The sequence below is a fragment of the Oryctolagus cuniculus genome, chromosome 12 (assembly GCF_964237555.1).
Source record: "Oryctolagus cuniculus chromosome 12, mOryCun1.1, whole genome shotgun sequence".
Classification (NCBI taxonomy): Eukaryota; Metazoa; Chordata; class Mammalia; order Lagomorpha; family Leporidae; genus Oryctolagus; species Oryctolagus cuniculus.
Genome location: NC_091443.1, coordinates 56,801,822 through 57,955,254, shown reverse-complemented (window position 1 = coordinate 57,955,254; position 1,153,433 = coordinate 56,801,822). Strand labels below are relative to the sequence as shown.

At 41.2% G+C, this 1,153,433-nt stretch overlaps 8 protein-coding genes, 1 long non-coding RNA gene, 2 other non-coding genes and 2 pseudogenes across 31 annotated transcripts; 10 read left to right on the top strand and 3 right to left on the bottom strand.

The window, feature by feature from the left end:
- Positions 1–70,129: 70,129 nt before the first annotated feature.
- Positions 70,130–78,624, top strand: ZNF770 (zinc finger protein 770). Of its 2 annotated transcripts, none has more exons than XM_008269246.4 (2): positions 70,130–70,267; positions 74,358–78,624. In XM_008269246.4, exon 2 carries the CDS (start codon positions 74,411–74,413, stop codon positions 76,490–76,492), a length of 2,082 nt encoding a protein of 693 aa, XP_008267468.2. In that variant the 5' UTR covers positions 70,130–70,267; positions 74,358–74,410; the 3' UTR covers positions 76,493–78,624. The 2 variants fall into 2 exon arrangements, with proteins under 2 accessions (XP_008267468.2, XP_008267467.2); XM_008269245.4 differs by lacking the exon at positions 70,130–70,267 and adding an exon at positions 70,442–70,578.
- A 7,051-nt stretch (positions 78,625–85,675) lies between these two features.
- On the top strand, positions 85,676–194,671 carry AQR (aquarius intron-binding spliceosomal factor). Its single transcript, XM_002717997.5, has 35 exons — positions 85,676–86,009; positions 93,274–93,330; positions 96,672–96,712; positions 105,318–105,353; positions 106,226–106,346; positions 108,573–108,713; positions 111,102–111,170; positions 112,738–112,838; positions 114,837–114,913; positions 117,972–118,036; positions 119,465–119,581; positions 121,358–121,471; positions 123,480–123,583; positions 128,765–128,867; positions 131,759–131,879; positions 134,324–134,465; positions 141,129–141,307; positions 143,103–143,270; positions 144,272–144,441; positions 149,603–149,844; positions 151,694–151,840; positions 153,350–153,419; positions 154,688–154,798; positions 160,029–160,138; positions 164,028–164,163; positions 166,783–166,992; positions 167,933–168,070; positions 174,170–174,241; positions 175,034–175,221; positions 176,226–176,397; positions 179,323–179,493; positions 182,535–182,620; positions 186,450–186,624; positions 190,112–190,225; positions 193,789–194,671. Exons 1-35 carry the CDS (start codon positions 85,935–85,937, stop codon positions 194,122–194,124), a joined length of 4,479 nt encoding a protein of 1,492 aa, XP_002718043.2. The 5' UTR covers positions 85,676–85,934; the 3' UTR covers positions 194,125–194,671.
- A 37,232-nt stretch (positions 194,672–231,903) lies between these two features.
- On the top strand, positions 231,904–233,422 carry LOC127482649 (serine/threonine-protein phosphatase 4 regulatory subunit 2-like; annotated as a pseudogene).
- An 18,428-nt stretch (positions 233,423–251,850) lies between these two features.
- ACTC1 (actin alpha cardiac muscle 1) lies at positions 251,851–257,422 on the top strand. Its single transcript, XM_051822117.2, has 7 exons — positions 251,851–252,287; positions 252,889–253,039; positions 254,130–254,454; positions 255,096–255,257; positions 255,395–255,586; positions 256,374–256,555; positions 257,095–257,422. Exons 2-7 carry the CDS (start codon positions 252,911–252,913, stop codon positions 257,236–257,238), a joined length of 1,134 nt encoding a protein of 377 aa, XP_051678077.1. The 5' UTR covers positions 251,851–252,287; positions 252,889–252,910; the 3' UTR covers positions 257,239–257,422.
- Positions 257,423–297,244: 39,822 nt separating this feature from the next.
- GJD2 (gap junction protein delta 2) lies at positions 297,245–300,704 on the top strand. The gene is made up of 2 exons (XM_002718001.5): positions 297,245–297,376; positions 298,412–300,704. Exons 1-2 carry the CDS (start codon positions 297,306–297,308, stop codon positions 299,304–299,306), a joined length of 966 nt encoding a protein of 321 aa, XP_002718047.1. The 5' UTR covers positions 297,245–297,305; the 3' UTR covers positions 299,307–300,704.
- Positions 300,705–317,924: 17,220 nt separating this feature from the next.
- LOC103351145 (uncharacterized) lies at positions 317,925–481,906 on the bottom strand. 10 transcript variants are annotated; one of them, XR_011380844.1, is made up of 8 exons: positions 481,620–481,896; positions 463,357–463,430; positions 433,042–433,085; positions 412,928–412,985; positions 390,395–390,492; positions 345,611–345,691; positions 344,039–344,179; positions 325,234–325,353 (listed from the first exon to the last, which is right to left on the bottom strand). It is a non-coding gene; the product is annotated as an uncharacterized lncRNA (long non-coding RNA). The 10 variants fall into 10 exon arrangements; XR_011380838.1 differs by lacking the exons at positions 345,611–345,691; positions 433,042–433,085 and adding an exon at positions 317,925–318,458 and having other exon boundaries at positions 481,620–481,906; XR_011380836.1 differs by lacking the exons at positions 325,234–325,353; positions 433,042–433,085 and having other exon boundaries at positions 344,045–344,179; positions 481,620–481,906.
- Positions 345,068–345,171, top strand: LOC127483882 (U6 spliceosomal RNA). The gene has a single exon (XR_007910674.1). It is a non-coding gene; the product is annotated as a U6 spliceosomal RNA (small nuclear RNA).
- On the top strand, positions 469,942–470,288 carry LOC100341292 (large ribosomal subunit protein eL43-like; annotated as a pseudogene).
- Positions 481,907–482,035: 129 nt separating the features above from the next.
- On the top strand, positions 482,036–505,675 carry ARHGAP11A (Rho GTPase activating protein 11A). The gene is made up of 12 exons (XM_008269248.4): positions 482,036–482,878; positions 485,033–485,103; positions 488,796–488,892; positions 489,553–489,806; positions 490,462–490,625; positions 491,143–491,286; positions 495,635–495,709; positions 496,469–496,636; positions 500,681–500,804; positions 501,260–501,368; positions 502,224–502,362; positions 503,313–505,675. Exons 1-12 carry the CDS (start codon positions 482,750–482,752, stop codon positions 504,899–504,901), a joined length of 3,063 nt encoding a protein of 1,020 aa, XP_008267470.3. The 5' UTR covers positions 482,036–482,749; the 3' UTR covers positions 504,902–505,675.
- Positions 505,676–508,596: 2,921 nt separating this feature from the next.
- On the top strand, positions 508,597–577,861 carry SCG5 (secretogranin V). Of its 3 annotated transcripts, none has more exons than XM_008269251.4 (6): positions 508,597–508,732; positions 510,237–510,469; positions 560,776–560,925; positions 565,937–566,046; positions 572,167–572,220; positions 577,281–577,861. In XM_008269251.4, the coding sequence occupies exons 2-6, from the start codon at positions 510,244–510,246 to the stop codon at positions 577,374–577,376; spliced, it is 636 nt and encodes a 211-aa protein (XP_008267473.1). In that variant the 5' UTR covers positions 508,597–508,732; positions 510,237–510,243; the 3' UTR covers positions 577,377–577,861. The 3 variants fall into 3 exon arrangements, with proteins under 3 accessions (XP_008267473.1, XP_008267472.1, XP_002718050.1); XM_008269250.4 differs by having other exon boundaries at positions 565,934–566,046; XM_002718004.5 differs by lacking the exon at positions 508,597–508,732 and adding an exon at positions 508,833–508,939 and having other exon boundaries at positions 565,934–566,046.
- A 23,037-nt stretch (positions 577,862–600,898) lies between these two features.
- On the top strand, positions 600,899–615,115 carry GREM1 (gremlin 1, DAN family BMP antagonist). Of its 3 annotated transcripts, none has more exons than XM_051822124.2 (2): positions 600,899–601,008; positions 611,382–615,115. In XM_051822124.2, exon 2 carries the CDS (start codon positions 611,383–611,385, stop codon positions 611,935–611,937), a length of 555 nt encoding a protein of 184 aa, XP_051678084.1. In that variant the 5' UTR covers positions 600,899–601,008; position 611,382; the 3' UTR covers positions 611,938–615,115. The 3 variants fall into 3 exon arrangements, with proteins under 3 accessions (XP_051678084.1, XP_008267474.1, XP_051678085.1); XM_008269252.4 differs by lacking the exon at positions 600,899–601,008 and adding an exon at positions 601,391–601,660; XM_051822125.2 differs by lacking the exon at positions 600,899–601,008 and adding an exon at positions 601,801–602,225.
- Positions 615,116–650,085: 34,970 nt separating this feature from the next.
- FMN1 (formin 1) lies at positions 650,086–1,131,663 on the bottom strand. 7 transcript variants are annotated; one of them, XM_051822097.2, is made up of 19 exons: positions 1,131,554–1,131,663; positions 1,098,929–1,100,845; positions 1,010,436–1,010,611; positions 990,563–990,680; positions 943,009–943,070; positions 890,443–891,251; positions 885,621–885,771; positions 845,992–846,079; positions 826,951–827,012; positions 824,735–824,823; positions 817,828–817,957; positions 816,052–816,198; positions 814,847–814,906; positions 804,012–804,132; positions 771,021–771,113; positions 709,245–709,296; positions 704,282–704,431; positions 662,018–662,102; positions 650,086–658,716 (listed from the first exon to the last, which is right to left on the bottom strand). In XM_051822097.2, the coding sequence occupies exons 2-19, from the start codon at positions 1,100,712–1,100,714 to the stop codon at positions 658,672–658,674; spliced, it is 4,224 nt and encodes a 1,407-aa protein (XP_051678057.2). In that variant the 5' UTR covers positions 1,100,715–1,100,845; positions 1,131,554–1,131,663; the 3' UTR covers positions 650,086–658,671. The 7 variants fall into 7 exon arrangements, with proteins under 7 accessions (XP_051678057.2, XP_069909445.1, XP_008267476.3 ...); XM_070053344.1 differs by lacking the exon at positions 1,131,554–1,131,663 and adding an exon at positions 1,130,994–1,131,547; XM_008269254.4 differs by lacking the exon at positions 1,131,554–1,131,663 and adding an exon at positions 1,127,317–1,127,558.
- LOC127484031 (small nucleolar RNA SNORD52) lies at positions 1,025,230–1,025,296 on the bottom strand. Its single transcript, XR_007910812.1, has one exon. It is a non-coding gene; the product is annotated as a small nucleolar RNA SNORD52 (small nucleolar RNA).
- Positions 1,131,664–1,153,433: the final 21,770 nt, after the last annotated feature.

Sequence of the window (1,153,433 nt, the reverse complement as noted above, 5' to 3'; positions counted from 1 at the left end):
GGAAAATGGGTTTAAAGATGTTTATTTTGGTACCAAAAACTGAAATGCATGCAGTGTTTTCAAACCAAAACATCACTCATATGAACAGATTTTAAAATTTTTTGTATCATAATAAGCATTTTAAATTTCGTGTTATATACACTTTTTGAAACACCCTTGCTTCCTTCTTTACCAGCCCTTGCTGGTAAAGCATTGCAATTATCTCTTCATACAGATGGGATAACTAAAGCCATAGAGATTAAGGAACCATTGCAGAGATTTCACACGAGGTAAATGGCAGCACCAAGATTTGGACCCAGACAGTATGACTCCGAGCCAACTCTTATCATTGTCTTCCACTGTCTCCCAGATTTGAGGGCTGTATATGAGCTGCCTAAACAAATACATGTAAGGATAACTTGGGGGAACCACAATGTCCACAGAGAACTAAAGAGGAAGCAAAGAAACAACAAAAAATTCAGCCAATTTAGAGCCTCACTTATGACAGTCTAAGAGTGGAAAAACATCTAGGGTTTATATTTAGGAGACTTAAGTTGGACTGACGGTTCCATTCCTTGTTGGTGTGTTATTTAACCTCTCTAAGCTTCTGTTTCCTCATCTCTAAACTGAGATTGCACACATTTTAAAGTTTAATGGCAAGGACCTAAAAAAGATAACATATGAAAAACTTTTGTATACTATGGAGTTCAATGTAAATATCTTTCTCATTCTTGGCTTCTCCACCGCTGTAACAGAAAGTTGGCTTCAGACTGGGGTCTCAAAAGCAAATGCAGAATAAAGGACATTCCAGGGACCTGGGGAAATTCTTACAGGCACTCTCCAGTCTAGGGATTATTCTTTCCTAGCCCGAAGTCTGGGAACTTTATGAGACATATCCTATCCCAGAAGTAAAGAGAAAATGATTTTGCCAAAGGCATTAGTCAAGGATTTTTCTACTAAAGGAAAGTTGTACTTTTAACCTCCAGTGTTTTATGGCTTTTATAAAATACTATAAGAACAGAAATGATTAAAACAAGGGAATACCAGATTCCATATCTCAAAAGCTGAACAATATAGAAATCCTCTTGAATTTGTATTTCAGTTCTAATCAAAGGAGCTGTTGTGAGATGCTTGGTCGGCATGGACTGGGTGGGAGCAGAAAACTATCAGTAGATGAACAGCTTGTCTGTGACGGAAGTTCTTAAACCCAGTGCGAGAGCTACCTCTCCCAGCCACCACTAGGTTCAGTATAAGGAACAGTTTAGAGTCACTTGCAAGTCAGGCATATTAGCTGGTGGAAAAAATCCATCTGTCACATTTTGAAGACCCCTCCCTATCAGTAAGGCTGTGTTCTGGATTCTAAAGATCCAGAAGTAAGCAGGACAGGCTAGCTCTTTGCTTTCCTGGCACTTACATTCAGGGGCCAGTTGGATCGGAGTAAAATTAAGTATGTGATTTCAGAGAGAGAGTGCTAAGGTACTCCATATTATTTGTTAACTGAAGGGACAATCAGTGAAGGTTAGGATTCACTTCAAAGGTCACCTTCGTGTAGTGAGTCAGTCCAGCCACCTGTTTTCACTGGCAATGCCATTTAGCACATTTCTTTTATCATTCATACAACAGTTCTTGAGTATCTATTACATGTCAAGTACTGCGCCAGGCTTTAGAGAAATAGACAAAGCACATTCCACATTCACCAAAGCCCTTCATTGAAGAATCAGCTTCTGTTGACTCCAGTTCTTTGATCTTCCACCAATTTTGCTCACTTTCAGATTCAGTCTGAACGTAACTTCATAAAAAGCTCTGCAGCAGAAAGCTTGCAGAGCCTGTATGTCCCAGGCTTCCAATCCAGAAGAAGTGACATTTTTGACAAGGTAGGTGGCTCCAAGCTGGAGTTTCCTGTTACTCTTAGAATCCCATGCAGAACTAGTAATGATGATCAAAGTTACACACCAGGCATGGCCACAGCCAACTCTCTCTCAAATGTGATCACATGTGCTGTTTAACTTGGGTGACCCAACCGCAGGACAATCTAAGAGCCTGAATCCTCCGCCTGTGGCGCCGGCACACCGGGTTCTAGTCCCGGTCCAGGCACTGGATTCTTTCCCGGTTGCCCCTCTTCCAGGCCAGCTCTCTGCTGTGGCCCGGGAGTGCAGTGGAGGATGGCCCTGCACCCACATGGGAGACCAGGAGAAGCACCTGGCTCCTGCCTTCAGATCAGCCCAGTGCGCCGGCAGCAGCACGCCGGCCGGAGCAGCCATTAGGGGGTGAACCAACGGAAAAGGAAGACCTTTCTCTCTCTCTCTCTCTCTTTCTCTCTCACTGTCCACTCTGCCTGTCAAAAAAAAAAAAAAAAAAAAGACAATAGACAATCTAAGAGCCTAGCATTCTGATTTCTATATAAATATGTGGAAAATCAGCATAGAGGAAAAGACCTACTGGCTGCTGTTCCCACGGAGCATGGCAGAATTCTGTGACTGCAGCACAGGTCCCCTTACTGCTAGTTCTCTCTGGATCCACAGCCAGGTACAGATATAAATAATTATGGCAACTTTGGACACCTTACTACCAATATTTAAGGTACATGAAGGAAACAAATTTGAGCAGCTCTGTAGTGCCTTTTTGTCTCCGAATCCCATCTCACTTTGAGAAGAGCCTGATCTTTCTTACCAAAATATAGGGCTCTTTTCTAGGTGCCTGCAAATCTTCTTCCTTTATTTCACTTCTTTAAGTGAAGGGAGCTTATTGAGCTGACAAAAATATTTAATTTCCAGTTTCGAATTTGTGACCAGAGAAGGTTGAATTTGAGTCATTTATCAGTTTACAAAGTGGTAAATGGCCCAAATGAAAAGCCAGAAAGGCTGAGAAAGAAATTTAGGTGATGAGAAAAGAAAACAATCTACCTCCAGAAGCCAAGTATAAAGCAAATTTCAAAATCACAACCCTCAATGAAAGAGCACATTGCACCTGAGAAGTGCCGCCAATCTCTCTCTCTCTCTCCCCCCTCCTCTCGCCCTTTCCCTCTCCCTCTCTCAAAAAATATGCTTTAATATGCAAGAATAAATGCTTGTGACAAATGAGGTTGGCTGCCAAGATTAGATTACTATTGCACAGCAGGACCACATGGCACCCTTGGTGTCTCTTGTGAGCAAGGTGAAGATGACAAGAAGGGATCTAAACCATGTTTAAATTTTAGCAGAGATGCAGCCATTGTAGCACAGTGGGTTGAGCCACTGCTTGGGATGCCTGCATCCTATGTCAGAGTGCCTGAAATCAAGTCCCACCTCCACTCCCAATCCAGCTTCCTGCTAATGTTCCTGGGAGGCAGCAGATAGTGACTCAAGTACTTGTTTTCTTGCTACCACATGGAGACTTGGAGGAGTTCCTGGAGTCAGCTGGAGTGATTGTAAGAAATTTAATCTATCCAAGTGAGTACAGGGTGCTCAGCTCTCGTACAGCAGAATCACCCAGAGTATTCCAAGAGAGTTCCTGCTGATTTTCATTGAGTGGGTCTCTGAGGGTCCATACTGCCATAGCTTCCAATGTCACACACACACCTCAGTGGCTCCTGGCCTCTCCTACTCTCTGAAAGTGCTCATTCCCACTGCAGGGAGCGGATTCCTTGTCTACTACACCATTTTGCCAGAGGCCTGTGGTTTGCCCAGGCACCAATTCTGGCCTCCGTACTGTAGAGCCTTTCAGAAGTGTCTGTCGATCCAAAGCATAGAGCGTGTATGCTTTCTTAATGTGCAGCAGGCATACATTGGTTCAATAAACTTTTTTTTTTTTATCTTTGTTCAAATGTTGACCCTGCCACTTCTGGATATGTGACTTTGACCATGATATATGGAGCTCTAGATTCTTCTTCTATAAAACAAAAATAAAAATTTTCACTTCCTTAGGAAATTGTGAAGATTAAATGCCAGTTCATATATTACAACCATCACAGTGCCTAGCAGCTCCCCTACCATGTTAGTTTCCATCACCCTTCAAGCATAAGGCAAACAGTCATGTCTTTCCTAAAAATACAAGTCACCCCCACCCGTGAAGAGTCTTTCACAGATACCCACAATATGGTCATATGAATCTGCTGCTTCTCCCTTTCCTCATTTATACAATACCATTTTTATAACTCATTAGTACAGAGAGAGGGAGGAAAACTACTTAAACACAAAAGTGGTTTGGTTTACTGCTGTCAGTCTCAGGTGGAGAATAGGATAACATCAAAGACCTAAATGAGATGTTTGCTCTGTGTGTCTACAAGTTTAAATTCATCTGTGCTATCACCCTCAGGACCCTGAAAAATAGACTGCCACCTACAGACCTGTTTTATTAAAGTTCTATATTTTTATTTTTACTTGTTTTAAATTTTGTAAGTCTTCTGAAGGTAAACAAAGTTTAAACCTGGGTAGTAGGTCTGAAACTATGTCTCCTCTTTTCTGTCTCTGTCTCCTGACATGTTTCCTGTCTCTTTGTTGGGGACAGTTGGTGTCGTCTTTACATTTTTAATAGCTCTTTCAACTCGTTAGTTACACAGCCCAGAATGGAGTTCCTTTGACTCTTTGCTTTTGGTTGCTGGAGAGACTCCATGGCTTGTCAGGATATTCCTCTGCAGAATGAGAACTAGAGAGAAAATTCTGACACGTGGACATTTTTAATTTGGTGAGCTTTCTCTTATGAGCTCAAGTCTTCTCCTTGCCTTACCCAGATGGTTATAGAGAAGCTTCTAGGATCCTTTTCTCTTTTAGCAAACTACATCTGGAACAAAACCTTCCTTCTTATCTTTTGCCATATTGTTTAAAGCTTTTAATAAAATCAAAACAGCAAACAAAAAATTGATTTTCATCCAGAGAAGGCTCCTTCTGCCCTGGACTGCAGAGAAATATTTAGGGGGCAGGTGGTCACCTTCTTTTGAGGTCAGACAGCTGCCTCTTTATCATACTGACAATTTATGACTGGGAAGAACATCTGAAAAATACATTTCTAACCATAAAAGTTGAGGCAGCTCTTCACTCTGCCAACTTCCCATCCTGGTCTCCACAGGAGTTCCTCCAGACCTCACGGTGCAAGAGTGGCAGTTCCACTTCTCCTATGTCTTTCTGCCTTGCCACTTTTTGAAGAACCAGTGTCATTCTCCCATTTCTGACAACGCCACTTCTGTAGGTGTTTTGAATCTCATACTTTAGAGATAAAAAATAATGTCTCAATGACAACATTCAAATGGCATTTTGGCCCCTGATGGAATGAATAAATCATCAAATCCACTTTGAAACTGAGACCTGAGGTGGACTTCACTTGGAACCCTCAATGAGGTCCTGAGTGATGCTGTGGGAAGGCATTTTTTATAGATATGCTGTAACCCTGCATGACCTTGAAAGGACATAAGATCTCCATTTCCACTAGTCAGAAGGCCAGAGATGATGGCTCTCTGGGAGAAGAAAAAAAGTTATGGAATCAATAATGGTTAAATAATACTAAGAGCTAATTTTATTGAACTCTTTACTAGGTACTGTACTGAGTGTTTTTATAAAAGCATTGTCGCATTTAATACTCTAACCAATAATATGATTTCTTTTTCTTCTTTTTTCTCTATAATTCATTTACACATGAGAAGACAGAAGTAAATGCAGTAAACAAGAGCAGTCAATAAATATATATGTACATACAATGTTCTTGACTCATTTTTTGGTCCTGAAGAAGCATTTTGTACATGGCTTACTATACTATCAAGCACAGCACCTCTTGGGATACTGATGGCATAAAATTAAATTTCATTTTCTGAAAAATGAATTGCAAAATTACCAGATGTATAAATGTCCATAATTAGAAAATATGTAACTTTCAATTTTTATAAAGTACCAAACTGTAAATTTCTATAAAGTAATCAAATGGTCCCCAGTATTTCCATAATTCTACAGCTTCCCTTGTTTTAATATCTAAATAATTTTCTGGTCCTGAAGAAGCACTACGTACATGATTTAATGCATTATCAGCATAGCTCCTCTTGGGATACTCATGGCATATCTAGTGAGGTCAGTGCATAGTTGGTCCCAGGTCTCATGGACAGGTCAAAACAGTCCAAGTCCTTTCAAGGAGCTCAAGTTCAATGGCGCCCTTTCACTCAAAATGCCTGTTTTCTCAAAATGCTTGGTATTATTAGCTCATCATCTCATTGCTTCAGGAGTGGGGAACTTTTTATCTGCCAAGAACCATTTGGATATTTATAACACTGGCAGGATATGCAAAATTATAAACTTAAAAATTAGCCTGCTATTGATATTTTGAATTTTGAGTCTTGCCTGCGGTTGACTTGGCAGGGCCAGACCAAATGACTTCACAGGGATTATACGGCTATTGGGCTGGATGTTCCCCACCCTTGGAACCACTGCCTGTCTCCCCTAACCTCAGCCACTTGCTTCACTCACCAAAGCACTACTCACCCAAAGTGGTTGTAAGCAGCAGATTTTATTAGTTTGGAGCATGTGTTCATTCACTGAGCACATATATTGAGCACCAACTACAGACTAAGCTCTGTTTAGGCATTGAGAATTCAGCAGCAAACAAAGGAGATAAAAATGCTTGCCCTCATGGAGCTTATATTCCAGGGGGACCACTCACACAACAAATACAATAAATCAGACACTATCTGGTATGTCTGCTAATAGTAAATACACAGCAAAAAAACAGAGACGGGGTACAGATCGCTGGGGAGAGAATGTTGGTTTTTCACACAGAAGAGTCAAGACAGCTTCATGACCATCCTTTGCACTAAGCAAAGATGAGGTCACTGGAGAGAGGCATGCCCATGTCTGGGGGAAGGACAACTCAGGCAGAGGGAGCATCAAGTGTACAATCCTCTGATGGACAAAGGAGAAGATTAGTTGGAAAGAAGATTGTGCAGGCCATCATGCCACAGTGACAACATCGCCTTTACTCAGAGTGATTTGGGAAGACATTGCAGGCTCTAGAGTAGAGGAGAGATATAATCTATTGTCTATTTTATAAGGATCATCTGACTCCCCAGGTGAAAGGAGACTGAACGAGGCAAAGATAGAGCTGGAAGGTGAATCTGGAAGCTATTACACTAACTCGGGTTAGAGCTGGTGGCTGGAGCAATGGCAGTGGTGATGAGTGGTTGGGTTAGATATACTTTGAAGGTCTGCCAAAAGGATTTTAACATGAATCAGATGTAGATGTGGGGAACTACATTGTGGCACAGTGAGTTGAGCCTCTGCCTGCAATACTGGCATTTCATATGAAAGCTGGTTCGAGTCCCAACTGCTCCACTTCCAATCCAGCTCCCTGCTGGTGCACCTGGGAGGGCAACAGAAGATGGGCCAAATCTTGGACCCCTGAACCAACATGGGAGACCCAGATGAAGCTCCTGGCTTCTGGCTTTGACTTGGCCCAGCCCTGGCTGTTGTAACCATTTGGGAAGTGAACCAGCAGATAGAAGATTTCTATCCCTGTGTCTCTCCATCCCTCTCTCTGTGTAACTCTACTTCCCAAATAATAAAACAGATCTTTAGCCGGCGCCGTGGCTCAGTAGGCTAATCCTCTGCCTTGCGGCGCCGGCACCCTGGGTTCTAGTCCCAGTCGGGGCGCCGGATTCTGTCCCGGTTGCCCCTCTTCCAGGCCAGCTCTCTGCTGTGGCCCGGGAGTGCAGTGGAGGATGGCCCAAGTGCTTGGGCCCTGCACCCCATGGGAGACCAGGAGAAGCACCTGGCTCCTGCCTTCGGATCAGCACAGTGCACCGGCCGCAGCACACCGGCCGCGGCGGCCATTGGAGGGTGAACCAACGGCAAAGGAAGACCTTTCTCTCTCTCTCTCTCTCTCTCTCTCTCACTGTCCACTCTGTCAAAAAAAAAAAAAAAACAGATCTTTAAAAAATAAATATGGGGGGGCAACACTATGGCATAGTGGCTAAAGCCACTGCCTGAGTACTGGCATCCCATATGGGCACCGGTTCGAGTCCCAGCTGCTCCACTTCCGATCCAGCTCTCTGCTATGGCCTGGGAAAGCAGTACAAGATGGCCCAAGTCCTTGGGCCCCTCCACCCATGTGGGAGACATGGAAGAAGCTCCTGGCTCCTGGCATCAGATTGGCACAGCTCCAGCCATTGTGGCCAAATGGGAGTAAACCATCAGATGGAAGACCTCTCTCTCTCTCTGCCTTTCCTTCTCTCTCTGTGTAACTCTGACTTTCAAATAAATAATTAAATCTTTAAAAAATAAAGAAAATAAAATAAATAAATATGAGGGGAAGCAAGGATGAAACCTAAATTTTTGGCCTATGCAGCTAAAAGGATGGAGTTGTCATATTCTGAGTTGGGGAGGAGAAGGGTTGTAACAGCACAGATCAGGAAAGAACATCAGCTGGAATATTGGGCACAGTAATTTCTGCTGGTCTCTGTTTTTCCATAGTCTGAGTCTGTGGTCTTATTGCTGGGATTTTCTCATTGCATATCCTTTTTTTCTCTGCCAACTCATCCAGGCTTCTAACTGCCTATTGTCTACCACCTACCATCTACCTTGAGATGCTCTACTAAAAACTCCAAGATTCCTGTTATTTGTGATGTGCAAATGAATAGTCTTTTCCATGTTATGAAGAAACTGAAGAAAGCAAGATCTCAGACAAACTGACTCCAAGAAATGTCAGAGAATTTTTATAAAATTTACTTATTTTCATTTTATTTGGAAAAGAGCGATCTTCCATCCACTGGTTCACTTTCCAAATCCTCCTAGCAGCTGGAGCTGGGCCAGACTGAAACCAGAAGCCTAGAACTTAATCCAGGACTCCCATGTGGGTGGTAGGGACCCAAATATTTGAGCCATCCTCTGCTGCCTCCTAGGGTGAACAAAGCAGGAAGTTGGCATAGGGAACAAAGGTGGGACTGAAATCCAGGCACTCCAATATGGGATGCAGGCATGCCAAGAAGTATCTGCTGCACCAAATGCCCTTCTCCTAAAATACCAGTCTTATTTTAAGCTTGTAAGGAGGGGAGAGACCTTTGGGCTAGACAAACCAAAGAATTCACCCTTGAGAGAAACATCTATAGAGAAGAAGAAAAATCAAAGGTAAAAAGGAAGAGAAAGAGAAAGAAGAGAATGCAAATGAAGAAAAAGGACAAGATATACAAGAACAAAGACCAGAATGAAGATGAATAAACAGAAGCCTGGATGAAAACTGCCTGACCACATTCCCAGAAGAGGCTGTCATCTTAGTGATATCCATCCAGCTTCTCGTTAGGAACCCTAATTACTTGTCACAGGGGACCTAGTATCACTTAAACTATATAAGAAGAGTTCTATAACTGTCCAGAATTGGAATCATATTCTTATTTGTTTCCCCCCTCTCTATCCATGACCAATACATTTCAAGAAGTTTTTCTTTCTATTTCCAAATGAGAAGTACCACACACAAAACTGACAGCCATTTCTTTGAATATTGTGCTCTAAAAGAAAGCCTTCCCTGACTTCACTTCACAGTAGGACCCCTGCACATGTGCCATAATTGGCATGATTGCCTTCCAACCTGTTATTTTAGGCACTGGGATCCATTGGCTTGGACCCTAGAATATGAGTTTGGTCAAAACGACAATGAAAGGACCAACATATCAAAGAAGCAACCTTGCTGACATCATTTTATATAAACTTTTCATGAAAGAGTGTTTCTGCTATGTGCCCAAAGTAGACAGACTTCTGTAAAAACATTCAAACACTCATCACTCAGATTCAACAATAATCAATTCCAGCTGATTGTGTTTCATCTATATCCTGACCCACTTTTCTTCCTCTTTTATTATGCTAAAGCAAATAACAGACATTGTATTGCCCCATCTACGAATTTTTCACTGTGTATCTCTAAACCATAAGGTTGTTTACACATAAATTCAAAACCCATATAATAATTTAACAATGAGCAATACACTACTAGTAAATATCCAATAAAAGTTGAAATTTTCAACTATCTCATGAATGGTATAATTTCATTTTATAATGTGTTTGGATCCACATGTTGTATGACTCGCAAATCTTTTAAGTGTTTATCTCTATTTTTCCCTTTGCAATTTGTTCATGAAATCAGGTTTTCACGGTAGGCATTTGGCCCAGTGGTTAGAACACTGGCTAAGATGCTCACATCCACATTGGAATGCCTGGCTCCAGCTCCTGACTTCAACTTCCTGGTAATGCAGACTCTGGGAGGTATTAGTGATAACACAAATAACTGGATTCCTGCCAGCCACATGGGAGACCTGAAATGCCTTCAGAGCTTCCAGCACTCTCCCTGGCCCAGCCTCAGCCATTGCAGTCATGTGGGTAGTGATGCAGAGGCTGAGAACACTCTCACTTTCTTTCTCTTTCCCTCTCAAATAGATAAATACAGTTTTTTGGGGGGGAAGTACAAAAAAACGAAGTTTTAGGGCCACACTGTTGTGTAGCAGGTAAAGCTGCCACCTGCAGTGCCAGCATCCCATATGGGCACTGGTTCGAGTTCTGGCTGCTCCACTTCCAATCCAGCTCTCTGCTATGGCCTGGGAAATCACTGGAAGCTGGCCCAAGTTCTTGGGCCCCTGCACTCACATGGTGGGAGACCCGGAAGAAGCTCCTGCCTCCTGGCTTCAGATTGGCACAACTCTGGCAGTTGCAGCCATCTGGAGAGTAAACCAGCAGATGGAAGACCTCTCTGTCTCCCTCTGTCTCTGCCTCTGCCTCCCTGTAGCTCTGCCTTTCAAATAAATAAATCTTTAAAAAAAAAAAAGGGTATGGGTCTGGTAGCACTTATCATACTCTGGATATTTTTCATTGCCTATCCACTGTGTAGGTGATGATATATTTACTATAAGATGGTAGGCATATCTACATACTGCTGGATTGTTTTAAAATCATGTTTGCAGCTTCCTTAGTACTATTTCTATTATGCAATCTTACTAATTCTTGAGAGTATTGCATTAGTTTAATATTGTGTTCCTTAAATCATGCAACATTCTTTTATGATAACATTCTTTTGGTAACCTTATCCCAAAACAGCTAGACACGTTAAGTCAAATATTAAGAAAAAATAATATTTTAGGACAAAAACGCATAGCTTTTTGGCTCAAACGTTATATCCACATTGAGAATAAAACCAGTCCTAAACCTAGTCTGGGGATCGAACTTTTTTATGTGATATATTTCACAGCCTCCTCTGAGAAGTAATTGACATTACTGTTAAAATGCATGAGCACTTTTCTGATAGAACTAAATGAGATTAAGGACTTCTGGGAAGCCAGGGTTACCCACCCAGCTGACTGGACAGACTAATAATCTTTAACCAGACATTATTTTTTCTTGTATCCAGTTTAACAATGATTAACCATTCACCTTTCCTATAAAACCCCAGAGGGAATCTTGAACCGGCACACTTAAAGATCACATCCTTTGTGGCTAGCTTAAAATAAGGCTTTGACCCAGGCTTAGAATCCACTTGTCTAAGAAATTGTTTTAAAAACATTTAGGAAGAAATACTATGTTTTTTACTTCTTCATGTGGGTAAGAAGTATCATTAAAAGGTATTAAATATACATATGTACAAGAGCCCTCAATATATGGAAATTTGGTTCCTTTGAAACCTCAGAAAACGCTGATTTAACTGAAAGAGAGAAATTTCTTCTCTGGACAACAGAAGTGAAATTCAGGTGCTATCATGGAATAGAAGATATTTCTTCAGATTCTTTCCATCAGCAAATTGTGCCTTGGACATAGGAACCAAATGCCTTGAGGGAACAATATATCTTTATAAATGAAAACTGGATTAATATAATGATTTTATTGTGATATTAAATGTATCATATGCTATGTATGGATTTTAATGAATGTAATAGGTGAAGGTTGAGTTGCTAAGAAGAGAAAGTCACTCATGTTTGTGAGTGCGTGTGTGTGTGTGTGTGTGTTTATCCATAAGAAGTAAAAGATGAGTGCTTGAGGAACATTTTAAACTTGATCCTAAAGAAATGAAAATATAATAATAGGACATATTTTTTCAAAAATGATTCTCTATCATGTCTACAATAATTTTATTGACATTTCTGTAAATTTATTTAGTTACCAAGAAACAACATTTGTACTTTCCATTGTAGATTTTACAATGGAGTTGAGACCAGGCTCCTGTGGCCTTTCAGGATGCCTCTAAATCAGACCTGTGGATCTCAAGATCTGAGCAGAGCCACTAAGAAAAGTTTCTAGGCCTAACTAAACAATTTGGAGCTCCTCACCCTATCCCAAAGTTCAGCCAGCTAAAAATCTCCACAGAGGATTTATGTTGATTTGCAGAAACACCAGGCCCATTCTAAAGAGCTAGCCCAGGTAATTCATTTGGATTCACTGCTTTTATGAGCCCTGAGTCTACACCAAAAGATAAAAGGACTCTCAAACTTAGTTAAGAAACTCTAAGTGCAATGGGAAATAATAATAACTATTTTACAGGTATTTTAGTATTGAAAGTGAAGTATATAAAGTACTTAGCACAATAGTCAATGGATGCATGAAATATTTAAAATTTATCATTTTATTACATTAAACTATTATTAAATGTATTTTGTTATTATTTAACATATTAAACTGACAATATTTATAAGCTCCTTTGTTTTTGCCAAAGATAGGAGAACCACAAATGCTCAGGGTAAGTGATTGTTAATGAAAAACGTTTGATACAACCAAAACAATTATGTTTGTGTAGTTCGATATAATTTGCAAAAAGTTTTAATATCTGTCATTGTACTTAAACATCAGCCAATAACCATCTAAAGTGCTCTATTGAACAGAAATAAATAATCCCACTCTGCAGTCTTAGAATCTGGTGAAGAAGGATGTTATATGACAGGATTTTCCTAATGGTGAGCTGGTCTTCTGGGTTCTGACACTCAAATGTGTCACTCCACAGTTCAACCCAACCCCCACACCTCACAGTGTCAGTAGGGCCTAAGTAGGGTGACCAAGTGAGGGATTCTCAGAACACAGGATTTCCAAGGTGAAAACCAGGCAAATCAAAATGAGACAACCAAATTCTCAAAAAAATGAATACCAACCCCCATAGACCAAGACTGCAAAACATGTTAGTTTTCATAGCTATAGGAAACATGCTGCTTAGCACATACTTAGACCTCCAGGATTTCATGGCGTGAGAACCTTTCGGGATGCTCAGCTTGAACAAAGCAAGCTTCTGAAGCACTCACTTTCCAATGGAGGGCAGGAGCAGGTTGCAAAACACTTCTCTCATAGCCCCCTTGCAAAGAGTCAGAGTTCATCTCCCTCCACAGCTTAATCATGTTTCTTCCTTTATGAAAAAAATCATTTATTTATTTGAAAATCAGAGTTACAGAGACAGAGAGAGGGAGACACAGAGAAAGAGGTCTTCTATCTGCTGGTTCACTCCACAGATGGACACAATGGCCAGATCTGGGCCAGGCTGAAGCCAGGAGCCAACAGCTTCATCCAGGTCTCCCACATGGGTAGCAGGGGCCCAAACACTTGGGGCATCTTCTACTGCTTTTCCCAGGCCATTAACAGGGAGCTGGATCAGAAGTGGAAGCAGCCAGTACACGAACTGTTGCCCATATAGGACGCCAGCATTGCAAGTGGTGGCTTTACCCACTATGCCATAATGCCGGCCCTGATCATGTTCTTTCTGAATCTTTCTCATGTGTATTGCAGTATGCACTGGGTAACTAACTTCCCAGCTCAGCTTTCTCCTCACAGAGGTAATGACTGCAGGAGGGCTAGGCAGCCCTGCTACAGCTCCCTTAGGACACCTGAGATAACACACTGTGTCACAATGTAGAAGAAAGGGGACCACCTTCAAGATTTTTCTTTAGAGAAGTCTAAACACACCATTTGACATAGAATTAAAGGATTTTATGCATAAGAAATAGTGACATCCTTTGCTTTTAATGCAGTCCTTCCGATGTAACTTTAAGGGCTGATATCTGGAACTTAGAGTAACATTTCTCTGCCCTTTTTGGAGCTGATATACAAGGAGTTAACTGATTAATCCCTAGGAGATATGCCAAATTGCAAAGCTACACTCAAAAGAGGCTACATTGGCTGGCGCCGCGACTCACTAGGCTAATCCTCTGCCTGCAGCACCAGTACCCCGGGTTCTAGTCCCAGTTGGGGCGCCGGTTCTGTCCTGGTTGCTCCTCTTCTGGTCCAGCTGTCTGCTGTGGCCTGGGAAGGCAGTGGAGGATGGCCCACGTGCGTGGGCCCTGCACCTGCATGGGAGACCAGGAGGAAGCGCCTGGCTCCTGGCTTCGGATCGGTGCAGCTTGCCAGCTGTAGCAGCCATTTGTGGGATGAACCAACGGAAGGAAGACCTTTCTCTGTCTCTCTCTTTCACTGTCTAACCGCCTGTCCAAAAAAAGAAAAAAAGAAAAAAAAAAAGAAAAAGAAAAAGAAAAAAGAGGCTACATCTAGGTGAATTTCCTGCCACTCAAGTGAACCACATCTCAGTATCCCATCTGGAGAGGCTATTTCTCTCCCCCTAAGAAAGAAAACTTTGTTTTCAAACTCTCTACAAAGGGTGGACATGCATGGGTGTGGGGGGGAGGGTTGTAGATAGGAAAGGAAAGGAGGAAGAAATCCTTCTAAGGCTCTTAATAATTACTAGACATGTCTCATACAGAAGGCTAATCTCCAGTGAAAGAGAGAGAGGAGGTTGGTTTGTGGTTTGATATCAACTGCTGAAAGGAATACAACCAAAAAGGGCATTAAAGAAAATTGGAGATTCTGTCATCAATGCAGTTACCATGGGAGCACCTTTTGCAAGATCAAGACCCATCAGGAGGCTGAAGGTCTTTGGGACAAATCCGTGAGCCAAAGATGTAAGAGAACCTAAGGCTGTAGGGACTCCTCTAACTATCATATATTTTGACTATTTTAGAAACATCAGTACTCACAGGGAAAAAAAAAAAAACCTAAATAATCTTCTAAGAGACTTCACTGACACATTCCATTCACTCCAGAGAGACCCTCCTGTTGTGTGAAGAGGCAGCCTCAGTTGAGGACAGTTACCCCATGTGCCAAGTGTCTTCAGTGTTTCCCTTCCAGATGCAGTCTCCACCCTCCTCCTCATTCCCTGCGTCCTGGAGGCAGTGCTCCACTCACTGCATCATCGCAGCTCCTTTCTCCTCCAGTTAGACTCACCCAGTGTGTTTGTGTGTGGGGCGGTGGGGAAGAGATCCATTCCTGCCCCCCACAACCCTGCATGCCCAAAGGATGGCAGCGTGTCCTTCCCTCTGGGAAAAGCCACAGACACCATCCTGCTGTGTTCGCCAACAGCTACAGCTATCTTTCAGGGTTCTGGAAGCTTTTTCCTCCCTCTGCTCTGACCAAACTAGGGCTGGTGAAGATTCTGGCTGTCCCTAGTCCTGTAGTACTCCCTGACCTTTGTTGGCTTCCATTAAATTTGCCTAAACCCTTATGAGTTGCCATCTCTGAGTTAATCTTGTTGACTCTACCAGGATGAGATTTAGGCATTTTTCTTTTTTTGTCAGGGGCTCAGTTTTCCGTAGAGAAACATTCACAGCTGATTGTATGCCTACACTGACCCCATCAATTCTCAGTGAAGATTTTTGCTAGCTGCCTGCCTGCAAAGACACCTGCTCTCTTGTCCTCAGGAGTTTTCTCTGTTTTTTCCCCTCTGCTGATGTTTTGCTTCAGCCCCACTTCCCAGACTGACATCTCCCATTTAAAACAGCATCGTCTGGTGATAATCCCCTGGTGGATCTCTGGCCCTCTCCTCACTCTGAAAGGCTCCTTTTTCACCAAATGATTTCAGTCTTCTCAGTTTTCTGGTTGCCTCACTTTGTTCTAGCTTAGACAGCAAGAGAAACTGGGGCATTCTCCTCTATTGGAAAAAGCGCTAACCAACAATTTTAGAATCAGTAAAATGATAATTCGTGTAAGAACGTTTTAACTATATCTTGAAATTCATAGGAAACCAGGCTGGCGCCGCGGCTCACTAGGCTAATCCTCCGCCTAGCAGCGCCAGCACACCGGGTTCTAGTCCCGGTCGGGGCGCCGGATTCTGTCCCAGTTGCCCCTCTTCCAGGCCAGCTCTCTGCTGTGGCCAGGGAGTGCAGTGGAGGATGGCCCAGGTGCTTGGGCCCTGCACCCCATGGGAGACCAGGAAAAGCACCTGGCTCCTGGCTCCTGCCATCGGATCAGCGCGGTGCGCCGGCCGCGGCGGCCATTGGAGGGTGAACCAATGGCAAAGGAAGACCTTTCTCTCTGTCTCTCTCTCTCACTGTCCACTCTGCCTGTCAAAAAAAAAAAAAAAAAAAAAAAAAAAAGAAATTCATAGGAAACCCCTCTGGGTCATTCCATCTGGAGGTCTCAAGGGTCAGGAACTTGAGACCCCACAATCTCCTTTTCAACCAGCTGATTTAAGCCTATGTTGGGCACTCATCTCAATGCATCCAGTGGGATGAATCAATCACAAACAAAGGCACTGGCATTGAAAGGCTTTCTCCCAGCCTGCCTGAAAAAATGCCACAAGACAACGGAGTTCTTTTTCAGAATCCTCACGAAAACAAACAGTATAGCCATCTCCAGAATCTGTTAGCGTCAGAGTTTGTACAAGTAAAGCTACATAAATCCAGCTTTTCTCAAAATGCAACGTATCAAAGAACAAAAGAAAGGAATGAATTTAACCAAGACTAAGTTAAAAATTTAGAAATTATATGTTTACAAATTTGACCAGGTATTTTCTGTGAAATTCACACGTTAAAAAGCGCGTTTCTGGGGCTGGTGCTGTGGCGTAGTGGGTAAAGCCTCCGCCTGCAGTGCCAGCATCCCATATGGGTACTGGTTCGAGTCCTGACTGCTCCACTTCTGATCCAGCTCCCTGTTAATACTCCTGGGAAAGCAGTGGAGGATGGTCCAGTCCCTGCACCCATGTGGGAGACACGGAATAGGCTCCTGGTTCCTGGCTTCAGATCGCTGCAGCTCCAGCCATTGTAGCCAATTGAGGGGTGAACCGGCAGATGGAAGATCTCTCTCTCTCTCTCTCTGCCCCTCCTCTCTCTGCATAATTCTTTCAAATAAATAAGTAAATCTTTAAAAAAAAAACGCTTCTGCGTTCATATATTTTCTTCCTTATGTAGGATAGCTTTTCCTTTGTCTCCAAAATAGGCAAAAAAATATGGAGATGGTAGTGAGCAGACATCTGAAGTTCAACAGCAGGCAGCTGAAGATGTGCATAAAATAGGAACACAACATACACTGAAAAAGCCATTTGCCTTTACTAGAATACAGAAGAAACGAAAAGAAGATAGGCTCCTAAAGAAGGCTTGAATTTGGTAATGTCAGAAAGGAAGAACAAGAGCAAGCAGGAGAGACCTGAGGATTTCATTCCTCAAAATCAAAGTAAATGTGGAAATTCAATACTTTTTAGTATCAAACTGACCATCATACTTAATATCACCATAAGAAGTTAGAAACTAATATGACAACTTAACATATATAAGTTCTCTATTAACATGAAGACAATAAACAATTCATATATTTCTCCTTATTACATAAAAGATCCTACATTCCTGGAATTCCAAAAAATACACATAGGTGTGTGTGTGTTTCATTCATTTATGCAATGATGAGTAATTGTTTATAATGTTCAAGTCCCTGAATTTGAGACTGGGAAGGCAGTCTCAAATTTAGAGGGAAATTGATTCAATATATCAAGTTAAAATTCAATGTGATAAAGAATATCAGAAAACAATACGATTTATAATTTGGTGCCCAGAATCTACCTACCTACCTATCTGTCTATCTCTACATCTATATGTCCAGGACCAGAGGATATCAAAATCCATGGATGCACAATTTGCATATAACCTATATACATCCTCTTATACATTGTAAGTCATGTCTACATTATTTATAACATCCAATATAATATAGATATGTTAATAGTATTATACTGTATTCTTTATGAAATAATGACATGGAAAAACATCTGTACATATTCAGCACAGAATCTTTTTTTAAGATTTATCTGTTCACTTGAAAGTCAAAACCACAGAGAGAAAGGGAGAGACAGAGAGAGAGAGAGAGGTCTCCCATCCGCTGCTTCATTCCCCAAACAGCTGCAACAGCCAGGGCTAGGCCAGGCCTAAGCTAGAAGCCAGGAGCTTCATCTGGGTCTCCCACGTGGGTGGCAGGGGCCCAAGCACTTGGGCCATCTCCAGCTGGCTTTCCCTGGCCATCAGCAGGGAAGCTGAATCAGAGGTGGAGCAGCCAGGAGAAGAACCAGCACCCATATGGGATTCCTGCTCAGCAGACGCTGGCCTTACCCACTATGCCACAATGCTGACCCCTCAGAAACAATTCTTAAAAAGCATTTTCTATCCTCAAATGGTTAAATCTGTAGATGTGGAACTCACAGATATGGAAAGCTGGCTGTATATATAATTATTGAAACTCACAATATATTATTCCACCTGGAATTATTACATGTTTCCCCATAGTCTCTCCTCCAACTACACAAGACAGGAGCTATGCAACATTTTCATCTGAATCACAGATGTCTATCAGTGCCTAGCAAGTGGCTGGTGTTTTAATGAGGATTAAATAGAATTAATTGTATGAAGGTTCTCTAAAAATATATATAATGTTACAGAAATACAGACAGCTGTTATTGCTTATTCAATTTGAGAATGAAGGTAGTCATTTAAAAATAACTCCACTAAAAAATAAAAGGCTGGCCGGTGCCGCAGCTCACTGGGCTAGTCCTCTGCCTGCAGCGCTGGCACCCCGGGTTCTAGTCCCAGTTGGAGCACTGGATTCTGTCCCGGTTGCTCCTCTTCCAGTCCAGCTCTCTGCTGTGGCCCGGGAGTGCAGTGGAGGATGGCCCAAGTGCTTGGGCCCTGTACCCTCATGGGAGACCAGGAGGAAAGCACCTGGTTCCTGGCTTCGGATTGGCGCAGCGCGCCGGCCGTAGCAGCCATTTGGGGGAAGAATCAACAGAAGGAAGACCTTTCTCTCTGTCGCTCTCTCTCTCACTGTCTAACTCTGCCTGTCAAAAAAAATAAAAATAAAAATAAAAATAATAAAATAATAAAATAAAAGGCTACCAACTCCTAAAAAAAACCAAAAAACTAATAATAGCACCAAAAAGAAGGTAAGTAGTCTGTTAACACATCCAGGTAAAAAGAATCACCAGAGTTAACTGGAGATTTAATGGTCAGATTTTAAAATATCACTCTCTTTAAAATTCACTCATTCCCAGGAAAAGTGTGAGTTTTGTATTATCCTAATAATTGTGTTATGGTAAAATAATTTTAAAGAAATCACCACATTCTAACTTGCTTAATATTTCTGCAGTGAAAATAAATGATATCACAGGTTTTACTCAGACGTTCCATTTGGCAGACTCAGCAGGCAAGGAGGTGGCAGCTGAGCTCTGTCAATGAGAAACCAATTTGAGTTAGACTGATATGGAAATTAAACTACTGTAGTGTATCAGAATGTGGTAAAGTGCTTCTAAATCTTAGCCTTGGTGATTTATTGAAAGGAAGGAAGTGCCTTATTGAAAAGGAGGAAGTAAAGAAGAAGAGAGTATTGAGAGGAGTTAATGATGATGAAAGATGAAGAAACGATCATGAAACCAGCAAATTCCTTCCTTCAGTTTTTGCACCTTCTTTATTACATTTAAAGAGACAGCATAGAAGCTAGATATACAATATTTTTCTCTTTTGGGGAGATAGGAAAAATATTGATCCCTGAGAGAAAGTATGATTGCAAAACAGAAACAAAAAGGAAAAAAACATGAGAAAAAATAAAGGAATTGGAAAAGATGAGGAAAGGAAAGACATGAGAATTCAAGAACTTCATAAAGGAGAAATAAAAATAAGAAAATTGAAGAAGGCAGACAGAGTTGGTCCCTTTCATAAAGCATTTATGTCACTCAAAATTATAAAACAAATATATTGGTAATAATTTCTTTCTTCTATTCTGTAGGCACATTATCCTCTCTTGTTCTGAAATGTTCAACAGTGACCACCATTATCCTCTCTTTTCTACTCCACTCTTCAGTGATTTATTTATTTATTTATTTATTTATTTTATTCAACTTACTTGGAGACAGAGAGACACAGATAAAGAGAGATCTCTCGGGGCCAGCGCTGTGGCTCACTTGGTTAATCCTCCACCTGTGGCACCGGCATCCCATATGGGCGCCAGGTTCTAGTCCCGATTGCTCCTTTTCCAGTCCAGCTCTCTGCTGTGGCCCGGGAGGGCAGTGGAGGATGGCCCAGGTGCGTGGGCCTCTGCACCAGCGTGGGAGACCAGGAAGATGCACCTGGCTCCTGGCTTCGGATTGGCTCAGCGCCAGCCATGGTCTCCATTTGGGGGGTGAACCAACAGAAGGAAGACCTTTCTCTCTGTCTCGTCTCTCTCTCACTGTCTATAACTCTGTCAAATAAATTTTAAAAAATGAGAGAGAGATCTTCCATCTTTGGTTCATTTCCCCAAATACCCCAAACAGCCAGGGCTGGGCCAGGCCAAAGCCAGGAGCTGAAAATTCAGTCTCGGTCTGCATGTTATGGCAGGGATGCAACTAATTAAGCCACCCCTCATCTACTCCCTCCCAGGATCTACATTAGCAGGAAGGTACAACCAGGAGCAGAGTAAAGAATTCCACACTCACTTTGGTGTTTTAACTGCTGTTCTTTAGGCAAGAATTTCAATATCTTGAAGTCTGGAGCAACTGTGTTGGAATTATTTTTTCCAGAACAATAACAAACAATTCTCTGTGATGAGACAGATCATCAAAAATTGAAAGTGGCCCAAATTGTTGATATACTAAATGACCCTTAGATTTTAGAAATGAGAAGGAAATAGTTGGCTTGTAGGTGTCATCTCTAACATTGTGATAAATACATATGTAGGTCACAGAGCCTTAAAAGAATGAAATGAGTAAGTGTATATAAAGTACCAGTGAAGGCCAGGAACATAGCAGGAGCACCATAGTTAGATTTTGAACAAAGATTCAGCTTCAAAAAGGGATTGGTACTTGAATTGTCTTAAAAACTAAACTAATTAAACTTTGTTTAATATAGGGAACATGCTTATTTTTCCAATATTTTCTCAATCTCTATTGCTTTGAAATGTAAAATCCACAAAATAAAAGCTACTGCAATAAAGAAACTCAATTGATTTCCTACTTATGAAAATCTGGTCCAAGGTTTTCAAGGGAAAACCTATCTATATATTCATTTTCTGGCTCATAACTTCACAGTCTTTTCTGTGAAGAAAAATCTACAACTATATACTTGCTAACACTCATACAAATAGCACAAGCAATGATTACATCTCCCTAATTCTCTTGTCCATCACTCAGCTTCTCTCAGGTTTTCTACAAGGGCATGGTGTGAAGACCAGGTAGGTAGATTCTTATACATCTAACTGTCTTGCTAGAGTAGCATTATAAAAATAAATTCAAGATGGCAATTTCCTCAAAGGAAAGGGTCAGAAATGTGCCAAGTAATTTAATTTTAAACATGATGTTGGGACAGGAAGTCAGAGGCTGGTTTGCGGGTAGTGCTGGGAAGGCTGAGGATTGTGATGAAGGCACAGACCTTACAGCACTCCAGACTTCGCGGGGTCAAGCCCTGTGAAGGAGAGCTTGTAAGCCCTTGGTGGAACAATGTCTTACTTTCAGGCCTCTGACTGTCAGTCCTCCATTCTGGTTAATATCATCAAGGGAATCCTTGCCTGACAGAATGTAATTTAGGATCTATTAAATATGATTACTTGGCCTTGAAAATGATGGATATTGGACAGAATTATGGAATCACTTTACAAAAGAAAAGTCTCTTTTACATCTTTTCTTGTAGAACCTAAAATGAAGCCTGGGGAAATCCCTCAGAGGGGTTGTGGCATTTATTGGTTAGGTTTATGAAAAAGGGAATTGATATTCATATTACAAACTGTAAAAATTGAGCAAGGTGAAGAGAGTGAGCATGCAGACAGCTGTGACGTGTGTGTGAAGCGTGAGTGGCATGTTGCCCAACTGATTCACTCGCTTTAATTATAGTAGTGAGGTGCAAGTCCACAGGATTCGAAACAAGCTTTAGAATTTTTATTCAAATACTAGCCCCCAGTGACTACTTTTTATGGTCCTCCCAATTTTCAATTATTTAAGTGTTCATAACCAAAATACTTGAGTTCATTGCTGGGTTTGTTTTGGAAGTGCCCTATGCTTGAATTTTCATTTAATTACATTTTTGTTCTTGATTATAAAAGTAATATATGATCATTGAAAAACCTGCAAAACAAAAAACTGCAATAAGAAATTAAAATTACTAATAATTCTGTCACTCAGAGATTGCCATTAATATTTTTCCATATACTTCCTAGGCTTCTCTTATACATATACACACATGTATATTTATACACATATTCATATACACATTTGTGTTATTTTATTACTTAATAAAGTTAATATCAGAATATTATGTACATTTTAAAAAATACTATAGCATCACCATATCCCCATATTTATGTACTGTTCTATAATGAGATATTTAGTGGTTGTGTACTACTCATTTTATATATCACCATCAAGTTTTGAACTGATCTGCAGTTGGTGGGAATTTAGGAGACCTCATTATATGTTTTTCACTATTATTAGATAATTCTTTATACATACCCCTAGTTATCTCCTTAGGATATATTTCCAGAAGAATCACTGTTTCCAAGAGTTTGCAAAATATGAGGGTTTTTGACATGTAGCTGAATTACAAATTTCCCTTAGGCAAATTCTGCATTCCAGTATTTCTTCACCGTATCTTCTGTTTATCTTGCCAGGACAAAACACGAAGGAAATAGCAGACGGAGTTGAGGTTATTTTATTTCTCATTGGCAGTAAATTTTGTGCTAGGGATAAGGTAAGAGCAAAGAAGTAGGGAGGGGGCAATGGGGAATTACTGTTTCATGGATATAGTTTCAGCTTTGCTAGATGAAAAGGTTTCAGGGATGGATGGTGACGATGGTTGTCCAAAAATATGAGTGGATTCAAAACCACTGAATTGTATAATTTAAAAGTAGCCAAGATAGAAAGTTTTATGTTATGCATATTCCACCACAATTTAAAAGCTGAGGAAAAGAAAAAGCAAGGAAGCAAATAGAAGAAGTCTCCTCTACTTGTGCTGCAGAGGAGTTCATCTGGAAAAGAGAAACAGCCTGCCATGAGAACACCATGATTTGGGATGCTATGGTATGTGAAGCCACAGTCATAACACTTGCCAGTTTACAAATGCTTTTGAACACATAATTTCCTTGGCATAATCTTATAAATTATTTTATTATCTTGATTACATAGATACGAAAACTTTGAGACCAAGGTCAAGTAATTTCTCAAGGTGATATAACTGGCAAAAGACAGTAGCAAGACATCAATCCAGGGCCCCAACCTGCCCAAACTTTCTCTATAAAACATACTTCCAAGTTGGCAGTGAGACTCTTATGTTAGAGAACTGTCAAGTGGTTGCACTGCATAAGTAGAATGTTTCTTATTTAAAACTAAGGCAAATATATTGCAGGTAAACGAAATAGATTAGAGAAACCACTTCTTTTAATAATTATTTTAGATAAATCATTTAATAAAATATTTATTTTACTAAAATTAACACAAAATAATATTCCACTGTATGTTTTTTATTTGTGTACTTTCAGATATTGATTTGATTTTTAAAATTTTCCCACTGTGACATATTTAGTATTGTGAAGGGGGAACACATGACATGATCAGTTATCAGTGTGATCAGGCAAGGTCATTGAGTGGAGAAGTGAGGAAGCTTCTAATAATTTAAACATCACTACTTCACACTTATCCCATTAATATACAAAAATTATTATAATATATAAATATTATAATAAATAATAAATAAATATTATAATAAAAGTAGATTTTACAGCCCTTAAGGCATTGGATCTGGTTAAAAAGCCCATGAGTTTCTCAGGCATGGAAAGCCAAGACACTGTGGCAAAAAACGACCTAAATGAAAGATCTCTGTGAGTGAGATCCCAGAGGAAAGAATGGGCCATCAAAGAAGGAGGTACCTTTCTCTGAAGGGAGGAGAGAACTTCCATTTTGATTATGGCCTTGTCTAAATAAGGTTGGAGTTTGTGAACTCAAGAGGCTTCCATAGCCTTGGCAGCTCATGACAAGAGCCTTGAGTGATTACTGACATCATAAATAAGAGTGTCAATTGTTAAATCAACAACAGGAGTCACTGTGCACTTGCTCCCCAGGTAGGACCTCTGTCCATAATGTGTTGTACTATGAGAATTAATGGTAAACCTAGTCTTCCAAGAGTACTTTATACTTTGTGTGTCTGTGTGGGTGCAAACTGTTGAAATCTTTACTTAGTATAGAATTGATCTTCTGCATATAAAAATAATTAAAAATGAATCTTAATGAAGAATGGGATGGGAGAAGGAGTAGGAGATGGGATGGTTTGAAGATGGGAGGATGGTTATGGGGGGGAAGAACCTCTATAATCCAAAAGTTGTAATTTCATAACTTATATTTATTAAATAAAAGTTTTCTATTAAAAACAAAAAGTAGATTTTTTAAACATATTGATTTGCTCTATTCCCTATACTTCTATACTTTCTTTGCCTAATTTTTTTTGGATAAAGGATTTGGTCAAATATTAAAAAGTTTATTGGCTCATTCCTATTAAATATCATCTTGAATTGCAATAAATGGTCTCTCCAACTTTTCAATATCTCTTAGATTTTTGTCTTAGGGTAATACTCCATTAATTTGATAAGACAAGCAGGAGTTTTTGATAAGTAGAAATCTGGTTTGTGAGATGTGCTTTGCCTGTCAATCCATTTGTCTTTGGAATTACAAGTATCATAGACTTCATGAACATTTCTTGTTCTCATACATTAATTAATCACATGCATTCAATACACATTATTATGGACTTGCTATATGCCTAGTACTATATAAATAAACAACACACCATCCCAAAAAACTCCCGTCATATTAATAGAGAAATTAACACATATACAAATTATAAGAAGGCAATGGAATGGGTACAATAGTAAAAGTATATGCACAGAACCTGGGGTGACAGAAGTTTTCTTTTTGTCTATATGAGTAAGAGAAAGCTTCACAGAGGAAGAAACATTGAAGTTCAAACTAAAAGGATGTAAATGTTTCAAAAGTGAAGAGAAGATAATGTACATTTATGAGTATTAGCTGGACTTTTGCTTTATGATTAGAAATTTTCTTCAGTTAATAGTAAGGGGCCACACAAAATCACATGTTCTGTCAGTAACATTCAATACATCTTTAGATTTCATAGTCAATTAATCATCCTTTCATAAAGTCTGCATTCTCTTTAAATTGACTAAACTGCCCATCTCCTTCCACTGTACCTGCCATTGAGTGGATGGATAATTCACCGTTGATCAATAAACATTAAGCTTAATTATTTAGTTCCTTGATTAACTTACCATTGCACTGATGGTGTCAGGATGCCCTGCTCCAGAAGGAGCCATTTGCATGGACACTATCCATGGTGGCCCTGGGGGACATTCTGCATATTTGTTCACTTAGTTTTGTTTCTCTCCAACTGTGTAGAACATAATTCTATTTTAACTGCTATATTTTCCTTTCCAGTTAAACTATCCCTACAGTAGAAGTTAGAGAAAAATAATTACTGCCTAGTATTTATGCTGGCCACTTCTGTTAATTTTGTTAAGTAGACTTAACTAGGATTGTATCAGTGATTCTGAGACACTATATCATTACTCTGTCTTAATCTCTTACTGGGGTTGACTTAACATAGCTTATTAAACAGTGTCATCTCCATTTTATAGTTTATGGGAATGGTTTCTAGTCTTATGACAGATTTATTCAGACAGGTTTTTGACTTATGACAGATTTATTCAGAAATGATAACAGTGTTGGGGTTTCTGATCAACTATGTTGTATATTCTTATTTAACCTCTAATTGAATTGTGAAAATGAATTTGATATTTCTCTAATTTCTTTCGTAATCATTTCATAAATGGGTTATTTTCTAGAACCCGAATGATATCTACCTTGCTTATTCTTTGCTAATAAATATTTTAGGTTGGGCCTGGCACTGTGGGGCAGAGGGTTAAAGCCCCAGTGGGTTAAAGCCCCAGTGTGCAGCACCAGAATCATATATGGGCACCAGTTCGAGTCCAGGCTGCTCCACTTCTGATCCAGATCCCTACTAACACACCTGGGAAAGCAGCTGAGGATAGACCAAGTCCTTGGGTCCCTGAAACCCAAGAAATCCACAGGACACCCAGAAGAAACTCCTAAGTGTCTGGCTTCAGATCAGCCTAGCTACAGCCATTGAGGCCACTTGGGGAGTAAACCTGTGGATGGAAGATCTCTTTCCCTGTAGGAACAGGTCATGGCAACTAAGAAATCAGTGATTTTGCTGTGAGTACACAGACAGATGAAAACAAATTTGTCTGTCAATGGATCAGCCTCTTTCCAATTTTTGGAAAACTTCTCCCCAACTTATTCAGGAACAAATTAGCACTTGATCAATGCCAAAACTTAATCTGTGTCTGAATTATTGAGAGAGACATACAAATGGATGGACAGAGGGTAAAATGACTTTTTTTTTCCTGTACCCAGGAAAATGTGACTATCTGCTGGTGATTAATATGCAGCTGCATAGAATTGCCAACATTATTTCACTGACAACACAAATAGTAATGTTGTAACAATTGCTTCAAGGAAATTATGTCCTCTTCCTATGCAAATCTGAAGATGGGTAATAAAAGCATTAATTTCTAAAAAAAAAAAACTACCAATTTATTTTAGGATCATAATTTTTTATGCCCACAGCCTTTTCCATACCCCTCAATAAATGCCAAATCCCACCTCAGTAGCTATTCAATTCTCAAATTTCTCTAATGTTTAATGGACTTATGCTAATTCAAATAGTAAAACCTAACTCTTGTTGAACAATTAATATGTATTGTCCCAAACACATCTGAATAGTATCTCATTTAATCCTCATTATAACTCTGTGAGGTAGGAACTGTTAAGAGTTCACTAACAGGGCTGGTGCCGCGGCTCAACAGGCTGGTCCTCCACCTAGCAGCACCAGCACACCAGGTTCTAGTCCCGGTCGGGGCGCCGGATTCTGTCCCGGTTGCCCCTCTTCCAGGCCAGCTCTCTGCTGTGGCCCAGGAAGGCAGTGGAGGATGGCCCAAGTGCTTGGGCCCTGCACCCCATGGGAGACCAGGATAAGCACCTGGCTCCTGCCATCGGATCAGCGCAGTGCGCCGGCTGCAGTGCGCCAGCCGTGGTGGCCATTGGAGGGTGAACCAACGGCAAAAGGAAGACCTTTCTCTCTGTTCTCTGTCTCTCTCTCTCTCACTATCCACTCTCTGCTTGTCAAAAAAAAAAAAAAAAAAAAAAAAAAAAAAAAAAAAAAAGAGTTCACTAACAGATGAAGCACAAAGCGGCTAAGTAACAGGTCAGTATTATACAATCAGTAAATAGTAGAGAGTGTATTAAAAGCCAGATTGAAGGATGTCACTCAAGAAGAAAGAAAACCTAATCTTTGAAAGCAAAGAGGACATGAAACAGCTTCCCTTCATGCCATATGAAAACTGTAATGGAATTTTACCTAAAGGATTATTTTAGAAAGCAGGAGATGCATCAAAAAATTATATGTACTACATTGGGGAGGGGGCAAATTCCCTCAGGCAATGACCTTTATTACTAAGATTTGATTTGGAAGTCAACTCACAGCGCAGTTAGAAAGTGCTAAACTCAGGTACTTATATAATACAAATGCTGACATGACCTTAATTCCAGAGGTACAAAGGGTATAATTGAATTTAAGAACAATGTATCTCATCCATTAAGTCATTAAGTAGATCATAACAATTTGACACATTCCATAAGTACTACATGAAAGTGGTTAACAATGGCAGGCAAATAAAACGAGCTTGCACTATTAGTTACTGTATTTTAGCTTGTGTTTGCCAAATATAGCATTACTTTACAATAGAGTCATTTAGAGAATGTTATGGCAATATATTTTAAATGTTTCTGAACATGATGCCAACACAGAGAGGGAGGGCATTAAAAGGCACAGGATATAACTAACAGCTTATATGTAATACCAGTAGTTTATATTTGTGGTTTTTAAATTTAAACCTAATCAGATGTATGCTCTTTTCACTCAAACTTTTAGAGCTGCCTGGATGGTGTGGTGCATCTGGCCAAATATAGGGATTCCAATTAAATGTCAAAACCAGAACATTCTTCCACATAGCTGAATGTTTGGCATTGTTGAGAAGAAAAAAACTCCAGGTTTTGGCATTATATAACCAAATGCCCAAATCTAAGCAAAATCCTGAGTTAAGCAGCCAAGAAATTTAATCAATGTAGTCATCAGCTTGGGCTCATCCTATCTCAAACAAAACAAAACAAAGTCAAAACTCCTCTTAGTTGCTGAGGGCAGGACTGAAGGCCCAGATCTTTTATTCACATTGTCTTAGTTCTTCATTTACTCTGATTATAGCATCAAGAATGATGTATACTAGTCATTTTAATGCCACAGAGATCCAGTAGTGCAAAATACATTGTCACTCAGAATTCCAACAATCATTCTTATTACTTCTGCTTGTTCTACTTCCCTATAAAAATGCTATCACAGCAAATAAGAGTTAATAAATAAGAATATATCTAATAGATTTTCTAGTTAAGAGTTGATTGCAAATCTGTGGAGGCTTCAAAACATTTGTGGAAAATATGTATTAGGAAAGGATTGTACATGGATTTTTTAAAAATTTAACCAAAATAAGTTTATATTTTAATTCCATATTTCCCAAAACTTTTTTTGAAAGACCCTTATAAATTCAAACCTTTTATTTTAGGTTTATATTTGGGCAGCAAGTCATAAATAAGACTATGTGCATTCTGGTCTGGTTGAAAAGCTCACAAGAACATTTCAAGCATGGAAAGCCAAGGCACTATGGCAAAAAATGTCCTACAAGAAGGACCTCTGTGGGTGAGACTCCAATGGAAAGAAATGGTCATCAAAGAAGGAGGTACTTTTCTCTGAAGGGAGTAGACAACTTCCACTTTGCTTATGGCCTTTTGTAAATACTGATGGAGTATGTGGATTCAAAAGGCTTCCATAGCCTAGGCAGCTCATGTCAAGAGCCTTAGGTGATCATTAACGTCATACATAAGAGTGTTAACTGTTACATTAACAATAGGAGTCACTATGCACTAACTTCTCATGCAGGACCTCTATCATCAAAGAATTGTATTATAATTATCTCTAAGTTCTCACAAAAGATTTGTCATTCTTGGGTGCTTCATTAAAGTTTATTTTAAAATAAAAGAATTGAAATTAACTTCAAGATACAATGACTGTGAACAGCGTTTGCCTTGATGTTCAAGAACAGGTTTTTTTTTTCTTTTTTTTGTTTTGTTCATGCAAATTGTTGAACTCTTTACTTAATATAGAAATGGTTACCTGTGTATAAAGTTAATCAAAATGGATCCTAGCATAGAATGGAACTGGGAATTGGAGAGGGAGGAGGAGGAGGAGTGGGAGAGGACTGGAGGGGCAGGTATGGTGGGAAGAATCACTATATTCCTAAAGTTGTACTTATGAAATGCATGAGGTTTGAATTCCTTAAATAAAAGGTTTCTTTGGGGGGAAAATTTTTAAAAAAGTGAATGTGAATTTAAAAAAATAAATAATCAAACTAAAAGAAAAGATATATAACACAGTGACTTAAAATTTTTAAATGCCAAAAATCACTGCATGGGACCAGTGCTGCGGTATAGCAGGTAAAGCCTCTGCTTATGGTGTAAGTATACCATATGGATGCTGGTTAGAGTCCTGGCAGCTCTCCATATTCCTGCTAATGTGCCCTTGTACCCACATGGGAGACCTGGAAGAAGCTCCTGGCTCCTGGATCTGGATCTGCCAGCTCTGTCCATTGCAGCCATTTGGGGAGTGATCTAGTGGATAAAAGATTTCTCTCTGTTTCTATCTATATCTATCTATCTATCTATCTATCTATCTATCTCCCCTCCCCAACCCCACTCTGCCTTTAAAATAAAAAAATAAATCTTTAAAAAAAATCACTGCGTAGTAAAACATTCATTGGATATGTAACTCAATTAGTACAGCAGATCTATGGCCAAAAAAGCTCCATTTTTTCCTCCTCTTTATAATGTGGAATTTATGTGTCATGCAGGCCCAACTCTTGAATCAGGCTGTTTTGTACTTTGATTTGGCTGTTAGAATGTGGTGGATATGATGGGGTGCTTTCATTTGCTCACTTGTTTCTCTTTTTTATGTTATTTTTTTACAAGATTTTTATTTATTTATTTGAAAGGCAGAGTTACAAAGAGAGAGAGAGAAAGAAAGAGAGAGAAAGAGAAAGAGAGAGGTCTTCCATCTGCTCGTTTACTCCCAAAATGGCCATGATGACCAGAGCTGGGCCCATCTGAAGCCGGGAGTCCAGGAGTTTCTTCCAGGACTCTCATGCAGATGCAGGGACCCAAGGACTTGGGCCATCTTCTACTGCTTTCCCAGGCCATAGCAAAGAGCTAGAACAGAAGTGGAGCAGCCAGAACTCAAACTGGCACCCATATGGGATGCCAGCACTACAGGCAGTGGCTTTACTGGCTATGCCAAGTGAGTGCTGGCCCACTTACTTGTCCCTCTTTCTGTGCCATCAGAACAGCTCTTTGTTAGCTACTGAAGAATGAGAGATCCCATGAGAGAAAGTCAAGTCATCTCAGCTGGAGCCATCCTTGCCCAATCTGTCCCCAGCTGATCAACCACTCAATCCCAGATGTAAACTAAGAATAGTCAAGAACCAACCCAGTGGCTGACTTCTTGGCTAATGAAAAATGGTCAATGGTTGTTTTAAGCCAATAAGTTTTGAGATAGCTTCTTATCCAGCAATAGATAACATTTTTATAGTAAAATAATGTATGTATCATAGTTATTTTTAAATATGAATGATCCTAGAAATTACATACATAGAATATATATAGGCATATATTCATAGGCATATAGGCAAAACAGAAGTGACTATCCTATTTTAAAGATGAGAAAATTGAAACACCAAAAAATTAAATCATACACCCAGATTTTGTTAAGGAAAAAGATTTTGTTAAGTCCTGGCTGCTCCACTTCCGATCCAGCTCTCTGCTATGGGTTGGGAAAGCAATGGAGGATGGTCCAAGTCCTTGGGCCCCTGCACCCGTATGGGAGACCTATAAGAAGCTCCTGGCTCCTGGCTTCGGATAGGCACAGCTCCAGCAGTTGCAGCCAATTGGGGAGTGAACCAGCAGACAGAAGACCTCTCTCTCTCTGCCTCTCCTCTCTGTGTAACTCTGCCTTTCAAATAAATAAATAAATCTTTAAAAAAATATTGCCATGTGGAACCAGTGGGTAGAGCCACCGCTGGTAGTGCTGGTATCCCATATGGGCACCAGATCGAGCCCCAGCTGTTCTACTTCTGATCCAGCTCCCAGCTAATGTGCCTGGGAAAGCAGTGGAAGGTGGCCCAACTCCAGGCTCCTGCATTCAGACTGGCCCAGCTCCGGCCATTGCAGCCCTTTGAGGAGTGAACCAGTGGATGGAAGACCTCTCTCTCTGCCTCTGCCTCTGCCTCTGCCTCTTTGTAACTCTGCCTTTCAAATAAATACATAAATCTTTTTTAAAAAAAATTTCCATCCTAGTATCCAGTGAGACAACTATGATAGGAAGTTATATTCACCATTAGGAAAACTAGGGTACAAATGTACCCAGTAAACTCTCTAAATAAAAAAAATACCAAAAAATCCTACATATAATTTAAATTTAATTGTTTTTATGCTTGCTGTTGTTGAATGTCTTAATTTTCCAAGACACTTACTTTCTTAAGAAGAAAAAGGAGCAGGAGGACAATTCATCTCCTTTACTTTGGTGTCAGCCTTTTGACTACTTAATAAACCAATTAAATTAAAGATTCAGAATGTGCAAATCTTTACACTGAGATAACCACTCAGCAATCAATGATAATTAAAAAAATCAATTGGTCTTCTGTAGTAATTAAATTTATCTACTTAGAAATAATTGATATTGTTCACAACTAATTATCCAAGTAAAGGCTCTGAGGGACTTTTAGAGACTGAAGGAATTGAGCCAAAGATTCTTCCTAATTTGAAATTGGACTGAATGTCATGTTTTCTCAAAAACTGATTAAGTCTTCCCTAGAAACAAAGTATTGAACAAACTCAATACAGTCAGGAAATCAGTATTTCATTAGGGACAGTTTAGCATGGTACATAGTATTCTCTGTGAGACTACGGGTGAATCACTTAACCTCTGTGTTCCAGTCCCCTCATCCATAAAATAGAGATAATAATTTTGTCAACCTTGTGGAGCTGTTGTAAGCACTAAGTAAGTTAATGTTAGGAAAGTGTCTAGAGCACTATTTTAGGAAGAGTGATAACAGAATCTCAAATCACAAGTTTATTCCATTGTTTTATTCTCATTTGTGCCTAATCTCTATAAGGATTTTACATTCAAGGGTCACTGTGTCCTTTCCCACATTATCAGATTATATTGTTCTTCTTGGGAAAAAAAGATGGCTAAACTAGGGAAATGGGAAGCTAACATTTGCTGTGTTGCACATCTGGTTACAAGTTATTAAGTCAATCCCCCATTCTCTCTCATAAGCAATTCATTTCTCAGCACCAGAGGGGAGGAGTAATAATAAAATAAAACACAGGATCATGTTATCACTGATGCTTAGCATTTGTATATTCGCTTAAAAAGGTGGCAGAGCAATTTACTGCAGCCCTCAGGCGGCCTAAATGACATGTTAGCAAGTTTTATGGATATGCTATTACCTATTTATTCTGATATTCAATGCAAAAGTGCCAGGGAGATCCCTACTTAAGTACACTAAATTACTGACTCCAGGGGCTGGAAAGTACACTGAGAAGCTATTAGCTATTGAACCTATCCCCCCAAATAAGAATCTATGGTCTGTATAGATGCAAGCCTTTCCAAATTTTAGAGAAAGCTATTAAACTATCTTCTACATTAAGCTCTTCACTCTTCCAGGAAATTCTTTTTAAGATATTCTGGATTCAGCTTAAGTACATATGCATTTGTTCTATCATTTGATCGACTGAAAACAGCTGGCAAGCATTCTAACCCATTCAGCATTTCCTTGAATTCTCTCTTTGGTCCCCAACCTGTATTTCCCAGTACCAACAGGATGGCTGCATCTTAGTGCCATCAATTTATCTCAAAATCTGGCTTCCCATATGGGATGAAAAAAAGAATATCCAATGCTCTCTGACTCTCAAAATATAGGAATCAAATGAGAGTCAAGATGGCAGATTAGGGAGGGAGATAACTGCTCTAGTCTAAGGGAAGATGGTTTTAAAACAAAAAAAAAGTGGAGAGACCACAGTCTCAGCGAAGAATTAGGGAAAAAATGGCAGAGGAAACTACATGCAAATTAGAGGGACACAGTGAACCTATGTGGAGGGTATGGATGTGCATGACTCAGAACCCCAGCAGCCAAGAGTCTCAGCACCAGCTCTGGAGTGAGGTGAGACTAGACTGCAGCAGCCCAAGCCACTGGTGATAAAACTGCTGGAAGAGCCTGGTAAGAGTCCTGCTAGGAGCCCTGTAGGGGACCTGTTAACCTAGAGGGGAATAAAAGGGGCGCATTCCTCTCTCCCAGATCACCTGGCAACAGAGTCCTATAACTTGCCAAGAAAGGGTATGTGCTATTTTGGACATATGCAACAGCTGCACCAGCTCATGTTTGCGTACCCAGCAACCAGTCAAGAGGAGACACCTGAGTCTGGCTGGGAGCATTGAAATGGGGCTGGGAGCTCGTGACTGTTAGAGCTTTGTGTGCTGGGACTGTGAAAACACTGTGGCTACATGGGAGGGCAGAAGGTGAGGCTGGGACTTTAGGTAGTCACTGTGGGTGGCTCCTCATGCTCAGGGCTCCCTGATTCCCTGGTGAGGGTCGTTGAAGTGGGATCTGTGCTCATACTGAGGACTGCACAGATCCTTTGTGTGGTTCTTGAAGCAGTGCAGATGAAAATCGTACCCACTGGGGCTGGTACTCAGGCATTGGTACTCAGGACAGGAGGTGAGCATGAGACTACCCCTACAGAGCTGAATAAGTCTCCTCTCTGATTAAAAAAATTAAAAAAAAGAGGAGATTTACCATGCCCAATATGGGTGTCACCTTAGTTACTCCCCTCATCCTGAAGCACTGAACAGAGCTCCGTGACCACACCTAGCACACACCTGTGGGTATTCACTAAAAGAACAGACACTCCACCAAGCCATAGAGGCATAGTTCAAAGATAAAAGCCATCATAGGAGGGAAAAAAAAAAAACAAATATTACCACAAATGCCTAATAATAAACACAGCAAGTCAAGAAACAAGAATAAGAAAGACAACATGATGGCCCCCAAAGAGAAAAATACTTCAATACTAGAATGTGAAGATGAAGACAAAATGCCAGAAAAGGAATTCAAAAAATGGATTGTAGGATTACTTAGAAGTAATCAGAAGCAAATTCATGAACTAAAGAAATCCATACATGACATGAATGAAAATTTTTCCCACAAACTTAAGATTTTAAAGGAAATCAAAATGAAATATTGGAAATGAAGAATTCAATAGAACAAATAAAAAATACAGTGAAAAGGCTTAAGAACAGACTCAGTGAGGAAAAAGAAAGAATATGCAAGTTAGAAAACAAATCTCTGGAAATTTTACAGTCAGACCAAAGCGGGGGGAAAATGGAGGAAGAAGAAATAAGAAAACTAAAAAACAATGTTGGAGATTTTGGATACTATCAAACAACCCAATATATGGGTCTTAGGAGTTCCTGAAGGTGTGGAAAGAGAGAATGCATTAGAAGGCCTTTTCAGTGAAATAATTACAGAAAACTTCCCTAATTTGGAGAAAGAAAGGGACGTCCAAGTATAGGAAGCACACAGAACTCCTAATCAACATGACCAGAAAAGATCTTCATTACAACACATCTCTAAAACATATGTAAACACATGGAGATTGAACAACATGCTCCTGAGTGAACAGTGGGTCGCTGAAGAAATCAAAAAAGAAATCAAAAAATTTCTGGAAATGAATGAAGACCACAAAACAACATATCAAAACTTATGGGAGAGGGCCAGCACTGTGGCATAGAGGGTAAAGCTGCCACCTCCAGTGCCAGCATCCCATATGGGTGCCAGTTCGAGTCCTGGCTGCTCCACTTCCAATCCAGCTCTCTGCTATGGCCTAGAAAGCAGTAGAAGATAGTCCAAGTTCCTGGGCACCTGCATCCACGTGGGAGATCCAGAGGAAGCTCCTGGCTCTTGGCTTCAGATTGGTGCAGCTCCAGCCATTGCAGCCAACTGGGGAGTGAACCAGTAGATAGAAGACCTCTCCTTCTCTCTCTGCCTCTCCTCTCTGTGTAGCTCTGACTTTCAAATAAATATATAAATCTAAAAAAAAAAAAAAACTTATGGGATACAGCAAAGGCAGTGTTAAGAGAAAAGTTCTTAGCAATTGGTGCCTACATCAAGAAATTGGAAAGGCATCAAATAAATGAGCTATCAATGTATTTCAAGGACCTAAAAAAAAACAGCAAACCAAACCTAAAACTAGTATGAGAAAAGAAATAATTAAAATTAGAGAAGAGATAAACAAAATTGAAATTTAAATATAAATAAAATATATATTTATATATAAATTTATATATATATCAGTGAAATGAAAAGCTGTTTTTTTAAACAACAAAAAAAAGCTGGTTGTTTTTTAAACAAAATTGACACACCATTGGCCCAACTAACCAAAATAAAAAGGGAATAACTAGATCAATAAATTAGAGATGAAAAGGGAAATATAACAAGGGACACAACAGAAATAAAAAGAATCATCAGAAATTATTAGAAAGAGCTATAATGTCAACATTTCAGGAAACCTAGAAGAAATAGATAGATTCCTGGACACATACAACCTATATAAATTGAGCCATGAAGACATAGAAAACCTAAAGAGACCCCTAACCAAGACAGAAATAGAATCAGTAATAAAGACCCTCCAAAAATAAAAAAAGCCCAGAACCAGATGGCTTCACTGCTGAATTCTACCAGACATTTAAAGAACTAACTACAATTCATATTAAACTGAAGACCAAAATCCATATGATTATCTTAAAAGATGCAGAGAAAGCACTTGATAAAATACAGCACCCTTTTATGATGAAAACTTCAAGCATGGACCGGCACCATGGCTCACTTGATTAATCCTCCACCTGCGGCGCTGGCATCTCATATGGGTGTCTGGTTCTAGCCCCAGTTGTTCCTCTTCCAGTCCAGCTCTCTGCTGTGGCCCGGGTAGTGGTGAATGTCCCAAGTCCTTGGGCCCTGCACCTGCATAGGAGACCAGGAGGAAACACCTGCCTCCTGGCTTTGGATCAGCACAGCTCCATCCGTTGTGGCCATTTGGGGAGTGAACCAATGGAAGGAAGATCTTTGTCTCTCTTTCACTGTCTAACTCTGCCTATCTAAAAAGAAGAAGAAGAAGAAGAAGAAGAAGAAGAAGAAGAAGAAGAAGAAGAAGAAGAAGAAGGAAAACTTTTTATTTATTTATTTATTTATTTATTTTTGACAGGCAGAGTGGACAGTGAGAGAGAGAGACAGAGAGAAAGGTCTTCCTTTTCCGTTGGTTCACCCCACAATGGCCGCTGCGGCCGGCGCACTGCAGTAGGCGCACTGCGCTAATCCGAAGCCAGGAGCCAGGTGCTTCTCCTGGTCTCCCATGAGGGTGCAGGGCCCAAGGACCTGGGCCATCCTCCACAGCACTCCCAGGCCACAGCAGAGCTGGACTGGCAGAGGAGCGACCGGGACAGAATCTGGCACCCCAACTGGGACTAGAACCCAGTGTGCTGGCACCACAGGTGGAGGATTAGCCTATTGAGCCACAGCACCAGCCGAAAGAAAATTTTAAGCAAATTGAATATAGAAGGTACATTCTTCAACAATCAAGGCAATTTATGACAAACCTACAGCCAGCATCCTATTGAATGGGGAAAAGTTGGAAGCATTCCCATTGAGATCTGGAACCAGACAAGGATGCCCACTCTCGTCACTGCTATTCAATGTAGTCCTAGAGTTCTAGCCAGAGCCATTGGGCAAGAAAAAGAAATCGAAGGAAGAAATAGGGAAGAGGAAGAAATAGGGAAAAATAAATAGAGAAGGAGGAATTCAGACTATCCCTATTTGCAGATGACATGATTCTATATGTAGAGGATCCAAAAGACTCCACCAAGAGACTATTGGAACTCATAGAAGAGTTTGGTAAAGTAGCAGGATATAAAATCAATACACAAAAATCAATAGCTTTTGTATACACAGACAATGCCATGGCTGAGAAAGAACTTCTAAGATCAATCCCATTCACAATAGCTACAAAAAAATCAAATACCTTGGAATAAATTTAACCAAGGATGTCAAAGATCTCTACAACGAGAATTACAAAACATTAAAGAAATAGAAGACACCAAAAAAATGGAAAAATCTTTCATATTCATGGATTCAAAGAATCCATATCATCAAAACATCTATACTACCAAAAGCAATTTACAGAAATAAAGCAATACCAGTCAAAATACCAAGAACATTATTCTCAGATACAGAAAAAGCAATGCTGAAATTCATATGGAAACACAGGAGACCCTGAATAGATAAAGCAATCATATACAACAAACACAAAGCTGGAGGCATCACAATACCAGATTTCAAGACATTCTACAGGGCAATTATAATCAAAACAGCCTTGTACTAGCACAAAAACAGATAGACCAGTGGAACAAAATAGAAACTCCAGAAATCATCCCACACATCTACAATCAACTTATCTTTGACAAAGGAGCTTGTTGAACTCTCTACTTAGTGTACAGTTAGTCATATGTATATAAAGTTAATTTAAAATTGATCTTAGTAAAAAATAAGAATGGGAATAACAGAGGGAAGAGGAAGAGGGTTGACAATGTGGGTGGGAGGGTGGGTATGGTGGGAAGAACCACTATGTTCCTAAAGTTGTATTTATTAGAAGTATGAAGTTTGTATTCCTTAAATAAAAGATTCCTGGGGGGAAATATAGGAATCATAAGGTTTCAGTCCAGATGTGCCTTCTTCAACCTTCTGAAATGCCCCTCAGTCAGGATAAAATAATAATAGTCCAAGGGTCAGACACTTCTCTATTGTTTCTGTCAATGGTAGGTTAAGTTACCTAGAGAGAATCAAAATTTGAGCCTGAAGACCATCAACAGATCACAGCACCACTCATGACACATTATAGCCCCCAGGCAAATGTAGAATTAAAATAAGTGGGTGTGTGATAAAATACATTCAAAAACAAGCTCTTAAGTTTCTAAACCTGTTTCTTAAACAAGGAATTCTTGCATAAAAACAATTAAAAATAAGCAGAAATCCCATGTAAGAAACCATATTTTTATTTTTGATCGCATTAATAATTTATTTTTGATTGTTTCAGACTGAGCACAGCACTGCCTCCACCTCTTAACATAACTAAATTTATATTTATTAGTAAACATTGTGCCAGGAAACAAGAAAAGGAAGGGGTATCAAACCAGAAAATTCAAAGATATAACAGAGGAAGAAGGCTAAGAACAAAATGGTGTAGGAAAACATGTAGCTCAAATCACTAAAAGGTAAGAAAAATCCTTCCCTAGGGATGGATATTGTGGTACAGCAGGTTAGGCTACCACTTGGGATGTGTACTTGCTGTCTCAAGAGTACCTGAGATCAAGTCCTACCTCTGCTTCCAATCCAGCTTCCTACTAAGGACCTGGGAGGCAGCAGATGATGACCTAAGTACTTGGTCTCCCATCCATGAGAGACTCAGACAGAGTTCCTGCTCCTGGCTTTGTCCTGACCAAGCCCTGGTTGCTGCTGGCATCTGGAAAGTGAACCAGTGGGGGCCAGCACTGTGGTGTAGTGGGCTAAGCCTTTGCCTGCAGCTCTGGCAGCCCATATGCGGTTTGAGTATGGCTGCTCCTCTTTCAATCCAGCTCTCAGCTATGGCCTGGGAAACCAGTAAAAGAGGGCCCAAATGCTTGGGCCCCTGCACCCGCGTAGCAGATGCGGAAGAAGCTCCTGGTTCCTGGCCTCAGATCAGCCCAGCTCCAGCCACTGCAGCCATCTGGGGAGTGAACCAGCAGATGGTAGCCCTTTCTCTCTGTCTCTCCCTCTCTATGTAACTCTACAAAAGAAAGAAAGAAGGAAGGGAGGGAGGGAGGGAGGGAAGGAGGAAGAAAGGGAGGGAGGGAGAGAGAAAGAAAGAGAGAGAAGGAGAGTGAAAGAAAGAGAAAGAAAGAGAAAGAGAAAGAAAGGAAGGAAGGAAGGAAGGAAGAGAGGAAAGAAAAAGAATGAAAAAAAAAAGAAAGAGAAGGTAGATTATCTCTCTCCTGTCTCTTCCTCTTGATGTGTCATTCTTTCAAATAAAAAATTTTTAAAATCCTTCCCTACAGAACTGTAGAGAACGCCCAATTTGGGAACCAAGACACTAATCTTCATTAGTGGGTCATCCATATCCCATTTTAAGTATCTGGGTTTCAGTCTCAGCCCCACTCCTGGTTCCAGCTTCTTGTTAATGCACACCTAAGGAGGCAGCAGGTGATAGCTCAAACAGCTGGGTCTCTACCATGCATATAAGAAAACTGGATTGAATTCATGAATCCTGGTGGCTTTGGCCTGGCCCAGTCCCAGATGTTGTAGCTATTTGAAGAGTGAATCAGCGAATAGATTTCTTTCTTTCCCTCATTTTCTTTGTATTTCTGCCTGTTTCTCTGCCTCTCAAATAAATAAGTAAATAAATAAATAATTTTAAAATATTTTAACTACATTTTCCATGAACTTTTAGAAATCCCCTGATACAAAGTTGGCATCTGATGCTTGTTCAAAAAAAAAAAAAAAAACCTCAAATTTTCAAAATACCATTCCAGCTTTCAGAAAATAGAAAGGTAGAGATGGGCATTTAGCCTGGTGGGTAAGAGCCCTGTTTGGATGCCCACACCCCATACTGGAGTGTCTAAGTTTGAGCCTTAGCTCCACTCCTGATTCCAGAGTCTCGTTGCACCCTGGGAGGCAGCAAGTAATGGTTCAACTAGTTGGGACCCTGCCACCCACTTGGGAGACCTGGGATGAGTGTCTGATCCTCAGCCGCAGCCCCAGTAAGAAGCCATTGCAGGTATTTGAGAAGTGAACCAGGGAATGGGATCTCTTAGATAGATAGATAGATAGATAGATAGATAGATCGATCGATCCCAGGCTGGATCAGAAGTGGAGCAGCTGGGACTCAAACCGGCACCCATATGGGATAGCCAGCAATGGCTTTACCTGCTATGCCAAAGCAGCAAGTAATGGTTCAACTGGTTGGTATAGATCTATATTGATAGATATATAGATCTATCTATCGATCGATATAGATCTATATATCGATATATATCAATATATATATAGATCTATATATAGATATATCTATATAGATAAAGAACTCTCTTTCCTTCTATATATCTATAGATATCTATATAGATAGATATGTATATCTATATAGATATATAGAAGAACTCTCTTTCCTTCTCATTCTATTCCTTCTATTCCTTCCATATATTCCTTCTCATTCTATTTTTCTGCCTCTTAAATAGAATAAAGAGATAAATAACAGAAAGATAATTTAGGAAAGAAACTTTTTTTAAATTCTAATGAGAATGATGGTAATGAAATGATACCTTTGTTATAAAATTGTAGTTTCACACATATGAGTAAAATATGAATAAGCTGTGTGGAGTCTCCTAATGTAAATTTCTTGATTTTTGATATTATACCATGATGTGGGAGACCCAGGGAGAGATGCAGTTCTTTGCAATTTTCTGTGAATCTACAATGATTTCAAAATAAAATGTTAAAAAAATCAAATTATTGTGACCAGAGAGAGTCAAGAATTCATTAAATCTATTAAACAGGAACAAGCTGTTATGAAAAAGAGTAATTATAGAACAATAACACAAAGTGTCAGGAAATCAAGATTATGATTTTTTTAATTTAATAATTCAATGAGTACTAAAAATAGCTAATGTCAAAATAAAAATTAAACAGTAATGAAATGTCAGTCTGAAAAATAAACTGAATAATAGAAAAGATCAAGCTGGTAATCAGGAAGATAAATAGAAGGAAATTTTCTATTTTATGAAGTAGAAAGCCAAAGAAATAGAAAATCAGAGACAAATTGAGAGACAGTAGAATATATGGGAGAAATCCAGGAATTTCATAATTTTCTAGTCCATTGACAATTGAAGGCAAAATAATAGAAGAATGAAAAGGAGAGTAAAATGTGGGGGAGGCGGGGTTGGCGCTTTGGCATAGCAGGTAACGCCATTGCTAGCTACCACATATGGGTGCCGGTTTGAGTCCCAGCTGCTCCACTTCCAATCCAGCTCTCTGCTATGGCCTGGGAAACCAGTGGAAGATGCCCCCAAGTCCTTCCCTGCACCCACGTGGGAGACCTGGAAGAAGCTCCTGGCTCCTGGCATCAGATTGGCATAGCTCCAGCCATTGGGACAATTTGGGGAGTAAACCAGCGGATGGAAAACTCTCTCTCTCTCTCTCTCTCTCTCTCTCTCTCTGCCTCTCTGGAACTCTGCCTTTCAAATAAATAAATCTTTAAAAAAAGAAAAGTGTGGGAAGGAGAGAATATTTTTCTGAGCTCAAGAAAAAAATGTAAATATTTCAGGATAAATAGAACAATTTAGTTAACAGAAACAATGTACAAAGAAAAAATTAAAATTTGATCTACTTTTCTCAAAAAGATGAAACTCGAACTGATCAAATTAAAATATTTTACAGAACCAAGATGAAAATAAAAATAAAATTCCTCTATAACCACAAACTAAAAGGAAAAATTAAGTACGATTCAAAATCCAAAAGCAAGGAAAGATAGATGAGCTGATTTCAAACAAATTTAAAATAATGTAGGGGCTGGCGCTAAGGCGTAGTGGGTAAAGCCGCTGCCTGCAGTGCCAGCATCCCATATGGGCGCCGGTTCCAGTCTCGGCTGCTCCACATCTGACCCAGCTCTCTGCTATGGCCTGGGAAAGCAGTAGAAGATGGCCCAAGTCCTTGGGCTCCTGCACCCATGGGGAGACCTGGAAGAAGCTCCTGGGTCCTGGCAGGATCAGCGCAGCTCTGGCTGTTGCGACCATCTGGGGAGTGAACCAGCAGATGGAAGACCTCTCTCTGTGTAACTCTGACTTTCAAATAAATAAATAAATCTTTAAAATAAAAATAAAATAATGTAGCTATTTTACTTGTTTCTTTTTTTAATTTGCAAGTGAGTTAGAGATATACATGGAGAGATAGATATAGAGCTCACACCTCCTTGTGTAAAGGGAGCTGCCTTACTCAAGACTACATCCTCAACCCTGGAGCAGTCAACACAAGGGTGCAGTGGGGGCATGAAAAGCAGTATCAGCTTTGGAGCTCCAGGGAGGAGTGACAGAGTCCTCCTTGACAATTCCATCACATTTTAACTTGTCCCTCACCTGCCCCCACTGCCCTTGCTCTTCTACAGGTGCTATTTCTACAGCTTCCTCCCTTAAGACTGGCATACAATCACCACCTCAGAGCTTGTTCCCCAGGGAACTGACCTTGATTCTTTCCTATGTGAAATATGCCTCAGAGTAACAAAATAGTTGATAAGGGAGAGTCCTTTGAAGAATAACTAGAAAAAGAATGACACAAGCAGCCTGTGCTGTGGTGCAGTGATGCAGTGGGTTAAAGCCCCGGCCTGCAGCACCAGCAACCCATATGGGTGCTGGTTCTAGTACTGGCTAGTCTAGCTCCCTGCTAATGTATCTGGGAAAGCAGTGGAGGATGGCCCAAGTCCTTGGGCCCCTGCACCCATGTGCACCCACCACCCTAAAGAAGCTCTTAGCTTTCGGCTTCAGATCAGCACAGCTCCAGCCATTGCAGCCATTTGGGGAGTGAATCAGGAGATAGAAGACCTCTTTCTTTCTCTGTCTCTACCTCTCTCTCTAATTCTGTTTTTCAAATAAATAAATAAAATAAATCTTTTTAAAAAGCCTTTTAAAAAAGAATGACACAATAAAAAAACACCATTTTGAAATTTTATAATTAATAGGTCCAGGCAATGATTATCAAAGGCTATTAATAACACAAAAAGAAAACTGGATATTATGTGCCTTCTCGTGAAGTACACACTGCCACCAATGAGGCATTCTTGCAAAAACATTAAACCTGACTCTTCCTCAACCTCTAGATCCAACTACCAGTTTATAAGAAATACAGTCAAAGAAGGAATACAATCATAAAAATCCAGAATGTAGGAGACTCAATTGGATAGCCAAGTTTCTTCAAAAAATGGTTTGCAAGGATAGAGATGGGGGAGACAGAGAAAGAAGGGAGAGAGGAAGAAATCTATAAGCAAATTACAACAAAGTGACTTTATTTGGTTTCTTTTTTTACAAAAAATTTTTTTAAATTGTGAGACAATCATAGATGTGTGAACGTTCACTAAATATTAAAGAGACACTATTTCAAGTGTTATTACATATTACATTTTAAAAGATACTAATATTTTTGGAGATACGAGTACATACTGAAATGTTTCAATGAAATATTTCCACCACATCTGTGATTTGTTCTAAAATAACCAAGGTGGTAGGAGGAGGAATGAGTGAACACATAGATAAAACAAGCTTGCCTATAAGGCAATAATTCTTTAAGATGGCTGACAACACATGGAGGTTCATAATAATATTCTTTCTGCTTTTATATACTTTTAAAATTTTCAATAAAAAGCAGAATAAAATTTAAAATCATTTCCATTGAGTGCTGAGCAGAATGAATAAAAGGCAATGTCCAAGATTTCCCACTATATAAAGTGGTGATTTCCTTAATTTGCCTTTAAATACATGGTAATACGTGATATTGACTGTAATACAATAAAAAGGCCATAGTGATAAGTGTCCTCACTGATTTAAGGTCAAAACACAAATTATCCCAAAAAGTACAGAAAATAATTGAAAAAGTAAATTAAAGTGAAAAAGAATGGATAGTTTGAAGGGAAATGTAATATTAAAGAAACTATGTAATAATATTCAATTCATTTAAGAAATTATACTATAGAATAAATATTTCCATCAAAGAAACATTTTATTTTTTCACCATGGAATACCTAAAACAGAACTAAGAGGAAAAGCAAGGCTTTACCACAAGGGGTGCAGGACACTCAGTTAAATTTGAATTTCATAATATCAGTGAATATTATTTCAGTGTTAAGTAGGTTCCAAATGTTTTTATCTGCAAAATCTGTCAATCCTACTTCTAATTCTTTCTCTTGTTTTGTAGTTGATCACCATTTTCATTTTTAATCTCTATTTGACTGCCTGTTCTAAAATGCTATCCATATGGAACTTCACTAAGGCAGCTGCTATTTAAACCTCTCATGTTAAGAAGTTGAGGGAGATTTCTAGCATTGTCACTTTAAAGGCAAAAGATCTGGTACAGGTATTTAATTTTGAGATCTCAAAAGACCAGCAGAGAAATTACCCCCTAGAGAATGAGGAATCTGGAAAGTGTTTTGGACAGATCTACCACATACTTACACTAGCCAATGCTGCCACTTTGTTCTCTGCCCTCCCCCCGCCTTCCCTTACAATAACATACAACCTGTATCAAGCAGCTCGCTAACCGTGGTGGTGAGTGGGGGTTGATGAGGGGCTTCACTTCACTGACTGTGCTCACTCCCCTAGTTGCATGGCTTGAGGTGGGAAAAATGGGAACCAGAATGCAGCCCCTTAATCTCAACCACAGTCCTTTAAAGATGACCACATCTCTTCTACGTCTCTACTAAAGTAGATTTATATTTGTATTGTTTTCAAAGTACTTTCCTACATATTGCTCCTCAGAAAAGCTCTCAGAGGTTGAGGAAGTTAAACACCAGTTGAGCTTCACAAACCTGGGTGAATCTTGTACCCCTGAATCCTATTCCAGGATTCTTGGCACATTATTTGAATAAGGTTCAGCTTTGGTAAAGTTAGGGGCTCCATACCCTGGAGTTACTATGAACTGACTACAAGAGTCCCAGCTCTTGATCCTCATAAGTGAGGGGTTTACTATGCACACAGCCCAAGACTCTGAGCTCAGTGAGTCACTCAATACATATTTAATGAACTCTGGACTAGCTAAGAGGAAATAGTGGTGGACAAAAGGTTTTGTCTTTAAAGGAGGCACCTTTCTCTGAAGGGAGGAGAGAACTTCCACTTTGACTATGACCCTGTCGGAATAAGATCGAAGTCGGCGAACTCAAAAGGCTTCCACAGCATTGGCAACTCATGACTAGAGCCTAGGGAGATTACTGACGCCATAAACAAGAGTGTCAAATTGTTAAGTCAACAACAGGAGTCACTGTGTACTTACTTCTCATGTGAGATCTGTCCTTAGTGTGTTGTCCAATGTGAAGTAATGCTGTAACTAGTACTGAAACAGTATTTTACACTTTGTGTTTCTGTGTGGGTGCAAACTGATGAAATCTTTACTTAATATATACTGAATTGATCTTCTGTATATAAAGATAATTGAAAATGAATCTTGATATGAATGGAATGGGAGAGGGAGCAGGAGATGGGAGGGATGTGAGTGGGAGAGAAATTATGGGGGGGAAGCCATTGTAATCCATTAACTGTACTTTGAAAATTTATATTTACTAAACAAAAAATAAAAAATAAAAAAAAAGGTTTTGTCTTTAGAGAGCCCATAGGGATCAATAGACAATTAAATACATAATAATACTGAAATGTGAGGAGTGCTATAACAGTTGGTTCTTAGAGCATACCCTAATGGTCTCTAACCTTTGTGTGGGAGATCCTCCTTGAGAAACGGATGCTTAACCTGACACCTAAAAAAAAATAATACAAATAGAAAAGGTGGAGGGAGGCAGTACAATACAGAAAGCAGAAGAGTATCCCAGGCTGAGGGAAGAGATGTCTAATGACCTGTAGGAGTGAGGAGGTAATGTTGGGATGGTGTGAGAGACAGGTCAGGGCAAAACAGAGGGTGCATGGCCCAGGTCAAAGATTTTTAGGCTTCCTCAAATGAACATTTTAATATACTTGTTAAATATTTATTTAAAGGAGAAGTTGACTACGCTGGAGACAAATTAGTGGGAAGAATGTTGGCGGCTCCTCATCTACTCCTTTGTCATCCTAAACTGGGGCTTATTTTAGCCCCAAACCTGCAGTGCCCTCTCAGCCAAATAAAAGGCTTGCACCTCACATAGTCTCTCCTTGTAAGAAGCAGTTTAAGGAACACTAAAGAAAACAACAGGGAAGCCCATGCTGTCCTCCCACATACTACAGACAGAGGCTTCCTTTTCTCTATCTTGCTACATTTGCAATTTTCTTTTTTTGGTAAATTTATTTATTTATTCATTTATTTATTTATTTATTTATTATGTATTTGAGGGAGAGAGGCAAGAAAGACAGAGAGAGGTCTGCCATCTGCTGGTTCACTCCCCAAATGGCTGCAACTGCCAGCTGGGCCTGGAATAGAAACATAATCCTGGTCTCCCACAGGGTGAGGTAATCAGTTTGCCAGGATCCATGGTAGGAGGAAGCTGGAGTCAACAGTTGGAGCTTAGAATCAAAAATAGGCATTTCAATACGGATTCAGGCATCTGAACTGGTGAGGGCTGATCTCTCACCCTCATTCTTCGTTCTTACTAGTGGCTTTCTTGAAGAATGACCTGAGACTGAAATAATTTCCTGTTCAGAAGAGGGCTGAAATTGAAATCACAGAAAAAATGAAACTGTTTACATATTTCATGCCAATGATATCTAAGGCCCTACCTCAAATACCTTCCCAAACAGCCAGCCATCCTACCTGATGCTGGATAAAGTAATTGTGTGATCAAGATCAATTTGACTTTTTCTTGGATTCGAGGCCCAGCACACAGAAATGGTGGAAGTGGTACACACATTGAACTCCTCTAAAGACTGGCATGATTACTCCCAGAAACATTCATTCATTAATAAAACAAACGCTGTCCATGGACATATACATCAATATCTTCTTTAACTTGTACATTTAGCACAGATTTATCATAACTGAGAATTTTGAAGCTTATACTATTTCTATTTTTTTCACAATCTTCTTATGAAGTAGGCGATAGCACTTTGTGTTTGTAAAAAACATTGTTTACCGATGGTGACATTAGTATATGTTCATTAAACATAGTTCAAATGCCATATAAAAATTAAAACATCTCTCATTTCCATCTCGAAATATTTAACATTGTAAGGTATTTCTTCTTTCAAGCACTTTTTAAGCATGTAAGTATATTTAATAAAATTGGCATAGTTCAATAGATAAAGTTTCTGAATCATGCTTTTGCAGTTAACATATTTTATATTTTAATATATTGCCAATAATTTGAAAAGTATAATTTTTAGTGGCAATAGTGTTGTAATATATGAATATTCCATAATTTATTTCCCTATTTTTAGACTTTTGGAGATTTTCTCTCATTTTTTCCTATTATCAATATTAAGAGCTCTCTTGCTTATTCTTTACCTTCAGGAAAACTGACTCAAAAAGGTTAAATGTTTTATTGCAGGTCTGGAACTGGAATATAAATTCCCTACTCCAGTCTAATTCCCTTTTTCAGAGACCACACATATTAATTTGTTGTAATGCTATCAATCAATGCTTAGATGGTATTTTACATTTCAATACATTTTATGTCCTGGCCTTCATCTTAAAAGCAAACATTACCAACAGTATGGGAGGATATGAATGAAGTTGATATATAGTGAGGGCAGGTGGAATGAGGGGGTAATTCAGATCCTCTATATTGTCTTTCATTTCTGCCTGCCTTCATTGTACCAACCTCCCCAGCTGAATGTCTAGTGCTAGTGACATCACATCCTGGTTTCCTTGATTTGATCCATCTCTCACACTCTCTCTCTCTCTCTCTCTCTCTCTCACACACACACAATGAATTGCCTTTGATTTTTCAGCAGAAGATGTTGGTATTTGCAGTCCTGCTCTGTCACATAAATAAAAAGATATACCTACAGTATAAGAGCTACCCTATGGCTATCCTTCTTCCATGTTGCTAAAAGTTATACTTCAAAGTATAACTCCTTTTCTGGTTATAGAAAGAACCAAGACTTGTGACTCAGAAGCTCAAGTTACAGGTTTGGGAGCTGAGCTCTAATACTAACCTGCAGTCAGACCTTGGGCAAGTTGCTTGTCTCTATGGTTGCACTGCATCTTTTTTAGATGACCTAAAAGATTCTTTCCATTGCTGACATGTCATCTTTTGAACAGACTTGTTCTTTTAGATGTACTGGTAGAACATCAAGAACATCTCTTGAACTTTCCCTTTATTTTAAAAATTTGTTTAAGGTGACTTTTTTTTATAACCATCAAATATCTCTTTACATTCCTTTTATAGGTCCAACCCAACAGACGATGCCGACTGGAGGGTCCTGCCTCAGTGCTTTCTTGTCAGCAGTACTGTCCTTGACCTAGTCAACCAGGACTCTTCTCCTGGACCTTTTGCTTTAGAGGACTCTACCTTGAATGTCTTTTGGTCATCCTACTTCCCACAGGTCTGTGCGCTCAGGAGGATTTTGCCATCTGGAAACTCCTCCCCTCTTCTAGACAAACCTCTCTTTACCTAGGAAACCCAGAGTTCTTCTGTGAAGCCATACCTGCATCCAGGGCCTGACTGACTCCCTATCCTTCTCTGTTCTTTTAGGGGCAGGTTATATCTCTCAAAGTGTGATCAAAGAGTAACTATTTGTGGGCTATGTATTTGGAGTTGTGGATACAGCTTGACCATGTGGGGTGTGGTCTACATGCTTATAGACAAGTCTTTTTAAGGTCAATATTGGTAGTACATTGGTTGGGGATGGAAGACATATTTCTGAATATTCTTCTTAAGCTCACCCATGTTGGTAATGGGCCTGATTGTGAGATACACTGTGCTGCAAAGAGAGACATAGAACATGGAAGAAGATGGTTCCACAAAGACTCTATGAGTTACTTGTGGCTACATAAAAGGACTTTCCATCTGGATTGGGTGGGCAGTAGAAAGAGGATAGGGAAGCGACAGACTTTCATCTTTGGTTTTATTGAGCTTCAAGTTCTGGACATAAAGGCAATCTAATTTTTAAATATTTATTTACTTGAGCAGCAAAGAGACAGAGATACACACATACACACATACACACACATACACACAGAGAGAGAGAGAGAGAGACAGAGAGAAACAGAGAGAAATAGAGAGAGAGAGAGCTACCATACACTAGTTTAACCCCTAAATGCTGGGACTGGACTATTGCTGGGACTGGACCAGACCAAAGCAGGGAGCCTAAACCACAACCTAGGTCTCCCACATGAACTGCCAGAACTTAACCACTTGAGATACTACCTGCAGCCTTGCAGGGTGTGCATTAGCAGGAGGCTGGAAACAGGAGTGGAGCCAGGACACTAACCCAAGCACTCAATATAGGATGTGGATACCCCAAGAGCTATCCTAACCTTGAGGTCACTTTCCCAAAGGTAATTTATAATTTGTTGTCTGGGCTATATACTGACAAACTAGAGCTATAATCTTGTGGGCAAAAACTATAATATTATACTAATAGTAATAATAATAATAAAATACTGAGCGTAACCTGATTCCCATGTTAACATTATTTCTCCATGTCAGCCCATTTTCCTTCAACTCTACTTCCTCCCCACTCCCCCAGCAAATGTCATCAGGTAAACCAAGGCAATCTCCTTAGGCTGATTTAGCCAACCTTCAGTTAGCTAGTATATCTAAGATCAAAGCTATTGTAAATTATCTATGTAAAAGTGTGTAAATAAAAAACCTCATTTAACTATTTCTCATATCACAGTATTTAAAAGGATTAGAAGTGGTGATTTTGTAAATTTGGTTCTGCATATTATATTACTATGATGTTTCAAATGGATCAAGATGGAAAAGTATATGTGCCTTAATATGGTTTTAGTTGTAGTTCTAACCAAGTTAACAAATTAGATTGGGAAAATTCTACCCACTCTACAAATTAGCTGGATGACATTGAACAAGTTATTTACTCTCTTGGGGGCCCAATTTCTTTAACTGTAAAATGAGGGAATCAGATTAGATGGTCTCTGAGGTTCCCTCCAAATCTAAGGTTTTATGATGGTCTATGATTTTATAAGCAGCTATGCCTAAAGCTATTTAGCAGAGAAAATTGCAGAATATGAAAACCTTTAGGATTTAGCAAAGAAATGAAAAGACCATTCATCAGGAAATGGGGTCAAGTAAGAGAGCAAAGAGTGTAGTTGCCTGAGCAACTCAAGTTTGAAAAGAAATTATTAAACACAGGCTTTTGCAGGCCAAGGAGAAAGAAAATAAAAGACAAAATCTCCATATTTTCCTCTTGCTATCCTGGAAGTGGAAATATTAGATAGCTTATGTTAATTTTCTGGAATGAGGTGAGATATAAAACAAAAAGTAAATGAAATACTTGATTTTAAGTTATCAATAGTTGAATTTACTAAAGTGTTGTGATATTTTAATCAAAGTCTGAAAGTTTGAAAGCCAACTCTCTGTAGGTAGTTCCATAACTACCCACTGCATACTAATTTTCCTTCTATTTTGGCATCAGAAATCCCCATATTAATCAATTATTGCTGCTATAACGAAATATAATAAACTGAGTGGCTTATAAACAAGAGAATTACTTTCTCACAGTTCTGCATGCTATGAAGTCCAAGATCAAGTTCCCAGCAAATTGTATCTGGTGAAGATTACTTTTTTGGTTTATACAAAACTATATTTCTCTATATGTCCACATGATGGAATGGGCAAGGCTATCTTGTGGATCTCTTTTATAAAGACACTAACCCCACTCATAAGGGCTCTGTCCTCACGAACTAATCACTTCCCAAAAGCCCCCACCCTCACCCTGCAAGTTAGGATTTCAACATACAACTTGGGGGGAGAGGGTAGACACAAACATTCAGACTATCACATATACACAAAGTCCTACAAGTCTGATTCTATGCCCAAGCTGAGGATGAATGGTGACATCAAACCCCCAAATACAGCTAATATGCTGAAGTGAGACATTCAATATTGTTGTGAAATTAAATCATAATTTGGCCAATCACACTACTTAGTCAAAGTGTTCAATTAAAGCTGCAGTCAAACTACTGCAGAGAATAATCATGCTCCTATAAAGAGAGGCCCTTTAGTCCTATATCTTCCTGCTAAGGAGATGAGGAACCATGCAGATTTCTTGTGCAGTCTGCCATATTAACAGAAAACAAATTTCACAACTGATGCCACATTGAAATTGATCAAAATAAAGGAAACTGCAGGAGTATCATGAGAAGGAAATAGTAATGAAAGCCTTGTAAACTTTCAGATATGCATAATCATCTCACAAATAAATAAAATTTGACAATATTCCTAATTGGTATAATATTAAAGTTTGAAGACATGATGGAGGTATATATTGTCAATGAGTTTCCCATTATTTTCTTGGATATTTACAAAGTCACAGGTTTCTTGTGCATCCAGACAATTTTTACTGCATGTATGTTTCTGAAATTGGATTCAATTTCTTCTATGACATGGTTTGCAAATCTCCTCTTCTTGTTAGAATATTTTGTGGAACACAAAGAATATGCTAGCAACTGTCCTGGAAATAGACAACACAAAATCTATCTTTTTAACCCAAATAAAATATTGCTTCTTATTAGAAATGTAGACAACCAGAACAGACAGCTAAAATATAGAGCTTCTGTGAACACTGAATGGAGAAGCCTGTACAGTGGAAGGGCAGTTGAAGAAGAGGAGGGAGATTTTCATATGATATTCTGGGCAATCAGTTTGAGGAATAGCTGCTTCTTCAGGAGACTAGGAAAGGCAACCATGGTGCCTATACCATTGTTTGTTGTTTTATGCAATAAACATCTATTTAGTGCTTATATGCCCAGCCCTGCAAGTGCTTTCCAAATATTTATTCTTGATTTTTCATAACAACCCTACAGAATGGATGATATTATCATCATCATCATCATTATCTCCATTTTCACAGATAAAGCAACAGAGGCACAAAGTGGATAAATTATTTGCTGAAGGCCCACTACTAATGAGCAACAGAACCTGGCATATCTGGCTGCAGAGCTCACATTTCTATAATACTTTGCTCCTCTCAGAATGCCTCATCCGTGTAAGGAGGGAATGTGGTTTAGAAAATGTCCAGGATGGTAGGGTCCTTTAGCATGTCACTTCTCTACTGCTGACTTACTACATTAAGCTTTCTGTAACTTCTACTTCTTTAACCTGGAAATTTTTTCTCAAGTCCATGGCACAGAAATACTCTTAGGATAACAGAGATGATGGAATAAACACTGAGGAATTTCAAGAGTAATATCCATAATGACCTTGCTTAAGAAGCTGAGATAGGGCCAGAGCTGTGGCATAATAGGTTAAGAATCTGCCTGCAGCACCAGCATCCCATATGGGTGCTGGTTCGAGTCCCAGCTGCTCCACTTCTGATCCAGCTCTCTGCTATGGCCATTTGGGGAATGAACCAGAAGATAGAAAACCTCTCTCTCTCTCCATCTGTAACTATGCCTCTCAGTAAATAAATAAATCTTAAAAAAAAAAAAAAGGAGAAGCTGTGAGCTAAAGGATGAAACAGTAAGATCTTAATGGTTTTGATTGGATCTGAACCCCCTTAATCCTTTTTATCCTTTGTATATAAATCAATAAAATGTCTTTTGTTGCTGTACTTACAGGTTAATAATAATGACTTCTTTTCAGATTAAGAGAATAAAAGGTATTGGTTCCTATGAAATATATACGTTGGCCAAGGACCTTAGAGATTAATGTCCTCTAAGTATTGGTAAAAAAGTGGCACAGGATGTAAATTTGACGGATTATATGCTTTAACAAAATCTTGAAAGAACCTATTTACCCAGAAGTAGAAGAATGGCTAAATTTAAAGAACTTCCATACAATGAAACAAAATGAATAAGGTAGGGGGTTAGGCTGCTGGCTGTGATGCCAGCACGGCTGCTCCACTTCTGATCCAGCTCACAGCTAATGTGCCTGGGAAAGCAGTGGAAGATAGCCCAAGTGCTTTGGCCCATGCCACCCACATGGGAAACCCAGACAAAGTTCCTAGCTCCTGGCTTTGGCTTAGCCCGGCCCAGTCTTTTGTAGCCACTTGGGGAATGAACCACAGAATGGAGCATCTCCCTCTCTCTTTCTCTGTAACTATCTTTCAAATAAAATTAAAAATATTTTAAAATAATAAATCTATATATAGTTACATGAAATGATGCATATAACATATTAAGTAAATAAGCAAAATGCTTACATAGTATTTTGTCATTTCCATGGAGAAAATCATGCAAAAACAACATTTGTTTTGTATGTCTATAACATATTGGTAAGTTTGGATACAAATAGAAAAGATAAAATACACACAAAAGTATTAAAATTGGCTACATCTGGAGAATGTACTGAACAGAGGAAGTGGTGAAAGGAAGATAAATTTTTACTTTATAGTCCTCTGCTTGTTTGTGGTAGGTAAAATTCACTAAATGCACATGAGTTCGAGCACAACCAAGCATATGGAAACCATTAAGGAATTGGAGAGTGATTAAGAAATCAATTATAAATAAGCTGTGTATAAGTCTGACAAACTGACTCATGAGATATAAATTATAACCACTTTATGCATTGGTTCTTCCATAATTATGCATAAATTATTGTGCTAGCTTCATCACATTTTTGTTTTGCTAATGTTATGGATTTGGGGGGGTTATTTTCATTAAAACTTAAAGGGGGGAAATGCCTTCCAAAGAGAGGCATCAATAGTTAATGTAATGCAGCATTCTTTTATTCCTATATGCTCTTTTCAGAATCTCATACACATACTCATGTGGTTGATTCCTATAATTAACAAAGTTAAAAAAATAAACTTTAGACAAATTAAATTTTGTAAATTTATTGGGCAAAGAACAATTCAGGAATTAGGCAGCACTCAGAACCAGAAGAGGTTCAGAAAGCTCTGCACAGGAACTTGAGCAACAAGCTTTTATAGGTAGGACATGGAAGTAAAGTAAAAAATTCACCTGATTGGCTACAAGACAGCTGTAGGCATGGACTGATCAGCTGGCTGCATGTGACTGGCTGAAACTCAACTGCTCATTATAAAATACACTCCTATGGGGCCGGCACTGTGGCGTAGCAGGTAAAGCTGCCGCCTGCGGAGCTGGCATCCCATATGGACGCCAGTTTGAGTGCCAGTTACTCCACTTCTGATCCAGCTCTCTGCTATGGCCCGGGAAAGCAGTAGAGACAGCCCAAGTCCTTGGACCCCTGCACCTGCGTGGGAGACCCAGAAGAAGCTCCTGGCTCCTGGCTTCGAATTGGCACAGCTCTAGCCATTGCAGCCAACTGGGGAGTGGGAACAGTGGATGGAAGACCTCTCTCTTTTTCTCTCTCTCTCAATCTCTCTCTCTGTGTAACTTTGACTTTCAAATAAATGAATAAATCCTTTAAAAATACACTACTAAATTAAGTTTTTCTTTGTTTTTTTACACTAGTTAGGTTGTAGTTTATTACTCAGGAAATCAAAAGTATGGAAACAATCAACATTACAACACTGATGGAACAGCAATGCTGCATGGGTTAGAAGGTTAGAAGGGTTAGAAGACCTTCTAACCCAGGGTTAGAAGGCCAATCCACATTCAATCACTGACTCTCTGGGTAACTACTACCACTTAACCTCTATTTATTCCTCTTTTTAAAAATCTATGATTCAACAAAAGTAAGATAATTATATCTTTCTTACTTGAAATGTGTCTCCACTGATGGCAAAAGCCTTATTCTAATCCTCTGCCTTGCGGCACCAGCACACTGGGTTCTAGTCCCGGTTGGGGTGCCGGATTCTGTCCCGGTTGCCCCTCTTCCAGGCCAGCTCTCTGCTGTGGCCAGGGAGTGCAGTGGAGGATGGCCCAGGTGCTTGGGCCCTGCACCCCATGGGAGACCAGGAGAAGTACCTGGCTCCTGGCTTCAGATCAACACGATACGCCAGCTGCATCGTGCCGGCCGCAGCGGTCATTGGAGGGTAAACCAACGGTAAAGGAAGACCTTTCTCTCTGTCTCTCTCTCTCTCTCTCTCTCACTGTCCACTCTGCCTGTCAAAAAATTTAAAAAAATTTTAAAAAGCCTTATTAAGCTGCTTCCTAAGCAGTGCTAATGGTGGCATCTAAGATATATCAGTGTCCTCTCATTGTCTCTAGTCTGTGTTTCGTCTAACTCCCTCCATTCAGGTGTTATGTTGTGCAGCCATGGGACTCACAGGGACAGTCTTTCCTACTTCTCTGCCTCGCCTCCCTTCTCTTTCTCCACCGTGAGATGTGAAAGAAACCTCAAACTTGCATCCTCCCATGCTCTGCTGTCCAGGACAGTCCAACCCAATCTGTACATTGTATCCATCACAATCATTCTAAAACATGTCTATGTCATTCCAGTTTAAACCTTTATTACAGTTCCCCACCATTTACAACCAAGTCCATCCAGTTTACCAGGCATAAAAGCCTCCTTTATGTCATGGCCCCCGTCTACCTTTCTGTCTCCTCCCCCTCCTATAATATCACACTGCTGTCAACTCCCATCAAATTCTCCAATCTAGACATAAGGAAATATATCCAGCTGATTATATGTAGAAACATATTCTCTTAGCAAAAAAAAAAAATCCAAGAAGTCAGAAGTATTTCAGAACTCAAAATATATTTAGGTTATAGACAGGTGACACTGTGCTTATACTACTGGTAGACCACAAAGCACCCAGCAGAATCGAAGGCATCAATTCACCATCACATTAATATTTCTGTAGAAAACCCAGAATGTTCACATTAAAGGTGATAAGGTTGTAAGTGGCCTTAGATCAGCTCAGGTCTGGATTTCCACTGAGCCAAGTATCTTCCCTTGACCCCTGCAGACCTATTATTCACCCTCTTCAACTGCTGTGTGCCCCAGTCAACTGACTTCTTTGGACTTCAGTTACGTAGTCCATTGCCATCAGGCTTCTGATGGGATACAGCCAGTGGGGAGTCCTTCAGTCTCTCCAGGAAGGTAGGAGGATTTGCCTCGCCTGAAGGACTTTCATACTCACTCTTGCCTCTCAGCCAGCCTCCCATGACTCTTTCCTTTAGAGTTCCCAGATCCAACCCCTCATTTCATCTCCGTTTGTGTACAGGTCACTCACAACAGCTTTTCTGTTTCTAGTGCCACGGTACTGTCCCCCTATCACATGGCCATCCTGTGCTGGCACTCTCTCTCATGGTTTGTGCCCCACTTACATCTTTGTAAGTAGTCTCTTTATTAAAAAAAAAATCCTCTTCAAGCAATTCAAATTTGAGAATGCCATCTGTCTCCTAATGGACCCCTGACAAACACAGTACACCAAAGAGTTCGGATTGAATCAGACCTGGATAAGAAAAAGCTTCCAGCTTACAGAACTTTTTGGATTTCTGAGTGACAGATAGGATATGGGAAATCCACATACTATATTTTTCCTTTCTTCGGGTCAATACATATTATTCTCTCTATATGTAATGCCCTCCCTCTCCTTGTCCACTTGAATAACTTTCATTTAGCCTTTAAAATAATCTTCCTGGTCAACTTCACTGGCCAATAACCTATAAATAACCCACCATTCAACACTCCTGTATACACGTGAAGTCCCTAGAACAGCCTTAGAAAATTTGTGTGACAATGGGATTTGAAGGGAAAACTCTTTCAAGGGAAATAATGGGCTGATAGTACTGCTGCCAGGTATGTTAAATATATAGAGAATAGAAGGTTTAAAGTTTCCTAATATTGGGGTGGGATTTGTGGTACAGTTGGTTAAGTCACTGTTTGGCACATCCACATCTCATATCATGTGCCAATTCCAGTCCTGGCTTTTCTACTTCCCATCCAGCCTCCTGCTATATACACCTGGGAGATAAAAGATGATGGCTTAAGGGCTTGGTTCCCTGCCACCCATGTGGGAGACCAAGATAGAATTCTTGGCTTTGGCCTGGTCCAGCTTTGGCTCTTGTGAATATCTGAGGAGTGAACCAGCAAATAAAACATCTCTCGCACATTCTCTCTTGCCCTTCTCTTTCTCTCTCTCTCTCTCTCTCTCTCTCTCTCTCATTCTCTCTCTCTCTCTCCCCCTCCCTCCCTCCCCCTCCCTTTGAAATAAATAAAATAAAACCTAAAAAATTTTAATATTACTCTATGGTTCAAGAAAAACAATGTGTAAGTATACTTAAATGGCTAAAATTCAATGGTTTTTCAACTTCTTTTGATCATCCCCACCAAAGACTTATAGACATGATGTGAATAGTTACACACAATATATATCACTTTAAAAAATACTTATCAAACCCTCAGAGTGGGTTAAGCCATAATGTGAAAGACACAAAATGAAACAATATTTATTGACAAATGCTCCTAAACTTTGTTAAAAAAAAAAAAACAATGAAAATGGTAACTAAAATTTTAAACACAGTTGAGTGGTTTTCTTTACTATTTATACTTCTGGTGCTTCCTCCTACTTTCAGTAACTTGGGTTCCTGAGCAGGGGCAGGAATTCCTATCCAAAAGTTGGATGACATCTGGCTGGAACCACAGGACGTGTGCTCAGACAGAAACCAGAGCAGCTGGCAATCTGGGAGTTGGGGCTGTCTTAGCCAATTTTGGACATTTGGTCACCTTATCTGAGATTACATGCAAACTCACTTTTTTCAGTCTTTCAAAAGGCAGCTTTTATTGTATAATTTAAAAAGAGTTTTCTTATGTTGTTTAATGATCTGGGTTAATTTTAAACAAGGATTTATGAAATATGAGCTGGTGCTAGGAAAATGTGGATCAATCGTTGCTTCCTCAGAGGAAGCAGTGGTGCTTTTAATAATGGATCCCAATAAAGAGTCTATATTTCTTTTAGAAAGTAAAAAAAAAATGAAAAGGAAAAAGTTGGGTAGGTGATTTTTGGTGAGTATGTAATTAAACTGCACATAAAGAAAAAATTGTTCTAATTGGGCTCTGGCCTATAACAAGCAGATATTCATCATGGTGTTCTTAAGAAAAGATATTCATTATATGGATAGCTTATTGCTTAGGATTAACATTGGTTGCACATGATAGAAATCCAAAACATCGGTAGCTTCAATAAGATAGTATTTATTTCCTAAAAGACCAGAGGTAGGCAGTATAGGCAGTACAGAATTCCATGCTGTCAAAAGACAAGGATGGTTTTTTGCTGTATATTACTAGAAGCCCTGTCAATGTAAACAAAATGTAGCCAACTAAATGAAGAATGAAAGGAAGAATGACATTTCCCCTTTCCCTAAGGCTACATACAAGAAACTGTACAAACCACTTCTTGTGATCACCCATCAGACAGAATATAACTACATGATTGTGCTTTGCTGCATAGAAGATTGGGCAATGCAGTCCTTAAACCAGGAAGCTATGTGCTCAGCTAAAAAGTGAAAGGTTCCATTAAATAGGAAGATGCCAAAAACAGATAGTGGATAAAATGAGTAAGCTTACTCTAGTTTGAAGAATTACTAATGCCATTTGATAGGCCTTTAGGTTCAATTTCCATAACCTTTGCCTCATCTTTTCAAATAGCCAGTTTTCTTATTCTTTAATCTAGAGTTAAGGGAGTTACAAATAAAAATACTTAGCTTAGTCAATTACTTTGTACCTATGAGGCAGAGACTGCTATGCCAGGACAGCTAATGAATGGCAGGGACTAAAAACAATCAAACTCTAAACCTGATGCTGAAAAACAGAGTCTAGGTAGAAATCAGAAAGAGGTAAATGAAAGCAGGATAGGCTATCAATAAATATATTACCACAATGTTGAGAAGTAGGTCTAAATTAAAATGTTCAAATTGGTATTTTTTCTTTCTCAAATTGCACCTCCAAATGCACTGCCATTAAACCCAGATTTTAAAGATTTATTTATTTGAAAGGCAGAGTTACAGAGAGGCAGAGGCAGAGAGAGAAAGAGAAAGAGGGAGAGAGAGGTCTTTCCTCCACTGGTTCACTTCCCAAATGGCTGCAAAGGCCAGAGCTGGGTCCATCCAAAGCCAGGAGCCAGGAACTTCTTCCGAGTCTCTCATGAGGGTGCAGGGGCCCAAGGACTTGGGCCACCTTCTGCTGCCTTCACAGGCCATAGCAGAGAGCTAGATGGAAAGTGGTGCAGCCGAGACGCGAAACAGCACGCATATGGGATAGCAGCCCCGCAGGCTGGGTCTTTAACTCACCGTGCCACAGCATCAATCCCATCCAGATAAACTCAAATTTTAAAGCCAAAAATCTTAGTGCAATTTTTTATCTTTCCCCCTCACTCCTCATATCCAATCAGGACCAATTAAATAATTTGTAAGGCTCAGTGAAAAATGAAAATACAGGGCCCACTGTTGAAAAATTATTAAAAATATCAAGACAGCAATATCAGATCATGAAACTAATTGTGGGGGTCCTTCCAAGTGTGAGGGCTTGTGACTGCACTTGAGAGCAACCTTGCATCCAATCTACATTTATACACTTTGTACATAATAGCTCATTTTATGCATCAACCTGACTGGGCCATGGGTTGGCCAGATATTTGACCAAATCTACCCTGGGTAAATATGTGAGAGTGTTTCTAGATGAGATTAACATCTGAATAAGTAGAGCGAATAATTGCCCTCCCTAGTGTGAGTGGGCCCCATCCAGTTAAAGACCTGAATAGAACAAAAAGCTATCTTCCAGAGACTAAGAAGTAACTCTTTCTGCCTTATTGCTTGAGTTAGGATCTTAGTCTTGAACTACCTTTGGACTCAAACTGAAACATCAGCTTTTCTTAGTTGTCAAGTGTGGGGAGCAACCCGGACTGGACTGAGTTACTGGAATTAAGACTTATTCTATGCATCTGCTCTCCCACAATATGGCGCTGGGAGAGGAGGCAACAGCTTCTACCCAGCTGCCTCTCACCAACTTGACAAGCTGCAGGACCTGCTCCTGATTGGAGGAGAGCAGCGTACTCGGCGTGTGGGCAGCCGAGTTAGGATTGGCGGAGGAGGACTATAAAGGAGGAGAGAGACGGCATGCACCAGGAACATCTAAGGGGAACACCTGTGCAGCCCCCGAGAGAGCCGGCCGGTGGTGTGCCGCTCCCCCGCGGAAGTGGGGAATGTGGCAGGGGGAACCGCCCTTCCACGGAGGTGGAGGGACGGTAGCCAACCCGGGAAGGACCAGCAGCAAACCCGGGGAGGGCCGAGCAGACGAAAGAACAGCGCAGGGTCCTGTGTCGTTCCTCCATGAAGAGGGGGAGTGACAGTCAAGCCTGCAAGTTTTCAGACTGGAGCTGATGCTATTGGTTCTCCTGGTCCTCAGGCCTTCAGACTCTGACTAGAACTACACCATCAGCTCTCCTGGGTTCCCAGCTTACTAACTACAGAACTTGGGACTTCTCAGCCTTTATAATTGCAGGAACCGATTCCTTTTATAAATCTTTTGTTTTCTCTGTCCTCCTCCATAAACGTATATATCCTATTGCTTCAGTTTCTCTGTAGACTCCTAGAATAACCTCCAAAACATTTCTTAAACTGGTATACTTTCTCTATCTCCATGAAAACATCTCTGGGGGCTGGCTCTGTGGCACAGTGAGTTAATGCCCTAGCCTGAAGCACTGGCATTCTATATGGCCGCTGGTTAGAGACCCGGCTGCACCACTTCCAATCCAGCTCTCTGCCATGGCCTGGGAAAGCAGCAGAAGATGACCCAAGTCCTTGGGCCCCTGCATCCACGTGGGAGTTCCAGAAGAAGCTCCTGGCTTCGCTTCAGATCGGCACAGCTCTGGCCATTGCGGCCAATTGGGGAGTGAACCATCGGATGGAAGACCTCTCTCTCTCTCTCTCTCTCTCTCTCTCTCTCTCTGCCTCTCCTCTCTCTGTGTAACTCTGACTTTCAAATAAATAAATAAATCTTTAAAAAAAAAGAAAACATCTCTGGATCTCTGGATCTGGACTAAATGGTAATGGCATCTTACAAGTCAACCTGCATTCATTTGTAAGTGCATTTGTTAAGCATTCAAAGAAGCAGAACCTAAGGAAAGAAACATACAAATATGCAAACAAATATATACTATAAGAAATAAACAAAATACCAAATATTTTATACATAAGAGTTTAAGTATATAATATATAGACGATCACAATTTTATCTATTAAATATGCTGAAATATATAACATAATATTTAAATATTAAATAAACTATAATTATGGAATTATGCTTATATAAATATATGAATGAATTAAAATATATGAATTTAGTATACAGCTTTGACTTTTTTAAAAAATACTTATTTGGAAGGAGTTAAACAGTGAGATGGAGAAGAAGAGTTAAACTGTGAGATGGAGAGAGAGAAAGAGAGATCTTCCACCTACTGGTTCACTCTCCAAATGTGCACAACAGTTGGGGCTGAGCCAGGATAAAGCCAGGAACCAGGAACTCCATCCTGGTCTTCCAAATGGGTAGTGGGGAGCCAAGCATTTGGGCCATCCTCCACTGACTTTCCAGGCACATTAACAGGGAACTGGATTGTAAGTGGAGCAGCTGGGACTCAAACCAGCACTCATATGGGATGCCAGCATCACAGGCAGCAGCTTAACCTGCTGACCATAATGCTAACCCCTAGAGCTTTGCCCTTTGACAACTATGAGGGCTAATTACATGTGTACATGTGTGTCTGGAGGCACAGACACTTGGAAGGGGTGATGGTTATAAGAAGAGGGATACAAGGATCAGCTGGAACCTGTGAGGACAGGAACCCACAGGATAGACTGGAATCACAGTTTCTCACCATCCCCAAGCCTCCAATATTGATGAGGGTATATGTCCCACAGGAGAAACTGATGCCCTTAGTCACAGAACTAGACATACTCTTGCCAGAACTTACAGAAGCTGAAGGAGAGAATCTGGCAGGAGTTGAAGGAGCTATACGTGGGTGTTGCCATAGGCTGCCAGTGAGCCTGTTACAACACAGCTGAGCTGCATCAGGGCCTGGGGCTCTGCTCTGAACTTTCAAGAGCAAAAACAATAGGCTAATATTTCATTTTCACCTTCCAAATAGTATGCATAATACCTCTTGGGAAACTTGCTAAGCCCTGGCTCATGCAGGAAAGGGAACTGTGGAGAAAATAATTCCAGTCTAGTTAAATTGATACCATACAAATCCTCCACACCTCTGCAATTAACTCCAACATGGCAGCAACAGAATTCATTTTAAAATTATAAATCAGGCCATTTCCCTTTTTAAATCCTTCCAAATTCTTCCCATTACATCTAGAATAAAATCGAAACTCTTTACTGTGGTTTCTAAAGCTGTAAAGAATCTGACACCTGCCATTCTCAGTTCTTTTGTGGATTTGGCACCACTTCCTCTTGGCTCATCATTCTTGAGCCACTGGCCTTCACCTTTGCCTCAAATACAGTGAGGGGGCTCCTGCCTAAGGACCTTTGTGCTAGTTGTAACATCTACCTGCAACACTCTGCCCACTGACTGATTTTTCCCTCTCCTCCTCCCCCTCTCCCTCCCTCTCCTTAACCCTCTCCCCCTTTCCTTCTCTCTCATATTTATTTCAAAAGTAGAATAACACACAAAAAGATTGAGATAAAGATAGTGATAAAGATAGACAGTATAGAGATAAATATAGAGATCTTTCATCTGCTGGTTCACTACTAACTCCTTTTTATTCAGATTTCAGCTCAAATGTCTCCCACATTTCCCCTCTGACCATTTAATCTATAGAAGTTCACCCACACCTCAATATTCTCTTTTCCATTACCGTATCTTAATAGTCCTTACTATCATCAAAAATTATCTTGTTTACTATTTGCTTGTTATTTTTTCTTTCCCACCACCATCAGTGTCATAATGTAGGTTCCACAAGAATAAAGATGTTCTTGTCTATCTACCTGGTACATGATAGGGCTTAATAAATGTTTATCAAGGGAATAGATAAAATATTTGGATGTATATTAGCTTCCCAGGGCTGCATTAATAAAGTACCACAATATGGGTGATTTAAAATAACAGATACTTATTTTCTCATTTTCCAGGGTGCTAACAGTCAAAAAGCAGATGTTAATAGGGCTTTGCTCCTTCCAAAGGCTCTAAGGAAGAATTCTTCCTTGCCTCTTCAGCTTTTGGCTCCAGGAATTCCTTGGCTGGTGAAAACATTACTCTAATCTCTGCCTTTGTCTTCACGCAGCTTTGTTCTGTGTCTTTCTGTCTTTTCCTATTCTAACAAGGACACCAATCACTGGATTTAGAGTTTACCCTAAACCCAGTATTATTTCATGTTAAAACCCTTAATTACATTTGCAAAGACTATTTCCAAGAAAAAGTCATATTCATAACTACCCAAGGTTAGAACTAGAACACATTTGGGAGCAGGGCACAATTCAGCTCATCACATTGCTGATTAAAGGTCTCTGCCATGCCAGCTTCTTCTCAAAGAACGTCCTTTAGAGAGTAGATTGCAAACTGGGGACCACCTATTAGGACCATTAATGAATGCTATATGCTGTAAGAAATAAAGACATTTTTAGATAATGCAGAAAGGAGGATTTTTACATTTTTTTCTGAAATATGAGAGGGACCACTGCCAGGATGAGAATAATAATTAATTGAATGTTAGCAGGATTCAGGATTAGGAATTTTTATTGCAAAGCTGCCAACATATCCTTTGGGGGTTAACTGGGTAGCTGAATGCATAGCAATATTTGGCAGTATGGTAAATCGCCTGCATTGGTAAATCAGATTTTTGACAATGTAACAGCTGGAAGGAGAACTGGTCTTTCATTTATGATGACATTTAATAGTGCTTGGCAAAAAAACATTCTACATAGCTACTGGGAAGCAGTTTGGAAAAGCCAAATTTGTTGTAGCAAATTGCATAGTAGGAACTTAAGGAAAACAACACAGAAGGAGCTCAGAACTTCCTATGAAAATGGATAGCCTCTTCATTCTTGGTTCTTGAACTTATTTAAGGAGAGGAAGAGAGTAGATTACCATTCAGAGAACAGTTCAGGGTTAAAAGTGAAGGCATCAGTTTAGCCATTCAGAGCTGGCAGTGAGGAAGACAAAGTTCAGCCATCCAAGTTCAAATTTCAAACTACCGAAGCCCTCTGACCATGGCATAAGTGGGTTCCTTACTTAGGTTGAGCAAGCACAATAAAAACAGTTTTCCCTAACTAGGCAGCCATACCTTAAACAGGAGATAGGTAGCATCTCACATATCTAATCCTGGGATTTAGCCACCACCACAGATTTAAAACCCACATTTCTACTGCAGGATGGGAGCTGAGAAGGGCAATGCCTGAATCTGTTCTGGATCTTGTGAGAATGGACATTCATGGTAGACTGTACATGTGAGAAGCATTCTATCACCATCCTCCAGAAACTAAGATCCAGAAACATGAGAGGGTCATGCTCTCATGAACTTATAAGCAAAAGTGGAGTAGATATCAAAGTTCCTCCCTCCAACCTTATTTGGCCTAGACCCTGATGTTACAATAGTCAGAGGGTCATTCAGTGTGTGGTGGGAGGGGAGTAGAGTGAAGGATGGAGTTAAAACTCTGAATCTTAGAGTGAATAAATGTGATCAAAACCCTATATTGGGTCCAGCACAGGCGTAGCAGGTAAAGCGGCCGCCTGCAGTGCCAGCATCCCATATGGATGCTGGTGCAAGTCCCGGCTCCTCCACTTCCAATCCAGCTCTCTGCCATGGCCTGGGAAAGCAGTAGAAGATGGGCCAAGTCCTTGGGCCCTTGCACCCACGTGGGAGACCTGGAAGAAGCTCCTGGCTCCTGGCTTTGACTTGGCACAGCTCCAGCTGTTGCGGCCAACTGGGGAGTGAACCATCAGATGGAAGACCGACTTCTCTCTCTCTCTCTTTCTCTCTGACTCTCCTTCTCTCTGTGTGTAACTCTGACTTTCAAGTAAATAAATAAATCTTAAAAAAAAAAAACTATTTCACTTCAATATGTTTCCTTTTAGGTGCTCAGTTAGTTGTCACTGATCCGGGAGAACATATATTTGTCCAAAGGGCTTATTTCACTCAGCATGATGTTTTCCAGATTCCTCCATTTTGTTGCAAATGACCGGATTTCCTTTTTTTTTTTTTTACTGCTGTATAGTATTCTATAGAGTACAAATCCCATAATTTCTTTATCCAGTCTACTGTTGATGGGCATGTAGATTGATTCCATATCTTAGCTATTGTAAATTGAGCTGCAATAAACATTGAGGTGCAGATAGCTCTTTTATTTGCCAATTTATTTGCCAATTTAACAATGACTTGATCAGCCCTTGTCCTAACTGTCGAGGAACAACTTACTACTTTATTCCTTTTAGTATTTTTTTGTTCTACTTACACCCAGCTCTGGCTTCTGACTCCAGCCTCCTGATAATGCAGAACCAGGAAGGCAGTAGTAATAGCTCAAGTAATTGGGTCCCTGCCACCATGTTGGACACCTGGATTGAATTTCTGGTTCCTGGCTTCAGTTTGGTCCAGTCCAGGCCATTGATTGCCAGAATTTGGACAGTGAACCAGAGGATGGGAGTGAACACTCTTTCCCTGTAAAAGAAATATTGTTAAGCTTTTGTTGGGAATTCTACCTATTTTCCAGGTAATTATGAAAGCTCTGTATTGTTGCGTTTGAACCAATACATGGGCTGGGGTAGGATGATGCAATTACCTAAGTAGACCCAGAAATCAACAGGCAGTGTCACTAATGGAACTTTAAGGGATTTCCAGCAATCCTTTAAGATTGTAGGTCATCCACTTTTCAAAATAAAATACAGCAATACTGTACTTTATCTTCTGATCTCTACTCATCCCCCACTCCCAAAGATCCACCCTCATACCACAAGGCCCTCAGAAATTGTAGAACAAAATGTACAAGAGGCTGAAAATATTTTTCTTGAGGAAGTATATTATGGGAAGAAGTGGGTTTTATTCACCAAAATATCCTCTTCAAAAAGGAGGGCTAGGTGTAGGCACTACGGTGTAGCAGGTTAATCTGCTGCTTAGGATACCTGCACTGGTTTGAGTACCAGCTATTCTGTGATTTTTTTTATATTTTTATTTTAATTTTATTTATTTGACTGGTAGAGTTACAGACAGTGAGAGAGACAGAGAGAAAGGTCTTCCTTCTGTTGGTTCACTCCCCAAATGGCCGCCATGGCCGGCGCTGCGCTGATCCGAAGCCAGGAGCCAGGTACTTCTTCCTGGTCTCCCATGCGGGTGCAGGGGCCCAGGGACCCGGGCCATCCTCCACTGCCTTCCCGGACCACAGCAGAGAGCTGGACTGGAAGAGGAGCAACCGGGACTAGAACCTGGCGCCCATATGGGATGCCGGCGCTGCAAGCGGAGGATTAACCAAGTGAGCCACAGTGCCAGCCCTACTCTGTGATTTTGATCCAGCTTCCTGCTATGTGCACCCTAGGAGGCAGCAGCTAATGGTTCAAGTACTTGAGTCTCTGCTATCCACATGGGAGACCTTAATGGAATTCCTAGCTATTGGCTTTGGCCTGATCCATCCTGTTGCATTCATTTAAGGTATCAACCAGCTGATGGACTAGTGCTCTCACTCTCCCTCTCTTTGGCACTCTTCCTTTCAAATAAATAAATAATGTATTTTTTTTAAAAAAAAAAGGAGAGCTATCTTTGTTGGGAAAATCTTTTATGAGTTCTTGTGGGACAGATATGATTTTATGATTTCTTGGTAGAATATCTGCAAGAGGTAAGTGGATGGTTTTGGTGGTTACCCTACTTACAATGTGGGAATAAGAGGGGAAAGATAGAAGAAGTGAGATGGAACCAAGATACATGATCTCCCTGCCAATCTTATTACCTGAGGGTGGGAGGTGGCATTAGCAGCATTAAAAACTCAAATTTCCAAATTTCTGCCTTTAAAGTATTCCAAAAGTCATATGAAAGATACTATAACTGTGGACATATTTCAAGTAAAATTATCTTGGACAAAAGGTAGAAAAGGGAGAAAACAAAAAGAAGAAAAGGAAAACTTTGCATATAAGACCTTTCCTAGCTTCTTGCAAAGAGCCTGGTGAGCAGTAAGTGCTTCAACTTCTTTGCTGACTGAGTGACTCTCCCGTCATTCTCTACTCTCCCCACTTTACACTCCAGCAATACTGAACTATTCACAGCTTTCCATTTGTCATGCTCTCTTTACTGTGTGTCTTCTGTGCTCTGAATATTCTCTGCTCTTCTTCCTTTCCCTTCCTCCCCCAAAAGCACACCCTTTTGTTCACTAAGGAAGTTCATGCTCATTTTTCTTCCTGTCTCCTGCCACTTCCTATGGACACAGCTAGCTCTCTCACTCCCATCAGGTTTAAACTAAAAACCCACACACTTAAATAAGGTCACTTGTCTCAATCTACTAAAAAACCAAAAATCTCTCTCCCCAAATCATCATAGCCCTTTTCTGTGCTTTATTTTTCCTCTTCAGTTCTTATCAATATTTAATATATTATATATTTTCATTATTGTCTATCTTTCTCAGTAGAATACGAAATCTATGATGACAGAAATTTTGTTTGACCAGTGCTTAGCAAATGCTTAATAAGGTATGTGTAGGATGGACTGAAGCCTCAGCTCAGGAACAGCCTGCACCAGATACCCCTAGACAGATTTAGATGTTTCTCTTCCCTCTCTTTATATGTCTTTCGAACCATATTGTACTTGTCTATTCATTGTTCTCTATAAGCTGGCAACTACTTTAAGGTGAAGGGTCTCACTGCTTCATCTTTCTATACTTAGAAATAAATCCTTTGTCCTTGGCACATGTCACTGAATAAATGAAGGACTGGTTATGTATTCATTGAACAGATGTGAGAACCTGAAGTTCAGAAAGGTTAAATAACTTCTAAGGACATCACCAGTTAGTTGCAAAGTTAAGATACTAATGAAAATGTATGCCATGTCACTTCCTTTATTTTTCCTTGTCACACTACCTTTTTTCAACTCTTACCACTTCTGCCTTCCATGTTCGGTCCTGTCCCCACATTTCCTATTTATCCACAATCTATCCACTATTAAGTACAAGTTCACATCTCACCTATTCAAGGAAATCTTCCTTGATGACTTTTACTCATATTAATTTCTCCCTTTTTTCCAGAAGGTTCTCAAGATAGCTCTCAGAGTAAATGGGAGAGAGTAAGATGTGGGGCATGTAGCCTTGGAGAATAGCTTTTCTAAGTCCTAACTACATTTCACCTTCCATATTGAGGCTTTTGGTGTAATGACCTATTTGCTTTGCAGGTAATAAAAAAACTAATCCCATCCTCCATTGATGCATAATTTCAGGTAGTGTTCTCTCAGGGTCTGGATACCTCTCTCAAGGATTTATATGACTGGTGACAGATTCAATTGTTTGCCTTATTTGAGCTGAGTTCCCAAAGAGAACTTGCAGAATGGAGTAGGTCACAAAGGGTTATCTAACAAACATCCTCACCTTGGGATTAGCTGTCAGGACACCTAAAGCTTTTCCCTTCTTGTCTCCATCTCTGCTTCTGTTGGAAACATGGGATTTAACCCTTCTTAAATGTGACTCCTCCAGGGTTCCTATGTGAGAAGCAAAAGCTGATTTCCTATTAGGCGTTTCCTCATGTTACCACATCCAAAATAGATTTAGTTTTTTCATTGGCCCAACACTTATTTTTCTTAGTAAACATACCACCATTAGTAAGTAACCATTTTTGTTGCTAGTGGTCCTTGGAAAGTAAGGCAAAAGTTGCTTACAGTCCAAAAATATGCTTAATATTCACCCTCATCTCCTCATCTTAATAGACAAGGACAAACTTGCAAAAAAATCTTTAATGCCTTTTTGTGCTTAAGATCATTAGCAGATAACTTAGTGTCTTACACAGTAATAATAAGCCCTGTGTCTACATAAAACGCTGAAATATCCATGATTTGGAAAGTGATTGTAAATTAAAAGTGCCCAACTGCTATGAGACTATCTGTATTCAGTTCCCACCTCTGTGGTTCATCAGTTTTGTGGCATAAAATTCCTTAAAGTCTCTGAGCCTCATTTCGCTCCCCTTAAAACAGGATCCTATCACTTTGTAAAGTTGTATTGAATATAAAAATAATAATTAACTAATTAAGTGATGATAGTCTCTCTGAGTGCCTGCTAGATACAGTAGAAGCTATGTTATAGAGCACATTACATGTGTGCTATCTAATTGCCAGCGCAAGAGCCGGCGCCGTGGCTCAACAGGCTAATCCTCCACCTTGCGGCGCCGGCACACCGGGTTCTAGTCCCGGTTGGGGCGCCGGATTCTGTCCCGGTTGCCCCTCTTCCAGGCCAGCCCTCTGCTGTGGCCAGGGAGTGCAGTGGAGGATGGCCCAGGTGCTTGGGCCCTGCACCCCATGGGAGACCAGGAAAAGCACCTGGATCCTGGCTCCTGCCATCGGATCAGCGCGGTGCGCCGGCTGCAGCGGCGGCCATTGGAGGGTGAACCAACGGCAAAGGAAGACCTTTCTCTCTCTGTCTCTCTCTCACTGTCCACTCTGCATGTCAAAAATAAAAAAAAAAAAAAAAAGGGCCCCACCCTAGTCATCTAATTGCCAGCGCAGTCTTCAGAAAGAAAGCGCTGAACACGGGACTTTGACCATTGCAGAAAACCAAAATATGTCCAACGAATGAGGCAGAGCCGGGGTAACAAGGCCGCGGCTGGCAGGCCACTGGTGGAGCTAGGAGCGGAGCCCAGTTTTCCGCCAGACCACAAAGCCCATGTCTCTGACCTCTACGCCGCATTTGTTTTGGCAACGTCCGAAGTGCTGAGGTCAGTCCTGGCACCGGAAGCCCTAACACGCTGCGGAGTGTTTCGTGTTTTTTGTTGTAAAACACCGGCGCTCTTCGGTAGAAAGGAGTAGCCGAGCTGGCTCTGAATGCTGACTCGCCTTGGGCCCACTCGTCTGGGCTACAGGATCTCCTTCGTTGAGGTTTACGGGTGAGATGGAAAACGCACCCTTCTCCATTCCTCTGTTCTCTCTCCCCCACAGCTGCGGTACACGGTGAAGGGCAATGCGGCTGTGGGCGCGCCGCTGGACTTTCGTCCCTGGGGACTGACGGGCCGGGGGCGGCCACGAGGGCGCTGAGATGCGGGAGCCTGTTTCCAGCCGGACCGCGTCCTCTGGCGCGCCCGAGAGCCGCGCCTGCGCACTTAGCCGGACAGCGCACCGGTAGTGCGGACGTGAACTTGCTGTCTTCGCCGTGCCTGGGCCCTGAGATGCGCTGCAGCCGGGTGCTTCCCAGCTCCAGGTGCGTGCAGAGGACTTCAAAGAGCCCGAGTGCGAGGTGGAGCGAAACCCGGGGAGGGCCGGGCCAGCACCCTTGAAGGTGCCCGGGGAACTAGAACAGAGGTGCCATGACCTCGAGTCCTCAGCACCTTCTGCTGTCGCACCTTGCCCTCCCCGAGTGTGGCTCGTGGGGGAGCGGGAATCTCTGAGAGGAAGGCGCAGATGCGATGCTTTTTCCCTGATGTGGGTCGTATCACATATGGCAGCTTCCACCCTGGCCCTTCCTTTCCTGGTATGGGATTCTGCAGACTCTGGACTCAGCTCTACCCACTACGTGCCCGTTGGTTGTGGGCCGCTAGGTGGAGGGCTCGCTGTCAGAGCCCTTTGTCCAGCGGGAGTCCCACAGGAGGAGAGGTGGGCGGGGTGGGGCGTGGGGCCGAGCAAGCTAGTAAGAGGGAAAGCGTGTGGTAAATGCCACCAGAGATTATTCCCCGACTGAAAGTTGTCTATGTTTCTCTCAGGTCTTTATTAATAGTATTAGTTGAGATATAACAAAATGTCAACAGGCTTTCAGCCTTGAGGTAACATTGAATTGTTATTGAAGCCAGTTTTTAGCCATCCCGTGGAATGTGTCTTACTCTTGGTAGGATACTTTCTGAATGGAACCGTTGAGCAGATTTACTATATATTTTTACTTAAGTTTAGCATAGGAAAAGTCACACACTTTAGGGTTGGCATCTAAGTGTTACCAACAACAACAACAACCAGTGGAAAGAAAAGAAAATTAGTTGAAATGGGATTTGGAGCTGTATGTGTACCCTGGTATAAGTACATGGGGGATCGCACTTGGAGAAGTGGGCATCCCTGACCTGACAATTACTAAAAGAAAATGAAATCATTGCTTACCGCCAATGGTTCTAACAATACGGGGCTCCCAGGGAGGGCTTTTTCACATGGTAGAGAGACAAGTAACAGTAGTACCCAGTCTTAGTGCTGGTGATGGATGATGAACCATAGACCTTTTTTGGCACCGCAGCTATATAGGTAGCCAATCTCTGTTACAAAGATGGTTGTCTTGCGTGGTTCTACTGTGGGATTTTTTTTTTCAGGTGTGTTCATAGAAACTTTTAGATAGGAGAAATTACAAAAGGAATTGAGAAGTATGGCTCCAGAACAGATTCTTTTGTGTGACCATTCAGACCTAGCCTTAGAAACTACTAAGGCTTTGCCTTCCTGGCCTTGTGGAGGGAAACTGCCTTCCCATACCAGATTTGGTTCATGACCTGTGTATGTGCAGTTTTAATGGCAGTCAAGCAGTAGCCATGCCCCTATAACTGCTTTTCCATCCAAGTGCCTCCAGTTGGAAGGTCCTTCCATCAGGGACCCTGGCTGAAGCACTTCCCAGAAGTCCTCATTTGCTAAGGCACTTTTCTCAATTTTGACTTGGGTCCTTTCTACTCTGAGCCCTTGCCCCAGGATTCCTAAAAAAGGAGCTTTTTGTTAGGAACTGTTTTGTAGCAAAGGGATTCCTTTCTGCGCATTACATCCACCTGGCTCTCACCTAGTGTCCTTGGTTTAATGGACCACTGGAGAACCAGTCCCTCTTTTTAACCTCTTGCTTATATTATCACAGTAAATGAGTAAAGGCTTTCTACTTTCAGTTTGGCTCATTGTCCTGACTTTTAGTTAGATGTTTTTTAGTGGGAGAGGTAAATATTTTGGGATAATAATGGCCCAGTGAAGAAAACCAGACATGTTAGTTTCCTTGGTTTTTGTGTCATTCTGTAAACTCTGATCTTTATCATCCTAATAGATTGCTTGAATAAAGTAATTTATTTTGCATTGAATAAAGTAATTGATTTTTCTGCAGGTTCCTCTGTCTCCTGTTGTGACAGGAGAGCATCTTTCACAAACTTTTTTTTTTACCTCTTTCTACAGATGGTTCACAAAACAATATTTATCCTTACTATACAGGATATGCTTTCCGCTTTGTTTTATTAAATAAAATAGAGCTCCTGATCCACAGGATTGACTTCACAATCAGTCTGAAAAGCATTGTGATCAAGCAACTAATAGAATAAATAAAAATGTAGATTTCTAATTCAGATTGCTGAAGAGAACCTCAGTAATTATATTTGTGATTTTTGTATTTAAGGTATTTTTGGGGCCAAGACAGTAAACACCATATATGTTGCATAGTTGCCAAATCAGCTAACCAAAAACTCTGAATTTCTGGTAGACTTAGCAACTCTGATCTCAAAGTAGATACATTAGAATGAAACCTTAAAAATAACAACTCTGGGCCGGCGCCGGGGCTCACTAGGCTAATCCTCCGCCTAGCGGCGCCAGCACACCGGGTTCTAGTCCCGGTCGGGGCGCCGGATTCTGTCCCGGTTGCCCCACTTCCAGGCCAGCTCTCTGCTGTGACCAGGGAGTGCAGTGGAGGATGGCCCAAGTACTTGGGCCCTGCACCCCATGGGAGACCAGGAAAAGCACCTGGCTCCTGGCTCCTGCCATCGGATCAGCGTGGTGCGCTGGCCACAGCGCGCTGGCCACGGCGGCCATTGGAGGGTGAACCAACGGCAAAAGGAAGACCTTTCTCTCTGTCTCTCTCTCTCACTGTCCACTCTGCCTGTCAAAAAAAAAAAAAAAAAAAAAAAAAAAACTCTGACTACCTTATGCAATGCAGTATTAGAAGAATGAGAACAAAATTGGCTTCTCTGATAAAAGAAAAGATAGGGCATAAAATGCTTGTAAGAGAGCCTAATAGGGCCGGCGCCACGGCTCACTAGGCTAATCCTCCACCTTGCGGCGCCGGCACACTGGGTTCTAGTCCCGGTTGGGGCGCCGGATTCTGTCCCGGTTGCCCCTCTTCCAGGCCAGTTCTCTGCTATGGCCAGGGAGTACAGTGGAAGATGGCCCAAGTACCTGGGCCCTGCACCCCATGGGAGACCAGGATAAGTACCTGGCTCCTGCCATTGGATCAGCGCGGTGCGCCGGCCGTGGTGGCCATTGGAGGGTGAACCAACGGCAAAGGAAGACCTTTCTCTCTGTCTCTCTCTCTCTCTCACTGTCCACTCTACCTGTCAAAAAAAAAAAAAAAAAAAAAAAGATAGCCTAATAAACTTCTGTATGTCTTATAGAGCTATAGAGGGGAGATATTTTACTTTTTATATACACTCCTGATTTTATGACTGCATTTTTTTCTTCCCACCACCAGGACTATAGGGTGACAAATCCAGGTCTATAACGCAAGTCTTCTGGGATTCTTCTCCAAGTTGTCCTTGTTGATCTAAAGTAATTGAGAAAATCTGATAAGTGGAACATTCCCTTCTTTGAGTATTTGTATGAGGTGCAAATTGAATGCAAATGCAGCTTATTTTTAGTATTATTATGTTTTAATTCTTATATATTTTACCTTTCTAACCTAATTCAGTTTTTAAGAAAAAAAGTATTAAATATTGATATATTTACCTAATAATACAATAGGAAAATTATATTGTCTACTTAATATTAATAAATCAACATGGTCCTCTTTTAATGTAGCATTAGAAAACTAAAATAGCAATTAGAAAAATAACTTAAATAGATTTTAAGTATACTTTTAAAGACTCACCTCTCCATGTGTGAAATTGGTTTTATGATTCTAAAGTACTCCTCTAAAATGGTTAATTTACTTGTAAACAGAGAAGTCCAAATTCTCGTTTACCTTTAAAACCTCATCCAAAGGATAACATAAATAATTTCTTTTCATTTGAATAAAAAATTTAAAGTTAATATATTTTTATTTTTAATTTTTAGGCACATGTGGAGTTTAAGAACACTATGGCATTCATCAGAGTGTATCACTGAATATGATGGCTGAAAACAATTTTAAAATGCTAAAGATTCAACAGTGTGTGGTAACTAACAAAATACCTAGAAACAGGCCATATATTTGCAATATTTGCTTCAAACACTTTGAAACACCATCAAAATTAGCTAGACATTATCTGATTCATACTGGTCAAAAGCCATTTGAATGTGAGGTGTGTCATAAAACCTTCAGACAACTAGTTCACCTGGAGAGGCATCAGCTAACTCATAATCTGCCTTTTAAATGCAATATTTGCCAGCGCCACTTTAAAAACCTGAAGACTTTTGTGAAACACCAACAACTTCACAATGAAACCTATCAGAGTGATGTTAAGCAGGTTAGAAGATTGCTGGAGGCCAAGCAAGAAAAGCCAGGGTATGGAGTGTATAATACTTTCACCACAGAGGAGAGATGGGCATTACATCCATGCTCTAAGTCTAATCCCACATACAGCACCACGAAGAGAAGAAAGAATATTCACGCATGTACAGTCTGTGGCAAGATGTTTCCATCACAATCAAAACTTGATAGGCATGCACTTATTCATACTGGTCAGAGGCCTTTTAAATGTGTCCTGTGCAGTAAATCTTTCCGGCAGTCAACTCATTTAAAAATCCACCAACTCACACATTCAGAAGAAAGACCTTTTCAGTGTTGTTTTTGTCCAAAAGGATTTAAGATTCAAAGCAAACTTCTGAAGCATAAACAAATCCATATGAGGAATAAGACTTTTCAGACTCTTTCATTAAAGATGAAGAATTCAGAATCATGCGCCCTGCCTAATAAATTAAATGCAAAACAGGATGGTTTTGAAAATGGTGATATGGGTGAATCTGAAGAGAATAATCCACTTGATGTCCACTCTATTTATATCGTTCCTTTTCAGTGTCCAGAGTGTGAAGAGTGTTTTGAATCAGAGCAGATTCTCAATGGACATAAGTGTTTCTCTGCCAGAGGTGGCAAAATTCCAGGCAGGCTCAAAAGAAGCTACAACTATAAAACCATTGTTAAAAAAATCTTGGCCAAGCTTAAACGTGCTGGGGGTAAAAATTTAGAAAACTTCCAGTCAGAGAAAAAAATATTTAAAAGCAGTTTCTTAAAAAACTATGATTTTCTTTCTTGCGAACAGAACTCTGAGCAAAACCAGAAAACATTAATGGGATCTCTTGGCAAACATGGGACATATAAGACAGTTGGCAATAAAAAGAAGAAAACATTAACTTTACCATTCTCTTGGCAAAAGCAATTCCAGAGCCAAAATATGGGGAAAAATTTGAAAAGTTTTCTTACAACAGAAAACATATTACCTATGGATAATTCAATGAATAATAAAGACTTAGCAATCTGTGGTTCACCAGGTGAAGAATTCTTTAATAACCATGAAGTGCTTCAGTGTGATTTTTCAATTCCAGGTGAAAACATACACACTGGACATAAAATGTGTCCTTGTGACAAATGTGAGAAAGTATTTCCTTCCGTATCCAAACTACAAAGACACTATTTAATTCATACTGGACAGAGACCTTTTGGCTGTAATGTTTGTGGGAAATCTTTTAGACAGTCAGCCCACTTAAAAAGACATAAACTAACTCATATTGAAAAGAGTCCTTATAGAAGATCTCTTTGCCAAGTAGAATTTGGAAATTTGAATAAACTTTTCCTTCATCCAGGTGATAATGTTAAGTGTAATACTCCCCAACAGTGTCAGGCTCTTGGTTTTCAAAAATACGAGGTTTCAGAGTCAGATGAAATAGCAGTTAAGGCAGAATCAGAGGATTTCATTCTAGATCCCCAGTGCAGGAACAAGCAGCTCCATCTCTCTAATGCACTTTTGGAATTAGAGCAGACCCATCATTCAGAGCGTCCCGAGAGAAATGATGGCCTCCTTTACCAATGCAGTGTTTGTTCTAAAAGTTTCCGATCTCCATCTAAACTGGAAAGACACTATCTAATTCATGCAGGGCAGAAACCATTTGAATGCTCAGTTTGTGGCAAAACCTTCAGACAGGCTCCTCACTGGAAGAGACATCAACTTACTCACTTTAAAGAACGATCACAAGAAAAAGTAGTAGTTATATAATTTCACAACCATTAACTCATTTATTGTCTCTGTTGATCTTCTATCATTTAAAATGCGTTTTTTTTTTTTTACCAAAGTCTGCATTAGGCTGAATGATTTAATAGGCAGCTGCTTGTTCTTTCATGATAAGAAGGTAAGATATATAGAAAATAAAGTTTTAGGAACAAATTAATTTTGGATGGAAGAACATGATATGATACCATAAGAAACAGTTATGTTAATATAAACATACATTTTGTATTGAAAATTGTAAATCCATGTTGTATAAATAATTTGGCCTCAGTTTTTTAAGGAATTGTTCCCTAAGACATGCCATCTTTTGAATATGTATACTCAAAAGATGTACAGGCAAACACTTACAGCATAGGCCCACTATGTTTGTATTTCATGTTTTTTACATTTCATATGAAAGCATATTTCTGTTTGCCTTTGGTTCAAATTGCAGGCAAAATTTTTTTCTTATAAGTTAGAAAATACAGAGTTAATGAAAATGGTTGAGAAAATTTAGCATTTTTTCATTGTTTTTTTCAAAGCTATTTATTCTTAGGACTGTGGTAATTTCCCTTCCTTGTCCTCAGGTATTGATTATTTTTTTTGCCCAAGCTGCTGTTCTCTTTCTCAAAAGAATGTAAAAGCAGCAGAGAGGCTAGTATGCACCCATACACATTCACCATGTTTACTTATCAGGAATATTTTGCAAGTGCCATAATCTTTTTGATAATATGTATGCAGTTTCACCTTCAGAGGAATAAATGCAGTTCATCTATTTGCTTGTTAATGGTTGACAGCATGGTAGTCCTAAACTGAAGACTGTCACCTAGAGATCTGTATTCCCATGAAAGTTTCACACTTACTTTTGTAAGCTTTCTTTTAATGCCTGTTTGGTCCTGTTATTTTACTAAGCCTGTGTACTAAGTTTGATCAAATAGCAGTGACTAAATCTAGTTTTAGTTTTTAACAACTATTGTTTTGATCTTTATTAATTGTCATTATAATTAGTAAGGCAATCATCCCTGTATAGGAATAAGATGCTTGTGGAATTAAAGGTACCACTTTGGAAAACAGAACTCTCATGATTCAGGAATTAAGCCTTTTAATCCTAAACTAGAAAACATTTATTTAATAATAACAAATTGCGCTTCATGTTTTTCATTGTTTATAAGATCTTTAATGACTTTTTTAGCAATAAAAGAAATTAACCACTATGTTTCTAAAGCGAAAAGAACAAGTGGGTATTTATCCTAGTGCACTTAAGTATGATGAAAATCCCTCTACTGAGAATGTAGATAAATTAATAATTGTAAGTTTTGCATCATATTCTAAGAACTGTCTTGTGGTAATGGGGGGCAATGGGGGAGAACAGGGAGGGGATTTGGTCTGCTTGCCTCTTACCAAAAGTTAATTTTAAGTAACTTGGGTTTAGTTTACAGAGCAAAACAGTGTGAGTAAAATAACCAATGATGTACAGTTGTGCCTGTTTTTTAAATAGAGATATCTAACTACAGCAGATGCTTTAAAGAACTATTATTTCTATTAGGTTTCCTTGAGATACTTTTCTTCAGTACAAGCAAGAGAATGATTTACAGAATTTGATTTAAACAGAACTTTCCAAGACATCTTCTATATAAAAGCAAAGTGTAACTAGTAACTAGTTCATATTTTCCAAGAATAGAAGTTCAAGAGTTTTTCTCCTAACATGTCTGATATAGATTTTGACATTTCCCTAAATTGTTTCTATAATTGTATCTAGAAGGAAATGTCTTACGTACTCCTTTCCCAGCCTAACAGGGAGAGTTCAGGAAGTGTTGTGTTTGTATGACTTGATTTGTCTAAGTGATACAATTTTTTTTGGCCCATGCCTTTTTAAGCTGTTTCATATTGAAAGTTGGAATACTGTAAAAATTTTGTCAAAGATGTACTGTAGTGCTATTTGAAGTACCCGAAACAGAATACTTAATTACCTTTGTTATTGCAAGTTTATTATGGAAACTTTATAGTAATGAAAATAATGTGTACATCCATGTTAAAAAGATTAAATGAATGTTAAGTGATGGTTTGCTGCATGTTAAAACTGTTAGTATTGTTGAATAAGTTGCTTTTTTGAAAAATAAAGTTTATATCTTTAAAGAGAATTAAAAGACTTTTTCATTTGCATGATTAGTTTCCAGCATGCTTATTTACTGAAGTAGTTTGAGTGGCTGGCTCTGTTTGTAGAATTATTCTTTCTTGTTTTGTACTGCAGTAGGTCCCATGAGTTTAATATAAAACTACATATGTGTGGAAGAGAAGTAAAGTAGTGCTTTAAACTCTTGAAAAATTAGAATTTTGGAATGTTTTTAAAGTTTCAAGTTATATAGGTCTTTCTTTTTTATATATGCATAAGGAAGATTCATATATTGCTGGAACTGATTGACTGTCAACCACTTGGGTGGGCCTATTCCAATCTGCCTTCTGCACTGAGCTTACACAAATGTTTAATCACTTCTTTTGTCACATTACATTTCTTTGATAGCTCCTTATCACTTACTGGGAATATGTTAATGCCAATGTATGTCATATGAGTACTTATATATATTTGTTTTTCTCTTTGGCAACCCTCTTCAGATTTGTAGAAAACAAATACAGAATTAGTTTCTCCAATACATATTATTATTGTTATGATTTTTGCTTCTTGTCTACCTAGTAGCAATTTAAATTAGAGACTCTCAAAATCTGCTCAGAAAAGAAATTTAGCTGAATCAGGTTCCATTTTCTTTTCATCTTTGTGGGAAAAGACAGAGTGCTTAAAACTGACTTATAGAAAATACAAATTTTAATGTACATGTTATATAAGACAACCAATTAGAATTAAAGACATTTTTATGACAAAGCAACAGTCTAAATTCTGGGTGTTTTGTTGTTGTTATATTTACTTATTTTTTTGAAAGGCAGAGTTAGGGAGAGAGAGAGCTTCCATTCACTGGTTCACTCCCCAGATGGCCATAACAGCCAGGGATTGTCCAGGCCAAAGCCAAGAGCCAGGAGTTTCTGGATTTCCCACGTGGGTGCAGGGGCTCAAGGACTTGGGCCATCCTCTGCTGCTTTCCCAGGCGTGTTTGCATGGAGCTGAATCAGAAGGTCAGCTGGAACTCCAAGCGGCACCCTTATGGGAAGCCAGCATTGCAGGGGGCAGCTTTACCATCTACACCATAGCACCAGCCCCTAAACTCAGTCTTTTAAGAGAGTTCTTTGTTAGAAATAATATTTGCAAGGACTTTTTTGTGATGCAGAATAGTATATTCTTTTAAGAAGTGAAGGAAAGAAGGAACACTTGCAATTTTGTTGAAATCTCTCGTATTGCCAGTTAGGAGACCTTACAATTTCATGGCTAAGGCTGGAATTCTATTAGCACTAAGAGAAAAATAAAAAAGGAAACATAACTGGAAAGAAAAGTGGTACAATGGTATTATTAAATGGAAGCTAGAACACATAATAGTATACATTTACATTGGCGAGTTTCTATCATTTTCTGAAATTCAATCTCTAAATAGAGAGCTTGTACAGTTTCCTATTTCCTCTGGAAGTCTTTTTGCTTTGTTCACCTGCTACTATTTGTTTATAATTATTTTCATTGTTGATTTTCAAGTAGAAACCAGCGTTTTTCACACTTTAGTGTGTATTGGGCTGATTAAAAGCAGATTGCTGTACTGCATCCTCAGAGTTTCTGATTGAATCAGAGTTTATGTTCGAGATTCTGTGTTTACACAGGTTAGTGTTACTGTATTTTGATAATAACCGGGCTGAATTACATGCTTCTGGAAAGCAGTAGAATACTTTTTTATGTTTTATCAAGAGGACTTAATACAGTATCTGACAAACACTATTGAATGTATAAAGGGAATTAATGAATGAAGCAGCTGTTACAAACCTTTTATATTCTCTTTAAGTCCATGACTTCACTTAAATGCTTTCATTCATTCTTAGAAGATGTTTGCCTTCTCTTGTGTTGAGAACAACCTGGCCAACATGTAGTCTCTAATCTTACCTTCATCTTCATTCAGAAAAGTCTCTTTATCTTTACTCCTTCCCTCTTTCTCATCATCTATCCCAATAATACTCCTCTACCTTTCTAAAGATAGTTTTTTAGTTTTTCCTTGCTGCCCTCTGGGAACTTCAGTAATAGTCCCATCCACCCCCACTTTTTTTCTGTTATTTAGTTTTTCCCTCACCACTGGTTCCTTCTCTTGTGCCTGAAAAAGAAAAAAATTTTAAGTTCTCAATTCAGTTATGATGACTTTGGCTACAAGTGACACAACATCTGACTTAAAACTGCTTTAGAAAAATGGATGTACAGGGGCCAGTACATGGCACAGGTTAATCCTCCACTTGCGTTGCCAGCACCCCATGTGGGCACCATTTCTAGTCCCAGCTGCTCCTCTTCCGATCCAGCTCTCTGCTATGGCCTGGGAAAGCAGTGAAGGATGGCCCAAGTCCTTGGGCCCCTGCATGCACATGGGAGACCGGGAAGAAGCTCCTGGCTTTTGGCTTCGGATCAGTGCAGCTCCAGCCATTGCGGTCATCTGGGGAGTGAACCAGCGGATGGAAGACCTTTCTCTCTGTCTCTCCCTCTCACTATCTATAACTCTACCTCTCAAATAAATAAATATCTTAAAAAAGAAAAATGGCTTACATGGCTTAAAGTCTAATATAGTAGATAAGCTTTAAGAGTGTTTAATTTTGTAATTGAACTGGTTCTGCTTCCATTAATCTACCTTTCTCAAAGACAGGCTATTTTTCTTGTATTTTTATGATTCTTAGTAAACATACTCCATACTTCCTTCTTGAGGGCTAGGGTGGAGTAGACAGTGAGAAATCCAGACACTGATACTCGAACTTCTCAATCCTATGACCTCGTGTTTTGCTCACCGTCCCGTGAGAGTTGCCTCTCAAGGGCTATTGTCACAACCATTGTTGGTTGCACTCACATCTCTCCTTCACTGTGTATCAGCCAGGTGGCCTGGGTTATACAGATCCTAGCTGTAGTTCAGCAATGGGTCATTACTAGTCTAAGCCTGTCAGAATATTCACCTCTCCCTTCCCGTCATGACTGTTTGGCAATAGGCAGCCCTGGTCTGAGCCAGAGTAGTTGGCTTGGAGGTGATTACTGACCTAAGTTGATTTGATGAGAATGAAAACTTGTATCTATTTCAGTGGCTGAGGAAGAATCAATGAGTGTATGGGTTTATGGTACCATAAAGGACAGAAGTCAAAACAGAGGGTTGGTGTGAGGTAGGGTACAAAGCCAAAAGAATCAAAGAAATAGACTTGATAATCTGATCAAACAGCCTAGAGCTTGTCACTAGACTTGTTGTTGTTATTGTTGACTTATTTATTTACTTGAAAGGCAGAGTTGCAGAGTGGGAGAGGCAGAGAGAGAGCGCTTCCATCCACTGGTCCACTCTGCAAACTACTGCAACAGCCAGGGCTGGGACAAGCTGAAGCCAAGAGGCAGGCGCTTCATCTGGATCTTCCATATGGGTGCAGGACCTAAGCACTTGGGCCATCTTCTGCTGCTTTTCACAGGCACATTAGCAGGGAGCTGGATCGGAAATGAAGCAGCCAGGAGTCCAACCAGTGCCTAGATGGGAGGCTGGCCCTGTAGGCAGTGTCTTAACCCGCTATGCCACAGCACCAGGCTTTATCTCTAGACTTTTAATTTACATACACCTTTAGGTTTCCTCTATTTTTAAAGCCAATTTGAATTTTCTTTTTCTTACAACACTAAAATAGTCTAACTAATAATGGTCAACAATGGTTTCTTAATTGCCAAATGCATGGTACTTTGGAAATTCTTGTCCTTCTTTTAGATTTCTTTGAAGCATTTGACATTGCTAACAATCTCGCTTTTGAAATCCTCTTCCTTGACACCCTAGTTCCTTTGCTCTCTCTCTCTTATTTACAAACACAGTGTAGAAAGCTCTAAACGTAAAGGAGAAAACCATAAAGTACACTTTATAATTCTAGAATTTCCAAACTCATTAGTCAAAAACTGAGCTAAATTAAGTGATAAGAGAGACAGAGATAGGGATGGAGGCAGGAGAGAGAGGGAAAGAAGGAAATGAGGTAACAATGATGATGCATTTTGTGATAAACCTGCTAGATATTATAAATTAGAGCCAATCACATATTAAGATCACTAGAAAGCTACACATGATCCAAGACTTACTGGTTTCAATCTTCTTGACCACAAAATCATGAGGTAAATTATGAATTTAATAAATGTGTAAACTCTGGAATAAGCTATTTATCACCTCCTGGATCTCTCCCTGCCATCTTAGACTGTCTATATAATCTTAGACTGTCTTCTCTAATGTTTTTTAAAGTTCCACTAGTTTTTCTTTTTGTTTATTTGTAATATGGAGTTACAGAGATATGGAGGGAGGAAGAGATTTTCCATCTGCTGGTTCACTCTCCAAAGGTTGCAATGGCCAAGCTGAAGCCAGCTTCATCCACATCTCCCATGCAGAAGGCAGGGGCCCAAGTACTTGGGCCATTTTCTGCTGCTTTCCCAGGCACATTAGCGTGGAGCTGGATCAAATGGTATGCTGGTGTTGCAGGCAGTGGCTCAAATCACTGTCCCACTCACTGGCCCCAGTTCCACTATTCTTCCAACTGTTTGTGATGAATTTTTCTTTATTCTGCCTCCCCAGTGTCCTTTACATTTATTATTTCTCTTCATTTTTACTGTCAGAATCCAAATTTAGATCTTTTTACATTATCTTTAGATTTATAATACTCTTCCAACTGGTATTCTCATCCCCATGTTAAGTCCTTCAACCCCATGAACATGCCACTAAAAAGTCATCTTCCAAAAATAATTTCCCATAAATAGGTTCCCTTTTCTTCCACAAAAAAGGCACTCTATCCCTAACTTTCAACACATCAAGCCTTACTGCCTACTCCTACCTTTCTCCTAGCATGGCTAGCTTCCAAGGCTTTATCTGTGCTACCAGCTATAGTACAGACATATAGATTTGCAATTTTTGCTTGTCAAAATTTATTTATGTGTCAAGATTAATCATAAAAGTGCTCAGGAAATCTTACTTTACTGCCTTATAGATCTGTATTTAGATATCAAATGTCATGGGTATTATATACTTGAAGTTTTTTTGTTCTTGTTGTTTAAAATGTGATCATAAAAATTTTCATCTGTGTCGCCGGCGCCGAGGCTCACTAGGCTAATCCTCCGCCTAGCGGCGCCGGCACACCGGGTTCTAGTCCCGGTTGGGGAGCCGGATTCTGTCCCGGTTGCCCCTCTTCCAGGCCAGCTCTCTGCTGTGGCCAGGGAGTGCAGTGGAGGATGGCCCAGGTGCTTGGGCCCTGCACCCCATGGGAGACCAGGAAAAGCACCTGGCTCCTGGCTCTTGCCTCCTGCCATCGGATCAGCGCGGTGCACCGGCCGCAGTGCGCCGGCCGCGGCGGCCATTGGAGGGTGAACCAACGGCAAAGGAAGACCTTTCTCTCTGTCTCTCTCTCTCACTGTCCACTCTGCCTGCCAAAAAATAAAAAAAAAAAAAAAAAAAATTTTCATCTGTGTCTCTAAAATTTTCATATAATAACATATAGAGGGTGTAAAAAGGACTCCACTTTTAATCTGCTTCCTACAGACACTTTTTTGTCTTCTTCCTTCATGTTGTTTGTTTTTGAATAGGTCACATATGTTTCAAAATTTGAAAATTACAAAAGCATATAACATATAAGCCATGTCCATTGACATTTTCCTTTTCCTGCGGTTCTTCCTCCTTCAACTCAACAGTGTTAACAATTTATTGTCTGTGTTCTTCCAGAGAGTTTACTATAGTTATATGTTTAATTTATATATGCATTTGGGAATGGTAGGGGTGTATATTCAAACTTAGTGAAAGAAAACAAGTAATCAAATTTTAAAATGGGCAAAAACTCTGAATAGAGGTTTCCCCAAACAAGATATATGAATAGCAAATAAGGACAGAAAAGAGTGCTAAACATCATTTGTCATTAGGGACATGCAGACTAAGCCACAATGAGATAGATCACACACCTACTAAAATAACAAAAGTTTTAAAAATTGACCATATAGCAGGTAAAGCAACCACCAGCTTTACTTTGGACCCAGCTCCTCGCTAATACACCTAGGAAAGCAGCCAAAGATAGCCCAAGTACTTGGGCTCCTGCACCCATGTGGGAGACCTGAATGCAGCTCCTGGCTCCTGGCTTTCACCTGGCCCAGCCCTGGCTGTACCAGTCATTTGGGAAGCGATCCAGCATATGCAAGATCTCTCTCTGTTTCTCCTTCTCTCTCTCTCTGTAATTTTGCCTTTCAAATAAATAAACAAACAAATATTTAGAAAAAGGAAGACAAATTCTGTCATAAAAAAACAAATATTGACTAGGACTCTAAGATTTGGTTTTAACTGTCTTTAACAGTTTTGTGGAGAAATAGATACACATATTTAGAGTAAAATTTGATCCACTGTGAAACCATCACCAGAACCATGAGAATGAGTATATCAATGTCCGTAGAAGTTTCCTACTGTGCTTTTCCAATCCATCCCTTTTACCACTCCTACCCACCCATCCTCAGGTAACCACTGATCTTATTTCCATCACTAAGGTTTTGTTTTGTAAAATTTTCTGTAGGTGAAATACACAGTATATACCTTTTTTTAAGTTTGCATTGAGATTCATCTATATTGTTGCATGCATCAGTAGCTCATCTTTTTTTATTGCTTAGTATTCCATCTTACTAGATATATTACAGTTTGCTAATGTATTAATTTGTTGATGGGCATTTGGGTTGTTTCTAGTCCTTAGTTATTACAGAGAAAACTTATATGTAACAATTTGTGCTTAGGTATTTGGGTTGAGCAGAGCCAAAGCCAGGAGCCAGGAGCTTCTTCCTAGTCTCCCACGTGGGTGGCAGAGGCCCAAGGACTTGAGCCATCCTCTGCAGCTTTCCCAGGCAGCCGGGAAATGAACCAAAACGTGCTGCAGACTGCAGCTTAACCGACTACACCACAACGTCGGCACCACAACAGCACACCCAAATCCCTCTACCCTTCACTTCTAGGCCCTCACTAACCAGAGGGAAACCCCATTCCAACACACTTCTCAAATTCCACGACCAGGGTGTTTTCTCTCTAACATCCGTTAGGGGGCGCAGAAGCAGGAGGCCCAAGCCCTTGCCTCTCTAGCCCGGACACAACGCCGGCCTTGACTTCCGGTCCCACTGTGTTCCGCTTCCGAGGAAATGTACGGGTTACTGTACGGCTTCCGGACGGTGAGCGTTGAAGAGGTCCTGGGTGGTGGAGTCTTTCGTCTGTGGTGTTAGGCATCCCAGCAGCTGTTCAGGGCAAGTGCACCGGGATCACGGCTGCCCCGAGCGGACCTTTCATTTCCACCAGAGGGGAAGCAGAGTGCCCTCATGGCGGCCACCGCGCAGCCCAAGAAAATCGTGGCCCCGACCGTGTCCCAGATCAACGCGGAGTTCGTGACCCAGGTGAGCTCGAGCGAGTGGGTGACTGTGAGGGGGTAAGGACGCCGAGGCCTGCTGGGGGTGGGCTTTTCTCCAGGACTAGGCGCACCCGGGAGACATTCGTTCGTCAGTTCATTCACTCGAGTATTTTTACCGAGCATCTGCTGTGCGCGGGCAGCACACACTGTGCTAGGTGCTAGGTGTACCCGTGGTGGAAGAGGCGGCTCTGGCTGGAGGAGTTCGGGATCCAGGAGAGGGAGATCGGTCAAAAGAAAACTGCTGCGTGAGTTTTGTTGTTTCGGAGGTTGTCGCAGGAGCGTTGGATTCAGAGAGGAAGGGGCACCCCGGTGTGTCTGAGACTGGGAGGTGGGCCTCGAAGCACCGCTTCTGCCTGGGTGACTCTTGAGGAAGAGTGGGCTTCGTCTTGGCCGCAGAGTGCCCTCGGTTTTTGAGCGGAGTCACCAGAATCTGACAAGACGGGAACCGAATGAAGCTGCTGTTTGAGAGCGTTCGTTAGAACCTCTTACTGTGTCGCATTGTGAGCCGCAGACGGCTTTGAGTAGGGAAACACGGTTCTGCAGTCCTCAGCTGCGTCCCTAATCCTTATTAGTTGCTTGGGAATTGGGTAACAGTTTAAGTGCCTTGTGCTGCTTTCTCTCTGTTCTCCATCATGGTAGATTTGTCAGGGCAGAAGCTCACAGGTGGTTTTGAGTCTTTGCTTTCCTTTAACCCCCACGTCTCTACAGTCTGAATATCTTTTAGATTCATCTGCTTTTCTGCATCCCTGTCACCTCAAGCCAGGCTGCCTTTCTTTGTTTTCCACCTGGACCAAGGCATCCTAATCTGTCACCTTTCCTTTTGCTGTCCTCCAGCCCATTCTTACGTTGCTGTCGGGGTGATTTTACTGATCATATCACTTGCCGCCTTAAAATCTGTAAAGAGTCCTAATTGCCTTTAGGGTGATGACTGGAACTCGTCAAAGCCTGAACTGTGCCTAAGTTATGTTTTCATTTACTTCTCTTTCTGACTCTGTGCCTTGGCCCCAAGGAACTGTTTATGTTGAATGTGCCATTCAGTTTTTCACCTCCTGACCTTTCAACATTGTTCCCTCTGCTTGGACCCTTCTTTTTTTTCCTGCCTGCTTTTATTCATTCTCATTCTTCTACACTATTTTAAAAAACTTTTTTTTTTTTTATTTTTTATTTTTTTTTTTTATTTTTTGACAGGCAGAGTGGACAGTGAGAGAGAGAGACAGAGAGAAAGGTCTTCCTTTGCCGTTGGTTCACCCTCCAATGGCCGCCGCGGCCGGCGCGCTGCGGCCGGCGCACCGCGCTGATCCGATGGCAGGAGCCAGGAGCCAGGTGCTTTTCCTGGTCTCCCATGGGGTGCAGGGCCCAAGCACCTGGGCCATCCTCCACTCTACTCCCTGGCCACAGCAGAGAGCTGGCCTGGAAGAGGGGCAACCGGGACAGAATCCGGCGCCCCGACCGGGACTAGAACCCGGTGTGCCGGCGCCGCTAGGTGGAGGATTAGCCTACTGAGCCGCGGCGCCGGCCTATTTTAAAAAACTTTTTAAGATTTATTTATTTATTTAAAAGAGTTACAGAGAGAAAGACAGAAATCTTCCATCTGCTGGTTTTCTCCCCATATGGCTGGTTTGAAGCCAGGAGCTTCTTCTGGGTCGTCTTTTTGAGTGCAAGAGGCCATCTTTCCCAGGCGCATTAGCAGGGTGCTGTTGGATCAGAAGTAGTGCAGCCAGGACTTGAACTGGCACCCATATTGGATGCTGCCCCCCTTCTACACTATTTTATAAGGAGACTCTTTTTGACATCTAAAACTACATTAGCGCTCTTTTTGCCATACACGTGTGCTTTTATGGTAAAAGTCATTTATTAGAGTCTTGTTCTTATAAAGTTTACATTTTAGAGGGAAGAACCAGACAAATGAACATATAGTTTCAAACATAGGAAAATGAAGCAGGATGTTGTGACATTTATTGCTATAGGATTTATGAAAGGTAGGAAAATCTTAAGCTGATATTTGAGGTAACAGCTGAATGCCAAGAGGGAACCAGTTGGGAGAAGAGTAAGAAAGCAGTCCAGGAAATACCAAATGCACATGCCCCTGAGGTATGAATGCAAAGACGGCCAGGATGGGGGCTGGCGTTATGGCATAGTAGGCTGAATCTCTGTCTGTGGCATATGGGAGCTGGTTTGAGTCCCGGCTGCTCCTCTTCTGATCCAGCTCTCTGCTATGGCATGGGAAAGCAGTGGAAGGTGGCCCAAGTGTTTGGACTTCTGTACCTGCATGGGAGACCTGGAACAAACTGCTGGCTCCTGGCCTTGGATCAACTCAGCCCCAGCTGTTGTTGCCATTTGGGAAGTGAACCAGTGAATGGGAGACCCTTCTATCTTTTCCTCCTTCTCTCTGTCTGTGACTCTACCTCAAATAAATAAATTAAAAAAATTTTTTTTTTTTATGTAGAAGGCCAGTATGACTAAGAAATGAGAGGGAGAATGAAAGTTACAGAGAGAATGGGAATGGAAAGAGATGAGGTGGAGTGATATGTAGGGACCAGATCATATACAGTGTTGGAAACTAAGAAATTCGGATTTTATTTTAAATACAGTGGACTTTAATTACAATTCTATGAATAATATTTTAGAAAGATCACCCTGGCTAAGGTGTGGAAATTTGGTGTGGGTGCAGGAGCAAGAGTAGTGGTAGAAGTACCAGTTGGTCCAGATAAGAGGTAATGGTGAGCTCTACTGTTAATGATTGAAGAAGATTGAGCATGTTCTGAAGCTGGAGGCAAAAGGGCTTGATGATGGTTGCTTGTGGAAGGATGGAAGAAATAGATGAATAGAAAGTAATTTAACCAACTGGGTGAACAATTTGTACATTTATTGAGATGAGGAAGACTGGGAGTGGAGAAGCTTTAGTGGGAATATCAAGAGTTATGTTTCGGCCACATTATGTATGAGATGCCCACTACACACATTCAGTTGAAAATATTGAAAAGGCAGACAAATACAGATCTAGAGCACATAGATAAGAGCTGGGCTTGAATATACTTTTGGGCATTGTTTACCAAGCTGGTATTTTATACCACAGGGCTGAATGATATATCCTAGAGATTAGTGTTCTTAAACATTTAACATTATGGTGTTCTGCTTTAGCTGTGAGCACTGGGGCTAGGGACCAGGTCTGGTTATCCTTCATGAACTTCCAGCATCTTCCATTGCACTAAGCATACATTTGGTGATGAGTATTTGTTAAATGAATGTATTAAAAAAGTACATTACTAGGACATTAAGATGTAGTGGGAAGAATAAGAGAATGAGGTTCTTCACAATCTTGGAACATGAAGGTTTTCAGCAGTCTCAGGACATGATAGCAACATTTTTTTAAAAGATTTATTTATTTATTTGGAAGTCAGAATTACAGAGGGAGGGAGGGAGGGAGGAAGGGAAGGAGGGGAGAGGCAAGGCAGAGAGAGAGAGAGAGGGAGGGAGGGAGGTCTTCCATCCGCTGGTTCACTCCCCAATTGGCCGCAATGGCCGGAGCTGTGCTGATCTGAAACCAGGAGCCAGGAGTTTCTTCCGGGTCTCCCACGTGGGTGCAGGGGCCTAAGGACTTGGGCCATCTTCTGCTGCTTTCCCAGGCCACAGCAGAGAGCTGGATTGGAAGTGGAGCAGCCAGTCTCAAACCGGCACCCATATGGGATGCTGGTGCTTCAGGCCAGGGCATTAACCTGCTGTGCCATAGCAACATTAATGCCTAGGTGTTTTTGTTTGTTTGTTTTGTGTGTGTTTGTGTGTGTGTGTGTGCTTTTGCTGAGTACTGTTTGGGCTCTTCTAGGCTGCAAAGATGAATAAGATGTGACCCTTTTCTCCAGGGAGTTCTGAATCTGTGGTAGGAGACTTAAGAGAACTCACCATATTTTAATGTTACAAATACCAGAATAGGGATGTAAGGGAAGTACTTTCAGGACTGTTTAAAGTAATTACATTTGTCTAAGGGAAGGGTTTCCAGAAAGAATTGTTTTCACTGAGACAGTGCCATTTGAGATGGATTTGGAAATGTAGATGGGAAAGTGAGGAAATCCATTTTCCAGGTAGAAGGAACACCCTGGTGCTTCATTTTTAAAGTTTAATTTCTGAGCATCTGGCACACCTAGCCAGAGAATGTGCTTTTCAGTAATGTATTATGAGTTACTGAAGTCAGGAGCTTAAAATTTATTTTATTTTTTTTTTTAATTTTTATTTATTTTAAAGACAGGTTTACAGAGAGAGGGAGAGACAGAGAGAGAGGTCTTCCATCTACTGGTTCACTCCCCAGATGGCTACAACGGCCAGAGCTGCACCAATCTGAAGCCAGGAGCTTCTTCCAGGTCTCCCACGTGGGTGCAGGGGCCCAAGGACTTGGGTCATCCTCTGCTGCTTTCCCAGGCCATAGCAGAGAGCTGGATTGGAAGAGGAGCAGCCGGGACTAGAGTCGGCGTCCATATGGGATGTCTGTGCTTCAGGCCAGGGCTTTAAGCCCCTGTGCCACAACTCTAGCCCCTAAAATTTAGTTTTAAGAAAATCTGATATCTAAAAACTCTGTGACCTCACGTTATGGTGGTGTCTTTATTTCTTTTTTGCCTTTCAGTGGAGTTTATTTTGAACAATCTATGCTTTCCTAGTTGTAGTAAGTAGACAATGGAAAGTTTTTATGTTGTATGAAACTGGAGAGTTTGAGGAAGGACACTATATGTTTGGAGATAGTATCAGAGGAAAAGGAAAACTCAGAAAAGAAACATAGTAGATGTATAATAAATGTTTGTTATATCTTTAGTATAGATGAACAATTTAGAAGATAAGACTTACATTTTATTTGTAAGTCCCAGAATTCATCCAAGTATACTCGGTTCTCTCAAAGTATGATGTTAGATGACTGAGTTTGTGATGTATCAGAGGAAAAGGAAAACTCAGAAAAGAAACATAGTAGATGTATAATAAATGTTTGTTATATCTTTAGTATAGATGAACAATTTAGAAGATAAGACTTACATTTTATTTGTAAGTCCCAGAATTCATCCAAGTATACTCAGTTCTCTCAAAGTATGATGTTAGATGACTGAGTTTGTGATGCCCATAGGGAACAGGATGAGGAAATCAAGATATCACAGAATAATTGGGTTTGAGCTGAGAATTTTCTGTTGTATTGGAGAGTGATTAATAATTTGGGAAAGTGTCATTTAAGTAGGCAGTTACTGTAATGTTTTTATTTAAAAAACAATATTGATTTATTTGAAAAGCAAACTGTCAGAAAGAAAGAAATCTTCTATTGGCTGGTTCAGTCCCCAAAGCCTGCAAAAACTGGGGCTGTGCTGAGCTGAAGCCAGGAGCTAGGAGCTCCATCTGGGTATGTGAGTGGCAGGAACCCAAGTACTTGGACCATCATCTGCGGCCTCCCAGTGTGTGCATTGTGAGAAGCTGGATCTGGAGGTGGGACTTGTCCTAGGCACTCCCACATGGGGATGCAGCATCCCAAGCCATAACTGAAGCCACTGCACTACAATGCCTGTCTCAGTTACTATAATTTTTTTTTTTTTTTTTTGACAGGCAGACTTAAACAGTGAGAGAGAGACAGAGAGAAAGGTCTTCTTCCATTGGTTCACCCCCCAAATGGTTGCTACGGCTGGCGTGCTGCGCCGATCCGAAGCCAGGAGCCAGGTGCTTCCTCCTGGTCTCCCATGTGGGTGCAGGGCCCAAGCACTTGGGCCATCCTCCACTGCCTTCCCGGGCAACAGCAGAGAGCTGGATTGGAAGAGGAGCAACTGGGATAGAACTGGTGCCCCAACCGGGACTAGCACCCAGAGTGCTGGCACCACAGGCAGAGGATTAGCCTAGTGAACCGTGGCGCTGGCCACTATAATGTTTTTAAAAACTTTTCACTAGGGCCAATATTCTAACTAAAGAGGCTTTTTAAGTGTGTTGACTGCATTAAGTGTTAAGCTAGTTCTAAAAGCAAAGAAAGACACAGATCCTGTTTCTTAAGTGTTTTAATTAAGCTAGAAAGAAAGATGGCTAAGCAATCAAATAATATAAAAAGATAAAACTGTAGTATAGTTATTTATGAAATGAAGAAACAATATTTTTTTTTTAAGATTTTATTTATTTGAGAGGTAGAGTTACAGATCGAGGGAAGGAGAGGTCTTCCTCCTCTGGTTCACTCCCCAGATGGCCACAATATCCAGAGCTAGGCCGATCCAAAGCCTGGAACCAGAAGCTTCTTCCAGGTCTCCACACAGGTGCAGGGGTCCAAGCACTTGGGCCATCTTCCATTGCTTTCTCAGGCCATACACAGACAGCTGGATTGGAAGTAGGGCAGCTGGGACACGAACCTGTGGCTATGTGGGGAACTATGTGGGCACTGCAAGTGGAGGCTTAGCGTACTGTGCCACGGCACCCCAGAAGAAGCAATTACTGCTATTCAGTAGGATTGAAGAAAGCCTCGCAGAAGAGATAACATTTCAGATTTTACTTTATTTGGCCACCCATCCATCCCTGCATTTATTCATCATCATACATTATTTGAATGCTTCTAATATGCCAGACACTGCTTGGAGTCACCTTTTAATCAATAATTTGAGTATTTGTGCTTGCTAGAGTTTACTGTCTTCAGGAAATTGTAGTTTAGTGTTTTTTTAATAAGTTATTGAGACTGTTGTTTTTGAATATTATATAGCCCAAATATCTGGAGAAATTGTATATATGAATTAAATTTCACCTTCCAGGTGAAACCTAATGAAATGAAATACAACATACCAATTTCTTTGTTTTCTGTGATAACCAGTTAAGAGACTGCCATTTTTAGGTTTTGTCTATGTATGTCGGTTCATATTTACAATTTACAGTCATTTAAAGGTTTATTATTTTACAGATAAACGTTCATGAAGAATTTGAATCTGATTTTTGATACTTACTAAACTAACTTTAATCTTGAGCAGATCACTTATCTTTCTAGACCTGGGAGTCCTTATCCTTATGCTGAAGCTGTTTGTGGTTACTAATTCTTAGTCTTTCCCTAGCAGTAGTTGGAAAAAAATGTTCTAGATTTGTTTTGTTATTTTAAAATTACAATGGCTGGTTGCAGTGCAAAACACTATTGGTATTTAGTGGATCTCTGCTAACACCCAGAACACCCAATGCCAGTAGTTGCTTTTTAAGAAACAGCTTATTGAGATAGCTCCACAGTGGTATGATCTGTGACTTATTGTTTATATTGTTTACTTTCACAGTTAGCATGTAAATACTGGGCTCCCCACATCAAGAAAAAATCACCTTTTGATATAAAGGTAAGTGTTTCTGTTTTTTTACTTACTTTGTAAAAGTTACACTCTTAAGGGTTGATTCAACACAAACTTTTCATAATTTTATCTATTTATTTACTTTAGATTTTATTTATCTATTTGAGAGGTAGAGTTACAGACAGAGAGAGGGAGAAAGAAAGAAAGAAAGGTCTTTCATCTGCTGGTTCAGTCCCCAAATGGCCAGAGCTGAGCCCATCTGAAGCAAGGAGCCAGGAGCTTCTCCTGGGTTTCCCATATGGGTACAGGGGCCCAAGCACTTGGGCCATCTTCCACTGCTTTCCCAGGCCACAGCAGAGAGCTGGATTGAATAGGAGCAGCTAGGAACTCAAACCGGTGTCCATATGGGGTGCTGGTACCACAGGCAGAGGCTTAGCCTACTATGTCACAGCTCTGGCTCCCATACTTTTTTAAATGTTAAAAATACATTCTTTAATTATCAAACTAATCATTATTCATGTTAGAAAATAGAGAAAGTATACATCAGAAAATAAATACCACTGGGGCCGGCACCATGGCACAGTGGGTTAATCCTCCACCTGCGGCGCCAGCATTCCATATGGGTGCCGGTTCTAGTCCCGGCTGTTCCTCTTCCAATCCAGCTCTCTGCTATGGTCTGCAAAAGCAGTAGAAGATGGTCCAAGTCCTTGGGCCCCTTCACTCACGTGGCAGACCTGGAAGAAGCTCCTGGCTCCTGGCTTCAGATTAGCGCAGCTCTGGCTGTTGCGGAGTGAACCAGCAGACGGAAGACCTTTGTCTCACCCTCTCACTGTCTGTAACTCTACCTCTCAAGTAAATAAATAAAATCTTTAAAAAAAACAAAAAAACAAAGAAAATAAATACCACTATCCCGAGGTAATCTCTATTTTGATTTTGTTGTATTTCCTTTAAACTTTTTGAAAAAATTAGTGTGCATACAATTTATGTAAACATTTCCCTATTAATAGATTATTAGGTTGTTTTGAATTTAATTTATCATTATCATAAATGATCATGTAATGAATATATTTGTAAAATTGTAGATGTTTTTGACAGTTCATTTAGGATGTAGTCTATTGTTTTTGATTTTCTGGTTACTGAATGAGGCAATGGTCTGTGATACTGATAGAAGGAGTAGGAGTTGTTTAATGTAAGGGACTGGAAAAGTAGGGACCAGTAGTTTCATGTGGGAATGAATTTATGGTTCACCTGAAGCAATTTATAACAAATGAAAAATTCCTAGGTGTAGTATTAATTCTTATTGGATTAAGAGAGTTCTTTAAATGAAATAGATTTGGGTATATTGCATGCCATTACACAAGTAAGACTCACATTAATTTTTTAAATTTTTAATTAATTTTTTACAATGTTTTGAAGACTCACTTGAAGTTCTTCCCTTATAAATTGAGTTGTGATGCTTCAGGCACCCTTAGTAAAGCTGAGCTTTTTAGCCCCAAATTTCTTTCATTGTAAATATGTTTTTGTTTTGTCAGTAATCATGCTTTTTTATACATCAGGAGGGTAATCATAAATATAACTCTTAAATATTAGCAGAGTTGCTTTATCTTACTATATTCTGTTTGTAAATCCTGATGTCACTACTAGATTGAATTGAACCCGTTAAAGTTTTTTTAAGAGATTAACTCTAGATCATTTTAGCATGTTAGATTATTCTAGATGAAGCTATTTTTTTAAACTTTTATTTAGTAAATATAAATTTCTAAAGTACAGTTTATGATTACAGTGGCTTCTCCCCCATAACTTCCTTCCCACCTGCACCCCTCCCATCTCCTGCTCCCTCTGCCATTCCATTCACATCAAGATTCATTTTCAATTATCTTTATATACAGAAGATCAGTTTAGTATATATAAAGTAAAGATTTCATCAGTTTGCACCCACACGCAACATAAAGTGTAAAATACTGTTTCAGTACTAGTTACAGCGTTAATTCACATTGAACAACACATTAAGGACAGAGATCCTACATGAGGAGTAAATGCACAGTGACTCCTGTTGTTGACTTAACAATTTGACACTCTTGTTTATGGCATCAGTAATCTCCCTAGGCTGTAGTCATGAGTTGCCAAGGCTGTGGAAGCCTTGAGTTCGCCGACTTCGATCTTATTACAACAGGGTCATAGTCAAAGTGGAAGTTCTCTCCTCCCTTCAGAGAAAGGTACCTCCTTCTTTGATGGCCCATTCTTTCTACTGGGATCTCACTCACAGAGATCTTTCATTTAGGTTTTTTTTTTTTTTTGCCAGAGTATCTTGGCTTTCCATGCCTAAAATACTCTCAGGGGCTCTTCAGCCAGATCCAAATGCCTTAAGGGCAGATTCTGAGGTCAGAGTGCTGTATGGGACATCTGCCCTTCTATGAGTCTGCTGTGTATCCCACTTCCCATGTTGGATCATCAGAAAAACTTTATTAGAAGTTGGTATTTAAAGAGAATTATGCCCTTCACTTTGCTACTTAATTTGCATTTTTATAAAACAAAAAACTATAACACAATTTTCTCTAAGAGATTAACAAGACTAGTTTATTACCCCCATCCCACTACCACCCACCATATAGTAGGTTTTGATTTTTTACTACTGACACGTTACTATTTTGCTACTGGTAGCAGTTATTGAAGACTTGCTGAGTGCCAAATTTGTACCATTTCTTTACATGACCTGGCTTATTTATGGCAAGCCTATGTGGTAGTTTATATTGTTAGATCCCTTTTGTGGGTCAGAAAACTGAGCCTTAGAAAGGTCAGGCCCTTCCCCAAGAATCTAGTCGTTAGCTGTGAAGGTGGATGGTTTTAATCAGGCTTCTAACTCCAGAGGCTGAATTCCTCAGTGTTGTTATACCATTCTGCCTGCCCTAACGTGAATGAATGGAAATTCTGAGGCTTCATCAAGTTTATTTGGGTAATAGGATATCATAATTAGCATTTGTTCCTATTAGGTCTTTTAGCTTTCTGTCTGGCTTTTGAGCACATTGTTATGCCTCTTAGTTGGAATCTGAAACAATTATATACTTTAAAATTAGGTTCAAAAAAGAAAATCATGATCTTCTGAATTTTTATTTTCTCCCAAAATATTGTAAGTGTGCCTAGGGCTCTGTTTTTATAGAGAATACTTTATTATTTATCTTTACTACTTTGCTTTCTGTCACTTCATATTTTTTGAAATGTCTTTATTTTTAAAAAACATCTTAAGTATTATTTCTGTAGTAGTAATATTTGGTAGTTTTCCTAAATCCAACTTATTTTGTATAATGTCAGTAGTTGAAAATATCAGTTTAATTCAGCATTTGGAAAAAAATTATTTGAGATAGTAAGTCTTTTTCTATTTTTGATAACAGGTCATTGAAGAGATATATGAAAAAGAGATTGTCAAATCAAGGTAGGAATGAGTTTAATTTTTCTTCATTGAGACTGGAGGGTGACTAGGGTGGTTCCCATCTGAACTTTTGTGATCAGAACTTAGAGCTTTGTTCTGTTTTTTATTGGCCATCAACTCAATGGTAGAAGAGAACTGTATATCTAGGTATGAAAAAGTCTTGAATTATTTCCTTGTCTTCTAATTTTTGGCTCAAATTAGAGGGATAAATTCTATAGAGTTTATTTGATTTTTGAAAGGATTTGAGGCTGGCACTGCGGCTCACTAGGCTAATCCTCTGCCTGTGGCGCTGGCACCCCAGGTTCTAGTCCCAGTTTGGGTACCGGATTCTGTCCAAGTTGCTCCTCTTCCAGTCCAGCTCTCTGCTGTGGCCCGGGAGTGCAGTGGAGGATGGCCCAGGTCCTTGGGCCCTGCACCCACATGGGAGACCAGGACGAAGCACCTGGCTCCTGGCTTTGGATCGGGGCAGTGTGCCGGCCGTAATAACCATTTGGGGGGTGAGCCAACAGAAGGAAGACCTTTCTCTCTGTCTCTCTCTCACTGTCTAACTCTGCCAGTCAAAAAAAAAAAAGGAAGGAAGGAAGGAAGAAAGAAAGGAAGATTTGAGAGAATAAACTTGGATATTTTATTTCAATTTAATACTAATTTTTGTCATATCTCATTTGTCATTTCTCATAAATCTTTTAAAATCTTTTCATTTCTCTTAAGTCTTAAAAATATTCCTTAGAAATTATGAAAGTTAAATAATACTAAATATATATATTATATAAAATATATGATTAAGTAAATAATACATATTATTTTTGAAACACAAAGGAGAAAGTTCAATAAATCTCCTTCCCCGTTCATTAACACTTGACTTATTTTTTTCTTTTTTTAAGATTTATTTATTTATTTGAAAGAGTTAGAGAAGGAGAGGCAGAGAGAGAGAGAGGTCGTCCATCAGCTGGTTCACTCCCCAATTGGCCTCAAGGGCTGGAGCTGTGCCGATCCAGAGCCAGGAGCTTCCTCCAGATCTTCCCACGCGGATACAGGAGCCCAAGGACTTGGGCCATCTGCTACTGCTTTCCCAGGCCACAGCAGAGAGTTGGATTGGAAGTGGAGCAGCCGGGACTTGAACAGGCACCCATATGGGATGCTGGCACTGTAGGCAACAGCTTTACCCGTTATGCTACAGCACTGGCCCCCACCTGACTTATTCATGTATATATCTGTCCCATTACCTCCTAGTGTTTTTTAAACATGAGTTTACATGCCATGCTCCAATATACATTTTTTTTTTTAATTTAACTATATACCTTGGGCATCTTTCTATATATTCGTTTGTAGACTTACCTGCCTAGTGAGTATTTTAAAAGTAAAGTTGACTACATGTTTTAATAAGAAATAGAAACACTATGTTAAGATTGTTAGATATTTTGTAAAATCTTCTATTTGATGACTTTTTCTTTTTTAAGATTTATTTATGTATTTGAAAGGCAGAGTTACAGAGAGGCAGAGAGAGACAGATCTTCCATCTGCTGATTTACTCCCAAATTGGCTGCAACAGCCAAAGCTAGACCATTCCAAAGCCAGGAGCCAGGAGCACCTTCCACATCTCCCATACACGTGCAGGGGCCCAAGCACTTGGGTCATCCTTCCACTGCTTTCCCAGACCACAGCAGAGAGCTGGATTGGAAGTGGGGCAGCTGGGTCTTGAACCTGTGCCCATATGGGATGCTGGCACTGCAGATGGCAGCTTTACCAGCTACACCACAGTGCTGGCCCCTAATGACTTTTCACATTTTTAAGTTTTAGGAGATAAATCTTGCTAAATATTGTGAGGGCAAACTTATGAAAATATCAATATAGGAGGCTAGCTATTTTATTTTGTTTTGTTATAATAGTTGATTCATGACCTAGGAGAGGTACATAGGGTCAAAGGCCATGTTAAGGATTTTGTTCTTTATATGAAAAACAGTAGGCAGCCAATGAAGACTTACATGCATTATGGTGATATTTGAAGGGGAAAATAGGAATTTTAAGGGGGAAAAAGCAGAAAATTAGTTGAGTAAGTATTGGAATAATCAGGTTCAAGTAAACATGGGTTGGACTTGCATAAAAAGTTGGGAAGTAGTGGAATTGTCAATTTGAGAAAAATAGAAGTGAAGAGACCTCAGAGGTAGGTGCAGTGGATGAGAAAATGGTGAAATCAAGAATTATCCCAAGGTTTTTTGCTTACGTTGCTTGGTGGTTAGAAGTGCTATTACCAATTTTTGCCATTGTTGTTGTGAGATGGGAACTGGGTATAGATTACTAGTTCACTCTTTTTTTTTTTTTTTTTTTTTTGACAGGCAGAGTTAGACAGTGAGAGAGAGAGACAGAGAGAAAGGTCCTCCTTTTTCCATTGGTTCACCCCCCAAGTGGCCACTATGGCCAGCACGCTGCACTGATCCGAAGCCAGGAGCCAAGTGCTTCCTCCTGGTCTCCCATGCGGGTACAGGGCCCAAGCACTTGGGGCCATCCTCCACTGCACTCCTGGGCCACAGCAGAGAGCTGGACTGGAAGAGGAGCAACCTGGACAGAATCTGGTGCCCCAACCGGGACTAGAACCTGGGGTGCTGGCACCGCAGGCGGAGGATTAGCCTAGTGAGCTGCAGCACCGGCCTAGTTCACTCTTGATGATCTTAAATTCTAGGTACTTAGGTGCCATGCAGATGGAGATGTATAATAAGCAACAAGTATCTAGGTGTAGAGCTCAGAGAGACAACTTGGGATTTTCATCAACCACCATTTCCATGCTAACAGTTCCATTAAGCTGGGTAAAGTGCTTGTGTTCATGGGTCTTACATTCCAGTGGGGGGAGATAGGCAAACAACATAAAGATGTGATATAATGTCAGAAGGTACTGCTGTGAATTAAATTGAAGTGTAGTTGGGAGGTTGTGACAAAGTCAACTATTTTAGATAGATTAATCAGATTTCTCTGAAGGTGTGACATTTGAGTAGATACAACATCTGTCCTATTGGTTTGTGAGTGGGTATGGATGAAATTGCCTGAGGAAACTTAACTAAAGAAGAGTGGATGGGTAAATTCAAGGATCCTTTATTTCTTTCTTTTTTTTTTTTTTTAAAGATTCATTTATTTATTTGAAAGTCAGAGTTAGATAGACAGAGAAGGAGAGACAAAGAGAGAATGAGGGGTCTTCCATCTGCTGGTTCACTCTCCAGAGGGCCACAACAGCTGGAGCTGTGCCGATCCAAAGCCAGGAGCTGGGAGCTTCTTCCAGTTCTCCCATGTGGGTGCAGCAGCCCAAGGACTTGGGTCATCTTCCACTGCTTTCCCAGAACATATGGGAAGAGGAGCAGCCGGGACTAGAACTGGCACCCATATGGGATGCTGGCGCCACAGGCGGAGGATTAACCTACAGCACCACAGCGCTGGATCCAGGATCCCTTATTTCTTACATGTAGATGATTTCTGGGATTCTTATTTCTTTGGTATTAAGAATGTATAAATCGGAAAATTATCTTGACTCTTCAGCTATTACTTACTTACTTCAGTTTTTTCATTTAATCTCTTGCTATTAATATTTCTCCCTCAGTGATAATCTTATAACAAGCTAAAAGCTGTGGATGATTTTTAAGCCATATAGACTTGGCTACATTATTTTTAATTGCTGAAAGAAATGCCTCACTAGTGGGATTCAAAGATTTACCTTGGCACTTTTTTTAAGATTTATTTATTTACTTGAAAGTCAGTTACTCAGAGAAGGAGAGGCAGAGAGAGAGGTCTTCCACGCGATGGTTCACTTCCCAGTTGGCTGTAACGGCCTGAGCTGTGCTGATCCAAAGCCAGGAACCAGGAGCTTCTTCCAAGTCTCCCAAGCGGGTACAAGGGCCCAGGGACTTGAGCCATCTTATGCTGCTTTCCCAGGCCATAGCAGAGAGCTGGACTGGAAGTGGAGCAGCCAGGTCTCGAACCGGTGCCCATATGTGATGCCGGCACTGCAGGCGGTAGGTTTACCTGCTGCACCGCAGCGCCAGCCCCACCTTGGCATTTTTAATAACCATATTCTCAACTTGAGCACATTTTTTTTTTTTTTTTTTTGGACAGGCAGAGTGGACAGTGAGAGAGAGAGACAGAGAGAGAAAGGTCTTCCTTTGCCGTTGGTTCACCCTCCAATGGCCGCCGCTGCAGCCGGCGCACCGCACTGATCCGATGGCAGGAGCCAGGATCCAGGTGCTTTTCCTGGTCTCCCATGGGGTGCAGGGCCCAAGCACCTGGGCCATCCTCCACTGCACTCCCTGGCCATAGCAGAGAGCTGGCCTGGAAGAGGGGCAACCGGGATAGAATCCGGCGCCCCGACCGGGACTAGAACCCGGTGTGCCGGCACCGCAAGGTGGAGGATTAGCCTATTGAGCCACGGCGCCGGCGAGCACATTTTTAAATACTAAAAGCACTTCTATAATACATAAACAATAGTATTATTCAAAGATTTAAATGAACAGATTTTTTAAATTGTTAGAGAAATTGAGATCGAGATCTTCCATAAGCTGATTACTCCCCAGATACTCCCAGTTGAAGCCAGGAGCCCTGAACTCTGTCTGGGTTTCCCATGTAGTTGACAGAAATCCAAGTACTTGAACCATCACCTGCCTCCCAGGATATGCATTAGCAGGAAGCTAGAATTGGAGGCACAGCAAGGACTTGAACCCAGGCACTCCGATATGGGATGTGGGAATCCCAAGTACTCTGTCAAACTCCGCCCTGATGACCAATTTTGTATGCTAGTGCCTGAAAAAATTATTTGGCTATGTCCTTGTAGCCATCTTCAGTATTAGGGGGAATGGCTTGATGCAATATTTATTAACTTTTTGGTAGGCTATCAAGATAGGCAGGTTATAACCATAAAGTACCCTTAATGTTATATATTATGTTATATATAATATATGTTGTTTGCAGTCACCCTTTTTTCCCCAGGAGGCATCTGGAAATAAATTCATCAGTTTTTAATATTTTTATGGTATGAAAATAATAATTTCTAATATCTCAAAATTAAATAACTCTTTAAAGTCATATTGCTCACCCCCCTCCCCCAAATTAATGTGTGGCATATTCCACAGTTAATTAGTTTTTGCTATTTTTTAACTGAAAAAAAATTTTTTTTGTTGTTTTGTTTGTTTGTTTTGTTTTGTTTTGTTTTGACAGGCAGATTTAGACAGTGAGAGAGAGAGACAGAGAGAAAGGTCTTTCTTCCATTGTTTCATTCCCCTAATAGCCACTACAGCCGGCGCACTGTGCCCATCCGAAGCCAGGAGCCAGGTGCTTCCTCCTGGACTTCCATGCGGGTGCAGGGCCCATGGACCTGGGCCATCCTCCACTGCACTCCCGGACCACAGCAGAGAGCTGGACTGGAAGAGGAGCAACAGGGACAGAATCCGGCACCCCAACTGGGACTAAAACCTGGGGTGCCAGCGCCGCAGGTGGAGGATCAGCCTAGTGAGCCACGGTGCCGGCCTAACTGAAATTTTTTAAGGAAGTTATTTGAGAGGCAGAGGGTCAGAGAAAGAGAGCTCTCCTTTACCAGTTCATTCCCCGAATATCCACAACAGCCCATGTTGGGCTGGGGTCAAAGTTGGAAGCCAGAAACTCAAACTGGATCTCCCACAATGGTGACAGGAATTCAGTTATATGAGTCACTGCTGCCTTCTTGGGTCTGCATTAGCAGGAAACAGAAATAAGGAGCTAGGGCCAGAAATTGAACCCAGACACTCTGATGTGAGACATAGCATCTTACCCAGTGTCTTAACTACTAGGCTGTATGTCTACAGCCATTTTTGCTATTCTTGCAATAACAGGTTTGGCAAGCTTTATTAAGAATTTTATTCCAAGTTTAATTCTAAAATCTTAAAAAGAATAATTGTTATTTGTGAAGTGCTTAGACTGTGCCAGATTCTAAGCATCTTGCACATAGGGTCCCATGTATGACTATAACCATACCATGATACTATTTGTCTTCATTTTATGGATAGGGAGATCAAGGCACAGAGAGGTTAAGCTACTTGCCTAAGATATTTCCCAGTAGTTAGATGTACAACCAGTTATTAAATTTTGGTTCCTTGGCTCCTGTCAATACTTTGTTTTTAAATAGGACAGAGTCTACTACTTACTAGAAGTGTATTTTTTTAATTTATTTATTTTTTTTTTATTTTTTGACAGGCAGAGTGGACAGTGAGAGAGAGAGACAGAGAGAAAGGTCTTCCTTTGCCATTGGTTCACCCTCCAATGGCCGCCGCGACCAGCGCGCTGCGGCCAGCGCACTGCACTGATCCGATGACAGGAGCCAGGTACTTCTCCTGGTCTCCCATGGGGTGCAGGGCCCAAGTGCTTGGCCATCCTCCACTGCACTCCCTGGCCACAGCAGAGAGCTGGCCTGGAAGAGGGGCAGCCGGGACAGAATCCGGCGCCCCGACTGGGACTAGAACCCCGTGTGCCAGCGCCGCAAGGCGGAGGATTAGCCTAGTGAGCCGCGGCGCTGGCCACTAGAAGTGTATTACACAGTACTCTGGTTTGATTTTGTGTACATGAATGTGTGTGTGTGTGTGTGTATTTCAAGTAAACTCTATTTACAAAATCAGGCTGCTAATTGGATTTTGGTTGAGGATTAGGGTATGATTATCAATCCCATTATGAATATATTCAAGTGATTTATGTACAAAAAAAAGGGAGGGAGGGTGACATATAGCAACTTACTTTTGCCAAAGTGTTTGTCTTTATTTTTATTTGAAATGTTCAAACCCCTTTTAAATAAAATATAAAGCAGAAAGGGATATTAAAGCAAATGATGTGTAGCCAAATGAATAATTCATAACTACCACTTAAGTCAAAACAAAATGTTGCATCCCAGAAACTCTGAGCTTGTTCCTTTGCTTTGACATTTTAGTATGTTAGCAGGTAGACATGACCCCTATAGTTTTGTTTCTTTTTGAAGTTTAAATAAATGGAACCACATGGTATATACCCTTTTGTGGTTGTCTTCTTTTGTTCCCTATTTTTTTTTAAATTATCTGTTTAACAACCTTAGAAACCTTAGAAGTAGGTAAGTTAGAAGTTCATAAGATCAGGGTGCTTGTCAATCTCTTAATTTTTTTTTTTTTTTTTTTTTGGCTTCTCCTATGTGGTTTCCAGGGAGCTGCCATAGTTCCAAACCTCATGCTTTCATACAGCTGTATCCCAAAAGAGGAATTGGAATTGGGGACAATTATAGCAGCAGAGAGACTTCCCTTTGCATACTCTCCCCTCCATTCCTTTTCAGATTTAATGATTCAGTCACTGGTAAAATTAATGAACCCAATTTATTTTGCATAAATTGTTCAACTTAGAAAGGATTTATTGAAGTCTATGTTAAGTCATTGGCATAGTAGAAGGCACTATGCATGCTGTCAATAAATATTGGTAACTTAAAACAATAATCAAAAATAAATAAATAAAAATAAAAAATAACCACCCCAAAATACTTCAAATTTATATTATTTTTATTATTTTTAAAGATTATTTATTTATTTTAAAGAGTTACACAGAAAGAGGTCTTTCATCTGCTGGTTTACTCCCCAATTGGCCACAACAGTTGGAGCTACGCCCATCTGAAGCCAGGAGCCAGGAGCCTCGTCTCCTACATGGGTGCAGGGGCCCTAGACCTTAGGCCATCTTCTACTGCTTTCCCAGGCCATAGCAAAGAGCTGGATAGGAAGTAGAGCACCTGGGCCTTGAACTGGTGCCAATATGGGATGCTGCACTGCAGGTGGCGGCTTTACCCGCTATGCCACAGTGCCGGCCCCCAAATTTATGTTATGATTATTAATTATACCTTTTCATATTTTAAAGTTGTTGTGATATATTTTCTGGTCCCTAGATCTGTTTTTATGGCTTATATGCAATGCCTTTAGATAATTTGGAATCTACAACTCACGATATTGTATCCATTTAGGGGCCTAGTTCGCTTTAGGAATCCTAGTAAAAACCTTTACTTCATTCTCAAAAGTTCTGTGACATTGCTATTTGAGAGATCAGAAATCAATGGAATAGAATTTTTACAGAATAATGGTCTTCTGGGGTATTATACATTCATAATACATACAAATTTAATCTCCAAAGCTGAAAAGTCAAAGTGGCAGTATTCTATTTCGAGTATCATAAAATGATAAAACTAAATCAGTGGCCATTTGAACCTACCTTTGGAGAGATACTCCAACTGCAGCATAATTTATTCATATAAAACAAAGTACTTATGTTTTTAAAAGACAACTTGATAAAGAGAAATACCTGATATTCCCTTCACAGTATTCTGATATTTTTGGTTTATTGTCAAGACTAAGAAGCATGTGAAATCGGGGTCCCCATTTAGGACTTAAATACATGTGTACATTGTGCTTTCAGGAGGGCATCATTCTTTAACAGAATGTTTTCGTTTGCAATAGACTAGCTTTTGGTAGCTGTGATCCGATGTTATAAATTTTGGTACCTGAATTACTATTAGACCAAATGATTCCAAAGTGTATTTGCAATAATAACTGAAGTGATTATATCTCTGTTATTAAACATTTATTGTTTATTGTCATATTTTTAGATTTGCCATTAGGAAAATTATGCTGCTGGAATTTAGGTGAGTTAAAAGTTATTACTTTGGTAGTTCAGCTATTTTTTTGTGTCTGTTTCTTTGAATGCTTTAAAATAATTCTAAATTTGAAGATTTGTGTTTTAATGATTGACTTATTTTGGAATATATGTAGGTATCCTTTGCTTTCAAAATGATGCTCTGTTGTTAGGATAATTTGTATTTTGAGTTGTTTCCCACTAGTTAAGCAATTAATTGCTCAATAATTATGTACTGAGCAATTTCTGAATTCTTGGTTGGTTTCTGTAGTGATCAGTGGAAATAAATTAGAACATATTCTATAGCCACTTTTTTTTCACTGCAGATCTATAATGTTACTAAGCCAGTATGGTTCCAACCTAGATACTGGTGACATAAGTATTTCAAACAAAAGAGAATGTATAGTTAGAGACCTTGTAAATTAAGTATTTGCAATGCTTCTTTTGGATTGTCAGGTCTGCCTGTTTTGGTTGTCAAGTCTTTCTTTTAGTTTCTGGAGCTCATTTTGTCCTGATGCAAGTTAGATGTCTCAGTTACAATTTATCTGTGAAAGGGCCTATCATATCATTTTGTTCTAGAGGTGATAATTGTCAGATATTTTTGTTTTTTACTTTATGAAGAACCTTAGATAAGGGAATCTAGAGTTGTCTGATAGGGATAATTATGTATGTTTATACCTTTGATGTCTTCTTACTTGAAAGTCTGACCGTCATACTCCAAAGTCACATTTTCTATACAAGTTTATAGCAAATAGCTCTAACCTAGATGATAGGTAGTAAATACTTGTTTTTCAGAATGTTTTCAGAAAGCTGTAAATCATTATGCCTTTACAATGAGTGGTAGTAACTAAAGAAATATCTGCTCCTTTTTACTCTTTACAGCCAGTATCTTGAAAATTACCTCTGGTTGAATTATTCTCCAGAGATGTCCAGCAAGGCCTATTTAATGTCCATCTGCTGCATGGTGAATGAGAAGTTCAGAGAAAACGTCCCTGCCTGGGAGGTAACAGATTTAAATTAGTTTACAGCTTTTATATTGTGCCCACTTAAATTGTTACAGAGTAGCAGAACTCTTTGCTGATAGTAAGCAGTGCTTTTACAGCAGAGCTTTACCCAATAGTAAAGCAAATTTTGAAAAAAAACAATGGATGCATGAAAGATGATACCAGTTTTCTTCTGCTTTCAGTACTTTCTTCAAACTAACTTACTATGTGTTGACAAATTATGAATGTGGAATTATTTTTCTACTCTTTTCTTAAAAGTTAATAAGTGAAAATAGATAAATTGTCCACTCATCAATTCAACTCATTTTTTAAAATGAAGAAAAGGCATGAATACTTGTCGTTTGTTTTGAGGAAATGGTGTTCAAAGTGAGAAAGTGTTTTGAGTTTTTAACATAAAACCTTGGCCACTTCTTAAGTGATTCATTCTGTGACTACCAGGTCAGAGTACATTAGAACTCAAAGTATACTATGTGCTGTAAATCTTAGTGAGAGATCCTAGGAGTTTCTTAAACTTGCTTCTAGCTATTATAAAAAAAGGAGAGAAAAAAATTTTAAGCCAGAGAATAACTTGATCAATTTGCATGTTACAAAGACCACTTTTGTGATTAGGGCTTGAGATAAGGAAATGACAATATAATACTGTCCTTTTATCATGGAGCAGATATTGCAAGACTTCAAAAGGGTGCTTGAAACTACTGATAGTACCAAACATGATACATACTGTATTTTCTCCTGTGCATATTTAACCTATGATAAAGTTTAGTTTATAAATTAGACACAGTAAGAGATACTAGCAATGATGATAATAATAAAGTAGAACATTTATAATAATATGTTGGAATAAAGTTATCAGCCTCACTACTCATGTACTTTGAGGTCATTGTTAAGTAAAATAAGGGTAACTTGACCACAAGCACTGTGATACTGTGACAAATGGGCAAATCTTGTAAACAGTGTGAATATGCTAGACAAAGGGATGATCCAAATGTCAGGCTGAGTGGAACAGAAAAATTCTAAGACTTCATCTTGCTATTCAGAGTGATCCCAATGTAAAACTGTAGAATTGTTTATTTCTGGAATTCTCCATGTAATATTTTCAGATTGCAGTTGACCATGGGTAACTGAAATTATGGAAAGTGAAACCATAGGTAAGGAGAGTTACTGTATACATTTGGAAGATATAAACAGATTTAGAAAGTAGGATTAATTAGATTTTGTAATTAATTAAAGTAGCAGTAGAAAAGGGTGTTATTTTCAATAACCTACCAGGCTTGAACCACTGAATGTATTCCTAATAGGCGATGGTGCCATTTAGCAATATAGCAGTAGAGAGTTGAGGAATACTTTGGGGGATACAGAACTACCAAATTCAGTTTTGGACATAGTAAGTTGAAATTGTCTTTGCGGTGTCTAGATGACATTGGTAGACAGAAGAATCTAAGGATCTAGAGATAAGGAGAGAACTATGGACTAAAGGTATATATTTGGAATTATTAGCATATGATAATTGAATTAATGTGAAGAAGAAAGAAGAATGAGACTAGAATCCTAGGTTCACTAACTTTTGAGTTCAAATGGTCAAAGGAAGAGGTGCCATCAGTAGAAGGTTGGTGAGGGTCCATTGGACTTGACAGCCGGAACAGCTCCAGGGCAGTTGCTGTGGGTAAAACCTTGTTTTAGAGAATCAAGTAGAAGTAACTAGTGTAGACCATACATTTGAAACCCTTGTTTATGACAATAATTAGAAAGGGAGATAGATCAAAGAGACTTGATATTTACATTATTTATATGTTGAGAGTAAAAAGCTGTAAAGTAAAGGAGGAGAGGCTGTGAGATTAATTACAATATGAAAACTGTAGTTCTTCCTAAAGATGTAGTCTCTTTTGTTTAAATCAGGGAAATTAAAACTCTTCAGTTCCTCAATAGGAAAACAAAGGCTAAGCTAAAAACAGGCAGAACCTATAGAAGAAAAACTAAAAGAATTAAAGCCATTATTTTATGATCTAAATGTTTCTGTAACTCTCATAGCCCTGTCAAAAACCTGTAGTTGCCTTGCTATCATTAATTATAAGTAAGCACATAATGACTCTTTTACATATATACAAATAATCTATTTGTAGTTATTTGGTTTTGTTAATAGACTACTGTAAAGGACTTCTTTAAAGGGAGAAAAATAGGTGAGTAAGCCAGTTCAAAATGAGTTTATATTCTTTTTTTCTTTGCAGATTTTCAAGAAGAAGCCAGATCACTTCCCATTTTTTTTTAAGCGCATCTTGAAAGCTGCATTAGCTGAAACTGATGGTGAATTTTCACTCCATGAACAGACAGTCCTACTGCTTTTTCTTGACCATTGCTTCAATAGTTTGGTAATTTTACTTTACTGGGGGGAGGGATAATACAGAGCAGTGATGGGCTCAAGTTTTGTTGTTCTTATAGATTGAGTTTAGATGATAAGATAACTCTTTTTTGTTTAAAATGAGATTTACTTTGCCTCAGTAGTGGGGGATAAAGATAATGCCAAGTTTAATTTCAGTTACTTCTCAATAAATCCATTTTAAAATATATGCTTATTTTTCAGTCAATTCAGACTTGATTCCTGTTTTCTGTCTAAACACTAAGAAAAATGATAATGAGAACCAAAACCTCCAGTAGAGAAACAAAAATGAGATGCAACAAAGATCTGGTTAATATGAATTGAGTACTGAAATCTGTGCCACAAGCTGCATGTACAAATGTAGTTTTATTACCTTCTAGTTAACACTTCATGCAAAGGCTGGCAAGTTGGCAGAAGAGTTGTATTTTGAGTTGACTGTGGATAATCTTTGAAAATGATTGAGTTATATAGGATACATTTTAACCTGCCTTAAGACCATCTTTATAAATATTTTTAGTAATTAATATTTAATTTGAACTTCCCTATTATGGTTAACTAAAGGTGTGTGTGTATATATATATATATATATGTATATGTATATATATTTATTTAACCATAAATGCTTTTTGCATTTGTAATGTACTTGACCTATGCAGGAGAATTCTTGGACTTCTTTCTTATCCAGAAGACCATATATTGATAAATGGAAAGTTATTACTTATCTCCATACTCTGGCTAAAAAAAAAAAAAAAGACATTCATTTGAAAGGCAGAGTTACAGAGAGACAGAGGCAGAGGCAGAAAGAGAGGTCTTCTATCCGCTGGTTCACTCCTCAAATGGCCACGATGGCAGGAGCTAGGCCAGTCCGAAGCCAGGAGCCAAGAGCTTTTTCTGGGTCTCTCACACCGGTACAGGGGCCCAAGCACATGGGCCATCTTCCACTGCCTTCCTAGACTATAGTGGAGAGCTAGATTGGAAGTGGAGTAGCTGGGACTTGAACCAGTGCCCATATGGGATGCTGGCACTGCAGACATGGACTTTAACCCGCTGCGCCACAGTGCCAGCCCCTTATACAGATCTTATAAAGGAATTAAAGAAGAAGATTTATGATTCTTCAGTGAATACCACATTACCTTTTTAACATTTATTAAATTAAGCTGAGCAAATAGAAATTTAAATAGGCATGGTTCTTCGTCAAAATTTAAACAAAAATAAGATTTAATTAATATTGTGGTTTGGTGCTAGGTTTAACCAGTGTAAGAACTAGTTTATTATTGAAAGTTTTATCTTTTTCAGTATACATTCAGTTCTTGTTATTTGAGTTAGTTATTCTATCTGAAAACATTGAACTAGTTAATGCCTCATCATAGCTTCAAAAGAATTACAAGATTAGGTTTCTGCAACCTATAGTCACATTTTTATCAACCTACCAGTACTTGACATTCTTTTATGTGTGCTTCTGTTTAAAGACAACATATATTATTGATTCATTAACCTTGACTTCACAGCAAACAGCACCATAACTTATGCCTGAATGAGTCTTACTTATTTTCTCCAAAAGGTACATCTCAGTCTTCTATCTGTGAACATTAGATAGCACTTCAAGGCTTGTACTTGTGGACTATTTTAAATATCAAAATCACCGACAAAAAGTGGAAAAATATGAAAAGTAGCACTAAATCGATAACCAAAACATTCTTGTTTCTAGTATGAGAGTGGAAACTGAAGCAGAGTGTCAGTTCAGCTAGGAATATGTGCATCAGACAACTCAAAGGTTTTGCTGTTTTGTGCTATCTGTAAATGATCATGAAAGCACAGGGACTGTTGATTTTCGGGATTACTAATGTGTTTTTGTGGGGCTGGCATTGTGGCATGTGGCTAAAGCCCTGCTTGCAACACCAACATCACATATGGGTGCTGGTTCGTGTTCTGGCTGCCCCACATCTGATCCAGCTCCCTGCTAATAGCCTGGGAAAAGCAACCGAAGATGACCCAAGTTCTTGGGCCCCTGCCACTCATGTGGGAGACCCAAATGAAGCTCCTGGCTTCAGCCTGGGGCAGCCCTGCCACTATGGCCATCTGGGGAGTGAACCAGCTGATGGAAGATCTTTCTCTGTCTCTCCTTCCCTCTCCCTGTAACTCTGAATTTCAAATAAATTGAAAATATATGTATATTTTTAAATACATTTTTGTGAGTAGATAAAATTATAAATACAATATTTGTAAATAATGAGGGTTTTTTTTAAGTATTGAGCTTCTTAATATTAAAATGCCATCAGTTTGAAAGTATTAGTGGCAGTAATTAGAAAGTCATTGTACTTGTAAAAACTTAGGTAGAAGTAATTGTGAATTTATAAACTTACTCTTACGCCTTCAACAGGAAGTAGACTTGATACGAAGTCAAGTACAGCAGCTTATCTCCCTCCCCATGTGGATGGGCCTACAATCTGTAAGTATCTTAACTTCAGAATCTTACGTGTATATATGGTAAAAGTGGAAGGTAGTTTTAGACTGTGTAGCTTTAATATGAACATAAACATCTTTCCTGCCTAAAAAATTGGTTTGCAATAACTTACCTTGATGTGGTTTTTCATTTTGAAGTTTTTTATGTCCATCTTAATACATGTTTCACCTAATTTCATTATTATAAAGTGAAGTAGATAGGATCTATTGAACTTGCTAAAGAAGAGAGACTGATGTAGCAAAGTATGATTATTATCCTTATATATTTCTTTGAATGAAATTTAATACAGACTTGAATTTTTATTTCCCTTGATTCAAAAGTATATGCATCTATAGGAGAAGGTCTGGCTCACAGTTAATATTCATTATTTGTTTTGTCACAAAATCTTTATTAAGTAATATGTGCAGCTACCACAGCCAAATTGACATATCTTCAGGAAGTAAGGTTAAAACTATCAAATTTCAATGTAACACTTTATTCAGAATTTCATTTCCTGTTCATAGATGTTTCAGCACACACCCAGATATGCAAATTCACTCAAAGGTACCAGTTAGTAGGGATGGAAACTTATGACACATTTAAAAGTCAATACTAAGTTAAAAAGTGGCATGCTCTTGGGGCCAGCATAGCAGGTAAAGCCACCGCCTATTGTAGGCATCCCATATGGGCTGCTTCACTTCTGATCCAGCTCTCTGCTATGGCCTGGGAAAGCAGTAGAAGATGGCCCAAGTCTTTGGGCCCCTGCACCCACATAGGAAACCCAGAAGAAGCTCCAGGCTCTGCCTTTCAAATAAATAAATTTTTTTATTGAAGATTTTTTTTTATTTACCTGAGAAGTAGAGTTACAAACAGAGAGAAAGGTCTTCCATCTGCTGATTCACTCCCCAGATGGCCACAACAGCTGGAGCTGGAGCTGGAGCTGGGCCAGTCTGAAGCCAGGAGCCAGGAGCTTCCTTCTAGTCTCTCATGTGGGCACTGAGGCCTTCTTTCATTGCTTTCCCAGTCAGTAGCAGAGAGCTGGATTGGAAGAGGAGCAGTCAGGACTAGAACTGGTACCCATATGGGATGCCAGCTGGGCAGGAGGCTGAGCTCACTACACCACAGTGCTGCTCCATAAATAAATCTTTTTTTTCAAAAAAGTAGCATACTCCTTAAGAGAAAATATGCTGATATAGACATTTCTTGTTTATTTGTGGTAGCTCTTTTATGTTCATTATTTTGGATTGATATTTCTCAAAATTGGGTGATTATGTTAAGTGTTCATGCTTATATTTTGTAGAGTTAAATCTTCAATAGTAAAAGTAATATCACTTAATTGGTTATTGAGTTTCAAATCTTAACTAGAAAAGGCAATTTCTTCTATCTTTTTAAATTAACAAGTCTTAGAATGGAATAATTTTTAAAAATATTACTCATTTCTCAGCTTTCAGAGTTTGTTATGTTGCTTTCAGGTTTTATCCCATTGCTTCTATGCTAGAAACATAGCTAATACTTGATCTAATCTTTGTAAGCCTTGAAGTCACTATGATTTAATATCATGTATCTTTTTTAGGCACGATTGGAATTAGAATTAAAAAAGACACCTAAGCTAAGAAAATTCTGGAACTTGATTAAAAAGAACGATGAAAAGATGGATCCAGAAGCAAGAGAACAGTATGTTGGCAAAACTTCATTCTCTATTGGCTTGTTTGGCTGGGTTATTGGTCTTAGATGATGTTGTCTGGTTTTACTTCCTTTTGTGTATTACTGAACTCAAATAAATTATTAAATAGTGCTTTATCATAGGCTGTCATAGGAATATTTTTCACAAAGATCAAAAGGAGAAACCAGAACATCACCATGCCTTCTCTTATTTTCCTTTTCTCTACCATTTTTAAACTATAACAATGTAGCTTTTTTCATAAAAATCTATATTTTACCATGTTCTACACACGTGCTTTCAGTGGTTTCCTAATTCCCATGTATAAACTTTGAACTCCTTACAATGGTTTTCAAAAACCTAGCTATTTCTTGATGCCCCCCTCCCCAAGAAAAAAATCATCAGCCATGTCTTATCATTTCTAAAACATTCCTTCCCTAAGTCCCTAAACCATCTAAACCATCTGTACCCTCTTTCAGATCAACTCCTGCAGAACACAGTGCTTTCTGAATATAAGCTGTTTATGTGAAGGTTGGAATTTGTATGGTTGTGTACAGTGTTGGTTCTCCAATAAAACTTAACTAGATTCCACTCTATTGTTATGTGATGTGGTCAAGTGACTTCACTCACCTCTTTGAAACTCATTGTGAAGTGTAGACATACGTCTATTAGTATTACATGAGATCATTCATATGAAGTATTTATTTAGCACAGCCCAAGTTCTGGCTTAAGTAAGTTCTTAATTAACGTCAGGCAGTTTTATTAATTACATACTGGCTTGTGTTACTAATCATCTTTTTATTATTTGACTTGCCATTTCAGATAGATTTTATTCATTGTCCTTTGTATTCCCAGCAAGACTTGCAGAATCATTTATAGCTATCAAATACCTGATCATTCTTTTTTGATTAATTGGTATATCTTTTTTTTTTTAAGATTTATTTATTTGAAAGAGTTAAAAAGAAAGGGAGATAAAGAGAGATTTTCTACATACTGGTTCACTCCTCAGATGCCCGCAACAGCCAGGACTGGGCCAGGCTGAAGCTAGGAGCCTCATCTAGGTCTCCCATGTGGGTGGCAAAGCCCCAGACACTTCAGTCATCTTCCATTGCTTTTCCCAGGCCATTAGCAGGGTGCTGGGTTGGAAATGGAAGGGCCAAGACACAAACTGACACCCGCATGGTATGCTGGCATTGCAGGAGGGGGCTTTACCCACTTTGACACAATGCTGGCCCCAATCGGTATATCTTAAGTTAGTAAAGAATAAAAATGTTGTTTAACATTTAATCTTTAGCCATTGTAATACTGTATTATATCTAATGCTTTAAATATATTGAGGCATAAAAGATTTATTTATTTATTTGAAAGAGCAACAGAAGGAGAGACAGAGGTATCTTCCATCTTCTTGTTTACTCCACAAATGGCTGCAATGGCTGGGGCTAGTCCAGGCTGAAACTAGGAGCGCAGAACTCCATCTGGGTTTCCCAAGTGGGTAGCAAGGGCCCAAGCACTCTGGCCATCTTTTGCCACTTTTCCAGATACATTAGCAGGGAACTGCATAGGAATGAAGAATAGCTGGGACACCCCAGTTGGCACCCCAGTGGGATGCTGGCATTGTAAGCAGTAGCTCTGCTCGCTGGGGCACAACACAAGCCCCTTCTCATATCATTTTTAGCTACATTAAACATTTTTAGTGTTAAGGGCAGACTGTAAGTAAAAGTTTGAAAACTCCTTTTTAGTTCTGACCTTTAAATCCAAATGAAAACTTTTATGATAAGAGAAGGTGGTATGTGCTTAACTGGCATATTAGGCAAGTAATGAGTGTCGTCTTTTCTTTATATAGCACTGTATTTGCATACAAAACTGAGACAGTGCATTCAAAATCTGTCCCAATTTCAGAGAGAAATGGAATATTTGAATAGTGTAAGAAAGGCTTGTTAAATGTATAGCATTTACTTTTGCAATAACTGTGTTTTAAAAAATAATACAGTCAATGTTCTTTCTAATTTTAGGGCCTATCAAGAAAGAAGATTTCTTTCACAGCTCATCCAGAAATTTATCTCTGTGCTGAAATCAGTCCCACTTTCTGGTAACTGTCTTTACTCAGCTCATTTGTTCAGTTGTATTGTATAGATGTTCAAAGAAATTTAGTCATCTCTAGCTAAAATCTGTCCTTAGAACAATTTTATTTTATGATTATTTATATATTATTTTAGTTAATTTGAAAAACAGACAGAAAGAGATGTGAGATGTCTTATCTGCTGATTCAGTCCTCAAATGCCTGCAATAGCCAAGAGCTGGATCAGATTGTGAGGCTAGGAGCCAGGAACGAAGTCTGGGTCTCCCAGACTCTGAGCATTGCAGCCATTTGGAGAGTGAACCAGCGGATGGAAGACCTTTTTTTCTGTCTGTCCCTCTCTCTGTCTATAACTCTGCATCTCAAATAAATAAATAAAATCTTAATTAAAAAAAACATAATCCATGTTAATCTTTTTTTCCTTTTTTGACAGGCAGAGCTAGACAGTGTGAGAGAGAGAGAGAGACAGAGAGAAAGGTCTTCCTTCCGTTGGTTCACCCCCAAATGGTTGCTACGGCCGGCGCACTGCGCCGATCCAAAGCCAGGAGGCAGGTGCTTCCTCCTGGTTTCCCATGCAGATGCAGGGCCCAAGGACTTGGGCCATCCTCCATTGCCTTCCCGTGCCACAGCAGAGAGCTGGACTGGAAGAGGAGCAACTGGGACAGAATCCGGTGCCCCAACTAGGATTAGAACCCGGGGTGCCGGCGCCGCAGGCGGAGTATCAGCCTAGTGAGCTGCGGTGCTGGCCCATGTTAATTCTTTAAAAGCAAATCTGTGTGGGATGATTTGCGATGTCAGGACCATGTCAGAAGAAGCTACAATATACCTAAGAGACAAATGATAAAGATGTATTGTGTCTGAAATTGGAATAACGAATTTTCTACAGTGAAAAATATACTCAGTAGGGCCAACTAACATAAAAACATGAAACCTCTGTCCCTCAGAGTACAGAACTTGAGCACTAAGCTTTGTTTTCTGATTTTAAGTAATCCATCAATGTTAATTTTCACAAGTTGTAAAAAGATACAGAATACAGATTATGCTAGCCTTTGATTTTGGACGAAAAAATTTGCCATGGACAGTTACAGGAACAAAAGATAGCAACAGATGCCTGGCTTGAATGGATTTAAATTCCAGATTACTCCTTTAAATTCTTTAAATAACTGTCCTGAGACAGTGTCTCAGAAAACTGGTGCTCCAATTCTGTCCATCCTTTTTCTAGTTCTGTAACTTCATTGGGTCATTTTCTCAGGTCTTCAGTTTCTCATTTGGGAAATGAAGATGTAGAATAGATATGCTCTGAGATCTTTTCCAGCTATTAAATGCTGTGGTTCCATTACTTTAGGGTGTGAGTTCTGGTCCTATGTAAACTAGAAATGTTGCTGGTGAAGTTCTAGTTAACATTTCTATATTTTCATAAAAGTACATATTTTTCTTCACATGAAGCTGTCCGTTTTCTTGTACACTACAAATAAATGAAAGAAATGGATTTTTATTTAAGTATTTGTTAGGATGCCTTCTAGAGGTCTGATATTGGGTTAGTCACTGCTGGAAATTTTTAGACTAAGCTGTAAGAACAACCCCCAAATCATCTTCATTTTAATTGAAACAGTTTTGGCAGGAAGGTTTTAGCTAATAAAATGATAAAGTGTTTACTGGCATTGGAAAAATCATATATTATGAAAGCATTTTATGTCATAAAGTTATAATTATTTAAAAACAAAAGTAAAAGTTTTTTAAAATAGCACATTACCGATAATTGCATAAATAAGATAGTGATTTAAAAGATATGTTACTGTTTCACTTGTCATTGGCATTTTTTTTTTTTTTTTTTGACAGGCAGAGTTAGACAGAGAGACAGAGAGAAAGGTCTTCCTTTTTTCGTTGGTTCACCCCCTAAGTGGCCGCTACGGCCGGTGTGTTGCGCTGATCCGAAGCCAGGAGCCAGGTGCTTCCTCCTGGTCTCCCATGTGGGTGCAGGGCCCAAGCACCTGGGCCATCCTCTACTGCCTTCCTGGGCCACAGCAGAGAGCTGGACTGGAAGAAAAGCAACAGAGACAGAATCTGGTGCCCCAACCGGGACTAGAACCCAGGGTGCCAGTGCCGCAGGCAGAGGATTAGCCTAGTGAGCCGCTGCGCCGGCCATCATTTGCATTTTAATGTCCAAATTGTTACTGTACAATGGAAGAAAAACCATAAAAGTTCCTTTAATTAGATTGCTGTGTATCTTCCCCACACATTTGTATGCATTAAATGTATATATATTCAGGCATATTACAAATATACATTATAGATACATATGGTTATGCATATGAGAGTACTTTTAGAAGTTCAATATGTGACAAAATTAAGTAAAGTGAACCCAAAATTGTTGTAAAACTACCTTTTGATTTTTGTTTTTTTTTGTTTTTTTTTTTTTTTTTTTTTTTTTTTTTTTTTTTTTTTTTTTTTTTGACAGGCAGAGTGGACAGTGAGAGAGAGAGACAGAGAAAGGTCTTCCTTTTGCCGTTGGTTCACCCTCCAATGGCCGCCGCTGCAGCCGGCGCACCGCGCTGATCCGATGGCAGGAGCCAGGATCCAGGTGCTTTTCCTGGTCTCCCATGGGGTGCAGGGCCCAAGCACCTGGGCCATCCTCCACTGCACTCCCTGGCCATAGCAGAGAGCTGGCCTGGAAGAGGGGCAACCGGGACAGAATCCGGCGCCCCAACCGGGACTAGAACCCGGTGTGCCGGCGCCGCATACCTTTTGATTTTTGTATCTCCAAGTTTTTTTTTTTAAATCTAATTATGATGAGTACAGGTTTTTAAAATTAATACTTTAAAAATATATTTGAAAGCCTGATTTTTAAAATGTACTTGTGCTCTAAGTTTTAAAAAATCTTTCATACTTACATAACTAAATATCATGATTGATCTTTTTAATAATATATGTGAAGTATTTATCTGAATTATAGTGCAGTTCTGGTTAATGAGATAAATGACTGTTTAAGTAAATGTTTACCTATTTTGAGAAATAGCAAATAAAATGACTCACTAAGACAGTTCTAACCTATTTTCTCTATTATGTTCAGAACCTGTCACTATGGACAAAGTTCATTATTGTGAAAGATTCATTGAACTTATGATTGATCTAGAGGTAAGAAATCTACAGTGACTTCTCTTTTAGATAATCAATAAGTCTTAAGATTAAGCATATGATTATAGATAGAAAATTTCTTTATCCTTTCAAACTGACTTTAGTACCTAGTTTATAGCTGCTTCAAGGTGTCCCATAGGGAAGGAAGTCTCAGTTGGCCCTTGAGGTTTTCAGATGCATTTCCCTTCTGGCGTGGGCTGCTATTTGTAGAAAAAATATTTTTTCATATAGTTATTAAATATAAGTCCCCAATGACATTTTCATTTTCTGGTATTTTAATACCACTTTAGAGTTTTTGAAATGGCAGAAATAACACGTTTATGACAATTTTCTTCTTTTTTTAAAAAATTTATTTTATTTACTTGCAAGCCAGAGTTAGAAAGAGTTCATTCCCCAAATAGCCATAATGGTTGGGGCTGGGGAGGCCGAAGCCAGGAGCCAGGAATTCCATCCAGATTCCCCACATGGGTGTCAGGGGCCCAAGCATTTAGGCCATTTTCTGTTTCCTTCCCAGGTTCATTAGCAGGAAGCTGGATTGGAAAGCAGAGCAGCTGGTACTTGAACTGGCTCTCCATATGGGATCCAGCATCACAGATGGTGGCTTAACAAAACGTGCCACACCTCGGTCCCTATAATCTCACCTTTTCTAAATGTGCCTGTACTGATGAAGAAAGCTAAGGCTGCTATTGTCAGTTTTCCCTTTTTAAATTAAGATTCATGTAGATACAGGATTTTGATGGGAAGTTCAGATGTAGGTGATATATTTCAGATGGAATCCATTTTCTTCCACTCTTTAGCACAGGAAATTGAAAGGAAATCTGTTACTTATTTGGAGAACTAGTGTGGTTTCTTGAAATATTAGATTATTAGACTAGCAGCGATTTATGAGATCTTCATTCATATTCTATCCTTGCCAGTAACTAATTTATAATCTCTGAGGATCTCAGTAACCTCACACTTAAAAATGAGAATATTTGATTAGATTACTAATTTTCTGGCTGTTGTGATCTCAGAGTTTAGTGGCACTAGCTTTCTGTCTGTCATAGAAGAAAGTGAGGAGAGGAAATGTAGACAAAATTCTATACTTAAGGTCCTCATTATCTTTTCTCCCAAAGCAGCTCCACTTTTAAACTTACAGATAAAACATACTGGGATTTCATGGAGGATTTGTTTTGAAAACTAATGGCCAAGGTGATCTGTGCAGTTCCTTCTAGTGCTGCATTTTACTTTTTATCTTAAAAGTGCTATAAACATTATTTTAAAAACTAGATTAAGCATTGCCACAGAGTTTATTTACAACCAGACCCTTTGCATGTCTTTTGGAAGGTGCTTTGTATGATACGCACTTCTGAGCTAAATATCAGTGTACTTCACCTCCAACATTGAGGAACAGTGCAAATTTACTGCTTTGATGTATGGTTTTCCTAGGCCCTACTCCCTACAAGGCGCTGGTTTAACACCATCCTAGATGACTCCCACCTTTTGGTTCACTGTTATCTTTCCAGTCTTGTTCGTAGAGAAGAGGATGGCCATCTCTTTTCCCAGGTAAGCATTGATGTAACCTGTTTAACTGTTTTAATTTCTAACTTTTTTTTAACACTTTTTTATTTTATTTGAAAGGCAAAGTTACAGAGAGAGAGGGAAAGGCAGAGAGAGACAGGGAGATCTCTTCCATCTGGTGGTTCATTCCCCAAATGGCCATAGTGGCCAGAGCTGGGCCAGACTAAAGCCAGGAGCCAGGAGCTTCTTCTGGGTCTGTCATGTGGATGCAGGGTCCAAAGCATTTGGGCCATTTTCCACTGTTTTCCCAGGTGCAATTAGCATGGAGCTGTATCAGAAGTGAAGCAGCCGAGACTTGAACCAGCACCCTCAGAGTATGCCAGTGCTGCAAGCAACAGCATAACCTGCTATACCACAGCACTGAACCAAATTGTTTCAATTTCTAAATTGATCATTTCTTTGCCACACATCTGGGATTTTAAACAATGGCATAACAAATTTTTCTAAGTATTGAGGTGAATGATATAAATTCCAAATTATTATTTTATTAATATCATATTATATATTATTATGTGTTGTTTTTTACTAAAGTTATATCTTAATATATAAAATGTTTGCATTCTTGTAGCCTCTAGTCACTATATAATTTATTGTTTATAATATGTGGTTTAATTTTGGACCAAATTATAAAATTGAGAATGAAGTCTCAAATGTTGACATATTTTGATTTTGTCAATAATCACAATGGAATAAATAGATGATCAACATTAATTTCAAATGAATTAGGCCCCAGTACCATGGCATTGTCTTTCTGTAAGATGATGGTGATACGTTGATAGAATGGAAATATACATGCCTTTAGTGTGCTGCCTCGGGTAGAAAGGCAAATGCCCTTAAGTTTGTTGCCTTGCATAGGAAGGCAAATTATTAGTATTTCACATTTCCTGTTAATATCATGTAGAAGAAAACATCTTCTAACAAATTGCTAATTCTTGTGTTTCAATGAGATTATGATTGGACATAAAATTTTTATGTGACTTTACGGTTTCTACTTATTATTTTACTTCATATCTGCAAGCATTCCTCTTTTTCTTGCTCTCTTAAAATTTCTATCTAGTGCTTTGCCCCATGTTTTGAAATATGTTGAAGTGTTAATATCTGGTCTGCCATAGATATAAAGATTTGGAGTGAGTACAGCCAAATAGTTTGTGTTGATGCTGCTACCACAGGGAGAAAGCAGGGCCTCATTATCAGCTGAATCTAAGCCTACGAGAGAGCTTGATGGCCACAAAGATTGATGAAAGGAATGCATACGATAACTGTCTCCACTTCATCTATTTTTCCTAAAAGAAGCAGCACCTAGGAAAGAATATCTCCAGTTACTAAGTTCCAAAACCCTTATTCAGAAACATTTTTTATAAGTGACCCAAGTAAATGACCTCAGGAATGATAGTGTTTATAAATTTTCAGTGATATATGTAGATAGATTTTTTTTTTTTGCCCTATTAAGATGCTAGACTTCCTTTGAATACCTATTTGATGTCTCTAACGTACTAGAATTACAGTTTAAGTCCTCTTTGGAAGTCAGCCACTTAAACAAAACATACATAATTTATTCCCAGGACATATACTTTTTTCCACATAAATAAAACATGTTTGGATATGTTTTAAAATATTTGCTGTAATGTTCACATTTTGAAGTTTTTCAGTACCTTTGAGAAGGTATGTGAGCTTGTGTATTATTTTTAATAAATGGTATTATGCTTTTGTGCTATTATGGTTTGTTCACATAGTTTATTAATTTAAAATATATCCTTTCAGCTTTTGGACATGCTTAAGTTCTATACTGGTTTTGAAATTAATGATCAGACTGGAAATGCTCTGACAGAGAATGAGATGACCACAATCCACTATGATAGAATTACTTCTCTACAGGTAATTGGAATCCTTCATAACCTTTGCTTAGGCTCCATAGGGTTTGGTCATGCCGCAGTTTAGGTTTTTTCATTTGGATCCATACAGAAAAAAGTAATAATTTAAGAGTATTTTCACATTCAACTTCTTTAATGTTTCTGATTCTGATGAATTAATAAAAAATGCTTTTCTTTCATAGTCTACCTAAATCCTATAAATCAATATGCTGATATTTGATACTCAGAAATACTCATTACTAGACTAGACTGGTGCTTTTTTTTTTTTTTTTTTTTTTTTTTTTTTTTTTTTTTTGACCAGGCAAAGCAGCTTTATTAAAGAAAGCCAGAATTACCCAGGACTTTAAGAGTTGGCATTGGGCCCTTCTTGCCAAAAGTGGGCACAGTGCCAATTGACACAGTGCCAATTTCATTGCACCCACCACTTGGCTTGGCCTTTCTTCTTCTTCTTTGACTGTTTGGCCACTTTAGGTGTCTGAACTCTCACTTTTCCCTGCACCGGCCAGGATGCCATGGACTTTACCTCCAAGCATGTGTCCTGCTACTTCCGAAGAGGTCACGGCCTCCATCCCACACTGGCCCAGGGTAGCCTCATCCTCCAGGAGGGTGTCTGCTGGGAGTACAACTTGACCTTCTAGGCAATGCCCTCCAGTCAGACTGGTGCATTTAAATATTGGCTCTGCTGTCAGTTTTACTTTATGAAAGAATATTTCAGTATACAGCAAGTTATATGGAAACATTTTGCTCATTTTTATAATAAACCCAGGTAATGGAACTAGAATTTACCAGAGTAACTCTGGTAAGTCGAAGTACCACCTTTATTTATTTTCTGTTGCTGATCTCATCTTGTTTATGAGTTCCACTTCCTCTGGTAGCACAGGAAGTATTTGTGTATTTAAAGTAATCATCCATTTCTTTCTGAATTACTTAAGGAGTCTTTTTCTGGCGGGGGGGGGCGGTAAAGACTCAGTCAAACTGAAGTTCAAACTGTCTTTGGTAATCAATGCTACTCTCTCTCAAGGATTCTCTGGTCTTCCTTTTCTTTCCTGGTGTTCATGGAGACACTAAGCTAGCCTCATTGCCTTGGAAGAGTCAGCTCAGATATCTTTTCTTGCTTTTCTCAGAGCAGTAATGTTTTTGTCTTTCTGCCTCTGCCCTTGAAGTAACCACAGCTGGTGTGGCATGTAGTCTGTTTTATTGATACATGCAAGGCCAGATGACAAATCTGAAGGAACTTGACTGTAATCCTCTTCTGAGAAGGCCCCATCATTGTTCTGGATAGTGCTAGCATTCTCCTGAGAGCTTTCATTCCTTTCCTGTTTTAGGCTCCTCACTGTTAGCCCTCAGTCAGACTTGAAATGCAGTCATCTTGCCATTGTCTGCAGTCATCCTGTGGCAAACTCACTCATAAGATGGGTAGCCTGTGCCATCCACCAAGGAGCATGAGAAGACTTCTGGATCTTTTCTGTGCCACGTAGGTGTTAAGGAAGACTAAGAGTGTTATCTCAGATGCTCTGTTACCAAATTTTCATAGCACTGCTGTTCCTGTTTTCTTGCAGCTCCTGCCGTGTTGGTTCAGAGTGATACACTGTCAGGTCTTCTCTCCCCAGAGTTCCAAAGAGAAGCAGTGCAAAAGCCTCTTCCTAAAGTTCTCTCCTATGGGAATTTCCCTTGGGATTTTTCTGTTAGTCATGTTAGCCCTAGTCTTGATAATAAAAGGTTTTCCCCCCTCCTGTCAAAGAAGCTACCTTCCTTGATTTCTTCATGAATATTCAAGTTTAGTGATAAAAAAAAACTAAACACTGACTGTTTTGTCCAGAACAGTTGTAGTTTTTCCTGTTTATTATATGTGTCTGATTATATGAGGCAGAGGGTCACATATGAGAAATATATGAGAAGCACACTAATATCTTAAAAAATATTTTTCCTTGTATGTAATAGACAAATCATATATGATTGTATTAATATGAACTTTTTTCTTTTTTTTTTTTTTTTTTGCTGTTCTTTTCTAGAGAGCTGCTTTTGCACATTTCCCGGAACTCTATGATTTTGCCCTCTCAAATGTGGCAGAAGTAGATACACGGGACTCCTTGGTCAAGTTTTTTGGGCCTCTTAGGTAAGACAAGAATGGAAAACTATATATTCTCTTTTTGCATCATGCTCCTTGAATTTTACTTTCCTTGTTGCCTTTAATCACTTTTATATTACTTTAGGTAATATTCCTTATTCTATTACTCTAGGTGTCAACCTAGAACTAATACTTCTCTCTAGCAATAGGTATTTCTGAGTCACTTAAGATAATTATCCTTTTATTTTCATTTTGGGGGGGAAAAATTTGATTTTTCACAATATATAGTTTTCCTACATCTTAACTTTTGCTTAGGGTAGAACATACAGCTTGTCAAACCCATCAGTCATAAAGAATATACAACAATCAATAAAGATTCATTATGTGTGACTTAGAAGTATGTTTTAGGGAAATTTTTGCATGTTTAAAATTTGTAAATTAGCAACATTCTCTGGTACTTAGTTATCTTCTAATAAACTTTAAGTAAAAGAGATTGATTTGGTTGGTCATTTTCTTGTAAGGATTTAACAGTAATCTTTAGTATATGTAGATCTATTTTGTTCACTTAAGTAACTTTACAGAGTTCCATTAAATGGGACCACCATACTATTTTTTACACTTGATCTTAACCAAAAGGCCAAGAAACAATGCCATACTATTATTAAATTATTCTCCTATTATTAGGCACTTAACTTTGAAATTTTTGGAAATTGCAAACAATTCTGTAATGAACTTCCATTTTTACTTTTATGTAAGAAATTTGGTACTGATTCCTAGAAATAAAGTGGCTGGCTGACTAGGCATTTTTCTTAGTGGTTACAAGTGCCTGAGTTTGCCGGCGCCACGGCTCACTAGGCTAATCCTCCGCCTGCAGCGCCAGCACACCGGGTTCTAGTCCCGGTTGGGCGCCGGATTCTTTCCCGGTTGCTCCTCTTCCAGGCCAGCTCTCTGCTGTGGCCCGGGAGTGCAGTGGAGGATGGCCCAAGTGCTTGGGCCCTGCACCCGCATAGAAGACCAAGAGAAGCACCTGGCTCCTGGCTTCGTTCGGATCAGTGCGATGTGCCGGCTGCAGCGCGCCGGACGTGGTGGCCATTGGAGGGTGAACCAATGGCTAAAGGAAGACCTTTTTCTCTGTTTCTCTCTCACTGTCCACTCTGCCTGTCAAAAAAACAAAAACAAAAAACAAAAAAAAACAAGTGCCTGAGTTTGAGTCTCAGCACTGGCTCCTTAATCTAGCTTCCTGGTATTGCAGACTATAGGCAACAGATGGAGGCTCGAATACTTGGGCCCTTAGCACCATGAATGGGTTCCAGGCTTCTAGTTTCAGGTTGGCGCAGCCCTAGCTGTTGCAGGCATTTGGGGAGTAAACCAGCAGGTAGAAAATCCCCTCCATTTGCATTACTGTTCTTTTCAGACAAAAATAATGTTTTTTTTTCCAAGCAAAGTTACAGTGAGAGAGACAGAGACAGAGAAAGGTCTTCCTTCCATTGGTTCACCCCGCCAAATGGCCGCTACAGCACTGCACTGATCTGAAGCCAGGAGGCAGGTGCTTCCTCCTGGTCTCCCATGCGGGTACAGGGCCCAAGCACTTGGACCATCCTCCTCTGCTCTCCCAGGCTACAGCGGAGAGCTGGACTGGAAGAGGAGCAACCGGGACTAGAACCTGGCGCCCTAACCAGGACTAGAACCCAGGGTGCTGGTACTGCAGGCGGAGGATTAGCCTGGTGAGCCATGGCGCCGGCCTGAATTTTTTTTTTTTTAAGATTATTTTAATGCTAAAAATATTTGAAATCCATTCATACATATGTATATACAAGAGTACTTCAAATAGTTCATGGAAAATGAAATCAAAAGATGTTAAATTTTTTGAAAAATTTGAGTTCCATATAGTTTTTTCTTTTGACAGGCAGAGTGGACAGTGAGAGAGAGAGACAGAGAGGAAGGTCTTCCTTTTGCCGTTGGTTCACCCTCCAATGGCCACCGCGGCCAGCGCGCTGCAGCCGGCGTACCGTGCTGATCCGATGGCAGGAGCCAGGTACTTTATCCTGGTCTCCCATGGGGTGCAGGGCCCAAGTGCTTGGCCATCCTCCACTGGACTCCCTGGCCACAGCAGAGAGCTGGCCTGGAAGAGGGGCAACCGGGACAGAATCCGGCGCCCCGACCGGGACTAGAACCCGGTGTGCCGGCGCCGCAAGGCGGAGGATTAGCCTAGTGAGCCGCGGCACCGGCTCCATATAGTTTTTTCATACTACACATTTTCCATGAACTCTTTTTTTTTTTTTTTTTTAGAGATTTATTTATTTATTTGAAAGTCAGAGTTACACAGAGAGAGGAGAGGTGGGTTGTGGTGGATCTTCCATAAGCTGGTTCACTCCCCAGTTGGCTACAATGGCCAGAGCTGTGCCGATCCGAAACCAGGAGCCTGGAGCTTCTTCAGGTCTCCCACGCGAGTGCAGGGGCCCAAGGACTTGTGCCATCTTCCACTGCTTTCCCAGGCCATAGCAGAGAGCTGTATCAGAAGTGGAGCAGCTGGGACTAGAACTGGCGCCCATATGGGATGCCGGTGCTTCAGGCCATGGCGTTAACTCGCTGCGCCACAGCGCCAGCCCCTGAACTTTTTTTTTTTAATATAGTTGTTCATTCTTTTTTTTTTTTTTTTTTTTTTTTTTAAGATTTATTGTATTTATTTGAAAGAGTTACTGAGAGAGGTAGAGATAGAGGGAGAGGTCTTCCATTCGTTGTTTCACTCCCCAGATGGCCACGACAGCTGGAGCTGTGCCAATCCGAAGCCAGGAGGTTTTCCAGGTCTCCCGCATGGGTGCAGGGGCCCAAGGACTTGGCCATCTTTTACTGCTTTCCCAAGCCATAGCAGAGAGCTGGATCAGAAGAGGGGCAGTCAGGACTCGAACCAACATCCATATGGGATGCCAGTGCTTCAAGCCAGGGCTCTAACCTGCTGCACCACAGCCCCAGCCCCTCCATGAACTTTTTGAAGATCCCTTTATAAGCTAGCATTCTGCAGTCACAGATGTGCCCAAGAGAAATGAGAACTGTTTACTCAAGAATACGTACAAAAATGCATGTAGTGTCTTTCTTCGTAATTGTCCCAAACTGGAATACACAAATACCCTTCAATTGGTGACTGAGTAAACACAACATGCTACATCCATATAATGGAATACTACTGCAGTGTATGTGAATGCCAAATGCCTTATGCGAAGTCAAAGCACCTGTTGTCATTGTGTGATTTCTGGGTCTGGTGCTGTGCCTAGCAGGTAAAGCTGCCACCTGCAGTGCCAGCATCCCATCTGGGCACCAGTTCAAGTCCCTGCTGCTCCACTTCCCATCCAGCTCTCTGCTATGGCCTGGGAAAGCTGTACAAGATGGCCCAAATCCTTGGGCCCCTCTACCCACGTGGGAGACCTGGAAGAAGCTCCAGGCTCCTGGCTTCAGATCGGTGCAGCTGCAGCCATTGTAGCCACCTGAGAAGTGCCAATGGATGGAAGACCTCTCTCTCTGTCTCTCTCTGCTTCTGCCCCTCTCTAATTCTGCCTTTCAAATAAATAAATCTTAAAAAAAAAAATAAATAAAGCTGTGATTCCATTTATTTGACCTGGAAAAGGCAAAATTAGAGATGGAAAACAGATTTGTTGATGCAAGGGGCTGGGGTGGATTATAACATGGCATGAGTGAATTTTGAGTAGTGATGAAACGAAGTGGTAGAAAGCTGTTAAGGTCATGGTGGTTTTCTAATATTGTGATTTCTCATTTGGAAGTACAGATTGTATCATTATCCACAAAAACTGGCACTTGTTTTCCTTGAAGTTACAGGCTTTTTAATTGATTTTTTAAAAAAGATATTTATTTATTTGAAAAGCAGAGTTACATAGAGAGGGTGAGACAGAGTGAGCTTCTATCCTCTGGTTCACTCTGCTTAATGGCTGCAACTGCTGGAGCTGGGCCAATGCAGAACCAGGAGCCAGGAGCTTCTTTTGGGTCTCCCATGTGGGTGCAGGTGCCCAAGCACTTGGACCATCTTCTGCTACTTTCCCAATCACATTAGCAGGTAGCTGGATTGGAAATGCAGCAGCCAGGACTCAAACTAGCACCCATATGGGATGCCAGTACTTCAGGTGGCTGTTTAACCCACTTTGCCACAGCATTGGCCCCTATTTCATTCAAATTTTTTAAAAAGATTTTCTTTTTAATTTATTTATTTGAGAGGTAGGGCTACAGACAGTGAGGGTGAGAGGCAAAGGGAAAGATCTTCCATCCGCTGGTTCACTCCCCAGATGGCCGCAACTGCTGGAGCTGAACCGATCCAAAGCCAGGAACTTCTTCTGGGTCTCCCATGTGGTACAGGGACCCAAGCAATTGGACCATTGTCCACTGCCCTCGCAGGCCACAGCAGAGAGCTGGATCGGAAGAGGAGAAGCTGAAATTAGAACAGGTACCCATATGGGATGCCGGTGCCACAGGTGGAGGATTACTACTGCTCCACAGTGCCAGCTCCTGTTTCATTCAATTTTTTTTTTGGGGGGGGGGAGGGGCTGCATATCCAAAACCAAATGAGCCTAACATAGTCATTCTTTCAGTGAAATTCTTGTGCCAAATGTGTATTTCCCATTTTTCCCAAAGAATTTTTAAAAAGTGGATTCTTTAAAGTTCAAAGTTAATAACATTAATAATTTTTCACTGCTTCATTAAGGATATTCTTTTTAAAAAAGTTACCTTTTTCAAAATACGGCATGGAAGTGAGGAACACAAAGCGTTTTCACAAATTCATGAAAATGAATATTTTGAAAAAATTTTGCAAGTGCTTCTAATTTTTTTGCACAGATATGAGCTTATCTTTTAATTCAATTTTTTCATGAACTATTTTGAGTACCCTCATAACCATGATAGGTGTGCTGCCTGGGCTCGTTCTAGCAGTTTTAGTCACCATTATCTTTGGATCATCATGTAGATAAACTTGTAGAGATAGTGGGGGGAAAAAGTAGTGTCTTAGTATTGATGCTAAAGTCCTTCTAGATTCCTTGTAAAGATCTTAGGTGTCATGAGAGGTTTACACAATACACTTTGAAACCCTGCATTAAAGGTCTAGTTTTCATTGCTGGGTTTTTATATTTGCTGGCCATGCTAAAGGATTATATTTACTTTTTAAAGTATCTGTGGAAGTAACATATTTCAAAAGTAAAGTCTCCAAGAATGAAATATTCTATTTTGCAGTTCAAACACACTCCACCAGGTGGCATCATACCTCTGCTTGTTGCCAACGCTTCCCAAAAATGAAGACACAACTTTTGATAAAGAATTTCTTCTAGAACTACTGGTAAATATTAGTATTCTCTAATTCAAACATAGTTTTTCTTGCCTTTCTAAGTCACTGATAAAGACTTAGGTTGATAAAGATTTTTTCTGGGGTAAAGATTAAGTAGAAATTTTTGAAATTATATTTTTTGATTTTTGTTATTTTTCCCCCCTCACCTCTTAAATTTGCCTTTTGTTAAGTCTGTTTTCTCATCTCTTGAATATCTTTTTTTAAGTCTTATGTTTTAAAACTTTTTTGGCCGGCGCCGCGGCTCATTAGGCTAATCCCCCGCCTTGCGGCGCCGGCACACCAGGTTCTAGTTCCAGTCGGGGCGCCGGATTCTGTCCCGGTTGCCCCTCTTCCAGGCTAGCTCTCTGCTGTGGCCAGGGAGTGCAGTGGAGGATGGCCCAAGTGCTTGGGTCCTGCACCCCATGGGAGACCAGGAGAAGCACTTGGCTCCTGCCATCGGATCAGCATGGTGCACCGGCCGCGGCGGCCATTGGAGGGTGAACCAACAGCAAAGGAAGACCTTTCTCTCTGTCTCTCTCTCTCTCTCTCACTGTCCACTCTGCCTGTCAAAAAAAAAAAATCAACTTTTTTATGGCTTGGATTTATTCCATTAGCAAGCATTTGTGAGCATAGTGCCTTGTATATTAAGTCACACCTTCATCACTAGAAAATTTCAGGGATGTCTAGAAATATAGTTATCATTGACCCAGAGGATGAATTCTAAGAGATTTTTTCATAATTTTTTAGAAGTCAAAGTCTTTTTGTTATGATTTTATTCATTTATTTCAAAGTCAGAGCTACACAGAGAGAGAAGGAGAAGCAGAGAGAGAGAGAGAGAGAGAGAGAGAGAGAGAAAGAGGTCTTCCATCCACTGATTCACTCCCCAGATGGCTGCAACAGCCAGAGCTGTGCCGATCCAAAGCACCTGGGCCAACCTCTACTACTACCTTTCCAGGCCACAGCAGAGAGCTGGATTGGAAGTGCAGCAGCCAGGACTAGGACCAGCACTCATATGGGATGCTGGCACTGGAGGTGGCTACCGGCTAGGCCACAGTGCCGGCTCAGAAGTCAAAGTCTTTAACTTCCAAAGTAATACCTTTTGCTGTAAAGCTTTTTTTTTTATTATTACCTGATTGAACATTACACAATGTATATATCAATCAAAATGTCACATGGTATCCCTTGAGTTTTAAAATTTTTGTGTGTCAGTTCCAAGAAAGTTTTTTGTGTCAGTTTTCTAGTCAAAGTAATATACCATTTTATAAATGAAACACAGTACTGATGTATTTGATGTTAAAGAATGGAAATTTCCTTCCCCTCTGACTCCCAGTATAATCCTCAGAGGTAATTACTGATTTCATCTGTTTCATATACATCAAAACTCAAGTTCTTTCAGTAGTTTTATACATCTGCATAGAACTTCACATAGTGTAATAGGAATCCAGTTTTTGTGTATTTTTTAACATAGATTGAATCATGCTGTATTGTTCTATATAGCTTCCTTTTTTTCTTTTAATGTTATATTTTGGGAGTTAGCCCACTTACATAGTGTAGAAGTACCTTATTTTTAAATTCAGTATAATATTTTTATTAAATGGGTGAATATTTTACCATACCCCTGCCAGAGAATAGTTAGGTAGTTGACAGTTTTCACTTTTACAGGTAATGTTGCAATCCTTATATGCTTTTCTTGCCCATTTGTGAAAATTTAGGATAGATACCTAGAAGTAAAATTATTTGATTGAAATGTCTACTTGTTTCACCAGTAACACATTCTAAAAAATGATCCTCCAGAAGATATGTATCCCACCAACCATGTGTTACCATGTCTCCTTAAGCTGTTCACCAACTCTGGATGTTATCAGCTTTTCTGTTTGGCTCTTCTAATTAGCAAAAAAAAAACATAATTTTTTGTTTCCTTATTGCTATATGATTAATTTTTTCATGTTTCAAGAGTTTTTATTTTAAAATAAACATACTGTATTGATATGTGTATATATTTTTCTTACACATGTGGAATCATATTAGATATATACTAAGGTTGTGATTTGTTTTCCAAATTAATATTTTTAATATAGACGTAAAGACAGTCTCTCACTGTAAGAAAGACATATGCTAGTTTTTGGGTCATCAATGGGAAACAATTCGTAGCAGGTGTTTAAGCCTAATGACAGGTGTTTAAGTGCCATCTGGGGAGAAATCCTTGGGATGGGTTTTAAATTAATTCAAATATGGAAATTATTTTTTTCTTTTTTTAATACTTTTTTCTTGATATGTTCAATTGCATGAAGTATGTCTTTGCCTGCCTTCTTACAAGTCATTTTTCATTGTCTCTGACTGTAAGTACCTCCTAAAAATTCTTGTTTTTGCCAATGTAAAAATCTCTTGTGAGTCAAGTTTTTGGAAGTCTTTCCTGAAAAAAGACATTAGGATTTTTTTCCCAGGAATCTTCCTGATGGGAAACAGGTTTGAGTGTAAAGTTCATCGTATGCCTTTTAGGGTCCTGTAGCTAGATTTTTATCTAGAAAATTTAAATAGTTACACCAAAAGAAATACAGATTTTTTAATCTGTAGTGCTGTAACATTATCTTTTGTTTCTTCATTTTCCCAAAGGATTTCCCAGGCTTTGTATTCTTCTAATATGCAAATTATTATTAAAAGTTGAAAAACACAGATTGTTTAGGTATTGCAGTATCTTCTTTTCTAAAATGTCATCTGGGGGACAGAATTGTGGTACAGCACGTTAAGACATTGCCTGCAATTTCAGCATCTCATGAGCGTTGGTTCAAGTACTGGCTGCTCTACTTCCAGTCTACTTCCTTACTTCTGGTAAACTTCTCCATAAATTATTTTGATCAAAAAAAGTTACTTCTAACTTTCTGTGTGAACCTGTTTCCTTTTAGGTATCTCGTCATGAGCGTCGAATTTCTCAGATTCAGCAGTTGAACCAGATGCCTTTGTATCCAACTGAAAAAATTATATGGGATGAAAATATTGTTCCAACTGAATATTATTCTGGGGAAGGTATGATACAGAAATGCAAGACTCAGGTGTATATCATGAAAGTTAATTTGATATTCATCATATGTCATTGAAAATGTACTCCAATCTATCTATCTATTGATATATTAGGAGAATTTTCTGATACTCTGAAGTTCAACTGTAGCAGCTAGAAAATATTTAGCATTTCAAATGCTTAGCACTAAGGATTTTTATTAAATTGAAGTATACCTGAATACCTATTTTTTGACAATAAAAGAATTATATTTGTGTTTTTAAGGAGACCTAATAAGGCAGGAAGTGTGGCTTTCATTGTGTCACTAGACAGATTATGTTTGGTAGAGATTTTTTTTTCAAAGCCTTATTAGAGGCTATTTGAATTCGTTGTTAAAGCCAGGTAATGACCACCAGAAAGACATTATCATTAGTTGGTAATAAACACCTGTAATCTAAAATGATTCTGCCTAGTTTGTCTACCTTCCTGTTTCACTTGATTTGGTTTTAAATGCTTTTTGCTCATCCTTTGAGGATGAGAATTTGCTACAATTGAGTATTGCCAAAAGTGTGTTGTGACATATCTTTAAAGAAATTTCATAGGAAATCTTTTGAACAATGGGATTATTTACAGAAATGAAGTATTTTAAAGACATCATAAATACGAGTATCAGTACATTTACTTAAAAGAAAATCAGTTGCTTCAGAGTCATATCCTGGAGCCATAACTCCAATAAGACCAGTGCACTAAAATTGTGCTGCATTTCAGAATAGGCAGTCTTCGTATCTTTTTATGGTCATGTAGTATTAATGTGTAGCTTTCGTTGTTCTAGGGATATACACTTGGATGATGAAAATATGAAGAGTGAAATAGTGATTGCTATGAAAGTTAGGAAATTTTAATTTTCAGGTAGGGGAAGAAGCTATAACTAAGAACAGTACATCAGAGGGTTCTGGGTTACCTGACAAGATGACTGCAAGATTTCATTTTTAAAATTTTTTCTTGGTATCTTTTTATATCCCTTTCCTTTCTTTCTGTTGGAGTACCTTCATTGGTTAACCTATAGTTTCCCACAGTCTAGATATTTTTCTTTTTGAATACTCATGGCACCAGTATACCATGTCTGTTTGCTGTTTACTTTTCTTGCAAATTGGCACCAGAATGTAGAGGCTTGATTAGGCTGAGGTTCTCCTTTGGTAAGATTCTTGTTGATAGTGTGTTTAGTTAGGAGGTACTATTTCTGTTTTCACATTGAGTCTTGATTAATAGATTTGTTAATTCAGTGATAATCGCAGAATGGTGAAAATTTAATTTTTTTAATTAAAATGTGCTTTGAAAGAGATGCTTTCCTTCAGCCTATAGCCTGAATGAAATTGAATCAGATTACAAGTCAGTGTACTAATATAAGTGATGATAAATCTTTATGCATTGATGTTTGTTGCCTCAAAGTTCATTATTGAGGAAGTGTGATGGATAATGAGGTTGAAAATAAGATGTGTTTTGGATTTTTTTTTTTTTTAATTTTTTTGATATTGTTGTGGAATGTTTGGTCACTTACTACCCAACAGAAATAATGTTAAGTGAGGATAATAGAATACTGTTCATTAAGATATTCATAGGAGAAGATAACCTACAAGCAATTCCTTGTCCTTAAAGTCTAGTCAGAAGGCATGTTCAGAGCACAGTAATAGTTATTGGAGATTAAATTTTTGTAATATATAAATTTAGTTTTATGATTAATTTTGTTATGGGATAAGTTTGGAAGTAGCATTATCACTTCAAGATTTGCCAGATAAGGGACAGCTATTTGGCCTTGCAGTTAAGACACTGGTTAAGATGCATGTGGTCCACATCAGAGTATCTAAGTTTAATACATAGCTCTGTTCATGAGTCCAACTTCCTGCTTAATGCAAACCCTATGAGGCAGGTAATTGTTCAAGTAATCTGGGTTCCTGTCACCCACTTCAGAGACCTGGATTAAGTTCCCAGCTCTAGCTCATTCCAGTCCCAGACGTTGCAGACATTTGGGAAATGACCAGTGGATGGGAGCTTGCTTTCTCTGTTTCTGTCACTCTTTCGACTTCTGTCTCTATGCCTCTTAATTAATTTTAAAATGATTTGCCAGATAGAATTTAGTTGATAAAAGAAGAATTTTTAAAATACTTGAGACTGTGTTAGTGTTTTCTTAAGATGCTTTTAAGAAGCACTGTTTGCGTATGAATCACTGATGCATTAAAAATATTTATAAAACTCATTCTGCACCTCCAGCTCTTGATAGAGAGCCTATGTTAACTTGTTATGAAATTCTTTGTGATAATAAAAAGAAAACATAGTCATATATGTTCAGAAATCATTAGATTCTTAACAAATTCATTGTTTTGGGGGGGGTTTGTTTTTGGTTTTGTTTTTAGTGTGTAGAATAGATGTCTGATTAGAAGAATAGTTCATATATGAGTATTATTTTCCTTTTCAGGTTGTCTTGCTCTTCCCAAGTTGAATTTGCAATTTTTGACTCTTCATGACTACCTCCTAAGGAACTTCAATCTCTTTCGCTTGGAATCAACATATGAAATTAGGCAAGACATTGAAGATAGTGTCAGCAGGATGAAGCCCTGGTTAGTAAATTGGTTCCATTTGTAAGAAGAGATACAAGCAGTAATTGTTTTACTTCTGTTAGAAGCTTCATAAATGTATTTAGAGATAATTTACCTGGCATGAAAATGTTCTCTAAAATAGAAGTTATTTATTCTTTGAGAAATTAAAACACATCAAAAGCACTAAAATATAGACCATATCTGGGTATTTGGGGATGAGTATGAGGTTGGAGGGATAAGGGAGAAAAAGCTATTATGCTTAGAGAGGGAAGGAAGAAATATAGAATAGGCTGGATGTTGGTAAAAAATGAAGAAGGAAAGAAATGAATTGGCCTGCAGGACTGTACTATGCTAGGATGGTGTAAATCTTGGATGAAGCTTATCTAAAGGGATTTTTTTTTTTTTTTTTTTTGGACAGGTAGAGTTATAGTGAGAGAGAGAGACAGAGAGAAAGGTCTTCCTTCCGTTGGTTCACTCCTCAAATGGCCACTGTGGCCGGTGCTGTGCCAATCCGAAGCCAGGAGCCAGGTGCTTCTCCTAGTCTCCCATGGGGTGCAGGGTCCAAGGACTTGGGCCATCCTCCACTGCACTCCTGGGCCATAGCAGAGAGCTGGCCTGGAAGAGGGGCAACTGGGACAGAATCCGGCATCCCGACTGGGACTAGAACCCAGTGTGCTGGTGCCGCTAGGCGGAGGATTAGCCAGGTGCTTCTTCCCGGCCTCCCATGTGGGTGCAGGGGCCCAAGCACCTGGGCCACGCTCCGCTGCCCTCCTGGGCCACAGCAGAGGGCTGGACTGGAAGAGGAGCTACTGGGACTAGAACCCAACACCCATATGGGATGCTAGCGCCGCAGGCGGAGGATTAGCCAAGTGAGCCACAGTGCCAGCCCCATCAAAAGGGATTTTTTTTTTTTTTTTTTTTTGACAGGCAGAGTGGACAGTGAGAGAGAGAGACAGACAGAAAGGTCTTCCTTTTTGCCGTTGGTTCACCCTCCAATGGCTGCCGCGGTTGGCGCGCTGCGGCCGGCGCACTGCGCTGATCCGAAGGCAGGAGCCAGGTGCTTCTCCTGGTCTCCCATGGGGTACAGGGTCCAAGGACTTGGGCCATCCTCCACTGCACTCCTGGGCCAGAGCTGGCCTGGAAGAGGGGCAACTGGGACAGAATCCGGCACCCCGACCAGGACTAGAACCCGGTGTGCCGGCACCGCTAGGCGGAGGATTAGCCTGTTGAGCCGCGGCGCCGGCCAAAAGGGATATTCTACTACCTTACCTGCTCTTGGGATTGTTGTCAGTTGTCTCATTCAGCCTGTCTTAGGGATGGGGAATGTTGCCTAACATTACATGGATTGGGATATAGAAAAATCCTCTCTGGCCCTCCATTCATAGACTACTTGAATAGACTAAATCATCAGAATCATCAGGATTTACTTTTGGGATCATTTGAGTAGGTCTGGTTATTTGAGGAATCTTTCTGTTTAAACATGACTCCCTACCTGCTAGCTCATGTATGGAATTCCTTTAGCTAAGAAACATCTTCCATTCCAGTTACCATAGGCAATTCTGCATTATAGGACTTGTGGAGGTTAAATTTGGTTGGTTAAACATGACTGACTTTGGCTACTTGTTCTTTATTCATTGTTTCATTCTAAGGGAAGTAGAATGGAGATAAGGTATATATCACAAGTAATCATAATTAATTAAAGTTAACTTTGTGAAATGAACTTCTTTTAATTATGTTCTGATCACACCATGTATATACATACACAGTTGTATTTCATTACATTGCTCTAATGTAAGCAGATTCAGGTATTTTCCAGGCCTGTTCTCTCCTTACTAATTACAGAGAGCCACCATAGACACTGTGATTATGATCTATTTTTTCACTTCCATATTTTATATACAGTTCTATTTTTTTAATTATTATGTGAAAAGTTATTCTGGGTGAGACTATAAAACACACAGCCCAGAGTATTTTTGACTTAATAATCGGTTGAGTCAGTGGGCAGGCCAGCACTCTGAAATTTGTATACCCACAGGCTGATCATCCCTGCCCACAGCTTTGCCGAAATTATTGCCCATTGTTCGGACTCTGGGGGAGTACTTGATCAGAAAACTTCCTTACAGTTTATAGTTACCTTGAGTTTATATCGTCAGATTCTAGGCTTAATTTTGGTCATTTTCCAAACTAGGAGTTTATTAACTAACAGTTCAACAGAAGGAATTAATTTAATTTTGTTTAAATGCCAAATACAGCAGAAAAAATTTTCATGGTCTGTTCATAAAGGAATTTTTTAAAATTTTACCATGTTATGACAGGGGAAAAGAAATGTCACTTTTTGAAGTTAATTCATTCACCTTTATAACAATAAATAATTCCAAGTATATGTTCCTAATTCGCATGGTTGAAAACTTAAAAGTGTTGCTCCCCCTCTTCGTGGAGGAACGACACAGGACCCTGCGCTGTTCTTTCGTCTGCTCGGCCCTCCCCGGGTTTGCTGCTGGTTCTTCCCGGGTTGGCTACTATCCCTTCCACCTCCGTGGAAGGGCGGTTCCCCCTGGCCGCTTTCCCCACTTCCGCAGGGGAGCGGCACACCGCCGGCCGGCTCTCTGGGGGGCTGCACAGGTGTTCCCTCAGATGTTCCCCTTAGATGTTCCTGGTGCATGCCGTCTCTCTCCTCCTTTATAGTCCTCCTCCGCCAATCCCAACTCGGCTGCCCACACGCCGAGTACGCTGCTCTCCAATCAGGAGCAAGTCCTACAGTTTATTGGTTGAACTGGAGGCAGCTGTGCGGAAGCTGTTTACTTCTCTCCCAGCGCCATATTGTGGGAGAGCAGATGCATAGAATAAGTCTTAATTCCAGTAACTCAGTCCAGTCCGAGCTGCTCCCCACAAAAAGACCAACACATGGGCCAGTGTTCTTTTCTGTACATGCATCCTGAGGGCAGAAAACTAGCAGGGGTACTTTTTACTTATTATATAATTCTAATCATCATGTTTTCAAGCTGCAAAAGCCACTGAGCAGCAGTAAGAGAGGATGTTCTTGTAAGCGGCAGAAATCTATCTTTTTAATGCTTTATGTTTCAAGTGGATTTTGTAAGGAAAAGGAGTAATGAGAGCAGATTAGTGGTTGCCTAGGGATGAGAACAGGAATTGACTGTAGATGGACCTTAGAGATCTTTTTTGAGGGTGATGGTAATGTTCTAAAATTGGGTTGTGATGATGGATATACAACTCGTAAATTTACTAAAAATCATTGAATTGTATGTTCACAATGCATGAGTTTTATGATATATAAATGGTACTTCAGTGTGAATTTTTTACAGTAAAGCTGTAAAAAATAAAGGAAGTGATAAAAAGCTATTTCACAAGTATTTAAACATAAGGTAATGTTCCAGTACTAACCAAGTCATTGAATTGCAGAACATTTAATTAGTTTCTTCCTTTGATATTACAAAGTTCTGTGACTTTTTATTCTGACACAAAGCATATACATAGGATGTAATTTATTTTTGTAAGCGTTACATTTTTTGGCAGTACTTTCTAATTTTGGAGTGCTGCTGTAGTTTTTATGTTATAGATTTCCCAAATACACTGTTTCATCTAAGAACTAAAGCATTAGTTTAGACTGCCATAAGAAAGAATAAGTACTTTCTATGCTGCTCTACGGCAAAATCGTTTAAATGATTTAAGTATTATGTCCCAAAGGAAGCATTTGCATAGATATTATCATTTGTATGCTTGTTTTAATTTTTTTTATCACAACTTGTTCTAAAATATATTTGAAGCAACTTAGAGTAATGCTAAAAGTACAGGTGATAAAACATACAAATTGAGTCTGTCTTGATGAAGAAGAGAAAAAGACAAATGCTCAGATCTCTTTCCAAGAGAGAAGGATATCTCTTTACTTTCTTTTCTTTTCTGGACCATGTTTACCTTTTACAGCATTAGAATTTGAAATACAACTAAGTAAAGATGTCCAGAAATAAAGATGAGATAGATAGACCCAGTGGTCGTTGATCACCACTAGACCCTTCTTATAAGAAACACTAAGGGGAAGTCTGAAAGTCAAGCTGCAGGGAAAGGTTACTAATTAGTAACATGGGGGCTGGCGCTGTGGCATAGTGGGTAAAGCCGCCACCTCCAGTGCCGGTATCCCCTGTGGGCTCCAGTTCGAATCCTGGCTGCTCCACTTTCAATTCAGCTCTCTGCTATGGCCTGGGAAAGCAGTACAAGATGGCCCAAGTTCTTTAGCCACTGCACCCGTGTGGGAGACCCGGAAGAAGCTCCTGTCTCCTGGTTCTAGATCAGCTGAGTTCTGGCCGTTGTGATCATTTGGGGAGTGAACCAGCGGATAAAAGACCTCTCTCTCTGCCTCTCCTCTCTCTGTGTAACTCTGACTTTCAAGTAAATAAATAAATCTTAAAAATAAATAAATAAATAAATATTAAAAAGATAAAAAATTAAAAAAAATTAGTAACATGAAAGACTGAATAGCTAAAACAGTCTTGATGAAGAAGAAAGCTAGAGATAGCATACTTCCTGATTTTAAAATATATTACAAAATTATTGCAATCAGTTAATATGGTCCTGGCACAAAAACAGACACACAAACCATTGGAAGAGGATAGAAAACCCAGAAATGAATTCAGGCATATATGATTGTCTATGCTAAGAATACACGATGGGGAAAGGATAGTCTTTTCAAAAAAATGGTGTTAGTAAAACTGGGTGTCCACATGCAAAAAAGAAAAAGAAATTGGATCCCTATATTACACTACACAAAAAAAAATGAGCTCAGAATAGATTAAAGACTTAAAAATAAGACATGAAATTATATATTTTGTAGAAGAATACAGAAGGGGAGTCTCCATGGTACTGTTTTTGATAGTAAATTTTTTGGATACGACACCGAAAACACAGGCAACAAAAGCAAAAATAAACAAGAGAGGACTACATCAAACTAAAATTCTGTACCACAAAGAAAATAATAAACAAAGTGAAGTTCTATAGAATGGGAAAAACTATTTGCAAGCCACAAATCCAGTAGGGATTAATAGCCAGAATATATAAGGGACTCATACAACTTAATAGTAAAAAAAACCCTACAAATAATCCAATTAAAATGGCAAAGGACTTGAATAGATATTTTTTCAAAGAAGGCATACAAAAGCCAACAAGTATATGGAAAAGTGTTCAGCCTTGTCAGTGGGTTGCCAGTCAAAACCACAGTGATATTATCGTCTCACACCTGATAGAATGAGGCTTCTATCAAAAAGTCAGAAGTGTTGACAAGGATGCCACATTTTTGATGGCAATGTGAATTTGTATAACCATTATAGAAAACAGTTTGGAGGTTCCTCAAAAAATTAAAAATAAAGCTACCATATGATTCAATAATCCAACTTCTAGTTAAACTCATATATCCAAAAGAAATAAAGTCACCTTTGTAAGAAGAAATCTGGGCCGGCGCTGCAGCTCGCTAGGCTAATCCTCCGCCTTGCGGCGCCAGCACACCAGGTTCTAGTCCCAGTCGGGGTGCCGGATCTGTCCCGGTTGCCCCTCTTCCAGGCCAGCTCTCTGCTGTGGCGCGGGAGTGCAGTGGAGGATGGCCCCAAGTGCTTGGGCCCTGCACCCCATGGGAGACCAGGAGGAAGCACCTGGCTCCTGCCTTCGGATCAGTGCAGTGCGCTGGCTGCAGCGGCCATTGGAGGGTGAACCAACGGCAAAGGAAGACCTTTCTCTCTGTCTCTCTCTCACTGTCCACTCTGTCTGTCAAAAAATAAAAAAAGAAGAAGAAATCTGTTCACTCATGTTCATTGCAGATTATCAACAATATCCTAGATGTGGAAACAGTTTGTGTTCATTGAGGGATAAATGAGTAAAAAAAAATATGAAAGTGTATGTATGTGTATACCATGCCACAGTAGAATGCACACACATGCACACACACTCACAATAGGATAATTCAGCCTTAAGAAAGAAGGCTGCCATTTTCAACCACATGGGCCATCCTGGAATACATTATACTAGCTGAAATAAGCCAAATTACAGAAAGATAGATTCTGATGATCTCATATACCACATATTGAATCTGAAATAGTCAAACTCATAGAAACTCCTAGAGTAGAAGGGTGGCTATTGGGGTTTAGGTTGTGGGGAGTGGGGAGGATCTGTCAAGAGGATACATGCAGTGTGTGCTATGATTAATGTAATGTTTTATATATTTGACATTTGCTAGAAGAGTAGGTCTGTGTATTGTTACCTCACACCAAAAAATAATAACTGTGTGAACATGTTCATTAGCTTGATTTGATACGAATTTCACAGTGTATATATATATGAAAGCATGTTGTGTTCCTTATGTTTATGTAATGTTTCAATTATACCTCAGTGAAGCTGAAATAAAACTAATAATGTAATTCTAGATTTTTTTTCTTTTATATAATGCCTTAGCTCTAAAACAATATTACTCACTTAACATTGCCTTTTTTATCTAGGAGAAGGGAATATTCTTTTATTTCCTGTATATTTGCAATTTAATTTTTTTTAAAAAATTCAGAAATAAGGGCTATTAATGTTAGGAAGAAATGCTAGCTAAACATGTATTCTTGCTGATTTTATTTGAAAGTTGAAGCAAAGCTATTTTTTGTTGGAGTAATCCTGCACTTTTTTTTTTTTTTCCAGGCAATCTGAGTATGGCGGTGTTGTGTTTGGTGGTTGGGCACGAATGGCCCAGCCCATCGTGGCTTTCACTGTAGTTGAGGTTGCCAAACCCAACATAGGTGAAAACTGGCCCACCCGAGTTCGTGCAGATGTTACCATCAATCTGAATGTCAGGGATCATATCAAAGATGAGTGGGAAGGTAATTTTGTATTTCAAAAAATGAAGTCACCTTTTACCTTTTTAGTTTCTTGATTTCTACGTACAGCATTAACAAAGTTTCTAACTATAAACTATCATTAGATTTTTGTCTTTGAAATTTGACTTAAAGAATAGTGAGTGTTCTGCCTCAGAAAGCACAGCTATAGTGGGCTAGATGCAAATGACTGAAGAGAAGAGATAGGTGAACTCATTATAGAAAGTTGTTTTTTTTTTTGTTTTTTTTTTTTTTCAAATGTGGATCTTAAGATGTGTCCAGGTAAAATGATCTGCTTTAGGAAGAATAAGCAGTCATCCCTCAGTGATGCCAAAAAGTGATTCCTACATGGGAACTAAATGACTTCTCAAGGCCACTTTTTTGACTCTAAGACTTAGAAGTTTTAATGAATTGTGCATATTACGAGGTGTCTAGTAGTGTAACTCAGGTGGTAGAACAGTTACGAGGTTCTTACTGCTTCTTTGGGTGATAAACTGTAGTCAATATTATGAATCAGAGTTGTTACTTCTGGCTTTTCTGACACTTGAACACTACTACAAATTAAAATAAATCATAATGGTTCCTATACTATTAGCCACACATTGACATTCCTGATGTAATTTTATATTTTGTTACCAAAGTTACGAGTAAGCAGACTGTTTAACATTTTTATCATACAGTGACTGAAGAGAGATTAAGTGACATGACATTATGTGCTGTGAGGTGTAATTTTATGTCCCTTGACTTTAATACTGTCTACTTTTGATAGAACTGGGAAGCCATTGAGTCCATTATTTAGTTTAATTATGAGAAGCTATGTACTTTGGCACAGGTCTCCTGTTTTTTGACATTCTCTTAACAAAAATTTCACCATTTGTCAACTGAAACTGTAGATCCAACTGTCTTTCTCAAGATGATATCTGTAAACAATGCTTTTGTGCCTTGATGGATTATTCTCAAGTTGACCTGTTCTAGTGAATGCAATTTAGGCTGTGATTGAAATAACACTGATGGATAGCTTAAACTGATATGAGAAACCTGCTGAATATTATATAGATGAATTATATGTCAACCATATTTTTGGTTACTTATTAAGAATGTTAAAAATAAGGCCGGCACCGCGGCTCACTAGGCTAATCCTCCACCTAGAGGCGCCGGCACACCGGGTTCTAGTCCCGGTCGGGGCGCCGGATTCTGTCCCAGTTGCCCCTCTTCCAGGCCAGCTCTCTGCTGTGGCGCGGGAGTGCAGTGGAGGATGGCCCAGGTGCTTGGGCCCTGCACCCCATGGGAGACCAGGAGAAGTACCTGGCTCCTGCCATCGGATCAGTGCGGTGCGCCGGCCGCAGCGCGCCGACCGCGGCAGCCATTGGAGGGTGAACCAACGGCAAAGGAAGACCTTTCTGTCTGTCTCTCTCTCTCACTGTCCACTCTGCCTGTCAAAAAATAAAAAAAATAAAAAAAAATAATTCTAAAAAAAGAATGTTAAAAATAAGGATGATGACGAGCATCCAATTTTGGAGCAGTAGTATGACTTGGAGGGCTTACTCAGTAATAATGAATTCATGACACTAAAGTTTCTAATTTTAATGTAAAGAGGTTTTTGTTTTAATTATAACTATCAAATATTGAATATTATAGGAAAACCCATAATTGTGTTAGAATGCAAATGTAATCCTTAATAGCTCCAGATATTTTGAATGTTTCTAATATCTCTATCCAAAATAACAGGTTGAGAATTTGCCAGCAAAAGTCTGAAAATAATGAAATTCTAATAAGTGAAAATGTCTTTATGTTTTACCAGGATTACGTAAACATGATGTGTGCTTTTTAATTACCGTGCGGCCCACAAAACCTTACGGCACTAAGTTTGACCGAAGGAGACCTTTCATTGAGCAGGTCGGGCTGGTTTATGTTAGAGGCTGTGAAATCCAGGGCATGCTGGATGATAAAGGGCGTGTCATTGAAGATGGTATGGAGTTCCAATATATTTGAAAAAATGTGTGTATAGAGTGATAAATTTCCTTGCCTTTTTCCCCTTTTTGCTTCTTAGGTAAAAACTTTAGTTGTTGTACATATTAAATAAAGAACAAAGCAGTATACATGAAATACTTATAAGTTACCTATCTCATAGTTTTAGAAGTAGTTAAAATGATTGCTAAACTTCTGTGTTAGACATTGGAAAGGACAGGATCTTTTGAAATCAACCTTTATTCAAAATTTTCCCTTTAAATACTTTACAATACTTTTTTCACAAACCTCTAAATATTAAAATTGTTTAAATTTGTTTGTATTCAGTGATATATTTGCCTAATTTTTCCTTCTTAAAATGTTACTGTTTTAATTCACTGTAGCAGTGGTTCTTAGTTGGAATCAGTAGTACTCTACATTTGGATATGTACAGTGCTGTTTGGATTGTGAGATGACTGAGGAAGGGGTGGGGAATGGCAGGCTGTCTCTGAGCTTCTCTGATCTTTCACTTAATAATCCATATTTTTGTGTATGTGAGATTTCTTTTCATGCTGATGATATTAGATATGGAATGGGGAAAATTAGAATGATCAACTTCTGTCATTAAGGAATCAGAAAACTATATCTTGAATACTAAAACGCATATGCTTACTTAATAAAAAAATACGTATTGTATGTAAGGCGTAGTAGGAGCTTTGACAGACAAAGTTCAGTTCTTTTACTTCTAAGAGCTCCTCGTTTAGTTGAGAGCATGTGCAAATAATTGCAGCACATGGTATTACATCATAAGCTTGACATGATGTAAGAAGAAATTGTAAAAATTTAGAGAAAGGAGAAATACTTTAAGCTTCTTGGAACTTGAAATGGGTGAATGGAGGGCCTTCTATTCTGGGGGAATGGTTAGTTATGTTTGGTCAATTTACCGGAAAAGAAATACTGTTAACATACTTTAACACTTGAAATGTATATATTTCTTTTAACAAACTTTTTCAAAATGTCTAGGTCCTGAACCTCGACCCAATCTTCGAGGAGAGTCAAGGACATTTAGAGTGTTTTTGGATCCAAACCAGTATCAACAGGATATGACCAATACTATACAAAATGGAGCAGAAGATGTGTATGATACTTTCAATATAATAATGAGGAGAAAACCAAAGGAAAATAACTTTAAGGTAATTTTGGGACTGTTTAACTGAAAGCACTACATCATAATTTAAGTAACTTTTTAAGACCCAAGTATGTAGATATTGGGTAATAAAAAGATTTGTTAAGAAAAGTTGCTTTTTTTATTCTTCATATATATAAATATAAAATTTAAGGAAATTCATATGCTGAATCAGTTTTGTCTTTTTTGAAGAGTTTAAGAGCTAAGTTAGTTTAGGAACTAATGAATCCAAGCGTTATTTGAAAGGTCAGCCGTCTTCCTTGCTTTTTTGTATGTTAGGTGTTTGCTTATGCCTGTCTTCAAGGGAAGAAAACTGCTTGCTTCCTTATTTGCTGGGGCTTCTTTTCTTATTTTTTAAAAAGATTTATTTATTTATTTGAAAGTCAGAGTTACGCAGAGAAAGAGAAGTCTTCCATCCGCTGGTTCACTCCCCAATTGGCCACAACAGCTGGAGCTGCACCGATCCGAAGCCAGGAGCTTCTTCCAGGTCTCCCACGTGGGTGTAGAGGCCCAACAACCTGGACCATCTTCCACTGCTTTCCCAGGCCATAGCAGAGAGCTGGATCGGAAGTGGAGCAGCTGGGCCTCGAACTGGCGCCCATATGGGATGCTGGCACTGCAGGCAATGGCTTTACCCACTAAGCCACAGCGCTTGCCCCAGGGCTGCTTTTCTACATCTCAAATAGGTATACTTAGAAATCACTTTAGGAATACAAAGTGGAACTTCAAGGCTTTTAATAATTCTGTGATATAATGTATTTGTAGTTTGATCATTAGTGGGAATAAGAGATTTGGGGGCTATAGTTTTATAATTTTATAGGGAGAAGAGTTTTACTAAAGGAAAATTTTTTTAAATTACCGTTTGAAACTATGTTACAGAAATTAAATATTGACCAATTCTAGCATCTGATAACATCTAGTTTTTGTTAAGAAAGAATACTTTTTTCTCTAAAGTACAGTGCTTTCTTTCTTTTTTTTTTTTTAAGATTTTTTTTATTTATTTAAAAGGCAGAGTTACACAGAGAGAGATCTTCCATCTTTCCAAATGGCCACAATGGCTGGAGCTGGGTGGGTCCAAAGCCAGGAGCCAGGAGCTAGGAGCTACTGTGGTTCTCTCATGTGGGTATAGGGGCCCAAAGACTTGGACCATCCTCCTCTGCTTTCCCAGATGCATTAGCAGAGAGCTAGATCAGAAGTGGAGCAGCCAGGACTTGAACCAGCACCCATAGGGAATGCTGACACTGGAAGCGGAGGCTTAACCTTGTACACCACAAAGTTGTCCCCAGTACATTGTTTCTTATACATTTCTGTCACTTTATCTTTTTATTCCCCCATTTTTGTGATTAAAAGAAGAAAACCTCTCAAAGGAAGTTTTCCATCTAATCCAGTAGTTAGACAAAAACAATAGAAGGACCCTTGATTTCTTTTTGTTTCACCCTCCACATCCACTCCATCAATAATCTGATGAGCTCATGTACTGATACCATGGCTGGATACCTTCATCTCACATGCCTGTTTCCATCTTTGTCTACTCCTCCCCTTATACTGATCACATAGTGGCTCAATGAACCTTTTAAAATACCAATTATACCAAAGTAACTCTGTTCAACATCCTTTAATTTTCCTGTCACATCAGATAATTCTGGGGCAGGCATTTGGCATAACAGTTAAGATTCCCCTTTTGATGCTGCATCCCATATCAGATTGCTTGGGTTCAGGTCCTGGTTCTGCTATATGTCAAGTCGAACAGACTCTGTCATTATCTGTCCTCTCACTACCTCTCCAGCATCATTTTATAACATTGTTCACTCCAAGCTGGCAACACTGACTTATTCTTGAGTAATCAAGACTTTGCATATGGTATACTCTCTACCTAGACAATTTTCCCCAGGTATCTAGCTGATTTGTTCCTTCAGTTGACGTGGGCAATTCTGCTTAAATGTCACCACTTAAAAGAAGCCTTCTTGGGGTTGGTGCTGTGGTACGGAAGGTTAAGCCTGCTGTGCTGCCATCCCTGATTTGAGTCCTGGCTGCTCCACTTCCAGTCCAGCTCTGCGCTAATGGCCTGGGAAAACAGTGGAAGATGACCCAGGTGCTTGAGCCCCTGTACTCACATGGGAACCCTGAAGAAGCTCCTGGTTCCCGGCTTCAGCCTGGCCCAACCTGGTCATTGGCGGCTGTTTGGGGAATGAATCTACAGATGGAAGATCTCCACCCCCCCCCCCTTTCTGTGTGTGTGTGTGTGTGTGCCTCCCTTTGTAATTCTGACTTTCAATAAATAAACAAATAAATCCTCCTAAAAGCTTAAAAAAGAAGAAGCAGCAGCTTTCTTTGGCAACATTATTCACTTAGCATCTCCCTTTCTCCTCATTCTCTATCATTACCAGCCTTATTTTTTCCTCAAAGCCCTTGTTATACTTGATAATTATATTTTTATCTGACTTCCTTATTAAAATTTATTTATTTGATTAAAAGGCAGAGTGAGAGGAAGAGAGAGAGAGATCTTCCATATACTGGTTGACTCCCCAAATAGGCCAGAGCTGGGCCAGATCAAAGCCAGGAGCCAGGAGCTTCTTCCAGGTGTCCCATGTAGGTGCAGGGGTCCAAGCAGTTAAGCCATTTTCCAGTGTCTTCCCAGGCACATTAGCAAGGAGCTGGGTCAGAAGTAGAGCAGCTGGGAATCAAATTGGCATCCATATGGGATGCCAGCACCCCAGGCAGTGGCCCCAAGAGCTTCCAAGTTTTATATAAGTGTCTACTGTATGTCTGATACTGTACTAAGTTATATGGAGTTTATAAAGATTAATAAGACACAGTGTATACCTTTAGGAAGCTTACACCACTAATTAGAGAACTTTGAAATACAAAAAGGCACGTCTAACCATGAAAGGTTAGAAGGTGCCAAAAGCCTTAATGGGTGCAGACAGAAGTGTCAAAGAAGTTCAAAGGAAGCCCTCAGGTTCTCATCCAAGAAAGTGGGGAGGTGATTAACTTGGGAAAGGAAGAATGCACATTTGATACCTTTGGTGTTTATTATGTGCATGAATAGCATTCCTCATTTATTTCCTTCCCTCTTTTCTAGTTTATACAGTCTGTCCTACTTCTTGCCTAGACAACTGTAATGTTCTTTACCATTTGCCAGATTCTGCTGCTTTATATCATAGTAAGGGATATATTTTATCTCCCTGTTAGATTATAGTTTCCTTAGAGAGCAGTGCCTTCATTTTATTCATCGTTTTATGCATCATTATTATGTGAATGCTTTCATCTTAACTATCCATTCACTCATTCCATATTTAACCTGTTCTAGGTTCTTGTTCTAGAAATTACATTTTATTTTATTTTATTTTTGTACATTTTAAGCTTTTATTTAGTGAGAAAGGTGCATAGGAGAGTGAGAGCTTTATCTAAGAGAGGGGTAAATCTGGATTCTTACTGAGTACCAGGAACCAGCCACATGGAGGAGCATCCAGGCCAGGAAGCCTAGGTGCAGGGCTACAGCCAGCCCTCTCCTGGCAAGAGACCAGGGAAAAGAAGAGAAGGGAAATTACATTTTAGTAGGGATTAAACAAATGATATACAAGTAACCAAGTACCAGTTGAATAAGAGAATTTCAGGTAGTAATAAGTATAAGAACATAAATCGGCCAGCGCCACGGCTCACTAGGCTAATCCTCTGCCTTGCGGCGCCGGCACACCGGGTTCTAGTCTCAGTCGGGGCGCCAGATTCTGTCCGGTTGCCCCTCTTCCAGGCCAGCTCTCTGCTGTGGCCAGGGAGTGCAGTGGAGGATGGCCCAAGTGCTTGGGCCCTGCACCCCATGGGAGACCAGGAGAAGTACATGGCTCCTGCCATCGGATCAGCGCGGTGCGCCGGCCGCGGCGGCCATTGGAGGGTGAACCAACAGCAAAGGAAGACCTTTCTCTCTGTCTCTCTCTTGTCCACTCTGCCTGTCAAAAAAAAAAAAAAAAAAAAAAAAAGAACATAAATCAAGAAAGTGTAGTTAACAGACACTATTTTGTTACTTTTAAATGTTGTATTATATAGCATTTGTGATAAAATGGTTGATTTGGTTATTTTATTCTTTGAAGTCAGTAACTTGGCTTCTTAATTTCCAAATGCAGGGTGGGTAGATCACTTTGTTGAAATGGTTTTTGGGGGGCCGGTGCTGTGGTTTTTGGGGGGGCCGGTGCTGTGGCGCAGCGGGTTAACGCCCTAGCCTGAAGCATCGACATCCCATATGGGTGCCGGTTCTAGTCCCGGCTGCTCCACTTCCAATCCAGCTCTCTGCTATGGCCTGAGAAAGCTGTACAAGATGGCCCAAGTCCTTAGGCCTCTGCATCCACGTGGGAGACCGGAGGAAGCTCCTGGCTCCTGGCTTCAGATCAGCACAGCTCGGGCCGTTGTGGCCATCTGGGGAATGAACTATCGGATGGAAGACCACTCTCTCTCTACCTCTCCTCTCTGTGTAACACTGCCTTTCAAATAAATAAATAAATCTTTAAAAAAAAGAAAAAGAAATGGTTTTTGGAAAGCTGATGAATTTGTCTTGGTTTTGGATAGTTACTTTTGATTGTATGTATTAACTACTATAATGACTTTTTATTGTAGTCCTTTTTGTTTATTCTGAAATTTCACTTAATATTTCCTTCATTTTATTATTTATCGCAATGCTAATTTTAGTATTTCTAAATAATGACATGTTTCACAGTTGAGGTATTACATTAATATGATTCTGATTCTATGCGATTTTATTACTGACAAACTGTGGAATATGAAGAGCACAAAACTCCAGGCATTTCTAAGATGAAGCATTTTCCTTAAGGGTTTGTTCTATAATGTCCTCTTGCAGTTAGGTCAGCCTGGGTCTGATTTTCATCCTACTAAATAGGAGTCAAGTGGTAAACTCATTTATGTCATTCTGTCTAAGTGAATGCTTGATGGATAAACTGTTCTTGCTAAGTTTGGTCTTTTGTTTAACTCAGTGTATGCTATCAGCTGAAAATATAGCTGTTGATTCAGTCCAGCCAAGCACCTGTCAGCAGAAAATAGCCTCTTGCCTTGAAACTCTCAGGAATTCTGGATTAGAGCAGCCAGCTCTGCATTCCAGTGGCATGCAAATGTTTGAGATGTCTTACTGAAGCGATCTTTTTCTGTCCTTTAACTCACAGGCTGTGCTGGAGACTATTCGGAACCTGATGAATACTGATTGTGTGGTACCTGACTGGCTGCATGATATCATTTTGGGTTATGGGGACCCAAGTAGTGCACATTATTCAAAAATGCCCAATCAGATTGCCACCCTTGATTTCAATGATACATTTCTCTCCATTGAGCACTTAAAAGCAAGCTTTCCTGGTCATAACGTTAAAGTAACTGTGGATGACCCAGCTCTACAGATACCCCCTTTCAGGTATATATTCCTTTCAAGCATTCAGTGATCTGTCGGCATTGGGCTGTCAGCACTAAAATGAGTTCTGGAGTTTGCTCTGGCAGTCTCCGCCTTCACATATAATCACTAGGATAAGTTTATTGTAGTTGAATCTATTTCTAATTCTGAGTGTAAAAGCTATTTTTAGACCAAAATAAAAGTAATCTCAATTCTTACGAGGGATCAGTGAATATTTGTTGTCTGAAGAGAGCTATATAAATATATTTATAGCATTTAAAGAAATATCTTTACATATTATGTGTAATCTGGTGTCTTATATCTGCAGCTGTGTAATAATGAACTTTCTTTTGAAAAAATTATTAAGTTTCTTTGTGAAATTTAATTTTCTTTAAATTTATTTATGAAATTTAAAATTTCATAAATTTTAAATGTGAATATCCTTTATCCAAAATGCTTGGGACTAGAAGTATTCAGATTTTAGAGCGTTCCAGAATTTTGGAATATTTACATAAATTTTACTCGTTGAGCAAGCCTAATCCAAACATATGAATAAGCCCACAATGTATGAATGCCACAGAACTTAAAAAGTTACAAGTTTAAGAGCATTTTAGATTTCAGATTTTCCGATTGGGGTGTTCAGCCTGTGGATATGGTTACACTTAATGTTAAATGAACTTTGATTTAAAGACTTGAGTAGAAATAAGAACAGTATCTGAAGCAGTTGATGGCTGTTACCTGGATTCCTTCATGTAGATTCGATCAGTATAGTGGGTGGTGACCCAGGTCTTACTTGCTTAGTTGGAGATTAGAACACAGTTTTCAATTGACTACTTAAATATACATATAATAATTCTACATACTAAAGAAAAAAAAAATCCTTTAACTCCCAAACCTAGTCTTCAATACTGCCGTAATCCTCTTAATGGCGGATCACTTTTCTGATACCCCTGACTTGAGATCTCGGAATTATTTTTAAATTTTTTACTGTTAGAGCTTCTGTCATGTATGTATGTCATAGACTCTGCCTTAAGGATAGCTTTTATGTGTCCTTCTTGATTGCTGCCTCCCTGGCCATCAGCAGTTCCTGTAATGGCAGTGATTTTCGTGCTTCCCTTTCCTCGCTTGAACCATCACAGGCTTTACCTCTAAAGCCATTCACTCCCTAGCTAAAAGCTGATTATTCCTGTTGCTTTCCAAGTAAGGGCTGACCTCTTAGCCTCTTTGATTCCTAGCTTTTTTTTTTTTTTTTTTTTTTTTTTTAACTAGCTATCCTTTTAGAATGTGAAGGAAGACTGGACAAAAGTATACGTAGAAAATTAATTTTTTAGTTTAATTTTAGGAGGTTTGTTGACATTCCTCGGTATCTTTGGAAAGGCATCTCCCATCCCCAAGCTGAGAACCTCTGCCTTAAAAGCTTGATATCCCAGAGGTCTCATCCAAGGTTCCTCTCTCTCTCTCTCTGTAGCCTTATTTTTCTCTCTTGTACCCTATATACTGGCAAAAGGAGGCTGCTTGTACTTGACCTCTTCTGTTGCTCCTTTCTTTTAGGAATGTCCAGATTCTTCAAGATTGTTCTTGGATGCCCCATGTCCCTGAAGTCTATAAGTAAAGCACTTTACAGTGCATATGATACAGTTTGTAAAGTTTCTTAGACTCTCCCTTAATTGGATAACAATCTGAATATTTTTAGCAACCATTTTAAGTGCTGGTGCATATGCTTTTTTCAGAGTTTATGTATAGGTTGTGAGTTCCTGTAGGTCAGAATTGCTTCTTAGTCATCTGATTACCCTCCATACAACTTCATGCACAAGATAGGTTCTTAATAAATCTTCATTAATTAGAAAATCGAGCAAAAGTTTTCATCTTGTAGGATAACCTTCCCAGTAAGAAGTGGAAGAGGAAAGAAAAGAAAAGATGCAGATGGTGAAGATGAAGACACCGAAGAAGCAAAAACCTTAATTGTTGAGCCTCATGTTATACCTAATAGGGGTCCTTATCCTTATAACCAACCCAAACGGTAAGTGTACTGCCTGTTCTAATTGTAATAATGAACAATGGTTGTTTGTCTTGAATGGATTAATAGTGTTTTATTTTCCAATTCTTTTAAAATGCTAGACAACTTCTATTTCTGGACTCTTTCCCTCAGCTAAACAGCTCAGACAGTTTAGGCCATTCTGTAGTTATAATATTTCAAAAATAATTATTTTCAGGTACTGTCAAAATTATATACTATATAGATGATCTGTACTAATTATTATTATATAATTATATAATACTAATTTTTATACTAATTATCTATACTAATCTATACCACATAGATTATTATTATAGAAATATCTATTTCCCTATATAGGGAAATAAATGTTAAAGGACTGACTTTTTTTTTTTTTTTTTTTTTTTTTTTTTTAAATAAGCCTCCACTTGCAGCTCTGGCATCCCAAATGGGCACATATTTGTGTCCCAGCTGCTTGTCTTTTTTTTTTTTTTTTTTTTTTTTTTTTTAAGATTTATTTATTTATTTGAAAGGCAAAGTTAACAGAGAGAGAGAAGTCTTCCATCTGCTGCTTCACTCCCCAGTTGGCCACAACGGCCAGAGCTGCGCCGATCTAAAGCCAGGAGCCAGAAGCTTCTTCCAGGGCTTCCACACAGGTGCAGGGGCCCAAGGTCTTGGGCCATCTTCTACTGCTTTCCCAGACCACAGCAGAGAGCTAGATCAGAAGTGGAGCAGCTGGATCTCGAACTGGCACCCATCTGGGATGCTGACACTGTAGGCAGCAACTTAACCCACTATGGCACAGCATGGCCCCAGAGGACTGCCTTTATTTGAGCACGGGATTGTTTCTTCATGACTCTGTGTTACACATAGTGATAGCTTTCATGAATGTGTGCTGTAACTAATCCAGGGACTTTATATTTGTTATTAAATTGAGACCTAGAATTTTGATACTGCAAATAAATTTTGAGCTGAGCTAAGTTATATTTATAACCATAATACCACCATAGTCTTTCGAAAGATTTCTTCCATTTTAATTGTCAACATAAGGAGTAAAATGTGTGGCTGGCGCCATGGCACAGGTTAATCCTCCACCTGCAGCGCCGGCATCCCATATGGGCACCGGTTCTAGTCCTGGCTGCTCCTTTTCCAATCCAGCTCTCTACTGTGGCCTGGGATGGCAGTAGAAGATGGCCTAAGTCCTTGGGCCTCTGCACCTGCGTGGGAGACCGGGAAGAAGCACCTGGCTCCTGGCTTCAGATTGGCACAGCTCCAGCCGTGGCGGCCATTTGGGGAGTGAACCAACGAAAGAAGACCTTTCTTTCTGTCTCTTCCTTCACTGTCTGTAACTCTGCCTCTCAAATAAATAAATAAATAATCTAAAAAAAAGAAAAAGGAGGTGAAAGAGTCAGTATATTAGGAGAACAAATACAGAACCAATGTGTACACCTCTGATCATTCTTGCCTAAATTAGTACTAAATTTCATTCATCTGTATTTCTTATCAATTTCTTATTCATTCCTTTATTTTCAGTAACACAATTCAGTTCACTCATACACAGATAGAGGCCATCCGTGCTGGAATGCAGCCTGGGCTGACTATGGTAAGAGAACTGTTACTGCACATCATCTTAACTTCAGTTAGGACTAGGAGTAAGCACCAGGTTTTTAGAGTAAGTTCTCTTTGAAGCACAGAAACCTGGCTGAATTTGAGTATTTGTAAGGAGTTGTGGCATCTTACACATAGGGAGATCTGCTCATTCCAGTGTTTATAAATAAAGTTGTATTGAAATAGGGCCATGCTTATTTGCTTTTTTGTATTGCCACTTCTTTGCTACAACAGAATTAGAGTACTTGAAGTTGTATAGCCTTTTAGAGAGAAAATCTGCTAACAGCTGTTTTAATTTCTAATTAGTTAGAGCTTTCTGTGTTATCTTTCACTTACTGATTTCTAGTCTAAGTCTGTTATGGTCAGAAAACATTGTTTATTCTTTGCTTTTTAAAAATTATTTAGATTTATGACCCAGGATATTATTTATCTTAGTGGATATTCCATGTGCATTTGAAGGAATGTATACTATGTTGTTGTGGAATGGAATACCCAATAAAGGTCAATTAGATGCATTTGGTTGACAGTGTTGTTCAGTTTTTCTATTTCCTTGCTGATTTTCCATCTGTTGTTTCTGTTGATTACTGACAGGAGTGCTGAGGTCTTCAACCATAATTGTGAATTTACCTGTTTTTCTTTTCAGTTCTGTTAATTTTTAATTAATGTGTTTATTTGAAAGCTTTGTGGATGACTGCATATGCTTTCAGAATTGTTATGTGATCTTGGTTAATCAATCCTTTTAATATTATGTATGTTTCTTTACCCCTGTCAGTTTTCTTTACTGTGAAACCTATTTTGTCTCATATTAATATAGCCACCGCACCTTTCTTTTCATGAGTGTTAGTGTGTTTAATATTTCCTTTTCCATCATTTTGCTTATAGCCTACCTATTGAATTTCTTATAAACAGCATGTACTTGGGACATATTGTTTTAATTTCCATCCATTATTTATTCAAATATTTTCTTTTGTACTGTACACATCTTCCTCCCAGTAACATGAATCTAAGACTCTCTTAGTATTGTCCCATAGATTGATAAAGAATCTGTATTATTTTTTTCTATCTTTTTTTCTCATGCCCGGGTTAGGTAATTTCCATTGATCTGCCTTCCAGTTTTCTGGCTCTTTTTCTGTCCTCTCCATTATGTTATTAAGCCCATCAGTGAATTTTCTTAATTTGCTAATTTATCTTTCAGTTCTAGAGTTTTCATTTTCTAACAATGTGATAACTTAGTAGTTTATTATGTATTCAACATCATTTTAGGTTGTGGGGCCACCTGGTACAGGAAAAACAGATGTAGCAGTCCAAATCATATCCAACATCTACCATAATTTCCCAGAACAGAGGACTCTAATTGTTACTCATTCTAATCAGGTAAATGACCATTTGGGTTTTTTTTGAGGGGAAGTGGAGGAGGGAAGAGGGAGGGGAAGGTAGAAGATAAGGAAAGTGGAGGGGATGCATGAAAGCATAATATAGATTACCCTTGTATGAAAACCTGATCATTGGCACCACAGGATATCAGGAAAGGCTGAAGGCTGGTTAGTATAGTATTTGCTATTGATTTATACTTAGATTATCACTGGATGTGATCAGATTACATTGAAGGATTATGTAAAATCAGTTTCTTATTTCTACTGGAGGGGGTCAGAATGAGGAAAAGCTAAGAATATTATATAGATACATCATCAGATATTTGGACTAAATTAAGTTGCCAGATTTATTTTGCACCATCGTCTCTTCTTTACTAAGCTAAAGCTTTAACTTGAAATCAGAAGTGGTAACCTGTGCTAGTGGACTTCTTCCTCATTTAGTATAAGGAATATTCCTTAAAGACTAAATCTAGATTGTATTAATACTGGACTGAATTAATGATTTCTGTAAAGCATGCCAGTAAATATCTATATATATGGAACAACTGTGTTGTGTTAGTCATTCTGAAGCTGTCAGAAATGAGAAAGAACATTTATTAGCTTTGGGATAAAACCTGATAGACAGCTTTTAGAACATCCTGAAACACATTCTCAAAGTTGCATAATTACCTGAACCTCCGAAGGCACTTATTTTCCCAGAAGTTTTATTAGCAGTGGTGGCATCAGCTGACCAGTCTTTTTGTTTTTGTTTTTGTTTTTGACTGGCAGAGTGGACAGTGAGAGAGAGAGAGAGAGAGAGAGAGAGAGAGAAAGGTCTTCCTTTTGCCGTTGGTTCACCCTCCAATGGCCGCCGTGGCCGGCGCTCTGTGGCCAGCGCACTGCGCTGATCCAATGGCAGGAGCCAGGTACTTATCCTGGTCTCCCATGGGGTGCAAGACCCAAGTACTTGGGCCATCCTCCACTGCACTCCCTGGCCACAGCAGAGAGCAGGCCTGGAAGAGGGGCAACCGGGACAGAATCCAGCGCCCCGACCGGGACTAGAACCTGGTGTGCTGGCGCCGCAAGGCGGAGGATTAGCCTGTTGAGCCATGGCGCTGGCCGCTGACCAGTCTTTAGAAAATTTTGTCTGTAAGGAAGTACAGGATTTTTGGATTGCTAAATGTCACTTACTTTGTTGTTCATCAACTTTTAATCTGTATAAGATTTTGTTGATTTTTTTCCCCTTTTTTTTAGTATTACACTATCTTGTTCATTTATGCATCTTATTTTTAAATTATGTAATAATTTTGAAGTATGTAATAGCTCTTTATGCATTATACTGAATTTTTTTATGAGTAATGGCTTTCTGTATGATACATTGTATAGGGGAGTTGGGGGAGGAGGTTGATTTGGACTTCGTCTTGGTATACCAAACAAAAATTATCAAAAGAAGTTTTTTATTCTATTTAGTAAATTTAGTGTACAATAGTTGTATATACATACAAGTTCTAAGAATGAATAAAGAATAATTCTTGCTTTAGCATAGTATTTTTAGTTAAGCTTTGTCATCTTAGTAGGACTTTCTATGTTATCTTCTACTTATGATTGTTTGACTTACATTGTACCATCCTAAAATAAGGTTAGCTGGAAAAGATTAAATTGCTTACTAAGGGCCTTTTTTGGTCCTTTGAAATTTGAATCATTCCTTCCTGATGTCTATCAGATTGTTGAATTTTCCCTTCGATTGTTAACCATTCTGTTTGCCAGATGTGTATATGCATAATCAAAGCAGTTCTCCAGTGTCATTCTAATTCACAGTGAAATCTTATAGTTCTTTCTGAGACCGTAATGTGTGAGTATTTTTTTTCTCCAAATCTGTGTGGTTCCTGAGTTCAGATGACAGATAAAGGCACGTCATCTGATTTAGTGAATCTTGATTTTGGGATAGTGTGTGTCAAAAGTTTGGTAGCTAGAGATTTTTCTGAAAATTTGTGTTAATATCTTCAGTTACTGAGTAGTAATCGCTAAAATGTTGATAGCAAAAATATTTATATTATATAACCTGGATGTTTACAGCACTGGATGTTGACTTGATGGACAGAGTTGGACTAATAAATGAGGCATAATGTTTGAACAGGGCTAGTTTTTAAATAGTGTCTTCGTTAGTGTATCTTTTTCATACTATGAAACTTTTCCCTTCTGTGGAACTTTGTGTATAGTTTCCAGAGTTCAGATAATGAATAAAAGAACTTGAAGAAACCCTAACTATGGATATTTCATAGGTAAAAAGGAGTGACTTCTAAAATGGTTTTTGTCAGAATATGTCGCTCCCCGTCTTCGTGGAGGAACGACACAGGACCCTGCGCTGTTCTTTCGTCTGCTCGGCCCTCCCCGGGTTTGCTGCTGGTTCTTCCCGGGTTGGCTACTATCCCCTCCACCTCCGTGGAAGGGCAGTTCCCCCTGGCCACATTCCCCACTTCCGCAGGGGAGCGGCACACCGCCGGCCGGCTTTCTCGGGGGCTGCACAGGTGTTCCTTCAGCTAGATGTTCCCCTTAGATGTTCCTGGTGCATGCCGTCTCTCTCCTCCTTTATAGTCCTCCTCCGCCAATCCCAACTCGGCTGCCCACACGCCGAGTACGCTGCTCTCCTCCAATCAGTAGCAAGTCCTACAGTTTATTGGTTGAACTGGAGGCAGCTGTGAGGAAGCTGTTTACTTCTCTCCCAGCGCCATATTGTGGGAGAGCAGATGCATAGAATAAGTCTTAGTTCCAGTAACTCAGTCCAGTCCGGGCTGCTCCCCACAGATCCCCCTTTCTTTTTATTTTTTGGCGTTGATACGCGCCTGTCTTTGGTGTCCCGCGGCACACACTCTGCTCTACTTGCTAGAGTTGCCACAGGTTCTTACAAGTCCTATCAATCAGGCAAACCAAATCCGGGTCCTCTCTTCGCCATGTTGTGAGGAGGTTTTTAGGCGCTGATGCGTGCCTGTGTTCGGTGACCTGCGGCTCATACTTTGGTCGAGCCGTCTGCTGGCGCTTACCGCCTTAATCAGGCAGACCGAATCCAAGCCTCCTAATTGTTGTATTGTGGGGAGGCCTTACTGATGTTAATTCGTGCCTGTCTTCGGTGACCTGCGGCGCATAAGCTGCTAGCCGCTGCAGGTGCTCATCGCCTCACTTAATCAGGCAGACCGAATCCAAGCTCTCTCACTGCCATGTTGAGGGGAGGCCTTTCTATTTCTCTATTTCTCTATCTCCGGGCATTCCTACTTCTCCCATTTTACTTCCATCTTCCAGCATTCCTATTTCTCTCACTTTACTTCTAAACTTCTGTTTCTCTTATCCCCGCAGCTTCCCGCTCTCATTCTTATCTCCACGGCTTCCCGGCTGCGCCCTGCCGGCAGGCTCCGCCCCGAGGCTATTTCTCGGCGGCTTTCCGGCTGAGCCGCTTCAGCCCGCATCTCTCTCATCTGCGCGGCTCGGCTTTGCGCGCACACTCCGCGGTCTCGCACTTAACCCTTTCGCGTCTGAACCACGGCCTCGCGCCAGCCCCGCGTTCCCTATCTATTCACGCCCGGTGCTCCCTCTGCACGCGGCGGCTTCCACGAGTCACACAGCGTAGCTTGCGTCTCCACCACTAGCATTCAATCCAAGCTCCCCGGGCTAGCCTGGCGAATTCAACCCAGCTTACGTCTCCACCCCACGATTTGGCTTCCCGTCCTTTGCTCCCCGGGCTAATCAGACGGATCCCAATCTGGCTTACGTTTCAGCTTCTGGTTTCAACTTTTCGCCCCCTATTCCCGGGCTAACTTGAGAATCCCAAAGTGGCTTTCGTTTCCGCCTTGGCCTGCCCCCCGCGGCTTCAATTTCCCTAACACTTTTCTCTACCCGGTATGTTTCCCCAAGCTTTCCTCCAACAATACTCCTCCCTCATTTCTCCTGGCCTCTCCCCACAGTCCGTATCCGAGTCTGTTTGTTCTAGCTTTCACTTTCGCTTTCAACCTTAGAGATTTCTCCCAGCTTCCCCCCATAGTCCGTATCCGAGTCTATGCCTAGGCTTTCAATAGCTTCTTCCGGCACCTTTTTCGTCCGGCTTTTCCCTAGGCTGTTTGCTAGTCTCTCTCTCCGGTATTTTCCCAGTTCTTCCCGTTTCTTCCCTCCTAAGTTTCCTATCTGGCCTAGGTTTCCTAATCCGAGTCACGGCACCATTATGTCGCTCCCCGTCTTCGTGGAGGAACGACACAGGACCCTGCGCTGTTCTTTCGTCTGCTCGGCCCTCCCCGGGTTTGCTGCTGGTTCTTCCCGGGTTGGCTACTATCCCCTCCACCTCCGTGGAAGGGCAGTTCCCCCTGGCCACATTCCCCACTTCCGCAGGGGAGCGGCACACCGCCGGCCGGCTTTCTCGGGGGCTGCACAGGTGTTCCTTCAGCTAGATGTTCCCCTTAGATGTTCCTGGTGCATGCCGTCTCTCTCCTCCTTTATAGTCCTCCTCCGCCAATCCCAACTCGGCTGCCCACACGCCGAGTACACTGCTCTCCTCCAATCAGTAGCAAGTCCTACAGTTTATTGGTTGAACTGGAGGCAGCTGTGAGGAAGCTGTTTACTTCTCTCCCAGCGCCATATTGTGGGAGAGCAGATGCATAGAATAAGTCTTAGTTCCAGTAACTCAGTCCAGTCCGGGCTGCTCCCCACAAGAATAGTTTGTGATAAATGAGTGCTTTGCTCATGGTGTACAGAATGGAATTACAGCCTAAATTTTGATCCCAAGCACTTTACTTTTCCACACTCTGGTGCTCTTAATGTATTCTGCCTACACAATGACCACCTTCTCACCATCCTACAGCCTCAAAAATTGGCAGTTCTATGCTGTTCATGGAAATGTTGCATGGAATGCTGCTTTATATGGTTGTTAATTTAATTTAATACTTTCAGGAATTCTTATAACCTGGAGGCAATCATATCTAAGCCAATGCCTTGGTCCCTTTTCATAAATTAGAAGCAGAAGTTTAATGGATGGGTGGTTTTTATAAGGCTACAAATTATTCTTTTTACCAACTACACATGGATAGTAATATTAGATATCAATAAAAACACTGCTTCGTTTAAATTATAAATGGTCTAGCTTAAGACCAGTTTCTGTGTTTGATTGTGTTGATTTTTACATAGTCATTCTTTCCTATTCTCCTAAATGTCAGTTTTGTTGTTTTTAAAAGCACTTGCTCACCATCATCATTTTTGCTTTTTTTTTCCAGGCTTTAAACCAGTTGTTTGAGAAAATCATGGCTTTAGACATTGATGAGCGCCACCTACTGCGTCTTGGTCATGGAGAAGAAGAATTGGAGACAGAGAAAGATTTCAGCAGGTGAGCAAACGCGAGGGAGTTTTGCAACAATTTTTAACTTTCTCTTCTTTTTTCTTATTAAAGAAATGCCAGAAAAAAACAGTTAACAATTAAACTTAATCGTGAATGGTTCTAGGGTAACCTGCTTAGACCATAAGTTGACTTAAAGATCTGATCCTAGTCTCTCTCAGCTCAACTTCTGTATGTTTGTGCCGTTTTTAAGTTGCAGATTGTCATTTGCTTTTCATTTACTGAGGTAATTTTCAGTGCAGCTAATTCAAAACTGTACAACTGACTGATTTTTTTTTCTGCATTTCATCCAGACGTTTAATTTGCTTTATAGGTACCAATTAGGAGGTTGATTTATTTAGTGAAATTCAAATTAATAATAATATGCGCTTTGTGGTTATAATTTCAGATACTTACCCAGTTTTAGTTTGCCTTTATATTAATATTACATATTGTAAATCAACCAAATTTTACAAATTAGTTTTTTTGCAGTTAATATTTTAATTTTTTCATATAAAGTTGCTTTACAATAATGATCCATGTCATTTATATTTAAATCGATTTTAACACTTTGTTTCAGAAAAGCATAATTAACATTGAAAATATTTAATGCAACCATTGACTACTGAACATAACCTTTTGACTAAACTGATCATAGACACTAAAAGTGGTAAATAGCTATTTCGAGTTCCTGTGTTAGAGAACTCACCAAATAAAACTATCGGTATGTTGCAAGGGGCAAAGAACACCACACCATAAGTTATTTGGAGGTCTAGATTCTTGGTTTTGGATTAGCCAGTGATGCATTTCTGAATTCTCTCCCAAGGTATTTTCTTATTGTAGCTAACTTATAAAAGTGGGTTATAATGTAAAATCTAATGATTCAAAATTCAGTGAACATAAAGGTGCTAATAGATTGCTAATACTGTAACTACCATTCTATTGCAGTACCATTTGTAGTTATTTTAAAATGCTATAGTAGAACAGAAGGAAAATTTTTGAAATTATTTCAAGTGCCATCAAAATCTGGGGTAAAAAATTTTTTGTGGGGGGCCAGTGTTGTGGCATAGCAGGTTAAACCACCACCTGTGACCCTGACATCCCATTTGGGTGTCAGTTTGAGTCCTGGTTGCTCCTGCTAAGATCTAGCCCCATGCTAATGCGCCTGTGAAAGCAGCAGAGGATGGTCCAAGTACTTGAGGCCCTGCCACCCATGTGGGAGAGCTGGAAGAAAGCTTCTGGCTCCTGGCTTCAGCCTGGCTGAGCCCCAACCATTGTAGCCTTTTGGGAAGTGAACCAGTGAACAAAAGCACTGTGTGTGTGTCCCTCTCTCTAACTCTGCCTTTCACATTAATTAATTAATTAAAAATTTTTGCCTTTTCATATACTAGCCACGCCTGGATCTTGTTAGTAGGCATATGCTTATTTGATAGAGTGTATTCTTTGTCATAATTAAAAAGGAAAATAGTGGTTGTTGTTTCATAATAAAAATATTACCAGTTTTCCTAAAGGAAAAAATTTAAAATCTAGTGGAGTAGTTGAGAGGCAGTGATCATCCATAATTTTACTGCTCCAATGCAACTTTTTGTTAGTGTTTTTCTGTGCTCAGCCTATTGGCAGTTTTGTTCAAAAATAGCCTGAGTACAGAGCAAAGTTATTTTCCAGACAGTTTACATCTTTGTAAGTTGAAAAATTTTTCATATCATAGACCATATCTTATATCTTTTTTTTTTTTAACTCTTGATCATTCCTTGGCTGCCCAAGTTGAGTCTCTGAATCATATAACAGTAGAAACATGATGTCTTCTTTTGTCAAATCTTTAAACATGTGAACAGCAGTGACTGAGATTATTTTAGTCTTGATTTAAATATTTCAGGGCATGGGGCCGGCGCTGTGGTGCAGCGGGTTAATGCCATGGCCTGAAGCACCGGCATCCCATATGGGCACCGGTTCGAGTCCCAGCTGCTCCACTTCTGATCCAGCTCTCTGCTATGGCGTGGGAAAGCAATAGAACGTAGCCCAAGTCCTTGACCCCTGCATCCGTGTGGGAGACCTGGAAGAAGTTCTGGCTCCTGGCTTCGGATCAGCTCAGCTCTGGCCATTGCAGTCACTTGGGGAGTGAACCAGTGGATGGAAGACCTGTCTCTCTCTCTCTCTCTCTCTCTCTCTCTCTCTCTCTCTCTCTTGCTCTACCTCACTCTGTAAGTCTGTCTTTCAAATAAATAAAATAAATCTTTAAAAAAATATATTGCAGGGCTATAGGAGACACCTTATAATTGTAGAAAGACCATGTATAGACTTCCATATTTAATTCTGGGGGCTGGTGCTGTGGTGCAGTGGGTTAAAGCCCTGACCTGCAGCACTGGCATCCCATATGGGCGTTGATTTGAGTCTCGACTGCTCTACTTGTGATCCAGCTCTCTGCTGTGTCCTGGGAAAGCAGTAGAAGATGGCCCAAATCCTTGGGTCCCTGCACCCAAGTGGGAGACCTGGAAGAGGCTCCTGGCTCCTGGCTTGGGATCAGCTCAGCTCTGACTGTTGTGGCCTATTGGAGAGTGAACCAGTGGATGGAAGACCTCTCTCTCTCTCTGCTTCTGCTTCTCTGTAATTCTACCTTTCAAATAAATAAATAAATAAATCTTAAAAAAAAGTTTAATTCTGGTTCTACTAGTTTCTTCTCTAAGTATGTGTCTTTGGACTTTCCAAACTTCAAGTTTTCTTTCTCTTTTATCAATTACTTATGAAATTGCTATATTTAGATGCTAAGCTTTGAGCTGGAATACACACATGATAGAGAATGATCAACTTTTTTTAAAAAGCTAGAGTTACAGACAGAAAGAGTTGCAGACAGAAAGCTGGTTCACTCCCCAGATGACCACAATGACCAGAGCTGAACCATTCCAGAGCCAGGAGCTTCCTTGGATCCTCCACGTGGGTGTAGGGGCCCAAGCACTTGGGGCATCTTCCATTCCTTTCCCGGGCTATAGCAGAGAGCTGGGTCGGATTTGGAGCAGCCAGGACACAAACCGCTACCCACAGGGGATGATGGTGCTGCAGGCAAGGGCTTAGCCTACTACACCGCAGGCCAGCCCCAATCAAGTACTTTTGTTTTCCCTAAAGATTTATTTATTTGTTTGAAAGGTAGAGTTACAGAGAGGGAGAGGCAGAGAGAGAGAGGTCTTCAATATGCTGGTTCACTCCCTAAGTAGCCACAATGGCCGGAGCTGTGCCTATCCGAAGCCAGGAGCAAGAGCTTCTTCTGGGTCTGCCACATGGGTGCAGGAGCCCAGGGACTTAGGCCATCTTCTACTGCTTTCCCAGGCCATGGGAGAGAGCTGGATTGGAAATGGAGGAGACGGGACTTGAACTATCGCCCATATGGGATGCGAGCACTGCAGGCAGCAGCTTTACTCACTACACCATAGTGCCGGCCCCGCGCAATCAAATACTTTTTTAAATTTATTTTCAAAGACTATAGAACTGATTTAATTTTATGGTGTAACACACTGATATTCAAAGCAGCCAATCTATGTTGTGTTCTTGGCTGTGGTGAGATGAACTGTACCAGAATGTACTGTATTATTGCTTCCTTCTCTATAAAAGTGTTATTAGGAGATTAAAAGAGAGAGAAGCTGAACTACTTGGTGTATTACTTCTTCACAGACCAGCAACACATTTGTAGATCAGCACTGTTCTATAGGGTACATTCAAGTAACTTAGTCATAAAATAGCCCAAGAACTCCCTCCTATATGGTTAAATATAAATTATATGTTCTACTTTTTTTTTGCTTTTTGGCTACTTATTGTTTCTGTTATTACTTTTTTTGAGGTTTGCTGACAGTTTCCTTCAAATGATCTTCATTAACACTGTTGTACCTTTTTTCCTAATTGAAATTCCTAGGTATGGAAGAGTTAATTATGTCCTAGCTCGAAGAATAGAACTTTTAGAAGAAGTTAAACGATTGCAAAAGAGTCTAGGCGTTCCAGGAGATGCCTCATATACCTGTGAGACTGCAGGCTATTTCTTTTTGTATCAGGTGAGATACAATTTTTTTAAATATAATAACTCATTGTATGTAATTTTGTCCCCAATTGGAAATTGGAATGGGTTCCTGAGATCTTGCTTGGAGGAAGCTTGTTTGTTGAGTAGATTGAAATACATGATATTGCTAAACCTACATTTATGAATGTTAAGTGTGTGGTTTCCATTATATTCTGTTTTCTTTGCTAAATAACTGCTTGATGACTCATTCAATAAGAGGCCAGTGTTGCTACTTTTTAAATTTTTTCTTTAGTTTTTTGCTATTGACAAGATTTTTGGTCTCTCTCTTTTTTAAAAAAAAAAAACTCCACATGTAGAAATATAACTAAATACTAAGTATTCTAGCTACCCAGTAGAAACAAATTGCAGTTCTATAATTAATTACATCAATCAGCTAATGAAGGAAAACATTCTTTCAAATCTCCAGAAATAAATTGTCTTAGAACTTGTTACATGGGAGACTTTAGGTTAAAAATTCTTTTCACTTCAATTTAAAAGTATGAAAATCAATGAGAAATTGAAAGCCAAATAAAGTGAATACAAATAAACTTTAGTAGTCAGTTGGATTACTAATCATTTTAAATTCATTATGACATAATTTAATAATGAAAATTTTTGTATAACTGTTTTTGTGCTAATGCTATTTGTGTGTTTTGGATACAAACCATAACATTGAACTGTTAAATGTATATGAAAAAATAGGCATGTGTTTATTATAAGTGGATGCAAAAAAAGTTAAGTCCATTCAAAATGAGCAGATTTCTGGTTTTTTATGTGTGAAGTAGGAAAGATGCACATGAGACTCAGACTATATGAGTAGTGGAGTAAAGATAATGCTTAAATGCATATTTGGTGCAAAAAAAAAAAAAAGATCACTCAACTCAGGAAAAACTATTTTAAAAATAAGGAGAAATTGGGGCTGGTGTTGTGGTATAGCAGGTTAAGCCAGCATCCCATATAAGTGCCGGTTCAAGATCCAGCTCCCTGCTAATGCATCAAACAATGGCCCAAGTGCTTAGGTTCCTGCCACCCATGTGGGAGACCTGGATGGACTTGCAGGCACAAATCTTTTTTGTTTATTTATATTTTTTTGACAGGCAGATTTAGACAGTGAGAGAGAGAGACAGAGAGAAAGGTCTTCCTTTTTCCATTGGTTCACCCCCCAATGGGCGTTGTGGCCGGCGCACTGCACTGATCCAAAGCCAGGAGCCAGGTGCCTCTCCTGGTCTCCCATGTGGGTGCAGAGCCCAAGGATTTGGGCCATCCTCCACTGCACTCCCAGGCCACAGCAGAGAGCTGGACTGGAAGAGGAGCAACCAGGACTAGAACCAGGGATGCTGGCGCCGCAGGCAGAGGATTAGCCTATTGAGCCGCAGCACCGGCCTAGGCTCAAATCTTAATTTGGGAAAAAATGAATTGGAGACTTCCTAGGATATGTAGATCAGTTTTCAGCATACAAGCATCCCATTGGGAAAGTGTTTTCACAAGGTCACATTCCCAAGCCTTATGCTCAGAGATTCTCATTCAATAGAGGTGGGATCCAGGAATTTACTTTTTTTTTTTTTTTATTTGACAGGTAGAGTTATAGACAGTGAGGGAGAGAGACAGAGAGAAAGGTCCTCCTTCCGTTGGTTCACCCCTCAAATGGCCGCTACGGCCAGAGCTACACCAATCCGAAGCTAGGAGCCAGGTGCTTCCTCCTGGTCTCCCATGCGGGTGCAGGGCCCAAGCACTTGGGCCATCCTCCACTGCCTTCCCGGGCCACAGCAGAGAGCTGGACTGGAAGAGGAGCAGCCGGGACTAGAACCGGTGCCCATATGGGATGCCGGCGCCACAGGCAGAGGATTAACCAAGTGAGCCACGGCGCTGGCCCACAGGAATTTACATTTTTATTTAGCTCCTCAGATACTCTACTTAAGGACTATACTTTGAGAAACACTGAAATTATAACTTTCTTTAAAGAATTTATTTGTATGTATTTATGTATTTAAAGAATACACAGAGAGTCTAAATAGCTGAGATAGTGTCCCTTGAGATGATCCTGAGGTTCTTTTCAGTTTCTGCATTTTTTTTAAAAGAGCCTTTTATAAAAGAAGAGTAATTATCTAATTGGATGAGAAATAGTTATGTTTGCTTCAAAGATTGGGTTTCCTTTCCTTTATCTAGCAGATCTTATTTTTACTAGATTTCTTTTTATTTTTAACATAATAATTAGCTGGGACCATTGTTGTGGCATAGTGGGTAAAGGTTCTACTTGCTGTGCCTGCATCCCATATGGCCCCCCATTCAAGCCCTGGCTACTCCACTTCCTATCCAACTCCCTGCTAATGGCCTGGGGAAACAGCGGAAGATGGCCCAAGTACCTGGGCCCCTGCCACCAACATGGGAAACCTGGAAAAACCTCCTGGTTTATGGCTTTCACCTAGTCCAGCCCCAGCCATTGCAGCCATCTGGGGAGTAAACCATCCAGTGAAAGATGTCTCTCACTCTGTCTCCCTCTGTCTTTGTGACTCTTTCAATTAAATAAATAAATCTTTAAAAAAAAAAAAAAAACACTTTAAGAAAAGCATAATAATTAGCTGGCAGAGTTAACTTGAAGTGCTTTTTCCTATAGGTGATGTCTCGTTGGGAAGAGTATATTAGCAAAGTGAAAAATAAAGGTAGTACTTCACCAGATGTTACAGAAGTCTCTACTTTCTTCCCGTTTCATGAATACTTTGCAAATGCCCCTCAACCAATTTTTAAAGGCAGATCTTATGAAGAAGACATGGAAATTGCTGAAGGATGTTTCAGGCATATTAGGAAAATCTTTACTCAACTTGAGGTAAGAATTCTCAAGTTATTTTAAAATTTCTTTTAAAGCTTTATAGTTTTTTTTGTGGAATATTCAGATCTTACAGATCAGATTGTTACTTTTAGGTAAGATTATTGAAAATACTTATAATTTTCATTAATGAATTAAGCAAAAATCATATTAATGAATTAGATCCCCTTTATTCTGACTTTTCAACTATAAAGGTCTTAGTATTTAAAAATGAATTGCTTCCATCAAAAATTCAACAGTGATTCTTTGAATTGGAACCTGAGACTGCCACATGACCATTTTAAGTTCCTCATGCTTCTTGCGTAGGCACATAGTAAGGCTGCTATGTTAGGATAATTTATCCTGCTTATTAAAATGATATTAAGAGTCATGAATATACAAAGGGAACAGAGAATTTGTCTGATGCCCAGGGGACACTTGGATGTCTCTTAGATTTTGTATGCCCTATTGTAACATCATACAATAACTTCAGGAATAGTGTAATGGTATCACATTCAGGCCCAGATTCCTTGGTAAGAAGGTTAGGAATAATTCAGGTAAAGGGGGCAGAGACTTTTTCTCTTTTGTCTTTATAATTTCTAGATAAGATATTTCTCCTTCTTAGAGCAGTATCTGACACATAGTAGATGTTTGGTAAATATTGATGTATAGAGAAAAAGTTAAGTGGCTGGATGGTATATACAAAGCAATAAATGTAACATATGATAATAAAATTTAAAACCTGTGAAACAATATTATGTTTATGATTATATAAACACAAAAAAATAAAACTGTACTCAATTCACAGTAGTAGCTGCCTTGGGGGAGGGCTAGAGAAGGAAATACAGGAAATCTCACCTGTTATCTGTAGTGTTTTAATTATTTTTAGGAAGAAGGTGGTTCTGTGCATAAACTGTGTTGGTTTTCCTAAATAATCTTTCACTGCTGCCTATTCCCATAGGAATTCAGAGCCTCTGAACTGCTTCGTAGTGGATTGGACAGATCTAAGTATCTTTTGGTGAAAGAAGCCAAAATCATTGCTATGACCTGTACTCATGCTGCCTTAAAACGACATGACTTGGTCAAGTTAGGTTTCAAGGTAAAGACTTATACTTGAGTCCCTCAGTTCATCATCTGTTCAGCTGATAGCCCCTTGTCTCTTTTAGTACCCTTAAATTGGCTTACTTCCTACTGAAGTTCTTAATTTATATTACTTATTTAAAATGTCTCTTTTAAAAGTGGATTGAGACTGTCACATTTTTATATGATTAGTGAATTCTCAGGTTTTTCTAAATCTAGTTATTCTAGATTAATATGTCTAGTAATATTATTAGGTAGCAAAATCATATGATGTTGTAACCAAATTATCATACTTGTTAAGGCTTTATTTTTAGTGTAGATCAGTTGTTTAAGAAGTCTCCACACAAAATTAAAAGCTTTGAAAATAGTGTTTCTAAATGGATTTCACCTATTAGACTTCTGAATGCTTTCCCTGTTAATATATTGAACATGCATCCAGTCCCAGTTATTAGAAAATGAAACCCTTTGATATGAGGATATGAAGTACTCTTATTTAGACTGCAAGTGAGATATTAAAATCACTTAATTAGTGATAAAGACAGAAGAAAGGTTAGTCTGTGACTCAATTTAAGTGGAATGTCACAACTGAGGGGTTAATTTGAATTTATAGATTCTTTATGACTCTGCAAGTGATACTGACCTGGACTCTGATTTAAATGCAAATCATTTAACTTTCCTGCAACTGCTTTATCTGATGTTGTTTAAAATAAAGTTGTTTTTAACTGTTTTGAATTCAAAGTTAGCAGTTCATTTGTTGATGAAAATGACTGATAATTTTAAGATGTTATGAGCTCACTGAAGGATAGGTGCTAAATAAAGGAAGGTGATAGAACTGTTGTTATTTTTGATGAAAGGATCCTTGGTTGCAAGGTAGGACAAATAATGATAATTCTTTAAAAGGAGGTGTGAACTTACCTGCTGGTGTGAATTTACTTTTTTTTGTATTGTTACTGAGAAGTTTTCACCTAAGTATTTTGTTTTTGGGCTGACATAGAAAATGTATTTTGAATTTGATATTAAATCATATCAGCTTACAACAGTCAAAAATAATGCAGTCATAATAAACATTGTATGCTTTCATGTGGTTTTTCACATACATTCTAAAAAATATTACTTGTAGTTTATCAGATTTTCACTAACCATTCTGTGTATTTACTTACATGATGTTACACATCTAAACATAGTGTTAGTGCTGATAGGTTTTCTAATTTTTAATTTTGAAATGGTATGTATATCAAACTTAATTTTAAAAACTTTATAGATCTACTTAACATGTAAAAGGCAGTCCCCTGCTCCTCTCATCCTCCCCAATTAACCAGTCTTTCAACTCTTTTAGAATTGCCTTTGTGTTCTTCACAAATCAGTAAAGAATGCTGGATTTCCATTTTAGGCATTATCTTTTGACTCCTCAAAGTCTGTCTGTCTGTCTCTCTCTCTCTTCTGTGTTAGTCATTATCTTTTGACTCCTCAAGGTATCTCTCTCTCTCTCCCTTCCTCCCTCCCTCTCTCTCTCTCTCTCTCTCACACACACACACACACACACACAGTGTATGTGTGCTGCATGCACTTTGCTTTTTTTAAAAATGGTTTATTTATTTGAAAGAACTACAGAGAGAGGTAGAGCCAGAAAGAGAGAGAGAGTCTTCCACCCCCTAAATGACCACAGTGACCAAAGCTGAGCCAATCCAAAGCCAGAAGCCAGGAGCTTCCTCCAGATCTCCCTCATGGGTGCAAGGGCCCAAGGCCTCAGGCCATCCTCCACTGCCTCCTAGGCCAACCAGAAAGCTGGATCAGCAGTGAAGCAGCTGGGACTTGAATCAGCACTCATATGGCATGCTGGCACCGTAGGCTAAGGCCTTAACCCACTGCACCACAGCGCCAGCCCCACACTTTTCCTTTTAATACTCCTAATATAGTTATGTTATAATTTTGGTTTGCTCAGTATTTTGTGTTTATATGATTTAACGTGTAAACATGTTGACATCCAAGCAGATGAATATGCCATGATTAATTTTTATTTAATGGGCAATTTTTTGTTCTCTCTAGAATTATTGTCTTGTTTACTTAGTTTTCTGTTTATCATCAACTTAACACAGAAGGAGCTCCCAGATCCTGGCTTTGGATCAGCTCAGCTCTGGCTATTGAAGCCATTTGGAGAGTGAACCAGGGTATGGAAGATCTTTCTGTCTCCTTCTCTTTCTGTAATTCTACCTCTCAAATAAATAAATAAAATCTGAAAGTCTCTTCTTAATACATTTAAACACATCACATGTTTTTAGAGCCCTCTCTCCTGGTTTCTCCAGACCTATTTCAACTCAGTTGGTATATCTGCTAATGATTTGCCTTTCTTATGTGTTAGATTCTGCTTCTTGCATTTCATATCTTCCTCTTTCCTTTAGTGGAGCAGGTGAAAGGATGCATGGAGGGTAATACTTTTCTTAAGACTTTTCCATGTCCAAAAAAATCTGCATCTTCGCACTTGGCTAACAAAGATGGGTATAGATTTCTAGATTGTAAATAATTTTTCTTTAGAATTTTAAAGAATTGTTCCACCTTCTTCTAAGCTTCCAGTGTGGCTGTTGAGAAGCTAAAAGCCATTCTCAGTCTATTTTATTTAACTTTTTTGTTCCTTCAGGAATCCTTATAATTTTCTTTCTTCCCCTAAAGTTCTGAGATTTCAGTACATCTTTGGATGTAAAAAAGGAATGAATACCTGTTTTGTTTTTCCAAAAGATTTATTTATTTATTTATTTGAAAGGCAGAGTTACAGAAAGAGAGAGGGAGAGAGATCTTCCATTCACTGGTTCACTTCCTAAATGATCACGTACGACCAGGGTTGGGCCAGGCTGAAACCAGGAGTTTCTTTCAGGTCTGCCACATGCATGCAGGGGCCCAAGTACTTGGGCCATCTTCTGCTGAGTTCCAAGGTGCATTAGCAGGGAGCCGTTTTGTAAGAGGGTGGAGCAGCCAGGACTGGAACCAACATCCATATGAAATACTGGCACTGCAGGCAGCTGCTTAACCTGCTAGGCCGCAATGCTGGACCCTGAAGATCTGTTTTGACTTTTTTCCTGACTCCCATGATTCTGAGAGCTGAGTGGAGAAAGGGCTGGGCTTCTCCATATTCAGTGTGAACATAAGGCTTTGACTTATTTCTGTTTTCTGTGTGGTACCCATTTCTGACCCTACTTTCTTCTCTGTGTCTGCCTTCCCCAGGTTTCAAGATCTTCTCCAGATACTAAACTTTCTGTCTTCTACTGAGGGTGACAGAATTTGGTTCCTTGAAATGGGAAGGTCTAACTGCTGCTTTAAACCAGTCCCATATAATCTCAAATCTCACTTTAGGAAGTTTCCAGAGATAGTAGCAATCATTGTGTGTTCAGTTCCCCACCTTTTAGTAGATATTTATCATTTTTGTTTGAATTTCTGTTTTATTAAAGTTAATTTATGTCTGTACAAACAGTAGTTCAAATTTGCATATCTGTTTTCTGGGATTAAAAATATAATATGTTAATCAAATTGCAGAAGGAAATGTATCATCGTTATCCTATTAATAATAGCAGAAATAATTGCCATCATTTGTTGTCAGTTATATGTCAAGTCCTTGTACACTAGGTGTACTTCTGTTTGCAACTAGATTTTTTATGAGATATCTCCATGGTTGAAAAAGTGTGACCTTACAGTCACAGCTAGTCAGTGAAACTAAAACATGGCTCTCTAAGAATTCAGAGTCTATTGTGCTTGCCCTCTTAAACTTCCCTGAGAATATCCTAGCAGTCATATTCCACGAAAGAGCCAGTAAGCTGTGGTAATAGTGGGTATAAAATTTAGATATCATCTGAAAGGTTATAGTGGGTGAGTATCTGACTCCTAGCACGGTACATCAGGCGCTAAGCCCAGCATTTTAATAGGGATTAGTAAGGGTTGAACAAATGAATGATCTAGCAAATAAATACATAGAACAACTAACTAAAGTACTGTGATCATTTTGCTTTGGTTTAGAATCATTTTTAAGAAGGAATATATATAAATAAATTTTATGAATTAAATTGCATTAGATTTTCAGAGTTGTTTTTTCAGAAAGCAGTCTCTTTAAACTGCTTCTTTTGAGCTGCTCCCATTTTTTTTTTTTAATTTTTTGACAGGCAGAGTGGACAGTGAGAGAGAGAGACAGAGAGAAAGGTCTTCCTTTTCCGTTGGTTCACCCCACCAATGGCCGCTGTGGCCAGCGCACTGCGCTGATCTGAAGCCAGGAGCCAGGTGCTTCTCCTGGTCTCCCATGCGGGTGCAGGGCCCAAGCACTTGGGCCATCCTCCACTGCACTCCCGGACCATAGCAGAGAGCCGGACAGGAAGAGGAGTGACTGCAACAGAATCCGGCGCCCCAACCAGGACTAGAACCCGGTGTGCCAGTGCCGCAGGCGGAGGATTAGCCTATTGAGCCACGGCGCCGGCACATTTTATTTTTTCATATTGTATCTCTTATCCTGAGAGTCTATACAAGGACTTCTTAGAAAATAGGACTATTTGAACTCTTCCTTCCCCTCAGCTCCTATCAGAATGAACCGATCATTGCAAGAGGGAAATTCAACAGCATGTAAAGCTAGAAGAGAAACCCACCCACATGCCTAAGCTTTTAAAAAACAGTGCTTAATTGAACCATAAGGTTCATAATGTCCACTGGAATCCAGCTCAGTAACCAATTTTACTTTATTTTAATGAAAATGAACAGCACGGAAATTACTAGGTATGTAAACAATGTGTTTGAAAGAGGAGAGTTAATAACACATTTGTGAACATGCTCCCACTGTCCTCCACCACTGTGGGAAGCAAAATAGGGGAAGTAAACTTTAAAAACAGAAAGCAATCTAATTTTCACTTAGTGAGATTTGTGAACAAGGAATTATCACTAAAACAGGGAATAGGATGTTATACTAAGTAGCAATCAGAATTAGAAGTAGTGAGGAAAGATAAAACATTGAGAATAGATACAGAAGACAGGCAGGTAAGAGAGCAATAATCATCAAAGAGAAATGAAATGTCCTTATGTTTGAGAGAGATTTGATTTTCATTCTTTGAACATGTGTAGTACCTAACATGACTGGATCTGTTCTAGGGAGTAAACATATTAAATAATTAAATGAAAAGATAGAATTATAGACTTGTGTTCTTTGCCTCTAAGGAACAGAGTACTGTGAAATCAGTTTTAGATTGGGAGTTCAGAGAATGCCTGGATAAAGTGGATATTAAGCTGATACTTTTAAGGATGAAAAAGCCAAGCAGATGGAAACTGAGTGCGCGTAGCATGTGCAAAAGACCCAAGGCAGGAAAAGTTTTGTCATTTCTGAGACTGAAATAGCTCAGTGTGGTTGAATCCTGGCTAGTAAGTAGAAGAGTGATGGATAAGAAAGGAAGTGAAGGGCCAGGTAATATAGGCTGTTGTGAACACATTCCTTATAGGCTGTGTTAAGGGCTTTTTTCCCCATAACAGTGGGATGCCTGTAAAGGATTGGAAACCAGGAGGTGATACAATCCTGTGATGGTTGCGTCTGCCTCGGTGTCTTAGAGGAGATGAAGAAGGGGAAATACTAGCAAGGAGATTACTGGCAGTGGTCGTAGTAGTGAGTAGGATTAGAGTGGTAATGCTGATAGGAATAAGGGAAAGTTAGCAGTTTTGGGGGCATTTTGAAGGTAAAATTGACATGCTTTGATAATGATGGGATATGAGGGGTAAGAAAGAAGTGGATTGTTGTGGTGAGTAGCATTCATAAAAGAAAAAGTAACCCCAAACACTAAGTACAGTAAGAATACTAATGGGAACCACTTCAGACATAATCACAAATTGATTCTTGTTTGTATAGAATTTAAAGAATAAAATCAATATTGCTGTCCAAGAAATGATATACAAAATCTCTTTATATTAAAGTTGTATTTTCAGAGAAAAGATTTTGATTAGAGAAGCAGGAGCAGAATGCTAAATAAAATCATAAAATTTTCTGTTTTAATAGTTTGTTATTTTTATCTGAAATTATTTGAGATTCTTTTGGGTGGTTATGATCGTGGTTATACAGTTGGTTGACCTTCTAACTGTCTTTTTAACAAGTTTTCTTCTTTCTCAGTATGACAATATCTTAATGGAAGAGGCTGCCCAGATTCTAGAGATAGAGACGTTCATACCTCTTCTCCTACAGGTAAGAAATTTAAGAGCTGAGAAAAAGAAAGAATTATAGAATTACACGGGATAGCATCAGAAAGCTACAGGGTATGTGGATTTAAATTGCCACAGTAACACAGTCTTTTTAACTTCATTTGTTTAGTATTTTAAGCTTGTAAATTTTTATTATTAACTGGTTATTTCGTAGTTTTTCTTTCTTCTGGGAGTACTATTTAAAAATTCCTGGCTTATTTCTACAAAATAGTTTTTAAAAGACTGATTTTAATCAAAAAGATTACATTGTCATGCCTTTTAGACATTTGGGGAAGAAAATTATTTTTTCATATCTTTTGTTAGAATTGTGTCTGGAATTATTTTTGATATTCACTGAGTATATTACTTTGTCTAAGTCAAGCTGTTTTGAACTTGAAATGTATTTTATCAGGATAGCTCTCAAGGAACAAGGAAACATATAGAGTAGGAAACTGAAATTACAACTAATGTTTCTATTGCTTAATGTTATTATTGGCTCACGTTAACCTAGGCCTTCCAGACCTCTTCGGGTTACGTTATCTGTTAAAGTAGGGTAATTCCAGGCTTGCCTTCTCAATTCCTCTGCTTTCTCTCACCCACTATCAACCAAGAGCAATAGTGCCTACATTTGGTTCACAAGTCATTCTATAAATTTTCCAGAGTCTTTGTGGTACTGGTAAATTTGTAAGTTAATGAAATAATCTGACGAAGAGCAAGTCTCTGCTGCAAAAAATTAGAGACTAAAAAAATAACCTATTAAGTAGAGTATTTTGCCATTTTCTCACTTCATTTCCAGAATCCTCAGGATGGTTTTAGCCGGCTAAAACGGTGGATTATGATTGGTGATCATCACCAGTTACCTCCAGTCATTAAAAATATGGCCTTTCAGAAGTATTCAAACATGGAACAGTCACTCTTCACTCGTTTTGTCCGGGTTGGAGTTCCTACTGTGGACCTTGATGCTCAAGGGAGAGCCAGGGCAAGGTAAAGAAAACGGGAAATGAAATTACTTTTATGTGAGTGCATAAGTTTCATGATCCAAGTGTTTGTAAATGTCTTTTAAATAAATCCTTAACATTCCATGATGTCCAGGAATTTGCCAGCTACAAGCCTAAAAGTTTGTATATTATCTTCTACCTGAAAAATAAATTGACCAAAGAAATTATTTCCTTCATTTTATTCATAGAGATTTTTTTTTAAGATTTTATGTATTTATTTGATAGGTAGAGTTACAGACAGTGTGAGAGAGAGAGAGAAAGGTTTTCCTTCCGTTGGTTCACTCCCCAAATGGAGGCCACGGATGGAGCTGCACGGAGCTGCGCCGATCCAAAGCTAGGAGCCATGTGCTTCTTCCTGGTCTCCCACGCAGGTGCAGGGGCCCAAGCACTTGGGCTATCCTCCACTGCCACTCAGGCCACAGCAGGGAGCTGGACTGGAAGAGGAGCAACAGAACCAGCACCCATATGGGGTACCGGTGCTGCAGGCAGAGGATTAACCTAGTGCGCCAGGATGCCAGCCCCATTCATAGAGATTAATTTAACTGACTTATAATCTAAAGGTTTCTTTTCACTATTCCTTTCCCTTTCTTTGTGTCCCCAAAAGATACACAGTTATTATAATCTTGAAATTGAAAACAAAAAGTAAATGAGGAGAACACACCTTTCTACTTAATAATGAACTCTAACTGCAATCAGTTACTCCCAAGTTATCCTTAGTTGGAATCTTCCCTGGATTTTTAATTGATGGCATAAAGAGAGCATTTACTTCAGAGAACATAGTGGAACTGTCATTTTTTAAATGTCTTTAGTCTTCTAATTCTTGGTTACTTGAAGTAGGCAACCTGAAGTTGAAAAAGAATTATTGGTAGAAAGGTGAGCAAAAATCAGTGCATGAAAGTTTAAAGGAACAGTTTCTTAGAATCCTTTGTATATTAAAAGAGATTTTACTTGCTAATCTTTTCTGTTTGGGTGAAATTTGTCTTTGAAAAGCTTGTGCAACCTCTACAACTGGCGGTACAAGAATCTGGGAAACTTACCCCATGTGCAGCTCTTGCCGGAGTTCAGTACAGCAAATGCTGGCTTACTGTATGACTTCCAGCTTATTAATGTTGAAGATTTTCAGGGAGTGGGAGAGTCTGAACCTAATCCTTATTTTTATCAGGTAAGAAAAAGCATGAAACTTCTAAATTTATTTTTGTATTTGCCTGGCTGAACCATTTGAATTGGCTCAGTGGTGATACTAGACATACACTATGCCATACACACACAAATCAATTTCAGGTGGATGAAAGATGAAGAAAGAAATGATAAATTAGAAATTATTACAAATAAATATTGATAGATACGTTAAGTTGTGTTAAGAAAGATCTTTTTTATTCCCATTTTTATCATATTTTTATTAATAAAAAGAATAAATTTCAGGTAGTTCATAGATACAATTCTAATGATATTTCCCTTCCCCTTTCTTTTTAAATTTTTGTAATAATATATTTTTAATTTACTTTATAGTCAAAGACTTAATACTCCTCTAATAGTTCCAACAAGAAAAAGTAAAAAGGCAGGAATATAGACATGGACTATAAACAGTAGTGAATTCCTAAGAAGCCAATTTCACTCATATGCATTATATTTTTATATACTTTTATGTATTAGCTATCACAAATCAGATAAAAAACATGTGATGGTTGTCTTTCTGGATCTGGCTTATCTCCGGTTACATCCATTTTGTTGTGAAAGTCAGGACTTAATTCTTTTTTATGGCTGGCAAACATTCCATTGCATATATATACCATACTTTTTTAATCAGTTTTTGGACATCTAGGTTGATTCCATGTCTTAGCTATTATGAATTGAGCTGTTTTAAACTTAGTGATACAGGTAACTTTTTCATGTACTTATTTCATTTCTTTTGGGTATATTTCTATATATATTTAGGGCAGATTTCTGGTTTTGTTTTTTTTTTTAAAGATTTATTTTATTTATTTGAAAGACAGAGTTACAGAGAGAGGTAGCCAGGAGCCAGGAGCTTCTTCCCGGTCTCCCGTGTGGGTGCAGGGGCCCAAGGACTTGGGCCATCTTCTACTGCTATCCCAGGCCATAGCAGAGAGCTGGATGGGAAGAGGAGCAGCAGGGACTCGAACCGGCGCCCATATGGGATGCCGATGCTTCAGGCCAGGGCTTTAGCCTGCAGCACCACAGCGCCAGCCTTGGAGTGGGGCAGGTTTCTATATGAGAGCTATTCTGAGGTGAGGTGATACCTCATTTTGGTTTTTATTTGCATTCCTGATTGTCGCTCCCCCTCTTCATGGAGGAATGACACAGGACCCTGCGCTGTTCTTTTGTCTGCTTGGCCCTCCCCGGGTTTGCTGCTGGTTCTTCCCGGGTTGGCTACCGACCCTTCCACCTCCGTGGAAGGGCAGTTCCCCCTGCCACTTTCCCCACTTCCGCAGGGGAGCGGCACACCGCCGGCCGGCTCTCTCGGGGGCTGCTCAGGTGTTCTTTCAGATAGATGTTCCTCGATGCATGTTGTCTCTCTCCTCCTTTATAGTCCTCTTCCACCAATCCCAACTCTGCTACCCACATGCCGAGTATGCTGCTCTCCTCCAATCAGGAGCAGGATCAGCTCCTGCAGGTCATCACTCAAGTTGGCGAGAGGCAGCTATGTAGAAGCTGTTTCCTCCTCTCCCAGCGCCATATTGTGGGAGAGCAGATGCATAGAATAAGTCTTAATTCCAGTAACAGTCTAGTCCAAGTTGCTCCCCACACCTGATGGCTAGTGATCCTGAGCATTTTGAGAAAGATCATCTTATGTTTGCTGCCAAAGCATAAGTGATAAAGAAAAATATTGACTAATTTGACAGAAAATTTGTTTTCCAAATTTAACGAACAATGGTTTAGGGACTGGCATTGTGGCATGGCAGATTAAGCTTCTACCTGCAATGCCAGCATCACATATGGGCGCCAGTATGAGCAGCCAGACCCGGCTGCTTCACTTCCACTCCAGCTCCCTGCTGATGTGTCCAGGGAAAGTAGCAGAAGATAGCCCAAGTGCTTGGGTCCCTATCACCCACGTGGGAGACCAGAAGAAGCTCCTGGCTTCTGACTTCAGCCTGGTTCAACTCCAGCCAGTGTGGCCTTTTGGGAAGTGAAACAATTGATGGAAGATAAACTTTCTTTTTCTCTCTCTCTGTCTCTCCTCTTCTCTAACTCTGCCTTTCAAATAAATGAAAAACAAATAAACAATGGTTTGAAAATATCCCCCAAAATAAGCATATTGTGCATTTAAGTGATACCTTTGAATAAGTAGAGATGGAGGAATGATGATAAAGTAGTTTGAAGGGGATTTGATTTATTTGGAGCAAGTTCCAAGATGTTTGTTAAAATGGAATTCATTCAACTTGTGTTACTGTTAATACTTCGTGTCTGACCATTTAGTTAAGTACAAAATTAGGCAATGTTCATTTTACACATGAAGTTTTAAATAAACATTGTTTTTTCAGGACTGGTACATCAATCTTGCTGAAAATACAAAGAAATCTGGAAACTGGATTTTCAGCTTTGGTTTTTTTAGTGATCATTTCCATGATTTCTAATTTGTTCTTTTATTTGTATTAAGATGTGGTACTTAGAATAATGTAGATTGCTACTTACACAGAAAATAGGAAGGTTACATAGCCATGGCTTCGTTTCTCTACTATCTTCCAAAGAACTAGAAAATTTTAATGATAGAAGTAACTCAAATTGTTGTATCACCATGAACCAGAATATAAATGATAGTGCTGAAGGTCTTCCAGTAGTTTTCCTATTGCTTTTGCATGAAATCCATATTTTTATGTTTGTTTTGATTTTTTTTATTGTGTTTCTGTTCTCATTTTACTTTTGTCTGTGATCTAGTACTTGTCAGTGTTAACCTAGGATAACTCAGTTTTATGAAGTATTCACTTGGCCAGATTATTAGCTCTTTACTTCTTGTGGTGTGCTAAGTGAACAGATCATACCAGATAAGCCATTTTCTCTATAAAACTGAAGCAAAATTAAAATCAGGAAAAAGCAGTAAATGCTCAATCTGATTATGTTTGCATTACAGAATCTTGGAGAGGCAGAATATGTGGTAGCACTTTTTATGTACATGTGCTTACTTGGATACCCTGCTGACAAGATCAGTATTCTAACGACATACAATGGGCAAAAGCATCTTATTCGTGACATTATAAATAGACGATGTGGGAATAATCCATTGATTGGGAGACCAAATAAGGTAATTTTATGAATATAGTATGTTCTCTTATTTGTCATTTTGGCAAGATAGAAAGATTTATATTTATTGAGTTATTTATATTGTTCCACTTTGTCCTTTTGTTGTCTCCTTTTAAGATATGTGAGAAAATGAAATAATAGGAACTATAAATAATTGTCTAGCAGTCCTATCTGATAGTTTTACTGGTTTGCTTTGAACTTCTATCTTAGCTACTATATTAAAGATCTTTGTGGCTAGTGATCAGAAATAAATGTTTCTGAGACATTTTGATAAGATGATGGACAACAAAATTTTATTATAATTTATAATTTATATACTGTTGTAAGAATATGAGCTCTCTCTCTCTCTATATATATATATGAGTATATATATGAGTATATTTGGTTTTGCAAAGGTATAATTGTATTGGGATAGGGTGTGTCTTAGGGATAAAGGGAGATAGTAAAATGATTTCAGACCTTAGGATTTTATTTAATGAAAGATGATGAATAAAATCAAATTAACATGGATATTTGATTATTTGATTTTATTAATAAAGGATTGAATAAATTAGAATTAGCAATATATTACTAATGGTAAAATTAAGACTGTGATTGTAAACATGACTGCAAAAGTTCTTTCACCTTTTCTTGGAAATCATCCAAAAAGTAACAGAAAATGAAAGGAGAGGGGATAAACTCCCTTTTCAGTGAGATAATAGATAAGGTAAATAAGATCAGGAAGAAAGCATGAAAGGCAGAGAATTCAGAGGACCAGTCTTAAAATGGCCAGCAAAAGCATACACTTTCTGAAAATGAGAATCTCATTCTGACATGTAAGAGCCACATCCCTGTTATTCAACATTTGATGCAGAAATTGGGGTGAGCAGAAACCCTTGTGGTTCCAGATTGGTTTAAAATGCCTGTGTTGGCAAAATGTGTACACTAGCAAGGAAAGACGCCTTTTGTAGAAACCATCCAGGCTTTAAGAAACAGCCCTGCTGACTGCACTTTAACAAACTCTTGTACACAGCTAATCAAAGAAACCTACTTACTTAGTTATGAATAATAAAGAAGCCAGTACTAGCTCAATTTTTACAAGAAAATATGAGGAGAAGAGCATCAAAGCATAGACAAGATATATACTTCAGGGGCCAGCATTCTAGCATAGTAGGTTAAGCCTCCACCTGCGATGCTGGCATACCATATCAGTGCCAGTTCGAGTCCCAGTTCCTCCACTTCCGATCCAGCTCTCTGCTGATGCACTTGGGTAAGCAGTGGAAGATAGCCCAAGTCCTTAGACCCCTGCACCCACGTGGGAGACCTGGAGGAAGCATCAGGGTTTCCTGTATTTGGCCTGGCTCATCCCTGGTCTTTGTGGCCATCTGGGGTGTGAACAAGCAGATGAAAGGTGTCTCTCTCCCTCTCTCTGTAACTGCATTTCAAAAAAAAAAATACTCCAGAAAGAATGTTGTACTAGAACAGATGAAATTTTCAAATATACATTTTGCTATAAATTTGAAAATATTTAATGAAGTAAGCATTGCGAAGAAATTTCTGCGAGGAAAGACAACAAAGCATAGCAATGCAAGAAATTAGGAAAAGATAAAATATGAGCTGGAAGAAAGTAAAATCATAGGAATGAAATCAAAATCATGAGGAATACAGAAGAAAATAAGACACTGCCGAGTACTCCATAAAGAACACAGAAAAGGAAGGGGAGAAACCAAAATAAGACAGTCCAATTCAAAATGAAAAATGAATTAAACAGACACTGCATACAGGTAGACGTACAAATAACCAGTAAGACACACACACAAATGCCTACTCTGTAGCTAAAATTACTAAATAACCCAGTAGAATGGGTAGAATTATAAAGAGTGACAGTTAACTAAGTGTTTACAAGGATGTAGAGCAGCTAGAACTCGGGAGCTGTGGCATTGCTGATGAATGTAAAGTGATACAGCAAACAGCTTGACAGTTTCTTATACAGTTAAGCATACACTTGAAATACAGTTCAACAGTTTCACTCCTAGGTATTTATCCAAGAGCAATGAAACCATATCCAAAAATATTTGTACATGAATATTCAATGCAACTTTATTCATAATAACCCCAAACTACAAATAATCCAAATATACATGAATAGGTGAGTGCAGAAACAAATTGTGGTATGTTCATTCAGTAGAAGATTGCTCAACAGTATAATTATCTACTGTGCACAACACATTTAAAAATCTCAGAAACATACTGAATGAAAGAAACCAAATATAGAGGAGTACATACTTTATGACTCCATTTTATGGAATTCTAGAACTGGAAAAATATAGTGACAGAAAGTGGATCAGTGGTTGCCTAGAACTAGAAAATACAGATTTGACTACTGTTGGGCCTCAGGTGATGGAAATTTTTATTGCCCTGGTGGTTACATGGGAGTATATGTTGTTGGTATTCATCAAATTGTACACTTAAAATGAGCATATTTTACTGTATATAAATTACACCCCATGAAGTTGACTAAAGCAGTTGTTTGTAAACTTCTTAAAAGTACAGGATCTATAAATTACGATTTTGCCAACAATTTTTTGTGGAATTGATAAACATGAGACAAATAACCCAAATGCCAATATTAGTGACTGAAATCCCCTGAGCTCTTCCCTGTTTTTACACATATTTTCATATTATACAGAAAATACTATGAAGATTAAGTGGTTTTTCTTCTTTGACAGAGGAGTGCTATAGACAAGTCCTAGGATGTGCTAAATGCATTTGCTAAGTTATATTGCTGATCATCACACTGGGATACCAGTTAAAGAGCTAGACAGAAGAAAATAGACACAGTCAAAAAATAGCCTAATCTGGTTACTAGTTACTGGTTACTTAATCTGGTTTATTTAGTACTATTCATTAACTTATTCTTGTAATTCCAAGCATATGATTGTTATTTTGGGGATTATTTTAAGCATATGATAGCTGTTTCTAGCATATGACTTAAGTGATCTCAAGAGCGTTTTCATTGTGCTTTTTGAAAATAAACCATACCTCCCATTTTTTCCTCCCTAGGTGACTACTGTTGATAGATTTCAAGGTCAGCAGAATGATTATATTCTTCTGTCTCTAGTACGAACTAGGGCAGTGGGTCATCTGAGGTATGTGAGAAAAAATGCTCGTAAAATTATTGAATTTTATTTCTGTTTCAGTTTTGAGCTTCGGCAGCTAAGTAGTTCTAAATTATTTTAAGTTTAAAATATTTTGATTTATTTACCTACTTACTTATTTGAAGGCAGAGCCACAGAGAGGCGGAGGCAGAGAGAGAGAGAGAGGGAGGGAGGAAGGGAGGGATAGAGGGAGGGGTCTTCCATCCTCTGGTTGACTCCCCAGATGGCCGCAACGGAAGTAGAGCAGCTGAGACTCGAACCTGCACCCACATGGAATGCTGGCACCGCAGGCTACAGCCCTACCCATTACGTCATAGTGCTGGCCCCATTAAGTTTAAATAATAATGAATTATATAGTTATTTTTGTCTACTTTGGGTGCCTTATGTTGTAATATCAGATTTCTTGTATAACTATTGCTACTGAATTTTTTTTAACTCTTGAAATTTCACTAATTTTGACTTTTTTACTCTTCAGTTGCATTAAGAAACATATTATCATAAAGTCATACTATGTGCTGTATCTCTTAGAAACTTAATATCAGAAATTATAGGAGTTAAAGTGTTTTGCAGTATCTTCAGAGTAAATTTTTCATTGCCTCGGCCTCAGATTTTTCCCCCTCACACAATCTTTTAGCTTCAGTGTTAGAGGATAAAGGAGCCATTTGTTCTCCCAGGATTAAGAATTGTCAAAACAAACAATAATCTATTTTTAACATTTATTGTGATGTATTTATGTGCTAGAGATTTATGGGAATAATATCTTCTTATTACAAAGCAGCAGTTTTATATAAACCTTCATCTAATATGAGTTACTAACAAAACTATAAGGAGAGTTCATTTTATCATTTTATTTGGTGAGTATAAAAAAAATTCTCCAAGCTGTCATAATGTTGTCATTAAGTCAAGGTCTATTTGGAGCTTAACCTAGTGCTCACATTCCATTAGACTGATGACTTTTATATAAGAGTAAGCAAAGATATAATGTTTTAAGGAACTGTTTTAAGATGATAGCATTCCAAAATACAATTTATTTTTACTTATTGATTTGTTAAGCATATTTTTGGAGACACTTTTTCCAAAAAGTAATTTTTCCTCTTTAAGGTTTATGATTGCTATCTGAATGGGCCACCATTATGGTCTGCATAATTAAAATCCCTCACAAATTTACAGTATGAATAAATGAATACTGCTTTCTCTCCTCCCTTCTTTTCCTACTCTGTAGTACTCTGCCAACCAAAAGAAAGACTCTGTTGATAAACTGTTAATTAATGAAGAATCTTAAAAATCTAATTTCAATATTACTTTGCATATCAAAATTGTTTAACCACTTTGAGAATCCAGAAGTGGCAAGTGTTGTGACACAGCAAGTTAAGCCTCCACTTGGGAGGCTGGTAGTCCATATTGGAGTGCTGGTTCAATCCCCAGCTGTTCCACTTCCTATCTAGGCCCTGCTAATGCACCTGGGAAGGCAACAGATAAGGTTGAGTTCCTGGCTCCTGTCTTCATCCTGGCCCAGTGGTGGCTGTTGCTGGCACTTGGGAACTGAACCAGCAAATGGGAATGGAATTACTGGGTCATATAGTAACTCTACTTAACCTTTTAAGGACCTGATGGACTGTTTTCCAAGGGCCTGCCATAATTCTTGTATCCACACCTTTTATCATCCAGAGTAGACTAATTGGGTGATTGACTAGGAACCAAACAACTTTAGTTCCAGAGACGTGTTTTAGGATACTCTTGAGCTGTTTTGAAGCCAGAATAGTGGGACATTTCTGGTCCCTTTTCCAGCATTCATTGTTCTCGTCTCCATCTGATTTGGTTAGCTTATTCGATACTAGTAGAAATGCTTAGAACCTGTTCAGAGTGAAGTAATGAGGCTGGAGCTTTCCTATATTATTTCCTTGTAGGTTTTTACCAGATTTCAGCTTTATTATTTAACAATATTCTGTACAACTATATTCCAGGGACTTAAGAAAGAAGTTGGTAGTCCCCATTGCCCTACTTTCAGGATAGAGCTCCAAGGAACCTGTCCACTCATGCTGCCACCCTTTGCTTTTTTGCCTGGTAGTTTATTATGTTCATAGTGTTTGGTCACTTAACAAATATTTTCAGGTGCATCTTTTAATTGACAGTGTGCTAGCTTCTTGACTCACAGTGATAAATCTAACATTTATGTAACATTTATGGACTCTGCCCACATGGAGTTTTGAGTCCAATAGAGAAGAGAAACCTACCTACTTTGGCTCTTAAGATTTTAGCCAAACTTTCCTCATGTATGACAGTCACACTTTAAAAAAAACTTCTTTATTGAACTAGAGCACTGAAGACTGGAGGGAAAAGTTTTCTCAGAGGGACCAATTCAGTGATCATTGCAATAGCACTGATCAGTGCTCTGTCTAAAGATAGAGCCTGGGCTGGCGCTGTAGTGTAGTGGGTAAAGCTGCTGCCTGCAGTGCTGGCATCCCATATGGGCAATGGTTTGAGTCCCGGCTGCCCCGCTTCTGATCCAGCTCTCTGCTGTGGCCTTGGAGAGCAGTAGAAGATGGCCCAAGTGCTTTGTGGCCCCTGCACCCATGTAGGAGACCTGGAAGAAATTCCTGGCTCCTGGCTTCAGATTGGCACAACTCTAGTCATTTTGGCCATCTGAGGAGTGAACCAGGGGATGGAAGACACCCCTCTCTCTCTCTCCCCCCTCCCCTCCCCTCCCCGTAATTCTGCCTTTCAAATAAATAATAAATCTTTAAAAAATATATATGCAGCCTTCTGGATATGAAGGGCAGAACTGGACCCAGAAATACAGTGATTGCCATAAAAACGGCAGTGTGAGCCACCTTCTTAGACCATGTCCTTGTAATCCCTGACAGCCTGAAGTTTTAACTATAATTTCCTTTACAATTTTTGTGAGAGAAGTCATACTGAATATTTCTATCATTGTGCATCCTTTTACCAGTATTGGGACCACCCACCTATAGCGTGACTCCTTGGGGTTCTAAGGAATTATTGGAGGAAATAAAAACAATTAAAATATTATTATAAATAAATATAAAATGATGTGGTAAGGATTATCTGGGAAGTAAAGTTGGACTTTGAATAGAGCATAGGAGTCTAGTAAGTGAAGTTGAAGAAGATCTGGTTCACATTGCCTCAGTGGCAGTGGAACAGTAAGTTGGTACCTGACAGCTCTATCTTAATTACTAACATGGTTACTTCAACCTTTTTAATCAATGCATTGATTGTTTTGTCATTTCCTTACCACTACCCCCCTAAAAAAGAACAAGAGGTTGGTGATGAAGTATTAACTTTTTACTTGATTTACAGTTATATAACATTAAGTAGCTTTTATTTTCTCTATTAAGATTTTAAGCAGCTTTTTTTATTATCACTGTTTAACAGGACTATTTAGTGGACTATATTTTAAAAGCTGCATAAATATGTTTTTTTTAAATATTTACTTATTTATTTGAAAGTCAGAGTTACACACAGAGAGAAGGAGAGGCAGAGAGAGAGAGAGAGGTCTTCCATCCGCCGGTTCACCCCCCAGTTGGCCGCAACAGCCGGAGCTGCACCGAAGCCAGGAGCCAGGAGCTTCTTCCGAGTCTCCCATGAGGATGCAGAGGCCCAAGGACTTGGGCCATCTTCCACTGCTTTCCCAGGCCACAGCAGAGAGCTGGTTTGGAAGTAGATCAGCCAGGTCTCAAACTGGCCCCCATATGGGATGCCAGCACTGCAGGCGGCAGCTTTACCCACTACGCCACAGTGCCAGCCTCTAAATATGTTAATAATCTTGAAGTATATTAATTATTTTGTTTGTTTCTCAAAGGGATGTCCGTCGCTTAGTGGTGGCCATGTCTAGAGCCAGACTTGGACTTTATATCTTTGCCAGAGTATCTCTCTTCCAAAACTGTTTTGAACTAACACCAGCTTTCAGCCAGCTCACGGCCCGCCCACTGCATTTACATATAATTCCAACGGAACCTTTCCCAACCACTAGAAAGGTAAGACTTCTTTCTGCATTGTGTAGAGAAATTGGGATTCTCTTATAGTAAGTGCATAGTCAGGACTATCCAATCATTGGTTTCTTGTGCTCCTTATACCAAGGGACTAACTTCAATTTTGATATAAAAACAGTATATAATCAACTCAAATTTATTGAGTTCTTGCTATGTATCAATTAGCTCTTTATGTATATTTTCTCATTTAATTTCAGTAACAGCCCTGTTAATAGGGTTTTTTGCATTTGGGGAAACAGAGTCAAAGAAGTAGATTGAATATGCATAGAGTAGGTGAAGGATCCAGGATTTGAAAACTCAGACAGTCTATCTCTAGAGCCCATGTTACTGATTATTGCATTACACTGCCTTTCTTCAGCTTAGAGAACTTAACTATTTACCCCATTATAAAGTCATTAATAGTTTACTTCTTAAGCTTATATGCTGGAGAATAGGGTAGGGGGAGCACATACACCCAACAAAAACAGAACTGCCACCCACCCCTTCTGATCTCCCTACTCTCCCCTTTTCTCACCACCCTCCCTCTGTAGGTAACTAATCTCTTCATTTCTGGTTTATTCTTAGTTTACAAGGGGTCTTCAGAAAGTTTGTGAAAAATGCAAATTATCAAAAACTATGCTTGAGTTTCAAAAGTATTTTTCATTTCATTGTTCAATGAGCTTTTTAAAGTACCTACATATTTTCTATCTTACATTTAAGTTAGCATACTGTCAATTTGGGGGCTTTACATTGTTTAATGAGATATCATAGAGGCAAGATGGATTGTATTTTAAATAAAATGGTTTTAAATATTCACAGTGTACTTCTTCAGTCTCTGTTTTTAAAAAATGAAGTTCTGTGTGTTCTGTATTTTTTAACTGCCTTTTTGGTGTTTTTTGAAAAAGGAATGGTGCTATGGAGGCATAACAGGAAAAGGGTGAAGAGGTGTGATAGGGTGGGGTCATGTAAAGCCTTGAATGTCAGTCTCTGGATCAGACATGGCCCTGGAGGTCTGAGCATCTCAATCTTCTGTGGGCTGATTATTAAAGAGGGGGATTCCTAGTAAGAGGTTTGGAGCAGAGCTTAGGTGTCTCTGTGTTTGACAAGCTCTCAGGGTGCTTGCTATGCAAGGGCTTCGGTGATACACCTGGAGAAACCTCGAATGCAGGTCAGACAGTGCCACCAGAGGGAAGGCTTGGAAACCAGTACTTTAGACATCAGTCATGGATTCAAGCTTTGAGGGGTTGGGCGCATCTCCCCATCTTCTGCTCTGGAGATAGTTTGGGGGTCACAGAGGCTCTGCATCTTAACAGAGACAGCTAGCTCCCAACAGAGCCATCAAAAAACAGTGAAACAGGCCTTCTGTGTTTTGAAGGCCACATTTCCTAGTCATAAAACCATGGCAATTTTCGCACACAGAAGTTGTGATGGTTGCTAAAAGTGATCATTAATCAAAAGAACATCTGCTTGCATACAATATAAAGAAAGGTCTTTTGAAAGTTGATGGAAAATGTACATTATGCAGAAACTTTGTAGTTTTTTTGCACCAACATTAGTATCTTTTAATTCCATCTTCCACAAACTTTTTGAAAATCCCTCATACTACTTAATTCTGAGAAATACCGTTTAATTTACTAAATATTTGTAACTTTCTGTACTTTAAGTAATTTGTTACTTTAAGGTAGATTTTTTTCTTACTATATATTTTTTCCATTATGTTTTGTTTTTTTGTTTTTTTGTTTTTTGACAGGCAAATTTAGACATAGAGAGAGAGAGACAGACAAAGGTCTTCCTTCCGTTGGTTCACCCCACAAATGGCCGCTACGGCTGGCATGCTACGCCAATCCAAGGCCAGGAGCCAGGTGCTTCTCCTGGTCTTCCATGCGGGTGCAGGGCCCAAGCACTTGGGCCATCCTCCACTGCCTTCCCAGGCCACAGCAGACAGCTGGACTGAAAGAGGAGCAACCGGGACAGAATCCGGTGCCCTAACCAAGACTAGAACCTGGGGTGCTGCCACCGCAGGCAGAGGATTAGCCAAGTGAGCCGCAGCACCGGCCCTCCATTATGGTTTTCTGAATTGTTCCTACAGTAAGAAAGAGTGAGACCTTAAAGAATTTTATTGACTATAAGTAGAAATGCTGTTAGTCTTTATCCAAGGATGTTTTGGGAAGAAGCGAAAGTTTTATACTTTACTCATTTTATACTTTCCTCATTTACTTTATATACACTGATAGAGCAGTGCTTCTCAGATTGTTGTCAGGAACTCTTCCATAAAAATTACCTCGTTCTGCCCTATATCTATTAAAACTAAATCTCCGTCGGGGCGCCGGATTCTGTCCCGGTTGCCCCTCTTCCAGGCCAGCCCTCTGCTGTGGCCAGGGAGTGCAGTGGAGGATGGCCCAGGTGCTTGGGCCCTGCACCCCATGGGAGACCAGGAAAAGCACCTGGCTCCTGGCTCCTGCCATCGGATCAGCGCGGTGCGCCGGCCGCAGCGCGCCGGCCGCGGCGGCCATTGGAGGGTGAACCAACGGCAAAGGAAGACCTTTCTCTCTGTCTCTCTCTCTCACTGTCCACTCTGCCTGTCAAAAAAAATAAAAAAATAAAAAAAAATAAAAAAACTAAATCTCCAAGGACTAGAACCCAGGCACCTGCAATTTAACTATCTTCTCTGTCTAATTCTGATAGATGCCACAGAATTTAAAAGGAACACTTAAATATTCACCCTTATGGCTATTAGTCTGTGTATTAAATGATAGAAAATGTTAACTTACTATTTTTTAGAAAAGCATACATAGGAAGAATAATTTTAATATTTTTTTTCTAAATTATCATGTGATTTTTCTCTCTGTTCAAATGACTACTTATCTCTTACTAATCCTTCTACATTAGTAGGGGCCATTGTGGCATAATGGGCTAGGCCACTGCTTATAATGCCTGCATACTATATAAGAATGCTGGTTTGAGTCATGCACTTCCACTTCTAATCCAGCTTCCTTCTTATGCATCCTGGGAGGCAGCAAATGAGAGCTGCAGTGCTTGGGTTCATGCCCCCAGGTGGGAACACAGATTATGTTCCAGCTCCTGGCTTCAGCCTGGCAGCCTGGGTTGTTGCTGGCATCTGGGGAATGAACCAGTGGGTAGAAGATCTCCATGTGTCTGTCTGTCTCTCTGCCTTTCAAGTAGATGGAAAAAAAATTCTTCCACATCACTTGATCAACTAAAACTCCTGTTTGACTTGCCAGCCTGAAATTGCTTTAATAGCTAGTGACTCTTAGCTCTCCTAGTCTCTGGCTTCTCTAAATTTAAGTGGAATCACTACTCATGTATTCCTTATTGGCCTCTCAGACTTGCATCTTAATGTCTTCTTACTATTCTTATATCCTCTAATGATGCTTTTTCATAATATCAAGAAATGGATTTATATTGACATTGAAATATTAGATTGTGGAGTTTTTTCATGAGACACTTATTAATTTTTTTGGCCTTCTTGTAGAATGGAGAAAGACCATCTCATGAAGTACAGATAATAAAGAACATGCCCCAGATGGCAAACTTTGTATACAACATGTACATGCATTTAATACAGACTACACATCATTATCATCAGGTGAGTTTTTTCAAACTGTTTAATTTTTCTTGCTATAGAATGAATCTTCTGTTTTACAGAATAAAACTGTAAGGTGCCTAATTCTTTGTATGAAGGCAGTTAAAGTAAATTAAGTAGATTGTTGTTATTCATGTAACATTTATACTTTTTAAATGTCTTTATACAGATAGAATCTGGCATATAGTAAAGTCCATATCTTCAAAGTTTGCAATTTGATATGTACTGACATAGGTTTCTACCCGTGAAGCTATCACTACAGTCAAGATAATGGATATGCCCATTATCCCCAATAGTTTCCTTGTGCCCCTTCCTAATTCCTCCTTATTGTCCTTAATCAGTTCACTTTTTACCTTCTTCAGTCAATAAAGGATCTGTTTTATCACTGTAGATTAGTCTCCATTTCTAAATATGTATGTAAATGGAAAAAAGAGTATGTATTCTTTTTCTCCAGCTACTATTAATCAGTATAATAATTTTGAGATTCATTCATGTTATTGTGTATCAGTCATTTCAATGCCAAGCAGTAGTCCATTGTTCCAAATACCCATTTACTTATTGATAGAAATTTGCATTGTTTCCAGCTGCTATGAGCATGACTATACAAGAAAAATTCTTGTATAATTTTTCTTCTTGTGTGTGTGTGTATAGGAGTAGAAGGACAGGATAGTAAGTGTGTGTTTAAAATTTAAGAAACTGCCATCTTGTTTGTCAAAGTAGTTGTACCACCTTCCACTCTGACTAGCAATGTGAGTTCTAGTTGCTCCACATCTTCACCCACATTTGATATGTTGAGTCCTTTTTATTTTAGCAGTTCTAACAGGTTATGTGGTAGTCTCAGTGTGCTTTTAATTTTCATATCCCTAATGAGCAATGATATTGAGTATCTTTTCATGAGTCTTTTGCTATCTATCTTCTTTGGGAATGTGTCTGCTCAGGTCTCTTGCTCATTTATTTTTTTTACTGGGTTGTACTTTACTATTTCAGAAGGTTTTTATTTTGGCCATAGGTCTTTTACCAGCTGTGTTTTGTAAGTATTTTCTCATAGTCTATGACTTACCATTTTTAAGTGTTTTTTAGAGAGCAGAAGTTTTAAATTTTGAATAAATCCCATGTATCTAATTCTTTTATGCTTCTTATGTCCTACAAATACTTAGCCTAATCCAAAGTTACAGAGGTTTCCTTCTGGAAGTTACACAGGTTTAGGGTTTTAGAAGTATATATAGGGATCAGCATTGTGGCATAACTGGTTAAGCTGCTTCCTGCAATGCTGGCATCCCATATGGGCGCCTGTTTGAATTCTAGCTGCTCTACTTTCGATCCAGCCCCTGCTGCTGGCCTAGGAAAAGCAGCGGAGGATGACCCAACTGCCTGGGCCCTTCCTACACATGTAGGAGACCTGGAACAAACTTTTGGCTATGGCTTCAGCTTGGCCCAGCCCTGGCCATTACTGACATCTAGGGAGTGAACCAGCAGATGGAATATCACTCTCTGTCTCTTCTTCTGTCTCTATAGTTGACTTTCAAATAAATAAATAAATAATCTTTTAAAAAAAGGAAGTATATATTATATTTTTAGAAGTATAATACACTTTGAGTTAATTGCTTTGTATGGTACATGATAGATTGAGTTTTATTCATTTGCATGTGGATATGTAATTGTCTCATCACTGTTTCTTGGATAGACTATTTTTTCTTCATTGAATTGCTTGTCATCCTTCCTCAGAAAATCAGTTGACCATGTATATGGGTCTATTTCTGGACTCTGTTCTGTTCCATTGTTCTATTCTATGTAACTTTTTGCCATTGCTGTACTACCTTGATTACCTTAGCTTTATAATAAGCTTTGAAATTAAATAATATGTCTTTTAGCTTTGATCTTTTTTGAAATTGTTTTAGCTATTCTGGTTTCTTTTCTTTTCTATGTACATTTTAGAATCAGCTGATCAATTTCTATCCCCAAAAAGCATGCTATGATTTTAGTAGGATTACTACTAGGAGAATTGTTTAGGACCCATTTGGGAAGATTGATATCATAACAATAATGAGTCTTCCCCTCCATGAATATAATAGAACTTTCCCCGCATTTGATCTTCTTTCAGTTCTGTCATCAGTGTTCTGTAGTTTCAGCATGAAAATCTTATACATACTTTGTTACCTTTTTTAATTAACTATTTTATGTTTTCTGTTGCTGTTTTGAGTGGTTCTTTTAAACTTTTCATTTCTCAACAAGGTAAATAACCTCTGATGAGAGAGAAGCCACACCTTAGCTTCACGTGGGGTAAAGAGGAAGTTAAACCTATGCAAAGAGTCTTCAGATGTTCATTGAAAATGCATGTTAATGAAAAAAATACATGGGTGTTAAGTGTATTTTACACCAAAATAAACATTTTTTATTCTATTTTCCATCAACTTTTTTAAGTACCCAAACAAAACTGTTCCAGTTTGGTTTTATTATTTGTTTGATTAAGATTTATTTGAGGCCGGCGCCGCGGCTCACTAGGCTAATCCTCTGCCTTGCAGCGTCGGCACACCGGGTTCTAGTCCCAGTCGGGGTCCTGGATTCTGTCCTGGTTGCCCCTCTTCCAGGCCAGCTCTCTGCTGTGGCCAGGGAGTGCAGTGGAGGATGGCCCGAGTACTTGGGCCCTGCACCTCATGGGAGACCAGGAGAAGCACCTGGCTCCTTCCTTCGGATCAGCGCAATGTGCCGGCCGCGGCGGCCATTGGAGGGTGAACCAACGGCAAAGGAAGACCTTTCTCTCTGTCTCTCTCTCTCATTGTCCACTCTGCCTGTCAAAAAAAAAAAAAAAAGATTTATTTGAAAGGCAGAGTGACAGAGAGGGAGAACCAGTGAAAGAGAAAGATCTACCTACTGCTCCACTCCCCAAATGCCTGTGACATCCAGGGCTGAGCTAGGCTGAAGCTAGAAGCCAGAAACTCCATTTGGGTCTTCCAGAGTGGGTGGCAGGAACCCAAGTACTTGTGCCATCACCCACTGCGTTCACAGGATTGTTGGAAGCAGAGTGGCCAGGATTGCAGCCGGTACTCCCATATGGGGTACAGGCTTCCCAAGTGGCAGCTTAACTTGCTGTGCCGCAATATCCACGCCTGCTCCAGTTTTCTGGTTGAAGGGGACAGAAGCCTTGTGCTCTGCTCTTCCCTCCCTGCATGGGCTCGTCTCAAGAGCTTGGTTCCCCCCTACCCCTCACTGGACTTCTTGATTGAAGTGAGCCCTTTTTTGAGTTAGAGTGGCAATCAGTCTTGATCATCCAGTATTTTTTCTCAGAAGTGTTTTTAGCAAATTCCTTTGCTTAAAAATTTAATAGGTTTTCATCTCTGATCATTTAAATGTGACATCTTTGTCGGTATATTCCTTGCCATTAAGAGAAAATAGGTTATGGTCATCAGAGCTGTTACATCTGTTAATGTAAAATGGCCAGAGTGTTTTGGGGAACTCCAGGATAAACAGTATCTATTAGAAAAATGATGTCAGTGTAAGGCTTGGGCTTTATAAACCGTGTGTTTTGTTCTGTTTTCATTTGCATTCATATTGCCCTTTTTTGGTAGACTTTCTTACAGCTACCACCTGCCATGGTTGAAGAAAGTGAAGAAATTCCAAATCAAGAAACAGAATTGGATACAGAAGAAGAGGGCTTGCCTGCTCAGACTGACACCACATCTAGTCCCACAGATGCCAGCGCCGGTCAAGAACCCCCAGCTTCTCAGACTGACACTACCCCCATTCAGCCGGAGAGCGTCCTGAGTCAGACAGCAGACAGCTGCGACCCTGAAGCTGCCCACGCTCTAACTGAGGCCACTGCTACTGTCACAGGACCTGTGGCTGCACCAGCAGAGACCAGCAACCCTCGAGATGCTCCATCTGCCACAGCAGAGACCAAGTAGCCTTGCTTAGGGAGGACGTTTCATTTGTAAAGTTAAGTTTTGTATTTGACGTTTGTTTCTGCCGTTTTAATGGCACTGATTAATGTTTAGTCCTTACTTTTGTTAACTGATTTCAGGGTCTTAAGTATATAAAATGTATGTATGAGGATGGAAGGGTTTCAAAAACTTCAAGGAAAATGAAATTAAAAGATAATGTGAATTTTTAATGAACTCTTGCAAGCCCCCTTATATGTGAGTTACTGTAGTTTCATGTGTTTAATCAGAAGAGCAAATGACCATTCCTTTGATTTTTTTTGATCACTGAAATAATTATCTATAGAATACACAAGCCGTACCTTCACGTTTTTTCTGAACTTCTTTAAGAAAAGACATAATGCATTGGCATTAACCATTAATGCCCTTAAGCAAATGTTCAGATTGGGAAGGAAATTGATTCTTGATCATACTATCTAATGTTCAAGTTCCGTTTCCTGTTTTCTCACTTTTATTTGACCTCTTCCTTGATGTACAGTGTTTATACCATTAAGACAGCGGTTTCTCTATCAAAGATGTTACATGCGTTTTCTTTATCCAGAATCTCATAATGTGTTAGAATAACCTGGGGTTTCTGTTCTTGGGGCCTACCTCAGACCTAATGAATCAAGGTTAGAGCCCAGGAATCTACTGTAGCAGGTTCTCCACACCATTAATGTTTGAGTTGGTGTCGCAGTGGCTAGTGAAGCTGAGCCAGCATTTGTCATTCTTCTAAGCAGGAAGAATCTGCCATAGCAGTCTGGGCAGGAAGCAGGATCCAGAATCGGGCAATGAGAGTCAACAAACTAACTCCTGTGTACAGGGTAGAATTCTCCCAGTGCGGAGGTTCTGGGTTTTCTGCCCTGTTTTATTTTCCGGGTAGGTGGTTAACCAGCCACAGGGTGACCTTCAGGGTAAGATATGCAGCCCTGTGGGAAGGCATGGTACTGGGACCTTGCTGCTCCCGTGTGGTTGGTGAGCCAGCAGCCTCCGTGCTGTATTCAGGTTTGTTAGACATGCACAAGTGTGGGCTCCCCTGCAGACCTTTAAATCTAAACCTGCGTTCAGCAGGGTCCCAGCTGATTCATGTGCGCGCTGTGGTTTGACAGACACAAACTGAGAATGCTGTGCTGTCCTCACGTGAATGAGACTGTTAATGGTAAATGTAACAGTGAGCACGGCTAATGTTTTCTGACAGGGACTCTTTGCCTGTAAGGACCCTGGGCAGGATGGTGAAAGCTGGGGAAAAAATAATAAGATGGATGTGTGTATGTGGGGAGAGAGCAATTTCCCACTAGTTCTCGTCCCTACTTTGGTCATCTGCTAGAGTGCCTGGGGGAAGCATTTCACCACAGGGTCCCCTCTGGTGTACCTATATGCTTAACCATGTCCAAGAGATCTTTGAAGAAATGATCAGGAACTATATACTAGCAGCGAAAGCCTTCAGATCTGACATTTTGAAGGAATGATTAATTCATAAGGGAATTAAACCCGTAAAGTCCAGTCAGTTATAGTCGTGAGTGACTAGTGTTTGCTCGGTTCTAGCAGGCTGAGGTGGGTAGGATTCAGGCTCATCTTCTATGTCTTACTGCTTTGGAACACTTGATAGATGTTGGGGAGATGATGAAGAGAGTGAGATGCCACGGCAGCAATACTAGGAAACCCGGGTCTATTTATTGTCCGAATAAAGATCAAGCCAGATAGTCTGTTACATAATTTCTCTGATAAAAGAATTTGCAAGCAGGTGTTGTGGGCATCTGTGTAGGAAATAGCACTCACAGAATTACTTTTATCTGTGAATATATGGTATCAGGCTAAGCAAGAGGGAAAGAAGCTTTGCTGTATTACCGTCTTTCCTGGAAAAGATTGATTTTTTCTCTTTACTCTTGAGGGGATATGAACTGTGATACCTACAACCCAAATAGACAAACTTAGATGGCTTTCTCATTAAGTAAACTGGTTTCTACATACTGAACATCATGCTGTCTAGCGGGGTGACCGTGCTCTTTCTGTGCTGCTGCATTGTCTACCACACATAGAAAGACAAATTTAGGTAGAAGATGAATGAGGCCTTTATCAGGAATTGGAAAAGGAGGTGATGGTGGTGGGATTTGAATTATTTTAAATTGTTTATTCACTGGAAGGGCCAATGAGTTGCAGTTGATTATAGAATCAATTTTTTAAGGAATTTAAGAGATTTACTCTTTTTAATAATGAGAAAATGGAATCAGAGAGACTTAATCAGAGTGCCAGCTGTGGGACAGTGAGGTGGAATCCAAGTCCACAATCCTAGGGCAGTTTTTATTTATTTTTTCGATCAAGCGTGTGTGCACAATTGGATCATCAATTCAAGAGTTCAGTGTTTAATTTCAAATTACTACAGAGAGGTACTCTAGCCATGTGACTGTTTCAGATTAGTGTTCCTATTGCTCTGCTCTTTTTCGTAAATGAGTATGTCATAATTTTGGAATCTATTTTTAAGAGAAAACCAAAAAGTTGCATGCCAACAGAATAAGCATCAAATGAAGCAATTCAAGCATTTAGACTTTTTCCCCACAAAATGCTGAGTTGAGAATCTTAGTTCATTACCAGCTGCTGTGAATAAATAACTCCATTAATTTGGGCAAATGAATGAGATCTAAGCATTATCTGTACACTTGAAGTTAGTGTGATGATAAAAGTTAAGATGCTTTGCTAGATACTGAGAGAAGTAGCTTGCATGGGCCATTTGTACTCCTCTTTTAAAAATGTTTTTATAATGATCAGGCAACAGCATCATTGTAAGATAGACTTTACACTCACCTAGACCTGGCTTGCATTTTACGTAATTTGCTTATTGGCTATCGGTTTGGCCTTAAACACATTTTATAGCCTCTCTAAACCTATTTTCCTTAGAAAATAGGGAAAAGTCTTTCTGGATATATTTGTTTTAAGGGATAATGTTTATGAAAATATCTGGCAGCTGGGTACTGTGTGAATACTAGTTAGTCCCTCCCTCTGGTTTTCCCCAAAGCTTTGTGACAGCACGGGATATTGCTAACTAATTCTCAGCCTGCTTAGTGATGCCCCTATCCAGGGTTAAGGAGGGTGACGGAAGTGGACATGTGACAGTTGATGTTTGAGGAATCTGTCAAGCTTCAAGTCAACTGATTGGAGACCTCTTTAAAAAATTTTTGTTTTCCTTTATTTATTTTGAAAGTTACAGAGAGAGACTTCATCTACTGGTTCACTCCTCAGATGGCCACAAGGGCCAGGCCAAAGCCAGGAGCTGGAAGCTTCATCTGGGTCTACCATGTGGGTGGCAGGGGCCCAAATATGGGCCATTTTATGCTGCTTTTCCCAGGCCATTAGCAGAAAGCTAGGTAGGAAGTAGAGCAGCTGGGACAGGAACCAGCACACATAGGGGATGGCAGTGTTGCAGGCAGCAGCTTTACCTGCTATGCCACTCCACCAGTCCCAGTTGGAGACCTCTTAAGTCAGTCAATCATAACATTAGGTGGTCTCTGCTGAAATTAAAATTCTGGTAGAGCAGTATAACCAAAGGGAAGACCCTGCAGTCCTACCTTGCTTTCTGTGCATGGAACTGATACTTCTATCAGTTCCGAATCTTATACTACTCTGCTCCCAAATCATTTATATGGTTACATTTATTTAACTTCATGCCTTGAATGTGCAATTTTCTTTGTGTCTTGCAGTCATTCAAGTAGCATCTTTAGAGTTGTCTCTTCAATAAAAAGATTTTTTTTTTTAAAGTGTTGACTCAGGTTGGGCATTTGATCTAGCGATTAAGATGACCATATTCCCATACTGGAGCATCTAGGTTTGAGTCCCAGCTCCACTCCTGATTCTAGCTTCCACTAATATGCACCCAGGGAGACAGCAGGTGACTTGAATACTGGGTCTGTGCCACCCACACACAAGACGTGGATTGAGTCCCCTGCTCCCAGCTTCAGCCAGGTCCAGCACCAGCCCCCAGCTGTTGTATTCCTTTCGGAGAGTGAACCAGGAGATGTGAGAGATAATCTCTCTCTTCCTCTCTTTCTGTGTGTGTGCCTCTCAAATAAAAAGTAATATTTTTTTGACTTTTTATTCAAGCTAGAAGAGCAGTTAAAGACAGCCAGAGCCTTGCTTCCTGTGAGAAATGCTTGGCAGTCAGCCTTTGTAATTATTAAGCATAATGGAACTGGAGCTGTACAGAGAGCCAAGGATGGAAAGGAAGAGATGAGACTGATCATTCTTCACCCCTTGCTACTCTTTAGTGCCTCAAAACAGCTTTTAATTAAATGGGACCCAGAAGCATTGGACAGTCAGGTTTTCCTTTATGGAGACAAATTCCAGGCCAGTCCCCTGTAGCCTGAGTCAGAATGCAGTGTGGTTGCTGCCTACTGACAGAGGGCCAGTTTTATTCACTTTATTTAGCTCTCTTGTGGCTTACCCCTTTCAGTGGGACCTGGTTAAACTTTTATACTTATGTACAAAGATGGCTCATCCCTTTATTTACCAACAAATATTATCAAGAAAAACTATTCTTGAAATGTACTCTGAAAATGTTCCATGATCAAGTTTGGGGGGAAAAAATTAATTACTTCCCTTTTGCAGAATCACAGTGCATTGTTGGCTAGTTCTGAGAAGTTCTGCTAGAAAGAATTACATTTAACCTAGCATTTCCCAAACTTAGAACTTTTTTTGTTGTTTTGTTTTTAAGTAAGACAGATAACTATTTCCACAGAACCAGTATGGAAACTAGTATCTTTATACCAGCAAAAACTTGAAAACTGATTTGTATTATACATCCTGATTAAAATTTTATTAGAGGGGCCGGCGCTTGCAGTGCTGGCATTGCATAAGGGTGCCAGTTCCTGTCCCGGCTGCTCCACTTCCAATCCATCTCTCTGCTATGGCCTGGGAAAGCAGTAGAAGATGGCCCAAGTCCTTGGGCATCTGCACCCACGTGGGAGACCCAGAAGAAGCTCCTGGCTCCTGGCTTTGGATTGGTGCAGCTCTGGCCACTGTGGCCATCTGGGGAGTGAACCAGTGGATGGAATACCTCTCTTTCCGTGCCTCTGCCTCTGACTCTGCCTCTCTGTAACTCTTTCAAGTAAACAAAATCTTTTTTAAAAAAATTTTTATTAGAATTTCACGTTTTTGAAACATGGCCTCTGCTTAGTTAATTGAATGTGCCTACCTGACATCTATGTATGGAGGCCCTAATACCTAAAGTGATCATACTAGGTGATTTGCCTGTGGGAGATATTTAGGTCACGACAGTGGACGCTTCATAAATAGAAGTCCTGCCTTACAAGAAGAGTCATTTGGGGCTGGTGTTATGGCATATTGGGTTAAGCAGTGGCCTGAAACACCAGTTTGAGCCCCTGCTGGTCCACTTTTGATCCAGCTCCCTGCTAATGGGTCTGCAAAAGCAGCAGAAGATGCCCCAAGTGCTTGGATCCTTGCCACCCACATGGAGACCTGTATGAAGCTTCTGGCTCCAGGCCTAGGCCATCTGGGAAGAGGACCAATGGACTGAAGATCAATCTCTGTCTCTCCCTCTCTGTAACTCTGCCTTTCAAATAAATATTCCTTAAAAAAAAAATCATTAGGGGAAATGATTGTCATGTATGGATATGGCAAGAAGTGTCCCACCTGCGAACCAGGAAGAGGGCCCTCATCAGGAACCCAGTTGACTGGTATTTTGATCCTTCAGAAATGAAAATTGTTGTTTAAGCCAAAAATAAAAAGAAAGCCTAAATTCATTTTTACCCCTGTAAGTAACCACAGGCGAAGGCAACACAGCTGAAGAGGAAACCAAAGGTGAAGTGATTTGTAGAAAAGGTCATAGTGTAATTTGTTGAGTGTCATGTGGTGTTAATACCAAGATCCTGAAAATGTAAGTGAATAAAAGTTTGGTAAATGTTCCGTGACATTCCTTCATGTGAGCCTCCTAAGAAAAGGTCACTGAGCATTTCTCTCTCTGCATTTTAATTTTAGGCTCCAGAATTTCACACTAAGCTTTTCTTCTTGTTTCTTACCATACAGTGAAAGAAGAGGTCCTATTCATGATTTATCTTATATTTTTCTGAGTTCTTGAAATCTTTGTTTCCCTAAAAAGCTTAGATTCCAGAAAGAAAAAAAAAAAAAGAATTACTTAGTGTAACCAATGAGGATGCACCAGAAATAATAGAAGAAAAAGGGAAATATTTTTTAAAGGTTTCCCTCTGTAAAAATGTTTAATGCAGAGGATTCCCAAAGTTCTTTTGCATCAGACACTGTATTTTCTCTCAAGTTGATCCCCAGAGGGCCTCTTCCCTACATCTTTGGCTTACCATTGTATGCTCATTCAGTACTTACAACTGTCTTGCAGTCTAAGTTCAAGAATCTCAAAGGTAAGCTGCCTCTCTTTGGGAGAAGCCTGGTTTAATAGAAAAAGGTCTTTAGAGAAGCTTAATTTATTGACGTGCGGAAAGTTCTGGATGGGAAGTAGTCATATATATAAAACACTATCATTTCGAATGTTAGTTCATGATTTATTTTGACCAATTTTGTTTGAAGAAGTTTTTTTTTTCTTCTGATTTTGGTTCAGTTCACCAACAACTGAAAGTACTTACTGTGTTACTCTGCATTCATTACCATGTTTATTCTAGTAGCATCTTCCAGTGCTGGTTTCTTCTAATATCAGACTGTCGCAAGAATAGGAATAGGAGTAGATCTGGTTAATTTTCATTTTTCTGGCTAACTACATTTCACTGAAATGAATTGACTTAAATATAATGAAAAATTGGAAGACGTCTTTGCAACTAATTGTGTATTCATAGACTATTGAGAGCCTACTGTTTGCCAGGCAACGATACCAGAAGCAGTCCCACTAGTTTATGGATAAGAACACCAAGACATTGAGTAATTTGCCAAGGACACCACAGTTGAACCAGGAATAGAAACACCATGTGACTCAGGGAAATCCCTTTACCATACTGTTCTTTAAACCTCTTTGCTTGAGGCCAATCAAAACAGAGCAACAGTTAAACTGCACGTAAGTTAAACTCCTCTCAAGGTCAGATTAGGTTGCCAGAACCAGGACAGGAAGGGCAAGGTCTATAAAAAAGAATGTTCTTGTGTTTACAGAGTTTCTGCTCAAGAATGAAAGCCTCACTAGTCATCTGTTAGGGTTTCAAAAAGATGTGAGAAACACAGTGGGCAGGGACTCTAATTAAAGTGGTACTCTGAGCCGCCAAAATGCTAGTTAATTATCCTAAAGCCGTTTTACATTTAAGCAATGGCAGAACAGATTAAATAATAGTTTTTAAAGGGCGTGAGGTCCATGGATTCACTCTTTCAATTTTACTCTCCCTAACATGGACCAGCATTAAGTACCTGGGAGCTGAAAGGAACACCCACGGGAGTTAAAGTTCCCAGGAGTAAAAGCCTCATTGTAAAATAGCTCAAGAAGCTTGTGTAGAATTACAGAAATAAGTTGTGATAAATTTTTTATTCCATTTTCCCATGAACTTGAAGTCTCCTTATGTAGTCTTAGCTCAGGGGGAGAATCACAAATGCCTACTGTGATTGATACTTCAGGAATTAATTCGGTCAGGTAATTCTCTTAACTTGATTCAGCACTATTAATAGTAGACAAGGGAAGTGAAGTCGTGTTCTTGTCTAGAATTAACAGTCACCTTCTCTTGACCTGGCTAGTCTGAAAAGTCAAATTCAGGTCAGATGAACACCAGGGTCTCTGCCCTCAAGCTTGGCTCTCTCAGAACAGATTAAAAGCTTAGCTCTAAGGAGTTGCTAAATTAGTAGTCCTGGCATAAAGCAGGACATGGTCCTAATCAGAGGACATTCTGGGATCCTGAGGAATACATTGGACAATACTTTGGACTGTTTGTCATTGTTAACAGAGAAATGATATTTAATGTCACTTTAACTTGTTAAAGTTACTTGAAGAATATTTTCAGGAGGATTGTGGCACAGCAGCTTAAGCTGCCAATGGGAGGCCCACATCCCATATCAGAGAGCAGCTTACAGTCCTGGCTCCTCCACTTCCAGTGGAACTTCCTGCTAATGCATCCACGAGGCAGCAGATCATGGCCTAAGTACTTGGGTCCCTGCCACCCACATGGAGACCCAGTTTGCAGGGAAGTTCCTGGCTTTGACTTGGCCCACCACTGGCTGTTTGCAAGCAATTGGATGGTGAACTAGCTGATGGAATATCCTCTCTCTCTCTCTCTCTCTCTCTCTCTCTGCCTTTGAAATAAACATTTTTAAAAGAATGTTTTCTTGTGTTTAAGATTATTTGTGTTTATCTTTGCCCATCCATTTATTTTTAACCGAATGTTAAATCTTTTTCAACTTTTCAACTTTTGGTTAAAAGTCATTTTGGTTGGGGTCAGGGCGTAGTGGATAAAGTCAAGGCTTGCAACACCCTCATTCTATATGGGCGACAGTTTGAGTCCCAGCCGCTCCACTTCCGATCCAGCTCTTGCTAGTGCACCTGGGAAAGTAGCAGAAGATGGCCCAAGTGCTTGGGCCCCTGCCACCCACATGGAAGACTTGGAAGAAGAAGCTCCTGGCTCCTGGCTTCAGATCAGCTTAGCTCCAGCCTTTGCAGCCATTTGGGGAGTGAACCAGCGATGGAAGATTCTCTCTCTCTGCCTTTCAAATAAATAAATAAATCTAAAAAATCATTTTAGTTTAAATTTATTGTGTACAACATAGATTTGGCTTTACTTTGTAATCTAAACAATCTTTTAAAAATATTTGCATTTTGCTCCTTTATTTATTTATCAATGTGGTTATTCATAGTCCTGTTTTGTTTTCCATTTAAAAACTCTATGGTATATATTTGCATTGCTCTGTATATATTGCTAGTTAGGACATTTTCATTTTTCGTTCTCGTAGTTATCTTTATAGCCATAACTTTTTAGAATACCTTTAGTGATCCATTTGTTTCAACGGTATCTATTGTTTTGCTATTATAAATGATTAAATTAGCATGCTCCCTGCTTCGCTTCCCTCCTCTTCCTCTTCTCTAACTCAATGTTAGGCAATTATGTTTTTTACTTTGCGGACACAAATAGGCTTGTAATTCTGTTAACATGATTTACCAGCTTTAAATGGTGTTTTTAATTCCCAGATGCTGTAAATGAGGAAATCACTGTATTAAATCTGCTCTCATCTTCTCTTTCTTCCCTCTAGTATTATGTTTTGGTGTTTCTTCCCTCCAACCATCACTTTGTTGATTCTGGTCCTATCTTTGTTCATGTTCAGTCTGAATTTCTAGTTTATTACTTGGCATTGAAGGAGATTGGATTTTCCTGGGTAGCTCCTGGAGGGTAACGGTAAGAGGTTGGTTCTCTTTGAAGGAAGCATAGAGATCTCTGCTGCTACAACCTCCTGAACCTGTCACTCATTTGTTAGTCTGTTTAGTCATTCCACGTCCTGTGCAGCTTAGCATCAGGGCTCTGGTCAATAGCTGCTAATAAGGGGTGTGGCTTTTATGCCTGTTGTCGATCCTCCATTCTGGGGAAGTGTGTGCGGGCTGGCTCTTAAATTCCAGGAGTCCTCTGCATTTGTCTCCATGGCTTTCTCCCCACCCTGCTTGCCCCTCACCTTACTCAGCAAAGTCTCTGCTCTTTTGAGCCTGACCTCCCCGCCTTCCGGCAGCTCTTTTCACCTAATTTGGAATCTACAGATGTGAGCTGTTTTCTGATTTTGCTGAAAATGTTGTTTGCAATTTTGTTTCCTGTTGTCTCTCTAACTTTTGGGATGATTGCCTGGAAGAGAAGGATAAAATATTAACTTTAAAGTGCCATGTTCAAACTAAGTGGCCAAAATTAACTTGTTTAAAAATTATTTTAAAAGTAAAGTTGCAGGTCCTTTACTTTCTGATATAGCGGTTTTCAGATGCATGATGAAAAGAGTGACAAAATGCAGATTCTGTATCTCACTCAGCAGTTAAGGCAAAGGGCTTGGGGTTAGCCCTATAGACATTTATTTTTTAAATGGCAAATTCCCTTTGGTTTTGATACCAGCCATGTGTAGACCACTTTTTTCTACATAAGTGAACTTTTCAGGTACGCGACATACACAAAGAAGTATACCATCACAGGGAATGATTCACTGTTTTTCATAAAATCATGTAATCACCGCCCAAATCAGGACATTGCCAGTTCTTCAAGAATTTCCTGTTGGGCCTCCCACCTAACATCTGTATTCCCTGCAAAGGAAACACTCATCCTGTCCTGGGTCCTGATTAATTTTTAAAGTTTTGTTTTTTTATTTAAAAGGCAGAGCGGCAGAGAGAGAGGGAGAGACAGAGACAGAGAGAGGTCTTCTATCCGCTGGTTCACTCCCCAAACGGCTGCAACGTCTGGGGCTGGGCCAGGCTGAAGCCAGGAACTTCTTCCGAGGTGCAGGGGCCCAAGGATTTGGGTCATCTTCCGCTGCTTTCCCAGGCCGTAAGCAGAGAGTTCATCTTGCTGCCCAAGTCCCACAGGAGTGACTTGGAGAGTCCAGATGGATCCCTGCACACTCAGTGGGTTGTATTACAGGAGAGGAACATTGGAGGAATCCCTCTCATAGCAAGCGGCAAACAAGCCTACTCTTTGCCCCAGAGGGCTACATTAACTCGTCCCTCAAGGTTTCTAGCTGCAGACTCACCCCTCCTGAGTGAAGAGCGGATTGTGTTCTTGGCGTACCCAGTGAGAGCGTGTAAGCCCACTCTAGTGTTGTGAACTCATTTCTCTTTGTAATTCTATCATTTTTTTGTTTGATTCAGTTTGAGAATATGTTATTACATATATACGAATTTAGAATTATAATACCTTCCTGTGGAAATTGGCCCGAGTGCTTGGGATCTCTCTCGGTAACTCTACCTCTCAAATAAATAAATAAAATCTTTAAAATAAAAACCCATGGGGCCAGCGCTGTGGTGCAGTGGGTTGATGCCCTGGCTTGAGGCACCGGTATCCCATATGGGCGCCGGTTCAAGACTCCGCTGCTCCACTTCCGGTCCAGCTCTCTGCTATGGCCTGGGAAAGCAATAGAAAATGACCAGAGTCCTTGGGCCCCTGCACCTACATGGGAGACCTGGAGGAGGCTCCTGGCTCCTGACTTTGGATTGGTGCAGCTCCAGCCGTTGCGACCAATTAGGGAGTGGGCCATTGCATGGAGGACATCTCTCTGTCCTCTTTCTGTGTAACTCTGACTTAAATAAATAAATAAATAAATACCCAAGAAAAATGGAGAAAATGAGGGTATAAAATAGTTTTATATTCAAAAAAGTCAAGAAAAATGAGAGAGTTCCTGAGAGACTTTTATCATTAGGAAATATCCCTCTGTAGTAATGTTTCTTTCCTTAAAGTCTTCCTAGGCTTATATTACATAACTATACCAGTTTTCTTTATGTTAGGTTTTTCATGGCACAGCATTCCTTACCCTCTTGTTCAATCATTCTGTATCCTTATACTTAAGAAATTTTTTCTTGAAAGAAACATAGGAGCTGGCGCTGTGGCTTAGCGGGTAAAACCGCCACTTGCAGTACCAGTGTCACATATGGGCACTGCTTTGAGTCTCAGCTGCTCCACTTCTGATCCAGCTCTCTGTTATGACCTGGGAAAGCAGTAGAAGATGGCCCAAGTCCTTGGGCACCTGCACCCACGTGGGAGACCCAGAAGAAGCTCCTGACTCCTGGCTTTGGATGAGCCCAGCTCAGGCTGTTGTGGACATTTGGGGAGTGAACCCACTACTGCCTCTCTGTAATTCTGCCTTTCAAATAATAAATAAATATAAAAAAAAAAACATACTTAGTCAAATGATGTTTGTCTTTTAATAATAGCACATCATTTTGCTTTTATATAATTGCTGATGTATTTGGTTGGTTTATTTTAAACCATTTTATTTCTCCACGATTTACATCTTCTTTTTTCTCATCTTTCTTGACTTTTTTGAATATAAAAGCTTTTTTTTTTTTTTGACAGAGTTAGAGAGAAAGAGAGAGAGAGAGAGAGAAAGGTCTTCCTTTTTCTGTTGGTTCACCCCCTAATGGCCACTACGGCCAGCGCACTGCACTGATCCGAAGCCAGGAGCCAGGTGCTTCCTTCTGGTCTCCCATGAGGGTGCAGGCACCCAAGCACTTGGGCCATCCTCCACTGCCCTCCCGGGCCACAGCAGAGAGCTGGACTGGAAGAGGCGCAACAGGGACAGAACTGGCACCCCAACCAGGACTAGAACCCGGGGTGCCAGCTTTTATACCTTTGTTTTCTCCATTCTCTTGGGTTTTTATTTTAAATATTTTATGTATTTATTTGAGAGGTAGAGTTACAGAGAGAGGACCCACGCACTCTGGCCAATTTCCAATGCTTTCCTGGCCGTAAGCAGAGAGCTGGATCAGAAGAGGAGCAGACTGGACATGAACTGGCGCTCATATGGGATGCTGGTGCCACAGGTGAGGCTTAGCCAGCCCCCATTCTATTAGTTTGTTAGCAATACTTTTGTTTACCAGTTATTCTAAAGATTTCTGACTGCAATTTACTAAGTATTAATACATATTGTATTCCCTAGATGGTGCTAAGACTTTACAATGCTAACTACAGTAGTTCCTTCCTACCTTTTATTATTCTTGTTTTATTTCTAAATAAATTTTGGTAGAAATTTTTCTATCTTCTAATTAAAACCTGACTGTTGTTTTGTATGTTAGTCATTTAGATCTGCTCATGTATTTACCCTTTCCAGTGCTCTTTATTACTTCCTGCGCACGCGCACCTGTGTGTGTGTGTGTATGTGTGTGTGTGCGCGCACATGCACGCACACGCAATTCCATCTGGGGAAAATTATCTTTCTCTGTGAAGAATTAAATCACTTTAATATTTCCTTTAGTGGAAGTACATTGCTGAAAAATTCCCAATGTTTTTTTTTTTTTTTTTTTTTTTTTTCTGGAGGTGTCTTTATTTCACCTTTAAGTCTGAAGAATGCTCTTAGGGCCTGTGCCGTGGCATAGTGAGTAAAAGCCACCATCTGCAACACCAGGATCCCATTTGGGTGCCGGTTTGAGTGCGGGCTGCTCCACTTCCAATGCAGCTCCCTGCTAATGGCCTGGAAAAGGCAGCGGAGGTGGTCCAAGTGTTTGGGTCCCTGCCACTCACATGAGAGACTCAGGAAGCTCCTGGCCCCTGCCCACAGCCCAGCTCAGCCCAAGCCGTTGTGGCCATCTTGGGAGTGAACCAGCAGATGGAAGATCTCTCTGTGTATCTCTCTCTATATATATAACTCTGACTTTCAAATAAATCAATAAATCTTTTCCAAGAGACAGAATAGTCTCATTATCTATAGAATTCCACATTGTCAGTTATTTTCTTGGAGCAGTTTTAAAATGCCATTTTTTTTATTTTGTGCCTCTGTCTCTTTGGAAAACTTGTCAGTCTTTTCTTGCTCCTTTGACAACAGAATCTCGTTTCTCTCACTGCTTGTGAAAATTTGTGTCTTAGAAGCCAGAGTTGTGGTGCAGTGGGTTAAGCCTCTGCTTGTGATTCTGCTATCCCACATTGGAGTGCCAGTTCAAGTCCTAGTTGCTCCACTTCCAATCCAGTTCCTGCTAATGTGCTTGAGAAGAAAGCATATGACAGCTCAAGTGCTTGGGACCTACCACCATGTGGGAAACCAGTTCCTGGCTCCTGGCTTTGGCCTGGATCAGCCCTGGCTGTTGTAGCCATTTGGGGAGTGAACCAGCTGATAGGAGATCAATGTCTGTCTGTCTCTCTCTCCCTGTTGCTCTTTCAAATAAATCAATAAAAAATTTTACATAAATAAATAAAGAATAAAACTTTTGTCTTTGTCATTGATTGTTATCAGTTTGCCTAGGATGTGCTCAGTTTCAGCCTGGATATTTTCTACTCACGTGTCTTCCTGCACACTGATCCTCTCTTCAGCTCTGTTCTATCTGCTGTTAAACCCTTCTGTTCTATACTATACATTCCCATTTTAGCTGTAGTTTTCATCTCTGTAGTTTCCATTCTATTCTCTCTTTACAAATCCCAATTCTTTCATTAAACTCTCCATGTGTCATCTAATTTCTTAGTTATTTGAGTGTGTCTGATAACTCCAGTTTCTGGATCACCTGCCATTGTTTCTGTGGCCTGCTTTTTCTTTTAGTGGGTTTCTTGTTATGCCTGGCAGTTCTTGAATGCCTGACCTTGAATTTGAAACATTGCATAGGTTCTGCATGATGTTTTCTCCCTCCAGAGAGGGCTTGTCTTCTCATCTGGCAAGCAGCCAGAGACAGACCACGGCAATCCACTGCAGCCACGCTGCCTCTGGGCTGCTTTGCTGACTCTGAGGTCGGTCTAGCTCTGGCTCCCCTGCATTCCTGAAAGGTAGCCCTCTAGAAGTCCAAGTTGAAGGCTAGGTATATTTTTGGAGACCAGGCTTTCTTAGCAAGTTATGAATTTAGTTTTTGCTTCTATGGTATTAGGTGACTACCCAAGACTCTGCTTTGCCTTTTCATACACTTCCTGTTTGACTTGTAAGCCTCTTATCTTGCACAATTTAGTCAGTAAATAACTTAAATAAAAGTGTTGTTAATGTAGCGCTCCCGTTTCTGGCACCTTGGTTCTGTAAGTCCTAGTTGCCTTGACAGCTTCAAACTTCAATTTTTATCTTCCCATCTCCACCACGTTATCTAAAGAAGCTGGCTTCTCAGCTGTTTGCTCTGCACCAAAAATTGTCAAAAGAGGGCAGAGGTTAAGTATTGTGCAGAAGGTTGGGATCACCTCCATAATCACCTCAATAAGCTTCCTTCCTTTTAAATTCTGGCTATCTAAATGGCTTACTGTTTGCTTATTTATTATTTTAAAGATTTATTTTTTAATATTAGCGTGGCAAACTTTTTTTTTAAGATTAATTTGTTTGAAAGTCAGAGTTACACACAGAGAGAAGGAGAGGCAGAAAAAGAGAGGTCTTCCATCTGCTGGTTCATTCCTCATCTGGCCTCAATGGCCAGAGCTGTGCACATACGAAGCGAGGAACCAGGAGCTTCCTCCAGGTCTTCCCACACAGTTGCAGGGGCACAAGCACTTGGGCCATCCTCCACTGCTTTCCCAGGCCACAGCAGAGAGCTGGATCGGAAGTGGAGCAGCCAGGACTCGAACTAGCGCCCATATGGGATGCCGGCACTGCAGGCTGCGGCTTTCACCCACTGCACCACAGCGCCACCCCCTACATAAGTTTCATTTAAAAATTTTGGTTACCTAAGCCTCAAGGTCAGAGGACTCTGTTGGCATTTATCCCTAATTCTTAACGCTGTGTATTGAAGTCAGAATATAATGGGAAGATATGCTCACGCTCATTTAATTATTTATTACAAGAAAAGTCAGAATTCCTCTAGCACCGGAACAGTCACCAGACAGACACTACCCCTTCTCAGTAGGCTGAGGGGTTGTGCTGTGTCTTGTCAGTCCTGCTTATACAATGCAGAAGAGCGTACCACTGCTTCTCACAGAGAGGGCCGGGGTGCACAGCGCCCTGCCAAGTTTCCCAGTAGTTATGGAGAAAAGCCATTTGTATTCTGAAATTGCATATCAGCCAGGCAATCACCACGCAGAAATAGCCCCCATGAAAATAAAACAGTGCTATATTTGAAGCCTTAATCGTGTATATTTATAGACTCCAGTTTAGTTCTCTTTGGAAATTTTCACATTATACAGTAACATTGTGATTACCAACATAGTCAGAGCATGAGGCGGGGGGATGGTCGATCTACTTAAATTTTCTGAGTAATGGAGAGATCATCACAAAGCATTCTTCTATCTACCCTTGGCTGAATGCCTTTCAAAAATTGCTGTAGTCAACCCATATGGAGATCAGATGGCCATCTATGTGGTACTGGGGGTGGGCGGAAGAGGGAAGTATGTTCTCATTGACACACAGAAATCCACCATTAGAGATGCAATCTTATGGCATAGGACCCTTTCCCATATTAAAATAAGTCATTTGGATTGGTTCATCCATTGCTCATATTAGAGTTTTAGGACATAGTATTAATAAGTCTATCAGGATATTCGTGACAGAACTTTTTTTAAATTTGTTTCATATTTTTAAAAGATTTTTATTTATTTATTTGGAAGTCAGAGTTACACAGAGAGAGAAGGAGAGGCAGAGAGAGGGAAGTCTTCTGTTGTCCACCTGTTCACTCCCCAATTGGCCACAATGGCCAGAGCTGCACCGATCTGAATTCAGGAGCCAGGAGCTTCTTCTGGGTCTCCCATGTGGGTGCAGGGGCCCAAGGACTTGGGCCATCTTCTACTGCCTTCCCAGGCCACAGCAGAGAGCTGGATTGGAAGTGAAGCAGCTGGGACTCGAACCAGCACCCATATGGGATGCCGGCCACAGTTCGACCCCATGACAGAAGATCTTAAAAGGTGCAGAATTCTTGACAGCCAAGAGTAACTGAGGTGGAAGAGCAGTTTCAAGATGCTGCTCAGGGCCCGGCCTGGGAGCAGGCAGTCTCTTTTTAATGACCGTACACTCCTGATCTTTGATGAACTGGCATTTTACTGCCCTGCCCAACTCAGCACATGCAGACTGACATCATCTTCCTCACCCTGACCCCCACTTCTGTGAGTTCCCCGCTTTCCTCGCTCCTTGTCACTCACCCTGGTGAAGTGACACTGAAGCTCACTACAGTTAGCTGATGATATCTGATGATGGCACTTCCCTTATTGACAGATTAAAGTGTTCCCCATGATCTATGCCGGTACTATCCAGTAGGACTTTCTGCAGTGAGAGAAGTGTTTTCCAGTCGGTGATGCCCAATGTCCACTTGTGCATTTGAAGTGTGTGGCAAGTGAGACTCAGAAATTTAATTTTAGATCATTTAGCCACATCACTAGTAGCTATGTACCAAATTGGACAGTGCAGCATTTCTGTAGTTTAATCTCTTGGGAAATGCATATGTGCTTTCGGGAACCTATTGAAAGCTTTGTTTTCTCTTGAAAATTCAGTTACAGGGGCCGGCGCTATGGCATAGCAGGTAAAGCCACCGCGTGCAGTGCTGGTGTCCCACCTGACCGCTCCAGTTCCCAGCCAGCTCTCTGCTGTGGCCTGGGAAAGCAGTGGAAGATGGCCCAAGCGTTTGGGCCCATGCACCTGTGTGGGAGACCCGGCAGAAACTCCAGGCTCCTGGCTTCAGATTGGCCCAGCTCCAGCTGTTGCAGCCATTTGGGGAGCAAACCAACAGATGGAAGACCTCTCTCTGTCTGCCTCTGCCTCTTTGTAACATTGCCTTTCAAATAAATAGATAACTTTTAAAAAATTCAGTTACAATATTTTGCTTAGACTTCTAGTGGTTTGTGATTCCATGGAGCCCACCCATAGTAAAGAACCCCCACCTTAGCAGGTAAGGTCTAACCCCATTTCTGAAGCCATGAAACTTCATAGAAGACAGAAAATGTCTCTAGTTTCACACGGATTGTCCTGAGCTAGGGGAAGCAGATTAATTGGAGGAATCAGTGATGATCAGGAAAGGAAACCAGAGGTCAGTCCCAGCGAGGCAATACTAAATGTCAGGTGACAGGGCATGAGTCGAAAAGAGCAAGAAAAATTGGAAATGCAGTGCCAGAGGAGTGGAGGCCAAGAGTAAAACGAGGCAGCTTGCTAGGCAGGGTCGCATGAGTCAACCTACAGGGCAATCAGACAGCGTGACTCTCATCCCTCCTGCCCTGTGCTGCCATCACTCTGCCAGGCTGTCACTATTCCTCCAATACAGCGTGTTCCCATGTGGCTGTTCGCACGGCTTCTTTTACTAAAAAGCTCTGTTCCTGGCCTGGCAAGGTCTTCATCCTACTGGGTCAATTTCATCTCCTGCTTGCTTCACTCACCACTCACCTCCTTAGCTGTGTTGTTCCAGTTTCCCAACCACCAAGTGTGGATTCACAGTTTTGTAGTCTGACGGACCTAAGTTGAAAGTAGCTAGGGATCGGTGCTGTGACACAGCGGGTAAAGCCGCCGCCTGCAGTGCCCACATCCCATATGGGCGACGGTTCAAGACCCGGCTGCTCCACTTCCTATCCAGCTCTCTGCTATGGCCTGGGAAAGCAGTAGAAGATGGCCCAAGCCCTTGGGCCTCTGCACCCACATGGGAGACCAGGAAAAAGCTCTTGGCTCCTGGCTTCAGATCGGCACAGCTCTGGCTGTTGTAGCCATCTGAGGAGTGAACCAGTGGATGGAAGACCTCTCTCTCTCTCTGCCTCTCCTTCTTTCTCTGTGTAACTCTGGCTTTTAAGTAAATAAATAAATCTTCTTAAAAAAAAAAAGAAGAAGAAAGAAAGTAGCTAAGGCAGGCAGATCTGCGTGCAGCGTGGCCACGGGCATCAAGTGGGTGAGACATCCCCTCCTGGCTGGCCCAGTGGTTCCTCAAAGTCCCAGCCAAGCCCATGGTGGCCCTGAAAATACCCATCAAGATGGGTCTTGTGGCTGGGAAGATCTACAGGTGGTGTGTGGGGGTGTGTGTGTGTGTATGTGCAGCCTCAGCAAGAAGCAGCCTTTCTGTGACGGCTCCCACTTCTTCCAAAAGCACTTGGCACCAGGCTCTGCTTTGCCGGGGGAGACTCAAGAAAGGATCATGCAGGGTCCTGCTGAGACAACAGCGACACAGAATCCATTTTTATGCAATACTGAAATACAGCCAGTAGGTGAGCGAGTTCCCTCTGGCCTCTTCGGTGAATGAAAGCCCTTACTTGGCCTTTGGGAATTTGAGTGAGTGGTGGTGCCTGAACACATCCTCACCTGTCACTGCTGGGCAAGCTACATCTCTCCTTTGGCACCACTGGCAGCAACAGCATGGATGGACAGAAATTCTTTAGCATTCATGCACCAACCTCATGGTGCACTTGAGACTTGGTTACTTTTATTAGTAAAATGCCTTAAGTTCACATCAGTTCTAAAGGAAAAAGAAAAAAACCAACTCCTTGATATTTTTCTTCTTTTCAGAAACGACCACAGACTTGGCTTCAGACGAGGACGAATGGCTGCGTGCTGCTGACTCACTGCTCAGCTGTGACTGCCTCCGGCCAAGAGAGGGGCGCGGGAGGCGTCTGCGCAGTAGCTGCCTCCTGTTAAGGTGGCGCCGGCTGCCTTGTGGCCGCTCGAAGGCCTTCCTGCCTCTGGCTCACAGCCCAGGCCCATCCGCAGATGCCCTTCGGCTTTTCCTCACCAGGGTCCACTGTTATCTCCAGTGTCCCAGGTTCTGACCTTCCCACGGCCCTCCCGAGATCCATCCCAATCCCCTGCTCTCCTGTTCTCCCCCAGTGAAGCCCAGGCGTCCCCATTCCTGCCCGGGGCAGGGAGCCACGTCTCTCCTCTCTTTCCCTTGCCACTTTCACCTGCAGCCCAAATGAGATGCTTTCCTCCACCGTGGTCTGCTGTTACAGAGCACGTGTCCTGTGGCAGTTGAGATGGAGAAGCCATCACGCCCGGAATCCGAATCCCAGCAGCCTTGACTGGACCAGAACTCTACGGATCGGCAGCCAGCTCTGCATTGCTGTGATGAAATCCTGCCTGGAACTTTGAACAAAGAAGAATGTTGCCAGTACAGACTAACCCAAATGTCTAGAATTTCGACCGCTGAGATCAAAGTGTGCAATATTGACAGAGATGTTCACATGAGGAGAGGAGCCGTTAAAAAGCTTGTCAGCTAAGGTCACTTGCTTGGTGTGGTGGCCAAGCTCTGCCAGGATGCCACCATCTGTACTTCTCTCCAAGCCTGGGAAGCTGGTATGGGCCCACTTAACAACTCAGCAGGGGCAGTTTATCAATCATAATCCATTTGTTGGGAGCATCTGAAGTGTGCCGGCTTTCCTGTAGCTTTATGCACTGCCTAGGGTAAGCACCGGTCATTACATAGGAAGCTCCAGACTCACTGCCCTGAGTGTGGTGATGGACAGAACAAAACATCAAAGTTGGGGACTTCAGACGTGGCTTCTCCCTGGCATTTAAAACTCTTCACGCCTTCATTCCTGTATCTGCAGAGCGAATACCACCATGTCTCTAGACTACCGAAGTACAGTGAAATACGGGTTGTCATTCTCAGAAAGTCTCTTTGTCATAGGCACTAAATGTTGTCAGAGTTAACTCTTTTGGGCCTAATACTGCATATATCAGAATCCTCCTAATCTGCTATGATCTGAATGTTGATGCTGTCCAAATTCATGCATTGAAACAATCCCCAAGGCAGTATTATTAAAAGGTGTACTTGTAGGGGCCGGCGTTGTTCAGTAAAGAGTAAAACCACCTCTTGTGACACCCGTATTCCATACAGGCACCGGGTTGAGTCCTCGCTGCTCTGCTTCTGATCCAGCTCCCTGCTAATGTGCCTAGGAAATCAGCAGAAGATGGCCCGAGTGCTTGGGCCCCTGCACCCACATAGGAGACTCAGAACAAGCTCCTGGCTTTGGTCTGGTCCAGCTCTGGCCATTGCAGCCATTTGAGGAATGAACCAGTGGTTGGAAGATTTCTCTCAGTCTCTCCCTACTGTTCTTCAATTAAATAAATAAATCTTTAAAAAGAAAAAAAAAGAGATGGACCTTTGGGGATAATTAAGTCATAAAGATTCTGCCCTCATTTAACAGAAATAATGCCCTTACATAAGAGGTCAAAGGGTATTCCCTACCCCCTTGGGCCCCTTCTGTTGTGTGAGGGATCAAAAAAGAGTCACCATCTGTAAAGCAAAGAGCAAGCTTTCATCAGTCATTGCATATGCTGGCACCTTGACCTTGGATGTCCCAGCTTTCAGAACTGTGAGAAATAGATTTCTATTATTTATCAGTTAGCCAGTCCCAGTTCATAACATTCTCAGTGGACTGAGACACGCCACATTGTTGCAGATTCTAGTGATAGAGTGGACAAAAAACAGAAAACACGCATCCCCTTCTCCTCCTATGTCGCTTTATAGAATCATGCCTCCACAAGAGCCACGTATTGTATTGTTCCAATACACTCTCCCGCACAGCAGCATTCTCCACTCTGTGTAATATTTAAGCTCTTTTAAAGCATACAAAGTTCTTGTAAATCTTGTCATGGACTAATTATATTTGTGGCCCAAATTTTCTATGCTAATTGGTTAGAGTTCCCATACAAAACTTAAGAGTAGGTCATTATGGAAAAATATATTAATAGGAAATAACAGACCTACATATATATGAGCATTTGACCTATGCATTTCAATGGAAAACAAAAAGTTAACTTTTTAGCAAATGGAAAACCCGAATAAATCCATAAACCTTGATTTTCAACCTCACATATTACACAAAAATTAATCAGCAATAGATCAAAATTAAATACAACATCTAAAACTATGAAGCTTTTAAGAGAGAATAAAGGGGAACATTTTTATGATTTTGAGGTAGTCAAACATTTCAAAGGAGAGATACAAAAGCATTAAATAGAGGGGCCAGCACTGTGGTGTAGTGGGTAAAGCTGCCTCTTGCAGTGCCAGCATCCCATGTTGGCACAAGTTTGAGTCCCGGCTGCTCCACTTCCGATCCAGCTCTCTGCCATGGCCTGGGAAAGCAGTAGAAGATGCTCCAAGTCCTTGGACCCCTGCACCCACGTGGGAGACCCGGAAGATTCTCCAGGCTCCTGGCTTCAGATCAGCACGGCTCCAGCAGTTGCAGCCATCTGGGGAGTGAACCAGTGGATGGAAGACCTCTTTCTCTCTCTGCCTTTGCGCTCTTTAACTCTGACTTTCAAATAAATAAATCCCTAAAAAGAAAGAAAAAGAAAAGAAGGAAAGGAAAAAGGGAAGAAGAGAGGAAGGGAGGAAGGAAGGAATGTTTAAAAAAATAAAAAGTGGTAAATAGAAAAAATGATAAATTATCCTTCATTAAATCAAAAAAATTACTGTCTTTTTATTTGAATGGCAGAGACTCAGAGAAAGACAGACAGACAGACACACACACACACACACACAGAGAGAGAATTATCTGTTTGCTGGTTCATTCCACACGTGGCCACAACAGCCAGGGCAGAGTCAGTCTGAAGCCAGGATCCTAAAACTAAATCCATGTCTCTTACATTGATGATGGGAACCCAAAAACTGGAGCCATTACTACTCTCCCCAGAGTGTGCATTAGCAGGAATCTGGAATTAGAAGCAGAGCCAGAACTTGTTCTCTCTCCCTCCCACCTCCCCAGTAATTTTGTTTACAGAGGTGCATGCTGCTTTATTTAATCCAACATCTCTAGTTGTTTGTTATGGGATAGTTTAATTTTATTCTAGTGCTGGAAGCAGAGTCTTTACCTTTTCTGGTGATTTTGTATGTAGTAGTATCTTTTTCTAAAGATTGTATTTATTTATTTGAGAGAGTTACAGAGAGAGAGATGGAGAGAAAATTCTTTCATCCGCTAGTTCACTGCCCAAATGGCAGCAATGGCCAGAGCTGAGCCAATCCAGAGCCAGGAGCCTGGAGCTTCTTCTGGGTCTCCCACATGGGTACAGGGGCCCAAGCAGTTGAACCATCTTCCACTGCTTTCCCAAACTGTTAACAGAGCACTGGATTGGAAGAGGAGCAGCTGGGACAGGAACTGGCGCTCATTTAAGATACCAGTGCAGCAGGCGGAGGCTTAGCCTACTATGCCAAAGCACCGACCCCTGTAATAGTATCTTTTGCCTTGCCCTTGGGAAATATATATATATATATATATATATATATATATATATACACACACTTGTACATACATACACGTAGAAGGTCTATCTTTCCTTCAATAGCTTTAAGATTTCTGTCTTGAGATAAAAACTATGCTGGGGCCAGGGCTGTTGCGTAGCAGGTAAAGTTGCTGCCTGCAGTGCCAGCATCCCATATGGGTGCCAGTTTGAGTCCCAGCTGCTCCACTTCCAATCCAGCTCTCTGCTGTGGCCTGGGAAAGCAGTGGAAGATGGTTCAAGTCCTTGGGCCCCTGAGAACCGTGTGAGAGACCCAGAAGAGGCTCCTGGCTCCTGGCTTCAGATTGGCGCAGCTCTGGCTGTTGTGGCCAATTGGGGAGTGAACCAGCAGATGGAAGACCTCTCTCTCTCTCTCTCTCTCTCTCTCTGTAACTCTCAAATATGTGAATAAATCATTAAAACAACAACAACAACAAAAATATGCTTTAAAACTATCGCTCAAAATGTGTTAGTGGGCAAGCCAAGCAGTATATCGGGGATGCCTAAAGACAGAAGTGAACTGTTATCAGTTCAGTTGTCTCTCTCAATTCTATACCTGAATATCGCTAACTGAGCAACATGCTGCCCAACAAAGCACTGAAAAAGAAAGCCAAAACCTAATCATAAAAACCAACATGTCCTCTGGGAGGCTGACAGATGGCTATGTCATCTTCTATTCTTGTTTATTTTGTATCTTCTGCCTTATATTTTTCTCCCGTGGCTAGGAGCCTTGTTTAACTTCCCTCAAAATGACACATCTAACCTGTTTATTGAGTTTTAGAAAGTGATTGGTCCTAAATAATTAAGGTTATGCAGGTGGATGTGAAAAACTATCCAGTTTGTTTAAAATGAAAACCAAACTTTAAGATTACCACTGCTTTTACATGAGCTACCTGTGCATGTGTGATATATGGAAACTCTTCACCTGCTTTGGGAATCTCCTGACTGTTGTAAATTTAAATTTCCCATGATAACACCACACTGAAACTCTCATTTGCACTGAAATATTTAAAGTAGAGAAAATGGTACTAAACCGTAAGAATCGCATGACTTCTGTGGGAAGTGTGTTTCCACTGATGGCACGTGTTAATCAGGATGTGAGACTGAAATATATTTACTGTTATGGAGGTTTTCCCACATAGATGATGATGATGATGATGGGTATAATGGGAAAGAGAGGCATTGAAATACATATGCATATAAGGAAAAAATGTTGTACATGTATTCTATGAACAAATCATATTTCCTAGATTCTAAAATATCCTTTTCTATATTTTAACATTTATAAGTTTATACGCATTCATGGAATGGTGACTTTTTCCCAAATATCTGTTACTGAATTGATGAAGCATTTCACAATTGGTAACGTTATAATTACAGAAGTGCTATGTTCACACTGACAGAATTAAGATTCCTGGGAGAAACTGTGGCCTCCAGATATGCATCTTATCAGATAATCAGGTGTTCATATCCACTAAATAACTGGGGAATTATTGACAAAATCTACATTTTCTGTTTGTTGGATTGTGTTTTCTGGAGACTACTTCAAACATGCTTTTCAGATAACCCAAGTCCTCCTCACAGGAAATGTTTTGAAAAATGTTTATTTATTTATAAAAGATTTATTTGTTTATTTGAAAGAGTTACACAGAGAGAGGAGAGGCAGAGAGAAAGAGAGAGAGACGTCTTCCATCACTGGTTCAGTCCCCAGTTGGCCGCAACGGTCGGAGCTGTGCTGATCTGAAGCCAGGAGCCAGGAGTTTCTTCTGGGTCTCGTACATGGATCAGGGGTCCAAGGCCTTCAGCCATCTTCTACTTTCTCAGGCCATAGCAGAGAGCTGGATCGGAAGTGGAGCAGCTAGGACTTGAACCAGCGCCCATATGGGATACTGGCACTGCAGGCGGCGGCTTTACCAGCCAGGCCACAGCACTGGCTCCTGACTCCAATGATCTTCTTCAACTCTAAGCTTCTCAAGATTCTGTGCAAAAAAAAAAAAAAAAAAAAAATCATTGGGAAAAACAATCACGTGCATGCATTCTTACAAACCCCGTGTGGCTACATAAGAATGTGCTTTGGGCTAGCACATTTCTTCCTTAGCAACATATAAAGAGCCCTCATACCCTATACTGGGCTAATCTTTTTTGTTTGAGATTCACTGGGTACTTCTTTGTTTGCTTAAACTTGCACATCATATGACACCTGGCCAACCTCACCAATATATCTGTATCTGATGTGGAGGGAATTAACTGGGCCTTTACTGGCATCCTAAGAGGAATGCATGCAGATCATCACCCTGCATCAGCTACTGTCCATAGGAGGTTGACTGATGCCTGCTGTTGCAGCTGATCTTGTTGTTTCTTCTCTACGCAAGTAAACCATTGTTCTGTCCACTGCCTGTGTAAGTCTTACCTTTCTTGGGAAACTCAAATCCTGGAGTGGGTGAAATTCTGGGACTGCTGCTCCTTGTGGAGTGAGACTCCTACCATGGAGGTGATAGCAGATAACATGTATCACTTGCTTGCCAATTGTCATCAAGGAAATCTGGACCCAGAAACAAGGAACCCAGAATTGAGACTAGGATTCAAGAGGAGACTTTTAAGAGTTTCTAGAACACTCCCAGGCAGGGAGCTGCTGAATGGAAGAATTGTAGGACTAAGGAGAAACTGCAACTCTATCTGGCAATAGTTGAGGACAAAACCAATACTGGATCTTGGGTACAAGATTCCAAGGATCAAGGCCAGAATCCAGGTACTATTAATAGAACAAGGCTATGAGGTCCTGCTTGACACTGAGCTACTCTAAACTCCTCATAATTAGAAATTAAATGGTCCCCAAGCCACTCTGTCTGAGGTTGTGACTGCCTAGCCAACAATATCACAAGCCACAGCCTCTGTCTCATCAGGCCCAGTGCCCACCTTCTTGCAGGAGACTGTTTGATTGGATTATTCATGCTGTTCTTCCTCCAAAACTTCACCTTCTCTCCCTACAAACACATCCTGGTCTCCTTTCCAGAGCCTTTCTGTGCCTCCAAAGGCATCCGTTAATTCCCCAGTCCTCTCAAACCTCTTTGGCAGAACTGCCATGGTGGTGTAGTGGGTTAAACCACCGTCTGTGGTGCTGGCATCCCATATGGGCACTGGTTCGAGTCCCAGCTGCTCCACTTCTGATCCAGCTCTCTGCTATGGCCTGGGAAAGCCGTAGAAGATGGCCCAAGCCCTTGGGCACCTGCACCCACATGGGAGACCAGGAAGAAGCTCCTGGCTTCTGGCTTCAGATCGGCACAGCTCCAGCCATTGTGGCCAACTGGGGAGTGAACCATCAGATGGAAGACCTCTCTCTCTCTCTCTGCTGCTCCTTCTCTTTCTATGTAACTCTGACTTGCAATTAAATAAATAAATCTTTAAACAAAAAAAGAATAGAAGTGAGTTAATTGAAAAGAAGGAATGAGCTCAAGAAGCCTTTGATAAAACTGTGTGAGGAGCAGGGGATGTTAGCTAACTTTGCCATGTTGCCATGATGGGATGTAGCAGAGAATTTGAGGCAATACATGGCAGAAGATGAAGGCAGAAGGCTGACAGGCCTCACTAGAGATGAATATAGAACTTCTAAGTGTAGACCAAAAACCTGCCCAGTAGGCAGAGGATCAAGAATCTGCATACAGGAGCCAGCGCTGTGGGGTAGTGGGTAAAGCTGCCGCCTGCAGTGCCGGCATTCCATATGGGCGCCGGTTCAAGTCCCAGCTGCTCCACTTCCAATGCAGCTCTCTGCTGTAGCCTTGGAAAGCAACCGAGGATGGCCGAGACACTTGGACCCCTGCACACGCGTGGGAGATCCAGAAGAAGCTCCTGGCTCTTCTGCTGGATCAGAAGTGAAGCAGCCAGGACTTGAACCAGCGTCCATATGGGATGCCAGCACAGCAGGTGGTGGCTTTACCCACTACGCCACAGTGCCAGCCCCTAGCATCTGGAACACATGGGCTGGAGAGTATGTAGTTCAGCGTTGGTCTGTATGTGAGTGATTTGGGATACCTTAGTCAGCTGATTCCAGTTTCTGTGGCCCTATTATCAAGTTCACCTTCGCTACAAAGACCAGGGACAGAAGCCTCTGGGAATAGTTGTCCAAGGCATGAATAGAGAACACAGTGCAGCACAGGGGACCCAGAGAGTGAGAACTCACTACAGGCTTGCTGGTTGGTTGTTCAATATTTTAAGTCAGTGGTAGCTTTAAATTAGCCATGGCAGGAGTATGTATAGCAAAGAAATCAGCAAACCCTGCAAATCAAGTTTTTATTTTTTTCCGAGAGTCAGTTCACCAGCACAACTCTGTAGTAGGAGAATAGACAGGTCAGAGGAGAGAAAGTTAGTGTGCTTACAGCATGGGAGGAGAAATTCAGGAAAGGATGGCACAGTGACGTCCTAGGAAAGCTGCTACTAGAGACACCTCCTTCCTTTCTTTTATGTAAAAAAAGAATGAGAGAGAGATCGATTGATCTTCCATCTGCTGGTTCCTTCTCCAAAGGGCCATAACAGATGGGGCTGGGCCAGGCCAAAATCAGGAGCCAGGAACCAGGAGCTTCATCTAGGTCTCCCACATGAACTTGGGCCATCTTCAGCTTCTGTCCCAGGCACATTAGCAGGGAGCTGAATCAGATGTGGAGCAGCAGAGACTCGAGCCAGTGCCCATATGGGATGCTGGCACTGCAGGCGGCGACTTTACCACCACGCCAGGAGCCAGGAGCCTCTTCTGGGTCTCCCATGTGGGTGCAAGGGCCCAAGGACTTGGGCCATCTTCTACTGCTTTCCCAGGCCATAACAGAGAGCTGGATCGGAAGTGGAGCAGCCGGGTCTCGAACCGGTGCCCACATGGGATGCCGGTGCTTCAGGCCAGGGTGTTAACTGCTGTGCCAGGGGCTCATTTCTAAAACTCTTGCTTGTTTTTTTTTTTTTTTTTTTTTTTTTTTTTTTTTTTTTTTTTTTGCGGAGTTACAGAGAGACAGAGGCAGAGAGAGAGAGAGAGAGAGAGAGAGAGAGAGATCCTCTATCTGCTGGTTCACTCCCCAAAGGGCTGCAATGGGCAGAGCCGGGCCAATCCAAAGCCAGGAGTCAGGAGCTTCTTCCCGGTCTCCCACATGGGTGCAGGGGCCCAAGGACTTGGGCCATCTTCTGCTTTCCCAGGCCATAGGAGAGAGCTGGATAGAAGTAGAGCAGTCAGGACTCAAACCAGCGCCCATATGGGATGCAGGCACTGCAGGCAGCGGCTTTACCCACTACACCACAGCACCGGCTCCCTAAAGCTCCTTTCATAAATCCGTTTCAGGAATGGGTTCACTGGAGGTTCAAAGAGAATGAAAAATGTGTGAAATAATGTGGAGGAGATGTCAGGAACTGATTAGAGAGGGTTCTGGTGATCTCCGGGCATCTGTTGTTCGAGGGAGTAAAGTGTGCTGAGATGGAAACCTCAGAAAGCGCATGCAGGGTTCTTCCACATTTGGCCCATTTTTGTTAGTCACATGGATGTTGTGTTTACTACTGTCTGTGCCTAAACTAGTCTTTTCCAGTGTCTTTTATTTATCCTTGTGGTTCTGATATTATCACTTCCAGTTTAAGAACAAGTTTTTGGTAAAGTAGTATGTCATTGGGTGGCCTCTGTCTGGTTTTCTTTTTTTTTTTTTTTTCCTCTGTCTCTTGGAAACCATTAAATACATTTAATAAGCTATATTCCTGAAGCTCTGTGGTTCAGCTATGGTTTCCATGGGAAACATCTTGAACTTTCCCACCTCTGTGGCTTTTCTTTTCTTCTTCCTCTTGTTTTGGATGCCATTCTCTTTCCTGTCTTCCAGGTCAACTCTGCCCAGACCTCAAAGTCCAACACTCCCTATCCCAGAAATTCTATGATCACTCCAGGCTGTCATAACCTCTTTGCCCAGTTAACACAATTGTCCAGATGAAGTGTTTAGGAAACTTTTTATTTTACTTTTTTCAAATAAATATTAGGGGGTGTATTCTATCCATTGAAGAATTGCCACTACAGGACTTACAACAGTTGCCTGAATAAAGGCACTTGATAAAAATGAAAGTAGACATTGTGACAATAATAGTGGCACTTGAGTCCCTCTCTTCATTTTGCTGGCCCACCCCAGCAAAAAGGATCAATTGACTTTGGTTCTAATATTTGCTTTTAGCTCATCAAATTGCATTAAACCTAATTTTTTAATTTTACTTTTTTAAAGACTTATTTTTTTGAAAGGCAGAGTTACAGAGAGGCAGACGCAGAGGCAGAAAGAGAGAGAGACAGAGGTCTTCCATCTGCTTGTTCACTCCCCAGACGGCCGCAACGGCCAGAGCTATGCTGATCCGAAGCAAGGAGCCAGGAGCCTCTTCTGGGTCTCCCAACGTGGGTAAAGGGGCCATCTTCCACTGCTTTCCCAGGACGTAGCAGAGAGCTAGATTGGAAGAGGAACAGCCAGGACTGGAACCGGCACCCATGTGGGATGCCACACTGCAGGCGGTGGCTTTACCCCCACAGTGCCAGCCCCAAGCATTAAACCTAATTTAAATAACCAAGAACAATGTGTATTTGCAATACAATAGCCCTTACTGGAACAAAGGGTAAAGTATTCTGATCATTTCAAACAGGTCTTTAATTAGCTGTAGCTTTGAGAAGTAAGGAGAAAGAAGCAGGATAGATTCCCAGTGACCCTTCCTGCCACATCAGGGTCGCCAGGGCAGCACAGCTGGGTAAGCGGCAGTCAGATTCTGTGGGCATTTTTTTTAACGTGTGGGGGCTTTTTCCTTGAAGCGAGGACTCTTTGCCTCCAGGTGCCTCATGCTGCCCTCACATTATATCATATCACACATGGACGTGACCAGCTCTCTGGAAGAGCTTCTAATTATAAACAGGGTGTTTGTTTTCCTGGCCTCATATCATCTGATTTTCTTTTCATTTACATGAAATAGGAGACATCAGCTTCAAAGCTTTGCTGACATGTTAATGGAAAGAACTTTGGTTGTGAGGTGGGTGTTTATTTCTGTTTCCATGCATTCCCTAAATCAAATGTCTTGAATTTGTGTTAGAGGTGAGATTCACCTCCCACTTTCTACCAGAGAAAAATCCATAAGTTAACATAGGTTAGGGCCCTGCATATGAAGGTAGGGCACAGTGACAAATCCAGCGTAGGTCTCTCCTACTCTCAGATTGGCTAAGTTTAAATTGTTTTCCATTGCATTGGCACAATGTTGTATGTGCTCCCCTGTAATCCATAACATTAGCTGCAAGTCCTTCTCCTTACCTGTTTTTTCCCCCAGTGGAACTTAACAGAATCTGGGAACAATTTGTCAGAAGATGTGAATTCTTTCTCAGTTCATTGCCCAGAGTGCAATCCCTGTGTTTATTTTTCAAGATTGTCAAAGCAGGATGTCTAAAACAAGCAATAGTAAAGGCAACTAGCTATTCTTGATTCTTTTCCTCATCCAAAAACTCTTATTAATCAAAACATAGAATAAACATTCAGTTTAAATACAGAGAAAAATAAAGCCCTTAAAATCCATCTCATTTGCTTAGCTTCAATCAAAATTGTAATGCATTTGTAGGCTGTGAAGGGAAGAAACACTGTGATTTGGGAGAAGCCTAAATTTAAAAAGAGGAGAGAAGATAAGCACAAAGAAGACATCAGACACCAAACTGAGGCTCATGTGTTTATGAACTCCGATCCACACAGGACAAGCAAGGGAAGGATGGCCCAGGAAAGGAATGACAGTGAGCACTCTTGTGTTCAGAGTCAAGTTGTTGTCTTGTCGTGCTGGAAAGATTTTTTTCTTTTTGTTTTGTTTTGTTTTGTTTTTGCTTTTGCTTTTTGAAAGGCAATGCTACAGAGATTAGAGGCAAAGGAGAAGCATGATTTGGCAGAAACGTTAGAGATGAGATTCTGAGTACAGATCTGACTGCGTGACTGCGGAGGGGATGAGGACGGGAGGGAAGGAGAGGGAGGGGGAGAAGGAGGGGAACCTAGAAAAATGTTAGCCAGTCTACTGGGTCTATGATGTGAAATAGTATTTACATTTCCCTATTACTATGGAGATCAAGTGCCTTTTCATATCTCTTGTGGCTGCTTGGATATCCTCTTCGGTGTTGTACCTGTTCAAGTCTTTTGGCCATCTTCATTTTGGCTTGTCTTCTTTTAATTGATTTACAAAAATTCCCCATATAAGATGAAGCAAAACTGTGGTTGTCCAGTTAATTATTATGGCTAGTTGATTTTTGTGTTTCTAGTGTTCAACTTTTCTACATGGTCAGTGCTTTCTGCTTAGGAAATCGTTCCCTGTCCCAAAGAGATCAATACGCTATGCTGTGTAACATTCTAGGAACTCAATTTTTAAAACTCTCCCATTTAGTGAATTGATTTTTATATACAGTACGAGCTGAGATTAATATTCATTTTTATGGTTATCCAACGAACCCAGTGGCATTTATTTTAAAAGCCCTCATTTCCTTAGTATTGTTTTGAGTGATGTTTGCCAAAATCAAGTATACCCATATATATATGGGTTCTTTTCTGGCATCTCTATTTGTCTAGCCTTGCACCAATATAGGACTCTCTTCATTATTATAACTTTGCAATGATTCATAACTCCTTCTGTTTTATTGTTTTTTAAGGGTATCTATTCTTGAGCCTTTACATTTCTCTTTCATTTTAGAATCAGCATTTCAATTTACACACACACACATACACTGTTGTTGATTCCATGGGATTACATTGAATTAAAAATCAGTTTACATTGAACTGACATTTTTATAATGTTGAATCATCTAACTCATAAACATGATGTATTTCTGAGTATCTTAGATCTTATTTAATTAATTGCATTAGGTTTTACAGTTTTATGTATAGAGATCTTATACATCTTTAATTGGATTTGATGCTAGATGATGTTTTCTGATAGGATTTTAAGTGTTATTTTTCTACTTGTTTATTGCTGGCAAGTAGAGATAGAGTGATTTTTATATAGTGTCCCTTAATTACTGACCTTGGTATATTCACCTATAAATCATTTTGCATTTTCTACATTGACTATAATGACAGCTTTGCTCTTCCATTCCAATTTCTAGTCCCTTATTCATGTTTTTTGTTTTGTTTCATTTTTGTTTTTTGCTTCACCACTTTGCTGAGGATCATCAATATGATGTAGACTAGAAATGAGAGAGCAGGCATCTTGATCTTACTACCAATCTCAGGAAACAAGAGATCAAATACAATGTTTGCCATAGGCTTGTTATTAGATTAAGATTTTCCTTCTGGGGTCGGCAATGTGGCGCAGTAGATTAAAGCCACCACCTGCATCCCATATGGGCGCTGGTTCTAGTCCCGGCTGCTCCTCTTCCGATCCAGCTCTCTGCCATGGCCTGGGAAAGCAGTGGAAGATGGCCCAAGTCCTTAGGCCATCCTAAGGGACCTGCGTGACAGACATGGAAGATACTTCTATCTCCTGACTTCAGATCGGCCCAGCTCTGGCCACTGCGGCCATTTGAGGAGTCAACCAGTGGATGGAAGACTTCTCTCTCTCTCTGCCTCTGCCTTTCTCTGTAACTCTTTCAAATAAATAAAAATAAATCTTTTTTAAAAAAGTTTTTTTTTTCTATTCCTACTTTACTAAGAGTTTTATAATTACTGAGTGTTAACTTTTATCAAACATGTTTTTTGCATTTAATGAAAGGATTATATGATTATTTTATTCATCAAAATTCTGGATTACAAATTGATTTTTAAATGTTAAGGCAAGCTTGTATTCCTGAAATGAACAAAACTTGCTATATTAATCCTGTGTTTAGGATTACTGAATGTACTAGCACTAAAGAGAGATTAGCTTATATTTTTCTTTCTTAAAGAGGATTTATTTATTTATTTATTTGAAAGTCAGAGTTACAGACAGAGAAGTCTACCATTTCTGGTTCACTTCGCAGATGTTTTCAATGGCCAAGTCTGAGCTAAGCCAAAGCCAGGAGCTAGGAGTTTCATCTGGGTTTTCTATGTGGGTGGCAGGGGACAAGCACTTGAGCCAACTTCTGATACTCTTCCCAGGCCATTAGCGGGGAGCTGGATCGAAAGTGGACTCGAAAGTCAGGACTCGAACCAGCGGCCATATGGGATGCAGGTAGTGGCTTTACCTGCTCTGCCACAATGCCAGCCCCTATTTTTCTTTTAATAGACATTTTGGGGGGCTGGAGCTGTGGTGCAGTGGGTTAAAGCCCAGGTCCGCAGTGCCGGGATCCCACATGGGCAACAGTCAAGAGGTACTGGGTTACAAGCGAGGCAGACACTCTGAACTGTGAAGGTCTGAGTCTTTTAAGCACACTTTTCTGGGGGTGGGGGGGAGAAGCAGCTAACAATGGGGGGGGCAAAACCCATCAAAAGGTTGGATTTGTAATTGTGTCTGCTCATGATAAGACAGAAAAACCGTCTGTCTTCATGATAAACTGAGAACTCAGAGAGAGTGGGGTCACCACGTCTTTGCTATTCTCAGGATACAACTGGAAGCTCCCAAGAGTGGGACAGGCACTTTAATCTTGCTAAAGGCAGCTTTTGCGAAGAAACAAGCATTTTGCCCCCTCTTACAGAGACTCCCGCTTACGTCATTTTCCACCAGGACCTACCTAACTGCCTATTGACCCGTCTGACTCCTCAAACTTGGGTCATCTTCTGTTGCTTTCCCAGGTGCATTAGGAGGGAGCTGTGTTGGAAGCGGAGCAGCAAGGACATGAACCTGCACTCCAATGAGGGATGCTGGCATCACAAGTGGCAGCTTGACCGGCTGCACCGCAACACTGTTCCCTGAGTTCAAATTCTAAGCCCATTCCAACTTCCTGTGTGATCTGGGGCAAATAACTTAACGTTCTCTGAACTCCAGCATCCTCATCTGTGAAACAGGAGAACTAAATCTGTAGGGGGGTTAAATTGCATTAATGTATATAATGTGTTTATTGATTATAGCACACTTTTAAAATATTGCACCAACATTATGAGTAGGTGCCATAATTTGTTTTGCTGTAGTCATGGGGGAGTATCTTTAGCTGATTATTCCAGATCCTGTCATTGGTTAAGTAGCAGAAGGAGCAGTGAGGCTCAGGATTTGCAAACATACTCATCGATTCATAGTCCACACAGCTTCCCACTCTCCAAATGTCACCTGGCACAAATGCTATCTCAATAGACATTTACTCACGGTCTGCAGCACTGAGACTGTGTTCCAGAAGGGCAGCATCAGCGTCATCTGGAAGCTTTGGAGAGATGCAGATTCTCAGGGCGTTGTTTCGTAGCAGGTAGAGCTGCCGCCTCACACAAGAGTCCCATATGGGCAACAGTTCCTGTCCCTGGCTGCTCCACTTCCGATCCAGCTCCCTGCTAACGGCCTGGGGAAAGCAGCAGAAGGTGGCCCATGACTTGGACCCCTGCCACCCCTGTGGGATACCAGGAAGAAGCTCCTGACTACTAGCTTCCGCCTGGCCTATCCCTAGTCACTGTGGCTATCTGGGGAGTGAACCAGTGGATAGAAGATTTCAAGGAAATGCAAATTCTCATGCCTCACCCAGACCTACTGAGTCAAAAACTCTGGAGTGGGTCTCGGTCATTTGTTGCTTATCAGCCCTCCAGTTGATTCTGATGCAAGTTTTAAGAAACATGGACTTCAACACAAGCATAGTTCTCAATGTGGCAGAACATTAGAAATACCTGGTGAACTTTCAAAAAGCCCCAGACGTCCAGGTGCACTCGGACTAGTTAAATCAGAATCTGTGGAGGCTCCACCCAAGACTCAGCCCCTTAAGACTCAGAACAAGTGGCCTTGTTTTGTTTGTTTGTTTGTTTCCTGCTAACCCTGATGTATGAAGTTGGGCAGTCTTTGGTCCTTCCCTATCTTATCTTACACATCTTGCCTCATTTAGACTCCCACCTCCTCCATATCCCCAGGGCTGCCAAGAGGGCATCTCACCTGCTGTAAATAAACTGTGGAGTGCAACTGTGTCTTCCACCGCTGTGTCCAGTCCACTGCGACCATCATCAGCATGGCCTGGGCCACCTGCTCCTGGCTGCCAACACGCAGGTGCCGAGATTCTGGTGCTGATTCTTAGGCTAAACAAAATTCACTGCAGATGTAGGCCAGATGACAAAGTTAACTCCCTATCCTGAAAGTCCTTTTTGTTAATAGGTTTTCACATTTTCCTTTTCTTTTCTTTCTTTTTTTTTTTTTTTTTGCTTGTTTGTTTAAACAAATGTGCAACAGCTGTTTCAACAAGTGTGACAAATGCCATGTATGTGAAAGCTGTAGTTTGCAATATACCACATCTGAGAAGCCAGAGAAGGCGAATTAGACAGAAGTGGTAGTCATGATGTGGGAAAAGTCAGGCAGATAGATTAAGCTCATGAGCTGGAAGCCACACCTCCCCCAACCCCTTGTAAATCTATCATCAATCAGATGATCCCTCTCCAAGATGTACCTCCCCTTTCCCGGGACTTGAGGGCAGTCCTATGTAACCACTCCTCCTTTTGAGGCTAATAAGAAGCCTGGGGTAAGGGAGGAGGGAGAGGAACCCCCCCCCCCCCATCTCCCTCTCAAACTTGTGGACCCAGCATGAGTGGAGCAGGGTATGAAATTTTCCTTTTACCTTTCCTAGCCAACTCTCCCTAAGTGAAGCCCTTATGTGCCTGTGTACTCTTCTCACTTTCTAAATAAACCTTATCATGCTGCGTGCCGTGTTTGTCCCTATACCTAGAATTCTCTAAGGCAAGAGCCTGGGATATTAATTTTGGCTCAACCTAGCCCACAATAGTCGCTCTAATTAAACAATCAGGTGACATCATGACAAGCTTTTTAAAGCATCTACCAGGGGCTGGGAACTTCTGACCTGTGGGCTGTATAAGGTCTGTAAAATCTTTTGGTCTGGCTCTGCCAAGGCAATCACAGAGGAGACTCGAAATATAATAAAATATGTTGCATATTAAATTTAAAAAATATTTATTCAAAAGGCAAAGAGTTACAGAGAGTCAGTGAGAGAGAGAGAGAGAGAAAGTCTTTCATCCGCTGGTTCACCTCCCCAAATGGCCACAACGGCCGGAGCTGGGCCAATCCGAAGCCAGGAGCCAGGAGTTTCTTCCAGGTCTCCCATGTGGGTGCAGAGGCCCAAGGACTTGGGCCATCTTCTACTGCTTTCCCAGGCCATAGCAGAGAGCTGGATCAGAAGTGGAGCAACCAGGACCTGAACCGGTGCTCATATGGGATGTTAACACTGCAGGCGGCGGCTTTATCCGCTGTGCCACAGCGCCGGCCCCACAGGTTAATTTTTAAGTAATTTTGTATGGCTCACAAATGATGTTTTAAATATCCAAATGGCCATCAGTAGAAGAAAGTTTCCCCACCCTTGAAACTGTCTATTTAAGTTGTGTTCTTGGGGCTGGTGTTGTGGCATAGCAAGTAAAGCTGCCACCTGGGGCTTCAGCATCACAGACGGGTGCTTGTTGGAGTCCTGGCTGCTCCACTTCCAATCCATCTCCCTGCTAATGTGCCTTGGAAGGCAGTACGGGATGGCCCAAGTGCTTGGGCCCCTGTACCCATAAGGGAGACTGAGAGGAAGCTCCAGGCTCCTGGCTTCTGCCTGGCCCAGCCCTGGTTGTTGCAGTCATCTGGGGACTGAATCAGCACATTGAATCTCTCTCTCTCTCTCTCTCTGTCTGTATAAGTCTGTCTTTCATATAAATCAATCAATATTTTAAAGAAGAAAGTTTCTTTTTTCTTGATCATCAGAGGTCCCACATTGTCTCCAATTGCTTCGTTGTGTTTTGTGTGAGACCCATCACAGAACAGGAACTTTTTGGGCTGCCAACAACAGCAGTACCCAGCTTTATTTCCCAAATCCTCCTCGTCAAAACATGTACTGTCTCGGGGTTGTCCTTGTGGATGTGAAGGTTTCCCGTGGCTTTGTTGTGAGTGTATTTAACACAAAAACTTTTGTAAGTGAGACAACGAATGCAGCTGTCCCAGTAGCAAGGGTCACAGCTACAATCCTTCCAACTCCTGTGCTGGAACCAGAGGTGAGACGCAAAACACCGTCACGTGTACACAGGATGCAGAGTGCAAACTGGCTCCCCCTACAGCCTCCCAGCCTGTAAGTTCTGCTCATTCACGGAGTGCCTCCAGCAGCCCTGAGAGTTTAGTGGGACAGCTCTCTTCATTAACAAAATTGGGATGTCTTAACTGGCAGCCTGCATCGCTGCCCTCCAGTCTTCAGGTTCTATAGCCAAGTCTATGCCTCATGCCAAACTGCTCCTGAAGCAGCATAAATTCTCCCGGGGGTCTTCAGTGATTCTGCAGTTTGCCTCCTGTCATCAGCCCCTGATTCAGCAGTAATGCCCAAGTAGAATATTGCAACCACGTTAGACTCAAAGGCACCTGACCCATATGCCAGACATATTAGTGGCCTATCCAGTACTCTTGGAAGAAATATAAGGAATAGAATATATTAAATTCCCTGCACCTATTTAAATTTTATAAACTCTATGTATGGCCACCTAAACAAATGAACAAATTTATTCAGAATCAAATTGATTGAAAAACTGTAATAGCTGGAGCCTCAGCCCTGGCGCAGTAGGTTAATCTTCCACCTGCGGCACCAGCATCTCATATGGGTGCCGGTTTGAGTCCCGGCTGCTCCTCTTCCAATCCAGCTCTCTGCTATGGCCTGGGAAAGCAGTAGAAGATGGCCCAAGTCCTTGGGCCCCTGCACCCACATGGGAGACCTGGAAGATGCTCCTGTCTCCGGCTTCAGATCGGCACAGCTCCGGTCATTGTGGCCATTTGAGGAGTGAACCAACGGAAGGAACACCTTCCCTCTCACTGTAACTCTTCCTCTCAAACAAATAAACAAAATCTTAAAAAAAAAAAAAAAAGAAAAACTGTAGTAGCTTCATTCTTTGCACACTTAATACTTGATTTTTAAATTTTTCTGGGTGGGGTAATGTGCTGGGCGCCATGATGGAGGGCTAGTGGTAGCGGCTCGGGAAGATTTTAAGAGGGGTAAAAAGGATCCTGTCCTGGATCAGTTTCTTTGTGATGTAGCCAAGACTGGAGAAACAGTGACTCAGTGGCCCCAATTTAAAGGCTATTTTATTTTCAAACTGGAGAAAGTGATGGATGTTTTCAGAACTTCAGCTCCTGAGCCAAGAGGTCCTCCCAACCCCAATGTGGAGGATATCCCCTTTGAGGAAATGAAGGGAAGATTACTGAAAACTGTCACTGGATTTAATGGTGCCCCTTTTACTATTCAGCGACATGTGAATTGCTAACAGATCCAAGAAGAAACTATATCGGAACAGAGCAATTTCTCAGAGGAGTAGAAAGAACACGGTGGTTGTTAGCTGTGGTTATCCTGCTTCAGAGAAAACTAGTTATAATAGTTTAAATGGAATGAACGGTGTCATGTTTCCTGGAAATTCACCAAGCTTTAGGGAGAGGTCTAACACAAATGGGCCTGGGAACCCCCAGGCCACTTAATCCACCAAAGGTTTCTCTGTCAGTTCCTGTCTTTTTTTTTTTTTTTTTTTTTTTTTTTTTAATTTTTTGACAGGCAGACTGGACAGTGAGAGAGGTCTTCCTTTGCCGTTGGTTCACCCTCCAATGGCCGCCGCGGCCGGTGCACCGCGCTGATCTGATGGCAGGAGCCAGGTACTTCTCCTGGTCTCCCATGGGGTGCAGGGCCCAAGCACTTGGGCCATCCTCCACTGCACTCCCGGGCCACAGCAGAGAGCTGGCCTGGAAGAGGGGCACCGGGACAGAATCTGGCGCCCCGACCGGGACTAGAACCCGGTGTGCCAGCGCCGCAAGGCGGAGGATTAGCCCAGTGAGCCGCGGCGCTGGCTCTGTCAGTTCCAATGACAACAAACGGTTTGTCTGAGAGCCCAGACAGTGAAGAGTCAAACTTAGAGCAAAATGAAGAGAAAAAGCACGGTGACTCGCTGAAACCTGAATCAGAAGTCTCCTCCGTGAGCCCCATACAAACACCCAGAAGAAGACGCTGTGGCAGCCGAGGGCCAGGAAGTGAAAAGACTGAGCTTGGACAAGGAAGGGGAAGTGAGAGAGGCGGCGGTCAGACAGCTTCCAGAGGGTTCTTGCAAGCAGAACCGAAAGCCTGACTTCACCTCGGGGTAAAGACAAAGAAAGCCGCACTGCCAGGCAGCAGTGCGCAGAAGAGGAGGAAGAAGAGGAAGAATCTTCTACGACATCAAGAGAAATGGCCCAGAAAGAAAAAAAACAAGAAAAAGAATCTGGTGATGCCGTCACTGTGAATGAAGAGACTGCTGAGGAAAATAATCCACGGGCGGATTCCGAGGTGTCTCAGCTGAGAGACATTTGCATTCTGAAGCCAGAGGAAACACAGGCCCTGTAATGGTTCTAACTGCCATGAAACGGAAGAATTCGAAGGACCCAGCGCCAGTGAAACTGGAGAGATTCTGACAGAGTCATCATGGGAAACGATGCTGAAGCCTCAGGAGCCCCAGAGCAGCCAGGGGAGCAGGACTGACTCTTTAGAAACACACAGACGCAGTGCTTTGCATACAGCCCTGGTTTTACACTGTAGAAAACTTGCATCTGATGAAGTGGACCTGTAGTTTTATAAGAGAAACACGCTGTAAAGTACTTTAAACCCTGAAAGAGTTGTACACATAAGAACTATGAATATCAGCTCCTCTGGGTCCTGCTTACCTACTGCTCACTGTTTTTTAGATCTGGTCAAATCAATGATTTGTGTATAGATTTTTTCTGAAATTTAGGATTAAAGTTTTTAAACTGGAAGGTAATGAGAATTTTGAAAACTCTTGAGATTATTATATTTAGTTTATATATATGCAGGAGAGCTTTTTGTCTTGCCTCTGAGAGCTCTAGCAGTTTTCCTGTTTTGATCATAATGTCAATATTTTAATGTGAATTGCAGGGGTTCATGCTGGTTTCCAGATTTTATTGTTTGTGTACAATGGAACTTTAAGTCATATATACATACACATATATACATATATATTATTCTAAGGGGGAAGCATTATATTTTTCTGTTTCTATAAGAGGTGATGAATACAGTGGATACTTTTTCCATTGGCAATGATTGAGTTCACCTCTTTCAGAGGATATTTTCTTTCTCTTCTGAGTAATTCAAATAAAATCTGGCCTTGTGAAAAAAATTTTTTTTTCTGTTTTGCGATAATTGTGGAATCACATGCAGTTGTAACCCAGAGATACCATGCACTCTTTTTCTTTTATTTGAAAGACAGAGACATATTTATAGAGGGAGAGACAGAGAGAGATCTTCCATCTGCTGGTTCACTCCCCAGATGGCCACAATGACTGGGGATGGGCCGATCAGAGGCAGACTAGGAGCCAAAAGTTTCTTCTGGGTCTTCCACCTGGGTGCAAGAGCCCAAGTACTTGGGCCATCTTCTGCTCCTTTTTCAGGCACATTAGCAGGGAGCTGGATTGGGAGTGGAGCAGCTGGGTCTTGAACTGGCACCCATATGTGACACCAATCATTGCAGGCAGCGGCTTCATCTTCTACACCACAATGCTGCCCCCATCCTATGTACTCTTCATCTAGTTTTCCAAATCTCCAATACCTCTGATATACCTACAGTATAATATCACAATTGGAAATTGACATTGATACAATCCATCAACTGTTGTATCCCATATGGGCAACATTTCATGGCCTGGCTGCTCTACTTCTGATCCAGCTCCCTGCTAATGACCTGGGAAAGGCAGCAGAAGATGGCCCAAGTGTTTGAGCCCTCACCATCCACCTGGAAGATGCGGATGAAGCTCCTAGCTCCTGGCTTTGGTCTGGCTCACCCCTGGCTATTGTGGCCATCTGGGGAGTGAACCAGAGGATGGAAGCTCGCCCTCTCCTGTCTCTCCCTCCTTCTCTCTGTCGCTCTGACTTTGAAATAAATAAATAAATCTTTTAGAAGTTGTAATTGCTTCTTGAAGTATTTTTTAAATTGTCAGATAACTCCATCTGATTCATCTTAATGTTGACATCTGTTGTCTTTTCTCATGCATGTTGTGATTTTTAATTAGGTCCTGGTAGTTTTGGCATTGTTATGGTACTCTGGGCCATGTTTATTCATTTTTATTATCAGGCCATGCCCCTGTTGAGATATTGAGGGCTGGGATGTGTATACGTTTAGCTTTCTGGCAGAATCCTGGCAAAAGTAGGAGCTGACTCACACTACTGCATGACAGTAAAGTGGGTGGGAGGAAGCTCAGCTCCTCCCTTGGCCCCACTGATACTTCCCAGTGGAAATGAGGCACTGACTCCTACCATCTCATTGCCTCAAGGGGGTATAAGCCCACATCCCTGCTAGGCCCCATTGTCACCATGGAGGGGGAAGCCAGGGGCCGATACACACAATTTTGCTGCTTCAGGGTGCAGACAGCAGGTCATCTCTCCACAGTTAGCTTCTGATTACTATAACTAAAATACCAGAGAGGAGCTACTTTTGAGGGAAAGTTTATTTTGGCTTCTGGTCTTGGATGTTCACAGTCCAAGAAAGGGTGACCTTCATGGTCAGGTGTCTGATAAGGGTGGTGGATGCTCAGACAAGCACAGAGGAGAGATCACATGCAAACCAGGAAGCAGAGGCAGGGAGCACACTCATCCATGTGTATGTGGTCTCTTAAAAAGCCACCATGATTGGGGCCGGTGCTATGGTGTAGAGGGTAAAGCCTGCAGTGCTGGCATCCCATATGGATGCTGGTTCGAATCCCAGCTGCTCCACTTCCAATCCAGCTTTCTGCTGTGGCCTGGAAAAGCAGAAGAAGATGGCCCAAGTCCCTAGGCTCCTGCACCCTCATGGGAAGACCCAGAGGAAGCTCCTGGCTCTTGGCTTCAGATCAGCACAGCTCCGGCTATTGTGGCCAATTGGGGAGTGAACCAGAGGATGGATGACCTCTCTCTCTCTCTCTCTCTGCCTCTCCTTCTCTCTGTGTGTAACTCTGACTTTCAAATAAATAAATAAATCTTTACAAAAAAAAAAAAAAAAAATAAAAAGAAACTACAAGGAAAGGGAGACAAGCTTCCTCTTAGTGTACAGCAAGAGCAGAGCAGGTATTGCCAAAAAGCTTCTCCATTGCGAGGCCTCTTTGTCCAGAAAGAATACTTTTCTTAGTTATTTTGTCTGTGTCAGTGGTAGTTCCAGGCTACAGGACTCTACACCACCCTGTCTAGGACACATGGGAGACAACAAGGAAGCCCATAGAACTCAGTGTCATGTTGCTTCTCAAGTCCCAAAGTCCCTAGGCAATTCACCCTCTCCTTTCCTCCTGTGAGTCTCACTATGTTCGTTGTGTTGTGTCCACAGTTGTGTCAACCTAAGTAACAACATAAACAATAGGAGACAGAGAGAGAGAGAAGCTCTCCAAATAATAATGGTATTTATTTGGGAGTATCAGACGATTGCAAAGGGAGTAATACATCATTGCATGGTAGACAATGGACATATTCAAAGATATTGAGGCTAAGGAAAGTTTATGAAGCCAAAAATGAGGAGAATTACATAAAAATACTTTGAAACAACATCTTTGGCTACAATGATTAATAACTAGAGTGATGTTAGTTCGAGGTTAAACAGACAGCTGCTGGATAGATATCCTTGTAGAAATACTTCTAATATAAGGTTGGTGTACAATGCTGTGGTTCCAGGAGAGTCTTCTATGATAGTTACTATCAGGCAATAATGTGTAAGAACTGTTTCTTCAGAGTCTTCTAGATTTACTTATTTTTATTGGGGTTGACACAGGTGACTCCAAGAGAACACTTTATTAGTTTCTGTAATAACCCTCACATAGAGAAGACCTTACATATTTAATACAAATGTGGAAAAAATTGTGTTTAACATTTCTAGACCAAAATGGCTGTTAATTTCTGTACAATGCCAACTCAACGTGATAAACTGGGATTTTTTTTTCAAAGTTGACAGCACAGATTAAGTTTCTAAAAATTCAATTTTATACACACACACACACACACACACTCACACACCAGCAACAGCAGTATGTGATGTATCAATAAGAGCAACAGCTTTTCCAGGTTATAGAGGCATCTCTCACACTCCACTAAAAAAGGGAGGAAGAAGGTTAAAAAAAATGTGAAAACAGCAAAGTTCTGGTACAGTTGTGGAACCTTCGCAATCATCTTCTGGAAAGAAAACATTCTGAACTAACATTAAAAATAGCTCTGTAAAGCATGATCACTGCTACTTAGCATAAAGCGAGATACTTACATTCACAGAGATACGATACAATATTGTCCTACATCTATACAATACTAGAGGATATAATTAAAAAGACATTATTTGATATTTGATTCTACTTTTCCAGCAGTGGGCCCAAAGGATGATATGACACAGCTTTGTAAAAAAAAATGCACCTTCTTAAATGAGATTTTCTCTATCAGCACAGTTTTAGGTATTCATTGTTCTTCATGATCTTTAGCTAAAAACTATTAAAAAAAAAAACAGAAAAAAATTGAATTCATATAAAGACAACTGACTCAGCCTAACTAGTGTTTTACCCAGTCTGTCACATTTGAATAATGAGAGTTCCATGGAAGCAAGGAGATGCCACAAGCACTTCAGAGCTTCAGATCACAACCGAAATGCACCATCATTTCAAACAGAAGCAGTAGCCAAGCATCGCTCACTTGATATGCTCAAGAATGCTGACCTCAATACTTGAGCATCTGCTCACTCATCCAAGAACAAGGGGAGATCAGTTACTACTGTACTTTGATTCTGTTCAACTCAATCATCATGTCACAAAAATAGCAGAGCTGCCGTAATAACAATTAAGGCTTTTCCATCCAGCACCAGTCATCTTCAGTTCTTCACTTCCAAGTTTACCAAGAAGTGATTCCGTTTTTTTTTTTTTTTTAAGATTTATTTATTTGACAGGTAGAGTTACAAACAATGAGAGAGAGAGAGAGACAGAGACAGAGACAGAGAGAAAGGTCTTCCTTCCATTGGTTCACTCCCCAAATGGCCGCCATGACCGGAGATACACCAACCCAAAGCCAGGAGCCAGGAGCTTCCTCCTGGTCTCCCATGGGGGTGCAGGAACCCAACCACTTAGGCCATCCTCCACTGCCCTCCCGGGCCACAGCAGAGAGCTGAACTGGAAGAGGAGCAACCAGGACTAGAACCCGGTGCCTACATGGGATGCCGGAGCTACAGGCGGAGGATTAACCTAGTGTGCCACTGCACCAGCCCAAGTGATTCTGTTTTGATACCGACAACTTTCACATTCCTTCCACAGTTTTAAGAGGGAGGAACAGGGCACTCCATGTTGACCAGAACCAGAAGTCTCATCCAGACTTTATTTTAATGAGAAACAAATGGACGAAAGATAAGTTGATGTCAGCAATTCATACAAGTGACTTTTCAGGATGTTACTGTAATTTAGCCCAATGTTCTACATCTGTCACATATATTATGCAAGAGTATGTGATGATAATTAGTATATAAAATGAAAATATTCTGGAAATAACTTCTGAAGTATCAAAGAAAATTAGATGATATTCTCTCTTTGTGTGCATGTATCTAGATGAGCTTAATTCCCCAAACAATGGTAGTTTTCAAACTAACTAGAAACCCAAACCCAATCAAGTGTGACTAAGAGATTTCACTGCACATGAAAAACTAGGAACAGAGTTAGATGATAGACCAAATATGAAGACAGTTTTAAAAATAGCAGCACTGATGAGAAGACTCTAAACAACCTATTGGAGGTTATTTGTAGAAATATCTACTGGGTTAATGCGACAAAAACAAGGCTGACTTTCAGAATGATGTTAAATGAGAACATTTTCTTATCTTTTTTAAATGAATACATGGCTTCTAGAAAAATATTCAAATAATATGTAAGTATAAAATCAAATATGTGATCATGCCTGCCACTTTGTCCTTCAATGCCCTTCCTACTGTTCACAGTTTTGATGTGTGGTTAGATTTTAGAAACAGCATTCAGCAGCTCAAAGTTTTCTGTGTATGGAGGAATTTGAAATCATTCTCTCCCTAGAGATTTTCAAGATCAGTCACGGGGGGCCGGTGCTGTGGAATAGCAGGTAAAGCTGCCACCTACAGTGCCGGCATCCCATATGGGTGCTGGTTCGAGTCTCGGCTGCTCCACCTGCAATATGGCTCGCTGCTATGGCCTGGGAAAGCAGTGGAAGATGCCCAAGTCCTTCGGACCCTGCGTCTGTGTGGGAGACCCAGAAGAAGCTTCTGGCTCCTGGCTTTGGATCCACATAGCTCTGGCCATTGCAGCCACTTGGGGAGTGAACCAGAGGATGGAAGACTTCTATCTTCCTCTGCTCTGCCTCTCTGTTAACTCTGCCTTTCAAATAAAAAAAAATCTTTAAACAAGATCGGTCATGGAAGGTGACTTAAAAGTAAATGGGGAGAGGCCAGCATTGTGGTGCAGCGGGATAACACCTTGGCCTGAAGCGCTGGCATCCCGTATGGGTGCCGGTTCGAGACCTGGCTGCTCCACTTCCAATCCAGCTCTCTGCTGTGGCCTGGGAAAGCAGTAGAAGATGGCCCAAGTCCTTGGGCCTCTGCACCCATGTGGGAGATCTGAAAGAAGCTCCTGGCTTCAGATCGGCACAGCTCCAGCTGTTGTGGCCAATTGGGGGAGTGAACCATTGGATGGAAGATCTCTCTCTCTGTGTGTAATTCTAACTTTCAAATAAATAAATAAATCTTAAAAAAAAAAAAAGAATAAATGGGGAAGAACTCTATCGGATCTATTCTTGGTTGCTGCTGAAGATTTAAATGATCTTCAGAAAGAGACCAGGAGGATAAAAAAGGCTTTATTGGAAATGACACATGCTCTGACAATAGGATATTGCAGTTTCCTAGCATGTTGTACTTCTGTGTAAAAAGTATATTCATTCCACAATCTCAGTGTAGTGATTATGAAATATTATCTGGAATTGGATTAAGATGACGGAGTAGGGAGGGAGCTTACTGCTCTAGTCTAGAAGATAGTTTAAAAAAAATGGAAAGAGGGGCTGGCGCCGTGGCTCAACAGGCTAATCCTCCGCCTTGCAGCACCGGCACACCAGGTTCTAGTCCCGGTCGGGGAGCCGTATTCTGTCCCGGTTGCCCCTCTTCCAGGCCAGCTCTCTGCTGTGGCCCAGGAAGGCAGTGGAGGATGGCCCAAGTGCTTGGGCCCTGCACCCCATGGGAGACCAGGAGAAGCACCTGGCTCCTGCCATTGGATCAGTGCGGTGCGCTGGCCGCAGCACGCCGGCCGCGGCGGCCATTGGAGGGTGAACCAACGGCAAAGGAAGACCTTTCTCTCTGTCTCTCTCTCTCCCTATCCACTCTGCCTGTCAAAAAAAAAAAAAAAAAAAAAAAAAAAGAATCCTAAGGGAACAAAGTCAAACCATAGCAATGGATGTTTTAAGCTGCTAGGTCTGTGTGATTTGTTGCACAGTAATAGAAACTAATACACGAATAAAATAAATTACATAAATGTATAAATAATGTTTGGCAGTGCCGCGGCTCACTAGGCTAATCCTCCGCCTTGTGGCGCTGGCACACCGGGTTCTAGTCCCGGTTGGGGCACTGGATCCTGTCCTGGTTGTCCCTCTTCCAGGCCAGCTCTCTGCTGTGGCCAGGGAGGGCCGTGGAGGATGGCCCAAGTGCTTGGGCCCTGCACCCCATGGGAGACCAGGATAAGCACCTGGCTCTTGGCTTCGGATCAGCGTGGTGCGCCGGCCGCAGTGCGCTGGCCATGGTGGCCATTGGAGGGTGAACCAACGGCAAAGGAAGACCTTTCTCTCTGTCTCTCTCTCACTGTCTACTCTGCCTGTCAAAAAATTAAAAAAAAAAAAAGTGGAAAGAGTGCAGCCTCAGGGAAGAGTTAGGGAGGAAACAGCAGCGGAAACTCTGTGCAAATTAGTGGGACACAGTGGACCTAGGTGGAGGGCATGGATGTGCACAACTCAGGACCCCAACAGCCGAGAGCCTCCACATCAGCATTGGAAGGTGAGGTGAGACCAGACTGCAGTAGCCTAAGCCACTTGCAATAAAGCTGCAGGAAAAGCCTAGAGTGAAAATGGCTTGGAGCCCCATAGGGGAGAGTGTACCTGCCAAACTAGAGGAGAAAAAAAACACAAAGGGGCAGGTATGTTTCTCTCTCCCTGATCACCCTGCAACAGTATCCTGTAACAAGCTGATAGAGAGCAGGCACTATTTTGGACATATGTCACAGCTATGCCAGCTGTGTCCACACCCAGCAACCAGCCAAACAGAGACTCCTGAATCTGGTAGGGAGAACAGACAAGGGACTGGGTGTTTGTGATTATGAGAGGTTTGTGTGCCAGGACTGTGAAAACACTGAGGCTGCATGGGAGGACTCAGGGTGTGGCTGGGACTTTGGGCAGTCACTGTAGGATGCTGCATGTGCTCAGGACTCCCTGGTTACCTGGGAGAGACATTGCTGGGGAAATCTGAGCTTACACTGGGGACTACACAGATACTTTGTGTGATCCTTGTGGCAGAGCAGAATAATAATATACCCACTGGGGCTAGCACCCAGGCACTGGTGTCCTTTGAGGAGAGGAGCTCAGCTGAGTCTACACCAACAGACAAGAACAAACCTCTCCTCTGATAAAAAAAAAAAAAAAAAAAAAAAAGGAGATTTACCATGCCAAACCTGGGTGTGAAACCTCAGACACACCCTTCACCTTGGAGAACTGAACAGAGCTCCCTGGCCACACCTACCACACACCTCTAGGTATTCACTGAAAGCAGACACTCCACTAACCTGCATAGGAATAGTATAAAGATAAAAACCACCACAGTGAAAATACAAAGAGTATCTCCAATGAGTATCTCCACAAATGCCAAATAACAAATGCACCAATTCAAGAAACAAGAATAAGGAAAATAACATGATGTCCCCAAAAGTACACAACACTTCAATATTAGATTGTAAAAATGATGAGACTGAAGAAATGCCAGAAAATGGAATTCAAAAAATTGATCATAGGATTCCTTAGAAGTAATCATGAACTAATGAAATCTGTACATGACATGAAAGAAAATTTTTCCCACAAAATTGAGATCTTAAAGAGAAATCAAAATTAAATCTTGGAAATGAAGAATTCAATAGAACTAATAAAAAATGCAGTGGAAAGCCTTAACAACAGAATCGGTGAAGCAGAAGAAAGAATATCTGACTTAGAAGACAAAGCACAGGAAATTATACAGTCAGACCAAACACAAGAGGAAGAAATTAGAAAACTGAAAAACACTGTTGGGAATCTACAGGATACAAACAACCCAACATATGGGTTCCAGGAGTGCCTGAAGGTGTGGAAAGAGAGAACAGATTAGAAGGCCTTTTTAGTGAAATAATAACAGAAAATTTCCCCAATTTGGAGAAAGAAAGGAACATCCAAGTACAGGAAAACCATAGAACTCCTAATAGATATGACCAGAAAAGATCTTGACCATGACATATTATAATCAAACTCTCCACAGTAAAACATAAAGAAAAGAATCTAAAATGTGCAAGAGAAACGCCAGATAACTTTCAGAGAGGATATTCTATTAGACTCACAGCAGACTTCTCAACAGAAACCCTACAGGCTAGGAAATATATTCCTAGTCTTAAGAGAAAAGAAATGTCAACCCAGAATACTATACCCCACAGAGCTCCTATTTATGAATGAAGGTGAAATAAAGACTTCCATGACAAACAGAAGTTGAAAGAATTTGTCACTACCCATCCAGCCCCGCAAAAGATGCTTAAGGATGTTCTGCTGAGAAACACAGAAATATGGTCAACACTATGAAAGAAGCTGAAGGAAGAAAATCTCCCAGTAAAAGTACAAAGGAAATCCAAAGTAAAAAATAAGAATATTTATGGGAAAATAACAGGGCAAAGTTGTTACTTATCAATAGTCACCTTGAATGCAAACAGCCTCAACACTCCAGTTAAGACACAGACTAAATGAATGGATTAAAAAAAAAAACCCTATCTATTTGCTACCTCCAAGAAACACATCTCACCAACAAAGAGGCACATAAACTGAAAGTGAAAGGATGGAAAAAGATATTCCATGCTAACAGAAATGAAAAAGAGCTGGTGTAGCCATCCTAATTTCAGACAAAATAGACTTTAACACAAAAACTGGGAGAACAAAGAACATCTGTTCATTCCTAATGGCTGCCTAATACCAACCCTAAGTTGTTTTTTTTTTTTTAAACCATGTCTTCATTATTGTGACCAAATATGATGTTTTGGAAATAGGTACTTGATCTAACCTTGTAACATAATGATGGAATACAGAAAATAAAAGCAATAAACCTTTCATTCATGAATGATCCCCTCTTGATTTTCTCAGATTCACATGAATATGTTCTAGGTGAGAAAGTAGGCTAACTCACCTTTTACACTTAGTCTAAATGAATGTGAATGACAGATTAAAGAAAAAAATCTGCATAAAGATATAAATTATGGAATGATACCTTAGGGTGTTATATTTAGGCTTGAAGCATGGGCACTTTTAGAAAGAACCAGAACACTGGAGCTGTTCTAATGCATATGGCAGAATGAGATCAGTTTTGCCCATATTCCTAAGTTGAACACAGTTTACCTAAGGTGTTCCATTGCCAAGCTATGGAATCAAAACCACAGCCCCTGTGGCAACATCTGTGTTTCTTATTTGTCATCTTCAGTTTTCTATTCAGATAGAAATGGTTGTTAAGGTTGGAGGAGCTTGCAAGTCACTTCCCCATCACCATCTCCCTATCCTCACCCAATCTCCTCATCCCCACCTGCAGCTTAAGACAGCAGCCTAGTGATACAATCTTAGGATGACCACATATATGGCCGATGATGCCAGTCCAAGAAAGCAGCTTTGTTTAATGCGTCAGGGCTCTCCCTCTGGCACCCCCAGGAAAGAAGCTCCAGACTCTTCTGTCATTGGAAAGGGACATACAAATATCATGGCTATGCCCAAGGGTGGAGAGATGAACCCAATGGAAATCTGTTGCAGTAGTTATAAATATTGTGCTATCATAACACTGTTAGAACTTCTCCCTGGAAAGTTGCATATTTAAACAGAGTTTACCAAAGGTTAAATGGAGAATACTCTTGCTCCTCCCTAAAGGATGTCTACCCTGTCTTATGTCTGCCCAGTCATTACAGGTATTTCTTTGATGATGTATTTCACTTTGTTCCACCCTTTGAGACATGTTCAAGATTGTTCTGATCATTTTTCAATGCCACATCACGCTTTAGTGGTTGGTTCTTTTCTGTGTCCTCGAAGGTTCACTTTTCTCTCTGAAATACCACAGGCCTACTTTTTTGTGAGAGTGCCAGCATTCACACTCAAGTAAAGCTTGAGAAGGCTTTTCAGTTGTTTTTATTTTGGAGATACAATCTCTGTCTTCAGAGTGCTGGCTTTAGGCAAAGCCTTTATTATTATTTAATTTATGAAATCAAATTAGAGGCTGTGAGGATAAGATGAATTAGAGATTTATAGCCCTAACCAAGAGGAGATGATGGAAATAATGATCATAAAATAGCTCTAAAGATTTTCCCTAAAACAATTGCTTTCGACTCCCAGCATAGAGATAAAGTCTTCGGTGATATATTTATATGGTTTAGTTTCATGGTTGTGATACCGCACTGCTTTTAGATTGCAGTTTGAAAGAACTCAACAGCTGAGTTGGAAACTAGAACCACTTTCTAAAATATATAAGTGGGATATGAATGGTATAATCCCGAGGGCAGAGCCTGCTCCAAGCTTGACATTCTTTGGTTCCAGCTGTTGACTAGAAATAAGTTAGATTATAATAGTAGAACCAAGAAATATTTTAATGCAAATTCCTTGCATTGCATGTCTCTCTTTGAAGAACAAATGGACATTCTTGTATACTATCAGAATAGGAGGCTATTTGTCGTTTATCAACCCAGTAATAGAGATGGAAGCCTGGGCCTTATGGATTTTATGTCACATGTAGATTTATTTTACTGAGGTTATAATACAGAGCTTTACCAACTCTCCCAGACAAAACATTTTCTCTGTGCTTTTCTGTTCAGGGTTTCCTAGTTTACCACAACAAGCACATACTATTTTTAAAATGAGGCAAATATTATTTTAGATTGACTGTCATACTTAGCATGAAAAGAGGAAATACAAATTCTACTTTACAGACAGTGGGCTTTTCATTAAGCAAGATGTGCTTTTATTGCGATGGGAAAACCTACAGACATATACAAACTGGTGGATTCTGGACTACTTCTGAAGTGATCGCCCCATTCCCAACTTCAAATATTCTCCATTGTTCCCATCAATTCATTCTTCTCTCTCTCTCTCTCTCTCTCTCTCTCTCTTTCTCTTTTTAAGATTTATTTATTTGAAAGGCAGAGTTACAGAGAGGTAGGGAGAGAGGGAGAGGGAGAGGGGGGAGAGAGAGAGAGAGAGAGAGAGAGATAGAGAGAGAGAGAGAATCTTGCATCTGCTGGTTCATTCCCCAAATGACCCCAACAGCTACAGCTGGGCATATCCAAAGCCAGGAGCCAGGAACTTCCTCCTGGTCTACCACATGAGTGTAGGGGCTCAAGAACTTGGGCCACCTTCCACTGCTTTCCTAGGCCACAGCAGAGAGCTGGATTGGAAGTGGAACATCTAAGTCTCTAACTGACACCCATCTGGGATGCCAGCACCACAGGCATTGGCCCTACCTGCTACACCACAGCACCAGCCCTATTCTTCTCTTTTTTTTCAAAAAGAAGATTGATTTATTTATTTGAAAGGTGAAGTGACAAAGAAAGGGAGAGAGAGAGAGAGAGATTCCATTCTCTAGTTCACTCCCGTAGATGGCTACAGCAGCCAGTTCTGGGCTGAGCCCAAGTCTGGAGCCAGTAACTTCATCCTGGTCTCCTTCATGGGTGTGGCAGAGGCTCAAGAATTAGGGCCATGTCCCTCTGCCTTCTCAGGCACATTAGCAGGAAGCTGGATCAGAAATGGAGCAGCTGGGACTCCATCCATCACTCTGATATGGGATGCCAGCACTGCAAACAGTAACTTAGCCTGCTGTGCCACAATACTGGTCCCCCTTTAAGTTCATTCTTTATCTTTACATCCATTCTTTGTTTCGCCCCATAATAGATTTATGGCGGGTTACAAAGATTAAAAAAAAAAAAAGAGAGAGAGAGAGAGTAAAAGAAAAGAAGAAAAAAAAACAGGAGTAAGTAAAATAGGTCTTAATGACTTCCAATCATCTTAACAATTGGGCACCAAGTATGGCTTTCTAAGATTTTTCCTGATGTCAGTGTTGTGGCGTAGCAGGTAAAGCCTCCACTTAACGACACCAGCATCCCATAAGGGCATCAGTTGTGGTCCCGGCTGCTCCACTTGCAGTCCAGCTCCCTGCTGGTGGCCTGAGAAAAGCAGTAGAGGATGGCCCAAGTGCTTGGGCCCCTACACCCATGAGGGAGACCCACAGAAGAGGCTCCCAGCTCCTGGCTTAGGCCTGGTCCAGCTCTGACTGTTGTAACCATTTGGAGAGTGAAGCAGCAGATGGAAGATCTCTGTCTCTGTTTCTCTTTCTCTTTCTCTCTCTCTCTCCCTTTCTCTCTCTCCCTCTCTCTCTGTCTCTCCTCATCTCTCTTTGTAACTCTGCCTTTCAAATAAAAAAATAAAATATTAGACAAAGATTTTTTCTTAGCTGTCAGAAAAGGAGAAAACTGGCTGGTCACTAAATGATTTGGAGACTATAGAATTGAAACAAATAGTTATTGGTAAAAGTGCTACTGTTCTTGGTATCAGGGTCAGGTAGGAAATGTTCCCATTTGGTTCGTAAAGAAGATGCATGCTATGAGTGGTGACCTATTTCCTTCACAGCCCCTTGATAAAAACTGCTGACATCACATTTCAGTAAAAATGGATCCTGCAGGCAGTACTCCATCCAGCTTCATCCAGAAGGTGACCATGTTGATCATTTACTTATGCACATAGAAAGTCTCTGGACAGAGTTCAATAAACATCTACAGTTAGTAGTATTATTATTACTAATAGCCACCATTGGTGTTTGTCCCACGTGTGTCTGATCTTTACTGGAGAAGAGATGGGCTCCACATTGTTCAGGTGAATGTTAAGTGACCTTTGGGGGATCCAAGCTCACCCTCTCACCACCTATGTGTTCTCTGTAGCATGTCTGCCTGCCAGAAACTCGGTCAAGCTTAGGTTGGACAGCGCCATGTGCAGGCTCTCTAGGAAAGACAGGCTTGCTCCAGGTAGCACTTGAAAAACACACTCCATAGGGTTACTGCCACTGTGGGGCTCAAGCCCAATCTAAGCTGAGAAGACTACCTTTCCAGCAGAAACCTACACGGTGAGGATTTCGATCTTGAAGGAGAAAAGCAGTTCAAGGAATTCAAAAGAGCGTCTAGAAATCCCTTTTAATTTCTCTGACTCACACCAGGATAGAGAGTGAAAACACAGACTTGATCATCAGGCCCATGGAACTCCACGATCCAGAAGCTTCCCTCTTCCCTACCTCCCTCTTCTCCCCCTTCCTCCTTGCCTTGTCCTCCTTTTCTGAATCTTATTAAATGGTTCATTACAGTTGGTCCTATCATGTCAGACGGCAGTGACTGCTAGAATCTGCCAAGAACAGAATCCATTCAGGGCCGAAATACCTTCCCCGTGGGTTAATCTCCTTGGGGGCCGCATGTAAAATACAGGGAAGTATGCAGCAAGGATTAGCCATGCCTTAGTATTGGATTCTGGGAACCAGGATGTGTGGGGGCCTGCATCCCTCACATTCACGTCACTTTCTCCTTTTAATGAAAACTGAAACCCAGCTCCAGCCAGAGGGCGGTGGGGGTGAACAAATGTGTAGGGGAAGACACGCTCAGGGAGGCTGGCTCCCTCCAAGCCTGGTCTGATCTAGAAAGAGCCTCCCCACCCACCCGCCCCCAACACATGGAACGCGGGAGGGGCAGGAGGCAACAGGGAGGGCTCATGGGGAGGAATTAAGTGTGGCTTGGTCTGTTTCTGGCTTCTCTGTAAATACTGCGACACCTCTGAATGCAGGAACAGCTGAGATAAGTGACTGCTAATCCCCCAGTGCCGGGGAGGAGGCTGGGCCGCTCCCTTCCAGATCCCAGCAGATGGTGGATGAAACAGGCTTCCCCCAAGGCAAGGGCAGCGGGAACTGCCCCACCTTCTGTTCCTTCAGCTTGCCCCGCACGTCTCCCTCATGGGCTGTCCATGCTGAGAAGGGCTTCACTGGCCCTGCGGACCCGCCCTGGTTTTGCGGTCCCGCTGGGACGTGCAAGGTCAGCCAAGCTGGACTCCAGCCAGCACTGGCAGCTTGGGCAGCATCCAACTAAGCTCCGCGAGCTTTGGGAAGAATAGCCGGGCAGTGCCACTAAGTCTCTCCACAGTGGAGAAACTTACCTGATAAAGAAGGGTAAGGGCTCATTTAAAAGACAGGTTCAGTCTTTAGGCAGGAACCCTGAGGTGTCTGAACTTCTGTTAGCAGCCAAGGTAATGTGCCTACTACACGTGGTTCTAGTGTCATACGGAAAACTAGCAGTCCAAGTAGACCGGAAGGCATTTTGGAGGGTGGTTAGGAGCAGGGCATGAAGTCAGGACCTGGGTTTGAATTCTCACTCCATAGCTGACTCATCTGTGTGACTTAGGCAAACAGGCCCAGTGGTTGCTTACCTCATAGGATGCGAACCAATCTTTCTCAATAGGCACGATGCAGTCATGTCTGGGTCTGGAAATCAATTTAGTCATAATTAGCACTAAGCATAAAATTGGGAGATTAATTATCCACTGATCAACTGTATACTTTTAAATGCTAAGTTGATATTATGCTTCATTTACCACAATTTTTTTTAAAAAAGAATATCTAAATCACATCAATAGAAATGAATAAGTTATTTTTGTAAGTAGATGGGACAGAAGCCAACCTCAATTTTCAAATTAAATAGATTCCTGAAAAATGTTGTTCAATGAAAATCAGCCATGGTATCTCAGGTTACCATTGATTATATTTCGTGTGTGTGCTTTTTTTTTAGAAAGCTTTTATTTAATGAATACAAATTTCACAGGTACAGCTTTAGGAATATAGTGGTTCTTCTCCCCATACCTGCCCTCCCACCCCTACTCTCGTTCCACCTCCTACTCCTTCTCCCATTCCATTCTTCATTAAGATTCATTTTTAATTACCTTTATATACAGAAGATCAACTCTATACTAAGTAAAGATTTCAACAGTCTGCACCCACACAGACACACAAAGTATAAAGTACTTTTGAAGACAAGTTTTACCGTTAATTCTCATAGTACAACTCATTAAGGACAGAGGTCCTACATGGGGAGTACGTGCTCAGTGACTCCTGTTGTTGATTTAACAACTGACACTCTTATTTATGACGTCAGTGAGCTGCCAAGGCCATGGAAGCCTTTTGAGTCCTCAAACTCCGTCAGTGTTTAGACATGGCCATAAGCAAAGTGGAAATTCTCTCCTCCCTTCACAGAAAAGTACATCCTTCTTTGATGAACCATTGATTATATTTTAAATATAACACAGAATTCAAAGTTGTTCAAATATGGAAATTTGCTATTAATACAAATAGCAAATATAGAATAATTATAAATCTTTAAAAGGAGGGACCAGCACTGTGGTATAGTGGGTGAAGCTGCCGCCTGCAGTGCCGGCATCCCATATGGGTGCTGGTTCATGTCCCAGCTGCTCCACTTCTGATCCAGCTCTCTGCTATGACCTGGGAAAGAAAGAGGATGGTCCACATGCTTGGAACCCTGCACCCATGTAGGAGACCCAGAAGAAGCTCCTGGCTTCTGGCTTCAGATGGGTGCACTCCGGCCATTGCAGCCAATCTCTCTCTCTCTCTCTCTCTCTCTCTCTCTCTCTCTGCCTCTCCTTCTCTCTCTGTGTAACTCTTTCAAATAAATAAATACATCTTAAAAAAATCTTTAAAGGGAAAAAGTGTTCTTTCTTACTGTAAAATGCAAATGAAAATATACTTTGGTTTGAAAGGTAAAAATGAAATTGAATAAAATAGAAATTACTTTAAAAAATTTTAGGGTGAATATTGCTTTTACAAAGTTGGTGACACTACTCCACTGACCAACCCATCCCTGGGTGGGTGGGCTGGAATTAGCCTCCTGTGCCCTGGCAGGTACTTGCCAAGGATTAAGGCAGTGATCACAGTGTTCAGGTCTCTGGAGCTTTTGTACCTTGACAATGAACGTAGGCATCTCCCATCTACCACTCCCCAGAAGAAACTGTCTTTCTCTTACAATTGTGCATGAACTTCAGTTTTACTCTTCCTGAAAAACCATTAGATGACACTTTACCAGGAAGGCTTTCACTGAATTCTCTTTCATACCCTCTTTCCTTTTGGGTGACTATGAGGTGCCACCCTCACTCCCCACCCCCAGCCTGGTTAGGCCGACATCACGCACGTCGGGTAACAACTGTTGGTATGTATGGTTTGATTTGCTGCTCTCTTCTCGACAAAAAAGGTATTGTGTCCATTTTCAGAGAGGAAAATTGGGGCTCCAGACCAAATAGATAGAAGTAGTAAGTGACAGGAGGCAGGGCTAGAAGCCACAGCTGTCTGGCTCTAACACTGGCCTCATTTCTCCCTTTCTTTGGTTCCTCTGCATCAGCCTGAGTCAAGGCAGTTCTGCTTTTGCATTCTGTCAATAGGCAGCTTTCACTGCGGAATGCCCACTGTGTGGCAGGGCGCCATCCCAGGCAGGCCTCTCACCTGGCTTCATCACCCAGTGGCCCCCGCGGTTTCTTCTCCACACCAACCCAAACATGGTTGGGAACTTGGAGGGGAGGGCCCAGCATTCCCCGGGCTGGACAAGTATCTAATCAGCACGCCTTCTCAGCCTATCAATCCGGGACCACTGCAGAGAGGGCTGCCTGGGTCAGGTTTCTATTTTTAACTGGTGTGAACTAGAGAAAAACACAAGCGTTCAAAATCCCAGTGCCAGGAAAGAATCAAGATTGCAGGGCAGCCCAGGGCAGGCGAGGGTGCTGTGTGCCTCCCAGCTCCTTCCCTGTCCTCACTTCACGCCATCTTTCACTGTCTTTCTCCAAAGTCCCAAGGTTCTTCCCAAACCTGATTTCCACAAAGGAAATGATATCAACCATTTATAGCAGTGCCACTCACACTTCACTGTGCCTACCAATCAAAGAAGGATTTTGCTGAAAAAGCAGATCCAGGTGCAATGATCTGGGTGGGGCCTGAGCCTCTGCATTTCAAAGTCACCCCCACCCTCACCCCCCACCCCCAGCCTGGTTAGGCCAACATCATGCACTTCGGCTAACAACTGTTGGTATGTATGGTTTGATTTGCTGCTCTCTTCTCGACAAGAGTGCTTCTCCAGTCTTGCATCTACCTGGAGTGAAGACTTTGCCCCAGGATTAAAGACCCATCAGCAAGTGCCTTAGGGCCTTTGGGCCTCTGTTCTTTCATTCACCAGGGTGCTCCATTCCGACCAAAGCCCTGAGGTTGAGTTTGTGCAAATGCCTAGCAGCATGAATGCAGGTGACTTGACATCTGGACTGGGGTCAAGCTGGCCTCCTCTTCAGCAAGACCTGGGGGAGCCCTCACAGCAACCCCTCAGTCTCTTCCTTGCCAGCCCTTGACCTGTGCATGGGTTGGGACCAAGGTGGCCTTGGCTGATCTCTGCTGTCAGACTTAGGGGCTGGCAGGGAGGAGGACCAAAGGGTGCCTTGTCCCAAACACACAAATGTGCTGCACGGTGTCCTTTGTACCTCTGAGGACTGCCAGGGCTCTGCTCCTCCAGCACAGAGTCCTGGAAGATGAGAAGCTGCTGTCGCTCCCCTGTTGCTTGGGGCCCAGCTGCCAGGACCCCTCAGCTGAGGGCAAGGCGCCAAGCCTTCCCGCTCGCATGTGGCTTATTGTCCCTTAGGCTGGCGGGGATGCCGAGGGACAAATCCACAGCACATCAGGGCGCACCCCCACCTCAGGAAGAGAGAGGGGGTGGGTTGGCGTCACTTAGTCTTCCCCTGCCCCCTACCCTTCGCCCGCACCCCTCCCTAGCTCCCTATTTGGCCATCCCCCTGGCTGCCCCCTCCCCTTCCTTACATGGTCTGGGAGCCCCCCGCTGATCCTCTCCCCTGCCCTTGGCTCCATGAATGGCCTCGGCGGTCCTAGATGGTGTGAAGGCGACCAAATAAGGCAAGGTGGCAGTCTGGGCCCCCCACCCCTGCCCCCGGCTGCTCCAACTGACCCCGTCCATCAGCGCGCTATAAAGCGGCGCTCCGGGCGCTCGGCACCCACCGCCTGCCGCCTGCCGCCTGCCGAGCCGAGCCGAGCCCAGCCGAGCCGCGGACGGTGAGTCAGCGCCCGCCCCTGCGCCCGTCCTCCCAGCCCAGCGCCACAGCCCTGCCGGACCCCAGCCTCTCAGGCGGGCCCAGCCAGCCACGGGCCACCCTCGGCCGAGGCCCTGAGCTCTCGCCACTCTGGCACCGACCTGTTCTGACTTGTTTCGTCCGGGACTCGGTCCCCGCGGGAGAGGAGCGCGCGGAAGGGGTCTCTGGGGTCCTTGCTTTCCCCTTCATTTGGAGCACAGGTTCGGGGGTGTGGATAGGGCCAGAGAATGGTTTCCTGGTTAAAGGAGAGCAATTAAAGAGCAAGGGGAGATCTGCTAAAGGGATGGGTCTCCTGGACGCTGAGCGGTCCCTCCTTGCACCTGGGACAGAGGTGCGATTCCTGGCTGGAGAGCCTGGGGGATTCTCCCCTGCTCCTCGCACCCGCTCCCCTCATCTCCTCCACGGCATCTTCTCGGCCTTCTTTTTATGCCTCGAGGGGAAAGGGAGATGGCAGGCGTCTCCACCTCTCCCCCCACCCAGCCCCCTTTGCTCTGTCCCCTCCTGGTACAGAGGCCAGCTCCGCAGGCACTGAACCTGGCCCACCCTCCCTTCTCCACCTGCAGACCCCGCTGACGCTGTACCAAGATGTGTGACGACGAAGAGACCACCGCCCTGGTGTGCGACAACGGCTCTGGGCTGGTGAAGGCCGGCTTTGCGGGCGATGACGCGCCCCGCGCTGTCTTCCCTTCCATCGTGGGCCGCCCGCGTCACCAGGTACATCTCCTGCCCCTCCGACCCTGCTCCCACCTGCGGCAGCCCCCAGGCCCTCTCTGCGCTCCTTCCTGCCACTTCCTCTTTCCAGGTCTAGGAAATGTCTCACCTGACCCAACTGTTTTCATGCACTCTTTAAGGAAAAGACAGGATAGCGTCAAACCCAAGCCAAGACAAGCAGTACCCTGTACAGAACCCCAACATACCAAGCAGTGCACCCTTTCTCAGCGGCCTCCTGGGGAAAGCTGAGAAGCGCCAGCTTCTCTGCACTCCGTCTAGAGGTTCAGTCTTCAGGTCTTCTGTACCCCATGCACTTTGCATTTTTCCATCTTCCTCCTTCCCAGTCCTGTTCAAAAAAATCAAATAATAGAGCTGCTCTGAACCAACTGGGCTCCAACCCGCGTTCCTCCCACTTCACAGCCCATTTACAGGTCGCCCCCAAAATGCCATCTAGCTCCTTCCTGGCTGTTGCATTTTTAGAAGGCAGGCGTGACAGAGGCAGTAAGTGCCATGGTGATAGTGACATACCACCTTGTTTATTAAAAGTAATGCAGTGCTCTGTGGCCAGACATGCTGCCAGCGACAAGATCTGTAGTAACCAGCAATGAATGAAGGCTAGTGTAGGACAGCTTTGCATGGGCTGCATTCCACCGTCAAGGTGATAATGGCATATCAACCATTTTCATGTTCACTTGACAAATGTCAGGATCTTTCTTGGGAGGAAAACAATGTGTCATTCATTCAGTCATTTCAAAATGCAGTCATCTGCATTTTGGCTGACATTGGGTGATGAGCTCAATAAGTAAATGAAGGCATTGTGATTTTTAAAAATGAGATGAGGTTCTGCTTCAATGACATAGCTTCTATATTCCCCCACTGTATTCTAAACAATAGAATTACTCCCTCTTGGGGGGAGGAGTGAAGGTATGATTGATTTTAGGTGATTCTTCTAAACTGAGGTAAAATCCTATTGTTTAATATTTCTGGCACTTAAAAATTTTTCCTTGACTTGTGGAGTTCAATCTAAATTGATAGGGCATTGAGTGCATTCCTGAGATGGTGGATGCATGACTTGCCCATCTTCTTCTTGCAGGGAGTCATGGTGGGTATGGGTCAGAAGGACTCCTATGTAGGTGATGAAGCACAGAGCAAGCGAGGTATCCTGACTCTGAAGTACCCAATCGAGCATGGCATCATCACCAACTGGGATGACATGGAGAAGATCTGGCACCACACATTCTACAATGAGCTCCGTGTGGCCCCAGAGGAGCACCCAACCCTGCTCACGGAGGCCCCACTGAACCCCAAAGCCAACCGCGAGAAGATGACTCAGATCATGTTTGAGACCTTCAATGTCCCTGCCATGTATGTGGCCATCCAGGCAGTGCTGTCCCTGTATGCTTCTGGCCGTACCACAGGTATGCTTGGGTTGTGAGGCAGTCACCAGTGAATCACTTTCTCACTGTGAATCAGATTCCCCAAATGAGAAAGGCATCATCCCTTCAGTCACTCTCTCTAGCAGGGTATCTGTGTTGAGAGAGAGAACAGTGGTACCCCCAAGGTACATTTCTGAGCACACTTACTGTAAGAGTTGACAGCGGCTGGAGTTACGAGCGTTCCCTAACTAAAGTGTCTGATGTTAACATATCGAGGTTCAGCACAATACAAGGACCAGTGCAGCAGTCACAGTCTCATCCCCTGGGCAAACACCCCCAAGATTCTCTACAGGATCTGGAAAGGGAGGGACAGGTGTACATTAGATGAAAACTAAGAAATCTTCCCAGGAGGCTTGCATCATGTGCTAATGGCTAATAAGAGGGATAGTCACTTGAAAGTGTCCTTGGGACATTTTTCTACTATAATCTTTAAAAGGAAGAGCTGCTGTTGACTTCAGTTTTAGTATCAACTTATGCTTATTCTCGTTATTCTTGTGTAAAAGATCTAATTTATTTGGATTCGTGCCAGCACTAGTATCCCTCAGTAAAGACTAGAATCAGACTTTGCCGTGACTAAAAGCAGTGGTCCTTAGGGACTTCCCTTGTTCCATTTCCCATGACAGGCATTGTTCTGGACTCTGGGGATGGTGTAACTCACAACGTCCCCATCTATGAGGGCTATGCTTTGCCCCATGCCATCATGCGTTTGGATCTGGCTGGTCGGGATCTCACTGACTATCTCATGAAGATCCTCACGGAGCGTGGCTACTCTTTTGTCACCACTGGTGAGTGTGTGTGTGTGTGTGTCTCATCTGCCACAGCATGTCTCTGCTTTTTTTTCCTCCCTCAGTGAATCCACCTTCCTCCCCACAATTGACTCTCTTTCTTCAGAGCTTGACAGTGATGCCCTTTATTTCTGCAGCTGAACGTGAAATTGTCCGTGACATTAAAGAGAAGCTGTGTTATGTTGCCCTGGATTTTGAGAATGAGATGGCCACAGCTGCCTCCTCCTCCTCCCTGGAGAAGAGCTATGAACTGCCTGACGGCCAAGTCATCACTATTGGCAACGAGCGCTTCCGCTGCCCTGAGACACTCTTCCAGCCCTCCTTCATTGGTGAGTTGCTGGGTTTAGGACAGAGGCACAGAAAATCGTGGGGTCTCCTAGAATAAAATCTCCTATAGTTAGTAGGGATTAAGGATCCATGAGTTAAAAGAAGTCGTAGCATGGAGTCTCACACAGCTCAGCCTCAAGTACGGCTGGCTCATTAAATGGAAAGTCTGTGTTCTGCTCCAGTGATATAATAAAGGATGGCACACTGACTTCATCTCAAAATAAGGGACAAGACGGAGTAGTAACAGAATATCACGTGTCTGCAGGAAAGGAACAATTACTCATAGAGTTGATTTATTCCAATAAGTTCCATTACCAAGTAGCGGAATTTGCCTTTTAAGTGAATCATCATCAAATGCAATGGCAATCCTTCTCCTAATAAGTGGATGCTAGTATGTCATCAAATATCTTTCCTTAGAGATGATTCTAAGAGGAAACTTGTCAGGCTCTGATTTAATCTGAAAATTAAAAATTCCCTTATTTTTAATTTAACTGTATGTTTTGTCATTTTCCAATACATCTCCACACATCTGATAGTTACAGAAGGTATTCACTCTAAATAAATGCTAAACAGAGCTTTAGTTTCTTGGTAGTCTTTTGAGGATCATCTGCCAGCACTTTTAAAAGACACTTGTTCCACCTGTTCCCCCCAGTGTGTCTTATAGGGGAACATATGTTTCAGAGACAAATGGTGACAGCTTAGCAACAAAGAGAAGTCCTGTTCTCTCTCCTCCACCCTAAATGTGTTAAATGTACTGTGATTTTTTTTTTTTAATAAACTTGCTTCTAGGTATGGAATCTGCTGGCATTCATGAAACTACTTACAATAGCATCATGAAGTGTGACATTGACATTCGCAAAGACCTGTATGCCAACAATGTCTTATCTGGAGGCACCACCATGTACCCTGGTATTGCTGATCGAATGCAAAAGGAAATCACTGCCTTGGCTCCCAGCACCATGAAGATTAAGGTAAAGACTTTTGTGGGGAGGAGAGACAAGGCAGATCTTGACTTCTGAAGCAGAACTTCATTCCTAATTCCTTTACCCTCACACTTACCTCCCTGTCTCCAATAGACTTTACCCTTTACCTTTTAAAGAACTTTTTCTGATTTTTTTTCTAGCACTTTTCCCTAGATAGGAAACTCTAAATTAAATGCTTTCAAGCAGCAACTAAAAATAAATATTTTTTTAAAATTAAATCTTTTAAACATTTTAGAAGTCCCCAACTTTTGGGGTAACCTCCATCCTTGCATTTAGCTTGCTGTCATACAATTCTCTAGTTCAGAGAAGTGGGTGAAATTCTACCTTGTAGAATGTTTAATAATGGAAATGATGAAATAGAGGAAAGTTCCTAACACTTGATTGGCCACATTATTTTTTGGAGTGAAGTATCTCACATCACAGTGAATGAATTTCTAATATTTTTTCTGTGACTCTTCCCAACAGATTACTTGTTATGTTGCTTAGAACTACAGAGTTCACTGGAAGTTTCTGTTTTCTTTCTGCAGATTATTGCTCCCCCCGAGCGTAAATACTCTGTCTGGATTGGGGGCTCTATCCTGGCTTCTCTGTCCACCTTCCAGCAGATGTGGATAAGCAAGCAAGAGTATGATGAGGCAGGACCATCCATTGTCCACCGCAAATGCTTCTAAGGTGCCTTCTCTCCTAGTCTACCCTGTGTTCAGGATGACAGTATTATGCTTCTTGGAGTCTTCCGAGCCACCCCCTGCCCCATCTCTCATCAATCATTGTACAGTTTGTTTACACACGTGGAGTTTGTTTGTGCTTCTTATATTTATTGCTTTATAAATAAACCAGGCCAGGACTTGCAACCTACAGAAGCTTCTATTTCTTTTTGGGGTAAGCATGAGGTGGGGCCAGTGTTTGCTTTGACATTGTAATATTATGGAACCATAAGTTTATCAGATGAATCCGTGGGACATATACCTGGGGGTTAGAATGATAATTTTTTTATACTTTGGAACAGAATCGTGAATATATTTCATATCTGAAAAGTAAATCGTGTTTGATTCTCTATAATCAAGAAGTGAAACGGCCAACTAAAATTAGTGGCTATGAATGACTAAATGACCAAAAGTTGTTGCTTTAGCAGATATTCAAATCATTTTTGTAACTTTGCAGAAAAGCACATACATATTGGTAATGAGAAAGTCCAAGACTATTTTAAATAAATTGGTTTAGTTTCTCAATCTTTTAATTCTTCACTTGTCTTCCTGATATGCATGAAACACAAAAGCCACGGTCCAGTCACATCCTACTTTAAATAAATCAAGACCACTGTGCATGTTCAAAATATGTGTGAGGCAGCAGGAATCAGACATTTTTGCATAATTGATGACTAATTTGTGAGACAAAAGTCTTCAACCTTTTTATTTCTTTGAAATCTTGGAACTGGGGTTTTGGGTGGCATGAAGTCCCGAGGGAGTAAGGGGGAGGGAAAAGCCACAATATTCATTTTGCTTCAAACTGGACTTTGCCTGCTGGTAGGAGGAATGGTCGGGACAGTGTCCAAAAGAACCAGATGTGTGCTATGTTTGATGGGCTCACATACACTACATATCACAAGCTCTGGGAGACTTCAAGGAGACAGGGATGGGTCTGGGTCTTGAAAATGGTTAAGAATTGGGTAAGAAGAGCAGGCATCTCAACAGAAGGAAATGGGGGCAAAACCCAAAATATAAGGCACAAGGAGGGCTGAGAGGAGCTGGTAAATTTTAGGAAATCTTGTAAAGGTGAATTTTAACCTGATTGCAAAAAATCAAAATTTCTAATTTTCAAGGGTGGGTGTTTGGCACAGGAGATAAATCACTGCTTGGGATGCCTGCACCCTGTATTGTAGTGTCTGGATCAAGGCTTGGCTCCCTGCTTCCAATCCAGCTTCCTGCTAACACAGACCCTGGATGGTAGCAGATGCTGACTGAAGTACTTGGGCCCTTGCCACCCACTTGGGAGACCTGGTTAAGTTCTGGGCTCCTGGCTTCAGCCTGGCCCAGCCCTGGTTTTTGCAGGAACTTGGGGAATAAACCAGCAGATGGAAGATCTCTCTCTCTTTCTCTCTAATAAACCAGCAGATGGAAGATCTCTCTCTCTCTCTCTCTCTCTTTCTCTAATAAACCAGCAGATGGAAGATCTCTCTCTCTCTCTCTCTCCTTCTCTTTCTCTCTCCCCCACCCTCCCTCCCTCCCTTCCAAATAAAATTAAAAATTAAAAAAATTAAATTTAAAAATTTCCATTTTCAGATTAGTTGCTCATGAACTGTTAGAGCTTATGTGAGTGCTTAAATGAATTTATTATACTTTACCTTTTGATAATGGAATCAATATACAGAGGGAGTAAACAAGTGATGCCATATGCATATTCCCAAGACAATAGAGGCAGGGGACACAGTGGGATCCAAGCACATTTTCTGTTTCAGGAGCTCAGGGTTTAGAGTTTGGTATTTAGCACAAATGGAAGGACTTTTCTGAAACAGAGGCAAAATAACAAATCAGTTTACTAGCATTCTCTTTGGATAAAGCGTAAACTTTGTTGTAGATTTTCCTTTTTTCTCCAATTCTATCCTGTAGCACAGATGGACTGGTTTAAAAGCTATGTATCAGCCAAGGAGACAGATTGGGGGCATACATAGGGAGGTACTATTCAGCCAGTCTCTGTGCCTCTTTTTTTATCATCTCTCAAACTGAGAATAGAATTACTAATTTTACCCTAGAATACTGTACAAATGCTTCAAGTGTAGACAACTGGTTGTGATAGCACCTGTGGTTGTTTCCATGTATTAATGGAAATAGAATGGACATTGTTATTCCTACTTAAGCTTCTGATATTTGCATCACAAATAATAACACACCGATTCTTGTGGAATTTTGAGGTTTCCTCTTTTCTATTTTGATGTTAGAATATAAGATATTAAGACTCCTGAATCTTCTAAAAATTGTGCTTAGTTTCCTCCTCCCTCCCTCCCTCCCTCCCTCCCTCCCTCCCTCTCTCTCTCCCTCTCTCTTTCTCTCTCTCTCTCTCCCTCTCTCTCTCTTTCTTTCTTTCTTTCAAAAATATTTATTTGAAAGAATTACAGAGAGAGGTAGAGACAAGAGAGAGAGAGAGAGAGGTCTTCCATCCCACTGGTTCACACCCAGATGGCCACAACTGCCGGAGCTGCACCGATCTGAAGCCAGGAGCCAGGTGCTTCCTCTGGGTCTCCCACGTGGGTGCAGGGACCCAAGGACTTGGGCCATCTTCTACTGCTTTCCCAGGCCATAGCAGAGAGTTGGATAGGAACTGGAGCAGCCAGGACTCGAACTGGTGTCCATATGGGATGCCGGCGCTGCAGGCTGGGGCTTTAACCCACTGTGCCACAGCGCCGGCCCCAGGTTAGTTTCTAGTTTTTTTTTTTTTTTTCTAATCCACCTTCATATATATAAAATAGTTAAGATGTCTACAATGAATATGTCTTTGGGTGAAATGTAAGTTAAAAAACCTATATCTGATTTTTATATTTCTTCTCAATCTATAATGAAAAAAATGCTACTAGAAATTTCTGACATTATTCATTTTCCTTATCCAAGCTATGGTTATTGTATAGATATGTTTAGAAAAGGAAAATTACTGATGAAAACAATATTTAGAGGTAGAGCTGATTTACCATACCCAGAGCCTAAAACAATGTTACTGGGGCTCCACTTTTCTATTTCTTCTGTGGATTCTATTATGGTTTAAATTGTGTTCCTACAAAATTCATATGCTGAATTCCTGACTCCAGTATATTTGGAGAAAGGGCCTTGAAGGGGCCAATTAAAATTAAATGAGGTCATGAGGATGAGTCCTAATCCAACAGAACTAGCGCCTTTATAAGAAGAGGAAGAGATACCAGGAGTGTGCACCCAGAGGAAAGGCCACATGAGGACACAGCAAGAAGGCAGTTGTGTGAAAGCCGAGGAAAGAGGTCTCACCAGAAATCAATCCTGTTGATACCTTGTGCTCAGACTTACGGCCCTCAGAAATGAGAAAGTAAGTGTCTGTTGTTGAAGCCATTCAGTCTGTGGCACTCTGTTATGGCAGCCTTGGTTTACAGTAATTCAGGATTTCTCCATATGCTGGGCCTACTCTGGGATAAAAAAAAGGTGCCTTTCCATATAGTACTGGCAGAAATTCAAGGGGAGTAGGAGTCTAGTGCAGTGGCTAAGTGGCACTATCAGAATGCCTGCTTCGACTCCCGACTACTCCAATCTACCTTCCTGCTGATATACATCTTGGGAAGCAGCACATGATGGCTCAAGTACTTGGGTCCCTGCCACCCACATGGGAGACCTGGGTTGAGATCTAGGCTCCTGGCTTCGTCCTGGTCCAGCTGTGGCCGTTGCAGGCACTGGGAAGTGAACCAGCACATCAAAGATCTCTGTCTGCCTCTCTGCCTTCCAAATAAAACAAACATACATACAAATGTAAAACAAAAAAGTTCTAGGGAAATCTCTGAGTCTGGCCAGGTTGGGGACTAAATCATCCCATCCCCACACAGGGCCTGGTTGATATTCTGGAGTGCAGGAAGGCTGAGTCTGCACATTGCACATTGGTGCAACGCCATCCCCAGTGAGCTGGATCAGGACAGAGGGATGGTATTTTGGAGGAACCCACTGTTAGAAGACTCCAACCTTTCAGTTTAAGTTTGATTTGATTTGACAGAGCCTGAGAAGGACTTGAGAGGAGCAATGACTTCACTCCAACAAAGCCCTTCAAATACATTACCTAATTAAATTTCAGAGCAAAGCAATGAAGGAAGGTTTAATAATTAACTCACTTTACTGATGAAAACTAAAACCTGAAGAACCCTTGCCCTAAGCCATGCTGAGAGTAAATGACAGAGATAGGAGTACACACTCCTGAGGCTGCTTCACATCCTTGCCGGCAGACTGGGGGGGTCTCACAGCAGCGGGGGGGGGGGGGGGGGGGCGCTGGAACCCAGGAGACTTACTCTCAGCACGAATTTAATTCACCAGCAGGGAGTTTCTGAAGCCCTGTCATACTCCCAGGACAAGAAGCAAATGACCATGATCCTATCAAAAAAGTTAATTCTAGTTGGAAGAATTCACAATTTCTTTGACTGTCTGATCCAGCAAACACACAAGGGTTCCTCAAAACATTTATGAAAAATGTGGACTATATTTTTATTTCATTTTTCCACAAACTTTTTGATATACTTTCATATACTTGTTGAACTCCTTCTGCTGGATACTGGGGATAAAAGAGCCACCACACTCATGTGGCTTAAAATCCACATGTCTGGTGCATGTCAGCGAGAGGGCAGGTAGGCAGTAGCCAAGTTGGCAAAGTCACAGATAGAGGTCGATTAAAGCACACAGAGGGAATAACAAGATAGATTCTTGAGTCAACCAGGCAAACAAAAAGATTCTGATAACAGAGGAAGATTCAAATTAGGTAAGATTGTCAGGAAATGCCTTTTTGGAAAGGCAGCATTAGGGGCAGGTATTTGACCTATCATTTAAGAAGCGGTTAAGAAACCTGGGTTCCATGCCCACTCTGGCTCCTGACTCCAACTTCTTGCCAGTGCAGACCCTGGAAATATCACACGCAATGAAGTAGCTGGGAAGTGACGGAGGCCGAAAGGGAAGACTCAGCGGTGCTGAACTCAGTTACATGGGAACTTTGGACCACAGTAAGAACCTATTCTCAGTGTAATGGATCCTGCTAATGGGTTTATTTTTATTTTAAAAAATATTATTTATGTATTTGAAAGGCAGAGTTGGAGAGAGTGAGAGAGTGAGAGAGCGAGAGAGCGAGAGAGAGAGAGAGGCATTCAGAGATCTTCCATTCACTGGTTCAACCTCCAAATGGCCACAACAGCTAGAGCTAGGACTGGGTCAGGCCAAAGCGAGGAGCCTGGAACTCCACCAGGTCTCCAACATGGGTGGCACAGGCCCAGGCAGTTGGGCCATAATCTGCTGTTTTCCCAGACACTTAGCAGGGAGCTGGATAGGAAGAAGTGCAGCTGGGACTCAAATTGGCACTCCATTATGGTATAATGAGTGGCATAGTGAGTGGTAGCTGAACCTGCTGCACCACAACACCAGCCCTACTGTAGGGTCTGAAGCATAAGAATATAAAACATGTGTTTTAATTCTCAAAAAATTCTCATTTTAGTTTTATTTGGTATGGGGGGCAGAGAGAGAGAGAGAGAGAGAGAGAGAGACAGAGACAGAGAATCTTCCATATGCTGGTTCACTCCCCAAATGCCTACAGCAGCCAGGTCTGAGCCTGACTGAAGCCAGAGCCACTCCATCAGTCTCCGACATGAGTGACAGGGACCTAAGTACTTGAGCTGTCACTCATTGCTCCTAGGGAGTGTTTTAGCAGAAAGTTGGAATCCAGAGCAGAACCAAGACATGAACCTAGGCACTCTGGTATGTGATACAGGTGTCCCAAGCAGTGTCTTAACTGATGTATCAAATGGCTGCACCAAAACTTGTATTAGGAAAGGTCATTCTGGGGCTGATACTGTGGTGCAGCAGGTTAAAGTCCTGGCCTGAAGCGCCGGCATCCCATATGGGCGCTGGTTCTAGTCCCAGCTGCTCCTCCTCCAATCCAGCTCTCTGCCATGGCCTGTGAAAGCAGTAGAAGATGGCCCAAGTCCTTGGGCCCCTGCACCCACATGGGAGACCTGGAAGAAGCTCTTGGCTCCTGGCTTTGGATCAGCTCAGCTCTGGCTTTGAGGTCATTTGGGGAGTGAACCAGCAAAATGGAAGACATTTCTCTCACTCTCACTCTCTGCCTCTCCTTCTCTCTCTGGGTAACTCTGACTTTCAAATAAATAAAATAATTCTTTAAAAAAAAAAAAAAAGAGGGGCCAGTGCCATGGCTCACTTGTTTAATCCTCTACCTGCGGCACTGGCACCCCATATGGGTGCCGGGTTCTAGTCCCAGTTGCTCCTCTTCTAGTCCAGCTCTCTGCTGTGGCCTGGGAGGGCAGTGAAGGATAGCCCAAGTGCTTGGGCTCCTGCACCTGCATGGGAGACCAGGAAGAAGCGCCTGGCTCCTGGCTTCGGATCAGCACAGAGCCAGCCATAGCAGCCATTTGGGGAGTGAACCAACGGAAGGAAGACCTTCCTCTCTGTCTCTCTCCCTCACTGTCTATAACTCTACCTGTCAAATAAAAAAAAAAAAGAAAAGGTCATTCCACGTGCCAGATGGAGACTGGATTGGAGGAGCAACAGCAGAGGCAAATAAAATACTGCAGGACTTTTCCAATGATGCAAGTGGGAGATGCTGTGGTTCGGAACTAGGGACCCTGTGAGGATGCAGAGAAGTGTGGACAGAGTGGGATGGCTTTCCTTTGCAGCAATAATAGGCTATGCTAAATGCTGGATAGAAGCAATGAAGAAGATTGTGTTTTTTTCAAGGAAATTCAGATTTCAAGGTAATTCATATGCAGCTCCAGTCTTATATAAGATACAGGACATCACCCAAATATAGGGATTGCCCTGGTTCTTAAAAGTGGCTAAGAATTTTCTATGAGAAAGATAAGATGGGCTGAATTAGGAGAAACAGTGATTTTGGGGACAAGAAGGCAGTGGAGAGAGTTGAGTAGGTAGAGGGAGTACAGAGTGGATCTGGAAAAACAGGTGGGCTGTATTAATGGCCTGTAAGACGCAAATGTTGATAGTACCAGCCCTTCCAGGTTGCTATGAGGATGTAGTAGGATATAGTTGATATTACTCTCAGGCTTTGGCACAGAGTAGGCCTTAATTAACGCTCTGTAATCATCATTGTTAATTTTAAACTACATATACTTATATTTTAGTATATATTTTATACATTATACATATGTGCATATATGTGAATGTATATCACTCAAGATCTTGAGAGACAAGTGTAGAAATCTGGATTTGATATGAGTGAATATGTGTTTTCTGCTGATGGCATTTCCTGAGAAGGTAAATGGTCCATTGAAATGATATTTAAAGACATTGAATTCTGGTATTGGGTACAGAATGGCTTAACTGGTAGATGTCCTTATTGAATAGTCGAATCCTAGAACAAGAGAATTTAGGTAGCATCTGCTCCAAAGGTCAAGAATATAGATTCCCCTCCACATTCCAAAGGACAGATTGATTGTTAGCTTCATGAAGGGGGAAGAAGTATGGCTTCATGCAATGTTGTTTAGAGTCCAATTAATAATTACCATGCCCTTTAAAAAAAATCTAAACTGGCTTTCTAAATTCTCAGTGTAGGATGTACTTTTCACATTGCTTTGAGTTTCCTCTCCAATTGCAGGAACTTATTTTAAAATTGTTTAAATTTTACAGTAAAGGGTAGCCAGTCCCCTTTTTTATCCATTACCCTGGAGTGTCAATTCTATTGTATTATAATAACTGGTTAGGTTTTAATGCATAAAAGGGAGTGCCATAAATGAAATATAGTAAAAGGATCTCCGTTTCTAAAAAGAAAACTGTAGGTTGATAGTGATGAGAGATTCAGAAAGAACTTGATTTAGAGGATTTACTCCAAATATAAATCTTAGTAGGAAGGTTATAAAAAATAGAATATATAGCCAAACTGTAAGATAATGAAACATTAAATAAGGACTAAAAAATCTGGGGCAAGCATTTTGCCTAGTGGTTAAGATGTCCACACCAGGATGGTCCAAGTGCTTGGGCCCTGCACCGGCATGGGAGACCAGGAGGAAGTACCTGGCTCCTGGCTTCGGATCGGTGCAGCATGCCGGCTGTAGCAGCCATTTGCGGGGTGAACCAACGGAAGGAAGACCTTTCTCTCTGTCTCTGTCTCTCTCTGTCTCCCTCTCTCTCGCTGTCTAACTGTGCCTGTCAAAAAAAAAAAAAAAAAATGTCCACACTCCATACTGGAGTGCCTGGGTTTAGGTCATGGCCCTACTACCGATTCCAACTTCCTGTGAATATACACCCTGAGAAGCAGCAGGTGATAGCTCAAATAGTTTGGCCCATGCCATCTATGTGGGAGACCTGATTGAGTTACTGGATTCTGCCTTTAGCTCGGCCTAATTCAGGCATTGCAGGCATCTGGGGAGTGAACCAGCAGATGGGACTCTTTCTGACGTCTCTACCTGTTCTGTTTCTGTCTCTCTGTCAAAAATTTTTTTAAAAATAGATTTCAACACTCACATGTTGCTTCAAAGCCTCCAGTAGTGTGCATCCCCACAGGAGCAGAATGACCAGAAGCTCCTACAGACATGAAGCATGACTGAAAGATAAACAATTGTTATGTTACCCTCCAAGACTGCCTTTGTCACCACAAAGTGTAACATAACCTATTCTGACATTTTCCTCAGCTAATTCTCATCTTCCCAGGATTTCGCTTTGCCTTAAGGCTCTGTGGTGATTTCATACCAGTTGAAAAATAATTTGAGATAACAAATATTATCCAGAATTTTAATTTCAATTGGGAGAGTTGTTCAGGGTGTCCAAAGTGCCATGCTATCAGAAATGTGAAGTCTATTATGGGGTAATTTTATTCCTTATTGGGGGGGGGGTAAGTGGGGCTTATTAATGAAACAAAAAATCTATATGCAGCCACTCTGGTTACATTTTGTTGGTTCAATATGTGTGTTTGAAGCTAAGAAAGCCAAAATTAAGGATTTTTTTTAAACTACCTTACTTTGTTTTATTCAATGACCAAAATTACCAACCTGATCTGGTTCATCATATTACTTTTTTTTAAAGATTTATTTTTATTTATTTGAAAGACAGAGGTACAGAGAGGTATAGGTAGAGACAGAGAAGTCTTCCATCCTCTGGTTCACTCCCTAGGTGGCTGCAACGGCTGGAACTGCGCCCTTCCGAAGCCAGGAGCCAGGAGTTTTCCTCCGGACCTCCCACGTGGGCGAAGGGGCCCAAGGACTTGGGCCATCTTTACTGCTTTCCCAGGCCACAGCAGAGAGCTGGATCAGAAAAAGAGCAGCCAGGACTAGAACTGGTGCCCATATGGGATGCCAGCGCCTCAGGCTAGGGCGTTAACTCTCTGCACCACAGCTCCGGCCCCATCATATTACCTTTAAAAGTAATCTTTACTGAGGTATAATTCACATACCATATAACTCATTAATTTTTGGTATAGTTACAGATAAGCACAACCACTTCCACAGTCTATTTTAGAACACAGTCTTCACCTCAAAAAAGAAACTGCATACTCTTGCTATCTCTCCCTGGTACCACCATCCAGAAGGACTTTGGTGGATTGATCAGTTGTATATACCTGCTTTCCAGGGAAGAGTGAAATTATGATCTTTGTTTTAATAAAAATGATGAATTTTGTCCTCTGTTACAAGAAAAGTAAGGAAAACAGTTAAGACACTTGCCTGTGTGATTCCTCATTGGGCACCCTTCTTGTCAAAAAACAAAATTTCAACAAATTGAGTTTAGTGACCTGATTGGCTTTTATTAGTAATTATGAATCAGGCAACATCCCATGTGTGATACAGAAAGGTGCTCTGAAGAGCTGAGCAGGGAAGGTGGGCTTTTTAGGCAGAAATAGCTGAAGAAAGGAGAAACAATGAACCAGAGGTTGCATTAGTCATTGCAAAGCTTCTTTCTTTTTTGGGTGAAAGCAGAGGGGACTTTCTTATCACACCAATTCAGGTTGCCTGAGCCTCTTCGGATAGGTTGCTATGAATTTTCTGATTTTTTAGAAAACTGGCTCATTTCCAAGTTCAAGTTGATTATGTGGCACTTAGCATGAATGACTCAATTTTTGTGCTACCTGGTCTTTTGGGTCTAGGGCAGAAAATCAGTCTGAAGCAATGACCTCTCATAAATTTTAGGTAACAGCCTTTATAGTAGTAAATCTCTTTTACACAGAGAAGCCTTCTTGAGGCCCCATCTAAGCAGGATTCACATCACACCTCCACCCCTGTATTATCTTAGCTTGTTGCCTTTATTTAGTTATTTTACTTTTTAATTTTAACTGTATTGAGGTGTAACTTACACAATAAAATGTGCCCATTTTAAGCATGTGACCCAATGAGTTTTGACAAATGTATATACTCAATAACTTTCACCTCAGTCAAAATTATATAACATCTATCACCTCCAAATGCAATTGTCTATGCCTAATCCCAGGAAACCCTGTCACTATAGGTCAGTTTTGTCTGTTCTGGGATTTTTAGTTATCACAATTAAAATGTTTGCTTATCTATTTCTTATCTACCTCTGCTTGTTTTTAAAATAAACAATCATTGTTTTCTAGTACAGAGCCCAGCACAGAGTTAGACTGTACAGAATGAATGCATACCAATTATATCTAGATAGGAGTAGAAAGTTCTAGGTTTCTAGTGTACAGCAGGGTGGCTATAGATAAAGTTAGTGTGCTGTATATTTCTCTTTAAATTAATAAACTAGGAGACAGGATTTTGTACGTTTTCCCATAAAGAGTTGTTAAATGCTTGAAGAGGCATATTTACCCTGTTTGCACATCAAACAATGTATACATGGGTCAAAACATCACTTGATACCCAATAAAAATGTATGATTTTTGTGTCCATTGAACCACTTTTCAAAAATGGAAATATCTACATATTTGGAAGATAAGTGAAGACTTTGCTATGAAGGTTAACAGTTTTCTCTTATTCACCTCCTTGGCCTTCTTGCCTTGTCTTGCCCTCCCCTTTATCATCACAATGACAAGGGCAGCCTTGAATAGGAAGTCATGATAGAAGTCACATTCCTTTGCCTGTGGGCAGAATATGTTACTTTAAATGAACAGGTTGGAATAATCTCTTTTAATTGTAATGTTTTGAAACTTTGAACTTTCGACTTTGTGGTTGAAGACATTTTTAATGGTATTTTGTAAATCCATACCCTTGATAGCAGAACATGAGGTTAACTCAAACCATACTCAGACTTAGGAAAATACACTCAAGCCATGTGTGTCCTCCCAGCAATGTCAATTTTTGATGTAATATTTCTCTTACGATAATATAATGAAATCTTGGATCATACAACTGCTTATCTCCCGAAGCGTTCAATGCAGTAAACTGGAGCCTCTCAGGCACACACTGGGGAGGGAGGAGTCATGTTTGGCCCTTCTTTAAGGATGGAAAAGCGAGGGACAGAGAACCTTCTGCAGAGTGCTTTCCTTGCTCCTTTGGCATGCATTCATTTCTGGTTTGGCAGTGTGTGCATGTCTCTTCAGCTGAAGTTCTAAATCTCTCTCTCAACTATCTAGGACACATGAGAATTAACCTACTCATGTAGATTACAGGGCCCCAGCCCTCATTAACCTTAATATTGAAAGAAATGCAGCTTTTGCAGTTGGAGAAGTGGAAATACCCTTCCACTCAACACAAATTTTCAAGAACTGAGAAGATGGTTTTTTAAGAGTAGCTCATCCAACATAAATGTTTGTTTCTAGTTAGTGAAAAGTTCACATATATTAATACCCTTGGATTTGTGGACCTCTTTATGAAACATTTAAAATTACATCCCTAAATTTATTTCATAGTAGATCAAGGTGTTGTGCATTTTATGTTTTCTTGATGTTCTTTGAATTAATGATTTGGTCCTAAAATGCTCACTTTTCTCCTCAATGGGTATTTGATTGTTATTCGTTGAAGAACTAAATAGCTGACACTTTGTTCTTAACTAATGAACTCAAATGCACCCTAGATTCCTTCTTTTCCAAACATTAGGCTCTTGATCTGTGCCCTATTTGCCTCATCTGATTTTTGTTATAGTGAATTAAAGTCCTTGAATTGAAATAAATGAGGCTTAAACTGACCTCCATACTCAAATGATACATTTGGCCCAAGGTGGTCTCTGTTTACAGGGAACTAAACCTAGCTTGATGACTAATCAAATTGTGACCTGAGAATACAGGCTGTTGTAAACCTAACAGTATAGTCTTGTAACCAGGTAACTGAGTCAGCCAATCATAGCAGTTGAACTTCAAGTCAACCAGTGACTGACAGCTGCCAGAACAAAACCATTTGAGACAAATGTAGCCAATCAGGATGTTTCTGTATGTCACTTCCTTTTCTCTGTCTATAAATTTAACCTGTAGGTATAGTGGGTGGAACATTCTGAACCATCTTCAGTGGAATGTTGCCTGGGTCTACAGCCCTTTTTCTTGCTCAAGTAATCTTTGTTAAATAAACAGATCTCAGGTTTTCTTCTAATAAAGTACTGAGAAACTCTTGGCCATGTCCTCATACCCTCTTTTTGGTGGATGTTGGTTTTATCTATATCGGGCTTGAGGGGAACAGTCACTATTTGAGCGGGTAAGGAAGACAAAGAGAGAACAACATGTAAATTCATAATCTGGGCAAGGTTTAAAAATTCCTGAACACAGGCAATGAGTCTTAATGAGACAAAAACAGGAAGGGCTGCTAAAAGGGCCAGTTTACAGCTTCTGGCTGGCAGGGTAGTTTCTAGACTCAAATGGACCCTTGCAAGAGAATTTAGGCAACTGGGCCTCCTACCCAAAAGTGGTAGTTTGCGAAGACCTTCATTTTGTCTCATCCTGAGTTTCTGACAAGGTCAATAGTGAACCAGCGAAAAACATGCAGCTACTCCTTCCCTCTCAGTGCTTTGCTTCTTTGGAGCCAGTGAGTCCATCATTCTGATTGTGTGTGTGTGCATGCACAGTGTGTGTTGGGAGAGACGGAAGAGGAGGTCTACTCTTTCTCTCTAAGATCACTTCAACCAGAAGTGGTCCAGTTGTATTATCAATATTATTCTATCTACTTCTTCGTGCTCAGTTCCTTTTTGTTTTTCCACTGGACAACACTGTCTAATATGTTTTCAAGAACAGTTCTTGGTGATTTCTGATGTTACATACAGGACTTAGTCATCATTTTATAAATTCCAGCTCTGCACACAATGTGGAAGTTAAATTAGAGAGTAGACTCCTAAAGATCAGTGTAGTGCACACAAAGAGTAAATGTTCAATAACCAGAAGCCCTTACAAACCTTCTTTCTTAAGGTTTTAAATGCTAAGTCTCACTGGTTCCCCTTCCCTTTCTTTGTCCTTCATGACACCCATCTTCTAGCCCAAAGAGGGAAAATGCCACAGAGTGAAACTCCCTGTTTCTTACAACAAACTTGGCACTTTTTAAAAAAGATTTATTTTATTTATTTGAAAGACATAAATACAGAGAGAGGTAGAGACAGAGAGAGTGGTCTTCCATCCACTGGTTCACTCCCTAGATGGCCACATCGGCCAGAGCTGCTTTTTCCTCATTATTTCACAGGGTCAATCTATTACCTGGTCCTTTCCAAAGCCAGGAGCCAGGAGATGCAGGGGCCTGAGGGCTTGGATCATCTTCTACTGCTTTCCCAAGCCAAAGCAGAGAGCTGGATCGGAAGAGGAGCAGCTGGGACCAGAACTGGCTCCCATATGGGATTGCTGGCACTTCAGGCCAGGGCTTTAACCTGCTGTGCCACAGTGCTGGCCCCAGCACTTTGAACTCTATTAGAAACCACTCTACTTAGCTCCACGTTCTCTTGTGGCCACCACTCTCCCTGTTCCGAAGTAAAGACCCTCAAGAGAGCTGCCTCTGTTTCCTTACAGACCTCTCATTTCTCGGCCCACTCCAGGTTGTCATGTGACTCCGTTAACCCAGCTCTTGTGAAGGTCTCTTATGACCTCCATCTTGTCTGATCCATAGAGCTTATTTCAATCCTCAACACAGCTGCCTTTTTTAAAATTTGTTTTATTTATTTGAAAGAGTTACAGAAAGAGGTAGAGACAGAGAGAGAGGTCTTCCATCTGCTGGTTCACTCCCCAGATGGCCGCAACCGCTGGGGCTGCACCAATCCAAAGCCAGGAGCTAGGAGCTCCTTCCAGTCTCCCATGTGGGTACAGGGGCCCAAGGACTTGGGCCATCTTCTACTGCTTTTGCAGGCCATAGCAGAGAGCTAGAGTGGAAGAGGAGCAGCCGGGTGCCCATATGGGATGCCGGTGCTTCAGGCCAGGGTGTTAACCTGCTGTGCCACAGCACCGGCCCCACCCCTTTGCTGAAACACCCTCTTTTCTGTGTAGAGCCTTGGTTTTTCTTCAACCTTTAGGTTTTTTTTTTATATCATTTGCAGATTCACCTACCAGCAATTTCTCAGGCTCAGGACGTTTGCCATTTCCCATTCTATAGTCTCTCCATAAGTTACTTTGTCCGTGTTTCTGGTTTGATTCCCTCCTTTATACTTCTTTTATTTCTTTTTTTCTTTTAAAGATTTATTTATTTACTTGAAAGTCAGAGTTACACAGAGAGAGAGAAGGAGAGGCAGAGAGAGAAAGAGAGGTCTTCCATCTGCTGGTTCACTCCCTGATTGGCTGTAACGGCCGGAGCTGCACCAATCCGAAGGCAGGAGCCAGGAGCTTCCTCTGCGGGTGCAGGGGCCCAAGGACTTGGGCCATCTTATGCTGCTTTCCCAGGCCATAGCAGAGAGCTGGATTGGAAGTGGAGCATCCTGGACAGAAACCGGCGCCCATATGGGATGCCAGCATTGCAGGCGGCAGCTTTACCCACTATGCCACAGTGCCAGCCCCCCCCTTTTGTATTTCAAATGTTTATATTCAACTGCCTCCTAGAATCTCTACTTGAAAGTCTTAAAGGCAATTTAAATTCAACTTCTTATGAGCTCCTTGAATCTAGTCTCTTCCAGGACTCCTCATCTCACTGAAATGGCCACTATCCACACAGTTATGCAAAGGATTAATCTTTGTCTGCTTTTTCCTCATTATTTCACAGGGTCAATCTATTACCTGGTCCTTTCCAATGTTGTTGTTGTTCTTCTTCTTATTTTAATATTTACTTATTTATTTGGAAAGTAAAGATACAGAGAGAGAGGAGGGAGAAAGGAGGGAGGGAGGGAGGGAGGGAGAGAGAGAGAGGAGAGAGAGAGAATCTTCCATCTACTGGTTTACTCCCTAGTTAGCTGCAATGGCCGGAGCTGGCCTGGTCTGAATGTAGGAGCCAGGAGCTTCTTCTTGGTCTCCCGTGTGGGTGTCGGGGCCCAAGAATTTGGGCCATCCTCCACTGCTTTCCCAGGCACATTAGCAGGGAGCTGGATTGGAAGTGGAGCACCTGGGGCCCACATGGGATGCAGCAGCTTTCCTCACCTATGCCACAGCACCGGCCCTACCTCAGAGTACTTCTAAAAGTCTCTTGATGTGTCAAGAACGGATTTCATCTCCTCTTCTTCCTTCACCTCCTTAGCCCTGGTTTCATCTAGACTGCTGCAATAGCTGTCACGCATCTCCTCTGGCCTCTCCAGACCCTCCAGTCCTCTCCCTTCACTGTATCAAGTGTGATCTTCTAAAATTGCCAATTCTGATTATTCTTCCCCTATGAAAAAACAACTGCACAATGACTTTTGGCTACTTTAATGATAAAGACTAAGACCTTCCTATAGGACCCAAGTGGTCTTGCCCTGTCTCGCTCCCCAGCCTCTTCTCTCTAACTTTTCTCCCAACCCCATTCCCAATGTCTTCCTATATAAATGACCTCTCCCAGTGGCAGGCTTTTGCACGTTGGTCTGTCTAGAGTGCTACCTTTCTCCATCTTCCTGCTCTCCTCTACCACCTTTCCTGAATCTTTATTCTATTGATGTAGCCTTAGAGAAAATGGCTTTCTAGTCTTTTATTCACAGTTATAATTTATGTTTTATGATTATTTAAATATTACATGACTTACCTTCACACTGTTAATTCCAATGAGTACAGGAACCCTATCTGTCGACTTACTATGACATCTTCAACACTTAAAACTGGGCCTGCCAAATAGCAGATGTTAAAACAAACTCAGATAAACAAACAACTTTATTTGTACTCTACCTCAGCCCCTTCTCTTACTTTTCTCCACTATCCTGAAATTGGCACTTGTTTTTCAAATCTTCAAAGGAGAGGCCAGCACTGTGGTGTAGTGGGTAAAGCCACCACCTGCAGTGCTGGCATCCCATATGGGCACCGGTTTGAGATCCAGCTGCTCTTCTTCCTATCCAGCTCTCTGCTGTGGCCTGGAAAAGCAGTAAAAGATGGTCCAAGTCCTTGGGCCCCTGCACCCTCATGGGAAGACCCAGAGGAAGCTCCTGGCTCCTGGTTTCAGATCAGCACAGCTCCGGCCATTGCAGCCAGTTGGGGTGAACAGCAGATGGAAGACCTCTCTCTCTCTCTCTGCCTCTCTTTCTCTCTCTGTGTTACTCTGACTTTCAAATAAATAAATACATCTTTTAAAAAAATCTTCAAATGAGTCTGCATCTTTATACACTTATTAAATTTCTTTTTTTAAAAGATGTATTTATTTATTCAAAAGTCAGAGTTACACAGAGAGAGGAGAGGCAGAGAAAGAGAGAGAGAGAGAGAGAGAGAGAGAGAGAGAGAGAGGTCTTCCATCCAATGGTTCACTCCCCAATTGGCTGCAACAACCAGAGCTGTGCTGATCTGAAGCCTGGAGCCAGGAGCTTCTTCTAGGTCTCCCATGTGGGTGTAGGGACCCAAGGACTTGGGCTATCTTCTACTGCTTTCTCAGGCCATAGCAGAGAACTGGATCAGAAGTGGAGCAGCCGGGTCTTGAACCGGCACCCATATGGGATGCTGGCACTTCAGGCCAGGGCATTAACCTGCTGCACCACAGCACCGGCCCCCACTTATTAAATTTCAATAAATCTATTAAATGCCCCTAAATAAAATGTAGGCTATTGTTCTTATGTTTAATATTTACAAATATGGAGTCATATCTACCCACCATCCAGCATCTTGCTTTTCTCATTTAACATTTAGTTATACAGATCTATTTTTATTGATACATGCGAATCAATTGTATTCATTTTGACTATTAAATAATATGCTACCAAATGAATAAATCAAAATATTTTGATTTTCCCATCATTGAATTGTGTTACTATTTACTGTGCTTTTTGATTTTCCTCTTTTATAGATTGCTCTGAACTGAATGTGTCTTCTCTCAGTCCCCAAATTTTTATGCTAAAGCTTTAACCCCCAATGTAGTGTTTGTAGATGGGGCCTGGAGGAAGTAATCAGGATTAGATGAGGTCATGAGAGTGAGGTCTTCATGGTGGGATTAGTGTCCTCATATGAAGAGACACTAAAGGGCTCTCTGTTTCTCTCTCCACCACAAGAGGATACAGTGAAAAGGCCACTGTCTGCAAGCCAGGAAGAGAGCCCTCAACAGCAACTAAGCTAACAGGCACTCGATCTTAGACTTCCCAGCCTACAGAACGGACAGAAGTAAATGTCTGCTGCTTAAGCCACATGGGATTTGATATTTTGTAACTGCAGCTGCAGCAGACTAAGACTTTGATTTGCTAGATTGATATTTTCTTTATTCTCCTTTTGCCCTTTTTTTCTTTACTAATCTAGATGTCTTACACTTCATTTCTGTTCTTTTAGTGATTATTCTTAAGCACTGATACATGTTTAATTCAACACACTTTAAAGTTCACTTCTATGTCCCTCCAGTTATGATTGCCTTGTTTTTACTCCTAGTCTACCCACATAAATATTTATAGTAGATACTTGCTTTTAAAAATAAGAATATGATTTTTCTTTCCCTCTTGCTTTTTTTTGAGAGGGAAGAAGGGAGGGAGGGAGAGAAAGAGAGAGTTAACTCTCCAAATGCTCACAATGGCTAAGCCTGGGTTGGGCCAAAGCTGGAAGACAGGAAATTAACCCAGGTCTCCTGAGTGGCAAGATCTCAATCACTTGATCCATCGTTGCTACCTCCTGGGATCTGCATTAGCAGAAAGCTAGAATCAGTATCTAGAGCCAGGACTTGAAGCCAGATACTCCATTGTGGAACACAGGCATCCTAACCACTTGGCCAAAATGAAAGTTTTGGAGTAGGTAATACTTTCATTCTTTTTTTCCCTTTGGATTCATTTTTTAAAAGATTAACTTATTTATTTGAAAGGCAAAGTTACAAACAGGCAGAGCCAGAGAGAGAGACCTCCTATCTGCTAGTTCATTCCCAAAATGGTCACAATGGCTGGAGCTGGGCCAGTCCAGAGCCAGGAGCCAGGAGCCAGGAGCTTCTTCTGGGTCTCCTACATGGGTGCAGGGGCCCAAGGAGTTGGGCCATCTTCCACTGCTTTCCCAGGCCATAAAAGAGAGCTGCATCAGAAGTGGAGCACTTAGGACTCAAACTGGTCCCCATATTGGATGTTGGAGGCTTAAAGTGCTATGGCACAATGCTAGCCTCAATTCTTTCATTCTATATCTCAATTTTTACAAACATTTTATCCATGCTCTTGAATATGGCTGAACAGATAAGCACAGAAATAACTGCCAGTCAATGTTTGAGAGAAGAAATTATTGGTCATTTTCTTGATTTCCTTCCATATTCTAATTTTTAAAACTATACTGAATATTATTTACATAATTTCTTACAAGTTTAAAACTATACAACTCATGGTAAGAAATGAAATACTTTGATCACTGTCTCAACAGTTCAGTGCCAAGTCCTGATGCATTCTGATCATGTTTTTGTGACATTGACAGTGCCATACAAGTAGTTGCTGTGGCATCATACAAGTAGTCCCTTAGAGGTTAAGATGCAGGAGTAACATCATGCTAGCCTCAGGTCTCAGCTACTCTGGGCCATATTTATTAGCTCAACTTCAATGCAAATATGCCTTGAGCATTAGAAATTCTCTTTCTGAGTGGGGGAATGTAATGTCTGTCTTGGTGTAAGACATGAAGGTGGAGCGTTTAAGAATCACAGCCAGCACCCACTGTACCTGGGAAGAATGACAGCATCCATCTTTGCTTGCAAAGCAGATTTTTTTTTATGGGAGTGATGCTTCAGTTGGCATTGCAAGCAGCATCTGTTCACAGGCTGGAAATCCAGAGTGCAATCCAGGTCTCCTCCGGAATCATCAGCTTTCAAAGGACCACAGTGAAAATCAGATTTCTGAGGAGCGATCGCAGCCAGTGACATTGAGCTAAAGTCATTTTTCCAGCTGCTCAGGAAGCTGGTCAGCTGGAGAAATCTGAATTCTGTGCACACAGAACTTTAGTAAGTGAATTAGTCCACAGTGTGATTTTATTTTTAGCAGATTGTGTTAGAATTCTTGTTTTCGCTTGAGTTTAGATTAAAATACTTTTTTTGTTCTTATCACAGTAAATTCTGCAGTTTATATGGGCTCCAAATTATCTTCTTCTGACATTTGTAGTTAGAATATTTCTTTTTTAAAATTTTTATTTAAGTTATACAAATTTAATGTATTTCATATATACAGATTTAGGTCTTTTATTATTTATTTATTTGAAAGGTAGATTTACAGAGAGGCAGAGGAAGAGAGAGAGAGAGAGAGAGAGAGAGAGAGAGAGAATCTTCCATTGCTGGTTCATTCCCCAAATAGCTGCAACGGTCAGAGCTGGGCTAATCCGAAGCCAGGAGCCAGGAGTTTCTTCCAGATCTCCCATGCAGGTGCAAGGGTCCGAGGACTTGGGCCTTCTTCTACTTCCCAGGCCATAGCAGAGAACTAGATTTGAAGTGGAGTAGCCAGGACTCAAACTGATGCCCATATGGAATGCTGGCACTGCAGGCGGGGGCTTTACCTGCTATGCCACAGTGCTGGCCCCAGTATATTTCTTTAAGAGAAAGTAACAAATAAACCACTTCTGACATCAAAATCCATTTAGAAATTTACCTTCAAGCTGGCCATGAGAGAGTCACTAGAATACATTTTACCATATGTGTAGAAGGTGTTCAGTACTGATGCATTGATTTCATTTGATAATGGACTCACCGTATTTAGGATTCCCTTACTAGAGGATACCAAGGAATGCTTCAACATGAAAAATCAAATTGTGTGACCTTCATATAACAGATGGAAGAGAGAGCACATGCGTTTATGCTCATTTCCTTCAGAAATCTCACTAGTACAACAGAAAAGAATTTTTTTTAAAGACATAAAGCTGTAAAAGCAAAAATGATAGAACACTGGAACAGATACAGACAAATATTACTAACTTAGCAGTCCACTGTAGAAAGAACTAAGGAGCAATGTTTTATGCAGAAGAAACTCACTCTCCCCACAGGTTCAAGAACTGGCAGTAAAGAGGAAGCAAGGATGTAACTAAGAGTAGTAGGATTGTTTGAAGGTCTGTTTAAGATGAAATTAAAGTTCCATTTGGGCTATAGTGTCATTTAAATCTACTGTCTCCTTGTTGATCTATTTCTGAGAGTGGAGTATTGAAGCCCCCCAGTACTATTGTATTGGGGTCTAAGTCTCCCTTTAAGTCCCTTAACACATCTTTTAAATAAACCAGTGCCCTGTAATTAGGTGCATATACATTGATAATCATTATATCTTCCTGTTGAATTGATCCCTTAATCATTATATAGTGCCCCTCTTTGTCTCTCCTAACAGTTTTTGTGGTAAAGTTTATGTTGTCCGATATTAAGATGGCTACGCCTGCTCTTTTTTCATTTCTGTTGGCATGGTATATCTTTTTCCAGCCTTTCACTTTCAGTTTGTATGCATCTTTGTTGGAAAGATGTGTTTCTTGTAAGCAGCAAATAGATGGGTTTTGTTCCTTAACCCAGTCAGCCAATTGGTGTCTTTTAACTGGACAGTTCAGGCCATTAACGTTCAATGTGACTATTGATGAGTAGTAACTTTGCCCTGCCATTTGCCAAAGATATTTTCTAATATATGTTTTGAACTTCCTGTGATCTTTTGCTGTGAGGTTTCCTTCGTTTACCTTCTTTCATACTGATGACCGTGTTTCTGTGTGCAACACATCTTTAAGCATCTTTTGCAGGGCTGGACAAGTGGCGACAAATTCTTTCAATTTCTGTTTGCTGTTAAAGGTCTTTATTTCACCTTCATTCACAAATGAGAGCTTTGCAGCATATAATATTCTGGGCTGGAAGTTTTTCTCTCTTAGTACCTGAGCTACGTCTCGCCATTCCCTTCTAGCTTGTAGGGTTTCTGATCAGAAGTCTGCTGTGAGTCTAATTGGAGATCCTCTGAGAGTAATCTGATGTTTCTCTCTTGCACATTTTAGGATCTTTACTTTATGTTTCACTGCGGTGAGTTTAATTACAACGTGTCATGGTGAGGATCTCTTTTGGTCATGTTTATTAGGGGTTCTATGAGCTTCCTGTACTAGGATGTCTCTGTCCTTCTCCAAATCTGGGAAATTTTCTGCTAGTATCTCACTAAAAAGGCCTTCTAATCCTTTCTCCCTCTCCATGCCTTCAGGAACTCCTAGAACCCGAATGTTGGTTTTTTTAATAGTATCCTATAGATTCCTGACAATATTTTTTAGATTTCTAATTTCCTCTTCTTTTCTTTGGTTTGGCTGTATATTCTCCTGTTCTCTGTCTTCTAAGTCCGATATTCTCTCTTCTGCTTCACTCTGTTTTTAAGGCTCTCTAATGTGTTTGTCATTTGAGCTATTGAATTCTTCATTTCATTATGATTTCTCGTCACTATCACAGTTTCATGTTCTACTAGTTGTTTCATTTCATTTTGATTCCTCCTTAATATTTCATTTTCGCGCGAGAGAGATTTTCTATCTTGTCCATTAAGGATTTCTATAGTTCAAGAATTTGTTTTTGAGAACTTCTTAATGTTCTTATCAATTTTTGAGATCTGCTTCTTGCATTTCTTCTATGTCATCATCTTCATAATCTTGAATTGGGGTGTCTATTTCATTTGGGGGCATCATAGTGTCTTCCTTGTTCTTGTTACCTCGGTTTCTGCATTTGTTGTTTGGCATATTGGAGATATTCTTTGGTTTCTTCAGTGTGGTGTTTTTTCTCGTTATACTGTGACTCTAGATTAAGTGGACTGTCTGCTTTTGATGGATCCTTAGAGGTTGTGATGGGTGTGGCCAGAGAGCTCTGTTTGGTTCTTCAGGGTTAAGGGTATGCCAAAGGTGACTCACCCAGATTGTTCTCTCGCTTGCGCTCTCTGCTCTCTCTCTCTCTCTTCTTCTTCTTCTTCTTCTTCTTCTTTCTTTCTTTTTTTTTTTTTTGACTCAGTTGGGAAGTAATTCCACACAGCTGAGTGGAATTGAGGGTAGTTGATGTATGCAATCTGGCCCCTATGGGTATTCGTCTGCTTACCCCTGGGACCACACAGAGTTTATGCAGCCCTCAGTCTGGTCTCAAATTTCTCCACAGTCTCTCATCAGGTTGCCCAGGTTACCGAGTTTGTGTACTTGGTGAGTTCTCTCGCCCCTTCTTCATCAGATTTTCACAGTCTCAGTTCGTTAGCTCCACACTTTCACTAGGTCTTAACCTCCTGTTATTTCACCCCACCAGAGTCAGGTTTTTCTGCTTGGCTAATGGCAGGCGCTGCTTTACATATGTAAAATGGAGCCTGCTCTTTGTCTTGCTTGGCTTTGTAAGGTGAGTGGAGAGAGAGGCTAATGTCCGTGCCGGTTCCCCTTATTTATTCGTTTTTTTCTCTCCTCCAGTCAGCCTGGTGAACTTTCCCCAGTGGGGCTTCAGGCCTCGTTCCCTGTAGGCTCCTTCTGCCTTTCCCCGCCAATGTCTTGGGTTACTGAGGTTTTTGTCTCACCTCCCCTTCCAGCACTGGCACGCAGACTCTGCAGCTCGGCTCCCACGGCTCGGCTCCCGCGGCTTGGCGACCTTGCTCTCCCCGTAGGTCCTCCGTGTCACATCCACTAGATCCGGAAGAGTTTCCTCTGCAATTTTTTCCTGAGGCTACAGTAACTCAACTTTTATTAAACTATCTTTTCCCAGACTATCGGTGCACGCCCTCACTATTCCGCCACCTTGGCTCCGCCCCCATCGATGAAATTAAAGTTCCATGAGCCCTTTTCCACTCCATACAGCCAAGTAACTGCCTTTCCTTCCCCCTGCAGAAATCTAGAAACATACCATCTGGAGAGAATCTCTGGAGGAGGTGATATTCCATGAGAGTGATTAGGTAACCCTTATATACTGACTACTGAAACCACCAGCCCACTTCTTGGCTCCCAGAATATAGGATTGCAGCCTGCAGAACTTGACCTACCCAAGAGAAGAGTAAAAGATACCAGTATCAGAAGACTCATTAGTTAATTGTCCAGTGAAATACCTTACACCAGGATGTCTTAAACAAAATTGTGACATTTTGGGCAGAATACTTGTTTGTTGTTGAAGACTGTCCTGTGCACTGTAGGATGCTTATTCAAATATTTTGAGAGGAATTTGGGTTTGCTGTAGTGGTAAGTCCTTAGAAAATCAAGCATACAGGGGCCCGCGCTGTGGTGCACTAGGTTAATCCTCCGCCTGTGGCACCAGCATCCCATAGGGGCACCAGGTTCTAGTCCTGGTTGCTCCTCTTCCAGTCCAGCTCTCTGCTGTGGCCCGGAAGGCAGTGGAGGATGGCCCAAGTGCTTGGGCCCCTGCACCTGCATGGGAGACCAGGAGGAGGCACCTGGTTCCTGGCTTTGGATCGGCGTAGCTCCAGCCGTTGCAGCCATTAGGGGAGTGAACCAACAGAAGGAAGACCTTTCTCTGTCTCTCTCTCTCACTGTCTGTAACTCTACCTGTAAAATAAATAAATTAAAATCTTCAAAAAAAAGAAAATCAAGCATACAAACAAATAATAATTTTTATACTGGGAAAATATAACTTTGTGCAGGAAAAAATTATGGAATATTACATGACTAAGTAGTGAACTGTATATCTATTTACAACTTATATTGCTATCATAATTTAAACTCTGTTTAAGAAAATTATACTATAGCTATTTTAGGAGGACAGTAGGACAAGAAATGTGAGTTTTGATGCAGTAGGGTTGTGCTTATGGAGGTAAACATGGAATCTTCTTCAGGGAAGATGTATTTTGTCAGTTCTTGATCAGCACTTGTGGGGCCATACTTGTGCACATGTGCACAAATGAATACATTCATCTCATGCTTTCATGCAAGTGGACCAAACAAGTATTAGGTTAAACATAAGATCTGTGTTGTGGTTCTTGGCTTACCTATTTCCTAGTGATATGATTTGAGCGTGTCACTCAGTCTCTAAGTCTCAGATTGATAACTAATCAATGGGGGGGCCGGTGCTGTGGCAAAGCAGGTAAAGCCACTGCCTGCAGTGCTGGCATCCCACATGGATGCTGATTCGTGTCCTGGCTGCTCCTCTTCTGACCCAGCTCTCTGCTATGGCCTGGGAAGGCAGTAAAAGATGGCCCAAGTTCTTGGGTCCCTGCACCCACACTGGAGATGTGGAAGAAGCTCCTGGCTCCTGGCTTTGTTTGTGGCCAACTGGAGAGTGAACCAGTGGATGGAAGATATCTCTCTCTCTCTCTCTCTCTCTCTCTCTCTCTCTCTCTCTCTGCCTCTCCTTCTCTCCCTGTGTAACTCTTTCAAATAAATAAATAAATCTTAAAAAAATAAATGTGGGAATTTTATTCAGTCAATGCCATGGGTGCTGTGGACACAAAAAGATGCAATCTTTGACTTTAAGTCCAAGGAGACAGGCAGACCAGGAAGCTGATGGGACATGTATGGGGTGAGCACAATGGACAAATGGAGACTAATATTTACTAAGTTCTCACTGTACCAGGAATATGTCATGTAATGTTGCCAGCAATCCAGTGACAACATCACCTTGTCACACTGGAGAAAACTGGTGCTTAGAAAAGGTAATTTAATTCCAGTTGAACAGCTAGAAACTAGGTTCAGATCAGGATTTATACCCTGTTTTCAAGCTCCCATCTCATTGTCTTTTCAGAAGACTCTAACAGACACCAAGCCTAGACAAGGAAAGGGGTAGGGTCAAAAGGATTTCTGGGGGCTGCCATTGTGGAACAGTAGGAAAAGCCAACACCTGCCATGCTGGCATCCCATATGGGTGTCAATTCTTATTGTGGCTGCTCCATTTCTGATCCAGCTTACTGCTAATGGCCTGAGAAAAGCAGCGGATTGCTTCTTGATCTTTTGGCTAAGATCAAGTGTGGAAAAGCAGCAAAAGATGCCCAAGTGTTTGGGTCCCTTCCACCCATGTGGGAGACCTGGATGAAGAGCCTGTCTCCTGGCTTCAGGTTGGCTCAGTCCTGACCATTGTAGCTATCTGGGGAGTGAACCAGCAGATGGAAGATGTCTCCCTGTGTCTTTCTCCCTCTTTCTTTAACTCTGATTTTCAAATAAATAAATAAATCTTGGGAAAAAAAGGATTTCTGGAGGTGATATCACAGAGGAAGGTTAATGGACAGATTCTGCTGGAAATACATTATGGAAAAACCTGGACACTGAATTCCTCCTGGACAAGAATTACGAAGCTTCACTTAGCAAATATTTGAGTGACCATTACATGTCCTGGGTATTAAATGACAGAAAATTAAAAACAAAATGGAAAAAAAGACACAGAAGAAAATAATTCCTGATCTAAACAAGCTCATAGTCTATTCATGAAAGCTATTATAATACAATATGGAAAAACATGTTAAGAGGCATCCAACACAAATGGGCAGGAGTGGGGTGGGGTTAAAAAGCAGGAGTTTCCCAAGTGGGCATACTTGGACTGAATATGGAGGTATTAGTAGGATAGGCTTTCCAGGCAGAGGATAACTAATACATCATGAGTGCCATGGTGAACTTGGGAAACTATAATTATTTTGGTGTGGCTGTGGCATAAGATTTAAGGAGGAGCTCTGAAAGATGAAACTGAAGATATACATAAGAGGCACTTTATATACCATGCTGAAGTTTGTATACCATGCTAAAGAGTTTGGATTTTTAAAATTTCTATTAAAGGTGAACCATAGATAGGAAAGAAAGGCCAGATTTGCAATATCAGATCACTCTGTAGCACAACAGGTGCATTGTAAGGCGACAAGACTGGAAGTTGGGAGGTCAGTGAGGAGGCTGATGAACTGTCCAATTGTGAAATGATAAGTGGACTGAACTAGGGTACTGATAGATATGAAGACAGATGGACTTGAGAGCTACACAGAAACACTTAGTTCCCAAGGATGCGCATTTACTTCTTGTCAAAATTTCTGCCCAAGTACCCCTCACATCAGCTGGTTTGGAACTTATGAGAGCAGGAAGACCCTGAGCAGCACTGTTTTGTCCACTGTATGCCCTCATTTAGCCAGAGCGCCTCTCTGAGGCTATAGCAGGGAAGGCGCCTCAGGGCCAATAAGTTAAGAGTCAGCCAGCGGGACAGATAAGGGACAGACATTTTTGGTAAAGGCAATAGCACATGTAAAACCATGGAAATGGGGGAGGTGATAGAAGATGTGCATGACTGAAGTGTAGGATGTGTGGGAAGAATTCAGATAAACAGGTTAGAGAGGCAGGTATCAGCCAGATTCTATGGAACTCTCCTTCTGGGGTTGCTGAAGAATCCAACCAACCTAGAAGGCTACAGAAACAATTGAAACACGGTGGATAGGTGGTCAAGGTTTCATCATAGCAAAGCCATTCCTGTGACGGGTGGTTAGGAAGATAAATATGTGGGCCGACACTGTGGCATGGTGGGTTAAGCTGCTGCTTAACCAATTATACCATACTGCCAGCCCCCAGTTGGGATTTTTGAAGAAACATTTCAATGAAGGGACTTTTCACAGATGTGTGAGCAGATTTAAGGGAACCACCAAGAATTACTGAAGCACTCAAAGTTTAGCTACAGTACGGAGTTTTTATTACCTGAAAGATTGAAGTAAAAAAGGGAAAGAAATAGAATAATCAGAATTCTGTGACATGTGGGGGCCACCGGCCAAACCCAGATGAAAACCCAAAGTTTCAGTGTGTAAAGTTCAGCCTCTCAGCTCACACAGTGGGTCTGATTTGGGCAGAGAATGGCTCTGGAGAACAAACAGAACGGGAGCAAATTTGGGAAGAAAATATAAGGCCTATTATCAATAGTTTGACTTCTATGTTTCTGTGGAGCAACCTGTGGGGCTCAACAGAGAGTTATAGCCTACAGAAAAGATGTGAGGGTAGGGGTTGGGGTTGGGGTTGGGGTTAGGGTTAGGGTTAGGGTTAGGGTCAGTGTTGTGATATAACAGGTAAAGCTGATGGCATCCCATACAGTCACTGGTTCAAGAGCTGACCACTCCAATTCTAATCCAGCTCCCTGCTAACGTGCTGGGAAAGCAGCAGAAGATGGCCCAGGTCTTTGGGCTCCTGCACCTACTTGGGAGACACAGAAGAAGCTCCTGACTTCAGGGTTTGACTTGGTTTAGCCTCGGCCATTGTGGCCATTTGGTGAGTGAATCAGCAAATGGAAGATTTCTCTTCCGTCTCTCCTTCTCTCTGTGTAACTCTGACTTCCAAATAAATAAACAAATCTTAAAAAAATATAGATGTGAGAGTATCATTATCCAACTTAATGATGACCTATCTTTCCTACTCAAGGATTGTTAACAAGATTAGATATGATACTGGTGCTTTTAAAAGTGCTCTGAAGGGACAGATATTGGGTTTCACAGTTAAGACACTGCTAGAGATGCCCACATTCCATGTCAGAGTGCCTGATTTGAGTCCTGGTTCCACTTTTGATCCCAGATTTTTACTAATACACACTTTGGGAGGCAGCAGGGATGTTTCAAGTCACTGGGTGCCTGCCATGCATATGAAAGGCCTGGATTGGGTCCCTGACTCCTGGCTTTAGCCTGTCCCAGCCCCAACTGTTGCAGAAATTTGGGGAGTGAACCAGTAGATGGAAGACCTCTTTCTATTTGTCTCTGTTTCTCTCTTCTTTTCAAATAAAAAATGGTACTAAGTAAATAAAATATTTTAAAAATTTGTATAATAATAATTTAGAACACAGTTAAAAAATCTAATTCAAATAGTGTATATATTTTTATATAAATAACAATAAATAAATGCTTTTTTCCAGGAATGGGAAAATGCATTGAATATGCTAACATACTATGACATGAAGCAAACATAAGGCAGTGGCATTGTTGTTGTCATTATTGTAATAACACACTTCAAATGAAAGGTGAACTTATCCAACATAATCTAACCATCCATCAGAAAAGCTATGTGAACTTCTGGCCCATCCCAGCAACACACACATGCCTGACAGTATGAATAACCGTACACTTCAAAGGAGCTTCTCTTAGCAATTGGAAGGTTATATGTACATTACAGCCTGCTGTCACTGCATGAAACATTTTAGGAATTCATTTGCTTTGTTGTGATTTTCTCTGGAGCTGGCAAACATATTTATAAATATCCTCGGTAATGACAAATCCACTCTTTGAAGGAGCACTTGATTTTGTAAATTGCCAAAAGTCATTGGATTCCCATGGAAAAAACAAAGATATCTTCCATCATGTAAGCTGGAGAAGCAGAAGAAACCTGAATCCCAATGTACACTAACCAAAAACTTTACATGATGCAGGTGCAAATAATTTTTCTCCCTCTTTTAAACTCAGACTCTATAAAATAGATAGTTTTAGAATCCACTAATGAAAATACATTGGGTAATCAAACTGGCTCATACAACTTGTAGTGAAAAACAAGGTGTGATTTTTCAAGTAATGAGGATTTTCTTCTATACTAATAAGGGGTCCTGAGGATAATTCCAAAAGAGAAACTTCCAAAATAGTTTGAGTTTTGGCACCAAATTTGGAGTAAATTTATATTTTCTTAAGGCGACAACTTTTTTCATTTGATTTGGCTCAGGATTTGCTTATCAGTAGTAGTGTTAGTCTCCTTAGCCCTATTTGATAATTGTATTGTCTTTAGATAATCTTATTCAAAATCAACGATCAATGTTTCAAGAAATTCTCAAATATCAGTATCTCAATATGCTGTTCTTCCTGCAAAGAACACCATCCCCCATGCTGAATTCGCTCTGGCCTCTGCTGAACTGTAGAAGTCAGGCAAAACCCATATTTCTAAGAGAGAGAAAAAAAAAGCACACAGTTGCTTTGTGGGTCTACCCTTTAGATTCCAGAGGCTGCCTTTCACAATATGTTTAATGCAGCCAGAGATAACCATGTCTGAAAGAAGCACTGCCATGACTAACTGCCACTTAAGATTTGACTAATCATGGAGATATTTATATTGAACATTATAATCAGTGCCTATTTATGTCCAACATAATCATGGAGTATTGCTAATTTGAGACGGTTCCTGAAAAGACATTCAACTAATTTACCTGGCAGCTGATGGTTGAATCAAGAGTTGTTTCTTTGTTGTGGACACAGTCTTTAAGGGAAGGCAAGTAATGGCTTATGGGTATTGAGTACAACGAATCAGCAGTGGTGGTGTCATCACCAGTTCCTTTACATCCACTCTTGCTAATCCTCTCCAATCTACTCCCATTGTCAATATATACAGGTCGGTCTTTATTTAGTTATTTATTTATTTTTGACAGGTAGAGTTATAGACAGTGAGAGAAAGAGAGACAGAGAGAAAGGTCTTCCTTCTGTTGGTTCACCCCCCCAATTGGCTGTCACGGCCAGAGCTGTGCCGATCCGAAGCCAGGATCCCGGCATCCCTTCCTGGTCTCCCGTGCGGGTGCAGGGGAGACCTGCACTTCCCAGGCCACTGCCTTCCCAGGCCACAGCAGAGAACTGGACTGGAAGAGGAGCAACTGCGACTAAAACCCGGAGCCCATATGGGATGCCGGTGCCGCTGGTGGAGGATTAACCAACTGAGCCATGGCACCGGCCCTAGGTCGGTCTTTAAAGAATAAGCCTAATCATGTCATGTCCTTTTATATGCTTTCAAAGGATGCATATAGCTCTTAGGAAAAATACTTATGTCCTCACTGTAGCCCATACCACCCTGCTTGATTCAATCCCTACCTGCTTTTTCAGTCTTAAGCTTCTCCACCTTTGCTGAGAACCAGCTATAGGGACCTTACAGTTATCAAAATTTTCTCTCTCCCACTTCTAGGCTTTTTTACTGTTGTTCCTACAGCTTAGAATGCTCTTCTTCTATCCTTTTCTCTCAGTTTATTCTTTAATTACTGCTTTAGATCTCAGCTAAAGAATGCTTTTCACTCAGACCCTTCCCCACAAGTAGGCCAGTTCCCCTCTACTCCATTACATACCCTGGGCTGAATATCTCAGAGCTATTCATTAAATTTTTTTTTTTTTTTTGACAGGCAGAGTGGACAGTGAGAGAGAGAGAGACAGAGAGAAAGGTCTTCCTTTTGCCGTTGGTTCACCCTCCAATGGCCGCCGCGGCCGGCGCGCTGCGGCCGGCGCACCGCGCTGATCCGATGGCAGGAGCCAGGAGCCAGGTGCTTTTCCTGGTCTCCCATGGGGTGCAGGGCCCAAACACCTGGGCCATCCTCCACTGCACTCCCTGGCCACAGCAGAGGGCTGGCCTGGAAGAGGGGCAACCGGGACAGAATCCGGCGCCCCGACCGGGACTAGAACCCGGTGTGCCGGCGCCGCTAGGCGGAGGATTAGCCTAGTGAGCCGCGGCGCCGGCCTATTAAATTTTTAAATATTTAAATTTTACACTTTGGTATTTGAGGTTATTTGGCTAATATTTGACTAAGTAGTATCTGTCTCTCCTATTAGGTTTTAGTTTCCATGAGGTCAGAGATTCTGTTGTTTTGTTCACTGCTATATCCTCTTCCCTTACATTAGACAATGAATAAATCTTTGCTAAACAAACAAATGAATGAAAGGGTCAAGAATATACGTGACAAGATCCAATAATAATGGGTTGGGAGAAGTTGGTCGTAGAGGTACATGTTTACACAAAGTAGATGTCCATGCATGTTCACCAATTTTTAAAATATTCACTGTGGGAAGGAAGAGGAGTAGGAAAGAATGTGATTAGTTGATAAAGAGTGAACACCATTCCGTTCATATATTCACCCATCCATCATTCATTTTTTTCCCCACTCAGGTGTCACAAGATGGAAATACTTCTATTTTACTTGAACTGACATTCAGGAAGATAACTGTCTTGGTTATAACACCACAACCACAGAGGACTATGGTAAATATTTGGGTTAAAAAATGAATCTCCTTTCCCCATACAGTCCCCTATTTCACCAGGCAATGACAGAATAATGTAGTTTAAGCATGTGGTTTTCTGATCATCTGACCCATTGCAAAGACAATGTTTAGAGAAATTGGAGAAAAAGGTGACTACCTCAGCTATTAGTGACCTGTCTCATATATAAATTATCAAGCTTAGTCATTAATATGAAGCTACTAACAAACATCTGACATGGGAAATCTATGATTTTTGGCTTAAACATCTACCCTATGGATGCCGGGTAGTTCATTATAAGCAATTGCACATTTGATTTACACTCTTATCTTAATGGAAAACCATTCCACCTCTGCATGAAACAGAATAACAATTACTGACATCATGACACAAACAGTGGTGCTGTAGAACAAAATACATGTACTGTTCTTGTGCTCTGAATAAAGGATGTAATCGGATGCAATCATTTCATTAATACACACATGGCCCTGTAATGGGAATACAGCAGACCAGATGGCCAGGAGTGGACTGAGATGAAATGAGATGGGTGTTTGCAGTTTAGCAACTAACTACTTAGCCTGCATGGATTATTTTAAGTACTTACAGAACCACAGGAACACATTTTCAGAATAGAATTCTGACTTTGTGTCCAGAAGCACCATTCCCAGCACAAAGAGAAAGCCTCTTTTACTGGAGTCCTGCAGGGTTGTTGTTCCTGTGTAATTAGTAGTGCGCATTACTGCACTGGTGCTCAAACTTGACTGCATATTGCAATCACCTGGAGAGTTTTTTAAAAAATATATTAATGTATAGGTTTTACCTCCAGAAAATCTGATTTAATTGATCTGGGGTACAGCTTAGGCACTGGGGTTTTTCAAAGCTCCCCAAGTGATTCTAAGGTACAGTAAAGTTTAAGAGCCAATGCATTTGTGTAATTTCTATATTTCCACAAGTAAGACCATTTTACAGAACAATAAAAAATACAAGTGCTTGTGTAGGGTCATTTGGGAAGTCTCAGAACACCCCTTGTCCCCAAATAGCTATTCATTCGTTAATGCACTGTGTTTGGAAAACTACCTAGAAATTTTCATTTCTTTGGATGAAGGCTTTGCCACTTAAATGAGGATAATTCCTCTGAGAAGGATAATACATTAAGTGGTTATCAGTTATTAACACCCTGATGTGTGCTTCCTTATCGGATTACTTGTCTTTATGGTGGTGAAGTGGGTGAAGCACAATGGAGGGAGGCTCAAAGGTCAATAGGATAGGATTCAAGGTGAATTCTAGGTATGGGCGATTTGACCAAGGGAAATATGTAGTCAAGGTGGACTGATGAGTATATACTAAAAAGAAAAATTTGGTATGAGGTTTTGAAATCCAGAAAAGACTAGACTAGATCCAATGGGAAAGCTGGAGTCAGAGCCTCTGACAAATCCCTGATTGAACAGGTAGTGAATAGTGAGTGAGTGGTAGCCCCCTGGCCAGTGTCCCAATCCAGCTGCTGAAACAAGAGGCTCTCTGTGCCAGAATTGGCTGTGGGTACCCAAGAGCAATTGGAGGGCAAGTAGGGTGCCAAGAACTGGAAAAACATAAAAGTCTCTGGGCAGAGTAATGCCCAAACCCCTAGAGGCTTGGCAAAACCAGAAATTGGCTGGATTTTAGGAAGTCAAGATACCAAACAACCAGGAGAATCCACATACAATTATGAGAGCAAGGAAGGACTTTGGAAATAAGCTGTAGATGTTAGAGACAGTTCCTGTGGGGACTACCAATTCCATGTAATTATCTTGGCTGCAGATGTAAAACACAAAGATGCATCCAACTTTTAGCTCTGACTTACCAGCATATTTTGATGTGGAAGAAGTATAGGAAGGGCCCATGTGGGAAATAAAATATACTCCTCCCAGTTTAAGAATTTGTCAAAGGTATGTCCTACTCACATGCATTGCCCTTGCAATTTCCTCATCTCTTTTATAAAGAATGAAAATGCGCTCAGCAGGAAGCCCAGCTGTAATCCAGCAAGGCTGGACTCTAGCTGGACAGCAACAATGAGATGTGACCAAGCAGGTGTCCAGACCCCAGGCAGGCTCCTCTGCACTCCACTTGAATGGCTTCTGAATAGCACTGACTTAAAAGAAATTTCTTTGTGCAGGTCTAATGAGCCCTCCTGGGAAGCTCCCGATGTGAATGGGAATCACGACTTGACATAAACGGGAAAGATTATGTGTCAGCAGGGCTGATTTGATTCTTAATGGAGTGTTAATATAGTTTGCTGTGATTTCACACATTTGCTTTGGTCACAATACCATATTGCGATAATCCCTGACATATTACTACACCTAGGTATGTTCTCTATATACAATGTGGGTGGAAAATGAGGAAATTGTGCACGTGATTTTTTAAAGGACTACCTACCCTTTTATTCAAAGGGTGAGTACACAGAGGAGTTCCATTTCTCCACCATTTGGAGCCACAGTCTCTTGGGGTTAAGACGCAGTTTGGAATTTGGATCCATGAGGTTATAAAATAATTCTGCAGGTAAGAGGCCCTGGAAAACCTTAGACCACGAAGCAAGCCACCATATCCAGGGCTATGTAGGATGGGGTGGGTTGGACAGTTTTATTTCCCTTGGAGATACTACTTCATATATTTTGTCTGAGCAGCATAAAGAAAAGTGTTTTCATAAACACCTGAGTTGAGGTTTAAACATAGGAAAGGAGATACACAAGAAGAAAAGACAAAACTCACTTTATAGTGAAAAGGAATAGATTTCATTGGCAGCTTAGATTCTTTTAAATCTCACAAGGTAAGTTGAGTTTGTCTTTCAGAGGACAATTTGATGGCTTCATTAGGAAACAGATGTATTTCATCCATGGGGAGAGAGAAAGCTCAGTTAATCCTAGCTGTTTGTGAATGAAATGTAGAGGACTTTAACACAGAGACCAACTCAAAATTAAATATAGTCCTTCCCCAGCTACAAAAATCCCAAGAGGCTATAGATGCTGGCACTTTCCAAGACAGATGTATCCAGGCCTGTGATCAGCTTTCCAAGGCTACCTTTCTTGTACTGCAGTCCACACCTGACATACTCGGCAGCATCCTCTAGGTTGGTTCAGCAGGTGTTAGGAACATGGTGAGCAAGCAAAGCATAGAAATGAGAGCAAAATGCCTGCAGTAGCAAGGTTTGCTACTGAGAGGTCCAGGCTGCCCCAAGTGTGTAGGGACTTTCTCTTGGGAAAGGGGGCCACTTTCTCCTCTGGGGCTGGAGCATACATATGTTCACAGAGAAGAGCTGGAACACACCTCTACTCAGAGACTGTGTAGCTTTCCCAGATCAAAGGTAATAGAGAATCAAAGTAGTTACTCTACCCTTCAACAAATGTTTGAGTTTACACAATGCTAAAAAACAAAACAAAAACTTATGAAAAGCACCATGGCATACAGGGTATGCCTTCTGTTCTGTAAGAATTTATGGTCCAGTAGGGTAAAAGTCAGTAGATTAACTGTCATTCTTGTAGAATATACAAGCTTCCTATGAGCTTCCATTCATCAAATCCTTGAAACCGCAAAGCTGAAATGTTCACCTGGGAATCTGTGGTCAAAAAAAGAATGAAGTCATAAGCATAAATAAGTATAAGAGCAGAGACTGGTGTTGTGGCATAGCAGATAAAGACACTGCCTGAGATGCTGGGAACCATATGGGTGCTGGTTTGAGTCTCAGCTGCTCCACTTTTTTTTTTTTTTTTTTTTTTTAACAGGCAGAGTGGACAGTGAGAGAGAGAGAAAGGTCTTCCTTTGCCGTTGCTTCACCCTCCAATGGCTGCCACGGCTGGCGCACCACACTGATCCGAAGGCAGGAGCCAAGTGCTTCTCCTGGTCTCCCTTGGGGTGCAGGGCCCAAGCACTTGGGCCATCCTCCACTGCCTTCCTGGGCCATAGCAGAGAGCTGGCCTGGAAGAGGGACAACCAGGACAGAATCCGGCGTCCCGACCGGGACTAGAACCCGGTGTGCCGGCGCTACTAGACAGAGGATTAGCCTATTGAGCCGCGGCACCAGCTCAGCTGCTCCACTTTTGATCCAGCTCCCTGCTAAGGCACCTGGGAAATCAGTGGAAGATGGCCCAAGTTCTTGGGCTCCTGCACCCATGTGGGAGACTCAAAAGAAGCTTCAGGCTCCTGGCTTTGGTCTGGCCCAGCCCTGGCTGTTGTGGCCATTTGGGGAGTGAATCCGCAGATAGAAGATCTTTCTGTCTCTCCCTCTCTCTCTGCAACTCTGCCTTTCAAATAAATAAATCTTTATTTTTTAAAAAAAGGATAACAGTAAATACAGACACACCTATGTAGTATGTGAGATCATGGTTAGTAACTCTACATTCTCTCCTTGTTTTAGAATATTCAACAATGGGGCTGGCGCTGTGGTTAGTGGGTAAAGCTGCCACCTGCAGTGCTGGCATCCCATAGGGGTGCCGGTTTGAGTCCCAGCTGTTCCACTTCTGATCCAGCTCTCTGCTATGACCTGGAAAAGGCAGTATAAGATGGCCCAAGTCCTTGGGCCCCCATACCCTTTTGGGAGATCCCGAAGAAGCTCCTGGCTTTGGATTGGCGTAGCTCTGGCCATTGCGGTCAGTTGGGGAGTGAACTAGCGGATGGAAGACCTCTCTCTCTCTCTGCCTCTCCTTCTCTCTGCATGTAACTCTGACTTTCAAATAAAAAAAAATCTTTTAAAAAAAGAATATTCAACAATGACATTTTTATAGACCTTTTCCATTTTCTCCACTAGATGTGAGGAATAATTCCTTACTTTGTAAAGGAATATTACTGCTTATAAGACAGATTTGCAGGACAACAGTGTTGGTATTATTTTTCCTTTAGATGACTGCAGGTGGCTATGCCCCTGATTCAAACCACTTTAACTCCCTTTTCCTTCCACTAAAATGGTATTTTTCATCCCTTTAAATTATGTCAATCTTCTTCTCTAAGATTCTTAATTCCCCCTTTTTTCACAGCTTTTTCCTTTGCTACCTCTGTGATTTTGGCAAACCACCTAAGCTTTGGGTCAGTATTAACATCCATAAAACAAGGGAATGAGATATCCTGATCTCTAGAATTCCTTCCTGCCCTAATATTCATGGAAGTAACAGTTTTCAAATTTGCATTTTTATCAGAACCACTGATAAGAACTTATTAATAATGTAGGTACTTAAACTTCACTTCTATAGATTTTTAATTTGGCAGGCTTAGAATGGGATCCCAGCATCTGTATTTTTAAGTGAACATCTCTAGATGTTCTAATGTACAGCAAAGTTTGTTCTATGAGCGTTTTATGAGATCTGCACTCTATTGATTCAAAAATAATAGAGTGAAGCGGGCTTTAAATAGGTGCTATAAGAAAGAACTTCCCAGTTGACATCAAGAGGTATTTTCAACAAGAGACGACTTGAAATCGTCAGAACCTAGGAAGATGAGATGACACCCTGAGGAAACTCAGAGATGACCAGGTCCACCTGGAATATTTTCACATCTAATGCAGCACTGTGAGGGAGAATTATCAATTGGCAGTAGAGTTAGTTGACTGAGTTCAAAAGAGGAAGCACAGTATAGTAAATGTAAAACAACTTGGGAATGATTATTTAAAATGAAAAATTGTTTTCAAACTGTGGTGGTGAGAATAAAGTTTTGATTTAAAAAACAGGTGACCTAGTTTCGTAGATGAGTCTTAAAATATAGGTTTTGTGTACAAATATTTCTGTACATTTTTTATTTATTTATTTTGACAGGCAAAGTTAGACAGTGAGAGACAGAGAGAAAGGTCTTCCTTTGCCGTTGGTTCACCCCCCAATGGCCGCTGCAGCTGGCGCACTGTGGCCGGCGCACTGCGCTGATCCGAAGCCGGGAGCCAGGTGCTTCTCCTGGTCTCCCATGTGGGTGCAGGGCCCAAGGACCTGGGCCATCCTCCACTGCACTCCCAGGCCACAGCAGAGAGCTGGACTGGAAGAGGAGCAACCGGGACAGAATCCAGCACCCCGACCGGGACTAGAACCTGGCAGAGGATTAGCCTAGTGAGCCACGGCGCCGGCCTTCTGTGCATTTATACACCGACATTGTATACATGTGTCTGTGTGATGAATCTATCTGGAATATTAAAGTGTACTTCAAAATAATAAGTGGAGGCTGGTGCTGTGGTGCAGCGGGTTAAAGCCGCGACCTGCAGTGCCGGGATCCCATATGGACGCTGGTTCAAGTCCCGGCTGCTCCACTTCCGATCCAGCTCTCTGCTATGGCCTGGGAAAGCAGTAGAAGATGACCCAACTCTTTGGGCCCCTGCACCCTTGTGGGAGACCGGGAAGAAGCTCCTGGCTCCTGGCTTTGGATCAGCTCAGCTCTGGCCGTTGCCATCATTTGGAGAGTGAACCATCAGATGGAAGACCTCTCTGTCTCTACCTCTTTCTGTAACTCTTTCAAATAAATAAAATTAATCTTTAAAAAAATAAGTGAATGGTTGACAATTCAGTAATAGCCCAGTGCTTGAAAACTTTTGAAATGTATTTCCTATAATCTCTGTCTTTAGGATTACTATCATTAAGGGTTTGAGAAAGCCAGAGGATAGAACACAATTGTGAGTTGTGCAGCTGATTCGGGGATATTTAAAAATATTACACGGAGTTCCTTTAGAGCTTTTTCAATCATTTACTCCTTGTCTAAGATCCTTTATGCAAAAAGTGTCTTCCAGAAAAGAAGCAAATACTGACTCAAGACCTTAGGGAGCAGGAAAGAAGCCTAGGGAAACACAGAGATTGAGTTGGGGAATCGTCATTCCAGGTAAAAGCCAAATGGATACTAGGAGATCCATTCATCTCCACCAGGCACCTCCTCACTACCCAAACGAACACCAAGTAGTACCTGCCTTAGTCCTAATGTGCCCTTTACACCTTATAGCTTTCCCCATTTTTTAGTGAACTTGTCTACCCTTTTGCCATGAAAAGCTGCTAGGAGGGGATCTCAGTAATCCCTCTGATGCCGAGGAAGCTTGGGTCATGTCTTTAAACACAACTTTATGCAACAAGCCAGGCTCTGCACCTGTCTTCCCAATCCCTGGGCCACCAGCCACCCAACCATGTCAATTGTTCTAGAACTGAAGGCTCACCAAGGTACGGCTTATGTAATAACTATAATCCCCATGGGTATTTAAGCTTGTTTTATGCCTAAAATGAGCCACCAACTCTTTCCCACTTATATTTCTAAAAGGATGACAATCTCAATCCCTTGTGATTTCCAAACTTTTTTTTTTTTTTTGAACCACTCCTGATTATGGAGACTCCTTAATACTGACCTCTGAGCTAATTAACAGCCTGGTGTGATTCTTTCAATTTTCCAGTAACTAATTAGGTAGTTTCTCTAGACAGAACTGACAACAAATGGGTAATTTTAAAATCAGAAACCAGAATCAGAGAAGGCCAAGACAGATAAGGCGGTGGAGGTGGGGTGGGGATGAGAGTCCAGTTTCTGCTGACAGAATACTGGGTCTCCTTAAATCCCAACCATTGTGGATTACCTGAAAAGTACCCCTCCTCCAATTAGTAACAAATAAATAAAAGTAAAACTTGCACAGCATCCGTGTTTGCACCTCGGGAGCGAGAGGGAGCGAGGCTTCAACTATAGCCACCGCACGAACTCACTGCCAGGCACCTGTTAGGTACACGCTTGCAGCTAGACCCCAGCCTCCAGCAGCTTCGCACCTGCATTTACTCTGCAGCCAAAATGGACTCTCTTCCAGCCTTCTCAGCCCAGCATCCGGCATCCGACCCACCACGGAGACGCGGAACCACAGCCTCACTCTCAGCCACGTTGTCCTTTTCAAGGCAGATTTAAGAGCGCCCCCCCACCCCCGCCCAGACTCTCCGTCTAGAGAAAGAACTGCAGTGGTCTCCCCGAAGGCAGAAAGCGAAAGGTGAGGGAACACACGGGGAGAAGAAAACTACCCACTCGCGTCCCTCCCTACTCACCCACGCGTCTGCTCCGGGTTTCCCCTCCTCCTGCAGGGGGGTGGCGGTCAGGTGAGGTTACCTGGGCGCCCCGAGGAGCCCTAAGGGGCGCTGCAGCGCTTCCTCTCGAAGTCGCCCCACTCCCCGCCGGGCCCCGGGACTCCTGCCCCTCTCCCCCCCGCGCGCGTCCCCGGCCCCTCGGGCTCCGACGCGCAGCGACAGCCGCACGCGGCGCTCGGCTCCCCTCCGCCGACCTGGCGTGACGCAGGCGGAGACTACTTAAGGGCGGATTAGAGGCGGCGGCCGCGGATTCCCCAACCCGGCAGGCAGCTCGGCGCGTTCAGCCCGGGCCTCACAGGCGCAGCGCGGGAGTGCCAGGTGCCTGCGGAAGTGGCAGGCGCGGGGGCCGGTGCCGGGACCCTCCCGCAGCCCCCTAACCTTTGGTGCCCAGCGGCTCCCAGAGAGACCTGTCTCGAGCGGGCGAGTGTTCTTGGACCTGCAAGCTGCCAGCCCCGCCCAGCCCCTCGTCCCGGCCACTGCGGGACCCAGACCCGACCCTCAGACGGTGCGGCAGGTTCGTGCCCGCTCTCCGAACCGCACTAATTGCCCCATCAGTCGGGACGCACTTGGATTTCTTTCCCCATTTCCCTCTTTTAAGTACAAACAAAAGGGAGAGGGATCGTGGATTTTTAAAAAATTTGTTTGCTTTTTAAATTGGGGGGCAATTCTCTCCCGGTCGGGAGGTGCGGCCCCGGGGAGGGGCCAGGAGCAGCGAGAGCGTGCCCGGTGCTGCCCAGTCTTTGTCTGCTGCCTCCGGATGCACAGCGATGGGGGAATGGACCATCTTGGAGAGGCTGCTGGAAGCAGCGGTGCAGCAGCACTCCACTATGATCGGGAGGTAAGGACGCCAAACCAGCCGTCCGCGGGCCCGTCGGGCGGCCCCTGGGAACCCCTCCTCAGTCGAGACAGAACCCCCACAGCTCCCAGGCCGTGCTCTGCCTCTTCCTCATCATTATGGGTCCATGCACCTGTGTTCCCGGCATTGAAGGATTACCCGATGCCTAGAGATTCCACCCTTCTCCAGCTACTCCGACTAGGTTCCCCAATCCCTTCCCTGTAAAGCACCCTGGGGGAGGTGGTTCATTCTTCCCTTATCAGAAAAGGAATTGTTGGATCAATCTTGGTCCCCCACTCTCGAGAGTCAGAGCCAATCTCCATCCGGTTCTCTAAATAGCATCTACAAAGAAGGCAGGATTGCATTTGGACAGAGAAGGGCTAATGGGGAGATGGATTTGCTCTTCAGAGCAGGTGCATGTTTTCCCAACAGTTATTAAACAAAACTGATATTTTAGTTAAAATATAGTTGCAGGAATCTACACATACAACTGACAGTTTTGTGTGTCTATATCTCGGTCCATATCTATTTTCATACATATATTCATGCATATATATATGAACAAATATTCATGGCTATCCGTTTCTACATATCATAAAGTTAAATATTCATATTGAGATTAGATTAAAATATACACATGGAATAGTTATATACACACACTGTAGTAACTGAAACATACACTATCTGTTCAGATATTCTGTATGAATTTGCCAAATCCAAAGTGAATGTGTATTTGGTGTCTCTATGCATCCCACAGATAAGGATGAAGTCTGTGTGTTGCAAATAGATCATCTCCAGTGTATGGTGATGAGTATGGCTGGGATCCTTGTAATTTTGAAGAGTTCTCAGCTCAGTAGCACCCAGGATATAAGGAAGAGTCAAAATCGTTTCCTGTTTCCCAGTTCAGTACCACACAGGGATGGACAGCTCCCCTGTTAAAGGACTGGTGATCACCAGACCAGAGAAAGGAGGAGCAGGGGTTTCCTACCAGTGACGCAGCCGGTGAGAACCTCTCTCCCTCCCTCTTCCCCTTCTCAGGATCCTGTTGACTGTGGTGGTGATCTTCCGGATCCTCATTGTGGCCATTGTGGGGGAGACGGTGTACGATGATGAGCAGACCATGTTTGTGTGCAACACCTTGCAGCCCGGCTGTAACCAAGCCTGCTATGACCGCGCCTTCCCCATCTCCCACATACGTTACTGGGTCTTCCAGATCATAATGGTGTGTACCCCCAGCCTCTGCTTTATCACTTACTCTGTGCACCAGTCTGCCAAACAGCGAGAACGCCGTTACTCTACTGTCTTTCTATCCCTGGACAGAGACCCTCCAGACTCCATGGGGGGTCCTGGAGGAACCGGAGGTGGGGGAAGTGGTGGGGGGAAACGAGAAGATAAGAAGTTGCAAAATGCCATTGTCAATGGGGTGCTGCAGAACCCAGAGAACCCCAGCAAGGAGACAGAGCCAGATTGTTTAGAGGTTAAGGAGTTGACTCCACACCCATCAGGGATGCGCACTGCAGCAAAATCCAAGCTTCGAAGGCAGGAAGGCATCTCCCGTTTCTACATTATCCAAGTGGTGTTCCGAAATGCCCTGGAGATTGGGTTTCTGGTGGGCCAATACTTTCTCTATGGCTTCAGCGTCCCAGGCTTGTATGAGTGTAACCGCTACCCCTGCATCAAGGAGGTGGAATGTTATGTGTCCCGGCCCACTGAGAAGACCGTCTTTCTAGTGTTCATGTTTGCTGTGAGTGGCATCTGTGTTGTACTCAACCTGGCTGAACTCAACCACCTGGGATGGCGCAAAATCAAGCTGGCTGTGCGAGGGGCCCAGGCCAAGAGGAAGTCAGTCTATGAGATCCGTAACAAGGACCTGCCCCGGGTCAGTGTTCCCAATTTTGGCAGGACTCAGTCCAGTGACTCTGCTTATGTGTGAAAGGGGAAGGCCTGGGGAATAGCAAGTAGCCTCAAAGCAGATGACTGTTTAAGGGTGACTATATCTGCCCTCATGTATGTGACTCTCACCATCAAGATGTAGCATACCTAAGACTCATTAAGAGAAGATCTTGCATCAATAGGATAGCAGAAACAGCAGAACCAATATCATGTGGCACATCCCTGTTGCCACAGAGACAGTTGGGTACTGGGATGAGATGGGTGAATTGGATTTCTTTGGTCCCTCTTCTTTTATGGGCCATCCTGAACTTGACAACTATGAAGTTGCACAGCTACCATGTAGGCCTGAGCTCTGCTGAGCTCTGTATCCTGGTGAATGGTGGGAGTCAAACACTTCATTGATACAAAATTTGTGAGCTATTTCAACACTTATCCCTGTATCCTGGGCTGCAGGACAAACATTCTTGAGGATCCTTTATGTATCTCTCCATTAGCATGTCCCTTTTCCTCAACCCAGGACAGCATGCCAGCTTTTTTTTCCTGAATCTGGCCTTACATTAGACCTAATATGGTTTATCTGCAAGCTAGAAGGAATTACATGGGGTGCTTTTTGAAGAGTGGCCATGGCAAAGGTTTTCATTTGAGCCCCATATGACTGGCCCATAGTCATTATGAAAACCTTAGGAATGTCTCATTATTTCCAGTTTTTAAACTCAAACTGCACTGGTGCTGTTTAATAGGGTGGGGATGGGTGGGAGGGAGGGAATTACAATATGCAACTTCTGTGAGATGGTTGTTGCACTATTAGGCATGTGGTTGTGAGCTTCAGGATATTTCTGCCTTCCAGCTTGTGGACTTTTAAAAAATATATTTTTTGTTAATATCGAGGTTGTCTGCCTGAGCCACAGAATTTCTAACTGGTGTATCTCACTCATTTTCTTATATAGTTATGTTGTGAAACACACCTGCACATCATTTTGCCATGGTTTGAATTTACCTGTGTGCTCACACCAGAGACCTTAATCAGCCCATGTCAATCCTGATTTATTATTTATTATTTTTGAAACATATACACAATCACTGGCCTAAAAAACATGGATCTAAACACTATTGGCTAACATGTGTTTACGGATGCTTATATGAGACATATACCAAAGGTTCAAAAACCTATTGCTTTGGACTGTGAATATGATTCCTTCTCTTTGCTCTTATTTATTTAAGTGCCATATGTACCTTCCACATCCACTGTGTATTTAGTTAAAGCATTGGCCAAGAGTAATATTTGGATAATGTGCTTTTATGAATCCCTCTGGTTTCTTTAAATTATCATTATCATTTTGATTTAGACATGAACATGATGTAATATACAACTGAAAATTTATTTAAAATAAAGTTCTTGCCTTTTTTGTAAAATGGGAAGAGTCTGAACTTTTCTATTTTGACTGAGGTCCTATTTATTTAAATAAATGTTCAAAAATATTATAGCAGCAGAAGAATGGGGGTAGGAAGTGAATGATAAAGGAACAATATTTGATGATCAATAAAATCCAACTAGCCACTCAGGATGAAGAGAGGGGAATAATGAAGCATTCAAACAGTAGTTGGTGGTTACTAACTCATTTCAATGTTAGCTCTGCATTACTCTGCTTGTTTAAGTATATTTCTTGTAATACAGATGTCAATACTGTATCATATTGGCTCATTTTAGGATTGGATTTTCCTCCCTTTCCACCACATTTTTCCTGCCATGGGTTGTTATATTTGGCAAGCATGCTCTTTTCCCCCAAGACCTCTTCAGAGCCTGATGTTTAACATGATATTAACCCAGTAGTCAAAGAAAATCATCTAGATCAGTACAATCCCATAGAACTCTATGAAATGGTGAAAATTTCTTCTGTGTTGCTCCATTAAGTCAATGACTACTCATATGTAACTGCTGAACTTTTAAAATGGAGTAGTGCAAATGAAGAATTGAATTTCTTCTTGTTCAATTTTAATTAATTTAAATACGATATATCTTTAGTTGATGCTGTGTTACAGGCATGTTCTAGACTTCTAATCAATCATTTCTTATTTTGTTCTTCAAAAGGGATTAGTCCTTTACTTACATGTCATAAGAATTTTTTTTGTCACAACATTTACTACCATTTTTGGCACTTTCCACTGAGATGTAGTCTCATTAGTTCAGCAGGCTAATGTTCTTCCTCACTTCTTTAATGGGTATCCTCTGATTCCAGTGAGCACTCAGATTGAACATTGCACAGCAATGTGGAATTTCCTGGATGATTACTTTCAATACACAATCATTGCACCCTTTAAACAATGGCAATGTGGATGCCAATTTTAGAAGGAAAATATGTTTATTTCAATGTATAGGCTTCCATTGGCAGTATAAATAAGCAGCTGAAGATAATTGTCCTTGAGAAAAGAAACAGCTCCTCCTTTGTTTTGTGTTTGGTAAGCTAAAAATGTTTGAAGACACCTCTTAGAGATGGAGGAAGAGTGTTGCTTGAGAGATCTTAGCATATGCTTGGGTGTGAAAGAAGTAGGAATCTGTGTGGAAAACAAGGTCTGTTGTATTTCTGCCTTGATGTAGAATTAGAACAGTAGTGCTTCCTGGTGGAAATGCATCCTAGATCTGTGGGGCTCATCTATTTCATTTCTCTAATGTTTCCAAACACTCACAAATAGAAAGATTATTAATTCACTTGTCATTTATGGAGTGTGAAACACACCCACTCTCAGAGTATAGTCACCCCTCACATTAGTGGCAGCCTTTGATTCATTTGCTTTCTATCTAATGAAGAAATCAAGCTGATGATTTGATGGCTCATGCAGCTACGTGACGGATATGACCTAAACTGTATTTTGTGAGAGGACAGCATCTATATAATCTTTTAAATTTGAGAGTATCTTGGTGAACTGCAGACCCTCTTGGCCTGTGTATGGGCACATACATGTGCATGTATATGATCAGGTGCACCTGTGTGTGTGTGTGGTGTGTGTGTGTGTACTTTGTTTTAGTTTGTGACAGTGCATGAACTAGAGACTAGCTGGGAAGAATGAAATTCCTTAGCCTGAGAAAAGAAAAGCTGAAAGAAAAGAATTTTACATTTTAAAGCCCTCAACTATTTAAAGTATTAAATATGAAGGATAGAAACTGTACTTGAAGAATTCTGTGAACAAGGAAAATGACTAGATTCAAAATCAAGGGGGGGACAGTCAAGGCAGTAGAAAGAACAGGGTTTCTTTTTTGCTTCTTAGGCAGAAAATATCCATCTCACCACTTCCTTTCACTGGGCATGCTCCTCTCTACCCATTAAAATCAGGGTGGTGTTCCTTCACACAGGAACCCAATCTAAATTCTACTCTGAGATAATTTGGTGCCCTGCTCTGGAGTTTCATAAAAATCGCCTTTCCTGTTACTTTCTGGGTTTTTATGAGGCATTTCTGGATAACAGTGTGGTTTGTTTTAGGTGCAAGAACTATGCCTTATCCATTGTAACCACATGGGAAATTTATGGTTATTGTTTCAGTTGCTGCCAGAGAGATGTGTCCCTCTGTCTTCCGTCTAGGAATGGTCTCATGGACTTAGATGTATTAAAGCTAAACACAGAATCTGCATTAGCAAGAAACTGGAGTCATGAACCAGAGCTGGGGATTGAACCCAGTTCTTCCCATGTGGAATAGGTGTGTCTTAAGTGGGAAGATATCAGTATTTTTAATTTCCCCCATTCCTAGGGTTCCGAACTATAAATTTAGAAACATTAGCTTAATATTATAAGAACCAGGTGTTTGGAGGAGAAATTATTAAAGGCAGAAAAGAGAAATATGAGACTATCCAGGTAGAGTTGCCCATGTTTAAATCATTTTTGAAGTTACTGATAACAAGCTCTGTAAGGAACACTAACACCAACTTTTAGGGTGCTAGGAGTGGAAGTTGCAGCTGTGGTTGAATTATTCATGCCAAAAGAGGGGGTGACCAAGGAAAGAGACTAAAGTGGAGAGAAGAGGAGGAGCCCAGGATAAAAGCTGAGAAGAGCCAACTAGCAAAGAAAGTCTAGAAAGTGGTGTTGCAGGCCGGCACCGTGGCTCAGTAGGCTAATTCCCCACCTGCAGCGCCAGCACCCCGGGTTCTAGTCCCGGTTGGGGCGCCGGATTCTGTCCCGGTTGCTCCTCTTGCATCCAGCTCTTTGCTGTGGCCTGGGAGTTCTTGAGCCCTGCACCCGCATGGGAGACCAGGAGAAGCACCTGGCTCCAGGCTTCAGATCAGCGTGGTGCGCCAGCCACGGTGCTGCCAGCTGCAGCGGCCATTGGCGGGGTGAACCAAAGGAAAAAGGAAGACCTTTCTCTCTGTATCTCTCTCTCACTGTCCGCCCTGCCTGTCAAAAAAAAAAAAAAAAAAAAAAAAAAAAAAAAAAAAAAAGAAAGTGGTATTGTGGGGCCAACATTGTGGCATGGTGGGTTGAGCCACTGCCTGCAACACCAGCATCCCATTTGAGCGCTAGTTCAAATCCCAGATGCTCCATTTCTGATCCTAATGTTACTAGGAAAGCAGAAGAAGATGACCTAAATGTTTGGGACCTGCCACCACGTGGGAGACTGGAGTTTCAGGCTCCTGGCTTCAACCTGACCCAGCTCCGACTGGTATGGCCATTTGGGGGAGTGAACCAGGAGATGAAAGATATATCTGCCATTCAAATGAGTAAATAAGTTAAAAAAAAAAAAAGAAAAAGAAAAAAATTGGCATCATAAAGTTCAGCACGGTGAAATCTCAAGGAAGAATCTGTTACTAGTGCTCAATTTTCCTAAGTATTTAACTATATAAATGAGCTATATCAAAGCTGGATAAAGGGCCATAAAATATCTACTATATTTGGTGAGTAAGTGGGAAGTAAGAAAGCAGAACTAGAGAGCACAGGCAATCTTTTGCCTTAGACATTTCCAGACCTCCTGCAGGTTGGATGGAAACAATTAAAATAAGGGCTGCTGAAGGGTAAATTATAAATCTTATCCCAGCTTGTGCTCTGAGAATCAGTTGGTCATGGTGCATTGGCTGTGTGATTACTCAAAGGTTATGTTCATTTAAAAGATTGTTACATTCTGGTACATAGGTGTGTTAGCTAAACAGTCTTGGCTGAACCTATCCTGAGTTGTCGTAACTAAAATGTACGCAGTGACTCTTGTTGACTTTGGGTCTTGAGAGTGCTAAGTGAAGAAAGTGCACATGTGGGCCTCTGAGAGGACATCGGTGCTGAAGATCAACTCAGGATCTGCTGTTGGGAATCAGAACAACTGTTCACCCAGACTTAGCATTCCAAGCCTCTGCTGTCTATGGTAAATGAAGTTGTAAGGAATGGACGGTTCTTCTCCCTGACTCCAAAGACTAGGGATGGTGCCTAAAACATGCTTATTTAAATCAGTAAATAAGGAATCCATCATTTAAAGATATATTACCAATTCATTAGCCTCCAACCTCTTCTCTTGAAAGGCCAAAAGCTTCAAAAATACAAAGCAATGAAAAATCACTCAATTTAATTTAGTGGTATAGTGGGCACTGATGGTGTACCCGGCCCTTGACTGGGTGATTCAGGAAATACACAGAACAATATGAAACCTCAAAAAGATAGCCTCAGTGGCAAGCATTTGACACAATAGTTAAGATGCCACTTGAGATGCTCACATCCCATATCAGAGTCCTGCCTCTGTTTCCAATCTCAGATTTGTGTTAATGCATACATACCCTGGGAGTAAGCAGGTAATGGCTCAAGCATTTGGGTTCCTGTCATCCTTGTTGGAGACCCAGATTGAGTTCTGGGCTCCTGGCTTTAGCCTGGCCCAGCTGGGGCTATTGCCATTTGAGGAGTGAATCAGCAGATAGAAGATCACTCTTGCATGTGCTCTTTCTCTCTCACTCTCTCAAAAAAAAAAAAAAAAGCCTCATAAGACAATAAATCTGTGTCCTATTCTGTTAATGTTTCTGGGAAAGCAGCAGCAGATGACCTAAGTGTTTGGGTCCTGCCACCACATAGGAGACTGGAGTCTCCCTGAGTTCTAGGAGAGAGACTTCACATCTACTGTATTTAAGTGTGAGTTAGGGAGGAGGGTGGAGCAGAAAAACATTTATCAACAGGCGTAAAAAAATTCACCAACACCAAAGTTTTTCTTACTTTTTGATCTTTTTATATCAAGAGAGTGAGATATCCCTGAGGCTTTCCACTTAGTCCAGCTGCCATTCTGTGGGTGGCCAGTGCTGTCTGCTCTCTGAGTTGACAGTACCTGTAACCTCCCATCTCAGTGCAGTGGACAGCTCACTGTCGGGGAGCCTGGATCCTTCCTCAGGACAGACAGCCTGGACTGTTCTTGGGGCAGGCTGGGGCCAGAGTTGGCTCTCTGAGCATATCAGTAAAAAACAGATAAACTCCTGGAAGCTGAGACCTGGTTTGATGGGTGGTGTCATGGTCTGCAGCAGGAGCCACTTCATCTGAACCAGGCTGAGACACAGGGCACCAGGATAGAATCGGCAGTGGAGTAGTTTTACTCTGCCACTCTCAGAGGCATTTGGAAGAGCTGCCCAGGATGTGTGAGCTCTGGTGGAAGGAGTTGGTGCTGTTTTCCTGGGGCTGTGAGGGAGGCTGCAGAGATGTGAGCTTATCTCTCAGAGCTGAGAACTTTCAGGGTTTGGGAATAGCAATAATCTCAGTCCTGACTGCCATAGAAAATTTCACCACAAGATGGTATTGAGATGGGCTTCCTTGAAGAAGAGAGGCAGTACAGCGCAACATAAACATCTAGCTCTGGCAAGAAGCCTGGGACAGATGTGGAGAACTGGTGAACTTTGTTTTCCCTGGAATTCACAGAGAGAAGTAATGGGAGGTGAGTTTGGAGAGTGAGGGGACTGTGTGTGTTGTGCATCAGGCAAACAAAGGACGCTGTGCTGACTAGGGTAGACAATGTTAAAAAATGCCTTCCAACAATGTCCCTTAAAGCTGTTGTTTTGACCTCTGTCAGATTTCCAGGTATCATCCACACTGTCCCTGTCAAAACATGCAGAGGCTCATGATGCCCATCTCAGGATCAGCTTTGATATGGAAAACACATTTCAATCTCAACAGTAAGGGATTGGAGCAGATATCCTGGGTGATGGTGGGGGATTTGGCAGCATGGCCCCATTAACATTAGTGGGAGTTAGTCTGCTAAATCCCAAACACTGAGCAGAATCCTCATATTTATTCACCACAGTGACATTTCTGCTGTAAATTGATACAATATTTCAAAATCACTTAGAACCGATTAAGCTTTGTAGAATCTACCTCTCCTAAAAGGGAAATCTTTCTGAAAAATTGCTGCTGCATGTGCTGAAATGTTTGTATTTGTAGACAACTCTGGGCAGTAGGAACATATGGGCACCTAAATATAGAATTGGTGAGTTTTGATACCTCTGAGACATTTGATCTGGGGAGCTTTATCTGTTGTACCTGCCTCCAGGTAGGGGCTAAGCTTTTTGAAAATGAATTTTTTTCTCCTGAAGAATTTCTTCTTTTTTGCATAACTCTGTATTTGTTCATAGAAGAATTATTTCTACTCTGCATAACTCTGTATTTGTTCATAGATCATTCTATTTTCTCAAAGACAATAAAAGAAAGGAATTCCCTGAAAACTTCTTATATGAAAGCTGAATGGTCTAAAGGTCTACCCAGATCTCAATAATGGCAAATAGGTGTTAAATATTTACTATGTTCCAAGTCCAGTTCTTTACATAAATTACCTCATTCAACACAGTTCTGGAAGGAGGATGTTAATTATTATTGCATCCATTTTCAGGTGAGGAAACCAAAATGTCTAGATGTTGTATCAACTCACCAGGTCATACACCCGATACATGGTCATATCTAGAATCCAGCCCATGCTATATGATGCTGAAACCAAGTTTTAACACTTCATGATATTGCTTTCAAGAGAGCAATTCCTTGAGGTTTCAGGACATATTAGTTTGCTACCTTATACTCAGTGCCTCTTTCTTTTTTTTTTTTTTTAATTTTTTTTGCCAGGCAGAGTTAGATAGTGAGAGAGATAGAGAGAGAGTTATAGACAGTGAGAGAGAGAGAGAGAGAGGGACAGAGAGAAAGGTCTTCCTTCCATTGGTTCACTCCCCTAATGGCTGCTACGGCTGGCGCTGAGCCGATCCAAAGCCAAGAGCCGGGTACTTCCTCCTGGTGTCCCATGTGGGTACAGGGACCCAAACACTTGGGCCATCCTCCACTGCCCTCCTGGGCCACAGCAGAGAGCTGAACTGGAAGAGGAGCAACTGGGACTAGTACCCGGCACCCTGACCAGGACTAGAACCCAGGGTGCTGGCACCGCAGGTGGAGGATTAGCCAAGTGAGCCAGGGCGCCGGCAGTCAGTGCCTCTTTCACTGGACTTTTCCTCCTCCCATTCCTCCCCACCAAAAGGTCTTTTCTTATATGTCTTAGTTTAACACAAGATCCTTAGATTTTCCAGGGCAGTCTCACATCATAGTCATCTACAGTTCATGGCACATATGAAGGCTTCAGAAATGCTTGTTGATTCAATAAGAAACTAAAAATATAGAATCACAGAACATTGTGGTGGGCATAAAAGATCATCTATTCACTTAATTTTGTAGATACAACTTAGATCCAGAGGATAAATTTGAATAAAGAATTCCAGGTTAGGTGGAAGTTGAGGTAGGGTGCGATTAGGAGAATGGGCTTCTCCAGTTACCAAAAGAGTTTGGACTAGGTTAGACAAAAGTTATATTAGTATGGTTTGGCAAAGTCAGAGGTCTCCTAACTCCTAGTCCAGATCTCTCCACACACAGGTCATGAGAATCATGAGTTAGTGTTTTAAGAGAGAGGAACACTCATCTTGGGTAAGTACATTAGCTCTGCAGCACTATGCTCCTGGGCTTACTCCAGGTTACACTGTTAGCATCAGGGCACAGATCTATGCTCTTGGACTCATAGTGTGTGTTCATATGGGTGTGTGTCTATCTCTTGAAGCACCTTGGGCATATCTACCATTGCCTTACCCCAATTTACCATATTCTTGACTGCTTCCTTAAGTACCTTACCAGCATGATGGTTCTAGAGCTTCCCTGTAGACTTCTCTTTCCCAGGAAGTCACAGGTACCCTGTTCTGCACACTCATTAGTCAGCATTCCCCCATGCTGTTTGGAAGTTCTCTCTTCTCTGTTTTCTTTTTTGTGTTTGTTTGATTGTTGTTTTTCTATCATTTCTGCTTGCCTAAAAGGTGCCCAATCAATTCATATATTCTTTTGGCACAATCTACTATATAGAGTACTTGCACATACTCTTCTCTGAGCTAACACTAAGGTTACAGAAGATATGTAAGAGATAAACAAAGGAAATAACTTCAAGCTGGTCCTTCATTACAGGGAAAAGATGCAAAGGTGAGGGTAGCTGATAGTAGATGAGAAAAACATGAGCAAGAGTTCCAGGGGCTTCTTCCTGAGAAGCTAGCAGACTATATGCATCTGCCACCATAAAGGTGAGTCTTTCATTAAAATGTATAAAAATATGACCACAATTGGTGCTGTTGGCCAAAGATAACTTGATGACCTGCACTTCAGGAATATTCTTTTCTCCATTTCTAGAAATCAGTCAAATTGCAATATTATCTACTAGTTCCTTCATTTACCTGAGCAATCACGATAGTGATAGTAAATGTTTGAATAGATAGCTGACTTTCTTATCTGCTCCCCATGTATTATCTTATTTGGTCTTTGTAATCTTTGACTACAGAGTGGCAGAGTAGAAAAAGTGGGTGGCCCTTGCTTTTCCTTAGAGGAGCAGAACCTCAGAGCCTTAGCCTTGATGACTTGTCCAAAACACCAGTTGGTTTTTGTACAGAATCCAATTCTTTGACTTATAGTCCAGTATACTTTACATTCTATAAGGCCTCTTGACTTATCGTATGTATTAATAGAGGAATTTAAAAATGTTAGGAGGAAAACTTGTTCTCAGTAAATGGTTTCCCATAAATCTAAAGAGGTCACAAGGAAATGTGGTAGGCCAATCTTTAGAGAAGGAGTATGGTTTTGGTCTCTTGGCAACTACAGTTTATTGGAACAGAGTGCCTTCACCTGGACTGCAATCTAAGTGCGCTAAAAGGGGGATCCTGAAGAGATAACCACGTTTGACCTGTAATCCTTTTCTTAGCTAATTTCCAGAAGTTCAGAGATGAGAGAAAATAAAAAGTACCTCTTTTTCTCTTTCTTTTTAAATAGCATTTATTCCCCCTAATTAAAAAAGTAATACATATTAATGTCAGATAAATCACAACAAAACAAATTCTGTCACCCAAGCAGAGTCATGGTTACTTTATGTCTGCCCTTTGGGAAACCCTTGCCTAGGGATTTTGTTAGGGAAACAGATGCACAAAGGTGTGGCTTTTCAGAGATGCAGTCACATGTGCATATTGTTTTGTAGCTTTTTTTCCATTTAGAAATATGTTTCATATTTTCTAAATGAAATACCTTTATAAATTGTTTTTGATTAGTGGATAAATTACACAAGATATGGTAGTACCATAATTTACTTGAGCAATTGGATAGTTCTGGATACTGGGGTTGTTACCAGTTGTCACTATTATACCAGTAGTTGAGTGAGCATCTCTGTACACTTACCAGACTGCTTCTTTAGAGTAGATGGATTACGGAGCAGATACTTCACTAAAATTTATGAACATGGGGCCTGCGCTGTGGCCTCGTGGGTAAAGCCACCACCTGTAATACCGGCATCTCATATGGGTACCGGTTTGAGTCTCGGCTTCTCCACTTCCAATCCAGCTCTCTGCTATGGCCTGGGAAAGCACTAGAAGGTGGCTCAAGTCTGTGGGTCTCTCCTGGAGGAGAACCCTGGCTCCTGGCTTCAGATAGGCACAGCTCCAGCCATTGTGGCCATCTGGGGAGGGAACCATCAGATGGAAGATCTCTCTCTTTTTCTCTCTCTCTGCCTCTCTGTAACTCTGCCTTTCAAATAAATAAATCTTTAAAAAAATTATGGACGCATTTTGCCAAATCTTCATAAAGGCAATATATAAGAATGTTAGTAGTTAATGAGAATGTTCAAGAAGCAGATAATTTCTGATTCTGGGAAACTAGTCTATAAGGAAGGAAAGTACAGAAAATCTCTTCAAATTTGCTTTTGGGAGAAAGGATGGCAGGAAAAGTGTTTTTTAGGTTGATTTTTGTCTTTCACTAAAAACAATCAGTATTGTGTGTGTGAGTATGTACGAGTGATGGAAGATTCTGGGTGTCTGTGATTCCTGAGTCTGAGACAGAAATATTTCTTTATTCTTTTTTGAAAATATTATTTATTTATTTGAAAGGCAGAGAGATAGGGGGAGGGGGGGAGAGAGAGAGAGAGAGAGAAAGAATGTTCCATCTGCTGGTTCACTCCCCAAATGGCTGCAATAGCCACAGCAAGTCCAGGCTGAAGCCTGGAGCCAGGAATCCATCCGAGTCTCCCACTGCCTACCTGGGTGCATTAGCAGGGAGCTGGATTGAAAGTGGAGCCACTGGGACTCAAACCAGTACTCCGACATGGGGATGCTGGCATTGTGGCTTAACCTGCTTCATGACAACACTGCCCAGTTAGCAAAAAAAAAAAAAAAAAAACAAAAAAACCACTTTTTCCAAGTGTTTCGATGGGCATAGTGCACAAATTGGCCAGGCAATGACCCTGAAGTCTTCAAAGAGGGTAGCAAAGTTGTAGAAACATATGGGTCTAACTAAATTCTCATATAATGCAGTGAAAATCAGCTCATGCATTAGGTTATGAACCAGCCTCAACTAAAGGAATCATATCACTGGAACCATACCGAGTGACCAGAACTCACTGGTGAATGACAGGAAGAGGTGAAGCCCTACCTCCTGGCCTCGGAGGTGGCACTCTACCTGAGCCCAGAGTGTTAAGTTTGCCTGCTAACAGTGTGGCCTGTGCCTAGGATAGAACCCAAAGCTGGAGACTGAGGTGGAGATTTCACACAGGTACCTTTCCAACACCCTGAGTTCCACATCTGAGGATAACACCCAGGCGCATAAGAGAGCCAGGCCTTATTAGAAGGAACAAACACTTCCAAAGGAACCCCTTTTTGGTCAAGTTTCTCTGCAATTTATTTAAGTGAAGGTACATTGGATAAAAATAGCAGCTTCCTTCTCTGAGCCTAGGTGCTAATGAGCTTGGCAGGCATTATTCCTCACTTGAATATATTCACTCTCCCTAACACTTCTCTCTGGCACTCCTAGGGGTCCCAGGGTGTTGAAGTGAGGGTGGCTGGTATCTAAAAAGTCTTTCCTGGGTGAGAAAATGCAATGATGTAACATTTTCTTTTTTAAGCCAGGAGGGGAGAGGGGAAGTCAGTGGTAGTTAGAAAAGGTACTGTCATAAGGAAAGTGGAAGGCTGACTTGATCTTGTGGCATACTTCATGGAGATAGATTTCACATAGCATATCTTTGGGGGCTCCTTGAGGTCAAAGGTATTAACTTAGTGAAACAGGAGAATAATAGGCAGCTGGAACATGGTTACAAGCACAGGTTTTAGAGATAAACTGCCCTATAAAAGCAGTGGTGATCAGGGGGCATACCTTTGGAGCAGCAGTGAAGATGCTGGTTGCGACGCCTGCATCCCACAATAATGTGCCTGGGTTTGTGTCCTGGCTCCACCCCACCAATTCCAGCTTCTTGCTAATGTTCACCCTGAGAGGTAGCATGTAATTGCTCATGTACTTGGGTCCCTGACATGTATGTGTGAGGCTCAGATGAGTTCCTGACTCTTAGCTTTGGCGAGGACCAACCCTTGCTGCTGTGGGCATTTGGGGGAATGAACCAGTGAATGAAAACTCTATCTCTCTCTGCCTGTCAAATTAAGAAATAAAAAATAAAAAGAAACAGTAGTGATCTCTAATATAGCAGTGTCCTATTTCATGTCTGGTTTAAATTTTGTTATTTAAATTCTAAAAGTATTTACTGAACTCTAATTGTGGGTCAGATATTGAACTAGCTTCTTGACTCTCACTTTCTTCCTTTTTTAAATGACTTATTTATTTATTTGAAAAGCAAAGATACAGAGAAAAAAAGGAGAGAGCAAGAGAGTGAGAGTGAGAGCAAGAGCGAGCGAGTGAGAGATCTTCCATTCGCTGGTTCACTCCCCAGATGGCCACAACAGCCAAGGAGGAGCAAGACCACAGTCAGGAGCCAGGAGCTTCTTCCTGGTCTCCCACGTGGGTGCAGAGGCCCAAGGACTTGGGCCATCTTCTGCTGCTTTTCCAGGTGCATTAACAGGGAGCTGGATCAGAAGTGGAGCAGCCGGGACTCAAACTGTTACCCCTATGGGATGCTGGCACTGATGGCAGAGGCCTAATCTTCCATGCCACGGCACTGGCCCTGACTCTTTCACTTTCTAGTTGTGTGGTCTGGGCATTTACTAAACCTTGTTAAACCTCAATTTCCTCATCTGTAAAATGAAAAAAATAAAACCATCTGAGGACCAGAGAAGTTACAGAGTACCAAAGTGTTAAGAACTCACTTTTGGCTACATGGATTTTCATGTAGAAAAGTCCAGAAGGAACTGTTTTTATTGATAGTATTTGAGGACATTTCAATTTAACTTACACATTTCTACAACTTTACTATAGTTAAATATTATATAATTATTATACTTGACATGTTTAATTAAAATCTGAGAATTTTTCCTTACTGTATAAGGAGTTAAGTATAGGGCTTGACAATGTCTGGACTTTTTTTTTTTTAAGATTTTTATTTATTTATTTGACAGGTAGAGTTACAGACAGTGAGAGAGAAATGTCTTCCTTCCATTGGTTCACTCTCCAAATGGCCACTATGGCTGGAGCTATGCTGATCTGAAGCCAGCAGCCAGGTGCCTCCTCCTGGTCTCCCATGCTGGTACAGGGCCCAAGCACTTGGGCCATCCTTCACTGCCTTCTAGGCCACAGCAGAGAGCTGGACTGGAAGAGCAACCGGAACTAGTACCTGGCGCCCATATGGGATGCCGGTGCCCTGGACTTTTTTTTATCTTTTAAATTTATTTATTTATATTTATTCGAAAGGCGGAGTGGGAGAGAAAACAAAAGAAAGATTTCCTATCCACTATATCACTCCCCAAATATTCCCAAAGGCAAGGGCTGGGCCAGGCTGAAGTCAGGAACCAGGAACTTCATGCCATTCTTCCATGTGGATCTAAATACTTGGTCCATCATCCACTGCTTTCCCAGGCACATTAGAAAGGAGCTAGATCAGTGGCAGAGCAGCCAGGACTTGATCTGGCATTCTGATATGGGATGCTGGCATTGTAGGCAGTAGCTTCACTTGCTATTCCACAACACCAGTTCCCTAAATTTTTTTTTATTTTTAAAAGTTTCATTATTTTCATTTTTTATTTGAAAGGTAGAGAGACAAAGAAAGATCCTCCATCTACAATTTCACTCCTCAGATGCTCATAACAGCCAGGCTGGGCCAGGCCAAAGCCAGGAACCTGGAACTCAATCTGGGTCTCCCATAACGGTGGTGAAGACCCAAGTACTTGAGTCATCATTTGCTGTCTTCCAGGGTGCACATCAGCAGTAAGTTGGATCAGAAGTGGAGAAGTCTGGACTCAAACCCAGGCATTCTGATGTGAGATGTGGGCATCCCTAGCAGCATCTTAACCTCTATATCAAATGCCCACCTCTCCTTCTTAAATTTATATTTATTTATTTTATTTGCATTTGAAACTTAGAGAGATAGACATGTCCAGGTTTCTATGGTTTAACCCTGCCCCAGATTTCTAAGTTGATTGTTCATTAAAGTCTTTCAAACCTGCAGATTAAATATACTATCAATGTTCAGACTGAGCCTTACCTGATAGAAACAGCTATTTGCCATACTAATTTCAGAATTCTTGTGAGGAAGATATTGTCATACCTAGTTTACAGGTGGAAAAACAGAGTGAGTGGCTTGCTCACTGGAAGCCAAGAGGGAAAAGTTATGTACATCTAATGGCAAAATCTTGTCCTAGTTTTGTCTTCCTCTCGAGTCTTATTAGGGAACAGAGGAGGTAGAAGGGCGGAGACAAAAGGTCAAGTCATGACAATCCTAGAGTTGTGTTAGTTTCTGTGGATATGGTTCATTGGAGTGAAGGCTATAGCTTACAGAAGTAGCTGGTAACTGTGAGGGTCGGATCCATACAGAGATCAGTCAGATGTCTGGGATGCTGGAAAAGAAAATTTTGGAAGAATTTCCTACTGGGGCTGGCACTGTGGTGTAGCAAGTTAAGCCTCTGCCTGTGTCGTTGGCATCACATATGGGTGCTGATCCCAGTCCCAGCAGCTCCACTTCTCAACAAGCTCCCTGCTGATGGCCTGGGAAAGCAGTGGAAGATGGCCCAAGTGCTTGGTTCCCTGCACCCACATGGGAGCCTGGAAGATGCTCCAGGCTCCTGGCTGATTTGGGGGGAGTGAAAGTGAATGGAAGACCTCTCTGTCTTTCCCTTTGCCTGACTGTAACTCTGTCTCTCAAATAAATAAATAAATCTTAAAAAAAATTTCCCACAAAAAGCTGAAAAATTCTAAAGACATCTCAGTCTTTGTCAGACTTGGTCACAAATACTTGTGGTGTCAGAAAAATTTCTCACAGACTGCCTTTCCTTCATGTCTGCCTGCCTTCTTTTCCTCCTTCCTTGTCTTTTTCTGCCTACCACTCATGGGTTTTATGATTTTTCCATCTTTTCTCTCAAGAGAAAGGGAAGAAAACTTTTTGTAAATTCTTTCATTCTTAGATGAAGTTTTACAATTATTGTGTCTTAAGAAAAGAAAGGCAAAGAAAAGAACTTAGGAAAAGTGAAATGTGGAATTCTTGACCCAAAGGAAGAAACTGCTGATGAAGGGATTTTAGTTGTCAATGAAGAAGATACTTTTAGGCAGGATCTTTCCATTTCATTCCAATGATACCACAAAGAAAACTTCTTGTGTTTTTTTCTTTTTCTTTTTTTTTTTTTTTTTGAAATAATTTAGCTCTCCTGCAGACCCATGAATTCCTGGGATTGGTGGGAACATTTTATTCAGTGCACCCATCCTCTGCTGCACATTCACTCTCTGTATAGCATCCCTTCCAGTGGCTGCCCACAGCCAGCTGGTAAGGATCGGAATCTCTTTGAGAGTCCATGCTATCTTGCAGTAGCTCTGAGTGCTTGAAACTTCTTTATGGTGAGCTGAAATCTGCCTCCCTAGAGCTGAGGAAGCTTTCAAACAAAAGTCCAGTAGATTTTGTTCCCTGACTTCTTTCTGCTCAGAGTCACTCACAGGGCTCACTGCCACATTCTTGGCTCTGGAGAAAATGGTGACTGCTGTAATACCTGACAATACCATGTACCCAGTAGGGAGGGAAGAAGGGATCTTGAAGTTCAAGGCTTTGAATGGGAAAGGCACAGCATGGAGAAGTGCTCTGCAATGACAGAAGACACAGTGCCAGAGTCAACAGTTCTCTCTCTGTGTCAGGAATAAAGATTTCATTCTGAAAGAACAACTAATAAAATACAAGTAGCAACAATGTTATTCACCCCCACTCACAGTCAATCATAATTGTACCAGGTTCACATTTGGAAAACAGGCACATTTATTTGTTCATTCAGATCAAGTTGGTATCAAATAACCACAGATTCCATATGTTCCTTTTCTGTTTTGGTTGCTAGGCACAGGAATTCATGAATCGCTTGCTAAATATGCTTGACACATTTTCGCATGTGAATTATAAATATTAGTGGATTCTTTGCAGTGGTGGCTGCCGTTCAGAAATAGATCCTGAATGAAGCATTTTTCTTTGGGAAAGACTTGGATTTCAGACTGAAAGGGAGTGAGATGAGAGGTGAGAGGCAGATCCCTAGGTATGTTTGGCAGAGTTGCGGAAATGACAGCCCTTTACGACTGTATGGCATTTTGCAGTTAACAAAATACCTCCCCATTCACAATCTCATTTGATCTGCACAACTCCCCTGTGAGATGGGTATTAGTGCTGGCAGCTGCCTCCAAACTAGGAATAAAGTCATGGGCACCAAACAACATGATCAGGGGAGAAACCCCCTGGATGGGAATCTCCTGAGAGTGACTCTTGCTCATCTTGGCAGTTCTGGGGCTGTGCTCTCTGTGGGAAAATGCACTCCACCGCCCTGCTGAGTGCAGCCATTTCATTTCTTATCTTGATGTACTCAGTCCTGAGCCAGTGGTGCTTACATAAATGTCCTTCTGGCATGAGGGGGAGAGAGAATGGAAACAGCAGCTGTCAGCAGAGTGTCAGACTGGGGACCTGCCGTCTCAGTGAACAAAGCTCTGGTCCGTCCCAGCAGTGTCCTGGGTGCAGCTCTAATCTGGGGTGATGGGATTGTCCCCAGGCTCAGGCTTGCTTCCTGCCCTTAAAGAGAGGAGGGAGAGAGGGTCCCTTAGCTGTTACCAAGGTGTCACTTGTGAATCATTAACCAGAGGCAGAGAGGACCAGAGCAAGGTCAAAACAAATTAATCCTGATACTGAAGACTGTATTTCAGCTGGCAATATTTGAGTATTTACCTTACCTTGTTATCACAAATGTGTAATTTATTTGGGTGGGAGAACGGTTTTGTATTTCTTTGGACTCCTAAGAGCCTTCCAAACATTTAGCATTTTCCATGGGAGCTGGAAGAGCATATATTCCTCTACCTTCTACCTTCCCTTTCCCCTCCTTCCTCCTCTCCCCTGCCATCTCTTCTCCTCCTTTCTCATGATCCAATCCATGTCTCTGCCTCTGAAAGTACTGTGGACTACATGGCTCTTGGTGGCTGAGCCTCTTGAACTCAGTATCTTTCTCCTGAAGTTCTCTGTGAAAGATAATTGTACAAAAATATAATAGACGCCACTCCAAGTCCTACATAAATTTTTAATTTTCTTTTGGGAGGTCCAGTGCTTAAAAGGAAACCAAGAAGCGAGTCTTGTGAATGTGGATAATGGTTGAAACTGGTTGATAAGTACATGGGTACTTATTATAGTATTCTTTCTACTGTATGTTTGTGTAACAATGTCCATAATAAAAAGATTTAAAAAATTATTTATTGAAAGGCAGAGTCATGGAGAGACAGGGAGAGAGATTTCAGTTCACTCCCTAGATGCCAGCAACAGCTGGGGCTTGGGCAGATTGAAGACACAAGCCTGGAACTTCATTCAGGTCTCCCCCTAATTTGAGTGGCAGGGATTCAGGTACTTGGGCCATTATCAACTGCCTTCTCAGGCACATTAGCAGGAGGCTGGATCAGAAGTGGAGTAGCCAAGACTTAAAACCAGCACTCTGATATGAAATGTGGGCATTCCAAGAGGCAGCGTAAACCCCCTATCTCTTATAATAAACCACAACTCCTGCCCCCCCATAATAAAAAGTTTTTAAAATCCAAAGCATCAGACAGTTAAACATGACTGAATCACAGAATGGAAGTCCATCCAAATTGTGTAGTACCAACTTCAATTCCTGGCTGGTATGTGCCAGTAACTTTCTATCAGTAACGGGTCAGGTGTATAACTTTCCTAAGACTTCTGCATATGTTAAATAATAGAAAAATTAACTACTTCATCAGGTTACTGTCAGCATTAAATAAAGTTTTCTTAACACATGGGAACCATCTTTAATTAGTTTAAGGTAAAAGAGAATGTAGTATAAGGACATGAGGATAGTTACAGATCGAAACACAGGTATGTGGCTGACTCTTGTGGGTGAACTGAAATCAGGGACTCAGTGGGTATCAGGTAGTTACTTGGCTTCACAGCAAGTGTCTTTCTGCATGACTGTTCCATTCTTGTCTTTGCTGCAGACCAGCTTTCCATTTTTGCCAGGCTGCATGAATGAAAACATGACTTGCTAACATCAGTTCCCAGGCTTACATTTTCTTAATTCAATAGAAAGACCAGCCTGGGTTTGGGTATCTTCATCTGGATTCCAAATTTTCTGAGGCAGACCTTTTGTCTAGATTGAGTGGGAGGTCTACTTGTGCACCCAATAATGAAGGCCAACTGCTGGAGTCACACCTCTTTAATGTGGAGGCTCTCAGAGTGGCCATATGGATGGAGTTGGCAAGGAGAAGTTCTCAGAAGAAGGGAGACTGCAAAAAATGGCTGGGATGAGGTGTTGGTGATACTGCAGAGAGAAAGCAAAAAGTGTCAACTTAGAAAATGCTCAGAACATACTAGTAGTTGATAAATAAATATTGGCTCTTGCTCCTTTGAATTGACTCCCACCTTTTTGGCTTTAGAGCAATGCCTTAGATTAACTCATAAATCAGAATGGAATTACAGCCATTTGTTCATGAATTTATTCCAGAGTATCTACCTACTCTGTGCCAGATATAGAGGATACAGGGGCTGGTGCTGTGGTGTAGTGGGTAAAGCCACCACCTGCAGTGCAGGCATTCCATATGGGCACCGGTTTAAGTCCTGGCTACTTCACTTCTGATACAGCTCTCTGCTATGGCTGGGAAAGCAGTACAAGATGGCCCAAAGCCTTGGGCCCCTGCAGCCACATGGGAGACTTGGAAGAAGCTCCTGGGTCCTGGCTTCAGATAGGCCTAGCTCTGGCCATTGCTGCCATTTGGGGAGTGAACCAGTAGATGGAAGGCTTCTCTCTCTCTCTCTCTCTCTCTCTCTCTCTCTCTCTTTCTAACTCTGCCTTTCAAATAAATAAATGAATAAATCTAAAAAAATAAAAAGAGGATACAGTCATGAGCAAAGTGGACAAAAATCCTTCATGGAACTTAGAATAGAGTGATGCAATAAGAAAAGCTAACACATATTAGGTGAAGCACCTTGTAGGAAAATTAAGCAGGGAGTTCTGGGGACCATAATTTTAAATGAGGTAGCCAATAAGAAAGTAACATTTGAGCAATGATCTGACCACAAAGTGAAGAAGTAAATTGTGTAGCTCTATAGAACAGCATTCCAGGTAGAAGGAACAGCAAGCACCAAAACTGAATTAGAAGGAGCAGCAAGAAGTCTACTGCAGGGGCCAGTCCTGACATAGTAGGTAAAGCTGCCACCTGCAGAGCCAGCATCCCATATGGGTGCCAGTTTGAGTCCTGGCTGTTCCACTTCCAATCCAGCTCTCTGTTATAGCCTGGGAAAGTAGTGGAGGATGGTGTAAGTCCTTGGGCCCCTGCGCCCACATGGGAGACCTGGAAGAAGCTCCAGACTCCTGGCTTCAGACCGGCCCAGCTCTGGCCCAGCTCCGTCATTGCGGCCACTTGTGGAGTAAACCAGCAGATGAAGACCTCTCTTTCTCTGCCTCTACCTCTGTAACCCTGCCTTTCAAATAAATAAATAAATAAATATATTTTTTTAAAGCCTACTGCAGCTGGAGTGGAGTGAGAGATGGAAGCATAAAAGATGTGCAAACCAATGATCTTAACCTTGATCACCACATCACCAGAAGTGGCAGAGAAAGAGAAGAGTGATAGAATTCTAATGCTTGAGATTAGGGCATCAGTCTCATCTATCATTTAGTGATCTCCAAATAAACCATTTCTAAGTCAGTTTCTCCTACTATAAGAGTAACAGGGAAGTATAGACTGGATTGAGAACTGGATGTGCAATCACATGGATATAACAGACTACCCTTTCCTCCACAGCGCTATTCATTACCAAGCAACTGAGAGATGGGCGGTGCTGGTGGGAGGCCAAGGGTTTCAGAAAGGGTGAATGTTCTTGTGCACACAGAAGGAAGAAATGGTGATGCTGGGGTTTCTTGTAAGAAATAAATTCAATAATTATTCCTTTCTTCATTTTAAAAAAATTATTTTATTTTTGTTTATATGGAATGGAGAGAGAGCATGAGAGAGAGAGAGAGAGAGAGAGAGAGAGATTTTCTATCTGCTAGTTCACTTGCCAAATGTCCGCAACTTCCAAGGCTGGGAAGGCTGAAGCCAGGAGTGTAGAACCCAATCTTGGTCTTCCATTTGGGTGGCAAGGACTCAACTACTTGAGCCATCATGTGCTGCACCCTGAGGAGCACATTAATAAGAAGTTGGAATCAGAAGTGGAGCCAGGACTTGATCCCGGGCATTCCAATATAGGATGCAGGGATCCCAAGCAGCATCTTAACCACTGTGCCGAATGCCTGCCCCCTCTAATAACTATTTCTAAAAATGTCAAGATAATATTTTTTCAGGGCATTTAGTACTGCATATTAATCAGAAGATGGTCACAATTGTGTCTTATAGCCCTTTTGTCATGATCATTGCCAAGTGCTTTGAAAATGAACATTAATTAATAGAAGTCCAGAAGGAAATGGAAAGGGAGAGCCAGAGCTCTTGTAAGAGAGAAACCCTTGGGGCCGGCGCTAGGATGCAGTAGGTTAAGCCTCCACCTGCGACACTGGCACCCAAATAGGTGCTGGTTCAAGTCTTGGCTGCTCTGCTTCTAGTACAACTCCTTGTTAGTGAGCTTGGGAAAGCAGCATGCCTGTGCACCCACATGGGAGACCTGGAAGAAGCTCTGGTCTCCTGGCTTCAGCCTGGCCCAGGCTTGGCCAAAGCAGTGATTTGGGGAGTGAATCAGCAGTTGGAAGACCCCTCTCTCTCTCTGCCTCTCCTCTCTCTGTGTAACTCTTCTTTCAAATAAATAAACCTTTAAAAAAAATAAAGAGAAAGAACGCCCTTTGCGGTTCCTTGGAAATCAGTAGCAACCCAAAGCTCACACTGACACACTCTGCTCTTCATTATGTGATTTGTGTAGCCCAGAAGGAGAAACTCAAGCAGAATGTAGCTTCTTTCTGAACCTTGAACAACTGTACACAGAAAGAGCATGTGGCTATTGGATGAAGGAGTCCATAAGTTAAGCACCTGTCAAACATCTGGGCAGAATCAAAGAGGAAAATGTAATTTAGACAGAGGAAATGAATTACAAGGGAGAAACACAGTAAATTCAATCCTCCTGTGGCAGGTGGTCCAGGAAAAGTGGAGGGGGTAGAATAAGCCTCTTAACTGACCTAGATTAACAACAATATTCTCTCCCTCTTTAATAACTGATTCTGATAACTGTAACAGAGGACTTCTTTCTGTAGTTTGGAATAGATAGTGTCTCAAAGAAGGACTATTTACAACAGGTAAATTGCACCCGTCTTTAAATTCATACCACAAAACATATAAAAATGCACAAAAGTATTGGTTATATTGACGAATGAAATGAGCAGGGCCAAGGACATTTTCCCCATGTGTTTCCACGTGCATACACTTTGGTACATTGACCGAGTATGTGAGTTTTGTTTTAAATTATGATACAGATTATAACTTTTTTTTTCCTCCTGGATATCCTTGATGCCCAAAGCAGAGATTTGGGGAGTAAAATGTGCCAAATCACATCATATTACAAAGAAGACCATTGGTAAGATCTGGGTCTATCTGTCCACCTCTATCTATCTATCTGGCACAAAATTCAAAGATTATATATTCTTTCTCTCACCCATTCTCAGTCATTTTCCCTGTAGGCAAGAGACATTATATGCATCAATGCATTTGTGCATTGTATGAATCCCTTTGTTTAATGGTACCACATATATTACTCTCACATTGCCTTTTCTATTTAATGCAATAACATTCAGATTGCTCTGTAATCAGTACTCTGCCTTATTTTTTTTTTCAAAGATTGTATGGTATCCCATTGCATGTTTGCTCCATAATTTAACCACTCTCCTAATGATGGATATTTTGGTTGTTTCCAAGCTTTTATCACTGCAAACAATACTCTACTTCTGGATGTTAGGCATTATGTAAAGACAGCCAATTTAGAAACTGCTCAATTTGTTGATAGATAATGCTTTACAATTGAACTGAAAATGTAGAATGACAGTCTTGTGACTCTGCCTGATGAGATGGGGAGTAACAAAGTGCTATCTTTTTCTAAAATCAATTACCATGAAGTAAATGGACAGTGTCAGGAGGGGAAAAGTGAAATATTCTTGATTTTTAAAATCATTTTCCAATCTTTTATTCACCAGAACAAGGCAAGAATAAGGTGAATAAGCTTTTTCTATTCAGACCTTAGGAACAGTTTTGATGCCTTTATTTAAGCTTAAAACTAGACATTAATTGTAAAATGCAGTGAGGTGGTATAAAATGCTATATTACACTGTTTCAACTTGCTTATGCTGGTAACCACATAATTCAGAGTTATAGCTGGTCAAAGGAGAAACTTGTATGAGATTTGGAAGACGCAGAGCAGGGTCATTATAAGTGATGGTCAGAGCACAGACCCCAGGTGGCTTTCATTCTCCTCTGCTCTACTTCTGGGTGATCTTCTCTATTGCTGACCTTGCTGATCAGTAGTGGCACCAGTGGCACACAGTGCTGGGCTATGGCCCACAACGTGAACAAAGGCAGAGTTGCCTTGTTAATGGCCACACTCCATCAGCTAGAGGTGCTTTGCTTCTTGGATCCTCCCCAAAAGTCTGACAGGTCTCTCCATTGTCAGTGCTTCACCAGGACAGGCTCCTGACACTTTCTCTGATCCTCTGACACATCCAGATTTTATCCAGCACCCCTCACTCTCGAGTATTTTTTTTACTATGGTTTCATTCATATATTAACTCCCTGAGTCCCATAACAATCATGTTGGACCTGTTTCCTGCCTGAACCCTGACTGCTACATAAAGAAAATACAGGATGCCTTCTGTTGCATCCTTCCTAAAGTATCTGCTCCATTTCTAGGCTCTGGTTTTGAAAGATAGATGAGAAACTTAACAGTAAGGTGATGGTGGCTTCCTCTCTTTTTCTAATTAGGCAGGAAAATATAGTTAATTTCCATCTAGGAGATATGGATTTAAACATCCAAGGGATCTCAGGAATTTTTTAAAAAGTTCTAAGCTTGAGATGACTTAGTAGTGGTCCCTCAAGTCAAAAGGATGAAGAAATAGCTCTGGGAGCCCTTTCTAGTTCTAATATCTTACCACAGCCACTTAACACTCAAGAAATGCCACAGTAAGTCAGTTCACTGATTTCAGAACACCATTCTTTTTCTGGCCTCATGGATGTATTTGTGAAAGATATAGCTGTACTAAAGTACATCATCCAAAGGTGAAGAGTGCCCTCCAGCAGGCACTTTCCCACACCCTGTTAATATCCTTTTTCCCCTTATGATCTAATGCCACTGGTTATTATTTCATTTCAATTGTTTGGGGGGAAACTTTGTTTCCTTATAAAATGTTATAAGTCAAAATCAAAGTCTTGAAGTTTAATGTTATTTATTCAACCTGACTGCAGCTAAAGACTTGGGTTTACACTGGCTGGTGGCTGCTTCCAGTGTTATTTCTCTTTCATGTGAGATCTACTGAGTTACCAACTCTTTGTTTTTTCATTGTGATTATATAAATATATATATATAGATAGATAGATACAGATATAGATAACACAAAATTTTCCATTTTAACCATGTTTAAGTATACAATGCAACATCATCCATTATATTTATATGCTGTGCAGTCATCATCTGTTTCCAAAACTTTTTTATTATACATAAAAAGACCCTCTACTCATCAAACACTCTACTTTGTAACTCCCATTTTTCTCTAACCCCAAGTCCCTGGCAACCTTTAATATAATTTCTGTCTCTGTGAATTTGCCTGTTCTAGGTATTTCCTGTAAGTGAGATCACACAATGTTCGTTATTTTGTGTCTGGCTTATTTCACTTAGCAAAATGTTTCAGTGTTACCTTATTTTTAAGATCACAGACTCCTTCTGTTAAAAATTGAATAAATGATCTTCTTCCCCATATCTTTGGGGATCTCTTTATGACTTCATTTTGTGTGTGTGTTTTTTTTAACTGTTACTTTGGGAGAGGAAAGAGAGCCAAAACACAAAACAAGGGAGAGGAGCCTTGTTCAAATGTGGTATTTTAAAATACAAAGTGATGAGGAAATACATTCAGTAACATAAAAATATTCATTTATGTTTTTAAAACAGCTACCATCCACATGAACTATACTATCAATGAAATATTTCTGTCTTCATATGGAGACAATCAGCATCAGAGGGTTACTGATATAATGTTCTCTCAAGGCCACCAAGCCCTTGACTGTCTCATAATGGCCTATAAGTATTTAAACATGCCCTGGTCCTTCAATATATGAGAGAGATAACATGTCCATGCGTCATTAAATGCATGATTAATCTTTTTTGACATTATACTTCCGTGTTGAGGAGTATGGTTGAATTTGCTTGTGGCTGCATTGACAATAGCTTATCTCTTTCTCGTTCATTCCTGAAGGGAAATGTCATAACAAGAACCCACCATTCAACAAATCATGTACATTATAGTTTTTTATTTCTGAAAAACAAAATAGGTTGACCTCGGAGTCATAATGAATTCATACTGAGCAAAGAAAAGTGAGCCTAAATATCGTTTTATTTACATGTTTTAGTATGTGTTCATTTTTCCTGTGGCAAGAAAACTACGTGCTATATACCTGGAGTATACAGCAACAGGAAAGTAGCTACTACTCATCTAAGTAAGTAGATCTAAAATTATTCTTTGGAAAAATTGCACTTTAACTATATAGTTTATGCTTGGTTCATATAATAATTTCTTTATCAATCTAATCAGTACACAATATTAAATATCTACTTTGTGCAAGATATTGTAGTAGTCATTTTGTGCTCTGTTCAACATGGTAGCAACTGGCTACATGAGACTTTTTAATGTAAATTAAATACATTCAACAAAACTAAAAAAATAGTTTTTGATTTGTACTATGTTTCACATACTCAATAGTCACATGTAACTAACTAGTGGTTACCATATTGGACAGCACAGATGTTAGCCCATTTCCATCGCTGCAGAAAATTCTATTGGGCAGTACTGGTACAGAGCCATAAAAAGTATTTTAGAAAATTCTTTCCTTAATGAAATCAGCATATTAAGGAGTTACCTGTAGGGCTAGCACTATGGTATAGTGGGTAAAGAAGCTGCCTGCAATGCCAGCATCCCACATGAGCACCACTTTGAGTTCTGGCTGCTCCACTTCTGGTCCAGCTCTCTTCTAGTATGCCTGGGAAAACAGCAGAGGGTGGGCCAAGACCTTGGACATGTTTTCTCTGATTGTTTGTAGCTAATATATAGAGTACAAAAAAAACTTCAATGTACATCAAGCTAACCTAACATTTTGTGATCTGATTGCTGTCTATAACCCTGTCTATAGCCCTGTGGAGCAGTGGTCTTTCCAATTTTACTTGCAGAGCTCCATGTTTAGAGGAACATTGAGACTGTGATTATAAAATAAATTGAAAGTATGTTACTGCAAAAAAATTAAAAGAAAAAGAAAGGAAGGAGGGATGGAGTAAACTAGGATTGTATTCTTGGTATCATATCTGAAATTAATCAAATCTGTTTCTATATATTACTAAATAAAGATATAACAATCAAAGGAAAATAAAACAAAAATTTAAAAGAAACAAACAAAAAAGAAAGTTCTTTCCTTAAAAGACATTGCAATCTAGCTGAGAAGACAGCATATTTATAAAGAAAAAGAGTGGAATTCTTATTTTATTCTGCAATACATGATATCCATAAAGAGTAGCAACTGTCTTTTGGAGGCATGTTCCCAGTGCCAGGTACTACTAAATTCTTTACACATGTGGCAAGCCAAAAATAATATATGATTGTCTAATCTTTTCCCTCTGCATTTTGGTCTATCTTTTCCCCCCTTTCTTAACATGTAAGTGTGCCTGAGAGGTTACTGGTGTTTGCCAGATCTGACCTCATTGTCACGCAGATTTGCAAGAAATAGGGAGACAAAGAGACTGGAGAGGGGAGAAGAAAGGTAAGATGGCAAAATTATGTCCAGGACTGGGAGGGAAGTTAAAAGGCATAACAATGCCGGCGCCATGGCTCAATAGGCTAATCCTCCGCCTTGCGGCACCGGCACACCAGGTTCTAGTCCCGGTTGGGGCGCCAGATTCTGTCCCGTTGCCCCTCTTCCAGGCCAGCTCTCTGCTATGGCCTGGGAGTGCAGTGGAGGATGGCCCAAGTGCTTGGGCCCTGCACCCGCATGGGAGACCAGGAAAAAGCACCTGGCTCCTGGCTTCGGATCAGTGCGATGCGCCGGCCGCAATGCGCCGGCCGCGGCGGCCATTGGAGGGTGAACCAATGGCAAAGGAAGACCTTTCTCTCTGTCTCTCTCATTCTCACTGTCCACTCTGCCTGTCAAAAAAAAAAAAAAAAAAGGCATAACAAGAAAGTTTCTGCATAGGAAGTGTATGGAAAAAGAAAGGAAATCATAGGTGGTGTGGTGGACATGTCTATCTGTTCCAGGTATAGCAAAAGTGAGTAAAAATTTTGCTTTATTTTGAAATCAACTTTTTTTTTTTTAAAGATTTTCTTTATTTATTTGAGAGGCAGAGTTACAGACAGAGGGAGAGAGAGAGAAGAGAGAGAGAGGTCTTCCATCTGCTGCTTCACTCCCCAAATGGCCACAACAGTTGGAGCTGGGACCATCCATAGCCAAGAAGCCAAGAGATTCTTCCAGGTCTCCCACGTGGGTGCAGGGGTCCAAGCACTTCCACTGCCTTCCCAGGCCATTAGTAAAGAGCTAGATGGGAAGAGGAGCAGCTGGGACATGAACCAGCACCTATATCAGATGCTGGTACCACAGGCAGAGGCTTAACCTACTATGCCACAGCCCTGGCCCCTGAACTCAGTATTTTCACACTAATCTGAAATAAGACCATTGGGGTCACACATAAAAATAAGGTTATATTGGGACCGGTGCTGTGGCGCAGCAGGTTAAAGCCCTGGCCTGAAGCGCTGGCATCCCATATAGGCGCCAGTTCGAGACCCAGCTGCTCCTCTTCTGATCCAGCTCTCTGCTGTGGCCTGGGAAGCAGTAGAAGATGGCCTAAGTGCTTGTGCCCCTGCACCCATGTGGGAGACCTGGAAGAAGCTCCTGGCTCCTGGATTTGGATCGACATAGCTCTGGCCATTGAAGCCACCTGGGGAGCGAATAAGCGGATGGAAGACCTCTCTCTCTGTCTCTACATCTCTCTGTAATTCTGTCTTTCAAATAAAATAAAATAAATCTTTAAAAAAATACGGTTATACTGTCATTATTCTCACTCATTTAACCTTTATTACTTCTCTGAAAAGTTCTTTTTTTAACCTTTTGACAAACATCTCTCCATTTCCCCTACAACCAGTCTTTGGCAACCACTGTTTCTATGAGTTTGATTTGTGCATTATCATGGCTTATATTATTACTACAAAACTCTAAAGTCAGAGGAGTTAAATATATGCCCAGGGCTATGCATCCAGTAAGTAGTATAATCAGATTTGAACCTGGAATATATGATTCCAATGTCCCTGCTTTTGATTCCTCTGATTTGTATCAGCTTTGATACAAGAAGGATCACAAAGTATATGATAATAAGCCAAAAAACTTTATGAACAGTAATAAGGGCTACAAAGCTGAAGAAACAAAGATGAAAGTGAACTGAAGTGACTAGTACATACTTCATAAAGAAGGTGAAATATAAACTGGCTCTGGAGGAGTGGTAGGACATAGTTGGGAGAGATATAGGAAAGAAAAACAAAAGCCAGGAATTCTGGCTACCATAGAGGGATCATGTCTTTTTTTTTTTAAGGTTTATTTATATATTTGAAAGAGTTATTACAGAGAGAGAAGGAGAAGGAGAGGGAGAGGAGGAGGGAGAGGGTGAGAGGGGGAGAGGAAGAGAGGGATGAAGGGAGAGGGAGAAAGGGAGAGAGGAAGAGAGAGAATCTTTTGTCTGCTGGTTTTTCTCCCCAGATGGCCACAATGGCCAGAGACGAGACAAGCCAAAGCCAGGAGCTACAAGAGTCATCTGAGTCTCCAATGTGGGTAGTAAGGGCCCAAGTACTTTAGGCCATCCTCTGCTGCTTTCCCCAGGCCATTAGCAGGGAGCTTGATCAGAAGTGGAATAGCTGGGACTTGAACAGGCTCCCATATGGGATGCCAGTATCACAGGCTATGCCTTTACCTATTATACCACAATGTTGGCCCTGGATCATGTCTTTATATTGGCATTCTGGAACATTAAGGGAAAGTGGGAGAATACAGATACACACTATTGCTGTTGGAAGATGTTTAAAGAACACTTAAGATAATTTTAGCCTACTTGCAAACTGCTTAGTCTTCACTGGTAACCTTTCTCAGGTGATAGTAAGTAATGGAGTTGTTTTGAAAGGCTCTTTCTGTGAGATCCTGTAGCATGGTCGTTAATTTTATGTGTCATCTTCAATAGGCCATGAAGTGCCCAGATATTTTGTCAAACTTTATTCTAGATGTACCTAAGAGGGTGTTTCTGGATGAGGTGAACATTTAAATCGGTGGACCAAGTAAAGCAGATTGCCTTCCCCATGTGAGTAGTCCTTATGCAATGTTCAGGGCCCAAAGAGAACTGGAGCTTCCTCAGTCTGTCTTTGAGCTGAGACTTCAGTCTTCTGCCTTCAGATTCAGACTCAAACTGAAACTACAGCCATCAGTTCTCCTGGTTGTCAGGCTGTCCAATTGGGCCCTTCTGGGTCTCCAGCTTGCCAACTGCAGATATTGGGACTTCTCAGCATCTATAATGGTGACATCACTCAAAAAAGTTTTGCATTTAGGAGTATTTCAGATTTTGGATTTCTTGATTAGGGATGTTTATAATGTATCCATAAGTATGGGGTGGATGTGTGTGTTTGTGTGTGCGTGTCCCATTGGTTCTATTTCCCTGGAGAACCCTGATCATACATACGGCATCTGTTGACTGATGATGATCAATGAACTGGGAAGTTCAATCCTACACACTGCCTCTTCCAGCAGCTCCTCAGAGTGTGAATTCAGATCAACAAGTAGGCAATTCTGCCCTCTTTGGTCTTTATGAGCAATGCCTATAGATCTGAATTGATAAAAACTGGAAGCCAAGGATTGAGTCTGAATGGTCTTTCAATACCAAAATTAAGTTTTTCTCCAAACTTCAAGGAGTTTATCTTCTCGGAACCATTTTACTCAAACAGCTGAATTTGGGTAACATACAAAACAGGAAAAGTAAAAATAGAATATACAAGAGAAGCAAGGAAAGTTTATAACCAGACTTTGGCTGAGAATGTTCTATTCATGAGTCTACCTGGTATCACTCTGAAAATCATCTGCAAGTAGAGTTCAGCAATCCCAAAATAGCAAAATGACCAAGCTTAAGTTCTTCAGCTAAGTAGGGCAATTTGTTCCATTGAATCAGACTCTGGGTTTAGCCCTTTCCCAGTCAGAGTATGGCCCACCTACAGAATAATCACACCAATGGTTCTCCACCTAGAGAAATTCAAACAAACAAACTTGGAAACAGGGTCTCAACTCCAGATACTAAGATTTTTTTTTTGGATGAAAACAGGGTGAATACAGTTTAACACTCCAGTGATTCTAAACACGCAATGAAGCTTGAGAAGAACTAATCTAGATCATTCCACAATAACCCACACAAAATCAAGACATTGCTAGATGAGACCACAAATTCTGGGGAGACTTAGATTCATTCAATTATTTTAGACAGTTTTGTCAGAATAAGTAGAGCTCATATCCTCCCATCTCCTATTCTCCTTGTTTTATAATAATTCAGACATATCTTTTGGATAAAGGGGGTTCTTTCCTCTCTTTCCCTCATATTCCTCAGATCCCTGTCTTCTTCTCCATATTCTAGGTTTTTGGTAGTTTGGTCCTCAGGCCTGTCTCTGTAGGTAGCATTACCTGGATGCTGGAAGTACAGAATCTCAGGTCTCATCTAATGAGTTAGACTTTGCCTTATAATAAAATCCCTGGGTGTTTTCTACACACTTTAAAATTTTACACTTATCTATAACAGTTCTAAGAGGATCCCTCTGGGATAAACGTCCCCACACTAGGACATTTAGTGTGCAGAGGAGATGCTGTACTCTGCTCCCTCCTTCATCACTTAGGAAATGAGGCCACTGAATTACCTACCATAAAGTCCATTCTACCACGTTAGTTGCCAAGTAAAATTATATGTAATATGTTCTCAGTGTCAAATGTAGATATGATACTGAGAAACAGCATGACAGTGAGAGGGCTGGGGTGAGAGAGAGAGAAAAAAGCCAGTTGTCTCTGCAGTTGGCTAGACAACTGGTTGATGGAGAGGTATGGGTGTGGAGAAAGGAAGGGAATGAGATATGTAGGAATGCCAAAGCTCAGCACTCAATTATGTCCTCAATGCACAACAGCTGAATGTATGAGTTATTCACATGCCATCCATATTTTTTGAGTCTCTTGTTTTCTGTTTTGTTTGGCTTTGGTATCTCCTAGCTCATGTTTGTTGGAATCTCTTTGATTTATGGCTTAGTGGCTCAAGGGCTGGTACTGGCAGCTGGGTCTGGGCAATGTCTTAGGTATTTGACTATTTTGACAAGACATGTCAAGAGACTTATTGATTCAAAATAAATCTCTTGAGCTTATGCTTCTCTTCATTTATCACTGATTGAACAAGGAGTATCTTGGCATTGAGGATAGAAGCCCAGATAGGGTTCTTGTTCTCTCATACTCTCTTACCTTGGTCTCTACCAAGGCCTGTGTCGTACATTCAAATCGTGGCAGCGTAATAGTAAAAGGATGCTTCCAAAACTTTGTAGGAAAACAGAAGTAAAATATGATGTGCATTTTTCATAACCTTTTTTTTTTTAAAATATTTTTACTTGTTTAAAAGCAGAGTTACAGAAAGAGGGAGAGACAGAGAGAGAACAAGTAAGAAAGAGGTCTCCAATCTGCTGGTTCACTACCCAAATGGCACAATGGCCAGAGCTGGTCCAGGATAAATCCAGGAGCCAGGAGCTTCTTCCAGGTTTCCCGTGTGGATACAGGGCCCCCAGCACTCAGGCTATCCTCCACTGCTTTCCCAGGCACATTTAGCAAGGTGCTGTATTGAAAGTGGAGCAGGTGGGACTCAAAGCGGCACCCATATGGGATGCCAGCTCTGAAGACAGCAGCTTACCCTGCCATGCCACAATGCCAAGCCCTTTTCATACATTTTTTGAAGATTCCATGTATACAGCATAGCGATAAAGAATATAAATTTTGGAATCAAATAACTTTTGCTTGATTCCCACTTTTGCCACATTTAAGCTTTGGATAAGTTTCTTCTTGAACTTTAATGTCAGTGCTTTCTTCTGTAGAATGGGGATAGTGAAAGAACTTATCTTGGAGAGGTTGTACAGATTATATTGTACCCAGCACCTGCATATAGAAGTACTCCATAAACAGTATTATCATTATAAACATTAGCAACTACTCTTGTCCAGAATGAGTCTGGAATTTCCTTAGGAACTGCAACTGAATCTCACTTATAAAGTATGTATCGTGTTCTGGGTAAGCTGCTTTGAAGTACTTTAAGTGTGAAGAACATAGGCATTCTTCTCTTAAAAGTGGCAGTTATGTTTGCTTATACACAGATATCTAGACTACCAGGAAAATATTCTTTCTAAAGAAAAATGTACAATTTAGAGCAGTCAGGTGATTCTTAGTTTTCCAACAGTGTTCAAGCAACAAAAATTCAAGACCCAATACAAAAGTATTTAGCACTGTGTATATATTTGTTTAAAGAAAGGTGCTAGCAAGGTCTTTTCATTGTGATCATTTTTGAGCCATGCTCTAGTTTTAACCAAGTGCTGAATTGCATTTACTGTCCCTTGCCTGCTGAGTTTCCCTGTGACAGTTCCAACTCAGCCCTTACTAGAATGCCAGAACTTGAAGGCAAAGAGTTTGAATCCCCTGATGCCAGGTTATTTTTGGCAATAACCCACCTTGGCCCAGATGGAGTCACAAGGCTCTGTCCTCTTTATTTAGGGCTGAAGCCAGGAGGGAGCTCTTCCTTGTGGAATAATGTAGGCATGGAAAGCTCACCTGGGCACAGTGTTTGGATAATAAAGAGGTTGTGATCATTGTGATTTAAAGGTAATTATGTTTATATAAATTTTATTTACTTGTTTTCATTTTATTGGGAATGAAGAGAGAGAGGAGACAGAGAGAGAGAGAGAGAGAGAGAGAGAAAGAGAGAGAGAACTAAGAGAGATCATCAATCCACTGGTTCACTCTCCAGGTGGCTCCAACTGCCAGGACTGGGCCAGATTGACACACCAGGAGCTAGAAGACAGGAACTCAGTCTGGGTCTCCTACATGGATGACAGGGACTCAACAAGTTGAGTCATCATTTGCTGCCAAAGTGCACATTAGCAGAAAGCTGGATGGCAAGCAGAGCTGGTTTGGAACCAGCACTGTGATACTGGATGTGGGCATGTCAAGAGGCAGATTAACTGCTGCTCCAAATGTCTGTGCCCCCGATGACTTTTTAAAAAATAATAGAATTATTGTATCAAACAATGAAGTACTCCTTCAAATAAACAGATAACAGTCTCAGGTTCTGGTTAAGTACGAATATATTTCAAAAAGTTCATGGAAAACAGAATTAAAAGATAAATTTTGGTGCAAAAAATTTTGAAATCCATCCATAGTTTTTTCATAATATTCTTTTTAATGAAAATTTTGAAGACTCCTTTACTTGTGCATAAGGGACTTTTGTGAATCTGCTTTTCCAAATACTCAGTACCATGGACACTCACTCATACACACATGTACACACCCAGTGGCTTTGGTTACTTGCCAGCAAGGTACCCCAAGGCCCTTTGAACATTGTTTAAAAATCACTGCACTATATCATTTCAAAGGCCTGGCCAACTTCTGCTTTCCATAATACCAATGACCAGCAATGGGTTGGGGTGGGTAAAAAGTGATTCCATGTCTTGGAATGAGAGTGGGATAGAGTCTGCAAGAGAAGTCAAGTCTTAGAGAGAGAGAGAGAGAGAGAGAGAGAGCGAGAGAGAGAGCGAGCGCCTGGAATTGAAGAAGAGAAAAACCATAGGACCAAGGGAAAGGGTGAACATTAGTAATGGAGAAGTCTTTAAGAACAGACAAGGCGGGCCGGTGCCTCTGCTCACTAGGCTAATCCTCCGCCTTGCGGCGCCAGCACACCAGATTCTAGTCCCCGCCGGGGCAGCGGATTCAGTCCCGGTTGCCCCTCTTCCAGGCTAGCTCTCTGCTATGGCCTGGGCGTGCAGTGGAGGATGGCCCAAGTCCTTGGGCCCTGCACCCGCATGGGAGACCAGGAGAAGCACCTGGCTCCCCGCTTCGGATCAGCGCGATGTGCCAGCCACGGTGGCCATTGGATGGTGAACAAACGGCAAAAGAAGACCTTTCTCTCTCTCTCTCTCTGTATCTCACTGTCCACTCTGCCTGTCAAAAGAAAAAAGAAAAAAAAAACAGACAAGCCAGGAGAAGATCTTTTCTGACTTCTTAGTTATAAAGCAAATGTGACTAGTTCACTAGATGCATAGTTTGACTATCATCCACATGTAGTCTGAATTGTTCATGTACCTTAAAAGTACTTAATATGCTTCCACTTTCAGCTTGGCAAGACAGTCTCCCTGAGTAGTTCATTTCCAGTGTAGGTCCAATAAGGATGTGTCGGAGGTAGTAGGCAGAGGGCAGCAGGATGAGCCTGTTTCCATTCATAGAAGTCCAGCAGAAACAGAAAGCTCCAGTCTTTTGAATTATCATTTATATCTATAAAGTATGTGCTTGACAGTGTTTTAGAAGCTTTTAGAGCTTCTCCTGACCCTGGAATATAGACTATGTCTGACATTTGACCAAAGAACTTCATTAACTAATCTTCAGAGAAATCAAGTCTTCAGAGAAATGAGTGATCTAGATAGAAACAGGGGAAGTCATTAATTAGAAATTAGGTTCTACAGATTTGCTGATAGGACTAGGAAATTCAGGAGTGATAATTCCAGTCACTTTTATAACCAAGTCAACACTATCCACAAAATAAAGATAACACTTTACCAATCTACAAGTTATACTAACCTTCATTTTAGATATTGAAATAGCTAGGCCGGCGCCGCGGCTCAATAGGCTAATCCTCCGCCTTGTGGTGCTGGCACACCAGGTTCTAGTCCCGGTCGGGGCACCGGATTCTGTCCTAGTTTCCCCTCCTCCAGGCCAGCTCTCTGCTATCGCCTGGGAGTGCAGTGGAGGATGGCCCAAGTCTTTGGGCCCTGCACCCGCATGGGAGACCAGGAGAAGCACCTGGCTCCTGGCTTCGGATCAGTGCAATGTGCTGGTTGCAGCAGGCCAGCCGCAGCGGCCATTGGAGGGTGAACCAATGGCAAAAAGGAAGACCTTTCTCTCTCTCTCTCTCTCTCTCTCTCTCTCACTATCCACTCTGCCTGCCCCCCCCCCCCCCAAATAATAGTTAAAGCTTTGGAGTTGAAAACTTTCTTATGGAATCTCCAAAATGGCATGCATAATGTTTTATTCTGTGATCCAAACTATGCCTCTCTTTGCCTGAGAGGGACTAACACCTTCAAAGGAGTAGTCAAACCTTGGAGACTGATTTTAAAAAGCAATTTCATTGTAAACTTGATCTTTCTAACCCAAAATATCTGACTATTGGTTTTTGTTCTTTTTCTTCTCCTTCTGGCATACCTTGGGAGTGCAGTCACTGAGTGAATCACTGGGTTGCTCTGTCAAGTTCAAGGAAGACAGGAAATCAAATGGGTAAAAGGGTATGGGAGGAGGGAGGCAAGCTAAAATATCAGAGAGGCACAGAATTGTTATTTCACACTAAAAAAATAAAACAAAACAACTCTAGACTTTATGGCCACCAAAACTCTTTGAAATTATGTTTGGGAACAGTAGCAGTGAGTTTATTTTCTTTCCCTAATTTAGAACTGGGGTGGTAATTTAGACATCCATGATGGATTTAGGAGAAAAATCCACAGCCATCTGGGACATAGTAGAGGGGCTGAGAGACTGGAGGGTCTATTAGATACTGGAGTATCTAATAAGGATACTACTCAGCTGTAAAAAATAATGAAATTCTGTCTTTCACACAAAATGAATGCAGTTGGGGACCATAAAGCTTAGTGAAACAAGCCAGTCCCCCAAAGAAAAATATCACATATTTTTCCTGGTTTGTGGTAACTAATATACAGAATACCAAAACATGTGATGTATATGAGTGAAACTGACATTTGAGTTTTATTATTTATAGCCCTTATTTATACTCTTGAGGAAAAGCGGTTTTTCTACTTACTACTTGTTGAATTCTTTATTTACTGGGAGATTAAGCTTTTCAATTTATAAAGTAAGCAGAAAGTATGTCACTGTAAAAATTAAAAGAAAAAATAAGAAAGGGGAGATAGGGTGGGGGCAAGAGAGGGAGGGAGAGAGGGAGGATAGGATGGGAAGTACCATCATGCTCATAAAGGTGTATATATGAAATACATGAAATTTGTTCCTTTTATATAAATAAAAAGTTCGTAAAAAGAAGTGGGTTGGAGTTGGAAAAAACACAAGGAATTCCAGGGGGCTTTTCCAGACTTTAACATAGCCAAAAAAAAAAGGGTCTCTTACAAAGGCCCATCTAAGAATTCCCTCAGGCGCCAGCAAGTCTGGTTTGAGAGCCTAAGACGGCAACTGGGCACCCTCTGCCTCTGTCTTTGTCCTCCTTGGGCAGCAGAATGGAGTTGGAGATAGGGGTGCGAGGGGCTGTGTGAGCGCCCGCCCTTGTGCGCTGCTTTGGCGAAGTGCAGGCACCAAGCATCTGCTCTCGCCGCCTGCCCAAAATAGAACGTCTCATTGTGATGGATTAATCCTTTGGCTCGGATTCTGCCCGGGTCACCAGCTCAGCCTTCTCGAGTGCCGAGGGGAGGGAGAGTACAAGGGATGCTTAACTCATTCAGCACATTCCCTCTTCTGCAGAAGCACCAGGTCCAGTTGCTCAGCCCTTAAGTAGAAACTGAGAGGGGGCTGACAGGTGGCCCCTCAGCCTCCACAAGGGATGGTTGGATTCCTTTGAAATGGCTAATGTGCTTCTGGGGCCAGAGAACCACATTAAGGGAGATCTTTCCTTTCTCTGATCTCTGAACAACCTTTCTGTATTTTAATTTCTTTATCTGTAAAATGGGGAAACTAGAGTCCTTACTTCACAGGACTATTATAATGACTAAATGATGTAATACATATCATGTCCTCAGATCTTCACAAAATAAAAAATATTGCAGCATTCCACTTACATGGGGTACCTAGAGTATTGAATTTGCAGAGGCACAGAATTGTTGCCAGGGCTGGATAGAGGTGGGCAGGAATGGGGGTTAGGATGGATAGTGGTGATGGCTGCACAGCCATGTGAGTGTACTTAATGCTCCAAACTGTACACTTAAAGTGGTTAAGATGGAAAATGTGCATTTTGCCTCAATAAAATACATGCACAAACTGAACCAGGTAAATAATGCGTGCTAAATAGATATTGTTTATTATTCACTTATGAATCATATTACTTCTTTATTTTATAAATATTTTAGTACATATATTTTCCCCTAAAAATCCTCTTGCTTACATATTAGTGTTCCTGTCACATTACTTTACATGGCCATCTGCTCGTTACCTATAGGAAATGAACAAATGAATGTGTTGTATCAGGAAAGAGAATATCAATGTAATTCCATTGACTGCATCTTCCTGATTTACAGAGGTGATAATGTTCTCTACCAGTGGGTCATCCTGAAGACACTTGGCAAGGCAATAACATAGTGATGGCTCTTACTGATTTAATAATTTTCTTTTTTTGAGGGGGTTGGTTCTGAAGCTTAGGTCAGTATGTTCGAGCTGCTCAGGGACTCAGCTTGAGGTCATCCTCTGATTGGAGGATAGTTTGGAGACTGAATCAGAGCAGTAGGTATCCCAAGGATTTGTTTAAACCAACTCCACGATGGCCTTGAATCATTGATTCCAGCCTCCTAAGATGTAACCTGGTTTGGGAGGAAAAGCAGGGAGTTGCATAATCACAGTCCACTAAAATGTTCATAACTTCAGCAGGGATACTTCCCTCACTTCCTTACTGCTTTGTATCATCCCATCCAAAGAGAGCAAGGAGGAGAGAGCCACTTTGTAGTTTTCAGCAAATGTTCCAAACCTAACTGTTGCAAATCTTAAGAGACATTGTAAGAAATGTCCTAGGAATCACCTAAAAGAATTCTTTGGAAAGGTTCCGAAGTGAGTAACTGCATTTATAAGGAAGGAAAAAAAATAAGAAAGATACTGGAGGGAGCAGTTTGGGGCAGAGTGCACCAAAACTCTTAAACCTCACACAATAAGGATCAGACTATTTTTGTGTTGTAATTTTCACAAGCTCATTGGGAGTGTGAGGCTTCATCAGAAAGCAACAGTTCACCTTGTGGGAGACTAAAGTTAATTTTTAGGGACCTTAAACAACCTTTGGTCCTGGCTCAGAAAGCTGGGAAAGAGAAGGAGATGAGTGACACCGGGCAGCAGAAATGAAAAGCCACAAGGCAGAAGATTAAAATGGTGGCTGAAAATGGCAGTAAAGACAAGCCAAAGGCCTGCAGATGGTGAGAGAACATCAAATGCTGCTGGGAAAGCTTAGGGGGACAAAATGCATGTTTAGGCTCAGGCCTGAACCCTCCTGCTGACCCAAATAGCTTCTGCCCCAGACTGAACTCTCATTTCACACACTTTGGTCTTTTACAGTGGGTTTGATTTAAATTCCCAGTTAGCTAGAGATTAGTGATGAGTCACTGTGTATAAAGGGTTTTACCCTTTGGGCCACCTTGGGAAGGCACATTCTGCTGAGTAGGTCCAAATGCAGCGGTGACAAGTCAATTCCTTGTCAGCCAAAGGGCTCCTTTTTGAAGACTCCCCGTGGGGCCTCTACAGGAACAAGGGCAGGGCAGCACATGTCAGAGCTTGGGGTGCAACCTTTACGTGAGTGACTGTGACTTTATCTCTTTGGGATAGGATTACATTTAAAGATGCTGCTCTCACAGGGGTCCTGGACCCATTCAGGCTCTCAAGATTATCTTCATGTGCATACCACACACACACACACACACACACACACAGCACCTGGGACCAGTTTGCAAAGCCAGACCTGGGATTCAACACAGCCTTGTTCCAAAGGAGAATGGAGTTGCCTGCTTGAAATAGCAGCTGCTGCTTTCAGCAGTAGGGCTGAGATACACAGTTCATGTACACATTGCATACAGACAGAACTTGAAATAAAAATGAATTCAAATAAAGGTATGTGACATTCAGGCTAAAATGAGGAGAGGCAGACTGGCTCAGTGCCCAGAGATTCAAGAAGCAGTCCTTTCTAACTTCAACTCTGCTGTTGGTGACCTTGAACAAATCACCTAACCTCTCTGTTCCTCCATTTCTCTAAGTATAAATGAGAAGCTATAATTCAAACCAGCCAATCAGCTACATAAATTGAGAGAGAGAGGATGTTACCAAAAATTTTTAATCTATAGACAAAATGAAAATGTTAAGGAATGCACTAAAGTCTTTCTAGCGACATTTGGGTATACAATGTAATTTCCTCTCTCTATCCCATGCCTTCAGGCTAAGTGCTCTTACTAATTCAAGTTAAGGTACACCCACCCTGAACACTGGGCACTCAAGGCATGCTACTTGACACAGTGACAATTTGTGATGAAAAGAAGCATATGGGGACCTGTGTTGTGGCATGGTAGGCTAAGCCTCTGCCTATGGTGCTGGCATCCCTTATGGACGCCGGTTCGAGTTCTGGCTGCTCCTCTTCTGATCTAGCTCTCTGCTTACAGCCTGAGAAAGCAGTGGAAGATGGCCCAAGTGGTTGGGCCCCTGTACCCACATGGGAAACCTGGCTTCAGATTGGCCCAGCTCTGGCCATTGCAGCCATTTGGGGGAGTGAACCAGCAGATGGAAGACCTTTCTGTCTCTCCCTCTCTCTCTCTGTAATTCTGCCTGTCAAATAAATAAATAAAATCTTGGAAGGAAGGAAGGAAGGAAGGAAGGAAGGAAGGAAGGAAGGAAGGAAGGAAGAACTTAATGAACCCCAGCCAGCCTTGGGTAAGATATATCCATGCGTAAGTGCTATGTTATCATTCATAGACATATACACTGAAGGTTTCTTATTTTCTCAGGTTTGCTCAAGATTTTTTCTTCTCCATACTCCCACAACTTTCAGTCTCCATATAAAAATTAAAATGTTATCATTTTTATTTCAATCAGATAAGGGCTGACTACTTTGGAGTTGAGATCTGGAGGTATTCATTTATTCTCCATGTGACAGAGACCTAAAATAGTGGTTTCTCTTGAGTTTCATAGAGTACTTAAATGGATTGCAAATTACAAGTCAGCTCTCATTCTCTCCAAAAGTCTGATATGCTTTGAGTGTGTTCTTAATGACTTAATGCTTAGATCTTTGTGAAGATGAGGTGAAAGAGATAGACTGAAGGATATGTGTAATATCTGTGATATAATATCATCAAGGGTGTGGTGAAGGCTGTCACTGGTAGAAATCTCTTACCTGGGTCTAAAAATCAACTTGTTTTTATGCCAAGACCTAGCCTTTTAGTTTAGCTCTCTACAGAGAAACTGATCTGGTACATTTTTGGTTTACTTGGGGTCCATTCTCTAAAACCTAGAGGCTTTGAAAAGATGCGAATTAATTTCACTTTATCCAACACAATTATTCCCATTGACTTGAACATTCTGCATATGTGTTATTTTCTATAGCATTTCATGTCTAACATGGTGACCAGAGATAATAAGCTCTTGACATTTGCCTCTCCATCTCAAACAGAACCTAATTATTCCCTGACACCAGCTTTCCTTGTCAGAAAAGTCCCACAGAGCCTGGAAGCCAGGACATTTTAGCCTTTACAGATTAACAGAGCTGAGGAATTAGATGTGTAGCTTTAAAATAGCTGAGATATCAAACAGAGGTCAATTTTCACATAGGACATTCATGGTGAAGAATCTAGTGAGATACCCACATTGCTTAGAGTCCTTATTTACAGAAAACTAACCATTGCAAAGCTAGGCTGAAGGGAGATCAACCTCGCCTCAGAGGGAGCAGTTGTACAAACATACAAGTGTTTATGTACATGTGCACACATGTGCTCACACATGGCATATGCATCATCTAAACACCTTCTTCAAGCTCATTATACCTTCTAATAGTGACTTACAGAAATTCCCTGAAGACTTGCTGTGGAAAGAGGTTCTGTGCTTACAAAGGTTTCCTTTAGCCAGTTTTACAGATTCATGCCTCACATGGTTGGGGCCGCCCTAGATGGAGTAGGGAAGGGTGTTATGTTAAGAATCCCCTGATTCCCTTTCTGGGACACCTTGCTCCCCTTTTCTCTCTTTTCCTCCAAGGTCATCCTGTTCATGTCATTCTTCCAAATTCCGAGAGGTCTCTTGTGGAATTAGGGCTGATGGCAAGCTGAAGAGGTCATGGCCAGTAAGAGTGAAGGTGTTAACAAGAAACCTATTTGGGAGATATTTATCTGTTAAAAGAAAAGCCTAGATAAGGAGAAATTTAGAGGAAGTATATCATGAATGCTGGGAGGGTAGGGGTCTTAGTAGGATGGCGGTGGGATAAAAGAGGGGTATGATTATTTTGGAAGGAGGGCCATTTTCCTGATGTCCTTAAAAACATTCTAACTATGTCATTATCTATGCTTTTCACTTACAAATTCACTGGTTGGTCATTCAAACAAAAGGCAATTTTCGCCGGCGTCACGGCTCAATAGGCTAATCCTCCACCTAGAGGCGCCAGCACACCGGATTCTGTCCTGTTGCCCCTCTTCCAGGCCAGCTCTCTGCTGTGGCCCGGGAAGGCAGTGGAGGATGGCCCAAGTGTTTGGACCCTGCACCTCATGGGAGACCAGGAGAAGCACCTGGCTCCTGCCATCGGATCAGTGCGATGTGCCGGCCGCAGCGCGCCAGCTGTGGTGGCCATTAGGGGGTGAACCAACGGCAAAAAGGAAGTACTTTGTCTCTGTCTCTCTCTCTCACTATCCACTCTGCCTGTCAAAAAAAAAAAAAAAAAAGGCAATTTTGGTGTTTAAAACTAGGTTCAGTTCTGTATAATTTCACTCTTCCCAGAAATTGTTCCTAAACCCCAAAGCATGCTTATTGGTAAATACTGGACATACTCTTAGCAACAGACTATCTGGTAAAGCTGTCCAGAGTTTCTAGGACTTCTGGCTTGCCACCCCATTTCTGTTGTTTAACTCTTCTCTAACACTACTCTCCACCAGGAAACTCACCTGGCCCTGCCTGTCACATTCCTGCTCCCCTGGGCAATCTAAATCAAGGGGAAATGTAGGATCTGCACGCGAGAACATCCACTACACATGGGACTGCAGGTTCCTGTCTTGCTCTGAAAGACATGGGCACTGCATGGTCACCAGGCATGGCTGAAGGGCAGCAAACACCATGTACTTTCCAATCTCTGTCCAAGCAGTCCTGGCAGCTGGACAGGACAGAGATGGCTGGAGGCATTGAGGGCACGTCTGCCTGTGACCAGCTCTGAGCCTCTTGAGCCATGGAAACAATTCAATCATGAAGGAAACGTGTCACTTCACACACATATGGCTTCCCTCCCCCAATTACAAAGAGCATAGTCCTTAGAAATGACCATCATACACACTCACCTTTTCAATTACAGCTGCTTTTCATATTTAGTCAGTCCAGAGGGAGGATGGGAAAGTGCTAGGTTTAAGGAACAAATTAATTCCCATTGCTGATCATGTTTTAAGCACAGTTGGTCTATAAAAATGATGACCAATCCTCAGGCTCTCACTGGAGATGTTTTGGTGGACCCAGACTTCTATACCTTCCTAGTAGTTTACTTCAAACTCTTTGACCCAGGAGTCCTTCTTTGAATGACCTCAAGCAATTTCCACGGGTTATTTCTGATGGATTAACTGTTTAGTTAATCTGTTTATCCTTCACTTTCCTTCCCACATAACTGGTCTTTCTCTAATGCCACTGAGATGACAGAACTTTAAGATCACGGATTGCCTTACTGTTTCTTGGTTAGAAAGCATTTTCATGAAGTTCCATAAGTCAGAGTTCAAGGAGCCAAGAATTCTGGTTTGGCCTCTGTCCTTCCACATGATTTGAGAAAACCTCTTCCACCTTTCTCTGACTCAGCTTCCCCAAGTCTGAGATGAGGGTATTATCTGTCTCTATCTCTCAGGACTGCTGTCAGATAGGGAGAGAAAGAAGCTTGGAAGTGCTGAGGATGACACTAATGTTCTAAAGATGAGATGCACTGCTAGGGGAAAATCACTTTGGTTGGGAGACGCAGGCAGTGGCTTTAATATCACTTCTGTAGCCTTTTCTAAGGCAAGAAAGATCAAGCAGCCTGGACTTGGGTGTGGTGTGAAAGCATTCTTGCATCACACGGATTATATTGCCAGTGCGTTCATCATCACAAGATTCCCAACACCTGGTGGAGAAAGTGTTCATAAGCACTTGCTGAATAATTGACAACCTGACTGAAAACACCCTTTCTGGGATTTGAGTGCAGTACTCTTTATACAGTAGACACTCAATAAATGATTGCTTGATTTTGTGCTGTTATAGTCAACTTATCTTTGCACAGTATTTGGAGCTTGCTGTCAATGCATCAGCATGTCATTGTCCTGAAGATGAATGAGGGGTGGTGCTCAGGCACCCACACCAGCTCCCTATTGGCAGAGGCTAGAGATATCCATCATATGTAATGAAAGGTAGTGGCATTGTGTGGCTTTGCTCGGAAAGCCCAAGAGACCCAGGAAGTTACTAAGAAGTAATTATTGACTTTATAGAACAAAAGAATACCTTCTTTCAACTATTATGTTGCCAATAAGTCTGACATAGCTATATCTAGTTATACCAAGTCAAGACCCTCACTGAGAACCCACTCTCAGTATTTATTCAAAAGGCCAGAACTACCTTTATATTGGTTTCTAAGTCTTTCTACAGGCGGCTCATTGAGGGAACACATTTTATTTACTGCATAGCTCCAGGTTCCCACAGCACCAGCAGGGGTGGGGGTTGTAGGTCCCCAAACTTTGCTATGCTTTTGGTCCTCTCTCATACACAAGTTGTCACATGTGTATGACTGATATCGTATCAAGAAAGTCCTTTTGCATGGGTTATTTCATGTCCATATGGGATTGCAAGTTTAGTCATTTTGTATCTATCTTGTTTTAATTTGACAAAAATCTGTTGTATGGAAATTAATATTAAAGAAGTAATTTTTCTGCTTGTTGACAAAGTCATCAGCCTCAGTTAAGGTGAGTGATAATTGATCATAGGAGTAGGGAAAGGGTGGACAGAAAAGTCTCCAAGTTAAAGGACTTGATCAACAAATGAAGGGGTAAAAATAACATTGAAATTGTGAGGGAAGGCAATGGAAAATTAGGGCTGGATTCACATAAAGTGATGTGCACCTGAATGTGATGATTTCTGAAAAGCTTAAGAATTTTAGTTTTAACCAGCAGTCCATTGGGATAAATATTTTATAAGCCTCTTAAGGAGGCTACACAAAGACTAGCCCTCTTTCCATCAAGGTAGCACAGTTCGCCTTCATCTCTGAGTTGAAATGGGTTTAAAGTCTAGTTTGTAAATGCTTCATGGGAACAATAAAAATCAAATTATTGAAATAATTACGTATTTCCAAAATCCCCTCCCACCCTCACTGTTCCATCTGCTAAATGTGCTCAGGGCATTGTACAGTTCAGCATTTAGAGGGGAAAATGACCTTCCCCCAGGTTGGAAAACCTTGCGCTGTGACCTGATGAGAACATTGTCTTCAGACCTGAAAGCCAGGAACTCCTTCTCTGCTGGGCTCTGATGTTCTCGTGATGTCTGTGGACCAGCTTGGCTCTCCCACTCCTGTGCAGTTCTTCACATGTAGTAGCCCATCAACGATCAAATCATATCCACTTTACATATGTGCCTGCACAATACAGAGGATTCTGAAAACTCCATCTGAATATCATTCTCATTACTGTTATTACATCTCGCATGCTGAAATTAGACAGGCTTCCCTGTCTCTCTGTTGAACTTATCAGTAAGTTCCTATGGGAGACAAGTGCTTTTCCTGACATCTTACACTCTGTTCTTCTTTCTTCCCATTCCCTCCACATTAATGAGTTCTAGCCCCTGCCAGTTTAGGCCTAGGTGCTTAGAGCATCTTCCTCATCTGTCTCCCTGCCTCTAGCTTCTATCCCCCAAAGCCAGCCTAAAAACCTTTTCTATCATCCTCCTCAGTGTGTACTTCTTTTTATCTTATGCTCCTCTCTTAGAGAATCTTTGATGACTCGAAGCCTAACTCCTGATTCTAACATTTAGAAGTCTTTCCAGTAAGTTCCCAATTTCCCCTTCTAGACTCATGTCTATGTCCAGCTCACTTATACTTCACACTCCTGTCAAACAGAGATACTTGAATTTCCAAATACTAATTATACGTTCCTGTCCACAGACCTAATTCCCAACTCCATTCGCACCCTCTCAAGTCCTCAGCAGTCAAGACAAGCTTCCTGGTTGCCCCCTCAGCTATAAGTGAGCACTCCCTAACCCATATTGGATGCTTTGCTTTTTTTTTTTTTTAAGATTTATTTTCTTTATTTGAAAGGCAGTTACACACACACACACAGAGTGGATGCTTTCCTATTGGACCATTAAGGCATAACTTACACAAATATTACAGATTCATTGGGAAAAATTTTAAATGAAACATAAAATAAAATCCATTCATCACCCCATCCCTTAAAGATAACCTTATCTCAGCAGAACACCTCGTTATGTTCACTTGAGACTCTTTTCTTTAGAAAGTCAGAGTTATGTGCTCACTTTAGCAGCATGTATACTAAAACTGGAATGATGCAGAGATTAGCATGGCCTCTACACAAGGATCACACACAAATACCTGAAATGGTCCATATTTTTCTTTGGCAGCTGTACTGAGTCTGGATGTTACTTTGTAAAGATCTTTAATAAAATCTTGTACAAAGACACACACACAGAAAGTCAGAGTTACAGAGGGAGAGAGGAGAGATAGAGAGGGAGGAAGAGAGAGAGAGAGATGTTCTATTCTCTGGTTCACTCCCCAGATGGCTGCAGTGGCCAGATGTGGGCCAGGCCAAAGCCAGGAGTCAGGAGCTTCATCTGGGTCTCGCACATGGGTGCAGGGGCCCAAGCATTTGGGTCATCTTCTGCTGCTTTTCTGGAGTTGTACTGGAAGTGGAGCAGCCAGGACTTGAACCAGCACCCAGATGAGATGCTGGCATTGCAGGTGGCAGCTTTATCCACTATGCCACAAAGCCACGCCCACATACTTTCTTCACATACATATACTAGTACACACACATTTTGTATTTCATATTACCTCATTGGCCATGCTTGTGTGCGGTTTTGAGTTCTTGTGATCCCACATGGCACTAAGTTCAGAGTTGTACTGAGTACAGTTCTGTAAATGTTAAAAAAAAAAAGACTGAAAAATACACTTCTCTAAACATGTTGGGGAACTCTCAACAAATGTTACCCAGAGAAAAAGTAATGGGTTGTCAAATAAATCTATTTCTTGAATAATTGTTATTAATTAATTGTGATGAACTGCTCAGGTTTTGAAACTTGTATGGTCAGGGGAGCCAATAAGCTAGGCCAAATAGTACCTAGTAGATTTGCATAAAGATGTGATCTACAATAAAGAAGAGACACTCACTCTTAACAAAAGTGGGGAAGATATGGAAAATGTAGGGTCTGGGTGGGAGTATGGTCTGGAAATTTCTGATCTTAGTCCAGCTCTTAGGTGCACAAATAAGGATGCAAACTCCTATTTAAAGATATTCCACAATTCCCAGTGAAATATATGATTTGTAGGTGAGAAATTAAGGGTTGTGGATAGCTCAATGCTCACATTTTTAAAAGTACCTACATGGCTTTCGGACTGCTCTTTTCTTGTACCCTTGGAAGTCTTTTCCTTGGCTTATCTCTAAAGGAAATGTCAATATCTTATTTTTTAATGGAAGTTAATGTGGTTGCTGGGTGCTTATTCAGAAAATATCTTCATAGGAGTGGAATTCGAGAGCCAAGCTGCCCGGTTCAATTTTTCAGATGACTTATGTGAGAGCTAAACTGACCTGAGGGAGCAAGGTGTAAGGCTGTTAGGTGAGATGTGGCCTTGGCATTGGGCTGGATGGGTGAATAAGGCTGTCACTTCCCTTTCTGAGAGCTGTGGGAAAAGGAAAGAAATGTTGCTCGCAGGACCACTGTAAGCATTTATTAGGAAAAAGGAGAAGACTAGAGTGGAATTGTTTGATGTCTGGCAAGGCAAATTAAAAAGGAAGACCTGAGACTCTCGACCTGTGAAGATGCTTATAGTTGCTGTTACTGTCTTGCTGTTGTTACTGTGCTTTTCTGTTTCAAAAATAATACTTCAAAAAAGAAAAAACCAGCTCAAAGAGAGTGCAGAGAAAAAAAGATCAATTTTGAGTTATTAAAATTCTGTGTTGAGAAGAGGGAGAATGAACTGTCACAAAGGGAAGCTTATTGTTGCCTGTAGGTCTAGGATGTTCTATTTTTTTTTAAGAATTTTCATTTTACTGCCTTTTAAATCAAAAGATAACATGGCATAAATAAGAAAAAAAAGAGATTGCTTAGGTTGGGGAGCTTACAGAAATTATGCAAAAGTACAGTTGTGCAGTAATGAGTTGTTTATAGATCAGTAAGTTCTAGTTCATGTGTAACTCTTATTCATTGCCAATCATATTTTTATGTTATTTCTGTGAGTATAATTCACTTTCATAATTAACACAAAACATCACTTACATAAATTTGTGGTGACAAAAGCTGATGTGAAGATTAAATAAAGGATGGACATATTTCCTTTCTCCACTTGGATTACACTTCCTTCCAGTTATTATGTGGTTATGAGACCTCTAACCTGTTACCTAAACTGATGTCATGGATAGAAGATGGACTCCATTTCAAATTGTGGATACTATCTTCTGACTAAGAAAGGACTGAATAGGCATATCTTCTGTGCTATCTGAATTAAGTAAAGACATCCAATTTCAGTTGCTCTGAATTGTCTTCATTTAAAGTTTTGCCTATTGCCATACATAAAAAGATCCTTTGATAGTATCATGTGGGTTGTGATCATAGATATGTTAGTGTTATGCATCCTTGTCTATAAAATGGGAATATAAAGATTGATGCAACTCAGATAAATAAAATTTATCTTCTTATGGGTCTTGGGAAATTCATTTTGTTGCTTTTATAACTATATCTTATAGAGACATTATTTTTTAAAAATTCTGGAAGTGTTAAGAAAAGTTCAAAATAACCAAAGGGGAAACATTCATTTCTTCTTTTGGGAGACACACTCTAGTATTGGTGATTTCTTGGAAAAATCAAAGTAAATCTAAGTGAGTCTCAGCTATAGGGACTGGGCTGTTGACTTAGAACAATTCTGTGAAGCCTTGGCATATGCTATGGGAAATCATAATTGATGCATTTGCCCAGGTCAGTCAGTTCCTGTCAAGGAATATTATTGTTTTTTCTAAGAAGAGAAGGTGGGAAGTTGTCTCCAAGATGAGTTTTCCTTCTCTGAGGTATTTTAGGGAAGATGCTGAGATTCATGGAAAATAGTTCACAAAATGACACTCTGTTTTCATTTGTCAGCCTCCAATTTTTTTAACTGCTTTCTTCAAGACACTGTATTTAGTATTATTATTTGTATTGTGGTTGAAAATTATGGTAATTCCTGGACTGAGGGATTTTTGTTTGTCTTTTCTTTTTTTGTAATTTAAAAAATTTCCCTGTTTTTCTATGTCTCAATTTTCCCATGTCTTGTATGATGTCAGGCAGGGAAAGAAGGAGCCAGAAGTATGAGACTATGAAATTAATTCTACAGGTAGATGACATGATTGCCATGGGAAAGTTATTTTGATTAGGAGACATGGATTATGGCTGTACTCTCTAATATACAGCTCCTTCTAAGATCAAGAGGGATCAAGCAGCCTGCACTTGAATGTGGTGCAAAGGCGATGTTTTATTATACAAGCTGTACTGCTGGTATAGTGACTGTTATTTTCTTCATCACAGGATAACCAACATGTGACAGATGTTTAGTAAATATCTGTTGAATAATTAACTAACTGAATGAATGAAAATATCTGTAAAAGTTAAAACAGGGCCAGCACTGTGGTGTAGTAGGTTAAGCCTCCGCCTGTGGCGCTGGCATCCCATGTAGGTGCCAGCTGCTCTCTTTCTGATCCAGTTTCTTGCTGATGGCCTGGGAACACAAGAAAAAGCACTGGAAGATGGTCCAAGTTCTTGGGCCCCTGCACCCATGGGGGAGACCCAGAAGAAGCTCCTGGTTCCTGGCTGTGGATTGGCCCAGCTCCAGCCATTGCAGTCATTTGAGGAGTGAACCAGCGGAACAAAGAACTCCTTCCCTGTCTCTGTCTGTCTGTAACTCTGCCTCTCAGATAAATAAATAAATCTTTAAAAGAAAAAAACTAAAGTATCATGATTTTTAAAAAAAAGTTAAAGCATGATTTGGCTTCCCATACTAATGCAGCTATTCAAACTTCAAAGTCTTATGATATTGGTTAATGGATTAATGTTAATGTTGATGGATTATGGGTGGAGGTTTGGTCCATTTAGAGTGTCTGAAGGTGGGACTTTTGAGAAATGATTAGATTAGGTTAGATGGGTAGGTTGGAAGCCTGTGATTGGATCATGATAACTTCATAGAGAAACATACAGATGTTGAGAATGAACATGCCTCTTGTCTCTTTCCTGGCTCATCATGTGCTCCTCGCTCCATATGTATTCCCCCAATGTCATCTTCCTTCCACACCAGATGACTGACCCATGGAGTCAACCTCATCTTGGACTATGATCCTCCTATATTATAAGCCAAAATCAACCACTTCCTTCCTAAGTAGCTCCTCTCAAGTATTTTAGTTGAAGTAACAAAAGGCTGAATAATGTAATACCCTTTCCTGGACTTCCATCAAAGTGCCCTAGATATAGTGAGCATTGAATAAATGGTTGATGATGTGCTATTTATGTTCTTTTTTTAAAAAAAATATTTATTTACTATTTATTTGGAAGGCAGAGTTAGAGAGAGAGAGAGAGAGAGAGAGAGAGAGAATATCTTCCATCAGCTGGTTCACTCACCAAAGGGCCACAATGATCAGGGCTGTGCCATGCTGAAGCCAAGAGCCTGGAGCTTCTTCCAGGCATCCCATATGGGTACAGGGACCTAAGCACTTGGGCCATCCTCTGCTGCTTTCCCAGGCACATTAGCAGTGAGCTGGATAAGAAGTGCAGGAGGGCCGGTGCCGCGGCTCACTGGGCTAATCCTCCGCCTAGCGGCGCCGGCACACCGGGTTCTAGTCCCGGTTGGGGCACCGGATTCTGTCCCGGTTGCCCCTCTTCCAGGCCAGCTCTCTGCTGTGGCCAGGGAGTGCAGTGGAGGATGGCCCAGGTGCTTGGGCCCTGCACCCCATGGGAGACCAGGAAAAGCACCTGGCTCCTGGCTCCTGCCATCGGATCAGCGCGGTGCGCCGGCCGCAGCGCGCCGGCCGCGGCGGCCATTGGAGGGTGAACCAACGGCAAAGGAAGACCTTTCTCTCTGTCTCTCTCTCACTGTCCACTCTGCCTGTCAAAAAAAAAAAAAAAAAAAAAAAAGAAGTGCAGGAGCCAGGTCTCAAACCAGTGCCCCTATGAGATGCCAGCGTTTCAGGCAGTGGCTTAACCCACTACCCCACAATGCCAGCAAAATCATTCTATGTATTCCAACCCACCTGACAAACAGAATCAGAGAGTGATGATGACAGCCTTGGGATTGCATTGTCCTTTAGATGAACAAAGAATGGTGCCCAGAGCTACCCACAAGCATCCTATTATCAGCAATGAGGGTACAGATACATATGTATTGCAATGATAAGTAGTGGCATTCTGCAGCTTCTCTTGGAAATGGTGAAAGGCATGGTCACTAGCTTCTTCCTCCTCTTCCTTATTTTAAAGCTTGGGCTTTTGAATGAAGAGCTCTGTTGAAAAGTGCATAACTAGGAGACAGCCAGAATGAATTAGTCCTGATGAAATCTGCTGGGATTCTGCATCATAATGACCATGTTCATATGATGACAAAGAAGCTCTCTTAGATAAGAGCTAATGACTCTGAGCAAATGAGTTAATTACTGGGTAAGCAGCACAGTTGGAGGAGAGATGGGAAAGTCTGACGCCTAGTGGTCATGAGGGAGAGCCTGCTATTACCACACTGGATGCCAAGGAGGCAAATCTCTAAAAAACACTATTACTGAATCTTCTGTCTGCAAAGAACGTAAAGAAAACCATTTCCAGCTTTTCTAAAAGAAATAATGTTAAGACAACAGGTCTGAGATGCTGTCTTCATTGTAACTATGATCTAAACGGTGGGGTTTTTAAAATTTGTGGTGTAAAAAAATTGTGGTGAAAAGGATAAATTACCAGAAAAATGTAGATCCATTAAGGAAAATCTACAGTTCATACCATTGTATTAGTAGGATGACTTCATATCAAGTTGAAGACATGACACATTAATTTAATTAAGGACTGAAGAGAGACATTCTTGGATTCAAGAATTACATATTTTCCTTCTTCAATTTGTCTATAATAATAGTAGCCTTGGGGGCCGACACTGTGGTGTAGTGGGTAAAACCATCGTCTGTGGTGCCAGCATCCCATATGGGTGCTGGTTCAAGACCTGGCTGCTTCACTTCTGAATCAGCTCTCTGCTATGGTCTGGGAAAGCAGTGGAAGATGGCCCAAGTCCTTGGGCCCCTGCACCTGCAAAGGGGACCTGGAAGAAGCTCCTGGCTCCTGGCTTCGAATCAGCCCAGCTCCTGCTATTGCAGCCATTTGGGGAGTGGGCCAGTGGATGGAATATCTCCCTCTGCCTCTGCTTCTCTGTAACTCTGCCTTTCAACATAAATAAATAGTAAAATAAAAGAATAATAGTAGCCTTGTATCGATAGAGTGATTTCAGTGGGTCTCTCCAGCTCCAAAACATCTGTTAAGATTTTTAACAGGTGGACTTGCAGGAATCTTGGTTAGTAATTGATTGACCTTCAGCAAGCAATCAAATATCTCTACACCTTGGCCCATGCAAAAGCGCAAAGTAATTCTATTGCTTTAAAATTTTTCTGAAAAGTAATTTAGCTATGGTTAACAAAGGAACTTAAAAGTGAAAAAAACATTTTGATCCTGAGTTTAGGAATACCTCCCACGACAATAACCAAATGGTTGGTCAGAGATATGTAGATGAGTTGTTTGTTGGAAAAAATTTTGAAAACAATCTAAATGTCTATCAATGGAGAGTTGATTAAATAAAATACCTACATATGGTGGAATACTAAAGAAGTTGAAAATTTTAAGGGTAAAGTAGGGCCATATATTCTAATATGTTGAGAATATTGAATACATGTACAGAGTGTCTTAATAAAAAGCAGGCTACAGAGACATTATTTTTTGGAAATATGTGTTAAAATTTATATTGAAATGTTTGAAAATTTCAGCAATGATGGGTAGAATTATTTGCATGATCTTATATAACTTTTTGTATTACCTGATTTATTTTTGGAAATGAGAATATGAATATAAAACTTCACAATAAAAATTAGTAATAAATCTTCTAAAATTTTTTATTCTTATCCTTATATTACTAAAAATATGAAAAATAACAAGAGATGATAAATATGAAAACTGTTAAGTTTTATTCTAAGGTACACAGTCCTCAGAAAGGCCATTTTACTTATCTTGTTTATTCTTACTAATGAAATACTTGTAAATTTTGAAACTATTTCATCTTGGCAAGCAGGACATTTTCCTGCGATATATGAACTAGAAAAGCAGGGAAACCATAGTATAAGTCAGTCTGTCTATTAGAGTTTGAGTACTGCTTCTGCTTCTGATTGAGCTTTCTGCTAATATGCACCTTGGGAAACGGCAGACGATGGCTCAAGTACTTGGGTATCTGCCACTCATGTGAGAGAACTCTATGGAATTCCTGGCTCCTGATTTCAGTATGGTCCAGGCCCTGGCTTTTGTGGGCATTTGAGGAGTGAACTAGCAGGTGGGTCACTTTGTGTGTCTGTTGCTCGTGCTTTTAACTAAATAAACATTAGAAGGAAATATTTATTTCCATTCACAGTTCTTGAAATTCACAGTCCAAGATTAAGTGACCTCACTGGTCTGACAAATAATGAAGGTGGTGCATGGCAGAATTCATGCAGAGAAAAGATCACATGGTGAACCATGGAGCAGAGATACAGGGAGCACATTCACCAGCTCCATCTATGTGTGGTCTCCTTATAAAGCCACCATGAATCAGTCATGTGGGCTCCATCATGATGAACTAACCCCATTTATTCACATTACAAGTCACCACCTTCAAGCATCATAATTGGATTAAGTTCCATGCCAATACATTAATGTAAGACTCTGAGGATCAAGCCTTTAACACATTGGCACCAGTTTCAAGACTGTATGCTCCTTGTTCTTGATGTTATTTTTAGAGGAATTGCGATTTTGTTCCACCACAGAGTGGACAACCAGAAACCAACTGTGAATCTTTGGTGGATAGAAGAGGGAAGAGAAAAATGCCACTCCCTAAAAACATGTAGCCCCCCCCCTTTTCTATCAATCTTCCCAATAGATGCCTCACATCACAACTAAAGTGGTTCCTTCTTTCTGCTTCACCCAATAGGAACAAGGGTGTTCTTTATTCACACTTTGACTTCCAGGCAGAGCACTGGTTCTAAGTAGCACTCACCAGAAATGCTTCCACCTATGACAAGTGGGGTACCAAGGTACTGCCCCTTTCTCTTCTGCTATCAAGTGGGGTACCAAGTGGGGTACTGCCCCTTTCTCTTCTGCTATCAAGTGGAGGTAGGAAGGATGAGAAGGAGGAAGACATGCACCCCGCTGTGAGGGAGTCTTTTCGTGAACATGCCATTCAGAGGAGATTGGGTGACTGTGATCATGAGGTGGAAAATGAAGCAGAGGGATAGAACTACAGTTGAACCCCAGTATAGACCATTTCACTGAAATGGAAAAAATTAGAGCCGGAAAATGACCACTTAGGCATATTTGGGGCAGGTGAAGACCGAGTGAACTCTTTGCCTAGAAAGAATTGCATGAGGCAGTGGAGTTGGTCTTCAGTTGATAAAAAGCTCTTCTGCACTGAAACGTCCCTACTTTTCTCAGATCTCAATGTGACTCACCCACTTCAAGGATTTAGGGCTCTGAGGAGAGATGAACTCTAATGAGCAGTTCTCTTCAGTCTTTGCTTTCAAAGTTCTTCCTGGGCCGTTTTGTTTGCTGTTTAAGAAGCACTAATAAGCAGAACTTCTCAGGTTGCAGATTTTTCATTTTACTTTTCTATTTTTTCTTTTTATTATTTTTTAAAAAGATTTTATTTATTTATTTGAGAGGCAGAATTACAGACAGTGAGAGGGAGAAACAGAGAGAAAGGTCTTCATTCCGTTGGTTCACTCCCCATTTGGCCACCAACAGCTGGAGCCAGGAGCCAGGATCTTCTTCCTGGTCTCCCATACGGGTGCAGGGGCCCAAGGACTTGGGCCATCTTCTACTGCTTTCCCAGGCCACAGCAGAGAGCTGGATTGGAAGAGGAGCAGCTGGGACTAGAATTGGCGCCCATATGGGATGCTGGCACCGCAGGCGGAGGATTAACCTCCTGCACCACAGCACCGGCCCCCTGTTTTTCTTATTTTTTACTTGTTTTATTTAAACATGAAGAAAACATGTTAAGAAAACAAGATAATTAAGAAAAACTAAATATCATGAGTATCTGTAAAGTTTGGACCACAGTCTGCCCATTTGTATAGGCATTGCTGGCAATGATATTGATAATGGTGATGATTCCCAGGCAACTTGCTCAGTGCTTTTCATAATGGTCTGTTTAAACTCTTACAAAAACCTGGAAATAGATTAAAACCATTTTAGAGATGAGGAACCCAAGACTTACAAAAGTCACCATAAGTTTTCCAAAATAACACTCGTTTCTTCTCGCACAACTCCACTCCCAATTATATGATGAACTCCTGTAGAGAAGAGCCTGTGTTCTATTCATCCTTCAACATTTGGATCCAACTCCTTCAAAAATCACTGCTTCAGAATGTTTTGAACTTGAATTGGAGTCAGTAATCAGTAGCAACAACCTGAGCAGATTTGGGGCAAGATGAAAGCAATTTTGCACAGCAATAAGGAACTTAACATCTGCAATAAGTATTCTGGCTCTATCACATACTAGCTGTCCAAATTCGCATAAACTACTTTCCCTCTTTGTTTCTTAGTCTCCTCAGCTGCAAAATGAGGAACAGTCCAACTCAGACACGACTCCAGGGCCCAGCCTTTACTGCCTTCCCAATATTGCTCACTTGACCAAGATAGAGTACAAATGCATGAAGCAGGAAGGGATGTCAAATTACTTTCATGTTTAACAGAAAGATTTGGATTTCAGAGTACTTTTTTTTTTTTAAGATTTATTTATTTATTTGAAAGCCAGAGTAACACAGAGAGAGGAGAGGCAGAGAGAGAGAGGTCTTCCGTCTGCTGGTTCACTTCCCAATTGGCCGCAATGGCTGGAGCCGCGCCGATCTGAAGCCAGGATCCAGAAGCTTCTTCCAGGTCTCCCATGTGGGTGCAGGAGCCCAAGGACTTGGGCCATCTTCCACTGCTTTCCCAGGCCATAGCAGGGAGTTGGACAAGAAGTGGTTCAGCCGGGTCTCGAACTTGTGCCCATATGGGATGCTGGCGCTTCAGGCCAGGGCTTTAACCTGCTGCGCCACAGCACTGGCCCCTTCAGAGTGCTTTTATACAAAGAAATACTCCAGCTAATTCCTGGGGTGAGAACTACATAGTGTATTTTTTTTCAATGACTGTATAAATCAGAACTTTTCCCAGGCAAGTGACAGTAGCCGCTTTATTGGCTGAATTAACTGAAATGTCCAAGGATAGATGTCCTCTACCTTCAGATGTGGCTCCATCCAAACACTCAAGTGACGTCATTAGGACTATTTCTCTCTCCATGTATGAGTGCTTTTTTCCTCACTATTGGCTTCAACTTTTCTTTTTTAGCAGCAAGATAGCCCCCCGGTCTCTGAGCTTACACCTGAATAGTCACATCTCCAAAGGATCAAAGGCTTTTCTTTTCCCAGTTTTCAGCAAACATACTGGATGGCATTTCATTGCCCTGGAGTTGCATGCTCCTCCCTGATTGGATGTTCTGGGTTGTAACTGAAGAACTGTTGTCCTGTGATTTCTAAATAAACATTTCTAAATAAACTTTGAATCTGCCTTTTATAATAGTTAGCACATCAAGGTCTTTTTTTAAAAAAATATTTATTTATTTGAAAGTCAGAATTACACAGAGAAGGAGAGGCAGAGAGAGAGAAAGGTCTTCTACCCGCTGGTTCACTCTGCAACGGCCAGAGCTGTGCTGATCTGAATTCAGGAACCAGGAGCTTCCTCTGGGTCTCCCACAGGGGTGCAGAGGCCCAAGGACTTGGGCCATCTTCAATTGCTTTCCCGGGCCATAGCAGGGAGCTGGATTGGAAGTGGAGTAGCCAGCACTCGAACCGGTGCCCATATGGGATGCCAACACTGCAGGCGGCGGCTTTACCCACTTCGCCACAGTGCTGGCCCCTCAAGGTCTTTAGTTATTGTCAGTTTTGTAGTAGAAATTTGGCTATTTAATGAAAGCTGAATGGTTGAATATGACTGTGAAGAAGATATTTTTTCTTCTCAACAGTAGCTTATTATAAAGTGTTAATAAGCTTTTGAATAAACAGTAATGACTTAAATATTTTCCAGCATTAAGTTTTGCTTATCTTCAAAAATCTACTTCTGAAATTGGGCTTTGTCTCCAGTTGACTTAAGGTAAAAGCATTTTATAAATTAGTAACTTCCATTAAGTGAAAAGCAGCTACTTAATGTTGAATAATGAATAAGGAAAAGTCTTCTTTGGGTTGGCAATTCATGATTAAATAAATAAAAATTGTCACATAATATGACAAGTTAACTTATTTTAAATGGCTCAACAATATAAAAGGTGTAAACATATTACTTTTGGTGTCTTTTGTGTAAACATATTACTATTAAATACTGTATGTTATATTAATTTTAAAAAAGTTTTTCTGATAAAAGAAAATCTTCTTGGTATCTTCAAACTGTAGAGAACTTCAGGAACTTGTATGTTCCTCTTTATGTTAGAATAATTTGTTTAAACTTATCAGTAGCACATATTAAATCTTTTTAAAAAAGATTTATTTTATTTTTATTTGAAAGAGTTACAGAGGGAGAGAGGGAGAACTAGAGATTTTCCATCTGCTGGTTCACTCCCCAAATGGTTGCAACAGCCAAGTCTGGGCCAGGCTGAAGCCAGAAGCCAGGAGATTCTTCTAATCTCCTACATGGGTACAGGGGCCAAAACACTTTGCTGCTTTCCTAGGTGCAGTAGCAGAAAATTGGATTGGAAGTGGAACAACTGAGCATCCAATCGGTGCCCATATGGGATGCCAATTTTGTAGACAAAGACTTAACCCACTACACCACAACACCAGCCCCAAGACTTCTGGAGAGGTTACAGCAGTGGGTTACAGTGGGTTACAGAGGTATAGTGATTCTAATGATCTGTGTAATAGTCATTAGGCTTGGTCAGTACTAAAAAGAATTTAGCAAGCATATGATATGAACTAATACAATATGTACAATATGAGTGCACTTCAAAAGTTCATGGAAAATGGAATTAAAAGATAAGTTTATTTTGGTGCAACAAATTTTCAAAATCCAAGCATATGAGAGATCTTCAAAATGTCATGGAAATGTATATTGTGAACAAACTATGCATGCATTTCAAAATATTTTGCACTAAAATATTTTTTTTACTTTTCCCCCATAAATGATTTGAAGTATCCTTATACAGCAGAGAATTTAGCAAGCATATACAATACTTTTATTCTAAGAATTTCCTTCCTATAAATATGGTGGTATGTATAATAATAACTATAAATATAGCAATAGCAACAATTGCTGTTTAATAAATGTGGTATTTACATTGGGTCAAGCTTTGTGCTAAGTGTTTTACTTGGGTTTGTTTGGTCATGTGATTCTAAGAGGCTAGTGAAGCAGGTAAAACAGTTTTTTTTCACATGAAAATCAGAGGAGTTAATTAAAATTCCTAAAGTCACAGAACCAATTATAGGATTCTAATTTTCTTAATGATCTATTATGAAGCTCACATGTTTTATCTTGGGTTCAGATAAATTCAAACTCACAGCCACCTTATAAAGTATCTCTTTGCCACTCTGTTAAGAGCAAAAGAGTTCCTGAACAGATAAGAATTTTCCATTTTCATGGCTTACCAAGGACTGGGTCAGTGCATTATTTTTTACGAATAATCTTGAGGGCAAAGAAAGGTGAGTAGGCATGGGGTCCACCCAGATCCTATGTCATTGGCAAATTGTTCTCGGATCTCTGGAAGTTTTGCTCTTTCAGCCATTGGCATTGACTTTTTTAGCACAAAACACCACATGTATTATGCTGTCATCAGAGCCATCCTTGGCGATAATTGCAACATGCCAGCAGTGAAAACACCCAGGCTTGGCTCCCATGGCCTCCTTCTGAAAGGAACTGCTTGGCTTTACAATTATCACTCAAACTGGCAGGAGAAGGGGAGGGTGAGAGAGCAGCAGGAGAAGAAATCTTTTCAATCTGGATGAACAGATCAGCTGCCTTGGATGCCATGCTGTGCTGGCCAAGCCAGGGTTCCTGTGACATCATGCTCCACTCTCATACTGTCAGCAAAATTTCCTGAGGACAACAGCTGCCGTTGCCTACAAACGTTTCTGCTCACTCCACACAGGAATGGATACTGGCTCCCCCTTTCCATGAGGCTGCTCATCTCCTTTCTAGTCATGGAGTCTCTGTATCACCCAACAGATTGTGTTCCGGGATGGTGAGAATGCTGGAAGAACACGTTTATGATGGTAGACCACAGGTGAGGAGACTCAAAACCAGCCATTTCCACAGCTTCCCTACCAGGTACCGTAGATGGCTTCAGGGTAAGCAGAGATACACAAAGCCCTCTTTCACCCTAGAACTGTTGGCATGGGATACTGGGAGGCCTGAGTTCCAGCAGACTTCTGCATTTTTCCAGGTATCATTCATACAGGATCATCTCCCATATGTGCCAGGATGTAAAAGACTTTGGTGGGTAAAAAATCATTTGGAAAGACTCAAATATTATTACAGTTCTCACTGCAAAACATTATTTTTTTTTTTTACAGGCAGAGTGGACAGTGAGAGAGAGAGACAGAAAGAAAGGTCTTCCTTTTTCCGTTGGTTCACTCCCCAATGGCCGCTGCGGCCGGCGTACCGTGCTGATCCGAAGCCAGGAGCCAGGTGCTTCTCCTGGTCTCCCATGCGGGACTGCAAAACATTACTACATACTAGTAATAATGAAAAAGAACAAAGGAACTTCAAAGGTAGCTACATTCTTATTTCTTGGAAAATGGAAAAAGCGAGCCAGATATCTAAATACTACCTCTTAATTATTTTTTTGTGAGTTATGATAAGTCTATCATTATATCCAAATAAACAGAAAGTTCAACTTTCCATATGTTCATATGTCAGGATTTTCATGGTTCAAGGTAAAGTTTCTTAAGCCTAACCTCAGGACCCATGAGATTCTTAAGGGCCTCTGAATTGTGGAAGGTGAAAACATGTGTTATTATTGAATATTTGATTGTAGTCTAACTCATCATGCAATTATAATGCATTTATTATGTGATACTGGAACTTTCTCACCATAAACTAAGCCCTCCTGAAGGACTTTGGCTGCAATTAAAGTAAGATCCTAAATCCTTGCTAACAAAACAGTGATTATGTCTTTGTTATAAAGTACTAATCTTATCACTCAGATTTCCTATCTTTGTGCTTCATCACTAAGGTTAATGGACAGATTACCATGTTCTTCCTTTCAGTGATCATAATTTTTTTCTTTAAGTTAGAGTAACAAATTTAAAGATGTTATATTTCTGAAGAATGATACTGAAGGAGATTTAAAGAAATCAAGATTTACACTTGCCCACAAATCCTTAACTTCTAACTTGTAGCAATCAGAGTTTAAGTTGGTGACTGCCACTTAAGCTCGGTCAGATATTTTTATTCTTCACCCTAAAAACAGATTGTTCCTGAGAATTTGTCCATTGGTCCATACTACTACACAACAGTTAGCACCAAAAGTCTCTGTGCTAACTTTATAAGACAACAAAGATCTGTCATTATACACATCTGACTATTGGTTTTAAACCCACACTTTTGTACTCTCTTGGCTTCTGCCAGTTTTCCTTTAACAAACTGCAGGCTTCAGGACAGATGGTTATGTTTGCGTGCACTGTATACGGAGTATTCCCCAGTGTTATCTCTTTCAATGAAGATTTCTTTGCTGTGGGTGAGTGTTGTAGCACAATGGGTTAAACTGCTGCTAGGGACACCTGCATCCCATATCCAAGTGCTTAGGATCAGATCTCACCTCCACTTCCCATTTGGTTTCCTGCTAATGGGTCTGCAAGACGGCAGATTATGGACCAAGTACTTGAGTTCCTGTCACCCATACAGGAGACCCAGAAGGAATTCCTGGCTGTTACCTTCTAGATTTGCTCCACAGTCAGTTTGTTTTTGTGTTTTCTTTTCAAAGATTTATTTATTTATTTATTTGAAAGGCAGAATTACAGAGAGAAAGGAAGGGAGGGTGGGAGGGAGAGAGAAAGAGATAGAGAGATCTTTCATCTGCTGGCTCATTCCCCAAATGACTACATTTAGGTCAGGCTGAGCAAGGCCAAATCCAGGAGCCCAGAACTCCACCCACGTCTTCCATATGTGTGGCAGGCACCCAAGTACTTGGGCCATCTTCCAGTATTTCCCAAGCACATTAGCAGGGAGGTGGGTCAGAGCAGCTGGGACTCACACCAGTGCTCTGATATGGGATTGCCAGTGTCACAATAGTGGCTTAATCTGCTGTGCCACAATGCCTGTCCTCCACCCATTTTTTAAAGTACTCTCAAATTTCTATCTTTGAGCATTCCCACCTCATGTCCTGAATGAGTTTTACTTGTTAATTCCTACTTTGTGTCAGGGACAGGCCTGTGTCCCCTCCATTCCCTGAAAAACGAGTGGTGGCTCGCCCGAGTGAGGCCTGCCCTCTCCCCAGGGCATACTTAGAGCACACTGAACAGCCCCCATGGAACCCAGGAAATGTAGCAGGTGAGGAGGTTAGGCTGGTTTGCTGCTAGGATGTGAATACATTATAGCTGCATCTTATTAGCAGTCTTTGGAACATTCAGCAAACCACATCATTGCAGTTCTGAGAGGTAAGTTACTAAGAAAATGAGAGCTGTTTTCTGTGTTGCACATCCCATGAGGAAATTATTTTTCTACTATAATTGGAAATGTTCATTTTCATTTAATTGCCTGTATATTGAAAGGAAATAGTTATTTTCATTGGAGATGACCACTGATTTCTGACTCTAAAATGCTATGCTTTTCATAGCTCCACAGCTCAGGATCATGACAACAGCTCTCTCTTTTCTTAACACCAAGTTGGAACTCCTCTGCTCAATTTTCAAGATGTCTACCAGTCCGGCTCAGTCTATGCATCCAACCACATTTCTCATGATTTTCTGGTTGGATCTCCTACTAGAGATACTGACTCATCCATCCCAGCTTAAGTCACTATTGTTTCTACTGCTGTACTTCACTAACATGATATGAAATGCTGTCTCTTCTTGTCTCCTCTCTGCAAAATCCAATGAATTGTTATAGGCCCACTCCAACTTTTTCCTGGAATTATAGGTTCTCAAAGTCAGAAGGGACTTTTAAGGTTGCTCAACCCAGTATCCAGCTCATAGGAAGCACTTTATAAATGTTTATGAATAAATTAATGAACTACACTTCTCTGAGAATCCCACAGGGGATTCTCTTTTTGGTCATACCTATTCAAAACATAACTATGGGTCAAAACTACAGGTTAAACAGAGGCTTCTGAACAACTTGTCTTGAAAAATTTAGTTCTACTTTTCTTTTCTTTCTTCTTTTTTTTTTTTTTTAAGATTTACTTATCCATTTATTTACAGGTCAGAGTTACACAGAGAGAGGAGAGGCAGAGAGAGAGATGTCTTCCATCGATGGTTCACTCCCCAATCAGCCGCAACAGCCAGAGCTGTGTCAATCCGAAGCCAGGAGCTGGAAGACTCTTCCAGGTCTCCTACGCAGGTGCAGGGGCCCAAGGACCTGGGCCATTCAACACCGCTTTCCCAGGCCATAGCAGAGAGCTGGATTGGAAGTGGAGCAGCCAAGTCCCGAACCAGCGCCCACATGGACGTCAACCCGCTGCGCCACAGTGCCGGCCCCTAGTTCTACTTTTCTAAGATATAGGATAAGCAATTTGGTGACTGGCATCGATTATTAAATTGCACTATAATTATGAGAAACCATAACAATCCTTTCAAATTATTAGATGGATGATGGAGGGTGCCATGACTCAATGAGGACTACAGCAATTCAAGAGTTTTAGGGGGCCAGGGCTATAGCGTCGTTGGTTAATCCTCTGCCTGCGGCACCGGCATCTCATATGGGTGCTGGTTGTAGTCCCAGCTGCTCCTCTTCAGATCCAGCTCTCTGCTATGGCCTAAGAAAGCAGTGGATGGATGGACTGTGGCCCAAGTGCTTGTGCCCCTGCACCTGAGTGGGAGACACAGAAAAAGCTCCTGGCTCCTAACTTTGGATGGGCTCAGCTCCGGCCTTTGTGGCCATTTGGGGAGTAAGCCAGCAGATGGAAGACCTTTCTCTCTGCCTCTCCCTATTACTGTCTGTAACTCTGCCTCTCAAATAAATAAATACAATCTTTTAAAATAAAAGAATTTTAGGCAAGGAGCTTTTGGTTAAGAGCATCCACTTCTGCCTTAAATTGACAAGAAGAGGATATTTAAGAAGTGAGGGTGGCTCAGGAAGGGTGTGACTGAATGGAAAGCATCTCATCTTGTAGGGAGGAAAAAGTGGGCACTTACTTACAGAGCTTTTGTAAATTAAATGGATCCAGAGGGTATGTTCTTTTTTTTAATTTTTTCTTTTCTTTTTTTTTTATTTAATAAATGTGAATTTACAAAGTGCAACTTTTGTATTGTTGTGGCTCCCCCCACCAACCTCCCTCCCTCCCGCAGCCCTCCCCTCTCCCACTCCCTCTCCCATCCCACCCTTCATCGAGTTTCATTTTCAATCACCTTCATATACAGAAGATCAACTTAGTATACACTAAGCAAGGGTTTCAACAGGCTGCACTCACACAACCGCACAAGGTATAGAGTATTGTTCAACTAGTAGTGTTGTTTTTAAGTTTCATAGTAAAACACATTAAGGACAGAGATCCTATGTGGGGAGCCTGTACCCAGTGACTCCTGTTGTTGATTTAACAATTGGCACTCTTATTTATGATGTCAGCAATCACCCGAGGCTCTTGCCATGAGCTGTCTATGCTATGGAAGCCTCTTGAGTTCACCAACTCTGAACTTGTTTAGTCAAGGCCGTATCACAGTGGAGGTTCCTTCTTCCCTTCAGAGAAAGGTGCCTGAGGGTATGTTCTTGTGTCCTGTACAGTTTAATGATAATTTTTGGAGCAAGACTTCTTAAGTTCAAACCCTGTTTCTTCCCTTGTGACCATGTACAAGTTACTGTGCCTCATTTTTTTCCATGAAATGAAAAATAAGGAAAATAACATTAGGTGTGAGGATTTCTAGAGAAAAGTACAAGAGTCACATCAATAAAACATTGAGTGCCAAACCTGTCACAGAATAAGTTTTCTTTAAATGTGAAATCAAAAAAATCATTTGTTTTATAAAAGTGAGACAACAGACAGTAAAATAAGCAAAAAAACCTCATAAATCTGAATATAGACCTACTGTATGACCCAGTCATCCCACTCCTGGGAATTTACCCAAATGCAAAGAAATCAGCAATATGAAAGAGGTGTCTGTACACCCATGTTTATTACAGCTCGATTCACAATAGCTAAGATATGGAATCAATCTAGATGTCCATAAACTGAAGACTGGATAAAGAAATTATGGTATATATACACTATGGAAGACTACACAGGGGTTAAAAAAAATGAAATCCTGTCATTTGCAACAAAATGGATACAACTGGAAATGATTATACTTAGTGAAATAAGACAGTCCCAAAAAGACAAATGCTGTATGTTCTCTCTGATATGTGGTAATTAACAGACCTAAAAGGTAATCTATAGGAATGAAATTGACATTTTGAGATGTGATGATTTTGAACAGCCCTTGTCTTGACTGTTGAGGAACAGTTTTTTTTTTTTTTTCATACTATTCGTTGAACTCTTTACACTTTACTTGTAGGGTTAATCTTATGAGTATAGAGTTAACTGAAAGTAAATCTTTGTAAAAAATAAGAATATGAATAGGAGAGGGAGGAGGAAGAAAGGTGGGAGTACAGATGGGAAGGAAGATAGGGTGGGAAGAATTACTATGTTCCTAAATTTGTATATATAATATGCTTGAAGTTTGTATTGCTTAAATAAAATTTTAAAATAATAATAAAAAAGAAGTGAAACAATAGACTAAAACAAACAAACAACAACAACAACAAAAAACTCAGGAGTTTCTCACTGTCAGAAGTATATATTGTAGGAAAGAAATAGCCAGAAGTGAGGGCCGCCATAGGTTTAATTTGCCTGCCCTACTTTATAGAAAGTGTTCCTCCTGGTGCACACTCTGGGTACCTCCAGGAGTTCCGAGTAAGTCTTAGATGCCTAAGTTCATGTTTCATTGCTCACATTCTGAAGTCACTGACACCTATTAGTCTGTCTTTGCCCTTGAGAAAAGACTCTGCTTTGCAAGCTCTGCCTGGACTTTTCCCTGTGAAGTCAGAAGACCAATGGGTGTCATTGTTGGCTTCTTGGGAGAGGTCACTTTACTTAGTGAGAGAATATAAGTAAAAATAGAAGTCCCAGTGTAACCTCTTGGGCAAATGACTTATTCATGGGTTCTAAATTATTGAGGTCATTGAAGAGAGTGCCATTTTTAATCTTTGAGAGAAGAAAGAACGGGGTGGACTGGGCTTTAAGGAAGGCTGTGTCTTCATAGGGCAAAAGGCAGATGGTGTAAACAGTGACTGAAAGGGAAAAGGGAGGAAGGGAGCCTGCAACCTATGATCGGCATATGCTTAGTGGGTGACCCTCAGAAGCCTTGTACCTGTACATGATTCTGCCTCAAGTGAAAAGGTCCTACTATGACAGAAATATCCCTCCAAAACTCAGGCTGAAATACAATTGTCATCATGATATTAAAAGGTAGACTTTTTTTTTTTTATTTGACAGGTAGAGTTATAGACAGAAAGAGAGACAGATAGACAGAGAGAAAGGTCTTCCTTCTGTTGGTTCACCCCCCAAATGGCTGCTACAGTTGGGACTACACCAATCCGAAGCCAGGAGCCAGGTGCTTCCTCCTGGTCTCCCATGTGGGTGCAGTGGCCCAAGCACGTGGGCCATCCTCCAGTGCCTTCCCGGGCCACAGCAGAGAGCTGGACTGGAAGAGGAGCAGCTGGAACTAGAACCCAGCGCCCATATGGGATGCCAGCGCCACAGGCGGAGGATTAACCAAGTGAGCCACAGCGCCGGCCCCCAGAAAGAAATTTATTTTCTTTATAAAATACTCAGTCTGGGTATTCTGATATAACAGAAAATGGACCAAGAGAGGCCCTTTGGGGAACTGGGTTGGCTCTGTAGACAGGTGCCTTAACTAAAGTGATTTGACAGAATGCTGGGAAAAGCTCTGTGCCACAAAAGACTGTCCTCAGGTTTTGTCATTCCTGCAGGGTTTGGAGGCTTTATTTTCTCCACAAATGCAAATGCTCTCTGGGAGCCCTCACACAGTGATGCTTTATTAGCTGTCAGAAGTTGACAGTAGGTGAGGATCCATGAACAGAGGTACAGGATTGAGCATCCTGAGAATGGAGGGAGAAATTCACAAAGGCAAAGCTACGTTTCATATTTCACCAACACTGTTCTGGAGCTCCTTAAGGAATTGTAGATTATTTCTTCTATATCTTTTCCATTCCCTTAGAACAACTTCTCACATAGATTTGATCAATAAATATTTATAGAGAGCCTATAATTTATTTAATCTTGTGTGTGGATTTGTTGGTTCTTTCATTGAATATTCTTACAGTCCTTCTTCCTTCATGCTCTATGCCCATTTAGTAACTTTTCGACCTCCTAGTATTTGTAGAACATTTCTAAAATAGGGAAATCCTCAAATTTGTGAGACAGAGCTCATTTCCCACCAAAAAAAACTCCCTTGCAGCTGTGATAGGAGTTGTAACTTACTCTGCTCCAGACAGGAAATCAGGTCCTGCTGGCCCAAGAAAGCAAAGATGCTACAGAATGCAGGAGCTACCTCCATTTTCCAGGGGCAACATCTTGGTTCTACCACCAAGACATCAGAAAAGTGCAGCATCTGTGATGTCTATGCCTTTCATGCCAGTGGTGTCTTCAAGGAACAACCTCTGTTGCCATTGCATCTATTCCTCTTAGACATTTGGCAAGTTGTCAAATCTTATTTAAGAGGCAAAGTGACATAAAAACAGACAGCTCACTCCCATCTGCTGGTTCATGTCCTATCAGTTGGGCCTAGGCCAGGCCAAAGCTGGGAGCTGGGATCTCAATGCAGGCCTCCCAAATGGTTGGCAGGAGTCCAACTACTTAAGCCATCAGTTACTGCCTCCTAGCGTATGTATTAGCAGGAAGTTGGAATTGGGATCAAATCCAGATACTTTAGGATGAAATGCAAGAGCATCCTAACTTATGTCTTAATGGCTATTTCCCAAATACCAACTCCTTAAATATTTATTTAAATTCATTGTTGGTTAGTTTAATCCACAAATGTGGAACCCATAGTGTGGTTTAGGGTACACGTTTGGGATAGTGGTTAAGATAGTGCTTGGGATGCTCACATCCCATGTCAGAGTGTCTGGGTTCATGTCCTAATTCACACTTCCTACCAATGTTCCCTTTAGGAGATAGCAGATAATGGCTCGAGTGGTTATGTCCCTGCCACCCACAAGGGAAATCCAGATTGAGTTCCAGGATCCTGGCTTCGGCCTTCCTAGCCCTGGCTATCTGGGGAGTTAACCAGCAAAAGGGAGATCTCTCTCTCTCTCTCTCTCTCTCTCTCTCTCTCTCTCTCACACACACACACACACACACACACACAAACTTTTTTGCCTCTCAGATAAATAAAAAATAAATTAATTTAAAAATCTGTTTAAAGTGTGGTTTAAACTAACACAAATTCCCCTGATGGATAACCAATATACAAATGAAGAAAAATTGATTTAGGTGTTGTACAAAGTGAAGCAACACATCCTTTGACCCTTAAGAATGCTTGCAAGGCACCAGAACAGGATTTGGGGTGTCATTCTTAGGAGTCTCCCCATTCTTCTCGCCTAGGATCAGGGAGTTCAGCCTGGGGATGGTGGGGGAGGGCAGACCCAGACTCTTCCTATTCCCCTCATCCCCATCCTAGTTCCCTCATTCCCAGACTGGCCTACATTTCCCCACACTGACTCACCCTTTCCAGGCTTGAGAAATTGAGTAATTCTCAGTAGTATTTCACTAAGGAATATTGGGGTCTCAGAAAGCGGTCATGTAAGGGCTGCAAATAACCTCTACAATAACAATGCAAAGTAGTATAAAGTAGTATAAACCTTATATAGTACTACCTCATATAGTAGTATAAACCTCTACTCAAGTAGTATAAACTCAAGTAGTATAAAAACCTCTACAATAACAATGCAAAGTAGTATAAAGTAGTATAAACCTTATATAGTACTACCTTATATAGTAGTATAAACCTTATAAATAATAGGCCATTGGGATATTATTATAAATCATAGGCCATTGGGAGGAGCACTCTGAGAAATCTTACCTTGAGAAATAGGGAATAATGGTTGTTAGCTAAGTGATGCTCTAGTCCCAACAAACAAATCTTAAAAGGAACACTCAAAAGGATCAAGCTAATTCCATGTAACTTAACTATACCCGGAAAAAATTCTCAAGAATATCTGTGGAAATACAGAAACATCCAAAACGCAATAAGGTAAAATTCACAATGCCTGGAATCTAATTAAAAATAACCGGTTATTGGGGCCAGGACTGTGGCACAGTGGGTTAAATCCCTGGTCTGTTGCACTGGTGTCCCATATGGGCACCAGTTTGAGTAATGGCTGCTCCACTTCTGATCCAGATCCCTGATAATAAACTTGGGAAAGCAGCAGAGAATGGCCCAAGTGCTTGGGTCCCTGCACTCATGTGAGAGACCCAGAAGAAGCTCCTGGCTCCTGGCTTGGATTGGCTCAGATCCAGCCACTGTGGCCATTTGGAGGTGAATCAGCAGATGGAAGACATCTCTCTTTCTCTCTCTCTTCTCTCTCTCTCTCTCTCTCTCTCTAACTCTTTCAAATAAATAAAATAAAATCTTAAAAAAAAAAAAAAAAGCCAAACCAGTTATGTAAACAAGGGAATACATAAACCCAAATGAAGGAGGTGTGGAGGAAATCAATCAAAACTGACCTGGGTGTTAGAATTATCAGACAAGGACATTTTAGAAATTATAACTATATTTCATATGTTCCAAAAAACTGGAGACATATTTGAAGATGTTCAGTGGAGACATTGAAGACATTTTTAAAAGCTCCAAGGTGAGCTTTTGGAGATGAAATTTATGATTATGGGAGGTTAAAAAATACACTGGGTAGAATTCATGGCAGATTAGAAATCCTGGAAGAAAAGACTAGTAAACTTGAAGATGCAGCAATAAAAACTACTGAAAATGGAGAAGAGAGAGGGGAAATAGACTAAAAAAGTAGATAAACAAAGAGAGCACAAGTAAGCTGTGAGACAGCTTCAACCAGTCTAGCAACTGTATAATTGGAGTCTCAAAGGAGTAGAAAGAAAGGTGCTAAAATAATAGCAAAAAGTTCCCAAATTTAATGAAAACTATAAACTCAACCAATTTACATTAATTTTATTTGGATGCCATTCAGAAAATACATCAATCTGGTTTTAACTTTGCCTAGTAAGTATAGATAGATCTAATATGGTTCACTTTATCTTTGTGGGATTTAAGTCTACAACTTTGTTTTTTTTTTTTTTTAACTTTTATTTAATGAATATACGTTTCCAAAGTACGAACAATGGATTACTATGGCTTCCCCCCCATACCGTCCCTCCCACCCACAACCCTCCCCTTTCCCACTCCCTCTCCCCTTCCATTCACATCAAGATTCATTTTCGATTATCTTAATATACAGAAGATCAGCTTAGTATACATTAAGTAAGGATTTCAACTTTGTTTTGGTTTAGTTCACTAGAGATTTGGGCAAACAAGTGAGGTTTATTCCCTATTGGGTCTGAAGACAGACTCAAATCAAGTTCCTGGCAATAACAAAGCTGAACTGATAAAGAGATTGAGCATCATCACATTATTATCTCTCATTGTGATGAATCTTCCTGGCATGGCACAGCTGGGAGATTTGACCCCCGCTCCCCCACCCACCAGAAGTGTGTGCTCAATCGAAAGAATGCTGAGCTTTGAGCCCACACCGAGGAACTTTCTTCATAGAGTATGTCTGCTTCCTTTTTGACTTGCTTTTCCCTGGAGAGCAGATTTCACCTCTTGTGCTGTATCTTTTTTCACCTTGCTCAGTAGTAAGAAGAGAAGAGAGTTTGGGCCTCTGGGAATCAAGGTTAACTTTTTCATTTTTCTTCTGATGTGAATGCGAGCTCTCTGTCACCCTCTGGGCTCTACTCCTAAGTGATAGTTTCTCTTCTCAGGAACTGATATATGTTAAAACAGGGAATGAAGGGAACAAAATATCAAAAAGCAGTCAATGTGATTTTCTCCATTATTTCTCTTTATTGCTTATCACAGCTGTCCTTCTCTTCTTGATCCTCTCTCTCCATTTTAAAAAATGCTTATTTATTTATTTGAAAGGCAGAGTGACAGAGAAAAAGAGAGAGAGAGAGAGAGAATGAATTATCCATTGGTTCACTCCCCAAATGACTGCAACTGCCGGGACTGAGCCAGGCCCAAGCCAGGAGCTAGGAACTCCACCTGGGGCCCAAGCACTTGGGCCATCATTTGCTGCCTACCCACACACATTGGCAGGGAGCTGACTCAGAAGTGGAGTAGTGAGGACTGGAACCAACATTCTAATATGGGATGCCAGCATCCGAAGTGGGGGCTTAACCTGCTGCACCAGAACACCAGCCCCTTCTAAGTTCTCACAGTGGTCAAATAAATCTTTGATGCCTTATCTTTGGTTATATTGTTGTTATTTTTACTGATAATAATTAGTAACATAAAGATAATGGCAGTTATTTATTAGTCTTCTGAAATGTATCAGGTGCTAGGCCAAATACTTACCTCTATCTTTTTTTTTTTTTCGGGGGGCTGTCCCCAGGCCCCAAGCTTTCGGCCTCTTAGCCTGCTGGAGCACCGGCCAGTCTCTCTCCTTGTCTCTCTCTCTCTCTCTCTCTCTTTTTTTTTTTTTTTTTTTTTTTTTTGACAGGCAGAGTGGATAGTGAGAGAGAGAGACAGAGAGAAAGGTCTTCCTTTCGCCGTTGGTTCACCCTCCAATGGCTGCCACGGCCGGCTCGCTGCGGCCGGCGCACCGCGCTGATCCGATGGCAGGAGCCAGGTGCTTCTCCTGGTCTCCCATGGGGTGCAGGGCCCAAACACTTGGGCCATCCTCCACTGCCTTCCCGGGCCACAGCAGAGAGCTGGCCTGGAAGAGGGGCAACCGGGAAAGAATCCGGCGCCCCGACCGGGACTAGAACCCGGTGTGCCAGTGCCGCTAGGTGGAGGATTAGCCTACTGAGCCACGGCGCCGGCCGAAATTGTTTCTTTTTACAAGTAAGGAAACTGAAGTCCAAAGGGACTTAAATAACCAAGGATTTAACTAGAGATGATGTGATGCAAAACTCCTATTTTCCTTACTCTGCCAAGATCTCTCTCCTCCAACAATAAGTCATTAAGACTGGCTCCTGTTGGAGGAACATGTTGAATTATGAGAAATTTCAAAAGTTGCATTTGGGTAATGTTAACAAACAGTTCATGTTGGGACATCATTTTTACCTTAAGCTTGATCTTTTGCTGATGGGTTCATTTAATCAATTATATTGATTTAAATGCACTTTGTGTGTCTTTGCAAATTTCAGAGGACTGGTAGAGCAAGGGCAACTCAGAGTTGCTTTCTAAAACCTAGTAACTGTTTGGGCATACTAAGACACAGCATCTTCTGTTTCATTAGTTTCATAAACCTCTTAGTATTTTACTCTCGGGAAGCAGACAAACATCAAACTCTTAAAATATATGACAAATGATTTATTTTTCAGGTTTAGTGTATAAGTAGCATCCAGCAGTACCATAAATGAGATGTGCACTGCCTGACATGAATACATCCTGTTCTCCTGGTGGAATCCCACCAATAGGGCCAGAGAGAAGGGATCCATCAGGTATAAGGTCAACCAGGTAAGGAGCAAGCAGCCCTTCAACATAAATGATTCTTTACATTACAAAACATCTTATTCTTATTTTTGCATCTCACAATCAGAATAAATAGAAAGGACCAACTCATAGTATAGAACGATGGCAACTCCTTATACACACAACCAAGTGGCATGAAGCCTGAAAAAAGAAGGCTGTTACCGGCACCCTTTTACTTCCCTGAATTGCTTCTAAGTATCAAAATCTAAAGCAGATAAAGAGATGATTTATATCAAAACAGTTGAAATGTCCCTCAAGGATGCGATCTCAGAGGTGCAGTTTCATCCAAGAAGATTCTCTCTAGTCCCTTTATTAGGTTGTTGAAATAAATGGTAAGGGCAGACTTGAAAACCACAAAACTAAAGCCAGTGCAGTTAAAATATTTTCCTCATGAACCTATCAAAAGAATTATGAAAAATCATATGCCCCATCCTTGTAAAATTTCAATTTACAGGGGCTGGCACTGTGGCATAGAAGGCTAAACCCAGGCCTGCAATGCTGGCATCCCATATGGGTGCCATTTCAAGTCCTTGTTGCTCCACTTCTGATCTAGCTCCCTGCTAATGTACCTGGGAAGCAACAGAATATGGCCCAAATGCTTGGGCCCCTGCACTCATGTGGAAGACCCAGAGGAAGCTCCTGGCTCCTGGTTTAGGCCTGGCCCGACCCTGGTCATTGTGGCTCTTTGGGAAGTGAACCAGTGGTTAGAAGATATTCCTCTTTCTTTCTCTCTCTGGATCTTTGCCTTTCAGATAAAATAAATAAACCTATTTTAAAAAATTTCAATGTACAATTTTGAGTAATTATACAGTTTATAGTTTATGTATATATCAACTATACAACTTTACATAGTTGCAAAGGTTGTAGATTCCGACATTCTGCATATTGTGTGCTTTCAAGACATTTTCAATAAAAGCTTTTCAATAAATACTACATATGCTTTCAAGATCTTTCCAATAATTTTTTTTTTTGACAGGCAGAGTTAGACAGTGAGAGAGAGAGAGAGACAGAGAGAAAGGTCTTCCTTCTGTTGGTTCACCCCCACAAATGGCTGCTACTGCCGGTGCACTGCGCTGATCCAAAGCCAGGAGCCAGGTGCTTCCTCCTGATCTCCCATGCAGGTACAGGGCCCAAGCAATTTCGGCCATCCTCCACTGCCTTCCCAGGCCACAGCAGAGAGCTGGACTGGAAGAGGAGCAACCGGGACAGAATCTGGTGCCCCGACTGGGACTAGAACCCGGGGTGCCAGCACCGCAGGCAGAGGATTAGCCAAATGAGCCATGGCACCACCCTCCAATAAAATATTGATACCACAGTTTAAGTAATTCAAGTTATTGAAAATATCCACTATTTAATCCACTATTATAATCTAATTGACAAAGCCAGTCCTTGCTGTCAAATTATTAAGGAAACCAAAACTACTTTCTACCAGAAAAAATGCAAAAATTCAAAGGAGTTATTTAATATGCATTTCCTCTTGACAACTTTCTTCCTCTGAACACTGATTGTGAGAAAGAGAGAAAAAGCATGAGTGTGAACAGTGTGCCACCTACATGGCATGAAGCTATCGCCCTCTGTATTTCTGATTCAGCCTTTCTTGACTTTCTTTCATAGGGCACTAACTTCCTCTGGAGGGATGTGTTCTTGATTTGACCCTGTGTTTTTGCCCCAAAGAGTAATAGACCCGGTAGAATGGGGGATGGTTGGCCACGTGTACCTTTCATTAAAGTGGAAGAAGGTTTGTGGTGGGAGGGGAATAAAGACCTGTGACAGCAGGAATTCTAAGGCAGAATGCCTGCCTGCCTGCCTGCCTCCCTTCCTTCCTTCCTTATTTGCAGTTAAGAACCTGCATAGGATCCTGCATACTTCTGCTAATATGCACCCTGGCAGACAGCAGCTCAAGTATTTGGGTCCCAGCCACCCATATGGGAGACCTGGATAGAATGCTAGGCCCCTGGCTTCAGCTTGGCTCAGCCCTGGCTGTTGCAGCCATTTGGGAAGTGAACTCACAGATGGGAGATCTCTGTGCCTCAGATTAAATAAATAAATACATAAATGTGTGTGTATATACATACATACATATATATATATATGTATATATATATTAAAGCCCCACCTTCCACAAAGGCAGAAGACCTTTTTGCCTATTTTCTGCTCCTTAGGCTGAATACAGATTTCCTTCTTACTGTAAGACATGGTATACGAGTGATTTTACCATTAAGCATATGAAGCTGAAGTGTAGGAATCCCTTGCTTTCACAGCCTCTTCCAGGGAATGTAAGATCCAAGACATGTGTTTACAATGCCATATATTTTTGTAAATTTTTCAAAAGAAAATATTTTGTGTTCTTATGATGAAGACTCCCTCCTGAAAAAATTGTGTAAGTTTCCCACTCCATTAGGGTTTCCAGATTTAGCAAATAAAAAATTCAAGATACCTAGTTAAATTTGAATCTCAGATAAACAATAATTTTTATTATTTCAAATATTGCATGGGACAAACATAAGTTTAAAAAAATGTACTTTTAACCTGAAGTTCAAATTTAATGACTCATCCCATATTTTGTCAAGGAGCAGCCCTAAACCCATCAAAACCTAGATCTTCCCCCATTTGGACACTGAACAACAAGATGGCCTTTTTGATCCCAAAACAGATAAAGTTGTCTTTAGATTTTATATTCTAAATGCTTCTCAAACTAAAATTTGAGACTTTGAAAGATCCAGCTGACTTATCTTTATGTAACCTTACTTTTTGCACACTTTTGCTACAGAAACAGATCAAAACAATTTCTCAACATTGTGGGAAAATGAAAGATTCTGCTTGCTCTCTAGAGAGAGAAGTGAACTGTGAAATGCTGCTGTTGTGCTTTGTGCTGGAATCCAGAGTGGAATACGTATGTTTGGAGAGATGAAGTAAGGGGCTGTAGAGAAGCAATAGCTGGTAGGGGAGTAGCAAAAGGTGGTTAAAAGGATTTGGTTTGAGATAGGAAGTACCAGAGCAAGGTTTCTCAAATGTTTAGGAACCTGACCCACATTAAAAAATAATTTTCTCCATTCTTTGATCAAAGAAGGAGGTACCTTTCTCTGAAAGGAGGAGAGAACTTCCACTTTGATTATGGCCTTGTCTAGATAAGATTGGAGTTTGTGAACTCAAGAGGCTTCCATAGCCTTGGCAGCTCATGACAAGAGCCTCAGGTGATTACTGACGTCACAAATAAGAGTGTCAATTGTTAAATCAACAGGAGTCACTGTGCACTTACTCCCCATGTTGGATCTCTGTCCTTAATGTGTTGTACTATGAGAATTAATGGTAAAAATAGTCTTCAGAGTACTTTATACTTTGTGTATCTGTGTGGGTGCAATCTGTTGAAATCTTTACTTAGTATATACTAAAGTTGATCTTCTGTATATAAAGATAATTAAAAATGAATCTTAATGATGAACAGGATGGGAGAGGGAGTAGGAGATGGGATGGTTTGCGAGTGGGAGGGTGGTTATGGGGAAAAACTGCCATAATTCAAAAGTTGTACTTTTGAAATTTATATTTATTAAATAAAAGTTTCCAGAAAGAAAGAAAGAAAGAAAGATAGATAGATAGATAGATTATCCATGGTGACTCAATACATACATCCATATATACGTGATTAAAACAAAAATTTCAGGAAACATTTACTATCACTTTATGCACAATTATTATATGTAATGCACATTTTTCTATTTTCTATTTTCATGAAAAAGAGCTGATTGCTCTCCATTGATTTCACAGCTGACTAATAGGTGACAATCTGCAGTTTAAAAAACACTGCAGTAAAGCAGCATTTCTCAAACTAATTGTTTAGGGAACTGACTAGGATGGTCCCAAACCAAAAAGGAACTTACATCAATGATGTAAATCAATGAGCTGTTTCCTTCCTTGAGAAAATCTTGCTCTGAAAAAATTGTCAGCTAAGCAGCATGTCTAGTGACATCCTTTATGTTCTGACGTGTTTATTCACCTTTTGGGTAACAAGCAGTTCACAGGTGTACACCAGTCCTCAAATAACCTTTTGAAAGGTAGAGAGTGCTGGAACATGTCTTACAGGAGATGAAGTAAACCCACAGAACAAGAGTTCAGAGCAGTCAATAAAGGATTGGGACCTAGGGGTTGAGGAGAGAGGAAAAGTGAATGGTGAGTGACACTTGAGACCAAGGAGTCTACTTTGGAGAAGATGTATATGTTTCTCCAGGGATCCTATCATGCCTAAAGAAGTCACTTTCAGACAACCACCTCATCAAAATAGAAGCAAGGGTCAGAGAAAACGTTAAGATTTCAATACAAAGAATTAAGTTGGCCGGCGCCGCGGCTCACTAGGCTAATCCTCCGCCTAGCGGCGCCGGCACACCGGGTTCTAGTCCCGGTTGGGGTGCCGGATTCTGTCCTGGTTGCCCCTCTTCCAGGCCAGCTCTCTGCTGTGGCCAGGGAGTGCAGTGGAGGATGGCCCAGGTGCTTGGGCCCTGCACCCCATGGGAGACCAGGAAAAGCACCTGGCTCCTGGCTCCTGCCATTGGATCAGCGCGGTGCGCCGGCCGCAGCGCGCCAGCCGCGGCGGCCATTGGAGGGTGAACCAACGGCAAAGGAAGACCTTTCTCTCTGTCTCTCTCTCTCACTGTCCACTCTGCCTGTCAAAAAATAAAAAAAAAAAAAAAAAAAAAGAATTAAGTTGGTTTTGCACGCCTTGAAAAGCAAACTAAATCTTTCTCTCTATAATGTCTATGTCAAATCCTTTCCTTTCTCCTCAAATCTCTGTCTTTTCATTCTGAGTTAATGACCCTGATTTGCCCTTTATGGAAAAAACAGAAGCCAGGGAGTATAGAAACAAAAGATGAGAGAATTTTTTCATATTCATTTCCTTTCTATCACCTCTACCATTCTATAAGCACCATCCTCAGACTTCCTTCCCACAGAATATGCTACATGTTACAGAAATTATGGTAACCTCCATTGTCTACACTCCTTCAAACCCAATATACAAACTCTGGATTATACAAGAGTACTAAAAGAAGTTAGTAGAAATGGAATGAAAAGATGTTTATTAAATAAATCTTTTTTTAAAAAAATAAATAAGAGGCTGATGTTGTGACATAGTAGGTTAAACCTCCTTCTGTGTTGCTGGCATTCCACATGGTTACCAGTCCTAGTCCTGGCTGCTCCACTTCCAATCCAGCTCCCTGCTAATGTGCCTGGAAAAGCAGTGGAGGATGACTCAAGTCCTTGGGCTCCTGCACCCACGTGGGAGATCCAGAAGAAGCTCCCAGATCCTGGCTTCAGCCTAGCTCAGCTGGGGCCATTGAGGCCATTTGGGGAGCCAACCAGTGGATGGAAGATAACTCTTTCTCTTTCTCTGTCTTTCCTCCTCTCTGCAATTCCACCTTTCAAGTAAATAAATTTTTTAAAAAATCTAAAAAATGTTTATTTTGGTATGAAAACTTGAAATTAATGCATATATTTTATTGTAATATGACTTTCCATGAACATTTTGAAGACCCTCTTATGTTTGTTACAGAAAAACTACAGGGGGCCGGTGCTGTGGCTCAGCAGGTTAACGCCCTGTCCAGAAGCACCAGCATCCCACATGGGAGCCGGTTTGAGACCCGGCTGCTCCACTTCCAATCCAGCTTTCTGCTAGGGCCTGGGATAGCAGTAGAAGATGGCCCAAGCCCCTGCACCCACATGGGAGACCTGGAAGAAGTTCCTGGCTCCTGGCTCCTGGCTTCGGATTGGCATAGATCCAGTAGTTGTGGCCATCTGGGGAGTGAACCATTGGATGGAGGAACTCTCTACCTCTCCTCTCTCAGTGTAACTCTGACTTTCAAATAAATAAATAAATCTTTAAAAATAAAAATAAGAAAAACTGGAGAAAAAATTATAAATAAAATAAAATATTCTACATTATGAAATCTGTTCCAGACAGAACTATCATTTGCTGTATTTTCTTAAAATCTTCAGCCCTTCATACCTCTCTACTTTCATCTCTTTCCATTCTCTCTCTTCCTGTACTCTTTTGTCACGTTGCCCTTCTTTTAATTTCTTATAGGTCATATATATTGCTGAACTGTGTCCCATCTGAAAAAAATATCCCTTCATGGGGCCAGTGTTGTGGCTCAGCAAGTTAAGCCACTGCCTGCAATGCCGGCATCCCAAATGGACACAGGTTTGAGTTCTCTCTGCTCCACTTCCATTCCAGCTCCCTGCTAATTTACACAGGAAAGCAGCAGAAGATGGTCCATGTACTTGGGCCCCTGCTATCCACACGGGAGACCTAGATGGAGTTCCAGGCTCCTGGCTTCAGCCCTGGCCACTGCAGTCATTTGGGGAGTGAACCAGCAGATGAAAACTCTCTCACTCTTTCTCTCTGTTTCCTCTTCTTCCTCTCCAGTTCTGCCTTTCAAATGAATAAATATTTTTTAAAATTCCTTCAGTTGTTCTATATCCCCTTTAGTTACTGCACAGTCTCTATTCTTCCTCACAAGTAAGTTTCTTTAAAGAGTTGCCATCTCCAATTATTCACTTTTGCTAGTCTATCTTCTGTATCCACTACTGCACCAAAAAAAAACTCATCTTATAAAAAAGTCACCCATGACTTCCACACTGCTAAATCTAACAGTGGTTTTTCAATTCTCACTTTTCTCAACATTTTAGCTGCTTTTCACACAGTTGCTTGCTCCCTTCTCCATGAAAGACTCCCTGATCTTGGCTTCCCTGATAAAACCTCTGCTCTGCTGATAATATTCTCCCTGATAACACATCTACTTTCCTCCTATCTTTTGACCATCCCTCCTCTCTCTTCTTTACTGGATTACTCACCTCTGACTGAACTTGTCAGGTCAGGAGATCTCCTCCCGCCCATCAAGAAATAGGTAGTTCCCTAGGGTTTCTCACCCAACCAAATGGCAACTCCATTTATACAGCTGCTCCATAAGTAAGTTCTCTTGATTCTGCCTCTAGTATATATTTCAACTCTGTCTCCATGCTAGCATTCTAGGCCTAGCTACCACCCCATTGAACTTTTACTTGTTAACAGTTTGCTTTTATGTTTTTCTGTTTCTATTTTTGTCTCCAGCACCCATGTCATCCACCAATCTACTTTTCACATAGCAACCATAGTAATTATTTCTCTTTTTTTTAAAGATTTATTTTATTTATTTGAAAGACAGAGTTACAGAGAGAGGTAGAGACAGAGAGAGGTCTTCCATTCGCTGATTCACTCCCCAGATGGCTGCAATGGCCGGAGCTGCGCCAATCCGAAGCCAGGAACCAGGAGCTTCTTCTGGGTCTCCCACATGGATGCAGGGATCCAAGGACTTGGGCCATCTTCTACTGCTATCCCAGGCCATAGCAGAGAGCTGGATCGGAAGTAGAGCAGCTGGGACTAGAACCGGCACCCATATGGGATGCCGGTGCTTCAGGCCAGGACTTTAACATACTGTGTCACAGCGCCAGCCCCCATAGTAACTATTTCTAAAACTTGAATCAAGTTATGTTACTTTCCTATTTAAAAAGAACAAATCATTTCCCATTTAACTTAAAATAGAACCCAAGTCCCTAGTCATGGTCCATACGCCTGTGTGAGTAGCACCTTCCCATCTTTCCAGCATCATCTCCTTCCATTCCTCCCCTCACTCATTGATTGCCTGCCACATTGCCCTTCTCTTAGTATCTGTGGGATAGGATCTTCCTGCCTCCAGTCCTTTTATTTGTACACTGTCTCCACTTTGGTATTGTTTTCCCTCAACTTCAACTGCGTAACTCCTGCTCATTAATCCTTCAAGTGGCAACTGAAATTTTAAAACTTTAGAGAAATCTTCCCTGAATCACCCATTCCCACTTCATCAATCTAAATTAAGTTAGCACCCTGCATTTTCTTCATAATACATGAGTTTCTTTGTTAGCTTAATATCTATTTTTTCTTTCATTTAACTTTGAGTTCCATGGGGTTAGTAAGTACCTATGTCAGTTCTGGAAGCTCTGCTCAGCACTTTTAGAATAAATGAAAAAGGAATATGTTGGCTGATTGTTTAAATCTTATGCTAAACATAAGATTAAAATGACTAAATCTCTCTCAACCTGAAGTTTGCTGACAAATGCACTTTACACAATGGTACGCACGATGGATCAAAGATCTATTTAGGATCAAAAATCTATTTATTAGTGAGTGACAGCTAGAAAGAGCTTGCTCAGTCTTGAAAGGGCCATTTTTGGGCATCTGTTCCAATTTCACATTCACATGATAATGGTAGTGATCACTCCAAATCAGTACCTTTCCTTTCCTTTGTGAAGTCAGTTTGCCAGCACTCCACTTGTGTCTATGAGGAATCAATGTCATGTGAGGTATAATGGTATCACCCTGAAAGATGAGTCCTAGTCTCTGCCCAGCAGAAGTTTCCAGTTTAGATTAGAGAATATGATCTACAACAGGAACTAAGGAGACCAGAAGGTAGCTGTGCAGTGTGAGTACACCTGTGCTCAGAGGGGACAAGATCAGTACAGGCTGTCGTGAGTACCAATGGCCATCTAGAAGGTGGAACAATACTGAGACTAGTGGATGCATAAAAACTCTTGTTACAAAGGAAGGACCACTGAGGGCAGTCTTGGTAGAGGAGCAGCAAAGATCAAGGGCTTGTTCTGAGCTAGAGTAAATATGGTTGGAATGGAAGTGGGAAACAGAGGTAAAGGTCTTACCTGTAAAAAGTTGTTCTTGAAACTCCTCTGATGTAATTTTGATAAACTAAACAATGTTGTTTAAATGAAGAACGTAGATATTTTAGACTTCTGAGTGAATTCTTTTTCCAAACAAAGAAATGTGAAGTGTTTAAAGGGGAAATAGCATTCCTCTGTTCTTCAGATTTATGTTTTTCTGGAATAACTTTTCCCTGATGCCATGCATGAACCTTCTACGCCCTCCCAAACATGTCTCTCATCTTCCAGATACTCTGGCCAGTTAGGGACTTCTGTTATCTCTGGCCCTCTGTTTCTTTATCTGTGAAATGAACTTGATCATTTCTAAGGTCCTTTACAATACAGGAAACGATGTGATACTTCTAAATACAAATGTGAACTGCATTTCTGAAAAAGGCCAGGAAAATACCATTTTTAATATCCTTTATTATGCTCAAACAACCTTAAGGGACTCTGTTTGGGGACATGTAGGGTGAAATACAATGAGTCTCTTACTATTGAATTAGATCAGCTGTCTTAGGCAAAGAAGAGATTTTTGTATGTAAAGATGGCAGAAAATTTCAGGGATTTTCCTCATGACTACCAGAAGGTAAATCCAGTGACCACTTGACAGTGAAATAAGGTCTCTATTTTTAAATCAACAGAAAAAGAACAGGGCAGCAAGATAGATGATTTATCCTGTAGCCAGAATACATAAAATTGGCTGGAGAAACTAATCAAATCAGACTTGATAAAGCTGATGCTGCCTTATATCCCCTGTGCCTAGAAGCCTTGTCAGGGCTGGTCTACCATCCATTCTGATTTAGAATACAGGCTGACTGCTTTGCCTCTTTGGAGCCATAGTCCAGTTACACGGACTTCAATTACTTATGGTGCTTGTCTTTTTTTTTTTTTTTAACATTGCTATTAAATATAACACAAAGCTCTTGATGATGCTAAATAGTGCCAAAATTCTGGTGTTACCAAGGGGATCTGTTCCCAGGTACCCAGGGAATCCCTTAGAGAGAGGACTGGCTCTGGGCTCTCAAGGCCCTTTTTTCCCCCTCCCTCCCTCCTTCCCCACACTGCTCAAGGCAGGAACAGCTGCTTCCAGGTTGGCTTCTCCAGCCTGCATAAGCCAAGCCATCCTGAAGCTGCAGGACAGCAGGAAGCCATCCTGACGTGCATTCACCCTTGAGCACAGCTCTGCATGGCTGCAGGGCGTCATGTTGACGTCTGGCTCAGAGAGAAGTGAGGCTGATGTCTTTTGAGTCCAGAATTACCCAGTCCAGCTGGCTACAGCAGTGGCAAAAAGTAAAGGTCAGGGCTGGGCTCTCCTAGAAGGCATCTAGATGCCTGTTTTTGCACAGACCTTTTAATCTTTGCAGTAGAGAATGAAGAGACTAAAGATCTTGTGTTCCAGATGACTCAATTCCCTGCATATTTAATGAATGCCTGCACTGAGGGTCTAAAAGGGAGTAAGGTGGGCCAAGGGGTATAAGGACACAATTTCTGCATTTGAAGAGTTCACAGAGATAGGACATTTTACATAAACAAATACATTCAATGAAATAAGTAAAGTGACAATATGAAAACATGCACAGTTTGCTGTGGAAGCCCAGAGAAGGGATCTTAGACCACACAGATCTTTCCCTTGAGCTGCCTTGTGAAGGGTGAGGAAGAGCCAAATGAAGCAAGTTGGAATGGTTCAGACAGAGATAACTGCACAAAGCATTTCTGCAGGGCAAGATTGGAGAGGCCCAGGAATCTTGGTGTAGGAAGGACAAAAAGTAGAAGACAGGGGTTGGGAGGTAAAACAGCTGGAGAAGTAGGCAGCATCCAGGTCATGGAGGGACTTGAGTGCCTTGATAAGGAAACTGGGCTTTACCCTGTGGGGCACTGGGAGCTACTGAAGCATTTTGAGTAAGGGAGTTGTATGATTAATTTGCATAGTGAGATCCCTCTAGTGTGGGGAGAAAGTGGGGTTAAGGAGAATGAGACTAAAGATATGCAGGTTCATCAAGTTTGTGCAAAGATGTTGGTGCCCCAGGGAAGTGGTGGCAGGGATGGAAAGGAGTGGACAAGTCTGAGAAGTATCTAGGAAGTAGGATCAGAAGAACTAGAAGAACTTGATGATGGACTGAACACAGAGATTAAATGGTAGGAGAGAGGTGTTTGCCTAGGCTTCTTGTCTTGGTGATGTGGACAAGGCTACATTTCCAAAATTATTGTCTGTGATACTATCTCTACTTGATGTGAGAAGATGTGTGAAAAGTAACTCCACCATCAGATAAGTTTGAGAAATGCTGGGATAAATAAAATGAACCAGCTCTTTCTACTGTAGGACTTCTCAGGCCATTAATATGCTAATAATAATAACAACAATAGAGACTTATTTCTAACCTTTTCCATCACACTCTGAATTAATTGGAAGCAAGCAAAGTCCTGGGAAAACTGTTCTGAAATTTGGAAGTAGTATGTGAGCACAGGATGTAAGAATGATCCAAGGGCAATGAGAAAGCATTTGCCCTCATTTGGGATCCCAGCCGTGAGTGGTTGAGGAGAGAGATAGTAAATGATGTCACTCACTTAGGAAACATCTCCTTAGGCTCCAAAAGGAAGGTAATGCTTCCTGCTAAAAAGTACTTCAAACATTTCTTGAGTCCTTTACCACTTATGAATTGGACTGAGCAAAGCAAACACAAAAAGAGGACATTTAGGTAGAGAAAGATGAAGCTGCTCTGAGCAGGCAGCCTTGGGTGAGCATGCTGGAGAGAAGCCAAACCTCCCAAGGACAGTTCTTCAAACTAATTGTGAATCAGCCCATCAAATTGACTGATTGCTCAGAGAAAGGGCCATCCAATACAGATGCCCTGAGCCAAAGGTACTGTAGGTTCAGAGAACACACAGAGATGGTCAGAATCCATCATCAGTTCTCTGGAAGGTTGTGTGGTGGATGGTCACATGTTGCCTCGGAGAGGAGGTATGCTAAGAGCATGCCTTCAGCCCATTCTCAAAAGATCCTATTATTATATCCATATCTGAATGATCAAAATACAAGAGGGTTTGTTATTTATTCTAGGGGTATGAACTAGATGAGACCTATGACTAGCAAGGATTGATTCTAAGAATCTGAATGAGTAGAATTTAGGAATTCTGCCTTGTGGAGGCTTGTTTCTGAATGGCAAAAGCACTTACTAAACTGTAAGACCCCATGCAAATGGAAACCCCCATTATAAGGAAATATATTGAATGAGTCGTTGCCATGCACTCTGGAAGAAACTAAAATAACACTAATGATAGAGGCCAACACTATGGTGTAGGAGGCTAAGCTACCATCTGCAGTGCCAGCAAACCATGTGGGTGCTGGTTTGAGTCCAGGCTGTTCCTCTTCTGATCCAGCTTCCTGCTGATGCACTTGGGAAAGCAGCAGAAGATGGCCCAAGGCCTTGGGCTCCTGCCATCCATGTGGAAGACCCAGAAGCTCATGGCTCTGGCTTCAGCATGGCCCAGCCCCCGCTGTGGCACCATTTGGGAGTGAACCAGCGGATGAATGTTCATTCTCTCTCTGTGTGTCTCTTCCTTTCAAATAAATAAATAAATCTTTAAAATAATTATAATGATAACGACAAATAGGGACTGAAAATAAAGAAATGCAAAAGAAAGTAAATGTGAGATAATTTAGATGCTACAAAAGAAGAAAAGCTGATTGAAAGAACATCTTTGGTGTCAATCTTCTCATAGATTAATTGTTTTTAAGTAGTATACCAAAAGTTGGTAGATTCTAATTTTATGATTCAATAATAACAGTGTAATGGAGTAAGTGGGCAAAAACAGTCAGAACCTGTCTCACACAGCAGCCTCTGAAGCAGCTCTATAGTCTGATAGCTTGATGTTTCAAGATTTAAGATAGAAGATGACACTGAAAGTGCCTCCAGGTCAGATTTCCTGTTCCATTGTTGAGAGGCTGATAAGAAAGTAATGCTATGCTGAAAAGCAAAGTTTTCAAAAACAGAACAGTTTGATCCATAAAATGATGTAGGAAAGCCATTGCACAGGGGCATAAGAGGGCCAAGGACCAAAAAAAGAGAAGCAGGCATGGAGGACAGGGCCAGAGGCAATGAAGCTTTATGGGCAATACAACTGTTCAGCTAAGTGCTTTCACTTGTCAAATTGTTTAATTGGAAAGGTATAATTTCAAAGCCATATCAAATAATGTTCAGACTTATAAAACAGAATTTATGTTTCAGGCTAAAAGCAATATCAAGTTCCTGAAGAAGAGACATAATATCTACCCTAGAGACAGATGTGGGAAGAGGAACCATAGCAACAGTGTGTTTTGGGATTAATTACAATAACCAAGTCTTGGTCAAGTCTACTGAAAAAACAGTGGACATGCTGGGATCCTAAGGAAAGAGTTCATTGGGTTTTATTAAAAAGCAGATGTAGGTGCATGCAGGGGAATTTCTTTTCCCTACTTTCGTGTACTAAGTAGAGATGGCCACAGCTTCCTGCTCCATCAAATCTTCCCTCTCCCCTCTACAGAAGGAGGGTAGTTTAAATGATTGGTAAGCTTGGAAGAAGCTGAAGGTACATGTCTCTGCCCCCTCCTTCTTCCTCTTTGGAGATCTGCTATTCCACAGAGAGCACAGGTCTTATTTTGCTGCTCCTGGCTTCCAGAGGGAAGATCTGTATTCCTGGCACTGCATGTCTGACTGGGAGCAAAACTTCATATAGGAGTGCATATTAGGAAATCCATGACTGCTGCATGTTCTCTAGGTCCAACTAACCTTGCAGCAGAAACGCAGGTGACACTTTTATTTCCATTGGGCTGACTCCTGCAGCTACATCTCAATTGTTTCCAAACTCAAGGAGGATGGGAGGGATACTATTTCTGATCCTCTTAAAGTTCAGCATCAGAATGCAAGGAGAAAGAACCAGAATCAAAACTTTTAACAATATAGTCACATGTAATCATTAGGTTTAAACCTACTTTACTAAATAATGTCTAAATTCTACTGTCCTACACTCAAGGCTTTTTATGATCTGAGGCCATATCCTTGCACATCATCCAATATTACCCAGTGGTATGCACACAGAACTATCCTCTAATAGCACCAAACAGAAACACACTCAACACATTACTATCTTTGTGCCTTAATTTGGGGTATTCCATCCCAATGGAAAGGCCCATCTGATTTATTCTTCAATGACTAGTCTAAATTTCACCAAACCTATGGGTGCTTTTATAATCCCTATCCAACCATCACCCCCACATTCTTCTTTTTCCACAGAACCCCAGTGTTCCTTAGTTCTCAAGTGGCCATATACTGTAGGTGAGGCAACTTTACCTTAGCCAGACATGGTAGTGCAAGTCCCTCTTGCTAGTGAATGCTTTTCGAGTGAACGTGTGATTTGCTCTTGACTTAAGGGGACATTGAGAAAGAAATTCAACGCTGGTAAACCATTTTCCTCCTGACTCCTGGTACTTGGAAAACACTCTACAAAAACTAACACAAGAAGTTTCACTTCACGGTGTTTTATTACCCTCATTTCTCTGTTTAAGTTTGTTATGACCCTTTTTTCTTTACTTTTCTAGTATTTGGGGGGATATTGTATTTTGGTCTTCCTTGCCCTTCTCATTGCGTTTTCATAATCCAAATCACAATTTGGCCCCTGCTTTCTTTATGTTTTGCTTCCCCCATCCCCATCAGTGTATTCCAGTACAATCTCTGTCTGGCAGGAGTATCTATTTGGTTTGAAAAGCCTTTGGCTCTCTCCTATTCCCTGAGAAATGTTTATATATTGCATGCTCACGTTTCAGCCCTTGGATATTTTCATTTTCTTGCTCTTGTAGAAATACACTCATCTCTGTTGTCTGGGAAGGCAGTTGAAGATGACCCAAGTTCTTGGGCCCCTGCTACCCATTTGGGAGACCAGCATGGAGCTCCTGGCTCCTGGCTTCAGTTTGGCCCAGACCTTGCTATTGTGGAAATTTGGGGAGTGAACCAGAGGATAGAAGATCTAACTCTATCTCTATCTCAACATCTATCTCTTTTTCTCTCTGCGTGTCTCCCTCTCTGTCAACCTGATTTCAAATAAATAAATAACATAAATCTTTTTTAAAGAAGATTTATATTATTTATTTGAAAGACAGAGTTACAGAGAGAGGTAGAGACAGAGAGAGAGGTCTTCCATCTGCTGGTTCACTCCCCTGATGGCCGCAATGGCTGGAGCTGCGTTGATCTGAAGCCAGGAGCCAGGAGCTTCTTCCGGGTCTCCCACGTGGGTGCAAGGGCCCAAGGACTTGGGCCATCTTCTACTGCTATCCCAGGCCATAGCAGAGAGCTGGATTGGAAGAGGAACATCTGAGACTCCAACCGGCGCCCATATGAGATGCCGGTGCTTCAGGCCAGAGCTTTAATCCACTGAACCACAGCACCAGCCCCAATAAATCTTTAAAGTAAATAAAATAGCAACCTATTCCATTTTCTATATACTTAATTTCTCTCCAAAGTACTTTTTATCTTATCATATCTTATTAAACATCCTTACTCATTTTATTCATTGCCTATCTCCTCCCACTAGGCTGTTAAGCACCATGAAAATGGATTCCCCCGTTCCCTTGTTTTCTTAATTGCTATATCCTTGGTCCTTGGAGTGGTGACTGCTATAGAATACACAAATTTTGGCTGAATGAATTCCCCCTGAAAAGAAGTTACAAGCACACACAGACTTGTAGGTTGGGTAGCAATTCTAAGCCCTTGAGTTGTCAACAAGAATGTCCTTAGGTAGAGTGGCCGAGGTGGAACGCATTCTTTGACATATTTCTGGCTCTGATATCTGCATCCTCTTACTGTTTTCCAGCTGCCCATTGGAGATACAGCGCTTCCTTCCCTTGCCACTTGGGTCCTCAGTGTGCTGTCCTTCTAATTCTTCTTGTCCCCTGCTTCACATACATGCTAGGTTTTTGTTTTGAATATTTCCAGAAGTACTCATATGTTGTGCTGGACTAGATGACTGTGATCAGATACATACACAGTTGCCTTACGATGCATGAATCCATACCTCAATGGGAGAGTTGCCCATATAGTGTTGGCCATTTCAGGCACTGTGACAGGTAGATACACAATGCAAAGCAGAGCCATTTTTGGATGGGTAAGTCTGGAGCATCCTCAAATGATCCTAAGTAGCTGCCTTGGAGCTCCCTTGATTATCAAAGGTGCCTGCTTCTGGATTTCTAGGAATCGCTGAATTGAGAACTGGACCAATGATAATAACCAGTAGGCATTAGATGGGCTCTGCTTCCCCTCCAGTAAGTCTTTGAATTAAGGAACTGACTCTGGGGTGCAGACCTTTCATGCTCTGGGTAGTTGGTATCAACAGAGGCAGAGAAAAAAGCTCTCACTCTTTTCTTCTGCTCCAGTTGGTACTGAGTATTGCAGACACTAACCAGGACTTAACATGGTAATCCCTAGCTCAAATCTCCATGTGCCTGAAAACTGGTAACTTGTTTTTCTGGCATGTGCTTGGTTTCTATATAAAGCAACAGATGTTTTGTTTTTGCCTCTTCCCTTTCTGTCCGTGGCTCCTAATGTGGGTGATTTTAACCAAGTGTGACAGGTTTCAGATTTTTATTTATAGCAATGGAAAACTGTTTTCATGTATTTCAGAGTTATGGGCCTCTACAGCTGAGCCTTTATAAAATCTCAACTTAAAATTCTGAAGGGGAGAAGTGCAAGAAGCTTGAAGATTCTAAAGGTTAGGAACTATATTCAGAAAGAAGAGACGTGCAGCGGGTTAAGCGGGTTAAGCTGCCGCCTAGGCAACAGCATCCTTTATCAGAGTACCAGTTTGAGTGCTATCAGCTCCACTTCCAATCCAGATCCCCATTAATGAGCCTGGGGATGCACCAAAAGATGGCCCAAGTGATTGGGTCCCTGCCAGGATGGAGTTCCAGGCTCCTGGCTATGGCCATTTGGGGAGTGAACCAAAGGATGGAAGATTCTCTCTCTCTCTCTCTCTCTCTCTCTCAGTATCTCCTCCCTCCCCACCAACCGTGTAACTCTGGCTTTCAAATAAAGTTTTTTTAAAATCTAAAAAAAAGTGAGTATAATTAATACACAATAGACTATACATGTTTCATATTATTTTTCATATATTTTAGTTAATTTTTTTACATAAAGTATGAGACTTGAGTTGAGCCCTATTTTTTTGCATATGGATGTCCAGTACTACAGCACCATTTAATGAAAATCTACTCTTTCTCGATTGATTTGCTTTAGCCTCTTTGTCAAAAATTAATTTAGCATATTTGTATGTGTCTATCTGCAGATTTTCTATTCTCTTTAATTAATCTGTGCATCCATCCCTTCACCAATAGTATACTTTATCTATGAATATAGTTATATAGTAAACATTAACACTATTAAAGTAATTCATCCCACACTATTTTATGTTAAGATTGTTTTAGCTATGCTTTGAGCTTTATCTTTCTGTGTAAGTTTTAGAACAAGCCTGCCTATGTCCACATAAAATTGTGTTGAGATTTTGATAGGAATTATATTACACTTACAGATCAGTTTGGGGAGAATTGACAACTTTGCTATGTTGACTTTCCCAAACCACGAAAATGGCATGTCTCTCTGTTTATCTTAGTCTTCTCTGATTCCTTGCATCAACATTTTGTAATTTGCAGATCAAGAAATTGCTTTGTTAAATATTATGTAAAAATTTAATTTTTCTTAGAGAAACTAGAAATGGTACCATTTTAAATCTTGGTTATATTATGTGCATAATTAGTAATAATTCATAATTAGAGCTTATTTTTACATGTTACTTTTGTATTCTTTGACCTTAATGGGCCCATTTATTAGTCATAGGGTTTTTTTTTGTAGCTTCTTTATAATTTTTAATGGATGATAAAATTATCCTCAAATAATGTTTAGTTTTGAGGATTTTTTTGGCAAAGTTCATGAAAGATACTGGTCTAAAGTTTTCTTTTTTCATTGTCTTTATCTGGTTTTGGTATCGAGGTAACACTGGCCTCATAAAATGGATTGGGAATTGTTCCCTCCTCTTGTGTTTACTAAAAAAATTATGTAGAATTGGTGATAATTAGTACACTCTCATATTGATCAGAAATGACTAAACCACCTTCAACGGTTGGTCTTTGAGCAAGAACTTTCTTGTGAGGTTAAACCCTCAGGTTAAGATAAAGCAAACTTCAGAGGTTCTAAAACAGGAGCCTGTCACCCCAACCCTGATGCAGCTGTATGGCAAGTTCTTTCTTTCTTTCAAGATTTATTTTATTTATTTCAAAGAGTTACAGAGAGAGGTAGAGACAGAGATATGGAAGACGCTCCTGATTCCTGACTTTGGATCAGTTCAGTTCCAGCTGTTGTAGCCAACTGGGGAGTGAACCAGTGGATGGAAGACCTTTCTCTCTCTGCCTCTGCCTCTGTGTAACTCTGTCTTTCAAATAAATAAATAAATCTTTACAAAAAAAAAGGCAGTGTTGGAGTTTTATGGGATACTATCAAATCACCCAACATATGGGTCTTTTACCATGCTAAATCACCTACAGTTCCCTGGCAGGCGATGTTCTCACATTCCTCTTCCTTTGAACCTACACATATGCTTCTTCCTCATCAAGCGTGTCCTTTGTCTACCAAGATGGTACTGAATCCCTGGACTCAAGATCTGACTCATGGGGTGCAGTGGCATAGTAGGTTAAGCCTCCGCCTGTGGCACTGGCATCCCATATGGGTGCCTGGTTCAAGTCCTAGCTGCTCCACTTCCAATCCAGCTCCCTGCTAATGGCCTGGGAAAGCAGTAGAAGATGGCCCAAGTCTTTGGGTCCCTGCACCCATGTGGAAGACCCAGATGAAGCTCCTGACTCCTGGCTTTGGATCAGCCCAGCTCTGGCCATTGCAGCCATTTGGGGAGTGAACAAGTGGATGGAAGAACTCTTTCTGTCTTTCCTTCTTTCTGTATCTGACTTTCAAAATAAATAACCTCTTTTTCTCTTCCCTGGAGTATTTCCATCACTATTCAAATAGCAGGTATTTCAAAATGCTCATGGGTAAAAGGAATTAAAGATAAGTTTATTTTGGTGTAAAAAATGTTAAAACTCATGTACAGTTTCATTCCATTTTCCATGGAATTTTTTGAAGACCACTTGTATGTTTCTACATTGCCCATTGAGAATTCTTTTGATTCCATAGGCTCCTCTAGTTGCTGCTCTATTTCACAGTCTGGTCCCTCACACCTCAAAATATAGTCTATGGGCCAGCAGCATTGGCATTACCTGGCACTCCAGTTGTTAGAAATGCATGTCTCAATCCCCACCTCAAACCTACTAGGAAACTTAAGAAGCACAGATCTACATTACTGTAGGTCCTTAAGCTGGGCACATTGGAATCACCTGAGGAATTTCAAAAAGTACTGATGCCTAAGACCCACCTATGGAGATTCCCCATAATGGAGAATCTGCCCAGATACTGAGATTTTTAGAGACTTACTAGGTGTTCTCAAATTCAGCCAAGTCAGAGAACCATGGGTCCAATTCCCTTTAGTTCTTCAATTTGTAACAAACTGCCTTTTGCCTCCCCTATAAACAGAAAGGCCCTTGTTAACCTTACCAAGTGTAGTGGTTAATTGTATGTATCAGCTCAGTGAGTCTATGGTTTGGTCAAATATTATTCTGCCGCTTTGTCAGAATTATTCTAAATATTGTGTGAAGGTTTTTTTTTTTTTTTAGATGAAATTACCATTCAAATCAGTAAGCAGACTTTGAGTTAAGCAGACTACTCTCCATAATGTGAGTGGGCTTCATCCAATTGGTTGAAGATCTTAAAGACTGACTTTCCTGAAAAAAAAAAAAAAAAAAAGTAATTCTACCAGCAAGACCACCTTTGGACTCAAACTGCAACCCTTCTCTGGGTTTCCAGCCTATCAGAAAGCAGGTATAGATGAAGATAAAAGATATAGATCTCTCTTTTTATCCATAAATAAAGATGCAGATCATATAATGACAGATACTGCTTATCTATAAATATATACAGGTACAGAAAAATAGATATCAATGTAGATATTTCTTATTGGTTCTATCTTTATGGAAAAACTTAGTGTTTCCAAAAAATAATGATCTATTCTTTATCTCTCATCTTACTTAAACTCTAGACAACTTCTTTCTTGAAAATTGTTTTGTCTTAACATTCTGTGACAGGATGCTTTCCTGGATTTCCACATACCTTTCTGGCTGGCTACTCCTCAGTTTACTTTGTAGACTTCAAACTGTGATACTAAAGTTCCTCGTGACTTGGTCGACTTAGGTGCCTTACTCTTCCCTTTCTTTACTCTCTCCTTGGGTGATCTCATCCAGTCCTTCTGAGGCTGATGGCAACCAACTCAACCTAAGCCCTCAACTCTAAATGGATATGTGCATTTTTAAACTGCCTAGTCTCTTTCTCCACCTTACTGTCTCACTGGCCTCCTGAACTTTGCCCATCCTACTAAACTTTTGATTTCCACCTTCCACCCCTTAAATACCTGTCCTCCCTCAGCTTTCTTTATGTTGGTAAATGATACCACCAATTCTTATAGCTACTCAAGGCAGAATCCCAGGTATCATCTTGGCCATATCTCTTCCTCAGCAACAAATCTAGTTTGTGCTGCTGATCTAGTTTACCTCCAGGGTTTATCTGTCTACTTTTTCTTTTAGCTCTACAGATGTCATAGTCTAAACCCCACTTGTGTGTCCAGCACCACCCCATGCCTTTCAATGTGCCATCAACATACATCACCTCTTCTTGGTAGCATTCTTTGACTCCTCCCTCCCATGTCCTATTTACTTTATTTTTATTTTTTAAAGATTTATTTGAAAGGCAGGTCTACACACACAGAGAGAGGCAGAGGTAGAGAGAGAGAGAGAGAAAGAAAGAGAAAGAGAGAGAGAGAGATCTTTCATCTGCTGGTTTACTCCCCCAAATGGCCACAATGGCTTCCACGTGGAAGCCAGGAGTCAGGAGTTTCATCCAGGTCTCCCATTGTAGGTGCAGGGGCCCAAGGATTTGGCCATCTTCCGATGTTTTTCCTAGGTGCACTGGCAAAGAGCTGGATTGGAAGTGGAACAGCTGGGACTTGAACCTGCACCCATATGGGATGCTGGCATTCAGGCAGTCATTTAACCTGTTATGCCATAATGCCAGCTCCTCTATCTATTTTCATTTTTTTGAAGAATTATTTTTATTTATTTGAATTACAGAGTCACAGGAGTGGTAGAGACAGAGAGAGAGAGAGAGGTCTTCCATCTGTTGGTCCACTCCCCACATGGCCACAAAGGCCAGAGCTGGGCTGATCCGAAGCCAGGAGCCAGAAGCTTCTTCCGGGTCTCCAAAGTGGGTGCAGTGGCCCAAGGACTTTGGCCATCTTACACTGCTTTCCCAGGCCATAGCAGAGAGCTGGATCAGAAGTGGAACAGCTGGGACTCAAACCATATGGGATGCCAGTGCTGCAGGCAGGGCTTTACCTGTTATGCCGTAGTGCTGGCCCCCAAAAGGATAACTTTTTAAAAAAGGATATAATAATGACTCTCTTCAACCTATGAAGTTCAGGATCATTCCTTCTTTATGAGATCTAGAGGTATAGTGGGTATTGCTTTGGTCAGAATTTCTCATTAACGGCCAGACTTCCAGGAATTGAATGACTACTTATATTTTCTGCCCTTTTTAGGAAGTCTTAGAAGTGGCATAGTGCTAAGTGCATGATGGAGGGGGAGGATCAGCCATGGTAATTTTATTATAATAGACTATCAGTCATTTTGGGGATACAGCAACCAGTTCTAGGTAGTAGTCTTGCTACAATAACAATTTCAGGTTGCCAGACATGGAAGGAATTTTAGAGACAACACTGAGTGAGAGGATGTTGGATTTTCTTCCAACTCTTTTTTGATCCCCAACTATCTCCTCACCTATATAGCAGAAGTAACCAAAATGATTGAGCTAGATAGGACACCCATTGCCCAATTCAGAGTCTCATAATTTTTCTTAACAGAATATAAGCTTATGACAAGATATGCTTCTAAAGAGAGACTAGAAAATGTTGGGGGAGAGACCAAGATGGCAGAACAGGGAGGGAGCTTACTGCTCTGGTCTAGAGGAAGATAGTTAAAAAAAAAAATAGAGGGGCAGGCGCTGTGGCACAGTGTGTTAAAACCCCGGTCTGCAGCACTGGCATCCCATATGGGTGCCCATTTGAGTACCCGCTGCTCCACTTCCAATCCAGCCCTCTGCTATGGCCTAGGAAAGCAGTAGATGGCCCAAGTCCTTGGGTCCTTGCATCCATGTGGGAGACCAGGAAGAAGCTCCTGGCTTCAGGTCGGTGCAGCTCTGGCTGTTGCAGCCAATTGGGGAGTGAATCATCGCAAGGAAGACCTCTCTCTCTCTCTGCCTCTCTGTAATTCTGCCTTTCAAAGAAGTAAGTTAATCTTTAAAAAAAAATCAGAAGCAATTCCATGAATTAAAGAAATCCATACATGACAGAAAATAAAATTTCTCCTAGGAAATTCAGATTTTAAAGAGAAATCAAAATGAAATATTGGAGATAAAGAATTCAATAGATGAAATAAAAATGTGGTGGAAATCCTTTAACTACTTGGTGAGGCAGAGAAAGAATATCTGAGTTAGAAAACACATCTCTGATTTAACTGAAAATTGATCCCTGTTAAAAATAAGAGTGGGTTGGCCGGCGCCGCGGCTCACTAGGCTGATCCTCCGCCTTGCGGTGCCAGCACACCGGATTCTAGTCCTGGTCGGGGCGCCGGATTCTGTCCCGGTTGCCCCTCTTCCAGGTCAGCTCTCTGCTATGGCCAGGGAGTGCAGTGGAGGTTGGCCCAAGAACTTGGGCCCTGCACCCCATGGGAGACCAGGAGAAGCACCTGGCTCCTGCCATCGGATCAGCGCGGTGCGCCGGCCGCAGCACGCTGGCCGCAGCGGCCATTGGAGGGTGAACCAACGGCAAAAGGAAGACCTTTCTCTCTGTCTCTCTCTCTCACTGTCCACTCTGCCTGTCAAAAAAAAAATTAAAAAAAAAATAAGAGTGGGTATAAGAGAGGGAGGAGATGTACAGTTTGGCACATGCTCACTTGGACTTACCCCTAATGGTAGAGCTAGCAACATGCCATGGGACTCCAAATTCCATTAAATTGGCAATTACTAACGCCATCTCACTAGTTAAAGTGATCAATTTAAGTTCATAATTGATCATAAAGATAGGATTAAGTGTCAAAAGGATCACATAAACAAGACCAGTGTCTGCCAATAATAATTGATAGAATTAAAAAACAAGAACAATCCAACATGGGAAGTGGGATACACAGCACACTCATAGAATGGCAAATGCCCTAAACAGCACTCTGGCCTCAGAATCAGCCCTTAAGGCATTCGGATCTGGCTAAAAAGCCCATGAGAGTTTCACAGGCATGGAAAGCCAAGAACCATGGCAAAAAATGACCAAAATGAAAGATCTCTGTGAGATCCCAGTGGAAAGAATGGGCTATCAAAGAAGGAGGTACCTTTCTCTGAAAGGAGGAGAGAACTTCCATTTTGATTATGGCCTTGTCTAAATAAGGTCAGAGTTTGTGAACTCAAGAGGCTTCCATAGCCTTGGCAGCTCATGACAAGAGCCTCGGGTGATTACTGACATCATAAATAAGAGTGTCAATTGTTAAATCAACAGGAATCACTGTGCACTTACTCCCCATGTTGGATCTCTGTCCTTAATGTGTTGTACTATGAGAATTAATGTTAAAAATAGTCTTCAAAGAGTACTTTATACTTCTGTGTGGGTGCAATCTGTTGAAATCTTTACTTAGTATATACTAAGTTGATCTTCTGTATATAAAGATAATTAAAAATGAATCTCAAGGAAGAACGGGATGGGAGAGGGAGTAGGAGATGGGGTGGTTTGCAGATGGGAGAGTGATTATGGGGGGAAAAACTGCTATAATCCAAAAGTTGTACTTTTGAAATTTATATTTATTAAATGAAAGTTTAAAAGAATGAAAACACATCTCCAGAAATTTTACAGTCAGACCCCCGCCCCCCAAAAAAAAGAAAAGAAGGAAAAAAGAAGAAATTAGAAAACTCAAAAACAGTGTTGGGAAAGTAAAATACACTAACACTAAAAATAGTGTTAGGAAAGTAACATAACTTGATTCAAGTTTTAAAAATAATTACTATGGGGGCTGGCGCTGTGGCACAGCATGTTAAAGCCCTGGCCTGAAGTGCCAGCATCCCATATGGGTGTCAGTTCCAGTCCCAGCTGCTCCACTTCAGATCCAGCTCTCTGCTATGGCTGGGAAAGCAGTGGAATATGGTCCAAGTCCTTGGGCCCCTGCACCCATGTGGGAGATCTGGAAGAAGCTACTGGCTCCTGCCCTTGGATTGGCACAGTTCTGGTCATTGTGGCCACCTGGGGAGTCAACCAGCGAATGGAAGACTTCTCTCTCTCTCATCTCTCTCTCTCTCTCTCTCTCTCTCTCTCTCTCTGCCTCTCTCTGCCTCTACCTCCCTGTAACTCTGCCTTTCAAATAAATAAATAAATCTTTTAAAGAAAATGTTGGAGATTTTTGGGATACTATCAAATGACCCAACATATGGGTCTTAGGAGTTTCTGGAGGTGTGGAAAGAGAGAAGGGATTAGATAGCTTTTTTAATGAAATAATTACAGAAAATGTCCCTAATTTGGAGAAAGAAAGGGACATCCAAGTACAGGAAGCACACAGAACTCATAATAGACATAACCAGAAGGGGTCCTCACCATGACACATTGTAGTCAAACTCTCCACTGTAAAACATTAAGGAAAGATTCTAAAATTGAAGTAACCCTATTGTGAGAGTCTGGTCTGAAATTATGATCTAAAACTCAGACAATAACAGTATTCACACAGTTACAGTATACTGCATCCCACTTGGCAGAGCACAGATTGTAGGACTGCTCAAGCTTAAAACAGATAGGCTGCTCTTGGATTAATGTTAAGATTGTAATTTGTCTGTTGTCAAGATTGTAATTGATAGTAGTTTCACATAGGCCTTAGGTAAACTTGACCCTAGTAACCATATAACCATATATCCCTCCCCACCCTGATCCTAGCAACCATGTATTCCCCCTCCCCTCCTTGTGGTTTTTGCCTTTATAAACCCGGTTGCTTTGAACTTTGGAGCCAACAGTTCTTTAGGGCACGAGCCCCCTCTCCACTGTCAGCAATAAAGGACCATCAAATTTTATCAATGTGCGGTGCTCCTCTGTTTGCACTTGCTGGGGTACAACATTTTGGAGTCACCAGCGAGATTCGGAGGCCACCCTCAGGAAGATCTCTGATCCTGGCCATAGGGGAGGTGTCCCTAGATGATGTTCCAGGGCCCCATGTCCTGATTCACCAATCTGGGACCTCTTCATGGACCAATTGGCCTTAGGTCCTCTGGTAAGTCAACTCCTGGGTGTTTGGATGTCTGACAAGACACCAACACAAGACCCCTTCTGATTGAGCATGATGGCTTTAGGAAATGGGATATTGGTCTGATTAAAGAAATGTCATCCTGGATATAATTTTTTTTTCTGTCATTGTGCTATTTGTCGTTACTGTTATTCTTGTCTCTGTTTCCTAGTTGAAACATTAGGACGGGAGACTCTGGTCTGGTTAAATAAAGGCTTATTAACCTTTCCTGGATATAACTGGTTTCTGTTCCTGTTTCATGGCCACTTTTGCATGCACTGTCTGCATCCATAGTTCCCAGAGGTAAATTCTTTCCCTTGTCCTGCCTGTCTGTCTCCTTTATTCCCTTATCTCCGGAGTCTCTCCATCCCTTCCATTGAATATGGGCTCTGTTCAGTCTAAGCCAACACTCTTTCTTTCTTTCTTTCTTTCTTACTTACTTACTTACAGGCAGAGTTAGTGAGAGAGAGAGAGACAGAGAAAAAGGTCTTCCTTTTTCGGTTGGTTCACCCCCCAAGTGCCCGCTACGGCCAGCGTGTTGCAGCCGGCTTGCTGCACCAATCCAAAGCCAGGAGCCAGGTGCTTCCTCCTGGTCTCCCATGTGGGTGCAGGGCCCAAGGACCTGGGCCATCCTCCACTGCACTCCCGGGCCACAGCAGAGAGCTGGAATGGAAGAGGAGCAACCGGGACAGAATCCAGTGCCCCAACCGGGACTAGAACCCAGTGTGCCAGCGCTGCAGGCGGAGGATTAGCCTAGTGAGCCACAGCACCGGCCAAGTCAACACCTTTTCAATGTATGTTCAAAAATTTCTCTTTTGAATCTAGAATGATTCTTGTCTTAAAAATTGCCTTATAACTTGCCAAACTTGTTTTGTGACTTGGTTTTTTTTTTTTTTTTACAGATCTGGATAAAAAATTACAATAGGTAATCAAGCCCTAACATGGATTTTACAATCTCTGGTTTAAGTCATTGATTTCTACAGTTTTATAAAAAGAGTAAAATTCCATGTAAATGTAATTTTGACCTTAATTCAGATAAAAGTATGGTAAAATATTAGCATCTTAAGTCATCTAGGAGTAACCACAGAATGTAAATTAAATAAACACTGCAGCATCTCCTTTCAATAGTTTTTGCTTAATTGGTGACTCTGTCAGTTTTCCAGCCAGTTCTAGTAAGCTCTCTTCTCTTTCCTAGTTCTGACTCTGTTAAAATTGCTCCAAGTTATGTGATTATTCTATGTACTAACTTATATTTAAGATTTTTATTTCCCATTTTAGTGACAGACCAAAGAGACACAGATTTTGTATCCTACTGAGGTAATCTTTATGTTCTCTGTTTCTCCTTATGTTCTGATTATTTAAAAACAGTTGTGTTTTTATTAAAAGAGTTATGGTTTGGTTAAATATACATTCATTCTAAAACATTTGAGTATTCACTCTGTAGCACTGATCAAATCTGGTCTACATTATGTCATGATGTTAAGGGATCCTATTTCTACTTGATATTTTAAGCCTTCTTGGTATCTTTGACAGACATTCAAAAGTTCCAAACACAAACTTATTAGGTTATTTGGATTATATAAAAGGTACTGTCAAGATGTGAAGTAGTGCTGAATTTTAAGTCATGATAATGTAAAATGCTATTGATACACATGTCCAAAAGTTACAAAAGTCTAATAATCTTGTTGTGTTATCAGTCATAATGGTTATCTTAATAAGAAAGACCCAGAGGCCTAAAAAGGAAAAATGTTTTCTAAAATCTTACCAGTGCTTTCTAAAATACTGTGTAGATTAAGCAAGTGCCGCTTCTTATAGGTTAATGAGTTTTATAATTTTAACCATGGCTATTTAAAGTCTTTCATCATTCAGTTTTGTATTTTCCTTTAAATGCTAAAAATCAGATTTACTGCTCATGAAAATTAAAACATTGTTGGTTCTGTGTTTAAATGTGCCCTCTTTTAGGTTCCAAAGGACTTCTTTTTCCTGACCTTTATTGTATTCAGTAGTTTGGGACAGCTGTGCAAATAGATAAAGACAAAGTTTAACAGGTTCCAACTGAGAAAAGGTATGGTTAATTCAGGTAACTAAGAGGAGGAAGTAATTCTAATTGATAGGTAATTTTTAAAAAAATCAGTTAATAATTTTTTTTTTGAGTGGATAGTGAGAGAGAGAGAGACAGAGAGAAAGGTCTTCCTTTTTCCGTTGGTTCACCCCCTCAATGGCCGCGCTGATCCAAAGCCAGGAGCCAGGTGCTTCCCCCGGTCTCCCATGCGGGTGCAGGGTTCAAGGACCTGGGCCATCCTCCACTGCACTCCTGGGCCACAGCAGAGAGCTGGACTGGAAGAGGAGCAACCAGAACAGAATCCGGAGCTCCGACTGGGACTAGAACCCGGGGTGCCGGCGCCACAGGCGGAGGATTAGCCTAGTGAGCCGTGGCGCCGGCCAATGATTTTTAAAAGCTAATACTAAAACTGCTTTGTTGTTCTATCCTGTAATGTATATTGTGTTATACATATGTACATATTGTATGTCTACATAAAAATTTATTAAGAGCTCTGTTTTAATTGGTTTATGGATACAAGATTGCTCATAAATTTAAACTGATAAGTTAACCCAAAATACATTTTTGGTTCACGTGACCTAAATAAACCTCTGTATCAGATGTTTTAAACTTGTTGATACAGAGAAACAAAAAAAATCTTTTTTTAAGTTGCTGACATATTTATGCTTGGTTTGCTGGTCAAACAAGTTTCACTTGTGTTAAAAAAATTATAAAAGACATTAGACCTTTTAATAGCTATTTTCATAAGTTGTTATTTGACAGTTAAAATTGCTTGCTAACTTTTAATTTGATATTAAGTTATTGACAGTCAGCAATCTGAGAAGCCTGTATTCTGTTCAAGATGAAAAACTGATTCTATTCTAAACTCTCCATCAGGATCTACAGTTTGATCTTCAGACCTTCTAAAAGGGATAGCTAACATTTTTCTGTACTAGTACCTGGCCACATATAAAAGGCCAAATAGCCTGGCCACATATAGAAAAACAAATAACTAGCCTAAATAAAAGCTTACATTATGATACAATTTTACAGCCAGGTTTATTTTGCCATGGGCACAGCAAACAGGCAAAACCTCCCTTTTCAAACCAAACTGCAGGAGAGACACAAAGTCTAATTACTTTGAAATGTATCGACAGTTTGGATAAGGTGGTCTTTATGTCTGATCTTACCTACAAAGACATAACTTTCCTCATGGGCATCGTCTTATCTCACAAGAAGAACATTATCAAAACATGCCTGTGACCACAGATTTCTAGCTCAGGCCATCAAAGATTAGGGATAGGATTGAGCCACCCACTTGGCTGACATCCTAAAGACCTCCTCTGTGGTCTACTTTAACAAAGACTGAAAAAGCCATAAACAAGAGTGTCAATTGTTAAATCAACAACAGGAGTCACTGTGCACTTTCTCCCCGTGTAGGATCTCTGTCCTTAATGTGTTGTACAATGTGAATTAATGCTATAACTAGTACTCAAACAGTACTTTACACTTTGTGTTTCTGTGTGGGTGCAAACTGTCGAAATCTTTACTTAATATATTCTAAATTGATCTTCTGTATATAAAGAGAATTGAAAATGAATCTTGATGTGAATGGGATGGGAGAGGGAGCTGGAGATGGAAGGGTTGCGGGTGGGAGGGAAGTTACGGGGGCGGAAAAAGCCACTGTAATCCAAAAGCTGTACTGTGGAAATTTATATTTATTCAATAAAAGTTAAAAAAAAAGACTGAGAAAAAGAGGAGTGAGCTAGACAATAGGAGCAACCGAAGGATAGGTGACAGGACAATTAATAACAGCTTCACACAGTAGTCTGCCATCAAGGAGACCCAACAAGGCCAGTCCGCCCTAAATGACATTGGTTTTTGATGTAAAAAGCCAAGGTTTTGGACAGACAAAAAGTCATGACAGAAGCCATTCTCTGAAGAGCACTGTCAGCTCTGCCAGCCAAGAGCTGTGTCAATGGAAATGAAACTGCCCTGGAGTCAAAGATTACTAGGTCAGAGCTACAGACCTTGTTGCCTCTAAGCTGAAAAGCCCTTCACTCTGCCCAGCTTCCAAAGTAACCACCACCATAAGGGGGACAGCCTAGGGTCAATGACATTGCATGCAGAGTTATACATTTGCTTTTTTTTATTTTTATTTTTTGACAGGCAGAGTGGACAGTGAGAGAGAGAGACAGAGAGAGAGAGAAAGGTCTTCCTTTGCTGTTGGTTCACCCTCCAATGGCCGCCGTGGCTGGTGCGCTGTGGCCAGTGCACCGCGCTGATCCGATGGCAGGAGCCAGGTGCTTCTCTTGGCCTCCCATGGGGTGCAGGGCCCAAGCACTTGGGTCATCCTCCACTGCACTCCCGGGCCACAGCAGAGAGCTGGCCTGGAAGAGGGGCAACCGGGACAGAATCCGGCGGCCCGACCGGGACTGGAACCCAGTGTGCCGGCGCCGCAAGGTGGAGGATTAGCCTAGTGAGCCGTGGCGCCGGCTAGATTTGCTTTTAGGGATCCTGCTTATTCTATACTGACCTCCTATTCAGGCCAGCTCTGCTCCCAGGCCAGCTAGGAAATGAGAGTCAACAGGGTGCCTTCCCTTAGGAGGTTCATACCTCCTGTATGATGTCTCTTCCAGTACCCTATGTAAATTATCAAGCCCCTCCTGTCAATTTCTGTTTGCCTCTAAATGAAAAATCCCCCTCCTGGTTTAGACAGCACCTTTTGTAGTGTTGTTTCCACTCATCAGCTAAAATAGAATATTACAAAAACCAGCGACAGTCACACATGAAGTTTATTGAAAATAAGAGGCAAATGAGAGGTAAGGCAACCGATCAGGACCAGCAACCAATCGGGATCCACACTCTTTACTAGAGTGAGGCCCCCAATAGCAAGTTACAGAGCTTTTCATAGTACTCTGTCCACTAGGGCTCATAATTTCAAACCAAACCCCTGGTATGCAGTGAACAATAAAAAACCCAGAATATGGTGTAAGATGACAGTTAACAATAACAAACCCAATAATAGGTCCAAGATAATGGTTGTAAGATAACAGTGAAGGACACATTTCTGTCAACCTAGTTCCTGGGAATTTGGGCCCACATACCTTCACAAGATACACCCTTAGCCCTTAGCACATGGTTTCACAAAATACACCCTTAGCCCTTAGCACATGGTTTCACAAGATACACACTTAGCCATTACCAAGCAAAGCTAATATGTACAGAAGCAAGAGATTTGCAATTAGCTTTTAGCCACATTCACTTCATTTTGATTTTGACTCTACAGTAGATCCTCTAATAATGACTCTGTCCTTTGTTTTAGATCCTGTGTATTAAATCTGCTTGTTAGATTCATTTTTTCTAGACTTAAAGCAATAAAATTCTAGATGGACATGCACATGAAATCTTGGATGGACGCAGTTTCTACAAGCTGATACTGCAGCCCCTTCAAGAGGTCACCCCCTGTTGGAACCCTGCTTTGACAGCCATTCCCCACTCCACACCTTAAGGGGCCCCCAGGACAATGACCCTCTGTCAGCAGAAGTGGCCAAGATGAGATCAATGCCTTGGGTCCGTACAATAGTTGGGTGTAGATTAAAACAGGGGTGGGGGGCGAGACCATCTGGTTGGGCTAAGTGTCTGTGGGCCCCTCAGGCTTTAGCAGAATGTCTTGTGCATACAGGCTGTAAGCTGTGACAGAAAGGTTTGCTCTGAGACCTGCTCCCACCTCTCCCCACTGTGACATCCTGTCTGACCACATCTTCAATCTAGTCACAAATCTTCCACCCAAAAACGAGTAGCAGAGGGCCTGGGTCCACCGAAGAGAAAACTAGCTCTTAGCACTCCCATTCCAGCTGACACTGAAAGGCCCCAGCCTTTATATTACTGTACACGTCCTTCCTCAGGTCTATGTTTGCAGTGGACCTGATGGACATAATTTAATTCCCCTGGCCTTAACTATCACCAACATCACTCTGCCTTCTTGTTAGTTTCAGTCCTAGTTGGGTTCAGTGTGGCAGGCACTGCTGCCCTCAGCACAGAAGCCTTGGTTTGGGGTAAGCTAGGTATTTCCCATATGCCATCATCAGCCACTTCCAATCTTCTATCGATCTGTTATATAGACAGGTGGAGCATCTTACAGGGATTGTCCTACAAAATATTCTCCTCCTCCTTGGACTAATTGTAGGCCCCTGCATTCTTAGCTAAATTTCATTAGACAAATTATGTATTACTCTAACTAACCTTCCTGATCAATGTGATGACGTGGCTGAATCAAGGATTTGATTATTGTCAACACACAAAGGAGGGAATGAAGAAACACCTTGACAAAGTACCCATCACTGTGAGATTCTGGCCTGAAAATACGATCTAAAACTCAGACAATAACAGTACTCAGACAATAACAGTATACTGTATCCCACTTGGCAGAGCATAGAAATTCCCTAGCATTATCATTCAAGCTTAAGACAGATAGGCTGCACCTGGATTAATGCTAAGATTGTAATTTGTCTGTTGTCAAGATTGTAATTGATATTAGTTTTGCATAGGCCTTAGGTCAGCTTGACCCTAGTAACCATGTATTCTCCCCCCAGCCCCGACCTGAGCAACCATGTATTCCTCCTCCCCTCCTTGTGGTTTATGCCTGTATAAACCCTGTTGCTTTGGCTTCAAGGTCAAGAGTTCTTTAGGGCATGAGCCTGCTCTTCATCATCAGCAATAAAGGACTATCAATTTTTATCAATGTGTGGTTTGCACTCTCTCAGGTACAAAAAAATGTGCACGAGAGAAATGCCAGATTACTTTTGGAGGATCTCCAATTAGACTCACAGCTGACTTCTCATCAGAAACCCTACAGGTTAGGAAAGAATGACAAGATATATTCCAGGTCTTCAGAGAAAAAAAACTGTCAACCCAGAATACTTTACCCTGCAAAGCTCTCATTTACAGGAGCCGCGGCTCACTAGGCTAATCCTCCGCCTGCGGCGCCGGCACCTCAGGTTCTAGTCCCGGTTGGGGTGCCGGATTCTGTCCTGGTTGCTCCTCTTCCATTGGAGGATGGCCCAGGTCCTTGGACCCTGCACCCGCATGGGAGACCAGGAGGAAGCACTTGGCTCCTGGCTTCGGATCGGCGCAGTGCGCTGGCCACATTGCGCCAGCAGCAGCGGCCACTTGGGGGTTGAACCAATGGAAAGGAAGACCTTTCTCTCTCTCTCTCTCTCTCTCTCTCTCTCTCTCACTGTCTAACTCTGCCTGTCAAAAAGAAAGAAAGAAAGAAAGAAAGAAAGAAAGAAAGAAAGAAAGAAAGTAAGTTATCACGTTGTCACCACTAGTCTAGCCAAAAGATGGTTAAGGATGTGCTACACACAGAAACACAGAAAATGGTCATCACTATGAAAGAAGGTAAAGGCAGAAAATCTCCCAGTAGAAGTACAAAGGAAATCCAAAGTAAACAATAGGAACATTTATGGGAAAATGGCAGGGCCAAGTCATTACTTATCAATAGTCACCTTGAATGTAAATGGCCTCAACTCTCCAGTTAAAAGATAGTGACTGGCTTAATGGATTGAAAAACAAGACTTATTTATTTGTTGCCTATAAGAAGCACATCTCACCAACAAAGATACACACAGAATGAAAGTGAAAGGATGGAAAAAGATTATGCATGCTAACAGAAACCAAGAAAGATCTTGTGTAGCCATCCTAACATCAAACAAAATAGACATTAACCAAAAACTGTTAAAAAGACAAAGAAAGGCACTAGGCAATGATTAAGGGATCAATTCAACAGGAAGATGTGACTATAATAAAGGTATATGCACCTAGTTACAGGGCACCTGACTATTTAAGAGAAATGTTAATGGATCTAAAGGAAGACATAGACTTCTATACAGTAGTAATGGGGGGCTTCAACATCCCACTTTCAGCAATGGACAGATCAACCAGAGAGAAAATCAGCAAGGAAACAACAGAGGTAATTAACACTAGAGACCAAATAGACCTAACAGATATCTATAGAACTTTTCATCCTACAGTTGCAGAATACGCATTCTTCTCACTAGTGCATGAAACTTTCTATAGGATAGACCACAGGTTAGGCCATAATGCAAGTCTCAGCAAATTCAAAAGAATCGAAATCATACCATGCATCTTCTGTGACCACAATGGAATGAAACTGGAAATCAACAACTCAAGAATCTCCAGAACATACGCAAACACATGGAGACTGAACAACATGCTCCTGAATGAACAATGGGTCACAGAAGAAATCAAAAGTTCAATCAAAAAACTATTGAGGAACAGTGTTTTTTTCTCATACTATTTGTTGAATGTGGGGAGCAACTTGGACTAGACTAAGTTACTGGAATTAAGACTTATTCTATGCATCTGCTCTCCCACAATATGGCACTGGGGGAGGAGTAAACAGCTTCTACGCAGCTGCCTCTCGCCAACTTGAGTGATGACCTGCAGGATCTGATCCTGCTCCTGATTGGAGGAGAGCAGCGTACTCGGTGTGTGGGCAGCAGAGTTGGGATTGGTGGAAGAGGACTATAAAGGAGGAGAGAGACAACATGCACCAGGAACATCTAAGGGGAACACCTGAGGAACATCTGAGCAGCCCCCCGAGAGCCGGCCAGTGGTGTGCCACTCCCCCGCGGAAGTGGGGAAAGTGGCAGGGGGAACCGCCCTTCCACGGAGGTGGAAGGGACAGTAGCCAACCCAGGAAGAACCAGCAGCAAACCCGGGGAGGGCTGAGCAGACGAAAGAACAGCGCAGGGTCCTGTGTCGTTCCTCCACAAAGAGGGGGAGCGACAGTTGAACTCTTTACTTAGTATACAGTTAATATTCTGTATATAAAGTTAATTGAAAATAGATTTTAGTAAAAAATAAGAATGGGAATATGAGAGGGAGGAAGATGAAGTGTGGGAGAGTGGGTGGGAGGGTGGGTAGGGTGGGAAGAATCACTATGTTCCTTAAGTTGTATTTATGAAATGCATGAAGTTTGTATACTTAAATAAAAGGCTTTTGGGGAAAAAAAAGAGAAAATGTTGGGAAACCTCTTTTTTACTTGAAAGGCAGAGAAACAGGAAAGAGTACTGCAATTCACAGGTTCATTTCCTAAATGCCTACAATGGCTAGGGGTAGGCCAGTGCCAAAGCCAGGAGCCAGGAACTCAATCCTGGGCTCTCACACACTTGGCAGAAATCCAATTACTTAAGCCATCACCATTACCTCCAAGGATCTGTATCAGCAGGTAGTTGGATTTAGGAGCTGGAGCCAGATATCAAACCTAGGTACTCTGATATGGGATGTAGCCCTCCTGTCATCTTAACTGTGTTAAATGCTTTCTCCAAATACTGGAAAGTATTTATGGATATTTACTAAGCATTTACTATAATGCCAGAAAATATACCATGCTCTTTATATAAATAGTTTATGTTCCTTAAACAAGTTACTGTCAAAAAACAAAATTACAACAGATGGAGGCCAATGTTGTGGTGTAGTGGATTAAGCCACCTTTTGTGATTCTGTCATCCCTTATCAAAGGTCCCATTTGAATCTTAGCTGCTCCACTTTTAATCCAGTCTTCCTGCTAATGAGCCTGGGACAGCAGCGGATGATGGCCCACGTGCTTGGACACCTGTCATGTGGGTGACCAGGATGGAGTTCCTGGCTCCTGGATTTGGCCTGGCCCATACTTGGCTATTGCAGCCATTTGGGGACTGAACCAGCATATGGAAGATCTCTCTCCCTGTCTCTTCCTCTTTCAGTAACTCTGCCTTTCAAATAAATAAATAAGTCTTTTTTTTTTTTTTTTTTTTTTTTTTTGACAGGCAGAGTTGATAGTGAGAGAGAGAGACAGAGAAAAAGGTCTTCCTTTTGCCGCTGGTTCACCCTCCAACGGCCGCTGCGGCTGGTGCGCTGTGGCCGGCACACCGCGCTGATCCGATGGCAGGAGCCAGGTGCTTCTCCTGGTCTCCCATGGGGTGCAGGGCCCAAGCACTTGGGCCATCCTCCACTGCACTCCCGGGCCACAGCAGAGAGCTGGCCTGGAAGAGGGGCAACTGGGACAGAATCCGGCGGCCCGACCAGAACTAGAACCCAGTGTGCCAGCGCTGCTAGGTGGAGGATTAGCCTATTGAGGCGCGGCGCCGGCCAAATACATCTTTTAAATTACAGCTATTTAAGTGTCTTTAACTTTTTATTCTGGAATTGAGCAATACTTCATTCCATAATTTGGAATAAGTGTTTCAGTGAGCTATACAGACGAGTTTGGTTTTACAGATAGAAAAGGGCTGAAGAAAACAGAAACAAAAACCAGAATGGATTGGTTATTTCTTTTTTTTTTTTTTTAATTTTTTTTTTTTGACAGGCAGAGTGGACAGTGAGAGAGAAAGACAGAGAAAGGTTTTCCTTCGCCGTTGGTTCACCCTCCAATGGCAGCTGCTGCTGGCGCGCTGTGGCCGGCGCATCGCACTGATCCGAAGGCAGGAGCCAGGTGCTTCTCCTGGTCTCCCATGCGGGTGCAGGGACCCAAGGACTCTGGTCATCCTCCACTGCACTCCCGGGCCATAGCAGAGAGCTGGCCTGGAAGAGGGGCAACCAGGACAGAATTCGGCGCCCTGACCGGGACTAGAACCCAGTGTGCCGGCACCTCAGGCGGAGGATTAGCCTATTGAGCCACGGTGCCGGCCTGGATTGGTTATTTCAAAGCTACTTTCCTGGTAAGGCAGGGACAGAGAACAACAGGTAAAAAGCTGAATGACTAACATCAGATTTCTTCAAGATTCCATTTTTATGAAAGGATTCAGCTAAAGGAAAGATCATTATCATAGCAATTGAATCTAGACTGGGAAAGCTGGCTGTTATTTCTCTAATTCTGATTTTTTGGGAAAGCTCAGTAAACAGCTTACTTTCAGCTTGATGATACAGAAGTTTAGCATGAGTGACTCTATTTTGATTTTTAACCTTTACTGTTGGGACCTAGTACTACAGCCTAGTCCAAAACAATGACCCCCTATATTTTTAATTTACCACTATTAAGGAAAGTACTACAGATACAAAAATGGAGGCTCACTGATAATAGGTACTGGTACCATGACCAAGGACATACAACTGAGTTAGGACTGAAAATCAAATTATCTTGCTGGTTTACAGCATCCCTACTCCCAGGTACACTTTTTACACTTAGAGTAACAGAAAGTTGATTTTCATGGTTACAAATCAATCTCAGAACCTTTTTCACTTACCATTGTGTCATTTAGCATTAGATACGTTAAGGAAAGAACTGAACCAGCAACCAAGAGAGATAGGTCTCCTCTGTCATGATCTAACAGTGTGATCTTGGACAAGTAAATTAACTGTTGAGATACTGTTTCATTTTTGAAATAAGGGGGAAATAGATCAGCTCTACCTAGTTCATAAACTTCTTAGAAAGTCATTTGAAAAATGCATGTGAAACACTTTGAAAATATAAAATCCAATATCTTTTTAGTTTTTTTATGATTGGGTTTTGAAATCAAAGGATGAAAGCAAATGCTGGAAGTGGGATATCTAATTGCCATAGAAAGCATACATGAATCACTTCTAATTTATTTTATTTTTGCAGTAGACAGTAACTTCAGAGAAAAGAGTATCTGAAAACTAGAAGCATTCCCCATAGGAAGGCTAACAATATCTCAGAACTTTTCAACTCACGGTAAAGATGAAAAAAGTGAAATGGATGATAAGTGAAAGTAAAGTGGCTTCCATAATTTGGGGCACTAGTGTTTAACTCATGGAACTCTGGGGCAGCTGCTGAGTCTGACCTACCTAACTAGCTCCCCATGGAACTCACTGGCTCAACTTGTCCCTGTAGTGAAGCCCTCAGCCCTCAAGTCACCTGGTAGGGCTGTACCTGTGGTTCACAAGAGGATTTTACAAAGGGCTTGCCCTGCTAAAGTTGAGAGAATGGTAAGATGATCTTATCAAACTAAGCAAGACAGGTACTGGCTTTGTCTATCCTTAAAGTTAGCACTTTCAGTCCCTTTAAGTGGGAAAATTCCAGTAGTCTTAAACATTTGCCCTGGTTGTATTGCTGATTCTATTTTAGTCCCCATATATTATACCTGATAATTATAAAAAGGAATTCCTTTTTTATCTTTTTTAAATTTTTATTTAATGAATATAAGTTTCCAAAGCACAGCTTTTGGATTACAATGGCCTTTTCCCCCCTATAACTTCCCTCCCACCCACAACCCTTCCATCTTCCGCTCCCTCTCCCATTCCATTTGCATCAAGATTCATTTTCAATTCTCTTTATATACAGAAGATCAATTTAGAATATATTAAGTAAAGATTTCAACAGTTTGCACCCACACAGAAACACAAAGTGTAAAATACTGTTTGAGTTCTAGTTATAGCATTAATTCACATTGTACAATACATTAAGGACAGAGATCCTACTAAGTGCAGTCACTCCTGTTATTGACTTAACAAATTGACACTCTTGTTTATGGTGTCAGTAATTACCCTAGGCTCTTGTCATGAGTTGCCAAGGCTATGGAAGCCTTTTGAGTTCACCGACTCTGATCATATTTAGACAAGGTCATAGTCAAAGTGGAAGTTCTCTCCTCCCTTCAGAGAAAGGTACCTCCTTCTTTGATGACCTGTTCTTTCCACTGGGATCTCACTCGCAGAGATCTTTCTTTTTTTTTTTTTTTTTTTTTTTTGCCAGAGTGTCTTGGCTTTCCATGCATAAAATACGCTCATGGGATCTTCACCCAGATCCGAATGCCTTAAGGGCTAATTCTGAGGCCAGAGTGCTATTTAGGACATCTGCCATTCTATGAGTCTGCTGTGTATCATGCTTCCCATGTTGGATCGTTCTCTCCTTCTTAATTCTATCAGTTAGTATTAGCAGACACTGGTCTTGTTTATGTGATCTCTTTGACTCTTAGACCTATCATTATGATCAATTGTGAACTGAAATTGATCACCTGGACTAGTGAGACAGCATTGGTACATACCACCTTGATGGGATTGAATTGGAATCTCCTGGCACATTTCTAAATCTACCGTTTGGGGCAATTGGAATTCTTTTTTTTTTCTGATAGAAAAAAACTTATTGCTATATATATGGATCATAATATAAGCTGTAGTAACATAAAACACAAATTCAGCTTGTTTTCTTCTTTTTTTTTCCCCAGAAAGCTTTTATTTAAGGAATACTAACTTCATGCATTTCATAAATACAGCTTTAGGAACATTGTGGACAGCACTGGGGTAGAGCAGGTAAAGCCTCCGCTTGCAGTGCCAGCATCCCATATGGGCACCAATTCAAGTCCCAACTGCTCCACTTCTGATACAGCTCCCTGCTAATGCACCTTGGAAAGCAGCAGAAGATGGCCCAAGAACTTGGGCCCCTGAATTCACATGGAAGACCCAGAAGAATCTCCTAGTTCCTGGCTTTTCTAATCTGCTCAGCTCTAGCCATTGGGGCCATCTGGGGAATAAACCAGCAGATGAAAGATCTCTCTCTCTTTCTCTGTAATTCTGCCTTTCAAATAAAATAAATAATTTTTTTAAAAAACTTTTTATTTGGCCAACTCTTTTAGAATTGAAATTTTGGAGATTTTGGGTAAAGTGATCATTTAAAATCAATGTCTTTGAACTATCCCTATATGTATCTGCAGCACGGTTCATGAAAGAAGAAATAATTCATTAGTATTTCTAGGAATGTCCTCAATCATTATCCCAAGCCTCCATCCCCAAGCTATAACAGGCAACTCTACAGCAAGGCATTAAAGGCAGGTAGGCCCTCCTTGCCATTTTAAAGAAATTCTACCAGGCTATTTGGTGTTCCTATTTCATGTTATCTATCATTTACAGCTAGTACAGTAAAGTAGAAAAGGCGCTGAATTGAAAATAGAGTTAGGAGACTTGATGTAAATACCAGGTTTGCCATTGAGTAGCTCTGTGACCTTTTCTGTGTTCACGTTCCATCAGCAATATATGAAACCTGAACCTACAGACCCAAGATTTTGTAATTGCCTCCTAACTAGGGGATTTCATTTTTCTTAAGAGAGGATGCCCTCTCTCCACCTCTTTTTCCTTGCTCAGGATGTACCCAAATACTTGAAACTGTACTCAGAATTAAGGACTTCAGTTTAGCTACCAGAGTATTGCTCGTACAGCAACTGTAAGACACTAAAGAAAAGGATCTCCTGCTACTGCAATTTACAGTCAAAATCTCTGGGGGCAGGTGTTTTATGCAGGTGTTTCATACAGTGTTTAAGACGCCACTTGGGATGCCTGCATCCCATATAAGAATGCCTGATTTGTATCCCAGGTATCTCACTTCCAATGTAGCTTGCTGCTGATGTGTAACTGGGAGGTAGCAGGTGGTGGCTCAAGTAGTTGGGTCCCTACCACTGACATGGGAGATAGAAGTTTAGTTCCTCACCACTTCTCTGGTTGTTGTGGATATTTGTAGAGTAAATCAAATTGGATAGATGAGCTCTCTCTCTCTCTCTCTCTCCTTCCTCCCTTTCAAATGGAATAACAATAAATAAGATGAAAAACAAATTTAAAAAAACCAAATCTCTGGTCTGGAGAATCTATAAGAGTGGGCTGAATTTCAACGCAATATCTCAAGACATAAAATTGCTGAAGACATTTAAAGAAACAACAAAGAATGTGGCTCTAATATGTTGAAATTGCCATGGCAACTCACACCAGGGCCATAATATCAGTGGAAAGCAAGCATCTGAGAATTGCCATGCCCTCTGGCTCTCCAGCAGCAGATGGGGTGATTGCTTCAAGAGAATGAGAGGGCAGCAGTCAGTGCAGTCAGTGTAAATGTCTTCTTTTCTTCACTGTCCACCCACACCACCTTCCCATGATTTGAAAAACCTCATAGCTGGGCCATCCTTGACTGGACACAACCCTGCTTTGAAGGAAGGCTTGTTTTCCATTCTTGCTCTGACTCACTCCTAATGTGTAGGTATCCAGAAAACCGGGAGCTTGGTGAGGGTGTAGACACATTGCTTGTGATTCTAGGGATGACTTGAAGCCTAGAGAGGAGGGAGGCTAGGAAATGTCTTCAGGTGTGTCCAGGAAGAAATGGTGTGGCTGAACACAGAGCAATGACATTGCACAATCATCCTTTAATTTAGGCAAAGTTTCAACATGTGATAAGCACCTACCATTGGTAGTGTTTGCACACATTTGTAATGTTTCCTTCAGTTCTGGAAGGTTAAGTTCCTCTATCAAAGTAACAATTTTATTTGGGAAGTGCAGAAAGTATTCCCTTCCACAACTACTCTATAAGTTAATTTAAAAAAAAAAATTGAGGAGTGGCACTGTGGCGTAGGGTAAAGCCACCGCTTGCAGTGCTGGTATCCCATATGGTGCCAGTTCAAGTCCCGGCTGCTCCACTTCCGATGCGGCTCTCTACTATGGCCTGGGAAAGCAGTAGAGGATGGCCCAAATCCTTGGGCCCCTGCATCCATGTGGGAAACTCAGAGGAAGGCTCCTGGCTCCTGGCTTCAGAGCAGTGCAGCTTTGGCCATTGAGGCCAGTTGGGGAGTGAACTAGTGGACAGAAGACCTCTCTCTCTCTCTCTTTCTCTCTCTGCCTCTCCTCTTTTTGTGTAACTCTGACTTTCAAATATATAAATAAACCTTTAAAAAAAGAAAGATATATATATATGTATATATATGTGTGTGTGTGTGTGTGTGTGTGTGTATATATATATATAGAGAGAGAGAGAGAGAGAGAGAGATACAGTAAGAGAGATCTATCTGTTTGGTCCACCCCCCCACACCCCGAAGTGGCTGCAACAGCCAGGTTGAGCCAGGCCAAAGCTAGGAGCCAGATGCTTCATCCGGTTCTCCCACATGGGTGGCAGGGACCCAAGAAGTAGGGCCATCCACTGCAGCTCTCCCAGGGAGAGCAGGGAGCTGGATGTGAAGTAGAACAGCTGGGGCTCAAACCAGCACCCACACAGGATGCTGGCGTTGCAGGGAGCAGCTTTACCAGCTGCTACAATGCCAGCCCCAATTTTCTTTTTCTCAGTTTTCATGGATAAGTATAGAAAGAGAGTCTGCTTTGAGGAGGATGGCCCAAGTCCTTGGGCCCTGCACCCGTGTGGGAGACCAGGAGAAGCACCTGGCTCGTGGCTTTGGATCATCGCGATGTGCCGGCGCAGTGCGCCAGCTGCAGCGCACCGGCTGCAGCGGCCATTAGGGGGTGAACCAACGGAAAAGGAAGACCTTTCTCTCTGTCTCTCTCACTGTCCACTCTGCCTGTCAAAAAAAAAAAAAAAAAAAAAAAAGAGTCTGCTTTGTGTAAATAAATCATATACTGGATAAGAAAGCAGGGAGGCTCATGTATATACAGTACTCTTTCAAAAGAGTTTGCCATTTCATGGACAACCAATATAATACTGGGAGTCAGGTAAAGGAAAGTTGGCTGTACCTATGGTCAGACTTGATACTGCAAATTAGATTCTGGTAATATGAATCTACTTTTTAACAGTTTGTTTCTTTTAAGTAAGAAATGCATACACATGGGAATAAAACGACCCACAATGAAAAGGCTCTGTCTCCCTATTCCTTACCTTCCAGTTCTCACTCCCAGATGCAACCACATTCATGGCTTTTTGTAGAGTCTTCCAGAGTACTTTAGGAATTTACATGTACTCTTGTTTTTTTTTTTTTTTTACTTCTTTAACTTAAAAATATACATTGGAAACATTTCCCTATTTATAGATATTATCCTTACCTCATTCCTTTAAATTGTGTGTGCAAAATATAGTCCACAGGTCAAATTCATTCTCCACCTGTTTCAATAAACAAAAGTTTTATTAGAACATCCATTTCTCTTCCCATTGTCTGTGACTGCTCTTGAGCTACAATGGCAGTATTGAGTAATCATGACCCAGACTCTATGGTGACAAAGGCTAAAATATTTGGCCCTTTCCTTTAGAGAAAAAGTCTGATGACTTTGCCTTTTTTTAAAAAAAATAATGAATTTATTTTATTTGAAAGGCAGAGTTATAGAGAGAGAGGGAGAGAGACAAGGTAGAGGAGAGAGAGAGAGAGAGAGAATCTTTCATCCACTGGTTCACTTCCCAAATGGCTGCATCAGCCAGGCCAAAGCCAGGAGCCAGGAGCTTCATCTGGGTCTCCCATGTGGGTGGCAAAGGCCCAAGGACTTGAGCCATCCTGTGCTGCTTTCTCAGGCACATTAGCAGGAAGTCGGATCAGAAGTAGAGCACCTGGGGCTGCAATCGGCACCCATAAGGGATACCAATGCTGCAGGCAGCAGTTTAACCTGCTGCGCCACAGTTAGCCCCCCCTGATTTTGCTTTAAATGACTATGTAGTGACCAGCATTGGTGTGCAGCAGGTTAAGCCATCGCTCGTGAAGCCTGCATGCCATACTGGAATGCTGGCTTCAGTCTTGGCTGCTCCATTTATGCTCTAGCTCTCTGCTAATGCACATGGAGAGGCAATGGAACATGACACACTCACATGGTAGATTGGGGTGGAGTTCTTAGCACCTGGCTTCAGCCTGGCCCAACCATGGCTGTTGCAGCCATCTGGGGAATGAACCAACAGATGGAAGTTCTCTCTCTCTCTGTCCTTCCCTCTCTTTATATCTCTTTGCCTTTCAGATAACTAAATAAATCTTAAAATAATAATAATAATAAATGACTGTGTAATATTCTAGGCATGCAGAGGTGTATTTAAATAGCTCTTCATGAAAGGACATATAGGTCATTTGTAGTTATATTCTTACAAATCCTGGTGCAACTATAGACTAGTTTATGTGTCATTCTCACACTTGTGTAAAGGTTGTTATCTGAATAAGTACCTAGGAATGAGCCTGCTGGGGAAAAATGGCACAGGCTTTTCACTAACACACTTATTAATTTGGTCTTATCAGCATCAACAATATTGAGGAATTTAGAAGACAGATCAAGTGTAAGAATCAATTGAAGGGACACATGTTTGGCACAGCAGCAAAGATACTCCTTGGAATACCTTCATCCTCTATTAAAGTTCCTGGGTACAAGCCCAGACTCTGCTTCCAAGCCAGCTTCCTGCTAAGGCACACCATGGGAGGCAGCAGATGTGGTTCAAGAGCTTGAGTTCCTGCCATCCACGTGGGAGACTCAGATTAAGTTCTGGGCCCCTGGCTTCTGCTTGGCCCACGCCCGATTTTGTGGCCTGTTAGGGAGTGAACCAGTGGATGGAAGATCTTTGTCTCTCTGTCCTTCAAATATAATTTAAATAAATCAATAAAAATTTTTAAAAAAACCATTCAATTGAGGACTATGTTGCTGGGAGATGAAATGAAAAGAACTACTCCAAAGAGGAATAAATGGTTGCTTTCAGCCATATACTCAGACGGTGAGTAGAGGGATAGAAAATACCAGTATCAGCGTTGAGCAAACCATGCACTACTGTTAAGGTCACCCTTTGTCCTATTTGCAAACTCCCCCCCTCATCAGTTCCCACTTCCCACCCCCATGCTCTCTTCCTAAAAAGAGCTGTGTCAGAGCCTCGGAGGCAAACATGTGTGGCTGTTGGAGCTGCTGCCTTTCAAGGACAGCTGTGTAGATCACCAGGGTCACCAGAGAGCTTGACTTTGTATGGACAGATTCACTCGACTCTGACTTTGCTAGTCCAAACAGGTCTTGGCAATGGGGCATTGGGTGTCCCAGCCCTTGGAGGCCAGTTTGAGTTCATTCTTAGGAAGGGGAAATCTGGAGTCAATGAGTTTTGGGCATAGAGTCATCCCTAGGAGACACTAAAGGGTTTAGATCTTCCTATAGAAAGTGAGAGGTAGAACCCAGAATGCAGAACAACTCAGATTTCTACCTTCACCTACTGAGCCCTGCTTTGTGCCAGGAAGTGTGCTAGAGGTGAGTAAACAAGAACAGAAAAGAAAATGTGGCTCTCTGTGTAGGGAGACAGATAGACGTGCAGTTCACACATGTGCATACCTTTAAAATTTTTTGAGAAAAACACAGGAATAGTTGACATCTGTCAGACAAAGTGTGAACAACTAACTCAAAGTGGTTAACAGATCAACATTAGATCTCACTACGTTCCTTTTGATTGTGTCATGTCTTTGCAAAACTAGGTTTTTGGCAATTGCTGTGCTAAAAAGCAGGTACTGTGCAAAATCAAGCATGCAAGAGGAAATAAGGGTGATGATGTACAACCTGATTCCAAGTCTGAGAAGCTCTGCATGCTCCACAGGTGCACCCCTAATTGTGGCTACTTACAAATGACATAAAATACATTATTTTTTCTTTCAGTTTATGTGACATATTTTCAAATGACAACTATGTTGTTAAAGTTGCTTATAAAGTATTAAATATTACAAAGTAATAAATATAACTGCTAGGTATTTCTCTGGGCCTGTGCTATACTGTGAAACAGTTATGGAAACCCTAATAATATGGGGGAACCAGATAGGAGGAAGGTAGCTGGAAGAAATTTTTTCCATAATTTCCATGTAGTCTTGTATCTATCCCCTTACCTGGCAATCCAGCTAACAATGAGATAACACATGAAGAATTCAGCTCAGAGCTTGGCACATAGTGAATAAACACTGGCCAGTATCAATCCACAGAATCCTGAGCACCACAGGGAAGTAATATTTAACCCTAACCACTCTCATTACATCAGCTTCAAATTCATAGTCAAGTCTGCAGCTTCTCATATCCAGTGCTGTTGCCATGGTTCCTGCAGTATCTGGAGTCAACCAGTTCCTTCTGAAATCAATAAATTAGCAATCTCTCTAAAGCTTGTTGCCATTTTGTTTGAATGACTTCATGGCCAGTCTTTTGTTGGGGTTTTACTCATCATTTTAGTTCATAAAATGATTATTCTGTTAGGAAAAAATGGATTTTAGTAAATCCAGTGGTGATATTGCTTCTAGGACTTTGTCTACTATTTCGGTTTTTCTAAAATTTCTTGCAGCTTGGATATAGTGTGGTTTGCATTTTTTTTAAAAAAAGCTAATTTGCCTTCTAAGATATTTTTCCCCTCCAAGAGATAAATTTATTAATAATTCACTACTCCTCACTTGAAAAAACACACTTTCATTTTGAATACTACCTAAATTTCAAAGCACTCATGAAGATGACTATTTATATCATTGGATAGAGCCTTCCTGGTTTTTACCAAACCTGGTAACTTTACTGCCAGTTCTAGGTGAGTTTTCAGAACTTGCTAGGCTTGTTAATATTAGTAAAGACAGGTCAGATTTAGATGAAGGCGGGGAGAATGACAGCATTCCAACTGTCCAGATCAATGGTTCTCAAATAGAGTGGTGGTGGCGAGTGGAAGTGAACCAGAGAATGCAAGATAATTTCCTTCCTTCCTTCTTTCCTTCCTTCCTTCCTTCCTTCCTTCCTTCCTTCCTTCCCTTTCTCTCTCTCTCATCCTCTATGACACTCTGCCTTTCAATTAAATAAAAAAAAGTTGTTTTTTTTTTTTTAAAAGGCAAAGTTAAAAAAGAGAACAAGAGACAGAAAAAAAGAGATCTTGCATCCACTGGTTCACTCCCCAAATGGCTGCAATGGCCAGAGCTTGGGCCTGGTCAAAGCCAGAAGTCTAGAAATCTATCTGGATCTTGGATGTGGGTGGCAGTGGCCCAAGCACTTGGGTCATCTTCCGCTGCTTTCGCAGGCACATTGGCAGGAAGCAGGATTGGAAGTGGAACATCCGGGACTCAAACCAGCTGTGATGCTGGCATCATAGGCAGTGGCTTAACCTGCTATGTCACAATACTGGCTCCATAAATAAATATTTAAAAGAAATAAAACTTAAAAGTTTCTAATATGCACTCAGGGTTGAGAACCATGAATCTAAATGAAAAGAAAGGTTATTTTCTTACTAGTCTACTAGTCATGCACACACAGAGAAGGAACTCAGTTATAGGACCAGGACGCTGTGATGTCTCTCTCAATGTAGAAATGTTTTGTTGCCGGTATTATTCCCTAGGGGCTATGTTGACTACATGAACCGGGAAATATTTGAGGGGCAGGTGTTTGGCACAGCAGTTAAGATGCCATTTGGGACATCCATATTGGCAGAGTAATTGGACTCCAGTTCCAATTCCACTCCCAATTCTAGCTTCCCACTAATGCACATCCTGGGAGGCAGCAGGGGATGTCTCAAGTACTTGGACCCCTTCTACCCACATGAGAGACCCTTATGGAGTTCTTGGTTCCTAGTTTTAGCCTGGCCCTGTTCTGGCTGTTGCAGGCCTTGGGCGAGTGAGCCAGCAGATGCGGAATCAATCTCTCTCTCTCTCTCTCTCTCTCTCCCTCCCTCTCTCTCTCTTTCTGTTTCTCCCCCCCCTCTACCTTTCAAATAAATGCAATTTTTTAAAATAGAATTATTTGGGATTCTTCACTCCTGTGGCTTTACCTAAGACATTTAACATTTTGTGGCTGATTGATGCATAGCCAAAATTTTATGTATTTGTAAATTCTCAAAGGCTTTCTTAATCTTTTTCACAAAATTACAATTACACAACCCTGCACCTGTACCCCACAGCCTGACTTTCATGTGTACTGGAGTCTCAAGGGTACAGGAATATTTCTGCAGTGGATCTCATGCACCAGTGAAACCTGGATGCTTCTGAGCAGCCTGAAAGGCCAAAGGAAGGTTTTCCCACTTATTCTGTCTCTGTCCCTTTCACCCCTGCTCCTAATCCCACAGCAGTACTGGCCAAGCAGATGGTTAGGGTGCAATGCCCTAGAGGTTAACAGATGTGAATTTTGATGGAACAATGAAAGAACAGACTTTTCCATCACTGAACCCTAACCAAGCCCAGCAAACAAACTTCATATAGCTGACTTTTAAATATTCCAGGCCAGGGTCAAAAGACTTTTCAGGGTAGGGGGAGAAGTAGAAGTAAAAAAGCAAGACTGATTTCAACATCCTAGGAAATGAACTTTTTTAAGCAGACAATCTACTACTCATATCCCAAGAGTTAGGTATTAACATAAGACTGGAATTTCAAGAAAATGGAAGATCTGGGAAGCTCAGCACTCAACCTGAAAAAGTAGGGAAACTCTATTGCCACTTGATGCCTGGAGCCCTCCTTAAAGGGCTCTAGATGTTTAGGGAAACATCCTTGTTTCTCTGATCTGTGATGAACTAGCAAAGTGTTTTATCAAAATGGAGTCCAGTCCCACAAACACAGTCCTCAAGAGTCCAAGAGTTTTCTTTTCTTTTCTTTTTTTTTTTTTTTGAGTTCCAGTTTTTCTTTTTCCTATACCTTTTTTTTTTTAACTTTTATTTAATGAATATAAATTTCCAAAGTATGACCTATGGATTACAATGGCTTCCCCCCATACCGTCCCTCCCACCCACAACCCTCCCCCCTCCCACTCCCTCTCCCCTTCCATTCACATCAAGATTCATTTTCGATTATCTTAATATACAAAGATCAGCTTAGTATACATTAAGTAAGGATTTCAACAGTTTGCTCACACACAGAAACATAAAGTGAAAAATAGTAGATGATTTTTTTTAAATGATGATGAAATCAGATCAGACCTATTGTCATGTTTAATCCCAGTGAGAGTCTAGTTGGGAATTGATAATTTCTTTTTTTTTTTTTTTACAGAAGATCAGTTTAGTATGCATTAAGTAAAGATTTCAACAGTTTGCACCCCCATAGAAACACAAAGTGAAATATATTTTTTGAGTACTCGTTATAGCATTAAATCTCAATGTACAGCACATTAAGGATAGAGATCCTACATGAGGAGTAAGTGCACAGTGACTCCTGTTGTTGACTTTACCAATTGACACTCCTGTCTATGGCATCAGTAATCTCCCTATGCTCCAGTCATGAGTTTCCAAGGCTATGGAAGCCCTCTGAGTTCTCCGACTCTTATCTTGTTTAGACAAGGTCATAGTCAAAGTGGAAGTTCTCTCCTCCCTTCAGAGAAAGGTACCTCCTTCTTTGAAGACCTGTTCTTTCCACTGGGATCTCACTCACAGAGATCTTTTTGCCAGAGTGTCTTGGCTTTCCATGCCTGAAATACTCTCATGGGCTTTTCAGCCAGATCCGAATGCCTTTAGGGCTGATTCTGAGGCCAGCGTGCTGTTTAGGACATCCACCATTCTATGAGTCTGCTGAGTATCTCGTTTCCCATGTTGGATCACTCTCCCCTTTATTCTATCAGTTAGTAGTAGCAGGTACTAGACTTGTTTATGTGCTTCCTTTGACTCTTAGTCCTTTCATTATGATCAATTGTGAACTGAAATTGATCACTTGGACTGGTGAGATGGCATTGGTACATGCCACCTTGATGGGATTAAATTGGAGGCCCCTGGTATGTTTCTAACTCTACCATTTGGGGCAAGTCAGCTTGAGCATGTCCCAAATTGTACATCTCTTCCCTCTCTTATTCCTACTCTTATGTTTAACAGGGATCACATTTCAGTTAAATTTCAACACTTAAGAATAACTGTGTATTAATTACAGAATTAAACCAGTCATATTAAGTAGAACAGACAAAAAAACTACTAAGAGGGATAATGTATTAAGTTGTTTATTAACAGTCAGGGCTATGCTGATCAAGTCACTGTTCTTTTTTCTTTTCTTTTCAGCTTTAATTGCTTGAAAGGGAGGAAGGGAGGGAGGAAGGTATGGAGGGAGGGAGAGAAAGAGAAAGAGAAAGAGAAAGAGAAAGAGAAAGAGAGAGAGAGAGAGAGAGAGAGAGAGAGAGAGATCGATCTTCTATCTGCTGGTCACTCCCCAAATGGTTGTAATGGCCAGAGCTGAGCTGGGCCAAAGCCCAGAGCCTGGAACTTCATCCAGATATCCCAAGTGGGTAGCAGGAACCCAGGCACTCAAGTCAGGCACATTAGCAGAGAGCAGGATCAGAAGAGGAGCAGCTGAGATTAAAACCAGCACTCATATGGGCAGCTGGCATTGCAAGTGGTAGGTTAACCTGTTGAATCACAACACTGGCCCCCAACGTGTTTTTTTTTATTTTAATGAATATCTTCAATATTATATTGTTATTTTATTCTACAGAATAGATTTAGTCTGATCATATAAGTACCTTATAATTGAGTTGCTACTTATTCTCAGTACCTGAGATTGACTGTGTGTTTATATTCAAATCCTGCAAAGGGCAAGTGATGTTTGTTAACAGGTGGATTAGAGAAAAAGAAGGGAGAATAGGGCACCACCTGCCACATAGTACAGCAATCCACACTATTCACTTTGAATGGACACACTGCACATTGCACTAGAGCCAGCAGTCTATTAATAGCCATACATTTTTGTCATTTCTGCTTCTGAAAAGTCATTTTCTGTTTTCATCTTTTTACTTTAAAATATAAACATAAATAAATTTAAAATTATGCCAGGGGCTATTTCTTTCTAGCATTAAACTCAAAGTCACCTGTTTTTCTGGTGAAATCATTATTTATAATATTTGTTATGTAAATTTAACTTCCATTAGTCTTAAATTTTGTGTGTACTCACCGAACAAACTTGTTTTGATTTTATATTTACATAAGAGCCACAAGGATACTTATGATTATACTTAGATACCATAACATTTTTAGTGATTGTTGGAATTCTGTGAGCATGTTTTTTTACTTTAAAATAGATTCATGTTTTGGTCAAATTTGAGAAATACAAGTCTAGAAGACTTTTCTAATCAAGCAGGTTGAAACCCTCAGACTAGATCTGTGCTTAGAGGCCGGCTGAGCCAACTTAGACTTAATTTCCCCTCTGCTGAGGGTGGAAGGCATATTTTACCAATTCTGCTGCCTCCATTACAAGGTCAGAGCATATGTCCTTCCCATTATCCCTAGGTAGGCCTGCTGAATACCTGTTCAGTAATAAAAAGAAGAGAAGAAAGAAATTTCAAAATAAGTTTTAAAATGTGAAAGTAACATTACAAATAGGAAGAATGTAGGTCTTAAATTTTGTTTATTATTGGAATAGTTTAAAAACTAATTCCAAAATTCTTTGACCTAAAATCTACTGTAACCTGTTCACTCCATGATCACAGCCGCCTGAAAAGGCCTCCTCATCTAATATTCTAGGCAGTCCCAGTCTACCAAATGCTCCCAGATGATCAGGCGCCCTGTGGTGTTCAGAGCCCCCTCCCTCCTGTAGCTGTGTAGTAGCCAGTTTTCCATCACTGCTGCCATTGAGCTGCACACTGCTCCCCGCCTGGTGCTCTGGGCTGTTGAGTTCAGAGCAGTGAAGCAGAAGAGAATTCCCCCATCTTTTTTTATGTAACATTCTGTTAACAAGACACCAAAGTCCAGCAGCCTGCTGCTTTAACATCTTACAGAATTCCCAATTAAAGAAGAAAGAAGTCTCATTCAGTTTTTATCAAGAAGTAAAATTACTAGGTTAAAGGTAGAAAAATTATAATTCCAAGGCTTTATGAGAATTTCACTACAAAAGATGGGAGAAACCTTGTATCACTGTCCAAGCTTGGGCAAAGCAGTTTCTGCAGCTTTACTCATGTTTAACTTTTTAAAAATCATTTTACTTTATCTTATAATTTTAGTTATTATAACTTCACTTTTATCCATTCATGTTTACTAGAAATTTACAAATAAGGTTGAAGTCATAAAAAATAAACTGATAGCAATGCAGGTGATTTTTGTCATAAACAGACAATGTGGGGCTAGAAGAAAGCAAGTGATTACTGCCCAGTGGATTCTAGCCACTTTTGCATTTATTAAGCAATTTCATGTGAGGATTCCTGATGGACTGATATATTTGACTACTCTGAATTCTCCTTTGAGTCAGGTTGTTTTCCTAACTCATTAATGAGTTCAACAAAGTCTTGGACATGTGCTCATTTTATACGAGAACCAGTGAGGCAGGGAAACAGGCAGAGGGAGCAGTTGAGGCACTGAGGGTAGTTCCTGCTATCTGAAAGCCTACAGCCTATCGGTTTGGCTCTTCTTGCTGTGAAGGTAAACAGGCTGCCTGCCTGGACCAGGTAAACAGTAAATAGACTACCTGCCTGGTTCATAGCAGTTTAGGGGGCCAACGCTGATCTAGATTGAAAGACAGCTCATTATACAACCATTGTAATAAATTAGAATGGTAAATGACTCACCTACCAGCCACCCTGACAGGAAATATAAGACTATATAAGGAGTGAAAAGGGACAGTAGCTAGATTTGGGGAAATCTCCATTAATACACAAAGAAAGTACTTAGGACATTCAGAAAATCAAAAGTAGTATTAAGCAACCTGTTATGTGGTGCCAATATTACTTTTCTCCAAAATTCTATGTGTAACTAGGTGATGCATCAACAAAATTATTTTGTACATGGTAAGGCATTACTTTCTACCACCTGCACTCCACAATCTGTGTGTTCTTTGAGCACTATGGACATCATACTTGTAACTTCAGTATAAAATTATGTCCTAAGTTGAAACTATCTCTTTCAAACTCTATCCATTCCTCCACCACTAACATATGGGTCCCTAAAAAGCAGGGACTATTTTATCTTAGTCTTCTTGTATGTGTAGCACCTATTAGATAGGTGTTACTAGGTCTGCCATCCCAAAGATATGTCAACAAGTATTTATAGAACTAAGGGTTTAATAGATGAAAAAATAAAAGAGAACTACCATAAGCCAAAAGATGATCTTGAAAAGGTTTATTTGGGAGAGGGGTGTAGATTTAGGCATAACTCGCAAGAACTATTTTTTTTTTTCACAGATTTATTTGAAAGTCAGAATTACACACAGAGAGAGGAGAGGGAGAGGGGGAGGGGGAGGTAGAGGGGGAGGGGGAGGGAGGGAGGGAGAGAGAGAGAGAGAGAGAGACCTTCTATCTGATGGTTCACTCCCCAATTGGCCGCAATGGCCAGAGCTGCACCGATCCGAAGCCAGAAGCCAGGAGCCAGGAGCTTCCTCCGGATCTCCCACATGGGTGCAGGGGCCCAAGGACTTGGATCATCTTCTACTACTTTTCCAGGCCATAGCAGAGAGCTGGATCGGAAGAGGAGCAGCTGAGACATGAACCGGTGCCCATATAGGATGCCAGCGCTTCAGGCCAGGGCATTTACCCGCTGCACCTCAGCGCCAGCCCCTTGCTAGAACTACTCACCCTCTAAGTCAACATTTCAACAGCAACAAGGCATCAAAGTACAACTCATTCACCCAGTCTTTGGTAAGATAATCTGCATCTTGGGGTGGGTAATTGACATAGTGGTTATGATGCCATTTGGGACTCTCACATCCCATATATTGCTTGAGTTCCACTCCCAGCTCCTCCTCCAATTCCAGCTTCCTACTAATGTGCACCTAAGGAGACAGCAAATGATGGCTCAAGTAATTGGGTCCCTTCCACCCATATGGGAGACTTGAGTTTCTGGCTACCAGCTGTTTGGGGAATAAACCAGAAGTTGAGAAGTCTTTTTCTCTGTGTGTCTCTCAAATCAAATCAAATAAATAATAAACAAATTAATAAAAAGGATAATCTGTGCCCTGACCATGCAAGGTTTTGGAGGGATGATGTCTTAGGGGCCACTGCACTTGAAAATCTTGAAGCTCCCCTCACCCTTTTCCATACTGTTGAATGATGGCAAAGGAGATACTAGCAGAAGTTAAACCTCTGCTCATTCAGGCACATTTGTTGTCAAAAGGTTCAACTTTCTTCTTATAAACTGTTCTCTTCCTGGGAGCTTCTTGCTTATTTATAAACTAAAACTATTATAAACTATTTATTCTAAAAAGAATGATAAACACTTTTGTTAAGGACTATGCCATATTTTGAACATTTTCTCTGAATTTCATGTTGGAAAGTTAACCTCCAATGCAACAAGGTTGGGAAGTGAGGCCTAAAGGGAGGTGTAAAGGTCATGAGAGTTCCACACTCCTGAATGGATTAATGCCAGTTACACATGGGCTTGAAGCTTTGTGTTCAATCTCTTGCTCTCTTACTCTCACTCTGTCTTGCTCCCTTGCTCTCTCTTTTCTTTCTACCATGAAGTGATACAGCAAGAAGGCCCTTGCCAGATGCTGGCCCCATCCTCCTAGACTTTCTAGCCACTAGAACCATGAATCATAAATTTCTGTTCATTCTATATTATCCAACTTCAGGTAATTTTTAATAGCAGCACAAAATGGACTAAGACAGGACACACAGGAAATACTTTAGTGGCCATGTAGTCCCTGTTAAAATCACTACTTAACTTTGCCATTCATGTGTACAATCACAACAATAAGTAAAGGATAGGGTATTGCTTTATTCCAATAAAACTTCAGGCTTTAAAATTGGAATTTTCTGTAATTTTCACATGTCACAACTCAGCATTCTTTTGATTTCTTCCAATCATTGAAACATGGAAAAACCAATCTTAGCTTGTGGGTCATGCACAAACAGGTGGCAGGTAGATTTGGCCCACAGGCTATCATGTGCCCACTCCCACCCCAAACCAGTATCTTCTTAATCTTGTCTTGCCCCTCCATATCTATTCCTTTTGGTCCAGTCAAACCATGATATTCAAATGTGAATATTTCTAGGAAGTGAAGGACTGTTTCAACTTTCCTTGCAACTCAGTTTGAATGAGTAAAGAGTAGGGTCTCTCCTCAGAGAACAGAGAGAAATGAAGATTTAAGATAACATGAATGCAGTAAGATAAAGCCAAGTTTACCACCCAAAACAAATCCTTGCCTGCAATCTACAAATTAGCTGTGCACTTTGCTTGCTGCTCAGCTCAAGTTGATTTTTCATTGAAATAGAAGAAGCTTGTTTCTGTCATCAGTGTAGTACAGGTTATTATTTCTGATGAACTGGAGAAGCTGTTGATGTTGTCTTAGGCCATATATGTCTATGTAACTTCATGACCTCAAATTCAATACTGTGAGGGGTTGGTCTGTGCCTTGGTGTGAAGGAAAGAGGGCTCACAACCGATATGGTCTGGTGTAGTGCCAGTCTGCACAGAATTAGAAGATGGATTATTGTGGATTTGTTTTCCTTTAGGAATTAGGGCTGGCACTGGCTTAGCTTCAGTGCAGCGAGGTATTAACTGAAATGCTTTTCTATCTTAACAGCCGCATCCCATTTAGCCTTGGTGACTTTGGAGTGACTTCCAAAGCAATCTCATCAGCATGAGTTGGCAGATTAAGGCTAACTTCATGTCAGAACAGTAAGCAATGAGAAATGAAGTGCATTACCCTGGTATTCCCTGGGCAAAAAATAAAGCCAAACTGTGTGAGGTGAGCTAACAAATGTAGGGTGAAATTTCACAGGGGTCTCCCTTAGTCAGCTTGCAGCCAGCTTCAAAGCAACAAAAAAAAAAACTTAAGACAAGATAAAGATGCTGCCACTATGGCTGGCCATGCAGCATGCTTGAGGGCTCTCTAGATTAACTGTTAAGTCTTATTTGAGATCCTCCCTCTTGTCATCTTCTTTTTTTAAAAAAAAATATTTATTTATTTATTTGAAAGTCAGAGTTACATAGAGAAAGAAGGAGAGGCAGAGAGAGAGAGAGAGAGAGAGAGAGAGAGAGAATCTTTCAGAGAGAGAGAGAATCTTTTATCCTCTGGTTCACTCCCCAATTGGCCGCAATGGCTGGAGCTGCATCTATCTGAAGCCAAGAGCCAGGAGCTTCTTCCAGGTCTCCCACTTGGGTGCAGGGCCCAAGGCCTTGGACCATCTTCCACCGCTTCCCATGCCATAGCAGAGAGCTAGATCGGAAGTAGAGCAGCCGGGACTCGAACTGGTGCCCATATGGGATGCCGGCACTGCAGGTGGCAGCTTTACTTACTATGCCACAGCACCGGCCCCTAATCCTCGTATTCTTATCTGATTTTTAATTTGCTATTTGATTGAGGCAAATCTGAGCTGGGTACAAGAAGGGTTCCTTTTTTTTTTTTTAAGATTTATTTATTTATTTGAAAGGCAGAGATACAGAGAGAGAAGGATAAAGAGGGAGAGAGAAACTCTGACATTCAAGTAAACAAATAAATATTTTAAAAAATTGTCCCTTCTTAAAAACAAATATTCCTTAGGAAAGAAATATTTTGCTATCACCAAATATTACCAATTTTCTATAAGTTTCTTTATTATGCATTCTCTAAAGGAGGATTTCAGGATTTAATCCTCCATACTACATTCTGACAGGGGCTGCTTTGAGGCTAGTGGAGTAGTGGGTAGGATATTTCAAAAGAAGGGAGCAGATGGGGCTGGCACTGTGGTTTAGCAGGTAGCTGTTGCCTGCAGTGCCAATTTCCCATATGGGCGCCGGTTCGAGTCCTAGCTGCTCCACTTCCAATCCAGCTCTCTGCTGGAAAATGGCCCAAGTCCTTGGATGCCTGCACCTGCGTGGGAAGACTCGGAAGAAGCTCCTGGCTCCTGGCTTCGGATTGGCCCAGCTCCAGCCATTGCGGCCAACTGGAGAGTGAACCAGCAGATGGAAGACCTCTCTCTCTCTCTCTCTCTGCCTCTCCTTCCCTCTCTGTGTAACTCTGACTTTCAAATAAATAAATCTAAAAAAAAAAAAAAAAAAAAAAAAAAAAAGGGAGCGGAGCAGAATACCAAAAGGACCCAACATTTCCCATTACAAGTTTTATCTTGGACTATCCCTGTCTATCCACACACTCTTTCAACAAATAGTACTGAGAACTAAATAGAAATAAAGATTTCTGGTTGTAACCAACACATGAAACAGATTTAAGCAGAAGAGGTACTGACAGGATATTGAGTCACTCACAGAATTATCCAGAAGCCTAGACAGGGCTCAGAAATAAGAAAGAATAAGGAAGACTAGGGTGCATCCAGGAACACAAGCAAAACCATGCCATAAAACCAGCTGTGATGGCTGCTGCTGTTGCCTCTGTTGAAGCCTAGAGACCATCCTTGATGTGTTCCTCACTGCCCAACTGCTGCTTTGCAAACCCTTGACTTCCTGGAGTCTTAGCTGTCCCTGCAGCTTTGTGTCAAGAGCACCCTGGGGCATGATCATCTGATTAGTCAAACTCAAGTCTCATGCCTATGCCCTACCTGTAGCTGCATAGCTGGGGATTTGAAATTGAGTTGTTTTCATTTCTGAAGTGAGAGATGTACTCTGTCTTATACCAGACTCATCATGTAAATAATTCCCCTAAAAGATAGGAAGGAATGAAGCGACAGAATAGCCCACAAAATTGCAAATGATCCCTACTTATCTATGTGTCAGGCACTGAGCTCAATTCCAAAGAGAAGAGTAAGCCATGGTCCTCAGAACTGAGAGTCTAATGAGAGATAGACATGTAAATGTTCATTACAACAGCATATTTTTGTAGGTATAAGAAGTACTATTGGAACTTGCTAAAGGGAGTTTCCCCTAGGAGTAGGAAAAGGCTGCAGTGAGGAATTATTATTTGAAGTAATTCTTGAAAAACCAGTGGGATTTGTCTACTGGAGAAGGGAGGGAGGTAAAGACCTTTGTATGTGTAGGGTGAGTGGGAGGGAAGCTTGTAGAAAGGTACATAATCATGAAAAGTGAACTACCCAGAATTCTTGGTTGCAAACATTTTACACTGATATTAGTGAATTTAATCCCAAAAGAAATTCATGAATGATGGATGGTAGCTCAGAGCATCAGAAATCTTGGGAACCAAAAGTGGTAAATTGGCAGGAATCAAGAGAAGTAAAAATGTTGAAACCAGAACCGAGATCTACCCCAGGAACAACTTGTCTAGTTCATACTATGATTGGACACAGATGCCAACACTGACCACTGAGCTCTAAGTGCTGCTACCACTGTGCTCAGCAGACAGAATTTTTCTGGTTGTGTCAGAGCACTCATGTAGCCAAATCAGGTGGGACACTCATGCTTTAACTGCTTGGAACAAGGGACATCCTTGTTCCACCCAAACTCACATCCTGGGATTCCCCCCAAATAAGAAAGGAGTTTGTAAGCTAAGCAGCCAAAAAAACCCTGTTATTTCTCCAAAGAGTATAGGAAATTAACAAATTCCATGTTTTAGATCCAAGGGTGTACGGGGCAAAGTGGTTCACAAGGAAGGGGGTTGGAGACGGAAGGAATCCAAATTTGCTTTTGTGACCATGTCATCAATTTGAAGTTTGTCTCACAAATGGAGACAAAAGAGGCAGGAACAGCTAAATTGTTGTTTTCCAGAAAGATAAACTTGATGACAATGTGGACAGTGAACAGGAATGGAGAGGGACAGGTAGCTGGGTAGGTAGAGGGTCAGTTAGGAGCTTTTTGCTCTTTTACAAAGGAGAGGTATGGAGAGCTTTGACTAAGGCAGAAGATGCACTGATGAAGAGAAGAAGTTGAATTTAATTTCCAAAAGATCTATGAATCAAAAACACTCAGAATATCTGTGAAATCAATGAGATTTGATCAACTTGAATTTGTATAGATTCTGTCAACTTCACCTACCTGCTCAGTCACGTTGGTGCATTGGTGTAGAGAACAAATACTATACTATAGAGGTCCAGGGAGCATCTGGGACTGAAGAAGCCTTATCTTTACTTATCTATGCCTATGCCATGAGGAGGGATAGTTTTGTGTTTCCTTTTTTAAGAACAGGAGCCCACAAGCTGTAACTCCAGGACACTCCCAGCTACTGTGCTATACTTGCCCAGTAGAACAGCCAACATCTGGTTTGGCATTGCCCCAGTGCCTTGCAGAGAACTCCAGACTTGCTCCACAGTCAGCACAGTTTTAGACAAGTGAGCAATCTTTTAGTTCTCACCAGTCTTTCCTCTAGCTTCCCATCAGGAAGGGAGCTAAAAGTGTGAGGCAGAGGCATCTGACAAACCTCAGGGATGGGGAAGACTCACTCAGGGACCTCAGGATCTAGCTATTTCTCCTTGTCACTCATACATTCACTTTAAATGTTAATTAAGATTCTTTTTTTTTGAAAGAGCCTGGGGCCCAACATTGTGGCATATAGGGGAAAGCTGCCCCTGAAATGCAGGTATCCCATGTAGGCACAGGTTTCTGTTCGGATTGCTCAGCTTCCAATCCAGCTCCTACTGATGTGCCTGGGAAAGCAGCAGAGGATGGCTCAAGTGCCAGGCCCCTGCACCCACGTGGGAGACCCATAAGAAGCTCCTGGCTCCTGGCTTCAGCCCAGCCCAGCCCTGGTCATTGAGACTGTTTGGGGAGTGAACCAGAGGGTAGATCTCTCTCTCTCTCTCTCTCTGTTATCAGTGCCTCTAATAATAATAGATAAAGATGAAGAAATGCGAGTCTGTGTGGTGAAGCAAGACTAGGCAGTTCAGATTTGGCAGTGTCCTAAATGGAAATAACAAACACTCTGTATGAACTGGATGTATCAATGCTATGGACCATAGGTATTGGAAACTTAATCTCCAATGTGTGTGTTGGGAGGTGGGTCCTTATGAGAGATGAGTAAGCCATGAGGGATGTCTTCATGAATGGACTCATGCATTATTGTGGGGTTTCCTTATAAAAAGATGAGTTTGGCTTTGCTGTGTCTCTGATCCTCTTTGTCCTTTCATTATGGAATGATGACATCAGGAAGACCCTTGCCAGACACTGGCACCTTGATCTTGGACTTCCTAGCCTCCAGAACTGTGAGCCAATAAATTTCTGTTCAATATAAATTACCCCATCAGTAGTACCTAAGCTTCCAGCATTGGTACTATCTGGATCTGTACAGGTACTGATAAAACTAACATCCCATGGGGCAGCGCTGTGGCACAGTAGGTTAAAACCCTGGCCTGAAGCGCCAGCATCCCATATGGGTGCTGGTTTGAGTCCCGGCTGCTCCTCTTCCAATCTAGCTCTCTGCTGTGACCTGGGAAAGCAGTGGAAGATGGTCCAAGTCCTTGGGCCCCTGCACCCATGTGGGAGACCTGGAGGAATCTCCTGACTCCTGGCTTTGGGTCGGTGCAGCTCCGGCCGTTGCGGCCATCTGGGGAGTAAACCAGAGGATGGAAGACCTCTCTCTCTCTGTCTCTACCTCTCTGTCTAACTCTGTCTTTCAAATAAATAAAATGAATCTTAAAAAAAAAAAAAAAAAAAAAAACCTGACATCCCAGGCCCTGAGCACACATGCATGCCCCAACCTCACTCCCTTTTCCTGAGTCACAGCATGCTTGGCAGTTCCTAAGGCAAGCCCTTGGCAAGGAGCCAAGGGCAAAGCAGACCTGCAGCTCAGGCACACTTGGGCTTTCTCAGTTGCACCAAGGCTAACACCAAGCTTGGCATCTGCTAAAATGAATGGTTTGATGCACAATAGAGGGACAAACAGGAAGCACTGTTTTTTATTCAGGTTTAGAAAAATCTTAGAGCAAAAGTGTATTTTTTAAACTGTTTTGAAATATCTTCCACTGTATCATGAATGAAATTAGCAGGGCTTCCACCCCTGCCTCAAAGGATGTCAGTTTCTCTGTTGACAGGAAAACTCCATGAGGAGCTTGGTGTCTACTGCAAGGCTTGACTCAGCTCCAGGAATCAATCCAAGCATATCCTTGGAACCTGTGAAGAGGCACTAAAGTTGTCATACGGAAGACATAGAAGACCATGTGATTCCAAAGAGCAGAACAAGGACCCATGTGTTAAAATCACAGGAGAGATTTCTTTTTCACTTACCCTAACAGAGATTTTCACAAATATATTACAGTCAAACAACTGACAGTATTTTGATAGAAAGAACATCTAGGTGAGGGTTTCTAATTCTAATATTCTAGACAGCAATAAGGATTTGGGTCTTTGAGGGTATAAGAATTTTGGGGGTGGACACTGTGGCACAGTGGGTTAAGTCCTGCTAACGCACCTGGGAGGGGGAGAGAAAGAGAGAAAGAGAGAGAGAGAGAGAGAGAGAGAGAGAGAGAGAGAGATATTTTCCATCTGCTGGTTCACTCCTCAAATGGCCACAATGGCCAGGACTGGGCTAATCTGAAGCAGGGAACTAGGAGTTTCATCCAGGTCTCCCACATAGGTACAAGGGCCCAAGCACTTGGGTCATCCTCTGCTGCTTTTCTCAGGAGCATTAGCAGGGAGCTGGATCATAAATGGAATAGCCAGGACTAGAACTGGTGCCAGGAGGCAGTTTTACCCACTATGCCATAGAGCCAGTCCTAAAATAAATAAATCTTAAAAAAAAGTATTCGCTATAACAAAGGATCAGAAGTCTAACAATGCTTTTTTGATGTCCAGAGTGTTATTCTGAGGGGACAGGACAGAATGAGAAAGTCAGAGTAGCTATGGACTGAAAATTTATGAAACATTCTCTGCTCAGTTGCACATGAAATCTCCCTTGATCCGTTAAGTGTCTTGGCTCACTAACCTTTCTGCATGTCATCTGTGTGCCTTGCCTGCTTCAGTTATCTGTTAATTGTCTGGTGCCTACCTTGCACTGCACTGGGTAAATCCAATATGATTCATCCAATAGGCCCTTCTCAGTACCCTGAACTTCCAGCCGAGTCCAGAGGAGTAGATAAACCTGGCCTAAAACTCTCCATGAGGGGCAAGGGAGAGTAGAACCTGCTACTCAGAAGCTACCTTGGTACTTACTGGTAAGCTAAGGTATTCTTCTATAGATACAAACAATCTCACAGAATACCAACTTCAGATTATTCTCAGCTCATTATAAACAAGGTCATTTGGCAATTCTGTCAAAGCACAAACCAAAACAAGATCACCATGCCAACCACAAAATAGCAAACACCCCTTTCTCAACCAAAAATAAATGACTACTGTTCTTTACCAATTATGTTTATACTCATTTGTGTCTCTCCTTCCTGTATATAAAAATTTTTTAGATACTCAGTCATAGAATTATTCCTACTGACAGCATTCAATCTAGAGTGAATCTGGTGCTGTGGCATAGTGGGTAAAGTCACCGCCAGCAGAGTGCCAGCATCCCATATGAGTGCTGGTTTGAGTCCTAACTGCTCCACTTCCAATCCACTCCCTGCTAATGAGCCTAGGGAAGCAGAAGTTGGCCTAAGTGCTTGCGACCCTGCATCCACATGGGAGAGCTGGAAGAAGCTCTGGCTCCTGCCTTCAGCCTGGTCCACCCTGGCTGTTGTGGCCATTTGAGGAGTGAACCAGTGGATGGATGACCTCTCTCTCTCTCTCTCTCTCTCTGTGTGTGTGTCTCTCTGTAACTGACTTTCAAGTAGATAAATAAATCTCAAAAAAAAAAAAAAAAAAGAGTGAATCTCATTCTTCCTCAACACTCCTTGAATCATCTAGCCAAAGTCCAAAGATTATACTGGGTTCCTCCTAATACTCTATTACTAGATGCCCTTAGGCTCTCATTAGTGTGCATTGTTCCTCACTGCAATGAGTTATAAACCTAAGTTGTTCAATAAGTGTGTTCTTGATGGTCTTTGATTGGAGTATATTGACGACCATTCAAGAGAACCAAAGACAAGATTTCCAAATCCTTGACTGTTATCTCATTACCCACCAAAGTTGTCACCTCACACCTTTCCCTCTCTAAACTGTGACTGCTTTGGGAATAGTCTCCTACTTTTAATTAACATGGCATCTTGGGGTCCTGGAGTAACACAAGGAAGACAACCATAGGTTAAGCTTATAATCTTTTTTTCTTCTGATTCCTGCTGTTATGAAAGCAGAGTATGAGTATCTCCCACCATGTCCAACAGAAGTGTTTTGACTGAAGTTTGTATACTCTGAAAGCCCTTCTCTGATTGCAGAATTTACTAATCCCTTCCCAATTTCCCCACCATATTTAGTCATTTATCCAGGAAAGCAGTGGCACAAATACTGAACAAGAAGGGAAGAGTGAGCCTGACAATACAATGTTTGTCCCCAATTTGGAGATGTCTGTCTTCAGAAATCCTTCCCCATTGGAATCTTCAGTGCAAATAACATAATTCTATTGACTCCCCATTTAACTCACCTTCTGGCACCAAGGTTATCTCTTGGGCCCTCCCCAGCGTCCCACTGCAAGAGACCAAACAAGTGCAAACTTTACATAAATGCTGAGTATTAACTAGGCAGAAGCCAAAAGCAAACTATTCTAAGAAAAAAGAAACAAAACCCAAACAGGGTGCTATGTTGACTCAATAAAGAATTGTAGTATGATAAGGAGTGGAAATGTGCTTATGCTGGAGAACAAAGAGAAGAAACATGAACCTGCAGCTTTAGCTCCAATCTTGTCATCTTAATGGAGGAACCCGGGTAGCCTTCTCAGTTTATTTGAAGTTCTTTCAACTCAAGCAAATTCCCCTTGTTTATTATAGATTAGCAGTTTTGCCTAGAACAGAGGAAACTGCTGTGGCTAGTTCTTTGATTCCTTCTTCCTAGGTTTATTAATCTTTCTTTTAATCTCTTAATTTCTCATTCCAAGGACCTCAGACAGGACTTGGCCATGAAGGCTCCTTTTCTCTTAGATGCCACCCTGGTCCTGCTAAATAGCTCCCAGGATGGAGATATCAAAGGGAACAGTTGAACCTCTTAAGAGTTTACAACAATTGAGTGCTTGTCACACATCAAGTACTCTTCTGAGAACTTAATATACTTGGATTCATTTGACTCTGCTATCCACTCTATGAGACAAATACTATTATTACATTTTACCCATTAGTAAACTGAAGTACAACATTAAGTAACTTGTACAAATCTAGAAAACTGCTTAGTAGGGAAACTGGGATTTAAACTCTAGAGTCTGACTTTATTTTTTTAAAAATGGTTATATATTTATTTGAAAGAGAGAGAAAGAGAGAGAGAGAGAGATTGATTTCATCATTCCATTCACTGGTTGAAATGGCCAGTGCTGGGCCAGGCTGAAGCCAGGAGCTTCATTTGGGTCTCCCACATGGGTGGCAGGGGCCCAAGTACCTTCTGTTGCTTGTCCCAGGCCATTAGCAGGGAGCTGGATGGAAGTAGAGCAGCAAGGGCATGAACCAGCAGCCATGTGGGACGCTGGTGTTACAGGCAGCAGTGTTATCTGCTAAGCTGTAAGGATGGCCCCTGGAGTCTGACTTTCAAGATCATATTCAGCTGTGACCCAGGGCAAAGAAAGAGGAAAAGGAAGGAGCAAGCAAACAAATTTTTGTCCCTCAGTCACATGGCCCAAGTGGGTGTGGGTTAGGATTCCCTTTCATCCCAGTCTTGGATCAGGTAGTGATCTTCCCACTGGGGTCCAGTGCTCCAAGGTTTATAGAGAGGCTTTCCAAGGATTATACAGATGCAGTTAGTTTTAAGCGGACTGATTTCCATATGCAGTTTCCTAAAATAGATCTTAATAAACAGTGTTGACTGCAGTCTCTTCCCAGGACTCTTCCAAACTAGCCCTTCCTCTAATCCACAACGTGAAAGCACAGCGACTTCTCTCCCTTCCCAAACATTGCCCCAAGTTGCCAGCCTCCAGGGCACCAAACAAAGGGACAATCAGAAATTTTGAAGATGAGAAAGTGAATCACTGTCATAACCAGGTCATATGTTCTGTTGGAAATCTAATGGTTTCTGATTCTTTGCTTTCAACAAAATTGAAAGGATACCTAATGGAGCTGATGGATTCATTGGAAGTAATTTTTGATGATACAGCACTACAAAGAATCATCAGCTCCATTAGGTACCTTCTCAAGAATGAAGTGACCCTGCTATAACAAAACTCTTCACATATTTATGTGAATAGGATTGTTCAGTGCTTATATGTAACAAAATAGAAAGAGGAATATAATTTTACATTCATTTTTGATATTCATTCATGGGTATAAAAATATTCATGCACAGATATGACTTATTGCAAGGGGACCATGTATTAAAGATGTGTTTCTGAAAGTATTTACTTTTTACTTTAATAATGATTAAAATTTATAACATAATTATATTTTTTGGTGTATTGCACTGTCAAATACAAAATTATAAAAATTGAATTCAAAGATCTTAGTTTGCTTGATTTTGTGATTCTACAATGGAACAACACTTCATTCCATAAAACAGAATAAATATTCCAAAGACTGAACAGAAAGAAGAGCTGGTTTTATAAATAGAGATGGACTGAAATCAACAAGAATCAAAAATAGTTTGGTCATTTCAAAGTTGCTTTTCTTGCAAGGTGGAGACAAGGAGAGAGAACAGTAAAAATAGAGAGAAAAAGAACTGATTAATAGTGACTTTGGAATATTTCTTTTGTATAAAGATGAAAGGAAAAGGAAACTGCATTATCAGGTCTATTGAAATGGTCTGTTTGGGAAGTGTAGCTGCTATCTCTTATGGTTTGTAGAAGGTCAGATAAACAGCTTAGTTTCAGTTTGGTGACCTGCAACAACTTCAGCATAGGTGACTTCATTTTGAGGTTGTGTGTTTGTTTTTTCGTTTTTTTGTTTTTTGTTTTTTGTCACATGTTGGGGCCTATTGCTTCTCAAAATGTTTAGTTAACAATACTAAAAGTCAGTGTGGTATCTGGGCCGGCGCCACGGCTCACTAGGCTAATCCTCCACCTAGCGGCACCAGCACACGGGGTTCTAGTCCCGCTCGGGGCGCCGGATTCTGTCCCGGTTGCCCCTCTTCCAGGCCAGCCCTCTGCTGTAGCCCAGGAGTGCAGTGGAGGATGGCCCAAGTCCTTGGGCCCTGCACCCACATGGGAGACCAGGAGAAGCACCTGGCTCCTGCCATCGGATCGGCGCAGTGCACCGGCCGTGGCGGCTATTGGAGGGTGAACCAACGGCAAAGGAAGACCTTTCACCTCTCTCTCTCACTGTCTACTCTGCCTGTCAAAAAAAAAAAAAAAAATTAACAAAAAAAAGTCAGTGTGATATCTGAATCCAGAAGACTGTTTCTGAACATACAGCGGAGGTTCAAAAATGTTTTCATAGCTTGTTTCACAGCACCCTTGGTGAATCAGTAGTATTTCCAGAGAGCCATCAGACCAAAAGAAATAACTATTGAGTCTATTTATTAAGTGTTTAGATTCAATCAAGTTAATCGATGTTTGTCCTAACAACAAAATAGCCAATAAAAAATAGATATAAAGTGGAAGAAAAATATTTTTATGTCATCTGTAAATAGCCACAGTCACAAATAAGATGCTGTGCACTTGTTGCACACAACACAACTTTTCAAACTTGGGAGTGGAATTGGGCTCACCATCCTCATTTGCTGCTCTGATTGCAAAATTTCCTAATCCCTTCCCAAATTCCCTACCATATTCAGTCATTTATCCAGGAAAGCAGTGGCACAAATATTGAACAAGAAGGGAAGAGTGAGCCTAACAATACAAAGCCTGACTTTCACAAGGGACTTGCTTTTTAATCACAGCAACTGCCAAAACACAGCTTTGCAAAAAATGTAACATCCTCAAAAGAATGTATTGAAATCTCATGTTAAATTTGTGAACAACTTCCCAGTGGCAGTTCTCACTGTATTTCCTACTGACAGAAATTGCAAGAAATCTAAAATACCCTGTAGTACCCTCTTGTCCTGGGGATATTCACTGGCGAACTCCTGTCATAACTGGGTAAATAAATTGGGAGCTAAAGACTTAGAACTTTGGGGACAGCACTGGCATAGCAGGTAAAGCCACTGCCTGCAGTACTGGCAACCCATATGGATGCCAGTTCAAGTCCTGGCTGTTCTACTTCCAATCCAGCTCTCTGATATGGGCTCGGAAAGCAGTAGAAGATGGCCCAAATCTTTGGGCCCCTGTACCTGCATGGGAGACCTGGAAGAAACTCCTGGCTCCTGGCTTTGGTTGGTGCAGCTCTGGCCGTTATGGCCACCTGGGGAGTGAACTAGTGGATGGAAGACCTCTCTCTCTGCCTCTGCATCTCTGTTAACTCTGCCTTTCAAATAAATAATAAATCTTAAAAAATAAAAAAGACTTAGAACCTTAAGTTCACAGGACTTTTTTTTAAAAGATTTATTTATTTATTTATTTATTTGAATAGCAGAGTTACAGATTTACTTATTTACTTATTTGAATAGCAGAGTTACAGAGAGGTAGAAGCAGAGGCACAGAGAGAGAGAGAGAAACAGGTCTTCCACTCGCTGGTTCACTCCCCAGGTGGCTGCAACGGCCAGCAATGTGCCAATCTGAAGCCAGGAGCCAGGAACTTCCTCCAGGTCCCCCATGTGGGTGCAGGGGACCAAGCACTTGGGCCATCTTACACTGCTTTCCCAGGCCATAGCAGAGAGCTGGATCGGCAGTAGAGCAAACAGAACTTGAATCGGTGCCCATATGGGATGCCAGCACTGCAGGCAGCATCTTTACTTGTTATGCCACAGTGCTGGCCCCAGGACCTATTTTTTAATTTCAGTTTTTGTATTTCTTTTGTTGCAAAGAAAATTATTGGGTAATAAAGCTTATAAATATGAAATACATCACATTGGACTAATAGTCACAGAGGATGTGGAGTGGAAAGATACCTGTTCATGGATCTTGTAAAAGGATGATGTTAAGTATCAATTTGCTATAGTTTTTTTTTTTTTATTTGACGGGTAGAGTTATGGACAGTGAGAGAGAGAGAGACAGGGAGAAAGGTCTTCCTTCCGTTGGCTCACTCCCCAAATGGCCACAACAGCCGGTGCTGCGCTGATCCGAAGCCAAGAGCCAGGTGCTTCTTCCTGGTCTTCCACATGGGTGCAGGGGCCCAAGCACCTGGGCCAACCTCCACTGCCCTCCCGGGCCACAGCAGAGAGCTGGACTGGAAGAGGAGCAACCAGGACTAGAACCCGGCACCCATATGGGATGCCGGCACTGCAGATTAGCCAAGTGAGCCACGGCGCCAGCCCCAATTTGCTATAGTTTTTGAATATCACTGAATACATTTAAAAGAATGATGTGACCATTTTATGTTTAAATGTATCTGTTTTACAACATCAGATAAATGCTATACTAGAAATACATTTTTTGTCACTGTTTAAACTTACAATGTGACACATTTATACATCAACCTAAAGATATGTGAAAGGGTCATAATTTTTCTTTCTTTTTTTTTTGACAGGCAGAGTTAGACAGTGAGAGAGAGAGACAGAGGGAAAGGTCATCCTTTTCCATTGGTTCACTCCCCAAATGGCCACAATGGCCAGCGCGTTGGGGCCGGCACGCTGCACTGATCCAAAGCCAGGAGCCAAGTGCTTCCTCCTGGTCTCCCATGCGGGTGCAGGGCCCAAGCACTTGGGCCATCCTCCACTGCCTTCCTGGGCCACAGCAGAGAGCTGGACTGGAAGAGGAGCAACCGGGACAGAATCTGACCGGGACTAGAACCCGGGTTGCCAGTGCCGCAGGCAGAGGATTAGCCAAGTGAGCGACGGCGCTAGCCAGGGGTCATAATTTTTCAATACCATTTTGGGCAGGGATTCTCAACTTTGCCACTGCTGACTTTTGGGGCTGAATCATCTTTAGCTGCGGTAGGCTGCCCAGTACATCGGGGGATGTTTAGTAGAATCCCAGGACTCTGCCCACTGAGTCAGCAGCATGTTCCACAGACTTGTGACAACCCAAATTTGATTTGAACTCCGGGCAGGAGTGGAGGTGGTTCTTCTAGTAAGTAGAGAACCTTTTTTTTTGGGGGGGGGGCTATTTTGGTAACAAGGTAGAAAGAGCACAAGCTAGACTTATGTGAAAGTTCATAATACATACACCTTAAAAACAGGTTTCAGAACCTCTGGTATTACCCTTATCTGTCTTTGGCAAAGTAGCTGATATCTCTGAACCTATCTCTTCATTTCTGAATGAGAATAAATTTCATTACTACCCTAGAGAGCTGCTGTGAGCCTGAGATGAGAATACATACATGAGTTCCTTAGCAGAGCCTGATACTGTAAACTTAACAAATCATAGACATTAAAATAGTTATTCCCAATACTTCCTTAGTAATGTACTTCCCGGAGAGGCTTCTTGTCTATAGCATTATCTGCCTAACCTTGTCTGTTTGATATCCAAACCCTTTTTAACCTGTCCTCATGAATCTAGCTCACTCTTTTGGCCCTAGTGAGAAAGACATCACACACAGACCCAAATAAATGGGATGGTGCTTGTCCAAGTCTATGTCCATGTTCTGTCACAAAAGACCTGTGTGAATTCCCTGGCCTGTCTCTTGATGTGTGTGTGTGTGTATGTGTGTGTGTGTGTGTGTGTGTTAGGGGATACATAGTAGGACTCAAGAATCTCTGTTCCTCTGTCTCTGACTGTAGGAAATTTAAAATATCCTGTAGTAGCCCCCAGTCCTAGGGAGATTCACTGGAGAACCCCTGGCAAAACTGGGTAAATAATTTGGGAGCTGAAGACTTAGAGCCTTAAGTTTCTCTGACAGAGGAAGAGGGAGAAGGAAGGATAACACTGTAGACCACAGAATGAAATTCTTTCCCAGGGAAGCAGGACAAATCCTTCTTGGTCCATTCTGATTCCTTCAGGGCTCATCATAGATTCCCCTTTCTCTCTTAAACCTGCTGTGCTCCTACAGCCCACACAACTCTCTCTCACTTCTCTAAACTTCTTCAGCATCTTGGGGGGCACATAACGACATACAATCAGGTCACACTGTTCGCAACTGGTTTTTTGGTTCCATCATGCAGCCCCATTGAGATATTAACTCCTCCAGGGCAGAGTACCACACATCCTTCTTTAGTGTGTTTTATGACACTTAGCCTGTATAATATAGCAGTGAACAATTTCTGGTTGCACAGGTCATTGGCTAAATCATCATGTTTTGTTGTGTGCTACACATTAGGTCTGTGTCCTAGAAAAGTCTCTCTAAAAATTATGCAGTTTGAAAATAAATAGCCACTCCAAATTATACAAGAGCAATCAGACAGGGTTATGGTGTGGAAATTCCCCAGTCGTGTTGCACTTAATGTGCCCTCAGGTGACTAACAGTGATGGGAGGAACATGGAGCATTAGCTCCTTACCTTAGCTGTTTTAGTGCCAGAGCTACTCCCGCTCTTGTCCTTTCACAGCCTCCAAGAGTGTTCTCCTAAGTAATTCCCTCAACTGTGCTTCACTAACAGATGCTAACAATCCCCTTCTGGCCTTAATTAATTACCTTGCCTTGGAGGTAAAGAGGGGAATGGTTGTCAAGGGTATTATTTGCTCAATTACCCAAAAGCCATAGATAATGTGTGGTAATGAATTGGAAGATGGAACACCCGCTCTTCTCCAATCCCACAACTGTAAAACCTTGTTCTGCTCTTGAAGATCTGTGACATTAGCCTTTCAGAAGAGTATGCATTCAAAGCAACCCTAAATGGAGTAAGAAGATGTAATATCTTCATTTTCCTTCCAGCAGAAACACTGAAATTCCACATTAGTGAACAGACTCAGCCTTCTAGATAATGTAAGGACCAATTACCCAGGCCTCTGGCTTTTCCTTCATTTACTAACTCTCATCATAGTCTGCTCTTTGGTCGTTTGTGGCAATTGCATAGCTGACTTCATCCCTGGGCTATGGAATAACTTGTTATTCCCTATGCAGTATAATTAGATGTCACCCCAGAGGACCTCCTATTATAAAAGTACACCTTTACTGATGTTTGCTTTAAAAAATTGTGTTTTGTGGGGCTGGCGCCGTGGCTCACTTGGTTAATCCTCCGCCTGCAGCACGGGCATCCCATATAGGTGCCAGGTTCTAGTCCTGGTTGCTCCTCTTCCAGTCCAGCTCTCTGCTGTGGCCTGGGAGGGCAGTGGAGGATGGCCCAAGTGCTTGGGCCCCTGCACCCACATGGGAGATCAGGAAGAAGCACTTGGCTCCTGGCTTCGGATCAGCTCGATGCGCCAGCCGCAGCGCGCCGGCCGGGGCGGCCATTGGAGGGTGAACCAACGGCAAAGGAAGACCTTTCTCTCGTCTCTCTCTCTCTCACTGTCCACTCTGCCTGTCGAAAAGAAAAGAAAAGAAAAGAAAAGAAAAGAAAAGAAAAGAAAAGAAAAGAAAAGAAAAGTCATCAGTGTTTGCAGCTTCTTTCTCTTCTACCATCACAGATTTTGAATTCACACTGACTTCAGGTCCAGAACTATAATACCTCTAGGTATGGGGCTGGGTTAAGCAGATGAATACATACAAACCACTTTAGAATTCACACTACTTGAAATGCTCTTCTTTAGTTATTTTATTTATTTTTTTTTAATCTCACGGGGTTGGTGCTGTGTCACAGTGGGTTTTTTAAATTTATTTATTTGAAAGTCAGAGTTACACAGAGAGAGGAGAGGCAGAGAGAGAGAGAGAGAGAGAGAGAGAGAGAGATCTTCCATCCGATGGTTCACTCCCCAATTGGCCACAACAGGTGGAGCTGCGCCGATCCGAAGCCAGGAGCCAAGAGGTTCCTCTGGGTCTCCCACATGGGTGCAGGGGCCCAAGGACTTGGGCCATCTTCTACTGCTTTCCCAGGTCACAGCAGAGAGCTGGATAGGAAGAGGAGCAGCTGAGACATGAGCCGGCGCCCATATGGGATGCCGGTGCTTCAGGCCAGGGTGTTAACCTGCTGTGCCACAACGCTGGCCCCTCTTATTTAGTTATAATTTTTTAATATAAGGAAATTGTTTTAAAAGTGCATGATATGTTTGGCAGTAGAGGCATGTCAACTTGGATTACTAGCATTGAAGAAAAGGCCCTTTACTTTGTGGTGAATGTGTTATGGGAAGGGGGTTTGTGTGTATGAGTGGGTGCCACTATGGTGGAAGTGTGTGTGCTGTATATATAAGCATGTGAATGGTAGAGGGTGTGTAGTATGGTGTGTGTGCATGTGTGTGACTGAAATGTGTGTGTGTGTGTGTGGTTGGTGCATACGTTGTATGTCTAAGTGTATGGATGGTGTGGTATGTATAGTATCTATTGGTATGATGTGTGTACATGAGTGACTGGTGTATGCGTGATATGTTGAAGTGTGAGTGTGTATGCAGGCTTCAGACAAAAATTAACTGCTGAGCTGAGTCTGGGAGGATGAGTGTTTAAGAAGGGTAAGAATGGTCAGGACTTCCAAGAAGAATAAGCTATCTTCCACAGTGCACTGAGAAAAGAGAAAAAAATAGCTAGTTTTGTCTTTTGTCAGCAATCAACTATTAAACTGGCAGTATGAAACTTTCCCTTCCAATGCTAAGACTTAGCAAATTGTCCTTGTGTGGTCCCTGCCCATCTCCTTGGTTTCCTGATTCTTGCCAATTTGTTCAGACTCATAGAATTCCAGCATTTATCCACTTTGTGTGTATTTGTGTGTATGTGTGTGTGTGTACCTGTTTCCCCTTGGTTTGCAGAGACTTAGACTCTGACTCCAGTAGATAACTCTGAAATTACTTTTTTTTGCAGCTGAAAGCTACATCTGGATCTCTTTTTCAAATACCTGATTTCCATATTCTCTGTGTGCTTGCCTCAACTTTCACATTTTTCCTGTCTGTGTCTTCAACCACAAATTCATTCTGGAAATTCTGTTCAGCATATGACACAAACTTCAAAGGCCTCTGCTTACCTATTGTATTCTTTAAAGATTTTTCTTTTTAATTTGAAAGACAAAGTGGCAGAGAGAGGAGAGACAGACACAGTGATCTTCCATTCTCTGGTTCACTTGACAAATGTCCAGCTTAGACTGGACCAGACTGAAGCCAGGAGCCAGAACCTCCATCCAGGTCTTCCATGCGGGTGACAGGGACTCAAGTACCTGAGCCATGACCTGCAGCTTCCCAGGATGTGCATTAGCAGGAAGCTGGATTAGAGCAAAGGTGGGACTCTATCCCAGGCACTCTGATACAGGATGTGAGTGTTCCAAGTGGTGACTTACCCTGCTTACCTACTATAATAAGAGGCTTTCAAATATGTATAATTAAAATAATAATCATAAATATTTTAAAAGCACAATTGAATGCAAAAGTATTTGCCCCTCCACCACCTTTCAATCTTATTTGGCCATTTAGGCTGGAAAGGTCTCTTCATTAGAGTCCCCCCCATCCATCCTCAGTCATGTCTCCATACAGTGCTTCAACATAGAAAGATGAATTTGGGACCTACCAAAGTTCCTCCAGTTCTGATGACTTCATGATTTTATCCCTCCACTGAATTATCTGCAGCCCATAAATGTCACTCACAATGAAAGCCCAAAAATGCATTTTCTGATCCCTGCAGCTCACTTTTCTGTGTTAGAGGAAACCTTGTTGACACTCTCTCTCATAGAGAATGAAATGTCACCAGGAGCTCCCCAGCTGCCACCGCTGGAGGATAATGAGTTATCAACACTGACTACGCATCAGGCACCATCAGCCTAGAATGCTTGCTTGGGGCTCCCTCATTCTGAGCTGTAATGAAAACAGACAGACTTCCCAACTTCAGCTGGCATTTCACATCCCAGAACCTTGACTGTTGCATTGCAAGGTGATTTTTGTCTCCTAGCTCGTATCTTATTCCAGCACCTGGCTCCATTTGGATGTTGCTGCCACTATCACTGGAGGTATGGCACACAACCATGGCACCCCAGTCCTCAGATAAGCCCATATAATTGAAATTTGCAAAATGATGTGCCTCTAGCCTGAGGAGTTTGAAGTGCCTCATCTCTCACAAATAGTTTGCATGAGACAGCCCATCTGGTTTGAACTATGTAGGTATGGGAGAGAGACTCTTGAAGAGAAACCCTCTATCATTTTCCAATCACATTTTATAATGACCCCATTTCCAGTTCAGTTTCTCTCTTTTCTCTCTCCCTCTCCCCTTCCCTTTCCCTCTCCTTTCTTCTCATCTATCTACCTACCCAATTCATCTCTGTAAACTGTCAGAATGTGGTAGATTGATGTTAACTAAAATGATAAGTTGGGGCCCAAAGAAAAAGTTATATGTACCACTAACTAAAACATTTCTGTCAAGAAAGGAAGAGCCTAAGTGCACAGGAAATAGATGAATGTTGATGTTGGGGAAGACAAGACTGGAAGAGAGGTGCTAAAGCTGGGGCCTCAAGCTTTGTGATCTTTTATTACAGGATTATGTATCATATACCCAGTCGAGAGGATAATGTCTCAAGCAACTCCTGAACAAAAGGAGCAGGGAGGTTCATGGACTGATTCTACTTCATAATTTTATGATGAGAATCTTTCCTATCTACCCATCTCCCTGCAAGCCCCAGAGAATCACTTTGGCTTGTTTTATTATAGGGATGATGGAGTGGGAGTTTCTACAAACCCACTAAAAAAGTCTTTGTGCCATCTCTATCTCATTTTGGAAGCTATTGTTTTTGTTATTCTGATAATTAGAGGTGTGAGAGGATGGCAAGGTAACCTCTTAAAGAAGTTCCACTTCAAAGTAACTTAATTAGGGCTTATAGTGGCCATAATTCATCTCCACAAAAACCCTCATTGATTCCTGCTTAGTAGTATCTTGAATATTAATTGAATAGGGTTGATCTATGACTAATAGCTTGCTATTAACTGACTGTTTTCCCCAAAATGCATACAAACAAGTCCTAACCTCCAATGTGATGGTATTTGGGGGTGAGAGTCTTGAGATGTAATTAGGTTTAGATGAGGTTGTGAGCACAGGGCACACCTAAATGGATCAGAGCCCATATAAGAAGAGTCACCAGAGCATCTTCTCTCCACCATGTGAGGACAGAGCCAGGAAGAGGATCTTCACTAAGAACTGAACCTGCCAATACACTGTCATTGGACTTCCTGGTTTCTAACGCTGTGATAAAGAAATGTCTGTTGTTTAAATCATCTGGTCTGTGGCATTTTGTTTAGCAGTATGAACTGCAGAAGTGATGGAGTGAGACTTCCTAGGCTAGGTCATAAAAAATGCAACTACCACCTTGCTGTCTCTAGGATCACTCACTATGGGGGAAGCTGGCCACCATGTTGTGAGAATTCTTACAAGCCCAAAAGGAGGTCCAAGTGAGGCCCTGAGGTCCCAGTCAACACCTCTCACCATGTGTATGAACCTTCAGAGAAGGTTCTGAGATCTTCAACATTGATTGCAGCCTCATGAGAAACTCCAATCCAGAATCAACTAGCTTAGATGCTCTTGAATTCATGGCCCACAAAGTCTATGAGAGGCAATATGTGCTTATTGTTGTTTCAAGACACTAAGATTTGAAATAACTCAGTATTCAACATAAATAACTAATACAGATTTCTTGATGTTTCATTTTCACTCTGTAATTTATCATAAATTCCCTAAAGGGAAGTACTAAGTGATTGGCATATTTTTAAGCATCTGACTGTTACTCTGTCTTCAGAGTTCTTATCAACAGCAACAACAACAAAAAACTGTAATTATTTGTAGGCATTTACCAACTAGACAAAACTTACTGAACATAGCTCTTGGGTAAAATTCAATTTGCATTCTGCAGGTCTAAATGGTTCTTGTACCATAGTATTAAAAAAAAATTTTGTTGTCTACATTTAAAAACTGAGGAATGTCATTAAAGATGGATTTAGGGTTTCTATTCTTTTAATAACAGGCTATCATAACAGTGGGTCTGCTCACCATAATGACAATAGTTTGATGGAGCTCAGTGGCAGTTGCTTCCTTTAGATAAGCCATATGGTCTGTAGCTTACACAGACTCCCTTGGCCTATATGACTCATTTCCATTTCTTGCCTGTTCTCTCCAAGTGCTGGAGTTTGGACTCCTACACTGGGTTGTAGCTCCTCCAAGTAAAGGCACATCCTATTACTTTTGGTGTTCCCAACAGGTTTATTCTCTGGCCTACAAAAGGCCTTAAATACATATTCACTCACTGGTAGATGTGTACAATTGATAATTTGGTATTTGGAGCTTTTATTAGCTTATACTTACTTAACTACATAAATTGTATTAAAAATACAATTATTTAACTTCATGTGTGGTTTAATTTGTGTACCCTAAAACTTAAAAGCTTCTTTAAGTCCTTTTTGATGTTGTATATTCTCTTTTAGTTTTTATGTTTAGAATTATTAGATATCCTCTTCCTGGAATCAGTATACATTTACAATATATATTTTTAAAAACTGGTTAATTAATTTGAAAGGCAGAGTGACACACAGAGAGAAAGAGAGAGAGAGAGAGAGAGAGAGGCAGAGACAGAGAGATCTTCCAACTGCTGCTTCATTTTCCAAATGTTTGTAACAACCATTTTCTGAGCCAAGCTGAAGCCAAGGGCCAGGAACTCCATCTGGGTCTCCACAAGGGTGGCAAGGATTCAAGTACTTTAGCCATCATCTGCACTTTCCAGGCACATTAGCAGAGAGCTGGATCAGAAGCAAAGTAGCTGGGACTAGAACTGGTATTACAATATGGGATGCAGGCATCCAAAGTGGCACTTAAATGACACCCATGTTTAATTTTCAAAATAAGTATATTTCCCACATTTTTCCATTGAAATATCTTGCAATAATGATCCACAATTGCAGTTACTAAGTATTATTTCCCAGTAAAAACAACAATGTCTTTTGGAAAAATGTCTGATTTCAAGTCTGGAGTCAGATATGGACAACAGGTGCCTAGAATATCACACCAGAAAGTAAGCAAGTTATCCATTTAAGACTAATTGTGGCGCTGTGGCAAAGCAGGTAAAGCCACCACCCACAGTGCCAGCTTCCCATATGGGCACCAGTTCCAGTCCCAGCTGTTCCACTTCCGATTAAGCTCTCTGCTATGGCCTGGGAAAGCAGTAGAAGATGGCCCAAGTCCTTGGGCCCCTGCACCCACAAGGGAGACCCAGAAGAAGCTCCTGGCTCCTGGTTTCGGATCAGCCCAGCTCTGGCTATTGCAACCATTTGAGGAGAGAACCAGAGGATGAAACACCTCTCTCTGTGTCTCTACCTCTGTTTCTCTGTAACTCTGCCTTTCAACTAAATAACAACAACAACAAAAAAGACTAATTGTATGGACTGCATGTTTGAGTAGCCCAACTTACTCCTAATGTGATGGTATTTAAAGGTAGGGCCTTTGGAGGTAAGAAGGTCATTAGACTGGAGCTCTCATAAATGGGATTCATGTCCTTACAGGAAGATAAAGAAACCAGAACTAACTCCAACCCTCTTTCTCTTTTGTTCCCTATCATTCCCTCCCAACCATGTGAGAGAATAAGAAGACAACTGTCTACAAGGCAGTAAGGAAAGTAACTCTTACCAGAAACCAAATAAGCTGAACCTTGATTTTGAGCTTCCCAAGCCTATAGAACTCTAGGACCTAAATTTCTTTTAATCCAACTAAACTCTGCTATTTGATTATAGTAGCTATAGCTGACTAAGACAATGACTGAGATGGAGATAGTGATGTTACTTTGCAGAGGATATGAGCTTCCAAAATGAGTGTCCTCAAGTCCCAAAGAATTGAATGCCAATCACAATGAAGTTTGTGATGGCATAAGCCACAGTCTTGGTGCTGTGGTACAGAAGTGGCTGTTCCCGGATCCAGCCAAATGAGCATGGGTAGTGCCAGAGTTTGTGGCACTGGTAGATATGACTCTGGGACTGTGGGGTATGGATGGGACTTTCCCCAGTTCCTATGTATGGATGGTAATACCAGGGCTTGTGGAATCAACAGTTACAGTCCCAGAACTAGGGGACATGGAGGGTATCATATCCAAAGCTCAAAGAACAAGTGTAGGCCTGAAGCAGTAGATGAAGATAGGGCCTTCCCTGGTGCAGAGGGTGAGCTTAGCTGAGTTAGGGGGAATATAGCTTTAACAGTCCCAGGCCCAGTGCTTCAGGAAATGGAGGCAGCCTTATCCAGGTCCCATGGAGGAAGTGCAGGTTGTGCTAGAGATAGTGCATTGGGCGCTGTGGGCCTGGAGCAATTGAATACAGATAGGGCAACCCCAGTTCCCTATGAGGTGATCGTAGACAACGTTGTGGAATGTAGCACTAGCAAACCCAGTCCCAGAGTGGAGGACCTGGAGGGTACCTTTCCCAGTTCACCCACATTGGACGATGCTAAATGTTAGAAAGTTCTGCATTATTTTGAGACAAAATCTACCTGTCTTAAATTTGTATTCATTTTGTATTATATACCCTTAAAACAGCACAGAGTAAGTCTATACTTAGATTTTTTTCTATGTTCAAAGGCCACAGAGGCTGTACGTTTTCTCTTCTGGTCCAGGCTTATCGCTCCAAGAGCAGAAGATTTCTAGAACCTGTACCATTCCCATAGCTCAATAGCATCACAAAGCTCCCTTAAAATGTGGAGTTCAGAACTAAATAAAAAGACCCCAGATGTTACCTGATCAGACAGAGCAGAGTATCTGAACAGAACAATTTGTATTCCTTATAATTTGGAAATACTCAACAAATAAAATGGCCTGAGGCTGTATGTTAAGTTTTTGACAGCTGAGTCATATTGTTGGTTCAATATTTGATGAGTAATAAAGAAGCCAAGTTTTGCTTTATAATAGCATGATGTAAATAAATATCTGTGCTAAGTAATTTTTCATAGGTATCTCTTCTTTATAAGACATTTTACAAAAAGACTCATTTTCAGGGGTGAGCATCGTGGCACAGCAGGTTAAGCCCCACGTGTGATGCCAGTATTCCATATGGGTGTTAGTTGGTATCCCAACTTCTTTGTTTCTAATAGAACTCCCTGTTAATGACCTGAGAAAAGCAGCAGAAGATGGCCCAAATATTTGGGCCCCTACCACCCATATGAAAGAACTGGATGAAGATCCTGGCTCCTGGTTTTGATCTGGCTCAGCCTTAGCTGTTGTGGCCATCTGCCATCTGGGGAGTAAATCAGTGGCTAGAAGACCTCTCTCTCTCTCTCTCTCTAACTCTGACTTTCAAATAAATAAATAAATACATCCTTTTTTTTAAAAAAAAAAAAAAGACATTATTTTCAGGGCCTGTGATGTGGCCTAGTGGGTAAAGCTAATGCCCGTATCCCATATTGTTCCTGGTTCAAGTCCTCACTGTTTCACTTCTGATCCAGCTCTCTGCTATGGCCTGGGAAAGTAGCAGAAAATGGCTCATGTCCTTGGGCTCCTGTACCTGCATGGGAGTCCAGAAGAAGCTCCTGGCTCCTGGCTTCAGATTGGCACAGCTCCAGCTGTTGCAGCCACCTGAGGAGTGAACCAGCCAATAGAAGACTTTCTCTCTCGCTCGCTATCTCTCTCTCTATGCCTCTGCCACACTGTAACTCTGACCTTCAAATAGATAAATGAATCTTTTAAAATAAAATTTAAAAAAGACATATTTCAAAGCACATTTTCTTCATTTCCTTTTGTCTTTTTGCTCTGGGCCTGAAATGTAACTAGGTTTACCAAATTTTTAACTAAACAGAAATTTAACAGAAATGCATGTTTCCTGAAATTATGAAATAAAAAAGTTTAAGAACAGGGAGAAAACTTACGGATCATTAAGTCTCACATTACTATTTGAGGATGAAACTGAGGCCAGAAGCAGTTAGGTGCAATCTTAATGTCACAGAGTCAGCTGGAACTGAAGACCTGCAGCAAGTCTGTTCTATGTGACACCACACTAACTGCATCACCCTTCTCCACCTGCATACCTCTACATGTCTTCTGATACCCCAAGTTCTGCAAAGTAGGCCAAGACTGGGGAGGCGAAGGCTCTCCTTTCCTCTTTCTGATGCTGGCAAAATTCCAGCACCAGAAGTCTCTCACCTTTTTAGATTCCTCTTTAATGGACATGATCTGTTTATTTTTCTTTTTAAATATATGAAGCACAGACAGCTTACACAACATAAAATCACTCCTGAAAATCTGAGAGAAGAAGAATTAATGAGAGGAAATTGAAGAAAGGTATGACAAGTCTCTTAAATGCCCTACTTGAGAGAAGCTAGATAGTTCACGAAATATTCAGGCTGTTGGTGGTCTATTGAGATACGCAGGGGCTAGGGTAAAATAATAAGTGCTTTCTGGAGGGGATATAATGATGAATAAAAATAAGATATGTTCCCATATTGATATATTTTACAAATATATCAGAAAGCAGCATCTGATGTATATGCAAATGGATGAAGAACAGAGGTACAACATCAAATTGCAATGAAATTCTTTGCCCTGTTACAAGCAGACTCTCTATGCTAGTGACTTCACCTCAGACTTACCCACTGCCAGTCATCAAAACAGCCCTGTCAGAACTTTTCTTTCCCCAGAACCACACTATCTGGTCCCTCTCCTGTCCAAAGGCTGGCAATGGCTGCACCACCTATGAAAAGTTCCTTCAAAGCCAACTTCTTCTTTTTTTTTTTTTTTTTTTTTTTTGACAGGCAGAGTGGATAGTGAGAGAGAGAGACAGAGAGAAAGGTCTTCCTTTTGCCGTTGGTTCACCCTCCAATGGCCGCCGCGGCCGGCGCACCGCGCTGATCTGAAGGCAGGAGCCAGGTGCTTCTCCTGGTCTCCCATGGGATGCAGGACCCAAGCACTTGGCCCATCCTCCACTGCCTTCCTGGGGCACAGCAGAGAGCTGGCCTGGAAGAGGGGCAACCAGGACAGAATTCGGCGCCCCGACCGGGACTAGAACCCGGTGTGCCGGTGCTGCTAGGTGGAGGATTAGCCTATTGAGCCGCGGCGCCGGCCCAAAGCCAACTTCTTATACTCTTGAAATCCAACTTCTTGACCTCCCTCAACCCTTCCAATCATATTTCCCCCTTTGATTCTGTACTTCCTGATGGAGGGTTGCTCACTGTCCCCTGCCAATCATTCTTTATTTTTTTAAAAAAGATTTATTTATTTATTTGAAAGGCAGAGTTACAGAGAGGCAGAGGCAGAGAGAGGTCTTCCATCTGCTGGTTCACTCCTCATTTAACTGAAATGACTGGAGCTGGGCAGATCTGAAGCCAGGATACTTTTCTAGGTCTTCCACGTGGGCACAGGGGCCCAAGGACATGAGCCATCCTCTACTCCAAGGCCATAGCATAGAGCTGGATCAGAAGAGGAGTAGCCAGGACTCGAACTGGCGCCCACACAGGATGCCAGCACTGCAGGCGGTGGCTTCATCTGGTATGCCACAGTGCCAGCCCCCGTCAATCATTCTTATTCCTCCTCTGGATCACTTGCTTATTGGCTTCCTAGACCCAGAGAACCCTCCTGGACCCTTCTTCAAGATTTAGTATGCTTCATTTTCTTCATGGAACATCCCTGAGCATTTCAGCCCAGGTCAGTCTCATATTTCTCATATGTGAAATCACAGTCCATCCCACACAGGACACTAGTTTGATTTTCTATAATTCTTGCATATATACTGCAAGATTTTATAAGTTCTTAGTCTTATGATTGTCACTAACTGCCCCATCTCTATGCCCAAAGTAAGCACTGATAGTTCGGATTCTAAAGAGATTCCTGACAGGCCCAAAGAAAATATTCTTTGAAATGGGAAACAACAAAAGTTAATTAAGGTAATTAAATGGAGCTAGTTTGAGGAAAAAACTGTAATAGACAACTGTTGATAGCCAGGTTTATTCTTGAGGCTACAAAATGAAGTAGATACAGAATGTCCTGATAAGCTTACAGTTGAATCCTCAAAACTTCATTTGTACATCAGTTAAGGCCTTTCATTCCCTTTAGTAATACTTTGATTCTAAAATGTGTCTTGGTTTCGATAATAATTATATGGTATTCCTTTATAGGTAAGATGAGGTAATGCTATTATCTACAGAAATTTCGTTCAATTGGGAAGAGAAAACCAAGCAACAGGTCCCAAGGATGATGCGCTGAAGGAGAAAAGCAGCCACACATCAGGAGTCCTGTGGAAAGCTCAGACGAAGCAACAAATAAGTAATAAAACACACAAATAAAAATCCAGATTTATTTTACTACTACTGCACACAAAAACACAATCAGCCTGAAAATCTTCCATCATTTCTAACTCTAGACTTGCCACAATGCCTCTTCCTCCAGATTCTTTAAAGGGCTTTCAAAGGTTTTGACCATTTGCAATTTCTTCCACTAAGACTGCTTTTTAAAAGGAATTTACTTTGTTTTTATTTTAATTTATTTGAAAAGCAGACTGAGTTAGAGAGGGAGAGAAACAGAGACAGAATCTTTAATCTGCTGGTTCATTCCCCCAAATACCTGCCACAACCAGGACTGTTCTAAATTGAAGCCAGCAGCCAGGAACTCCATCTGGGTTTCCCACGTAGGTTGACAAGACCCAAGTACTTGAGCCATTATCTACTACTTCCCAGGATTCACATTACAAGAAATAAAACTGCATAGGAAGGAGGAACCAGGACTCAAACCTGGCATTTTAAGCAACAGTTAACTTGCTGCACCACAACACCTGTCCCTAAGGAATTCATCTTTACTTGGTGTCAGCTGTATAAATACATGTGGGCCCAGTGAGAGGCTCCACAGTGTGATATGCCTTCATTCTCTATTTCCTGCCTATGCAAAGGGAGGACAAAAATATTTCCCCTGGTGTCTAGTAAATTTGCTGACAGTCAGAACTGGATGCAAAATGAAATTCTAAAAGAGCTACTATAATGAGGAAGATGGTCAGATAGTGACAGTAGCACAAGGGAAAATAAAATCTTTATATGAAATAACAGAAATTTAGCGAAGTGGCCTCCTGGATGCTATTTTTATTTTTAGAATTTCAGAGTAACACAGATTGAGTTAATGATGTTTTCCTATTGCTCCAAGGCAACTCAGAAATGGCAGGGCTCAGACTACCAGAGATGTACTTCCTGTAGATTTGGAAGAGCTGAGAAGCCAGATCTGGGGGTTGTACTGAGTCCCCAAGCTGCAGACATAGAGGAAAGTGGTGCCACATCAGAGGTTTCCTATTCTACCCTAGGCACACAGCAATTTGCACAGATCCTCCCCTTGTCAGTTTCACCACTTGGAATGAACTGCTCCATTTCAGTGGTTAAGAGGCTTTTATATTGAAGTAACCCCAGAGGTTCAATGATGGAAAATGAGCCATATTAGTGTAGGGGATCATTGAAGAATCCGGAATTCCATTTCACCCCTGGTGTTTATGTGTTCCATGGGAGAGATGAAAGCGTGTAAGTTCAGAGAAAGGGAATTTCTGAAACACTACTGGGACAGTTTGAGATGCTTTCTGCTGTTAAAGGACTGTTAAAGACCAAAGAATCAGCTCAAACTGAGGCTCGTTTTTTTTGGATGACTGGTGATGGTTATTGGGAGGTTTTCTGTCAACTTTTTTAAGTCAATGAAGATTGGTAGAGGCATTTTAAAATTGCAGCTCTGCTTTCTTCTTCAGAAACACTTCCTCATTATAAACCTTTCATGGAATTACTTAAGTTTCTCAGTATTATTTAATTGTTCAAAAACCTGACTCATGAATTCTTCACAAGCCTCAGAATGCAAGTGTGCTCATACATGTCCACATTTGTACTTTCCAATGCACTTTTGAGCAACTCTGTAAATTTTTCTAGCTAACTATCTGCATAGAGGTCATATTGTTTGAATTGTAAGCTCTAGGAAGATTTTGCCTATGTCTGTTTATATTGAACTTTATTGGCATATACTTAAAGCATAATTATAACAAAGGAGATAATGGAAGGTAGAATAGAGGTGGGCAGCATTTGGTCTAGTGGTTAAGACACCAGTGTCCCATATTAGAATTTCTGGGTCCAATATCCTACTCCACTCCTGACTCCAGCTGTCTGTCAATATAGACCCTAGGAGGCAATGGCAATGGCTCCAGGAATTGGATCCTTACCACTCATGTGGGAGACCTAGATTGAGGTCCCAGCTCCCAGTTTGGCCTGGTTGCAGGAATTTGGGGAGTGAACCAGCAGTGAGAAGCTCTGTGTCTCTGTTTCTCAAATGAATACATACATTTTTAAAAGAAAAGAAAGGCACAGTACCTTTCTTAAAAAAAGGGAAATGGATTTTTTTTGTTATTCCTATCATATTATACAGACAGTTCTCAACTTCTGATGGTTCAATTTACAATTTTTAGACCTTCAAGATGGCAAATAGCAATTTGCAATCAGTAGAAACTGTACTTCAAATTTTAGATTTTGATTCATTTCCAGCCTAAGAATATGCACAGTGTTGGACAGCAGCAATGAGCCACAGCTACCAGTCAGCCATGCAGTCACAAGGGTAAACAACTGATGCTTCATAGTGTACTGTGTTGCTAAGCTACAATGTTAGATAGATTATATGTACTCAACGCAGTTTTGATTTGCAATGCTTTCAGTTTATGATGGGTTTATTGGGTATAATCCCATCATAAATAAAGGAATATTTGTAATTTATTGTCATATTATGTTATATGTGAATAATATGTTATTAATATTACACAGTTCTTTTCACAAAGTAAAGCATTTAAGATAAGATTATATAAAAACATTTACACTAATATGTCCTATAAAAGAATAAGTCATGGCTGTGTAGCTTTCTTATCCACCCCTTGGCCTCTATACAGCATCTATTCTATGGCAGATACATAGCCTATTGTATTCTTCCTGAGTTTTTTAAAATTATGGTGAAAAAAACCCCATAATTTACCATCTTATTCATGTTTAAGTGCACAGTGTGGTGGTATAAAGAATATTCACGGGGCCGGCACTATGGCATAATGGGTAAAGCCACCACCTGCAGTGCCAGAACCCCCATATGGGCACTGGTTCAAGCCCCAAATACTCAACTTCGACTCCAGCTCTCTGCTACGGCCTGGGAAAGCAGTAGAAGATGGCCCAAATCCTTGGGCCCCTGCACCCATGTGGAAGACCTGGAAGATGCTCCTGGTTCCAGATCGGTGCAGCTCCGGCCGTTGCAGCCAACTGGGGAGTGAATCAGCAGATGGAAGACCTCTCTCTCTGCCTTTCCTTCTCTCTGTGTAACTCTTTCAAAAAAATGAATAAATCTTAAAAAAGAACATTCTCTGCCTCTCCTTCTCTTAAAAAGCAAGAACATTCACAAGGTTATGCAACCAATAATCAGAAATTTTTCAGCCTGCAGAACTAAAACTACCATTCTACTTTCTGTCTCATTAATTTGAAAACAGAATACCTCATACAAATGGAATCACACACTGTTTGTCTTTGGTGACTGATTTCATTTAGCATTTGGCCTCAGAGTTCATCCATGTTATAATAGCGTATCAGGAGTTTGTTTTTGTTCAAGGCTGAATAATAGTCCATTTTGTATACGAGTATAAGCTACAATTTGTTTATCAGTTCATGTGTCAATAGACATTTGCTTTGCTTACACGTTACCCTTTGTGAATAATGAGCATGGCTGTGTATATATGTGTGTATATATATGTGCATACACACACACACACACACACACACACACATATATCTCTTTGGGATGCTACATTTGAATATATGCCCAGAATTAGGATTTGGGGTTAAATGGTAGCTCTACTTTTAATTTTTTGAGAAACCATTACACTGTTTCCTATAGCAACCAAATCATTTTACAATCCTCTTTCAGGGTTGTAACACACAGTGCATAAGAATTCCAATTTCTCCATATCCTTGTCAACATTTTCTATTTTCTGATAGTAGCAACTTAATGGATATGAGTCAATGATTTTTTAAAATATTTATTTATTTACTTGAGAGGCAGAATTATAGAAAAAGAGAGGGAGAGACAGAGAGAGAGGTCTTCTATGCACTGGTTCACCCTAAAATGGCAGCAAGAGCCGAAGCTGGGCCAATCCAAAGTCAGGGCTGCCATTTGAAACTCCAGCATGCCATATTAGAGTGCCAGTTTGAGCCCTGGCTGCTCTGCTTCTGATCAAGCTCTTGTTAATGTGCCTGGGAAAGCAGTGGAAGATGACTCAAGTGCTTGGGCCCCTGCCACCCATGTGGGAACCAGGATGGAATTCCAGGCTCCTGGCTTCAGCTTAATACAGCTCTAGCAGTTGCAGCCATTTGGAGAGTAAATTAGCAGAGTCAAGATTCTCATTCTCTCTCGCTCGCTTGCTCTCGCTCTTTCTCGGTTTCATTCCCTCTGTAACTCTGCATTTATAATAAATAAATAAACCTTTTAAAAAATACATTGCATTTACATCACTCAAATGATATGATAAATGTCAAAATACACTCAATTACAAATGCATCTGGGCAAATCTAAGGAGTGAGTGCTTAGCTACCAAAGAAGAGAACCCCAAGAAGGTGATGATTGAGCTGATTCTTTAAGCATAAAATTCCTAACACAGAGAAGGAGAAAGGAAAGGCCTAAGGAACTTGCATGTGCAAAGGTGCAAAGGAATAGAAGAGAATTCAAGGTTAGGAAGCCACTGTTTATTCCCTATTGTCATAGAATTCCCCAGAGTTTTGTCCTTGATCTTCTCCCACTATGCATGGTCTGTTGGAGTGATGCCATTCTCTACTATGGATTATTGATCAGTGATGAATTCTGAATCCATGTTGTATGCATGGTAGAGTGTGACAAGTACACAAAGGTGTATGACAAAGGAAATGATAGAATTGAAATTAAAATGTAGTCAACACCATATATTAAGCTCTCTGTGTAGCATACTCTATAAGAAGAAATCCAATTCCCTGCTAATGCACCTAGGAAAGCAGCAGAAGATGGCCCAGGACCCTGGGCCACTGCACCCATTTGGGACACCAAGGAGAGGCTCCTAGCATCAGCCTGGAACAACTCTGGCCATTGAGGCCATTTCAGGGGTGAACCAGTAGATGGAAGATCTTTCTATCTCTCCCTCTCTCTCTATAACTCTGCCTTTCAAATAAATAAATACAATCTTTTAAAAAAAATCACTTTCCATTTGAATAATCCAAAAACAATAGAAGAACTCCCCTAGGCATTGCTCCTTAGGATTCCCAACAAAACAGGAACCTAGTTCATTGATTGCAAAGTTGCTAAGCAACAGTGTTATTAATGCTTTCTATCAAATGGCCTGGCATAGGAAATTATTTTACTTTAAGTGCAAATATAACTCCATACTTCACTCTTACTTCTCCCCTCAGAAATTTGGTGGTCATTACAAAAGAGAAAATTTGCCATAAAATGCAACAGATACTTCTTTTCTTACACTGAAATTTGTCTAGTATTTTAGTCTATGATGCAAACCCATTCCAGATCAGAAACCTAGGGAATTCATAAGAGTTGTTAGAATGATATCATTTAGAAACATCCGTATTGATTACATTGTTGCATCATGTTTTGCTGTTAATGAAAAATGGAAATGGTTTACCACAGGGGATTATAGCCATGACTTAAGTACGAACAACTTTTATGAGCTTCAGGGGAATATTTTTGGAGCATAGAGTACAAGAAGATGATAGAGAAATGCAATATTTATTACTTATGCTGACTCTGGGACTGTGGTCCTTACTTTCAAAATGTGGAACTGATTATTATTATCAAATTTCTTGACAATAATATACTTCATATACCAGTGTATAACACAGAGATTTATAACATTCAATGCTTAGACTATTATCTTTTCAGGAGAATGGTATTTTTTAAATGGATTGTGATGATAAGGGAGAGGGAAAGCTTGCTAATGTTGACTGATTACCCACTGTAGCCTGGGAATCTGGAATACAATTGTGCAAAATTTTAAAAATATATTTATTCCTGGCTATCTGAAATATTTAAGTTTATTAATTTAGACACAAAGAAATCTACTAGAGCTGCTCCCAGCTGTATGTGTTAGCTCCAGGAAAATCTTTCTTTTTGCACGTTTTCTAGTAGGCCATCAACTCTTAGATATTAAAGGCTCTCTACTACTTAAGTGCATGCTTTATTCATCATTCTTTATAACTTGTCAGGTACTTTCTAATATGATACCTGCTTACTTACTTGCTAAGCACTCTCTCTTACTTGGAATTCCATTTTGCTCTCCTTTAATGATCTCATTCTTAATCTACCTTTAAAGCCCAGCTGTAACCCATTTTCTCCATCAGGCCCTCCACCACAATCCCAGAATTCCTTAACTGTCTGGCATATTCACTTAAGGTCCCCACTAATACCAGTAATAAATAAAAGTTGTCCGGGCTGGCACTGTGGCGCAGTGGGTTAACACCCTGGCCTGAAGCGCCGGCATCCCATATGGGTGCCGGTTCGAGACCCAGCTGTTCCACTTGCGATTCAGCCCTCTGCTATGGCCTGGGAAAGCAGTAAAAGATGGCCCAAGTCTTTGGGTCCCTGCAACCACGTAGGAGACATGAAAGAAGTTCTTGGCTCCTGGCTTCGAAACTGCGCAATTCCAGCCTTTGCGGCCATCTGGGGAGTGAATCAGTGGATAGAAGACCTCTCTCTCTCTCTGTCTCTACCTCTCTCTGTAACTCTTTCAAATAAATCTTTAAAAAAAAGTTGTCTCATCAATTGAAAGCACATTCTAGAACCACATTGTGTCAGTGGAGAAGATATCAAGTTCTTCTACCATGGCTTCAGTCACTGGTACTTGAAAATATCAGTATGAATAAAAGGACCTTCAAAGTTGTGAAGGCATCTAAGTACAGTACACCCATTAAAGTAACGAGGCTATTAGATCTTATATTAAGGCTCAGTGAAAATAAAGTTGATGAGTAGATACTTCAAATAAATGAAATCTGAAGCTGACATTTCACTTCTCTAACATCACTGTGTATAACTCTCTAAAGGGAGCACAGAACTCGTTACTACTTCTAAGAACTATGACTTGAATTAATGTGAAAGAAAAGTTGGAATAATAACATTGCTAGACATTGGACAGATGGCCTGTTGATGATTGGTCTCTGTCTTTACTACAAGAGGAACTACAGGTCCCCTTAACTGCTTCCTATAATCTGACAGTGGATCTACTTTATATAATTTGATAGTGAGACCACAAAGTAAAATCTCATTTGTACAGAATCATTTCAGATTTCTGGGGCAATCTTTGTGTCTGTCAGAAAGGGTAGCAATGGCAGAAGAGTAACTCAGCACTTGGTTATAGGCCTCTTTATCAAGTGTCTGATTATTAATGCTGGAAAAACATCAATAGAATGTGGTGTACACTTGGAATTTCTAGATTCTCTCCCTCCTGTATACTGCAATTTATTTAAAATCTATATCAAAATACCTTGAGAGTCTAGAGGCCTCTAGTTATGTAGGACTCTAGCCAGTGAACAGAATTCTCATTACTAGACTGCCACAAAGAAGAAGCTAACTTACTCTGCATATCAGAGTACCAAAAAACCAAAGATATTCTAAATAAAAATGTAGGCAGTCAAAAACTCCTAGCAGTTTCAGGTAGAGGCACATGCCTAGTGCTAATCAATATAAATGCCCTTTGCTTCATTCTTTTTTTTTTTTTTAAGACTTAATTATTTGAAAGGCAGAGTTACAGAGAGGCAGAGGCAGAGAAAGAGAGAGAGGTCTTCCATCCACTGATTCACTCCCCAGATAGCTCCAATGCTGGAGCTGCGCCCATCCAAAGCCAGGAGTCAGGAGCTTCTTCCTGGTCTCCCATGTGGATGCAGGGGCCCAAGGACTTGGGCCATCTTCTACTGCTTTCCCAGGCCATAGCAGAGAGCTGGATCAGAAGTAGAGCAGCCAGGACTCTAACCAGCATCCATATGGGATACCAGCACTGCAGACAGGGGCTTTACTCTGCTGCACCACAGCACTGAGTCCCCCTGCTTAATTCGTTTGATCACTGAAATTAAAGCTTCTAATAGAAAAACAACAAAAAAAAAAGAAACCTGGAAATTAAAATTTCAAACTGAGAAAATCTGGTCATAAAAATGCACTGATGTAGTTCATTCTGCACATTGCCTATATCTTCTGACCAACAGTCAATTCCTTTGTGACCTACAGATCTGTTTGCTTTCCCTCCATTATAGACTGAGCTATTAATAAAATTTAATGTGCTCACCCAGATCCACTAGCTAATAAAAAAAAAAACACAGAATTGAAGACTTTGCTGCCCTGTTTATGCACAAAAATTACTCTAAACTTAAAGCTGTTTTGTGTTCCTTTACTCCCCTCTGCTGGTAAATTTCAATATAGCTCATAATTTTTTAAAATATTTTTATTTATTTATTTGAGAGGTAGAGTTACAGACAGTGAGAGGGAGAGCCAGAGAGAAATGTCTTCCATCTGCTGGTTCATTCCCCAAGATGGCCACAGTGGCTGGAGCTGAGCCCATCCGCAGCCAGGAGCTAGGAGCTTCCCCTGGGTCTCCAACATGGGTGCAGGAGCCCAAGTGCTTGGGCCATCTTCTACTGTTTTCTCAGGCCATGGCAGAGAGCTGGATTAGAAGAAGAGCAGCCAAGACTTGAACAGGCATCCATATGGGATGCTGGCCCTGCAAACAGAGGATTAACCTACTACACCACAGCGCCGACCCCTATACTTTTTTGAAGTTGAAATTATAAGATAAAATAATGCTGAACATCATGCAACATGTTTTTAATCTATTTATAAAACATTTGTTTGAAATTTTTTTTCCAGTTTAAAATTTTAAGTATTATTTTGTAGAGGAAGTCATTGGCCCATATAATTTGTTACTAGTGTCCAGACTGATTTTTTAAATTTTATTTTGGGGCCAGTGCCGCAGCTCAGTAGGCTAATCCTACGCCTTGCAGCACCGGCACACCGGGTTCTAGTCCTGGTTGGGGTGCCGGATTCTGTCCCGGTTGCCCCTCTTCCAGGCCAGTTCTCTGCTGTGGCCAGGGAGGGCAGTGGAGGATGGGCCAAGTGCTTGGGCCCTGCACCCCATGGGAGACCAGGAGAAGCACCTGGCTCCTGCCTTCAGATCAGTGTGATGCGCAGGCCGCAGCGCACCGGCTGCGGCGGCCATTGGAGGGTGAACCAACGGCAAAAGGAAGACCTTTCTCTCTGTCTCTCTCTCTCACTGTCCACTCTGCCTGTCAAAAAAAAAAAAAATTATTTTGGATGCATGATCAAGAGAATGGAGCCCGGTGGAATAGAAAATATATCTGGGGGCCGGTGATGTGGCACAGTAGGTTAATCCTCCACCTGCGGAGCTGGCATACCGTATGGGCGCCAGTTCTAGTCCTGGCTGCTTCTCTTCCCATCGTTCTCTCTGCTATGGCCTGGGAAAGCAGTAGAAGATTGCCTAGGTCCTTGGGCCCCTGCACCTGTGCTGTGGCCATTTGGGAGAGTGAACCAGCGGATGGAAAACCTCTCTTTCTCTTTCTTTCTCTCTCTCTCTTTCTGTAACTCTACCTCTCAAGTAAGTATATAAAATCTTTTAAAAAAAAAGTAAGAAAAAGAAAATATATCTGGCCATTAAAGTCAGAACAAATTTAGAAATTGAAAAAGTACCTCACCACCTCACCATGTCTCTTATGTTAAACCATTTACACAACAAAGCATCCTCACATGTCTCATGAATTTCTCATAACAGTGCCATAGGATAGATACTTACACTGTAAAATTTAGAAACATGCTTAAAAAGCAAAAAGGATCACTGGGGTTGGTCTCAGATAAAATTCTAAAATAAATGCATATACGTGTTTTTTTCAATTTTTTGTCCTTTTTGGCCTTTCCCCTATAAGTCCGCTCTCTCTTCTCTAAGTAATCAATGGTCTAACGCTATCGAAGTCTCCCTTTAAAAACTGAAGTATCTGAAACATGTATTCACAGTTAATGTCTCATATACCAGGATAATAAACACTTTTAAAAGAAAGTACACAAGCCAAAGCAACCAGCGCTGATATTGCCAAAATCAGTGAGGGAGACCCTCCTACATATGAAGGTTTTTCAGTTGCCACTCAAGTCAAAAGGTGATGGCTTTCAGTCAAAGCTGTTCTAAGGTCATTAGTTTTCCCACAAGAAAGGTATGGTGGTGAGTGTGTTGGACTGAGCGTGGATTTTGGAGTCATGAAGATCCACATCGGAATCCCAGCTCTTTTCATTTAACAGCTCAAGATCGTATACAATTTTCTTAGCCTCTGTAAACCTTGGTTTTCTTATCTATAAAACCAGGACAATACCTGTTTCCTAAGTATAACACAAGGATTAAAGTCTGGTATATTATGTCCAGTGAATGCTGTTCCTCTTTGGTGGAGCATCTCAGATGGCAGAGTAATTTAACTTTTTGAAAAGATTTCACAAAATAACCCTACTAATAATTTCAGTTATGAGGTTTCAGAGGTGAAAAAGCTCTATCTATGTAATTTTTCCTAGGAAGTATTTCCAAATCAGTTGCTTCACACTCGATTTCCTGTACAGATAGAGGACTGTATTCTGGATGTGAGCTGTCCGCAGTTTCATGTAGTTCCTTCTGTTCACTCTCTTCCTGGGCTATAAAGCTACTATCTCTGGCTAACACAATCACTTCTACATGATGTGCGAAGCAGAGAAACAGAATCTATGTAGAACTGTCCCTCTGCACAGTCAATGTAAGGACAGGTCATCCAGTTGAGCCAGTCAATGTCTACATGCATAAACCAAATACCCAATACCCTTGAGAAATCTTAATCATCAGGCCAGTCTCAAAGGTATAAAGATGTCTCACCAACTGCTTCTAGAATTACCCATCTCTTGTCTTTGTTTCCCATCCCATAAGTTCCAGAGAGGCAGCATTCCATGAACACAGAAGGCAGTTCAATGAATTTAAGACTGCTGGCAGGGGTTAAGTGAATCCACCTCTGTTTTAATTTTAATCATAAAAATGTTCTGAGGTAGTCATTGTTCTTCTCGCCTATAAATTCTGATCAAAAGTCAAGGCATTAAGACTTTAAAGCCTCATATATTTTGTGGATTATAGTGTTGCACTTAACAGTGATGACCTTCTCAATATCCTGTAAATTGCTTGACTAATCATGAGGCTTGCTTCTGTTTACAACATTATTGACCTCTAAAGGAGGCATACAGAATAAATAGATAAATACACTGAACTTTTTTTTGTTGTTGTTGTTTTGACAGGCAGAGTGGACAGTGAGAGAGAGAGACAGAGAGAAAGGTCTTCCTTTTGCCGTTGGTTCACCCTCCAGTGGCCGCGGCGGCGGCGCACTGCTGCCGGCAGAGTGCACTGATCCGAAGCCAGGAGCCAGGTGCCTCTCCTGGTCTCCCATGCGGGTGCAGGGCCCAAGTACTTGGGCCATCCTCCACTGCCGTCCCGGGCCACAGCAGAGAGCTGGCCTGGAAGAGGGGCAACCGGGACAGAATCCGGCGCCCCGACTGGGACTAGAATCCGGTGTGCCAGCGCCGCAGGCGGAGGATTAGCTTATTGAGCTGCGACGCTGGCCAATACACTGAACTTTACAAGGGAAACTTGAAAATGGGAGTCTCCACATCAGCCACATCAACCTAGCAGAGAATTGTGGCTCTTGTCTTTTTCCCTGATATTAAGCACTTGGAGGTGAAGTTCTGAGTCACAGGAAGGAAGCATCACATTAGAAAGAGCCTGGAGAAGGGTTTTATGGGCACTCTACAGTACATATAGTAAAGGCTGTCTCTCACCTTTCAGCATTTTGTTCCAGCTGTCAAAACTCCTTGAGGTCTGAGACTTCTGACTTTGTACTGACTGTAAGGATCTGTAATAAAAACAGTTAGCATTTACTGAAGTCTTCAATATGGCTGGCAAAGTGGTAAGAATATTACATGAGTTATGTTATTCTCACAAAAAGACTGACATGGATGTCTTAATAATTCCCATTTTACAGATGAGGAATTTGGGGCTCAGACAAGTTAGGTAACTTTTCTATAATTAAGTAAGCCCAGGTCATTTGACTTCACTCCTCAAAGTTACTGTAAAAATCCACCACTCAGATTTCCCCTTGCAAGGAGCAGAGTTGACTGACAGTATCACCTGCTGGTCCGTGGAATCTATCACGGCACTTGCACTCAGGGCTTCTGCTAGCCAATGACTGAGGATTACTAGCACTGTCCCATTCTTGTGGATTGCAAGACTCCTCTAACGTGAGATGTTGGGTGAGGGACTCCCCATCAAACTGTCCAAAATTTCTTAAAATAGTGCTGTAGGTTTAGGTTCTTCTTATGCAACTGTTCTTCCCTGCGGCTCTTGCAGGAGTCTGAATCATATCCTGGTCTACAGCTTCTCCTTACCTGCTCTGGCTCTCTCCTGTTTATGCTTAACAGTACTTCCTTCCGATGCATCAACTGCAAATCTAGTGCCGTCTTGTCATCTGCTCTATGGGTGTCCCAAACAACACATTGCCCCTGCTTGATTCTGTAATGTGGTTTAAACTATCCTTGTATGCTTACTCCAAGGTCAAGCAAGAATTTCCAGTGATATTTTGTATTTATTAATATCTGTCTTTGGAAGGTGTCTGATGGTTTCAAAGTATTATTTTCTTCATACTCATTCTATCATCTCTTTCAATGAAAAGACATTATATTAAATACAACTAAGTATAACTTTCTTAGATTTCAGGGGCCACAGAAACCTGTTTGACTGAAGCTTGGAGCCACAATGTGAGTGCAGAGACAGACAAGCTTGCTAAATATCAAAAGGCAACCCAGAAGGGTGTTCTTTGTGACTGCACATGAACACAGTGAAGAGATGACCAAATCTCATTCCTTAAACAGCAGCCACCACAGGGCTTTGAGATAATTACAGAAAAAAACCCAACAGTCAAATATCAGGAAGTAAAGTTTAATTCCCTCCCTTATTGGAAATTCCCAATGGCATATTTGGATGCTCCAGAGATCTTAAGTCAGGAAACTGGGTTAAATCCCCTATTTATTTGACAAGAGATCTGCTTTTTACCACCCCACAGAGCTAGAGATCTGCAGTCAGTACATACAGACAAATTTGTGTACAGATTGACTTGCCTTTTCCTGACCCCAAATCTACAGTTTAAAAATTTTCATTGTTGGAGAGCATTTGGTACAGTGATTAATATGTCATTTGGGATGAGCACCTCCCATATCAAATTTCAGTCCTAGCTCTGCTTCCAACTCTGGATTCCTACTAATGCACACCCTGGGAAACAGCAGTGGATGACCCATTTACTTAAGTCTCTGTCACTCACGTGGGAGACCTAGATTGAGTTCCAGGTTCCTGTTTTCAGTTTGGCCCAGCACTGGTGGCATTTGGGGAGTGAACCAGTATATGGAAGATCTCTCTCTCTCCTTCTCTTTCTCTCTCTCTCTCTCTTTTTCTCTCTTCCCATCTTGTGTCTGTTTCTGTCTTTTAAATTAAACAAATTTCTTTTTTTAAAGATTTTTTATTTATTTATCTGACAGAGTTACAGACAGTGAGAGAGAGAGAGACAGAGAGAAAGTTCTTCCTTCCGTCGGTTCACCCCCCAAATGGCCGGTGCGGCCAGTGCTGTGCCGATCTGAAGCCAGGAGCCAGGCACTTCCTCCTGGTCTCCCATGCGGGTGCAGGAGCCCAAGCACTTGGGCCATCCTGCACTGCCCTCCCGGGCCACAGCAGAGAGCTGGACTGGAAGAGGAGCAACCGGGACTAGAACCCAGCGCCCATATGGGATGCCAGTGCCGCAGGCAGAGGATTAGCCAAGTGAGCCATGGCGGCGGGCCCAAATTAAACAAATTTCATCCTCAAGATGTTTACCCTGCAAGATTCTTGACTGAAAGCATTTCTTGCTAGTAAGAATTCCATATTAACTCAAAAAATTCATTGAGAACTTTATTCAAACTACTGGAAAGTAGCCTTGAATATGAACATGAACTTGGCTACTGCCTTCTCTAGGAACTTATACCTAAAGGAGGAAACATAAGGTGTATAGTAGACCCTTAAGCAGGAGTTGCTCCTGACAAGGGCTCTACTGTGCTTCTGAACCATCAAGAAGACATATTTGTGTGGGCCTCTGAGTATCATCTTACCTTCCTTATACCTCCATTTAATTTTCAAAATGGAAATAGCTTTACCTTTTCATCTTTTAATTTGAGAGAGAGAGGGAAAGCCACCATGATCCTATCATGGGACCTCTACCCTAACAACAGAGTTCAATCCAATCACTTTATAAAGGCCCTACTTCTAAATACCATAACTGGATTAAGTTTTCACTCTCTTGGTATCATAAATGTATGACTTTGGAGGCCAAGCTTTAAACACATGGGCCTTTGGGGGACACTCAAATCAATAAACAATAGCCCTTGCTATTAAAAATTCAGATGGTAATAGCAGAAAAGCACAAAGAATATATAAATCAACTTGCAATGTTACAGCCTAGAGATAAACACTGTTAATATCCTGCCATTTTTCTTCGCATATACAAATGCAAATTACAACAATTAAACACACTATTTTGTGACTTTTCTTTGCAAATCATATTATAAACATCTTCCAAATAAATCAATAAATAGCACCCATGTAATTGATATACAATAATTTATATAACCAAGCCTCTACGAAATTCTCCATTTCTTAGTTTTGCAAAGGACAGATTTTCAATCCTTACATAATTTTTATTTTATTATTTTGTAGTTATATACTATTCTGTAAATCTGACCTTTCCCACTTGACAAAAAAAGGCAGCTTGAATCTCTTGCTCTAGAACGGAAATCTGTTTTAAAGATTATACACCTTAAATCTCATATGATGATTATCAAGCCCCTTCTGTATCTATTTGCTTCTCAATGGGAAAACTTGCTCATAGTTTAGACAGCATCCTTCTTAGGTCCTCCAAAGACTCCATCCTTTGTTTTAGACTCTGTGAGTTTAAACTGCTTGTTAGAATCGTTTTCTCTAGACTTGAAATGGTGAAACCTAGATGGCCATGCACATGAAACCTCGGATGGAAGCAGTTTCTGCAAGTTGGCACTGCCATTCCTCTCAAGAAGCCACTTCCTGCTGAGAAGCTACCTCCTGCTGGAACCCTGTCTTGTCTGCCATTCCCAACAACAGTTCTTTTCAGCATGAAGCAGCCAGAGGGATCATTGCCCAATTCCCCTAAGAGAAGTTAGGAGGGAATGTGAGGAGTCAGGTGGAAACTAGGGTGCAGAGTGCTTACTTTCCCCAAAGGGTTGTTTTTAGCAAGGTCAAAAGTGCTTGCCGAGAAGATAGTTTAAAAAAAGTGGAGATAGTCTAGTCTCAGGGAGGAGTTAGGGAAAAGACGGCAGAAGAAACTCTACTAATATTAGAGGCACATGATGGAACTACATGGAGGGCGTGTGTGTCCATGGCTTGGGACTCCAACAGCTGAGAGCCTACGTACCAGCACTGGAAAGTGAGGTGACACCAAACTGCAGCAGACCAAGCCACTGGTAAAAAAGCAGCAGGAAGAGCCTAGAGGGAACCTGGCTTGGAGTCCCATGGGGGAAAGTGTACCAGCCAAACTAGAGGGGGGGAAAAAAAAAGGACAGACAGGCATGTTTCTCTCTTCCCCTATCACATTGAAATGGTGTCCTGTATCAAGCCAATAGAGCAGGCACCATTTTGGACATATGTAACAGCTGTGCCAGCTTGGCAACCAGCCAAGTGGAGACTCCTGACTCTGGTGGGGAGAATACACAGAGGTCTAGGAGCTTGTGACTGTGTGACGCCTCTGTACAGGGACTGTGAAAAAAACTGAGGGTGTGTGGGAGGACTCATGGTGTGGCTGGGACTTTGAGCAGTCTCAGTGGGAGACTCCACATGCTCATGGGTTCCTGGTTACCTGGTGAGAGACATTCCTGGGGAATCTGAACTTACACTGAGGACTGCACAGATCCTTTGTGTGGTCCTTGGGACAGAGTGGACAAATATTATACCTATTGGGGCTACCACTCAGGCACTGGTCTCCATTGAGGAGAGTTTAGCTGAGCAGAATATACCTTCATTCTGAATTTAAAAAGAGAGAGAAAGAGAGAGAGAGGAATTTTCCATGCCGAACCTGGGTATATCACCTTAGGCATGCCCTTAACCCTGGAGAACCGAACAGAGCTCTCTGGCCACACCCACTACAAGCCTCTAGAGATTCACTGAAAGCACACTCCACTTATCTACAGAGTCATAGTGCAACAATAAAAGCTGCCACAGCATGGGGGTGGGGAGAACCAACGGTTATCTCCACAAATATCAGACAACAAACACACCAATCCAAGAAACAAGAATAAGGGAGACAACATGATTTTTGCCCCAAAAAGAACGCAACAATTCAATGCTAGATTGTGAAGACAAGGAGATACAAGAAATGCAAGAAATGGAATACAAAAAATTGATCATAAGATTACATCAAAGTATTCAAAAGCAAACACATGAACTACTGAAATCCATGCAGGACACGAAAGAAAATTTCTCCCATGAAACTGAGATCTTAAAGAGGAATCAAAATGAAATGAAGAATTCAACAGAACAAAGAAAAAATGTAGTGGAAAGCCTTAAAAACAGAATCAGTGAAGCAGAAGAGAGAATATCGTACGTAGAAGACAAAGCACAGGAAAGCATACAGTCAAACCAAAGATAAGAAGAGGAAATTAGAAAACTAAAGAACACTGTTGGGAATCTACAGGATACTATTAAAAAAAAAAAAAAAACAAACATAAGGGTTCTAGGAGTTCCTGAAGGCATAGAGAGAGAGAAAGGATTAGAAGGACTTTTTAGGGAAATAATAGCAGAAAACATCCAGGTTTGGAGAAAGAAAGGGGCATCCAAGTACAGGAAGCACACAGAACTCCCAATAGACATGACCAGAAAAGATTCTCAGCATGACACATTGTAAAAACTCACCACAGTAAAACATAAAGAGAAGATTCTAAAATATGCACAAGAGAAATGCCAGATTACTTTCAGAGAATCTCCAATTAGACTCACAGCAGACTTCCCATCAGAAATCCTACAGGCTAGGAGAGAATGGAGAGATATAGTACAAGTCTTAAGAGAAAAAAACTGTCATCCAAGAATATTATACCCTGCAAAGCTCTCATCTGGGAATAAAAGTGAAATAAAGACCTTCCATAACAAACAGAAATTGAAAGAATTTGTCACCAACTGTCCAGCCCTGTAAAGATGCTTAAGGATGTGATGCACAGAGAAACACAGAAACATGATCATCACTACAAAAGAAGGTAAAGGCAGAAAATCTCTCAGTGAAAGATCAAAGGAAGTTCAAAGAATAAATTGGGAATATTTTTGGGAAAATGGTAGGGCAAAGTCATTACTTACCAATAGTCATCTTAAATGTAAATGACCTCAACTCCCTAATTAAAAGACATAGAATGGCTGAATGGATTAAAAAACAAAATCCATCTATTTGCTGTTTATAAGAAACACATCTCACCAACAAAGATGCATGCAGATTGAAAGTAAAAGGATGGAAAAAGACATTCTATGCCAACAGAAACCAAAAAAGAGCTGGTGTAACGATGTTAATATTAGACAAAATAGATTTTAACACAAAAACTGTTAAAAGAGACAAAGAAGGGCATTATATAATGATTAATAGATCAATTCCACAGGAAGATATAGCTATTATAAAGGTATATGCACCTAATGACAGGGCACCTGGTTATTTCAAAGAAATGCTAAAGGATTTAAAGGGAGACTTATATTCCAATACAAGAGTATTGAGGGACTTCAATACTCCATTTTCAGCAATGAACAGATCAACCAGACAGAAGGTCAATAAGGAAACAACATATTTAATTGACACTACAGACCAAATGGACCTAATAGATATCTACAGAACTTTTAACCCTACTGTTGCAGAATACATATTCTTCTCAGCAGTGCATGGAACTTTCTCTAGGATTGACCACTTACTAGGCCATACAGCAAGTCTCAACAATTTCAAAAAAATCAAAATCATAGCATGCATCTTCTTAGATCACAATGGAATCAAGCTGGAAATCAGCAACTCAGGAATCTCTAGAGCATATGCAAACACATGGAGACTGAATAATATGCCCCTGAATGAACACGGGGTCATAGGAGAAATCAAAAACTTTCTGGAAACAAATGAAGATGACAACATAACATATCAAAACTTATGGGATACAGTAAAATCAGTGTTAAGAAGAAAGTTTATAGCAATAGGTGCCCACATCAAGAAATTAAAAAGGCACAAAATAAATGAGCTATCAATGCATCTCAAGGATCTAGACACCTCTCTGGGCTTGGACCTCGGTGGCGGCGCTATGGCAAAACACACCAAGAAGGTCAGGATCGTGAGTAAATATGGGACCTGCTATGGTGCCTCCCTCCAGAAAATGGTGAAGAAGATTGAAATCAGCCATCATGTCAAGTACACTTGCTCCTTCTGCGGCAAAACCAAGATAAAGAGATGAGCCGTGGGGATCTGGCACTGTGGCTCCTGCATGAAAACAGCAGCTGGTGGTGCCTGGACATACAACACCACTTCTGCCGTCACAGTGAAGTCTGTGATCAGAAGACTGAAAGAATTGAAAGACCAGTAGAGGTGCCATATGAGACATCAGCAGCCTATAATAAATGGGTTAATTTATATAACAACAACAACAAAAAAGGATCTAGACAAACTACAGCAAACCAAACCCAAAACTAGTAGTAGAAAAGAAATAATAAAAATTAGAGAAGAAATCAACAAAATTAATCCAAAAAAATTACAAAAAATCAGCAAAACAAAGAGCTGGCTTTCTGAAAAAATAAACAAAATTGACACTCTATTGGCCCAACTAACCAAAAAAAGGAGAGAGAAAACCCAAATCAATAAAATTAGAAATGAAAAAGAAAATGTAACAACAGTCACCACAGAAATAAAAAGAATCATCAGAAATTACGACAAAGAGTTGTATGCCAATAAACTGGGAAACCTAGCAGAAATGGATAGATTCCTGGACACATACAACCTATCTAAGTTGAGCCAGGAAGACATAGAAAACCTAAACAGACTCACAACCAAGACTACAACTCAATCAGTAATAAATGCCTTCCCAACAAAAAAAAGCCTAGGACCAGATTGATTCACTGCTAAATTCTATCAGGCATTTAAAGAAGAACTAACTCCAATTCTTCCCAAGTTCTTCAAAACAACTGGAAGAGAGTGAATCCTCCCAAACTTTATGTAGCCAGCATCGCCTTAATTCCAAAACATGAAAAAGATGCAACAGAGTTAGGGAATTACAGACCAATTACCCTGATGAACATAGACACAAAAATCCTCAACAAAATTCTAGCCAATAGACTCTAACAGCACATCAAAAAGATCATCCACCCAGACTAAGTGGGATTTATGCCTGGTATACAGGGATGGTTCAACATTTGCAAATGAATCAATGTGATACACCACATTAACAGACTGCAGGAGAAAAACCGTATGATTATCTCAATAGATGCAGAGAAAGCATTTGATAAAATACAACACCCTTTCATTATGAAAACTCTAAGTGAATTGGGTACAGAAGGAACATTCCTCAACACAATCAAGGCAATTTATGACAAACTCATGGCCAGCATCATATTGAATGGGGAAAAGTTGGAAGCATTCCCACTGAGATCCAGTACCAGACAGCGGTGTCCACTCTCATCATTGCTATTCAATAGAGTACTGGAAGTTTTAGCCAGAGCCATTAGGCAAGAAAAAGAAATCAAAGGGATACGAACTCAGAAGGAAGAAGTCCAACTATCCCTATTTACAGACGACATGATTCTTTATATAGGGGATCCAAAGAACTAAGAGACTATTGGAACTCATAGAAGAGTTTGGTAAAGTAGCAGGATATAAAATTGATACACAAAAATCAAAAGCCTTTGTATACACAGAAAATTCCTCAGCTGAGAAAGAACTTCTAAGACCAATCCAATTCACAATAGATATAAAAATAATCAAATACCTTGGAATAAACTTCACCAAGATATCAAAGATCTCTACAATGAGAATTACAAAACATTAAAGAAAAAAATAGAACAGCATACCAAAAAATAGAAAAATCTTCCATGTCCATGGATTACAAGAATTAATATCATCAAAATGTCCATTATTACAAAAGCAGTTTATAGATTCAATGCAATACCAATCAAAATACCAAAAACATTCTTCTCAGATCTGGAAAAAAATGATGCTGAAATTCATATGGAGGCATAGGAGATCTTGAATAGCTAAAGCAATCTTATACAACAAAAACAAAGCCAGAGGCATCACAATACCAGATTTCAAGACATACTACAGGACAGTTATATCAAAACAGCCTGGTACTGGTACAAAAACAGATGGGTAGACTAATGGAATGGAATAGAAACACCAGGAATCAATCCAAACATCTACAACCAACTTGTATTTGATCAAGGATCTAAAACCAATTCCTGGAGCAAGGACAGTCTATTCAACAAATGGTGCTGAGAAAACTGGATTTCCACATGCAGAAGCATGAAGCAAGATCCCTACCTTACACCTTACAGAAAAATCCACTCAACATGCATTAAAGATCTAAATATATGACCCGACACCATCAAATTTATTATAGAACATAGGAGAAACCCTGGAAGATATTGGCACAGGCAAAGACTTCTTGGCAATGATCCCAGAGGCATAGGAAGTCAAAGCCAAAATTAACAACAGGGATTACATCAAATTGGGAAGTTTATGAACAGCAAAAGAAACAGGAAAGTGAAGAGGCAACTGACAGAATGGGAGAAATTATTTGCAAGCTATGCAACTGATAAAGGATTAATAACCAGAATCTTCAAAGAAATCAAGAAACTACAACAGAAAAACAAACAACCCACTTAAGAGATGGGCCAAGCACTTAAACAGACATTTTTCAAAAGAGGAAACCCAAATGGCCAACAGACATGTGAAAAAATGTTTAGGATCACTAGCCATCAGGGAAATGCAAATCAAAACCACAATGAGGTTTCACCTCACCCCAGTCAGAATGGCTTTCATACAGAAATCAACAAACAACAAATGCTGGCGAGGATGTGGGGAAAAAGCTACCCCAATCCACTGTTGGTGGGAATGCATACTGTAAAGCCACTATGGAAGACAGTTTGGAGATACCTCAGAAATCTGAATATAGCTCTACCATACAACCCAGCCATCCCACTCTTGGAATTTACCCAAGAGAAAGTATGTGGGCAGCCACAGGTAGTCACTCCCTTTGTTTACACTTAAACATATGAATGGAGACTTCCAGGCACAGACAATTAGGCTAAGGAGATTCCGGGAAGAGGCAGGAGGAACCTAAACCTTTCACAAGAGATGATACAGAGCCGGCGCCGTGGCTCAATAGGCTAATCCTCCACCTTGCGGCGCCGGCACACCGGGTTCTAGTCCCGGTTGGGGCGCCGGATTCTGTCCCGGTTGCCCCTCTTCCAGGCCAGCTCTCTGCTATGGCCAGGGAGTGCAGTGGAGGATGGCCCAGGTGCTTGGGCCCTGCACCCCATGGGAGACCAGGAAAAGCACCTGGCTCCTGGCTCCTGCCAGGATCAGCGCGGTGCGCCGGCTGCAGCGGCGGCCATTGGAGGGTGAACCAACGGCAAAGGAAGACCTTTCTCTCTGTCTCTCTCTCACTGTCCACTCTGCCTGTCAAAAAAAAAAAAAAAAAAAAAAAAAAAAAAAAAAGATGATACAAATAATCAGTCACACCTGTAACCTTCATTTATCACCTAAGTGTTTTTATTGTAACCTTAAGAGCTGTTTTGATATGTAAATCTTTTGTGCTCCTCCTTGTAAACAACTGGTCATGTTTAAATACTACTGCATTTATTCAATAAACGAGCCTTGATCAGGACTTGTCTTGGCTCCATTCTTTGCGTCCTTGTCCCCGCATTCCCACTCTCTGTTTCAGGAAGACCCAGTTCATCGTGCCCAGGCCGGCACAAAAGTAAATCAGCAAATAAAAGAGCTATCTGCACCTCAATGTTTATTGCAGCTCAATTCACAATAGCTAAGACACGGAATCAACCTAAATGCCCATCAACAGAAGACTGGATAAAGAAATTATGAGATGTGTACTCTATAAAACCCTACACAGTGGTAAAAAAAAAAATGAAATCCAGTAATTTGCAACAAAATGGAGGAATCTGGAAAACATCATGCTGAGTGAAATAAGCCAGTCCCAAAGGGACAAATATAATATGTTCTTCCTGATCTGTGACAACTGAGCACCTAAAAGGAAACATGTAGAAGTGAAACTGTCACTATGAGAAGCAATGAATTGATCAGTCCTTGTCTTGATTGTCAAGGGACAGCTTACTATTTTATTCTTTTTAGTATTTTCTTTTTCTACTTAATTCCATTGGTTGAACTCTTTACTTAACACAGAATTATTCTTAGGTGTTTAAATCCAATTGAAAATTGATCCTTGTCAAAAATAAGAGTGAGAATAAGAGAGAGAGGAGATGTACAGTTCAGCACATGTTTCCATGGACTTCCACCTAAGGGTAAACCTAAAAACATGCCATGGGATTCCAAATCCCATTAAGTTGGTTGGTACTAATGCCATTTTACACGTTAAAGCGTGTGTAATTAATAATCTAGGTAGGATTAAGTTTCAAAGGGATCACATGAATAAGACCAAGTATCTGGTAATAACAATAGATAGAATTATAAAGGAGAGAATGATCCAACATGGGAAGCAGGCCACACAGCAGACTCATAGAATAACAAATGCTCTAAATAGCACTCTGATCTCAGAACCAGCCCTTAAGGCATTTGGATCTGGCTGAAAGCACATGAGACCATTTCAGGCATGGAAAGCCAAGACACTGTGGCAAAAAATGATCTACATGAAGGATCTCTGTGAGTGAGATCTTAGTGTAAAGAAGGGGCCATCAAAGAAGGAGGTTCTTTTCTCTGAAGGGAGGACAGAACTTTCACTTTGATTATGGCTCTGTCTACATATTGACAGAGTTTGTGGACTCAAAAGGCTCATGACAAGAGCCTCAGATGATCACTGTCATTTGTTAAATCAACAACAGGAGTCACTGTGCACTTGCTCTACATGTATGACCTCTGTTTTTAATGAGTTGTACAATAAGAATTAACAGTAAAATTTGTCTTCAAATAGTACTTTATTGTGTGTCTGTGTGTGCAAACTGTTGAAATCTTTACTCAGTATAGAATTTGTCTTCTGTATATAAAGATAATTAAAAATGAATCTTAATGAAGAATGGGCTGGGAGAGGGAGTAAGAGGTGGGATGAGAGTGGGGGTGGGAAGGCAGGTATGGCAGGAAGAATTGCTATATTCCAAAAGCTGTACCTATGAAATTTATATTTATTAAATAAAAACTTTCTAAAAAGAAAGTGCCTGCCATCCCACTCCTTGAAATCTTCCAATTTTACTGCAACAATAGGAAAGAGTGGAGATTCCATCCTCTTGAGCTCACAATTTTAACTCAATAGCATCCTTCTGATGCATCTTATTTTCATCATGAGCAAGCCACATAGGATCAAAACTGCAAATTAGGTCTTTTGATGGGTTTTGTCCCCACCTTGTAACTGAATGTCAAGTTTTTTTCTTCCCCAAAATTGTACTTAAAAATCCACTACCACCAGCCCCTTTGAGTTTTGCCTCATTTGGAACCCCCCTTCATGCCATTCTGACTGGAGGTCTTTGACTCTAATAAATCTTACTCTTAAATAGAAGAAGAAGGAGAAGGAGGAGAAAGAAAAGTAGAATGAGGAGGAGGAGAAGGAGGAGGAAGAAGAAGAATTAGAATTAGAATTAAAATTAGAGGGCCAACACCATGGCTCACTTGGTTAATCCTCCACCTGCGATGCCAGCATCCCATATGGAGTGCCAGGTTGTAGTCCTGATTGCTCCTCTTCCAGTCCAGCTCTCTGCTGTGGCCCAGGAAGGCAGTGGAGGATGGCTCAAGTGCCTGGGTCCTGCACCTGCATGGGAGACCAGGAGGAAGCACCTGGCTCCTGGCTTTGGATCAGCGTAGCTCCGGCCATAGCAGCGATTTGGGGGTTGAACCGACAGAAGGAAGACCTTTCTCTCTGTCTCTCTCTCCCACTGTCTAACTCTGTCAAATAAAAAAATAAAGAAAGAATTAGAATTAGAATTAAAAGGAGGAGGATGAGAGGAGGAGGAGGAAGAGGAAGAAGAAGAATATACATTGGTGTCTACCCACAATTCCCAGAAGGCTATTACTCTGACATGTTTGGTCAGTCATTGAAGACATGTCAATGAATATTAGAGCATTCTATTAAGCAACCTCAGGAGCAAAAACCAGATAAAACACTATGTTGTAAGAGACTGTAATACCTAAAATTGTCTGTTTTCGCTTCTGTTCTCCACTTTTTGTTTCATTAACTTGCATAACATAGAGCAAAATAAAACATTATTTGGTTTTCCCACCTAATAAGCCAGTGTAAGAAATAGTCTTGAACTAAGGCCATTGTCTTTTGAACCTAGACTACGGCTTCTCCAATTTTAATGTACAGATATCACCTGGTAATCATACAAGTGAAGATTCTGCTTCAGTAGGTCTAGGGTGAGGCTGGAGTGATTTCTTTCTAAATAGTTTCCAGATAATGTCAATGTTGTTGGTCAATAAACCAAATTTCATTAACAAGGCTTTACTTTAGAGCATTGTTTAAGGAAAATCATTAACCCTGTATCTTAAGTTCAGTTGCCTGAAAAACAGAACCGACATAGATTTGCTTGCAGGGACACAAGTTTTTTTGCTCTTGGAACACAAGTAGAGGTGGAAGAGAGACAGAATTTGAGTAGACTGAGAGACTGACTGGCTGTGACATGGGTATCAAATCAGCCTCAGCTGAGTCTACAGAAAGCTCTGGAACTTGAGGTCCTTCAATTGTCTTGAGTTGCAGTAAGGGTTCAGACCCAGAAGGCAGACAGCCCTGGGGGACACATCTTCGTAGAGCAGTTCTCAGAGGGTAACTCTCTATGAACCATCAGTCACCAACACTTGGGGTTGGGGAGAGTGAGTACCTCAGTCCTGGAAGAGTTTCTAGTCTTGAATCTACATGAAGCACAAGTGTCCTTTAGCCTGTTTATAGACCCTGATGGCCTGAACAAATCATTGCATTATTTGCTGTCTTAGTCAAGTCCAAATTTAGGACAGGTTATGATAGACATCCCCTCTCCCTCTTGCCATTGCAGCATTTCTATTTTATTAATAAATGGATTCATATTTCTGTGGAATGTGCCAAGCCCTGAAGGTAGCGATTCCAGGGACAATCGTTTCGGCTTTATAAAGTTCTTGAACTAGTCTGAATGCAGCACAAATAATCTTCTTTCAATCAGGGATACAGGAAAAAGGTTCAGGAATTTTGTTTAGCAGATACTTTAAAGAAAATGGTGCATGCCATCTAGTGGCACAAACTAAAAGCAAAGCCTAATCCTTAAACAAATATGATTTGTCTTTTCCTAGACAAAGAATTTTGTGGGGTTTCAGCAGTAATACTTTGCTGAGAGATATGTGTGAGTGCTCAATGAAATGAGATAAAATAAAAATATCTAAGATTGGACAGCCATTTGGAAAAAGATAAAACTGGATCCATTCTTTTTACACTAGATAACTTCAAAATAGATCAGAGAGCTAATATAGAAGTATGACACTGTAACACTTCTAAAAAAAAACTGGCATTAGAAAAATCAGTACTAGAATTCATTAATGTGAACTGAAAGTAGGGAAAACATTCCTACATATGACCAAAATCCAGAAGCATTAAAAGAGATTGACTCCAATTTAAGCAGAGAAAGGGCAAAGCAAAAAAGTCTCCCAAAATGTGCAACTAATATCACAAAATACTACTTTATAAAAAGATTCCACTTTTTAAGAAAGTAGGTCATCTTGATTGATAAAAAACAGAAAAAATGCAAATATCCCTTTAACAGGTGAAAAGCTTGACTATTTCTGCATACTTTCCCATTCTAATTTTTTTTCTTTTCAATTTTGCTTTGTGTTTTAAATAGATTAAACATGTACAGGTTCCAAGATCAAACTATAAAATGGAATATATTTAAAGGAGTCCAGCTTCCATTCCTGTCCTCTCCCTCATCCTCTCATTCTTTACCATTTGTTATCATTTTTATTATATTTCCAAGTCCCTTTTTATTGTTTTAACATATAAGCAAATATTCAGTGGTATATGTATTCCTAGCCCCCACTTACAAAAAGTAACATACTAAACACATTCTTTTGTGCTTTTCATCTTCATTTCACTTGTGCCTTTCATATCCTCAACAATTTCATAATACTTCATTGTACACATACAATGTTTAAAAAGATAGCCCTCTTCATTCATAAAAGATAAATGAAAAACTATACTGAGATACCATTTCCCACCTAATAAAATAGGAAAAACCTGGGAGTTTGACCATCTACTCTGTTGTAGAAGCTGTAGCGGAAAAGAAACTCTTCTGCTGTTGATATGAATACAAAATTTCACAACTACTATGAAAAGAAATTTGGTAATAAACAAAAATCATACATTCTTTTATCCTTTGACCTTGCGATTTCATTTGTAGATATCTGTGCTTAAAGATGCATGGGCAAGGGGCTGGCATTGTTGATTTTTTTAAAAGATTTATTTATTTATTTTAAGTCAGATTTACACAGAGTGAGAAGAGTAAGAGAGAGAGAGAGAGAGAGAGAGAGAGGTCTTCCATCTAATGGTTAACCCCCCAATTGGCCGTAACAGCCGGAGCTGCACCAGTCTCAAGCTAGGAGCCAGGAGGTTCTTCCGGGTCTCCCACATGAGTGCAGGGGCCCAAGGACTTGGGCCATCTTCTACTGCTTTCCCAGGCCACAGAGAGAGCTGGACTGGATGTGGAGCAACTGGGTCTTGATCCAGCGCCCATATGGGATACCGGTGCTTCAGGCCAGGGCATTAACCCACCGCAACACAGCGCCAGCCCCAGCATTGTTGATTAACAGTAAGCTGCCACCTGAAATGTCAGCACCCTATATGGGTGCAGGTTTGAGTCCTGGCTGCTACACTTCTGATCCAGCTCCCTGCTAATGTGCTTGGAAAAACAATGGAAGATGGCCCAAGTGCTTGGACTCCTGCACCCAAGTGGGAGACCCTGGATAAAGTTCCTGGCTCCTGGCTTCAGCTTGGATGAGCCCCAGCCTTTCAAATAATAAAATAAATCTTTAAGAACAAAAGATGAGGGGCCAGGCTGTGGCTCAGTGGGTAAAGCCGCTGCCTGCAGTGCCAAAATCCCATATGGGCGCCAATTCGAGTCCTGGCTGTTCCACTTCCAATCCAGCTCTCTGCTATGGCCTGGGAAAGTAGCAGAAGATGGCTCAAGTCCTTGGGTCCCTGCACCTGCGTGGGAGACCCAGAAGAAGCTCCTGGCTCCTGGCTTCAGATTGGCACAGCTCTGGTTTTTGTGGCCAGTTGGGGAGTGAACCAGCAGATGGAAGACCTCTTTCTCTCTGCCTCTCTTCTCTCTCTGCGTAACTCTGACTTTCAAATAAATAAATAAAGCTTTAAAAAAAAAAAAGATGCATTGGCAAAAAGTCTGAAAAAAGGTGATGGAAAATATGTATTATGAAAAGACTGAGCCTACAGCAAGCATGGATTCAAATTTCTTTCATATATGTATTTTTTAAAGCTTTATTTATTTATTTGAAAGGCATAGTGATGGAGAGAGAGAGAGAAACAAATCTTCCATCCTCTGGTTCAGTCACCAAATGGTCACAATAGCTGAGTCTGGTACAGGTGGAAGCCAGGAGCCAGAAATTCCATCCTGGTCTCCCATGTGGGTGGCAGGGGCCCAAGTACTTGGGCCATCTTCTGCTGCTTTCGAGGGACATTAGCAGGAAGCTGCTTTTCAGGCACACTAGCAGAGAGCTGGATTGGAAGAGCAGCAGCCAGGACTTGAAACAGCACTCTGAATGGGATTTCAGTATCATGAGCAGTGGCTTAACCTGCTGTGCCACAGCGCAGCCCTGCCAATTTTTTTTTTTTTTTGCATCATATAAGCTTATATTTTAATTCCATTTTCCACAAACTTTTTGAAGTACCCTTGTATATTACATATGTACATGGGACCTTTTCCTAATGGAAGACTTAAAATAGACTGCCTTCATTAGTAGACCTCATTGAATAAGCTATGGTAAACCCATATATAACCAAAACAAATTGTCTCCAGTTTGTTTAGCAAACTGTATTTTAACTGTCTATCCTTAGTGGTATAAGAAAAGAAGATGCACAAAAAAACTTAAACATCATTCATCAGTCATATGTTAACAATATCATTAATATTATTCCATTTTAGTTATTCTTTATTCTGTTATAATATTTTAAATGTAGTTATATATTGATAAAACAAATAGCAATTATGCTACTATCATTAAAACCAGTATTTTCAGGCCGGTGCGGTGGCTCCCTAGGCTAATCCTCCGCCTGTGATGCCAGCACTCCGGGTTCTAGTCCCGGTTGCTCCTCTTCCAGTCCAGCTCTCTGCTGTGGCCCGGGAGGGCAGTGGAGGATGGCCCAAGTGCTTGGGCCCTGCACCCACATGGGAGACCAGGAAGAAGCACCTGGCTCCTGGCTTCGGATCAGCACAGAACCGGCCGTTGGGGCCGTTTGCGGGGTGAACCAATGGAAGGAAGACCTTTCTCTCTGTCTCTCTCTCATTGTCTAACTCTGCTGGTCAAAAAATAGATAAAGATAAAACCAGTATTTTCATCTTAAGAGAAAGGGGACAAAAAATCAAACAGCACACTTAGAAATAGGCACTCAGTATCCAAGGGCTGTCGTGAGTTTTTAAGAGGAAATCTGAGACATCTAAAATCTAGAACAATGTGTAGTTGGGAAAAGGGTTGAGGCTAAGGACAAGTAAATTTTTAAAATGATGTCTGAACTAAGTATATAAAGAACTGCTTCAGTTTCATCTCTGATCCAAGTTTCTTGTAAAAAATTCATGACTTGTTGTATGGGCATTTACCTCCTGACTGAATGCTTGTTCCACTCAGTCACCTCACTTCCACTTTTCACCAAGTTATTTTCTACTGTTCTTCAGGTACGTTAATCCCTTGGGGCTCTCTCTGTGCCCTGGCTCCCTAAAAAGTATTTTATTGTGTGCAGCAATGGAATTATATCCCTTTTCTTACTACATTTCTCTGTTGATAAAAATCCCAGTATCTTCCTTTACCTTGAGAGCTAAAATTGATTCTGCTCATCATCTTGTACTGTATAATAAACACTAAACAATTGTCCCAATAAAGAAAACTGTTTAATTTCCTTTTTGTCCCCATCACGTTATGCAGACTTTTCTTCTGAAGGGCAGAACACTGAGGACCTGAATTCCAAAAGAGCACGGTGATTCCAAAAAATGTTCCCTACTTCAACGCAGTCACCGGGTAAATTCTCATGTCGCCCTGCCACCGTGAGGCAGTGGGAGCAGCCCGGTGCACAAGGCCAATAACGAACGGTAGCGGTTGTAACCAAAGGGGGTGAGGCAGAGCGGAAGTAAACGTGTACTGCGTTGTCGCTAAACTGAGTCAGAAGAAATGACTACACCTCAGGGAACAGAGCATCTGGATGGGGTCGCTTATGTGGGAGAGTGGAGACACAGTTCGTGACCGGAGCTGGGCGTCACTCAACAAGATAACCGAGTTCTCAGCACTGTCTGGGGAGGCAGCCGGGCCCCTCCGGGTCTCCGAACCCCAAAAGCCCACCCTAGGAAGCGTCTGCAGCTGCCGCCTCCCCGTCGACCGCGCGTCCCTCGCACACTCTACCCTCTCATGACAGGTCTTCTTCATCGTCCTTAACTACCTCTGCACTAACACTTGCGCATCACCACCAGGTCCCCAAATCTGGAGCAACTCCCCCAAGTCGAAGTCCCCACCGAGGGCTGTGTGTTCGAGTTGCTAAAATCAGCTTTTGTGAATCCCAACTTAACTTGCCTCAGCTCGGGTTCCGTAGAGCTCGGGTTTCTGCGTAAGGGGGCCTTCAACCTCCGCCAAGTTCGGAAAAAATGAGAATGAGGTGTCTATTATAGCTCCCCGAATAGATTGTCTGAGGCGCAAGCCAAGTGTTGCGTATTCAAATACGCTTAAAAAAGCATTTCCCTCCAGAAAATACGGCAATGAAAGAGCAAGTGAAAGTCGTCTTTCTTTTCGTGTTTCTTAGGTTTGTCTGTCGTACCCGTCGCTGTCGCCTGTCGCACGCGCCTCCTAAGACAGGCGGCTCCTGGTCACCCTCCGGGGTCCTGATTTTGAAAAGAGGAGCGAGCCAATCAGATCGCCGAGCGCTGTTTGGCGCTGCCATTTGAGCCTGGGCTGGAACTGCGGTTGTGAGGGCCGTGCTGGCTCCAGTGCTTGTTAGAGGGCGTGCGGGGCGGAGGCATGAGGATCATTGCTTGGCTTCAGTGAACGCACCGGAATGTGCGTGCCGTGCGCCCTGGGCAGGCGGATGGGGGAAAGAACGAGCAGCCTGTGAGACGGCGTGACGGCGGCCACCAGCCCGGGCTGGGACCGGGACTGGAAGCGGCGCCCGAGCAGCCGGCTGGTCCGGCGGTCGGGCTGGGGCTGGGGGCCCGGGGGCTGAAAGACGAACGCCCAGCTGGGGCTGCTGGGGCGAGGAGAAGGCTTGTCTTTGCATTTCGCTGAGAGCCGGAGCAGGCCGTGGGAGGTTTGGAGCAAAGGGGAGTTATTGAAAGAGGCCGGAAGTGGTGAGAAGCTGTTAGCAGGCGTTGGGGTGAGGAACCGAAAAAAAGGGAGGAAGGTCTGTGTAGGTCGCTGAAGGGATTAGGTGATCAGAAAGAAAGGCGGTGGAAGTAAAGCAGAGCGAGTTGTGACTGGATTTAAGGGTCAGGAGAAGAGGGTCTGTGCAAGTGGGTAGAGAGGGGATCGAGGAGAAAGCGGTGGAAGTGGCCGGGAGGCAGCGGAGTGACCGGGGTCGGAGGGGCGCCCGACGTGGCCGGGAGGCAGCGGAGCGGAGCTCGAACCGGAGAGTGTTCGGAACTTGGAAGACTTGGTGGCGAACGAGGGTCAGGAGCCGGAGCCTGCCTCGAGGAGTGGGCGACGCGTCCGGGATGTGGGATCAGAGGCTGGTGAGATTGGCCTTGCTGCAGCAGCTTCGGTCCGTCTACGGCATTAAGGTCAAGGGCGGCCGTGGGCAGTGCGATCGCAGGAGACACGACGCAGCGGCCGCGGATATAGGGGTAAGTTCTGGGAAAGGAGTTTTGAGATTTTTTGCTGAAAAAGCACAGTCTGTGCGATCACTTGCTGTCGGGTTATGCTAAGATGTTCACCCTGTGTGGATCAAGAAGAGAATGAGCTTAAGTGCGTCTAACTCAATCCAGATGGGCACTGCTGATATTTAAAGGATGACATTCTTAGTTCTTTTCAGGGACTTGTGGATACAGAAAGTTGTAGGATTTTCCAGCCGCAGCGCTGTTGACATTTTGGACTAGGTGATTCTTTGCTGAGAGGAGACAGGAATGCCCTGCAAATTGTAGGATCTTTAGCAGTACCTCTGGTTTATATCCTCTAGCTGCCCATAGCATCTCCCAGTTGTGACAATTAAAAATGTCTCCAGGTATTGCCAACTTACTGTATTTTGAAGCAGTAGTGTGTGAGAAGAGAGACCACTTCTCCACCATTGTTTTGGAATAAGACTTGTAGAGGTACAAGGGTGTCTAGTGCATTTTCTGAATGTATTCAAATGGGAGACGTGACAGAACATTAGAAACAGGCTTCAGATGATGATACCTCTACACTCAGCAATCTGCAAGAAATCCTGCTGTTACTTCATATCATACTTTTTAAGACAAAGCTATTTCTAAACACTAACAAGTTTGAGAAGCCAGAGTGGAACGAATGAAAAGCTGTTGATAATTTTTTGGTGACTGAAATAAAGAAACTTTAAACTGTAGCTAATTTATATGCCACTTTCTAGTATGTGGAGACAAAAATGAATAAAAGTAATTTCCATAGCTTTTAATCATCTATAGTTTATTAAATAAGTAACTGGAGAAGAAAACTAACAAATGATATGTACAAGGGTACTTCAATAATTTCTGGAAAATGGAAGGAAAGGAATTTTTTTTAGTGCAAAAAATTTTGAAATCCAAGCATAATTTTTCTTAATATGCATTTTCTGTGTCTTTTTTTGATGACCCCCTCATAGACTTCTTAATATCTTGTAAATTCTGCAGAAATTGTTTTTGCTTGCAAATTAATGACAACATCCTTATTTCTATTCAAAAACTATAGTGGTTTTCTTTTGATGATAAAACTTGCTTTCCAAGATCTTTGTAAGTATATGGAAAAATTTATACACAAATTTTCTTTTCAACCCTTAGCAAGATAAAATGACCCCTACTTTTAGAGTCAGACCTGAGTTTGAGTCCTGTTCTGACTCTAATGGGTCTGTGAATTTGGGCTGCTTGTTAATTTCCTTAAGCTTCAGCTTCCTGATCTATAAAGCAAGAATAATGTTATCTCTCCTTGGATTGTTTAGGGGATTTTGATGGCAATAAGGTCTTCAGATAGTCCTACATGGTATCTGTCACATGCCACTAAGTCAGCTAATGATAGTTATGATAATCAGTGGTCTACATTCTTGATGATAATCATGCTATAAAAATTCAGTTAGGAATATTAACAAAAATATCCTAAGAAAAATGCAGAAGATCATTGTGTTATATGAATGGGATAAATGTGTTATATGAATGAGAGGATAGACAGTTTGAGAAAGATTTCTTTAGCTCTTGGAGTTTGTTAGCTGATAGTTTTTGAACATTTTAAGCTGAAAATCTTTTTAAAAATGATATTGAAATGAGTTTATAATACATAAAACATTGAAATCTTTTTGTTTTGTGAGATTACATTATAGCAGTTCTTTGTGAAGCCAGTTACTAAAAATAAGATGTAAGGAAAAACTTATTTTTTGTGTAGTACTCATAAGGTGACCAAAGGAAAGTATAAGGTTAGTATTTATAAATCACTAAAGGAACCTTAGTACTGCTATTTTGGAGAAAATGGTAGTGTTTGGACAGAATTCTGTGGAGAATTTTCTGACTAAACAGTACCTGGATTGATTTTTCTATTATCAGATGGGAGACTGGCTGCATTTACTAGAGTGCTGGAGGGCAATGACTTATATCTTGGCCATCCTTATCCTCTTACCACCTAGCATAGTGTCTAATCTAATATAGTGGTTGTTACCAAGTGCACAATTGTTTTATACTGATTGATAACTTATAGTTTATTTCTGTTATCTTTTATTTCTTAAGGTTTTTAATTTGTCTAATGTAAAAGAAAAAGTATATTTTGTCTAATTTTTATTATAATAATTGAATTTGTCTTCTTAGGCTAAAATATTCGGAGTACCTTTTAATGCATTGCCTCATTCTGTTGTACCAGAATATGGACACATTCCAAGGTGAGGTGACTTTGAAGCAAAGAATAAAATGAGTATTTTAAACTGGTGTTAGTGGCTTAAAAATAATTGTTTGAAAATAGCAAATTATTTTGTTTTTCTCTCTAAGATTTATTTATATGAAAGGTAGACTTTAAAAAGGGGGGGGAAGGGGCAGTGCTGTGGCATAGCAGGTAAAGCCATCACCTGCAACGTGGCATCCCATATGGGCACCGGTTCAAGTCCAGCTGCTCTACTTCCGATCCAGCTCTCTGCTATGGCCTGGGAAAGAAGTAGAAGATGGCCCACGTCCTTGGGACCCTGCACCCACATGGGAAGACCCAGAGGAAGCTCCTGGCTTCTGGCTTCAGATTGGCGGCCATTGCTGCCAATTGGGGAGTGAATCAGAGAATGGAAGATCTCTCTCTCTGTCTCTCCTTCTCTCTTTGTGTAACTGACTTTCAAATAAGTAAATAAATCTTTAAAAAGAAAGAAAGGTAGAGTCACAGGGAGAGGAGAAACAGATCTTTTGTCCACTCCCCTAAATGGTTCACTCCCCTAAATGGCAGTAATAGCCAGGTCTGGTCCAGGCAGAACCAGGAGCCAGAAACTCTTTGGGTCTTCCCACATAGGTAGCAGGGCCTAAGAATTTGGGCCACCTTCTGCAGCCGTCCCAGGTGCAACAGCAGGAAGCTGGATCAGAAGCAGAGCAATGAGAACTCAAACTAGTGCTTTGATATGGGATGTAATTGTCACAAGGTGCAACTTAATAATTTTGCTTAAGAAATGTTGAATAAAAGAACATTAAGCTAAAATATTGGAGTGTTTGTAAATATATAGATTATATGACATTTACGCTTTTCTAAAGAACTTATTTATAAATTTTTAGATTGCATCAGAAACTACTAGGGGAATTTATATATGTATATATATATATATATTTTTTAAGATTTATTTGTTTATTTGGGAGGCAGCATTATAGAAAGAGAGGGAGAGACAGAAAGAGGTCTTCCATTTACTGGTTCACTCCCCAAATGGCCACAGTGACCAGACAGACTTGAGCCCTGCACCTGCATGGGAGACCAGGAGGAAGCGCCTGGCTCCTGGCTTTGGATCAGCGTAGCTCCGGCCACAGCGGCCATTTGGGGGTTGAACCGACAGAAGGAAGACCTTTCTCTACTGAAGACAGGAGCCAGAAGCTTCTATCAGGTCTCCCAAGTGGATGTGGGGGTTAAGCATTTGGCCCACCTTCTATTGCTTTCCAAGGCCATTAGCAAGGAGCTGGATTGGAAGTGGAGCAGCCAGAACTTGAACCAGCACCCATATGGGATGCCGGTACTGCAGTGGGAGGCTTAACCTACTACGCCACAGCACTGGCCACGGGATTTTATATCTTTAGAAAATAGTTTTAAAATGCATATAAAGAAGCAACCTTATCTCTTTCTGAATTTGTTTCCTCTGTATTCAAAGTAGGGTTCATTTTGGATACTCTAGTCTAATAATTTAGGTTTAATTGATTCATTATTCGAAAGCATATATTAAATCCTTTGCTGTTGACAGTTTCCTCCTTTCATTCTTAGCTGTAGATGTGCAGTATTATAAGGTAACCAACTGGGGCTGGTACTGTGGCATAGTGGAGTAAGCCTCAGCTTGCAGCACAGGCACTGGGATGCCAGTTCATGTCCCGGCTGCTCCTCTTCTGATCCAGCTCTCTGCTATGGCCTGGGAAAGTAGTAGAAGATGGCCCAAGTGCTTGGGCCCCTACACCCATGTGGGAGACCCAAAAGAAGCTCCTGGCTTCAGCTCAGCTCAGCTCAGCTCAGCTCAGTTCTAGCCACTGTGGCCATTTGGGGAGAAAACTAGCAGATGGAAGACCCTTCTCTCTTTCTCTCCCTCTCTCTGTAACTCTACTCTTAAGTAAATAAATAAAATCTTAAAAAAAAAAAAAGAGGTAACCAACAGCTTACCATTTTTCTCTTTGAATGATGTATGGAAAGCTTGATTTTCCTGTAATAAAAACTTATGATGATTTTAAGCATTTCAAATTGCAAGTGTATCAGGCTGGCGCCATGGCTCACTTGGTTAATCCTCCACCTACGGCGCCGGCATCCCATATGGGCGCCGGTTCTAGTCCCGTTTGCTCCTTTTCCAGTCCAGCTTTCTGCTCTGGCCCGGGAAGGCAGTGGAGGATGGCCCAGCTGCTTGGGCCCCTGAACCCGCATGGGAGATCAGGAGGAAGCGCCTGGCTCCTGGCTTCGGATCGGTGTAGTGCCAGCCGTAGTGGCCATTTGGGGAGTGAACCAACGGAAGGAAGACCTTTCTCTCTCTCTCTCTCTCTCTCTCTCACTGTCTAACTCTATCTGTCAAATAAATAAATAAAATTGCAAGTGTATCCTCAGGAATAATGACTAAATCTTAGCTGTAATTTCTTGACCAATTTTTAGAAAAAAAAAATTGATATTGCCATCTCCGTAAACAGGACTGACATTCAGCCATGGGCACCTGTACAGCTTTGTCAGTTGTTTGCAGGTAGCATTCATTCTAATTTGTTGGTACCAGCTGAATATCTAAGTATCTAAATCCAGCGTTGATTGGGATTATTGCTCAAAAATAAAAGAAATTGAGTCTATACCCCTTAATACATGTAGAAAAAGAATTCCAAGGGCTGGAATGTATCTTTTCTGAGGGAAAATGTTGGGATGGTAATTGTGGCAGGGGGAGCCTTCCCTTAGTTTTGGGCCAATATAGATGATAAATATCTAAAAACTATTGGATTCTGCACAAGATCACCTATGGGGAAAGAGTAGATAAAAGAAGGCCTTGGGCAGAGTGTTGGGTTTTTCCAGTACATAAAGGTCTGGTAGAGGAGCCAGTAAAGGAGTTTGAGAAGGAACGACCAGGGAGATGGCAGGAAAACCAGAAGAGCAGTGAATAAATGTTTTGGAGATAAGCATATTTATACACAGAGGAAATCAGGGTCTGTTATTCATCTAAAACCAGGATGAGGAAGCGTTTTTCTGTCAGGGTCATTTGGATATTTATAACATCATTCGTGGGCCAAAATTATTAACTGAAAAATTAGCCTGCTAAAGATTTATTGAATTTTGAGTCCCACCTATAGTTGTCTTGGCAGAGCTAGACTTAATGATTTCATGGGTCTTATACTGCCCATGACATTCCTTACCCCTGATCTAAAAGCACTAAAGGTAAGCATATTCTTGAGCTATAATTTTTCAGTTCTACCATTTTCTGATTTGATTATTTTGGGAGTGGTCAAGTTTATCAGATGTTAATAGGTGAAGTAAGGGAGAACAGTGAATTAACAATAAATTTGGCAAAGCAGGTACCACTGGTGACCTTAATGAGTGCTGTTTTCATGAGAGTAATGAGAGGGATGAGTAGAGACTATGTTATGAAGAACAGTGAAAAAGATCCCTGTTGTGCTCTGAAGGGAAGCAGAGAATGGAGTAGGAGTAAGAGGGATAAAAGACTGAGTGGCCACACCAAAGTTGGCATGAGTAAAAAGGTGGGCCTTAGAGAAGTATTTAGGAGCAAGAAAGACAACTAAAAGTAACATTTTATCACAAATACTACACTGTTTTATGCAGTCAGAGCTTCTGTAAGGAGCATAGTGTGTGACCTGGTCATGTGTGTTGACAGGAAAATAGGATTTGGTTAGATGCATATATAGCCACCTGAAAAATTTCTCTTTTCAGCTTTCTTGTTGAAGCTTGCACATCTTTAGAAGAGCATATTCATACTGAGGGGCTTTTTAGGAAATCAGGATCTGTTATTCGTCTAAAAGCACTAAAGGTAAGCATATTCTTGAGCTATAATGTTTTCAATTATGCCATTTTCTGATTTTTTTTTATGAAAAATATTTACAACTATGACATAAATAATTGATGGAAACTGAATTTGTATATGACTTTTTTAATGGCAGAAAAACTTTTTGGAAGGCTATATATATCATTTCTGTAGTACTTTAAAATTTAGAGTACTTTCAAATTCATGGTTGTCATTTCTACAATGTAATACATAAAATGGAAAAAATTCAAATTTTATTATTTTTCAACTAGGAAAGAATGCTGTATATATTAAGAATTAAGAGAAATGTATTAAAGAAAGCTCTTTTTTAAAACATTGAGGGGTGGAGAGAGAGAGCAAGCATGGATTTCCATCTGCTAGTTTACTACCCAAATTGCTGCAATGGCTGAGATTGACCAGACTGTAGCTGGGATTCAGGTTTAAGGCCTCCCACATGGTGGCAAGTACCCAGTTACTTGGGCCATCACTGCTGCCCCTCAGGGTCTGCATCAGCTGGAAGTTGAAGTCCAGGAACCTAGCTGGGTGTTGAACCCAGATACTCCAATGTGGGACAAAGAAAGTTCTATACAATGTAATAAAGGATACTTGCTTGCAATAAGTTCTTAAGTCCCCCTCTTATGCTCACTAATATTATATTTATTTCAGAATAAACTGGATCATGGTGAAGGCTGCCTGTCTTCTGCACCTCCTTGTGATATTGCGGGGCTTCTTAAGCAGTTTTTTAGGGAATTGCCAGAGCCTATTCTTCCAGCTGATTTGCATGAAGCACTTTGCAAAGCTCAACAGTTAGGAACCGAAGAGAAGAATAAAGCTACATTGTTGCTCTCCTGTCTTATTGCTGACCACACGGTTCACATATTAAGATACTTCTTTAACTTTCTCAAGAATGTTTCTCTTAGGTAAGTGGAAATTAAATGTCATGGGACATGATAGCTTAATGTCTCAATAAGCTAAAGATTTATCCTTGTCATAATAAATGTCATTTGGAATGGACATTTTTCTTTAAAATACTACATTCCCTTACTCTATGTATACCTGTATAATTTAAGAAAAAACTAAAAAATGATTTAATATTTTCTTGCTGTCTTAAAGTCACCATTGTGAATGCCTTAAATTTATAGGTATTTTTAGGATTCGTCACTGAATAGCATTTGATTACTGTATGTTTAAAATATCTGTTTTTTGCTTTACAATTTTTTTCCCTCTTCCTGTTATAGGTTGAACCCATTTGCTATACACATACTTGCTGCCTTCTAATGCTTCTGATTTTCTTTGTGTGGGTTTGAAAATGGGTTAACATGTTCAATTTGTGTGGGAAAGTGTGAAGTCTATGATTAGCATAGTTTTATGGTATATTTAAAGATACAGAGTTGACATATTTTTGGTTCACATGTTTAAACCAGTTATATAGACACAATAGATGAAAGGGCATCATGTTTTCACTCGTGTTAACTAATAAAGTAAGAGGTCTTTGAAACAAAATGTGCTCATTATATTATTTTGACTCTGTATTTTTATCTTTGACTCCAGAATAAGATTTTTGTTTCATTTAAGGTCCAATGAGAATAAGATGGATAGCAGCAATCTTGCAGTAATATTTGCACCAAATCTTCTTCAGACAAGTGAAGGACATGAAAAGATGTCTGCAAACACAGAGAAAAGGCTGCGATTACAGGCTGCAGTAGTACAAACTCTTATTGATTGTGCATCTGATATTGGTAAGATATAGTTGCATTAAGTAACACAATTTTGTTTAAATGAGGAAGATCCCAGCTTTTGCCAAGTGAATTATGAAAACAACCACTAGAGGGACTGGCGCTGTGACAGAGGTTAAAGCTGCAGACTGATGCCAGCGCATGGGCACAAATTCAAGTCCCAGCTGCTCACCTCGGATTGAGCTCCCTGCTAATGTGCCTGGGAAAGCAATGGAAGATGGCCTAAGTCCCTGGGCCCCTGCACCCATGTGGGAAACCCAGATGAAGGTCCTGGCTCCTGGCTTTGGCCTTACCCAGCCCTAGCTGTTGCAATCAATTGGGGAGTGAACCAGTGGATGGAAGATCTCTGTGTCTCCCTCTGTAACTCTGCCTTTCAAGTAAATAAATATATCTTTAATTAAAAAAAAAAAAAAAAAGAAAAGGAAACAACTCCTAGAAAGTTAGTATATTATGTAAACATTTTGGTGGAGGAGGTAAAGGAAGGATAATAATTGTCTTTCTTGTGAATATGGTCATGTAGGACGAGTACCAGATTTTATTCTGGAAAAGATACCAGCTATGCTGGGTATTGATGCTCTCTGTGCAACTCCATCACTGGAAGGCTTTGAAGAAGGTGAATTAACTCCTGGTGAATGTAAGAGAAAGCGAAGACAAAGTGTGGGAGGTAAGTTACATCTCATGAGGTACAGCAGTTTACTTTTATCTAAAATATGTTTGAACATAAAGAAATGTAAGCTATGGTATATGCCTTTTGATGCTTTTGTCACAGTTGGAAGGATGGCATGTATATGAAGAGTTAAAATGACAGCACCATCTATACTAAAATTGTTGAATCTTCGGTACAAACATAAAATATCTCAGAGGAGAAAAGTTCCCTGAATTGTAATGATTGGAACTCAGCAAAGAGATCAAACCTAGTCTTCTTAAAGAATGGGTAGAATCTAAGGGAATTGGGTGGAGGGTCAGAATTACTTATATTCTACTCTAAATGAGAATGATGAACATTTGTGTAGGGAAGAAGTTATCCATATCTATGTCTATAAATAGGTCTGTGCAACTTGAGTGAAAGGTTCTTCCTAAGGGTTAAGATGGTGTTATGGGCCGGCGCCGTGGCTCACTAGGCTAATCCTCCGTCTAGCGGCGCCGGCACACCGGGTTCTAGTCCCGGTCGGGGCGCCGGATTCTGTCCCGGTTGCCCCTCTTCCAGGCCAGCTCTCTGCTGTGGCCAGGGAGTGCAGTGGAGGATGGCCCAGGTGCTTGGGCCCTGCACCCCATGGGAGACCAGGAAAAGCACCTGGCTCCTGGCTCCTGCCATCAGATCAGCGCGGTGCGCCGGCCGCGGCGGCCATTGGAGGGTGAACCAACGGCAAAGGAAGACCTTTCTCTCTGTCTCTCTCTCTCACTGTCCACTCTACCTGTCAAAAAAAAAAAAAAAAAAAAAAAAAAGATGGTGTTATGGTGAGCTTAATGCTTTTTTTTTTTTTAAGATTTATTTATTTATTTGAAAGTCAGAGTTACACAGAGAGAAGAGAGGCAGAGAGAGAAAGAGAGAGACAGCTTAATGCCTTGATAAAGAATTAGAAGAGTAACATGGGTGTTGTTGAAACATTGAAGGTTTATGACTTGAGTCATGCCTAATTAAAATATTTAAGAAAATTATATGATTTGAAGAAGAATGGTCTGAAGCATGTGGCAAGTAATCCAGGTGTGAAATTAATGTTTGAACAAGTTAGTGACAATTAGGAGGACAAACTAAGTAATAAAGGATGTATTACAAAGAAGAATCAAAAGGCCTAAAGTTTCATCATGGAGTTGTTAATATTCTTATCTCCTGGGTCAGAGGCCATCCTTTTCCATTTGCCTTAGGAAATTTCTTGTCTCTTGATAATCAGAACAAGTTATCAGCTATCCTTTTCCTTTTTTAATCTTATGGTTTATGTTATCGCATTCTTAGGTTTTTTCTTTGCCTCCTTTTTTGAACTTGCCTTATGGCTTCTATTTTATTTTCCTAGGGCTATGATAGCAAAGCACCAAAAACTTGGCTTAAAACAACAAAAATTTGCCTCATACTCTGGAGGCCAGAAGTCTGAAATCACAGAGTTAGCTGGGCCTCCAAGACTTAACCTGTAAAGACAATCCTTCCTTCTTAGCTTCTAGTGTTAGTTCTCAGTCCTTGGCGTTTCCTGGCTCGAGTTGCTTCACCCCCATTTCTGCCTTTGTCATTCCATGACATTTTTGCTATGTGTTCATATTTCCATCTCTGTAAGGTTACATCGGATTAGAGCTTACCCTGATGACCTCATTCTTACTTTAGTAGATCTGCAAAAATACCAGTTCCAAGGATGATCATGATTACAGGTACTAGGGATTAGGACTTAAACATATGGTTTTGAAGGATACAGTTCAACCCATAAAAGTTCTTAACCTCAAATGGAGATATTTTTCAGACATAGATCATCTTCATTACCTCTTTTCCCTTGTCATCTCATTCACTTCTATAGTTTCAGTTTCAGTTGTCACATCTTTATGGCTGTTTATCAGATCCCTTTTTTGTTGTCTCAAAAAATGACAATTGTACCTTACCAATGGCCTACTAAGCAAATGTCTTCACTTCTGCTTTTCCTTGGTGCTTTGAGCACAGTGTTTTTAAAATAACCATCTTTACCCTTTTTATGTTTATTTTAATTATTTGAAAGAGACAGAGATCTCCTACCTGCCTTTTTATTCCCCAAAAGCCCAACACAACCAAGGCTGGGCCAGGCCAAAGCCAGTTGTCTGGAACTCATTCTAGGTGTTCCCACAGTGGCAAGGCATCCAGTACTTGAGACACCTGGTGTCTCCCAAAATTTGCATATTGTTTTTTGTTGTTGTTTTTCTTTGTTTTGCATTATTTTAAAATGCTACAAATATGATTGCTTTTGCTTTGAAAAGTCTCAACTTGAAAAAAGTTTATAGTAAAATATGTGTTAAAGTTTTCCATCTTAACTTTTTTTTTAAATTTATTTGAAAGATAGAGTTACAGAGAGGGAGAGAGAGGTCTTCCAACTGCTGGTTCACTCCTGAAATGGCCACAATGGCCAGTGCTGAGCTGATCTGAAGCCAGCAGCTTCTTCTGGATTTCCCACATGGCTCGGAGGTCCAAGCACTTGGGCTATCTTCCACTGCCTTCCCAGGTGCATTAGCAGGAAGCTGGAGCAGCCGGGACTTGATCCTGCTCCCATATGGTATTCAGCACTGCAGGCAGGGGCTTTAACTAGCTGTGCCACAGCGCTGTCCCCCATTTTAACAATTTTCAAGTGTACAGTTCAAAAGTGTCAATTATATTCACATTGTTGTGCCAGTCTCCAAAACTTTTATTTTGATAAATATTCATGTTATGATAATTCTTAACAATTGTATTGCTTCATAATCCACACAGGACTCTGGGTAAATCTTAAAAGCAAAGTGATTCAGTTTATCAGAATTTTCCAGTTCTTTCCAGTATGCATGAATATGTGAGTGTGTGCTTCTGTTCTCATTGTGCTATCAAATATTTTTCATAGAGAGTGGTGCTGAGCAGATTAAAATGATGACCTTATTAGTGAAATACCTCTGATATTATAAACAGTAAGCTCATGAGACTATTACAGGGATTGAGACATAATTTTTCCATTTCTCTAAATATTCCAGGTATGTTTGGTGTGGTTCATGATGGAATCTGGATGATTTCAGAGTATAGAAGAAACTATTTTTGATATTCCTGATTTTGCTGTCCTAATTGTATGTTATCTGCTATGACTTAGTCTGTTGGCTTGATTATTTCTTCTGCTCTCTTTTTCTTTTTGTCTATTTTTCCTTTCCCATATTAGCCTTGATTATGTGTGTGGGTGCCAAGAGATAGGCCTTTGTCTGCCAGTTAAAGTGTTTCCTGTTTTTGGTTCTTCATTGAAGTTTTCAGTATTATTCTGGTTATAACTCTTTCACTTCAGGGTGTAAGATTTCTCAATAATATAAATGGTTATTTTTGATCTTAAATAAGTATTTTGAGTAATATTTGGTCATTAATAAGGTAATGGAATATATTTAAAGGCCTATAACATTTCATTGTGACTGAAAAAATTAGGGACATACTTGGAATGAAAGTATTCCTTTTGAGTTTACAGTAATTTCCTAACAGCTAAATCCAGCATATATTTTTAGAACTCTATTATTCAGACTCTCTGACTACTTGATTATTTCATTATTGGTACTTTTTCTTATTTTTTGTAATTCCATGTTGTCTTTGTTCCTTTGCATGTTTTGCCATTTATTTTTTCTCAGTTTCTGGATTTTTCTTTTTCTAACTTCCTTTTAAATATCTCGTTTTTCTTTAGTTTACTTTCTCATACTTTGCACTGTTTCAGTTGACCTTACATATTTGTATTTTTTAAAGCCACAGTTTCTGATCTGATGACTCCCAAATTAACTTTAGTAGTCCTAACAGAGAGATCCATGTCCTTTCAGTATCTCATAAGCATGTCTAACTCTTCTTTACATACTTTGCTTTTTTGCTTTAGTGATGCAGCTGTCTACTCAGTTATCAAAATGAGAACTCTAGTGTCTTTATCATTTTTCCACATCCCCCAAATCCATTGATCAAAACTGTTATCACTGTGGTCTCTTAAGTTCCTTTGTTCCTTCTGCTTTCCATTGCTTCTGCCTTATTTCAGATCTTTATCTCATGCCTCAACAGGTAATAATTCCCTTCCCTGTCTATATTTGTATTGCATTTCACTCTGTATTTTGTCTTTTTTTAAAGGATGGGAAATTAAAGGAAAATATACCCATTCATATATTTATATTTGTTATTTTAAATTAATTCATTTTAAAGGCCTTAAATAACTTTAAAATGTATATGCTAATACGAAGTTAGCTATTGAAAGAAGACTTCAAATTTCAATATGAATAATTGGTGAAAGATAGGTATATGATTGATTATATTATTGATTATATAATTAAATTGATTATATAATTAAATGTGTCTTGCATTTCAGATTTTGTTAATGGAGCACTCAGTAAACTTAGGTCTACCAGAACACCCACCTTTACACCTCAACCAGAAAGAATTAGTAAGTATTTATTATGTTATTTATTTGAATGAAGATTTTGGTAGTATTGTATAAAAAATAATTTATTTTGGTTAATGATCAAATTTAGTTTAGTCATATCCAGTATCACTTTCAATGAAGACGTTGTACTGTGTATACTATGTTGTGACATTGCTAATTACAGTGGAGATGATGGTAGTTAAGAATTGTTTTAGCCTATTGTTTCATCTCTTATTTATGATTTTTGGTTGCTTATCATTTGTATACTATTGAACATGTGAAAGTGGTTGTAGTTCATTTTATATAAGAACCAGAAGATTATTGTTATGTGTTTTGATTTTTTTATCTTAATTTGCTGTGGCTAACATTCAGCCAATAACAGAAAAAGTGATTCTTTGTTTTGTTTTCCAGAGTGAAGAAATGCAGTGGTTAATAGTTGGGAGAGGCAGAAATAATGTTTAGATCCATTTTTGTTTCAACTTCTACCTATGATTTTTTTCCCTATGTTAAATTAACATTTTTCAATATGTATCGTGTTCAATTTTTGTGTATTTGGTTTAAGTTATTGCTGTTTCTTAAGAGTTGTACTGTTTCCCTGTTTTCATTTTAAGTAGTTGAAGAATATCAATTTAGTTATATAACCTGTATTTGATAATGAAAATGTATCTCCCCATTTTTGATTAGCTCTAAATAATAGCTATATAAGAAGAAATTATATAAATCTTTGTATTTTATCAACTCTATAGAAGAAACAGCAAATTGATTTGGTTTTCTTTTCAGCCCAGCTATCTGGATCACCAGTGATTCTTACTCCAAATGCTAAACGTAAACTGCCAGTAGATTCTTCTCATGGTTTCTCAAGTAAAAAAAGGAAGTCCGTCAAGCACAACTTTAACTTTGAGCTGTTGCCAAGTAATCTCTTCAGTAGCAGTTCTACGCCAGTATCAGGTAGCAAATGGAATTTTTATGTAGTTGGATTATAAGCATTAGCATGAGTGACTATTCTGGGCAAAGAAATATTTCCTACTAATAACACTCTTAAGAGCCAGAACTTTATTCTGTTTTATCAAATCTCTGAATTTTTATTAAGTCCCATACTTTTAAAACTAGACAGTAGTTCTTGTGTGTGTGTGTGTGTGTGTGTGTGTGTCTATGGACATGTCTATTGAAAATTATGATAAATAAAAGTGAGAATTTTGTGTTTTGGGGTAGCACTGATGCTGAGGTTTTAAGAGACTGGATGGTCTTAATCCTCCTTTAGTTAATTATGTATCTATAGCTATGACTCTATTGCTTGTTGTTGAGTCAAGTTGCCAAGAGTTTGATCATTTCTGAGTCCAGAGTGGAGGTATTACCATTGTGAGTTAGTTTTGGGGAGGAGTGTATTTTTAAAATGTTGTACTTAAGTATCTTTTTTAAAAAAAAAATTATTTATTTATTTGAAAGGCAGAGTTACAGAGAGGCAGAGGAAGAGAGAGAGAGGTCTTCCGTCTGCTGGTTCACTCCCCAGATGGCCACTATGGCCAGAGCTGCGCTGCTCTGAAGCCAGGAACTTCTTCCGGGTCTCCCACACAGTTGCAGGGGCCCAAGGATTTGGGCCATCTTCTACTGCTTTCCGGGGCCATAGCAGAGAGCTGGATGGGAATTGGAGCAGCCGGGACTTGAACAAGCACCCATATGGATGCCAACACTGCAGGCAGAGGCTTTACCCGCTATGCCACAGCGATCCTCCTAGATTTTATTTTGTTCATTTCAGACAGTTAAAAGTTTTATTTTGAATTCAATATCTGAGTTATGAGCCCCCTCCTCAAAAGGCTGCTTTTTGTTTATTACTAGAAAGGCTTATATTTTCCTTGTTTTATTACAGAGTTGAACAGAATACCATCTTGGTGGTTTTCCAGAAGAAAAGCATTTTCTTTATATTTCTTGAGAGTTCATATATGGTTCATTTAAGTGTAATGATAAATTCTGAAACTTTTGTTTGTTTAAGGTTTATTTGTTTTATTTATTGTAAGACAGGGAGAGAGGGAAGGGAGAGAGAGAGAGAGACAGAGAGATCTTTCATCTGCTGGTTCTTTCCCCAAATGGCTGCAGTGGCCAGGGCTGTGCCAGGCCAAAGCCAGGAGCCAAGAGCTTCTTCCTGATCTCCCACATGGGTGCAGGGCCCCAAGCACTTGGGCCTTCCTCCTCTGCTTTCTCAGGCACATCAGCAGGGAGCTGGGTCAGAAGTGGGGCAGCCAAGACTTGAACTGGTCCCTATATGGGATGCCAGTGCCACAGGTGGTGGCTTTACCTGCTATGCCAAAATGTTGCTCCCCTGAAACATTTCTGTAGCTCTTTCAGGATTCAGAAGTTGGAGCTTGAAGTTTCTTTAAAGTAGCTTGATGTTTTCTAAATATTTTTTTTTTTTTTGACAGGCAGAGTGGACAGTGAGAGAGAGAGACAGAGAGAAAGCTCTTCCTTTGCCGTTGGTTCACCCTCCAATGGCCGCCGCGGCCAGCGCGCTGCGGCCGGCGCACCGCGCTGATCCGATGGCAGGAGCCAGGAGCCAGGTGCTTTTCCTGGTCTCCCATGGGGTGCAGGGCCCAAGCACCTGGGCCATCCTCCACTGCACTCCCTGGCCACAGCAGAGGGCTGGCCTGGAAGAGGGGCAACCGGGACAGAATCCGGCGCCCCGACCGGGACTAGAACCCGGTGTGCCGGCGCCGCTAGGCGGAGGATTAGCCTATTGAGCCGCGGCGCCGGCCTATTTTCTAAATATTTAAAAGTGTTCAGTTTGGAAGTCGTTTTCCAAATGACAGGTAGGAATAGTAATTCTGCCTGCATTTGCTTATTAACATTACAACATCTTCCCCAAAGAGTGAACCTTTTGATTTCTTTTTCAAGTTGCCCAAAAAGAAGTTAAACATTCTTGTGTTATTTTAACATTAGCTTGAGCCTGCTTAATGAATTTTCATTACTAAAAATTATAATAGTGCAAAAATAATTCCATTATTTTTAATTCATCATTTTTCTTTGGCCCTGCTAAAAAGTCAGTCACAATTCAATAAATCCCATCTACAAAATTGATAGGCTCATTTCTGAGTTTTAACTTTAACAGCTCTGATGCTATTTTTTAATGTATAAAGGCAACATTAATCTATAATCCAGAGTACCTATTTATATTTTTTTTCTTACATGCATGACATGTATTCTGACTGTGCCTCCTTGTGATCACAGACACATTTTCTTAAGGCGACTTTAAAGCTACCCATGTGATACTGAAAGTATTATATTGGCCACCAAAATTTTCTTCAGCCAAAGGCAGTCAAAAGCCATTGTAATGGTTGTTATTGGAACTTTGTGAATGCTTTATCAATAATAATAAGTTGAGAAAGTTCATGTTTATTGAGTGTTTACTGGGTACGATTCAAACATAAGCTAAAAGATATATGGAGGCTTTGTTCATAACTATTTCACTTTCTTCATACGATAGTTGATTTAATGATATAAATGATTTTAAACAACTTAATTAAATTGAACTTAATGTCATAACAACCAATTGTCAGAATGTAGCAGCAGCTAAGTGACTAGGCATTGTTATAGATGATTAGTTTTTGTTTGTCAGAAATATGAGTTGGGCAATTTATAACCCAGAATGAGGGGACCAACAGTTGGCTAGTAATTGCATCTTGGATACTGAGAGACTTAACTTGTCAGTAGTTTATTTTTGATAATAATGTTATGAGGGCACTTCAAAAATTTTATGGGAAAATTGAGTTAAAAGATGTTGGAGCTGGCATTGTGGCACGGCAGGTTAAGCCTCCATCTGCAGTGCTGGCATTCCATGTTAGAGTGCCATTTTGAGTCCTGACTACTATACTTCTCATTGAGCTTCCTGCTAATGTGCCAGGAAAACCAATGGCTCTGTGATTTTTTGTTCCTGCCACCAACATGAGAGACCAAGATGGAGCTTCTGGTTCCTGGCTTCAGTCTGGTCCAACTGTGGCTGTTGCAACCATTAGGGGAGTGAAACAGTGGATGGAAGATTTCTCACTGTCACTCTGCATTTCAAATAAATAAATAAATAATGAAACTTTTTTAAAAAACTTATTTTGGTCAAAAAGTTTTGAAATCTATGTCGTTTTAAACCCATTATACATATGATTTCAAGTTATTTTGCACCAAAAAAGCTTTATCTTTTAATTTCGTTTTTTCATGAACTTTTGAACTATCTTCAAATATACTGGACACTGCTGGACATTTTGTGTACATTACAGTAATACTTACATTCATCAGTGAAGTCCATTTTCAAAGTCTAAATTTATTTAACAAGTGGTGGGACAAACTCATGTCTGTCTCTAAAGCTTGTTTTTTTTTTCTAGTCTGTAACAGGATCCATCCCTTCCCTTGTATTGTTAAGAGTTTAAAGCATAACTTCAATATAAAATTAATGTTTGGGGACAAGTGTAATGGTGCAACTGGTTCAGCTCCCACCTGTGATGCCCACATCCCATATCAGTGTGCTTGTTGGAATCACAGCTACTGTGTTTCTGATCCACTTTCCTGCTAATATAACCTGGGAGACAGCAGGTGGCGGCCCAAGTTCTTGGGCCCCTGCCATCCCCTTGGCAATTGTGGATGGAATTCCAGGCTCCTGGCTTCAGCCTGGCCCATCCCTGGCTGATAGGGGCATTTGGGAAGTAAACCAGAGGTTAGAAGATTTTGTGTGTGTGTATGTGTGTGTGTATGACTTTCTAGTAGCTGAAAATAAACATTACCAAAAAAGGAGTAATAGTTAATCCAACTTATAGTTGTCAATGAAAAATTAAATCAGTATTTGGTAGGAGAGGTGGTATGAATTGGGTATTTGACACTTGAATTTTCTAACCAGAAATTATGTGATTTTTGTTTTTGCTTAGGGGTGAAAATTAAGGATTTATTTGCTGCTATTATTATCTTACACTTTGAATAGAAATTAAGTATGTTTTATATATGTGGTTATTTTTATAGGACACTGTGATACAAGCCCAGGAGGATCATCTCAGAGTTCACTCTCTCCTGTCAGTGGAAACCATTTGATCAATGCAGGTGTGCTAAGGCGAAGTAAAAGGATTGCGGGCAAAAGTGTTTGCAGGTAATTTATCCAGGACAGTTTGTTTATATTGGATAAATATTTGATATTCATAAAATATCTTTTCTTTCAATGAAAATCATATTTGAATCATGCTTTTAAAAAATCTCCTGACTTATAAATCAGCTGTCCTTATCTATCAACCAGAAAAAAGTTCCCTGATTTGAGTCTATTTTGCTTCCTTAAAAGCCTACTTTACAGTATAATTTCCTGTTAGTTTAGAAAGCTAGTATATCCTAATGATCTGATTATATAAGTGACTAAATAACTTTTATGATAAACATTTTCAAATGTAAATGTAATATGTTCCCACATGGTATCTTAAATGATTTTAAAATATTGTTCTGTGTTCCATTATTGGCAATATGACTTGCTATTGACTTTCAATTTCGTTTTGCAAGAATTTCTCTAAATATTTGTGTTATAAATTGGCATTTTTAAATTCCTTTATTTTTTAGGGTGGAATCAGGAAAAGCAGGCTGTTTCTCTCCTAAAATCAGTAGAAAAGAAAAGGTTCGAAGATCTCTTCGTTTGAAATTTAGTCTGGGGAAAAATAGCAGAGATGTAGTAAGTGTCGTATTATTTTATTGATCTGTTTATAGTAGCAAAAATATGTTGACGATTCTAAGAGGCCCTCTTGACTCTCCCTTTCTCTATCGTCCCATACTTCTTCATACCAAACGCTTATATCTGAGTTAGTATCTCCAGTTCCTGTTTCTACTCTGCTTAAAATTAAATCAATTATAGTCAGGCCTTTGTCCCAACACTCTGTTGAAACTGCTCTCATCAAGGTCACCCACAAATTTAACATTGCTCAAATCAAAAATCAAATATCAAATAACTTACTCAACTTGACCTGTCAACAACATTTGACACTGTTGTTCAATTGCTCCTCTTTGGTGTATTTTATTTCCTTGTTTCTTTGCTGGTTACTTTTTGAATTTCATCTCCTAAAGTTCTGTATCATTTCTCATCTGCATTACTCCAATAAGCTCCTACTAACAGATCTACCCACTTCTGCCCTTGCTGTGGTACTATAGTTCAAACTGGACTTTAAGACCTGAGTTTTTGTTTTGATCTGTCTAGGATATAAATTCCATGTATGTAAGATTTTGATTTGGTTTTCTTCCTTTTCACTATTTATGAACTGACCCTAGCACAGAATCAGTACAAAAATTCTTTTTAATTAATTAATATGCTATTATTTTTTGTCAGAATGTCTGGTAGCTAAATCACATGCTTGTAGTTTCTATTGTTAGGCAAGAATATTTGTTTTGTAATAAAATTGTTTCCCAGGTATATGTGCCTTTTAAGTCAGCTGTTGATTTTGAGCACCACAAAAAATTTACTTCATCTTGATTATTTTGAACTAACCAGGTTTATTTCATAGCCAAAATGTTTCAACTTTTCTTTTCTGTACAGAATGGTTGTTCTGGTGTCAACAGATATGAAAATGTTGGTCGGCGGCTTGCAAATCAACAAAATTTTAAAAATAAAATTGAATCTGTAAAAACAGGTCTGCTTTTTAGCCCAGATATTAATGAAGGATTACCGAAGAAAGGTATGTTTCTGTAATACTATAAGTTTTTCCAAAAAATTTTGTGTTAAGTTGGTTTTTAAATATAATTAATTAATTTTATTTGAAAGAGTCAGACCTCGCATCTTCTGCTCCCCAGATGCCTGGGAACTGGGAACCCAATTCAGGTCTCCCACATTGGTGGCAGAGATCCAAGTACTTGAGCCATTGGCTGCTGCTTTACAGAGCGCAGTTTAGCAAGAAGCTGAAATTGAGAGTCACGGCTCTAATCCTGGTTCTCTTAAATGGCAACTTAACTGCCGTGCAAAACACAGCCCCTTGTTTTGAGTTGCTTTTCTTAATGGTAAAATATATTAAATAATTTGCTATTTAGAAATTAAACTTTGGATTTAAATAGTAAAAATTTAAATTGCCAGTATATCTTTCTATCAATAATTAGATAATGCATATAAATATAAATATGAAAGTGTTTGACATTCTTATTTAAAGTATTCTTTTAGGCCGGCGCCACGGCTCACTAGGCTAATCCTCCGCCTTGTGGCGCCGGCACACTGGGTTCTAGTCCCAGTCGGGGCGCCGGATTCTGTCCCGGTTGCTCCTCTTCCATTCCAGCTCTCTGCTGTGGCCCGGGAGTGCAGTGGAGGATGGCCCAAGTGCTTGGGCCCTGCACCCATGGGAGACCAGGAGAAGTACCTGGCTCCTGCCATCGGATCAGCGCGGTGCGCTGGCCGCAGTGTGCCGGCTGCGGCGGCCATTGGAGGGTGAACCAACAGCAAAGGAAGACCTTTCTCTCTGTCTCTCTCTCTCACTGTCCACTCTGCCTGTCAAAAAAAAAAAAAAAGTATTCTTTTAACACGAGTCTTTAATTTATTGAAATTGGATACTTAGTATATTTATTTGTCATGTCTTTGGTTAATATTTAAGAAACTAGTTCAAATATAAAAGACTAAAAGCACTGAACTACTTTATTTTAGGTTCAAAAAAGATCAGTAAATCTGAGGAAAACTTACTAACTCCAGAGCGACTAGATAGAACAAGTTATCGGATGTCTTGGACAGGGCCTAGTAATTCAAGTTTTCAAGAAATGGATGCAAATGAAGATTCTCCAATAGTGGGAAATCTTGAGGTGGAAAACTCTTCTTTGGAGCCTGATATTACAGTTGAGAAGTCACCTGCTATGTCGTATGAACTCACTCCTTCCAGTTTACACAATACACATAATAGCAATGTAACAGGAAGCTCTCTTAGTGGGGATGAAAATAATTTGACCACAGAGACTTTGGTAAAAATTCAGAGAGCATTTTCTGAATCTGGGAGTAATCTTAATGTATTGATAAATCACAGGCAGTCATCGGTAACTAATGTGGCTAACTTAGAATCAAATGAAACATCTTCTATAGAAAATAGCCCAGAGAAAAATCTATTTGAAACTAATGATTTAACTGTGAGAGAATCAAATGAAAAGTGTGAACACTACACTTGTAAAGATGAAAGTCATTTTTCAGAAAGAGACTTCTCACCACATCAAACTAAAAAATTTGGTACAGAAGCAACTGTAAAGGGTTGCTCAACACAGATGAAAGTAGAATATGAAGAAGATGTTCCTTCAAATATGGCAAAAGATAACTTAAGCAAAGAACAATGCACCAGTGATGAACAAACAGAGAAACAGCAATCTCCAAGCAAAAACCTAAATACAAAATTAACGGAGAATGAGAATGTGATTGAAGAGAATTTACTGAAATACACTGCTTCTGGGGAGGATGAGGCTAAATCCTCTTCTTCACAGCAGAGTATGTATAATATAACAAACATGTCAAAACCTAGGCCTATGAGAATTGCTAAGCAGCAGTCACTGGTAGAACCCTGTGATAAAATGGTTTCTGGAAGTTTACAAGTGACAGAGCATGGAAAGGTTTCAGATCACATACAGTGGTTTAACAAGCTTTCTTTAAATGAACCAAGTAGAACAAAAGTGAAGTCACCTCTGAAGTTTCAGCGTACACCTGTCCGTCAGTCTGTCAGAAGAATTAATTCTTTACTGGAATATAGCAGAGAACCTGTCCGACGTAAGCTGGCAAGTCAACTTGGTGATGCAGCTTCTCCTCTGGTGAAATCAGTGAGCTGTGACGGTGCTCTTTCCTCTTGTGTAAAAAGTACAGCAAAAGATTCTTCTACTTCATGTGCCAAATCAGGTTCTAAGGAACAGAAGTCTACATCTTGTGAATTGTCAAATGATACAATTTCAAAATCAGGTGTAAAATTAACATCTCAGTCTTTCTCAAAAACAAAGAGGCACCCAGATTCCATGAATCCTAATCTTGGATCTACCCGAGTTTGTAAACAGGGGGTGGTATCTGATTGCCAAATTAAAATTCCCTTGGATGACCTGACTAATCATGATAATTTAAAGTCTGTTGTAAATATAGGCTTTTCTGCTGGGAAAAATAGCAGGGTCCTTAGGAAGCCATCAGAAAGAGAAAGGGTCTGGTACAAAGGTTCCCCCAAAAATCCTATTGGAAAAGCTCAACTACTACCAACAAGCAAACCTGTAGACTTGTAATTAGTAAATGTTATACTTGTCATTAGTGTAAATAAAATTAGAAATTGATGTGAGTTACAGGATGTTAGTTTGTGACTTGGGATGAATGTTAAGCAATAGATTTTCTCTGAACTATTTTTAATTTTACTGCACAAAGAACTTGGAAGTTCATACTTGTACAAATAACTTTTTTCTTAATTGTGGCAGTATTTAACCTTTTAAGTTTTATCATGATCTCTTAAAGCAGAGGTTACTCTACATTTTTAAAGAAGTTACCTGGATTTGTAAGAAATTAGTTTTTGAAAATTACATGTTTTTTTTTTTTAAATTTGTGATAGGAAGAATGGAGCAAGTTCTGCCTGTTTCCTGTATTTCTCCAAGTCAAATAAGTTTTCTGCAGAAAATTTCTACTTTGAAAAGGGAAAAAATAAGCCCTGCAAATATTATGTCTTAAATTGGATTATTGTGTTTATTGTCTTTACCAAAATCACTATAAATTAATTTGCTTCAAAGCTTCCCAGTACTTTATTATTTGGGGTAGAGTAATTTGATTGATATTGCCTACAGATGTATAATGTGTTCAGTGAAATTAAGAATAATGGCTAAGGCAGAGTAATGACTCAAGTGTGCTTATAGGTTATGATACAGAAGTAATTGATGATTTTCAAGCCATACTTTGTTTTTAAAGGTAATTTGCACAAATACACTTGTACCTGTTTAGTCCAACATAAAAATGGATTATTTAAGGAGGAATAATTAAACTTGAAAATATTTAATAAAGGTGATTTTTTTTTATATTCAGGATGCTTGATTTTAGAATTTGAAATAGTTGATGCACCTCTGTACATTTTACTTGGGATAAAAACCCTTTGATTGTTTTGACTTGTGTGTAAATGTTATTTATTTAGCATAGACATTAAAAATAGCTTTCTGGAAAATGAATTGGCCAGAGACTGTTGAAATCCAAAGTGCCATTTAGAACTTATACCAAGTTGTTGAGCAAATCTGACTGAATTTATAATGTATGTTACTAGAAATGACATCTTTAAATAAAAGTACTAAAAGAAGGAAGAAGCACACAGAATCAACCGTAAAGACAGTTTTGCAGGTCAGTTGTTAGAATGCCATGTTTAGATGTTATTTGGTGCAGAATAGAGCAGTGTGGCACAGCAGTTGAAGCAGCCAGATTTAAGATGTATGTATGAGGCATTTCAAGTCATCAGATGTTTTAGTGACAGCACAACTGTTACTTCAAAGCTGTTTTATGTTTCTGAGAAAGAAGCCAGTCATTTATTAGAACAAGTATTTGAATTATCTGAAGACTGTAAAAATAGTTAGATATAAACATGTCTATCTGTTACAAAAACAAGTTTGTAATGTAAATTAGGTCTGCATTTCAGATGTTTATGGTATTTCTAATAAGAAGAGATGAAATATTTGTACATTCAGATACATGTTGTCTGGATTAAAACAGTGTTTTAGACTTCACTTTTGAATTTGAAAATGCATTAATATAATCTTATAGCCATAGAGGGGAGTATGAAATGTTGAATTGGAAGATTTTAATTCAGTAAAGGAGTTTAGGAGATTAACTGTAAATAATATGAAATACTGGCTTTTCTGGAGCATGAATTGATAACAAAAGATCTTTATTTAAAAAAAAAAACTACACACATGCCACCCCCATTTTTATTAGCTGAAAGCTATGATAGAGAGGATGAGAATAGGAGCAAACAGCTTAGAGGGATATAGTTGGAGGAACAGTCAGGAAAGGTGAGTTTTTGACTTGATTTGATCTTTTATCTTTTTCTCTCATGTTTAAATTTTCATTTTACTTGAAAGGTAGATTTGGCCAGGTCAAAGCCAGGAGCCTGGTACTCAGTCCACATAGGTGGCTGCGTCCCAAATACATGAGCCATTACCTGGTGCTTTCCAGGTGCTCATGTAGCAGGAAACTGGATTCGAAGTGGAGGGAGGAGCCAGGAGTCCAACCAGGCAGTCTGAGATGCTGGTGTCCTAAGTGGTGACTACTAGTTGTGCCAAATGCTTGCTCCTGTTTTCTTATATAGCATGGAGATACTAAGTTTTCAAGTTATTAAGCTATGGGATATTTGATCAAAGGACATCAGAAGTGTCTGGACATGAGCAGTAACATCAAATATTCTTTTCACTTGATCGTGTAATTTTAAAGATTTAATATTAATTTGGTTGTTGAGAACAATACAACAGAGTATATACAACTTACTTAAGTAGGCTGCTTGACAACATCCTGTGAGCACCAAGAATTTAAGTCAGAGTTTTCATAATCAAGTCCAGGATATAGATGCTATTTTGGAAATAAAAAATTTCACACAAGTAAATTTTGATGGATTTCAGTCAAAGGTCCATTTAATACAGAACCAATAGATCATGAAGTTCTTCATTTTCCCAAGCATAAAATGAGGACAGTGCTAAAGTAAAATTCAAAACTGGAAAACAATGGGTGCCGGTTCTAGTCCCGGTTACTCCTCTTCCAGTCCAGCTCTCTGCTGTCGCCCAGGAAGACAGTGGAGGATGGCCCAAGTGCTTGGGCCCCTGGACCCACATGGGAGACCAGGAAGAAGCACCTGGCTCCTGGCTTCAGATCGGCTCAGCTCCGGCTGCAGCGGCCATTTGGGGGGGTGAACCAACGAAGGAAGACCTTTCTCTCTGTCTCTCTCACTGTCTATAACTCTACCTGTCAAATAAATTTTTAAAATTTTTTTTTAAAAAATCCTGGAAAACTATGCGTCAATAATAAATACTGAACTGCAACAGTCTTTGAAGCCAGAGCCAATGCATAGTTTTGGTTTTTTGGATTTAACATGAACTGAAACAAGAAGCAAACAAAGAGCAGCTATGGAAGAAAAAGGCCCAGGAGAAGGCTTAGCTTCAAAACAAGAGACCGTGTGTCTTGTGAATGAATGTTGCCGGCCTCTCTGTTCATTGCATGAAATTGTTACGGATGGTAAGGGACTTTCCCCACAGAGCTAAGGTGAAGAGACTTGAGTTCTAACTCCTTCAGGTTACTTATTCTCAGGCCCCTGGTTTTAATAGCAGCTACTACTCTTTAGTTATTTACTCATGCCTAGTCTTGACAGAAAAATTTTCAATTCTGTGTTGCATGGCTTTACATTTCAATTGTTGTATTTGAACAAATTCCAAAAGTTCAGGATTGCTCAGTCATTTAACAAAAGTGGTCTATCTGGATGTAATTCTGCAATATTCTCGGAATGTGGTTTCTCTTCAGGCCTGGTGAATTTTATTTGGTGGTTGTGAAAGTTTAGAAATAATACAGCTCATACTCAGAGATTTCTAGCATTCTGAATGAAATACCCGCCCCCTAGTTTTCCTGCAAAATAAAAGGGCCCCTGAAAGCAATGTTCGCTACTACCATTTAAAGTTCTCAGGATTTTACCTTCTTCACTCCCACTATTGCCTCTCCTTCTGACCTAAAGGACTTTAAAAAAGCAGTTCTAGAACGTGACAAAATTAAAAGTGTGGCGAAAAATTAGAGGCTCTCTGGCACCGCGTTTATGTAATTGCTTGAGATTGAGAAAGCAAATGAATGATTTCTACAGCCAGTGTAAGAAAGGGGCTCTCTAGAAGGTTGCGTCGTAGTCAGAAGGCGGAGGTTGAAGCGCTCCTGGCCAAAGACTGGCATTTAGCGTGCCTTCTGGGCATCCCTGGAGAGGCCGCTTCCACCTGCTGGAGGCGGGGCCAGGGCGGAGCTAAGATGCGAAGGGAGGTGACGTACACCCTCGAGCTCGCCAGGCTCCCGGCCCGACCCCAACCCAGGCCCACACCGCAGTAGGCTCTTCGGGCTTCCACTGGGTGAGTACCCTAATGATGACTCAGCCCAGTGTGGCTCTCCCTCCAGAAATATGCGGTCCTTCGGGATCAAGAGTCGGGGACTGGGGGATGAAGTGAGCTGGAGGCTGGAGTCAGACAAAGGCTGGGAGGGGGATGAGGGAGTTGGCAATAAATAGAGAAAGGAGAACCGAGGGAGGAGATTGGCCAGTTCGTCAGATCGCAACGTGGGTAAGCAGGGGTGGAAAGGAAATATCACCCACCTTCAGCCGATGAGAAGATGGAGAGGGGTGAGGAGGCTGGTAGTCTGCCACCGGTCTTTTCTTAGAATGGCAGACTTTGCTGTTGCAACCAGGAGCTGTGGCTCATTGTGGAGCTTGGTGGTGTATGCTGGGGGGGGGGGGGGGGGCTAGAGAGGTAGAGAAAGCCTTTTCGTTTGCAGAAAAAGAAATTGGAGGATATGAATATTTCTGTTTCGGGAAAGAAAATGCAGGGCTCTGCCTTCTCAGACTACCTTGACACCCCACCCCTAGGGAAGTACTAGCAAGAGCAGGGTTGGGTTTGCATGTCCACTGCTCGCAGCATCCATCCTGAAGGGCCAGAGCAGCAGGGGAAGCTGCATGAATAGTGTTCCCTTGTTTTGCAGGCGTTGCAGAAGCCTGCGTGTAGGAACTGTTAACTCCTCGGATTAGCTTCCTCTCCTCACCTGCTCTTTCATCATTACTACCTCCCCAAATCCGAACCTCCAGAATTAGGAAGGTGGTGTTATCAACATCGTGACAGCAATACAGAGGGCTCACTCTGTGCCCGATGTTGTCCTAAACCCTCCTTCATGCATTTGCACACTTAGCCTCACAGCAACTCTATATAATGCAAATGTTTTTATTACCCCCTTTTTGCAGAGGTTCTTGCCCAAGACCACCCGGGTAGTGTGTGGCTCAGCAAGCACACCCACCTACCGGATAGCTGGGTGGGGATCTCAAAAACATTGAGTGTTTGCTATCCACTCCCAGCCTTTCTGCACTTCTTGACCATCTGTGTGTAGGTAATTCCCTCTTGTTAGCCTGTTCTTCCCTGAGACTGGGGAAACTGAAGATGTTATTGTCTCTCAAAATTGAAGCAAGTTTTTGTTTTACCAAGGGAGGGGAAGAGTGGTGCTGGCGGGGGGGGGGGTGCTGGATTTAAGGGAGCTGCAGAAAGTGTAAAATAAATAAGTGGGTGAGAACTGCCATTTTGGTCTTGCTTTTTCTTTTTTTTTTTGTTCTTTTTTTTTTTTTTGTTCTTTATTGGTCTTGCTTTTTCAAGAATGCAAGTACAGAGGGAACTGGGTACCACCTGCTGTTTTACTTCTTCAATACCTTCCCACTGTGCTGTCCTGAGTAGCGCAAACACTTAACACAAAACCAAACCCCTAAGGATTTTCCATTGCAACTTCTTTCTGAGTGGTCCTGGAACCACAACCTGCAGTGGTTAACTGCATCAGCACAATTGCCAATTGTGGCCAATATGAGCTTTATCTCTTCTGCAGGTTGAAAATGATGTCCAGAATGGTCTCTACCATGCTATCTGGGCTACTGTTTTGGCTCACATTTGGAGGGACTCCAGCATTTGCCTACAGCCCCCGGACTCCTGACCGGGTCTCAGAAACAGACATCCAGAGACTGCTCCATGGTGTTATGGAGCAGCTGGGCATTGCCAGGCCACGGGTGGAATATCCAGCTCACCAGGCCATGAATCTTGTGGGCCCACAGAGCATTGAAGGTATTTACTATGTTCTGATGGTTTAAAGTATCCATTAGCATTTAAAATAATGTATTTTTATGAGAGTCTATGTTCTCTTTCTATTTTTCTTTTCTTCTTCTACATGCTGTATACATATGTAAGTAAATACACATAACTCACATGAGAATATAAGGTTTGTGTGATCAAGGATCTTCTCTAACAGCTGTAGCTCTACCACAAAGTCTGGTACATAATAGATGTTCAATTAATGTTTGTTTTAAAATATTTATATTTACTTTTATCTACTTGAAAGGCAGAGAGAGAGAGAGAGAGAGTGCGAAATTGCTCATCATCTGGTTCCTCACCCAGTGCAACAGCCAGGGCCAGGCCAGGCTAAAACCAGGACCATTAACTCCATCAGGATCTCCCATGTGGGTGGCAGGGACCCAAGCACTTGAGCCATCATTCACTGCCTCCCGGGATGCATTATCAGGAAGCTAGATTGAAAGCAGAGCACCTAGGACTTCAGCTGGCACTCTGATATGGGATGTGGGCATCCCAAGTGGTGGCTCAACCTGCTGTGCTACAATGCCCACCCTGTCAGTATTTATTGAATGAGTGAAGCAGCATCTAGCGCTATCCTTTCACAAAGACTGAAATCCAAATTCCATGAGTTCCCCCACTGCTAATCTTCAGGAAATTATATTCTGAGATAGCTGCCTTTTTCCTTCCTTCCTTCTTTCCTTCCTTCCTTCCTTCCTTCCTTCCTTCCTTCCTTCCTTCCTTCCTGTTTTCTTTTCCTTTTTTCTTTATTTCTTCTCCTTCCTCCTCCTCCTCTTTTTCTTCTTCTTGGTTTATTTATTTATTTGAAAGGCAGAGTTAGAGAGAGAGGTCTTCATCTGCTGGCTCACTCCCCAATTTGCTGCAGTGGCTGGAGCTGTGCTAATCCAAAGCCAGGAGCCAGGAGCTTTTTCCACGTCTCCCACATGGGTGCAGGGGCCCAAGGATGTGGGTCATCTTCTGCTGCTTTCCTAGGCCATAGCAGAGAGCTGGATGGGAAGTTGAGCAGCTAGGACTCGAACTGGTGCCCATATGGGATGCCAGCACTGTAGGCTCTGGCTTTACCCACTATGCCACAGCACTGCCCCCCCTTTTTCTTTTAAAGATTTATTTTATTTATTTGAAGGTAGAGTTACAGAGACAGAGAGGGAGAGATAGAGTTCTTCAATCCACTGGTTTTCTCCCTAAATGGCCCCAACTGCCAGCCCTGGGCCAAGCCAAAGCCACGAGCAAGGAGCTTTTTCTGGGTCTCCCACGTGGTTGCAGGGGCTCAGGTACCTGGGCCATCATCTGCTGCCTTCCCAGGTGCATCAGCTGGCAGCTGGATCAGGTGGAGAAGCCGGGTCTTGAACCGGTGCCCATATGGGATGCCAGCGATGCAGGTGGTGGCTTAACCCAGAACACCACAGCATCAGCCTCAATAATAGCCAGTGCTTATAAAAGATCCTTAAAATGTAGGACCTGCAGGATCTGGATTTAATTCTTAGGGTTAACTCCAGTATACCTACAGGATCCAAAAGAGGTGATGACATTAAAGAGTTGAACTAAGTTAAAACTTTTAAAAATGTAGCAATCTTATTGAATAATAAATTAAGAATAATTAAATTATTCTAGGGTGGCAAAACTCTTTCCCCTGAAGCTTTTTCCAGGTTGCCGAGTTTCTGACAATATGGTTGTAATACTTTTGTGAGGCAGCAGTACTCACATGTTTGCTGTTGAATAATTTCTTTATAAAGAGAAGCTTAAAATAGCTCCTGTGAGCTAGAGCTGCAGCATCAGATTGGTGCCCTATTTTGCTGCCTTCCCTGGTCCTCTCTGCTGCTGAGTGGCTTTCTCCATGAGGTGGATGCTAAGCTAGTATCATGGGCAATTCAGGTGAAATGCGAGGGAGCGCTTCCTTACAGTTCCAGTGTTTGTCCATAGGAGTGGATCCTTGGGAAAAATATGAATTATCTCTCTGAACTTTCTCAAGACATACACCCAGCAAATATGATTCTCTGTGGATTGGTTAAGCATAATTTGGCCTGAGTCTATGGTTTCCTAAAAATGCTGTCTGCCTCAGGGTTCTGTGATTGCCGTGAACACTGTCGATATATGATTTTCATCGCTGTCTTGTTACCCATAGTTTTAATCCATTGAGTAAGACTAACTGGGTGAGGTTGTTGTCTCCTTAGGCTAACATTTGATTGCAGGAGAGGATTAATACAAATATTTTGAGTCAGCAAGCATGCAAACCCAGCATAGGGTGTGAAATCAGAACAAATCACACAGGGTTTCTCACCATCCCTTTTGAGAGAACCTAAACCCTCAGTGCCTGCCACCTATTGCTTCATACACACCTGTCTATTTCAGACCAGCTCTTTTGAGAGTTAATATCCGCTCTTTAAACACAGGAAGTGCTTGCTTAGTCATCCAGCTGTTGTCATGGAGAAGCTTTCCAAGTTTCCATTAATACCTGAGGCCTCATCACCTGTGCCAAAAATAAAATAAAAAACAGCCCTTCCCTGGGTACCAAAAGCCTATGTTTATCCAGTGCCTCATTTTATTCACTCAGTGTCCAACTACTTAGCACTCAGTATGGACTGGACACTGTGCAGGAGACTGGGGCAGCTCTGCCCTGAAAGATGCACAGTCTGAGGAGTGGGCACACACCTGCACCGTGACTGCAATTCTTCTGGGCACAGGCTTTGGCAGATGCACAAACAGGCTGCTGCAGTGGAAGCAGAGAGCAGGACAGTGGCTCAGGAATGGACGGGTGGATATAGGAAATACTTCCTCGGAGAAGCAATATTTGACTTAGTTTTTTTTTTTTTTTAAGATTTATTTTATTTGAAAGGCAGAGTTACAGAGAGAAAGAGAGATCTTTCACCTGCTAGCCCACTCCTCAAATGGCCATAACGGCTGGAGCTGGGCTGATAGGAAGCCAGGAGCTTCTTCTGAGTCTCCCATGTTGGTGCAGGAGCCCAGGTATCTGGGCTGTCCTCTGCTGCTTTCCTAGGAACATTAGCAGGGAGCTGGATCAGAAGTGGAGCAACTGGGTCTTGAACTGGCACCCCATATGGGATGCCTGTTCCGCAGGCAGCAAGTTTACCCTCTGCACTACAGAGCCGGCCCCTTAACCTAGGCTTTGAAGTTTGAATAGGAATTCATCAGAGGACCACAGATGAAAAAGCAGGGAGGTATGGAAGTGCCTGGATCAGGACCATTCAGAATGGAAAACTCTGCTTCCATAATTACTCATGAAGCAGTGTGCTATCATTGCAATCTTACGTCTCCCCTCTCAGGGGCTGAGTAAGGGTCTGACTTGTGTTCTAGTTTTTTATTACTGTGTAACCAGTGACCACAAATGTAGCAGCTTAATACAGCAGCCATTTATTTATCTCAGGTTCCGCTGGTCAGGAGTTTGACCTGGATTAATTGTCTTCTCTGTTCAGTCTCACTAGATGAGAAATCAGGTGGTGCCCAGAAGTGCATTCTCAGCTGGAGCTTGGAGTCCTTTCCAAGCCCCTAAGGTCATTGGCAGAATTCAGTTTCTTGAAGCCGTGAGATTGAGGTCCACTTTTTCTTGCTGGCTGGAACCCTGTCATTGATGAGACCTGTTTCAGCTCTTACCCACTTGTCCTCACAACATGGCAGCTCACTGCTGCAAAGCCAGAATATTCTTTCAAAGGTAGACTATCCCTTTAGTCTGGTGACTATAATGTCATAGAATCATGGGAGTGTCTATCCCATCCCCTTTCTCCCATAACAAGGGAGAGACAGCCCATTGTAGTCAAGTCCCTGTGCCCCATACTCAAAGGCAGAGGATGTTGTAGGGCTCAGCAGGTAGGAATCTAGGGGTTTATTTAGAATTCTGCCTGTTAGGCCAGCGCTGGGCTCACTAGGCTAATCCTCTACCTGCGGTGCTGGCACACCGGGTTCTAGTCCCGGTTGGGGTACCGGATTCTGTCCCAGTTGCTCCTCTTCCAGTCCAGCTCTCTGCTGTGGCCCTGGAGGGCAGTGGAGGATGGCCCAAGTGCTTGGGCCCTGTACCTGCATGGGAGACCAGGAGGAAGCACCTGGCTTCTGGCTTCAGATCAGTGCAGCACACCAGCCATAGCAGCCATTTGGGGGTGAACCAACGGAAGGAAGACCTTTCTCTCTGTCTCTCTTTCTCTCTCTCTAACTCTGCCTGTCAAAAAAAAAAAAATTCTTCCTATTACAGCTTAGATGAAAGCTAACAGAAAATAGCCCAATAGATCCTTTGAGTTTGAAGGAAAAAAAAAGCCTGGATTTTTACCAGTTTTGGAATTGACATTGAATTTATTGGTAGTCTGATACCTACTCAAGTGAGTGTAGCAGATTTTCAATACATCCATTTATTTGCATTGTCTCTTCTCAGACACATTCACTCCTGCTAATTCTCTCTCACATATGTGCTGTATCTTCTATATCCTTTCCAACATGTATTTTAGAATTTTATTGTGAAGAACCAAGATAGAAAATATTTTTTCTAGTTTTTGTAGAAAGAATATACATAATGCATGTATTCTGACATGAAATTTTAACACACTTTTTTTTTTTAAAAAAGATTTATTTATTTGAAATGCAGAGTTACAGAGAGAGAGAGAGAGAGAGAGAGATCTTCCATCTGCTGATTCACTCCCCAAAAGGCCTCAACAGATAGGACTGCCCCAGGCCAAAGGCAGGTTTCAGGAGCTTCAACCAAGTCTCCCACATAGGTGGCAAGGGTCCGAGTATTTAGGCCATCCTCCACTGCTTTACCAGGTGCATTAGCAAGGAGCTGGATCGGAAGTGAAGGAGTCAGGTCTCCAACTGGCACCCATATAGAATGCCATTGTTGCAGGCACTGGTTTAACCTGCTGCACCACAGAGCCAGCCCCTTAACACTCATTTAACATGGTAGTTATGAACACAAATTATTACTAAAGGTACCTGAAATTGAATGCCAGCTCTATCATTTATTAGTGGTGTGGCCTTAAGCAAATTACTTAACTTTTCTAAGCTGCTATTTAGCTTAGGGGTAGGATGTAAATTTACTTACTTGCAAGCAGGTGATACTTCAATGCAGAGAAGTGAAAATATTTAGCATGCATGACTGCACTAATGTGAACTCTTTTGTAAATGAGCTATTATCACCAACACTGTATGCAATTACTGGATGCTAAGTTCCTTGAAGTCAAGGCTGTTCACCACCCGACACATAACACATAGAAGAGAGACACCTGTCCTGTTTCATCTACTCTCATTAATTGTGTGATTTTTGAATTTTATTAATCTCATTATTAAAGGTATATATAATCTCTACAGTGAGAGAGAGAGAGAGAGACAGAAAAAAAGGTCTTCCTTCTGTTGGTTCACCCCCAAAATGGCTGCTATGACCAGTGCGCTGCCTCGATTTGAAGTCAGGAGCCAGGTGCTTCCTCCTGGTCTCCCATGCGGGTGCTGGGCCCAAGCACTTGGGCCATCCTCCACTGCCCTCCCGGGCCACAGCAGAGAGCTGGACTGGAAGAGGAGCAACTGGGACAGAATCCAGCGCCCCAACCGGGACTAGAACCTGGGGTGCCAGCGCTGCAAGTGGAGGATTAGCCTAGTGAGCCGTGGCACCGGCCTATATAATTTCTTAAGCATAGGATTTGGGTTCACTCTAAATTACCATTAGGTCAGTATAATCATACATTCCATTAAAAAAGTTCCCTTCTTTGATCACATACCCCTTTTGGTTACTGTACAATTCTTCTGCTTCCTTTTACAGCAAGAAAAGGAGTTTAAGAAGGGAATGACCCAGTGTGTTGAATGCTGCTAAGAAGCTGCATAGGATGAAGGTAGAGAGTACAGTCTAAGTGTATTTAGCATGGAAGTTGCTGATCTTGACAAGTACTGTCTAAAAAAAGCATTTGAAAATTAACGTCGCAAAACTGCTGATTGTACTTCTCATTCTCTGCTACCTTTCATGCTTCAATTCAACAAGTATTTATTGTCAGCATTGTTTTAGGTACTGAGGAAATTAACATAAACCTCAAAGTGGCAAAGCAGGGAAATATATCCCTTCAAAAAGTAGTTAAGTAAAATATATAATATGTGAGTGGTTGTAAGTGCTATAATGCAAAAGAAATGAAGGAGATGGAGGGAAGTACTTAAAATATGCCACTTGGAAGGCAGGCAAAAATCTGAAAGAGCCCAGAGAGTTAACTTTGTGATCTATGGAGGGAGACTTCACTAACAAAGAAAACAGCAAGTGCAGAAGCCAGAAATGGGCAGGAAGGGGTTAGTATGGCTGGAGTTCAAAGACTCCAGGAGGGGAGAATGAGATTGGGGTAATGGCAGGAAGAGGAGGTAGGATGTTGAGGGGCAGAGGGGCTGACTGCATAGGGTTTTAACGTCCTGTGAGGGCTTGAGCTTTTACTGAGTGTATTTCTGAAGTCATTGCTGTCTTTGGCCATTTTGCTGTGGCTAGCTACCTTTTTAAAGGATTTCTGTGAGTGCTGTGCTGAAAATACCCATATAGGGAGGGAGTAGCAGAGTGAGGGAGGTAATGGCCCAGGTGAGAGATGATTGCTATATAATGTGGTCATATTGTGGGCATATTTGGAAACTAAAGCCAACAGGATTTGCTGGTGGGGTGGAGACTGGAGCTGAAAGGGAAGAATCAAAGATGACACCAAGATTTGGGGCCTGCCTGAGGACTGGGAAGAGGAGCAGTTTTCTGCAAGAGGGGCAAGTTTTCACAGTTCTGAACTGAACCAGCAGAGGGCCGACTAGACTAGAAGTACACTTTCCAGGGTTCCTGAAAACTTTGTAGCTAGTCTCTGGATTGTTAGTAGCTTTAAGTGGTTACTAGAGAGGAGGCATTAGCCCAATACACCCAGGGAGTGGTGGGGATTATTTTTTTTACTTCTCTATGAGTACCTTAAAAAGAGCTTGGTAGGGAACATTTTTTTTTTCAAATGTATATATTCTTAGCCCAAACTAAAGACAAAAGGGAACCCATTTGATGTTTTGTGTGTGTGTGTGTGTGTGTGTGTACACTTGAAATATATGAAGAGCACATGCTTTGATAGCAAGGATTACTGAGGTTGAGTCATGGTCAGATTATTTACCAGTGGAGTGTGATCTTGGCAACTTTTCGGAAACTGATGTATAAAATGAGGCTACAGCTCACTCTCTCACATGCAGTCAGTAAGTGTTGTTAGTAACCAAATTGCAGGCCAACTTTCTCCCTTTACATCTTTCTAAAAACATTTATTTACTTATTTGAAAGGCAGAGTAATAGAAAAAGATAGACAGAGAGATTGATCTGCCCTCTGCTGCTTCACTCCCCAAATTGTTGCAACAGCAAGAACTGAGCCAAGCTGAAACCAGGAGCCAGGAACTCCATCCTGATTTTCCACGTAGGGGAAGGGCCCCAAGTACCTGTGTCTTCATCTTCTACCTCTCAGGATGCATTAGCAGGAAGCTGGATCTGAACTGGAGTAGCCAGTACTTGAACCAGACACTCAGAGATGGGATGCTGGTATCACAAGCTGCAGTATTACCTCTCGCACCACTGCACCTGCCCCTTTAACTCTTTAATGACTTGCCCCGATCTTATTATTGATTACTCATCCTCTATAGCAGTACATTTTAGATATGCTCCAGTGCACCTTGTATCTCAGCAGGGTCCATCTACCCCTAAGCCCAAGGTTGCTCATTTAACTCCACGACTACTAAATGACTACTGTCGTTATTTTATCCCCCAGAAATAAGGAAGGCTACCAGCTGGCCAGGGGGGCAATTCAGAGATGTTTTCTGTGGGCTGAGAACTCTTTGGAGTCAAAACTAGTTCTGCCAGCTGACACTAATGTTGGGCTTGGATGCATCAAACCAGAAAATATGTTTTAGTTTTCAGTATGGTAACGACCTCAGGCAAAAAATTACCTTCTAAGTACCAAATCTTCGTTTTCCCCATAACTTTAGACCACTAGTTATCTAGCATTGTGAAATACCAAACACTGGACCATTAAGATAGAAATTTATTAGTATTAGCATTTGATAGTCCTGAATAATTTTAAACATATGTTGCCAAACAAAAAGACCAAAATTCTTTTTTATAAGACTGATTTTTGGAATCTGAATTTGTTATTTCAAAATAAAGAGGACCAAGATTATTCTCTTAATAACAAGTGTGAAAATAGTCCCTTGCAAGGTAGCCTGTTTGAGGAAGCAGATCCTAAGGAGTCTCCTCTCGGCCAGTTTGTGGTCTAGGTAAAGGAGCTGCAGTACCTCTACTTTGCCACAGGGAGGCAACAGCTTCCTCCCATTGGAAGATGGAGATGAAGAGAAATAAACATGAAAGAACAGTACAGGAGCCTGTTTTTCCTGGTTTCTCTCTGCAGTTAGAAGAAGGAGTGTAGGGCTGACTCTTGATCTGGGTATCCTGGATCTGAGTTATCCTCATCTAGGGGGCATCAGTGAGAACACCGGGTTTATAGGCTCCCTGCCCCCCAATTTTTCACTTATTTGAAAGGGGGAGACAGAGACAAAGAGAGAGAGAAAGAAATTTACCCTCCACTGGCTCACTTTCACTCCCCAAATGTCTGTAACAGCTAGAACTGAGCCATATAGAAGCCAGGAGCCTGAATCTCCATCCAGGTCTCCCACATGAGTGCCCAGGAGCAAGTACTTGAACCATCACTGCTGCCCCCATAGTACACACTTTAGCAGGAAGCTGGCATTAGGAGCAGAGCTGGGACTTTATCCCAGTTACTCCAGAATGGGATGCCAGTGTCCCAAGTGAGGTCTTAATCCCTGCACCAGATATCTGTACCCTATGAGTTATCTTTGAGTAGACCATGGCCTCAGACTGAGTTAACAGTTTAAGACAAGGTTTGGCCCATGCCCTTCAAGATTATCTTGAGTCTGCTGTGAACTTAAATCCCTAAAATAGTCCCTGGGTGATACACAGTTTTCTATGTTGAACAAATGCATGGCTAATAATAGAGAAATTAAAAAGAAATAGGAAATTTTCCTGGTGGGGGGGTAAGGGGCACAGAATTGGGAAGATGAAAATGATGATTTATTTTTATGTATATCTAATATGCCTCAGGACATCCAGGTACAAGTGTCCAGAAGGCACACTGTTATATATGTGTATAACAGGAGGATGTGGGGGCACAGGGAAAGGTTACAGAGTCATTCCCATATTAGTGGTGGTTGATGCTACAGGAGTAAATGAGCTTATCCTGGGTGAGTATGAAGTGAGAGGAGCAGAGCACCTAAGACCATGGCTCGGAGGACCCAATGCCTAAGGGCAAAGTAGACAATGAACCTACAAAGGAGACTACACAGAACTGACCAGAAAAGAGGAGCTAGAAAGATGAAGTATAAAGAAGGCAAAGAAAGAGTGTCCCATGAAGGGGCAGCCATCAGGCTGGGGCTGTGGCATTGTGGGTTAAGCCGCATCTGCAGTGCCAGCATCCCATATGGGTGCCAGTTCTAGTCCCAACAGCTCCATTTCCAATCTAGCTCCCTACTAATGCTCCTGGGAAAGAAGTAAATCTTTACAAAAATAGAAAAGAAAAGAAGGGACAGCTATCACCACTGTCAAAGTCAGCAGATTTTGACAGAGGGAGGGAATGTGAAATAAGCCCATTGGGTATGAAGTATTTACCAGCTGGGGCAACATGGAGGTGACTGGGGGCTTTGGGCAGAGCTGGTTCAGTGGGATGGTGGGACTGAAAAGCACACTGATGGCCTGAGGTGATAATGGGAAACAAGGGAGAAGACACAGGTGAAGGGGAGAGGAGGGAATAGAAGTTGGGCAAAGGTGTGTGTCAGGGGTAGGGGGGTAGGTATTGTATAGCTGAGGAAGGTTTTGGTTAAGGGTGTTTTAGGACAAAAGATTTGAACTTGTTTAAGGGATAATTGCTAAGAGCTGGAGATGGGGAGTGAAGAGTAGTGTCCGAGGAGGTGGAAGGGGTTGAGAACTCAAGCCGGGTCCTTCCTGCATTGGGGAAAACGAAAGAGGCAGAGCTTCAAAGTTGGGAGGTTTGGCCTCAGGTATCTGCTGGTGTTTGTACTATTTCTAGCCACTTGCTTAATTAAAATAAGAATGAATGTAGGAATGAAATGCAGTCTCCTAAATCTCTTCTCTTGCCACTTATACATCTCATATGCCTCACCTCTGTTTTGTTGTTACTATTGTTGATTGAAAGGCAGAGAGAGAGAGAGAGACTCTGGTTCACTCCCCAAATACCTGTAACATCCAGGACTAGGCCAGTTCGAAGCCAGGAGCACAGAACTCCATCTTGGTCCCTGGATGCAGGGACACAAATACTTGAGCTATATCACCTGCTGCCTCCTGGGGTACACATCAGTAGGAAGCGGGATCAGCGTTGGAGGTGGGACTGCATCGCAGGCACTCTCATAGGGGTTGCAGGCAACCCAAACAACAACTTCACCAGTTAGCCAAATACTTGCCCCTCTGCTCTCACAATATTTTGAAATTTCAGACAACACTGTTTTTAACTATTTTCATAATCTAAATACCAGTTATTTGCTAATTGCATGATAAACTTTTTATACTTACATGTTATAACTCCCAAACATCTTGTAGAATAAAATCCAAGATCAAAAGATCTAGAGGGTGTTATCTTTGTCCATTGTTTTGCCTAACACTAATAACTGCTTTAGTGAGGCAAAAGCCTAGAACAAAAATGGAAAATAAATAAAATAAAATAAAATAACTTTTTAATGGGCCATTGGGGAATTTTGTGCAAACACTTTGTGTCATTGCAACAGTGTGATATAAAAACTTAGCATGGTCTTACTACATTCACAAAATGTGAAGTCATGCGAATCTTGCCAAAATAACAATTTGTCAAGAATCACAGTTTCAAAGTGGAAGGCTTAGTAATTATAAACAATGCTTATTGCATTTTCGCTGATACACCGAGATTGTCGTCATCCTTGATTTGGATTGTTCTGGAATTACGTAGGCTTTGCATCATATGAGATCTTCAGTTCTCTCTTTCAATAAAATGTGGCTGTCTGGAGTGGCAAAGAGGGACACAGGGAAGCAATGCAACTGCTGATGTTCAGCTTGCTGGGTAATGATGGCTAACTGCTGTGCCAGCCGTCTGACTGCAGCACAATCCTTGTGAAATGCTCACTTCTGTGAATGTTGAAGTCCAGACAGGCTTGAACCCCAGAGTATTTTTTAATGAAAGCCACTAGAACCCAGGCGTTTTGTTTTTTAGGGTTCTCCAGAGACACAGAACAATAAAGTACTATGGAGAGAAGGAAAGGGTTATTTTAAAGAAGTGGCGCCCATAATTGTGGGGGTTGGCTAAGTTGAAAATTTACAAGAACTGGCCAGCAAGCTGGAGACCCCGGGAGGAGTTGATTTCATATATATATATATATATATGACAGATAGAGTTAGACAGTGAGAGAAAGAGACAGAGAGAAAGTTCTTCCTTCCATTGGTTCACTCCCCAAATGGCCGCTACAGCCGGCACTGTGCCAATCCGAAGCCAGGAGCCAGGTGCCTCTTCCTGGTCTCCCATGTGGGTGCAGGGCCCAAGCACCTGGGCCATCCTCCACTGCACTCCCCGGCCACAGCAGAGAGCTGCACTGGAAGAGGAGCAACCAGGACTAGAACCATATGGTGCCCATATGGGATGCTGGCGCCGCAGGCGGAGGATTAACCAAGTGAGCCATGGCACCGGCCCCCAGGAATTGGTAATTTGGGGTCAGAAGGCAAGTCCTTCAGGGGACCTCAGTCTTTTCTGCTTAGGCTTTCAATGGATTGGATTATATCACCCATATGATGGAGAGTAATCTGCTTTCCACAAAGCCTAAAGATTTAAATGTTAATTATCTGGGGACAGGGCATGTTGTGACACAACAGGTTAAGCTCCACCATCCCATATGGGTGCTGGTTCATGTTCCTGCTTCTCTGTTTCCGATCTAGGTCCCTGCTAATGTGCCTAGGAAAGGCAGCAGAAGATGACCCAAGTGCCTGGGCCCCTGCCACCCTGTGGGAGACCTGGGTAAAGCTCCTGGCTCCTGGCTTCACCCTAGCTCTTCTCTGCCTTTGAGGCCATTTAGGAAGTAAGCCAGTGGGTGCAAGATCTCTCTCTCTCTCTCTCTCTCTAACCATCTATCTCTTCCTCTCTCTCTGTAACTCTTTCAAATAAATAAATAAATCTAAAAAAAAAAGAAAGAAAAATGTTAATCACATCCAAAAAATACTTTCACAGCAATATCTAGCTTACAACTTGATCAGACAACTGGTTACTATAACCGAGATAGGCTGACATAAAATTAAGCAATACAGTTAGCAAGAATCCCCTATTTTTTAAATTAAAAGCATTTCACAAGGTTTGTTTATTCATTTTTATTTATTTGAAAGACAGAACAAGGGGGCGGGAAGGGGAACAGAGATCTACCATCCACTGATTCACTCTCCAAATGCCTGCAACATCCAGGGGTGGGCCAGACTGAAGCCAGGATCTCCCGTGGGGGTGGCAGGGACTCAAGTACTTCAGCCATCATCTTCTGCTTCCCAGGATACTCGTTAGCAAGAAGCTGGATTGTAAGCAGAAGTGGGGCTCTATCCCAAGCACTCTGATAAGGGATGCAGGCATCCCAAGCAGTGGCTGTGCTGTTGCACAGGCCTGCCCCAAGCCACTATCTCCTAAGAAAATTGATCTTAGTATACATAAAGATCATGCTGCACTTTTGATTCTTTATTTCTAGATTTTGGATCTCCAGTTGTCTTCATGCACAGTATGGTGCTTTCTCCTCCCAGTCATTCCCTTGCCACATTTTACAAATGTAGAAAAAAGAAGCTCAGAGAACTGACTTATCTAGGGATAGAGTTTGTCTTAGTCTGTTTGGGCTGCTGTAACAAAAATGCCATAGACTGGGTGGCTTCAACAACAAACGTTCATTGGCCACAGTTCTGGAGGCTAGGAAGTGCACATTTGGTATCTGCTGAAAGCCCACTGCCCGGCCCATGGATGGCTGTCTTCTCACCATGTCCTCCCATGGCAAAAGGGGTGAGAGAACACTCTGGGCCCTTTGGATTACCATGGCATTGGAGACTGAGTTTCAAACTGAGTTTTGAATGGAATGTGAATATTCAGTGTGAACCTCAGAATCTGTCTGTGGGTTCAGAGACTGAACTTGACCCCAGTGTTCTCATCTCTTTTCATGCTGCTTCTCAGGCTAGGTGATACTAGTTACAGCTATGCTCAAGCTTGAACTTAGACCAAATCGTGAAGTAGGTGTTTCTCTTTAAGGATTATCCTGGACTCATTACTGACAATTTCTTTGTGAGTTGGCAATGAGGAGGAATTGCTTGCCCTCCTCACTGTGCTGACATCAGATCTGTAAGAGCCGATGCAATATCTGCCCTACTTTTGGTGTCTTTAGTGCCTGGAAAGTACCAGGCAAATAATAGACACTCACTGAATATATGTTGAAAGAACCTCACTGTGTTTGCTCCTTTGAAACACACTGACCTCAGAGACACCAGCGAATGAGACTGGTGTTATTCCATCTTCACCACCTTCAAGTACATCTGGAACATGTTTACAGTGAGCCCCAAGTGTACTGGCTTTTCTCACATTTGCTCTGAGGACCTCAGCTCCTGCAAAGTGCTGTCAGTACTCCTGAAGGTCATAGAGCATCCCTGTGTGTGATCCTGAGCATAAGGAGCTGGTCCATTACTGTGGGGGTTCCTCATTTCCCCCTTTTCCATCCCCTGTTCCTTTCAGCTGGGTACTCCAGTGACCTCAAGCTATTGCTGTCTCCCCGACTCCAGTAGTTGCATCCTCAGGGTGTTCTGTTGTAGTGAGTGCTGAGTTAGGTGGGCACAGGAAGTACCCCTCAGTGTGTGCCATGGTCTGAATGTATGCCCCCTACCATGCTCATACTCGATCTCCAATGCAACATTAGCAAGAAGTGGGACCTTTGGGAGGTGACTAGGTCATGAGGGCTCCACCCTCATGAATGGGGTTGGTGCTCTCCTAAAATAGACCTGTGGGGGTATGCTTGCCCCTTCTGCTGTGTGAGGACACATAGAAGGTGCAAAGGTACCAGCTGGGAGGAACAAACCTTCATCAGACTCAGAATCGGCTGGCATCTCAGTCTGGGACTCTCTAGAACGTGAGCAATAGATTTCTGTTCTTTGTCAATTATCCAGTCTGTGGTATTTTATGACAGCCACTCAAGTGGGTCAAGACAGAATTCCTTAGCATCCCTAAATCCTAATGAGTTTTTAGAAAAACAGCTCCCCCACCACTTTCTAGCTTCCACTTTCCATAGAATCCCCATAGCAGGTTGGACAGGGAGACAAGTCTAAGCAGTGGGCACCATAGGGACTGAAAATCCATTCCACCCATTGGCCACTGAGGCTTCAGTGAGCCCTGCCTCAGTGTCAGCAAGCCAGATGCCTCTTCCCTTTAGTATGAGCTTCTCCTGGGAGGTATCTCAGTCCTCATGCAAACAGACTTCTGACAGTTATTGCCCCATACAATCTGTCCCAAGCCCAGAGCATTCCAGCTGGGACCCTGTTGCTTGTCACCTGAGACCTGCCATCTGGAACATGGGTGAGGCAACAAGAAGCATGTTGAGTCACTGGGAAGCTGCCACGAGCAATTTTCCACAGATAATTGACAAAGTGGATTATTCACATGTAGGAAAGGCAATAGTGGTAACTAAATTTTATGAAATATTTTATGGTTTGCAAACAGAGTTTTCTGCATTCCGTCTCATTTGATATAACCTTTATAATGGTTAAAAAGTTTAAAGTTGCCCACCATCGCACAGCTCCAGCTTGACGAGTGCACTGGCAAGCCAGCTGTGTTAGATTTGAATGCATCTCTCCAAGCAGCTGTCTTCCATCCCCGTAGACTTGTATAATCCTGTGATGTTTAGCTGAGAAACTGTAATGATGCTGGGAGTCGTGGTAAACCACATGCGGATTTGGGCGGCTGGTTCTTTGGGGACGTGAGGCTTCAGGAAGCAAATGTTCTGACAGACTGCCCTCTTGGAACAAATTGGTGCAAATACCTTGGCCACCACAGTTCGTAAAGAGAGTTATTAAAGCAGGCTGGAAGGGTTTAGCAGACCACAGCATGACACCACAACTGAAACCCAGCATACACTTTTGACCAGGGTGTGCCACATGATTTGAGTAGAGGAAGGGGCATGTGGTGTGGAGAGTAGGAGAGGCTGGTCCTGCATAGCAAGCAGGAAGAACACCATGGCAGGAAGCCCAGGGCACACAGTCCTGGCTCAGACTGAATGACCGTGTGGCACTGAGCAAAGCCCTTAAATTCTACAGACCTGTTTCTCAGGATGACAAGGGAGACAAGCCGTCCAGTCCATCTCACAAGGTTGATATGGCAGTCACTGTAAATAATGACTAGAAGATCATTTGGGGAAACATAAAATGTTACACGAATATGAAGCACCATTCTCATGGTCATTATTTCTTGCATTTTGTCCTGTGTATCTCCACATGTCAGCCACTTCAGAGTTGGAACCTGGTCATCTTTTTGTCTTGTGTCCCCTGTTTCCAATATTGTTCTTGGCAGGGCCTAAGAAATCTGCCCTTGGTGGTTGTATAGTAAACTGTGGCAGTCAGTCTCCCACCTGACCTTGTTAAGTGCTCTGCTTCCCTGTTGGTGTCAACCTTGGGAATTAGCAAAGTGGGGCCATAGTTAGAATGAGTGCTTTCTCATACCAGGGGATTCCAATTCAATCCCATCGAGGTGGCATGTACCAATGCCATCTCACTGTTCCAGGTGATCAGTTTCAGTTCACAGTTGGTCATGGTGAAGGGACTGGGAGTCAAAGGGAACACATAGACAAGTCTAGTACCTGCTAACGCTAACCAATGGAGTAAATAAAGGGGAGAGTGATCCAACATGGGAAGTGAGATACTCAGCAGACTCATAGAATGGCAGATGTCCTAAATAGCACTCTGGCCTCAGAATCAGCCCTAAAGGCATTCGGAGCTGGCTGAAAAGCTCATGAGAGTATTTCAGGCATGGAAAGCCAAGACACTCTGGCAAAAGATCTCTGCGAGTGAGATCCCAGTGGAAAGAACAGGTCATCAAAGAAGGAGGTACCTTTCTCTGAAGGGAGGAGAGAACCTCCACTTTGACTATGACCTTGTCTAAACAAGACAAGAGTCGGAGAACTCAGAGGGCTTCCATAGCCTTGGAAACTCATGACTGGAGCATAGGGAGATTACTGATGCCATAGACAGGAGTGTCAATTGGTAAAGTCAACAACAGGAGTCACTGTGCACTTACTCCTCATGTAGGATCTCTATCCTTAATGTGCTGTACATTGAGATTTAATGCTATAACGAGTACTCAAACAATATATTTCACTTTGTGTTTCTATGGGGGTGCAAACTGTTGAAATCCTTACTTAATGCATACTAAACTGATCCTCTGTAAAAAAAAAAAAAAAAAAAAAGAAAAAAAAAAAGAAATTATCAATTCCCAACTTGACTCTCACTGGGATTAAACATGACAATAGGTCTGCTCTGATTTCATCATCATTTAAAAAAATCATCTATTATTTTTCACTTTATGTTTCTGTGTGGGAGCAAACTGTTGAAATCCATACTTAATGTATACTAAGCTGATCTTCTGTATATTAAGATAATCGAAAATGAATCATGATGTGAATGGAAGGGGAGAGGGAGTGGGAAAGGGGAGGGTTGTGGGTGGGAGGGACGGTATGGGGGGGAAGCCATTGTAATCCATAAGTCGTACTTTGGAAAATTATATGCATTAAATAAAAGTTAAAAAAAAAAAAAAAAGAATGAGTGCTTTCTGAAAATACTGTAAATAGCAACTTTTCCATACTCAAATTGGCTCCCTCCTCTCCATTTCTTGCCCTTGTGACTTTGTCAATATTACGCATCGCCATGAGGTAGGCTTTAGAAGTGAGTTTCAAAGTCAAGAAGATCATTACCTCAGCTGCCAAGGCAATAGTGAAGCACGTCTTTGTGGATGTGAGACATGGCCATTCCAGGAAGGTGTGCAGCTGAATTGGGAAGCTGCCTCTTGATGGTTTGGAAGCAGGTGTCCACATGCTGGCATCTCTAGTGGCTCAGGATCAATACCACCTCCCAAACATCCTATCAAAATGTCAACTAGTACATTTCCACTTTTACTCATTCAGCAAATAATTACCAAATGTTTGCAATGTGCCAGGAATTATGGCCCTGATGCACTCACTCCAAGGCCAATAAGTATACATTTCATTTATTTGCATAGGATTTTTGTGAAATAAGAAGAGTCAAGTATTATCTTCTTTTAGCTTTTTAGTGAAGGTTGAACTCTGACCAGAGGAATGGGGCAGGACTACTCTGCTTTCCTCCATGCTTTCTCATTCCCTAGTAGCATTTTCCATTGGTACCTCTACCTAGAGGTGCACAAGTGACAAAACATGAGTGCCTCATTCCATTGAGGTGGGTGGGCTAAATGGATGAGATACAAACTGATATTCAGGGGACATCAAGGAAAAGCAATAGGTCTCATCCATCATCTTATTAGGACTTGGCAGCCCTCGGTTAAGGAACTTGAAGTCTAGGTGAGAGGAAGTGGCGTAAGAATTAAAATGTGCACCTGCACGATAGTAGGTTAGGAGCTAAGGGCCAAGCTTGTGGGTCAGGCTGTCATCTCCACTAAAAAGGTTCAGGTAGGGGGAGTGTATTGGCCCCCAAGGAAGGACATCACCATCAAACTCGAACTGGGCTTCCTTGAAGAAGGTTAGATCAGAGATAGAGTATGGGGATTCAGGTTCAGGAAGGAAGAACTGAGAAGGAACAAACGTTTTAGTGAAAGTATGTTGAGTGCAGGGTGGTTATGGAAGGAGGAAGGATGAGGAAGACTGGGTGCGTAAAAGACTGTCCCCAAGTTTTCCCACTTCCTCAGGCCCTGGGCTCACCCTGGGAGGCTCCTGCTTTCCACAGCCTACTTGCGCCTTACCTGCAGAGTGTCCCTTCACACCTCTTGCAGGTACGGAGGTTGACCCAAATCTGGAGATACCTTCAATGGCGACAGTGGCAGTGGGAGTGCTATGGGGTGGAGTGGCGGGCTGGATATTTCTTTCTGTGTGACCCAAATACTCATAGATACACAGATGGCCCCAACCCCATCGTGATCTTAGGGGATGGAGGTAGGTGGCTCTTCCATCACTCAGCATTTGAGGCTGTCAGAAACAACAAGGCTGCAGGTGCCAAGTCATCTGTAAAGTGATCCTTCCTCTGGGAACCCTGCCTTTCATAGGTGGTTGATCACTGGCACACATTAGACTGTTAGCTCCCAGAGGGTCAGATACGGACTGCTCATCTCACTTCAGAGTGCCCTTCATGGATGGTGATGCATGCAGAGGGAAGACACATTTTCTTCTGACTTCCTGAGGAGCTGAAATGACCAGGAAGCTGGGCACTTGCAGCAGGCAGCTGTGGCAGGCGTGGGGGCAGCGGCAGCTATGGCGCTACGAGTCATTTTCCCTGTAGCTTGTCCAAGTTTCTCTTTGCATGAGACAGACACTATGGCTGCTAGGCTGCTGGCCTGCCCTGCAGAGGCCCGAGGGACCATCCTCATGCCAGATTTCTGGTATGACAGCTCAGCAGGCCTGTGTCAGCAAGCCCTGCACAGCATGGACAAGATGGGAGTGACTAACGTTTTCCTCTTGAGCAGCAGGAATGGACCAGCCTGCTGGGAGGAATCCCTCTGCTGTTAACGACCAGCCATGCCTGTCTCCTGAACTGAACCAGCGGGTCTCTGCTGTCTCTAGCTTGCTTTCCTTCTTTTGTGGATCCTTCAGCGGATGACAGGAGAGCCCATTTGCTGAGCCTGTCCAGGCTCCGAATAGTCCTTGGTCGCTGAAGTGTGCAAAACCATGGCAGCCGTGCAGGTGCTGTTGTCTGAAGAGTGCTTATTCTGACAGCAAATGATACATTATGCTAATATGGGAAGGATTTTTTTTTCATGTGTGATTGGTGAATAGAATTTTTGGCAGTTGGCTCTCAAATGAGAGGTCTGTATACAGTATAGTGGAGCCTGCTAAGTGCCTCTGGCTTTTTTACGGGCAGACTTTTGGTGCCTAGGGATCTGGATTGTGGACAGGCCAAGACATGCCTGCAGGCAGGGAGTGGTCAGGTTGCATGGGATCCCAGGCCGTGAGAAGAATAAGTACAGATAGTCCCTGTGTGGCTGCCTCTCAGAGCCTGCTACCCATCCCAGGAGAAGCCTGCTCCTGCTTCAATGTGTCCGTGCTCTGGGATGAGTCCAATCACCTCGCTTGGCGCGTGCCCTTGAGGAACATGTGTGAATGATCTTCACCTCTCTTCAGTGCCACCCCAGTGGCTGAGAGGCAGCTGGAAGGAGGTCCCACGGCTCTAGCAGGTAGTGCCAGCACTGCTCTGATGGAGAAGAAGTAAGAACGAGGGTCTCTGGGGTTTAGAATTCTTCTCTCTATATACCATATTAATGTCCACAAGCAAAATGGTAAATAGAACTCACAGAGCAGAGGGGAGAATGCCAGTAACCCAAATGGCCACAGGAGCCCAAGTCACTCACATGTGGCAGAGCTGGGTGATGGGAGATGCCCTGTGCTCTTTGCAGATGCAGCCTTTTGCCTGCAAGAGACCAGCTTTCCCTCTGCATGGCTCCCAGTACTTGGGACAAATGCCTCCAACATCAGATTGTAGAATCAAGGATTCATTTTCTTAGTCTGTGGAGAGAACCTCAAAGATGACATGACTCCAGAATTGATACTGAAGATGTAATTAGCAGGCTTAAAATGCTGTTTTTTGTAATCCCTAGCAAAAGGAAATACAAAAGTGAGTAATAGTAATGTGGCGGAGCAGGTTAAGCTGCCACCTGTGACAACAGCATCCCACGTGGGCTCCGGTTCAAGTCTAGGCTGCCCCACTTTCAGGCCAGCTCCCTGAGAAAGCAGTGGATGATGGCCAAGTGCTTGGGCCCTTGCCGCCCATGTGGGAGACTGGATGGAGCTTCTGGCTCCTGGCTTCGGCCTGGCCCAGCCCTGACTATTGCAGCCATTTAGGGAGTGAACCAGCAGATGGAAGATCTCTCTCTCAATCTCTCCCTTTCTCTCTTTAACTCTTTCAAATAAATAAATCTTTTTTAAAAATTGAGTAATAGTATTCATAGGGAAGGGAACTAATATTTATTTTGTAGCTACTATGTGCCAAATACTTTATATGTTGTTATTTTATTCTCAGAAATTGTATGCAGATGATTCCATTTTACAAGAGAAAATCTGAGTTTCATGTGGGTGAGCAGTGTACCAAGGCCAAGCACCTAAGTGGACATAGGATCTAGATTCGAATTATGTGTGTGACTCTGGGGCATTATTCACTGAAAGGCCAGACAGTGCTCTGTTGGGAGCTGCACCCCTGACCACTATTCACTGATGCCTGTAGAATTGTCCCCAGATAGTGTCAAGTGTCCCCTGCTGGGGAGAATCACTTCTCTGATGGCCTTATTTTATTTTTTTCTGTAATGAAATATTCCGAAGAAAATGTCTGCAATTATTTATGTTTTAAGTGATTTTTTTCTGAAAATAATTATATTATTATTATGAAAGTAGTTATTATCATGAAGTAATAAAAGTCAATGTGGATATTCTTTGGCAAATCAATAATATAGGTTGTTCATAATCTTACTGCATAAAGATACCCAGTTTCAACATTTGTTGTGTTTTCTTCCAGTCTTTTATTGAGTGCATATTTGTGTAGTTTTAAGAATCATGCTGTAAATATTTTATATAGATATTTATACTTAATATTATAATGAAATCCTTTTCCTACATCATAATAAATCAATGTTATTATTTTTAGTAACTGCATAATATCCCACTATATGTTTATGTCACAACTTAAGCATTCCCCAAATGTTGGACATTTAGAGTTTTTCCAGTTTATTCTCATCATAAACGTTGCATCCATGAACATGTTTGCATACAAATTGTTATGTAGACTCCTGATAAATTCTCTAAGGTGTATATTCCCATGAAAGGATGATTGAGTCAAGCTTTGCACATATTTTTAGACTCTATTTCCTACATGTTCTTACATGGCTCTTTCTCTTTCTAAATGTTGCACCCATGTGCTTCTCTCTCTCCTTCTCTCTCTCTCTCTCTCTCTTAGTTCATGGGCATCCTATTTCACTTGTTAACTATGAGTGTTACCTTTTATTTTTTTAAAGTTTTTTTTTCTTAAGATTTATTTATTTGAATGTCAGAGTTACACAGAGAGAGAAGGAGAGGCAGAGAGAGAGAGAGGTCTTCCATCCACTGTTTCACTCTCCAATTGGCTTCAATGGCCAGAGCTGCGCCGATCCGAAGCCAGGAGCCAGGAGCTTCTTCCAGGTCTCCCACGTGGGTGCAGGGGCCCAAACACTTGGGCCATCTTCCACTGCTTTCCCAAGCCATAGAAGAGAGCGCTATCGCAAGTGGAGCAACCGGGACTCGAACCGGCGCCCATGTGGGATGCTGGCACTGAAGGCTGCGACTTTTCCCGCTACGCTACCACACCGGCCCCCTAAGTGTTACCTTTTAAAAATATTTTAATTTGACTAGGGCATCGTGGGTTAAATTAGTGTTTGGAACGTCTGTTTCCCATATCGGAATGCTAGTTGAGTCCAGGCCACTCTGCTTTTGACATAGCTTCCTGCTAATACATCCTGGGAGGCTGCAGATAATGGCTTAGATGCTTGAGCCCGTTACCCACATGGAGACCTGAATGGAGTTCCCGACTCTTGGCTTCACCTGGCCCAACCCTGGCCATCGTGGCCATTTGGAAAAGGAACTAGTGGATGGAAGCTCACTGTCTCTTCTATTGTCTTTAGGTACCTGAAAATAAATAAACATTCTAAAAATATTTGAATTTGACAGGCAAATGTTACACCCAGTCGTTTTAATTTGCATTAATTTGATTATCAATAAAATTGATCATCTTTCCATCTATTGTATAGCTATTTGCTTCTCTTAGTCTCTGAAATATTTGTTAATAAAGTGTGTTACTCCCATCCAATTTGATTTGCCACTTTCCGTTTTCATATGCATACTTATAACTGAAGTTCTTTAAACTTTTTAGCAGAAGTAGAAGGAAACTTAGGGCAAGAGCTTGGAGAAAAGATGAAAGATAATGCTTTTGTCTAATTAGGAGATTACCTAACTGAGCCCTGAAGTTAGAGGAAGAGGTAAGAATGGCTTCCTTACAAGGTCCCTGGACAATGAGAGAGTGGGTAGTGTAGGTTGATTGGTGAATTCTCTGTGATGGCCACCAGGTGGTGCCATTGGCCCGAAGCGATTTAAATTTCTCTGGTGTGAGAGGAGGAGAGGGTAATGCAAGGGGTCCTGAGTGAGGTGACAAGGAATGTGAGCTCCAATCACATGCATAGGACCTTCACTAGTGGGATGTTTGTAATTAACCTAACAATAATCGTGCATCTGTGTGTGTGTAGGAGGAAGGGAATGTTAGAACTACTTTTAAAAAAATTACACAATGCAACTTCATTGACATATAATTCACATACTATATAATGCGGCCATTTAAAATATACAGTTTTGTGGTTTTTGATATATTCACAATAATAAGTTTTAGAATGTTTTTATCACTCCCCTAAAGAAATTCCACTCCCATAAGCCACTGCCATCTCTGCCCCCTTACTCCTCCCTTCAATCTCCTTCCCCCAAATCAATGATCACTGATGATCACTGATCTACTTTTTTTAAAAATTTATTTATTTATTTGACAGGTAGAGTTATAGACAGTGAGAGAGAGAGACAGAGAGAAAGGTCTTCCTTCCATTGGTTCACCCCCCAAATGGCTGCTATGGCTGTCACTGTGCAGATCAGAAGCCAGGAGCCAGGTGCTTCTTCCTGGTCTCCCATGTGGGTGCAGGGGCCCAAGCACTTGGGCCATCCTCCACTGCCCTCCCAGGCCACAGCAGAGAGCTGGACTGGAAAAGGAGCAACCAGGACTAGAACTGGGTGTCCATATGGGATGCCAGCACCGCAGGCAGAGGATAAACCAAGTGAGCCATGGCGCCAGCCCCTACTGATCTACTTTTTGTGTCTGTGGATCTTACCTGTCTTGGACATTTTGTATACATGGAGTTATTTGTCTTGGCCAACACTGCATCAGCTTGGCTTTTGGGAGAAGGTGTTGGGTAGTGAGGTAGACTGATTTCGTCAAGTGAAGTAGTATTTCTAGTTTTATTAGGATGAAAAAACTACATAGAAGGTGATTTTCTATCTGGTGAATCATCAGAATCATATTGAAATTTTTGAAAAATTTTTATTCATTTATTTTCATTATATTATTATACTTAATAGTATCATGACAGAGTGGGGGGTATCTTCTGTTTTCTGGCTCATTCCTCAAATGCCTGCAACAGCCAGGGCCTGGCCACTTTGAAGGCAGGATCCAAGAACTCAATCCAGATCTCCCACATGGGTGGGAGGGCTCCAAGTACTTGAGCCATCACCTGCTGCCTCCCAGGAAGCTGGATTAGAAGGAAGAGCCAGGACTCAAAAACCAGGCACTGTGATATAGGATGTGGGCATCCCAAGAGCCAACTTAACCACTGTGTTAAATGCTCACCCACTGGAAAGCTTTTAAAATGAAAGATTCCTGGCCTACTGACTCTCTAGGAGTTCAAAGCTGGTAGTTCTGGGGACTCCAGGAGGCTTAGGGGTTTTTTTGTTTGTTTTGTTTTTTGTTTTCACTCCCCTTGGTGATTATGGTGGCCTAACTCAGCAGTAGGAGTCAGTAATGGAAGAAATCTGTCTCTGAACGGATGCCTAAAATGAAAACGGCCCTTCCCTGCAGGCTGGTGGTACCAGCTGCAGCTTCAGATCCAACGCCTCTTGTAGGAAAGGAATTGCACCCCCACATTTGCCACATCCACAGGCAGCACTGCTACTGCTGGTTCATGTCAGACTGTCATTGTCAGCTAGGCATGACAACACTGCCTATTTGAAGCCCATCAAACCAATAACATCAGCTTCATTTATTGAGTTAGCTGGCAAACATCTGCAATATGGTAGAGCAGAAAGAACACTGAGTTTAAAGTCTGAGGATTGCTGAGAACAGTCTATTGATGAGTTGTAGAACTATTGTGAGCATCCCATGAGGACGGATGTGAAACGTGACACCGCATACGTTAGGGTTTTGGTATCACGGGACAAGATTGAGCTCTAGGCAGCATCTTGTTCTCCTTCCTCATTGCATAGCTGAGAAAATTGGGGCTTTGAGAAGTGAAATTCTTTGCTGAAGGTTATATACCAGCTATTAGAGGAGCACCCAAAGCTATGGCTTGGGCACCAAAGGTTTTACCACCTTCTGGTGTCTCACTGAGCCTTCATGCCTCAGGTCTCTCTCTTTTTGGGATTGGGAGAGTCATATTCCATCACCACTCATTTCCAGAAATGAGAAAACTCAGGCCTCATTTGCCTATGGTTACAGAGCAAATTGAGGTATATTTGCTTTGGAAGAGCAGGAGTTAAAGTAGTGAAATGTGCAAAACCCATGGTGGCATCCAGAAATGGAATTGAAGAGCCATCCAGAGCAGATTCAAGCCTTGCAAAGTCCAAAGTGCACAACTTGGAAATTCTTTTCAAGAAAAATAATCCAAAGCTCATGTCAAGAGCCTCGGGTGATCACTGATGTCATACATAAGAGTGTTAATTGTTAAATTAACAACAGGAGTCACTGTGTACTAACTCTCCATGCAGGACTTCTGTCCTCAATGAGTTGTATTATGAGAATTAACTGTAGAACTTATTCTCAAACTTTTTTTGTTCGTGTGTGTGTGCAAATTATTGAAATCTTTATTTAATATAGAGTTGTTCTTCTGTGTATAAAGTTAATTGAAAATGAATCTTAATGAAGAATGGGACTGGGAATGGGAGAGGGAGAAGGAGTTGGGGTGGGGGACAGGTGTGGTGGGAAGAATCACTATATTCCTAAAGTTGTACTTATGAAATTTGTACTCATTAAATAAAAGATTTCTTTGGGTAAAAAAAAAGAAAAACGATGCAAAATAACAGATACAAAATTAGGCGCAGGGTTTTCAAGCTGTCTATGCAAAGAAGAGGGTCTCATTCACTTCTCATAAATCTAAGTCTAGGAACAGTCACCTCTACTCTCACAGAATGAAGACATGCAAACTGAACATCTGTTGATCCATCAACAGATAAAAACTGAGCATTTGATGTGTGTAAGGGATTGGGGGCAAACAAGAGAGGCAAGGGAGCCACATCATCACCCTGGAGTTAAGCACAAAGGCAGAAAGGCCCACTCGCTCCAATCCTCCTCCTCAGCTGTGGTCTGGCCAGGAGAGGTTAGGGGAGTCCAGCCTGTTTTTGTCTCCAATTTAACTCTCAAAGAATCTTCTTCCTCTGCCTATCAAATGGAAAGTTAGAGGCTAACAAGAGTAAGAGCCCTTGGGATTTCTGCATGAATACCTCCAGATTTATGTGACATTTTTGTAATTGTACTCAACCAACAAAGCTCCTTCAATCTCAAGTCACTGCCTTGAAATGAATGAAAAGCCCCTTTATGACCAAGCAGTAAAGATACCCACAACCTGTGATGAAGTGTCTGGCTCCACTCCTGATTCCACCTTCCTGCTTATGTACACCATGGAAAACATGAGATGGTGGTTCAAGTATTTGGGTCTCCACCACCTACATGGGAGACCTTGTTGAATTCTGGATTCCTGGCTTTAGCCTGGCCCAGCCGTGACTGTTGTACAATTTGTGGAGTGAACCAGTGGATGGAAGATCTCTATCTCTCTGCCTTCTAAATAAGCTTTTTTTTTTTTTTTCCTTTTTAAGATTTATTTATTTCTTTAAAAGGCAGAGTTTCGTAGAGGCAGAAGAAGTCTTCCATCTGCTGGTTCACTCCCCAAATGGCTGCAATGGCCAGAACTGGACCAGTCTGAAGCCAGGAGCCTGGAGCTTCTTCCATGTCTCCCACACAGGTGCGAGGGACCAAGGACTTAGGCCATCCTCTACTGTTTTCCTAGGCCATAGCAGAGAGCTGGATCAGAAGTGGAGCAGCCAGGAATAGAACCAGCGCCCATATGGGATGCCGGCACTGCAGGCGGTGGCTTTACCTGCTAGGCCACAGTGCCAGCCTAAATAAGCTTTTAAAAAAATTAAAAATCAAATTGCACTTATGTATCAAATCCTAAAATGTGTCTAATGCTGTGTGAACAACTAGAATAACATAAAGAGCCTGAGTAACGTGTGCCTATTCTCTCTTTTTTTTTTTGACAGGCAGTGTGGACAGTGAGAGAGAGAGAGACAGAGAGAAAGGTCTTCCTTTTGCTGTTGGTTCACCCTCCAATGGCCGCTGTGGCCGGCACACCACACTGATCCGAAGCCAGGAGCCAGGTGCTTCTCCTGGTCTCCCATGCTGGTGCCTTCCCAGGCCAGAGCAGAGAGCTGGACTGGAAGAGGAACAACCGGGACAGAATCCGGCGCCCCGACTGGGACTAGAACCCGGGGTGCTGGCGCCGCAGGCAGAGGATTAGCCTATTGAGCCGCGGCGCTGGCCCGTGTGCCTATTCTCAAGAACTTTATGTATGCTTTGGTACAATGACATCTTTGTCCAATTTGGTTTATTTAAATGATTATGTCAGCATTTAGTCTCATTTGTTTTGTTCTTTAAATATGATTTCTGCCACTTTCTGAAAGATGCAACATGGAGATAGAAATCTAGATACAAGAGGAGAACTGGCTTAGTGGAAGGTGTTTTTGTTATGCTTGCATGATTTCATTTTTATTGCTATCCTTGGTTTTATTCAATGCCTGTGGAGAAGGAGGGAGTCCATGTGAGAAGTCATAAGTCTCTGTAGGTAAACCAAACACTATTTTGCTCTAATCAAAATTTCCCTTTCCATTGGTGGGAGAAATGACTGGGCACTCAGTATCAGCCAAACTCATTTTGTTTTTCATGACAGTTTTACTATCATTCGGAAATGAGCCTTCTAAACCCTTAAGGCACGAAGGGGTACTAAAACCTTTTCAGGGCTTGTAACCTCTCCTTCAAGTCCAAGGTGTAGGGTTCCAGAGCGATACTTTGGGGAACAGCTGCTCGTTTCTGATGTCATAAGCAATCTCATCACTCATGTGTCTCTCCCTGTTTTGAATCATGGATTTCAAACACCCTCAAATGCAATTCCCTGGTAATTCCAAAATTCTTAACAAATCAATCCGAAGAAAAAGTAAACAAATACCCAGAAGAGCAGAAGGATACTTAGAATATGGTTTTAATTAACATTTTTAAGTTTTCCTTCTCAAAATCCTCTATGAGCCATTGAATATGAAAAAAACAAACTTCTAAGTAGGAAAACAATAAAGGCCATTACCATTAGAGATTTTTCAATCTCAGAATAAACAACTAGGTCTTCTTTTTCCCAAGTGTTTCTTCTTATCAACACAAAGGTGTTGAATTATTATTAGCTTTAAAATACTAAACATGGCTGCCTACTGATACATCTCAGTGTATCATGTAAGATGCAGATACTTGCTCTCTTAATCAGCCTGCGAGACAGAGAACCTGCTGCTGTTAAGAAACTAGATTCTAGATTCCTCTCCAACTCTGTCTTTCACCAAGTGGCAGACATCAGATTTAAAGAAACAGAACAAAACAAACAGGACCAAATGCTGATGTGATCATTTAAATAAACAAAATTGGATAAAGATGTGGTTTTACCAAAATGCAAATGCGTTTCTTGAGAAGAGGCATAGATTATTCAGGCTCTTCATGTTATTCTAGTTGTTTCCATAGCATTAGGCACATTTTGGGGAAAAGTGCCTGTGATGCAAAAATGCATTTTTAATAGACTTCAAGGCAATGATTTGAGAACTCTTTGGGGTGGGTATAACCACAAAAAGGGACTACAAAAGAAGCACGTGAGATAGACTGGACCCCTCTGGGTCTTGCCTGCAGCTTGTTTACTTTGTGACTTTGCTGTTTTCCAGGGACCAGGCCTGTTTACTTCTGTTCTCCCTCAGCTGGCCCTTTGGCTATTTCTCTGTTCATTGACACCTGACTCCAAGGGGACAAAAAAATGAACTTATATTAAATGCTTTGTTCATACCAATTAATCTTGTCAATGAAGTATTATTATCACCCTGGTTATACAGAGAAGGAAGCTAATATTCCAAGCAGGAAGATAACTTGTTCAGAACCACAAGTTTTAAAGTAGCATAGAACTTGTGCATTATAAAATGATGACCACGCTAATACTTACTAGGCACCTAATATTTGCCAGAATTCATTCAGAAATCCTCACAAGGACCATTTTATTCTTATGCCAAATCAAGGTTGGTATTGTTAGTATCCCCATTTTACAGACAGAGTTGAACAGCCTATATGAAGGAGCTGAGATTCAAACTTGAGCAGAACCTGCAGAAACTTTTGAATGCCAGCCAGCCCTAAGCTTTTCTACACATCTGCCCTGTTCAATATGGTAGTTACCAGCCCCACATGGCTACTAAGCACTTGAAACACTTGCATTAGCTCTAAGTATAAACTATACACCATGGTTTGAAGACTGTGCAAAAAAATGCAAAATATCTCGTTAATTTTTTGTATCAATTATGTAATAATTTGGAGGGATAATAATTTGGAGAGATTGGAATAAATGAAATAAATTATTAAATTTAATTTCACCTGTTTCTTTTTACTCTTTGAAATAAGGCTACTAAATAATTCAAAACCATACACATGGTTTGCATTATATTTCTATCAGACAGTACTATGTATAGTATACTATATAAAGAGAGACTGAAATTTACCCAAGCCAACGTTTTTCTCATCAGTTGGTCTATTTAAACATTTGGCTGGAAAGTGGATAGAGACTGAAGCCATTTTAATTTTGACATTCTTTTTTGTTTTGTTTCAATAAAAGTATTAATTTGTTTACTTGAAAGTCAGAGAGACAGAGACAGATAGAGATCTACCATCCACTGGCTCATTCCCCAAATACCAGCAACAGCTAGGGTGGTACAGGCCAAAGCTAGGAGCCAGGAACTCAAGCTGATTGTGTCAAGTGGGTGGCAGGAACCCACTGGTGTCCCAAGAGGGGTCCCACCAAAACTGTGCCACATGCCCCTCCACCCCCAGCATTCTTTAGGAATTTGAATTCCTTGTGCTTTCTTCACCCCTGTTTACCATGTGTGGGTAAGAGACTTTTCCATTTTTAAATTCAAGAGAATTATGTAAGTTACGTATTGCCAGTGCCTATGTGGAGTGCAGTACTGTCCAGGTGTGCTTTGCTAGGTGCCTCTCTTCTGGACTTCATAGTATAAATCGCTGATCACTTTCCATGCAGTTTTGTGACCACGTTTGAGTCTGTCTTTTCTAATGTGCAAGTGAATCTGAGCTCCAAGTACGATGCCTGGTGCATAGTTCATACTTGATACATCACTAAACACTTGTTATTAGTGGTGGTGGTTTTATTGTTCTGCTCATAAGAACAGGCAGAGATTGCAAGGATGCAAGTTGGGAACGTTTGTGTGAGATGGGAACAGTACAAACACTACTATCTGTACAGGATTCCATCAGCACTTCCCTCCTCCCCACCAATACATCACCACATGCCCTCCCTTCCCAAGGCTCGAGTTAAAGGAAAAAAGGTCATAACTGTTAGAAATTCAGAAATAGGGAAAATGTCCTAAAAGGAGATCAACGTTTTTCTGAAACACTTCATCCTAGTTGGTTAAAAAGGACACTTAGTGATTTATGGCAGCCTTCAACAGAGAAAGGGAACTAGGGAGTCAAAAATTAATGCAGGTGCCAATTTACAAGGCCAAATAAGAATGTTCTTTGTCATGGCACAGAAGGCCTTTCTGGACCCTGGTAGAGTCCTCTTGTCTTAGTCTACAGACACATGGAGGGAACTGACATAATGGAAGAACTACATTCCCAAACCATGTGTGCCTAGGCCAGGCCAGGGTGCTGCTCCCCTGCCATGCAGAACCTCAGAAAGGGGACCGTCAACAGCAGGCCAGCTGATAGGAGGGGCCCCTGGGTGGCACAGCACTACCAGGCCCTGCCATCTCCTGCCTCCATCTCATCCGTAATGGGCTCGTCATGGCCTGCTACCACTTTCATGCCTTCATCCCAGGGTCCTGCTCTCTCTGTGAATCCCAGGCTGGCTCGAAAGTTGAGCCTTAAGAGAAACTATGGACAACTTTAGATCTTTAGGACGGAAGGTCCCCTTCGCTATCACAATATCTTGATAGTGATGTTATCTGTGAGTGCACCTGTTTATTGCTTCCATGTTTCCTAAACTGCAATTCTCTTTACTCCTCTTTTGTATTACCTCCTGCCTCCTTGTGTGCTGGGTCATTAATTATGAACTCCACATATATCCACCTGGTTCTGGTCTTGCCTTTGACGTCCCTTGATTTCTGCTTGCCTGCCAGGATCGTCACTGCCATTGTGCTTTTTCTGTACCTGAAAATCTGACACACACTTGGCTTGTCTCTTCAACTGGTACATTGGGAGTCTAGAAGTCACTACTTCTAAATTAAAATCATTATCCTAGAAGTCCTCCAAGATGCAAATACAGTTGTGCCTTGATGTCTAGGAGCTAGGGGAATTGGTTCTTAACCCCCTATGAATACCAAACTCTGAAGATGTTCAATTTCTTTATATAGAAGAGCACATTACTTGCCTATAACCGATCCACAACTCCCAAATACTTTAAACCATCTCTAGATTACTTATAATGTCCAATACAACATAAATACTACATAAATAGTTGTTACATTGTTGAGGTAATAATAACAAGAAAAAGTTTATATCTTTTCAGTACAGATGCAATATTTTTTCTGAGTATTTTTGATCTATGGTTGCTTGAATGGGTAGATATGGAACTTGCTGATGTGGTGGCAACCAACTGTATATGAAATAGGAATAGAGTCCCCATATTACTTGGTACTCCTGGTGTTATTAACCCAAAAGAATGACCAGAGGAACTGTCACTGGGAGCAGGGAGGCTCTGAACCAAGGCTCCTGTCAGTCAGTGCCGGTTTCAGAAGATACATGGAGTAGACATTTGATGCAATGGTTAAAATGCCATTTGGACACATGCCATCTCAGAATCTGTGTTCAAGTCCCAGCTCCATTACTAATCCACTAATGTGTACCCTAGGAGGCAGCAGACGGTGGCTCAAATGCTAGGGTCCCTGTCACTGGTATGGGAAACTCAGATTGAGTTTCAGGCTCCTGGCTTTGGCTTTGCGAAACCTGGCTGCTGCAGGCATTTTGGTAGTGAACTAGTGCTTGGAAGATCTCTCCCTCTCTGTCTCTGTCTCTCTGCTTTTCAAGTAAATAAACAAATAAAAATTAAAAAGCGTAATGAAGGAAGATGCAGTTGGGGGCTTTAAATAACTGGAGGCCATAGGGATCTCTGTACAACTAGATGCTAGAGGGCGCAGGTTTGAATTTTGACTTTTTCACTGTTTTGTCCACATCCTTACCTAATCCTGATGGCCACAATTTTATAGTTCACTATTTTTCAACAATTGCTGATACTTGAATTTAAGCTCTACTCTGACCTCCAGCTAAGCCACTCAATTTCAGCACAAATAAACTTAAAAATTTTTTTAAATTTTATTTGAGAGGCAGAGAGGTAGGTGCAGAGAGACAGAAACAAACACAGAGTTCCTATCTAGTGGTTTTATCCCCAAATGCCTACAATGGCCAGGACTGGGCTGGGGCTGAAGCCAGGATCCTGGAATTCAGTCCAGGTCTCCCACATGGGTGGCAGGAAACTAGTTCCTGAGCTATCACTGTCGCCTCCCGGGGTCTGCATTAGCAGAAAGCTGCAATCAGGAGCCAGAGCTGAGAAGTGAGCCTAGGTACTCTGATGTGGGATCCTGGCATCTTAACCACATCTTAATCACCAGGTGATACACCTGCCTCAAGAATAAAATTTTTAAAGGACCAAAAAATGGACCTTAACCTCAGTCTAAAGAGATGATTTGTCTCCATACATACTGCCAAGCTGAGACTTCATCTCAGGCAGCAAATAAAAGTTATATGAAGGAGCTGAACATGCTTTTTGCAAATGACCTATTCAAAATGGCATTTTCAAAGCCTATTAAATTCACAGCAATCCTAAAAAATGCCTCATTTCCAAGTTATCTTATTTTAATGTTGGGTTTTGTGTGTATGTGTTGGGGAGGGGTGGAGTTTGTGGTGGCTGCAGGAAAATTACTTAAATTCATAGAATAAAATTTGAACTTTTGCAAATGAGTAAACAGCCAAAACAAACACCACTTTGGGAAAAAAAAAATACACATTTTCTTCTTTGGAAAAGCAAGCAGTGTCTTAGCAAAATACCTTAAAAGTGAACTAAAAAGCTTTTCTAAAATAAACAACTCTGCTTGTGATCCTAAATTGGGACCACATGTAGATGTGAAAGCTACGAATGCAGCACACTTAGACCCGGCGTTTCTGCCTTTGCTCTTTGCGTGCCTCTGAGTGGATGATGATAATGCTGTCTTTGGTCTTGAAGGAGCCTGTGATTTTTAGATCTTCACATGAAGGCAGAAGAAGAATGAAAACAAATGCTTTTCAAGACAAAGTATCCAAACGATGCCTTTCATTTTGCTTATCTGCCAACAAACTTACCCCTATTCAGATCTCCCCTGCAGGGACAACAGGATGCCAAGACTGGACTGTTTTGCCCATGTGGACTATGAAGGTCAGTCCCTATGAGGGACCAAACTTGAACTCAGAGCATAAGGATAAAACTAGCAAACCGCCTGGGCCAGCCCCTTGCCCTGAGGCAAATCAACGAATAAGCCAATTCAGCATAGATAGAATCCTTCCTTTGTTTTTCTCAATTACCAAGTGCTGTGTGTTTGGGGTCATATGTCATGAGTTTAGAGAATTTGGGTATTGCAACATAAGCCCCCACCATTCTAAACAGCTTGCACTAAGATCTGTTACTAGGGAGGGGACTTGAGGCGACAATATCCTTCGCTAAGTGCAAACAGTCGTGCTCCTTTTCTCATTCTAGGACACATTTTTCTCTTTCCGTATGGCACTCATGGTCTCTTCCACCCTAGTGGCACATGGATAGGTGTTGTCCCCTGTGACTAAAGGGCAAGCTCCCTGACAGAAAGGATTCTGCTGCCTGCGTGGACATGGGAGACCATCCCTGAAGTTGAGTAGGATGAGAACAAGTATTAATTTTTTAACTTTTATTTAATGAATATAAATTTCCAAAGTACAGCTTATGGATTACAATGGCTTTCCCCCACCCCATAACTTCCCTCCCACCCGCAACCCTCCCCTTTCCCACTCCCTCTCCCCTTCCATTCACATCAAGATTCATTTTTAATTATCTTTATATACAGAAGATCAATTCAGTATATATTAAGTAAAGCTTTCAATAGTTTGCACCCACACAAGTATTAATTTAATTCTTTAGTTTAAAATCAATCAGGAGGCACTGATGTCAGTAAAAAGTTCAACTTTTAAAAAATATTTATTTATATCAAAGGTAGAGTGACAGAGAGAGGGGGAAATACAGAGAGAGCGAGAGAGAGTGAGCTCTTCCATCCACTGGTTTACTCCCCAAATGGCCACAACAGCCTAGGGTTGGTTAAGCTGATGCCAGGAGCCCAGAACGCCATCTGAGTCTCTCACATGGGTGGCAGGAGTCCAAGTACTTAAGTCATCATTTTCTGCCTCCCCAGGCATATTAGTAGGAAGCCGGATTGAAAGCAGAGCAGTTGGGACTCTAATCAGCACTATGTTATAGGATGTAAGAGTCACAAACAGTAGCTTAACACACTGTACCAGAACCCAACTCCCAAGCTCAGCTGTTTTGAGACCTTGTTGCTCAATACCCCAAACACAGAACTGTGGTCACATGAATGAAAACTATGTAGGATCATTAACTTGGGCTCTAGTAAATATGCTGTTAAGAAATGTTAAACAGGGGGGATATAGCTCAGTGGTAGAGCATTTGACTGCAGAAATGTTAAACGGATAATAAAAGCAGCTAACATTTATCAAGTGCTTACGCCACGCCAGACCTGAAAGTAAGAGTTTTATATGCAATATCTCATTTTATCCTCCCACAAGCATCTTATCCCCAGGTTCAAAAGGAAATCAAGGGCTAACGAGATTGGGAGGTTATCAGAAAAGCATAGTACATGGCAGAACATAAACTTGAACCCAAGGCCCCAACAACAGGAAGCTATAAAAGTTCTTTCTGTAAAAGGTATTGCAGGAGCCCAAGGACTTGGGCCATCTTCCACTGCTTTCCCAGGCCACAGCAGAGAGCTGATCAGAAGTGGAGCTGCTAGGACTTGAACTGGCACCCATATGGGATGCCAGCATTGCAGGTGGTGGCTCTACCCACTATGCAACAGCACCAGCCTCCTTAAATCTCTTTCTTAAAAAATAAAATGTACTAGTGGAAGCAGTAAGATGAGAATTACTATTCATAATAGTAAGTGAAAAAGTGAGTCCTGGGAAAGGGCTACTTGCTAAAGGCCACTCGCCAAGTTGGTGCTCCACTGGAGTCCAGAATTCCAGCACTGTTTCTACTCATCAGGGGCAGCAGGAGAACCCCCACACCCCCACTGGGCCTTCTGTGGCCATCCAGATCCACTACAGTGGGTTTCCATCCTCCAGAGATGAGCACTAGCCTCCAAGCCACAGTCGGTAGAACCATGTGCCAGGATAATGCAGGCTTCTCATGGAGTCTAGCTCCCTCAAAGGGCCCAAAGTGTCCGGGACCAGGGCATCAGCATCCCGCTCTGCAGCAGGCACCAGCAGCACCACTCTGAGATGGGCAGTCAGCTTTGTCCTGGCCACCATGTTCCCTTCAGGTCTGAGTGCTGCCCCCCTGCCAGGAAGCTGGGAGCATCCGGACAGCGCCCCTGCCCTGCAGACTTTGCCTCCCAATTTGGTAACACCCTGACAAGCTCGCAGCCAGCAGAGTCTCATTAGGACCCCTCACCCCACACTGAGGCGATCCATGAAATCACGCAACTGGGCAGTAAAGGAGAACTGTGGCAGGGCCGCCTGGTGCCAAGGAGCCAGTCACCCATCTCATAAAAAGGGAGTTCCGTGAGGAGCGTCTGGCAGGGAGTGGGCGCACTTCCCTGAATACCAGCCATTGAGCTGCAGGGAAGGGATCCAGCAGTTTTCACTTATGTGACCACAAACAGCAGACGCTAAAAATACACTGTGGTCTCGTCCTTCATTCCTCCAGCGAGTCTCAATACATCATTTATAAAGCTGTGACCAGTTTTCCTTTTGTCAATGGTCTGGGAGCCTGGAGCCCCCAGATGGGTTATCCCAGCAGATGTCTGCTCTCCTTAGGACTCCTGATGGACAAGCTGTAGGGGCCTGGGAGAGAGCACCTGGAGAACCGAGGACAGAAAGTAGAGAGACAGAAAAGGCTCCCCGGCTTCAGCCAAGAGGGAGAGGAAGGAAAGGGGGGCAAAGTAAGCAACTGCCATGGGCTCCGGAGGCCAGAGAGCAGCATGGCAGTTGATGAGGCAGGACATGGCCAGCACGAAGCACGGTTGGACACGGTTGACTTGCCCCAATATGTTTAATTTTTCCCACAACTTGAGGTAAACAGATACTTTCACAAGAGTGCCATCACTTCTATGCTCATTAGATTCTTTCCTAGCGCAGCACTCAGACAGTTTCAGCACATATAACTGCACCCACCATCGCCAAGGAGAAAGACAAGCAAATTAGCTCTCGATGACAGGGGCGAAACCTAGAAAGAGTGGCCAGCACAAGGGTGAGACTGACAATCGTAGTTTACTAACCATGTTTCTGCTTCCTGTAGCCTGAGTAAGTCAAGGGGGCTCAAAGGAAGAATAAAAAGAATTGGGTCATTTCTGTCCATGTCCATCCTCAGAATTCACCCTGTGTAGTAACCCCCTAAAGAGATATAAAAGCCTTGATTTCTGGTGAGAAAGAAGAATCTTGAAATTCAAACATACTTCTGAAAAGCAGTAGTTTATTAAGAGAGAGAAAGAGAGGTCTTCCATTCATCTGCTGGTTCACTCCCCAGTTGGCCACAATGGCCAGAGCTGGGCCAATATGAAGCCAGGAGCCTGGAGCTTCTTCTAGGTCTCCCACGCAGGTACAGGGGCCCAAATACTTGGGCCATCTTCTACTGCTTTCCCAGGACGTAGCAGAGAGCTGGATTGGAAGTAGAGCACCAGGACTTGAATGGGTACCCATGTAGAATGCTGGCACTACAGCTGGTGGCTTTACCCACTACACCACAGCGCCAGCCCCAGCTTCATATTTTAAAAAGCTCTCAGTAGCCACACTGGATAGTGCAAATTCCATAAAGTAGGCTCAATGGGCTTGCTCAGAGTGAATGTATTCTACGTAGTTCTTGTAAGCCTAGCTCTCTCATTTCTTAGCCCCTGGCCACTGGAAGTGTGGGTCATGGGTCAGCAGCATCAACATTACCTGGGAATTTGTTAGAACTGCAGAACCTGAGCCCCACCATTCACCTGATGAATTAGAAGTTGCATTTTGACAAGATCCCCACATGTGTTTATGGCAAAGCAAATTAGAAGAAGGAAATCACAGGAACTTGGCCTACATTCAGTTGATTTGTTTACATAGTATACTTCAACATGAGAAAGATTTGGGATGACTAAGATTAATAGCTTGTAAGGAAGGAAGGAAGGAAGAACAAAGTCCATAGCAGCTGAAACCACTGAACACTTTGCTACATACTCTAATACCCCAAGAGCATACTGTGATAATTCTATATAGCCATTGATGTTCCCAATAATAGTCCCATTTAACATGAAGTGCGAAGTCATATTCCCAAACTACCCTTTCAAGTATTTCCTTAAGAGTGCTGCTATTTGGTGCAGTAGTTTTGTCCTAGCTTGGGACACCCACATCCTGTATTGGAGTGCCTGATTTGAGTCCTGGCTCCTCCACTTCCCATCCAGCTTCCTGTTAATGTGCATCCTAGGAGGTAGAAATGATGGCTCAAGTGCTTGGGTCCCTACCACCCATATGGGAGGCCCAAATGGAGTTCTGGGCTCCTGGCTTTGGCCTGACCTAACCCTAGCTATTGTAGACATTTGGGGAGTGAACCAGCAAATGGAAAATCTTTGTCTCTCTGCCCTTCAAAGAAAATAAAAATAAATGAAATTTAAAAAATAATGAAGTGCTCATCTAACTTCATAGTGAATATTTTCCTTTACAGTGCTTAAATAAATATTGAACTTACATAGGATATTTCAGTCATTTTGACGCTATATGGAAAACCATATCCTTCAGTAATTGTTATAGTAATTGGAAACCTCAGTTAACTCAGATTTTGTTTTTTATGTACTACTTTTAGGAGTCAAATGACATCAAGATAAGATGTGATACCAGAGATTTACTGGAAGACTAGACAGCTAAAAAACCTCTTCAACCAATACAACAAAAAGCTCATGACTGTTTGAACCTGGTAAAAATTTAGGTATTCAGTTGATCACATTTTCATTACTAGATGACAACAGCTGATTAAAATTAGGAAGGCAGGAAAATGAATTCAAAACCAAAAGGAACTTTTGATTAACCAGACACAATTAGTGCCGTTCTGGATGAGGAAGCATTGGAGGTACTGGACCCCCACTGGAGGTCCTCAGGAGCATTGCCAGGTTCTTTGCTACAGATCCATGGGTGGCAAAGTGGGGAGCAGAGGTTGATCAGATAGCCCAGGCCACGGAGACACTGCAAACAGGGCCAATCGCCTGGCTGAACTACCCAGCTAATACGGGAGCGTACAGGGGAGGGAGGATCCAGGCAGGGGATAAGAATGCAGAAGAGAGCCAGGGTGTGGTCAAATGCTGGGCATATTTTTATGGAGGGCTCAAGACAGGCCAAGGAGACTTAAGAGCTCTGACCCAGATCAGACAAACTCAGGTTCCCTTTTGCTTTCTCACTGCCTCGAGTGGAACTTTATTGCTATGACAACACAAAGAAAATCTATGAATGATTTGATATCTAAAGCTTTGAAATAAACGGCTGCATGGTACCAATTTTATTATATAAACAGAACTGGGCCTAAAACTCACTTGGAAAAATGCGATATTTTCCTTTTATTCTAGAGACATTTTTACCAAGCTGTGATTGAAATGGAAACAGATAAAGCACTATCACAGGATAGAATTAATGAATTATACTTCAAAGCTATAAGTAAAAAGTCCTGTCTTTAACAATGGCATTGCTTTTCAAATCAGCAGACCTCTAAAGTTTAGGAACTTCACGGACTGTTGACTCATGCCTTTCACGTACAGTGCTGGAAGTCTTATTTCTACTTAGGTTACACCCACCCTGTCTCAATTCTTCTCACTTCATTCCTGAGTGTCAGGAGAGAGAGCATCTCAGGCTTAGAGAAGATCTGAACTTCTCTCCAATCTACCATTGTACAGTGGTCTGTTGTCTTATACCACAGTGAATTATTTGGGGGAATATTTCTTATTACGAACTGCTGGCTTATTGTGTTATTCTCCAGTAATCAACTAGAATAAAAAACTGATTGGAGAACAGCAAGCATGTTGCTTTTTCTAAATTTTACCTGTTTATTTGGAAGGTAGACTGACAGAAGGAGAAAGAAAAACAGAGAGAAGTAGGGGGAGAGAGAGAGAGAGAGAGAGATTTCATTTGCTGGTTCACTGCTCAAATGTCCACAATATCCAAGCCTGGGCCAGACCAGAACTAGCAGCCAGGAACTCCATCCTGGCCTTCTATCTGGGTGGCAGGGTCCCAGGCACTTGGCCCATCATCTGCTGCCTTTCCAGGTGCATTAGTAGGCAGCTGGTTTGGAAGACGAACAGGTGGACTCCAACTGACAATCCAATATGGCATGTGAGCATTGCAAATGGTGGCTTAAACAACTGCACCACAACCCCAGGAACCATATCTTTCACATTTATGTTTTCTATAGCACCTAACATAACCCTAGGTATGATTCTTCCTGTAGGAAGCCTTTCATGACCTAGGTCTGGGCTAGATACTTCTTTTTCATCACTGTGACATCTGTAGTATGCCAGTTACATTGCAAGTACATTAGGAATGGTTTCTTTGTAAGATACTTCTTTTCTTTTTTGAATCCTTTTGGGCTGTAAACAGGGTCCGCATTTGTCTGGTTCATCATTGATCCTCTAGTACTTGTTCAGGTCTTAACATATGATACAGATTGTGCTCAATAAATATTTTAAAAATTGAATAATTAATAATTTTCAAATATATGTTCAGTTTGTGCAGTTAATGTAAGATGGTTAAGAAGACTGGGATGAATGGACTAAATAATATCATGGCATCATAACATTGTGATTGGCTTGGCTTCAGGCACAAGAGATTGAAATAATATAAACATTATAATTTAACAGATAACTGGCATTTGGTTGTATATGTAACTATAAAATCATAAAATTGTTTTCTAAATGCATATTTAGCTGCCTATAAAATCACAGCTCCTGGAGTGCCAAGGATAGCATTTTTTACTTCTTCCCATCTCCCACAGGTCCTACCTCAGTGAGTGTTTCTTGATTTGATGTCATTAAATGTGGGATTAAAAGAGCCTGTGTTCTAATGTATCTGTTGCTTCTAAACATCTGTTGCTTCCTAACAAGTGCTGCATTCATTTTAGTGGCACTGGTGCACAGAGGTAAACAGAGCCTTGGCAGGCCTTCCATAAGGGAAACTGTGTTTGCTTCCTTCATTAATTACTAATGGAGCATTAAGACATGCATTCCCCCTTGAGCCAAGTTGGATAATTCCTGGCACTTAATGCTAGGGTGCTTTCAAAAGTTGAGACATGTCTTGACACACCAGAGAGCATGCCCTATAGCAAGCACAGTGGTGACTACAGTGCCAAGATTATACAAAGCTTCAAATATATCAATACCACGTGCTCTGTTATGTATGTTTAACTTTTGCAGCTTTTGAGTTAGTGTGGAATAATAAATATTTATCCCCAGAATATCTCTGAAAGTAGCTAACACAGTATGAATTAGACAAACACCAGAAAGATACATAGGAAGTTTAAAAATAAAAGGATGATCAAGGTTTTACCAATCAAACACATATCAATGGAAAGAGAATGTCAAACTAACAAATGAAATAGGAATTAGGATATGATTTGACAGTTTTTATTTAGCAGCAAATTATTGACACAATTAAAATGAAGGATTTACATTCCTGGATATGTCAACTAGTGTACCATCAAAATGATAACATGAAAACAGTAAGAAATAAGAGACTGATAGAAACTCACTGGGAGTAATAGATAAAATACATAGTCATAGATTAATAGATTAAAGAGATAAAATCTGAATAAAGACTAAAAAGAATATAATCTAAAATTTTGAATAATTAGCTATACTTAGACATTTATGGCTCATATAGAATACCTTATTTTAAATACTCACATGAGGTCAAGATCTTTCAGAGAGCAGCAAGATGGCGGAATAGGAAGGGAGCACACTGATAGTCTGGGGAGAGACAGTTTAATAAAAGTGGAGATACTGCAGATTCAAGGAAGAGTAGGGGAAGAAACAGCAGAGGAAACTCTTCCGGAACTAGTGATTCACAGTGGACCTGTGTGGAGAGCATGGGAGCCCACAGTTCGGTACACCAGTGGCAGACTCAACACACCAGTGCTGGAACGCGAAGTGAGCCAAACCTCAATAGCCCGAGACACCGGCGGGCAAGTGGAAAGAGGAGACTAGAAGGAACAAGGCTTGAAACCCCGTGGGGAAAAGTTCACCAGGCTAACTAGAAGAGAAAGAAAAAAAAGAAGTGACTGATAAGGACTAGAGTTTCTCTCTCTCTGCTCACCTCTCAAAGGTGAGCAAGACAAAGAGCAGGCACCATTTTGGATATACGTCATAAGCAGGGCGACCTCAGGTCTGCACCAGCCCTGAGCCTAGCAGAAAAACCTGACTCTGGGGGTGGTGGTGAAATAACAGGAGATTAGGACCTAGTGAATGTGTGGTGCTAATGAACTGAGACTGTGAAAAAAGAGACGGTGGGGGAAAGAACTCACGGAATTCACGTGAGTACTCTCCAGAGACGCTACAATTTGGTAACCTTGGAAACCCAGTGGGAAACTGCAGGAGAATTTGAGCCCACACTGAGGGCAGAACAGATTCCCTGTGTGGTCCTTGGGAAAGAGCTTCTGATCTCTGGCTCCTGTGGGTATATCATTCGCCTGCTAACTACCTCCAATTCCGCTCAGCTGTGTGGAATTACTTCCCTTTTGAATCAAAAAAAGAAAGAAAGAAAGAGAGATTTACCACGCCTAACCTGGGAGTGTCACCATTGGCACATCCTTAACCCTGAGGAACCAAACAGAGCTCTCAGGCCACACCCATATCAAGCCTCTAAGGATCCATCAAAGGCAAACAGTCCACTTAATGTAGAGTCATAGTATAAAGAGAAAAAACACCACAGCAAAGAAACGAAAGAATATCTCCACAATGCCAAACAAACACATAAACCGAGGTAACAAGAACAAGGAAGATACTACGACACCCCGAAATGATAAAGACACACCAATTCAAGATTATGAAGATGATGAGATAGAAGAAATGCAAGAAGCAGATCTCAAAAAATTGATAAGAACATTAAGAAGATCTCAAAAACGAATTCTTGAACTACAGAAATCCTTACTGGACGGGATAGAAAATCTCTCACGTGAAAATGAAATATTAAGGAGGAATCAAAATGAAATGAAGCAACTAGTAGAACATGAAACTGTGATAGTGACGAGAAATCATAATGAAATGAAGAATTCAATAGATCAAATGACAAACACATTAGAGAGCCTTAAAAACAGAGTGAGTGAAGCAGAAGAGAGAATATCAGACTTAGAAGACAGAGAACAGGAAAGTATACAGTCAAACCAAAGAAAAGAAGAGGAAATTAGAAATCTAAAAAATATTGTCGGGAATCTACAGGATACTATTAAAAAACCCAACATTTGGGTTCTAGGAGTTCCTGAAGGCATGGAGAGGGAGAAATGATTAGAAGGCCTTTTTAGTGAGATACTAGCAAAAAATTTCCCAGGTTTGGAGAAGGACAGAGACATTCTAGTACAGGAAACTCATAGAACCCCTAGTAAACATGACCAAAAGAGATCCTCACCACGACACATTGTAATTAAACTCACTACAGTGAAACAGAAAGAAAAGATCCTAAAATGTGCAAGAGAGAAACGTCAGATTACTCTCAGAGGATCTCCAATTAGACTCACAGCAGACTTCTCATCAGAAACACTGCAAGCTAGAAGGGAATGGCGAGACGTAGCCCAGGTACTAAGAGAGAAAAACTTCCAGCCCAGAATATTATATGCTGCACTTCTCTCATTTGTGAATGAAGGTGAAATAAAGACCTTTCACAGCAAACAGAAATTGAAAGAATTTGTCGCCACTCTTCCAGCCTGGCAAAAAGATGCTTAAAGATGTGTTATACACAGAAACACAGAAACACAGTCATCAATATGAAAGAAGGTCAATGAAGGAAACCTCACAGCAAAATATCACAGGAAGTTCAAAACATATATTAGAAAATATCTTTGGCAAATGTCAGGGCAAAGTTACTACTTATCAATAGTCACATTGAACGTTAATGGCCTGAACTGTCCAGTTAAAAGACACTGATTGGCTGATTGGGTTAAGGAACAAAACCCATCTGTTTGCTGCTTACAAGAAACACATCTTTCCAACAAAGATCCATACAGACTGAAAGTGAAAGGCTGGAAAAAGATATACCATGCCAACAGAAATGAAAAAAGAGCGGGCGTAGCCATCTTAATATCAGACAACATAAACTTTACCACAAAAACCGTTAAGAGAGACAAAGAGGGGCACTATATAATGATTAAGGAATCAATTCAACAGGAAGATATAACAATTATCTATGTATATGCACCTAATTACAGGGCACTGGTTTATTTAAAAGAATTGTTAAGGGACTTAAAGGGAGACTTAGACCCCAATACAATAGTACTGGGGGACTTCAATACTTCACTCTCAGAAATAGACAGATCAACAGGAGAGAAGATCAACAAGGATACAGTAGATTTAAACGACACCATAGCCCAAATGGATCTAACAGATATCTACAGAACTTTTCATCCTACACATAAAGCATTTACATTCTTCTCAGCAGTACATGGAACCTTCTCTAGGATTGACCACATACTAGGCCATAAAGCAAGTCTCAGCAAATTCAAAAGAAATAGAATCATACGATGCAGCTTCTCAGACCATAAAGGAATGAAGTTGGAAATTAGCAACTCAGGAATCCCTAGAGCATATGCAAACACATGGAGATTGAACAACATGCTCCTGAATGAACAATGGGTCATAGAAGAAATTAAGAGAGAAATCAAAAATTTTCTGGAAGTAAATGAGGATAACAGCACAACATACCAAAACTTATGGGATACAGCAAAATCAGTATTAAGAGGAAAGTTTATATCAATAGGTGCCTACATCAAGAAATTGGGAAGGTACCAAATAGATGAGCTTTCACTGCATCTCAAGGATCTAGAAAATCTGCAGCAAACCAGACCCAAATCTAGTAGGAGAAGAGAAATAATTAAAATCAGAGAAGAAATCAACAGGATTCAATCCAAAAAAAAACATTACAAAAAATCAGCCAAACGAGGAGATGCTTGACACCCCATTGGCCCAACTAACTAAAAAAAAGAAGAGAAAAGACCCAAATCAATAAAATCAGAGATGAAAAAGGAAACATAATAGCAGACACCACAGAAATAAAAAGAATCATCAGAAATTACTACAAGGACTTGTATGCCAGCAAACAGGGAAATCTATTAGAAATGTATAGATTCCTGGACACATGCAACCTACCTAAATTGAACCAGGAAGACATAGAAAACCTAAACAGACCCATAACTGAGACAGAAATTGAAACAGTAATAAAGACCCTCCCAACAAAGAAAAGCCCAGGACCAGATGGATTCACTGCTGAATTCTACCAGACATTTAAAGAAGAACTAACTCCAATTCTTCTCAAACTATTCAGAACAATCGAAAAAGAGGGAATCCTCCCAAATTCTTTCTATGAAGCCAGCATCACCTTAATTCCTAAGCCGGAAAAAGATGCAGCATTGAAAGAGAATTACAGACCAATATCCCTGATGAACATAGATGCAAAAATCCTCAATAAAATGCTTGCCAATAGAATGCAACAACACATCAGAAAGATCATCCACCCAGACCAAGTGGGATTTATCCCTGTTATGCAGGGATGGTTCAATGTGCGCAAAACAATCAATGTGATACACCACATTAACAGACTGCAGAAGAAAAACCATGTGATTATATCAAAAGATGCCGAGAAAGCATTTGATAAAATACAACACCCTTTCATGATGAAAACTCTAAGCAAACTGGGTATGAAAGGAACATTCCTCAATACAATCAAAGCAATTTATGAAAAACCCACAGTCAACATCCTATTGAATGGGGGAAAAGTTGGAAGCATTTCCACTGAGATCTGGTACCATACAGGGATGCCTACTATCGCCACTGCTCTTCAATATAGTTTTGAAAGTTTTATCCAGAGCTATTAGGCAAGAAAAAGAAATTAAAGGGAACACATTGGGAAGGAAGAAGTCAAACTATCCCTCTTTGCAGATGACATGATTCTTTATTTATGGGACCCAAAGAACTCTATTAAGAGACTATTGGAACTCATAGAAGAGTTTGCCAAAGTAACAGGATATAAAATCAATGCACAAAAGTCAACAGCCTTTGTATACACAGACAATGCCATGGCTGATGAAGAACTTCTAAGATCAATCCCATTCACAATAGCTACAAAAACAATCAAATACCTTGGAATAAACTTAACCAAGGACGTTAAAGATCTCTACGATGAAAATTACAAAACCTTAAAGAAAGAAATAGAAGAGGATACCAAGAAATGGAAAAATCTTCCATGCTCATGGATTGGAAGAATCAATATCATCAAAATGTCCATTCTCCCAAAAGCAATTTATAGATTCAATGCAATACCAATCAAGATACCGAAGACCTTCTTCTCAGATCTGGAAAAAAATGATGCTGAAATTCATATGGAGACACAGGAGACCTCGAATAGCTAAAGCAATCTTGTACAACAAAAACAAAGCCGGAGGCATCACAATACCAGATTTCAGGACATACTACAGGGCAGTTGTAATCAAAACAGCATGGTGCTGGTACAGAAACAGATGGATAGACCAATGGAACAGAATAAAAACACCAGAATTTAATCCAAACATCTACAGCCAGCTTACATTTGATCAAGTATTTAAAACCAATCCCTGGAGTAAGGACAGTCTATTCAATAAATGGTGCTGGGAAAAATGGATTTCCACATGCAGAATCATGAAGCAAGACCCCTACCTTTCACCTCACACAAAAATTCACTCAACATGGATTAAAGACTTAAATCTATGAACTGACACCATCAAATTATTAGAGAGCATTGGAGAAACCCTGCAGATATAGGTACCAGCAAAGACTTCCTAGAAAAGACCCTGGAGGCACAGGCAGTCAAAGCCAAAATTAACATTTGGGATTGCATCAAATTGAGAAGTTTCTGTACTGCAAAAGAAACAGTCAGGAAAGTGAAGAGGCAACTGACAGAATGGGAAAAAATATTTGCAAACTATACAACAGATAAAGGGTTGATAACCAGAATCTACAAAGAAATCAAGAAACTCCACAACATCAAAACCAACAACCCACTTAAGAGATGGGCCAAGGACCTCAATAGACATTTTTCAAAAGAGGAAATTCAAATGGCCAACAGACACATGAAAAAATGTTCAAGATCACTGGCAATCAGGGAAGTGCAAATCAAAACCACAATGAAGTTTCACATCACCTCGGTTAGAATGGCTCACATTCAGAAATCTACCAACAATAAATGCTGGAGAGGATGTGGGGGAAAGGGACACTAACCCACTGTTGGTGGGAATGCAAACTGGTTAAGCCACTATGGAAGGCAGTTTGGAGATTCCTCAGAAACCTGAATATAACCCTACCATTCAACCCAGCCATAGCACTCCTTGGAATTTACCCAAAGGAAATTAAACTGGCAAACAAACAAGCAGTCTGCACATTAATGTTTATTGCAGCTCAATTCACAATAGCTAAGACCTGGAACCAACTCAAATGCCCATCAACAGTAGACTGGATAAAGGAATTATGGGACATGTACTCAATAGAAAACTATACAGCAGTAAAAAAAAAAAAGAAATCTGGTCATTTACAACAAGATGGAGGAATCTGGAAAACATTATGCTGAGTGAATTAAGCCAGTCCCAAAGGGACAAATATCGTATGTTCTCCCTGATTGGTGATTACTAACTGAGTACCAAAGGGGAAACCTGTTGAAGTGAAAGGGACACTATGAGAAACAGTGACTTGATCAGCTCTTGTCCTGACTGTTGATGTACAATGTAATACTTTATCCATTTTAGTATTTTTTCTTTGTTTTGTTCTAGTACTATTGGTTGAACTCTGTAATTAACACACAATTATTCTTAGGTGTTTAACTTTTAACTGAAAAGTGATCTCTATTAAAAATAACAGTGGGAATAAGAGAGGGAGGAATGTACAATTTGGGACATGCTCAATTGGACTTGCCCCAAATGGTGGAGTTAGAAATGTGCCAGGGGATTCCAATACAATCCCATCAAGGTGGCATGTACAAATGCCATCTCACTAGTCCAAGTGATCAATAGGTCTAAGAGTCAAAGGGATCACACAAACAAGTCTAGTGTCTGCTAATACTAACTGATAGAATCAAAAAGGGAGAGAACGGTCCATCATGGGAAGCAGGATACACAGCAGACTCATAGAATGACAGATGTCCTAAATAGCACTCTGGCCTCAGAATCAGCCCTTAAGCATTAGGATCTGGCTGAAGAGCCCATGAGAGTATTTTAGGCATGGATAGCCAAGACACCCTGGAAAAGAAAAAAAAAAAGACCTAAATGAAAGATCTCTGCGAGTGAGATCCCAGTGGAAAGATCAGGGCCAGAAAAGAAGGAGGTACCTTTCTCTGAAGGGAGGAGAGAACTTCCACTTTGACTATGACCCTGTCGGAATAAGATTGAAGTCAGCAAACTCAAAAGGCTTCCATAGCCTTGGCAACTCATGACTAGAGCCTAGGGAGATTACTGACGCCATAAACAAGGATGTCACATTGTTAAGTCAACAACAGGAGTCACTGTGTACTTACTCCTCATGTGGGATCTGTCCTTAATGTGTTGTCCAATGTGAAGTAATGGTATAACTAGTACTGAAACAGTATTTTACACTTTGTGTTTCTGTGTGGGTGCAAACTGATGAAATCTTTACTTAACATATACTAAATCAATCTTCTGTATATAAAGAGAATTGAAAATGAATCTTGATGTGAATGGAATGGGAGAGGAAGTGGGAGATGGGAGGGGTGTGAGTGGGAGGGAAGTTATGGGGGGGAAGCCATTGTAATCCATAAACTGTACTTTGGAAATTTATATTTACTAAATAAAAAAAAGATCAAAACAAATAAATAAATACTCACATGAAAAAATTTACAAAATATGATAGTCCAATGTGTAGAAAATTTGCAGGCTACCCACTGTCATGAAAGCAATAGAATAACAAATTTAAATGTAAAAAAACCAGAAACTAGTGATATGTGAATTTGGGTGTTGGAAGAATTATAAGAGATAATATTGTTAAACTTCAATCAAACATCACTAATGGAAAGTGACACAAAGTGACTTCAAAGAGTCAATGTGATTCCTAGGACACAGGGATCTAGTCAAGGTACTACTGGAAGTATTAACATTCCCGAAGGAAAAAAAAAAAAAGTGTCAATCAAAAGGAGCTTGGTTCAGCCAAGAACACAAATGCAAGTGCAAGTGCAAGTGGTCATCCAGAGAGAAGGGAGCCTCATCCTCCTGGTTTAATTTGTCTGGCTTGTTGGCAATGCCATTCTTCTCATGGAGCTGGAAATGCAGTTATTTTTGCTGGATTTGGCTCTAATTTCATGTCCACCAAAGCATCTTTTGATTTTGAATTGGCTTTTCCTTTTTTTTTTTTTTTTAATTTTTGACAGGCAGAGTGGACAGTGAGAGAGAGAGAGACAGAGAGAAAGGTCTTCCTTTTGCCGTTGGTTCACCCTCCAATGGCCGCCGCGGCCTGCGCGCTGCAGCCGGCGTATCGCGCTGATCTGAAGCCAGGAGCCAGGTGCTTTTCCTGGTCTCCCATGTGGGTGCAGGGCCCAAGGACTTGGGCCATCCTCCACTGCAGAGAGCTGGCCTGGAAGAGGGGCAACCGGGACAGAATCCGGCGCCCCGACCGGGACTAGAACCCGGTGTGCCGGTGCTGCAAGGCGGAGGATTAGCCTATTGAGCCACGGCGCCGGCCTCTGAATTGGCTTTTCCTACGTCAGACTATATTCAGGTTGTTTGTGCATTAAGGGGAACCATGAATGAGGGGCTCCTGTGCCCCAGTAGAATTGAAAAATCTGAAATGCTTCTAAGAAATGCTCCGCTCTGGTGCTGGAAAAGAAAACTTCCCAAACCTTACAGGATGTTAAGGCTACAAAAAAGAAAGGGTGCCGAAGTGACGTGCCTTTGTATATAAAGTAAAGCAAGTTAAGCAATCAAAATTGTTTATATTCACAGTTGTGTCTTGGTGCTCAGCAAGTTTTGGTAAGTATGAAGCACTTCAATATTTATTTAAGGCATGAAGTAAGTGGGAAACATTGGACTTCTTTAACCAATATTGATGGTATAATTGATTAACCATTTTAAATACCCTAGAATAAATTGCATATGGATTTAAGAGTTAACTTATAAAACAGCAAAACTAAAAGAAATATCCAGATATTACTACTGAAGGGGCAATGAGTTTGTAAGCTTAGAAGGATGAGATGGAATCACAAAAGAGAATTAAAAACAACAAATCTAACTACGAAAATATTAAAAACTTATGTTGGCAAAATAGTATAATAATAACCAAAATTCAAAGTCAGACGACATGGGAAAATACATTTGCTGAATGTTAGTCAAAGGCCTGATATCTTTATTATATAAAATGTTCATATAAACTGATAGGAGAAAATTATAATTCTAAGAGCAAAAACAGGGAATTCATACACACACACACACAATTAAAACTAGCCAGTAAATACATGGGGAAATGTTTGTCTGGCTGTATTTTTCTAAACTTAAATTAGGGGAAAAAACATGAAATTTACTTTTGTAAAACCCAGTGCTGGTGAGGATGTTGTAAAAATGATGTTCTCACTTTTCTTTATGCTGGTGGCATTTTGTGAATCAGCACCTTCCTTACGGAAAACAATTTGGTATTGCAGTATCAAGAGCCATGAAAATGTTTATAGCCTTGACCCAGTCATTTCACTTCTGGGAATCTAGACTGAGGAAAACTAATCCCAAGCATGGAAAATATTAAATGTCTAAAGTAAATTGGGAAACACTGTCTCATAAGAGAGGAATGGCCATTATGTCTTGGTTTCAATCATTGGATAAAAAACTTCATAGCCATTTATGATTATGGGAATTGAGACAATGCAGACAAATGGAAAGATGCCCATGCTTTAATATTAAATGAAAAATGAGCGAACATTAATGTATAAAAATAAACAGAGAAGAAAAGGGTAAATAATCCATATTTTAAGGGGTTGAGTTAGAATGGCATGATGATCATGACTACTTGTTCTTATACACTTTTTTTTTTCTAATGTACTTTCAGCCTAATATTCATGGGAGGCAATGGCTTCCCTTTCTAGCCCCTAACACTGTCCCGTGCCTCATGCTCAGCTTTCACAACTTTACCCATATGTGTCAGTGCCACTCAAATTCCAACTCCGTCAAGAAGAGACGAAACTCTTCCTTTTCCATGCTCTCATAATGTTGAGTTAACTGTCTTATTACAGCATGCATACAATTTTCCTTGTGTGGAAATGATGTATTTATAGTGCATGTTTGTATCTGCTACTACATTTCTAAAGCAGAGAAAAGGAGCTATTTCATTTTTTGCTTCTCTCCCTACAGTGTAGAGCATAGTGCCTTGCCTCTATGCTATGCCTGAATAAATATCAATTAAAATGAATGCAACTGCACTGCAGTGAACTAATTCTCATTTCCCTGCAGGTGGAGCTCACGAAGGTCTGCAACACTTGGGTCCTTTTGGCAACATCCCCAACATCGTGGCAGAGTTGACTGGTGACAACATTCCTAAGGACTTTAGTGATGATCAGGGCTACCCAGACCCTCCCAATCCCTGTCCCGTTGGAAAAACAGGTAATGGACATGCCCTTGGGTTCTCACAGAAAGTAGAGGCATTGAGAAAAAATCAGAAATTCAAACACTAGCTACAGATATTTCCAGCAATGGTATTTATATCTGGAAGGGCCCATTTGTAAGTAGAAGGAGCAGGGCAACTTCTTCTAGAACACTTGTGTGAGTTCTGACGTTCTGAGACACTTCTGATTCCCTCACCAAGGCTTTACCTTCCATCTCTCTTTCTTTAGGAGTTGATGCTCTTTTCTGCACTTGCTATGCTTTTCATGAGAAGAGAGAAATTTGTTTGCCCCTTTGATGAAACAATCTCTGCTTGATTTTAGCATCTTTGGAACTGGTTACTTTTTTAGATAATTCATTCCTATTTATTTTCCTTCTCTTAGTAATCAGCACATCAACTATGTCCCAGACCAACACCCAGTTAGCATCTATCCTGAAATCCTGTTTATTTGGAAACCAGGGGCTAGCATAGAGAGGGGCTCAGGAAAGTAAGAATTTGGTTAAGGAAGAAGGTTGAAACTTTCCCGTGTTACTCATGTAACTCATGTATCCCTTCTACTTTCCTACCCTCTATGCCAAAGGTATGGTGAAGGGGTTGCACTTATATTGACCATTGAGCAATTTACCTTAAAGGTAACCAGGACAGAGTTTCAAAACTCAGACTACATGAGTTCAAGTTCAAGGGCAACTTACGTGACCTTGAACAAATGAACACTTTGCATCTCAGTTTCCTCATTTACAAAATGGGGGTCATGGTGGGAATTATATGAAATTATCCATATAAAGCATTCAGCACTTAGCACAGAGTTAAGACTCACTCATTGTCATCCTGATCACAACTGGCTTTGTCAGTAGTAACTAATGCACCTTGCTCCTTGGGCTTGTGCTGACTTCTAGCACCAGGGTGTTCCTTTTCCCTAAGCCTAATGGTAATAATAATAGTTGGCATTTATTATAATACTTTATATTAAATATGAAGCTTGGAATATAACTTTCCCAAGATTATTCAGCTTCAAGACTGTGCACTCCAACACTGTGACATATTGCCTTACTCTGAAAATTGTGATGGTAATGGTCCCCCTTGGCTTTTCTTGAACACAAGGCAGGCTGTCTCTGAAAGACACTCTCTAAAAGAAGTTCCTCCTTGTTCCATTTAGAGTGAGGCCTCTGTTTTCCATGGGGTACAGAGCTTCCATCTTGAGAACAACCAAAGTAGCTGAATCTGACCAAGCCAATATGGGGCTGTTGGCCCAGGATGGCAGGAAAATCTGAGTCACCGCCTGGCTCCCATCACTTCAGCCACCTTTTATTTGCTTGTAGGGTTTGGAAGCTGAAGAAGAAAGATCAGCTCAGAGTTTGGAAAGCAGCAGTCTCTATGGAGGTCTGTTTGATTGATTAGGTAGAGTACGGTGCTGAAGTTCTTCAAGTGTGATCCCACCACCAGCAGTATCAGCAGCATCTGGACACTTGTTAGAAAGGCAAATTCGGAGGCCCAACCCCAGACCCAGTGAATCCAGAAGTCTGGAGATCGAGCCTGGCCGGCGTGTGGTAATCAGGCCTTCACATGCATCTGGTGCACTCTGAAGTCTGAGACCCACAATTGTAGGAGAGTGGAAAGAGGCCCAGCATTTGAGTTAAGAGGTCTGAATTCTGGCCTTTGCTACAGTATGCTAAACTTCACTTTCATGGGGCTCAGTCTCTTCGTTTGTAAAAAGAAGACACAGTCAAAGCCTTAAGGAAACATGCAGTGTTGTTCTAAGTTGACCTGAGGAAAAGAAAAAAGAGTACGGCAGACCCATGTAATCCATCCCTAGTTCTGTGCACTTTGGTGCTTTGAGAGGAGAGCAATCAAGGTGGGCTGATAGAGTCGGATGCAACCTCAACTCCAGACATTTCATCCCAGATTATCTGCCATTTCCTTTGCTATTCTTCCATTAAGTGAACATGGTCCTCATTCTTTGCTCTACCACAGTTTGTATTCTAAGAAGGAAATCACTTGCCAAGTTTAGCCTTATTTGTGAGAAGTTTCTTGGGAACGGCCTCAAATTATGCATGACACAGCCCAGCACAGTTGAGCAACCCACGAATAAAACATTGACTTCCTCCTCCCATGCCATGTTCGTCTCTGAATCACGGCCCACTCATCCTGGATGGAGCAGCAGTACCCAAAAAGCCGTCTCCCAGCCTCAGGGCAAGGCTTTGGATTCTAGGGTACATTTTTAGGTCTTGAGATAACCTTTAGTTCTCCCAGCAGGGCTCTTTCGCTCCATCTCAGTTTGGGTCCACTCAGAGGTACTGGGGAAACAGTTGTGAAAGATTGTAAAGCCACCATTTGAAGACTGCCTGAATTTTCTTGCTTTGGTGAAAAGTGAACAGCTCGGTGAGAAGTGGGGCGCTGCATTAGCGGTGCAAAGGAATTTGTCCAAATGCTGACTTCCACATTAGCTTTATGCCACTAAGAGCTGAGAGATGGTATGCTTACAGCTGCTGGAAGGTTTCAGCAGGGTCCCAAGAGTTAGACAAACTGGCTAATTGTAAATAGACCCCAACACCATATTGACCTTGATGCCTCATTATCTCTTTGATAAAGGACCCTCTTTCTGTTCCCAGCCCTGCACAAAATTCCCTTCCCATTTCCAACATTTTTTTTTAACTGTCATAAGTACATTAGAGATGGGAAAAAAAGCTCCATTTTTAGAACATTTGCCTAGTAATGATAGAACGTAGATAAAAGCAACATGAAGAGTAACTTTCTTTCTCTGGTTTAAATGGAAGACATGCTTCATTTCAAAGAGCAGACATCATACAAACTGCCATTTAAAGGGAGATGATAAGAAGAGAACTAAAACATATTTAAGATCCTATTATGTGCCAGGTGCTTTCTACAAAGGTACTTGAAAAAGTCCATGAAAATAGGATTTAAAGATAAATTTATTTTGATGCAAAAAAATTTGAAATGCATGCATGTGAGGGATCTTCAAAAATGTTTGGAAATGTGTATTATGAAAAAACTATGGGCATATGCATTTGGTTTAGTGGTTTTTTTTTTTAAAGATTTATTTTATTTATTTGAAAGACAGAATTACAGAGAGAGATAGAGACAGAGAGAGAGGTCTTCCATCTGCTGGTTCACTTCCCAGATGGCTGCAACAGCTGGAGCTGCGCTGATCCAAAGGCAGAAGCCAGGAGCTTCTTCCAGGTCTCCCACATGGGTTCAAAGGCCCAAAGACTTGGGCCATCTTCCACTGCTTTCCCAGGCCATAGCAGAGAGCTGGATCGGAAGTGGAGCAACCAGGACTCGAACTGGCACCCATATGGGATGCCGGCACAGCAGGCCAGGGATTTAACCCACTGCACCACAGTGACAGCCCCTGGCTTAGTGTTTATTTCACCAGTTAAGACACCCACGTCCCACATTAGAGTGTGTGGGTTCAATTTCCAGCTCTGACTCATGACTATGACTTACTGCTAATGAAGACCCTTGGAAGCAGTGGTGATAGCTCAAGTAATTGGCTTTTTTTCTACCACAGACATGGGAGACTTGAATTGAGCTCCTAGTTACCATCTTCCGCCTGGCCTAATCCTGGCTATTGTAGGCATTTGGAGAGTGAACCAAATTTCTTTTTTTTTTTTCATTTTTTTCTTTTTTTTTTTAACTGTGTATGAATTTTAAAAAATTCTGCACCAAAATAAACTTATCTTTTATTTTCATTTTCTCACAATTTCTATTCCTCACAGAAAACCTTTTAAGTAAGATTATTTACATCTCACAGATTAAGAAGTAAATTTAGAGAGGATAAGTTAACTTTCCCAAGAAACTAAACCCATCAATGTCTTATGAGTTGGGATCTGACCTGGTTATTTTTAGTTTTTTTTTTTTTTAAGATTTATTTATTTGAAAGGCAGAGTAACAGAGAGAGTGAGGCGACAGAGAGAGGGAGAGATCATATATTCACTGGTTCACTCTCCAAATAGCTGCAACTGCAGGGGCTGGGCCAACCTGAAACCTGGAGCCTGGAACTGCATGCTGATCTCCCATGTGGGTGACAGGGACCCAAATACTTGGACCACCCTCTGCTGCTTTCTCAGGTGCATTAACAGGGAGCTGGTTAGGAAGTGGAGCAGCCGAGACTGGAACCTGTATTCATATAGGATGCTGGCATTGCAGGCAGTGGCGCTGCAGGCTTAACCCGCTGGGTCATAATGCTAGCCCCATGAGCTGGGATTTTGGTCCTTGAGTTCTAGTGTGTCTGACTCCAAAGCTCAAGCTATTACCATTATAACACTCAACGTCAAGTACCATGTGGTGATTGTTGTTATATAATGTACTTTATCCAAGAAGTAGGAGTGCTTTCTAAGGAGCTCACCCAGGAGAAAACAATGAGTCCTATGGAGCAGAAAAACATGTTAAGGAAATCCTTGCCGTTGTAACAAATGGAACATTTTTGGTGGCCTAAGACAACAGAAATATATTTCTCACTCATGTCATAGCCTGCCAGAGGTAGGCAAGAGTGTGGTAAAGGTGGAAGCTTCAGCACCCTGACTACCACCTTTAAACTTGACATTCACAGTTGCCTCGGATGGCAACATGTAGCACACAGATCAGCAAATGGGGCAGGGGGAAGGTGTGGAGCATCATATGTGAGATGTTTATGGGCCAGAGCTGGAAGTGGAATACCATCATTTCTACCCATATTCTATTGGCCCAAATTCAAGCATATGACTCCACCTGATTGCAAAGCAAGGTTTCAAAATTAGCCCAGTAGTGTGCTGGAAAGGAAAGGGAAGTGGGTTTGGTGCACAGCCAGTAAGTGTCTTCCATGGGAGTGGGAATTAGGGATGAATAGTCACATCCACCATGGAGTCTGGATCCCAGAGGGAAAGTGACTTAGAGTGGCTGATGTAAATGGATTCTAACTTTTGGATATGTAGTTGCTTTTGATAAATTAACTCTGAGAATAATGGTAAATGTGTTGGCCGTTCCTCATAAACTTTTGGCTGTTTGCAGTAGAAGATGGATGTCTAGAAAACACCCCTGACACAGCAGAGTTCAGTCGAGAATTCCAGTTGCACCAGCACCTTTTTGATCCGGAACATGACTATCCAGGTTTGGGCAAATGGGTAAGTCTAATCTCAGTTGCTAGTACATTTGTATTTGGTACTCTGAAGACACTGATGCAGAGATGAGCTGTATGGGTACGCAGAGAGAAGAAAAAATGTTTAGAAGATGATTTTCCAGAAATTTCTGGTTGAGAGGGGTTTTAAGTATTAAAGCTAGTGTGACTAGGTAACAATATACCAAACCCATCTAGAAAGGCCAGTCTCCAGAGGCTTCTACTCTGACCTACTACACAGTCTGTGCCTTAACGCATCCTAAAGTCCCACGAGTGTTTCATGCAGATCATATAGGATTTTATCAAATTATGTGATTTTTTAATAAAGGATCCTGAGGAAAATTGCTAATTTGACCTCTAGAATAAGGGAGGTGGTCTCTGTGTAATCAGGGAAAAAAATGCCAGAATGTAGGAACATGCAATTCTACTTTATGGAAGGAAAAAAAAATTACAAAATGTGTTCAATGAGCTTAGTTATAAGTTGTTTATAAGCACTCAGAAAGAAATAAATCATAACCATTTAACAGCAGTGTACTAAAAACAAGTCTTGTCAATCTAATTGTATTCTTTGATTTGCCAGTATTATACATTTACTTGCCAGCTTGACATGGGAAATAAATTACGTATGATGTATTTGGACTTCAGCAAAGTATTTAACAAGATCCTTTATGATCTATTGGAAGAGGTAGAGAGATACAGCCTAGGCAGTAGAGTATTACCAAAAGGGAGCTTGTTGAAGAATCCATGTCAACAGAGAAGGAGATTTCACCTAGATCCTGCCTGTCCTAGCACTGTCCCCTCCATGTTTTTACCAATGTTTATAATAAAATATAGAATGCCTACTTATCAGATTATCGAAAGATACCATAAAGGTGGAATGGATAACACCAGATGACAGAGTTGGGGTTCAAGATGATCCCAATAGGCTGCAACAATGAACCAAACAAGATTAAAATCAAATGGGATATGCCTAGGTTTCTGTAGTTGGACCTATGGAATCAAATTCTGGAGCCAGTTGAGAAAAGTAGGGATCTACTTTGTAGTGCTAACTCCCATATGATAGTAGGCAGTCAAGACTCTTGTAAATAAGTGAGTGCATGAGTGAGTGAGTAGGTCTCTGGCAGAGGACCTTGCTTCCTTCTTCATTGGGAATCCTGAAACCTCAAAACTAAACCCCATGCCTTCCTCCCACACCATGTTAGAGAAAGATGTCCATCCTCATTAATGGCCGCTTTCACTTTTTTCCACCATCTTGTTTCCACTTCCTTCAGTCAGTTTCCTCTGCCTTCAACAAACACATATTACCCCCTTTTGGACACTAAAGCAACAATACTTCTATTTTGCATTTTTCTATTTTTCTTCTTTTTCATAGGCAGTTCTATTAGCTAGTATTGGTTTGTAGAGCCATTTTCAAGACTACTGGTAGAGTTTAAATATGTTGAATTAAGTGGAAAAGCATCTGAATGTGACTGAATGTGAGGTTGGAATTATGAAAGCTGTTTATAAAAGAAAATATCTGATGGTATATTAAAGGATGATATGGAAAAACAAGAGACTAAAGACAGGAAGAAATATGGGAAGTAATTCTAGCTATGATGGCTAGGAACATGTGCAAAAGGATGAGAATTAAAAATATTTCAAAGGGGGAAACTAGAATTGGAATATGGCATAAAGATACTCATAGCATGAGGATGAATAGACATATACCTGGTTTATATGAGTTGGATGGCATGAGCTTCCCACTGAGGGCATTTTAAAAAAGAGGAAAAGAGGGAGGGGGCAGAGAAAAAATGGAGCAGGGAGAGGGAAGGAAAGAGTAAAAGATCACAAAGGTGCACTGGGAAGGGCTGTGCAAGAAATGGGCAGAGTATGGTCAAGCAGAAGCAGGATTAAATTCATTAAGTATCAAATAAGAAGATAGTGAGCCTGTTTTTGTTCCAGACACTGGGATGGGTGCTCAGAATGCAGTAGGCATCAAGACGTGCTACTGGTCTTCACAGAGCTTCCAGTCTTGTGGATGAGAGGAATTGCATGAAAGTAAAATGAACCAAAGCTAGCATTTTTCATCATCAAGTTCTAGCTGTACTATGAAGGCCAGATGCAATTACTAGAAAGATGAATGACCCAGGAGAGCACATCGGCACAGCTGCTTGATACAATAGTCATTGAGGAAGTCAAAGGAGAAGTCTGAGTTGGAAGGAAGAGAGCCCAGTTGGGACTGTGATGGCATGGGACAGATGGAAACTTCTCTTTCCAACTTTCCTCTTCCCGAAAACATTTACAGATTTCTCTCACCAAGTTTCACTCACTCCCAGCGTTCCAGGGCAAGGCCAATCACTGCCCTTCGTTCTTTTAGTTGCTTCTCTAAACACTGACTTGTGTTTCTCTCACTTATTCCTAGTCTTCACCTATATCAGAATTAAAGACCAGAAGTTAGGATTATACGTAAAAAGAAAGTGCTATTACACATCAATGATCAGGGACAATGTTTACACATCTTTTATCACCTGTAATTATGTATTTGTTTAAACTTAAGTCTCCTTGTTTATTTTCTCATTACCACCTAGCAATAAAACATGGTTTGCTTGCTCTTCACATGGACATGTGAATTAAGTATGTATTGCTTTTCTAAGCTGGGGCCCATAAACCTTCCTCAGTATTTGTGTAGAGTGATAGTCTCATGCTTGTCTTCAGCTCATCCATCTTTTCAGTTAACAAAGCAATCATCTTTCACAATAGAACTACACACAAGACCCTGCTTCCTTATTTGCTAATAATGCTTCCCTGTGTTTGACATTAACTGGAGCTGAGCTGCATCTTTAGCAATGATTCACATATTATAAATATCAGCGTCTGTCTTGTTTCCTGCATGCCTCTCTCTTTGTTAATGCATCAAGACACATTTATTAAATGCACATCATATGCCTTCTGGGCCCTGTGTTAGGTAATGGGAATACAGAGTTGAATAACAATAGTAATGGTGTTATATAACACAATAGGAAATAGTAATATTTATTTACTGAGCACATACTATGTGCCAGACACTGTATTAAATACCTGACCTCAATTATCGTATTCAATCTGCCCATCCTTATTGCTCTCATTTTTACAGATGAGAAAATGCAAGATTAGGCATTAGAGTAGCCTGTTTAGCAACACAGAGCTAATGATTGGCAGAGCAGGGATTTGAACTCAATCATCTGGTTCCAGAGTTCTTTAAAAACTGAATAAATGCTCTGTCTTTTCAGAGCTCGTTGATCATGTGTCCTGAGCAGAGGTCTTGTCAAGTCCTGCCTAAGGCTGATTGCCTCTCAGACAGTGTATCTGCAACACTGAGGGGCTATAACTGAAGGCTGGCCACTCTAGATGGCAATTATCCCCACCCTCCTTTATATGCTAGCTGCTGAATTATTCACTTTGGAAAAAGTTGCCTCTGAAGGCAAACACTTCTTTCTAAATGCTTTTCATACATTTTCACCAGTAGCTGGTCATAGCCAAAGTCTGAGCCATGGGACAAATGAGGGCCAAGGACCAATGTGTCCAAAAAGTCAAAGGCCCTTCAGTTTACGTCTGTCTCAGGTTTCCATGCACTATGCCTTCTTGGATATGGCCTTCTGAGTACTTTATAGCAGGAAGCCTGGGATGCCAGTTTGTCCAGGATTGGTAGTGTTAACTTCGTTCACTTTGTTAAAGTGGTTTCCACCAGGTTTCTCCAGTGAACAATTACCTGTTTTCGCCTTTGAGATTAACAGTTAATCTAGGGGGAGGTATTTTGAGACTGTATAAATATTCTGTACCCCATTAAACTTTTAACAACAAATTTAGTATCCATTAATAATGCTTACCAGAATTAACTGTGGTAGTTGTAAAATGTGATTTCTTTACTAGCTTTCTGCTTTTACTAGATGTCAGTTTACTCTAAGCAAGAGTTCCCCTGCTTCCTTATTCATTTATGAATGTTTTGTTTACTATCAGTGTGGATTCATGGATTCCTGTTATTGTTTATTTTGATGTTCAAACTGTCCTAGATTTGGCCAGTGGGAGTCTCTTTGAGTTAATCTTTATTTCCCTTTGACTTAATCCCATTATTTTGAGTGCTTACTTTCGGATCTAATTAGATAGTCCAGCTTCATTCATCCCTGTACTTTCCCTGCCCTAGCCCTGGAATCAGACATTCCTGAAAAGAGGGTCCCCCCAACCCCACCCCACCTCGGTTCTTATTTTGGAATTTGAAACCAGGACCTGGGCAGTTGTCCAAAACCTTGAGGCACAAGGGAAAGTCCTTTTAATGAACTCAAACCTGCTGCTCACACAGAGGACAGGCTCACCACTCCCCCAAGAAACCAATAGGGAATGAGCATCAAAAGAAATGACCATTTTCTTCTCGTTCACTTTGTATACCTTTTTTTTTTGTTCCCATGCCATACCTGCCAGCCTTCCTCTTTAAATCCATAAAATAGCAATGGTTAATAGAGCAATATCCTCCTCATTCTAACACTAGCTCTTAGGGAGAGCAGAGACCAGCTTTGAGAGAAAGAGTTGCCAGACATTTTGCATCTCTTTTTTAATGAAGGCTTCTATGGATCTTCTAAAGGAAATTAAAATGATGCTGCCTTCACACTGCAGGTGGCACAGTGGAATTTGCCAGGGCTTAGTAGCAGGCCCATACCACAATACCAAGTCTTGGGCCCCTCCCCATCCCCTGCAGCTCAGGCAGCTGGACATGAGGGTGCACATGAAGAAGCCAGTGTCCTCAGCTCCTTCCCCCACTGGTCACCCTTCTGCATATCTGGCATGAACCCCTGTGACATTATGCACGCAATGGTGTCAAGTTTACAGAAACACAAATGCAGCCCCAGGGAGTGAGTGCCACAATATCCATCCTCATTTCTCAAAGCAATGATCTACACATCTACCATTTCTCCCTATTGATGGCAAGTTGATCCATTTCCCAAGGGAGCGGGAGATAGAAACTGCAGCCAGTATCAGTGTTTTTGGCAGTAGAGGCTCCTTCACTTCTGGCACAGCCTCCCTGAATAGTTAAGGTTGGGCAAGAGATACACGTTGTAAATTGCAGGTGGGGTGGATTTTAATGAACATGAAAATGATGAAGCTTATCTTGGCACTTGTCATTTTCACTTTCAAATCTACCATTAAAAAAATCTTTATAGCCAGGCAGCTTGAAGGATACAGGGTTGTATAAACTTGTTCCTTACCAAAACTCTGTTGTCTCTTCCTCTTTTTTTTTTCCCTAAGTCAATGTCAAGGTGTTTTATTTAGTGCAAGATGAATCACCTCTTTTATACATTATTTCCCTTCTGATTAAAAAATCAAATAAACAAAACAACACAAGTAAAACATCCAAATCCCCTTCTCCCATTCTGCCTTCAGGTTAAGTGTTCTGTCTTTTATAATCCTATGGCACAGAAATCTGCTGAGCATGTGTCTGATACTCTAGAGCTCATTTAAGTCCACTGTGTGTTTGAAACACAGCAATATGTGGAAACACTTATACAAACTGTGGTAACAGAGCTCTCCCCCTCAACGTAACTTTCCTTTCTGCCAAGAAGGTTTTTGGCAGTTTTTAAAAGGTTCACTCTATTAAAAATGTTATAAACCAAATGGTTTTCCGATTGTCTTGACTGGGGGCCCTGACTTCAGCTACAGAAGGGATGGTTGCAGAAGTCAGAATGTCTCATTTATTTACACGGAGGGTTGTTGTTAATAGGCAGACACTGCTGTAGAACGCAGTTTATGGTACAGTTCATAAAAAAGAGAGTTAGATACTGAGATAAAGTTATTTATTTTAAACAACGACTGTTCAAAGTGAGGAGATGGGTTTCCAGCACCCTCTTGTTTTAGAATGTCGTACTTTCCTGTTTATGTGATTGTTGGTGACACTGGTGTGCCTTGGGGCATTACAGAGGACTTTATTAAAAGCTGCACCACCACCAGATTTTCTCTTGTGGTTTATCTTTCTGACACAACATTCCTTTCATCCAGTTTTGTTTCCAAAATATGTGTATGCAAATATCCAGGGGACTCACCAAGTATTGCTTTTAAAATAGACGTTCACCAAATTTGATCCATACTCCTACATTTGTCTTTTCTTTTCTCCCTATTCTAGAACAAGAAACTCCTGTATGAGAAGATGAAGGGGGCACAGAGACGGAAGCGGAGGGTAACTTGCAGCTGACTGGGTTGTTTGTTGGGGTGCTTGTTGTTGGAAAGTAGCAGAGTCCTTTCTCATGCAGCCCAGAGGGGCAGAACGGTGATGAGCACCAAGGCCGGAGAGTCTGCCCTTGGGTTCTGCAATAATCAATAGCTTGGTGGAACACTTTTTTTCTTTTCTTTTATTATTATTATTATTTTTTTGACAGGCAGAGTTAGACAGTAAGAGAGAGACAGAGAGAATGGTCTTCCTTCTGTTGGCTCACCCCTCAAATGGCCACTATGACTGGTGCGCTGTGCTGATCCAAAGCCAGGAGCCAGGTGCTTCCTCCTGGTCTCCCATGCAGTGCAGGGCCTAAGCACTTGGGCCATCCTCCACTGCCTTCCCGGGCCACAGCAGAGAGCTGGCCTGGAAGAGGAGCAACCGGGACAGAATCCAGCGCCCCGACCGGGACTAGAAACTGGTGTGCCGGCGCCACAGGTGGAGGATTAGCCTCGTGGGCCGTGGCGCCGGCCAAGGAACACTTGGTTTTGAGGTGAATCCATCACCTCCATCACATTTGGGAAAGGTGTATCCCTCACATATGTGTGGGAAATTCTGGGAGTACAGAAGGGTATATCTTTAGGCCAGTGAGGAGAAACATTCATTCATCAGTCCCAATTATATAAAAACACAAGGAAGTGCTGAACCTCAAGCTGTAGGCAATAATTTTGAAGGAGTGACAAGAAAAAGATGTGATGAACAAACCTCATTCCCCCTACCTATCGTTTTTCTTGGCCTAGCCATGTTGATATATAACCTACTAGATCTATCCTATTTGTTGGCAGAATTTGTTTGTAGGCCCAGTTATTGGCCATCCCAGAACTATCTGGGTTGGACTGTGGTCTGGAATGTCTACGTTAACTAATATAAAAACAATGTTGCCTCATGTAAAGCTGAATGTCAAATTTGCTTTGGTTTTCCTATGCATTTTATGGTATCGAGACTTGGTAAGTGATCTGGGTCCTTTCTATGGACCCACTGGTACCTTATTAGACATCAAGGCCTGTCCACCGGCCTTTTCTGAGGAGATGGAGGGACAACCGCAAGCTGCTATTACTATTAGTGAAGTACGGCTGACAGTAACCACTCTAGCTAAAACCTACAAGCCAAATTGTGCATCCAGGGACACTGTGTATTCCAAATAGCAAGTGCCCAGATCCTGGCAAAATCTGGGAATCTAGATGATGATAACTGTAGCCATTCTGAATAGTTTTGCCAAATCCAGTCAGAAAGTGCTTTGAGAGCTGTGTGTTTTCAGGCCTCAGCATTAATCCTACAACAGAGGGTTCCAAGCCCCTGTGCTGCCGACAAGACACTGAAGACCCACAACTGATGTTCCATGTGCGAAGCAGGAAGCTTTCACGTCTGGAAACAGATCTCCTTTGGGAGAGTTGAGGAGTTATTAGGGGTTTCTCTTGGCGGTTACACTTTCCAATGGCAGACAGTGACAGGAAGGGCCTGAAGGGTGTAGTGTGTTCTTGAGAGAACATCAAGAAATTCTATTCTAGGATCTCAGAATACACACAATTTGCCAGTAAGATGGCTTGAATATCACCCCTGATACAACAAGGACATTTCCAAATAAGACCAATGACTGACCCAAAATGAGTAACTTTTCATGAAGCTTTAATTGCTTCTACTTCCTGGGCCACCATTCCTTCTGCTTTGAGTCAGAAAATGACCATGGATCACAATTTAGGTCCTTTTTCCATGAGACCAGTGATTGCCAAAACTCAGAATTCTGGCTAAGATACATATTATAAAGTATTTTGCTTCAGCCTCAACTTCCTCCACATAGAAAAGGCTTAGAATTTTTGAAAATAAAGGTCATTTCAACCCAGAGGTATCAAGTTCTTCCTATTTTCAGGCTTCTGTAAAGACCTATTCTCATGCCATAAATCATGGGCCTCTCTGGACTGATAGGGAAACAGAAGCTACCTCCTTAATCATCTCCTCAATGGTAGGAATCAAGATGAAATTGCAGGTCAGCTTTCATGAAAAATCAAGGCTTCCTCCAGGAAAGCTCAGTGTCTCCTTTGGGTTTCCAAAGGACACCAAGCCAGGGTCCAATTCTTCCAGCTGTGGAATGGGAATATTGTTTTCTGTGTAACCTAATCAGTTTCTCACCCAAGGAAGAAGACAAATATTTAAATGCCTTGAGTTCCTTAGAGCATACTTAAAAATAAGGTGGGCATTTGGCCTGGACGTTATGAAAGCACATCCCATGTCAGGGTGCCTGGGTTTGAGCTCTGGCTCCACTTCATATCAGAGCTTCTTGTGAATGTGCACTCTGGGAGGCAGCAAATGATGGCTCAAGTAGTTTGGTCCCTGCCACCCATGTGGGAGACCTGGATTGAGTTCTGGGCTCGTGGCTTTGGCCTGGCCCAGCCCCGGCTGCTCTGGACATTTGGGCAGTGCAACCAACAGAAGGGAGATCCGTTTCTCTCTGTGTGTCTGTGGGAGATTCTCTCTCTCTCTCCACATATACACATTGGTCTCTGCCTTTCAAATAAAATAAATACCTAAAAATTAAAAATAAAAAGCCCAATGTTCATTACTATTACTACTCCTAAGTGTTGAAGTCAACACTAAGAGTTAAACCTCAAGAAAAAGTTCAAGTAATTACCCTTGTTTCTTTCTCATTCATTTTCTCCTCTGCCCTCTACCGTCTAACACCAAACCCTTTGCACTTTCTGAGTCTGGAAAAAGGGCTTTCTCCTATGAAACTCACTGATCAAGAGCCCCAGATGATTTTATGTGACTCTCTATACTTAAATCCCACTGAGTTCTTAACTGCCTTACAAAGAAAAGGGCAATTTTCCTTAAAATAACTTTGCAAATTTTTTGACTCTTATGCTGAATCTCTGTAATATTTGAGATCTACAATTTTCCTTATTTGAATTATTTATTAAAGTAAAAAAAGATTTATTATTGATTTATTTGAAAGGCAGAGTTATAGAGAGAGAAGGAGAGACAGAGAGAGAGAGGTCTTCCATCTACTGGTTCACTCCCCACATGGCTGCAGCAGCCAGCAGTGGGCCAGGCTGAAGCCAGAAGGAGCTTAATCCAGGTGTTCCAAATACAATGCTTGCATCCAAGTACAAAGCAGCCATCTTCCACTGCTTTTATCAGGCCGTTAGTAGGGAACTGGATTGGAAGTGGAGCAGCCAGGATAAGAACTAGCACCCATATGGGATTATGGGATGTGGGCACTGCAGATGGCAGCTTTACCTCCTAGACCACAACTCTGGCCTTGTGTGTATCAACCTTTTAATTCCTTATTTACTTCATAAAATGAACATCTCTTTTAATATAATAGAATTTCAAAATAAATATTACTACTATATAAAAGCAAGTATTTATGGTATCAAACATACTTTTTCAGTCTCAAACTACGCAGATTATGATATGATCCCCATGGGTAGACCAGATGACGCTAATTGATATTCCTGGAAATAAGTATGAGCAAGTTTCAAAATGTTCATTGGAAAATGGGCCTAAAATTTTTATTGCCTTAAATATATTAAAGAGGACTTCCTAGCAAAGTACTGTCTTTTTATGACATATAAGTCTTCAGATATACAGGGACATGGTTCACTTTGTTTTTTTTTTGTTGTTGTTGTTTTTTTTTTGTTTGTTTTTTTTTTTTTTGACAGGCAGAGTGGACAGTGAGAGAGAGAGAGAGAGACAGAGAGAAAGGTCTTCCTTTGCCGTTGGTTCACCCTCCAATGGCCGCCACGGCCGGTGCTGATCCAAAGGCAGGAGCCAGGTGCTTCTCCTGGTCTCCCATGGGGTGCAGGGCCCAAGCACTTGGGCCATCCTCCACTGCACTCCCTGGCCACAGCAGAGAGCTGGCCTGGAAGAGGGGCAACCGGGACAGAATCCGGCGCCCCGACCGGGACTAGAACCCGGTGTGCCGGCGCCGCTAGGCGGAGGATTAGCCTAGTGAGGCGCGGTGCCGGCTCACTTTGTAATTCTTACCTTCTTTGTGATGAGTTAAGTTTTTTCATGAATCATGTTTTTACCAGTCAGAATGTGGAAGGACATATACAAATACTAAACTCGTGTCCCATTCCTGCTCTTTTGGAGAATGCTCACTTTTCAAAGGATTCATGCCAGGCCATCTTCCACATGTAATGAGCATTCTGTACTCATTCATTCTTGGGAGCTAGCGTGCAACAGAATTTCTGACCATCTACAACTAAAACAGCTTCTTTCTTACATTTTTGTTCCATTATTGGAAGGCAACTTCCATAAACAATATCTTCCAAAAATCTTGGAATGTTTTCTGCTTGCTAAAAACTATGTTATAAAGCTTCAATTTCAGGTTCAATTCCAAACCTCAAGAAATAGATGTGTGTTAGAGAAGGAATGGAAAAACCCTGACCCATTCAGAATACAAACAGATGAAAGAGATTGCAAACCATGGAGTCAAAAACAGAGGTGCATTCTGGATAAGTTCCTTCTTATCTTCAGATTTTGAATTTGAGGGAAGGTAGAAATATTTGCTAGAGCCCTGAAAGAATTCTCGTTAGCAGGATACTGACATGGAAGAAGGAATCACAGCACAAAGATGATCTGTGACCAGTCTTCAGGTGCTAACTTTCCTTTGGCCCTATTCCGATTTTCTTAACACTCTAAAACAACTTAATGAATTTCAGATTTCGTCTCCCATCCAAATAGGGCCACAGATTAATTTTTCTGTTCAGATGGAGCTTGGGATCTAAGTTAGTAGCAAGAATTGTTGGCTGGTTCACTCCAAATCTTTTCATTAAAAATAATTTTTAAAAAGATCACCTTGCATCTTACAAAGAACTGTGTAGTTGCAAAGAAGAGACAATTAGAGACATCTGTCAGACAATAATCCTTAGGCCAGTTAGATGCTCATTAGTGCACTAGAGAAATTATTTGGTAGGTAGTAGGTTCCACTGTAGTAATCCAATAGGCAAAAACGAATTCTTTATTCACTTTTTCTGTGAAATGCCTGCATTGGATGTTCATTTGTAATACCAAACTTTTTTTTCTAGAGTGTCAATCCATATCTACAAGGGCAGAGACTGGACAATGTTGTTGCCAAGAAGTCTGTCCCCCATTTTTCAGAAGAAGATAAGGATCCAGAGTAAAAAGAAGGTGCTGGGTGAAACTGCCTCCTATTAGATCATGCTATTGCTTATGTGCACGCATTATTAAAGCCCCTAAGAATGACAGCATGTTTCTTATGTAGGTAATTATGGATGAAAAACAGCTGCATTTTGATATTGCCTTGTCCCTCACACTGACAGCTCCATTTTCTGCTGAATTAGAATAAGAGCTTTTATTCTTTTTTTGTTTTTCTTTTATGTGGATCTGCAATGAGCATCAATATTAAAATATATATGTCAAGAACACTAAAAGGCCAGACTATGAAATGCTCAGATTCCTCACAGCATACGATGGTGTTTGAGACCATACTGCTTCAGCCAAGACTGTGAAAAGCTGGCATTTGATTTTGATTATGTGGTGCCTCCAGCCCTTGGGTATTGTTACACACCAATAAAGAAGGTTGTATTCAAGAGGAGGAGTTGACACATTTCACTTGGCTGCAACTTAATAAATGTGTATGCAAGCATTGGTATGTGAAGTGTTTTTTCTTTTAGAACACTACAGAAAACAGTCTCTTTGTTGAATAGAACAACCTGACATACACAATATTATCTGATCCTAATGACAATGATATGAGGTAAGCAGGGCAGGTATTATCTCCATTTTACAGATGGTAGAACTGAGACATGTGCAACACAGCATTGAAAGCAATCAGAAAAATCAGGAATAGGGAGACTCTGCAGGACAAGTAATCTTACTTTTTTTTCTACAAATAAGTGGCAAGGGGTAAAAAGTGGAAGACTATTAGACATTTCCAAAAAGCTATGAGACACATGAATCAAACATTGTGTGTGTGTGTACCTTATTTGTGCCTTTACTAAAATGGGTAAAATTGAAAAAATGTTGATCAGAAAACTGGGGAAGTTTGAATATTGATCAGATATTTGGTGCTGTTTAGGTGTTATATGGTTATTATGGCTATATTTGTTTTTGAAAGATCCCTTATGTCTTATATATATGTATTAAATTGTTTATAGGTGAAATGATATTATGTTATTTATTTGCTTTAAAATAAACTAGTGGTAGTGATGGGGGAGGAGGTAGGAGGGAACTGGGAGTACATTTGAATCAAGATTGGCCATGAATGAATGACTGTCAAAGCTGGGTCATACATGTGGGGGTTCATTCTACTTCTCTCTCTGTGTTTGTGTATATTTGACATTTTCTATAACAGAACCACAGTTAAAGGTTAAATTGTAAGCACTGGCTTGGAAATAGCAATGTGAGACAAAATAGAAAGATTCACTGGATAAAACTTTTTAAAAAATGAGAGGAATCATAAAGGAAATTAATGAAGAGTTTTCCCTGGACACTGTAGTAAGAAGTGGTAGAAAGGTCCTTGGTAGAGAAAATATGATTGGCGCACAAGCTGGTGAATTGCATCCTGGTTGTTGGGGGCAGAATGACCATGAGGAGAAGGGACTTTCAACAGAAAAAGGAAGGAAACTTGGGGCAGTAGAGAAGGGGACTTCCACCAGGTAGACAAGCTCAGAAACCATGTCTTTGGATAGAGTTTGGGCTGCATCTACAGAAGATACATGTTGAATTCCTGGGTTGGGGAGTGTTGTCACCTCCTGTTTCAGTCTTTAGACTTTCCACAGAGCTCCAGCCAAGGATTTCTGAAACCAGAAAGGCGGTGGTAGAACCCCAGGAGCATGTGGAGAACAAAAGAAGAGCATGCTGGGCACAGTAGCTAGAATGTAAAGCATATGGTGCCAGCACCAGGCACCACCAGTGATTAATCCTGATTGGATTTCCACTGTGGGCACAACGTGTTGAGGCCCCCAGGAGCAGTGATACAGCATGAGGACACATGGAGATTTAGCCTGGAAGGGTTGACAATGGGGCCATTCTAGAGAATTTCCTCTGTTATTGCTGCTGGGAGAGACAGAGTTTTGAAAAAAAGGTTGTTGAGTGTTTTCTACAGCTGGTATCTGAAGCCACCCTCTCCTTCCACCACCTATAAAGTGAGTCATGCGCTGTCTCTAGGCTGGATCTTCTAGGGATGGCTCTTCAAAAAACATCTGCTCACAACAATGTAGAATGTTCCAGGACACACCTCAGATTCCTGAAAGGATCAATTCTGGGCTGGAAGCATTTGTGCCAAGGAGTTGGGAGTCTCTCGGGGTTGGGCAGCTATCTGGAGGCAGTGTGATTTTGGAAAACTGGAGTCATCCACTGGATCCACCATCCCACGCTCACTGCCACTCAACAAGAAGCAGCATGACCACTTACCCCAGAGCTTCCAAGCCCGCTGGGACAGAATTCTATCCCCTTGGTACACTTGCAAGGAGAACCTTTCCTATTTACCGCACCAGGCACAAACAGCAGCAGAAACACCTCTTCTCTTCTTCTTTCCTTTGAAATCTTGCTGATTCCCAACTTCACTGAGATATATCACAGATACCAGCCCCAACCATAGGCTTTGGACCTTGGGCTCAGATGTCTCTAGGTCCTCTGTTTCTGCCACAAAACCACATGGTGGCCACTAGGTTGCCACTGCCTTGGCCCAAAAAGGAACAAGAGCCAGGAAAAGAGGAACATTTATTTAAAATAGCAAATGCCAGTTAGATTATCAGTCAGAAGAAATCAGTACTCTTGAGAGAACTGCGGGGGCAGGGGGTGTGTGCAGTTGGCATGGTAAATCATTCTGCCTACCACTGGGCTGGTGAGAATGCACAGAAGAGAACATGAAGGAGAAAAGAAGCAGGTGTGCATTGAATATGGTTGAGAATCAGGGGCCAGCATTGTGGCACAGCATGTTAAGTGCCACTGCCAATCCAATTCTCTGGTAATGCTCCTGGGCAAGCAGAAGAAGATGGTCAAAGTGCTTGAGCCCCTGCCATCCACGTGGGAAACCCTGATGGAATTCCAATCTCCTGGCTTCAGCTTGGCCCAGCCCTGGCTGTTGTGGCCATTTGGAGAGTGAATCAGCAAAGGGAAGATATTTCTCTCTCTCTCTCTCTCTCCCTCCCACCCACTCCCCATAACTCTGACTTTCAAATAAATAAATAAATCTTTTAAAAAATGGCTGAGAAGCACATGTCTGGGATTCTTCATGAAATGACTAGGCATAATGGGGGGCTACTTAGCAATGGGGGGTTACTTACCAATTGAAGGAAGCAGCATGTAAACTAACCATTAAAGTCCAATGGGCTCAGATGGGCTCATACATGCGTTTCAGGGGTGGCATCACAGAGTCCATGGAATGAAAGATAAAGATGAAAGAGGCCTGAGTTGCTGAGCTTGAGAAGGTGTCATTGTAGCTCTGGCCCAGAGCCTAGTTACCGCTATGCACCCTAATTCTAGATTTTGGTAATCTCATTCTAGCTACAAAATTAAAAACACAACAAAGCAAAACAGAGACTGCGTATCCTCTGACATCCAAGAACAGCATCCTTGTTTAGCCAAACCTCACCTGGAACCCTTTTATAGTGCTGGCTTATAAGGTCAGTGAACATACTTTTAAAAATTATTTTATTTATTTCCATTTTATTTGAAAAGCAAAGAGACAGGAGGCAGACAAAGGTCTTCAACTCACTGCTCCACACCTCAAATGCCTGCAACAGCCAGGACTAGGCCAAGCCAAAGCCAGGAGCCTTGAACTCAGTTGAGGTCTCCAATATGAGGGACAGGAATCCAAGTACTTGAGTCATCACCTGCCGCCTCCCAGCATGCACATTAACAGTAAGCTTGATTGGAAGTAAAGGAGCCAGGACTTGAATCAAGCACCCAGATATGGCATGCATCCCAAGGAACAACCTAACTGTTGCCCCAGATGCCCGTTGCGGAGCACACTTTTCGAGGCAGGAAAGACCACCCAGTAGAGCATCTGACTGCAAGGGACAGTTGGTTGGGTTCTGGGTTCCTCATTGCTGTGAGGAATCCTCCATATTGCTCAAAACTTGACATATTGCCACAGACAGCTCTCTTCACTCAAGCACATATCTAGCTTAATGGCAAGTGGTCCAGAATCTCCCTCATTAAGGCCCTTCCAAACATTTATCTAAAAGCCCCCGGGTACTTCATCAACCTGAAATGCATGTGTGTGTATGTGTGTATGTGTGTGTGTGTGTGTTGTAGGGTGGGGGTTACTGGAGTATGGTCAGCCACTGCTGATTTGTCTTGCTACCACATAATCTTGTTATTGAAGCTTGGTCTCACATGATGCCTAGACACATACCTGTTGAAAAGCTAGAACCAGAATAAGTGCTGTGGGGCTCCATGATTGGGCAATGAAATTAAACACGTTTTGTTCACAGTCACAGCTGCTTTTTAGAATGCAATCCAGCTCCCGGAGCACATGGTGTTATTGCACCACCCTCCCCCTGCCCTCTCTCTAAGTGGTTGAGTTTTTAAAGGCCAATCAAATCAGGCTAGGTTGTTTTTTTTTTTTTTTTTTTTTTTTTTTTTTTTTTTTGACAGGCAGAGTGGACAGTGAGAGAGAGAGACAGAGAGAAAGGTCTTCCTTTGCCATTGGTTCACCCTCCAATGGCCGCTGCGGCCGGCGTGCTGTGGCCGGCGCACCGCGCTGATCCGATGGCAGGAGCCAGGAGCCAGGTGCTTTTCCTGGTCTCCCATGGGGTGCAGGGCCCAAGCACTTGGGCCATCCTCCACTGCACTCCCTGGCCACAGCAGAGAGCTGGCCTGGAAGAGGGGCAACCGGGACAGAATCTGGCGCCCCAACCGGGACTAGAACCCGGTGTGCCGGCGCCGCTAGGTGGAGGATTAGCCTAGTGAGCCGCGGCGCCGGCCAAGGAGGCTGACATTTGAAGCAGACTTTCATGGACATCCAGTTAAATCTCTGTGGAGGGCATCCCTACACTGAGGTTCTCCCTACAGTTCTGTGAGTCACTCAGAACCATTGCATCAGTCAGCACTGTGCTCGGCAGGGAGACATAGATGATTTATGAACCCTAGAGCTCACAATATGGAGAGGCTGAGAGAGCAACAGGAGTCACAGAAGAATTTGGGAGGTACAAGGGGTAGGGGGACAGAGAGGGACAGCATCTCCACAGCAGTTAGATCAGGAAAGGAGCCAGAGGTACCCCTTGAACTGAGCCTTGAAGGAGATTTTCAAAGCCAGGAGGGGAATTGGAAGGTAGATTATATCAAGCAAGGAATACAAGTGCAAAACTATAGTAAGAGAGACAATTAGGCACATGGAAACCCAGTCAGGTTATTGTTTAAAGAATAGCACAATGTGGGGAAATAAGGGATGAGTCTGGCCAGGGAGGCCGAGACTTTGTCATGGAGAGCCAGCATGGGCCACATCAAAGAGTCTCAGTGGTATCCTGAAGGAGCAGAGATGTCAAGGGGATTTCAGAAGGGGGAGGAGCATTATCAAGTTTATATTTCTTTTTTTTTATTATTATTTGACAAGTAGAGTTCCAGACAGTGAGAGGGAGAGACAGAGAGAAAGGTCTTCCTTCCGTTGGTTCACCTCCCAAATGGCCGCTACGGCTGGCGCACTGCACTGATCCGAAGCCAGGAGCCAGGTGCTTCCTTCTGGTCTCCCATGCAGGTGCAGGGCCCAAACACTTGGGCCATCCTCCACTGCCTTCCCGGGCCACAGCAGAGAGCTGGACTGGAAGAGGAGCAACCAGGACTAGAGCCCGGCGCCCATATGGGATTCTGGCACCGCAGGCAGAGGATTAGCCAAGTGAGCCAAGTTTATATCAAGTTTATATTTCAAATGACCACTGATGAGAATGTGTAGAATAGGCCAAAGATTGTTCAGTTTTACAACCTAGACCTGACAGAATAGAAGGAAGAAGGCAAGGGAACAGGAAACACTGAATGTTCAGGACACATGGCAGTCCCACACCTTGGAGTGCTAGGAGCCATTTGGTAAGCCTGGTGGATGCAACAGTGGGCGCGTTCACTTCATCTCATGATTTCAGACACATTTTAGGCTGACCTTAGGAGAATATGGATTCCCACAAACTGGGTAGATCTTTGTCCAGAAACCTTGAACTAGAAATGAAGTCATATATCCCTCTCTCACCCAAATCAAGTAGCCCTCACTAATTTCTTAGCCACTTTGTCTGTATTCCTGTGGATCCCGATACAGTCCCTGCATGGGGGATACTAACAAGAGTGACTCTATATACAGAGCATATTCTTAGGTGTGGCTCATTTAATCATCCCTACATATACTTTATTGATGAAGCAATTGAGGCTGAGAGGTAAAGTGACTTAGCCAGGGGCTGGCATTGTGGCACAGGAGGTTAAACCACTGCGGCAACACTCATGGCCCATATTGGAGTGCTGATGTGAGTACTGGCTACTCAGCTTCTGATGATCCAGTTTCCTGCTAATGTGCCTGGGAAGGCAACAGCTGATACTCGAGTCCCTGCCACCCATACAGAAGGCTGGGGTAGAGTTCCTGGCTCCTGGCTTTGGTCTAGCCCAGCTTTGGCTGTTGTGGTCATTTGGAGAGCTATCAGAGGATGCAAGATTCTATCTCTCTGTGTCTCTCTCTTTATCTCTCTCTGTCTCTGTCTCTATCTGTCCTGTCCTGTCTATTGCTCGGTTTTTCAAATAAATAAATGGTAGATTGATAGATTTTTAAAACTCTTAAAAAAAAAAAAAAGAAAGACTTAGGACTATAATGAGTAAGTGGCAGAGTTGGAACTTAAGTCTCTTGATTTCCTCTGTTGATTCTCTCTCTGAACCACACTGACCACATTGTTCCCTGATCCTTATTTACTTACTGTGTGTCTGTATCATTCTACTACATTGTAAGCTCCTTGAGGCTGTGGATTGTTTCCTGTTTTTCTTTTCATCCTAATATCTTGCACAAGACATGACAAAGGCAGTGAATGTTTCCTAAGAGAATGAACATTGGGAATATTTTAACAAATCATAAAATGCTGATCATCTTAGGCTAAATGTAAAGAGGTGGTATCACCTCTCACTTTGGTGATATTTACAGACTGACATTAAGTGCATGTTTCTCAGGTTTTCCTCTTCCCTAAGTAATTGCCCAAATGTCAGTTCAGGAAGTATCAAAGTGCAGAGTTCCAGGCAAACACCTCAATTTTCTGTACTACAAAGATGGCTGTGCATGACTCTTTTATAAGGGTGATAGTCCAGACCTGTATTGTGCTCCTGCTCACCATGAGGGCAGCTCTGTGGGCAGCCATAGCTTTGGATTACACCATGGGCTTTCATTGATCAATGGTCCTCTGAGCATGAGAATATCCAATAGCCAGGTGAATAATACATAGGGAATGTACCAGTCCTTAACTAGGATCCATTGCAAGGATAACAACCTTGAGAATTAGAGCAAGGAGACCTTGGGGTAGGTTGGCCAGACAATGGGGGCCTCACTTGAAGGACAGAGGGAGAGTTCCAAGGAGGAGGCAGGGGAGTGGTTGTAAAATCTCAAAATCAGCTCCTGGGACATTATTCACCAGATCTATTGAAAGCAGACTTACCTAACCAAGTACACAAGGGTACTTCAAAAGGTTCATGGAAAAATGGAATTATAGAAGTTTATTTTGGTGCATGGAATTTTGAAATCCATGCATTTTTTTAATAATATGTATTTACATGAACTTTTTGAAGACTCTTCTTGTGGACTGAAAAAGCAACATTCCCTGGGTCTTATCCAATACTCTAGGCATAGCAGGATGCAAAGGTGCTCATTCTTCATATACCTGACTTCCTGTTTCTACACGAAGAGGCCTTCCCAAGAATTTTCTGCAGTCAGTCTGCTCTCACAAAACAGTTTGGTGACTTAATTGTAGACGAATCAGAAATGTGTGGATCAAATTTTCTCCAAAAATACTCATGGGTTTGGCAATTAGAATATTGCAGATTTGGCAGCCACTTAATCCTGTGAGAAGGCAAGGGCCACTGAGACTTATCATAACCATTCAGTGAAAGAAGTATTGATTGCTATTGGGCACAGAAAAATCCATGGAGAAAGCTGGCAGGAGATTTATTTGTGGCTTCTGAAGTTTGTAAGTGATATCAGGATGTTTGCAAAGAAACTAGTAGAAACATATCTTTGAATTTGGATTTAGAAAAATATTGTTAAAAAGAAAGAATCTCTTATTAAGAACTGCTACTAGGTGGGCTGAGGTATATCTAATAGCTCATCCTAATAGACTGAGTGTTCTACTGTCTGATGAGTTGAATGTGGCAGTAGAACTTGTCAATAAACTATTTCCCCCGATAAAAAACAAAGAGAAATCATAAACATATTTGTAACAGTTGTTTGCTACGGTGATTGAACATCTGAAGGATGAAAAACATCTGAAGAAAGTGCATCTGATAATTATAGTGATTCCACTACAAGCAGACTATCATTTTGGTATCATTTTCTTTGGTAGTACTCATCACAATATTCATTAACTCATTCAGTAGTAACGTATCAAGGAGCTGTTCTAGTTGCCAGCAACTAAGCCATGCTCTGGGATTGAGAAATCTTACACAAAGATATTGAATAAATAGGCTTTGTCCTCATGTAGTTTATAACACGGTTGACAAAAATATATCTTCAGCTCTTGTACTTGATACTGTACTGTCACAGTTTAACAGAGTAGTCAGAAACAAAAATTTTGTAATTAGATTTGCATTTGGCCCAAGTTATGCAAATTTGAGCAAGAAATTCCATCTCACTGAAACTTAGTCTTTTCTTCAGACAAATGGAGACTACCTACCTCATATAACTGATGTGAAAAAAAATTCCTGCCATACAGCAACTGTGCTGCACCTCAGTTTGAATGCCAAATTCAGAATTCACTAGGTTTCAATCCAAGAGCAATTTTCTTTACTGTGGATGTTTCCAGATGAAAGAGATGTCTTAAATATTTACTTAAGCAGGAGGGAGGAAGTAGGGATAGGAAGGGAGAGAGAGAGAGAGAGAGAGAGAGCAAGAGAGAGCATTCTCATCTCTTGGTTTAACTCCCCAAATGCCCATGATGACCAGGGTTGAGATGGTCTGAGACAAGATCAAAGCTGGGAGCTGAGAAATGAATTCAGGTCTCCAAAGTGGGTGGCAGGGACTCAACTACTTGAGATATCATCTGTTTCCACCTAAGATCTGCATTGGTAGGAAGCTAGAATCAAGAGCAGGAGCTGGGTGCCAGCCTTGTGGCGCAGTGGGTTAAGCCATCATTTGTGATGCAGAGCTCCAACTCCCAGCTGCTCTGCTTCTGATCCAGATCTCTGCTGATGCACTTGGGAAAGCAGTGCTTGGGCCCCTACTACCCAAGAGAGAGACCCAGGTAGAGTTCCAGGCTCCTGGCTTTGATCTGGCCCAGCCTTGGCCATTGCAGTCATTTGGGGAGTGAACCAGTGAATGGAAAATCGAGCGTTTCCTCTCTTTCTCTCTCTCCCTCTCTCCCTCTCCCCGGCCTCCCTCTCCCTCTTTTTTTCTCTTTCATGCTGATTTTCAAATAAATAAATAAATAAATAAATCTTTCAAAACAAAAAAGAGCAGGAACTGGGCATTAATTGAAGCCCGGTTCTCCAATGTGGAACATAGTTGTCTTAACTGGCACCTAACCATTAGGTCAAACACCTGTCTCCTCTAGCCTTTTTAACTGGTGAAATACAGAAAGTATGTTCTAAAAAAGCAAGTGCTCATAACAAAGATGCAAACAAAAATCAAATTTTATAGTTAGTGTTAACAAGAGCATTCTTTCCGCCACCTTCCCTAATGTACAAGAGTGTGAATGACAGAGAAAGATATCATTTATACTTTGCTTTGGCTTCTTGTTGTTCTTAGTTTTAGGGTTGCCATGTTAGCATATTTATCCTCCACAGTTTTGGAAAGATTACATGTTGGATGATGCTATTTTAGGGTGTCTAGAAAGGGAATAATGTGTCTTATTTAGAGGACACCAATTATCCAAGAAGAATCAAAAGATAAGTCAGTCATACTCCAGAGTACTCTGAGAGAGGTTGGCATAAGAGAGAGGGAGTCATTTTCATCAAAACAGCAGATAAACTTAGGTAATGATAGGAGCCAACTGAAGAGACAAAAAGAGGATGGAGAGATACCCCAATATTCTGTGTACCCCAATAACAACCCATGAAAGTTTTTCCAAATCACTTTTTAAATATGCCTTGACTGTTGATTCATCAAAGATGTCTTCAATAGATTCACAACTCAAACCACATTGCAGCCTGTTTTTTAGTAAAGGGAAAACTGAAGATGTGAATATGTATTTCTTCTACTTTTGCAAATGAATGTGTTTGATACAAAACACTGTCGGCAGCTAATATTATGTTTGTTAATATGCTCAGATCTACTGGGCACACAACCAAAAACTGTAACATTCCTGGATGACTATGATCAGATGCTCTCATATGCAGTTTGCCTTTCTGCCTCACATCACAAGAGAAAGGGCTTTACTGAGTATGTTTTGTGAGCACTCAACAGAGTAAATAACTTTCTCAAGAGGCAAAACTGTTTCCATCCTCATTTAGCTGGGGATCTTTTTAAATCAAAGCGATTTATAAATTCTTCCTACTGAAAAAAATTTGCCTATTTTTATCACCACTATTTTCAATAAATAATTTTTCTTTTTGAAAACTCATCTCATTTTGTCTCAAACTTTCTGTGATTCTTGGGAGAGAAGAAACAGAGTTCATTTAAAACACTCTTGTTTATGATGGATAAAACCACAAACATTTTGTGATGTTAACCCACTCACTGAAAGAGAATATGAACTTCAGAGTGTTTTGTGTTTGGAGAGAAAGCTTACCAAGGAGAATGGGCTCATTTCAATTCAGTACATTATAGGAAGGAAAAGATCAAGGAAGAACTGGTCTTAAAACTGTCAAAATACGAGAATTTGATGGGAAGAAAGAAGGAAAACAGAGCAGTTGGAAATGCAAAGATAAAAGAACTGGATCCAGACATGTCTATGTAATTTCCCAGAAATGGAAACTGTACCGGCAATTTGGAAAGAGATATCGAAAAACAATATGCATTAAATGTTGAGTGTTTCTTGCAGCGATGAACTTGGAAGTCTCTTAGAACACATGGCATAATAGTCCTATGATTCATCTACATATGGCCTTATCCTTGGTGACTGATGAAGGGAGAAGCTGGCTTTCATAAGGAATTAAATGCAGAAGAGGAAGCTAAACACTTTTTCATAAAAACAACTCTGTAAGCTTCTAGGTCCTCAGCAGAGTATTAACAACTTGGTCTATTAAACTCACATTGGGAGAGATCACATGTATAATTTCTTTTAATCTTCCAAAAACTCTGACGCAGGTGTCACTTCCCTTGTTTTCCTGATAGTTCAAGTGTTGATTGGTTTAAAGTGGCTTAGGTTGGTGGTTGAGGTGCAAATGGAAATCTTTCCACTACATCAGTGATTTCCAAACCTCGCTGCTTATCAGAGTCATCTGGAAAACTTTGTAAAAATACAGATTCTTGGGTCCCAGCCCAGGAAATTCTGATTCAGTAGTCTAGAGCAGGCTCTCAGAATCAAAATTTTTAAAGCTTCTCCAGCAATTCTGATACACAGTCAACTTGGATAAACTTTGCACACAATTACAACCAGATATGGCCTTATCCTTGGTGAACAATGGCATAAGAATAGATGAAAAGGAGCTGGCCTTGTGTCACAGCAGGTTAAGCCATCACCTATGATGCCAACATCCCATATTGGAGTGTCCATTTGAGTCCTGGCTGCTTGGCTTCTGGTCCGGCTCCCCACTAATGTGCTTGGGAAAGCAACAGAGGATGGTCCAAGTACTTGGGCTCCTGCTGCCCATGTGGGAGACCCAGATGGAGTTCCAGGCTCCTGGTTTCAGTCTCCTATAGTCCTGATCATTGTAGCTATTTGGGTAGTAAACCAATGGATTGAGGATGTCTCTCTCTCTCTCTCTCCCTCTCTCTCCCTCTCTCTCTCTTTCTCTGTCACTCTTTCAAATAAATAAAATAAATTTTTGGAATAAAAAAAGAATACATGCACATTAAGAGCCCAGGAAGGAAGCAGGTAGCAACATAGGGAACCCACTATGTTACCCACTCCAATACTGAACTATGACAGCAATGATTTGCCTCCCAAAATCCTACCAGATCTAAAAAACCATGTTTCGGCTTCAGCTGAGTGTGATTCTGAGACACCAGACCTTCCCAATAAGTCCGTCTCCTGCTGGATGTGTGGAATTATTCTTTCACAGATGCCACAAACATGACAAAGTGCTATTGCCACACCTGATTCTCTCAAGATGAATTGTGATGGGACACTTTAATCTCTCATCAGTAAATAGTAAAGGAAGTGACATTTGAAACTATAGATGCTCATTGGAAGTAATTGACTCTATTCTTAAAAACGAGTAAAAAGATAAATAAACTCAGAGGCAAAATAAGTATTATTCCTGGCCACATACCCACATATTCTTTCTCTTATTCTATATTGCCTTCTTCTTTTGTGCTCTCTTTCAGCAGGCTAAGAAAACTAAGGTATCTTCCTACACCAAATCTTTTTCTTTTTTAAAGATCATTTATTTACTTGAAAGGGAGAGAAATACAGAGAGAAAGATCTTCCATCCATTGAGTCACTCCCCAAATGGCTGCAACAACCTTGGTTGGGCCAGGCAAAAGCCAAGAGTCAGGAATTCCGCCCAGGTGCCTCACTTGAGTGGCTGGGGTCCAAACACTTGGGCCACATTTCTCTGTCTGCCAGGCTCATTAGCAAGGACCTGGATCAGAAATGGAGCATCCACGACTCAAACTGGCACTTTGATATGGGATACCAGCATTGCAGGCAGCAGCTTAACCTGCTGCACCATGACACTGGCACCTTACATCAAATCTTTAAAATTTTCCAGAAATGGGGACAGTGCTGTGGCATAGCGGGTAAAGCTGCCGCCTGCAATGCTGGCATCCCACGTGGGCACTGGTCAGAGTCCCGGCTGCTCCACTTCTGATCCAGCGCTCTGCTATGGCCTGGGAAAGCAGTGGAAGATGAGCCAAGTCCTTGGGCCCCTGCACCCACATGGGAGACCCAGAAGACATTCCTGGCTCCTGGCTTCAGATCGGTGCAGCTCCAGCCGTTGCAGCCACTGGGGAGTGAACCAACAGATGGAAGACCTCTCTTTCTCTCTCTCTCTCTCTCTGCCTCTGCCTCTCTGTAACTCTGCCTTTCAAAAAAGTAAATTAATAAATCTTAAAAAAAAAATCTTCCAGAAACACAAAGCAATGATGTGTTTTGAATTTCTCATGACACTTTATTGTGATAAGTTTAGTAAAATTGATGTTTCTCTATCTACAGGCCAAGATGTTTATTTCTTTGGGGTCTGAGGAATGTTATCTCACAGGTGGTTTTGCAAGGACAGTTTATTGGGGTGCAGTTGAAGTTCCTAGCGTGAGTCTGTGCCATCACTGCTGTGGCTGCTACTCGATGGGAGGAGCTCACATAAAACAGAGGGCAGTGCTCTCTAGTTCTATGGACTGAGGCAGCACTGGAAAGCACAGATCCAGAGACGCTTGGTGCTCAGTTTTCCAGTGAGTTCCAGTTAAAATGCAGGAACCACAAGCAGCAGCAAGGAAAATGGGGCTAGAACAGAGACTATAACCCAAAGGAAAATGAGAATGTCTGCATTCTTTAACCTGTTCATTTAACAAATGTTGTGAGTGGGGCCAGCACTGTGGGGTAGCAAGTAAAGCCGCCACCTGAAGTGCTGGCATCCCATATGGGCGCTGGTTCGTGTCCCAGCAGCTCCACTTGTGATCCAGCTCTCTGCTGTGGCCTGGGAAAGCAGTAGAAGATGGCCCAAGTCCTTGGGCTCCTGTATCCACATGGGAGACCCGGAGGAAGCTCCTGGCTCCTGGCTTCGGATGGGCACAGCACCAGTTATTGCAGCCAATTGGGGAGTGAGCCAGCGGATGGAAGACCTCCCTCTCTTTGCCTCTCCTTCCCTCTGTGTATAACTCTTTCAAATAAATAAAATAAATCTTAAAAAAATGTTTGTGAACATATGTGTCGCATACACCATGGTAGAAGACAGGGAGACTGCAGACCACATAGAGCTTCCAGTAATGTGGCGAAGGCAAAGGAAAACTAAGCAAATTAAGAAACTGAATAATTCAAATTGGGTACTAGTGAGGGAGGGGCATGATCTGGTGCTTGATGCGGAGGGCTCACCACAGTGGCTGTGTCAGCATCAGTGGAGGTAGAGAGAGCAGAAATGAAGCAAATGCAAATGCCCAAATGAGAAATGACCTTCCCCTGGCCTAAGGTGATGGCAGTGAAAAGGCTGGATGGGCTTGAGCTGAGTATCTGAACTGTCATCAGCAACCAAATTTCAGGAGATCTCTAGCACTTGGCACTTGTGACATGATTTCCACAAGTGATGGAATAAAATAGGAGACAGAATTGGAAATAATGAGGATACCTGGAGCATTTTATATTTTAAAGAGATTTACTTGTTTATTTGAATCAGAGAGAGAGAGAAAGACAGGAGCCAGGAACTCCATCTTGGTCTCTGACATGGTGGTAGGGGTCCAAGCTTCTGGACTACCTTCCACTGCCTTCCCAAGAACATTAGCAGGAAGCTAGATCAGAAGTGGAGCAGGCTGGACTCCAGCCAGCACTCCAATATAGGACACCAGTGTGGCAAGCAATCTGCAGTGCCAAAACTCTGGCCCCTGGAGCACTCCAGTTGTGATTCCACCCTGCCTGCACTAGACCCACAGGGACAAGAGTAAGGAAGTAATTGCTTCATGCATCCAAGGGGTCTACTTTCCATGGCAGAAGATGCACACAGTATACATGTAACTACAATAAAGTAAAAACACGATGAGAATCATAGAAAATGTGGGAGGGTCTGACAAGGAGGCTTAACACTACAACAGAAAGAGATGAGGATGGAGAATTCTAAACAGAGGGAGTAGCTGGAGCAAAGGCATGAAGTGGCCATCATGGAATGAACTCAGCTCCTGTTGGGCTCAAATGTTAGATCTGCGGAAAGAAAGTGAGATCGAGACCATCAGGCAAGCACTGAATGATAAGGGAAGAAGGGGATGCTTATTACTCAGCCACCTCTCATCTCACCTCATTCTGATGTATCTGTGCAACTTAATATCTGGATTAAATAACTGCATCAAAAGCAAACTTTTACTTAGAAATTTTTCCTAGTGGCAAGATATTCCCCCTCTAGATTGACAGCACGGCAATCACCTAGTAATAAGTGCTATTAAAATAGACACTTAGGGCCGGCACCACGGCTCACTAGGCTAATCCTTCACCTGCGGTGCTGGCATCCCGGGTTCTAGTCCTGGTCAGGGCACCTGATTCTGTCCCAGTTGCTCCTCTTCCAGGCCAGCTCTCTGCTGTGGCCCGGGAAGGCAGTGGAGGATGGCCCAGGTCCTTGGGCCCTGCACCCGCATGGGAGACCAAGAGGAAGCACTTGGTTCCTGGCTTTGGATCAGTGCAGCGCGCCGGCCACAACGCACTGGCCATAGCGGCCACTTGGGGAGTGAACCAACAGAAAAGGAAAACCTTTCTCTCTCTCTCTCTCTCACTAACTCTGCCTGTCAAAAACAAACAAACAAAACAACAACAACAAAAAACAGACACTTAGGAGTACAGAGGTAAAGCTTAGGCACTACTTAAGGGAAGCTGCCATTTTCTGAAATAATCTGGTACCTTTCGCTTCCCTCCTGTTGCCTCCCTTTCCCTTCACTTCCTCCCTCCCTCCCTCCCTCCCTCCCCCCCACCTTCTTTCCTCCCTTCCAAAGGGATTGGAAGCCTAGCAAGGGGTTCAGGCTAGTGTTCTCAGGTGTGGGCTAGGTAGACTTTTCAAGGTTGCCAGTGCAGAGAAAAACAAGCTACAAAGACGACTCTATAGCAGAGTAACTGTTGCATGAGTAATTATGATTTATTTTCAGAGCGACTTTCTCCTTTGGCTCCATGTCCTTAAGACCAAGCATCCCACTTTACACCCTTTAACAGCCTGTCTTGGTCTCCGTCACTTCCCTGTAGACAGACACTCCCCAGGGAGACAAAAATGCACCCCTGGGAAATCCAGAGCTCCCCTCACTGTTCGGGCTGCTGCAGTGACCAAACTTACCAGAAGACCCTGGTCGCATCTGGGAGAGGCTGGGGGATCATCTGGAAGCTGGTTTCTGGGGATGCATTGCTATGTGGTCCCAAGCAAAATATGTTCACTTTATTTTATCTCCCTTGTCAGGCAGACAAGTAACACAGGGTATAGAAACAAACATTACAGGCAAGGCTACCTAATCTCCTTGGAACTGTTTCCCTCCTACTGGCTATTTTTCAACATAAGAGAAAATGTGTCCCAATGCTCATCACAGAGATTTCCGTTCACATTCTGGATGTCAGTATAAAGGAATTTCTCCTGCTATTGGCTTCTTCCTTCTCTGAACTTCTCTCCAAAAGCACCACATTTCTCTGGGGAATATGTCCCAAATGCCTTAAGTCTACGAAGCTCTTTACAAACATTAATAGACAAATGGTTAGTTTATATAAAGCACACATGTATTGCTCTGACATAAGCAGTGAGGAGCCCACAGTTTACATTTTTTGCCTTTCTTTTAAAAAGGAATGAGAAATCATATTCCAGATGATCCAACCTTTTAAGCTATGAAGGGAAGGAGTGGAGAAGAAAGCAAGCTCCAAAAGAGATATATGTTTGGACTCTGTGGGCCAAGAGCAAAGTGGCATGAAAGTTACACTGATCTTTAGAAGAGAAAGCAGGTCTTGAATTTTCTTTCCCACTTTCAGCTCCATGCTTCTCCAACTTGAACAGCCCCCCAAATACTGAACCTATTTATAAGCACCTAACTTAAAAAGTACTGATACAGTCACTAATAACAGTTATTGTAGTAGTAAGGTAGGCTTGTGTGTAAGATCCCAAGAAGAGAGAGCAAGTCTGAGTTTTCAACAGCCACTTGTTCAGAATTCTTATAATTGAAGTCATGTGGTATCCAAGCATATATTTTCATATATATGTTCATATTTTATACAATCAAATGTCTTGACAATACCAGTTATTGAATTATTTAAATTGAGTGGTGTTAGGTTTGCTTCCTAGTGGAGGAATCCTAATCCTGGTACTTGAATATTAGTTTTATTCAAACTACTTGAATATTGCATGATGTAGACTCCAATTCATATATGCCATGTAGAAGCTAAGTATAAAGGACTTAGGGATCAGTTAACTGTCCATCTGTGTCATATGACTGGGTGACCTTGAGCCAGTTACATGATCTCTCTGGACATCAGCTTCCTCGTCTTGACAAAGAACAAATAGTAATAGTAACCCTGTAGGATTGCTATGAGAATTAAATTAGAAAATGTATATAAACCTAGTTTGGGATATATACTAGGTAGTTAATAAAAGCCAACTTTAAGAGATATATGTGGGGCCGGAGCTGTGGTACAGTGGGTTAACACCTGGCCTGAAGCGCTGGCATCCCATATGGGCGCCAGTTCGAGACCTGGCTTCTCCACTTCCGATCCAGCTCTCTGCTATGGCCTGGGAAAGCAGTGGAAGATGGCCCAAGTCCTTGGGCCCCTGCACCCACGTGGGGGACCCAGAGGAGGCTCCTGGCTCCTGGCTTCGGATTAGCGCAGCTCCGGCCATTGCGGTCAATTGGGGAGTGAACCATCGGATGGAAGACCTCTCCCTCTCTCTCTCTGCCTCTTCTCTCTCCCTGTAACTCTGACTTTCAAATAAATAAATAAATCTTCAAAAAAAGAAATATATGTGTATATATGCATGCTTATATATTGCATAAATACATGTACATCACTCTTAATTCTACAAAAAAGAAATAGTTAAAATGTTACGGTACATCATTTATACAAGGGAATATTATATGACTGTTAAAATAGTATTTTGAAAAAATTTATTAATGTTCTGAAAAATAAGTATAATATTATATTAAGTAAAAAACTTAAATAAAATATTATTGCATAAAGTAATGACCCCTCCTCCAAAAACCTATTTCTTTCTCCCTGTCTCTCACATACACTCACAAATTTTATGTAATTGGCAGGGAGTCCCTGTATGTATGGATATCATGTCCGTATGTATCTCTGTGTATAGAGTGGGTATTTGGAGATTATGAGATTACAGGAGATTCTTTTCTTTATACATTTCTCTATTTCCAAGTTTTCTATGATGAATTTGTAAATTTTTTCCAATAATTTTAGGTCATAAAATCTTTTAAAGGGTGTAATGAACCAGTATAGTGACTAACTAAGACAGTTGACATCAGAGCAAAATCATGCATATACTTCCATGCCTTCCAAAAAGAACAAAGAAATAGAAGGAAAATCCTAAAATATGGCTCCTAGTAAATAGCACAGACCTCAATAGAGCAAGAATTGGAAATAAATTAAATCAGCCAAGAGTGAAAGAAAAAGGAACGCAGCAGCCCAAGACAGTGGGAAACCTGCAGTTTCCCAAGCACTTTTAACCGATCTTCTCCTGGGCATTCAAATTTTCAGTAAAATGAGCTTTTCTTGGAAAGTGTACCTAAAAAATATTTAGAAAATGAAAAACTTTAGCAGTTCATGCTATAAGGGAAAGCAGAAAATCAGTAATTACATGATGCCCTACCAGTCCCCCACCCCCACCCCCCAAGAATGAGGTTAAGGCAAATAGCTGAACACAAATAGAAACTTTTCAGACTTCGCAAGAGTTGTCCAATCGGCAGATGAGGATGGATGCCTCACGGTCCTGCTGTATTTAGACACTGGGGATGCGGATTTTTGCTGGGAACTAGATTTCTCACTCTGCCTTTCTGTCTTGCTTCACTCCCAGTCTCCGCAGTCTCAGCCTGGAAGTTTCAGTCTCTCTTGCTACACATTCAGGAAGCTTCAGTCACCTCCTAGTTACCTCCCGAGAACGGGAACTTTTGTTTACAGAGATTCTTAGAGGACCATCACAACAGAACCAGAAGGGTTTGCTGTTCTAACTGTGCCCCTCTGTGGGGCAGTTATACCAGTTCCTGGTTTTACCAAAGTGTAGAAGAAGTTGCTGTGCCATTTCCTGGGAGAAGGTCTCTCATTTCTCTCCTCCCTCCACTCTCTCCCTCCTTCCTCTCTTCCTTCTCCCTATTCAGATACTCACGTAGTAACTTTTTCAAGTGCCAGCCACTGCTGTGAAGATAAAGGATTGCTGATCTTATGTTCCCATGGTTTTTGTTCCAGCTCCAATTGAACTCTAGCATCCATGCAGACACTGATATTTAGTAGGTGCGTGGTATACTTTCTTAGAGCTTATTTTGCTCAGTCCCCTCATCCACCCAGAAGAAGGTATCCTTTCTGTCCCTCTAACACAGATGAATGAAGTTAAGCTCAGAGAGTTTGTATATTTAACCCTGAGGCATTCAGTTTCTATGAGGAGGAGTCAAGAACTTCTTCTGATTTTTTTCTGACTCCAAGCTGAGTGCTTTTTTCCACTGTGCCTGCCTATTAACTCTGAAGGTCCTTGTCCATACTAACATTCTCTCACCCTTTGTACACTGCACTGCCTGTGTAGAGTACATGAGAAATATTTGTATGGGGCCAGGTACAACTTGTATTAAAATGGTCTGAATAAATTCATTCCTTCATGTATTTGTATTTGGCAGCATTACTCAAAAATTTCACTGGCACATACGTCTTTCATATACAGGGAACTGGTAAACATTTTACTGTCTGTGTGTGCAGAGCAAGGGACATGGCCAGAAGCCCACCCTCAGGCAGACCAGTGGACGTACATAATCACTAGTAAGGGCTTCACTGAGACCTGAAAACAGACCCAGTCTAATTGGAGCTGCTTACAGAAGACTCATAGGAAGTGAAAATTCTCAGTACCCAAAGGATGATCAAAACCGCTCTTGAAATCATGACAAAAATGTCAAGATTTTTAAAAATCTGAGACATGTTTTTTAACTAACCAAAATGTAGATGGAATAATGCAATAAATATCTATGTATCCATCACCTAGAAATTAAAATTGTCAATATTTTATATTTATGTAAATATTTTTGAGGATATTTAAAGCACTATAAAGTTGAAATCTCTTTCGTCTTTCATTCCCATCCCACCTCCTCTTGTCCTCATTTTAGAGAGCACCATCAAATGTTGTTTTCCAGCTCACTGTTTGCACATTTACATGAATACATATGTTTTCATAAACAATTTATACTTTTGTTCTGTGTGCTTATTATAAAATATACATAATGGTGCCATTCTGCTTACATCATTCCACAGCTTGTTTTTTTTTTTGTTTTTTTTTGGTTTTGTTTGTTTGTTTGTTTTGTTTTGTTTTGACAGGCTGAGTTAGACAGTGAGAGAGGAGAGAGACAAAGAGAGAAAGGTTTTCCTTTTCCGTTGGTTCACCCCCATATGGCCGCTATGGCTGGCGCGCTGTGCCAATCTGAAGCCAGGAGCCAGGTGCTTCCTCCTGGTCTCCCATGCGGGTGCAGGGCCCAAACACTTGGGCCATCCTCCACTGCCTTCCCAGGCCACAGCAGAGAGCTGGACTGGATTAGGAGCAACCGGGACAGAATCCGGCGCCCCAACTGGGACTAGCACAGCTTGTTTTAAAATATTTTTTGCTCTATATGCTGAAATATTTTGTTATATTAATAAAATTATTTATTATGCCTTCTCATATCCTTTTGAAATATATTAAAGCTGTTACAAATGATACTGCAATAGATTTGCTACACACAGTTTGAGTCCTCACATATGTAGTCAGGTTCTTCTAGGATGCTTATATAGAAGTGTAAATGGCTGAGTGCTTATTAGGTGCAAGTTTGACTTTATTAAGTTATTGACAAATCACTCTCTGAAATGGCTGTGACAATTTGCACTCGTACTAGCAATCCATTTGCTGTCTGCTTTCATACCCTTTTGAATGCCAGATATTGTCAGACTTTTAAACCTTCGCTAATCTGATAGAAATATAAGAATATCTTCTTATTGTATTCCCCCTGTTCACTGGGATAATCTAGAATCTTTTCATGTCTATTAGCTCTTCTGGTTCCTGTTTTCATGGATTCCTAGTCATGTGGTTATTGTTTTCCTATTGGGTTATTTGTGGAGTTCTTCCCTTATTAATTCATAACAGAAATCCATTCTGGATATGAATTATTTAACCAGTATCTGGCTGTTGCAAATATCCTTTTCTTTTATTATTGTCAAGATCAATGTCTGTCACTCTTTAAAAATTGTTTATCACTTTTTTCTTTAGAAAGATCATCAAATTCAGTTTCAAGTGTGAAAAGAGCTTTATCCTTTCTTAGAGCAATGCAAGATATGTATGAAGTCTCTGCAGTTGGAGGATTACCTGTAAGCAGCTTCTGGAAGTCTAAGCAAAAACCTCCCTACAAAGGCCTTCAAAGCTCATCCTGAAACCTAGACATCAGCCCCCTCTTAGCATCTTGGGGTTAGAGATAAACATTCTGTAGAGCAGTGGCAAAACAGGAGAAATGGACCAGTAGCCAAGCAGGGTCTACTCTTCTCACCATAGCCTCAAAGTAGTTTGCAAGTAATGTCACTAAGTGAATGTATCAGTTCGTGATCATTGCTTAGACATCTCAGATTTAAAGTTTCGCTTTGATGAGATGGAGTCATTCTATTTCTCCCCTCCTCACTAAGAGCAGGTTTCAATTATAAATTATGCTTAAAGAGGTCTAAGGAGGTTGTACTCAGATGCCTTCATCCTGATTAATGATTTGCAATGACTGGTTGAGACTTGTGGAAACACAAAAATGAAGCAAAATACTTGCATATCCCTGTAAATATCTGCAAAAATACTAGACTATAAACTGTGTGGAGGTGAGAGTCTCTGTGGGTTACATCCAGGATGGAATGTCCTCAGCATCCCATGCTGAGATGTTAATCCTGGTCAGTGGGGATATGCTGGGAGTTCTCAATCCACAACAATTTTTAAATTTTATTTAATGGATCTAAATTTCATGTATTTCCAACATACAGATTCAGGAATATAGTGATACACCCTCCCTCCCGCCCATAAATCCAGAACTAATTATTGAATCTCATTCTTGTTGAACACTCTATATTCTATGGGCTTCACATAATCAAAGTGACCAAAATAGACAAAAATCCCTGTCCTCGTGCAGCTTACATTTTAGCGGCAGGAAATAATATACCATGGAGGGGAGGGTAAGTGACAATGAAGAGAAATAGTGCAGTGCAATGGAGCAGAGAGGCGTGTGGAGGGAGAGGCGTCAGGGGTCCTGCCATGGACCTGCCATGGTTTCAGAAGCTTCCTAAGGAGGCGTCCCATTGGTTATCAGCTTTTTCTAGGTGGGGATGTATGAAGCCAGTCTCTGGGCTCCCAAAGCAGTCACTTCCATTTCCAGAGGTGAGTGTTCTTCTGTGGGGCACTTTGAGACTTGACCAAAAACTGTGTTGAATGCATTGATCCTAGGTTGGAAGAAGTTACTGGAAGACTGTGTAAAACATGCCATTCTCTGGGAGACTAGTTTTCACACCGAGCCAGAACGGCCGGCTCTGTCACCGCAGAGGGCCTTGGGCCAACTCTTCACTGTCTAAGCATTTTGTGTATTTCTGCCTGCCTACCTGTCCAAGAGTTCATGTGACTCCAATAGGTCTTTTAAGCCCAAGGTGTGTTCTCATCCTGTAGGCAACCATAGACTACAGCTCATGGAATGATTTTACCAAAAAGGTCCCAGGAAGCACTTCAGGTGCAGAAGTGAATTCACGTACAGAAACCGCTGTTCTCACAGAACATCCAGACAACAGAAATTCGCCAGCTATTATTAATACAGATCTCCTTTTGCCTTCATGTATTTTCTAAAATCGATTTCAAGTTCCCAGCAACAGCTAGGGAGTATCCACGTTCCTTGTTCCCCTCCCTCTTAACCCATGGACTACAGAGACAAAAATTAGGCTGCTTGCTAACTGTGTGGTGCTTCCACCACGGAGTTCCAGGAACACCTTCCAAGGAGTTTCACTGTTGCTTTGTTTGCTTGGCTGTAGGCAGCAGACCCCTTCGCATCTCCGCGGTCTCCCTCGCCCCGCTGCTGAGGCCGACCTGCAGCCGTCTGACGGATGGGTTGGCTTTTGCAGGTGCTGTAACCTCGACTCACAAAATGCGGCCTCTTCGAGGAACTAGCTCTCCAGCTGAGACAACAAATGCAAGCGTTCGCTCATCTTTGGAAAATCACTGACCCGCGGTTGTGTTCTCCACTCTCCATCGGGTTCTTAGTCCCGAACGCTCAGAATGTGACACGGGCTTTGCTCGGACGGAGGTGTGGGTCTCAGATTTCTCATCTAACATGTTTCCCTAACGTGTGCCTCTTTAATACGTTACAGAAAACCCCTATCGCCCGCAACCGGGCTCTCCCTTTCAAGGATCATGAGACAGGGAGAGCTGGGCGGTGCGGGCCCCTTCGTTGATCATCCGGTCGCTCCCCCCTGCACGCTCACAGCCGAGGCCGCCGGCCTCGGAGCAGAAAGGCCCGTGGCGGGCGAGGAGAGGAAGGTGTCACGTCGGCGGCAGGCTTCTGCTGGCGGCCGCCGGGCCCGCGGGGTTAACCGGGGCTTCGGGGTCAGAGCCCTCGAAGTCTCGGGGCTTCCGAAAAAGCTGCGGCGACCGCCGGACTAGAGCATCCCTCAGGTCCGTTCCCTCCAGGGGGGAATGAAGCGCTGGGTCGGCGGCGATCCCGCGAGGATCTCGCTCTTCCCGGGGCAGCCGCCACGGCCGCGCGCGGGACCGACGCAGGCCAAGCGGAGCGGGCGATAGGAAAAGCCCAGAGCTGGGGCCGAGGAGGAACGAGGGGCCGAGAGCCGGGGGGATTTCCTCCCGCGCTTCCCTCTCCAACGGGAGCGGAAAATGTGATTTGCTGTGCATTCCAGGCGCGGTTCCCTGGGGTGACCTCTCCCAGCCGGCCGGGGCGGGGGGAGCAGACAAAGAGGCGAGGCGGGCGGAGAGGGGACCCCGCGGGGGAGCAGGAGGGGTGCGGGGGCGGGGGCAGTACCGGGAAAGGGGGCGGATAGCGGGTCCGGCGGCGGCAGCGGCGGCGGCGGCGGCGCCTGGCCAATGGAGACGCGCGGCCCCGGGCGCCGCGCTCGGCCGCCGGCATTTAAACCGGAGACGGCGCGATGCCCGACACTCGGTGCGCCCTTCGCGGACCGGGCGACCCAGTGCACAGCCGTAGCCTCCCTCTCGGTTCTGCTGACCCCACGCCCAGCCCGGGCGGCTCCGGCCGCGGCCGCACGCAGCGCCACGCGTCGAGAGCGCAGGCCCCGAAGCCACGCCGCCCTGACAGGTGAGCGCGGAGACACCCAGCAGGGTGTGTGCGCGCGTGTGTATCGGCCTGTTGTATGTGCGTGTGTGTGCGTATGTGCGCCCCTGCCTGGGTGAGCGCAGTGGGGTATAGGGCGCAGCGAGCGACTCCCCAAGTGCCGCCGGGCTCAGATGAGCAGGAACCCTCAGGGCGCTCAGGCCGGGTCCCGCGGTACCTTGTGGGGATGAACCTTGAAGAACCCGTCTCGGGGTCCTTTCTTCAGGGGGCGTGGAATACGGTGATCTTGCCGCCCCAGGTTTGCAAGGATGTCAAGGGCGGGCAGGACGACCTCGCATCTTTTTCGCCTCTTGGAGCTCCGCGAACACGCTCCCGGTGCTTGTGGCAGCAGCGTCTGCCAGACCCGGCAGCACCGTGAGGGCGCGAAGTCGGACGGCCCGTGCGCCGCAGCAGCTACGACCTACGGCGCTCTAAGTGCCACCGAGATGGTTCCATGAAGATGGGGCGCTGTGCAGGGCCCGGGGGCGTCCTGGGCTGCCCTTGGCCCGAAGGTTCTGGAGAATCGGTGACGCGTTGCCCGATCTCCGAGGTGAGATGGCCGGAGCTGGGCTCTGATGCCGCGGAAACCCCGGCGTCGGGTAAATCTGACAGCTGGAGTGCGGCGCGCGGCCCCGGGCGTGGAGTCTAGCGAGCCCGCAGTGCGCACGCCGTACACACAGCACGCCGGGGGCTGGCGGTGCACTCGCTAGCTCTCGGTTTGCTACTCCGAGCCTTTCCCCGCCCGGGGCGCGCATGGGTGGGATTGCAGACGGGCAGGCGCCGGGCAGAGACCACCGGCTGCTTCCCACTTCCGCGGGAGCCCCTTAATCTGCATCCATGAGGCCCCCGCCTCGCCTCGCTGCGCGGCGGACGACCGTGGTCCCTAGTCCTCTCCGGCCTCCCTGCTCTCTCCGCCGACCCCTCCACAGGCAGTGCTGCAAGGCGAGGTGGGGGAGAGGGGGCGTCATCAGCTGTCACCTCCCTGGCCGGAATTATTCGTAGGTTTCAGGCTTGGGAAGAACTGACGTCTCACAGGTCTAGCTCGCCGTTGCTGTCAAGATTCTGGTGCCGCCTTGGGGGCGCCCCCAGCTCGGCGACGGTCGCCTGTCGAGGCGGGGACAGACTCGAGGTGACCAGCCAAGGCGGCGAATCCTTTCCCTCGCCCAGAGCTGTGCCCAGTGCGCTCCTGGCTCGATCCCCGAGGCCTCCTCCCTCTCTACTCCGAATTCGGGCTCCTTTAGACAGAAATATAGCCTCGAAGTTAGGGGTTAAAATCTCCTTTTAAATGGTCCGAGGGCAGAGAGGCGAGCCTTAGTGGGTAATTGGATCTCCTGTTGGAAAGAGCAAATCTGAGCGGTGTGCTCGTCTGTTTATGTTCCCCTGAGATGGTGCCAGGACACGAATGATTAAAACAATCTATGGTGTTCAGTGGGTCAGCGGGGTTGTAAGCTGCCCCAGGGACCCCAGAGTAGTGGCTTCCTTTTGGCTGTACACACAAGTTAAATAAATAGCGTAGAAGAGGTTAAGATAATCCCGATCCCAGGGTGAGGAGTCCTCTTTCACCCCCAGGGCTTACTCCCTCCCTGTCCCGCCCCCCCCCCCTTTTTTTTGAGAAGGAGCTGCGGACAAGGGTGACTTGAGGGGATGTACTTTACAAGGCAAGGAGAGAAAGATCTTAAGAAAGCTGTAGATTTCTCCTCCCTTCCCCCAGCCAAGTCTACAGCAGTAAGTGATTTGATGACTATCGCTGAATAAATGGCACTTTCGAGTTGTTCGTGTTAACTAATTGTTTAAGGGTCCTTTAGAACTGTGGCGGCAGCGTGTGTGTCTCTATGAGTGTGCGCTTGTGTGTGTTTAACCTCGAGGTCACTGTAGGAATTAGAGGCTTTTGTAAACTTTGTAATTTCACAGGTTTCCTATTTTCTTCAAAGTTCATTTTGAGTGAAATGTTTTGGTAACCTATCATCTGTAGGAAATCCAGGCTGCCTAATGTAGTCTTTCTGTGGGTAATTCCACCGGGAAGACTGGAAACCTGTATAAGAACTGCCTACCCTGTCTTCTAAACTGAAACCATGGATGATCTCAGTGATAATGGTCAAGAATGACAACAGTGAAGAAATTTCTTGCGATAGACCTCTCTCCCAAGAAAGCTTTATCAGAGAAAGGCTTACCGCGTGTTCTAAGACAGGGAAACTTAAACCCTTTATGTAAAAAAAAGGGGGTGGTGGCTGTTGTTAGGAAGTTGACTGCTGTGTCTTACTGAAAGATAGTGCTCAAGCAAGTGCTACCAGCCCATGTCTTACGTCTGCAAGGAATCTCCTTTAGTTTTCACATATGCTCTCAAAAATGCAAAGTGCAGCAGGAATTCCTGACAAGGGGGAGGACTTTTTCTTCACTTGTGAACATGAAGATACAAAATAGACAGTTACTTGGTTTACAATATTCCTCAAAGTTTACTGCATTAGAAAACAAATCTCGGTGTCCCTTGTTAAGCAGTATGCTGGATGTCCATGGAACAGTGGCTAAGAACACTTGTTTGGGACCAGGTAGAATTGGGCTACAATCTTGGCCAAAACCTTGGCTCTCTCATTTCAGAACTGTATAACAGATTCCTGACTTTTCTGAGTCTGGGGATTCCCTGCTTAGCAAAAGGAAGACAGTATTTTCTACCTCATATTTTGCTGTGAAAAAAATGATGACATTCAGGCAGACTTTAGCACAATGCCTGGAGTAGTATAAGGATTCGACAATAGAAGGCAACTCCTATTATTAGTGGTGGTGTTGGGAGAAGTAGTCATAGTTGACAACACCAGGATATATCACAGGGCAGTTCTGAAATTTAGTCCCAGATCCCACTTACAGAGTGACTGGCACACATCTTTTACTGCAATACAGAACCTATAACTTGGCTGTCTCAATAGCAGCTGCTCAGTGAACATGTAGTATTTATTAATTTCTAACTTGTTTCCTGTTGACCTCAAGAATTGCATGCAATCATTAACTCTGTTTAAAAAGTCTAATCAACGTTGAGCTTTTGAGGTATTTTACTGCCACGTCTATGCAGTGTTGGGCTCTACCGTGCTTTTGCCCAAGATCTTCAGAACAGGCAGGTTGCGCTTAGGCTGCGTGTAACATCCTCTTACCAGTGTGCCAACAATTAACTCTCCTTATCTCCTTGATGCAATTTATGTGGGAAAAAAAATGTATTCTCAAGAAATTCTCTGATTTGTAAAAGCTGATTACTTTTGTAAATTAAAGATCCAGTTAACAATAACCTTTATTCTTCCAAAAAATTTCTGAGAAAAAATAGTTTATTCTAAAACCTGTCCAGCACTTAGAGCTTTTGTAGTCACTTCCATTGTTCCTTATGCCGAGAGAATAATTTGATGATATACCTGTTGAATGTTTTTATTAAATGTGGTTCATCAGATGGAATTCACCAGAAGTTCAGGCACAGAATCTGGCTTTCACTGTAATTTCTACTGAAAACTCAATTTTACTGATTGTGAGCAGATTAATTAGCTAAAATGAAGACTACAGCCAGAAAAGTGTTGAAAGGAGCTGGTCTAAACTTTCCCAGAGACATCCAGGAAAATGCAAATGGGTCACATGTGCAATAGTAGTCTACTGAGACCCAGAGTAGAAGATTGTGTTGATAAAGGCTTTCTGAAGGCTGTACAGGTAGAGGTGTTAACAAGGTTTATCTTGCTTGTAGATTTTTACGCTTGATTACTATGGGAAACTGGGAGAAAAGCAGGAGAGAAGATCCACTTCTAGAGTGTGTCTCTGAGGCAAGTAGAGTTGAGAAGAAGGTGGCAAAAGATTAAAAAAAAGGTGGTGGTAGGGAGAACAGCTGTAGAGATGGCTAACCATAAGGAGGGGTGCATAGTGTAATGGTTAGCACTCCGCACTCTGGCATCGATAACTATGAAAATACCTTTACTCGGAGAAGCAGAAATGCATTAAGGGGAAGCAGAGGTAGGACTTGGAGGGAAGAATGATGCTATCTGCAAAAGAGAATCAAGGCAGATATTTATCAGGTTCCAGAATGTGTCTGGGTACACGGGATGCAACTTCAAGTTAATGATATGAATAGGTCATTTCACAAGCAGAAATACAGTGTTTGTAGCTAATGGTTGGACACTGGTGACAGATGTGTGGGTCAGCATTAAGACTGATTTTTGGGTATGGGCACCCTGTTTGGGGTTGACCTGGAAAAAATGTTTACAAGAAATTTACATTTTCCCGAGTTCCTCCACATCTATGATATTTACAAAGTACAAATTATTTGGTGGCAATACAATTGGGACTTCAAGAGCAAAACATTCTTAGGCCCTTCACTGATTAATCAAGCTCTATTGGGGGTGAGGAGGGCTTGGGTGTTGGACCCCATGACCTGACAGAGCCCTAGTCCCAGTCCCAGTTACAGTCTCGTCCCTTCCCTCTTTCTTGTGTAGAATATCCATGTGCTTCAGAGCACTGCTGCTCTCAGAAGCTGAGCTCCCTGAAGGTGGCCATTCTTGAAGATGGCTTTTGCCTTTCTCGCTGAAAAATGGTTAAGGATAAGAACTCCAAAGCCTCTCATAAGCACTGAAGATCTTTAAATAATGTGCTTTTTAAAAATGAAAATCCATTTATTTCTGTACCTAAAACATCTTTTTTTGAGAAAAAACTTTTTGAGAACTTTGCTTTTCTTAAAAAATAAACAAAAACCCCAGCCTGTACCTCTTTGACTTATGGTATACAGGCTTTCATTGGAACAAGAAGTCTGTCCAAATTAAAACCGAAAAACCACAGTTGACCAGTTTTGAATTTACTGTTTTGTTGTTGGTTTCTGTCAGAGTGTGGGCAGTGGATTCAGTTAACTAATGAAACCCTCAGTGTTCTGCATAGGACCAGGTGAAAAGTCAGGAACATTTGGAGTTTTCCTAGAAAAAGAAAGACAGTGTTAGGAAGCTTGCAAGACTAGCAGTTTGTCAAGCTGTGGATTAACCAGAAACCGAAAGCATTGCAATTGGCTCTTCTGCTCATTGGCACCAGTGAAGGCACCTTGCATTGTGGTGCAGAGGGTTAAGCTGCCACTTTTGATTTCCATATTGGAGTGCACGTTTGAGTCCCACCTGCTTTGCTTCCAATCCAGCTTCCTGCTTAGACACTTGGGAAAGCAGTGGAGGATAACTCAAGTGCTGAGGTCCTTGCCACCCATGTGGGAGACACGGATGGAGTTCCAGGCTTCAGCATGAGCATGACTGAGCCTTGGCCAATGCAGTGATTTGGAGAATGAACCTGCAGATGGAAGACTCTCTCTCTGCCTTTCAAATACATAAAATAAATCTTTTTTTAAATATTCAAAAAATACAGACTCTGTAAATCACTGTAGTCTATAACAATCATTCATTTAACAAATTTTCATGAGAACCTCGTCTGTACCAGATGAATAAGGTGAGGTGAAGAATAAACCCTCATCCACTTTCAGACCAGGCATTTCTTCAACAACAGATGTGGACATGCCGAGAATAACAAGCTGAGTATAAAGATGGGCCTAAGTTTGTCCAGAGGAAGAAAGTTACATTTTGGGGGTTGGTGTTTGTGAAAGAGGATGGCCTTATGATGTGAAGCTGTAAAATGCAGTCGACATCTGTTCCCAGCAGATCTCAGCTTAGCCTCTGAGACAGACTCAGTGTATTGGTTTGTGAGGGCTGAATTGGCCTGGGGCTGTGTTTAGTATGTGTGGAGGAAGATTGTGGGCACAGGCGTGGGGCCATCTTATGTACTACTCCTTTGAAATGGGCAGTGAATGAATTTTATTTTAGACCTTGGCCTTTCCCTTTAGATCTTGGCCTCAATTGAATAAATAGCACAGACTTAGGAAAGCTTCTCAAATTTGCAGTGTATTTGCCCAGGAGACTTAATGGTCATGGCTCAAGTTATCCTGGTCTCTGGAGAAAATCAGTACTGTCTTATAACTGGACTTTTCTCATAAATGATTTTCGAAAAAGACAAAACAAAGAAATTAATTTTTTGTTGTTGGTGGCAGAAAATGCTCTGTTTAAAGAACAGGGATGTTGTAACATAAACTGACAAAAGCCAGGGAACCTACAGTCAGAGCAGGAGATAAATGTCACATTATCAAGCTCCAAACTCAAACTTGCCCAAAGTATTAGGTTAATGCTTAAAAGATGATACCATTTAAGGATGTTTTAAATTGAATATTTAATTATCTTAGTTTGACATTATCCTGAGGGTTGAACAGTCTTCGCTCACCAGAGGCCATTCATTAGAGAATGCTGCTTCTGCACTGCCTTTGTATTTGAAAGATAATTGCTCGAGATAGTAATACGGACTTGTCCAGTTTCTTAGGGGGTGGAAATTATAAGGTTCTTATTAAATTGCATGCAGAGGTGATCACTCTATGACCGCTGTTCAGAAGAGAGCAGGAGGGGCCTGCACTGGGGCGCAGCAGGTTAAAGCCCTGGCCTGCAGTGCTGGCATTCCATATGGGCATTGGTTCTAGTCCCGGCTGCTCCTCTTCCTATCCAGCTCTCTGCTATGGCCTGGGATAGCAGTGGAAGATGGCCCAAGCCCTTGGGCCCCTGCACACACATGGAAGACCTGGAAGAAGCTCCTGGCTCCTGGCTTAGGATCAGTGCAGCTCCGGCTGTTGCAGCCATCTGGGGAGTGAACCAGTGGATGGAAGACCTCTCTCTCTGTCTCTACCTTTCTCTGTAACTCTGTCTTTCAAATAAATAAAATAAATCTTTAAAAAAAAAGATAGCAGGGAAGTGGGTTCTTCACAGCTGTGCTCTTAGGTTCAGAAAATCACAGGCATGAAGTGGGGGTTGTTTCAGCCTTTGGGTCAGAATCTATGATGGCCTCAGGACGGAGGCTGTGAATTTGAAACTGTACTCACTGAAAAGAAAATCTTTCTGTATTTTTAAAAAAGATTTAGTTATCTTATTTGAAAGGAAGAGTTACACACGGGGGAGTGGAGAAAGAGAGAGAGAGAGAGAGAGAGAGAGAGAGAGAGAGAGAGAGATTGAGAATCTTCCATCTGCAGGTTCACTTCCCCAATGACTGCAATGACCTGGGCTGGGACAGGTTGAAGTCAGGAACCAGAAGCTTCATCTAGGTCCCCAACATGGGTACAGGGACCCAGAGACTTGGGCCATCTTTTACTGCTTTCACAGGCACATTAGCAGGGAGCTGGATCAGAAGTGGAACAGCAGGGACTCAAACCAGCACCCATATGGGATGCCAGCTTTGCAGGCATCAGTTTAACTTGCTATGCCACAACGCCAGCCCTATCCTTCCATATTTTAATAATTCCCTCTGGACCCATGACTACAAATGCTAAAGCTTTGCCACTCAAAGTCTGTTAGGCAGATCTACTCAATCAAAATCTGCTTTTTGACAATATCTCCAGATGACAATCTACACATCCAGTCAAGAAGCACTGCCCAGGAGAGCCTTTTTTAAATTGACACATCATAATTGTATGTATTTATGGTGTTGTCCTCTGGACCAGTCTGGGTGGCGTGTTTTCCCCAATACCTGGTGACAATTTCAACCTCAGGAATTATCATTTTTCCAAGAGGTCCTTTTACCATTTAATCAAATGATAAGCCAAATGAGGCAAAGATAATTCCCAAAATTAACTGATATACTACAGGGCACACAAAAGCAGAACAAGCAAAAATAAGCAAAATGAATATGTGGAAATGTAGGTGAATATAGGTTAAAGAAAGTTACTTGAGCACAGAATGCTGGTAAGGAACCAAATGCTGGGCCTCTGCAGTAGACACAAATGGTTCAGGTCCACAAGGTGATGTTCCGTGTGTCTGATCCCATCAAGCCATAGGCAGTAAAGAGCTTTTCACTCCAGCAGTCTCAGCTGACTGATGCTTTTTCAAAGTGAATTCTCTCAGGGGAAATGGAGTCACAGACATATGTGTCTGAAATGGCATTTTGTAGACACTGGAATTTATTATCCCCAGAGGTGTATTATCTTAGCTTTCAGATGTCAGCCTTGGAGGGAGTAGCCCAGGACCCAAGTGGTCTCATTTACATATCAGCCAGCAACTTGGCTCAGTTATAGATTGTTACAAGAACAAGCTCAAAATGAAATCTGTGCTGTCCAAGCATAGTTATGTTAACCATAATTACAGTATCAAGATACTTATATTCAGAAGAACCATAACACAGCAGAACTCAGATCACAACAGGGGAGTGGTATGATAATGCAATATGTGCATACAATGTGCAGTGTCCACGTCAGGATAAGGAGCAATTAATTCCCTGTCCCCGGGAGAATCCTCAGAGTGTGACACTTCTCTCCTCCACAGTCCTGTGGATCAAATGTGGTTCTCCTGGTCTTCCTCCTCCTCTTTCTCGGCGTGCCCTACCTTCCCTGAACACTTTCCCCCTAGAAGAATGCTCCCTTCTCCAGTTGGCACTCTTCACTCCATTTTTCTCTCTTCGTCTGTGCTTTCCTGCTTTTTGTCAGTTTCCCCTCTACTTCACCCTTTATTTTTTGCCATTGTTCCTAGGCAACCCATATCTAGGTCCAGACTCATTCACAGTAATTCATTGTCACTAATTTATTGAACATTATTAATGCAAATGTGTGCACATATCTATTCAATTGTGCCAACTTTTCTTTCTTTTAAATAGAAAAAATACACACATAGACACATAGATGGATGACATAATACCATTTTAAGGGTAGAAAAATGCATGTCATTATATAAAGAATGATAAAATGAGTATCTGTGCCCAGTTTAAAGGTAAGAATAATTGTTGGCAGAGAGAGATCAAGGAATCTTACTGGTTATGTGATCTGCTGAGTGTATCTGTTCTCTCTGCAGTGGCATTATACATTTGGTCAGTTCTCAGATTGCTTCACTTTTACATCACATTTGATCTGAGAGGAGAGATAGTTATAGCTTTGCTTCAATGTAGTTATTTATTGAGAAGTAAAGTGACTTTGCCAAAGTCAGATATCAAGTTGTTGTCCCCCAACTGAGATGAGAATTCAGTCTTGACTTTTCTACCTTTGTGCTTCTTGTTAAGTTGTTGTCCCTGTCAAGTGGTTTCTGGTCTCCTTCATGCATCCCTCCTTCTGATGCATGATAGCAGCACAAAGTCTCGCAGCATTCAAGCAGTGGAGCAAGGCACAGCCCAGGCAACTCTCATAGTGGTTTTGGGAAAAAGACAGAGCCTTTCCTAGTGGATGATGCCTTCTGGGCAGGGAGACTAATTCTTCTGTTTGTGAAACAAGACAGAAAATATGTTCTCCCAATGAAGTACAAAGGTAATATGGCATTGGCACTGTAGAAAATTACTAAATGTGGTCAAATACAAGAATGAATACAGCCAAAAACCCACAATACGAAGTCTGATCTAGTTGGTGTCAGAAGGCAAGCAGAAATGCTTGTGAGAGTTCATGCAATGAAGAGGTAGTTCCTGGCTGAATGTGAACCTTGGGGAATTCACTGTGTGAGCTTGGACAAGTTACTTCTTGGCTCGGTGACCTGGAGAGGAATGGATGTAGGGGGACTCAATTCATAGGAGTATTGTAAGATCTAAGTGCAATGTTTTACATAAAGTGTTTAACAAATGCCACATAAAATGTGAGACACCACTCTTCATGCTTAAATTAACTTATTCATTTTCTATGTCTCTCCCTCTCTGTTCACCCTTCCTTTAGTATGAGCCGCACAGCCTACACTGTAGGAGCCTTGCTTCTCCTCTTGGGGACACTGCTACCGGCTGCAGAAGGGAAAAAGAAAGGGTCGCAAGGCGCCATACCCCCACCAGACAAGGCCCAGCACAATGACTCGGAGCAGACTCAGTCACTCCAGCAGCCTGGCTCCAGGAACAGGGGACGAGGCCAAGGGCGGGGCACTGCCATGCCTGGGGAGGAGGTGCTGGAGTCCAGCCAAGAGGCCCTGCATGTGACCGAGCGCAAATACCTGAAGCGAGACTGGTGCAAGACCCAGCCACTTAAGCAGACCATCCACGAAGAGGGTTGCAACAGCCGTACCATCATCAACCGCTTCTGCTATGGCCAGTGCAACTCCTTCTACATCCCCAGACACATCCGGAAGGAGGAAGGCTCCTTTCAGTCCTGCTCCTTCTGCAAGCCCAAGAAGTTCACCACCATGATGGTCACCCTCAACTGCCCTGAACTACAGCCACCCACCAAGAAGAAGAGGGTCACACGTGTGAAGCAGTGTCGTTGCATATCCATTGATTTGGATTAAGCCAAATCCCATCACAGCCAGCCTGCTCGAGGGAGACAGCCCCAGGCAGGCTCAGAGCCAGACCCCAAACAACCCAATTCTACTTGGCTTCAACTGAGAGGCCAGAAGAACTAGCAGCTGCCTCCTGGCAGGAGCCTGCTTGTGCGTAGTTTGTGTGCATGAGTGTGCGTGGGGGCCTGTGAGTGTTTTCAGACACCAGAGGAAACACGATCTCTGTTAGAGGATATTTCCTATTATGTAAACTTATCTGCTTAAAACGGGGATGGCCCAAAAAGCCCACAGCAGCCCGACTCACATCCAAAAGGTGCACAGCTGTGGCCTGGTTCTGCTTTGGCCACCCTGTGCCCTCCTGGGGACCACAATCTCCCTTTTGAATGATTCTTAATGGACGAGGCTACTCTGTGGGAAAGAGACTTGTGTTCACGCTGCATTAGACTTGGAAAAGTTCCTGTAACCTGTGCTTGCTTCCTCCCTTCCACAGCCCACTCATCCTTTTTTAGGTTCACAGTGATTATTGCAGTCTAACCCCATGTCTGCCCAGGTTTCTGAACTAATTCATTTCACCATGGATATGTTTTTCATTTTTGCAAAGACCCTCCAGACTCTGGGGAAGTTTGGCGTGGGCAAGGACAAGTGGGATAGAGGAGTGAGACTGAGGTTGAGGACTTGTTGAACTCAGCACAGTTCAGTAGAGAAATGTGCAGAGACCTTAAAAGGCAACTCCAAGCCAATGAGAGCCCTGCTTCAGTGAAAGTTTCTCCCGGTAGTTAATGGACCCAAGTGAACAGAGGAGAAATGTGATTGCCAAAAAATCGTTAACTCTAACTGTCCCTGTGATCTGCTGAAACTAGCTATAACCCAACACCAAACTGCAAAAATAAATATTTATTCCTATTTTCGGAACCAAGTAAGCAAACTAGACCAGCTAGAAGTATATTTGAGCCTTCCTGGCTTTGCCATTGTGAGGAGATTGAGCCATAGAGAAGAGAAGGCTAAAAGAAATGAAGGGGGCTGTCTCTGGCTAAGGAGCAGTGGGCTCTTACTACCCGAAGGAGTTGTAAGGGATATGACCTGGACTTCTTCATTTTTCCCTTGAAGGTTCTAGGGGGAAATTCTGTTAAGAAAGCAGGTCGTGGGGTGCCTTAGCTGTCCATCTACTGGTGTATCCATGTGACATTGTACCCTTTCTGTCCTTCCTGAGACACAACTTGGTTTGCTTCCAATGCCCACTTAGAATTTACCTAAGAGCCAAAGTACAGGGTAGATGAAACTCACTGCACTTTGGATTTAGATGACCTGTTCTCTTTAAACCTGAGGTTTTATATGTAGACACCACCAGTCTCCAGTCTCCCCTCCCCCCAGATGCTTTTTTTTTTTTTTTTTTGCCTTGTATCTTCTCAGCTTCACTAGCCAAGTCGTGTCGTATGGAAAACAAACACCACAGACTTGGGATTCAATTGCCCATCAAGGCTCCAGCATTCAAAGAACCATTGCAACCAAAGAAGCTGTTTTTATTTGTTTTTGTTTTGGTCCAGTGCTTTCCCATCTAACAACTAAACGGGAACCATATTTTAAGGCAGAAATGATCTTGAACACCCAAAACGTTGGGTCTAATTTTAAAACTTTGAAACTCACTACTGATGATTCTACACTAGGCAAATTTGTGCGAACACACAGTCTGTGCGTTTTGTATACACTGTATGCCCCTGCCCTAAATCATTGTATCATCCACATCCTCCAACAATAAAGCACAGAATGGATTTAATTAAGCACACAGATGCTAAAGCAGGAGTTTGAGGGTCGGGGGGAGGAAAAGAAAGGGGAAGAAACGGAACATGTAAACCCACACTAGAGAGGAAAAATGACATTCAGAACCGGCAAACACTGAATTTCTTTTGCTGTTTTAACTCTGCCACAAGCATGCAATTTTGTTAAAAAGAGATGACTTAAGTTGGCAGCAGTAATCTTCTTTTAGGAGCTTGTACCACAGTCTTGCATGTAAGTCGGATTTGGCTCAAGTAAAGAGAGTTTCCTCAAAATTAACTTCACGGGGATAATCAGCAGCATATCCACCCGAAAAACACAGCAATAGCTTAAGAGGGAAACGTCTGCTTTTCTTACTGTGCCTATATTAAGACTAGCACAAGTATGATGTGTCATCCAACGTTTATTGAAAATGCCATATCTGTTACATATTTTATTGGAGTCACCAATGATGTAATGGTATATTTTTTTCATTATTTTAGTAGAACTTTTTAATGGCAAGATATCTGTGATCTTAATCTTACCTATTAAAATAATGCCAAGCACCAAATAGGAGTTTTATGATGTACACGTTGTGCTTGGCATTAGAAGACAAAAACACACACCCTGTAAGTCGTTTTTTTATTACTGTAGTTCTTCAAAGTTAAAAGTATAAGTGAAAAATCTGGAGGAAAAGATAATTTCCACTGTGTGGAATGTGAATAGTTAAACAGAAAGTTATGGTTATTTAATGTAATTATTAATTCAAAGCCTTTGGTCACTGTGATTTCAAGCCTGTTTTCTTTTTCTCCTTCATGTGACTTCCTCTGAGCTGGGCAAAGAAGAAGCTGGCACAATGTATGTTGTTGGAGACTTTTAACAGGTCAGAGGGAAACAGAATCTCGACACATCTGAAGTTGCATTACAGAGTCAAGATCTGAGCTTTTATTTTTTTAATTGAGTGTTCCTTAAAGGTTAACATTGCTGAAGAAATATTAAGAAAGACTTTAAATGTTATTTTGGAAGACTTATGATGTGTGTGTACAAACAAATAGCAGATACTGATGGATAGTTCACAAAGTCCTGAAAGAGGAAAAATCTAAAATGATAAGTGTATGTACAGAACATTTATAAATGACCAGTTAATGCTTCAGAATGAAAGTAGTTCTATTGATTTGTTATTCCTTAAGATATTTAATATCAACCTCATTATGTATTATGTCTACTTTAATCATTTTAAAACAACAAAGAGTTATATAGACTGTGATTGAGGTGTCTTGCTGAGTTTGAGGGTGAGAGGGAATTTCAGAATCGCATAAAAGCTAATTTGGCTTAACGTTTTATAAATCTGTCACTAGATTTTAATTTTTACCCCAATAATGTTCTATATAACCTTTGCCAAAGAGCAACCAATAAATTAAACCTCTTCTCTCTGTGTGCTTGTGTTTTTTTTTTTTTTTGAGTGACTCTTATGCACTGTTATTTGTGGTAGAAAAATACAGAGATTAAAACATAACAAAATATACTCAAGGATCGTCGTGGGTTTTAATTGTGATTCAGATATTTAAGTGGCCAGCTTCATGGCATAGCAGGTTGCCTGAGATGTTTTTTTTTTTTTATCTTTTATTTAATGAATATAAATTTCCAAAGTACAACTCATGGGTTACAATGGCTTCCCCCCCCATACCGTCCCTCCCACCCACAACCCTCCCCTTTCCCACTCCCTCTCCCCTTCCATTCATATCAAGATTCATTTTCGATTATCTTAATATACAGAAGATCAGCTTAATATACCTTAAGTAAGGATTTCAACAGTTTGCTCCCACACAGAAACATAAAGTGAAAAATAATAGATGATTTTTTTTTAAATGATGATGAAATCAGATCAGACCTATTGTCATGTTTAATCCCAGTGAGAGTCTAGTTGGGAATTGATAATTTCTTTCTTTCTTTCTTTTTTTTTACAGAAGATCAGTTTAGTGTACATTAAGTAAAGATTTCAATCGTTTGCACCCCCATAGAAACACAAAGTGAAATATACTGTTTGAGTACTCGTTATAGCATTAAGCCTCAGTGTACAGCACATTAAGGACAGAGATCCTACAAGAGGAGTAAGTGCACAGTGACTCCTGTTGTTGACTTTACAAATTGACACTCCTGTTTATGGCATCAGTAATCTCCCTATGCACCAGTCATGAGTTTCCAAGGCTATGGAAGCCCCTTGAGTTCTCCGACTCTTATCTTGTTTAGACATGGTCATAGTCAAAGTGGAGGTTCTCTCCTCCCTTCAGAGAAAGGCACCTCCCTCTTTGAAGACCTGTTCTTTTCACTGGGATCTCACTCACAGAGATCTTTTTGCCAGAGTGTCTTGGCTTTCCATGCCTGAAATACTCTCATGGGCTTTTCAGCCAGATCCGAGTGCCTTTAGGGCTGATTCTGAGGCCAGAGTGCTATTTAGGACATCCGCCATTCTATGAGTCTGCTGAGTATCTCACTTCCCATGTTGGATCACTCTCCCCTTTATTTATTCTATCGGTTAGTGTTAGCAGATACTAGACTTGTTTATGTGCTCCCTTTGACTCTTAGTCCTTTCATTATGATCAATTGTGAACAGAAATTGATCACTTGGAATAGTGAGATGGCATTGGCACATGCCACCTTGATGGGATTGAATTGGAATCCCCTGGTATGTTTCCAACTCTACCAATTGGGGCAAGTCAGCCCGAGCATGCCCCAAATTATACATCTCTTCCCTCTCTTATTCCCACTCTTATGTTTAACAGGGATCACATTTCAGTTAATTTTCAACACTTAAGAATAACTGTGTGATAATTACAGAATTAAACCAGTCATATTAAGTAGAACAGACAAAAAAAAAATACTATGAGGGATAATGTATTAAGCTGACCATTAGCAGTCAGGGCTATGCTGATCAAGTCACCATTTCTCATAGTGTCCATTTCACTTCAGGAGGTTTCCTTTTTGGTGTTCAGTCAGTTGTCACCGATCAGGGAGAACATATGGTATTTGTCCCTTTGGGACTGGCTTACTTCACTCAGCATGATGTGTTCCAGATTCCTCCATTTTGTTGCAAATGACTGGATTTCGTTGTTTCTTACTGCGGTATAGTATTCTAAAGAGTACATATCCCATAATTTCTTTATCCAGTCTACCATTGATGGGCATTTAGGTTGGTTCCAGGTCTTGGCTATTGTGAATTGTGCTGCAATAAACATTAGGGTGCAGACCGCTTTTTTGTTTATCAATTTAAACTCCTTTGGGTAAATTCCAAGGAGTGGGATGGCTGGGTCGAACGGTAGGGTTATCTTCAGGTTTCTGAGGAATCTCCAGACTGATTTCCATAGTGGCTTGACCAGTTTGCATTCCCACCAACAGTGGGTTAGTGTCCCTTTTTCCCCACATCCTCGCCAGCATCTGTTGTTGGTAGATTTCTGTATGTGAGCCATTCTAACCGGGGTGAGGTGAAACCTCATTGTGCTTTTGATTTGCATTTCCCTGATTGCTAGTGACCTTGAACATTTTTTCATGTGCCTGTTGGCCATTTGGATTTCCTCTTTTGAAAAATGTCTATTGAAGTCCTTGGCCCATCTCTTAAGTGGGTTGTTGGTTTTGTTTTTGTGGAGTTTCTTGATCTCTTTGTAGATTCTGGTTATTAACCCTTTATCTGTTGCATAGTTTGCAAATATTTTTTCCCATTCTGTCGGTTGTCTCTTCACTCTCCTGACTGTTTCTTTTGCAGTACAGAAACTTCTCAATTTGATGCAATCCCAATAGTTGATTTCGGCTTTGACTGTCTGTGCCTCCCGGGTCTTTTCCAGAAATTCTTTGCCTGTGCCAATATCTTGAAGGGTTTCTCCAATGTTCTCTAATAACTTAATGGTGTCAGGACGTAGATTTAGGTCTTTAATCCACGTTGAGTGGATTTTTGTGTAAGGTGTAAGGTAGGGGTCTTGCTTCATGCTTCTGCACGTGGAAATCCAATTTTCCCAGCACCATTTATTGAATAGACTGTCCTTGCTCCAGGAATTAGTTTTAGATCCTTGATCAAATATAAGTTGGCTGTAGATGTTTGGATTGATTTCTGGTGTTTCAATTCTGTTCCATTGGTCTATCCATCTGTTTCTGTACCAGTACCATGCTGTTTTGATTACAACTGCCCTGTAGTATGTCCTGAAGTCTGGTATTGTGATGCCTCCGGCTTTGTTTTTGTTGTACAAGATTGCTTTAGCTATTCGAGGTCTCTTGTGCCTCCATATGAATTTCAGCATCATTTTTTCCAGATCTGAGAAGAAGGTCTTTGGTATCATGATTGGTATTGCATTGAATCTATAAATTGCTTTTGGGAGAATGGACATTTTGATGATGTTGATTCTTCCAATCCATGAGCATGGAAGATTTTTCCATTTCTTGGTATCCTCTTCTATTTCTTTCTTTAAGGTTTTGTAATTTTCATCGTAGAGATCTTTAACGTCCTTGGTTAAGTTTATTCCAAGGTATTTGATTGTTTTTGTAGCTATTGTGAATGGGATTGATCTTAGCAGTTCTTTCTCAGTCATGGCATTGCTTGTGTATACAAAGGCTGTTGATTTTTGTGCATTGATTTTATATCCTGCCACTTTGCCAAACTCCTCTATGAGTTCCAATAGTCTCTTAGTAGAGTTCTTTGGATCCTCTAAGTACAGAATCATATCGTCTGCAAAGAGGGATAGTTTGACTTCTTCCTTCTTGATTTGTATTCCTTTGATTTCTTTTTCTTGCCTGATGGCTCTGGCTAAAACTTCCAGAACTATGTTAAATAGCAGTGGTGAGAGTGGGCATCCCTGCCTGGTGCCAGATTTCAGTGGAAATGCTTCCAACTTTTCCCCATTCAATAGGATGCTGGCTGTGGGTTTTTCATAGATTGCTTTAATTATATTGAGGAATGTTCCTTCTATACCCAATTTGCTTAGAGTTTTCATCATGAAAGGGTGTTGAATTTTATCAAATGCTTTCTCTGCATCGATTGAGATAATCATATGGTTTTTCTTCTGCAGTCTGTTAATGTGGTGAATCACATTGATTGATTTGCGAATGTTGAACCATCCCTGCATACCAGGGATGAATCCCACTTGGTCTGGGTGGATGATTTTCCTGATGTGTTGTTGTATTCTATTGGCCAGAATTTTATTGAGGATTTTTGCATCTATGTTCATCAGGGATATTGGTCTGTAATTTTCTTTCAGTGCTGCATCTTTCTCTGGCTTAGGGATTAAGGTGATGCTGGCTTCATAGAAAGAATTTGGGAGGATTCCCTCTTTTTCGATTGTTCTGAATAGTTTGAGAAGAAATGGGATTAGTTCTTCTTAAAATGTCTGTTAGAATTCAGCAGTGAATCCATCTGGTCCTGGGCTTTTCTTTGTTGGGAGGGCCTTTATTACTGTTTCAATTTCTGTTTCAGTTATGGGTCTATTTAGGTTTTCGATGTCTTCATGGTTCAATTTTGGTAGATTGCATGTGTCCAGGAATCTATCCATTTCTGATAGGTTTCCCTGTTTGCTGGCATACAGGTCCTTGTAGTAATTTCTGATGATTCTTTTTATTTCTGTGGTGTCTGTTGTTACGTTTCCTTTTTCATCTCTAATTTTATTGATTTGGGTCTTTTCTCTTCTTTTTTTAGTTAGTTGGGCCAATGGGGTGTCAATTTTGTTTATTTTTTCAAAAAACCAGCTTCTCGCTTGGCTGATTTTTTGTAATGTTTTTTTTGGATTCAATCCTGTTAATTTCTTCTCTGGTTTTAATTATTTCTCTTCTCCTACTAGATTTGGGTTTGGTTTGCTGCAGTTTTTCTAGGTCCTTGAGGTGCGCTGAAAGCTCATTTATTTGGTACCTTTCCAATTTCTTGATATAGGCACCTATTGCTATAAATTTGCCTCTCAATACTGCTTTTGCTGTATCCCATAAGTTTTGATATGTTGTGTTGTTGTCTTCATTTACTTCCAGAAAGTTTTTGATTTCTCTTTTGATTTCTTGAATGACCCAGTGTTCATTCAGGAGCATGTTGCTCAGTCTCCATGTGTTTGCATACTTTCTGGGGTTTCCTGAGTTGCTAATTTCCAGCTTCATCCCGCTGTGGTCTGAGAAGCTGCATGGTATGATTCTAATTCTTTTAAATTTGCTGAGACTTGCTTTATGGCCTAGTATGTGATCAATCCTAGAGAAGGTTCCATGCGCTGCTGAGAAGAATGTGAAGTCTGTAGATGTAGGGTTGAAAGTTCTGTAGATATCTGTTAGATCCATTTGGGCAATAGTGTCAATTAAATCTGCTGTTTCCTTGTTGATCTTCTGTCCAGATGATCTGTCTATTTCTGAGAGTGGAGTATTGAAGTCCCCCAGTACTATTGTATTGGAATCTAAATCTCCCTTTAAGTCCCTTAACATATCTTTTAAATAGACCGGTGCCCTGTAATTAGGTGCATATACATTTATAATAGTTACATCTTCCTGTTGAATTGAACCCTTAATCATTATATAGTGTCCCTCTTTGTCTCTCTTAACAGTTTTTGTATTAAAGTTTATTTTGTCTGATATTAATATGGCTACACCTGCTTTTTTTTGGTTTCTGTTGGCATGGAATATCTTTTTCCAACCTTTCACTTTCAGTCTGCATGCCTCTTTGTTAGAGAGATGTGTTTCTTGTAGGCAACAAATAGTTGGGTTGTGTTCTGTGAGCCAGTCAGCCAAACGGTGTCTTTTAACTGAAGAATTCAGACCATTAATGTTCAATGTGACTATTGATATGTAGTGACTTTGCCCTGCCATTTTCCCGGAAATATTTTCTAGTATATGCTTTGAGCTTCCCATGCTCTTTTACTGGTAGGTATTCTTCCTTTCCCTTCTTTCATATTGATGGCCGTGTTTCTGTGTTTCTGAGTGTAGCACATCTTTAAGTATCTTTTGCAGGGCTGGACGAGTGGCCACAAAGTCTTTCAATTTCTGTTTGCTATGAAAGGTCTTTATTTCACCTTCATTCACAAATGAGAGCTTGGCAGGATATAATATTCTGGGCTGGCAATTTTTCTCTCTTAGCACCTGTGCTATGACTTGCCATTCCCTCCTAGCTTGTAGGGTTTCTGATGAGAAGTCAGCTGTGAGTCTGATTGGAGATCCTCTGAGAGTAATCTGACGTTTCTCTCTTGCACATTTTAGGATCTTTTCTTTATGTTTCACTGTGGTAAGTTTAATTACCACGTGTCATGGTGAGGATCTCTTTTGGTCATGTTTATTGGGGGTTCTATGAGCTTCCTGTACTAGGATATCTCTGTCCTTCTCCAAACCTGGAAAGTTCTCTGCTAGTATCTCACTAAAAAGGCCTTCCAATCCTTTCTCTCTCTCCATGCCTTCAGGAACTCCTAGAACTCGAATGTTGGTTTTTTTAATAGTATCCTGTAGATTCCCAACAATATTTTTTAGATTTCTAATTTCCTCTTCTTTTCTTTGGTTTGACTGTATGTTTTCCTGTGCTCTATCTTCTAAGTCCGATATTCTCTCTTCTGCTTCACCCATTCTGTTTTTAAGGCTTTCTAATGTGTTTGTCATTTGATCTATTGAGCTCTTCATTTCATTTTGATTTCTCTTCACTATAACACTTTCCTGTTCTACTAGTTTCTGAGTTTCATTTTGACTCTTCCTTAAAATTTCATTTTCACGAGAGAGATTTTCAATCTTGTCCATTAAGGATTTCTGTAGTTCAAGGATTTGCTTTTGAAAACTTCTAAATGTTCTTATCATAAATTTTTTGAAATCCGTATCTTGCATTTCTTCTATCTCATCATCTTCATACTCTTGGCTTGGGGTGTTTTGCTTATTTGGAGGCATCATAGTGTCATTGTTGATCTTGCTCCCTCTATTTCTGTGTTTGTTACTCGGCATAGTTAATTCTTCTTGCGTCACTGTGCGTTTTTTTTTTTTTTTCATACTGTGTCCGTGTTAAGTGGACTACCTGCTGTTGGAGGAGCCTTGGAGGCTTGAGATGGGTGCGGCCTGAGAGCTCTGCCTGGTTCTTCCTGGTTAAGGGTGTGCAAAGGTGACACCCTCAGGTTATGCGTGGTAAATCTCTCTCTTTTTATTTATTTATTTATTTATTTTATTTATTCAAGGGGTAAGTAACACCGCAGGGCACGGCTGTGCAGAATTGATGGTATTTAGCTTCCAGTCTTTGGCTCCTCTGGACTCCCACTGGGTTGCCTAGGCTACTGAATTGTAGTGACTCAGTTCCTTAGCTCTCCCCCATTGATATGTAAATCCAGAGAGGAGGCCTGCTCTTTGTCTCTTGGGAATTCTTCAAGCCTTGCAGCCTTGTAACCTTTGCAAGGTTAGGGGGAAGGGAAACCCCCGAAGCTTTTTTTTTTTTTTTTCCTTCTTTCCGGTAGTGAGTTTGCTGCACTTTCCGGCCCCCCTCTAGATTCTGACCCCCGTTTCCCCACCAATGTCTCGGGTTATTGAGCTCACCTCCCCTTCCAGCGCCGATGTGTGGACTCGGAGCCCTGAGCGTCCCAAGTCTCCCCGCTGTTGTCTGTGTGGCATGCACTCCCCTTGGAGCACTGGCGCGCAGACCCTGGGGCTTCTGCGGCTCGGTGCCGCGACTTGACTTCCGCGCGGTGGGCGACCTTGTTCTCCCAGTAGGTCCTCCGATTTACGACTGCTCCATCCAGAAGGGTTTCCCCTGCAATTTTTTCCTGGTTCTTTTTTCTGCGGCTACCATAACTCCCCTTTTATTAAACTAAATTTTCCCGGACTATCGGTGCACGCCCTCACTATTCCGCCATCTTGGCTCCGCCTGTCTGTGTGCTTGTGTTTTAACTGGTATGTTCCCAGGGCACAGATGGGACAGGATTCACTTCTGGGGAGGGAAGTAGAAGAGATGCTGAGCTCCCCGGTGAGCTTAAATGGAATATATTCCTTCCATCTAGACCTTCCACATCTTGCTTGACTTCAAGAGGACAGCTGGGGCCACAGCAGTTAGAGGCAAGGGAGGCCTGGTGTGCAATTACAAGCACCAGAGCTTCTGCTAGAGGGAAGAATGGAGAGGGTCATGGTAGAGGAAGAGTTGTTCCACAGACAGAATAGCTCAATCTCAAGTTTTTCTAGAGAAAAACTGGAGGAAGATTTTGAGTTCTGTAGGAGAAAGAGCTTTCTAATGATGAGAGTGATTCAGTGATACCATGAGCTGCCTCTTGAGTGGTAAACTCCTTCTCTTTGGAAATATTTTAAAATATGAGTATGCCATATACCATGTGATAGGGATGAGAGGTAAAATGAGTTATTTCTTTAGGAGCACAACTGAACTAGTAGCTTTCTGAGATCCCTTCCCATTTGGAACATAATATTATATGTCAGTATTGGTGCTCTGACAATAATAAAAATTCCAGCAACTCTGTATGGAGTGCTTATGCAAGATACTGTGAATTGTTTCTCACTTAATCCTCATGTTAGGCCAAAGTAGCTACTATTATTATTCCTGCTAAAAGCAGTGGATTTATATGGTCTTTCTGTAGTACCTGGGTCCTTCAACAATGAAAAAATACAAGATTTTCAACTTTAGTTTGTTCTTTGAAGGACACAGAACTCTAAAATAGAATATGGACTCTAAAATAGATCCAACACTTGATTATTCTGACCTAATGATGAAGGCCACCCTGAGGCTGAATAGTTGCTATCATCAGGAGCTCTGACATGTTAGTGAGAAACTAGAAGGCCAAATGCATGCTAAGGGCTTTCTGCAGGTCTAGGACTCCACATACTCCAGCGAGATGTGTAGAAGGTCCTCAGCTCTGACCTCAGGCCGATCTTGAGATGTTACGCAAGCAGAAGTGAGGGCTAAGACAGAGTTTTTAAGTTTTGGCTGAGTGCTGAAGATGTTCCCAAATTTTCACAGAGCTCCTTGTCAAAGACTGGAAGACTTATGGTTTCTAACTATTTAAGGAAATCACTGTTCAACCATTAACTGACCATTAATCTCAACAAGCAGATGCTTCAGTGGCCACATATAACGAATAATCTAATTTACAGAATTGGGTCAGAAACGTCATTCAGCAAAGAAAGAAACAAACAGCAAACCCTGGGAAAGACCCTCATCCAAGACTCACTTTTTTGCCACTATAAAAATCCAAGCAAGTCTCCTTTTTCTTCTCTCTCAAGTTATTTTCAGAGGAGGTTGGGAGGTCCCTTCTGCTCTCCACAGAAAGACATTATGTGAACAATAAATTTCATTTCATCTTGGAGTATATGTAACATTATCAGCCTCAATGCCTGAACCAAGTTTTGAGATGGGTCCATACTGTTTATAAAAGTGTCTATAACACTTCTAAACAAACTACTGAAAGCGATTCAAGAAGGGAAAAATCTGAATAGAATTATCACAAGTAAAGATATTATACTAGTAATAAAAAAACTTCCTACAAAGTAAGGCCCAAGAGTGGGTGATTTCATTGGTTAATTTTAGCACATATTTAAAGAAGTAGTACAAAATCTTCATAAATTATTCCCCAAAATAGAAGAGGGTAAAATTTTCACTTGATCTTATAAGATTAGTATAGTAATATGCTGATATCAAATCCAGACAAGTATATCACAAAATAAAACTACAGATCAATATTTTTGAATATAGATCTGAAAGTCCCCATCAAATTCTACATAAGTGGATCCAGCACCATATTAAAAGGATTATACACCATGACCAAGTAGGATTGCTCCAAGAATGCAAAGTTGGTGTAACTATCAATTGATGTAACAAATCATGTTAATAAAATAAAGGGCAGAAATCACATAAATATCTTGATACAGACAAATCATTTGATAAAAGTGAATACCCTTTCATGATAAAATCACTCAATGAACTAGGAAAAGAAAGGAATTTGCTCAACCTAATAAATGGCATCTATGAAAAATCCAACTAACATCACACAGAAAAGTGAAAGCCTGAAAGTCTTCTCCCTAAGATCTGGAACTAATAGGTTATCTGCTTCCACTACTTCTGTTCAATACTGTGCTGGAGGTTCTTCTTTTTTTTTTAAAAAAAATTTTTTTTTTTTTGACAGGCAGAGTGGACAGTGAGAGAGAGAGACAGAGAGAAAGGTCTTCCTTTGCCGTTGGTTCACCCTCCAATGGCCGCCGCGGCCGGCGCGCTGATCCGAAGCCAGGAGCCAGGTGCTTCTCCTGGTCTCCCATGCTGGTGCCTTCCCGGGCCAGAGCAGAGAGCTGGACTGGAAGAGGAACAACCGGGACAGAATCCGGCGCCCCGACTGGGACTAGAACCCAGTGTGCCGGTGCCACAAGGTGGAGGATTAGCCTAGTGAGCCGCAGCGCCGGCCAATGCTGGAGGTTCTTACCAAGGCAGTTAGGCAAGTAATGGAGAAAGGAATAATAATCCATATTGGAAAAGAAGAAGTAAATCAAGTGACTTGACTTTGTATGCTGAAATACTAAGGAATCCATAAATGACTATTAGAGTTAATAAGAGAATTTGGCAAAGTTGCAGGATACAAGATCAATATACATGTATTAATAGTATTCTATATATTAACAATGAAAAATATGAAGGGCAGTAGTTTGGCACAGTGGAAAAATGCCATGTGGGATGCCTGGATTCAAGTTCCTGCTCTGTTTCTGATCCAGCTTCCTGCTAATGTGCACCCTCCCGGGGAGCAGCAAAAGATGGCTTAAGTCCCTCCCACCTGTGTGGAGATTGGAGTAAGTTCTGGGCTCCTGAATTTGGCTTGTACCACACCCGGATGTTGCAGGCTTTTGGGGAGTGAACTAGTGCATGGAAATACCCATCACTTTGCATTCCAAATAAATAAAAATTTGAAAATAATAAAAAAGAATATGATTTTAGAAATAAGTCAATTAACAACAGTGACAGAAACAAAAAAAGTAGGAAAAAATTTAAGAAAGGAAGTGAGTTACTTGCACAATGATAAATATAAAATATTACTTAAAGAAAATAAGAGAACCTAAATAACTGGAAAGACAATTTGTGTTTATTGATTATAAAAGTTAATATTTCTCTACAGATTCAACACAATCCTCATCAAAGTCTCAATTGATTTCTTTGCAGAAATTGACAAAAATTCACAAGAAAATGAAAGGGACCCACATTAGTATAAATAACCTTGGGAAATAATAAAATTGGAGGATTCACACTTTCTGATTTCAAAACATACAAAAAAAAGGATTGAAGTGAGGAAAATAACCTTATAATTGCCACTAGGTTAAAAAATAGAATTTTTCTAGCCTCTCCTAAAGCTATTGTTATGCCCAACCTCAATTTTAAATTTTTTTATGCACCATGGTGGTAACCACTGTAACTTTTAAAGTAATTATCTTTTTCATATCTTTATAATTTCATTATCAAAGTGTGCATCCCTTAACTCTATACTTTAGTCTGGTTGCAAACAATTTAAGGGAAAAAAATAAAGTCCTGAATTAAGGCAACCCTAAACATATTTCTTTTTTTTTTTTTAAGATTTATTTATTTATTTGATAGGCAGAGTTACAGAGAGGCAGAGGCAGAGAGAAAGAGAGAGAGAGAGAGAGATGTCTTCCATCTGCTGGTTCATTCCCAAAATGCCATCAGTGGCCAGAGCTGGGCTTATCCAAAGTCAGGAGCTAGGAGCTTCTTCTGGGTTTCCCACCCGGGTTCAGGGGCCCAAGCACTTGGGCCATCCTCCACTGCTTTCCCAGGCCATAGCAGAGATCTGAATCTGAAGTAGAGCAGCCTGGACATGAACCAGTGCTCGTGTGGGATGAGCTGCTACTTTACCCACAATGCCACAGTGCCAGCCTTTAAAGGTCTTTCTATAATCTTGATGAGGATTAACAGCATCTTCTGCCTCCTGTTGCAGTTTACCAGGAAGAAAGCTAGAATAGCTATACGCTGGGCAGGTGATTCAGGAAGATGGTGTAATAGGAAGTCCTGTGCCCTCCTTCCCCAGACAAATATACCAACTGAGCAAAAATTCATGGAGAAATTTTCTTTATAAGAAATCCAAGAGCTCATTGAAACACTGTTAGACTCCAGGTGTCTAAAAATCAGCCAAACCAAAGCTGGTATGGAATTGGGACATTATCTTTCCAGAATCCCTACCACCAGCACAGTGCCATATGATCAGGAAGAAAACCTCCACTTTCAGCCTCTCTTAGGGAGAGGTGGTGCTGAGTCACATGTCAGTGCATCAACTTTTCTAAGGGAACTACCCAGAAAATTAACTACCCAGAAGTCTAGCTAACTGTGGGGAAAACAGAGATAGTGATGCCCAAGAACCCTACCTCCTCCCTGATTCAGCAGTTGAAAACTGCAGCTGCCTGCTCCTCCTAGAGTACACAATGGTTTATCAGAGGCTCTAGAATGTCTGACTAGGCTTACTGATGGGTGTTTTTTGCTTCACCGTCAGTGAAGATAAGGACTGGTCTCTAGTTTGTCTGTGTAGACACCAATACAGAGAGTCAAAGACAACAAAGAATCACACAAAGATGTTCCAAACTAAAGAAAAAGAAAAATCTCAGAGACCGATTATAAAGAAATGAAGTTACATGAATCACCTGACAGAGAATTCAAAAGAATTGTCAGTTCTCACCAGTCAAGAGAACAATGTATGAACAAAGCAAGAATTTCAATAAAGAGACAGAAAATATAAAAATGTACCCAAAAGAAATCATAGGGCTGAAGAATACAATAATTGAACTGAAAAAATTCACTAGATGGAATCAATAGCAGACAAGGTTGAGCAGAAGAATCAGCTCAAAACACAAGGCATTGAACAACATTCAAGTCAGACAAGAAATAAAAATTTAAACTGTGAAGATCACTTAAGGACCTTAAGGGACATCATCAAATGGACCACTATTTTTCACTAGGGGAGTCCTAGAAGAAGAAAATGCGTGTGTGTTGTTGGGGGATAGAGAGGAGGGGAGGGGAGGAGAAGGGATGGGAGGGGAGGGGAGGAGAAGGGAGGGGAGAGAGGAGAGGAGAGGAGAGGAGAGGAGAGGAGAGGAGAGGAGAGGAGAATATTAAAAGAAATAATGAAAGAAAACTTACCAAAACTTTGGAGAAAGAAATGGACATCCTGAACCATGAAAGCCAAAGAACACCAAATAAGATGAATCCAAAGAACTCCACACAGACACATCATAGTAAATTTGTCATATGTTTAATGGAGATTTTTGAAAATAGCAAGAGGAAAGTGAACTGTCATATTCAGGAGTATTTCCAGAAGAGTATTAGTCATTTATCAGTATGCTTTGCAGGCCATCAAGTTATGTGATGATATATTCAAAGTGCTGAAAGAAAAGAACTGCCAATAAATACCACACCCAGCAAAAACTGTCCTTCAAAAAGTGGAGAAGAGGGGCCGGTGCTGTGGCGTAGCTGGTAAAGCCGCCACCTGCAGTGCTGGCAGCCCCTATGGGCACCAGTTCAAATCCTGGCTGCTCCACTTCCAATCCAGCTCTCTGCTGTGGCCTGGAAAAGCAGTAGAAGATGGCCCAAGTCCTTGGGCCCCTGAACCCATGTGGGAGACCCAGAGAAGGCTCTTGACTCCTTGCTTCAGATTGGCATAGCTCCGGACATTGCAGCCAACTGGGGAGTGAACCAGTAGATGGAAGACACACACTCTCTAACTCTAACTTTCAAATAAATAAATAAACCTAAAAAAAAACAAAAACAAAAACAAAAAGTGAAGAAGAGGTCAGCATTTAGCATGGCATTTAAGATGTCACTTTGAATACCCACACCCCACACTGGAGTACCTGGACTTGATTCCTGGCTCCAGCTCCTGATTCCACCTTTCTGCTAAGGTAGACCCTTGGAGGAAGTGATGATAGCTCAACTAATTGGGTTCATGCCACCCATGTGGGAGGCTAGGACCATGTTTTTGGCTCCTGGGTTCAGCCCTAGCCCAACCATAGCTATTGTAAGTATGAGAAGTGAATTAGTAGACGGAAGCTCTCCCTGTGCATCTCTGTCTCTGTATGTTAAATCAATCAATCAATACAATTTAAAAACAGAATATACAATATAGAGAAAAGCTGGTATCTTCAACAAATGATATTGGTGAAATAGGATATTCTACGTAAAAGGATGAAATTGAACCTTTATCATACATTATACAAAAATATAAACTCAAAATGGACTAAAGATTTAAACGTAAGGCCTGAAAATGAAATGTAAAACTCCTCAAAGAAAACATAGGGAAAAGCTTCATTATATTAGTTTTAGCAATGATTTTCTGGATGTAACACCAAAAATACAGGGAACAAAAACAAAGAAAAACAAGTAAGACTTCATTAAGCTAAAAATCTTAGTCACTACAAATATACAATATATAGAAGGAGACAAAATATCTACAACCATATAGGTGATGAAGAGCAAATCCCTAGAACATATAAGGCACTTATACAACTCAATGGAAACTTATGACAGAACTAAAAAATGGACTAAGGACTTGAACGGATATTTCTTCAAAATGACATATAAATGACCAAAAGTTTTATGAACAAATGCATAATGTCATCAAGTAAAAATAAATCAAAATCATGAGACATCACACACATCAGAATGGCAATTTTTTAAAAAAAGCAACTAAGAGACAACAAATGTTTGGGAGGATGTAAAGAAATTGGAACTCTTGATTATTGTTGGTAGGAATGCAAAATGGTGAGCTGTTATTGAAAAGACCATGGAGGTTCTTCAAATTTAAAAACAGGACATATGATCTGCAATTCCACTTCTGGGTATTTATACAAAAAATGAAATTGGAATCCCAAAGATATATTAGCACTTTCATGTTCATTGCAGTACTATTCTTGATAAACCAAGACGCAGAAGCAAACTAAATAAATGTCCTATGACAGGTGAATGGATAAATTAAATTGTGTGTGTGTGTGTGTGTGTGTAATGTTATTCAGCCTTTAAAAAGAGTGAAATTCTGCAGTATGGGACAACATGGATTAACTTTGAGGACATTATAGTAAGTGAAATAGGCCAGTCACAGAAAGATACAGGCACAATTCCACTCACATGATGTATCAAAAATAGTTACATTCATAGAATCAAAGAGTAGAATGGTTTCCAGGAGCTGAGAGGAGGGGAAATGGGCAGTTACTTATCAACAGATGTGAAGTTTCAGTTAAACAGAGTGAGTAAGCTCTGGAGATCTGCTGCACAGCGCTGTATCCAAATTGCAGACTTAAAAAATTAGTAGTGGGTCAGATCTCATGTTAAGTGTTCTTATCCCAATAAAATAAAGTGAAATAAAATAATTCAATATTTTAACTACTTAATCAAATTTTCACTATTCCTCATAATAAATACAAGGTTTAGATACTAATATTTAAAAAATGATTCTATCACCTTTGTTTATGCCTGAAACCACATTATCTTGTAATACTCTTATCATTAAACACTACAGCACAATTTCATTGGAAATGAATTTCACTGCTTTGCAGATAATCTGTTCCACGAGTGCCAGTACTGATTTCTTGAATATAGAAATGTATTAACACAACAAAGTGATAGCAAAAAATTAAATACGAGATGAATTTTTAAATAGGCACCTACTGTCTTTTACACATATTGTCTTTTGCTCCTTTTATCTTTTCTCCTTAAAACTCTGTTTATACAACACTACTAGTCGAACAATACCCTGTACCTTGTGCGGTTGTGTGAGTGCAGCCTGTTGAAATCCTTGCTTAGTATATACTAAGTTGATCTTCAGTATATGAAGGTAATTGAAAACGAAACTCGATGAAGGGCAGGATGGGAGAGGGAGTGGGAGAGGGGAGGGCCGCGGGAGGGAGGGAGGTTTGGGGGGGGGGGAGTCACAACAATACACAAGTTGCACTTTGTAAATTCACATTTATTAAATAAAAAAAACTATATAACAAACAAAAAAAAAAAGAAAAAAAGAACTTAATACTTTACCCTTTTAGTATTTTTTATGTTCTACTCAAAACGATTGGTTGAACTCTGTAATTAATACACAATTACTCTTAAGTGTTTAATTAATGCTATAACTAGTACTCAAACAATATATATATATTTTTTTAACTTTTATTTGATGAATATAAATTTCCAAAGTACGATTTATGGATTACAATGGCTTCCCCCACATACCGTCCCTCCCACCCACAACCCTCCCCTTTCCCACTCCCTCTCCCCTTCCATTCACATCAAGATTCATTTTCGATTATCTTAATATACAGAAGATCAGCTTAGTATACATTAAGTAAGGATTTCAACAGTTTGCTCTCACACAGAAACATAAAGTGAGAAATAATAGATGATTTTTTTAAATGATGATGAAATCAGATCAGACCTATTGTCATGTTTAATCCCATTGAGAGTCAAATTGGGAGTTGATAATTTCTTTCTTTCTTTTTTTTTTTCCAGAGGATCAGTTTAGTATGCATTAAGTAAAGATTTCAACAGTTTGCACCCCCATAGAAACACAAAGTGAAATATATTGTTTGAGTACTCGTTATAGCATTAAATCTCAATACACAGCACATCAAGGACAGAGATCCTACATGAGGAGTAAGTGCACAGTGACTCCTGTTGTTGACTTTACCAATTGACACTCCTGTCTATGGCATCAGTAGTCTCCCTATGCTCCGGCCATGAGTTTCCAAGGCTATGGAAGCCCTCATAGCCTTCCATAGCCTTGGAAACTCAAACAATATTTTACACTTTGTGTTTCTGTGTGGGTGTAAACTGCGGAAATCTGAATTTGAAGCCAGGAGCCAGGAGCTTCATCTGGGTCTCCCACAGGGGTGCAGGGGCTCAACAACTTGGGCCTTCTTCCACTGCTTTCCCAGGAGCACTAGCAGGGAGCTGGATCGGAAGTGGAGCAGCAGGGACATGAACCGATACCCATATGGGATGCCAGTGCTGTAGGCCAGGGCTTTAACCTGCTGTGCCACAGCGCCAGCCTCTATGTATTACTTTTTTTTTTCTGAAAGGCAGAGTGGACAGTGAGAGAGAGAGACAGAGAGAAAGGTCTTCCTTTTGCCGTTGGGTCACCCTCCAATGGCTGCTGCGGCTGGCGCGCTGCGGCCGGCGCACCACGCTGATCCGAAGCCAGGAGCCAGGTGCTTCTCCTGGTCTCCCATGCGGGTGCAGGGCCCAAGCACTTGGGCCATCCTCCACTGCACTCCCGGACCACAGCAGAGAGCTGGCCTGGAAGAGGGGCAACCAGGACAGAATCCAGCACCCCGACTGGGATTAGAACCCAGTGTGCTGTTGCCGCAGCTGGAGGATTAGCCTATTGAGCCACAGTGCTGGCCCTCTATGTATTACTCTTTAACAACGTCAAAATTTAGTAGCTTCCAACAACAAGTATTATTGCATGCATTTTCTGCTAGGCATCTGGGTGAGTCCCATTCAATATTTCTCTTGAGTTTGCAGTCAAGGTGTGAGAAGGGATTGTAGTCATCTGAAGGCTTAACTGGGGCTGCAGAACCCATTTTCAGAACGACTCACTCTCAGGGCTGTTGGCTGGAGGCCTCAGTGCCTCTTCACAACATGGTAACTGAATTTCTCCAGAGTCACTCACGAGAGATCAACAAGGAAACCACAGTGTCTTTCATGGCAGAGTCTCCAAAAACACACAACTCTCCGCCCTCTTTTATCCTATTCATCAGAAGCAAGTCTCCAAGAGGAAAGTATTTAGGCCTCACTTTTTTTTTAACTTTTATTTAATGAATATAAATTTCCGAAGTACAGCTTATGGATTACAATGGCTTCCTCCCCCTCATAACTTCCCTCCCACCCGAAACCCTCCCCTTTCCCACTCCCTCTCCCCTTCCATTCACATCAAGATTCATTTTTTATTTTCTTTATATACAGAAGATCAGTTTAGCATACATTAAGTAAAGATTTCAACAGTTTGCTCCCACACAGAAACATAAAGTGAAAAATACTGTTTGAGTACTAGTTATAGCATTAAATCTCAATGTCCCGCACACTAAGGACAAAGATCCTACATGAGGAGTAAGTGCACAGTGACTCCTTTTATTGACTTAACAAATTGACACTCTTGTTTATGGCATCAGTAATCACCCTAGGCTCTTGTCATGAGCTGCCAAGGCTATGGAAGCCCCCTGAGTTCACCGACTCTGATCATATTTAGACAAGGCCATGGTCAAAGTGGAAGTTCTCTCCTCCCTTCAGAGAAAGGTACCTCCTTCTTTGGTGACCCGTTCTTTCCACTGGGATCTCACTCGTGGAGTTCTTTCATTTAGGTTCCCCCCCCCCCCCCCAGAGTGTCTTGGCTTTCCATGCCTAAAATACTCTCATGGGCTTTTCACCTCTTGAAGGAAGCAGTATCAGAAACGACGTGGCTCTATTTTGAAACCACCACACTTTGTTACATGAATCAATACATTTTATTTTTGGCTTCACTTCTATTGGTTTCCATAAAATAAAGATTCCTGACTGGTATCTATAGCTGAATCACTAAGAAAGTTTCAGATGTCGCTTATTTTGATCTAGTGAATTTATTTTTAAGATCCAGTGCAGCAGAGTAGTTTTACTCTGAATGTCCTATGTCTGCCTCATCAGTGACACCAAAGTCATTGCACAGAAAGCAAGACTTGAGCGGACGGCCTAGATCACTTGTCTCCTAGCAGATCTGTTTTATAGGTCAGTGCTGTGGAGGGACTTGGTGCGTGATCCATTCCCTCTTCAAATCTCCAACACACCATCCTCTGCATAGACCAAAATCTTAGAATAATATTTTAATCAGAAGAATAAATGACCTAATTGGCACTTGTTTACATTGCGGTTTCAACTTTGAGGGTCCAGAAAGAGAATACTGATGCAGAAATGAACTAACTAGAAAATTCCCCATCAACTCCAGGGCTCCTGTAAGCTGATGGTAAAATCCGTGTATGAGCATCTCGCTGCAAGATAACCTGCTGGAGAGGCAGACTTTTCACCGGGGAAACTCCAAGATGTCAGTATGTGGCGCACTTTCTCTAGCGCTATTCGGTTTCCCAGGAGAGGAATTTACTGTACTTCTTTTGGGTCAGATGTTCTATGAGGGTTGGAGAAAGGGGCTAGAGGAGCTTTCTTCAAGGAGATGCCTTCATTTATTCTCCTCTGTCAGCTCCGTGTCTCGTCTCTGAGTTCAGTTGCAGTGGGTTTCTTTCTAAGTTCAGACCTTTCCCGATCTAATTTCTTGGAAGAATAAGCTTTTTCTCAGCCATTTCAGGTGAGCTGAGGTGTGAAGGCCTGGGATAAGCTGGCCGTTCTACTTACCTGCTGTTGCATGACAACTCCAAAGTTAATTTTAAATGATTATCTCTGATGGGTTAGTGCGTTGATTGAATTCAGCTGAATGGTTCTTATTTGGTGATGAGGTTTCCCATACAGTTGCCATCAGATAGCATTTGGAGTTGCAATCAGCTAAAGGCTCAAATGGGGTAGATACTTGAAATGATGCACGGGTCTGGCAGTTGATGCTGGCTAGAGCTGAAAGCGTCTCTTTAAGTGGTCTCTTCATGTGTCTTGGCCTTCTTAGAACACTGTGGCAGCTTCAAGAGCCAGTGTTCCAAGAAAAAGGAAGGGAAAGCTACTAGCTTCTAAGGGCTGGGCCTGCAAACCTGCACAGTGTCGTTTTTACCATAGCCAGTTGGTCAAAGCAGTCACAGATTCAAGCAAGGGGATATCCCTACCATTGAGGAGAGAAGTATCAAGTAATCTGTGGCTGTCTTTAACCTGTTGCACCCACTTCACTGGCTGAGAGAAGAGACACGGGGTTCAGCTATTCTCTAGGCAAATATGGACTTAATCTCCTTGTATTCCTGTCCTGTGGCTCACCATGACATGGATCTTCTGCTGTATCTTGCCCCTGAGTCTTGCTTGGTTTTGGGTTTAGGTTTTTTTTTTTTTTTTTTTTTTTTTTTTTTTTTGGACAGGCAGAATTAGTGAGAGAGAGACAGAGAGTAAAGTCTTCCTTTTTCCGTTGGTTCACCCCCCAAGTGGCTGCTATGGCTGGTGCGTTGTGGCCAGCTGGTGTGCTGCGCCGATCAGAAGACAGGAGCCAGGTGCTTCCTCCTGGTCTCCCATGCAGGTGCAGGGCCCACGGACCTGGGCCATCCTCCACTGCACTCCTGGGCCACAGCAGAGAGCTGGACTGGAAGAGGAGCAACCGGGACAGAACCAGCACCACAACCAGGACTAGAACCTGGGGTGCTGGTGCCGCAGGCGGAGGATTAGCCTAGTGGGCCGCGGCACTGGACTGCTTTAGGGTTTTTAACTCAGTTTTATAGCTTCTTCCATTGTACCGTCAATTTCTATGCTGCTGTCTGACTTCCAGCTCCTGAAAAGCTCATTGAAATCATTCAATTTCTATTACTTTTTGTCCTTATTCTTTGTTCTTACATGTGCACATATTTTAAATTCTCTACTTTCAGTTTAATGGAGTTCCACAAGAAAGAAAAGATAAATTCATTGTGGTATTTTTTTTTTTTGACAGCCAGAGTGGACAGTGAGAGAGAGAGAGACAGAGAGAAAGGTCTTCCTTTGCCGTTGGTTCACCCTCCAATGGCCGCCGCGGCTGGCGCGCTGCGGCGGGCGCACGGCGCTGATCTGATGGCAGGAGCCACGTACTTATCCTGGTCTCCCATGGGGTGCAGGGCCCAAGCACTTGGGCCATCCTCCACTGCACTCCCGGACCACAGCAGAGAGCTGGCCTGGAAGAGGGGCAACCGGGACAGAATCCGGCACCCCGACCGGGACTAGAACGGGGTGTGCCGGCGCCCCAAGGCGGAGGATTAGCCTAGTGAGCCACGGCGCAGGCCTCATTGTGGCATTAAGAGTCCAACAAAAATTTATATCTACTATTACTTGTTAATAACTAAATTTTGAAGAGTACTTTATTTTTTAAAATTTATTTACAGGGCCAGTGCTGTGGCGTAGTAGGCTAAGCCTCTACCTGTGGCACTAGCATCCCATATGGGCGTTGATTCATGTCAGCTGCTCCTCTTCCGATTCAGCTCTCTGCTTATGGGGTGGGAAAGCAGTAGAAGATGGCCCAATACTTGGGCCCCTGTACTCACATGGGAGACCAGGTTAAAGCTCCTGGCTCCTGGCTTCGGATCTGCCCAGCTCCGGCCATTGCAGTCACATGGGGGAATGAACTAGCAGATGGAAAACCTCACTCTCTCTGTCTGCCTCTGTCTGTAACTCTACCTCTCAAAGAAATAGATAAAATATTTTTTAAAAAAGAAAAATAAATGAACATTTATTTACTTGAGGGGTAGAGAGAGAAAGAGAGAGAGAAAGTGTCTACCTGCTGGTCCGCTCCCCATATGCCTACAACAGCTGGGTTTGGGCCAAGTTAAAGCTGTGAGCCTGGAACTCCATTCAGGTTCCTCCCATGTGGGGGCAGAAGCTCAAGTACTTGGGCCATCATCTGTTGCTTCCCAAGTACATTAGCAGGAGGCTGAACTGGAAGTGGAGTAGCCAGGACTTAAACCAACATTCTGATATCAGATGCAGGTGTCCCAAGTGGTGGCTTAATCCACTGAGCCATAATGCCTGAACATCTCAAGTACTTTAAAACAACAAAACCCTTTTTTATGCGCATTATTTTAGTTGGGTCTTATTAATTCTAAGAGAAAGGAGAGACACTTATATGATCTCTATTTTAGAGGTGTATAAGCTGAAGTCAGAGACATAAAATGGTTTGTATGAGTGATTTGCTTTCTTTTAAATCCTCTAAGAAAATGTTTTGGAAGTAAGTCTAAAGATTATCAGAGCAAGTCAGAGAAAACAAAATTGCTTTTTCATTTCTTTTAAAAACTTTTTGAGGATAGTGGATACAAGGCATAGAGTTTAGAAAAATTAGAATTTGTATGGCATTGGAGTGGTCCATTCTCAATGTGGGTTTTGTGATACAAATGGACAGTCATTGCCAGAGACCTATTTAATGACAAACAGGGAAGACTTTGACTACACGGGCCACACTGCTCACTCTGTTCACTGGATCCACATGCTGGCATGTGAGGATTTTTTCCCACATCTCTTTGCAGGAACCCATTTTGCTGTGCTTATGACAGTGACTGGGTTTCAAAGAGGAAGAACCCATAATGTCTCCCAGACATACTACAAAGGAAATATAAGTCATCAGATCATTGAACCTGGATCTGGGCCAGGATAACTCGACTCTTCTTGTAGAAGGTGCCATGGGATCTCTCCTGATGGCAGGTGATGGAAGAATTGGGTCCCTTCAGCTTTATGTCTTTTCTGAAAGATGATAACCATGCTAATAAATTTAGTGCCACATTCTTTACAGTGTGCTCATCCGACCCCAAGAACAAGGCCATAAACCATAATGGGGACCATGAGGCTTTCAATGATTAGACACTCATTTCTGCTCTTCACATTTTTTCTCTACTGCCAAAATTTGGTGTATGGATTATGCTTTCTCCAGGAATGGCAGAGGGCAGGGTAGAAGGAAAAGATGCCACTTTTTAGAAATTGGAAACTTCTTTCTCTATCAAAATAAAACCTAGACTCTCTAATGGAGGAAGATAAAACATTTTTGCCATTTTATCTGTCATAGACACATTTACCTATCAGAATGAACAGAGCCTTGTTGGGAGCATTCCTGAATTTCCTGAATCTTTTCAGAATCAAGCTGTTTTGTGCTATCAACAACCCAATTAAGAAAAGCATTCATTTTTTCTTTTAGTTATTAGTAGTTAGAATATGTACAACCACCTCTCCCTGGTTTTTCTGAGAGCAATGAGGCATCCAGGAAAGTCTGTGGGCTGTAGCATTGAGCCCCAAAGAGAGGCTGAGGAGAAAAGAAAATAGAAGCAGATTTTTAAAGAAGTTATTTGGGTTTCACGTCCTGACACTGGAAACGTACCATTTCAGTTGTTGAGAGAAAGGGTACAAGACGTATTTTTCTGCTCCGCTGGTCTCCCCTCTCTATTTTATAAACTCTTCAGTTCTTTACCTCATCTCCAGACATGCTGTCAACACTTCAGTGCCAGATCCACACCAAATTGTCACTTCTGATGCTCGCCCATGATTCGAGGGAACCTGGGACTACTCTCAACATAAAATTAAAGAGGCACTAATGTTGATGAAATACTAGATGGAAAAATCTCAATTTACTCCCTCCAGAAACTGATACCCCTCAAATATTCTACACTGAGACCCATCACAAGATCAAGTTAAAATTCCCCCCACTCATTCTTAATGCTCACCCAATATTCTTTGTATTTGTGAATGGAAGTCTTTCATCAGAAACAAAGGGCATGCTTAGTGAAAACTGAAACAAATTGTGGAAGAAAAGCTCATCTCTTAGAGAGGTTTATTAGGGTAGGTTCATGCTAAATCTCTTGGCAATTTTTTTAAAACTTTTAGTTGGCAGAGACACTGTCACTTGAATGATTGGAGTAGGTGAGAATAGGCGAGCAGAAGAGAAGGCTAAGATAATAGGGAAAACAGAAAATCTAGGTTTGCCATGTAAATTCTCAGAAGGTGCTTATGCAGGGAAAGAATCAAAATGACTAGGAGGAAACCGTTGTGGAAGGGAAATGCGTAGGGGAGAACAGTTAGTAGGAAGCAATCTGAGAAGCTACTTCCATAGAAACCTTTTCCACTAACTTGGAGAGTGAGTGAATCACGTTAGGAGGTGAAGACTGCCACTAGGTCCACAGTCATTCAGAATCCACATCACCATTGTCTGCATTTTGCTCTACGCTTTTGGTGGGTAAGGAACTGGTGAGCAGAAAGAAGTCTGTATTAAGGCACTGAATAATTGGAAAATATTATTAATTGTGGCACTTACTATTTCTTTGCTCCCCTCTGAAACAATCTGAAGAAAAAAAATCGTATCCTGTGTTTATGCTATTTGCTCATGAGAACAAATGAAGTCAGAGTCATGTGCAAACTGAAGAGCTCCTGGTTTTGGATATTATGAAAGGCTTTTAAATAGTTATAATTCCTCCATCTTTGCCATAGGGAGAACTTACACATGTAATTTAGAATAGCATGTATGCAGACACTAAGTCAGTTTCCAGGCAAAGAGCACAGTAGACCTTTCTTTCAAAGCTGTTTTTATGAAAATTTATGGTAGGCGAAATCTATGTTTTTATAAGCAAAATGGAAGAAAGGCATGCACGTTTCAAGTAAACATTTGATGACTCAGTCAAAAACTGAAATTTGGGCAGAAACAGATTCCCATAATCTGCAGTGAATGAATTTTCTCAACTGTAAAGTTAGCTTTGCCAGACCTGAAAGTTCTAGCTTTGGGGCAGGGCTAGGGAAGAGTGGCCTGCGGCCTGGACCACGCACCACGGCCATGGCCTGGGCTCTTGAGGACCAGAGAGGCATAGAGGGGAACTCCTCAGTACATTTTGGAGCTTATTTCTTTTTGAAACTATCAGGAGCTCTGATTCATCCAGTTTGCTTCACTGGGAACTAAAAAAGCTCCATTCTCTAGACCTGCAGAATGAGAGAGTGGACAAAACCAGCTATTGGTAGGTAACGTGATCTGCCTTTTGTAGCAAGCCAGAAGCCAGATGTCCCCTCCCCTTTGATCTGAATAACACTTTAGGCTGCAGACAATAAGATTGGTTTTAAATTTATTGTCTCTTTGATTTCTGCATTCTAATGCTTTTTAAATTCTTTACACAAGACAGGGCTATATACAGGCGACTGGGGTGGTTCAATGGAGGCCAAAAAAAAAAAAAAAAAACAAAACCAATAGCTTATGAGAAGCGCTGGGCAGAGCCTCACGCATGAGTCTCTGGAAGGAAACAAAGCAAATTTATTTGGCGACAGGAACTTTTCCTTTTCCATTTGTTTAACTCAAAATTAGTTACCTGCTTCCAGTCCCAGCCAGATCCCCGAAAGAATTCCTTGTAGAACGTTCTTCTTAGGAAAGCACTAAAGCAGAGAATCTGGCTTAAGAAACCTGAATCGGAATGGCCTCCTTTCCTTCACCGCAGCTAAGGCTTTATTCCGTCTTTGACAATGCAGCCTATGTCAGGCAATCAGCTGAGTCCAAGAGCTTCATTTTGCTTGTCCTATTGATGGGGAGATGCAGATCTCACTCAGAACCCAAACCTTTTCCCAGTAAGAAGAGTTAACTGGCATTTGGGAATATCCTTAAATTAATGTTAAGAAAACACTATTGATGAGACACTCAACCAAATGGGTACAAACCTTTGGCCCAGTCTCTGCAAAGAAACAATTGCCCCCAGACACCAGCCTGTTCTGGGAAGAACACCAGCTCCATGGCAGGAAAAGGGATTCATGCCTTCCTTAAGCTGTGAGACCTTGAGTAAGTCATGGCTTCATCTCTGTTCTCATTTGAAATACTGGTTAAACTCAAGTTGCTACCATTCCCTTAAATTTAAAGGGACTCCCACAATCAGATTGGTTTTTGACAAGCAATAAACAGCATCCTTCCCCGACCCCTATCCCGCAATGTCTCCAGAGCAGCTCTGTTCTCCATATTTCAGGATGAGGAAGCTGAACTAACGGGGTCCAGGAGTTGGTCAAAGCCTTATTCCTAGCCCGAGACAAAGGTGAGATAGGAACTCCAATGTCCTCATGCTTCCTCATGCTGTGTGTTAAGCACAATGTCTGCTTACCAGTATGCTCCACCTGCCTCAGGCCTCTGCACCTGTGCACTGTGAGGCCCAGCGGAGATTTTGTCTGGAAGACGCCTTTGCAGTGGAAGCAACCATTACAGCACAATTCTGGTCTTTCTCCCCAAGGGTCCCCAACACCTTTCCTTCCAACAAAGACAAGCCTCAGGAGCTCAGCGAGGAGAGGAATGAGAAAACAGACAGACACTGCCGTTTCCCCAGTGGTCTGTGCACAGCTCACCTTTTTGGAGTGGAAGCAGAGTTTAGGCTGCTCCCTCGTGTCAATGCATCTTTCAGATTTTCAGGTCAGTTTTTCAATCAGTTCCTTGAGTACTAGGGTACCAGGCTATAAAGCATTTCTTTCTACTTTATAGTTCTGAAATATGAACTATGGCCACAGCAGAAGCTTTTAAGTCGGATAGTGATGGCTCCCAAGAGAGGCTCTTCAGAAACTCAAAGCATAGACAGCAGGGGATGTGAATTTGGGAGGAAATGCAGGCTCTCACTGCACTGAACATTCAGGTCTCCCTGGCATATTTTCTAAGTGTTCACCAAGCACTGTACCAGATGCTTTGAGCAAATAGATGGAAAGTAGAAGACCCAATGTGTGTACTAAAGACAAAACAGTAGGAAAAACAGTGAAAAATCTGTGAGGTCAGCAAACGTTAGGAATACATCCAAACAGGTACACATGGAGATGTGTTCATAAGAAGTCAAGGAACTGCTGATGTGGCAGGTTTTGCTGTTTTGTGCAGAGGCCTTTTAAAGTGACAGCTCCAAGGTGTCACTTCAGACCTGGGGCTGGCCTACCTCATCACTTACAGTCATGCTTTTGTGAAAACTTCATCCTAAAGGAATGAAGACTCCCAAAGTGTGGAATGAAAGCCAGTGAGGTCCTAACGACATGATCAAATTACTTTAGGGATGATGGGATTTTATTCTAAAGGACAGGAGGTCTTTTTGGTATTCAGTTCTTGAGAATAAGCTTCAGTTTAGTTCACACACACACACACACACAGGCTCACTCTCTGACTTCCAATCTGGATTGGGATAAAAAATTGGGCTCATGTGTTTTGTTCTGGCCCTTTAAGAATCATGGTGGTCCTTTCTTTATCATGTATTATATGCATACAGAAAAAGAGAAACCAGCATCTAGAGCTGACTGGATTATTCCCAAAAGCCCCTGTCACACTGGCAGCACTACGGAGGCCCTTTTTGTTACCTACCAGGGCTGGCTTCTTGGATGTAAGATCGGATCCTACACTGAGCAGAGTCCTCCCTTTGATTTAATTTGTGCTGTTACTGGTTAGAAATTCTTCATCATTTATGAACAAGGTAGCCTACGCTTTCATTTTGCACTGGACCTCTCAAATGATGTATCCAGTTATGCTCCTACCCAATAATACTCTCCTCCTCCTCCCCCATTACCACTATCCTAACTTTTATGGTGGTTGCTTCTTCACTTTTTCTGTAGTTTATCATTTCAGTGCACCCATGTAAACACTACAGGCTATTTAACATGTTTCTGAGCTCTATAAAAACGCCAACACATGGCTTATTATTGAGTGTATGTGGCTGTGAGATTCATCTACCTTGCTACTCATATTTGTAGTTGTCTCACTCCTGTATAATACTCCTATCTGTGAATAAATCCTTATCTTTTATTAATTCCATTTCTGATGGAAACTGAGATGCTTTCGGTTTTGACTGTAATGAAGAAGGATGCTGCAGGGGTGGGCATTGTGGCACAGCAGGTTAGGCTGCCACATGGGATACCGTCATTGCATATCAGAGTGTCAATCTGAGTTTCAGTTACACTGCTTATAAACCGACTTCCTGCTAATGCACCCTGGGATGCCGCAGATGATGGCCAAAGTACTTGGCTTCTTGCCATCCATGTGGAAGACCCACATGGAATTTCAGGCTCCTGACTTTGACTTGGCCCAGCCTCGGCTGTTGTGGCCTTTTGGGGAAACAGTAGATGGAAGATCTCTTTTTTTTTTTATATATATGGATGGAATCTCTATTATGTACTCTCTCTCTCTCTCTCTCTATATATATATATATATTTCCATGTCTATCATCTCTATATCTACTATCTCTCTTTCTTTCACTCAGCCTTTCAAATTTTTTACCTTAAATCAGGCTCCTATAAACATTCTGTATGTGTATCTTTGTACAAAGCAAATGCACCTCGACTGAGCAACTGTTTAAGAGTGGAAGTGCTAGGTCATAGGTGTATGCTGGTTCAGTTTAGGATATAATGCCAAACAGTTTTTCAAAGTAATTGCCCAATTTATCCTTTCTCCAACAGCATCAGATGTTTTCTTGCTCTGCATCCTTACTAATACTGGTTATTGTCTGTCCTTTTAATTCCAAATTTTTCTTTTCCCACCTAAATACATATACCAGAACCATTTATTGCTAATATTATCCTTTTCCCACTTCTTTAGAGTGTGACCATATATGATTCTGTTTATGGTATAGTTTGCAGTCTATTTTTAAAATGCGTGATATAGGGGCCGGCGCCATGGCTCATTCGGTTAATCCTCTGCCTGTGGTGCCGGCATCCCATATGGGCGCCAGGTTCTAGTCCCGGTTGCTCCTCTTCCAGTCCAGCTCTCTGCTGTGGCCCGGGAAGGCAGTGGAGGATGGCCCAAGTGCTTGGGCCCCGCACCCGCATGGGAGACCAGGAGAAGCACCTGGCTCCTGGCTTCAGATCAGATCGGCGTAGCTCCAGCCTTAGCGGCCATTTGGGAGGTGAACCGACAGAAGGAAGACCTTTCTCTCTGTCTCTCTCTCTCTCACTAACTCTGTCAAATAAAAAAATAATAAAAACAATAAAATGGGTGATATATTTTTGCTAGAGAAGGCTTTAAGTTTAGCACTTTGGTTACGCTGAATTTCATTAATAATTTCAGGAGTACTCAGATATTCTATTTCTCCTTTTTTAGTTTTACTGGATTTTCTATAAGAAATTTTGCATTTCATGTACATTTTATTGGTATATGGGCAAACATCTGGTCTAATTGTTAGGAAAGTCCATTGGAATTCCTACACCCCTTACTTGAGTGGCTCCATCTGATCCTGGCTCTGCCCCTGATTCCAGCTTCTTGTTAACACACATCCGGGGAGGCGGCCAGTGATGACTCAACTGGGTGAGCTCCTGTCACCCACGTGGGAGACCCAGATTCATTTCCCTCTTCTCAGTCTTGGCCTTGCTCAGCCCCAGCCACTGTAGGCTTTGGGGCAGTGAACCAGAGGATGGGATCTCTCTCTCTCTTTGTGCCTTTCAAGCAAGTAAAAAAGAAATTATATTGGTATGCCTCTTACTGTCATCTTTTAATGAAGTTCAATGTCCCTTTCCTCATAATGGTTGTCACTCTTTCATTTAACTTAGTCTTGCCAAAAGTTTAAAAAAAATTTTAGAATTTTTAAAGAATCAACTGTTTGCACTGTTAATCTCAATTTCTATTTTAATTATTTCTTCATTTTATTTTATGTAAAGTTGTTTGTCCACTTTTTTTGAGATAGCTATTAGCTCATTAACATTCAATCATCTTGTAACTATAGATTTAGTTATAACTTTCCTTAAAAACACTGATTTTGAGGTCCCCGAATTGTGGCTCAGCAGGTTAGGCTGCATGCTAATGCTATCCTTGTCTCCCATATGAGCTCCAGCTTCAGTCTCGGCTGCTCCACTTCCAATCCAGCTCCCTGCTAATGTGCCTGGGCAGGCAGAAGAAGATGGCTCAAGCACTTGGGCCCCTGCCACCCCTGTGGGAGGTCCACATGGAGTTCCAGGCTCCTGGCTATGGTATGATCTAGCCCTGTTGCAGCCATTTGGGGAGTGAACCAGCAGATGCAAGAACTCAAGCTCGATCTTTCTTTCCCTCTTTCTCTAACTCTACCTTTTAAATAAATAAATCTTTAAAAAAAAAAAAAAACAACATTGATTTGGGGAGCCGGCATTGTTGACCCTGGCTGCAACCCCTGGGGCTGGACTAGGCTGAAGCCAGGAGCCAGGAGCTCCCTCCAAGTCTCCCACACGAGGGCAGGGGCCCAAGCACTTGGGCCATCCTCTGCTGCTTTAGCAGGGTACTAGATGGGAAGCAGACCAGCAGCACCATTGGGGATGTTGGTGCTGCAGGTGGTAGCTTAACCCACTGTGCCACAATGCCTGCCTTACAGTCGTGACTTTCCATCTGAGGACATGTAAATAAGACCATGTATTACAGGAGACCATTACCATTTTTCTCCTAAGTAACCACTGAGTTCAAGTAGGAATTCAGTGAGAAGAGAGGACATCTATGAGAAAGGGCCTCTTAGGAGCAAGTGTAACAGCCACTGGACGAGCCCTTGGCGGCTCTTTCCTGCTCTCTCACCTGTCACACAAAGCCAGAGGTGGATGCTAAGGAGCAGAGAGGTGCTTTGACTTTCTAGGTCCACACTCTGTCTCCACTGCTTAGGCCAAAATTATTCTGCGGGAGAAATCCTCCTAGATGCAATGGTTCCTCAGAGGCAGCCGAGCCACTGTGATCTTTGCAATGGAGCTGGAAGTCTTGGGAGATAAGGGAAAGTGATGGGCTAATGTGGTAACTCTTGATGTCTTCTAGAACTGGAAGTGTGAGGGAGGGCATTTTAAAGGATTTCTCTTTTGCATTCTCCTTCTGGCTGGCACAAGAAAGCTGAGTACAACCACCTGTTGTGGTTCTGAAGCAATAACATGTTCTCTCTATAAAGAATTTCATTTCAGCAGCAAATATTTTCAGAATGGCCTGGGATGAAGTCCACCTGAGTTCACTTTGGCTTCAAATCAAGCAATGCACACAGCCACACATCACAACATCAGCTGATGGCTCTGGGAAATTCAAGTGCCACATGATCTAGTTTTTTTTTTTTTTTTTTTTTTTAAGATTTATTTATCTATTTGAGAGGCAGAGTTGCAGGCAGAGAGAGGGAAATACAGAGAGCAAGGTCCTCCACCCACTGGTTCACTCCCCAGGTGGCCACAGTGGCCGGAGCTGGGTGGATCCGAGGCCAGGAACCAGAAGCCAGGAGCTAGGAGCTAGGAGCTTCCTCTTGGTCTCCCATGTAGGTGCAGGGGCCCACGGACTTAGGTCATCTTCTACTGCTTTCCCAGGCCATTAGCAGGGAGCTGAAACATGATCCAGTTTTGTTTGAACATTAATTATCTTTTGTGGATAGGTTACGGTTCCATGTTGTCAGTTTTATTTCTAGACTGATTCATTATGAGATAACTTGATAAAAACAGCACGAAGATAGATCTGATGCCTGATGGTTGCTCCTCTTAGTTTCATAGTATTCTCCATGCGGTCCTCAACCAATTTCCTCACTTCTTGTCTTTTGTTATAGCCTACTCTGTCCTACCTGGAGAGGAAAGAAGGCTCTGGTAGATATACATTAGCTGCTTCCTGGAAGATTTATTTTTAATATTTTGAATTTCTTTGCCTTTTACAGAATTGCTGGTGGTGCCAATATTCTTGGACCAGATATTTGACAAAAGTACACTACAGTTTGAAAGAGAAGTAATGTAGGAGAATGTATCGTGTTAGGTGGTAAATATTTACTGTCTCTCAAAAATGAAATTATAAACCACTTATGTGTCAAGACCTTATAATCGGGCCAGTGCTGTGGCATAGTGGGTAAGGCTGCCGCCTGCAGTGCTGGCATCCCATATGGGCGCCGGTTCGTGTCCCGTCTGCTCCATTTCTGATCCAGCTCTCTGCTATGGCCTGAGATAGCAGGAGAAGATGGCCCAAGTCCTTGGGCCCCTGCACCCACGTGGGAAACTCGGAGGAAGCTCCTGGCTCCTGGCTTCAGGAGCACAGGCTTTAGCGTTGTGGCCAGTTGGGGTGTGAACCAGTGGGTGGAAGACCTCTCTCTCTCTCTCTCTGCATCTCCTTTTCTCTCTGTGTAACTTTGATTTTCAAGTAAATAAATAAATCTTTAAAAAAAGACCTTATAATCTCTAGCTATATACCCTTATTTCTTCTGAGTCAGCTAAAACATTTCATGTGAACCCAGAGACAGGAGAGTGACTGGGAATGTTTTTTGGAGTGCATGAATTTTGCTTTTTTCACCTACCAAATGTGTGAGAAACTTACCATTTTTTTCAAGCCTCAGTTTTCTTGTTTGTGATCATTAACTCATAGTATTATTATGAGGCTTAAACAAAGTATTGCATATAAAACACGGAACCTAGCACCTAGCATACAGGAAGCCCTCATACATACTTTTTTTTTATTAAGGCAAGATACACATAAAACTTATAATTTAAACCATTTCAAGTATACAGCTTTTTGGTATTTAATACATTCACACTGTTGTGCAACCATCTCCCCCATGCCTTACCAGTATTTTTTTTAATCCTCTCAAATTGACATTCTGTACCCAGTATACAAAATTCTCCATCCCCCTTCCCCAGCGCTGGCAAACCACCACCTCCCTCTCTGTCCCTGTGAATTTGCTCTGCATATTTCATGTAAGTGGAATCTTAAAATATTTGTGTTTCTGTGACTTGGTTATTTCATATAGAATCTGGTCTTAAAGTTTCAAGCATGTTGTAGCAAATGTCAGAATCTCTTTGCTTTTAAAGGCTGAATACTATTCTATTGTATTAATACATGTACCCTATCACAAAAAGCTTGACTCTAAACCAGAGAAAAGGTGTGGCTTCATTTACTTACTGAATAAGACCCAGCTTCAGGGCAGATAAGCTCCTTTCCTACCCACAAGATGAAAAATGCTGATGCTGCTGGATCACCTCTGAGTCCTTTTTCCCTCTGTCCATGTTTATAAAGTCAGTTATCAACTGCAAGGCTATATTCCTCACCAGTTAGGATACACTTCACTTTCTTCATGGTAAAGAATGCCTCTGTTCAGAGAAGCAAGACAAACATGTCTGTATTCTGATATGGGAGAGAGGAGGAAGATTTGAGCAAAAATAGTAGGGAAAATTTTGAAACAGAAATCTGAACTTTAATGTTAGCACAAAAATAAGAATAAGGAAAGGAGAAAGACCAGGACAAGCTACCAGGACAAGTGACAGATATCTACCTATCTATATCTATATCTATATCTATATCTATATCTATATCTATATCTATATCTCCATCCCACATGTTTGTTTCTTTTTAAATATTTATTTGAAAGGCAGAATTACAGAGAGAACGAGAGAGGGAGGGAGAGACAGAGAAACAGATTTTCCATCTTCACTCCCCAAATAGTTGCATGGGCTGGGGCTAGGCCAGGCCAAAGCCAGGAGTCAGAAGCTTCTTCCAAGTCTCCAGTGTGGGTGTGGGGGCCCAAGCACTTAGGCCATCTGCTGCTTTCCCAGACACATTAGCAGGGAGCTGCATCACGAGTGGAGCAGCTGGGACCGGCATCACAGGCAGCAGCTTTACCTACTATGCCACATTGCTGGCCCTGCCCACATGTTCTTACTAAGTAGTGTGGACATTCTTCTTTCAAAAGGTGGGGTCTGGTTTCTTACTCTGCCAATCTGGACAGATCTTTGTAGATGCCAAAGAAACAAATCAGCATGAAAGTGAATGAGTGTGACTTTTGAGCTACGGTCAGGGACAAATAAATTATATATTTCACCTTGGGTCACTCAAGAGGCTCATGTGGAGAGGAATGGAGGCCTCCAGCCTAGAGCCCACAAGAATTTACCAATGAAGTCAGCCACTTGAGAGACCATTTTTTCAGCCTCATTTAAGCCTTCCAGTTTTCATAACAAACCCAACTGATGGATTTCTACAACGTTATGGGAGCTTCCAAGAAACAACTGCTCAGTTGAGAACTTTCCAAATTCTTAACCAACAAAACGCAAAAGAAACAAAGTGATTACTGTTGCTTTAATCTGGCAAGTTTCAGGGGATATTCTGATATATATATATATATATATATATATTCTGAATAGCTAATATAAAAATATCTCCTCTTACCATTCATCATCATCAATGATGAGCATGAAGCTTATCTTACCTTGAGAAGATTCAGATTCGGAGACATCCAAAGTGAAGTAAAGCAGGCAGGATCGGTGCAGGGCAATTTTAAAGTCTTATTTTGAAGAATATGATCAGCAAGGTGAAAGGGGGCACCTGAAGTTGGTCTGAGGTGGAGTATTTAGTCTCAGTAATGTACAGCCTGTGCTACGGTTTAGGAATGTTGAAGTTTGACTGCCATTTTCAGAGTATTTGAAGGAGCAGCATTTTTAAGAAGCCACAGCCTCTTAAAAATGATTTTATTCATGCAGTTAGAAGAGGGCTAATTGGGCACACTTCTGCTCCTTGCCTTTTTGCTTTCTACCATGTGAAGATAGTAAGAAGACCCTCAACAGATGCTGGTGTCTTGATACTGGACTTCTCAGTCTCCAGTACTGTGAGCCAAAGCAGTTTGGTTTATCAGTAACCTAGTCTCAGGTATTAATAGAGTAGTACATCCTGGTAGCTGGACCACCAGCTGGACCACTTAAAGAATAGGTGATAACATCCCCTGAAGCAGGGCAGAGTAAAGGTTGCTTCCACCAGAGAGAATTGCTGAGGTGAACCAGTGTCCTGGTTTTCGCCCAGGTCCTCATGATGCCCCGGCCATGACCCTCTCTGAAGCACTCAGAACACAACCTCAATAATGTTTTCTATAAAACATCAGAAGCGTGTGGATCCTTTTTTCAAACAACAACATTAGAACATTTCTCCATATGGAGTATTTTGCGGAAGAGAATAGATATATTTGATGAACAAACTGAGCAGCTGGAAAAGCTTTGGCTATGATGTCGAGAGATTTGGGTTCTTAGTGTAGTATTTATCAAATATGATTTTTAGCAAGGCTGTTGAACATCAGTACTTTTGCTGAGATATTTTCTCCAATATCTGAAGATTTTTGCAGCTCAATGATTCTATGATTTAGGTTTCTTAGTGATTAAATGTCTTCTTAGATAATAACTATGTTTTTTAAATGCTACTTTACATAATAGGCCTTCCAAAGGTATTTTAAAATGTTGATGGAAAATAGAATTAAAAGGTAAACTTCTTTTGATGCAAAAATTTTTTAAATCCATGCATTCAAGGGATCTTCAAAATGTTCATGGAAAATGTGTATTATGGAAAAACTCTGCATGTAATTGAAATTTTTCCCAACTAAATAAATATTCCAGGATATATCTAGAAAGAGTGCATGGGCACTCAGGAACATTGAACAAGTGAATCAATTAAAAAACAGTTATATTTAGGTAGAAGAGTGGCTTAAAGTGTTGTATTTTTTTGTTCCTAAAATACCTGCATACTTTATATCATAATGCTTGGGAAGAATCAGTGTCAGAATATATATAATTAGTTTCTGTTCTGTTTCCCTGGTATATTGTTTCCAATCCATCACTTAAAGTCACCAATCCCTGTGTACTCCACTCCTTTGAAATTAAGTTCAAGCAGTGTTGCTTTTGGGTCAATGTAGCTAAGACAATGCCTGGTTAAGTTTGCCTTTTGTTAGTCTTTAATGCTTATCCAGATTTCCCTCTGTTGGTAGGGTGGACATGGAGAAAGAAGGATATATAAATGATTGACTTACTGAGATCAGCTCTTGTGGCTCGATAGTAATACTGTATATAAGTGGTAATGCAAGTTAGAAATGTCTGATACTCTCCACATTAAAAGTACCATTGGAATACTATTTTACATGCTTTCTGAAAATCAATCTACGTTAGATACCAGATGGACATGAAACCAAGATTTATTAAAATATTTTTAGCATATTTACAGTTAGAAGCCTTGAATGCAATTCTCTGCAAATTCCAAAAAATATAGTTCTATCTCTTAAATTAACAGAGGTATCAATAGTTTAGGATAAATACAATCTATCATGGAGATAGAATTATTTGAATAGGCAATCTACATTTTTCTAACCAATACATATTATGTACAAAAATACACTCGATATGGTGACCGATTAGTGTCAAGAAGGGAAAAAAATATATATATATATACATACACACACACATATATATATATACTCATTATGTACAATTCAATATTGGTTTCTTCACCCTTTTTAAAAATAAATACTTTTTAGTTGCAAATGACATTTACAAAGTCAACTCATGAGCATTTCTCAACTTTGACAAAATTAAATGTGCAAACAAATTAGAAATGCATACTTTTAAAAATTTAAAGGGAAAATACCTGAATCCAATTAGCTTATTAGGTTTAAAAATACCCAAAAGCATGTAAAGTTTCATGTCTTCAAAGTGCCTTCTCCTTTCACAAACTGTCATCATTATTGCTTAAATTCCTTTAAGATTGGATGTACAGATTGGTATAACACCCAATTAAACAGAAAAGTCAACCTTTTTACCAGGTCATACAGTTGACAATACAGGTCATGCTTACACTTTTCTACAGTGCTTTCAAGAGTGTAAGTTACTATTAATCGGAAGATAGCCACAAAGTGTCAATATCCTGCTTTAGTCTAGGGTTGGTGTTTGAATCATGAGTAGCAAGAATGGTGTGACAACATATAAAGCCTTAGATTCAAAATATTTGCAGAGAACTAAGTCAATTTGTTCAGCAGCACAGAGTTACATGAGATCCAAAAATTTCGTCTTACGTATCAAATAGCTGAAGACTAAAAAGAACAGCTCCTAATCAGATAAAGTAAAACCCATGAGAAATGGAGGAGGATTAGACTGCCTGCTTTCCCCAGACTCCTTAAAATAATGAAAAAAGAGAGACTTAAATGAAAGAGAAATGCATTTTTCCATGATTTTTATGGATTTTCCCCTTTGCCTAAATGATGAAGTAATGCTGACATTAACAAGAGGCTGTCACAGCAGTGTGTTTCACGTGGGCTCCTTGATGACAGTGGAGCTCCCTATCCAAACAGCAGGGGAATGGACCATTGAGTCCAAGAGGATGGAGTAAGGGTGGAGTTCAATTGCCTGTGATGCAGAGCGGTGCAAAAGGTTGGGCACAGGAAAAACTACAGTAAAAATAAGGAAAACATAGCTGTAGGATGTTAAGAAAGCAGAGGCTTAAGCAGAAGTATTGAGAGGAGAAAAGCAAAATGAAGCTAGATGCCAAAATGACTTCTGGACAAGCATTAAAAAAAAAAGGAGATAGTCCATGGACAAGCAACTTTATGAAAGCAAACCTGAAATGAATTAAGTTACCCAGACACAGACACATTTCACTGGGTTACCTGCTTGTCCATCAGATTGTGTGGTGCTAACCAAAAGCAGTTACTAGACACTCACATTTGCCCAATACAGATTCCTTGAATTTCCATTGAAAAGTTGCCCACAATACCACCACGGCAAGAATCATCAGCTTCCTAATGATGCATTACATTGGCAAAAATTGCATTGGCCTTGCATAAATTTCTTTTCTTCCCGTCTTTGTCATCCATTGCTTGGAATCTGACAAGGCCACATGAAGACAACCACATGGACCAAGTGCATTTTAGGAAGCAAAATCCAGGGTGTTTAAAAAAATTAAACCTTAAAGGTTTTGAAATAATTTACATTTATTTCTGTTAGGTCTGATTCACATTAGGATGCGGGATGATTTCATTTAGGTTCTGGGCATGCAGGCCGGTGCTTATTTCCTGGGCCAAATCACGATCCTCTGAATCAAAGTCCAAGGACACCCTGCTTCCCCATGCTAGTCTACATTAAAACTCAGGGAAAGGAAAGGACTATGATGAATTGATGACATGCTTTCTCTAATGATTCTTAAAAATTATCCAGTTTCTAATTTTAAAAGTTTCTGCCTCTTTAGGAGTACCTTAAATTGTTACCTTAAAGGGAAGTTCTTTTTCTTAAGGAGCATACTCTTCAAAGATCCTACAGTTGACAGTAGGTCACATTATTTGTCTTGGGAAATTATAGAACTGCAGGATTATTAACTCCTGATTTTGGAATAGACTTACTCCCTTGGTAGACTCCAAAATCTTACGACAGGCCAACAGAACTGTTACTTGACTTTTTCCCTTACTCTTGGATTTGTTTCCAGTGGGAATGGATGCCTTTCGAGGATCATGCAGAACACAGTCTCTGGGGCTCAGACTGCCTCTTTATGCGTTTATGGTCATACAAATGAAGAAATAAGATTATATCTAGAGACAAGCTGGCAAGAAAGGGGAAAAAGAGGAACTGTTGCTAGTTCATGAAAATACACCTAAAATGTAAAGATTTTCAAATGTCCATCTAGTCTCTCATTGGGAAGAGAAGTGCAATTTTGGCATGCTGTATCTCCCTTTTTATACATATCACAGAGAGAAAATGGAATTCAACATCCAACACAAAAGTTCCCAGAGAGTTGTTGATTCCTAAACATCTATGATCCATGGCACAGAGGGTACAGAGTAATTTCCCTATGCACTCAATGGTCTGTGGAACCAATCTTTCTTTTGGAAAGATGGATCTTGGAAAGCTAACCTAGCTGAACAATCAGAATGAATTTGCTTCAAGAAATGCAAGTGGAAGAAAGCCCTGGAGGAGAACAACAAAAAAATAGGTACAACTCTGCCAAAGATGTTGACAAACCACTGCTAATGCATGTCTGAAAACATTTGGTTTGTACTTGATAGGCTAAGAATAAGACAGTGCATTAAGCAGCTCATATTATATGTGGGGAAAATACTCATTCCCTTTAAGACATTCTTACAGTTTCCAAGGTAGCGAGCCCCTCAGCATCAATGCACAGGTAGAATTCAGAAAAATATTCAGCCTCTGTGACTGCTGAAATGTGGTAGAAAGGTGTTTACTCCATGCCAGATTCTTTAGATACTAATTTCTGCCTGAAATTATGGGATCATTTGCATTTTTCTAGCCTAGGAACATCAAGTTTTCACACAGAGCTAAAAACTTAGCCCACGGAAATAGGTCAATCAGTCTTTAGAAAAGGAGGAGACAGACCGAGATTTTCAATATATTTAAGAGAGGACATAAACATGGGAAATCATCTGAGCAAAATGGAATATAGAAGAATAAATTAATTGCTTTATCTCCCACTTTCATGTAAAAACTGAGATTAAATCAGTCTTCCCCAGATCAAGTATTTCATAAATGTAATGAGCATTGAAGTCTGGAGTTCTTGTAAGTTATTGAACAAGAGAACGACCATATCAAGAAGGGAAGGATGAGAGAAAGGTTTTCTACGCCACTGGCTATCAGTGGGGTGGTCAGGAGGGCAACTAGAGAGAGGACGGGAAATAAGTCCAAAAAACTCCCCTTTGAGGAATGCCCACTTGCTTAATGAGGCTTGATTTGTTTCCCTAATAAATTATTTGCTGGTGGAAACCACATGGTGGCTTGAGAGAGTAACCTACCTACCATTTTAGTATCTTTGTTTCCATGAAAGTTGTTAACTACACAAACTTCCCAAATGCTAAATTTATATCACAATATTGGTAAAGAGTCTTGGAACAAATAAGGCTACTGAGTTGGCTTCAGGTTTGATAGGTTAAAACTGTCTTAAATCCACTACTTCCCTGCAAAGTGTTGATCTGGGAGAGTTCAGTAGATTGCCCAATCCTTTGAAAGGGTCATGAAGAATTGTGAAACTAAAATTCAGTGACTCTAAAAATGTGTCAACAGCTGATGGGCATGCAGAAATGGCACAAGATGAGCCTCTTGGTCACATACAGTTATGTATCTGGGCCTGCTTATGCCTGGGATCAATTTTAAATGAAATTAAGAATAATGGTGTATAAGCCTAAAGGAGAAAGTTCCGCTGAGTCCAGTTTCTTGAAGCCACTTTTGCATCAACAGCAGTTTCCAGCACCTGGGTTGTTTGTAGCTGGAAAAGGCAAATATATCTAGCAAGTTATTTGCATGTTTAAAAGGCTAAAAACTATCAATTCTTTCCAAACCCTAACAGTCTGTTTGACCTATGTTAAAGATTTCTTTATGAGGACGAAGTGGCAGAAATGAATGACAGTTTGTTTCTTTACTGTCTTCTCTCTTTGGAGGCAGGGTCCCCAGAGGTAAAATAAGGCACATAGGAAATGTGGGACTCAGGGTCTTTTGGGTGTGCTACTCATATAAACTGCTCTTAAGAGGACCCAGAGAAAGGACTCTCTAGTGGTCTAGCATTTCTCTCACTGTATCACACCACTTTTCTTGTGTGGCAGTTTTAAATTGCCTGGTCAAGCAGGCACTAAGAAGTGCTTCCTTTGTCTGCATCCATCAGTCACCACAGCTGTTCAAATTCTTAGGTGCTTAGGACTTCTACAACATTGGACTTCATGGTCTGTCCATTTTCTTGTGATTCATGAACTAATACACTGATTGTACATTATACCAAATCTGCAGAAGCTTTCCCTTTTTCTACTCACCTTTCTACTAACCTTACCGAATAGGGTAGGCAGGATAAAATAAAAGTGAAGTTCAAGTCCAGCAGATACTTCTTGCTGGCAATTTTTAAGCAATATTTTGGGACATTATATATTTGGATCAGACACTTGGAGGGAGAAGACTATACTTCTTGGATTTTTCCCCTCTTTTTGCACCTAAAGCTCCAAATTGGTTTTATGGAGGGAGTGGGGAGCAAGTACTGCAAAATGGACTGATTCAGGATGTCAGGGAAGGAAGACGTTGCCATCAATGTCACAGCCTGGTTGCTGGGAGCAATGGTCTGCAGGTCCCTTCATACACTGTTGAGGGGTGGTTTGCTGTGCTGCTGTATGCAATGATCCCCATCAATGACACTAGCATGCAAATGTGAATCTATCACTTCAAGAAAGAATATAACTAAAATTAAGAACTTCCCTGTTTCATGCAGCATAATCTATAGGAAGATGTGCAACCCCAAGCTAAAGGCAAATCTTTGCCCAAAAATAAATTTCTATATCTTATGCTACTTCCTACTGTGGCCTTCCTACTGTACCAATGACCTCTTAATTCTCCTAGAGGTATCAAATACACCAACATGTCTTATTCCTCCCTTCAATTTTTCTTTTCTCCACCAGCAGCATATGAGGTTTTCATTTAGGAAGTGCCATTCCTTCTAGTGTGTATAAAACAAGGAGGTGCCTACAGGAGGCTCAGCAGGTCTGCAGCTTCTGCTGTCTTTCCCAGAAGCCCAGTACCCAATCTGACATAAAATTCTTCAACCACATTGGCAATTTGTTTTGGCCTAGAACATTTAAAGCACCAATGAATTTCCTGATTCTACTTCTTGGATTTTAGAAATTCTGTCTCCATAATTCATAGATAGTTGCATTGAGTGTGTGAAAATACATCACAGAAAGCAACTTAAGGATTCAAAAGGCAGGGCAGCAAGACCATCAGCTGTGGCCCCCAAATCTCCACCATCACATATGTCCTCTTCTGCTTGGCCATACTTTTCTCACTTCTTTTCCAAGTAACTGCCTCTTCTCATGTAAAAATCCAAATAGTACACTTCCTGATCTTTTTGACAACTCATAGGTCTGATGCTTTTTACATAATGTTTTAATGTAATATATGATATCAATGTGTGCTCAAGAATTATTCCATTGCTCATGAAAAAAATCTGAAATGCCATCAAACTGTGTCCTCAGATTTGGGGAATCTTGGTGGGTAAGAGACAGAGCTGTTTGTAAATTCAAGTTTTCTTCTGGTCTTAGTAGTAAGTTAGGTGTAAGTGTCTGATTAAACACAGGAGAGCAAATCCTGGCCACTCTTCTTTCTAGCTCAGGGAGAGTTATGCCTAGAACAGCTACTTGAACCCAGCTTACCTCCAGTGCTCAAGTTGCTAAGTACTATTCCAGAACTTTATACCCTGACAAGCTTTAGCATACCTGTTCCATTTAATGCACCCTCAGATGCATTGTAGAGGGATCATTTTAAACACCTCCACATTGTTTTAGAGGGACTACTGTGAACAAACTCCCTTTAACCTTTACTGAATATCAACTTAAGTTGAAAATAAGGGTCGTGACATCACTGTGGTGTACTGGGAGTGGGTAGCCAAGAGAAATAATGCAGGCTTCAAACTAGGAGAGAATGTTGGAGATTTTACCATAGCGCCTTAAAACACTGATGTGACACACCTGACTGGCATTCATTAGAAAATCACTAGGTTTCCCCAATAGAGGCAATTCTTGCTCTTGGGAAACAGGTATTCTTCCATGCATTTTAGTGTTCACTCTGCTGAAATCCAACGTATGCTCCATTTATCTCCCTCTCAAACGCTTTCATTCATTACTCTTCAGCACTGTCCCTTAAGAGGGTGCCTTGAAAAGCTATGTGTCCACAGCGCCAGTCCTGCCTACCTTCAGGGATTTTCCCATGGGTCTCCTACTTTGAGACCTGAAGCGGGCCACAGTGGCACCGCTGAAAATCGCCTCCTGCTCCCTTCCTTCAAGTCTATAGGGATTCATAGCGACCTGGTCTTATGTAGGCCTCACTGAACCCAGAGCTGATTTCCACGGCATGGGCAAAACTGCCACTTTTCTTCTCTATGACGGGATTAGAAGGAACATCACAGAGCACAGGATGGCTCTAAGTGGAATCTGTTTTAAAGTGATGAGTTCCCTTGGCTTTCTTCACAGTGAAATGAAAATGAAGACAAACCAAATAAGAAAGCAGTTTGAAAAGCTTTGTTGCTCACCCACAGCTTCAAGCCTTCTTAATCATGATAAGTTCCTTTTCTAATTTGCTTGTCTCAGTCCTTCACTTTGAATTGCAAAATCCAACCAAGTTGCCATTTTCCTTTCTTCAGAACCACTAGGAAAGGCCATTAGCACCTGCATGGTTATGGCTTCTGTGACTTGATTTGATCCTCACCACGCATTCTTGATTCCCGAGGCTGGTGTTAACGTGAGGATGCAGCACTGCCTTTGTTAGCGGAATCTATCATGGGAGTGTCCCTGAGGTGGCTGATGACAGGCAGGCACATTCTGGGCAGACACGCGGGCAGCTGCCAAGTTCAGAAGTTCTGGAAAGATGCTAGGGCAAAGGGGATGCTGGGGCAAAGGGCAGGCCACACATGGCACACAGGGACACTTAAGATGATTCTTGCTCACCTCTAGACTGTCCCACAGTTGGAAGGGTGAGCTTGGGCCTTTCTTCCTTCAAGGTCTAGAAATGACAGTCATTGGTTTTATTCCCAATTCTTCCCTAGTCCTCTTTCTTCCCCCTCAAAAGACAGATTCAAAGAGTAGTGGCTTAAAAGAAAAAATGTCAGAGAGAGGCCCAAAGGGGTTCGTTCTAAGATTCAAGGGCCAGGGTCAGAGAAAGCCATCTATACATGATATTCCTCGCAAAGTTTATTAGTAATATAATCATCTTGCTTTCATTTTGATGAAAAGAACTTTTCTTCTGCATTTTTTTTTTGACATCAAAGATCCCTGCTTTACCCGACTTCACTTGCCTGTCAGCCAAGGTCATGATAAAAGGCTGCGAGGAGTATTTGCTCTTCTGTCTGGAAACTAGCACACAGTTGCAGCCCGTGATGTAGAATGTGACTGTCTGTCAACATATTGTCACTTGTTCACAAGTGTTCCCAAATGTGGGTGGCTTGTCCAAGCAGGTGCTTTGACCCCAAAGCTGTCCCTCCTCAAGTTGTACAGTTTCTTCCAGGACCTGGGGTGCTGAACCTCGGCTGACCCAGGAAACCAAAAAGAGCAGATATAACAACTGAAGGAGCCTTGCCTAATGGCTTGTAATGGCTTGAAGCCAATGCCCTGTATTATAATTTGTTTTCCAGGATGAAGTTTACACTGATTTATTCCCTTTCCACCCATGTATAATGCTGTTTTCTCTCCTTCCTGCTGCATAGACAACAAATCAGCTCCCTAGTCTGGGAATACATAGTCTTGCACCTCTTCAAAAACAGGGTGGATAAATTTCAACATTATTGGTGAGAAAAATGCTGCAGACCAATAATCAAAAGAGAAGTGTGTAAAGATGGAGCTTAAATTATGTCAAGGCAACTGTCAGAAAAGATCTTTCTCCTGTTTTGGGACAAGGTTACATGTATGAATCTTGAGTTTGACAGCTTGAATTCTCAGCTTTTAAAAACATTTAGAAAATTTTAGTATGTCTTCAGGTCTTATAAGGGAGTGGACTTTAGACTGCTACAAGTAACAATTATCAAATACACCTGAAATGTTCCCTTAAGTAGCTTTTCATTGTTTTTGTGGCTTCATAAGGGACTTCATAGGAAGGCACAGGGCGCTCTGTGCAGAGGACCTCAGAAAGACATGAGCAAAACACACATTTAGTAGCATATCTTCCAGGAACTCCCTCAGCACTAGGGTCAGAAAGGAGCACACAAGGTACATCTCCACTGTTACTGTGTCTTGCGCGTCCCCACTTTAGTTGGTGGTCACACTGGCTTCCTTCTGGCGCAGCCTTTCTTTCTGTTAGGGAAAAAAAATGAATTTATTATTATTTTTCTCATTTTTATCTTTTTCAAATTTTGGCCTAGCATGCTGAGTAAGATTATACCAAGAACCTGAGAAATGAGCGTATCTCAATCCTTCTTTCCCTAAACACTTATCTGCCTCTCCCAAATTGTTATCATTACTCACCAAAAACCGAACATGTAAGAAAAGAACAACCAGAGGCAGACATTTGGCCTAGTGGTTAAGGCACCATTTAAAATGTCCATATCCCACATCTGAGTGCCTGGGTTCAATTCCCAGCCCCAGCTCCTGACTCCAGCTTCCTATGAATGCAGACCCTGGGAGGCAGTGGTGATGTCTCAAATGATTGAGCTCCTGCTACCCACGTGAGAAACCTGGACTGAGTCCCCAGCTCCTGGCTTTGACTTCCTGTCCATCGTGGGCATTTGGGGAAGTCATCCAGTAGATAAGCATTCTCTCTGTGTACCTCTGTACCTCTTAAATAAAAACAAATAATTTAGCAAAAGATCATCTGACTACATCTATCTAGAATGTGGATCTTTACCATGCCAGGCTGCTCAGCTCTGTTCTCCTCTTTCGTGACAATGACCCTGATTTTGTATTGAACTTTAAGACTCTTCCCACCCCTATGCTCAGCCCACCGATGGAATTAGGGGATGCTCAAGAAATAATTTTCAGGGATCAGAGACATGAAAAAAAAAAATCAGCGGTGGGTTTTGTATGTAAGTTAAATTGCCATTTGAGACATCCACATATTTTGGAGAGCCTGGGTTTCAATCCTGGCTATTCCATTTTCAGTTCAGGTTCTTGAACACCTTGGGAGGCAGCAAATCATGGCTCAAGGAGAAGGATTCCTGACACCCAATTGGGAGATTTGGATGGAGTTCTTGGCTCCTGGCTTTGTCCTTCCTAGCCATGGCTGTAAGTAAGGAGTAAACCAGAGGATGGAAGATATTTCCCTCTCTCTCTTTTTCTCTGTTTCCAAGTTACATGCACCTGCAAATGAGTTACCTGGCAGAACAAAACAAAGGCCATGTGCATGGAAGGGGAAGAGCTTCCCCTGTGCAGAACGGCAGAAGCTCCCATCTCCCCATAGATGCTCTGCTCTGCTTTGAGCTTCCTTTTCAGGGAGAGCCTTCTAAAGCAGAAGGGCAAGGAAGCCTGCTGGGAAGGTGTAAAAATAAATGGAAGCAGGCCGGCGCCGCGGCTCACTAGGCTAATCCTCCGCCTTGCGGCACCGGACCGGGTTCTAGTCCTGGTTGGGGTGCCGGATTCTGTCCCGGTTGTCCCTCTTCCAGGCCAGCTCTCTGCTGTGACCCGGGAGTGCAGTGGAGGATGACCCAAGCCCTTGGGCCCTGCACCCCATGGGAGACCAGGAGAAGCACCTGGCTCCTGCCATCAGATCAGCGCGGTGTGCTGGCCGCAGCGCGCCGGCTGCGGCAGCCATTGGAGGGTGAACCAACGGCAAAGGAAGACCTTTCTCTCTGTCTCTCTCTCTCTCACTGTCCACTCTGCCTGTCAAAAAAATTAAAATAAATAAAAAATAAAACAAATGGAAGCACACCAAACAGAAACATAGGCCCTCACTGGGTCTGTGACTCCAGAAAAGAAAATGTAGTGGTATGACAAGGGCTGTGTCTGGTCCCCTGGGAGTGCCAATAAGAGGCTAAGAAAGGAAATGGGAAAGTGGCCTTCCTCTGCAAAGAGAAATGCAGAGAAAGCCCACTGAGAACAGATCCTCATCTGCTGATGACCTGTCAGATGTGATAGTGCAGTGAGTTACTAAAACTGGCCTAGATGTAAACCTAAGTTGATCATTTTAGACATCGTTCTGAGTTTTGCACCCATCCTTGACTTGTGAAACTTAATCAGGACTTAGTTTTAAGTTTCCACGCCCCTACACAGACAATAAAACAAACAACCCTAACGAGTTAAAGAGAACAACTAGGAGCTTGCTCACGGTAAAAATCAACCTATAAAAGATGCCACAGTAAACCCACTGTTGCTCCTTTGTCTACAGGACTCACCCTGCTCTTTGCTTGGAGAGAACAGATTTAGTTATGGAGGTCAGGATAACGGTCCAAATAAGAGGCCGTGAGAAAGGAATAGAGGTCAGTGAAGGAGGAGGCTAAAAATTAGGGCTGAGACCACTGCCAGTGAAAATATGAATTGCTGTAATAAATGCACCTTCAAATGAGCCCACAGCATGTATCCATTCAGATTTAGGCTACGAATACTAGCCACAGCCTTAACCAACCAGTTGTCTGGCCCTGAATGAGTTGATGAGGTTGTTATGAAAAATACCAAAGTCAATCGACAGAAATAATCCTACTTTATAAGTTAGACTCCATATGGATCTAATGGCAGCCAGTAAAAAGTATTCGTAAGGTGAGAGGATAAAATAAGTAGCTGTGGGAACTCAGGGCCCAGAGAAGGCAAGGATTAAAAACCAGTGGGGAGTTGTCCCTACTTTCAAGGTCAACCAAAGCTGCCGAAATTCATAACAACAAGAGCTAATAATTCTTGAGTTCTTATTATATGGTAGACAATTTATATGTGTTTTCTAAGTTTCCTCAAAATGATCCTAAAGCAAAGGTAATATTATTTTCCTCTTTTCACTGAAGAGAAAGAAGTAATTTAACTTTACTAAGGTTTTATAAACATTAAGTGGCAGGGCTGGGATTTGAAGCCAGTCTCATCCCCAACCTCCTGGGTTCCTAATCCTTTGGCTAGTCTGTAACATATTTGTGATCTCTATGAAAACTAGACTTTGGAAGACAACTTTCTCTCAAACCTAGGAAGACAGAGTAGACTTCTCATTTCCAGCCTAGGGAGACATGCCAGGGAACCCAGAGTGTGGTCCAGAGTGTTGTTAGCCATTTGTCAAATGATCCCAAGTGAGCTGTATCTTCCTGCATCTCCATTTTCCCAAGTATCAAACTAGGATGATCCTTGCCTTCATCTTTAGCAGGGAAAACAGACTGATGAGGATGAAGCACTTAAACATGTCAGGAGAAAGGTACTTTGAAAGGAATGGTGGTGGATGTGGAAGGGCAAGGGACTAGACTAGGCTTATCAGAAATGAACTTTGTTGAATCTTCAGGGAAAACACACACACACACACACACACACACACACTGATGCTACTCTGGGGTGGGAACTGAGAATCTGGATACTACATTTAATGTATGACTTTTAAGCTTTAAATTTAGACACACTCCTGGGTACATCTTAGTTATAATGAAATACATATCATGAAAAATCTGGAGGGTCTATGTTATAAAGCACATCTCACCAGACTAGCAGTGGGGTTGATTTTCTTTGTCTCCACTTTCTTCTCCGATGTCAACTTGCTGACAGATGCCTGAGCCATTTTCAGTCTAAAATAGAAACAGGGAGTGGGGAGGGGGAGAGGAGAAAGAGAAAAAGGGAAGAGGTCATATTACATAAAATCTGCATGCTTTTGGAATAACCAATTAACAGTTTGAGAATCTAGGAATGCCTTTTCAATGCTTCTCATCACTAAACTCTAATTAGGTATAAAAGCTTCTCCTGCACTTTTATCAACACTAAGTTTTTAAAGAAATAAATTGCTTTATTTTAAATTCAAATATATTTCAGATGAAGACGCCTGTGCATTTATTAAGCACCCACAGAGTGCCAGGCACTGTACAAGACACTGAACCATTGCTCATGCTCTTTTAGAGTGGGATTAACTGCTCCGTTGCACTCATTTTTGCATAAAGTTGATATCTTAGTTGCAATGTCACAAAATGTCAATATCTTCAAGGCTTGCTCAAGAAACAAATTTTCAACTCATAGCACAAGTAGATCATGCAGATTAACGCAGAAATCAACTGTTGAAGTCTGCCCACCACTACATCTAATGTCTTCTCTCTTGGAAACCATCCCCCCCGCCCTGTGAAGCTCCTGTCTCTACCACCTTTTCCACCCCTCAGGCCACCAACTCTGCCAGCTCCACCCCTTTCTCCTCCTCAACCTCCCCTGCCACTGCCTCCTGGAGGTGCTTTCTCACATGGAGGTCAAGGTAAAAAGCTCTGCAGTGGCAATATAAAGGGTCTAAATACAACTTCTGTAATTTTTTTTTTAAGGAAGATGCCTTTATGTTTTCTGACAATTTAACTGAAAAATAAAATCTCTAAGTTGTCCAAATATTTCATCTACTTTTCCAATTTGCTGTTTGTTTTCTAAATAAACAAGGGCATTGAAGTAAGGTCCCTTATTTTGATCTTTGGTACATTTACAAACTACATCATCTGTCATCTTCACAAGGATGTGGGAACTCCCCTAACACTCCTCCCAGAGCAGGCAACAAGGGCTTCAAGGTGCATTCCTGTTCCCCCTCCCTCCCTCCAGCAGCTGAGCTCCATGTCCAGCATTCTCAGATCCTCCAGCTCCTAAAACTACTAAGTTTTCTTCACTATCCAAGAAGCTCACCTATATGACCTGGGGAAGTCTGCATTTTTGTGAGCAGTGCAGTAGATTTGGATGAATATAACATTATGTGCACATAGCGCTGCCATGTCAATGCACTCTGGCTTGTGATTCACTCACCAAGTAACATTAAGACAATTGTGAAAATTGAAGTTTTGCCAAAACACAAAAAATCTACCAATTTACATCAATTAAATGAAAAGAAAACCTAAGAATGGAAAAAAAAATCCTGAAAAGCATTTATAAGAGACTTGTATGTAAAACATATGAAGAACTCTTACAACTTACATAAGAAGACAAATTAGACTCCTGTACCCTCAAATGGGCAAAGGATTTGAATAGAAATTTCTTCAAGGATGAAATACAAATGATCAAGAGCACATGAGAAGATGCTTAACCTTATTTATCATCAGGGGAATGTAATGTGAATCCATTCACTATGATGGCTAAAATAAAAAAGAACAATACCAAGTGTATGTAGAGAAAATGGAAGTCTTACACACTGCTAATGCGGTGGAAGAATGGTGCAGTCATTTTGGAAAAATAGCTTGGCAGTTTTTCAAAAAGTTAAACATTGAGTTATTCCCATATGATCTAGCAATTGTATTGCTAAGTTTAAAGATATAAAAGTATCTTTGAAAAGTCACAGAAAAATGGAATACAAAGATAAGTTTATTTTGCCAAAAATCATTTTGAAATCTACACATAAGGATTTTTAAAAAGTTCATGGAAAACGTGTATCATGAAAAAAAACTATTCACAGATTTCTAAACATTTTGCACCAAAATAAACTTCTCTATATTCCATTTCCATGAACATTCCAATGTGTTCTTCTATGTGCATAATCATTAAACTGAAACTATTTAAATATTAAGAATGCATATAGTAGCATTAATCTTAATAGCCATGAGTAGCAACAACCCAAATTTCTTTCAGTTGATGAATGAATGAACAAAATGTGATACATTTAGACAATAGAGTATTATTGGGTCATAAAAAGGAATGAAATGCTGATACCTGCTACAATATGGATGAATCCCCAAAACATGCTAAGTGATAGAGGCTGGTCATAAAAATATATATTGAAGGATTTCATTTATTTGATAATTTGATAAAATTGATAAAGGTAGAGAGTAGATTAGCAATGCCATGGGCTGTCTTGGGGATAATGCTAGTGGGTAAAAGTTTTCTTTTAAAATTAGTGGTGATGGTTACATATCCTTGATGATGATGGTTGCAAAAACCAATGGATTGTACATATTTGAAAAAAATTTGGCTATTTGAAAGTCAGAGGGGCCGGCACTGTGGTGTAGCAAGTAAAGCTACTGCCTGTAGTGCCGGCGTCCCATATGGGTACTGGGTCGAGTCCTGGCTGCTCCACTTCTCATCCAGCTCTCTGCTGTGGTCTGGGAAAGCAGTAGAAGATGGCCCAAGTCCTTGGGCCCCTGCACCCGTGTGGGAGACATGGTAGAAGCTCCTGGCTTCAGATCGATGCAGCTCTGGCTGTTGCGGCCAACTGGGGAGTAAACCAACGGATGGAAGAACTCACTCTCTCTTTGCCTCTCCTCTCTCTGTGTAATTCTGACTTTCAAATAAATAAGTAAATCTTAAAAATAAAAAGAAACTCATAGTTACAGAGACAAAGGGAGAGATAGAGAGATGGAGAGAGAGAGAAAGAGGGAGGGAGGGAGGGGGGAGAGAGGGAGGGAGAGAGGGGGAGGGGGGAAGAGAGGGAGGGAGGGGGGAGAGAGGGAGGGAGAGAGGGGGAGAGGGAGGGAGAGAGAGAGTCTTCTGCACACTGATTCACTCCCCAGATGGCCGTAATGGCCAGCGAAGGACCGGCCAAAGCCAGGAGCTTCACAGAGGTCTCCCACATGGTTGGCAGGAGCCCAAAGACTTTGTCCAACTTCCATTGCTTTTCCCAGGCCATTAGCAGGGAACTGGATTAGAAGCGGAACAGCTGGGATGCAAACCAGCATCTATATGGGGTGCTGGATTTAAAGGTGGTGGCTTTACCAACTACACTACAATGCTGGGTCCAGGACTGTATAGTTTAAAAGGATGAATTGTTCAATATGTGAATTACATCAATAAAGCTGTTAAAAATTTTCACCAATTCAACAACCTATTTCTTATACCTCAGGTAGGCAAATCTAACAGCATCACCTGCTAACGAGGTTGCTGGGAAATGGAAACTACATGACATACTAGAGAGTGTAAATTGGTATGGCTGGCTTTGGCAATGATGGATAAAACTGAAACACACAGACTCTATGAACCCTCAATTCCTCTTCTATAGAGATACCTCAAAGAAACTTTCTACAAAAACATAGGGTTTTCATTTTGGTAATACTCTGTATGCAACAGTGAAAAACTGGAAGCAATCTAATAATTAGGTTTAATAGGGCAGAGCCAATATGGCGGAATAGTGAGGGTGTGCACTGATAGTCTGGGAAAAGACAGTTTAATAAAAGTGGAGTTACTGTAGTCTCAGGAAAAGGCTCAGGAAAAAATTACAGAGGAAACTCTCCCGGATCTAGTGGATGTGACATGGAGGACCTACGGGGAGAGCAAGGATGCCCACAGCACGGAGGACAGCTGCAGAGTCTGCGCGCCAGCCCTGGAAGGGGAGGTGAGACAAAAACCTCGGTAACCTGAGACACTGGCGGGGAAAGGCAGACAGAGCCTAGAGGGAACGAAAGCCCTACTGGGGAAAGCTCACCAGGCTGACTGGAGGAGAGAAAAAAACGAATAAATAAGGGGAACCGGCATGGACACTAGCCTCTCTCTCCACTCACCTTACAAAGCCGAGCAAGACAAAGAGCAGGCGCCATTTTGAACATTTGAACATTTTGAACATTTGAAGCGGCGCCCACTATAAATCAAGCAGAAAAACCTGACTCTTGTGGGGAGAAATAACAGGAGGTTAGGACCTAGTGAAAGTGTGGAGCTAACGAACTGAGATTGTGAAAATCTGAGGGTGGGTGAGAGAACTCACCGAGTACACAAACTCGGTAACCTTGGCAACCCGGTGAGAGACTGCGGAGAAATTTGAGACCACACTGAGGGCTGCATAAACCCTTTGTGTGGTCCCTGGAATAGAGAGAGCAGGTGAATACCTACAGGGGCCGGATTTCATACATCAACTACCCTCAATTCCACTCAGCTGCGTGGAATTACTTCCCTTCTGAATCAAAAAAAAAAAAAAAGAGAGAGAGAGAGAGAGAGAGAGAGCGCGCGCGCAACCTGGGTGAGTCACCTTTGACACACTCTTAACCCTGAAGAACCAAACAGAGCTCTCTGGCCACACCCATCACAGCCTCTAAGGATCCATCAAAAGCAGACAGTCCACTTAATCTAGAGTCATAGTATAAAAAGAAAAAACACCACAGCGAAGAAACCAAAGAATATCTCCAATATACCAAACAACAAACACAAAAACCGAGGTAACAAGAACAAGAAAGACACTATGACGCCCCCAAATGAAAAAGACACCCCAATTCAAGATTATGAAGATGATGAGATAGAAGCAATGCAAGAAGCGGATCTCAAAAATATGGTAAGAACATTAAGAAGTTCTCAAAAAAATTCTTGAACTACAGAAATCCTTACTAGACAAGATTGAAAATCTCTCTCGCGAAAATGAAATATTAAGGAGGAATCAAAATGAAATGAAACAACTAGTAGAACATGAAACTGTGATAGTGATGAGAAATCATAATGAAATGAAGAATTCAATAGATCAAATGACAAACACATTAGAGAGCCTTAAAAACAGAGTGAGTGAAGCAGAAGACAGAATATCGGACTTAGAAGACAGAGAACAGGAAAGTATACAGTCAAACCAAAGAAAAGAAGAGGAAATTAGAAATCTAAAAAATATTGTTGGGAATCTACAGGATACTATTAAAAAACCCAACATTCGGGTTCTAGGAGTTCCTGAAGGCATGCAGAGGGAGAAAGGATTAGAAGGCCTTTTTAGTGAGATACTAGCAGAAAATTTCCCAGGTTTGGAGAAGGACAGAGACATCCTAGTACAGGAAGCTCATAGAACCCCTAATAAACATGACCAAAAGAGATCCTCACCATGACACGTTGTAATTAAACTCACCACAGTGAAACATAAAGAAAAGAACCTAAAATGTGCAAGAGAGAAACCTCAGATTATTCTTAGAGGATCTCCAATTAGACTCACAGCTGACTTCTCATCAGAAACACTACAAGCTAGGAGGGAATGGCAAGATATAGCCCAGGTACTAAGAGAGAAAAACTGCCAGCCCAGAATATTATATGCTGCAAAGCTCTCATTTGTAAATGAAGGTGAAATAAAGACCTTTCACAGCAAACAGAAACTGAAAGAATTTGTCGCCACTCGTCCAGCCCTGCAAAAGATGCTTAAAGATGTGTTATACACAGAAACACAGAAACACGGTCATCAATATGAAAGAAGGTAAAGGAAGGAAACCTCACAGCAAAAGATCACAGGAAGTTCAAAACATATATTAGAAAATATCTTTGGCAAATGGCAGGGCAAAGTTACTACTTATCAATAGTCACATTGAACGTTAATGGCCTGAACTGTCCAATTAAAAGACACCGATTGGCTGATTGGGTAAAGGAACAAAACCCATCTATTTGCTGCTTACAAGAAACACATCTTTCCAATAAAGATCCATACAGACTGAAAGTGAAAGGCTGGAAAAAGATATACCATGCCAACAGAAATGAAAAAAGAGCGGGCGTAGCCATCTTAATATCAGACAATATAAACTTTACCACAAAAACTGTTAGGAGAGACAAAGAGGGGCACTATATAATGATTAAGGGATCAATTCAACAGGAAGATATAATGATTATCAATGTATATGCACCTAATTACAGGGCACTGGTTTATTTAAAAGAATTGTTAAGGGACTTAGAGGGAGACTTAGACCCCAATACAATAGTACTGGGGGACTTCAATACTCCACTCTCAGAAATAGACAGATCAACAGGACAGAAGATCAACAAGGAGACAGTAGATTTAAACGACACTATAACCCAAATCTAACAGATATCTACAGATATCTACAGAACTTTTCATCCTACACATAAAGAATTTACATTCTTCTCAGCAATCCTTCTCCAGGATTGACCACATACTAGGCCATAAAGCAAGTCTCAGCAAATTCAAAGGAATTAGAATCACACGATGCAACTTCTCAGACCATAAAGGAATGAAGTTGGAAATTAGCAACTCAGGAATCTCTAGAGCATATGCAAACACATGGAGATTGAACAACATGCTCCTGAATGAACAATGGGTCATAGAAGAAATTAAAAGAGAAATCAAAAATTTTCTGGAAGTAAATGAGGATAACAGCACAACATACCAAAACTTATGGGATACAGCAAAAGCAGTGTTAAGAGGAAAGTTTATATCAATAGGTGCCTACATCAAGAAATTGGAAAGGCACCAAAGAGATGAGCTTTCAATTCATCTCAAGGATCTAGAAAATCTGCAGCAAACCAGACCCAATTCTAGTAGGAGAAGAGAAATAATTAAAATAGGAGAAGAAATCAACAGGATCCAATCCAAAAAACATTACAAAAAATCAGCCAAACGAGGAGCTGGTTTTTTGAAAAAATAAGCAAAATTGACACCCCATTGGCCCAACTAACTAAAAAAAGAAAAGACCCAAATCAATAAAATCAGAGATGAAAAAGGAAACATAACAACAGACATTACAGAAATAAAAAGAATCATCAGAAATTAGTACAAGGACTTGTATGCCAGCAAACAGGGAAACCTATCAGAAATAGATAGATTCCTGGACACATGCAAACTACCTAAATTGAACCAGGAAGACATAGAAAACCTAAACAGTCCCATAACTGAGACAGAAATTGAAACAGTAATAAAGGCCCTCCTAACAAAGAAAAGCCCATGACCAGATGGATTCACTGCTGAATTCTACCAGACATTTATTTTTATTTATTTATTTATTTTTTTTTTTATTTTTGACAGGCAGAGTGGACAGTGAGAGAGAGAGACAGAGAGAGAAAGGTCTTCCTTTTGCCGTTGGTTCACCCTCCAATGGCCGCCGCTGCAGCCGGCGCACCGCGCTGATCCGATGGCAGGAGCCAGGAGCCAGGTGCTTTTCCTGGTCTCCCATGGGGTGCAGGGCCCAAGCACCTGGGCCATCCTCCACTGCACTCCCTGGCCATAGCAGAGAGCTGGCCTGGAAGAGGGGCAACCGGGACAGAATCCGGCGCCCCAACCGGGACTAGAACCCGGTGTGCCGGCGCCGCAAGGTGGAGGATTAGCCTATTGAGCCACGGCGCCGGCTCTCTACCAGACATTTAAAGAAGAACTAACTCCAATTCTTCTCAAACTATTCAGAACAATTGAAAAAGAGGGAATTCTCCCAAAATCTTTCTATGAAGCCAGCATCACCTTAATTCCTAAGCCGGATAAAGATGCAGCATTGAAAGAGAATTACAGACCAATATCCCTGATGAACATAGATGCAAAAATCCTCAATAAAATTCTCGCCAATAGAATGCAACAACACAACAGAAAGATCATCCACCCAGACCAAGTGGGATTTATCTCTGGTATGCAGGGATGGTTCAATGTGCGCAAAACAATCAATGTGATACACCACATTAACAGACTGCAGAAGAAAAACCATATGATTATCTCAATAGACGCCAAGAAAGCATTTGATAAAACACAACACCTTTTCATGATGAAAAATCTAAGCAAACTGGGTATGGAAGGAACATTCCTCAATACAATCAAAGCAATTTATGAAAAACCCACAGCCAACATCCTATTGAATGGGGAAAAGTTGGAAGCATTTCCACTGAGATCTGGTGCCAGACAGGTATGCCCACTCTCACCACTGCTATTCAATATAGTTCTGGAAGTTTTAGCCAGAGCTATTGGGCAAGAAAAAGAAATTAAAGGGATACAAATTGGGAAGGAAGAACTCAAACTATCCCTCTTTGAAGATGATATGATTCTTTATTTAGGGGACCCAAAGAACTCTACCAAGAGACTATTGGAACTCATAGAAGAGTTTGGCAAAGTAGCAGGATATAAAATCAATGCACAAAAATCAAAAGCCTTTGTAAACACAGGCAATGCCACAGCTACGGAAGAACTTCTAAGATCAATCCCATTCACAATAGCTACAAAAACAATCAAATACCTTGGAATAAACTTAACCAAGGACGTTAAAGATCTCTACGATGAAAATTACAAAACCTTAAAGAAAGAAATAGAAGAGGATACCAAGAAATGGAAAAATCTTCCATGCTCATGGATTGGAAGAATCAATATCATCAAAATGTCCATTCTCCCAAAAGCAATTTATAGATTCAATGCAATACCAATCAAGATACCGAAGACCTTCTTCTCAGATCTGGAAAAAAATGATGCTGAAATTCATATGGAGACACAGGAAACCTCGAATAGCTAAAGCAATCTTGTACAACAAAAACAAAGCCGGAGGCATCACAATACCAGATTTCAGGACATACTACAGGGCAGTTGTAATCAAAACAGCATGGTACTGGTACAGAAACAGATGGATAGACCAATGGAACAGAATAGAAACACCAGAATTTAATCCAAACATCTACAGCCAACTTATAATTGATCAAAGATCCAAAACCAATCCCTGGAGTAAGGACAGTCTATTCAATAAATGGTGCTGGGAAAATTGGATTTCCATGTGCAGAATCATGAAGCAAGACCCCTACCTTACACCTTACACAAAAATTCACTCAACATGGATTAAAGACTTAAATCTACGACCTGACACCATGAAATTATTAGAGAGCATTGGAGAAATCCTGCAAGATATAGGTACCAGCAAAGACTTCTTGGAAAAGACCCCAGAAGCACAGGCAGTCAAAGCCGAAATTAACATTTGGGATTGCATCAAATTGAGAAGTTTCTGTACTGCAAAAGAAACAGTCAGGAAAGTGAAGAGGCAACCAACAGAATGGGAAAAAATATTTGCAAACTATACAACAGATAAAGGGTTGATAACCAGAATCTACAAAGAAATCAAGAAACTCCACAACATCAAAACAAACAACCCACTTAAGAGATGGACCAAGGACCTCAATAGACATTTTTCAAAAGAGGAAATAAATGGCCAACAGACACATGAAAAAATGTTCATGATCACTAGCAATCATGTAAATGCAAAGCAAAACCACAATGAAGTTTCACATCACACCGGTTAGAATGGCTCACATTCAGAAATCTACCAACAACAGATGCTGGCGAGGATGTGGGGAAAAAGGGACACCAACCCACTGTTGGTGGGAATGCAAACTGGTTAAGCCACTATGGAAGTCAGTCTGGAGATTCCTCAGAAACCTGAATATAACCCTACCATACCATCCAGCCATCCCACTCCTTGGAATTTACCCAAAGGAAATGAAATTGGCAAACAAAAAGCTGTCTGCACATTAATGTTTATTGCAGCTCAATTCACAATAGCTAAGAACCAACCCAAATGCCCATCAACAGTAGACTGGATAAAGAAATTATCGGACATGTACTCTATAGAAAACTATACAGCAGTCAAAAACAATGAAACCTGGTCATTTGCAACAAGATGGAGGAATCTGGAAAATATTATGCTGAGTGAATTAAGCCAGTCCCAAAGGGACAAATATATGTTCTCCCTGATCAGCGACAACTAACTGGGCACCAAAGGAGAAACCTGTTGAAGTGAAAGGGACACTATGAGAAACAGTGACTTGATCAGCTCTTGTCCTGACGGTTGATGTACAATGTAATACTTTATCCATTATAGCATTTTTTCTTTTGTTCTAGCACTATTGGTTGAACTCTGTAATTAACACACAATTATTCTTAGGTATTTAAATTTTAACTGAAAAGTGATCCCTATTGAATATAACAGTGGGAATAAGAGAGGGAGGAGATGTACAATTGGGGACATGCTCAATCGGACTTGCCCCAAATGGTGGAGTTAGAAATGTGCCAGGGGATTCCAATACAATCCCATCAAGGTGGCATGTACCAATGCCATCTCACTAGTCTAAGTGATCAATTTCTGTTCACAATTGATCACACTGATAGGTCTAAGAGTCAAAGGGATCACACAAACAATACTTGTGTCTGCTAATACTAACCAACAGAAGCAAAAAGGGAGAGAACGATACAACAGGGGAAGCAGGATACACAGCAGACTCATAGAATGGCAGATATCCTAAAGAGCACTCTGGCCTCAGAATCACCCCTTAAGGCATTAGGATCTGGCTGAAGAGCCCATGAGAGTATTTTAGGCATGGAAAGCCAAGACACTCTGGGAAAAAAAAAAAAAGATAAATGAAAGATCTCTGTGAGTGAGATCCCAGTAGGAAGAACGGGCCATCAAAGAAGGTACCTGTCCCTGAAGGGAGGAGGGACCTTCCACTTTGACTAAGACCGTATCTGAATAAGATCGAAGTCAGCGAACTCAAAAGGCTTCCATACCCTTGGCAACTCATGACTAGAGCCTAGGGAGATTACTGATGCCATAAACAAGAGTGTCACATTGTTAAGTCAACAACAGGAGTCACTGTGTACTTACTCCTCATGTGGGATCTGTCCTTAGTGTGTTGTCCAATGTGAAGTAATGCTATAACTAGTACTGAAACAGTATTTTACACTCTGTGTTTCTATGTGGGTGCAAACGGATGAAATCTTTACTTAATATATACTGAATCGATCTTCTGTATATAAAGATAATTGAAAATGAATCTTGATGTGAATGGAACGGGAGAGGGAGCGTGAGATGGAAGGGGTGCGAGTGGGAGGGAAGTTATGGGGGAAGCCATTGTAATCATTAACTGTACTTTGGAAATTTATATTTATTAAATAAAAGTAAAAAAAAACCTAAAAAAATTAATTAGGTTTAATAGGGTTAACACACACACACACACACACACATATAACTTTACTGGATGTTTAATCTGTGCAAGGTACTGTTCTACCAGCTTGATTTAAGCTAAGCCATGTAATTCTTACAAGTCTGTGAGATGGAAACTGTTAACCTCATTTTACAGGTCTTCACCACCATGTAACACTGTCTATGCACTACACTCATTCAATGGACTGTGGTATATCTGCATAAAAGAATGAGGTACATCTATGAATTCAACATCATAGATATCAGAAACATAAACGGAGAGAGAAGAATCTTGCAGAGCAATACAGTAAAGAGGTGATCTAGTATGATGGTCAGTAACTCAGGTTCCAGAGCCTGACTGTGGATTCCCAGCCCCACCACTTACCTGTGTGGTCCTGCACAAGTGACCTCTCTGTGAGACTGATGTCTTAAAAAAATGGGTAACAACAGGTCGAGGTGTCTGCTCCATAGGATCATTGAAAGGACAGAGATAGTACAGTTCCAGGTACATTATAATCACTTAATAAATAATGTGAGCTACTTTTCTTACTGTACAAATAGTATGCTACATTGTATATGTTTTTAAATAGTACCCACACTATAACATTGTTCACAAATATGTGAATGTGTATAAAAACATGCAAAGACCCATCTGTTTATGGACGTATAAACACACAGACACATAGCAAAGTATCCACAACAGTCTGGAAAGATACTAATTTCATGATAGAGGTTAATGCTAGAATGATAAGGAAGAGAATGGGATTGAGGTAATATATTAAATAGAATTTCATTTTAAAATATGGTTTTTTATTAAAAAGTCTTAAAGAATAAGTGACAAAACATTAAATAGTTGTAATTCTAGGTGGTAGGTGTTTAACATGGGTATGCTATTTTTTGTATTTTTTATTTTTAAAAATTCTTCAAAAATATTTTTAAAATACTAAGTAGTTAGAGATCAACAGTCACAGATATTTATGTTTAAGGTAACATGTTTTTCTTTTAGAACCTCAAAAAAATTCACTCAGTACTAATTACATACTTGTTAGCAACTTCAAGCTAAGGAGTGGCTTCGATTTTTACTTAACTGATTTTGCACAATTTGCATAAAACCCACACTTAGTAATCCAATCTCCCAGCCCATATGGACAAGTTAGTAACAATGAATTCAACATGCTGGCTTGTGCAACAGAAAATAAATAAAAACAAGACAAAGGTGAGCAACAATTTATATAACCCATAAAGAAGTAGATCTATAAAGCTGCTCCCCAAGAATGGGCATTTCTCAATGTTGACTTAGGGCTCAGTGTCTACACCACATTGCCTACTAAACTTTTCCATTTGCAGCAGTAACTGTGACTACACCCACACAAGAAAAGAATGCACTAAATGGATCAAATCCAGGTCAGACTACATTGGAGACGCTGACTATTAAGGGATTTACTAACCAAGATGATGTTTCTGTAAATGAAGCCACAGTTGGCTTCTCTCCAGCTAGATTTCTTTTCAGATCCAGCATTGACTAGTGACCCTTTAATCCCAGTTCCAATGGGATGGATGGGAATCACTATGTCTCCTAGGGCTGCCTAAGCATAAGAGAACTTTTAGGAAAATTGACGAACTTGTCCCAAATCTTCTAATAACTGGCAGAATTCCAATCAGGTCTAGCTGATGTTGAAGCTCCTTGCCACTAAGCTGTGCCTTCTTCCATTCCTTCCTGTTGGAGGCTCCTTTTCACCTTTGGATTTTGGTTTCTTCTTTCAGAAACGGTCAGCTTCACCTTCCCAACTCCAGAATGCTTCAGTGGCCCTGCAACCACTGTCCATGTGGCCTGGACATCCAGGATGGCGATGGTGGTTGGGAGTGCAGAGGCAGGAGGCCAAACCAACAGTTCTGTTCCCACTGTAAATCTTTCCAAATGGTCCGTGGCTGTTCTGCAGACTGCAGGCCGTCATACATACTACAGATTTCCTGGAAAACATCTGATCTCAGTGATTCTAGCTGGTTCTTCTCCAAATGTTCTCATTCAGTTTTTTTTTTTTTTTTTTTTTTTTTTTTTTTTTTTTTTTTTGACAGGCAGAATGGACAGTGAGAGAGAGAGACAGAGAGAAAGGTCTTTCTTTGCCGTTGGTTCACTCTCCAATGGCCGCAGCGGCCGGCGCACTGCGGCCGGCGCACCACGCTGATCCGAAGCCAGGAGCCAGGTACTTATCCTGGTCTCCCATGGGGTGCAGGGCCCAAGCACTTGGGCCATCCTCCACTGCACTCCCTGGCCACAGCAGAGAGCTGGCCTGGAAGAGGGGCAACCGGGACAGAATCCGGCACCCCGACCGGGATTAGAACCCGGTGTGCTGGCGCCGCAAGGCGGAGGATTAGCCTAGTGAGCCGTGGTGCCAACCCTCATTCAGTTCCTACATCTCCCTTTCACAGGACATTATTGACAAAGGAATGGGAGAAGGCACACCTAGTGGCAAGGAGCTTCAGCATTAACAAGACTGGACTCTAATTCTGCCAGTTATTAAAAGATCTGTGACGTTAGTGAACTTTTCTAAATTTCAGTATAAATATACTTTATAAAGGATACTATGGTTCTCATGGTATCACCGTGAGAATTAAATGAACTAATATATGTAGAACATCTAGCATACCTGCCATATAGCAAGGGCTCAATAAAGGATAGCCCTCACTGACTCCTTCATCAGAGATAAAGGAGTGAAATTGACACTGAGATGCGATGATGATTGAACAGCCTTTGTCTCAACTGTTGAGGAACAGGGATTTTTTTTTCCATACTATCTGTCGAACTCTTTACTTGGTAGAGAGTTTATCTAATGTTTATAAAGTGAATTGAAAATTGATCAGTAAAAAACAAGAATGGGAATAGGAGAGGGAGGAGGAAGAAGGGTAGGAGTGTGGGTAGGAGGGTGGGTAGGGTGGGAACAATGTTCCTAAATTTGTATTTATCAAATGCATGAAGTTTGTATGCCTTAGATAAAATATTTCTGGGTTAAAAAAGAGATAAAGGAATTCCTTAAGAACGCATGAGAGTTGCCAACTCTAGACAAATAGAGCTACTAGCCATGAACTATCTTGTGGTCCTAACATTCAGATGTGCCCTGAAAGAAAAGCAAGTCAACCAGTGTTCCCTGATATTTAGCAAGCCAAAGAATTCACCTCCATTTCTCTGCTCTTGAACACAGATTCTAAGTCATTTCCAGAGGACAAACTTACATACAAGTATGACAAAATTAAGAGTAACCATTCAAACCTCAAAATAAAGGTTACATACATTTCCTCATTTTTTCTAAGCTTCCTGTGAGCTTCAAGTATTACAGAACTTCTAAGTAAAATTTTCCTATTAACCTACCTTTCTGATAATCAAAATAACACTGTCTCTTACAGAAATTTTATTTATTTATACATGTTAAATGCTATTTTAAATTTATACTACATATTCAAAAATACTAAGAAAATATAAGACTCACTGGCTATTTTAATAGTTTTTCTCAGGATGCAACCAAACATAATAGATGCAGATAATGAAAACTGTCACAAGTAAGATCCACGAATACAGATATGGGACCATCACTTTCACTGCTGTATCCCAATCCCTCGACACAGCTGATGGCATATATATGCATGCCATAAGTAGTGAGTGATGACTGAAAAACATGCTATACTTTGCTAAAATACTGCTTACTTGAGGTTCTTGAATATGCTGGGCCCAGGAGGCCTCCTGAACATACAGCCTGTTCAGTTGAACAAGGTCTCTTGTTTGAATACCAACTGAAATCACAACCATTGAACCTGGGGCCTCAAAATTATGTAGTTGTTTCTGCCTTTGATTTTCCAGGACATTTTAAATCATTTTGTGATGGAAGTGCATCATTTTTCAACCTTTTTCCAGGTAACATTTGTTAAAAAAGAAAGGTAAATTTAGTTACATAGAATTGACACCCTCCCTTGCTCTTTTCTTTGCACCTACTTCCAACGTTCATTTGTCTTGTTGTGATTACTGTTAGACACCTGCCTTTCATACTACACTAGAGCTTCTCAAAAGCAGGGGATAAGATTTCATTGTCTTTCTTCCCTCAGCATCTTGCATGATACCTGGCATATATCAAATTACCATTAAGCATGGAGTAAACACATGAAACAAATAATTAGCTTCTAAACTATAAAAATTCAGGCATCAAGAATGGTAATGGGGAAAATATGGAAGTCCATTAAAACATAAAGTCTTTCAAATCTTATGGGAATATAACATCATCAATGCTCAAGACTGATTCTGCAATTAGAAGCCGGCAAATTATCATTTGTATACCCATAACATTATGGTCCACATCATGTCTACAGGGTCAGGCTGGTTTTCATCTGCTTTTTTGTCATACCTAGCATAAGAAACAAATGCTTAAATATTTTGAGACTCTAGCTATATCATGTATATTAGTATGACAGAGTACAAAGGTAGGTCTTTTTTTAAATTTATTTTTATTTTTGATAGGTAGCGTTATAGAGAGAGAGAGACATCTTCCTTCTGTTGGTTCACTCCCCTAAGGGCCGCCATGGCTGGCACTGCGCCAATCCGAAGCCAGGAGCTGGGTACTTCCTCCCGGTCTCTCACGCGGGTGCAGGGCCCATGCACCTGGGCCATCCTCTGCTGCCTGCCCGGGCCACAGCAGAGAGCTTGACTGGAAGAGGAGCAACCGGGACTAGCACCCAGCACCCCAACCGGGACTAGAACCCGGGGCGCTGGCGCCGCAGGCAGAGGATTAGCCAAGTGAGCCTTGGCGCCAGCCGCAAAGGTAGGTCTTAAAAACTACTTTGATCTGACAAAAGACTGATGACTAAGTTATCTGCTTATTTATCTATCTTACTTCAAAAGTGTTCTCAGAAACTGTGGGCAAAGTTTCCTACACCTACCAAAGAACCTACAGTGGCCGCTGCAGTTGATTGCATTAAATTTGCTCAGAATCAGTGCAGTGGCAATTACGTGGGGGAAAGACTGCAGCTGGAGGGCTACAATTTGGTCAAGTGCAGAAGGCTTTAAAATATTCATTCAGTTTTGATCAGCCATAGGAGGCTAAATAAATTAATTCATTTGTCATCATTTGTAGATGCAGATATTCCACATAAGAATTCAAATTTTTACTTGTCTTATAAAATCAGAGGGTATGGGGCCAGTGCTGTGGTGCAATAGGGTAAGCCACCATCTGTGTGCCAACATCCCATATGGATGCCAGTTCAAGTCCTGGCTGCTCCACTTCTGGTCCAGCTCCCTGCTAATACTCCTGGGAAAGTAGAGGAGGATGACCCAAGTCCTTGGGCTCCAGTATTCATGGGGGAGACCCAGAAGAAGCTCCTGGCTCCTGGCTCCTGGCTCCTGGCTCCTGGCTTCGGCCTGGCCCACCTCCAGCTTTGCATCCATCTGGGGAGTGGAATGGAAGGTCTCAGTCTCTGTCTCTCCCTTTCTGTATTTCTTTCAAATAGTAAATAAATTTTTAAAAAATCAGAAAGTATGGCAACAAGCAGTGGCATTACTGTGCAATCAATCAAGAGGGCAGGACTGGCTCATTGGTGGCATGTTCCATCCCTACCATATCCACAATTTCTGAGGTTGTCCGGCAGTGCCATCTGTTAGATAATTTGCACAGTTGTTTTTATTACACTGACTGTACTTCACTGATTTTTGTTGCCTGCCTGAATTCTGTAAGCTTTGAATTTTCTGGCCAGGAGGCTTCGTGGAAGGACACTGTGATGGCCCACAAGTGAAAGAATGAGAGCCCAGCAGAGTGAAATGATCTTCTAAAAGATCTAGCTCCCTCCCGTCCATCCTACTGGGTAAGATGGTCTCAGTCAACAGTGTACAACTCTAGGAATATCATTTCCCTTCTCAAACAGTTTCAAGGATGCCCAGTGAACTATAGCAGGGGTTAACAAGTGTTTTCTATAAAGAACAAAACAGTAAATATTTTGGGCTTTGTGGACTACATGGTCGCCGTAGCAATGACTCAATTCTGCTGTTGCAGCGTGACAGCAGCCACAAAAAATACCATGGTACTTCAAAAAGTTTTGGGAAAAATGGAATTAAAAGCTTATTTTGGTGCAAAGAAATTTTGAAATCCATCCATGGTTGTTTCATAACACACATTTTCCATGAAGTTTTTTCAAGATTCCTCATACATGAATGGCCAGGCAACGTTGTGTTCTAATTAGCTTTATTTACAAACATGAGTAGTAGGCCAGATTTGGTACATAGGCTGTAGTTTGCCAAACTCTAGAGAATAGGATAGGTTCAAATTCTTTGGCCTGCCCATCGAATCTCTCCTGGTTCTAAACCTAGTTAACTCATCTGTCACCTTTTCATATCCAGATCGGTTCTTGTGTTGGCAGTTTAAGTAACTGAGTATCCTTGAATAAGTCATCTACTCCTTCTGAGCCCCAGTGTTCGCATCTGTTAAAACTGCAAATACCACAGCCACAAGACCCAGTTGTTGCGTGAATTAAGGAAAACACTCTGTATGCTCACTTATCAACTCTTTTCCTTCACCTCACTCTATGCGCTCCATCGCCCAGTCAAGAGACTCACCATTCTTTTCATGGCTTTTCTTAACCTCTGCATCTTGCTGTTTCTTCAATGACTGTCTTACTCATTTCCATGTGTTCAAATTCTTGCCATTCTTCTATTTCCAGCCTGAGTGCCAAAGTCATGAAAGCTTCCTTCATCTCTCTTAGCCAGAAATAATTGCTCTGTTCTCAAGTGAAAAAGCACTTTGTGCCTCTCTTAAAGCACTTAGGACTTTTCATCTTAGAATTGGGTAGTTATCTTGTTTCCCTTAAACCACTGGAACCACTTGAGGACAACAACCAGGCTTTTGCATTTCTGGGTCCCTTTCTGTTCCTAGATCCAGCCCTGCACCATGCTCAAGTGCATTCTGAGCAAATATCTAAGTGACAAGTGATTTGAATGGATCATTTTTTTCACCTTTTTTCTTCTCATTCTCAAATGTTTTGAGAATATTCAGAGTTTTCAAATGTATACTTTCTGTATTTATCCTTGCAGGAAATAAACCCACAGAAGGCATGAAAAAAAAGTAGTTCCAGTTACTGATTAGCTGATTGAGTCCTAAATAAGGAAAGAGAAAGGGTGCTCAAGGCCACCCAAAATGTTCTAAATATTTATATATGTCAACTTGTGTCTCATTCCTGTATTTCTGTGATTATTCACTTTATTTTGCCTACAAGGACTGAGACTGAGAGAGATTATGTAACTTTGTCCCAGGTCTGGAATTTGCTTCTCTCATTTTGGAGGTAAGAACTTTTTTATATTTAATCAAATAAAACCTGCTGGTTAGATAATTTCTAGCTACATAAATGCTCAACCTTCTCCTTGGCTCCATTGTTTATGGACTTGTTTTGTTTCTGGACTAGATGTGGGCTCTGTTTTCATTTCTGGGATAAACATTATCTGGAATATCACACACATTTGCTCATGATTACTCATAGGTAAGAGCCTAGACTTGACTTTAAAGGTTATGTGGAAACTCTTAGCAAAAAAATCTGAAATATAGGAAAATAACATACAAATATATGAGAGAAAGAAAACATTTTCAATTCATTATTTGCTTTAGCAAGATTTTTGAAAGCCGTATATTTTCTTCTTCTTCTTTTTTTTTTTTTTTATAATACATATGCTCCCTAAAGAGTTATTGGGGGGGGGGTCTTAATAAATTTCAATATGAGATGGGACAATGAAGCCTGTTCTGTGATGTTCTTGCCTAGTCCTTATGAAAGTGGTTTGTAACTTTGGTTTCATATTAGAACCACCTGGGGAGGGAGTTCTGCTTCCACTTAGAATGCAGAAAGCTCCAACAGAACATTGTTCCCATCCTAACAATGAAAAGAGCAGGGTAATGGACAAAAACACTTTCTCATCAACCTGTCAGAGAGCAGAAGTCACGGCAGCCAGATAAATTCATTCAAAGAATCAGATGGTTTCTCACTTGGAGACTTAGGCTCCCACTATTACAGCATCATCTTCCAGAAAAGCTCAACAGTCTACAGGTTACACTCACATGCCCATAGCCAATTCAGAATACAGCCATCTATGAGATTTAGGAAGCAAGTCTTCATAATTATTTTGATATCCAGTACTTCACTGTTTCATGATGTCTAAGGCAGAAAATAAATTTATAATAACCAGAAGTACATTTTTTTTATTTTTATTTTGACAGGCAGAGTGGACAGTGAGAGAGAGAGAGAAAGGTCTTCCTTTTCCGTTGGTTCACCCCGCAATGGCCACTGCAGCCAGCACACTGTGGCCGGCATACCGCGCTGATCCGAAGCCAGGAGCTGGTCTCCCATGTGGGTGCAGGGCCCAAGGACTTGGGTCATCCTCCACTGCACTCCCGGGCCACAGAAGAGAGCTGGACTGAAAGAGGAGCAACCGGGAAAGAATCCGGCGCCCTGACCAGGACTAGAACCCGGTGTGCCCGCGCTGCAGGCAGAGGATTAGCCTAGTGAGCCATGGCGCCGGCCGTACATTTGCTTTTGACCACAGGAACTGAACGCAATAGCAAATAAAGAGGTAAGTGAATCAGATATTGGGGAACTGGGTTCCAGAGTGTTCAGGCCATTTTATAATCCTTGTCACTATCAAGAAATCAGTAACTAGAGCAGTTTTGTGAAACTATCTTCCAAAGAGCCATAAGTTATGGAACCTTCTAGACCCTAACATCTTTAGGCCTGCTTCAATAAGAAAATTTTATGTATTTTATATATTGATGTTTCATGTATATTTTTACTTGGCCAAAAAAAAAGCCCTGCTTTTTTTTCTTTTAAAGCTGCATAACTCCTTTGGATAGGGTTTACTGAAGCTCTTATGAAGAAAGAGAAAAAACAAAAAACCAACAAAGCTGCCTCTTTCAGGAGAATGGAGGCAACTGAAGCCTGCTTCCTACAGAACAGTCCAGAGATGGACAATGAATGCAAGACAGAAACCTTCTTAAAAGGATGATATTTTTGCCAGTCATAGCCTCCAGATTCCAGCTTTCTAGCTTCTAGTAAAACATCAACTCTGCAAAACATCAGAACACGGCCAGGTCTATCACCCTTTGCTTGTTACTTTCCAGATTTGTTCTTAGGTTGCAAGCTTACCAGTTTCTGGCCAATACTTGGAGACACACTGCAGGGAGAGATCCAGATGAGCCAAAATGTGTAAGTGAGGCAGGAATACCCTCACATTCCACTATCATTTATTTTATTTACACTTTTGCAGATTTCTTGCCATATTCTACTTTCCAATGTCTATTTGCTTCCTTTGCTTTTAATAATCCCAGAATGAAAATGAAACTGATCTGTATTACTCCACTCAAGCTCCTCCTAATTTAATTCTGTGACTGTAATTAATATTTTTTCATCTTCTCTTTTCTACTTCCTTTCTTTAGCAGTTTGAGTATCTGTCCATCTCAACTGTAACAAGACTGCCAACCTATCAACTTTCAAATAACCTTTTTTTATTATTATTATTTGACAGGCAGAGTGGACAGTGAGAGAGAGAGACAGAGAGAAAGGTCTTCCTTTGCCATTGGTTCACCCTCCAATGGCTGCCGCGGCCGGTGTGCTGCGGCCAGCGCACCGCGCTGATCCGATGGCAGGAGCCAGGTACTTCTCCTGGTCTCCCATGCGGGTGCAGGGCCCAAGCACTTGGGCCATCCTCCACTGCACTCCCGGGCCACAGCAGAGAGCTGGCCTGGAAGAGGGGCAACCAGGACAGAATCCGGTGCCCCGACTGGGACTAGAACCCGGTGTGCTGGCGCAGCAAGGTGGAGGATTAGCCTAGTGAGCCGTGGCGCCGGCCAAATAACCCTTTCTTATGAGGCTAAGTTATATTTTTAATAAAAAAAAAAAAAGGTTGACAACTGGTTTTGGGGTATAACTGGTCTTAAATAATGGTTTAGGTTGGGTTCTACATTCTAAACTGAATTTTAGTGTTTAAAGATGGGTAAATGGCTCCAGAAAAATACCACTGCCTTTGAAATGCCTACTTGTGATATGTTACAAATTCTAAGTTATAATGACTAGTTCATTTTGGCAAGTGGAAGCAATACGATCTGGTAATGTTACCAGGGTGTATTTGCTAATAAATCACTAAATGTTGTTATTTGTAAATAATCAGACCAAAGAAGTGACTTCAGGAACACAAAAGTAAAGATTTGGTCTACAATGCTACTAGCTTCAAAGAGGAAGCCTTATCAACCAACTAGTAAAGTGTGACCTAAAACAATTATTGTATCACCCAGATGGTATACACTTCTTCATCCATGATGTTAAAAGTCAATGGCTTTGGAAATAATGGTGGATTAAAGCAAAGAAAAGAGAGGCAATTACAACTAGATAGGGAGGAATTAGTTTTAGTATTCTATAGTACAGTAGGGTGACAATAGTCTATAAGAATTATTGAACTATTTAAAAGTAACTAAAAGGGAACAGTCCAAATGTTTACAACACATGGTAAAGATTAATGTTTGAGAAGAAGAGAATGCTAATGATCCTGATTTAATCACCACACATTGTGTGTATATATATGTATGTGTGTGTATATATATATATATATATACACGAATTAGTGTATTATACCATATATCATAAATAGGCACAAGTATTATATATCAATTAGAAATGAAAATAAAGCAAAAAGAAAAGAATGGCAGTGAGGGAATATAGTTCATGAAGCATATGTTGAGAAAAGCATAAAACCAGACTAGCTGTACTGTGACTCTCCTTAAAGACTTAATAACATCCACTGCAAAAGAGAGGTCAGAATGGTCTAGAAAATAGACAAGGTGTGCCCTATGTGCCAACACGTATAGTAATGTGCCTGGATGTCAGCACACCACAGGGTACACATTTTGGCAAGTGGAAGCAATACGATCTGGTAATGTTACCAGGGTGTATTTGCTAATAAATCACTAAATGTTGTTATTTGTAAATAATCAGACCAAAGAAGTGACTTCAGGAACACTTGGGTACACCCAAGTTTCCTAAGAAGTAGGATGATAAAAGCTGAAGGTCCAAGCTGCTATGCAGGCAGACTTATCCTAAAATATAAAAACACACAAACCAGGATTTTCTAACAAATGCTAGAACTCTTCATTCTGGTGACTGTTCTGTCATACATGAAGAGACATGATAAACAGAGGAACACGAGGAAAACAGGCCTCTGCCACTGGTCCAGTTAATTACAGTGTGGTGTCCTTTGAATGGTAGATAAGGTTTCTGTGGGATGAAAAAGGTATTGATTACTACTGTCAATCACACTTGTGAAATGAAAGACTTGCTGGTCTGATTATCCTATTTAGGTTGGTTGTACCAATCATTATTAGTGGTAGCTTCTCCCATAAGCAAATGATGAGACTTTCATGCTTCCCTTTAGGAAAAAAAAGTCAGAGATGGGAATCTAGGAATCTGCAAAGATGAAATACCAACTTGCTAGTCACTCCTTTGCAGTGATCTTGCAGGCTTGAACTTAGTAATATTAGGCAAAGGCATAAAGAGTACCGTACAGATTTTGATAAGGTGTGGCTGTGGCTTTCTTAGAAAGCTCAGCATCATATATTTGTGGCACTTTAGATAGAGAAGACTCGGGGGGAACATTTTGCTACCTTCCTCATTAGGATTCCCATAAGCATAGATGGTATTAACATCACAGGGGCTGTTTTTAATGTTTTGTAAGAACATGGCTATACCCAGCTCTCCTTCCAGCCACTGCCTAGCAGTCTGAATGTGCAAAGCAAGGCTCTGTGGAGACTGTTTGGGTCTTTGATGCTCTTCAAGTTTCCTCAAGCTACTGTCCTAGTTCACTGAGTCCAGGTGTTTCTCCAGGAGAAAAGAAGCTAATGCCCAGCTTCAGTTCTAAATAAGCGGAATCTTTGACACCTGTTGGGGGGATGTGGGGACCACTTCTGTTTCTATCTTCTTTGATAACTTTCATGCTCTAGGTATTCCTGAATTCTTGATAAAACTGTTACACATGATTAATCATTATGAAAGTAGAGAAAATAAGTAAAGTGACTCTCCACTGTCAGTATAAAAGCAAACAATGAAAAGGCCAAACTCTTTAACTCCTCCATGTAAAGGGAAATTTATTTTTCACAACAGCAGCTGATGAAAACATCACTGACCACTCTACATGGAATGTTTCCAAAGGGTAAGAAAACAATACTTGGAGAAAATAGCCATAGACAATATGAAATCACGGGTGATCACAAATCCATTTATCTCAGACCAACAGGGCCACATCCTTAGAGAGAGGTATACCTATGCACATTCTCTCCTTGGAGTCTGATTCTTGACCCTGGCCACCCCCACGTCCCCCACCCCCACATCCCTCAGGTCAGTCTCACAGCAGTCAGTGGTGAGACATGCTGGCAGGAAAGTAATACAGCCCTTTGGCTTACAAGACAGCTCCTTATAATCAGAATCTAGCCTTTAAGTCATTCCATGATAAATTAGCCTATCACTCCCACTTCCTAAATTTGTCCTACTCCATTCCCAGATATTTTTCTATTTACAACCAAGGAAGTCCTCTTAGAGACTGAATTTCACCAGTCTCACAAACCAGCGCCTTCATAGCTTTTGTGGGTTATCACTTGCAGTGCCCAAACACACTTTGACTTTCTGTGATTAATGGCAGAACAAAGGCTGCTTCCATGGGCAGAGTGGCTCCCCCAGGCCACAAGGGAGTGGAAGTGGGGTGGGGGTGGGGGCCAGACTTGCACTGGAATGCATGATCAGTTAAAGCCAATCACTCGGCACTTGGTAGACATAACACCCTGAGCCGACCTGGCGATTTAGGTGCGGAGTGAAAGGTAACAGCATTGCATTTCCTCATTCAGGCAGAGGCGTCTGGGAGGCAGCCTGGAAACTGAATTTGGCCCCATGTCATAAATCTGCAAATGTAATTGAAATGTACAACTAATCTTTGGAAGACATTTCCAGTTCTGATAATGAAGACATGCATGCGCTTGCAGAAGCCAAATCCCCCCTTTTTGGTTTTGAAACCTATACCACCTACCAAGTCTCACCAAAACCAAAAACTGATCAGAGCCTGTTTGCACGGGTGACTAAACAAAAGGGTGAGGAAACAGGGGAGATTGTCTGGAGCAGAGAGCCTTCCTGGCGCCCCTCAAATCATACTACCCAGGCAGCCCCCTGTTGCATCTCCGCCCAAGGCAGGAGCTGTCAGGAGCCCCACAGATAAGTAATTTAGAAATGCCCTAGCTGAATGAAGGAGACTGACTTTGGGTTTCCACTGCTCTCTGCCAAGCTAGAAAAACAGTGCGGACAGATGCTCTCTAAGGTCCCAGTTTGAGCTCCAAAGAGGTTTGAAATTTGGCAAAGCCACAAATCCCAAGGATCATCACTTCCTTTTTTTCTATTTTTTTTTCTAAACAATTTCAAAGTAATACAGTCAAGGACAGAGATGGCAATTGTTTTAGCCCCATAAACTAATCTTACTTGTTCTTAACATATCTATCTTCTTTTAACAAAGCTATTAAGATTTTAGATTCTTGGGCAAAAGTGACCCACAAGGGATATATTTGAGGAATTCTACCACCAAAATCCAAATAAACAAAGATTTCTCATCTATCAGCAGTAGAGAGCAAATTTTGTAATTATTTCAACATGACAAAAGGAAACCCAGTGATGGTTTATTTGTTCTACAAATATTAACTAACCACCTACTATGTATAAGGAAGTAGAAGGAATTAGAAAGAAAACAAAGTATTACAAGACACTGCACTTGTCTTCTAGGGGCCTGTGAGTTTTGTAAACAAGAAAACACCTATAATATAATGAATGGAAAACAAATTATTAAGTGTCAAAATTGAGGACACAGTGAACCCCAGAATTTTGGAGGAACAATGGCTCACAGAGATTGGAGAAAACTTCATGGAGGCAGTTAGATTCAATTCTTCCTGAATAGTGTCTCAAAGCTTGCACATCACTTGGGATTTAACAGATGATTTTTAAAGTGTGTGCTTAAATTAAATGTTGCAATTTTATAGTATGGGAATATGCAAATACATGTGAAACTAGAGTGGGCCAAGCACTCAGAGAAGGATACCGGAGCAGAGGACTGTTAGCTAGGCAGATCCCAGGAATTACATAATTCCAAAACGTGTGCTGAGTTGTTCAAGTTCACACCTTTGCAATGTGACCTCTCAGAATGTCCTTACTACTTCCTTATCCAGGTTGCCAAATTCATCTGTCTTGTCAATGCCCAGCTCATACTCTACCTAAAACTGCAGATCAGGTTTGAAAGGGACCTTCAAGACCACCTATGATGATTAACTCTTACACTTGACAGAAGATAAGAATCACCAGATGTTCTCCTCTCTCTCACTTCCAGAGCTTACTTGGGATATTTAAAAAAGAGGTGGGTGAGGGGCTGGCACGGTGGCGCAGTGGGTTAACGCCCTGGCCTAAAGTGCTGGCATCCCTTATGGGGCTGCATCGAGACCCGACCGCTCTGCTTCCTGTCCAGTTCTCTGCTATGGCCCGGGAAAGCAGTAGAAGATGGCCCAAGTCCTTGGGCCCCTGCACCCATGTGGGAGACCTGGAAGAAGCTCCTGGCTCCTGGCTTTGGATTGGCACAGCTCTGGCCATTGCGGCCATCTGGGGAGTGAACCATCAGATGGAAGATCTCTCTCTCTCTCTCTCTCTCTCTCTCTCTCTCTCTGCCTCTCCTCTCACTGTGTAACTCTGACTTTCAAATAAATAAATAAATCTTTAAAAAAAAAAGAGGTGGGTGAAGCCAAGGCATTTATAGAGATAAACAAATACCAACTGTGTTCTTGCTCTGCCATCATCACTGGAGAGTATCTAAAGTCAGAGATTCCTAGGTTCCACCTGAGACTCCAACTCAGTGGAGTTGTTCAACTTTTACAGTACTCTTAGGGTGACTTGGAAGATCTTCCAGGCTTTGGAACTGCTAACCTCCAATATTCTCCACACTGGCTTCTGAATCTCTTCTATAACAACCCGCCTAGGGTTTATGGCTAAACATCTTCCTAAAGCCCTCTCTAGCGTCCCCATTTCTTTGGACTCATTTACTTCTCCATATACTTTCTTTAAAAGTTTTATTTATTTGAAAGAGCTAAAGATAGAGAGCTCTTCCATCCACTGGTTCACATTCCAAGTGGCCAGACAATGGCAGGGTCCCAAACACTTAGGCCATCTTCTGCTGCTTTTCTCAGATCATTACTAGTGAGATGGATCAGACGTGGAGCAGCTGGTACACAAACAGTAACCCAGATGGGAAGACAGCATCACAGGTAGTGGTTTTAGCTGCTATGCCACAATGCCAGCCCCATGTCCTCCAAATTCTTACATCATCTAGGATCTTCCATGCTCATTTAACAACATTTTTGCTATGTTGCAAAAGTCTTTTTTGTGTCAATAAACATGTATCAGGTTTTGTGCTGGAGAGTGCCCCACAAAAGATTATAACAAAAACCAAAATATGTCCAAGCAATGGAAAAGGACATATACATTGCTAAAATTACAAGTTAGAATGGAAATAGAATTATTTCCAACTTGGATGTACAGAATTGCATATTAGGGTAGGCATCCTGTGGGAATTTTAGCATACAGTAGGAGAGGTACGTAAAACTTAGAAAGAGGCCACTTTTGAGTGGGAAGGCATAGGAGGAAAAGCAGCAATAGGGAAAGCTATGAATATAGGCTGGAGTGAGCAAGGGGGACAGTATACAGCAGAAAAGAGTAACACTAGGTCCACACCGAAGGAAAAGAAGAAAAAGAGGAATTAGTGAGGGAAAAGGAGGGGTAGTCTGCTTTGCAGAAAGAGATTCTGTACACTCTCAGGGCAATGAAGCATTTTAGTATAGAACAAATTATAGGGTACTCTGAGATTTGGGGGTAAAATGGTATACGCATATTTCTATCTGAAAAACTTAAAATGTACACATGTGAGGGGTCTTCAAAGATGCCATGCAAAATGTATATTATAAAAAAAAAACCTACTACATGGATTTCAATATTTTGTCCTAGTAGAAAATTATCTTATAATTCCATCTTCCTGAACTTTCAGAAGTGCCCTCATATCAACAGTTAGTGGGGCCGGCACTGTGGCATATCAGGTAAAGTCGTTGCCTGCTGTGCCAGAATCCCATATGGGTACTTGTTCTAGTCCTGGCTGCTCCTCTTCTGATCCAGCTCTCTTCTATGGCCTGGGAAAGCAGAAGATGGCCCAAGTCCTTGGGCCCCTGCACCTGATTGGGAGACCTGGAAGAAGCTCTTGGCTCCTGGCTATGGATCAGTACATCTCCAGCCATTGTGGCCATTTGGGGAGTGAGCCAGCAGATGGAAGATTCTCTCTTTCTCTCTGGCTCTACCTCTCTCTGTAACTCTGCCTTTCAAATAAATGAATAAATCTTAAAAAAAAAAAAAAAACTTGTACAGTTAGAAGGTTCCATTTGACTTCACAATTTGGAAATGTAGCCAAGTCTGCTAATGGTCTCAACATGCATACATTTCTCCTGCTTCCTTTAGTAAGGGAACACACAAGACTGTAGCTGGGCACATGGCTCCCAGCTAAGCCTGCACTTCCTGAGCTCCCTTGAATATGGACATGAGACCAAGTTCTGCCCAGTGGGCTAAATGAAATGATTCAGGTATCTTCAAGCTCATGCTCTTAAAAGGGGTATGCCCTTCCCTTCTAGCATTGGTGGGGGCACAAAGAGAACCATCTTTAACCTTGTAGGGACCAGTGCTTGAGAATGGTAGCCAGTATTTAAAAGAGTTGTTAAAGGATTTAAAGGGAGATATAGACCCAAATACAATAGTAAAGGAGGACTTTAATACTCCACTTTTAGCAAAGGACAGATCAATGAGACAGATAATCAACACAGAAACAACAGTTAATCGACACCATAGACCAAATAGACTTAGCAGATATCTACAGAGCCTTCCACCCTAGAGCCACAGAGTACACAATTTTCATTCCAGTGCATAGAACTTTCTCTGGGATTGACTATATGCTAGGCTATAAAGTGAGTCTCAGCAAATTAAAAAAAAAAATCGGAATCATACCACGCATCTTCTCAGAGCACAATGTAATGAAGCTGGAAATCAACAACAAGAATCTCAACATCATATGCAAACACATGGAGAATGAACAACATGTTTCTGAATGAACATGGGTCACAGAGGAAATCAAAAGAAAAGTCAAAAAAATTCTGGAAACAAATGACGTTGACAATACAAATAACAAAATTTGTGGGATACAGAAAAAGCAGTGTTGAAAGTTTATAGCAATTGGTGCCTACATCAAGAAACTAGAAAGTCGCCAAATAAATGAACCATCCACGTACCTCAAGGATCTAGAAAAATAACAGTAAACCAAACCCAAAAGTAGAAGAAAAGAAATAATTAAAATCAGAGAAGAAATCAGCAAAATTAAACCAATAAAATACAGATCCGCAAAATGAAGATCTGTTTTCTTTAAAAAAATAAACAAAAATTCCTTACTTAAGGTATACTAAGCTGATCTTCTGTATATTAAGATAATCGAAAATGAATCTTGATGTGAATGGAAGGGGAGAGGGAGTGGGAAAGGGGAGGGTGGTGGGTGGGAGGGACGGTATGGGGGGGAAAGCCATTGTAACCCATGAGACGTACTTTGGAAATTTATATTCATTAAATAAAAGATAAAAAAAAAATAAACAAAATTGACACACCATTGTCCCAAATCAATAAAATCAGAGATGAAAAAGGAAATGTAATAACAGACACCACAGAAATAAAAAGAATCATCAGAAACTACTATAAAGAGCTGTATGCCAACAAACTGGGAAACCTAGAATAAATGGATAGATTCCTGGACACAAACAATCTACCTAAATTGAACCACGAAAACACAGAAAACCTAAACAGATCCATAACCAAGTCAGAAATTGAATCAGTAATAAAGGCCTTCCCAACAAAGAAAAGCCCAGGACCAGATGGATTCACTGCTGAATTCTACCAGACATTTAAAGAAGAACTAACTCCAATTCTTCTCAAACTATCCAAAATAATTGAAGGGGAAGGAATCCTCTCAAATTATTTCTATGAATCCAGCAACACCATAATTCCTAAACCCGGAAAAAGATGCAACAGAGAAAGAGAACTACAGAACAACTTCCCTGATGAACATAGATGCAAAAATCCTCAACAAAATTCTAGCCAACTGAATCCAACAACACATCAGAAAGATCATTCACCTGGACCAAGTGGGATTTATCCCTTGTATGCAGGGATGGCTCAACATTCACAAATCAATCAATGTGATACATCATATTAACAAATTGAAGGGGGCCGGCACTGTGGTGCAGTGGGTTGACACCCTGGCCTGAAGCACTGGCATCACATATGGGCGCCAGTTCTATCCCAGCTGTTCCACTTCCCATCCAGCTCTCTGCTGTGGCCCGGGAAAGCAGTGGAGGATGGCCCAGGACCTTGGGTCCCTGCACCCATGTGGGAGACCCGGATGAAGCTCCTGGCTCCTGGCTTTGGATCGGTGTAGCTCCAGCCATTGTGGCCAACTGGGGAGTGAACCTTTGGATGGAAGACCTTTCTCTCTGCATCGCCTCTCTCTGTGTAACTCTGACTTTCAAATAAATAAATAAATCTTTAAAAAAAACAATTGAAGAACAGAAACCATATGATTATCTCAACAGATGCAGAGAAAGGATTTGACAAAATACAACACCCTTTCATGATGAAAACTCTAAGCAAATTGGGCTCAGAAGGAACATTCCTCAATATAGTCAAGGCAATTTATGACAAACTCATGGCCAGGAACATATTAAATGGGGAAAAGTTGGAAGCATTCCCATTGAAATCCGGTACCAGACAGGGATGCCCACTCTCACCATCGTTGTTTAGTATAGTCCTGGAAGTTTTAGCCAGAATCATTAGGCAAGAAAAAGAAATCAAAGGGATACAATTTGGGAAGGAAGAAGTCAAACTATCCCTATATACAGATGGCATCATTCTATATATATATATATAGGGGATCAAAAAGACTCCACTAAGAGACTATTGGAACACATAGAAGAGTTTTGTAAAGTAGCAGGATATAAAGTCAATACACAAAAATCAAAATCCTTTGTATACACAGATTATGCCATGACTGAGAAGGAACTTCTAAGATCAATCCCATTTATAATAACTATAAAAAATCAAATACCTTCAAATAAATTTAACTAAGGATGTCAAAGATCTCTATGATGAGAATTACAAAACATTAAAGAAAGAAATAGAAGATACAAAAAAATGGAAAAATCTTCCATGTTCATGGATTGGAAAAATCAGTATCATCAAAATGTCCATTCTTCCTAAAGCAACTTCCATATTCAATGCAAAACCAATCAAAATACCAAAAAAATTCTTCTCAGATCTGAAAAAAAAATGATGCTGAAATTCATATAGAGGCACAGGAGACCTTGAATAGCTAAAGCAATCTTATACAACAAAAACAAAGCTAGAAGCATCACAATACCAGATTTCAAGACATATTACAAGGCAGTTATAATAAAAAATAAGCCTGGTACTGGTACAAAAACAGATGGATAGACCAATGGAACAGAATAGAAACCCTAGAAATCAATGCAAACATCTACAACCAACTTATATTTGACCAAGGAGCTAAAACCAATCTCTGGGGCAAGGAGAGTCTCTTCATCAAAAGATGCTGGGAAAACTGGATTACCATATGCAAAAGTATGAAGCAAGACCCCTACTTTACACCTTACAGAAAAATCCACTCAACATGGATTAAAGATCTAAATCTATGACCTGACACCATAAAATTACTTGAGAACATTGGGGGAACCCTGCAAGACATTGGCACAGGCAAAAAGTTCTTGAAGAAGACCACAGAGGCTCAGGCAGCCAAATCCAAAATGAACAACTGGGATCACATCAAATTGAGAAGCTTCTGTACTGCAAAAGAAACACTAGGAAACTGAAGAGGCAACTGATGGAATGGGAGAAATTATTTGCAAACTATGCAACTGATAAAGGATTAATAACCAGAATCCACAAAGAGATCAAGAAACTCCAACAACAAAACAAACAACCCAGTTAAGAGATGGGCCAAGGACTTAAACAACCATTTTTTCAAAAGGGGAAATCCAAATGGCCAACAGACACATGAAAAACTGTTCAGGATCACTAGCCATCAGTGAAATGCAAATCAAAACCACAGTGAGGTTTCACCTCACCACAGTTAGAATGGCTTTCATACAGAAATCAACAAACAACAAATGCTGGAGAGGATGTGGGGAAAAAGGTACCCTAATCCACTGTTGGTGGGAATGTAAACTGGTAAAGCCATTATGGAAGACACTATGGAGATACCTCAAAAATCTGAATATAGACCTACCATATGACCCAGCCATCCCACTCCTGGGAATTTACCCGAGGGAAATGAAATCAGCAAACAAAAAGAGCTATCTGTACCTCTGTGTTTATTGCAACTCAATTCACAATAGCTAAGACATGGAATCAATCTAAATGCCCATCAACCAAAGACTGGATAAAGAAATTATGAGATATGTATGCTATGGAATATTATACAGTGGTAAAAAGTGAAATCCAGTCATTTGGAACAAAATGGATCAATCTGGAAAACATCATAAGGAAATATGCCACCCCCAAAGGGCCAAATATCATATGTTCTCCCTGATCTAATAGAACTAATAGAGTACCTAAAATGGAAACTGTAGATGTGAAATTGACACTTTGAGAAGCAATGACTTGAACAGCCCTTGTCTTGACTGTTGAGGAACAGTTTTTTTTTTCCTCTTCTTCATACTATTTGTTGAACTCTTTATTTAACATAATCATATGTATATAAAGTCAACTGAAAAAAGATCTCAGTAAAAAAGCAAGAGGGGGAATAAGAGAGGGAGGAGGAAGTTTATAAAGCTGTATAGTTCTGCATACATCCGATGGACTTCCTTCTAAGGGTATAGTTTAAAAACGTGTCACAGGACTCTAAATCCCATTAAAATTGGTGGTAAAAATGCCATGTTAATTGTTTAAGTGATCATGTTAGGTGTTAAAGTGAAGATATAGATAGGATTAAGTGTTAAAGAGATCATATAAATAGCATCAAGTGCCTGGTAATAATAATAGAATTTTAAAAAAAGGGAATGTCCAACATGATAAAGCAGTCCACACAGCAGACTCATAGAATGACAACTGCTTTAAGTAATACTCTGACCTCAGAATCAGCACTGACAGCATTCAGATGGGGCTGAAAAGTTCATGAGAGCATTTCAGGCATGGAAAGCCAAGACACTGTGGCAAAAAATATCCTACATGAAGGATCTCTGTGAGTGAGACCCCAGTGGAAAGAAGGGGCCATCAAAGAAGGATGCTCTTTTCTCTGAAGAGAGGAGAGAACTTCCACTTTGCTTATGGCCTTGTCTAAATACTGATGGAGTTTGTGGTCACAGAAACCTTCCATAGCCTTGGCAGCTCATGGCAAAGCCTTAGATAATCACTGATGTCATAAATAAGAGTGTTAATTGCTAAATTAACAACAGAAGTCACTGTGCACTTACTCCCCATGTAGAACCTCTGTCCTTAATGAGTTGTACTATGAGAATTAACTGCAAAACTTGTTCTCAAACAGTACTTTGTGCGTTATGTGTGGGTATGGGTACAAACTGTTGAAATCTTTACTAAGTATAGATTTGGTCTTCTGTATATAAAGTTAATTAAAAATGAATCTTAATGAAGAATGGGATGGGAGAGGGAGTAGGAGGTGGGACAGGAGACGGGTGGGAGGGTGGGTATTGGGAGAAGAACCATTATATTCCCAAAGTTGTACCTATAACATTTGCATTCATTAAATAAAAGCTTTTTAAAAATGGTAGCCAAATAAGAAGGAAACTGTGTCCCTGACATCTAAACTCCTCAAATGCAGATTTTTAAGCAAGAGGAAAAATAACCTTCCTTTTAAGTAATAGTTGCTTTGGTCTTTGTTAGGGCAGCCAAAAGTTTACTCTTTCTGTTACAGGAAGGTGTGTGGAGCAAGGAAAAGAACATTCTTTAAATTCTCTCTTTTAAAATAAGTTAAAAAGGAAAGGAAAATAGATTGAATGACAGTTTCCACAGGAAGGAAGGTCAAGAGAGGTGTTTAGTTTCTTTTAAATTAATAATACTGTAAATCTTACCATTTTAAGTCTATCTCCATTCCTTATTCAGGACTTTTTTAATTCCGCAGAAGAGTTTTAAATTTATTGTTTGGGAAATCAGCAGGTCTTATTCTTTGTGATTATGATCATTTTGTTTATAAGTTACATCTTTGGGGGCATTTATTGTTTTTATACCTCACAGAACTGCTTTCAAATGTGACAGGAAAATTTGATGTTTTGTCAATCAACTAGAGGGTGATTATCAACATTATTAAGGGATTCCTTCTAAATATTTAGCTTCTTAGCAGTTAAGTATATATAAACCAATGAATTACATAAGGGAGGGCTAGGAAAAGAAAATGAACTTGTTAGGAATGCTTGCAGTGATCATGTATGTGTATCAGCAGGAAAACAAAATTTGATTAATAAAAATGTTGGTTTATGGAGCTTTGTCCAGGAATAACTCTATATTATAAAGAAATAAATTCTTGTGATGTATACCCTGCAATGAATGGTTCCTATGGGGGTTTGCCCCTAACCCTGTCCTAAAGCAACCTAAACAGTAGTGAACTTGGGAGCCTTTGAGATAATGCACAAGAGCTTTGAACTATCTGCTGTCAATGCTATCACAGTTGCATAATTAACCTTATAGCTGCAAGTAATATACTTAAAACAAAAGCCTTGTTGGTAGTTAGCTGGGCTGAAAAAACAAAGTAATCATCCATTTCCCCATAGTGTAAATCATAGCTAAGTGCATAACGAAATTTCTTATATGCATTTCACATAAAATTCACCAATCTTGTTATTCACTCATTATTTCTCCATTATGAGTTTTTTTTTTTAAATGGCACTTTTAAAGTTTGCTTTGGCACAGGGTGAATTATTTGCTGAGATTTTATTCCTAGATTCATGACTCCCCTGGGCGTTTTTTACCTTTCACAAATTCATAGCTCATTTTGTAGATGGCCGTGGTTTGCGTGCATGTGTGGGCATATATGGGAGCAGTCTTAAGATATGCTAAAGTGGAACCTCCTGCAAGTAAGGATTTTCTAGCTCAGAGTAATTACATAGTGTGGTGGAGGTGAGCAGAAAATGCATAAGCAATAGCCAAAAAAGATAGGTGCAAACATTAGGTTATCTCCTTGTAATAATCCATGTATTTGGATAATGTGTTGATTTAATAGGTAGAAGAAATGTATGTTTCAAAAGCACATTGACTGTTAGACTAGCAAGAGGCACAAATACAGAATGAATGGAAGGGTAAAACTGAGTCAAATCTGCCTCTGAACAGTCTTTTTTTTTATCTTTTGAAAGGTAGAGTTACGGGAAGGGGGGTGGTGGTGGTCTTGTATCTGCTGATTCACTCCCCTAATGGCTGCAGCTGCAGGAGTTGGGCTGATCTGAAGTCGGGAGCAAGGAGCTAAGAACTACTTCCAGGTCTCCCATGTGGGTACAGGGGCCCAAGCACTTGAGCTATCTTCTGCTTTCCCAGGCCATAGCAGGGAGCTAGGTCAGAAGTGGAGCAGCCAGGACTCGAATCAGCACCCACATGGGATGCCAGCACTGCAGGTTGTGACTTTACCTGCTTTACCTTCCCATGGTGCTGGCCCCTAAACATAGTCTTAGTGAACTATATCACATATCACTAATGCAATGTCAGATATGGAAAAGGGGAAGAAAATACTCTGTGTGTATACTGTCAATAGAAAAAATATGTCATGGTAAGTATTTGGTGTAGTGTTAAGATGCCTCTTGGGATGCTCTCATCTCATACTGAAATGCCTGGGTTTAAGTCTCAGTCCCACTCTCAATTCTTGCTGCCTGTTAAGGCACCCCCTGGGAAGCAGCAGGCTATGTACAGCTCAAGTAGTTGGGTCCCTACCATCCACATGGGAGACCTGGATTGAGTTTCCAGCTCTTGGCTTTATTCTGGCCACTGTGGGCATTTGGAGAGTAAAACAGAATATGGGAGTTCTATCTGCTTATCTGTTTCATTCTCTCTCTCCCTTTCAAATAAAATAAATAAATAATCTAAAAACATGTAATCTTCAAGACCAACATTATTATTTTATGAGAAGAATTGAGGAAGTAAGGCAAGTTAGCTGTAGATATTTACCAAGGTCAAACTCTCCTTGCTCCGAATCTCTCCCCAACTTATGTGTCAGATCTTGGCATGAAATGTCCTCCAAATGAGCGCAAGACCAAAAGTAAGAGGCATTATCTCAGAAATGAAAAACCAGTTCTTTAGAACATTAGAAAAAGTACTTTCTAGATTCATAAAGGTTTTGAGCTAGAAGAGACTACAGTTAACATTAAATTCTTGCTTTATCTAATTTATGAGTACATATGTTTTATGGATGTGACAACTGGGACCCCTGGTAGTAAGTGACCAGCCCAAGATCACACAGAAAATTAATGGCAGAGTGAAGGATAAAAATGTCAGTTCTTTTGGTTCTCTGTCTGAAAGTGGTTTTTATACTACTGAGCATTGTTTGTGTTCAGAATGGGTAAGAGAAGGAAGTGGTAAGCTTCACTGGTGGATGAATCTTGTGCACTAGTAGAGGCAGCACAGTAACTGGGTGGGCACTGGAGGAGTTTAGATGTCAAGGACACACTTTCCTTCTCTTTTGTGGCTTCCATTCTCAAGGGCTGGTCCCTACAAGGTTAAAGATGGTTCTCTTTGTGCCCCCACCAATGCTGGAAGGGAACGGCACACCCCTTTTAAGAATATGAGCTTGAAGATGGCACAAATCACTTCATTTAGCCCACTGGGCAGAACTTGGTTTCATGGCCATATTCAAGGGAGCCCAGGAATTGCAGGTCTAGGGAGGGGGCTTCTGATTTGTGCTTGGACACAGAACTTTGCTCTTTTGCCTTAAGCTGACTTAAATGGCAAGGAAAATTTAGTGCCATCAATATACCATCAAAATATTTGAAACCCTTTAGTGTTTTTTTACAATATGATTTTCCATGAACATTTGGAAGATCCCCTATAATAATTAATCTATGACATGAAAACCAATTTCAGAGTCATGCCCTGACATCAGTTTAATGATGGAATTCATTGTTCACTCACATGGCCAAAGGACTTCAGAGCATTTCTATATGGTTGCTTTTGTGTTTAGAGATTGTTGTGTGTTTTATGAGGGGCAGTTATTACCTTGTCATGGGGATGCATTGATTTCAACTTTGCATCATGTTAATGCATATTCGTGAAGACTATGCTAAGAAAAAAAAAGCAGCAAATATTCTCTATCACCTAAAATTAACTTCATGTAGTCTAGAATGGCTTTCAACACTTCCATTTCATTTGAAAGTAGAGTTTATCCCAATCAAGATACCAAAGACATTCTTCGCAGATCTAGAAAAAATGATGCTGAAATTCATATGGAGGCACAAGAGACCTCGAATAGCTAAAGCAATCTTGTACAACAAAAACAAAGCCGGAGGCATCACAATACCAGACTTCAGGACATACTACAGGGCAGTTGTAATCAAAACAGCATGGTACTGGTACAGAAACAGATGGATAGACCAATGGAACAGAATTGAAACATCAGAAATCAATCCAAACATCTACAGCCAACTTATATTTGATCAAGGATCTAAAACTAATTCCTGGAGCAAGGACAGTCTATTCAATAAATGGTGCTGGGAAAACTGGATTTCCACGTGCAGAAGCATGAAGCAAGACCCCTACCTTACACCTTACACAAAAATCCAATCAACGTGGATTAAAGACCTAAATCTATGTCCTGACACCATTAAGTTATTAGAGAACATTGGAGAAACCCTTCAAGATATTGGCACAGGCAAAGAATTTCTGGAAAAGACCCGGGAGGCACAGACAGTCAAAGCCAAAATCAACTATTGGGATTGCATCAAATTGAGAAGTTTCTGTACTGCAAAAGAAACAGTCAGGAGAGTGAAGAGACAACCGACAGAATGGGAAAAAATATTTGCAAACTATGCAACAGATAAAGGGTTAATAACCAGAATCTACAAAGAGATCAAGAAACTCCACAAAAACAAAACCAACAACCCACTTAAGAGATGGGCCAAGGACCTCAATAGACATTTTTCAAAAGAGGAAATCCAAATGGCCAACAGGCACATGAAAAAATGTTCAAGGTCACTAGCAATCAGGGAAATGCAAATCAAAAGCACAATGAGGTTTCACCTCACCCCGGTTAGAATGGCTCACATACAGAAATCTACCAACAACAGATGCTGGCGAGGATGTGGGGAAAAAGGGACACTAACCCACTGTTGGTGGGAATGCAAACTGGTCAAGCCACTATGGAAATCAGTCTGGAGATTCCTCAGAAACCTGAATATAACCCTACCGTTCGACCCAGCCATCCCACTCCTTGGAATTTACCCAAAGGAGTTTAAATTGATAAACAAACAAGCGGTCTGCACATTAATGTTTATTGCAGCACAATTCACAATAGCCAAGACCTGGAACCAACCTAAATGCCCATCAATGGTAGACTGGATAAAGAAATTATGGGATATGTATTCTTTAGAATACTATACCGCAGTAAGAAACAACGAAATCCAGTCATTTGCAACAAAAAGGAGGAATCTGGAACACATCATGCTGAGTGAAGTAAGCCAGTCCCAAAGGGACAAATACCATATGTTCTCCCTGATCAGTGACAACTGACTGAACACCAAAAAGGAAACCTCCTGAAGTGAAATGGACACTATGAGAAATGGTGTCTTGATCAGCATAGCCCTGACTGCTAATGGACAACTTAATACATTATCCCTCATAGTATTTTTTTTGTCTGTTCTACTTAATATGACTGGTTTAATTCTGTAATTATCACACAGTTATTCTTAAGTGTTGAAAACTAACTGAAATGTGATCCCTGTTAAACATAAGAGTGGGAATAAGAGAGGGAAGAGATGTATAATTTGGGGCATGCTCGGGCTGACTTGCCCCAATTGGTAGAGTTGGAAACATACCAGGGGATTCCAATTCAATCCCATCAAGGTGGCATGTGTCAATGCTATCTCACTATTCCAAGTGATCAATTTCAGTTCACAATTGATCATAATGAAAGGACTAAGAGTCAAAGGGAGCACATAAACAAGTCTAGTATCTGCTAACACCAACCGATAGAATAAATAAAGGGGAGAGTGATCCAACATGGGAAGTGAGATACTCAGCAGACTCATAGAATGGCAGATGTCCTAAATAGCACTCTGGCCTCAGAATCAGCCCTAAAGGCACTCGGATCTGGCTGAAAAGCCCATGAGAGTATTTCAGGCATGGAAAGCCAAGACACTCTGGCAAAAAGATCTCTGTGAGTGAGATCCCAGTGGAAAGAACAGGTCTTCAAAGAGGGAGGTGCCTTTCTCTGAAGGGAGGAGAGAACCTCCACTTTGACTATGACCGTGTCTAAACAAGATAAGAGTCGGAGAACTCAAGGGGCTTCCATAGCCTTGGAAACTCATGACTGGTGCATAGGGAGATTACTGATGCCATAAACAAGAGTGTCAATTTGTAAAGTCAACAACAGGAGTCACTGTGCACTTACTCCTCATGTAGGATCTCTGTCCTTAATGTGCTGTACACTGAGGCTTAATGCTATAACGAGTACTCAAACAATATATTTCACTTTGTGTTTCTATGGGGGTGCAAACGATTGAAATCTTTACTTAATGTACACTAAACTGATCTTCTGTAAAAAAAAAAAAAAAAAAAAAAAAGAAATTATCAATTCCCAACTTGACTCTCACTGGGATTAAACATGACAATAGGTCTGATCTGATTTCATCATCATTTAAAAAAAATCATCTATTATTTTTCACTTTATGTTTCTGTGTGGGAGCAAACTGTTGAAATCCTTACTTAAGGTATACTAAGCTGATCTTCTGTATATTAAGAGAATCGAAAATGAATCTTGATGTGAATGGAAGGGGAGAGGGAGTGGGAAAGGGGAGGGTTGTGGGTGGGAGGGACGGTATGGGGGGGGAAGCCATTGTAACCCATGAGTCGTACTTTGGAAATTTATATTCATTAAATAAAAGATAAAAAAAAAAAAGAAAGTAGAGTTTAATGAAAACATCATTTTCCATGTAATCTCTTCCTTTGAAAATACTATTATTAATTCTTAATTTTTCCCAGTGATTTTTCGGGTTTTAGTTGATCTTCAAATACGCTTAAAAATCAAGCAAGTTCAATTTCTTTTGATGGGATCCTAAGTTACAGAATTTTTTCCTTAAAAATTGTAAGTGTTATGTTGTCATGTTGTTTATTAATATAATTTTTAGGATGTCTTTGCACCAATTTTTTGTTAATGATGTTATGTCACCTCTTGACATTTATTGTTGTTGAGATTTATTGGATATCTGGGAGAAGTATAATAGAAAAATTATAACTTCAAATATCGTTAAATATGATATCACAACAAAGCAACCATATCATTTCTCATTTAATTATGGGAGAATTTACATGATTCTAACAATCTAAAGACTAAAATCTGTAACAAATAGAGGACGATTTAAACAAAAAATCCACCTATTTATCAATCAATTGGTTATACAGTAATATATACAATATGCTAACCTTTCTTAACAAGCATAGTTTTCTAAACAAGTTGCTTTCAAAAATATTTTATCAGCCATCATGAACTTTCAGAGCTGTTGTTTGAGGCTGGCAACCTTGGGGATCATTTCACATAGCAAGACGAGAAGAGCCCTGGAAGGAAGAGAGCCCTGAAACTGCTGACTGACAAAGACGGAGAAAAGGTCTCCTGAAGTTACAACCCTTTAAACATGTTGGTTTTGGGGCTGGTGCTGTGGGCACAGTGGGTTAAGCCGCTGCTTGCAATACCAGCATCCCAAATGAACGCCAATTCAAGTTTCAGCTGCTCTGCCTCCTATCTAGCTCCCTGCTAATACGCTTGGGAAGGCAGAGGAAGATGGCCCAAGTGCTTGGTCCCCTGCCACCCATGTTGGAGACCTGAATGGAGTTCTGGGCTCCTGGCTTTGGCAATGGCCCAGGCCTTGTTGTTGCAGACATCTGGGGATTGGGAGTGGAACAGAAAGTGGAGGATCTGCCTGTCTCTCTCTCCCTCTGTGTGCGTGTGCGTGTGTGTGTGAGAGAGAGAGAAAGAGAGAGAGAGAAGAGAGAGAGAGAGGGAAAGAGGGAGAGAGAGAATCTTTTATTTAAAAAAGGTATTTGTTTACAAGTATGAAGCAGGCAACTCACTAGCTGCAACCAGGAAGCAACGCTGCAAATGACTGTGACTCAGAGTCAGGGCAAATACCATTCTGAAGGGCAGCTGCACACCACCTCCATGGCAGACCCATAATTTGTTTGGTTTAACATCTGTGATAGTGTAAAGTCCTTCATTTGGAATGCAGCTTAGTATTTCAATGGAAGATTATGAAAATGAAAAGCAGTTCATTGCCTACTTGCTGGTCTTTTGTTTTGGGGGTATTTTTGGACTCCAAAGACAAACTCACTAAGGACTATGCTTAAAATAAAAAGTGCGAATTCCTAAAGACCATGGCTGGGTTTCCTTGCCTTAAAGGTGTGGACATGGAGAGCCCACTGGCTGGTGGCTGCCCTGTCACAGAGGAGCTGCTTGACTGCGACTTTCATGTAAGAACTTATTCCGCAGAAGCTCATTTTAGCTGACTTTAAAGGGCTAAATAAGCAGTGGTAGGGCCATAGTGATGAATTACATGCCAAGATTTTCAGTATTTCCTCATGTTATGCTCTACAATGTACTTTCTTAACAATGTCGCTTAAGTGTTCTCTGCTTCATCTTATCTATATAATGGATCTATTCAGTTTAGTCCCTGAGGTCCCAAAGAAGACATTTGTAAAGATCTTAGACTTCTTTGGAAAGAGAGTTGATTTTTTTAATTTCTTGAGAAAATATTTAGAGAGTAATATTGAAATCAAAATCTCTAAATTTTGATCCTCTTAAAAACAGTGTTATAAAGTAAAACAAATTAGTGCATATTTTGTGTGTACATATAAATACGAGTATATTATGTATATGTCTTTTATTCTATTACAAAGTGAAGAATAAAAGTCTTAAATTATGGGCTATCTGGTCTCAATGTTTGTGAGATATAGGTATTTTAAGTAAATTAATTGTTTCCCTACTTTGCAGAATGTTCTGCCTCCCTCCATTGCATTTTGAATGGCATTCATGTGTATTTGTTTTCCTGCAGAAGTAGCAAGACCTGTTTGCAGTTTAAATCCATGACACCCTCTTCATAACAATGCAACATTATCACAACAGTGATGAAGCAAAAGTGCTTTTTTTCCCAGATTACCAGCAATATATTCAATCTAAGGAGAATGAACACACACACACATACACACACACATGCACGCACGCACACATGCACACATACAGCCAATACTCAGAGTCGAGGTTTTTTTCTTCTACTCCCCAACTAATAAAATCAAGAGGCTGCAATGAAGCCGAGCGGCATGCAGTTTGATGTCCTCGGCAGGATACAGGGAGTCAGAAGTGGCGCTGTAAATCCAGCGCGGGACTTCAACACTGTGTGAAGTGTGGCCTGAGTCTCGGAGATTTCCCTTTGATGCAAGTTCAGTATATTAATGGGAAAAGCATTCCCTTTTATTTGTCTGTACTGTCTGCGACAGCAAGGCTGCCTCATTTAGCCTGGGCCAACATGAAAACACACAGGGAAGCAATCTGTTGCAAATTAGCACAACTCCCCTTTCATTTACTAGCTTGTAATTGGAAGGGGTTAAGAAAGTGTAACTGATCAGATTGTGCGAACATATCTGCTTGTGTGGACTGCAAGCTTTCCCTGCATTGCCCTAGGAACCTTGAGGCAATAATCCTTCCTGGGTGTCCACTTGATCCAAAAGAAAACACTGACACGTGTGAAATACGCACTTTGTTAGGTGTGAGCTGGCAGTTTCCTAGTCTCCAGAAAGGTATATGAATGCTTTTCGCAGGATCTTACCTTTCTTTTGATATGTTTTTACTCTCCCGTTTCCAAATTGTCTTGAAGTCACTGCAGAACTCATACCACACCATAAACACGTAGCTGGGGGTGATCTCCTTCTCACCAGACTTGGGCTTCATCCCAAAATATCCTACTGTTGTTTCAAAACTGCATGATACAAGAGAAAAAAAATGCAGGGAGGTAGAGGTTAAGCCACTGTCAACACCAAAACCCACTTGGCTGAGCAGAGGAGACACTGTGGGGAGTCTCTCACATGTGTATTATCTACAAGGAGCTCGACATATACTTACTAGAACTTATCCTAAGCCTCAGAAAACCCGTTTGCTCAAATTTATTTGCCAAGAAATGCAACTTGATTGGGGGATATTCTTGGGCATATCTTATTGGTATATAAAAAAAATAGCATGCATAACTCCAGGGGTGCATGCAAATTAAAATTTGGAGTTTGTTCTTCATCTCAAATCCATTTTCTCTTCATGTTATGTTTGATGATTATAGGTAAGATTAATGACACACTGATTTTGTAGCATTGGCAGTGGTCATTGAGATAGCCCATTGAGAGTTAATTTGTTGGATGTTTCAAGAAAACCAGTTCTATCCTTATTCTGACCTACACTGGCTTCGTAATCCAGGATCAATGGCTCTGCATCTCTCTCAATGTTCTCAAGGGCAAAATAAGACATGTAGATTATATGATCTTTAAGAGGGTTCCATTTGAAAGATTGATATGATACAAGAATAGAAACTACCAACACACAAAGGTAGGCATGATTGTGGGCATAGAAAAGTTTGTATAAAAATCCATCTTGGATCTTGAAAAATGGTCTCCAATCTGATAAGAAAAGAACTTGGGTTTTTCAAAGTAGATTCCCACACTCTACTAAGACCTACCCCAAGGAGCTCACTGCACAACAGATTACCCGGGCCTCCCAAGCAGTCCTTCTTGGAGGCACTAGCTTTGCAGCAATTTATAGCCCTGAACTCAATCTTTCCCTCTCACCCCCACCCACCCTAAGCCTCACAAGCTCATTTGCCATAAGCAAGAACACTTAAATAAATGACCCCTTTTCTAGGGTGTTGGAAACTAATCAAAGCAGGAATGGCTGGCCAGGTTTATTACTCAGTGCTCTATCATCTGTTCAGACACAGTGCATTTTTGTGGCCATCCTGAATACTGAGTTTCTAATGGAACTCTATTCAACAGTGATTGTAAAACTCTGACGCCCTGTTACTATTATGCAGCATACTTTCATCTCCGTCTTGGTTATTGGGCAATATGTATCTCATAAGGTTTTATCACATTTCACAGATGAACTGTTAATTGATTCCATGGCTATGGGTAGGTGAGATCCAAGCTGGAGCTGCAGCTCTGAGTCCCATAAATTCTTTGTGCTTCTGTAAATAATAAATCTGCTTTTAATGCAAATTAAAACTACTGGTCAGGGAATTTTGGCCCCCAGTTATTAAATGACTAGAAGTGCCTAAGTAGAGAAAGGCAACAACTGCAGTGATCTCTTTTAAGGGACTCTCTTATAATTCCAAACATACACATTCTGGAGAAAAGGCAAGAAAAGAGCAAAGTTCACTCTTGCCCCAGGCATAACCCCTAATTCCACGGCAGTCAGAACACTGATAAATACAAATGGCCTCTCTACAGCATGCACCTTTATTTCATCTAAAATGAAAACTAGGCTGAAGGTAGTACATAAGTGGAGGATTATGTAACCTAAAGGAACAGGCCATGGATGTCTATAAAGTCATAGGACTAAAATTCAAAGAGATTTACAGGTTGACCTGTCTAACATTTTCATTGAATGGATGAGGAAACAGAGGCTTGGAAGGACTGAGTGACCTGTGCCTGCCCAGACTCCTTGTGAAATTTTCTTTTTACTCTCCCAGGCTTGATAACACAGGCAGTTAGGAAGTGGCACGATCATTGTCCCCATTTACACTCCAGACCCAATTGCCCTCCGCAGCACACATAACCGGCATCATCACAGGACGACTATTCTCTCTCCTCCTTATGCTCACTTTTCTTGCAGAGCTACAGTTAACTTGCGCATTCACAGAGAAAAAAGTATTCAGAGGGACTGGCGATCTTGTTCCGCAGCAGCGGATGGTGAAGAGCACAGGGTGTCCCTGTCACTGTGCTCCGTCTGTCACCCCAACACCTCTGGCATGCTTTCTAGCCTAGATGGTGAGACCAATACATGGAAAACACTGGTGAGGTGCAGAGCACAACACTGCTGTTTGGTGGTCATCACAGAGCCTGAGAGAAGCATGTCATGGTCCTGGGGGCCTCGCTTTCCCCAGCTCTCAACTGAAGCTAGAAGCCAACCACTACCCTCACTGCCGCGATCCCTCGGGGTTGGCGAGGCCTTGCTTGCTTACCCTCTTTTCCAAGGGGGTGAAAACGAAAAAAATTACTGAATTTCAGCATTTTTCCCTCTCTCTGTTTTGGAAACTAAGAAAGCAAGTGAACCTCTTCAGAAGAAAGAAAGCAAACAGAGTCCCCGAGGATTGCTTGGCTTTGGCATTCTGCAACTTCGACTGAGTCGCTCTGAGGATGTGCCTTGGTTGATTTCCATGTTAGCCCTTTGTTTAGGAAAAAGCCAAAAGCGAGACTGTGAACCTACGACTATCTGATAAGGTCTAGACTACTGTCCTTCCCAGACAAAACCCTCCGCATTTCAAATTCAGGTTTGATTCACAGAAGACTGATTGTTGAAAAGCTTCTGAGACTGGGGCAGGAAAACTGCTGACACTCAGTGACTAGGAGAATTTTCTCCATCAGACAGGAAGAAACACAGGGTCCATCATGCTTTTCAAATTTTCTGTTCATCAGCAGATCGCTCTTAAAGAGCTTTCAACTTAAAAACATCGATTTCTGATCATGCTTTGTTTTCTATAACTTTTTACTTCATTCTTTTTCTCTCTGCCATAATTCCTTGTCTGATTTGTATCTTTTTAATTAGGCCCAACATTTTTAAAAGTACAGATGATGATGATATCAAAGAGCCCATAGCAAAGTGAACTGTTTTACTTTCGTAGTGCTGAGATGCTGAAGTGGAACACATATCCACTTATTGTTTTACATGCGTGCTTTCAGAAACTGCTTAGGAAAAGCAAATATTCCCTAGCCTCAGAGTAAATTGTTTCTCTTGAGAATAAAACATAGGAATTTACTAAATCTCACACGAATATTGCAACACTGACCACAACCTCCTTAAAGAGTGTAACCAAACAACTGTGGTTTCTACATTAAAGATGGGATCAAACATATTTCATGTATGACATGAAAGCTAGACTACCTTCACCACAAAGCCACGGAAAACGCTGACAACCAGAATTTATGACTCCTCTCAGCATAGCTAATGCACAGCAGCAGCTTCAGCCCCTCTAAGGTGGGCCCCCTTTTCCGAAACTCAGGGTCTTGAAAAAGGATTAGAAATCCGACATCCACCTTGGAAGCTGAATTTCGGTTTGGCCTGATCCCAGTGTGTCCTTGTTGATGGTCTCTTCTATACATGCTGAGTATTTCTGTAATGTAACTCACTAGTTTCACTAGTTTATGCACTGAGGAAGGGGAAACCTAAGGCCAACAGTGGGGCACAAAAATCTAAAAGCATAACCAGGTAATTGTCTTACTTTTCAGCGATTTTTTTTATGACACGATAATATCCATGGTTCAAGAACATGTCTGCACATAGAAAACTACGAGATTTGCCTTCCCCTTGCTTTCATCAGCATTTTAATTTTATTGGCAATTACACTGGGAAGCAGACCAAGATGTTGGTACCTGTCAAAGCAGGGCAGACAGCACTGTCTATGGGCTTTCTGAACTCTTGGAAATTGAAGCTAGATTGGAGAAAAATGGCTCATTTCTAGTCTGTTCATTTGTACTTCAATCCTAAGCTGGAAAACTCTTCTCAACCACTGATAGAGCTCATTTCTCTTTAGCTGCTGGTTTCTGCCTCTACCTACTTCTCATTTAATCTTCTAGTACTTTTAGAATTGGTACCAGGAAAATGTTTGAATACAAATGAATACAAACTAAGTCTGCCCTGAATATGAGAATGCCTCGGCGTACTCCCAATCATGCTTGAAACAGGGAGAGTCAAGTTGACTAAAACTCCTAAGAGATCAGAACCATCAATTTTTAGGTTCCACTGAGTGGAGCACGAGGTTCTGCTCTGACATCTATCGAGAGAAGAAGAGCAAGGAAGAGGACTGAAGTGGATGAGAGATTAGACGGAGGATCTCCAAGGTCTCTCTCAACTTCTGGGAGGTTGGGGACTTTCCTTATATAGAGGCCAGTGCCTTCTTCCCACCTGTCCCTTGACTACAATATCCTCTAGGTTCTGAGAAAAGACATAAGTCTCTTAGGTATTTGCAACAATGGTTAGAGTTAGTTCATTGTAATGCTAAGAAAGATTAAAATATACCTAACTTTAGTTCAAGAGTAGAGGCAAATGCATAGAATAGTGTCATGACAGGTATGTAAGGCAGGTGATCTAGTTCTGGGTGATTCCTTGCCTCCTGAGGAAAACCATCCCCAAGTCCATTACAAAACCTACATTCTAGCTCCTGACCGCGTCTTGCTTGTCATGGATGTATCATGGATGTACAGTCTTAACAAAGCCAAAATAATGGCTAGCAGCACAGTAGGAAAGTGAAACAAGCCAGTCACAGAAAGACCAATGCTGCACAACTCTACTTACATGAAGTACCTAGTGTGGCAAAAGTCCAGAGAAAGAAAGCAGGATAGCAGCTGCCAATGGCTGAGGGGAAGGGAAATAGAGTTCGAGTTTAACAGGTACAGAAATTCAGTTGGGGAAGAAGAAAAAGTTCTGGAAATGCATGGTTGCACAGCAATGTGAATGTGCGTAATTCACATAATAATAAAGGATAAAGAATAGCTAATCAAAGAAAGAACTGGGGTCAGAGCAGAGCTACTTACCTTTTCTGTGCATTCTCCAAGTGAGTTTCTTCCATTTTATGCTCCTTTTTAGCTGTAAAAGAGAAATAATTATGACTAACATGATTTTCATCCATCACACCTTTTGGAAAATCTTACAGCTTTGACTCACTCATTATCAAAGTAAGCCTGAATTTAGGAGTTGCAGCCACATGTCCTGGAGAGAGCATTCGATTTGATACAGCTACCACACTGCTTGCCTGAAAACAGCTATGGCTAAAAGTGAAAAAAGAACTGACTATTTCCTTTGGGACACGTTTGAGGACAAAGGGGAGATACTAATAACTGTACCTGGACAAAGATATATATTGGAAAAATCCTGAGCAGATGCACACATGAAGTAACCCTAGAGATAGCTGGTCTCTTTGTGAACCTGGTCCTGTGCTTCCCTCAACTTCTACACACACACACACACACACACACAATCCAGTATCACTTGCTGCAGTTTTGCCTGGATACAAATGAATTCATGAGAATTACTACACATACTTCCTCCACGCTCCAGTCCTGTTGGCAGTCTGGGGAAACCTATGGAATCCTTTCTCAGAATAATGTTTTTACATTCAATGAAAAAACATACATGGTGGGGCAGATATTTGGCATAGAAGTTAAGATACCACTTAGGATGCCCTTATCCCATATCAGAGTACCAGGATTCAAGGCCTGGCTCCATTCCCAATTCCAGTTTCCTACTAATGTGCACCATAGTAATGGGTTCAAGTATTTGAGTTCGTGCCACACACATGGGAGACCCAGACTCTGGACTCTCGGCTTTGGCCTGGCTTATGTTTTGGGCATCTGGGGAATAAACCAGCAGATAGAAGATCATTGTCTCTTTCTTTCTGTCTTTCAAGTAAATCTGAAAAATTTTTAAATTTGGGGCCAGCACTGTGATGTAGTGGGTAAAGCTGCTGCCTGCAGTGCTGGCATCCCATATGGGCACCAGTCCGAGTCCTGGCTACTCCACTTCCAATCAAGCTCTCTGCTATGGCCTGGAAAAGCAGTAGAAGATGGCTCAAGTCCTTGGGCCCCTGCACCTGGAGGGTGCAGCACAGCTCTAGTTGTTGTGGCCATCTGGGGAGTGAACCAGTGGATGGAAGACCTCCCTCTCTCTCTCTCTCTCTGCCTCTGCCTCTCTGTAACTCTGCCTTTAAAATAAATAAATCTTTAAAAAAATGTTTAAACTTAAAAAAAACCACACACAATAACTAAGGAAATCAATGATACTAAGATATAATTCTGAATCTACAGATAAAGAACAATGCTCTGTAGAAATTATTTAATAATTGGCTTCAGTTTTGAGTTTTTTTTTTCAAAGATTTATTTATTTATTTGAAAGGCGGAGATACAGAGAGGCAGAGGAAGAGATAGAGAGAGAGAGAGGTCTTCCATCTGCTGGTTTACTCCCCAGATGGCCACAATGGCTGGAGCTGTACCAATCTGAAGCCAGGTACCAGGAGATTCTTCTGTGTCTCCCATGTGGGTGCAGGGGCCCAAGGACTTAGGCCATCCTCTACTGCTTTCCCAGGCCATAGCAGAGAGCTGGATCAGAAGAGGAGCAGCCAGGACTCAAACTGGCACCCAAATGGGATGCCTGCACTGCAGGCGGCAGTTTTACCTGCTACACTACAGCACCAACCCCTTGAATAGTTCTTTTTCATAGTCTTCTCTAACAGATCATAGTGCTATGGATAATAATACCATTCTTATAGTTTTAAAATGTTTAGGAAAATAGGCAAATTGTAACATAATCTACATAAGCTTTAATATTCCTTTCATTTAAGGTTACAATCACAGAAAAGTAAATGAACCAAAAACTCATATTCACGGTCTTTGTTGTGATACCACATGGAAGTCATTAAAAGACATGAAAACATCTCCACTTTTTAAAAAGATTTATTTATTTATTTGAAAGTCAGAGTTACACACAGAGAGAAGAGGTATATATATATATACAGAGAGGTCTTCCATCTGCTGGTTCGCTCTCTAATTGGCCGCAACAGCCAGAGCTGTGGTGATCCGAAGCCAGGAGCCAGGAGCTTCTTTCAGGTCTTCCCATGCAGGTGCAGCAATCCAAGGTCTTGGGCATCTTCTACTGCTTTCCCAGGCCACAGCAGAGAGCTGGATTGGAAGTGGATTAGCTGGGACTGGAACAGGAGCCCATATGGGATGCCAGTACTGCAGGCAGCAGCTTTACTCACTACACCCCAGCGCCGGCCTGACCATTTTGTTAAGTTTGCCTCTGCCATTCACTTCCTGTGTGACTGTGGCTTAGATATTCATGACCATATAGTTATTGTCTCGTCTGTCCTATGTGAAGAGTCACAGTGACTACAGCCAGGAAGCTGTCATAAAGACTGAATGAGGTACCACATGTAGAGTGCTTAGTACATGATAGGTGTTCAATATTTCACAGGCAGGCATTATCAGTACTCCATCATCATCATCATCTTCATCTTCATCTTCATCTTCATCGATTTTAAAATCTAAGCTTTAACAAGTTGCCTTCTTGCTCACATCTTTCCAAAAGCTTGCCATCAATCTTGGGAGAATAACTCAAGTCTTCATTTTCCCAGAAGACCCTATAAGGCTAGTCCGTGGCTCCTCGGTGATGTCACCTCCACTTCCACCTGCTTGTTCTTTCCTGCCTCGCTAGTAGGCTTGCTGCAGCTTGAGCACAGCAAGCCCATGCACCTGATGATCTCTGCACCTGCAGTTCTTCCCTCCCTGTCCACAGTCTCTGAACCATTGGTTCCCTCACCATTCTCAGGTCTCAACTCAACCACCACCTTCTCTGGCCTCACTAAATAAATGATCATCCTTTATCACTCACCATCCACCCCTGCCCCTCTTGTCTTACCTTTCTTCCCCATAGCCTCTAACTATCTGCCACATATTCCTCTACTCATTGTTTATTGCACAACTGAATGTAAGTGCTAGAAGAGCAATATCTGACTTGCTTTCTGTTATAATCTTAAATGTGGAAAAAAAATCTATGTGTTAAATCAGTTATTTCAGAATAAAAATGTATGTATAAGTTGAGCATACCTAATGCCCAACCTGTAAAGCCTATTCACATATTGCAAAATCTGAAGAACTTTGAAATCTGAAATACATCTGGTTCAAGCATTTTGGATAAAGGACACTCAAATTGTATTGGATAAAGCTTGCTTAAGAAGAGACAGATTGCCTTTCCTAAATGTCTAAATTTATATTTAGAATACAAACAAAAGCTACAGAAGACGATGAGGCTGAGGATACACTATGATGTTTAAATGCAGTAAATTTAAGTGAAGAAAAATTATTTTGTTCTATATGAAAATGATTTGGCTTTCATAAATACACCAATTTAGGTGAAATTAAATCATAGTGATGCCTGTTTTTGCTGTGTGGTTCTCTCCCCAACCCTGAATCCAATACTCATAGCAATAAATTCTGTGAAATAGTCTGTTACTTAGCCAATCAGATACAAAGAAGTTTCTTGTGTCTCTCCTAGGCTACCAAAATGTGAAACAAACGAGTGATTTGTTCTTAATCAGTGATTTTAGACTATGTGCATGGCTAAACAGGAGGGAAAATTCCTTTGAGGCTTGCGTGATCTTCCAGGAGTGTGTTTGCTATTTCCATCACCAGAGGGTTTCTAACTGGCCACTTCCAAGCTGTGCTAAGTAGACTGTGGCCAAGCCGTCACCATGGGTGAAAGTATTGAAAAGAAATACAGTATACAAATGTTAGATAAGATTTTGCCACAGATTTACGAATGTGGTGAGTTGGAAAATCACCCAGATACAAAAGGAGATACTATTAAGGGACAATGCATACTGCAGAATCTATGAGTGCTTAGGGAAAAGAACCTTTAGCAAAATGAGAAGAACCCAGAAATTTCCATTTTGGTAAGTAAAGGGACCATGAACAAATGGAAAAGGGATCAACACTCATGGCATGACTTGGACTCTCCGCCACTCTAAAATATTTCTCCTGCCATAATGTGTGAAACTTCCAACCATGTCATTATACATTTCAAATCTTCAAAATGCCCCATCTAAGAAAAAACAAATGAATTGCCTGGGAAGAAAGTGTTTGGAGCCACAAACTCAAATTCCAATACCATCAACAAGTAAGTTGATTGTGGATCAGAGATTAAAAAAAAAAAAAAAAAAAAAACCAAAAAACAAAAAACAGAATTCCAAGATTCTATTATTGGTTTCTTGATACTGGTGACAGTCTTAGAGTGAGTGAGTAAGTGATAGGGAATAGTACGGAAATGGGAAAGCTATGCCTCATTTAAGAAAGGACAGGTACTTGGCCTAGTTACAAGATCTACTTTTTTGACAGGAGCTAGAAAGAGATTTTCCCCTAAAGACAGCTGGGATTGGGCCAGGGCCGAAGCCAGGGTTTGGAACAATCCAGGTCTCCCATTGAGTTGGAAGAACCCAACTGCTGGAGCCACCCACCATCACTGCCTCACAGGATTTGCCTTGGTAGAAAGCTGGCTGGCCGGTGCTGTGGCTCACTTGGCTAATCTTCCACCTGTGGTGCAGGCACACCGGGTTCTAGTCCTGGCCAGGGCGCCAGAATCTGTCCCGGTTGCTCCTCTTCCAGTTCAGCTCTCTGTTGTGGCCTGGGAGGGCAGTGGAGGATAGCCCAAGTGCTTGGGCCCTGCACCCACATGGGAGACCAGGAAGAGGCACCTGGCTCCTGGCTTTGGATCAGTGCAGCGTGCTGGCTGTAGCACGCCAGCCATAGCGGCCATTTGGGGAGTGAACCAATGGAAGGAAGACCTTTCTCTCTGTCTCTCTCTCTCTCACTGTCTAAAAACTCTGCCTGTCAAAAAATAAAAAAAAAAGAAGATTCTGTGTGGCTCAGGGAATTAGGCATGCCTGGGCAGCCAGACCATGCCATACAGCATGCCATATTGGCACCATGCACAAAAAAGGAGAGATAACATTGAAATTAAAGATGGCACGTCTTGGATGGAAACTGTTCTGACCCTAAAAGTTTAACTAGTAGTAGCCCTGAATCTATGTATGAGATTTCCTTAATATTCTATTCTACAAAGCTACAAGGATAATATATGTATTCGTGTGCTTCTTTGTTCAATTTCAAAAAGTGTATAGTGAGTGCACCGGGGTAGGTGAGCTCTCAGAATAAATTTGGAAGGGGTTGTCAGATAATGACATGTCACCAGGGGAGACAGGAAAATAACAGACATTCCCTCCCCTTGCTCTTTTCTTCCATCTCTCATTCACAAATAACTGTCTCATTGTCTGAAACAAGCTAAATCTCATTCTGTTAAAAATCAGGGAAATAGTAGCAGCATTGATGATTGTTTCAAGTTTTCAAGATAAGAGCGATGCAGAAAACAGGTCAGAGGACTAAAACAGATTTTCTTCACATCAGTTCTGTCCTCCAAACTTGTTATCAAGGCTATATGCACACTCTGATGATGGTGCATCTGTAAAAGTGCTTGGGGAACCAAAAAGAAGTTTCACATCACCCCAGTTAGACTGGCTCTCAGACAGAAATCAACAAACAACAAATGCTGGTGAAGATGTGGGGAAAAAGGTAGAATGTAAACTGGGGTAGCCACTGTGAAAGGCAGTATGGAGATACCTCAGAATTCTGTATATAGACCTACCATATGATCTGGTCATCTCACTCTAGGAATTTACCCAATTGAAATGAAACTGCATATGAATGAGTCATCTATACCCCCATGTTTAGTGCAGCTTAATCCACAATAGCTAAGATAGGGAATCAACCCAGATGTCCAGCAACTGGACTAGATGAAGAAACTATGGAATACTACACAGTGGTAAAAAAAAAATAAGGGATGCAACTGGAAACCATTATACTTAATGAAAAAAACTATCCCCAAAAGACAAACACCATGTGTTTTCCGCAATTTGTACTAACTAATAGAGTACCTTAGAGGTAATCTAAAAAAGTGAAATTGACATTTTGAGATGTGATGATTTTGAATAGCTCTTGTCTCGACTGTTGCAGAACAATGTTTTTTTCTTCATACTATTTGTTGAATGTTTTACCTAGTGTAGGGTTAATCTTAAAGAGTATAAAGTTAACTGAAAATAGATCTTTGTAAAAATTAAGAATGGGAATAGAAGAGAGGGGAGGAATAAGGGTAGAAACACAAGGCGTGAGGGAGGGTAGGGTGAAAAATATCACTATGTTCCTGAATGCATGCATATGAAATTTGTATACCTTAAGTAAAATTTTAGTAAAAGTGCTTGGGGAAAGTTGAGAGGTAAGTTTATCTACCTTTCACCTACAATATGTTTTCTGTTGTTGGTAGTACTATGTTCTTTTCTTAATTTTCTTCAAGGAGGAAAATCTTTTATTTCTATGTCACAGAGAGAAAGCAATGGCTTCTTTAGAAGGTGCTTTTTGTTTAAGAGATATTCATAGGCATTTTATTTAATATAGCCTGAACTGAGTAAAAACCACTTGGCTTGTCTAAGTCTTTAATGCCTTGGAATTTTGCTTCCTGGTTCATTTGATGGCCATTGTCTCCTTAGTTATCACAAAATCACCCCATAATAACAATTCTGAAATTCTTAAGTACTGTGGCCAACCTAATGAAGCAGAAATAGCTCTTTCTGTTGAATGGTTGTGGGCCCAAGGAATGCAAATCAGAATGAAGAGAGTTAAATGCCAAGTTTTAATCTCAACTCTGTTACTTCATATCATAGCCAAGTCCTGTGCATCATTTTGCAGTTTTTTCCTCTCTAAGTGGAGGAAATGATATCTACCTCCCACATGGCTGAGCAGGCACATAAAAGTATTTGGTTGAAGAGAATCTTTGACGTCAGACCTTTGATGGTTCAATGCCATGTTGAAGCTGCCTGGGGTTCAAACTATCAGTGAGTTGGCACAAAGTTAAATGCAGTATAGCTCAGTGTAAAGAGCTTGGGCTTTGCGTAAGGTAGACTAAGGTTGAATGTGTGCTCTGCCACTTATCGCATGGGTGACGTTGGGGAACTCACTTTGCTCCACTGGGCCTCATGCATTAAATGAAAATAAGACCTACCTTATAAGGTGGCTGTGACTATGAGATGCGAGATTAACCTGGTGACTAGCATAGCATGGGCACTTAAGAATGGAAGCCAATTATGATTAATGGTTAGAAGGAAATGCTAGTAGTCTGAGATGGTCAGTATGGAATTTCAGGCAAAATCTTTTTTATTTAGAATGTCCATGATGGCTCTCAGTAGACACAAATTTTGCTTGTGATCATTTTTTTTTATTTTTTTTATTTTTTTTTTATTTTTTGACAGGCAGAGTGGACAGTGAGAGAGAGAGACAGAGACAAAGGTCTTCCTTTGCTGTTGGTTCACCCTCCAATGGCTGCCGCGGCCGGCGTGCTGCGGCCGGTGCACCGCGCTGATCCGATGGCAGGAACCAGGAGCCAGGTGCTTCTCCTGGTCTCCCATGGGGTGCAGGGCCCAAGCACTGGGCCATCCTCCACTGCACTCCCTGGCCACAGCAGAGAGCTGGCCTGGAAGAGGGGCAACCGGGACAGAATCCGGCGCCCCGACCGGGACTAGAACCCGGTGTGCCGGCGCCACTAGGTGGAGGATTAGCCTAGTGAGCCGCGGCGCCGGCCAGTGATCATTTTCAATGCAGATCATTTGTCCTCTGCTCAAAATGTATTTTCCCATTTCATATACAAAGCCAATGTCCTTCCCAAGGCCTGTAAGGCTTTTCTTTAAAAGGATGTTCTTGTATTCTAATCTAAAGTCACATTATTTGCTGTTTCAGCTCACTGGTTTTATTTAATCCTCAGGACAGAAAGAAAAACTGATTTATAATTTCAAAAAATTTGAGAGTCAAGTAGGAATGGGTAGGTTGAAAGGAGAGGTACTTAGGATGATTCTCACCTAACACTATTTTTTTTCGCACTTAATAACCAATATTGTCTTTAATCTTTGACCTGATCAGCTGGATCACTTTCTTGATATCTAAACAAAGATAATGATACAGGGGTCTGATTTTACAAGATAAGTTTCCTGTGAGTAAAGATTCCTCCTTTAACCTCGAGATGCTACACCTGTGACAGGTTCCTGTGTTGTAGGGAATTCACCTCTCTGTATTGCCTCCAAAACCGTCACCGTAAGGAACAAAATGAATTATGACATCCTGGCTGCATGATTTTGTTGCTCTCCCTCCTCACAGGATGAAGCACACCTGCATTGCCTAGCAATTCCTTTGCAACCTGGCTCCTACCACTGCCGTTATTTGCCCAGTGCTCCTGTCATGTGTCAGTTCTTGCTATTCTCTGGACTCAATCTGCCCTCTCATGCCTTTATTTTGGGGCATGTTTTTTCTGCTCTGAATGTGTTCTCTTCCCTGGCCTTCTCCCTTCCTCTATACTCTCCACCCCTATTGTAAATATCTTCTCTTTCTTCAAAAATCATGCTTAAAAGTTCCCCCAAAGAATGAGACATATTTCTGTGGCACTTCAACAGCACTGCATCCCCCTAATTCCCTGTCCCAGGACAAAGAACAGTGTCCTGAGGTCACTGTTTTTTCACTAGACTGTACTTCTTGAGGGCTACGACCAAAATGAGTTCCGTAGACTTTCTTTGAACTAACACATAAGAGGCACCTCCTTCAGTATTTGATAGATGGGTGAACATATAACAGAGGGACCAGAACGTATGTCTTCATGTTGGGATCAGAGCCCACTGCTTAGCCTGGCAGTTTTTAACATTCCAGTTTCCATTACGACAACACTGTAGGAGGAGAGCAGCCCTGAAAGGCGAGAGAATACTTTGTCCATCCCCTTATGGCCTGTTTTGGATGGAAATATTTCATAGGTACAATGAACATTAACCCTCAAATTTCATCTGTCTCACACTGACTTTTTAAACATACTTGGAAAAGGGGAGGAGTTTTATAAGTAAAATGACACTTCCAGAAAATGTTCAGACTAACAATATTCAACATTTAAATGTTTCAAAATACCCAGAACTTTATTATTGAGAGTGCCACTCACACAGTGAGAGTGGCTGAAGAAAGAAGTTACTCTTCAGAGAAAGTGGGGTTTTTAATGCCAACATAATTAAGTCATATTTATGGATACCCATCTGGAAGGTAGTAAACGGTGAAATGAGGGGCAGGAACGGTGGTTGGAATATCTTCCTAGTATTCTTTACACAGGCTATTACACTTTAATATACCGTGGTTTATGGACCCGACATGGTTGGTGTAAACCAACAGGACCCACAGTAAAGAAGCTGTTTTTATTACAGCTCTACAAATAGAGGAGCTGGGTGATGCTAATGAGGGAACAAAGGGCCCCTACTCTACTTCATGTGGTATCCATTTGATGTGAACACAGCGGTCATTTTTCATTTCATAGAAAATCGCCCCGTCATGCACTTCCCAGGAGAGAAGTGCTTTCTTTTGCTAGCAGAGGTGACAATGGGAAGAGGAATAGCTTTTTAACATTTATTTGAGAGGGGGAATAGCACAGATATATGTAACCCTTGAGTTATATGGAGCTTTTACCCTTAGATTTTTTTTTTTCCTTTTGGTATGCTTGCCTATGGAGGACAATATCCTATCTAGTCTTGTTTTATCAGTTTTCCTGGTTGTGGTTAAACTGGAAGAATGAACTTTTGCAACCTGTCTCAGAGTTGGCATTTTTGAGTGTCTAGCTGCATGGCAACACTGAAGAGCTTAAGGGGCTGTTTGTGGGATTTTTGGTATAAATCGGTGTGAAGTTGGGTAATGAATGACATCTGAAGGTTTCTGATATATGAGTGTAGTGTGATTTCCAGGTCACCCACCTAAGTCTAAAGGAGACAATTAAGTGTTTGCTGTAAGTACCAAGTGAAAGACATCGTATCAGAAAACTCTGAAGAGATCTTTAGAGTCACAAAATCATAGAAGACCAGATAAAAAGACTGTAAAGGTTTTTCAGTGTTAACTCTCCTGGGACCACTTATTTCAGTCAGACTTCCCAGAGCTCTTTTTCATCATTTTTATCTGCACTTTCATTTGCTCTTCATGAGTGAATTTGAATAATTGCATGGCATCAAAGAAAAGCAAAATACTGGCAACTGCCTAACTTGGTCTCCTGGGGCTACTCTCAACCAGGGTTCTTCATTTAATGCAGAACACAGAAAATGATCTGGGCAGCTGTTCTCTCGGTTTCCCCATCTGCACATCACGTGCACCATTCTACGTGCTCAAGGAGATGCTAACTCCGTACATGTAAGGGTGTGCTTGGCGTAGTAGTGCTTATTTCCCACACCAATGGTTGAACAGGTCAGTCCTAGTAGAATCAAACTTACAGATGACTTGGGATCTTAATTTACATTTTCACACTTCCAAATATATGTATGATAACATTCAAATAGTGCACAAAATATTTTATAACAATTTGAGTTAGAAAGTACTGTGAAAAGTCTCTATGGTTACATACAAGGAGAATATTATTTTTTAGAATTTTTGATGACTATTTGTATAGGTGGATCAATACAGTTTAAGGAGTCATGATATATTCTGTGTTCATTTGGTTGCACATCTGGTCTGTGCTCTATGGTAAAACCATTGCAAAAGTGTATGTTTTATCAAGTCACAGTTCTGGGCGGTAATCACACTTGAGTACAGTTGGGGTCTAAATGAGGTCCATCTACATGGAAAAGTCAATCCCCTGGAAAGGTGCCAGACTTTTTAATATTTTTGGAAATATAACTGCAAGTCAGATAAGACTGTTCTCCCTTGTGTCTCCCTAATTAAGTTTTTAAACCATTCACCATACCAACAACACTCAGCCTTCAGACTTTGAGGAATCCTGGTCATTCTTAAAGAAAACCATTTAATTAGCAGCTAATACACTCCATTTAAAAAGATTTATTTATTTGAAAGGAAGAGTTACAGAGAGGCAGAGGCAGAGAGAGAGAGAGAGAAAGAGAGAGAGAGAGAGAGAGAGAGAGAGAGAAAGATCTTCCATCCACTGGTTCACTCCCCAGATGGCCACCATGGCAGAGCTGCACATATTGGAAGCCAGGAGCCAGCAGCTTCTTCCGGGTCTCCCAAGTGGGTGCAGGGGCCCAAGGACTTGGGCCATCTTCCACTGCTTTCCCAGGCCATAGCAGAGAGGTGGATTGGAAGTGGAGCAGCTGGGACTCGAACCAGCGGATATACAGGATGCCGGCACTGCAGGTGGTGGCTTTACTCACTAGGCCACAGCGCCAGCCCAGCAGCTAATATACTTTTACCCTTTCCCCTTTGTTTATGTGTAGTCCACTGATGTTCCTCAGTGTTGTACAACTCTCTGTACATAGTAATTTCTTGGCTTCAAGTTGCTACAGATGTGGTTCCTTCAGAAAGCTAAGACCATATAACCTCATTAATCTAGCTACAACCTAGGCAGACTATTTAATGCTACTGGAGAGAAAATGGATTCTGAAGTTGAGGAGGTGACTTTCCTGAGTTACACTAAGAGTGGTGGAATCCAGGTCTTCTCACTCATAATCTATTTTCAATGCCCTTTGCCGTCTCCTTTGGGGCACTGTTCTTTTCCAGAATCCTCACACACTCGATGATGACTTGGAGCTGCACTGTACTCCACATTTTCCACAGAAGTAAATACATCAGAGGGAAAGTTTCAAGATGGAATTTCAGCTTTCACTCTAAATTTCCTGATTCTTGATGCTTTAAAGCAGACCATGGGGGTAAAATTTTAGAATGATGTGGTGAGAGGCTTATTAACATTAATGGGAGTCAGGTGGTTGCATTCTCAAACAGGGTCTGAAATTCTGCATGTTATGCCATCTTCTAGGCCTATGTATAACTTTAATGTATCAACAGTAATAGAAGTGGCATGTCTTTTATAAAAATGTTTTTTTCTTAAGTTATTTTCACAGATAGTTCCAAAGAAAGCATATTTATAAGATATGATTTTCACTTAGAGAATAATTATCTATTAATCCTGCCTTCTTGCAATGCCTAACTTGTCTTCTAGTTGTCTTAAGGGGAAGACTCAGAGCTTCTCCTATGGACCTTTTTTGGGATGTCATTCAGGGATACTGAACTCTGTAGCCTCACTAGTCAGGGAGCAGTTATCATTTAACAAGTATTAGGCATTTTGCAAAGAAGCTATAGTTTTCTTTTTTTTTTCTTTTCTTTTCTTTTTCTTTTTTTTTTTACAGGCAGAGTGGACAGTGAGAGAGAGAGACAGAGAGAAAGGTCTTCCTTTGCCGTTGGTTCACCCTCCAATGGCCGCCGCTGCCCGCGCGCTGTGGCTGGCGCACCGCACTGATCTGATGGCAGGAGCCAGGTTATCCTGGTCTCCCATGGGGTGCAGGGCCCAAGCACTTGGGCCATCCTCCACTGTACTCCCTGGCAACAGCAGAGAGCTGGCCTGGAAGAGGGGCAACCGGGACAGAATCCGGCGCCCCGACCGGGACTAGAACCCGGTGTGCCGGCGCCGCAAGGCGGAGGATTAGCCTAGTGAGCCGCGGCGCCGGCAAGAAGCTATAGTTTTAAAAGAGGACTATTCCTTTTTTTTTTTTTTTTATCAAGAACCTTGGTAAAATTTCAAAAATAATGGGGTTTAGAGTCAAATTTTAAAGCACTATTTATTGATAAATTGCAAATATATTAATATTAGAAGATCTCCTTTCCCAAACAATTCTGTCCTATCTTGGTGTTAGCACTAGCATAATGTATAATTTCAGCATGTCATAGGCTGTGAGTTTTTTCTTTTCAATGTTATATTTAAATGCTTAGCATTTGAGACCATAAATCTAGTGTTTTTTTTTTTTTTGTTTTTGTTTTTTTTTGACAGGCAGAGTGGACAGTGAGAGAGAGACAGAGAGAAAGGTCTTCCTTTTGCCGTTGGTTCACCCTCCAATGGCCGCCGCTGCAGCCGGCGCACCGCGCTGATCCTGGCAGGAGCCAGGAGCCAGGTGCTTTTCCTGGTCTCCCATGGGGTGCAGGGCCCAAGCACCTGGGCCATCCTCCACTGCACTCCCTGGCCATAGCAGAGAGCTGGCCTGGAAGAGGGGCAACCGGGACAGAATCCGGCGCCCCAACCGGGACTAGAACCCGGTGTGCCGGCGCCGCAAGGTGGAGGATTAGCCTATTGAGCCACGGCGCCGGCCCCATAAATCTAGTGTTAATAAATCAGTAACCTGGCCGGCGCCGTGGCTCAATAGGCTAATCCTCCGCCTTGCGACACCGGCACACCAGGTTCTAGTCCTGGTCGGGGTGCTGGATTCTGTCCCAGTTGCCCCTCTTCCAGGCCAGCTCTCTGCTGTGGCCAGGGAGTGCAGTGGAGGATGCCCAAGTGCTTGGGCCCTGCACCCCATGGGAGACCAGGAAAAAGCACCTGGCTCCTGGCTTCGGATCAGTGTGATGTGCCGGCCGTGGCAGCCATTGGAGGGTGAACCAACGGCAAAAAGGAAGACCTTTCTCTCTCTCTCACTGTCCACTCTGTCTGTCCAAAAAAAAAAAAATCAGTAACCTGTTGCTCTGTTAATTAGCGAGAATGCCTACAAAAGCAGTGGGTAGTTAGAATTTTTAGCAGGTTCATGTGTAAAGCAGAAACCAGCTGTATACTCATTTTTCTTTCTAACTTAAAGTAGCACTCTTTAAAAGCAAGACTCTTTTTTTTTTGTTTTTATCTCATTTTTATTGATATTCAACAAATCTAAAGAAAGTACCTCATAACAAATTGAAAAAAAATTCTCTAGATTTTTACCGTAATTGTCTCTGATGATTTAGAGCTATCATTTGCTTCTCCATACCTTAACCTATCCACCCTCACACCGGATAGAATGAAGCCATACATTTAAGAACATCAGAGCTATTAAGAAACCTAAGAAATTACCTAATGTAAGCCTCTCACATTATAGTTTAAAATAAAGCTAAGTTAAACAACAGGAGCCTAAATAAATAGAAATCATGTTTTCCAATAATAGAATGGCCTACTGGACTGCATCTCCTTCCTGTACCACAGGCAACCCAAGAACAGTCAATCCACTGGCTGAGTAGTTGCTTATCAAGCAGGGTAAGATAACTGAGAGGAAAGATCAGATTGGTGGTGGTGGCAATGATGATGAACATTCACTGAGTACTCAGTGTGGCGGGTACTATGCTAAAGGGTTCATACTGATCATTTAATCTTTTCAACTCATATATAAGGTAGATTCTATATTATGTGGAATATAATGTGTGTATATATACACACACACACACACACACACACACATATATATATATATATATATATATATATATATATAAAATTGTAGAGCTGAAGCTTCAATTGCCCCATAACTGCTGACTTTTGGTAAATTGTTTAATTTGGCTAAGACTCAGTTTTCTAATCTATAAATGGAAGTAACAATATGACCTAAATTAGAAAGTTGTAATGATTGAAAGGTATTTGTAAAGTGCTTGGGCACTGCACCTGGCACATCATTCAGCAAATAAGCTACTACCACTACCCCAATTATTTGTTTCCCAGTGACCTTTGCTTGTCCAACCTCTTTTGGGTGCCTGAGACTTGTAAACACAACTGAGCATTCTATTTTTCCTTTAGTAACATGTATATCCTACAATGAACTCCCCAACATTTGAGGCACTCTCACTAGATCCACATACCCCGAACCACACTTGAAAAGAGTATCATGGGGAAAGTGCTATGACATAATTATAAGTGATAAAAAAGAATATAAAGCAGTAGATACGGTATGACTAAGATGATTTTAGAATGTTTACCAGAGCAATGGTATATAACTATAAAATTATTCTATCTATAAAAATCAGCGGTAATATACTAAAATATTATGGCTGATATTTCTTTCTGGTTAAATTTTTTTCCCATGTTTTAAACTGTTTTCCAAAAAATTAGCCTCATTTAATATAATCAGAAAAAAAGATGGCTGTTTGGAAGCAGCTGCAGAGCACATAGAATGTGAATGATTTACCCAAGGTTACACAGTTAATTTTGGGCAAAAAAGATGGAACTTGTCCCTTGAGCCTAATCTAGTTTTCACTATATCACAGATGCTCTTTAGATTCTTGCTTAAAAATGATAAAACTGCCATATCATTAGTGAATGGCACAATAGACATAAGTAATAACTGCATTAATGAGTTAAATTTAAATGGACAGTCAACCACAAGGAAGTCCTTTCTTTTTGCCTTATATACACACAAATGTGAAATTACACAATGTCTATATTCACTCCACATATTTTTATGAAATATACAGAAACCTGTCCAATATGAAGAATGATTTTAACCATATTACAAACAGTAAAATTTGGATAAAATCCATTATGCATGGTAGACATCTTAATAGTTTAAGATTGATCTTAACCTATCAAAAACTGAGAGGACAAAATCTACACTCATACATGAGATAAATACAATATGGCATCCCAAATTTTTCTTTCTCAGCTAAACCCTGACATCTTTGTAGCTTAAGATATTTGTTAAATAACTGAAGCTCTCCCTCTTGAAAATAATTGTTCAAGTGTCTAATCATAAAGTGAAAAGAACACAAGAATATCTTGTAATGATTCATGGGATTCCTCTTGATACCCTTGAAGCAGTCTTTTAGAACCCTGGCACAGGTTAAGTGTACTTAGAAAACTCTTCTACAGGGTCATAGAAACCGAAAAAATGTTTAAGTTTCTTCTTATTGGCTATGTGTTGAACATCAGGATATTTTTCACCTATTTTTCTGTCATTTGGTCAAGGATTTGTCATAGCTCTGAACAGAAATGGGGTCACTAGATGTGGCACCTAAGAATGACCATAAATTCGATAGGTATAATGTCACGAACTATGTAAGAGCAATGAAGGTAAGTGATGCTCTGTTCTCGGGTGATCTTTCCAAGAAAATGGAAGAACAGAAATTTACAAAGAAGGTACAGTGGAAGACATTTTCCACATTTAGTTTCTTCTACCAGGAGGAGACGTCCAAGACCATCAGCACCAACTGATCATTATCAGCGTCAGTAAAAGGAGACAAAGAAATGAGGCTTGGTTTTAAAAGTGATTACACTGACTACAAGACTGCTGGGTCAAAGTGCTAACATAGTGAGCTTCACAGAATTCCAGGCAAACTCCTCCAGAGTCACCCTCTAATAATATTGTTATTCTCTTGTAGAAAAGGCTTTTGTTAAAGAAAATCTGTATAAAAACTGAATAAACTATGCTGTGGTAACACCTTGAAAATGGACTGAATAAGAAGACAGGGGGTGTTCAGCCTAGTGGTTGAGACAACTGCCTTCCAAATCGGAGTGCCTGGGTTGGATTCTCAGCTCTGGTTCTTGACACCATCCTCCTGCCATAGCAGAGAAATGGCCCAGGTGTTTGGATTCCTGTCACCCATCTCGGAGACCTGGATTGTGTTCTGAGCATCTGGCTTTGGCTCTGGCCCAGCCCCAGCCCCAGCCACGGTGGGCATTTGGGGCATGAACTGGTGGGTGGGAGCTTGTTTTCTTTCACTGCTTTTTAAATAAATAAATAGTAAACTTAAACATTAAAGTGGGTCACATTTTCTCTCATTTCTATCAAACCTTTATATTCTTCCCAGTTTTATTAACACTAAATCCTCATTGTAGAACATTTAGATATTAGAGGAAATAATAAAGAAAATAAAATGATATGTAAGCCTTTCTTTAAGTAATGGCCTCTATTAATAGTTTTATTAATTTTCATCAAGGTGGACACATATTTATAATTATATACTCATTTTTCCTTGTTACCTAGTTGAAATTATACCAGATATGAGTATAATACAGTTTGATTTTTTCTTTTAATGTCAATGTAGAGGTCAATTTTTAAATATAATCTTATAGTTTATTTATATTTAAATTTATATTTAACGACAGTAATTATTGAGAAATTAACCTCTATTTCAAAGTGGATGTGCAACTTATTTAGATAAAACAATTTTCTAGAAACTCATGATAGCATTTCAATACTTATATTTCTTAAATGATATGTTATGGGGGGGGAATGCTTAACTATGAGGGATTATTAAAATATTATCAAATTCAATTAAATATAATTAATTTTTACTTATTTGAAAGAGTGGCATACATAGAAAGAGTGAGACAGAGAGAGAGAAAGAGAAGCAGATCATCCTTCCATTCACTCCCCAAATGCCTGCAAGAACCAGGGCTGAGCCAGGCCATAGCCAGGAGCCAGGAAATCCATCTGAGTCTTCCACTTGGATGCCAGGGACCCAAGTACTTGAGCTGTCACCTGCTGTTCTCCAGGTCACATTTTAGAAGAAGCTACAATTGGAAGTGGATTTGAGACTCAAATGTCCTTAAAGAAAATTTTTACCTTTGGATTTGTTTTGGAAATAACGTATCTCTTTGCCCTTTAGTCTATTTTTATATCTTAGTAGAGAACTGTTTCAGATGGCTACTAGCACGAAGAGTGTCTAATACTGCAAAAATGAATTAAAACTTCTTTCTAAGAGGCTTCAACCCAATATATTTGTTCTGTATTTGAAAAATATTGTACAAAGATAACATCCTTAATAGGAAAAAACATTGAGGGTCAGTGTATTTTTAGAACCAAGTGGGAGGCCTGTGAGCATATGACAAGACACACACACACTCTCTCTCCTCAGTAGGAAACAGGTCTCCCTGAAATCTGAGAGCCAAGTGGAAAATGTTCCTACAGCAGGTAAACTGGAGAAGTGCCACTGTGTCCTTTAGGCAGGAGCCTGAAGCTAATTGTGCAAGTGGCATGAGGCCGATTTCTGGTAGGGGTGGGTGGGGGTGGGGAGCTCCTGAAACCAGAGGCTTGAAATGTTTTACTGGAGAAAAACCATAGCATTACCTCCTCCTGTGGGATGATAACAATGATTTATGAAGCTGAAGTCATTTCTGGTGATTGCACTTTGGGGAGATTGGTTTCACATGATCTGGGAAGCCCAGCGGGGCGAGCTGGAGAAGAACCCCACATGTTCCACTGAGGCCTGGATCTGCCTCTTCAAGGGGAGAGGTTCGGGAGCTACTGCCTTCTGATCCAAGCGGCCCTCAGGCCCCACCCACAAGCTCATTAGGTGGACACACGGCTTTCTTATTTTCTCTCTCCTCTTAAAAAGTATGACTGCTTTTGCTGTGTGGGAGCTGAGGCTCATTGTAAATGCGCAGCGGGATAGTAGCAAAGCCGAGATTAATTCCCCATGGATTTATACGGGTCGTTCTCACCCACGATGACTTGCACCGTTTCCAAGGTGCTTCTGCGCCTGTTTTTATGGCTAGTCACTAGCTTTATTCTGGCATATGGTGGTTGGCGCCATGACACGGAGTGAACATTTTATACCTGAATTAAAGTGGATATTTGACAGTTTCTGTCAGAAAGTTCAGAGCAAAGAATTTGTGGGACAAGATTTATTGCATATTTTATATGGGACACATCTGTTTCTTTGCTAGCTTTGTTCCTTCCCTTAAAAAATTTAAAGAAGTTTTCTAAAGAAATATAATGATGGATAGAAAAAAAATTCCAAAGCAGAAGAAAATATGGTCAAAAGTTGAGCATTTAGGATCTAACTTGCACACACACACACACACACACACTTCTCATTTTGGGGAGGAAAAATGACTCATAGTCACGGATAAAAGCTCAGTGAAACAATGCTGCTATTATTGGCAATTATTTTATGGTTGGTTTAGGGTCATTTATATAATGAAGTTAACAATCTAAGTGCATAACCTACTACTTTCTGCACATTTGAGACAGGACTGGGGAGAATAATGTGCCTTTGATAGACTTTTTAAGATCTCACTATCCCAAATGGTGAACTAAGTAAGTCTAACCACGTCAGTGTTAAACAAAAAAATTACAGATATTTAAACATTTAAAATTGATATGCCTAAAGATAAACGCAGACAACTTCCAACCCAAATCCATCAACACAGTGTGAAGGGCATATATAAACTTCATGCTCATCTAAAAACTCTCCCTATTGTAGCAAGCGAACATCATAACAGAGATTCATGATGACATAAACACTGAGCTCAACCTGGAACCTTGCACTAACAGACAGAACTACAAACACAGAATCTCTCATTTGGTATACTATAAAACTGAAGATAAAACTTCCACTCTCAGAAACTTGAAAAATTATTTTTTAATTGCTTTAGGTAATCATCATTCTCCTTGTAAAACTAATACACATTACAGAGGAAGTCCCTTTTGACAGCCCTCTTATAGTGCTTCCTCTTTCTCCTCCAATAGTCAGTCATTACCTAAGACCACTGCTATCATCAGTTTGGGATCTACCCTTCCAGAACTTGAGTGACCGAGGGCAACAGTGCAAGTCTGCTACAAGAAGTAGACTTGTTTCTCATCAGCTGTGCACAGTTTCTATTTATTTGAGACCGTCAAATAGTCCCTTACTTATGCATTATCACTTTATACTCCTAAGGGCCAACAATTATTATCAAACTTTTTAATTTTTGCAGATCACATGGATTTTAGTACAAATCCTTCATTATATATTGCAAACATCTTCCTCATGTGTTTGCCTGCCTCTTGACTTTGTTCATAATTTCTGTCATTTGTAAATTTAATTTTCAAAGAGTCAAGTTAATACTTTCTTCACATCTTTTGCTTTCATAGCACTTTCAAATAGGCATTTTCTAACTCCAAGATCATAAAGATGCCTTCTTTTTAAAATAATACTGCTTATATGTTTGGTTTTGCCTTTGTCTTTTTATGTCATTAATCATTTGGAATTGTGCAAGGTGGGTCAGTCTCTCTCTCTCACTCTCTCTCTTTCTCTCTCAGAAATGGATAACCAGAATATGCAAACAATGGTAGTTTTGTCTTGTCCTCTTCACGTTGCCCCTGGTTAAGGCTTTCAGCTGTTTGGGTAAGGTTGACTCATTCATGTTTATTTTGATTTATTTCTACCACATTTATTTACCAAGCTCTTTTCTTTTTTTTACTCTTTCCTCACTTCTGTTAGAGTCTTTGCTTTATTTTTATTCTACTGGTTTGTAAATGGTAGATATTTTGTGATTAGTGAACACTTTTCCATTTCAATGTCTATAACATATATGATTCTAACAGTACCTAGAGTTAATTATATAACAGCACCCTAACCCAGAACAATATAAGGGTGGCATACTTTTCCTTTCTTCCTTCTGACAAATTCTGTGGTTACATCGCAAGCTGATATCATCTGTATTTTTATGTCCAGATTATTAAAAAACAAATGCTTTATAATTAATATTTAACCACTACTTAATGGATTTTTTGCCCATTATGCCTTTTGCTATTCCACTTCTTCATGGATTCAACTTCTTTGTGAAGAAGTATAACTTCAAGAGAAGATCTTAGAGTAATAATTTTCTAGGCCTTGTGTTTCTCAGAAAAAAATTTATTTTTTTCATTCACTTTAATGATAACTTGGCTAAATGGAGAATTCTAAGATGAATCTTTTCCTTCAGAAATTTAAAATTTATTGCTATGTTTTTCTCCTGTTATCTAGTGTTCCTGCTGAGAAGTTTGTTGTTTAGCTTTTAGAATCTTTTTAAATCTGTGATTTCTCAAAGTCCAGTATAAAGAATTAAGAATGTGAACTGGTATGTGAAGGTATTTCAAAAACTTTGGAAAACAGAATTGAAAGATAAGCTTATTTTGGTGCAAAAAATGTTTAAATTCATACATATGAGGGGGTCTTCAAAAAGTTGATGAAAATTCACACTATGGAAAAATTATACATGGATTTGAAAATTTTTTGTACCAAAAGTAATTTAACTTTTAATTCCATTTTGCATGAACTTTTTGAAGTACCCTTACATTTTTGCCTTTGTTTTTCCATTGCCTTTGTAGACTCTGTCAGTAAAAGATGCAAGTCTTTCTTCATTTCTAGTAATTTATTTTGTATGACTACTATGACTACTTTGAATCTTTCTTCTTCCCTTCCCTTCACATATATTAAGTAGACATGGAATTAACTAGGAGAAGTTCTGCATCTATTTTTCCATCGAGTACCATTTCTCCATACTTTCTATTTTTCTCTATTTGGGGAGGATTCCTTGGCTTAATCTACCTCTCAGCTTGTTAATTTACTTTTCCCTGATGTCCATTTTATCATTTCGGGATACACTGATTTTGTTTCTAAATCAACCAAGATTTTCATTTCTATGTTCTCTAGTGGATTCTTTTTTATGGAGGTGAAAGTCTCCTGTCATTCTCTTACTATGAAATGTGCATGTTCTGAAGTCCTGTTCTGCCCACAGACGTGTTTTCTCAGAAGTTAAGTTCTATTCACTGGCTTTGTTGGCTTTCCTCAATTGATGATTCTAGAGAGTGAACCAGCCCTTGTAGCTGAGTCTCTCCTCTGGGTACATAGTATGCTGCAGTTTGTAGTACACTTCTTTTGGGGAGATTCGAGGAGAGGAACAACACTGCACTAGGCAGGTACTGAAACATCATCGGCTACCCAAGGCATTGCTCCGTCTCCCCAGACAAAAGCCCATTTCATGGTTCTGTCTTAGAGCCAGGTACTTTCTACTGTTATTGTATACTGCAAGGTATGCCCAGAGTCCTGTCTCTGCACAATGAGAGGATTCCCATTCCAGTGTTACAATTCCATGCAAATGCTTAAATTTCAAAACTCAAAGTTTTACATTTCCTATTCCATAGATTCTTTGGTGCCTGACATTAGCACATTTTAGATTTTAAAACCAGATAAAATGCCAAACTAGCAATTATAGTATTATTATCAAATAATAATGTGGTGGTATAATAATTTATTTTCTTAAAAACACCTACTTTAAAGGTGCTTTGTGGGAACAAATTCCTTGAAACACACTATTTCAATTCATGTTAGGGGTCTAGTCACACAAATGGTACATAATGGTTTATGGGTAAATTTCATATTCAAAAAGTATTCCTGGGGCCAGCATTGTGGCACAACAGGTTAAGCCGCTGCCTATAAAGCCAGCATCCCATTTGGGTGCCAGCACAAGTCCTGGCAGATCAACCCAGCCCTGCTGATGTGCCTGGGAAAGCAGTAGAAGACGGCCTAAGTGCTTGAGCTCCTGCACCCAATGGAGACCCAGATGAAGCTCCTGGCTTTGGCTTGGCCCAATTCTGGTGGTTGAGGCCATTCGGGGAGTGGACCAGTGGAAGGAAGATCTCTCTCTGTCTCTCCTTCTCTTTTTGTAACTCTACTTTTCAAATAAACAGTAGTAGCCAGTTGTACAGGTTCATGTTCAGTATTGGTCAGTTATATCAACCATGCTGGTCGCTTTTCCACTCTCTACATTTGTTGTTCTTCTTCCTCTTATACTCTAGATATATTCAGTTCCCTGTGCTCTCTCTTGACTTTCTTCTCTTCTATTTTCATATAATTAGTAATCCATACAGCTATTTCTTTCTGTTCATGAATCTCAAATATCTACCTTCAATGCCAAACTGTATTCTCAACATCAGATTTGCTCTTTGGTCTTCCTGGACATCTTGACATGAATAACTATCCAGGAATTCAAATTACCCCTGAGCCCTGTCATAACACAAAAGTCTTCCTCACCTCCGTATACATCATTACACTTCATTAAGATGATCAAAACCTCATAATTATTTCTGGCTCTTTGCTTAAATTCCTATGCCTTAATCTATGTCCTACCTTTTCTACTTTGAAAATATATCTTAAATTCATCTACACTTTTCCACCCTAATTTTCACCTCGCAGTTCAAAAGTGCTCATTTTTCACCTGAGTTACTTCAATCTTTTTCTTGGATCTACTCTTCCTCCCTTCCATTTATTTTCTAAGGAGCAACAGAGTAATAATTTAAAATATAAATGCAGTCATGTTTTCATTTTACAAATTCTTTAAAGGCTTTCTATTGAATACTGAATCAAGTCCAAATTCCTTCTTATGACCTTCAGGGTGCTGCATGGGTGTCTTGTTCTAGCTAGAGTTTCATTAACTAATTTAATTCTCAGTATGACAAGTGCTTCCCCTCTTATGGGCTGCCACTCGTGATACTTCTGCTTGTGACGTTTTTATTCTATGCTCCCTGTGACCAGATCCTTCTCTGGCTTAAATGTCATCACTGTGAAGAGGTTTCCTCACTCTTTTAGAGTAGGTGTCTGAAAATCCTGTCTCCTACCAAACCTAAACTTCCTGCAAATTGCAATTATACAATGAGTTACCTATTTGCTTTTTGTGTTTGATTTACTGATTATAGGTTTATTTATTTTGCTTATGACAACAAAAACTATGCCTACCACCATACTTGACATGTAGCAAGCTCTCAAAAACTGGCTGAATAAATTTTCTCTACTATCCCATCTACTGTAATGGGCCTACTGTACAGCCATCTGTCTGGAATTGGCTCTCCTGAATAGGTTGTGAGATCTTTAAGCCAGGGAATTGTCACTAGTCTTTGCTTGGCACAATATCTGACATGCTGTGGGCCTATCTATAAGAAACAAATGGGTAAGATTAGGAGCTTAGTAATATTTTTCAAGTTATAGTAGACCTAACATACAAAATCAGTGTGTGAGATATTTAGTATAAGTAGACTTAAGAGGTAAAAAATATTGTTAAGAATCAGAGGTTAAGCAAATCAGATAAAATCTGTTCAGATAACAAAACCTGAATGATGAAAACAAGTGTGAAACAGTAGTCAGAAATAAGAGCAGATTCTGTCACTAGATGTCTAAACCTATCACTGTCTTGGCAGTGTGGTCCCTGGAGGAATGCCTCTCAAAGCATTACTTCCCTCACACAGCAAGAGGCCTCATGGTTGCTTCTTTCCCATGAGGAGTGTGAGGACAAGCAAGGTGGTGCAAGGCTAAGTGCTCCACAGTGCACTGGAGAAGAAGCTCTTTAAGGGAAATGGAATACTTCTTGGGATTGGGGTGCTGCTTACTGCAGCTGTCTGTGTGCCAACTGTGATGGTGTTGAAAAAAAAAAAATTGAATTCTCTGGGGAAAAATGTCTGGGGGTATGGAGGTAGAGGAAGAGTTAACAGGCCAAGAGGATATGCTTAAAAACTGTAGAAAGAGTTGATGCCATCAGATCAAACCCAAGGAAGATTTAGTGAAAAGACAGCAAAAACAAAACAACATAAAACAAAAAATACCAGAATCAAAGGATTGAGAAGCACAAAGCACAGATCAATTTAACCAGAAATCTCGGAGATAGTGAGAAACAAGGGTAGTCTCCCTTGATGCACTTCCTGATCCATTACTGAATGCAGACTTCTTGTCTTTTAATTCCAATGCTTCATGGAATTTTTAATTCATGTCCACCTGTGAATTTAAATTGGCTTTTTTTATATTGAAATCAAGAGAGACCCACTTTCTACCAGAACATATGATGATATAACAGAGTACAGTGTTAAAATATTCCAGGTAGCTTCCAGAGAGCAATACAGCTACAGAAATAATATTCTTGATACCCGTCCCAGTTTTCCTAGTGCTGGCTCTTTACAAGGTTACTTATTCTTATCATCTTCAACTGCTTTCTAGATAAACAAATTCAGAAAACACAAACGTTGGTCTACAACTGATGCATTTGCCCTATCCTAAAACTAAATAAAACTAAAAGGGAATTTAAAAAGAGTCAGAAGGGATGGCATTTTCCTTAGGCCTGGTGCCATGTCTCCATTAGGTTCTGAGTATGTGTTTATTTTTGCAGCTCTCTTTCATGAATAGATGGTGTAAGACAGAAGTCTTATTTCCAAGGTTTCTTTTACTGAGCAGCCTCTAGTCAATCTTTCCAAAAAGAAAGATGGAAAATTACAGTCCAAGAAGCATTACTGTCCATCTAGGGACTAAGGAGAACTTGGAACTTCAGCCACTCAGCTTAAACTATCATTTATAAGCAGAAAAATGATTGTCTTTGAAGCCTTGCTGTGGTCTGAATTTGTGGTATTAAGATCCAACTAACCACATTTGTCTAATTTTACACTATTACCACTTTCACATATGGATTATCAATATTACATTATTCAAATAAAAAAAAGAATGCTTGATGAATTGTGTCCTAGTTGGAGACCATTAAGGTTTAAGGTAGTAGTATTAGGTTAATAATCTATCCTCCCTAACAAAAAGGTCTGTTCGTTTCATGTCATTGTCTTGTTCATCTCCCCAATATTGCTGTGAAGAAGAGAAGATATACAGATGACTGGTTTTCCTTCACAATGGAGTGTCGGAGCAATGCAAGGAAAAGAGGTAAGGATAAATAAAAGACATGAGTTATTCACCCAAAGGCATAATCTATAATAATGAAAAGTATTTAGATTCACATGTATTAATATGAAGATATGTTAGTAAGGATGCAGAATAATAAACACAGTATAATTCATCATTTCTGCTATACTTATACTGCCTTTTTGAAGAAAGTCAGCATGTTTTCTTACTTTGGTAAATTTTGATCACTGAAAGTCATCCAAAAAAAAAAAGAAAAAACAAAAGAAAGTCATCCAAAAGGAAAATGATTTTCTAAATCAATGGAGCTAATTAAAAAAATGATCTGTTAATTTTTCATCATTTGGTGTTTTCTTTCCTCACTGGGTTTCTGTGGCAGTGAATGGAATGGCTATAAGATCTAATTATCATTTGATAATGCTTCTGCATAGCATCTATTACATCCTATAAAGGACAATTCAGAGTAGCAGCTTCATTCCTTCTCTGAGAATTAGGGATAAATACGGTTAAAATATTATCTGCGGCCAGTGCTGCGGCTCACGAGGCTAATCCTCCGCCTGTAGCGCCGGCACACCGGGTTCTAGTCCTGGTTGATCCTCTTCCAGGCCAGCTCTCTGCTGTGGCCAGGGAGTGCAGTGGAGGATGGCCCAGGTTCTTGGGCCCTGCACCTGCGTGGGAGACCAGCAGGAAGCACCTGGCTCCTGGCTTCTGATCAGCACAGCATGCCGGCCGCAAACCGCAGGCTGTAGTGGCCACTTGGGGGGTGAACCGACAGAAAAAGGAAGACCTTTCTCTCTGTCTCTCTCTCTCTCACTGTCTAACTCTGCCTGTCAAAAAAAAAAATATTATCTGACTCTCAGGAACAAAGGAAGGATTTAGATCTACCACTAGGTTCAATCTCCCTCCAAACCAAACCGTGACTTTTCAGTAATTTAATAAAGTTGTTAGGGAGAGAAAGAATGTTTTCTGACTACTAGGAATATTGATTAATACCACAAAGAAACATTTAGTGGTTTCAGTGTTTTTTACTTAAAGATTTGAAAAATTTTTCGTTATGCTATTTTATGGTAACTCCAATGATCAGAAAGACAGGCAGTTCTGACACAGTATTTCTTGGTAGATGTTCTAAGGCAGACCTTGTTACCTGCTGGCATCTGCTACCTATCTTGTGCATCAAATGTTCTGCCATCCGGTCAGACGAAAGACCCTGGTGGATAGCAAATATGGTAATATTTGCTTTCCCGGAGCAATAGCTGGCCATTTGATCACAAGCTTAAAGCATAATTTGTAAGGCCACAGAAACAGAACAGCAGAATTCTAGCCGAATCTGAAGAATAACCTCCTTTATTGTTTCCTCAAGGTCTGTTCTAACTTAACATTGATATCACAGCCAAATATCCCATCACAGTACTCTGCTATACAATATCTGGTCTAAGACTGTACAAACCATTCATGAGACTCGTCTACTCTTCTCACCAAGTTAAAATCAGACTCGAATACAAAAGTTCTGTCCGCCTCACAGCTCTTCAGAAGTACACCTCCAGGAGGACTAGTCAGGCCATCTCTACTTCTTTGCTGTTGGTGTTTCTAGCAAGTGAACAACAAAGGACCCAAGACTGGAGTGGGGGCATGTGGTTAGGGGTGCTTTTCCAAAAATTAAAAATTTCCTCTTAAACTTTAATCCATATTAAGGATTCCACGGATGGCTGCTGAATTAGAATGGTGGAAATCAAGTCAGCAACCAGGCTTTCCATATAGGCCAGTTTCCCAGATTGGTTCTCTGTGCCCATACTGCATGAGCTGAAAGCATATGGATGCAATCACATTCCAAGACACCTTATTTGGTGTCATTATGGACTGGACCTATTGTCTCAGCTTACGACACCAATAAGGATTCTCAGACCCCTGCCAATCCACATAAATTTCCCTTTCAACTGTTTAAAGGATAAGGTCTGCAAGTGATGAAAATAATTATAACTATTCTGTTGTTGGCCTATAAACTCATGTTCTACATGCAGATATAATTCTCCAAGGTTTCAGAACTTAGTGGTGAAAAGGAAGAAGAGAGTTTAGACAGATACCCACAGAGAATGAAGGGGGACATATTTCTACCATGTGGCAGAGTTAGGAGCTATTAATGCAAAGTCTGTCCTTACATAGGGAGGCTATGCTGGCTAAAAATGAGAAATAACTAAATAAGGATTACTTTTACACGCAACCTATTTTAATGTTTCCTTTATTTTTAAAGCAAATGGGTAAGTAGGGCCGGCGCCGCGGCTCAATAGGCTAATCCTCTGCCTTGTAGCGCCGGCACACCAGGTTCTAGTCCCGGTCAGGGCGCCGGATTCTGTCCCGGTTGCCCCTCTTCCAGGCCAGCTCTCTGCTGTGACCAGGGAGTGCAGTGGAGGATGGCCCAAGTGCTTGGGCCCTGCACCCCATGGGAGACCAGGAGAAGCACCTGGCTCCTGCCATCGGATCAGCGCGGTGCCTGGCCGCAGCGTGCCAGCGGAGGCAGCCATTGGAGGGTGAACCAATGGCAAAGGAAGACCTTTCTCTCTGTCTCTCTCTCTCTCACTGACCACTCTGTCAAAAAAAAAAAAAAAACTACACTCCCTTGAGTTGTAATAAAGGATCCTACTTTCATGCTATCTAAAATTGTAGGGATCTGGAAAACCAAAGACTGAAGATAAATGTAAAAATAGGCAAATAAACACTAAAATAGAGCTATTAGATGTGGTGTTCTAACACATGACAAGAAATACTGAAATCTTATCATCTTTTGTGTTTCAATGTTAGATACAGATTTTTAAAAAAATCATCTGGCTGTGTATTCATTGAAGGGGTAGTCACTCTAAACTCATTGGCTTCTACTCTTTAATAGTTTGTTGATTTTTTTCTCCAGATCATATTTTTGGCCTTGTGTTTTAGGAAGATAGTAATAGGAAGAATGTGATTTTTTCCTTTTAAGATCTTGTTCTCATCTCTTGACAGGTGTCCATTTATGATGGAATTTAATTCCACTTATGATCTAAATGAGTAAGGAGCCTTTTAAATTCTTCTTTCCTTTCTTGGGCAAATTTAACCTGTATTTCCTGAGCACCCACAACAAAGGAGATACTAAAGTGATTGAAAGACACTCCCTCTCTTATTAGCTTGGTAATTGCTCCAATATTTAAACATTCAGAGACGTTCCACAGAGTTCAGACAATGAAAATTATATTAATAGTAACAGCGGGAAATGCATTTTCACCGAGGTAGATCTAGAATAGCCCTGCTTCTCTGAGAAAGTGTTACATAAAGAGATATGAGGGCAGGTAAACATCAGTAAGTGGTAGGAGCAGCAGGAGTCTCATTGAGTATTTCAGGAAGTACAAACAACACATGAAACAGGGCTGACAGATAACCTTCCAGAACCTGGAAGGCAGTAACCTAACCACACCAAGTCTAGTGGGTTGTGCCATGTAAATGCACCCCATTTCTACTACCCCCTCCACTCACCCAACTACCCTACTCCAAGCTACCAGACTGTACAATGAATTCTTTACTTGTTCTTATTGGAATCCTAATTTGACGTCAAATAGATCTACCATGTATGTGTTCAATTCCCTTATTTGTAAAATGGAGATAAGAGGGTTTTCATCAGATTTTTTAAAAATGAAAATTAAATGAGTTAGTATTTACTATCAAATCTGGCTAAAAGTGTTATATAAATGCTAGGTAATAATACTATTTTATTATTCTTTTTTTTCTTTTTTTTGACAGGCAGAGTGGACAGTGAGAGAGAGAGACAGAGAGAAAGGTCTTCCTTTTGCCGTTGGTTCACCCTCCAATGGCCTCCGCGGCCAGAGCGCTGCGGCCGGCGCACCGTGCTGATCCGATGGCAGGAGCCAGGTACTTATCCTGGTCTCCCATGGGGTGCAGGGCCCAAGCACTTGGGCCATCCTCCACTGCACTCCCTGGCCACAGCAGAAAGCTGGCCTGGAAGAGGGGCAACCGGGACAGAATCCGGCGCCCTGACCGGGACTAGAACCCGGTGTGCCGGCGCCACAGGTGGAGGATTAGCCTATTGAGCTGTGGCACCGGCCTTATTATTCTTCTTAAAAACATGTATTTAATTAAGAGGGAGGGAGGAAGAGTGAGGTGGGGAGAGACAAATCAATCGATCTTCCATCTACCAGTTCACTCCCTAAATGCCTGCAATGGCTAGAATGAGGCTGTGCCAAAGCTGGGAACTGGGAATGTAATCCCTCCCAAGTGGCAGGAATCCAAGTACTTGAGCCATCATTGCTGCCTCTGAGGCTGTGATTTAGCAGAGAGCTGCAGTCAGGAACTGGAGCTGGGTATCAAAACCCAAGTTCTCTGATGTGGGATGTGGGCATCAATCACAAATATTCTAGGAGTTTGGAGAGTTTCTATAGAAGAAGTGAGACTGCAGGGCAGTTTTGGAGGCTCTGTTTTCCTTAGCTAGAAAAAGGGAAGTAGAACAAGTATTTAAAGCTCAAGAAGCCACAAAAGCAAGGGCCTATGCGAGGCTGAAGGAGAAATTGGACTGGAGAGGGTGCGTATGGGTGTGTGTGTGCTGCATGGATCAGGGAAACAATAATGGGACTCATGAGACTGGGGGGAAATCTTTTTGTGGGAGCACTAAGCTTGGATAAGTAGAATAAAGACCATAAATATAACCTCCCAGAGAGTGACGCAAATAATCCACTCATGCAAATCATCCCAAAGAATGTGGCATTCTTTTTACTAACTTCTGATTCCCAGGAGTGAAGAATGGGGGCAGGGAAGGAATGCCTGTTCTCTATCCCAGTAAATGAAATACTGAGAGGGAGGTGGGTGGATTTTGAGTATTTGCAAGAGAAAATCAATGCTCTTGACAGTAGGGGAAAAACTGGCTGAGGGATTTCTGTACCTACCTATAAATACAAGACTTTAATCTAAGGCCAATCTGAATTTTTGCAACTCTTCAAAATATCATCATTCTTAATAGCTTGGTAATTTCTTCATTCTTGAGGGTTTTCAGGTTCTGCTGAAAAAGTTTCTCTGTCTCACAGGTCAGCACCAGCCTGACAATACAGAGTTCCTGCAACCACTTAAGATCTGAAACACAAACTCAGGCTTTACATGTTTTTAAAACATCCCTATAAGTATGGGTTGTTTAAAAATAGCTATACCCCAAAGAGTTTATTTCCAACATCTGACATGATTGCAGTTTGCAGCAATTTGTTATGTAAATAATGGTAGCCCAGAAAAAAAATGTGAAAAAGGATTGCCCCTTTTCAGAGCCCTGCGATGGATTTAATGCTTTTGTGAACTCTGGGTTCCAAATGTGGGGGTTGTTTGATTGTGGTTTGTAAAATAAAATACTATCTGGCTGCCTCAGTTTTTCTTCAAGGTACCAGTAATTAGCAAAAGAACCATTGTTCCCTATGGCTTCCCTAATTTTTTTTTTCTTGCCAATCATGCTTCAGGGTGGGGAAATCATTCAACGTGGTGGCAGTTAGGGATGACACCACGAGTACCTTCAAAAGAAGAAGGAAGAGCATTTTGAGATAGTTATTAAAGTAATGTTTGAAATTTCTAAAAACTCAAGGCCTGATGATGCATAAGCCATTTGTGGAAGCTTCCATTCCAACTCTCATTTCTGAGCCAGGGTTTCCTGACTTTGGAATCCTTTATGATTTTTTAATGTATGTGTGGATGAGGTAAGGCAAATGTCACCCTTAGATTTGCCAATAGGAGAAAAGCAAGACACAGACTTTTATTTCCCCCAAATTCTATCCTCCTTCCAGAAAAGTACCTTCCCCTTCTGTGTTCTTTAAAAACTCTCCATTCTCCATCTATCTCCTACTTTTCTCCTCTCCCTGCCCTAACCATTTACTGAATGTTCACTGTGTGTTAGTTAGCTTCATAATTTCTTTGTCTCTAATGATAATTTTTTAAAAATTTATTTTTTTGAAAGGTAGAGTTACACAGAGAAGAGAGAGAGACAGAGATCTTCTACCCGTTGATTCACTCCCCAGTTGGCCACAAGGGCCAGGACCTGGTCAGGATGAAGCCAGGAACCAGGAGCTTCATCCAGGTCTCCCACGTTGGGGCAGGAGCCCAAGCACTTGGGCCATCTTCCTCTGCTTTCCCAGGCTCATTAACTGGGAGCTGGATCAGAAGTGGAGCAGCCCACGTAGGATGCTGGCAATGCAGGTGGCAACTTAACCCACTATACCACAATGCCAGCCCCTCATTAGAGGGGTGATGTTTTAGGTTGTTTTTCTCTAATCATGAGTAGTTCTATCCTGCATGTCTCCTCTCAGAGAATAAGAAAAGACATATAGAGAAAACAAGGGGCTTTGGTCTTTAATTAGGGTAACTGATGGGGAGAAAAGGGTTTCTGTTAGAGTGATATCTTTTGGAAAAAAACAGTTGTTTTGTAAAGAGCTTGTTTGGAGAAGGGAGGTGTATCCTACACTGAGGAGGGAGAAGCCTTAGAGAAACTCGGCTCACATTAAAACAGTTCCCAATGCCAAAAGCAGACGGCAGTGAGCCTTGTGACTCAGGCATCCAGTGTGCCCTGGAATTAGCCCACGGAGCAGATGGAACCGGGTTCCAGGGAATGCTTTTCCATGCACATTGCTGACTCTACAGTACGATATTGTTTTCATAGTCCTAGCTAGTTGAAAGGGTTAACAAGTCTTGAAACCTGATGAGATATCTAAACATGTTTTTTCTGAAGGTCTCCAGAGGCTTTCTTTATGGAAGTTACTGGAAAGTGGTATTTTCATATTTCTCTGTGGACTGTGATGAACCAATTGCTGCTTTTTTTTTTTTTTTTAACTCAGCAAACATTGTCAGTTTTAAACCTATTAAAGGTCTCAAAGTTCAACCTCTGGAATCCATAGGGAAAAAGGAACCTGGGCATCTTCATCTACTTTATTCTCAGTTTCTCATGCTCCTTCATAAACGAGTTCCTACACTAAGAGGCAGACTCTTTTCACGCCACAGCAGGATTTTGAGAGTGACAGCCCTTTATTATCGCCTTACTGATTCTTCCCAATTTTCTTTCTGGTCCTCAGTACATGGCATTCATTTCCAATCCAGTTCCACTTGCTGTCACAAACTCTGGTTTGTTGAGCCCAGACCCTAGTATGCCTGTTTTATATATTCTGATGAAAACCAAATTACGGCCTGGCACTGTGGCGCAGTAGGTTAATCCTCTGCCTGCGGCGTTGGCATCCCATATGGGTTCCAGTTCTAGTCCCGGCTGCTCCTCTTCCCATCAAGCTCTCTGCTATGGCCTTGGATAGCAGTAGAAGATGGCCCAAGTCCTTGGGCCCCTGCATCCACATGGAAGACCTGGAAGAGGCTCTTGGCTCCTGGCTTCAGATAGGCACAGCTCTGGCCTTTGTGGTCATTTGGGGAGTGAACCAGCAGATGGAAGATCTCTCTCTCTGTCTCTTCCTCTCACTGTCTATAACTCTACCTCTCAAATAAATAAATAAAAACTTTAAAAATAAATAAAAAGAAAGAAAACCAAATTAACCCTTGGAGTGGTGAACTCCCTCTTCATAAATTTGTTTTTTTTCCCCTTTAAAAAAAATGAGGAAAGTTAATATTCATGGCATTTTAACCATGATCTTGAATTCAACTCTGGGGGCTCTGCCCCTTGGTCAATAATCAGATAAAACTCTAACTCATCTGGATCACTCTCTCTCTGATAGAGCTGCTGAAATTGAACTGGGTCTTGCTCTGGTTCCAGAGGCAGGAAACTGAGGGAGGCACACCTTAATGACACAGAGTTGTGTTTCTCAGCCCATGTTAGCCCTGCTCCTTCGCACTTTCTTTTCAAGATTCCTTAAGAAGACAAAAAGAATGGGCACATGGAACATAAACAAGAGAAAGACAAAACAGCAGAAGCTAAATCCAGACAATAGTTCCCCCAAACAAAGAAACCCAACCACCACTGCCCAAACTTTACTCATCCGGTTCCTCCCTCTCCTAGGAAGTGTTGGAAACTCATCCCCTTCCTGGTTTTCTTTCACTCCCACCATTATTATTTTCCATAATTTGGCTTTTCAAGCAAAAGCAATAGCATCCAGAACTGAGTAGATAATATTGGTGGCTCCCTTGAACAAATACTTTTTCATTTTATTTCTACTGATCCTCAAAATGCAATCACTGCTTGAAGAGGAAGGGGCCTGCCTAATCTCCACCTATTATCTTGATTATTTTTAAAATGGGTGTTTCAGAGTCTTGCACAGAGCAGTCTGAGGGTTTTACTCATGTCAATGTATCAAAATGTTAACATTATGCTATAAAGAACTACCAAAGCTTTGCTATAAGCAAAACTGCCCTGTAGTTGGCGTTGTGGCTCTGGGATACTCTCGTGAGCAAAGCAGTGCCTTTGGCAGAGCTGGTGAATTCTGAATGAGGGAGGCCGGAAGCAGAGCTGTGTCAGGGAATACAAATGGATGCCACTCCATCTTCCTGGGATGCATGTCGAGTCTGACCATGAAATCAAAGGCACTCATTCCCAAGGGATAGCCAATCATCCAGATAAAATGAAAACTGGTTTTAAATAAATGGAATCCTTTTCTTAGTTTATTTTTTTTTTCTAAATCCTGACTCTTAAAAAGTAAACTTAGAATTTTTTTCCTTTTCCAAACTGAAATATCACTTTTCTTCCTGGCTCAGACCACCAGCCAGGTTTCTGCCACCGGAAATATAGAAAGTCCTAGACATCCTTTGAAGAAGCCTGATTGGATGCCCTATTATTCCAATTTCCAAACCAAGATACTTGGAGATGCAGACACATTTTTTTTCTGGTGCGGTCTAAGTTGCAACCTCAAAAACTTGGCAGTTTTCTCATCATGGACTGTGATTTCCATGATGTGATGGTTTTCAAGGATTTTTTTCAAATAGTTGTTATGGGTAATTCAATGGGAATCCCATTTCAATCCCGTTGAATTGATAACACTTCTTCTGAAGCGTAATCTTGGTGTTCACATGACATTGGGACACATACAAGGAGAATTCTCAACAGTAAACATCTGTCTGGGGCCAAGGAGAAGAAGATGAAGCTTGCAAACCCCTGAGAATAAAGAGCGAGCTTTGTATGTGATGTCCTTCGCACTGCTGTTTAACTTTACTGTTATTTAGGAGTAGAACAATGCTCACATGAAAAACAGGGTATATCCACTGCCTGATTACATACGTGTCTTGTTGCTCTCTTAAGTGTCCACTTAATCAACTAGAAAGTCTCAAGGTTTTATCTACTTCAGAGATCCTGACAGTAAGACAAAAGAGTTTCGATTAAGTGACAAGAGAACCGTAAAAACTGAACGGTCCCTGCAGTGATCAGGAACTCTGGGACTGGGCAGAGCACTAAGACGTAGCTGATGTCCCTGCTGTGTCCCTGTGTTCCAGATCCTTGTGCCTTTTCAATTCCTCTTCTAAGGCCTTCTTAAGAGTCCACTCACATAACACCCTCAACATAGTAAATATCCCCCAACTGCAGCTTAATAGTAGACAAATGCTTGAACATTATGAAAAGTATGTGCTGAAATTTCTTTCTTTCTATACACAGAGAATCTCCTGGGCAAGTTTGGGTCTAAGATGTGCTTCATTAAGACATCTGGGAATGGCTATGGAGCGACTAAAGAATGCCGTGACTTGAACACGGGCTCCTGAGCCCAGAGGTGAGACTCCTCCTTCAGAGCCTTTCAGGACTGTCACCCCATGATCACTTCTGATTGCCAGTCTTCATTATCTTATGAACAGAGTTAGCTTCTATCGACCCTCAATACTCACCCTTTCCAGTATCTGCATCAGTGGACACTACTGATATCAGCTCCCTGAAACTCTCTTCCTGTGGCTGTCATGTAGTATACTCTCTTAGGTCTTCTGTTCTTCAGACTCTCTCTTGTTTTGTCTACCTCCTAATGGTATGCTGCTCACCGTACCTCAATTTTCTTCATTCTCTATTGTCTCTACCTTTTCAATCCCAATACATTTGGTCTCTACCTTTTCAATCCTGATTCACTAATCACTTCTTTGTGGCTAAAGCCCCAGATATGAGGCTCAAGCCATCACCTGCTTCTCACATTATTCAGCCCTGTATGTTCCAGAATGAAGCCTCTTTAGTACCTGTTCATTTTCCTGTATTTTTTTTTTTTGCTCTTAATGATACTTTAGTTTTTCAGTTACTTAAGTGCTGACTCTGGTTATCATTTTAAACTTCTACTAGCCCACATTCAATTACTCTCATTTACCCATTCAGCAAATATTTAACATACAATCACAGGTGCAAAGCACTGCAGATATGACAGTGAACACAAATGAGGGGTGGTCTCTGCCTCAATGGAGCTTATGTTCAATCAACTGCCTCAATCATGGAGATATAGCCTCTGTAAGGTCACTCATGTTCAAATTCTTGTATTTTTCTCACTGTAAAGTGCACCCTAGTTCAGATCCTCATAGACTTTTACTTGTACTACTGTCCATCTTGTAAATGATCATTTCACTTCTGATCACTGTCCCTCTTGCCTCTAGTTCACTATGGCCAGAGATCTTATCACTTTCCTGCTCAAATCTTTAATGGTTCTCATTTATAAAATAAAGTGCAAATATTTTATCTTAGCATTCTAGATTCTCTGCAACCTATTTATATTTTCCCATTTTTTAACATTTTCCAATTTTATTTCTTACTACTCATAGATATATAAAATGCTAGATGGCATCTTTGGGGTTCCAATGACCAATATCTTCATTTTATTAATAAAACAGCACAGGTCCCAGGAAGTAAAGTTGCCTAAGGGCTCAGTGGAAGAAAAGTCCATGTGGAATGGGACAACTACTTAAAGACTGGAAATGGTATTTAAAGATTGAGAGAATCTAGGTGGATCAGAGGCTGTTGTTGGATACAGATGTAGAATGTCCTTTTTAAAATTCCAGTTCTTATAAATGTATCTAGATGGCTATAAACCATCTCGACCAATTGACTCAATTGTCACTGCCTCTCTGTATCTACTTCCTCACTGTCCTTCTCATACTCTTTCAAAACGACTCCAAAGGTGGTATGTCAAGAGTACCTCCTGGTTCTATCAGTAGCCTCCCACCTTGTTGCTCTCCTCTGGACCTAGCACTGGACAATCAGAAATATGACCCGTGAAAGGCAAGTACACCTATGTCAGATTGGTCAAAGCCTGGCTAAAGTAGCCTGGGCTCCTGGACAATGGAGCTATTAATGCTGTAGGCACAATGGATATATACACACACACAACCTTGTTTAGGTACCACAGAGTGTAGTCAATTCCCTTGGAATATTCTTCACATTCCATACATCAATATTTAGTCATGAAATCACCCTCTTTCCTAATTTATCTGTTTTCTGAGTTACATGGTCCCTTGTATGTACTTTCTCTAAGGCATCTCCTTTGTTTATTAACTAAATCAAAAATATCCAGAGAATTCCTAAAGGTACTGTGGGCCATGAGTAAAATAGAATTTCTTTGAGAAACACATACTTTTATAGGGGCTAAAAAGAAAACAATAAAGGGCCAGTGTTGTGGTGTAGCAGGTTAACCCACAGCCTGCAATGCAAGCATTCCATGTGAACAATGGTGCAAATCCTGGCTGTTCTACCTTGAATCTACCTCCCTGCTAATGTACCTGAGAAAGCAGCAGAAGATACCTGTCACCCATATGGGAAACCTGGATGGAGTTTTAGGATCCTGGCTTTGGCCTGGTCTAGTCCTGGCCACTGTGGCAATGTGAAACAGGGGATGGAAGACCTCTCTGTCTCTTTCTCCCTCTCTCTGTAACTCTTCCTTTCAAATAAAAGTCTTTCAAAACAAAAAAAAAAAAGAAAGAAAACAATCAAGCAAATACCTGATATTTCAGATAAAAGTGTTCAGCTACTTATACCTTTCTCAAACCAATGGTTACAAATATTATACTACTATTGTTTTAATAATCTGTGATTACTCTAAAATTTACTGTTAAAAAAAAGCAGAAAAAGGAGAGGAGGTGGTAAAAGGGTCAGAAGTGTTTTGTATAGGGTATTTCTATGGTCTAAATGTTTGTGTAGCCTCCAAAATTCATATGTTGAAAGCTACTACTCTATGTCACAACATTATGAGATAGAGCCTATGGGAGGTGACAGCCCTCAGGAAAGGGATTAGTACCCTTATAAAACATGCCTGAGGTAGTCTGTCCACTCCTTTTCACCAAGTCAACAAATAGCAAGGAGGCATCATCTCTGAGGAAGCCAGCCTTCAGTAGATGTGATTTCCAATGATCTTGAACTTCTCAGGTGGCAGAACTGTAGGAAATAAATTTCTGTTGTTTATGTTACCTAGTCTAAGGAATTTTGTTATAGCAACATGACTGGATTAAGACAGGTGTTCTCCCTGATAAGGAATGAGGTGGGAGAGCAGGTCATGGGGATGTTTGAGGAAAGTGATTCTGGCCAGTGGAAAGAGCCAGTATGGAATCTGGTGGTAGCCCAAAGAACAGTGGGGAGACTACTATGTTTCAGCAGAGAGAACAAATTTGAAGTCAGTGAGATGGTGGCACTCATTTCATATAGCACTTTGTAGTTCCCTAAGAATTCTGAATTTTGTAACGACTGAAACGGAAAGTCACTGGAGCATTTCAAGAAAACAAGTGACTTAATCCAGCATGAATTTTCAAAGGATCTGTGGGGTAAGACTGAAAACAGGAAGACAAATTAGAAGATATGACAATAGTACAGGCAAGAAATGACAGCTTTGACCACCAGTGTAGTTAAAGGAGAAGTGGAGAGAAGATGTCAGAGTCTGGATGTATTTTGAAAGAACAGCTGACAGGATTTGCTGATGGATTGACTATGAAGTGTGTGTGTATGAGAGACAGAGAAGATATGATTTCCCAAGAGTTTTGGCTTCAGTATCCTGAAAAATGGTAGTTCCGTTCACTTGGAGAAAGCAGATGTGTGAGGGTAATAGGGTGAAGTGGGGAAATCAAAGTTTGGTTTTGGACACCCAGTTTGAGATATTTATTTGGCATCAAGTTCATTTGTTGAACAGAAAGTTGGATATACAAATCTGGAATACCCCTTTTCTGGAATATATATTTGTTGATCATTAGAATAAAGATGGTATTTAAAGCTGTGATGAGATACCTGGTAAGTGAGCAATCAGAGAGGGAAGAAATATATAGACTGAATCCAGAAGCTCTTCCATGTTTAGAAACCTGGAAGATGAAGAATCAGCATGGGAGACTGAGGAACATCCATGAAGTACAGAGAAGCCAGGAGGGTGATGATCTGAAGCTTGGAGAGGTTTTCTAAAGGACAGGTTGGTCAACTATACAAAATGCTACTGCTTACACGTAGAGGAGGAGTCAGAGACATGGGACCCTTGAAGCTAGAATTCGTATCTGATTCATTACATTTTTCTCAGGGTCTCACATGGAATGATGACCTATGAATGCTGAATGAACTAAAAACAATGGTTATGATCAGTCACAGAAAACAGAGTGTGCTGTCTGTTGCTTCTCTGTCCATGAACAGATGCCCATGCTACGCAGAATGGGGGTGGGGAAGATGACTACTTGTACAGTTCTCATCCTGACAGGACCACTAAGTGCTCTTGCCTCAACAAGATAGCACTATCTAGAGACATTCTCAGTAAAGAATCCCAAAGAGTTGGGCAGAAATGAAAGCAAGAGGAAAAGCAATGTAGAAAAAGGAAAAAAGACCAGAATGTTTATAAGAATTCTGGGCAAAGACAGTGACCCATGAATAAGAAGGAATCTGGAGAGTAAGTCTCAAGGAACCAAAAACAAAAGAGGGTAGGGAGGGGCCTGAGAGAAAACAGAAAGCCGTGAAGGAAGGCAGAGAAAACTGAGGTAAGAGGGAAAGAAAATTAAAAACAGGAGATAAAGAAAAAACCCTGAGGAAGAGATACCTGAGGAGGAGAAAGAGCAAAAGGAATGCAATGCCACTGGGTTCTGCTGGAGCAGGCTGGGTGCGGTGGGTCTGGTGTCTGATTTCCCTGTGCCTAAAGAGACAAATGGCAGATTGCAGGGAGCCCTCCACAGAGCTTCCAGGCGACTAGGATGAAGGGCTCAAGTAAACACAGAAGACAGCAGCCCTGGGGTCACAAGTGACCTGACTGGGGGCTGTCTTCTAACACACAGGGCTGCCTAACAGGGAAGGGAGAGAACGGCCTTCAGCAGGGTCTCCTCTCTTGTCAGCAATGTCTCAGTTTTATTTCCAGCTCTTTCAAACATGCTTTATAGAGAAAAAAAATCAAGGCAATAGAACCTAAATTATTATTATTTTCCCCAAAGAGTTGAGTGGTAGTGTCTGCTGTTGCCAAAATCACTTGAACAATAGAATTTTGACATGAAGATGGAAATCTAAACAGCATGAAGAAATCCCGAAAGCTGAGCAGTCCCCATTATCTCATGCTTGCACGACTGTAGTCCAAAAGATGAGTGATGATTCTCCATTTGTGCAAGCAGAGCGGCGGTCCAAGGCCCTGACAAAGTCACTAATTGCCCATCTGCTTGTTTACACAGCTCAGAAATGGGGACTGGACAAACAGCTCATTTCCCTTGAAATTGGACCAAACTGGGGGAAGCCTGAAATATGTGACAGAGGAGGAATAGGAAGAACTCTCATGGGAAAGTGCCTCCAGATCAAAGCCAAGGCCCAGTGAGCTGAGCAAAGACTGGTTCAACCAACAGGCTTTCCAAAGTAGCTTTGGGTACACCACTTACTTTCTGGATGCTACCCTCTCTCCTACCCCCTGGTACAGAGCTTGATCCACACCGCCTGAAGTCAGGAAATTTTGAAATTTTCATGTGCAAGTTTCAACTACAGTGTCAACATCAAGTTAACCCCTAGGCTTTGGTAGCCAAGACAATTCTGTTTTAGTGAACTTCTCAGCTCTTTCAGACTCCACTGGACACTTGGCATTTGCTACACAGAACTGTTTGTGATTAGTGTTTCCTTTGTCTCCTAGAGTGTAAGCAACTTGCAGACAAGGACTTGAAGTCCCCAGACTCCACAGAAGGGCACTTTGCAAGTGAAGAACTGTTGGCCAGAAAATCCCTAAGGTTATTAATGATCATTAGAACTGTAAACATGGTTTCTGGAAATTTTTTTATTTGCTGACATCAGAATGATAGTTTTTGTTTTTGCTGTTTTGTTTTGTTTTGTTTTTTAGACAAAAAAAAAAAACCCAGACTTCTCAGCTATGCCCTTGGCAGACTGTGGAAATCAATACTGGCTGGCGCCTTCAATTAGGACATTGTGGATTGTCTTAAGAACTTAATGCTTTTCAACATGAGATTGGGCTGAAAAAAATCGACCTCCCAAGTGCACAGCCCCTACATATTATGTTAATATGCAGCAACATAGTCATGAAATGGTAAGCAACAACAGAAGGTGTCCTTGATAATTTGCTTCTAATTATCCAGTACTAATCGTACTGGTACACTGAATCCTGTATACCTAAGTAGATAGAGAATTCTATATTGTTTAAGTCAATAAAAACTATTTCAGGTTTTTCCCTTTGAGCATTTAGAGAAACACATGTGAGAAATGTAATTAACTAGTGTTGAATCAACCTGAGACGTGACTGATCCTCCCAGGAAAAAGGACCAGAGCCCTAGAATCTGAAACAGAATGGGGGTGGGTGGCCACCTAACATCTGTAGGCAAAACTCAAGAGTGTCAAGAGTGTCAATGTGGTTTTCTGCTTGTCACTTGCATTGCCCCAGTCCTTAGTGAGCACCTATCAGAGCAGCTGGCACAAGGGCAGAGGCACAGCTCACCTACAGAATTATCATATTCTCAGAAGGGGCCTCGACACTATTTGAGTATGTGGCTGACAGAGGCTCTACTTTTCCTAGATCATGACTAGAAGAGTGGGGTCATTTGGTATGAGCACCTTACGGACACTACGGTTGAAATCACTCACCTCTGTATATAATGGTATACAAATGACCAAAACCATTTTCCTTCAAAGGTAGAGTAGTTGTGGGAAATGCATCGAAATCATGTGGGATTTTACAAACAGAAAAGTTACAGGGGTCCCTGATACTTGATTACTTCATTAAGTGCCAAGGTAATGATGACGGCCCTAAAGAGTGAGGGTGAGCAGGAGAGCAAACTTTGAGATGACCCGTCCAGGTATCCAAGAAGGTAGAAGGCACAAAAGTGGAAAGAGAAAGCTGTGCCAAAGGATTTGTGTGTCCCATTCATACACAGTAATAAGTGGGCTGCAATTTTGGACAACTGGAATACTGGAAAGAGAACGTGTCACTGATTAAACCTTTAAACCTTAAACTGTGAGGAATAGTTGTTTAAGAAGAAAAAAAAACTCTGTGCTATACCCTCCCCAGTCCTAGGAAGACACACACAAACAGGAGTGTCACTGAATATAAAAGATTTGTATCACACAGACACTTGCTCAAATTGGGACTCACAAGCAGGAGTAACATTGAAAAATAAACAAGCTATCATTATTTATCACAGTTTACCCAGGAAGTGGTTTTCTGCTTCCCCCTTGGCTATCATTTTAGATACTTTTGCTGTGGAATTCCCCACCACCATCACCCCCTTTTTTTGACAGCTCATTGATCTTGGGTTTTAGTTCATCATGTTTTGTGGGAAACAATATAGGCTGTTTTTTGAGATTGTTCCTGCTAAGTTGCCTATTGTATGTTGCACATTTAATATTTATGAGAAACTACATCTATCATCTATCCATCCATCCATCCATCCTCCATCCATCATCCACACACACACACACACACACACACAGTTGACGGGGAGAGATGGTATTTTGATCTCAGAGTATTTGTAGTATATCCCTGGAGAAGAGGTTCCAAAGACCCAAGGGAATAATTTCCTTCTTTTAAATTAAGACAAGTGGTACTTCAAATTGATCCACCTGGAAAATGACATCAAAACTCATGAACTTTTTTTTTTTTTTTTTGACAGGCAGAGTGGACAGTGAGAAAGAGACAGACAGAGAGAAAGGTCTTCCTTTGCCGTTGGTTCACCCCCCAATGGACGCCGCAGCCGGCACACCACGCTGATCCGAAGGCAGGAGCCAGGTGCTTCTCCTGGTTTCCCATGGGGTGCAGGGCCCAAGGACTTGGGCCATCCTCCACTGCACTCGCGGGCCACAGCAGAGAGCTGGACTGGAAGGGGGCAACAGGGACAGAATCTGGTGCCCCAACCAGGACTAGAACCAGGGTGCCGGCGCCGCAGGTGGAGGATTAGCCTATTGAGACGTGGCGCCAACCAAAACTCATGAACTTTAATATAAATTCCAAATTCTGGTTTCTTATCTACATTTTCATGAATAGGCTAGTTTACTGGAAAATATTATTTTCAGTGTGATTTAGAAGTGACTTAACCAGTTCTACACATTCTCTCAGCCCTTCCTGCTGCCCCATCCCAATCAGAAAGCATTTTAAAGTATTTGCATGCATTTGGTCAGAATTGTTTTGTCTGTTATTTTGTAGCTCAATGTCAACCACAACACTCAAAGGGAGAACTCCTAAGTACAAAGGACACATTCTGGTCCCACATGACTGTAACAGTCGGCTGCATCAAAGAAGCGTCTTCATGAATCTTTCTTTAAACATTCTTTACCCTTTGGGGAAAATCTCATGTGTATGGATTTACATTAGAGTAAAATATGCCAGTAACTGGGGGTTTCTGCTTTGGAGCATGGCTTGATCTTCAGCTCTTCTGGAGTGGGCATCACTAACATGGCCATTCAGAGACCAGACGGTAAGCCAGATCTATTAGGAAGGCATGAGAGCTTATCACAGGGCTTTAAAGCAGACAATTTCATTGAAGAGGACAGAAATACCACTATTCCCAATTTTGCTCACTACAGTCCATTAATATCTGGACCAATTTCTTATGTTTTTCTATGATCTACTCTTTTGAAAGCTATAAAAAGTTAAATCCAGACCTTACATTGAGCAGTGCTTACACTGACAATAAGAATAGGCAGCTTGAACTCTCATCTATTTTATACCTGTGTTGGGAAAGCTAACTTTTGTGCCTTTATGATTTTACTTAATGCATTGAACCACAGTTAAAATAAGAAATTATATGGTCTTAGAAAAGTGCTTAGGAGAGTAGATTGCCATGTGTCCATGGAAAGAAGAGGAATCTTATCACATCAGTGCGCAAAGTGTGGAGCTCTCAGGGGACCGATCTGTTGAGGCTCCAACTCCAAGGAGTGTATCTCAGAAGAAGTGGAGTAGGACTGCAGCAAACGGGACTTTATATTAAGTCCCAGGAAATATACTCTGGCTGGGAGTGATGGCTCTCACGCACTAAAGTAGGCATGTAATATGAGTAGCTTGGCAGGGCTGGGTTTGTGAGGCTGTATTTATGAGATTGTATATTTCTTCCCAGGTAGTAACAGGGAAATCAGTTTTCTTCAGAGAGTATTGAGGAGGTGATGAAATCTCATTCCCTGGAAATATTGTATGCCCTGGACAAGTGCTAAGGACCAAAACAAACGATTTATATTTCACTATTTACTGAGTCTGATAGATAATACTGATTCCTTTTCTTAGGGTAAACACAAATGGTCAGCTTTGTAAATATCAATGCACTAAACCCAGAGAGAAGAGTCCAGATACCAAGAGACACAATTCTCAGGAATAATAAATTATACACTATAGTAGCTTGCCTCCCAGATGGTCACCATCAATTCTTTCCTACCCAGAAATGTGTGTTGTTCTCTCTTTGAGAGGTACAGTCTACTGCATCACTCTTGAAAGTCAACTGACTTGTGACTTCTTTGACCAAGAGTGGCACGATGTCTTATTTGATTGTTCAGGAGCACTGGCAATTTCTGCTTCATTTGCCTTGAGACAGCTGCTCTTGAAAAAGCAAGCTACAACAAAGTCTAATGATCCCAAGACCACCATACTGTGAGAAAGCTCAAGCCACGCGGAGTGATTGCACAGACCCTCAGAGAAGTCAGCCCAATCTCTATCATCTCAGCCATCCCAGCCCAGAATCCAGGCCTGTGTAGGAGGAACCCTTCACCACAATTCCAGCTCCCACCTCTCCTAACTTGTAGAGGAACTGAGAAAGAATCAGCTGCTTGGCTCTGCTCAATCCACAGAACTGTGGGAGACAGTATAGATTAGTTTAAGCTACTACATTTTCAGATGGTTGGTTAGGCTATAATTATAACCTCTACAGCAAATATAAGTTCCAGAGGCAAAGACTGCATTCATTTTGCTCATTATTGTATCAAAAGCAAGGGTTTAGAATACAGAAAGACTTAAACTAATATTTAATGAACAAGTTGAACAACTTCATCTGTGCAAGTGTGGCAAGAGAAAAACTGATGGTTAACAAAATCTCTTAGCTGAAACTAAATTCTGACTTACCCTAAGAAGTAAAAGTCATAGCAAAGCACAAGGGAACACAAAGAGAGGGTAATGGGAAGGCAGAGAACAAATATTTATGCACACGGTTAAGTTAGGCACCATAATAGGGAGCTGACAGTTTAGGTAACTTGATGGTTACAATAACCTTACGGTATTGGTGTTATAACCTCTATCACTGAGATGAAGGAACCCAGTCTTTGAGGAAATTCCCAAGGCCAGACAGCTAGCAAAAGAACTTGAACTCAGGTTTGTGTAATCCTAAAGCCAGCCCTCAGGTCACAATAGGCTCCCAGGAGACTACAGCAGACAAAAAAACACAATTAGAAAGAGATGCAACCACCCTCCCGCCTTGATTCTTACCCAGGACTATCTAGTTCCATTAATTGCAGACAACACATTGGAACCTATTTTACCACATGAAGCTCAGACCAATTATGATTAATGCTACAGCCATGACTACAATCTGGACCCAATGCCAGAGGAAGCTTAAGAAAGCAGACAATCATGCATATATATTATGTTAGCAATTAGGCTTAATTTTAAAATCATGAAGCTGAAACGAAGCTATTAGGGGAAGAGTAGCACCCTCCTGAGAAGAACAGCAATTTCAAAGAGAGATTTTAGTGGCTTTCTGTATTACCCTCTTGAATATATTATATTCTCTAGATTTGTTATAATTACTCATTCCACATATCAGTATTTCAGCAAGGAAATGGGATGGTGCGATGAGCACAGCAGGCAGATGGTTTATTTCAGTAACTTTGGATGTCAACAAGTTGGTGAATGCTAAGGGTAGAGGGAAAGTGGTAAATAGAGGTTCCGATGCCTGCCTCTGAGGTCAAGTAAGGATGAGCTACCAAGGACTGGCATTTCAAGAAACTAAACACTTAGGTTTTGTTAAATTTATTAAATGACATGAACTGACACTGCATATTTCCTATAGTGAGGTAAGCATTTTTAGCCCTGTTTAAAATGGTCCTGACTGAAATACATATTTTAATTTGCAGAAGGAAAATGCTATTCAATAAATCAAAATTTAAACACAAAAAGTGGTAGAGAAAGGTAAAAGTATTTCTTTTCAATTCAAAAGGTTAATAAAAGGATTTAAGAGTTAAATGATCATATTCTCTTAAGCTTTAGTTTAGTACCTTGTTCAGTTGCTCAAAAAAAATGGAAAAACAAATTGTCATCATTCTCCCAATCTTCTAGAAAGCAGGCTTTGCCTGTAGAGTAATTAAGTTATTGAGGATAACTAAAGTTGTGAATTCTAGTATTTTTTTGTTTTGTCTTTTTCCAACACTTTTAGCCATTGAGACAGGTACTCAGATTCTTAAACCCAAGGATTATGTGTTTGCAGTTCAATTCAGCTGCCACTAGGTGGTAATATTGTTGATTTTGGTAGCCCTAGTATGTGACAGATAAGGCATGCCATCTTTAATGGAATTATGTATATCCCTTCTATCATTAAGACTTAACTACAGAAATTACGGTGGAATTTCCAAATAAAATATTTTAATGTAGAAGATAATCATATAGCAAAGCTACATGCATATCTGGTACCATTTGAACTCTACTTTCCTGACTATGTAGATGATGATGTACAAATTATAACAAAAGGGTTACCTCAAGTCTTAGAAAATCCCAGCTTATATCCATTTCTTTGTCTTACTTTTAGAGATGAGCAAGATGAAAACGATGTCCTAATACTTAAGACTTTCCTCTGTAGTTAATACTTATAGTTATCCCTCAGAATTCATGGGGATTGACTGGTTCTAGGACATCCCCTATGGATGTCAAAATCTGAGGATGCTCAGTCCCTTATATAAAATGGCTTAGTATCTGCATATAACCTGCATATGCCCTCCTGTATACATTAAATCATCTCCAATATGGTATATATGTTACATATAGTTGTTATACTGTGTTTAGGGAATCATGATTGTGTTAAAAGTCTGTACATGTTCTTACAGATGCCATTGTAGGTCTTACTATGTAGTCCTTGTCATAGTATTTTTGATGTAAAGTTAGTTGATTCTGCAGATACAGAAGTCACAGATAGGGAGGCCCAGAGCCCACCTACAGTACATGCAGTTTGAACCTGGGACCAATGCTCTTTTTACCCTTGGGCAAGTAAAACTTCTGTGATTGATTTTCTGAGCCCCACCCTCTGAACCACCGGACAAGACTGTGACGAAACAACTGAAACTGAAACCGCAGCAGCTAATTCATATATAGTGCCAGGGTCTGTGCTAAATGCTGTCCATACATTAGTCCTGGGTTTGTACGAATGCTACCAATTCTTTTAAGGTAAAATGAACTCAAAGAAACAGACCTTATTTGAAGGAATGAAGAGATCATTCCAGGGTTGCACATTATCTACAAAACTATGCATTATAAAATAGGGATTCTGCAAAATTTACTCCCAGAAGGCAATATAGATTGTTAGGTTCTTCTATCACCAAGAAGGCAATGAGTAAGTCTAAGGGAAGTCATGTGATGGCAACTGCAATAAATCACTGATTAAAACTCTGTAGTTCTGAAGAATCTAGAGGAAGTGGTGGATTGGTGGCTGGGCCAACAATTACATGAAGCTATTTGTCACAAAAACAACTATTATGCAAGATGTAGGGCTCAGTGCTGGTTCCATAAAATGTTTAAATACTGTCACCACAATTCTTTACAGATTACAATTGAAACTTTGTTTTTGTTACTGTTGGGAAAGGTAAAATGGGGTCTCCATTAGGACTCCAGGAAAGGTGTTTTCTCCTTTAGATGGTGAGGGAAAAAATGTTTACTTCTTTTTGCTCACAGGGGTCTTGGGGCACACAGAAAACAAATGATCTTCTCAGTTAGTAGGATGGTACAATAACAACAAGAGGATTGAGATCCTAACGTCAGGAAGCTACTAAAACCTTCAGGCTCAGTTTCCTTATTTGGAAGGTTAAGAATGGCACAAATCAGTCTTAAAGGATTGATGCAAAGATTAAATGAAACTATACTTTGCTGCCAATGTTGTGGTATGGAGTGGTAAGCCACTGCCTGTGATGCCAGTATCCCATATGAGTGCTGGTTTAAGTGCCTCCTGCTCAACTTCTGATCCAGTTCATTGTGAATGTGCCTGGGCAAAGCAGCTGAAGATGGCACTGGTGCTTGGAACCCTGCAATTCACATGAGAGACCTGGATGGAATTCCAGGCTCCTGGCTTCTGTCAGTCTACTCAGTTGGTTGTGGCCATTTGGCGAATAAACCAGTGGATTTAAGAATGATTCTCGGCCAGCGCCATGGCTCACTAGGCTAATCCTCTGCCTGCGGCGCCAGCACCCCGGGTTCTAGTCCCAGTCGGGGCACTGGATTCTGTCCCTGTTGCTCCTCTTCCAGTCCAGCTCTCTGCTGTGGCCCAGGAGTACAGTGGAGGATGGCCCAGGTCCTTGGGTCCTGCACCCGCATGGGAGACCAGGAAGAAGCTCCTGGCTCCTGGCTTCGGATCGGTGCAGTGCACCAGCTACAACACTCCGGCTGTAGTGGCCACTTGTTGGGGGGTGGTGAACCAACGGAAAAGGAAGACCTTTCTCTCTTTCTAACTCTGCCTGTCAAAAAAAAAAAAAAAAAGGAATGATTATCTCTCTCTTTCTGTGTATGTGTGTCTGCCTTTCAGATAAATAAATCTTAAAGAAAGAAAAGAACTATGCTATAATAGTTGAAATCTAGCACCATCATCATCCCATCCCTGAACAGAAAATTCAAGAGGGAAGTTTTCAACAAACTGGTGTCTTTCATAGAGAGTGGAGATACAATAATAATAATGCTGCAAATGAAACACTCTGTATTTATTAAAGCTTTATCGTTCACTGAGGGTGGTTTCATGTGTGTGCTATCTCACTTAATCTTCATAATGAGATGTATAACACATATTATTACTCTCCTTCAGAGAAGAAAAAAGGGTCAGAGAAACATAAAAACCTGCTCAAATTCATTCTAAGAAGTTACATGGTGAAGCTAGTGTTCAAATTGAGTTCTACCTTCAAGCACAGTGCTCTCTGTACCGCATTCAGAACATTGAAGCACTCACACACATTTTATTGTGCTTAGACTTAACAATGCTGTATTGTGCATTTAAGAATTTGTGAAGAGGGGCCGGTGCTGTGGTGCAGTGGGCTAAGCCTTCGCCTGGGGCGCCAGCATTTCATACGGGTTCATGTCCCGGCTGCTCCTCTTCCTAGCCAGCTCTCTGCTGATGGCCTGGGAAAGCAATGGAAGACAGCCAAAGTGCTTAGGCTCCTGCACCCATGTGGGAGACTCAGTGGAAGCTCCTGGCTCCTAGCTTCAGATTGGCTCATTTCCCGTCATTGCGGTCACTTGGGCGATGAACCAGCACATAGAAGACCTTTCTCTCTGTCTCTCCCTCTCTCTGTCTGTAACTCTATTTCTTAAATAAATAATTAAAATCTTAGAAAAAAAGAATTTATGAAGAGAGTAGATCTCATGTGAAGTACTCATGCCACCAAAATAAGAATAAAACGTTATCATATGTATACAGAAAGAAGTATTACTTAAAATGTAATAAAATAGAGATTTTTGTATATAAAAACCTAAAAAGTATACATGTACTCATGACAGGATGAGCAAATTGTGAGATCATGGCTCAGTATCATAAATAAAACCCCAGAAGTTCCTGAAACTCTGCTTTTGAGGAACACACCTTAGTTTACTTTTAGTTTTTCCAAAAGAAACTCATGAAACAAGGCAAGAGAGCTTCACAAGTGAACAAATAGTCTATCTGCAGAAAGAACCTGACTCACTAGGCTAACCCCTACTTCTATTTGGGGCAATTTCTATGATTTCTATGATTCTGGCCCCAGAATCAGCCCTTAAGGCATTTGGATCCGGCTGAAAAGCCCATGAGAGTATTTCAGGCATGGAAAGCCAAGACACTCTGGCAAAAAAAAAAAAAAAAAAAAATCCTAAATGAAAGATCTCTGTGAGTGAGTAGAAAGAACAGGTCATCAAAGAAGGAGGTACCTTTCTCTGAAGGGAGGAGAGAACTTCCACTTTGACTATGACCTTGTCTAAATATGATAAGAGTCGGTGAACTCAAAAGGCTTCCATAGCCTTGGCAACTCATGACAAGAGCCTAGGGTGATTACTGATGCCATAAACAAGAGTGTCAATTTGTTAAGTCAATAACAGGAGTCACTGTGCACTTACTCCTCATGTAGGATCTCTGTCCTTAATGTGCTGTACATTGTGAATTAATGCTATAACTAGTACTCAAACAGTATTTTTCACTTTGTGTTGCTATGTGGGTGCAAACTGTTGAAATATTTACTTAATATATACTAAACTGATCTACTGTATATAAAGAGAATTGAAAATGAATCTTGATGTGAATGGAAGGGGAGAGGGAGTGGATAAGGGAAGGGTTGCGGGTGGGAGGGAAGTTATGGGTGGGGGAAAGCCATTGTAATCCATAAGCTGTACTTTGGAAATTTATATTCATTAAATAAAAGTTCAAAAAAAAAAGAGAAAGGGGTTACTGCAATTGCAGCTCCACAGTCTCATGCGAGGATCTTAGATTCTGCTAGAGTGAAAGAGAAATGACGGGATGCCCAAAACCACATCACTATCATGAGGTGGACTCTGCTGGTTTAATATCCACATGGTAAAACAACACTGCTAATAGAGGTCTCTTTATATCACTTCCAGTTTTGGTCATCCTAAGAGAGTAATGCAACCATGAGCAAAATGAGTGAAGTCACTCCAAGTGCAAGAGAAAGAATGAGAAGCTCTATGGGTTCTCTCTCTCTCTCTCTCTCTCTCTCTCTGTGTGTGTGTGTGTGTGTGTGTGTGTGTGTGTGTTGGACTGACTTGAGCTCTCAATGCCTCTGAAGAATTTCCTTGCATTTTCTCAATGACTGTGAGATCTACCAGGGATGGGTTGTAAGCAGGACCATAACGAAAGAAAGCAAGGTACCAGCTCATGTATCAGGCTCTTCATTTCAGAAAAGGAAAATACATGAGGGACTTAGACTTCTTTTTCTTTCTATCAGTACTCAAAAAAAAAAAAAAAAAAAAAAAAAAAGCAAATAAAGGGGAAGCCTTGAACCAGAAGCACAGTCTCAATTGCAGGGGCCAGTGCTGTGGCCCAGCAAGTTAATCCTGAACCTGTGGCACCTGCATCCTATATGGGTGCCGGTTGCAGTCCCGGCTGTTTCTCTTCAGATCTTGCTCTCTGCTATAGCCTGGGAAAGCAACAGAAGATTGCTCAAGAGCTTGAGCCCCTGCACCCATGTGGGAGACTTGGAAGAAACTTCTGGCTCCTGGCTTTGGATCGGCACAGCTCTGACTGTTGCGGCCATCTGGGGAGTGAATCAGCAGATGAAGGACTTTTCTCTCTGTCTCTCCCTCTCACTGTCTGTAACTCCACCTCTCAAATAAATAAATAAAATCTTTTTCAAAAATCTGAATTGCAAAGTACTATAAAAAGTTGTTTATCTTTAAAAATGCTTAACTGGAAAGGTACATTGGTTAAACCACCAAAATTTATGAAAAATCTGATACTATCTCAAACTCCATCCACTTCTTTATCCACTACTACAGCAATATACTTATTGGATTAGACCCATGGGAAAATTTCTAAATATTTAACGATAGTTTGGGTAATACCTAAGCAAAACAGATAACCTAGATGGTCCTTATGCTGAGAGCCAGCTGAATATCAGCTCTAGTTTTCCTCAGATTTTTGTTAAACAGTAGTATCCGTTTCATCCATTTCTCTTCATCTAAATACCTACTCTTCTGATCCTTATTTTTTCCACTTAAAAAATTTGTAATTTAGAAAATCTTTCAAATACCTCCCTTGTTTAAAAAAAATACAGATGTGGGGCCGGTGCTGTGGTGCAGTGGGTTAACACCCTGGACCGAAGCACCAGCATTCCCTATGGGTGTCAGTTTGAGACCTGGCTGCTCCACTTCTGATCCAGCTCTCTGCTATGGCCTGGGAAAGCAGTAGAAGATGGCCCATGTCCTTGAGCATCTGCACCCATGTGGGAGACCTGGAAGAAGCGCCTGCCTCCTGGCTTTAGATTGGCACAGCTCTAGCTGTTGCAGCCATCAGGGGAGTGAACCATCAGATGGAAGACCTCTCTCTCTCTCTCTCTCTCTCTCTCTCTCTCTCTGACTCTCCTCTCTCTGTGTAATTCTGACTTTCAAATAAATAAATCTTTTAAAAAAATACAAATGTGTGCTACTCTACTGTATGGGAATACTATAATTTGTCCCATTATTAATGATCACTTCAGTTGCTTCCAATGGTTTGCAATTACAAACCATGTTTTAGTAAGTAACATGGTACATACATCACTTTGCATGTGTGAACATATCTGAGGGGATACTTTTAGGAGTAGAATTGCCAAGTTAAAAGGTATATACATTTGTAACTTTAAGAGAGGATATAAATTAAACTCTATATGGACTACAACAATTTAGAGTTTCACAAAACAATACAGAAAAGTGATATTTGTCCTACACCAAAGTTTGTAATCAAACTTCTATAATTTTGCTAATCTTATAAATAGAAAATGCAACTTCAACATAATTTGTTTTAGAGTTCTATTCTGGAAATGAAATCTTTTCACATGTTTAAAAAGCAGTTTTTATCACTGCTCATTTGTCCTTTTTCTATGGGAAATTTACTCTTCTTTCTTCTTAACAATGTCTATGAGCTCTTTGATATTAGGTAGATTGGTCTTTTGTCTGTGATATGAGCTATGATTGGGGCTATGACAGATTTTATCTTTTTTGTTAAAGATTTATTTTATTTATTTGAAAGAATTAGAGAGAGCGAGAATGAGAGCGAGAGCGAGAGGTTGTCTTCCACCCGTTGATTCACTCCCCAAATGGCCACAATGGCTAAAGCTGAGCCGATCCAAAGCCAAGATCCAGGAGAATCTTCCGGGTGTCCCACATAGGTACAGGGGCCCAAGGACTTGAACCATCCTCCGCTGCTTTCCTAGGCATATTAGCAGGAAGCTAGATCTGAAGTGGAGCAGCTGGGACTCTGGACTTGAACTGGTGCCCATATGGGATGCTGGTGCTGCAGACCTGGGCTTTAACCCACAGTGCAGGCCCCAACAGACTTTATATTAAGAAAGTATGCATTGGGGCCTGCATTATGGCACAGTGGTAACCCACTGTGTTAAGCCACTGCCTGCAACGCCATCATTCCATGTGGGTGCCAGATGGAATTTCAGCTGCTTTACTTCTAATCCAGCTCCCTGCTAATGCACCTGGGAAAGCAGCAAAAGATGGCTCAAGTACTTGGGCCTCTGTGACCCATGTGGGAGACTCATATGGAATCCCAGGCTCCTGGCTTCAGTCTGGCCCAGTCCCTGCTGTTGTGGCCATCTGGAGAGTGAACCAGTAGGTGGAAGATCTCTTTATCAGTCTCTCCCTGTATCTGTAACTCTGCCTTTCAAATATATAATTAGTTTCTTTTTAAGGGAAAGGGTTTAATGGGGGAAACCAGACCAAAGGGAAGGGGCGAAGAAGAAAAAGAGGGAGAAGAAGAGTGTAAGAGAGAGACTGAGAGAGAAAGAGACACAGAGAGAGAGATCAGGAGATGAAGAGAAAAAGAGATGTAAATAAATTTTTTAAAAGAAAAATTATGCATTAATGTTTTAATGAGCTTTTTAATGAAGAATGGATGTCGAATTTTGTCAAATATGTTTTTTAGGATCTAGTGTTGAGATATGATCCCTTGAGTTTTCTCTTTAGAGCTATTAACAGTGATAAATTATATTAATAGATTTCCCTGTATCAGATCATGTTCACATTTTGGGAATAAATTCCATTTTGTCATGAAATTGGCTATAAGTTTTATTCAGAATTCTTTTTTTTTAAAGGATGGGTGTCCTGGCCAGCACCTTCACTGCCAGACCGGATGCCTGCTTCTATAGCTGGTATTTTTTTTTAAAGATTTATTTATTTACTTGAAAGTCAGAGTTACACAGAGAGAGAAGGAGAGGCAGAGAGAGAGGTCTTCCATCCACTGGTTCACTCCCCAGTTGGCTGCAATGGCTGGAGATGGGCTGATCCGAAGCCAGGAGCCAGGAGTTTCTTCTGGGTCTCCCACATGGACGCAGGGGCCCAAGGACTGGGGCCATCTTCTACTGCTTTCTCAGGCCATAGCAGAGAGCTGGATCACAAGTGGAGCAGCCGGGACTTGAACTGGTGCCCATATGGGAGCCAGCACTGCAGGCAGCTGCTTCACCTGCTATGCCACAGCGTCATCCGCTATTTAGAATCCTAAAGCTAGAGTGAGATTGTTGAGTAATCTTTCTTTTTCTGGGAAAGAGGTACACTCTTGAACAGGTATATTAGTATTGTATGTGCATAAAAAGAATTTAGCCATTTTTATTCTTTTTGTAACATTTTTCACTGAAGAGAAAGGAAAAGAGAAAGAGAACTAGGGTTATGGAAAAGATAGTCTATGAGATGCCTTGTCAAAAAGAAAAATTGAGTAAATTAGGCCGGTGCCGTGGCTCAATAGGCTAATCCTCCGCCTAGCGGCGCCAGCACACCAGATTCTAGTGCCCGTCTCGGGGCACTGGATTCTGTTCTGGTTGCCCCTCTTCCAGTCCAGCTCTCTGCTGTGGCCTGCGAGTGCAGTGGAGAATGGCCCAAGTGCTTGGGTCCTGCACCCCATGGGAGACCAGGAGAAACACCTGGCTCCTGCCATCGGATCAGCGCGGTGCACCGGCCGCAGCGCGCCGGCCGGGGCGGCCATTGGAGGGTGAACCAACGGCAAAGGAAGACCTTTCTCTCTGTCTCTCTCTCTCACTGTCCACTCTGCCTGTCAAAAAAAAAAAATTGAATAAATTAAAGACATGAAGTGGGGGGTGCTGTGGCATAGCAGGTAAAGCTGCTGCCTGCAGTGCCAGCATCCCATATGGGAACTGGTTAGAGTCCCAGATGCTTCACTTTTCTTCAGATCCGGCTCTCTGCTATGGCCTGGGAAAGCATTGGAAGGTGGCCCAAGTGCTTGGGCCCTTGCACTCACATGGGAGACCTGGAAGAAGCTCCTGGCTTCCGATCAGCACTGCTCCGGCCATTTTGGCCAACTGAGGAGTGAATTAGTGGATGGAAGACCTCTCTTTCTCTGCCTCTCCTTCTCTCTCTGTTTAACTCTGACTTTCAAATAAATAAATAAATCTTTAAAAAGAGATATGAAGTGAGAGGCTGTAGCAGGTGGATAATGAGAGGAAGGGTGGGAGGGAGAGAATGGAGAGAGAGGAGAGAGAGAGAGGAGAGAAGAGAGAGAAAAGAGAGAGAGAGAGAGAGAGAGAGACTAAAGAGGGTTAAAACATGGATCTACCCAGAAAATTCTGGGAAAAAAATTTAAATAAACCCATTAAGGTAAGAGCCTACTTAATATACCTTAATAAGATGACTTTCTCCACTTTCCCAAGATTACTGCTCTCTTTCTTGGATGGCTGTGAGCTCACAGAAGATTATCTGAATTCCTGGCCATATGATGACAATAGGAACCACTCTGCTCACACTTCCTGAGTAGCAGTGAGATACGCAAGAGCCCATTTGGCACATGCAGGGCACACACCTCCAGCAACAGTTCTTCCTTCCACAAACTCTGAAAACAATGTAGGAATTATTTCTGCTCACAGGACACATTGTCCAGATAACTCATTCTTTTATTTTTTTATTTGAGAGGTAGAGTTACAGACACAGAGAGGGAGAGACAAAGAGAAAGGTCTTCCATATGCTGGTTCACTCCCCATAAGCCAGGAGCTTCTTCCAGGTCTCCTACATGGCTTTGGGGCCCAAGCACTTGGGTCATCTTCCATGGCTTTTTCAGGCAGTAAACAGAGAGCTGGATTGAAGAGGAGCAGCCAGGACACAAATGACACACATACAGGATGCCAGTGCTGCAGGCAGAGGTTTAACCTACTACGCCACAGCTCCGATCCCCAGGCAACTTGATTCTCTCTCTTTCTCTTTCTTTTTTTTTTTTTTTTTTTTTTTTTTTTTTTTTTACAGGCAGAGTGGACAGTGAGAGAGAGAGAGAGAGAGAGAGAGAGAAAGGTTTTCCTTTGCCGTTGGTTCACCCTCCAATGGCCGCCCCGGCCAGCGCGCTGCGGCTGGTGCACCCCGCTGATCGGATGGCAGGAGCCAGGTGCTTCTCCTGGTCTCCCATGGGGTGCAGGGCCCAAGCACTTGGGCCATTCTCCACTGCACTCCCTGGCCACAGCAGAGAGCTGGCCTGGAAGAGGGGCAACCGGGACAGAACCGGCGCCCTGACCGGGACTAGAACCCGGTGTGCCGGCACCGCAAGGCGGAGGATTAGCCTAGTGAGCCGCGGCGCTGGCCGCAACTTGATTCTTTCTGTAAAGATATAGTTAAATATGATGACTCAGAAGATTTTGCTTCTATATTTCTACAAGTTGAAGTGAAGAGATTACCTAATAACCTGTTCTTATTTTTCAGTTTAGAGTTTCAGTTATGGTCCCTGTCAGTCTAATCGGACCTTATTATTTCTGAAGAATGGAATATAGGATAGGCCCGACACACACACAAAAATGCTTTGATATCACAAAGAACACCTTAGAACAGATCTGGTCACAGACATCATGCAAAAAATTCATCTCAAAAGACTCTGTGGCACAACTGATCAATTTTGAAAGGATTTAGATAGGAAATCTATGGAAGGAAAAACATATTCCTCAGTTACTTTATATGACTCAAATGTCTTTTCCTAAGCTCCAAAAACAATAATACCGTGGGATGGCTGAGTCTGTACTATGTTGGGACTAGAACAGGATCAGACAGACACAGTCTCAGCTGTCATGAAGCATTCAGCAACTGATATAATTCTTGCATTATTAGAGTTGTTTTGTGTTTGTTTTTAGCTTGGTGAACTTTTGCCAGAAAACAGTTTCTTAATGTTATGAATATCTTTAATTTTAGCTGGTCAGAGAATATTAGAGGCTAGCTTGAGAAACTAGGCCTAAAATGGTTCAGATTCATTAATTGAGAGGGAGATAAGGCCAAGTGTGGGAGAATGCTGGTATTAGAGCTAGTTTAAGTTCCAGCCCTCCCTGCCAAAGCTATAAATACAAATGACCAATTTAACAGCATGAAAAGACCACCTACAACATCTATACCTGGGATCTAATCAGTTGCTCTGCACCTTCTTTCAATTACAGGATCCCTGCCACGTTTATGGGGACTTTTAATTTGAGCATCACATTTTTGAAGGCCATATCATTATGACCATGTTTGATCTAAGGGTGGGAAACCATGAGTTCAAAAACTGCCTGTACAAGGTTACTCTGAACTGAGCTGTAAATTGGAATCAACAAGAGCCTACTGTGGAAAAGAAAAAAAAAACCTGTAATGGAAAAGCTTATATACTGTGGAGATTGCAACCATGAGAAAGTGGTCCCATTAAAATTACTCTCAATTCTGCTCAGGAAATGAAATTAGTTAATAACAAGTACCACAGTTTTGTCAAATAACACTATTTAAGGACATTTTGAGAAGGGAAAGATGATAATAGATATAAGGACAAATATATCCTCTCCATTTGAGTCTGGCAACAGGATATGATTTACAAATGAAAAATTAAATTTTCATGATTGTTAGAAGAACTGAATTGCAGCTTTATTTTTTAAAGATTTTATTTATTTGAAAAGCACAATTACAGAGAGAGAGAGAGAGAGAGAGGGAGAGAAAAGAGAGAGATAGAGACCTTCCATCCACTGGTTCACTCCTTCAATGGCTGCAACAGTTAGAGCTAGGCCAGACTGAAGTCAGGAGCCAAGAGCTCTTTCTAGGTCTCCCACATGGGTGCAGGGGCCCAAGGACCTGGGACTTCTTCCACTACTTTCCCAGGCCATCAGCAGAGAGCTGGATCAGTAAGTGGAGCAGCCAGGACTTGAACTAGTGCCCCCACAGGATGCTGGCATCACAGGAGGTGGCTTTACCTGCTACGCCACAATGCCAGCCCCTTGAATTGCATTTTATGTAAAAATAATCCTAACCATAAACCAATCAATTCACAATGCAAGTGACTTCCCAGCCATTAAGAATATAAACGCTTAAGATGTGAGTGAGAAGACCCCTAACTGAAAACTAGCTTAGGCTACACTACAGAAGAGGAGGGGTATCTTTGGTCAATTATGGTTATTATGTGACACCCTGTGTTCAGATATTCTGACGCAACAGAAAACGTCTTCACCTTTTTTTTTGTTTGTTTGGGCTGTCTCATGCATTCCTTTGACTTAACCTGCTACATCCTAAGTTTCATCTGTCTCTCTCTCCTGAAGCCTAGGATTCCACCTGTGTGTCTTCTACATATGTCAAGCTAACAAGTCCAAAGTTTATTTCATTGTCTTCTATCCCAAATCTAATCTTCTGCAGCAGCCAGTGAACCAAACAAGGAAAAGGAGAGTTATCCTTTTCTTCTGTTTCATTTTGTACTAACAATTGGTTGTCCTGTTCTGTTATTAATAGAAGAGCTTGTTAATATTTACAAGTACGTCCATTCCTTTTGGATTCTTACAGCCAGTGCTTTTGCTCAAGTTCTTCACTAGCCTCCTACTCTTCCAACCTTTCTATAATGCTGTTAATAGTATTTGTTAAACAACAACAAAAATCAAAGTGGTCTACCCAAAAATCCCACACATGGACAAAAAACAAATCCAATGTGATCACATCACTCTTTTGCATACCATGTTTCCCTATTTTCTATTGCCCTTATGGCAAAGTTCAGAGTGGCTGGCAAGTCAAACTGTGACTCAACTCTTGTCTTTGCTCTTGTGTTGATCCCATCTGCCCAAGGATCTAGCCACATCAAGTCTCTCGGCATTCCTCAGACACCTTGTGTCTTTCATCCTCCTGAGACACACAGTGCTTTTTTCTACCTGGAATGCCCATTGTAACTTGTCTACTGTAAATTCCTAACTTTTGATGTCCCCATCTGTGCAACTGGGTGATAGTAGGGTTCATGTGTGAAGGTTTTTATGAGAACTAAATAAAAAAAGGTGATTTGTTTTTCTTATTGAGCTAATAGAAGCACTCAGTATATGTCAGTTATCATTATCATTGTCATCACGGTGGAGGGGGAGGGGGAGGGGGAGGGGGCCATTCCCCAAATGGCCACAATGGCTGGGGCTGGGCCAGGCCAAAGTCAGGAGCATGTAACTCTATCTTGGTCTCCCACATGGGTGGCAGGAACCCAAGCACTTGAGCCACCTTCCACTACTTTCCCAAGCACATTAGTAGGGAGCTGGGTTAAAAGGGGAGTAGCCATGTTGGTGCTTATATATGATACCTGCATTCTAGCTGGTGGCTTAACCTGCTGTGCCACAACACCTTCCACTATCATGTATTTGTTAACTGCAGACCTTCTGGAACACGAAGGTGTCACTTGATGTAGAAGTATACTGTCACCTCCTTTGGTGAGGCAGTCCTGACAACAAACAATGACTAGACTCAGTGAAAATGGGTACAGGGCACCTTCTCAAACTCTACACACCAATAACCCAGGGCTCATGGAGAGAAGACAGCACAATGATTTGAAGAGTTGAGTGAAAGAATGCCTTGGGACTCTGTTGCTACAATAGCACTCTCTCATAGAAATAAAATGTAAGTCACAAATAGAATTTTCAATTTTCTAGTAGCCATACTTAAAAAGTAAAAGAAATGGATAAATTAGTATTAATTATCTATTTTACTTATTTAACCTAATATAGCCAACATATCACTTTACCATGTAATAACATTAAAAAATCACAAATGAACAATTTTACATATTTTTTCCTAAGTTCTGAAAAGGTTGTGTGTGTTTTACCCTTGTAGCACATCTCAATTTGGATTAGCTTCCTTTTAGTTGTTCAATAGCCCCATGTGGTTAGGGTGTGCCATACTGGATAGCATAATTCTAGATTGTTTTTTAAACAAAAATTTAGAAGCAAAATAACAGTAACAGGCTATTTCAATAGGTTTCTCACCACACATTGTTGGAAAGGTTTATAATTCCCACAATATTCTTTTTAATGTTCTTAAATTTTATAACAAAGATAATCTTTCATTCAAATTAATCTTGTACCTTGTTTTGGCTGACTTTGTTTTAACCATGGGTTTTTTGCTATTTCTAATGTTCTTTTTACCTTTTCTTTACTCTGTTAAAGCATAGCTGCTGATATTCATTTGTAGATCTTTTCCCAAGAAGGCAGTCCTTCAGACAAGGTCCAGGAGAATAGGATTCATCTTGTATTCCCAGCGTCTATCATGACACTTAATGAATAGCAGACTCTGAATAAATCATCTGTGACTATACATTAAAAGGTAAACTAAGCTCAACAGTAGTGGAACTTGGATTCCACATTGGAATCACCTGTGGAGTAAAAAAAAGGCCTGGACCAGAAATGCCAGTGTTTTGTCTAGAACCTGTCTGGGATGCTGAGAATTTTAAAAATCTTCTACTACACAATAGTGTCATAAACCACTAGTTTTGGGCTTTCTTAGACTAGCTTACCATGGGTATACTGTTGCTTCCCTGAAACTATCCACTTGGCCTCTGGCCAATTCCCTTTTTCTGGACATACCATAAATTTCTTGAAAAACATTAAAGAGGCCAATATGTAATCACAAAGGGTGATTTGTAACTTCCTTTTCTAAGATACCAAAGAAAATCTTCAAGGTTCTAAATCTATTCATATTTGTCTTTTTTCAACAAAAGGAATAAAATTAACAATATAAGCATTTTAAAATGTCGGCTAGTTTGAAGGAAGATTCTAAGGTCATTAGAACACAGATAATACCTGATATACACACTGCAGAATTTTCCAGCTATGGAATAGTAGCAATTAAAAAAACTAGAATTAAAGTACAATGAGCCTCATTTCAAGTTAATTCTATATATATATGTCAAAAGTAGATATTATTAATTGGGGATCAGTGGAGGGAAGTTTTTAATGCTTTTCTTCAAGCTATTTAGAATTGTGTAGTATAATATAAAGCAATCTATTTACTTTGATAAGTCACATACAAAATCCATCTAATTACAGTCATATAGTTTATGGGTTCTGGTGTTATTGCTTGCTCTCAAGATGATATTTTATTTAATGGCATTACTTCCATATGGAAGTAGTGGCCAAGAGAGAACTCTGCCTTTTGGTTCAAATAAACAGTCCCTCATCATGAAGGAGGGGGAGGCTGGAATTGAAGTCTGCTAACTTATGGACTGAGAGTTTCCCTGCCAGCCCCAAGGTGAATGGGCCATACTTTGTGGATTCACCCTGCCTAAGAATCTTTGTAAATGATGTAGTACCATGTGGCCTTACTCAGTGATAGAAATAGCGCATTGAGATATCCCTCAAGGCTCCTACTTGCAGTTCTTCCCGTTTTCTAGCAAAGAAAGAAATCTCTCTCCAACCATTGTACACTTATTTTCTGTTTAATATCATAAGATGAATTTGAGAAATTAGAATAAGAAATATCTAAAAGACATTCAACTTTTACATTCACTAACCCCAATCAACAGTTGTTTTCTACTCTTGCCCAAATTGTGGAGAAAGGAACCAAATCTGCTGAGATTTCTAAATACAAGATGGCTTGCCTTGTTATGTTCATCTACTAACGCCAAAGGACTGATGAGTACAAAGTGACTGGATGCACAACACTGACTTGACCCAATTTTCCTATCAGAAAAGAACTAGAAAATGCTATGCAGGGTTCCAGGTTGATACACTCATCAAGACACTATCCACCTGCTTTTTAAGCTAACAAATTTGAAATGCACAGCTTTATAATTCTAGGGTGTACACTATTTGTCAGTTAAACACACACCAAGGATCCCCTGAAGAGACAAAACTGTCCTCAAGGAGTTTACACAATCAGAAATATCATGAAAGGATTTTAAAAATTCGAACAGATTTGAAAGTTGACATAAAGTCATAGAACGACTCCATCTGAGCATGTAACCACCTTGGGAAGATAGATTGATGGAGCCACTGGAGTGGCCTGAGGTCAGCCAGGATGCAGAGGGCAGCAGGACTCAGAGAAAGGCTCATGGCACCAAGGGTGTTTCAAGAGTAGCTTGTGTGTGTGTGTGACTGCCGAGTCTTACCTCTGTGGAAAAATTCTTCTAGTTTGTCCTTGAAAGGCTGCAGATACTCCTTGGGAGACTCCTTGCACACCACCATCATCTGTTTCTCACTGGCTGCGAAGAGAAATTTAGAATTAAATTACTGAAGAACACTTACAGCCTGAGCTTTTGTTGAGGGGCAGGCACTGTAGCATACACTTGGGTATCCATTGTGCAGACTCCTTTGTCCATCACTGTGTATCCATATTCCAGGAGTAGATTGGGGAGGGAACAAAAAGAGAAATAATAAAGACATCAACAAAAATAATTAGTTCCTCTATATCTGTCTTCAGGAACAGAGAAAATATATCACTTTCCAGGATAGTTAAAGCGATCTGCCATTTTTTAAAAAGACTTATTTATTTGAAGAGCAGTGAAAGCTAGAAAGGGAGAAAAAGAGAGATCTTCCATCTGCTGGTTCATTCTCCAAATGGCTGCAATAGCCAGGGCTCAGCCAAGCAAAGGCTAGGAGCCAGGAACTCCGTCCAGGCCTCCTATGTGGAAGGCAGGGGCCCAAGCACATGGGCCATCTTCCACTGCTTATATAGGCCCATTAGCAGGGAGCTGGATTGGAAGTGGAACAGCAAGGACTTGAACTGATGCCCATATGGAATGCCGGTATTGCAGGTAGTGGCTTAACCTGCTGTACTATGATGCCAGACCCCATGTGTTCTGCTTTTGGTCTCCCCCAAATAATGAGAAGTAAACATGGACTTAAGGGCTAATCACAGGGAATTAAGAGCACCAATTGTCTTCAGAGTCATCCTCCAAAAGTAGAGCTTGCAAAAGATTTTGCAGGGATTCCCAAGCAAACTGATGTCGTCTCAGGGTGACATACACATCCAAGTAAAAGAACTAAGCCCACATTAGGAAGCACCATGTCTGTTCTTCATGCTTCCCGTTCATCGGCTCTCCTGATTAGTGGCCTACAAAAACACATGGAACAACTGCATGTGATTTACTTCAGACAGAATATATAAGACTTATTTAAAAACTGCTTTTTTGATAATCAGGTGTCCTAAAATAGGATAGTTCTGATTTGGCTCTGGAACGAGGCATCTCCTCAAGATTTCTAAAAGCCTGTTCCAGTTGTGGAAATGTCCAAGGGGGAAAAAGGGTTTCATTTCTCCAAAGCTAGAGCTGAGTCGCGATAATTTTTGTCTGTTGACCATGGGCAGAAATTACTGGTATGTCCTTGTCCAAGCGACCATATTAGAGCACTGGATTATCACCTGCAAAGAATTCATGCCATCTGATTGAAAAAAAAATAGAGAAATGTACACCCCAGGTCTTAGATGAATTAACAAACAAAAAGATAAAGTATTTTGGAAGATGAAGGTTGGGAAATGGGTATTTACACTGAGAAATTCCTATCTAATAATTTGACATTTTCAAAATTAGCATCCTAGAACATTTACTACAGACAAAACAAGGAACATGTCAGCTTCAAAACACAGAAAATGCACTCACATGCCCTCTGACATTAGTTATCAGATATTGTTCATTTGCAATATTGCTAACCAGACTTCTAAAATCCTAGACTGTTCTAAAGATGAAAGCATGATTTGAGGGAACCCCGTGCCATTTTCTGAGTCAAATTCAGAATAACCTACATTAGGGTATTCAGGCATTCATCATGAGACAGGGAAGCTGGTTCATAGAAGTGTCTTGATTCAGTTCTATCTCTTGACATTGTGACTTTCTAAGAGTTTTTAAGGGAACTTATGCAGAATACCTGCTATTAGCTATTCTGACAACTACTCCAGTGCTAGGCAGGAAACCCTGTTCTTTGGAATACCGAGGCTAATTTATGAATCAAAACCAAAATGATGAATTTTTTAAAAAAAATGATCTACCTCATTTAAAAAATAACAAATTTGGACAGATGGAAAACAAAATCCTCATTTTAATACATTCCTATTTGGGGCCAGTGCTGTGGTATAGTAGGTTAAGCATCTGCCTGCAGTGCTGGTATCCCCTATGGGCACTGGTTAGAGTCCTGGCTGCTCTACTTCCAATCCAGCTCCCTGATGATGGCCTGGGAAAGCAGAAGACAGTACAAGTGCATGGGCCCCCATACCTGTGTGGAAGACCTGGAAAAAGCGCCTGGCTTTTGGTTTCAGATCGGCCCAGCTCTGACCGTTGTGGCCATTTGGGGAGTGAACCAGTGGATGGAAGACTTTTCTCTCTGTCTCTCCCTCTCACTGTCTGTAACTCTGCCTCTCAAGTAAATAAACAAATCTTTAAAAAGAAAACATTTCTGTTTGCACATTTTTAGTTTTCTCTGCAAGCTTACTTGTCCTTTCTGTAGTGTAGTAACTACTAACTTCTCTGCTATTATCAATTTCCCTAGAAGATTTCTCCTAGCAGATGGACTTGTAGTCAAATGGTAAGGATGTCTTTCTAACCACTGTTTTCTTCTCAAAATAGGGGTGCTTTGGACTAGAGAGGTGTCAGAGGAGAGAGAGAGAGGGAGAGAGAGATAGAGCTGGGATATGATTTGGAGGTGGACAAGTCAAGTCTTTCTGATGCATTCCATGTAGGCTTGAGGGAGAAGTAAGGATGAAGGATGAGCAATGGGTGGCTGGAAGTGCCATTTGCAAACATGGGGAGGAGTGCGACTGGCATCTCTTTATTCAGTTCTATTTTTTTTTTCCAAATAGGGTGAGGCGATCAAGATTTAAATATTGAAACTTACGCAGTTTTCTCTGGTCTCCATGAGTTATAGAGATCTTCCACTCAAAACAAAGAGTGGAAAGATACAAAAAAGACAAAACTATTAATAAGTTTTCATTGCTAGCTCAATTAAATTGAGATTCTCAAGCCTAGGATTTAAGGGTTTTTCTACCAAGGTATCTCTCAGTACTATTTCCTATATATATAATTTGTTTATTTATTTGAAAGTCAGAGTTACACAGAGAGAGAGAGAGAGAGGGAAAGGCAGAGAGGAAAAGAGGTCTTCCATCCACTGGTTCACTGCCCAGATGGTCGCAATGGCTGCAGCTGTGCTGGTCTGAAGCCAGGAGCCAGGAGCTTCCTCTGGGCCTTCCCACGCAGGTGCAGGGCCCCAAAGACTTGGACCATCTTCTACTGCTTTCTTAGGCCATAGCAGAGAGCTGGATTGGAAGTGGAGCAGCGGGGACACGAACTGGCACCCATATGGGATGCTGGCACTGCAGTTGGCAACTTTACCTGCTATATACCACAGTGCCGGCCTCATCCCACATATATTTGACCAACCAAACCAAAACCATTCAATGATGTTTAATTTAATTATATCAACCAATCTTCCCAGTTCCCTATCTTCATTACTGTGGCTCTCTACTTTCATTCCATACATACTTTCCACTATAGCTGACAAAGGCCTGTTCATCCTCAAAGGTTTCTGAGGTGCCACAATCACTAAATGCCTTTCCATTCAAGTTTGTGCATCCTTCAAATATCTCCAGCACTTTTTGTATGGTGTATGTTTTACTTTCAACTATACTTATTTGTGTATTTATACTCATCCCTGAGCAGTCGTCATTGTGGGTTTCATTTACTTGTCCTCAAATTCCTCTGGAGAGATCAATGAATCTGAGCAAAGGAGCAGATTTCCTCACCTTAACTAGATTCTCCTGGGGAGGAAAGTCTAGATAAAACTAGCAGTGCTGATTCAGGCTCGGAATAGGCTTTCCAGGCATGTGATGTGACCTGCTTGTCTCTCTCTCCGTTCCTCCCCTTCCAGGAGAGGTGAGCCAAGGGCTGTACTCTCTTCATTCCTAAATATTGTGAGGTGTTCCAAGTTGATCTGAAAGAGTTTAATTTAAGAGGGGATTTCTGAAAGACCATGGGAAAATGGAATTTAAAAAGATCAACTCATTTGGTTGCAAAAAAAAATGGGATGCTCTGCATTTTTTCATAATATGCAGTTTCTATAAACTTTTTGAAGGTCTACTGTAAAGATTAATCCCCCTCTTTGCCCCCCCCCACAAAAAAACACTTCTACCCATAAAGCATAAACAAGAGAGCAAAGGTATTCTGATTGGACAGCTCTGAGGGTAGGCCAAGAAGCTTGCCTTTGGCTAGATACACTTTGAAAGACAATTGTTTTGAAGAATAGTCATTTGTCAATGAATTTTCATGGCCAAATGGTAAGGATCTACTTCTCTGACTATATCCAACTATGATTCTGAGAAAACATGTAGCCATTTAAAGGAATACTAGAATTTCTAACTACATATATACTCATATGTATATATAGTGTATAATATATACATATATTATACACTATATATACATATATATGGAGAGTCCTTTAACTTCGCGTGTTAACCTTCTACTACATCCAAATTCCGACAATTTCATTGATACAGAACAAATTTTTCATGAATGTGAATAATATAAGGCAAAGCACATCTGCAATTCAATAACAGGATATAATTGAAGGCATCACAACAATTCCCCCAAGGTCACTTCTAACTCACCAAAGCAAACCCAAAGGCAGTACTTACTTTCCCAATTACAAAAGTAAAACTTGCACTTTTACATGAAATGAAAGCATTGATCATAACAGCTCTCCCTTTGTCCTGGCTCTGGTGACACAGTCCATGGTGTGCCCATCAAACTGCTCAAATGTTATGAGGCCAGATCATGGAGTGGTAAAGAACTTGTGCTTTGGTAGACACCAGTCTGCGCTCAGGTGGGCTGTGCTTATATTTCTCGTCTGCAAAATGGGAAATTCTCTCACAACACTAAATGAAAATTGAATGAAATAATGCATGTAAAGAGGGTTTGAAGAATGCCTTGGCACTTGTAAGCAGGCTCATAAATATTATTTTCATGATTTAATAACATTGATTGGGAAACACGTCACAGCCAGAAGAGCAAGAGAGTCATGACTGGGGATTATTTGCTCAAGATGCTATGCACTATATTTATGGAAATACGTCAGAGTGCAAATCTGTTTAGAACACAGGGATAATGATTTTACTTCTCTTGATGAAGTTCTACTACCCATTGTGAGAATTCATGGAAAAATATAGACAAACTCTTGGGGAAAGATGAAGCAAAATGTGAAACAATTCCCCTGGGCCTCTGAGCCTCATGGTTTTGAAATTAGAAACTGAAACCAGTACAAACTAGAACAGCTCCACTGCTGTGCCTGGAGGTGCTCTCTGCACCCCCTTGAGCTAGGACTCCCATGTGGCCTGTTAGAATTAAATTTCTCCACACGATCAAAGGAGAGGGTTGCCCTCCAACTGTCTCTGCACAGTCGTGCATTCCAGTGGCCAGGCAGCGTGCCTGCCCCAATTTATTAACTTAGCTTATCTGAGACACTTTATAACAGACAAATGGAAGACCTGAAGACTAATTAACGATGACAGTGGAGACTGGCAGTGCACAAAGGACAGAGGTCATGGACAAATCCATGAATGCCGTTTATCGTCCAATCAGAAGACTCATCTACAATATTCCGAGACCACCAAGGTTGTTTTAGACACAGATTGTGCCAGGAGCGTCAACATTAAAAACCAAAAGGCACCCCAGTTTCTCACTTTCATTTTTCTCTAAAATTTTTGACGATAAAAAATGTATTAGTGCCTGAAGTTAGCTGCTAGTAAGTAATCATTGTGAGAGAGAGATCAAATATTAAAACTAATACATAATGAAATAGTAGAGACTAAAATAACAGTATTGTCATATAAAAATTAGGCACTTGTGAAACACTTTAGTGGAAGAAAGATAGGGTTTAAATGATTTAAGATTTTAGATGTTAGCCTGTTAAGGTTATAGGTGGTTATGTATTTTTTGATTTGGATCTCTAGTAACAAGGGAATAAAGCTTATTAAGAACCACAAAAAGCATGAGTTGGTTAGAAGAATATAGAGGGAAGACCAAGATATAACAAACAGAATAAGTGCTTGCTTTCAAACATTACAGTGAATGGGTATGATATTATTGTATATATACATGAGAGTGCTTCAAAAGTTCATGAAAAATGGAATTAAAACATAATGTGGTCTGTCCAAGGCAAAACTTTTATATATTTATTTATGTATTTGAAACACAGAACGACATAGAGATAGGAAGAGATAGAAATTGCCCACTTGCTGGGTCATTCCCCAAATGGCCATGACAATTCAGTGCTGGGCCAGGCCAAAGGCAGAATCTCAAAACTTCAACCAGTCTCCCGAGTATTTTCTGATGCCTTCCCCATCATCTTAGCAGGGAGTTGGATTGGAAGAGGAGCAGCTGTGATTTGAACCAGCACTCCAGTACACGATACCTCTGATATGGGCTGCTGGGGTGGCAACTGGAGGCCTCACGCACTGCCACACAACACTGGCCATCTCCGAGAACTTTTCATTCACGGTTCCTGGTTTGTAACTCCCTCCCTCAGGTAGATCAAAAGAACTTAGTGGATCTTAACACCCTCCTTACTTCAGAAGAATCCTGTCCCATAAGAAAACAGAAAGCAGAATCATCTGAACAAACAAGACTTCCTGGGGATCCTCACTCAATCTCTTAGTGGTCACACCCATGCAATGAAAATCTCTACAAAAACTCAGGACAAGGTTTGAAGACTTTGGGGCAGTTGAACATATGGAGATTCCTGGAAGGTGGCATGCCTGGAGAAGGTAGGAGAGCTCCATGCACTTTTCGTATACCTTGACTTATGCATAATGTTATCTGTGTATTCTTTAACATCCTTTTAAATAACCCAGCAAATGTAAGCAAATGTTCTCCTGAGTTCCTTGAATGCTCAAGCAAATTAATCAAACTCAGGGAGAGGGTGGTGAGAACCTTGATGACTCAGAACCCAGCTGGTCAGAAGTACAGGCAAAACATCTGGGGCATGCAATGAACACCTGAAGTTGACAGAGGCTGTGAAAGGGTGTCATGGAGACTGAACTCCCAGTTTATGGGATTTGATGCTATATGCAGATAGACAGTATGAAAATGGAATTGAGTTACAGGACATCTACTGGTGCCCACTATTGCAGCAATGCTACTTGCAAGTGGAGGGACACAGTCACACCTTTTGAGGTCATAGGAGCCTTCTATGTTGGTTTCATGATAGCAGAAGGAAATGGGTTGGTTTTTCCAACACACACGATGGGTCACTGACAAAAATTTCTTAATGACTATGGCACACAATCATGATTGCTTCTAGGATATTAAGTTGAGGGCAAACACGTGAATAAATTATTTTCATATTCACTCAATTATGATCTCTTTAGGAATATCATAGTACATCCTGTTTTTTTTTTAAAGGGATTTATTTACTTGAAAGAGCAACAGAGAGGGAGAGAGAGAAACACAGATGGGGAGAGTAAGAGAGAGAGAGAGAGAGAGATCTCCCATCTGTTGCTTCACTCTTCAAATGGCCACAATAGCCAGGTCTAGGCTAGGCCAAAGCCATGAGCCATGAACTCTGTCCTGGTCTCCTACATGGGCGGCAGGGGCTCAAGTACTTGGGGCATCTTCCACTGCAGGAAGCTGGATTGGAAGCAGTGCCAAACTTGCACTCCAATATGGAATAGCATGTGGCAAGTGTCAACCTAACCTGCTGTGCCATAATACCAGCCCCTTGCACTATGTATTTTTTTAAGAACATGTAGAACAGACCACTTAATGGGGAGATTTCAAGTTGAAGTAAGTCAAGAACAAATGACAGAGGCTTGAAATAAAAAGGACATATTTCATGTTTTGGGGTCCCAATGCTAAATAGCAACAGAATTTTAAATCTTGGCATGGTAAAGATTAGCGAGTGGTATTATGAGAAATTCCAGAGTGGTGATGGGTGAGTGGGGGCATACAAGAAAATCTATTCTGTGAGATATCTACATAGATAAGATCATGGAAGGGACTGCTAGATCTATTTTCTGCTAAACACTCATCCAAAGTCCAAACTTCTGAGGTCAAATTAGAAAACTGTGCATTAATGACCCATAAGTGGACAACCTATATGTAACCAAAGGCATTTTCTTTCTTTAACTTTGGTTTGAGGATTTAGCAGACATCACTTCCAAATTATTCCTCCCAATGACTCTGCTCAACTAAAGACAAGAAAATGCATTTAAAGTGGTCATAAAACTTTAAAGGGAAGTTAAAACACTTGCCTCAGACACGTGGGACCTGGGCCAGTTTGCTAACTCAGAATACTGTAGATACACAACAGGATTCAGACATGCAAATGCTGCCTTATGTCTGCACTTCTACAGGGTCTATGTCTTTTAAGCCAAATGGAATATTACTCTAAGTGAAAACAGCTTTGGTATATTCCATGTAATGGAAACAACCCAAACATCCATCAACTGAATGTACTTCCTGTGGAATACTATTTGGCCATCAAAATGAATGAAGTATGATATACATACTATAGCATGGATTAACCTTGATGACATTACGCTAAGTGAAAGAAGCCAGTCACAAAGGACTACCTATTGCATGACTTGACTCAATGAAATGTCTGGAACAGGCAAATCTAGAGAGAAAAAGTAGATTAGTAGTTGTCAAGGGCTGGGCAGGGAAGAGGAAAGCATAGAGGAATTATGGGTGATGGCTAAAGGGTATGAGGCTTCCTTTTAGAGTATGAAAACTTTCTAAGTTGGATTGTAATGATGGTTATACAACTCTGAAATACGAAAAGTCATCGAACTGTATACTTTGAATGGGTATGGCATGTATTTTTACCTGAATAAAGCTGTTTTTAAAAAGCTAACTAGAAACTCAGCCTAAACTGAGCTACAATGAATAGATAAATGAGGAATGTTTCATTTTTACCTACAAGATAAAGTAAGCTTTAACATCTCTGGTGCGATGATGTCTTCATTATGACATACACTAGACAAGTGATCTGAAACGGAGTTTGGGATGCACATATCCTTGAGAAATCAAATATAACTAGTCTATCTTTAAAAGGTAGCAGTAAATATCACCAACGTAAAACACCCACCAAAAATAGACTTGACAAAATAAATAGCAGACATTTAAATCAGAAGTTTGCTAACTTTTAAGAAAATAAAATACGGGCTTTTACATTCTTAAATGTGGAACATAGCTATGCATATATTTATATAAATTTATATACATATATTGTCGATATATGTATATGTTTACATATACTGAAACATAAGAGAAATATCCCCTTCAAACTATTCTTGGGCTGAAGTTGCATCTACTTAGAATAAGTTTTCCATATACTTTTCTGGGTGGGAAAGTAATTTAATACCTCTTAGATGCTGAATTTTCTCACATATAAAATCTTGTGAAGAGTTAAACATACATGAAAAGGTATTTCATATATTGAACAGTAAAGTGCTACCCCAAATATTCTTTATCCATTTAAAATATTCAAAGAATAGAAAGCCTGGCTAGATATCATATGGTACATGGCTTTATTCTTTTAGTCTTTTCCAAGAACAGCTAAACAATAACAACTCTACAAATTCTTTCAATAACTGACATTCCTAATATTTATATGTTTAATAAACAAATCATTATGTTATAAATGGGCTTTCACGGCCAAATCATCTTTAAAAACTTGCCAACACTCATTCTCTGGCCCATTGAAAATTACTTCGCCCCCATTATGACACTGAAGAAAAACACTTAAGTCACTAATTAACCCCTCTTATGGCTGATACCATTTTTGTGTTACCTCCTCTGAGTTGATTGTCCAGTAAGATGACACTCTGTTGGCCACTTTTCCTTCCTTGAAATACTTTGCCCCTTAGTTTCTCTTCCTCCATTCTGGGTTTTCCTCCTGTGTCTGACTGCTCTTGCTCCCCTACACACTCATCTTCCTGTATCCCGTCATTATGTGTGGTCCTTGAGAATATGGCACAACTCTTCTTCGATTTCATGCTATGGTCTGTCTGTCTGTCTCTCTTCCTTTCTAGACAATCTCATTCAGATAAACATTGCATTTACTATCACTAGGATGTGACTCCCAAGTGCATATGTCTGACTGTAGTCTCACCTCCTAAAGAGCTCTTGAATTCACTGGTCCCCTCCAGACTTCTCTAGTACTTTCCTAACTGTTCTACCCAGAACACCCTTGCCTCCTTCTAATTTGTTCTCCAAACTGGACTCAAAGTGACCTTTTAAAAATATGGCTTTGCCAGTCTCCCGCTTAAATGCACCAGAGCTTCCAATACTCTTAGAGACTGTCCTTGATCCCTGTAACCAGTCTGTGAAGCACGGCATGAGCTGGTTCCTCTCTGCCTCCTCCCCGCCTTGTGTCATCCCACCTTACCAGAATTGCCCCTTCTCTTAGTTCCTCAAATATGCTCAATTCCTTCCCACCATTAGTGTTCTTCTATCACAACATCCACCACTACCTCCCAGTAACTAGGGCCTAATTAGTGGTCAGTCAACGTTTTGACCTCAGCTCAAAAGCTTTGCATTGGAACGTTTTTTTGACCCTCTATTCAACACTAGTAAGGGCTCCTCTGTTACAAAGTCCTAGCACTGTATACTTTCCTTCTTGTAATTATAGTATAATTTTCGTGATTAGTTGATCATCTCCCCCATTATATTTTCCTCACTGTTATCTCCAGCATCTACTATGTCTAGCCCATAGAGGATGGTTAATGAATGTTTGCTAAATACATGAATGCTATCAAATAAGGAGAGATTGATAAGGATCAGAAGAGACAGGAACAACTAAATTGTTGAAAAGTGGCCTCTGGGGCCTCTCCACTGCCTTCAGTAAAACCTCCTGAGCTCACAACACTTCATATTGTGAGAGTGAATGCCAAAGGTGGAGGTAAATTTTACACTGAGTTTGAACCTAGTGCAGAACACAGAAGCCTCACAAAGAGGCAGAAGTACTCCCACGTACTGCCAATATCCTTTCTGTCAAATCTTATAGGTAGCTTTGTTTTTTGGCTATTGGATTTTGGAGTAAATTGTTCTTAGGTCACAGAACTTAGGATGATTTCTATCTGTACACACAGATATCTCTCTCTCTCTCTCTCTCTCTCTCACACACACACACTCTATATATATATATATATATATATATATATATATATATATATAAAAGAAAACATCCTCTAGGTCTCCACTCCGGCCAAGTGCAGTATTGGCATAGCTCTCTAGACAGTGGGTACCTTTCCCCAGAGGAACAATGTGTAGAAACAAACCCATCAGGAAGCTTGAGCTGAGGGAAATCCCATGATTCTGATTCACTCCACCAAGGGAGTCTGCTCAAGATCAAATTCACCTTAATATCCCATAATCATGAGCATATTCCATGAAAAGATCTAAACAGAAGTGACAGGACCAAGTGAGGACATGCAGCATGCTGTAGGACTTTTGGAAAGACTTGCAAGGCCAGGCCACCAACTGCAGTCTCTGCGTGGAACTGTCTTAAGCACCATTCATTCAAAGATCCTTCCTATCAAACATCATAGCAGAGTCAGAATTTTCATTCTGATTATGTGGTTGTGGACACAGCCCTGATCGGAGAGACATTCACATGAAAAATATTCATTAATCACCTACCCATGACTGGGTCTAAATATTGATACACTGGGCATGATTTGATTTATTGGGTTATAAGCAATCCAGTCTTCTATTCAACAAGCATCCCTTCCACTGGTCTCCATGAAAATCACTACCTTCCCTTGTACTCAAGATGGTCACTCCAGAAGATCTAGTTAGAAATGCATATATGAAGAATCTTCAAAAAGTTCACTGAAATGCCTATTATGAAAGAACTACATATGTTTCAAACACTTTTTGCATCAAAATATACTTATCTTTCCCATGTGGGAGACCCAGATAGAGTTCTTGGCTCCTGGCTTCAGCTTGGCCAAGACCTGGCTGTTGGAACCATTTAAGGAGAGAACCAGCAAATGGAATTTCTCTATCTCCCACTGTCTGTCTGTCTCTTTTTCCCTCTTATTCTCCATCACTTTATCTTTCAAATAAATAAATATTATTTTAAAATAAACTTATCTTTAAATTCCATTTCCATGAACTTTTTTGAAATACGCTCATATATTAGTTAAAAAAGAGAATATTAGGGGCCGGCTCTGTGGCACAGGTTAATCCTCTGCCTGTGGCACCGGCATCCCATATGGACGCCAGTACTAGTCCCAGTGCCCCTCTTCCAATCCAGTGCTCTGCTATAGCCTGGGAAAGCAGTAGAAGATGACCCAAGTCCTTGGGCCCTTGCACCCACGTGGGAGACCAGGAAGAAGCACCTGGCTCCTGGCTTTGGATTGGCGCAGCTCTGGCCGTTGGAGCCATCTGGGGAGTGAACCAACGGAACGAAGACTTTCTCTCTGTCTCCCCCTCTCACTGTCTGTAATTCTACCTCTCAAATAAATAAATAAATAAATAAAATCTTTTAAAAAAAAGAACAAAAAAGAGAACATTAGCAAGTAGAATTCATTAACACCTTAGCTTAAATGTATTTCTTTTTTTTTTTTTTTTTTTATTTTGACAGGCAGAGTGGACAGTGAGAGAGAGAGACAGAGAGAAAGGTCTTCCTTTGCCGTTGGTTCACCCTCCAATGGCCACCGCGGCCAGCGCGCTGCAGCTGGTGCATCGCGCTGATCCAAAGGCAGGAGCCAGGTGCTTCTCCTGGTCTCCCATGGGGTTCAGGGCCCAAGGACTTGGGCCATCCTCCACTGCACTCCTGGGCCATAGCAGAGGGCTGGCCTGGAAGAGGGGCGACCGGGACAGAATCCGGCGCCCCGACTGGGACTAGAACCTGGTGTGCCGGCGCCGCAAAGCGGAGGATTAGCCTAGTGAGCCGCGGCGCCGGCCTAAATGTATTTCTAAGACTACTTTAGAAAGGTAAGAGATTTCAACAAAGCTAGGAAAGTTTTTATTTATTTTCCTTTCATTTTACTTGAAAGGTAGAGACAGACACACAGAAATCTTCTTTCTGCTAATTTACTTCCCTAAGGGCTACAACAGCTGGCACTAGGCCAGGCCAAAGCTAGGAGCCTGGATCTCAATATGTATGTCCCATGTGAGTAGCAGAGATCACCCAGGCTGTGCATTAGCAGGAAGCTAGAGTCAGAAGTGGAGCTGGGACCTGAACCCAGGTACACTGATATGGGATGTAGGTGTCTCAAGAGACATCTTAACCGATGTACCAAATGCCCATCTGGAAGATTTTTATTACAATGGAAGAAAAAGGCATACTCAGGAAGGCTCTTATCTCTAGATAGATTGTATTAGGAAGTCTTAGGCATGCAACACCAAGTATGAAGTTTGTGGGTATCTAAAGGGGAAAGGAACTCATTTTGTGGAGAACAGCAATTAACTTCCAAAAAGTATTATGAAAATAACATATACACATAAGAAATCTGAAAAACATTTAAAAAATAGTAGAAAAAGAAAGCAGTCAAGTCACTGTGACCATAACAGAGCCACCAGTTTTTTTCCATTGTTTGGATTCCTGCATTATCATGGTCCTTGCCACATCATAGTCTCATAGGAGCTGCCTTTGATGACACTCTTTACATACTTACATTTGATAAATAAATTTTATACTTTGATTCTTTGCACTAACATCATGCACACTTTCTCATATATATATATTTTTTTAAAAACCACAAATTATGTTTAATAGCCATATAAGTTTTTCAAGCAGATATACCACAGAGCACTTAATACTTCTGCTGTAGTTGGGTAGCGAAGCCCTTTCTACATTATTCCCATGGTGACTGAGGCTTTCAGTCATGTCTGCATACATCAAACTTAAGCTGAGTTTAAGACTACTTCTGTAGGATATATAGGAGATGTGGGATTATGGACAAAATAAGAGAAGCCTTTTTAGAATTCTCCATCTATGGTGGCTCACTGCTTCCGTACAAGAAGAGGTTGTACTACAATGGGAGAGATGAAGGGGAAAACTAGGTCTTCTGTATTGCTTTGCAAAGACAGCTGGTTCCACCGGAGCTACAACTTTGTCTGCCACTGCAGTACTCTTACAGGGGCTACTGATGCATTTGAACTGATGGAACAAAGGAAAGCAGAGAAATGACCATTCATCCACTGAAGAGCATAATCAAATACACATGATAAGCACTGATATCTAGAAGTTGATACAAAACAATCTGGGATTAAGCACAGCATCAGACCAGGCATGAGACCAATGCACTAAAGCTGTTGATTTTGAAAGGCCCTAATGGGTTCTATTTGATTTAAATATAAATAACAAGTTTCATGTATTTCACATATACAGATTTAGGGTTACGTTATTGTTAATACCATAAGAGCACTCTGAATTTGTGGGATATGCACAAGTAAATTTATGACAAAAATTACATGATTTTGAAAATACACATTTATATAACTATAAGCATATATGATTTCAAGATGCGCATACCTGCTGATCAACAATATTCAAATAATAATTTGCACACATGGTCCTGTTTCTAGCCATTTGTGAAGAACTGAGAGGGTCGACACTGAGTATAAGTACTTCGCATTAGTAGAAATCAGAGCGTAAAGCTGGAAGGTTGCTGGGGGCATCAGCAAAGGCAGGGAAAGCTCTGTTGGGTAGAATACCTCATTCCCACAGAAATCAACTATGTGCTCCAGATAAAGCACACATCTTGCCCACTGTTCAAATCAGGAAAATGGTTTTCCCATAGGAATTTTTTTATTTTTCTTTACTTCAAGGGAATGCTTTAATAGCACATATTCTCTGGAGCCAAAGCAGTTTTTACTGGAAATTAGCTACTGATTCTCTCTCACACAGAAATCTTCAAGGCAACAGGCCTGCCTCCTTATGATTCAAGTAAGCCAGAAAGAGGAAGAAGAGGCATGCTGATCCTAGGACTACTTCCCTTCCAGCAGTGCAACAGCTGGCTACCAAGAGGCTAGTGATTAAGACACATAAGCCTATTAGCAAAAAGCAACCTGTTTCTACATTGCTCAGCCAAGACAGCTGCAAGCCTTCCATGGTTTTTCTGACCTCTGAGCCCATGTTCCCATTTCAGCCCTTGCTGCTTAGTCACATTCACTGGAAATTATTTACATCCAAATGACCTATGAGGAAACGCAGGAAAAGGGATGGAAAGGCATAAGGAGAAGAGAGAAAAGAAAAGTGTGGAAAGTGATTTTTTAAAACACATGACCTGAACCCGTGGATGGATTCTGGTATTGAGTCTTGGCTATAGCAATTGCTGGCAAACTGTCACGCTGGCAACTATGGCTAATCAATTTGCCACTGTCTTCAGATTTAATGCAATATTTGGCTCAGACATTTAAAAAAGAAACTCTCTATTCCAGCTAAAATATTTACACAGTCCTATGTGTCTCACTTAATGCCTGTTAAGCAATCGTCTTTTAAAACTTCGCAGACACTTGTAAATCTGTCAGGAGAATTGTGGCCTATAAACAAGGCTTCATATAAAGAGGGCTGCGTTGTCAATTTGCTAGGAGTCAGGATTTCTTAAGATGTGTTTGCAAATAAAGTTGATGATCAGAAATAGTTTGGAGTGGGTAACAGAGTGGCCACTAGTCTCGCTTGCTGGATGCTGGTGGTGGCATTGACGGGAAGCCTCCAGACACTAAGCGTGGCTGTTTAAAGCTGGGCTCTCCTGTAAACCTGTCATTGATCCTACCTCTCTCCTGAGTTATGGCTCAGGGAAAGTTACTGGTCCAGCTGCCCATGGTAGGCTGCATCTCTGGGCCTGTCAGGTTACAGAAGATGAGTTGGTAAAGTCTTTAACAGGAGGCTCCCATATGGACAAATGCAATGTTATGTGTTAGGAAGCCTGGTTAGAGGAAAGGGAAAGTTCTGAGCAGGGCTTTTGCTAGGAAGAACAAGACAGCAGAAGTAAGGATAAGCAGATTCCCCTGAGAGAGCTTAGGGATGAGAGATTCTGAAATGCCTATTAAACTCTCTAACATCTTTAACCCTAAAGTTAATGAGCCCAAGCAATAAAATTTAAAGGCAAAGGAAGCTCATCCAAGCTATCTCCTGCTGGCCTGCAGAGCCCCAGGAACTTGTCTGTGTTTAAGTTGAGTCAGGTACTTGTGGTTATACCTGAGCAAAATATTCAGTCATTTAGTTACTCCTAGTAGTTGAGCTGCCTTTCTATTTTTACTCAATTTCCTCAAGGAATATGCTATTGATTATGATTTAAATTAAGTTTATAACAGGTTTAAAATAAAGCAAAAATGTAATAGAAGTGTTCTTCAAAGTGTTCCTGGAAAAATGGAATTAAAAGATAAATTCATTTTGGTGAAACAAGTTTTGAAACTGGTGCATAGCTCTTACATAATACAGTTTCCACAAACTTTTTATATTAAATGTACTCAACTATTAAAAAACTCAGCCCCAGCTTAAAACATGTGATGGGGGCGGGGCGGGGGGAGGGCCTGAGGGTCTGGGGCAGTTGTGACCTGGATTGATAAATAGTGATCTGTAAATCCAGAGTATGCAAGGTAGCAAATATGCATTGGTTCTCTGCAGGGGAGCACACGCTAGAAAGGGTTTGCAAACATTTCTGTGACTCTGAAGAACAGCTGGAGAGTAGATACCTTCGCTTTCCCCCATCGCTGTTCTCATACAGTCTGATTCCTGCTCCTGGCAGAAGAGAAACCAGAAGAGCAAGCAGGAAAAAGCTTCTTCCCTAAAAATGGAGGGTAATACTGGCTCTTCAAATATGTTTATAAATGACTTGATAGTTCAGTGAGTTTATTTAAAATTAGCAGTTAACTCAGTGCCTGGAATAAATATTTGCTGAACAAATAAACTGATTGGAAAAGCCAGACATTGTCCTCCTCCTATTCTGCAGCTCTCCCTTGCTCTTTCTCTATCCCTTTTCTTCTGATACCCAGAAATTAAATGATGTTTTTAAAGGTCATCAAAATGGTCCAGAGAAACAATTTAAAAATGCAGTCAAATTAGCTGTTTTAGTGCATTTTCCTTGGGTGTTTCCTATTTCTGTATATTAGAACACAGGGCAAGTGCCTGTTTCCATGGTGCCTGGTCATCCATGCTGACTTGGACACACTGCCATTTATCTCTGTCCAATAATTCCTTGAAAACTATACTAAGTTCTCAACCCAAAAGATCAAATGCCAACAGCCCTTAAATGGCCAAGGGTGTCTTAGACCTCAGCCTGCTTTGTTTGTGCTGTCTCGTTCTGTTACTCCCAAGAACCCTGTGAGCTCAGTGCTGGTGTTGTCTACCTGTTGAGGTGAGGAGAAGCAGTAAGGTCACACTGACTGCAAGCATCTGAGTTAGAATCCAAACTCCCGGGCTTTGTGCCGTTCTGCTCCCTTCCCTGTACAATTTACAGGGAAGTTCTAGAAGAAAATGTAGGGTGCTGATGAAAGTAATTTGTAAACTGTACAGAAGTAGGCAAACGTAAGCTACAAATCATCAAGTATCACCAGAAGGACCAAGTCTTCCTTTCAAACAGAAAAAGAGAAGGCATAACAAGAGGTTCAGTCACTAAGGGGTACAGCACAGATCTGAAGCAGAGCTGCCATTTCCCAGGAAGGCTATTCTTTCTATGGGTACCTAACAGGTACTCCACTGCCCGCATACACCTAAGAGACACCCTGAAGCCAAGAACTTTGGGAGAGAATCCAGGAGAGATAAAGGGCGCTGTCAAAAAACACCAATCCCCTATGTGGGGACTAACGAGCTCTCCCTCTAATTTCACTCATTTGCATGCCTGATATGAAAAGAATCCATTTCTGGATTGCAAATCTTCCACAAAATTCAAGACACACAATTTACTTGAGCAGAAAAATATTTTGATATTCACCAAACCACCCACAAATCTATTTCTGTGAGCAGAATGTTTTATAAGTTTATGGTACCACAGCCTGAACACTGGCTTGGCAATCAGACTGTTCTCTGGGAATCTGGCCATTCTGTTCCCTTCTCAAAATGCTTTTCTCAACCACACAAGCCTGTCCTACTCTCTCCAGAGTACAGAGCTCTATACACAAGTATCACCATTATAACCACTTCAATTATTTCTTTTTTTGAATGGGAAATATCAGACTCTGTTAATAAGCTTGTCAAATTAATGTTACTTTCCATTTCTCCTATCTGATTCCAATGGCTAAAAGCTTGAAGCCAAAGGCTGGTGATTCTAGTTTGCCACAGTTGAGTAGAATCCTTAACAAGAGCAGTTGTGTTGGGGCTGGCACTGTAGCGTGGTGGGTTAATCAGCCATTGGAAGCACTGGCATCCTATGTGGGCAACAGTTCAAGTCCTGGCTGCTCCACTTCTGACCCAGCTCCCTGCTGGCGTGCCTGGGAAAGCAGCGAAAGATGGCCCAAGTGCCTGGGTCCCTGTAACCACGTTGGAGACCTGGATGAAGCTCCTGGATACTGGCTTCAGCCTAGCCATTGAGCCATTTGGGGAGTGAACCAGTGGATAGAAGATCTCTCTCTTTATATATCTGTCTCTCCCTCTCTCTCTGTAATTCTGACTTTCAGATAAATAAATAAATCTTTCAAAATAAAATTTAAAAAGAGCAGTTGTGTTGTTTCCAAATCAATATATGCAGTTTTCTTTTTGTTGTAGGTACATAATTTAATTACTTAATGGTAAACTGTCCTACTCTCTCCAAAGCACAGAGCTCTATACACAAGCATACACGACTTTGAAAAAGCACTATTTTTATAAAATTAAATAAAATAACCTGAAGTATTGTTGTTAAATATAGGTACTGGAGATTAGTAGAAATAGAAGAGATAGCAACTGAACCCACTGAGGTATGTAGGATTGGATCCTAGGACAGAAAGAAGACAAGCATGGAAAAATTGGTGACATCCAAATAAAAACACAAGTTGAGGTGACAGAAACATATCAATGCCAGTTTCTTAGTTATGACAAATATAATACAACAATAAAAGAGCAGAAACAGAAATTATTTCCCTAATATCTGGAAATAGTCTATAGTGATCTTTACAAGACTTGTTATTTCACTTTAAAAATACAAAAAAAAATACATAGATGATTTATGGATGTGGAATATGTAGAAAAGACTTGCAGGACTCCTCAAAAGATCCATAATTTAAGAAAAGACCTCATTCCTGCATCTGAAGACAGCTACATCATGCTATATTTTGCTTATTTTTAATTAAAAGGTTAAGGGATACAAGAATCATTTTCTATGACTCTTTTTTCTTTCTTTCTTTCTTTCTTTTTTTTTTTTTACAGGCAGAGTGGACAGTGAGAGAGAGAGAGAGAGAGAGAGAAAGGTCTTCCTTTTGCAGTTGGTTCACCCCACAATGGCTGCTGCGGCTGGTGTATCGCGCTGATCTGAAGCCAGGAGCCAGGTACTTCTCCTGGTCTCCCATGGGGTGCAGGGCCCAAGGACTTGGGCCATCCTCCACCGCATTTCCAGGCCATAGCAGAGAGCTGGCCTGGAAGAGGGGCAAACACGACAGAATCCGGCGCCCTGATGGGGACTAGAACCTGGTGTGCCGGCGCCGCTAGGTGAGAGGATTAGCCTATTGAACCGTGGCGCTGGCTTCTATGACTCTTGATTTTAACCAACTTTTTTCATTAACTGACCACACTGGATAAGAGTTTACACTATAAAGATTACATTTAGATAGCATCAACACAAGAATTCCTCAAGGTATGGATTAATTCAAGAGCAGATCTTTAAGTCATTCACAATCATTCACAAATAGAATACATGAAGTCCAATCCTGATAGAATTTTAAGATGTTCTAATTAACAAAATCTAGGAGAAATCCAATAACCCTTACTAAATAAGGAGAACTGCAGGATATATAAAAATATCACAGCAACAATAATCTTTGAAATTCAGAGTTAGAATGTACCTTCAAAATCACCTAGCGAACTACCCTCCTGCTGGTAACCACTCTATCTATTTAAAATTCATACTGTCTTCCAAAAAGCAGTGAGTGAATATACTACCTTTCCTGGCCATCAATTTCCCCTTCCAATAGCTTTAAGATCTATTTCCCTAAAGCTTCTACCTAGTGATGCTCATTTGACATCTTTGACTATAAGGAAGTAATTGAATTTCTAACACAAAAGCCAGCAGTTACCCAAAGTTACTGCAAAGATTCTGAAGCAGATACAAATTCATTGGGTTAGAACACAAAGATGGCCAACACGGCTAGAGTTTAGACTTGAAGGGTAGAAGTGGTCAAGTCATATAGAACTTGGAGGGCATGGCTTTGCGGTTGGATTTGATTCTAAAAACAATGGACATGAACATAACCTCTCTGGAGGGTAGAGACTTGATGGGTAAGAGTGGAAGCAGGAAAACCTGTTAGAATTCTATTGCTAGGGCTGGCTCTGGGACACAGTGGGTTAAAGCCCCAGCCTGAAGCACCAGCATCCCATATGGGTGCTGGTTCTAGTCCTGGCTGCTCCTCTTCCGATCCAGCACCCTGCTATGGCCTGGGAATGCAGTAGAAGATGGCCCAAGTCTTTGGACCCCTGCACCGATGTGGGAGACCTGGAAGAAGCTCCTGGCTCCTGACTTTGGATTGGCTCAGTGCCAGCTGTTGTGGCCATTTGAGGAGTGAACCAGCTGAGAGAAGACCTTTCTCTCTCTCTGTCTCTCTTTGTAACTCTGTATTTCAAATAAATAAAAATAAATCTTTAAAAAGAAAAAAAATATATTGTCACATGCCATGTGAGGAGGTAGTAGTTTGGACTAGAAACATAGAGTGGCATCAGAGAAAAATGAACTGACTCAAAACATGTCTTGAAGGTAGAGCCGACGGGACTTGCTGAAGGACTAATTGTCAGATACAAGGGCAAAAAGGGGAACGAGTTGTAAGAACTACACATTTCACTTTTTACTCTACTATAGAATTTCCTGTATTTGGTCCTAGAAAATCTTCTTAAACCATCAATGGAGCAGGTAATAACACCTGGCTTGGAAGGAGGCCTCCAAGAAGGATGTTGGGAGGGACTAAACTACCTGGAAAGAGTTACACAGCTTGTGAAGCAAGCATTTGAATTCAAGACTTTTGAGTCAGACTTTTCCTTGATAGTTATTATTTCAATGTTTTATGTTTTTCGTCAATGAGAAAAAGCAAACAAAATGAATTCTATTAACCACATTGACTTACAAAATGAGAGCAGAAATAGAGTACAAACTGAGAGGCGGAAGCCAGGACAACATAACTCATCCTTCCCACCTAGAGATGTCACAACCATGGCTTCAAAGGAAAACACAAACTTCTTTCATTAATTAAACAGATGAATCAAATTTCAGTTTCCATATCCTCTCTCTTTTCTGTACAACTTAACTTTGAAGGCATTCCATTTGGAAATGTGTGACCTTTAGCACCATGCTGCACTTAATTGAACGCTTTGCATCAAAAGTCACCATGCTGAGCAACATTTTACACCCACTGCCTTTCTGAAATACTTATCCCAGTTCCTTAAGGTCTGTTTTGCTGAAATCATTTTACAAAAATAAATCATATCAAAGTTTTTTTTAATTATTTCTAAAACTTTGCTTGCAAAACTAAATATTTTCAACACCATGGCAACATGGTCAGTACTCTGGCTAATGTATCCAGTCTTGTACCAGAGTTCAGACTTAATAAACTACTGCCGTGGATGAATGTGCTGCAAATGAGGAAGGCGCTAATAAATCAGGCATAGTCAATAATCATTCAAGTCATGCCTTCTGGAGTTTCCTAAAAGGTGATAAATTCACCTGATTTGTCTTCATGGATCAATTCTCTTCTCTCCCTTCTAGGACACCAGCACCTACTGAGCAAACAGCATACTGCCTGGCTTCAGAATGAGTGTAAGTACAACCTCCAATACCTTCTGAAGTATTTCCTCACACATCATCTCATTTGACACATCCAATATCTGTGAGTCTTGGACAGCGTAGAGAGGGATGATCACCTCCATTTTTTTTTTCAGCCAAGGTTCATGGAGCTTAAGTGGTCTGTCAAAATTGCACACCTTATCGTCACAGTTCGTAAGTGGCAGAACTAAACTTGAAATTTGTGTCTCCTAAGTCCCAATCCAGAACTACTTTCAACATACCAGCCTCTGCCACTGAAATTTAACTAAGCTACTATTTTTAAAAAGCTTTGGTTTATTGTTATTTGGTGTGGGTTCTTTAGGATACCAATCAGGATTCTACAGGTGCAAGTTTAAAGAATAACTATTTTCTATTCACTCTAAGACAAGACATTCTCTGTTTCTTGTCTGATTTCTCTAGTCCCTCCTCCACAGAGGCAATGACTTCTACCCATTTCTCCTGATTATTTTGGTACTTAACTGCATGTCCCTAACAAGTTCTATTGGTTCTTTTTGAGTTTTCTCTTTACATGCCATAAATGATGTAGCTCTCTTTCAACCACTCTCACCTCTCCACTTTCTTCACCCCAATATATCATTACCATGAGTTGGCTAAACTAGAATTCAATGTTGACACTATTATGACATTGCAAGTTGTTACTCCTAGTCCAAGCTAATGGAAACTCTGATTACTTTTCTTTAACTGCATATTTGCCCCACCCTCCCTCATGCCCACCCCAGAATAATTTTTTCTAATTTTCATTTCTTTCTATGCACTTTTCCTTAAATGAGCCCTAAACTTATTGGTTACTGTATAAATATATTGTCAAAACATTCAGACAACAGATACATTATTGCATCTTCCTTTTGATCTAATCTAATTTGGAATGTTTTCATGTCCAACTGTCATCCTGGGCTCTTTCTCTGTCCTGGAAACTCCTTTATCTTCCTTCTCCATTGGATTTCCTGCAATTCCATTTTTCTCTTCAATGGTAAAGCATACTCCTTAGTAACTACCTGAAGATGATTGTATGGGGATATGGCTTTTGAGAACTCACATGTCTCAAAATGTTTTTTTTTTTTAAAGATTAATTAATTTATTTGAAAGACAAAGGGGGGGGGAATCTTCCATCCACTGGTTCACTCCTCAAATGGCTGCAATGGCTGGAGTTGGGCCGATTCAAAGCCAGGAGACAAGAGCTTCTTTCAGGTCTCCCACGTGGGTACAGGAGACCAAGCACTTGGGCCATCCTCTGCTGCTTCCCCAGGTGCATTAGCAGGGAGCTGGATTGGAAGTGGAGCAGCCGGGACTGGACCCAGCACCCATATGAGATTTACCCATATGGCTTTACCCACTACACCACAGTACCAGTCCCTCAAAATGTGTTTAATCTGCTCTCATATTTGATGGATTGTTTGGAGGATTATGGCTTGGGAATAATATACCTCAGAATTTGGACCAATTATATTTTTTAGGATGCTATTGAAAAATTTGATGCCATTCTATGTCCTGACTCCCCGTGTGTAAATCTGTTCTCAAGTTCCACCTACATCACCCACTCCTTCTAGAAGTACAAAAATTGTCTTTCTGCCCTGAGAATTTTGAAATGTTCTAATAACAACATGGATTTTTTTCACCCCCCCCCCCAATACTTGGATCTATTTGGGTGGTTTTTTTTTTTTTTTTTTGACAGGGAGAGTGGACAGTGAGAGAGAGAGACAGAGAGAAAGGTCTTCCTTTGCTGTTGGTTCACCCTCCAATGGCCGCCGCGGCCGGCGTGCTGTGGCCGGCGCACCGCGCTGATCCGATGGCAGGAGCCAGGAGCCAGATGCTTTTCCTGGTCTTCCATGGGGTGCAGGGCCCAAGCACCTGGGCCATCCTCCACTGCACTCCCTGGCCACAGCAGAGAGCTGGCCTGGAAGAGGGGCAACTGGGATAGAATCCGGCGCCCCGACCGGGACTAGAACCCGGTGTGCCGGTGCCGCTAGGCGGAGGATTAGCTTAGTGAGCCGCGGTGCCGGCCTGGGTGTTTTAAAATTAGAATTTCAGGTCTGTCATTGTGGGACATTTTTGTGAATGTCTTCATTAATTTATTTGTGTGTATGTATATATTTTTATTTAGTTATGCATTTGGAGTGCTTCTCATCTCTCTTCATCCTTGGATTAGAATTCGGTTTTCAGGTTTTTTTTTTTTTTTGTTAGCTCAATAACCACTGTTTTTTTTTTGTTTCACAAATTTTGTGGTTCTCTCAGCTCTTCTGAGTTTACACTTTTAAAGAACTCTTTACTATTGTTTTGAGAATTTTCAAGAGGTACTAAAAGCCTAGATGAGTGTTCAATCCTAGATGAGTGTTTAATCAACCATCTATGCTCTGAATGCCTCCAAAAGGTTTCCAGTGACTCCCACCCCTGCTTACTACAGCCACACTGTTACTATCTCCCCCTTCCCTGCCAATCAGGGAATACTTATTCTTCAGAGGAGAATGGCACTTGATAATACTGGCTGGTAGAATATACTTAACTTGCAGAGTCAGGATTTAACCCCGGGCATGGGGACAGGGTCGGGTGGAGGTACTGTTTGCTCTGCTATGTGACCTGACAAGTCCTAAAAATTTCTTTTACTCTTGTCTACATCAGAACCCTACTACTTGCAATTTCCATAAATGGAAGAATAGCAAAGGAGTCAAAACAAAGCAGGTCGTTAAGTCCTCTGCTGTTAGTCTGACCAGCTACATCAGACTGGTCTGCTTATCTTTTGGGTCATGAAAGGATGAAACATAGACTAGTCTATGTCAGAAAGAGATGGGCAGTGAGAGAAACCAAAAGGACTGACAGGAGGCAGGAGGTGGGATTGTAGAGGTTACAAGAGTAGACCAGTTGAGTAGTAACAGGCAGAGATAAGAAGACTGAATATAACTCAATTATTATAATACCTTTAGAAAATGAACTAGAGGGCCGGCGCCGCAGCTCACTAGGCTAATCCTCCGCCTTGCGGCGCCTGCACACCGGGTTCTAGTCCCGGTCGGGGCACAGGATTCTGTCCTGGTTGCCCCTCTTCCAGGCCAGCTCTCTGCTGTGGCCAGGGAGTGCAGTGGAGGATGGCCCAAGGACTTGGGCCCTGCACCCATGGGAGACCAGGATAAGTACCTGGCTCCTGCCATTGGATCAGCGCGGTGTGCCGGCTGCAGCGCGCTGGCTGCGGCAGCCATTGGAGGGTGAACCAACAGCAAAGGAAGACCTTTCTCTCTCTCTCACTGTCCACTCCGCCTGTCAAAAAAAAAAAAAAAAAAAAAAGAAAAGAAAGAAAAGAAAAGGAACTAGAGGACAAAGTGGGGCTTATTCTTCAAATTTCACCATTCTAGATCATACGATTAGTGTTCCAGGGGCGGGTCTATTAACAGAAGAATAAGCCCAAGCCTTGGAATCAGCTAAGCCTGCTTGAGATCTCAGCTTTGCCCATGTAGCAAAGTTGCTTCAACCTTCTTACTGTTACAATGCAGGTAATCATGTTAACTAACTTTGAAGTACTTTTAAGAAACTGAAATGACATGAACAGATTTATTGGTATTTAGTAAGTGGTCATTAAAAGGTAAGAGCTGCCATTAGTCATGATGGAAATGGACACACACCACTCCCTAGAACATATTTATAGACCTTGAGTCCATTGTTTAGAATTGTCAATACATGATAACAAAAAGTGGACCAACTTTTAGCTAGCTTTATTATGCTTTTAAATTCTCTACAGACATGTCAGATAAACAGTACATGAAGGTAAATTTGAATTTGAGATAAACAAGGAATCTTTTTTTAGAATAAATGTGCCCCATGCAATACTTGAGCCATATTTACATACTTTAAACATCCCTCATTTATCTGAAATTTGAAATTTACTGGGACTTCTGTATTTTATATAACAAGTTTGGCAACCCTCAGGGTAAGAAACAACCATTACAGATTTCCTTTAAAGGGTTTCCTTTGCTTCCTAAGATGATATCAACAGGAAGTAACTTTTTATAAATTGTTTTGTGCTAACTTAGTCTTGTTACAGGCCCTACTTGCATTATAAGGGTGGACAGAAACATTGATTCCCGACAGAAGGAGAGCCACAGTGGTTCTAGCAAAGCCAGACTCAAGGAGGATAGTGACAAGGCAAACATGGACTAATGAACTGGACCATCACGCAGGGACAGAGGAATCCCTTCCACTTTCTGCAATGAACTTTGAATCCATTAGTAGAAGACAACACCAACTACTAGCCTCCCTCCTTACTTCTTGCATCCAACTCTTACTGGACTGAAATGATAGGAAGAGGAAACACCACCACTCCATTATCCCAAATCAAAATAAAAACAAAACTGGTCAAGGGAAAATCCAAAGCAAGATGATGTGAAGCCTTATTTGTGCTGAGGAGGCCTCTGCCCTCTCTGTACCCCTGGGACACCAGCCTGTAGGCAGCCTCCCTTCCCAGTGCCATCAGTGGGCAAAGTTGCAAACCTCACCTTCCACTCATTCAGCTTTCAGTACTTTATATCTCATCAATTTATTTATATAGACACTGAACTTTTTAATTAATTGAGTTAAATGGCAAACGAGGTGATTGTTTCTACCTTGCAGAACATACATATAATAGCTAGTTTATTGCTTACCATATGGTTTTATTTTATTTTAAAGATTACTTTTATTTATTTGAAAGACAGAGTTACAGAGAGAGGTAGAGAGGTAGAGAGAGAGAGAGAGGTCTTCCATCTGCTGGCCCACTCCCCAGATGGCCGCAATGGCCAGAGCTGCGCCAATCCGAAGCCAGAAACCAGAAGCCAGGAGCTTCCTCCAGGTCTCCCACACAGGTGTAGGGGCCCAAGGACCTGGGCCATCCTCCACTGCCTTCTCAGGCCATAGCAGAGAGCTGGATGGGAAGAAGAGCAGCCAGGACTAGAACTGGTGCCCACCCACATGGGATGCTGGACTCCAGACCAAGGCCTTAACCCGCTGTGCCACAGCGCCGGCCCTTTATTTTATTTATTTGAAAGTCAGAGTTACAGAGAGAGAGAAAAGGAGAGGCAGAGAGAGAGAGAGAAAGAGAGGTCCTTCATCCGACGGTTCACTCCCCAACTGGCTGCAACGGCCAGAGCTGCGCCGATCCGAAGCCAGGAGCAAGGAGCTTCCTCTAGGATTTCCCACGTGGGTGCAGGGGCCCAAGGACTTGGGTTATCTTGTACTGCATTCCCAGGCCACAGCAGAGAGCGGCATCGGAAGTGGAGCAGTCGGGACCCAAACCGGCCATGTGGGATGCCAGCACTGCAGATGGCCGCCTTACCCACTATGCCACAGTGTCAGCCCCACTTACCATATGGTTTTAAACAGGAAGAATATTCCAACATGTAAACAGTTTGGCTGACTCACAAATACATCTTTAAAAAATGTGAGGGGTTATCAACAAGTTTATGAAAAATTATTCATATTGTGAAAAATGATACATGGATTTAAAAAAATTTTTGGATAAAAGTACATTTATCTTTTAATTTCATTTTCTGCAAACTTTTTGAAGCACTCTCATGTTATATATATATTTTTAAAACTATCGCTGAACCTTAACCTCACTAACCTACCTACCTATCTGTAATTCAGAGTGGACTATGATTCATGTTTTAAGTTTACTTTTAATTATAAAAATTACATATACATACTCAAAGAAACTCTGTCTACATACCAGTCTCTGCCCAGCCCCATGATATGCCAGAATTCAAGTAACATGAATATCGTTTTATTTTCTTTGAAAAGGGGTATAGCTAACTGAATTCAATGTGTCATCTTCATTTGGAAGATATACTGACTATAGTTTAGAAAATCTACAGGAAAGAAACCTCACTTTCTTGTGAACTATTTTATATATGAATTTATATTCTCTTGTAATTTAAATTTTAAGATAGAATTGACTAGTGCTGGACAAAATAGACCTTCATCTGGAAGATTCTGAACTAGTCCTATCAATCCATGAACAACACGGGGTTGAAAATGCCCAGAAATGTGATAAATGAATTTCATTATGAAGTTAGTCTAGAAATACAACTACTCGCCAAATTCTGAGTGAACATTTTAACATTTACTGAATGCCTGACCCACATATTTCATGTGACATCTCACGGAAGGAAGGTTTAAAAGAGCTAAAATTCTAGAATAAATATTTATAGGATAAACATTTATAAAGTGACAACAGATATCATAAAGAGTCAACAGATTCTTTCCTTTATAGAATTGTGTAAGTGTATTCCCAAATATTTCTACATCATACATAAGAAAGAACATGTTGAAATAGAAAGCCTTAAATATTTAGAGAAAAAGACATCATCAGAATTTTCTTAAAGAACACATACACGAACTTGCATCTCTGCCAACATTCTCAAACAAGTCTGAATGTCTTACACTGAGGATTAACGACTATTAATTATATTTTCCTAATTTGTATATGTAATAAAAGACTAATGCACCATTTTCAAAGAAAGATTTAATATGCAGCTAATTCATTAAGTAGTTGAACTTTGATAATATAGGATACTATTTTTTAGTATAAAAAGTATACTAAGTAGCTATTGTAGGCTATTATGTTTTTATATTTACTTTTATTCTGAGATAAGTTTTCTAGAATATGTTGGCTTTCAAACAACTATCTGAAGAGTTCCTATCTCATTTTCTGATAAAATGTTAATATAGCTTTTCTAGATTCACAGCCACAATTTTTCACCATAATAAAATATTATCATAGAATCATGTCAAACAAACATGCACAAGAGGGAGATGATACTAAAGTAGTCTCAAATAACATTAGTGTTATTTATTTTCACTTTCAAGCAACAAGACATCAAGGTTTGACTCACTTTGTTTATCTGAATAACAAGTTCAATTAGGACAGTGTAGTCAAGGGAGTATTAAGAACAATATTAAAGAGCAAAGGCTGTAATTGTTCATCTCAACTCCAATGAAGGCATTCAGTAATGACTATTTAACCAGCAACTGTGTTATCTTAAAAGTCTGAGACTAAGGGACCAGCATTGTAGTATATATGTAGTGGGGTAAGTCACCACTTGTGATGCCGGCAGCACATATCACAATGCCTGTTAAGAGTCCTAGCTGCCCTCCTTCTCATCCAGTTTCCTGCTAATATACCTGGGAATGCAGTGGATGATGGCCCAAGTAATTGAGGCCCTGCCACCCACATGGGAGATCAGGTTGGAGTTCCTGGCACTGGGCTTCAGCCTAGCCCAGACCTAAGTGTTGTGGGAAATTGGGGAGTGAACCAGCAGATGGAAGATTTCTGTATGTGTTTGTGTGTCTTCCTCTTTCTAACTCTGCCTTTCAAAAAATAAATAATTTTTTAAAAATTATGGTACCAATAGCCCTTCTTAAACTATATTTCAGAATGCATGTTCTGTAAAGCATCACTAAGTATTCAATGAAAGAACATAAAAAAAAAAAAAACTATGATCTGTGTTTTAAGTTGGAAAATGCTCTTTTAGGCAGGGGTAACTCTTTTTTAAATTATTAGATTTCTCAGAGCTTTTAATAAGCTCATGTACACTGTGAGTCCCTATGGTATGAGCTACATTATGGAGCGTTTCCAGGTTTATTTGACCACACACTCTTTTATGGAGAGCACCAATTCATATTTCATGCAATATTGGTGGGGACTATTACCTGGGAAATTCTCTATCATCTTAGCAATGCTGTGTGTAGTTATATTAAGTCCACTTGGGTAGTCTAGGATAATCTCCCCATCTCAACATCAGTAATCTCCCTTTTTGCCATAAAAGGTAACATACAGATTCTAGGGATTAAGGTTTGGATCTTTTTGGGGGCCATAATTCTGCCTACCATATACAGGTTGCTAAGATTATGTAGAGAATTTGGGCCAGCCAACAAAACCTAGGGGTCAGAAAGTAAATATTGGCATAATATGGGTTTCCCCAAGTATTCTTTACAATATCATGATATGAAGGAAGTCAAAATTATTGATTAAGGAGTATAGGACAATACACAAAATATGGAATATGCTCCTAAACATCAAAAACTTGATTTATGAGTAGATGTTTAGCCTAGCAATTATTACACACATTGTAGTACCTGGGTGTGATTCCCAGCTCTGGATCCTGATTCCAGCTTCCCACACCAAAGCAAGCCCCGGGAGGAAGTGGTAATGGCTCGAGTAATTGGGACTCTGCCACCCATGGGGGATCTCGATTGAGTTCCTGGCTCCTGGCTTCAGCCCTGGCCCAGCCCTGGCCACGGGACAGTGAACCCGTGAATGCAGGCTTGTGCTTGCAGGCATACCCTCTCTTCCCCTTTGCCTCTAAAATAAGTAAGTAATTTTTTGAATTATTAAAAAACTTGACTTTGCAACACAGGAAAAGAATCACAAATACTCCACATGAACTTGAGTTCCCTTATCTCATGAGAGAGCAAAAATATAAGCTTCCTAGGGGCATTGTAAGCATTAAAAAAGATGATTTATGTAAAGCAGCTGATTCATAATAATCACACAACAGATCTAAAGTTGATGTGCTTATCAATTCTTTACAATGTTTACCTGCAAAAAAAAGGCTTCTCAAAGCTCTCATCTTGCTGAAAGATGTTGCTTGAGAACCTCTACTTCCATCAGTGACACTTATGTGACCGTCAGCCATGGGTTAATTCACATGCTATTAAGGTGTGGTTAGTGCTACTCAAAACGTTCTCTAATCTAAAGGGTCATGCCTGCCTGGAAAACCGTGGCCTGATACTTCTTGAAATTTGCTAATCACATCTGGTTTAGCTTTAGACATTTTCTGGGATTTTGCCAGCAGCTACGACATTTTAATGGCTACAATAAACCTCAAAGCCTCATCAAATCTTTGCTGTATGTGTGAAAATTATGTCCTCTTCAATTAAACATTCAATCTCAGCTCACACCAAGGCCTTATGGAAAAGGAGGTGAAACCTGAATGGGAACTAGAGATGAAACGGACCGCCACCATTCTAGTCTTCTTGCCAGATGGTATTTAGAAGAAAAAGAAATTCATTAGAGAACCCACGGTCTGTATTTTCTTTAAATATTTACTGGGTACCTTTCATGTGTTAAAAACACTGGCATCTCTAAAGATTAGCAGGGCATTTTTGTTTAAATATTCAGTGTGTGGGGGGTAGGGGGAGTTATTTCCTCATTTGCCTTTGTGGGACTTCTTATCTTCTGGTAAAGCCTAGGACACAGAAGAAAAATAACTGAAGGCCTGATAGTTCAGAAGGCCTTGTATTTCATTCAAAGAGGCTGAAGACACTTGGGAGCCTCCTGAGACAAAATAAGGTGTGCTGAAGTGAGGAGCTCTGGGGGAGCTCCTGCCTCTCCACCCCCTCCCCACTCAGTCTTCTTGCCCCCTTGCTATTTATCATCAGACTCCTGATGTCAGGCAAGGCAAGCCCTGGAAGGAGAAGAGGAAAGATCAAACAGAGATCAGGTTTCTGCTCAAGAGACTACAAGAAAGGTCAGGCGAAGGGGCCAGGAGACAAGAAGGATGAGCAGTCAGAGACAGGGCGGAGAGGAAACAATCTCGAGCCCTGCTCGGCCATTACTGATGCCTGTACCCTACTGAGTACTGGCCTGAGCCCTGACAGAGACAACTGCCACATGACAGCTTAACCCTGCCTTATTACAATGCACACCAAGCCCCTCATCTCCAAGGAGGATAAAACTGTCAGTCCTTCAGGGTAGAGGGAGGGGGGTGGAAATGACCACAAGTTCACATATCATATTCCTGAACAAAGCAGCCATTTGGCTGAATTCACTCTTTCAACCACATCAACAGGAGAAAAGAAACCCACATGTTCCTTTAAAGATAATTTACAAGGTAAAAATATTCACTTGTAACCACTATCCTTATTTAAGCAAGTTTTATGCCCAAAGTAAAAATAAATGGCTTTCTCTGCCACTGGGAGCAGATCTTTCCCACTTTACGTGCATTTCCAAGCTGTTCTCTGTCTAAGACTTAGGTTTCTGAGTACTCTTTCACAATAAACATTTTTAAAATGTTTATTTTATGTCTTGGTGTAAAAATATTCCTGGTTGAAGCTCTTCATTTCCTCAAGCTCCCCCTTTGGCACTCCGGGCTCCATTTCCACATTAACACGCTCCCTAAATCCTTGGTGGGGCTCTTCAATTGGAGTTATACAAGCTCCAAGGCAAGTATTTATATTCTTGGACAAGGAGATGTCTCCTCAGTGAAAACACAGGACTTTAGAAATGCCAAAGGAAAATTCCTGCCCAAGTGAGACATATTTTCACCTTTTAAAAAAGCCAAAAAGAGGCCTTCAGCATTTTGCTTTCAATGATTAAAAATGCAAATTCAACTAAAACTGAATGTTTACAGTAGGTCTCACCACCATCACTAGACTCATAAACATAAACTAAGTATCTAGGGACATGTGTATGTGCATGTGTGTGCATACAGATGATATAAATAAAGCAGCATAGTAAGCTCAGAAAATGCATGAATTCCAATTGGATAGATCCAATTAGAGCTCGGTACATCTGCCTCCTACTCTGTCTGATCATGAGCTCTCTAGATCTCACTTTTCTCCCATGTATAATGGAGTTAATGTAGTTTCAGCTTACCATTTTAATTATAAGAATTTTATGAGGGGTTGGCATGTGGCACAGTAAGTTAAGTCTCCATTTGGGACATACGCATCCTCTATTAGAGTGTGAGTTTAAGTCATGGCTATTCTACTTCCAGTCCAGCACCTTCTAATGCACCTGTGAAGCAGCAGGTGATAGATCAAATACTTGAGTCATTGCCATTCATGTGGGAAACCCACATGGGAGACCTAGATGGAGTTCCTGGCTCCTGGCATCAGCATGGCCCAACTCCAATTGTTAAGGCCATTTGGGGAATAAATCAGCAAATGGAAGGTCTCTTTGTCTGTCTGCTAATAATTGTTGTTGCTATTAATTGTTGTAGCTATTTAACACTAGAAAATGTAAATATTATAAGATATAGATATTATAAGCCAATGATCAGCACTCATAACAGAGAGACCTACATAAATACAGTGCTTCTACCCAAGTGCATAGATATGGAAAGTTTCATGAGGACTGTCGTGTACCATAACTGAACTCTGCACCAGACATAAATAATTCTCTTAAAGCATTTTAAGAAAGTAATCTCAGCTATTATCATAATAACAGAATAGTTCCTATTACCTTCTAGTTGCCTCTTTAATTTTCTCAAATCTTTTATGAGGTCTTCAAACTTGACTTGGGAAGCTAGAAAAAAATCTTGTGGTTCAGGCAGGGGGAAAACACTCTTTTCCGTTCCAGCTTCCTAAAAGATATGACAAACAAAAGTACATTAGACTTCCTAAGCTTCACTTTTGGTTGAAATTTCAAAACATATCTCAGGGGGGGAAAGTTTTTATTGGATGTTTGTATAAGAATCACAGCAATGCTCCTCTGTATTCCCAAATCTGGACTTGCTAATTTGAAGTGCTTGTGTCTCTCATAACATCTTTTTGGTCTTTTTTGGCACTGAGATTGGCATTGGCTATGGCATGTCTTAAGTTCTATTTTGCCTTATGAATCAAAAAGAAAACTACCAGGTACGCCCTTAGATACTCTATTCCCATAGAAAAAGGTATACAGGGAACACATGAGAATATTTAAATTTAAAGTCCTTGTTTGAGTTACACCTGCTAGCAATTAGATAACTCATCTTTGGGATATGCCAAGTATGCCAATAGGTGCGAGTCGGAGGTGCTGGATAAGAAGCTACCATAGTGAAAAAGAAAATAACCCTCTGCCTTTATCTGTTTTACTCAGCAGCTGAAAGTTTGTGTATGAACCAAGTGTGATCAAATTCTTCATGTATTTGTAAACCTTTCCCAAAGGATGTTAGGCCCATCTTAAGAGATATTTACTGAATGTATGGTTGGGTATGGTTTTGACAAACTCCACAGCTACATGTAATAGAGGATCTCAGCTGAGAAACATTTTGAGGGACAGAATCTTCAGGACTACTGAAACATAAGCTGAACCTCAGCAGTCTTCTAGCCTAGCTTGGTTTCCTCCCTGCATTGTTTAATGCAAGCTTTGTATCTTGCATATCTTAGGCAGTCTTCAGTTCTCTCTCTCTACATGGGCTACTTTGCCAGCTTTCCTTCAAGTTCCATCTTCCCTACTGCCAATAGGACTAATTCCAAACTCAGAACTGCTTTACAAGGCACTTTATAATCTGGCCTCCATCTGCATTTCCAGCCTTATTTCTACTTTCCCCTATCACCAACTCCCTCGCTCCCAAATCTTCAGGAGATAACAGTGCACACCAGAGTCTTCTGCCTCTAGGCCTTTGTCTAGAGAGCTTTCTCTTCCCAATCCTTTCCAAAAGGCTTCCCTCCTCCTTTCTTGCTCATCCTCATCCTCATCCTCATCCTCCTTGTCTCAAAACAATCATTACTTCCTCAAAGGTTGCCCCTAGCCCATGACATGGTACTCCATTATCACTTTTAATTTACCGTAATTAAACTTAGAATTTCCCACGTGAGGCCTGTATGTTTTCCCACCAGATTATAAACATCTGAAAGGCAGAAACTGTGTTGTGTTCTCAGTGCCCTACACAACATCTGCCATATCAACAAACCTGGTGTTTGGTGGGTGGGCACCAGTACAGAGAGCCTATAAAGCACCGTCCTGGGATGTATATACCCTGAGCACGAGACATCTAATTGATCATCACATTTCCTTATAGTTTCAGAAATCTCCCGGATTCTTCCCTTTCTGTTAAGAACTTTAGCTTCAACGTTAAATGCTAAGAGAAGATGGTTTTCTTCATTTTATCAGAACTCAACTTACCATTTTTTTTTTCATCTTCCTATACTTATTTGACTACTTTCAAAACAATAGCAGCATTCTAGACTGAGTTCCAAGGTGGAAAAACATCTAAAAGGCTTACCACAAAGCTCCCTAGTAATCTACACTGCAAGAGCTCAGGCATAATATTTCCAAACTGTTTTATCAGTCTCGGACTGGCTTCTCAAAAAAAAAATTTTTTTAAGCTGAAAAAGAGAAAATGCCGCCGAGTAAAAAGTTTGGTAGCAACTCTTGAGAAAGGGGCTCAATTAGAGTTCAAAAGACATGACTCCATGTGGATTTCTTGAAACTTCACAGACATAGACTTGGACCCAAAACCAGGAGTAGAAGGAAGCCTGGAGCAGGAGTCACCTTTCTTCAGCTAATTGCTCATCACCACTGACCACAGAAATCATCACTTATGCTGCTGGGGGGGAAGGGATGGTGTCATAAATCACAGAATTCTACACTCTTGCTGAGTGAAATGCATTTTGCACCAGGAAAGCCAGGAGAGCACCACACAAATGGAGAAGTCTTAAATTTTTCCTAGACTGGGTCATCCCATGTTTGAAATTATTCTAATTTTCAGACTATTCTCTGTGATGTTGACTCCACTGGGTTTGGTTCTCTTCAATGATAGTCACGATTCATATGCAAGTTTCAGCCTTCCTACAGAATGTGTATTATTTGAGAGAGAAAAACTACCAGGTAAATCTGCCCATCCAATCATAATTCTTGTGCTGCACTGATACCCGCTCTCAGAACTTTGGATATATACAAACATGCTAGCTGTTTCTTTTTTCATGACACTCAAAAATGTGCTTACTACTCTTCACCAGAAAACAGATATCATTTTCTCACACCTTGTTATCTCCAGATGTACAATGTGGGTTTTTACATTATATACAACTTAGCAAATATCAAGTTATTTATCAGATACTTACATTACAGATACTAAAAAAAACAAAACAAAACAAAACAAAACAATAATGAATTCTTTACTTCAAGGAGCAATGCCAAGAAAATAGGTTACTACTATAAATATCCATACACAAAGCAGAATATAACATATCACGAGAGATTCAAAAAGAGTGTCTCAAGTTAGAAAATTGGGAGTTTCAAGGCTTTCTTTCAAACCTGAGAATTTAAGCAAAGATTTCATCGAACAAGGGTCATATAAGATTGGCCTAAATTTTTTATTATATCCATTTTCCCATTTCACAGGTAGCATATGTTCAATGTGTTTAGTACTTTGAAAAAGAAAAAAGTAAAAGAATCTGTTACAATGCTAACAACCAGAAATGATCAAACATTTTAATATCTAGGTTTCTAGGTTTTTCTGCAAATTTATGTTCACATGTTTGAGATTATATATTATTTTATGTACAATGGAATATTATTTAACTGTAAAAAGGAGGGAAATTCTGCCTTATGTCACAAATGGCTCAAACATAAGGATATTATGCTGGTACCATCTAGTCAAAAAAGTTCAAAGACTGCATGATTCCACCTATGAGTATCTAAAGCAGTAAAACTTACAGAAAGTGGAACATTGGTTACAAAAAGGCAGGGGAAGCGGGTAAGGGGGAGTTGATGTTCAATGGACATATGATTAGAGTTTCTTCATGCAAGATGAAAAAGTTCTGGAGATCTGCCATGTAACAGTGTGCATGGGGTTAACAATAGTGCTCTGTTCACTTAAAATTTTTGTTTGTTTGTTTGTTCTACTTAATACTTTTGGTTGAATACTGTAATCGATACACAATTCTTAAGTGCTGAAACTTAACTGAAAAGTGATCACTGTTAAATATAAGAGTGGGAATAAGAGAGGGAAGAGATGTGCAATTCGGGACATGCTCAAGCTGACTTACCTCAAATGATAGAGTTAGAAACATACCAGGGGATTCCAATTCAATCCCATCAAGGTGGCATGTACCAATGCCATCTCACTAGTCCCAGTGATCAATTTCTGTTCACAACTGATCATAATGATAGGACTTAGAGTCAAAGGGAGCACATAAATAAGAATAGTGTCTGCAAATACTAGCTGATAGAATAAAAAAGGGAGAGAATGATCCAACATGGGAAGTGAGATACACAGCAGACCCATAGAATGGCAGATGTCCTAAACAGCACTCTGGCCTCAGAATCAGCCCTTAAGGCATGCGGATCCGGCAGAAAAGCCCATGAGACTATTTCAGGCATGGAAAGCCAAGACACTCTCGGGGAAAAAAAAAAAACCTAAATGAAAGATCTCCACGAGTGAGATCCCAGTGGAAAGAATGGGTCATCAAAGAAGGAGGTACCTTTCTCTGAAGGGAGGAAAGAACTTCCACTTTGACCATGGCCTTATCTAAAAATTATCAGAGTCAGTGAACTCAGGGGGCTTCCATAGCCTTGGCGACTCATGACAAGAGCCTAGGTTGATTACTGATGCCATAAACAAGAGTGTCAATTTGTTAAGTCAACAACAGGAGTCACTGTGCACTTACTCCTCATATAGGATCTTTGTCCTTAGTGTGCTGTACATTGAGATTTAATGCTATAACTAGTACTCAAACAGTATTTTTCACTTTATGTTTCTGTGTGGGAGCAAACTGTTGAAATCTTTACTTAATGTATGCTAAACTGATCTTCTGTATATAAAGAGAAATGAAAATGAATCTTGATGTGAATGGAAGGGGAGAGGGAGTGGGAAAGGGGAGGGTTGCGGGTGGGAGGGATGTTATGGTGGAGGGGAGCCATTGTAATCCATAAGCTGTACTTTGGAAATCTATATTTATTAAATAAAAGTTTAAAAAAAATTTACCAGAGTAGATCTCATTTAGTGTTTTTTTTAACATAATAAAATAAAAGTGATATTATCCTCTCTAGTGGATACAAGAGTCAAAAGACCTATCAACAACAGAAACTGACAAGATGGTTTTAAAATAATTAGCAACATTTGATCAGAATTGAAAAATCGTGTGTTATAAAGCTGTAGCAATTAAAAGCGTACAATTTTGGAATAGATTAAAAAAAACACAAGGAAATGGAAAGGAAATATCAGAAATGGACCTAAGTAAATTTGTGTTAAGTATTATATAAAGCAATTATGGAACAATGAATTTAAAAACTCAAGAAAATAGAAAGGAAATAATCAGAAATGGATCTAAGTAAATATATATTAAGAATGGGATAAAGGAGAAATTTCAAGCAATTGAGGAGAGGAAAAAATTGAATTAGATCTTCCACCTGATAACAAAGACCAACATAATGTCTAAAGAAGAAAAAACTTAAAAATAAACAAAAAAATGAAATCACAAAACCATGTAAGGAAATATAGGCAAATAGCTCTCTGATACTGGGGTAGCAAAGTCCTTTCAAAGCATTCAAACTTAGATAAAAGCCACAAAAGATAAATAACCATGAAAGCATAAAAAATCTTTAATTCTTAATTAGAAATTTTAACATTTAGAATCTCAAAACTGACTTGGGATGTGTGTTTAGTTTTGTGGTTAATACATGGGTTAAGATATCCACATCCCACATTGTAGTACCTGGGTCTAATACTGAGCTCCAACTCCTGAGTCCAGCTTCTGACTCATACTAACCCTGGGAGGTAGTGATCAATATATGAGTGACTACATCCCTGCCATCCCTGTGGGAGAGCTAGATTGAGTTCCTGGCTTCTGGCATTGGCCTGGTCCAGTTCAGGATGTTGTTGGCTTTTAAGGAGTAAAATTATGGATAAGCGCTTTCTTCATCCAACTGTCACTCTTATTCTCCAATAATAATAATACAACTATACTTAAAGAAAGCCAACTTCTAGGGGTTGGTGTTGTGGTGCCATAAGTTAAGCCACCACTTGAGGCACTGACATCCCATATTGGCAAGCTGATCAAGCTTCCTGCTAATATCTTGGAAAGGCAGTAGAAGATGGCCATGTTTGCATCCTTACCACCCATGTGGGAGACCAGGATGGAGTTGCTGGTTCCTGGTTTCAGCCTGGCCTAGACCTGGTTGTTGTAGCCACTAAGGGAGTGAACAAGGGAATGGAGAATCTCAATCTCAATCTCTCTCTTTGCCTTTCAAAAAAAATACAGACAAATAAACCTTTTTTTTTTTTAAGCCAACTTCTAAATAACATATTATGGAAAATGCATGCAACACAATGGATAATGAGCTCTTCAGAATCAACAAGAAAAGGACAACTTGCTCCTTTTCATTAAAGAAATGGCCAGAGACATGGCAGGCAATTTACAAAAGACAAACAGAAGATATGAAAAACCAACTGGATTTATAAGTTGTAATAATGTTAAGTTGAGCAAACTTTTCTTGGGACTATCATATATAGTTCATCAGGTTTAAACTGAGTTGATCTCTGTTTAAGGTCTCTAGATCAAAAGCAGTCTTATCTAGCCTGCCCTCCACTCACAAAGCTATGTATCCTACAGAGGATACTTTTGTAAAAAAGCATTCACATAAAGATGCTATGTGCTTGCCCAGAAAACTGTGTGATGCAAGGAATGTTGGAGTGCTAGTATCTCTTTTGAGATTGGGTTTCAATTCTTTTGGATAATACCTAAAAGAAGGATTCCTTGATCATAAGATAGTTCTATTTTTACTTTTTTGAGAAACACTCATACTGTTTTCCATAGTGGTTAAACCATTTTACATTCCCAACAGTGATTAGAGTTCCAATTTCTCCACATCCTTGTTAACATTTGTTAATTTTATAAGGGCCAATCTAATGTAGATGAGGGAATATCTGTGATTTTGAACTGTATGTACCTAATGACTAGTGCTGTTCAGCATTTCTTCATTTACTTATTGCCTATTTGTATGACTCCTTTGGCTTTGGAGAAATGTTTATTCAAGTCATTTGCCAATTTTTGTCCTTTAAAAATAATTAAATAATTAACTTGAGAAAGGGGGCAGGGGCAAACATCCCCAAATGACCACAATAACTAAGGCTGGACAGAGGTTGAAATTGGAATTCAATCCTACAACAAATTCAATCCTACAAAAATTTGAATACATTTAACCAAGGGGGTAAATACCTCTATGATGAAAATTACAAAACATTAAAGAAAGAAACAGAAGACATAAAAAATGGAAAAATCTCCCATGTTCATTGATTGGAAGAATTAATATCATCAAAATGTCCATACTATCAAAAGGAATTTACAGATTCAATGCAATCCCAATCAAAATACCAATGACATTTTTCTCAAATCTAGAGAAAATGATGCTGAAATTCATATGGAAATACAAGAGACCCCAAATAGCTAAAACAATCTTAGACAACGAAAATAAAGCCAGAGGCATCACAACACCAGATTTCAACATACTACAGGTCAGTTTTAATCAAAACAGTCTCATAATGGCACAAAAATGGGTATAATAGACATGAAGATCAACAGGACAGAATAGAAACTTCAGAAATTAATCCACATATCTACAACCAATTAATCTTTGACAAAAGAGCTAAAATCAATCCCTGGAGCAATGACAGTCCCTTCACCACAAATGGTGCTGGGAAAATTGGAGCTCTGCATGGAGAATTATAAAACATGACCTCTACCTTATAGCTTATACAAGAATCAACTCAAAATGGATCAGGAATCTAAATCTATGTCCTGATACCATCTAATTACTAGAGGAGAACATTGGAGAAACTCTGCAAGACATTGGCAGAGGCAAAGACTTCTTGGAAAAGACCCCAGAAGCACAAGCAATCAAAGTCAAAATAGACAAATGGGATTATATCAAGCTGAGAAGCTTCTGCACTGCAAAAGAAACACTCAGGAAAATAAAGAGAAAACTGACAGAATGGAAGAAAATATTTGCAAACTAAGAAACTGATAAAGGATTGATATCCAGAATCTATAAAGAGCTCAAGAAACTCAACAACAACAAAACATACAATCCAGTTAAGAAAAGGGTGAAAGACTTGAACAGGCATTTTTCAAAAGAGGAAATTCAAATGGCCAACAGACACATGAAAAAATGTTCAGGATCATTAGCCATCAGGGAAATGCAAATCAAAATCACAATGAGGTTTTACCTCATCCTAATTAGAATGCTCTCATACAGGCTGGCGCTGTGGCTCAATAGGCTAATCCTCCGCCTGCGGCGCCGGCACACCAGATTCTAGTCCCCGTCAGGGCTCCGGATTCTGTGCCAGTTGCCCCTCTTCCAGTCCAGCTCTCTGCTATGGCCCGGGAGTGCAGTGGAGGATGGCCCAAGTGCTTGGGCCCTGCACCTGCATGGGAGACCAGGAGAAGCACCTGGCTCCTGGCTTTGGATCAGGGCGATGCGCTGGCTGCAGCACGCTGGCCGCGACGGCCATTGGAGGGTGAACCAACGGCAAAAGGAAGACCTTTCTCTCTGTCTCTCTCTCTTACTGTCCACTCTCAAAAACATTTTAAAAAATAATAAAAAAAAAGAATGCTCTCAAACAGAAATAAACAAACAGTAAATGCTGGCGAGGATGTGAGGGGAAAGGTACCCTAATCCACTTTTGGTGTGAATATAAACTGACGCAGCCATTGTGGAAGACAGTATGGAGATACCTCAGAAAGCTGAAAACAGATATAGGATATGACCCAGCCATCCTGGTACTGGGAATTTACTGAAATCAACATATGAAAGAGTTGTACCCCTTGTTTATTGCAGCTCAATTTACAATAGCTAAGATATGGAATGAAGCTAGATATTCATCAACTGATATCTGGATAAAAAAACATGGTATATATACAATTTGGAATACTACTCAGCTATAAAAAAAAGAATGAAATCCTATCTTATGCAACAAAATGGATGCAACTGGAAACCATTATAGTTAGTGAAATAAGCCAGTCCCAAAAAGACAACTACATATGTTTTCTCTGATCTGTGGTAACTAAGAGTGCTCAAAATGTAATGTATAGGAGTGAAATCAACATTTTCAGCTAGGATGATTGTTTACAGTCCTGAACAGTTTCTTTTTCTTTTTCTTCTTACTATTGGTTGAACTCTTCACTTAGTGTAGTGTTAATCTTATGAGTATAAAGTAAACTGAAAATAGATCATTGTAAAAATTAAGAGGGATTAGGTGAGGAAGGAGGAGGAAGGTTGGGAGCTGGGAGGGAGGGAGGATAGGGTGGGAAGTATCACTGTTTCTCAATCTGTATACATGAAATTTGTATACCTTATATAATTTTTTTTAAAGGTAATTCAATCCTACATGAGTGGCAGGAACCCAAAGACTTGAGCCATCACCACTGCCTCCCAGGGTCTATTTTAGCAAGAAGCTGGAGTCGGGTGGTAGTCAAATACCCATCCATGCTCATCTTTTCTTTTTTTTTTTTTTTTAAGATTTATTTGTTTGTTTGAAAGACTGATGACAGAGAGAGAAGAGAGGGAAGGAGGGAGGGAGGAAGAAGGGAAGGAGGGAGGGAAGGGGAGAGAGAGAGAGAGAGAGAAAGAGAGAATCTATCTTCCATCTGCTGGTTTGCTCCCCAAATGCCTACAACATCCAGGGCTGGGCCAGGCCAAAGTCAAGATCCTGGAACTTTACCCAGGTCTCCCATGTGGGTGGCAAGGTCCCCAAGCACTTGGGCAATCTTCTGCTGCTTTCCCAGGAGCATTAGCAGGAAACTAGATTGGAAGCAGAGAAGCCAGGACTTGAACTGGTGCTCATAAGGGATACCAGTGTCACAGGCAGTGGGTTAATATGCTGTCCTATAGTACTGACCCCTGCTCATCTTTTTAAACAATTTTTTTTGCCTCACTCTATACTTTTAAGTCATTTTTCTTATGGCTCTCCATAAAATTATGTAAATCTCTTCACAAGGGGTTGGTACTTTTTTGGATAAGTTTATAGCACATATATTGATAATACCAGTGGGAGCTTTTTCTTAAAAGATCATTAAATTCATTATTTGCAGAGCATATTAAAGTCTAAAAAAAAAAGGAAAGTTTTAGAAAACTAAGATAGTTCCAGTTAGGGAGAACATCAGAAGAAAACACATTAGTGAGGAGGCACAGGGTGGGTGTGTTTGGAAAACCTCAGGTCTTGAGTTGGATCACAAGATATGTGTAGAGAGACAGTAATAAAAGTCTGGTTGATAGAAAATGGAATTAACTTGAGTAGAGTCTTAATTCACTTGAAAACGGAGAATCATTTCCGTTTTGAGTAAAGAAAGTGATATGATCAGAACCACATGTGAAGGTGTGTGATGGTTCAGAGCATCAGCACCTGCAGATGGGAGATGAGCTGGGAAGCCACTGAAAATCTCCAGCCTGAATCAGCCAGAGCCAGCAAGTAGAAACTATGCAGTTGAATGACAGAGGTGAACTGAAGAACAGTGTAAGTCTTTCTGCCTGAAAGATGAAAAAATATCTTCATTAGAAATAGGATGGAGTTTGGAGGGAGGGAGGAGGAGGATGAACCCAAATGTAGATCTACTGGGAATAGTTTGATAAGCTCTCCCAGAAGGAAGCTCATCAGGGCTTAGCTTGTCTGATGAATAAAATTGTAAGCCTTTTGAAAACAAGATCCTGGAATCTTGAATTTTCTTCCCTCCATGCTCTGACAACATTTTCTTTGGACACTTTTTCCATCCATATTGATGACTGTTTTTCAACAACTTGTAACAGTCCCTCTTTCTTCTCAAAGTTAGGACTCCCTGTTCTCAATTTAAGAAGGAATAAAACAGAAAATTGTGCTCAGGTGAATTCTCAGAGAAATGTTTATTTCTAACTGCAAATATAATCTAAGCAGAGGAGACGCGTTTTTCAAATTCCACGTCTTCAACTTGTTCACACTTGCATTACTGGCAAAATACTAGGTATTACTGCCTAAATTTCCTACATCTTGCTTTGCATCTCAGAGTCTAGTTTCAATTATAACCAATTACTGAATTAATCTAGATTTTACAGAGACTGTCATATGGGGTCACAATGTGCTGAGGCAGTTTGAGGGTCTCCCTGCAGCTGTGTTGCAAGGTAGGTTGAGAAGTGGTATACTCCTGCCACTGAATAGCGCTTCCCTTTAAAAGAGTGAGCCAAACTCCCTGGGCTTCAGTGTTCTCATGTAAACCAAGGAGTCAGGGAAAGCTCTCAGATTTTATGTTGGCCTTGAAATCCCCCTTTCTTCTACCCATCATCCAATTTTTGAGTGAAAATAACATGTAAAAGTTGAAATGCATTATGTTAGCATTTCTTACCTGATCATAATACCGCAGGTAATACTTCACAACGTAGTCCACCAGATTAATCCCATTATCCTAGGTTTAAAGAGAAGCTTAGATGAAAATTATGCACACAAGACTCCACTATGGCAGAAATGTCAGAGCTGAAATTTCAGACTGTGACTCTCCTAATTTATAAGACCTGGTCCTAATTCTGTTTAAGACTGGCAAGATTTTCCTTCTCCTCCCATTCATTTTTTTTAAAAATTACAGCTAGGCAAAGAAATGGCAAACCCTAGCCTTTGTGTGTGTGTTGGGGGGGGGGCATTGGAGGAAGTGGGGGAGGAACAAATAGATGATCCCTAAATCTGCAGAGATAATGGCTAAACAAACAAACAAACATAGTGTTTGCTAATATTTTCTGGCATAAAGTCAAGAGGGGGGGTGGCTTGAGCTAAAGGGAACCAGGGACTAGAACAGAAAACCATCCCTCCCTTTCTACCTTTCAAAAAAATGTGTGTTCTTAATGGTGTGAAAAACAATCAGGGCTAGTTTAAAAGGAACACCAAGCCACTTTATGACCCTGAGAGGCCAGGGGCGAGCAGGCCCTCCCACAAGGCAGCCTTTGTGTGTTGTTCACAGGGGTCTAATTCTAATTTGCCTGTGTATTTCCCCTCCCTGAACTCCCCCCTGTTCCCCATGGGATGCCTAGATATGGGCTGGTTGTTTCCAAAGAGGTAGCGCTGCAGGGGTGTGGAGCCAAATGCTAATCAGGCTCAGAGAGTTTGACAGTGGACCCCCAGCCCAATTGTCACAGCCAAAGAATAATTCAAATGCTTGGTTCAATGGGTGATTCAATACTGCTCTGCCAATCAGAAAACAGTAAATTACAAGTTGCCAACACTAAGGTCAAACAGACTCCAGCCATTGCGTGGCTAACATGGCTAATAATGCTGACTATTTATACTCCCATTGAAGAACCAGTCTAATATCTAATCACATACCTTAGAGCAAACAAAGACTGGGGATTGTGGCATTGAAAATAAGGTCCAGCATAGAAACCTGACCTTTATTCAAAAGTTACAAGAGAGCAAAGAAAGAAAAAACGTCTAAAATAAAATAAATTATTAGGGAGAGGGTAATGAAGAATGGACAATCTGGAATTTTGTTTTTTAAAGTAAAGGTAAAGAAGCAAAATAATGACAGATCATAGGAACTCATCATGAAAAATAAACAAGTACCCGACTTTTGACGTCCTTGAGTTTGGGCAGAATTTCTAAGCTATATCCATCTGCTTGACCTCGAGTTCTATTTCCTCCATTCATATAATTTCCAAAAGCCAGAATGAGAGCTAAAATATCCTTCACGCTCTTCATGTGCAGCAAGCCCTGTGACGGCAAACACTAATTAGTATGGAGCTGAACTCCAAATGGACCCATGCTCATTCAACAGCAAATATTTGCTGAGTACCCAATAGGCTAGTGGCTTGTTACCAACAGGACTAACAGTTGCAGAAATGAAAAATAGATTTGACTAAGCCATAAGTGTAAAAAAAATACATTAACAGTCATCATTTTCTACTCACTCAATCTTTTATGAACAGTCCTGGTTTTAATATTGAGGATTAAATATCAGTATTTATATTGCCATTTAAGCCAGTTTTAATACTTATTTTAAAGTATTTAATTGGAAAAATGGAGTTCATACAGTTAGGGTTGACCTTTAATAATTTTGGAGCAGAAAGGCATTTAATTCTTTTTGAGACTCTGTTATATAACTATATAAACTGTCCAGTTAAATGCAGAGTAGACATAATAGTAAGCATGTTCTTCCTTATCCCTGTGTGTGATCCTCAAAGGGAAACTATAATACATTCTTAGGCCATGGACTATAATTATTAATTTTATTAAATTTGTGATTATTAAGTTTTTGTTGTATTGTCTATTAACTTTTACAATATCAAGCTGCTTAGGAATTTCTTCAGCTGTCTGTTTTATGTGCTTTTCCTCTTTATTTTCTTTGATGTGTCAAGTGCAAATTTCCAAGTTGAAATTTTTTTCTCTATAGTCTTACGTGACTTTATTTTAAAATTCAGCTAGCCTCTGCTGTGGCCAGGGAGTACAGTGGAGGATGGCCCAAGTCCTTGGGCCCTGCACCCCATGGGAGACCAGGAGAAGCACCTGGCTCCTGCCATCGGATCAGCGCGGTGCGCCAGCCGCAGCGCGCCGGCTGCGGCGGCCATTGGAGGGTGAACCAACGGCAAAAGAAAGACCTTTCTCTCTCTCTCTCACTGTCCACTCTGCCTGTCAAAAAAAAAAAATAAATAAATAAAATAAAAAAATTCAGCTATAGGTAAACATCTGCTCCTGGCTTCCAGGTGTTCCTAGTGGATACATATTATTATTTTTGCAGTATTTTGCTTTCTTATTGAAATCTTGTATAATTTTAGAGGAAAACAAATGTCCCCTCCAGATAGGCAAGTAAGCACTACTCCACAATATTTGTGGAGAAGGCTAGCATGCTCTTATGAAAACTGGTCAGTGTAATAAAAAGCCAAGAGCTAGAATCTAACTTCATAATGAACAATGGTATAGTAAAGCCAACATATTTATTTCATTATCTCTAGAATCCTTAATTTCATTGGGTAGACATATTTTTCAGATCATCAAATCATCAAATGCATCTTTTGCAATCCAGAGAGTCAAACAGAAAGCAAACTATGCTATTTATGTTGGCTTTTATAGGTAGTGCATCCACTGGAAGGTATTTGGAATTTTTAGAAGAAATCTGTAAAACCACCTTTTCTTTCCTTCTCCCTCTCTTGTTCAGTATCTTCTTTTCTCACTCTCTCTTTTCCACTCATACACACTCATAATTGGTTCAGATACTTATACTTAGAAAAACATAGAACCCCATCTCCAAAAGGTTTTCTACAAGGGCAGGATAATTGGTCCTTTACTTTCTCCTTTACTTCCAATAAGAGCAAAGCCATCTTTTAAATTAGGCAGTAGACATACCTTAGAAGCTCGAGTGATGATCTCTACCTTTCGATGCAAGGAAGTTATACCCTCAGAAAAGACAGATCGGAAGATTATGCACTGGGCACGTTCAGCAAAATTAGGAATCTGCGCTAATTCATGTAAAAATCTGTAAAAATAAAAATGAATCCGTTACCTCTACATATAATCACAAGAAAAATAAAGAGCTGAAAAAAGATTCACCATGACAATGTTCATTTGACAAAAAGATATCAGTGTAACTCAAAGAACTCCAAGGATATATATTCTATTGACAACAGGGCTACTTCTTTAAAAAATTACCTTAAAATTTTTTATTTATTCATTTGAAAGGCAGAAACATAGACACAAAGACAGACAGATAGAGCCCCATCCACTGCTTCACTTCCCAAATACTTGCTACAACCAGGAATGGACCAGACCAAAGCCAGGAACTCAATAGTGACCTCTCATGTGAAGAGAATGGACCCAACTACTCGAGCCATCATCTGCTGCCTCTCAGGATACGCATTAGCAGGAAGCTGGAATTGGGAACAGAGCCAAGACTGGAATCCAGTCACTCCAATATGGAATCAAGGTATATCAGTGGTAGTTTCACCTCTACATCAAATGCCCATCCACAGCACCAGGTTTTTATGGGTTCCTATGATGGCCAATAAATGTACTGTGTATAAATTGCTTTACAGACATAAAGTAAATGCAAGTATATTAAGTTATCTCTCTCTCTTGCTGAACAAACAAAAGATGAAATCCAAATGCAAAGCACTAGTCTTTAGCAATTAAGAAAAAATTCACAATATATTCTCTTATAATGCAGGATTCTCTAAAGGTGTTATTTACACCTCTCATAGAACCAGCAGCAAAGTAAAGACTTCAGGAAAATGTCTACTGACAAGTGATTAAAAACAACAACAAATTTCTCTCACTAAACTGAGCTACTATTTCTGCCCAGTGAATGACACAGTTGTCAATAATGATCAAATTCTCCAGCTATTTGTTTACTTTTTCACATCAACTTACCCGTATAGACACAGTTCATAGCTCAGAACTTGGAACAAAGTAGGCACTCATTAAGTAGACAACCTTAAGTTTCTTAAAAAAATATGGCAAGACAGATCTTAAAAGCTAAAGGTGAGGATTGACCTACACACAGTAGCTCACTGTCTGAGTAGCTGGGCACTGGTATCCTTTGCAAAATTAAGCTGGAAGAGCTACATACTCTCCAAGCCAACCACCAGAGGAAAGTGTATAAACTGAGTGGAAACAGTTGGACAAGCATTCAGAAAAGGAGAGAATGCACTATCATTAATTTCATTTTGAAACTGAAATGATGATTAACTGATTTTCTGAAGTCTTGATCAACTTATAAAATCATTACCTTGAAATTTTGCAACTTCTCACTAATAATGGATTTACGTAGGAGCAAACTTAGAGCCTCCTTCTTTCTATTCCCAAAGAAATGTTCTTAGCTTATACTCCATGCCTTCTTTACTTTTAAGGAGGCTAGGTATTTTTTTTTGTTTTTGTTTTTGTTTTTTTTTTGACAGGCAGAGTGGACAGTGAGAGAGAGAGACAGAGAGAAAGGTCTTCCTTTGCCGTTGGTTTACCCCGCAATGGCTGCTGCAGCTGGCGCATCGCGCTGATCCGAAGCCAGGAGCAAGGTGCTTCTCCTGATCTCCCATGCGGGTGCAGGGCCCAAGGACTTGGGCCATCCTCCACTGTACTCCCGGGCCATAGCAGAGAGCTGGCCTGGAAGAGGGGCAACCAGGACAGAATCCGGCACCCCCAGACCAGGACTAGAACCCGGTGTGCCGGCGCCGCAGGCAGAGGATTAGCCTATTGAGCCGCGGCGCTGGCTGAGGCTAGGTTTTAATTACTACTTCTAATTACGAACTATTTTTCTTGCTTATCATACAACTAGTTCATCTCCTCCATTTTAAAAATGACATTAAGATGAAGCAAAGAATAACCATTAAAGAAAACACACTCTTGTTTTAAGGTTCTACAACTGGGATTATTATGAAAATCATAAGATGAAATATAAAAGTAGGACCCCAAAAGAATTCTGGATTAGGATAACATGAAAAACATCACAGTCTATGTTTAAATTACATCTTTATAAATAGAGTGTTAAACAGTGGAATCTTCCAATGACTGGAACTAGTGCTATCAGCAGTTTTCACAAATATCTGAGCAGTAAAAGCTCCTAGGACTGGCTGTGTTGGATCCTGGGATAACGCTTGACAAGATTTATTTATTCAGATGCTAAAAGCTATCTTGAAGAAGGACCTTGCATTTCCCCCTTCCAAATGTGCCATAAGACACCATTCCCAAAGTACGACCTAGATTCCCAGAGTACTCACACTTCCTACTTGAAATGAACACAGTGAGTGGAGCAGGTACAGGGACTATGTGAGAGAACATACAGATGGATGCCTCACTGACAAGGATGCAGATGAAAAGGAGAAAATATTGGACAAATAATTATAACTAGTCTCAGAAGAGGAGGCTTAGGAACAATAGGAGGAGACCAAATCGCAGACTCATCAATTCATATTAACCAATAAAATAAATAAATATATATATAAAATAGAACTGCAAGGTTTTCTAGCATGAAAGCTATACTGGGATTAGGGATTACACTGGGAAGACTCTCAGAGTTCCAACGTCCTCTGTATGGAGAAGAGTCTGAGGGAGAGAAGTTCAGGGATTATGCATTACTTTGGGACAGAATCATGTCACAGAAAATTAATGCCAGAGCAGCACATCAGTTACCAAGACTGTCATTCAATCCTCCAAGTGTGTTTGAGGCATTCAGTGTGTCAGGCATCACACTAAGACTTGGGAATAGCATTTAACTTAACACAATTCCTTCCTGATGACCTGGGAAATAAATCAGTGATTACTCTGGGGTGTGGTAAGTGCTATTGGCAATGGGATCCCTAAGAGGAGCTATGGAAGACACTGCAGGGCACTGGAGTCAGGGCCCTGGTGACACGACAAGTCAACTAGGGCTCTGGGTAGGACACGTGCCAAGACAGGTTGAATAGTATCTGTAGGGGGAGGTGAGCAGAAGTCAGATGCTAAAATGAGATTTTGTGTTCTAAAATAAGGACTTTAAACTTTATCTGAACAAATGAAGGCTTTTGAAAACAGAGAAGTGACACTTTCAGCTTTTTATTTTTGAAAGAACATGCAGTAGCTTGGCTGATTGCATATAACAACAGATTCGCAAGTGGGAGTCCTATCAGACTACTCCAGAATCTTCTGAAAAGTAACAGAAGAGGGCCTGCAATGTGAATACAATGTGGATGAGGAAGCTCCTAGGCTAGCAAGACCCAGAGAAAATAATTTCCCAAGGGGTACTGAGAAGAGTCTAGGATGACTTATGGGTTTTTTGGCTTGGATACCTGGAAGAATGTGAAGATTCAAAATACTGGAGAAGATATTTGGGGAAATTTTTCTTCCCCAAAATAGCCATGCAAAGGCTTGCAGCAAAGCATTGTAACCTTCGCATTTATCTAGTGAAGGACAAGAAGTATTAGTTACCACAAAGTCTATGGAAAGCAAGTGTCTGTTAAATACCTTGACCCCACACCAAGTGCACCTTACACTCTAAACATAAAGATAGGGTCAGCAACTCTTACATATCCCTAAGCATAGGATTTTAAACATTGGGCTTTGGTACTTATTAATATTTACAGATTTATTTCCTTTTGGGCTAGTCCAAATTTATACTCTTAGTTTTAATAATAGAGAGGACTAAATACGCTCCATATGTGACACACATAAAGCATCTTCTCCCTTTTCCCCCTGTGCATTCGGACTTCCCCAGGAAGGACAACTTCACTATGTATATATGACAGAAGCTCCGTGCCTCATACTGTTTGGGGTTACCAATCCATGGTTACAACTCAGCTCACAGGTGTCATGATACCATGGGGCCCACTGTTAATCATCCCCAAATCCTTGACTGGGGTTATCACACAGGACTGCATCCACTCATAATTTCATGCTTCAGCTTCTGTTCATTCATAGAAGAGAATGCTAACACTATCAGACTACAGAGAAGTACACTAACACAGCCTACTTCGTGGGAGTTCCTAGACAGCCACGGATCCTGGTGGAGCAACCCAATAAGCTGTCTATGGTGTCCTCATTCTAGGCCAAGACAAGTGTGCATCAGGCCTAATCCAATATAGTAAGGTCTGCCTCACCTCACCACCATTACCAAGCAACAAGAGAGGTATGGGGCATCCTTCAAGGGAGCAGCTCACAGACAACCAGAGCGGCTCTCCTTAGAAGGAGTGGTCCCCAGCAGAGAACACCTCTGTGGGAAATGACTTGCAAAAAATGCTTACAGCAGACTCACTTGGACTTTATGGCAAATAAGTTGCCAGAAAATCAGACTCTGTCATAAATCAAACAAATGCAAGCCAGTTTAGGAGGCTGGGAGCAAAGGTGAAATTCACTAAGGTCTTAGGGCCATTACTTCTTCATGCCACTGAGCCCAAGTCCATCACCTCCCCAGTACAACATGACAGTCCTAGCTGCCATCAGTCTTAGCTGTACATGTCCAGGAAGCCATTCACAAATTTAAAAATGCTTTTCTCTGAACACCACCAGCAAAGAAATAGGAATAAGCTGCCTACTAATTTATCGGCCACTATTATTCTATGTGCTGGCAATCATTCTTGAAAAACAAGGAAAAAGGAAGAAAGGATCCAAAAGGAAAAGGTGACTCTTTCCAGCTATGGAAGCACATGATCTCTCTCACCAAGCATGCATTTCACTGGGTCACCCATTCCTATAGCTGAGAATAGAGGCTGCAGAGTGACTCAGGGGTTGTCAAGTTCTGCTTACAGGCCAAATTCAGCTTGCCACTAGCTTTCTAAGGTCTGTGATATAAGACAGTGTTTTACATTTTTTTAAAATAGTTGAAGAAAGGATCAATAGAAGGGTAACATTTTATGACATGTAAAAATAATATAAAATTCAAATTCTAGTGTTCACAAATGAACTTTTATCAGGGTAAAGCCACACTCATTTGTTTATATATTGTCTATGATTGCTTTTGCACCATAATGGCTGACTTGAGTAGTTGTGACAGATCTCTTGGACCCACAAAGCCTACAGTATATACTATCTGGTCCTTGACAGAAAAAGTTTGCCATTCTAGGGGCCAGCTTTGAGGTGCAGCAGATTAAGCCACCAACTGCAACAGTAGCATCCCATATCACAGCACTGTTTCAAGTCTTGGCTGTTTCATTTCAATCCAGCACCCTGCTACTACACTTGGGAATGCAGCAGAAGATGGCCCATATACTTGGGCCCCTGTCACCCATGTGGGAGACCCAGATGGAGTTCCAAGTGCCTGGCTTTGGCTTGGACCAGTCCCAGTCATTGCAGCCATTTGGGGAGTGAACCAGCAGGTGGAAGATCTCTATCTTTCTCCATCTCTCCCTCTCTCTGTATAAATGTGCCTTTCAAAGAAATAAAGCTTTAAAAAAATTTAAAAAAAAGTTTGGCATTCCAGGCTTAGTGTCCAATTTTGTACAACTGGTACAACCTAAATGCTTCATATGACCTAATGTCCCCACCTATCCCCTATTGCCTTGTCAATGCCTAACCATCCCATTAATAGTATCTACTTTCAGCCACTGCCACTTTCACAAGTATTAATTAGGAAACATGACTTGAGAATAAATCACAGGATCAGTTTGTGGTGGGAACTGCTAAGGAGAATGGTTCAAGTAAATGGAACACAAAAGCAGGGGAATCCCATTCGGACAGATTTACAACATTGGAGGCTTCATGAACTAACTTTGGGTAAGGGGCAGGGGGTCTTGACCCTTGTTCCATGTGACAGTAATTCATCTAAGGTTTCCAAAACTACCATGAGGCTTATCAATAACTGAGTAAACCTAGAATTCTCTTCCCACCCTTTGTGTTTTACAGACGCTTTTCCGGGTTTGATTATCCAGGCATCTATGGGGGTTGGAGCATTCTGGAAAACCCAAAGACAAGGCATGGAAGGTGTCAGTGCAAGCCATAGAACTTCGGAGGTCTTGAAGGTTGACTTGTTACCATAGCCATGAACACTTCATTTCTACTTTGTGTTCTACGACTGACTAATCTCCAGGCTGAGTGTAGGTTTCAATCGGAAATGAGGCATTCAAGATAGCAAAAGAGGCCCCTATCCACTTAATAATTTTCAGAGTCCTAGGCCCTGAAAAGCTGGGTAGGGCCCTGGTGTCTGAGATAAGCCCCAGAAGCTTATCTCAGAACACCCTCCAAGCAAGGACACAAGTTACTAAGTTACATACTTAGAGTGTATGGGTTGTCAAGCCTATGAGATGATCTAAGAACAGAGCAAGCAACTCTAGATGTGAGTGGAGAGAAGAACAAGCACAGTGCAAGGGTGAGAAAGTCTCACCAAATTGGGCCAGGGCAGGTGGAGAAATTTAGGAAGACACTGGCTCATTTGGGCTCCATTTACTGAATATGACACTCAGGAAGATGAATTTGAATTCTGTGACACTGATATCATCATTTAACTGCATCAGCAGAAGCTTAAACAGAGCAATGCCTTCTTCCTTCCTCGGTTACCCTTTTGGCTAAAATGTTTAGTCTAGGAGGAATTAACAAGTTGCTAGAACAAGAATGGGGAGTTGTGTGGGGTGAGAGAAGGGGGTGGGGTGAGACATACTGTATCCAGCAGCACAAATCTCCGTTCTGCTTTTCCCGGCAGCTGGATCATTCTGCTACTTGCAATAGGTCACGGGGATGATAATGTTGTGATTTAGCTCACTGCACAATAGATTTGGTCTCTCAGAATAGGGACGGAGGAACACAGAGACCATGGTTCTCCTTTCGGCCTAACCGGAAAGTAGTTTAGTGTCCTTACTGTTCAGGTTTATCCAGCAGCTTCAATTCTTCTTCTTTAGATGTCTCATAATACTTTCTTATTTTAACCAATTCATCCTCTTGGGCTCTCTGTATTGAAAGACAAAACAAAAAGCAGTGAGAATCTAAGGCAGTGGGTCTCAAGGTATAATCTCTAGTCTAGCAACAGGAGCATCAGCTGTCATTTGCTGGAAATGCAAACCCAACCCCACCACAGACACAAGATACTCAAAGGTGTGACCCTGTAAGCCCTCCAGGTGATTCTGGTACATGTGGAAGTTTGAGAGCCCCTGGTTAATACAGAAGGTCACAACAAGCACACTCAGTCAGACAAGGAAACCAGGGCGATTGATTACTACCTTTAATTCCCTGTCTCTTCAGGTGTAAGCAGAGGGGGCAAGTTGTCCTTACCACACTCAGAATAGCACTTCTAACTTGCATAGGTGCCTAATTTACTTCTGTTCACCATTTTCCCTTGTTCTGAATTTCATCAGTACCTATTGTCTGGACCACTTATTTTGGCATTTAGTTGAATGCAGCTGGACTCTAAGATGTGCTAACAAGTATCAACCGTGTGCATAGCCCTGAGCTCATGCTGACAACAAAAAGCATCTGGAAGGTGCTCCGCCCCTAACAATATCATTTAACATCAATGACTGTATCTGAATTTTATAGAAAGACCCACTGAGGCTTGAGCTAAGTAACTGGTGAAGGGCTTCTGATGAGCAGTCCTTCTTTCTCCCACTATATCATGCTGCCTTCCAGGTAATCAACAAGTTCACAATCACCTCCTGATGTCCCAGTGCCTTTGGGTTTATTAATGAAAGCTTTCCTGGTTTTAGGAAATGTGGGAAAAGCTTCTACCTGCCTGTATAAATAGCTCCTAATACATATAAAGTATATGAAAATGAGTAGGGAACTGATGAGCCCACCACACCTAGAATATTAGACTATGGACAATTTCTATAAGAGATGTAAAGCCTCAGAGAACATAAATACTGAAACGAATCATTTTGAGCTGGGTGACCATGGCATACCCTAGAGCCCCAGGCAACTTCCTGGGAAATACCATTACTTAGGAGAATCCAGGGGGCTGGCACCATGGCTCACTTGGTTAATCCTCCACCTGCAGCGCCAGCATCCCATATAGGCACTGGGTTCTAGTCTCGGTTGCTCCTCTTCCAGTCCAGCTTTCCGCTGTGGCCCAGGAGGGAAGTGGAGGATGGCCCAAGTGCTTGGGCTCCTGCACCTGCATGGGATACCAGGAGGAAGCACCTGGCTCCTGGCTTTGGTTCGGCGTAGCTCCAGCCATAGTGGCAATTTAGGGGGTTAACCAATGGAAGGAAGACCTTTCTCTCTGTCTCTCTCTCTCCCACTGTCTAACTCTGTCAAATAAAAAAAATCTTAAAAAAAAAAAAAAAAGAGAATCCAGTTCAATCTATGTTTTTGCATCCTAACAGTCAGGAAACCAGAACAATTAACAGTAGTGGGAATTGTGACTCTCTGCTGTCATCTACTCAAGACAGCCTGCTCATTCTGTTGGTTATATCCACTCATTAGTCAACTTAAAAGACCTTATATGTGTGTAGTGCTGTTTACTTTCAAAATACATTGCAACTGCTACATGTGTTAAATCACATTTAATACAAAACAATCTGGTGGGCCCCACTATAATTCCCATTATGCTGATGGTCTATAGGATTAAGGAACTTGAGTAATTGGCCCAGGGTCATTCAGCAGGCAGTGGTAGAGCTGGACCTAAGACCATCTGACTTCGAAATCAAGAATCACAGCAACCATTCCACACTACCTTCCCACATTCAACATCATTAGCTCAGTTGGACTAAGAGTAATCATCCAAGCTGGTACTGGCTTCCCATTCCTCAAAGGAAGACACTGGTATAGGCCAACATTAACCAGGGAGCTTATCTTCAGTCACTCTGCCAGCACATGACAGAAATGAGTTCTAGAGCACAACAGTGGGTGGTCTCCACCTTGAACCACCCTGACTCGCAGATGCTCAATGAGATCTACTAACACAGATGAGCATGGTGGGAGTCAGGAACCTAGTGCTCCTGTCGTGTCAACTCACTCAAGCTTGCATTTCTGTGCCTTAATCTCTTCCAGGATAGGCTGAAATTCTTACCACTGAAGAACATGAACAGCTCAATGAGTTTTGGGGTAGAAACTCTAGCTCTGAATATTGTTGCTACTCACATTTTCATATAAAGCCGCCAGGGTCTCCAGGTCAACCACAGAGTCATCCACATTGAAAATGGCTGCCAAAAACCCAGAAAAAGAAAGGGGTAAGAGATTTACTGAGATTCCCTGCACCAACATCGACTCCGTATTCAGCTTTCAAAGGAAGTAACACTGTGCTTTCTTGTGTAGATTATACCTTTTGGCCTGTTTCTGCTCTCCTTCCTTTTACAACAGGGTGCTCAAAAGAAAAAAGTCAAAAATGGTTCCTATCACTGGCCTAAGCCTTAGCTGTTCCTTGTTTCATTCCTCATACTCTGTGTCCTTTCTGTAGTTTAATTTAGGCTCCACAGGAAAAGTGCTTGTGCATTAAAACTAAATCAGTTTGTAGGTTTGAAGCACAATGTTAAATCTTTCTTCCCGCTGGTAATTGAAGAGATTTAGCACCTAATGCACCAGAACTGACTCTTACCCATTACCAGAAAGAGAGAGAAAAGACAACCCTACAAATTAAACGAATTCAAGCATGTGATTTCAGGCACCTTTCCATAGCCTTTGCAAACATATTGTTTGGATTAAAAAGACAAGAAAGAGCAATGATTGCATCAATGGCAAATTAAGATAATGGAAACCTCCCATGAGCCAGTTTTCAGGTAAATTCTAATTCCTATTGCTTATTAGATCTCTACTTGCTGTGCTGTATTTAAATAAATTATTTAGCTGTTAACTAATGTGGTTGTGATTTCACCTAGAGAGGTTCTTTCTCAGATATCCTATGATAAAAAAATGAGATTTTAAAGCCTTCATAGATTTGGCTATCAAAGTGTTTAAAATAGGCAGAGGCCCACATCTTTAAATAATTATTCAAAATTAATAAGGTTTGTTCCTTCAACTCTACCTTCCTTCCCTGACTTTACATTGTGAAATTAACCAGCACGCTAGTAAATTTTCTCCATGGCAGGCTAGTTAATTTTATTAAACCAACCAGTGATGCTTAGGACGCCTTAAAATTATGCTCGTCAACCATTTTTCTCTTCACTTGCATTCTGCCATGGTTTTGGGAGAAGGTTGGGATCAAGAAAAAAAGGCAGGTTGCTTTGGAACTGTTTTGCTCTGTGGTTTAGAGTTATAAGAACATTTTCATAGAATTTTCACAAAGTTAATGAACTGAGCTAAGATCACGTGCCTCCACAAAACACCGAGAAATGTACTTAAATTTCCTCCCCAGGCCACCCTCTCTAACTTAGGAGTTACTCAGCAAACTATTCTTAGGTACTGAGGAAAGAAGAGGCCAATATGCTAGTGAGAAAGTCAGTAGTCTCAGATTCCACCAAGACAAAGGAAAATTACACTTCCCAAAAGGCCAATCTGAAACCACAAGAGAAAAATGTACTTTGAGGAAAGAATGGAAGAATCTGCATGCCCCTAGGACTGTTATTTTATGTATGGAGAGAATATGAATTCATAACTTATCAGATAGGCCATGCATTTTTTAAATGTCTGGTGCCCCAAAAAGCAACAAAACAGTCAGAAACAATGTCAGTTTGGCATAAATTCAAATACACTCCTACCAAAATCAGTCAACATGAATGCATTAAAAAAAGGTAAAATTCTAAAAATTATTTATCTGAAAATTTTGTTACTTTTAAATTAATCACTTCTCATAGGTACTATGTATGAACCACAAGCTTAGATGCAATCTAGTTATCTTAAGTAATGAGGAAATGAATGATCTGTGAGTTTCTATTTTTTAGTAAGTAAATATTTGGTTATGGAAAGTTAATAAGCCTGGGACCAACACATTACATTGTCAGCCAATTCCCCCCTGATGTTGTCAGTAGCAGGAAGCAAGCCCCTAGAGAGAATGTGAGTGGCAAACAGCATGGATTTTGGAGACATTTATTCATTGTTTCTTTCATCTAGAGCTTGGATAAATATATGTTGAATATGCAGTAAGTTCCAGAAATTGTTCTAAACTGTTGGAAATTTGTACATTAGAAGTGTATGCAACATCCAAAGTACTTGATCTCATTAAATTTACAGCCGAGATTAGGGGACAGAGGCTCAACAATACATAATTTCAGATAACAGTGTACTTTAGAGAAGACAAAAGAGAGAAATGTGTAGCATGGGGTCAAGAAGGCCTCCTTGAGAAGTGATAATTAAGACCTGAAGAGGTCAGTTTTGTGAATCTGGAAAAAGAACACTATAGAGAAGTGGAACTGGAAAAGCTATTTTCATTTCTTTTCTTTTATAAAAATTTATTTACTTATTTGAAAGGCAGAGAGGGAAGGAGACACAGTGAGAGAGAGATCTTCCATCTGCAGATTTACTCCCCAGTTGGCTGCAACAGCCAAGGTCAGGCCAGGCCAAAGCCAGTAGCTTCATCTGGATCTCCCATGTGGGTCCAGGGGTCCGGGTACTTAGGTCATCTTCTGCTGCTTCCCGGGTGCATTAGCAGAGCTGGATAGGAAGTGGACCACCGGGATATGAACCGGCGCCTATATGGAAATGCCTGTGTTGCAGGCAGTGGCTTAATCCGCTATGCCAAAGCGCCAGCCCCACGTTTCTTTTTTGTGCTGAAGGAACATATTCAAGGCAAAGAAAAAGATCCCGATGACTACTAAGGATGGAAAAACACTTGCTATATGAGGCTGACATCTTAAATTGTCTGTGCCTCAGCATATCTGTAAACCAGATCTAACACCACTTAATGAAAATATTAAGTGAGGTAATGTGTGTGTCTGGCGTGGTACACAGAGAAAGAAATGAACTCAAGATGGTGCCTATGAGCTATGAGTGTTAGGATTCCAAGTAAACACATTGTGAAGCTGTTTTAATGCTTATTAATGTCTTATCTCCCCTAACACCTGGGAGGAATTAGGGTAAGAAAATTCAACTACTTAGTAATTTGTGCCATAAATGCAATGCTAAAGAATTCTTGGGTGTTTGATAGTAATTTCTACACAGTTCTTACAGCCATTTAAAACACCACTTGCAGCCCAACTCCATTATTATTAATAGGAAAGATACATGCATAAATATCTCTAATTACAAAAAAATGTATCAAACATCCTGAGGGAAATACAATATACCTATGGGTCCACTGAGGTTAACCTAATTTCTACCTCGAATTTTAGTACTTCCCAATCCATCCTACTATAATCAAAGTAATTTTTGGGGGCCGGCACCATGGCTCACTTGGTTAATCCTCCACCTGTGGCGCCGGCATCCCTTATGGGCACCGGGTTCTAGTCCCAGTTGCTCCTCTTCCAGTCCAGCTCTCTGCTGTGGCCCAGGAAGGCAGTGGAGGATGGCTCAAGTTTTTGGGCCCCTGTACCCGCATGGGAGACCAGGAGGAAGCACCTGGCTCCTGGCTTTGGATTAGCGTAGCTCCAGCTGTAGTGGCCATTTCGGGGTAGAACCGATGGAAGGAAGACCTTTCTGTCTCTCCCTTTCACTGTCTAACTCTGTCAAATAAACAAAAAAAGTAATTTTTTAAAAGTCTATTTTTTTTAAAAAAGATTTATTTATTTATTTGAAAAGCAGAGCTAAAGAGAGAGATGGGGTGAAGCAGAGAGATTTTCCAAATTCCAACTGGCTGCAATGGCCAGGACTGGACCAGGCTGAAGCCAGAAGCTTCTTCCAGGTCTCCGATGTGGGTGCAAGGACCCAAACACGAGGGCCTTCTTCCACTGCTTTTCTCAGGAGCATTAGCAGGGAGCTAGATATGAAGTGGAGCAGCTAGGACTTGAACCAGTGCCCATATGGGATGTTGACATCTTTACCCACAAAGCCATAATGCTAGCCCCTATAGCCCTGAACGGTTTTTTTTTTCTTTTTTCCTTCTTAACTATTTGTTGAACTCTTTCCTTGGTGTATGGTTAATCTTACGAGTATAAAGTAAAGTGAAAGTAGATCATTTTAAAAATTAAGAAAGGTAATAAGAGAGGAAGAAGGAGGAAAGGTAGGAACATGGGTGGGAGGGAGGGTAGAGTGGGAAGTATCACTATGTTCCTAAATCTGTATATATGAAATAAATGAAATTTGTATTCCTTAAATAAAATTAAAAAAAATTTAAATAAAAAACTACATAATCTTAAAAATCTTAATTTGTGGGGCTGGTGCTGTGGCGTAGCAAGTTAAGCTGCCACCTGCAATGCCAGCATTCCACGTGGGCATGGGTTTGAGTCCCAGCTGCTCCACTTCTGATTCAGCTCTCTGCTAATTTACCAGGGAAAGCAGTGGTGGAAGATAGTCCAAGCGCTTGGGGCCCTGCCACCCACATGGGAGACTTGTGAGAAGCTCCTGGCTTCAGCTTGGTCCAGTCCTGGGGGTTGTGACCATTTGGGGAGTGAACCACAGGATGGTTCTCTCTCTCTCTCTCTCTCTCTCTCTCTCTAACATTGCTTTTCAAACAAATAAGTCTTTTTTTAAAAAATCTTACTTCATGGATTGGCATTTGTTGTAGTCATTAGGGTGCTGCTTGGGACATTCACATCCCTGCTGGAGTGCCTGGATTTGAGTCCAGCTTCTGGCTAATGTGTATCCTGGGAAGCAACAGGTGATGAATCAAGCAGTTGCATCCCTGCCACCGATGTGGGATACCTGGACTGAGACCCGGCTTATAGTTTCAGCCTGGCTCAGCCCCAGCCACAGCAGACATTTGGGGAGTTAATCAACAGATGGGAGACCTCTGTCTTTCTACCTTTAAAAAAATAAATATTTTTATCTTGCTGCTTAAAATACTTGAGTACCTCTCCATTAAACATTAGATGAAGTCCTAACTCCTTCGCCCCGTTTTAAAAGTCATTCCTTGCCTGGCTCCAAACTACACTTCCAAGCTCGTATCCTACCACTTCCTCCATGTACCTGGGGCTGCAGCAGTATTGCACAACTCCCCATTCCTGAACATGCCAAGGCTTCCTCCCTTTCAACACCTCATCTTCCAAGGCCCAGAGGTCAAAGGTTTCCTACCTTCGAAGGACAACCCTGACCTTCAGATCGCTAAGTCCTTGATCTTTCCCATTTCCAAGGCACCTCATTCATGTTTTATGTAAGGGAGGATAATATATTTTAAGAATCTGTGCTATGGTGTGTTGCCTAACAGTTTCCCTCTGCTACTGGGCAGTAAGGTGTCTGTAGTCAAGGATCATTTCTTAGGCATCTTGGCAACTCTACTTCCCAGAATAGAACCTGGGTGTAACAGGTATAAAATAAGTATTTGTCGATGTGGTATACACCACAGGACTCCTGCAGAGTGAGTCCTTCTGCTGGAATGTGAGGAGAGGTTTCTCAAAAAACAGAACGAACGTTTATACTTGAAAAGAGGATGGAATTCTGCACGTGACAATATTATAAGGGGGTGTATTTTATTTTTTTCTATTTAAATTTTGTAAATTGGCACATTAGTACACATTTATTGATCACTCTGAGTTGCTTCAATACATATGCATGCTGTATAATGTCTAAGTAGGGGTAAGCATGCGTATCATTTGTCATATCTTTATGGTGAGGACATTCAAAATTTTCCCAATATTCTTTGAAATAACTCATATAACACATCATCATCGACAGTGACTCTACTGTGTGGCAGAGCACCAGCACTGGTTCCTCCTAACTGTAATTTAGTATCCATTGACCAACCTTTCCCTATGCCTCCCTGTCCACTACTCTCCCAGTCTCTGGTAACCACTGTTCTATTCCCCGCTTCCATGAGACCAAGCTTTTTATATTTCAGTAATAAAATCAGGTATTTTTTTCCTCTGTGTCTGGCTTATTTCACTTAAAATTATTTTCTACAGTTCCATGTTGTTGTAAGTGACAGGATTTCACTCTTTCTATGATTGGTTTCCTTTGTACTTATGTGTCACATTTTCTTCATTCATTCATCAGTTGATAGACACTTAGGTGGTTTTCCTTTCCTGGGCACTGTGACTGGTGCTGCTATAAACAGGAAAGTAAAGATATCTCCCTGACACACTGGTTTCATTTCCTTTGGATATATACCTGGTAGTGGGATGGGATTGCTGGGTGATATGGTAGCTAGTCTCACTGTCCCTCTTCCAATCCAGCTCTATGCTGTGGCTGGGAGTGCAGTGGAGGATGGCCCAAGTGCTTGGGCCCTGCACCCGTGTGGGAGACCAGGAAGAAGCACCTGGCTCCTGGCTTCGGATTGGCGCAGCACTGGCCATTGTGGCCACCTAGGGAGTGAACCAACAGAAGGAAGACCTTTCTCTCTGTCTCTCCCTCTCACTGTCTGTAACTCTGCCTCTCAAATAAATAAAATATTTAAAATAAATCAATAAGGACAGTATCTTTCTCATATTTCTAACCTTCAAGTAAATTATAAATAGTAGTTTCACCTTGGTAAAAAGAGATTAACAATAAAAGTTCAACTGATATATATTGCTTCAGCCAGACCCCTGAAATGCCCATTTACTAATTATCATAAAATAAGCCAAACTCACTTGATGCAATGCCAATTAATGAATTTATAATTAAGTATCAATGAGAAAGCTATGAGATATTCCAGCTGCAACAAGCAGCTGCAGACAGGCTCATGGGACGTTCAGGCAATGCCAGGCAATTCAATTATGGCTTCGGGAAGGAATTAAGGGATGAGGTAGATAGACTAGACCTGGTGGAATTCTGAAAGTCATAACAAAGAGCATGCAACACATTTGATGTGCACTGAGCAGTTATCACTAGGGAGGTAAACTGAACAGAGTCATATTACACAGGACAGGTCAAAACTCAAAAAGACCAGTTTAGAAACTCCTGTAGTGGGGCAAGAAGTAGCAAAAGCCTGAATAGTGTAGACAGGAAAGACAGGGCAGAGGAGAAACTAGAAAGCACTGTGTGGTGGTATCACTAACCCGCTCTGGGGCTGAGCAGATTGCAGTATCTATCAGAGCACTCTAACATTTTGTCTGGTAGTTAAGCTGCCCCCGTCCCACATCAGAATACCTGGACTTGTTCCTAGTTCCAGATCCTGATTCCAGCTTACTGTTAATGATGATCCTGGGAAGCAGTGTTGATGGCTCAGATACTTGGATTCCTGCCACCAAGGTGGGAGACTTGGATTGAGTTCCTGGCTCTCAATTTCAGTCCCCTGGCAGTTCTGACACCCATTTGGGGAGTGAATCAGTGGATGAGAGCTCTCTCTCTCAAATAATAAATTTTTAAAAGTCCAAAAACAATCACTCTTTTCTTAAGACTAGATTTAGGGGAAGCGCTTTCTGTCACTCTTGTAGAAATAGGCGAGTGTAAGGGCTGGAAATGCCTGTGGATCTGTCCCCTACAGCCTGGAGCAGAAGAAAGGGACTGATAAAGGAAGAAATAGATAAAGGGACTCATTTAGGGCCAATGCCAAGTATCCCACTGTTTCTCTTCTTTTATAAAAGGATCATAAAAATAAAATTTTAAAAAGTAGGATAAAACTCAAGAGGTATAAGAAGCAGTATCAAGGGCTCATCTAGTACAGCCCAGGAACCTAAGGAAATTAAATTATTTCTACCCTACCGATGGTCAAGGACAGTTAGTTTATTGATTGAAGGTCTGAAAAAGATAAAGGTTTGAGTTCAGGGGCTCCTGGGAGAGCTGTCTTACATGCACAAAATTCCATCTCCTAGTCACCAAATATAGTTTAAGCTCCTGGAGAGCCAGATTCTATACTTGATAATTATATTCCCCAAATCCTGGACAATGTGTTAGAGAATAAACAAAAGTTCTCTAATGAAGTCGTGCTTGAAAGCATTTACTATTAAACCTATAAGCCATTACATGAACTCATAATTAGTAAACTGATGATCACAATGTGAAAAGAAGTCAGCCTTTAAGTGTTTTTTGGAATTACCTAAGATCAGATATCTTGCTCTATTTTAGACTTTAAAAATACATACTCTGTCTCTTTATATCCTTCTTTCCCTCACATACCCACACACATACACCTTTCATCTTGTAAGATGAACAAACAAAACCAGTCTCCACAATTCTACAGCAAGCCTCAAAGCCCCAGTACAGTAATTCCAAGTAATCCTAGCTTTTGTTCCTGTCTGTATAAGGCTCATTATACCAACACTCCTGCAGATGGTGTTAGAAAGGTGAAGTGTCAAATCCACAAAGGGGAGACCCCAGCAACTCATTGCTACTGCAATATCAATCATTGCTGGTGGTTTTTACTTTTATCTCCCTTCCTCCTTAGTTGTCCCCACTCCCACTGTCAGTTCAGTTAGAATATTTCACCTACACCTCACAATATGTCGAAAGGAAGTAGACACACGCTGTGAAAAGCTGGTAATTTTATTGGGTTCCTTTACCTTTAAAAATCTGTTACTTGGTCAAGTCTGGCTTCTGAGTTTCTTTTTTGCAGGGAAATTGAGGCAAACATTTTTATGTGGTCCTCTGGTGCCTGCTCTGTACTACAAGAATTATATACACAAGGGTCATTAGAGTAGTGCTTCGCCCATTAAGATAGAATAACCGTCAGCAGGGACAAAAAGCAGATCCGTATCACAAATTCAAACTAACAGGCACACATAAAAGCTATGTGCCTGCTTTAGGCACATGCACAGGGTCAAGGTCTTACACAATGGATAAATTCCCTCTCCAGTTCAGAGACCACTTTTCCCAAAACCAGCCTAAGTAGAAACAACACGCAGGAATTCTCTCAGCCTTCTGGCCATTTTTAAACCCTATTCTCCAAGTGCACCACATCCAAATAAACAAAGAATATGCTTGCTGTTTGAAAAGCTTCTGTACAAAAAAAAAATATGAACACACTGCAAAAACCCAGAAGAATCACTAGGGAGCTTCCTTTTTGACTGAAATAGCTCCTTCGTGAAGATACTTGGGAGATTGGGGCTGAGAAGGCACACCTTTTAGGATGAAGATTAGCCAAAGTCAATCTGGTCATCCATCATGTGGAAGATGCCACAGATACACAGGGGTGGGCTGGTTTACCAGGCTGCAGCTGATGTTGAATTTAAGAATAAATTCCTGTGTAGCCCATTTTATTTAGCTTTGCGTTTTTTTAAGTACCTGACATGACTACTTTGCACAAAGTGAATGTGTAATAGCTATTTATTAATAATATTATTTATTAATAAATTTATTTATTAAATATTAAATAATTTATTAATAAATCTTTCCAGATTTATTAATATTAAAGCAAACATTAATGACTATTTGACTCTACTAATAGCAATTATTTTGTTAACAATGTTAATTTCTAAACAGCCACCCTATAACTTAACTTTTTTGCCTGAATTATTATATTTTAAGATTTTATTTTATTTATTTGAAAGAGTTACAGAGAGGGGTAGAGCCAGAAAGAGAGAGAGAAAACTTTTCCATCCACTGGCTCAACTCCCCAAATGGCTGCAATGGCCAGAGCTGAGCTAACCCAAAGCCAGGAGCTTCTTCTGGGTCTCCCATGTGGGTGCAGGGGCCTAAGGACTTGAGCCATCTTCTATTGCTTTACCAGGCCATAGCAGAGAGCTGGATGGGAAGTGGAGCAGCCAGGACTTGAACTGGCACCCATATGGTATTCTGGCACTGCAGGACAGCGCTTTAACCCGCTGCACCACAGCATCGGCCCCCCAAATTATTGATAATGTATTAATACTGAATAAAAACTCAACTAGAAAGAAAAAATAATAGAATTAGGAAAGTAACGTAGAAGGGCTTTTTTTTTGTTTTTTAAAAACAAACTCTCTCATGCAACCTACCTCACAAAACTCTGAAAAATCTACCCACTGGACCCCTGGGCCCTACCAAGGAAAAGGAAAGGGTACCCTGGGGTCCGTGGAAGGAGTCCGCGGCAGAATCTGAGTGCTGAAGAAGAGGAGAGCAGGAACACCCCAGAGTGTCACCTCCCAACAATGACGTCATCACTGAGGGAAGCTAAGTCCATAATGAAACTGCAAGAGTGGAGAAAAAGGGGCAGGCAGAGAGGAGCCTGGGAGAAGCATTCAGAGAGCAGGACAGGAAACTCTGCAGAACTCTGTTAACCAAATCTCTCCACAGTGGTCACAATTCTCCTAGAACCTTATCTCGATCTCAACATGCCTTGGGTTTTCCCAATGGGCCCTCATGTCCTAGCCCCAGGCATGCCTTAGCATCACAGAGATGCAAAAACCCTCACTCAATGGCAAATATCCAAATGACATGCTTAAGGACACCAATGGAGAAAAACAACTTAAAGGAGTCTCTGTCCACTACACCAGAAAGGGGGGGGGGGCAGCAGACAGATTTTACCGGAGATTAATAATTAATAGCTAGTATTTATTGGGAGCTTCTTCTGTGCCAAGCATTGTTTTAAGTGTTCTGACATTTAATCCTGTGATGTGAGTGCTGCTGCTGTCCTGTAAGGCACAGCTTGATCTCCTAAGCTCAATTCTATAATCATCAACTATCCTTTAAGGCAGTGGGTATTTACTGGACCCAGATTGCACTTCTTGCATCTTTTAGAAGCATAAGGCTAAAAGCAATCATGCCATTTAAAATCATTACCACCTTAACAACCCACAGAGTCCATAAAGAAATCTTAGTCTCCAACTGGCATCACATGCTTTTTGTATTAATCAGAAATCTCTGAGTAGGAACCACATATGACCCAAATTATGGAAGTTTCATTTATATATTGTTCACAGACACTGTTCCAACATTACTTAATTATTGCTAATACTTTGTTCAACACTAATATGCTACTTCAATATATGTAGAAAAGATTAAGTGTCAATCTTATTCAAAACAATCAGTATTACAGCTGAGTCACAACAGAATTTCCAAAAAAAGGAAATGTGGAATTTGAAAATCCCTTATCCTGAACAAAAAAGAAAGATAAAGGGAAGATTTAAGATACCTATATTAGCAAATTTTAATTTTCTTGAAAAGATATTGTAACTGTATATTACATGCCGAAAAGGAAAATAATGCACACAAAAAGCAGAGGAATAAACGAATGTCGCTTCCAAACACATGAAGAACAAGAAATATAATTTATAATCTCACATTCTTAAATGCCTGCTAATGTGTCATGTTCATTAGCATAAACCTTAATTTAGGCTCTGATGGAGTAAGAGACAAGTGCAAAAGACATGATCAACAGGAGCTAGCTGGGAGGTAGAAGAAATGACAGTCACATAAGGGATACTTATCTATTCTAAAACCTCTAAACTACTCCATTTTATAAAGCAAAAATTCCAATTCTTGCAACAGTCTAAGCATTGGCTGCATCAGAGGATGCCCAAGATGCTATATTATAGGTACAATTAAAATCATCCATGGTTCAAATCTCAAAGAAAGGCATAGGGCATAGAATTTACAACCCCCCCAGCCCCCCATATTCCCTCTGTTCTCCAGAAGGCAATGGAATGAGAAACAGTTTGGGTTAATCTGCTTCTGTTCTTCCATTAGTTCTGGTTCTTTTAAGCCAAAATTACATTCCAAGCAGATTGGATGGTCTCAGCCAGTTGCCTGAAGGTAAAGTACAAAGAAATGCCACCCTCTGCTTCCTGGACTCAGGAACTGAAGGAATGTATAGAGGCTTAGAAAGGGGTGGGTGGGAGCCCTGCTGCTCAGGTGTTTTAGACCCAGTGGGAGGAAGGAAAACATGGAAAAGGAAAGGGTAGTAGAGCTACTATTATATTTATTTAATCTAAAAACTATGAAAAATGAGCTCTACCGAACATTTTAAAAGTCAATTGACACTGGCCCCTTCATTCAGTTGGTATGTCAGCAGCCCACAATCGCATGTAATTTCTTAAGTGACATCCTCACTTCCTTTGCTTTAACATATTGCGATTTGTTGGGGGGGGGGGGGAGGCAAATAAATGAAGTTTTCTGATTGTAAGAAGTTTTCTGATTCCAAGATCTGCTTTCAACTAAACTTCACAAAGTAAACAAGTTGGCTTCAAAAGGTTCCTGCAGAGTAACCCCAGATTGAAGATAATCCATCAACAATAAGAAAACAGCACAGCAGACACTTTGCTAGAATAAGCTCCCCATCAGTCATGGGATGAGGTAAAACAAGGACAGTTGAATCTGACTTGCCAAAAAGTTGAGCCCCATAAATATAATAGATCAGGAAGGTTACTTGAAATATGGAGTTAAATTCACTATTATTAATAATAAGCTTCACTCTAATTGCATAATGAGCCTTGAGAACTAATAAGAACCCAGAACTTTAAAAAATATTATTAATCTCATTTCTGACCCAGAGTTTTACATGTTTTGCAATGTGTATGTTAGTTCTTTCATACATTTATATAACACACACATTTTAAAGAACATACCTGGAGAAGCATGCTGTCAAGCTTCAAATACACATGCTTTGTTTGAAAAGAGTTAGAGAGACAGATGAAGAGATAAACAGAGAGAGATGTTCCATTCACTGGTTCTCTCCCCAAATGGCCACATGGTTAAGGACTGGGCCAGGCTAAAGCCAGGAGCCTAGAACTCTAACTGGGTCTCCTATGTGTATAGCAGAGGCCCAAGCACTTGGGCCATCTTCTCTTGCTTTCCCAGATGCATTAGCAGGGAGCTGGATTAGAAGTACAGCAGCCAGCACTTAAACCAGTGCCCACATGGAATGCAGGCATAGCAGGCAGCAACTTAAGCAACCATACCACAATGCCAGACCCACAATGAAAATGTTTTGGACACAAACTGCCTTTTAGGTAGAGGCTCTCTAGGATAGAGTGATTGCTTCTCAGGAAAAGTCCTAGATAACCCATGGTGAATTTCAAATGCCTGGCCAAATTCATTATGTTTTAGATTACTTGCACAAACTCTGACAGAGATTTCTGGAAAGTGTTAAGGCCAAAGCTAGTAGGTCCAGTGGGCGTCCTCAGACCTGGACTTAAAGACTCTTAACATGTAAGTTACTGGCACCCTTCTCTCAGATTTGAATGGAGATTCCAAAACACAAAGGCAGTCCGTGATAGAGCTGACCTTTCCAACCAAGATTCTGAACTACTAGTTACTAAAATGAAAAATGTTCTATTTTGATGTTAGATTAAATATTATAAATATGAATCCCAAGTGTACGGGAAATTCCAAATGAATGCCAGGAGGTTTCTGGCACCTAGTCTGTTGCAATGCATATGGAGGTTTATATCAAGAAGAGTCAACAACAATTTTCCATCACCCCTGGGACAAGAATAAGAGGAAATCACTAACGTGGAATGAAAACACTAATTTGCAATCATGTAGGGAGTCTCTGTGTCCAAGGATGCCAAATGCTTTTAAATACAAGTCATCCCATCTAGCAGATGGGAAACCAGAAGCAAGTAAATCATTGATTCACTTCTGGGCCAAATACAAGCTCCAGCATGAGGGCCAGCCTCCTGAAACCATTCTGTCCCCAACCAAGGTCTTTCTTTCAGTGTCCCTGTGTTTTTTAAAGATTTATTTATTTTATTTGAAAGGCAGAGTGACAGAGAGAAAAGGAGAGATATATTCCATCCGCTGGTTTACTCCCCAAATGGCTGCAACAGCCAGGTCTAGGCCAGGCTGAAGCCAGTAGTCAGCAGCTTCATCTGAGTCTCCCACATCAGTGGTAGAGATCCAACCACCTGGGGCATCATCTTCTGCCTTCTCAGGTATATCATCATAGGGCTGGATCAGAAGCAGAATAGCTGGGACTTGAACTACCACCCCAATAAAGGAAGCCAGCAACTCAAGCATCAGGTTAACCCACTATGCCACAATGCCAGACCCTGTTTTAGTGTTGTAAACTTCAGGCAGTATATAGACTTGGCTTTCTCCTACAAGATGTCAAAAATCATCTTGGGTAGGGAGAAAGAGATAAAGATCACTGTTTGATATACGTTGTATCTCTAACATAACCCTCTCTAGGTACCACAGGCTAGAATTTTCAGATGCTGACTGAACACTTCAGCTTAAAAATTTCCAGCCATCTTGCACTCAGATTCTTTAAAACAGACTTCATATTTGTGCTTCAGCCCCTGATTTTGCTCCCATATTTCCAGCTTCTGGTTTTTGGCACATTATACACATTCTTGATAAATCCAGAAAGCCAAGGTACAGCCAAGATATCCTTTCCATTGCTCCCTGCATCTGACATTTCTAAATGTAGCAATTTTCTCTCCAAATATCCCTTGTTCATGGTCTTCTCCTCTGCCTTAATATAGATACCACCTTGATTCTGACCTTCATCATTGATCCTATGAACAATCACGACTCCTTGCTAACAGATTTATCCACCTTCAGTACTATTTTTATTTATCTGTTCAATAGGCACTTGATGACCATTTGCCTGTGTGCCAGACACAAGTGCAAGGTGCTCAAAGATACACCAGTGAGCAATCATTCTCTTGGAGCCTGTGTCCTGGTGGTGGGTGTAAATGAAAACATAAACAAGTGAGTAAGTAAAATATAAGTGCTGTGAAGAAAACAAGAGAATGAGGTGAAGATGACTTTTCTTAGGGAGGAGGATCTTAGATCTCAGGTAACATTGAAGTTGAAACCTAAAATGAAGCACAGGAGCTAGCTAAACAGAGAATGGACAGAGAAGTATGTCAAAGAGAGGGCAGGGGTTAGGAAGTTCATTTAAAAAGCACTGTCAGTTCAAAGACATAGAGGAAGGAAAGGACTTGGCCTTTTTAGGGAATAAAGAAAGAGCTCTGTGGCTAGCTAGAGTGCTATGAGGGGAAGCGAGGGGCGTAAAATGAAGGAAGAGATACACACGCTGACCAGAGCATGCAAGGCCCTAGAGGTCAGTCTTCCATGTGACAGTGACAGATCCTGCTGCCCTCAGACTGGTATCACAACCATGCTTCTCACTATACTGATGTAGTTTTTGTGATGATATGCAGGGGCCCTTCTCGTCTGTACACTGCTCGGGTTTCCAAGCCCCATATCCTGAAGCAACTCAGGTTCACATGCACTCCACACTCTCCAGTTGTGGCTCCTCTTCAAAGATGGCATTTCATGCTTTTCCTCACATGGAAAAGCTCTACCTCTGTGGGATGAGTTCCATCCCGTCCTGTAAGAGCCATCTTAAGCTTTACAGGAACAGTTAAGACATTGCTCTCTGATGTTTTATAGCCACCTCTACATTCTTTTTGGGCTGTCTGTACATCTGTCCAGCCATCTTGCAGCCCTTGAAAATGTTAGAGTCCGATCTAAAGTATTACAGTCATGCTGTGTGATACAGAGATGACACTTAATACAAGAAGGCGTGGAGAAGAAAAGAAGGCAGGCAGGCGATTGATTCTGTCCAAATGCACTGGAATGTTAATTTTGACATTCCGATTCTCAACGTTACTTTAAAAATTAAATTCAACAAACATTTGAATACATGACTTTAACATGTGACATATTAGCCCAACTAGTTGTAAAAACTGCTTACTTATCAGAGAAACTCCTAGCAAAGCAAGGCTACACAATGCAGAGGTATGAACAGTGGCTCTGCTATCTATTAAGACTTTGACACATACAAGGCCCACATTCCACGAGCTGAATGTACCTCATAGACAGTACCTAGTGGACCAAAGAAAAGTGCTCATCTTACAAATCAAGAAAATAAGGCTGCTTTTTAAGAGTCAGGTCAGTAAAAGACAGGTTATCTATCTATAGGAGGTAATTGTGTACTGAAATACTCAAAACTGTTAGCAAGATGACAAACTGTAATCTCAGCAAGACAAGAATGAAAAGTCATTGTTATTTAGAAAGTGAAAGAACAGGCCGGCGCCGTGGCTCACTAGGCTAATCCTCCGCCTTGCGGCGCCGGCACACCGGGTTCTAGTCACGGTTGGGGCGCCAGATTCTGTCCCGGTTGCCCCTCTTCCAGGCCAGCTCTCTGCTGTGGCCTGGGAGTGCAGTGGAGGATGGCCCAGGTGCTTGGGCCCTGCACCCCATGGGAGACCAGGAGAAGCACCTGGCTCCTGCCATCGGATCAGCGCGGTGCGCCGGCTGCAGAGCGCTGACCGCGGTGGCCATTGGAGGGTGAAACCAGCGGCAAAGGAAGCCCTTTCTCTCTGTCTCTCTCTCTCACTGTCCACTCTGCCTGTAAAAAAAAAAAAGAAGAAAGTGAAAGAACAGAAGCTCTCCAGGAGCCCCTGTACTTACTTATGTTCCTACCATCTGAATAGCACATTTTCCAGGAATTAAGTGTGTTGTTTATATGTTTGTAAACTACTGTGCTTGTATTCATGCCTTCATCAACCCCTTCTCACCCTACTCTTTGTTCCTTGATTCAAAAAAATACTGGTGCTTCCTATACATGTGCTGTAATAGAGTAATGGAAATGACATTTTAAGGAAGAAAATAGCATAAAGATATCCACAACATAAACTAGAGATGGATGATCCAGAGAAAGCAATGAACAGATATGATAAATATTTTAGTCAAAAGAAAGAAATATTCTCCTCTCTGGTTTAATACGTTAGCTTCTTGTGAGTTTAGAAAGTGCGAGTTGATGCCTCTGGTTTTGTCTGCTGACAAAGATGGGTATATGACCAGACAACTGAAGAACAGCCTGTGAACTGTGGTCATTTCTCCAGGGCTGATAGCTAGGAGACCTGCGTGGCTGTCAGTTGGTTGTCCCACTCAGATCTCTCTGCAGCCCCCTCACATTAACATAGACATTTTAGGTAACATGATCATAGGGGGCCCTTTCAACAGGATGACAACACAAGGCCAAGTGCGTTCCATTCATGCCCAGACATGGATTCAAAGGGAAATATAACTGATGGAGTCTGGGCTCCTAATGACCTTCAGATACCAGTGCCAGTCAATGATTCTAAAGGAAAATTAACCTCCGGTCATATTGCCATATTCAACTGGAATATATTACTAAATGAAGAAATGGAAAGGAAATGAATTTTCAGACTTTAGGAGCCAACTCTCTTGTGGATAACCAAGGTATGTGAGGCAGGAGAAAGAACTAAAATGTTATCCACAAGGCCTGGAACTCTGTGATCAGGACTTCTGATGTGGACATGAAATTTCACTTCTGCTCCCTATAATCATGTTTTTGTCTACAGAAGAATATTGGAAAGATTTGGATAAATCAATATTTATTCAACTCACCATAAACAATCCAATAAGGAAAGAATGCTATGGGAAGAGGTTTACGGCCCTCAGTTAGTAGCTGAGATTTCACATGGTTGCCATGACTCTCATCCATGTGGCAATCAGACATCCTGCAGCAGGTTATACCTAAACCAAACTGAATGGAGTCTAAAGTGATGTTGAGGCTGTGAAAACTCATGTCCACACTGTGATACACCATGATGAGAAACCAGGCACATATGAGTTTCACCAGGCTCCTGAAGAGCGTTGCTTAGGACATAACTCATTCATACTATACTCAAAGAGCCCCTTTCTAATTTCTACGACTGTCCCCCAGAAGTTCCTTACCAAAAGGCCATAACTTTCTCTGCAGAGACTTTTTTTTTTTTTCATTTTTTTTCCTTTGTGCTAGCATCACATCTCTTGTTTGAATACACCAGAAACTCAGCTACTCTAGAAGGTCTAACTTGAGATCCTTTTTGAAACACTGAAGAATCCCATTCTAACTTCAGTGGTAGGAGTTTTTAACTAACCTCTGCCCCAAACTCAAATCAACCACTGTAACATTTTCTGAGGTTTAATATTCCTACATATGCACCCAGTTCCACTACTGAATTTCAATATTAAAAAAGAATAACTTATTTAAATACTCTGTGACTACCAACTAATTTAGAATATTTTTAGTTTTTGTATGAGATTTAAATTTTTTGCAATAGAACAGAAGTTTAAGCCCCCTAACAAAGGCTCCTTTGAAAGGAAAACTAGCGTGTGAAAGGATCTTAAGTGTCTTTTAGTACAGGACCTATGGGAGTCCTCTAAGCAACAGAGGAAAATAACTCTGAGCAACAAGCATTGCAACCTAAAGGGCAGTGTGGTTTCAGATGTTCCCACTGTCAGACCCACGCTGAATTCTACTGAAACCATCTAAGAGATTATATTACCACCCAGAAAATATTATAAGTGACATGTGAAAATAAAGATTTACATTTAATTGATTACTGAGAAAGCGGAGTATTGTTCTCATGCAAGACACAGATTTCAAAAGGGGATGACGGCTTTTGTCTACTTTTCTGGAAACTAAGAAAAACACATAAAAGTTTCTTCACTTTAAATGCCTTCTATTTATAATTGAGCCAGAGATAACCATGTAGATATGAAGTCAGTTAAAAGTCAAAAAGGAAGGGACTGAGACACCATATGGCATAATCAAATAGCTGATGAAGGAAAGAGTTTCTATATGAAACATTCCAGCTAATGAAAACAAAATGTTGGAATCAGTATATCATTATTTTGCAAACTTTTAATGAAATAGTGAATCTAAGAACATCAGTATTTGTTGATAGAATACACATAAGTATTTGTTGATAGAATACATATAGCATCTAAAAAGTTTCTTTCCCTTAATCAGATTAAGTCTGTAGATCAAACTAGCAGTTTACAGGAAACATGAGACAGAGGAATATGATAAATAAAAAATATGGCAATGCAATCAGCAAAATCTACAATGTGGGAAACTCTATAGGCCAAGTGACCTGGCTTCCTTCAGCAACCAAATTACAAAGGAAAAGAAAGATGCAGGGTAGAAATCTTTAGAATAAAATAAACTCGAGAGACACATCAAACGCAATGCACAAAATGTGACTATATTCAAACTCTGAATGAATGATTGAATTAGCTAGTGTATGGGAAATCAGAACTACTTATGTGATAATATGGAAAAATGACTGTTAATGCTTCTAATGGCATGATGATGGCACTCGGAGTTATGTTTGAAAAATTATTTCAGCAGTAGTATTAATATATTTAACAGATTAGTTCAAAATGTCTGAGATTTGCTTTGCAATAATCTAGCTGGTGACAGGGGTGCTTTGGATGAAGCAAGACACTCTGTTGCCAGACATTGCGAACATGGGATCATTTTGACATTCTGATATTGTATGTGTTAGAAACTTTTCACAATAAAACATCTACACATTTTTTTTTAAGTTAGACAAAACAGTGGTGGAAAAAACTTACCGTGCTGGATATCCTTCATTTCTAAGTGCAAACTGGATATCAAGATTCCCACAGTTTGAGATCGCTTGCCATCCAATAACTTGATAATCTAGCATTAAAAACAAAAATACAAGCTCAAAAGACCACACAATCTTTTAGAACACAGACCAAAAATATTAGAAATTTTATACTGATCAATGAAGTAAATCAATGCTACAAGCACTCTATTTTAAATTATACTTATCTGGAAAATAACTTATCTGTAATTCCAGAAACTTTATAGAAGAAAGGATAATCACAACACAAAATTCCAGCAATCCAATCCAAACATGAAAAACCATAATACTTCACTCTGGTCAAATATATCCTAAGATGTTGTGGCAATACTATGGGCATTGTTAAACACAGTTTTCCATTTATCATTGTATTATCTTAAAATTGTCACTTCTTAAGTTACTTCATGGTCCCCAGCCTTTTTTGTGATCTCTAGAATGGTTTAAGGGAAAGAACATCCTGTTTCTGCGATGACCATTTATCAGCAAGTATGCTCTTGGTAAACTGACAACCTTTAGGGATCTGACTTCATCCTGAAATAGAATTGAGTATACTTACTTTCTACATTTATCTTAGAAATTAAATATTCTAATATATTCAAAGTGCCTAAAATAGTTTTTGGCATATGATGGCAGTACAAAAAGTTCACTGAGAGCTTGCATTATGTCTTTACTCCATTTTCCTGAATGTTTTTGAAGCCTCTTCATTATCTTCTTATTTAAATCAAACTCTATTTCAGAAAATTAGATTGCTATCCTACTTGTGGTGGTATTAATATAAACAATACTTTATACACAACTCTTTAATTTTTAAAAAATATTTATTTACTTATTTAGAACAGTTATAGAGAGAGAGGGAGCGACAAAGAGAGATGTTACATCTACTGGTTCACTCCCCAAAAGGCTGCAACAGCCAGGACTGGGCCAAGCCAAAGCCAGGAACTTCATCCGGGTCTCTCATGTGGGTAACAAGGGCCCAAACACTTGGTCCATCCTCTGCTGCTTTTCCTAGGCCATTAGCAGGAAGCTACATCAGAAGTGGAGCAGCTGGGACATGAACTGGCACCCAAATGGGATGCTAGCCTAGCAGGTGGCAGCTTTGCTTGCTACCTACGCCATAATGCCAGCCCCACAAGTGTTTAATTTAAATGCTTAAAACATTTTTGTAATATATGTATAACAAAATTTTTACAATCTTTTTAGAAATTTCAAATACCTCATTGCCAATTATTCAACCTTTGTGAATATTCCATAGAAAGGTCTACAAAATTTTGTATTTCTCAAAACCTAGTAAACAAAATCAGGTCCTAAAAACATACCACACAATGGCCACTGAGGGACAAAAGCTGTCTTTTCTCTCACATGGCAAGACTATAAAAACCAGTAGGAAATATACACAAAACATCATCAAATCTTATGAATGTCTAAATGTGCTTTGATGGGTAAAATACAAACTAGATAGCTATACTTTCTTTCCCACCTAGGTACCAGTAGATTCCTCAAAATATAGTGAAGACCACTAAACATTTGTGTTATTGCAATGCTAGCTGAGTTGCTTTTTGGTTGGATAATGGGGATAACAAGAGTTTGTTGCAAATAAGACTATAACAGTTTAATTGCATAACTACTTATCTATTGATTGTTCCTGAATTAATTATTGCCAGCACATTAACTTATCCTTTCCCATTTCAGAATGGCTACTTTAATATAACTATAGGCAAAATAAATATTCAGCTTTAATCAAAATGTAAGAAAATTAGATTTTTTAATTATAATCTGTTTAATCATTTTAACATTAGCCTTACAGAAAGATTTTTGGAGAATATAGAATTTCAGGAGTTTTTTTTTAATATTTATTCATTTTATTTGAAAGTCAGAGTTACACAGAAAGAGAGGCAGAAAGAGAGAGAGAGGTCTTCCATCTGATGGTTCACTCCCCAATTGACGGCAATGGCTGGAACTGTGCCAATCTGAAGCCAGGAGCCCAGGAGCTTCTTTCCACGGGTGCAGGGGCCCAAGGACCTGGGCCATCTTCTACTGCTTTCCCAGGCCACAGCAGAGAGCTGCATTGGAAGAGGAGCAGCTGGGACTAGAACTGGCGACCATATGGGATGCCGCGCTTCAGACCAGGGCATTAACCCGCTGAGCCACAGCACCAGCCCCAGGAGTTTTCAAGATAAATAGAGAAGATGCCTTAGCACTTTTATGTTTTACAAATGGGAACAAAAACAAGAAAGATGAGATTAATCATAACCAAAAAAGTTTTTTTTTAAAGATTTTATTTATTTGAGAGGCAGAGTAACAGTTAGAGAATGGGAGAGACAGAAAAAGGTCTTCCATCCACTGGTTCACCCCCCAAATGGCTGCAAAGGCCACAGCTTGGCCAGTCCAAAGCCAGGAGCTTCTTCCAGGTCTCCCACATGGGTGCAAGGGTCCAAGGACTTGGGATATCTTCTACTGCTTTCCGAGGCCATAAGCAGAGAGTTGGATAGCAAGAGGAGCAGCCATGACACGAACTGGTGCTCATAGGGGATGTTAACACCACAGGTGGAGGCTTAGCCTACTGCACCACAGCTTCATTAAAAATACAATTTCAGACTTTTTCAGAGACACAGAACTCAAATTTAAAGTCTTATACAGGGGCCAGCAGAGTGGGTAAAGCCACAGCTTGTGATACCAGTATCCAATATGGGTGTTGGTTCATGTTGCAGCTGCTCCACTTCCAACACAGCTCCTTGCTAATGCACCTGGGAAAGCAGTGGAAGATTGTCCAAATAGTGGGGGCCCTGCCACCATGAGGGAGACCAGGATGAAGTTCCAGACTCATGGCTTTGGCTTGGCCAAGCTCCAGCTGTTGTAGCAATTTGGGGAGTGAACTCTCACTCTCCTTGTAACTCTATCAGTTACATAAATAAATTTTTAAAAAAGATTTATTTATTTGAAAGAGTTACACAGAGAGAGGGGAGGCAGAGAGAGAGAGAGATAGAGAGAGAGAGAGAGAGAGAGTCAGTCTTCCATCCTATGGTTCACTCCCCAGTTGGCCGCAACGGCTGGAGCTGTGCCAATCTGAAGCCAGGAGCCAGGAGCTTCTTCCGGGTCTCCCACGCAGGTGCAGGGACCCAAGGACTTGGGCCATCTTCTACTGCATTCCTAGGCCATAGCAGAGAGCTGGATAGGAAGTGGAGCAGCCGGGTCTCAAACCGGCGCCCATATGGGATGCCGGCGCTTCAGGCCAGGGCATTAACCTACTGTGCCACAGTGCCGGCCTCATAAATAAATCTTTAAAAAAAAAATCACTGTGGTAAAATAGCTCTATACATTATAAAAGGCAGATAAAATCATCACCTTCAACTGAGGAAAGGCTCTGGAAACTGACTCGATTTATTCTTAAGTGTCCACAATAGTGACTGTTACAAACACAGCCGTGGCATGCTTATCAACACCCAGAAAAGAGGCAAAGGAATCAAATTTATGATGACATCACAGTGGGGTCACAAAAGTTTCTCAAATGAACATGCACCAAGCTGACTCTGAAAACCACCAGTAACACATACTGCTGACAAGAATGACAATGTTCAAATGCAAGGTTTTCTATTTGGTGATTAAAAGAAAACAAGAGCTGGACCACGAGGGAGCTGAGAAAGAAAGATGGATTGTGTGTGTCACTGCAGACAACCACACAAATTCTTGCCCACTTGATTATTCAGCCAGGCTGAATCACAGAAAGGATGTGACCACAGAAAGCTGCCCTTGGAATGTTATCTAGCGACTTGGTGTGGCAGGTGTTTGCAGCATTACCTTTAGCTGGTCTGATGTCTACAGAGCTTTTTTTCTAAATGTGATGCTGCCTCCTAAACACATATATTTTCTCCCTTATATGTACTGAATTCTTTTCTACTTCTGACTAAAAATATCCTTCAAAGTTCCATATGGTCTCTCTTTTATTGGGGATACCAAGTTTTTCAAAACCAGTAGGAGCACAGTGGGCACAGAATTATATGTCAAACCTTCTTAGTTTTTTCTCCTCTCACGGATTTGAAGGCTTAATAATGTTTTTAAAAATTATTTTAAAACATCCACAAAATCGACATCCTATTAACAAATGTTAAGTGTACACAACGTTATTGTTAACTGTAAGCACAATGTCGTAAAGCAGATCTCAAACTTTTTCACCTTCTATAACTGAAACATATCCACTGAAAAGCAACTTCCTAATTCCCCTTCCCCTGGCAACCACCATTCTATTTTCTCTCCCTGTGAAATCAAGTACTACAGCTACCTTACATAAATGGAATCATAAAGTACTCATCTGAGGCTGAATTGTTTTTACAAAGTAAAGTTGATCCATGGTGAGCAAGTGATAGCATTTCCTTTTATGGTTTAATAATATTTCACTGAACATATGTTATCTTTTCTTTAGCCAATCATCCACTGATGGACATTTAGGTTGTTTCCAAATCTTGACTACTGTGAACAATGCTATAAAGAACAAGGAGGTACAAATAGCTCTTCAAAATACTGATTTCAATTCTTTTGGATAAATGCCCTGCAAATGATATTTCCATTTTTAATTTTTTAAGGAATCTCAATACTAATTTCCATGGCATTTTTTCATTTGACATTTCTACCAACACTGCTAAAGTCTCACTTTCTCTATATCCTCACCAAAGCTCTAAATGTTTTTAAATAATGGCCATCCTAACAGGTGTGAGATGAAATCTCATTGCAGTTCGGTTTTGCATTTGCTGATGACTGGAGATGTTGAACATGTTGTGTCTTCTTGAGGAAACATCTATTCAAGTTTTTAGTCCATTTTTTAACTTTAAAAAAAAGCTGAATTGTAAGAATTCCTCATATATTTTGTGTAAAAGCCCCTTATCATATACATGGTTTGCAATTTTTTTTTCACATTTGTAGGTTGCTTTTATTTTATTGATCCTTTCCTATGCACAGCAGCTTTTTCATTTGATGTAGTCCCCTTGTCTACTTTTGCTTTTGTTCCTTGTGCTTTTGGTGTGATACCCAGAAAATAATTGCCAAGTAAATTTCATGAGGCATTCCTTCTTAGTCTCCGAGGAGTTTTTACGCTTACAATTTTAATCTGTTTTGAATTGACTTCTGTAAGAAGTTTTGCTTTTTTATTTTTCTATATGTGTATATCAAATTTTTCCAACACCATCTGTGAAAGAGACTGGCTTTCCTCCATTGTATAGTCATGGCTCCCAGGTCAAAGATCACTTGACTATATTTTCACAGGTTAACTTCTGGACTCCCTATTCGGTTCCATTGGTCTATAGTGTGTCTTTATGCAAATAAGACACTGTTTTGATTACTGTAGCTACATAATACATCTTGAAGTCAGAAAGTGTGAAGCCTCTAGCTTTGCTCTTCCTTTTCAAGGTTGTTTCAGCTACTCAGGGTCTTCTGGGGTTCCATATGGGTTTCAGGATTATTGCTACTTTTTCAGCAAAACTGCTCTAAGAATTTTAAGAGAAACTGTATTGAATTTAATTACTTTGAGATGTACAGACATTCTGACATGAAATCAAACAAACCACATGCATGAGATGTCTTTATATTTCTGTATCTTCCTTAATTTTTTGAACAATATCTTACAGTTTTCAGTGTACAAGGTATTCACTTCCTCGATTAATTATCAAGTATTTTATTCTTTTTGACATTTCAAATAGAAATGCTTTCTTTTTCTGGATTATTCATTTTTATATATAAAAAGATTACTCATTTTTTACATTGATTTTGAATTTTTGCAACTTTGCTGAATAAATTAATTCCCAAAGTTGTTTATTTTTTGGTGTGTGTGTATGGAATACTTAGGGTTTTAAACATGTAAGATCATACCATCTTGCAATCAGAGAATTTTATTTCTTTTCTAATCCTAATGCCTTTCAGGGCAGTGTTCAATAGTGCTGGTGAGAGTCAGCAACTTTGTCTCATTCCTGATCTTAGAGGAAAACCTTTAGATTTTTTTTTTTTTAACCATCTAGGACAATGTAGGTGTTGGCTGTTTTATATCACTTTGTTATGTTGAGGTAATTGATTTCCATTCCTACTTGGATGAGTTTTTTCTTCTTATCAAGAAAACATGCCCTGTATCTTTTCTGTACCCTTTGTTCTGTTAATGTGATCTAGCATATTGTAGAAGTTGAATCATCTCTGTATCCCAAGAATAAAACCTAGTTTGTTATCACGTATGATCAAATTTGGTTTACTACTATTTTGTAAACAATTTTTGTGGGGGCCAGCACCAGTTTGAGTCCTGGATGCCCCACTTCCAATCCAGCTCTCTACTATGTCCTGAGAAAGTAATGGAAGATGGCTCAGTCCTTGGGTCCTGCACCTGCACCCAGAGAAAGCTCCTGGCTCTTGGCTTCGGATGGGCGCAGCTCTGGCCATTGAGCCCATTTGGGGAGTGAACCGGCAGATGGAAGATTGAGCTCTCTCTGCCTCTGCCTTTCTGTATCTCTGCCTTTCAAATAAATAAATCTTTAAAAATTGTTTTGCCTATTTTCATAAGAGAAGATAGCCTGTAACTTTCTTATAATGTCTAGATTTGTTATAAGAGCAATGCTGGCCATATAAGATGAAACTGGAAATATTCTATCTTCAACTCTTTTTTTTTTTGAAAGAATTTGAGAAGCATTGTGATCCATTTCTCCTAGGTCACCTAATTTCCTGGCATATTACTTGTTTCTTATAAAACTTACTTTTGTGTACTCGTTTCTTATTTTTGGTAATGCCATTTTGCATTTTTAAAATGTTTATTTTGTTTATCTGAATGGCAGAGTGAAAGACAGGGAGGGAGGGGGAGAGATATCTTCCATTTGCTGGTTCACTCCCCCAAATGCCCCCAGAAGCTGGGACTAGGCCATTGCCAGACCAGGAGCCAGGGACTCTATTCAGGCCTCACACATGGGTGGCAAGAACTCATCATCTGCGTCCCCACCTCCCCCACCCCGCCAGGGTGTTCTTTAGCAGGAAGCTGGATCAGAAGTGGAAGTGGGATCTGAATCTAGGCTCTCTTATACAGGATGTGGGCATCCCAACCTGCAGCAAATAAATCTTGATTATACTGATTTTTTCTGTTTTCTATTTTTTTATTTATGCTCTAATCTTTATTTCATTTCTTCCAGTAACTTTGGGTTTTGTTTGATCTTTTTCCACTTCCTTGAGGTGGAGTTGAGATCTTTTTAAATGTAAGGATTCACCCTTATAAACTTCCTCTTAGTTTTGGTATGTTGTGTTTTTGTTTTTGTTGTCGTAAGCTATTTTCCCATTTGATTTCTTCTCTGACCCATTGATTGTTCAGCGACGTGTTGTTTAATTTCCACATATTTGTGAAATTTCCAGTTTTCTTCTGTTGTTGTTGGTTTCATTCCATTGTGGTCAGAAATGATAGTTGGTATGATTTCAAACTTCCTAAGTTTGTTAAAACTTGTTTTGTGACTTAAGATGTGGAACATCCTGAACAGTCTTCCATGTACACTTGAGAAGAATACGACTTCTGTTCTAGTTGGGTGGAATGTTCTGTGGACGCTCAAAGAATGAGTGCTGCAGAGAAACAGGATGTGTGAGGTGGCAGGAGGCTACAGCAGGGTATGGCTACTATGTATCACTAGTGCGGATTCAGCATAGTGCTTGGTGTTTAGCAAATTCAGGTTTTAGTTCTCTGGAATTCAAAAAAAATTTTTTGAGAAGCAGAGAAACAGAAACAGAGAGCTCCTATCAGCATGTTCACTTCCCAGATGCTCATAATGGATGGGGATAGGATAGGTAGCAAACACACAATCCAGGACTCCTGCAAAGTAGGTGGCAAAAACTAAATCACTCAAGTAATTGCTGTTATCTCCCAAGGTCTACATTGAAAGGAAGTCAGGGGCCAGAGCCAGGAACTGAACTCTGGCATGCTGATGGGAACGAAAGCATCTTAACTGCTAGGCCAAATGCCAATGGCTTTTTCAAGTATTTTTTGATTCTTGGTTGGTTGAATCTTCAAACATGGCATCTGTGGGTACAGAGGGCCAATTGCAAGTCTTTAACATGCATTTGGTCTAATCCAAGTCCTCTGTTTCCTTATCATCCTGTCTTGTTGTTCTATCTATTTAAAGTGAGGTATTGAAATCTCCTACTATTATTGTGTTGCTGCCTGTTTCTCCCGCAGTTATGCTATTAGGTTCATGTATATTATAAATACTATAATTTCCTGGTGAGTTAACTATTTATCATATGACATTCTTCATCTTTTGAGATAGTTTTTGACTTTAGTCTGTTTTGATATAATTATGCCTTTTTTTAGTCTAGATAAAAATTTGTCATTTTATTGATCTTTGCAAAAAATCAATTTCGATTTTTTTTCATTCTTTTCTACTTTCTGCCTTTGTATGTCCTAAAATGTAAAATGAGTCACTTGCATATAGCATATTGTTTGTTATTAGTTTTTTTTTTTAATTTAGCCATGTTATGTCTTCCTATAAAGGAGTGTTACCCATTTACATTTAAAGTAATTACTGCTAGGAAAGTACTTATTATTACCAGTTAATTTTTTATTTGTTTTGTAGATTTTTGTCACTTTTGCCTTTTCACTGTCCCCCATTATGGTTTGGTTATTTCCTGTAGTGAGCTGCTTTGATTTCTTTATCATTTTCTATTATGTATCTTCTCTAGATATTTTCTTTGTGTCATGAGACTTACACAAACATCATACATTTATAACCTACTTTAAGTTGATAATTTTAAGTTGATAAATTATAACCTACTTTAAGTTGCATTCAAAAGTTCTGTTTTCCTTCATTCTCCTGTACTTTATGTTACTGAAGTCACAAGTTAACATCCTTTATAGTTATAACTTATTTTTATACCTGTCTTTCAAATTCTATCCTGAACTGTTTATCCATCACCATTACAGTGGCCTTTAATTGTCAATACATTTATCTTTACTGACAAGCTTCATACTTTCATATGCTCTTGTGTTATAATTCTGTTTCAACTTAAAGGGCTCTCTTTATCATTTCTTGTAAGGCAAGCCTAGCAGAAGTGAACTCATCAGCTTTCATTCATCACAAAAGCTATTTCCCCTTCATTATATTTTTTAAAATATTTTATTTATTTGAAAGGCAGAGTTACAAAGAGGCAGAGGCAGAGGTCTTCCATCTACTGGACTGGTTCAATCCTCAGATGGTTGCAACAGCCAGAGCTGCGCCAATCCAAAGCTAGGAGCCAAGAGTCTCTTCCAGGTCTCCCACATGGGTACAAGGGCCCAAGCACTTGAGCCATCTTCCACTGCTTTCCCAGGCCATTGCAGAGAGCTGGATCAGAAGTGGAGCTGCCAGGACTCGAACTGGCACCCATATGGGATGCTGGCACTGCAGACAGTGGTTTTAACCGCTACACCACAAGAGCAGCCCCTCCCCTTCATTCTGGAAGGGCAGTTTTGATGGATGTTGCATTCTTAGTTAGCAGTTTTCTTTCATAATTTTGGATCTATCATCCCATTCCCTTCATGTCTGCAAGTCCCCGTTGAGAAATCTACTGATAATCTTATGAGGGCACCCTTGTATGTAATGAGTTGCTTTTGTCTTGCTGCTTTCATGAGTTTTGACAATTTGACTGTAATGTAGTCTGGTGAGGTCCATTTGGTTTCTTGACTCTGGAAGTCTACTTCCTTATCTAGATTTGGGGAAGCTTGGGGCACTGTTTTCTCAAATACACTTTCTGCTGCTTTCTATATTCTTCCCCTATAACTCCCATAATGTATTTATTTGTCTGCTTCATGGTGTCCTCACAGTCCCTTAGGCTTTCTTCACTCTTTCTCATTATCTTCATTTTGTTTCTCTGAGTAGACAATTTCAAATAGCCTGTCTTCAAGTTTTCTGATTCCTTCTTCGGTTGATCAAGTCTGTTGTTGAACCTCCTCTACCAAATTTTTCAATTCAGCTTTGCATTCTTACTTCTAACATTTCCATTTGGTTCATTTTGCTCTTTTCTATTTCTTTGTTGATAGTCTCATTTTGTTCATGCATCATTTTCCTAAGCTCCATGATCACCTTCATGACATTTCAATTGTCAAGTGATTCCTAATCTCTCTGGGTCCTCAGGGTTAGCTTCTAAGGTTTATTTATTTATTTATTTATTTATTTATTTTTTGACAGGCAGAGTGGACAGTGAGAGAGAGAGAGACAGAGAGAAAGGTCTTCCTTTGCCGTTGGTTCACCCTCCAATGGCCGCCACGGCTGGCGCGCTGCGGCCAGCGCACTGTGCTGATCCGATGGCAGGAGCCAGGTGCTTCTCCTGGTCTTCAATGGGGTGTAGGGCCCAAGCACTTGGGCCACCCTCCACTGCCTTCCCGGGCCACAGCAGAGAGCTGGCCTGGAAGAGGGACAACCGGGACAGAATCCGGCACCCCGACCGGGACTAGAACCCGGTGTGCCAGTGCCGCAAGGCGGAGGATTAGCCTAGTGAGCCACGGCGCCGGCCTTCTAAGGTTTATTTTCTGCCTTTGGCTGGTCCATGCTTACCTGTTTCTTTATGTGCCTTACTGCTTTCTGTTGTCATCTGCACATTTGAAAGAACATCCACCTTTCCCCATCTTTACAAACTGATTTGATATAAGAAAGGTCTTTGTCAATCAGTCACACTAGAGATTTTGGGGGTTTCTCAAGCTTCTTCTGTGGATGAGTATTTTCTAGACTTGTGGCTGAATTCTTTGTTCAGGATCTCATAATTCCTTGCTCCCTCTGGTGTCTATGATACTACAGGTTCTCTGGAGATGTTGTATAGACTGTTCCAGCTCATTTGTATTCTGATCAACTTGCAAGCATCTAGTGTATGTCAGGTCTCATGAATTCACTGAACTGGATAAGAAAGAGATTAACCGTTGGGTGTTCCCATGAAAAGATGGTGATATTATATGTACACTAACTCCACTCTTCCCTTCCTTGCAATCCTTGAGGGAGAAGCCACTGAACTGAAATGACCTCTTTTGAACTTCAGAATTTCTGTAGCAGCAGTAAGGTACCCAGCAATTTTTGGTTCTCAGCAGTCCAAGCATCTAGAATATTCTGGATCTCATCAGCACTCCATGTCAGGCAAGACAGAAAACAGTCCCTTGTGTAGTCCTCTAAAAAGCCAGAATGCCAGATATACGCTCCAATTATTTCATTTCCTAGGGAGAATCCAGAAACTGGGGATTTACTCCCACTCTCTCTGTACTGAGCTGGGGGAGGGCAGGGGTGAATGAGTACATGCAAGTTCAAATCATATGCTTTATTCTAGTGGCCCCCAACCTGGCATCTTTTCCACTCAAACTGAGATTAGACACAACAGAAACCAGTCCCTTACAAATGTCCTGAAGAGTCTGAACATTAGACACAGATTCTAGTCTTCCTTTCCTCACCCTAGGAGAAGCCAGGGGTTGGGAGTTTTCTCTAAATCACCATCTTGCACCATCTTGCAGTGAATGAATGTCATGTATTTTCCTACTAGTGTTAGAATGATTGGTTTCTCACTTGCCTGGAGTTTAGGAGTCTCTGAACTGGTTTTTGGATATCTCATAAAGGGATTAGGTATCTCTGTGTTATTGTTCTATTGGTATCTTGATGGGGTAGTTTGGCACTCCCTATTTTGATATTTTGATGACCTTACCTCTCTTCAGTTCCTGAAAGGCAAATGCTATCTCATGTCTGGAGAGAAGAGTCAAAGGTAGCTGGGTTCCACCAAAACATGTTCCCATTTAGCAGGTGGTTTACTCGGCCCAGGCGGCAAAGAGATTGGCTACTCCTTCATAAATGCAGACATTGTCACATAAATTACAAGTCAAAGAGCAAGGAATGATGAGGAAGTATAAAAAAAAGAATAGAAAAATATGGATTTTAAAACGTTTTCTTAAATCCAGATATGCAAAATTAAACTAACAGAAGAAATCACCACACTGGACTTATAAACAGACCTAGTAAGGGTTCACCTAGCTGAAACATCTGATACAAGATTTTGGTATATATTAAGAACTTTGTGAATCTGGGCGGCGCGCGGTCAGGGAGCCGGATTTTGTCCCGGTTGCCCCTCTTCCAGGCCAGCTCTCTGCTATGGCCCGGAAGTGCAGTGGAGGATGGCCCAAGTCCTTGGGCCCTGTACCCGCATGGGAGAACAGGAGAAGCACCTGGCTCCTGCTTTCGGATCACCGCAGTGCGCCGACTGCGGTGGCCATTGAGGGGTGAACCAACAGTAAAAGAAAGACCTTTCTCTCTGTCTCTCTCTATCACTATCCACTCTGCCTGTCAAAAATTAAAAAAAAATAAAATAAAATAAGGAACTTTGTGAATCTGGATAGACAATTGGGCTAAAAAGAGTATGAGGAGAAAATGTTGAGGGTAGGGAGAAAGAGAAAAAAAGAAACTTGAGGACTGAAAGATAGATTAAAAAAAAAAAAGAGGTAGAAATGTTCTGTGGGCTCTCTGGCTGTATGTTTTGAACTTCTACCCAAGTCTTATCCAACCTGGTCAAGGGAGCATAGGCCAGAATAAGCAAAGTTCCATTCATTGAACACACTTTGATCGAATGACACATATTGAGATAGGGATTAAAGATGAATGAATTTGTGCCTCTGGAGAGTTGTAAAGTTCACAGAAATAGTTGACCTGTTATTGTTTTTCTTTTCTCTATGTGAATTTGTTATTTTAAATTACAAAGCAATGAACAACCATGCAGACATATCCTTAGTCACGTGACTTTGTATTTCCATAGGATACATTTATAGAATCCATTAACATAGGATATCCATTTTAAAATTACCTATCAAAGTATTTCTTATAAACAGTTTCAATTTACATCCCTGCCATGTATTTGCAACTAACTGTTTTCCTATTTCCACACCCACTACAGGTATTACCAATTTTTAAAATGTTGGAGGAAAAAATAAATTTTTTCACTATCTTAGTTTGCATTTTTAATGATCTAATAGTAAGATTAAAGACTTGGTTTATTGGTTACACCTTCTCGTGAATTGTCTACATCCTTTTTGCATGCTTCTCAATTACTAGATCTATTAGGCTGGTACAATGTGAAGAAATTTAAATAAGAGCATACCTGAATAGGAGGGAGAAAGAAAAATTTACAAAGAGATTTCTGTGAAGCAAAGGCATTTTCCAAGGAAAATAAAGGAAAGAGAACTACCTTTTACCACACCCCTACTAAGCTCCAAGTATTGTGCTCCTCTCCACATTAGCCAATCCAAATGGAGAGTTGTAAACCGGGCCTGTAGGCACCACAGTGTTGTAAACTTTTATTCCTTTAGTAGCCTGTGGATGGCCAGAGCATGAGGACACCTCATGCTCAAGAGTCCTATAAACTGAGTGTGGCTGTCTCACTGCTAGAGCACGGAATCAAGGGACACAGATACTAGAAGAATATTGTGTTCTGCTAACCCAAGCTTCACAAACCAGTAGCACCCCCACCTTGTCCTGACCATTATCCAAGGAATTTACCTTTAAAGTGGTGATTACTAGGTAGAAAATTTTAAGCAGGAAAAAAGACTGAGGAAAAAAAGCAAAGAAAGATGGTGAGAAAAGATTTGGAATATGGCAAAAGAATTTTTTTAAAAGGTGTTTGATTAGTTACCTACCGACAATTATCATTGCTTTGTTTTTAAAGCTGTTTAAGATCATCATAAAGTTTCAAATATTCAGAACCAAATTTATGAAAAGCCTTCTGTTAACCAAAATTTCTCCTGACATTTTCTTTTATTGCTCTAAACAATAACCACTGTTATTGCACTAACAGTAACCACTGTTAATAAGCTAACTTCTAAATAAAGTAGGTTTCAAAAATTTCTCTTGGAAAAGAAAGATCATAAAATACAAAGATAAGCTAACATTGTATATTTATTATCTCAAATACACTGGCTTCTCCAACATATGCTGGACTTGAAAGAAATCAAATTCAATCAATTACATCTTCCATATTTGCATATTTATTTACTGGTCATTATGGACTAGTGCCTACAATAATTACCTGGAAAATTTTTAGAATCCTAAGTTGTCTGAGCTTGCTAGCTGCTTATTATTCTGGACTTTTAATAACAGGAAATGTAACTAATATTTTTTAAAATCCATAGATGAACTCTTTGTTTAAATATTCTGTTTGCTATTAACCTATGCTATCCCAACAGTTTTTTTTTTTTAAGTTGTCTGGTCTAAGTCAAAGGTTCCTAATGACATAACATCTAAGTAGACATAGAAAACCCACACAACTATAGCCATAAACACAACAGTCCTTCCACCTAACCTTCAAGTGTCACGGGCTGAGTTTTCATGGTCCCTTGGCCAGTTGTTGAATGTGATTGGCTTTATGATCTGGAGAACTATTTGCTAAAAGAAAATCAGGAGACCAGCCTTTGATTTCTAGGCCTGTCTCTACTTGTCATAACATCAGTGTTGAAAGGCAACAGCTCTCACAATATGCAAACTCCTGCATCTATTGCAAAGGATATAAAGATTATACACACACACACACACACACACACACATTCCTGTTCAATGGGAGTTCAAAGACTAGTTTACAAGAGAAACATATATAAATATATATTTAAAAAAAAAAACTAACACAAGGAAGCCATTTATAGGAATCAGATTGTTTCCCGAATCTCTGAAAATGCCAACTCTTATTTAAATAGAGATTTTTCAATGAGGTGGCTGATTCTGACCGTCCTTCTCCAGGTAATACAAAAATATTCCCAAAGCCTAGGCTTCACTTTCAGAAAGACTCTCCCTGAAAGAGTTGGGAGATGAGGAGCTCTGCAAACCCAGAACCCCAAAGACAAGGTAAGCCGTCTCTGGCTGTCCCTGTAGAAGGAGCTCCCTTCACTCTGCGTGGCCCTGGAGGTGCCTCCAGGGCAGCTGCAGCAGCAGCAGCGGCTTTTTGTGTGGAAGACTAAGTTCAGTCCACCACATTTAATTGTTGGACATCGGTAGGATTCCTGACTTTATTAGTCTACAGCTTCATCATATGAATGTCAAATTAATGATTTTCCATGTTTATATGGAGCCAACAGGCAGAATTTATGTCTTAGGCTCTCAACATGACTTCATTCCATGTAAGTTCTTGGAAAAACTTGCCTATTTTGGTCTATTCAGGGAAGATATTTCAGAAAGCATTTACTGGAGAGTAAGAATATTTGTAAAATTTCACATACACTGGTCAAACTGAATTTTGAAATCATTTAACCCTTGACACTAGAAAAACTTCAAAAAATTGCTTAATTTATCCCTTTGCCTTTGAGTTGGCCAAAAGCCTACATATTTAAGTATGAACCTTACTTTTAGAAGAATGTTCACACTTCAAGAGATTACTAAGGTTACATTCACACAATACCCACACATTTATGGACATTTTTATCAAACAAGCCAAATATAGCCCTACTTTAGTTAATTGTAAACACAAACTAAACACATTTTTCATGCTATGACCCTCATCATATCCACTTTTCATTCTTTGTCCTCACATGTGCATATTACTTGATTTGTAATCATCCTCAAGGTCATTTTCTAGTATTAAGCAATTTTGGCACTGAAATGTTTTAGTTTATGTCTGACCCAAATTCCTCATGCTCCCATTTTGAACAATCTTTTTGTCCTCTCAGGGAAGGAAGACAACAGCTGGACACCATCCTCTACACTAGGCTCCTTCATAAACCTCAAGACCATCCATTTTTAACAAGAGATGCTTTATATCAAACCCTTAAAAATCAGTTTTGAGAAATGTTAGCTGGCCCTCGGTTTATCTTGGTCCTATCTGGAACCAGCTGAACTTGGCAGTGCATGGCCTTCTCCCAGGTATAATTACAGTCTGGAAGAGAATGCAATCTGTGCAGCATTCCAGTGACCTACAAGCTGACCTTGCACAGGGGCAAATTTACAGGTTGCGTTAAGCCCTATTAGACATGCCTAGTTTGAGGCAAAGCCTTTCCAGACCCCTGCCACATGCCAGGATTAGAGCATGTCACACATGCGTACCATTACCTTGCCTAAGAAACTCTCACAATACCTTCCAGAGGAAAGGAAAGGCAAGCCTACAACCCACACTCTCCAAACCTGTTCCTTGAGCCAGGATATACAAATTATTATTATTATTCACTTATGTGGATTTTTTTTTTTAAATCTGCCTCTTTAAATCAGAATTAAAACAAAAACGAGAAGACAGATCTGCTCCACTGGAAAAACCACACCCTGACCGGTCGACTAGAAAAGCTTTGCCAGACAGACTGAGAAAGAATTCTTGCCAGGTCCAGTGAGACTTCACATCTACAGAAAATCCATATATATCTTCAGTTTTCTGGCTAAGCTTGGCAGACAGGACCAAAACGGCAAATAAAAATAAATGGTTCTGAGTAGGCCATGCATGCTGGAAGCATGCTCGGCCTAGTGAGCTTGGCACGGCAACAAAATTAAGAGAAACATAGAAGCCTTCTTCTTCCATGGAGCCTTCCCTGTATGAAATGAGGTTGATTAATTTCTACAACTACACCTTTGTTGGAAACCAAATGCATTCATATCCATTCCAGATCAAGCGAATATTTTGTTCTTTGGCTTCATTTTCACATCTGAATTTTTTTAAGTTTCAGTCCTAGAATTTCCATCTTTGGCAAAGTCTGTTTTGTCACAAAGCCTAAAGAATAGGCATCACATCTGTTTAAATACAGCCATGTGTGTTACCACCCACAAATATCTTCTACATCATCTGGTCACTTCAGGCAAATAAACGCATACGAAAGTTGTCAACTTTCCACTCCAAATCAACTACCCGGGCCTCACCAAACACAAACAAATAAATGAAGGAGCTACATGCATAGGTATTTATTTTCAAGCTAATGGCATATGCCCAATATACACATGCAATGCACTTTCAGCTATATAGAACAACTAGGTACAATATTTGCTTCTCTCACTAAGGCTGAACAACACGGGATAGAACACATAGAAAACAGCTAATATGATTCTCCAAAGTCAAATTCCAAAAACTGTAACTACTACTTTTGTGCATTCAGACTGACGATACATCTTGCCTACACTTCACATCAACCCTCACTGAATTCCACTACTTGGTAAAATTTTGGGCGTTAAGAGGCTGGGGTGAAGCATATGCACTACAAGTCAGCTTGTCTTATTAACAGTAATCATTGACATTTCTAAGTCGTGGGCCTCCAAATTGATCGAGGTACTTGCATAATGACTGTTGCATTTATTTTAAGACATCCTTGAGGACTGGCTTGAAAGGCAGGTAGAATCCTCTGTTGCAGATATGGAAATTGATGTACCTATCCATAGGGCTACAAGCTCTGATGCTGGAGCTGATACTTTTCTCAGGATACTTCCTGAGTAAATCATAAATGCAAATTAGTGTAGAATATAAGTAATAACTGGATTACAGAACAACATCTTTGGGGATAAAAGGTAGAATATTAGGGAAACCTTAATTTTCATTCTCATTTAACTGTCATCCATTCACACATCCCCAGACTGAAAATTCTTTTGTCAGTTGGTTCTCCACATCTGTAGGTTTTACATTCAGGGATGTAACCAACTGTGATTGACAATATATATATATTTTTTGACAGGCAGAGTGGACAGTGAGAGAGAGAGACAGAGAGAAAGGTCTTCCTTTTGCCGTTGGTTCACCCCCCAGTGCCCGCTGCTGCCGGTGCATTGCGTTGATCTGAAGCCAGGAGCCAGGTGCTTCTCCTGGTCTCCCACGTGGGTGCAGGGCCCAAGGACTTGGGCCATCCTCCACTGCACTCCTGGGCCATAGCAGAAAGCTGGCCTGGAAGAGAGGTAACCGGGACAGAATCCGGCGCCCCGACCGGGACTAGAACCTGGTGTGCCGGCACCGCAGGTGGAGGATTAGACTATTGAGCCATGGCGCCGGCTGGCAATATTTGAAAGAAAAACATTGTGTGTATGAGATTCACTACATGTGAGTGAGGTCGTGTGGCACTTGTCTTTCTGTACTTCTCTCATTTAACATAATGAGTTATGCAAGTGACAAGATTTAATCCTTTTTAATGGTTGAATATTTTTCCATAGTATAAATATGTATCAATAACATTTTCTCATCAGTTCATCAGATGACAGACAGGTTGTTTCCATTTCTTTGCTATTGTGAATAGTGCTGGAATAAACAGGGAAGTGCAGATGTCCCTTTGACATACTGATTTCATGTCCTACAGATAGACACTCAGAAGTAATTTACTGTCAGAGAACCTGAAAGTATAATGATGATTACCAGAGTTTAGAGAGAGTAGTGAGGGAGGATGGTGAGGGAAAGGTTAATTTAAAGAGTTACAGTTAAACAGCAATAGGAAATTCTGGTATTCTACACAGTAGTGTGACTAGAGATAATAATGTATTATATATTTTCCTGAAAAAATAGAACAATTTTTAGTGTTTTCAAAAGAAATGGTAAATATCTGAGGAGATATATTTGCCCTGATTTGAATATTATACAATGTATACATGTATAAAAACATCATATAGCACCACATAAATACAAACAATTATATGTTTCAGTTAAAAAATCAGTAATTCATGGGGCCAGAGTTGTGCTGCTATCCTATATGAGGACTGGTCTGACTCCCAGCTGCTCCACTTCTATCCAGCTCCCTGCTAATGCACCTGGGAAAGCAGCAGCAGATGACCCAAATACTTAGGGCCCTTTCACCCACGTGGGAGACCCAGATGGAGTTGCAAGCTCTGAGCTTCGGCTTGTCCCAGCCCCAGCCATTGTGAACCAGCAGACGGAAGATCCTTCTTTGTAACTTTTCAAATAAACAAATTAAATCTTTTCAAGAAATAATTCACTCAAAATACAGACCAAAGGAAATGTGCAAGTACTGAACAGACTTTTGTTGTTGTTGTTATTGCTTAAAAGTTCAGGATAACAACTGTTAATACAGCATTGTCTTAGGCATCATAAGTAGCCTAGAAATGACTTAAAAGTACATGGAAGGATGCATACTGGTTATATGAAAATATATGCCATTTTATATAAGAGACTTGAGCTGTGGATTTTAGTATCCATGCGTCGTTCTGGAACCAGTCACCCTGGATACAGAGGGATGACTGTAATAGAAAACTAATTTAAAAAATAGTGCAAGTTTTATAATGGAAAGAAATTCCAAGAAGTGACACAGATGATGAAAGGCAATGAGAGGCCGGCGCCGCGGCTCACTAGGCTAATCCTCCGCCTAGCGGCGCCGGCACACCGGGTTCTAGTCCCGGTCGGGGTGCCGGATTCTGTCCCGGTTGCCCCTCTTTCAGGCCAGCTCTCTGCTGTGGCCAGGGAGTGCAGTGGAGGATGGCCCAGGTGCTTGGGCCCTGCACCCCATGGGAGACCAGGAAAAGCACCTGGCTCCTGGCTCCTGCCATCGGATCAGCGCGGTGCGCCGGCCGCGGCGGCCATTGGAGGGTGAACCAACGGCAAAGGAAGACCTTTCTCTCTGTCTCTCTCTCTCACTGTCCACTCTGCCTGTCAAAAAAAAAAAAAAAAAAAAAAAAAAAGAAAGGCAATGAGGCATGGTAGCCCATGGATACGAGGCTTACACACACACACACACACACACACACACACACAGAATCAGGAGAGGAAGCTAATGATACAAGCCCATTTTCTAGCTGGGAGTATTCTTGTGCCCTTGCTGCCTTTTCTAGCACAGCAGTGACTGGAGTTGAGACAGGTAAGCAACTACCCCCCCCACTGCCCACCCCAGCCAATACCAGCAGTGAGTGCCAGCTGAGGAAAGGCACGGCCAGAGTTGGCCAGCATCTTGCTCTCTCTCCTTAGGGAGAATCAGCACTTCTTGAACACATGCAGTTGTTCCTTGGTGGGTGTCCAGGAAAATAAATGCTGACTCAGGTTCCCTTTCCTGGTTTCCCCCACTCCACCCCCTGCCACTCTTTGGCATCACACCCAGGTGAGCTGGTTGGCTGTCTCTGTGGTGCCACATTATGAAATGTCATCTGACTTAGTGCAAACAAGCCCTCACTCTCGATAGCCAGCGTGGCCTGGTATACTTTTGGGTAGAGGCCTCTGTCAACGGGCCTGATAATGCCATTAAAATAAGCTTTCCACACGCAGCCTGATAATCTCTCCCATTAAATGTTTCAAGGAAAACTAGGCCTCACTGTTCTGTCAGACTGTTAGGTCTGAATTTCTTCCATGGCCTTATTTTTGGGGACACATAAAATTGCTTGGATGAAATTTACTTTAAGGATTTAGGCTCTCCACCAAGAAATGTGAAAAGGCAGATTGTCATCCTGTCCTGAGTCTGAGAACATATTTGGCATCCAATGCCATACTGATGAGACAGAAAAAACCTTGTTATTGGTTTTCAGGCTGATGAATTCCATTCAGGAAGCAAATGCAGAGGAGGCCACAGCAGGTGAAGGCTGTAGCTGAGCATGGAGGTGAGTGGGAGTTGGAAGAACAAGAGTATGGGCAGGAGAAACTTCTCATGGTTTTAGCATTTTTATAGTTTGTGGAAAACAAACCCCAGAACAAAACCACATTCATTTTTCTACTGATCATGAATCGTGCAAGAAGATGTGACCAAGTGATGACAGTGCATTCACTGTCCCGTCTGCAGACAGGACCACAGCATGGGCCTCCAAAAGCTTGATTTTGGGATTCTGGACTTCAGAATCATAAGATGATAAATTTTTGTGGGACACGGATTTGTAATAATTGGTTAAGTCCACCCTAAGAAACTAACACAGGGCTTGATACTTTTATATTTTTTTTATATTTTATTTCTAATAAGCTTTTGAGTGGTGCTTATACTGCTAATCCACAGACCATACTTTTGAGTAGCAAGATGAATACAAGCAAACATATGACTCTGTTCCCATTAATGGTGGTTAGCACAGTGACCAGCACACACTTTGTATGTTTATACAACCCCTGCTTCCCAGGGATTTTTTTTTCTGCTAGTTTAAAAAGCTGGAAATATGTCCCCTTTCTCTGTCAATTTCCATGGAGTCTTCTCCAAAAGCTATGTACTTAGCCAATAAGGATTGCAAATAACTTTCTCATTTAAGGCTAATCCTCAGTATTCAGACAGCCATACTCCTAAAGCCTCTAAATAACAAAGTTTGCCTGACCTTTGGACTTCCTGTCTTGTCTATATAATTTTTCATCTAATAATAAAACCTTGAGCCCAGTCTTATATATCCTTGGTGACTTTAAAGTGGGTTTCTTTCCAAAATTTAGAGTGTTAGGCTTTTGAAAAGAACACATGCAAATAATTACTCCAAGCTGGTTAGAGATAATGGGCAACAGAAAAGTTATTATCTTCAATGTCACTGCATGTCTTTGATATGATAATCTTTGCATTCAAGATATCAGAAATGATGGATGGCTCTTGATTTAAGAGTATATCCATGATGCAAATTACCTGGCGCTTTCCCACTCCTGCTTGGAAGGTGAGGCGCTAGTGGCAGTGAGCACTCCTAGCTTTAGGGCCTCAAGCCACTGGATCGCAAAATCTGAGACAGAACTCAAAGGGAATCATTTCCTCCTATAATGATACCTGGGGCAACTTGTATTCTGCTTTGGCAGATGTACCTCATCCAGAACAACCTCTTACCTCATCCTGATTTGCCACCATTGTCATAATGTACACTGTTTATAACCCAACTCATTCTACTCTGTTAATTTTCTGAGCAACAACTATTGACCCAACTGCTACCTTGCTTCTGGTAGGCTGGGTTCCTTCCATAAACATAAAATGAAAATTTCAGGAAGTATTGGTAAGAAAAGAAATGTGAAATAATATTGAATACACATATTTTCGAGCTGCTACAAGATTCTGTTAAGACTTATGGTGTACATGTCCCCATAACCTTATCATCCTCCCTACTCTAACAGCACAGCTACTCCCATGGGAAGCAACCATGGTATGTTCTATCCTTCAGTCTTCCATATGAGTGCAGTAACACAGCCATCCTCCTCACCTCCATCCATGAAGAGTGAGCCCTTAATCCCACCCTTCCTAGAATTATGATTACAATGAAGTTCCTTCCCTCATATGGGCGAGAGCATAGCAAACACATAGTAAGTGATCTGCCCAGAGTTAACACAGACATCTGATTTCAGTCCTGTACCGTTTTCCTTAAAATACATCTAACTCTAGCAAAGATGTTCAGCCCTCATCAGCTATGTAGCAGCGAGGCAAGAGCCTTTAAGATGTGAAAATCAAAACTGCTTTTAAGTCTCACAGCAGCAGAGTAAAGGCCTTTCACCTTTCTTTTCTAACACTGGCCCAAAATGATGAGACTGGGGATCTGAAACACAAAGTCCATCTTGAACGCATCTAGCGGACTCCTTTAATTTCAAAACAGAAAATGTGAAGTCTGAAGGAGACAGAGGGAGTGTAAAATCCTTGATGGAAGGTGGAATACTGGGTGTGTACCAAAGAGCAGTGTGTGCTGTGGAAGGCGGGTGAGAAGCTACAAATAAAGGGATCATTTCAAAGTCAGCAAATGGAGCAATTTGGTGCCTAGTCTATAATCCTATCATAAGCAGGAGGCATAGTTTCTAGAGACTTAGGACTCTGAGATGTAGGCATAGCAGCGAGAAGGGCTGAGGTCTGGCACTGGAAATGGGGTGATGATAGTCAAGTTCCACATCCTCCCTTGGCTTCTCTCTCCAAATGATAGCAGTCAGGCTGACACCCCCACACTCTGGCACATGCATGGAGCAGAGCACATACCAGAGAGACAGCTAAGGGCTCTGAACACAGGTGCCTCCACAGTGCAAGGCAGCAGTGGGACAGCAGCAACAGAGCAATTTTATTCTTAATTTCGGAAAGCTAGGGAATACTTTACTAAAGAGCAGCATATCTACACAAACATACAATTTAAAGGACGATAAAACATGTACTCATGCTCACAGTAAGAAACTGACAACTGCTAATGCCTACATGGGATTTCATCTTCTATGTTCTCCAAATGACCCATTTTTCTGAATGTGATGTTTAATACACCCTTGCTTTTCTTAAAAAGCAGTTTTGCCACAAATGTAGGCATAAAATATTTCAGCTTAACAAATGCCTTTGAACTTCAGACCAACGTAATCGTCCTTTTGAGACTTTTTCATCAAACATCATTTTTAAGAGTGATTGGTACAGTTCACTTTTAAAATTTTACTTCTTTCTTATTTGAAAAACAGGGAGGTAGAGAGAGATGGAGATCTCCCCTTTACTGGTTTACTCCTGAAATGTCTACAAAGCCAGGGCTGGGCCAGGCCAGGCCAAAGCCAGGAGCCCAATCTGGGTCTCCTGTGTGGGTGGCGGGGACCCAACTACCTGAGCCATCATCTGCTGCTGCCTACAATGCATGTTAGCATGAAGCTGGATTCAAGAGTTGGAGTGAGCTGGAGCCAGGTATCAAATGCAGGTACTCTGATATGGGAAACAAGCATTTAATATAGAGGCCAAATGTCCATCTGTATATTCAGTTTTCAAAACAGTTTAACAGTCAATTTTGGGGGCCAGCATTGTGGCACAGTGGGTTAATCCACTTCATTGATGCCAGCATCCCATATTAAAATAACACTTCCAGTCCCAGCTGTTCTGCTCTCAATATAGCTCACTGCTGAAGTACCTGGGAAGGTGGTAAAGCATGGCCCAGGTGTTTGAGCTCCTGCCACCCATGTGGGAGACCTGGATGGAATTCCTGGTTCCTGGCTTTGACCTGGTCCAGCCCTGGCCATTGTAATCACTTATGGAGTGAACCAGCAGATGGAAGATTTCTCTCTTCTTTTTCTCAGTCATTTAGCCTTTAAAATCAACATTTTCCTTTTTTAAAAAAAGGCTATGTGCAAGATACACAGAAAGCAATTAACAAGATGACATATTAAGTTCTTTAAAAAAGTCAACTTTGCAAGCTTATCTGAGATCCCACATTTGTCACGTATTTCTTTTGATATTTGCATGCATAGGTCTACTTTTGAATCTATTCTTTCCATTCATCCATATTTTTGTTTTCATTTTTTTGCACTGTGCTAATTACTATCATTCTATAGCTACCTCACTACATATTATCTTATTTTTCTTGATACTCTGAAGTAAAATAAGTCTCCTATTTTTTTTTTCCTTTTTTAGAGCTTCTGGTTATATCAAAGTCTTCTTTCATTCAGAATTTTAGAAAAAGTTTGTTAGATTCCAAATAATCCAATTTCAATTTTGATTACAATTACTTTGAAATTAAAAAACCAATCTGGATAATTGATACCTTTATAATATTGGCTTTACTGTTCATGGAGACAATTTCTCTCTTTTATATACATCTACCTTAATGCTTTCAATAAAGGTAAGCAATTTTCTACATTAAATATTGATGACATCTGCTTACATTTATTTATTTATTTATTTATGACAGGCAGAGTTAGACAGTGAGAGAGAGAGACAGAGAGAAAGGTCTTCCTTCCGTTGGTTCACCCCCCAAATGGCCAGGATCCAGGTGCTTCCTCCTGGTCTCCCATGAGGGTGCAGGGCCCAAGCACTTGGGGCATCCTCCACTGCCTTCCCAGGCCACAGCAGAGAGCAGAAGAGAACCAGCGCCCCAACCAGGATTAGAACCTGGAGTGCTGGCGCCGCAGGCGGAGGATTAACCTAGTGAGCCACGGCACCAGCCTACATTTATTTTTTTTTCTTTTTCTTCTTTTTATTTATTTTGACAGGCAGAGTGGACAGTGAGAGAGAGAGACAGAGAGAAAGGTCTTCCTTTGCCGTTGGTTCACCCTCCAATGGCCGCCGCGGCCAGCGCGCTGCGGCCAGTGCACAGCGCTGATCCGATGGCAGGAGCCAGGTACTTCTCCTGGTCTCCCATGGGGTGCAGGGCCCAAGCACTTGGGCCATCCTCCACTGCACTCCCTGGCCACAGCAGAGAGCTGGCCTGGAAGAGGGGCAACCGGGACAGAATCCGGTGCCCCGACCGGGACTAGAACCAGGTGTGCCGGCGCCGCAAAGCGGAGGATTAGCCTAGTGAGCCACCGCACTGGCCTTACATTTATTCTCATATTAAGTTTCTGTAAGAGCATTTTAATAATTTCATTTTCTGGGGCTGGTGCTGTGGCATAATGGGTAAAACCACTGCCTGTGGCGCTGGCATCCCATATGGACACTGGTTCTAGTCCCGGCTGCTTCTCTTCCAATCCAGCTCTCTGCTACGGCCTGGGAAAGCAGAAGATGGCCCAAGTTCTTGGGCCCCTGCACCTGCATGGAAGACCCTAAAGAAGCTCCTGGATCCTGGCTTCAGCCGTTGCGGCCATTTGGGGAATGAGCCAGCAGACAGAAGACCTTTCTCTCTGACTCTCCCTCTCTCTGTTACTGTAAATAAATAAGCAAATAAATCTTTAAAAAACTATTTCCCAATTTCTCTTTGCTAGTGTTTAAAATGTATCTGAATGTCGCATATTGATCGTATATCTACCAGGTTTACAGTATTCTTATTTTTACAATTTGCCAATACTATTTTTCTATACAAAATAAATCACATGCTCCATAAACAACGTACTTTCATTCCATCCTTTCCAAAATGCTTTATTTCATTTCCTTACCTGACTACACTGGCTTGGATCACACCAACAATATTAAATAAAAGAGGTGGAAGTGGATATTCTTTTTCATCCTGATCTCAAAAAGAAAGCTTTTAAATTTTTACCCAGTCAGCCTTTGTCATATGCCCTCTTGTGTAGACACCCTTTTAGGGTTTAGAAGTATTTCCTTCTATTCCTAGTTTGCTACAAAATTCCATTATAAATCATAATAAAATACAATCGAATGTTTTTCCTTCATCTTCAAATTATCTATAGTTTTTCCTCTGTTAATCTATTAGTGAGATACTAATTTATGAAAGCATTTCCTAGTTAGGAATCAAATTTGTCTATCTAGAACAAATCACATGTAATCATCAAACATTTTATATACATTGCTGGATTCAGGTAAGGATCTTCACATCTTGCTTATGAGGGAAACTTACCTGTCATTTTTCTTTTACTTCTTACCCTCATCTGGTATGTGACTTCAAGATTATATAAACTATCCTTGAATTTAGCGTGAGATTAAGTTAAATTATTTTGTATAAGGAGATGTTCAATGTAATAAAATGATCTGGGCCTGGTACTTCCTTTCTTTGTAGATTTTAAATGAATGATCTACTTTCCATATTATTTATAGGGTAATTCAGGTAATCTGTTTCTCCTTAACTCTGTTTGATCACTCATTATTTTTCTAAGAAATTATTGCAGGTTATTTTCATTTATTGGCAAGTTTACTCATGGTATTATCTTATTTGCCTCCAAATAAACTTACTTTTTAATTCCATTTTACATGAATTTTTTGAAGCGCCCTCAGAATTTTACTTTTGTTTTGCTCAGTCTCCTCAAAGTTTTTTTTTCCTTGTTTTGTAATTAAAAGAAAAGTTTATTTGGAGGCAAAACAAGTTTGAAATCCATCCACAGATTGTCCATAATATGCATTTTCCATAAAATTTTTAAAAATTGATGAACAAGTAATACTTGTATATTTTTGTGGGGTACTTTACAAAAGCTTTTGGCTTCAAAGAATGAAATTTCATCTTTATTGATCTTCATACTGTGTCTAAATTTTTTAAATTTCCATTATTGTTGAAATTATAAATATTTGACCGTATCTGACCTTCAAAAAAAGGGCTTTTTTTCCTGATGTTCAACCTAATATTTTTTCTACTTTCTTTGGCTTATTTATTTTTATTTTCTTAACTGTTAGTTTTGGAAGCTTAATTCATTTTTCATGTATCTTTTTCTTTTTACTATAAATACTTTTGATTCTACCTTGTAGCTGCATCCAAAGAGTGTTGGCATTCAGTATTTTAACTTTTGGTTGAAAGTGTTTTATGAATTCCAATACAATTAGTTTCTTAATCCATGACTTATTTATGGGTGTGATGATAAACTCTAAAAGGAAAGGAGGTTTTTCTGATATTACAGGTTGTCTTCTTGTTATTTATAGAGGATTTTTAACTTATTTCCTTTTGATTAGATGATGCAGTTGACACGAAAGGTTCCTTGAAACTGTTGCAATTTACAGAACTTTCTCTTATTTTAAGTCTTTGAATACTGATATTTTGAAGTATTTTCCTGTACTATTTTGATAAAATTAAAGCATAAGAGTTAATTTAGTTTGTTAGCAGAGAAACTAATCAATCCAGCTTCCTGCTAGTGTTCCTGGGGGGCAGCAGATGATGGCTCAATTATTCAAGTCCCTGCCATCCATACAGGAGGCCTGGCTTCAGATTGGCACAGCCCCAGCTGCTGCTGTAGGCATTTGGCAGAGTGAACAAGATGGACTATCTGTCTTTAAACCAACCTTGAAAAAAATTTGTAGTACAAACACAGGTTATCAAGAAAGCCAATCATCTTTTTGTTTTGTTGCAGGTTTTTTATCATTCTCTTGGCACACACTGAGAGCATTTATTTGAATGTCTGGCGTAAATTAATTTGCTTTAGTTGCACTGTTTTGTGCCAGTGGGATACATGGAACCAAAACAATAAAAAGGATCAGTGAATGAGAGGTGTATCTTCTGGTCATAATTCAACTTTCTACTCTTTGTATGACATTAGGGGTTTTTCATCATTCTTGTTCCTATTCCTGATGGTGGTGATGAGAAGACAGGAGCAGCAAACATTTATGTGCCTGGCACCAGGCTGAACACTCTTTGTAGAGTACTCTATATTTTAATCCTCACAACCACCCTTTGAAGTAGGTACCATTATTCACACACTCTGCAGATGAGGGAACTGTAAGAGAAAGACTTAGAAAGGGATCTGTTGCATAGAGTGAAGACTCAGGACAAAAAAGCTAGATCTGTTGGTTTTCAGAAAGCCCTCCTGTCGCAAAAGGGTTTCCATTGTCCACTTGGGACTCTCCTTGTACTGGGCATGGTGGAAAAAGCAGTTAGTTGGAAAGCCAGAGTATAGGGCTCCACTACAGCCTGGTCACTGGCTCCCTGCCACTGAGGCAAACACCAAGATCTCCACTGATAGAGATAAACTCTCCACACTGCCCCATACAGCCTACATCCTTCTCCATGCACCTTCCTTGGGTGGCAACGGAATGGCTGAGTCCTGTGTCAGCTGTCCAGATATTTCCACACCCCAAGAATATACGTGTATATAACAAAAACATCTCAGGCCCAGCTTCTGCAGCGTCTTACTCAAACATTCTAAACATAGCATATGCTTTAGGCATTTTACAGCTACCTCCTGAATCACATTCTTCACCAGGCAATCATCTCGTCTCATTTTTTCCATTAGTCTAAGATGGCGATAGAACAGAGTGATCTATTTATAATGAGCCCCAGCTAGAGCAGTGTGGCTTTCGGTTGGCCTTGTTTTAAATAAATCTTTCTTTGTTAATTAATGTGCTTTATCCCAGTGTTTCAAGTAACATTTATGTTCCTGAATTGGACAGGGAGGAAGAGAACCACACCCAAGGTGGAGGATTCAAAAATATTCAGAATCAATATGAATGCAAGAATGATTTGAAAGTAAAGTTTTGGGGCCGCTGTGGCACAGTGGGTTAACACCCTGCCCTGAAGTGCCAGCATCCCATGTGGATGCTGGTTCTAGCCCCGGCTGCTCCACTTCCTATCCCTCTCTCTGCTATGGCCTGGGAAAGCAGTAGAGTATGGCCCAAGCTCTTGGGCCCCTGCACCCACGTGGGAGACCCGGAAGAAGCTCCTGGCTTTAGGTCAGCGCAGCTCTGGCCGTTGTGGCCAACTGGGGAGTGAACCATAGCATGGAAGCCCCCCCTCCCCGCCTCTCCTCTGTGTAACTCTGACTTTCGAATAAATAAATCTTTAAAAAAAAAGGAAAGTTTTAACGTGAGTGGAGGTTCTGTGCTGATTTTAAGCTAAGGTAGTAGTACAGGAATCTACAGGAGAGAGAAAAGCCATGTGATAATTAGGTCATGAATTAACCCCCTGGTACTTGCAACTCTCTACCCCTTTTCAAGACCCTCTTCTCACCTCCCAGTATATTTTTGCACATGCAAAATGCCTTAATGTGACTAATAAGGCACCTAGCATAAAAGTTCACTAATGAAAATGGAAACACTAAAACTCAGGTTATTTAGTAACCAGGGCCTGGAGCCAGATCCCAATTAAACCACTCTTGTGGTGAAGCAAAGGATCAAAATGCCCAATAGGTTCCATCTGGCTGCTTCTGTGGGTCAACGTAGAGCCTCGTGTCCGTGTCAAATTAGCCTTTCCACCTTTCCACTGCATCGGGGAGCTGAAGCCAGCCCTCTGCACTACGGTAGCTGGGGACTTCAGGCTCTCCCCCTCACATGAAGGGGCTTGGCAGCTAAGGAATCCAGCTGGAAGCCAGCCTGATTCACTAGCTCCTCACAGTCCAATCCCTTTTGTCATTCATTCCACTGGAGGGGCCCCTAAACCTCCAATCCTATTTGTACCCCACTGAGGAGATCTGATAATGGTTCTGGCAGAGCTGTGGCTTTTCATAACTTCTGGCAGGGGCCTCGCTGACCCATTACATGGCTACACACATGATTTCTTCTCATACTGTCTTTGTAAATTGACCATGGCTAACCTTGCTGCCCTAATCAGATCAATCAGAATAACATTTCTTTAGCTGCTGCACGCTGGCAGCCTCCTGGGCTGAGGCGTGACTCAGAGTCAGCCTTGGATACTTGAAGGCAGATTTTTGAGTTTCCAATGGTCTCAGGTTTCCTTTGCTTTTATCACAGTTGGTGAGCTTTGTAAGGCCCGTGTTTACAGCCATGCAAATTAGCCTCAGCTGGAGAGAAATCAGGTCAGGCCTAAATGAAATCAAGCACCGGGTCAAAGGTATTTTATCAAAAATTGGAAGTGTGGCCATAGTGCTGGGGTCAAGCCACCCTGTCCTAGGAAGTCAGTGGACAGCTTTGTCTGGTGTAATCTGAACTCTTGGCCTCTGCGCCCTGGAAACTCTTCTGAGGGATGAAGGGCCACAGCAGCCCAGTGCTGAGGCTGGCCAGCTCCATTAAAAGCTGTGGCTGGAAGAGGCATGTTTGTTTTCTGAGGACAAGAGCAATGACTGAATATCACATTGTTGAAGGAAGAAGCATGGTGGCTTGAGCCTGCTATGCTGAGTATATCCCATATTACTCACCCACCAGACAAGATCCAAATGTACCCTTTCACTGTATTTAGCCACATGCACACACTCAGTTTTAAAATGTGTGTGTAAAGGTGTCCACATACAAATACATTCTGCCATTTTCCACCAGGAAGGCATCTTTTAAAGCTTCCACTCCAGTTGCCACGTTAGTTACAGAAGCTAAGGTCCAAGAGCTTCAGGGGCCGGATACACAACTGCCAACCAATTGCCTTCAGGATTAGATTTCTGCCTCCTGATTTCCATTGCTCTTTCCCCCATGATATTCCCATACTTTGAAATCCTTATACATCAAGGAACTTGGTTTATTTAAAAGTCATTCTCTAACCTACACATCTCTTAAGATTGTGGGACAGGTGTTAAGGCCATGACAATTATTCCCTGAGATCTCATATATCTATGATCCAGACAACAGGCTACTGATGGTTTAAGGCTGCTTGATCTATCAGATGGTGCCTAGGCCCAAGGGCTAACATGTTGTTTCAAGTATGATTACCCTGTTAGCCCTGTAAGCAGGACAATGAAAATTGGTGGATCTTAATTGTTCTCACCTCTACAGTAAAAGCAGTGATCAGAATCTAGGAACTCATCTAATTAAAGTTCATCTTTTGACATTTCAGAAACTTGAGACCCACAAAATTTAAAGAACCTGCCAGGGATTCAATAGCCTATTAGGGTCAGAGTCAGAAGTAAAAATGACATCTACTGATGTCAAAGCCAGTGTTTCTTTTACTGTACAACTTCCAGCAAGTGAAACTCAATCTTTGCCAAGCAAATGTAAAATTGAGACTTGCAGTGAATTTATACTAATAGATGATGTGTCACATAATTAAGAGCATAAGCTCCAGGGTTGTGACTAGAGTCATTCCTTTGCCACTTTTGAGTTGTGTGGTGCTGGGCAAGGCATTCAATTCTTCCAAGCTCCAGTTTCCTCAGCTGTAAAATGGGACTAATAAGAGTGAGCATCTCACTGCTCTCAGGGAGATTAAACAAGTTAATACATGCCAAGCAACTTAACCAAAAACCACTCACACAGCATTGACATTATTACTTCTAGTTAAATCTCCACATGTAATCTTCATTTGAAAGATATGAAATAAATCCAAGGCTAGGAAGACGTGTATCTGTAGTAAGCATGTGGTGTCAGGATATGTGCATGTGCAGGGGCTGTTTTGATCTTTGTGTATGCCAGAGATGTGCATACTTTTTAAAGCATTTACAAGCTCAGCTGCAAAAACATCCCTGTGACTAGAGTTTGCCACCGAAGGATGCAGACACATAAGATTTTTCCCTTTTGTTGTTATATCCTTACACACTTCTGACTTACAATTGGGGCCCAGAGGAGTCACTGCTATGATCAAAGTCCCAGACAGGCAACTCAGCTTCACGTCACTGTTGAGCTCAGCTTATGCCCAATTTTTTAAAAGGGCCTACATTGAGGATACATGAATGATGCACAGGAACATACAAGACTTCAAAATCTTCCTCAAGTAAGAGGAAGGGATAAAATACACAAATATTTTAGTATGGTTCTTTCATAGCATATTATGTAATTTTTTTTGTGCTTTCCAATTAGATAACTCCAAATATATTTTCAAATAAATCTTCATTATCTTTATGGTTTATTTTAAAGGTATGTTTTTGTGTGTGTGCATGTATATGTGTGTATGTTGGGGAGAGGATTCCAAAATCAGTTCCAAAGGGACTAGGTTGAATACGTCATAATTTTTTATACTGTAATCATTCATTCTAAGCACTAGGACTATGTCTACGAATGATTTTTATTCCACTCATATGTACAAGCCTTTCTAATGTGCATTTGGCTTCCAATACTCCATGTGGGTAATTTGCTGTGAAATTTGGCCTTGTGGTCCACAAAAAAAGAGATGAACAAGAATAACTAGGGATTTGAAGGGCAGTTATTCTCTTCTAGGTTCCTTTTCTCAGAGCTCCAGGTCAGACACAAATGCAGATCTGTATCTCAGCATTCTAAGGTGCCCTCTTGTGGTTTGGGGTAGGTAATGAGCGTCCTATGATACTGTTGCTGGCTTGCGGTACAAACCCAGATTAAGTGACTTGTTCAACAGCCAACAAGAAAAACACAGTTGAACTCCAAGAATAATATTCAGATTCAACATTCTGAAAGAATCATTGATATCAATATTTGACAAGTTCTAACCACCTTTTTTTTTAAATAGGCAAATAAAGTAAATGTACAAATGAAATTTTTGGACCATCTCATTTCCAAATAAAACTTACAAGATGGAATTTTTCTAAACTGTTGTCTATCGTGGAGTCAAAGCTCCTGTTTCCTATTGCTAAATCTGGTCAGTCAGGGGGCCTCTTTAGGTTGAAGAACAGGAAAGCCCTGGTCATCCCAGCTATCACTCAATGAATCTGGACACAGCACTAATGACCCTCAGGCCTACATCGGTACAATCAACACATGGGCACTCTACAGATGATAACCCCTAACCTTACTACTCATTTATTAAATTCATGAGAACCGTAAAGGGGCAGACAAACCATCCTAACAAACAGGGGAAAAAAATAATGCACCTACCTTACCAAGGCAGCTCAAGGAAATTATCTTTGTACACAAAAGCTGAAATAATATAAACTTGGAAGGCATCAGGTTATGAAAACCCTATAAATTTATGCTCAGGCTTCCAAACAATGTTCTCCTTCCACCCTTCTCCCCTCCCCAATAAACTGAGACACAAAGTCTGGGATTCGAGAATTACAGCTATCATCCTCGCCAAAGCGACCAAACTGCAATCGATGCTGATGTCTTCTGGCACCAGAAAGTGTCCACAGACTAGTGTTTCCCGAGCCATCACAACTCTCCTTTCACAAAGAGCTCGGAGAACAGCCATTATCTCATTAATTCTTAAGAAATATCTACTAAAACAGCAGAGGGAGAAGAATGCTTTTATATATCTAACAGAAGAGGAAACAAAACAGAGATGATTTATAATTCAAAGTCAGATCCTGGCATTGCAAGAGAGGAGAAGTATTGGCAGGTCTTGCTGATTTTCAGAAAGCTGTTAGGCAAGTTTAGAATGCAATTGGACAGCTTATCAGAGTAGCCAGTTCCTTGACAGGAGCCACGGGAAAGAATCTCAGATGATGAAGGTAGATTTCTGGCTCCTTGTCAAGGTGCTGACCTATGTCACTCAGGAACAAATCTCATATCAGGACAGGGTAAATGTGGGCATATTGACAGTGGAACTCATTTTACAGTGCATAGAGAGGGTATATGCCAGTACAAGATGAACTAATTTATGTCTGAATGTATTGTTGAAGGAAGTTGTGGAATAAATTAAATATTCATATCCATAAATATTAAAAAAATAAGAATGGCTTATCAGTGATGTTCACAAATTTATTTTCAAACCTCCCACATTATTAAAAAAAAAGAGTTATCTATTTATCTGAAAGGCAGAGTTACAGAGAGGCAGAGGCAGGGGCGGAGGGAGAGAGAAAGAGAGGTCTTCCATCCTCTGGTTCACTTCCCAATTGGCCACAACGGCCAGAGCTGGGCTGATCCAAAGCCAGGAGCTTCTTCCAAGTCTCCCACGCAGGTGCCCAAAGGACTTGGGCCATCTTCTACTGCTTTCCCAGGCCATAGCAGAGAGCTGGATCTGAAGTGGCGCAACCAGGACTTGAACCAGCACCCATATGGAATGCTGATACTGCAAGCAGCAGCTTTACCTGCTACACCATAGTGCTGGCCCTCACATTTTTATAAACTTCAGACTAATACCAAGTTCCAGAGAATGCTTAGTGGATTTTCATAATCATAATTTCATTCTAGCTTCATAACAACCATGTTAAGAAGTTGATATTCCTAATACAAAAGAAATCAATGTGGGAAGGTTAAATCATTTTCTGGAGGTTTTAAGAGAGGGGAAAAAATAAGAGACAATATCACTCCCCAGATGCCTGCAACAGGAAGGGCTGGGCAGGGCTGAGTCCAGTGGACAAGAAGCCAGGTACCTGAGCCACTACTGATGCCTTTCAGAGCACACGTGAGCAGGAAGCTGGAGCTGAGAGCAAAGCTGGGACATGAACCCAGGCGCTCAATACAGGATGAGTGTGTCCCAACCAGTGTCGTAACCACTGTACCAAAGGCACTCCCTACAGCCATTATTTAAAATGGAATGGATAGAATAAATGGAAAATACTAAGCTCCAATCTACTGTATTTTTTTGCTAGAGTTAAATGTAAAGCGGATCATTTTATTCAAATATTTAGCTTCTTTTTAGAAAACTCTGAAGAAAACTTTGAATAATTTCATAGCACTGAAAACACTTTGGATTCACACAAGTGTAACTGTACCTAGATTTTAGCAATGGTTGCACTCATTTATAAACTTTAAATCTGTCATCCCAATAGAAGTAGCTATCAGTAGTATGGCAAATTACTATTGAAATAAAAAGGAGGCCAGCACCACAGCTCACAAGGCTAATCCTCTGCCTGCAACACTGGTACTCTGGGTTCTGGTCCCAGCTGGGGCGCTGGTTCTGTCCCGGTTGCTCCTCTTCCAGTCCAGCTCTCTGCTGTGGCCCAGGAAGGCAGTGGGGGATGGCCCAAGTGCTTGGGCCCTGTACCCATATGGGAGACCAGGAGGAAGTGCCTGGCTCCTGGCTTCGGATTGGCACAGCGCACCAGCTGTAGCAGCCATTTGCGGGGTGAACCAATGGAGGGAAGACCTTTCTCTCTGTCTCTCTCACTGTCTAACTCTGCCTGTCAAAAAAAATTAATAAAAAAAATAAAAAGGAGGAAATGCAGACACATGTTGAGGTCCTTAGACATCATCCCAAGTGTTCATCTTCATGAACGTCGTCTCAGTTAAAAGTGTGCAGTTTCCCATGAGCCACTTCATCTTTTCAGGTCTCAGTTTCTTATTTGTCAAATGAGGGGAGAGAATCAGATGATGGGTAAGGTTCCTTCTAATTCTTAGCCTACATGATATTAAAAACAGTATCCTTGCCCAGTTTTCGAGATGGAGCAGAGATAGAATAGTATATATCTACTTATATTAAAAACCAGTGCCAATTATGGAATATTTAAATACTGTTTTAGAAGTTGATACCAGAAACTAGTATTTGAATTCAAAAGAGGCTCTTGACAATTGTGTCCATTATTTCTGAAACACAGATGTAGAATATGAGGAGGGATGAGGACCACCTCAGTGTACAAGGTGTCTCACATGCACATCTCAGTGCCGGCTGAGCCCCCACAGCTTAGTTTCAGAATGCTGGATTTCTAAATCCCCAACACATACATATTTGGCACATATTCTCCTTGTCTGCTTGTAAGGGATCCACTTGATGATGGAGCTAAATGAGTGGGCTTCCAATTTTCAAGCTCCTCAGCTGTTTACAACCTCTAAAGACAGTTTCATTTTCACTTCACAAAGAAGAGAGGGGGGCCAGCGCTGCTGCATAGCGGATAAAGCCACCGCCTCCAGTTCTGGCATTCCATATGGGCGCTGGTTTGAGTCCCAACTGCTCCACTTCTGCTCCACTTCTGCCATGGCCTGGGAAAGCAGTGGAAGATGGCCCAAGTCCTTGGGATCCTGCACCCGAGTGGGAGACCCAGAAGAAGCTCCTGGCTTCAGATTGACCCAGCTCCAGCCGTTGCGGCCATTTAGGGAGTGAACCAGCAGATGGAAGACCTCTCTCTCTCTCTTTCCCTCTGCCTCTCTGAACTCTGCTTTCAAATAAAATAAATCTTTTTTATTTTAGGAAGGAAGGAAGGGAGGGAGGGAAGGAGAGAAAGAAAGGAGGAAGAGAAGAAAGGAGGGAGGAAAGAAACATCTGACTCTTAGAAGAGACCAAGAGATCCACTCTGATATTAGAAATCTGGCCACAGGGTATGAAGGGAAGGCTTGCAGAAGGCAGGGTTGGAGATTTCTGGCATTGAATCTGCTCAGTATTTTCTCGAAAGTTAAAACCTCAGCTCTAAGAAAGGTCACCAAGCTCACTGAAAACACCAAGCAGAAGCCATTCCACAAAGCCAAGCAGACCCATATTTTGCATCCTCTTGAAGAAAGTAAGCACAGCACGTGTGTGTAGACTCTGGGGTATTGGCAGAAAGCTTGAAGAGTTTGGGGGAAGGTTTACCCTCTCACGGACAGAAACTAAAAACATCAAGTACTAACGGCTTTAGTCAAAACCATTTGTTGAATTGGCCCACACAGAGATTAAAGAAAAAAAATGACTAAATGCCTTGATCCTTTAAGACAAATATTCAGTCACTAAAACAGAAAGAATTCATTTTATGAGTAAACAAGATGTGACTAAGTGTCCAGAGAGAAACAAAAGGAGTATCAATCTGAGAAGACATACAGAACACACACAACTTCAATACAATATTGTCTAAGAAAACATTCAGGGGAGTTTCCTGTTGCTCCCGAAGCCTCCCTGGAAGAGGCAACCTGAGCTGGCTTTGGAACGTAGAAAGTCTGGCTTTGCACGTCACGTAGCAACAGCCGTCTTTTGTTTCTACATATGGCATTTGAAAAGTCAGTCTGGCTACAAGGCACCCTTAATCATATCAGTTATCAGATGCATCTAACCCATGGGAACACATTTTATACTGTATCAGTTGACCTCCTGCCTGGAATATACTGTGTTTTTAGAAAAACTCACATTGTTCTGTCCAGTATGTCCATCTTTTTAAAAGATTTCCCTTAATTATTATTATTGGGACTATAATAATTATTATTGGGACTATTTTTCTCCTAGCACAATTCTAATGAGCATCAAAGATGAAAAATTTTATCATGATTTTCAGATAAAATTCAACAGGAAAATCTGATTTTATCAATAGAAAACTACTTTCAGATTTTTCCCATTTTCCCTCTGGAAGCTGCAGCTGACTTCATCACCATCACATTACTTGAGATAGGAACTGATGAACTCCATGGTGTGATTTAAGCAGGAAGGACTGATAATACAGTTTCCGAACACTTCCTCAAACCTTCTTAGATTTGAACTGCACGACATCCTGGCAGGTCAGATAGAATCGAATCTTGTTAATCTCATTTTATAGAAAGGAGAAAATGTGAGAAGGGAGACAGCCAGCCTAACCTCACACAGCAATTCAACAGCAGAACACTTTTTCCTCAGCACCTTCTCTGATGTTAACAAAACGCCAATACACAGAAACAGCAGCTGTGGCACCAACAGTGGCAAAAATAAGACCGGCTGTCATAGGTTAAGAGCTGTCTATGTGCCAGGAAGCACGCCATACGCAATACATTTATTACCCATTTAATCATCACTTCAATAGCAGTGGACAGTCTCATGTTATGGTTAGGTAACTAAGGCACAAGGACTGCAAGGACCTGGGACTTTGACATAGATCCAGCTTCCTGCAAACGTGCAATCAGGGAGGAAGTCAATGATGTCTCAAACTCTTGGGTCCCAGACACCCATGAGGGACACCTGGGTTGAGTTTCTAACTCCTGACATCTGCATTTGGCCTGGTTCTGTTCATGGCGTCACAAACATTTGGCAGGTGAACTGTCTGTGTCTGCCTCACATGTGTCTTTACAATCTCTCTTGATACAGTGGTGGCAGAAAAAACAAGCACTCTTTTCTATATTTTAGCATCAGTTAATATAACACTCACATATAAAAGTCACAAGAAAACAAGGGACGGTACCTCAGACTTTAAGGAGTATTTTTTTTTTTTTTTTGACAGGCAGAGTGGACAGTGAGAGAGAGAGACAGAGAGAAAGGTCTTCCTTTGCCGTTGGTTCACCCTCCAATGGCCGCCGCGGCCGGCGCGCTGCGGCCGGCGCACCGCGCTGATCCGATGGCAGGAGCCAGGAGCCAGGTGCTTTTCCTGGTCTCCCATGGGGTGCAGGGCCCAAGCACCTGGGCCATCCTCCACTGCACTCCCTGGCCACAGCAGAGGGCTGGCCTGGAAGAGGGGCAACCGGGACAGAATCCGGCGCCCTGACCGGGACTAGAACCCGGTGTGCCGGCGCCGCTAGGTGGAGGATTAGCCTAGTGAGCCGCGGCGCCGGCCCTAAGGAGTATTTTAAAGGCTCACTTTTCAAATGCTGACTTTTTTCAAAGGCTGACTTTTCAAATGCCATATGTAGAAACAAAAGACAGCTGTTGCTACATGACGTGCAAAGCCGGACTTTCTTTGACGTAGATCACACATTATGTGGCAGAGGTAGGATTCAAAGTCATGCTCTCTGACTACTTGACAATTTAACCTTGTTCTCCTAGAGAAGGCTGGGAGTCTACATTTTCAAGTCCTTGAATCTTTGTTAAGTAGCCACTTTTTCAATGAGGTTGACCCTGAACACTCAATTTAAAGTTGTAGATCCCACCCTCATGCTGCAAAATTGATCTTCACCCTGCTCTACTATGGAGTTTACTTTTTTTTCTTTTTTGAGAGGCAAATGTGTACACACAAACACACACATACACACACACACACACACACAGAGCTCCCATCTGTTGGTTCACTTCACAAATGCCCACAATGGCTAGGCCTGGGTCAGGCAGAAGCCTGGAACCAGGAATTCAATTCAGGTTGACTATGTAGGTGGCAGGAACCCAATTACTTGAGCCACCACTGTTGCCTTACAGGGTCTCCACTAGTAGGAAGCTGGAGTCAGAAACCAGAACCAGGAACTGAACCCTGATACTGTGATGGGAACACAGGTTCCTAAACTGCAAGGCTCAATGCTCACCCATACATGGTTTGTTTTCATGTTGATTGCTAATATAAACTCCACAGGGCAAGGATGTCTGGAGTTGTTTTCACCAATACATCCCACATGCTCAGAGAGTGTGTCTAATAGAACTTTCAATAATTATAAAAATGTTTTATATATCTACAATATCCAGGATGGTAGCCATTAACCACAAAAATAAAACTGGAAAGTGGCTATGGCAATTGAAAAATCAGACTTTTATTTAACTTAACTAGCCTTTTGCTACAAACTAGAAAATGTATGCCTAGAATAGTACCCAACACAATAACCTCTTAATAAATATTTGTTAAACGAATGAAGTTACAAATCTGACCTATTTTTTATACAGCCTACAGACTACTTTCACTAACAGCAAATTAAATTTTTGTTTTCAACAATAATTAATGGCTAAAAAAGGTTTAGATTGAATTTTGAAAATTCAGAATATATGAACAAAACAGCAAGCACAGATTTCTTGAAATACTGGGTGGGTTTTCTTTGTATTTGCCATCAAGGACCTATCCTTTCCAAGACATTTTCTAAAAACAAAAGGAAAGCAAACCAGCACCATATAATGAAATCCCATGAACAACAAATACATAAATATGTGTGTGTATAAAATTACAACTATTACTATAATCACTCAATACCTTTTTGACTTTGTTTTTTTTCTCATAGGTCTCTGACAGAGGTTTTTTCTTCTGCTGAGTTGCATCTTTAGAGAACAAATACTCAAATTCGCTAGTGTCCCGAATGTCAGGCTCTTCTAAGGAATCCCATAAGGTTGGTGTAGCATTTTGGCTTAAAAGAGAAAACAACAAGTTAACCTTAAGAAACAAAACAGAAGAGAATATGATGAACTATTTCTCTAATTCATTTCCTTTTATTAAAAAAAAAAAGCCCCAGGATCCTAACAAACCTTACAGAAAAGGTTTTTGCATTGCACTTTTCAGCTTAAAGCATGCTACAGAACATTTAAATACACACACATTTCAAAAAAGTTTCCCCATTAGACAGAATCAAAGGGTATGCTCTACAAAAAGCCCGTGAGACACGAAATCCTGGGATTCTGACTGTGGGTGCCACTCATGCAGCTCTTCCCTCAGTCTGTGACATTTCCATGATGGGTACAAATGGGCATCACATAAAGTTCAATGAAAGAACCAATGAAAGAATCATCACAGGAGACTTCCTAGACTGCAAAGGGAGTACTAACACAAGGATCTGCCCCTCTTCAAACTTTATCTACCTGTTTTAAGTATGATTTTTGGGATTAACTTGGGTAAACCCAGAGCAGGACCCTTAAGAAATAAACAAACTGTGCTCATTAAAAAATACCTAATTTGAGGGCCAGCATTGTAGCTGCCCCTATCATCTGGCATCCCATGTGAGTACTGGTTCAAGTTCCAGCTATTCCTCTTCCCAACCAACTACCTGTCAATGTGCCTGGGAAAGCAACAGAAGATGGCCCAAGTATGTGGGCCCCTCCCAACCATGTGGGAGACCCAGATGGAATTCCTGGCTCCTGGCTTTGGCCCTGCCCAGCTGTGGCTGTTGCAGCCATATGGGGAGTGAATCAGCAGATGGAAGATACCCCTCCCCTCTCTATATGTGTCACTCTCCCTTTCAAGTAAATAAATAAATCTTTAAAAAAGAAAAAATATATGGTTTATAGTATTTCCTGCATACCCTCAAACAATAATAAAACCAACCCCAAACTCTTCCATTGCACCAGCCCTCAGTTTTCAATAAAGCAGCTGCAGGGAGAATGGTTTGTCTGGTCTTCCATAAAAAAGGCTGCCTAGGTGCTTTTTGTTTTTGAAGAATTTTTCTTTTTAAGACTGGGAGACACACACACACACACACACACACACAGAGAGAGAGAGAGAGAGAGAGAGAGAGAGAGAGAGAGAGAGACGGATGGATGTATCTTTCATCTACTGGTGGGCTTAGCTGCTGTGTCCCAATGCTGGCCCCACAGCATTTAGTTTTGAAGCAAAGAGTTGTTGAAAATCTGGTCCATGAGGGTGGCCTCTGAAAGTTGACTAACAAGAGTCACTCTCTAGTGTGGGTGGGTGTTGTGGTGTAGCATGTTAAGCCGCCGCTGCTGCTGGGGATGCAGGCATTGGCCTGGCCCAGATCTCGCTGCTGTTGTCATCTGAGGAGTGAATCAGCAGGTGGAAAATCAACATAGACACGCTCTTGCTGTACCTTTCAAGCAAATAGGTTTTTAAAAATGTCACTCTCCTCTGTAGGCTCACTGAAGTCAGAACAAAGCTTCTTCCAAATGCTTACTTTTTTAAAAATATATTTTTTACTTGAGAGGTAGGGTTACTGACTAAGAGAGGGAGAGATAGAAAGAAAGGTCTTCCATCTGCTGGTTCACTCCCCTAATGGCTGTAATGGCCAGAGCTGGGCTGATCCAAAGCCAGGAGCCTCCTCTGGGTCTCCCACATGAGTGCAGGGCCCCAAGCACTTGGGCCATCTTCTACTGCTTTCCCAGGCCATACCAGAGAACTGTATCAAAGTGGAGCAGCTGGGACTAGAACCGGGGCCTATATCGGATGCCAGCACCTCAGGTGGAGGCTTAGCCCACTATGCCACTATGCTGGCCCCAAATGCTTACTTCTTAATATATTTTCTTATTTTGTCTTAATTTTAAACACTATTAACATATACAGACTATATAAAAAAGATAGTCTCGTCTACACATTATTTTTCAAAGTCATAAATCCAAATATGTACTCTCTCAACCAATAAAGTTAACTCAATATATGTGGTGATGTACAAAATCTTTTTATATACTACACAGCCATTTTCATATTCAAAAAACATGATGGCACTTTGCAAGTCTGCTGTTCATATTTTGCTACTGGTCTGTCCTTCCCGTGAAACAGAGCATTTTAGTCCTGGCTGTATTCACTTCTGGCCCTCCACATTTTGTATGGCATCCACCCTTATATTCCTTCCTCAGCCATGCCCCTCTGCAACTCACTTTCAGTTTGAAACAGACACCATTCCTGTTAAGTGGTTATCTCAGCTGCACTGAAGAAAGGGAGACCTTGGCTAGATAAGGGATCCAGGGAGTTTGGAGCACACAGCAAGTTAAGGGCCACTGATCTGGGCCTCGGAAAGGTTCTGTCAGACCCATCCCTCTCTCTCCTACACCTGCCTGGCTCTAAGCTCTTGGATTCCGGCCACCATGACTAGTGTTATGACTCACTTGTATTCAGGGGTAGATTTGCTCTGGGAATCAAGGTGAGCACTCCATCAGCACTGTGACATTATTTCTATAGGAAAGGCATTTCCTATACCAAATAAAACAATTTTGGAACACTACTTCTCAGTGAGTTGGGGGTAACTGGTAATAAGGAGGACCTGCTCACACTGTTCAAGCGTTTTCTGACCACAGTTTCAGCTCAAAAGAGAGGAGGAGGAGAAAGGAGATGGGAGGGGAGAAGAAGGTGAGACTTATTAGGAAGCTGAAAGGTAGTCAGATGAAATTTCTTTAACTAAATGTCTCTTTCTTGGTCTAGAAGATAGACGTCAAAGACACACACACACACACACACAGAGCAAAAGCAAAAAAATTCATGTTAGTAGTGAAACGCAATCTAAGTAGGTACGAGGTACTTCATGTATTACAGACTCATAGTTTTGCTTTTGGCTGCCCAAAAGACTAAGACTAAAATTTTCATTGAAAAGAATAGTTATACTTAAACATGCAAAACATTTTGAGGAATCCATAATAGAAAAGCCCAAGTGTGGTACTGGCAGAAAGTTTCCAAGTTCGTCTTAATGTGACCTAGAGGGGCAGTCCCCAAACCCCAGTTCAGGCTCAAGGCTGACACATTCACCAAGCAGGGCTCTCCTGATGTCCCATTTATCAACTTTTCATTGCACTCAAAAGTGAAACCATAGGTATACAGTGAAACTCATGAGAACTTGAGAATTCAATTATTTCCTTCTCAAAACATCTGACTACATAAGGAAAAGATACAGTGTTTGTCTTGGGCTCGCTGCTATCCCATCTTGAATGGTGGGTGAAGATCTCCCATCTCCTGGATATACTGCTGTGTGGTCCCTACGGACTCAGCTATTTATTGCTGATGACGTCTCTTGGGGAAGGAGTAAAAGTGGGCTAGTGAGACCCACGTGTGGAACAGCGCCATGTGCTGCCAGGACACACTGTGCCAGCCATCACCCTGGATTGGCTGTACACTAATATGAGAACACTCATAAAAGAACACAACTCAAAAATTCTGGAAAATAACTTACTTGGAAATACTGGAGTCTTGAACCAGAAAAGGGAAATATACTAACCCCCTAATTAATGGTAGAAGCTATTCCAGGATCATCTGATAGGTGATTCATTTGGGAAGTTATAAAGTTTCAACACTAAAAAAAGTGTAAGTATATTTCACATATAAACTTTTGACTTTGGTGAGAGGAAGGGGTGATATAAACTACATAATCAACTTGGTTCACCATGTGCCAAATTTTAAAGGTACTCCCCTTCTTTTAATCATTATTTCTGATTGTTTTGTAATTGTGAATTACATGTTACTTTGCTTAGTATTGTAGCTTCCCTAAACAAAATGTTATATAAGTTGAAAAATTCACTATTATATTTTTATTTGGGGAGTAAGTTTAAAAATGTTTTCTGCATTTGTTTTTCATTGCAAATAAATGTCAGAACCAGAAAGTAGTCAAAAAACATCTCTCTCATTATCCTCTTGACAGACTCAGAAGTGAAGCAGAAGAAATAAGACTCAAATCTTTCTCTATGCATGTTTCCAAGTTACCACTAACTTCTGCCTTACAGGCCTATCTTAACAATCCAAACAAATGGAAGATGTTTTCCACTTTAGCTAACCACATATTGGCACTTTCACTGAAGGGCAACAGCGAATAAAGATGTGAGGGAATTCAGCAATTGGAAGGACTAGCATTCAAGCAGAGAGAGTTTATGTCTCTCGTCTAATTAGAAGACTTGGTAACTCAGACACATCTTTTAATAAAAAATGAAAAATACACCTATTGGTCAAATATCCAGGTCACAGAGCTGATGATAACATCTGAAAACAAGATGACAGATTACAAAAGATATTCCAAAAATGCTCAGTAAACCTAGAGTGCAGATTCAGGCTCATTCATCCCAGTGATGTTAGAGAAGGCCCTAGCATCTTTGATCTGGACTTCTGCCTAATCTGTAAAATGAAAACATTTACCTTATAAAAGACCCTGATGCTGAACACTTTGTTTCCCTCACAAAGAAATTCACAGAGGTTGCAGACAGGACCTAGTGGAAACAGACATCCTCCCCAAGCACCCTGATTTTGCTTATCCAAGGCATTCACACTGTCAACATTGGAGAATGGGTGCTACATTAAGCAGACACTGAACTGGTAAGAATAAAACATTACATGGTCAAAATCCTGGGAATTCACAACTGCTGAGGGAAGAGCTTACCTCCTATCACTTATTTGTATTCTAGTCCAATACAAAGGTTTCATGGGACAACTGGGCTCAATGGCTGGTTTTCGAGGACTCTGGCTGGAAGAAGAGGTGAGTCCAAAGAAGAGTCCAGGAGGGGGTGGAGGTACAAGTCCTGGGGGTGCTGGAGCAGGAGGAGGCCCCTCATTATTCGTCAGAGCAGGGGAGTTAGGAAGTGGTGGTGGGGGAGGAGGTGGAGGAGGTCCAGCACTTGGAGGCAGAGCAGGTGGTAGGGGTGGCGGAGGAGGTGGTGGCGGAGGAGGAGGTGGTGGTGGTGGTGGTGGTGGGGGCCCAGCACTCACAGGTGGTGACGGATGTGCTGGTGGCAAAGGATCAAGGCTAGGCAGCAGGGGAGGAGGTGGAGGGATGGGTGGTGCTGGGAGGGGTGGTGCAGGAGGGGGAGTGGATGTCTTCTGCTGGTTTGATGAGATGCCTTCCACAGACTGAAGTGGTGCATGGATGTCTTTGCTGTCACTTGGGGGAGACAGTTGGGTTAAAGAGGTGATGTTCAACTTCTTGGGTATTACTGGGTTACTTCTTGTTGTCTTGCTTTCACCCTCACAGGGCTTGAGGAAGGTCTCCCTGTCTGTCTGGATGCATACATTCCTGTAGGTCTTGGGAGGGCAGTCATCATCGGTGGAGATGCACACATCTCTCATCTCTTCACATCCTCCTCGCCATCGGTGTTCTAACTCCTGTTTGAGATTTTCTATGGTTTCTTCTAGCCTTGTTGTTATCACTGCATGCTCGCCTCGGATATGAAATGCCTCAAGTTCAAACTTGGCCTGGAAAAAGAAAATCAGTGGCAACGAGTTTATTAAAAAAAATCAGAAATTGAAAATTCAACAACACCATCAGTGTGCTGCTGTAGCACAGCCCACATAAATACATAAACACAAGGAAATAAAGAGACATGCTTTGACGCATCTAAAAAGGTGTAAATTTCATTTTAATAAAATTTCCAGGGAACTAAACAGTTGGGAGACAAAGTAATTTCATCCATTCTGCACTCACAGGAGACAATTACCATGGTTTAAAATAAATCTGGAACCTAAGAACTTCTATTTGTCTTTAATATCAAATATAAAATAACATCTTTTTTTTGAAAGTTTTTTAACTTTTATTTAATGCATATAATGCATATAAATTTCCAAAGTACGACTTATGGATTACAATGGCTTCCCCCCCATACCGTCCCTCCCACCCACAACCCTCCCCTTTCCCACTCCCTCTCCCCTTCCATTCACATCAAGATTCATTTTTGATTATCTTAATATACAGAAGATCAGCTTAGTATACATCAAGTATGGATTTCAACAGTTTGCTCCCACACAGAAACATAAAGTGAAAAATAATAGATGATTTTTTTTTAAATGATGATGAAATCAGAGCAGACCTATTGTCATGTTTAATCCCAGTGAGAGTCAAGTTGGGAATTGATAATTTCTTTTTTTTTTTTTTTTTTTTTTTTTTTACAGAGGATCAGTTTAGTATGCATTAAGTAAGGATTTCAACAGTTTGCACCCCCATAGAAACACAAAGTGAAATATATTGTTTGAGTACTCGTTATAGCATTAAATCTCAATGTACAGCACACTAAGGACAGAGATCCTACATGAGGAGTAAGTGCACAGTGACTCCTGTTGTTGACTTTACCAATTGACACTCCTGTCTATGGCATCAGTAATCTCCCTATGCTCCAGTCATGAGTTTCCAAGGCTATGGAAGCCCTCTGAGTTCTCCGACTCTTATCTTGTTTAGACAAGGTCATAGTCAAAGTGGAGGTTCTCTCCTCCCTTCAGAGAAAGGTACCTCCTTCTTTGATGACCTGTTCTTTCCACTGGGATCTCACTCACAGAGATCTTTTGCCAGAGTGTCTTGGCTTTCCATGCCTGAAATACTCTCATGAGCTTTTCAGCAAGCTCCGAATGCCTTTAGGGCTGATTCTGAGGCCAGAGTGCTATTTAGGACATCTGCCATTCTATGAGTCTGCTGAGTATCTCACTTCCCATGTTGGATCACTCTCCCCTTTATTTACTCCATCGGTTAGCATTGGCAAGTACTAGACTTGTCTATGTGCTCCCTTTGACTCCCAGTCCCTCCACCATGACCAACTGTGAACTGAAACTGATCACCTGGAACAGTGAGATGGCATTGGTACATGCCACCTCGATGGGATTGAATTGGAATCCCCTGGTATGCTTCCAACTCCACCACTTGGGGCAAGTCAGCCTGAGCATGTCCCAAATTATACATCTCTTCCCTCTCCCATTCCCACCACCATGTTCAACAGGGATCACATTTCAGTTAATTTTCAACACTTAAGAATAACTGTGCATCAATTACAGATCTAAACCAGTCATATTAAGTAGAACAGATAAAAAAACTACTAAGAGGGATAATGTATTAAGTTGCTCATCAACAGTCAGGGCCATGCTGATCAAGCCACCGTTTCCCATAGTGTCCACCTCACTCCAACAGGTTTCCCTCTTGGTGTTCAGTCAGTCGTCACCGATCAGGCAGAACATATGGTATTTGTCCCTTTGGGACTGGCTTATTTCACTCAGCATGATGTGTTCCAGATTCCTCCATTTTGTTGCAAATGACTGGATTTCGTTGTTTCTTACTGCGGTATAGTATTCTAAAGAGTACATATCCCATAATTTCTTTATCCAGTCTATCGTTGATGGGCATTTTTTGCAGATGACATGATTCTGTGTTTAGGGGACCCAAAGAACTCTACTAAGAGACTATTGGAACTCATAGAAGAGTTTGGCAAAGTAGCAGGGTATAAAATCAATGCACAAAAATCAACAGCCTTTGTATACACAGACAATGCCATGGCTGAGGAAGAACTTCTAAGATCAATCCCATTCACAATAGCTACAAAAACAATCAAATACCTTGGAATAAACTTAACCAAAGACGTTAAAGATCTCTACGATGAAAATTACAAAACCTTAAAGAAAGAAATAGAAGAGGATACCAAGAAATGGAAAAATCTTCCATGCTCATGGATTGGAAGAATCAATATCATCAAAATGTCCATTCTCCCAAAAGCAATTTACAGATTCAATGCAATACCAATCAAGATACCGAAGACCTTCTTCTCAGATCTGGAAAAAATGGTGCTGAAATTTATATGGAGGCACAAGAGACCTCGAATAGCTAAAGCAATCTTGTACAACAAAAACAAAGCCGGAGGCATCACAATACCAGATTTCAGGACATACTACAGGGCAGTTGTAATTAAAACAGCATGGTACTGGTACAGAAACAGATGGATAGACCAATGGAACAGAATTGAAACACCAGAAATCAACCCAAACATCTACAGCCAACTTATATTTGATCAAGGATCTAAAACTAATTCCTGGAGCAAGGACAGTCTATTCAATAAATGATGCTGGGAAAATTGGATTTCCACGTGCAGAATCATGAAGCAAGACCCCTACCTTACACCTTACACAAAAATCCACTCAACATGGATTAAAGACCTAAATCTACGACCTGACACCATCAAGTTACTAGAGAACATTGGAGAAACCCTTCAAGATATTGGCACAGGCAAAGAATTTCTGGGAAAGACCCGGGAGGCACAGGCAGTCAAAGCCAAAATCAACTATTAGGATTGCATCAAATTGAGAAGTTTCTGTACTGCAAAGGAAACAGTCAGGAGAGTGAAAAGACAACCGACAGAATGGGAAAAAATATTTGCAAACTATGCAACAGATAAAGGGTTAATAACCAGAATCTACAAAGAGATCAAGAAACTCCACAAAAACAAAACCAACAACCCATTTAAGAGATGGGCCAAGGACCTCAATAGACATTTTTCAAAAGAGGAAATCCAAATGGCCAACAGGCACATGAAAAAATGTTCAAGGTCATTAGCAATCAGGGAAATGCAAATCAAAAGCACAATGAGGTTTCACCTCACCCCGGTTAGAATGGCTCACATGCAGAAATCTACCAACAACAGATGCTGGCGAGGATGTGGGGAAAAAGGGACACTAACCCACTGTTGGTGGGAATGCAAACTGGTTAAGCCACTATGGAAGTCAGTCTGGAGATTCCTCAGAAACCTGAAGATAACCCTACCGTTCGACCCAGCCATCCCACTCCTTGGAATTTACCCAAAGGAATTTAAATTGGCAAACAAAAAAGAGGTCTGCACCCTAATGTTTATTGCAGCTCAATTCACAATAGCTAAGACCTGGAACCAACCTAAAATAACATCTTTAATAAAGAGTTGGGTATCCTTGAATATAGCCTTTACAATTTTGGGGTTAGGTTTGGAAAAAGAAAACTATAAGGAAAAAAAATAGATTTGGAGATTCTTATGATTTGGAGTTGTTGTTCCTGAGTTCTTCCTTAAAAGTCTCCTTCATTGGTTTCCAGGACAATATAGCAAGAACAAAAGGCATGAAGAGGAGCAGTGATACCTATTTCCAAAAAGTTCCTCTATCAAACTTGCCCAAGATCAATACTTGTGTCTGTGTCATAAAATAGTAATAAATGAGCAATACAAATGTATATAAATGATATTAAAGTGCTATTTTATTCTTCTGTACACCTAGCATTTTAAACTATTTTATAAGATATCAGCCTTTTTTAATGCTCATTACTTCAGTGATGTCAATACATAATTTCTATGGTTGTATTCTTGTTGGCAAACTGCTGGTGTACCTTTAGCCATTAACTACCCATTTCCTAAACTTCAGAAGACTTAATACAGCTAACTCGAAAAAAAAAAAAACAAATTTAGAATTTTATTAAAATGAGTTATCAGTGCATCTTAAAGACCTAGAAAATCAACAACAAATCAAACAAAAAATTAGTAGGAGGAAAGAAATAAGTAAAATTAGAGAAGAAATAAACAAAATTCAAACCAAAAAAATACAAAAGATCAGGGAAATGAAAAGCTGGTTTTTTGAAAAAGTAAACAAAATTCATAGACCATTGGCCCAAATAACCAAAAACAAGAGGGAGAAGACCCAAATTAACAAAATCAGGGATGAAAAAGGAGATGTAACAACTGATATTATAGAAATAAAAAGAATCATGAGGAATTACTACAAACAGCAATATGACAACAAATTGGAACTCTAAAAGAAAAAGATAGACTCCTGGACAAACATAATTTCCAAAATTGAGTCATGAAGACAGAGAAAATCTAAACAGACGAGTAACCAAGCTGGAGAATGAATCAGTAATAAAGACCTTCCCAACAAAGAGCCCAGGACTGGATAGCTTCATTTAAAGAACTAATTCTTTTCAAGCTATTCCAAACAACTGAAAGGAAGGGAATTTTTTTTAACTTTTATTTAATGAATATAAATTTCCAAAGTACAGCTTATGGATTACAATGGCTTTCCCCCCATAATGACCCTCCCACCCGCAACCCTCCCCTTTCCCACTCCCTCTCCCCTTCCATTCACATCAAGATTCATTTTCGATTCTCTTTATATACAGAAGATCAGTTTAGCATACATTAAGTAAAGATTTCAACAGTTTGCTCCCACACAGAAACATAAAGTGAAAAATACTGTTTGAGTACTAGTTATAGCATTAAATCTCAATGTACAGCACACTAAGGACAGAGATCCTACATGAGGAGTAAGTGCACAGTGACTCCTGTTGTTGACTTAACAAATTGACACTCTTGTTTATGGCATCAGTAATCACCCTAGGCTCTTGTCATGAGCTGCCAAGGCTATGGAAGCCCCCTGAGTTCACCGACCCTGATCATATTTAGACAAGGCCATGAGGAAGGGAATTTTTTAAAAGATTTATTTATTTATTTGAAAGTCAGAGTTACACAGAGAGAGCAGAGACAGAGAGAAAGAGAGAGGTCTTCCATCTGATGATTTACTCCCCAATTGGCCGCAATGGCTGGAGCTGCGCAGATCCAAAGCCAGGAGCTTCTTCTGAGTCTCCCATGCAGGTGCAGGGGCCCAAGGACTTGGGCCATCTTATACTGCTTTCCCAGGCCATAGCAGAGAGCTGGATTGGAAGTGGAGCAGCCAGAACTCAAACCGGTGCCCATATGAGATACCTGCACTTAAGGCCAGGGCATTTACCTGCTGGGTCACAGTGCTGGTCCCCCTCTTATACTCTTTCTAGGAAGCCAGCATCACCTTAATTCCAAAGCCAGAAAAAGAAACAACAAAGAGAACTGTAGACTAATCTCCTTGACGAACACGGATGCAAAAATCTTCAAAAAAATACTAGCTAATTGAATCCAACAACACATCAGAAAGATCATTTATCTGGATGAAGTGGAATTTAACCCTGGTATGCAAGGATGGTTCAACATAACCAAATAGACAAATGTGACACATCACTAGGGTTCAAAGATGGCAGAACAGGGAAGGACAAACTACTCTAGGCAAGGGATAAATAGTAAAAATAAACAAAAAAAAATGGAGGAAGTATATTCTCAGGGGAGAGTGAGAGAGAAAACTGCAGTGGAAATTCAATGGAAGGAAGAGTAACACCATGGATTAGTGTGGAAGGTGTGGATGCACAGCAAGAACATGGATATAACACATGACTCCATCAGTGAAGAGCAGGAGAAAGCACCAGCTTTGGAGAGTGAGGTGAGATCAAATTACAGCACTCAGTGTCACTAGTGATATAACAGGTGAGAGCTCCGCATGAGTCTTGCATAGAGCCCTAAGAGGGATAGGGTACCTGATAACCCAGGGGGAAAAAGGCGGGGCATGTTTCTCTCTCCATCCTCCAACAATGGTGCGGACAACTGGCTGAGCGAGTAGGTGCAATTTTGAGCATAAGCAGCAGCTGCGGAAGCTCTTGTGTGTGCACCCAACAACTGGCTGGGACAAGACACCATCTTGTCTGCAGTAGTTGCAGCAGCTCAGGTGTGCGAACCTGGCAACCAGTGGGGAGAAGGCACCATCGTGAGGTGAGCAGGGGCTGTGACCAGCAACTCTTGTGCATGCATGTGATCCAGTGATTATACCAGAGGGAAAAATCCATGTTCCCCATTGACTTTGAATCTGTCTAGGAGGATTGACAGGGGACTGGGCACCCACGTGAGACTGTGAGATGCCCCCAGCCTTTCTATATATCACAGGCCCCAGGGCTTAAATAGCCTAGGTGGAGCACCCACAGGCAGCTGGCTCTGGGAACATCTCTTTTTCTCCATAGATGGTGCAGTCTTGTGGTATGAGGCAGATCCTCTACACCCTGTGACTGTGGGATACTTGTATGCTGAGAATGTAGGGACTCTAGTGATTGCAAGAGAGGGCATAGGGTATAGCTGTGTCTCTGGGCAATCAATGTGAGTAGCTCCACAAGCTCAGAGCTCCCTGATTGCCTGGGGTGGGTCATTGCAACACAATCCAAGCTCACACTGAGGACGCCACAGATCATTTGTGTGGTTCATACAGCAACGCAGAATAATATTGCATTCACTGTGGGCTAATACCTTGGCACTGATCACCTTAGAGGAGAAATAAGGAGGTGATTATGCCAACAGAGGTGATTATATCCTCTTTCTGCGAAAAAGACATCTACCATGACCAACTTGGACATCATCCTAGATACTCACCTCACTTTAGAGCACTGACCAAAGCTCCCTAACCATACCTAGCACACGCTTCTGGGTATTCACTGAAAGAGAAGACACTCCACTAAGCCACAGAGGAATAATTCAATTACAAAAGTCATCAGAGGAAAAAACCAAGTATCTTCACAAATGATTAAAAATAAATGCAGAAATTCAAAAAACAAGAATAAGGAAGACAACATGATCCCCTTGAAAGGAAAACAACAACAAACACTTCAATAACAGAATGTGAAGATGAAGAAACTGATGAAATGCCAGAAATAGAGTTCAAAAGATTAATTATAGGATTACACAGAAGCAATGAAAAGCAAGTTAAGGTCCATACATGACATGAAGGGAAAATTTTCCCATGAGCTAGATATTTTAAAAGAGAAATCAGAATGAAATATTAGAAATGAAGAATTCAATATGACAAACAAAAAATACTGTGGAAAGCTTTAACAACAGACTTGGTGAACCAAAAGAAGAATATCTAAGCTAGAAGACAAATATTTGGAAATTTTTCAATAAGACCAAAAATAAAAAGAAGAAATTAGAAAAATTGAAAACAGTGTTGGAGATTTATGGGATACTATCAAATGACCCAACATATGGGTCTTAGGAATTCCTTAATGTATGGAGAGAGAGGATGGATTAGAAGGTCTATTTGGTGAAATTAATTACAGAAACTCCCCTAATTTGAAGAAAGGAATGTCCAAGTACACAAGGAACACAGAGTTCCTTATACACATGATCAGAAGAGATCTTCAGCACAACACATTGCAGTCAAATTTTCAGCAGTAAAACATAAAGATTCTAAAATGTGCATGAGAGAAACACCAGATTACTTTCAGAGGAACTCCAATGAGAATCATAGCTGACTTCTCATCAGAATTACTATAGGCTAGGAGAGAATGGTATGATCTAGTCCAAGTATTAAAAGAAAAGAACTGTCAACCCAGAATACTGTATCCTGCAAAGCTCTCATTTTTGAATGAAGGTGAATTAAAGATGCCCCATAACAAACAGAAATTAAAAGAATTTGTCACCACTCGTCCAGCCTTACAAAAGATGTTTACGGATGTGCTACACACACAGTGGGTCATAGAAGAAATCAAAAGAGAAACCAAAAAATTTCTGGAAACAATTGAAGACAACAATACAACATAACAAAACTAATGGGATACAGCAAAAGCAGTTTTAAGAGGAAGTTTATAGCAATTGGTGCCTACATCTAGAAATTGCAAAGGCATCAAATAAATGAGCTATCAATGCAATTCAAGGACCTTGTAAAACAACAACAAAGCAAACACAAAATTAGTAGAAGGAAAGAAATAATTAAAAATAGAGAAGAAACAAAATTGAAACAAAATATATAATCAGTGAAATGAAGAGCTGGTTTTTTGAAAAAATAATCAACATTCATACACCATTGGCCCAAATAACCAAAAACAAGGGGGAGAAGAGCTGAATTAAAATCATAGATAGGCTGGCGCCGCGGCTCACTAGGCTAATCCTCCGCCTAGCGGCGCCGGCACATCGGTTTTTTTTTTTTTTTTTTTTTTTTTTTTTTAAGATTTATTTATTTAAGAGTCATAGTTACACAGAGAGAGAAGGAGAGGCAGAGAAAGGTCTTCCATTCCGCTGGTTCACTCCCCAGATGACTGCAATGGCCGGAGCTGCACCGATCGGAAGCCAGGAGCCAGGAGCTTTCTCCGGGTCTCCCATGTGGGTACAGGGGCCCAGGGACTTGGGCCATCTTCTACTGCTTTCCCAGGCCATAGCAGAGAGCCAGATCGGAAGAGAAGCAGCCAGGATTCGAACTGACGCCCATATGGGATGCCAGCACGTTGGCGGTGACTTTATCCACCAGGCCACAGTGCCGGCCCCCACACCCGGTTCTAGTCCCGGTTGGGGCGCCAGATTCTGTCCCGGTTGCCCCTCTTCCAGGCCAGCTCTCTGCTGTGGCCAGGGAGTGCAGTGGAGGATGGCCCAGGTGCTTGGGCCCTGCACCCCATGGGAGACCAGGAAAAGCACCTGGCTCCTGGCTCCTGCCATCGGATCAGCGCGGTGCGCCGGCCGCAGCGCGCCGGCCGCGGCGGCCATTGGAGGGTGAACCAACGGCAAAGGAAGACCTTTCTCTCTGTCTCTCTCTCTCACTGTCCACTCTGTCAAAAAAAAAGAAAAAAGAAAAAAAAAGAAAAAAAGAAAATCGTAGATAAAAAAAAGGAGATGTAACAACTGATACCACAGAAATAAAAAGAATCATCAGGAACTACTACAAACAGCTATATGCCAACTAACTGGAAACTCTAGAAGAAATGAATAGATTAAAGGACACATAAAATCTACCATAATTGAGTCATGAAGACATAGAAAACCTAAATAGACGAATAACCAAAGACGGACAACAAATCAGTAATAAAGAACTTCCTAACAATGAAAAGTCCAGGACTGAATGGCTTCACTTCTTAATTCTACCAGACATTTAAAGAACTAAGTCCAATTCTGCTCAAGCCATTGAAAACAACTGAAAGGGAGGGAATCTTCCCAAACTCCTTCTATATGAAGCCAACATCACTCAAATTCCTAAACCAGAAAAAGAAACAGATATAACTGTAGACCAATATCACTGATGAACACAGATGCAAAAATCCTCAACAAAATACTAGCTAACTGAATCCAACAACACATCAGAAATATCATTTACCTGGACCAAATGGGATTTATCCCTGGTATGCAGTGATGGTTCAACATTTGCAAATTAATAAATATGATATATCATATTAACAAACTGAAGAACAAAAACCATGCTATTATTTAATTTGATAAAATACAACACCCTTTCATGATGAAAGCCATAAGAAAATTTGGTATAGAAGGAACATTCCTCAACACAATTAAGGCAATTTATGACAAACCCACAGCCAGCATCTTGTTGAATGGGGAAACGTTGGGAGCATTCCAACTGAGATCTGCAATCAGACAAGGATGCCACTCTCACCACTGCTATTCAATATAGTCCTGGAAGTTTCAGCCACAGCCATTAGGCAAGACAAGAAATAAAAGGGATACAAATTGGAAAGGAGGAAGTCATACTATCCCTATTTTCAGTAGACATGATTCTATATATAGAGCATCCAAAAGACTCCACTAAGACTATTGAAAATCAAACAAGAGTTAGGTAAAGTGGCAATATATAAAATTAACACACAAAAATCAATAACCTTTGTATACACAGACCATGCCATGGCTTAGAAAGATTTTTTTTTTAAGATTTATTTATCTAATTGAAAGAGTTACACAGAGAAGGAGAGGCAGACAGAGAGAGAGAGAGAGAGAGAGAGGTCTTCCATCTGCTGGTTCACTCCCCAGTTGGCTACAATGGCCAGAGCTGCGCTGATCTGAAGCCAAGAGCCAGGAGCTTCTCTGGGTCTCCCACATAGGTACAGGGGCCCAAAGACTTGGGCCTTCTTCTACTGCTTTCCCAGGCCATAGCAGAGAGCTGGATTGGAAGTGGAGCAGCCTTGACTTGAACCGGCAGCCATATAGGATGCCAGCTCTGCAGGTTGTGGTTTTACCTGCTATGCCACAGCACCGGCCCCGAGAAAGAACTTCTAAGATCAATCCCATTCACAATAGCTACAGAAAAATTAAATGATTTGAAATAAATTTAACCAAGGAGGTGAAAGATCTCTATGATGAGAATTACAAAACATTAAAAAAAGAAATAGAAGACACACACACAAAAAAGAAAAATATCCCAGGTTCACGGATTGGAAGAATTAATGTCAAAATGTACATACTATTGAAAGCAATTAACAGATTTAATGTGATTCCAATCAAAATACCAGTGACATTCTTCTCAGATCTAAAAAAAACTGCTAAAATTCATATGGAAACACAAGAGACCCAGAATAGCTAAAGCAATCTTATACAACAAAACAAAACAAAACCAGATGCATCATGATATTAGATTTCAAGACATACTATAGGGAAGTTATAATCAAAACAGCCTGGCATTGGCACAAAAATAGACATGTAGACCAATGTAATGGAATAAAAACTCCACTTGCCACTTGCAAGCTGTATGATGTTGGAATAGCTCTATGACTAGTGCTTCCAGCTCTGTGTCCTCAAGTGTAAAGTGGTGAAGATAATAGTCAGTCACTTCTAGGTTTCGTACTAATGTTTCTGTGTGGATGCAAACTTGAAATCTTTATATATAGATCAATTTAGTATATATTAAGTAAAGATAATTGAAAATGAATTTTGATGCGAATGGAATGGGAGAGGGAGCGGGAGATGGGAGGGTTGCGAGTGGGAGGGAAGTTATGGGGGGGAAGCTATAGTAATCTATAAGCTGTACTTAGGAAATTTATATTTATTAAATAAAAGTTTTTTAAAAAGTTAAATGAGATACTTTATATAGCACAGTAGGCATTTTGCTTGCAACATCACAAATTCTGAGTAAAAGCTACTGTTAGTTATTGTTCCTAATGATGATATTAGAGTAAGAGACTAACAAATTCCTAATTATTTTAAAAATTATTTAAATAATGCACCTTTTTTGGAGTGATAGGCATAAAATCTGAAAAAGTTTAAGCAAACAGGATAAGCAGCGTACTACAAAGACAAAATACAACCAACTTTTCCTGAGTTCTGAAAATAATTCCAAGCTTCATTCAACTATGTGGTCAAGATAATCACCTTTCAGCATCCTATCCATCTACAATTTTCTAGCTCACTCACTCTCTCTCATCTACTCAGCTCTACTGACATCATAGCCCAATTTCTATCCTAAATTATTCACCTGCATTTTAATTTTCTTCTAACTCCTAGTTCAATTCTGTCACAACAAACTAACTCTTGGTTGTTCTTCCCCCTAAACCTTTCAAGAAGATTAAGAGTCAAGGAATATTGATAAGCAATAATTCTATTCACTCTTCAATTTTTTAACGACATGGAAAAGTGGCAAAGACATAGTTCATGGAGAAACTTCCCTTTTGTTTACAGACCTGTGCCTAAATCAAAGGCCTCTACCTATTACTTCTCTCTTTCTCTCTTTCTTTCTCTCTTTCTTTCTCTCTTTCTTTCTCTCTTTCTCTCTCCCTCCCTCCCTCCCTCCCTCCCTCCCTCCCTTCCTTCCTTCCTTTCTTTCTTTCTTATTTTTAAAGACAGAATTACATAGAGAGGTAGAGACAGAGAGAGAGGTCTTCCATCCGCTGGCTCACTCCTCAGATGGCCCCAATGCCCGGAGCTGTACCGATCTGAAGCCAGGAGCCAGGAACTTCCTCCGGGTCCCCCATATGGGTGCAGGGCCCAAGGACTTGGGCCATCTTCCACTGCTTTCCCAGGCCATAGCAGAGAGCTGGATCAGAAGAGGAGCAGCCAGGACTAGAACGAGCGCCCATATGGGATGCTGGCGTTTCAGGCCAGGGCTTACCCTGCTGCGCCACAGCACTAGCCCCCACCTATTATCCTTTTCACCTCTTGACCAATGATCCTCTAAGCCTGAAGCTGATGCTTATATGTGTATGTCATTGTGGTGATTATAATGTATTTGTGTAATGCAGATGGCACAACAGAAATAAGGAAGGTCAATGAACCTCTCTCTGCATGTTTTCTTGTGAGTAAAATAAGGATAATAATGGAATGCACTTCACAGAGTAACCATGAGAGGGAGATGAATTAACACGTGTAAACAAAATGTAAGACTGTTTGGGACATAGTAAGTGCTATGTAAGTTTGGATCATTATTACTGTTTCTTTATTGCCTGGCAGATCATAGGCCACTGGCCATGTTAGCCTGTTTTGGACACTCAGCATGTCTCTGAATCGTGCTCTATCTACACTACTCTTTGCATCTAAAGCAAAAATAAAGACATTAAATTTCTTATTTGATACCTTTCTAGCTGGCATCCTTTTTCTCATTCCCATTACTTCACAGCACAGCTTTTTGACAAAAGCCCCCAACCCTCACTTGATCCATTCTCTTATCCATTCACTTTCCAATCAATTCCAATTGGCTTCCATCCCACTGCCAGACTGTAACACCATGATTTGACTGTTAAATTTGGTCAGCACTTTATAGCAATTTTGCTCTTTCTTCCATATCTATTAGAGTTGATTGTTGTAATACCTTGAAATTCTCTCTGCTTTCCAAAACTTCTGATTCCTCCTGGCTCCGTTCTTCTTCCCACTTCTCTGCTCTTTCCAAAATCAACCTGTGGACTCCTTTTCCTTCATTGATCACTTGCCCTGGATGTCATGTTGATCCCTTGCTCTCTCACATTCTCAGCATACTGTTTAGAATAATGAGTTTCATTGACTGACTCACTCCTTTACATTTTCAGTGCATCCAGCTTTCACTGAGTTCTCTTATTTGGACATTGTAGAAGTCACCTAATTGGGGCCAGTGTTGTGGCATAGTAGGTTAAGCCACCATCTGCAGTGCTAGTATCCCATATGGGTGCCAGTTCAAGTCCTGGCTGCTCCACTTCTGATCCAGATCTCTATTAATATGCCTGGGAGAACAGCAGAAGATAGCTCAAGTGCTTGGGCCCCTACACCCATGTGGGAGACCTGAATGAAGCCCCTGGCTCCTGGCTTTGGTCTGGTCCAGTCCTGGCCCTTGTGGCCATTTGGGGAGTGAACCAGGAAATGAACAATTCTCTCTCCTCTCTAACTCTGTGTGTGTGTGTGTGTGTGTAACTCTGACTTTCAAATAAATAAATCTTTTTTTTTTTTTTAAAAAGACACTTAACTAATTTTCCTGGCCCAAGTTTAGCCACATGGGTACCAGGAAGATTTTTTTTTAAATAAAACATAGATATTTATTCCTTAACATTCCTTCAGTAATTATCCATTGCTTACATAATAACACTGAAACTTTTCAGCACAGACAATATGACAGCTCTTTTAATCTGTTCTCTGTTACCTCTCTCCACTTTGGCTCATGTATCTTCCAGGTATGCCTTGGATTCCAGTCTTGTATAACTCCCTGCCTCCCCTATAACCATGCTTTTATAATGTCTAGGCCTTTGCAAATACTGCCATGTACCAATAGCCTTTCTCTGATGCAAATACTCATGTAAGAAGCAGATGATACACCATAGATTTCCATAAATGGATTCCTCACAAATTGTATTCACTGCTATGGAGAATGACCAAATAAGAAGGAATGTAATGAATTTCCATGTGCTCTACATAAATATGCTGGGATTACAGTAAGAAATCCTTCTGACCACTAAGACTTAAATGCTCTTCCAACCTCCAAGAAACTTACCTTTACCCTTCCTTGTTTCATGACCCCCTTTGATCATTTCAATTTGTCTTGGTTGTGCTCATTAGTTCGGCATGACACAGTAACTCAAACTGATTAAAGTAATAAGTTCTTCATTCATTCTCTATTTGTCCATATCCTAAAAATCATTTCAAACTGTGCCTGGATTTACTATAAATGCAGTGGTTCAGCTTTATGCACACCATGAAAAAGCTTTCGGGAAAGCTAGTTTTAAGGTCTAATTTGCACTCTGCTTCCTGTTAATTGCCACTTGTATCATGCACACAGAATCTATATGCTGTTTTCTCTTCTTTATCAAGATTCTTAGGTAGAAGATCTGGTAACGATTTGGTGATTTGAACAGAGTAGAACTTTATCTGATCATACATTCCAAACACTCTTTTCCCTGGATCCTATGAATCTTTACAAAACATCAAGCACAGATTGCTATAGCCTAAACTACAAATAAGGTTAGCTCAAGGAACATAATGTTTTACTGTTCATGTTATATATAAATGTGCTCTAGGATACATGAAGTCTCAAGGGTTTCCTTCTCCCTCAGATTCCTTGCTAAAAATCTGATTCTCTTCTGCAATAGCCCCAATATATCATTTGAAAACAGACAGGTACTGAGGTTTGACATATTTCCAGTCTTCTCCAAGTTTTACCCGTCTTCTTTTATAATGTGTCTGCATCTGTGGCTTTCATTTCTAATCCCAATCTGTGCTACCTGTGCTAGTCTTGCTCTGTCTCCACCTCCTTCTAAGTAAGACTGTCAGTCTCTGGAGGGCAATCCCAGCTAAACCATCCTGCTTTCTCCCATTGGCACTATTTTTGTGTATCTAATGGGACAGTTCTCATTCTTGATTCCCATTAGAAAAGAACTGGATTGCTTTGTAGAATACACTGATGCTCAGGTCCATCCCCGGACCTCCCTATCTAATTAGTCTGAGAGGTACTCTTGCATTAATATCCGTAAAGCTTCTCTGGGGATTCCAATGAGAGCCAGAGTGGAAATCTATGACAACTGTCCTTAATTTTTATTCTGCAGCTCAGACAGTATGACATCATGGTATCAGTAGGTTCTTTTGGCAATGACTTCTCCATGTGTCATTTCAGAATCTCCAAGGGATCATGTTTTTTGAAAAAGTCTCTTCCCAATGCTGATATGTTCCAATAAAGGGGAAATCCCTTTACTACACATATTGAGAATAGTTATTCTGTACAGCAGATGAGCCTAATTCTTTCCATGACACTCATATGACTCTTCGGAACTTGGCCTCTGTCTGCTTTTCCAGACATTGTCCTGTATTTTCCCCATGCTGCACCACTATACACTCAGACATATAATCAACTTCCACATCTTTCTATTTTTTTTTTCTGTACATGCTGTTTCCTCTGTTTATACCATCTTTTTTCTCCATTTTCACCTAGCAAAATCCCTAAGGGAAAATTCAGTCAAACTCAATTGAACCTTTTCTTGATTGTTCTTAACAAAAGTTTTCCTCTGTCTTTGTTACCAAAGAACTTTCTAGGTTTGTGTTGCTTTATAGTCATTTATGTTTATCTTCTTTGCAAATCTAAAAGCTCCAGGCAGTTGGGGGCCACGCCTTATTCATGTTTGAACTTCTAGAACATTACACACTACCTAGCTAGTTAGTAATCCACAAATGCTCATTGAATTGAATTGATTGATTTCTTTAGCCTTAAATATTTAGACTTCCTTGTGCCTCTGTATTACTCATCCAATTACATTTGAAGCTCAAAAAGAATTAAAGAGAGATTGTTTCCTTCCTCTTTGGTATTCCCATACACAGTATAAATTATAATACCTCCTTCTTGTTAATTATTTATCATTTTAACAGACTAACATTGAAACTAGAGCAGACATACTAAGAGCTCTTCTGATATGTTTTCTACCTACTTTCTCTACTTTGGGCCTGGAAAACTCAAATAAAATATCCAAGTATTTTAAAATATGAAGAAATTTTTAAAAGTTGATGTTTTTAGTTTTAACAGTTTAAGATACTTAAAGTAGAAAAGTGTGCTCTCCACCGTAAGCTCAAAGGCTATTCCCATACGTATAATAAACTATCCAGTAGGACTGAACCACATTTGTGATTCTAATCTGATTAGGAATTGGGCTCTAGGCAACTCCCCCAGCCTCCTTTGGGACTAGTTCTCCCTTCCCCTACGAAATCCTCATTATTTTTTAATATCCTCCACATTCCCACTGCTCAGAGATATCATCGAAGGAACACACTGTGCTGAAACCCAAGCAACAGAGGGAGACTTTTGCTTGTCTGGTCCCCACAAGCATGTCTGTCAAAAAGAAAGTAGAGAAGTGCCTACTGATGAAAGACATCATGCTGGTGCCAAGCACAGTGGAAAAATCATCCATTACCATTTTGCTCTTACGAACATTCTCTCCTGGTGGTGCTGCCAGGGCTAGTAAAAAAATCAGGTTATCTGTTGTACAACTTGAGTAAGTCAATCTTTTCCAAGAACTCTTCCAAATTCTAAATCCCCAGGTTGGGGAAAGCTACATAATTCCTGGGGGCTATGCAGAAGCACAATAAAGCTTCACCACTTCAGAAAAGTGCAGAGTGAGCAAAGGGAAATAAAGGAAATGGGGCTCCAGGGCATAAAACATCTTGAAGGGATGGGATTTAGTTATTACAGAATTCTTAGTTAAGGCAAGGAGATGTTGGTTCCATGGCTTTGGATGTAGGCACTAGGGTTTTTTTGTCTTGTTTTTGAAGGCTGTGAGATGACTTAAATAGCCCCTACTCAACTGATTTATGCTTGTCATTCTGAAAACTAACATCTCAACTGATGAAAAGAATGGCACTGAGTTTGATGAGAACTTTTATAAATTTACTACAGTTGGTTTTAATTCATTAACATCTTTAAATGTTTGGTTTTATCAGAAATAAAAACACACCAGGTTATAACTGAAAGGCCATCTCATGGAAACTCAGGAACATGAAACAACACTGTAATCAGGAGGCACAAAGATAAAAATTGGGGAAAAATAAAGCAATAATGGGCAATCAACATGGTAAAATCTGACTGGGTCTCCAAAACATTCACAGAAATGTGTATTAAGAAAAAATATATTTCACAAATATTTCGCACCATCTTTCAGTTCCATCTTTCCATGAACTTTTTGACCTAACATCAACTCAAGTTGACTCAAGAGTAAAATTCAATGTATACAAAATACAATGTATACAATGCTAGAAAGTACAAACTTGTATAACACATGGGTTGAAATGGTGCTGAACTTCAGATTTTTGCCCTACTGATGCTCAATAAAGACAGGAAGAGAAATGAAGCCAATTTGGAGTGTTGGTGCTAAGCACTGTACTAAGTGCTTTCATTTAGCCCTTGCATCTACATGATGCAGAAATTGTGGAGATGTGCTAATCTGGACAAGATCCTATAGCTAGAAAACAGTGACAAAGGAATTTGAATCCTAGTACACATTAATATTTATGCTCTTTCTACTTTGCCATTTAAAAATATTGAAAGAGAGAGAGAGGGAGAGCAAGAGAGAGGGAGCATGCAATTTTCCAGGTGCTGGTTATCCCCAAATACCTGCAACAGGGTTAGACCAGGCTGAAGCCAGGAGCCAGAAACTCAATCCAGGTCTCGCATATGGGTAGCAGGGACCCAAGTACACAACGCATCATGTACTGACTTCCAGCGTATACATTAGCAGGAAACTGATCAGAAGCAGAGTGGTCAGTACTTGAACCAGGCACTGCAAAGGCATACAGGCATCCCAAGCAGTGTCTTAATCACTGTGGTGAACAATTTTCCCCAACCCAATTACCAATTTGAATCTATATCAAGTTGACTCCCTAACTTGAAAGTAGTAATAACTTAATAATGATACCTCATAATTATAATTACTGATTAATAGCATTGTATGCGAGTACTTTCTATTGCTTGCAATTCATTTGTAGTATGTTAATGCGAATAATTATTTCAATAATCAAAGACTGCTGAGATCGTGGCTTTTTTCCAGATAAAGAGATTAAACACATTGCCAATAAGAGACTGAAAATCAAATGTTCATCTTATCATTGATTCCCCAATGATTAAAAATCTTTGCCATTGGGTACACTGTAAGAAGTTAGAATGACAACATAAACCATAAATATTTCTAATCAAATATGATTTCTTTAAAATATTTGCCCTCTATCCTGACTTACAAACTAGGGTCATTAGATGAATAACAGATCTGAAGGGTTTTGGTTCCCAGGTAAACTGTGGGTAAAACACTGGCTGACAGTCAAAAGATCTGGATTACACTCCCAATTCTAGCAGCCAATAGCTACTCGCCATTAGCCAATTTTTTAAAAATTTTCTCTAAGCCTCATTTGATTAATGTCTGAAATGAGAGGTTTAAAATACTGAATCATTAAGGTTTCCTCTATTTCTAAAACACTAGTAATTTCCACACCCAAGACTTCATTATATCTCTGTCTCAAAACTCTCTTGATTATAGCTCCATTCATGAAAGCTTCACAGGGGCATAAAGCAGAATTATCTGAACTACATAAAGAAAGAGTTCCAACTTTCATCGTGAATGCAATGTTCACAGGCGGTCACAGACTTGCTGAAGTGCTCTGAAACACACCACTGGCTTAGTATGAAATTCAGATGAAACTGTAAAATTATGATATTTGTCCCTTTGGGACTGGCTTAATTCACTCAGCATGATGTTTTCTAGATTCCTCCATCTTGTTGCAAATGACTGGGTTTCATTTTTTTTTACTGCTGTATAGTATTCTATTGAGTACATGTCCCATAATTTCTTTATCCAGTCTACTGTTGATGGGCATTTGGGTTGGTTCCAGGTCTTAGCTATTGTGAATTGAGCTGCAATAAACATTAAGGTGCAGACAGCTTGTTTGTTTGCCAATTTCATTTCCTTTGGGTAAATTCCAAGGAGTGGGATGGCTGGGTTGAATGGTAGGGTTATCTTCAGGTTTCTGAGGAATCTCCAGACTGACTTCCATAGTGGCTTAACCAGTTTGCATTCCCACCAACAGTGGGTTAATGTCCCTTTTTCCCCACATCCTCTCCAGAATCTATTGTTGGTAGATTTTTCTGCATGTGAGCCATTCTAACCGGGGTGAGGTGAAACCTCATTGTGGTTTTGATTTGCATTTCCCTGATTGCTAGTGATCTTGAACATTTTTTCATGTGTCTGTTGGCCAGTTGGATTTCCTCTTTTGAAAAATGTCTATTGAGGTTCTTGGCCCATCTCTTAAGTGGGTTGTTTGTTTTGATGTTGTGGAGTTTCTTGATTTTTTTGTAGATTCTGGTTATCAACCCTTTATCTGTTGCATAGTTTGCGAATATTTTTTCCCATTCTGTCGGTTGCCTCTTTACTTTCCTATTTCTTTACCTTTCTTTGAAGGGAGGAGAGAACTTCCACTCTGACTACGACCTTGTCTAAATATGATCAGAGTCAGTGAACTCAGGGGGTTTCCATAGCCTTGGCAGCTCATGACAAGAGCCTAGGGTGATTACTGATGCCATAAACAAGAGTGTCAATTTGTTAAGTCAACAACAGGAGTCACTGTGCACTTACTCCTCATGTAGGATCTCTGTCCTTAATGTGCTGTACATTGTGATTTAATGCTATAACTAGTACTCAAACAGTATTTTTCACTTTGTGTTTCTATGTTGGTGCAAACTGTTGAAATCTTTACTTAATACATGCTAAACTGATCTTCTGTATATAAAGAGAATTGAAAATGAATCTTGATGTGAATGGAAGGGGAGAGGGAGTGGGAAAGGGGAGGGTTGCTGGTGGGAGGGAAGTTATAACCATTGTAATCCATAAGCTGTACTTTGGAAATTTATATTCATTAAATAAAAGTTAAAATAAATAAATTTAAAAAAAGAAATTGTAAAATTATTTTTTGAAATGTGATTGCTTTTTTACGTATTCAGGAATATACTTTCAAAATAAGCAAACATAACTGCAGATAGCCATCCAAAGAGGTAGTAGGGAAGTAAACCATAAAGATGTCTGAAATCTGCCCTGACGTTCCAACTTGGGACACACATATCCACAAAATTACAAAACAAATAAACAAAAAACCCCAAAACCCCCAGATTCAAACCAGAGTACATTTAGTGAAATAAAAGAAAGAAAACATTCTTCATGGGGAATTTTGGTAACATTTTATTTCTAAGTCATTACTATAATATATAGTCACGAAATACAGTATAAGTCACAGAATGGATATACACACTGGGATATCTGTGTAAATTATTTTCAGACTTATTTTTTTCCAAAGAGTAATTCTAAACCTAATGAGCTAACCCAAGACTCAACATTTTTAGGCAATGAGCCCAATCTACTAATTCCTTCTCTATTAGGAGAGAAGATGTGAAATTTTATATTGCTTTATTATCACTACTGATAATAACTTAGCTTCAGCTAGGTCAATGGGATAGGACCCATTTTGGAGTACATGAGCTTAAAAGCAGCGGATGTAAACCTTAAAACCATGACAAACTGGCAGATTCACCAAGTGACTGTGACTATCACTTCAATAAATAATTGCAGCAATCACTTTAATATTTCCTTCTTGATAACTCACACATTTGTCTATTAAGGAGCATTATATAGCTATTGCCTTATCTGCCCAATACTATGGAAGTAAGATGTAGATTCCTTAATTATGTTTGCCTTACACACTACCAACTTACTGCTTGTTTTATTTTTCTTTCTTTTTCTTACTTGAATTAGGTAGGAAATGAAAAATGGTATCAGGTTTATTATATAAAAATTATCAAATAGGGTCCAGTTGATATCAAAAGAGTTCAGCTGTTAAAATTTTTAAGGAAATTTAAAGTAAAGATATAATAGGCTCGAGTCTCTAGGATTACAGACTATAAAACAGTTTCTGTATCTTTACAAATGATATAGTTCTCTGGAAGTACGAAGAGGCTTAGGGGATTTTTTTGTGGTAAATTTCCAACATATAGACTTATTCTTCATAGTGGTGTTATATGAGCCAGGTAAAATTCATACAAGCCTTCTTTATATATAGGATGACCTTTCTGCCATCTAATACTTAGACAAGCTTTAATGAACATCTGCAACATCACCAGATCTTGTGAAAAGAAGTAACAATAATGCATATTTTAAGAAGCTCAGATTCTAACTGAAAATAATAATGTATTCATTAAGTTATGTCTAATTTTCAGAATAGTCGACCTGGTATGAGTTTTAAGATATTATTATTCAGACATAACCTTTTGCTTGTCAACTGAAGAAAACCAAGTACCATACAAATTGCTATGTCCAGCAAAGATATCTCAGGTCATGTGCTTTGCTTTCATTATGCTTATAACAAGCTTCTCCAAGCCCAAACACTCATAACCATTCTCCCTGAAGTGATTTTCATGAGTAAGCAAGAAAGTATTTGTTTCCTACCTTCATTATTTGAACCAATGACCAATGACATATGCCTAGGCCACAACCACCTTTTCCTTGCCACTCCGAATCTTCCCACAGATTAGTCACTTGATAAATCTGCCAATAAGTGGCTTTTAAATTACAGGCCAATTGACAGGGAATACAAACAAGAGGGTTTATGTGTTTTTCATCAGGATATGAGTTCCGGCCTACCATGCCTCCTATAGAGGAAGCTAGCAAAGGAAATGTATAAATTTCCAAAAACTGCTTACCCCAGCCAAATGGTATACTCATTGTACAAGACATAAGTTGAGATGCCAGGAAAGAGCTCACAACATTGAGTATAGTATTTATTCCTTACGTGATAGACCCAAAGAGAAATATTTTCTGCTAAAATCCAACTCTGGGTAAGGTAACAGAAAAAACACTAAAATAGTTGTCAGAAAACCTGGATCAGTTTAGTGTAAGGGTGCTGTATTAACTTAAATTTGCTTCATGTAACTGGCTCTTATTTTCTTCTCTGTTAAACAGATCAGAACAAGATCAGGGAGTTTACAAATCAGGTTTCAAGGGACTCACAGAGGGGCTTCAGTAGTTCTGCATGCACCTAGTATTAATGCTAAGTTTAAAAGAATATTTTGCCTTTAAAAACTATTTAAAACCTATTTTAATTTAAAAAACATTTTAAAAACTATTTACATCAAATGTTTTATACATTTTTTTTTGACAGGCAGAGTGGACAGTGAGAGAGAGAAACAGAGAGAAAGGTCCTCCTTCACCATTGGCCCACCCTCCAATGGCTGCCGTGGCTGGCGCACCCTGCCGATCCGAAGCCAGGAGCCAGGCGCCTCTCCAGGTCTCCCATGCGGGTGCAGGGCCCAAGGACCTGGGCCATCCTCCACTGTACTCCCGGGCCACAACAGAGAGCCAGACTGGAAGAGGGGCAACCGGGACAGAATCTGGCGCCCCGACCGGGACTAGAACCTGGTGTGCCGGCGCCGCAGGCGGAGAATTAGCCTATTGAGCCACGCGCCGGCCCAAATGTTTTATACATTTTCATACTATCAGCACTTTTAGGGTACTTAGTGATTGTTGTTGTTTTTAAGAGCTAGAGTTCTGAGTTTTGTTTTTGCAATATTTGGGATATGAAGTTTTCCTGGACATCTTCCTGGATCTACTTGGAAATCTTGAACATAGTTTGATTGATTAGGAAATTTGTAACCAGGCACTAATCTCTTTTCCTTCATGACTTTGTTTTCTGTTTTTTAAAGTTCAAGTTCCTGCACATACACACAAGTATATGCACATTTGTAGCATATAAAGTTAAGTAACCGCCAAGGTTCAGGCTCACTGATGTGTGCACACTTCTACTTACTATGGCCATCAGGTGCACAACACACCCATGAATGGGTAGAATAATGACTTTAACATTCAATTTTCTACTTGGTGCTTTCTGAAAGAATGTTTATTACTAAAAAAAATTCAGTTCTTAATTGTTGCTGTAATAAAAACTATAATATAAAAATTTCTTATAATTCATGTTTTATTTTTAGAGATTATTCTAACTAAATAAAATCCCAGGACTGCAAATAAACTTTTACCTTCAAAAATTGTTTTCATTTGTAGCTATGTAATTTTTAAGATATTAGAGATTTTTCTATCGGTAAAATAACATAGCAATTAACTGGATGTTGTGGCTAACACAAGACTCAAAAGTCAAAAACCCCTAATTGCAACATTGTATTCATCCAAAAAAATCTTCATGAAAACACATATGACTATTTGTGATCTTGGGTTAGGCAGGGTTCTTAAATATGACACCAAAATCAGGACCAATTCAGGATATGTTAATCATCTTGATTTAGTTATTCTACAATATAGTCACATATCAAAACAACATATTGCATGCCATAATATGCATGGTTTTTATCTGTAAATTAGAAAATAAGTATTCTAAAACACACAATCCATTTTTAAATTGAATAAATTTGGCCGGCGCCACGGCTCACTAGGCTAATCCTCCGCCTTGCTGCGCTGGCACGCCGGGTTCTAGTCCCGGTCGGGGCGCCGGATTCTGTCCCGGTTGCCCCTCTTCCAGGCCAGCTCTCTGCTGTGGCCAGGGAGTGCAGTGGAGGATGGCCCAAGTGCTTGGGCCCTGCACCCCATGGGAGACCAGGAGAAGCACCTGGCTCCTGCCATCAGATCAGCGCGGTGCGCCGGCCTCAGCGGCCATTGGAGGGTGAACCAACAGCAAAGGAAGACCTTTCTCTCTCTCTCTCTTTCTCTCACTCTGCCTGTCAAAAAAAAATTTTTTTTGAATAAATTGGATTCTTTCCTAATTAAAATCTTCTGTGTTTTGGAAGATATTGTTAAGAGATAAGCCACTGACTGTGAGAAATAAAGGAAAACATTATCTGACAGAGGACTTGTATTCGGAGCCTAGAGATAACACTGTTAAAATGAAAATAACAAAACAACCTCCCCCACACAAATGCGTACAATATCGGTGTAGACAATTCACCCGAGGAGGATATCATTGTCCCTTAGTAAACCAAGGAGTTCCAGCTCGAGTCTCTTAGATAAAATGACATGCTTGCATATAATTGTTATACTGTATTATTTAGGAAATAATGACAAGAAAAAAATGTGTATATGTTCAAGTACAGATGAAATCTTTGAAAAATGTTTTTGAGCCACAGTTGGTTGAATCTGCAATCGTGGATCCCGCAGAAATGGAGGGCTGATTGTGTACAGAGAACAAATAAACCCATACATATGCTCTATATCATCAGTCGGTAGAGAAATGCAAACTAAAACCACAGTAGAATATATTACAAATAAACTAGAAAGTAGGAAGGAGGGAGGGCCGGCACTGTGGCGCAGTGGGTTAAAGTCCCGGCCTGAAGCGCCGGCATCTCATATGGGCACCGGTTCTAGTCCTGGCTGCTCCTCTTCCGATCCAGCTCTCTGCCATGGCCTGGGAAAGCAGTAGAAGATGGCCCAAGTCCTTGGGCCCCTGCACCCACATGGGAGACCCAGAAGAAGCTTCTGGCTCCTGGCTCAGATTGGCGCAGGTCCAGCCATTGCAGCCATCTGGGGAGTGAACCAGCGGATGGAAGACCTCTCTCTGTCTCTACCTCTCTCTGTAACTGTCTTTCAAATAAATAAAAAATAATTAAAAAAAAAAAAAAAGAAAGTAGGAAGGAGGAGGAGACAGGGAAGAAAATGAATAGACCTGACAATAGCAAGTGCTGGCAAGGATGTGCAGCAACTGGAACTCTCACACTGATAATGGGAATGGAAAAAAGTACAGCAACTTTGCAAAGCAGTTTGAACATTTCTCATAAGGTAAATATGCACTTGCCCTATTACCTAGTAATCCCATCCTTGATAATTTGTTCAAATGAAATAAAAATAAAAATAAATGTCAACATGAAAATCCATACCCCAGTGTTTTTAGCAGCTTTATCAATAATCACATGTGATGGTTAACTTTATGTATCAAATAAACCATGTCACAAGGTGTCTGGTTATTTTGTGAAACACTGTTCTGAGTGTGTCTGCAATGATGTTTTTAGATGAGAATAACATTTAATTCAAGAGACCCAGTAAAGCAGATCTCTCTCCCTAACATGGGTGACTGCAGCCAATCAACTGAAGGGCAGAGTGAATGAAAAGCTTACTTCTCCCCCTACCACAAAAATAAATAAATAAATAAAAATTCCTTCTGCTGATGGTTTGCAGAGTGCAACCCAGGTTTTTTTCATGCCTGTGGACTAACCCTGAAGGACCAGCTCTTCTTGGGTCTAAAGCCTGCCAGCCTTTGGATAGGAACTATGCCATGGCTCTCCTAGTCTGAGGCCCTTAGAGTCAGTCTGTAACAATGCACCATCAACACCCCCCAATCTCAGCTGCTGACTCACCATGTAGATTCAAGGTCTTAGCAGCTTCCATAATCACATGAGCCAACTCTTCACAATAAATCTGTTTCTATATGGTTTTTCACATACATAAACACTCCCTATTAGCTCTATTTATCACCCAAAATTGGAAGCTGCCCAAATCTTCAACTGGTAAAAGGATAAACAAACTGTAGTCCATGCACAAAATGGAATTCTACTAAGAAACAAAAAATAGACTTGCTGGTAGATGCAACAACATGGAAGACTCTTAAATGCATTCTGTTATGTGAAAGAAGATAGATTCAAAAGCCACATACTGTATGATTCCATTTATATGACATTCTGGGAAAGTCAAATCATATCAACAGTTGCCAGTAGCTTGAGGTCAAGAGGAGGAGTTGTCTTGGACTTGGGAATTTTTTTATGGTGACAGAAATGTTCTATATCTTGATTCTAACATGGTTACATATTGTGCGTGTTTGTCAAAACTAAGAACAGGGTACTGAAAAAGGTTAATTTTTTCTGTATCTAAAATTGTATCTTAATTTATAAAGATTGGTATTAGAATAAAATTAAATGTAATTTAACTGGTAAAGGAAATTAACAGCAATAAAATGCCACTTCTCAGTAGGACTTCAGAGCAAAATTTTTTTCTAACAAAATTTTGAGAAAACAGCAGCGAGTAAAGTCAAATGAATCCCCCAAATAGTTCCATTAGCACCTATGAGTTACATGATAGGATTTTTGTCTTAGACATATGCAAGTGCCCTAATTCCTCAAGGTAAAAATTTAACACTTTCCACCAATACTACAGCAATACCACTCCCATCAGCCACATTCCAGAGCTTTTTCTATTTATGTCTGGGCTGGGATGTCATTGAAGGTAATCACATAAAATGGTACTCCCACTATTCAGCATCATTCCAACATTGTAGCTACACAAGTATATGGCCATGGAAGTGAGTGAATGATGGCCCAAACCTCAGAATATTATGTCCCTTTTAACAACTGGTGTCTCATTTCTTTCCCTTTCTCAATCTATTTTCTATCACATTACTTCTGGTGAATCTGATTTTCACATAGCTATTGAAAAATAAAAGCTTCCAAGTAAAATTGGTTCTAATACTTTGCTTCTGCAAGGGAAAAGGGACCTTAGTTGTTTTTCCAGGCCAACTTACAGTTTTCTTTATGAGTATTTTCCTTAAGACAGTCTCCAATTCAAGGATAGTATTAGGTTCAAAGAATACCCTGTTTTTTTTTTTTCTTTTTAAGCAACAGATTCATAATTCTTTTTTCCTCAGTTACAGAGAACACCACCTATCAAAACAGATAGTTTTTCCTATGTTGCAATTAGAACATGTTCCTCCCTTCCTTATAGGGTCTCAACCACAGAGGAGGACTATTTTTCCAACACAACAAAATGCTGCAAACTCTCCTTCAGGTTCCTAGTCTGCAAAATAAGCATGGTATTACCTGTTTTACTTCCTAATATATCCTTCACGGGAATTAAAAGATTCTGAAGAAGCTTTGGGACAAATTAAAAATGCTGTGGTCAAGAAACACTACAGGGCTGGTGTGCTGCTGGATACAACCTATATCAATTACCTGGGGTCATAGTTCATTGTCAATCAGAAGCCATATATATAACCCACTTAGCCCCTATGTTCAGGTTTATGTGGGGAAGCAATACAGAAAAGAGTGGACATATTGTGGTCAAATAAAATTCAGCCTTTTTTCCATATAAAGGAGATCGCATGTTAAAATAAACTAGCCTTGCCAGCGCTGCGGCTCACTAGGCTAATCCTCCGCCTTGCTGCGCCGGCACACCGGGTTCTAGTCCCGGTCGGGGCTCCGGATTCTGTCCTGGTTGCCCCTGTTCCAGGTCAGCTCTCTGCTGTGGCCAGGGAGTGCAGTGGAGGATGGCCCAAGTCCTTGGGCCCTGCACCCCATGGGAGACCAGGATAAGTACCTGGCTCATGCCATCGGATCAGCGCGGTGCACCGGCCCTGGCGGCCATTGGAGGGTGGGCCAATGGCAAAGGAAGACTTTTTTCTCTGTCTCTCTCACTGTCCACTCTGCCTGTCAAAAATAAAAAAAAAAAATTAAAAAATAAAAAAATACAAAATAAACTAGCCTTGTATCATACAATAAAAGTTGTGATATCATTCATGTACAAGACACACACTGAGATATTTCTCAAACAGTATTTTTTCTTTTTTCATCCCATTTAAGACATGCTTATAGTCTCCTTCTCTTGTAACTGTCCACCTTCATGAAACAAACAACAAAAAACCAACACAGAACATTTAGCCTTAACTCTGTTCCCTCTTGAAAAGAAACTCATACATTGTGTTCACTGACAGATATTACTCCAAAGGATTTGCCATTGCTATTGTCTTCACATCTTTACCATATCCTTTGTGTAATCTTCCAAAAATCTCATTTAGCATGGTACCACTGTACTGAAAATGCTCACATAAACAGCTTATGACTTTTCTAAATTACCCAATTTGGTAGGGTTTTCCTCCTCATTCTCATTCCAGAACTCTGCACAGCTCAACGTGAACACAGCCTCTCCTGGTTTCTATAATAACACAGTATCCCCATTCTCTTCCTACCTGTGAGATTTTCCTGCCTACTGTTCTATCTTAGCTCCCTCCTTCCCTCGCTCCATTTTCTAGATATGTGAACTTTATGGAAGATGTTTCTCTTTTGTTCACTGATGTTTCTCTTTAGTAAGGATCACTGAATCAATGAGTTTTCCAATGTCTTTAGCCAACTCTTAAAAATCTCTGAAGTTATTGTACCCATGACTACTGGGTTTAGCTAGCAGAAGGACAAGAAGTGGATAAAGAACTATTGAGTAGTGTCCAGGAAAGACCCGTTATATACAAGATCAAAACTCTGATTTGAATGATTATTACTAATATTCCTCCACAAGGTCAAAGTTGAAAAGAACACAGCTGACCATGACAACAAACCTTATGAAATCCTAGCACTCATAAGTGCAAAGTTACACATCCATCTCCATACAGACATGGTTTTCTTTAGTGGTCTTCCCTTCTGGGTTGTCTTAGAAAATACACAGAGCCCACATGAGAGGTGGCAAATAAGCAGACCTCAACAGAGTGAAAGTGAACATTTCACAACAAAGATACTGACATTTCTGTCATTTTAAATACACATTAGAATTTTATAGGTCTAAATATATTTCCATATCATTAAGAAATCAATGGAAGTGTTCTATTCCTGTGTGTGCAGTGTCATGAGTTATTTTCCAATCCCCCTTCACTGAGACACCGAAATAACAGGAAGCGGGGTCATGGAGATGCCTTGAGCAACAAAAAGTCCCCTGAAAACGTGCCTTTGATAATGTGGGTAGTGGATTTATTCTTTGTGGTAGAAAGGCTCTTTTTAAGTTTCTGTATGTGTGAGCAATCAAGCTTACCAAACATTTCCAGTTATGGACCTATCCAAGAACAGGCAGAAATGGTTCCGGAGCTGTGCTTGTTTAATTTGGAATATCTGCAACCAAGGATGTATATGGGCTGACACTGTACAAATGATGAAGCACACCCATAGCCCCTAGGCTTATATGCTTGAAAACAACAGGGGGACCCAGGAGAGTGGTAAAGCTGAGGAACAAGAGAATGACACGACTCTACAGAGAAGGTCCCCTGACCACGGGCATTGATACCCATCATTTTTAGAAACAGTTTTGGCGAAGTGTCACATTGATTTATTTCAGCTCACAAAGAACTGATGTAATATTTAAAAACAGCTCTCTTCTTTTTGTAAACATGGATTAAGAAAAATGTAAATCCCCCATCTAGGTTTATTTTTTTAAAAATAGGGATTTTAATTATATATTTATAAATCTAGGGTGCTCAATGCCTTAAACAGTTAAGATAATAAATGGGATCTGGCAGAACATTTGTTCTGATTACTAGATGTTTAACGACACTTGGAACATCAGGATGCATGGGGAATTACACTGTAGTAATTTGCAGACAAAATAACTTGGAAAGGATCAGATCTCATTTTGACTTGATTCTTTTCTCCTGGAATACAGTCAAACCACATTCTTCTTTTCTTCCCCTCCCCCCTAGATTAAACTATATTACTTTTGATTGATATTCATCTCCATGATTGGTGTTTTTTGAAAGGATAATTGTTACAAGAATTACATAGTTCAGTTCTTTTTCCAGTAATTGGAAGATACAAATTTAAATCGGTCTTATTTCCTAACTGATCAAATATGGAACGTAACTCATGAAATAGTTTCAAAATAAATGTTTAACTGTTCTAGGCAAAGTTTAAATGTCACTTCACATTTAGTTTGACAGAAGGATATAGATGACTGTAATTTTCTCTCACCAGCGATCTTTCTTGGTTAAATGTTACAGCTTCACTTATTAATACATATGAAAAGACAGGGCACTATTTGAAAATTCATGAAATTTCTTCTGCAGTCATTCAGATAGTAACTAAACATACAGGTTAATAACAACACAGGGTCAGCCTTAGAATGTTTACATCTAAGCGGTGGGGCTTTATACCATCAACACGGTGCCATTTTTACACAATGTGGTTGCCAGCCATGAGAGAGTATCGAGCTCTGCACCCACCATGAAAAAAAATGACCTGGCTCAAGCATCTGTGCTAGGTGTCTCTAATAATAACTCTAAGTAATAACAAACATCTTACATTCCAAATTTTGAAACTACCAGGAATTTCCCTGTTGGACATCACCTTTCTTCCATTCACATCAGAGTAGCGGAAGGTTCTTTAACTGCATGTCCTTGAGCACAATTCTAATATAGCATATGAAACCGATTAGGATGGTTGAGGTGTTTGAATGAAAGGAATTTTGATCTTTATAAAGATTGGCATGAAGGCCACCTTTCTTGGGCAGCATTTAGTGTTAATACGCACGCTCATCCCATTAGTAGTTGACAGATATTTTTTAAAATTCCTCTTTTCTTCTGAAGTACTTTCATTTTTGTCTTTCATATGCTTTTCAAATTTTCAAATCAATGTAACACAGATTAAAAAAAAAGTACAGAATTCAAACCAAACATGATCTACCTGTGAAAAAAACATTTAGCAATCCAACACTAAACCTCAGAGCTCTTAAATGAGGAAATACTTGTCTTTCTGTCTCTGAGTATGACTGATTTTAAAAGCTGGTTTGGGGGTTTTTCTATCTGAAATTCTTTAGCAACATTCACAGATTCTCAATAATGGTGTTTCAAAATCTTTGCTATGGGTGGTACTTATTTGTAGGTTTGAGGACTAAAATAATGTGAGAAGTCTATAAGAGATACTCCTGCCAGCTGGCAACCTCCCTGTCTCCACCATTTTTTAGGGGATCAGGTTGCTAACTAGCAAGGTATGAGTGACATTGTTGGAGTCCAATGTGTGAGTCCATGTCACAGAAAAACAGATTCAATCTGAATACTCCTCTCTATCTCATGAATGTAAAAAAGTTTAATTTGGCAATTCTAAGATAATCTACCAAGTTCCTATATATAAATGCTGGATGAAATTCTAACCCTTGCAACAGACACACAAGAGAGTGGTGAAAATTATAAGACAACCTTTTGACACCAAAAAGAAAAAATTTGAAATTGAAATTGATATTTTAAAGAGGTGGCCTTATCCTTCACAAATTGACTTCTGCCTTCCAAACAGAAGATCAATTTTGTTTGTGTGTCTGAAGGTTTTGCATTAAAACATGCTAATTTAACACTGGTTAGCTTTTATTCTCCATTCTATTGACCATTATGAGTTGTATGATGGTTTTTCTTCCCATCACTTACATTGCAGTTAACACTTTCTACATCTTTGGCAGAGTGGCTTCCCCATGGCATGAGTGATTGGGAAAGGATCTGACTTTTTGAAAAATTGCTATCAGCCATCTACATGGTTTTGTGTTCTACTGTTGTTAAATTCACAATGGGTAGGCAACTATCCTGACTATAAGTAATCCTGTGTCTATAGGGGAATAAATCTTTTCTCCTAGATGTACTGAAGAGGAAAGGGGTGAGAACCATTAAAGTATATCCTAAGACTGGCCCCTTCAGCTTTCAGTTCCCCATCTATAAAATAAACACGTTCACAATCATGAAGTAATTTCATGATGCTTTCACTTAAACCAATACTAAGAATCACTCACCATAAGCTGTCTTAACATGGAACATGCATGTAAGACTATCAAAAGCAAAAAACCATTCTTCCAGTTGAAGATCAAACAGTAAAAAAAAAAAAAAAAAAAAAAAAAAAAAAAACACCTTTAGAAAACCCTGGAATAGAGTTTTCCTACTACAGTGTGCCTTTGTCTCTGAATCTGAAAAATACTTTCTATGAAATCACCTTGGTTTAAACCCAGTATCCACTACAGGGACAGAGAAAAATAAAAACACCCAGTGTTTAACTTATGCACTGATGCATATTTCTGTGATGGTAGATTCAACTATGTGTCTTTGGTGGAAGGCTTATGTATATCCCGTGCATAGCACTAGTGATAGAAGGTGAGGAAAAACATTTCTGTTTTCATGATAATGTGAGAAAGAGTCAATTACGTATCGAAACTGTATAATAAAGTGTCCAAAATTCATGAGGGTGGAACCTAAGGAAATCAGATATGGCTTCATAAATGATGAAGAAACCCTACTGGGCACAAAATACTGGCAAAGGTAGAATGGCAGAAGACAAAAGATGAGGACATCTTTTGAACCCAGGGCTCTGAGATTTTTCTGATGGCTTTGGAAACAAGTATGAGACACTAAACACACTTTTAAGTGTAGTTTTCCCAAAAAGGTTAACTGGAAATCAAGAAAAAGCCTGAATACAAATATATAGGTCTGAAAAAACTTTTCATAGAGATAAACTTGCAGAAATAAATCAAATATTTAAGAGACAAAGTGTGAGTCCAGCATTGTGGTATAGCAAGTAAAGCTGCTGCCTGTGATGCTGGCATCCCACATGGGCGCTGATTGCAGACCCAGCTACTCCACTTCTGATCCAGGTCCCTACCAATGCACCTGGGAAAGCAGCAGATGATGGTCCAAGTTTTTAGGAACCCAGATGGGAGACCTGAAAGAAACTCCTGGCTCCTTACTTCGATTGGCTCACCTCCAGCCATTTGGGAAGTGAAGCATTGGATGGAAGATCTCTCTCTCTCTCTCTCTCTCTCTCTCTCTCTGTAAATTATGCATTTCAAATAAATAAATAAATCTTAAAAAAAAAAAAAAGATTGAGATACAAAGTGATCGAAGTCTGCCTTTTGGAAGATTCCATTTGGGGTGTTGCAGGATTTCCATACTGACACTGACTCTAGCTCTAGGTCGGTCTGAGGCTTTGAGGCCATCTCATAAGAGCTATAATATAAAGCAAGAGGTAGGAGAAGGTGCTGCATATAGTTAACATCTGAGGACTTTGCCAGTGACAGGAAGGACAGAAACTCAAAGCACTATGTTCAAGGGAAGGGATTTTTTAAGAAGATGTACGATTTACTTTTTTATGTATTTGAAAGGCAGAATGAGAGAGGGAGAGACAGAAACACACACACACACACAGAGAATTTTACATCCACTGGTTGGGTTACTACCCAAATACGAGAACATCCAGGACAAGGCCAGGAGCCAGTAACTTCATCCAGGGCTCCCAAGTGGGTAACGGGGATTCAAGTACTTGAGCCATCATGTACTACCTTACATGTGCAGTAGTAGGGAACTTGATTGAGATGGAGGCAGGACTTGATTCCAGGTACACCAATACTGGAAGTGGGTATCCCAAAGAGTGGGTTAACCTACTGAACAGAATACTCACCCCAGGAAGGGAATTTAACATAAATTTTAGTTGACTTTTTTCTAGAAATGGTGAAAGGCACCTGCCCAAAAGGGAACAAGTGAGAAAAAGTGAAGAAGAGGCAGTAGAGGATGACATCAGAGAGACCAGGTGGAAAAATATCAGGTGTCTCAGCTTCTTTTCCTATACATGGGGGCTAAAGCTAACAACTATGCAGCAATAAAATACTAATAGTCCAGAGACAAAACAACTCATTCTCCTTTATTTTCTTGTTGCAAAGTAAATCCCCCTTTCCTCCCAGTGGTAATTCAACTTCCTGGGCCCCTCATTTCACTGACTTCCACATTCTCAGAGAGATTATCATTAACTGGCTCCCTTCTAGCCAAGTTCACCCTCTATCTACACTCAGGTGTCCTGTTGAAAATGTTATATTGCTCAGGTTGCTTTTACACATAAGCTACAACTAGTGCATAACGGGTCTTACTGTTGGGCAGCAAGTGCACAAATATTACCTTAAATAATCTGAGTAGCACTGCAGTGAAAATAAAATCCCCATTTATGGGTTGTCCAAAACCACAACCCTAGGAAGAGTTTCTGTGGTGACTCAAGATCCAGCCCTCTGACTCCAAACCCTCGTGCTCTTTCTTCCACACAGAGCTGTCTCCTGGTACTGGCTAAGAGGCAGGCAGTAGATGGTTTCTGTCTGAACATTATAAAGTACCTGGCCTGCTGTCAGAGACTGAACTTTAAATGGCTGAAATAGCTTGATAAATGGTGTGAAAATTTTATGGTCCTTCCGTCAGACACTATAATTTATTATCACATAATGCACAGTTAGAAGAACCAAAAGAAACCATCCCACGAGGGCAAACAATGTGGAGGCAGCGGCCCTTTGACACCCCAAGGCCACAGGCATTATATGGATCCAATAAGAAGGCTGCTTCTACGAGCAAGAGAACAACCTCTTGATCTTGCAAAATGTTTTTGGACACCTAAAGGCTCTTTTATTACTGTGGCTGATTAAAATGAAAAGTTTAAACAACTAAACTGTTCTTTTTGATGAGTTCTTGCCATGAACTATGGACCCTGTAGTCCAGTGGGATTCAAGCCCTTTGATCCTGGGCACTCACATAAATTCAGAGCCATAAAACAACGTTGGATTTGATTTTACTAGTGTGGCTGATGTTGCCAGATTTGTAATGCAATCTTGTTTTCTCCCCTCCTCATTTTTGAGCCCATCTACCATTGTTTTATAGCATTAGCAAAGGAGTTTCAATTTGTTTCAAGATTGAGCCACTGTGGCAGAATACTACAATTTCACAGAAAAATAGTCACACTATGTTGTATCCATTAAGATAGCAATTAATGTCATTTTATTTGATCAAAATATCAGAAAGAAAAAACAATTTCTGCATTATAATCATCATAGATTTTTCAATGGGTAGATGATGTTGTATTGCAGAATGATACAAGTTTAAAGTTGATCACAGTTTTGATACTTCAGAGTTCATAAACTTCCAGGAGGACTCATTGAAAATAAATTAGAAAATCAAAGGCCTCCAGGTTATTTATTAATGAGTGGCAGATAACATTGCTTATTTTACTCAATTTGGGCTTGGCTAAAAAGATTAATGGTATATGGGGCCTATCCTGTAGACCAGGGAATAATTTAATGCAAAGCACTTTGCTCACAGGGATTATTCTTTGAGCATCATGTGACACGAGTCATGAGATGCCTCAACAATTCTAATGTGAAGAGGGACTCACCACAGAATACATGCTTCACCTTCTCAGGGGCAATGTCTTGGAGTGTTTTCAGCCACAGTTTAACTCCTGCTTAAGGCCTCAGTGTGGTTCATACAGGGTAATGGCACTCCAATACACATTTGCCTTTTGGGGTGAATAGATTAAGCCATATAAAAGTGATGTTTTATAAGTCAAATTATGTAACTGGTGTCAGAGTCAATACACAGTGGGTTAAGCCACCACCTGCAACTCTAGCATTCCATATGACTGACTGAATCCTGGCTGCTCCACTTCATATCCAGCTCCCTGCCAATGTTGCTTCTCAAATGAATAAATAAATCTTTAAAAAAAAATAGGTAACGGTCAATTATTTTAAATGGTTCAACTTGTAAACTCCACCTATTAAATATTGGAAAAAAATAGTCTATGTTTTCTCAATTAATACTTTAAACTGTATGTATTTTCAGCAGATGGAGTTCATGTCATATATGGTATTAAAACCAAATAAGCTGGCGCCGTGGCTCACTTGGTTATCCTCCATCTGCGGCGCCAGCATCCCATATGGGCGCTGGGTTCTAGTCCCGGTTGCTCCTCTTTCAGTCCAGCTCTCTGCTGTGGCCCAGGAAGGCAGTGGAGGATGGCCCAAGGCTTGGGCCCCTGCATCTGCATGGGAGACCAGGAGGAAGCACCTGGCTCCTGGCTTCGGATAGGTGCAGCATGCTGGCCATAGCAGCCATTGGGGAGTGAACCAATGGAAGGAAGACCTTTCTCTCTCTAACTGTCTAACTCTGTCAAATGAAAAAAAAAATAACCAAATAAACAGAATAGTATTTCATAGACACCTGCAGCAGCTTTAAGTGATAGAGTAAGATAGTATATAATTACTGATGGAGAGAAGTAAGTCCTGGTGCTGTGTATAAATTCAGTTTAAGATAAATGAAGGATATCCAGATGGTGAAAAACAGCTTTCTCATTTTACTCTCAAAAGGGCAGGGTGTGTTCAGAACCTTTTTCTTCCCTATTAATTTGTTCAAGAGATATTTACTGCACTTACTATGTTGCAGGTACCAGAGAGAAAATCAAGCTATGAGCACTTACTGGGAAGCAACAATGACAGCTTTAGCAGCAGCAACCATTAGCACTAATAGGAAGTCAATGCTGACCGTGAGAGAGCATGAATTCTCTCTCCAACTTCACTATGAGTCACTGCACCTCTTACCTGGCTATTATACTGCCCCAAGATCCCCTCCATTTTCCTCCCTGTGCCCTCAGAACCCATCTCAACTACAGCAGCCAGGGCAGTGGCAGTGTGAGGGTGCTTTTGAAAACACAAATCTGTTCTCTCACACATTCCTCTGCTAAGAATTAGTAGATTCTACTGTTACGGGGATGAAACTGAAAAACCTTAAAAAGACCTATAGGGCTGGTGTTGTGGTACAGCAGGTTAAGCCTTCACTTGGTAAGTCCATACCCCATATAGGAGTGCCTTGTTTGAAGCCTCACCGTCTGCTTGCTGTCCAGTTTCCTGTTAATGCACGCTCTGGAAAGCAGCAGATGATGGTCCAAGTACATGAGCCCCTGTCACCCTTGGGGGAGACACATGTAGAGTTCCAGGCTATCTGGCTTCAGCCTGGACAAGTCTTGGCTGTTGTAGGCATTTGGGGAGTAAACCAGTGGATGGAAGATTTCTCTCTCTCCAAATCTCTGTCTTTCAAATACATAAAACCAAACATTTTAAAAGACCAATATACAAGGTCCATCTAGAATCCAGCTCCTTGCCTTCCTCCCTCGCAGTGTTTTTCTATCTTCAAGTGATCCATCAGTGTGACTGCTATTGAGGAAGCCATTTTGTAACTGATCACCAGCATTTTGAAAACAGAACAAGAGCTGAATATATCAGAGTATATCACTAGTAATGAGTTTTGTTTAATAAAACTTTTATTTCTCAAACATATACATATAAATGTGTAATCTAGGTCTCAATGTAAAATGCTTTTCTTATTCTGGGTTGCAATGCAAAAAGTTTGAAAGATTCTATTCTAGAGCTTCAGTCCCAACCTTTCCCTCTGTTGCTCACTGTGCCTGGCCACAAAGGCCTCGCTGCTGTCCACCAAACAAGTCAAGCCCTCATCCCTGCTCAGGCTGCTGCGTAAACATCACTTCCTAAGCATATTCTTCCCTCACTCCCAAATCTATAATATATTCTTATCAGAGCAGCTCCACAACACTTAGATATTTGCTGAGTGGTTATTTTATCATTACACCTTTGAGGACTGTAAGCCCAAAGAAAGTCCTGTCTGTTCTGTACCCTCTGGTACAGACTGGACCCAGTAAGGACTTAATCCCATATTTGGGTACAAGTATTTTTAAGTCCATGCATAGTTTTATCATATTATGTATTTCTATTAACTTTTTGAAGACCCCTTGTGTGTATATACACCCATAAGGGTAGCACGTAATGCATCTGTAAGTGGATTAAACATTGTACCTGTGAGTATAGACCTATAAATACTTCTCAGTGTATGTTTTTCTATGAGGTAAACCAACAATTTTTTTTATGTGTTTAAAGCAAAACTCCTCAAATAAAACTGGAGTGCCGCTTCAATCAAATCTACTCGGAGCTTTAACAGAGAAAAGGCTAAGCTGACCTCCAGTGGTGAGACTGTAGAATGGCTCCTAAAATACTGTAAAATACAAACCTAGATTCTCTAGCATACAGAACCACATATCTATGCAATATACGTTTCTTCATTGATATTTTAAATAAAATATTTATTTTATTTATTTGAAGAGAGAGACAGACAGAGAAATCTTCCATTTGCTGGTTCACTCCCCAAACGGCAAAAACCAGGGCTAGGCCAGGCTGAAGCCAAGCCAGGAGCCAGGAACTCCATCTGGTTTTCCCACATGGCCGGGCCATCCTTTGTTGCTAACCGATGCACATGAGCAGGAAGCTGGATTGGAAATGTAACAGGTGGGACTTGAACAGGCACTCTGATATGGGATGCAGATGTGGCAAGTGGTGGCTTAGCCCTCAAAGCTGGCCCCAATCAATTAATACTCTGAGTTCTATTTTATATATATATATATATATATATATATATATATATATATAAAATTGTAGAATTATAGGGGTCATGTCACATATGTACTGTACTCATATTAAGTGAAAATAAGTAGAAATATATTACAAAGACATCCACAGTAGCTTTCAGAAAAGTATAAAAAAACTGCTGCCCATTTATGGAAATCAGGAAATCTAAGATATGATAAGCCTCCTGTTTTGGATCTAAGATATGAAATTAGCAAATTCTAGATTATTTAAAAACGCTTAAAGTGACATAGTCTGTCTTTCCCTTCATTAGTCTATGAGTAATGCTATACACTTAATTTAAATTGCCTGTTGTTTAACCTTTATAACTTTTTTAAAGGAATATTTATTTTAAAGGCACAGTGAAGGACCAGTGCTGTGGTGTAGTTAAGTTAAGCCTCTGCCTGCGGCAATGCCATCCCTTATGGGCACTTGATTGTGTCCCGGCTGCTCCTCTTCTAATTGAGCTCTCTGCATATGGCCTGAAAAAGCAGTGGAGGATAACCCAAGTGCTTGGGCCCATGTACACACATAGGAGACTAGGAAGAAGCTCCTGGCTCCTGGCTTCAGATCAGCTCAGCTCTAGCTGTTGCAGCCATTTGGGGAGTGACCCAGTGGATGTAAGACCTCTCTCTGTCTGTAACTTTCTCAAATAAATAATGTCTTTATATATATAAGATATATATATATATTATTTTTAAAAAAGGGCACAGCGAGAGGGAGATCTCCCACCTGCTGGCTCACTCCCCACACTGCCACAATGGCCAAGGCGGGAAGCCAGAAGCCTGGAGCCAGGAGCTCCATTCAGGTCTGCCACATGGGTGCAGGGGCCCAGGGACTTAGGTTATCATCTACTGCTTTCCCAGAACATCAGCAGAAAGCACAATCAGAAGCAGAGTAGCCAGGATCTGAATCTGCACTCCAATATGGGATTTAGGTATTGGAAGTAGTGACTGAACTTGCTGGTCCTGGTATTATGGTTTAACTTTTTTTTTTTAAGATTTATTTTATTATTTGAAAGTCAGAGCTACACAGAGAGAGGAGAGGCAGAGAGAGAGAGAGAGGTCTTCCATGCAATGGTTCACTCCCCAATTGGCCGCAATGGTATGAGCTGCACCAATCCAAAGCCAGAAGCCAGGAGCTTCTTCCAGGACTCCCACATGGGTGCAGGGGCCCAAGGACTTGGGCCATCTTCTACTGCTTTCCCAGGCCATAGCAGAGAGCTGGATCGGAAAAGGAGCAGCCGGGACTAGAACCGGTGCCCATATGGGATGCTGGTGCTTTAGGCCAGGGCGTTAACACGCTGAGCCACAGCGCCGGCCCCTAACTTTTGTTTTCAACTAAAGATTAAACCCTCTGAGTACAGCATCTGTGTAAAGATTAAGTAAAATAACTCACAGTGTATACAAAGTGTGGCATCTGGCAAACAGTAAAATGCAAAAAATACTGACTGCTATTATCACTACCATAATTAACTAAGGTTTTATCTTCAGCACATCTCTTAATCTGGTAAGTGTATAGTTGGTGTTTATAAGAGAAATATACAGCAAAAAGCAGAGGTAAGTATACAAAATTGTATATTTTAGGAAATTGGTCTTTATAGTAAAAACAATTTGGAAATGCAGCATCACATTTAGGGTCTTTGCCTAAATCCGTGCTATAATTTTTGGGTTGCTTTTTTTTTTTTTTAAAGACTTATTTATATATTTGAAAGGCAGAGTTACGGAGAAAGGAGGAAAGACAGAGAGGGAGAGAGAGTTATTCCATCTTTTAGTTCACTCCCCAAATGGCCACAATGGCTGGGGCTGGGCCAAACCTAAGCCAAGAACTTCATGCACACTTCCCACATGAGTGCAGAAGCCCATGCACTTCGGCCATCTTCTGCTGCTTTCCTAATCGCCTTAGCAGAAAGTTGGATCAAAAGTGGAGCAGTTAGGATTCAAACTGGCACCCATATGGGATGCTAGCATCGCAGCAGGAGGCAGCTTAACCTGCTATACCAAAACGCTGGCCCTTGGAATGCTTTATATATTCAGATATTTCCTTCTTAAACCCACAGCAGCAGCAGCAGCAATATTTCCATTAACCAACAGTAATGTAAACGAGCACAGAATAGTGAGGTTTTCTCTGTTTCCCTGTTTTTGTTTTGAGTGTGTGAGGGAGAAAGAAACAGAAGACAGCTCCCATTCTCTGGCTCATTTCCAAATGCCCACGACAGCTGGCTACAGCTGGGTCAAGCTGAAGTCAGGAGCTGGAAATTCAATCCCACACAAGTATCAAGGACTCAACTGCTTCAGCCATCATCTGCTGCCTCCCAGGGTCTGCACTAGTAGGAAACCGGAATCGGGAACTGGAGCCTGGACTGTGGACACTTAACTGGTATCCAAACATCAGCCCACATCACATTCTTAAACAAAAAATATTAAAAGCAATGTTCTTTGGAGCATTAGATTTAATAGTAAACTGAAATGTTTTTCTTTTATTTGAGCATGTGGTTTGTACTGAAAGAACTTTAGCACAAAAATACACTTGAACAGCCACTGACAAACTAAACATGCTGCTTCTCAAAACAGACATGATACTTACCAGCTACCTACTGTATATTATTGCAAATAAGTCCTATATTTAACTATCACAACAGTCCAACAATCAGCATCATGCCCACAAAGTTACATCGTTGTCACATTCATTTCACAGATGAAAAACTAAAGGTCAGAGAGGTTTCAATAATTTGTACAAGACCATACATCTAGCACAGAGTAGACACACAATTCAAAGTCAGGGAAGATCAGATACCTGTGCTTCCATTCAGCTGTCCTACCCCCAGTTATATCATATGTTGTCGAATGAATGCTTAGTTGACTTCTTTGGACAAGAGTGCTTCAAAAGTTCATGAAAAAATGAAATTAAAGGTTTATTGTGGTACAGAAGAATTATGAAATCTACACATAGTTCATTTCCCATGAACTTCATAAAGTTATTTCAAATGAGTTCATTCTTCAGTGTGTTATGCTCATAGGGATCATCATTTTTTAAGGAATGGTATTCCACCCAGATGGATCAAAGGCAACGAAGCGTCTGTCCAGAAACAAGGTCATGTTGGAAATACTTTCTAAGCAAGGACCTTCAAGGTGTTCCAGGGATAGCTCAACTTCAAAGTTGTAGTAATAACTCATTTACTCCTCACATGTAAAGAATAGCATGCAATAAATGCTTGATAAATACTGTCTATTATTATATTACTTACCCCACCAACATGAGAGAAAGCTAGAATAAACTGTAATGAAATGATCAAGGCACACACACGAATATATGTGCACAAACATAAACATACAATAAATTCACACTGAGGATTCCAAAACCCATATAAGGCGGGACTTGTTAGAAGAGGCAACAGGTGCCATTTATCACATTTATCACATGGACACATTCTACAAATAACTGACAGCATGGGGAACACAGCTGCCTCACCCTGTGTACTCACTAAAAGATTAATAATGTTGGGTCTCAGGAAGAACCGTGGGGAAGATAAGACGATGCACAGATGGCTGAGAAGCCGTTCTGTTCAAATCCAGAAACACGATGAAGAAGCAGCTGGCAAGATGCACAGAAGGTTTGCCTCAGTATTCCTTTATTCAATTTATGACCTTGAAATTGTATTCTCTGAGTTTCAGGTTTCAAATCTCTAAGATGAATGTAGGTAAATATCAAGATAATGGGAGACAAGTACTAGGAGTGCCTTCTCAGACTGGGCTCAGAACCAGCTATGAGAAATAAAGTTGAAGAGATAAATCACTATCTGCTCCTTTTCTGTGTACCTAGATAGGGGGAACAGAAGACCATATGGTCATTCCTGAAATCGGTGAAATAAGAGGACTTTGTTGCTTATTCTACACCATGGAAATTCAGCTTTATTTTTTATTACATGAGGGGCATGTAAAAGGTAGGAACAGGCAGTGACCTGCAGGCTTCTTTGCCATAGGATGACAGGAAGAGGGAAAGTTAAACTTAGAAAACCATTACACTAGAGATCAAAACAGTTGACATCAGCTTTAGAAACCAAACAGACCTCATTAATAAAGCTACCCATCCTACTAATCAGCTGTGAAAACTCAGACTCGTACCTGACTCTGCAGTCGCAGTTGGTTAGAAACTGTATGTATGAAGTGCAAGTCCAGTGCCTGGCACAGAGTTGACACTTCATGTCCAATAACTATAACTGTAAACATCTTCCAGTTAGTCCTAAAACAAGGTGTACTCAGCATTTAAATTCTAAAACCTACAGAATGTCTTCCTATGCCTTTCTAAAATGTTCTAGAGCATAGACTGCATCTAATCGTTACCCCTATGGCTCCTCTTTCACCCTTGCTTCCAAAACAGCTCCTCTCTCTATATCACAAAAAAGATGAAAAGTGGAAGGAAGAAGAAAGGAAGGACAAGAAAAAGAAGAGATGCCGGCATTGTGGCATGGTGCGTTAAAGCTCCCATCTGCAATGATGGTATCCCATGTGAGTGCCAGTTCAAGCCCCAGCTGTTCCACTTCTGATGCAGCTCCCTGCTAACAGCACAAGTGTTAGAACCCCTGCCACCACAAGGGAGACCTGGAAGAAGCTCCTAGCTGATGGTTTCAGCCTAGCTCAGCCCTGGTCATTGCAACCACTCAATCATCAGATAGATTTTGTTCCCTCTCTCCTTCCCCCCACCCCTCTAATAAGATAGATAGATAGATAGATACATACATACATACATACATACATACATCATGTGGAGGGGAGGGAGAGGGGGAATGGGGAGGAGAGAGGTATATGGTGCAGGGTGTTAAGCTGCCCACCTGTGATGCCAGATCCCATATCAGAGCAGCGGTTCAAGTCCCAGCTGCACTTCTAATCCAGCATCCTGTTAATGTACCTAGGAAAGCAACACAAGATGGCCCAAGTACTTGGACCCCTGCATCCACGTTGGAGACTCAGATGGATTTCTGTGCTCCTGGCTTCAGCCTGGCCCAACCCAGAACAACGTGGCCATTTGGGAAATGAACCAGGGGATAGAAGATCTCTCTCTCTGGGTCACTTGGCCTTTCAAATACATAAGATAAATTTAATTTTAAAAAAGAAACAGAAATACAGAATTCCATAAAGATCTAAAACTCAAGGGATTTTTGAAACCATGGGAAAGAGGGGATGGGGCATTAATGCTCAGCCTCTCCATCCTCCATCCTCCATTATATTGCAGCCAATCAGAAAAAACAAGTAAAGGAGCCTGGATATAAGACAACAGGAAACTGGGGGGAGGGGATGGGACAATAAGAACATCCATGATTGTTTAAAATTATTCACAGATAACTTTAGACATGGCACTGTGCTAACCAAACTTCTTTGGGTTATATTTGATGCTATCACAAATTTAAGAACTTTATGTCTCTTCTAATGCTATCCCCAAAATAGCACCTATCTAACACTGTGAGTGATTAAAGGATTTCCAGCAATGGCCAGTACGCTCCATTGACAACTATTTCTAAAATTTTAGCTAGCTGCCTACCACTGGTCCTGGTACCACAGGAAAAGGGAAAGTCTCAGACTTTTGGCTTGAGACAAGCACATAGGTTCAACTTTTTCCCAGGTCAGAAATAATATCATTTTATGGCTAGAAGAAAAATAACTCAAGATGGTTCGATGTTCTCATTTTATAGCCAAAGAACAGTAAAACTTGACTATGTACAGCCCCGGGAATTATTGATCAGTTAATGAAGAGAGAGAAGGAAGCTCTCCCCACAGTGCTCTACTATGTCTTACTGACTCCCATGTCATGAAGAATCAAAGGTCAACATTAGACAAGTCGCCTGTTCCAGTATCAGTCAGTTGCCTAAAGTTTAAAAACCACTGGAAAAAAACAGTGTCTTGGTCCCCATTTACTAACTCATGTTCTGGAGTCAAGATTCAGCAGGGATGATTGGAAAGGACAGTCCATGACGGAGATACATGAAACCAGCTTCAGCCTCAATTATACAAATGAGAAATGAACATACTCTTCATTCTGCAACTAATCTCCTTCCCTTGGTGAGCACAACTTACGTATCTGAATTATGTGCAACAAGATAGCATCTTCAAGTTAGCAAGGAAATTAATTGCTTCATGCTTTCCCTCAAAATACAACTCTAAATGCTTCGTGGTAGCCAGTGGCCAAAGAGGAGTCTTAACACCAGCAAGCCAGAAAATCTATTAAACTCATAACATTTTATTATATGTCCACAATGAAATGATGAAATAAAACATTTCTCAATATTTAAAATTTTTTTGGCATCTCAGTAATGAATTATATTAATATCAGCACTTAGGGGAATACCAGCAGGGTTTATGAAATCATATTTCATATTTGTGAAAATTTTGTTTATTATTGTACAAATTACTCTCTTTCCCTCACAGCATTCTCTGGGAATAAAAGGTTTAAATGTATCATTTGATAATGAAGAATATAACAAATGGAAATGGCTCAGGATTTATATCTTTATAAATCTAGAAGTAAGAAATTAAATGAGGTCTGTATTCAATTTTGTTTCAACAGCAACATGTAAACTACTAGAAAGGAACCAGTGCACTGGGTTGTAGACATAAAAATAAGGATGTCTACAAACTTCTCTTAATGAAGGCCAACATACCATTTGGTTCTCTTGGGGAAAACAAGGTACAACAGAAGTTAATGTTCAGCTTGGCATCTCTCCCAGGATCAATTTGCAGTGAGAATTACTATATTAGAAATCTGACTGCATTGCACAATGAGCAGGGGCCTGCCAGAGGCCACTGCTTCCTGAAGTTTCCCCTCAGTCAGGAACTATGCATGTGATGAATGGAGTAAATGAGAAAGGTTCCCGTAAAGGAAATGTCACTGTTGGCCAGTTCTTACATCCCACAACCCAAAGAACAGTAATTAAAAACAGATAAAACAATCTGTCATTTCCATGGCACCTACTTCCAAGTTGCTTAAAGTGCTGGTCCAAAACAATACTCTTGGGATAGGAGCTATCACACAGAGCTATGGCCACTGTTTGAGACACCTGCATCTTATATCTGAGTGCTGGTTCAAGTCCTAGCTTCTCCAATTCCAATCTAGTTTCCTACCAATGCATCTTGGGAAGGCCATGGATGACAGACCAGGTATTTGGGTCTTGCCAACCATGTAATGAGACCCAGATGGAGTTTCTGGCTCCTGGCTTTGACATAGCCCATCCCTGACTCTTGCGGGCTTTGGAGAGTAAATCAATAAAAAGATCAATTGATTGATCAATGTCTTCCCCCGCCATCGTCACTCAGCTTTTCAAGTAGATAAAAATAGACACTTAAAAACAATTTTTAAGACAACAATATTCTTCTTAAATTATCTTATTATACACAAGTCAGACACAGGGAATACATTTTTTTCTTCACCTTTCAAAATGGAAGTAGAGATATAAAGAAATCCTACCCATCTATTGCTTGTACTTCCCTCCTCTGACAATGAAGAGCTGGGGCTCCTCAAGTAATTTCTGTAATATTCTAAGAGCATCCTTTCACTGAGTTGCACATCTGGAAAGGCACACATGGGTAGAGTGCTCCATTCAGAGTATAACTGGAAACCTGAACACATTGTTCCACAAGCAGGATGCAGAAGAGCCCTGCTGGTTGGAAAGGAGAACCTCTAAAACTGACCAAAAAGTTTTTAATTTTTAATGAGACAGAAGTGTAAATAATGGGGATTTAGAGATTCTGAGTCAGATAATCTTAAATTGAAAGCAAGGGTGGAAAAGAAATTTTTAAAACTTTTTTCCACCATGACAGGGTCAATCATAAAATTCAGACAAGATGGGGCACGGTCAGATTGATATGGCCATAGACAATCATAAAATACAAAGAAGGCATTAGAGATTATATAGCCTGATCTCTCATTTTAGAAATTAGGAAAATGAGCCCAAAATCTTACCTCAAGTTTCCCTCATTCCTAATGCCAAACGTGAGACCAAAATTCAGTCCTTCTGATTCCAAAGCCAATAATGTTCTTCCCATGAATGCTGCATTGATTGGAAGAACACTGACTTCAAAGTCAGATAAACCTAAGCAGATTCAAATTCAGGCTCCCCCACTCACTAGTGTAGAACTTCTGACAAGGCCATAATCTTAGAGCCTCATATTCTGTTAACTAGAACATGGGGGGAAAACTTATTGCTTTGCTTTTATTTCTACATTTATTCTTTATAATACTAACACTAAGTATATAGATCAGAAATTGGATGTAGAAGGAATTTGATAAAATTAAGTATTCATAGGTTGTTATAAGAAATATATGTTTGTTATTTGTGTGCCAAGAACTTTGCTAGGTACCATCAAGGACAGAAATAAAACCAAAGCACTGTTCCTTCCAAGGTGTCTACAGTCAGCAGGTTAATAAGCAAATCCTTGAAACTACCCAAAGAACTTAACTTCACTCAGGCAGAAGGTTCTATAATGAGATGTTATCAATCAGAATAGAGTGGTATTTTATAAATGGGTTTCAAGAGTGGAAAATGTTAAAGAGTTTTCTCTATTATAGTTCTTCTATGTGGTAAACCTCTAACAGAGGAAAATAAGGTATTTATCAATCTTACTTTGCCATAATAACTTCTTGTTGAGGTGTACTTAAAGATCACTGTTTATGGAGAGGAGCACAGAGAAATTCTGGTTTAGACCACCTTGCACAGAGGCAAACAGCTGGAAGATCATAGAAAAGATACCCTCAAAGACTATGTCAAATGTCTCAAAGCAACCCTCAACCTAAAAAGTTCAGAGAGGCCTAAACTCAAGTTATCAAATTATAGACTCTTGCATAGGAGAAAAGGAAAAAAAAAAACATTCCCTGAGTAGTCACCATGTACCTGGTATCATCAAAGTGCATCATACTGAACAACCCTAGAAGGGAGGTATCATCACCAACATGATTATATTATCGTACAGTTCCTGAAAATGAGAAAAAAAAGTCTCTGAGGAGCTGATTAACTTCTACATCACAGTGCAAGAAGTTGAAATGGAGTCCTGATTCTAAAACCCATGTTCCTTCACATTGTCATTATGCATTAAATTATATCAGATTCAAAACTGGGACTGTAAAAATGGAAAAGACAGCTATATACAGAATCATTCTACAAAACGGCTCTAACAGTGACTTTCAAATCCTAGCTCCTAAGCAACTTCAAAAAATTTATTATTTGTACTGCGGGAGAATTGATTTTCTCATATGCCTTAGTGGGCAGGTCTGAACTATGTTTCTACCCAATATTGATGAACTTGCTATGCAATGGCAAAAGTTTGTGAAATAAGTGAGAACCTATGAAGGTAATGTTATGATATGGATATGGTTTGAACAGGTTCATGTGCTTGAAACTTAGTTTTCAGTGAGGTGGTATCAAGAGATGGCAGAGCCTTTAAGAAGTGGAGCCTAGTGGGTGGGGGTTAGGTATTTAAGAGGGATTATTGCTTTTCTCATTAGAGTACATCTCTCTCAGTAAGTACCACAATATCAGGTTGTGATAAAGCAAGGCCACCCCACCTACATGCCCTCTTCAGCACACTCAGGTTTCCCTTTCTTTTATTTTTATTTATTTATTTATTTATTTGAAAGAGTTACATAGAAAGAAAGAGAGAGAGAGAGGTCTTCCATCTGATGGTTCACTCCCCAATTGGCCACAACAGCCAGAGTTGTGCCGACCCGAAGCCAAGAGCTTCTTCTGGGTCTCCCATGCAGGTGCAGAGGCCCAAGGACTTGGGCCATCTTCCACTGCTTTCCCAGGCCATAGCAGAGAGTTGGATTGGAAGAGGAGCAGCCAGGACTAGAACCGGCGCCCATGTGGGATGCCGGTGTTTCAGGCCAGGTCATTAACCCGGTGCACCACAGCACTGGCCCCTTCGGCACACTCATGTTTCCCTTTCTACATCTTCACCACGTTGTGACACAGCCAAGGAGACCCCGACCAGGATGCCAGCACCAGGCTATTTGGAATTCCCGACCTTTTTATTTTATAAAGCACCCAGCCTCGGGTATTTTGTTATAGCAACACAAAGCAGAAAAATACAGGAAAAGTGCCACCTTTTAAAAAGTGAAGTTAGAAGTCTAGAATTATCCAGAATTGGAAAATGAACCAGGTGGTGCTAAATACCATGGAGTAACCATAATCTCTCAAGGCAGAATATTTGGACAAAACTAAACAAGAGAGTTTTGCTGTGGTTACATTATGAATGGCACAAAATCCAGTGAAGTCATGGAAAATACCTGATCTACCATCACTCTCCCATGGGAGGTTTGAACAGAGAAGTCAGCCAAAGTCTTTGGGTTTGTACAAAGGTGTATAAACATAAGGTGCTAGGAATAAATTCATTCAAGTCATTCATAAATCTTGGCTTTTGAACTCCAAGGCGAATATAAGATACTATACATTTCAAAAAGTCAGTCCTAAGACAAAGCCCCTTGCCTTTTCAGTAAAGCAGCACTCAACATGTACTACAGAGCAGGCACAAGATTAAAAAAATCAGGTACCCCCACTTACCGCCTTGAGACTACAGGCTGAAAATGTCAACTGTCCAATCAAAGTATTTTAGGTGAGAAGGTTTCCTCCTCTGCTGGTGGGGGAACTAAACAATTAAAGTGATTTCCCTACAAATCAATGGTCAAAAATGGAAAGCTGAATTTAGAGTCTCCACTTATTATGTCATACTCTTTATAGAAATTCTATAAAAACATTCAAAACAAGTTAAAAGCCATGTAATACATTTGGATTCTTATTGATGGTGACAGGATAAATAATTTTTCCTGCATAGTTTATGCACATAATCCTTCTTATTCTAGAAGGGCATGTTGAAGAAGTGCTGGGACTCATCAGACTTCTTTGTGACCTTCAGTGGAGAAAGAAACTCTAAAAAGAGAAACGAAGGCTGCTAACAGAAATTACACATAAGGAATGGAGCGCCAAAATGGTAGTTCTTCTACCCCTTGTCTTGCACAAGTCCTGGCACAACAGATGGGACTTTCGTTACTTTGTGGAATGAAAAGGGGTGATACGCAGATGATATGCATCCAGTACCAACTATTACAGCCAGGCTGGGTGATTATCTGTTAATTTTATGAACGTTCTGTTCTCACTAGTTGAGGTTGTTGCCAAATCTGATGTTTCATTTTATTTTAAATATAACCCAGAGAACAAAGGTTAATGAAAGCACAGAGGAACCAAGTAAAATGGCCCAGAGTGTACAGCGGCAGATTGGAGCACACATGAGCTAGTCAAAGTGGGCACTTGCTGCTCGAACCCATGAGGCTGAAGTCAGACAGGACAATCAACTCTACATTGCCAGAGTTACCATTCTTTTTGTCAGAAACAACTAAGAATCCAGGTTTTGCTATTTAAGCAAATCACCAACTTTTGAAACATTTCTTTCTAATTCCAGGTCAGATCAGAGATGAGTGCCAGTTTGCAATCAAGCATGATCCATCTATGACTGCTGGAACACTCTGAAATCACAGATAAACGTGTAAAGCAAGTATTCCACCCCAAGGGCAGCAGTGTGCCATGACCACAGGGTTTTAGCAGCTAGGTACAATTCATAAATACAAGTTAAAAAATGTGATGAGTAGCATCAAAGGAGCAGATAATTCTTTTAGACACATATTTTTAAAAGAGCAATTTTAAAAACTTTACTACTTTTTAATCATACCTTAGCATAAACATATATGTTAAATGAAAATCACCACTGATCACAATATATCTCTTTTTTCTACCTTTTATTCCTCCCTTTCTCATTTCCAACCTTTTTAGTTTGAGATGTAAGATCATAGAAATTTTGCAGAAATGTGACATGTGATAATACATATAATCTGCTTGGGATAACACCTACCACGTAGTAAGAACTCAAAAATAGTAAGGATCTACTTGCCAGCTGTCAAAGCTCTCACAGGCTGAACTACAGCTTGAGGAAAGCTAGTGTTAACTCTTGCAACTTGGCTGTTGTTAAAACTTCTGCTCTAGAAATACTTCTGTACCTACCTTCTTTAAGAATCTGTTTCTTAAATTATCCCTATTAACTATCAACTTCAGTTCATCTGAGACCGCTAAGAATCTTTGTCACAGCAGAACAAAGAAAAAGACAGACAGGTCTCTACAGGGCATCTTGCAACAAAGGAGATAAGGGCCTCCACCTCTCCTTGTCCCCAGGAGACAAGGTACTTTTCCACTCCTGTTTCTTTAAGAAACAGATTTGTTCCTTTTTTCTGAACTACTTAAATCTGGCTGGATGAGTGATGCTAGAACTCACATCATAGTCCTTGTCTAGTAGGTTTTTGATATTTGCAATTACTTCATATGTAATCCATTCTACAGTCATGAAAGCCAAGCTATGGAATCAAACCAAGAGCCCATCAATGGATGACCGGATAAAGGAAGTGGGGGCTATATATAATCAAAATGGGAGATTATTCAGCCTTTAAAAGGCAGAAATTCCTATCATTTGTAACATCGGGGATGAACATGTAGAATATTAAGTGAAATGAACCAGGCTAAGAAGACAAATGTGGCATGACCCCACATGTGGAATCTGAAAAGTAGAACTCAGAGAAACAAAGAGTAGAATGGTGGTTACCAGGCGCTGGGAGAGGCAGTGGGTGGGGGAAAGGATGAGGGAGATACTGATTAAAGGATATAAAATTTTCAAAAGATCAACTGGGTGGCTGTACTGAATAACACTATATTGTATATGTGAAAATTGCTAAGAGGTAAGCTTAAGTGTTCTCATCAGAAATAAATGGTAAGTACATAGGATTATGAATATGTTAATTAGCTCAATGTAGTCACATCATACAATGTATATTTAAAAACATGTCAAACACCAAAAATATATACAATTTCTATTTTTTCAATAAAATAAAAAGAGTGTTTTATCACAAATTCATTGAATTAGCAAGTAATAAATTGGTACTTAAGAAAAAAGTTATATTTAAATAGTGCTATTATTCTCTCCTGCAGTATAAGGTTGCTCCAGCTACCAGGTAACTGGACTCAGCACTGGTTCTCTAAAGTTAAGACTCTGAACTTTCTGTCATAGATACAGCAAGTCTACACCAAACATAAGGGAGGACAATTAGATGACAAGACAAGAGAAATGATCTCCGAGTCATTCCAGGCTTCACAAAGGAGGATAACTTAGTAATTTCTCAACATTTCCTGCAGACAGGAATGACTTGGCATGGAATGACTCGTACAGTAAGGCCCCTCCCTAAGAGCCTTATTCTGCATGACATCACATTGCAGGGTGTGCTAAGTTACATATAGTCATGAATGTGTGAACGATAGTAAATAGAACATAATTCACACTGTGCATTAGAAAAATAACCTTTAGAATATTTTATATAAACAGTCTAAGTCTAAATATTGTTTTTCATTCTGCTTTGAAGGTAAAACAATCTCTTTCCCAATGAAATAAAATATATTAATGGTACTTTTAAAAAATTTGGAAGTGAATTCTAGAAAATAGAGAATCCAAGGCTTTTATTACCAGGATAAACTCAGGGCCTACTAGCAAGTGCAGGCTGCAGACACTGTTCTATTCAATACTTCAACACAAGAAGAATATTCACTGTAGCACATGAGAAAACTAAATATCCAATAACTAGTTCAGTAGAATCAAAGAAATGTACCTGTAGGTTTTCAATTTCTTCTTTGTGCTCCCTCTTCAAGTGTAAAATGGCTGCTTGGTATTCTGTAAGATCACAAAAGAAGCACAAAATTAGGCACACAATTCAAGCAAGCTCTTCTAGACTCCAGAGGCCCTTGTACAAATAAACTGAGTAATTAATAGCATCATTTGACAATAGCCTGACAAGAGATGTTAAAAATGGGGCAAGATATGACAAGTACCTCAAGATAAAAGAGAGATCCCTCCCTTTTTAGCAAATTCTGAAGCATGAAAAGCCCCAAATTAAACAGATATGAGAAGGTTAAAAAAAATCCTAACAAACCATGATGAGTGTGTACCAGATAAGGACTGGGTCAGGTGTTTGTCTTTAAGGAGGAGTGGAAGACAAGGCCTCATCAAGAACAAACACAGAACTGTTAAGAACAGACACAGCAGGAAATAAAAGAAAACTTTCTACGCCAGATCAGAGAACTCTATTTTTAACTCTGTTTAGAAAAAAAAAAAAAAAAGACTCCACTTGAATGCAAGCTCCCAGGCCTGATTTTAATCTTTAGATCACCTCAGAAAGTCAAGACTATGTCTTTTTTAGATGAGAGATTCTAAGGTGAATGGAGGCTGAAAGGGGAACAAAAATTTTTTGTTCTGGTCCAATTTTAATCTGAATCTAACCATGTTTATTCCAACAATATGTCCCAAGTGTCCAAAGGAACTCCAGCCAATCACTAAAACTACCATCCCACTGGCTAAGCATGAAGCAGCCAAGACAACTTTAGTTCCAGCAGAACAGCTAAGTATGTGGGGTCACAGAACTATACATACTACAAAGAAGCACAGAGCAAAATGCTGTGGCCAACGTTTTTCTGGGATAAGCACATATTTTACAAATGTGTCTGGGGTTGTGAGAATGAGGAAGGAAGAAGTTAGATAGACCTCATTTTAAAATACATGACAGATGGGCTATTTCTCCAAATGGATCTCATGAATCAGGTTGGAAAGCTGCGGTTTCAGTCCTAAAAGTGGATGAGGGGAATCGCTGGGAAGGCCTACTGAGGGAGGAACATTATGCTGATCATTATGACCAGCCACGCTGGGGGAATGTGCCCACCGAGCCTGCAGGTTCTCTAGGTTCTACATCCAAACAGTCCCTTCCATCAAACCATGCGTCACCATCCCCACCACCACCTTTCCCCCTGGACTATAATATGATCCTTCTAGTAGGGACCCCTGCCTTTCATTCTTACCAGCACTGTAACTGATGCTCCTCACGGCAGCCCGAGTTATCTACGGAAGACTGAGCCAGATCCTGTTTCATCTCTGACTTTCCAAAGCACTTAGAGTGAAATCAGACTCCCTGCTGCAGCCCAAGTGGCCTTTCATGACCTGGCTTCTGCATCCCTCTCCCTGTCGTCTTCTGCTACTCCTTCCCCCTGCTTAGTACACTCCAGCACTCTGGCTTTAGCCAGAACATATGCGTATTTCCATCAGTCAACATAAACTCAAACTTGCATGACTGGAAAAACTCATCAACACAGATGAATTTCACAGGCATGATGCAGAGTGAAAGACATCTGTCACAGAAGGCTGACCATTGTCTAATTCTATTTATATGACTCTGGAAAAAGACAAAACTGAGGAATAAGAAACAAATCAGAGCAGTAGCTGTCAGAGCTAGCAATGGGGAAAGAGTTGGACTAGAAAGGTGCAGCACACAAAGGAATTTTAGGGATGAAAAGTATTCTCTTTCCTGATTATAGTGATAGTTACAAGAATCTATACATGTGTGAAAACTTTAAGAACTGTACACCAAAGAGAAAAGAGTAATTCTATACTATGTAATTTTTTAAAACCCTGCACAAAATATTATACTCTTAAATGTTTTCTCTAAGAGACAAAGCATAACACAAAGATACTTGCTGCTATCATTTACAGTCACAATTTTTCTAGGGTTACTAGCAGATGCAATAGGACAAGAAAAAATAAACATAGATCACATATTATTCACCATGTGTATTTAGAAAAATTCAAAAGACTAACAAATGAAATAGATATGTGAGTTTAGTGAAGTTGCTGGATAGGAACAAAAAAGTACAAAAACCCTCATGCCAGCCACAATTTTTAGATAACATTTACAGTATCCCCTGGAAATGCAAAGCTTCTAGGAAAAACCTTAACAAAAAACATATAAAGGGCTCACATAAAAAATAGTAACTTTTTTTTTAATTCTAAAGTATATATGGAAGCATGGAAATGCAAAATGCAAATAAAAGGCATTGTGGCATAGCAGGTAAAGCTGCCTCCTGCAGTGCCAGCATCCCACATGGGTGCTGCTTGAGTCCCTGCTGTTCTACTTCCGATCCAGCTCTCTGCTGCGGCCTGGGATAGCAGTAGAAGATGGCCCACGTCCTTGGGTCCCTGCACCCGCGTGGGAGACCCGGAAGAAGCTCCTGGTTCCTGCCTTCAGATTGGCACAGCTCTGGCCATTGTGGCCATTTGGGAGTGAACCAGCAGATGGAAGACCTCTCTCTCTCTGTGCCTCTTTCTCTTTGCCTCTGCCTCTCTGAACTCTGCCTTTCAAGTAAATAAATAAATCTCTAAAAAAATGCAAATAAGGGTCAAGAAATTCTTCAAAGTATAAATTAAATTAAGACATTTTACCACCTCACAAGATTTACTTTTAATTAAAATGTTGTTGTACTGGCATAGGGATAACAGACAACATGGAATAGCAAACACAGAAATAAATTTATTATTACTTGACATATGCCATGTTTGTTCCTTGCAAATTGTTTACGATATTAGTTTTATAATTTATCAGATAATTAAAGTCACAAGAGAATCTCTATATTCACAAAATAAGTATAAAATAATTTAGTAAGTTTGAGCCTTGGATAAGTGGTAAGTTATGACAGAAGTACTACAGTTCTTTGCTGGCACAAAGAATAATCTTGGAGACTCTATGGATATATAAAATTGGATCCCACAAGAGTCAATATGCACTTGTTCCCCTTGTAGGACTGCTGTCCTTAATGTGTTGTACTATGAGAATTAATGGTAAAACTAGTCTTCAAACAGTACTTTGTACTTTGTGTGTCTGTATGGGTGCAAACTGTTGAAATCTTTACTTAGCGCACTCAGCCCTCTGCCTCTCTGCTGAGCCGCCCGCCTGGCCTGGTCAGGTGTAATCTCTCTACTCAACCATGTAACCTCATTCCTTTCCCCCCACCCCCAGTCTCTCAGGTCCTGTCTGGAGAGGTGCCCATCTGTTCTTACGGATGTCCCTTCCCTAATAAACCTTGCTATTTTACCTCCCACTACTCTCTGTCTCACGCCTGAATTCTTTCTTGCGTGAAGACAAGAACCCTGCAATTTCTCCGGTAACATTTTTGGCAACCACAAAGGGATTTTGAGAAGCCATCAGAGATTTGGACTGAGCAACAAATTTGAATCAGAATTCCCTTCTTCATTAACTGGAAAAGTAGCTCCTGAAGAATTCAAAGCCAGTATCAACAGAGTTAACAGTTGTCTTAAGAAGAACCTTCCTGTCAATGTGCGCTGGCTCCTCTGCGGCTGCCTTTGCTGCTGCTGCACGCTGGGTTGCAGCATGTGGCCAGTTATCTGCCTCAGTAAGAGAACACGAAGATTGATTGAGAAGTTATTAGAATGGGAAAACAATAGGTTATACCACAAGCTGTGCTTGCACTGGAGACTGAGCCAAAGGAAATGTGAAATGAGTAACATCATGGAATATGTCATCCTCATAGAATTTTTACCAAAGACACCAATTTTTCGACCAGATTAGCGTTGATCTTATTTATAGAGACTTTCCAAGTATGTTGTCTTTCCAGTGGTGCCTTGCTCGGTGCTCTCCTGGTGGTGACATAACATTGGTTCTACAGAATAGTGCGGTGTTTTTTGTTTGTTTGTTTGTTTTCTAAACAACCGCATGTTCTAAGTGTGCATTTTTGTCAAACTTTGCAAGTTATTTCATACAGATGTTTAGTACTTTTTATTGTGCTCTGTTCTGTTATGTATTCTGAGTTTCAAGGATTACTTTTTTGTATTATCAAAAAATACATTTGAACTTAGCATAAAAAAAGAAATCTTTACTTAGTATAGAGTTGATTTTCTGTATGCAAGGATAATTAAAATGAATCTTAATGAAGAATGAGATGGGAGAGGGAGTAGGAGATGGAATGGTTTGCGGGTGGGAGGGTGGTTATGGGAGAAGAACCACTATAATCTAAAAGTTGTACTTTTGAAATTTATATTTATTAAATAAAAGTTTTTCTATTAAAAAAAGAAAGAAAAAGAAAATTGGATCCCAACATTAAATCACATATTGGGGCCATTGTTGTGGTGCAGTGGGTTATGCTGCCAACTTCAATGCCAGCATCCCATATCAGAATGCATCCCACATGGTGCCAGTTTGTGTCACAGTTGCTCCACTTCTGATTCAGGTCCCTGCTAATGAACAGGGGAAATCAGCAGTATATGAACCGGCCCAAGTATCTGAACTATTGCCACTCACAAGGGAGACCCAGATAAATCTCCTGGCTTCAGCCTGGCCCAGAGATGGACATTGCAGCCATCTAAGGAGTGAAGCAGCAGATGGAAGATCTCTCTTTCTCTCTGTCTATCCAAGTCTTTCACATAAATAAATTCTTTAAAGATAAATACACTTTTTTTTTGACAGGCAGAGTTAGACAGAGAGAGAGAGAGACGGAGAGAAAGGTCTTCCTTCCGTTGGCTCATCCCCCATATGGCCGCTATGGCCGGCGCACTGCGCCGATCTGAAGCCAGGAGCCAGGTGCTTCCTCCTGGTCTCCCATGCGGGTGCAGGGCCCAAGCACTTAGGCCATCCTCCACTGCCTTCCCAGGCCACAGCAGAGAGCTGGCCTGGAAGAGGAGCAACTGGGACAGAATCCGGCGCCCCTACTGGGACTACAACCTGTTATGCCGGCGCCACAGGCGGAGGATTAACCTAGTGAGCCGCGGCGCCGGCCCAGATAAATACATTTTTAACATACATCTTTCTTAAGTTGATTAAAAGGTAAGCTGTAAAGCATAAAACGATAAATATTTTATAAGATAATCTAGTATAATATTTTTATAGCCTGAGATTAGGATATGTTAAGACTCAAAAAGCACCAATTTAAAGAAAGAAAAAGCTGATACATTTGACTAACAAGTGAAGAACTGCTTTTCCTCCAAAAGCACAATAAGGAGAGAAAAAGATAAGACAAAGTACGAGGATATACTTGAAACACAAATAATCAACCAAAATCTAGCATACACAGATAAAAGAACATATAAAACTATAGAAAATGGAGCACATGAGAAAAAAGTCAAAAAAGTCAACAGATATTCTAAGATGACACCCAAATAAAATATAAATGTATTAAAAGATGTTCACTCCTACTAGTTAGTAGTATTTTAGTCTGACAAAATTGAGTATTGATGAAGATACGGAACAATGGGAGCTCTCAAACTCTTATGATAGGTGTGTGAATATCTACATTCACTATGGAAAATGTCTGGCCTTTTCTAAAACCATCGAAGATACTCATGTCTTCCAATCCAACAACTCCAATCCTAGGCACATATAAATGATAAAATTATAAAGGAAATTACACAGTAAGACTAATATAATTCAGGAGAATGGTAGCATCTAAAAGAAAAGGAATTGAGTTGGGGTACATTACAGCAAGATTGTGTTACAGGTGTATTTAATTATTCTATAGCCTGTGTTTTATGCAATTTTCTTTATGAATATCTAAAAAAATAAAAGGAAACATGTTTATCATTGGTGTACTGGTTATAGAATTAGTTTTGTCATTTATCAAATAATTATATAGCCATGAGAGAATCTCTATATTCATAAAATAAGTAAAAAATAATTTGGTAAGTTTGAGTCTTTGATAAATGGTACGTCCTACTCACATGATGATAAATGCCAAACCCAAACTCCCAAGTTTCTACAGAATAGTCAAAGGGACTTTGGTTAAATCAACCTTTTTGCAAAACTGATGCCTCTTGGGAAGAACATTATAAATAGAAATTACACAGACTGTATGTTTGAAATGATTCATTTTGTGTAAATTGTGCCTATAAGGGTGTGACAGACATAGTTATGACTAATTGAGTAACAAATCGATGAAGGAGACCATTGCAAAGTGAACACCCAGCAAAGCATAATTAATCTCCTCCTTAAACAAATATTTTTTGTCAACAGTTCCAATGCATCAAGTTAGAGGAAAGCACAACCCATCCCAATAAGGATTACAAGACAAAATCCTTAGGCAGCATATGGAACGAGGAAGCTAATGTATTCGGTAATGGAATGATCACTTTGAAAGCTCACCAAGAATGGAACAGGATAATGTTCATGAGTCAAGATTATGTTGGCAGCAGCCTTCCTTCCCCACCATTTTTTTTAGATTTTCACATGTCTTAGAGTGATAGAGGGCAAATCCTTGGCGTGAGAATGGTGAAGCAGAGGTACTGATTCAAGACCACAGATGTTTATATTTGTTAAAAAGAGGTCTTGACTCTGGCATCAGTAGCTCACACATTTATAATGTGTGAAAAAGAGGAAGAGAGATTTTTGAACATCAGCACTTGAAAAGGGCAGATTCCTCTGAGCATGCCTTAGCCCAAGTAGAAGTTAATGAATTCAAACAGCTGACAAAAAAGAATGTCTTCTAAGAAAATAATATACTACACAAAAGATGGAAAAAGGCTTCTGACTGGCAGAATGCAACATTTTGGAGGAGAAAAGTCTGAAAGAACTTCCCTCATGAAAGGAAAGCTCTTTTTATTGAAGATCTCAGATTAACTGATGCCTTCCCTTCTGTTGAACAAACTTGCCTTTTTGGGAGTTCAAAAACAAACATCCTTTCTGCCTGATGTCATTACAGGGTTTATGTCTTCCAATGTGCCAAGAGCACAATTAAAGATAATTTCACTGGCATGGATGCCATGGAGTAACCCCTGCTGCAGTCAGTTCATCACTGACTAAACGAGTTGGTCCCAATTATATACTAGTGCAGGGAACATTATTAAGTGCAATTTCTCAGAAAAAGTTCTAAGTACTTTACACAGATTAACTCATGTCATTCTCACATCAGATTGACAAAGTAGACCCTCTGACATCAAAACCCATTTTACAGATGAAGAAACTGAGGTACACAGGCTGAGGAACTTTGCCAAAAATCATATGCCGGGTGCCAGTGATGGTATTCATGCCAAAGAACCCGTGCTCTTTACCGAAGAACCTGTGTGTCTCCTTGGCTTACTGTATTCATTTATGTTTATTGCTCTTTTGGTTGGATAAACATCAGGTACAAACAAATCTCAAAATCCCTGGAATCTTAAAAGTTGCTAGCTTTATCTAAACCCAAGAATCGCTTGCAAGCTTGGGAAGCCTTTTCCGTAATTCTGAAAGACTGGGTATTTATTTTTTAATCCCAAAGAGTTTTGATGAACTGGGAGCAGGAGAGAAAGATGTGAGTTATGATGGCTGCTACCATCAAGTCTCTGTTGGGACTTACAGGCCCATGGTCATGTGCCCATGGTTAACGTTTTTAAATACTCCTTTACACATGCATACCAGCCTCTTCCCATCTCATACACACTCACATCACACTGTTTAGACACGATTGCCCACAGTTGGGGAATTAGAAAATGCAGGATATCCCAACTGAATGAGAACCACAGCTCTATTCTTACCTATGGATTCTGATTCACACTACCTGTGCCTCTCTTACATACCGTCTCTCATTTTTACAAACATTTTCAAGTACGTACTTCAGTCTTAAAATCAGTGTTCCCAAAGCTTAGTACACATCCCAGAAAGGTCATTTTTTTTTTTAAATCAGACAACTCTTTAGAGTTGGGTATTTATTTTAATATGCATTAGTGAAAAGAATCAAACTAGCTTATGAAAAGCCTAAATTCATGGAAATCATTGCTTTAAGACAGTCTGGGCCCTGGACCCATGGCATCAGCATCACCTATAACTTCTTAGAAATGCAAATTTTCACTCCTACTCTGCATCTGCTGAGTCAGGAACTCTGAGGATGCTTTAGCAAGCCCTCCAAGTGATTACCATGCACAGTGAAGTTTGAGAACCACTGTCTTAAGAAAAAGTTCATGTACAAATACATGCCAAGATTCAAGCAGCTGGTCCAGAAAGGATTACATTTGGAAGAACATGCTGATTACTAGCAGATGCATACAAACTCAAAGGAGCTCACCCTTGAGTGAATATGGAAACATTTCTCTAACTGTCTCTAACATAGACCAAAATGGTCAGAGTCATGAGAAACAAAACCACAAGCAGTTAGCTCCCAACCTAAGAATAAAATCAGCTTTGAGCTCTTGACTTTCGTAAGTGCAAAACAGCAATGGGTACAAGCTGGCCTCAGTGCCCAGTAAGCCCTCCAGACTTGTTTCTTCCCCATGTGCCTGTGGACAAGGCAGTCCACAGTGACTCTGTGGTTTGGAAAAGGCACAGCCATCTTTGTATCTATCAGATACACTGGAGGAAGATTCAAAGTCATCAAAGCCAAAAGAAAAGGCTGTTGGACTCAGTGCCTCAGACAGCAGCTGGTGAGAGGCGATCACCTGTCCTGTGGAGATAACACCTTCAACACCCACTTGCAGGGAAGCAAAATACGGTACCGAATCCAACCCTATTTTTTTTATGTTTGCTGATAGCTTTCAGCCCTCCCTTTTCCCTTGTGTTCCACATACAGGCAGTGAATGAGAGAGAAGGTTAACCACAGAAGCTACTGCCCACAAGTGGGAACCCTCAGCTTAGCTGCACTCTCCACCATAAAACCCCCAAGCCAGTCTCCTTCCCTTGCTCTTTCTCAAAGCGTTTTCGGACCAGATCGTGAGGCCTTCCCTGCTTTCCCCAGAAGCCTCATTACGTAACAAACTTTTTCATTCGCCCCTGTGTGTGTGGTTATTCGTCTAGACATCTGAATCACATTTTAGCGAAGAGGCCCATCCTGCCTCTCCAGGAAGCAAGAGGCCATGCAGAAGTGAATAATCAATCAATCAACCAATCATGTCATTCTCTGTATGTGTAGAAAGGATAACTTCCATATCAGAAAAATATAAAATTAGATAGTAGATGAGAGAACTCCTATGAATTTAGGAAGTATCACTTTCACCTCTCTCCTTGTTCAAGAACATTTAGAATTTTATTGAACAGGAGTACAAAGATGTCAATATTTAAAAATGAGAGATCATCCCAACTCTCCAAGCCCACTAATTTCTTCCTACTATGGTTTGAATGTACCCCCAAAATTCATGTTAAAATCCTAACACTCAAGTTGGCGGTCTTTGAGAGGTGATTAGGTCGTGAGAGCAGAGCCCTCGTGAAGAGGACTAATGCCCCTATAAAAGAGACCCCAGACAGTAAGTCCATCCCTTTATCACGTGAGGACACAGCTATAGAAAACACCATATATGACTCAAGAAATAGGTCCTTGCCAGACAATGAGTATGCTGCCAACATGATCTTGGACTTTGCAGGCTACAGAACTGTGAGAAATAAATTGTTCAGTTTGTTATAGCAGCCCAAACTAAGATATTCACTTCCCTTTGTAGCTTCTTTTATGTATGTGCTTAGAATCTCTATAAGCCAAGTACTGAACTAAGCTCTGCATATATGAAAAATGAACACACTTATTTCTAACCTTAAAAGGCTTTTCAGGGCCTCATCTTCAAAATGCTTGAAGAGATTTTACCACTTACACTCTGTTGCTAATGCATTAAACCTTTGTTTTCTTGAAAGATTAAATTTGATTTCACTCAATTATTTTATATGTACATGTGAAAGTCATGAGTACTGTTTAATAAATATTCACCACTTTCCATTTCTTCTTTCGTTGGAGTTTGAATACTTCCTCTGGCTTTTGGTTTGGGCACATGACTTGCTCTGGGTAGTAGAATATGAGCTGACAAGATGTAAGGAGGGAATTTATATTTGGTTGCAGTTTGGCCAACCTCTTACACCTCTGCTATTTCATACAGTAAGAGCACATCCTAGGTAGCTCTTACTCAGCCTGAGACTTGAACCCACAGTCGGCAGTCAAACCCAGCCTGCAAAATTCCAAATTGCTTCAGTTGAACCACAGTTGAATTCTGTGCCTAAATCAAAGTTACTGAATTTTTGTATGGTTTGTTTCACAGCATTATTGCAGCAATAGCTGATCAACACATACAGTAAGCTTCTAGCTATTAGAGGCTCATAGCATTTTAGATGCTCTAAATAATCGAGATAGAATTTAGAAAGAGGAATAAGAAAGAGGAATGAATTTTTTGTAGTTTAACACTCAAAAAATAGAACCGCAATCAAATATTTTTATCTTTTGGGGTGTATAAATGAAATTCATAAAAACAGGAATAAATTCATAATTATGTCTCTGACTTTTACCCACATTCCCAAAGTAAGTATACTGGGATGGGGCCATTTCATAGATAGCTTCTTTTCTTTCTTTTTTTTTTTTTTTAAAGATTTATTTATTTATTTGAAAGTCAGAGTTACACAGAGAGAGGAGAGGCAAACAGAGAGAAAGGTCTTCCATCCGATAGTTCACTCCCCAGATGGCTGCAACTGCCGGAGCTGTGCCGATTCAAAGCCAGGAGCCAGGAGCTTCGTCCGGGTCTCCCACACGGGTGCAGAGACCCAAGGACCTGGGCCGTCCTCTACTGCTTTCCCAGGCCATAGCAGAGAGGTGGATTGGAAGAGAAGCAGCTGGGTCTAGAACCGGCGCCCATATGGGATGCCAGCGCTTCAGGCCAGGGCGTCAACCCATTGTGCCACAGCGCCGCCCCCCCCCCCTTTTTTTTTAACAGGCAGAGTTAGAGAGAGAGAGAGAGAGAGAGAGACAGAGACAGAAAGGTCTTCCTTTTTCCGCTGGTTCACCCCACAAATGGCCACTATGGCTGGCGCGCTGTGCCGATCCGAAGCCAAGAGCCAGGTGCTTCCTCCTGGTCTCCCATGCGGGTGCAGGGCCCAAGCACTTGGGCCATGCTCCACTGCCTTCCCAGGCCACAGCAGAGAGCTGGACTGGAAGAGGAGCAACCAGGACAGAATCCGGCACCCCAACCGGGACTAGAACCCGGGGTGCTGGCTCAGCAGATGGAGGATTAGCCAAGTGAGCCGTGGCGCCGGCCGATAGCTTATTTTCTTCTGAAAATAGTCATTACATCAAAATCCACCTCCCATCCCCTGCAAAATTTGCCTTTCACTTTGCCCTCTGATCAGTATTATCTGTTCTGCTAGAATAAAGATGTTAAAGAAGTTTAGAATTCCAGGAACATAAAATCCCTAAAACTTATGGTCTTCTCTTACCTAGGTGATTTTAAAAATCCTAGTCAACAACAACTAAATAACAACCAAGAAACAAATCTTGTTCTAGGTATGCACTTAGAATAAAATGTAGACAACTCGAAGTACTTAATTCCCATCACTAGGTGGCAGTCACAATACTTCCTATTTAAAGTAAGGTGGTTATGAAGTGCCCTAGCAACACCTGAAATATTTGGCTGGGGTGGGAGGTTGGGGGAAATATGAAGGCGAGAAGATATGATGGTGAGCCAAAGCTGCTCCCTGATATGCTGCTCCCTAGCTGCCTGGTGAGCTAACTAGATGAGAAAATTAGAACAATTGCAAGGTATTTCCAAGTACATGTTTCCAAAACAGTTAAAGTAACTCAACAGTTACATTTGCTACAAATTCAGGTGCTTTAGCTCCCTTCCAAGACTATATTGCAGTGAATTCTAAAATATAAAGCTTGAAAGTTAAAAGTTACAGGTAAGTAGCAAACATCTCAGATAAACAAATAGGGCACAACAGCCAAGTGGTGCTTTGGGCCTGCTGTGCCCTAGTTCCAGAGGGAGACAGCAGGCAGATGGCCTGGAGTTAGGTTACGGCAGAGCTACAGGGGCTGAAAGGACCCCTGTGGCACATGCTTGCTACTTAGGAAATGGGACTGGGGTGTGATTCCCCAGAGGGTACAGGGAAGCTGGAAGAAGTTATAGTCAGCTGTGGCCTAATGGCCTAAAAGGGGAAGATATACAGGAGAATTAAGTCCAAGCCTGAAGTCCCAAATCCTATGCATCCTTGTCCCTAGTGAGCAGATCTGTAAAATCCACATCACCTCTGGCCTTGCCTTGGAGTCCTGAAAGGACCAGGTGACACACTTACAAAACAGATAAAGGAAAAGGGGAAAGCTTTCTAAAAATCAGCCTCTGGATCATGAGCTTTCAAAACAAACTGGCAACATGAAGAAACCTAAACATCAAGAGGGGAACAAAAATCATCAACTGAAACAGTGAATAACTACCAAGATATATAAAAGAGTAACCATCGCTATAAACAATGACAGTAACAGCACACTAAAAGAAAAAAAAGATAGCATTGTGAAATACCACAAACGAAATGCAGTCATTGAAATGAACAGCTGAAGAGCTGGATACACTGGCACAGTGAGGGAGTAAAAGATGTCCAACAGTTAACTGAACGTGCAAGGTGGCACAAGGAAAGAGTAATGGGAGTGAATCATAAGACACTCTCACCTAGCAGATACTACACGAACAGACAGAAGAAGTTCTAAGTCTCCAATCACAAGGAAACAGCAAAGACCGAGAAATGTTGAGTGCCCTGTTTCGATCAGCACATGCCATTTTCACGGAGTGAGATAATCACACTGTAGCTCACACATACGTACAATGATTGTTACTAAAAATTTTTAAAAAGAAAGAAACTCTAGTATTCAGATGGGGATGTGGATCACAAAACAGACAATGAAAAAGAAAAGCAAGTATGTAGACAGAACCGTATACCTATAAAGTATATTTGCACTAAGGTTCCACTGAAATTTGAAGAGGAAGAATATAGCATTTTAAAAATGTTTTTAAAAAAGTTGTATTTAAAATCTTTCTTAAGAATCAATTCCAGCAGACTGAATACCTAAATGTGAAGGACACAGTGGTTTAAAACCCCATGGCAGAAAATTAAAAATATCTTTATGACTTGGAGATACAGAAAAATTTATTAAGACATTTTTTAAAGGTTTATTTATTTTATTTGAAAGTCAGAATTACACAGAGAGAGGAGAGGCAAACAGAGAGAAAGGTCTTCCATCCGATGGTTCACTCCCTAGATGGCCGCAATGGCCGGAGCTGCGCCGATCCGAAGCCAGGAGTTAGGAGCTTCCTCTGGGTCTCCCACACAGGTGCAGGGGCCCAAGGACTTGGGCCATCTTCTACTGCTTTCCTAGGCCATAGCAGAGAGCTGGATCGGAAGAGGAGCAGCCGGGACTAGAACGGGCGCCCATTTGGGATGCCAGCGCTTCATGCCAGGGCGTTAAGCCACTGTGCCACAGCGCCGGCCCCAATTAAGACATTTTTAAAAACTTAAAAGAAGATTTTAAAATTCATCTATCTGGGGCCAGCATTATGGTGCAGTAGGTTAAGCATCCACCCACAGTGCCGGAATCCCATATGGGCACCAGTTCGTGTCCCAGCTGCTCCACTTCCAATCCAACTCTCTGCTATGGCCTGGGAAAGCAGTGGAAGATGGCCTAAGTCCTTGGGCCCCTGCATCTGCGTGGGAAACTCAGATGAAACTCCTGGTTCCTAGATTTGGATCGGCCCAGCTCCTGCCATTGTGGCCATTTAGGGAGTGAATGAGTGGATAGATGACTTCTCTCTCTCTGTCTCCCTTTCTCTGTGACTCTGCCTCTCAAATAAATGTCTTTAAAAAAAAATCAGCTATATGAAAATCAACAAAATCATATACATTCAAAGATACCACTAAAAAGATAAGCTACCTTTGTGAGGAAAACAATTCCAAAATACTTGACCAAAAAAAAAAAAAAAATAGCAACCAGAATAAATAAGTCCTAGAAAAAAACACTCAACCTCACTTTTCCTTAGGAAACTAAAAACCACAATGGGATAACATTTCACATACAACAGATTTGTAAATATCTGCTAATGCTGATGATGATAATAAGAATTCTACACACTGCTAATGGGTGTACTTTTTTTTAAGTTTATGTTTTTATTTATTTGAAAAGCAGAGAGACAGAAAGAGAGATCTTCCATCCACTGGCTTACTCCCCAAATGCCCGCAACAGCTGGGACTGGATCAGGTTAAAGCCAGGAGCCAGGAACTCCATTCGGGTATCCCAGATAGATGGCAAGGAATCAAGTATACTGGAAATAATATGATCTGCGGCCTCCCAGGGTGCACTTCAGCAAACAGCTGGATTGGAAGCAGAGGTGGGATTCCAAACAATGTGATATGGGATGCAGGTATTCCAAGCAGTGGGTTAGGGTACTGTGCCACAAAGTCTGCCCAAGGAGTGTTCAGTGCAACAATCACTTTGCTAAATTTAAAGGCGTACATAAATAAAAACCAGAAATCATACTCCTGAGTTATACCCTAGTGAAACGTTTACACATGAACAAAAATGTTAAAAAGAGCTCTGGGGGCCGGTGCTGTGGCGCAGCAGGTAAAGCTGCCACCTGCAGTGCCAGCATCCCATATGGATGCCGGTTCAAGTCCCAGCTGCTCCACTTCTGATCCAGCTCTCTGCTGTGGCCTGGGAAAGCGGTAGAAGATGGCCCAAGTCCTTGGGTCCCTGCACCCATATGGGAGACCCAGAGGAAGCTCCTGGCTCCTGGCTTCAGATGGGTGCAGCTCTGGCTGTTGCAACCATCTGGGGAGTGAATCAGTGATAGAAGACCTCTCTCGCTCTCTGTCTTTGCCTCTCTGTAATTCTGCTTTGCAAATAAATAAACCTTTAAAAAATTTTTAAAAACTCTTATGGAAGCATTATAAAAGTAAAAAAATTCATATTTCCACAAACAATAACACAGGTAAATATTAAGTGCTATCATGACTCATAACATCCTAACTCATAACATGCAGGAACTAAAATGATCGAACTAGAGCCATACATACTAATGCAAATGAATCTAATCAATACAATTTAGGAGGAAAATTGACAAAAAATACACATGGTAGGATGCCATTTCTATAAATAACTTCTCATATATATAACAATGTTAAATATGGTTGGGAGATTTTATAATTATGGATATGAAGAAATACATGGGACTAGTGAAATTCACCTATGAGAAGTGGAGGGTAGACAGAGACTTCAAATATTTAGCAATGTTTTATAATGGGAGTGGTAGAATTACAAAATTAATGCAACTAACATTAGACATAAAATGCATAATACCAAAGGTGACACAAACATAACAAGAAAGAAATAAGCTAACAATAGGATATAAGTAATAGTTTTCCAACAGAAATTGATGGATCAAGCAAAGGAAAACATCATTGACACTCAACAACCTTGATTATATATATTTTAGGGCCCAACAACCCAATATCATGCATCCTTTTCAGGCACATTTATTTGCAAAAATTAGTGATTCATTTAAAAACTCAAAAATTCGCCAGTTAATATTGTGATGCAGACCATATCCTCTTTCTATAATGTAATTAAATTAAAATCAATAATAAAGGGACAGACAAAAAAGAATACAAGAAAAAAAGTCAGTAAATCCAATGCAGCCAAAGCAAACCATACAACTATGCAGGGTTTATTCTAAGAAAGCAAGAACCATATATCATCTGAAAATTTATCAGCGAAATCCACCATATTAACAGTAAAACCACTATACCCCAAAATGGGATGGAATGATACAGAAAACTATCTTGATAAAGCTCAACACTTTTTTTTTTTTTAATTTGAAATGAAGAAAGTGATAGCAAGAGTGACAGTCAAAGTATGAGGGAGCTCTCTCATCCAGATTCACTTTCCAAATGCTTACATTATCCACGGCAGGGCAAAAGTTGAAGCCAAGGCCAAGAGCTGGAAACTCAATTCAAACCTTCCATGTGGGTGGCAGGAGTCTATTTATTATTGGGCCATCACTGCTGCCTTTCAGGATTTTTATTAGCAGGAAGCTGGAGATCAGGAACCACAGTTGGGTATCCATCTCAAATACTCCAACATGTAAGTCTTAACTGCTAGGCCAAACACCCACCTTAACACTTACTCTTGATTAAAACAATCAATCATACAACAACGCTCCAAGCTAATTTAAGTAGAACAAATTCAGAATCGGGATATTCATCAAGAATTTTCAGTGAACTTCAAACATATTAGTGAAATTTGAGGAGACAAAATTAAAATGTCTACCACCACCCACATTTTCTTACATTACACTAGAGGTCTGAGATAATGTAGTAAGAAAATAAAGGAGATTTAACAGTTGGAAAGGAAGAGACAAAACTAGTATTACTACTATTATCACTATATAATTGTAAAAATTTATACTGTGACAGCATTTGCATAAAGTATAGACAACCAATGGTATCTACACACTGCCTAGGACTCCATATGTAAGTCTACTCTTTATGTGGATTTCCACATTATGTAGACTTTAAAAATCTGAAGAAAACACAGTGAAATGTTTAAGAATAACTGGTCAATATACAAGACCTCATTCTACTTTCCTCTCCTTTCAATTAGTTTGAAATTATTTGGTATTCTCTTCTAAACACTATTATGGATATGTTCAAAATTTCATACATTTGAGGGTATTCATGGAAAATGAAATTAAAAGACAAAAAAATTTTAGCTCATGCAAAGGGGTCTTTAAAAAGTTCTTCGGAACGTACATTATGAGAAAACTATGGACGGATGTCAAGTATGTCATATTTATATCTTTTCATTCATAAGATCAGGTGTCGTACAGTTAGTGCGAGAAAAACCTCTTACCTCAAACAGAATAAATATACCAAGTACTAGTAAAACCCCACCCCACCCCCACCCTTCATGTGTCATGTTTGCATATCCATCGACTTCACTGAAAACTTTGAGAAACTCCTTACTCTTTAGCTTGTATCTTGACTCCATGAGCGACAGAACCTTTTATTTCTTGCTGACAAAATGAACCTCAGGAGAGAGCTGAAGGTCAGTCTCTGGAGAGGCCAGAGAAAGTTAGCTGGATTTAACTTGCATGAGAGTGCAATTTCCTCATAAGCCAGACCAGACAGGTACCCAGGAGGCCAGGCTACCTGCCCAGGTTTCTAAAGGAGACAGGGCAGTCATGTCTCCCACATAGTGGAAAACTACTCCAAAATTTAACATACTGCAACTGCCATCAAGTTTACTGCTTGTATGGATGGATATGGTTTTAATTTGCATGGCTTCTACCATTCAGAATGTAGGTATTAAATGTGTGAGTGTGTGTGTGTGTGTGTGTGTGTCCACACATTGACAATTTTAAAGTCTGCATATCTCAATCCTAGCACTCAAGATAGGGAAATCTCTGAGATGTTCAGGAAAACCTACCAACTTGAGATTTAGAGCAAAAAGTCAGGTAGCAGTTTCTCTGCAGGAACAGGAGAGAGAGGGTCATATTGGAGGGGCCCAGAAAAAAACAGAGCTCAAGTCCTCTAATCCAGCCCACACAACCACAGCATCTCCAGGTTTAGAAAATTAAAACACATGATGTTCAGTTAAATGTGAGCTTCAGATAAACAACATCTAGTTTCTTAGTATAAGTATGTCCATGCAATACTTGAAACAGACTTACACTAAATTATTTATCCTTTATCTGATAGTCACATTAATTGGACATCCCATATTTTACCTGGTGACTCAGAGTTATGATGTCTAAGAATTCTTAGTGGGCACTGTACACAGCAAGCCAAGAATTTATGGAATTTCGAGACTACATTTATTTGCACACAGGTGGAAAGAGAATCAGAATCTTTCAGATAGCCAGAAGCTCTGATGCTAGACATTTCAACTTAACATATCTTTTTTATTTTTTAAAGGATTTTATTTATTTATTTGAAAGGTAGAGTTACAAGACAGTGAAAAGGAGAAACAGAGGAAAGGTCTTCCATCCGTTGGTTCACTCCCCAAATGGCTGCGATGGCCAGAGCTGCACCTATCCAAAGCCAGGAGCTTCTTCCCGGTCTCCCATGTGGGTGCAGGGACCCAAGGACTTGGACCATCTTCTACTGCTTTCCTAGGCCACAGCAGAGAGCTGGATTGGAAGAGGAGCAGCCAGGAACAGAACCAGTGCCCATATGGGATGCCGCCGCAGCAGGCAGAGGATTAATCTACTTTGCCACGGTGCCGGCCCCTTAACACACCTTTAAAAAAAAAAAAAAAAAGTCTCCTAGATTTTGTGGTGGCTTACAGTAGTCATTTAATTTTTTTTTCGCTCTTAAGTAATCTGACCCTTCCAGATAACTGACAACTCAGAGAGAAATTACCTGGCTTTCCAAGTAAACAGGATGGACAAGAAGATACTAAATGAAATGGAGCCAATGCACAAATACACACATCACTGACTTCCTCTTCTTGCAGACAGTTAGGAAGACCATGCACAAGAGCATAGGAACACAAACACACGCTGGTTAATAGGAAAAATACAGCTGTTATACAAAGGTTGTAACACTACTTCTGAAAATTAGTCTTACACACCTGACCACCTGTCGTCTCACTACAGCTACCAAACCTCAAAAGCAGAAAAGATAAACTGGAGATACAACCAGCCTATATTTGAAAGCCAGAACTTTCAATCAGCCAATCTATTTAATCCTTCTCATAAAGCTGTTATTACAGTGGTTTTCAACTTTGACTACATACTAGGATCACCTGGGAAGATTTAAAAACTACTTATGCCTGAATCCCAACCCCAGAGATAAGCATCATTTGGTATGAGAACGCGTTAGGCATTGGGAGTTTAGAAAAGCTCTCCAGGCTATTCGATTATCGGCCAAAGCTCAGAAGCACTGAATTTATTAGTTACCACCTCCCCATCCCTAACATCATATATCTAAATTGGAAAAGTTGTGCCCCTGCCTTTGCTGCCAACCAGCAAGCTCTCTTCCATCCAGGCTGACAAGCCCACAAAAGCCAACTTTGCAATGAGCCAGGAACGAAAATAAAGGAACTGGAGTCTTCCCCACCCAACTGAAGTTCTGCTGAAATTCTAGCATCCAGAAACAATGTTCACATGTTGGCAGGATCAAAAACAGACTGCAGATAGGAAAAAAGTAAAATTTTACAAAGGCAAGCCATTTTATCTATCCTACTTTACTGGCAAATCCCAACTTAACTTGCCAGTTTGTCTTGTCACAAATGCACCATCTGGACAGCATGTGAGAGTATCAGCTCTTTTCATAGAAATGTTCAGGTTGGTCTGGTACCAAAGTTCATGGGGCTGCTGGCCAGCAGGCCTCCCTCCATCCCCCACCATTCAGAGCAGAATTGGGCAGGAAACCCTCTTTCCCAGCAGCCCCAGTCTGAGGTTGGAAGCAAAGTCTGGATGAACTCTGTTGGACACAAGACACTTCTCAAGGGTCTTCAAATACTTGCCCCTTACTATTATACAATGATAGTCCAAGCCACACCAAGCAACTTCCCTGAATCTGCAAATAATAAGATGAAAAAATGATAAATTTGCCATCATACAAAGTTAACATGGCTTCCTGATTTTGTGACAAGTGGTAATTTTCTTGTTTTACCTAAGAAACAACACTGTTAGAAGCAATATCCACCTGCACATTAATACTAGCTTCAAGAAACATACCAACTTCAGTAAAATCATAGAATTACAGAATTTTTTTTTCCAAAATAGAAATATATTTAAAACCTCTCACAAAGTTCTATGAGATCAGGAATGATACAATGTGCCATCTCATTTTTTTAAACACGAAAAAGATTCAAAACATATTTCTATTAAGATTTATATATTTATTTGAAAGGCAGAGTTATAGAGAGGGAGAGAGGGAGAAAGGGAGAGAGAGGAGAGAAGGAGCTATCTTCCATCAGGTGGTTCACTCCCCAAATGGCTGCAACAGCAGGAGCTGAGCCAAGCAGGAGCCAGGAGCTTCTTCAGGGTCTCCCAAGTGGGTACAGGGACTCAAATACTTGGGCCATCTTCCACTGCTTTCCCAGGATAATTAGCAGGGAACTAGATCCGAAGTAGAGCATCCAGGACTCAACCAGTGCCCATATATAATGGTGGCACCTGCACCAGCCTCTAAAATATGTTACCTAAAGACAGAATCATGGATGCCAGCGCTGTGGCCTAGCAGGTAAAGCTGCTGCCTTCAGTGCCAGCATCCCATAAGGTTGCCAGTTCGAGTCCCAGCTGCTCTACTTCAGATCCAGCTCTCTGCTATGGCCTGGAAAAGCAGTAGAAGATGGTCCAAGTCCTTGGGACCTTGCACCCATGTGGGAGACCTGGAAGAAACTCCTGCCTTCTGCTTCAGATCGGCACAGCTCCAGCCACTGCAGCCAACTGGGGAGTGAACCAGCAGATGGAAGACAACTCTCTCTCTCTCTGCCTCTCCTTTTCTCTCTGTGTAACTCTTTCAATTAAGTAAATAAATCTTAAAAAAAAAAAAATAGAATCTCAGAGGTCACTTAGGCCAGTACCACATCACATGCCCCTCCCAAGTACATATGAAGAAACTAAGGAAAGTAATGCTCAAATATACTGACTCATTTAATTTACAGCATTGAGAATCTTAGATCCACATGCAGATAGAAACACACTTTATGAACACACACACCAAAAAAAAAAAAAAAAAAAATCACAGCGTGCAGGCTTCCTGACTCGCAGACTAATATATTTTCTCCCATACTCCAAATCCTCTTTATGGCTTTTAAATGAGGTCAAAGGTTCAAGTAAAAGGAGAAAAAGAGAAAACAAACTAGATGTTTTAATGAGGGTGGAAATCATTTGCAACAGCAGCTACTGGGAGAAAAGTGCAGAGCAGGAACACCTATGGGAATTGGTGGGCACCACGAAGGCCCAATTTTAAGCAGAGATCATAAATCCATAGCAGAACCTTGACAGTTGTATAGTTTGCTTCAATAGCTTTTGCCATCCAAATGAGTAGTAAGAGACAAACATTCGGGTATCTCCAGGGCTGGGGTTAGCCAGATGGCTGCTAATGAAGGAAACAGGGTAAAGAAATCCAGAACATCATCAAGCAGATTAAATCACAGAATCCCAATGGCCCCGAGAAGGAAGTAAAGACAAGAAGGGCTGATAAGTCAAGAGGAAAAGATATATAGCGCCAAAACCCTGAGGTACAGAAGGGGTCTATATTTTCAGAGAATAGAGACAGGAAACTGTAATAGAAGGTAGTGGACAGAGACCCAAATTTATAATTTATCATTTCAAAGATAAAGCTCTCTTAAGAAAATATAAGGTCCGGGATGTAGACATCAACAGCATTAGCTGACTGGAACAGAAAGACCACCACTGGAAAGGAGGAGAGGACAAGATTTGGAATGGATTATCTGTGCAGTCACAAAAATAGAGACCAGCAAAATGGGACCAGGGAGGTCAAGGTATTGAGTAAAACAAGAAAAAGTAGCCTTGAAAGTCAGATAATACAGGTTGGTGCCATGGCTCAGTAGGCTAATCCTCCACCTTGTGGCGCCAGCACACCGGGTTCTAGTCCCAGTCGGGGCGCCGGATTCTGTCCCAGTTGCCCCTCTTCCAGGCCAGCTCTCTGCTATGCCCCGGGAGTGCAGTGGAAGATGGCCCAAGTGCTTGGGCCCTGCACCTGCATGGGAGACCAGAAGAAGCACCTGGTCCTGGCTTCAGATCAGCGCGATGCGCCGGCTGCAGTGCGCCGGCCACGGTGGCCATTGGAGGGTGAACCAACGGCAAAAGGAAGACCTTTCTCTCTCTTTCTCTCTCTCTCACTGTCTACTCTGCCTGTCAAAAAAAAAAAAAAAAAAAAGTCAGATAATACATCCCCAAAGTTCTGGAGGACAAAAAGTTCATGTGACTCTTTGTATAAAACTTTCTGACTCCTTTCTGGGTCTTGGTATTGTTTTTCAAAGATAAGGGGCATGCAATAACTATAATCCCTATTCATTTAGTTTAGTGAGGTTGTTGATCTGATTGTAAACAAGAAGCATTATCTATTGTCAAATATTGTTTTAATGCTTTGTAAATCCCCTCGAACACCATACATCATTAACTGTTAAGATGCAACAGTATGTCTGTACTCAAAAGAAAGCAAAATGTTCCCAATCAAACCTGCGAAACACCAGTTATAAAAGACAACCTCATTTCAGACATAGAATGCTATTAACTCATGTAATCCCCAAATTTTATATGAGAGTTATTATTACCACCTGAATACTAGCAGTAAAGAAACCAAGACACAGGTTAAATACTTGCCCAAGTTCACACAGGTAGTAAGGAATAAAACCAAGATTTTAATCCAGGAAGCCTAGCTCCAGAATCTATACCTGTCATGTCACAGCATACTCTATTAGCTCAATTAACATTCACTAGAGGACAAAAATCACAACCACCCCCCGCCCCCCAAAAAAAGTCAACCATGACATGAACCTATGTTCTCCACCATTCAGATCCTGCTGTGGAGATCCTGCTGTTGATGCACCTGGACTTCCTCCGGGAGGACTCATATTTCACAGGACAGGTCTGATTCAGCCCTTGTCCTTTACGGAGGATCCACCCCAATTAGCAGTTTTCTGAAATACAGCTCTCTTGGCACAATGAGTATGATTATCTCATTCACATCTGTCCACAGGTTTTTAACTCTCAACCGTTACTATATCCGTTACATCTTTAACAATATGTACTTCTCCCCTTCTTCCCATCATCATCATTTGCTTGAAGGCAACTCCTGGAGCCACATTCACAGCTGCCTCCAATAGAGAAGCCACAGATGAACAAGCACCCAAATGCATCCAGCCATCAGATTATACAGCCCTGGGCTGTTCCCTCCTCTTTGCTTTCATAACCAACAAGCTGGAGGCCAGCCTCATGACATTCATGCATTTCCTTTACAGCTCACTGCCTTAGTTACTGTGGTAACAGATGTCAGAGAAAAAGAAAGCTACAGTCATTGTTTCCATTTCTTAAAAACACATGAACAAATGTTCAGCCTTACTGGTAACCAAAGAAACATTAATAATGCAGTAAGATATCATTTTTGTCTCTTTGGAAAATATTTTTAAACCATGAAGCTCAAAGTCTAAAAGTCAGTAAGTATGATCATTATTATGTTCATTATCAACAAAGATAATTCCTGCTGCTCAAACCACTGCTAGTATTAATATTTACTAGCTATCTTCTGTGAACCAGATATTGTGCTAAGCATTTTATGGGACTTACGTTCCCTAATCCATAGAAGTAGACACCACAGTGCTCCATTTCGCAGGACACTTAGAGGTGGTTAAGAATGCTAAATAGGTACTTCCTTTTAGGAGGTCAATCTAGCAACTGATATCAAAACTCGTGATGTTTCTTTTTTTTTTTTTTCTTTTTTGACAGGCAGAGTGGACAGTGAGAGAGAGAGAGAGAGAGAGAGAGAGAAAGGTCTTCCTTTTTGCCATTGGTTCACCCTCCAATGGCTGCCGCGGCCGGTGCAGCGCAGCCGGCGCACCGCGCTGGTCCGATGGCAGGAGCCAGGTACTTCTCCTGGTCTCCCATGGGGTGCAGGGCCCAAGCACTTGGGCCATCCTCCACTCTACTCCCTGGCCACAGCAGAGAGCTGGTCTGGAAGAGGGGCAACCGGGACAGAATCCAGCGCCCCGACCAGGACTAGAACCCGGTGTGCCGGCGCCACAAGGCCTCACTTGTGATGTTTCTAACAATTCTACCTTTGTACACTACTCTCCCCCCAAAAAAATCTAAAATATACTCAAACATGTAAAAGTAAGTATTTGTACATTGCCATTATAATGGTGAAATAAAATACCAGCAACTTAAAAGTTTAAGAACACTGAACTTATTAAGTGAATACTGTCCATCAACACTATCATATTACAGTTATTAAAATGTTAATGATTTTTATTTTCTTCTGCTTTCATGTATTTTCTAATTTTCTACAACAAACTTGTATCATTTGTGTAATGAGATTGATTTACATCAGTGGTCCAGGTTTATATGCATGGCTCTGGTTCCAAATCAAGTGTGGGAGAACTGATCTCCTTTGACAGACAAAGCATTCCCCACCCTAGATGGATTAGTGCACCTGAGGCAGAACTCTGGACCCAGCAGTCTGCCCTCAATTCCAGCTCTGCCACCTATCAGCAGTGGGACCTCCTTTGTCTTGTGTCCTCATCTAATGGGGGTAATAACGATTTGTACCTCCCAGGGCTGTTGTAAAGCTTAGAGCTAATATTTGTACAGTCTTTAGAGTGGCTCCTGACACATAAGCCTACGATATTACCTGTTGTTAGCTACTGTTGTTATTTCATCCTCACTCGAAATTGTCAACTTTCCTTCCTACTTCACTGACAAAACTGAAGCAGTCAGAAGAACTGCCATATCCTCCCACCTACCACCACTGACACCCAAAATCATTGTTCTGGGACCTAGTACTGAAGACAGTTTTCCACATTCCTACAAAACCACCCCCCCAACCCCCCGCTGCTACACAAAACCATTCAACATTCTTGCCTTCTCAAAGACAATGCCCTAACAAGTCTCCCTTTTTCCTATTCAAATGTCCACCCCCCCCACTAGAACCTTCCCTCGGTCAACAAAAATGTGTTATTTTCCCCATCATGTAATCTTTCTTTTGATTCCCCCTTGCCCTATCAACTATCACCTTATATATATGATTCTTTTTGCAGCAGAACCTCTCAGGAAAGTAGAAGCATATGGTTTCTAAATCATGATCCTTAAACCCACTCCAGATTAGACATTCAGCTTGATACCTCTACCAACATCCTCCATTAAGATGATCACTGTGTCCTCCAGGCTTCCAGACTCAAAGGCTAACTCCAAGTCCTTATTTCACTTGCTCCATAATTTGGCACACTCTTTCCCTCTTGAGTACACTTTACTCACTCAGCACCCGGAACTCCACAGTCTCCTGGTTTTCCTCCTCCCCCATGGATGTTCTTTCTCACTTTGCAGACTCTTCCACTTCATCTCAATCTTTCCCTGTTGATGGTCCCCAAAATCAGTCCTGGTTCCCAATCCCCATCTATACGCACAATCTCAGATGACTCTCTGGTACACATTTAATGATGCTTAGATGCTCTCTTCCCCAACTCCATGCTCCTATACCCAAATGTCTGTTCAGCATTTCCTGATGTGTCAAATCGACATCTCAGGTTTACCATTTCAGAAAAAATCCTGATCTTACCCCCACACATTCACCACTCTACCACAGTGTCCTTCTCCAGCCCGTGGCAAGCCCATCATTCTCTACTGCTCAGGTCAAAAACCATGATTATCCCTGATTTTTCTTCCTCATATTAATCTGTTAGGAAATCTTCATGGCTCTACCTCCTAAACAAAGCCAAGATCCAATTACTTTTTACTGCCCCACAAGCTATACAGATGCAATCTCTTGTCTTTACCAGATTACCAGAATAATCTCCTAGTATATGGTTTCCCTGTGACTCTAGGGCTACCAACCATATCCAATCTCTGGTTCAACATAGCAGCCACAGGCAGCATCTCCAAACACAAAATTCTCCAACAGCCCATTCCACTCAGCACAAAAGTCAACAACAGAGCATATCCTACAATGGCCTACAATGTTCTCCAACAAAGGACTCAATCTTTTTGGACCATGAACTCCTCTGACAATTGACAAAGTCTACAGAAATGTCTCAGAACAAGACGTTTAAGTTTATAAGATAAAATAGATTATTGGCAATCAATTCAGTTGTGAAAATATTTTTAGATATAACAACATATATTCCTTTATTAACATATGAAACAAGATGACCTAGGGAAGGCCTAGTAACTAACATAATTTTGAAAAGGTTATAAAGACATTTTACGATAAGCACAACAAGTATAATATAGAGTGATAATATCTGTGATTTCTGACAGGGTCACAGATTGAACTAAAGTAGTATATATATATAGTTATATATAACTATATATATGCCACATGTTGTAGTACATGTGGCAGAATATATATAACTATATATAGTAGTGTGTTATATATATATATACTATATATAAATATATATACTACTTTAGTTGAATGCAATCATGATAGAAGGTAATGGTAAATTTAATTAGATGTTATTAAAAGTGAAAATGAAATTTTTCTATTCAAATTAACAACCCCTGAATTCTGTGCCTGGGCCCCTTAGAGGTCCTTAGACTCAAGCTGAAGAATCTCCACTCTACATTATTTTTGGAAGGTCCTCCTCTTCTAGCTGGCTGCTAAACTGCTCCAGGTACCAGACCACATCACCTGCATGAAGGACCTCTGCACCAGCTGCCTGCCTTCCCTTCTCTCTTTCTTACTTCTTTGTTCAAATGCCAACTTCTCAATGAGGCATTATCCTAACCAACTTATTTAAAACTGCAACAAGCCTTGCCATCACAACCCTCAACCCTGGATCCTGTTTTTCTTTTACATACTATTCATCACTATCTAGTAAGTGATGCAATTTATTAACTATGCTTCTTTACAGCTTTCTTGGTGGCAGAAACTTTTTGTCTGCTTTGATCCGCTGACTTAATTCAAATAACTAAACACAGCAGGCACATAGGAGGCACTTAAGCAAACTTCTTAAATAATGTATTTCAAATAAAATTACTTGCTGAGTGCCAATGATGTGAAAAATTTTCTCCACATACAATTTCATGTGAGAATATTCGCTATCACCATATACCCAATAGTTTTCTTTCCATTCATTCCTAGGTGAATCCCCATTTGAGTCTTTAGAAGTATACCTGTACTTAGTCTAAAAGGAGTAAGGGGGCATGCATTGTGGTGCAGTGAAGTAAGCTACCTCTGGGACACCTGTATCGCACGTCAAAGTGCCTGAAAGTGAGTCTGGACTCTACTTCCAATCCAACTTCCTGATAATGCACCTGGGAGGCAGCAGAAGATAGCCAAGTACTTGTCCCACATGAGGCACTTGGATGAAGTTCCTGGCTCTTGACTTTGGCCTGGTCCAGCACTGGGGGCATTTAGGAAGTGAACCAGCAGATCGAAAATATCTGTGTATATGTGTGTGACTATTTCTCAATAAATAAATAATACTTTTAAAATGAAATAAAATAGGGGTGGGTATTGTGGCGTCATGGGTTAAACTTGGATGCCCACATCCCCTACCATAGGACCTGTTCAAGTCCTGCCTACTCCACATCTGATCCAGTGCCCTATGCCACCTGAGAAAGCAGCATAAGATGGCCCAAGCATTTAGGTCCCTGCCACCCATGTGAGAGACCATGATGGAGGTCCTGCCTCCTGGCTTTAGCCTGGCCCAACCCCAGCTGTTGCAGCCAATTGAGCAGTGAACCAGCAGATGAAAGATCTGTTTCTTTCTCTCTCTCATCCTCTCCCTCTTTTCCTCCCTTCTTCCCTCTCTCCCTGTCTCTGTGTCATTCTGCCTTTCAAATACATAAATACACATGTACGTGGTTACCACGGCTGCTGGCACAAGCTGATATATCTGTCAGTTTAACGAAACCAACCACCAACATTCAAATACTGATTCCTCTCTTTACTACTCTGTAGCCCAGGCAACATATGAAACTGCTCTCAACTGCAATATCCTCCTTGGTAAAATATGGGTAATTATCCACCTAATAATATTATAGAAAGGATTAAAGTTTAATTGTTTTAACTATGTACAACTCATTCTAAGGACTTGGCCGTTATAAAACAAATATTTTATTATTATTGATTAGACATGGAAATTCTTTATTGTAGTACAAGTGGCAGAGAATCTATTTGTACTCCAGATCAGTACCTAGTATTCCATCTCTCAAAAAGGACAACTTGGCCGGCGCTGCGGCTCAATAGGCTAATCCTCCGCCTAGCGGCGCCGGCACACCGGGTTCTAGTCCCGGTCGGGGCGCTGGATTCTGTCCCGGTTGCCCCTCTTCCAGGGCAGCTCTCTGCTGTGGCCAGGGAGTGCAGTGGAGGATGGCCCAAGTGCTTGGGCTCTGCACCCGCATGGGAGACCAGGAGAAGCACCTGGCTCCTGCCATTGGATCAGCATGGTGCACCGGCCGTGGCAGCCATTGGAGGGTGAACCAACGACAAAGGAAGACCTTTCTCTCTGTCTCTCTCTCTCACTGTCCACTCTGCTTGTCAAAAAAAAAAAAAAAAAACTTAATTTAGAAAACATTCTTAAAAACATTAATATAAAAGTAATGAGAAGACCACACAGAACTAAGGAAAATCCAGCGCTCTAAGCTAACCGTGCTAACAGTCTGCTGCATTTCCATCTGTTCTCCTGTCCTTATCAGGGCTCAAATTTGACCTTAAAAATGATCTTGAACACTTCAGTCACTGATTTGTTTCATTTGTGATCTTACTAAAAATCACAAATACAATAAATAAAACAGAAATCACAGCCCTTTCTTGCTGACTTCAAGAGGCCAGTCCCAGAGTTCTGGAAGATGAGCTCACACCCCAGATACAGGAGCTAGGGGATATGCAGGTACACAACAGGGACAGAACTGATTTATTCCTGGTAGAAATACCCACATCACTCACCTGCACAGCCTCATCCTTTCAAACACCCATACCTGACTGAGTTTGGGTGAGGAGGGGGAAAGAAAGTATGAGGGGTGCAGGACAGAGTACAGAATCTCTGAGAGCCTGCATATGCTGCAACTGACTCCACAGTTGGACGAGGTGGGGACTTTGCTAGAACTGGCTGTGTCCTCTGTAACCTCGGGCTCTGTTTGTAACCACTGAAAGCCAGGCACCCTGCCACAGTGAAAGGAACCTTGTCATGCCCTCGGGAAAGATTAACAGTAGTGACATCGGCCTTTGTAGAAATGATGAACCTGTCACTTTCACTTGCTTGGCACACTATAAATGTCAGCCATAATCATGCCTATTATCATTCCTGGATGAGACCCGGTAATCTACATTTTTGAAACCATCACGGGTGATTTGGATGCAGTAGTTTTCAAAGTATAAAATAGAACACTGCTCTTCAGCTCTGTTGCTCATGCATCCACTAACATTTTTCTAAAAGATAACATACTCCTCACATATATTAAAATTGATCTCTATAACTTTTCATTATCAATGCAAATAGTTGTAGGATGGGCATTTGACCTAGTGCTTAAAATGCCTACATTCCAAATAGGAATACCTGGGTTAACACCTGGCTCTAGCTTTTTATTTCAGCTTCCTGCTAGTGCAGACCCAGGGAGGCAACAGGGATGGCTCAAGTAACTGGGTCCCTATTACCCATGTAGGAAACCTGGATTTGGATCCTGACTTCTGGCTCTGGTCCCTGGCCTAACCCCTGCCACCTCCATTTGCAAGGATTAAACCAGTAGGTAGGGGCCTGCACTGTGGCGTAGTGGGTAAAGCTGCCGCTTGCAGTGCTGGCATCCCATATGGGTGCCGGTTCAAAATCCAGCTGCTCCACTTCCAATCCAACTCTCTGCTATGGGCTCTCTGCTATGGCCTGGGAAAGCAGTAGAAGATGGCCCAAATCCTTAGGTACCTGCACCTGCATGGGAGACCCAGAAGAAGCTCCCGGCTCCTGGCTTCGGATCGGCGTAGCACTGGCCATTGCAGCCAACTAGGGAGTGAACCATTGGATAGAAGACCTCTCTCTCTCTCTGCCTCTCCTCTCTCTGTAACTCTCACTTTCAAATAAATAAATAAATCTTAAATAAATAAACAAACAAACAAACCAGCGGAAGACAGTCCGCTTCTCATCTGCCTCTCAAATAAGTTAAAAATAAAAAATAGCTGCACAGGACAAATTCTACAGAATTTATAAATACTTATATCATAAAAATATCACATCATTCTTTCAAACATAGCCAATGGGACCAAATAACTCTGGTTTACCACCCAATATCATCTGTTTTAAAATGGTATGAATCCTGTTGTAACATTTAGAAATTCTACATGGTTCCTTTGCATCCCTTAAAACATTTCAATTTCATTTGTTTACAGAACATATCCAAAACTAATAGTTTTACACTTGAATGCCATTTATTAATCACCTTTTCATAATTTCCATTGATACAAATGTAAAAATAATTTGAGTTGTAAAAATTTCCTGTCATTCACAAGAATTCTGGCTTTAAAGATTTAATTCCAGACTAAGTTGTAAAAATTTTCATTAGTTCCTAATCCATGAAAACCACACATTAAAAAAAACAGCATAAAAATTAAATTTTCTTGAAAATACCTATTATTGGAAGGAATGGGATGGGTCTTTTGGTTACTTTAATAAAAGAAGGTTTCTCAGATACCATTATTTGAAATTACCCTTAACTTAACACCCTGTGATTTTTTTATTATACTTGAGCATGGTGTCATCCTAGAAATATGTGAAATGGATGAGATTGATGCCTTTCAATTAGAAACTAGACCAAAGACCCGTTTAAATTAAAAATACTAATAGAAGCTGAATATCAGGAAAGCAATTTGCTCAAAATTACCCATGCCTTCACTGTCCCCTGAAAGGATCTTCTGTGTCCCTGAGTTTGAAGACTGCCCATCTAGCACCTCTCCAAAATGTGTAGTCATCTTATTTAAAAGGCAGATTCATCTTGTTAAGAAGCCAGACTTTTTGGGCCTGCATAGTGGCACAGTGGGTTAAGCTGCCATCTGCAATGCCAGCACCCCAAATGGGAACTGGTACAAGTCCTGGCTGCTCTACTTCTAACCCAGCTCCCTACTACCATACCTGGGAAAAGCAGCTGAAGACGGCCCAGGTCCCTGCCACCCACGTGGGACACCTGGATGGAGTTCCAGGCTCCTGGCTTGAGCTTGGCCCAACTCTGACCCTGGCTGTTGAGGCCATTTGGGGAGTGAACAAGCAGATGGAAGAGTTTCTCTTTCTCTCTCTCTCTGAGTTTCAAGTAAATATTTTTTTTAAAAAGAAGAAGAAAAGCCAGACTTCTGAATATTGTAACACACTCCCCAGATGATCCTGCCTCCCCAACTTAAGACTAAGAAAGACTGAATTAGGCGCTAACACAAACATATAAAATGTTAGAAGAGATAAAATTTAATTAAAACTTCAGCAATAAGAGTTACCATAGGCAGTCTCTGATTGCTGAGGAATTCAGAAAAGATCCCAGGAGGGAAGACCAGTGAAAGGCTTCAGAAAGGGAGCGACCCTGGATCTGAAGGGGACAGGGACACAGGCAGAATTTGAAAGACAAAGAAGCAGGCCTGCACCACAGCTCACTAGGTTAATCCTCCCCCTGTGGCGCGGGGGCCCCGGGTTCTAGTCCTGGTTGGGGCACCCGGATTCTGTCTCGGTTGCTCCTCTTCCAGCCCAGCTCTTCTGCTGTGGCCCGGGAGTGCAGTGGAGGATGGCCCAAGTGCCAAGTGCTTGGGCCCTGCACCCACATGGGAGACCAGGAGAAGCACCTGGCTCCTGGCTTCGGATCAGCGTGGTGCACCAGCCGCGGCGGCCATTGGAGGGTGAACCATTGGAAAAAAGGAAGACCTTTCTCTCTGTCTTTCTCTCTCTCACTGTCCACTCTGCCTGTCAAAAAAAATTAAAAGAAAAAGACAAAGGAGCAGAGGCCAGTGATTTACCAAGGTTGAAAGGTAACATGCACCGAGTTATTGGCTAGGCTGGAGCAGCAGATACTCTCAGACAGTATGTGGCTCATCAGAGAGACCCTGGTGGAATGGCATTACATTATTTTTTCTGAGTGCTGCAAATATGATAATCACTTGTCATAAGAATAAAAAAGGAAGTAGATGTGTAGTCTAGCAGTTAAAAGCCCTTGTCCCACATCGGAGTGCCTGGGTTTGATTCACAGCTCCAGCTCTTAGCTCTTTTGCTGACAATGCAGACCCTGGAAGGCAGCAGTGATGGCTCAAGTAATTGGGTTCCTGCCACCCACTTGGGAGACTTGGATTGTGTTCCAGGCTCCTGGTTTCAGTCCCAACCCAGCCCTGGCTATCTGGGGCATTTAGTAAATGAACCAACAGATGGGAGCACTCTTTTTGTCTGTCTCTCACATTGCCTCATTTTAACAAACAATTCAGTAACTTTTGGAGAAAAATTTTCAGCTGAATTAGTTTTAAGCATTTGCTTTTATATGAATTCACTTCATGAAAATTGACCTAGAGCTGAAGAAGTAGATAATCAACAACATAATGAGGAAAAATATAAATCACTGTTTAGTTCCACATTTGTCCCAGGCTGGGCAAAGAAACACAAGTTAAATTAAACTGCTCCACTTTTGATCAATCTCCCTGCTAATGTGCCTGGGAAAGCAGCAGAGGGTGGCCCATGTACTTGGTATCTTGCCACATACTCCTGGCTCCTGGGACGCTTTGGGGAGTGAACCAGCAGATGAAAGACTCCATCCTTCTCCCACCCCCAAACACACACACACACACACACACGCCGTCACTCTTCCTTCCAAATAATTAAGTAAAATGTTTTTTAAAAGTTGACTACAATTTTTTAAAAGTTGACTACAATGATTTCATTTTATTCTTTTGATAGTCCTGGCAATAAATTTAGCAAGAAAAGAGGTATAAGTCATAACCTAAAAAGAAAACAAGAGTGGGGCCAGCTCTGTGGAACAGTAGGTTAAGCCTCTGCCTGTGGAGCTAGCAATTCATATGGGCCCTGGTTTGTGTCCCAGTTGTTCCTCTTCGGAATCAGCTCTCTGCTATGGTCTGGGAAAACAGTAGAAGGTGACCCAAGTGCTTGGGTCCCTGCACTCATGTGGGAGACCCGGAAGAAGCTCCTGACTCCTGGCTGCAGATTGGCCCAGCTCCGGTTGTTGTAGCCATTTGGGGAGTGAACCAGTAGATGGAAAACCTTTCTCTCTGTCTCTCCTTCTGTCAGTCTGTAACTCTACCTCCCAAATATATAAAATAAAAAAGTTAAGTCTGCTCTAGAAACATTAAAAAACAACAAGATTATCTACTGGTTTTTATTATCTCTGATTCCATTATCACTCAGTATCATGAATAATAAGGATTTTTGAATGTTTCTGCTATTGAGAAAAACAAGTCATTGATTGCCTCTGTCATCTGTCCTTGAGGTCACAACAAACTGACCTTCCTACTTCCTGGAAGCAGCCACTCACCTCTCTCCCCGATTCATATGCATCCTCAATACTCCTAGAGGAATCTTACAAAACTCCTACGCAATTCTTTTCTTTTCCTGCCTATAACCGTTCAATGGCTCCTCTCCTTTGCCTGTAAGACCCAAGTTGTCAACATGGCATGACATATCATCTCTCTCCTTCACAGGTCCAGGCATCATCCAAGTCTACAGGCCTAACATGCTTGCATACCCTACCCCCCTTTTCCCTTATATACAATCATAAGAACTCTCAAACATGTGCTACCATCTTTCCTCTGTATATTTTCTCTGCCTTGCCTCTTTCTGACTTACCCAGACTATGGTCTTCCAAGTCCACTGATGAGGCCTATCCTAATTACCTAAACAGGACTGATGACATTCTCTTTTGTGTTCTACTATATGCTATGCATTCTTCTATAAAGGCATCTAGAGGATTCTCTTGCATCTATTTCTAGACACTTCACCTGTCCCTCACCCTACTCTCTTTTTATTTACCACCTCCTCTCATTCTCTCAAAAAGAATCATAAACCAATTGAAAGCAAGGGTCTTATGAGATTCATATTTGTATTCTAGGCACATATCATTCCTACTAGTACAGAGTAGATTCTTGGTAAATATTTGCTAAATGAATGAATGTATTATTATTTGTAACAGTGGACTTAACAACAGCACTGGTGATTTAGACAGTAATAATGTGCCTGGTGTTACTAAGAGGTAGATATACTTGGAGCGTCAGTGACTCTGATGTCACAGCCATTTACCTACACCTTCTAAGATTACAGCACAAGATAGAATGTGTGCTCTAACAAAGTCAAGGGAAATCCCCTAGGAGACACCTTAGCCGTGCCATGTAGCTCAACACACAATAGCAGCTTTTTATCAAAGTTCAGTTCTCCAGGCCTTGAATGGCGGTACACTGAAGGATAATAACATCAGAGAATAGCACAGAGCACAGATCTGAAAACCTTTTGGTGTTTTTTTCCTGTTTTAACCAATCTATTGCTCTACTACACAATTACTATATACTTCTTTTCTACCTAAATATTAGAAAACATCCTCATCATTTCCTTTAGCTTTCCTTTTTTCTTGAGTTAATAAGGTGGACTATTTTTTACTTTCCCTTACTTGAAATAACCAACATATCAGCAAATCAAATTCAGCATTTTCTTATGACTAAATAATCTCAAGTACAGATAGTTCCATTCTAAGAAATCTAAAATGAAAACCACTAATCAATTGAAGAAAATCATATGTTCATTTCAAAAAGCAGACTACTGATACATTAAATTAAAACATCTTTTTGAGGTAAAAATACTCACAAGCATAAATCCATGATAAAAACTGTTAACTAAAAATCTCCACATAACACCTCACTGGAAAACATTAGAAGAAAGCCTTTAAAAATCAAGAGTAATACAAGAATGCCTATTCATGATTTTTCAGCTTTGCTTTGTAGGTCCTAGAAAACTAGCTAATTTGTGATATTTTTTCCATGATGTTAACAATTCAATTTTAAAAATGGCATGGTATTTAAATATTTTTCCAAAGAAGATACACACACAGCCAAAAAGCACATAAAGATACTCAGCATCACCAGTGATTAGGGAAATGCAAATCAAAACCACAAAGAGATATATCATATCAATCAGAATGGCTATTATGGGAAAAAAAAATAGTAGTATTGGCAGACAGGGAGAAATTGGAAATTTTATACATTGTTGGTGAGAATATAAAACAGTGCAGCTGGTATGAAAAATAGTATAGTAGATCTTCAAAAAGTAGAAATAGAATTATCATATGATCCAGCAATTCTACTTTCAGGTAAATATCCAAAAGAACTGAAAACAGCACCTTGAAGAGATATTTGCATACTTATGTTCACAGCAGATTATTCAGAATAGCCAAGAGATGGAAGCAACCCATTCACAGCTGAATGGAAAAAACAAAATGTGGTCTATACATTTCAATGGAATTTTATTCAGCTTTACGAAGGAAAGAAATCTTGACACATGCTACAACATAGATTAACCTTGAGGACATTATTCTAAAAGCAATAGGATGATCACCAAAAAGGCAATATTGCCTGATAATAGTTATATGAGGTCTTTAATGTAGTGAAATTCATAGGAAGTAGAACGGTGATTGCCAGGGGAAAGGGAAGAGGAAGTTAGGAAGCTGCTGTTTAGTGGGTATAATTTCAGTTTTACAAAATGAAAATGTTCACCTTACACCAACAATGTTAATATAGTTCACTGTTGAATAGTACACTAAAAATGGTTGAATTTCACACATATTTTGCCACAATTTTAAAAATATGCAAGTTCCTATTTGCTTACCAAAAAATATCCAAAGCTTCAGCCAAACAACTAGAACTAGTAAAATAATTAATTGAAGCATAAGAATATCAAAAGCTTTGCTACAGGAGCTGTGGCACAGGCTAAGCCTCTGCCTGTAGTGCCAGCATCCCATATGGGCGCTGCTTATCCAGCTCTCTGCTATGGCCTGGGAAAGCAGTAGAAGATGGCCCAAGTGATTGGGTCCCTGCACCTACATGGGAGACCCAGAAGAAGCTCCTGGCTTCAGATCAGCCTCCCTCCAGCCATTGCAACCATTTGGGGGAGTGAACCGGCAGCTGGAAGACCTCTCTGTCTACAACTCTGCTTCTCAGATAAATAAATTTTTAAAAGAGTAAAAAATAAAAAACAATGTCCCATTTAATATATCCAGGAATAAAGTATTAAAAGCTATATGAAAGCATCTTAAAAGTTTACTATAGAGCATAAAAGAAATTCTGAATAGCTAGAGAGTAAAAACATGCTCTTGGATGGGAAGACTGATTTATAAGCATTATATATAGTGTAATATAAAATATAAAATCTATAATCACATTATATATTAATATAAAATCTAATATGATTTAGTCAAAATTCCAATGGTAACCATTCATAGTTGTTTTTTTTTTTTTTTTAAGATTTCATTTATTTGAAAGGCAGAGTTACAGATGGTAAGAGGGAGAGACAGAGAGAGAGGTCCCCCAAGTGCCAGTTCACTCCCCAAATGGCTGCAACAGACAAAGCTGGGCCTATCTGAAGCCAGGAGTCAGGAGTCTCCTCCAGGTCTCCCATGTGGGTACATGGGCTCGAAGCACTTGGGCCATCCTCCACTGCTTTCCCAGGCCACAGCAGGGAGCTGGATCAGAAAAGGAACAGCCGTGACAGAAACTGGTACCCATATGGGATGCTGGCACCACAGGTGGAGGCCCAGCACACTAAGTCACAGCACTGTCCCCCTCTCTCCCAGAGTTCTTGAGGAATTGACTTTAAAGCTCATATGCAAGAATATAAATACATGTGTTTCTAAACAAAATTTACAAGAAAAAAATTGAGGTGATCTGAATGACTACACATGTAAATAACTTTACCACTATACTAATTACAAAGATGTAGCAACGGCACAAGGTCAAGATAAATATATCAACACGAAATAATAAAGGGTGCAGAAATGGATCTGCATATAAAGCAAGTTATTTATGGGAGAATTGGCACTCCATTGCTGTAAAGCAGGAATGAAGGAATGAAGTTTTTATTAAATACTGCCAGGGCAGGTAGTTATCAATTTGGGACAAACCAAATTAACAGCTGACATTACTTTGGTTTCACAATGAGCCAGCTACTTCCTAAGCTCTTTATATACTTTATTTCTTTATACCCTAAAAATAGTCTTTATTTTATTCTCTTATTTATTCTTTAAAAAGATATATTTATTTATTTGAAAGGCAGAGTTACAGAGAAGCAGATGCAGAGCTAGTGAGAGGTCTTCCATCCACTAGTTCATTCTCTAAATGGCTGCAAGCCAGAGCTGCGTTGATTTGAATCCAGGAGCCAAGAGCTTCTTCCATATCTCCCATGCTGGTATGGGGGCCCAAGCACTTGGGCCATCTTCCACTGCTTTCCCAGGCCATAGCAGAGATTGGAAGAAGAGTAGCCAGGACATGAACCAGCGCCCATATGGGATGCTGGCACTGCAGGCAAAAGCTTAGCCCACTGTGCCACAGCACTCTGGCCTTCATTTTTTATTTTTACAAATAAGGAATCTGAGACCCAAAAAGGAGTCAATTTTCCTCGAATTATTTATGCTGAAGCCTAAAATTGATTCTATAACATCAGATCCCATAGCCCAACTCCCTAACATTATGGTACACAGCCACCTTTTAGCATGTCTTTATCACACATAGAAACAATTAACAGAATTAGAATCTAAACATATGTGTATTAGTTATATAATGTACATATTGTTAATTTTGACGTTAAGGAAGCCTTCCTTACGACCACAAATCGCAACAAATAATTCAGAAAATATTTGCTAACATAAAATATAAAACTTCTGTATAATAAAAGATATGAGGTAAAAGACAAAACAAGGCCAGCGCCGTGGCTCACCAGGCTAATCCTCCGCCTGCGGTGCTGGCACACTGGGTTCTAGTCCCAGTCGGGGCACCAGATTCTGTCCTGGTTGCCTCTCTTCCTGTCCAGCTCTCTGCTGTGGCCCGGGAGTGCAGTGGAGGATGGCCCAAGTCCTTGGGCCTTGCACCTGCATGGGAGACCAGGAGAAGCACCTGGCTCCTGGCTTCGGATCAGCGTGGTGCGCTGGCAGCAGCGCACCGCCGGAGCGGCCACTGGGGGGTGAACCAACAGAAAAGGAAGACCTTTCTCTCTGTCTCTCTCTCTCTCTCTCTCTCACTGTCCACTCTGCCTGTCCATAAAAAAAAAAAAAAAAAAAAAAAAAAAAAAAAAAAAAAAGACATAACAGGCTGAAAACTGAAGGAAATTGTAAAAAAGGAATTGATTCCTTCATATATACAAAAAGCTCCTTCAAATTAGTAAGAAAAAAGACCAACAACCCAGGTAATCAACAGGCAAAGATCACCAGCAAACAAGTCAGAAGCAGAAATCTAAATAGGCAATATACACAAAAAGATGCTCCATTTTGCCTATATTAAAAGTAACAGTGTATTAAAAAGCAATAGTGTGTCATTTTTAACCCATTAGATAGGCATGTATTAAGTGAATGTTCCTAAAGTGTAATGTGCATTCTTCTTATTCTTGTCTTGGTTTAATATTAATAGATTCAATATTTTATGAGGCCAATTGGATAGTACCTATCAGTGGTTAAAGTGAGCCAGGACTTAAACATAGTAATTCGCTTCCATTCTATCCTAAAATTCAGTCATGCCTAAAATAGATGTATAAGAATTTCATTCCAGCATTGCTTGTAACAATGAAAGATTTGAAGCACTCAGAAGTCCACTGATAAGGGAATAGTTTGTTAAGTTAGTTATTCCTCTACAGAATACTATGCAGCCATTAAGAGAATGAAGGAGAAGGAGAATGCTCTTCATGTACTGACACGTAAAGGCCTCTGATACAGGCTAAGCATTAGCTAATTCTACCACAGTTTGTACAGGATGAACCCATATATGTGGAAACGGTTTGCCTGGTATGTTATTGTATGCATGCATACACAAACACATACCAAAGTGCTTGAAATGCTATACAAAAGTGATTAGCAGGTACCCCTTTAGATGGGTTGAGGCATCAGTATGAAGGATGATTTTTTGCTCTCTATAATTCACACTGAGTTATGCATAATGGTTATCTTTCTTTGGACTTGTCAGACTGCTCCCTTCCTTTTTCCTTCCTGAAAGTCAGATGGATCCCTCTTTAATCAGGATGAGAGAAACAATCTGGGGAAAAGGATGAGGTGAATTAGAACTGGGCTGAGACACAAGGGGGTTGCATTACAAATGGAAAGAAAAAAGTCCTTGCGATCCTAGCTCTGGCTGTACCATGAAGTAGCAAGTGAGATGACCTTTCCATACATCCGTTTCTTCACCTAAGCAAGCAGGGATATTCTCCAAAGTTCCTTCCAGTTTGAAAGAATATATATATTCTTAGGTAGGCTGGTGACTTGCCTCAGGTTTCCAGTTTCCTAACTGAAATGTCCCAAAACATTTGCTCTAAAGCTATTTATAAAAATTATCATCAGCATGTAGCCATTAAAAAGGGTTATTATGAAGGCTATCGAAACATGAAAAATGTTTACAGGATGAGAGGGAATTCAATAAAAATACTGGCCTCAGTCAAGTGACATCCATGCAAAATACATCTGCATGATATCATGACCTCAATAAATATACAGAGAGGAAAATAGTACTTTACTCATCTGATACTTTTTTTCTGACACCAACCAATTCTCCAATATCAACATCAATTCTTATTCTCTGACATTGCCTGGTTTTCCTAGGACTTGGCTAAATTCAGATACCAGCCACTTGGAGTTGGCTTCAAACTCCATAGGTTTAAAAGCTCAATCTCATGAAACTACACTGTCTTTACTTTAGGGGTCAGTTGCAAGAACTCAGGTCCCAGGTTGCCCTAACTTCTATCCAACTTGACCACCAATTTGAAAGTCCCTGCATTACCTCCTACCTGAAGCTCAGTAATTTCCAAGACTCATTTTTATAAATGAGGACATAGAACCATGGTTAAATATCTTGCTCCAGGTTACAAATAGCACAAACAGAGCCAGGCTTTAAATTCAAGTCTGGTTGATGTGCAAACCCATGGAACTAACAGTAAAGATAATGCCAAACTTAATTATGTCCTTGGAGTTCCTTGGTTCTATTTTTACTTCTCTTTGATAGTTTTCTGCTTGTTCTTGCCCTTTCCATCTGGTGATTGCCTTTATCTCTGAGGAGAAGGCTTGAGAGTTCACTTTATATATTGAAATTTGGGGCTGGCGCTGCAGCTCAATAGGCTAATCCTCCACCTAGTGGTGCTGGCACACCAGGTTCTAGTCCCGGTCAGGGCGCCGGATTCTGTCCCGGTTGCCCCTCTTCCAGGCAACTCTCTGCTGTGGCCAGGGAGTGCAGTGGAGAATGGCCCAAGTGCTTGGGCCCTGCACCCCATGGGAGACCAGGAGAAGCACCTGGCTCCTGCTATCGGATCAGTGTGGTGCACCGGCCGCAGTGCGCCGGCCACGGCGGCCATTGGAGGGTGAACCAACGGCAAAAGGAAGACCTTTCTCTCTGTCTTTCTCTCTCACTGTCCACCCTGCCTGTAAATAAAAAAAAAAAAAGAAAGAAATTTGGGGTTTACAATTTCTCAGAAACAGAAGTACTGTTTTTCTACAGAATAAAAAAGTGTTATTTATAATTCCCCAGGTACCTTCTATAAGAGGGGATTCCAAGGAGTGTCCTCTGCTGAACGAGCTGATGGCTAGGAGCACATGAAAGGGACACTGGGAGAAAGGCACTAAATTGCAAATGGAAACCTAGGGTTGGGGCTAGAGATGGAAGAAGTAAAGGCAGAATGGTGGACGGCTGCCTGGTGGAGGATCTGGAGAAACGATACTTGGTGGCTGGAATAAAGAGTAGCAGGAGAGAAAAAAAATTTGCAGGAATCACCTGCATATAGATTTTGACCATAACGGCTACTGACACCTGGAAAATGCGGCATACAATTTGTCAGAGCAAGTTCCTTCCCATCTCCCCAAAAGAGGCACATCGTAGACTGAATGTGCAGGCTATGGTTTTTCTTAGGCACCGCAGAACTACCAAAATAACCGCTAAAGTAAAAACGTTCTTTCACCTCCTAAAATCAAATACACATACATCACACATTACCACACAGACTATGCCTCAATCAGTATTAACTGAATGAGCCTCACCTGAACACAGCAGGACTCCACAGACTACAAACATTTTTATTGGCTTTAAAAGTTAGGTGAGCTTCCCTAGCATAAAATTCATCTTTAAATTCTCTTCTTTGATTTTCACGAAGAATCAAACAAACAGCAGTATGAAATAACCAAGTCACCATCTGCAGACCTGCCGTGAGCCAGTGAGGCCCTCATATACTGTCTTTTATGGTTTATATTGGCACTTCAGGTCCCATAATTTTTTCTGTCAACCAGCATAACTGTTAAATGCTCCTGTCCCCATGTGTTTTCCATGTTGGATCTTTATACACTGGTGCATTGACAGGGGAAAAAAATCCATCACTCTCCGCTGCATCCCCTATTTGGAGCTGCCATACTCTTCAGTCTGTAACTTCAGCCCTTTTATTAATTATGTCTCTTTCAACAAGTCAAACCTTACTGACTTGCATCCGTAAAACGAATAGGATGTGCTAAATGATCTCCAAGATGCTCCTACTGCTATGTACTTTTAAATTATAAACATTGAGGTTCTATATTATAATCTCTTGCTTCTACTTCCCTGAACCAAAGATCTTTTCTAATATTTCTTTAAACACAACTGTGACTCTTGAGTCCCTGGACTACACTTCAGGGTACCCTCTGTTTCAGGTCAAACTTTGGCTGTCATTTGCTTGTTGGGAGGGCTAGGGGGAGTCAGTCTGCTCTCCACAGCTTCCAGCTCTGCAGGGTGTGGCAGTTTAGCATGTCTGTCACACTTTCGATGTCCCAGTGTACCCCTTTCTACACTTACAGATCCAAGGCCATCCTGATCTCTTGTCTATACAGCTTCCAGTTTCTGGGCTATCACAATCAAGTGATGGTTGCATGTCACAAAGTCTTGTGAAAGATGGACAAACCCGTTGCCCAGGGTGTGTAAGGGGATGCTTAGGACAATTTGCATGCTATGACTTTAAAGAAAAGTCATGCATGACTCTTGTAGCCTGTTTGCTATGAGTGGGGAAATTAAAATTCAAGTTACAGAAGACCAATAAAATATTCCAAGATATTTATAGCTCTCTTTCTGGCTGGTAAAGCAAGCATGTCTGACTCACCAGGAAGGGTGACGAACAGCTCTATCACTTTATAACGAGGCAAACCCAAATTAGAAATGAACCGCAAAGTGCATCTTTACTAAGTTGCGGGGTGGGCTATTTCTCTCTCATCCAAAACACTCTGAATAGGATGTTGCTGAGCTGCTCTGAAGTTCAGCAGATGCCATGTGTACAGACAGCTTGTTCACTCAGTAACCACAAAGCTCCTGCTAAGTTCTCTCTTCTGCAAAGGCAAGGGCAGTGTGTACACAGGCCAGCCCCTGCAAATGCTGAGACAAACTTTTCCAGACACACACTGGCAGAGAAACTAAATGTGCACAGCTCATTTCAGAAAACATGAGTGCGTTCCTTCATTGGATTTTTTTTCTCCTACATTTGTTCTGTGGTGTAACTGACTCACTGACAGTTCCCCACATGGTCCCATTTTAATTCCAAAAACATTAACCTCATTTCCTTCCAGGATTTTGAGGCACACCATGACAACATCTTCCCTTAAATTTTGTGGGGACAAAAATGAGACATTTCAGGCAGTCCTCCATTGGACAAAACAGGAGCTGAATGGGAAAGGAAGCTTGGCTTTGGTCTCAGTGTTTGCAACAGGGGTTCTTCCCTGGAGTCTGGGACCTGCAGAGACAGCTGTGACATCCAGAAGGCTCTGAAATCATGCTAAACTCACTGCAATACTTTTTTTTTTCCTGTATCTTTCTGTCATCTCCAGATTTTGGAAGAAGTCTCAAAATGTTAAGGATATCCTCAGAGTGAGGCTCTGAAGTCTTGCCATTCTATTTTCTATGAACTCTTTAGAGCAGAAACTATAACCCATGGGATGATCAGACAGGAGCGTGGTCATGCCCTTGCATTAAGAGGTCCATGCCCGATGTTGAGTGGCAGAACCAGGCAAGTGCTCTTCTCCAGGCAGGCTTTAGAAGCTTCTCTCCACTGGGGCTGGCTGCTTGGCAGTGGAACTGTACTGAGGATGACCTATCTGCCCCTCTACATCTACTCTCTCACTTCTGCGCCCCACTCTAGGCTCTGTCAGCTTCCCCAAAGGATGGCATCAAGAGGTTCCCAGTCCTCGGACTTCTCTCTGGGTGTGGCCAGTAGGGATGTAGCTGGAGACCATGGAGTAGAAATGGAATGGGGTCAGGCTGTTTCCTCCACATCACACCCAGCATGTAACCATGGACTGGTTCTGTCTCTTTACTAATGGACACTGTTCCTGTCTGGAAGCAGCTCTCCATACTGCTTAGATTCCTCTGAGGTTCTTAGCTCCCCAAAGCCTACTCCTACTCATGATCATTCAGGTCTAGGGACAGGAAAAGCTTTTCATCATCCTGCTCCATCTCACGGCTTTTCCTAAACTCTGCTCACACCTTTGTGAATGGCCTGGAAAAAATCCCCCTCAATCATTCAGTTTGAGTGTTACTTGACTTGTGACAGGATTCTAGTTGACACAGAAACAATTACCCAAGAGAAAATGAAGTTAAGGAGTCTTAAGATTAAACAAAGTAAAAGGAAAAAGGTGATCCAACGTGGGTTAGAAACACGTCTCATTCAAGTTTGGAATAAACAGAAGATTAGCCCTACGCTATGTTTCAATTACTTAGAATATCCTTATATTTTCAAATTAATTCTTTTAAAAGGATTTTGGAGCAAATCACTAACACTTACTTTTAAAAGCTCATGGGGGGCCGGCGGGGTGGCATAGTTGGTAAAGCCACCACCTGCAGTGTCAGCATCCCATACAGGTGCCAGTTTGAGTCCTGGCTGCTCCAATTCTGATCCAGCTCTCTGCTATGGCCTGGGAAAGCAGTAGAAGATATGGCCCAAGTCCTTGGGCCACTGCACCCATGTAGGAGACCCTGAGGAAGCTTCTGGCTCCTGGCTTCAGATCAGCACAACTCCAGCCATTACAGCCAATAGGGGAGTGAACCAGCAGATGGAAGACCTCTCTCTCTCTCTGCCTCTCCTTCTCTCTGTATGTAACTCATACTTTCAAATAAATAAATCTTATAAAAAAAAAAAGCTCATGAAAAAAACCAAAACCAAATTAAAAGGTAAGTTTATCTTGATGCAAAAAACTTTTTGAAATCCATGAATACAAACAAGGGTCTTCAAAAAGTTTGTGGATTTTTGTTGTACCAAAATAAACTTATTTAACTCCATTTTCCATGAACCTTTTGAAGTTCCTTTGAATAACACCCACCATATATAGGGTTGGGTACTTAGAATGCCAGAAAACCACTGGTTATCATGCAAGACAAATGTAGCTTTTGCTACACCAAATTTAAAGATGGACATTTTCTTCTTAGTCGACCTTGTTTAATATCACAAAACACACGTCCATTTTGTTCAAGGTTGGGTTTTACATTAGCTCCAAGCTTCACTCACTCGCTACTCAAGTTTACTGGATCCAGATCTGTCTGGTATACAGCACAGAAAAGGTAATAGGAAGTCACCAGGAGTTTATTAACCATTTAAGGATCAGAAGAGCCCACTTTAAAAAAAAAAAAAAAAAAAGAAAGAAAGAAAGAAAAGAAAAAGAAAAAGTACTCAAAGTACTCCAGAAAAAAAGCAAGACCTTGCTATAAGCTTGTTTCAATAACAAGGTCTGGCATTCAGAAGAGGAAAGACAATTCTTACAGAAGCATGGAGTTTGTCATTCCAATCCCATTTCAAGGAAAAAGAGGATAAAACTCTCCTTTCCTTCCAACTTTCTCTAAGGCATTCCAAACACAAGGTAGAATCACAATGATGACTATAATGCAGGAAAGCACAGCACAGGAGCTGGGGAAAACAATTCTGCTTCATTTGAGCAGAGCAACCCAGGCACGGCAGTGAATTAACACTGGGAATTCCATTCCCCTTCCTCCAGCAAAACAGGTCAACTCCAGCACCTACAGCAGTCTCTTCTCTGGAGAACGCTGGTGGGTTTCAACAGGCACATCAGCAAAGTTCCAAGAGCTCAGTCAAGTGAGAACGCCTCAATGGTAGGCATGGTATCAGCAGAATGGTCTTGGAGGCACTGGCAGAAGAATTTAGCTGCCACGGAGGTACTTTCAGTTCTAGTAGATGCAGATGGGCTTGGGAGTAGCAGGGAGAGTAACCTTGGTCACTGCCACTTCAATAGCCCTGAACTACTAGGAGAACTCCAGAGGCGAACTCCAGTTTCAAGGGACAGTGTCTGCAGTATTGACCCTCTTCCTTTTTAATGCAGAATACATGTTAATCTGCACTATTAGGTGTTTTCTTAAGACTTCATAAAAAGAGTACTCAATGATAATTTCTAAATAAAGGGAAATCACAGATAAGCAACAAGAAAGGATAGTTTAAATAAGAATCATTTTCCTCCAAAAAATGACAAATTAAATAAAATACATTCTGAACATTAAAAACACAGAAAGCAGTAGCAAGTCCAAAGTGGCTGAGTGCAGCCAAGGACAGTGGGCGGGGCTCGAGATGACAACAAACATCACCCCTTTCTCAGCCCTGCTGAGGACTGGGTTTGGATGAAAAGCACAGAATTCTAACAGCACTTAAGAAACAAGAACCTTAAGAGTCTTAACCTCCCATTTCACTACTTTGATAAATAGCATAAGAGAGGAAAAAATAAGGAACACTGAGGATACAAAAACAGGAGACTGACACCCTGAACTATTCCGGGTCTAATCTCCTTCCATCTGCGTGTTCCCCATAGATGGCAAATTTTCTAAGTGTTTCTCTGAGGGCAGGGAAACCAATGGTAGGTTCACAAAATGTGTTCCACTATAAACCAAATGCTTCTAAGAGACCAGTTGTGCAGAGAACATGTTAACTTCCTCAAAATCAGCAATAAATGATAAGGCAGCTATATACTGATATCCAGTAATGGGGCAGAAAATAAGTTTCCTGCAGACATGGAAGACTTCACTCTTCTTTGGAACACACCTCCAGATGAGCAGGGCATCCAGAAGGTTTCCAAGAAGCTGAGCCCTGACCAGGAGCACAGGAACTATGTCACGGTACTGCCCGCCACCCAGGGAGCAGGCTGGGGAGCCAGTCACCCTCTCCAGACACCTGCCCTCCCTGTCGCCCAGTGCACCCAACAGAACTATCATTAGCAACCTCTTCTTGCTTTCCTCTTTCCCCCACTTCATTTAAGATCTTCAGTAGCTCTGAGTACACATTTCACTATACTAAAACTGAGAAAACCACTACAAAGGTGAACTGCAATGTAGCTCTAAACCTCTGGAAGTGGAAGCGGAGAGTAAACAAAGACTAAGGGCTATCTGTAGGGGTACAAAGCTTCCAAATATTACTCACCACGGGATAAAAAGCCAATTACAATTATTTATTTAATTGTTTACATGGCAAACACCCTGTAATTACAGGAAGAGCACCAACAATCTTGTCTCTGGTAGGGACAAGACTAAAACTACTACAAACTGGAGTAAGAACGCACAGGGTTCATTATTAAGCAAACTTCAGGACTTTCAATCATTCATACTCTGTCACATTCTGAGAAAATAGCTTGGCAGGTGGATCACAAACACTCTAATTTTGGGGAATTAAAAAATGGGCAAGAAGCCCGAAACAGCTACACATGTATATTTTCCCTAAGGATATGATAGTGTTCAATCTGTGAGTCAAATACCACAGAAAAAAAAATTCTCTGTAGTTCTTAATGTCTGGGTAAAGTCGCAAGTTTCCAATTGTGCAAATGCAGACTAGAAACAATCCCAAGATTCAAGAAGTAATCTGATATTCCACAAGAACATACTGAATCACCCTAACGTTGGTCTATTTGTTATTAATGAGTAGGAATGAAAATAAGCATTTTTCTACAACGACATAAGCTGACCTGAATACACACACACAAAAAAACCACCCACACAATGACAATCAACAAAAAAAATAAGACATGTGTAGGTAATTTCCAAATATCAGGAGAAGGTAAAGAGGGTTCATCAGGGATACAGACACATTTGTGCATGCACCTACTTAAGATACACCCATCCTCTAATTCTTTGGTCATTTAAAAAAAAATTGTGTGTGAACCTTTCACTTTAAAAGTAAAAAATATCTAGATTCCTACTCGATTTAAATAGATTCAAGTAAAGTTCCTGGGACCTCTTCCAGAGAGTTAGATTGCTTTAAAATTGGCCATGCATTAAATAAAGCTTTGTCTAACAACAGCCAGCGAGTAACTGATATGGTATCTGTACGTTCGCACTGCACAAGGTTTCTTTATCTCAGGAACATTACTCAGAGACAAACAACAAATCAGATTTCAGCTCTGGAGAATCATGCTCAGCCTCCTCCAGCAGCACGGCCAGCTCACACAAACCTTACATGAGCGCCAACCACCTGCTTCCTGAGGAATTTGTGACCTACCTTCTCCATTACTTCCCCAAAGCTGCTCCTGTGTTACACACGTGCCCCTTTCCACTCATTCCACTACAGTCCTCTTTCACCTCTAGGAGATTCGTTAACAATAAATGTGCAAAGGTTCACTTTAACAGCAAAACCAGAAAGAGAAGCTTTCAGCATTATATCGTGTAATGAAACAAAATCCCAAATTCTGAGAGTTTGCTAAACCAGAACTGAAAGCTGTTACAGGAAGAGATTCATTCCTGGGTACCTGGCTTCTTTTCACATTACCTGCTTCAGTGTACTTCAATCCCACTTTTTCTTCTGCATCTTTTGTCTTCGGGGGTGGCCAGACAGCTTGGAGTCTGCCAGGAGTCCTATCATCCTGCTCTGTGGGGCTCTGGTCAGACTGTTGAAAAAGTGGACAAAGAATATGTTAAATGAAATGTGGCCAGAGCCAATTAATTCTCGGAAACAAACACTGTAGCTCTAATTCTAAAACTAATTTTAATTATCAGTTCCACACCGCTCTCATTCACTGCAATCTCAATTACAGTCTCATCATCCCACTACTTGTCTGAGTCTCTTCCAGAAATGTGAAGCGATCAGTTGTTTGGGGTGAAAGTTAAGAAACAACAAACTAAAAACTCAAGGCTAAGTATTACATAGCCCTTGGTAATTTTTTTTCATTAGGTAACTCTTTTTAAAAGCACAAATATATCTTAAGCTGAAGACAAAGACGCAAACGTATCACATTCAGGTACATCTTAGAGTGATTGTAAATGTATCCTCAACCACTCCAGGGTTATTTATAGTAATAAGGACTAGGTTTGCTTATTCCATGAACATTTACAGTAACACGAAATACTTCTCTAGGTATTCAACACTACTATTTCCAATTCTTTTCTTTCCTATTAAAAAAAATGAATGAGGTTGCCTTCATAGTCAAGCTTTATAGGAATTGATTTTCACAAGTATGCTTAGTGTTTAACTACAATCCAAGATAACTTTTAACATTTCAACTGAATACACCAATTGCATGAGAGGGAGTGACAATCGTATAAGGAACAGATATTAAGCAAGAAATTATAGTTATTGTTCTTATGAAACTTTAGGATCTACTAGACAGACACTTAGTATTCTAAAAGTTATTTTTCTTTGAGTAGCAGCAATTTCCATGATCTAAATGTCTCTTCTGCACTAACTTAAAATAATCCTCACAACAACCACATAACATAAGGGTTATTTTCCTGATTTTACACATGAGAAGATTGATGCTCAAAGATTATCAAGGCCATCCAGCCAGGAAATGATACAGAATTAAAACCCAGGTCTCATTCTAAATCTAGAGCTCAGTCAAGAAGTCTCACAACGAACGTGGAACACTGAACTCAAATCACAAGAACACAGCTTGCCAAATGGCAGACTTTCAAAGGAAAAATATAGTTTTCACAAAGGTATAATTAAGTGGTGAGGAAATTCCTGTAAACCTGGGTTACATATCCATATTGCCTCACCTCCCATGCTGGCTAGTTTTTATAAGGCATTTTCTGTAAACGTTTAAACTCGGAATGACAAGCCTTCTTCCTACCTACACATCTTTACATATAAATTTCTTACAATATTCCAGAAAAATATGAGGAGGAAAGAGAAGTATTTCTGTCCGACTCTATTCTCCTTTCCTGGATGATTCATTCTGTTATTATCATCTTTTTACCAACAAGGGAGCCACTAACAAGAGACAACCGACATTCATATCTACAGGAAGCCTAAAAACGGATCGAGAGCACCACATATTAACGACGAAATGCAAAACCCAATTCTACATACACTTTTGGAGTCAGAGGGGCCATCCGCTGGCCTGGCCTTGGACCGTTCAAACACAGCTCTCAGCGACTCCTTCTCATGTCTCATCTTGCGCTTGAGAGCCTCCAGCTCAGAGGTGTCCGCTGTGGTCCCCTTTTTGGGGGGCCGGATGAATAAGGCTTTAAAGGCCTCCAGGGCAGTCTCCGGTGGCTTGGGCTTGATCTCACCACCCTGTGTCTGGGCTTCTCCGGGGTCCTCGTGGCTCTCCTGATCAGCACTACCGCCCATCTCTTCTTCCTTGGGTGAGCCGGGGTCTGCGGCTTTCCCCTCGGTTTTGGGCATGTCAATGTTGAGCAGCTGAGAGAGCTGCTCCAGGAGAGTGGGAGTGGCCTTGGGATCAGATGCTTTCTCCCCACTCCTCACTGTCTGGGGCCCTGCCTGCACTAGGGACTTCTGAACAGGCTGGGTCAATTTGAGCAGAGCCAGGTCCCCATCCTTTGGTTTAATTTCAGTGATGGTCTCCCCTCCCTCAGCCATTGCCCCCTTCTTCAGTACACGAAGCCCACTAAAAAAAGCAGGCAGCTGGAATGGCTTCTCTCCGGGGGCTTCCTTTTTAGAAGCAGCACTCTTGGTGACATCAGTACTCAAATTCTGGCCTGTTCCTGCAGGTGGAACCCGGGACCCTTCTTCTCCAGCCCGGCCCAGGCCAGGGCTGTGCTCTGTCTGAAGGCCACCATTGCCAGGTTCCGGTTCCCCACTTATCTCAGGTGGAGTCCTTGGAGGACCCTCTGTCCGGAGCTCCGTGTCATCCATGTCTCCAGCGGCAGTGTTTTCCCTAGGATCTCCTGGTTCTTTGGGCTCCTGGGAGGGCTCAGATAAAAGGACACCCGGAGACTCTGGGCCCTTGGCACTGCTTCCCTCTTCTGGCTCCTGGCCACCATCATCAGAGTCTGAATCACTGGTGGTGTGTACGAGGGTCCCGCGGACCCAAATGGCCTCATCTTTGCTCGCACTCGAGGTATCCAGTGGAGGCAGCTCTTGGCCAGGAAGAGAAGTCCCTGCTTCTGCTTTTTCCTGACTTCCTCTGGATTGCATCTCCACGCGGGCAGTCTTCTCACCATTTTCAAGGCCAGGTGGGACCGGTGCCTCGGCCTCCTGCCGCTCCAAGCCATTGCTGGGCTCATCCCGCGGAGGTGTGGGATCTCCCTCTAAGTTGCGGAATGCTTTCAACACAGCCTCTTCCTCTTCAGGCTTCACAGATTCCAACTTACTGGTAAACCCAAACAGGGACTTCATGGAAAACTTACTCAGGATCGACTGAGCCATTTCAAGTCCAGCTTCGGGTTTCTCCGGTCCTGAGACATCACTTTCATTCAGAGAGTTACCATCGTCCTCCATGTCCCAGCAGCGCCCTTGGTGGAAGTTCTGACTCGTGTTACCTTCCCCTGCTCTCTCAGTGTATCCACTCCATCTGCTCTTCACTTCCAGGACAGAGAGCGACAGGACCTGGGAGGCAGCCGGGCTCTGGGCTGCCCGGCAAACACACTTCGCCTCTCAGAAGTCACTGAGCCCTCCTTCCGGCGTGCGTGGTGACGGCCCGCCCAGGGCAACTGTAAAACGTCTGTGGTGCTCTCCGCCCAGGAGCAGCCCAGCCGGGGCTGCACACCTTACTACTCACGGACCCGCGAGGCTGCGGGGCTGGGACTTCCGTATTTATCCCCATCGACAAAAGGCTTTTTGTCGGAGGGAAAGTCAGCCTGCCCTGTAATCCCAGCCCGGGACTTCACGGGGAGCTCCGCCCCAGCGCCTGCGGTTCTCCTGGTTGCATTCAACTTCCTCATTGGTGAGCAAGTGGAGGTTCCTGAAAGTGCTGAGCCGGCAAGCTGGCCCCGGACAACAGGCGGTAACCACCACCTCCCGGGAGCTGCCCAAGGGGTTCAGAAGTGAATCAGCAGAAAATGCCCAAAACGCTTCTTACAGGGCCTTCCTTTCCACGGGGATGGCAATCAGGGGCCTCGGACGTCCAGGCCCAGAACCCAGGAGTGCACCCAGATCCACAGACATTCGCAAAGCCCAAACCAGATCAAGGAAAGAAAGAGGCCATCCCCAAATGCCCAGAACTCTCCAAAGCAGTTAATTTACTGCCCTTGGTGTTCAAACCCCTCAGCCCCCCACCTCCACCCCCTACCCCTGCTTCCCCGCAGGTTTCATCTGGAATGCAGATTTTAGCTGGCAGCTGAGGAGAAAGGAAACCAACAGGACTGGTTTCATATTACTGCTGTTTTAGCTCTGCCCTGGCTGTCTCCGTGTCCTACAAACAGGTACTTAGCAAGCACAGCCACCACGCCCAGAGTCCATCAGCCATAGGGTTGCAGAGTAAACAGCCCCCGCCTGGCAGGACTGATTACCCTGCACACTCCCTGTGCCAACCACAGAATTCTTTCTGCTCAGCAGCTGTGACTGCCCGGCTCAGGGCACCCCTCTCTGCTTTGGTGTTGCAGCCAACGAAATGAAAGCTGCCACCACACAAGGCAACCCTCAACCAGCCTTGTTAGGCAAAGCAACCCATCAGAGGTCGGCCAAGGAGCCACAGTCCCCTCAAGGGCAAAACATCTGAAAGGTCTTTATCAGTCAGGTCTCTGTCACAGACCCCAGCTATCTAGAACTGAACCCGGACAGACACACCGATCTTCACACATCGGCTCAATGTAGCCTTCATCACTGATTCTGTGCTGAGGGCCTGGCAACTAAGCACAGGAGAGAAACTTCAGCTCCGTCTGCACAGCTGCCTCCTGGGACAGCTCCTGTCATACCTGAAGGTGTCAGTGTTTTCCAAAGCCAATCCAGCCAGCCAGTATGCAGTGAGCACCTGCCGTAGACAAGGAACCGTACTGGATGAGGAAGAGAAGCAAACTGGCTAAATAGCAGTTGCCAGCTCCCCTGAGTGAAGCTCCAAGAAGAATTTCGCCAAATGGTGAAAAAAAAAAAAAACATCATTTTGTTCTGTGAAATGCAAGCTTTAGCCACAGCAAAATGACAGTCTTACCATATCAACAGCTGGAAATGGCTATCACTGATATCCTGTGCCACGTTCCCCGGTGCTGCAAATAATCCTCTTCCATGTAATACTAAGAAATTCTGATGGCTATAACACACTTTCAGCAATGTGTTCAAAAAGGACCCTCAAACAAAGAATAAAAAACAGGTGCCTATCATTGTATCCCACCTAACCCTATGGGGACAGTTAAGAGAGCACTCACTTTTTTTTTTTTTTTTTTTTGACAGGCAGCGTTAGACAGTGAGAGAGAGCAACAGAGAGAAAGGTCTTCTTTCTACTGGTTCAGATGGCCGCTACTGCCAGCGCGCTGCTGAAGCCAGGAGCTTGGTCTCCCATGGGGTGCAGGGCCCAAGCACTTGGGCCATCCTCCACTGCACTCCCTGGCCACAGCAGAGAGCTGGCCTGGAAGAGGGGCAACCGGGACAGAATCTGGCGCCCCGACCAGGACTAGAATCCATGGTGCCAGTGCCACCGGCGGAGGATTAGCCAAGTGAGCCGTGGCGCCAGCTGAGAGCACTCACTTTCTAAACGCTGATTTGATCTTGTGTCTAAGTGGACACTTTCCTTTCTACTCCTGGTTTTAGTATATTTTAAATTAACTGAAGCACTCTTAATCAAAAAGCCACTAATACACTCCAGAAAAAAATTCAACAGTGTCATTTAAACCTCAGAACAGACTGCCTTCCTACAGGAAACATCCCTTGATAAAAATAAGACTTCTGCTGCGTTGAGACTGTAGAAAGATGACATCACTATACTAGATAACAAGATTGGTCTTTTAATGGGTTTCACAGGCCATCTGATATAGGTGTAAGATGGGGTAGATGGGCAGGAGGACATGGCACACATTGGTGCTACTTTTTTTTTTTAAATGATACATCTCCTTTTTCTGGGACTTAACTAATGCTGACTTCCAGGACCCTCTGCAGATTTGGTCAGAATGAAACATAGGCTGGAAGGGGTTACTGGCCCTTCTAATTACATAGCATGAAACAGGATTAGAGTCTCTGCATCCCCTCTGTATCCATATATCCACCGATTCCAACACAATTCCATACAAGTAGAGAAAGTTTGGGTCCCGAATTATTTGACTGCAGCCTTTTGACTCTAAGACAAGTTATTAGGTTCATTTAAAAAATGGATTCTTCCGTATTTACTTGTTATTTGGATATTCATTTTAAAGACAGAGAGAGAGGGAGAGACAAAGAGATCTTTCATCTGCTGGTTCACTCCCCAAATGGCTAACAGCTGGCACTGGGACAGGCCAAACCAGGAGCCAGAAACTTCATCTGGCTTTCCCATGTGGGAGGTAGGGGCCCAAGCACTCAGGCCATGTTCCGCTGCCTTCCCAGATTCATTAGCAGGGGGCTGGATCAGAAGTGGGGCAGCTGGGACTCAAACCGCCATCCAAATGGGATAATGGTGTTGCAGGTGTCAGCTTAATCTGCTACACCACAATGCCAGCCAAAGGCTCATTTTAAAAGTCAGGCAACCATAGCTGAGAGGTTACAGATCACCTTACACATCTAGTAGATGGTGAAGAATAATGCCTAACATCTGAGTATTTATTGTGTGCCCAGCACTGTTTTAAGTGCTCCATGAGTATTAACTCTTGTGATACAAACAGCAACTATGTGAGGTTGGTATTATTCTCTTTCCATGCTAGGAAATTGAGGCACAGGAAGATGAAATAGCTTGCTCATGTGCACAGAGCCAGGTACTCATACTCTAAATCCTGTACTCTTCATGTCTTCTAAGGCCCAGAGCTCACCTTCCTGCCACCAGCAGATGCCACAGACAGCTGAGTCTGGAGGTACAAAAGCTTTTAGGCCCAATTCAATGTGGACTCTCACTATCCTGTGAAATGCAGTTTACCCTCTAACGGGTAGGGAATGTCCAGCTCACAGGCCACATAAGATCCTCTGGGTCTGTTCCTCACAGGATTGACCTGAAATTCAATGTATCTAATGTAGGTTAATTTTTAAGTCATTAATTTATATGGCCTGTAAATGATGTTATAAATACCCAAATGACACTTAGCAGAAAAAAGGCTCCCCACCCTTGCAAAAAAAACACAGAAGACAGACTTCATACAAATCTAACACTGATACTGATTGTTATTTTCCACCTCTGTAACTTGGGAACAAAATCTAGAAGTTTTCATTAAAAAAAAATTCTAGTTAACACCTAGTTGGCTTTTTTATTGATCATAGATAAGGCAAAGAAATCTCTGGAATCAAACATCAAAATTTCCAGCTTATTTGCACCATTCTCCTTTATTTATGAAGCACAACTCCTCTTACAAAGACTTGTTTATTCAACATTATTAATGAGTACCAACTCATGAGTTAATTAGGCTCCAGAACAATCAAAATGAAGATACTCCAGCCTTCCACCTTCACAAAATGTATAGTTCAGTACAACATGTCACTCAAGAGAGTGTTTATATAGACTGTAACTGAGTATTGTAGACTCAGTCTGAATAGCAATTGCTAGACCCAAAACAATTTTGAAAGAAAGCAAGCATAGCCCATATAAATATGCAGCTGGGTCAGCAAGAGCAGTATGGGAATTCAAGGAGGGCTTTTGAGCACTGACGTCTTTTTTTTTTTTTTTTCCAAGATTTTATTTATCTGAAAGACAGAGTTACAGAGAGGTAGAACCAGAAAGAGAGAGAGATCTTCCATCCACTGGTTCACTCCCCAGGTGACCACAATGGCCAGAGCTGAGCTGATCCAAAGCCAGCAGCCAGGAGCTTCTTCCATGTCTCCCACATGGTTGCAGGGACCCAAGGAGTTGAGCCATATTTTATTGCTTTCCAAGGCCATAGCAGAGAGCTGGATCGGAAGAGGAGCAGGTAGAACTCGAACTGGAGCCCGTATAGGATGCTGGTACTGCAGGCTGGGGCCTTAAACCACTGTGCCACAGTGCCAGCCCCTGAGCACTGACATCTTTAGTCACTGGTTCTCATGACTATATGGAACGTTACTGTCTGTGGTCATAAAGGGAATTAAAAAGTTTCAGACTAAGGTTACCATAAGGAAACTACAGATTTGATTTACATTGGTTTTGAAAAATGAGTCTATTTAAGCCTGCTAGGGACACACAGGCCATATAAGGTCCTGTGAAATTATTTGGTCTGGCCCTGCCAACGCAACCACAGGTGAGACTCAATTCAATAAATGTATAGCAGGCTAATCTTTAAGTTGATAATTTTGTATGGCCCACAAACTATGTTATGAATATCCAAATGGCCCTTGGCTGAAAAAAGATTCCCCAGTTCTGTAAGGCTTTAATGTTTTGGGGGGAGGAAGAAGTATAAACCATCACTTCTCTTAGACATTATTTATCTCAGGGTCATCTTATTCTGTGCTAACACTTAATAAGCCCCTACTACACAAAATCAATGGAAGTCAAAGTTTTCCCTCTTCACCACCTACTACAATCTCAGCTGATTGTTATTGTTCTAACTTCAAGATACTTAAACTTTCCAATAGCCACAACTGTGCAAAATGCCAGGTGAAAGTGGTCCATCGCAGACGATTAAGTCAACACACACATGATAAATAATTCACATTTGACCAACATGCTTTGTTTATTTGTTAAAAGCAATCAGTAATTGACTACTCAAAATCTGAGCACAGTATTTTATGTTTACGTTTTAAAATTCAAACTGGTAAGTTCCCTGTGTTTCTCCCATGTCACCATCCTCTAAGCTGGACCTCCAAGGTCCAGAGCGATAAGAACACCTGTCCAACAATTAGATCTTTGGTGAGACACGCTTGAAAGAACAATTGCAACAAAAACACATCTCCACCAACAGGCAGGAAAGCCTGGGCCTTTGACTTTCGTGACATTAGAAAACTGCTTTCTTAAAAAGCATTTTGTAAAACTTAGACACTGCCTGAAAAGAAAATGCCCTACAGGCCCTCTTACTCTTGGTAGCTCTCCCGCATATCATGCAGTTTAGATGATTCACTGCATTCACTACATTCTCATAAAACCCCAGAACGGCAAGGTGAAAAAAGGAAAGCAAAGGAGCTTACATTTCACGGGGATTAGACGACTTAATTGTCATGTTCCTCCTTGTCTGACTTACGTGATTTAGGTTCCCAACCTGAATTAAATGACTAATTGCTTCCAACTTCCCAAACGAGTTCAAATAGGTTCACGTGAAGATGGTTTGAAACAACATGCAGAACATGGAGTTAAAATTAGTAAGGGAAATAAGAGGGTAGAAGCTTTCTGTGGAAGACTGGGGAAAGTCAGTAAGCTATGAATAAAGATATAGGTAGGACAACAGGTGATGACAAATTTGGGGCTGAGGGGTGTTCAGGATGTGTTTTAACTAACCATGAAGTCTAGTACAAAAGGGGAGAATTTAGGAAATGATGACATCACTGGTACTCAGAAAACATTTGTTGACTAAATGTGTCATTCAAAGGGAGAGTAAGCTTGTGGAAGATTCTGGGTAGAACAAAGTTGTTGAGAGGCAGAATGAGAACTTAAACATACTAGAAACCATCTAGCTTAACCTTTTTTTTTTTTGGTAAAGATTTACTTTTTACTTACTTGAAAGGCAGAGTCATGAAGAGAGGAGGAAAGAGAGAAAGAGAAAGAGAGAGAGAGAAAGAGATTTTCTTCCATCTACTGGTTCCCTCCACATATGGCTGCAACAGCCACAGCTGGGCCCAGCCTGAGCAAAGAGCCTGGAGCTTCCTCCAGGTCTCCCATGTAAGTGCAGGGACCCAAACACTCGTGCCATCTTCTGAAGCTTTTCCCAGGGCATTAGCAGGGAGCAGGATTAGAAGTGGAGCAGCTGGGACTCGGAACTGGTGCCCATTATAGGATGGGCAGAAGCTTAACTTGCTATACCACAGCACTGGCCCCTAACTTCTTGTTTTAAAGATGAAACAGAAACAGTTGAAGTAGAGAATTGGTCCCAGCTCACAGAGCCGGACCAGACTGAAAATGAGGTCTCCTATCTCCTGTGCACCACACCTCCTCTTACTTTCTCTTACTGAGAGGCCATGTGATCTTTCTCTTTGATACAGTTTCTGAAATATTTTATCATCTTGCTATTTCACTCTTTAATTAACATGTAATACTTATACATTTGTATGGGCTGCAGTGCCACATCTCAACACATATACTCTACAGCGTAAACTGCTCAAACCAGGCAACTAGCCTTTCCCTTTCCTTATCTTCTCTTTGTGTTTGGAGCCTACCAGCTCCTCTTTCACATCTTTATACCACATATAATACAACGTTATGATCTATAATCAGCCCACTGTCCTAGCAAACACCAGAACTCCTGTTTGATTCCTGTCGTTCAACCTCCTATACCCCCGACCCTTCCCAGCCTCTACCGTCATTACACAGGAAAGAGAACATGCAGTACTTCTTTTTCTGCATCTGGTTTTTCAATTACATAATGATCTCTGGTACCATCCATGCAGCTGCAAATGTCAGAATCTCAATCTAATTTTTTGTTGTCATGCACTCTTACCCTCTTTCTCATCAGCAATTGCCTTAGGCTCACTTTCCACATCTTTGAAGTGGGAATACCACCTTGCTATGTCACAGGAATATCATGAGGCCCAATGAAAGAGAGGCAGAGGCTTCCTGAGACTTCTCATTCTGTTATACTGCCTTGATGGCATGGTACGTGCCCCTGCCAATCAGGGCAAGATTTCTAACAGCTCCGTGGGGTCAACCTATCAAAACTGCACAACTGTTTTCACTAACGGGTTAAAAAGAAAACAGGCTGCACCTGCCTACTGTGAGGACCACTCCCAACAGGCAGTAACAAGGCTTCTGTGGAAATAGGTTGAATGTTGATAACAAACTAGAAGAAAATACAAGGGAACACAAGAGGCCAGGGGATGTTGTGAAGCTGGAAGAGAGCAGTAGTCTTTGGATGCAAAAGGAACAAGGGCAGTGTGCAAGGTTAAGAGCATGGCCCTGGGGCCCACATTGCAGCACAGCTGGTAAAGCTGCTGCCTGCAGTGCCAGCATTCCACAAGGGTGGCAGTGTGAGTCCCAGCTGCTCCACATCCAATCCAATTCCCCGCCAATGAGCCTGGGAAAGCAATGGAAGATAGTCCCAGTCCTTGGGCCCCTGCACATATGTGGGAAACCCAGAAGAGGCTCTTGCCTCCTGACTTCAGCTGGGCTCAGCCCTGGGGAGTGAACCAATGGATAGAAGACCTCTTCTCCCTCCCTCCCTCCCTCCCTCCTTCCCTCCTTCCTTCCCTCCCTCCTTCCTTCCCTCCTTCCTCTCTCTCTCTCTCCATATATATATATATGTGTTTGTGTGTGTATATGTCTCTCGCCCCTTTGCCCCCTCTCCCCCTCCCCCTGTCCCCCCCCCACCTAAACCCTGTAACTCTGAATTTCAAATAAATCTTCAAAAAAAAAAAAAAAAGAGCATCGCCTTCGGTTCAGGCCTCACACCATGCTTTGCCCCTATAAGCCTGACTTTGGGCAAGTTACAGCTAAGCTACTGCCTTTTCATCTGGAAATTGTGAATAAGAATAGCACATACCTCAAGGGCTGTTAATGAGCACTAAATAGGTTAATATATGATGGATACTCTTTAAGGTGTGGCACATGGAAAGACTGTATAGGTATTACCTATTTTTTTTTTATAAGAAAGAAACAAACCAAGCAGCATCTAATAGCATTTTAAAACACTGCATTAATAAGAAACAAGTATTTACTAATGAACTGACAGCCCACACAGGAAGATGCCCCCTGTAGCTCCCTGTAATCTATACACTGGGACAGAGGGGCTAAATACAATTCCTCCCCACCGCTGGGCCTTGAGCAAATCAAGTGCCAAAGAAAACTCCTTCAAGTAGGTCCTTTGGATGTTTCAGGGCCCGTGCTCTCTGGATTGTTTTTTTTTTTGTTTTTTTTTTTGTTTTTTTTTTTTTTGTTGTTTTTTTTGTATCTGAAGCACTTGAAAAGAGTAATTAGCTTAGAGTTTTCTCAGTGGCCGCTGCAGGCTGCAGGAAAAGTTCACCCTGTTCTTTATTATGTTTCCTGAGTTCCAAGGTGATTTTTTTTTTTAAGATTTATTAATTTACTTGAAAGAACTAGAGAGAGAGAGGGAGAGACAGAGATCTTCCATCCATGGTTCACATCCCAAATGGCCACAACAACCAGGACTGGGTCAGGCCAAAGCCAGGAGCCAAGAATTTCATCCAGGTCTCCTACGTGGGTGGCAGGGGCCCAAACAATTGGGCCATCTTCAGCTGCTTTTTCTCAGGCCATTATCAGAGAGATGGCTTGGAAATGGACCAGCAGGGACATGAACTGGTGCCCACATGGGATGTTGGCATTACAGGTGCTGACTTTACCATCCATGCCACAATGCCAGCCCCTCCAAGTTGATTTTAAATCCCTTAATAATTTCAGCGATGTGCCAGCACTGTGGCATGGTGGGTTAAACCATTGCCTGAGACTCTGGCAGCCCACACAAAATTTTCTCTGTGTTTACACTCTAGAGTCCAAATTTTATATGAATGGCTATTATATTTCACATCAGAAAAGGTGAAGGAAAAAAGGATAATGAGTGTTATCATTGTAACAGAAAAGTGAATTTCACAGTTCCGTTTACCATAAACATGTTTCAATGATTAAGCCGAGCTTGATATTCTTTTTGTTTTATAAAGAAATCTGAAATGTTACTTGCAGTATGTAGTGAATACAAGGAGGATGTCAAGGAAAATGCACACATGCATGAGAAATGATCTTCATGAATGGCAGAAAAGAGAATTCTTATTTAAATGTAATAACAAACCTCCACATCAATTCCAAAGTTAGAATTTGGGAGAGATGTCTGGTTATAGTTCAAGGTGAGGAGTCAAATCAGATTGGGATAAGTGGTTAAGATATACCACCTGGGATACCCGCATCCCATATCAGGGTTCCTGAGTTTGAGTCCCAGGTCCACTCCTGACTCCAGCTTCCTATTAATGTACAACCTGGGAGACAGCATGTGGTGGCTCAAGTACTTGAGTCCCTGCCACACCATATGGGAGATCCGGCTCTTGACTTTGACCTGGCCACCTTGGCTACTGTGGGCTTCTGGAGGGTGAACCAGTGGATGGAAGATGTGGTCACACCACAGACACATCCTCTATTTCTCATATACATACACACTTACTCTCATTCTTACACACACAAACACACTCATTGAGGAAACAAGCTTCTTAGCTATTTCTGAATTTACTTCCAAGTACAAGTCCCTTGTCATGAATATCCTAATGATCTGGGTAAGTCAATGCTGTAGCCATTACCTTTAAGGAATAGCCTCTCTTTATTTCAGGCATGGAAAGCCAAGACACTGTGGCAAAAAAAAAAAAAAAAAAAAAGACCTAAATGAAAGATCTCTGTGAGTGAGATCCCAGCGGAAAGTATGGGCCATCAAAGAGGAGGTACCTTTCTCTGAAGGGAGGAGAGAACTTCCACTTTGACTATGACCTTGTCTAAATAAGATCAGAGTTGGCGAACTCAAGAGGCTTCCATAGCTTTGGCAACTCATGACAACAGCCTAGGGTGATTACTGAAGCCATAAACAAGAGTGTCAATTGTTAAGTCAACAACAGGAGTCACTGTGCACTTACTCCCCACGTAGGATCTCTGTCCTTAATGTGTTGTACGATGAGAATTAACGGTAAAACTACCACTCAAACAGTACTTTATACTTTGTGTTTCTGTGTGGGTGCAGTCTGTTGAAATCTTTACTTAGTATATACTAAGTTGATCTTCTGTATATAAAGATAATTGAAAATGAATCTTGATGTGAATGGGATGGGAGAGGGAGTGGGAGATGGGAGGGTTGCAACTGGGAGGGAAGTTATGAGGGGAAAAAGCCACTATATCCAAAAGTTGTACTTTGGAAATTTATATTTATTAAATGAAAGTTAAAAAGAAAGGAGTAGCCTCTCTTTGGCTTCCATAAAAGCCTTCCAAAGATGGGGCCCTGTCCATGTAATGCAGAGTCATTTTGTCCGAAAGCAGTCTGTACAGCTTTGAGATCACAATCCCCAGGGTAATTTCGGTGGTAGCCTGCTTCTCAGTTCTCATTGATTATGGAAGCTAATCTATAGCCATTAAATGAATGTCTTATGTTCTTAAATAAAAAGCAAAGTAAAAGAAAACCAATCAAAACACACCTAAAGTAGCGGAGAAGTGGAAGGGCTGAACATTTAAGGACTTGGGTTTAGAGTCAGGCCTTTGTTCAAATCTGGCCCCTGCCCTTTCTAAATCTCTCTCTTTCGTACATCAAGTACAATAATACCTCCAACAGCTGTGTTTGGCACATAGGAAGCGATCAACCCATGGAAATTCTTGCTACTGGTTTAGACAGTCATGGGTGGGTGTGGATGCGGTAATTACATCCTTTGCTTCCTTAGTCAGGCCAGTTTGGTACAAAATCTCCAGAGACTCACAGGCGAGAAGACTGTGATGATCCCTGGAAACGAGAATCACCACAAAGAGTGCAGACTTTGTATGTTAGAAGCTGGTGTGCAAAATCCTACTTCCAGAGGCTGTTGTAAGCAGCATAAAATTCCAATGACCATTTACCTTTTCTGATTTTTGTCTTTGTTTTCAATCTCAGGCCACATGTCTTTTCTCCCCATCCATGTCCCATGTTTACAGGCACTTTGATGAGCATGCCTCTCAAATGGACTCTCCACGAAACGGAACTTGTTATAAGGAGCTAGGCTCCACTGACTCTAGTCTCTGACCACATTCAGTTGCCTTTGACACATCTGGTTCAAAGTGCATTGACATCTGAGGTACGTGGCTAATGGTAGCTCCTATTTTGCTGTCATTTAACTCCTTAACTTTCATATTCTAAATGGGAACTTTGGGGGGAGTTAGATTTTAACACATATAGATGCTACCCTAGACCAATTCACACATTTAGTGCATTTGGATATTTTCCCAAAAGTGGTACTTAGGGCTATCCTGATTTTAATCAGTAAAATATAGGATACCCATTTAAATTTGAATTTCAACCAAATATAAACCTTTTTTTTTTTTTTTTTTACTATTAGCATGTCCAATACAGTATCTGACAATCCCAGCATCCAAAAGTGGAGACGAGAACACATGTGTAGGCTGGTGCTGTGGCTCAATAGGCCAATCCTTCGCCTTGCGGCGCTGGCACACCAGGTTCTAGTCCCAGTCGGGGTGCCGGATTCTGTCCCAGTTGCCCCTCTTCTAGGCCAGCTCTCTGCTGTGGCCCAGGAGTGCAGTGGAGGATGGCCCAAGTGCTTGGGCCCTGCACCCCATGGGAGACCAGGAGAAGCACCTGGCTCCCGGCTTACGGATCAGCACGGTGGCCATTGGAGGGTGAACCAACTGCAAAAAGGAAGACCTTTCTCTCTGTCTCTCTCTCTCACTATCCACTCTGCCTGAAAAAAAAAAAAAAAAAAAAAAAGAGAATACATGTGTTTTCTTCCAAGGGCTTTGTATTTTGCCCAGAGTGGTGCATGGAATTTGCTTGAGCAGGACTGCGGGACCATGACTCAAACAGAGCCTCTCTACATAGCAGTCTGGCACCAAGACAGCAGCATTGGCTGCTTAACCACTGAAATACATATTGGTTATGTGACCTTGTGATCTAATAAGAAATATGTACTTGGTCCTTGCCTCTGGCCCCTGACCAGAGCTCCTAAAAGCCTTGTAACTTCCTAAGTGATAAGCTTAATATTAATATTATTAATAAGATAATAATATTGGGTTTTTCCCCAGCTCCAGAAACAGCTCTGGTGCAGCAAAGTGCAAGTAGAGTATTTAATTATTCACAAGAAACCCCTTTCTGCCATACCTAAGATTTCGCTAATGAGGTAAGTTTGGGGAAGGTCTTTCGGACAGTGGGCTGGTTGCCAGAAAAGCCAGTCTTGTGATTACAGGGTTGGACTTTTCAGCTCCAAACAGACCTGAACTGACCACAAAGCAGTTGGACCAACATTTAGTAATTTAACCTGTAATGCCTGTGTAATGAGGCTTCCATAAAAACCCTAACCAAAGGAGTTCTGTCTCTAAGGGGTACAAGCTCTTGTGTTCAGAACCTTTCCAGACCTCACTATCTGTATTTCTTCATCTAGCTATTCAATTGTTTCCTTTACAAACATGTTTTGCCATAAATTGGAAATAGTAAGGAAATTGGTTATCTGTGTTGCGTAAGCCATTCTAGCAAATACCTTACTTATCTTTAAGTATGTATGTAGGTAAGTATGTATATATGTATTTTGAAACACTGAATGACTTGAATCCAGGCACTCTGCTATGAGATGCTGGTATACTAAGCAGCATCTTAACCCCAGTGCAAAAAACCTGCCCCTCTAACAAATTATTGAACCTAAGTAGGAGTTCATGGAAGCTTCCAATCAGCATCCCAGTCAGTGAACTGGAACCCCACCACTTGTCACTGGCATCTGAAGTGGGATGGTCTCGTGGGACTGTGCCCTTAAGCTATGGAGACTGATGTTAACTCGGGGATAGTGCCAGAATTGAACTGAATTATTCAACATTTATTTGGAGTTGACAGAGAATTGCTTCATGTGGACAACTCAAACATTTGGTGTCAGAAGTGTGGGGAGAGGAGAGAAAGAGTTATTCTGGTTTGTTTTTATTTAGTTTGGTAAATAGATGCTCCCCTGAGTCTCCCTAATGTCTACCCTATACCAACACCACTTCTGCCATCCCCTGAGGAAACCCTTAGATCTTCTTATAATTCGGTAACTAAAAGATGAATGCCAAACTAAACCATGGAACTCAGTAACAACCTTAACCTCGACACTATACCCACCCCAAATTATGGATGACAGACTTCCACGTATTATTAAATATTTTAGCTGTCATTCTTCCATATTAATGAGGGTCAGCACAGCCAGAGAAACAGGCCCAGTAATATCTCAACAACAATGCTGCGAATCAGGCTTACAACTGAAATCAGGGTGGTGCTTGTCCAGTTTTGAAGACTGATTCACATATTGCTTAGCAGTGTACTCCTCTCTGACTTTAGAGTTCAAAGCCACCAGAGGAAGGAAGGATGTCCTTGCCAGCTGGTATGATAGCCACTAACATCACGTATACTCTTTCTAAATCAACGGAACCCTTTCCAATAGAAATCTTACTTAGAATATCAATATATAAACATATGGGATTCAAATCACATTGTCTAAAGAGGGGAGAGGGCTTGGAAGTGAGACACTTGTACAGCCCAAAGTATAAAAACCCCTGATATAGAAAATAATGAAATTATGGGGCTGGTGCTGTGGCGCAGTGGGTTAAAGCCCTGGCCTGAAGCATAGGCATCCCATATGGGAGTCGGTTCTAGTCCCGGCTGCTCCTCTTCCCATCCAGCTCTCTGTTGGGAAAGCAGTAGAGGATGGCTCAAGTCCTTGGACCCCTGCACCTACATGGGAGACCAGGAGGAGGCTCCTGGCTCCTGGCTTCAGATCAGCATGGCTCTGGCCATTGCAGACAAGTGGGGAGTGAACCAGCAGATGGAAGACCTCTCTCTGCCTCTCCTTTCTCTGTGTGACTCTGACTTTTAAGCAAATAAGTAAATCTCTTTAAAAAAAATAATGTAATTAAACTATTCTAGTGCTTAAAAATTATAATAGAAAACTAAGAAACATAAAACATATTTTGCCTTTTATATAAATATATAACATAAAATTACTTATTTACAAGATATATAATACTCATGGTATATAATTTATATACCATATATAATTATGATGTATAAATATATACATAAATCATAAAGGCCTGGGTAAAAAATAGACCTTTCTGAAACAGTGATATGGGGCCAGCACCATGGCGTAGCAGGTAAAGCTGCCGCCTACAGTGCCGGCATCCCATATGGGCGCCAGTTTGAGTCCCGGCTACTCCACTTCTGATCTCTCTGCTATGGCCTGGAAAAACAGTAGAAGATGGCCCAAGTCCTTGGGCCTCTGCAGCTACGTGGGAGACCCAGAGGAAGTTCCTGGCTCCTGGCTTCAGATCAGCACAGCTCCAACCGTTGCGGCCATCTAGGGAGTGAACCAGCGGATGGAAGTCCTCTCTCTCTCTCTCTGTCTCTGCCTCTCTGTAACTCTGCCTTTCAAATAAATAAATAAAATCTTTTTTTAAAAAAGTGATATATACCAAAAGCCTAAAAATGCTTATAGAAGATAACCACCTCCAAAAGTGTATTAAGGAATAGCCCTACATAATTGTGGTGGCAAAAGAAGATAGAGGCAAAATTATGTGTGGTCCTGTCACCAATTTCCAAATAATAAAAGTGTTCCAAAAACTGGAAACAACTTTAACAGCCAATGATGGAGAATGGTTGAATAAATGCTGGCACACTGTCTGGTAGAATATGACTCAACCGCCTTAAACACATCCATAAGGAATTTGTAGCAACATGGATAGGCAGTAGAAGAGCAACTGGTTAAAAAGAGAGAGAGAGAGAGAGAGAGAGAGAGAGAAAGAAGAAAGAGAAAAAGAAAAGAAAGTTAGGTTATAAAATCTAGCATGCCTATATGTTTAAAAATTTCTAACTGAAAATAACTCACACATAATACATATTTCAACTTTTCCATAATGATTGTGTATGAATTTTACAATTATAATAAATTTATGAAGTTACAGGACAATTTCACTTACAGGCAAGAAGGAAAAACCAGAAATAAATCATTTAGCTGATTTCAAAACACAGATGGAAAAGAAAGTAGCAGTTCAAAATTCATTTCAGCACCTTTATACTCCAGCCCGCCCACAGTTTGCCACAAGCAAACTCACCAACAGATGTCACTGTTAGACTTCTTACTTTGAGCCTATCTCTGAAGATGCACAACTTCACTGTTCAGATCAGAAGGCAAAACCAAAACCTTTTACAAATCCCCAAGTCATCTCCCAATGGGTTGTAGATTTGTCATTTTTTGACTCCAGTCCAAACCTCATTTTATAATAACCAACGCCGAAAACTTTTCTAAAATGCCATACAGTGACTATGAACTTTAGGGCTACAAGAAGCACAGGATTCTCTTGCTCATTTGTTACCACTCATATGAACACGGCTGAACTAAACCACCCTGTATCACCACTCATATAATAACAGTCCCAACCTACACTCATCAATACTTACTTCCAGGCCAGAAAGTAATGAATTGAAGAACATGAGATTGTCAGTAGGCATTAAAGTTAATAGGAAAAAGAAAACAAAAAGCATCTTGGATGCTCAGCGCTCACTGCATCTGTGACAGGATCCGGGGTGGCTAAAGTAGTGGTGAGAGCTGTGACAGTCTGGTCAATACGATCAGGCCATCTAAATGTGCTGGTAGATGAAACCTATCCCAGTGCTTTGTGTTGGGGAGTCAATGCTTCTGGGTCGATGAAAACACAAATGAATGAGAATGAAGTAGGCTATGTGTTTTAAATAGGTCATCTTGTAGCCATCAGATTTCCTGTCTACCTGGTCACTTGTTAACTGAACAGCTATAGAGAAAAAAGGTTATAAATATGCAAGGAAGACAAGCTACTTAGATTTCATTTGAGTATCCAAAGCATATCCAATGGCTGACATATGTTATTCACAAATTCTGAGTAAGATGGTATTCAGAAGTGACTATCAGCAACTGGGTGATCCCACGAGGGTTAGACAGAAAAGCTAATGTGAATAAAACACTCTGAAAACATTCCAATACATTACAAACACCATCTCTTCAGATGAAATCACTGGTTCGCGCACAAACTTCAGATCACCAAGTTTCTAATTTTCTGCAACTCACTGATTTTTTTTAAAAGATTTATTTATTTATTTGAAAGTCAGAGTTACACAGAGAGAGAAGGAGAGGCAGAAAGAGAAAGAGAGGTTTTCCATCCGCCAATTCACTCCCCAGATAGCCGCGACGGCTGGAGCTGCACCAATCTGAAGCTGGGAGCCAGGAGCTTCTCCTGGGTCTCCCATATGGGTGCAGGGGCCCAAGGACTTGGGCCATCTTCTTCTGCTTTCCCAAGCCACGGCAGAGAGCTGGATTGGAAGTGGAGCAGCTGGGACTCAAACTGGCACCCAGTTTGGATGCCGACACTCAGGAGGCAGTTTACTCACCATGCCACAGCGCCGCCCACCCCCCCCCCCCCCCAATGATTTTTAAAAGAATGATTCCCACGCAAAATGCATTTTCAGCAGCTTTCTCTTACACAATTTACATTAAGTACATATTAAATAAGCTTTTGTTGACTGCAAAGAACCACAGCACAAATACAAAAATTTCTACTCACATGGAGATCCAAGTACAATTCACTTCTGTTTGGCTTCTCTCTTTCCTCATGGAGCAGAAATGGACAGGCTGGTCCTGTTCTATAGCCCAAGACCCATGCACTTCCATCCCTGTTGGGAAGGTCTTTTGTTGTCTGTTCACTGAAGCAGTCCCAGGGCAAGCCATCAGCAGAGGTACCTAAACAAACACAGAGACCATTAGCTTCCCAGAAGCTTGAAAGAAAACAAAAACAAAAACAAAAACAAAACACAAGACAGCCATATTGGGGAACTCCTACATGGACCACTTCAAACTATTTTTTATTTTACTTTTTAGGTTATATTTTTAGAGTTTGCTTTCCTCCAAAAGTATTTCTTTTAATTATGCTTTCAGGATCACACTAACAAAAAATTGAAATGTAGGTACTTATCCTCAATTTTAAAATATGTCTATTAGCTGGCCGGTGCTGCGGCTCACTAGGCTAATCCTCCGCCTGTGGCGCTGGCACACCGGATTCTAGTCCGGGTCCGGGGCGCTGGATTCTGTCCCAGTTGCCCCTCTTCCAGGCCAGCTCTCTGCTATGGCCAGGGAGTGCAGTGGAGGATGGCCCAAGTGCTTGGGCCCTGCACCCGCATGGGAGACCAGGAGGATGCACCTAGCTCCTGGCTACGGATCAGCTGGCCGCGGTGGCCATTGGAGGGTGAACCAACTGCAAAAAGGAAGACCTTTCTCTCTGTCTCTCTCTCTCTCTCACTGTCCACTCTGCCTGTCAAAAAAAAAAAAAAGTCTATTAGCTGTACTCTAGGCTCCATATTCTTGTTTCCAATCCAGGCTTCCCAGTCCCCGTTCACGCAGAATAGAATCAGAGGGAAGGACAGAAGACAGGAGGCCTAGCTTGCTGGTGGTACTGTTGAATGCTGTCACTTGAGCCAACTACTACTACAACAACTACAACACACTACTAGTGTCTGCATGCTTCCGGGGTTAGAAATGTGTCCTGTTCATTTTTGCTTCTGGGTATAGAAACATCATACGTGGCACATTTGGTACTTGGTATGTTTGTCAAAAGGGTGAGTGCTGCATGAATAAACTGTTTGGGACTCAATTTTGTCATCTCCAGAATGGAGAGGATTAGGTTAGCTCATTCTCACTTAAGCTATGTTTGCATAATAATAATAATCTACTACAGGCCAGGCACTGCTTTTAGTGCTGCTCTTCAATTTTTAAGATAGCCTATAGTTAGGTATAATTAGTGTACTCAAGTACAAAGAAGTTAAGCAATCTGCCCAAGACCATAAACTTGGTTACTGGTAAAGCTAGGAACTCAGGCTACAACACTAGAGGCCATACTCCTAGGCTCCACACTATGGCTTCTGACTGGCATTCCTGAGATGACAATGTGTATTCTACAACAAAAGGAAGCCATGGCAAATAAGTGTGACAAAAGTTTCATATTGCGTTCCTTGGAGAGACATGACTCATGTCAGTCTCTTAAAGACCTTGAGATGTCTTTTAGTAAAGAATCTTAACTCTTTAAAATAGGGGTTTCCAAACGTGTTTGACCATGGAATCCATATAAAGGACACTCAGTGCCCATGTTGCAAGCTACTAGTGTTTTCCTGGAACATAAGTAGAAAAACACTAGATTAGATCACCTTTAAAGTCTCATACAACATTCAAGTTCCTAGCTCTCTTTTAATTCCTGGTAGGTAACCTTGGAAGATGTTGAGCAATGAGACAGAAGTTGAAGTTCTGACTCAATGTACAAAGGGATCACTATTGGATATATGATAGGGTGTTTATTACATATAATCCTTCTTAGAGAGTTTATTTGGCAGTGACCCAAAAGCCAGCCAACAGCCTTTACCTTGGTGAAAACCTGACTTACAAGTAACTTGAGCTGGAAATAAGTCAGCAAACAAAGAGACTATGGATTAACATGCTTCTCCTTTATAACAGAGTAGCATTTTAGAAGAAAGCAAATTTGAGAAGAGCTAATTTTTTTTGTTTGCTTATTCAGTTTGTTGATTTCCAATCATACTTTGAACTGAAAGGTGACATAGGTCAAAGTGTGCCCTCTGGCAGGTTGTCTGCAAAACACCTTCTGGCAGGCACAGAGGAAAATGAGAGTTCAAGGTCTTGTGTAGTGCATCTACAATGAGAAAATGAGGCTCTTCCTTCACATAGGCCAGAGGCCAGAGACTGAGTACATTTTCAGTCCTGCCTTTTGCTGCTCACTGTGACCTCTACTTGAGGGCCTTCTGTCTGCAAGGCACCCTCACTCCTACTCCAAAGACATGGGAACGAATCCTTGCAAGAGCTCACTAAGTACCTGTGCCTTGTCCTCATGGCAACCCAGAGAAGAAGAAAGTGCCGCCTACACTTTAATAGATGATACAATTAAAGCTCAGACTCATTTTGACTTCCATGTATTTGGCTTTTCTACCTTCTGGAATATTTCTGTTCATGTTTGACCAAAAAAAAAAAAAAGGAAACAAAATTTTCCTAGGTTCACAGTGTGCCCTCACCATGCTATTGTAACTTCTAAAAATTAATAATGACTAATTATATCCTCATTGTAAATCCTTCTACTTTCCATTTTTATTGTGGAATAACTGCTGGCTTTGGGCAAAGTGTACACAGATTATAAAAATAATAAAAAAAATTGAAATATACAGTCACAAAACACAATGTACAACACCTAAGGTAAGATATCTGTAAGATCAGAGGCACATTGTCTGGTGAGTATAAGTTCATTGTTTATATATGAGAGAGAGGAAAAAATCCCTAAAATAGTAAGGATTTGGGGTCCTGAGATATAACAAATATGTACACACATGCACATATATGCATATGTATATACACAGCGCATGCTTATGCACACACCCATGCAGGCAAACACATACACCTACGGTGGCTATTTAACAGCACATTAACGAGGGAAAGAGTACAATTCACTCTTTATGCAACAGAAAAGCAACACAAAATTGAAGCAGAAACAATAAATGTTCTGGAAATGGTTTAAGGTTTAGAGAGCCAATTCCTCACACCTGATGTTTAACCAGACAATATCCCTATGAAGGAAAACACACGAGGTTAAATCATGATGCATAATCATCTGGATCAGGATCATTGGGATAGGAAAGGACTAAGGGCAGAAATAAGGAACATAAAATTCTTATTCTGAAAAGTCTGACAAAGGAGGTTAGGACACTGAACAAATGAATCATTCCAAAGACCATCACAAATGTACAAAGCAGTTTTGTATATGGAGTGTTTTGATAATACAGGCACAAGTTTTTTAGTTAGAAATAAAACATGTGTCTGTATTTAGTAAAATGGGTACTGCCCACACTACTTACTTTGGCTAAATCAATTTAATAAGAGAGAAGAAAATTACATGAAATTAAGTAAATAAATTCCGTCAAAACAGTCAACTGTCATTTGATTTTCTAATACAGATTTCAGAGTGTTAGAATTTCACTGAACATTTTGTGAAAAGGTGAGTTTTACGAATTTGATCATATACTCATTACAAGTCTGTTACTCCATATTCATGAGTTACTTTATTTCTGAAGGACATTTCAATAGTTTGATTGATCACAGGTACACACATGGGTTAATTTTATAGCTGAGCATGGTTAATACAACATACAGCACAGTTACAGTGAATGGAAGGTGACTTACCTTGGGACCACCTTGAAAGTCTGTGTTTTTCCCAACCATTCAAATGATGAGCTGCACTTCCTGATGCTAACCTATAACATCAGACTGGGGTTTTGCCATCAATGATCAAAACAACAGAAGCAGATAGAAAGGAAAGGTAATGTGCCATTTAAAATGGAGGCAATGGCTGTAGCTTATCTTTCCAAAATAAAATCAGTCTTTCTACCTGTAGTACATTAGATGACTACACTCACTTCTCCAGCCTCCCCATTCATTATAAACTCACACCAGAAGCACTTTCTGGCTGCGTCTGCAGCTTATTCCAACAGTCAGTGTTGTATATCTCCCCTGCCATTTGACTTGCTTTGGTCAACTGAACACAGACAATGTGGCAGTGCATCAATTCTGAGCAAAGGCCTTAGGAGCCATTGTGTGTTTTTATGTCCTGCTTTGTGCTTCTGCCATCACCATGAGACATGTATGCCCGGGGGGAACCTGGAACGAGACACATGGAATAGACCCAAACACAGACTCCTGCAGCCGGGAGCCATGCTCAGTTGAGCTTACACTGGATCAAGTGAACCTTAACCAACTCTCAGGCCAGTGAATGAGAACAATAAATATTTTCTGTAAGCCATTGAGATTTTGGTCCTAATTGTTTAAACAGTTGCCTCATATACTATCATCTGCCTCTGTCAGAAACACTTTAACTACTAAAATATTTAAACTGTTTTTGACAGAGAGGGCCTAAAGACCACAGTATTTGTATTTTGTAAATAGTACCAAAAACAATTCTTCAATGAACAAAAGTTTAGAAAAATTAAGTGAAAAGTCAAGGTATACCCATTTTCTCACTCATACCAAGAACTACATACAAAACAATTTTGTTAGAAACATTACCCTATTTACCAGGCATTGCCCTAAATCATCTTATGAATATTGGTAATATATGCATATCTACCTGCTTCCAAGGAAAAGTTTTCAATCACACTACAAAATCATCAGATCTGGACAAAAGTCCCCAAGGAACAAAATTACAGGGCCTTTCAGGCTTTCTCCTCTAATTTTGCTGTCAGACCAAGCCCTTATTTGACAGCAATGATGAAGTGGTTATGCTTCAAAGAGGGAGAAGGAGAGCAGGGAGGAAATCTCAGCTTGAAGCTCTCATAAGTTTTAGCTCTCATACTATAATTCTTAAACCCATCCATCATACCTGACTTGAAATAAATTCGGAAAGGTAAAGTTTTCTCAACTGTGAATATCAGAACTGATAGGTAAAGATAGGCAGGTTGTCTTCTGTTATGCTATTCAAACGTGTACTTAAAAGTAAGACAGGCAGCCATCTAGATGTGTAGCTAATGGAGAGTGACATTGTTAAGTACTTGTAAGGAGGGTGTGTGCCTGTGTGCATAACTATTTGTGTCTATCCAGGAAGACAGAGCTTTGACAAAAGTATAGTCTTCATGGCTGGTTTCTGTCAATTAGAAATCAACATTCCTCAATCCCACACTCTCCTTTTCTTTACCAGCGGTATTAAATGATGCAGTGTCAAACAAGCTAGGTAGACAGAATTTTAAGAAAGCATCTTGTGGCCAGCATTGTGGTGGAGCAGGTAAAACTGCTGCCAGTGATGCCACCGTCCCATATGGGTACCAGTTGGGTCTGGGCTCCTCCACTTCTGATCCAGCTCCCTGCTAATGGGAAAGCAGCAGAGAATGGCCCAAGCACTTGGGCTCCTGCACCCATATGGGAGACCCGGAAGAAGCTCCTGGCTCCTGTCTTCAGCCTGGCCCAGCCCCAACTGTTGTGGCCATTTGGGGAGTGAAGCAGCTGACAGAAGATCTCTCTACATCTTTGTCTCTCTTCCTCTGTAACTCTGCCTTTCAAATAAATAAATCTTAAAAAATAATCTATGAGGAAAGTACCCATAGTTATCACAAACAAGGCCAATACTGTTTAGATGTCTAAAATCATGTTTAAGTTCAAATGAAATCAAACAGAATTTATCGTGTATGCCTCCCCAATTACCTGTTCATTTTATTGTTGAAGAAACTGAAATCCCGAAAGTTTGTGAGATTTCCAACATACCCAACATAGTGACAAAGGCAGAACTAAAATCCAAGTTCTAGGGAAAACATTTATGCTATTTGTACAAGGATACTGTCACCAATTCACAGATGGGAATGTTGAGGTCTGATAAAGAAGTCGATGTGAATGGTTAAGAGCATGCACCATCTTGATTCTTGTTTGTGATCTTTTGCTAACTGTTTGACCTTGGTGAAATTACCAACATCCCTGAGTCCTTTTTCCCTCATAAGTAAGATGAGGATAACAAGAATATGCCTGAAATTGAGCTTGGCTCAAAATTGCTTTCTTCTAGGAAACTTCCCAGGTTGGAAGTGGACAGATTGGATGGAGGAGGCAAACAAGTCCTTGTTTAAGTAAAGACACCTACAGGCAATGAGTTTGTATTAAGCATCACACACTCATGTGAAGGACTTTTTTCTGTGGGGGTCAGAGAAGATAAAAAGAATCATTAAGCTCAGAAGAATTCGCAATAGCACTGCAGTGCAGCAGATCCAAAGTTAGTTCAAGTTCTAAAAATAACATCCTCGTCATCAAACGCAATAGCTCTGTGCAAGTAGCTGATCGTCTCCACAAAGAACAGCTCTGCACAGTCCTTCATAAACACCCTATGATGTCCCTAAAAGTCAAACACATGAGCCCAGGACCACGAACAAACTATTCTTAAGCATAGTTTTAAATTAAGTAACATTTTTAAGTAGCTGTTTACATAGAAATTATTATGATTAACCTCCTTCCATGGTCTTTTTCTATGAAGAGTACAGATGTTAGATGAGTGGCAAATATTGATAATTCAAGTCAGCAAACTCACTACAATTATACTGCCAATTACTCACTACAATTATATGCCACAGAGCCAGCTCTGTGGCATAGCCGGTGAAACCGCCACCTCTAGTGCTGGCATCCCATATGGATGCTGTTTCAAGTCTCAGCTGCTCCACTTCTGATCTAGATCTCTGCTATGGTCTGGAAAAGCAGTGGAGGATGGCCCAAGTCTCCACAGGGGAGACCTGGGGGAAGCTCCTGGCTCCTGGGTTCAGACTGGCCCAGCTCCAGCCATTGCAGCCATTTGGGGAGTGAACCAGTGATGGAAGACTTCACTCTTTCTCTCTCTAACTCTGCCTTTCAAATGAATTAATAAATGTTTAAAACACTTGAAAAACAGGGCACATATTTCAAGAAAGTAATACAAAGGATGCTGGGAATTGATAGAAGATAGAGGCAGGTACAACTAGGTAAGGTTTTGTGCAGGAAATACCAAGAAAGGGTCAAATTCAGAAAGTTGTAGAAGTCACTGAGACATCAAGAGCTTCTGTCTAGTCTCAGAAATAAATGTTCAAGAAATAAAATGACATTTCAAATGCCTGCTATCAAAAATCTTGGTATCTTTGGTTATAAGGAATATACCTGCTTACTAACAAAAATCATTATTGAAGTAAAGAATAAGAATACAGAAAATGTCATCTAGCATTCATTATAAGTAAGTTTGAAAAGCATTTCCCCTTTATATAATATTATTGTTATTAAATGGATAATTGCACCAGTGGGAAACCCAACTCTTAGAACTCCTAATTATTTTAATAGGCAAGGAGGCATGATAAAGAAAAATATGAAACACTAAGCCTTTGAATAAAATATGAGTATACTATGCATTATTTTTTAAACATTCCTTTCCAAAAACAAATTATCTTAAGAGACTCACAAAAAAGGAATATTGATAATATGAAACATGAACAAAAAGAAGGCACATTTATCAATATTAATGGTAAACATTTAAGACATTAAGAAAACAACATGTCTCTGTGTACCCTTGCCAACACAGCTGGACTGAAAGTACATTACAATGTCTAACACCATTTGCAAAAGGACAAAACACAATAATAATTTGCCAAATTTTTAAGATCCAATGTGATGTTTCAGTACATATATATCCTATAATGACCAAATCAATGTAATTAACATATCTACCACCTCAAACATTTATCATTAAAAATAAAATTTCTTTAAAATATGCACTAAAAAAAGGAGCAAATCTAAGACTTTTTCATATGAAATTATGAGCGAAATGGCTGTTTAATCAAGTTAGTTCTCACCTTCACCGGAGCTCGACCCTGGATATTTTGACCAACACTGACCTTTACGAGCTTTTTGTCAGCACTAGAGCCAATAAGGCTGGTCTAGTTTTCTACCAATAACTTCTGTCCTTCTCACCACAAAAGTCTGGATACATTTGGACTGTCCAATGATTAGGAACTAAAGTGGTGAGCTCTCCAGAAGAGTGGCTAAGTGGTGGCCTTGGTGGACATCTAGATGTCCACGTTGCCACCTTTTGCCCAAACATCTTGGGCACCAGAGGTTTTCATTTCCCTTCTTCCACCAGGCCTCAGTAGTTAGGAAGAGCCCTGCACTCCACCCAGCACCTTAGAGGAGGCCTGATTTATCACTTTCCTCTCAGCAGATCCATTTTCTTAAAGGCGAGTCATGTTCCACATATGGAACATGTACTTTGTGTCACACATTCTATACACATTGCTTATCACTGAGGATTTTCCCAACAATTCTGCAAGGTAGTGATAAAATAACCCCGGGTGAAAGATAAGAAAACAATGAAATTGGAAATTGACTTTGCTCAGGGTCCAACAGTAAGTGGTAGAACTGGGCTCTGAATCCAGAGCCCAGAGTTAACCTCTTGCGATAAACAGCTAAAACTAAAGAAAATATTGGAGCAACTATTTTCAGGTATTCACTAGCAAGCACTGCAGTCCCACCATCCTTGAGAGAATGAAAATGAAGAAGGTGAGCCACTAATTGCCTAGGCTTTCTGTAAAGGGAGGATTTCTGGAATGAAAAAATGTAAAGAGGCCCAGTGACGCAGCAGACATTACCAAGCAGTCTAATATATGCATAATTAGGAGGAAGGGGATGAGGAAGGACATAAAATTGTTCACACAAACATTCACTCAAACCTTCCAAATTTGATGAAATTATAAACCCACAGATCAAAGTAGCTCAATAAACCTCAAGCAGCATAACTACAAAGAAACCATCATAAATAATATTTCTGGAAAAAAGTGTGAAAAGATATATTATAAAGGTAGTGGGAGAAAAAAAAGAATATTATGTGTAGAAAACTGAAGAAAGGACTTAGGACAGACTTCTTGTCAGACTCTGCAACCCAGAATTTAACAGAATGATAACCTTAAAGTGCCGAAAGCCCTTCAGAAAAAAGATGGGGGAGGGGTAAGACAAAGGACAAGTTCCACAATGATGATGCAATGAATTCATCAAAAAGACATGAGTCCTAAACTTGGATATTTTGCATCTAGTGTCAGAACTTCAAAACACATAAGCAAAGCCATCAGAAATAGAGTGAGAAATAGATAAATTCACAATTGTATTTGGAAATTTAAACACTCCTTTTTTAGTAATAACAGGTTTACAGAAGAATCAATAGGGATATGAAAAAATTAAACCCCACCAACCACCAATTTTACCAAACTGATACACATACGAGACTCCATCTAATAACTTCAGAATACATTTATTTTCAAGTGAATATGGAATTTATCAATAAAACCCCAAGTATTTGGAGATCAGACAATACACTTAAGAATAACTACAACCAAAGAAGAATCCTAAGGGAAAGTAGAAAATACTTGGAATGCAGCTAATGCAGTAGTCAGAGAGAAATGGATAGCCTTACTTAGCACTGAGTGACTGTTCCTCTCTCTCATCAACAACGTTTATCCTCTGGACGACAGGTAGGTCAGACACAACTGATGTCTAGCTGACTCACAGAAAACAGAAGATTCAGTAACCATATGCTTCCTGAGTACTGAATGCTGAGGCCTTAGCTTTTTTCATCACAGAACACTTTTTAGTCTCTAGGGCTAGGCAGGTACTGTTTCCCCATTATTGTGGGAAAAACACAGCCAGCTCACGAGAAAGAACTTGGAGATACAGAGATTGGAGGTTCCTCAATAAACGGTCATCACAGGTCACCCGACCATGAAGTTTAAATCCAATGCATCTCAGGGTAGGTGTTTGAGTACAGTGACTTAAGCCAGTACTTGCAGTACCAGCATCCCATGTTGGAGTACTGGTTCAAGCCCTGGCTACTCTGATATTGATCCAGGCCCCTAATAATTCACCTGGGAAGGCAGCAGATAATGACTCAAGTACACGAGTCTCTGCCATCCATGTGGGAGACCTGGATAGAGTTCTTGGCTCCTGGCTTCGGCTTGGCCCAGCCTCAACTGTTATAGCCATTTAGGGAGCGTTCAGCAGATAGAAGATGGATCTCTCTCTCTCTCTCTCTTTCTCTGTGTGTGTGTGTGTGTATGTGTGTGTGTGTCTCACTTTCTCTGTGTGACTCTGCCATTCAAATAAATAAATATATTTTTAAAATCTAGTCCATCTTTACATAGGCACTGGAGGTTTCCATTTAGCTTCACAGTTCCCAGATTTTTAAAAAAAATTTTTTTAATGTTTATTTTATATTCAATCTACCTGAAGTGCAGACAGAGAGCAAGAGAACAAGTGAGGGGAAAGGAAAAGGGAGAGAGAGCTTCCATCCACTTGTTCATGCCCCAAATGCCTACAATAGCTAGGGCTGGGCCAGGCTGAAGCCAGGATCCTCGAATTCCATCCAGGTACACAGGTGAGTAGCATGGGCCCAAGTAGTTGAACATCATCCACTGCCTCCCAGGACAAATTAGCTGGAAACTGGATTGGGAGCAGAGCAACCAGGACTTGGACTAGCCCTGCAAAATGGGAGGTGACCATCCCAAGTGATGGCTTAACGCCCTGTGTGCTACAATGTGTGCCCCAAATCCTCAGATTTTAAGGAGCTACAGCCAGCCAATGATTATGAGACAGCCAGTGGAGAACTTCTAACATACAGAGTAAACAGCAGAAACTTGAGAGAAAAGGTACAAAGAGCCATGCCACTCCACCGCTGATGATTCAAGATTTTAGATGTGGCCACTTTCTTCTATACCCACAGCTCTTGCTGCATGGCCTCTGCCTTCCACGCTTCCAGTTCTTATCTCGCTTCTACAATATATTCCCCCTCCTCCTCCCCTTCAGGCCTAAGGCTGGTAAAGGCTCTTGGCTGCTGCTAGTTCCTGGGAGCCTCACAAACCCATGCTTGTCTCCTTTCCCCTCCCCTTCAGTCTGGACATAATGTCTCAAGTTATATTCAGTTTAAACCTTTATGAATGTACCAGCTATGTCCTGTCAGGACTCTGATACAAGAGTTGGCATCATGGATGGTGTTCATCTCTTACTACCTAGCATGCTTGCATTCTACTACGGCATATAGGGTACTTGATACCTGATGCTCACCATACCCAATTAAAATAATAGCAGCAATGTAATGGACCAGTGTAATCTTCTGTGAGCTATCAGGATGATCAAATTCTTTTCAGATTATATCATGACACAGAATAAGAAATTCTCATAGCCTTAAAGTAAGGCAGTGATAGTATACTTCTGTCGCTTCTTGGTGAGAATGAATTAATTGATATGAAAACAAAACACTTTCTAAATCAATAAGTGCATATTAGGTCCACAGAGCTGTGCTAATATATTTGGTAGGGACGTTATATCTGAAACAGCAACTGCAGTTGGCAAAGCAATGTAAGTAAGTTCACAATAACCCAGTCATTTGCTAAAAGCCTTCTAGTTTTCTCACTAACCAGAAAGAAATTTAAGTGGGACTATTTTATAAATCACCATCCTTGTATCTTTCACAGCTTTGATGTTATCACAAATCTTTGTCATTTGTCCAGGTTTTAATATATGCCTTCAACTAGTAGGAAAAATATGATGACATTTTTCTTACAATACACAGATCTGGAACCAAAAGTAGAGGTGAAACCAATTGCATTTCTCACTACTATATCCACTAAATCACTTAAAGAATTTTTGCTTCCTTTCTTTGAAACCCTCCGCTTGGTGAAGTTGGAAACCTTCATGTCTGAAGGAGGAACACTTTCAGGAGGGAATATTGTTGTGGTTTCAATATACAGAAAGCAGAAAACACTCCCTGGCCATTCCAGGCTGTAATACATTAGAAGTATATCTATTTAGGTCGGCGCCACAGCTCAATAGGCTAATCTTCTGCCTTGCGGCACCGGCACACCAGGTTCTAGTTCCGGTCCGGGGCACCGGATCCTGTCCTGGTTGCCCCTCTTCCAGGCCAGCTCTCTGCTGTGGCCCGGGAGTGCAGTGGAGGATGGCCCAAGTCCTTGGGCCCTGCACCCCATGGGAGACCAGGATAAGTACCTGGCTCCTGCCATCGGATCAGTGTGGTGCGTGGGCCGCAGTGCACCGGCCGTGGCGGCCATTGGAGGGTGAATCAGCGGCAAAGGAAGACCTTTCTCTTTGTCTCTGTCTCTCTCTCTCACTGTCCACTCTGCCTGTCAAAAAAAAAAAAAAGTATATTTATTTATATTCAGTTCCTAACAAAATAACTGTCTTTAGTACATTTATTTTACTTAATCAAGATGCAGAGACAAAGACAGAGAGATCCCATCCCCTGGGTCACTCCCCAAATGTCCACAATAGACAAGACTGGGCAAGCTGGAAGCCAGGAACCAGGAACTCAATCTAGGTCTCTTATATGGGTACTAGGAACCCGGGTACTTGAGTCATCACCTGCTGCCTCCCAGGATCTACATTAACAGGAACTTGGAATCTGGAGCTTTAGCTGGGTCTCAAATCCAGGCTCTCCCCTGTGGGACATGGGTTTCTGAACCAGGGTCTTAAGCACTAGGCTAAATGTTTGCTCCAAGTAGAATATTGTGAACTGAACATATAGTATTACATTTGTAGAATAAAAAACAGTAGAAAAATGTAGAGGTGGGCCGGCACCGTGGCTCACTTTGTTAATCCTCTGCCTGCGGCACTGGCATCCCATATGGGCACCAGGTTAAGCCACTCCCTGCAACACAGTCATCCCCTATGAGTACTGGTTTGAATCCCAGCTGCTCCACTTCCAATCCAGCTCTTGTAGAAGATGGCCCAAGTGCATGGGACCCTGCCATCCATGTAGGAGACCTGGATGGAATAGGTTCCTGGCTTCATCCCGGCCCAGTCTAGGCTACTGTGGCCATTTGGAGAGTAAACTTTTAGATGGAAGATCTCTCTCTTTGGTCTCACTCTCTTTTTCTCTCTCTATAACTTTGTCTCTCAAATAAATCCTTAAGAAAAAGACAAGACTGTACAGGGAAGCTACCTGTGAAACAAATATACTCAAAGATTCCTTGTAAAAGTATAAATTCATACACAACCTTGAAAAGCTATTTGCCAACTTAAAACTGAAACAGAGGTGACAACAATGGCCCCCAAGGGTCACAGAGAACCTACAGTTTGTCTCCTTACATTTTTAAGAGAGGAGGGTGGAAAGGGAATGAGAGGAGGAGGAAGAGAACCAGCCTCAGCAACAGAGACCTTATGGCCCACAGAGTCAAAAATAGGTACTATTTGAGTCTACAGAACAGCTTGCCAACCTGCATTCGAAAATACTGAAAATATGTTCTTATCTTTCAACCAAAAAAAAAAAAAAGCCAAAGCCATTTATGTGAATCTATCCCAGAAGAATAATCATCTTCCATCATTCTTCTATCCTAGAAGAATAATAGTCAAGATCTACTATAAAGAGTTAAGTTGTACATTCATAAGTCAAAGTATGATTTATGATAGAAAAAAGTGAGAAACCAATGCCATAAGTGATGATATAGCCAATACTATGAAATATTAATAGTTATTTAAAATAATATTTTCAAAGAATATTTGATAAGAGAATATTCAGGGTATGAAATAAAGTACAAAATGCAATTTTGCCCAAATTTTAATATGTATAATGAGACCAAAATATTTGTAACATTTTTAACATTTTTCATTTTCTTCTTTTTATATTCCTGTACCTTCTACATTTTTAAAAAGGTATTTTCAAGTAGATTTTTATAAATCTTTATTTATGGGGCCGGTGTTGTGGTTAAGTCACTGCCTACAGCACTGGCATCCCATACGGGTGCTGGTTCAAGCCCCGGCTGCTCCACTTCCAATCAAGCTTTCTGCTATGGCCTGGGAAAGCCATAGAAGGTGGCCCAAGTCCTTGGGCCTCTGAACCTGCGTGGGAGACCCGGAAGAAGCTCCTGGCTCCTTCTTTCAGATAGGCACAACTCTGGCCATTGTGGCTATCTGGTTTATGAGCCAGCGAATGAAGGACCTCTCTCCATCTCTTTCTCTGCCTCTGCCTTTCTGTAACTCTGCCTTTAAAATAAAATAAATAAATCTTAAAATAAAACTTTATTTATTTGAAAGTCACAATTATGGAGAGAGAGGGAGACACACACACACACACACACACAGAGAGAGAATGAAATAGAGAGAGAGAGAGAGAATGTTCCATCTATTGGTTCACTCCCCAGTGATCACAACAGTCAGGGTTGGACCAGGTTGAAGCCAGGAGCCAGGAGTTTCATCCAGGTCTCCCAAGTGGATATGGGGCCCAAGCACTTGGGCCATCTTCTGCTGTTTTACCAGGAACGTTAGCAGGGAGCCCAATTGAAGGTGGAGTAGGCAGGACTTAATCAGTGCTGATAAAGGATACTGGCATCACAGGCAGCAACTTAACCCACTCTGCCACAATGCCAGCCCTGCTTTCTCAATGGACTTTCTAAATTTTATACAATGAGCAAATATTCCCTTTATAATCAGAAAAAATACTTAAAATTATAAAGTGTAAGAAATGGATTTGATCAAGTCATAACTACCAAAGGAGGAAGGCAGAACATTGAAAATTCTCTAGTAAACTGAAGCTGCAAAGTGAGCCCAATTGTGCAGGTCAATCCAAACCACTGTCTGCTAGTCATGTATTCTTTCAAGATGTGCATGTTGAAGGTGGCCCATTTGGCAAAGTCCGGAAATATATCCTAATTTGAGAACTGTAACTCTATTTATCTGGGTAATCCTGTAATCTTTCATAGCAATCCTTGCCCAACACCTCATTCATATCCACATCCAAAACATAAAATAAATTCTTTTTTTTCCTGAACAAGTCGGAACTTATTTTTGACATCAGTACCAGTGTCAGAGACTGTAGTATGTAAAATCATCATCCCCCAAATTCTATCTTAATCCAGGAGCACAGCTTACTCTTTCTGTCATTCTTTAGTAGTAGGAGGCTTACAACTGAAAAGACTTTGTGTATACTTTTAATCTTATCCCTCAGTCCTTGATATGACAGTTCACAGACCTTCAATGACTTCTCATTGCATAAAGAATAGAATTAAATTCTTCAGTTGGGCAGGAAGACCTTTTATGCTTGACTGAAACATTCTTTTCCATAACCACTCCATAACTGCACACGGGTATCCCAACTTCCAGTCACAGTGGGCTGCTTTCCGTTTCCTATACCATACTTTATCTGTCCACTTCAGCTGCACTGACCACTCACCTGTATCTGAAGGACACAGTGCCACCTAGCCTTCAGAGTTCTCCTTAAAACTCAATTCCTCTGTGCTGTTAACTCATGCCCTTCCAGACTAAGTCTCCCCTTTTCCTGTTATCTTAGAGTTCTCCATAGGTATATACATGGTAGCCCTATTGGATTACACTCTGTGGTATGTTAATTTATCTTATTTACATTTGCCTAACTATGAGGCTGTAAGACTTCAGAGTCACATACTGCGTTCTTATCCTAGGGCATGCATCTTCACAAGCAACAGAGAGCAAATTTCAGAAGCATTTATACTTGCATTCAGAGGTGTGTTTTCCGCCTTAATTTCTAAGGAAAGAAAGAGCTGTAGAAGAAATGAGAAGATGCATAAGCAGGTGTAACGAGAAGAGTAAAAACTTGAGAGAATGGGAAGATGGAAATTCTCTTTCAAACTCCACAACTGAGTTATTCTCATAAAGCTGAAATTTAAGTAAATGGGATCTAGTTCCCTCAGGTGGGAGGTGAGTCTAGTCTTGTGTCACCCCTAAATTACAGAATTCCTTCTTTCCTTCCTTCCTCCATTCTTCACTCCTTTTGTCCATTCCTCCTGTCTTCCTTCTCTTCTTGAGAAGGGAAAGATTCCACCATAAGATGTAATCGATATTGGGTATTATCAGCACCACAACTGTGGGACAAGCCCAAGGAGTCTGCAGCAGGCACTACCCCTGAGCAAAGCCAAATGAAATGATGTCTCTCTGCTTTCTGCCCCTTCCACAAGCCTCCTAAAGTTGGAAATGGATTATGAAAACACTGATTTCAGTTTTACTTCTTTTCCACCAGATCAAGGATTATAATAAAACTTTCTCATATGGGTATTTAATATGAAGAAATTTACATTTACCCAACTTTTAGACCAGGAGCTAATTACATCTTCTCTGATCTCCCTGTTTAAATCAAGTGTCTCCAGTGGTTACTATGACAGCAATCTAATTTTTCCTCTACAGAATGTGTTAGTTTACTTGTTAAAATATCTCTCATTATAGGGAAAAGTTTTGATGGGGAGGAAGAGTTGAGCAGACCCTTTCTTGTTTTTTTTTTCCATCATACTTCCTATTTTATTTTTAAAATTTGCTTATTTATTGAAAGGCACAGTTACAGAGAGGTGGGAGGGAGGAAGAGAGAGAGCGAGAAAAAGAGAGAGAGTGGCTGGCGCCATGGCTCACTAGGCTAATCCTCCCCCTGCAGCGCCGGCGCCCTGGGTTCTAGTCCTGGTTGGAGCACCAGGATTCTGTCCCGGTTGCTCCTCTTCCAGTCCAGCTCTCTGCTGTGGCCTGGGAGTACAGTGGAGGATGGCCCAAGTGCTTGGGCCCTGCACCCGCATGGGAGACCAGAGGGAAGCACCTGGCTCCTGGCTTCGGATCGGCACAGCGCACTGGCCGCAATGTGCTGGCCATAGCAGCCATATGGAGGGTGAACCAATGAAAGGAAGACCTTTCTCTCTGTCTCTCTCTCTCTCTCTCACTGTCTAACTCTGTCTGTCAAAAAAAAAAAAAAAAAAAAAAAAAGAGAGAGAGAGAGAGAGAGAGAATGAGAGAGACAGAGACAGACAGAGAGATACCTTCCACCAGCTGGTTCTCTTTGCAAATGTCTGCAAAAGCAAGGGCTGTGCAGGCTGAAGCCATGAGCTTCTTCTGAGTAGCCCACATGGGTGACAGGAGCCTGAGTACTTGTGCAGTCTTCTAGTGCTTCCCCAAGTACACTAGCAGAAAACTGGATCAGAAAAACAGAGGTAGGAATAGATCCCAGGCATTCCAATAAGGGATGAAGCCATCCTAAGTGGAGGCTTAACCTACATTGTGACAACATCTACCTGCTTTTAACAAGTATATGATAGTTATTAAGTGAACTAGACACAAGGGGATCTTCAAAAGTACATATTATAAGAAAACAATATATAGTTCTAAAAAAGTTTTTCCCAAATATAAACATCTTTTCATTCTATTTTTCCACAAATATTTTGAAGTAGCCTTGTACATTACATGAACAGTTTATAGACAGAACATCCATGGCTTTTTTTCTTTTTTCTTTTTTTTTAATTTGAAAAGCAGAGTGACAGAGAGTGATCTTCCACCCACTGGTTCCCTCTCCAAATTCCAGTCAACATTTAGGTTTGGGCCAGGATGAAGCCAGAATACCAGAAGTCCATTCAGACTTCTGTGGGTGTCAGGGGTCCAAGTACTTGGGCCATCCTCCTCTGCTGCCTTTCCGGGCACATTAGCAGAGCAGGATCAGAAATGGAGCAGCTGGAACTCAAACTGGCACTTTGATATGGATGCTGGTGCTACATGCTGCAGCCTAATCCACTACACAACGTTATCCCCCAGAACATCCAGGCTGTTGATGTGATAAGCTCTGCTTTTTTTAAAAAAATTTTTTTAAATCAGTTTTAATAAGCACCTACTCTTGAGCTTAGTATGAACACTGGTGCAGAATAGCTTAGGTTTAAATCTCAGTTCCAGTCTCTTGCTAGCCATGAACCTGTGGCAATTTATTTCACTTCCCTATGTCCCAGCCTCCACTGTAAGAGAGGGGAATATTGGTTCTACCTCTGTAGTTACTGAAGAGTAAAGTTAATATAAGCAATGCACTAAGAGCAGTGCCTGGCACTCTATAAGCACTACATACACTCTTGTTGTCAGAATATCCCCCTTGGCTTGATTAGACATCGTGGAGGCAAAAATGTAGAAAGGCGCAGAACTCCATTTATCAAAAGTAGTCACTTTCAAGTTCAAATGGTGGTTCAACACATATGTTCTCAAGTTGTATGTCATCCATTTTGAAATATTTCTGTTGTTTCTTGTCCTCCCGTCAAACTACAATATGTTAAAGAACAGGTGGAAGGGGTATGGACAGAAAAATGAGTTTCGTCTTTTCAGGTGGAATGTTAAAGGAGGCAGGTTCTTTTCAGAATGTTATGTTCAGCTAAGTTATCAAGGTTTCTTTTTCTTTACACCTTGACTCTATTTGGTCAATCATAAAATTAATTTTAATGATCTTTAGTGTAGTAATTTGATTTTAGCATCTTATCATTACCTGAAAATTGCCATTTTCCCCCTGAGAGGAGTACTTTAACCTCAAATGATATGTTACTATTTCTTTAGGTTATGAGCTATCCAACATACAGCTGCAATGTATTATGCTTGTTAGTATAAGAATAAATTTATTAAAAGAAAATTAAATTCATAGGCAATTTTTTCAGGAAAGCCCTTGATCTATAAAGTGAGCAAAATCTTTGCTAAGAATAGAAGTGAGTTCATTACACATTTTTAAGGCAAGAAGGATTTAACAATACCTTCACATTCAAAATAAACTTTTTCCAGAATGATTCTACCAAGCAATAAATGAGGGAGTTTTGAGCCTAGCATTATTGAGAAATTATAAATAAGCAGAATACCATCAATTATGGCTTCAAAAGGGCAAGAGAACAAGACTGAACTGTATTGTGCTGATAAGCATTTCAGGAGGCAAGTTTTTATGGTGAGCCTGGGTTTCATTTATATACATAGTTATTGGCACAATTTATAATTCAAAAGAAAGGTATGAGTCACAGCTAGGACTCGTTGCTGATGAATGGAAGCACCAGATAATTTATTCTCTCCTTTATTGTAAATGAAAACCCTACAGTAGGGATGTGAAAAGTGCCCCAGGAAAGCCCTAACCACCCTCACACAAGATGAGGGGAAACGGCATACCAGAGGACTCAGTGTAACTAAGAGGAGATGGACCCATGTTAGCTCTGACAATTGAGAACCAAATTGGCTAAGAAAACATAAATACCATTACTGCATAAAGTAATAATATGTGTCTTCCAGATAAGTTAATTCTTTTTTTTTTTTTTTTTTTTTTTTGACAGGCAGAGTGGACAGTGAGAGAGAGAAAGGTCTTCCTTTGCCGTTGGTTCACCCTCCAATGGCCGCCGCGGCCGGTGCGCTGCGGCCGGCGCACCGCGCCGATCCGATGGCAGGAGCCAGGAGCCAGGTGCTTTTCCTGGTCTCCCATGGGGTGCAGGGCCCAAGCACCTGGGCCATCCTCCACTGCACTCCCTGGCCACAGCAGAGGGCTGGCCTGGAAGAGGGGCAACCGGGACAGAATCCGGCGCCCCGACCGGGACTAGAACCCGGTGTGGCGGCGCCGCAAGGCGGAGGATTAGCCTAGTGAGCCGTGGCGCCAGCCCCAGATAAGTTAATTCTAAAACAGCTCTGTGATTTGCTACAGATTCAAGGATAGTGTGATTTAACCAAAAAGGGAAAAATTGGATAATTTAAGGCAAAATAATAGAGGTATTACTTTGCTGACCTGATTTGCACTATTTCTTCTTTGCAAAAAGTGAAAAAAATCAAATCTTTAAAAAATAATGCTAATTCAAGTCTTAACATTTGCAGCATTAGAAGACAAAGCAATGAGAATGTTGACGCCTCACTTGTGGTGGTTTCTACAGCACACGGAAGATAGATGGACCCTCTCCAGCAGTTCTCAGAGTGAGAGAGGGGCCACCCTGGCCTAAAGGAATTGCCTCAGGACATGAAGTACATGCTCCAACCTGATGACCAATACATGATGCTATCTCTCTCCCGGCTGGATACAGAGGATCAGAAACTGAAGGGCTAATATTAAACATTTAAAATTTTTATATATTTATTTGAAAGAGACAGGCTGACAGAGCTCCCATCTACTACTTCACTCCCCAAATGCCTACAGTAGCCAAAGCCAGGAATCAGGAACTCAATTCAGATCTCCCACATGAGTGGCAGGGACTCAAGTACTTGAGCCATCATCTGCTGCCTCCCACAGTGTCCATCAATCCTAGAAAAAAATAGCTTTCTGGTGATAGTAAGGCAAATAGACCGGAGAACAATGTTACTCCATTCTTAGGAACAGTATCAAACATTTTGAACTCTCTGTAAGTAGAGACAATATCATGGGTCTTGCATCCTCAGAGTATAATGGACTTAAAAGACCTTTGTAGAACAAATGAAGAATTTGTAGCAGTTTGCTCTTTTATCAGCAGCAGGGAGACATAAACCCAAACACACTGATATGAGATGCAAACATCCCAACCAGCATCTTAATTGCTGGGCCAAACACATGGTTCAACACTATACTAAACGTTGTTATTCTGGCTCTGATGACTCTAGGCTGGAAGCTGTGTCATTGCTAAGTGGAGGTCTCTTCCCACATCACGAGTGGGGAGCAGGCGTCACCTCTTTGAATAACAAAGAAAATTTTTCTCTGAGCCATTTTGAGCTCAGAAGACTCTGACAGTGTTTATTATCTTGAGAGGACTGCCAAACCCCTCAGAAACAAAGGGGCCCCCTTGCAAGAAACCCAGACAGATGAAAATGCTGGCTAAAGTCAAAAGAGGACTTGACTGGAGAAAGACTCAGTGTACTGCATGACCTTTTCACAGCTGGAAAATTAGGTAGTCTTGACTAAATCTGTACTTTCTTACACACTGTTGGGATATCTAGATTGAACATTTCTGTTTTATCCTTCAATAAATATTCTTTACTTTTTCATTTTTTATCTCATTATTAAGGCATATTAGTTATAATAAAAGTATCCACTTGACTCATAAAATACTATAAGAAATCCACGATTGAACAAGAAAGAAAAAAATACCACCTTGAGACTGTGGACTCAGAGAACAGTGTTCCTGTAATGCTACTTCCAGATCTAGTTGCTGTATGTTTGTTCTGCCTCCTGTCGGGAAGGAAGTGCCTGTAGTTATGCACAGTAGGACTGCAGCACACTGCTGCGGACATATATGGATGGCAAAAATAAAGGGATGAAAACTGAAAGATATTTTTAGAATGGCTTCCTGTTCCATAAACATTCCTCTTTCTCTGAAAACTGTTCCCAGTACACAGGGAAGGCTCTGAGCAGCCAAGTCTGCCATGACCTGGACTCTTTAAAGCCTGACTGGTCAGCAAATGGCTACATGACTCCTACCAGTGCCAACAGATTTTTTTTTCCTCCAAAAAAATTGGGAAAATTTAACTGAGAAACCAGAGTCACTGAACCAGAGTCTTGCGAATGGTAGAAAATATCCATTTACTTTTGCTTATTGAGGGTCTCAGAGCTATGGCACAGTCTCATTTATGCAAATCTTCCTAACTTCATAACATACCATGATTTTCTATCAAGGAACTCCTGGTTTAATTAGGATCACCAAAGCCAGAGCTTCAAAAACACAAAAATATTAAACAATGAGAGCACCAAAAATTTCACTTGGTATTGCTTATATAACTTTTCTTAAAACCAGCTTAATTTTCTCAAAATTTAATATATTTATTTGAGAGAGAGTGACAGAATGAGAGAAATAGGGGCAGACAGTAAAACGGAGACAGAGGGAGTTCCCATTCACTGGTTCACTCCACAAATGCATGCAATGTCTGGGGCATCCACATTGAGAGGTGAGAACTCAGTTCAGGTTTCCAACATGTGTGGCAGGAATTCAACTACCTGAGCTATCACTTCTGCCTCCCAGAAGTGATTAGCAGGAAGGTGAAATCAGAAGCCAGAGCCAGGAATCAGACTCAGTACTCATGTGGATCATGAACTTCCTAACTGGCATCTTAACAAACCAGCTTTCCTTAATGTGCACATGATTCTACAAAAATGTATAAACTTCATTTGAATCTATTACTTTTCAGGGGCCACCACTGTGGCAAAGCAGATTAAGCTTCTACCTGCAATGTTGGCACCCCATATGGGTGCGGGTTTGTGTCCTGGCTGTTTTACTTCCAATCCAGCTCTCTGCTAATGGCCTGGGAAAAGCAGCAGAAGATTGCTCCAAGTATTTGGGTACCTGCCACCCAAAGTCCTCTTTATCATCACGTCTGGTGGTCAATTCTCAATCCCATTCTCATGGAAGCTCTCAGTAGCATCCAGTAGAGTTGAATACATGCTTTTCCTTGAAATCTCATTCTAGAAAATACATCCTCAGCACTCTCCACATTTCTTTTTGGTTCACTGTTCACTCCATCTCAGTCCCTTTTCTGGCTCTTCATCCTCCTTACCTCTCAATCAGCTCCTTAACCTCATTACTATAGACGTTGTGGACTAGATAATACTTTTCAGTATAGGGATGTTCCCAGTATTGTAGGGTGGTTAGCAGCATCGTTGGCTTCTACCTCCTAGTTGTCAGTAGCATCCTTCCCTTCTTCCCCTAGCAAAGACAATGACTTAAATAGTTCCAGAAATTGCCAAGCATCACCTGGGGGATGCCATCTCACCTAACAGAACCATTGCCCTAAGTGCTTCAACACCCCAAAGACATGGACTTGGCTGTCTTCATCTTCACTCATTCCTGTTCATCATTTTACTCACTCACAAAATTGTAAATATAACTTAAACTCTAGTAACTCCCAAATAATTTATCCAGCCATGACCACTCACACTCCTATCTTGCTGAAGCATTCAAGCATTTACTGCCTGGCTAATGTTCATCCCAAACTCTTGATTTTCCTCCTTACTTGTTCCTGCCTCAGTCTTTCCTGCCTCAGTAAATGGCATCAATGTTCATGTGGTTTCCAAGGTCAAAAATCTGATTTATACTTGAGTCCTCTGATTCCTTCACATTCCACGTGTGTTTTATGCTTAAATATTGTTTGCTCTACTACCTAATAGTGTCCCAAACCTGACAATTTCACTGATGCTTGCCACCCAGTCTAAGTCACCATCTACTCTCATCTAGGCAACTGACATGGTCGTAAGTTCTTCTCCCTTCTTCCACTCCTGCCCTTCTTCCACTCCTGCCCCTCTTAACACTCTCCACAAAGCACCCAAAATGTCACACCACCTCTCTGAACAAAATCCTCCAATAACTTCCCATGATAGTTAAAATAAAATTCAAAACCCTGGCCTTGGAGAACCTCGCCTGATCCAACCCCTGCATACCTCTTTCCCCTATCTCCTTTCCTTTCTTTACTTGCTTCACTCCACCTCAACCTTATTGCTGTCTTTGCATACACTAATCCCACTCCTATCTCTGGCATTTACACTTAGTGTTTTCTCTGCTGGAACTCCATCCCCCGTTCTGCCACATGGTTGACTTCCTCACACCACACAGGTTTCTGCTCATATATCCTTCCAGCAGAAATGCCTCTTGTAACTACCTCTTGGCCAACTCTCCTAAGTATGTTACCCATAGAACTTCTCATTTCCCCAAACTATGTAATTAATGAGTTTCAAAGTTAGCTGACACAATGCAAGGTTTCAGGTCTGTCTTCTACTGTAGATGGCATTAGCGTGTCCCCTCTTTGAAAAGACAGAAAAAGGAAGTATTAATGTATTTTGGTATCTCATGTAGGACATGGATCAGTTACAGTTAACTTTTAAAGCCCCAGAGGTGCTTGGTAAACCTATGAAGAAAAGGACATAGATTTTAGCTTGGATGGTATGTTATTAGGAACCAGTGATTAGAATAAAAAATTGGGAGGGGCCGGCGCCATGGTGCACTAGGTTAATCCTTGGCCTGCAGCGCCAGCATCCCATATGGGTGCCGGTTCTAGTCCCGGTTGCTCCTCTTCCAGTCCAGCTCTCTGTTGTGGCCTGGGAAAGCAGCAGAGGATGACCCCTGCACCTGCATGGGAGACCAGGAGGAAGCACCTGGCTCCTGGCTTCGGATCGGCGCAGCTCTGGTCATTGCGGCCATTTGGGGAGTGAACCAACAGAAGGAAGACCTTTCTCTCACTCTCTCTCTCTCTCTCTCTCTCTCTCTCTCTCTTTCTCTCTTTCTCTCTTTCTCTCTTTCTCTCTCTCTCACTGTCCGTAAAACTCTACCTGTCAAATAAATAAATAAAATCTTTGAAAAAAAAAGAATAAAACATTAGCAAGAATTCTGGGGCTATGTTCAGGCTCAGTGGAAACTTATGACTTATTAATGGTGCCTGCCCTGGAACAGGAGAAAAGTGTGAGATGAATGCCATGTTCTTGCCATTCTTTGAGTAAGCCCTCTGTTTCTTTCTCTGTCTATTCATTTTTGGTATTTATTTTCTTAAAAAATATTTATTTATTTATTTATTTGGAAGTCAGAATTACACAGAGAGAGGAGAGGCAAAGAGAGAGAAAAAGAGGTCTTTCATCCAATGGTTCACTCCCCAACTGGCCACAATGCCTGGAGCTGCGCCAACCCAAAGCCAGGAGCCAGTGCTTCTTCTGGGTCTCCCTCGCAGGTACAGGGGCCCAAGGACTTGGGCCATCTTATACTGCTTTCCCAGTCCATAGCAGAGAGTCAGATCAGAAGTGGAGCAGCTGGGACTAGAACCAGCGCCCACATGAGATGTCGGCACTTCAGGCCAGGGCATTAACCTGCTGCACCACAGCGCTAGCCCCATTTTTGGTATTTCTTAATCATTGACATCCTTGTTGGCTTAACGAGAAAACCGAATATATATGATAATCAACTGGATAGTTTAAATACTTGCTGCTTTGGAAAAAGTTTGGTAGGAGGGAATAATATATAAAGCTACAGATCATACTGAAATAATCAGATGGTGTGAACCATCAACATGTCTTTTACCCCTGTGAATAGAAAAAAGGAGAAAATGGTATATAAAAATAATTAAATAATAATAATTATTCAAAATGAGACTCTTAGTTTCCTTATCCTTCAAGTAAAATAGTAGATTAAATTATGAAATTTTGAGGATGTGATATGGAAGACACTTAAAGGATCATTGCTGTGGCTTTCTCAACTTTAAAGGATAAAGGTAATCCGCTGATATTAGGAACTAAAAAACAGGTATAACTCCAGATGTTTTGCTGTTAGTATTTCTTTTATTTTCTAATTTTCTAACTCAGCTGTTAAATAAGTAAACTAGCCCAGGCCTAGACAAGATAAGGAGAAAAAAGGAAAAGTATAAAGACAAAAGGATAAAAAAGGCCACTAAATAATAAAAACTATCCAATCACCCAAATTCTTCACCCTACTCTTAAGAAAGGTCAACTGATAGCCCTTGGCTCCTACCATGTAACTGTATCCTATTCCTCTTTTGATGTTCTCACCAAGTGGGATTTAACTGCCTTTTCCTTGATTCATTAGATGATCACTTCAAAGAGACCCTAAAAAGACAACATTTGCACAAACAACTCCCCAGTCTTAGTAAATTCAGATAAAAACCAAAAAGCAATTCATCTTAAATTTCACACGTTATTGCCTCTGGCCCCTGTCAGTGACCTCAGCCTACAATATTGATTACCATTCGGCCTCCCAATATGAATCCTTCAGATGATCAATCAGTTTCCAGAACAGGGAAAGCATTATCCATTCTAATAATCAAAATGGCCAATGCTCAAGGTTGGCCCAAGAAAAAACTGAGCAACCTAGTAAAGTTCTCATAACTTGACCATTTACAGTCCATTTCTTCCTCCAAAGGCAAGGAAGAATGACCCATACTTGTTCTAGAAAATGCCTCATGATTCTATCAAGACAAAGATGGGTATTTGGCATGGTAACAGAAAGACCAAAGTATCTTATTAAATTATGAAAGTCTTATTCTAACATGCAAACAAGATTTGTGACAATCCTGAGAAGGGACAACATACAAATCCATGATAATTTCCATATTTTTGTTAAGACTTTGATAAGTGGGCAAATGGCAAATAGGGAAAAACAGCCAATGATTATGGAAAAATCCAGTAATACAGAAATGCAAATTAAAACAATAAAATACAACATTTTAAATCAAATAAAAAAGCCTAAACCCTTGAAAATATGTAATATTGGCAACAGAGTAGAAAAATCAGTGTTTAGCTCTAAGAAAGCAGGTCTATGCTCATATTTATGTTAGCCCCCACATTTCACTCAATGGCTGGAAACAGCAAGTTCCCATCAAGTCTTTGTTGAATTAGTAAATGAACAAGTATATTAGTACTCTTTGGGTAGAATTATATTGAATAAAATTTTGAGGAACAATTTGATAAATACTAAAATGCATATAATTATCATAATTTTGAAAATGTATTACATCTCCTAGGAACCTACTATATAGAAAAATATGAACATCTCTTGCAAAAATTTTTGTTATATTAGAACACTGAAAAATTATAAACAATCTTAGTGTTCAAAATTAGGTAAATGATAGGAAATGGATGGCCCATTCTTCATAAGGAACAATTCACAATAGTTGAAATACTTATAAAATGTATAAAAATATGAGAAATGTTTATAGTATGCTGAGCTAAAATATGTAGTAGGGTTTTGGTATAAATATATATTTAGTATAAAATTTATTTATATTTTTAGTATAAAAAGATTGGACAGGAATATAAATTTTAACAGTAATGTTTATGGTTGATGATGATCAAAAGTATTCTTTTTTTTTTAAAGATTTATTTATTTATTTGAAAGAGATGGAGAGACAGAGAGAAAGAGAATGAGAGAGATCTTCCATCCACTGCTTCACTCTATGAACTGCTATAACACCCAGGGCTTGACCAGTCTGAAGCCAGGAATCGCGAACCCCATTCTGGTCTCCCATGTGGGTGGCAGGGGCTCAAGTACTTGGGCCACCCACTGTTGCCTTTCCAGGCTCATTAGTAGGGAGCTGGATAGAAAGTGGAGTAGCTGGGTCTCAAACTTGCCCTCCTATATTGGATGCCAGTGCTCCAAATGACAACTTAACCCACTGCCCTACAATGTTGGCCCATATAGAAGGTTTTCTTCTGGCTATCTTTACAAATCTTTCTAAGTTTTTCTAAAAGTAGCACTATAATAGTTTCCTGACCACCCCCCCCCCCAAAAAAAGTCAAATTTGGCAAAGCAGAAGATGAGCACTTTCTTAGGAGAACTACTTAGACATCTCAAATAACATTAAAAGAACAGGGACCCATAGACCCTCACATTGGACCTTCTCCCCTCTTTTTTCTTCTTAATGCTTGCCTATATTCAGGACAGAACCTGAAAATACAAAGCAACAAGACATTTTGTTTAAAATGTATTAAATTCGTTTGCTACTCCTTTGTTATTCTCTTTTCTACTTAAGTTATAGAAAACTTGTCAGTATTTTTAGTAAAATAATTTTCCCACAGTAAAATAAATTTTAGTGCTGTGGCATGCAGCATATTTTTATCAGCCTTTACATTTTTAAAATTGTTTTTGTAAATCACTTAAGAAAATAATTATTCAAATGAGTCAACATATATAAGTGCTATGTAATTATAAACTGCTATTCAAATGTTAACTTTAATATTTACAAGGCATGCTGCTTCTGGCCTTTTCTGATGGCGTATTTGCCTCAAAATCTATGAGTTAGTTCACTGTGTGTCTTCAAGAGTACTTTGCGTATGTCCTTTATAAATTATTCTGATTTTTTAAAGTGTTGTAAAATACTTTCAACCATACATAGGTGTTTTAAAATATGAAAAAATAATTTAAAGAATCATGTGAAATACAAATTGAAATCTCAGTGCAACATTGTTTCATGTCCAATAGGATGAATATAATCAAAAGGGCAGATAACAAGTGTCAATTGACAAGGATTTAAAAAAAACTGGAATGCTTACACACTGTTGCTGAGAATATAAAATGGTACAGTAGCACTGGAAAACATTCTGGTATTTCTTCAAAAATTCAATATAGAATTATAATATGGCCTATCAATTCTACTCCCAGGTATAGAGCCAAGGGAAATTAAAACAGTATATCCACACAAAAACATGTACACAATGGGGTGGGTGTTTTAGCATAGTAGGTTAAGCCACCACTTGAGACAACTGCATCTCCTACAGGAGTACCAGTTCTAGTCCAAGGGTCCCAGTTTCTGATCCAGCTTTCTACTAATGTGCCTTGGAGGCAGCCAATGATAGCCCAAGTACTTGGGCTCTTGCCACCCACACGGGAGCTGGAAAGGAGTTCCTGGATCCTGGCTTTGGCCTGGCCCAGTCCTGGCTGTTATGGGCACTTGGGAAGAGAATTAGGAGATAGATGGAAGATGTTTCTCTCTTTCTCTCTCCCTCCTTCTCTTTCTGTCTTTCTATTCTGCCTTCCAAATAAATATTCAATAATCTTTACACAAATATTCATAGCAGCATTATACACAACAGCCAAAAGTAGAAACAAACAAAAATGTTCTCTAGCCGTACTATGGAATATTATTTGTGCATAGAAAGGATACATCACAAAAACGTGCTAAGTAAAAGAGGCCAGTTACAAAAGACCACATATTGAATGACTGCACTGATTTGAAGTGTCCAGAATAGGCAAATCCAAAGTGAATTAGCGGTTTCCTCGGGCTGGTGGGGATTGTAGGAAAACAGAGAGTGACTGTTAATGAGTGTAGCATTTTGGGGCCAGCACTGTGGCACAGCGGGTAAACGCCCTGGCCTGAAGTGCCGACATCCCACGCAGGCACCAGTTTGGGACCCGGCTGCTCCACTTCCAATCCAGCTCTCTGCTTTGGCCTAGGAAAGCAGTACAAGAAGGCCCAAGTCCTTGGGCCCTGCACCTGCATGGGAGACCTGGAAGAAGCTCCTGGTTCCTGGCTTTGGATCCGCACAGCTCCAGGCATTGCGGCCAACTAGGGTGAACCATCTGATGAAAGACCTCTCTCTCTCTCTCTCTCTCTCTCTCTCTCTGCCTGGGAAAGCAATAGAAGATGGCCCAAGTGCTTCAGCCCCTGCCACACACATGCGAGTCTTGGATAAAGTTTTGTGATCCTGTTAGGTTGGCCCAGCCCTGGCCCTTGTAAACAACTTCGGAGTGAATTAGTGGATGGAAGATTTTCTCTCTCTGTAACTCACTTTTCAAATAAATAAATCTTTTTTTTTTTTAAGATTTGTTTTATTTATTTGAGAGTCAGGGTTACAGAGAAAGGTAAAGAGAGTGAGAGAGGTCTTCCATCCTCTGGTTCACTCCCCAGATGGCCGCAATGGCCAGAGCTACACAGATCTAAAGCTAGGAGCCAGGAGCTTCTTCCAGCTCTCCCACATGGTTGCAGGGGCCTAAGGACTTGGGCCATCTTCTACTGCTTTCCCAGGCCATAGCAGAGAGCTGGATAGGAAGAGGAGTAGCCAGGACTAGAACCGGTGCCCATATGGGATGCCGGCACTTCAGGCCAGGGCTTTAACCCGCTGTGCCACAGCACTGGCCCCAAATAAATAAATCTTTAAAAGAAAAACAATAAGCTGATGCAGCGGCTCAATAGGCTAATCCTCCCCCTGCGGCGCGGGCACACCGGGTTCTAGTCCCAGTTGGGGCACCACATTCTGTCCTGGTTGCTCCTCTCCCAGTCCAACTCTCTGCTGTGGCCCGAGAGTGCAGTGGAGGATGGCCCAAGTGCTTGGGCCCTGCACCCACATGGGAGACCAGGAGAAGCACCTGGCTCCTGGCTTCGGATCAGCGCAGTGCACAGATAGCAGTGAGCCAGCTGCAGCGGCCATTGGGGGGTGAACCAACGGAAAAGGAAGACCTTTCTCTCTCTCTCTCTCACTGTCCACTCTGCCTGTCCAAAAAAAAAAAAAAAAAAAAAAAAGAACAACAATAAAGAGAATAAAGATGTTAGCTACAGTATTTGCTATCAGTTTCAAATTGCAAACAATTTAAGTATCTAACAATGGGTTTAGCATTATAGTTAATTTACATACTTAAACATTAGTACCCATTACAACCACAAAGCCATAATCAATAATTTTTGTTATAGAAACATAAAAAGTTTGAAATAACCATAGATCACAGTATATAAAATATAAAATAGACTGATATAAATCATTTTAAAATCTCTTCTATGTAAAGAGTTAAGGTGGTTGCATTATAGAAGACTTGCATTAACACATTTTTCCTTTTGGAGTTTTTTTTTTTTTTCTAATATAATCCTTTTAATTAAAAGAAAAAAACAGTTATAGCTCCATGAAGCTACTGCTAACCACACCAATCCAATAAAATCCAAAAGTTTCCTAGAGATGTCTAACAAAAAGAGCACTGTGTACATGTAGGGAAGAATTTTGGATACCAACATATTATTTATACTCTATCACTAAACAGTGAGTAACACTAGTGGAAAGAAGGTGGTTACAAAACTCCAATTCCTTAAGTGACTGGTGCATTTTCTGCTTATACATCTTGTATATTTTATACCTGCACTATCAAGTGCATGGTAACAGTCATTGCTGCTTAATCATTAGAAGTTTAAGATATTGTCTCTGCCCTGTTCTCCAAGAGCTCATACCAGGTTGTTAAGGAACAGCAACAGGAGTGTAATACACATACCATGAACCTGGCTCTGGGAAGTGATGTATGGAGATGATAGGGAATAAAGGGCTTTCGGAGCAGTTAAAGACAAATCCTGAGTCTCAGAGGTATTGGGTTTATATTGCCAGAAGGGCTTAGCTGCCAGGTTCACGTCCCCCTCTGCAGTGATGGAGGAAAGGGCAGGAAGAGTCTTGGAGAATCTTGGCTATTAGGCACATTGACAGTAGAGTGAGTCTCCTCCATTCTCTTCACAGTGCCTCAGTGTGTTGGGGTGGATATAAGGGAACAACGCATTTACATGTAAAGCCCAATCCAGGTGTTCAAGACCCCTGAGGCAAATCCAGCTCCAAATATACCACCTTCCAAATCTCTTCATTTATTGGTGTAATTAGGATGCCGTCCCCCTAAAGCTTGACCTGTGTACTATGTCATTATTTGTTAATGGATTACTCACTTTCTGACACATTCTTTCTGAAAGGTTAACTGGCTCTTTGGCATGAATTCAATCATCGTCATTGTAGGAATTAAACACCATGAATGTATTTTTGATGGAGGTCTACCACAAACTCTGAATTATCCTCTTTTGAATCATCCAAGACTCTTACATCTTCAACTAATAGTTAATAAAAATTAAGCAAAACTGTGGAGCCGTGGCATTTTATTTTAGAAACCTTCCTATCTATACTTTAAAAAATATATTATTTTGCTCTTCATTATTAAGATAGAGTTTACTTACACTGAAATTGTAGGAAATACATATGAGTAGAAGAATAAATTGACATAGGCCCAATATCAAAGGAGAGCCACTACAATATTTCAGTGGGTTTCATGCCAGCCTTCTTTCTATACACCATTTTTATTATTGTATTGCATTACTTTTGTATGCAACATAGCCGGAAACACAGGGGGTGATATGCATAATTTTAAAGCTTCATTTATCCAATGATTCATTCTGTGTGAAAGAAGACCTTGCTCCCCCTCCATTGGCCAATATGTGGCCCCCTACTGGAAATGCAAACATCAGTCACCAATACACTGAGACAGCTTCCTCCACAGCCCACCCCACACTCCAGCTTAAACATTTCTGCCACTCACCTTTGCTACCATTGTCTCTCTACCTTCTAGGTAGAAGCTCCTTCCATAACATCAGCCACAATCAAATACAGCTTCAACCCATCATTTTGCACATTAGATCTTAGAGATTTGGTGCTCCATCTCAGAGCCAGCTCTATGGCCAGGTCATATCCTCCTACCCTGATTCCTTCAGACCACCACCCAGTACATTATGCCCTTGAGGCACCATTACACTTCAAAGCAGAGCTTTAACAGCAAAACCCTAACTGAAAACTACTTCTGCTGTCACTTTGATTTTAGTTGACTAATAATTATTTATTTGAAAGGAAAAGAGAGATATACATACATCCATATCTATCTATACCACAAGACAGCGGGGTTCTCCCATCTGCTGGCACTCAAATGCCAGCAACCACCAAACCAGGGCCAGGCTGAAGCCAGGAGCTTAGAACTCAATCCAGGTCTCCCATGGGCAACAGGGGCTCAATTACTTGGCCTATCACCTGCTGTTTTCCAACATAGACATTAGCAGGAAACTGAAATGGAGAGCAGACCAAAGGCTCAAACCTAGGTACTCTACTATGGAATGCTGAGTGTCTCAAGTGGCAGCTTAACCACTGTGCCAAATGCTCACCACCCCCCTTTAAATATTCTTAAGTTTTTACCCACAAGTGTCTGCTCCTTAGCTCAGGAATTGCTCTGGGCTTAGCTCCCTGAAGTCTAAGTCATGCCTCCTGTCGTGGCAGCTCTCCATAGTCTCCTAGGCTGGTTTCTTACCCAATGTCTCCTCTTGGTGCTGCTCTGTCAACCTGGTTTAGCTCAGAATCTACTATTTCCTGGAGGTCCTGTAGGATACTAGTGCCAGTGCCTGCCCTTCAACTTGATGCTATGCAAGAATGGACAGGAAGGAACATGTAACTGCCCAGTCCAGGTCTATGGGGGATCTCTCCTATGAACAACTCCTGATTGTCCAAGAAAGAAAAATCAGGCAGCCCAGGATGTTAAGCAAAGCACCCTAAGAGCCTAGCTTCAGGCCAATGATCTAAGAAGAAATAATTGACCTCTGTGTCTTAAACATTTAGATGAAAACATAATACACAGAAATCATTAAAATCTGAATATTTGTCAAGAAGTTTCAGGAAAGAGCTGAACATGTACTATGTGGCTATTACATTCACAGAAGTCTGTCTCTGTTACATCTGTTCCATATCTGGAGTAAGTCATTGTTGGTTCAACCATTTGAATCATCCAGCTGCTTGTTTGTATATAACACAAGAACGTCAGTCTCTCTTTGTCTCATGACAAAAGCACTCAGGATTTCCTTCCTCTGCTGCACGACCAACAATGCACCTTTATTGGAGAGAGATAGTAAGTAAATAAGGAGTAATGGTTGCAGTGATATCTCACCTGAACTATATAAAGTCTGTATTTCCATTACCTGACTAAAGCCTTAACTCAAATGCCCATAAGGTACCATAACTTAATGAATTAAAATGATTCCGCATTAGCTGTTAAAGGTAAGAAGATTCTGCCTTCTGGAGGTCTTTTTGGTCTCTCTTGTTTTGCCTATTCATGTTTAAAAACATGCAAACATCTCTATAATTACTGTTCAACCAACCACTGACAAGTGTAGGAGTCTCGTTGCTGAGCAAACAGCAGAAGATAAATGGTGACCTGTGCTCATCTTTAATTCAATATATGATCAATGTATGAAGTTTACAAGTACATTTACAAGGTCATAAAAACTTCATTTGTCCATTCAGTCAAAATGATGATTAAGTACCTACTCTACCAGACACCGAATTATGTGATACAAATATAAATAAAACAAATTCTTGTCTTCAAAGAGCCCAGCCCCCATGTGGAAAATGAAGAACTAAACAAATTCTTGGAATGTAAACATTAAAGGAGAGCACTAAAGGAATAAAGAGGGAGCTACCCAAGGTGCTCCTAAAGGGAAAATGGGAAGCTGAGAAGCTGAGGTCAAGAAAGGGATACTTATGAGAAATAATACTTGATACTGAGGTTAAAATTTCACTGGGAAAATCATGTGAAATATTTACCCATTAAAGAATGTATGCGTTCATAAGATAGTATATGCTTCAAAAAATTGGAAAATGGGCTGTTTATGGGAAAGGTAGGCAATGCTCATGTCATGAAAGCTAAGGAGTTTGGGTTTCATCCACAAGTCACGGAAATACCTGGATCAGGAAGAGACAGTATATTGCCCGCCTCCCTCACATATACCCACCCACTCCTCCTATCTCTGTTTTTAAATGCACATGGTTCTCCTACACACCACAGCCACAGTGCACTGAGCACCTGAAGTCCAGCTGTGCACAACACCTGCATCAAGTAATTGTCTGGAACAGCTCACCTTTTCCCTCTAGACCTGTTGTTCTTCCTCATGTTTCAAGCCTTTCATATCCCTAGAATCTATTCTCAGCTGACATGTTGCTACTTCTGGCCATGTTTTCAGGCACTGTATAAAAGCTCACTTTTTGGCCGGCACCGTGGCTCACTTGGCTAATCCTCCGCCTGTGGCACTGGCACCCTGGGTTCTAGTCCTGGTTGGGGCGCCGGGTACTAGTCCCGGCTACTCCTTTTCCAGTCCAGCTCTCTGCTGTGGCCCGGGAGGGCAGTGGAGGATGGCCCAAGTGCTTGGGTCCCTGCATCCACATGGGAGACCGGGAAGAAGCATCTGGCTCCTGGCTTCAGATCAGCACAGCGCGGGCCGTGGTGGCCACGAGGGGAGTGAACCATTGGAAGGAAGACCTTTCTCTCTGTTTCTCTCTCACTGTCTATAACTCTCTCTCTCTCTCTCTCTCTCTCTCTCTCACACACACACACACACACACACACCGTCTAACTCTGTCAAAAAAAATTTTTTTTTTAATTTTTAAAAAAGCTCACTTTTCTGCATCACTGCTTGACTGTTAAAATCCTTGTGGTCAAGTGATTTTTCAGATGGCAGCATTTCCCACCACCTTGACCTCTACCAACAGGCCCATTTTCATCATTATCAGTTTAAACCAGATTCTTTCATGGGACCGCTTGCAACAATATCAACAGTAAGATTCTCAGGTAGTTCTGGGAAGTTGTAAGAATTAGTGAGTGTTCTTGGGGTGGAATGAAGTATAGTCTCTAACCTTAAAGGTATAGACAGGAAGATTAGAGATTAACCTTAGAATGGAAGTTCCCAATTTTTAGCCATGTCCCTGGTATTTGGTTAGTGCTATGATTTTCCTTAAAATATTAGTAGTTACTTGTAAAGACAACTTTTTCACCTGTTGACTAGGAAACCTAATTTTATCCTTCCCATTACATCTTGACCGGGGGAACTCTTTTAACATATCCTTGGCTCCCACTAATTCTGGCATCACCAAAGAACAAAACTTGAAAAAAATCTGCAAATGCACTAAACTTCCCAGGATAAAATCACTGCTGCCCACCACTTAGCACTCAATTCCAACCTCTTCCAGCAATGATACCTGTGATAAATCAGTGTAGAGGGTGAATTCATACTGAATCCCAAGCATGATTGTAAGACACAAAATACAAGATATGTTATTTTTTTCTGATGAGAAATACAGAACGAAGGAAAGACTACAAGCCTTGGATTCAGAAAGGTTAACTTTCACTTGAATTTGGGCAGGTTTTCTCTCTTTAAAATGGAGATGGGGTGGCCATTTAGCATAGCATATAGAATAGTGTGGTAACAGCATCCCACATCAGAGTGATTAGATTCTAGTCCCAGCTCTATTCTGAATTCCAGCTCCCTGCTAATTCCCATCCTGGCAGGCAGCAGGTGATAGATCAAGTAGCTGAGTCCCTGCCACTGACATGGGAGACCTGGACTGAGTTCTCAGCTTCTAGCATCTGGCATCAGCCTGACCCTGGCCCAGGCCCACTCACTGTGAGCATCTAGACAGTAAAAGAGTAGGTGGGAGCTCCATCTGTCAGTTTGTCTGTCTCAGAAGTAAAACAAGTAATAAATAAAAAATTTGAAAGAACATAAAATGGAGAGAATAGAGGTTGCCCAAAGAGTTTTGTGAAGACTGAACACGATCAAATACTTACTGTACTTTATATAGCATTCAATAAATACTTGTTATTACTAATATTACCACCACTAATATTTACTAACACTACCACGAAGCATGGCACATAAATCAATGAGCTATGGGTGATCTTGCAGCTGGAAAACATCCTATTTGAAATTAATGTTAGTTTTAGATCCAGGGATATCATCTCTACTTCCAGAGCTTAGGAACAGTGGAGGAGAAAATAAAAGGTCTAGTTTGGAGTTTAGTCCAGTAGTGCAAAGGGACAGGTCTTTACTAGCAGAGTTTCTGGATGAGTAATATATGAAACATGTTTCAACTATTGGGTGTTGACAAAGAAATTACTCCCCTCCAATAGCTCTCATGAGCCCCCAACCCCCACCCCAAAAGGGAAAGAAGAAAACAAATCCAGGTGCTACTGCTGGAAGCTATACGCCCTCAGATTCTGGCAGTAACAACGAAAGCATATGTAATTTCCTGATATAAAAAGACAATGCAGAAATCCTACATCTACTTAAGAGTAATTTAAAATCTGGAGGGTATAGAAATCATAGCTGTATTTCGATGATTGGCATGTTTGAGAAATACAGAGGCTGTGGGATTTTATAAGGCAGCATTCATTTCTTGGAGTATTCTTATTCAACTGGGACATGTTGTTGAACATCTTTTCACCCAAACATTTTAACCTTGACAATTGCTATTGGAAAATCTCAACTATGTATTAAACTGAATATTTTCTCCTTGAACCTCAATAAACTTAGTGAGTCTGCATTGGAGATCAAAATTTACAGATATATAGAATAAGAAATTTAAAATAATAAAAGTTTTTCAATGATTCTAATAAGTAAACAACATTAGGGTCTGATAGATGATTCGTCCATATCTACTAGAGGCAGTCATCATCCAGCAAACAGCATTTCCGCACTACCCCAATGATATAGGAAAGACACAAAGATTAATATCCCCTTAAAAGGAATAGCAGTTCAAGCAAGCAATGGTTCTAAAATATACTCAAGGCCATATAAATTAGTGTTTGGAGTAAATATTGAATAAAATTTGGATATACCCTGCACTCATATGACTATTCTTCATATATTCTGGGTTATTTGTGGTGGGGTAGTAGCAGGGAAAGGGAATAATACTCTTTTTATGGTTCTAGAAAGAAAAAAATACTGGTGTCTCAAATCAAAACAATTTTATACAATATATTGTGGATTTATATACACATCTTTCTAAAATATTTCTAATTTTTCATAAAATAAAATCATATGAATTCTGAGCAAACGTAAATATATGTGCATGTATTTCTCAAAAATACTAATGAATCACAAAATGTAGTTTGCAAACTTAAAATTATTTGACTCATTGCCTAACATCTTCCATGGGAAACTTCAGCTTTTTGTGTTTTAATTACTAGTTCTCACTCAGCAATTACAACTCAAGGAAAGTCTTATTTGTTTTATTAATAATTATACTCATAGCTTAATATCCACTTCATTTGGGTCCATTGGAACCATTAATGGTCCCCTTCAAACACAGAGATTCTCAAAGGCATACCAGGAAGTCCATATAAAAGATTAGAACAAAACAGAAAAACAGAGATTGTGCCAGCAAATAGAAGTAGAAGGGTTAAAAAAGGGTCAATTTCTCCCTTAAGGCTGAAATTAATTTATTTTACATAATTTATTTTTCTTAATTTCTCTAATTAGAATAGAAAGTTAAATATTCTGCTTCATAGAAATAAATTAAAAATTCATTTGATAGTAATGGACAGTTCCTATAGGAAAGGACAAATTAGAAAATCCCTTCCTTTCACATCCTAATAGTATAACAAATATTAAATAATATATCAAATATTTTAAACATTAAAATAAATAGCATAATTTAAACAATGACCATATTAAATAATAGACACAAAATGCTTTCACACATTTTGGTCCAATAATTGGTATTAAATATTTCCTGACATTGATATAGCATTTTATTACATCAACTTCTCTTTAAAAAATGGCATTAAATCTTACTTCAAACACAGAAATGGTTACATTTACTCAAAATCTTTATGATAATTATAACCTCTCCAGAGTAAAGCTTATTCCTAAACCTTTCTTTTCATACACAAAATAAACACATTTATTAGTTTTGCCACCATAATCAAGTGAAAATATTAAAATTCAGATGGTATGAGCACCCCTCCAGTTTACAACTCGAGGATATCTAATTCAACTCATATGCCAATGACCTTTCACCAAGAATTTGTCTTTCATAGTTCAGCCCATGAAAGCCAACAACATAAAAGTACTTACTAAGAGGAATTTCAATACTGATCATCTAAATAGATGTCTCTATTTTAAATAAACACACGACTTGCTGCCGTCTGCAACCAAGAGCAGAGGTTCTGCTTTCAAGCTTACCTTCCTCTGGGGTTACTGACCTCCTGTGTCGACACTTCCAAATCTTGGGAGCTGAAACTGACTGTGCATATCTTGGATTATAGTGGTAGCGTGCACCCATGGTGCCAAAGGGTGGAGAGCCCGCAGTAAACATGATGGGTTTTCAGGATGGCCTAAGAAGAAGGAACTGTGTAGAGGATGTGCTTCCCCGGCTCCATCACCAGAATTTCTGGTACAGTGCCACCTGGGAAGAGGCTCTGCCAAGCATTAATGAGTCAACCTTCTGTACGCACAGTGGGCCAGACAGGTTTCACCGCTTCACAGTCATATTAATGGTGAAACGTTTTGTGAAAACCAACACTGTTTGTGAAGAGCTTCCTTTTTCTTTCTCTTTCAGGGGACAGAGGTGATCATGTTGCTTTAGAAAAGGCGTTTTCAGTTCAAGATGGAACTTAACGATTTATTTTTATTTTCATTTTTTAATCATCTCTCCAAACTAGGTTCTCCTAGTCTACAAACCAATGTTTCCACTCTATTTTTCAAAATGTGTTTTGAATGTCATTTTCAGGTTTTGAATGCCAATCTCCTACCCTGTTCCCATAAAATGACCTCCATGACTACATTTTTGCCTTGGATATAAACTTGAACTATGAAAAATACCTGTGTAATTACCTTAATGAGACTTTGTGTTTATACTGCTTCTTATACCTAAGGAGCTCAAAGCATTTTGCAAACATGATCTTATTAAGCTTCACAACACCCCACCCAGGAATGCGGTGGTAAGAACTATTATTACCAATTTTACAGGTGGGGAAACGGAGAGATTAGTGATTAAATGACTCAATTTGAGGTCACAATGCTAGCTGAAGGCACAGTTTGATTCAGGACGCTGACCTCTACTTTCAAGGACATAACCAACTGACCAACGGAGAGCTTCATGTTTAAATGAGAATTGTTTTTCCCTCTCAGAAAGAATCCATGGCTCAAGTGCTTGGGTTCCCTGCCACTCATGTGAGAGACCCAGAGTTCTGGGCTCCTGCCTTCAGCCTGGCCCAGCTTTGGCTGTTGCAGCCATTTGGGGAGTGAACCAGCCATGAAAGAGTTCTCTCTCCATCTGCCTTTCAAGTACATGAAAATGAAGCTTTGAATTTTTTTTTTTTAAATCAACCTGCTCTTTAGCTTTCATGCTTCAAAGAACATAAAAATAAGGCAAATAGGAATATATTATGTTTACAAATTATGGCACATCAGCTAACAGAACAGATGTGCTTGCTCAAGTCACTTTCCTCTCCTTCCTTTCTGTCAATATGTCAGGTTCCAGACTGTGCTTACACTGTATGTACAGAGGGTTAGCAAGTAAAGTTTTCTCCATGTACCAGGAGGAGAGAATTGTTCAAAATTGATCATCTTGTAAATGTTCACTGTGGGACATTCAAGTAATACAGAACCACACAATGCAAAACTGGAAAAGGCCTTCTTGCCACCACATTAGACACTCCTACTGCTACAGGTTTTGGTTATCTTCCTACTTTCTACTATTCATTGTCAGTTCACACATATCTACATCATTCTTTTAAGTGCCTACATACATTTTTTAATGGATAGAAGTAGATGACTATATGACTCATTCCCCTTTTACTGAACATTTGGGTATTTCCTTACTTTTTCTTTTTCTTTCCTATGAAGTACAATGAATATCCTTATACATTTAACTTTATAGATGTTATATTAGTATTCTTGTTGGATCTCTTTTCCACTTTTTGTATGACCTCCAGGACTCTTGCTTCTGAAAGTGTATCTGTTGCTCTGTGCACTGAACTATTTATAGTACTTTCAACCTGCAGCCATGGATGGAAAATGGGTTCACCCCTTCCTTATCACTTCTCAGTAAGCATTTTGGCTTTATAGGTAGGATAAAATCCTGCCTTCATCCTAGTGAACCAAAAATGTGAGCTGCATAACACTCCACTTGACACAGATAGATGGACTTTCGCCAAAGCCTTAGTTTAACAACAACAAAAAATTAAAGTCCCGGCTTTTACCAAGAGACAAAAGTAGGGGGTCCTATCTCCTGTAACAAAAAGCACTTTGCAAGTATGACGTAAATCATACTCCTTTTCTGAATCTGAGTATCTGATCACTTTGGATATCTGCTTCCTCAGGGCACATGGAGTCTCAGGGTTGTATTCAACTTAGTGCTAATAGTGTGCATAATGTCCTGGGTTGCCTATAAATTGAAAGGCTTAGGGCATTGCTCCCTCATATCTGGTGATATTTGCCTCCGTATTACATTTGCTGCCACATGACACAAACATGGGAATCTTGTATCTGTTATATCACTCCCTCATGAAGTACACAGTTGACAAGTACCACTTTCCCTTTTTAAGAACTGAAGAAGAAAAAGAAAGCAAGAGGTAGAACCATAATAAGAAAAATCTAGAAGTTAACTGCATACCCATTACTATTTTTAATAGTAACTCATTCACTTATTTACTTACTAAATAGGTACTATAAGCAAACAATTTCAATAAGACACAATCCCTGCTACCAAGGAACTGGAAATGCAGTCAGGGAAACAAAGCCACCAGCAAACAAAGAACATTTCAGAAGCAAAGAAAAGAGTTTCTGGGTGCCCTTATAGCCAACAACGTAATGAAACAAATTCTGCTTTGCCAAAAGAATAATATGCAATGTTCTTAATCAAGTGAAGCCTACAATTGAAAACTTTGGCCTATACTCACCAAAAATAAATAAGCAAGCCAAGAAGCCTCATTTATTTTTATCATATTCCAATTCTATTTGTTTCCATTCCTTATTTTAAAAATTATTGGTCCATGGCCAGCGCCGTGGCTCACTACCGCGGCTCACTAGGCTAATCCTCCACCTGTGGCACCAGCACCCTGGGTTCTAGTCCCAGTTGGGGCGCCGATTCTGTTCCAGTTGCTCCTCTTCCAGTCCAACCCTCTGCTGTGGCCCAGGAAGGCAGTGGAGGATGGCCCAGGTGTTTGGGCCTGCACCTGCATGGGAGACCAGGAGGAAGCACCTGGCTCCTGGCTTCGGATCGGTGCAGCGCGCTGGCCGTAGCGGCCACTTGGGGGATGAACCAACGGAAAAAAGAAGACCTTTCTCTCTGTCTCTCTCTCACTATCTAACTCTGCCTGTCAAAAACAAAACAAAACAAAACAAAACAAAACAAAACAAAACATTATTGGTCTGTAAGTTCACCTAATAGTGCTTTTCAAGAAGAATTAAAAAAAAAACAACACAGTCATTCATTAACAGTTTCCCTTGAAAAGTACATGCTACAGTATTCAGGTAAGTAGTTTAGAATAGATTCATAAAACTAATAATGGTTTTAGGTAGTATGCTTTAGGTTATCCTTTAAATGCTTAGCCCACAATAAATTTCATGTATGCCTTCAAGATGTGTTGAGTATATAAACTACTACAGAATAAATAATAAGACCAATATCCTGACATCAACTTTAAAATAGTCTCACTGGATAATACAGCAATATTCAAATCTAATAGCCATTGATATGACATATAAGGTATGAGAAAAAACATGATATCTACATGAAATCCATAAATACATGAGTTTACCCATGCTGTCCTATCCTATATCATGTTTGCTACTCCAAAGAGCTAAGAATTAAGGTTTTTCGGCCGGCGCCGCGGCTCACTAGGCTAATCCTCCGCCTAGCGGCGCCGGCACACCAGGTTCTAGTCCCGGTTGGGGCGCCGGATTCTGTCCTGGTTGCCCCTCTTCCAGGCCAGCCCTCTGCTGTGGCCAGGGAGTGCAGTGGAGGATGGCCCAGGTGCTTGGGCCCTGCACCCCATGGGAGACCAGGAAAAGCACCTGGCTTCTGGCTCCTGCCATCGGATCAGCGCGGTGCGCCGGCCGCAGCGCACCGGCCGCGGCGGCCATTGGAGGGTGAACCAACGGCAAAGGAAGACCTTTCTCTCTGTCTCTCTCTCTCACTGTCCACTCTGCCTGTCAAAAAAAAAAAAAAAAAAAAAAAAAAAGAATTAAAGTTTTTATTATCTTGCCACATAATCTGAAAGGAAAAAGAACTGATCATATTTCTTATATAAAAAGATGGTAGACAATTGGCACAGTACAGGCTATTTGATCTTAATTAAGAAAACTAGTATTTATTTAGCATGCACTATGAGCAAGCATTGAGCTGACTTATGCATACAGTTGCCCTTGGTATCCATGGTGGATTGGTACCAGTACCCTCCTCAGATATGCAAGATGCTCAAGTTCCTCAGGTAAAATGGTGTTATATTTGCATATCATCTACACATGTCCTCCCTTACAACCTTAGCTTATTTATAATACTGAATATAAGTATAATATAAATGCTATGAAAACAGTTGTGGTACTCCAATGTTTAGGAAAAATCAACAAGAAGAAAATATCTGTGTGTGTTTGGTACAAACAGAATTGCAAAAAATATTTTTGGTCTGTGGTTAGTTGAATCCACAGATGCAGAACCCAGAGGTACAGAAGGGTAATAATAAATATATGGTCTCATAACAATCTACTAAGCTATTACTATTAATGACTTTTACAAATTAAAAGACAAATCAAGAGAGGTTAATTTGGCTATGCTCACATAACTAAATGGATTTATAGCATCTCCATTTTCTCTTAACTGAAGTTCACATTTTAGTTATCTAGAACTGCTCTATTTCCCCAAAGTCAAAATTGTTAAGCTTTGTGAATCTATTTATATAATGCTTTTCATATTTATCTCTTTCTTTCCAGCCCCTGTTCAAGTCCTCATCAGTTACAATAATCACCAACCTACCTTCCTTGTCCTAACTTCTTGGCACTATTCATTCTACTGTCTGGTTAATGTTTTTGAATCAAGGCTTGGATCATGTCACTCAAGGGCCTTCCATGAAGTTCATCCTCTGGTAAATAGTATAAACACTCCTGAGCCTGGCATTCAAGGTCTTAACCACCCTACAGCACATAGAGTTAATTCAATCAATGTGTGTTGGATAAATACATGACACAAAGCTAAGGTGGAATATTTGTGCCAATGACTCCTAAAAGCAGTATCATAGCTTATTAAGTCTCAATGCATCTTCAAGAGATAAATAACAAGGTCTACAATCTGTTTATCCCTAAAACCAAGAGTACACAAAGAGAGGAAAATTAAATCTACTATATGGGGGCAAGAGATGTGATGAGGGTTGATCAGAGCTAGCTATTTGAGGGAACAGATATAGATTTCCAGGAAGAACTCCTCACTCCAACATCAGTATAGCATTTCCTTCATTTTGTTTCTTGATACCACTGAGGAGTTGCGTGGTTATAGTTTATTACATTGCAAGTGACAGAAACCCAACTAAACTGGCAGAATGAAATTTGTTAGCTCATATAACCAAAAATTCCAAAATTACAGGCATGGCTGGATCCAGATGCTCAAATGCTATCACAAGGAATCTCTGCATCTCTTGGTTCTGCTTTTTCCTTGTAGTATCAAGATTGTCATTACTGCTTCAGAATTACGCCCTTCTAGCTGAGTAATCATAGTTACAAAGAGGGCACCCCAACCGTACCAGCAAAGGATGATGGAGTCAGTCTCTGAAACATGGAAAATGTGCCCATCTCTGAAAAATCACACAGTGAACATCTGAAGTGAATCCCCATCGCCAGTCCTGGATCACGTGATCATCTCTATTCCTGGAGATAAGCCTCATCCTATTGCAAAAAGTGTGAGCTGTGGCTCCCCAAAGGAAAAGTGGGGTAGTACTATCAGAAAAGGGGAAGTAGATTCTGGGGGACTGAAAGTTGATGTACTAATAGACAAAAATGAAATTTTGGGGGTCAACTTCCTGCTGCTCTGGTAAAAACTCTCAATTGCCACTCAGAACCTCTAACCTGTGAGGGGATCTGTCTGCACATTTCACCTGCCCTTGACATTCTGCTTCTTTATCATTAACGCTCTCCATCTCCCTACCACTCAGTAAGAGAAGCAGCTGTATAGTTTTTTTGAATCACTGCTTGGGATTCAGCTTGGAGAGTTCTTTTTTTTTTTTTTTGTAAGATTTATTTATTTATCTCTCTCTTACAGAGAGGAAGGCCAAAAGAGAGAGCGAAATCTTCCATTCGCTGATTCACTCCCCAAATGGCTGCAACAGCCGGAGTTGGGCAGGTCTGCAGCCAGAAGCCAGGAGCATCTTCTGGATCTTCCACGTGGGCACAGGGGCGCAAGGACCTGGGGCATCCATTGCAGCTTTCCCAGGTGCATTAGCAGGAAATTGGATTGGAAATGGAGCAGCCAGCACCCATATGGGTTGCCAGCATCATAGGCAGCAGCTTTTACCTGCTATGCCACAACGCCAGCCCCATTGGAGACTGCTTTAAAGCACTCCAAGGAGATCCTAATGTATAGCCAGAGTTGAGAGATGGTGGACTGGAAAAGCTCTTGCTCTTCACCATCAACATATACAATGGTATTTTAATTGTAAAGTGCACGTTTTATTTACTTTAGTAGTGGACATCCTACTGGAAGAGGAATCTGAGATGGTTACTTTCATTTTCCAGAACTGATCTACAAAGTTTGGAGAAAGGGGAAGTAAAATACACAAATCATATATTTGACTCAACAGCACCCTTTTGCCCCCTTCATTATGTTCTTTGCACAGGACCAGTTCAACAGTACATGAGAAAAGAGGACTTAATTTTAATTTTTCTGTACTTTTTAAAATTTTTAAAAATTTTTTAAAGATTTATTTTATTTATTTGAAAGACAGAGTTATATAGAGAGAGGTAGAGAGAGAGAGAGGTCCTCCATCTGCTGGCCCACTCCCCAGATGGCTGCAACAGCTGGAGCTGCACTGATCTGAAGTCAGGAGCCAGGAGCTTCCTCTGGGTCTCCCACATGGGTACAGGGGCCTAAGGACTTGGGCCATCCTCCACCACCTTCCCAGACCACAGCAGAGAAATGGGTAGGAAGTGGAGCAGCTGGGACTAGAACCAGTGCCCATATGGGATGCTAGTGCCTCAGGCCAGGGCTTTAACCCACTGCACCACAGCACCAGCCCCATCTGTATTTTTTTTTAATTTGGAAGGGAAAACTAATCATGGAAACTGGCTTGCCACATGGGCAATGTTAATGACACTGTGTGTACTCTCCTCTACTTAGCCTTGGACTTCATTGAAATCAGAGGCAATTCAATGAGGTTGTATCCCTGCAACACAGCAACAACCTTCTCAAGCCTTTGTCTACTCATTCATAGATATTTTTTTAAGATTAAAAAAGAGACTGATTTCTCCCTATTACCATTCTTTCTAAAATAACACAATACTTTACAATAGGATTGTATCCAGAGATGTACATGATACAGTAGAGTATACAGCTTGAATCCCTGATCTAACATTTACTAGGTGTGGGCATACAGCTTAAGAAGATCAACTCTTGGTTCAAGAGCTGGGCCACTGGTTGGCATGACCACATCCCACATCAGAGTTCCTGGGTTCAACTCCTAGTTCTAGCCCTCCATTCTAGCTCCCTGATAAAGCACTCCCTGGGAGGCAGCAACAATGGCTTGGGTGGTTGGGTGTCTGCCACCCATGTGGGAAACCTGGATTAAGTTCCTAGCTTCTAGTTTTGGCCTAGCCCAGCCCTAGCTGTTGGGGGCTTTTGAGGAGTTAAAGAAAAGGGTGAAAGATTGATTCATTCTCTCTCCTTCTCTCTTCTGCCCCCCCCCCCGCCTCCCTCTCAACTTAAAAAGAAAAAATTTTTAAAAAGGTCTCTTCTCTAAGTTTAGTTTTTATCACCCATAAAATGGAGGAAATAACCTCTCTCTAAGACTCCTATAAGGATTAGAGATAATACACAAAAAGCATCTAACATACAATAAGCTGCCTATGACTGTTAGCAATTATCACTGGGGAAAACAATTTTGTTTCACAATCTGTCTCAAAGATTAGTTCTAACTGAAGAAAGTTACACTCTTCTTAGATCATGAGGACCAAGGCACTGGGACAACACAAATGAAGAATTATTTAATTATCTAATGGAGTTTACAGATTAGTAATATTTGCTGTTCAAATACTTCTCAAATTTGGATATATAAAATGCAGCTTAAAAAATTTTAGGGGCCAGCACTGTGGTACAGCAGGTTAAGCCACCACCTACAACACTGGCATCCCATATTTGATTGCCAGTTCAAGTCCTGGCTGCTGCTATTCCAACCCATGCTCTGCTAATATACCTGGGAAAGCAGTGGAAAATAGCACAAGCACTGGGTCACTTGCCATCCATGGGGAGACTCACATGGAATTCTAGACTCTTGGCATCAGCCTGGCCCAGCTCTGGCTGTTGCAGCCACTTGGGCAATGAACCAGTAGGTGAACAATTCTCTCTCTCTCTCTCTCTCTCTCTCTCTCTCTTTCTCTTTCTCTTTCTCTTTCTCTCTCCCTCTCCTTCCTCTCTCCCTCTTTCCCTGTCACTCTGCCTTTTAAATAAATAAATATTTTTAAAAATTTTAAGAAGTTCTGTCTAATGACCCACTTTGTATGGTGAAGTTTTTGTAAAATTTCCCACAGTTCCAGTAACTGAGGCCTCCCAATCTTTATATGAGTTTATTAAGCAAGTGTTTCATTAACATTAAATGCCTAAATGTTTAATTCCCAAGCATTATTAGCTATGTAGAGCCCACTGAAAAATGTCCAATTTCTCCCTAAAAAACATAGTTTTTAAATCGCATGGTTGGGGCCAGCACTGTGGTGCAGCAAGTTAACACCCTGGCCTGAAGCACTGGCATCCCATATGGGCGCCGGTTCGAGACCCAGCTGTTCTACTTCTGATCCAGCTCTCTGCTGTGGCCTGGAAAAGCAGTAGAAGATGGCCCAAGTCCTTAGGCCCCTGCACCCACGTGGGAGACCAGGAGGAAGCTCCTGGCTCCTGGCTTCAGATCGGCACAGCACCGGCCGTTGCAGCAACCTGGGGAGTGAACCAACGGATGGAAGACCTCTCTCTCTTTCTCTCTCTCTGCCTCTCCTCTCTCTGTGTAACTCTCACTTTCAAATAAATCAATCTCTAAAAAAAAAAAAAATCCCATGGTTAAAGGCTCTGAGTTGAGACCATGACTTCTGAAGAAGAGAGAAGAGGATAATACCCACCTCCCAGTGCAGCTGTGAGAACCAGGTGAGATAAGGAGGATGAAAGGGCTTTGCAGATGATAACCCGCGGTGTAAATGTCACACTCCTGCAGCAGGGCTGCCATTGCGGCTGCCATGGCTGCTGATTAAATGCAATCTATCTCTGGTCATAAGGTGCACACATGCTCATTAGAGACAAGGTGTGTGATTAAGCCCCATGTGTAGAGATACAGGGAATCCTCCTAGACTTCAGAGGAGGAAGAGATGAACGGAGCGACCCAGGAAGCACCATTGCAAGGAAAGCAGGAGGCCAGGCCCTCATAGATGGGCAAGAGTTGACAGGAGAGGAAGTAGAAGGGCCCCGTGGGCAGCCCATCCTGCAGAAAAGCCTGGAACATTCTGACAAATGGATAAGCTCGGAGTCACAGAGTTTTGTGCAGGGAAGCATCGTGTGAGACACAGTGAGAAAGGAAGCATAAGTGGTAGAGGGCTGATGTCTCTGATGTCCACAATTGTTCCATACAGACCAGCTCTACTCTGCGTCTGCTCTTACTCCCCATGAAATACCTCCAAAGTTCACTGAAAAAAGTTCCACAGATTCAAGCTGAGAGTTCTTAACACACTCTGCAGTAACCAGAGACACAAAAGGAAGAAGCAGGAAATGGGCAGAGAGGAGAGAGCTGAGAATCCTGGCAACATGCCTGGGAAGGAGCCAACTCAGCAGCCCAGCCGGGAAGAGCAGACAATGAAAGAGCAATGCAAGCTGCAGGCAGGTTGGAGCAGAAAGGAGGAACAGGAGGAAGACAAATGAGTGTAAGAGCCAATTTGCAGGGTCAGGAAACCTGAGCTCTCTTGGTCCTGCCTTCCCAGTGAGTCCTCTGGCTCTGAAACTTTGGGAAAGAAAACTGATACCCATAAATAACTGAGGCTGTGTAATTGCAAAGTGGGATAAATGCATCCTCTTGATGAAAGGCAAGGTGGTGCCCGACAAAGAAAGAATTGTGGATGGCCGGCTCTGCAGAGAGAGCTGCAAGATGCTGTCATGGTTCCATGTGGGTGTTTGAAAACTTGCAAGGTACACGCTGCAAAAAGACACGTTGAGCTGCTGCTATTTTCCAGGCACTGTATGGGTATTAGCGAAGGATAAAACAGGTCCTGTTGACAAGGAGGGAAGAGGAGATTTCACAGCTTACATTCCTGCAAATAGAAGGTTAGGCAGGACCTGTTTCTCTCAAAAAGAATCAAATGGTTATTGAGGAATCACCACCCAACCACAGACATCCTTCTCCATGTATTTTCAGGACAACAGTCACTCAAATAAGTAACCCTATAGTTAATGCTCTTCCAGGTTCAACCTAGAGCCTAATACCCTCTAACGAACACAATTCTGTCCACACTTACGCCACCCCACCCTCTCAGTCCCCGTTCTCAAGAAATGAACCAGAACAATTAATAGGCTGAGTTAATGACTGAACCCAGATGTATCTCTAAACAAAATAATAAAAATATATAGCTACTACTTCCTAAATGAAACCCAAGTGTAACCATCTTTATTAAAGTGAAAACTAGAAAAAGATTGTTTAATCACTAGTAAAGACAGACAACAAACCTGCAAGTATCCTAAAGCTATCCAACCAAAATAAAAGTTAAAATACAAATATTTCCAAATCAAACCCAGCTCTGTTCCAACTGAAGCTCTCACTTGGGACTGTGAAACTCCCTCTGGGCTATGCTGGATCCAGGAGACAATCTCGGGCATATTTTATTGTAATGATGGTTATGAGAGCACCGATGCCATACGCACTGGCAGCATCCATGGAGAATCACATGAAACTTATCCAAGTTTGTATTCTTTGGACTCTCTCAAGGAGTGGGTGGTAGGAGAGTGACAAAGGTGAGGTAGCAGCTGGGTTTCTGGGGGACCTCATGCCTCTGCTCACACCCCATAGCTCATTGTATAGGAGAGTATGGAGAGATGGAGAAGGAGGATGAAATAAGATTGGAAAGGGCAAGAGATGGGAAATAACACAGGAACAAGAGGGGAGGGCATGAGAACTGGTAGGAGAGGAGAAGGGACACACTCAGAGAGAGACAGAAGCAAATCACGGCAGAATGCCCTGACAGGGAGGCAGGTGGGGAGTCTTAGACAACACCAGAAGTAAAGGCTCTGTTCTGAGCTACTGAATCTTTCTTTTTTAAAGATTTATTTATTTGAAAGTCAGAGCTATACAGAAAGAGAAGGAGAGGCAGAGAGAGAGAGAGAGAGAGAGAGAGAGAGAATCTTCTATCCTCTGGTTTTCTCCCCAATTGGCCACATCGGCCAGAACTGAGCCAATCCAAAGGCAGGAGCCAGGAGCTTCTTCCAGTTCTGCCACATGCATGCAGGGGCCCAAGGACTTGGGCCATCTTCTACTGCTTTCCCAGGCCATAGCAGAGAGCTGGATCAGAAGTGGAGTAGCTGGGACTCAACCCAGCGCTGCTATGGGATGCCAGCACCGTAAGCCGGAGCTTTAACCTGCTGCACCACAGCGCCAGCCCCATGGATCACTGATTCTTGAAGGATCTCAAAGAATAATCAATCCCATCCCCACTTGCATGCCTCCCAGGCTCCAACTGTCTGCCATTTCCATTCGCAAACATACTGTTTCTACCTCCTGAGGAGAATTTGTAGTCTTACAACATTCCAAGGTCCCTTCAAAAAAATCTTCATTGGAGTTATAACCATTACACTAAGGATGAGAAATCATGACATTTTATGGAAAGACATAGTTTAAAATCCAATTAACATAATTCTCACTGAAAACAATGATTAGACAACACCACAAAGTGATCAGCTATGAGAATTCAGGGGCAAACATTGATATCAGTGGGATCTACAAATTGTAGGTAGGAAATAAGAGCTTTAAACGTAAATATTTAAGCATGTCATTGTTTTATTCAAAGGAAAATCACCAAACTGAGCTAAAATAAATGCGAGGTGGAAACAGCAGTGTGTATAAATAACCATGGTGAGATTACTAAAACAATGTTGAAATACAGGTATCTTTCGAGCTTTGTCAGTACCTGCTTCTCCTTCTTCAGTAAATTAAAATAATTCTGATTTCCAACATACCTTTCAACTGACAGATTGAACTGGCAGTTTCTGATGTCTACTTCATGGCACACACCATGCCAGACACCCCCATACGCATGACCTCATCATGCCTCCTAACTGTTGTGGTAGGTGTTATTATCCCAATTTTACAGGTTAGGAGACTAAAGCTGGGGGTGGTTCAGATCCCACTGTGGGTAATTGGAAGAGCGAGAGGGACACAGGTCTCTTATTCCAAGTCTGGCAAGAGATTGTTTCCACCAGGAATTGTATCCAGAAAGGAAGATGCTGAATGTAAATATTATCTTCATATTCAGCTATGAGCATGTCAAGTATTTCACAGTAAAACTATGTATTGGGAACTATTGGGGGCTGAATTGTGTTCCCCCAAAATTCATACATTAATGAAGTTGTTGGCATGGGCCTAATCCAAATCTGACTGGTGAAGAGAGGAAGGCACACAGAGACACAGAGGCCCATGTACACAAAAGGGGACCACGTGAAGAGAAAGCATGAAGGTTACTGTCTACAAACCAAGGAGAGAAGGCCCCAAGGAAGCAAACCCTGCTGGCACCCTGATCTTGGACTTTCATCCTCCAGAGCTGTAAGGAAATAAATACGTGCTGTTTAGACTACCTAGTCTGTTGTATTTTGTTATGTAGCGACTACAATATGCCACACACCTTGTAAGACGGAATCCCTATTTTCAAGGGTTCACAGTCGCATATGGCAAATGCAGCATGCGGGAGCACATGGGAAGACTGTGAAATCAGTATTTGTTACATACATAGGGTCAGGTGTCTGGAAAATCTTTAAAGAAAGTGATGCCTAAGCTGAGTTTTAAAAGGATTTGTCCCACATGACCTGGAAGAGACTCCAGTTTCCTTTGGTGAAACATCCTTCCATTCTTGATTCAAGTTCCCACAAATTCAGAAAACCTTCCTCATGTGCCAATCACTAAAGATAGCTCTGCTAGCATTTTTTTCTATTTCCATTATTTATTATAATCATTTACGTCATTAAGAAGAAACTCATTGTATTCAGAAAATCTTACAGAACCAAAAATATTGCCCCATGTGCGTATTTATGAAAATACACATTTGAAAAATGAAGTGAATAACAGTCAAATGCTTAAGTCTATGAATTATTTTTATGAAACTATTTAGAGGGGCCAGTGCTGTGGTGTAGCAAGTAAAGCCGTTGCCTGCAGTGCCAGCATCCCATATGGGCACCAGTTTGATTCCCAGTTATTCCACTTCTGATCCAGTTCTCTGTTATGGCCTAGAAAAGCAGTAGAAGATGGCCCTTGTCCTTGGGCCCCTGTACTCACATGGGTGACCTGGAAGAAGCTCCTGGCTCTTGGCTTCGAATCAATGCAGCACTGGCAGTGCAGCCAATTGGGGAGTGAACCAGTGGATGGAAGACCTCTCTCTCTGCCTCTCCTGCTCTCTCTGTGTAACTATGACTCTCAAATAAATAAATCTTTTTGAAAAGAAACTATTTAGAAATGTCAACAAAGATTTAAATGAGTTGTGAGCTACACCATAGTTTATGATAACAAAGACTGACCAAAAACACAATAAGGTTTTTAAACTTATGAATTCACACATTGAAATATGTGCAAACATTAAAATTTATTTTAAGCAATTGTGATAAGAAAATAACATGATATAAAATAATCCTGTTAATATAGATGTAATATTTGTTTACTTATTTCACACACACAGTGAGCTCCCATCCACTGACACAATCTCCAAGTGCTCCCAGTGACCAGCCAGGGGTTGGGGGCAGGGATGGGGGGCAGTTGAAGCCAGGAGCCAGGAACCAGGAATTCAATCAAAGTGTCCCACATGAATGGAATAATTAAATAACCTGAGCCATCACTGCTGCCCCAAGGCTCAAGTTAGCAGAAAGCTGGAGTCAAAATTCTAAGCTGGTAATCAAACCCAGGTACTCCAATGTAGGATATGGACATCCTAACAGAAGCCTTAACCACTAGGTCAAATACCCACCATGATATGCATTTTTTAAAGATTTATTTGAAAGTCAGAGTTGTACAGAGAGAGGAGAGGCAGAGAGAGAGAGAGAGAGGTCTTCCATCTGCTGGTTCACTCCCCAATTGGCTGCAACAGCCGGAGCTGTGCTGATCTGAAGCCAGGAGCCAGGATCTTATTCTGGGTCTAGGGGCCCAAGGACTTGAGCCATCTTCTACTGCTTTTCCAGGCCATAGCAGAGAGCTGGGTCAGAAGTGGAGCAGCTGGGTCTCGAACCGGCACCCATATGGAATGCCAGCACAGCAGGCAGCAGCTTTACCCACTATGCCACAGCGCAGGCCCCCATGGTAAACATTTTTTAATGCCCAAATTATTAAGAGGCAATTTCATATTTAAAGGGTTGGGAGCACTTCTTATTTATTGATTTTTAAAATAATTTGTCTCCAATAAGTGAGTAGACATAATACCACACTGTGGTTCTTCCAATTTAAGAGCCAAATTATCCACATTTGCTTTATTCTATGTTAATATGTTGTAATTTTTTAAAAACTAGATCTGAGTTTTGGTTTGCTAGCTGTGTTTCTTTAGTGGAGTTTACTTCAATGCTAGGTTTTGGTTTCTTCACCTGCAAAGCAAACAATAATATTTGTGACTGCTGTCACAGGGTAGGTAGGCGGATCAAATAACATGACGCCTGTGAAAGTGCACTGCAAACTATAAAGAGCCTATTAAAAGGTGGAGGAGCATGGTTATTGTTTTTATTGACTTTTATGGCACTTTTTCTGAACAAGTCAATGTCAGTTGAAGATGGAAAAATTATATAAAACAAGTTTGTTAATATAGATGTGAGTACTTACTTATTTGATAGTTAAAAAAAAAAAAAAAACTCAGATCACAGTGGTCATTGATTTATTTGCTCACTGTGTGTCAGCACAGCCCAGACTACTTTCAGGTAGGGTCTGATGCAGGCATGGATCACAGCATTGTATATTCTGAAAGATTTCTCAAACTGTGAATGTAATACGCAGTGCCAAGTGCTTGCCTCAGGAAATAGCATTCAGAGCCTCCAGAAACTAGCCCAGCATGAGTTCCACATGGACAGTTAGATCATTGTCGGCCACCCCCTCAAAGCCACCAGCCTGAGCAGCCATGAGGACAGGCTATCAGGACGTGGATGAAGACGTAAAGGTCACAGCAGTGGTCAAAGTGCTGGATAAGAGCAAGCAAAAACTGGAGTCAACACTTAGGAGGTGAATGCCTCTGGGAGTGATCCAGCCTCAAGTTACAGAAACACCTCTCCTATGCCATTAAATGTTATTTACTTAGATGTGAGGAAAGCACTTGCAGATCTCAGAGAAAGATACTGATCAGAAACAGCATGTATCATTATTTTCCCACGCCTGCCCTGACCCTCTGTACAAGAAAGGAAGAACACAAAGAAACCCCAGTCTAGGAAGTACCCTGAAAAGTCCTGTGACTTCCTCCCCACCCAGGGTAATCTCTGAGGACCTAAAATGACCTTTTCCGTGGCTGGGTCAGAAGAAAACCAAGGACTGTCTTTCCTTTCCTCACCCCCTCCACAAAGTCCCTCACTCCAGAACTTGTCCCTGCTTCCCCTCTTCCACTCCTTTGCTCCCAGCTGTAAATGCTTGTTTTAATTCTGACAGCACAAAATATGAGCAGTGGAGTGTTTTCGACAAAACAGCTCTCTGGCTTCTCTATAACCTCTCTCTCCTGCTCTGTTCAAATAACTGTTCTCAGGAGCTCTGGGGTTTCCCCTTCCTGTCTTCCTCTACCTTGACCCCCTGTGGTCTACCCCCTCTGAAAGTGAAAGGACCATCTAGTCTCCCTCCCAGCCTTCACCACATAGGCTTCAGGTATGCAAGTTGCTGCTCAAAGGAGATATTATATTTCTTCCTGATGTAGCTCACACTATGTAAATTAGAAAAGAAGCCTCAGACTGGAACTGGCATGATTGTATGAAGTACAGCTCAGAAAGCTTTGGTGCTGGATGGATGGTATAATTGTATATTGTACTCAGGACATTCACTACACCTGAGAGTAGGGGCAAACTGCATAACTAAGGGCACCCAAACCTGTGGTTCCCCAGCCTATTATACTTCTGGGCGTGGCACTGACCTACAAAGAACTTTGTGGACCCTGGTGATTTGTTTCCTATGTGTCCTTTTCATTCCTTTGCTAATTCCATGCAGTACAGTCACTTGAACTTCTCTATCATTGTCTCCAGCTCCCCCCACCTCATGTCCCTCACCTGGATGAGCATCCCTTTCACTGCCCCCTCAAGGTGTCTCCACCAGAATCTAACCTTCAGTAGGCGCTCAGAGGGGCTGTTAGTCTGTGAGTGCACACCCCCCTCTACTGGACAAAACATGAAGAATCACACACAGCTGGGAGAGGACTGTAGAATTCTTGAACAGCAAGGCACAGCCACTTCACTGCCCTCACTTTGTAGAACACGGAGGCCTAAGGAACGACCATGACTCCTGAAATCACAAAGAAGCGTGCATCTGCCTCCTACATCAAACACCATCCTCCCAGGGATCTAGACATCCTTCACAGCTCAACCTACAAGGAAGAGAGATCATTGACTGAGTTCATAGGAATCTTTAGGCTGGGAGCTAAAACACTGCCCCAAGGTTCGGCCATTGTGGAAGAGGAGGTGCTGTGCTTGAAAGAACACTGAACTGGAGTCAAGGGCCTAGTCGCTAGTCCCAGTCCCAGCACCAACAGCCTCTACAAGTTGGGACAAGATACAAGTCTGGACTTCCATTCTCTCCTCTATGAAGTGGAGAAGCTAGAACAGGTGGTCTCAAGGGGGCCTCTGACAATACGAACCCAGGAGATCCCTGGGTATCTGTAAACCCATCAAAGAATACAGACAGGGTCATGGCACTGCAGAGGAGAGAGAATTAGCTGCTAGAAACCTGCGTCCTGACCCTGGCTCCGCTCCTGACTAACTACCTGACACTGGGAGAGTCGCCTTGCACTGGAACTCTGCCTTAGGAGTAACAATGGATCTACATGACATTCTCAGTGCTTGCATTTCCATAATTACGACTAATGATAACTGAGCCTATTGATCCTTCCTTCAAAGGATCCAAAGACCGCAGAGGCAATGTTGTTACATCTCTGGGACAATGTACAAAGCCTGAGCATTTCCACTTGTTTTATAATAAATGTAACCAAGATGGAAATGTAATGAAATACATCAAACGATTAGCTCAGGGTTGAGAAGAGCAGAAGCAGGTGCACTGACCTCCAGCCTGTGCTGCAGATGAGATATTACTTAAGGCACTACCCTCAACCCACAAAGCTTTTTAAAACTATGACAGAAATACCCAGAAAACCACAGCTTTCTATGAAATAAATAAATTACCAAACGAGATTGATAATTCCACTAATTTTAAGTAGGATTATAGGACTTGATCCTAACTTCAGAACAAGAAACAAAACTACAGCAAGGATGTCACTGTATGACCCCAGGAAAGGCTCAGGAGAAAGTGGAGCAGAGGAATGGTGAGCTAATGGTGCCACCTCACCTTGGCAAACAACAATTTAAATAAAAAACAGGGTGTGTGCCACATAAATGGAGTTTCAAAACAAGATCTCTGGCTACATTACCATTACATCTTGTATCTGGCTGCAGCTATGTAGGGTTCTGGATCTGAAGTTTGCATCATGGGAAACAGTAAAGGACTGGGATAATTCCATAGCCAACTCTTGGACTACAGGCCACAAGGTCAAGTGAAGAATTCGGAAAGGGGAGGAAACTAGAAAACCTTGATCCTGCAAGTATTGCCAAATCTCACTGACATACAGCTAGCTCACCTTTTCTGAAAAATTAAAAAACAAAGAAGAATAAATTTGAGTCACAATATTTTGCAGTTTAATTAACAGCAGCCCATACATCTGAAACATTTTGTTGCCTGAGTTTCTCCTTTCAAATTATTTTCCAATTTTCCTCCTATTTTTGGTTCCCCAAGGGGTTTCAGTGTTAAAATTCAAATAAAGTGATATATGAGTTGCATGAAATCCAATAAGCACTGTAGACTTCACATATAAATGATTCAAGGACCAGAGGAAGATCTCAGAATAAGACACAGCACAGAGCAGCCCAGTTAGGGGAAGAATGTCTGTCTATAAAGTCTGACTTCCCTGGAGCTGTTTTTTGCTGGCATCAGGAAGGAAAGATCCTTTTCACACTTGACACAAGTATGCACTGTCCTTCTAAAACAGAAAAAAAGTCATTCCCTGGGGAAGAAGAAGTCCTCTGGGCAGGGGAGAGTGCAGCTGAAGAAACCAAGAACTTAGCTGGCCAGGTCCATGATAAGTGACACTCTCCACTGAAACGCTCCTGGAATCAGGTCACTTCCTCAAGGCTATGCAACACTGTTAATATATACCACTCGCAGACTAGGAGGGAGCTTACTGCTCTAGTCTAAGGGAAGACAGTTTAAAAAAAAAAAAAAAAGCAGAGTGTAATCTCAGGGAACAGTCAGGGAGCAAACTGCAGAGGAAACTCCATGCAAGTTAGAGGGACATCGTGGATCTACGTGGAGGATTGGACATGTACAGCTCAGGACTCCAGCAGCTGAGAGCCTCAGCACCAGCTCTAGAGAGTGAGGTGAGTCCAGACAGTAACAGCCCGAGCCACTGGCGATAAGGCTGCGGGAAAGGCCTGAAGTGAGTCCAGCCTGGAGCTGTGTGGGGGACAGTGTAGCAGCCAACCTAGAGGGAGAAAAAGGGAGCATATTTCTCTTTCCCCAGCCACGCAGCACCGGCGTCCTATAACTAGCTGAGAGGGGCGAGCACCGTTTTGGACATGCATAACAGCTGCGCCACCTTGTGTCTGCGCACTCAGCAACCAGCTGAGAAGAGACACCTGAGTCTGGCTAGGAGCATTGACAGGTGGCTCAGTGGGAACCTCGTGTGCTGGGACTGAGAAAACACTGTTGCTGCACGGGAGAGCGCAGGGTGTGGCTGGGTCTTTGGGCAGTCACCGTGGGTGGCTCCACATGCTCAGGGATGGCTGATTCCCTGGTGAGGGTCATTGCTACAGGATCCATGCTCACACCCACCGTGGACAGCACAGATCCTTTGTGTGGTTCTTCTGGCAACACAGATGAATACTGTACCCATTTATGCTAGTGCCCAGCATTGTATTCCTTGGAGGAGAGGAGGTGAGCATCAGACTATGCCAACAGAGCTGATTAAACACCTCCCCTCTGATTAAAAAAAAAAATTACCATGCTCAACTTGGGTGTCATCTTGGACACTCCCCTCACCCTGGAGTACTGAACAGAGATCCCTGGCCACACCCAGTGCATGCCTCAGGGTATTCACTAAAAGAGCAGATACTCAACTAAGCCACAGAGGTATAGTCCAAAGATAAAAGCCATCAAGGGTGGGGTGGGGGGATCCAACAAGTATCTCCACAAATGCCTAAACATAAACACAATTCAAGAAACAAGAATAAGGAAGACAACGTGACACGTCCAAAGTAACACAAAAACACTTCAATACTAGAAATGTGAAGATGAAGAGACTGAAGAAATGCCAGAAACGGAATTCAAAAAATTGATCATAGGATTACTTAGAAACAATCAGAAGCAAAACCACAAATTAAAGAAATCCATAAATAAAGTGAATGATAATTTTCCCATGAAATTGAGATTTTAAAGAGAGATCAAAATAGAATATTGGAAATGAAGAATTCAATAGATCTAATAAAAAATGTGGCAGAAAGCCTTAACAACAGACTCGATGAGCCAGAAGAAAGAATATCCAAGTTAGAAGACAAATCTCTAGAAACTTTACAGTCAGACCAAAGAAAGAAGAAATTAGAAAACTAAAAAACAGTCTTGGAGACCTAACATACAGATCTTAGGAGTTCCTGAAGGCGTGGAGAAAGAAAATAGATTAGAAGGCCCTTTTAGTGAAATAATTACAGAAAACTTTCCTAATTTGAGCAAAGAAAGGGACGTCCAAGTACAGGAAGCACATAGAACACTAAATAGACATGACCAGAAAAGATCCTCACAACTACGCACTGTAGTCAAACTCTCCACAGATTCTAAAATATGCATGAGAGAAATGTCAGATTACTTTCAGAGGATCTCCAATTAGACTCACAGATGACTTCTCATCAGAAACCCTACAGGCTAGGAAAGAATGGTGAGATATATTCCAAGTCTTAGAGAAAAAAAAAAAAAAAAAACTGTCAACCCAGAACACCGTACCCTGTAAAGCTCTCATTTATGAATGAAGAAGGTGAAATAAAGACCTTCCATAACAAACAGAAATTGAAAGAATTTGTAACCTCTTGTCCAGCCTTAAAAAAGATGCTTAAGGATGTGCTACACACAGAAACACAGAAACATGATCATCACTATGAAAGATCCAGAACCAGACAAGGATGCCCACTCTCACCATTGCTATTCAACACAGTCCTGGGATTTTTAGCCAGAGACACTAGGCAAGAAAAAAAAAATCAAAGGCATACAAATTGGGAATGAAGAAGTCAAACTATCCCTATTTTCAGATGACATCATTCTATATATAGGGGATCCAAAAGACTCCACTATTAGACTACTGAAAGTAATTAAAAGAGTTTGGTAAAGTGGCAGGATATAAAATCAACACACAAAAATCAATAGCCTTTGTATACACAAATGCCACAGCTAAGAAAGAACTTCTAAGATCAATCCCATTCACAATAGCTACAAAAAAAAAAAAAACCCAAATACCTTTGAATAATTTTAACCACAGACATCAAACTCTACAATGAGAATTACAAAACATTAAAGAAAGAAATAGAAGAAGACACACACACACACAAAAAAATGGAAAAATCTTCCATGTTCATGGATTGGAAAAATCAATATAATCAAAATGCCCATACTAAAGAAAGCGATTTACAGATTCAATGAGATACCAATCAAAATATTCTTCTCAGATACAGAAAAAAATAATGCTGAAATTCATATGGGAAGACAGGAAACCCTGAATAACTAAAGCAATCTTATAAAACAAAAACAAAGCTGTAGGCATCACAATACCAAATTTTAAGACATACTACAGGCAGTTGTAATCAAAACAGCCTGGTACTGGTACAAAAACAGATGTATACACCAATGGAACAGAATAGAAATGCCAGAAATAAACGCACACAACTACAACCAACTTATCTTTGACAAAGGAGCTAAAATCCATCCCTGGAACAAGGACAGTCTCTTCAAAATATGGTGCTGGGAAAACTGGATCTCCACAGAAGTATTAAAAAAGACCCCTATGTTACACCTTACACAAAAATCCACTCAAAATTGATAAAAGACCTAAATCTATGACCCGATACCATCAAATTATTAGAGAACATGGAGGAAACCCTGCAAGATATTGGCATAGGCAAAGAGTTCTTAGAAAAGAGCCCAGAGGCACAGGCAAAATTGACAAATGGCATTATATTAAATTGAGACGCTTCTGAACTGCAAAAGAAACATTCAAGAAAGTGAAGAGGCAACAGACAGAATGGGAGAAATTATTTGCAAGCTATGCAACTGATAAAGGATTAATAACCAGAATATATAAAGAGCTCAAGACACTCAACAACAAAACAAACAACCCAGTTAAGAAATGGGCAGGGGCCAGCACTGTAGCATAGTGGGTAAAGCCACAGCCTACATTTCCGGCATCCTATATGGGTGCCAGTTCAAGTCGCAACTGCTCCACTTCTGATCCAGCTCTCTGCTATGGCCTGGGAAGGTAGTAGAAGATGGACCCTGCACCTGTGTGGGAGACCCAGAGGAAGCTTCAGGCTCCTGGCTTCAGATTGGCACAGCTCCAGCAGTTGCAGCCAATAGGATAGTGAACCAGCGGATGGAAGACTCTCTCTCTCTCTCTCTCTCTCTCTGCCTCTCCTTCTCTCTGTGTATAACTCTGACTTTCAAATAAATAAAAAAAACATTTTTTTAAAAAGAGAAATGGGCAAAGGACTTAAACAGGCATTTTTCAAAATAGGAAATCCAAATGGCCGACAGACACATGAAAAAATGATCAGGATCACTAGCTGTCAGAGAAATGCAAATCAAAACCACCATGAGGTTTCACCTCATCCCTAACAGAATGGCTTTCATAAGAAATCAACAAACAACAAATGCTGGAGAGATTGTGGGAGAAAAGGTACCCTAGTCAACTGTTGATGGGAATATAAACTGGTGCAGCCACTGTGGAAGGCAGTATGGAGATACCTCAGAAAAAATGAATACAGACCTACCATATGACCCAGCCATCCCAGTCCCAAGGGAAATGAAATCAGCATATGAAAGATTTATCTGTACCACATGTTTATTGCAGCTCAATTCACAAGTAGTTAAGATATGGAATCAACCCAACTGTCTGTCAACTGAAGACTAGATAAAGAAATTATGGGATATGTACACCATGGAATACTACACAGTGCTGAAAAAGTGAGATCCTGTCAGTTGCAACAAAATGGATGGAACTGGAAAACATCATACTTAGTGAAATAATCCAGTCCCAAAAAGAAAAATTCCATATGTTCTCCCTGATCTATGGTAACTAATAGAGCACCAAAAAGGTAATCTATTTTTTTCATACTATTTATTGAACTCTTTACTTAGTATAGAATTCATCTTATGTGTATAAAGTTAGTTGGAATTATATCTTAGTAAAAAATAAGACTGGAAATAGGAGAAGGAGGAGGAAGATTAGCAGTGTGGGTGGCAGGGCGGGTATAGTGGGAAGAATCACTATGTTCTTAAAGTTGTATTTATGAAATGCATGAAGTTTGCATACCTTAAATAAAAGGATTCTGGGAAAAAACTGAATGGAACTGTCATCATGCATAGTATACCAACACTAAACTTTCTATTGTATGAACCATAAAACCACAGAATATTTTTCCATTGCATTTGTGCCCTATTAAAATGGTATATACTTACTGATCGCTTTATATTTTTGTCTTCACCCCTTTAGAATAAAGGTGACCTCCAGGAGGACAGGAATTAGCTTTGGTTTTGTCTGTTTTGTCCACTACTATGTCTACCATACCTAGAGCAGTGATGAATGCACAACAGGTATTCAACAAATATTTCCTGAATGAATGATTTTTTAAATGCTTTGCAAATATAAATACAAATAATCACAATGAAAGACCTGTGTTTACAGCTTAAGTTCAGAGATGATGGTTTCCTGGTTACAGCCGATATCACAATGTGGTAGGGAGAAATATGTGATTTAACATCAAAGTCTTCCCTCTGCTATTTATACAGCAAATTACCCTGATGCTTTAAAGTGGGGATGAAATCAGCTACTGCAGAGACAGAATTATTAGGAATTGCACAAAAAGTACATGGTCTTGAAGAGGTTTCAGATCTCTTGGAAGAGATTTTTTATGTGCCCCAGAGACAAGGACAGAAACATAAGTACAAACACAGAGACAGAAGTGTTTGTGAAAAGCTTCCAATGGGAATGGAAAGTAAGAACTTGAAACCTAGATCTAGGGAATAGTTGATAAACTCCCAATTCCTAATTCTATAACATATTTCAGCAAGTGCTTTTCTTGATGAATAATATTATAGCTATTTACTCCTAAAAATGGAAGCAAAGATTCCCTTAAAGGCTCCATTGAGTTTGGCTCTGAAATACACCATCAGTCAAGATACATTTGTGCTGATTAATATAACCCTATAAGAAAATGTCTTCTGACTCATCACTTGTTTTAAAGGTATTTTATCTGCTATATTGAATGCAAGTCCCTTAAATCCTTTCTAGAATAAGGTAGGACATAAACTAAACAGTGAATTTTTTAAAAAGATTATTTATTTGAAAGGCAGATCTACAGATAGGCTGAGGCAGAGACAGAGATAGAGAGAGAGAGAGAGAGACAGAGAGACAGAGAGAGAGAGAGAGATCATCCATCCTCTGGTTCACTCCCCAAATGACCACAATGGCCAGAGCTGAGCTGATCCAAAGCCAGGAGCCAGGAACTTCTGAGTCTCCTACGCAGCTGTAGAGGCCCAAGGACCTGGGCCATCCTCTACTGCTTTCCCAAGCTACAACAGATAGCTGGATCAGAAGTGGAGCAGCTGGGTCTTGAACCAGTACCCATATGGGATGCCAGCACTGCAGGCAGTGGCCCTACCTGCTATGCCGCTGCTCTTGCCCCTAAATAGTGATTTTTAATAAAAAATCAGACTAAAATATATCCATCCACCTCACAGGGAATTTTTTGAGTTTGAAGTTCTGTATAAGCAGTGAGATATGTACTCACAGATGTCACTGCATAGATTGCTCTTGTTCACAGCTGTCATCTGCCCTTAGAGCAGGCTTGTCCTCTCATCCTGCCACACTGGGACCTTTCCTACTGCTCCTACTCTACAGCTGACCATCTCTCCCACAATGCCTCTTCTACTGAAGATGCTCAGGTAGGAGTTTCAGAGGCATTCTAGAGTTCTCCTTGCCTACCCTGAATGAGAAAGGTAACTATGTATTTAGAAAAAGACAGAAGAAACCTGCATGGTTCCAAAATAATGTAGTCCCAGAAGAGTGAGTACACCATAACTGATAACTAAAGGTCGAAGGACGATGTTTAATGACTATCACCAAGGAGATGTCCTGGCACCTGCATTTCTTCCCAGGAGAGAATTCTGATTTTTGTTCAGCTTCCATTCAAAAAATTACTTTCCCTACTGAGATTGTATTTGGCAAGCCCCAGCCCCCACCTACTCAAACAGGAAGCAAAACCAAGGTCTTACAAAGACTGAAGATAAGAGGAGGCAGACCAGAGACTGGTACAAATTGGCTGGATCCAACATGGCATCTCGCCAACCTCTAGCCTCATTAAACCCTCACTGAAATGCATTAATATAATAAGAAACACCTCCTTTCCCTTCTTGCCACAGCAGTTTATATTTGCCATGACAACCCATGGAAGTGAAAAGGAGGGAAAAGAGGTAGAACCACCCCTTTCACAGAAATAGGATGGATATTTTGCTCAAATATTAGCACACATTTCCTGGACCCAATAAATGTAAAACCCTAACAACTCGGGGGCTTCCCTGAACGTCAGGTAACCAGTTCTTTACCGCTTTCTTGAATACAATTCTCTTGCTTTCACTTTTCCAGCTGTGATTGAGTTCTCTCTCACAGAAGCTAGGAACCCAAATGGAGCTGTGGTGACCCTTCCAGGGTTCCCAGCCATCCAGTATCACTACCAAAAGTAGGCAATGTATTTCCTCTCAACATACTGTGTGACATGCTTGCCCATTTTTTTACACTGAGGAGTAGCTTCTCTACAGGATCATGGACCTTAAGTAAATGAAGGGGGCCCCCTACAGGACCCAGTGGGTATTCAGCTTGTGGTGACTACAGCCACTTTGGGCATATCTGCCATCTTACCCTTTAGTCGACTCTGGAGGTCATCCCTAGCCCTATGAAATAAACAAAGTCATGAAGGTAACCTGCTGGGCTTGTCTTGCTAGATCAGAAACTGGAATGGCCTTATCTAATGCCTGGAATGTTAATATTTCTTGAGAAAGTCCACATGCATTCCAGTTACCCATGGACCACCTTTGCCTACAAACCCCTTTTTCATCCTGCCTTGTGAAGACAGAGATCACTGTGTCTCACAGCTGCCTAAGACCATGTTTCTGTCTTTAAGTCCTCCCAATGACTCATATGCTCTGTAATCTTAAATTTTCCCTCTGTTCTTTGGTCTCACAGCACCTTCTATCCCTGGTGGTCAGTGCTCAGAACTCAGGTTTTTTCTCACAGCAACCCTCTACCATGTGGCTTGCTTAACAGAGTGTCCCACTGCTCTGGGTCCAGGTTGTCACTCCATTCTCTGTCACCAGGGAACAAAGGCACAGTAATGAGGAGTGGGGAGGGACTGCAGTTGCAGTCGGTCAGACCTGGGTTTGACTCCAGGTTGTGCCACTTACTAGCTGGGTGACCTGGACAATTTACACCTTTTTCTGATTTTCTGTTTCTTCCTCTGTAGAATGGAGATAATAGTAGCCACTGTTTAGATTGTAGTTTGGATTAAATATAATAGTTGTCAACTGTCCAATTCAATTTCTGGTACATAAATAGTGTAGTTCAATAATGGACTATTGTTGATGTTCCTGTTATTTGTTTGCCAGTGTCCACAGACAAAACTTATTTGCTGTGGCACACGCAGGGCCAAAGTCAAAAGAGAAAAATAAAAGGAATGGATGTAACACGAGAAGGTAAATAAACAAGTTGCCAGTGCCAGGAAAAGGCCTCTAGGAAATGCTCTGTCAGTAATAGCACGACCATTGATTGCCTATGCTTATTGGAATTAGATTTCTATTACGAAACCTAAAGATGAGTAGATTGAATACGTCACCAACTCTTGGCCACTGGACTGTGCAGCTGTTGTTCCTTATCTCTACAAGCTCTCTACTGTTTTGTTTTCTTCCCAATTTATTGCCAATTCTGTGTGATCTATGCAGAGGTCCCTGCAGTTGCTTCATATCCACCTCTGCCACCTTCTCCCCCAACACAGCTTAGTATGGCCCTCAGTACCTTTTGTCGCTCCCCCTCTTCATGGAGGAACGACACTAAGCCCTGCCTAGGCTTCATATCCGAGTCACGGCACCATTATGTCGCTCCCCCTCTTCGTGGAGGAACAACACAGGACCCTGCGCTGTTCTTTCGTCTGCTCGGCCCTCCCCGGGTTTGCTGCTGGTTCTTCCCGGGTTGGCTACCGACCCTTCCACCTCCGTGGAAGGGCGGTTCCCCCTAGCCACTTTCCCCACTTCCGCGGGGGAGCGGCACACCGCCGGCCGGCTCTCTCAGGGGCTGCACAGGTGTTCCTTCAGATAGATGTTCCCCTTAGATGTTCCTGGTGCATGTTGTCTCTCTCCTCCTTTATAGTCCTTTTCCACCAATCCCAACTCTGCTACCCACACGCCGAGTACGCTGCTCTCCTCCAATCAGGAGCAGGTCCTACAGTTTATTGGTTGAACTGGAGGCAGCTGTGTAGAAGCTGTTTCTCCCTTCTCAGCGCCATATTGTGGGAGAGCAGATGCATAGAATAAGTCTTAATTCCAGTAACTTAGTCTAGTCCGAGTTGCTCCCCACACCTTTCTCCAGTGAGATACTGTCTTCCTCTTGTCTAAGCCCTCCCAGGTAAACAAAGAGAGGCCTGAATTAGTCTACTAATTTCCTACTTTTGTGGTTTCCTAGATAATCTGACTCCTCCCCAAAATAAGAGACCTTCCCTGTCACCATTAAGCATCATTCACAAGCATTGAAACACAGTTTTGGTCATTCTAATCAACAGTGTTCTTTCTTTAGGTGTGAGAGCTATGAATTAGGGCTCCACACCCACTCAGGTGTCAGGTTACACTGTCACACTTACATTTCTCCCCGTCTAGCAACAGCAGAGGCAAAAGAGAATTTCCGGGCTGCTGCCAGGAGCAGCAGCATCCTCAAGTCTGCTCTGGGCCTTCACCATCTCTGACCCCGAAAGGCACCTCTGACTTCAAGTTGCTGGAGACCTCTGTCAAAAAATTCCACACCACATTTACTCTCTTGGGGCTGATGTGCCAGCGCTTCAGACATCCCCCAAAATGTCACTATTCTCTGAAACAGGTATAAAGTCAGAGATCCACAGCAATGTTGGGGTCAGGGGAGAGAAAGTGCTCACCCACATCTCAAACTCTAGACCTGGGAAATGCTGCCAGAGACCCTGACAGCCCAACTGAATGCTCTGAGAATCAGAAAAGCAGGCTTGAAACAACCTTTGCAACTGATCACTCATTGAACAGGGTTCAATTTCACAGCTAAGGATGATGAAGTTTCTGGAAAATGGACTTACCTAGACCACCCCACTGGTTAAGGGCATAGCCACATCTAAAACCTAAGTTTTAATAAATAAATTTTTTAAGAATAAAATATTAGGACCGGCACTGTGGCGCAGTGGGTTAATGCCCTGGCCTGCAGCGCTGGCATCCCATATGGGCACCGGTTCCAGTCCCAGCTGCTCCACTTCCAATCCAGCTCTCTACTATGGCCTGGGAAGTAGATGTCCCAAGTCCTTGGGCCCCTGCACCCGTGTGGGAGACCCAGAAGAAGCTCCTGACTCCTGATCAGTGCAGCTCTGGCTGTTGCAGCCAACTGGGGAGTAAACCATCAGATGGAAGACCTCTCTCTCTCTCTCTCTCTCTCTTGCTGCCTCTTCTCTCTCTGTGTAACTCTGGTTTTCAAATAAATAAATCTTTAAATAAAAAAAGAATAAAATATTAAAAATCCCTAAGTCTTATTTGTGGGCAAAATGGAAACTTTTATAAAATATAGAACCAAACAGTTTGATTTCCCTGAAGAGGATTCCTCTTTTTTTCCCAAACAAAAAGTCATTATAATTTTTCAAGAAATTTTCCTAATGAATATTTTCAAAAATATGCAAAAATAGAGAAAATATAATAAAGCACACATAGCAATTATCCCAACTCAACAGTTATCAAGATTTTGCCACACTATCTCCACCAGAGTCTTTGCTTTATTATAACTTTTATATTTTAAAGCCAGCCCTTTGTATTATTTCATGTCTACTTTCTACAGTATATGTCTCTAAAGTATGGTTGTTTTCTTGCATCAGTGACTAGCGCAATTTTGCTAGGCCCCAATGTTACAGTTTCTTATCCAGAAGGCTTAGGGTGAGGTGAAAATTTCCATCTCTAATGCATTCCCAAGTAATCCTGGTTAGAGACCTCACTTTAAAAACCTCAGTCTTGCATAACCACAATGCCACTATCCTACCCAACAGATTTAATAGTTTTTCCACAGGATCATCTAATACTAATACAGAATGATACTTGTCTCAAAAATGTCTTGAATCGATCATATTTCAGACAAAGGCTACATACTACATTTAACTGCTATGTCCATAGGTTTCTTATATATATACATTTTTGACAGGCAGAGTTAGACAGTGAGAGAGAGAGACAGAGAGAAAGGTCTTCCTTTTCCATTGGTTCACCCCCCAAGTGGCCGCTACGGCCGGCGTGTTGCAGCCGGCGTGCTGCGCCAATCTGAAACCAGGAGCCAGGTGCTTCCTCTTGGTCTCCCATGTGGGTACAGGGCCAAAGGACCTGGGCCATCCTCCACTGCACTCCCGGGCCACAGCAGAGAGCTGAACTGGAAGAGGAGCAACCAGGACAGAACCCGGCACCCCGAGTGGGACTAGAACCTGGAGTGCCAGCGCTGCAGGCGGAGGATTAGCCTAGTGAGCCGTGGCGCCGGCTTCTTATAGAGATTTTCCAGGCTGGTCTTCCTCAACTGATTCCTCAATCAGTCTCATTTGTTTAATGCCTCTGACTGGTTGAAGAATGCCAATTCAGTCCCACACTGTGGACTAACCTGTTTGCTTGCTTATGGTATTGCTTCATCTAATTTAGTGTCCTCCACATTTCCTGTATAATGGAAGTTAGCTCCAAATACCCAACTACCTATAGATCCAGCTTTTGGGGCAAGAATACTCCACAGGTTGAGCTAAGTGTGATAAAATCAAGGTTTGGCCTTCGATCAGGGAAATGCTTGGAACAAACAACCACGATTCCCCAAAGGAGTAAGGTGGCACCCTGGCTGCACCTGCGAGCTGAGACAAAGCAAAACAAGCTGTTTGGTTGATGAAATTGCACATATTGGATACAAGTGATCAGAATGAGCCAGCAGGCCAAGTTTTCTTGAGAATAAATTCCAATCCCTAAAATCTAAAAAGCACAGATGGCATTTTTAAGTCATTAGGACATGAATGGTAGGTTAGACTTTCACGGCATGGCTAATATTGGCAAATGACCTCAGTTATAAGAGAACATTTACCTAACTGATCTTTTTGGAGTTTATGGGGGCAAGGTAATTTAAAGGATAAAGATGCAGAAATTAAAAAAAATTATACTATAGAGTCTTCCTTCAGATGATACCATTTCTTTTTGTGAACATACACAGAGGACTTGAGATAGTGGGAAAAGGACAGACTCCAAAAGATTAAATTATATTCCTTGCAATTAGTCTAGCACAGCTGGGGACTCTGTAATAAATGTTAATTCTCCATATTCATCACTCTATTTTCATGATTCTGAGTTGGCTTTTCTAGAATGTTATGCCCAGGGAAGGGAGAAAAGAAGAGCTGAGTTCTGGCAGTCCATCAATTAACGATGAGCAGATGCTTCTCATCTCTTCTGGAGAAATGGAGGAACAGAAGACGAGAGGAAAATGTTGGCAGGGCTAACATAAAATGTCTACACCAGAGGAAAATTCCATCATCATTTCTTAACAAAATGGCTTCTTTTTTTTTTTTTTTAATTTTTTGACAGGCAGAGTTAGCCAGTGAGAGAGAGAGAGACAGAGAGAGAGTTATAGACAGTGAGAGAGAGACAGAGAGAAAGGTCTTCCTTCCAATGGTTCACTCCCCTAATGGCTGCCACGGCCAGCACTGCGCCGATCCAAAGCCAGGAGCCAGGTGCTTCCTCCTGGTTTCCCATGGGGTGCAGGGCCCAAGCACCTGGGCCATCCTCCACTGCCCTCCTGGGCCACAGCAGAGAGCTGGACTGGAAGAGGAGCAACCAGGACTAGTACCCAACGCCCAACCAGGACTGGAACCCAGGGTGCCGGCGCCGCAGGTGGAGGATTAGCCAAGTGAGCCACAGCGCTGGCCACAAAATGACTTCTTGATACAATAATCAACTCTGAGCAGCCCGAGGGCATTGATCAAAGACTTGATTTTAGGTGAGTTTTTTCACAGACAGGAATGAAATGCTTAAGCAAAGCTATGTAATATTTGTTCAGCCAGTACATTGGTAAACAGTACTGCCATAGAAAAATTAGTTTGTTATCAGCATATTTTAATATTCGTATGCTCATTTTTAATAGCTACTGGTATAATACAGAAACACTCTGAGCTAAGAATAATCCTTATAAAAGCAGCATTCTATTACGAGTATCTATTTATTATGGTTTCACTGAATCTAGGCATGAAAATCTTGTTCACAATAATTAGGTAAGGTCTCTTAATCTGCTATAAAAATACCAAAGTCAGAGGCAATTCTTTAATTTGTGAGTTCATGGTGATAACAAGAGAATTGACCATGAAGAAGTTTATTCCATTCAGTGCATATCAACTTAAGCATAAATATGTAAAATAAACTATAAATGATATTTGATACAGTGAATTTTGATAGCAAATGCTACATTCTCTTTATGAAAATCCATTGAAAACTCATGGCTAGTTTATCTATGAGAACAATTTCAGGTGAGATTAAGTTTGGTACAGAACTGACTCCCTCATCCACTTAGCTAATGTGATCATCCCTTGCTGTGGTCTTCACTGTTTTAGTTGCTCCTTGTATCAGGAAATCATCACTTTCTACTTATGAATTTGATTAAATTTTATTTTAAGTATCCAATCTTTATCATCATAAGTTGGAAGGAAGTTTGCTTCCTCTCATATTTTCTACAGAATGTCCACAATTTATGCCAGTTATGTACCAGAAACTGACATGAAAAAGACACAATCCCATACTAAAGAAATTCAAAATCTATGGATTCCAGCTTCGAGATAATCTACCCACTGGTCGTTTCTGAACACTTTTACAGGAATCATAAGATCCCTGTGAAACGCTTTTTGTTATTCTCATTACAGAGAAGAGAAAACTAAGAGAGATAATGCAAAATTGCCTATTTTCTTCCATGATGCCTCCTTCAAATCTTACATCCATCCAATCAAGGATAGAGAAACCATATGGTTAGAATGCCTATATTTAGTTTTAATCACTCAAAATCTTGTCAAGTTAACAAAGGACAGAAAACACATGAGGGTGCTTCAAAAAGTTTATGGAAAAATGAAATTAAAAGATAAGTTTATTTCGACATCCTCCACCAAAATGCTGAAATCCATACATGGTTTTTTCATGAAATACATTTTGCTTGAACTTACTAAAGACCACTTTAAATGGAGATTAGTGAAGGTGACCCCTAGAAACATTTCAGCAAGACAATACAGTATTTTAGTCAAAGATCACTTTTCAAAAACACAATCATATATTACATGGTGAAGAAAAACTTGGATTATTAAGCAACAACACTTCAGGCATAAGTGACCCTTGCAAGACAAGCAAAATCCAGGTGAATGTTCTGTTATTAAAATCACAGACTCTCAACATTTTGAGTGAAAAGATTATCAAAGGTTTACTGATTTTTTTTTTACCAATGAGCAAATGAAAGTTCAGGGGTATTACTAATGATATTTCTGTAATTATATAAGATGACTATACTTAATCTTTATCATAATTTAATTAATGAGAAAGTAGTATTGCTTATGAGTCTAAATAATTGAACTGCATTAGAATAGAGCTGCTTATCTCCTTCAGTTTAGGTGCTAATGAAAATTATTTATTATTGGTATAAAGGCCACGAAGCTATTGGTTGTCAGGAAAATTTCAAGGATATTTAAGTATCTATTGTAACCCTAAAAGCCACTAGAGATCATAATAAATTTCATGTTACCTACAAAGTAGTATGCGGAATGCATTTGGCTTACAGGTAAAAATGCCTGTGTCCACGTCAGAGTACATACTTCAATACACAGTCCTGGCGCCTGACTCCTGACTCCTGTTTCGTGCAAATGCAGAACATGGCAGAAAGTGAGGATGGCTCAAATAACTGGGTTCCCATCACCCACATGAGAAACCCAGATTGAGATTCCAGCTCCAGGATTGAACCCTACTTGTTTGGGGAATGACCCAGTAGATGAGAGTTCTCTGAATCAGTCTCTCTCTCTCAAACAACAAAAAGAAAAAATTTTTAAAAATTGGTGGTGGGGACAGAATATAGACAAAATGAAAACACCAAAATGAAGTTATAAAATCAAATATATCACTAAACAGTTATGACAGTTCAGGTAGAAGCTTATTTTTATTATCTGTTACATGAAGTTACTGGGCCAAGGGGTCCCTCCAGTTTTAATATTTCATGAACACTATAAGAAACAAAAATATCAACTCAAATCAGATACTCCCATGTAGAGCTTGTAGAACTGCCACTGGCCTTTTCAAAAGCAGTTGGATTTCAATTGCCTTGAGGATGCACATTTCCAAGGAGATTTACTGAGGGAGATATTTTATTTTTTAAAGTACATGAACATATTTTATCTCTCTAGGCAAAGGATACTTACTTATTTCATTTTTTTCAGGATCAAAAATAAATCCTGATGGATCCACTAAGCAGCAATACACCCAAAAGACATGCAATGAACAACAAATGAGAAATTTATTTTGCACCTGTGCAACTTTCCACCTATAGTAAACAAATAAATAAAACAAATAAAAACCCAGCTTATCTGGCTTCATCCTTTTTATTTACTTTTTTTAAAGATTTATTTCTGCTGGTGCCGTGGCTCACTAGGCTAATCCTCTGCCTGCGGCGCCCCAGTCAGGGTGCCGGATTCTGTCCTGGTTGCTCCTCTTCCAATCCAGCTCTCTGTTGTTGCCCGGGAGTGCAGTGGAGGATGGCCCAAGTGCTTGGGCCCTGCACCCGCATGGGAGACCAGGCGAAGTACCTGGCTCCTGGCTTCGGATCAGCACAGCGCGCCGGCCGTAGCAGCCATTTGGGGGGTGAACCAACGGAAAAAAGAAGACCTTTCTCTCTGTCTCTCTCTCTCTCACTGTCTAACTCTGCCTATCAAAAAATATATATAAAAAAACAAAAAAAAAGATTTATTTCTTTATTTGAAAGGCAAAATTACAGAGAAAGAGGGAGAGACAAAAAGAGAGATCTTCAATCTACTGGTTTATACCCCCAAATGCCTATAACATCTGGGAATGGGCCTGGAGGAAGCCCAGAGTCAAGAACTCCACCTAGATTTCCTACCTAGGTAGCAAGGACTCTCAGATACATAAACCATCATCCGCTGCCTCCTGGGAACATTAGTGGGAAGGTGGAACACAATCCAAGTAGCCTAGACTCCAACCAAGCAACATGACTTGAGATGTGGGTGCCCCAAGCAGCAGCTTAACCCACTGCAACACAACCCCTGCCCCTTCTTAGTCCTTTTATAGGGTGGGGACCACGTTCAATCACATGCTCCACTGAGTGATGAGCGATGAACACTTCACAAATGTCAGTGGGTACATCAAAAAAGAAATGAAAGTAATCATTACAGAGCATTTTACTTTTCAGCTCTTGGTTTGAAAGGAACTGGTCTACAGAAAAGCTACAGAGGCAAGGAGCTGGTACATTCACCCATCCAATGTTTATCTCTATTCAAGTGCCAACACAATCATAAACACCTGAAGTGCACAGATAAACATTTGATGCTGCTACCCAGGGGCTGGCTGGTCCTCTAGTGTCAGAGTTTCACAGGTAAACAAACAATTGCAGCAATATCAAGTATTTCATATTGGAAGAAACACAAAGGAGTACATGAAGTATTTAATAGGAAATAGTTAACTCTAACCAGAGAGCTTAAAGAGCTTCACGAAAAGATGACATTTACGCTTGGTCTTAATGGAAAATATGTTCTTAATAGAAACAGACTGTTCAAAGACACAGAAACAGAGAAAGGAATGCAAAGGAATGGAAGGAAAAGAAGGAAAGGCAAAAGAAATCATTTTAAAATAACATTTTCCAATTTGATTGAATGAAATAGAAGCCTATTTTTGTCATTTCTCTAGTTGCTTATAAGACTAACTATATAATCATATACTCATTGATCTTTTAGACTTTCTCCTAAGTAAGATGACTCTCTGCTCATATTTTTTCTCTTGGGTGATTTGCCTTTTCTTTATTAATTTATACAAATTCCTTCAATATTTTGAACATTGATTTTTAAGACATAAATGCCACAAATATCTTCTCCCAGAATATCTTAGGATTTTTAAAGTGCTAGCACTCACCATAGTCAAATGAGTTTAACTTAGTAATATTTTAGTATAGACATATTTACCAACAATCTTCTTTATGGCTTATGCTTGTAAGGAACCCTTTCCTAATCACTGATGGAATAACATATCCTATCCCATGACAAATAACTGGAGCTGTTGCAGGTAGTGTCATGTCAGGTTGGCCACTGCAAGTAGGATTCCTTGGGAAATGGACTCGGAGAAGGGATTTCCACAAAGAAGGCTTACTGGGGAACGCTCTCAGGAAGAACACATAGACGGAGCGGGTGGCAGGACTGGACAAGGGAGATGTAGTTGCAACACAGGCCTCAGCTGGTCACACACGGAGCTCTGAGCAAGGATGGCCCTTCAGAGTCATCCTATACAAGGCAACAGGGCTGGGCTTCCGGGCCTTCACATGTCATTCAACAGGGCTGACCTCCAGGAGGATTTGTAGCCTTGACCAAGGCAACTCCCTTCTGGAGAGGGCAGTACCAGAGGAAGGACTTAGCCATAAGCCACCAGCCAGCAACATTCCCAGCAGCTGAAGGAGTGAAGGCCTTGGCACTGAAAGTAGCATACAGGGCATCCACCACACTGTCTTTGTCATGTGTCATCTTTCCAGTTTTCAGTCTCGCTGTTCTGTTGAACTTTTTTCCTATGAAACAATTTCCAAATATGTTTCCATCCTGTCCCTTACATGTAATCTCATTAGGCAAGAGCACCCCTTAAATACATACCAATGACTACCCCCAGAAACTTCAGGTTTTTCAGCCCCTCTAGGATACAGTAGCACATTTCCTTCCTTGATATGAATAACTATTACTAATGTAGCCTGACTTGTTGCTTTAAACAGCCATATTAGCCAACACATTCAAAATCAACACAATGTCAACTAAAACTGAAACCAAATTCTCTTGTGCTTTTTATTTATAAGTGGATATTTCAATCTCAATGCTGATGTTTCGAGCATCCTCTTGATTTTATCCCTGATCCACATAGCTTAGGAAGACTTTAACAAGCTAGATTCCATCATCTGGTATGTCTCTCCATTTCAGTTCTTCTCTTTCTTTGATTAAGATGTTGAAAGGGAAAGATTCAAACAGAAGCCAGAGTAGAGATGGGTACTGTGGCATGTCAATGGTACTTTTCTCCATCTGACACAGCTTCATGAATTAACAATATGAATATGACTACTCAGCTGACTGCAGATTCAGCATTTTTGAATATAGCAACTGTCTTTTCTGCCACTCAGGGCAAGAACCTCAGAGGGGTGCTCAAGAGTTTTCTCTTCCAGCAGCAGATCCAACCAAATTCATCCAGATAGGAGTTCACAGTCTTATAATTATCCCCAAGACAATGATGGACCCTTTTCAGTCTTACCCATGTGTGTCACATTCTCACTAGTGCCAGAGGCGTTTTCCTTGAAACACAAAGATGATCAGTTTCCATTGTTCCCTACCTGGAAGAGGTAACAGTAAATCATGCCCCCGAGGGATGAGAAAATAAATGTAGTTTCCAAAGCTGTGGTCTGCAGAGAATGTCCATTTAGCTTTGGGCCTCTGACATAGATACTACTGGGCTCACTAAGAGTAACTGAAAGGTGATTGCTCTTTTTGAGGTTGCCATTTGTAAACGTAATAATAAATAAAAATAATACATAAAAATAATAAACATAATAAAAAGTGCTTTTGCAAAGCACTCTCATGGACACGGGATGATTTAATTTCACAATTCTGCAAGAGTGGTATTTTTAACCCTTTGTTAAAGCATGAAAGTTGGAGGGGTTGTGTATTGCCCAAAGATACAACTTGCAATTGACAGAGGAAGGATTTGAACTTCTGTTTCATGATTTCAACTTCTTCCTGGATTCAGTTCAACTGAACAACTGTATAAATTATGATCTACTTAGCATGATAAGGCAAAATCGACCAAAAAAGTCGGTGGGGTTTTGAAAGGGCAGCCCTGAGATCTCTGAGAAGTCAAGCTTGTCCAAAGGCTAAAGGAAGTGGTATTCTTCCAGTCACACAGAGGCGGTGACGGGACAGCTTCTGCAGCAGAGAGGCTGCAGTCCATCTCTCCTGACTCAGGCACTTTGTGGAATTAGTCATGCAGTATCACAAGATTTCTCAAGACATCCGCCCTTAAAGGAATTAGAAAGATGGCAACAAAGTGCCATCTTTGGTGGTGCTGCTCTTCAGGATAAAGCTGCAGATGTGTGATTGTAATATTTTGCTTATAAAGTAGATAAATTACTATAACTCAACCAATATTTGCCAATAACATAAAGCTTGTTCCAAAGGCTATCTACTGGGAGACTAAGGTATGTTTAAATACAATTCGAAGGAGTATCATCTCACACCACATGACAGCCATAGGACTTGGCAGGCATCCACAGTTATTTGAAGACATCATATTGAGGTCAGAATGGTTATGATTAACAGTAAAAAAAATCACAATCACAAAAACAAATGTTATGGAAATGTTAAGAATGGCACTCATATAAAAGCAATGCCTAAGAATTTGCTGGAAATGAACTAATGAAAAAAAATGAGATTTATTTATGTTTACCAGTGTTTAGGTCCCTCAATCTGATAAGGTCTATAATAATTTCTCAAAATCATTAAAAATGGTTTAATGGGAAATTGATTATCAAAAATAACTCATCTATATCACTTCCCTCTGATAAAATATTTGAGCATAAAAACTTTTGAATTCACTTAATATATCTATTTGTTGGTATAATAATTTATGTTTTATCTTGGTCTCTCCCCACATGTTTAAACACAGTTTAGCCCCAAACTCCAGAGTTTCTGAATCAGTAGGTCCAGAGGATGTGGCCCAAGAAATAGTACTTCAGCAAGTATCCAGTCATAGCTAATAATGCTGCTTGTCCAGGGACCACATTTTGACAATCCCTATTCCACACTATTCTGACTCCCCATACTTTTACATTTCCTATAATCACATCTCATTTGTCATTGGGGAATCTCTTATGCCCAAAAAATGAAAACACCCATTCAACAAATACTGAGCTAGCATTTTTGTAGTATACGTTGTAAGCCATGTCAGTTGTGATACTATATACTTTAAAGACAAAAAGATGAATAAAGCATATTCTGTGCTTCCAGAGTCTGAATTCTAGACAGAGATATATAAAGTCTGATGCAATGTGATAAACATCATGTGTAAAATCCTATGAGAATACAAAAGGAAAAGTGTTCATTATACAGAGAGAAGTCAGAAGGTTAGCTTATACTGGAGATAATGTTAGGGTTTCTTTTTTTAAAGTAACTTTATTTTAGGTCTGACTGAAAAGTAAAACATAGAAAGTTTTCTATACTTTTCATCTAGTTCCTGACATCGACAGTCTGCATAACCAAAGTTAGGATGAATATTGAAAGATGCATAGAATTTGCCAGATTATCCATTGTAGAGAAATAATGTATGACTAAAACCACTGAGACACAAAATACTGAAAACAAAATGTAAATATTTCGCTAGACACTGTGCCAAGTCCCTTAAATAACCTTTAAAAAACTCGGAAGAAGTGTATATATTTACATATATAGTAGCCATCTATTATCACTCCTAATTATAGAAGAGGAAATGGAGGGAGTTGTGAATGTTCTGCCAGGTAGTAGAGCTGGTATATGAAGTTCTAGCACATGAAGACATTAGTGTACTTATGAATATGATCCAGTGATGGAGAACAAACTATAAGGATACACAATGCTATGTTAAGGAAAGCTGTGGGAACAGGGCTGTACCAGTGGAAGTGGAAGGACAGAAAGGGAATGGAGAGTCCTAGACAATGGAAGGATACTGTGGTAGGCAGAATTCTAAAATACTACCCGATATTTCTATCCCTTGATTTGCACACCCAGAATGATCCTCCCTCCTTCAGTGAAGGCAGAACCTGTGAATATGACGCCCTATCACTTTTGTGGTTAGCTTATGCTACTTGGCAAAGGAGAAAGGATTTTTCAGATGTAATTATGATCCCTGATCTTCTCAGACTACCTCAAATTCTCATGCCATCATCCAGGTCTGCCTATTCCTTTCCTGGCTTTGACTTCTGCTTCTACTCTTAGAAACCTGCTCCACAGCCCATTCTGTAAGGATTCTGCTCAGCTAGGCAATAATAGGAGCTTTATGGACAAATTAATATAATGACTTATAATGAGTTTTATGCATAGCTTTTGAAAATAAATCACATGGCCTCAACGGATAATTACACTGTACACTAATTTTCAAGCAACAGTGCTTTCCTACACATTAGGTAAACTTCAATGGTGGGCATTAGGCACCCAGTAGCTGGACCTTGCAGGGCCCCCTGAATCACAGCCTAGAAGAATTAGAGGTAACTGCCCAGACTCTGGTTCACCAACAGGTTGAGTCATAAAGTGTTCCCCAGTGAAAATGCGCTGGGCTTTGATCACGCATAATGCAACACAGTTAATCTGTGACCAGTGAAATACATGAAACCTTAAGCCATTCTGGCTTCTATTTTGAGTTTTATCACTTGACTACCCCTCAGTCAGTGGCTTTGTTAGTCAAGTTAAATTTCACTTTTTAAAAAGACCTGTTCTAGTGGTTACAATGATCACATTGTAAAGTTTTAACTTAATTAAAAAAACAAGTTCTTCATTCAGTAAAAGACTTGGCCTTGAGTATCCAAGTTTCACCAAATTTCATTCCCATCTTCCTGACCTATGCAGAGATAAAAAGCATTATCTAGCAAAATCAAGTTCCAGTACTGAGAACAATCACATAGTATGGTATGAAACTAGTTTCATCCTGTTCAATACAACATAAATGGGAAAAATGTGTCCCTGTTACCTAGTTACAGACCAAGTTCTCTTAGCATTTGTCCATCCATTTATTCATTCATTCAGTAAAATATTTATTGAGTTCATGCCATATGTCAGTTACTGAAATTGACTCCAGGTATATAATGATGAATGTGACACTATAGCTGTCTGAGGAAAGCTTTTTGAAAATAATAAAATAAAGAAGCATCTATTTCAATTCTAACATACTGTATCATCAGTAGAAACTGGTTCCCAATGAAGATGGGATGCCAAGAACATAATGACGGAAAGTCTTTTTACTCTGCAGGGTGGCACGTCAACTGATAGAATTTCCAGTCATTCTGTTTGATTGCTCCTAAGGACAACCTTTAACTCACAGTCACTGCATTGCTACTGTAATTTAGAAGGTTGTGTTTTAATTAAACTCAACAACCTCAGAACATTGTTGCTTATATCAGTACATATTGATCTACTATTCAAGGAACTGCAAATCATTCATCCAAAGTATAAGATAGGAAACTCCAAAAAAGCTTGATGGGAACTCAAAAATAATGCACAAAGTATTGAGAGAATATTATTAAAAATGTATATAGTAATAAGATGATCAAGGTCCAAACTCACTGTCTTTGAAAAGGAGATTTGGGGGGCCGGCACCGTGGTGCACTAGGTTAATCCTCCGCCTGCGGCACCAGCATACCATATGGGCGCCAGGTTCTAGCCCCAGTTGCTCCTCTTCCAGTCCACCTCTCTGCTATGGCCTGGGATAGCAGTGGAGGATGACCCAAGTGCTTGGGGCCCTGCACCCGCATGGGAGACCCAGAAGAAACTCCTGGCTCCCGGCTTTGGATCGGCATAGCTCTGGCCATTGTGGCCATTTGGAGAGTGAACCAACAGAAGGAAGACCTTTCTCTCTGTCTCTCTTACTGTCCGTAAAACTCTACCTGTCAAATAAATTAAAAAAAAAAAAAAGATTTGGAAATCAGGAGGGACAATATTACCAACAGTTGCATAAACTGACAAAGTTTTGTGCCAGGTCGTTCAGAAATAATTGGTAAGAAGGACACCTTTTCTTTTCTTTTGCTATTTCAACCTTTATGATTTCAAACTGAAATTACACTAATAATCTCACAAGCAATCCCAATTCTATTATTACTTAATTTAATTTAGAAATCTAAAAATCATGACTAAATTCAAGGCTACTGAGTGAACCACTTTTAAGCTGTAGGGAGTGCATCAAAGGTATGACGTGTGCTCTCTGCCCTGTTGTTTTAGCAAATTATGTAGAAAATCCAGTATAACCTCCACAAAATAGTAAAAGACCAATGAAGATGTTACACAAGCACTATATGTACCTTAAAAAACAGAAACATGTAGCAATTCTAATTAAGAGCAAATCAAGAAATCCACAAAGCTATGTGCTATGAGTTATTTGCAGTATAATTTCACTACAGGAAAACACAAAAAAGATTGTGATATTAAAATTCTATTTAAATTTTTAAAAAATTTTAGCACACATATAAAAATTATACATATGTATGGGGCACTATGTGATGTTTCAGTAAATGTACACATTGTGTAATGTCCAATCAGGGTAAATATATTTTCACCTTAAACATCTAACATTTCTTCATGTTGAAAACATTCAAAATTCTTCCTTTACTTTGTTTTTAATAGAGAACTTTATAATGTTTTAACATTATTTATAGTTACCCTTCTGTGCAATCGAACCATCATAACTTCTCACTCCTATCCAGCTACAACCTACTACCTATTAATCAACCTTTCCATATCCCTCCTTTCCCAGCCTCTGGTAACCACCACTACAGAGAAATCAAAAAATTGAAAAAAATCTTTTCCAGCCCTATCTATAATGATTAAAAAGTTGGCATTTTCTAACACCTTATTAAGTATTTTCATTGACATTATTTCATTTGGTTCTCAAAAGAATAAAACTAGTATTCAAACAGTACTTTATACTTTGTGTGTCTGTGAGGGTGCAAACTGTTGATATCTTTTCTTAGTATATACTAAGTTGATATTCTGTATATAAAGATAATTGAAAATGAATCTTAATGAAGAATGGGATGGGAGAGGGAGTAGGAGATGGGACGGTTTGTGGGGGAAAAACCGCTATAATACAAAAGTTGTAATTTCAAAATGTATATTTATTAAATAAAAGATTTTTTTAAAAAGATGAAAAAAAGCCTTAAATTTGCTATGATTCCTTCCAGCAACTACAGTCAGGAATCACAAGACATGACAATCATTCTTTGGCTCTCAGTTCTGGTGCTTGTCTTCTCCATACACCAGTTTCCTCCAGATTCTAGAAATGGGGTGTGCTTGTGGATGTGGTCTCCTCTGCCAGCCTTCCTGTCTTCTCCAACTGCTTAAAGGCCTCTTGCCACTGCCAAAATTGACACTGGGGCTGCTACCTAGCTTTCCGCTTCCTTGAAGGAGATAAAGTCTACTTCACTTTACCTTACCCCCTGTCACACCGTGCTTCAACAGTGCCTCAAGTAGAGATTCTGCATGCACAAGGCTTGTAAGTCTCCTTAGTGTACCTTTATCTTCAGTATCTTTAATAAATTACAGTAACATTACTCTGTATTTTCACACTGTGTTTTTTTTTTAATCATAGTCATCTCTCCCAAGGATCCAGACATGAGTCCACGGGGCTGAGGCAGCAGAAAATCTGGAAGACACATGTCATGCCATTTTCACTGTTGTCCCTCCCCTCATTACTGCTGTCACCTGATGAGCCTCAAATCCTTGCTTTCCTTAGCAGCAGCTCTGTCTCATGGTAATTCTCCAAGCCCTCAAGCAAAGACTCTTGTGGGCCCCACTGTCTAATGATCAGACGTGCCCAGACAGATCCAGATCCCAGGGAGGAGGCAGCTGAGGCTCAGCTGCCCGTATAATTTACTTCCCGTAATTCTACTGAGCCGACTCAGAAACCAACAGCTTTCATCAGGCACAGGATTATATTTGGGCCTTCTCCCCGAACATAAAACTCAAAAATTTAAATGAGATTTAAAAACAAACAAGAATATAGAATTTTAGGGGGAAAAAAAGTCTTAAAACTGGAAGCTCTTGCTGCCTTATTGTGTAACTGTGTAACATGAATGATAAAAGATCTGAACCTCACTATCAAGCCCTTGCTCACTCCCCAGGCCCACAGTCCAGTCTTCTCTGAGGCTCCTCCTCCCTACATAACTTCCCTGGAAGTCATGCCTCCCAGGGTCCCTCAGAGTTTCTGGGGGTGGGGGCTTGCTGCTCTCATCCCTCTGGTCACTCTGCTGTCCTTGGGTTGCTGACCACCTCTTCCAACACAGAGGCTGGGCCACTTCTCTCCCTCTGGCCAGCGAGAACGTTTCTGCCTCTCTTGAATAGCTCTTCCACATTGCAAAACCAGGGACCTCTGATGACCAAGGGCTTCTCTTGCTTCCTGCCAAAACTCCTTCTCCCTGGAGGGAAGGGGCACTGTGGAGGAAGAGGAGCAGCCATTTGGGCCCAGACTTGTGCTCTCATGGTCCTCTTTTTCCAGTTGCTCATTGTTTTTCCCTGTTGTCCAACATCCTTCAGGACCCCCACATCTCTCTGCATCCTACAGTCACATCTGAATTCCCATTCTGGCCTAGTTTGAAGTTCTTTCCCATAAGGCTCTGGGCTCTGTAGAGTATCAGTTTATTGTGGCAGAATAATTATGACAGTGGTTGGGGGAATAGGAGGAGAAGAGAACAATAACTCCTCTAGATCCTTCTCTGGGATGTAAATAAATAAAACTCCAGAAGATGCTACAAGGGGAGGCTGAGTTGTGAGGGCACTCTAGGGGGAATGCATGACCTAATATCCAGCCCTGAGGCCACAAGTATACATCAGATATAGGTTGATTTCCATTTCAGAATTATCTACCAGAAGTTACTATCCATGTAAGTGATGAGAAAGCAGATAAAGTGACAGATGGGTAACTGTTGTTACCTGATACCAGCTATCCAGAGAAGATGAGGGCCAGTGTTACGGAGCAGCAGGTTGAGCCACTGGCTGCAACTCCAGCATCCCATATTAGCTCACTGCTTGCAGTCCCAGCTGCTCTGTTTCCAACCCAGCTCTTTGCTCAAGTGCCTGAGAAGACAGAGGAAGACAGCCCAGGTACCTGGGCCCCCGTCACCCATGTGGAAGAACTGGACGCAACAGCTGGCTCCTGGATTTGGCCTGGCCTAGCCGGGCTGTTATCAGCCATATGGGAAGTGAAACAGTGCATCGTTTAAAAGTGGCTTTCTCTTTTATATTATTTAGCAGGTACTACTTTTCATCTTGGTATTACTTCTGTAATTTCTATATCTTTAGAATAACTTTAGAGGTTGTACATGGCCCAAGAAACAGACTGTCACCCTTACTTTAAATCTTGTGCTCTGAATCCAATAACAGAGAGAGAGACAACTAGGAAACAATTCAGTAGAAGGTATTACCCTCGAGGCACAATTCAACCTTAATTTGGGTAAAAAAAAATTCACAAAGCATAGAGCTGGCTTGAGATTTTAAACATTTGATCTTACCCATGATCCTGACCTTTGAAACATAGTCTCCTTTAAAAATCAAAAACTTGGGCCGGCGCCGTGGCTCAATAGGCTAATCCTCCACCTTGCGGCGCCGGCACACCGGGTTCTAGTCCCGGTCGGGGCGCCGGATTCTGTCCCGGTTGCCCCTCTTCCAGGCCAGCTCTCTGCTATGGCCAGGGAGTGCAGTGGAGGATGGCCCAGGTGCTTGGGCCCTGCACCCCATGGGAGACCAGGAAAAGCACCTGGCTCCTGGCTCCTGCCAGGATCAGCGCGGTGCGCCGGCTGCAGCGGCGGCCATTGGAGGGTGAACCAACGGCAAAAGGAAGACCTTTCTCTCTCTGTCTCTCTCTCACTGTCCACTCTGCCTGTCAAAAAAAAAAAAAAAAAAAAAAAAATCAAAAACTTGAATAAGAAAAATACTCATCATTTATTTCATACTGGAGCTGACTTCAAAATACAAATTGTTCATTGGTAGAAAACCAATTTAATATTCATATGCTAATTAGTCATTCTTAATTTGTGATAATTGGAGAAGACTAATTTTGAAACTCTGTACTTTTCATAAAAAGAAAGCAGACACAATGTGATAATAGTTATTGTTAAATATAAGAACTTTTTTTTTTAAATTCAGTTCATTTTTTTTCTGAATCATGGATTGAAAACTGTACCACAAGAATTTCTAATTCATTCACTTTCTCCATACATTAATTTTTAACAATAAAAGAGATAGTCAAGCTCATTAAGTTTAGAGGCTGAAAGTCATATAAAAAAAAAAGGAAAAGGCTGCAATCATCAGGTAGCATCAAGATAATCATTGTTCGATAATAAAGCACATCCTGTTGCTCATTTAAAATACCATTCTGTCGGGACGGGGGTTTGGTGAATTAGCTAAGACACTGGTTAGGACACTCACAGCCCACCAGAATTCAATCACAAGCTCCATCTCTTGCTCTTGATTCCAGTACAGACCCTGGGAGGTGGCCATGATAGCTCAAGTAGTTGGTCCCTGCCCCATACAAGGGAGAAAGGAATTGAGTTCATGGCTCCTGGCTTCATCCTTAGCCCAGCACTGGCAGGCTGCTGTAGGCATCTGGGGAGCAAACCAATAGATGGGAGCATTCTTTATATCTGCCTGCCTCTCAAATAAAAAATAATTTTAACATCATTCTATCCCTATACACTCACTCATTAATAAGTTTGAGGAAACTCATAACCACTATTTCTCATTCCTCATCACCTGCTCGTCTTCAGCCTCTTACAATCTACTCTTAGACTGATCATTCCATTGAGATAACTCCTTCAATGGGAGTAAGAAGACAGTGTTTTCCTGGCCTTCATGCCCCAATTCATCTGCATTAGTCTCCCTCTTGCCCTTCCAGGACCACTCTCCAACCTTCCCCATCTGCTGGGGCCCTGGGAGGCTGACTGTAGGCCACATTCTCTGCCTTGGTTCCCTCACACTCTGCCTTCTGCTTGGTTGAGTTAGAGATTTATGGACATAATGGAGAGTTAAGATATTTATACTTACAGGGTCCTTTATAATGAGTGTCTCTACCACAAACCTCTGTTCCTGTGAGACAGTCCTCTCCAGTAATCTCCCCTTGCTGGGTTCCCACCACTGCTTCTCTTGCTCTGTCAGGCCCAGGGGTGTCTCTTCCCTGTCTAATCCAAGGGTCTTTCTTAACTGCCTTCCTCTTCTGGTTTCTAGATTTTTCTCTGTCCTCAGCCAGTCCTGCTTCCCAGCCCTACCTCTTCAAATACCATGAAAGTGACACAGTAGGGGCCAGCATTGTGCCATGGCAGGTAAAGTCACTGCCCACAGTGCCAGCATCCCATGTGGGCACCAGTTAGAGTTCTGGCTGCTCCACTACCAATGCAGCTCCCTCCTAATGTGCCTGGGAGGGCATCAGAGGATGGCCCAAGTCCTAGGGCCCCTGCCATCCATGTTGGGGGCCCAGAGGAGGCTCCTGGTCCCTGGCTTCCAACTGTCCCAGCTCCGCGACATTGTAGCCATTTGGGGGACTGAACCAGTGAATGGAAGATCTCTCTTTCTCTGTAACTCTGCATTTCAAATAAATAAAGTTCATCTGTTTAATAAAAAAAGTGACATCGTTATCAGAATCAGAGAAATAGGGAAAATATATAAAGAGGAAACTTAATGCTTTTCCCTAATGCTTCTGGAGCCTTCCTTTTACTTCACTCCCCTCTTCACGTGTCTTGCCCCTCAGTGAGGAATATTAACAACCTGACCAGTTTTTTTCCATAATATTCAAACAAATATCAAATGTACATATTCACCTATGGGGAGAGGTGATACTGGTTTTATAAAAATTGAGAGCATTTTATATAATATTTTGTATCTTAGACATAAATCTAAATCAATACTCTGAACAGTTTCATATTATTATAGAGTATAAATGCACTATAATTTACTTAACCATTTCTCCACTGATAGATGTTTTTCCAGATGATATCCTTGTACAAATAATGCTATAGTTAATACTCATATGCATGTATTCATATGCATGTATTCTTATTGATGCATATATTCATATAAGATAAATTCCTAAAAATAGCATTGCTAAGTCATAGCTACATACAGTTTCAATTATAATTCCCTTACTTCCTCAAAGGTGTACAGCAACTTATTACCTGTCAATTTAAATCCTATATTTGTTTTATATGAGTATTGTATGGTATATTCAATTTTTTGAATTCCTGTAAGCAATTGAAGACAATTTTCTATATACCACATACTTTCTGTGTAAACTTAAGTGACCTTATATATATATATATATATCATTAATGTTATGAAGTTTTTTTAATTTTGTATTGGAATTGGATCAAAACTCAATGTTAATATGGAATTTATCATACCTATAATGTGTGTCCAGAAAGAAATGAAAGCTTTGATAGTAGCATTAGATAGAATAAAATTTATTACATGAATGCCTCTCAATTCCTAATCAGTTCACTTTAGTCACTCTTTTGATGGTCACAAAAATTGATCAAATGATTCTTCATATCAAGAACAATGCTTCAGGCATTACTCCCCCTCACTTATTTCAATCAAAGGAAGAAGGATCATGAGATTGTTCTACAGTGCACTAAATACTGGGCATCTCTACAGCATGGTAAGCCACACTCCATGTGATTCTTCAGGCATTCAAAGAGACTTTTTCAGATCAAAGATGAGTGGAAGTAAACAAAAATAGAAAAGAATTCCAGCACCAAGGCCCAAGGACACTGAGATGCAGGTTGGTACAGCCAGAATCCTCAAGGTGGGAGAAATACCATATTTTGCAAAGGTTTGGAAAGATTCTACAACTGTCTCCATCGCCCGAGTAAACCACTATGAAACAAGTTCCAAGACTGGTGGGGGAGGAGAACCATAAGAGGACAAATGTGGCCACCATTCATCATTAGTAGATTCTCTAGTTGATCTTATCACCAGCAAACAAGAAATTCCTGTGTGTAGCACTTAGCATGAAGAGTGAGGAAAATTAGAAATCCAATAATAGAAGACATTCAGTAGCCTCTTAATACCTTGATGGTGTCTTTGGTGGATGGAGATGATGTCGGCTCTAATTTCTGGGTGAGAAGCAAATGTGGGTTGTACCCTTTCCTGGGAATTACCACTTGTCTGTGACACTAAGGAGTCTTCCAACTGGAAATGGATCTGATTACTTCTGCCAGACTTAATCTCTTGCTTGAGCAGTTAATGAGCACTTTTCATAATCTTAATCACTTCACTTCAATAAAATACCTACAACTTATTTCCACAGGAAATAAATGTCCACAGACCATAAACTCAACCTGGTTAATAGCTAACATGGGAGAAGGGTGGGAGTAGGACTCAGACAAAGGGCCACTGTGCGGTGATGGTGAATGAATTACACACTCCTGTGTCTGGGCCACTGGAGGCTGCCTGGGGCCTCTGCTGAGACTGGGTGGCAGAAGATTAGCAAAAGACAAAGGCAGTTCCCATTATGGACCCACCAGCTATAGGAAATCACAGAAGGATCTAGAAATGAGGAGGACTCAGGGCTACAGGAAAGCAAAAGTCAAAAGAGCAGAGGGGATCAGAACAGAGGACAGATATCAAAGATCTTTTCTGGAGAACTCCCTCCTCAATGCTTTTCAAAGAGGGGCTCATAAGAGATAATCTTTGGATGTCCAGGAGAGAGCAATCAGTATAAAAGAAGCTATCCATGCCAGAAGAAAGCTCTCTCCCACTCTTACTCTCCTTGCGCTTTCCATGATGACCTTAATAGCTCAGGAGTTCTCCTTGGCAAAGGAATCCCTAGGAGTCCTGTGACAAGATCCCAAAAGTGCTACTGAAGATCCCAATGGAGGCTGAGGCCAAAGTAAAAGGAAGAGTGATGACCAATTGCATGGAGAAGACCAGGGAAAGACTGGCCATCCCTCAGTGGGGCTCATGGTCAGTTAACAGTACAAACTGTTTTCTGTTTGCCTAACTTGACCCAGGCACAGTGGGGCTTTTATAATATTCTTATATAGAAAATGGCAACAAAATAACAAGAGAATTCTAAACCAAGGTTGGGGGGACTTTTACTGAAGACCTATGTATGTAATGCACAGATTCTTAATGAGTACTACACACAATCCTAGAATCTGGTGATTTCTAAAAACAGCTCTTGAAATTAAGGTAGTTATTCCACATGGAGCCTCCAGACGTCTCTCACCTAATAATTTCTGAGAGCTTCCTTGCCAAGGACAACTATTTCCAAGTCTCCAGCATCCACAAGGAGAAGGATTTTCATCACTAAGGCTTGATAATAGATAATCCAAAATCTACAATTCTATACATTCCTGGTGAAGCAGACCATTTGTAATATGCAAACAGCAAGATTGACACATTGCAAAAACAAGATGATAAGCATATAACACATTTTTAAAGAAGCACCCCTGGTCCAATGATTTAGAGAAATTTATAAAATTACAAGTTCAAAATGAACAGAAGGTGTACGAAACTTCTCTTTCCTAGACAAGTATTTTTATCTCAAAAATTGTGCATGAAGTTTTTTCTAACACTGAAGACACCATATGTCATATTAATGAGCTATTCCCTAGACAAAGCATTGGCCATATGCTACTTAAAAGAAAACATTGAAAAATAACCTGTTACATATACAATGGCATGCAAAACCTTAAGCATCTGGCTATATTGGCCTGGAAAAATGTAATGAACACAAGAGTTACACACTGCCTTTTTGGTCTTATTGAACCACCCAAATTATCTTCATGTAAAATTTGAAAACACATTAAGCATCGCAATCAGACTAGAACTATAGTACCTTTTGCATAAAAAATGATGTTATCTTTGTAACAACAGTAGCCCATACATAGCTTGGGAATAAACAGTTACTTTGTGTTGATTTAAAAAAAAAACAGAATAAAAAAGAAAATTTCAACTAAATTTCTTCATATGAGACTAAATTCATTCTTGGGGTAAGTTTTCATCATAAAATGGTACTTAGAAAAGTGATTAATAAAAAAGCAAGAATGTCTAACTCCAGATGGACGAACACACAAATGTGCTGTTGTGCTTCTGCTTAGAGTCCCTAGGATGACTCCAGCAGCACCAACAATAGAATTTAGGTCAAGAGGCCAATTACCCAGTGCTCCCATCAAAGGCAGGGACAAGTTACTACTTCTCTCTGCAGGTTCCTGCTTCCTCTGAGAGCCCTCATGTTAGGCAATTGTGAAGGCAACTATAAAGTATGCCTCACCCCGCCACCACCATGACATTGACAAAACATTGCTTCTGGAAGCAACTGCACTTCTGAGCCCACGAATCAACACCGTCCTCACCATCTCCACAGTCCCCTGTATCACTCCCAGTTTTCTTGCTATGATGTGAACTGACTTGACAGGCCTAGGAGTTTTCATCTCTCGTTAATTACCCAGTCTCACAACAGCACAAGCAAATTGATAGTTCTCCAATCACCCGAAAACACTTGTAAAGCATCTTAAACAGGGACTAACCTGGAGGTGATGGGGGCTGGGGCCCAGCTGTGGTCTTCCCTGGCCCCAAGCTCTTTTCCAAAGGTTCCTCAGGCACCAACGGAGCTTGGCCTGCTCGGAGGGAGGCCGGGCTGGCTCCTTTGGTCTCCGTGACCTTCGCAGAGGACGGTGGCTCCAAGGTGTCAGCAGAGGAGGACCCAGGAAAGACACCGCTCTTTCTCCCAGCAGAGTCATGAAGAGCAGCTTCCCTCTCCCCAGGCAGTGGAGCGAGCCGGAGGATCCTGTGATGCTGCTGTGGGCTGGGACGCCTTGGAGACAGAGGTGAGGGAACAGGTGACGTCCGTGTGTGTGTGCCTGACTGAGGGGATGAATTATTAAAGACCGTGCCCAGAGCTGCTGACGCTGGGGGCGACGGCCGCCTGTTACCATCTTGGAGGTGTGGGGAGTCGGGACCGAAGCTGCGGCACGGCACGGCTCTTTTCTTGCTTCTGGTTCCTGGGAGGCCATGGGGGGTTCTTTTGCTGAGAGAGAGGCCCAGCCTTTTCTCCTCGGTGGCTTCATCTAACTTCTCGCTCTCTGTACCCTTCAGGAGGACCTTGTTCACGGCCCCCTCAGTGTCAGAAACAGAATCTCTGGCTGATGGCTGAGAAGACCCATGCTCTCGCTCTTTGCCCCAGTGTCTGGGACTCTGCGTTCCTGGGGGGGTGAGCAGTTCTGCTATGGGTATAAAGTCAGCTTGGGGTGCTGGGCCAAGGACATTCCCTTCCTCAGCCTCAGGAGGTGTTGTAACCACTCTTTGTACCTGAGCAGACAGATCCTGGACTTGGGCCACCACTTTGCAGACAGGTTTCGTCCTGCAAGCCCATTCAGCCGACTTCTTTGTCCTGGCCCTCTCCACCACCTCTGGATGCTTTTCCGGGTCCTTCTGACTTTCAGGCAAACCTATTTGATGATGCTGCAGTCCAGGAGGCCATCTCAGTGGCCCCTCAACGCCATCCTCTCCTGCCTCCGTGGAGCTGTAGTTTGGGGGCTGCACTCCCCTGCCAAGCCCAGAACTCCCAAAGCCAACGTCTGTGTCCAGCATCCCAAGGATATCCGGGGGGCAGCTCTCCCTCCTGTGCGGCGGAGAGGTAAGCACCCCATTCGAGAACAAGTCTGCTCTTTGCTCCACAAGCCGAAGCTGAGGCTCCACTCTGGAAGGAAGGGAGCCGCTGGGGCAGACTTGCTCCTTCCCCACGTGAGAAGCAGCTTCCTGGCCCCCACGCCCTTTCCTTCTTGTCCTCTTCTGTGGGAGCTCCTCGAATCTCTCTCTCCTTCCACCAAACCTCCGGGGCTTTCTGTTCCCGTGTGTGCTCCTCTTATTAAGAGAGCCCACGGGGAGCTCCCCTTGCCAGCCGCCAGCACTCTGGAAACAGTCGTCCTCGGGGGCCAGGCTCACGGACAGCTCTGGCAGCTTCCCTTCCTGGTTCCCCATGGTAATCCCTAGGATGTGGTCTGAGCTCAGCAGATCGGCCAGCAGTCTCTCCCTCTCCGCTGTGAGTTTGTACAGCTCCGTCAGAATGTCTTTTGTGGGAGTCTGCTTGAAAAATATGTCGCCTGGATGTTCGTTCGGCTGCCGGCTGAGGCTGATGATGTCTGACCCCTCTCTGACTTGGTAGCAGTTATGAAAACCTTTATTGGATCTGTCTAGAGTTACGGTGCCCTTGTATGAAAATCCTCTGACTTCTCCTCTTGGCAGATAGAAGCTGATGTAGCAGAGTTCGGTAATGGGCTTATGCAATTGGAGGGTGCAGTGAGTGCCTTCCATTATGCCTCCCTAATTATTCATGCCTTGGAGACGCTGGTCTGTGGTCAGGCTTCCCAGGCCCCAGTGGTGAGGCATGTGATGGGGGCTATGCAGAGCAAGCAGCTGACAGTCATTTCCAGCAATGAGACTGCCTGTTAGAGAACAGGGGGAGAGAGCAGCTTGTCTAACAGGGAGCATAAATCACAGAGTGACAAATCAAAGCATAACCATGACGTATCCTTCCTCTCTGGCTGACCTCAACCAACCCAAGGCATTAGCCAAAAGGCTGATTGCAACCTCTTCCTCTCCTCCACCCAACCCTTAACCAGCAGAACTTGTCTATACCTGAGAGATGGGGGAGTGCACTCATTTTAGCCTTGGGACAAAAGGCTCCCTTCCCCATAGGGGACTCACCGCACAGCCTAGTTTAGGCCTCTCAACTTCTCTAGACCTCACCAAACAGATCCATCAAAACTGCCAGAAATCCTGAGGAAAAGAAGCCTGGAGATGCTTAGAAAACAAAGCTATGTTAAAAACTCATGATTGGAATATTCCTTTGCTATGATGGGGCAAGCCTTTTTTACCCTCCAAAAAGCATCTCCTAAGATTAATCATCTACTTAACTTAAAGCACAGTATGAGGAGAGGGTTCAGGATTTGGATTTAAAGGTAAACAAATTTAAATTTAAAATTTTTAAATTTAAATAAGCACCTGGCATCAGGGTCCAGTGGTTTAACCCCCCACTTGCACTGCAAGCATCTCATATCTGAGCACAGGTTCAAGTCCCAGCTGCTCTGCTTCTGGTCCAGCACCCTGAGAAATGAGCACCTGAGAAAGGAGCAGATGATGGCCCAAGTACTTGGGCCCCTGCCACCCATGAAGGAGACCTGGATGGAGTTCTTGGCTCCTGGCTTTCACCTGGCCCAGCCACAACCGTTGTGGCCATCTGGGGAGTGAACTGGCTGATAGAAGATCTTTTCTCTCTGTTCTCCCCCTCTCCATCATTCTGCCTTTCTAATAAATAAATCTTTAAATGCTTTTTCAAATTTAAATAAGTAACTCAGAAGCCTTAGTCAATACTTGTGTATGCGTGTATTGTTTTATTTTTCTACTTGTTGCCTGAGTTCAGATGGAATGGCAGAGAAAACGCAAAAATCTGTAAGCAACAGCCAGCTGTGTGGATTTTCACCACAGAAGCAGCAGGCAGTGAAGGTGGCTGCTTCCTTGAGTGATGGGAGGACTCTTCAAATGTCTTTCCACACATAATCATAGGGATTATAAACCAATATTACCAAATGACGTTTCTCAAATTAAGATACTTCCCAGTCTTTAAGGCTTCCTTGCTTAAAAGAAATCTCCCCTTGGAATGGCACCACAATTACCATTTATTACCTATTGTTATATTTAGTGAGCTATTTTCCTCAAGTTTTGTTCTAACTACACAGGTGCACTTTAAGTGCAGCAAGACAGAAAAGGGGAAGAAAACAGAAAATTTCTATTTGCTAGTGGAAAATCCCCAAGAGTGATAAAATGATGACTGCCAAGAAAAAAAAAAAGCATGTATCTAGTCAACCAGAAGTGTCAGTAGGACTCCGAGAACTCACAGAAAGAAAGGGTTAGAAGGGCTTGAAGAGAAGAAGCACAGAAGATGGGAGAGGTTAGAAGATGCTTGTATCAAAATTACATATGTGACTACCCTCATTCAACTGGTCATATTTTTAAAAAACTTTTATAAAATTACTATAGCTATAATTTCCTAAGGATTTACATGTGCATAGATACCTAATAAGTATTGATACAGACTCTCCAGATAGTTCCAAGAACTCAAGAGATGATCTGTTATTAAGTGGTTGACAAACACCAGTTATAAAGGCAAATGGAGGACCAACGAAGATTCCAATTCAGAAATGAAGGAGAAGGGGGGGACTCAAATAAAGCCTGATACCATTTTTGAGGGTTACAGACACAGGGTACTCTGTTACAGGGTAGAAACCTTTTTCCCTCTGGCCTTTGTCACATAAATGGAAAAATGTCATGTTAGTACTCTGTATGTTAGTCACAACTGGGAATCTCCAGTCAAGGTTCAGGAAATTGTGACACTGGATTTTATAGCAATAAAGCCACAACACAAATACTTCACACTGTTGCTTCATCTACCCAGAGACCTCAATACAGAGTGCTCTCCTACACTAGCGTTGCCCACGTCTAGAGCCAAGGAGAACACTTAGTTCAATACTTCAACTTGCAATTATGGTTTTTTTTGTTTGTTTGTTTGTTTTTGACAGGCAGAGTGGACAGTGAGAGAGACAGACAGAGAGAAAGGTCTTCCCTTTTGCCGTTGGTTCACCCGCCAATGGCCGCCGCGGCCGGCGTGCTGCGGCCGGCGCACCATGCTGATCCGATGGCAGAAGCCAGGTACTTATCCTGGTCTCCCATGGGGTGCAGGGCCCAAGTACTTGGGCCATCCTCCACTGCACTCCCGGGCCACAGCAGAGAGCTGGCCTGGAAGAGGGGCAACCGGGACAGAATCCGGCGCACCTACCGGGACTAGAACCCGGTGTGCTGGCGCCGCAAGGCGGAGGATTAGCCTAGTGAGCCGCCGCATCGGCCCACAATTATGCTTTTCACTATGTCACAGGACCCTAGCTCCAAAATTCTTCAGTCTGTAGTCAGTTGAGACAAGAACCCATGTCTCAGAGGCCAGTGTTATATTAATGGCAACTTAGTGATTCCATAATACAGACAAGACTTTCTTCCTTCCCTGACAGTCATAAAAATCACTCGCCCAACTATATCCTTAAATTCTTCAATTCACCCCTTCTTGGAACCCTGTTGCATATTCCTTCTATAATTTTCTTTTCTGCATTTTCTTCTGCAGAGGAATACTGTAAAAACAGCCAAAATGACAATCACTGTATTGTACCTACAGATAATGAATATCATTTCAACTAAGGACATAAACTTAGGGTATAGAAGATAAAAGAAGTTATTTGGGGTTTGTAAAGCTCAGCACTGGTCATGTGGTTTGTGGCAAGATAAACAACACAAAGAAGTTCTTATTAATTAAAAGAGAAAAGCATTTCATTCTTAGAGTTCTTAAATTTAAAAAGCAAAGTCTTAGAGTTGTGCTCTGCTTCCAATATGGAATCATGTAACAGGTCCTGGTGATCCAAATTCAGTTCTAAACGGGCTTCCTCGGGATATATGTTCATAACTTCTGAGTTTTCAGTGATCATACAAGAAAGTAGGGAAGACACTCTTGGTATATCTCATTCTACGCCCTATTATTATAAAAAAATTTCAAGCAAAACATATCTGCATTGGAAGGTAGGGATTAGGAAGTAGAGGGAATTTTTAAATTCTTATGTAAAGTCACTTGAAAAGAATAACTTACTTCTCTGCACAATAACACTGGTATGGATAAATCAGTAACATAATACAAAGACAGTCTAATGTGCCTAAATTTGTCTACCAAAGGGCATCTTAGACAAATTTATGGAAAAAAAGACCACTTCATGTTTCCATGTTTTCTGGTACTAGCATAAGTTTTGCAAATAACTTGGCTATGGTTTTGGACTCTCAAATCCCAAACAATTTCAGATCAGTTACTACAAAGAAACACAAATAAACATTATTTAAAGTCTCTTACATCCCTATTCTCTTCCATAGTTTTAAATGATTTTCACCAAATCAGTTGCATATACCCTCCACTGTCATCAATGAATGTTTACCAAACTGCTTCTGGAGCATGGGATAACTCCCCATAGCTTGTCCCAAATTCCTTTCTCCCAACCCAAGACAAGACTGTCAGGATTCAGCCTTCAGCCTACCATCCTTGAAATCTCTGCCAGTGAGTATAAGTGAAGAAATGTTATCACATGCTCTTTCTCACTTAGGATTGCCTGTCTTTTCTGGAATGAGAAATTTAACCTCCAACTCCCCAAATCAACAACTCAAAAATATTATGCAGTGACACCTACTACAAGACCAAGAAACTAAAATAAGCCTCCTCTAGGAAGAAGAAAAACATCTTCCCTGAGCAAATGAACCTCAACCTCAACCCTGTAACAGGCACCATGTCAGTTTCAGTTTTTGGGCAAGGTCAACCATTCTCTGTGACAATCTGTTAGGAAGTCAGAGCACAGTGCTGAATCATCACACACACTTTCCATCCAAGAAACCAGAGGATAAGGAGACAGCAGCCAAATAACAGGGAAAGCAATGTGGATTGGGGTTAAATACTACAGTTCCACATTGGGTTCACAGTGCTATTTCAGGCAGCATTTCCTTACTCTACTGTGACTCAGGTGCAGCAGCTCTGCAGGAGTCACACACTCATTGTACATCTTCAGTTGGTCTAAAGTGACCTTCTTTGGTTGTGTACAAAGGAAGAACACTTCATTTCCTGGGGAGTCTTCATGTCTTCCATTCTTCCAAATTCAGTAAAGAAGACTTTACATAAGAATTTAAAAATTCCCTCTACTTCCTAATCCCTACCTTCCAATGCAGATATGTTTTGCTTGAAATTTTTTTTATAATAATAGGGCTTAGAATGAGATATTCAAGCTTCAGGCTGATATTCTCTCTATGACAATGCTGCTGTGGTGACTTTGTCCTTGGCTCTTTTTCCAATAACCAAGTAGATCACTTCACCCTACCCAAAATAGAAATATCTGTTGTGCCTCATCATAATGAGAAATGATTGCTTTTCAATACGTACTATCCAATGCTCACAATAAATTTCTAGAATAAGATCCAAGAATTAGCTTTAGTCATGCTGCCTGAGGACTGTAAATTTCCTAATTGATTCTGGCCCTAAAATACCAATGCAAAGCTTTCTTCACCATTGGCCCAGTCACACTCTCTGATTCCATCTGAAGCCACTACTGTTAAGATAGATGATCTGTGACTTTCACTATTGAACTGGAAATTTCCCATTTGTTCACTCAGATTCATTCTCTTCCCTTCATACCACTCAAAGCACCAGGAGATTGACTTTTATGGAACCAATCCACATGCTTCCCTGTACTTTGGCTTCTACTGGGTTTAGCCACTGAGAAACAGAAGTAGTGGGATAGAGGGAAGAGTGAAAGAGGGGTCAAGGATCTTTCTACCCTGGCTCTCTCTCCTTCCTGGCCTATGGTTTGAAGTGGGTGTTACCTTGATGAAGATCATAGTTTTTCTTAAATAGTCCTCTTCCAGCTGCAGCTACTTTCTCTAGGTTGCAGCTATTGCTCCCTTTTCCAGGTCATTCCTAGATAACCCTGCATTCTATCTTTCATGTGATTTTGGACAAGCAAGTACTTTCCTATTTCCTTTCCATCCACATGTATAATAGCTTTCTGGCTCTTTTTCCTCTGAAGTAATTTTTCTTCAAAGAACCTACACACTGTGAGTAGGAATATAGCAGAAATAACAAAATTACTAAAATACAAAGCAGAAAGAGATCTATCCCATATCAAAAAACAAATCAGAGGCGTTCAAAAAAAGGAGAGTCTGCATCATGTTTGTAGGATCAGAAACAGCCCCTTACAAAAAGTAAGATTTTGATAAGTAGAGATTAAGAGAATGGAATTCCAGGAAGATGAGACCCTACATAAAACTGGGAAATCAGGTAAGGTTTAAATCACTCTCTCCATTAGTGACATGTGTCAGATAAGAAATATAGAATTGTCTTACTCCATATTTTGCTGCTAATACTTGAGATTGGGTACTTTATATAGAACAGAAATTTATTGGCTTATAGTTCTGGGGGCTGGGAAGTCCAAGAGCATGATGTCTGGCAAGGGCCTCCTTGCTGAGTAATCCCATGGCAGAAAGTAGATGGGCAAGAGAGTGCATGAGCAGCAAGGGGCTGAACTTGCTTGCTTTGTTAAACAAACCCAGTCCCTCAGTAATGATTTATTCATTTATGAGAGTGAAGCCTTCATGACCCACACAGTTTCCATGAGTCCCCACTTTCCAACACTGTTGCTTTGGTAATTAATTTTCCAAAACGTAAACTTTGGGGGGGGTCACTTTCAAACCATATCAAGAGTGATACTATGTTGTAGAAAGATTTGAATCTATATTGCTAGGAAATTAATTAGTTAATGCTAATTTCATAGGCAAATGATTTATGAAGTCTTTGATAGGTTTTGAACAGAGTAGTATATTCATCACTGACTAAAATACATGAGGAAGACTGATTTAGCAGTAAATTCAGAATTGATAGGAGTAGAAAGAGATCAGATCAAGAGTCACAATGAGGGGCTGGAGGCACCATCAAATTCTTCAAAGTGATTGAAAAGGTAGTAAGTTATGAATGGACATTATAGACAAGAGTTTTAGGTGGTAACTTTTTGCAGAGTAATAGAACATCAAACTGCATTGCAAAGAATAACAGAAAAGGCTGATGTTTAGGATGGAAATATGAGTAATAACTTATACAGATATTAAGGCTTTATCTTTTTTTAAGGCTTTGTCTTTATTGTTATTTTTGTTTTAGTTTTTAAGAGATGAGAAATCTTTGTATATTCTTAGATTGAGAAGAGGGAGGTAGTGATGAGGGAGAAACTGATTACAATGAACTATGGGGTAAAATATGAGACAACTGAGGATGGAAAGCACCAGGGAAAGGAGAAGACATGTGCACAACATGAAGAAAATCAGCCTTGGAGAGATATAGGGCTGTTTCATACTCAGAGAATAGTCTCAAGTAAGGGAGAGAGGAAGGGTATGAGATAGGCAGCATCAAAATTGGAAGGCTCTACATATTCTATCAACAATTTTATTTTCTTCAAAAGGACTCTATAATTTTATGATTTTGCTTGCATTCTTACAGTGTCATAAGAAGGGAAGTACTATCCCAGTCTATCCTGCAGAAGCAAAATTTCTGTCTTTGAAACTCTAGTTTGACTGGGAACCATTAGCAATCCAAGGTGGGCTTTATTATAACATATTGGCCAATCGCTAAAAAACAAAATAGAGGACAAATTTTGGTCAGCAGAATTATATTAGTCAGCAAATGTCTAGCCAAATTACAAATCACCAAAAAGGTATGAAGGGGGTTCCTTTAAAATTTTTTCCTTTTTTTTTTTTTTTTTTTTTTTTTTTTTATGAACAAACCATTCAGTTACCCAAATAAGTTATAAGGTATGAACACTGGAGACTCTCTCCAACACTTCAGAGAATCCTTTCTTCACTTCTCCCTTACCTCTTCAGTGTTTCATTATATAAAGACAAATGAGTATCCACTTTCCATAAATTTCATGAAAATATAAGATATTCAGATCCAGGGGCTACCATGTGGCACAGCATGTTAAGCCACCAGTAGCAATGCAATTCCAATATGGAATGCCAGTTCTGGTCCCAGGTAATCTACTTCTGATCCAGCTTCCTGATAATGCAACTGACAAGGCAGCTAATAATGGCTAAAGTGCATGGGCCCCTGCCACCATGTTGGAGACCTGGATAAAGTTCCAGGCTCCTGGCTTCAGCCTTGCCTAACTCTGGCTATTGCAGCCATTTTGGGAATAAACCAACAGATGGAAGATCTGTCTGTCTGTCTGTATCTGTGCGTGTGTGTGTGTGTGTGTGTGTGACTTTGTCTTTCAAATAAATAAATACACCTTATAAAAATAAGACAGTGAGGCCGGTGCCACAGCTCAATAAGCTAATCCTCTGCCTGCGGCGCTGGCACACCAGGTTCTAGTCCCAGTTGGGGCACCGGATTCTGTCCCGGTTGCTCCTCTTCTAGTCCAGCTCTCTGCTGTGGCCCGGGAGTGCAATGGAGGATGGCCCAAGTCCTTGGGCCCTGCACCCACACGGGAGACCAGGAGAAGCCCCTGGCTCCTGGCTTCGGATCAGCGTGGTGCGCCAGCCGCAGCGGCCATTGGAGGGTGAACCAACAGTAAAGGAAGACCTTTCTTCCTGTCTCTCTCTCTCACTGTCCACTCTGCCTGTCAAAAAAAAGTAATAAAAAGACAGCGAGATCCTCAACACATTGCTAGGTTCATATCACCATCTGGTTTACATCATCAACTGTGGGAGATATATGAATGTGCTGAGGTAATAAGCCCCCTTCCCTGTGTTGAAAAAGGTACCTGTGGATATGAGATTCTTACTGAACACTCAAGGCCTCACCAACAATGCTTGACTGCAAACAGCTTACAAAGGTGGGCTTGATACAGCCCACTTTACAGTTGGCAAGACAAATATAGCTTCCTTTTAAAAAACTAGGAATATTATTTTAGTTATGTAGGCTCAGTCTGTGGAATTTGCTTTTATAGGAACTTTAAATCAGGGACAATCATTGCATATGCTAAGTTAAATTTGCATTTCCAGATTAAGCAAGTTGCTCTTGCATAGTGACTTCCTAATTAGACAGAACAAGAAGCTTTAAATGGCCTTTCGTTCAACAGACAAATGCAGTCCATTTTATAGAGGATCTTGGACTCAGGAAGGTACTTTGAGGATTCTCTCATAAGTAAAAGTCTGCCATAGAGCATGGCCCTCAAGGAGGAGGAAGAATGTGGAGCCTCTCAGACATAAAGCTACTATGCCATCCTCCTACTTCACCTCTAGTCAACTGTGTTGGAATAAAACCATTTTACATGTCTCCTAATATGTGTGTTTAGACTTTATAAGATGTTGAAACCCTTCTCATAAATCATAGGCATATGATATCTGTATAAAACTTCAATAAGGGAAGTTGTGTGACTTTAACTTATATGTGAGCCATACAACCATCCTGTGAACAAACATAGCAGATACTGTCAGATCACTGTACACACAAGCGGCTAAGGCAGATTGGACATTTTCAAGTTAATGGTCACACAATGAGTGAGAAATGGACATGGGGCTTAAATTCCAGTTTCTGAACTCCCAATGCTCTTTCCACTGTCCCATTACTGCTGACAGTCACTTAAGAAAATCCAAAGAAACAAAATGCCATTTAAAAAAATGTACTGTTATATAGGACTTAAAATACAATATAATTCTACAGAGAGTGAAGTTAACTGGGATCAAAGCCACTGCTTGGTTAAAAAAAAAAAAAAGCTCTCATTTAAATATGATTGCATTCAATCTTAAAGTAGATCTCTTTTTAGATGTATGTATTATTAAATATTCAGAATCCTACCAGACACTATCATTTATAGCCAATAGTTTCACAGACCTGTCTGCTTCTTTTCTGCTTTGTTGCTAGTGCTCAGGGAAGTATTACATTAGAGTTTCAAAAACATTTGAGTGACATTTCCTCAAACATTTAAATCAACTAAAACAACTTTCAGCAGAAAGCTGCAAGCTGTAAAGGTAATATGTAAACTACATCTAACTAGTCCCTATACCTTGGCATGGAAATAAAAAAAAAAAGTCTCAGCCATAGAAGGAAATTATGGTATCTCTAATTTCAACAAGTGTTAAGATAGATACCTTTATATTACAGCAGCTGCAGTCTGACTTAAGTCTCAGCAAAGGAAATGGTACCATCCAAGGATCAACAGTACATGTCTTCCTTTTAATGAACTGAGCTGCTCTGAGAATTCCCCATTTGATTGACACAATTTCACTACATAATGCAAAAATATCCTGTCTACAATTCCTGTAGATGGAGGTGGCACACGGAAGGTTTCTAACAGTTCTTTCACACCACTTACATACAGTTTCAGAAGTGCCTCCAGATGATTCCACAAATCCACTCTCAACAGTCTGTTAATTGATCTCAAATAGGAAAGTCAAAAGCATAAAAAAGGATGTTACTATATCAGAAATTTCAAAATTACACCTATCCAAATGGCAGTTTTGGAAAGAAAATGGGGAATACAAATATTCCCTTACAATGCAAACAGAGAAGCCAAAGCTTTGAGGTATAGACAGTTGTCTTAGATAACTTCTAATAGCAGCCTCACGTTGCCTCAAGAAATCTACATTCCTGGGACTCAAAACACTTTCGAAACCCCTTACTAGCACACTAGGGAATCCCTGGGAATTGTGGCCTTGGAACACAATTCTGATGTTGAAAAATGTTTCACATTGTCTGTGGCAAATTTTAAAGGCAGTATGAAATAAAAGCCAATATGCAATAAGTATAACAAATAGGTCTGCAATGATAGTAAGAATGCAGAATGAGAAAGAAACTGGACCAGAGGTTCTTTTCCTGTTGTTATATAGACTTTTATAAAAAGTTGCTGCAATGGACACAATTCTGTGTCTCTTAAATTGCAAAATAAATTTGTGAGCTAGTAAGCACACTATGAAGTACTCTTTTTTTTTTATCAGATTAAGTGATAATTTTCTCTAAGGTAAACACATACTCGTATGCTAAAACAATTTTCCAGTTGGGAGTTTCTGTATAGATTAAGAGATCAGGATTTACCAAGAAAATCCTTCTCAAATGGCTCAACAAATGGAAACATACCCATTTGGCTGCACCGGGGGCCTATTTGGGCCAGAACAAATCTGCTGCATTCAAGTCCATCTCCTAAAAACATGTTTCAGATTATTAAACGTTTCAGCAAACACTAATCTTTATGATACAACTTCAAGGCATGCAAATTTAAACCCACAAATGGTTCTCAGAATTTAATTATTAATAGAGGGAAAATGAACAATGAGGTGTTCTTCTTAAATTGTGATTTGGGAAAATAGGATATAGCATTTCCCTACTCTTCTTCACTTTTTTTTTTAAGAGTTATTTATTTATTTATTTGAAAGGCAGAGTTCCAAAGAGGCAGAGGCACATAGAGAGAGAGAGGTCTTCCATCTGCTGGTTCACTCCCCCAATGGCTGGAGCTGTGCCAACAGAAAGCCAGGAACTTCTTCTGGGTTCCCCACATGGGTGCAGGGGGTCCTGTTTTCCCAGGCCACAGCAGAGAGCTGGATCAGAAGTAGAGCAGCTGGGACTCAAACAGGCGCCCATATGGGATGCCTGCACTGCAAGCAGCAGCTTTACCCACTATGCCACAGCGCCAGCCCCTTTTCACTCTTAATTGCCTTCCCAGACCCAAGATGTCACTAATATAACTGGTAACTAGTAGTTAATTCTTTCTCAATTCAAAGTGCTTTTGGAAAATGTTCAAAGTGGCATTCACAAATGCAGTTAGAAATGTGATTGTTTATATGTTCAATTGTGTCATTATAATATACATTCATGGATAGTGTTTAAAACACAATGATTAAAATGAGACAAATGTGTTTAGCAGTTTAAGGTGTTCATGGATTTTATGGTATTAATGAAAATTTGATGCCATTACTGAGGTACAGAGAAGTAGAATTGTTGATTTACAATTAAATGACCGACCCACATGTTAACTGAAAGATCCATAAGAAAGTGGAAGCACATGGGCCCTGTACCCCATGGGAGACCAGGAAAAGCACCTGGCTCCTGGCTCCTGCCATCGGATCAGCGCGGTGCGCCGGCCGCAGCGCGCTGGCCGCGGCGGCCATTGGAGGGTGAACCAACGGCAAAGGAAGACCTTTCTCTCTGTCTCTCTCTCTCTCACTATCCACTCAGCCTGTAAAAAAAAAAAAAAAAAAAAAAAAAAGAAAGTGGAAGCACAGAGCGTGATTATGCTCACTTGGAAGCAGAATGGAAAGATGAAGAAAGGCACAACACATGGCTATAAGAGTGTCATGTGAATCTTCAGGCTATGATGAGCCACAGCCACATAGCTGTGAAGGGCAACTCAGTCCCCAAGAAGTAGGAGAGAAAATAGAAGATGTGGAAGAGGGGGCTGGTGTTGTGGCATAGCAAATAAAGCTGTTGCCTGGGATACTGACATCCCATATGGGCACAGGTTCAAGTTCTGGCTACTCCACTTCCAATCCAGTTCCCTGCTAGTGTGCCTAGGAAAGCAGTAGAGGATGGTCCATGTCCTTGTGCCCTTGCACTCATATGGGAGGCCTGGATGAAGTTCCTGTCTCCTGGCTTCAGTCTGGCCCAGCCCTAACCATTGTGGCCATTTGGGGAGTGAACCAGTAGATGGAAGGGCTCTCTCGCTCTCACTCTCACTCACTTTCTCTGTAACTCTGCCTTTCAAACAAATAAAATAAATCTTAAAAAAAGTGGTTGTATGGTTTGGCACTGCATTGGATTCACAGTTTTGATCTCATTTAACCATATAAATTTTTTCTGCCTTATAAGGTTGATATCTTCATGTCATACATCCTAATAAATGAGGTTCACAAGAACAAAGTGGCAGAGATGGGTTTCAATAAAAGGTCAGTCTAATCCCAAAGACAAGAGCCCTCATGGTGTGGTATATTTGAGGAGGCCCTTGAAGATGATCTCTCAACACTCCATCTTATCATAAAGACTGTAAAAATGAGAAAAAGAAAAGAGGAAGCATGTGATTTCAGTAAGGTTTAATAAAATATTAAGGATGAAAAATTAAAGAATATGACTTTGAGGAGGATGAGAAAGAGGTGAGGAAGGGGGGAATGCCATGTCACAGACATAATGCTGCAAGTACACGGATGATTGTCCCCTAGGTTTTCTGATAAAGGACAACGTCATGTGTCCCACAGGACAATTACGGGACAGCTAAGGAATATCTATGTAGAGTTGCTGTGTATCAGAATGACCTACCTGAGCCCAGTTTGGACATGCAGTCTACCTGTTTGTGAAAGTGATGGATGAGAAATCCTTCATGAATTCATTATGCAAGTAGATACACAGAGAGAGGGTTTCTTTTTAACTGAAGAGATAGGAAGGAGAAAGAGTACATGTGTGGTTGAAGGAATGTAGAGAAAGAGGGCAAGTTATGTTGAAGGGGAAGGAGGAGAGAGAGAAGATGCAGACAATACTGAGAAAGGCAGAGTTATCTGACTTAGACAAAGCAAGGAAGGTGGGAAATGTCTTTGAGTTCATAAAAGACTTTGTAAGACTATGGAACCAAGGAGCACTGCATCAGGGCCCAATATTGAAAAATAAGCCATTGTTACCCATGCCCTGCACCTTCAGTGCCCTAAGAATTCAAAAAGACCATCACAGAAGCCCATGGTGCACAGACAGGCATTGTTTTAATGGAGGGCACCTGCAGCAGAAGATGGGCCAAGCTGCCTCGAGGAGGAGGCTGGAGGAGAAACGTGGTTGTTCTGATTGCTAAACACATATGAGACTCCAGGAAATAACTCAGGGAAGTTTTAAGTGGTGGATGAAGTCCTATGTAAATAGGAAAGAGATAAATTTCAACATGATAAACTATTATTAGTGCTATTAAAGAGGCCTCATTGAGACCCGTAAATAAGCTATTGCTGGGTTATTTATTTTGCATAGGATGAAGAAGAAGCAAGTGACATAGAAAAGATTGAGAGAAAACTCAGTGATAAATATGGGTCTCATCATAAAGAAAGGAAAATCAAAGACATCCAAATGGAATGGATTTCTTTGGAAGGTTGCTATTAGACATTTTCAAGTGCATGTTATTGACAGTTTGATATAAGTTTTCAAGAAATTAAGCCATTATCCTCTTTGCTCTACAGATAATATCAGTCCTCTTCCTTCTAATATCCCATATCATTACTAGTTCTTAGTGATTTTACCTCTCAGAAAGGCTGGGTGTTTGGATGAGTTTGCCTTTAGAACCATGTCCATCCTGAACTAATTTTTTAGTTGCAAGAGTGTATGTTCTTCATGTAAAGGCAAAGAATCTTTATTCTCTTATGATATATTCTATTATATTCCAAATCACAAAATTTTTACTTCAAATAAAAAAGTAGACCCCAATATCCATTAACATTTTCTTGATTCATTAATTAGACCATTTGATTCCTTAACACACCTAATTTGATCCATGATATTTAAGGGGTCAACAATCAAGTATATCTTGACCAATATTAGCCACTAGATTTTTGGATGCATAAGATCAAATTCAGCAAATATTATATAATTTTTTATGTTTGCAACTCCCATGCTCTCTGAATGTTACTAATGAAAGACCTCTATGTGTGAGTGACTACCTCAATTATGGGATAGATGGGCAATCAAAAATCTTTGCATGCTCTACACGCCAATGTTTCTAAGGTGAAAAGTAATGGTTTGATTGTATCAGGATTTCTGCTGCAAATTCTGGATTCAGACCTGTGGAGCTGATCCCTATGAATGAGAACTTTCAAATGAAGAGAGGTTTTCTTACCACATGCCAACTTCAACTAATAAAGCTAGATTCCTTTCAGAGGGAGGAATTATTCTCTAAGAGATAAAATCTCAATTATGGAGAGTTCCTAGGTTACTCCTAGGGAGAGAACTGGCATCCTGGGAGAAAACACCCTCAGTCTTCCAAGCATTATACCATCTATTTTCTCCTTCCACTACTTCTGTTTTACAAGACATTAAAACAAATAGGTAGCCTTTATTTCTCCAAATCTCTTCCCCTTTCCTTTGCTTTTAAATAAAGAGGCAAGTCTCCAAAAAACCAAATTTAAAACATTTCACCAAGTGCTGAGCCTGCAGCTAAGACATTACTTAGAAATACCAAGAGTGTCTCTAAGTTCTGGCTCTTTGGTGAACGGTGAAGGTACAATCTATGTTAGATAAGCGTGTGTGTCTGTGTGTATCAGGGGACAAGCTCTGAAATCTAGGAGTGGAAATACTTATTTAGGGGGTAATGGAACTATTAATATACTCTGTGGTACAGCAGGACAAACAACAAGCATGGATGGGATGGGAGGCACGACAATGAGACTGGGCCCAGGAAGCTGGCGGTGAAGACACGGCATAGGAGCTCAGGGCTCAGCTTGACAGTGAGCAGAAGGTGTGGGCAATGAGTTGATCCACCTTCTTACCTAGGTTGGCCTTCACTTGGGCAGGCTCCAGGGACTTAAATGTCAAAAACAGGATACCACTAGGCCTGTGTAAAATAATAATAATAATAAAGGCTTACCTAAAACTTTTTGTACATTAGGGGTGTGTTTCTGTGTTGGCGCCTATATGCTGGGATATCAACCAGAAGAGGGTTTCAGAAATAGGTGTGGGGAGCAACTGGGAGCAACTCGGACTGGACTGGGTTACTGGAATTAAGACTTATTCTATGCATCTGTTTTCCCACAATATGGCGCTGAGAAGGGAGTAACAACTTCTACGCAGCTGCCTCTTGCCAGCTTGGGTAATGACCTGCAGGAGCTGATCCCGCTCCTGATTGCAGGAGAGCAGCGTACTCGGCGTGTGGGTAGCAGAGTTGGGATTGGTGGAAGAGGACTATAAAGGAGGAGAGAGACAACATGCACCAGGAACATCTATCTGAAGGAACACCTGTGCAGCCCCCGAGAGAGCCGGCCGGCGGTGTGCCGCTCCCCCGCGGAAGTGGGGAAAGTGGCAGGGGGAACCGCCCTTCCACGGAGGTGGAAGGGACGGTAGCCAACCCGGGAAGAACCAGCAGCAAACCCAGGGAGGGCAGAGCAGACAAAAGAACAGCGCAGGGTCCTGTGTCGTTCCTCCACGAAGACGGGGAGCGACATAATGGTGCCGTGACTCGGATATGAAGCCTAGGCAGGGTTTAGTGTCGTTCCTCCACGAAGAGGGGGAGCGACATAATGGTGCCGTGACTCGGATATGAAGCCTAGGCAGGGTTTAGTGTCGTTCCTCCACGAAGAGGGGGAGCGACAATAGGGATCACAACACTGACTCTCCGGAATGAGTGGAAGGAAGAGAAGACTCTGCATCTTCCATGAGATAACCATTGTCTCTCACCTGAACCACTGCCTGTGGCAGGGTTTTTCCACGAGTGAGGAATTTCCAGGATGCTGATCCCTCAGTGCTAAGACCAGCAAAGTCCCAGGCAAACCAGCTCCAGCTGGAAACCCTATACTGTAGCACCTCCAGATCTCTCTATGCTCACTACTTGCTGTTCACACCAGAGCAATCTCAAAACAAAAAGTCTGACATGTCACCTCCTCAGTTGGTCACACACAGTGAAATCTCCTGTGTGGCACCCTTGTTCTTCTGATTCCAATCTTTATAATGGCATGAAGGCCCTATGTTGTCTGGCCTCCACCAGTTTTTCAAGCTTCATTTTGCAGCATACCCAGCGGCTCACGTGCAGCCCAGCCCACTCCTTCTTGCTGAAATGGCTCCACATAGGTTTCCCCTTTGTACAGAACATGCTTTCCACCTGTTTCACAGTTTCACTCCTAATGTTGTTCAGACCACAGCTCCATCGCCAACATTTTTCAGAGATGTTTCTCCTGACTTCTCTCAGCAGAGCTCCTCTTCTATGCCTTTTAGGAGTTGCAGCCACGATGTCCCCTCAACATCACCTCCATACACCAAATGCTGCTTGCTGCAGACAACTTTCACTTCCTGACCAATGGCTATGTTCTGTCCACTGGAGCAGCTTCTCCTGCAAACAGCCTAGTAGTAGTTAACACTGGAGCAAAAGACATGAGCCAGAGCAGATAGACTTTGAGGGCTATGATACAGAATCCAAACTTTGCTCTAAATCCAGTGGGAAAATATTGGAAAGTTTTAAGCTGGCAAGAGACAAAATCTGATTATAGTTTTGAAAAAGTTACTCGCCATATGGAAAATAGACTGTGAAAGGGCAAACATGGAAGCAGAGAGAGAGAGAGAGAGGCTAGTGAAGTCACTGAGATTACTGTTCCAGAAGGAGTCATTGGAAGTACAACTGAAAGTGTAATGAGAAGTGGCTTTTTGTAGCACAGAAGCTGGAGTCTTCAAGTTAGGGTCAGCTGTAGACTAGCTGCTTAACTAAGAAGGCCTGACATCAAGTTGGCTTAAGCTGGTTCTCAAAAAGAGGGTAAAATCAGTAAGACTTTTACTATTTTTCTGTATGAAGCAAGGATAAACAGCATGTAAACAGACACACAATTTCTGTAACATCAAACAGGCTCTAGGCTCCTTCTCTGGGCCAGCACTTGCTCTTAAGCTGGCCTGGGATGGCCCCTGGCCTCCTGGACCAACAGTCCTAAAAGTGCCGTATCCCCTCACAGTTCCTCAGAGCCGTGCAGACACTGACTCATTCACCTTCTCAATGGCAAGATGGTCCAGTAAGATAAGACGTCTGTTTGCAATTTAGCCTCTCTAAACACAGATTCTCCTGTTTGGACACTCTTGAGATGTACAGTGCAGGAAGGAAGTTTCAGGAGTTACATAGGGTAATGCAGGTATCATGCATCTCATCAAAATCTCTTGTTCCATGTTTCATGCTTCTCTTCTGCCAAGACTCCACCTACCTCTCACCAGATGAATTCCTATGCTTTTAGCAAAGTCCAAGCACAAAGGAAAAACTATTCCTTCCTTTGTGCATCCAGCACTTGGTAAAAATGATATGGATAGCTACTACTTCTTGAGCACTTGTGGTAGGCATAATCTTTGTACTATTAACCCCATTTTCACAGATAGGAAACTGAGGCTTAGAGAAGTAAAGGAGCTTGCTCAAAATCAGATCAGCATGACAGATAATAGAGAGTAGAAAGGAGATTCAACAGCAAGTAGACTCTTATCCTCCTGACAGCATAACACTATTATATCACTCATGCCACTGGGTTATAATCAGCAGTTCAAGTGCCCTTTTTTCTCTATTACTAAAAGCTGGCCTGGTGTCACAGAGGATGAGTTTTACAATCAAACCCACCTGTATAACTTCAGGATATTACTCAATGAGAATCAGCTTCTTTGTCTATAAAATGGAGACAATAAATGCCTACCTAATAGATCTGCTGCCAAGATAAAATTAGATACAACTTTAAATGTACTTACCAAAGTAAAATGGCACATAAAAGCACATTCAATTAAGCCAGTATTAATTGTATTAATTGAGGGCTTATGGAGTGCCTGGTGCTATGATGGACAAGGAAGATAAAAAAATAATAAAACATCTGGTACAGAGATAACACATTAGGAATCTAGGATGTGCTAGTTGCTCTCAATTCTTATGGACAAACACTGTGAGTTCTCAATACTGAACTTCTATAGTTCAGTAATGCCTACTCCCAAGTAGACACTCAATAACACAATAGTGCATCAATGATAATGGCCAACACAATTTCAGAGAACCAAAGTATTAGAAATTATGAACAATTTTATCAAGTTAGTGAGTTGACATTTATCAAACAGTAGGTAAAATAAGTGAATGTGTAAAGATGCCACAACCAGAGGATTCATGAATTAAATCTATTTAAATCTAGAGCGACTAACAAGCAATTCTCAAAATTCACAAAAACAAAATGGACTGTTATGGCCTGAGCTATATAGAAATAATAATACATTTACTAATACTCAGAAGGTGGAAAATGAAAAGGGGTAAAAAAAATCAAAACTGCTAATCTATCACAAAAGGGGTTAAGTGGCTGGTGGTGTAGCATAGCCAGTCAAGCCACCACCTGCATTGCCAGAAACCCATATCAGAGCACCAGTTTGAGTGTTGGCTGCTCTGATTCCAATCCAGTTCCCTGCTAATGTGCTTGGTAAAGCAGAAGATAGCCCATGTGCTTATCCCCTTGCCACACATGTGGCAGACCCACGTGGAATTTTGGGCTCCTGGCTTTGGCTTGGCCCAACTCTGGCTGGTGACCTTTTGGGGACTGAGCCAGCAGATGGAAGGTACATCCTCTCTCTCACTGTAACTCTGCCTTTCAAATAAATAAAATAAATCTTTGTTTTAAAAAAGGGAATCGATTGATACTATCTAAAGAAATAATTTATTAAAACAACAATATAATAACAAATGACTCCAACTATATGATCATTTCATTTTTAGGCAGAGAGCCTGTTTTTAAAGAAATAATATAGATATATTTATATGAGGAAAAATTATTTGAAGTTGAACCATTCTTTCGGTTTCAGTTCAGTTTTTTTTTTTTATTGCTTAGAATTCAAGAAAAGAAATCATGTATTACTTGGGTTGTAAACAGCATTTTTATTCATGTTTATAAAAGCATTTCTACCTAAACATCCATTTGAATTGATAATGTCTGAAAATAGTTCACCTATAGTTAACAATGTAAATTGTAGTATCTGAAATGACTTTTTTTAAATACCTTTGTACTTTTCTACTTTATTTGAATTCTTGATTATCAACATGCCACTTTTAAAAAGTTTGATTCCAGGGGCCAGCGCTGCGACATAGTAGGCTAAGCCTCCGCCTGAGCACTGGTATCCCATATGTGCGCTGGTTCTAGTCCCAACTGCTCCTCTTCCGATCCATCTCTCTTCTATAGCTTGGGAAAGCAGTAGTAGATGGTCCAAGTGCTTGGGCCCCTGCACCCACATGGGAGACCTGGAAGAGATTCCTGGCTCCTGGCTTCTGGTTGTCCCTGGTTGTCCCAGCTCCGGACATTGCGGCCATTTGGGGAGTGAACCACGCATGGAAGATCTTTCACTTTCTCTCTCTCTCTCTCTCTGTAACTCTTCTACCTCTCAAATATATAAATAATAGATATTTTTAAAAGGTTTATTTATTTATTTGAAAGTCAGAGTTACACAGAGAGAGGAGAGGCAGAGAGAGAGGTCTTCCATCCACTGGTTCACTCCCCAATTGGCTGCAATGTTTGGAGCTGGGACAACCAGAAGCCAGGAGCTTCCTCCGGGTCTCCCACACAGGTGCAGGGGCCCAAGGACTAGGGCCATCTTCCACTGCTTTTCCAGGCCACAGCAGAGAGCTGGATCAGAAGTGGAGCAGCCAGGACTTGAACCGGTGCCCATATGGAATGCCAGCACTGCAGGCGGCGGCTTAACCTGCTACGCCACAGCGCTGGTCCCAAATAAATAAAATCTTTTAAAAAATTACAGAAAAAAATAAAAAATGATTCCTAAAAATAGAGAAAAGGAACAAATATCCCAAGAAGTAATGCTTCCTGGTAGGAATCGAGATCATTGTTATTTTTGTCTTTATACTGGGTTTATTTTCTACGCTAGAAAAATGATTTTTAAACAGAATTTTACCTCAGACTCTGCTCCCATGATTATTTTTCTTTCCTCTTATTTACATCTTAAAATATAGTATTTTTTTACTTGTATTGCAGTGTCTTAAAAATTACTTGAGAATCCTATAAAGCATAAACGACTGGATTCTTTTGAATGGTCTTTATAAGTGCAATCCACTTAAATAAAGACAGAGGTAATAAATGGCTATGTGGATGTTGACATTTTTAAAGGTTTTGAGATGGAAGAGTGAGCGGTTATAAAAGAGATTATGAAAAGCTTCATGTCAGGCTGTGTCTGATGGAGTCTTTAAGACCAGGATTTTCAAACTAAGTCGATTTTTTAAGAAGTGATTACTGAATGTCAACATCTGCTTGCTGTGGTGACAAGCTAGTTGTCACTAGTAATGCAGTTCCTATGCCCTAGTTAAGAATAACTATCTAGGCCGGCGCCGCGGCTCACTAGGCTAATCCTCCGCCTAGCGGCGCCGGCACACCGGGTTCTAGTCCCGGTCGGGGCGCCGGATTCTGTCCCGGTTGCCCCTCTTCCAGGCCAGCTCTCTGCTGTGGCCCGGGAGTGCAGTGGAGGATAGCCCAGGTGCTTGGGCCCTGCACCCCATGGGAGACCAGGAAAAGCACCTGGCTCCTGGCTCCTGCCATCGGATCAGCGCGGTGCGCCGGCCGCAGCGCGCCGGCCGCGGCGGCCATTGGAGGGTGAACCAACAGCAAAAGGAAGACCTTTCTCTCTGTCTCTCTCTCTCACTGTCCACTCTGCCTGTCAAAAAAAAAAAAAAAAAAAAAGAATAACTATCTAAAGTATATGATGATTACATGGTTAACAGGGGTTAGCTTATGTGTGATGTTTTGCAGGTGGTAGACAAGCTATCTGGTAGACAAGCTATATTAGTTTCGGTCTAAGGGACAACAATAAACATATTTTTTCACTTATTTAGGAGTGGTTTGGAAGAAAAAGTTAGGATTTGTATTCATTCCTTAAAATAATTCAAGAAATCCATTCAATTTCTTGTAGAAGAATCAGTATTCCCTGGGTCTTGTATTATTATGTTAATATCGCAGAAGGTTTTTTTTTTTTTTTTTTTTTTTTTTTCCAGTAACAGTGAACCACTGGCTGTGAAAAATTTAAGCACCATTGTAATTCCAATTTAGAGATTAGGAAACAAATTTTTGTTTCCCTTACTTTTTGGAAATGTCTTCTTCTATCAATGAAAGTTTATAGCCTATGTTTTGTTTTGTTTTGTTTTTGTTAAATGCAGAAAATTTTCATAAAACTATATTCATGAAATGCTTTAACTCCTATTACACTCTGCTGAAACGTGGGTTGGCATTTCTAGTTTAAAGATGAGATCTTCAATTTGAAAAAAATGTAGACATTATCCATTTTTGTCCTACCTCCCTTCCCTGGCCTCTCTTCCATATTGCAACACTTGGGAATGGCCAGTCAGCATAACCTTGAACTCCTCTACCACAGAGTTTTCTACCCTATACAGAAACCTCCTAGCACTCTAGATAGCTCTAAATGTAAACAAACTTAGCTTCTCTCCAAATCAATTTCCAATTATTTCTTTCCATTGGTGCTTGTTCTTCCAGAGCTGCAATGAGTAAATCCAACTCCCCTGTGTGATCCTAAAGTCTTTTTTTTTGGACAGGCAAAGTGGACAGTGAGAGAGAGAGAGACAAAGGTCTTCCTTTTTGCCATTGGTTCACCCTCCAATGGCCGCTGCGGCCGGTGCACCACGCTGATCCGAAGCCAGGAGCCAGGTGCTTCTCCTGGTCTCCCATGCGGGTGCAGGGCCCAACGACTTGGGCCATCCTCCACTGCACTCCTGGGCCATAGCAGAGAGCTGGCCGGGACTAGAACCAGATGTGCCGGCGCCGCAGGTGGAGGATTAGCCTATTGAGCCGCGGCACCAGTGATCCTCAAGTCTTTTAAACACCTTGCAGCCAGCCACTTCTCAAGACACTCCTGGCCTCTTCAGCACAGCCTCAAAATCCTGCACATCATCTCACTGTTCTCTAGAGTGTCAGTGGCTCTACTACAAAGCAGTGTCCACAGGTAAAAACAGTCCTCAAAACAGCGGGCAAAAGTTGTTCCAGGATCAAAAGTATAATTCCTGCAACCGTCATTTTAAATTGTTAAATGAATACATCTTACATACTTAAATACTTCTGTCTTTTTTTTTTTTTTTTTTGACAGGCAGAGTGGACAGTGAGAGAGAGAGAGACAGAGAGAAAGGTCTTCCTTTTGCCGTTGGTTCACCCTCCAATGGCCGCTGCGGCCGGCGCACTGCGCTAATCCAATGGCAGGAGCCAGGTGCTTCTCCTGGTCTCCCACAGGGTGCAGGGCCCAGGCACTTGGGCCATCCTTCACTGCACTCCCTGGCCACAGCAGAGAGCTGACCTGGAAGAGGGGCAACCAGGGCAGAATCCGGCGCCCCGACCGGGACTAGAACCCGGTGTGCCGGCACCGCAAGGCGGAGGATTAGCCTATTGAGCCACGGCGCCGGCCATACTTCTGTCTTAATACCTCTTCAACTATCGAGTTTCAGCTTTCTCTTGACCATCCGTGCTTTACTCCCCCAGATGACTGCAACAGCCAGGTTGGGCCAGGCAAAAGCCTCCATCTGGGTCTCCACGTGGGTGGCAGGGGCCCAGATACTTGGGCAATCCTTTGCCGCTTTCCTAGGCACAGGAGCAAGGAGCGGTACCAGAAATGGAGCATCTGGGACGTGAAGCAGTGCTCATAAGGGATGCCAGCATCACAAGTGGCAGCTTAATCTGCTGCAACAAAACACCAGCCGCTTGGAGGCCATTCCTACGTTACTTCTGGTGGTCAGTAACTGAAACTGATTTTGGCTACTTTATGCAAAAAGAGAAGCCTATTGATGGCAAATTCAGGAAATGAGAGAAAGATTGGAAGGAAAATGAAATACAGCCTCGTAGGCCTTCTCTCAAGGGCATTTCTCTTACTGTGTATGGCTTAAATCTAACCTCTCTTGATTTCCATAATCTTTCAATACCAAACTCTAGCTGGGGAAAATAATCCATCTGGCTCAGCTTGGGTCAGATTTCAGATTTCCAACCTAGTGTAACTAGTTCTGACAAAGGACAAGGAAAGGAAAATGGATGTGAACAAAACAAATGTCCAAAATCACAAGTAATGTTCAGAGATATAAACCTATGTTTATTTTTGTTTCTCCTCATATTTTCCACTCTTGTTTGACCCTCAATAAGGCAGATATCAGAATTGGTGCTCATTTTTATCACAAGAATATGAGTTAAGGAGAAAAAGAGATAGACTGTGAATATTTCTGGATTTTCTTTTCCAAAATCCTATACTCTTAGAAGAGCATGGGAAAATTTCTTGGGGGATGTAATTGGAATGGGATTGATAGATATAAGGAGTGTACAGAAATGTAATGGCAGAATTATCTCCTCTGGACTGTTGAGAAAGAAGAGACATGTGCATCCTGGTAGAGGGTGGAACCAAGCCCTGATTACTGGCAGTGCCCCCAGAAGAGCTACAATTATCTGTGATACATCTAGGCAGAAGGAACCATAGGAAACAGCACCAAGAGATTCCCGTGGACCAAGCATGACCTTGGCACAGCTGAAGATGGTCACAACTGAGAAAGCCAGATGAGCAGAAACACTCGGCACTGCCGTGGAACCTGTGTGGTCTGATGCCTAGACGACCAAGGGGGTTCCATTTCCCAGTGCTGTGGCACCAAGTAAGTCTCTTGGAGCCTTGACTAACTCTGGGGAGGGGTGTGACCTTAAGAAGGACGAGCATTTGAACTTTCCACCTTCCCAGAAAGAAACAGCTTGAAACATAAATGAACATGGTGTTTTGAGAGAGAGGATGATGATGACGATGACAACAATGGGACAGGTGTTTAGCCTAGTGGCAAAGATATCAGCATCCCACATTGGAGTGCAGCTTCAGTTTCTGACTCCAGCCTCATGCTAATGCAGACCCTGGGACTCTGATGGTGACTCAAGTAATTGGGTTCTTGCCATTCATGTGGGAGACATGGATGGAGTTCCCAGCTCTTGAATTCAGCATTTGGCATAGGCTATCACAGGCATTTGGCGAATGAACCAGCAAATGAGAGTACTCTTGCTCTCTCTTACTCTCTGTCTCCCTCTCTCCCTCTTTCAAATAAATAAATAAAACAGATGAGCTACGTATCTCAAACAAGATGGAGATTCCTATTTGAAGTGAAAAGACAAGGAGCAAAGTGAGAATAGAGTAGTTCTGCTTTCTCTGTGTATTTGACTCCATCTTTTTCCAGCAATAGGATTTGTATATTCTGCACTGACTGCAATATTAAAGCACTCTTTAAAAAAAATTGGCTTAGCACTTTTCAAAATTATTTTCCTATTCATGATGCTGACTTCCAATGCTATTCTGGAGGGCCCATGTCATAATTCTAAACATATCGCAGGCAATATGCCCCTTCTCCTCTCCTCTATGTGTTTTTTACGCATGGTTAGAGAAGCACTGCCCTATACAACTGCTTTGGAACATTCAGCTAGCTTTGCATTTTGCTTTGTCATCTGTCCAATTCGTGACTATAATTTCAGAATTTTGTTTTCCTTAATAATTTCTATATTGGTTAAGTTCCTGAATTTAGCTAATAATGCTACAATTTGGCAGCTCCAGATACATTGTAACCAAAGATGGCAGAGGGGGAAGCTAAGCCCCCAAAACAGGACCTGAGAGTTGACTACCCTTTTAATTTTTCTAGTTGGCAGGGCTATTACTTCCTGAAGACAAGTTGAGTGACTTAATGGACAAAGCCCAGGGAGTCAGGTGACCTGGGTCTATTCTTGGCTGCACTGCTGAGAAGATGAGTGTCCTTGAGCCAGTCACTTTTTCTCTCTCCATCTTAGTTTTGTCCACTGTACAAGTCGACACATATCTTGTCACCTGCCTGGAGAATGTATGGGAACAAGAGTTAGAGGGTAAGAAATAATAGGCTCCTGTTTGGGGAAAATTGGTTTTCTTTTATTTTAATCAATCTGCTACAATTTTCCTTAAGACATTGTGATACCAAGGCATTAACCTATGTTGCATATGTTAAAATTAGGATGAGCTTAAGACAAACCAGAAAGTGACCTCGACACAATACAGGATCCCCTATTATGAGTGATATACTCTATTCCTACTTATTTGGGTGGGTGGGGTAGATGGAAAAGAAACAGGGGATTCAAAAGCCCAGCTATAGTCTCATAGGTAGAAGGTAGAGGATGCTACACAAGAAACAGAGGTAAAAGGAGACAAGGACACTGGCAAAAAGCATAAACTGATGCCAATTCCACAGAAGAAATCCAGTTTTTTCAGCTTTTAAAAAATGATTTGCAAAACTTTCCAAATAATAAGCGAGGCTTTAAATTTTTCCTGAAGTGGCTGCCTTCATCTATAAAGAGAAAGGATAACAATTTTGATGCCTAAAAAAAGCCAACTCTTACTTTTCACCAGACCCACACTCAGAGTACTGAAGTATATTTATGGTTTATCCTACTTTGAAAGTTAAAAAAAAGTAAAACCAGGAATGTTCTTTGGGGCTTACCAGGGCAGAATGCAAACAGAATGCAAGCAGAATTTCTTACCAGAAAGCAGAATGCAAGCCCAGCAGGTAGGGCAATTCTATCCAGATTCCCTTTGGAGCTCTACCCTTAAGCAAGCACATTGAGCTCCATAAGTCCTGATTTTCCCATCTACACAAGAGGTATTGCACAACTTACATACTACACACAGGTACCAGCAGATTGTAACCTAAGGATGCACTTTAAATCTCCAGTATTAAGCCCATGATGGACACAGAAAGAACATACAATTCATGTGCACCACTTGTCCTTAGAATCGACAGTGAGGACATTTTTTTCTCAGAATAGAACAACAGATTACATGGACTTCATGATATAACAACTGAAAATCAGCTTTATTAGTATTCACAGGGCTAAGACTCTTAGGGACTAGGTGGAAAGAGCAGTGCATCCCCGGGAAGGAGAGACAAAGTTTTATTTATTGCCTCTTGGTGACTAAACACACTTTAACAATATTTGTGGGGCCGGCGCTGTGGCATAGCCAGTAAAACCACAACCTGCCATGCCTGCATTCCCATATGGGCGCCAGTTCAAGTCCCAGATGCTCCACTTCCAATCCACTTATCTGCTATAGCCTGGGAAAGCAGTAGAAGATGGCCCAAGTCCTTGGGCCCCTGCACCCACGTGGGAGACCTGGAAGAAGCTCCTGACTCCTGGATTCGGATCAACTTAGCTCTGGCCATTGTGGCCAATTGAAGAGTGAACCAGCAGATGGAAGACCTCTCTCTCTCTCTCTCTCTCTCTCTCTCTGCCTCTTTCTGTGTAACTCTGATTTTCAAATAAGTAAATAAATCTTTAAAATATGTGCCCCGTTGTAGTTTTCACAGACGAGAAAGATCATTAAACACAAAATAGCAGTTATTACAAAATAATTGCTCCATCCTAGCCCAACATCCTAATACCATCAAAGAGCAGGAAACCTGCTCTTCCATACTTCAAGAAATGAGACCTTGAAGAGAGTGCCCGGGCCCCCAGGGAAGAGCTCTTGGGGAGCAGGAGACATGATCACCCATGTGCTGCTCAGAAAGGTTCTCTCTCAACCACAGACAGCATCATTCATTCAACAATTCCATATGGACTTAATCTGCACAAATATGAAGGTTTGGGAAACCTGATGGTCCCCCAAAATTACCAGTATGTGGGTCCGCAGGGAGGGCTTCTAACAACCAGACAGCTTTGCCTTCCCTCTGAAACATCTGCAATCTTCTTTCTGTATTTCACAGAGGACATCACAGGAGAAGGCATCTGAGGCTGGGTGGCTGCGGATACCCATGTGGGTAAAAGAGGCAATCACGGCTAACAGGGTGTTTAACCAGCACTGCTCTGCTGTGCGCAGTTGTCACATCATGTTCGTGTGCTTCTTCCACAGGGACAGGCACCAGAGCGCTCCTGCTGTGACACGGAAGCCTGTGGCAAGGATGTTGGTAGCAGGACCCTCGCTGCTGCAGCATCATAATGGTGTCTCCTGCCCTGCCTTCACAGCCTCAGTTCCTTCCCTCTGGCTGTCTGTACCTCTCAGTGAATGCCTAGATCCTGATGCCCAACAGGAATGTTAAAAAGTCCTGCTAACCTGCACAATATCTTCTCCCCTGGTAGACAAAGAAGGGAAAAAGGTTTCTGTTTGTTTTGAAAGGCGTTAGTCTTAACAATCTACGGCCCCTTAGAAAGGAGAAAAAGGAATAACAAGATGGATCGCCAAAGTCAGTTTTGATCAAGGAGAGGAGGTAAGAGGTGCATTGGTTTAACAATAGAAACCTAGTTAGTTCCTGCAGAGATCTTAGTTATTTCAGGAAAATGAGAGGGCCAGAGAACCAACTCTCTCCCCCTTCTCGCACCAGAGAATGTGTTCAAGGACAAAATAAATATAGAAATCTAGATTACTCTGGACATTTTTTATTCTACCCAGAGGACCTGAGAAACCTGAGTGAAGGCATGGCCAATTTCCCAGACCCTTGCGTCTCTATGTTGACAAGGTAAGGAGGTTTGTAGCTTTTTTTTATGTCTTCCCACTTTAGTAATTATTATTTTCAGGGCACACAGATGACTGCTTTCTCAGCACTTCACATACACACACTAAACACAGGGATGTTTCAGTTCCTTCACAAGTCGAGCCTGTTGGTGCAAGCTCATATTTGCTGCATGAGAATGCAATTCCTATGGTTTAGCATCCCTGCAAGATCAAGCAAATCAGATTAACGGCTGTAACTTTGTCAACACACAGGCTTGGGCCTGCTGAGAAGTAAGCTGATTTTAAGACAGAGACCATGCACATCTAAAAATAATGGCTGCTGTTTAAACTATGTCCCCACAGAGATTATGAATAATTCCCAAATATGATCCAACTACCAACAGAAGAATGGCTACATGCTATCCACTACATCGATGAGTTTTCACACTCACACAAATAAAGTTTTAATAAGAAAACCACTAAAGGCAAGATCAACTCAAACACACCACAGCCTAGGAAGATAAGCAGAAGTCCAAAGTCTTGGCATAAAACTGGAATTTGAGGTCCAGCAAATGAGGTAGGAGAGAAGTACTTCTCACAGCTCCATGGAGGATGCTGAGGATCGTCACATGAAGTTCCAGTCTGCTCATTCCCCTTCCTTTGGGACAGCTCCACTAATTCTGAGACTGCCAATGGAGAAAGTCTAGGCTGTAAGACCCATCTCAGACAATCCTAGGACCTATGAAGCCACTTTCCCTTGAGCAGAGTATTTAGCCCAGGCAAGTCATGCCTGTGACAGAGGCCTCGTTCATGACAGTTCTTCCCGGAAATTTTCCACTTTGGAGCTGAAGGAGAAGGATGCTTCCTTTGTGTCACAGAACCAGAGGATGTGAGTCCAGAGTCTACGAAGCTACTAGAAGAACTGGGTCTGTGATAGGAAAGGCCAACACAGAGAAACAAGAGTAGAACCACAAAAGATGGGAAAAAAAAAAACTCAAAAACCTTCAAAGCATTCGAATCTCAGGATCCCTTGAGGGTAGACCAGCTTTCTAACCAAGATAGTAGGCCACGGGCCTGATGCAATTATAGGAGTCAAAAGTGCACAGTCTGCTTAGAACTCTTCCTGCTGGATTTCTATCCCATATAAAACAAAGGATCACAATTAACATAATGTCAAAGTGTCTCCCCATATCAAATATAACGGTGAACCCCCCTGTTCTAAATAAGAAGGCTGAACCCCATAGTTAGAAATCTCTTGCTGTTCTCTACATGGGAAGGGCCAAATATATTATCTTTAAAAAAGCAAGATACTGTAAAATACAAGTTCTTCCATGATGGCAAGTTAGAATTTCTTCTATTCCCGGGGGCATTTTCAGAAAAGTAGTTGTGCTTCCCCTGGGCTGAAGTCAATGCATTCACTACTGATTCTGTCAAAGGCACAATTTATCAAGCCAGTACACTGAGCAGCCAGAGAGAAAGGAACAGCCCAAGACAGGCCCAAGAGCCAGGAACCTTCTCCAAAGCTGCATCTGTACTGCATCTCAACCGAGAGCTTGTTAAGCACTAGTGCAGGCTGGTAAGAGAAATGGCTGGCCAAACACAGGTGGCTTCGCTAGCGACACCCCTCCAAGATGCAGCTCCGTGAGGAACCTGAGGAAGAGCACCCCTCATTAGCTTGAGACGTAACAAAGAGAATGACAGTGGGAAAGAACGCACAATTTTTTAGGGACAGAACACTGGTCTTCATTACTGTTGTTGGCTGCTATTATTAACAGCAGCTCCCCCTAAGTCTCCACTGATTGGATGCCAGGAAGTACTAAGCACTTTACCTATATTATTTCATTTGGTCTTCATAAATTCTCCTAGGAGGCATATAATATTACCTTTATTTTTCAAATGAGAAAAGAAAGTTCAAGAAGGTAAGCACTTTGCTCAAATCACTCAGCTAGGAAGTGGCTGGTCCAGGATTTGAACGTAGTCTAACAAGTTTACAAGTTTAGCCATCATGAGATACTACCTCCCAAGCTTATCTCCCTCAGTAAGGCCATTGTTCTTCAGTTTGTCTAAAGGCATTTATTTGCTGTTTCTACTATGGACTACAGCAGAGCTCACAGAAAGGAGACTCACGGTTAGAGACCTCTGACCAAGAAGGAGTAGAACTTGCAAAATACTTTCAAACCAACATCTTCCACAGTGACAGTGAATCTGGTACACAGTTCTTAGCCTATTTTCCCTCCTGAAAAGAACTTCAGACTGCGACCCACCACATTTTGTGGTTAACCCCAGAAAGAGCTGAGCAGTGGCCGTTGGATCTCAGTGGTACACACCCCTGAGATGCTACCTGGTGAAGACAATAAAACATAACTGTCCCCCCTAGGGATTTAGATTCCCCAAGGTGGCATAGCACACGATGACACATACCCCCTATGCAAACATGGATAGCGAACACGCTTTAGTTCAACTGGAGTCACTGTGGAAGACATTCAGATGTTCTGCTGCCTGACCAGTTCTCTTAAAGAACTGAGTCTGGGCACTGACCTCTAACGACTGCAGCTTCCACGCTGCACAGGACTGCACAGCGGGCCCTGGACTCTGCATTCACTCTGTCAGGAGGGTGCGAGTGCCCCCACCCAACTCCCCCAGAGTCAGCAAGCAGAAATACAGATGATGAAAACACAAGGTTTTCTTTGCCAAACTCGACTGCAGTCGGGGCTAAAGACACTCCCCCTACCTCTGCTCTGCCTTCACACTCCGCCCCGGGGCTACTCGTCCTTGAGTTCAGAGGGGTCGGCTGTGGCCACAAGGGGCAAGGGCACTGCTTGCTATCCGGCGGTGGTGGGTGGGGGCAGGTCAGCACTTACATGCCTGTACAGAACCTGAAGAGCTCCGATGGAGGAAGAGAGTTGTTGGTGGTGGTGGAGGTGATGGTGACGATGACAACGATGCAAGGAAAAGGGGGGGAGGGTGGTGGTGAATGTCACCTACAGAAACAAATCCCAGACGGCAACAGCTATCCTTCTGGTCATCCTGCAATCATAATTACGAAGAAGCTTCCGATCCGAATCCAAGCCCACTGGGCCACACAGCTTTCGAAACAGAGCGCGGCGTCCCCCCTCTCTCTCCCGCCCCTCAACCCTTTCCACCTTCCCTGTGCCCCTGCTGGGAAGGAGACCGCACGGGTGGGTCCACAGGGATGGGAACTGAGAGTTCACGACGGGAGCTCCGCAGCGAGGAGCTCGGGGTCGGCCCAGCTTGGCTGAGGAGCCGGAGGAACGGACGCAGCAGGCGAGGAAGGTAAGGCAGCGGCAAGGGGGGAACAGATTTGACCAGAACCCTGATGCCCGGGAGGCGGAACAGGCAGCCTGCCGTCGGGGAGAAGAGGCGGGGCAGAGGGCCAGAAGGAAGACCAGGCTCTCTTTACCTGACCAGGTGCGGCAGCCGTAGCGGCTGCAGCTAGGATGCCGCGCGCCAGTCCAGAGCCGGAGCCCCGAGCAGCCGCTGCGCCCAACTCCGCCGAGGCCCCGCCCCTAGTCAGAGGCCCCGCCTTCCTAGCACGCGCCGGCCGGACGAGCTGTTTGGGGGAGGTGAGCAATCGACTGATCGGCAGAACGGAAGACCAACGGGAAAGCGCAGCGGCGCCGCGTAAGGATTAAGGAGGCGGGACGGGAGGCGGCGGCGCCCAATCCGTAACCGAGCCGGCTGGGCCTGGCAGGGGCGCAGTGCGGTCACGGAGCGCCTCAGGGTCCAGGCTGTCGGATTGGAGGCAGTCGTGGCTAGGCTTGGTGGAAGGTGGGCAGCTGGGGCAAAATCCATTCCCCGGCTCTTTGTCCCCGACTCGCCTGCACCCGGACACCACAAAGGACGCAAGCTCGGCCCTGGGTCGCAGGGATGGCGGAGGCGCGGTTCCGGAGGTTCCCACTCGGGGAAACCCGGCGAAGCTGCGCCCCTCCGGTGGCGGGGTCGGTGGTCCCCTCTCCGAGAGCCAAGGGAGGAAAGCACCAGAAGCAGAAGCCACACGTAAACCCACACCCGCGTTCGCCCTGCCTTCCTGGCGTCGCCTGCAGGCTTTCCCACCTCCCTCCGAATAAACCCGGTGTGCTGGGTGGCGGCTAAACCCGAGGAAGACTAAAAGGTGAACCCGTTAAAAGGCAGAAAAAAAATAAGCAGGGGCCTGGCAGTGCAGGAAGGGACAGTGGACGTGCCTGCTGGACAATCTCCTGGGGCACAGTGGCTAGGCTAGGCCTCCGCGCGGGTGTTCCGACTCCCATACGGGAGTCCGGAGAAGACGGCCCCCATGGGAGACCCACCGAGTTCCTGGTTCCGGCTTCTCCCTGGCCCAGTCTGCGGGATCTGGCGTTTGGCAGATGAACCCAATAGCTGAAGATCATAGCCCTCCTGGCTCTGGCATTCCGCCTTTCAAATAAAAGGCAAAAATAAACATTTCAAGTTCCTGGAAAAATGGAATGAAAAGTAAATTTATTTTTTAAAAAAAGCTACAGAAAACTGTTTCTGGGCTGATGAATGGGTATAGGCCTTGAGGCCAAAATAAACCAGTAGACACTTCTTTGGGACAAAACAATGTAAACCTGCAAATGTTTCATGAAATGCTTTTGAGTCTTTACTGAGATTTGGAATGTGATTTGGGTAACAATGAGTTTTTTCTTTCAGGTAGGAAAGAAAGGGCTTTGCCTTTTTTTTTTTCTTTCTTTCTCTCTCTCTTTTTTTTTTTTTTTTTTTTTTTTTTTTTTTTTTTTTTTTTACGGGCAGAGTGGACAGTGAGAGAGACAGAGAGAAAGGTCTTCCTTTCCCATTGGTTCACCCCCCAATGGCCGCTGCGGCCGCCACACCATGCTGATCCGAAGCCAGGAGCCAGGTGCTTCCTCCTGGTCTCCCATGCAGGTGCAGGGCCCAAGGACTTAGGCCATCCTTCACTGCACTCCCGGGCCATAGCAGAGAGCTGGACTGGAAGAGGAGCAACCGGGACAGAATCTGGTGCCCCAACCAGGACTAGAACCCAGGGTGCCAGCATTGCAGGTGGAGGATTAGGCAAGTGAGCCGCGGCGCTGGCCAGGGCTTTGCCTTTAAATAGGCTCCATGGTGAAAGCAAAATATATCATCCTAAATAGATTGTTTCAAAAAAAAAAAAGTGAAATATTTGCGAAAGTATTTTAAAGCGACTTCCCCCCTCACAAGTTTTTTTTCCTACAAAGAATACTTTTAGGAAGCCTTGATTTATTTTTTTAATAATATTAGTCAAACACTGATGGACACTTCATATGCATTACCCCCCATCAATCCTCATATCCACCCTTTGTGAATTTCGCTTAAACACAAGGAACCTAGGCTCCCAGAGCTGGAGTAAATGTCTCTGGGTCACAAACAAGAGTACTTTAAAAAGTTCATGGAAAATGGAATTAAAAAAGAAGTTTATTTTAGGTGTAAACTGTTTTAAATCCATACATAGTTTTGTTTTCCCCTCATAATAATCATTTTCTATGAATGTTTTGAAGAGCCCCCACAAAATCAAAGCCTCTGGTCAATATTTCTCTTGTTCAAAACTCATCATTGTAAGTCTAGAGAAGACTGGGCATTTGCACAACTCTTGTTTCTTTGAAGTTTTTTCTTTTTACCTGTTTTTTCTTTTTACCTGAAAACATGTCCTAGTGGGATCCAGTCTCCACACTCCTGACTTCTTGACACTACTCATAAACACTCCCAAAAGTGAAGCCTCACCTCTGAAATGTGTTAGCAGCAGTTGCTAATAAAAAGGAGCTGGGATTTGGTATCAGTGAGAAAGAGGTAAAATCTTTCAGGGCTTAAGCCTAACTAGGTTTTAATTGATGTTGGAATATTTTAAAATATACCAACAAAATAATATCCTGACCATGAGAGCTTAGTCCTAGATAGGAAAGAGGGTGTAACCCAGTCTTATTCCTGCATTGTTTTAGCAGGTTTCTGAAGAAATTCCTAAATCCTACTCTGACCATTAATCAAACCCAGAAATACATACTTACTCAAAGCTAGGTGGTGATGAGAAGTAACAGTGGGTGGTTTAAAGGGAAAAGAGAAGAAAATTTTACAAGCAGCCTATTTATATAGAAAAAATATAAATTATAGGCTATAGATCAATACAAAGGTATACACTAATTAACAAGCCAGTGGTATAGACACTTACCTTCTTGGTTTAATAACAATGATTAGATATCTCACATATGTTAGATGTTTTACTATACTGCGAGGATTTCCAGCTCAATAAAACCCATTTCCTGAGTCAATGAAGCAAAGCCCAGCTGAAGACATCCAATCTGGACCAGACTTGAAAAAGATTACTGTATCAACATAATTACTATTCTTCACAACCATACACATAGTAGGTATTGTCCCGCTTCACAGATGAGACAACTGAGACTAGGGAGAATACTGACTCACTTGAGGTTGCACATTTAAGAAAAAGCCTTAATCTAACCCACAGATCCACATTTTTGTAGTACACCATGCTAACTTCCTAAGCAAAAAAGCTATCTCTAATAATCCCCATAGAAAGAATTCCTCTCTGGAATATATAATGCAATGCCTATGAATTTTAAAATATGGAATTGTGAATTTGCACTACTTTCTAAAGGGAGCCAAGAAAATATAAGTGATAGTTCCTGCTTACCTGGGACCCAATATACTATTTATATTTGCTCTTCTTAAATGTCTAGTGGCAAGTGGAAAGATTTCATGTCATTCTCAAACAGTCTCAGACTTTTTTGCCTTTTAGCTCACTTCTGTTAAAATGAATTAGTGACATTCATTCTGATGTGTTTTCAGATTAGCAGGACTGATCTCACCTACTTGTGGGAAATCTAGCCTCTCAGGTTCACTCCATATCTATTGTATCAGAATCTGTGTTTTAATAAAATACTACAGGTGATTCCTAGGTAATAAAGCCTGAGAACTGGTTAGTGTGAAGTGCATCCAATAATTGCAGCAGTTTACTGCCCAAAGAGGCTTGCTGCTGGCTGTGGGCTGCAGAGGGATCTGCAGAAGAAAGGAAAAAGGAGAGAGGTGAGGGTTTGAATGTCTGCAACACCCATACTCATGCTCCTATCGTTACCTCTAACAGCAAGATCACTGACTCTTTAATTTCTCTTTAAACTATCTCTTTCCTACTAGAAGGGGAGAAATAGAAACTTAAGCCAGGCTGTGGACTTGGATATAACATATCTGAAGTTTCTCAATCCTACCACTGTGACCTTCACAGTCAATTCACCCCATTGAGGTCACAGGGCAACCACTAAGCGCTTCCTTTCAAAGAGCAAGATCAAAAGGTCCTTCCACCATTAGTTTCCAGCTCAAATGCTGTTTCCTCCATGAAGCCTTTCTTTGTTCCTGGTCCTGTGCTTCTGTAGTGTGTTGACTGTACATCTCTCTCTCTCTTTTTTTTAAAGATTTATTTTATTTATTTGAAAGACAGAGTTATAGAGAGAGGTACAGACAGAGAGAGAAGTCTTCCATCCGCTGGTTCACTCCCCAAATGGCCGCAACAGCGGGAGCTGCACTGATCTGAAGCCAGGAGTCAGGAGCTTATTCCAGGTCTCGCACGTGGGTGCAGGGGCCCAAGGCCTTGGGCCATCTTCTGCTTTCCCAGGCCATAGCAGAGAGCTGGATCGGAAGAGGAGCAGCCAGGACTCGAACCAGCGTCCATATTGGATGCTGGTGCTTCAGGCCAGGGCTTTAACCCACTGCGCCACAGTGCCGGCCCCTGTACATCTCTTATCCCACTGTCTTTGATGAAGGACTGCAGACATGTTTCCCTCCTCTGAATTCAAAGCAACTCGAACAATGGGATTGTCTGCTTTAACTTTTAACCCCACCAACGCCTTACGTGTTATAAGTGATCTGTGTTTAGTTGAATCATTGTTCTTTTCTGAGTAAGGGGAGGTGACTTCATTGTGTGACCTAGAAAATCAGAGAAGAGTGAGGAAGGGGCCACAACAAATACAGAGACAAGATGCAGAGAAAAGAACACAAACAGCATGGTGGCGCCACTTGAAAGGATTTCAATCCATGAGAAGAAATGAGATGGGCGGTGGTACATGACATCATCTGTGAGTCAGGGTCCTACCTTCCCACGATGTCACCAGATAGAAGCAAGAAGCATCTTTTACCAACCTGCTAGTGTCAGGGAAGGGGAATCTGTGGAATTGGTGTATGGATGTCAGAAAGGCCAACTGGAAATGGGAACAGGTGTTGGAAGTGAATGTTGAGAGATGCCAGGAGGGCAGTGCTAGGAAATGCATCCCAGTGAGCATTTTCAGGGAGATGAACTAAAAGATCACAAGGAGGACTATGCTCTGACAGGAATGCCAAGGATTGCCAGCAAAACAGGTAATTCCAGAAAGGGTCAACATTTCACACAACCAGCTGGTGATGTGGCCTTGTTCAAACCATGCTAGCCAATCTGGACCTCAGTTTCTTCTTCTGGCACTGATAGGGAATGACAGTTATTCAAAGCACCTGTCACAGAACCAGTAATGTTAATGTCCTTTGTGCTGAGCCAACTTTATCCATACAATATTCTCCCTGATAAATTTTCCATTTATTTTAATCTTAAGACAAACAATCCCTATGGGAAGGGAAGGCCATCAGTTGGAAACAGTAAACATGAAACCAATGATCACATCCCTCTGAAATGTAGGACACTGAGAGCAAACCTAATCTCCAAGATGTTTCCACCTCATTTGCCCTCTGCTGTGTAATCAGCTTTTCATCTCAATGCCGGATAAATGCAACTTGCCTGCTGTCACATTTGTCCGAATATAGATGCTGTTCTACTGATCAATAGCTGTTCATCTTCCCCAAATTCCCTGAAAATGCTTAATGGCAGCAAGATGCCAATCTCTGCAACATACCCCGGTGTCTTAGACCCAGGAAAAACAAGGCTTTGTGCTGCAAGGTTGTCGCTTAACATGACTTCACAGACTGGGAAGAGATACACTGCGCCATGGAGAAGTTGGAACTTAAAATAACAATTGAAAATATTTCCTTAGACCACCAGAACAATACCTCTTCAGATTGAGGGGACTCATTCTCTTCCAATGCATCATCTATGTATACTTATCCCCAACTCCTTCTGAAGAACATTTGAAATGGCAGATATTCTTCTAACATTGTGATGTATAGGTGAACATTGTAAAGGCTGGTACGATTTTTATAGACTGTAGTTTTTTTTTTTTTTAACTTGCCTACTGAAGTCTTTAAAATAGCTTGTATGCCACCTTAAGCACCATATGGAGAAATTACTCTTGCTTAGATACAACCATAATTGCATTTATACTGTAATCTTGTACAAAGAAAGCAAAAAAATTTGAATCTTAAAGCTCAAACCATTAAACCACTTTCATTAATTTCCTGAAACAGCTTAGGTTTGACTCAACAGGAAAAGTCATAATGATTATAAGTCTCTTGAATATAGGGGGAGCAGAGTGCTGTGAAGTGTGGGGCTTCATGCCAAGAAATCTACCCTCTGACACTACAGCAGGATTTGCACTCGGTAAAATCATACTGACTTGCCATTAGCTGGCGAAACAGGCTTGGTGTGCTATTTTGTCAAAGGGTCATTTGCTGAATCACAGATGCCACCAGGCTGCACCCCAGAAGGCAGGGGAGAGATAACAGCAGGCTTCCAAGCTATCTGCTTTGTGATGAACAACTCGATAGTGATGGGCAGGGAAGAATATCCCAGCTGGGCAGAATTTCAGACAATGCAGCATAATCATGCTCATGGCATAAGCTAGCCTAGAACAGTAGCAGGCAGAGGAAGCAGAGCCAAAGGCGCAGGCTCTGCAGAGAACAGCTGCAGCATCAAATCAGAGATGAAAAGCCTTCTAGATTCTTTAAAAAAATTTTATGAAAGTATCATATGATCATTGTAATTAGAAAATATCAAGAGTACACAAGGAGAAATATGAATGATTATAACCCCCACTATTCATTTATTTAATCAGCAAGTATTTTTTCAGACTTCTGTAAATACCAGGCCCCTGTCCAGGCACTAGAGATGAGAAGATGAGCATACACCTTCTCTTCGAACTTAACAGTCCATGAAATGAGACAGAGCTAAATAATGTAATCACACAAGGCAGAGGATTATCACTTCCCAGGCTAAGAGCCACAAGATGAATAAGGGAGCCTCATCAAACTCTGGTGGGGGAGGAGATGTAGACTGAGGAGACTGCTGGGGAGGTGACCCTTAAACTGACATCTGAGGAATTAAGTAGTCAAATGAGAGGTGAAGAGCCTGCCAGGAAGAAAGAACAACATGCGCAAAGCTCCTGGACATGGCAGAAAGGAACGTGAAGTGTGTTGAAGAACTGAGAGAAGCCAGTGTGAATAGAATCACCAGGCAGAAAGCTGGACCACAAGATTGAAGGTAGGTGGGGCCAGACCACATAGGGCATTGTAGATATTTCTCTAAGTCCTTCAGATATTTTATTCATGTGTGTATTTATACACATAATATATGTATATGTATGTATAACACCATCAAATTGTCAAATTTCCCTCCAGAAAGTAATGTATCAGTTTATATACCTGAACTATACCAGAGTGTCCATTTCACTTCTTACTCAATAATATTTATATTTTTTCTTACTTCAACATTTGATAAATAAAAATTATATCTTTCAAGTTTTCATGTAATAGTAAACATGATTTTTTTATTGAAAGGCGAGGGACAGACAGACGAAATGATTTCCCATCTGCTGGCACACCCTACTCCATTCCCAATTGCCCACAATGATCAAACTGGACCAGGCTGAAGCCAGCAGTGGGAACTCAATCTGGGCCTCCCACGTGGGTGGCAGGGACCCACAACTTAGGCCACCACTGCTCCATTAGTCATCCATGAACCTTCTGAAGTTACAACACATTGTTCAAATGAGCTAGAGGCAACGGTCACAGCTCTCTGTTGGAAATATGTCTTGCAAAGATGCAGCCTAGGTACATAATGTTCTCTTATTGCCATCCTTACTTGTAGGCATTAAAATGTGGAAATGATCTAGATCTAAATTACTGCTAGCAATTAGTCTTGTTCAAAATAATGCAGACTTACTGCCTCCTGGCCAATTGCTTAGGGCAGTCCTGAGGCAGAGAAGAGTTTTCTAAGACTTGTGGAGAGGATGGAAAAGGGTCAGATCTGGCCTTGACAGGAAATGTGTCAATCTCAGGGAGGTGAGAAATGATGGGATCCAAACCAGAGATCTCCATGAAGAGGCTTTGTGCCAAGGAGGAAGGGGTAACCCATGATGACAAAGAGACAGGATTTGATCACAAGTTTGACAGGTTCACCCCTCTGCCTGGGAAGAGCTGTGTTCCATTGCATGAGTCACGTGGGAAGACTCACTGGCTTCCCTCCCAGGTATCCCTTCTGAACAGATTTTGACCTCAGAAGATCAGGACTTTGATTAAGTCTGCGTGCAGGCTGCTGTGGATTATGCACAAGTCATAGGTGGCATATACAGTGTTCCCTGATACTGAACTTGCATAATAAGGCTGGCAAAAGCCACTTCTGTGGGTTAATGTAGGAGCAGGACAGAGAAGTTCAACTTCTTCACAGCAATGATCAGAAGTGACAGTCCAGAGAACTTGCTGCAATAACTCTGGAGCAGTTGTTTAGCCTGAGAACTTTATGAAACAATTGAGAAAGATTGAGCACTCACCAAACATTGAGTTTCACATATATTTTACTATACAATCTATATTGTACAAATTACAAATACAATAAGGTATGTTTCCTTTACAAATTTATAGCTACAACTTACTAAAGAGGCTGATTGAGCTATCATGTGTCCTCTCTTGAGGACTGGCTCATGTTCTGCAGGTAGCCATCTCTGATCTCAGTTACATATTGCAATGGCTTATCTAAGTCTGGCTTCACTGGGGTCTGACAGGTGTAGTCACATGGCCCAAATGTAGAAGGGCTCCACACTTTGTTTAATGCTCTGTTGTTACTATCTTGACATTCTTAATAGTTTCCACTCTGCGTGAGCCCTACGAATTTTGTCACTGGTCATACACATTCCGTTATCAAGAGTCTCTTCTTCCAATATGGAAGTTTTGCAGATTCATGATATAGTTGTATGTCAAGTCAATATGTTGGAAATAAGATAGACTAGAGGTTCACATCTTAGTCCTGCCACCTCCTAACAGTATGATTTTTGAGATACAAAGTCACTCCAAAACTTAATTTCCTCATCTATGCCTGCCTCATAATTTGATTTTTCATTTTTTAACATAATTAAAATGTGGCAAAGTACTTAGCACTCTGCATGGCACAATGAATGAAGATAGCAGTAGTACACAATTATACACATTTTACTTTTATTGTGTGTATGTATTGTGCTATTTAATGAAGACTTTGCTTCTCTCTGACACAATCAGCCAAGAATTTCCTGCTAATTACCATAGTAACATTGCCTGACTGTGTGGTCCTGTAGGTATCCCATCCCTGTCTCCTTAATCTGCATCCTTTGTTATATTGTCACTGGCTGCTGAGTTCTTCCTCCAGTGTGGTTTTACATTCAGCAATCTGTGCTCTTGTTGTAGCCATGAGAAAGTTGTTTTTATTCTGCTCCTTTGGATAGAAAGAATAACTCCTTGATTTGGGTATGAGCTAAAAATGATTCTTAACTCTTGGATCATTTCCCACCCTCACCCACTTCACTTTCATTCTGTGACAATTACTATATAAAACCATCAAGCATCAGTTCTATTCCCAGCAGTGTTACCACATTACTGCTTAACCATTTCATATCTTAAAATATACAAAGTTGGACATAGAAGCTTCATTTAAAACATATATGGGTATGTGCTTACCCACACAAACATTCAGATAAATCAAAATAGGTGTCATAGCTGAGAGTAAAAATGAGCAGCCATGGGGCCAGTGAAGTGGCTCAATGGGTAAAGCTGCCGCCTGTAATGCCAGCATCCCACATGAGTGATGGCTTCAGTCCTGGATGCTACATTTCCAATCCAGCTCCCTGCTAATGCATCTGGGAAGGCAGTGGAAAATGGTCCAAGTGCTGGGGTTCCTGCCTCCTGTGTGAGATGCCTAGATAGAGTTGCAGGATCCTGGCTTCGACTTGGCCCAACCCTGGCCATTGTGGCCATATGAAGAGTGAAACAGGAGATCAAAGATCTCTTTCTCTCTCTCTTGCTTTCTTTTCACCAGTCTGCCTTTCAAATAAATAAGATAAATGTTTTTTAAAAAATATGGGTGGCCAGAGGTGTTTCAGAAACAGTTTTCTGATGCCTGCACCCCACTTTGAAATATACAATTATTAAAATGAACTGATGGGTGGGCAGAGGGATGGATAGATATGTGTTAAAGCAAACATAGCTGAATATTCCCTATACAAACTATATAGTAAAGACATAGTATTCAGTATGTAGTTCTTTCTTGTGTTCTGAACATTGGAAAAGTTTTTATTATAAAATATAAAGAAAGGGTAAACAATTGGGAGTTGTTTATTTGCATATTCTGAAAATCAGGAAATGTAATAAAATCCAGATTTTTATCTTTCTGTAAAAATCTAAATTCTGGCAATACTGAGCCCACATGCCAACAGGTATTTGGAGCTGATTAGCAGCTTCCTTTTCAAGGGGCATGAGCTCCCCAAGTCTTCACATTCGTGCAACTTCCTGTTCTATTGTGTGTGTACTTTCTGAGTCAGAGACATTTGACTTTCAAACTCTTCTGTTGATGTCCCAGTGCCCTTAGATTGATTGCAGAACAACTACTCACGTAATAAGGAAGGTTATTCAACTCACAATTCATTTTCCAGGGATGTTTGTTATGGAAACTTTATGGGTCTCCCACAGTAGTGTGTCAGCAAACTTCCTGAAGTTGTATATAAAATATTGTGCCTGTATCCTTGTCAGTCATGTTCTGGGAAGATAGCTGAGAGATTTTATTATGTTCTCAAAGAGATCTATGATTCAAACATAATTAAGAACCACAGTGAATTAAGGAGCTATACAAGTATATTTAAACAATTTTTAAAAACATGCTATCGGGGCCGGCACTGTGGCTCGCTTGGTCAATCCTCTGACTGCGGTGCCAGCATCCCATATGGGCGCTGGGTTCTAGACCTGGTTGCTCCTCTTCTGGTCTAGCTCTCTGCTGTGGCCAGGGAGGTCAGTGGAGAATGGCCCAAGTGATTGGGCCCCTGAACCCACATGGGAGACCAGGAAGAAGCACTTGGCTCCTGACTTCCGATCGGTACAGCGCCGGCCGTAGCGGCCATTTGGGGAGTGAACCAACAGAAGGAAGACCTTTCTCTCTGTCTCTCTCTCACTGTCTATAACTCTGTCAAACAAATATAAAAAAAATGCTATCCACATATAACCAATTATATACGCTATTATCCTACTTATCAAGGCGTCTGTTTACCTCTTCAGAGCTGGTGTAAGTCAGAATCTGTGAGGATGAGAGTCTATAAGCAAGTGCATGTAGCAGGCAAGGTGAGACCTATTGAAGATGAAGATCCTCATGTGCATAGTCCCCAAGCACTCTCTGCGCTTCCAGTATTAGACATCTTCTTCACATGCATATAAAAAGGCTGGTGAGCTCTGTGTCTGCCTTCCTTGCCATATCGAGATCTTGAATTCTATCACTGGCTAGCTTCTGAAAAATTCCATCTCATTGCTTCAACATCATTGCATTTAATTACACCCTTAAAAGGGCCTGGAATCATATGTAGGTGATGAGTTCCAAAAACCAATAATTGTTTCTTCCAATTGTTTTTCCAAAGTTCTTCCAGTAACAGCCAAGACTACAAATCATGCCTTAAATTTAAACATAACTTTAAAGAAGTGACTCTTCTTCATTTAAATTAGCTAGAAGGGTCTCTATAAATCCAATGAACTGATAAGTCTCCATATGAGTTATATTATGCTGTCTAAAGTTAGGTTATAACCTGTCGCTCCCCCTCTTCGTGGAGGAACGACACTATGCCCTGCCTAGGCTTCATATCCGAGTCACGGCACCATTATGTCGCTCCCCCTCTTCATGGAGGAACGACACAGGACCCTGCGCTGTTCTTTCGTCTGCTCGGCCCTCCCCGGGTTTGCTGCTGGTTCTTCCCGGGTTGGCTACTATCCCTTCCACCTCCGTGGAAGGGCAGTTCCCCCTGGCCACATTCCCCACTTCCGCAGGGGAGCGGCACACCGCCGGCCGGCTTTCTCGGGGGCTGCACGGGTTCCCTTAGATGTTCCCCATAGATGTTCCTGGTGCATGCCGTCTCTCTCCTCCTTTATAGTCCTCCTCCGCCAATCCCAACTCGGCTGAGTACGCTGCTCTCCAATCAGGAGCAAGTCCTACAGTTAATTGGTTGAACTGGAGGCAGCTGTGCGGAAGCTGTTTACTTCTCTCCCAGCGCCATATTGTGGGAGAGCAGATGCATAGAATAAGTCCTAATTCGAGTAACTTAGTCTAGTCCGGATTGCTCCCCACAGATCCCCCTTTCTTTTTATTTTTTAGCGTTGATACGCGCCTGTCTTCGGTGTCCCGCGGCACACACTCTGCTCTACTTGCTAGAGTTGCCACAGGCTCTTACAAGTCCTATCAATCAGGAAAACCGAATCCGGGTCCTCTCTTCGCCATTGTGAGGAGGTTTTTAGGCGCTGATGCGTGCCTGTGTTCGGTGCCCTGCAGCGCATGCTCTGCTCTGCCCGCAGGGGACTTACAAGACCTATCAGGCAAACCGAATCCAAGCCTTCTCATTGCCTTATTGTGGGGGAGACTTATTAGTGTTGGTTCGTGCCTATCTTCGGTGACCTGCAGCTCATACTCTGGTCGAGCTTTGCTGGCGCTTACCGCCTTAAATCAGGCAGACCGAATCCAAGCCTCCTAATTGCGGTATTGTGGGGAAGCTTTACTGATGTTAATTCGTGCCTGTCTTCGGTGACCTGCGGCTAGCCGCCCAGGTGCTCATCGCCTCACTAATCGGGCAGCCCGAATCCAAGCCTTCTAATTGGCATGTTGAGGGGAGGCCTTATTTCTCTCTATTTCTCTATCTCCGGGCATTCCTATTTCTCCCATTTTACTTCTATCTTCCAGCATTCCTATTTCTCTCACTTTACTTCTAAAACTTCTGTTTCTCTTATCCCCGCAGCTTTCCGGCACCTCGCCCCGCCGGCGGGTTCCCGGCTCTGCGCCGCTTCAGCCCGCGCGCCTCTCTCATCTGCGCAGCTTCCTGGCTTTGCGCGGCTCGGCTTCGCGCGCTCCGCGGTCTCCACGCTTAACCCTTTCGCGTCTGAACCACGGCCTACGCCAGCGTTCCCTATCTATTCACGCCCCGTGCTCTCTCTGCACGCGGCGGCTTCCGCGAGTAACACAGCGTAGCTTGCGTCTCCACCACTAGCATTCAATCCAAGTTCCCCGGGCTAGCCTGGCGAATTCAACCCAGCGTACGTCTCCGCCCCACGGTTTGGCTTTCCGTCCTTTGCTCCCCGGGCTAATCAGACGGATCCCAATCTGGCTTGCGTCTCAGCTTCTGGTTTTAACTTTTCGCCCCCTATTCCCGGGCTAACTTGAGAATCCCAAAGTGGCTTTCGTTTCCGCCTTGGCCTGCCCCCCGCGGCTTCAATTTCCCTAACATTTTTCTCTACCCGGTATGTTTCCCCAAGCTTTCCTCCAACGATATTCCTCCCTCATTTCTCCTGGCCTCTCCCCACAGTCCGCGTCCGAGTCTGTTTGTTCTAGCTTTCACTTTCGCTTTCGACCTTAGAGATTCCTCCCAGCTTCCCCCCGTAGTCCGTATCCGAGTCTATGCCTAGGCTTTCAATAGCTTCTTCCGGCACCCTTTTCGTCCGGCTTTTCCCTAGGCTGTTTCGAGTCTATGCCTAGGCTTTCAATAGCTTCTTCCGGCTCCTTTTTCGTCCGGCTTTTCCCTAGGCTGTTTGCTAGTTTCTCTCTCCGATATTTTCCCTAGTTCTTCCCGTTTCTTCCCTCCTAAGTTTCATATCCGTCCTAAGTTTCCTATCCGTCCTAGGTTTTCTATCCGAGCTAGGTTTCCTATCCGAGTCACGGCACCATTATGTCGCTCCCCCTCTTCATGGAGGAACGACACAGGACCCTGCGCTGTTCTTTCGTCTGCTCGGCCCTCCCCGGGTTTGCTGCTGGTTCTTCCCGGGTTGGCTACTATCCCTTCCACCTCCGTGGAAGGGCAGTTCCCCCTGGCCACATTCCCCACTTCCGCAGGGGAGCGGCACACCGCCGGCCGGCTTTCTCGGGGGCTGCACGGGTTCCCTTAGATGTTCCCCATAGATGTTCCTGGTGCATGCCGTCTCTCTCCTCCTTTATAGTCCTCCTCCGCCAATCCCAACTCGGCTGAGTACGCTGCTCTCCAATCAGGAGCAAGTCCTACAGTTAATTGGTTGAACTGGAGGCAGCTGTGCGGAAGCTGTTTACTTCTCTCCCAGCGCCATATTGTGGGAGAGCAGATGCATAGAATAAGTCCTAATTCGAGTAACTTAGTCTAGTCCGGATTGCTCCCCACAATAACCCTGACAAATATGTCTGTAAATTCCACATCAATGCCCTTCTGCCCTAGTCAGATGCCAGCTTAGAAGCTAAGGCTAGGAAAACTTAGAGCCAGACCCAAATATGACCCCAAGGGACCCAGATTTCACCTGAATTTTCCCTCCAAACTTTTCCTCCCTGTCCCTCCCCAAACCAGCTTTCTACATAAGAAATGCACCCTTAGCAAAGCTCCCATTTGACACATTCCCTACGCAAGTCAAACAGGAGAAAGAAGAGGAACCTGAACAGGATTTCTTGATCTATGGAAATTTGAGGTTTTGGGTGGCTTTCCTGATCATTATAGAATTGTAAACAGCATCTTTGGTCTCCATCCAATAAATGCCAACAGCACCACTGCCATCCAGATGTAGAAACCAAAATCATCTCCAGACTTGTCAAATCAACTGCAGAGGCAAGAAAAATGAGTGTTTTTAACAACAATCATAGCATTTACCCACATATCAGCTTTTTAAAGCTGATAGAGAAAATTTGAGGTAAAACCACAAACAGGCTGGAGCAGATGTCTTCTATTTCCAAGAATAAATCTTCCATTATCCATCACACTACAGCTGACCAAAACAAATGCTGTAATGCTATTGGGCCAAACTTCTCTGGATTCTCTCTTCAGTGCTAACACTGCTTTTTATGAACCAGAACACACAGTTAGTCTTTCCAGGTTGCTCTAGATAGTATTTGCTGCTTTTTAACCTCAGCTTCACCTCAGATAACCCAAAGTCACTCACCAGCAGGTATCATCCTACTTATTGGATTTGGGAGTGGATTTCACAATAGATATTCTTCAGGACAATCTGTTCAGCTTGGTTTTTCTGTTACATAGAAGCATCTAATGCCTAGATACGAGAGTCATGTGAGGTATAAGGATGCTCCTAGCCAGAAAGAAGACAATGCTAACTACTGAGCTGGAACTTATGATTCCCTGTGGATAAGGGAAAACAGGAGCAAGAGTAAGGCACACCCAACAGGGATCTGATCTTTCCTTCCATCCACACTGTGACAAAGTTCCACTCCCTCTAAGCCAGCAGGTAGTTTCGCCTCTTGTTAGTGTGAAAGGACAGTGTGTTTACTCCTACAATATTGACAGGCCAGCTGCTTTACTAAATGTGATAATTAACGAAAATGTAATTCATTGAATGCCATCAGCTCATAGATACTATGTCTCCAAGGATTAAAAATAAAAAGCCAAATTAACACCTGGAAGGAAGTTAGAACTAAGGTGACCAGATGTCTCTGCTAGTCATTTGAATGTATTGTCTTTCCTAGTTCAGCCATCTGGCCCTGGGCTGGAACAGACTCACTGGATCTCTGCCAGAGGACACATGACTTAAATATCCACATCTTACAGAAGTCTAGAATATGAGAGCAGGATCAATAAAGTGGTAGGAAGATGGCATTCACCCTTGGAAATCTACATGTTCAAGTTTCATTTTAGGAATCTGCATATCACTGATTTAGGGCAATACTTTAAATTAGTTCATTCATAGAGATGCAAGATACTTAATTTTGATTACATAAAATATATTTGCATTCAGGAAAATAGGAGGACTAGAGATGGAGCTCCTTGTTTTGTTCTTTCTGAATAATTACCCTCAGTAAGTGACTTGGCTTATTCTTGGCAAATGAAACAAATTAAGCTAGTTAACAGGAGTTTCTGGCAGCTGAGTGAGTTCTTGGATGAAATGGCTGGAAAGGTTTGTAAGTTTTTAAAACCCCCACATAAATGACATTTACATGAATCTGATACTAACTTGAAGCTTCTTAAAAATAAAACTCTATGTGTGTGTGGAAGATTGGAAGATTCTATCATTGAAGCCAGCATTGTGATGCAAACGGTTAGGCTGCCACCTATATGCACACTGGTTTGAGTTCAGTGGCACCACTTCCAATCCAGATCCTTGCTAATGCACCTGGGAAGCCAGCCAAGCCTGGCCCAAGTACTTGGGCCCCTGCAACCCACGTGGGAGACTCCGATAAAGTTCCAGGCTCCTGGCTTTGGCCTGGCCCAGTCCAGCTGTTGTAGTCATTTGGGGAGTGAATCAGCAGATGGAAGATCTCCCTGTCTCTCCCTCCCTCTCTGTAACTCTGCCTTTCCAATTTAAAAAGAAAAAAAAAAAAAAACTTTCATCACCAGGCACAAATGTTCAAGTATTTATATCAATGCAGTCAGGATCATTCCCTCTTCCTTTTCCTTCTTCATCGTAATAATACATAGGGAAGAAGCTGCATCTGGTCTTTGAGCTCACAGCAACCTGAGGAGCAATCTGGAGATAATGCAGGTGAAACTGTTCCCACAGCCCTAAAGCCCTGAGGATTAACCCCATCAACAGTGCCCCATGTGGGATAGCAAATCCAGTTTAAACTTAAATCAGCTGTCACAAACCCTTTATAACCCTGATTCTGAAGATGGACCTACCTGGATCATTCAAACTAAACTCGCTTGAGCAAAAAACCAATGGCCAGAATTAGAAATCTGGCAGGACAGTTGCGCTGCAGTTTGACACATTTGAGTGGAACTAGTTAGTCTCAATCCTTTTTTTGCTTCTAGTGCTTAGTTTAGTTTTTTAAAAAAATTATATTTCAACTTTAGCTAGAAGGAAGAAGAAATGCCCTGAGTAATTGAGAATCAGTAGTTATGGGTCCCATTAGGGTTTAGGCAGTGAATATTTCTTTGAATTGGGGGTAATCTTATTTCGTTAGCAAAAGCATTTCCCAGTCCCCTTCTGAAGCAGTGTTCTCATCTTAAGAGCCTGAGAAAATAGCCCCTCAATTAAGATTAATGGCAGAGCATATAAAGGATAATGCTTTCATTGAATATTCAATTACAAGCCAAACGCCTTCTCTCTGGCTGGAAATGCCTTCTCAATTTCATAAAGATTTTGATGTTAGGAAGCAAAGGGCAAGAGGAAGAACAGACTAGACAAGTTCAAGAGAGTAAGTCACAGAGGATCTAACAGTTTTGAAATTGTGTGTATTTTCATCATCAAATTAGATAATAAAAGATCTTATTTTACTTGTCTGGAAATATCATACAGTTCATTCTCTTGACTTTGGAACTGGGAAGATTTTCCCGCCAGTTTTCTTTATCCAGTTGTCTCCATTTCATTTTTTTTTTAGGTAAGTGGTATATGGTATAAGATTAATTTTCTCAGTCACACTTGTGTTTATTTCTCTGTATCTCACATTTATCTATTATGCTTAAAGAATTACTGTCATATTATGATTTCCTTCAGCCTTTTTCTCATGTTCTATTTTCATGTTCCAAAGATCTACAATATTAGCAAATTTTCTGTAACATATACATTCAAAACTTTTAATTATTTTTTATATTGCATTTCCAAATAAAGCAATCACTCTAGAATTTTTATTTTTCTGGAGCTTAACATAAATCTCTAACATCAGAAAACATGTGTCATCTCGATTGTCTTTGACCCCATGATTTATCTCTCCTGAAAGGATTCAACTGCATCACGCATAGCAACATCATCATCAGTTATGGCTAATACTTATTAAACCAACTGTCTGCCAGACGCTGTGCTTATTGGATCAAGCAATTTGTTATGGGCTCTGAGCATCCCTGCATCTTCTTACATATGCCAAGAACTCAAAGCTCTGACCACTCTTAAGCCAGACCATTTCTCAGTGCTCTCTTCATAGCAATGAACCTTGAGGGATGAGGTAATAACTTTCATGGACAAAGAACACACTTTTTTTCTTACTTTACTTACCATAAAATGGTGTGTTCAGGGGAAGCATTTGGCCTCATGATCAAGACTGGTTAGGATGCCCACATGCTATCAAAATGCCTAGGGTCAACATCCGCCTCTGCTTCCTGATTCTAGCTTTCTGCTAATATGAGAGGCAGTGGGGATGGCTCAACTAGTTGGGTCTCTGCCACCCATATGAGAGACTGGATGGAGTTACTGGTTGCAGGCTTTGGTGTGGACTTTGTGGAGTGAACCAGCAGGTAGAAACACAAAGACACACTCTCTCTGTCTCTCCCTCTGCCTCTCAAATAAATATATAAAAATTAAAATAGTGGAACCCCAAGCTTAGTGTCCCTCTCCTGTAATTCAGGCCACTGTGCATAAGCATCTATTACAGGTCTTGTGTTAGCCTCATGAAACTTGGGAAACATAGTAAACCAGTGAAATTGAGCAGGAAGCTCTAGCCACCACTTTTACTCTGAGCAATAAAGTCCTTTGTTTCGGCTCCACTAGTCTCATCTCCTCTGGCAGCATCCTGTGGCAGGCTAACTCGCTTCTAAGTTAGTTTCTAAGTAGGGTCATACTGCAAACCCTGCATATACAGTTCCTGACAAAGTTTTATACATTGATAACCACATCTAATCCTCATAAAAATTCTTTCACTATTCTGGAGTTATCAGCACTCTGATGATCATACTTCCTTGCATTACTAATGATGGACCCCATTGTCAATTCTCTTGTGAGCATCTTCAACTCCATATAGCAGTCAAGTTCTGGCAGAAAAACCTAAAATTACAGGTGAAATAAATGGAGCTACATTTTTTCCATGAACACAGGCAGGAACAGCACTTAAATGTCTAAGATAATTTCAAACCATGTAACATCAGAAGATGCCCAGAGTTACTGTATAAGGAGCTGAAATTTAAAGAGGCTAGTGATTGAATAGATTAGTTTTATATATTTTTTAAAATGATTTTATTTGAAAGGTAGAGTTACAGAGAGAGAGAAAGAGGTAGAGAGAGAGGGAGGAGGGGGAAGGGAGAGAGGGAGAGAGAGAGAGAGAGCGGGAGCGAGCTTTCTTTTGTTGGTTCACTCCCCAGATGGCCAGAACAGCCAGGGCTGGGCCAGGCTTCTTCCAGATCTCTCACTTGGGTGGGAGGGGTCCAAACACTGAGGCCATCTTCCACTGCTTTTCCCAGGCCATTTTTAGAAAGTTAGATCAGAAGTGCAGCAGTCAGGACGCAAGCTGGGGCCCATATGAGATGCCGGCGTCTAGGCAGCAGCTTTACCCACCATGCCACAACACCAGCCCCCAAATAGGTTACTTTTAGTATATGTAGATATATATAATAGGATTTTTGGGCAATTTGATAGGGAAGAGAAAAGCAAAAAATGTTTTTCAGTTCGTAGGTAATTTACATTTTTGGATACAATTTTCATCATGCTCTTGTTTATGCTGGGGCAGTATTTAGCATACCTATGACTGATATTTAATTTTATTAGAAACAGATATTTATCTGGAAGTGAAAGAATCAGGTATTCTTTGACCTCATGACTTCTCTTGGCTGCACTCTATATTTAATCATTTGACAACTTCTTCTCTTTACATGTCATGGATACACAATAAATGTAAGAGTGGAAAGATCTTTTGAAGACAACTGAGCTGCACATTAAAATTTTAAAAAATGAAGATAAGGTCTGGAGATGTCACAGGAATTACTCAAGCCCAAGGAACAATTGTTAGAAGAGAGAAAAACCAAGAGTTCAGTTTCCCATAACATTTTTTTTATCTTTTATTTAATGAATATAAATTTCCAAAGTACGACTCATGTGTTACAATGGCTTCCCCCCCATACCGTCCCTCCCACCCACAACCCTCCCCTTTCCCACTCCCTCTCCCCTTCCATTCACATCAAGATTCATTTTCGATTATCTTAATATACAGAAGATCAGCTTAGTATACCTTAAGTAAGTATTTCAACAGTTTGCTCCCACACAGAAACATAAAGTGAAAAATAACAGATGATTTTTTTTAAATGATGATGAAATCAGATCAGACCTATTGTCATGTTTAATCCCAGTGAGAGTCAAGTTGGGAATTGATAATTTCTTTTTTTTTTTTTTTACAGAAGATCAGTTTAGTGTACATTAAGTAAAGATTTCAATCGTTTGCACCCCCATAGAAACACAAAGTGAAATATACTGTTTGAGTACTCGTTATAGCATTAAGCCTCAGTGTACAGCACGTTAAGGACAGAGATCCTACATGAGGAGTAAGTGCACAGTGACTCCTGTTGTTGACTTTACAAATTGACACTCCTGTTTATGGCATCAGTAATCTCCCTATGCACCAGTTATGAGTTTCCAAGGCTATGGAAGCCCCTTGAGTTCTCCGACTCTTATCTTGTTTAGACACGGTCATAGTCAAAGTGGAGGTTCTCTCCTCCCTTCAGAGAAAGGCACCTCCCTATTTGAAGACCTATTCTTTCCACTGGGATCTCACTCACAGAGATCTTTTTGCCAGAGTGTCTTGGCTTTCCATGCCTGAAATACTCTCATGGGCTTTTCAGCCAGATCCGAGTGCCTTTAGGGCTGATTCTGAGGCCAGAGTGCTATTTAGGACATCCGCCATTCTATGAGTCTGCTGAGTATCTCACTTCCCATGTTGGATCACTCTCCCCTTTATTTATTCTATCGGTTGGTGTTAGCAGATACTAGACTTGTTTATGTGCTCCCTTTGACTCTTAGTCCTTTCATTATGATCAATTGTGAACTGAAATTGATCACTTGGGATAGTGAGATGGCATTGGCACATGCCACCTTGATAGTTTCCCATAACATTTAAGGCTACTTTTAGTTCCTCTGGATTTGCAAGGGATCTCTCAAAATGTGGAACAAATGTTCCCATAAGTGCTGTCCCATTAACAAGAGGCTCCTTCAGCTGGAAACTGTTTCTAGGGATGCATGCTGCCCGGTGCTGAGCATTTGGGCACCTGTGTTAGAACTCAATCTCCAACCTCAACAGTTGTGTGTGGTGGTTTGACCACAGCTTAAGTGACAATACTTCACAGGTAGGATTCTGTTACCCAGTGGGCAGTGTAAGGGCAAGAGCAATCCTGGCTGGAAAGAGGAACCATTTGGAATCAAGCTGTTGGTTCCATCCATGGATATATTCTATATCTCTCACTGACTTTTTACATGCCCTGAATAGGGATCAAATGTAAAATAAGACTGCATACTTTTAATTTCACTAAATGGAGCCAAACTCCTAGCATTTAAGCATATTAACTTGCCAATAATTTTGTATTTAAGACTTTATTTTTGAAATTCATTTTATTATCAAACTTTCTGGTGTTGATTGGAGAGTGGGAAAGGGAAGTGTCTGCAATTTTTACCTTTAGAGGATGGGCTTCCTGATTAGCATGCAGGCTATGTTGGCCAGCTGCATTCACTATTGGAATAGCAGCTGAAGCTGTCTGGAGCGTAAGCTAACCTACTACAGACACATAATCATACACAGTCTATGCTGAAGTATCTCCAGCACATTCATAGATATTGCAATATGATGCATTTCTTTTTAAAGAAATCTAGAGATGCTCATTCTTTCTATCACTACTTCTGTTACTGCAGGGATGTGAGCCGGCCTTAGTGCACTCCTGTTGTTGGCAAGAAGTGTCTTCTTTCCCACTTCACCTCCACCCACGTCTACTTTCCTCTTGGCCCCATGGCCCTACCACCCAGTCTGTGGTTTCATGTATTAAGGCTTTTTCCTTCCTCTCTCTTCTTGGAGTAATATTTCCCTGGCTCCTTGTTTATCTTATTTCTCATTATTCAATTATACTTCTTTCTCATTATTCAATTCTCAGCTTAAATGTAACCTCATCAAAAAACCCTTTCTAGTTTACTGCATTCAACTTACCCTTCCCTCCTGTTATTTTTATGACATCATCCAGATTTTTCCTACTTTGCAACTTTCCACAATCTGCAGTTTATTGTTTTCATGGTTT

Bases quoted from the DNA above. Each gene is read 5' to 3' on its own strand.
- SCG5 (XM_008269250.4), top strand. From the start codon at position 510,244: ATGATGTCCAGAATGGTCTCTACCATGCTATCTGGGCTACTGTTTTGG. The intron at 510,470-560,775 runs GTATTTACTATG...ATTTCCCTGCAG, and splicing joins GGGCCCACAGAGCATTGAAG to GTGGAGCTCACGAAGGTCTG. The intron at 560,926-565,933 runs GTAATGGACATG...GGCTGTTTGCAG, and splicing joins CTGTCCCGTTGGAAAAACAG to TAGAAGATGGATGTCTAGAA.
- FMN1 (XM_051822097.2), bottom strand. From the start codon at position 1,100,714: ATGGAAGGCACTCACTGCACCCTCCAATTGCATAAGCCCATTACCGAA. The intron at 1,010,612-1,098,928 runs GTTAGTCCCTGT...GTGTTTGTTTAG, and splicing joins CCAGCCCCCATCACCTCCAG to GTACCTCTGCTGATGGCTTG. The intron at 814,907-816,051 runs GTACTTGTTTAT...CTTTAAACCTAG, and splicing joins TCAAGGACGTCAAAAGTCGG to GATAATGGGATTAATCTGGT.
- ZNF770 (XM_008269246.4), top strand. From the start codon at position 74,411: ATGATGGCTGAAAACAATTTTAAAATGCTAAAGATTCAACAGTGTGTG.
- AQR (XM_002717997.5), top strand. From the start codon at position 85,935: ATGGCGGCCACCGCGCAGCCCAAGAAAATCGTGGCCCCGACCGTGTCC. The intron at 106,347-108,572 runs GTAACAGATTTA...TTTTCTTTGCAG, and splicing joins AAAACGTCCCTGCCTGGGAG to ATTTTCAAGAAGAAGCCAGA. The intron at 111,171-112,737 runs GTAAGTATCTTA...TATCTTTTTTAG, and splicing joins TGTGGATGGGCCTACAATCT to GCACGATTGGAATTAGAATT.
- ACTC1 (XM_051822117.2), top strand. From the start codon at position 252,911: ATGTGTGACGACGAAGAGACCACCGCCCTGGTGTGCGACAACGGCTCT. The intron at 253,040-254,129 runs GTACATCTCCTG...TTCTTCTTGCAG, and splicing joins TGGGCCGCCCGCGTCACCAG to GGAGTCATGGTGGGTATGGG. The intron at 254,455-255,095 runs GTATGCTTGGGT...TTCCCATGACAG, and splicing joins TGCTTCTGGCCGTACCACAG to GCATTGTTCTGGACTCTGGG.
- GJD2 (XM_002718001.5), top strand. From the start codon at position 297,306: ATGGGGGAATGGACCATCTTGGAGAGGCTGCTGGAAGCAGCGGTGCAG. The intron at 297,377-298,411 runs GTAAGGACGCCA...TCCCCTTCTCAG, and splicing joins CACTCCACTATGATCGGGAG to GATCCTGTTGACTGTGGTGG.
- ARHGAP11A (XM_008269248.4), top strand. From the start codon at position 482,750: ATGTGGGATCAGAGGCTGGTGAGATTGGCCTTGCTGCAGCAGCTTCGG. The intron at 491,287-495,634 runs GTAAGTTACATC...CTTGCATTTCAG, and splicing joins GCGAAGACAAAGTGTGGGAG to ATTTTGTTAATGGAGCACTC. The intron at 501,369-502,223 runs GTAAGTGTCGTA...TTTTCTGTACAG, and splicing joins GGAAAAATAGCAGAGATGTA to AATGGTTGTTCTGGTGTCAA.
- GREM1 (XM_008269252.4), top strand. From the start codon at position 601,494: ATGCCCGACACTCGGTGCGCCCTTCGCGGACCGGGCGACCCAGTGCAC. The intron at 601,661-611,381 runs GTGAGCGCGGAG...CCCTTCCTTTAG, and splicing joins AAGCCACGCCGCCCTGACAG to TATGAGCCGCACAGCCTACA.